General features: G+C 39.1%; 9 protein-coding genes and 2 long non-coding RNA genes across 17 annotated transcripts; 5 read left to right on the forward strand and 6 right to left on the reverse strand.

The window, feature by feature from the left end:
- The first annotated feature begins 29,779 nt into the window (after positions 1-29,779).
- Positions 29,780-115,475, forward strand: ITGB5 (integrin subunit beta 5). The gene is made up of 15 exons (XM_058195105.1): positions 29,780-30,363; positions 47,415-47,500; positions 55,908-56,112; positions 61,578-61,827; positions 66,892-67,060; positions 70,029-70,190; positions 72,350-72,445; positions 72,998-73,087; positions 77,554-77,688; positions 79,373-79,802; positions 101,991-102,213; positions 104,160-104,263; positions 109,568-109,684; positions 112,796-112,962; positions 114,359-115,475. The coding sequence occupies exons 1-15, from the start codon at positions 30,282-30,284 to the stop codon at positions 114,452-114,454; spliced, it is 2,412 nt and encodes an 803-aa protein (XP_058051088.1). The 5' UTR covers positions 29,780-30,281; the 3' UTR covers positions 114,455-115,475.
- Positions 115,476-123,674: 8,199 nt separating this feature from the next.
- Positions 123,675-129,675, reverse strand: LOC131204178 (uridine 5'-monophosphate synthase-like). Its single transcript, XM_058195116.1, has 5 exons — positions 129,522-129,675; positions 128,268-128,936; positions 127,215-127,390; positions 126,089-126,203; positions 123,675-124,871 (listed from the first exon to the last, which is right to left on the reverse strand). Exons 1-5 carry the CDS (start codon positions 129,553-129,555, stop codon positions 124,690-124,692), a joined length of 1,176 nt encoding a protein of 391 aa, XP_058051099.1. The 5' UTR covers positions 129,556-129,675; the 3' UTR covers positions 123,675-124,689.
- A 6,671-nt stretch (positions 129,676-136,346) lies between these two features.
- LOC131189293 (uridine 5'-monophosphate synthase-like) lies at positions 136,347-149,050 on the reverse strand. 2 transcript variants are annotated; one of them, XM_058165384.1, is made up of 3 exons: positions 148,845-149,050; positions 137,645-137,798; positions 136,347-137,148 (listed from the first exon to the last, which is right to left on the reverse strand). In XM_058165384.1, the coding sequence occupies exons 1-3, from the start codon at positions 148,977-148,979 to the stop codon at positions 136,388-136,390; spliced, it is 1,050 nt and encodes a 349-aa protein (XP_058021367.1). In that variant the 5' UTR covers positions 148,980-149,050; the 3' UTR covers positions 136,347-136,387. The 2 variants fall into 2 exon arrangements, with proteins under 2 accessions (XP_058021367.1, XP_058021366.1); XM_058165383.1 differs by lacking the exon at positions 148,845-149,050 and adding an exon at positions 140,109-140,324 and having other exon boundaries at positions 136,369-137,148.
- A 9,789-nt stretch (positions 149,051-158,839) lies between these two features.
- LOC131203927 (kalirin-like) lies at positions 158,840-188,467 on the reverse strand. The gene is made up of 8 exons (XM_058194691.1): positions 188,350-188,467; positions 182,121-182,180; positions 171,325-171,352; positions 170,072-170,243; positions 167,061-167,182; positions 165,138-165,269; positions 161,158-161,330; positions 158,840-159,385 (listed from the first exon to the last, which is right to left on the reverse strand). The coding sequence occupies exons 1-8, from the start codon at positions 188,443-188,445 to the stop codon at positions 158,840-158,842; spliced, it is 1,329 nt and encodes a 442-aa protein (XP_058050674.1). The 5' UTR covers positions 188,446-188,467.
- Positions 188,468-191,533: 3,066 nt separating this feature from the next.
- On the reverse strand, positions 191,534-736,647 carry KALRN (kalirin RhoGEF kinase). 3 transcript variants are annotated; one of them, XM_058195145.1, is made up of 49 exons: positions 736,272-736,647; positions 470,111-470,185; positions 457,454-457,568; positions 435,464-435,656; positions 431,123-431,635; positions 409,561-409,683; positions 403,442-403,633; positions 392,778-392,909; positions 389,789-390,019; positions 369,669-369,791; positions 357,706-357,897; positions 350,200-350,369; positions 346,783-346,957; positions 343,662-343,857; positions 338,578-338,744; positions 327,845-327,964; positions 324,525-324,743; positions 322,460-322,609; positions 320,716-320,830; positions 318,687-318,802; positions 315,063-315,185; positions 311,804-311,986; positions 310,456-310,574; positions 309,201-309,267; positions 305,731-305,840; positions 303,422-303,491; positions 302,249-302,338; positions 299,146-299,238; positions 295,871-295,982; positions 294,813-295,003; positions 293,390-293,491; positions 290,706-290,848; positions 289,488-289,590; positions 267,183-267,429; positions 217,261-217,544; positions 215,689-215,793; positions 211,999-212,094; positions 210,693-210,826; positions 209,533-209,599; positions 209,073-209,176; positions 205,933-206,002; positions 204,919-205,005; positions 203,419-203,511; positions 202,001-202,051; positions 201,473-201,550; positions 198,559-198,744; positions 195,693-195,864; positions 193,961-194,202; positions 191,534-192,711 (listed from the first exon to the last, which is right to left on the reverse strand). In XM_058195145.1, the coding sequence occupies exons 1-49, from the start codon at positions 736,342-736,344 to the stop codon at positions 192,460-192,462; spliced, it is 7,164 nt and encodes a 2,387-aa protein (XP_058051128.1). In that variant the 5' UTR covers positions 736,345-736,647; the 3' UTR covers positions 191,534-192,459. The 3 variants fall into 3 exon arrangements, with proteins under 3 accessions (XP_058051128.1, XP_058051111.1, XP_058051120.1); XM_058195128.1 differs by lacking the exons at positions 211,999-212,094; positions 289,488-289,590; positions 290,706-290,848; ... (29 more) ...; positions 470,111-470,185; positions 736,272-736,647 and adding an exon at positions 281,145-281,380 and having other exon boundaries at positions 191,540-192,711; XM_058195137.1 differs by lacking the exons at positions 211,999-212,094; positions 267,183-267,429; positions 289,488-289,590; ... (30 more) ...; positions 470,111-470,185; positions 736,272-736,647 and adding an exon at positions 257,411-257,648 and having other exon boundaries at positions 191,542-192,711.
- On the forward strand, positions 271,972-320,179 carry LOC131204204 (uncharacterized). Its single transcript, XR_009156551.1, has 4 exons — positions 271,972-272,285; positions 300,677-300,712; positions 318,640-318,861; positions 319,977-320,179. It is a non-coding gene; the product is annotated as an uncharacterized LOC131204204 (long non-coding RNA).
- Positions 736,648-819,869: 83,222 nt separating the features above from the next.
- LOC131189294 (ropporin-1) lies at positions 819,870-834,728 on the forward strand. Its single transcript, XM_058165385.1, has 5 exons — positions 819,870-819,985; positions 825,144-825,261; positions 831,068-831,229; positions 832,480-832,655; positions 834,662-834,728. Exons 1-5 carry the CDS (start codon positions 819,870-819,872, stop codon positions 834,726-834,728), a joined length of 639 nt encoding a protein of 212 aa, XP_058021368.1.
- An 8,505-nt stretch (positions 834,729-843,233) lies between these two features.
- Positions 843,234-868,180, forward strand: CCDC14 (coiled-coil domain containing 14). Of its 3 annotated transcripts, none has more exons than XM_058195166.1 (13): positions 843,234-843,368; positions 848,874-848,929; positions 851,472-851,544; positions 852,262-852,334; positions 852,425-852,565; positions 853,093-853,338; positions 853,437-853,534; positions 854,541-855,123; positions 856,858-856,996; positions 858,071-858,150; positions 864,531-864,749; positions 864,839-864,971; positions 866,443-868,180. In XM_058195166.1, exons 1-13 carry the CDS (start codon positions 843,336-843,338, stop codon positions 867,422-867,424), a joined length of 2,856 nt encoding a protein of 951 aa, XP_058051149.1. In that variant the 5' UTR covers positions 843,234-843,335; the 3' UTR covers positions 867,425-868,180. The 3 variants fall into 3 exon arrangements, with proteins under 3 accessions (XP_058051149.1, XP_058051158.1, XP_058051167.1); XM_058195175.1 differs by having other exon boundaries at positions 853,440-853,534; XM_058195184.1 differs by lacking the exons at positions 843,234-843,368; positions 848,874-848,929; positions 852,262-852,334 and having other exon boundaries at positions 866,443-868,179.
- Positions 868,181-871,304: 3,124 nt separating this feature from the next.
- Positions 871,305-877,409, reverse strand: LOC131203997 (tetraspanin-6-like). The gene is made up of 6 exons (XM_058194816.1): positions 877,317-877,409; positions 876,024-876,212; positions 875,102-875,176; positions 873,936-874,031; positions 872,850-872,999; positions 871,305-871,773 (listed from the first exon to the last, which is right to left on the reverse strand). The coding sequence occupies exons 1-6, from the start codon at positions 877,407-877,409 to the stop codon at positions 871,654-871,656; spliced, it is 723 nt and encodes a 240-aa protein (XP_058050799.1). The 3' UTR covers positions 871,305-871,653.
- Positions 877,410-886,800: 9,391 nt separating this feature from the next.
- On the reverse strand, positions 886,801-891,165 carry LOC131195653 (uncharacterized). The gene is made up of 3 exons (XR_009154522.1): positions 891,046-891,165; positions 889,628-889,691; positions 886,801-886,913 (listed from the first exon to the last, which is right to left on the reverse strand). It is a non-coding gene; the product is annotated as an uncharacterized LOC131195653 (long non-coding RNA).
- A 624-nt stretch (positions 891,166-891,789) lies between these two features.
- Positions 891,790-1,099,419, forward strand: MYLK (myosin light chain kinase). Of its 2 annotated transcripts, XM_058195197.1 has the most exons (32): positions 891,790-891,963; positions 934,157-934,326; positions 955,028-955,232; positions 957,399-957,447; positions 960,704-960,869; positions 965,416-965,581; positions 967,676-967,712; positions 970,517-971,094; positions 973,003-973,206; positions 974,246-974,380; positions 981,484-981,636; positions 1,015,122-1,015,262; positions 1,016,292-1,016,489; positions 1,020,311-1,020,557; positions 1,026,013-1,026,093; positions 1,026,446-1,027,497; positions 1,037,245-1,037,361; positions 1,041,842-1,041,913; positions 1,053,513-1,053,563; positions 1,055,268-1,055,395; positions 1,059,495-1,059,648; positions 1,068,282-1,068,584; positions 1,072,286-1,072,324; positions 1,072,411-1,072,504; positions 1,073,848-1,074,051; positions 1,077,782-1,077,999; positions 1,080,569-1,080,692; positions 1,085,176-1,085,328; positions 1,087,916-1,088,039; positions 1,090,770-1,090,896; positions 1,095,801-1,095,932; positions 1,097,052-1,099,419. In XM_058195197.1, the coding sequence occupies exons 2-32, from the start codon at positions 934,165-934,167 to the stop codon at positions 1,097,288-1,097,290; spliced, it is 5,853 nt and encodes a 1,950-aa protein (XP_058051180.1). In that variant the 5' UTR covers positions 891,790-891,963; positions 934,157-934,164; the 3' UTR covers positions 1,097,291-1,099,419. The 2 variants fall into 2 exon arrangements, with proteins under 2 accessions (XP_058051180.1, XP_058051190.1); XM_058195207.1 differs by lacking the exons at positions 891,790-891,963; positions 934,157-934,326; positions 955,028-955,232; ... (6 more) ...; positions 974,246-974,380; positions 981,484-981,636 and adding an exon at positions 1,003,863-1,003,914 and having other exon boundaries at positions 1,015,125-1,015,262.
- Positions 1,099,420-1,106,585: the final 7,166 nt, after the last annotated feature.

Here is a 1,106,585-nt window from a genome sequence, read left to right on the forward strand (position 1 = left end):
TTATATTGCAAGGATATGAGTATAAATCTGTCCATTCCCTATCATTCAGTCAGAGTTGGAAACGTATGACTTAAATTCTGTATTCATGAGGCTTTTAACTAAGTATTTAAATAAAATAAAAACCACTGCCTAACTTAATCATTACTACTTGGCTGTACAGCACTGTGTGTCTAAGGATTGCAACTCAATAGGAATTTATATATTTCAATATTTAACCACTGTATCAGATTTTGAGATATTCATTTGCAACCTGCTGGTAATTTAAATAATCGAATTTCCCAGGCAATGACATTACTGTTAATTTCAAAAGACATAGAGAGAAAAAAACACACATTCCTTCCAAAAACCTCCCCTTGTGTCATTAAAAACTGAACCCAAATTCAGTTACAATCCAGTCACACTATTGGCACCAATTTCTTAGGATTTTAGTATTTTTCCAGCCCTATCTGGAGATGCCAGGGACAGAATCTGGGGCCTTCTCCATAGAAAATCATGGACTCCACCACTGAGTAGAAGTCCTTAAATGTCTACTATTGAGAGCGGTATTCCTTCCTTTCCAGCTACTTATCCATGCTGTTCTACTTTTTATTAGCTATATCAGGTTGTCTATTTGTCATCTGTGATAAAAACACTACAAACTGCACGGATGTTGAGGGCGGTATTCCAAAATGTGAATGTAAACCAGGCCGGGGTAAGGTGAACCCAGAATACAAAAGTTGTCAAGGTAAGACTTTGAAGGCAATTTTCTGAGGTAAATATGTGTTTAGATGTCTAGCACAAACCAGAGTTTCTTATTAAATATGGTTGTGGGAATCCATAATTTTTTATGGCCAGAGGACATATCTAATTTTTTTTAAAAAGTGAGATGATACCAGTCACTAAACCATTATGTATGTGCACATGCACACATATCTGCATGTGTGTTGCATGTTAGAAACATTATTCTAGAGTAAGCCATTAATAAAATAGTGAGAGCCACAAATGGAATCCTAAATTTTGGAGCTTCCCACTGTAACTCTGGGAGACTGGGAGTTGTCTACATACATATAGTTCCCATAGAGCCCAATACTTCTTATTTCTGAGAAATGCTTTTTGAGAAAGTGCATTTAAAATTAGGTTCTAAGAAATACATGTAACAGAAGAAAATTCTAATTTAGGAAATGATTTGGAGTAACAATATCATCAGTGAATCTCCGCTCGGTTCATTTGTGCAACATATCCTCAAAGGGTGTGTACAGGTAGTCCTCAAGTCACGAATGGAATGGACCCTGCCCATTCCATTCGTAACCCAAGGATTCGTGGTAGTGAATCTCATAGCTTGGATGGGATCACTCCCTCCTCACTCACTCACTCCCACATTTGCTAATTGAATGCGAGGCTCGTTAAATGCAAATGAGGTATTTCAAAGTGGGGAAGGCCATGGGGGGGGGCCTAGTGATGGAAAACGCCAACTGCTTAAGGCCTCCCCGACCCACTCAAATACCTCATGCCCCCCACAATTGCTTCCCCCCCAACCTGCCAAGCAGGGGTGGGTTCTAAATTTTTTACTACCGGTTCTGTGGGCGTGGCTTATTTTGTGGGCGTGGTTTGATGGCTGTGATAGTGGGTGTGGCTTGATGGTCATATGACTGGGTAGGCGTGGCCAACTCAATGTCACTCATGTCAAGGGGTACCTCACCTGGCCCCTCCCCTCCCAGCCATTCCTTGTCACACCCAGCCTCAACGTATCTATAGTTCTGCAAAAATGTTGCTCACCTTTTTTCAACTTTATTATCTACATATTATAGATCAGGGGTCTCCAAACCTGGCCATTTGTGGACTTCAGCTCCCAGAATTCCTCAGCCAGCTTTGCTGTCTTAAAGTCTTAAAGTGGCCAAGGTTAGAGACCTCTGCTATCGATGCACTTTCATGGACCACTGAAAGGAGGAAATGGCTCACATGCTTTGCCCAAGAGTGTGATAGGCAATAGGCTTTTAAGGGGCTGCTAGAAAGAAGGGAGGGGGGAAAGTATTTTCCAAAGCACCAGAAGGCAAAACAAGAAGCAATGGATGGAAACTCAACAAAGAGAGAAGCAACCTAAAACTAAGGACAAACTTCCTGACAGTGTGAACCTATATAGATTTCAGTCATAATTTCACATATAAAATAGCCATTCATGTAATACAACCTGCATGTTGTTCAAAACAGTCATTAGTATTACAGCTGATGTTTGAGAGCAAGCCTAAAATCCCCATTCCCACCCCACTCCAGGGGAAGGTTACTTCAAAATCCCCATTTCCTCCCCACCCCACTAATCTGTTCTGGGAAGGAATCAAACTCCCCCCTCTTCATTTCCCAAATAAAATATTACTCATAAGAAAAGGCTCCCAGATAATTAAGGAATAATCAAGCTGTTAACAAGGAACCTGCCTGAAATTCCACATTTCTGCCAGCTGCATAAAGGAAACTTTGTAAGCAGAAAACAGCTGCCGATGCTTAGAGATCATAGAAAGTGGAAGCCGGAAGTTCGGCTCCATTTACAAGCAGGCAGAAAACTCATTCAAAACAGGATACTTCACAATGGAAATCGGCCAAACCTTTTTAAAAGCACAAAGCCCATGTTGCATAAACCCCAAAACTTCAAAAACATTGATCCATATAAGAATTCCTCCTCTTATCCAACTTCAGCAGAAACAAGCTTCCAGCCGCTCTGTCAATTTAAAGCAACAGTGTCTTCCCCCCCCCTCTTCTTCTTTATCAAGCGATCTCCTGGCTGAGAAGCGAGTCCTGATTTTTTCATTCTATCCTATCAGTTGGGAGGGTTCTTGGCTTCTCAATTTAAAGGGACGGTGTCTTGTTTTTTCCCCCTCTTCTTTGTCAAGTGAGTCCTGATTTTTTCCTTCTAGCCGATCAGCTGGGAGTCCGGAGGCAGCAAATAGATTGGGGGTGGGACCAGGCAGAATTTTTACTACCGGTTCTCCGGACTACTCAAAATGTTTACTACCGGTTCTTGTGAACCGGTAGCAATTCACTACTGCTGCTGAGCCAGGTCACTTACCTTATGAAGATCTAGCAAGCACTCTCCTCTCCCGCCTCTCAGCCACCTGCGCCCCTTTGCAGTTCCGTTTGGGCCTCCGCAGGTTGCTGGCTGAAATGGAGCTTCCGAGGGGCCTCCTCGGCCTGTTGCAGGCCAAAATGAAGCCTCTGGGGGCCAGATCTAAATATTTAAAGGAACCACTGGACTGCCATTGCCTCACTTTGGTTCTTATATGACCTATCTTCAGTCAAGCCAAATGGATTTGTAACTGGCTGACCAGCTGCACTCAATGTGTAGTCCTCAATGGAACTGCATCTACATGGAGGGAAGTATGCAATGGGATACCCCAAAGAGCTGTTTTAGGCACAGTACTCTTCAACATCTTCATCAATGATTTGGATGAGGGCATAGATGGGGAATTCATCAAATTTGCAGATGATACCAAGCTAGCAGGAATAGCCAACACTCTGGAAGATAGACTTAAGATACAGAAGGATCTTGACAGACTTGAACATTGGGCACTATGTAACAAAATGAAATTCTTTTTTTTAAACAACTTTTTATTGATTTTTTAATTCCCTCCTACACACATATATAGTTTATGAATAGAGTTTTGGCCATATCATATCTTATACAATTTAAAATATTCAAATACATTTTACTCAGTTACAATTTTTGCCAGAATATTCTTTTTTTGTAATTTTTATCCATATCCTAACATTTTCTTGCTCATTTCCATAAGTCACATCTTCTTTGTCCCTCAAGTTCTAATTTCTCCATTTTTATTAATATTCATTCTCTTTTATTCTTTTTTAACTGTTTCAATTTTTATCCTAATATATTCAAATATGAAATTCAATGGTGAAAAAAGTAAGGTTCTACATTTAGGCAAGAAAAACAAAATACACAGGTACAGTATATGTGGTACCTTGCTCAATAGTAGTAGTAACTGTGAGAGGGATCTTGGAGTCCGAGTGGGCAACCATTTAAATATGAGCCAGCAGTGTGCAGCAGCTGCCAAAAAAGCCAACACAGTTCTAGGCTGCATAAACAGAGGGATAGAATCAAGATCACGTGAAGTGTTAATACCACTTTATAATGCCATGGTAAGGCCACACTTGGAATATTGCATCCAGTTTTGGTCACCATGATGTAAAAAAGATGTGGAGACTCTAGAAAGAGTGCAGAGAAGAGCAATAAAGATGATTAGGGGACTGAAGGCTAAAACATATGAAAAACGGTTGCAGGAACTTGGTATGTCTAGTTTAATGAAAAGAAGGACTAGGGGAGACATGATAGCAATGTTCCAATATCTTAGGGGTTGCCACAAAGAAGAGGGAGTCAAACTATTCTTCAAGGCACCTGAGGGTAGAACAAGAAGCACTGGGTGGAAACTAATCGAAGAGAGAAGCAACTTAGAACTAAGAAGAAATTTCCTGATAGAACAATTAACCAGCGGGACAATTTGCCTTCAGAAGTTATGAATGATCCAACACTGAAAGTTTTTAAGAATTTGTTGGATAACCATTTGTCTGAAGTGGTGTAGGGTTTCCTGTCTAAGCAGGGGCTTGGACTAGAAGGACTCAAAGGTCCCTTCCAACTCTATTATTTTGTAGTATATACAATGCTTTGCTAATCCTAAATTATTATCTGTTCCATCCCTCTCGAGTGCAGTTTGTGACCGAGACTGTTCTGCAAAAAAGAATTCATTCTGTTTCATAAAAGCAGATCTCCGCCCCAAATGCCAATGTCTCCCAAATTTCGAGGACAAGGATGGAGAATGTAAAGCGTAAGTACATGATTAAGAAAGCCATCTTCCTCCAATGTTATCTTCATTCCTTGTGATTGAGTGGACCTGTCCATGTTGTTTTTGTTTTTAAAAAATGGAAGCAGTTTGTTGTTGCCCTTTTCCCCTGACTTCCTTTGTAGCCCTGGCATTCCCATTTTGGCCTCCTGCTAAGAGAAAGGCTTAGGTTTCTTTGTTCCCCAAGAATGACCAAGGTTGGCTATCTGCTGCCTATGGGATGATTTGCGGTCTGCTGGTCTTTCCTAAGCAGACATTAGCTGCAGAGAGAGATGTGGGGAGCCAGTTTAGTCATATCATGATAATACTATTCGGGCCCAGCTTTCCAAACATGACAAACCCTCTGAATTGAACTCAAAGATTCCTTTAATTAGGAGTGCCGGCAGCCCCAGCAAAAAGTTTCTCAACACAGGCTAACAAGTCCATCCGTCTGGAAACTGAATAGTTTTCTACCACGCCTATTCATCTCCGCCCCCTGCCTTCTATCCCCAGAGCTAGGATAGGGCTTCGTTAGCAGTGGTGGCTCTTCCTTCCCAAGGGTTGGCCCATGGATTTCCACTGCTCTCCTCTCCTCTGCCTTCTGTGCTTCTGTGCGTCAGGCACTGGACCCAGCTGTTCCTCCTCTTCCTCATCAGCCACTTCCAGACCTGGGGGCTTTTGAGTCTCCATCTGAGGGCTGACAGACGGGCAAGTCTCTGCCTCTGTTTCTTTCTCTGCCAGCTCCATTCCCTCTTCCCCCTCAGAGATCTCAGATTGCCTGGATGCTGACCCTGACTCCCATGCCTCCTTCTCCTCTGATTCGGCTGCTGAAGGGGCCAGAAGCCGACAGGCCACAATAAATACTATGCATTGTAAGAAAAAAAAGAAGCAGCTCATCTAAGACGTAGAAAAACATAGTGCTCCTAAGTTACACGATATGTTCTCCCACTACAAATAAAACAATCCTTCTACAGGTAGTCCTTGACTTACAACCATAATGGAGACTGGAATTTCTACTGTATGTCCTGATGCTCGTAAAGCACCTACACAACTGATCCAAAGTTACAACACTATTTGTAACAGTTACGTAAAAGTGGGGGCTGTGAATGGGATGGTGTTATCACATGGGAGGGCAGCCATGGAATCTGAGTCCCAAGTACCTATGAAAGGGCCCATCATAACTTTAAATGGTCACAAAACAACCAAGGTCCTTGTAAGTACTTACCAAGGACTTGGAGAAATCTTGGTACATCATTGCAGGGCTGAAATACTACCGGTTCACTCCGGTTTGCGAAAATCAGTAGTAAAAAAATGCTTTAAAGAGGTAAAAAAAGGGTCCCAAGGATCATGCGGCACAGCTGATTGTCAATCAGCTGTGCCGTACAATCCTCGGAACCTTTTTTTTCTTTTTTAAAGCATTTTTTTACTATTGTTCTGGTGAATAGATAGTAAAAAAATGCTTTAAAAAAGTTTTTAAAAAAGGTTCCGACGATCGCGCCACACAGCTATGATCATCGGAACCTTTCTTTTACTTTTTTAAAGCATTTTTTACTACCCATTTGCCTGAACTGGTTGAAAAAAAAATGCTTTAAAAAAGTTTTTTTTTAAAGTTGGCCATGCCCACCCAGTCACATGACCACGCCATGCCACGCCCACAGAACTGGTAGCAACAAATTTTACATTTCACCTCTGCATCATTGGTATATTTTATTCAATCACTCACGATGATACTTTGTGTTTGCTTTTAGGTGTGGCATTGGGTTTTCTGGAGACAACTGCCAAGACTGTATGTATTACAAGGAAAATTTTGGTAGATCATCTATAATATAAATCAGGGGTCTCCAACCTTGGCAACTTTAGGACTCCCAGAATTCCAAAGCTGGCTGAGGAATTCTGGAAGTTGAAGTCCACAAGTCTTAAAGTTGCCAAGGTTGGAGACCCCTGATACAAATTGTATCAGAAAAGCCCAGAAATGCAACTTCTATCCTTTGAGAAAGCATAAGGAGAAATATCACATACAGACATATGTATAGAATCATTTCTGGACCAGATCCATACTGAAAACTGCCATTTTTAAGATTATATTTTCTATAAGCATCATTTGCAGTGGATGTGAGCTTAGGGGAGTGCATTTGTATGAGCCTTGTGATGCCATATTCATATACAAAAGAGGCACACACCTTGCAGCACAATATCACTGCTTCTCATCTTTCTAATGAAAGCAGCAAGCTTCTATGGACACCCCGTGTTGCACTGTACCATTTCAAGTACCTTTGTAGAACATCTCTGTTGCAATAGCTCATAAATATATATTATGAAGAACTTCAAAGAGGTAGTCGCTATTTATGATTTGCTCAGGACCAAATAAATTATTTAAGGATACCCAGTTGCCACAGCTGAAGTTTAGCAATGTCAAAACAAGGGACCTGGATATTCTAAGCTTTCCAAAAAAGAATCCCGCTACCAAAATGTAATAATGTGTTTTGTATTTCCTAAGATGATCACAACACAGTGTTGTTCTGTGGAAAGTGTTGTTGTTTTTTTCCAGGAGAAAGATTTGTTCATTTCTTATATTAACTTTGTTTTAAAATTTCTTGTTTTCCTCATAGAGTTGGGGATAGGAAGTGTTATTTTGAAATAAACAGGGTATTATTTCACTTCAGCATGGCAAATGTATGTTATAAAAGTTGTATAATAGAATGCAGCCAATTTTACATGGTCGAGTTCAGTGGCAGAATTCAAACTTTACACTTTGACACAAGGCTTTGCTTTTCCCCACTTTTGTTGGCACTTCACATTTGGTTCACTTTCAATTAAATTCCCCACCCTCCCATGGCTCGCTCTTTCTTTCTCCCCAAAAACTCTATCAACCCCAAGAGGCTACTGCTTGCCAATGAAAGAAAGCCTCAAAGAAATTCTTCTATGAAGATACCTAGGTGATTATGCCTATCAGCATGATAAAATATTTGAATATCTTTCTCCTTCCATTAATTTTCAAATCGGGATTCCCCCCCCCCACTTATATTGTATCTCAGAGAGGATTTATTTCTTCATTTCCTTCCCATTCACTTTTTCCGAAGGAAAAAGAAGAATCAAAAATTCCTAGGGATAAGGAGCAATTAAATCAATGCGGATGAAATCAATCAATCAATCAGCTTTAATTGTCTTCCTGTCAAGATGTGATTCGATCAACTTCAGGGAATCTCTCTTACTTTCTCCCTATTCCATCCAAAGTAAGAGACCTCTCTATACAGAGACAATCTAGAATGGAAAACAAGGATAATTAAAGAGAGAGAGAGAGAGAGAATAGGGGAGAGGTTAGAAAAAACAAAACAAGAAATAATAGCATCGTAGGTGACAGGAAAAATTAAATTCTATTCTCCTTTTATTGCAACAATGCAAAATAAGGGTATGTAGAGGATCTAATAAAAGACATGGTAGCCATGGTAATTTTGAAATCTCTTCTCAGGTTACATGGCCATTATCATAGGAATATCTACCTTGGGCGGCGTTCTTCTGGTGGCTTTAATTGGTGTAACAACTTACTTCTTAGTCAGGTACAAATGACTTTTGGGGGTGTATGAACATAAGCTATTAAAAAGTTTGTGACATGAGGTAAGTTTGAATTTCATAGTTTAATTTGGAGATCAAAGCCTTTAGGTAATGCATGAATGGACCAGCTGATAAAATGTGTATGTCAATCTTGTCACAGCTTCAGCTTCAGCTTCAGTATAAATACAGGTAGTCCTCGACTTACAACCATCCATTTAGTGACCATTCAAAGCTATTTTTAAAAAGTGAATTAGACTGTTTTTCATACTTATGACCATTGTAGCACCCCATGATCACATGATCAAAATTTGGGTGCTTGGCAACTGGCATGTATTTATGACAGTTGCACTGTCCTGGGGTCACGTGATCAATATTTGTAATCTTCCTAGCTGGCTTCTGACAAGTAAAGTCAATGGAGGAAGTCAGATTTGTTTAATGACCATATGATTCACTTAACAACTGCAGTGATTCATTTTAACAACTGTGGCAAAAAGGTGGTAAAATTAATTTAACACTAAGTATGTCACTTAGCAATGGAAATGTGGGGCTCAATTGTGGTCAAGGTCTACCTGTACCTTACTCTTATTACATATGCATGGAAGACACCCAGGTTCCTCAAACAAATTAAGCAACAGTCAATATTAAGAAAATTCTAAGCCTTACTGTGAAAAGGAACAAAATAGTGTGACATGGGCCGCGGTGTGGCTCAGGCTGTCAGAAGCCTGTTATTAAAACACAGCTGCCTGCAATTACTGCAGGTTCTAGTCCCACCAGGTCCAAGGTTGACTCAGCCTTCCATCCTTTATAAGGTAGGTAAAATGAGGACCCAGATTGTTGGGGGAGCAATAAGTTGACTTTGTAAATATACAAATAGAATGAGACTATTGCCTTACACACTGTAAGCCATCCTGAGTCTCCGGAGAAGGGCGGAATATAAATGTAAACCAAAAAAAAACAAAAAACATTCAAAATAAGCATTTCAGGACATGTTTTAGTGGTACACGTTCAGGGCTGGGTTCCTGAGTTACAAAAATGGGAAAGGAGTTCATTGTCCACCTGGATTAAAGCATAACACAAAGGAACTATCACGTAAAACAGGGCTCTCCAAACTTGGTAGCTTTAAGACTTGTAGGACTTCAATTCCCAGAATTCCTCAGCCAGCCAGGAATTCTGGGAATTGAAGTCCACAAGTCTTAAAGATGCCAAATTTGGAGATCCTGGACATAAAACATTGAAAACATGCAAAATTATTTATAGCTAGCATTTGAGAAAGGCCTACATTTTCCCCGAGTTTCCACTAGTTGTCGAGTTAGTCTTTCCAACATTCCCAGTTGTACAGTACAATAATCGTGGGATAAGAAAAGATGTTATTCTATTGAACAGTTACTGATGAAAAATAAAAAAGCAGATTAGAAACAGTCACTTCTTCCATGGAAAGGATGAAAGCAGAGGGTTCTTCCAGGGCTCTTAATTGGGACTAATCCTTCTCAATTGTTCACAAAAGAAGTTAGAGCTGAGCAGTAAAGTTGTCAGGTTTGCCAACCGCATTCAATTGCAAGAGTGTGTACAGACAAAAAAGGATAACAAAGACAAACAAAAGGATTGTCCAAATTGAAAGAGAATGAACATTAAAATGGCAGGTTAAGTTCAACAGCGTACACTGAAGTACATTGCCACAAACATTTGTAACCACACACACACACACACACACACACACACACACACACACACACACACACACACTAAAACTTCTGGTGATTGAACAGAAACTAGACTGTAGTCGGCAAGGCATTGTAAGAGAGTGCAGTGTGGTTGTGAAAAAGTGAGTTTCAAACCGGGGGTCATTAGGAAAGGTCTCCCTCATTATTATTTAAAATAAAAAAGCTTTAATGTGTTTTCCTTTTATCGTAGAAGTTTAGCTGTCTTGTATACTTCAAGGCTGATATGAAGAGAAATAATAAAAATAATCAATAATACCATTGTAACAGTTAGTATCTTGATGAACTTAGGAATCTGGTGACCTTGACTCAAAAAGAATATTGTAGAGTTGGAAAAAAAGTTTAAAATGGCAATCAAAATTGGTCAGAACTAACATGATTACTTGGGTTTATGAAATTTCCTTTACTAAAATGATATATTTATAAATCAAATAAGTCTCCATTACTATTAATCTTCTCATTGTTCCTATCACCTATGTCCTCCCACTTATGTCTGTATGACTGTAACCTTGTTGCTGGTATCCTTAAGATTTATATTGACTGTTTCCCTATGACTATCATTAAGTTTTGTCCCTTATGATTCTTGACGAATGTATCTTTTCTTTTATGTACTCTGAGAGCGAATGCACCAAGACAAATTCCTTGTGTGTCCAATCACACTTGGCCAATAAAGAATTCTATTCTGTTCTATTCAATTCTAAAAATTGATATTAATGGTTAGCTTCTTCACCTCTGTCACAAAACTTTGCAAAACTCCTCAGGGCTTTGTTAAAAAGAAAAAGACAAGATGAGCACAAAAAGTGAAGATAGATTTTGAATGTCATTGTGATCACCCTTTCTTTTTGTATAAAAGAAAACCGGACCCTAAAACTGAACATCGACAATTGATAAGCAATGAATATTCAACCGTGGGCAATCCTTCTGGAGCTCCTCCTGCCACAAACTTTGCTGAAAATGGGAAAATCTTCCCCAGAATCCGAGCTACGAATGGCGCACCATTGAAAAAAGCCACTGCTGAGAACCCAACCAATTTCTACGAAGGAGGAGCTGCAAATAGAGGCTACTTTCCTGAGCAAGACTATAGCAACGATAATGTGAGTGGCTGTTTCAGGGGAAGTTTAAACTTTAATGTAGCTGAGATTAAATATATATATAAAAGGAACATGTAGGTGGCTTCAATTTTTTTTTCTCAGGCAGGCAAAATTTCCAAAAAGCCTGGTTCCTATCTTTGCAGTGATATGAAAATCTGCATAGTGAGATAAAGCAGATTCCAACCTTTCCAATAAATGGAAAGTATGTTTATTTTAGAAGATAGCCACTTTGGCCATTCTCCCTGCATGTTCTGTTTGCCACACATTCCTGTATCCTTGATTTGTTGAGCAGGGCAGTCCTCGGGCTCTGAGCAGTAACTAAAAACCCTCATTTGGATTTATTTTGTGCTCAGTAGCTAGAAAGCATCATAAAACTTCTTCTCGGAATGCCTTGAACAGGGACAGCATCTGTATTTGGAAATCAACATCCTAGATGCTAAATGTCTGGTTTCCTTGTACTGCAAATTTTCTAGTTGGCTTATTGCAGTGGTGAAATCTGAACCAGTTTACTACCTGTTTGCTGGTAGTAAACAGGTAGTAAACAGGTAGTAGCAGTACGCACCATGCACCAAATGTAAGGTTCGCACGCGCAGTGCATGCCAAAAGGAGGCATGCGGTAAGTAGAACAGCGCATGAGAGGGGTGATCAGCTGTGGCGCATGATCTTTTTTTTTTTACTTTTAAAAGCATTTTTTTTTACAATGCTTTTAAAAGTAAAAAAAAAGGCTCTGACGATCACGGGGCTCAGCTGTGATCGCCAGAGCCTTTTAAAAGCATTTTTTACAACCTCTTGGGCCGAAGAGGTTGTAAAAAAATGCTTTTAAAAGTAAAAAAAAGAGCTCTGATGTTCATGCGGCTCAGCTGTGATTGTCAGAGCCTTTTTTTATCTTTTAAAAGCATTTTTTACAATCTATTCCGCTGAATAGGTTGTAAAAAAAATGCTTTCAAAAGTAAAAAAAAAAGCTCTGACAATCCCATGGCTCAGCTGGGCATGGGCAGGAGGGAGGGATTTTTGCTACTGGTTCTCCGAACCACCCGCCGCCATCGCTACCGGATCAGCCAATCTGATCCAAACAGGGAGCATTTCACCCCTGGTTTATTGTATTGCAGAGATGCACAGCCTGAGACCTTTGGCTTGCAGGAGGACTTAGTTCCCATCCCACAAATCTACAAATAGGAATTGTAATTAAATAATGGGAGATTACTTATTCTGTTGCCAGAATCACTGAATGTATAACTTGGGGAAAAAAACATGGAGATCCTATCACAACCATTTGGCTGGGGAATTCTGGGAGTTGAGGTCCACACATGTTAAAACCATCATGGTTGCGAAGCACTGCTCTAGTCCAAACCCTCTATCTATTATAGGACTCCATGACCATCATAGTAATTTTATTTTAAATTAACTACTGCTGCATTCTTTTAATTTTGATCCAACTAAATTAAATCAAAATGTAAATTTTTGTCCAGGGCTGCTTACTTGTTTAATGCGGGTCCTAGCATGCCACTCAAAATCTGAAATCAGCTCTGAGTTTTCCTTTTTCTTTGCAAAAATCATCTGTTAGAATACTTCTTCACGAGCTGTAGCTAGTTTTAGCAGGGAATATTTATTCCTGAAATTTAGAGGACCAGCAACACTGGATCGTGAATTTTGGGTGATAAAGTAGTTTTTAAATAACACTGTGTATAACTGCATAATTCTGTCTAAAATTTCTTTGTCTGGAAGAGTCTGATAGTTCAGTGAATTATTTTCAAAGAACTAAGATATATGATTTTTTTGTGGGGGGAGTCAAGAATTTGTAGTAGCAATAATAATTTAAAAAGTTTGCCACATGCTCTCTTGGCTAAATTATATTTTCCTTGTTTTGTTGTTCATTTCTAAATAACCAGTGGCTAGAAATGCCCTCCAGATACTGAGTCCAGGTGAAGAGCAAGGAAAAATAAGAACATCTGTCAACGTAGGCGCTGCCTTGGAATCAAAACGCGATGCTTCTGAATTTTCCAATCACTTTTGCACTAAGAGCTAACATCTGAGAAGGACCTTTTGTATATTACTGTAGACCTGCCGGTTTAATGGAACTTCAGCTCTACTTCCTGTCTTTCTTAAATGAGTGGGAGGAAAAAGTGCTTCAACCATGCAAATTGTCATGGCTTTAGCATGACTTTTATCACCTATGTGTTATCACAGAAGAAGAGGCAGTAGGGAAGAGGGAAAAGGACAATAGCTCCCTTTAACCCAAAGAGCTTCTTAATTGGAGTTTGATAGTTTTTCATTGTGCTAGTTTCTTTCTCTTCACCCATCGCCTGCATAAAACATGCACTTTCATTCTCTCACTTTCAAGCACCATGTTGCATTCATTCAATGTTCCTTGTCTGTCCCAATTTATACCCAATTTCCACTTGCAAACAATTTTTTTAAGTACAGACACTCATGTTGTGTGTGTATTGGGATTTAAATGTCATGTAGATGGTTGGAAAGCACTGCTTGTTTGCACCTTGTTAACTCTGCTGGTATTGCATGCTGGCATTGCTTATTGTTATTGTATTATAGTCAACAATGCATTGTTTGCAGAGGTTTGTAAATTTCTTTACTGTAGACGTTTAATTATGTAAACCACCAGGGAATTATCATTTATCTCAGGGGTCTCCAACCTTGGTCCCTTTAAGACTTGTGGACTTCAACTCCCAGAATCCTGGGAGTTGAAGTCCACAAGTCTTAAAGGGACCAAGGTTGGAGACCCCTGATCTATCTGTGCAGTTAGTTTTCCGATTTTCCTAATTTTTCTTACAGGTTACCTATTTTCCCAGGACTTGGACATCAGGATTTGGCATTTCAGTCCCATTTTTTGAGTGAAATGCACAGAGATTGTCAGAGAGAGAAATGTATCTTAAAAAAAAAAAAGGACTGTTCTTACAATTTGCTTCATTATAGAACTGGCTAATGGAAATTGATATAACCGGCGTTATGGCCTTCTCAGAATTCCATACGCAATCTCATGAAACAATTTCTGAGTGAGAAAAGAAAAGATGATCTGTTTTTTCTCTCTCTTCTACCCACCAAACCGACCACTCTATGTCACAACTTTTATGTGTGTAGGACATTCAGTCTTTTCACTTGTTCAACAGTTGCTCCTCTGCTAACCTCAGCTATTACAGTAGTGCAAATCCTTCAAAAGAAATTCTTTGGAAAAGCATGTATGAAGTGCCTTTTTTCACACCATTAAAGCAGCCTGGTCTTTTTTTCCAGGCATATGTGCCTGCTTTGGGAACAGTTCCCTGCTACCTCCATGTGTGTGTGTGTGTGTGTTTGCGCGTGCATGGCCAGCCCCTTTAATTCACTGAGGGGAAAAAATGCAAAGTTCCTCTTTCAAAGTATTTGCACAGAAGAAAACGTCATTGTGGTTAAAATGCACTGAACCAATCTGTTAAATCAGGGGTGTCAAAATCAAGGCCAGGGGCCCAGATTCGGCCCGCAGGGCTGCCCTGGAAACAGCAAAGGACTGGCCCGTGGTGCCTCTGCCAGCGAAAATGGGGATCGACTTCTGTTTTCACTGGCAGAGGGTTGCGAGGGGATGTTGCAGCCGAAAACAGAGCTCGCAAGAGCTGCAGGCGGCCCTCCTGAGCTCATTTTCACTGGCAGAGGGTTGCTGGAGGCCGTCACAGCTGAAAATGGAGCTTGGGAGCCATTTTTGCTGGCAGAGTGCTCAGGTCACCATAGGCACCCCCAACATGAGTGACATCGAACTGGCCATCCCCGAGGTCAAATGCAACCCTGATGCAGCCCTCAATGAAATCGAGTTTGACACCCCTGTGTTAAATCAACATGGTTTTGAAAAACCTGCTTGGCATGTTATATCCACAAGATGGCGCTCCATCACTCAGCTACAATTCTAGCCTACAGACTAAATTGTGCTTCCCTGATTGATAAAATCTCTTACATAGTTGTGTTCGGTTTTGTATGAAATAAATAATTCCTAAGATACAAATACTTAAAAAAGATCTTACAATTTCTGAATCCAATTCTTTACACTGAATCACAATTTCACTCAGCTTGCTTTATTTAGGGTTGGTTGATATTAATATGGACTATAGGAAGGTGTTTGTGCTGGTTTTATTTCTGATTCATTATACCACTTCAGTTTAATTGGCCTATGGCCTTTGATCACTTGTGTCATTACAAGACATCACCATGACCTCTTTTCACATTTCTTTCTACCTGATTCTGGAATCCTACTTGCATATTACTCTATGTGGTGCCCATCTACTTTTAAGAGTAAATGTCAGAGTCTGTTATCTATTTCTAATTCATTCCAGGGCAGGACAAGCATCGTTTTAAGGGGGGAAATGAATAGGAGGCATATTTTAAAACTTTTATTAGGAAGAAGTGCTTTATACAATTACATTTCAATTTCTTTGAAAAGTCCATATGTGTTGTGACCCAGACCCAAGTAGGTAGTAATAAACTTACTTACTCCATGGAAAAACAAACTTTATTTGAACAGCTGGGAATTACTTCATTTCCAGCGTCGTTCAACTTAAAGTAAAACAAATGCCTCCCAACACAAATTCCTCAGTTATCTAACAAACCTTAGTCCAATTAGGCAAACTGCCAAAGGCCCTTCCTGGCAAACGTCCAGAAGCCACAAAAACAAAGACGTATACGAAGCAGAAGATGGAACAGAAGATGCAGCTACAATGTTGTTTTCCGGCAAAGCTGAAACTCCGGTGCTGGTCTGTTTTAAGCCTTATGGGAAGGGCCAATCATCTCTTGGCCCTACTCCCGAGTTGTCCTCTCTGCTTGAGCTGCTCTTGTTAGGAACAGGCTCCTCCTGTTCCTATGCCTCACTACTATTAGGCTCTGGAGGCTCTGGAGTCCGCACCTCACTTCCCGATGGCCCTGGCCTCACCTCAGCCTCATTGCTGTCTGACTCCATTGCCAGCTCCATAGGCTGCTGATGGACCACAACAATATGCTCTTTCTCAGGAATAAGACAAGCTTTTAGGTCAATGGGCCTGGTTAGCCACATGCACCTTCACAAAATGGCCATCACAGAGAGGTATGGAAGGGCACAACTCACTGTGGCCACTTCACATGGCCAACCTGATGTGGCCATTTCACCACAGCCAACTTACAACTTTCTGTGACCAACTTGCCATGGGACAATTCCATGTGGGATAAGTCAATGAAATACATGTTATCTGCTACTGTTTCTTTGGCATTGTTTCCATTGACAAAAATGGAAATAATGTCAAAGAAACAGTGGTGGATAACTTTTATGCTGGATAACTTATTGCGTTGAGTTTTCCAACACTGAAATTGTCCCATAGCGAGTTGTCCCATGGCAAGTTGGCTTGACAACATGGCCACAACAAGGTGGCCATGGTGAGATGGCAGTGCCAAGTTGGCCACGGCAAGATGACCACAGCAGTTGGCTATGGCGAGTTGTCCTAGACCTGAGATGCGTGTGTTTATTCATAAAGCAACTGACTCACAGGTTCAGTTTGTGCCAAAACATCCATTTACCCTATGGCCAATTGGGAAGATTGTGCTCTCGTTGCAGTGGATCTAGAGATTGTCCAATTCTAGGAGGAGAATGATTGGACCCAGACTCAGAGGAGCACTTCTGAGTTTCATTCCCCTCTCCCCCCCACCCCCCCGGCAAGCTGGAGAAAGATGCAGTTCCTAAAAATAGCAAAGACCCAGTTTCCTTTTTTTAAACTTTGTTTATCAAGTTTTTTATTTTAAACACATTAAAACGAAAGACAAGACATACAACATTTATATACATTATCACTGTTTATCAGCTATTCAAGGCAGACCTTTCCTATTATTTATACATATTTTAATTCTATCTTATTCTACTTTTATTTATCTACCGTTCTTTATTTCATCTATGTTTTACCTTGTTGTTCAATTTTTCTTATCTTACCTATTTTCTAACCATTCATACCATTTGCACCAGACCTTATAGTATTCTGTGTCCTCTTTCTCTTTAATTTCTTTTGTAAGTTTGTCCATCTCTGCACATTCTAGTATTTTTTTAATTAATTTTTCCTCTCTGGGACACATTAAAAGCATTTGTTAGAGGGCTGACAATTGCATATATGACAAAAAAAAAAAAAAAGAAAGAAAAAAGAAAAGAGAAAAGGTCTCAACAAAATAAACTACAGGAAGAGCTTAAAAAAGCAGAAAAAAACCACCAAAATAAAAAAAATAAAAGACACCGTTTCCTGATTGGACTTGAAACTCAGACCTTGTGCCCCAAAGTTATGGAAAAGTAAAATGTAGGATAAAACTGGAAAACAACACCACCACCCAGAGTTTCAGAGGCATTTTATTTCTCTGTCATGCTGCTTTGCTAAATTGCAGACCTTTATCTTTGCTCCAATTTTCTGTCTTTTTCTTTGGTTTATCTGCTAACAGGTTAATGATTGTTCGCATTAATAGGCAGACCTCCTCTGACGAGGTGCTGTCTTATTACTCCTTAAGCCCTAGCATTGCTTTCATTGATTAAAATAAAAAACGTGGGGACTTGGACTAACATCATGTTCTTCAAAGCTGCTTAGGTTTAGTAGCCCTCTTTAGAAGAGGAAAACTGGAGCCAGCCATTGAAAAATGTCTTCCTGGGGAAAAGAAAATCTCCTGATCTGCCCCATCCATATTTCACATGAACAAAGGACCTGATCAATTTTTTTTTTTGGGGGGGGGAAAGTTCACATTCTTTTTCTAATTTAATTCAGTCACTCAATCAATTGCTTTTCTTTACTAAGTCAGAAATGGAGGCGTAGCTAGAAAATGCAGATAATAAACCCAATCACGTCAGACTAATTAATATTTGACCATTGATATATATGATACTGAAACATTCACCCATGCACACCCTTCCAGCCATGAACTGTGCATTGCATTTTGTTGTTGTTCAATCGCTAAATCGTGTCTGTCCCTTTGTGACCCCGCGAACCAGAGCACACCAGGCACCCTAACCCGATCCACTGTCTCCCAGAGTTTGCCCCAATTCATGTTCATTCCCTCGATGACACTATCTAACCATTTCATCCTCTGCCGTCCAATTCCCCTTTTGCTTTCCATCTTTCCCAACATCAGGCTCTTTTCCAAGGACTCCTCTCTTGTCCTTTGGTGGCCACCGTATTTCAGCTTCAGCTTCAGCATCTGTCCTTCTAAAGGACAGTCAGGGTTGATTTCCTTTGGAATTGGCTGATCTGATCTCCTTGCAGTCTAAGGGACTCTCAAGAATCTTCTCCAGCACCAAATTCAAAAGCAGTGTAGCATTTGTTTGTTTGTTTGTTTGTTTGTTTGTTTATATGCTGCCCATGTCACCAGAGGTGGATTTCACATAATTTTACTACCAGTTCACTGTGCACCAAAAATGTGAGCACACATGCACGCTGCTTAGAAAACGTGGCTAAATAGGACATCACAGCGCCAGGGCGGGTGGGCAGCCACCTGCAGGTCTCCACTACCGGTTCGCCCGAACTGGTCTGAACCAGCTGAATACACCTCTACATCTCACTGATGCAGTGATTCTGGGCAGCCTTTACTAAAACATCTGCTAAAGAAAACCTAGGGCTTCCAGAATCATTTCCTCAAACTAAAGCGGAAGAAAGATGACAGTACTATTTTAATATATAGACTTGGAATCTGCTCATCATTTTCCTCCCCTTTCTCAAAAGTTATCTTTTACAGGATAAAGACAAATGGCTCTTTTTCAGTACTGTCATTTTGCTGGAATGTGGACAGTTCTTCTGTTTATGCCTCTGGCAGCTGTTCTCAGCCTGTCCCTGAACCCTCCATAATATCAGCAATATGCTTATTGGTGATCTTCCATCGCTACCAGAGATTAGAAGGACTTGTTCAAATAACTCAAGGGAGTCTACCTCCGGGCCACACAGACTGTTGCTCATCAGCTATTTCCTGAGTCGGTGAAGGGACTAGCCTTGTATAAAATGTTTTCATTAGTTCAAGGATACAGTAATGCAAAACGAGGAACCAGGGCTAAGTTTGGAAGACCAAACTTAATTAAACAGCATCCAAATACAGGCAGTCTTCGACTTATGACCACAACTGAGCCCAAAATGTCTGTTGTTGAGTGAGACATTTGTTAAGTGAGGGTTTTGGGTTTTTTTGCTACCTTTCTTGCTACAGTTGTTAAGTAAATTATTGCAGTTGGTAAGTTAGTAACATGGTTGTTAATTGTGAGTTAAACTTTGCTTGTCAGAAGGATGCAAAAAAAGTGATCACATGACCTTGGGACACAGCAATGGTCATGAATATGAACCAGTTGCCAAACATCTGAATTTTGGTCCCATGATCATGGGGATGCTGCAAAAGTTGTAACTGTGAAAAATGGTCATAAGTCACTTTTTTCAGTGCCGTTGTAACTTTGAACAGTCACTAAATGAACTGTTGTAAGTTGAGGACTACCTGTATTTGCCTTATCGTTTGCAAGAGGTTCATTGGTGAGGTGAGGAGAGTGAGGAAGAGGCAGTTTTCCTAACAGAGGCTCAATATTTGTCAAAGGGGTGTGGATCATGGCAGGAAGAAGCATTGGCGCCTTTCTTAAAACCAAATGTAAATAGAGAAGGCTAGAGTAAAGTAAAATAATTTTATTCATTGACACATGCAAGACAAGGACACGTTGAATACCAAAACACATGTGCTATTCCCTAAACCCCTAAGGGGACTAGAGACTAAGACATACAAAGAACAGTTGCAGGAACTGGGTATGTCTAGTTTAATGAAAAGAAGGACTAGGGGTGGCATGATAGCAGTGCTCCAATATCTCAGGGGCTGCCACAAAGAAGAGGGAGTCAAGCTATTCTCTAAAATACCTAAAAGCAGGACAAGAATGGGTGGAAACTAACGAAGGAGGGAAGCAACCTAGAACTAAGGAGAAATTTCCTGACAGTTAGAACAATTAATCAGTGGAACAACTTGCCTCCAGAAGTTGTGAATGCTCCAACACTGGAAGTTTTTAAGAAGAGATTAGATCACCATTTGTCTGAAGGTTTCCGGCCTAAGCAGGGGGTTTGACTAGAAGGCCTCCAAGGTCCCCTTCCTGTTATTTTGTTAAAAGTATGTAGATTTTGCAGCAGTTTGAACTAGTCTTGTCCCATGAGGTTTTATATGTATAATCCTTCTAGCTACTATAAATTATTGCTTACTAGTCATCAATTTTTTCCCCATACACTCACACAATACAGCTGCAATGATAGCAACATAATTTTGACAAAGCTCCACAAAGAACCTCTTGCAAAAAAAAAATCCACATTTTTATAGGCTTGATCTCTCTTCCTGAACCTTATTTGGGGATTTTGAATCTTGACACATTTTTCGAAAATGAAAGGAAAGACTCCCTTCCTACAATTCATAGATACACATAGCAAAAGTGCATCTTAAAAGAAAAAAAAAAACCCTCACAATGTTCCTATGGAAAGCATGTGTGCAATTCCATTCCTGAAACTGCCTGAAATACAGGACTCTTGATTAAACCTAAACTAAAATGTATAGGATAATTCTGTTTTTAATGCATTGGCTTAAAAATACTATGTTCAAATAGGTACCGTATTAGAAAGGAAAATTCTTAGGTTCTACCTGAAAATAATCAATTTTCCTTCCTTAAAATTTAACCCAATAATGATCAAGCAAATAAGGGACCAGTTTAACACGAAGCTTTCTAAAGACTTTTTATGCTGCAACCTTCTACAAAACTAAGAGCCCCCACTAAATTCAACAAAACTAATCCCCAGGCTACAGTTTTTGCCTCTTCTTTTCTCCTGAATGTCTAATCATGATGTTACCAGAAGTCTTTCCCTTCCAATATCTTGTTTTCAAAGAGTTTGAGATTCTAGTCACACAATGTTGCACTGCCACTTATCCTTCTGCACCTACACTGCTTGTTTTAGTGCAAAGGAAGAGTAATTCTCTCTCTCTCTCTCTCTCATTTACATACTATGTATGTACAGCAGCAGTTCATTTAAGTGACTTATGGCCATTTTTCACAATTATGACCCTGGCAGCATCCCCATGGTCACATGATCAAAATTCAAATGCTTGACAACTGACTCGTATTTATGAAATGTCAGGTAAGGAAGCTGGCACAACAAGCGAGGGCATTGCTTAGGTTTATTAAACTGTTCCTGATTATGCTAAGTCAACAGCCTGGCTTAAAACCATGAATCTATACAAATTCAACAATACCTAGATGGCTCATAGAGTTTTGATATTTGACTTTAGTGACCAGCAACTCATGAAACTGTGAGTCCTTGGGGTAATAAATGGAGCCTCAGGTGGGTCTTCAGAACTACATCATCCCTATGGAAACAGGCAACTTTCTAGCTCATTTGGTTGAAGAGGGAGGCCCAACGGTTTTCGCTCCATTGTGTTGTGCTGGCGAGACAAAGTTAATCTCTTTACAAGTCTGGGTGAGGGGAAGGGGGGGGTGTTGATACAGCTAAACAGAGAAGGGTCTGGGGTGGAACAATTATGGGTCACCTACATTCCCCTCCTATGGGTGGCCTAAACACATAAAAATCAGTACAGTATAATTTATATACTAATACAAGATTGATTCCAATGCTTAAGGAAGTTTAGATGCTTCCTTAAAAAATGCTTAAACCAGGAAACAGATTACTAGGAGAAAAGGAACAGAGGAACAAAGAAAATTCCTAGTATGGGGTAAAATGGCATGAGTGTGATTTAAGTAACAGTTGTGGTCTGCCAGCAGCCTGCAGAGCTGGCAACGGAGTCAGACAGCAATTAGGCTGAGGAAGAATATGGGCCAGTCCTGGAGGCTGGGGAAGGCCCGGATGAGGGCTCTGTGTTGGAGGCAGAGGTGGGGCCAGGGCCATCGGGGAGTGAGATGCGGACTCCGGAGCCTCCAGAGGCTGACAGTAGTGAGGCAGAGGAACAGGAGGACCCTGTTCCTAATGCACACATGAGAAGAGCTGCCAGAAGGCAAGAGCAGCTAAAGCAAAGAGGACGACTTGGGAGTAGGCCCAAGAGATGACTGGTCCCTCTCATAAGGTTTAAAAGACCAGCAATGGCGTTTGGGCTCTTTGCCGGAAAACAATGTTGATAGCTTTGTCTTGTTGCATTTGTTTCATATTGGTGTCTTCTGAACTTTTGCCAAGAAAGGCCTTTGGCAGTTTGCCTAATTGGATCAAGGTTGGTGATAGGACTGAGGAATTATGTTGGGAGGAATTTGCTTTAATTTAGTTGGACTATGCTGAGAATGAGTTAATTCTCAGATGTTCAAATAAAGTTTGTTTGTTTTTACACTGACTGAGTTTCCTACTACCTACTTGGGCCTGGGTCACAAAGTAACTATTGGAAAAAAATACTTATCTTATGTTTTAGACAGAATTTCTTTATCTTTATTATATAACTACATTGTACATCCAGCATATCTAATGCTTTGAGTGTGATTCAGCAAACTAAACACAAAAAGTGGTTTTCTACATTATATTACTTCTACAATACATCCGTCTATTCATCCATCCATTATTCTTATCCATATAAGCAAAATAAATACAATGTGTATTTGGACTAAGCAAAGTTTTCCTTCAGTTGTCTTGTGAATATGGCTAGCACAATGCAAAGAAGATGGCTGACATAGTTCAGTCCAGCCTTAATGTTCATGAGGGTGATATCCTCTTGGATACAGCTTTGATTCCCAAGCGTTGCCTCCAATGCTCTAAATGAATGAGTTTTACTGCAGGTTTGAAAGGAAACTACAGCCACCTATCTCCACAACCCCCATCTCAGACACAGCAACAACAGCCAAGCCTCCTACAACTGACCCCATTTCATTGGGTTCACAACCCCTAGTGATCACAGAAAAGGAAGTGCAGGACCTATTTCACAGACAAAAGCCAGGAAAAGCTCCAGGCCCAGACAAGATAACTCCTTCTTGCTTAAAAGTCTGTGCTGACCAATTGGCCCCCATCTTCACCCATATTTTCAATAAATCACTAGAGATGTGCTATGTTCCTTCTTGCTTCAAACGCTCTACCATCATCCCAGTGCCGAAGAAGCCCACCATCAAGGAACTGAATGACTACAGACCAGTTGCTCTAACATCTGTAGTCATGAAAACCTTTGAAAGGCTAGTGCTTTCCTACCTGAAAACCATCACGAATCCGCTTTTAGACCCCTTGCAATTTGCATACCGAGCAAATAGATCAACAGATGATGCTGTTAATATGGCTCTGCACTACATCCTACAACATCTTGAGTCTCCAAAGACCTATGCAAGGATCCTTTTGTAGACTTTAGTTCAGCATTCAATACCATCATTCCAGACATTCTTCTAACTAAGCTAAACCAGCTACAGGTACCGGAACAGACTTGTAAGTGGATCACAAGCTTCCTAACAAACAGGAAGCAGCAGGTGAAGCTAAGCAAGATCACATCAAATACCTGTACAATTAGCACAGGGCCCCCAAGGCTGTGTGCTCTCCCACTTCTCTTCTCTCTGTATACCAATGACTGCATCTCCAATGATCCATTTGTTAAGCTACTGAAGTTCGCAGATGACACAACAGTGATTGGTCTCATTCGAGACAATGACGAATCCGATATAGACGAGAGGTCGAACGACTAGCCTTGTGGTGCAACCAAAACAATCTGGAACTGAACACACTCAAAACCGTAGAAATGGTGGTAGACTTTAGGAAAACCCTTCCATACTTCCACCTCTCACAATACTTGACAACACAGTATCAACAGTAGAAACCTTCAAATTTCTGGGTTCTATCATATCGCAAGATCTCAAATGGACAGCTAACATCAAAACATCATTAAAAAGGACAACAAAGAATGTTCTTTCTGCGCCAACTCAGTAAGCTCAAACTGCCCAAGGAGCTGCTGATCCAATTCTACAGAGGAATTATTGAGTCTGTCATTTGCACCTCTATAACTGTCTGGTTCGGTTCTGCAACCCAACAAGAAAAACACAGACTTCAGAGGATAATTAGAACTGCAGAAAAATAATTGCTACCAACCTGCCTTCCATTGAGGACCTGTATACTGCACGAATCAAGAAGAGGGCCGTGAAAATATTTGCAGATCCCTCGCATCCTGGACATAAACTGTTTCAACTCCTACCCTCAAAACGACGCTATAGAGCACTGCACACCAGAACAACTAGACACAAGAACAGTTTTTTCCCGAAGGCCATCACTCTGCTAAACAAATAATTCCCTCAACACTGTCAGACTATTTACTGAATCTGCACTACTATTAATCGTTTCATAGTTCCCATCACCAATCTCTTTCCACTTATGACTGTATGACTATAACTTGTTGCTGGCAATCCTTATGATTTATATTGATATATTGATCATCAATTGTGTTGTAAATGTTGTACCTTGATGAACGTATCTTTTCTTTTATGTACACTGAGAGCATATGCACCAAGACAAATTCCTTGTGTGTCCAATCACACTTGGCCAATAAAATTCTATTCTATTCTATTCTATTCTATATGACGCACAAAAGTCGACTGTGCTCTCTTTATATGAACCTAATGGATATAGAGAGACGTCATCTGCAAACTTCCCTTGCATTATTTATAGACTCTAGAAAGCTGCCTGTGTCAATCTTAAGATGTTAGTAGAGATTCTCAGTCGTCCAGGTCATGGTTGTCCCAAAGGTGCTTTTTCAAAAGGCAACTGGACTTTCTTGTTTTTTTTCTTTGAAGACGTTTCGCTTCTTATCCAAGAAGCTTCTTCAGCTCTGACTGGATGGTGGGGAATGGAAGGATTTATATTCCTTGCAGATGCTGGTCATTTGCATCCTTTCAGAGGGTTGTTGAAGCACTTGGAGGTTTATCTGTATCTTCAGGGTCACCCAAGTAGTGCTCCTGGTTCCTGTAGTCTTCAATTTTTCCTCTGGAAATCCATTCCTATTCCCACACTATTCAAAAGGTGTTCATCCCAAATTGTATAGCTAAAAGTCTGTAGAGATCCATTACAGACTATTGGCATTTCATTGCTTGCATGACGAGAAAATAAATGTTAACTACTTGTTACACACGAAGCCATCCACCAATAGATCAGGGATGCTTCTGCAACTGTTGTGTCTAGACCCATGATGGCTGCTGCCCAAAAACTGTACCAGAAGCTAGTAAAAAGTTTTGAATGATTAAAAAAGTGTATCAGTAATGTTTTAACACTTCTATCAATAAACCCCCACCTACAGATATACAGTAGGTTGCCTTCCTCTATTGCTGAATATTAGAATTACTCTAATATTTCAGAAGGGACGTGGTGGCTTAGTGGGTAAGATGCTGAGCTTGTCGATCGAAAGGTTAGCAGTTCAGCAGTTCGAATCCTTAGTGCCACATAACGGGGTGAGCTCCTGTTACGTGTCCCAGCTTCTGCCAACCTAGCAGTTCGAAAGCACATAAAAAATGCAAGTAGAAAAATAGGGACCACCTTTGGTGGGAAGGGAACAGTGTTCCATGCACCTTTGGCGTTGAGTCATGCCAACCACATGACCACGGAGACGTCGTCTGACAGCTGGCTCTTCGGCTTTGAAATGGAGATGAACACCGCCCCCTAGAGTCGGGAACAACTAGCCTGTATGTGCGAGGGGAACCTTTACCTTTACCTTTAATATTTCAGAATATTCGAATGTCACACCTTAAATGTTTTAGTTCAAATAAAGCTACAAATTGGCTCTATAGCTGGAAATTCTGAGCCTCAGGTAAGAAAACACCATGTCTTAATACAGTTACAGTACACATAGTCCTCGACTTATGACCACAATTGAGCCCAACACTTCCATTGCTAGGCAAGACAGTTGTTAACTGAATTTTGCCCCATTTTACAACCTTTCTTGCCATAGTTGTTAAGTGAATCTGGCTTCCTCATTGACTTTTTTTTTGTTTTTGTTTACATTTATATCCCGCCCTTCTCCGAAGACTCAGGCGGCTTACAGTGTATAAGACTTTGCTTGTCAGAAGGTCACAAAAGACGATTACATGACTCTGGGACACTGCAACGGTGGTAAATATGAGCCAGTTGCCTAGCATCTGAATTTTGATCACGTGACCACAGGGATGCTGTGATCATAAGTGTGAAAAACAGCCATAAGTCACCTTTTTTCAGTGACATTTTAACTTGGAATAGCAATGGCACTTAGACTTATATGCCGCTTCACAGTGCTTTACAGCAGTCTCTAAGCAGTTTACAGAGTCGGCATATTACCTCCAGCTATCGAAGTGCTGTCCCGGTGTCTGGAGGCCGTACGGGTCTGGATGGGGAGAAACAGGCTCAAGCTCAATCCCGCCAAGACAGAGTGGCTGTGGATGCCGGCATCCCGGTACAGTCAGCTAAATGCGGCTGAACATCGGTGGCGCAGTCATTGGCCCCGATGGAGAGGGTCCGCAACTTAGGCGCCCTCCTGGATGAACGGCTGTCTCTAGAAGAGCATTTGACGCCGCTCCAGGAGAGCGTTCTACCAGGTTCGCCTGGTACGCCAGTTGCGCCTTTCTGGACCGGGATGCCCTATCCACGGTTACTCACGCACTCGTGACGCCTCGCCTGGATTACTGCAATGCTCTCACATGGGGCTCCCTTGAGGGGCATCCGAGGCTACAGTTAGTCCAGAATGCAGCTGCGCTGGTGATAGATGGAGCCCTCGTGGCTCCTATATGACACCTATCCTGCGCAGACTGCACTGGCTTCCTGTGGCCTTCCGGTGCGCTTCAAGGTTTTGGTGACCACCTTTAAAGCGCCCATGGCATTGGGCCGGGTTATTTACGGGACCGCCTACTGCGACGAATACCTCCCACCGTCCCCTGCGCGCCTCACAGAGAGGGTCTCCTCAGGGTGCCGTCAGCGAGGCAATGTCGTCTGGCGACGCCCAGGAAGGGCCTTCTGTGGGGCTCCCACCCTCTGGAACGATCTACCCCCGGACTTCAGCTGGACCTTTGGACCTTCCGCGGGCTTAAAACATACTTATTTAATTGTGCAGGACTGAGCTAGATTTTAAATTTTGGGTTTTAAATTGGGTTTTATTTCTATTTTTAATTGGACGGGCTTTAGAATAAGTTTTTAAAATGTTTTATATTGTATTTATATTCTATTTATCTGTTTTTAGTGCCTGTAAACCGCCCTGAGTCCCTTGGGAGATAGGGCGGTATATAAATATGATTAATAAATAAATAAATAAATAAATAAACAACCAGGGTCCTGATTTTACCAACCTCGGAAGGATGGAAGGCTGAGTCAGCCTTGAGCCTGGTGAGGTTTGAACTGCCAAATTGCAGTCAGCCGGCAGTCAGCAGAAGTAGCCTGCATTCTAACCACTGTGCCACTGCGGCTCATGGTCACTAAACGAATGGTTTTAAGTCGAGGACCATCTGTGCTCCAGAAATTGTGGGTACTCCAACCCTGGAGGCTTTGAAATGGAGATGAGCACCGCCCCCTAGAGTCGGGAACAACTAGCCTGTATGTGCGAGGGGAACCTTTACCTTTACCTTTAATATTTCAGAATATTCGAATGTCACACCTTAAATGTTTTACAGTTCAAATAAAGCTACAAATTGGCTCTATAGCTGGAAATTCTGAGCCTCAGGTAAGAAAACACCATGTCTTAATACAGTTACAGTACACATAGTCCTCGACTTATGACCACAATTGAGCCCAACACTTCCATTGCTAGGCAAGACAGTTGTTAACTGAATTTTGCCCCATTTTACAACCTTTCTTGCCATAGTTGTTAAGTGAATCTGGCTTCCTCATTGACTTTTTTTGTTTTGTTTACATTTATATCCCGCCTTCTCCGAAGACTCAGGCGGCTTACAGTGTATAAGACTTTGCTTGTCAGAAGGTCACAAAAGGCGATTACATGACCCTGGGACACTGCAACGGTGGTAAATATGAGCCAGTTGCCTAGCATCTGAATTTTGATCACGTGACCACAGGGATGCTGTGATCATAAGTGTGAAAAACAGCCATAAGTCACCTTTTTTCAGTGACATTTTAACTTGGAATAGCAATGGCACTTAGACTTATATGCCGCTTCACAGTGCTTTACAGCAGTCTCTAAGCAGTTTACAGAGTCGGCATATTACCTCCAGCTATCGAAGTGCTGTCCCGGTGTCTGGAGGCCGTACGGGTCTGGATGGGGAGAAACAGGCTCAAGCTCAATCCCGCCAAGACAGAGTGGCTGTGGATGCCGCATCCCGCACAGTCAGCTAAATCCAGCGGCTGAACATCGGTGGCGCAGTCATTGGCCCCGATGGAGAGGGTCCGCAACTTAGGCGCCCTCCTGGATGAACGGCTGTCTCTAGAAGAGCATTTGACGCCGCTCCAGGAGAGCGTTCTACCAGGTTCGCCTGGTACGCCAGTTGCGCCTTTCTGGACCGGGATGCCCTATCCACGGTTACTCACGCACTCGTGACGCCTCGCCTGGATTACTGCAATGCTCTCACATGGGGCTCCCTTGAGGGGCATCCGGAGGCTACAGTTAGTCAGAATGCAGCTGCGCTGGTGATAGATGGAGCCCTCGTGGCTCCTATATGACACCTATCCTGCGCAGACTGCACTGGCTTCCTGTGGCCTTCCGGTGCGCTTCAAGGTTTTGGTGACCACCTTTAAAGCATTCCATGGCATTGGGCCGGGTTATTTACGGGACCGCCTACTGCGACCGAATACCTCCCACCGTCCCGTGCGCTCTCACAGAGAGGGTCTCCTCAGGGTGCCGTCAGCGAGGCAATGTCGTCTGGCGACGCCCAGGGGAAGGGCCTTCTCTGTGGGGGCTCCCACCCTCTGGAACGATCTACCCCCCGGACTTCGTCAGCTTTCGGACCTTTGGACCTTCCGCCGCGGGCTTAAAACATACTTATTTAATTGTGCAGGACTGAGCTAGATTTTAAATTTTGGGTTTTAAATTGGGTTTTATTTCTATTTTTAATTGGACGGGCTTTAGAATAACTTTTTAAATGTTTTATATTGTATTTATATTCTATTTATCTGTTTTTAGTGCCTGTAAACCGCCCTGAGTCCCTTGGGAGATAGGGCGGTATATAAATATGATTAATAAATAAATAAATAAATAAATAAACAACCAGGGTCCTGATTTTACCAACCTCGGAAGGATGGAAGGCTGAGTCAGCCTTGAGCCTGGTGGGGTTTGAACTGCCAAATTGCAGTCAGCCGGCAGTCAGCAGAAGTAGCCTGCATTCTAACCACTGTGCCACTGCGGCTCATGGTCACTAAACGAATGGTTTTAAGTCGAGGACCATCTATGCTCCAGAAATTGTGGGTACTCCAACCCTGGAGGTTTTTAATAAGAGATTGGACAGCCATTTGTCCCAAATGGTATAAAGTCTGCTGCTTGAGTATGCAGGATGTGGACTGGAAGACCTCCAAGGTCCCTTCCAACTGCGTTATTTCTGCATTCAGCCCTGCTTTTCCTTTGGCTGCTGCCAGGCCATTCCCAGCCATCCTGACACCAGTAAAAAGACCGGGAGAGGCCTCGCGTCAAGGGCTGCAGAGAGTTAATCGCTGCTGGACGCCGATTGGGCGGGCTGGGCGGAGATTTTACCATTCAGAGCCCGGGCAGCAAGAAAGTTCAGGAGTTTGGGAAGAGAGTCCCAGCCAGAGAGCCGGAGAGTCATCCAGGAAAGGAAGGGAAGAGGGAGGGGGGGGCAGGTTGAGGAGAAACAAACACAGCCAAAAAAACAACAATAACAACAACAAAACCCCAAACCCCAAAGCGATCCAGGCGGCAGAGAAGGAGGCAGTTGCTGCTTCAAGGGCCTGGGAGATCTGCCCGTTTCAGGCCGTCCCGCAACTTTGGATTCCCTGGAGAACCACCGGCCAGATTCGCCCAGGACTGAAACAGGCGGACGATGTGAAGAAGCAGGCAGCGCCGATCCTCTCTTGCCTTATTTCCCTCCGGCTGACTGGCTGGCTTGCTTGCTTGGACTCGGTGTGGCCCGTAGACAGTAATGCTTAGGATCGCGCCCGATCCAGCCGCCCAAGCGATCCGTGCCTCCCGCCGTTGCAGCGGTGGCCTTTGTTAACAACTCCCGCCGGGCTTTTCCCGAAAGCTTGTTTAGTCCCCTCTCTGCGCCGGCGATCGTCGTCATGGCCCTGGGGAGGGGGTTCCCGCGGTACGCCGCCGCCGCCTGCCTCTGGATCCTCTCCTCCTTTTGCCCCGGCGTTACAGGTGAGCGCAAATCAAAGGGGACTTGGGGAATATATTTATATCGCGCTGGGGACGATCGGGGTGTGTGTGTCACAAGGTGTCATAGTTGTGTGAATCTTGCATCGGGGCTTGTGTGTGTGTGTGAGAGAGAGACAGCCGTCCAATTCGATCCGGCGGGAGAGACGTGCACAGTCCGCGGTAAAGGATAACTTTTTATTTATTTATTTTTATTTTCGTGAATCTTTATGCTGCTTTTCGCCGCAGGCAGGACTTGGGGAAGAGAAGGAGTTAATGGAAAACAATAAACGTAGCACGTGTAGAACTCCCTGTAAACATACCAGGGTTTGGATAGCAGCAGCAGCCGCCACAGCAGCCCAGAGATCAGTAAATAGATGGGTGGTTATTCAACACCCCCTTTTCCCCCCAGGTGTGTGATCTGGGTTCCTTCAACTGCACTTGCACCAGGATGGAACCGGCTGCCAAGACATTTTGGAGGGTGCCTGGTTGCTTTGGCTGTAGTGAGGGCTGCAGCGAAGAAGTGGCTAAATGGATTGATTAAAGTTGGCAAGGTCTTTCAGATGAAATAAAAGCTGAAGAAATAGAACCTGAATTGGTAGTGGTGCCTGAAGAATAGACATCCCATGCTTTTAACAGAACAGAATAACAAGAGTTGGAAGAGACTTTGGAGATCTTCTAGTCCAACCCCCTGCTCAGGCAGGAAGCCCTATGCCATTTCAGACAAGTGGTTATCCAATATTTTCTTAAAAACTTCCAGTGTTGGAGTACCCACAACTTCTGGGATCAAGTCCACTGATTAATTGTTCTAACTGCCAGGAAATTTCTCCTTAGTTCTAAGTTGCTTCTCTCCTTGATTAGTTTCCACCCATTGCTTCTTGTCCTGCTTTCAGGTGCTTTAGAGAATAGCTCGACTCTCTCTTCTTTGTGGCAGCCCCTGAGATATTGGAACACTGCTATCATATGACCCCTAGTCCTTCTTTTCATCAAACTAGACATACCCAAACTTTACAGTACCCTACGTGTGAATGGTGCACGATTTCCCTAAACTTCTTTGCAGAAACCAAATATGGAAATATGGTTGATCTATATGCATTCATGAAGCCTTTCATTATAGAAAAGTGTGACTTCTGTGTGGTTTATAACCCACTTTACTCTTTCAGAAAAACTGTGCATCACCAAGTTACTTCTGCAGTATGAGAAGGCTCTCCAGTGTTTTGTTTTTTCCCCCAACTGAGCCAAGCAGATGTGGGTGTTGTTAGGAGTGTTTATGGACTTGGTTTGCTGATACAGTGTTTTTAAAGTGTTTATAAGGTGGTTAGTGCTTTTGAAATAGCTGTAGCTCGGCTTTCCCAGTGTGGCTCCTTGAGAATGCAGCTTTCAAGATGTGCAACATTGTGCCAAGTTGCGCAAAATTTCCATAGATGTGTAGGCTGGTGATAATATGTGGGCAGTTCAAAGTTAAGAAGACTTCTGTTTCATATTGTGTTTTCATGTTCTAGAAAGAATGTAGAGAAGAGCAACCAAGATGATTTGGGGACTGGAGGCTAAAACATATGATGAACGGTTGCAGGAACTGGACATGGCTAGCCTAGTGAAAAGAAGGACTAGGGGAGACATGATAGCAGTGTTCCAATATTTGAGGGCTATCACAGAGAGGAGGGGGGCAAGCTATTTTTCAAAGCACCTGAAGGCCAGACAAGGAGTAATGGATGGAAACTGAACAAGGAGAGATTCAACCTAGAAATGAGGAGGACCGTTCTGACAGTGAGCACAATCAACCAATGGAACTGCCTGCTTTTGGAAGTTGTGGGAGCTTCATCACTGGATGCTTTTAAGAAGAGATTGGACTGCCATTTTTCAGAAATGGTGTAAGGTAACAGTAACAGCAACAGAGTTGGAAAGGACCTTCGAGGTAATCTAGTCCAACCCCCAGCTCACACAGGAGACCTGTACTGGGGATTTGAACTGCCGAACTGCTGACCTTTCTGATTGACAAGCTGAGTGTCTTAGCCACTGAGCAGGGGAGGGGTGTTGGACTAGATGACCTGCAAGGTCCCTTTCAACTCTGTTAATCTGTTAATAAATATCAAGTCCCCAAACATGTTTATTAGCTCTTCTGTATCTTTGGAAATAGGCTTGTTACTAGCTTCTTATTCTTTGCTGCCCTCTCTTTACCTTTAAGATGCTTCCAGGGAAAGTTAGAAACAGGGTGGTCTTTAAATGCTAGTTCCATTCCTACCACTTGTTGCAGAACTAGATTACACAGCAGAGAGAAAAAAACACTAGAAGGTATGGTTGCCCTGTATCGCTTCCAGCAGCAGTATTGAATAGCAGGAGATGTAAGAGAGACTCTAATGATGCCTCTCCCAGCATATTTGAAGCAACAGATTTTTTTCATCTCTCAATTTCAAAAATAAACTTCAATTCCATAATTATGTAAAAAAAAACAAAACCCAACAATTCGTGTCTCGTGGGATGTTTTAAAACACCAATTTGCATCCCTGTTGAAATGATACCCAGCTTTCACTTCCGACAAAAACACTTGCCAGCTTCCCATTTGGTCCAAGCCATGGGATGAACACATGCTAGTGATGCTCCCTTTAATCCATTCTTATTCTATAACAGAGGTCATCCTTTGCTGTTCTTGAGTTAAAGTGGTTCTCCCCCCCCCGCCATTGCCCATTAGATGTCTGTATCGTTTTTTCAAGGGACTAAAAATGCGTTTGACTGGACAGTGAGGCAATCAAAAGGTTTGGGATCAGGCAAGCACAACTGGCCACTTCAGGCATATTCAGCCTTCCTCTTTAATCTCTTGGCATTTTCCTGCAAGGCCACTCTCTTTGAGAGTGGAAAACCCATCTGTTTTAAACCAGCCTCTTTTACTGTATCTGTCCGATGGCTTCAGGAAGTATCAGGATTTAACTCACCCCATAGGCCCAGCATTCTTTCAAAACTCCATGCCTGCACAAGCCTGTTGTTAAAACTATCCACCAAACACAGCAGTGTTGTGACTGGCAGATGGTTTCCTGCTGACTGATGATGTGAACACAGAGAGAAGGCAGTGATGTTAGAGTCTTTAAATGATGCCTTTGCTTAAATGGTGCACCCCTGAAATTAGGACACAGCCATCTGGCCTCAGGTTAAAAGTGAGGCAGGATAAGGAATTGGCAGTGGGGACCACAGATTTTAGGCCAGTACAGATAGTCCTTGATTTACAATCACAATTGTGCCCAAAATTTCTGTTGCTAAGAGAAACATTTGTTAAGTGAGTTTTGGCACCTTGCTTGCCATGGTTGTTAAGTGAATCACTGCAGTTGTTTATTTAGTAACGCGGTTGTTAAGTGAATCTGGTTTCCCCATGGACTTTGCTTGTCACAAGGTCGCAGAAGCTGATCGCATGACCCCAAGGCAATGCAACCGTCATAAATATGAGTCCGTTGTCAAACATCTGAATTTTGATCACGTGTCTACGGGGATGCTGTAACAGTTGTAAGCGTGAAAACCGGTCATAAGTCACTTTTTTTCAGTGTGTTGTAACTTCAAATGGTCACTAAATAGCAATAGCACTTATATATTGCTTCACAGTGCTGTACAGCCCACTGTAAGTGGTTTATAGAGTTAGCTATTGCCCCCAACAATCTGGGTCCTCATTTTATCCACCTTGGAAGGCTGGAAGGCTGAGTCAACCTTGAGCCTAGTGAGATTCGAACTGCTAAATTGCAGTCAGCCGGCAGTCAGCAGAAGTAGCCTGCAGTACTGCACTCTAACCATTACATCACCATGGCTCTTTGAACTGTTGTAAGTCAAGGATCTACTGTTTAGTAGTAACTGTAACTTTGTTGCTTGTATCCTTACGTTTTATATTGATATTGATTGTATCCTGATTACTTATTTGTACCCTATGACTATCATTAACTGCTGTACCTTATGATTCTTGATGAACATATCTTTTCTTTTATGTACACTGAGAGCATACGCACCAAGACAAATTCCTTGTGTGTCCAATCACACTTGGCCAATAAAAAATTCTATTCTATTCTATTCTATTCTATTCTATTCTATTCTATTCTATTCTATTCTATTCTATTCTATTCTATCAGCCCTGGCCACAACTGAGCTACTAGGAAAGCCCTTCTGATACTCTACAAGACAGGTTTTCAGGATATGAGAGACAACGAATCGGGCATTTGTGTCATGAGAAAGTATGACAGCTATGTTTCCGGAACACTATATTTATATCTGCACTTACCTGAGAGTAAATCACACTGAATTTGCCGGCTTTGCCCATTTAACAAACGCAATATGGATCTAAGTTAACAGCTAACTAAAGAGTAGAAAGCATTGTATCCCCTGTAATGTATCTTAGAGCAAGCTATAAGTCATTTTCACATGGAGTGCATTGTAACTTAGACGTGATTGCTCGTGACTGTATATGGCAATTGATCCCAAGGATATATATACCTTTCTTAAAATATGGGCACAACTACCATTGTGACACATGATGTATCACTATAATCTGTCACTCTGCAGATTTCAATATGTAGAGAAATGCATATTAGAAGTTTATAACAAGTAAAAGGCAGTTGGGTTAGCAGTAAGAAAAATTCCAAAATCTTTCATTATTTTTATACCGTCTTATGAACATCTACATGGATCGGTTCATCTATACACGTGTTTTTGCAACAATAGAAAGTGGTTTGCTTCTCTTCTAAGCAGTGGTGGGTTGCTACAGGTTCACCCCGGATTGGGAGAACCAGTAGCGGCGGCAATGGGAGGCTCTGCCTACCTGCCCGGATGCTTTTGCGTATACACATGCCTACCAGCGAACTGGTAGCAATGGGTTTCTAGGGCTGTTTCTAGGGCTGGTAGCCCTGTTTCTAGGGCTGAGAGAGAGAGTGACTGGGTCAAAATCACCCTGTTGGTTTCAATATTTTTAAAGTTTTGAGATCTACAAACTTAATTTTATAAGGAAGTATCTGAGGAAGAGATCTAGTGATTGGGGGAAAGATGAAGGAATGAAGTATACCTTCTCAAGATGAAAGGTGCAATTATATCTACTGCTAAATTTGTGATTGTCACATTTCACTCACGATTGTCCTTAAATATTTTATTCAAGATTAGAAGTAGGAATAAATACAATTGACAGAGAAGGACTGCTTGGTAGGAAAATACATTGCATATTGCACTGGAATAATTCTTCGACTAGTCCTTGAAGAGATTTTGCAACAGGAAATAGGCTATCCTGCTTTCCTTGGGTAAGTTCCTTGAATGAACTAGCTGGCTTCCATTTATAGAAGCAGTAAATCCTCACATAGACAGTCATATCTTTGCACTCCTTTAAAAGGATCGGATCTCTGCCCACACATAGCATTTTTTAGCATTAAAAAAACTCCTCTTGAAGCAACTTTTCTTTAAAACTTGAGGTAGCACAGAGTTGATTTTTAAACAAGGCCAGCAGATTCCAGTTTTACCAAGACTTCAGGCATCCATGAAAACTACATAGATGGGAGGCTGCTTTTTTGCTGTTATGTTGCTTGATCCTAACCTGGATCATGACATACATTTCTACTAATAAATATTGCTTCTTCAAGCGATCATATTTTTAACGTTCTCAGAATCTGTTTGGTACATGCCAGATGGCAGCCCTTTTTACTTCTACCCAGAACTATATTTATCAATTATCAATGTCCTAAAACAGGAAACCCCAACCTATGGGCTGTAAGCCCACTAGTGGGCTGTGAGGGGTTTGCAAATGGGCCGCAGAAACGACCAGTGAGTGCATGTGCATGCACACACATCTTCGCTTGTGCGAGCAGCTGGTGAATTCACGCACACTCCATTTAAGTTTCCTCTCATGTGGAACCCATCCCCTCTTCCCGGTCCACGGAACTGGAAATGTTGCGGACTTCTGTCCTAAAATGTTGCTGATAGTTGAGTTGTTTGTTATTTGACGCAATGCAATTTAGTTAAAAAGTTACATGGTGGCACAGTGGTTAGAGTGCAGTACTGCAGGCTACTTCTGCTGACTGCCAACCGCCTGCAATTTGGCAGTCTGATTCTCACCGGCTCAAGGTTGACATAGCCTTCCATCCTTCCGAGGTGGGTAAAGAGAGGATCCAAATTGTTGGGAGCAATATGCTGACTCTGTAAACTACTTAAAGAGGGCTGTAAAGCACTGTAAAGCAGTATATAAGTTTAGATGGTATTGCTATTGCTACAAGGGAAATCACATGTATCCTTGCTGATTCTGGCATCATTTAATGTCTTCTCAACCATGTGGGCATCTCCTTGGCGTTAGAAAATCCTTTACGGACAGATCATATCGAAACTGTAACTTAATGGCGGAACATCTGCTTTGCCTCAGAAGTTCTTGTGTTCAATCCCCAGCACTTCCCTGTAAAAGTGAAGACGATTCCTGCCTCAAATTATGCAAAACGTAATATTGGTCTACATAATATTGAGCTAAGTAGATAAAAGATCTAACTCATCAGTATTGTAACTCTTTTGAGTTCAAAACATTTGGAAATTCCCATTTTCAGCGTGAAATTTTTCTAGAAGATACAGAATAACTCAAACTCAAAACCAGGAAGCTTTGCACATGTTTGTGTTCAAAATGGCTTTGCACGCTTCTATTTTACTATTAAATTAAAACCCTCTTCTCACCTCATTTGTGTATATGCACTCAGATGTTTTTTCCCCCCCTCAAGTAGACTGATCCACATTTCAGAAAAGCAGCTCAGCGATTCCCTGTCCATAGTTATCCGAAGACAGATTATACTAATTCTCACACAGTGTGGTTCCTTTTTTTAATGCCCATAATTGGAAGTTGATGGTTGAGGTGGTAAGTCTTAATATCCTTTTTCCTCCTTTACAAGGAGAATTGATTTGGTTATTTTTCTAGTAGGAAAAAAATCCTTCCATACTTTAGTTGATAACAGCTGCTGCTGTAATTCAGCATTCCTGCACTTTTAAACTTCATACATCTTGAAGTACCATGAAATTGAAAAATGTCCTACTCTGGAATGTAGCATGGTATGAAGCATGTAGCTTGGTTTGAAGTTGTTTTCTAACTTTGTGTGGAAGCAGAACTGGAAGATGGTCTGAGGCTAGAAGAGTAAGGTTGGAAAGGCATACTATCCACGTTTCTTGGGAGGCATATCATATCCTTTAATTCCTTGTCTTAGTTACAAAGGAAAAAGCGATTCCTTGTGGTTAAGATGAGGTTCTTGAACGTGTGTGGGCAAATGCTCACTCAAGGCTCAAATAGAATTCAGGCTGAGTTAAGCCTGCCAGCCCAGTTCTAGGCATGTTTATGAAAAAATAAATTCAACGGACAACCAGGAAAATGCTCCTCTCACATCTATGGTGAATAATAATGCAATGGGATATTCTGTGAACTGGTAAATGATTCTAGCATGGGCTGCTGCAATTGAGATGTTTACTACTGTGATAAAAAATTCTGGAGAAGCTGCTATGAAAATATAAGGATGCCCCTTTATCATAAAAACTTGTGTTAACTTTGCAAAATGCACTCCCTAAATATTCTTATTGTGATGATTGTGCACTTTTAAAAGCAGAAGTAGATCTGAGTGCGCTTAGCTGTTTTGTTGATTTCCTTCTTATAGTTACAATTTAAGAAGCAGTGTTAACAAACTATCTGCTAAATTAAGCAGCCTGTGACAAAGAATTGAAAAACTGCAGAACCAGGTGAAAACCTTCCAGACATTGTTATAACAAGCACTGAATCCAAGACATCTGGAAGTGAAATGCAAGCAAAACTTAGGCAGTTAATTTATTTTTGAGTGATGAAATCAAATCAGGGTAGAAAATGGGATGCTGTTGTAAACTTAATATTTCAATTGTATTCCCCAGAATGCTATTAACGGAATGATACTGTGCACTTTATTAACACATTAAGTACGGTACTAGATTACAACTCACTGCCTGAAATTTGATTCAGAGGCTGAACATTTTACATATGCCATTACTTGATCAAAAATCTATCCAAATAACCATCCATGTAATTATTCATTCTTCATGAAGACAAACAGATTGATGAATATGGCTTTCTATATCTTGCACTTCATCTACTTCACCTTCTAGCTTTCAAATCTACCATGTTCTAATCATCCTCCATAGCTGTTAATATAAGAATTGATACTGGATTTGCCCCCACATCATCGTTCATCTTAAATATGAATTTATGGAATTCAGAAGGCCTTCTGGGGATTGTATAAGTCTGCTTTGTTTAACAAAAATAATAAATGAATTAAATTCAGGAAACTTTACATTATGATAGTCATGGTGATATAGATAAAGGGCATAATTATCTGCCTTTAAATGCAGGACAAGAGTGGGAAATTTGTGGAATGCTGTTTTCATAATTTTTATTTGAAAAAAAAATGTCATTACGTAGCACAACCTTATTTTGTCAATATTATTGTTTGCAGAAATAATTCACACGTTAGCATTGCACATAAAATAAAAATGATAAAATGAGAGAAATATGGATTTAGGCAGACAGATGTTTGACCTGTTTTGTATACAGCATAGAATATGATGTATGTTTTGCATTTAAATGTATGTGGCCTCTTTAAGAGTTGACACCAGTGTGATGGCAGGTAATCAATATTTCACATTTTATTTTAACCTTTTACTGCTAATGTTGACATGGCAAAAATTCTGTCCTCAATGCTTGGGAAGATACTCAGGTTTTGAACTATTTCCTGAATTATGTAAAGATAGGAGCTTATAAAAATCTTAGGGGAAGGGGGTAATATTGTTTCAGAGATAAGATGCTGCAATAAAGTAAGTGCATTTTCTGGATTCTTCAAGTTGACATTCTTTAATTGATGGTACCCAGAGTTCATCTGTCCTTCTTGATCATATTGGATGGCTTGAGACCATGGAGGATAACACAGACTTCATTACTATGTAACATTTAGCTTGGATTTTGAAAACTGATTTGTTGAACAGTGGCCTCATTTGCTTATGACAGTAACCCAACCTAGAGTAGGGAAATAAATTCCCATAAGTTGGTCCAACAAGATGAAAGAACATTCTCTGGGACAACTGGGAGACAGAACAGAAGAAAGAAATGGTCAGCATTGAGCAAAATAAAGAAGGCCGAAGAAGGAAGAGTGCAGGCTAAGATAGCTTGAAAGCTACTACTTGAAATAATTGGCCCAAGTTGGTTGACTGCCTAAAATGGTTTTTTTAATTGATATCTGGAATTTTCTCTTCTGAAAATCAGTTCTGCCTTCTCTGTAGATTCATATATTCTTCATCACATCTCCTAAATTTCAAAGTCAGCAGGTGATTTATTTTTTTCTTATCACTATATCACTTGTCTGGGTTTACAGAAAGAAAGCAGAACTGCTTGTTTCTTCGTCCCCATGGCTGCCATCAGAACGGAGCACCCTATCAAGAGGAAAGGAGGTGAATAAGATTTCTACCACACCTTCCTCTCTTTTTTCTCCCTTCCAAAAAGGGAGAACCTTGTCAATTTTAAGTTGTGCGGACCTTCAATTTCCAGAATTTCGGTAGCTGAAGTCCACACGTCTGAAAGTTGTCAATTTCCTAAACCATTAGATACAAAACTGCTGCTGCTGGAGCAGGTTGTTATTTTTTCAACTATGTGGGGTGTGGGGTGTGGAATTTTCAATTCTCAAAGTGAATGATTCATGCAGACAACACCCATTTTTTGGATTTTCAAAGATCAGCATAGGCTGTGCAAGAACAGCAACACAAAAGTGTTACGAAGGGAAATTGAAATTCCTAGCCAGATGAAATTGCAGATCTGTTTGAGCCACATCTAACCCGCCATTCAATGTTACCCTTTCTTTTTTGCAGTTATGGGTGCTGATGAGAAATTTCGGAGCCAAACCGATTAATGCTTCTGTTGATCTTTTAAGAAGGATTTAATGGGATCACCTCTGGTGCATGCAGTTATTACACTGACACTTTAGTATGGGAGAAAAGAAATCCGTTTGTAATCCAGCCTCAGGTCATTTTCTCTTTACATTGCATGGCATGAATGCAGGGTCATTCGTTGGATTCCTTTACAGTAATGCGAATTCAGTGAGAACTGTAGCTCCCTTCCCATAATGCCTTTCTCCTTTTCTGCAATCACATTGTTATAACTATGCAGTTGAAAGCAAGCTAATCCTTTTTTTATTTCTCTGTTTGCTTTCCTGTGAGGTCCAGTTTTGTGCAGCGGTTAAGATACCAGGTTAGAAACCAGAAGACCCTGAGTTCTGGTACCCCCCATGGGAAGCCCTCCCCCCTGCCCCAGAAGAATGAAATATTTTGGGAAATATTAAAAAAAGGCAAAATATTATATTTCCCTGAAGGAGAAATGAAGAAAAATGTTTTTAGAGGCATAAAGCAGCCCCCTATTTCTTAATAGCCCACAGCAGATGCTAGTACTTAAGGAGATAAAGAGCTTATTGAAAGAGGAAGCCAACTATCTAGATGGCACTATTCATAAGCAAAGCAATACTGCAGGCAGAAATCCATTCAAGTCAGGCTATTTCAAAACTCCTTGCAGCACAATTAACAAAGGCAGAATGGTAGGATTAGAAAGCAGCCCCTTACCCAAGATCCAACACAGGATGAAAGCCGTTAGCCATAATAGGAATAGCCCAGCACCCTTTCAGAACACAAGTCCCTTCATTGTACCATCCCCAGAACAGCTCAAACTTCAAAAGTCACAGAAACCTTTAAAGATCCATCCACTGATTCAACCATTTGTTCAGCTGATCCAGAACCACAAACCCTGGTGGTTCTGCTTCATCAATAAAGGGAACCTTTCTTTCCAATCAGCTTGCAGCCTTCATGTTGTTTCCAGTGTCTTTCTCCCAGCTTGGAACTGAATCAGAACAGTGGTGGGTTTCAATTTTTTTTACTACCAGTTCTGTGGGTGTGGCTTGGTGGGCGTGGCGTGGCTTGGTGGGCGTGGCTTGGTGGGCATGACAGGGGAAGGATACTTCAAAATCCCCACCCCACTAACTTGCTCTGGGAAGGAATCAAATTCCCCCCCTCTTCATTTCCCCAAATAAAATACTACTTATAAGAAAAGGCTCCCAGAAAAGCAAGGAAAAATCAAGCTGCTAACAAAGGAACCTGCCTGAGGCTCATTCCACATTCCTGCCAGCTGCATAAAGGAAACTGTAAGAAGAAAACAGCTATCAATGCTTAGGGATAATAGAAAGTGGAAGCTGGAAGTTCAGCTCCATTTACAGGCAGGCAGAAAACTCATTCAAGACAGGATACTTCACAATGGAAATCGCCCAAACTTTTTTTAGAAACACAAAGCCCATGTTGCACAAACCCCAAAACTTCAAAAACATAGAACCATATAAGAATTCCTCCTCTTATCAAATTTGTTGTTCAGCTGACCCAGAAACGAACTGCTTCTCTTCTGCAAGTAAAAACCTCCTTCCAGCAGCTGTTTCTTGGCTTGTCAATTTTAAGTTGTGCGGACCTTCAATTTCCAGAATTTCGGTAGCTGAAGTCCACACGTCTGAAAGTTGTCAATTTCCTAAACCATTAGATACAAAACTGCTGCTGCTGGAGCAGGTTGTTATTTTTTCAACTATGTGGGGTGTGGGGTGTGGAATTTTCAATTCTCAAAGTGAATGATTCATGCAGACAACACCCATTTTTTGGATTTTCAAAGATCAGCATAGGCTGTGCAAGACCAGCAACACAAAAGTGTTACGAAGGGAAATTGAAATTCCTAGCCAGATGAAATTGCAGATCTGTTTGAGCCACATCTAACCCGCCATTCAGTGTTACCCTTTCTTTTTTGCAGTTATGGGTGCTGATGAGAAATTTCGGAGCCAAACCGATTAATGCTTCTGTTGATCTTTTAAGAAGGATTTAATGGGATCACCTCTGGTGCATGCAGTTATTACACTGACACTTTAGTATGGGAGAAAAGAAATCCGTTTGTAATCCAGCCTCAGGTCATTTTCTCTTTACATTGCATGGCATGAATGCAGGGTCATTCGTTGGATTCCTTTACAGTAATGCGAATTCAGTGAGAACTGTAGCTCCCTTCCCATAATGCCTTTCTCCTTTTCTGCAATCACATTGTTATAACTATGCAGTTGAAAGCAAGCTAATCCTTTTTTTATTTCTCTGTTTGCTTTCCTGTGAGGTCCAGTTTTGTGCAGCGGTTAAGATACCAGGTTAGAAACCAGAAGACCCTGAGTTCTGGTACCCCCCATGGGAAGCGCTCCCCCCTGCCCCAGAAGAATGAAATATTTTGGGAAATATTAAAAAAAGGCAAAATATTATATTTCCCTGAAGGAGAAATGAAGAAAAATGTTTTTAGAGGCATAAAGCAGCCCCCTATTTCTTAATAGCCCACAGCAGATGCTAGTACTTAAGGAGATAAAGAGCTTATTGAAAGAGGAAGCCAACTATCTAGATGGCACTATTCATAAGCAAAGCAATACTGCAGGCAGAAATCCATTCAAGTCAGGCTATTTCAAAACTCCTTGCAGCACAATTAACAAAGGCAGAATGGTAGGATTAGAAAGCAGCCCCTTACCCAAGATCCAACACAGGATGAAAGCCGTTAGCCATAATAGGAATAGCCCAGCACCCTTTCAGAACACAAGTCCCTTCATTGTACCATCCCCAGAACAGCTCAAACTTCAAAAGTCACAGAAACCTTTAAAGATCCATCCACTGATTCAACCATTTGTTCAGCTGATCCAGAACCACAAACCCTGGTGGTTCTGCTTCATCAATAAAGGGAACCTTTCTTTCCAATCAGCTTGCAGCCTTCATGTTGTTTCCAGTGTCTTTCTCCCAGCTTGGAACTGAATCAGAACAGTGGTGGGTTTCAATTTTTTTTACTACCAGTTCTGTGGGTGTGGCTTAGTGGGCGTGGCATGGCTTGGTGGGCTTGGCTTGGTGGGCATGACAGGGGAAGGATACTTCAAAATCCCCACCCCACTAACTTGCTCTGGGAAGAAATCAAATTCCCCCCTCTTCATTTCCCCAAATAAAATACTACTTATAAGAAAAGGCTCCCAGAAAAGCAAGGAAAAATCAAGCTGCTAACAAAGGAACCTGCCTGAGGCTCATTCCACATTCCTGCCAGCTGCATAAAGGAAACTGTAAGAAGAAAACAGCTATCAATGCTTAGGGATAATAGAAAGTGGAAGCTGGAAGTTCAGCTCCATTTACAGGCAGGCAGAAAACTCATTCAAGACAGGATACTTCACAATGGAAATCGCCCAAACTTTTTTTAGAAACACAAAGCCCATGTTGCACAAACCCCAAAACTTCAAAAACATAGAACCATATAAGAATTCCTCCTCTTATCAAATTTGTTGTTCAGCTGACCCAGAAACGAACTGCTTCTCTTCTGCAAGTAAAAACCTCCTTCCAGCAGCTGTTTCTTGGCTTGTCAATTTAAGGCGATGCGTCTTGGTTTCTTCTTCTTCTTCTTCTTCTTCTTCTTCTTCTTCTTCTTCTTCTTCTTCTTCTTCTTCTTCTTCTTCTTCTTCTTCTTCTTCTTCTTCTTCTTCTTCTTCTTCTTCTTCTTCTTCTTCTTCTTCTTCCTCTTCCCCTTCTCCTCCTCCTCCTCCTCCTCCTCCTCCTCCTCCTCCTCCTCCTCCTCCTCCTCCTCCTCCTCCTCCTTCTTCTTGGCCAAGCGATCTCCCAGCTGAAAAGAGAGCCCTGATTTTTTCCTTCAGCTGGGAGCCTGGGAGGCAGTGAATAGATTGGGGGTGGGGCCAGGCAGAGGTGGTATTTACCGGTTCTCCGAACTACTCAAAATTTCCACTACCGGATCACAAGAATGGTCAGAACTGGTCAGAACCAGCTGAAACCCACCTCTGAATCAGATGGATTTTCCTACCAACACACCTGAGGCACAAAGCCAGTCAGGTGACCCTGAACCAGTCACTCTTTCTCAGTTGTCAGAAGCAAACAATGGCAAACACTTCCAAAATCTTGCAAAGAAAACTACAGGGACTTGCCCAGACAGGTACCAGAAGTCAACACTAACTCAAAGACATCAAATATATATGTACTTTATATATCCAGAGCCTAGCTAGGAAATGTCAAGATCTGTAATGGTAATAGTTCACTTCTGAGAAAGAGAAAAAAAACCTTGCAGCTTGATTCATATCTCTCTTGTCAACAAGCTGTTATGTCAGAACCATGTATTCCATAACCTAAATGGAAATAATAGAATTTCACAAGTTTTAGCTATTGGTGGATATGAATTCTATAGCTGCAACATGGTTAAAGCTACTAGTTTAAATCTATATATTACTAGTTTAAATCTATATATTGCACGTCAAAGGGCTAATTTGGGAGCCTCCATCTCAGAAGGAGACAATATAACAAAGATGTATATCATTGGCCAGTAATCTCAAATTCAGGAAATGTTCTAAACAGGAGTATTTCTTTGATTAATTTTGCACGCAGAATAATAAAAGGGCAATGACAGTATATATAAAATACAATGTTTCTTACCGGAATCTAGTTTGTTGCCCACGACGTAGAAACAACACTGTGATGGATTTATTGTAAGTATAAAAAGATTGCACAACAATTTGGAATGGCAAACATTGTGTCTTGAAACCAAGATGTTTGAAAAGCTACTTCTCCTTTATCAGTCTGCCAAGGCTTCAGCCCAGAGATAGACTTCCTTGTAGGCAGAGGTGGGCTTCACATAATTTAACAACTGGTTTGCCTAGTGCAGAACTAAAAATGTGAGCGCATGCTTGCATGCGGCTTCAAACAGATGGCGATTTCTTTTTTTTCTTTTTTTTTTTTATTCAAAAAGTTTTACAAAATTTTTCCCCCTTTCCCCCCCTCCTCCCCCCTCCCTTCGCAACCCCCCTCCCGACTTCCCGGAACGAGCACAAGGTATAGTTAAAAATAAAACAAACATATGCTAAAAAATTTTCATCCCAACTTAATTGTACCCTACAATCATCAATTCCTAACTTCCCCCAAAAGCAATCAAAAATAATACATCATAATCATTCAAAAACAGTCTGATAACTCTTAGTCTGATATCTACGTTGAATATAGTCAATCCATTTTTTCCATTCCTTTAAGTATCTTTCTTGCGTATTATCTTTCAAAAAGGCTGATATCTTCGCCATCTCAGCCAAATTGGCAACTTTCAATATCCATTCTTCTATTGTTGGTACTTCTTTTTTCTTCCAATATTGTCCTATTAGTAATCTTGCTGCAGTTATTAGATTTAAAATCAATTTAGTCTCAATTACTGTACAATCCGTAATAATTCCCAACAAGAAAAATTGCGGCAGGAACTTTATCTTCTTTTTCAGAACATTTTGTAAAATCCACCAAATTTTTATCCAAAAGGCCTTTATGTCCTTAATTAAGATGGCGATTTCTTGTGCACGGCTTCCAGCATAGTGAGTAGAGCGGGCAAAGCGCGGAAATCAGCTGCGCTGCATGAGTGGGGCGAGTGAGCTAGAGAGTAAGATATATAGGACAGGATAGCACCGGGACGGGGGTGGAGTGGGCCCAGCTGGTAGTCGGAACTACCGGTATGGGTGAACCGGTCCGAACCGGCAGCAACCCACTTCTGCTTGTACGGCTTAGGAATATATTTGGAATATTAAGGATTTGATGGGCAGAGTGACTAAGTCACTGAAATTAAACTGTATCTTTGTATAAATTGACTGTCTTGCTGGATATAATTAATTAAAAAATCCATTTGTCAGAAAGTAAACCAGCATGTTCTCAATGAACACAATGGAGTATTTGAAGAGCCCAAAGAAGTAGCTATAGATAAATAAACAAATAAATAGAATTTGGTGCATGCAGCTTGCTGTTTTGCATCTGGTATTTAAAAGTATGTCTTAATAAGTCATATGGGACAGAGGACTTGGTGGGCCCCAAAGGAGTTAGCTCTGTAAGAAGATTTGAGTGACTGCATATTCCTTTTGTCCATCCCTGCTTTAAGAATTTAATGAAAGGTCTTCCTGGTTACAGTCCTCAGACTTTGAAATGTCCTGCCTAATGAGTTCAAGCTTATCTTTCTCCTTGATCTTTATTTTATAGGCATTTTTATTCAGGTAATTTCTTGGAGGATAAAAAAGGTCATTGTATGCTATTTATTTTGTAAAATACATGTAGTCCAACAGTTCATTTAGTGACCGAAGCTACAATGGTACTGAAAAAAGTAACTTATGACAATTTTTCCCACTTATGACCGTTGCAGCATCCCCATGGTCACATGAATCAAAATTTGGACACCTGGCAACTGACTCTCATTTACGACGATTGCTGTGACCCCCGGGGGTGTGTGTCATGTGACCCCCTTTTGAGACCTTCTCACGAGCAAAGTCTATGGGGAAGCCCGATTCATATCACAGCTCTGTTAACTAACGCTTATTTATTTATTTATTTACATTTATATCCCGCCCTTCTCCGAAGACTCAGGGCGGCTTACAGTGTATAAGGCAATAGTCTCGTTCTATTTGTATATTTTTACAAAGTCAACTTATTGCCCCCCCAACAATCTGGGTCCTCATTTTACCTACCTTATAAAGGATGGAAGGCTGAGTCAACCTTGGACCTGGTGGGACTAGAACCTGCAGTAATTGCAGGCAGCTGTGTTTTAATAACAGGCTTCTTACAGCCTGAGCCACACCGCGGCCCTAACTGACAACGCAGTGTTTCACTTAACAATGTGGCATGAAGGGTTGCAAAATGGGGCAAAACTCACTTAACAAAGGTTTCACTTAGCAACAGAAATGTTGGGCTCAATTGTGGTTGTAAGTCGACCGCTATCTGTAATGTGTTCTCAGTGTTTCCATTCTGTTTCCATTCACATATCTTTTATTAATTTTTCTTATTATTGCTGTTATTATTAGCCACCTTGAACCTTGGAGAAGATAAATTTATCTTCTCGGTTGCGAAACAAAGCTTTTTACGTGATGTTGATACGGACAAGCTATTTTTGTTCTAGGGCAGGAGCATTTAAAATCTCCTTTTTTTTTTCCCTTGGGCTTTCTTTCAGCTTTTCTTTGTTTTCTTTAAAGGTCTCAGTGTTTGTTCAAGCGGCAATGCTACCTCCTGTGAAGAATGCTTGCTCATTCATCCCAAGTGTGCTTGGTGCTTTAAAGAGGTACGTTCCCCTTTCTCCCTAACAAAGCAAATTTCATCCTGGGTGTTTCTAACCTCAGATTTCGCCCCCCCCCCCAAGTTTTCACTCTTAAAAAAAACACCGTGGGGTGGATACATCTTGTTCCTTAAGCTAAGATGCCTGACTTTTTTAAATGTTATTTTGGCTCTGGCTTGGAGAAGATTATTATGCAACTCAAAAACTACCATCCCATTATGAAATTGGTTCATGTTTAATTCAATTGAACGCTTGCCATAATAACTGCTAGAACATTCCTCATATGCTGCGGCTTTAGATTTACAACAAGACATTGGAGGCTAAGGGACATGTACAGTGAGTTGGTATTGCCAGGGCTTTCTTATCAAAAGCGAGAGCCTAGGAGATGACTGGCTTCCTCCGAACCTTTGGCTTGGAGCCCCCTTGTAAGCAGCTAATGTTTAAGACAAGGGTGCCACTGGTGTGGGGACATCTAAAGGGCAGAGAATATTGGTGAGGATGCAGTCATATTAAAATGAATTTATGTTGTTTTCTTGGCAAGTGTTTTGAAAAGCCCTGCCAACACAAATGTTTATACAGAGATTGCTGTGGCTGCTCTTTTGGGACAATCATCACTAGTTCATGGTGAAGCATGGTCAAATCAATTGTGAAGCCTTTTCATACCTCACTAGAGGTTTAAAGGGCTGTTTTATATGAAATAATTCCTGAAACCTACAGTAATTTTTCCTTTAAACATCTTCTTTGAATGATGCCACTGCCAATAATAACAAGGCTTTTGAGCTAGGCTGGAAAAGTTGACTATCTTATACTAGCTATGAACAGTTGTAGGAGACATTCTAAATGTCTTCACCTCATTTTAACTCAAACGTTCATTATGGAGGGGAAAAATTAAGATGCCGTATCCCACAAAATTATATACTTTTATTCATAAAAATGTTTCCTGAAGTTTGGGTTTCTGTGGAATAAAGTTTGGGTTTTAAAATTCGCATCTAGCATCCAGGTTTCTAAGGATACAATTTCCCCAAGTTACTGAATGCAAATATCAAACCCAGGGGCAGAATTCTGCATCAATTAATCTTCCTTTCATTTGTAGGAGAGAAAAACTTTCTGGGTAATGGGTTTTCATTTCCTCTGCTTTCCAAAAAGTTTCATTTGAAATGGTGGCATCAGAATATATGACTTTATGAAGTTGTCAGAGAGTCATAGTCTAATCTCCTTTTGGCGTGCTTAGGATTTTCAAAAGCTAGGTGTTTAATAATACAGGTAGTCCTCGACTGACAACAGTTCATTTAGTGACCATCCAAGTTACAACGGCACTGAAAAAAGTGACTTAGGACCATTTTTTGCACTTATGATCAGTGCAACATCCCCATGGTCACCTGATTTACATTCGGATTTTTTTTAAATTTACATTTATATCCCGCCGTTCTCCGAAGACTCAGGGCAGCTTACAGTGTATAAGGCAACAGTCTCATTCTATTTGTATATTTACAAAGTCAACTTATTGCCCCCAACAATCTGGGTCCTCATTTTACCTACCTTATAAAGGATGGAAGGCTGAGTCAACCTTGGGCCTGGTGGGACTTGAACCTGCAGTAATTGCAGGCTGCTGTGTTCTAATAACAGGCTTCTTACAGCCTGAGCTACCACGGCCCCTATGCTTGACAACTGATACACCTTTATGACTCTTGCAGTGTCCTGAGGTCATGTGATCCCCTTTTGCGACCTTCTCTCAAGCAAAGTCAAGGGGGAAGCCAGGTTCACTTAACAGCTGTGTGACTAATTTAACAGCTGCAGGGATCACTTAACAAATGTGGCAATCGGAAAATGGGGCAAAATTCACTTAACAAATTTCTCACTTACTATAGCAACATAAATTTTGGGCTCAACTGTGGTCATAAGTTGAGGACTACCTCTACAGCACATGCAGAGATTCTTATGCTCTTTAATCTACAATTCAGAAGGAACACTTTTTGGGGAGAAAGGAAAATGGGAGAGGGAATTTTAGGTATTGCTATTCAAGAACAGTTGCCAATATAGTTATACAATTACCCTGTTTCCACCAAATTAAGACATTGCCTGATAATAAGCCCAATCGGGCTTTTGAGCGCATGGCAATAAGGCCAAGTGCTTCTTTCAGGGTTCAAAAAAATATAAGACAGGGTCGTATTTTCCGGGAAATATGGTATCTTATATGATTTTACCAATTTACCAGTTACCAATAGGATTATATCAATATAATTTTGATCTAATGACATGACTGCTTTTAAAAAACCAGTTCTAACAAAGGCTAATGAGCTTATGAAGCTTAGGCACTAACAGGTTATACCAGTATTTCGTGAAATAATTAGGTGATATTTTGATGAAAAACAGGCTTCATCTGAGATCCTTGATTCTCGAGGCCTTTTTTTTTTTTTAAGAGATGAAAGCTTCCCTTATATTTCTGGTTTCAGAGAAAAAAACAGATGTGGTATATGGCAATGACATTCTTTTGGGATATATATCCAGTGGTGGGATTCAAATAATTTAACAACTGGTTCTCTGCCTTAATGATTTCTTCCAACAACCAGTTCGCCAAACGGCTCAGAAAGTTAATAACCGGTTCTCCCGAAGTGGTGCGAACTGGCTGAATCCCACCATTGTATTTATCCCTTGAGGCTAAGATGTGCAAAAAAGGAATGACATTGCAAGAAAAATGATTAAAGTAAATAAGTAATTTTAGAGCTTATTATTTTTATTTATAAGATGATGAGTCTATCAGAAAATTCAAGAGTGGAGATTATAGCAGTGCTTATTGTGTTAATTTTTTTTTTATGCTGGAAGAGATAGAAAGGAGCATCCAGTGTCTGATGGGTGCCCTGTCTCTCTTTGTAATTTATAGATAGATGGAAAAATCAATAGGCAATGTACACTTTTAGCTCATATTATGGATTAGCTAAATTTGGTAGAGCTATTTTACTTTCATGGTTCTTCAGATTGCAAAATATTCTGCTTCTTGTGATGTGAATAAAGTCAAAAATGCTTTGTTGTTGAGCCTCTTAAAGTTTAAAATAAAAAAAGAGGTGTGCAATGACCTTCAAAACTCTACCAAATCTGTTACCTCCAGGGTCTATAGGAAAATAAAGATGAGGAATTGTATCTGTGGATGGTTCTCTTAACTACCCTTTCCTAAGATGGCAAAATAGAGATACGTTGAAATTACAGTGGGAAATTTTCAGGCAGTCTGATATTTATATATTCTTAATTAAAACATACAGTAGTTTGTACTTTTTCAAGGCTGAACTGGGCTCTAGATTGCATGAAATTGCATGCATTTTCTGCATTGCATGAAAGAACATTGCACAATGACTCAGTTGCCTATCTATCTGTATTTTTAGACTACCAGACTTCAAATGATCCTGGGCAGTGCATTGTATAGAAAACATAAAACAATACCAAGGGCAATAAAATCAAAATAAGATAGCTAAATAAAATGCAGTTAGCACAAAAAGCCAATAAGCAGCCAGAACTAGCAAGAGTGACCATCAATCACAAATGCTACCTGCTGTCTATGAACCAGGAATTTAGGACAGAGGTGTCAAACTGGCGGCCTGCAGGCCAGATGCATCACGCATGGGCCAGGCCCACCCCAGCTCTGTAAAAGGGAAAAACATCACATGCCGGCAACATTACGTGGCAAGTTTGACATCCATGATCTAGGAGAACCCCAATCCATGCTCTTCCAGTGGAAATGGCAATTCATCCAATAGGTAGCACCAGAGCAGAACGAGAGCCATTCTGCAGAAAAAGGCATTTCATCTTGCTGAGATTCATCTTCAGGTGGTTCATCCTCTCCATGCCTCAGCAAAACACCAAATCAAGAGCATCATTCTACAGCGTCGTTGTCTGAACTCAGGGTAGAATTCCCAAAAGTGCTTTTTAAAAGGGCAACTGGACTGTTTTGCTTCATCTCCGATATTAACAAGGTGATTCTTCGGCGTGTGAGGGTTACATGTAGTGCTAAATATGATTGGATATTTAGAGCTTTGCAGCACTTCAGAACTGATTCCAGAGACGTTCTTTAGCATGATTGCTGCAAAAATCACAGCTGGTTTAAAGTGCTTCAGACCAGGGGTCTCCAACCTTGGCAACTTTAAGACTTGTAGACTCCCAAGCGGGACTGGCCTGATTTTTTAGATTTTTTAAATTTTTCAAATTTTTAATTTTGAGTAATTTTATATGGGGTATTTTAGGCTGGGTTAATTTGACGGTTTTAATTTGGCCATTATTGAATATGTATTTTAATTTGATATTTTAATTTTGTATATTTAACTGTTTTAACTTTGGCTGTACACCGCCCTGAGTCCTTCAGGAGAAGGGCGGTATAAAAATTTAAATAAATAAATAAATAAATTTAACCCCCAGAATTCTGGGAGTTGAAGTCCACAAATCTTAAAGTTGCTAAGGTTGGAGACCCCTGCTTCAGACAGATGCTTCTGTTGCACTCCTGCTTACTTTAAACCACCTGTTTGGAATGGACTCCAAAGTGCCCTAGAACTCCAATATGCCTATGGAAATTCTCAATCATCCAGGTCATGATGGTCCTCAAAGGTGCTTTTTCAAAAGGCAATTGGACTTTCTTGTTTTTCCTTGAAGGCATTTTGCTTCTCATCCAAGAGGCTTTTTCTTCAGAACTGAAGAAGCTTCTTGGTTGAGAAACAAAACGTCTTCAAGGAAAAACAAAGGAAGTCCAATTGCCTTTTGAAAAAGTACCTGTGGGACAACCATGACCAGAATGACTTAAAATCTCCATAGACATTAGGGTGGAATGTGCAACTGAGCATCTTTAAAATACTGATGACATTTCACTTTTTAACTAATGGACAACATCTTCCAGGGCATTTACATAGAAATGAATCCTATCGGCCCTGTAAGTAAGAATAGAGCAGATCTTCTCCTTCTCCCCATCAGTTGGTCCTGCATATTAAAGAATGAGCCATTGAAGCACAATATTTCAGATTCTAACGTAGGAGAGTGTTCCCTAGTATGATTGGTGTCCCCTGCAGGCATGAACCATGCCCCTCTTAGCTCCTACAAGTTTCTATGATGACTGTGAGAAACTGAGACTAGACCAGGGGTCTCCAACTTTGGTCCCTTTAAGACTTGTGGACTTCAGCTTTGCTGGCTGTGGGACTCTGGGAGTTGAAGTCCACAAGTCTTAAAAGGACCAAGGTTGGAGACTCCTGGACTAGACAATAGTCAATGCTTCCCTGGGAGGGAATATTTTCTCTGGCTCTGAAGAACTCAGTGGAGTGCCTTCCCAAGCCATTCTTGAATCCAGCAGTTGGATAACTATAAAGTGTAAGGAACATTCTCTTGAGGGAGATTTATTTGTATTTGGAGTCCTGGTTAAGTGCAGTATTGCAGGCAGACTCTGCCAGCAATCTGAATTTCCATCCTGACAGGACTCAAGATTGACTCAGCCTTCCCTCCTTCTGAGGTCAGTAAAATGAAGACCCCGACTATTGGGGTCAATATGCAAATAATGCTTCTACATTCTAAACCAGAGGTCTCCAACTGTGGCAACTTTAAGCCTGGCAGACTTCAACTCCCAGAATTCCCCAGCCAGCCAGCCTTACAACTCTTACGGTTGAAGACCCCTGTTCTAAACCACCCAGCGTATCCTGTAAAAAACCATGGGCGGTATATACTGTATTTTATGGAGTATAAGATGCACCTTAATTTTTGGGGAGGAAAATAAGAAAAAAGCTGATTGGCAGGTAGATCAGCCTCCTGGAATACCCCCAATCAGCTGTTCCTAGAGGTGAATTTTAGCAACAGGTTCCTTGGTTGTGAGCTCTTTGCCTTGCTTTTTTTTTTTTTTGCTTTTTTTCCCTGCCTCTGAAGCTTCTGAAACTCTGTTTCAGAAAAAATCTTTTTTATGCCTCTGAAAGCCTCTGAAACAGCTTCAGAAAAAAGCCTCTGAAGGTCTGTTTGGGGGCTTCTTTTCTGAAGCTTCGTTACTGATGCTTTTTTCAGCCTCTGAAACATGAGAGAAGCTTGGCGGGGCTACATTTGGAGTATAAGACACACAGATTTTCACCCTCTTTTTTTGGGGGGGGGGAAAGGTGTGTCTTATACTCCAAAAATACGTTAAGTCTAAATGCTATCGCTATACATGTACATAGTACATTTATGTAGCTGCCCATCTCACAGAATATGACTCTGGGTAGTCCACAATGAAAACACATCATTAAAAACTAATTTATTTATTTTTAAAAAAGCATTCTAGATAGTGGGTGAAAATTGTCCAGCATGGTGGGATCCATCAATGTTTTTTTAATAAGAGGGCGAACCAACGCTTCCTTAAGAAATGGACGAATAACCCCTTAAAAGAAGGAGAAATTCACCAGTAGGTCCAGAACCCACTTATATGAGCAGCTTTAGTTAAGGGATATGGATCTATAGAGCAGGTGGCCAAGGTCATAGTCTTAAGCATTAGCACAACTAATCCTTGGTTATTGAAACATATATTGAATTCCACATTTTGTGACTTCTTAAGAAAATAAACAAAAGTAAATTTAGACTTTCTGTAGAGTTGGTTTTTTTCACCTGATCTACCTAGTGGGGCTAACAATAACATAGGCGGGAATGATGCAAGATGTTATTACAAGTACCATATCTGATTTTGCTTATGAGAAATCAAGATTGGCAATGTCTGACTGACTTTCTCAAGAACAATTTGCGCTTGGAAGGTATAGCAATCATGTCCTTCAGCCCCTGATGCGCAACTTAGTGGTTGTCCTAGACTCAAAAAGCAGTCAGCTGTAGTCAGGAAAGCATTTTCACAGATCATTCCTATATAATAGGAATAGAAAGGGAAGCTCGGGAAGAGGAAGAGGAAGCTCAGCAAGGTGCACTAGTTGCCAGTGAACTCTCAGGAGCAATACAGACCCCTCACATCCTGGACATAAACTGTTTCAACTCCTACCCTCAAAACGACGCTACAGAGCACTGCACACCAGAACAACTAGATACAAGAACGCCATCACTCTGCTAAACAAATAATTCCCTCAACACTGTCAAACTAGTTACTAAGTCTGCACTACTATTAATATTCTCATCTTCTCATCGTTCCCATCACCCATCTCCTTCCACTTACGACTGTATGATTGTAACTTTGTTGCTTGTATCCTTATGATTTATATTGATATTGTTTCCTGATTGCTTATTTGTACCCTATGACTATCATTAAGTGTTGTACCTTAGAATTCTTGATGAACATATCTTTTATTTTATGTACACTGAGAGGGTATGCACCAAGACAAATTCTTTGTGTGTCCAGTCACACTTGGCCAATAAAAATTCTATTCTATTCTATTCTGTTCTATTCTATTCTGTTCTGTTCTGTTCTGTTCTGTTCTGTTCTGTTCTGTTCTGTTCTGCTCTGCTCTGCTCTACTCTACTCTACTCTACTCTACTCTATTCTATTCTATTCTCTCATTTTGCTAACATATTAATGATGTTCAAGTTAATTCCCTTTTCTCCTTGATAGCACAGTCCACAGTCTTCAGCTGTAGTTTGAAGTAGGGAGAAAGAGCAGTTGATATTTTTTGTCTCTTGTTAATAGGATCTTGTTGGCTTCTCTTGGCCTTTCTCTCAAAAAAAGCAATCTCACATTTGTGGGTTGTGTTTGGGTTTGCTTACAAATATAGTTCTCCTGTTTCTGTGCCAGAAACTTACCTAATGATTTATATGCAAAAAATACTTTTGAAAAAGTGCATAGCTCTTTTTTTTTTTGTCCCAGAGGAAGTAGGTGATGGGGGAAGTTACTGAGAGATAGTAAGGACAAGGACACACAAAAGGATTTAACTCTATACATTTTGGACTATATTCTTTCATGAGTCTTTCATTTATATTCACCTGAATATAAATAAGGAACTTTTCTTCCTAGTTGCTCTTTAATCCCACTCGTCCCCTTATCCCAATAAGCCGTGGTAACATAGTGGTTAGAATGCAGTATTGCAGGCTAATTCTGCAGACTGCCAGCAGTTCAATCCTGACCAGATCAAGATTGACTCAGCCTTCCATTCTTCTGAGGTGGGTAAAATGAGGACCCAGATTGTTGGGGGCAATATGTTGACTTTGTAAACTGCTTAGAGGGTGCTACCTTATATACTTTGAAGCAGTATATAAGTCTAAGTTTTATTACTGTTGCAATCCCCAACCAAGCTAATCACTGCATTTCACTCTGATCTGTAGGACAGTTCTAAGATGAACAGGGAATATATTGAAAAGTTTCCTGATATGATCCCTTTGTAAAATAATCACACTGAAATATGCAAGAAAGAAATTACTCCCTTGGTAACTTTGCTTTGCATTAGTCCTTGGGCAAACTGATGTATGTTTTCTTCATTCTTCTCTTCTCTTACAGGAATTTGGCAACAAAAAATCCATTACTTCAAGGTGTGACTTCATTGAGAATCTCATCGCCAATGGTTGTGCAGGGCATTTTGAGAGTACAAAAAGCAGTGTTAATATAGTAAAAAACCTTCCACTAAGCAGTAAGAGCTCTAGTGGGACTAATCCTGATGTGATCCAAATAATGCCTCAAAAGATCTCCCTGAATCTGCGGCCTGGTGAGTGTTACCGAGTGTTTCTCATCCTTTATTTTATACTAGGAGTTAATGTTCAGCAACATCTGGAAGCCCAGGTTCTCCACTCTTTTGAGACAAGGGAAGAATGTTGGAGAGTTTGGTATTAAGGGAGCAAGTTCTGCCTTGTGTGTGCTCCTCATTCTTCTTCTATTTACATTGTCTAGTGCTGGTATTCAGCAAGCACAGTTTGTGTTTTAATTCTGAAGCTTGCACTGAAAGATTCTTAATCAGGATCCACTTGGTGCCCCATAACTGTGAGATGCTGCAAAATGGCCGTACATACAGCCATGTTGCTGAGTGCCCAAAGTTTGGTCATGTGACTGTGGGGTGTCTGTGTGACCATCAAAACTTCAAACCTGGGTCATAAGTCATCCCAAGGTCCATCATAATTTTGAATGGTTGCTAAATGACCAATCATAAGTGGAATACCTGTACTGGCTTTCCAACCATTATGGAGCAAATTGATAATATTTGCCTAGCTAAAAAGATGCGATCTAAGTTAGGCCAACTAATCTAAGTTTTTTGTAAGCCATTGTAAAGATAGAGTTCTCTTGATAATTTTCCTCACTCCTGGCTTATTTTCTGGCAGACCACTGGTAGACTGCATACAAATCGTTGTAATATATAACTAAATAAATGAATAGACTATGGTGAGACAACTGTTTTACAATGTTATTCAACTTGCTTTTTGAACTTCGAATATTCAATCTTCAAAGAGATCAAAATTGGAAGAAACCTACAGTTCGTAAATCACTCACTTCTAGAAATTGTGGATTCCCACCCTCCGATCATGAGAAATATCTTCCCTGTATTGCTCCAAACAACAGAAGTGTTTTCATTATTTTGCCATTATGAATCTTGAAGTTCTGATCTAGAAACTAGAGATCCCCCTGTAATTAGTTGCCTGCCAAGTTGGAAATTAGAGTACAAAAGTTGGAGATTTTACTGTGGAATTAATTTGCAGAAAAGAGACCTCGGTTGATTTTCAACATTGGCCTATAGATATTTGGCCTTTCATTTTCATAATTTCTCAAAAGCACTTTGTAATGTAGTGAAAGGTCAAAATAAAATTTGAATTCATTGAACAATTTTGTACGGAATGCTTGTGTTGTAGAACAATTCAATCAAATGAGAGACAGAATGAATGTTTTTCTGCCTTGTGTTCCTCTCTTTCTGCAAATAAGCATGTAATATGGGGTGAGCCATTTGTTATTTTTCTAGTTCAAGTTCATATGATGCCCCCTCCTTGTGTATCTATCGAGAACTTTTAACAGGGTTAAACCTAGCTTAGCATAAACCCCCAAAGCCATTTGAGGTTTTTTTCTTTCCCACTACAAGTATAAATACCTTGGATTTTCATATCAATACAACAATTTTATATCAGGCTTTAAAAAGCTTTCTGGGCAGTGGTAGGCAATTTTTATCTTTCACGGTGATTTCTCATGCATTTATTCATAGCACTATTAATAAAGATAGTGTTTTAACCCTTTCAGCTCCAACTCAAGGGTGGGCAACGTGAAGGCCTCCAGATATTGTTAGATTGCAACCCCCCATCAGCCTTAACTACTAGACAGGCTGTCCAGAGTCAAGGGAAGCTTACCTTTCCACAAAATCTGGAAGGACATCCTTTATCCACGTTTGCAATAGATGAAAAAAATACAAGTAGTCATCAACTTGCAACCATTCATTTAGTGATCATTCAAAATTACAATGGCACTGAATAGAATAACCTATGACTGCTTTTCACAATTAAGACTATTGCAACATCCTCATGGTCCTGTGGTCAAAATTCAGACACTTGGCAACTGGCATGCATTTACAGTGTCCCAGGTTCGTATGATCACCTTCTGACAAGCAAAATCAACTGTCAACTTCACTCAACAACCATGTTACTAACTTAAAACAACTGCAGTGATTCACTTAACAATTGTGGCAAGAAAGGTCGTAAAATGGGGCAAAAAATTCACTTAACAACTGTCTTGCTTGGCAACAGAAATTTTGGCCTCAATTGTGGTCGTAAGTCAAGTACCTGTAAACTGCTTGGAGTGATTTTGTTTCGTGTCAAATGCATGCTTATGCATTGATACCAAACTGAATCTCAGAAACTCACAGGACAGCAATAACTTCCCCAAGGTTTTAGCTGAGGGGTTTTTGTTTTTTTTTGGCAGCCATTTAGTCAATAAACCTGTTAAATTTTTGTCACCTCTAAGTCTCACTTGTCTAAATCTGTACATTCAAGAACTATACTTCCAAGTTATGGTTATATGTTCTTCAAAAGTTAGAAGTTGTTATGATCAGTTATTTTTCCCTGTTCATCGTCTGAATAAGGGTGCTCCTAAAGTAGATGTGACAACAAAGGGATTCATAATAAGGCTAAAATATTCAAGATAGATTTAAACCCATATTTTATATCTCTCTATTAATAGAGATTCACATTTGATTCACAGTAAATTCACACAATCGGAATCAGCCTCTGCGTGATGCATGCTGATTTTCCTGGAGAATACATTTGCGAAGACAAAACAATTGTCCAACGGGAACAAACTCACGGTGCCGAATGGGAGAAAACAGCTTTTTGTTCAGCTGAACTCCCTGTCACATCAATCATTTCTGCTTCCTGAATCTTTAGGCAGCAAGTGAAATTCTTATACGGGCAGAATGAGAGGATTATGTTCCTAGCAGAAAACCCAGTGAAATCAAGCAGAAGTCACAAAATGTGGAATTTAGAGAAAGTATAGCTGCAGAAACACTTCACATTCCGTGTCTTCCTAAATGTTGCAGTGACTAATTTGTTGGTTGTGCTAGTGAGAAACCTTGATCAAAATTTGCACTGGTTTTCAGTTGTAGGGAAAACGAAGGGCATTCATAAGGAAACATCACTTCAAGCCTAAAGTAACCCCACCCCTTGACCTTGTAACCTTCTTCTTTGCCATTCTCTCCCTCCTTTTCTTGACCTTCTTTATCTGTTCCTTCCATGAATTCTTCACCCATATCTTTCATTTAGTCCCTTTCCTTCTGTTTCCTCCTTCCCTTTCAAATTCTGTCTATAGAGCCCTAGTTGGCTTTAGTTACTGGAGTAACAATTCAATAATTATTTTAAAATTATTTATTAAAACAATTAATTAAAATATTAATTAATTAATAATTAAAATTATGTCTGGTCTTTTTCTCTGTCTCTCCCACCTTCCTTCCAATGTCATCATTAACTGGAAATATGTATGCATGGAAAAAACACTTTGTTTCTTGTTGTTCTTGTTAACTGTGCAGGGCATAACTGAAATATTTCTGTCATTTTGAATCTTATTTACAAAAGCTTTGCATACTTTAAGGAGAGAACAGTTCTGCTAGAGCTATCAGGGATGGCTTTAGTTATGGAATTGGTTTTCCTGTTTTGTTTGCTTTATTTTGTTTTTGTCTGGGAAGGCCTTGAAAAACTCCATAACCATTTATCGATGGAAAATTCTGAAAAAAAATGTCATCCCGAGTACGTGAAAGCTCTTTGTCCTGGTTTCTGAACAGAAGGAGGATTACAACTGTAAACACCATAATCTCAGAGCTACACGCTTGGGTTGCGCAGCTGTTACTTAGACAAAATTATTTTTACTGCTGCATCTTTATTCCTGGGCTTCATAATACAAGCTGCAGTAGGATGGAATTGAGGTTTCCAAGCCAAGTTCCTGTTTCGAAACAGCTCTTAATATAAGTCATATTTTACAAAGCCAGCAGAATATGCATTGCTGTGTAAGGATGTTGACTTCCTTCTTGCTATTCTGAATTTTTGTCTCCCCCAGAAATAGGTGACTAATTAGGCTGTGGGTGTGAATTGTTTGCGCTTGAAACTGCTTTTGATTTAGGAGGAGTTCATAGTCTTCTTTGGGGCAAGGGGCGATCTTGGCCTTTCAGTGGCATCCTGGAATAATAATGTTATCAGGGCTGGATATTAATTCAGATTTAAAGTAGGTTTAGTGATCAGTGTCTCTGTAAAAAAATTTTCTCGTTTGATTATATTAAAATTGCAATTCAGCAGCAAATTAATGTCTTAGGGAGTTGTCTGCTGTTTTAAATCCCAGGCTGTATTTTTGCATTAAAATTTTACTTGTGGAGCCAGCTGTGGTGTTTAACATGACTAATACATATTGTTAGGTTGATATAATTCCCCATCCTCCTGTTTGAACCTTTGGACAAGGCCATTGGGCTGGTAGTGCAAAACAAACCTCAGTTATTTTCCTGACAGTTAGAACAATTAATCAGTGGAACAACTTGCCTCCAGAAGTTGTAAATGCTCCAACACTGGAAATTTTAAAGAAGAAATTAGATAACCATTTGTCTGAAGTGGGATAAGGTTTCCTGCCTAAGCAGGGGGTTGGACTAGAAGACCTCCAAGGTCCCTTCCAACTCTGTTATTCTATTCTATTTGCCTTCCTGGTCCATAACACCCATCAGTTGGAGCATCCCTAATGTATATATATAATCTGTGCCCTAATATCTCCACTCAGAGAGCTTGAACGTTTGTCAGAAAGAGGCCTTTGTGTGTATCTTCATCCAATCAGTGATAGCAAAGGAGTAGAGGCTTCTGTGTGAACACATCTTCTTCCTGCAGAGATTGGTGTTTTGCATATAAATGTGTAGGAGACTGGCTGCATTTAACATGCTAGCATTCCAGAGGATTGTCACTGCTTCCTTAATCTGTGTGAACCTTAGATAAAGAATTGCTGCCTAGGTCTACCACAGCCCAGCTATAGAAGTTTTCAGCAAAAAATGCCTGAGGAATGTCTTCTGCTTTCATTCTTTATTTTCACCATTTATTCTCACTTTCCCACCATTTGAAAGCTGCCCTTTTGGCAGCCTTAACTGAAGGAATGACTGACATGCGATTCATATAAAAGAAAGAAAGCAGCCTACATTTTGCCCATGTGTCCATGCTGCAACAGGAAACTTTGTGCAGAAGTGTTCACATTTTAGCCAGGGTACTGTGGCTATTTCTGGCGATGGGGATGTTTTAGAGCTGTGATGGAAACCTATCGCACACGTGCCAAAGATGGCATGTGGAGGCATCTCTGTGGGAATGCGAGCTGACGCCCAGGTCGGGTCCATTGCGCATGCCCAGGGCCTCCCCCTGGCCAGCTGATTTTCGGGAGATGCATGCGTTTTGGTTTCAGGACACTTCAGGGAGGCCTGCTAGCACAAAAACGGGGGATGGAGTATGTGCGGCACCCCCACCAAGCCCGTTTTTGGTTCCAGGAGGGTTCCAGGAGGGTTCAGGGAGGCCTGCTAGCATAAAAACTGGGCCGGGAAGGACATTGCATCATGGGTCACACGTGCACACGCTTTCGGCACCCAAAGTAAAAAAGGTTCGCCATTCACTGTTTTAGGGGCTGCGCCAAACTGAGACCAAACTAAAACCTGTCCCTTTTGCTTATTAACTTGACAATGATCTGCCTCCACAGGTGACCCAGCCTCTTTCCACGTGCAGGTTCGACAGGTAGAGGATTATCCCGTAGATCTGTATTATCTGATGGATCTCTCCCTCTCCATGAAGGATGATCTGGACACCATTAGGAACTTGGGAACTAAGCTGGCTGAAGAAATGGGAAAGCTCACCAGCAATTTCCGGCTTGGTTTTGGGTCTTTTGTAGACAAGAACATTTCTCCTTTCTCCTACACAGCTCCAAGATACCAGAATAACCCCTGCACTGGGTAAGCAACAGCCTTGGGGTTGTTTTTCCACAAGAAATACCAAATATATGTATCACATTGAGCAACAGCTGGTCAATTTTGTTCATCAGTTTTCAAAATTGTTTCCAAGTAAGCATAACAAATAAATATTTGTGGTAATTCTAGGATTTTTTTCTGTTCAGAATATTGATATTGGCATTAATACTTTTTTCTTTTCTGGACTGATCTCACTCTTTAAAATTACATTAATGTAAATAAATGTTGGGGAGTGGAAATCAGATTCATAGTGTTCTTAAAAATATTATTTTGCTGTGTTCTTATAAAGAACAATGAAATGGGGCAAAGAATGGATCTTTGGAACCTGGCCAGTTAAATATTTCTAATGAGATCATTTGCTTGAAATCTGGAAGAGAAAATAACTCTTAAAAACTGCCTGGGATGCTAACAGAAATCTATATTTCTGTATGAATTCTGTATGAATAGATTCTGTATGAATCTTAATTTCTATATGAATTGATTTCTAATTATGGAACAAATCTTTTTTGGAAATCTTGTGGAATGGACTTACAACCATTCATTTAGTGACCATTCAAAATTACAACAGCATTGAAAAAAGTGACTTATCATGTATGTTTTTCACATGCATGACTATTGCAGCATCCCTATGGTCACATGATCAAAATTCAGACATTTGGCAATTGTCGTGTATTTATGACAGTTGTAGTATCCTGGGGACATTTGATCACATTTTGCAACTTTCTGACAAGCAAAGTCAATGGAGAAGCCAGATTCACCTAACAACTGTGTACTAATTTAACAACTGCAGTGATTCACTTGGCAACTGTTGCATGAAAGGTCATAAAGTGGGACAAAACTTACTGAACAACTGTCTTGTTTAGCAATGGAAATCTTGGACTCAGTTGTGGTTGTAAGTTGAAGACTGTGTAACACATCTCCTAGGTCCTTTGATCCATGAACACTGGTATTCTAATATTACTGGGACAACAGGTAAAGCTGTTGATATTAAAGGGAGATTACTATAAGGACATGCAAAATTGGTCACATCCTTCAAGCTTCTGTCACTCATCTTGCTTTTGAAGTATGCCTCATGTCTCTACCAGTACCTTATGTACTCCATTATTGTCTTCGATGAAGACTTACAGATGTTGGCCAAACCCATAGGTGGAAGTATACCTATTTATAGATATGTCCACAGTACCTTACTTTTGCTGTTAATTGCTTAATGTCTATTCATTTAGTTTGCAAACCTATCATTTATCTACTCCACATCCAAAACTGAAACTCTACAGCAATGTTGGTTCTGAAGAAGGAAATATTTGAGGGGAAAAAGGCAAATAATCCTGAACTCATCAACTTAAACTGAGAAATGGTTCACTAAGAACCATTTACGTATGTCTTTTTAATGTAAGCTTTAACATTCTCTCTCTCTCTTTAAAGATTCTTATACCATCAGCAAGAATAGTTGCTTTTAGGATCTGCAGCCAGTTAAGAAAATAATTTCTCAGTCCTGCGATGTAAGCTTAGTATATTTGAAAGGATTTATGCTTAAGAAAGCATGTTTAAGACTTCAGCCCTAGTTGTAGACCCATGGATCAGTTCTGCTGCATTTTTGAAGCATTCGCTTGCCAGGGATTCTTACTATTTATAACAAAGAGGTTTTATCCACTTTTAAATAAGGTTGGGCATAAGGGACACTGCCTCATTGCTGAAATTAAATGGGCAACAAATGAATACTTGGCTCTAGATATGAAGTTTTTTGCATGGAAGGTTGCTTTGTGTCACTCAAATCAGTAGTTATTAAGTACTGCTCATCCTCTTTGAACGCTGATGCACACAGCTATAGAAGAAACCAGATTCTACCATTTCTTCGGCTCAGTATCGTTGAAGAGCAATACAGTATGCCTGTATGTTTCCATCTGTGCCAGATGGAACAACCTATAATGATCATATATAACAACTGTTTTGGAAGTTTAGATAATTATATTACAAGCAAACATCCTTGCAATAAAAGAGGCTGGCTTATGTCTTACATATTAGAAACCAGTTTACAGGGAAGTGTTGTGACCTAGGCCTAAGTAGTTATTACCAGACTCAAGCAGTCCTAAACAAACATATTTTATTAGAGCAGCTCATTCTCAGCTTAGTCCAAATTAATTCCAAAACAAGTCCTTCAGGCAAAGTCCTTTGGCCTTATCACAAACCTTTGTCTTCTTTGGCACCCTGCCAAAGGCTTTTCTTGGCAAAGCCCCACGAAGTTCAGAAATAAGAGACGCTGACTCAAAAAATGTTGTTGTCTGAGACACTCAAAGCTCCTCCTTCTTAGGCTTCTGCAAAAATCAGATTTTCATTTGGCCAAGTTATATTTAAAACTTGCTTCTGGAATAGTTTAGTGTGACCTATTTGTTTCTATTTCTACAGTGGCTAGCCAGCTCTTTAAAAAAAAGTCAGAAAGCCTTGAATTTATCAAAACAACATGCTAAATATTTCTTTGAACATTGTGTTTTGGTGAAAGTACTTCAATAACAATAGCACCCTTAGCAGTTTGTAGGAGATCACAATTATTCCTGGTGTTTTGAATGGGGCCCTCTGTATTAATTCAAGGTATGACTGGCCCTACCAGTGGATGCTCCTTGCCTTAAATAACAGGCATTGAGCATTGTGAAACAGGAGAAAATTATTCCTCCTTGTTCTTGTATTTTGTTGCCTGGGAAGTGTTCTGGCTCTTGTTCTGAAATGGCTTCCATAGTTTCATGTATCATTTTCTACCTCTGTTTTGATAGGCACAAATGAAGATTTCTTGCTTTACCTGGAGCTTTAAATGTTTTGAGTTATACCAGGGGTGTCAAACGCAAGGCCCATGGGCCGGATCCTGGCCACAGTATGCTTAGACCTGGCCCATGGGGCTGCCCTGGAAACAGCAAAGGATTGGCCCACTGGGCCTCTGCCTCCTGCAACTCTCTACCAGTGAAAACAGAGCTTGGGGGAGCCGCATGTGGACCAAAACAAATTAAAAACAAAACAAAAGGAGAAATGTCTCCCCTTTTGCATTTGAGCATGCAAGAAGGGACAGGAAAGGAGAAAGGGAAAGAAAAAAAGACAAAGAAAAAGAAGGAAGGATGGGAAGAGAGCAGGAAGGAAAAATAAGGAAAGGGGGAAGGAAGGAAGGAAGGAAGGAAGGAAGGAAGGAAGGAAGGAAGGAAAGAAGGAAGGAAGGAAGGAGAAAGGAGAATGAAGAGGGAAAGAAAAAGAAGGGAGGGAGGGAGGGAGGGAAGGAAGGAAGGAAGGAAGGAAGGAAGGAAGGAAGGAAGGAGATTATAATGGTAGTGAGGAAGGGTCTGAGTGAAGTCCTGCCTTAGCACTTGTCCACCTCAGGTGCCCCCGACATGAGAGACGATGAGCTGGCCATGCCCCTTGGCCACGCCCCCCTGAGGTCAAACACAACCCTGATGTGGCCCTCAATGAAATCGAGTATGACACCCCTGGGTTAGACTAACAGGAAGAAAAGCTTTAATGTTTTGTAGCATCTCCTAGGATGCATCACGAAAGGGTGATACTTAAGCAATGTTTTAAAAGACTGTGACTTTGATGTTTAACCCATAACAGTTTTGTATATGCTTGGGTGGGGACTGGCTTCTGGCATGCTTTGAAGAGCAAGTCACCGTTTCTTTATAGTGGAATCTTGCTTAACTGGCTGAATCAGCACCTTCATATTATATTATTAGTACAGCACTCAAACAGGTTCTGTATTGCTTAGAGTTGCCAGATTTTCTTATGCAGATTCTGTGCTAAAGATTCAGAATTACAGTCTTGTGGAACGTCTGAGGACTCCTGTGCCTATTTGTAAGAGAAAGGAAGATTAATGCAAAACAATTTTTTATGGTGTAAAATTGGTGATGCACGATGATTTTTTTTAAAAAAAATCATTATTTTTCGGTTTTGCTTTTCAAATGGAGAACTAGGTTCACTCAAACTACTATTAGTAGACCTCAGCATTTTTCAAATTGTAAAGCTTTATGTAAAAGAAGGGTGACTCAAACATTGCTTACTGTAATGATCCAGCTAATGATCCTGAACCTTGTAATCTATTCACAACATTTATATTATTCTGATCATCACAAAGAAGGAAGGTTGGAATCTTGTTAGCAAATACATTATGAGCATACACAAAAACCAAACTATTTTCACTGGGCATATTGCATTCATGTAGAGGCTGGGGACAGTAGCTTATATAAGATTACAAAAGACAAGTTCATTTAATTTTATTTACTGAAATGGTGCATTAATCTTCTGGGCCTATTTAGGTTGAAGTTTCTGTCCCAAGTAATTATTTAATTCAATAGTCAATCATACTATTCCTCATATAGCATTTGAAATAGTTAAATTCCTAAGGTAAAATTTTAATATCTATTATTATTATTATTGTGAATATAATTCCTTTGATGGCTGGGAGAATCTAAGATATTTCATCCCTCAACTCTGTCAGAATCCATCTATATCCATCCACAAGTGAGGCAGGACATTTGGGAACATAGACAATCGGATGACCACAGCTACATTCTTTGAAGGAGACAGGAAAAGTGTGGTTCTTTTAAAAATAAAGGACAGTGTTTTCATTCTCTGCAGCTGTCTCTAACTAGACTTCTCCAAAAAGCTGCAGGACGTTGAGATTAACAAAATTTCTTTTGTAAAATTACTATTTTGGTAGGAATAGGTAACCAGTCTAGCCATGAAATGGTGTTAAAATTTCTTTCTTTCTACCTGTTGCTAGCTCTGTGCAATTGTTTTTTAGTTTTAGAGAATATGGTGTCATTTCAGTGGTTCTAGTCGCATGGGTTATTTTATCTTTAGAAACCTCCTCATATACGGAAGTTCTCATCCATCCATAATGTTGAACAATTCTTTAAAAAGATTCTGTTCCCCATGAGTCAGAATCTGTATTTTTTAAAAGAGTAAGATATATCTAAATTTCTGTTTTACAGCAGCTTTGATGAGGGATGTATGAGATGTTATGATGTTTTTGTACTAATATCAAAAATAATGTGTATTCTTTCTTTCTTTTTTTAGATATAAATTGTTCCCAAATTGTGTCCCATCCTTTGGGTTTCGCCATCTTTTATCCCTCACGGATGAAATAGATAGATTCAATGAAGAAGTTCAGAAACAGAAAGTTTCCCGTAACAGAGATGCTCCAGAAGGGGGCTTAGATGCAATCTTGCAAGCTGCTGTGTGCGAAGTAAGTAATTTGAGCCTCTGTGGGAATAATCATTGAAAGCAATTTTGCATGGCATGCTGGTTACCAGCACTATTAGCAATGGAAATTGATACATGGACATGGTTTCGTTTTAGAAATTGGTGCAAGAATTCTTATTATATTTGTGTTATGGTATAAGTACATTTTACTAAGGAATAGTTGCACTAAGTTGCTTTTCCATGTCATTTTAGTTGTACGGTATGAGGAAATATCTTTTTTCCTCTGTACTGCTGTTTTCCCTTCTTAATATCTCTCTGTGTTTGAAATACAATTGTTTTTACCCATCCCATCTTGCAGGAGGGACATGCTCCAACTGCTGTTAGCTAAGGAATAATAGCTGGCAGGGCCTGAAAGAAGGAATTTTTCTGCCATGGCACCCACCCTATGGAAGATAATTTCATCTGAAATTAAGGTGGACCCAACCATACTGGCCTTTATTAAGGCCCTAAAAATTTGGTTTGGGGCTTTGGGCGTCAGGAGTGTGATACAAACCATGTCTTAGCTTTGTCATTTATGAAGCTCTGCTCCTACGTTTTTATTTTTTATCTCATATTATGAATTCTGTTCTTTTTATCTATTCCATTGTAGGCTGCCTAGAGTCATACATGAGTTATGCAGCTACATCAATCAATAGCAATAGCATTAGCAATAGCAATAGCACTTAGACATGTGATTTCCTTTGTAGCAATAGCAATACCATCTAAACTTATATACTGCTTTAAGGTGCTTTACAGCCCTCTCTAAGCAGTTTTACAGAGTCAGCATATTGCCCACAACAATTTGGGTCCTCATTTTACCTACTTCGGAAGGATGGAAGGCTATGTCAACCTTGAGCCTGGTGAGATTTGAACTGCCAAATTACAGGGAGCCAGCAGTCAGCAGAAGTAACCTGCAGTACTGCACTCTAACCACTGCACCACCACAGCTCATCAATCAATCAAATGAATAAATGAAAGAAAAGCAACATGCACCGGGTACCAGTTATTCTTCGTGCCTCTTTCTTCAAACAGTGGTTGCATTTTGCATAATGGTTTTGATAAAATGGGCATTCTTTCTGCCTTTGCATTTTGCTGAGCTATGTAGCATTGGGACTTAATTGTGAAGGACCTGTTGGATGTCTTTGACTGTGCTTTTGTTTCTATTGCCTGCTCTTCCTTCATGTATTTTTTTAAAAACTTCTGCACTGACGAAAACAGAGTCTGCTTCTGAAATGCTCAGGAACAGTTGTCTCTTGTTAGCTGGCTCGGCAGAGATTCCTTGGCTGGCAAAATGACCGTTAGAATTTAAACTGCTGCTTGGGAAATCAGATGATAACATATCCATCACTTTCTTGGAAATGATTTTTTTAGGAGAAACTAAAGACTAAACTCTCTTTTTGCACTTTCTACTAATAATATTTTTCATGCCTCTTTTTGATATTCTCTTCACATTTATATCGCTCTCCAGAAAATTGCCAAGTATAGATATAAAATACTCGGTTCTTGTTCCAGAACTGGGTGGGATCAGTAATAGTTTAACATCTACTGCGGTTTCAGTCTGCGAGTGGCCAATGAAAATATAGGCTGAGCATTTATTTCCCATATGTTCAGCCCATATTAACTTCAAAATAAACATTCTGGCTCTCAATCAACAGCCCCGTTGAAAAATACTGGCCAAAAGTTATTCCAGACTGTTTTTTGTTCTATTCCAGAGTAGGAACTTTGGTTCACCGATTGTTGCTGAACTACAGTTCCCAGCCTTCTTTATTTCTCCCCATTTTAGCTGAAGTGCTGAGAGGTGTAGCTTAACAACATTTGGAGAGACATTATTCTCTATCCTGGGTTAACACCAGTGGTGGGATTCAGCCAGTTCGCACCACTTCGGGAGAACCGGTTGTTAACTTTCTGAGCAGTTTGGCAAACTGGTTATTGGAGGAAATCATTAGGGCAGAGAACTGGTTGTTAAATTACTTGAATCCCACCACTGGTTAACACAATATTGTTGGCTAATTCTTGCACACCATGCTTCCTTTTTTTTCTGTCAGTCTCACATCCATTGTGGCATTTTGTTTGATGAACATTCTGTAGTTTATTTAGAAGAGACATTAGGCTGTTTAAAAAAAATTCTGGGCTCTACTAATACAGGATAAAAATCCCACCATGGATTATTCCCACTGTGCAGGCATTGGGCATGCTCCGCAGTGGTGAAATCCAATTTTTTAAATTACCAGTTCTGTGGGCGTAGCTTGGTGGGCATGGTGTGAATTGGTGGGCGTGGCTTGGTGGGCATGACAGGGAAAGGATACTGCAAAATCTCCATTCCCACCCCACTCCAGGGAAAGGAGAGTGCAAAATCTTCATTCCCACCCACTCTGAGGCCAGCCAGAGGTGGTATTTGCTGGTTCTCCGAACAACTCAAAGTTTCCGCTACCAGTTCTCCAGAACCTGTCAAAATCTGCTGGATTTCACCCCGGCATGCTGCTCTGATCAGGTCTAACACAGGGGTTTTTAAACTTGGCAGCTTTAGGACTTGTGGACTTCAACTCCCTGAATTCCTCATTTTGGCTGGGGTATTCTGGGAGTTGAAGTCCACAAGTCTTAAATTTGCTAAGTTGGGAGATCCTTAGTGTAAGAGCAAAAGAAGACCATTCATGGTTTCACTGAATTGAACTCTTGAAATATAGTCAACCTCTTTTGTAGCAATGGTATGCTGGGCATCATTAGATTGAGCTATTGGTCCTTTCAAAAGTGTTTCAAAATCATGACCTGCAAATGAATTTACTTGTTTGGTATTGTCCCTTTTTATTTCAGTGCAGATTTTCTGATTGCAGAATTTAAAGACTTGGTTTTTATAACCTATTTTGATCTTGCTGTGGAGGAGGAGGTGGGGTTGTTTACTTATATTCCCTTTTCTGTACAGGTTTTTAAAGAGTGTGACAGAACTTCTATTTCTTACCTTTATTTTCATGCAGAAAGAGATTGGGTGGCGGAAGGAGGCTTCGCACTTGCTGGTCTTCACTACTGATGATGTCCCACACATTGCGCTTGATGGAAAGCTGGGTGGTTTAGTGCAACCACATGATGGGCTGTGTCACTTGAATGAGGCCAACGAATACACAGCATCCAATCAGCTGGTGAGAATGCACAGCTGGATATTCTTTCTTTTCCCCTTTTACTAAGATGTTTCAGAATTGCTGTTTACTTCAGTATGCATTTGTCCATTGCAGAGCTTGGACACATATTCATGACCCAAAATATGTTTCCGTCTACCTAGTTATACTCTCTAAAATGTAGTGCTGTTTTTTTTTTTTTTTTAAAAATGGATTTAAAAATTGTCTTGGATTGATATTTTAAATATTTGAATTTCACAAAAACTTTTCGGTCCTTATGGACATAATAGAAATGCACGGTGCACACTGGATTCCTGTGTTTCCCACGATAGGTTTTTTTTTTCGGTGTTGGAAAGGATATTACGATACTCCAAACAATGCTTATTATTTTATGATTAATGCAAGTTAATATGCCTGCTTTAGATGCAAAATCACATTTTCAAATCTTGACTGATCTCGGAAAAGCTAAGAGAAGTTGAAGCCGCTCGGTGCTTGGATGAAAGACTACTAGGAGATCCATGATTATAATTAGACTAATATTTCTCAGTCTCAGCAGCATCAGGATGTGTGGACTTCAATTCCCAGAATTCCCCAGCCACCACTGTGGGTAGATATGGCTAGTTACCCAAAATCAAGCTTGACTGAGAGGGATTTTGATTTCTAAATTAACACGGTTTAATTATGCAATAGTTTATATCAGCCTCAGTTATTTCAGATCATGACAATATAAATATACTCATTGACAAATTAGTAATAATAATTTCAAAGGACAAATAGCTCCCGATGAAACATTAACAGAGAGTGCTTCAGCATGAAGCACGCTGAATGAATGAAGTACTGCTTTGTTTTCCATAACCGTGGCCTTCTTTCTGTAGGCCAAGCAAAATGCCAACTCAAACTTATTTTTTGGCCCTTTAATGAGCCTGTAATGTGCCCCTCCTCTCCTGCTGGAAAGCTTTTCTGACTGGTTGTCCTATAACAGCCGCCCGGAGCGCTAGAACAGAACCATCCTTTGTTTCCCAAGTAAACAAAACAAATATACATCTTGGTTGACCATTGCTGTAATTAATATACTAGCCTGGAAATGCAGTGAAAAGCTGGTGCCCAAATGTATGGCAGGTAAGGCTTAGGAGAACATCAGTTTGCTTTCTGAAGAAAGGTATGGATAAACTTCTCTGAAAAATTGCTAGAGAAATGTTAGCATGCAGAGAAATGATAGTTATTTAGAGGTTGATCTCTCTTTAAAGAGCTACATTCTTATGTACACTGAAATGCTTTTGTCCTCCACAATGTGGAACACCTTCTACCAACTTGGGTTTATATGACCCCACCTAAATAAAGATGGCCTAACTTTAATAATCTATGCCTGAATACCATGTTTTATAGATTCCGCTAACATTCCTACAATTCTTTGTAAATCTACTTTTAGAAGAAAATTCAGCTTGGGAATTTTTACTTTATAAAAAATTAGGCAGCAAGACTAGATTATCAAGAACAGTGATTATCATGTCACTGTTCATTGCCAAATGCAGTTCAAAGTATGGTGTTACTGTAGTTTATAAACTCTTTCATCCTTTAGCACCACAATACTTGGAATGTCTGTTCCCAAATATTCCGGCCAAAGTCTTGCACGTTGCTTGTTTGTTTGTTCATTTATTCATTCATTTATTTCCCTGGTTTATTACTATTATTTTTTATAAACAACTCAAGGTGGTGAACATAGCTAATGCTCCTTCTTCCTCCTATTTTCTCCACAACAACCACCCCGTAAGGTGAGTTGGGCTGAGAGGGAGTGACTGGCCCAATATTGTAAGCACAAATTACTATAGATATGATATCCTATCTATTTGACAGTTCATAAATAGAAGTATATTTGTAACCTATTCCAACAGTGCCGTAATTTCACAGGTGATGATAAATTCTTTTCTTTGCTGATAGAAGAGAACATATTTTGGTTCATATTCATAGTTGAGTTCAGGCATTTGGCAAATGATTACAGAATAATTTTATAACCGAAAAGAATTCTTGACTGCATACAGTGGAAGACTTTTAAAGTCTATTCATAAGTAAATCTCATTCAGTTCAATGTAATAAAGATAATCTACAGATTTGTGGGCTAAAAGCTGCATAATAAATAATGTTACATTATCATTATCTTACTTTGCTTTCCTTTTCCCTTTTAGGATTATCCTTCACTTGCACTTCTTGGAGAAAAATTAGCTGAGAACAACATTCATGTAATTTTTGCAGTGACCAAAAATCACTATATGCTTTATAAGGTGAATGCTAAATCAAGCAATGTCTTGTTTAGAACATTTGTCAAAGTGCCAGATTTTTTTTTCTTGAAACTGTGAAAAGGCTTGTTTTTGAGAGGAATAGCAGCTTTGAATTAAAAAGCATTTGAGATGCTTTTTGGATTTCATTATGATTGGGTTTTACAACCAGAACTAACTGGGTGAAATTTAACTGCTCGTATAGCCCCTTCTTTTCCTATTTGACTCTTTTATTAATTTCGGGCTGAAGCTTTCCTTCAAAGAACGTAAGTTTTCTAAAGCAAATAGACAAATGTTGATCACAATAACATCAAAAATAGCTGTGGATTTAATCCTTCTGGACTCTGTATAACTCAATCTGCTATTATATTATATATTATATTATTATTACTTAATTATATTACATAAAAGTTAATGTCTACCAAGTAATTACTCATTCTTCTCGTCACAATTAACATGAAAAAGACTGAAAGAACTATTAAAATGTATGAACTTTTGAGCACTTGGAGGGTTTTTTGGTTCAGATTTCAATTTTCTTGTATGCTCTGTTTTAAAAAGAATCTCACGGCCCTAATTCCTGGAACAACGGTAGAGATTTTGTATCAAGACTCCCGAAATATCATCCAGCTTATAGTCAAAGCCTACAATGTAAGTTTCATATTTTTAATTCAACTGTGAATGATCAATGTAACGCATATTTAGAAAGATTATATTTCATTCTTTACCATTTGTGTACTCTTCATTTGCATGTCTTTTTCAAACTTGATTTGTGGAATTAACTTGACTGTGTGTGTGCGTGTGTGTACGAAATCACATATTGCTTTTGAGAGAGAGTAGAGTTAATCAGCTTTCTGTATAAGGTATATGTTATATTTCTTTTATTTGTTCTTGTCAATTACACACTTCATGGGATTCTTTTAATCTCCTGCTTTTTTAGATTCAGTCTTCCAAACCTGATATTATTCTCTCATCATATCTCAAGTCATTTGTATCAGAATATAGCCAGTGGTAGATTTCCCCCCGCCCCTTGAACAAAATTCTAGAAAGCTCTTATGCATTTTCTCTTGCGTATCTTTTCTCTTAAATTCTCAGTTGAAATATTGCCCCGCTTTGAGATGTATTAGAATGTACAGTTGCCCAGCATTCACATATAAAGTCATTTATGGCTACCCAGATCGCAAAGACCCAAGTGAGATGTTTACATTATTTAAAATATAGAATCATTAACATCCCAAGTGAAGTAATAAAGGATTTAAACATAAATAAATTATTGAGCTCTATTTTTTTCTTTGATTTTTACCTGGCACTTGCTTAGAATACTGACTAAATATGTTCTAGTATCATTTTGTATTGTTGTACATAGTCTAGACCTTTTGAAATGGCTTTCATTGTCACAGGAGTCAAGCATCCTGGCATTTTTGTAAAGTTAGCCCATTGGAGTTACCTTAGTTCAATAGTTGTGACACTATATACCTTCTAATTTTGTCCAACTAAAGGTTGTAAAAAAACAGACATGAGAGTTTTCGTGGTAATAGAATTTAGATTCATTCAAAGACTGTAATCTAATGACCACATGTGCATCACAAAGCAATCTATTTTTTTAATAAACTTCCATGCTGCATAAAAACATACTGTGAGCCAGTAGTTGGCACCGGACTGGGTTTTTAAATTCTCAACTTGTTAAGAGGTACCAACCAGGTTATCTCTGTTTTTGCCTTCCTTTAAGTATATGTGTATGCAATAATTACAGGAAGGTTCCCACAATTCTACCTTGATGCTAGATTAGTTTAATTATATTTATTTTAAAAGTCCAATTTTGCATAAACTGGTTTGGGTGGCAATCATAACCACAAATGGCAGTTTTCAACCAGGTAGAAATTAATCTGAAGCAATGTTATTATGACAATTTTTGAATTAGCAGCTAGGTTCTAATAATGAAGAAAGACTAAAGAATTTGAGAATGTCATCCAGACCAGGGGTCTCCAACCTTGGTCCCTTTAAGACTTGTGGACTTCAACTCCCAGAGTTCCTCAGCCAGCTTTGCTGGCTGAGGGACTCTGGGAGTTGAAGTCCACAAGTCTTAAAGGGACCAAGGTTGGAGACCCCTGATCCAGACAGTAAAAAACTAGACAACGAGAGACTATAAAAAAACCCACTTATAATTCCTACTATTACTGATTATCTCTATTTTGTATGCAATTCCTCTAGACAGATCATTTGTTTCTTCATACTTCACACATTCTTCATTAACTTAGCCTTGCTCATTCTTGGCTGTGCCCCCCATTTAGTTTTCCTAAGAAAAGATTAGTGTATCTCTCTGATGTTCAACAAAACAATTCCCAGTTCATTTGATAATTCAAAGTTTTTATGATTTCATCCAACCTTTCACTGGTTAAAGAGATATTTTAGGTTGGGCCTTCTCAAACCTTGTGTGTTCTTAACATTGTGTGGTGCTGCTAAATCAGCTATTTAAATTGTTTACTTTGGAAGGACTAAAACCAGAAAACAGTGATGACAAATAACACTATTCTTTCTGTGGTTGTAATAGCTTGTACTTGTTCCATTAATTGTGTTTATCACACTCATGATGCTTTGAATACTTTTTTTTTTTTTAAATGATGATGGGGTACCATTTTATGACATTAGGGAGTGCTGAATATATATCGGAATAACCTGCTACAGTAGCAGTGGTAACTGCATAGTGGGGTTTGAATTTTTACTGCCTACTCATTGCTTGTCTTGTTTTGGAATGCTTTCTCTACATTGTTTTAAGACAGATAAGTGTTATGCCAGAAAGTTTATTACTTCCTTTCCATTCATGAATGCTAGAATAGCAGTATTGAGTTTTCATACAGTTAACATCTAAAGCTCTGCAGCTGCTATGGCTTGGGAAGCCAAAGTTATCTCATCTTGATAGAGCAACAGCAGTAACAGCAATAAGACCAACATATGTACTATTGATATGGGGTCCCTTATCATTATAGATAATGACCAATAAAGAAAGTAACATTTCCAGTCTAATAGAATTAGAATATGGCTGCCAGATCTAAACGGCCAATGTCCCAGAATAATTCCGTAGTGTTGGGAAGCTCCAAGTCAGGCAGGGAAATGGGTCAAGCAGGGAACTAGCCTTGAATCCTTGCATAGCGGCTTTAGTCATACTTTATTGTACATCCCTTAGAGTCCCTCTTTAAGGGAGATGGGCAATTCAGAAATGGGAAACAAACAAACACACAAATGAATGCCTGGCAGCCATCCCTCCCCACAGTTCCATAGAACTTTATCTCTTCCTAAGGCAAGCAGTCTGAGGTAATTTTTATACTATAGATGAAATACAGTTAAGTAGTCAGCTTGAATCTTTCATGTGTGGATCTGGTTGCTTGCACCTGATACATGGGTAATGCTATGAAAGGTTACAAGAGAGTCCAGTAAAAAAATATTTTTGGATCATACTTCCCAGCTTCTATCAAGATGCCTGCCTCCAATGATTTCTGCTACAGAACCATGTCTATACGTAGTAGATTCAAATAACTACATTATGCAAGAAATCTTGAATTGATTTGCTGATGTACATTTTGGGCAGTGGTGGGTTTCAGATTTTTTAACTACCGGTTCTGTGGGCGTGGCTTGGTGGGCGTGACATGGCTTGGTGGGCGTGGCTTGGTGGGCATGACATGGGAAGGATACTGTAAAATCTCCATTCCCTCCCCAATCCAGGGGAAGGTTACTGCAAAATCCCCATTTCCCCCCGATCAGCTGGGACTTAGGAGGCAGAGAATAGATGGAGGCAGGGCCAGTCAGAATTTTTACTACCGGTTCTCCAAACTCCTCAAAATTTCCACTACTGGCTCTCCAGAACTAGTCAGAACCTGCTGAAACCCACCTCTGATTTTGGGACTTTACTCAGGAAAGGAACACTGGCAAAGAGGGAGTGAGAATAAATTAATTGATTGGTTTATTACATTTCCCCTTAAATAGCTTCCTGTAAACCACAAACATATGGCCTTACCATTAATAAGAATTACTTTATTAATCTGTATTAATTAGCCAATCTCATTCTGGCAGCTTTTATTAGCCAAATAGTTGGCTTCACCTTTCCAAATAACTTGTCCCTATTTTCCAATTGACTATAAAAACAGGATAATGAGCTGCACTTTCAAATCACTTAAAATGCAGAGGCCAAGTTGATTTGGCTGCCCTTAGAATTTTAATTGCTTGAAATTACTGATGAAATGACAGTAGAGAAGAACTGTTTCTTCATTGTCATGGAATAAACCACCATATCTATGTTTGAGTTCTTCTTGTTTTCCAGCATTAATCTAGCCATTTTCTCTAGCATTTCTTTGAGCCAAGCATTTCAGATATCAGGATTCTATGTGACTGAATCCAATTTATATAAACAATTGTGTCTTGTCATCTGGTTCATAGCTCTACAGTCTACAGAACAACCAGGGTTCTGACAGCATTCCCAGCTTTATTTGATACTGTAGACCATGGGTGTCAAACTCACCATGTCTCATTGCTGTGACATTTCATAACATTTTCCCCATTTGTGGAGCTGGGGTGGGCATGGCCTGCATGTGACACATCCGGCCTGTGGACCGCCAGTTTGACACCCCTGCGTAGACATTCCCCCAGAATAATGGAGGATTCTCTGAGATTCTTTAGTCTAGACAATTTTAGCAGATTTTTATCATAGTAGATGTATTCAATTTATTTTGATTAACCTTGTGTAGAAGTTATGTGGAGGAGATGCTTCATAGCTGCATAATATTGAAAATAGAACTTGTATGCTCTAAATTTTATGAAAATTATGTTAAACATTGCAACTTTCCCTTGATATGGTGCCTTCATGAAGAAAAAAAGTGACTAATATTTTCATACTGAGTAAGCTTCTGAATAGCTGAAAACCATATTCTCTTCCCAAAATAAATTCTCAGAAAACAGCTCATCTGTTTTAATTAGGAAGAGAGAAAAACTTCTTTGTTAATTTACAATGTTTATACGCTTTTACTTAATCATGAATAAGTACTAGAAATCCAAACAGCTTTATGTTCACAAAATGATAGATGTGCTTTAAAAATCAGTTCAATTAATTAATCTTTCTTTTCTAGAGTATTAGATCAAAAGTAGAGTTAACTGTCTGGGATAGTCCTGATGACATTAACCTGGCTTTCACAGCCACATGTCAAGATGGTTCATCATATCCTGGAGTCAGGAAATGTGGAGATCTTCAGATAGGAGACACGGTGAGTTTGCTCCATTTTTCAGTTTGGGAAAAGTTGGGTATTTTCAATGATCTTTAAAGAAGAAGAAGCTGGCCATTGTAACATTATTTTACAGTAATTCAGTGGCGGCGGTGGTGATGGGGAATCTCGTGTCCGTTGTAATTTTTTGGATGGTCTTTTTCTCTTGGACTTTTTGCTATGTATTTTTTTCTCTGTTCGATGGGGAAATTACTCCCCTGACGTTCTTCTACGGTTGTCTCAAGATCTCAAGGAATTGCAGGTGGGGGCTATTGGTTCGAGCCAGCCTGGGCCACATTGTTTAGCATTGTAAATATTTAATAATTAATATTAAATTATTAGGAGGAATCCCCTGTACTCTCTAGTTATGGGGGCTGATTTTGTGCTCTTTTTCTAAATCAGGGAATTGCGTGGTTGGTATTATTTGTAGCAGAATGTGTTGCAAGTGCCATCTGTATGTTGCCATTTGGCATGGGGAAATAGAGCAGGCTGCAGTCCAGAAAAACACAGAATCACAAGGGCTCCAAAAGAACAATGAGATCTCCCCTGCCCCCATCTTTGTCAAACAAAGCCCATTTTGAGAAAGGCCTAGAAACAGGCTTTTGAATAAACCTGGGATAATGCTTATACCCACATGCATGCAGTACTTTCTTTTCAATTGCTCGAGCCGGTTTCTTCGTTCTATTGGACAAGGACAGGTTATAGCAGTAAATGGTGGGTTTGTTTTAACCAAGCTTCTCACTGATTTTTTTTTTTTTAGCAACAGTTCTGCATTCTCCAGGCAGTGTGCAAATTTGTATTTGTGTAGGGAAAAAAGAAAAGGCAGCACTTATTTGTAGTTTAAGCCAGGGGTCTTTACTTCCCTAAATAGTATTGAGCTAAATACTGTTGGTAGAATAATCCATTTAACAATTACAAAACTAAGCAGCTACTCACTTATAAAAGACCGTATGTATTTTTCCTCTATCTCAGTAAATAAAATATTTTAAAAGTCTGAGGAATTTCCTTTTGTTTTGAAGAAAATATTCTATATAAGTCTTTACAGAATATGGAATTTTTTAAAAAAATACATTTTTAAATTCAACACATCCCTTAGCATGCAGGCTTCTATATTCTATTCTAGTGTGTGTGTGTGTGTGTGTATAGACACACACACACACACACACACACACACACACAAATAAATTAATTTAAAAAAATAAAAGTGGTTTTTTTTTCCTATCAGAGCAACCTGGTCTACCCAAATATGGGGGGAGCATACTGCTTCCCTTTCACCTTTCAACCCCAATCCAGGAGCCCTCACAGGCAGTCGCTTTCACGACAAACTATTTTGTGTTAAATTTATATTTACTGACAACGAAATAAAGGGAGACTAGTATAGATCTATTTCAAGCTATTTAGTTCTCATCAGCTATCCGTAACCTTCTGGGATTCAAACCTGGGCTTGCTCAGAAGGATATGGCTAGCTGATGAGAGCTAAATAGCTTGAAATAGATCATTACTAGTCTCCCTTTATTTCTTTGTCAGTAAATATATATCTTCTTTATTTGTGTGTGTGTGTGTGTGTGTGTGTATTTACTTTGCACTGTTAACCAGTTACAATTATGCTAATAATGCCTTTGATACTATCTACACATAAGCAACTTTTCAGGTTTCTGATGCCTTTTCACTCTTACTTCTTACTTAGGTTTCCTTTGAGATATCAGTAGAGGCTCGGACATGCCCAGCTGAGAGCATCTCACACACCTTCACTATCAAACCAGATTGGTTTCGGGACACTGTGGAGGTGACCGTTTCTTACAACTGCACATGTGGATGTAGCAAACAGATAGAGCACAACAGCAGTAAATGTAGTGGAAATGGCACCCATGTGTGCGGATTATGTGACTGTAACGCAGGCCATGTAGGAGCCAAGTGTGAATGTGAGGAAGGAGAGAGTGGGGCCACGTACCACAACATGTGCCGAGAAGCTGAAGGGAAACGTATCTGCAGTGGCCGTGGGGAGTGCTCATGTCACCGCTGTGTGTGCTACAGAAGTGAATTTGGCAGGATCTACGGGCTCTTTTGTGAGTGTGATGACTTCTCCTGTCCAAGATATAAAGGCATTCTCTGCTCAGGTATGTGTTAGATTGTCTCAGAGTTCATTTGGGTAAGCGGGGGGTGGGGGAGACTGGGACCTCAGTTATTATTTTTATTGGATTGCTCGCTTACTAATGCTGCTGCAATTCATAATGACTTTGAGCATCTTATACGTCATAGTGTAGTGTAACATGTCATGTCATAGCAACAGGACTAAAATAGATATCATAATAGCACCCTGATTGCAATCATAGTAATCACACACAATTATTAGGAATCACTTGAGGATGTGTCATCCAGAGCAATCCAGCTGTATAAGTCCTTTTCAAAGCCCCCCTAGAAAGACACTAGAAAGGGATAGAGATACCTCTCCAGGAGTAAGTAGGCTGTTACGTAAGTAACAGTAAGTATGTAAGTATGGGAGTCAGCTATAGGGAAGAGTAATCCTTAAGGTCCATAATGGTACCATTCCCTACGGGTTGTGACCTACAACAAGCCTTCCCCACCAGATCTCACCAAATGGGCATGGCAGTCTCAAAGATTTCTAGATCTTAAGCTATAAAAGATCTTATAAGATCACCTTGAATTGTATTGGAAGCCTACTTCTCTCAGTGGATGTGTTACAAATCAAGATGATTCCCTTACTTCTTGAGCCATTGCATTTTGGACCATTTCTGTATGGTCTTCAAGGGCAGCCCCTCCACCCCTAAAATTCATTGTACTAATTTAGTTGATTTGTTGACTACCACTCAATAAATCAAAGTTGCTAGTTTGGCATAAGAGTAAAAAATTAAGACTTTATGTTTCTCTTATCCTTTCTCTTAATAGCGATAGTAAATATATATTCATTTGGGAGCCACACAATGGGGGATTGTTTCCTAAAGTTATATGTTACTGCAATTTTACATTACTACATTGGTGCACACAGTATATTGTCATCAAGTGGAATCACTTAAATTTAATGTTCACTAAATCAAATAAGTGTAATATTTTCCAGCTAGAGAGAAAACTATCATTAATCAAGGAGAAATTTGATGTTTTTTTTCCTTCCCTGGTAATAATTTAATACCTAATGGGTAATGAGATTAAGAGATAAATGAAAGTTAAAGGGGGAACCCACAAAATAATATGAGGGTAAATGCTGTATACAATCTTTTCGCTGAGTTGAGGTTATAGTCTTAGATTGGCTTTATATGCAAGAAGGGAATTCAAGCTCCAGATTTTATGAGTTTGCTTTCCTTTGGCAAAGACACTTGTTTGTGTGAAATGCATGGAAATATTGTGCAGAGGATGTTGTGTCTACAGTTCTGGGACATGAAAATTCCCAGAAATGATGGACATGAAAAGGGACAGATTTGGAAGGGCTTCTATGAATTTGAGTAAGATGAAGTGGCCTGATTCCTCCCTGACTTCAAGGCTGTTGAGACTTTATTCAGTCTTGCTGACTATTAAGGTCAGAGAATAAACTATCATACAGGAAAGGGGACTTGCACACGGTTTTTATGAACTGTACAAAAATAGACTTATATCATCAGCTGAGCCTGAGTCATGCCGGACACACATGATTCCTGTAAAGACACTGTTCAAAGTTTAAACGAAGAAAAAAAGATTTGAAAATTACAGCAATAGCGGCAGAGAAAATTGAGAGGAAATGCAAAAATAGAATGAGACTATTGCCTTACACATTGTAAGCCGCCCTGAGTCTTCGGAGAAGGGCGGGATATAAATGTAAACAAAAAAAAAAATCATTCTTCGATGACTCAACTTCCTCTCTCCTCCCCCACCCTCATTCAGAAGGCCATATGGAATGATAACCTTTGTTTACAGTGAGAGCTTAGAGGTATTTTCAAGAATTCCTGCTGAGGAGGTTGGGAAAGAAAGAGAGAGACATAGAACAGAAAAGTTCAAACAGTAGCCCTTAAAGCGTGGGTGTCCCAATATTGGCAGCTTTAAGACATAGCTTGCTGGGGAATTCTGGGAGTTAAAGTCCACAAGCCAAGGTTGTTGGACATGGACACCTCTGCTTTAAAGACTTCATAAATAATTATGTAGTGAGCCTCTTCCTAACAGGTAGAAAAGAAACAACTTGTTTCAGTTCGAGCAACCCTAGCATAAGAAATGCTTATTTGTATCACATATCTCTGGCAAGCCCCATAAAAAGTGACCTGTTGAATGTGAGATAGACTGCACAGGAATAGATGTTCCTAAGTCATCAAAGTCTTGTTTGATAAGAAGGTTCACCATTTGTTGGTTGGTTGGTTGCTTCGTTTCATTCCTTGAAAGCTTGGCTTGCTGTCACCACACTGTTCTCAAATAAACATGGAAATAATATCATACTTTAAATTAGAATGGGCAATAGGAGAAGTAAATTGTCAAAGCTGGGAAAGGAACAAAACAACAGCTCTGCACTTATTCAACTGTAATTTAAAGCCAACTTCTTCAACTAAGCTTCTCCAAATTAGTTGGATAAGAAGGTTTCACCATACCCAGCCATCATAGGACATCTAGAGAGCTACAGGTTAGGAATCCTTCCTTTTGCTATGTTTCTCCTTTTCTTTTTTATTTTTTTTACAAATGATGCAGATGAAGCTGATCAAATCCACTTAGTTTTAGAAGCAGCAGATCTGGCTCTGATTACATTTCATATACAAGAATTCCATGAGGAAAATGCAGAGTGTTTGTAAAAGCAATCAGTGATAGTGAAGCAGCAGAATAATTAGACACAGCGAAGAGAACATGGTAATGAGTGCACTGTTCTGCACAAAATAATATTAATAATAAAACAATAAAGAGGTTCCCCTCAGTACTCGATGGTAGAAGCTTCTTGTCAGGAGGTTTGGACTGTAAATTGTACAGTGTTGTTTCAGGGTGGCTTTTTTGTTATTTTTGTTTTTTTCTTTGGGGGAAAATATGTTTTGTTGTTTGAAGACTTGGCTGTCTGGAAACATTCCCAGAGTGATTCAGTGGAACTTCAAATGCCATGCAAGACAACATGAAACCTTGTGGTTTATAGAAGAAACCAGTCTACATGGGTATTATAAATCTTACAACACATGGCATATTCAGTCATGCGAATAAAGTAAGAATATTCATACACTCAGTAGAAAAAGTGAAGATCATTGGTGAGCAACAAAAATGGGAGAAGTTGAACCATTTTACGCATTGCCAAACGTTAGCATTTGAAGGGAGTACTGGATGCTATAGAACTCTACTACCAGTGCCATTACAAGATGATGATGATGATGATGATGATGATGATGATGATGATGATGATGATGATGATGATAATGTCCAAAAAGTCATGGGATTATAAATTGGAAAAAAATATAGAAAATGAGAAGGTGAAGATCTTGTGAAGATCTTTCGAATACAGACGGATCGTCATTTGGAACACAACATGCTAGATATCACAGTTGTCGAAAACTGAAATGTACAATTTATTGACATTGTGGTACCTGGAGATGCCAGAGTCAAAGAAAAAGAATTGGAAAAAATCACGAAATATCGTGATCTGGCCTTTGAAACTACAGGATGAAACATGTAACAGTGATGCCTATTGTCATCGGGGCACTTGGTTACCATGTCCAAGAATTTTATAAGATACATCAACAAATTGCAGCTTCCTGCAATAACACCAGCAGAACTGCAAAAAACTGTGCTACTTGGAACATCGTGCATCTTAAGAAGGTACTTGGTTGATACCTAGGATGCTGGCAGCAACCCATATCAACCATCAGCACCAGTCAATGGTATTTGTGATGTATTTTTGAATGTTCAGTTGACCGAGTTTCATCTTTAATGAATAAAGTTAATAATAATAATAATAATAATAATAATAATAATAATAATAATAATAATAATAATAATAATAATAATAATATCCACTGTTAGCAAATTTTACCCATATCTTATACTGCATGGAATTCTGTAGGTATTATGTACATAAACTAATCTTATGTTAATTTATAAGCATAAATAACTTATAAATTGTGGTCTGTTAATAACTTATAAATTGTGGTCTGTTACCTATATAACAGACCACAATTTACAGGTGCGAAATACACAGATTAAATTTAGTAAATTAAAAAGTACCTGTGTCAGCAAGAATTGACCTGGAAGACATATAATCAAAGTATAGGCCTTTATAAGGAATGGATTAAATTATGCAGAAGAGAACCTGAGAAATTGTAAGAAGAGATTAGGGATATTTTGAAAAGTGAGCAAGAAAGAATAGTCTCATAATTTCATAGAGGAGAAGATCCAGTGATTTGTACAAAATAAATAAAGGCAGAAAATGAAAGCACTGTGCAACAAAAAATGCCCAATGAACACCAGTTTTTAATTTGAAACGAGGGCAATAGAAAAGATGGCTTAATCAAGAAGATCCACAGAGGAAAATAACAATACAATGAAAATGAAAGACCTTTTTAAGAAGTTCAAAGAAACCACAGGGGAAAAAATTACAGTTAAACTTGGATTTTGTTTTTGGCCATTCAATCATGTCCAATTTGGAGACTGGCTGGACAAGTCACTGCAGTTTTCTTGGCAAGGTTTTTCAGAAACCTTGGCTTGCCTCCTTCCTAGGGCTGAGAAAGAGTGTCTGGCCCAAGGTTACCTTCATGGTTTCGTGTCTAAGGTGTGACTAGAACTCAGACTCACCTGCTGTCTAACCAGATACTTAACTAACTACACCAAGCTGGCTCTGAAGCTTGGAATACTCAGGAATAATCCCAGAAGAGACGTAATAAACACAAAAGATGAGGTGTGACAGCAATAGTCCAGCTATCAAATGGGAAAGCATCAGGTGAAAATGAAGTAAAACTTAAACTGTATAAAGTTGCTGGCGATAAGATAAAGCAGTGTTGGCGAACCTATGGCATGCGTGCCGGAAGCGGCACACAAAACCCTCCTGCGGCGAATGCATGGTCTTCCGGGTTATCTTCCGCATTCCTGTGCCTAAACGCGTGCCGGTCAGCTGGCCGTCGTGCATGTGGGGGCGGCGGACTCCGGAAGAGCAGTGGTCCACTGTGCATGCGCAGGCAAGCACCCAACCTTCTGGGTTGCTGTTGCGTGTATGCACGAAGGCCAGGTGTTCATCAGGCATTTGGGTGCCGACTTGCGCATGCGCGATGGACTGCCACTCTTCCGGGGTTTGAGTTCAATTCTAAGTAGTGGCAGATATTTCTCTTCTAGGATGCAAAGAGAAAATATCTGCTGTGAACTCCATGTAGGCGTCAGGAAGGACATCTGCCCAGTATATACTCAGCTCCACTCAGTTACCCCAATCCTACCCCGATTCTACCCTGAACAGGGACTACAGTGTTGTAAAAAGGGAGTTTTATATAACTCAGTTAAATTACCTGCTGAATTGATTCTGTGGTTTGATAATAACTCTCAGTAAATTTGTTCTTGCATAGGTCCATACTGATTTTACTTTTTGCATTTCTGAATCAATGAAACCAGGTAGTAGTTTTAAGTCCCTGTCTTGATCTATGAATTGCTTCATCTCAAGTGTTCCAGCGAAGCTATAAGAAGGGAATAGAGGGAAATATCTAACTATTTTTATTGGCTTCTTAGAAAAGATCTATATAGCTAACATATCTGGATATTACCAATTCTTTCTTACGTTTGGGGATATTTCTAACTCATGACAGATCTGGCAAACTATTTATGATTTCTCTGGACCTATTTAAAAACTGTGAGCAAAAGTGAGGTGTGTTAGTCTGTTTTAACATAATTCCACTTCAGGGGTCCTGAAAAAGGGTTAGGCATGGTGTGTTTCTATTCATATTGTGAAGGGGGTTAACGTCATGAAATTTGAGAAGGTTTAGACCCCTCAGTTATAATGAGCATTGACATAAACAGCAGGAAGTGGCGTCCTCTTTTTGGTTTTTACTTATAGCAAGAAGGCTTTTATTGTATGCATTATATTGAAGGGATACTACCATGCTTGGAGTCTCAATATTGTTGGGTTATGGCTTTTTTTTATTTTTAGAATGTGCTCTCTCTCTCTCTCTGTGTGTGTGTGTGTGTGTGTGTGTCTTGAGATTGTCAGTGTGATTTGGCTCTTGGGTTCTTGCAAACAATTTGTTAGAATCCCAGTCCGGCAAATGCTCATTCGAGGTTGCTCACTCCATATCTCCCTGTCTTCCTCAGGATGAAGAGCAGAGTTCTGACTGGAGTTATCTCTGCCCTAAAGCAGCCTGTTAAAGCTCTCTTTAAAACCAATGAATAAAACGCTGAAAAAAACCCAACCAAATTCTATGATGCTGATAAATTCCCGGTCTCTTGACTTCAAGTTTTATTTTCTTTCTCCCCCCATCCCCTTGTCTCTTTTCTTTTGCCTATCTTCCCTCCCACCTTCCCCATGCTTAATTAAAAACAAAAATTAAAGTTACTATGCACCCCTTTGGGATTCTCCTTCTTCCCTCAGTGTAGGAACCTCCTGCTTTCTCCCTTCTCATATTTTCCTGCCCAGCAAGACATCATGTTGATGGATATCATGCCCATGAAGCTCTAGTAACACTGAGGGCATGTCTGATTTCATCAGATCTGGGCTATGCAAAATTCAGAATTTTCCACTCTGTGGAAACTTGGGAACGTTTTCCCTCAAAACAAACACAGTATTTGTATCAAACAGAAAATGCAGCTTGTATCTCATTTCCATAACTATCAAACTGGCATATATAATAAAGAGCTTTGATCCTTGCATACCTATGAATTTAAGGCATGTTTTTAATATTGTCATGGCTGAAGCTGATAAATCATTTCCTAATTAATACTGCGTTTTATATACGTTTCACTGGCCAAAGGGCTCTCAATAGATTTATTCTGTTTTGCTGTAAAATTAAAAAAAAATCACCAAATTAACATTTTCTGTAGTATTACCATAACTTTTCAGAAACCTTTACTTTAAATTCACTGTTTAAAAAGATGTGTTAAAATATGCTGGATGCTTTCTAACCTAATACAATAATGTCTACTCTTCATCGTAGGTCTGTTTGTAAAGAGTGGTAAAAATAGCAGAGAAGTATTTCCCCATTTGTTGTGTGGGAAGGGATCAAACTGAAGCTAGTATGAATATAGCAGGAAGAATTAAATCTTTGAAAGATTTTTTTTTAAAAAAAGAAAAAGGTACCAAAGCAGCATCCAGGAAACAAAAGGCTCATTTACAAAGGGGAAGCAACTGTCTAGCATCTGGATGAATCTGTCAACATCACGCATGAGTTGTATATATATACACAGAATCTTTTAAATGACTGGTCTTGTGTGTAGCAACTCCCAAACTCTTTATCTGTGGATAATTAGAAAGCCATCTGTGGAAATGATAATAGGATGCAGGAATGGCAGCACATACATAGCCAGATCATTTTTGACAAACCTTGGAGTTGCCCCAGATTTAATCTTCAATGTTTGGAAGCAAATGAGGAAATGCAGCAGCCCTGTTAGGGCAGAACTTAAAAAAACAAACAAACAAACAAAATGGGCATGTTAAATTTGCATCAGGCTTTGCTTATTTGTTTTTAAAATCCAATTTCCCTAAAAGATAAAGTCAACTGGACATTTTGCTTTCAAATCTTTGGGTGGTCAAGGTTCTGTTCTGCTAATATGGCTGGTCCAAATAGGTTGTTTGCCCTGATGAGTACTTCAGTCTAGAAATGTAGGAGAAGAAGAGGCAGAGCCTGAGGGCAGAGTCAAGAGAGGAATCAGCCTGGAATCATTGCATTTCTGCAAGCAGCCCGCATCCAGCCCCTCTTGAATTCTGTTAACTTTTACCTAGAGCCGTGATGGCAAACCTATGGCACGTGTGGCACATGGAGCCATATCTGTGGGTACGCGAGCGTAGCCCTAGCTCAGCTCCAGCACGCATATGCGTGCCAGCTAGCTGATTTTTCAGGCCTTCCGGGCCCACCAAGTCAGGAAATGGGCTGTTTCTGGCCTCCAGGGGAGGGGGAAAGGCCGTTTTTACCCTCCCCAGGCTCCAAGAAAGCCTCTGGAGCCTGGGGAGGGCAAAAAACGGGCCTACCAGGCCCACTAGTAACCTTTTTATCATCACGTGCCAAAAGCTGGGTGGGGAGCATGGGGGGGTCGCATGCGCATGCATGGGGGTGCAGGGGGTATTGAATTATGGGTGTGGCACGCATACTCGTGACCCCCCCTGTATTCCCTCCACTTTTGGCATGCGATGGCAAAACAGCCATCACTGAGCCAATTTAATGCTGACTGTCAGTTCAACTAGATTCTTGTGTATAGGCATGAGCAATAAATCAGCTAAACTGGAATTATTTGTGCCTGATAAGAAATATTATTTGAGCACATTGAAATATACCTCTTGAACATCAAAATCTTTGGGATCCAATCCCAAGACAAAAAAAACAAAAAATCCTTCCCAGGAAAATCGTGACACAATTGATCCTGCAGCTGTTTCTTTGATGAGGCTCCAGAAGGAGATGGCAATTACAATGCAGGCGCAGAGAGATAAGGAAGCATCCTCTGCTTCATTTCATGATGTGTCAGCTTTTCAAGGTACAGTAGTTCAGACAGGATTCAAAGCCATGAGTACTAACACAACCTTTATTATAAAATTGCAGTAATAGAATCTTCAAGTCTTGCAAACCTCCTCCCCTGCCTTTACTTTACGGGAATTAGGGAGGGTCTCTTTTGAGATTGTTTCCTTGACCCCATCCCTCCCTCCTTTGGACTCAGATTTTATTTATTAGACTGTTGTCTCAGCTGGGGCTCTTCTTCCTGTCTTCCAAGGTTATTCTCTCAGCTCATTGCATGATGCTTCCAATTGATTCATCTACTTTGGGTTATTTAAATCCAGTCGGCTAATGCACGGCATGCAGCTTGCCAGGCAGTTGAGTTAATTCTTGAGTTATATAAGGCAACGAAAATTCACCAAGATTTGTCACTTCACTTCCTACCACCCATCACTTTTACCTTCCCACAGATATGCTGACTTCTTACAAGAATATCAGCATCTCTCTTAATCCCATTCTCATGTGCAAATTTATGAAATTAAGAAGCATGGGATATATGATGAGCATTCAGATTAAGCAGAAAGATAACCTCAGATGATTCTCTGTGCTTTGTTGGCTGATTTCTCCTTATTGTTTTGGGCAACGTATGACTTCTACTGGTAAATCCGAGGCATAAGAATTTGGAACTCTGTGCTGGGGTTGTACAGCTCTCCAAAGAAAAGTGAGCAACATATGGCCCCCAGATGTTTGTTGGCTATTGTCCCTGAGCATTGGCTAGACCAGTCAGGCTGATGGATGAGCGCTGCAATCTTTGGAAAGCAACCTGGTCCCTCCCAGCATTAACTTCTTTTCTGATTTCTCCTGGAACAAGGGAAAAAAGTAAATGAAATATTGATGGTAATTGAGCAGTAAGTATGAGAAAGTACATTTTTTGCTAGACATCGTAGCATCCTTTCTCTTCATTTTGCAGATAAAGTGACAGCTACCGTTACAAATTCTTTGTAAGGATCATGTGCAGTTATGCTACGTTTGAAGTAAATTTTGTTCCATTTTATGACCTTTCTTGCAACAACTGTTAGGTGAATCATTGCGGTTATTAAGATAGTAACACTGTTGTTAAGTGAATCACATTTCCTCAGTGACTTTGCTTGTCAGAAGGTCGCAAAATGGGATCATATGACCCTGGGACCCTCATAAATGTGAACCAATTTCCAAGCATCCAAATTTTGATCACATGACCCTAAGGATGCTGCAATGATTGTGAAAAATGGCCAGATGTCACTTTTTTCAGTGCTGTTGTAACTTCAAACTGTCACTAAATGAACTGTTGTAGTCAAGGATTACCTATAGAATTTGATTCACAGAAAGATGGTCAGACTTTTTTAACTGTACATTCAAGTGCTGTTGAAGGCCTAAATAATCTTCATGCAGAATTAATCTTTGTCCAGCCTGATGTTTTAAATGCTTTGTGTAATAAGGTATGGGGAATTAAAACACAGAAATAATTTTAAAAACAAAATTTAATTTTTCTTCAATTTTGAAGGTAAGAAAAAAGCTTGGAAGGCCTTGAATGGTGGGGTTTCTATTCCTCAGATGAAACATGGATACAACCCTAACCCTAACCCTGGCAAAGATTCAGCACGAAGAAGACTTTCTGGGGATAGAGTTAATGAGTTTTTCCCTGCAAGGACAAATAATCAGTGTTCTCAAATATTTGGTCAAAGTTAAAAGTATTCTGACATTTCTATTTCTCAGTTTCTATTTTGGCCTTAATTGCAATATTTCATGATAGAAGTGCTATTTAAGAATTACCAGTACTTATTATATTCATGTTTAAACATCAGGTTATCTGGAGGCAAGAAGGACATTCCTCTGTTCATTTCACCCTGTCAATTGAATTCAACAAGGCATGCTTCTATCTCAATCCAGCATATAAACCCATCTTTTTCATTCCACTTCATGTCATATTAAAAGATCATTGATTTCAAATATTGCTGTACTTGTGTTAACAACCCATTTAAACTGTTACAAAGGAGCACAAAAGTATCAATGTATTTGCCCTCTTCTTTCATTATCTCTGGAATGAATTCAAAGGTTCCAGAATAAACATACGGAGAACGATTAAAAAAAAATCATTAACTGGAAAAAGCAAGCCACATTTGTCTCAGTTCCCTCCCTCGCATCTACACCTACACACTCTTCCCCTTCATTATTTTCCATCTTCAGCATAAACAATACAATGGAAAAATAAAAAAACAGAAACTAAGGGGCCCCTGGTTATATAGTGTTGACCCAGAAGAAATAGAGAAAAGTTTATTCACCCATTTCTTTGTTCAATTATAACTTGCTCCCAGAATTATCCATACTTTGCATGCATTGTATGATGAGCCTGATTGCGTCTAGTCCGATCTGGAACACATGAGCGTGCCAATACTGCATCAGGATTGCAGAAATCCTTATACACTGAGAAGGCCAAAGAACTGGTGATCGTTTATTTATTAAGAGCGGATTTTTTTCTTTGTAAAGAAAACAAGCCTGCTGGGTCCTCTAGAATAGACTGCTCCAATTCCCTGAAAGGTTTGGATCATGGTAGCCATTACATAAACAGATAAAAATGGCTGGTCCTGTGTTAAAGTAGTAAAATCTAGTCTGCTTATGCAAAGCAGGGTTGAAAGAGAAGTTGGAACAAGAAGATGGTCATCAGCTCTTGCAAACACCAGGGCCTTAAGAATGTCATTTTCCCATCTCTCACTGGCACATTCTTGGATCTGTAATCAGATAAGCCAACAACAGCTAAGTTGTTTGCATAGGAAGACAGAATTTAGTACTCCTTGGAATAACACTGAGACCTACTGAACAATCAGAGGTGCCAGTAGAAGGCACAACTAAGAGACTCAGAATATCAGCTTTTGACACTTGGCTAATTAATGTAGTCCTAGGGAAGAGTCATTCACATAACACGTCTCACTTAGTAACAGAAATGCTGGACTCAAATGTAGTCATAAATCAAGGACTACCTATAGCATTTTGAGCTAAAGTTTTGACTTCTCCTCAGAAGTTGCCTTGTGTTCTCATTCTTGATTTCCTACTTGGCCATAGATATTAATTTTACTTTTAAAGGTGCCAATAATGAAAGCAACCTTCTCTTATTACAATCTTAATGTTTTAAGAATATATTGAGAATATATTATATCACAAATGATTTGTTATCTATCCATATCACATTTTTTTAAATAAAAGAGTGACTGTACGTATGTATTAGGGTTCACTTTATAACACTTATGTATCATTGATGTTCTGAAGTCATTGATATATGTTACATAGTTGGATGACTAATTAGCATCTTTTACCCCAATTAGCAAACAAGTCTATGAAGTGAAGTGAGAATATTAAATCTGTAATTAATGGATATAAACAGAATGGGATACTTCTGTAGTTGTTGCTCTGCGCAAAATGTAAGAAAAATATTTACTTGGCCAAGTTTTATCTGATAGTTTAATCAAAATTTAAATTAAGATGCCAACAGTAGGTGCCCATGTGAACAAATTGCAGAAAACCGCAGCATGAAGGTTGCTGTCTTAGCTCTGTGCCAAATCTCTTAATTTGAATTGTACATTTGATGTTGGGACGTAGCCAGAGTTGGAGGAGATAAAGGGAGTGGGCCTTTTTGTGGTGCTTTGTGCATTTTAATAAGCATGAGTGCATAAAGGGGACACAGGAGGCTAAGACAATATCCTGCCAGGCTTTTGAAGGACAACAAGACAGGATAATATATTTCCACTTTCTGTTTGCTCTTTGCTGGCATTCCCAGTAGCAGACTGCTGCCATCAATGCCGAGAATTTGGATGTCTGATTTAGTTTAGCAGAGGCAGGGTGTAATTTTGATAAATGCAAGACTTTCCTCCCTAAGATTTCTAAACTCCCCGCCCCCCATCTTCTCTAAGCTTTTTGTGCTTGGCTGTTTCTGTGTCCTCCACTTTTTCCACACTGTATTTTTTTGTAATCGTGCTTGTAACATCCTTACTAGAAAGATGATCCATCCAATCATCTTATGTTCAGCTCTTCATTAGCTGCTCCTCCATTACATAGTGCCAGAATGAGAAAAAGTTACAAAAGAATGTAACTTTTTACATTTGTTGAGAATAGTATAGGGCCGTGATGGTGAACCTATGGCACGCGTGCCACAGGTGGCACATAGAGCCTATCAGTGGGTACATGAGTGTTATCCTAGCTCAGCTCAAGCCGGCCAGCTGATTTTTGGGCCTTTCAGGCCCACCGGAAGTCAGGAAACAGGATGTTTCTGGCCTCCGGAGGGCCTCTGGGGAGGTGGGGAAGGCCTGTTTTTCACTCTCCCCAGGCTCCAGAAGCTTTCTAGGAGCCTGGGGAGGGTGAAAACAGCCTTCCCCAACCCCTTGGGAGGCCCTTCAGAGGCCGGAAATGGCCTTTTTTCCCGACTTCCAGAATGGGCCGTTTCCAGCCTCCATAGGGCCTCCGGGGGGGGAGGCAGTTTCCATCCTCCCAGGCTCCTAGGGGCCTGGGGAGAGCGAAAAATGGGCCTACTGGGCCCACCGTGCTATCACATGCCAAAAGGGGGGGGTCACATGCACATGCATGGGGGGGTGCTCCCCTGCCAAAAGCTCCCCTGCTTTTGGCACGCAACGGCAAAAAGGTTAGCCATCACTGGTATAGGGTCCCCTGCTTGAGCAAGGGCTTGGACTAGAAGACCTTTAAGGTCCCTTCCAACTTTGTTATTCTGCATTCTGTAATATAAATAATTGCCTGTCTGCTTAGCCCTTTCTAAATCAGAGCAATTAGAAATTGCTTGTTGGGATTTCTTTGATAGTTGTAGTTGAACAGCTGGAAATCACTAATGTTTTTTGGGAATAGAAGAAGTATTTTTGTAATGATGTTGGAAAGTGATTGAAATATCCACCAAACATTATTTTGTAAATAAGATCCAAAACCAAATAACAGTTTTGGAAACTACTTGGGCTATCGTTAGTAATAGAGCTGCACGCACTTAAATGTTTGTAACAATAACAGAGTTGGAAGAGACCTTGGAGGTCATCTAGTCCAACCCCCTGCTCATGCAGGAGACCTGTACTAGGCATTCGAACCGCTGAACGGCTGACCTTTCTGATTGACAAGCTCAGTGTCTTAGCCTCTTGAGCCACCTAGTCAGGCTTCTGATTGACAAGCTCAGTGTCTTAGAGAGAACTGTTTTGTATTTGGTGTGAGGATGACACTTCTCTGATGTTCATTAAAGCAGCCTGGTCATTTCCAGCTTTCTATGTGAAGCTGGCAAAAAGAAGTCATTCTTACACATGATCCAGATCTGCTAATTAAAGCTAATTTAGCTCTTAAAGCCATGTACCTTTTTTCATATTTGTAGAGTAATGAGGAAAAAAATGCAGTTGGGGTTGCTTTAATTAAGAGTAGAAAGGAGCTGCTGTTGTGACAAATCCAAATTTTTGAAACATTGCTGTATTACAGAACTAAATTGCATGCTAACTGATCCTCATTTTGAAAATGTACCTTCATTTAATATTTGGGGGAAGGAGAGTCTACAATATGCTTTATATCCTGTTCCAATTGAATAATGCTAAAATACTTTAATTTTGAGTGCTTGAAACACAAAACGGGCCGGTGAATGGCGTAGGCTGGTAAGGCCTGTTATTAAGAACAGCCTGTTATTAAGAACACAAAGCCTGCAATTACTGCAGGTTCGAGCCCGGCCCAAGGTTGACTCAGCCTTCCATCCTTTATAAGGTAGGTAAAATGAGGACCCAGATTGTTGGGGGGGCAATAAGTTGACTTTGTAAAAAAATATACAAATAGAATGAGACTATTGCCTTATACACTGTAAGCCGCCTGAGTCCTTGAGAGAAGGCGGTATAAATGTAAACAAAAAAAAAAAACATGAATTATATAAACACAAAAGGCCTATTGATTCATATGGAATATCAAGCAATATTATCTAGGTTTGGGAATTTCTACCTTTCTTAAATTCTAAAAGTTGTTTATATTGGTAACGTATCAGAAGATAATAGGAGCTTTTGCCAGTGTGGTCTTTCCCAGATATGTTGGATTATAAATCTCATTTTCATACCCCAGATTAACTATTTGGCCAGTCTCATGAAGACCTATAGTTTCTGTACCTTTTCCAGATAATTGGTCTGGAAAAGAAGAGGAGGATACACCTAGTTGGTTGAGCATTAACATGACATAAGACATGAGTCCCACACAGACTGTCTAAACTGGCCATCTGATTCCTATTGTATGCCTTACAGTGTCTGTACGACAATAAAGAAGGCAGGCAAAAGCTAACAATTGTTCTCTAGCATCGGGTAGCCCGTGGTACCTTTGAATAGGTTTCATAGAGTCATCATATTAGTAGTACTGGTAGACTCCAACCTCCAAAAGTCAAATCTTTTTTTTAAAGTGGAGAGTTTAAGATACGGTGGAAGATACGGACTTCCACCTTTCAAGATTTTAAAGTTGCTCCCATATCATAAATAGCCATTAGCATTCTAGCCTGTATCATTATTTATTTATAATGTGTTTGGATGGTGCTATTATTTACTTGTCGGTTTACTGTGTTCCTGACAGAAATATCTTACAGTCTAAAATTAGGCTAAGGCAGCAAAAAAAAAGAAGAGAAGCGATTTGGATCAGAAAGTATACCTGAAATGGAAACCCAATTTTCAGCAGTATATATCATATATATGTCTCGGTGTGTGTTTATGTGTATGTACATGAACATATGCATGTGGAACACCATAAAGCAATTAGTTTAGCTTTTAAAACAAAGTTTAAGTATATGGTTTGAAATATTAAGCTTGAGAACAAAGTACTTACATGTGTGGCTAGAATAGTAAAAATGATCTCATTTGAACACTTTTGAAATAATTCCTAGAACCTGTATAGTGGAATAATGGCCAGAGACATTGTGTGTATACTGGTGTCTTTCTTCATTTTCTGTTTTGAATATGAGGTATTTTTTTAATCTATTTTAATATATACTTCTTTCAATGGCATTGGGCACCAATAACTGTTTGGACACCTCCCTCTTTGCCTGAAGATCACCTAATTTCTAAGGATTTCTACATTCATCTAAGCATAGAAACAAATAGGAGGCTAGCATGCCTCAAATCATCATTATCCAAGTTCATCTTTTTACATAAGAATTCCTTTGTGTGCCTCATGGGCATTCCTTGGGCAAGTCAAGGGATATATTATGCAGTCTAAATGGCCTGCTTGCTAAATGTGCCCATTGTATATATCGCTAAGGCAAGTGAGAGGCTGGTAGTTGGTCCTGGGAAGGAAGTATCAACAGATTGTTTTCTGGCATGCTTCCAGGTTCTGGCTGTACCCACCTGTTTTTACTGGGCTAAAATCCTTGTAAGCTGCCAGTTACTTGTGTGAGATGGTGATGATACAAATAAATAAATTTAATGAATAGGAAATCACACACACCCCCCCAAATAATTTTTGAAATTAGACTGCCTATTGGACATTAATACAATTGAATGAGTCCAGAGATATTTCACAAGAAGAGTCCTCCACTCCTCTGCTCACAACAAAATACTTTATGCCACCAGGCTTGAAATTTTGGGCTTAGACAACTTAGAACTTTGCTGTCTTCCGTGTGACCTAATCATAAAGTACATAAAATAATCTGCTACAATGTCCTACCAGCCAATTAATATTTCAATTTCAACCAAAACAATACAAGAGTACACAATAGATACAAATTCTACAAATAGAGTTGTCAATGCCTGGAATGCACTACCTGATTCTGTGGTTTCTTCCCCAAACCCCCAAAAATTTAACCTTAGACTGTCTACTGTAGAGTCACCCCATTCCTAAGAGGTCTGTAAGGGGTTTGCATAAGTGCACCAGTGTGCCTACCGTCCCTGTCCTAATGTTTTCTTTTATTCATACCCTTTACATGTATTTATAGTTATGTTTACACTTGTATCTGTCATAAAATACATGCTTGAAAATATTTAAGAGTAGAAAGGAGCTGCTGTTGTGACAAATCCAAATTTTTGAAACATTGCTGTATTACAGAACTAAATTGCATGCTAACTGATCCTCATTTTGAAAATGTACCTTCATTTAATATTTGGGGGAAGGAGAGTCTACAATATGCTTTATATCCTGTTCCAATTGAATAATGCTAAAATACTTTAATTTTGAGTGCTTGAAACACAAAACGGGCCGGTGAATGGCGTAGGCTGGTAAGGCCTGTTATTAAGAACAGCCTGTTATTAAGAACACAAAGCCTGCAATTACTGCAGGTTCGAGCCCGGCCCAAGGTTGACTCAGCCTCCCATCCTTTATAAGGTAGGTAAAATGAGGACCCAGATTGTTGGGGGGGCAATAAGTTGACTTTGTAAAAAAATATACAAATAGAATGAGACTATTGCCTTATACACTGTAAGCCGCCCTGAGTCTTCGGAGAAGGGCGGGGTATAAATGTAAACAAAAAAAAAAAACATGAATTATATAAACACAAAAGGCCTATTGATTCATATGGAATATCAAGCAATATTATCTAGGTTTGGGAATTTCTACCTTTCTTAAATTCTAAAAGTTGTTTATATTGGTAACGTATCAGAAGATAATAGGAGCTTTTGCCTGCGTGGTCTTTCCCAGATATGTTGGATTATAAATCTCATTTTCATACCCCAGATTAACTATTTGGCCAGTCTCATGAAGACCTATAGTTTCTGTACCTTTTCCAGATAATTGGTCTGGAAAAGAAGAGGAGTATACACTAGTTGGTTGAGCATTAACATGACATAAGACATGAGTCCCACACAGACTGTCTAAACTGGCCATCTGATTCCTATTGTATGCCTTACAGTGTCTGTACGACAATAAAGAAGGCAGGCAAAAGCTAACAATTGTTCTCTAGCATCGGGTAGCCCGTGGTACCTTTGAATAGGTTTCATAGAGTCATCATATTAGTAGTACTGGTAGACTCCAACCTCCAAAAGTCAAATCTTTTTTTTAAAGTGGAGAGTTTAAGATACGGACTTCCACCTTTCAAGATTTTAAAGTTGCTCCCATATCATAAATAGCCATTAGCATTCTAGCCTGTATCATTATTTATTTATAATGTGTTTGGATGGTGCTATTATTTACTTGTCGGTTTACTGTGTTCCTGACAGAAATATCTTACAGTCTAAAATTAGGCTAAGGCAGCAAAAAAAAAAAGAAGAGAAGCGATTTGGATCAGAAAGTATACCTGAAATGGAAACCCAATTTTCAGCAGTATATATCATATATATGTCTCGGTGTGTGTTTATGTGTATGTACATGAACATATGCATGTGGAACACCATAAAGCAATTAGTTTAGCTTTTAAAACAAAGTTTAAGTATATGGTTTGAAATATTAAGCTTGAGAACAAAGTGCTTACATGTGTGGCTAGAATAGTAAAAATGATCTCATTTGAACACTTTTGAAATAATTCCTAGAACCTGTATAGTGGAATAATGGCCAGAGACATTGTGTGTATACTGGTGTCTTTCTTCATTTTCTGTTTTGAATATGAGGTATTTTTTTAATCTATTTTAATATATACTTCTTTCAATGGCATTGGGCACCAATAACTGTTTGGACACCTCCCTCTTTGCCTGAAGATCACCTAATTTCTAAGGATTTCTACATTCATCTAAGCATAGAAACAAATAGGAGGCTAGCATGCCTCAAATCATCATTCTCCAAGTTCATCTTTTTACATAAGAATTCCTTTGTGTGCCTCATGGGCATTCCTTGGGCAAGTCAAGGGATATATTATGCAGTCTAAATGGCCTGCTTGCTAAATGTGCCCATTGTATATATCGCTAAGGCAAGTGAGAGGCTGGTAGTTGGTCCTGGGAAGGAAGTATCAACAGATTGTTTTCTGGCATGCTTCCAGGTTCTGGCTGTACCCACCTGTTTTTACTGGGCTAAAATCCTTGTAAGCTGCCAGTTACTTGTGTGAGATGGTGATGATACAAATAAATAAATTTAATGAATAGGAAATCACACACACCCCCAAATAATTTTTGAAATTAGACTGCCTATCGGACATTAATACAATTGAATTAGTCCAGAGATATTTCACAAGAAGAGTCCTCCACTCCTCTGCTCACAACAAAATACTTTATGCCACCAGGCTTGAAATTTTGGGCTTAGACAACTTAGAACTTTGCTGTCTTCCGTGTGACCTAATCATAAAGTACATAAAATAATCTGCTACAATGTCCTACCAGCCAATTAATATTTCAATTTCAACCAAAACAATACAAGAGTACACAATAGATACAAATTCTACAAATAGAGTTGTCAATGCCTGGAATGCACTACCTGATTCTGTGGTTTCTTCCCCAAACCCCCAAAACTTTAACCTTAGACTGTCTACTGTAGAGTCACCCCATTCCTAAGAGGTCTGTAAGGGGTTTGCATAAGTGCACCAGTGTGCCTACCGTCCCTGTCCTAATGTTTTCTTTTATTCATACCCTTTACATGTATTTATAGTTATGTTTACACTTGTATCTGTCATAAAATACATGCTTGAAAATATTTTAGAATGGAAAATGTGGATTGATTATATTCAAAATAAGTATCAGATAAAAAAATATCGAATAGCATATGAGTAAATTTAGAAAATATTTTGTATTAGATATATTTCTGAAGGAGAGGGGAATTGAGAGTGTGATTAAGTGTGGAGTGACTAGAGATTATAATTTAGGAATTATTTTGGATTATGATTGTTAGTTTTGATACCCTGCATTTTGTTCTGGGAAGTCAGGGTGGGGGGTGGGGGGTAAGGGGAGGGAATTGGGGGTTGAGGGTAGAGATGGAGTGATGGTTAATGTACAGGGATTATTGAAGATGTATAAATATAATTAATGTAGGGTCGGGTCTGCCCAGTTACCATTTTAGAACGGTGAGGAGGGAGAAAAGAGAGAGTAGGAGGTAGGAAAGAGGAGAAGAGGAAGGAAGAGGGATAGTAGAGGGAGAAGGAAGGTGTAGGATGGAGGGAGGAGAGGATGTAGATAAGAGAAGGAGAGGAAGGTTTGGAAAGTAAAAGAAGGTAGAAGAGGGAAGAGTGTTAAAAAGGGGAGTGGTGACTGGGCAAGCCCGACTAATTGTATATAACTGTACATTGGATGAATTATTTGATATGATTGTAAAAATAAAACAACAAAAAAATACATGCTTGGAAAAATAAATAAATAAATAAACCATTAAAGAAAGCCAGGGAGCCTGTTTGGCTTAGTGATGAAGGCACGAGGCTAGAAAGTGGGAAACGGTGAGTTCTAGTCCTACTAGGCATGAAGTCAGTTGGGTGACTTTGCGCCAGTCACTTTCTCTCAGCCTTGCAAAGAAGGCAAGGACAAATTACTTCAGAAATCTTGCCAGAAAAACTGCAGGAACTCGTCCAGGAGTCAAAACTGGCAAAACGCCAAAAAGACCAAGCTTGGTGTGCAACCTTAGGAAGGCAGATAATAGCTACAGTAGGTTTATATGGGAGAAACAGAATGCAAGACTTGGGTTTAGCCAATAAAACCTCGTGGGTGAGTCATTTTGGCCTAAAACTCCTGCTAAAAATTGTTTTGAGAATAAAGTACGGTATAAGAATTTTATAACAAATTTTATGTCTTAGGGAAAGGTTAGGAATAAATTAGTTCAATTAAATCCTCCATATTTTCTATGATTCCTTTTAGATGGAACCTTGCTGACTTATCATTTAGAGTTGACTGCAGCTTTTTCTGCAAATATAAGGGAAGGGAATTGATGACCTTTACTCTGCAAACATGTTCCGTCTCATCAAGTCATTTGACAAGAATTATTTGGCTGCATCATTTTAAAGACTCTGTCACTTCCAAGTGCCCTAGATATCAAGCTACAGCCTTCAGCGCATGGCTTGTATTACAAAGCTCTAGGAAGTAATTCCTCTGGGGATAAATTGTTGCAAAATATTGTTAATGGCAATCCTGCAAGTTTTGCAGTAGCTATTTACTTTCTGTTCTTTTTGGCAGAAAGCAAAAGTTCTTTCCAACCAATGAAAAGATACTAGAGATGAAAATATTTAGCATGAAGTATTTGTTAGTGCAAGACAGAAGGCAACATACGAGACATTGGTACTGCTCTGATTTGAGTATGAACAGACTCTGGCAGCATCAGAAAATAATCCAGAACTGAAAAGAAAACATCTGGTTATTTGTTTTCTGTTAAGACCAGAACAACTAAAAAACTTATGTTCTGTTTTGATATTGCACTTAACTCCTTTATAATTCCTTGTTCTTGTAAAAGTAGAGCTTAAGCTTTCCATATGAGCTTTGCATGTAAGATGTTAACCATTTGTAAAAGTGTCTCCCTTTTTCACCAAAACATGCTTTTCCTTGGGATATTGGAAAAGGCAGCCTAGGAGTGCCAAAGAGATATCTCCAATGACCTATATGAAACTAGATTTGGATTTGAATCAGTAAGGCTTTGGTTAAAAACAGCTCGACCTAAACAGTCACTGTGTGGTCTTGAGCAGTTTATGTTCTCCCAGCTTAACTTGAACATCTCTGTCTACACACCAATCCTGAAAGAAAAGGTGTTGTATACACATTTGTTAGATAAAATAACTGCAAAAACCTTTTCCTCAGGGCTGAAAACATGATGAGTTGGCCCATTGTCTTTTTTCAAAGGTTTATGTTGGGTAAGTTCTTTTACACCACTGTTCTAGGCCCATAATTTTGGAGTATATCCACACTGAATTCAGTGGGAGTTCTGGGTAGATTTAGATAGAATTGTATTATTTGAAACAGAAGAGACCATTGCGCAGTAGACTTTCTTTCTACAATATACAACCACATTCTGATTATTCAAGTAATTTCTTGATTTGGAAACCGAAAAACTACCATCAACTTCTTAAAGCACTGGCAATACTACATAGGTTTTAAAAATGCTTTACCTGGATCTTTCTGGGGACATGTTATTTTCTTGTTTCTGAGGGAAAGGTTTAATAAAATAATTGACCATTTGCAACCTGAAGCAATAGTGGCGAAACAGGTCTGTCTCTCATGAAATGTAGATCCCAACCATGTACTTTTTTCTTTAGTTGCCTTCAGTTTGTTTTCATGCTCAGTTTTGTGCTTAGTCATCTCTGTTTCTAATCCAGTTAAAGTCTTCTGCTGCCACCACTATTTTTTTTTCTTTTTGTGTGTATCTTTGAGTCAGTCTTGTCTCCTAGTAACCAACTGGATAGCTCTATGCAGTTTTCTTAGCAATGTTTTGAGAAGTACTTTTTCTTTACCTCTGTTCTAGGACTGAAAGAGAGAAAGAGAAAGAAACGGGTCCAAAGTCAACCAGTTGGTTTGACTTTGGGCCTAAGATGCAACAATCTCCTGGGTTTTAGTCAGGTGCCTTAACTACTAAAACAAACTGGCTCTCAGTGCTACTACATGAATTTATAAAGTATATTATCTCTTTTTTTTAAATCTCATAAGATAATGATCTTACAAGAAAGGATAGATGAAGTAGTAAGGTATGCCCCAAACGACCAAATAATTCCATAACAATTAAATGAACGTTAACAAATACAAATGCAAGATCATTGGATCAGGGGTTATGTTGATGATTGAATATGTCTCTTTCTGTTTCTGAATCAGATTTTAGGAGAGCATCTGGAACTAAGGCCCATTGCATTGGTAATGCAAATGATTGCTTTTCCTTTGTCTAATTTGTATTTAGGCCATGGAGAATGCCACTGTGGGGAATGTAAGTGCCATAATGGCTATATTGGGGACAATTGCAACTGCTCAACGGACACAGGCCGGTGTCTTTCTAACGATGGCCAAATGTGCAGTGGGCGAGGCAACTGCATCTGTGGGAAATGCCAATGCACTGAACCTGGAGCTTTTGGGGAGACTTGTGAGAAGTGTCCCACCTGCCCGGGTGTCTGCAGTACTAAAAGGTATGTGCCAATATCTAGATTCAAAATCACTCAAAGAGCAACATCGTGACATGGTTTTCTTTTTGGTTTCTTGGCTGCAGTGTCCAATCCTGAACACTGGTAGTCTTCAATTTACAACTATTCATTTAGTGACCATTTGAAGTTAGAAAGATGCTGAAAAAAGTGACTTATGACCATTTTTACACTTACGACCATTGCAGCATCCCCATGGTCATGTGATTAAAATTCAGGCACCTGGCACCTGGCTCATATTTATGACAATTACAAGATCATGTGATCATCTTTTGTGACCTTCTGACAAGCAGAGTTATTGGGGAAGCCAGATTCACTTAACAACTGTGTTACTAACTTAACAACTGTGGCATGATAGGTCATAAAATGGGCCAAAACTCACTTAACAAATATTTTACTTGGCAACGGAAATTTTGGGCTCAATTGTGGTCATTAGTCGAGGACTACCTGTAGTTCTGCAAGTACAAAACAAAAAGTGGTGATTATCAAAGCTTGACAGAGGTTAGTGTAAAGGAAATCATTTCTAAAGTGCTTCATAGCGTGAAAGTTGGGGCTTGGCTTTTCAATTAAAAAACCTCTTAACAATAGAACATGGAATAGAACTTTACCCCGGGCTCATATGTTAGTGATTTGCTTATCTTCTGTCATTCTGCTCCAATAGTTCAAGATCCACGTAATGGAATCTGATTGACTAACCTTGTTTCAGATCTGTGACCCTTTATCCAAGTTGGAAACAGCATAGTGTTCATACGTTGAAACTTGTCAGAAATCCCAGTTTGTTTAGCCCTGGACAGCTGAGAAAACCAAGTGATGTATGAAGATATGATAAGTCACTAGTATACTATGTTCTGTTTTGCTTAATGCAACCTCCACCCTGTATTGCTATCTTTAGTTCCAATTTTATTCAGCTTCAAATTATTTTAAAAAATAACAACAAACTGTTTGGGACTATTCCAAAGAATTGTTCCCTAAAGCCAGTCCTCTCTTGAACGATTTCTCTTTGAAGTGCCTTTATTCTTTTTATGAATATTCTTATAGGAAGGTTAACCACGCTGAAATCACTTCCTGGAAAGATTTAACAGTCAAACGATACATAATTTATGTAGATTAAATAGGAAAAAAACATCAAAACAGCTTTGTTTGAGATAATATTGTGGTACATCCTTGACCCTCACATCAGCAGCTGGCCTGTTTTATTTGATGTAAGATCTTCAAAAGAACACAAATGTTACAATCTGTGGAACCATAGTCTTGTCACAAAGCTGAATCCAAATTTGAACAGATTCTAGAGCAGCAGTGGGGAACTCTGGCCCCTTTAGGACTTGTGGATTTCAACTCCCAAAATTCCTGATTTGCTGGCTCAGGAATTCTGGGAGTTGAAGTCCACAAGTCATAAAAGGACCATCGTTCTCCACCACTGTTCTAGAGCAGTAGTTTGTATTATGTCAGGGCCATTGCCGCTTTAAAGAAGAGAGTCATTCAGAGTCCTGGTGCTACAGTTAGAATATCAAGATTCATTTCTCCTTTTACAGCCATCATGTGTTAGATTATGGCTCTCTAAACTTGGCAACTTCAGTGTAGACTTCAACCCTCAGAATCCCCCAGGCTGCATGGATGGCTGAGGAATTCTGGGAGTTGAAGTCCACAAGTCTTAAAATTGCCAAGTTGGAGACCCCTGTGTTAGATGTTGAACTCAAGGGAATATTCACCTGAATTTGTAATATTGATACAATTGTAATAAAAACCTATTTGGGGTTGGAATATTTGACGCTCATTCTTCTCTTTGCATGTTGTAACAGCCCCGGGGTAAATTAATCTGTGAGTGCACTAGTATGTAGTCTATACCTGAAGAGATTTTATTTTCCAAAGAAGCCTCGTTATCATGTTTTAAATGTGATTTGAAGATATATTTATCAATGATTATTCCTTCCCAGAGACTGCATTGAGTGTATCCTGTTCAACTCAGGAAGGTTGGCTGATAACCAAACCTGCCAAAAACACTGCCGGGATGAAATCATAACACGAGTAGATTTTCTCAGTAAGTACCACAACGGAAACGTTGCACATATAAAATGTGTGAATCATAGGTGCATTTCTGACAGGGGGAACACTTGAGCAAAGCTGCCATAATTTGTTTTTGATATCGTAAATTCTTGGCTCATTGGAGTGGGATTTTTTTTAGTCTTTTGTGCTGTTCGGTAACTGGAGGAAACTTTCTGAAGTATTTAGAGTGCTTTGTGTGACAATAACAGAAATAAACACTGCATTTATTTTTTATTTATTAAATCTATTTATATAGCCACCTCTTTGATACAAAACAAACAAGGAATAAGGCACACAAATCATTAATAAGACCTTAAACCAGGAAAAGCCCATTGCACACCTGGAGCACAAGATCTAACACAGAACCAGGTCTTCAGGACCCTGCAGAAAGCCAGCAAGGCTGGGGCCAACCAAATGTGTAGAGAGATTATGTTCCAGAAGATGGGTACCATGCAGTGGTGGGATTCAAAATTTTTTATTAATGGTTTTGAGGTTGTGGTTTGGTGGGCGTGGTGTGGTGTAGCTTAGTGGGCATGGCTTGATGGGTGTGGCAGGGGAAGGATACTGCAAAATCCCCATTCCCTCCCAACTCCAGGGGAAGGATACTGCAAAATCCCCATTCCCACCTCACTCCAGGGGAAGGATACTATAAAATCTCCATTCCCACCCCATTCCAGGGGAAGGCTATTGCAAAATCTCCTTTCCCACCCCACTCCAGGGGAAGGATACTGCAAAATCCCCATTCCCTCCCCACTCCTGTGGGAAGGATACTACAAAATCCCCATTCCCTCCCCACCCCACTAACCTGCTTCACTAACCTGCTTTCCAGCTCCGTTCTCCTATGCAGGGCAACAAAAGAAGACCCAGCCGATCAGCTGAGCCATCAGCTGAGACTTGGGAGGCAGTGAATAGATGGGGGGGGGGGCGAGGCCAGCCAGAAGTGGTATTTGCTGGTTCTCTGAACTACTCAAAATTTCCGCTACTGGTTCACCAAAACCTGTCAGAACCGGCTGAATACCATCTCTGGTACCATGGCAGAAGAGACACTTATGGGGCTTGGCCAACTAACACTCTTTGGCTGATGGTACCCTCTTGCCAGATCACATAGGACAGGTGGGAGAGCCAGGAAGAGGCTGTTGTCTCTTATGTTTCCAACTAATTGAATATTGGACTGCAGAATGTTGAGAGACCTTTGCTTGCTATAGACTGTCAAAGCAGAGAGTTCTGAATTGAGTGGCCCTTAGTGTTCATTTATGTTCCACTGCCTTAATCCAGCACCTTTCTGGATTGTTTGGTGACATTTGTGGATGTGCACAGATGATAGCCAAACAGAGGTGAGGCTAAGATGACCTTTTTAGTCCATTCCAATACTGAGTTTAAATATTTTAATATTTGGGAATGTTCAAATTTCAGCTCAATTGTCTTTAAAAAGAATGGCCTCATCTTTTTTCTTATCTATTGTTAATGCAGATGTGGAGACCATTTTAGCATTGCTCTTCATTCATGTATGACTTCTGTTTCTTTGACTCAGTCTTCACTCTTCCAATAACACAAGCAAGAGTATTTGCTAATATAAATGTTTTGCAATACTCTTTTCTTTCTTTAATCTATGATAGATATGTTTCTATCGCTTTTGAGGGCAAGGGTGAGTTTGACATTCCTTTGGCTATTTACACAGGGTTTTAATATCAATTCTGCTTTCAATCTTTTGAAAAAAATATCGTTCTCCATCTAGAAGTGCAGTAGAAATTTTGTGGCAGCCTATTTTAATAATGATTTTACGTGGAGCATCTAGCTGAAATCTTCCTTTTTCTGAAAATATAAAAGTGAACAAATTTTAAATTTAATTTCAAATAGCTGAATGTAGATAACCCTAAACGATGGTCTTTAGATTAAGGCTATTTTCTAAATTCACATGTTTAAGCTCTGCAAAGATAACCTAACTAAATATTGTGCTGGCTTCCAGTACAAGGAGAAAATTGCAAATTGTTCAAAGGCCAAATCTACAGAATTATTTCCTTATCTGCCCTACTGGCAGAATAAAAAATACAGTATAACATTTTTTTCACTTCTGGTTTGGTCCTTAGAGGTGGAAGCACCAGCTTTGGGGGGGACAGTTGTAGTTGGATGAACTATATGAGGAAATAAGAGAAGAAGAAAAAATAGGCTAGTTACAGCTAATGAATTGCAGTTTAATTTGGAATGCTACTTGTGATAGCATTCCACAAGAGAGGCACAGTTAACATTACACAGAAAGATACAGAGCGCTTGGCCAAAACTCTGCCCATTTCATTATTGTTTCGTTTGAACTGTGGTGGTACAGTGGTTAAAATTCAGTATTGTAGGCTGACTTTGCTCACTGCCAGCAGTTCAATCCTGACATTCTCAAAGTTTGACTTCCATCCCTCTGAAGTCAGTAAAACGAGCACCCAGATTTGTATACCACTTAGAGAAGGCTGTAAAGCACTAGGAAGTGGTATATAAATCTACATGCTATGGCAATTGTGTTTTAAATGCACATTTATAGAATAATGCACCCAAAACTTTTGAAAACTTTTTGATTTTATAGGCAACAAGAGTTCTGCATAAACCAAAGGAAATGCAACAGTGCCCCAAGAGTATATAAATAAACAGAATCTAGGCTTGGAAAGTGCCTGTGCCCTGTGATAAAATCTTTGCTGAATTTATCAAATATTTACCATCTATTTTTTCATGTTTTGTTTTGTAGCTAATCTTGTTTCTGGGTATTAGAAAGGAGGAAAATGATCTTAATTTACCTGCAAGAATTTATAAAATTTAAACCACCCATGCCACATTCTTTTGTTGTGTAACCCACTCTATAAATATTATGCATTTAAAAAAACACAGAGAGAATGAAGTGGGGCTTGTTTACCAATCTCCTTCTGCAGATAATCAGTGGTTGTAAGTAGATAGTTGAATACTATATGTACATTGTCCACATACTGATCTTAAAAGATCCTTGGTAGTAAGACTGAAGAGCCACTGCTGCTTAAATCTACAATACGTCTGTGTAGAAAAATGTCTTCTTTTGTAATAACAATTAATAATAATTTAATAAAGGATAGAGTAGCTTCTTATATCTGTTGGCAAAATGTTCACATAATAATGAATTTGCTTTTGTGGGTGAGAGTTGCAGTGGTTTCAAAGGGCTTAATTTATTAGGTACTATATTGGGAACCACATGGTGCATATTTCCTCTCCTGACAGTGAGGGGTCTTTGATGCTCTTGGTTTGTTTTCTTGCAGATGTTTCATTACCCAATTGATGATGTTACCTAGTTCGGTAATGAAAACATCTGCAGGTAAACAACCAAGCTCAGAGAACACCAAGCACTTCACAGCTACAAATGTTCTCTTCTACAAATACGGTTGTTTTGTGCTCTGCCTTCCTAAAATACAACTTTCCCCTCTATATATTCCCAATGGAATTTCCATTGCAGTTTGAGTTTGTATGAACTAAGACTGAATGGGAATCCACTATTGTTCATAAAGTTCCATGTTTTTGCAAGAACTCTTAGAATCCTGCAGGATTCCTTTAGGAAATCTATGAGAACTTGGCCAAAGATCCACTGAGCTTCAAAAGCAGTGAGTTCGGTGCCAAGTGCCGTGGGAGCAATCAATTTATAATTTCATTGAGATGTTTGAATCTTTATGTGTTCAGTCTGCTTGCAGGCTCCTATTTGTCAAGTAGCAAAGGCTCACCCAGTGTATAGATCCGGGGTCTCCAATCTTGGCAACTTTAAGACTTGCGGACTTCAACTCCCAGAATTCTGGAGACCCCTGGTGTAGATTAGCAGGGAAAAATATGAGTCCTCAACATGGGGTCACTATAGGAACAGACACAACATACTGAAGAATATTTAAATGACCTCTTTCTTTTATAAAGATTGCCCAGATATGCAGCAACCTGGGTGACAAATGGTACTTTGTGGATGTATGGTAAAATAATGGCATTGTCAATTATTTGTCATCCAATTCAAGCCATATAGGCTAAGCCCCACTTTACCTGTAAAACTGATGCCTCCTCGAGTCTGCTCCATGCTTTGAGCACAGTTACTGGATTTGTTCACAATCTCATTATAGATACTTTTAATATCCTCAATTCTGCTTTTTTGTTTAGATCAGAGGTGTCAAACTCACGGCCTGCGGGCCGGATGCGTTGCATGCCGGCCACCCCACCCCCATTTTAGCAAAGGGGGGCAAAAGTCACGATACGTCACTTGACGATAACATGACAACGCGAGTTTAACACCCTTGGCAAATAAGCTGCAACTGTAATTGAAGCAAGATCCCTGCCTTTATATAGTTTGGTGGGGGTCAGAGCAACTTTTTGTGTTGGCTTTTTAGAATTTTTTTAAAAATTAATTTTAATTTTCTTTCTTGGAACCTGTCTAGTGTGTGTCTTATTTTTAAGATAATAATATACTTAGTAATAGCAGTGCTTAATGTTTTCTTGTCAGAACTAGAAACGGCTGCCAGGTGTCTTTATTTCCCAAAGGGCTAAATAGTTTTAAAAGGATTGAAGTCTGTGCAAGTAGTAATAATAAAAAAAAGACCTACCTGAAAACGTATCACTTGCCTGTCTCAACCTACCTCATATCTCTGAAAAGCTTTAATTAACAGATTAGTTTAATGCTGTCTGCTGATCCCTCCACAGTACTTTCACATCATATATTTCTGTAATACACATCATCCAAAATTGTAATTCTCCTCACTTACCACCCTACGCCCAGAAATAGGCTGTAAAATTAAACCTATTTCTAGACAATTACTTCCTTTATGCAGATTTGTAGAAGGAAATGAAACTTCCTCCTCTAAAGAAATTACTCCAAAAGGCCAGGTTTCCTTGGCCTTCTTTCAGGACCTCATAATAATTACTGTTTTAGTAGAGTACAACCACGTCAACATTTCCTCTGCATTCCCTGAGTGATGTCTATCCATAGAATTAGTCATGAAGTAAAGCAGTTGGGTTGGACATCTCATCCAGCACACTCTCTATGTTAATAGTTTGTATAATTTTAGACATGCGAACACTTCCATAATGTGCTCCATATGTACTAATAATAAGCCTCTCATATTGAAGGAATCCAGTCTCGTGAGAATCCCAGCATATTCTTCAATTGCAAGGGCCAAAATAACAGGTATTTTAAACACATTGCGACGCGCTGAATACATGCCAACAACGCAAACATGGAACATGAGTTTTGCATTTGAGTATATTGCAATGTATTGCCTTAATGCCCTTTATTCCACTTGAGTTTTTAAAAATCTTGTTTCAGAAACCGATGACCCTAATTCAATCTTATGCGCTTATCCCGTGAAGGATTGTGTGATGAAGTTCACATACTCAGAACTCACCAATGGAAAGACAAATATCAGTATTCTCAAGGAACCAGGTATTTGTTTATCTGCTTGCTTTTTCTTATTGAGGTAAACTCTTCAGACCATCAAGGCAATGAGAATTTAAAAACAAAGAAAGTATCTTAGAACGGTGCAAGACACAGATTTGGACACAATTTTTATTAGTAGAAAAATATATGTGGATCAATTCTACTCCATTTTTTACAGAGAGTGGGTGATATAAATATTGAAGAGAAAGTTGGCTTTCGGTAACACCAGAGGCATTTGAAAAACCTAGATCCACAGATCCATAGGATAAAATTCAGAAAATTTATTGAGAAATTGGGTTATTAATTCCAGCATTTGAAAAGCTGGTGTCCATCAGAATGGTGGTCATGTGTACTTAGGATGACAAAATAATTTCAAAGTCATATCATACGTCTTAACATGCTTGTGTTACTTTTAGGAAGATTTCAATCTGGAAGTAATAAACTGATTTAGACCTAAAATGAAGGCATAGAACTTCATCATCAAATATAAATTAGCAGTGGAAATCTGCTAATTTAATAAGTCAAGTGCTTCTAGGACAAACATTATGGCTCAAACTTTATTGTCGCTGCACACAATTAGTTCGAGCTTTTTGCAAATATATTTGTTAGCAAGCTCATTTCTTAGTGCTGACTCTGCTACAAAAAAGGTCCACAAAGATTTGCACTTTTTATAGGTAGATAAATCATAAAGAAAAGTACAGGTTCTAAGTAATCTCAGTCAATAGTACAGTGGCATAGAGCAGAATCAACCATTATCTGTTTTTTACCTACCTAAAATAAATTATTAACATGACACTACAACTTATATCTACATTTTAATTTATTGTTGAATAAGAGCATCTTAGCATATTCCGTCTTTGTTTGGATTCCAGCCATTAGTTCTAGACAGAAAGGCAAGTGTATATATATTACATTTCTTTTAAGGATTCCCACCCATGGGTATCTTTTCCCCTTTTATAGATTGGGACATTAAAATCTGTATTAGTTTAGCTCTTTACCCTTGTAAAGGGTAACAGGTAAACTATAAAGGAATCCCTGCAGATTTTACTCCACTAATCATTGCAGACTCATCTCCATTTTAAGGCCATTGAGCCAGGGCTGTCCAAAGAGATTTCTGCGGTCATGTGGCCAGCATGACATCACAGAACACTGTTACCTTCCCACCAAAGTGGTCGCAATAGCAATAGCACTTACACTTATATACCGCTTTACAGTTCTTTATAGCCCTTTCTAAGCGGTTTACAGAGTCAGCATATTGCCCCCAACAATTTGGGTTCTCATTTTACCCACCTCAGAAGGATGGAAGGTTGAGTCAACCTTGAGCCTGGTGAGATTTGAACTGCCAAATTTCAGGCAGCTGGCAGTCAGCAGAAGTAGCCTGCAGTACTGCACTCTTACTACTGCGCCACCAAGGCACCTATTTATCTACTCATACTTTTGAACTGCTAGGTTGGCAGGAGCTGGGGTGAAGATTGGAGCTCACTCTGTCTTGGTTGGAATCTCAAACCTGGCCTGCCAGCTTTCCATCCAACAAGCCCAGCATCTTAACTGCTGTCTTATTTTAACACATAGCATGGTCAAATTAGCTTTCTACATTCAGATAAAGGATAGGTAAGTTAAAACCTATGTTATACAGTTGCACTGTTGCTTTGAAAATGATTTTTGAGGAGAATATTTTTTTCACATTTTCTAGCTTATATAAAATTGGTCTCTCGTGGATTTTCAACATCACAGTAATGGGAAAAGACTATATTTGTTGAGATGGATTGTTGAAATAAGCTCACTCCAGTTTGGAAGCACTATTGCCAGAAAAAACATTTGGGACAAAATCTAACCAACTGGATAAAAGCTCCACCCATTCCATATACTAACTAGGCTAAATATCACCAGATTGAAAAGAATCTAGATAATCCAATGTATAAAATAGCAATTTAAATGGAAAACATTGGAGACAGTCCATTTGTAACTGAATATTCATTTTGGTTAAGTCAGGTGTGATCAGATGTAAACTGGATTTTCAGCCGGGAGTAAGAAACAATGAGAAACTATTTTCTCATTTCCATATTTTGAACAGCGAAATGTAAGCAGTCAGTGTTCCCTAGGGTCAAACTTGATTCAAGGTGATTATATAGATGAGTTTGTCTTGTCTTCTTTGCAATAATATAGAAGTGAACATCTTGTGGCCTTTACTTCACATCTAGTCTATAGTGGTGAGTGTTTCCGGTGGTTTCCATCCAAGAATTAACCCAGTCTGATCCTGCTTAGTTTTTTCAAGATGAAAGTTGGCTAAATGCTGCCATCTGCTGTGAAAAATTATCTCACAAATTCTTAGCAAAAAAGAAAAAGTATAGCTTGAGAAATATATGAAATAGTTAATACAAATGTTATTAATAAACAGATAAATAAATAATATATAAACAGTGCACGTGGTGCCCGAGATTCCTGGTAGTGAAAAAGCTTTTCCTTTAATACCAGTCTAAGGAGTCCCTTTTGCATTGCTAGAACTTTCAGCAGAATCCAATTTGGTTACATAGAGCAATCCTGGAAATAAATAAAATTTACACTTAATCCAATGGTAGCTAGCTCTAAAGGAAAATGTTTACACTTAAATTTAGCTGATAATTCTCAGAAATTTATCTTACACATATAACCTTCCCTGAAAAGAGATGTCTCTGACACAAAAGAGTGTAGCCTACATCCATCAGTCATGCGCTGTGTGCCCATAAACCTCTCAGCATAAAATTTTCATTTTTAAGTTACATGTGCTGCTCTGATTTGGGATCATACTTGGGAGCTACTGATAAAAACAGTTTCCCATCTGCTTAATGGCATTTGCACAGCCAGCACCTCCACATGAATCTCATGAATTCAATTTGCATCAACATAATCCACGATACTGAATTAAAGCAACAGACTTATTGCTTAAATCTGAGGCCTACTTTTAATGCTAAAAATGGATAATAAAATTTGAAAATGGTTACATTCAAATATTTTCCAATTAGATTCATGCATATTTCAGGAGCTGATGTATTCTGTTATTATCTGGTGAGGCCTGTTTTGAAGACACTGCCCTTGTCAACAATAGTGAATCATGTTCCCCTCTTTCTTCTTCTTAAGAGTGTAGTACCGCCCCTGATGTCATGACGATCTTACTCGCTGTAGTAGGCAGCATTGTACTTCTGGGCATTGTCCTTTTGGCAATCTGGAAACTGTTGGTTACTATTCACGACAGACGGGAATTTGCCAAATTCCAGAGTGAGCGTTCCCGGGCAAGATATGAAATGGTGAGTATTAAATTAGGAAAATAAAGAGGAAATAGAAAAAGTCACAGTGGTTCAGAAATGTTAAGAAATACAAAAGGAATGCTGAGTATATGGAGACGAAAGAAAGTTTTGCTGTTCAGGAATGACCTCAAATCAAGAAGTCCTACTTTTGGAAAGGGAAAGAATGTATTTAGAAAACATATTAGATTTTGTTATTCAGGCCCTTTTTGAGAATTGTATTTTATAGTGCCCTCTTTAACATATACAGCAGCTCCTATCTTCAATTATAACAATGTACATCAGTCTGTTGTCACGATCTTTTTACCTGGATATAAATGGATTCAAGATAGTGTGATGAAAGATGGTAGAAATTAGAGTCGTGTGAATTATTTAAAGAGGTATTTAGCAAAGCAAGCGAAGCCAAACAAAAATCTTTTGCTCAAAATTTTGAAGGATTACATTTTCTCATATCTTCAGCCCAGCACTTCAAAGTTCATCCCATATGATCTGGGTAGATGAGTGCACTTATATGACATTTCCACCAGAATTGTGACTAAAATGAAACACCTCTGAAAGTGCATTCCATGACTGAACAGTTAGATAACGTTACCATGTTTCCATTCCCTGCCTTGAATGAGAAACTATATTATTCCATCTTTCATAACTTGTTTTTGTGTGAAACTAATTTGAGCATTATAAAGAAAACTCATTTTCTTTCTTACTGGATATTTAACCATAATGTTTTTCACTATACATTCACAGTGCTCTTTTACTGATTGGTGAGGTTGTTTATACTGTATGTGTCACTGTAAGATAGAAAGCAAGATCCTCCCAAAATCTCTCAAACATTACAGTTCTTCAATTAACCCCTTATATAGCAATAAAATTAGAAATTTCTTCCAGTGCAAACTAGACAAATCAAATAGGACAGCGAGAGGCCGTATGTGAACCATTTTATAGTCTGGCTACTTTGTGCAAATTTAGTGGCATTAAAGGACAGGATTTTTAAGAATCATTAAGCTATTGATCAATAAAGCAGGGCTCTTAAATATTACAGGAGACCAGTGTGAAAGGCTGACAGAATAGCCTATCTTTAATCGTATTTACTGGTGTGAGCGGGTGCGATGGCCTAGAGGTGAAGACACTCACCTCCCACTCAGAAGGTCGAGAGTTCAATACTAAGCAGAGGCAGATGTTTATCAGGGTGCAAAGAGAAAATATATGCTATGAACTCCACATAGGCGTCAGGAAGGGCATCCGGCCAGTATCCATTCAGTCGCCCTGACTTCACCCTGAATAATAAAGGGGTTAAAGGGTCATAAAAAGAAAAAAAATCATGTTTACTGGTGTGAGTGTACAGTTTAATTTTACCAAGAAGACATTCTGTTTCATTATTTTCCTTTCCTTTCCTTTCAAGGCTACAAATCCTCTTTACCGCAAACCCATTTCCTCACATAGTTTAGACTTCACATTCAACAAGCTCAACAGGTCCTATAATGGTACCATTGACTGATGAGATTACTCAGGTCCAGATGAAAAAAAAATGGAATGCTTGAGAACTGCTTGGCTTCCTTCTTCTGTACTTGCCAAAGGGAAGAGGGAGCCCTTGGCAGCTGCACAAACCCTGAAAATCCCACAAATAGCAGGAGACAACTTCTAGTTGCATGCTAAGGACAAATGGCCAGCAGCCAACGTGCTCTTCAAATTTCTAACTCAAAGCCATTCTGATGTACTCGGAACCAGTCCTCGCCGATTTGAGACTCTTCTGATGTGGACTCTTGGGAAGCGCCTTCAGACTGAACAATATGCTGTTTAACAGTTTCATCCATATTCTGTGGGCGAAAATGTGTAGCTCCCAATTCAGAGGGATGCTGTGTTACTGACAATTTCTCGTTGGGGGGGGTGGGAATCTAGCAATGGAGATCTTGGTGGTGAAAACTTTTTTAAAAGATTCCTGTGTTATGCAGTCTTTAGAGTAATTTTTATAAAAAAAATAATAAAACAATTGCATATACAAATATGCGGTGTCATTTAGAAATTTATTTCCCCCTGAGCACATGTACTGTGGCATGTCAGATGTGCTATCTACAAATTCCATGGACAATTAGGACTTTAAATGATTGTAATAAAGATAATCTGAATTTAAATTATTACTATGAAATAACTCTCTAAGCAGCCAGAAGGGTAAAAAAAAAAGTAGCAGCAGCACTCCCCCCATCAAATAATAGATGAATGTAAAAATAAGCTGCTTGTTTTCCTAGAGTATTATTTTGAGCCAGAACACAATAATGTAGTCGCCCCAGTCTTGAAAATAAAGTAAAAAAATTAAAACTTGTCATTTAAAAAACGCTTGCACGGAAGTAGCCTTTGATGTGATTAGTGTACTTCCAAATAAACATGCATAGATTTAGTGTTGCCTTTGAAGCTTAGTTGCAATTAATAGAAATGGCAAGTTGTTACTGTAATGAGCTGTAATGAATTTTCATGCATAGCCCAGCTGGGATTTCTCAAAACTACTGTTGCATATTAGGACCAGTTCAGAAGCAGCAGAAATAAAACAAATTACTTGAAGATATGAATAAACTCAGCATGATCCATCAGTAATATAATGGCGATTTCCAGGTTCTGTTTTATTTCAAAATGAAATAGCATTACAAAGAAGACTGCCGATGATGATGATGATAATTCCTTTATTTTTCTTCCCAAACTGGTAAGACAAATCAGAATCTGTACTGGGACTTCATTCTTTCAAATGATACGAATGCCATTTTGAGCTTCTGGAGGAAATTTAACAAATAAATATGGGAATCGGCAATAAAAAATTAGGATGCTGTAGTTTGGAGCCAATCCTCATTAGGATCCAGGCTGCAAAATCTGGATAATCTTAACTGGTAGCTAAGAATTAAGAGTCCTTATTTTTCTTTGTTACCATTTACTTATTTTCCGGATCTTTGAAGCCCAGATTCAGTAATCCTGCCTATCAGTGATTTTAGAAAGTAATCAGACATGACTTTTCAAAGTCTAGTTCCCCAATAGGATTCAAGGAAAATTTCTTAACTTCTAAACCTTGAATTAATTGCTTTGCCTTCAAACAGGATAAAATGAGGAGTAATAGTTTTGTGAAATTGTACTTTTGAAAAACAAAGTCCCCAGAGGTGCCCAGTTTTGTTTAATTTTGTGCAAGTTTTCATACTTTCAAGACATTTTTTTTCAAACCCCAGAGGATATGTAAGTTAATGTGCACTGTAACGTTTTTCATATCTTAAAGAAACGCTGTTGCATCTTTGGCCAGAAATGTGTACAGACTGATAAAAAATTCAGGGAAAATGTTTCAGTGTTGAAAATCTGCAGTCAAGCTAAGTTTAATTTGCTGGAGATTTGCAGATTTTTCCTGCTTGCAGATTGATGCAGAGGAAGGAGCTATTCAATTTTGGCAAATTCAAAAAGCATCAGAGGTTAGCTGAGCTAAGAGAAAGGACTTTGCAGTAGATCCGAAACCCAGACAAAACATAATGGAGTAAACAGATCTATATGTAATCTACTTCAAAGATCGTAAGTAGCATGTTTAATTTAATACACTGTAACTTGAGAGGACACAACTTGGGATGCTGTTTCTGGTTGTGGCCTTCAGTGCTTTCGGTGTGGCTTTCCAGCTCTCTCCAAAAGTTGCTACAAAGTTGTAATCATTCTTCTGCCGGAAGAAATACTTCTTATAGGCAGAAAAATCAGTGCATGAACTATAACCAACATTTTCACTATTTGATTTTTGGTTGATTTCATGCATATTATTGTGTATCATCCATTAATTGCAGGCCTCGCAATATCCACAGAGCAAACCAGCATACTATAAGGCTCCAGTCAAGCAGACTGACAGCAGTGATCTAAACCAAAAGAGATGTCCAAACATTTACAAAGGCAGCGTCAGCTATCATAGCCCAGATGAGGTATCACACCAATCTATCCTGATAATTCTGGAAACAGACACAGTGAGCAGACAAAGCTTAACTCTGCAAACACATGCCTGACTATTAGTTGACTGATTTTTGCATTAGGGCCTGGAAAAAAAAAAGCCAGCTTGCAAATTTGAGCCGTTGGGTCAAGTATAAAGACCTTTTTGTGTACATTAACTCTTAATTCATTAATCCTTCTATCATCTGTCCACCAGGATGTCTGGATTTAGCTCACTCCCATCCAATCCATTACAAATGTCAGACACAAATTGAGAAATGGAACAGCTTCTTTTGATTTTGAAGGAAAAGAGAAATAGAATGACACTAACATTCTAAAGGCACCGAAACGTTTTAACTCTTGCATTAAACAGCAAAAGAGACCAGATAGAGCCATTAGGAACACTGCAGAGCAATGGCTTCAAAGCCATTGAATTTTGAATTAATTCCTACAAGCTTTTGAATTAATTCCTACAAGCTTTTGAATTAATTGCTTTGCCTTCAAACAGGATAAAATGAGGAGTAATAGTTTTGTGAAATTGTACTTTTGAAAAACAAAGTCCCCAGAGGTGCCCAGTTTTGTTTAATTTTGTGCAAGTTTTCATACTTTCAAGACATTTTTTTTCAAACCCCAGAGGATATGTAAGTTAATGTGCACTGTAACGTTTTTCATATCTTAAAGAAACACTGTTGCATCTTTGGCCAGAAATGTGTACAGACTGATAAAAAATTCAGGGAAAATGTTTCAGTGTTGAAAATCTGCAGTCAAGCTAAATTTAATTTGCTGGAGATTTGCAGATTTTCCTGCTTGCAGATTGATGCAGAGGAAGGAGCTATTCAATTTTGGCAAATTCAAAAAGCATCAGAGGTTAGCTGAGCTAAGAGAAAGGACTTTGCAGTAGATCCGAAACCCAGACAAAACATAATGGAGTAAACAGATCTATATGTAATCTACTTCAAAGATCGTAAGTAGCATGTTTAATTTAATACATTGTAACTTGAGAGGACACAATTTGGGATGCTGTTTCTGGTTGTGGCCTTCAGTGCTTTCGGTGTGGCTTTCCAGCTCTCCAAAAGTTGCTACAAAGTTGTAATCATTCTTCTGCCGGAAGAAATACTTCTTATAGGCAGAAAAATCAGTGCATGAACTATAACCAACATTTTCACTATTTGATTTTTGGTTGATTTCATGCATATTATTGTGTATCATCCATTAATTGCAGGCCTCGCAATATCCACAGAGCAAACCAGCATACTATAAGGCTCCAGTCAAGCAGACTGACAGCAGTGATCTAAACCAAAAGAGATGTCCAAACATTTACAAAGGCAGCGTCAGCTATCACAGCCCAGATGAGGTATCACACCAATCTATCCTGATAATTCTGGAAACAGACACAGTGAGCAGACAAAGCTTAACTCTGCAAACACATGCCTGACTATTAATTGACTGATTTTTGCATTAGGGCCTGAAAAAAAAAAGCCAGCTTGCAAATTTGAGCCATTGGGTCAAGTATAAAGACCTTTTTGTGTACATTAACTCTTAATTCGTTAATCCTTCTATCATCTGTCCACCAGGATGTCTGGATTTAGCTCACTCCCATCCAATCCATTACAAATGTCAGACACAAATTGAGAAATGGAACAGCTTCTTTTTATTTTGAAGGAAAAGAGAAATAGAATGACACTAACATTCTAAAGGCACCGAAACGTTTTAACTCTTGCATTAAACAGCAAAAGAGACCAGATGGAGCCATTAGGAACACTGCAGAGCAATGGCTTCAAAGCCATTGAATTTTGAATTAATTCCTACAAGCTTTTGAATTAATTCCTACAAGCTTTTGAATTAATTCCTACAAGCTTTTGAATTAATTCCTACAAGCTTTTGAATTAATTCCTACAAGCTTTTGAATTAATTCCTACAAGCTTTTGAATTAATTCCTACAAGCTTTTGAATTAATTCCTACAAGCTTTTGAATTAATTCCTACAAGCTTTTGAATTAATTCCTACAAGCTTTTGAATTAATTCCTACAAGCTTTTGAATTAATTCCTACAAGCTTTTGAATTAATTCCTACAAGCTTTTGAATTAATTCCTACAAGCTTTTGAATTAATTCCTACAAGCTTTTGAATTAATTCCTACAAGCTTTTGAATTAATTCCTACAAGCTTTTGAATTAATTCCTACAAGCTTTTGAATTAATTCCTACAAGCTTTTGAATTAATTCCTACAAGCTTTTGAATTAATTCCTACAAGCTTTTGAATTAATTCCTACAAGCTTTTGAATTAATTCCTACAAGCTTTTGAATTAATTCCTACAAGCTTTTGAATTAATTCCTACAAGCTTTTGAATTAATTCCTACAAGCTTTTGAATTAATTCCTACAAGCTTTTGAATTAATTCCTACAAGCTTTTGAATTAATTCCTACAAGCTTTTGAATTAATTCCTACAAGCTTTTGAATTAATTCCTACAAGCTTTTGAATTAATTCCTACAAGCTTTTGAATTAATTCCTACAAGCTTTTGAATTAATTCCTACAAGCTTTTGAATTAATTCCTACAAGCTTTTGAATTAATTCCTACAAGCTTTTGAATTAATTCCTACAAGCTTTTGAATTAATTCCTGCCAGAAAAAAATCGTCCACTGCTTGAGTGGGGATGGGATGGGGGTGGACTAGAAGACCTCTAAGATCCTTTCTAACTTTGTTATCCTGTATTCTTAAAAAGAAGGATGCGATGACTCAGTGGCTAAGACCCTGAGTTTGTCGATTGAAAAGTCGGCAGTTCAGCAGTTCGAAAGTCAACAACTGTTTTGCTCAGGCAGGAAATTTTGGCCTCCATTTTGGTCGAAGATCACCTATACTCCAGAATGACATTTTATGCTGTCATCCTGGAAAGTTCACTGTTAATATCGTGCCTAAATCCTTGAGATTCTTTTGAACCGGCGGAGGGAGTTTGTATCTGCAGCTTTTAAACATTTTGAGGCCAAAATCCTGACCTCAATTTGATATGTAGCACAGGTCAAAAGAAATCCCTTTGAGAACACACATCAACTAATTCTCTCGGGCCACACTCTCACTTTCTAAAAACATCAATAGAGCGGTTGGTCTTGAGAGAAAGAGGCCTAGGATTGAATATTGAGTTTGAAAGTTATTAGGTGGTCCCGTAAGTTTTGCTCAGGCAGGGAAATTTTGGCCTCCATTTTGGTCGAAGATCACCTATACTCCAGAATGACATTTTATGCTGTCATCCTGGAAAGTTCACTGTTAATATCGTGCCTAAATCCTTGAGATTCTTTTGAACCGGCGGAGGGAGTTTGTATCTGCAGCTTTTAAACATTTTGAGGCCAAAATCCTGACCTCAATTTGATATGTAGCACAGGTCAAAAGAAATCCCTTTGAGAACACATCAACTAATTCTCTCGGGCCACACTCTCACTTTCTAAAAACATCAATAGAGCGGTTGGTCTTGAGAGAAAGAGGCCTAGGATTGAATATTGAGTTTGAAAGTTATTATTAACAACTACAGTGGTTCAGTTGTGGCAAGGTCATAAATGGGTCGAAAGTCAACAACTGTTTTAGATGAAGTAATAGCTATCACACACTTCTGTGAACAATATATGTTGGTTATAATCAGAAATGCAGAGACTGGTATTTTCCCAGAAGTCAAAACAGCCCAATATTGTGGATGGAAATAGCATACAAGCTTCTTACCTTAAATATAGGTAGTCCTCGGCTTACAACTATTCATTTAGTGACCATTTGAAATTACCGCGCTGAAAAGCGACCCCTGGCCGGCGGTTTTCACACAACTGTTGCAGCATCCCCATGGTCATGTAATCAAATTCAGACGCTTGGTAACTGACTCATATTTATAATGGTAGCCGTGTCCTCGGGTCATAGGGTCCTCCTTTTGTGACCTGACAAGCAAAGTCAACAACTGTTTTAGATGAAGTAATAGCTATCACACACTTCTGTGAACAATATATGTTGGTTATAATCAGAAATGCAGAGACTGGTATTTTCCCAGAAGTCAAAACAGCCCAATATTGTGGATGGAAATAGCATACAAGCTTCTTACCTTAAAAATCGGCTTACAACTATTCATTTAGTGACCATTTGAAATTACCACGCTGAAAAGCGACCCCTAGCCGGTGGTTTTCACACAACTGTTGCAGCATCCCCATGGTCATGTGATCAAATTCAGATGCCTGGTAACTGACTCATATTTATAATGGTAGCCGTGTCCTCGGGTCATAGGATCCTCCTTTTGTGACCTGACAAGCAAAGTCAACAACTGTTTTGCTCAGGCAGGGAAATTTTGGCCTCCATTTTGGTCAAGGATCACCTATACTCCAGAATGACATTTTATGCTGTCATCCTGGAAAGCTCACTGTGAATATAGTGCCTAAATCCTTGAGATTCTTTTGAACTGGCGGAGGGAATTTGTATCTGCCAAAATCCTGACCCTGATTTGATATGTAGCACAGGTCAAAAGAAATCCCTTTGAGAACACACATCAACTAATTCTCTCGGGCCACACTCTCACTTTCTAAAAACATCAATAGAGCGGTTGGTCTTGAGAGAAAGAGGCCTAGGATTGAATATTGAGTTTGAAAGTTATTATTAACAACTACAGTGGTTCAGTTGTGGCAAGGTCATAAAATGGGTCGAAAGTCAACAACTGTTTTGCTCAGGCAGGGAAATTTTGGCCTCCATTTTGGTCAAGGATCACCTATACTCCAGAATGACATTTTATGCTGTCATCCTGGAAAGTTCACTGTTAATATCGTGCCTAAATCCTTGAGATTCTTTTGAACCGGCGGAGGGAGTTTGTATCTGCAGCTTTTAAACATTTTGAGGCCAAAATCCTGACCTCAATTTGATATGTAGCACAGGTCAAAAGAAATCCCTTTGAGAACACATCAACTAATTCTCTCGGGCCACACTCTCACTTTCTAAAAACATCAATAGAGCGGTTGGTCTTGAGAGAAAGAGGCCTAGGATTGAATATTGAGTTTGAAAGTCAATGTTATACTGGCTAAAACTTTTTTTTACTGGATTACCCCAAAATTGCCTTCTTTTGGTTGGCTATGATCAGGCCAAAAGGATTATTTATCAAAGACTGGAGATGACAGAACTAAAATTGGCTTCTTAATGTGGAACCTGCAGTGCTCATCAGTAGGAATTTATGGAAACCTGCTAATTACCTGAACACATTAACTTCTCAGCTTAGTGGTGTAGTGGCCTAGAGGTGGAGCTCTCGTCTCACAATCAGGAGCCTGTGAGTTTGATCCTAGGTAGCAGCAGATATTTCTCTCTCTGGGCACAATGAGAATATATCTGCTGCTTAACTCCACATTGGCAACAGGAAGGGCATCCAGCCAGTAAACACTCAGCTACATTCACTTGCCCCGACTCCACCCCAATGCAAGAGATTACCGGGTCATTAAAAGACAAAAAAAATAAAATCCCTATACCTGAGCATATAGACTGTGTGATTCTGGAGACATAATTCTTCAGCATCCAGGAATCCTGGTATTTTTGACATCTAAAATATCACAATTTTTAGAGACTGTCATAAATTTTAATACCTAACTTCCAGTAATGCTTGGGGAGAAGACATGCACACTAAACTTCTTAAGATAGGAAGATACAAGAAGGAAAGCCAAATATTTGCTGGTTGCAATAAAAACACAACAGTTGACTTTATTGAACTAAAATCAATAAAGTTCACTTTTATTTTATTCACATACTTTGCAAATTATGTGAGTTAAAATACAATATAGTTAAAAACTGATTCAATAAGCAATAATTAAAAATAGAAGTCTAAGGTGGTAGAAACTTATGAACAGAAAATGACACACATTTATAAAAGAAACACTATTTTATTCATTACTACCAGGCACTTTCTTGGGCAGATTGTGACATATCCATCTTGTTTTTCTGCTGTTATTTTGAGTAAGTGCCTGCTCTTTGAACTCATACAAATAGATTTGTAATAATGTAGAATCTCAGTAAGGTTTAAAATAGAAGTCTAAGGTGGTAGAAACTTATGAACAGAAAATGACACACATTTATAAAAGAAACACTATTTTATTCACATACTTTGGAAATTATGTGAGTTAAAATATGCTTAAATCGGAATCATAACATTATAGGCGGTCTTTTATACATCAGAATAAACTTTCTTCTCATTTGAAATATATGACTTTTATAGAAGAATTTGATGACTCAACTGAATAAGGAGGGGGAAAAAACCCTATGGCTGGTTAAGACAAATTCTTGAGAATTCTGGACCATTTCAGAACAAGAAATATTTTATCTGTACTAATATCTCAGTTACGCTGCAAATCTTCCATAAGACCCCTAACATTCATAAATGCAACATTTTATGTAACAAAATGTACATATTATTCTACTATTCCCATACAAAACCACTGATGTATTCGTATGCTCATATTTAAAATTAATATTGTAAAAGATGTTCATACATCTCATATTCCAGATAATTATCAACAGGAGAAATACATTTACTGTATGTAACATGAGGTATTAAGTTATCTCTACATTAGCAAAGCATTTGCTAAAACATTAAAAACATTAAGATGTGTCTTAATTACACTAAACAGGCAGCTCTTTTGTCAGTACAGACACCTCCTAATTTAATACAGAAAACAATTAAGAACTGATAACCAGAAGTGCATAAACTATATAAAGATCTATCTTGTTTTTCTGCTGTTATTTTGAGTAAGTGCCTGCTCTTTGAACTCATACAAATAGATTTGTAATAATGTAGAATCTCAGTAAGGTTTAAAATAGAAGTCTAAGGTGGTAGAAACTTATGAACAGAAAATGACACACATTTATAAAAGAAACACTATTTTATTCACATACTTTGCAAATTATGTGAGTTAAAATACAGTTAAATCGGAATCATAACATTATAGGCGGTCTTTTATACATCAGAATAAACTTTCTTTTCATTTGAAATATATGACTTTTATAGAAGAATTTGATGACTCAACTGAATAAGGAGGGAAAAAAACCCCTGTGGCTGGTTAAGACAAGTTCTTGAGAATTCTGGACCATTTCAGAACAAGAAATAGTTTATCTGTACTAATATCTCAGTTATACTGCAAATCTTCCATAAGACCCCTAACATTCATAAATGCAACATTTTATGTAACAAAATGTACATATTATTCTACTATTCCCATACAAAACCAATGATGTATTCATATGTTCATATTTAAAATTAATATTGTAAAAGATGTTCATACATCTCATATTCCAGATAATTATCAACAGGAGAAATACATTTTCTGTATGTAACATGAGGTATTAAGTTATCTCTACATTAGCAAAGCATTTGCTAAAACATTAAAAACATTAAGATGTGTCTTAATTACACTAAACAGGCAGCTCTTTTGTCAGTACAGACACCTCCTAATTTAATACAGAAAACAATTAAGAACTGATAACCAGAAGTGCATAAACTATATAAAGATCTATCTTGTTTTCTGACTTCTCTTCATTTTTATATTAATGGCGGTTTTAAAGACCTATGAATGGTTTTCCATTTTACTCTAAAAACAAGGACACAAGTCCAAAATCATCTCAAGATAAAAACCGATTGCTTGATTTCGGTGTCAAGAAGTGCCATAGCTGTTATTTGTGTGATACCTTCCAAATCTCTCAGTAGCAAATTTATTTTAACATACAAAAACATTTGGTAGACAAAACACATATATTTGAATTGTGCTAGCTTCTTGGAATGGCTTGTTTAGTGGAAACCAACTTGGTTAATTTTGGGTACAAACGCCAATCCTCTGCAAGTAACTTTCCCAGGCTAATTTCCTGTACGCTTCTGCTTCAGCCCAGCGGTCTGATGCAGACAAGATGCCCCGTCCTACAATGATGATGTCTGAATTTCGTTTTCTAATAACTTCTTGTGGACTTAGGTACTTCTGCCCAAGGCTATCACCTGCAAAGAACAAGATATATTTTTATGGTTTTCGGTTATTTTCATTTTAGTAAAATTTTAAAAAATTCCAGAAAAAAATAATTCCTTATAGAAATGAATAGATCCAAGTACAATGGAAAACCACACAGAAAGAGAAAAATTCTTCCAAAGAATCTCTTCTCTCCTTATTGCATAAAGTAATAAAATGCCAATATAGATTTAATATAAGTATAAAGTCACGCAAGAGGTGGCAAAAATAATCTTCTATTTCTTACAGTGGTGCTAATAAAAAATTATTTTTTACAAGCTGTGGCAAATGGTTCAGCAGGGGCTCAGTAGAAGTCCATCACCAGGGGGAAAAGTAAATTTCAAGCCAACAATTAGAAAATGAATGAAAAAATAGCTGCAAATATCAAACATCCTTATACAACTCTTTATGTATCCACATTTATAATAAAACCAGTTCTGGTTCATGCTGAAAAAAGCACAGAGAATATCACAAATATTCTAAAGTTACCAAAAAAAAAAAGGTTTTTTTAAAAAATCCAGCCATTATTATTTTTATAAAGAACTCAAAACGGTGACTATACCTAATGCTCCTTCCTCTCCAATAAGCCGTTTGAAAATTTTACTTTTCTAGTTGACAAAAGGAAGTTTCACTGCGTTCTCCCATGCATATCTTTGTATTGTATTTTTTAAATGACCATGTTTTTGAAATTAACAGGCAAAATAAAATACCACTTAAGTATCCTTTCAAAGCAGAAGAGTGGCAACAGAGCATAACCATCTAAAAATCTTCTCGCTGCCCCAGGTCATGCCACTTAGTTCTTAAAAAAGCATAGTCAATAGATGAGTATCCAATCTCTGCATGAATAGATCTGGTAAGGGGCTGTTTATTACCTTCCATTACCTTCCATATTACCTTCCCGTTAGGGTTAGGGTTAATCAGACTGTATTTACTACCAACTTTAAGGGAAAAAACAAAAATACTCCAGAAAAAGTAGAAATATCCATAGCAAAAAAGCTTTTAATATTTTCTTTTAATCAAAAAAGTAACATTTATATGCCTCTTATGAAAGCCATCACAGTTGGTTGGTTCCCCAATTAAGTTCTACTGTAGATGCTATTTATTACCAAGCCAATTCTTACTCCAGTCAAGGTTACACATTCTAAAATACTTTGTCCTGTTAAAAATGCCATATTTATTCTAAATAAGCCACTGTAATTACAATACTTACCCCCAGCTTGCATCTGGACACCTGGAGTCAAGTGAAGAAATTCAGGTTTTTCAGTAATTCTGGACCCAGAAATAAATCCCAGAACAAAATCGGAGTGATCTTCAGCCATTTTGACCTAGAGAACATGCACACATAAGACCTGTCACACAATCAGGTAAATTTGCTTTTGACATACTGTAAAATGGAAGAGAGAAAAAATACTAAACAGTGGTGGTATTATAAAAGCCAAAACACACAATATTAAAAAATCACGGCAGTATTGTTATTGACCATACTGACATGAGTCACAAATGCACATCTCCGTATTTGCAAAAAAACATTACAGGTAGTCCTTGACTTGACAAGTAGACCTTAAATGAGGTTTGCCCCATTTTATGATCTTTCTTGCCAGAGTTGTTAAGTGAATCACTGCAGTTGTTAAGTTAGTAACACTGTTGTGAAGTGAATCTGGCTTTCCCATTGACTTTGCTTGTCAGGTCACAAAAGGGGATCACATGACCTTGGGACACTGTAATTGTCATAAATATGAGCCAGGTGCCAAATGCCTGAATTTTAATCACATGACCCTGGGGATGCTGCAATGGTCGTAAGTGTGAAAATGGTCATAAGTCACTTTTTTCAGCATCTTTGTAACTTTGAATGGTCACTAAATGAATAGTTGTTCACTGCAACCATCATAAATATGAAGTGGTTGCCAAGTAATTGAATTTTGATCACGTGACCCTGGAGATGCTGCAACAGTCGTAAGTGTGAAAAATGGTCACAGGTCACTTTTTTCAATGCCACAGTAATTTTGAATGGTAACTAAACAGATAGTTGTAAGTTGAAGACTACCTGTATTTATCTCGTAAAATAAAGAATATCTCAATCACAACACTGCACTATATAATCATCCTTTCTTTGTGTCAGAATCTTTTCACAATCCCCTTCCATTCTTGCCTACAAGCTTCCTAGAATTATTCTAGTTTTCACTGTCCTTCTCTGGCAAGGATTTCTCTAATGTGCTAATGGAAGCTACACTTCCATTCTAAGTATCTTTCTCACACTGCCGGAGAACGATGGATGCTTTTAGGTACTTGAGATGCTTTTGTCTTTCAACTCTATTCAGATGAAAGTTCCAACTTACAACGGCTTTCGTATAGTCCCCAGTGGCCAGGGACTCGCTGGAGCTCATCTCACCAATCAAGAGACACCCGCGTTGTAAAGGATGCCCTACTTCTTTCAGCCCCTTAAGAACTCCTGGGCCAGGAACTGCATGGGCATTAACCATATCTGACCATGATGCTATTTTGAAAACACCGCCTGAAAGAAAGAATAGGCAAGTTAACAACTACGAGAATAGTTGTGGCTCAAAAAGTTATGCAAACTGACCAAAACTCCTCTCTCACCTTTTTTATTTTTATGGAAATGTTGCAAAGGATTGAGAACACAAATCCATGTTCCAAAACAATCCAAACAAATTACAATAGACAGCTACAGAGCTTCATTGTACTATTCCGCCCTCTGCTATAAGTGAACGGCGGCTGTGTTCAAGTTGGGGATCATCTCAGGGACTTAGATAGAACCTAGTTTGAAAGAACCTGTCTGTCTGGCTACCTGAATCAAAATAGCCCTGGAAGACAATCCCATGGGCTGGAGAGGAAAGATCCCTCTTCATCCTAAAACCAATAGATCCCAGCACCTAGGTGTCAACCAACTGTATCAAGAGCAGAATGGTCAGCCAAGAATGGCAGAAACCCGACCATATGTGATAAGATTTAAAAATAAAGCAGCTAAACCATTGAAATCTATTATAGGCTGTAGACCAGAATTCAACGCAATGAAGATCAGCACAAAAAAACGATTACTGAGATGTGTTTATGCTACAGTTAGCACCAGTGGGAAAAGGCTCAGTTGGATAAATATATTTCAATGTCCAAACCCTCCTTTGTTACAAAATCACTTTCCATGAGATGGGCGTGGATTAGTAAAAATAAAGAAATAAAAAAATAACATGCTTAGCACTGAGTTTTGATAATATTTGGAATAAAATTTATTTTAACAGAAGTTCAGGAGGTTTGAAAATAAAAAACAAATTAGTGCTCAATCAAATACATAGCAATTGTTTGAAATTCAAAATATCCCAACAAGTGGAAAAGCCCTGGAGAGGTTACAGTGTAGTTGGGGAAGTCAAATTTACCTTTGTACTGATGTTTCACTGTATTTCCAATGTCTGCAAATTTTCGGTCTTCAAAAATCAAGAATTCATGCCGAGCAGCAAGCACACTCAGTTCTTTCACTACTTCCTGAGTAAAATCATCCAGAATATCAATGTGAGTTTTTAAAATGCAGATGGACGGTCCCAGAGTGTCAGCCAGTTGGAGCAATTCTTTGGAACTGTTCACATCAGCAGAAAGGCACAAATTAGACTGTTTTTTCTCCATGAGCCTGAGAAGTCGAGCAGCCAGAGGATGAGTGCCTGGTAGCTCAGCCCGAGAAGCGTAACTTATTTCTCTGCATACCCTTTTCACAGGAGCGGTACCATTTTGCTCAGACGGTTTAAAAATATTGTCTTGAATGAATTTTTCCACTCTTACCACCATTTCAGAGGTAATTTTTTCCTGCTGTTCAAGGATTTTGAGAATTTGAGACAAGCTGCACACGGAGTGCAGCCTAATTCCATGTTTTTCCAACATGGCTTTCCCTCCTTGTTCTCTGTCCAACAGCACAATGGCATCGGTAACCTTAAGTCCCTCTTTCCAAAGGACCTCTGCCGTTTCCAAGACACTTGAACCGCTGGTTACTACGTCCTCAATGATCAGACAAGTCTCTCCTGAATTAATTGTGCCCTCCACAAGGCGTTTGGTTCCTTTAAGAGGAATAGAAAGGATCGAACATTACTATAAAACCCTAAAATATTGTGTGTGTGTGTGTGTATATATATATATATATATATATATATATATATATATATATATATATATATATGTATATGTATATGTATATGTATATATATATATATATATATTCATATATATATATATATATGCGCAACACATCAATCTTCAAAAATCATTTCAGTGTAACACATTTGCATGCATATTTATTAATTGTGGACACAAAATTTACCTCAAAACTCTTTTCTACAAAAAGAGAATAAGCTGATAGCAATTTACTGTCAGTCACATCTTGCTTATTTGCTACTGATACTCCTGGTTCTCAACCTGTGGTCTATGGACCTCTTTGGGGGTGGGGGGGGGAACCATGTCACCACAGGAAGTCTGCAAAGGTTTGAAGAAATGTTACGATTTAAATCTTTAAGTCTTGGGGGTTCATATCCATGCTCCATGGCCACAAAATATATTTAAAGGGGTCAGTGGTGAAGAAAAAAGTTGACAACCGCTGACTTATATCATCTATATGTAAAATTTAAATTAAATTTTATTCTTTTTACCATGATCTTTGGCTTCTTTTCTCCGTATAAGCATTGGAATCTTGTTGGTTGAGCAGATTATTGTTGCCAAGGGCAAAGCTGTGTATGGAACTCCACAGACGGAATCATACTTGAGTGTGGCATCCTTCGCAGAACAGAAAAGGAGATCTGCTACCTGAGAGAATGGTTTTAAAATGTATTTTATTAGCACACAATATATCTACCAGTAAGTGAAAGTTTAAGGAGTTTTCCAAATTCTCCTGGGGCAACATAAAAGCTTGGTCTCATCTTCCAGTTGAAAGAATGATCACTTATTCATCAGCTTAAACAACTGGATAATTAAGAGTGTGTTACAATATATTAGTTGTTTCTTTAGCATCATTTAAATCACAATGGAGACCAAAGAAGCAATTACTCCTTTATCAAATATTCAATAGATAATCATCTGAATCATCTGACCAAGATTTATATGGGTAAAAATTATTCACCTCACTTATATAACTTGTCCCCAATCCTTAATTTGTGTTCCCACTTACTCTTCACATTTTAATTTCTGAAGTAAAGCTTCCTGACCTTTGACAATTATCTCCAAAGCACCCAACTTCATAATAGTATCGACACTTAACTTCAAAACATTTTCTACACACTTTCAAGAACAAATCAAACCAACCAGTCAAGAAAAAGTAAGCATTTTGACTTCTAGCAATCGACTAAATGGGTTCACCCGCTACTCTAACATATACATCATCAGCATGTTACAACTGTGTCTGGGAAATAGTGAGATGCCTGCTCTTCTTAAAAAATCAGATATATAGCTCAGAACTAACTTCAATTTACCCCAAGGACCAAGTGGCTATAATGCTAAGAAATCTATTTTGTACTTTCAGCTTTAGCTGAATACATAAATTGTGATTTTTCCTGGACTAGGATAGTCTGGTCAGAGTTATGGATATTTTAATAATACGTTTGTGATGTTTTAACTTATTACCCTGTGAAGATGGAATGGAACTTTTTAAGTGGGAGTTTTAATGGAAATTTTAAGGGGGGGAGGGAAACTGACGGGTCTGGGTTGGGGGTGGGTGGGGGGTTAGGTGGGTGATGGGGTAGCCGTCAGGAGAGAAACCAGTTCCAGTGCATGCTCATGGCGACTATCAAATGGGTTCGGAGGTTATGGGGGAGTGTGTTCCTTTGTGTGAGGGTGAGTCCATCTGCACGGTAAGTGGGAGGCAGATATGGCGGAAGGGGGATCGATCGGTTTAGGGGGTCACGTGCTCGATGTATACAGGCGATCGCGCCCGATCCCCTGACTTCTCCTGCCTCGGATGGTCAAGACCCTCAGAGCCTGGGCCTTCGCCTGATGTTATGCAACGCACGGTCCGTGTGGCCAAGGCCCCCTAATACATGATCTGATTCAGGGGTGCCGGATATTATAGGCGCACGGAGACCTGGTTGGGCACTGAAGGGGCGTGCCCTGGTCGAGATGTGCCCACCGGGTTTCCGTGCATTCCATCAGCCGAGGCCCAGGGTAGGGGTGGGGGTGGCGGTTGTTATTAAAGAGAGTCTAGAGCCGAGGGAGACCACTGTACCTCAGATTGCCGGGTGTGAATCCTCTTGTGAGGTGGGGTCATAGATGTCAGATGGGCTTGCTGGTCGCACCTGGCTCCTTGCTGCGTGACAGCCGCCCTGCCCGAGCTTCTGGAGGTGCTTGCCGGGTGGCAGTGGAGACCCCAGACTTTTAGTCATGGGGACTTTAACTTGCCACCTGCCGACCTGTCATCGACAGTAGCTCGGGAGTTCATGGCCTCCATGATGGCCTTGGACCTGACCCAAGTAGTGGATGGCCCTACTCACATCGGGGGAGGCACACTGGACCTGATTTTCATCTCTGGTCAGTGGCTGAAGGATCTGGACTTGAGAGATATAGTCACAGAACCTTTGTCATGGTCAGATCACTCTCTCCTTCGCCTGGACTTTCTGACCGCTACCCAACACCGCAGGGAGACGGAACCACTACGTTGGTACCGCCCCAGGCGCCTGATGGACCCAGAGAGGTTTCGGACGGAGCTTGGGCCATTCCCTGAGGGTCTGGCTCACGGCACGGCAGAGGAACTAGCCGCAGCCTGGGAACGGGCTGCGGCTGGGGCTTTAGACCGTGTCGTGCCTCTGCGGCCTCTGACCCGCGCAGATCCCAACCGCCCTTGGTTCTCCGAGGAGCTGAGGGGATGAAACGCCGGAGAAGACGCCTAGAGAGTTCTTGGAGGTCCAGCCGCTCAGAGGTTGATCGGACACTAGTTAGATCCTATACTAGGACCTACCTAGTGGCACTGAGGGAAGCGAGGCGCTACGCCTCCTCATTGCGCCGGCAGATAACCGCCCAGCTGCCCTGTTTGGTGACCCGCCTCCTTCACCAGGGGAGCGGGATGACCCGCTGCAGGACGTGCTGAGGAGTTTAACGTTATCTATACGATAAAATCGATCAGCTTAGGGACGGTCTGGACCAAAATTGTGGCGATTCGGACGGGCATCTGAGGGCGGTCTTGGTGATGTTGTTTGGGATGAGTTTGACCCTGTGACTCCCGAGGACATGGACAGGTTGCTGGGTAGATTGAATGCCACCACGTGTTTACTGGACCCGTGCCCTTCCTGGCTGGTGCTGGCCACTCAGGAGGTGACACGAGGCTGGCTCCAGGGGATTACGAGTGCTTTTTGTTGGAGGGAGTCTTCCGCCGCCTTGAAAGAGGCGGTGGTGAGGCCCTCCTCAAGAAGCCTTCCTGACCCGCTGTTTTAGGTAATTATCGCTCGTCTCCAACCCGCCGTCATGCGAAGGTTGTAGAGAGTATGGTGGCATATCAGTTTCCCTTGCACCTGGAGGAAACTGTCTATCTGGACCTGCTCCAGTCCGCTTCCGCCCGGTTACAGCACGGAGACGGCTTTGGTCGCAATGGTGGATGATCTCTGGAGGGCCAGGGATAGGGGTTGTTCCTCTGCCCTGGTCCTATTAGACCTCTCAGCGGCTTTCGATACCATCGACCATGGTATCCTGCTGCGCCGGTTGAGGGATTGGGAGTGAGAGGCACCGCTATCGGTGGTTCTCTCCTATCTCTCCGACCGTCGCAGACGGTGTTGACGGGGCAGAGGTCGGCCCGCGCCTCACTTGTGGTGCCGCAGGGCCGATTCTCTCGCCTTCTGTTCAACATCTATATGAAGCCGCTGGGTGAGATCATCAGTGGCTTCGTGTGAGGTACCAGCTGTACGCTGATGACACCCAGCTGTACTTTTCCACACCGGCCACCCCAATGAAGCTATCAAGTGCTGTCCCGGTGTTTGGAAGCCGTACGGGTCTGGATGGGGAGAAACAGGCTCAAGCTCAATCCTCCAAGACGGAGTGGCTGTGGATGCCGCATCCCGCACAGTCAGCTGAGTCCGCGGCTGACTGTCGGGAGCGAGTCATTGGCCCCGATGGAGAGGGTGCGCAATTTGGGCGTTCTCCTGGATGAACGGCTGTCTTTTGAAGATCACTTGACGGCCGTCTCCAGGAGAGCTTTCACCAGGTTCGCCTGGTGCGCCAGTTGCGCCTTTCTAGACCGGGATGCCTTGTGCACAGTCACTCACGCCTGTGACGCCTCGCCTGGACTACTGCAATGCTCTCACATGGGGCTCCTTGAGGCATCCGGAGGCTGCAGTTAGTCCAGAATGCAGCTGCGCTGGTGATAGAGGGAGCCCTCGTGGCTCCCGAGTGACACCTATCCCGCGCAGGCTGCACTGGCTACCTGTGGCCTTCGGGTGCGCTTCAAGGTGTTGGTGAACGTCTTTAAAGCGCTCCATGGCATAGGGCCGGGTTACTTACGGGACCGCCTGCTGCTACCAAATACCTCTCACCGACCCGTGCGCTCTCACAGAGAGGGACTCCTCAGGGTGCCGTCGGCGCGACAGTGTCGTCTGGCGACGCCCAGGGGAAGGGCCTTCTCTGTGGGGGCTCCCGCCCTCTGGAACGAACTCCCCCCAGGACTCCGTCAACTTCCGGACCTCCGAACCTTTCGCCGTGAGCTTAAAACTCACTTATTTATCTGCGCTGGACTGGGTTAGTTTTTTAAGTTTATGGGTTTTTAATGGGTTTTATTTCTAAATTTTAATTCTGGCCAATTTAATAAGTCTTTTAATAGTATTTTAATTGTATTTATAGTTTACTATGTATTTTTACCTGGCTGTGAACCGCCCTGAGTCCTTCGGGAGAAGGGCGGTATACAAATTTAAATAAATAAATAAATAAATAAATAAATAGTATGTACTGCTATTTCTAAAAAGGACTAAGTGGCATGGAAAAACAGATACAGTTATATCTACTCCCCAGGTTCTGTCCAGGCTATCTATTCTAATCCAAACTGCTGAAAAACTCCTACAAAGTCTACAAATACTAGTCTTTGTGATCCTTGGGCAAGAATTTCTTCATAAGCTTGGCTATGAGCAATGCTTGCAGTCCAAGAAACAAAATTAGAGACTTCTCAGAGCAAAAGGGCCTGCCTAAGCCTGACTGATGTAAAAATCCTATCCACTCTTATATAGTTGCCCAGCAAACAATATGGGTATGTCCATGCGGGCATCCTACCTTAACTTTAGCTTAAATTACATTTAATTATGGCTATTATTATTTGGGATGCAAATACGGGTAGCCTTCGAGTTATGACAATTGGGCCCAACATTTACGTGGCTAAGTGAAACATTTAAGTGGGCTTGTCCCATTTTACGACTTTTCTTGCCACATTTGGTAAGTAAAATCACTGCAGTTGTTAAAATTAGTAAGACTCTTTTTTAAGTGAATCTGGTTTCCCCATTGACTTTGCTTGCCGGAAGATCAGAAAAGGCGATCACGTAACCCCGGGGCACTGCAACCGTCGTATATGTGAATCAGTTGTCAAGCATCCAAATGTAAATGACGTGACAACAGGGGAATGCTGCAACAGTCTTAAGTATTTTTTTTAAATGTTCATAAATCCCATTTTTAGAATAGAATAGAATAGAATTTTTTTTGGCCAAGTGTGATTGGACACACAAGGAATTTGTCTTGGTGCATATGCTCTCAGTGTACATAAAAGAAAAGATACCTTCATCAAGGTACAACATTTACAACACAATTGATGGTCAATATAGCAATATAAATTGTTATGTTTGGGTATTGACGAGGCAGGAGACCAGGTTAGTGACAACAGCTCTTTAATATAGTGTGACCCAGCAAAACTCTGGAGAAAAACCTCTCCTTATATACACTTCAGCCTGAGGCTGCATCCAATCAGAAACGAGATATTTCCCGCCTAAAACTCCCGCCAAAACTTACAGTAATACATTACACTCCTTCCCTCCCAGAAGGCACTTTGCCAATATTTGCATATTACTTCTCTACGTAGTCCTGCAGGTACGTGCGCCTCCTGACTCTCCCGGACCTGCGCAGTTCACTTTCTGGAGTTGAGTCGAGCTTGCCGGAGGGACTTTTCGTTCCTCTGAGCTCCTCCTCCCGCCATCCGCCCTGGATTATTCGCCGGCTCGGACCTGCTGTCCTCTAGAGGGACCGGAGGTGTCGCTGGACCTCGCCTGACTCAGATAAGTCTCTGTTTGGTCTTTGCTTACGCTTTCTGTTTGTTCTTGGCGCCGTCAGCTGTGGGTTAATTAAATCATAGTCAGGGCTGTTCTCGCCTAATTCTGCCTTATCGCTCAATCTGTTTCTTAATTGATCTATGTGGCGCCCAGATTCTGCCATCGCTCAGTTCCACTAGATAAGATTTGGGGCCCGTTTTGTCCATGACTATCCCCCTCTTCCAGTTAGGGCCGTCGCTGTAATTATGTGCCCACACCGAGTCTCCTATGTTTAACTCTCGGATTCTATCTGGTTTTGTTTTGAACCCGTCCTGTACGTAGTTCGGGTGTAGCCGGTCTAGCGGGCACCGTAGGTTCCGCCACATTAATAGCTCGGCTGGGCTGCGGCCGGTGGCCACACAGGGGGTCCTGTGTTGGACGGTTAGGAATGCGCCGATTTGTGCCTGCCAATCGCCGGGGCCGCTTCGTGATAGCGCTTCTTCGCACCGACAAAACGCTCAGCAAGGCCGCTCGACGCAGGGTGGAACGGCGCTGAGAGGGCATGTGGGATGCCCTCTTCAGCCAGGTACCCTTCAAATAATGCTGCGGTGAACTGTGGGCCATTATCGGACACGAGGGTGTCCGGTAGCCCGTGCGTGGCGAAAAGGTGTTTTAGTGCTGAGATGACAGCTCCGCGGTTGTGGATTTCATTAGGATGATCTCCAGCCATTTGGAGAATGCATCCACCACAATTAGAAATGTTTGGCCGTGGAAGGGGCCGGCAAAATCAATGTGTATGCGGGACCAAGGGCCTTGGGGTTTCTCCCACTCCAAAACTGGGGCCGAGGTGGTAGTGGTCTGATTCCTGACATACTCGGCATCGGCCAACCCTGTCACTGATTTCCCTGTCCATTAGGGGCCACCAGACATAGCTCCTAGCCAAACCCTTCATCCTCACAATTCCTGGGTGACCCTCATGCAGGAGTTCCAGAACTTTTTTCCTCAGTTTCTCTGGGACTACCACCCTATCCCGTAGACCAGAATTCAACGCAATGAAGATCAGCACAAAAAAGCGATTACTGAGATGTGTTTATGCTACAGTTAGCACCAGTGGAAAAGGCTCAGTTGGATAAATATATTTCAATGTCCAAACCCTCCTTTGTTACAAAATCACTTTCCATGAGATGGGCGTGGATTAGTAAAAATAAAGAAATAAAAAAATAACATGCTTAGCACTGAGTTTTGATAATATTTGGAATAAAATTTATTTTAACAGAAGTTCAGGAGGTTTGAAAATAAAAAACAAATTAGTGCTCAATCTAATACATAGCAATTGTTTGAAATTCAAAATATCCCAACAAGTGGAAAAGCCCTGGAGAGGTTACAGTGTAGTTGGGGAAGTCAAATTTACCTTTGTACTGATGTTTCACTGTATTTCCAATGTCTGCAAATTTTCGGTCTTCAAAAATCAAGAATTCATGCCGAGCAGCAAGCACACTCAGTTCTTTCACTACTTCCTGAGTAAAATCATCCAGAATATCAATGTGAGTTTTTAAAATGCAGATGGATGGTCCCAGAGTGTCAGCCAGTTGGAGCAATTCTTTGGAACTGTTCACATCAGCAGAAAGGCACAAATTAGACTGTTTTTTCTCCATGAGCCTGAGAAGTCGAGCAGCCAGAGGATGAGTGCCTGGTAGCTCAGCCCGAGAAGCGTAACTTATTTCTCTGCATACCCTTTTCACAGGAGCGGTACCATTTTGCTCAGACGGTTTAAAAATATTGTCTTGAATGAATTTTTCCACTCTTACCACCATTTCAGAGGTAATTTTTTCCTGCTGTTCAAGGATTTTGAGAATTTGAGACAAGCTGCACACGGAGTGCAGCCTAATTCCATGTTTTTCCAACATGGCTTTCCCTCCTTGTTCTCTGTCCAACAGCACAATGGCATCGGTAACCTTAAGTCCCTCTTTCCAAAGGACCTCTGCCGTTTCCAAGACACTTGAACCGCTGGTTACTACGTCCTCAATGATCAGACAAGTCTCTCCTGAATTAATTGTGCCCTCCACAAGGCGTTTGGTTCCTTTAAGAGGAATAGAAAGGATCGAACATTACTATAAAACCCTAAAATATTGTGTGTGTGTGTGTGTATATATATATATATATATATATGCGCAACACATCAATCTTCAAAAATCATTTCAGTGTAACACATTTGCATGCATATTTATTAATTGTGGACACAAAATTTACCTCAAAACTCTTTTCTACAAAAAGCGAATAAGCTGATAGCAATTTACTGTCAGTCACATCTTGCTTATTTGCTACTGATACTCCTGGTTCTCAACCTGTGGTCTATGGACCTCTTTGGGGGTGGGGGGGGGGAACCATGTCACCACAGGAAGTCTGCAAAGGTTTGAAGAAATGTTACGATTTAAATCTTTAAGTCTTGGGGGTTCATATCCATGCTCCATGGCCACAAAATATATTTAAAGGGGTCAATGGTGAAGAAAAAAGTTGACAACCGCTGACTTATATCATCTATATGTAAAATTTAAATTAAATTTTATTCTTTTTACCATGATCTTTGGCTTCTTTTCTCCGTATAAGCATTGGAATCTTGTTGGTTGAGCAGATTATTGTTGCCAAGGGCAAAGCTGTGTATGGAACTCCACAGACGGAATCATACTTGAGTGTGGCATCCTTCGCAGAACAGAAAAGGAGATCTGCTACCTGAGAGAATGGTTTTAAAATGTATTTTATTAGCACACAATATATCTACCAGTAAGTGAAAGTTTAAGGAGTTTTCCAAATTCTCCTGGGGCAACATAAAAGCTTGGTCTCATCTTCCAGTTGAAAGAATGATCACTTATTCATCAGCTTAAACAACTGGATAATTAAGAGTGTGTTACAATATATTAGTTGTTTCTTTAGCATCATTTAAATCACAATGGAGACCAAAGAAGCAATTACTCCTTTATCAAATATTCAATAGATAATCATCTGAATCATCTGACCAAGATTTATATGGGTAAAAATTATTCACCACTTATATAACTTGTCCCCAATCCTTAATTTGTGTTCCCACTTACTCTTCACATTTTAATTTCTGAAGTAAAGCTTCCTGACCTTTGACAATTATCTCCAAAGCACCCAACTTCATAATAGTATCGACACTTAACTTCAAAACATTTTCTACACACTTTCAAGAACAAATCAAACCAACCAGTCAAGAAAAAGTAAGCATTTTGACTTCTAGCAATCGATTAAATGGGTTCACCCGCTACTCTAACATATACATCATCAGCATGTTACAACTGTGTCTGGGAAATAGTGAGATGCCTGCTCTTCTTAAAAAATCAGATATGTAGCTCAGAACTAACTTCAATTTACCCCAAGGACCAAGTGGCTATAATGCTAAGAAATCTATTTTGTACTTTCAGCTTTAGCTGAATACATAAATTGTGACTTTTCCTGGACTAGGATAGTCTGGTCAGAGTTATGGATATTTTAATAATACGTTTGTGGTGTTTTAACTTATTACCCTGTGAAGATGGAATGGAACTTTTACCTAGTATGTACTGCTATTTCTTAAAAGGACTAAGTGGCATGGAAAAACAGATACAGTTATATCTACTCCCCAGGTTCTGTCCAGGCTATCTATTCTAATCCAAACTGCTGAAAAACTCCTACAAAGTCTACAAATACTAGTCTTTGTGATCCTTGGGCAAGAATTTCTTCATAAGCTTGGCTATGAGCAATGCTTGCAGTCCAAGAAACAAAATTAGAGACTTCTCAGAGCAAAAGGGCCTGCCTAAGCCTGACTGATCTAAAAATCCTATCCACTCTTATATAGTTGCCCAGCAAACAATATGGGTATGTCCATGCGGGCATCCTACCTTAACTTTAGCTTAAATTACATTTAATTATGGCTATTATTATTTGGGATGCAAATACGGGTAGCCTTCGAGTTATGACAATTGGGCCCAACATTTACGTGGCTAAGTGAAACATTTAAGTGGGCTTCTCCCATTTTACGACTTTTCTTGCCACATTTGGTAAGTAAAATCACTGCAGTTGTTAAAATTAGTAAGACTCTTTTTTAAGTGAATCTGGTTTCCCCATTGACTTTGCTTGCCGGAAGATCAGAAAAGGCGATCACGTAACCCCGGGGCACTGCAACCGTCGTAAATGTGAATCAGTTGTCAAGCATCCAAATGTAAATGACGCGACAACAGGGGAATGCTGCAACAGTCTTAAGTATTTTTTTTAAATGTTCATAAATCCCATTTTTAGAATAGAATAGAATAGAATTTTTATTGGCCAAGTGTGATTGGACACACAAGGAATTTGTCTTGGTGCATATGCTCTCAGTGTACGTAAAAGAAAAGATACGTTCATCAAGGTACAACATTTACAACACAATTGATGGTCAATATAGCAATATAAATCATAAGGATTGCCAGCAACAAAGTTACAGTCATACAGTCATAAGTGGAAAGAGTTTGGTGATGGGACCGATGAGAAGATTAATAGTACAACAATGCTGTTGTAACTTCGAACAGCCATTAAGTGAGCTGTTGTAAATCGAGGACTACCTGTAATCGGACAATCTCCAATAACAGCAAAGAGCTGAAGATTTCCACTGGCTTTACTCAGCCAATGATCAGCCAGAATTTTGCAACCCTGTGCTGCTGGTAAGCTAATATCGCATTATTTTTCAATGGGATTTTTCAAGGCTTTTTGGTCAGTCCCTCTGAAGCACCAGTTGCTGTTAGAAAGTAGGGATCACACAACCTCCTGTTCACGTATACACGTGAACAGCTCTTCTGACTAGCAAAGGAATCAAGGCAGCAAAAAACGCGCCTTTTGCCGACTCGAGCGAAGCTTCAGCAACAGCCCAGGAATTCCCGCGGCCGCTATTGGCTGGCTGGATTCCACAGACCCCGCCTTCTTTTCCCCCTTTCATCTATCTTAGCCCCGCGCCTCGCAATAACCGCTTTACCGCTCATGCCGGTCGAGCTTGGCGGGCTGGACGGATACCTTATTTAGCAGCGCCGGATACGACACGATGACGCGGAGGTCGATATAGACCGGGGAGACCAGGCCGCTCTTCAGGACGAACTCCCCGAAGCGCAGAGCCTGAACTCCGTACAGCTCAGACGCCAGCGACTCCATACCGCTTTCGGCTTTCTCCGCACCGCGCGCGAGGCAGAGAAGGCGTTGCGTGCGTCGCGGACTTTGTCGCCGAACAAATGACGCTATCAAAGCAGTCGAGTTAGAACCCGGAAGCGGCAAGTGACGTCGCACCAGGGCAGAAAAATTGCGTTTGCGCTCTCTGCCGGCGTGGAGAAGCCGATGATGGGCGTGGCTGGAGAGTTTCGCATTGCTGAGTAGGATTTAGTAAACCAGGAGGAGAATGTGAGAGTGTTGCTACAGGTTTCAGTTCACAAATCATAGTTTTACCCCGAACCCGCCAAGATAGAAATTGGTGGCATTTGGAAAATGGGCATCATGGGGAGATCTTAATTCAAATTCCCCTTTGACTGTGCTGTCAATTCTGGATAATGTTAGAGGATGAAAATCAGACATGACTTGTGTAATGTTGCCTTTTGTGCATCAGCTTTGGTGTTCTCTAGAGTCCAAACTGTCCTAATATGATGACCTCCAAATGTCAATTTATTTACAGTAAATATAGAGACTGCGTTCATCTGAATAGAATAGAATAGAATAGAATTTTATTGGCCAAGTGTGATTGGACACACAAGGAATTTGTCTTGGTGCATATGCTCTCAGTGTACATAAAAGAAAAGATACGTGAAGCAGAAATAGTAATTATCATTACCTTGAAAATAACAGGGCCACATGGGCAGCCACAACCAATTGAGACTTGAGGCTCTTATAATTCCCAACTGGTATTGATAAACTGCAAAATAGGAGGAAACCAAATTTGGAAAAGTTGGTTTATATGATAAGTGCACATGTGAATGAGAAATGCACATGATTTAGTTCAAGGAAAGTTAGTGCTAAACCCGTGTTTTTTAAGGTGTGTGGACTTCAACTCCCAGAATTCCCCAGCCAACACCATTGTGGGAATTCTGGGAAGTGAAGTCAATGCATCTTTAATATGCCAAGATTCAGAAACACTGCTCTACGCCTTGAAGATCTATTGTCAAAAAACATTTGTCAAAAACAGATCATGCCAGACTAATCTTATTACATTCTTTGACAAAGTGGCAAAATTAGTGGACTAGAGGAATGCTGTCGATATAATTTACTTGGACTTCAGTAAAGCATTTGATGAAGTAGACCATAACCTACTACTAGATAAAGTAGAAAAATGTGGGTTAGACAGCACCACCACCAGATGGATTCATAACTGGCTGACCAACCGCACTCAACATGTAGTCCTCAACGGAACTACATCCACATGGAGGGAAGTATGCAGTGAAGTACCTCAAGGCTCTGTTTTAGGCCCAGTACTCTTCAACATCTTCATCAATGACTTGGACGAGGGGATAGATGGGGAACTCATCAAATTTGCAGATGACACCAAGCTGGCAGGAATAGCCAACACTCCAGAAGATAGGCTCAAGATACAGAAAAATCTTGACAGACTTGAACATTGGGCGCTATCTAACAAAATGAAATTCAACAGTGAAAAAAGAAAGGTTCTACATTTGTTCCTCTGCCCTGGTCCTATTAGACCTCTCAGCGGCTTTGATACCATCGACCATGGTATCCTGCTGCGCCGGTTGGAGGATTGGGAGTGGGAGGCACCGTTTATCGGTGGTTCTCCTCCTATCTCTCCGACCGATCGCAGACGGTGATGACAGGGGCAGAGGTCGACCCGCGGCGCCTCACTTGTGGGGTGCCGCGGGGTCGATTCTCTCGCCCTTCTGTTCAACATCTATATGAAGCCGCTGGGTGAGATCATCAGTGGCTTCTGTGAGGTACCAGCTGTCGCTGATGACACCCAGCTGTACTTTTCACACGGGCCACCCCAATGAAGCTATCGAGTGCTGTCCCGGTGTTTGGAAAGCCGTGCGGGTCTGGATGGGAGAAACAGGCTCAAGCTCAATCCCTCCAAGGAGTGGCTGTGGATGCCGGCATCCCGGTACAGTCAGCTGAGTCCGCGGCTGACTGTTGAGCGAGTCATTGGCCCCGATGGAGAGGGTCGCAATTTGGGCGTTCTCCTGGATGAGCGGCTGTCTTTTGAAGATCACTTGACGGCCGTCTCCAGGAGAGCTTTCACCAGGTTCGCCTGGTGCGCCAGTTCGCCTTTCTGACCGGGATGCCTTGTGCACAGTCACTCACGCCCTGTGACGTCTCGCCTGGACTACTGCAATGCTCTCTACATGGGGCTCCCTTGAGGGGCATCCGGAGGCTGCAGTTAGTCCAGAATGCAGCTGCGCGGTGATAGAGGAGCCCCTCGTGGCTCCCGAGTGACACCTATCCTCGCAGGCTGCACTGGCTACCTGTGGCCTTCGGGTGCGCTTCAAGGTGTTGGTGAACGTCTTTAAAGCGCTCCATGGCATAGGGCCGGGTTACTTCGGGACCGCCTGCTGCTACCAAATACCTCTCACCGACCCGTGCGCTCTCACAGAGAGGGACTCCTCAGGGTGCCGTCGGGCGCGACAGTGTCGTCTGGCGACGCCCAGGGAAGGGCCTTCTCTGTGGGGCTCCCGCTCTGGAACGAACTCCAGGACTCCGTCAACTTCCGGACCTCCGAACCTTTCGCCGTGAGCTTAAAACTCACTTATTTATCTGCGCTGGACTGGTTAGTTTTTAAGTTTATGGGTTTTAATGGGTTTTATTTCTAAATTTTAATTCTGGCCAATTTAATAAGTCTTTTAATAGTATTTTAATTGTATTTATAGTTTACTATGTATTTTTACCTGGCTGTGAACGCCCTGAGTCCTTCGGGAGAAGAGGCGGTATAAAAATTAAATAAATAAATAAATAAATAAATAAATAGTATGTATGCTATTTCTAAAAGGACTAAGTGGCATGGAAAACAGATACAGTTATATCTACTCCCCAGGTTCTGTCCAGGCTATCTATTCTAATCCAAACTGCTGAAAACTCCTACAAAGTCTACAAATACTAGTCTTTGTGATCCTTGGCAAGAATTTCTTCATAAGCAGCTATGAGCAATGCTTGCAGTCCAAGAAACAAATTAGAGACTTCTCAGAGCAAAAGGGCCTGCCTAAGCCTGACTGATGTAAAAATCCTATCCACTCTTATATAGTTGCCCAGCAAACAATATGGGTATGTCCATGCATCCTACCTTAACTTTAGCTTAAATTACATTTAATTATGGCTATTATTATTTGGGATGCAAATAAGGGTAGCCTCGTTATGACAATTGGGCCCAACATTTACGTATAAGTGAAACATTTAAGTGGGCATTTACGACTTTTCTTGCCACATTTGGTAAGTAAAATCACTGCAGTTGTTAAAATTAGTAAGACTCTTTTAAGTGAATCTGGTTTTTGACTTTGCAGATCAGGAATCAGTTGTCAAGCATCCAAATGTAAAGACAACAGAATGCTGCACAGTCTTAAGTATTTTTTAAATGTTCATAAATCCCATTTTTAGAATAGAATAGAATGATTGGACAAAAGATACCTTCATCAAACACAATTGATGGTCAATATAGCAATATGGGTATTGACGAGGCAGGAGACCAGGTTAGTGACAACAGCTCTTTAATATAGTGTGACCCAGCAAAACTCTGGAAAAACCTCTCCTTATATACACTTCAGCCTGAGGCTGCATCCAATCAGAACCGAGATATTTCCCGCCTAAACCCCCGCCAAAACTTACAGTAATACATTACACTCCTTCCCTCCCAGAAGGCACTTTGCCAATATTTGCATATTACTTCTCTACGTAGTCCTGCAGGTACGTGGGGCGTCTCCTGACTCTCCCGGACCTGCGCAGTTCACTTTCTGGAGTTGAGTCGAGCTTGCCGGAGGGACTTTTCGTTCCTCTGAGCTCCTCCTCCCGGCCATCCGGCCCTGGATTATTCGCCGGCTCGGACCTGCTGTCCTCTAGAGGGACCGGAGGGTGTCGCTGGACCTCGCCTGACTCAGATAAGTCTCTGTTTGGTTCTTTGCTTACGCTTTCTGTTTGTTCTTGGCGCCGGTCAGCTGTGGGGTTAATTAAATCATAGTCAGGGCTGTTCGCCTAATTCTGCCTTATCGCTCAATCTGTTTCTTAATTGATCTATGTGGCGCCTCCAGATTCTGCCATCGTCTAGTTCCACTAGATAAGATTTGGGGCCCGTTTTGTCTATGACTATCCCCCTCTTCCAGTTAGGGCCGTTGCTGTAATTATGTGCCCACCGAGTCTCCTATGTTTAACTCTCGGATTCTATCTGGTTTTGTTTTGAACCCGTCCTGTACGTAGTTCGGTGTAGCCGGTCTAGCGGGCACCGTAGCTTCCGCCCATTAATAGCTCGGCTGGGCTGCGGCCGGTGGCCACAGGGGTCCTGTGTTGGACGGTTAGGAATGCGTCGATTTGCCTGCCAATCGCCGGGCCGCTTCGTGATAGCGCTTCTTTGCACTCCGACAAAGCGTTCAGCAAGGCCGTTCGGCGCAGGGTGGAGCGGCGCTGAGAGGCATGTCGGATGCCCTCTTCAGCCAGGTACCCTTCAAATAATGCTGCGGTGAACTGTGGGCGTTATCGGACACGAGGTGTCCATAGCCCGTGCGTGGCGAAAGGTGTTTTAGTGCTGAGATGACAGCTCCGCGGTTGTGGATTTCATTAGATGATCTCCAGCCATTTGGAGAATGCATCCACCACAATTAGAAATGTTTGGCCGTGGAAGGGCCGGCAAAATCAATGTGTATGGGACCAAGGGCCTTGGGGTTTCTCCCACTCCAAAACTGGGGCCGTGGTGGTAGTGGTCTGGATTCCTGACATACTTGGCATCGGCCAACCCTGTCACTGATTTCCCTGTCCATTAGGGGCCACCAGACATAGCTCCTAGCCAAACCCTTCATCCTCACAATTCCTGGGTGACCTCATGCAGGAGTTCCAGAACTTTTTCTCAGCTTCTCTGGGAACTACCACCCTATCCCCCAGAGCAGGCACCCCTTGTAACAGACAATTTTTTCTTTACAAATTCCTTGAACGCTCGCGCGAAGCGGGCCATCCCTTTGAACCCAACTGATTACAGTCCTTAAAACAACGTCCCGGTAGGAGGCCCGAGCCACTTCCTGCGATGTGACTGGCCCCAGTCCAAAGAGTCAATTAGTAGAGCAGGGTGTGCCGGGTGGGGTCCTCGATTTCCCTGGCAATGGGCATCTGCTCAATGCGTCCGCATGCCCCAGCTCCTTTCCAGGCCGATGCTGCAGCTTGTAGGAGTATGCGGTCAAAAAATAGTCCATCTGGTCAGTCTAGGTGAGAGTGCTACTGGCGTTGCTAGGCGGTCGCCAGCCAGTAACCCCAATAGCGGTCTGTGATCAGTGACAATTTCAAATCTGCCCAAAACGTATTCGTGAAATTTTTTCACCCTGACACTATTAGAGCCTCCCTATCTAGCTGGCTGTAATTCCTCTCAGCCGGGACATCGTTCGTGAATAGAACGCTATAGGGGCTTCAGTGCCGTTTGGGAGTCTGTAGTACCGCTCCTACTCCATAGGGGACGCATCACAAACCAATACTAACGGCAGTCTGTTGTTGTATTGTATTAACAGGCTATCGCTTGATAGCAAACTTTTACTGCCTCAAATGCCCTATTCTCTGACTTCCCACGACCAAGCAGTGTTTTTCCAAGCAATTTATGCAGCGGTTCAGCAACGGTTGCCTTGTCTTTTTAAAAACACGGCGTAAAGTTTACCAGACCCAGGAAAGCCTGGAGTTCTGTCTTGTTTTTGGGTGCTGGGGCTCTCTTTATCGCCTTGACTTTGCTCTCAGTGGGTGAATCCCTTTTTGTCTATTCTATAGCCCAAAATTCAACAGATTCGACCCTATCTGACACTTGCTTGCTTTGACTTTTAATCCTGCCGACCTAAAATGGCCAAAACTTTCCTTAATCGCTTCCCCAGTTCTCTCTAAATCTTCCCTGATACCAACACATCATCGAAATAGGTACGACTCCGGTAACCCTTGTAGCTCCATCAAATTTTGGAATAGCCCGGGCCACACTCACTGTAACCGGTGCACTTAAAGGCACCCGGTGCGTTACAATGGTCTGGGCCTCAGCTGTGCTAGCATCTACGGGTAGCTGTTGGTACGCTTGTGCCAAGTCTAATTTGGCGAAAACTTGTCCGTGCCCTAGTGAGTGCAATAAGTGTTGCACTACTGGAACTGGGTAGGCGCTCTTTGCAATGCTTTGTTCAAGGTAGCCTTGTAATCAGCGCAAATTCTTATGGACCCGTCTGGTTTTATAGGGTGACGATTACGCCTCCCATTTGGCATGGTCAACTGGCACTAGTATCCCTGGCTGACTAATTTATCTAACTCTTTGTCGATTTTAGGTTTGAGTGCAAAAGGAACCCTCCTTGCCTTTAACCTAATGGGAGCTATTTGGGGTCTAAATTGAAGGAGATAGGGGTCCCTTGTACTTGCCTAAACGGTCCTCGAATACGTCTGAATTCCTCCAGTAGGGCGTTTTGCAGGTTGCATCCGCTCCGTGGACGCCAGTCACCCCATTCCCAACGCCTGAACCAGTCTAGCCCCAGCAAGCTTGGCAAGGTTCCTCGACTAACGTGATGGGCAGGGTCTTTTCGTATGTCCGTACTTGACCTCGACGGTCGTTGTCCTCGAACAGGGATGCGGTTGCCCTGGTAATCCTGCACCGGAGCCGTTGTTTCTGTAGCTTGCGCTTTGCGATGTGCGGCAAGGCTTTCACAAAAGTGTCCCAGGACATGATTGTGATAGCTGATCCTGTGTCTACTTCCAGTCGGCACGGTACGCCTTCAATTGTCGGGTTTGTGAAGATCTTTTCTTCGATGCGGTAGCTGCGTGGTCTATGGTAACAGTCATTCGGTTTGACTTCGCTCTTTCTTTCCTGGCCAATCGCTGGTCGCCTCGCCGATCTCGCGCTCTGATTGGCTGGTTTGAAATTTCGGCGGAATGTGGGTTTGCATCTCTGACTCAGAGCCGCTCTGATTGGCCGATTTGAATTTTCGGCGGAAGGTTGGGGTGCTCGCAGACTTGAGCCAGGTGCCCTTCCTTTCACACCGCCGCAAATGGCGCCCTGAACTTACATCTTTGGCGCTGATGTCGCCCGCAACTTCCGCATTCCTCCGGTCTTCCTTGTCGATTTTCCGTGTAGTGGACTTCTTCCTCCTCTCGCTGGTTGACTCACGATAGGTTTCTTCGTGGTGGACTGTGCTCGGCTTTGCGCCCGCCATCGGCGTGAGTCGCTTTGTAAGGTGTCTGCTGCATGGTTGGACATCTCATGGGCTCTGGCTTCGTCCAGAGCGTTTGCCAATGTCAGGTTGCTCTTGGCTAGCAACCGTCTCCTCAAACGGATGTCTCTGACCCCGTATAAGTTGTTCCAGCAGCTCTTCGTCCAGATCGCGGTACTCGCAATGCTTGGAGGCTTGTCTCAGGGCTGCCATGTAGTCGCTGATAGACTCGCCTTCTTGTTGCCTGCGCCCCCAAACTCGCATCACCGAACGATTTGGACGGGCTGGTGCGTAGTGATTCTTCAGGAGGGTCTGAAGGGTCTGCCACGACACGGAGTGTAGCGGTGTTGGCTCCGCTAGGCTTCTGCGACGGCGATGACTGCTGACCCACAGTGGCTTATGAAGTAAGCCCGTTTGCGGTTGTCGGAGACTCCTGTAGCTCGCTTGCCTCCAGGAAACTTTCAAACGGGTCATATATATTCCCCATGTCTCCTGGGCAGGGTCAAACGGAGTGGGTGGCGTGTAGCCGGTCATCGCTGCATTCGCCGTCACCTTGCTGGGTTTGAGTCTCGTAGTGAGTTCAGCTCTGTTCTGGTGCTCTGCCTCAATATCCCACCTTCGTCGCCAATGTTATGTTTGGGTATTGACGAGGCAGGAGACCAGGTTAGTGACAACAGCTCTTTAATATAGTGTGACCCAGCAAAACTCTGGAGAAAAACCTCTCCTTATATACACTTCAGCCTGAGGCTGCATCCAATCAGAAACGAGATATTTCCCGCCTAAAACTCCCGCCAAAACTTACAGTAATACATTACATAAATCATAAGGATTACCAGCAACAAAGTTACAGTCATACAGTCATAAGTGGAAAGAGTTTGGTGATGGGACCGATGAGAAGATTAATAGTACAACAATGCTGTTGTAACTTCGAACAGCCATTAAGTGAGCTGTTGTAAATCGAGGACTACCTATAATCGGACAATCTCCAATAACAGCAAAGAGCTGAAGATTTCCACTGGCTTTACTCAGCCAATGATCAGCCAGAATTTTGCAACCCTGTGCTGCTGGTAATGCTGGTATCGCATTATTTTTCAATGGGATTTTTCAAGGCTTTTTGGTCAGTCCCTCTGAAGCACCAGTTGCTCTTAGAAAGTAGGGATCACACAACCTCCTGTTCACGTATACACGTGAACAGCTCTTCTGACTAGCAAAGGAATCAAGGCAGCAAAAAACGCGCCTTTTGCCGACTCGAGCGAAGCTTCAGCAACAGCCCAGGAATTCCCGCGGCCGCTATTGGCTGGCTGGATTCCACAGACCCCGCCTTCTTTTCCCCCTTTCATCTATCTTAGCCCCGCCCCTCGCAATAACCGCTTTACCGCTCATGCCGGTCGAGCTTGGCGGGCTGGACGGATACCTTATTTAGCAGCGCCGGATACGACACGATGACGCGAAGGTCGATATAGACCGGGGAGACCAGGCCGCTCTTCAGGACAAACTCCCCGAAGCGCAGAGCCTGAACTCCGTACAGCTCAGACGCCAACGACTCCATACCGCTTTCGGCTTTCTCCGCACTGCGCGCGAGACAGAGAAGGCGTTGCGTGCGTCGCGGACTTTGTCGCCGAACAAATGACGCTATCAAAGCAGTCGAGTTAGAACCCGAAAGCGGCAAGTGACGTCGCACCAGGGCAGAAAAATTGCGTTTGCGCTCTCTGCCGGCGTGGAGAAGCCGACGATGGGCGTGGCTGGAGAGTTTCGCATTGCTGAGTAGGATTTAGTAAACCAGGAGGAGAATCTGAGAGTGTTGCTACAGGTTTCAGTTCACAAATCATAGTTTTACCCCGAACCCGCCAAGATAGAAATTGGTGGCATTTGGAAAATGGGCATCATGGGGAGATCTTAATTCAAATTCCCCTTTGACTGTGCTGTCAGTTCTGGATAACGTTAGAGGATGAAAATCAGACATGACTTGTGTAATGTTGCCTTTTGTGCATCAGCTTTGGTGTTCTCTAGAGTCCAAACTGTCCTAATATGATGACCTCCAAATGTCAATTTATTTACAGTAAATATAGAGACTGCGTTCATCTGAAGCAGAAATAGTAATTATCATTACCTTGAAAATAACAGGGCCACATGGGCAGCCACAACCAATTGAGACTTGAGGCTCTTATAATTCCCAACTGGTATTGATAAACTGCAAAATAGGAGGAAACCAAATTTGGAAAAGTTGGTTTATATGATAAGTGCACATGTGAATGAGAAATGCACATGATTTAGTTCAAGGAAAGTTAGTGCTAAACCCGTGTTTTTTAAGATGTGTGGACTTCAACTCCCAGAATTCCCCAGCCAACACAGTTGTGGGAATTCTGGGAAGTGAAGTCAATGCATCTTTAATATGCCAAGATTCAGAAACACTGCTCTACGCCTTGAAGATCTATGCTTCAAAAACATTGAAGCATTTGTCAAAAAACATTTGTCAAAAACAGATCATGCCAGACTAATCTTGTTGCATTCTTTGACAAAGTGGCAAAATTAGTGGACTAGAGGAATGCTGTCGATATAATTTACTTGGACTTCAGTAAAGCATTTGATAAAGTAGACCATAACTTACTACTAGATAAAGTAGAAAAATGTGGGTTAGACAGCACCACCACCAGATGGATTCGTAACTGGCTGACCAACCGCACTCAACATGTAGTCCTCAACGGAACTACATCCACATGGAGGGAAGTATGCAGTGGAGTACCCCAAGGCTCTGTTTTAGGCCCAGTACTCTTCAACATCTTCATCAATGACTTGGACAAGGGGATAGATGGGGAACTCATCAAATTTGCAGATGACACCAAGCTGGCAGGAATAGCCAACACTCCAGAAGATAGGCTCAAGTTACAGAAAGATCTTGACAGACTTGAACATTGGGCGCTATCTAACAAAATGAAATTCAACAGTGAAAAAAGTAAGGTTCTACATTTAGGCCAAAAAAACAAAATGCACAGATACCGTATATGTGGTACCTTGCTCAATAGTAGTACCTGTGAGAGGGATCTTGGAGTCCTAGTGGATAACCATTTAGATATGAGCCAGCAGTGTGCAGCAACTGCCAAAAAAGCCAACACAGTTCTGGGCTGCATAAACAAAGCGATAGAATCAAGATCATGTGAAGTGTTAGTGCCACTTTATAATGCCTTGGTAAGGCCACACTTGGAATATTGCATTCAGTTTTGTTCGCCGCGATTTAAAAAAGATGCTGAGACTCTACAAAGAGTACAGAGAAGAGCAACAAAGATGATTAGGCGACTGGAGGCTAAAACATATGAAGAACGGTTGCAGGAACTGGGTATGTCTAGTTTAATGAAAAGAAGGACTAGGGGAGACATGATAGCAGTGTTCCAATATCTCAGGGGTTGCCACAAAGAAGAGGGAGTCCAACTATTCTCCAAAGCACCTGAGGGTAGGACAGGAAGCAATGGGTGGAAACTGATCAAGGAGAGAAGCAACCTGGAACTAAGGAGAAATTTCCTGACAGTTAGAACAATTAATCAGTGGAACAACTTGCCTGCAGAAGTTGTAAATTCTCCAACTGGAAATTTTTAAGAAAATGTTGGATAGCCATTTGTCTGATATGGTGTAGGTTTTCCTGCCTGGGCAGGGGGTTGGACTAGAAGGCCTCCCTTCCAACTCTGATATTATTATTATTATTGCTGTCAGTGCAACTTTCCTTCTGAGTGAATGTTGAGATTGTATTGCAAATCTGACTTATTGGTATAAGATATTTTGAGCATATCTTTTTGCTGAAAATTAGCTGTGACATAGTCTTAACTTATTTCCACTTAAGATAGCTGCACCTTAAAATGCTTTCCCCCCATGTTTAGTTATAATTGTTAAAACATGTACTTAGTCTGAAGTCTAAAGTTTCAATATACAGTTGAGTAGATTAATGCACTAAAGAAACATGAATCTAGTATGAAGTCCAAATAAATGGGAAAAAATCAGTGAGCTCAGGCCTTTTATCATCTGATCCCTCATTACCTAGTGTTTGTGAAGTCAAGGTCATGCTCTCTTGCCAGTTAATGCACTGTATAGCTGGGTACATCTGATGTAGAAGAGAGCTGACAATGAGTCTTTGCTCCTTATTCAATTTAGACCTATGTAGGGGTCCTGCCTAGTGTAGTAGATCTCTGCTTCTATGGATCTGGTGCTTAGTGCCTGTTCTTACGCTATGATCAGTGCCGCCTTTTCATCCAGCCATTGCTAAGATTTCTCGATATCTGCTACCTCAGCTTTCTGTCAGTGGTAACTCCCATGTAGGGCATTGTCTTGCTATGGTACTTCCTCCGCTTGATCTTCCATATCTGCTGCCACTGTCCTAGATGAAATTTACAGTATCTAGAGTTACATCAGTAAGGTGGCTGATGTAGATAATGCCTACATCAATTATATATATAAACTTATAAATATAAATTATATATATAAACACAGTGCATTCAGAAAATAACTCCCTTCACTTTTGTCAATTTTGTTATGCTGCAGCCTGATTCTACAGTTATTGAAATTCATTTCTCTCTCTCGTTAATCTACACTCAGTATAGATTATTCTTTTGTTTCTAGAGTGAGGTTGGTAATGTCAAACCGTTATATTTTAATATTTTAACATGGCAGTTTGAATCTCTTAAAATTTGAAACATGCTCTTTTGAAAACTGCTTTGTTGTACACAATTTTGTGTTTTTTTTTTGCACTAGGTAAATAATTCTTAGACAAAGTTTGGGATAGTAATACAGCTATCCTCTTTGGGCAGCAAAGAATAAATCATGGAATATTAAATTTAACATGCTGAAATTTAAAACAATACTATTGAAATACTCATGCCGTCAGTATGTTACTAGTCTAATCTTATACATATTTACTTGGAAATAATTTCTGTTATACTGAATAGACTTTATTTCTACGGAAGTGTAGGCAAGAGAGCAATCTTGTGTTGCGATGTGCTAATGATTCCAAATGTGTTGCTTTCTGTAGACCACTCAATCATTTAAAGCTTTTAATGGCTGCTATATGATGGATAAATATCGCAGCACTTAATTATATCATAGACCATGGGTGTCAAACTGGCAGCCCGTGGGCCGGATGCATCACCCGCAGCTCATGCCCAACCTAGCTCCGTGAATGGGAAAACGTCGTGAAACATCACGTGATGGCAACACGACACTGTGAGTTTGACACCCATGCCTTAGACTCATATAACGTACTCTGCTGGGGTCTATAGGACTCCTACATTAAATAAACTTTTTTAAAATTAAAAACGGGTCAAAGCCTTCAGATCTTGAGAATACAAAATAGGGTAATATTGGGTGATCATGAGATTTTGTAAAATGCTGATCTTGTCGACTGAAAGGTCGGCAGTTCAGCGGCTTGAATCCCTAGTGTCGGGTAACAAGGTCAGCTCCCGTTTCTTGTCCCAGCTTCTGCCAACCTAGCAGTTCGAAAGCACATAAAAAATGCAAGTAGAAAAATAGGGACCACCTTTGGTGGGAAGGTAACAGTGTTCTGTGCGCCTTTGGCATTGAGTCATGTCGGCCACATGACCACGGAGATGTCTTCGGACAGCGCTGGCTCTTCGACTTTGAAATGGAGATGAGCATCGCCCCCTAGCGTCAGGAACAACTAGCACGTATGTGCGAGGGGAACCTTTACCTTATTTTTTTTCTGTCAGTGTCATAGACACCTGCTGTTTTCTTGCAGACCACTAATGGATCCTAGATCACAAATTAAGGATCATCGATATAGGCCAAAATAAAAACTTCTACTCACCGAATGCATTATATATGGCTTAGTCGATTTTATCAGAACAATTTATTATATATTCTAAAACAATCCAGTGCTAACTTTTTTATATATTGCATTTATAAGGAAGGTAGTAGCCTAAAATGTAATAGTTTTTTTTATCCATAGAGAACATACGTTGCCAAAGAATAGGAACATTACAACATTACATATGAAGAGATATAAATAAAATATTTACAAAATGCTTCTTTACAAAACACATGTGCATACAAAATGAAATTAACAATAAAATAATACCACTTAAGGCAGACCAGCAAAAGACTGAAATTTGTTTAAGGCTGTGAAATAAGTTCGCATCTTGACCTTTGAAAGGATGGGAATAGGGATTATTTAGTCTGATTATTTCCTTTATGGAAATCCTGACAGCATCTCAGATACATAGTTATTTTCATCAAAAAAAACAACAACAACCACCCATTACTATACTACCTTTCCTACACTTCTCACTATTGGTAGGACCTTACACAACAGCTGCAAGTCCATTGTAGTAATAGTGTAATCCAGTGTATCTCTCTTTATGAACAAGTCCCACTGAGTTGAATGACTCATACACGGGAATGTTTGTAGGACTGTACTCCAACTGTTCATCTTTGAATTCATTTGGGACCTACTCCTAAATAAATATGCAAAGAGGTATATCCTGTAATGTTCTTCACATGACAGAATATATGTCTATTGTGGAGTCACATGGACAAAAATCAGAATAATTTGCTAGCAAAATACAAAGAGCTGATTAAAACACTAGCACATAAAAATAGAATGTAAAATATGGCTTAAATAGAACAAGAGTTTTCCTATTTTGAAAGTATAAATAAGCCAACTAATCCTGACATCATGTTGACAATCATTAATATAATGATTTTAAGAACAAATATTTAGGAAGAAAGGCGGGTTGGGTCTGATTTTATTTTGCTAAGAAAACACCATCATCTGATGAATCATAGATGCTCGAAATGAATAGGAAAGAAAAGGAGGTCCATGGAAATGGCACTTTTGGAATATTTTGTGATTCCAATGGTGTACAGCCATTCTGAGCTACATGCTAAAGGACCCAAATCATTGCTAGCCACACTTGACCGCATGCAATCAGTGGTTCTTTAAGATAGAACATGCAGCTGTGTCAGGCAGATCCAAGACACTGGATAAGGGCCAGAATAATGCATCTGTTTGCAGCCAGTCTCAAACTACTTTGTTAACATTGTCTCACAAAATGAGATTTTCATATTTTGACAGATGGGCTTAAAAAAAACCTCTCCCGGCCTCTTTTATTTGTGTAGCATCTGATTGCTCTTGATGAAAAAAAGAAAAAGAAAAGAAAAGAGGTATTTGGACTAGATAGGTTTTACATTACAGAGCCCTTTGAAGTCACAGTTGCTTTAATATCTGAAGAAACACTGTCAGATTTGTGTCACAATTTATGCTTATTATATGGAGCACCAGTCACAATATCACCAGGGTTTATCCCACTGTTTGCTATGAATTTTTGCTGAAATCTCCACTGCAAGCAAACTAATCTGTATAAAAGTCTTTTTTTTTTTTTAGGATCACACATTAGAGACTCAAATTGAGAGCATTCGTGAACATCTGATCCAGTAGCGGGTTTCAATTTCGGTCGCTACCGGTCGCTTGCGGGGGCGTGCGTGCTCATGCGCCCACACAATGCTTCTGCGCATGCACAGAGACATCTGGGGGAGTGGGCAGAGCCTCTTGCCGCTGCCGCTACCAGTTCGCATGATCCAGGGCAAACCGGTAGCAAGCCACCACTGATCTGATCGATATATATGTAGAGTAGCAGAACTGGATACCCAGGTTGGCAATTGTGAAGCTAATGGCTACCATAGCTTGAAGAAAGGACATTTAAACAAATTACATCCATAAATAAAATGGTGACGCTTTTGTTAGATTGTTTCATGTCTAGCAAAAATTGCCCATAATGTACCACATTTGGAAATATGTGGCATTGTTTTCAGCTAGACTTACTCGTTAGTAAATATATGTAGCAGTGCAGCATAGATCTTAAGAAAAGGAATAGGTGTGATTTTAGGATCCAACTTCAGTTGAATCTTGGCTTTTGTTTTTACCTGAGCCCACATGCTACACCTTTAGATGATTGTCAGTGCCTTTTAGAAAGAGTTGCTAAAGGCAACAAGGAATTGATCTTATCCTATATTCCATATTATGACAGCATTGCAACATATGATGGTTGCTTTGATATTAAGTACAGCAAGGGTCTGGGAGGGAAAAATGGATTATGAAAAAAATGAACATCTTTGTATTTAAAGGAAAAGGACTTTGCCTTTTTTTCTAGCAAAGGCACTCTGTATATACTTAATAGCCTCAAATCCTAAGATCAATTCATTTTCTGTACGGTTTGTTCTGCTTTCCTCTATTGATTATTACTTATCTAGTGAGACAACGTGGGGGGGGGGACATTTACAGCACTTGTTTGGAGAAGTTTGATAGAAAAAGGGGAAATATTATGGAAATAGCCCTGTTACTTTGATTTAGAATTATTATTAAGCATGACATGAGCCTTACAAAACCATAATTCCTGTTAATTGTAAAGAGCATGCACCGGTAAAACAAGATGCAAGAGAGGGAATCTCCAAGAGAAACTGCAAATGTCTTTGGGACGGAGGCTATAATAGCCCCAATAATGTGGCCAGTTCAGACAAGATGGCCTGTGCGCCTGTGGATTTAATCCTTGTTATTTCCCTTTTTTCATTTGGCAAATGTTTTCTTGGTTCTTAAGGCATATTTTTTCCATTAAAAAATGAAGTAGGCTCCCTACAAAATAAAATAGATCAAACAGGTTCAAACCAGGATCTTGGTCCAAAAAGTTAATTGGCTGAGATTCTTATGTCTGAAATAGATAATAGAGTCTTTGTTGGAATTTATAATTTCCTTCAGTAAACAGGAGACTTTGAACCCACTAAAAAAGAAGAGTAGGGGAGAAAATACCCCCACCCCCCATTTCCTCCCAATTCAAGGTGTTCTATATCTCCCCTGGGGGGGAAAATTATATTTCACAAGATGGAGGAAACCCCTGGGAAAAAACAACACTAGTTTTAAAGTAACAACAGTAGGAGCTTTGCCCTAGACCTCTGGAGCCTCATGTGGCTTTTTCATCCCTCTGCTGTGGCTCCTTGTTGTTAGTCGGCTCCACAATTGATAGGGCTTTCGGTTAGGACAGGTAGAGGAAAAAGGAGGCTGCGCTAGGAGGAGACTCTGGTGGGGGAACTGGACTTCCGGTCAGTTCCAGAATTGAACTGGGGGGCTTCTGGTTAGGACCTTCGTGGCTCTTTGAGTGTTTAAGGTTGCTGACTTCTGTCCTAGACAGAGTATGGAGTCAGCAAGAGTCACAACTTTCTAAGGCAGAAACCTTTGAGATAGAACTTTGCTCGGTAATAATCCTGCTGGTAGAATTAAAAAAAAAATATTAATCCATCCCATGAAATCTAACACAGTAAAGATTTGGAGTTCTTCCTGTTTTGATATTCTTGACCCCAGGTCCAATCCTTTTAAGCCAGAAAAAAAAATATTGATGCTTAATCACTCCTGGAAAAGAACAAGGAGAAAAGTGCAGAATAGAAATCTTACTCTGTATTATCTTTGCCCCATGTTTTCTTTAGGAATTGAGTTTGTCTTTTACAATTCTTGTCACAGTATTTGTTATAAAATTGCAATAACTGTTGCCAGTTCTTTCCCTCCTCCCCCAACTTTCAATTGTACAAGAGTACCCTGTCTTGTGGGCGCTGAGAGGAAAAACTTTGACACCACCGATGATAATGAAGTTACCAAATGTCAGCTTGTCACGGGGGTGGTGGTGGTTATGCATTCATTTGGAACCCAGTTATCTGTATTGTCCTGCCAAGGGATGAAAGCCTAAATTATTCCTTGCTTCCCCCCGCCCCCAATGAGAAGATTTATTTGATCTTTTAGCCAAACAATACATTTGGCCTTGAAAGTATTGTATCAGGAGCTTTTTACATACCACAAGTAGTGAAAGGACACTGTCAAATCATTGGCACTTTGTGATCCAACAACAGGAGCCCATTATCTCTGCATGTAAGAAGTGGCAACCATCGTATCTGCTGATAATCACTAAATAAATCAGCCTACCCTAAGGCATGCAGGACATTAATTTTTGGGGAAGTGGGAAAAGGAGAAAAAAAAAAACCACAGATGGATGTTTTGACTGATTTGACTTCTAAAGAATGTCGATACAGCAAAGCCGTGAATAATTCATTAGCTATATTAAAATACTCTTGGGGTGTTCAGCGTTGGAATGGTTTTACAAAGATGATGAAAGAACACTTCGGCTTGGAACTATTATTTCAAAAACACTTAATTTGAAATGGTTGTTAAAGGGCTGTTACATGGTTGGGTCCTTAGCTAATCAGAATGTAATATTGCAATGACTTTTAACGTTATCGTTGAGTTGCTTCATACTATGCTCTGGGATTAAAAAAACAAAAACACCCACCGTATTTGAGAAATGGAGTTAAGAAGGTAAATGCATACGGTCATAGTAAACTATTAGCCTTGTGTACTAAGACCAATTTCAGAGCCATAAGCATAAAGATGGACCTACTACGTTCACCACACTTTGGCCAACTTTGGCTTGAATTCACAACTGAGCAACTTTTATAAGTGAAAGGGAAATAAGATCCTTTTCAAGTTACAGAGAATATGAGGATTCAACAAACATTCTTCAAATAGAAAAAGTCTTTGACGTCTAGTTTACAGATACAGCACTTATTTTAAGATAGCTTTTTCTCAACAAAAATTTTCTGTACAAGAGCTATAAAACTTTAATTTAAAAAAATCACCTTTTTGTGCTTCATCTAAATGTTTTTGATGTCTCAATTACTTTACCATCTTATCACTAGCACACTGCTACTTTATAGTACGTTAATCTTGAACAAAGAAATGTGTGGCATTTCAAGAGGACTTATTGGCAGTGGTCTGCTGATATCTTGATCAATGCCACGTATCTATCACTTCATTGTTACTGAGAATCTCAGGTATAACACACTTACCACAAACTTAATTCTAATTCAAGATTAATGAAATCTGCCTTACAGGAAAGCTCTGTTCTTTAATTTAACATGAGGATAGCAATTTTCACAGAATCCAATATTTATCCAGCCCAGTTTGAGAAATGTTGACTATAAATAGTCACCTAGTTTCCACCCCCCAATTTTTGATTGAATTTCGGATAAGCCATTCAAGTATTCGTATAATTAGCAAAGCTGTCTAGATCTTTCAGATGGTTGAAGACCTTCAAATCTTTCAGAAATAAGATAACTGCATTTTGGTTCCCGTTCTTGACGGATGCCATCTTATTGAATATGACTATGTAGTTACAACAACCCCCCACCAAGACGTTGCAGCTGAGGCAACCTGAGAAAGCATCTAATTCTAACTACTTAGATAATGTAACTGCTGAAACGGTACACACTTTCCTCAACAATCACATCAAATGTAATACTCTGTACAGAGGGGATCTGCTTTCTCCATTTTCACCCGCCTTAGTGCTCCATTATCATTACAACAGTTGTCTTGCGTTACGTTCCTGGGTTCATTCTGCTCATAATGAAACTCTTAACGTTGGGAACGGGACGCACATCGAACTGGTGTTTGCGGCGTTCGATGAAAGTAGCCAGGCGTGAGGTATCCAGAGGTATCTTGGAATAGCTGCCGTTATGAAACTGCAGCCACGGATGCTGCAAGCAAGTGGCAGCGGTAGGTCTCCTTCTGAAGTCTTCCTGAAGGATTACATTGATGAAATCTTTGGCAGCATGGCTTACATCGCAAAAGTACTCGTTGGGAAAGCTGAAATCTACTCGGCACACATTGATGCATGTCTCCTCTCTGCTTTCATCCAGAAAAGGAGAAACGCCGCTCAACATGACGTAGGTGAGCACTCCCAGACTCCAGATATCTGTGCCCAGGGACACTGGAGCCCCCTGGAGAACTTCTGGAGCAGCAAACTCAGGGTTTCCAAGCAGATGATGGACATGGTAATGGCCTGTGATTTGAACAGCATCTTCAAGGTCAATTAACTTAACACGTGGCACTGGGATCCGTAAATCAATCAGCAAATTTTCTGGCTGTGGAAAATGAAAATTAAATCACATACATTTTAAAAGGTGCATTGTACATTTCTGTTGTGATAAAAACAGGTTTCAGTCAATACTGGTAGAGCCAATATACTAAGAGAAACAAGCCTGTATCTGGGGTTAATTCTCAAACAAATATCTTCTTTATAGACAGTCAGAGGATACCTTCTCAGAGTCCTGGAGGTGCAGTGCAAGGGAGGCCAAAGGAAAGATGGGTACCTTTCTCTAGGGGTGAGAAGGGCTGGTTTAGTTTTGATTATAATTACATGCTGTTTGTTATTACTATATTAATATTATATAATATAATATAGGTAAACCACCTAAAATCAGTTTGGATTGAGGTGGTATATTCATAAACGAATAAAACAAAGTTCAGTGAAGACCTTGTCTCAACTTTAAACTTGGTAGAAAGTTTCCTTTCCATAACTGCAAATTGCTGCATTAAGAATTACCTGCCTAAGATGGGATCGGTGGTGGGAGTCAAATAATTTAACAACCGGTTCTTTGCCCTAATGACTGGCTGGGTGGGCGTGACCATGGTAGGTGTGGCCGTGACCATGGTAGGTGTGGCCAGGGGTGTGACAAGAAGCACTCAACCTTCTGCACCCTCCTGGGAGCAAAAACAGGTGTGTCACTCCCCAGTGCCCCATTTTGGGCCTAGTAGGCTTCCCTGCACTTACCTGGGAGCCAAAACTGGGCAGGCAGGAGGGACTCCAGGGAGAGGTGGGGAGGAGAGGGGCCAGCCAGCAATTTAACAACCGGTTCTCCCGAACCAGCTGAATCCCACCACTGGATGGGATGGAATGCTTTATAGTGATTAAAATTAACATTAGTATGGACCGAGACAATGACTGTGTTTCTATGAGATCAGTAAATCACTGCTTTACTGCATTAAATAAAATTGAATACAGATACCATGTTATACAATTGTGCAGATTCAAACCGTAGATCTTGTTTTGACTGGCAACAGTTCTTGATTGAGCCAGGAGTGGCCCCAGATACTTGGCTCCCTATCAGTCAAGTTATTTTGAGTTTTTTTTAAAAAAAAAATCCTCTCCAGAAATACCTGCATGTAAAACAAGGAATATTTCTTTGCTCTGCTAAACATCCATTGCTTAAGGTAGTTGGTTCACTCTGCTTAATGGTGAAACCAGCCCTCCTGAGACCTTTTCAAATGAAAATTCTGGGTTTTCAGATCTAAAAGAGTGCAGATTGGCTGTGATCTAATTGAAATATCACTTCAGGTTGGGTCATTGAAGCAATCTGATTCAAAGCAATGCCTCCATTCGAAAAAGCAAATTGCTCCACTGTGACATTTCAATCCATTGTGGGGGAGGGAGGGTTTCCGATTCAAGACAACCCATCGCTTTAGTCTGGAGAAACGTCTACACATGAATGGGCAAGGGCCAATTTGACCAGGGATGTTGCTTCTCTTTGGAGGGAGCCGTCAATCAAAGTTTTGCCAAATCAAAGCACCTTTTTGAAACTCTTCAATTATTCACAGGATGGCTGCAAGCCAAGTAAGTATTATAAACCCTGTGCTGCACTCCTTTCAAAAGACCAGCTGCACCAACATAAAATGATCTGAACGTAGGGAGACTTGTTAGCATACATCTCTCCAATTTTTCATAGCGGGCAACAAAATATGAACCACATGAAGCTTGAACTCCCAGGAAATTTTGATTCTCGACACAGCCTAGAAATCTGAAGTGTTACATTGGTGAAGTTTTCCAGTCTGAAAGTCAGCTCTCCTTTGTGAATACAGGCTCACCGTATTCTGGGAGTTTCACAAATTCAGAGGCCTCGCTGGGTAAGCTAATTCCCCAGGGATTGCTGGCGCTGACCCGGAACTGGTACTGACAGCCGGGCGTGAGGTCTTCAATAACGAGGTAGGTGTCCAAAGTTGAGGCAACAGACTGCTGCCAGATCTGGGAGCCTGTGTTATACGAAGAAAGAGAAAAGACAAAAAAGAGAAAATAACCAACATTTAAATGCAATTACACATTCCTTTCTTAGTGACATAGGCGACTAGCCTTCAATCACAGAAGGTTAGTAAGAAAGCACTCCAGTTAAAATGCTCCTACAGGTTGATCTGAGGAAGAGTAGAGGTATTTTCATCTCGGTCTTCAGCCTGGTTTCAGTAGAACCTAAACTTTAATCTATTTAGGGTTTTTTAAAATGATGTTCTATAGAATGTTAGGGTTCTGTGAGAAGTTGACTAAGTTGTGTGAAAAGGTTAAGGCTTACCTGGGTTAAGGTAACAAATAATAGCTGCCACCACCACAAACTTTCAAATGCAGCCAATTTTCTAGCAGAGGACTTTTTTTTGGGGGGGGGGGCTCTTGATCAAGGGTTTGGGGATTTGGTTTTTTTTAAGCTGTCCTGAAAAAGTTTGAAATCTCTGATTAAACAGAAGTGTTATTTCCAGTTTTTTATTAGTGGTGTGTCTTAAGGGTAGATTGTATGCTCATCCATGGAGCCTTACAACCTTGAGAGTGCCCCATTTGTTGTCATGACAGTCTATTATTTTCCCACCTCCCTCGTTCTTCTTAAGGAATGGGATGCCAAATGCATCTGAACATCTGTTCTGCAGGCTCTCTAAGCCCCTTTAAAACTTAGCTAAGTATCAAATGTTCCAGTGGCTTTGCTTGGTTAGGAAAGAGGGTGGAAGAGCCTTGTGTAGGAAGTGAGGGGGGAAAAGAGAAAAAAAAAGTGTCCAGGCATGTGTGGAGCATCTGGCTTTTGTGTCATACTGATAATACTACAGGAAGAATGGTCATTTGGGAATCACATCCACCATTTTAGTGAATGAAGCATAGAAAAAGATAACAGAACAGAACAGGAAATGACAGAAGAGGAGTAGAATAGAGTAGAGTAGAGTAGAGTAGAGTAGAGTAGAGTAGAGTAGAATAGAATAGAATAGAATAGAATAGAATAGAATAGAATAGAATAGAATAGAATAGAATAGAATAGAATAGAACTTTCTTCTAACAGAAACATGAATATGTTGGATTTGGAGTGATATGGATGGAAGAACATGGAAGGCAAGGACTGAGAAGATAGGCTGTGGTAATTCTGAATAGAAGAGAAGAGAAGAGAAGAGAAGAGAAGAGAAGAGAACGGAACGGAACAGAATGTTCTTCTAACAGAAACATGAATATGTTGGATTTGGAGTGATATGGATGGAAGAACAGGGAAGGCAAGGACTGAGAAGATAGGCTGTGGTAATTCTGAAGAAGAGAAGAGAAGAGAAGAGAAGAGAAGAGAAGAGAAGAGAAGAGAAGAGAAGAGAAGAGAAGAGAAGAGAAGAGAACGGAACGGAACAGAATGTTCTTCTAACAGAAACATGAATATGTTGGATTTGGAGTGATATGGATGGAAGAACAGGGAAGGCAAGGACTGAGAAGATAGGCTGTGGTAATTCTGTGGTAAAGGGAGACATGGAGTCAATTGAAACCCATGTGCTTAGTGATACTAAGGGGACTATTGTAATTTCATCTCCAGTTTTGCCAAAACCCTTCTGACAAAATTTTTAGTATAGAAAGCTGAAGAGTGATAGGAATGATATTAGGCAATGCAGCTTGAACAATGCTTGCCATTTATTGAGACTCATCAGATATTTTCTAGTTACAAAGGACTTTTCGGGACTTTTGATGTATGGTGCACACGTGCCACAAATTGGAAATACAACAAAATGGAAAGTAGGTGAAAGAAACACAAGAATGCAGGGCAACTGTTCCTTAAATAAAGAGATAGCAATTCTCCAGGTACTAAATTGTAAAGTCTAAAGGTGGCAGACGTTTTGTGTAGAAGCTCTCCCCACAACGCTTCACCCCTGCCATTTCTTTCTAGAGTTACAGTCAATGGACTGAAATCAAGCAATCAGCCCTAGATATTGTCAGATTAGACACCAATGGCAAAGCTCAGCAGATATTTTTGCACAGATGCAAGAGGGGAATAACAACTGGAATTGAGGATACTAGATTTAATCTAGGTCAGGGGTGTCAAAGTCGTGGCCCACGGGCCAGATACATCACATGCCGGCCAGGAAACTCCTGGTTTAGCAAAGGGGGAAAAAGTTGCAATACGTCAAGTGATAACCTGTCGTCGCGAGTTTGACACCCCTGATCTAGGTGCTTAGCTTTTCCGCAGGAACAGAGAACTTTAACATTAGTGAAGCTTCCTTGGAGTTCTGAGCCTTTCATAGCCAGCACTAGAACCCACTGCCGACTTCAAGAGTTTGTGATCCTGCAATTGTTCTTTTATTATTGTTATTATTCTATCCTTTCATTAGGGAGTTGAGAGCAAAAGATAGGAAAGGGGAGGATGAACAGTTAGTTCTGTCACCTATTCTACTTGGTTGCCTTCTTTCCCTCTTAAGACAGATACAGAGGTTTAAAACCTAGAGTAAGCTCTCATCACCTTTGCCTGCTTTAGGTACCATTTGTCCTGCTTGCAGCCACAGCAGAAAGTAAGAATGGTAGAGTAAAAGCTACCAGTACATATAGTACTCAACTTACCATCAGTTGTTCAACAATGGTCCAAAGTTACGTTGTCCTTGGAAAAAAGGGACTCATGACATGTATTTGCATTTATAAACATTACAAATTGTTGTACCACCTCCTGGTCACATGATTGCAATTTGGGCACTTGGTAACCAGCTCATATTTATGACTGGTTGCAATATACTGCAGTGCAGTCACATGATCAGTGGTGGGTTTCAAATTTTTTTTACTACCGGTTCTGTGGGCATGGCTTGGTGGGCGTGGCAGGGGAAGGATACTGTAAAATCTCCATTCTCTCCCCAATCCAGGGGAAGGTTACTGTAAAATCCCCATTTCCTCCCAATCAGCTGGGACTCGGGAGGCAGAGAATAGATGGGGGCGGGGCCAGTCAGAAGTTTTACTACCAGTTCTCCAAACTACTCAAAATTTCTGCTACCAGTTCTCCAGAACTGGTCAGAACCTGCTGAAACCCACCTCTGCAATGTTTTGCCAGCAAAAAAACAAAAGCCAATTGTGAAAGTTGTATTATTTCAACAACCATGTGATTCACTTAATGACCACAGAGACTTGTTTTACAGTCATTGTAAAAAATGGTTGCAAAATTGGTTCTGGTCCCATGGTGACTCTTATTATTTATTTATTTATTCGTATTTCTATACCGCCCTATCTCCCTAAGGACTCAGGGCGGTGTACAGCCATATAAAAACACACAAATATACAAAATAAAACATTCATCTAAAAAACTTATTATAAAGGCCAAATATTTAAAATAAGATAAATAAATAAATAAATAAATAAATAATAAATAATGGTGACTCTACTTACGACTGAAATTCCAGTCCCAATTATATACGTAAGTTCAGAAGTACCTGTATAGCAATTATGGCAGCTTGTCTTTTTCTGGCCTTACTAGCATTGCTAGCAGAGATGATCTTGCTAGATCAGGGGTCTTCAACCTTGGTCCCTTTAAGACTTATGGACTTCAACTCCCAGAGTTCCTCAGCTGGACTCTGGGAGTTGAAGTCCGCAAGTCTTAAAGGGACCAAGGTTGGAGACCCCTGTACTGGATGGTGCTAATAAAAATAGTCAACATTTAGGGCCATGAAAATTTGCCTATAACCACAGTACAGGGGGAAAGTGTGACTGTGTTAAATACAAAAATCAGTGTTCAAAACCAATAAATGTACAACAGGTACGCATTCAGGTTTTCCCATGCAAAAGCCTCACAATGCTTGCACCTTCTTCTCTGTACTCGACTGTGTAGCCTGAAATGGTACAGTTGCCTGTGCTGGATGGAGGCAGCCAGCGGAGAATAACTGAAGTACAACTTCTTTCCTGAGCAATAGGGCGATTTGGGGCAGCTGGAACCCCTGGGATGGAGAAAGAGAGAAGAAAGAAACAATTAGCAGAGGACTGAAAGAGAATTTTGGAGTCCCAGTTAAGGAGCAAAAAGCAAACAGATTTACTATCAAATCTCCCACCCCACCTCTCTCTCTTTGTATTCTTCTGCCGAAAAAATAACATCTGAGGAACAAAACAATCAGGGGAAAATAAAATCATGGGAAAGAGTTAATTTCTCTCCTAGCAGTGTTGCTTTAATCCAGTTTTTTTTTAAAAGAAATGTAAGCTACAGGACAGTTTAAATTTCTGATTTAACACAATCTAATTTTAAAATGCGTTATTTTTAGTGCAGTTTAATGTAATTGCTGATTGTAACTAGTAATCTCTATCACCCTAAATATTGGAAAGGTGTAACTTTTAAAGGGTATTTAAAATTCAGGAAAACAAAGAAAATGGGGGCAGGCAAGCCTCCAGCAGACTCCTAGTGACTGATGTGTTTTCCTGCTATATATTATGTTACTGTGTCAAGTTATTATCAGTCATTGGGCACTTTGCTGATTACATTTGGGGTTTTTTTTTTAGAAATATAATAACAATATATAAAGGTTGATCCAATTATTTGGAGAAAAAGTGATGAATCTTTTAGACCAGTCTAATCTCAACAAATTTATGAGGTGTGGTCTCCCAGGCTCGGAGAATTCTGGGAGTTGAAGTCCACATACCTTAAAATTACTGAGGTTGAGAAAGACTGTTTTAAAGTTTACACCTTTCTGTTGATTGCTAATGTATGGGTGTGGAAAGATGGAGAGTTACCGAGATTGGCAGGTGAGGAGAGGATTAAACATGTCCTCTATTTATTAATGCTCGAACATCATAGAAAAAAAAGTACTACCTTTTTTCAGTGACAATAATCGGTGTAAATTTACCTCAAAACAATTTTGCATGTGAAAACTGGCATGTCAGCCTTTCAAGGTGGGGAAATTTTTTTAATGAAAAGGAAGAATTTAAACATGCATTTGATAACATGCAGTGTCAAATGGCATGTGCTGAATAAGTCTCTAAAGCAGGGCTGTAAAACTTGTGGCCCGTGGGCCAGATGCGCCACGCGCTGGCCACGCCCATGCCCGGTTTAGCGAAGGGGGGGAAAGTTGCGATACATCAAGTGATGATGGAAGTTCGACACCCCTGTTCTAAAATCTCTATAGGTTCACTCCCTGAGTGTGACTTCATGCATTTGGGGCAGCAATACAGACGTGTCTTGTCACTACCTCCTTCTAGGATTCAAGTTTCAGATGTAGTCCTTATCTTAGATATGGCCTCCTGGACTTCCAGCTAAGTCTATATCATCTCACATTTCTCAGTTTTAAGGGGTATTAGCTAAGGTCAAGCCAGGGTTGTGGCCCTTTGTTGTGGCTATAATATCTGAATATGTAGGGAAGTTTAAAAATCCTTTCTCTCTCGGGCTTCTTCGGCTATAAGTCCAAGATGAGAAACCATATAACCATTATTTTCTTACAAAAAATTGTTATACATATAATAATGCATGTTTCCAAGCAAATGATGCTTTCCAGATATGTCCCACTTGCATTCTTGTTGACGCTTACAGAGACCTCCCTCCAAGTAAATGAGATCAAACTGTTATTATTAATACTGCTACTATTACTAGAGGGAACTTGCCCTTTGTTTACCCTATTACCTGTCCTGTTGCTCCAAAAACACCATGATTAAAATCAATACCATTTCACCAAGTAAACCTATAAAAAGGTTTTATACAACAGGCCCCATGTACTTAGCTTATAAATGAAAGGAAAATTCATTACCTTGTACTTTGATCGTCGCTGATGTGGATGCTGTCCCAAGTTCATTTGTGGCCACACAGGTGTAAATGCCACTGTCCTGAGGCATCACGTTGCAGATTTTTAGGGTAATGTCACCTGATTCACTAGAGGGAAGCAGAAGTAAAAAGGTTAAATTGAAATTCTGTCAAGTGGCTTCTCTCCCAGAACTTAACTGTTTCAGTGTTTCTGGTAACTAGAGCCATGGGTTTGAGATGGGTGACTATACAAATCCAATCCAATCCAATCCAATCCAATCTAATCTAATCCAATCAATCTCAATTGATCTGGAAAGTGAGAACCAATGGAAAAATAGACAAGATGTGCTCTTTTCTTTGAGTCTATGGACATCAGTCACACAAAAGGAAAGAAATAATTTACTGATGGATATTGGTTCATACTGTTCTATTTAATTATTGTGGTTGTAATGGTTGCAAAAATGGAATGGTTTTGCACTATAATTATATGTGTTATTCATACCGTGCAGATCAAGATTCTGGAATTTGGAGCCTATGTGAAGTTAAGGTTCTTGTTACTAGTCTCTCTCCTCCCAAGGATTTTTTAAAATAAGATTTTTTAATAGGAAGCTAACATTTGGTTAAAAAAAAACCCTAGCCGTGAATGCCATCTTTATTCCCAAGAATGTTCCTTAGCTCCATATAGACTTAGGAGATAAAGACAATGGATGGCTGCACCCAGAATTTTAGTCAGAAGTATTGTTATCTACTTAGAAAACACCACCAACAAAAGTGACCTGGAAGTACTAGCATCTTGGGGGCATGTCATCTTCCTTTTCATTCAAGGCATGCTTTGTGATTAGCTGACCCTGTTGTGAATGCACCAATCTTGCCTGCCCTGTTGTGAATGTACCAATTCTCCCAGGGCAGCCATACAGATATGATCTCCAGAAAAAAACAGAATTTCACTCATCAGCCCCAATCCTGATCAAGAGATGTTGAAGAATTCATTTCCAGGGTCTTTAGGACACAAACCAAATGATTAAGATAATTGAACACTAAGATCACAGTGCTGCTATATTTATACTTCAACATTCCTTTGACTTTTAACCTTCTTTTACTGTTTATCAAAAGACCTACACAAACATAGCGGTCAATACCCAAAGATACATACAATGGATGACTTACAATAAGATAGGATTATTAAACTTTGCAGATGAAGGTGGAAATGATGCAATGAAATGAACAGATGGAAAGTTTCTATGGGACAAAAACAGAATAATGAATCCATCTCCCATGCCATCGTTGAGACTGTCCTCCTTGTTCAAATATTGATAGTTAAATACATGCAATTGTCAGCAACTTTCAGAGCACAGGCCTAAACTTGTCTGCCTTTCCTGGAGTCAGCATAAATTCTTGAGATTGATGAAGGGCCAGAAAAACCTGTCATACGGCAATTGTGATGTCTTACAGAAGCTATTTCTTCGTAGAGGTGCAAAGGAATTCTCAGGAAGCCTTTTCCTTCTTATGCCATGAGAACACTGTTATCCAGTCATGGATCTTAACAAGGTTTATTAAAATGCATTAAGAGCCCTAAGAAGAACATTCCTTTAGCAACGGATATACATTGCACCATATTTTCAGGAAGCTATGTGGATCAAATCAATTCTGATTTGGACTTTTCTTTGAATATGGTGTAAAAATGTCGTTGAATTCCTCTTTGATACACTGTTTTGAAGAAAGGTTGGGCTTGTGACCAAACCTCTTCCTTCTTATGACTTATTACGGCAAATTGTATGGTTTGATCGAGAAGTTGATTAACACTTCTCTTAACAAAGAAATGCTTTTTTGTATTTTAATGAAATACATGGCGATAATAAATATGGGCTTCTATTTCCAGGATTTTTTTTCTTGAGATGAATTAGCTTGACTATTTGATTTCAATCTACCTGCTCTCCAACCAGTATAATATGTGAATACGTCCATATTCATTCTGTTGGATCTATTAGTAGCTATCATATTATTTGGGGAAATTTTAAGTAACAAGATCCTTTTAGTCATTGCTTCTCATTGGAGCCCAACATGCTTGCTGTGAGCGTGTGAAAAATAATTCAGATTTTTAAAAAAATTCTAAACATTTTAATCTATTTTTCAGAAATACACTAATTCTTTTCACTGATTTATGAAATTGATTGCAATGATAAGGTACTCTGAGGGCCACAAACTTTATAACAGAATATAAAGGTGCAATTACATTTTAAATAGAAGGATGTCTGCCTGTGAATACTTGTCATCAGATGTAATTTCTCTTGAAATACTATTCACATTTTTTATTTAAAAAAATTTGACACAATAAGTAAGGTAGGAATGGTAACCAGCATTTTTGAATCCCATTTCTGCAGCTTCCAAAATCCTTTCAGTTTTTTCAAGGTCATCTTGAGGTAGGAAATAGACAAAAGCTATTAATTAAGCTATCATCTCAACTACATTTTTCTAAAAGGAACACCTTCCCAAACACCTGCCCCTATCTGTGTAGGCATAACTCAACTTTTTTACAGTTAGGCTCAAAACCAAGAATGACATGTGGTGAAATTCAAGCTGAGCCGTGCTGGCACCGTGGTTAGAATGCAGTATTGCAGGCTATTTCTGCTGACTGCCAGCTGCCAGCAATTTGATAGTTCAATTCTCACTTGCTCAAGGTTGACTCAGCCTTCCATATTTCAGAGGTCGGTAAAATGAAGACCCAGATTGTTGGGGGCAATATGCTGACTCTGTAAACCACTTAGGGAGGACTGTAGTCAATAGAAACTATAAATTATAAAACAGTTGCCCTTTCCTATAGCAGGGAGTTGGAAAATCTTTTTTCTATATTCCTCTTGACCGATGTAGGTTATGAGGAACTGAAGATCAGAACAGTTTTTAAATGGTTTATGAAATTCATTCTCTTTACTTAATTACAATTACACAGATTTGCTATATTGAATATATTGCTAATTCATTCATTTTCAGCAGAATCCTGAACGCAAAGATTGAACATACCAGGAGGTAAGTGTAATGGCATTGGTGCTGCTGTCATTGTCAAGCATGTTTTGATCCGGTCCTTTCCAGGTGATGGTTGGTTTGGGTCGCCCACAGACTTTGCACTGCAACATTACTGTGTCTCCAAGCAAGCAAGTGATATCCACTAAGGGCACGAGAAACTCAGGAGCAACTGGAGTAAATGCCATACACAAAGACACATCACACTCACAAGAGACATCAACGATTTCATTTGAAATACTGAAACAGCTTCTCAAGCAAGGAGTCGTATTTTTTTGATCTAAGAAAAATCCTGCTCCACAGAAAGTGAAAATAAAAAAAATATTCCTCCTTCTGAAAACATTTCTGAGGCATGTTTTCAGAAATGGGGAAAAGAGAAGGCCTCAAAGACCTCCACAGCTTAGAAGAATTATCACCATGGTTTTGTGAGGATTTCAAGGATCAACTTTAGTATAAGGTGTCATTTTTTCATAATACAACATTGAAATCTTATTCATATCCTGAACATTTTAAACAAGATCTATGGTGAATTTCCTCATAAAACTATGGTTGTAGAATCTTTGAAATGGAAGTGATTATCTGTTATCAAGTCACAGTCAACTGTTAGTGACCACAGAGATTGGTTTTCTCTGTTACAATCTATTCCTAACCTGGCCACTCGAGTCTTCCACTGATGTTGAAATAGAACTATGGGATACGTTTTCCCAATTATTTCTACTTTGATTGGTTTTTATCTTTGGCATTTCTGGATATGTGGGTTGTTCTGTTGTTTTAAAAAGTGTAAGCAGCATGGCTATTCATTTTAATGACAAGGCAGATATAAATTAAATTAATTAATAACAGTGTTAAGGGCAGATGGCAAGTTTGTATAATTGTGATGCAAAATAAAAGCAAAAAAGAACCTCAGAATAATTTGAAAACTGCTTAGCTAAATTAAACAAAATAAAATGAATTATAATTTGAATTAGCGAATCTGGGCTGAAAAATTTTGGACCCAGATTTCTGGATCTCTTTTCTGCCATCCTACAGTTTGCAGATTTTAGCAATTCATATACTGTACTTTAAATTATATTATAGAGACAGCAAAGTCAGTTAGCTGTTCTATATATTATTTGGGATTGTAGTAAGAATGTACTTACTGTCATTACTGAGACAAAATTACCCAGGGTGTTTGGAGAAATAATAATATTTCCCTTTTCATTTTTTAAACATGGAAAAATAAAGACTTGAACAAGTTTATGTCTTTAACTCACCTTCTTGGATGAAATTTGGGTTGATGATCTGAAAAATATATACATATGCACACACACACACACAAGAAATAGAATAGGTTTATTTAATTGGTTATTGAAAAAAGAAAATGCTCTCAGTGAGATATGACTAGGTTTTAAAAATACTGAGGAACTGAAAGTACATCCTGAGAAATCTCTTTCTGAATACTGTGTTTGTTGTAACAGCCCCTTCTCATCTCAACATCAAGATTGCAGGATCCTTCAGTTGGCCAGCTCTTGAAAAGATTTTTAAAAAGAGCAGAAATGAGCTACAAGTCATGAATGTACTTGTTTATAAATGAACCATAGATTTACTGCCCATAATCTTTGGCCTTTCCTCACATTCACTTCCCGTGATCAGCAAACTATCTTCATGAGTGGCTGAGAATCAGATAATTCCTGTAGCTATTGGAGTTCTAAAGGTGCTTTTTCAAGAGGCAATTTGACTTTCTTGTTTTTCTTTGAAGATGTTTCCGCTTCTCATCCAAGAAGCTTCTTCAGCTCTGACTGGATGATGGGGAATGGAAAGATTTATATTCCTTGCAGACAGCTGGTCATTCGCATTCTTTTTAGAGAGTTGTTGAGGCCACTTGGAGGTTTGTCTATGTCCTCAGGGTCACCTGAGTACTGCAAATGGGTGAGGAGCCTTCTTGGAACTGCTGAAAGGACTGTGTATTTTCCACAGAATGTTTTCTGCCCTGTGTGTCTTCACTGTTGAACACAGGGACAAGTTGTTAACCTCCAAGTGGGTTCAACAAGATTTATATTTCTTGCAGGTAGCTGGTCATATGCATTCTTTAATGCATATGACCAGCTGTCTGCAAGGAATATAAATCCTTCCATTCCCCACCATCCAGTCAGAGCTGAAGAAGCTTCTTGGAAGAGAAGTGAAACGTCTTCAAAGAAAAACCAAAAAAGTCCAGTTGCCTCCTGAAAAACCACCTTTGGGACAATCATGACCTGGATGAATGAGAGTCTCCATAGGCATATTGGAGTTCTACAGCACTTTGGACTCCATTCCAAACAGGTGGTTTAAACTTTAAAAAAAGTAGGAGTGCAACAGAAGCATCTGTCTGCAGCTCCAAATCAGCTGTGATTTTTGCAGAGATCATGCTAAAGCAGAGGTCTCCAACCTTGGTCCCTTTAAGACTTGTGGACTTCAATTCCCAGAGTCCCTCAGCCAGCAAAGCTGAAGTCCACAAGTCTTAAAGGGACCAAGGTTGGAGACCCCTGTGTTAAAGAACCTCTCCGGAATCAGTTCTGAAGTGCTGCAAAGCTCTAGTTGTTACCTGATCATATTTAGCACTATATGTAATCCTCACGCACCTAAGAATCACCTTGTTAAAATAGCAGATTAAGCAAAACAGTCCAGGACTCTACAGTAATTGTACTCAAGCGTTTTAGATAAAATAATATGAAGTAGAGCTTGGTCATCTTTGGTTCAGAAACCTCAGGTATTACAGTGGTTTTGAATAAAATTGGTTGTTTCAAAATCTCTCCAGGTCTGATTACTTCATGGCGATCCATCCTTTCTTTGGTCATCCATCAAAGACAGGATAATTTTCAAAATGAGTTTGTAATTCAACCAGTACAAAGTGAAGAATTTTTTTTGGTATTTGTACTTTGCACTTACTATCAGGATAAATTCTTTTACCTGATTGGTGAAAATTCATTCTTACCTACTAGAGTGGGACTTTTAATTATTTTGTACCCAAGAACCTTTAGGCAAAATCCATTAAATTCTAAATAATTTCCTTCCAATAAGTCTTTACACTGTATCTGGAATTGCCTTCAAGAAAATAATATTTTTAAAGTATGAACTTGTCTCATGCAGTGTATTCCTCTACTTGGTATTCATCAATTCATTGTGAGAACTAAAAAAGCCTAAAGACACACAAGGATTCTCGATTTATCAAAAATACCAGACTTATTTGAAAAAAAAGAAAAAAGAAAACCTGTGATGGAAAAAGCCCTGGCCACAAATGTATTTGAAATTTATAGTTAACACATTCGGCATTTGACTTTAGCTTTTTAAATTAAATCTTTGATGAAGTATCTTTATCCAATATCAAAGCTAATAAGATCCACTGGAAACAATCCAGCCTAATTAGGAGTAAATTTGTACAGAACTGTACCATTTAGTAATATTGTAGCAAATGCATTGAAACCCTAGGCTAGACATTAGATTTGTTTCCGCAGCAGAGGGCATATCTGTGCCAAGATATCTGGATTAATGGTTAAACTGTTACAGCAGTCCAATAAAAATTTATTTGATTTGACGATGCCACTATTTCAATTAAGGCTTATCCAGCTGGAAGTTTTCTGCCCTGTTGATTCAAGATTAATAGGCAGTGCTATTTGGTACTGTTAGGTAATTATTAATGATCACAATTAAGAAAGGGTGGGCAAATCATGACTACGGGCCATTTACAGTTCTTACACTTTTTAAGAGTGGTGAAACTGCTTTAAAAAGGCAAACAGTAAAATAGGTTTACCTGTCTTTTAACTGCATATGTGTGAACAGGCACTCACATATTTTGAAAAAAAATAACAACAATAACCATTCAACTCTGGAAATTTCAGCTTTGCTCCTTCTGGGATCTCATTGTTAAACTCCCTATGGCTAAAACAATTACAGTAAAATATTAATTCTGGTGAAAAATATGTTGCCCACTTTGATTAAAAAGGTCACATTCCAAAGATTTATCTACCGTGTTTCCCCAAAAATAAGACACTGTCTTATATTTTTTGAACCCTGAAATAAGCGCTTGGCCTTATTTTCGGGAGGTCTTATTATTTTAGGGCACATGGAACAAGATGGGGCTCCTCTTGCCATCTTACCTGATTTCCAGCTCTGTGTTTAAATATTTTTTGGGGGAGGCCTATTTTAGTGCATGAGCAAAAAAGCCCAATTGGGCTTATTATAAGGGGAAATTTTCGGGGAAACAGGGTAAAAATGAAATTTTGACGACAAAGGAAGGACCTAATTGTGGTATTTCTGCCATGAAAAATATTGGTGATGGAGTGAAGAAAAGCTAAATGGCTATCCTAATGGGGATTGTAATAATAGGGATGTGGTGGCTCAGTGGCTAAGATGGCTTAGCTTGTAGATTGAAAGGTCAGTGTTCAGCAGTTCGATTCCCTAGTGCTGTGTAACAGGGTGAGCTCCGTTTCTTGTCCCAGCTTCTGCCAACCTAGCAGTTCGAAAGCACGTAAAAATGCAAGTAGAAAAATAGGGACCACCTTTGATGGGAAGGTAACAGTGTTCCGTGCGCCTTTGGCATTTAGTCATGCCAGCCACATGACCAAGGAGACATCTTCGGACAGTGCTGGCTCTTTGGCTTTGAAACGGAGATGAGCACCGCCTCCTAGTGTCAGGAACAACTAACATATATGTGCAAGGGGAACCTTTACCTTTACCTAATGGGGATGGTATCTTCTGAATCTTGATCATTTTCCCCAAAGTTACGATACAATTTAGGTATAACCTGTTGTAGCCTCATTGCCACCTCTTTAGATGGTAATAAGTATTGTTTTAACTATTCCAAAATAGTATGACACCATTGAAATTTTTAGCTTTATTTGCCTTGGGGAGCCACAAACAAAAAAGGCTAGATATGGCCTTCAGGATGAAGTTAGCTATCTTTTTTCTCCAGGCATTCTCTTCCACTGAAACAGGAAATTAGTTGTATTTTTCTCCCCACATATCAAACTGAATAAAATTAAATGGTTTTTGATCCGCCAGTTATGCTGAGTATTTTGTAGCTACTCTTGATAACATTCCTCTAAAGAAACCTAAGGGCCCAAATGCACCAAGTCTTGAATGTTTTTTGAATTCTGAGCACCTAAAATAGAGGGTTGTTCGATCTGTACGGTAAGTGGGAGAGGCAGATATGGCGGGGGGAAGGGGCCGTACCGTGTTGAGGGAGCACGCGTTCGATGTTTGAGAGCGATCGCGTGCTCCGGCCCCTCAGTCCCGACCTGCCTCGGGTGGCCATGATCCTCAGAGCTTGGATCTTCGCTGATGTTATGTAATGCCCGGTCCGTGGTTAATAAGGCCCCTGATTTGTGATCTTATTCAGGGGAGTCCATGACCTAATGGGCATTAGGGAAACGTGGTGGGGCCCAGGGGGGGGGGCCCCCCTTGTTGAGATGTGCCCTCCAGGTTTCCAAGCATTTCATCAGCCGAGGGACCAAGGTAGGGGTGGGGGGGTGGCGGTTGTTATTAAGGAGGATCTAGAGCCGAGGGAGACCACTGTTCCTCAGATTGCCGGCTGTGAATCCTCTATGTGCGGTGGGGCTATAGGAATCAGTTGGCTTGGTGATCGCGTACCTGGCTCCTTGCTGCGTGACCACAGCCCTGCCTGAGCTGTTGGAGGTACTCGCTGCTGTGGCGGTTGAGACCCCAGACTTATAGTCATGGGGGATTTTAACCTGCCATCAGTTGGCTTGTCATCGACGGCAGCTCGGGAGTTCCTGGCTTCCATGACGGCCTTGGACCTGATTCGAGTAAATGATGGCCCTACGCACACGGGAGGAGGCACGCTGGATCTGTTTTATATCTCTGGGCAGTGGCTTAATGATCTGGGGTTAGATGATTTAGTAACAGAACCAATGTCATGGTCGGATCATTTTCTCCTTCGCCTAGACTTCCGAACCGCCATTCACCACCGCAGGGAGACGGAACCTATACAGTGGTTCCGTCCCAGGCGCCTGATGGACCCTGAGAGGTTCCTGACGGAGCTTGGGCCATTCCCTGAGGAACTGGCCCACGGCACGACTGAGGAACTGGTCGTGGCCTGGGAACAGGCCGCGGCCGGGGCCTTGGACCGTGTCGTGCCTTTGCGGCCTCTGACCCGCGAGATCTCGTCCGCCCCTTGGTACTCCGAGGGGCTGAGGGAGATGAAACGCCGGAGAAGACGCCTGAGAGCACCTGGAGGTCCAGTCGCCCGGTTGATCGGACACTAGTTAGGTCCTATTCTAGGACCTACCTAGTGGCAATGAGGGAAGCGAGGCGCCTACGCCCACCCTCATTGCGCCGGCAGATAACCGCCCGCCGCCCTGTTTGGGTGACCCGCCTCTCCTACATCAGGAGGTGCGGATGACCCTTTGCAGGGACGAGCCGAGGAGTTTAGTGGTTATCTATACGATAAAATCGCTCAGCTGAGGGACGGTCTGGACCGAATTTGGGATGATCCAAGCGAGGGAGAGGAGGCACGCCTTGTTGAGTCCATTTGGCATGAGTTTGACCCTGTGCCTCCCGAGGACGTCGACAGGTTGTTGGGGAGGCTGCACGGCCCGACATGTTTACTGGACCCGTGCCCTTCCTGGCTGGTACTGGCCACACAGGCGGTGACACGAGGCTGGCTCCAGAGGATTATCAACGCTTTATTGGAAGGGTTTTCCTGCCGCCTTGAAAGAGGCGGTGGTGAGACCCTCCTTAAGAAGCCCTCCTGGACCCAGCTATTTTGGGTAATTATCGCCCAGTCTCCAACCTTCGCTTTGTTGCGAAGGTTGTAGAGAGTGCCGTGGCGCGACAGCTACCCCAATACCTGGATGAAGATGTCTATCTAGACCTGCTCCAGTCCGGCTTCCGACCCGGATACAGCACGGAGACAGCTTTGGTCGCATTGGTGGATGATCTCTGGAGGGCCAGGGACAGGGTTATTCCTCTGCCCTGGTCCTATTAGACCTCTCGGCGCGCTCGATACCATCGACCATGGTATCTGCTGCGCCGGCTGGGGATTGGGAGTGGAGGCACCGATATCGGTGGTTCTCCTCCTATCTCTCCGACCGGTCGCAGACGGTGTTGACAGGGGGCAGAGGTCGACCGCGAGGGGCCTCACTTGTGGGGTCCCACAGGGTCGATTCTCTCGCCTGCTGTTCAACATCTACATGAAGCCGCTGGGTGAGATCATCAGTGGTTTCGGGTGAGATACCAGCAGTACGCTGATGATACTCAGCTGTATTTTTCCACCCCGGCCACCCCAATGAAGTTGTTGAAGTGCTGTCCCGTGTTTGGAAGCCGACGGGTCTGGATGGGGAGAAACAGGCTCAAGCTTAATCCTCCAAGACGGAGTGGCTGTGGATGCCGGCATCCCGATTCAGTCAGCTGCAGCCGCAGCTGGCTGTCGGAGGCGAGTTATTGGCCCCAAAGGATAGGGTGCGCAACTTAGGTGTCCTCCTGGATGATCGGCTGTCGCTTGAAGATCATTTGACGGCCGCTCCAGGAGGGCCTTCCACCAGGTTCGCCTGGTTCGCAGTTGCGCCTTCCTTGATCGGGATGCCTTATGCACAGTCACTCATGCGCCTGCTACCTCTCGCTGGATTACTGTAATGCTCTCTACATGGGGCTCCTTGAAGTGCACTCGGAGGCTTCAGTTAGTCCAGAATGCAGCTGCGCTGGTGATAGAGGAGCTACGTAGCTCCCATGTAACACCGCCTCCCGCGCAGACTGCACTGGCTGCCTGTGGCCTTTCGAGTGCACTTTAAGGTGTTGGTTACGACCTTTAAAGTGCTCCATGGCTTAGGACCTGGGTACTTACGGGACCGCCTGCTGTTACCACATGCCTCCCACCGACCCGTACGCTCCCATAGAGAGGGACTTCTCAGGGTGCCGTCTGCCAAACAATGTCGGGTGGCGGCCCCAGGGAAGGGCCTTCTGTGGGGGCTCCCACTCTGGAACGAGCTTCCCCCGGGTTTACGTCAAATACCTGACTTTCGGACATTCCGTCGCGAACTGAAGACACATCTTTTTATTCGCGCGGGGCTGGCTTAAATTGGATTTTAAAAGTGAATTTTAGCAATTTTAAATGGGGTTTTAATTAACGGTAATTTTTAACTTCAGGCTAATTTTAAATAAGTTTTTTAAAGGTATTTTAACGTGTATATTTGTATTGTTGGTTTTATCTTGCCTGTACACCGCCCTGAGTCCTTCGGGAGAAGGGCGGTATAAAAATAAAATAAAATAAATAAATAAATAAATAAATAAAATTAATTGCCTTTCTTTAATATCACCATTTGTTTTCATGAATTTTGACAAGCTTTGTGTCATAATATATAGCCCACAATTCAGGCTGAAGCATGCAAACACCAGTAAGGAACTTGATGACTTGATAACATTCCTCTAAAAAAACGTAAAGGCTCAAATGCACCAAATTGTGAATATTTTTTGGATGTGAGCATCTTAAATTAATTGCCTTTCTTTAATATCGCCATTCTTTTTAATGGTTTTTGACAAGCACAATTCAGGCTGCAAACGCCTGTATGGAACACATATCTGCAGACTTTGAAACAAGTCTTACAGGTTTCAAAGGGATGCATTAAGCAGTGGGAACTTAGCGCATGAGGTAATGAAGTAGCAGCCTTTAATTTTGATTTATTAATGCTGCAAAATGGAAGTGTGCATTGAAGGATCAGAATGTATTTTGTGTTTATAAATCATTTTCTTTGCAAAAAACAGCCACACCCAAAAGTTTATGGGGACTAAATCTGGGATAGTAAAAAAACAAAGCAAGCTAAACCATTGTGGAATACTAATGAAATAATGCAACATTGTGCAAAACTATAGAAAAAATAAAACTAAGGAAGCAGGAAAAGAGATATATTAATTTGCTTTAACCTGGGGAGGCTGTTGACAGCAGGACACACATCTTTGCTGGAGATGAAATAGTTCTGCCTTTTCCACCATGTCAATCTACTGCTTGGATAGATTCAGTGAGGATCAACAATATATTTTTAGTTGAGTTTTTCTTGCCTGAGGGCTTCCTGACCATCAGACCAACCATTCTTCGCTCTCTTTTACTACGAACAGCACTTTTAGGGGCAAATAGTGGTTGAAAAAGGTCACTCTTGTTAGGAAAATTATCTGGGACTCCAATCCAAGTTAGGAAGTAACCTTACAAAGCTCATATTTATCTAGATTTGCAACTGAGTGGATCTCAAACACCTATTCTTAGGCATCTGGGATGGTATGCTCGAGGTCATCACCATGCAAATGTCAGTGTTTAAGGCAGGGGTGGGCTCCTGGGGGTTCGCAGGGGTTCAGGAGAACCCCCAAATCCCACTCCTGGCTGGCCCCGCCCACCCCCTCCCAGGAATCCCCACATGGCCCATTTTGGACGTAGGTAAGTGCAGGGCGCACATGGAGGCTCAGGGAGGGTGCATAACGGAAGTTAGGAGAGGGCCTCTGGAGCATGGGGAGGCCATTTTTGCCCTCCCGGAGGCTTGAAGAAACCCTCTGGAGCCCAGGGAGGACAAAAACAACCCCTCCCTGCCATGGTGCAGGAGGCTGACTAGGCCACGCCCATCATGGCCACACCCACCCAGCAACAGGGTAGAGAACCCCTTGTTAAAATTTTTGAAGCCCACCCCTGGCTTAAGGGCTGAATTTCTGGAACATAATGGGCACATTCCAGGTTTAAAGCAAAACATAGTTTCTGTTTTATGTATACTCACTAGAAGACATAAACAATTCGCTGGGGAACGTTACAGCACTTCTAACGTGACAATTCGATATAGAGGAACATAATGGAGTGAGCTTCCTGGAAGAATTAGGTAATCAACAGTGTTTGAGGCAAGGTGGATAGCACAAATATATAATGGCCACGGAAGGGGGTCTGTTTGCCAAGAAACAAATTGGTAATGAGGGATTTGCTCTATTTTCATGGGGACGATGTAGGAAAAATACGTGGAGAAATTTCTATTTGTGCTCACATAGAGTTTACTACTCCTGTAATACTTGAACAGCAGCATTTTAAGTCATCTCCCTTGCCTCATTCAAACAAACATTACTGCTGCATCTTGTTTTGTTCTAACTTCCTTTCCTTCTTCTTTGTCCATTGGCTTCAAACTTATATGAATAAATCAGCAAAGCAGTAGCAATGGATATTCTATTGAAAGGCTTTGAAAATAAACTACAACTGCAAGGCACAGCAAGTACTCTGATGTCAGCATTACCATTGCTTAGTCAAAAGCAAACACAATAAGGGAGTGGGGAGGTATTACTTCAGTGCAGACTATGTATCACCCAAAGTCCACAAATCTAGCTTTTATTTATGAATTGGTAAAGGAATACAGATTTTAGGTGTTCTAATATATTAAATATTAGGACTATGCACATTGTTAGAAAGAAGTCTTCTACAATGCAAAAGTAAAGTAGTTACATCATTACTGGACTTTGTGGATAGGAATAAATGTTTTGTACATATACCCGAGCATTGTGAAGTACCTTTTTGGAGGGATGTGAAAAGCACTATTCTTCACATCAGTAAAGTAGTTACATCATTACTGAACTTTGTGGATATGAATAAATGTTTTGTACATATACCCGAGCATTGTGAAGTACCTCTTTGGAGGGATTTGCACAGCCCCATTAAATATTAGTGAGATCTCTTTACCTGTATGCTTTACAGGTATCCCAAACATGCTAATTATGAAAGTGTAATATTCTTATGTTTTCCAAATGGTCTGAGAACATTAGAAGCGCTTTTTAGAGAGTCGAGGTGGTGCAGTGGTTAGAGTGCAGTACTGCAGCTGACTGCAAGCTGCCGTTTGGCAGTTCAAATCTCATCAGCTCAAGGTTGACTCAGCCTTCCATCCTTCTGAGGTGGGTGAAATGAAGACCTAGATTGTTGGGGGCAACAACATGCCGACTCTGTAAACCGCTTAGAGGGCTGTAAAAGCACTCTGAAGGGGTCTTAGTGCTATTGCTGCATCATTGCAAAGTGGTTTTCTGTAGTATTTTCCCCCAATAATAAGAGCTTCATCTCTAAGTTCTCAGACAGATGCTTTGTTTCTAAAACAGACTTGCTTAGTGATATATTGTTATCTAGAACAGGGTCTTCAACTTGGCAACTTTAAGACTTGTAAACTTCCAGAATTCCTCAGCCAGAATGGCTGACGGGGTAATTCTGGAAGCTGAAGTCCACACATCTTAAAAGTTGCCAAGATTGGAGACCCCTGTTCTAGAAGACCTTTCCCATTTTTCCTCGTTTTGGGGTTTTAATCTATGTGCTTTCATATTGTAATGTTATTGTTTAATTATTATTCAACTATTTTCAGTGGAAAGGATCTTTTGCAATGCACAGTCTTCTAAATGATTAAGTAACTTCACATTCAATATCTTGTACCAGAACTCAGGGATTCCCAAGAAAGCTTTAACTACTTGATGTATGTCTTCTTATAGGAATTTTGCCCTTTGCCCTTAGTACTCATTTACTGTTAGCAGTTGCATTTCACTAGTACAGCAAATTCTTCAGATTGCTATTGACCTTGTTGTAAATACTGAACTATCATGGTTCTTGATCTATTGCAGTCGGATCAAAATTCTAATTAATAGATGCTCTCCATTATATATTATTTAGCATATCAGACTGTCCCATTCAAAGTTGGATCAGTGGAACCGAGAAGGAGCAAATCTGCTGTATTCATAACAGTTGAGAAATTAATTGTATATATACTGATGCTTACAGCTTACAGTGGAAGTTCCAGATTCATTTACAGAATAAATATGTCCAGAATGCCAGACAATTTGGTATCTTATATCTCACATTGATGTAGAAGGATATTGTTAAAATTAAATGAGAGATAGCTTGCTGTCTAAGATCTTCTGTCTGGGACAGGCACTCCACTCCGAATCTACAGTATATTACAGTCACCCCCTCATTTAGAGTAGAGACACCAAATTTTATAGATACTATTTCAAAACAGGCATACAATTCTCTGGGGAAGTTAGTACTGAGTTCGAGACAGGGTGGATAGAAAGGATCATGGTCTACCTCCATGCTAGTGTTGGGATCAAGGTCATCACATTCTGACTCTTCTGAACTGTTTGTCTCCTTTTGAGCAGCATGGAGAAAAAAGAACAGAGTTTTGATCAGCAGAGAGATTAAAGAGGAGAAGAGCAGAGCAATTAAAGAGCAACATAGAAATGGCCACCAATAACGCAAAATTACTTTCCAACAGAAAGTCACTGGATACACACAATACACACTGGATAAAATAAAAGAAAAACTGCCTTTAAGTAATTTAGAAAAAATACATTAATGGAAGCAGCACTATGAAACGCTACCTCTGCTATATCAGCTTCCCCATTTGGGCGGGCTCTTGGAACCTGGCTGACAAAACTATATCTAAATAATCTTTCGCATCCAATTCTGGCAAGTAAATAAGAATTCTGGAGGATTCAAGAGTCTAATGCTTCATTCAATCTTTTGGGGTGCCCTTTTTTTTAGAATTTCAGCCATCCGTACCAAATGCTAATTATTAATTTTTTTAATGTCCTACAACTGTAAGAAACTTGAATAACCCAGAATTCAGAAGTGAAGCCAGTTTTAAAAATCTGAATATCATTTTCTGATTATGTATTTCTTAATTCCCCCTTAGATAAATTAAGCGCACAGCAGAAGGTAGCACACTTGCTATGAAGGGCATCCTTCTTCCATTCGCTGAATGGATTAAGGAGGGAGATGCCCACCAAATATATCTTACCCCATGCTCTGTCAGTGTTGACAGATTTGATCATCCTTTGGCAGAACACACATAATACAACACCAAGACAGGCACAACAGGATCTCGAATTTGGGTCCTGTCACACGAAAGACATTGATAGGATTCATCCATAAAGTGGGGTCTCTTCAGTCACCATAAATGCTCATGAGATTTGTGTATATAAAGAAGGGGAGGCATGAGCTAATATATTATCTCTTCAAAAGAGGATTTGCTGTTTCAGTACTTGGCTAAATGGATGCTCTGTCGCTTTTTAGCTTTATTTTGGGGACCAAGATTACACTTTGCATTAAAATAGCTGTTCTGAGCATGTTGTGTTAGAAAAATATATGCCTAGATTTCTACTTAACATTGTTAAGTGGGTGGGATAGCAGTCCATTCTGATTGCTATCAGTCAGCAGCTGAAGAAAGATTGGCCAAGCCATAATTTAAATAATTTTGAAAACATTACACAATCTCTATATGAAAAAAAAATTGGTTCCATTGTTTTGCCTTTGAAATTATCTTGGACAATTTTCCCGCAGATTAGGTAGGAGGGTAGCAACTGTGTGCGAATAATTTAGGGAGCACAAGATTAATCCCTCGTTTTTTATGCTAGAACACTGGACAGCATCCAAGTTTTGTTTCATAGCATAGAACAGTTAAGCCAGTTTGGTTTGGTTTTTGTTAGGACGCTGTCAACTCAGACAGTAAAATAAAACATTTCAGAAAAGGCTGTGTTCTAAGCTTGAAATGGAAAAACGTTTCCTGTGTTGTGCATATCCCCCTCCCTTTTTAAAGCAAAAATCACAAATCAAAATTAACTTTTAAGAAATAGTAACGAAGAATTTTGTGATATCTTACGACAAATGACATAGAGTCCATAGCTGTAATTAATATCTTAAACTGCAATCTTGTATAACATAGTTGAGATAGGAAAGTAAATAGAAGTTGGTGGGTAACAAAGTGCAGTCAAAAGAAGACAATGGATCTCATCCAACAAAGCTTCCTACTGCCAGGACTTTTTTCATCAATGGTCCAGAAAAACCTTTTCCACTGACAAAATGGGCAAGAAGCAATTCTGATTATCTGTTCCACTGAAATCTTTATGAGTTCCTTTGATTAAACAATGGTGGGTCACCTGAAAGCACACCTACTGTGTAGCAGTCTGTGCCAACTGGAATGAGGTTCTCCCAAAGATATTGTTTAGAAAAGCCATGAAGAGCCAGCTCTTCAAGAGGTGCAAGGGAGAGTAAGACCTCTCACTTCAATCTCTTTGATCTGTTGCACTTGCCATCTTTTACTGATTTTATTGTAATTGGTTGATTGTGAGCCCCCACCCGGGTTATTGAGAATTGGTCAGCACACAAGATAGAGACAGACAGACAGACAGATAGATAGATAGATAGATAAATGGATGGATGGATGGATGATGGATGGATGGACGGAGATGATCTGTGTGTTTCTGGGAAGCAGTGGGAATTTGCAAACCAGCCAATCAGATCCCAAACTCCCCACTTTATGAGTAAGAACAATTTGAAGAAATTCCTGCCAATGAAAGAAAATTCTTAATCCAGTCCATTCATAATTACTTTATTGATAAAGTAATTCTGACAAATTACAAGTCTATTTTTACAAGCCAAAACTATTCTTTAACAGTCTGGGTATTAGAAGTGAATAATACTTCATTACTTTTCACTTTAATACTTGATATAATTGCTTTGCATTATATGCTTTATGGGATCTTAAGAGCCATGTGATCAGGATAATATATATTAGTTTTGAAATAAAAGGGATAAAATAAAATGTTGTCCTATATATAGAAAAGATAACTTTATATTTAGTGTTAGGAAAAACACTCCAAATCTTATATCCTCTTTTAGCTTGCTGGCACAGCATTTATTATTTACATCTACAGTACTTAAATATAAATACATGCAATTTTGCATTCCTGGAACAATACTGTTAAGAAGAGAATATAAGTAAGAAGCTGATAACATATACATCTGTATATGTTCCTTCTAAAAAGTTTAATCTTTAAATTAAATTTGAAGAAAAAGAATTAAAACATAGTGCTGTCAATTTAAAAAAGAACATTTCTGCAAAGGATGAGTAAATTTAAATGTACTAGAACTATTAGCTAGGATTTCAATATTGTATTTTGATATATGTGAATTTGTTTACTTGATTATAATCTTGGTTTAAATCAGAAGTGGGATTTTAATGGAATGCAATAAAGTGAAATGATGATAAACACTAATGATTCATAGCATTTTCTGATTGGTAAATGTTTTCCATCTCTGTGGAACTGTAAATGTCCGTTTGTTTTTACACAGATCACATATTTGGAATTGTTCAGATAAAATAGGGTTCCTCTTGTCTTCCCTAATTACAGAGAAGGAATTCTCCAAGAATGGGGATTGTTGCAATTGCACAAATTCCTCCTTCTCCCCAATTATGAAAAATACAGTTGTTCTATCCCAGTTTCTAGCAATTACAACAAATAGAAATATATGTATTTCTGTTTCTTTCTAACATCTGTTACTTCCATGAAACAATGCAAACACAAACCTGAGAAAGATTAATTAAAATTAAGACACTTTTGTTGTAAGAATACAAGTTTAAATTTGCAACATCCTGCTGAATCAAGTTGAATTTGGATAAGAACTTTCTGTGACATAGAAACAGAGATCTGCTTAATTTTACAACAGAATTTAAAGGGGGGAGTGGGAGAAGAAATACAATATAGAGAGACAGGTTCTATTTGTACCATTCTCCCAAAATGTAAGTACTTGTTTTGTACCGTCCTGAGTCCTTCGGGAGATAGGGCGGTATATAAATATGATTAAATAAATAAATAAATAAATAAATGTATCAAGTCTTGTTCTGCTATCAAAAACAAACAGTGCCAAACATCAACATTCAAGGAAGTTTATAAAGGAAACACGCATGAATATGGACAAAGGATGGATAACTTGGAACAATAGTTCAATTGTTCAAGAGTCATTCATTCCTAGCCGATCCTGTCAGGTTTTTAAGTGATTAAGAACTGACTCTTATTGCCTGATCCAAGTTACTGTTGAAATCAATGCCAGAATATATTCTGAGATAGGACAGCTGGTTTCGCTGCTCTAGAGGTTCTTTACTCAGTATAACATATGGCAAGAGAAGGTGTGAAAGTCTAATGTCACAATGGATAATCTTTACTCAGGTCTCTTAAGAATTTTCTCCCTCACATTTGAATAACTGTACAAACTTCCAGAAAGATAGCAGATGATTTGACAATAGTTTTACACTGTGTTTATTTTTATTATGCATTTTTTAGCTCACTTGGAATCTGTGGATCTATCACAGTAAATCTTTGACTGGGCATTCCTTAATGTTTCCCTCTTCTATAGTATGGATTAGATCTAACAATAGGAACTATGGAAGCGGCAATATGTGGAATCTACAGTATATTAAATCCATGCCAAACTAGTTTATGAGTTAATATAGCTCAGCCTGCCACTGTTGAATATGCTATAATATGCCTGTACACCGCCCTGAGTCCTTCGGGAGAAGGGCGGTATAAAAATCAAATAAATAAATAAAATAAATAATAAATAAATAAATACTCAGAACATGCCAAGCTAAAGCAAACAAATCATATTAAAGCCTTATATGGTGTATGAAGTTCTTATTAGGGCTAATCACATAACTTATGAATTCTATTGAATCCATATTTTCTGGATTGAAGTATCTATTGAATACAACTCATACATTATTTAAATGATATAAATAGACAAGACAGATTACATAAAACAATATATGTCAATTCTATTGAGATAGGAAAAGGGAAAGCTGCAGATTTCCACATCTCCAGGCCTCATGAAAGTTTTCAAAGGGTGATGGGTGATATCGCTATTGCTATTGTTATTATTTCAAATCAATCCATTGCAGGATGAAGGCATCTTCAGTGATACTTATGGACTGTAAATTATCATGCCAATCTAGTGCAGGTTGATAGATGTATGATTTTGTAGAGGCTAGGGCTGAGTGTGTACAGTTGTCCCCAAATAATCTAACCGGCTTCCATATCATGCTTCTAATCCATCATATGACATCACACTAGTTCTCTTATAAACAAACCAAAATTTAATAGAAATAGGCACCATTCACAGCAGTGATGTCTTCTGTATTTTTTAGTTGCCATCAGTAGCTTCTAACCAATTGAGTTGGAGACAACAGCAGGAGGAAGAAAAAGCTACTTGTCCCTGCTAGTACCTCTCTTAAGCCATGTACATGTATACATCCGAACTAGATTGTGTTGTTTCTGTGTCATATAAATGGTATATGCATAATATTGTGTTTATTTAGTCATGTGTATGTAGTGGTGGTGACCCTTTGAGAGTTGTACGCAACAAAATTTCATTTTAATGTATTAGTGTACATTCAAAGTGACAATAAAGTCAGTCAGTCAGTCAGTCAGTCAGTCAGTCTGTCTGTCTGTCTGTCTGTCTATCTATCTATGAATGACACGTGTTGGTGAACCTTTTCAGCACAGAGTGCGCGCACATGCCAGAAACTGGAAGAGTAGCTGCCCGGTATGCATGCGCCACCTGGTCTTCTGGTTTCTGGCACTCCCACGCATTTGAAGACCAGCTGGCCAGCGTGCCGGAACCCAGCTCGTGTGCCCAGAGGGATGGCTCTGCATGCCACTTCCGGCCTGCGTGCCATAGGTTCGGCATCACGGATCTATATGATATAAGCTGGAAGCTATTTGAATCCTTTCTACAGGGGAGATAAAAATTCTGGGAGTGTCATGACAAAGCCAGGAGAAAAAACTGGAGCAGTGCATATCCAGCTCAGAGTTGAAAAATAAGAGGAACATGCTGAGTTTTCTTTCTCATCTCCAATTCTTAGAAAGCAAAGGCTGTGATATGAATGCTACTCTAAAATGAGCGGTTCTGTAAGGCCTGAAAGCCTATAACGCCATGTAAGACCTTAGGCAGACAAAGGAGCTCCACCAAATCATTTTCCTGTGCTACATTGTCATGGCTTACCATTCCTCAAGTTTTCTTTTCTCTTATTAAAAAAATGATGAGAACGTATTTACAATAGTTCCTGTTTAGGCTGCATGCTTTGGTTCCATTCACCTCTGGTGAGCTTTTACCACACATATATTTGGGATGCTATTAAAAAAAATAACCTACTGAAAGTAAAGTACTACTTGCCCGTTGGGCACATATACATGCATGCACGCACGCATAGGAGCACACACAGACACTCGCTCTACTTACAGTTTTGGATGCCAGTGGTGAGGAGAAAAAAGCTGTGCTGTAATCCTGCATGCAAACGCCGGCCAGAATGGCTACTACTACCAAAAAGTAAAAGAAATTAAAAAATAAAAGCAAAACAAGGGGGAAAAAAACAAACAAAAACAAAAGCCAGATGTCACCCCCTGTCCACAGACAGGATGTTGCAGGGAGAGTGAGGATGAGAAGCAGTAGGCAGCGAACAGCTTCAGATGGCCTTACTCACTTTAACAGAGACTTTGTTGCCCAGAATATCCATGGGTTTACGTAGGCCATTGGCTTCCGTTTTGCCACTGCTTTCCTTTTCCGCCCGCTTTCTCATGCGCAGGGTATGCCATGAACATGACTTCCTGTTATACCAAAAAATGCACTAATCAAATAGCAGGTCTTAGTAGGAAGAGGAAGGGAGGTGGAAAGGCAAGGAGCATACATGTTCTGAATCTCTGCAGCTCCTCCCAAGGAAATGGAAGCCACCTGCAATATCTCTACTTGGATATACATATTCAAACCTGAAATTCAAACTATTCTAATACAATTATTACTGTTGGAACCCAAACGTTATCTTTAAAATACAGAGGAAAAGCAAACTATATATTTAAGATTGGTAACATGCAAAGATTTAACACTAGACACCAATACTTCAAGCAGCAAGAAGCACTGGAATAGAAAGAGAAGTCTGTGTGCCCCCAATATGGACAAAAGGTTCCATATTCCAGAGTTCAGTGCAACATTCCAAAACATCAAAAGTTCAACTGCAATTTTATTAAAGTAATAGAATTGGCTATTCCCTGGAGTAAGTTTCATTACACTTAAATTTCCTGATGTTTTACTCCGCCTGCATTTGATCAGTCCAACGTCAATAATGTTTTGCCAAACCAAAAAAACCCTTCTAAAATAAGAGAGAATTCAATTGACTGTATTCATATTGTGCTACGGTAACAATAAAGTGGTTTGACATCAGTAAGCAGCTTTTCTTTGGGATGGGGAAGTAGAAGAGAGAAAACAACATGAAAGGTAAAGTGGAAAAATACAGAATTTAGTTCATCAAAACATATATTTATAAGTAGGATTTTAGGTTTCTAGCAGAAATTATATACTTCAAATTTCAAATATATTTGTAGGTTTGGGAAGTGCGCTGAAATGGAAAGAAATACTTAAACAAAAGGTAAGTAGCCTGCTATTGTGCCTTCTTCATGCAGGACCAGAATGACATACTATACAAATACGTGATTCTACAAAGCATATTACGATTGTTGCAAGAGCAACACAGGATACTACTACAGCAGCAAGCATGCAAAATAGGAGGCAGTAAATGCTTATGCATATGCACCTGGGATCTATGATTTGAACAGTATACAAATGTATATGAATAAAAAAGCTATCTTTTTGAGCTATTTAACAGCGCCTCTAGTGAAAATGAATGACCAAATGAGGAGTTGGTTGCAATTTGTTCCAATTTTGCAACACAGCAACAATGGTGTTTAGGCTGCACTAAGCTTTCGAATGATGTGCTGAGTTTCTAAAAGCAGACAAGAGTCAAGGCAGGAATGAAATCTAATCTTAAATCAATTATGTATAATTAATTATAGTACTCCACAGTCAGCCCCACAATGTGGACCAAACTAATCACAAATCAACTCCACACGAAGGCCAAAGCTATTTTTATTAATATTGGCTATATTAACAGAATCTTGCAAGTCTGGTTTGGCTTTTCTCCTGCACCCTCCTTTAGTTCCTGTGAATGAATATTTATTAGCTTGTGTTGGTGCTATGGTACTGTTCTTATAATAGGCAGTTAATGTGTGTACTATAAGTATTTGAGGAGGCTTTTTGATACTAGATCTCATAGAAATATTTCAAGATTACAGCTGAGTTCAATATCCATCTAAGTACAAAAGTCCAGTGGGAAGAATGGAAGTATTATTGAAGAAAGTAGAACAGGTGAAATTAGATGAATCCAGAACCCTTGCTTTAAGGGACTCTCTCTCTGTTTAACTTTGTAATAGTAATAAGGAGGGAAAGGTTCTCAATTTCTAGTATACATTCAGATAAGGCCCATCTCTGAAACAGGATGCACAAAACATTACAAAATTTCCTTGCCCCTTCACCATTCTACAATAATATGAAATCTTCACCTAATAGCTATAAATGACATGTGCAAATCTGCAAGTAATTTCATGGGATTTTTAAAAAAAGATTAACTGAAAAAATTCTCCATAATCCAAGACATTTGAGCAATATTTGAATTTAGGTTTGGTTTAGCCTTATACCAAAGCCCATATCAATAGCCTTAATTCTTACACTGACAAATTTCCTTATACACTCATTTATTTTTGTTTCACTTCTTGTGTATTGTGTGTGTGTGTGTGTGTGTGTGTGTGTGTGTGTGGGTGTGCCTTCTCTGTGTATTTGTTCCCTTGTATGTGTCTCATTGCATTTCACACCCATCTCTCATTTCATCGTCTTTGGTATTTATTTTGTGTGCCTGGTAAGCCATGCTTTATTTTCATAGCTTCAGTGTTTGTCTCATCAAGGACATTATAGCAGAACAGCTTTATTCCTGAAAAGTTGCTGCTGTAAATGACACCATTTTCTCTGTAGCAAGACATTAAGGGGCTTAGATGAAGCCACCGCTGTGCAGGAGTAGCATTTTTAAGTCAATTGCTATCATATATGAAGTGGTCCTAAACAGACTAACTTACGGGAGCAATTAGCGCCACATCTTACCATTCTCAGGAACTCTATTTATTGGGTTGTTACTGGGATTTAAGCAGCTGTCAATTCAGTCTAATTACACACAATTGGCAAGACTCAGCCTCGCAGGTTCCCCAGTGATCAATTCGGTGATTCCTCAGTATTATCCTATGAATGGAGGGCTAAGAATTTCACACACTGCCAATCTCTAGCTATGCTCATGGGATGTGCAAACTGACTAGACCATATAATTCTGCCACCATCAGACCACTCTCATTAACACATTATTAATCATTAACACAGAAATGATTAAGGCCTTGCTTCAAAGGCCCATTCTCTTTTTCTTCTTGGTTTTTAATCATGGATATCGTGGATTCTTCCTTCTTATCAAATTTCGCCCTTAGTGAAAAGAGAAATCCTGTTTGGAGTTGAACGTGGTTAGTATCTATGAAAAAGCAAGAGTAAACAATGACTAAGGGCATATCTGCAACTGGTATGGTTTTGTCCCTATTATAATTAATAGTATAAGCTCTTGGGATGACAGCACCAGAACCAGGCTTAGTGATTGGTTGCAAGGAACATGGTATTGTATTTCAGCATTTAAACCACAATATTGAAAGATTTACCACTGGCAAAATCAAGCTTTGGTGACTTTGTGTGAGAAAACTGATACTGATTTGACAATTGCAGGTGTAAAAAAACAACAACAGTTTTTATGGAAAAGGATTGTACCTTTTGTATTTAATATCAAAAAACATTTTCTTGCATTTAGTCATTTCAAATTAACAAAATGACAAAAAAATCGGAAAGAGTATTTCACATTTCATTAAATTAGGAACAAAACAGAAAGAAAAAAAGAACTAAAGAGGGTCAGAAATTGGTCCTTTTATAATTTTCTCAAAACATGCTCATAGTGAAAATTTATTTTACATATTTAAAATAGTACATTTAAAATTATTAGTTACATTACAGGTACAATGATGAACATTGCGACTATCCATAATATTGCACAATCTGACTTCAAATATGGGATTTTTTTTAAATAGTGCAAAATACTTTTTACAGGAATGTACTGCAAAAGGGATTTATCAAACAAAAAAAAATTTTTTATACAAAATATGCGAACAGAAAAAACAAAACAAAATGAAAATGTTACAAACTGTACAAGAATTTGCCATAGACAACATAAAATCTCTTCCTTGAGAAGCAGGACTCAAGCCAGTAGAGGAGAGCAATGTTTGTTTTGTTTGTTTCTCTCACACACATATATACACATACACCCTTTCACATTCACATATGTGTGTATGGGTCTACACACATACACACACATGTTATTTAAACACAAGATAAATAGAAATCCAGTCAATTAGGTCCATGATTAGGAAAAGATGGAGAACATAAACCATGCTTTTTAAACTGTCTATGGATTTTAATATTTTATAAATTATAAGGGGAAAAACACACAAAAAAATCAACAAAAAACCCCAACTATCCAAAGATGAATACCCCATGCTGTGTTATCAAGCATAGTTTGTTCCAATGGCACTGAAGATCTAAGGAAACAGTAGGAAAATCCTACCATTTGTGTTCTAATTTTTCCTCAAAAATCCACATACTGGTCCCTGGGAATCCAACACAGCACTTACTTTATGCTTCCGTCGCTACTATCTGTAGTTGATTTAGTGAGGGGAGCCAAGATATTCCCTGGGATCCATCCTTCTGCTGCTGGTGAGTGGTCATTGGCAGGCTGGTATACAAGGAACATGTTCTGCTGGTTAATGGCAAGTACTTGGACCACTTCACCCTGGTTGACACAGATTTCATTCTCCTTTAATGCATAGTAATCTTTGATGACCACCATAGAAGAGGTTCCATTGCACCCACCCAAGTCATTCTGAAGAGGAAACATAAAGAATAGCAACAAGATAACTGTGGCATAACATTAACTTTTCATCGCCATCCTGGGAACTCCAGCAAAAAGGCAATTAATAGGATAGACAAATCACCCCTTAAGAACTGAAGCAGTATTTTATTCACTGATACAAGATAAGGTATGGAGGCATTAATTCTTTCAGTACCTTAAGAGGACCACAAATCAGACTGAAAAAACAAACAATAGGGGAATACAAAACCTACTGAAATTAATGGAATCAATACGGTTTTGCTTGGACCACTGACATCGAACTGTCTAGTAGCAATTTCAGAATAAAAGGTCCAGTGTGAAAGCAATATTGTATTCTCAAATTTGAATCTGAGCATATGTTGCTATTAAAAAGTTGTCCAAAGCCTGTTTGTTTTTTAATTGCCTGGAAACCATTCAAGTACTAGCATTATCTATGACACAAAGGAAAGATTACTAAGTGCCAATATTGAGTAGAACGAAGACTATATTTTAATCCTTGCAATTCAAGCAAATCAGATGAGGCAAAGTCTAAAGCAAATTACAATACAATGTTGGCATGAACATGCTATTATGTTTCATGTCCCTTATTTATTAATCTTTCCAGTTGATCAGAACTGAAATTCTCATTTGGGAAGCAAAGTGCATGAATTCCCAATGAATTCCCTTGATGTTGCTTAAATCCACATCAAGAGACTCACAGAAGAGAACAATAGTTTTGAAGGAAAAATGAGTGGTTGGTCAAATATAAGGAAATATAATATCAACCTTTCCTTATATCACTTCTTCAAAAGAGGCAGTCAAAAAGTGTAAAGGCATCAATAAACCTTTGTTTAATGATTAATTCCTAATGTTTGTCAGCAGGTAGATTGCTTGCTTTTTAGCAGTTTTCCTTCATTCTTCATACAGTGGATTGTTAAGCTTTTCCTTAATATCCCACTGTATTTTCACTATGATAAAATAAACTTACATATTTCTTAGTTTAATGACTACACAGAGCACGTATTATATATATTTATTGTTCAGCCTGGTTCACGTAATAAATTTTGTTGAGTTTGGCTTGGAATACTCTGTTATGTGAAGTCAACTACTGTGATTTGTAAACCATGTCTTACGGATTGGTGCATTGTACAAGCAAATATGGATTCTTCAAGAAACAATAGTTTATTGTGTCTCAACTACTTCTTCCTCCACCAACCAGATCAACAGCTGGCCAAATTTAGAATGGATGTGGTTCCATTACCTTGCTCTGTTCATATCTGTCCTCAGGCTGGTGCTGTTCATGCCCTGTGTTACCATTGGAGGTAGATATCTTCAGAGGTGGAAGAGATGGGTTGCGCATTGTAGCCTTTGAAGTTTTATCAGATCCTACAGGTCCTGAGGAATAGGGTCTGGTGATGGGCTGAGGTGCCCGGCTGGTCTGGGGTCTCATTACAGCTGAGCTGCTGCTTTCTTTGCGCTGATACTCTATTGGAGACTGTAATGCTACAAGAGAATATGATGTGTTACAGCAGATCTCCCCATCTAGTATATAATGAAGCAAGAATGAGTCACAAATGACCTTTGTGAATCACTGAAAATCAGTGGCATAATTTTCCATTTTTTCCCTCAAAAGAAAACAAAACGAAATTTATAACATTCCTAGTTTCCAGGATAGGTCTACTGCATACGATTTCCCTAAAATATTTTTAAAAGAGTTCCACAAATACAGCTGAAAGCTAGTCAGCTGTTAGTTTAAAAACAGTTGGAAAACTGAAGCATTTTCATTAGTAAGAGGAAGGAGCAAGTTTAAAAACTCTATGAGCAAAAAAAAAACCCAGTGCCATAACTTTGGATATTTCAGGTCTCATGAAGAGTTGCCATAGGCGTCTCCAATATTCTAGCTTTACAGTCCAAAGGACAAAAGAGCTGTGACAATTAAGCATCCTCTAACTACAAACATATATAGAAATTTGTTTTACATAATAGTGACATGCTTTACGTTTGTTGTATAGGTCTGTTCAGTGGTATCATTGCATAAAATGTGAAGCTTGGAATCCTACATGAAACTTATTAAAGAAAAGCATGTTACACTATTTTAAGCTAATATTCTATAGAATTTAGTAGGGTCTCTCCCGAATGAGGAAGAAATCATATCAATGTCATGCTATTACTGAAAGATGAGATATGTGCCAGAAATAAGGGTGAAGATTTCTACCATGAGAAAAAGTTCTGTCATTTTCCCTACATACTCCTGGTTGAAGTTAAAATGAATGAATGAACTATTGTTCTACAACTTTGTGGCTATTTCAGCTCTATGCACATAATCAAGAGATGGTTGCCTGTATTATTGAAATAAGGGGTCAACCACTATTTCTCCATTGACTTTGAATTGTTCAGTGACATCCATAGGAAGCCATAATGACCAGACGTAGATTGATATATGTCATGCAAATGGCACAATTTATGTATCAATGGCAGATTAGGATGCAAGTACATAATGACAGGATTTCCATTATGATTTGTCACACATGTGTCATTGTTTGGCTCCCTCTCCACCTGATGCCCAGTGAAGAGGTTAAAAAAATCTATTTTACTGGGTGGCAGTTACCAAGAAGTTATAAATCCGTCAACTGTTTAGACTAACCTGCATTGGAAGTATATTCCTATGTGAATACAACCAATCTATTAGAGACAGTAGTGATAATATAAAGATAAGATAAAATATACACCACTAGTACTAAGATATCAATAGTCAACAATCCGCTAGGCTTCAATTTAGTTTTTAATATGTAACATGGATAACATATTTAGCCTTTTTTTAGTCATATTCCATATAAAGGTGAAGACTGCAATAGCTCAGTATGGATGACACAGATAATGAAAAGGACTCTATAACTGATATTTGGTTGAACTTGGAATAAGATTCAACCAACATTTTACAGCCAACTGCAAAGCACTTGGGCTTTCTTTCAACAGAGCAGCAAAATACTTACCATTTAAGAAGTCCCTCTGTGTGTCAAGTACTTGACTGATATCCTGTACCCAAGCTTGTTGGATTTCAGGATTGGCAGACTGCAATATGAACCGTTCTGATGTTTCCCGATTCATGAGAGCAAATTTGCAAGGATCATTGTCCACATTGTCCTCAAGTATTAGATATGTCATCTGCAAGTAGCCAGAAAAAAACAAATAAAAGTAACTGCACAGGGGGACATGGAAAGGATCATGCTGAATCTGATGGTACAGTAGTGCAAGGGTGTCAAACTCATGTTGTCATGACAGCATCACATGATGTGTCGGGACTTTTTCCCCCTTCGCTAAACTGGGCATGGGCATGGCCAGCATGTGATGCATCCGGACTCTGGGCTGCGAGTTTGACAGCCCTTTGAGTGGACTCAAAGGTAGCCCTTCAACTGCAGCATATAAAAAGAGCAGCAGGTTTGCCTCTTCAGATAGTTTCTTCTCTGGGAGCTGCATTATAGATTAAATTTCGTTTTGTTCTTCAAGTGTTCTGCCAAGTATATTCAACTTCTGAATTATCTTCGTGAGCTTCCTTTTTTAAAAAGACAGTGTAATCACTGTAGTTCTTTCCACAAAACAAATTGTTCACACAAATATCGTCTGAAATGGCTTTTTAGGTATCTTGCCAATACATGTAAGCCAATGGTGGTATTCAGCGGGTTCTATCTGGTTCAGGCAAACCGGTAGCAGTGGCTGCGAGAGGCTCCGCCCACCTGCCCGGATGTAATCACGTCCCATTTTTAATGCTCTGCGCATGCGCAGAAGGCCCTGTGTGCGCACTCACATTTGTGAACCAGTAGCCAAGGTAAGTGAATACCAGCCCTGATGTGAGTGCTATGCCATTTGCTCAGTCGTGCGATTTTGAGAACATTTTCTGCTGAAGTTTTTAGTCCATGTTGAAGACTTTCAGATAGAATTTTATATATAGTTACACATACGTTTTTAATTTTTCTAGCTGTATGCAGGAATAAAGACAATTTCTTATATCTTGCTGTCTGGATTAAAAAATCACCTAAGGCAACGGTGCGAGAATGAAAATTTATAGTAAAACTATTAATGTCATAATGTTAATATCAATTAGCGAAGGTCATCTTCTAATGTTAATTAGTCAAGATGGAAAGTTTAAAATTCAGTTGTTTGATTATTCAGAATTGCCCAGCTATACAGATGTGCAAAACAGAGTTTTTCAAATGTATGAAGTTGGTGGAGCTAGAACCAGTGCTGCTTGGACATAGACATAATAACTGCTTAAATAAGGGGCAGATACATTCCAGTCTCAAAGCTAGGAAAAGAATGGCCAAGAATCTATTAACAAATTTGGGTTTGAGTTTCTGGAAGAACAGATTTATAGCTGAGCTGATGTGACATAATGCTTGCAAAAACCTGCCAGGACATTAGTAAAAGTATACAATATATGTCAAAACTAATTTTCAGTTTTGGAGCCAGCAAAAAAAACCAACAACCCTGTAAGAGAAGAAACTGCAATCACTTAGGTTTATAAAAGCAGTCAAAGAAAGTACAGCATTAAGCAGTTGCACTGGGAGGGAGTCATACACTCCTTAAGTCATCCAGCTAGTAAAACACTGGGAAAAACCCTACAGAACATCTCCCCTCAAATGGCTTTTCCTGTACAAAGGGATGCAGAGCTCATATTACACATATACCAAAGAGTTCACCCTTCTGTTGCTTTTGCATCTACTACTAGTAATTTCCATCTTGGTTTCCCTATGCAAACGTACAAGACGTGGCACAAAGACAAAACAAGACCACACTTACTAAAACAACTCCTTGCAGTTTACTTAGCTAGCTCGTTGGGTTGAAGCTCTTCAGAGCTCTTCAGTACTCAACTCACAATCACAATTGAGCCCAAAATTTCAGTTGTTGAATTTTGCCCCATTTTATGACTTTTCTCGCCACCGTTAAGTGAATCTGCTGTTGTTAAATTAGTAACAGGTTGTTAAGTGAAACCTGGCTTCCTCACTCATTGACTTTGCTTGTGAGAAGGTCGCAAAAGGGGGATCACCTGACCTCAGGGCACGGTAGCTGTCACAAATATGAGTCACTGGCTAATCACCCAAATTTTGCTCATATGATCACGGGGATGCTACAATGGTCAGGAGTGTGAAGAACAGTCATAAGTCCCTTTTTTTTCCGGTGCTGTTGTAACTTGGAATGATCATTAAGCAAACTGTTGTTAAGTTGAAGACTACCTGTATGTTAGAAGCATAGAACTAGAAAGGCACTGGTGATCCCATTCTTTTGACCTTCTGAAGTGAAAAAGGAGAGTTATTTTACTTTGCCAGGTGTGTCTCTGGCCCCTGGCAGCCTGTTAACTAGGGCAGAGGTCTGCAAACTTGGCTCTTTTAAGACTTGTGGACTTCAACTCCCAGAGTTCCTCAGCCAGCTTTGCCAAGTTTGCCAAAGAGCCGAGTTTGCAGACCCCTGAACGAGGGGAAACCATGGACTCGCCACCTTTAGCTCTTGTTTGCTGATACGGCAGCTCATGACTCCCCTTTTCCTCCCATGGAAGAAGGCTAACACTGCTTAATTTTGCTATGGCAGAAAATAGGGAGATGGTTTCCATTCTTTCCTAGAGGAAGGCTCCCTCGTTCACTCAAGGAAACTGATTCAAGCAGCAGCTGCCTTTCAAAGCAAAAAGGTCTCTGAAAAGTGAAGTCAGTTGGTAGGCAGGGAATTAGATGCAGTCTGGTAGATAGGACTCCCCACAAGGTCTGCCCTGGCAGGTGACCTGCATTGGGGTTATATAAGGCTAAAGGGGCCGAAAAAATGTAAAGAAGCAAACTTTTTATTGACCTGGTGGCCTTATCAATCTCTTACCTTTATGCTCCGCTTAAACAGGTACCCAGGTGTTAAGGAGCCTTTCCTAAGTAGTTCACTAAAGATGACTATTTGCTCAAAGAGGAAAACTCTGCGTTCTTTTGGCCGAGACAACCCTCCAGAGTCCTGCTCTGTTACATAGAATGTATCCTGTTGCAACAATTTCCCTTGAGCTGCCAGCTTGCCCTAAGACAGGTAAAAAAAATGAAGCAAACATAAGTTGATGGACGCAGGAAAAATAATGTATTTAGTTTACTAATTGCTATGCAGTATATTGTCCTCAGGACAACCTCTATAAATAAAAATGACAACAACCCAATAGAACACACATATGTACACATGAAGTTAGCACAGAAATATTTCAAATGAGTAGGGAAAGGGGCTAATATGTAACAGACAATAACCACTTCTATTTCCATGGAAATAGAAGAATTTTAAAATTAGAACAAGAATGAATACCCATTTAAAATGCTTCTAGAATGAATACCCTAAAAACAACAACATTAATATAGGTAACAGATGGACATTCCTTAGCAATAGCAATAGCACTTAGACTTATATACCATTTCACAGTGCTTTACAGCCCTCTTGAAGTGGTTTAGAGTCAGCATATTGCCCCCAACAATCTGGGTCCTCATTTTACCGACCTCAGAAGGATGGAAGGCTGAGTCAACCTTGAGCCTGGTGAGATTTGATCTGCCAAACTTCTGGCAGCCAATGATCAGCAGAAGTAGCCTGCAGTATTGCATTGTAACCACTGCACTACCGCGGTTCATCTTTAATTGGAGATGTGGAGGAGAGAATCCCACTCTATTTCTGTAGGCAAGGACCCTTCAACTCTGGTAACCCTTCATCTCTGGTAACCATCTCAGAGCACAAATATGAACACAGGGGAAAAAAACAGTCCTTTAGATACTGTGATCTCCAAAAGTGAAAGTTGTAGCATCAATTTGGGTTTGTATATTATCAGTTGGATAATATACATTATCAATATATACAATATATAATATATGTCAGATGTATATTATCCATCTGATAATATGTATATTAATAATATACATTATTAATATACATATTATCAAATGGATAATATACATCTGATATATATTATCAGATGGATAATATATAATATATAATATTATATATTATCAGATGGATAATATCATCCAGGGTGATGGTTTACATCACCCTGGAGTTCAACTCTGTCTAGCCTGGCAGTATGTCAAAATGAAGCTCCCCTAGCCCCCAAATAACTGAACTGCAAGCTGCTGTGTTCCACTCTGAATTTTAACATTCAATTTAATTTAAACATTTTAAAAAGAAAGTTGGAAGGTGTGTTTATCTATTGCAAGATTGATGCTTATGGGCATGGGAGAAAGGAGTGGAACACCCTAGTCATCTCTATACATACAAAACACTATAGCAGTGATGGCTAACCTTTTGGCCATCACATGCCAGGAGGGGGGAGGTCGGGAGGGTCGTGCGCATGTGTGTACACACCCATAATTCTATGCACTCCCCTTGCACATGTGCGCGTGAAACCCCTCTCCTCGCTAGAGAGGCTCTGGAGGCTGGGGACAGCAAAAAATGTCACTTCCTGTCTAACTGGAAGTTGGCAAATGGGCTGTTTCTGGTCTCCGGAGGGCTCTGGGGGTGGGAGGCCACTTTCACCCTCCCCAGATTCATAGAGAGCTCTGGAGCCAGGTGAGAGAGAAAAACAGGCCTCCCCCCCCCGCAAGCCCTCTGGAGGCAGGAAACAGTCTGTTTCCCTACTTCTGGTGGGCCCAGAAGGCCCAAAAATCAGCTGAGCTCGTGTGCCCACTGATATGACTACGTGTGTCACCTGTGGCACACGTGCCATAGGCTCGCCATCACGGCACTAAAGAAATTGTTTCAGTGTTTTTGCATTTGGACTTCTTAATTACTAGACTAGTAAGACAGGTTGCGACAACTCTGTCACAGCCTGTCTTACTACTCTGTCATTTTTGATTAGGCGTGGACACCAAGTGAGATGCCTTCAATATGTGGTGGCAATAAGAACAAACAACCTGCTACCACAAAGCAAAATGGGGTCACGGAGATTAGAGATCTTCAGCGTACCATTCTGGGAAATTCAGCATTCAGAAGCCTAAAAAAATAGTCTGCTTTAATAACAGAGGATGAGTGTCTGTAGAGATTCTAAGTCATCCAGGTAATGGTTGTCCCAAAAGTGCTTTTTTCAGGAGGCAACTGGACTTTTTGCTTCTCATCCAAGAAGCTTCAAGAAAGTCCAGTTGCCTTTTGGGACAACCATGATCTGGATGACTGAGAATTTCTGCAGACTTTTATCTATACAATTTGGGATGAATATACTTGAATGGTGTGGGAGTAGGAATGGATTTCCCGAGGGGAGGGGGAAATTGCAGACTACAGGAACCAGGAGCACTACTCAGGTGACCCTAAGGACACAGATAAACCTCCAAGTGCTTCAATGACCTCTAAAAGGAATGCAAATGACCAGCTATCTGTAAGGAATAAAATTCCTTCCATTCCCCACTATCCTGTCAGAGCTGAAGAATCTTCTTGGATGAGAAGCAAAATGTCTTCAAAAGAAAAAACAAGAAAGTCCAGTTGCCTCCTGAAAAAGCATCTTTGGGACAACAGAGGATGAGTTCTGTTCTCAGAAACATTTTCAAAGAATATATATATATTAGATTATATATTTTCCATACTACTGTATATAGTCTAGAGTCTATAGTCTATAGTCTGCATATAGTATAGGACTAGAAGGCAGCTCCTAATAATTCCACTTCTAATAGCTAGAAATGTTGGGAAGAGGCCAATATTCATTCTTAAAGTTTCCAAGAAGCCTCAATCATTTCTTCAAGGGGAAAAAAAAGCAACTGGCATTACTGAATAAGAAACAGAGGAATACCTCAAAGCCCTGCAGTCGTCCCAGATTCATCATGTCATTGCAGCGTTTAGGAACAAGGCACATCAACTCTACAGCTTTCTGTAAGAGAGGGGGAACAGAGTAAATATGGGAACAAATAAAAAGCTGGCTGGACCCCTCTGACTAGGACCACACATGGATCAACCCTTCCAGCTAGAGAATACAGGTCATAATCAGAAATCAGGATATATTGTGAAGAGTTGCCCATTCATCAAATTGACCTTTGGAGAAATGCAGCTTCCAGCTGATCAAACTCCACTGATTACTTTAAAGAGCTTGGACAACATTTTCTTTGGAAAATATGTAAAGACAAGTGGGTCTCAAGAGGCATTTTCAGAAACTGATGGGTAACTATAAACTCATGCTTTGTTGCCCACTTGCTGGAAGGAAGGGTGGAAGGAAGCAATTCAATCTTCAATTAGAGATATCCAAATGTATTATAACTAAATTTTTTTTTTTAAAAAGTGTATTAGTCACTAACTAAAATAAAAGCTAATAAATAAACTGTACCTCTGTCTCCAAGCAATCCAATCCAGCCTTTTCACTATATTTCAGGAAATCCTACAGGAAAGAATATCATTCTTTAAAAATAATTAACATGTAAATGCACTTTTAAAGATGAATACGTCTGTTGTCTTCTTGCAGAATTATCTGGAATTATACTTAAACTTATTTTATGTATAGAATGTAACATCTGATTATATACTTAATAAAATGTATGACTGAAGTTATATACTTGGTTTAGATTATGACACTCCAAGTGCAATACAAGCCAGATAAATAGCTCTTAGCTGCCTGTAGTCATAACTTTTTTTCTGTATAAAAGATAACTAATGCCAACCAAAAGGAAGGATGAAAGTTACATTTTTTTAATATTAAAAATGTTAATATTCTTCTAGGAACCATTCAGGATAAGATGTGGAAAGAAAGAGAGATAAAAAAGAGTTCCATAAAAGAGATGCCACTATCTTTATGGCAAAGGCTTGATCATAAATAACATTTTACTTTGTGTGAGCAATAGAGGCACACTGAACAGGATTCCTGATGAAGACTGTAGCATTTAGCTCCATTCACGTGGAGACAAAAAAGGCCACAAAGCTTTACTAAAATTATAAAAGACTTTTCATATGAACCCATGTTTGTGTGTACTTTTAAAAAACACACAGCTAAAACCAGTGGCGTTAGTTAATTAGATATCTGGTTCTAACGATAATTCATCATGATGCCCACCAGGTAATGGTGAGATTATCTATAAAGGTAAAGGTAAATGTTCCCCTCGCACATATGTGTTAGTCGTTCCCGACTCTAGGGGGTGGTACTCATCTCCGTTTCAAAGCCGAAGAGCCAGTGCTGCCTGAAGACGTCTCCATGGTCATGTGGCTGGCATGACTAAACACCAAGGGCGCACAGAATGCTGTTACCTTCCCACCAAAGGGGGTCCCTATTTTTCTACTTGCATTTTTGATGTGCTTTCGAACTGCTAGGTTGGCAGAAGCTGGGACAAGTAACGGGAGCTCACCCCGTTACGTGGCACTAGGGAATTGAACCGCTGAACTGCCGACCTTTCAATCAACAAGCTCAGTGTCTTAGCCACTAAGCCACCGCGTCCCCTCTATATCTATACAGATATAGATATATCTATACAGGCATGTATACATTTGCTTTTTGAATAGCAATCAGGCTCAGACCATGATACCCTCAGGAAGCAGTCCAGAAAATACCAAAAGAATTAAAGCTAATTTGCACAAACTGGAGCAAACAGGCTAGGTAATACTGCTGGTTAAAACATGTAAACTTAGTACTTATTCATTTATTTATTAAATTTACATAGCTGCCTATCTCCCCTTAAGGAGACCCTCCTAATTATATTTCAGTCACAGATGATTTTTTGATATACCTCACATTTGTTATCTTTTGATGTGTTTTACCTTGAGAAGCAACTGGTACTTGGTTATTCTTTGAATGGGCTTAATTAAGAAGTCACTGAGAGTTAATCGCTGGTTTATTTCTTGTTGCACTTCCTATAAAATGAAAGTAGGAGAAATCACTGTTGAGAGAAAATGGTTAATTTCTCCTTTGCTTTTTTCCCCCCATGGAACTCAAGGGAGCATATGTGGGATCCAATCAGGGCACTGACCACACTTACAGTTTCTCAGATTCAGCAATTGGGCCTATAAAAATTAGTCTGAGGTTATGGAACATCTTACAATGAGCAGCCCATCATCTAAACAAAGATAATCTTCAACTCATGATTGTAATGATGGATGATTTGTAAAGCACTTCTGGCCATTGCAAAATGTTGCACCATCACTCTACAGTCACACAATCACAGCCTGGGTATTGGGCAACCTGTTTGCACTTATGTCTGATTGCCAAGTGCTCTATGATCAGATGATAACTATTTACCACCTTCTCTGCAGACTTCCCCAGAAAGTCAATACAGAAGCTGGCAGGAAGGCTGCCAGCTGCTGTTGCCTGCTTTGGTGGGCAGCTTTTTCAGCCAGCCCCCAGAGACAAGAGGGAGTTAAAATCCAAGTAGAGAATGTAGCACAGTAAAAGGTGCTTCAGGCAGTTGAGGAAGATCCTAGGAGGTTCTCATGCATACTACATGCAAGTGTCTCTCTTCACTCAGAGCTGAAAAGTCTACTTAAGATATTGGCAGGGTGGATTTCAGTTCTTCAGTGGACCCTTGCCATGGTCTCCCCCATTCCGCCAATGCATCCCTTGGAGCGCCAACTGCTTAAAGACCCATGAGATTGCTCAACATCTGCAAGCAGGAGTGCCAAGATTGTGGTTGTTGAGCCAAGCAGTCACATGACATTTCACTTAATGACTACTTCACTCAATGACTGAGGTTCCATCCCAACTGTGATTGCAAGTCAAGGACTATCTGTACTATAACAAGTAGAATGCAATTATTCAGAAAATACCTAATAACATGCCTTTTCTACATACCTATATGTAATCAGCCATGAATCTTCTTCAAAATAATGTAAAATGTATTAATGTAAAATGAATGGCTTATTTGATGTAGTCATAAGAAATTTAACCTTGCTTTTTTAACTAAAATTATCAGCCAAATTATCAGTACTACTTGTCATTCAGAGCATTATATAACCCAAAAGTAACCCTAATAAGTTAGAAACTAGTTAGTACTCTGGAACTACTCTCTTCTATTCCTTACTCACTCATTTTCTCCTTTTTGCAGCTAAAAAGCCAAGTATTACTCAAGAACAAATATCCACTGTTAAATATGAGGAAGCATTTATTGAAAAAGCAAAACAACACAAGAGCAAAGCCAATAGCCCAAGGAGGGAAAATCTTGCTGATGCAGATCCATGAATATGTACATGAAAATATGTACATGAAAATATAAGAAAAAAGAAGAAATCAGGAAATCGTATCCGAACTGCAGCATCCAAACTTACCTCAAAATATGTACCGCATTCAGCTACTATATATTCTGATTTTGGTTTGTTTTGGCAGTACACCACGTACATGTGTAATCGCCTCTCCTGTAAAAAGTCAAATACACAGCTCTCTTAGAATCAGCTGATGTTACAACTGTCACAGCTATTGGGCAGAGCAGAAAAATGAATGCAATCATGCACTTGCACATTTTTTCTGTCTGCTAATCTAATCAAGAAATGATGGGAAAGCAATCAGATGGGGCCACCAACCAAAGCCACCTTGTTTTAAAGGGTTTCAATCTGAATCTATCCCCCCCCCCACAAACACACATTGGATTGGATCTCTTGGGGAAAAAATCAAACCACTGAAGAATGATATACATCTCTCCAATCCCATGGGAGGAAGACTAGAACAATACCATGAATTGATGGCGCTGAAAGTCATTGTGAGAGTTAGAAGGACCAAGAGAGCTGGATTCCCTCTGTCTTTGTTTCTCCAAAGATCATCTCTAAATGTGACCATGCAGTTCTTGCTTTGAACTCTGATTGCTATCAATTCAGATAACCTTTTGCAGGATAGATTCTGGAATGTATAAGCTGAAGGGGTGTGTTCTGTTTTTATACATCTATACTACATTCGATTTTTTTCCTTGAAGACCTATATCCCGAACACAATGACAAGGCTATAGCTAGGAAGAAAAACCTAAACATTATATATAATCATTTTAGTTTAGGGGGGTTGTTAAGTTAAATGTCCAGCAAAGACTCCTTTTTTACTGTTTTGTTTAAATGGTAAGAAAATGCTGAGCAAAACAAAGTATTTTTGTATTATGACTGAAATTAAAACATGCTTATAATCTAGAATATAAAAATGTATGAAATAGTGTATTTTTATCACTTATGGAAAATCAGAATATCATGAGCGAGGGGTATTTAATTCTTATTTGTTATCTTTTTAAAATGATGCCATAAACTGAGAAAATATGAAATGCATTTAATTTCTTTTTAAGAAAAGTCTAACTTGTAACTCACATGTTTGATGAAGAGCTGTGCTAAACGATCATGTTCCTGAAGGCACTTTTCCAGTTCAGCAAGAAAAAAGCTGCAATATAAAACAGACAAACCATGCTCAAAATCTCTTTTCCCTCTTTTCCAGTATGCCCCATTAACACATTGTATAACTGATAATTAGAAAATAAACTTGATGTTACATTAGTTATCTCTGAAAACTTAGTCTGTTATTTTGCTAATGTTCAGATAATTTTTCTTATATCATGCGAGTGTACAATAAATGGCTATCTGTATCCACCCCAAATCTCCCTCCCAATAATAATATTCTTGTTATGTTTAACTCAATTTGGGCAGTTAATTCTATGGAGGAACTTTATCTATCTATCTATCTATCTATCTATCTATCTATCTATCTATCTATCTATCTATCTATCTATCTATCTATCTATCTACCTACCTACCTACCTACCTACCTACCTACCTACCTACCTATCTATCTGTATAAATTACAACTTGACTTTCATTATGATCTTGCTATTAACAAGTAGAATGTTAATTGTTCCTATGTGGAAGAAGCATTTATAAGACAACTTCCTTTACAAAGTAAAACAGTTAAATAAGAGAAGGAATTATAGCAAAAGATAAAAATCTGTTTGCTGTTAAAATTGGTTTTTTATTCTGGAGCTCGATGTTTTTGGACTGAATCAGACCTTCCTAATAATGCTACACATCAAGGAAAAATTCAAATATACATACCCTGTATCTCAAGAAAGCCTAATTCAGTCCTAGCTACTTTGGGTTATGGAATAAAGACCAATCTCAGTAATGAATTTCTCTCCTTCTTACTTTTCATGATACTGTTTCTTCTTTGGATAATTATCTTACTGCGTACAAGCAGTCCTCAAGTTACGTGTACTTGTTCAGCAAGCATTGAAAGTTATGACGGTGCTGAACAAGTGGAATGTACTCTGCAACACTTTCCTGTGGCCCCACTAGCCCTCTCTAGTGCCAATCCACAGCCCCCGTTGACCAACCCACATCCTGTGGTGACCACACACAGCCCCCACCTGCCCAGCCATACTCTAGCATGACCCATGGCACCCCCAACCCGTTGGAGCACCCCCTGCATTCCTTGTCTGCGAATCCTATCACTTCCTGCTTAATGATCTGCTCAGATCTGAGGTAATGATAGCAACTAGGATTGCCAAAATTGCTGTCACAAAGCAATGTGGTCATATGATGTCATGCTTTATGACCACACTGTTTAATGATGGAAATTATGGTTCCGACCCAAAGACCACCTGTACCTTATATCCCTAGAACATCCACTTTTGAATATGCACAGCTCATTCCTTTTTAATTTTTGTTTGATTTTTATTACATGTACTTACTAAATTATTAAAAATATGGTAAAGTAAGTATAGCAGAGCTGTGTTCTTTCAAGATAATGATAATCACAGATAATTCTAGCAAAAGAGCCCAACAGAAGAAAGGCCTTCTGTTTGCAAACTCCTCTCTCTTAAATCCCAATTTTATTCTGTCTTTTCTGTTAGTACTCTCATATAAATTGTAGCCTCATCTGAACGTTGCATTTCCTTGCAAATATCACTCTTCTCACATTTCAGACAGTTGTCATGCCAACAATTAATTCCAACTGGCAGTCCTTAATGTCTTAAAATAAATATTGTTTAAAAATGCAAAATCCTATTGATCCTTACATGACACAGTTTTAAATAACAGAAAGGGCCAGGATTATAATTCCAGCGACAAAAGAACAGTAAATACCATACAATAGCAGCCCTTGTTTAAAAAAATAAGTCATAATCTTCTTCAGCTAATGCCAACAGCTAAAGAAGAATCGGGGCAGTTCTGGAACAATGTTTTCCCTGTATGTTAGTTACGGTAAACCAGATAAGAATCGCGGCTAATTCAATAGTACTGTAAAACTACATTGATCAAATACATAAAGACAAATCTTAGAAAAATATATAAATGTTATTATAAAAATAAAAAAACCCACAATCTACAAACCACATCGAGAAAATAAAGATCAATGCAGGTTGGAATATCACTAGTAATAATGTTCTATGAAAGCCTTATTAACCAAATCCAAGATGGGTAGTAGATTTCAGTATCTATGGGCTTATCTGGTTTTGATCATGTCATATGGATAACTGCTGTGACTTTAGTCTGTCTGTAATGTCACACTAAAAACCATGAATTAGCAAATGAAAGGAAGAAAAATATGTATTTCACGTGTCTGTGAAATTAACAGCAAGGGGAGTAATGTACCATAACAGATCTGAATTCAGGTAGCCTGATCTTGAGAAATTGAAGAATATATACACGAAAGTGGAATACTTCCTTATGATAATTATGAATGAAATGATAAAAAACATGTATCATTTAGGTTGCTGTGGATCAGTCTGAAAGCAGGAGTATATAGATTTGTGATAATTGTGTGTTATTGTCTGATGAATGAAGATACTTGAAGACCTATGGGTGAATTTGGAGGAAATCTGTGCAACATTCTACATGAATGCAACCCAAGGCAAAAAATGAAGGCAACCCAAGGCTATAAGGTGACGGAACAGATGGATGGGAATGAGATAAGACCAAGGAATTAATGCCAATGATCACTTTTTGGTCAGCATCTGCTTAGAAAACACTCTCTGTGTTTCAAATACATGCTCGAAGTATAAACCTAATTATACATATGTGCAGATGGAAAAGGAATGGAGCAAAAAGCACGACTGATTTAACTGTTTACTAAAAAACTGTGAAAATGAATAAAGGATACAAAGGTAGTAAGATGTTCTGAATGTAGGACAAACCATTATTTAGTAACATCAAGAGTGAATTTTGGAAAGAAAAGATTGAAAGAAATAAAATAAAAGTCTAATGACCACTGGGAGAGGCATTTATGTCCCATGACAAAACATTTGTATAAGTTCTAACAGGAAGCACAGAAAATATGCATATATAGAATGTCTACAGAAAGCAGTTAGAAAACAGCAAAAAGAATTATGCTAATATTTGGGTTGTATGCAAATGAGAGAAGAAAGGGAAAAGTAATGATTCTGGTCAAATTAAATGCATATAAATATAAATAAATATTGTACAATTTAACATTAGTTGTTTATAGTAGCTTATAGACTTACTCTTTGTGCCAATCGTAGATCTGGTGAATGTTTCCAAACACAATCTTGTCTTTTCCTTTCATATCTTCAGGAACACCTTTTTCTTCTATTCTTTTCATAAATCCCTTGATAAGGAAAAAAATATGAATGATTGAGCAATGGCAGACTGGAATATGACCAGTAATAATGTTATTTTTCAAGCAAACAAAATCAACTATTCATTGTAGTAGCAGATCTTTATATGCAAGACATCAAGGGTCTGTTTGTTCCTTTATTAATATTTTAGATATATGTCAAGTTTAGATGAGCCTTAAGGACTTGCTGATAACTTGTTTAGATGAGTCTAAATCAGTTAGGCTTTTAAGAATATTTAGAATGGCTTGCAAAAAGTCAGTATTAACCAGATTGTAATTTAAAACTTCCCAATATTAGTCTTTTACTGAAAAACAGTTTATGTCTAAACTAATTTATTTTAACTTACCTCCACCACTGTTCCTAAGTCCTTGACATAGTCTTTTTCTGTTTGTATCAGTTCATTTAGAACAAACCTAGAATTCAAAAGAGGTGTATATAGGTTTCACAAGGCCTCTACTCCAAGCACTGACCAAAACCAATTTTAAATTAAAGTAGTGTGACTAGTTAGTCAATAATGCAATTCCCATTAAGCAAGAAATTCTGAATAGTGCCAAATTTGAATATCCTCATTCTGAGAAGATGAGCTGAGAAGAAAAAAAGGCAGGGTCATAGAAGCTGGCTGAAAGCATACTCCTCTTGTACTGACTTATCTTTCTTAATATGTAAAAATAAAAACTTAGTGAAGAACTAGGTTTAGACTGCTCCCATTGTCTTCAGCAGAAGTGACTGCTTTTGAATGTCTTATATCTTCAGCAGGCTTTTAACTGAACCAAGGCAAGGCCAATGGGTAGAAGGCACATGCTGGCTAATGTCTACACTTTTCTTGTCCTACAGCAATGGTGGATTGCTACCAGTTCAGTCTGGTTCTTGCGAATTGGTAGTTACAGCGGTGGGAGGCTCTGCCCACCCACCTGGACGTCATCACGGACGATCTGCACATGCGCAGAAGCATGCAAGTGCCAGTTGCGAACCGGTAGCAAAGGTAAGTGGAACCCACCCCTGTCCTACAGTACTTGATTCTGTTATTATCACTCTTACAAATGTATACATTTTAGACTTCACTCAATTTTATAAAAAGAGCTTTTTCTAGCAGAATAAAATTTGCTCTCCTCTCCACTTATGGATATATCAAATCCACGATGAGAGCCAGTTTGGTATAATGGTTAAGGTGCTAGCTTAGAAATCAGGAGACCATGAATTCTGGTGCTACCTTAGTCATGAAAGCTGGCTGGATGACTTTTGGTCAGTGTTTCTTTGCCCAACCTATCTCGTATGGTGATTGCTGTTGTGGGGAAAAGAGCAGTAGGAAAGAGTATTAGGAATGTTTGCTGCCTCAAGTTACTTACAAAGTAACAAAGACAGGATAAAAATCTAAGAATAAATAAATTTGCTCTCGTTGGGTTGCGTCTGGAGAGGGAGATTCTTCCCATAGAAATTTCTAAACTACTAGTGATAGATGGCATCAGATATAGAGTTGTAAAACAGATCAATGACAAATTAACTTACATCCTGCCTCTCATTGCTTTGGCCTTTTGTTCCTCTTCAAGGTTTCTTGAAGGCGGGGTTGAAGGTGTCACAATCTCATTCAAACATCCAGTACTATCCTTTAAGCTTCCTCGGTAGGAGCCCCCTTCCAATGTCTTAAGAAACAAAGAAGGGAAAAAAAGACAAAAGATTAAACTAGAAATTATAACCACTAACTAGACAATACTTACTTTTTTTCCTGATATTCTAGATTTATAATAATTAATCATGAATAAAATATTTCAGTATTTGTTTGATGCTATAGGAAAACAGTTTTCAGCATAACAGGAGTGTTGTCTGAATAGCAATTCTCCTATCTAAATGGATAATACATTTTTCCTCCCAGGATCAGATGCCTATCTGTAAGCAGAGATTAAACTACTGTGTCCCAGTTCACAAAAATTACAGAAAATTGGATTAACAAGTTGGAACGTTAAGCAGAAATCTAGATACACAAAAAAGGAAGTAGAAGGCTGATATAAAACCATAGGCACAAGGTTAATTTTGAAAGGAATTAAATTAAAACAAATTGTTATATTATAGTCAGCCTCAATATTGAGTTGCTGTCACTTTTCTGTCAGCTAGCTGAGTATTTGTAATGTTTAATTATTAAAAAGTGTCATGTAATACTATTTAGTTTTAAACACAGTCCTTGGAGTTCTTTTATTCTGTTCAAGAAATCTTGTTACTAAACATTCTTAGCTAAGATTGTTGTTCTTGTTCACATTCCTCATTCCATTGTACAGTCTTCATTTATACGTACACTGAAGTTCTTTAACGGAAGATAAAACATTAAAATGAACATACGGCTTCATAAACAATGCCAAATATCTTTGAACCAAAGTTTCCAAAACTAACCCTCTATAAAGTCAAAAAAAGATGTGACTACCATACATGAAACAATAAGCATCACTTACAGCAAACATTTAAAACAACTAACACATTTGAAAACATTTTCATGACAGCATTTCTACACATTTTATATCAGGTCGCATTGACATTTTTTCACTTCAAAAAAGGTGTGGGTGACAAGAAAGCTGCAATCACATGCCTAGAGGCCTATCAAATAATTCATACACTGTGCAAGTCAGCACTGATCAATTTTACAAAGATGTTATCTCAGTTAATAACTAAACGGACTACAGAACACATGTTCGGTTAGATATTCAAATGTGCAGAACAACAAAGATGAGAAAAGCAGGGTCAGAGGGATGGCACAGAGACTAGTTGACTTTCCATGTAGCTAGGCTATAGTTTTCTCCAGTAAATCTCAGGTGTCTACACTTACCAGCTTGCTTTTGACCAATTTTTCTATTGCACTGACAAGATCCGCAGCCGTTGGCACCTCAGAGCTGGTCTGTCGAGAAGCTAGCAAAGAGGAAGACTGCAAGACACCAGTTTGCAAAGGAACAGTAGGTTAGCAGGAATGAGAAGAGGAAAGCTGTTAGCAGTTTGAGGTCATACATTAGGTTTAAAGCAGGGAAAAAACATGGAGGGAGCATGAAGAGCTTGTGGGAGAGGAGAAGACCATGACATATACAAGGCACAGAACTCAACAACAGACTGGCAGCGATTAGAATTTACGCCCATAATGGTTCAAAGTTTTTTTTCCTACAAAATCCAACATAAAAATGCCACACAGAACAGGTTTCTTCTTGCTTACATATTTCAAGATGTCAACAGTGTTCTTGTGAACCAGCAGATGCTAAATATGTAAAGTATTTGGGGATGGTGGGGAGGAGGAGAAGGAGGCTTTGCTTCTTCTCAGCCTGTAATACATGTATTTCTCTTCTTACTATGTTAATTTTTATATTTAAATAGCAGAAGGAACAAGTTGAATCAAGCTTATTGTATTTCTTTCCGCACTATGCACGATTGCTGAATGCTGCTAAGGTATTCATTATATAATTTAAGATTAAAAACAAACAAACAAAGGATTTAAGACTGTTACTTTTTTCCACTGACAACTTTGAAAACATGAGTAGGGAAGAGTGATAAGAATGTCAGTTGCAACCATCTTTATTCCATTAAAACTATCAAACAAGAATGTAAAAAAGAAAGCAAAATAGCTTCAGTTCACGCTACTATTTTTGTGGGCAACAACACTTCACGGAGCACTAGATATTTTTTTACAATATATCCAGAACTGTTTTCCACCCATTTTCTACCTTGGGAAAGTAACATTTATTTGTCCACTAGTTTTCAAGTAGTAAAATATATGGTTGCTGATGTGTAAACTCTACATAGATTCTAAAGGTTAGATCCTGGAACTTGGCTATTTTAAAAAAGAAATAGAGAATATTTCTGGAGAAAGAAGAAATATGGTATCTGAAAAGAACAACTGGGGCCTTATAAATTTATTCATCTTCCTTTCTTGCACACACATTCACATATACAAATTTTGGGGTATCAGACTCACTTTGAAAATTATTTAGCATAATTTAGATCTCCAGTGAAGTATATGACAACACGAGTTTCTGACTCACTCCTGCTTTGAGGGTACTACTAACAAAGAAGCACATGCAATGGGCTAATTCTGACTCCTAAAATACTCAAAAGTAATACTGCATGCTCTCAAAAACATTTTTCTCCATGTTCCAATTCTTCTATGCAAAAAGAAACTGAACATAGTCAGAAAAACATATAATCAATCTGACAATTGTGTGATACCTAGATGTGGGTCACCTTTGTTCTTGGGGGTAGATGGCTTTTTATAAACTTATATTTACATATAACTTAATGATCTCCACAGGTGTTGACTTCCCTGAAAGAGGAGTAAAATAATCAAAGGTCAAGAAAACTGTAGTGAAATGAATAAGTGTGCTTGAATTGGACCCAACTAGTGACAGGCACTCTCTCAATAAAATGGACTATTGTACAAGCATTAGGCAGCAATGCCAGGTGAAGATTTGCTAAGAACTGTTGCCGAGTGATGTATCATTCTTGTTGCTTATTCCCTCAGAATATTGCAACCTAGGAATTTTGTCTATCTTCTCTCATTGATTCTATGTGACTGTTAGGCTACCAACAAGCCATACTAAAGCAATTCCAGGTTATGAAAAAAGATTATTTTTACATTGAATGCAGAAGAATTAACACTTACTAATAATACAGCCATGCAAGCTTCAAAAGTTATTCAGAAATACTGTAGTATTTCAGATCATGTGCAAGCAGAGCATTGCTACTCGTTAGAGAAGCTCATATTTTTTCAGATTTCTATGTCAATCAGAGTCCCAGGATCTAAAATACTTGCTCCAAACAGTTTTCAAAGTGAGTGCAACCATAATGGTTAAAATATATTTAAGGAAAGTAGAGTTGCTGGCAAATCTCTTTTCCCATGGGAAAGTAAGGACTTGTAATTTATTTTAATTCTTTGGCTGTATACAGATAGCCATGCTGAGTCACCATTTGTTTTCACTACAGTTCATTCAATAAGCACTGTGACTGAATTCAAATGCTACACTAAGCCATAAACCATATATACAAACTGCAGTGGCTGAGTGAACGCAACCAATTACATTATGACTTTACATGATGCATGAACTCAGACATGTAATCCTTACAAGTCAAGAAAAACCCACAAAATTGACTATTCTTCAGTCTTCTGATCAGAAAGACAGTCAATACTGTTCTATTGGCTTTCTTCCCCCGAAGTTATGCAACATGTCTAGATTATAAATGAAGCGCTCCAATCTTTAGCAATCCATGAAAATAGAAGTTTCAAACATGAAAGCCTTTGTGGTGCTCCAATACCAGAGAAGCATTTTTATTTGCTTGCAATCAAGAGCTGTAAGAAGCTGAAAACTATAGTGGAAAGTTGTATCCAAGAGCATGGGGCAGTTATATTATTCTCTGTAGAACATTCTATCAAAATAACCTTCTCTAGCAGTTTATTGCTTGAAATAATTGCATGGTTATTAATTATTACCTCCTCCCAATAAGAAGCAGATCATGGAGAGGGAGGATAAGAAATCAGCCTTTAAGAAAAAATTACATAGACTATGGTGAATTCCGAGTGACTTACTTTTGCATTTGTTAGAAAAGTTGCTGTAAAATTATTATCTTACTTCTCACAATGCAGGATGCCTCATGAATTACTAGATAAAGAGTAACTAAAAAAGTTTTATATGAAAAATAGACAATTTTGACATATTAATAAAAAGATGATCAAGGGAAGAATAAGACAGGCTTCTGCCAGTTGACAATCAATTCTAGATAACTGAAGTAAAAGAAAATTAATAATTAGAAGATATGAATAATATACAAAGGGAGAATGGTGGAATCAAATTCTTCAAACAAATTGGAACTGATGAGAGCTGTTGTTCAAGACCACTTTAAGATCAATTGCTATAAAATAACGGTTATCAGCCACTTTTCTTTGGATCCAAAAAGGTTCACCAAAAGTTTAAGATTTCCCGCTGACAAGGATAATAGGAGAAGATACGCTTCCATGAAAGAATCCTTTCCTTGTTTTGTTGTTGTAGCAAAAAAAAAATACTGTTTATGGAAGAAGATGGTAATAAAATAATGCCCAAAATGAATTCAACCTTTTCCCTATAATGGAATTCAGAAGAGTTAGTGTACCCAGAATTTTCTTTGTCGGTGACTGAAATTTAATAAACCACAAAGAGGTCTGACTGCTAAGAAGTCCAAAAGTCCAAACAAAATACCCGTAAATAAAAAGCATCATTTAATATCCATAAAAAGTATGAATGTGAAAAAAACCCCTCAAACTACAAATGTAGGCAGGTTAAATTATAAAGACTTAAGCAGGAAATGAACATTAATGCACGAATATATTGAATAACTAAGATTTTGAAAGTAGATGGTTCAGTTCCATTTTTTCCCCCAGGAAAACATCAACAAATAAAATAAAACCACATATAGTAAACTTGATGTTTTAGATCCTAATGGAATGTTTTTCCCCCTTTCTTTTTAATGAAGTTATCCCAAGAAGAAACGTAGGTTAGAGCCTTACCATCTCATCTTGTGTAGGATCATTATCAAAAATCTTCATTGGAGGAGGAAGTGGTGTATGAGATTCTTCATCTGGTTCATCTTCGCCCCAACCTTTCTTGCTCTTCTGAAAGCAAGAGAATCGTGTTTACAAAGATGTGAACAAGTTAAAGGAAAAAATCTGTCCAAATATCTGACCAAGGTGGAAAAAAAACCCCCACAGAAAATGAAATCAATTTTATGTTTCATTATATCAAAATCAATTTGAATTCAGTATACTAAAATAAAATAAATGAATAAATTCTTGCTTCTCCCTGACTAAGGACTAAGGAAACTCCCCCTTCTTGAGGATTGGGAGAATACTGTGGGACATGGAAACATTAGGGATAATGGAAACATTAGGGATAATACGAAAAAATAGGAAAAAACAACAACCCCATGCTGTTCTGCCACCTTCCTTCTATAACAGGGCTGTCAAACTCGCAGCCCACGGGCCGGATGCGTCACGCCCTGGCCACGCCCACACCTGGTTTAGTGAAGGGGAAAAGGCCACAATACGTCACATGACGCTACAGTGATGACATGAATTTAACACCCCTGTTCTATAAGAATCTTCTATTTGTAAAAGAGTAAGTCTCGAGTCACCCCATAATACGGAGCCAAAATGTAAGGCAGTAGTGTATGTGAGAATGAATTTTCATACATTTACTTCCATTGTGTAAGGACTAGTCATTGCTTCACTCGCTAATATTCACGGCAACAAAAGGGCAATTCACCGAGTTCCTGTCATCAGTTCCCAATGTCAGCACTGTCAGCCTAGAAGCCATTTTTTACAGTTGGGCTTTCAGGCCTGCCAGGTTTTTTTCCCCCCACATACCCAGTGATATGCTTAAGATGGGAAAATAACACACCACTTCTAAAATCACTACCAATGCAGTGTTCCTGCCACACTTTTAAAACAGGGCCAACCTCACATGAAGGTGGGACTGTGGCTGTTCAAAGACTGCTTTGAAAGTGGTGGGGCCAGAAGAGGAGGTGCAGGGAAGCTGCTGCTTCTCCTTTATAGCAAGGCTTCATACCTCCTGGAGATAAGAAAAAGAACACTACAGAGGTCACTGGTAGAAAAAGCAACCTTGTGAAACATCTTCCAGAAAATGATTATTCCTATTTCAGCTTAACAAGGAAAAAAGAAAAGAGAATGTTGGCTACTGGGGAGGTACTGTGTTTTCCAGTGGTATAAAGTAGAAGTGGGAATGGAGTTGTAGACCCCAGTGCAGCAATCCAACTGGAGCTTTTTCAGGTCACTTAAGTCCTTGAGACTCCTCCTCTACCCAAGCCAGAACGTTCACATAATCATTTCTTTCGTTTTCCGAATGAAAACACCACTCCCCTATTGGACCACTTGCTTCAGATTCTTGACTATGCCTGGTAGGTAAACTTGGCACTGGGACAAAAAAGGTGAGTGGATGTAGTCTAGATTAGACTGTCAATCATGTCTATTAATCAGCTACTGAAAAGCAGCATAGCAGAAATGAAAACATCAGGCTCACGTTAGTATTTTTAAAAAAATAATAATGGCAAAGTGTACTTGTACCTCATCGGCACTGTCTCCCTGAGGTGTGGTTTCATCTCCAGGTTTGGGGGATCCTAGGTCAAAGCTCTTCCTTCCTTCACGTACTTTCTTCTGTTTTTTGATGTTGCTGTCAGCCTTCCCACTGTTCAGTCGACGTACAGGACTCGTCAGCCATTTTTTCAAGGTGTTGGTTGAACGCTTTGGACCAGGGGAGCTCTGGATGGAATTAAGGGATGTGTGGGGCTGTAAATTAGCCACAGAATCAGATTTTGCTCCATTTTCGTTGGAGGAGGTGGAATAGGCATCTGCCAGAACAAGAAAATAAGGATGCTAAGCAACAGTCGTTTTAGGTTGATAATCACTCTGAAAATAGTGCCTGCAAATTGTTGACAAGGGTTAAAATTAGAAGAGTACATGCTACAGCAGATCTGAATTCAATGTACTCACTTCATTTCCCGTTTTTATAGACAACTCCCCTCCCTCTCATGCTTTTCTGTTTTCTACTAAATTTTTTATAGTCTGATATACTTGGCACCCATACATTTAGAAAAGAAGTTTTCAACAGGGGAACTATGGAGACTTCTTAAGTTCACAGTGTAAGTACATTTCCTGCCAAAAGAAAGAAAAGCTAGTTTGATTGTAACTTTGCTATCGAAACTAGGGATGATACAACTATAAGAGTAACTGATTCTAGCTACTGTATCTTCCTACCACTGTTATTTTCATCCTGCTTATGCACACAAATCAGCATTAAAACTGGCAAAAGATAAGCAACTGCTGAAAAGTGTTCCACTGTGTTATCTTCTGTTTGATAAACCTCAAACTTTTTCCACTTACAAAATTCACATGACTTAAAATGGGTAGGAACAGAAGAATCCAAACTATTAACAGACCACAATTCTAAGATTGCTTAGTTTTCATTCCGAAGATAATTTTATTTATATTATTTGTTTTTTCTCCTCCAATTTTACAGAAAGAGCTTTAATCCACTCTATGCTCTACACAGGATCTCACCCTGAAAGAAGTGTTATACTTTGGAAAAGTTTCAGCTACGGTATCCTTTGCTGTGCTACTTTGAACAGCTGGTTAAAACTAGCAGTTACTGAATTAGCCTATTAAACACCAAAATAAATGCCAGCATCTGAATGCCTGGCAAGCTGCTGAATTGGCACCTCTGTACAATAGAACTTTGTTCATCAGGATAGGAGGCCTGCTGTAAATCAAGCTAGACTTGCAACTTGGAGAATAGTTTTTATTTGTCTCAATCTTCAGTTCTAGCGAGAAACAGCTAGAATGCTATCAGTATAGTTTCATGATTTTATGCTCCTGAATAAAATCTATTGCCTACTTCAGTTCCACAGCAAACTATGCATTTAGCTACATATTATTGGGTTGTGTAGTTATCAAATTATCAATGAGATCTTCCAAAGATAAGAATGAAAGACAAGTTCTTTACAGCTACTTATTACTTTATGAACAAAAGGATTCTTTTTTAAAGTTGAATTTACATATATTTTCTCATATCGATTTCCTTTTAGCACATAAAACATGTGAGGTATACTCTGGAAAGCCTTACATGTCTAACATAACTTTCCACACAGCAAAAAAAATATATGAGGAAAAGTGGAGAAGGCTGTGGTTTCAGTGACAGCAATTAATTTTATATCTATATGGTGTCTACAGATATTATATATAAAATCCTTGAGTTAATCAATGACATTCTATGCAACGTTCTGAGAAACGCAAGTAAAGTGGGAGTAAAGAAGTTGCCTCACTTAGTAGCTACACACAATATATTTGTTGAACAATATTAGCTGATTTGCACTGTGTTTTATTCTGTTTTCACTTCATTCGCATGGAAGTACAAGAGGAGGTCATTCTGAAACTACTTTCAGAAATGTTAAAAAGCCCAAAGACTCAATCCGATTCTGTTTTTGCAGCCACAAATAAATATGAATTTAAATGATACTCCTATGCCTTAAAAATACTGGTAGGAACTTAAATAGCAGCAAAAGGTCAAAAGGTCACAAAAGGGGCTCATATAACTCCAGGACATTGCAATCGTCATAAATGTGGATCAGTTGTTAAGCATCCGAACGAAAATCATGTGACAATGGGGATGATGCAATGGTCATAAGTGTGAAAAATGGTCAGGAGTAACTTTTTTCAGTGCTGTTGTAACTTTGAATGGTCACTAAATGAACTGTTGTAAGTTGAGGATTACCTTTATATAGTGGAATGGCTGGTGCATGAGAATATCGTAGTGTCAAAATGCCTTTTATGAGACGTTTATAGTATGAAGAAAAATTTACAGTGCTAGTTCATATTCCAGAGAAAGTCCAAATATTACTGAAACTTTCAGATGAATTTTGAGAATCTTTTTCTATTTCTTCAATATTCAAAAATGTTAAGAACTTTTTGATAATTGTTGGTTATTACTGATATTCTGGTGTTCGAAACATCGTAGTTTCAATGTTTGCTTGAAAACCAAGGCAAGCACATTTAGTACACACAACAAAGCGCCTAAAAATATTGTTGAACACTATTAAAGCTTTTCTTAAACTATTTGTTAAAACACTTTAATCTAGAATGATTGCATTACAGAATATTTAAGAACTTTGATGAAATAATTTATGTGAGATAAGCAACGTCCATTATTAACACTTTAGAAAACTCATACCAGAAAACATGTAAAATGACAAGATTAAGGAAGTTTAGGCATTTTTTGTGCATTCAAAGCTCTGGTTATTTCTATGAACAATGGAGATTTCATATCCTGGATAAGAAAATATTTCATTTCCAGTGAATTTAATGCAAGACACTCATTTTTTCTTCCCAAGGTACCACTCCTGGCTTCTCTTGCTGTGTAGAAAGAAATAACACACTAAGGTCAAAGAGGCTGACCCAGAGCACCTTGGATCTCATTAAGATAAGCACAGGCCAACATCATAAAATCCATAAGCTCCAAAATCTGTGAGAATATTATTGACTATGTAGCATACAACTGAACATGCTTAATGGCAGGTCAAAGTTTAAAGGCAGAACAATTCCAAACTTGAACTTCAGGTAGGAATGTATAAGTTCCATTGAAGTTTGACCAGATATCTGTGACTGACAATTTTAGCCAATTTAGACAATATAGCAAAAGGGTATATGTGGACTACCTAGAACAGCGGTGTCATACTTGATCATTGAGGGCCGCATCAGTGTTGTGTTTGACTTCAGGGTGCCAGGGTGGGCGTGGCCAGCTCGATGTCACTTGTGCTAGGGGTGCCTGTGGTTGCCCAAGAACTCTGTTAGTGAAAATGAGCTCCATAGCTCCGTTTTCAGCTGTGACAGCCTCCTGCAATCCTCTGCCAGCGAAAATAGAGCTCCGTTTTCGCTGGCAGAGGCACTACGGGCCAGTCCTTTGCTGTTTCCAGGGCGGCACCGCGGGCCAGATCTAAGCACCTCATGGGCAGGATCTGGCCCCCGGGCCTTGAGTTTGACACCCCGACCTAGAATCTAAGATTACTTTTTGAAAAATCAATTAGACTGATCCTTAATGCTGAAATGATCATAACAAAGAGGGTTCCTGATTCCAAAGGGACTTAAATACCTTCAAAGAAGCTCTGCCACTCAAAGCAGGATGGAAATATTTTTGCAGGCCAAAATTCAAATGAACAAATCCAACTTCCCGCTCAGGAAACTACATTGCAGCTTTTAAATCTACAAGATACAGGTTCCAGTGAACTCTCAGCATTCAAAAAATTTAAAATAAAAGCTAATAAAGGACAATATTTGTAGCTCAGGGTTGACATGAAGGGTCTTTGGTATTCATGACACTGATGAGGTTACCTAGTTTGGGTAATGAAACATCTGCAAGAAAACAAGCAAGCTCAGAAAGTACCAAGGACCCCCCCATAAAAATAAAAGACAGCCCTCCCATGCAGAAGCAATCCATCAATTCAGTATATGCCTCCCCAAGTACAGAAAAATATGATAGGATTAAAAAGAGTTCCTGTCCTTAATTCTCTAATTTATTTACTGGGGCTTAGTTATGCTCCAATGGAGATTCCAGCAGACTTTTTGGGGGAGGGGTTGTTCTCGAGCTCCATGGCTTAACAAAGAGCTCTAACAGAGTTCTGGAAAGATATGAAAAGGAATGGAAAAAGCCCAAAATGCTGTGAAACAACACAGCATGGAGGAAAGACACAGATGGCACATCTGCCATCAATAAACAGCAGCAAAATTACAGATGGGGCGGTGTCAAAGGCAAACAAGTACAGTAGAGCAGCAGAAAAGGGGTGTAAACTGCATGATTGATTTTCGTCTCAATATACGTCCATACTTAATTCGTCATAACACCAGAACTCCCAACTACAACTTCAAGAAAGCCAATTACGACCTTATAAACAACGATCTTTCACTTCTGAACTGGCAAAATCTGTTTGCAACCTGCATAACCGCTGATGACCTCTATAGAATCTTCCTACTTGAAATCAATAGAGTCATTAAATTATATGTACCACGAATGACTACCATGTCCAAGAAAAACAAACTACCCATATCAATAAAAAAGCTTCAATCAAAAAAAATCCTCTGGAAAAGAAACAAAAAGGCTATGTTACAAACTTCAGAAACCGTTACAGAAACATATGCAACCAAATTAAAACTGAATGCACAAATTACCACACCAAGCAAGAAGAAAACCTTTACGCACAAATTCCAATCGTGCCTTTTATAATTTTGTCAACAGTAAACTTAAAGATTCAAGATCCATCCCACCACTAAAAGATTCTAACAACAAAGAATGCAATGACGAAACAGTCAAAGCAAACCTCTTCAACATTTTCTTTGGCTCAGTTTTTGTTAACTCCGATAACACATATCCAACATTCCACAAACGAACCAGCAATGACTATGATGATCTAACTCATATAGATTTCACAGAAGACAACGTTGGTAAAGCTCTTCACAACTTAAAACCATCGCTTTCTATTGGACCTGATGGTCTATGTGCATATTTCTTAAAAAAACTTTCCATTAATATAGCTGAACCCCTAAGTATTATCTTTGATAAAGCTTTCACTACCAGTTCTCTTCCCAAACTTTGGTCACTAGCCACAGTCATCCCCATCTTCAAAAAGGAGACCCCAGCTTAGTCGAAAACTACAGACCGATCTCCCTTTGCTCGTCACCTGCAAAGTCATGGAATCTATCATCAATCAATCCATTACCTCACACTTAGAAACTAACAACCTACTCTCCAACAAACAATTTGGTTTCAGGAAAAGTTATCATGTAACTTACAACTTCTCCACTGCAAAAACATATGGACTTCAAATCTAGATCAAGGCAAATCAATAGATGCAATCTACATAGACTTCTGCAAAGCTTTTGACTCAGTAGTACACGATAAACTTCTCCTTAAACTAACATCCTATGGCATCTCAGGACCCTCCACAAATGGATATCTGCTTTTCTGTCTAACAGACAACAAGTGGTCAAAATTGGCAATGCTTTATCAAATCCTGTTCCTGTCAAGAGTGGCGTTCCTCAAGGCAGCGCCCTTGGACCAACACTCTTTATTCTATACATTAATGATCTTTGTGACCATATCTGAAGTAATTGTGTTCTCTTTGCTGACGATGTCAAACTATTTAACACCACAGACAACACTTCTATCATTCAAAACGACCTTGACCATCTAACCGCTTGGTCTAAAATTGGCAGCTCCAAATTTCAACCAGCAAATGCTCAGTCTTACATATAGGAAAAAGAACTCTAAAACTAAGTACATACTAGATGGACATTACCTTACAGACGACCCCCATCCCGTTAAAGACCTTGGAGTTTTCATGTCAAATGATCTAAGTGCCAAAGCCCACTGCAACTACATAGCAAAAAGCTCTAAGAGTTGTAAACCTAATTTTATGCAGCTTCTTTTCCAAAACACCACACTACTAACCAGAGCATATAAAACATTTGCTAGACCAATTCTAGAATACAGCTCACCTGTTTGGAACCCTCACCACATCTCTGACATCAATACAATTGAACGTGTCCAGAAATATTTTACAAGAAGAGTTCTCCATTCCTCTGAAAACAACAAAATACCTTATCCCACCAGACTTGAAATCCTAGGCTTAGAAAACTTGGAACTCCGTCGCCTTGACAAGACCTAAGTTTAGCTCACAGAATCATCTATTGTAATGTCCTTCCTGTCAAAGACTACTTCAGCTTTAATTGCAATAATACAAGGGCAACCAATAGATTTAAACTTAATGTAAACCGCTTTAATCTAGATTGCAGAAAATACGACTTCTGCAACAGAATCATCAGTGCTTGGAATACTTTACCTGACTCTGTGGTCTCTTCCCATAATCCTAACAGCTTTAACCAAAAACTTTCTACTATTGACCTCACCCCATTCCTAAGAGGACCATAAGGGGCGTGCATAAGCGCACAAACGTGCCTACCGTTCCTGTCCTATTGTTTTTCTTTTCTTCTTCCTATATATGTTTATATGTGTATATACTATATAATCTTTTTGTATGATGTTGTGACAAATAAAATAAATAAATAAATAAATAAACAACTCTGAGTTGTCTTGGCCTGAATTGGGTTTGCTGAACAATGATATTTTAGAAGATAAATTCATGTGTAATTAGACCTGCTTCAGGCATCATGGTTACCTATAGTTTGTTGGGGAAAAAACATTGGTTGGTATCATGCTAATCCATAGAGAAATAAACTATATTTATTTAATGACACATCGTTTGACTAAAGCAAAATCAGGGATATATAAAGAACTTACTGTAGGAATTTAGCACCCACCCACCTCCTAGAAGAATGAAATATTTTAGAAAATATTTAAAAAGGCAGAATATATTTCCCTGGATGAGAAATGGAGAAACTTGTTTTAAAGACAAAGCAGCTTCCTGACTCCCCCCACCTTTGTCAATGGGTCAGAGGTAGAAACTCATTCTCCCCACCTTTGTCAATGGGCCATCATCTGCAACATAATAGGACCCATCTAGCAACTGAAACTCACTTGACACCTGGGAAGATTACATCAGCCAGCAAGGCTAGCTAAGACCCCCACCCCCTGGGAGTCTGACAACCAATCAGGATACTCTTCCTGTGCCCCAGAAAGTTCAAAGCTCAGAAAAAGCATAAAGCCAGGGAGCGCACAGGATCTCGCCCTTTTCTGTTCAGGAACTCAAGCCATGTGATCCTGACCACCATTAAACCATCTTTCCAAGCAGCCTCCATGTTTCCAGTGTCTTTGTCCCCACTTGGAACTGAACCCAGATGGATATTTCTTCCAACATTACCACCTACTATTATGTTTTTCACTCCCCAAACCCTTTGAAACCCCAATCTTCTGATTGCTGATTCAAAAGTAAGCAGAAATCACTACCCAGAGTTTCAGATTTTTTTAAAAAAAATCTTCACCCTCATTCTATATCAAAGAAAGAAAAAAAACCAAGATAAAAGAAAACCTTATAACTTTGCCTATCAATTCATCCCACCTGAAAGAGAAAATAGGAATTGACTAAACTCCTGTGTATTTTACCCACTCACTTCTATTTCAGTTACTGATAAATCATGCCCATCCAGAGTCACTAAGTGAGATGGGCAGATACACAAATGTAATTAAATAAATAAGATAACAGTTTCATTAGACAGCCTGAACCCAGGAACTAGGAAAAGAAGTGAGAGAAAAGCTCCTTCCAATGGGTTGTTTTTTGTTTTTTTAAAAAGGCCAAATGAGTCTTTCAACAGTTTAACTTTAATGCCATTACACTGAAAGAAAATTGGTTTAGCTGGCATTTCTAATACTGAAGTACAGTATGGATCTGCTTTCTATGTTTCTGCTTTATGCAGAATTCTCATGTAAAAGTATCTTTACTTTTAGCTTCAAAATCCACGAATAAATAAAGACTTCATCAATATATCCATAGATTATTCTGCTTAAGTAAATTTACCTGTACTCTATATATGGAATAAAATGATAGGCTGGAATAGTCAGGTCTAATGCATTTTCATTTTTACAATGGTGCAGTTCACAAATCTAAGGCATAAACTGTCTATTTCAAGGAGGGCCAGTAACTGTAAACTTCTAAAAATACATATAGGTACCTGAAATAGAAATAGACTAAATATATAAACAACTTTTTAGAACTTGACAGTTGGCGAACCTGCAATTACTTTCATCCAGAAAAAAATAGAAAGCTTGCTTGATTCTAATGTTTGGTTTCCTCCATCCAGGTTGTCTAAGTCAATAAGAAGTTTTACCATCAAAGCATTACTGTAAAAGAATTTCCTGGCCTAGTAAATCCAGAGAATGTAATTATAGGATTAACATGAAAGATTTTTTTTCTTTTAACTGACTAGGCAGCCCTCATTAAAAACACAGTGCTCATCTGCAACAGTTGTTTTGACTTGGGTCTTTGGTTTAGCAAGCAAACAGATCCAAAGGAACATTATCAAAACAGCATACAGCAAACCATGCAAATACTCTGTACTTTTCATTCAAGAAAGGAATTGGTTTTGCACATTTTAGCAAATTAAAAGTCTAGGAGATAGACTAATACTAAAATGGATAAACAATGAACTTGATCTAGATGCAAGTATCTCATGAGTTTTGATTGGTCTGTTCCAATGATGGTTGTTCATTCCTATAATTAAATATATAACATAGTAGTTTTTTCGTTTTGACAGCAATTTGTTGAAGTGTGGGGGTCCGCTTAAAATGTTGTGCAATAAACCAAAGTTTACAAATCAGAATAACTGCTCTAATATAAGATACTAAATCACAACGAAACAGGTCACATCATGATATACAAACACTGCCATTTTCTTTTGTAAAATTAGTAACGCTTAGCAATAAAAAAAAGTCCTTAATCACAAATATTACAAAGACACCAGTAGAGAGAACAGCAAAGATGTCACCTGTATATGATTATTCCAATATCTTCAGTGAAGTAGAAGAGGTGTCAAAAATGTTAAGGTTACAGAAACAATCAAGAAAGTCTTCTTATAAATTCCAAATACACAACAGTCTTGTTGTTTCTTAAATCAGTGAAATTAAAAAAAGCAGAGTTGAATATTATACAACAAATTAGATCTGGTGGCATATTTCTGCCGTTTTGTAAGTTTTGTGTCTTGTATGTTGTATTACAGAAAAAAAACAAACCCAGAAATCCCAAATGTCATCTGTGCTCTTATGAACTATAATGGGTTTTTTGTGTGTGCCTTCAATCTATTTGAATAAGAATTCAGATTAAGATACAAAGTGCAATCCTCCTTCAGGATTTAAAGAATTGTTCTTGGAAAGCAGTTCTGAGACACATTACAAAATCAGTAAATACTAGAGAAGCTTTGAAGACTGCAAACTTTTGTAGTAAACAATGTCTGGTGAGAAAGGGACAAGCATTGTTTTTGGCAACTGCAGCCTGCACTCTTTTCTTTGATTACAGTTTTTGCATAGTGAGGAGGACAATAATGAAATATTACCAAAGAGGGCAAGGTTAGCACTGTTGCTTTGCAAAGATAAAGCAAAGATTCAACATCTTTTAAAAAGTTATTTTTAAAACCCTGTCGGGAAATGGCATCTTTGTTTTTTAGACATTTTTCACTAAATTTGACATTGAAGCTAAATTTGACATTAAAACTGTGAGGCCACACAATATGGATTTGGGAGCCAGACATGGAGCATGAATTGATACTGGAAATTCCCGGATTGTACAAAGAAATCTCATGTGTAAAATAGTTCAGGAGTATGACAAAATGTTCCTTTATGAACCTAGTAACTTCTCTCTTCAGGAAGTTGTTGCATTATGGAGTTAAATCTTGTCATCTCTACTGCCCTATGGTAAACCTCAGCAATGACTGAAGGAACCAAGTACAGAAATTGACCAGTTTTTCTGCAGTCTATCCCTCCAATTTCTCTGAAAGAATATTCACCTGCCGGAAACCATGGAATGAAGGAAAGAATTGGGAGAACTGAGTAAGTGTCATCTATGAACAACTTCTTACTTTTATCAACGTGATCTGTAGCTAGGAAAAGGCACACAGAAGGGAATTTGCACAACAATTTTGGCCCAGTGTCTTGGAATTATGAGTCACAGGAATCCTCCCTGCTTCACTTATCCTTTGCTTACCTAACACCACTATTGAACTGCATGACATGATGCAATGAAGTCATTAAGGTCAACCAGCTACTAAAAACCAGCCCTTCCCATCCTATTATGAAAAATCTTAGTGAAACCAAGGGGTGAAAAGCCATGTAACATGTGGTTCTGTGATTGGGTTTTCCCAGCATACTGTGCTATTAACCATGGTTATTTTATTAACCATAATGACTGATTCACATATGCTGAGAAGCCATAAGCACATTGTGTGACATAATGTGTAATTTTCAGAATGAGACAACTTGCCCCGGCCAACTTGCTATGGGACAACTCACCTCAGGTGAGTTTTTCAAATTATTTCAGATAAATAAATAATAATAATTTATAGAATTATTTCAAATAAATAAAAAAAATATTTTAAGTTTTGTCGTTCATTCACATTTCATTCTGTCCCTCCTTTTGCATCCTATCTTTAACAATTATATTCCACCATTTCTTTGATATTAGTGTAACTCTTGTCTGAGTTTTCCATGGTGAGTTTTCCACAGCAAGTTGGCTGTGGTGAGTTGGTTGTGGCGATGTCAACTTCATTGTCATAGATCCTCTAAGTTTAACATTTTCCAGCAACATAAACTGTGCTTGCATGGGAAGATGTCCGAATCCAGTCACATAACCATAGTTTTGTTTATAGTTTAAACCATAGTTTGTGGCTTCAAATATTTAGCCAATATTAAACGAACTATGGCTTAGCAAAATGTATAGACTACTTTTTTTTCCAAACCCAGGATCAGTTGTGTTGCTAATACTACAGGATTTTATTATAGTCTTTAGGTTTTGCCCACAGCTAAGGCACATGAGTTCAATCTACCATTTCCACATACGTTTTCATGATCTATTTTATTTATTTATTTATTGAATTTTTATACCGCCCTTCTCCCGAAGGACTCAGGGCGGTGTACAGCCGGAGATAAAATACAAAATATGTACAATTAAAACAAATTAAAACATATCAAAATTACAAAAACGGCTAATAATTAAAATTAAATTTAAAATATTTAAGAATATTAATAAAACCCCAATTTAAAATCAAACTATTATGCCAGTCCCGCTTGAGTAAATAAGTATGTTTTTAGCTCACGACAGAAGGTCCGAAGATCAGGCACTTGACGTAGGCCAGGGAGGAGTTCATTCCAGAGCGTCGATGCTCCCACAGAGAAGGCCCTACCCCTGGGGGCCGCCAGCCGACACTGTTTGGCGGACGGCACCCTGAGGAGACCCTCTCTATGAGAGCGTATGGGTCGGTGGGAGGCATAGGGTAACAGCAGGTGGTCTCGTAAGTACCCGGGTCCTAAGCCATGGAGTGCTTTAAAGGTGGTAACCAAAATCTTGAAGCGCACCCGAAAGACCACAGGAAGCCAGTGCAGACTACGGAGCAGTGTTGTTACATGGGAGCCACGAGCGGCTCCCATTACTACTCGCGCAGCTGCATTCTGGACTAACTGCAGCCTCCGGGTGCACCTCAAAGGCAGCCCCATGTAGAGAGCATTGCAGTAATCCAACCGAGACGTAACCAGAGCGTGAGTGACTGTGCATAAGGCATCCCGGTCAAGGAAGGGACGCAACTGGCGGACCAAGCGGACTTGGTAAAAGGCCCTCCTGGAGACGGCCGCCAGATGTTCATCAAAGGACAGCTGTCCATCCAGGAGGACGCCCAAGTTGCGAACCACCTCCTTTGGGGCCACTAACTCGCCCCCAACAGTCAGCTGCGGATGCAGCTGACTGTACCAGGGTGCCGGCATCCACAGCCACTCCATCTTGGAGGGATTGAGCTTGAGTCTGTTTCTCCCCATCCAGACCCGTACAGCTTTCAGGCATCGGGACAGCACTTCGACCGCTTCATTGGGGTGGTCCGGGGTGGAAACTGCTCTCATGCATGAGTTGTAATAATTTATCAACAGTCTAAAACAGAGCCCATTCAGAAGAATGCTTACATGTATCCAACTTCTTCTTTTACAGTTGCTTTGAATAGCCTGCTGCTGGACCAAATTATGTAACCATTTTTCACAACCTTCGCCACAAAGCGAAGGTTGGAGACTGGACGGTAGTTTCCCAAAATAGCTGGGTCCAGGGAAGGCTTCTTCAGGAGAGGTCTCACCACCGCCTCTTTCAAGGCGGCAGGGAAAACCTCTTCAACCAAAGAAGCGTTTATAATCCCCTGGAGCCAGCCTCGTGTCACTTCCTGAGCAGCCAGCACTAGACAGGAAGGACACGGGTCCAGTAAACATGTAGTTGCATGCAACCTCCCCAGCAACCTGTCCACGTCCTCGAGAGCCAAAACTACAAAACTTACAGCTTGGAAACTGCTCTCATGCATGAGTTGTAATAATTTATCAACAGTCTAAAAACAGAGCCCATTCAGAAGAATGCTTACATGTATCCAACTTCTTCTTTTACAGTTGCTTTGAATAGCCTGCTGCTGGACCAAATTATGTAACCATTTTTCCAAAAAAGGATATTGTTTAATTCACAATTGTAATGGAAAGGTTGCTCATAACCAAATTTAGGAACCAATAAATGAAGGAAATGTTCTGCAAAACAATGGGCCATGTTTTAGACTCTTAGCTGCTTAGAGAACCTATGGTTATGTGTGACAGGATTAACCACTGTTCCTTTGAATCAACTGGAAATTGGGTAGATGTGTATTCTTTCCTGCAGAAAACCTTATTGTAAAGCAAAAAGCCCCACATAGTGCTGTGTACATTTTTTTTATCTTAAGCTTTAAATGTAGCATGTATTTTGAATAAATTATACAAAAGAATGGTGTATTCTCGTATCGATAAAGCCACTTAATTTCAAACTCTAATTCTGCATCAAGATTGCTCATTAGCTTGTGATTTTATTATAGCAATTGTAAATATCAGCAAAACCTGATGTAGGCAAAGTCCTTAAGCTTAGCCACATTGCCAGATATTCCCAAATCTCATCCTTAAACCTTGGATATCTTCCCCGTTATGAAAATATAATTTTCTTGTGTACAGTCTTTCAAGTAGGCAGAAATTTTGCCATTTCTGCTAAATTTGATACTTTACTAATCCATTCTCCAATTGTAGGTAAGTCTTCTTTCTTCCAATATTGTGCAATCAATAATCTTGCAGCAGTTATTAAATTCAGAATCAGTTTTGTCTCTATAACAGTGCAATCTGAGATTATTCCTAATAAAAAGAACTGTGGAACAAACTTGATCTTCTTTTTCAAAATGTTCTGCAAAACAATGGGCCATGTTTTAGACTCTTAGCTGCTTAGAGAACCTATGGTTATGTGTGACAGGATTAACCATTGTTCCTTTGAATCAACTGGAAATTGGGTAGATGTGTATTCTTTCCTGCAGAAAACCTTATTGTAAAGCAAAAAGCCCCACATAGTGCTGTGTACATTTTTTTTATCTTAAGGTTTAAATGTAGCATGTATTTTGAATAAATTATACAAAAGAATGGTGTATTCTCGTATCGATAAAGCCACTTAATTTCAAACTCTAATTCTGCATCAAGATTGCTCATTAGCTTGTGATTTTATTATAGTCTTTAGGTTTTGCCCACAGCTAAGGCACATGAGTTCAATCTACCATTTCCACATCCGTTTTCATGATCTATTTTATTTATTTATTTATTTATTGAATTTTATACCGCCTTCTCCCGAAGGACTCAGGGCGGTGTACAGCCGGAGATAAAATACAAAATATGTACAATTAAAACAAATTAAAACATATCAAAATTACAAAACGGCTAATAATTAAAATTAAATTTAAAATATTTAAGAATATTAATAAAACCCCAATTTAAAATCAAACTATTATGCCAGTCCCGCTTGAATAAATAAGTATGTTTTAGCTCACGACAGAAGGTCCAAGATCAGGCACTTGACGAGGCCAGGGGGAGTTCGATGCGCCCACAGAGAAGGCCCTACCCCTGGGGGCCGCCAGCCGACACTGTTTGGCGGACGGCACCCTGAGGAGACCCTCTCTATGAGAGCGTATGGGTCGGTGGGAGGCATAGGGTAACAGCAGGCGGTCTCGTAAGTACCCGGGTCCTAAGCCATGGAGTGCTTTAAAGGTGGTAACCAAAATCTTGAAGCGCACCTGAAAGACCACAGGAAGCCAGTGCAGACTACGGAGCAGTGATGTTACATGGGAGCCACGAGCGGCTCCCATTACTACTCGCGCAGCTGCATTCTGGACTAACTGCAGCCTCCGGGTGCACCTCAAAGGCAGCCCCATGTAGAGAGCATTGCAGTAATCCAACCGAGACGTAACCAGAGCGTGAGTGACTGTGCATAAGGCATCCCGGTCAAGGAAGGACGCAACTGGCGCAGCAAGATACCATGGTCGATGGTATCAAAAGCCGCTGAGAGATCTAATAGGACCAAGTGTCGTGTCCCACTCCTCCGCTGACGGCCAGGTCAGGGAAATCCGAATCAGGCTTGCCTCTGCAGCTCTGCCCAAAGTCCTAGCAAAGTCCTCAGAGCAGGCAGGAGACCAGTAAGTGACTTCAGCAAGATAAGTTCGACTTTGCCTGACTCAGAGACTGCCAGAAAGCAGATCCTTTATATATATATGGGGTTTGGCTCCTTGACTCAGCACTCATTAAGGCCTGCCCCTCCCTTCCTTCTGTTGCCTCCCTTCCTTCTGTTGCCTCCGCCTATCCAATCTTCTGATGCGAGGGTCACTCCAATCAGCTGTTGGAAGTAAACTTTCCACAGGCTCACATGCTGTGGAGGAGGGGGAGGGGTCTAGCTGCTCCGTTTGCCTGGGCATGGAGCCAGGGCTGGGGCCGGGGGATGCTCCCTCCTCTGCAGCCTGCTTGGGCATGGAGCCAGGGCTGGGACCGGGAGATGCCCCCTCCTCTGCAGCCTGCTTGGGCATGGAGCCAGGGCTGGGACCGGGAGGTACCCCCTCCTCTGCAGCCTGCTTGGGCATGGAGCCAGGGCTGGGGCCGGGGGATGCTCCCTCCTCTGCAGCTTGTCTGGGCATGGAGCCAGGACTGGGGCCGGGGATGCTCCCTCCTCTGCAGCTTGTCTGGGCAGGGAGCCAGGGCTGGGGCCGGGGGATGCTCCCTCCTCTGCAGCCTGCTTGGGCATGGAGCCAGGGCTGGGACCGGGAGGTGCCCCCTCCTCTGCAGCTTGTCTGGGCATGGAGCCAGGACTGGGGCCGGGGGATGCTCCCTCCTCTGCAGCCTGCTTGGGCATGGAGCCAGGGCTGGGACCGGGAGGTGCCCCCTCCTCTGCAGCTTGTCTGGGCATGGAGCCAGGACTGGGACCGGGAGGTGCCCCCTCCTCTGCAGCCTGCTTGGGCATGGAGCCAGGGCTGGGACCGGGAGGTGCCCCCTCCTCTGCAGCTTGTCTGGGCATGGAGCCAGGGCTGGGGCCGGGGGATGCTCCCTCCTCTGCAGCCTGCTTGGGCATGGAGCCAGGGCTGGGGCCGGGAGGTGCCCCCTCCTCTGCAGCTTGTCTGGGCATGGAGCCAGGACTGGGGCCGGGAGGCATACATTCCTCCGTGTTCGGGAGCAGATAAGCAGACCCCGGCTGCGGTGAGAGCGGACAAGACACAACACCAAGGCAGAGGAACAACCCCTGTCCCTGGCCCTCCAGAGGTCATCCACCAACACGACCAAAGCCGTCTCCATGCTGTAACCGGGTCGGAAGCCGGACTGGAACGGGTCTAGATAGACAGCTTCCTCCAGGTGGTTGCCACGCAACCACACTCTCTACAACCTTCGCCACAAAGCGAAGGTTGGAGACTGGACGGTAGTTTCCCAAAATAGCTGGGTCCAGGGAAGGCTTCTTCAGGAGAGGTCTCACCACCGCCTCTTTCAAGGCGGCGGGGAAAACCTCTTCAACCAAAGAAGCGTTTATAATCCCCTGGAGCCAGCCTCGTGTCACTTCCTGAGCAGCCAGCACTAGCCAGGAAGGACACGGGTCCAGTAAACATGTAGTTGCATGCAACCTCCCCAGCAACTTGTCCACGTCCTCGAGAGCCAAAACTACAAAACTTACAGCTTGGAAACTGCTCTCATGCATGAGTTGTAATAATTTATCAACAGTCTAAAAACAGAGCCCATTCAGAAGAATGCTTACATGTATCCAACTTCTTCTTTTACAGTTGCTTTGAATAGCCTGCTGCTGGACCAAATTATGTAACCATTTTTCACAACCTTCGCCACAAAGCGAAGGTTGGAGACTGGACGGTAGTTTCCCAAAATAGCTGGGTCCAGGGAAGGCTTCTTCAGGAGAGGTCTCACCACCGCCTCTTTCAAGGCGGCGGGGAAAACCTCTTCAACCAAAGAAGAGTTTATAATCCCCTGCGGCAGCCTCGCGTCACTTCCTGAGCAGCCAGCACTAGCCAGGAAGGACACGGGTCCAGTAAACATGTAGTTGCATGCAACCTCCCAGCAACTTGTCCACGTCCTCGAGAGCCAAAACTACAAAACTTACAGCTTGAAACTGCTCTCATGCATGAGTTGTAATAATTTATCAACAGTCTAAAACAGAGCCCATTCAGAAGAATGCTTACATGTATCCAACTTCTTCTTTTACAGTTGCTTTGAATAGCCTGCTGCTGGACCAAATTATGTAACCATTTTTCACAACCTTCGCCACAAAGCGAAGGTTGGAGACTGGACGGTAGTTTCCCAAAATAGCTGGGTCCAGGAAGGCTTCTTCAGGAGAGGTCTCACCACCGCCTCTTTCAAGGCGGCGGGAAAACCTCTTCAACCAAAGAAGCGTTTATAATCCCCTGAGCCAGCCTCGTGTCACTTCCTGAGCAGCCAGCACTAGCCAGGAAGGACACGGGTCCAGTAAACATGTAGTTGCATGCAACCTCCCAGCAACTTGTCCACGTCCTCGAGAGCCAAAACTACAAAACTTACAGCTTGAAACTGCTCTCATGCATGAGTTGTAATAATTTATCAACAGTCTAAAACAGAGCCCATTCAGAAGAATGCTTACATGTAGGCAAAGTCCTTAAGCTTAGCCACATTGCCAGATATTCCCAAATCTCATCCTTAAACCTTGGATATCTTCCCCGTTATGAAAATATATTTTTTTACATTAAAAAATTTCAACGCTCCACTAAATTGTAATGATTGTTTCATACAATGCTTTAAGCCCAAATGTGGCTTGTTTGGTTTTGACCTTGTGAAATGTGATATGTGAACTCAGCCATCATGGAACAAACCATAATTGCTACATTATATTGAGAAGTAAGATGGACATGCAGATGAATCGCCTGACAGTGAAATTGCTAGCATATAAATGTAATAAATAAATAAATGCCACTTTCCTTCAAGAACACTTAAGATGTTCTGTATGGAAAGTAACATAACTACCAAGCTGGCTTGTATTGTAATATGATAAAGATATGCATACAAAGACAAAATTTAATTTAGGTTTTACCTTCAGCAACAGGTAACACCTGTTGTGTTCCAACACAATCTAGACAGCTGATGCAATTTATGTTGTTTGTATTAATTTATGTAAGTACTGCAATAATGTTTTTTATATCTTTTGTTAATGGTAACTACCTTTTCCCAAAGGATTCTGCCCATTTTATCCGTTTTTCTAGAGGGGTGCAGCACAAAGTCCCATTCTCGTGAACATGTGAGGGCCAGCAACCGGATGACAGACTTTTGTGATAACCCTGATCTAAAACATCTTACCTCCAAAAGTGGTCCTCTCATTACTGACATTTTGCAAGGCTGTAAAAGCAATTTTATTAAGATGGGCTTCAATATTACCACCTGTAAGTGTTTCTTGCCCATAAAGCTTTGAAAGGTTTGCTGAGGGTGGCTGGGTGTACGTTACTTTGAGTGAAAGGATTTTAAGACATTTTATTGTACGGGTTATTTTTATGTTTTTACACCTTCTGGAGTCTAGTATTATAGGTGGCATGAAATGACTGTTGTTAAATATATAATAAAATTTTCATCAGTTTACCTCCTTTGAATGAAGTTGTTATATAATTATATAAATGACAAAAGTATGCAAAATTTGTAAATTACATCAAATTGTTTCAATCAACTTTTGGCTTTAAAGGGGATATGTTCCCCCTAATACTCCATCAAACTGAAGTTTACTGCACTGTTATCACTGCAACAAAATAAAGACATATTAGTTACCTGATACAGTGGTTCATTTACTATCACTTTAGCAAGCAAATTATGATTGCAATTTTGAATCTTTAAGAAGTCATTTTGAAACTGAGAATAATTTTATAAGTTTTTTACAAATGGATTCATTTTAGGGCCACTTACCATTATTACTCATTCTGAATTTCTTAAAATGAGTGCCCATTTATAAAACAAAAAGGCAGTGCTCTAAACTGATCAACTGAGTAATTGAAAGGTTATTGCTAATCCTGCTTTCATGGTGCAAAAATTCCTAATGGATGCATAGTTAGGATTACTGTACTTCCAATTCTTAGTATAGCCTCCTAAGCCAAAAAAGCAAAGTAGAGGAGTATACAAAGTCTGTGTGTATTGTACAGAGTACAAAAGGACTAGTTATTTATTTATTTATTTATTTATTTATTTATTTATTTATTTATTTATTTATTTATTTATTTATTTATTTATTTATTTATTTATTTATTCACACAGTATATATAAGCGTAAGCATGAAATAACTATACAATAAATAAGCATATATATAAGTATGAGTATGTAATAACTAAATTAATTGGATATAACGAAAGGAAACAATAGGACAGGAACGGTAGGAACTCTTGTGCTCTTATGCACGCCCCTTACAGACCTCTTAGGAATGGGGTGAGGTCAATAGTAGACAATTTTTGGTTGAAGATTTTGGGATTTTGGGAAGAGACCACAGATTCCAGGTGGTGCATTAACAACTCTGTTACTGAAGTCATATTTTCTGCAATCAAGATTGGAGCAGTTAACATTAAGCTTAAATCTATTGTGTGCTCGTGTATTGTTGCAATTGAAGTAGTCTTTGACAGGAAGGACACGGGTCCAGTAAACATGTAGTTGCATGCAACCTCCCCAGCAACCTGTCCACGTCCTCGAGAGCCAAAACTACAAAACTTACAGCTTGGAAACTGCTCTCATGCATGAGTTGTAATAATTTATCAACAGTCTAAAAACAGAGCCCATTCAGAAGAATGCTTACATGTATCCAACTTCTTCTTTTACAGTTGCTTTGAATAGCCTGCTGCTGGACCAAATTATGTAACCATTTTTCCAAAAAAGGATATTGTTTAATTCACAATTGTAATGGAAAGGTTGCTCATAACCAAATTTAGGAACCAATAAATGAAGGAAATGTTCTGCAAAACAATGGGCCATGTTTTAGACTCTTAGCTGCTTAGAGAACCTATGGTTATGTGTGACAGGATTAACCATTGTTCCTTTGAATCAACTGGAAATTGGGTAGATGTGTATTCTTTCCTGCAGAAAACCTTATTGTAAAGCAAAAAGCCCCACATAGTGCTGTGTACATTTTTTTTATCTTAAGGTTTAAATGTAGCATGTATTTTGAATAAATTATACAAAAGAATGGTGTATTCTCGTATCGATAAAGCCACTTAATTTCAAATTCTAATTCTGCATCAAGATTGCTCATTAGCTTGTAATTTTATTATAGCAATTGTAAACATCAGCAAAACCTGATGTAGGCAAAGTCCTTAAGCTTAGCCACATTGCCAGATATTCCCAAATCTCATCCTTAAACCTTGGATATCTTCCCCGTTATGAAAATATAATTTTTTACATTAAAAAATTTCAACGCTCCACTAAATTGTAATGATTGTTTCATACAATGCTTTAAGCCCAAATGTGGCTTGTTTGGTTTTGACCTTGTGAAATGTGATATGTGAACTCAGCCATCATGGAACAAACCATAATTGCTACATTATATTGAGAAGTAAGATGGACATGCAGATGAATCGCCTGACAGTGAAATTGCTAGCATATAAATGTAATAAATAAATAATAAGCGGATTTGGTAAAGGCCCTCCTGAGACGGCCGCCAGATGTTCATCAAAGGACAGCTGTCCATCCAGGAGGACGCCCAAGTTGCGAACCACCTCCTTTGGGGCCACTAACTGCTCAACAGTCAGCTGCGGATGCAGCTGACTGTACCAGGGTGCCGGCATCCACAGCCACTCCATCTTGGAGGGATTGAGCTTGAGTCTGTTTCTCCCCATCCAGACCCGTACAGCTTTCAGGCATCGGGACAGCACTTCGACCGCTTCATTGGGGTGGTCCGGGGTGGAAAAGTACAGCTGAGTATCATCAGCGTACAGATGATAACTCACCCCGAAACCACTGATGACCTCACCCAGCGGCTTCATATAGATGTTGAACAGGGTAGGCGAGAGAATCGACCCCTGAGGCACCCCACAAGTGAGGCGCCTCGCGGACGACCTCTGCCCCCCTGTCAACACCGTCTGCGACCTGTCGGAGAGATAGGAGGACCACCGATAAACGGTGCCTCCCACTCCCAATCCCTCCAACCGGCGCAGCAAGATACCATGGTCGATGGTATCAAAAGCCGCTGAGAGATCTAATAGGACCAAGTGTCGTGTCCCACTCCTCCGCTGACGGCCAGGTCAGGGAAATCCGAATCAGGCTTGCCTCTGCAGCTCTGCCCAAAGTCCTAGCAAAGTCCTCAGAGCAGGCAGGAGACCAGTAAGTGACTTCAGCAAGATAAGTTCGACTTTGCCTGACTCAGAGACTGCCAGAAAGCAGATCCTTTATATATATATGGGGTTTGGCTCCATGACTCAGCACTCATTAAGGCCTGCCCCTCCCTTCCTTCTGTTGCCTCCCTTCCTTCTGTTGCCTCCGCCTATCCAATCTTCTGATGCGAGGGTCACTCCAATCAGCTGTTGGAAGTAAACTTTCCACAGGCTCACATGCAGTGGAGGAGGGAGGGTCTAGCTGCTCCGTTTGCCTGGGCATGGAGCCAGGGCTGGGGCCGGGGGATGCTCCCTCCTCTGCAGCCTGCTTGGGCATGGAGCCAGGGCTGGGACCGGGAGGTGCCCCCTCCTCTGCAGCTTGTCTGGGCATGGAGCCAGGACTGGGGCCGGGAGCATACATTCCTCCGTGTTCGGGAGCAGATAAGCAGACCCCGGCTGCGGTGAGAGCGGACAAGACACAACACCAAGGCAGAGGAACAACCCCTGTCCCTGGCCCTCCAGAGGTCATCCACCAACACGACCACAAGGACTGGATTTATAAAAGATTTCACGTTTACATCAAATAAACCATATTTTGGCGTAGGGCAATGTGTGAGTTCAGCCATATCATCATGCACATTTGATGAAGGATATTTAATGAACTTATCTTTAGTCTACTAATGTCAATGAATTTCATTATGACTTGTTGAGCAAGCATTAGGTGAAGCAATCACAAAAAATGTTCTAAATAGCTGGGACTGCTAGGAAGAATTGTTCTAACATAAGTATCACAAGAATTACTATAGATTATGATATCATGATTAGCCTGAGTTAAAATAATCTGATAGTTGATTGAATGTGAATTGTAAATTGATACCAGGTCACATTTGATAACACTCAAAATTCAGATAATGTGAGGCTAGCTCATGTGCAATTGAGTCTAATTGTATCCATTATTGAAGTTTTAGACACTGCTAAACTTTGAGGGTACAAAATAAGAGAAAAGCAAGATTCCATCAGAAATAAACAATACTATAACAAGTTAAAAAAGAGGTTTGTTGTTATATTAAAACAAAAATTGATGTAACTGAACAATATGAACATGGTTGTAGTTAAATAAGATGAGATGCTGGATGCATCTACAGTATATATATATTTGTTTTATTTTGCTTTCCAAAACTAATAAACTGAAAATGATAAATGAAATAATATTTATAAAATATAAATATTTTAATAGCTAAAAAAATATATTCTGTCACTTTACTTTTTAAAACCTACCTACTCTGATCACCTGTTGTAACCATTATCTAATCCTTCCTTAGTCACAGACTGACTTCATATCTTGTATTAGGCCACATAATGATTTTACAAACCACAAGGACTGGATTTATAAAAGATTTCACGTTTACATCAAATAAACCATATTTTGGCGTAGGGCAATGTGTGAGTTCAGCCATATCATCATGCACATTTGATGAAGGATATTTAATGAACTTATCTTTAGTCTACTAATGTCAATGAATTTCATTATGACCTATTGAGCAAGCATTAGGTGAAGCAATCACAAAAAATGTTCTAAATAGCTGGGACTGCTAGGAAGAATTGTTCTAACATAAGTATCACAAGAATTACTATAGATTATGATATCATGATTAGCCTGAGTTAAAATAATCTGATAGTTGATTGAATGTGAATTGTAAATTGATACCAGGTCACATTTGATAACACTCAAAATTCAGATAATGTGAGGCTAGCTCATGTGCAATTGAGTCTAATTGTATCCATTATTGAAGTTTTAGACACTGCTAAACTTTGAGGGTACAAAATAAGAGAAAAGCAAGATTCCATCAGAAATAAACAATACTATAACAAGTTAAAAAAGAGGTTTGTTGTTATATTAAAACAAAAAGGCAGTGCTCTAAACTGATCAACTGAGTAATTGAAAGGTTATTGCTAATCCTGCTTTCATGGTGCAAAAATTCCTAATGGATGCATAGTTAGGATTACTGTACTTCCAATTCTTAGTATAGCCTCCTAAGCCAAAAAAGCAAAGTAGAGGAGTATACAAAGTCTGTGTGTATTGTACAGAGTACAAAAGGACTATTTATTTATTTATTTATTTAGTCACATAGTATATATAAGCGTAAGCATGAAATAACTATACAATAAATAAGCATATATATAAGTATGAGTATGTAATAACTAAATTAATTGGATATAACAAAAGGAAACAATAGGACAGGAACGGTAGGAACTCTTGTGCTCTTATGCACGCCCCTTACAGACCTCTTAGGAATGGGGTGAGGTCAATAGTAGACAGTTTTTGGTTGAAGATTTTGGGATTTTGGGAAGAGACCACAGATTCCAGGTGGTGCATTAACAACTCTATTACTGAAGTCATATTTTCTGCAATCAAGATTGGAGCAGTTAACATTAAGCTTAAATCTATTGTGTGCTCGTGTATTGTTGCAATTGAAGTAGTCTTTGACAGGAAGGACATTGTAATAGATGATTCTATGAGTTAAACTCAAGTCATGTCGAAGACAGCATAGTTCTAAATTTTCTAAACCCAGGATTTCAAGTCTGGTGGCCTAAGGTATTTTGTTGTATTCAGAGGAGTGGAGAACTCTTCTTGTAAAATATTTCTGGACACGTTCAATGTACTATGTAAAGCTACTTTGCCCAACAAGCTTTTCCTTTGAGGCACAACAAATAGAGCAGAACATTAACTTGTGATTCATTGAGTTAAGTTAATCCAAAGTAGAAGCGAAATCCTCCAATGCCTCTGGTTCTTCTTAATATGTGATAGATTTATTATCTAATCACAAGTCACCCAGTCTATTAATCTCTTAAGAACTCTCAAAATATGTTGCAAATACAACAAGAAGGGGTATCTGTACTCCTTAACTTTCATTCTTGGAAATCTGTCACTTGTCCCAGTGCACAGAGAAGCTACTACAATGAGAAATGATGGTTTGCACTAATGCCCATTTGACAATTGTTGACTTTTATATGTTTCCATGATTTATAGAAGACACCAGGAAGAAGACAAAAATTAATTTAGGTTTTACCTTCAGCAACAGGTAACACCTGTTGTGTTCCAACACAATCTAGACAGCTGATGCAATTTATGTTGTTTGTATTAATTTATGTAAGTACTGCAATAATGTTTTCATATCTTGTATTAGGCCACATAATGATTTTACAAACCACAAGGACTGGATTTATAAAAGATTTCACGTTTACATCAAATAAACCATATTTTGGCGTAGGGCAATGTGTGAGTTCAGCCATATCATCATGCACATTTGATGAAGGATATTTAATGAACTTATCTTTAGTCTACTAATGTCAATGAATTTCATTATGACTTGTTGAGCAAGCATTAGGTGAAGCAATCACAAAAAATGTTCTAAATAGCTGGGACTGCTAGGAAGAATTGTTCTAACATAAGTATCACAAGAATTACTATAGATTATGATATCATGATTAGCCTGAGTTAAAATAATCTGATAGTTGATTGAATGTGAATTGTAAATTGATACCAGGTCACATTTGATAACACTCAAAATTCAGATAATGTGAGGCTAGCTCATGTGCAATTGAGTCTAATTGTATCCATTATTGAAGTTTTAGACACTGCTAAACTTTGAGGGTACAAAATAAGAGAAAAGCAAGATTCCATCAGAAATAAACAATACTATAACAAGTTAAAAAAGAGGTTTGTTGTTATATTAAAACAAAAATTGATGTAACTGAACAATATGAACATGGTTGTAGTTAAATAATAGTTAAATAAGATGAGATGCTGGATGCATCTACAGTATATATATATATATTTGTTTTTATTTTGCTTTCCAAAACTAATAAACTGAAAATGATAAATGAAATAATATTTATAAAATATTATAAATATTTTAATAGCTAAAAAAATATATTCTGTCACTTTACTTTTTAAAACCTACCTACTCTGATCACCTGTTGTAACCATTATCTAATCCTTCCTTAGTCACAGACTGACTTCATATCTTGTATTAGGCCACATAATGATTTTACAAACCACAAGGACTGGATTTATAAAAGATTTCACGTTTACATCAAATAAACCATATTTTGGCGTAGGGCAATGTGTGAGTTCAGCCATATCATCATGCACATTTGATGAAGGATATTTAATGAACTTATCTTTAGTCTACTAATGTCAATGAATTTCATTATGACTTGTTGAGCAAGCATTAGGTGAAGCAATCACAAAAAATGTTCTAAATAGCTGGGACTGCTAGGAAGAATTGTTCTAACATAAGTATCACAAGAATTACTATAGATTATGATATCATGATTAGCCTGAGTTAAAATAATCTGATAGTTGATTGAATGTGAATTGTAAATTGATACCAGGTCACATTTGATAACACTCAAAATTCAGATAATGTGAGGCTAGCTCATGTGCAATTGAGTCTAATTGTATCCATTATTGAAGTTTTAGACACTGCTAAACTTTGAGGGTACAAAATAAGAGAAAAGCAAGATTCCATCAGAAATAAACAATACTATAACAAGTTAAAAAAGAGGTTTGTTGTTATATTAAAACAAAAATTGATGTAACTGAACAATATGAACATGGTTGTAGTTAAATAAGATGAGATGCTGGATGCATCTACAGTATATATATATATATATATATATATATATATATATATATATATATTTGTTTTATTTTGCTTTCCAAAACTAATAAACTGAAAATGATAAATGAAATAATATTTATAAAATATTATAAATATTTTAATAGCTAAAAAAATATATTCTGTCACTTTACTTTTTAAAACCTACCTACTCTGATCACCTGTTGTAACCATTATCTAATCCTTCCTTAGTCACAGACTGACTTCATATCTTGTATTAGGCCACATAATGATTTTACAAACCACAAGGACTGGATTTATAAAAGATTTCACGGTTACATCAAATAAACCATATTTTGGCGTAGGGCAATGTGTGAGTTCAGCCATATCATCATGCACATTTGATGAAGGATATTTAATGAACTTATCTTTAGTCTACTAATGTCAATGAATTTCATTATGACTTGTTGAGCAAGCATTAGGTGAAGCAATCACAAAAAATGTTCTAAATAGCTGGGACTGCTAGGAAGAATTGTTCTAACATAAGTATCACAAGAATTACTATAGATTATGATATCATGATTAGCCTGAGTTAAAATAATCTGATAGTTGATTGAATGTGAATTGTAAATTGATACCAGGTCACATTTGATAACACTCAAAATTCAGATAATGTGAGGCTAGCTCATGTGCAATTGAGTCTAATTGTATCCATTATTGAAGTTTTAGACACTGCTAAACTTTGAGGGTACAAAATAAGAGAAAAGCAAGATTCCATCAGAAATAAACAATACTATAACAAGTTAAAAAAGAGGTTTGTTGTTATATTAAAACAAAAATTGATGTAACTGAACAATATGAACATGGTTGTAGTTAAATAATAGTTAAATAATAGTTAAATAATAGTTAAATAATAGTTAAATAAGATGAGATGCTGGATGCATCTACAGTATATATATATATTTGTTTTTATTTTGCTTTCCAAAACTAATAAACTGAAAATGATAAATGAAATAATATTTATAAAATATAAATATTTTAATAGCTAAAAAAATATATTCTGTCACTTTACTTTTTAAAGCCTACCTACTCTGATCACCTGTTGTAACCATTATCTAATCCTTCCTTAGTCACAGACTGACTTCATATCTTGTATTAGGCCACATAATGATTTTACAAACCACAAGGACTGGATTTATAAAAGATTTCACGTTTACATCAAATAAACCATATTTTGGCGTAGGGCAATGTGTGAGTTCAGCCATATCATCATGCACATTTGATGAAGGATATTTAATGAACTTATCTTTAGTCTACTAATGTCAATGAATTTCATTATGACTTGTTGAGCAAGCATTAGGTGAAGCAATCACAAAAAATGTTCTAAATAGCTGGGACTGCTAGGAAGAATTGTTCTAACATAAGTATCACAAGAATTACTATAGATTATGATATCATGATTAGCCTGAGTTAAAATAATCTGATAGTTGATTGAATGTGAATTGTAAATTGATACCAGGTCACATTTGATAACACTCAAAATTCAGATAATGTGAGGCTAGCTCATGTGCAATTGAGTCTAATTGTATCCATTATTGAAGTTTTAGACACTGCTAAACTTTGAGGGTACAAAATAAGAGAAAAGCAAGATTCCATCAGAAATAAACAATACTATAACAAGTTAAAAAAGAGGTTTGTTGTTATATTAAAACAAAAATTGATGTAACTGAACAATATGAACATGGTTGTAGTTAAATAAGATGAGATGCTGGATGCATCTACAGTATATATATATATATATATATATATATATATATATATATATATATATATATATATATATATTTGTTTTTATTTTGCTTTCCAAAACTACTACTCTGTGACTTTGTTAATCATAAAATTAAGTTATATTCTTTTTGTCCTTTACTGTAATATTTCATTAACATGCTTATAACATTTATGTTTAAAAAATCTTCATCGCCTATTTCTGTTGAATAGGAATCAATTACTATATTTTCTACAGTCATATCACTTGGAATAGTGTAAATTCAAATACATGACCATTTCATAGGATTCATTATCCATATGAATTGACATCTGCTTATATTAGGACTATTCAACATAGTTGAACTATATATTTGCAATTGCATTTATCAATTTTTTTGTCATTATATGTTCTGAAGTTATGTGGTCAACTTCACTCATAAAAAAAAGGTTAGCAGCTATTTCTAAAGCTGGATTTAAATCATAATAATATATTGCTACATTGTCAAAGTATAACATTTTATTGAAACAAAAACCCTCCTAAAATGAATTGCAAACTAGATTAGCATGCAGCTAGTCCTTAAACTACCCCAAAATAATACAGTATTACAACTTTGAAAGTATTGAGAGTTGGAGCTAAATATTGAGAAAATGCTATATACAGTAGATTTGGGTCACACACCAACCATAATGTTTACTCTTATTAATAAAAATTCAAGGTTATATAAAAAGAATTATAACATAGAATGTGATAAAGTTGGATTTACATAGATGGGAAAAATTAAGATTTGTGACTAATGAGAAGAATTTCAGTTACTAAGATGAATGTACGACCTAGAATGTTATTTCTGTTTTAGATTATACTGACATTGATCAAACAGTGGTGAAAAGATATATCCAAATTTATTTGGCAAAATAAGTCTATTTTTTCACAGTTAATTTTTAGCATAAAATAGGCTAAAATCTCCATCATATCTTTTCATGGTTCTCTTTCACTAGTGGGCTTGACAATTCTTACCCTACCATTTTTTAAAAATTTACATTGTACCTTATATAATGGAATCTGTATAGTTCCATTATATAACTTACAATGTTCTATAGTTTGCGCAATAAATACTACAATATTGGTTGCTAAGAAAGGATTTCATTAGGCAGTACATCTTAATATTTTCAGTTATTTCCTCATAGTTATCATTCAGGAAGCATATGGAAACAAGACAAACTTGTTCAAAGTTTTTAATCTTTAGCACAATTTCCCTGCCATGCAAAGTTTAAGAGCAGTCCATTTGAATATGTATTTACATCTTTATATTAGAATTCAAGTGGAAAATAGAAAATAAGGTTATAGTAGGGAAGTAAATTAGGCATACCTTATATAATAAGTATCTTCAGCTTGGATAACATAACTATGGTGAATATCTATTTTTTATCTGAGAAAAAGAGAATTGCTTGTTTCACCCATATTCTTTACTAGTGGGATTTTTCATTAATTGATTAAAATAAATTCTTCTTGTCCTAAGACACATTTGAAATTCCATTGAAAAACGTAAAAGATATAAGATTACTAAGGCATAATTCTCAATCAAACAGCTGGAGGATGCTATTAATATGGATGTGCTCATGCTTTTTGACTTTTTGCAGAGTTTGGAAAACCTCTCTAATTTGTAATCATTTCATATTCCATGCATACATGGTCTGATTCCCCCAAAGCTTAAAAAATCACTGATATTTCTCCAGAAACTGTTAAAAATAAAGATCAGAGGCAGGGAAAAATGGAAAAATAGTAGGCTTGTTGGACAGTAAACATTTTAACTATATTTAATTAACTAAGCTTGAATCAATTTTGGTGTTCAGGGAAAAATTAAATGATTTTTTTTTTTGCATCTGGCTTCTATATTCCTTAGATGAAGTACAGCCCCCGAAGTGAAGAGTTTCATAGCTCCATCATAATAATCTGGGATGGTACAACTCCTTAAACAAAATAACCAGTTCAATGAGGCCTCAAAATAGCAAGCAGACCTTTATTGCACACACACAGTGTTCTGCTACAGCATTTTGGGATTTGAAGAATCCATAGTTTTATTGGTTGATTTTATATTAGTATCTGGAACTAATTTCAACATTCTTAAACTAAGACAACGGTTCAATTGCCCCTTTGAATTTATTTTCTCCCAGTACAGTTTAGAATAGTCAGCAAACAAATTATGCAAGTTTCATCATTTCAGATTAGATTTATTCTGACAATATATTGTCTTGGCATTGTCCACAGGCAGTGTCTTTGTAATAACTGCATTTCCATTTGTGACCTATGCGACAGGTGAAGTAAAATATGATGGTAGCTGGTCCCATGTATTTTCCCCCAACATTTCAAGTTCTCACCTCAATAATTAGGCTAACAAAGACAATGGCAATAGTTCACAAACACTCAACTCGACTAAGTCGTGAAGCTCAAATTCCCCCCTATCCTTAGGGCATCATTAATGTAGTAAAAAGCTGCAAGTTGAAAAGCCACAGGATTGATATGCGTTGTCATAGGAAATAGTCCAGTAAACTTGGCATCCAGCATCTCAGATGTTCACGAAGAGGGAAGAAATCTGTAAAAAACCCAGATCTAATCTTCCAACAATGATAGGATGTTCCTGATAACGACAATCAGTAGAGCAGTTGTAGGAGGCCTTGGTGTGGTCTAGCAGTTCTTAAAGAGATGTTAACTAAATTTTTTGGAGGAATAGGGAAGCTTCTAGAGCAGGCAAGGCCTACCAGACTTGGTGTGGCCTCAGAGAGTGATAATTAGATGAAAGCTGGACTAAGTTATTACACGCACTCAGGGTGAAATATCTGTTCAACTGTATTGCTCGCAATGAATACAGCATCAGAGAGTGTTCTGTGATGATGTTTATCTTCTCAAGATTCCATTAACTGTGGATGATGGGCCAAGAATAGGTATAGTTTTATGTCCAATAATTGAAAATGGACTCTCCAGAATATGTATTGTGGACTTCAATTTTGAAGATGGGCCACTGGTGGCTATTGATATAATTGATATCTCTGTCCTGAGAAACTCTGGCTCTCAACTACCACCGACAGAAGCTCTCTTCCTGCTCATGAAGAGTGTTTTTAACAATACTTTCCATGTTTTCATCATTGTAACATTCAGCAGATATATTCTTGTCATAGTAGGTGATAACACCTAGACAATCTAAATAAGGTCAGAATTGATTTGTACTTGGACAGATCACCAGGAAATCCTTGAAATGGAGACTAGACAATGAAGCACTTCCAGGAGAAGGTAATGGCAAACCACTTTGATTTTGTTGGTAAGAAAACAGCATGGATATGTTCAGGTAGGCATCAGCTCGACTCAAGGCAGACTTTACCCTGAAATGCAGGGAACAAGGAATAAAAAAAAAACCTCAAGTAAGCACTGCCCTATACTCCACTGCCTCATTTTACAGAAAAGAAAAATAAAATGATTTGCTAATTTCTTATATTTCCATACTGAGGGGGAAATTTCCAGCATTGGGTTTAGCAGGAAAGGGTCACCTTGGCTGACAAAAGCTGAGCACTGCACCAGATTTTGCATATATGTGTACAGGATTACCACCACCACCCCTTCTTAAATTGTATTTACCTTTGGGGTAAATACAACATCTGTTGTTCACTGAGAACAATTTTAGGATAAAAATTGTTTTCTTCAATGAAACAATTATATAGATGTTATAAATAGATAAATGATTTACCTTAATAAAAACTAAGTCATTTATTTCACACCACTGACCCTGAATATTAACAATGCAGATTCTGTAGTAATAGTTACATGCCAATTACCACAAACATCGGGTTTTCAGTGCCAATTTCCTATCAGTTTCTTATTATGTGTGCACAAGCTGCTCCTATTTAAGAAAAAGGTTAAGGTAATTATGTATGTAGGATAGTATGCTGTAAACATACAGTGGCTATCAGGAAAGCATTAACTGTAGAATAAGTTAGCAATCCTCTTTTGAGGTCAGAGAGTACACTGGGAACTCTGAGAACATACTGTGCACATTATCACAGAATAGTTAACTGGGGAGTATTTTTTCCCTTTATTTAACAGGAGGACAAGGAAGGGAAGCCATACAGAGCATAGCTTCTGAAATTATTTCTAACTCCTTTACCAACAGCAACCCCAGGCAGCATATGAATTATCTTCCGTGCAATGAAATAGTGTCTTGCACCTCTATGTGGGCATGTTTTGCCTCTCCTCTCAGGTATGTGTGCAGTTGGGCAAGCTGTCCGTCTTCAATCCTGGGTCATTTGACCAGGTGAGTAAAAGAAGGGGGATTAAAAGCAGTTGCTAAAAATCTGGATCCCTGCCCAATTGCCTCTGTCATAGGAATGTATTGAGGACTTTCCCCCCCGCGACGTTTTTCTTTGCAGCCCCATATTTGATCCAATCTGTTTTTGTGCTTGTTCTTACTTCTTTTCCCCGTTCTTTAACTCTCAAATTTGGACAGTGTTTGTTCAGTTTTCAGAGGGCTTTGCAAGCATGCAAACTCCTCATCTTTAATTAGGCTAATTAGAAACAAAAATGCATCAAGAAACACAACCAGAAGGGAGAAATCAGTGGGCCTTAGTGATGGGTATAGTTACTTTGTTCCCAATACTCTTCACTTCTATCCCGTCTTTAAGGCAGTGGTGAAATCTGAACCGGCTTGCTACCGGTTTGCTGGCTGCGCTGTGCACGTGCATGTGCAATGCTCAGCAAACATGCGCTGCATGCGCAACACACACACTTGTGCAGTACACACCAAAAGGTGGCTTGGGAAGGTAAGTAGAACAGCGAGGTGGAGGGATCAACTGTGCCGTACGATTTAGCTTTGCTAAAAGGCAGGATTTCCTGCTTTCTAGCAAAGCAAAATCGTGTGGCAGAGCTTATCATCGGAAATACCAGTTCGGAGGAAACGGTAGCTTTTTTAAACTACTGGTTCGCCTGAACCGGTAGCTAACTACCAGTTTGCCCAAACCAGTAGCTTTTTTAAACTACCGATTTGCCCGAAACAGTACCTTTTTCACTTGAACCAGTAGTTTTTATCACTACCGGTTCATCTGAACCGGATGAACCGGTAGCATTTCACCCCTGTTTACAGGTAAGGGTTTCTGCTCCCCTCTGTGCAGAGAAGAGATCTTCTTTGGCAGGGTGCAGGAACTGAGCTGAACTCTTCAGGATTTGAGGTCTGTTTCTACACTCTGCTGAAAGAATTCAGCTCCCCTCATCCGGCAGCTCTTTCAGGCAGCCCCCTGAGATGAGAGGGAGTCATCTTGACAAGAGAGCAGCAGCTGGCAACCTACCCTAACACCCTCCCCATTGACTTTCTGGGGAAACCAGCAGGGAAGACTACAAACGGCCATGACAAGATTGTGAAATACTTGGCAAATGGTCACAAGTGCAAATAGCACCCAGATCACAATTGCATGACTGTGGGGATGATGATACAATATTTTGCAATGGCCAGAAGTACTTTATGGGCCTTGAAGCACCATTTCCAAGGCTAACATAATTCCAGACTGTCGTTAAATGTCTGTAAATCGAGGGCTGCTAAATATTAGGCCTGCAAAAAATGTAATTAACTTTTTATTTTCCTGTACACTGTGAACTTTTCATATGAATTCTGGGGTATTACCTGCAAGTTCCTCTACATCCCAATGAAGATTTTATTATTGTCAAGCAATTAACTTGGAAGGGTTAAAAGTGTTTAAAATAATTAACTTGGAAAGGCCAGATGGTCTAGTGGTTAAGGCACATTAGAAATCCGGAAACTGCGAATTGAAGTTCTGTCATAGGCATGAAAGCCAGGTAGGTGACTTTGGCCCAGTTCCTCTCTCTCAGCCCATTCACCTCACAGGAATGTTGCTGTGGTGAGGAGGAAGGAGTTTTAGGTATGTCTGCTGCTTGAGTTATTTATAAAAATAATGATGGGATTAAAAAATAGATAGATAAACTGAACTCTTACTGAAAACTCTTAGCTATTTGGAGACATTGTCACAGACAAAATATTACCTCTTAGTTAACAAACCTAGGTCTAACTTCCTTTTGGAAACTTGGCATTAGACTGATTCTTTCCCCTAGATTTTAATCTTCTGTAAAATGCTTTTAAGTTTTTGACTCAACTATGGCTGTTAAATAGAGAGGCATCACTAAAGGTAGAAATTGTGCTAGACTAACTAGCATTATTAAGTTTTCTTGATATATCTTAACTGGAAGAATAATTCGATCCCTAGTCCCTGTGTGGAGAGTCAGTTAAGTGTACTGGTTAGGGCTGTAGGCTAGAAACTGGGACAAAGTGAGTTTAGTCCTGCCTTAGGCATTAAACCAGTTGGGTGACCTTGGGCCAGTCACACTCTCAGCCCAAGAAAGGAGTACTTCTGAAATTTTGCCATGAAAACTAGAGGGACTTGTCCAGGCAGTCGCTAGGAATCAGCATTGACTTGAAAGCACAAACATAGCGCATGTATGCTCTGTTTGTTTAACATTCCTTTACAAGGATTTTAACAAAACATTCTGATCGGTTTTTGTTTGCTTGTCTCAATAATTTGTTTGGCCAACTTTTCGGTTCTAGATTTAGTAGGCCTTTTTTTACAGGCTGCTGATACAAGCAACTGCAAAGTTCTTTGCTGATGGTTTTATCTGGCTATATGAGATTGTTGCAGTCTGGCCAAAAAAAAAAGGTGTTCCCATTTTTTATTTATTGCATGAATATAATTCACATTATGAAGAGACATAGGAGTTCACATACCAAATCTTAAATATATATATTTAAATACATGAATCAACAGGACATGAGTATGTACATGTATAGCAAAGCTTAGCAAATTAACCAAGTTAACATAGTGCACAGCTTCCACAGCATTAACAATGTTTTATATGTGAAACACAATTGCGCATACATGCACACATACCTTTGCACTACCTACAAAATAAAGCACAACACAATACATGTATAACCCATCCATCCACTGACACAAACTCTAATTTTCACAATTCTATCTAAACCAGTAGCAGTACAACATGACACGTCCTTGATGCTGAACTAGCTAAGGTGGTTGGAAAAAACCCAAATCAACCACAGGCCACAAAACAGTTCAACTGTTGGAAATGATCAGAACATTCAGAGCAATGCTCTGAAAGAGCAAAAATCTGTTTCATGTTCAGGATAGAATGGCATGTTTTGTTCAGATCTAGAAACAAAAATCCAAATGACAGCTGTTTAATGGCCAGAACACTTTGAAACAGTAATAATGATCCTACACGTGCAGGAAAACCAAAGAAGGAAAAATGATCTCGGAGAACTTCAAGGTCAAAATGTTTTGCACACCTCTAGTACTTTCTTATCATCCGCACAACCAAGCTTCACATGTAGTATGGCAATGTAGCAATCCAAATTTAAAGTAAAAAATGTGATTTGGAGGGTGCCTAGCACTTATTGGGAACACTTAAAACTAAATAATCCTTTCTCCAGATTGCACACTAGTGTGTAGGCAGCCTTGTGAGACAAGATAAGATGCAACTCCTTTTAAAGTGTATCCAACGGAGGCCATACCTCCAATTTTATATTTTGCCCTTTGAAACTAAGTTAAGTTTGTAGACCTAATCATAGGTACAAGAAGAAAGCCCTGTCCAAAATGCACACAACCGCACATTTAATACTAACTGAGCTAATAACAATTTTAACACTTGGCACTTTAGGCTGGAGATATTGTGTATTGAGCTAAGTAATCTCTCCTCCTGCTGTTCCCAGAACTGCTGGGTTTACCAACTCAAGAGCATTTTTCAACAGCCTGTGAAAGAAAGAAAAACCTAGATATATTTTCTAATAGATAAGCACCCTATAATCCTGCCTCTTTCATGGTATTTTATGGGTGATGCAGATGTTACTGTCTTCTATTTGTGAACTTTCCATCTTTTTTCTGAGGGATTAAAAAAACAGAATTGCTCCATAGTGCTCATGGAGGGGTAGGATTAAAAGCATGTCCATCTACAAGTAGCCACAAGATGTTACAAGATCCATAGCCTGATTATACACCTGCATTTTCAGCCTTTCTTAGGAATAAATGAAAGGGTAAAATATATTCTTAGATTTAATTTAGAACAAGAGCAATAGCAGATGACATTTAAAAAGTGTTCCATATGAAAAGCATGTGTCTGTCTGTGCATGTATGTATAGAAAAGCAGTGTGCCAAGATATCACGTCAAACCGAACGCAGACTTATTTGTAGATAGACGCAGTTCCTGCTAACGTTTGAAACTTTTATATTAAATAAAATTCATTTTGGAACTTTGCTTTAGAAAAAAATAAATCCATCAATCAGTAATATACAGAGCATAAGCAAACTAAACTTCCATCTTGTTTCTTTTTAACAAGTCTGTTTTCATATTACTTCTGGCTTGATTTAAATTCTTTTTTAAAAAAATTTGAATTTATATCCCGCCCTTCTCCGAAGACTCAGGGCGGCTTACAATGTGTTAAAAGTGACCTTCCACAGAATGGGAAGCACTCAGTCGGTACTTATCACAGTCTATGTTTTGACAAATAAGGCTACAGGGGAATTGGAGGAGCTACAAAAATGACACAGATTTATAGTAATCTCAGAACATAATTATATCCTTTACCCAAAATAACCCTAGTTATGTTCATTACATCTACACACACACATTATGGGAAATGTTGAGCATTCCTGACAGATTAGAAACCAACACTCTTACACGGGGCCTACCTTCAAATTAAACACCCGTAATTTGGATTAATTGATTTGTTCATTTCTTATATTTCCTGGGTCTTCCCTTCCATTCCAAATGTTAACCCAAATAGAAGTATCTTTCACTCCAGTAAAAATAAGGAGAAGTGTACCTAGATTTGTAAAATAGCCTCTGAAGCTTAAGGGATTCTATTTATTAGATTTATAAGGCAACACAGCTGACTCTTATATAAATCTGAAATTGCCTGGTGATCTTGTCCAACATATGAATGGACTTATTTGTAGGAAGACAAACCAAACATATTCTAAGGTCCCCTCTAGTGAATTATCCTTCGGGACATGTTGCACATTTCTGATTCTGAACAAGTACATAAGGATACCCAGAAATTATATACACACTCCTACACACAAACTCCTAGAAATTATTCTCTATTTTAAGCTACATTTCACACTATGTCTTTCCCACTTTTCAACACAGTTACATACATCAAAACCTTGAGAGGTGGGGCGAAGAAATGCTGCCTAGGGAACAACCAGATAAGAGACAGCAGAGCGACTAATGACTAATGGTTTGGGGGAAAGGCTCAAAAGAAACCCTTTCCCAACTTGTAAAGGAGACATGGGATATTTGTTTATTTAGACTTGCAAGATTTTGTTAATGTAGGCTTTAAAGTAGAATTAACATATTTGGTCATGTTTCCTGTCTGATCTATCTACCTGACATACACTGAAACCAGCTCATTTGAATCTTGTCTTATTCCCATTAATACTCACTAGTTTTCTGCAATGCTGGAATCTGAATTTGTATAATCACCCGGGTGACAAAGGAAAATATCTTGTTGCTTAGTGTTTCTTGTGAAAAATGCAATAGTTTGTGTGTTAGAAATGGGAAAAAGAGAAAAATCATGTGACTGAAGAACAGAAGTTTCTAAAAGTCATCACTTTTTAATCAGGCTGACAGTATTATTTCTAGGAGCATATCAGTCAACATACCTTTTTAAAGTTTAGCTTAATTTCTCAAATTTTTCACTAAGAGAAAAGCTGCTCATTTCCTAAAACCCTTAAAATATATGTATGTATGTATGTATGTATGTATGTATGTATGTATGTATGTATGTATGTATGTATGTATGTTATACAGCAAACAGGGATTATGAAATAGGTTTACAATATCTTATTTTAATTTTTCTTTCTGTAAATCGTTCAACAAAACTGAATCCTAAAAAAAAAGATTTTTCTCTCTGCTCACACACAGGTTTACACTACTAATGGCAAGCATTTTAAACACACTTAGAAAACTATGAAACTCAGTTCAAACAGTACAGTAATCTACAGACTTTTAGGGACTGTTTATCAAGAAATAACTGGCTTGGCTCACTTATAATTCAAAAATCACAGTAGTTGGAATCATGGTGAACTCAAACCACATTTAGGCTTGAGGTGAACCCATCTTACATCTTTTTGAAAGGCTGCTAACTACACAGTATTGTGGGTTGTTGATGCTGCCTATTACAGGTTCAATAAAATACATTATATCCTACACGATAAAATAAGCATAATTTGTACATTCACATCACAGAAGCACTAGCCATAATTTTTATGCCAATATAAAGTATGAAAACATAACATATAATTTACCTGATAATCAGTACTTTGCGATTATATGTAATTTTCAAATGCAGAAATCATAATTGTTTAGAAAATTATTGCTTATACATATATTTTTCCCAAGAGCCCTATATTTATTTTCTAAGAATTTATAAGATAGCCTTAGAACATAGATATCTAGAGTTTTTTAAATCATCAGAGAACACCAATAGTAGATTAGAATGAAGGGAAATAATTCTATCAACAATGTTAGTTTCCATTGTTGATAGAATTATTTATTCTCTGATCTTAAAAATCCACCACTGTGGATAATTTCCTAACTTCTAGAACAGACACTGAAGGAACTTTGAGGCCATGGGGGATTGTAATGGACAGAAGGAAGTCTGTTAAAATTTAAGATTACTTGCATTTCTCCTGTTGTCTAAATTTCCAGTAATCCCTTGCTGGGATCCAGCTCAATTAAGTATGCGTTCTATGCATTTAAGCTGTTAGTAAAATTTAACCAGGTTAGGTCCATCACAGACCCCTATGCTCCAGCTAAAATATCTTGGCACCCACAGAAGTTAATATGGGTATATGATGGAAGTTTGCATTGTGATTGTTTTTCAAATTAGAAGTCTAAGAAGAAAAGGTTAAATGAATCAATCAGGACAGTAAGTTCCTCCCAAAAAGTTGCCTAGCTCTGATCAAGCAAGGAGTACTATATGGAATATTCCAGAGGCTAATTCCTGGATCATTCAGCAGCCCTTCTTTACCTACAGAAACCATTACACAATTTATCTGCAAGTATCTGTTTCTCTCCCACCAGTTCCCTTCCTGGAGTTAGGTAGCAGACACTCCCTTCTTCAGTTTCCTTATTTTAGGGAAGATCTGTCCTTGTAATGTAGGACAAGTTGAGATGTTAGCACATGTCTTTTTGTACGCTTGTTTTACCAAGACATCTATTTCTTTACTACTGACCAGCAAGGATTGTTCTATTTTACTTCTTTTGGCAGATAAAGGTTCAGTTCTACAAAACATTTTCAAATTTTGAACTGGGGCTTATAGAATCTGCCAACTGATACTTCCATATTTGGCCCAACAGCAAACTGACTGTGTCTGGAGATTATTTGACATATGCTGATATTATGCTATTACTTTTTCTGTCATGTTTATATTTTATACTTATATACACACAGGCACATTTATAGAAGCTAAGGTTCTGGTCTAGAGACTAAGATCTAGGTCTCCCTTAGGTATGAAAATCAGCTGGGTGACTTTGGGCCAGTCACTCACAGCTTAGCCAATCTCCCAGGGTAGTTGTTGAGCAGACAAGAACATTAGGTATGTTCACAAACTTGAGTTGGCATAAAGTGGGATAAAATATATTAATAACGCCTTCCTCATTAAGTTACTTGGCGACCAACTGTATTAAATGCTGCATAAACTTAAGTGACAATAGTAAAAAAATAAAATTAAAAAAAAATCTATGCAGTATTTCTATGTGCCCTTGGTGGAATGAAATGTGCCAGGCATTATACAGAACTACCTGACACCATTCACACCTTATTATCTGATTAATATAAAGCTTTAGAAACAAACTAACTTTCAGCATTTTTCAGAAATACCGAGAAAGGGGAGACGCTTACTACTGTATACATCAGCAGCCCCCAACTTTTGGGCATCAGGGACCAGTTCTGTGGAGAGAGGTTTTTCCGCGGACCGGAGGGGGCGTGGTTTTGTGTGCTGCCTGCATCCCATGGATGGGACTTCACTGGTTGCATGGCTCAGCATTAGTCCATGGACCAGGGATTGGGGACCCCTGGTATACATCAACTGTCTTTTCAGCTTCAGGAGAGATTCAACTTTTATTTATATAGAGAGCTTTTGCAAAAATATTTTGAATCTGTAGATTTTTTTAAAAAAATAGCAGGGGAAAAATATATTTCCTAAGATTCTGTATTTCTAACTTTGTAAAGAGGTTCATTTACAATGGGTCAAACAAAGCCTTATTGTTTCTTGTGAAATAACTATTTATTCTCCACTCCTAATTGTACTTTGTATTATAGTTGTTTATATTACTTATTCCACAGTTGTGCTGACTAGAGAGCAACTGGGCACTTACATTTATTGGTTATCAGTTTAGCATATTGTAAGAACTCAGTCAACTGTAGCCGATTCAACGATCTATAGTTAAATAGATACAGCTTAGCCTGCTGGATCTAGGAACAGGCTTAATAAAACATATAAAGAATAATATAAAGATACATATATTAAAGCAAATTATAATTAATGGCTTAATAATCATCTACCTTGTCTAAAACGTATCCTGGCTCAATAAGCAGCTTGTAAAAGGTCTATGAGAAGCTGCCTCTCTTCAGGCAAAGGCCATTCGAGGGGGATTCACAAACCGAGAACCACTTAATAAATGCAATATCAGTTCAGAAGCAGTCAAAAGTCACAAAGACAACATCCACTCGGCATCTTCTCCCTAATTAATCTCTGTGGGGAATTTAAAAAACACACACACACAAACCCTGAACAACTCAGGGAGGACAGCAACCCGCTTGCTTTTACTGGACGTGAGTAACCTCTCTTCAAATCAAACCTTTGGATTTAAAGTGCCTCCTCGCCGTTTAGGAACTACTAACCTTTGCACCTTGGGAAGCAGCAGCAACAGTTTGCAAGAAACCAGCCCCGGCAAGACGTGCTGGCGTACGCAGCTTGTTTCCCCTCCTTCATTCCGCCTGGGAGACAATCATGTCAAATCGAGCAACTAGCCGCCGAGGGCCCCCGGGTCATTCCACGCGACTGATTCCGCAATATCGCACGGAGAGTGAGAGGGGAAGGGGGGAAAAAAACACCCTACCCCGCGAAAGGGAGGAGCTTTCGGACACGAGAGGCGGACTCACGGCCACAAACTCCAGCTGGTGGTTATCTGCCCGAGCTTGCAACAACGCGGGCTCTGAACAACATTGGGCAATACTACAACAGGGAAGCAATGCACGCCTATCGCGAAGCTTTTTTTGTTTTTTTTCCTCCAGTCCGAACGCTGCGATGAATTTACTCTGCGATTTAAAAGAAGGACAATGCACTGCCCCCCGCTAAAGTTACAAAATAATAATATAGGCAGCGTTCCCCTTCGGATTGGATCCACCGAACGAAGCCGATTGTTTCAAGATCTTGTGATCAGTCCCCTAGAAGGGAACCTTTGGGAGGGATTTATTGGAAAAGAAAAGAAATCCACCACCACCCGGTACGTTTTCTGGAGAAATCGTGGTCAAGGGACTAATATTTTAAGTGCGTGGAGCTAAGCATTGCCATTCAAAAATCTTTCAGAGGGGATGTTATAGGGGCAGGTTCTGCACCTGTAGTACAGAAAACCAAAATTTCCCCCAATGTTCAGATGCGGTAGAGAAGTTTCACCTGATAAGCAGGCAACTCAAATCTAGAGTAAAGGTAAAAGTAAAGGTTTCGCCCATCTAGTCGTGTCCGACTGTAGGGGGCGCTGTTTATCTCCGTTTCCTAGCCGAGAATAGCTGGTAATAAATCCCATTCAAATCCTTATCCAAAGGATCCCTCCTCCTCCGCCAATTTCCATATGTATGTGATGGAGAATATTTAAAAACTTTGGTGAGGCGAGAAAGCATTTCTTGGGAATAGCCGGCAGGAAGTTCACAAACGGTGTGATCACGTGTCTGTGGGACGATGCAAGTGTTATCTGAGCCACTTGCTCAGTTTCGTTTCAAGATTGAATAGTTCACTCAACCCTTTCAGTGATTCACTTAAAACCCGTGGTAAAAGCAGTTGTAAAATGGGATACGACTCACTAAGCAACAGTCTTGCTTAGCAATTGAAATTTTGATCGCAATTGCGGTCGTAAGTTGTGGAATACCTGTAGTTCCTTCATTATTTCACTTTCAGTGAATCTAGTCTGTGAACTACTGTCGAAGGGAGTGACAGACGTTTCTTAGTAATGTCTCTGATTAGCATTTTAGAAGGAAAACTGTCGACCTTTGCTGTGATTCTTTGCCACTCCCTTCCTTATTTATAGTCAGAGGTAGCTATTTTATCTATTTGAAGAAAACCACAGGGAGCTGTTTGCTTTTCTTGGTTTGTTATGGTATGGTGTTTCTGGACCATAAATTCCTTTGGAATGTTCTTAATAAACGGCAGCATTGCATTAGGATTGGTCATTGCTACAATTGACTCAGCACTGCATTTCTGACAACTCACAAAAATGAGGTGAAAGCTTGCTTTGTCATAAAAAAAATAGGGGAGAAAACCTTCAACTGATTAATCATGCGCACAAGGGGATTACACCTATCTAAGAGGAAGAATATCAAGACAAGTCATGGTTTGTTTGCCTGATCATAATTAACTGAATTCCTAGATCACACTATGTCGTAAACTATAAGTTATAAACCTGCAATGATTGGGTTTTCACAACATGCTATGCCAATTTACCATGCAATTTTAACTTAATGGGATATCTGAACCCAGTAAGTGGTTGATTGTTACTCAGGTCACACAATGACACCTACACTTTTGATCAGATGGAAGTAAATATAAAACATTAACACATGTTCAAAAAAATGAAAAATGAAGTTTGGCAAGGCACCATATTTTACTCTAGTGGCTTTGACTGAGTTGCTAGTTTGTTGATAGAATTAAGAGATTAATATTCTTTTGCATGCTACAATTGCCAATTATGATAGTTTACAGCCTATAAGTCTCAAGAAAGAATTAATATATCTTATGAACAATACAATTTTGGATCTTGCGCTTATCTAGTGATCTTGGTAACCCACAGCTGGTAGCCTAATCCTATTGATCTAATGTATCTTCATTAACTTTTTGGTAGCTTGCTAGTATTGTCAGAGGCAAAAAGTCATTGAATATTTCATGCATGAAGATTTATCAAATGACAACATTTAATTTTCCGATTCTTGCTAGTGATGCGATTCTGAATCAGAAGGAACAACACAATCTTTTAATCTAAACTGATTCACCTGCCCCCCCCCATACTAAACCCATCAGCTCACACATTTTCCTTTCTAACAAATGGGCTGTGCATTTTGGCCATTCCTCGCCCTTTAATGACCAAAAAGCTACCTGTCTTTTATTCCTATAGGTTGAAAGCAGCTAAGAATTACCTTCATTTGAACCAACCAGATCATGAAAACACAAATGCTACATCACTGCATCATTAAAATAAGATTATGAAAACATGAAAAAAGTTCCAATGGGACACCTGCCTCAAGCAAGCTACTTTTCCCAATAACTGAATACAAATTGCCAGCATCCATGTGCCCTGTTTTGCACAAGAAAGGGGAAGCATAATGCGTCATTGTTGAATTTTGAGGAAGTGTACAGGTGGCAAAAATTATCCTGGAAGCATACAGGAAGGCCAGTGGGTTTCTTGGACGATAAACAATGCTTTCAGTAAAGCTAGATGGTCATTTTTGGGTCAGTGGAAAGATTCCAAATAACACGTTTCCTCAGTAAATTATGGAGGGATAAGCAAAACAAAAAACAAAACCCCAACAACAACTAAGCAAGCAAGCTCATGCTACAGTATGTTAAACTTCAGTGCAACATTTCCTGGAAAATATATTAGTTACTGGCAGAGCAGTCTAACCAAACTGGCGGTTTAATTTTGCAACAGACATACTGCTTATAGAATTGAATTTGCATGATGATATATGGTTTAAGAGGAAAGCAGTGGGTATTTAAAAATACCCACCTCTTTCCTCATACCAGGGTGGGATAAGCTGCCTCTGTAAGGGTGAGAAGTCCAATGTCTTTCCCTTAGTCAAAGCAGGGCATCTGTTTAAAAGGTAATGTCAACAATTGCTCCTTTGCCTGCCCTGTTCCCTTTCTCTCCAATATAGCAATGACAGGTCTCATCATCCTGCACCACCCTTTGAATTTCATTGCTCTATAAACTCCACTTAAAAAGAACAAAACATCCTCACAATAGGTGAGGCTTTCAATAGGTATATACCTACAAAGTACCATTCTATCCACCAGACTTAACTTGAATGGCTGACAATGAAAACAAACAAAGCTACATTATAGCTGGAAGTGATGGCCTACTTCAGACAACACACTTAGATTGAGTATGATTGCTTGCACAGTCAGCCAGAGGTTTAGACTTTGATTTGGCCTTTTTTTCCTTTTAGCAACCTATTGAGTTTTTCTGAAGAACCTGGGATAGATAAGATTTAATGGTATTGAAAGTATCACCTTTTGATGTAAGCTGTTCCACAGAAGACTGCCCTTTGCAATTGACTGATAGTGATCTTTGTCAGTGCTAGATGCACCCAAGCACCAATTGCTATTGCTACTGTCTTTGCTTTCTCTTGCCATTCTCTTGCCATTCTATTTCTTTTCGCAGGTCTTTATATTTTATAATTTTACCCAGTTCCTTCTCTTTTCTTCCGATGTCTCCAGGTACTGCAATGTCCACTATCCAGACTTTTTTGTCTTTCTTCTCAACAATTGTCAGATCTGAAGTATTGTGTGGCACATGCTTGTTTGTTTAAATTCTAATGTCCCAGAGTACTTTAGCGTCTTTATCTTATTTTGTATATTTTACAGTCCCACCAGTTCTTGCTTGATGTAAAAAGTATTTCTTACAGATATTCAAATGTTGCTACTTTATGCCACTGTTTCTCATCAATCTGTTGATTGTCTTGCAGCAACTAACCAGATGGTCATTATTTCCTGTCTTTGGTTTATTTTTATTATGGTTCGTTGCAGTCAGTCATATGTTTAGACTGGGTTTGGCATTTTATCCACTTGTCAAGTGCTTCCCAAGGACCTGGGATAGGGAAATGTTCTCTGATGATGTTAAAGGTATTGTCAGATGATGTAAGCCAGGAGTGTCAAACTGACAGGCTGCATTATGTGCAGGTCACACCCACTTCAGCTTCGTGAAGTCACAATACGTCACATGATGGTAACGTGACGTGATGAGTTTGGCACCCATGATGTAAGTTGTTCCAAATAAAGTTGCCTTTTGCAATTGACTGATGGTGATTTTACCGATGGTGTTCAAGTGGTGCTCCAAATATTTTCGGATTATACCCAAGTTGCCTTTCACTATTGATAATTTACTTTCTTTTGCCATAGTTGTTCTACATTTATTTGCAGAGCCTTGTATTTTGTGATCTTCTCCAGTTCTTTGTATTCTGCTGTCTCCAGGTACTGTTTTATTATTATTTTGAACTTAGCCATTGTAGTTTGCAACCATGGGTTTGGGTTTAATGTCTTCCCTGAGGTAAAAGTCCTGTATACTTCTTTATATTTGGAGGAAAGCTAGTTGCTTCTTAAAGTCTTTTGGGGCTTCTTAATTTGTGAAAGAGAATTTTTATTTAAGTGGGATTTATTACATCAGCACTGAAGAACTTTTAATTTTAGGTTTTAGCTATTGGCCCTATGTATTGTTTTCGGATATGGTTAGCTACATAGCCAACTATTCAGGGCTTTCTGATCTACTGTACCATATAATCCAGATTGAACATTATTATAAAAGAAAATATGGAACTATTATTAATAAATGGCAAGCTATTGTAAGAATAATCATAGTGGTTTGAAGTGGTATTCAGCCTATGGTATTCATAGTGCTTTGAAGTGGTATTCAATGGTATAGAGCTGGTCTTAGCTGGTTCGGACTGGTTCAGGTGAACTGGTAGCGGTGACTGCAGGTGGGCCTGCCCACCTGCCCCAACGTAATGCTCTCCTATTTAGCCATGTTTCCGAGGCCGGGTGCATGCGCGGAAGGCGCATGTGTGAGCAAAACGCATGCCCAGAACGCCAGGCACATGTGCAGAAGGAGTGTGTGTGTGTGTGAAGCGAGCGTGCGCACGCGGGGCGAACCGGTAGTAAGAATATGTGAAACCCACTGCTGGTTTGAACTCAAAATAGACATCTTTGTGAATAAATTAAACCCTGATAGTTTTCTAAGGCTTGTTAACCCAATCAAGCATATGAAGTGTAAAAAAAAATGATGATGTGTACTCTCTTTGTTTCTAGGCTTCTTCTTCCATGTGTCATGGCTAAGATACTGAATTAGAATTAGGAAACCTATCCAACCATAGCTCTGGAAATTCACTGGATGACTGAGCAAGTGACTTTGTCTCACCCCAACCTGCCTTATGGACCATTATTCTAGACAAAAAAACAGAAGGGATGCCATATATACCTGCCTTGAGCTCTTAGAAAGAGAAGAGAAACATCAAAAATAAAGATGACTTTCTTCACCCAGCATCTGAATTTTAACATGGGTATATTTGGTTTTGGCTAACCACCTTATGTGTCCCATATGAGCACAACATCGAGAAGAACCATGTTTACTGCAAAATAGATTGGGTGCCTGCTGTAGAAGAAAGAAGGACCTTGAACAATCATTCAGAAGATTATTATAGAGCTTGAGAGCTACAAGGTGGGGCATGCTGGAGAATCCAATTTGCTGGTCAGTTTGGGGTTGCTTTCTCAGTATAGCTGGGGTTAGTACTATTGTGAGGCAAAATGGGTCTTTCAGGAGGGCAGCAGAGCTGAAGAAGTTCACTGTGAAGAAGATGGAATGCTGAAACCATCAGCTGACATAGGGTGGAAGGTTAGGGTTTCTCTAAGTTGCAATTTCCTTGTAACAGCTGCCCTTGGGCTGTGCTATGAACTGGTGAGGAGGCCTCTATTCTCTGGTTTTATGAAATTTCATAGGTGTTGCCTGGGGGCAGGCAAGGAAGGTCAATTTAAGTGTGATGGGATTAGGCAAAAAGAGGAACTGGTTTTGACCCCTGTCGTATCTAAAAAACAGGGGAGCGAGTCTCTTTTTGTTTGTTAAATTTATTTTCTCCACAGGACATTAAAATATCCCAGTTTGACTTCTATATTGAGTTAAAGAAGACAGAAGTATTAATATGTTTTCTTTTTTCAAAGTAAGTTGGTGAGGGAAAACTATCATAAGTAAAAATAGATAGCTCTGCTAGAATTCTTCTTCCTGACAAACTAGGTTTGTTCTTGTTTTATAATATACAAAGATCTTTGTTTTGAAGCATTCAAAATCTTTGTTTTGAAGCATTTTGAAGATCTTTGATCTTTGAAGCATTCAGCCAGATGGGGTTAAAAGTGAGAGAATCTACTGAGTGTTTGACAATATAATCAAAAAGTTATTGAAGTCCATGACTTCTGCTATCATTAACACTTTTGGAAGCATTTGAAAGAGATGCTTCACAAAGAGTGAGAATACAATGAAACACTTCTCTTCAGATTGTTAAAGCTGCTGCATTTTGAGCATGAGCCTTGCAAAAGGTTGAGAGATACTTTTTCAAATTTTTGCTCAGTTCTAAATTTTATGCTATCTAGTATTTCCCTTTTTTAAAAATGCTTATTCATTATTTCATTGAATAACCCTTACTGATAATTTCTTAGCAGTGTAACTCAAGAATGCCCTCTTGTGTGGAGAATGAAGAAGAGCACATTAATCTGCCTGAAAGTGGCATGGATTGGCAGTCATGAGAGTTGAAAATAGTTCAAGAGGGGCTTTGTCTAAAAGTACAAACACATTTTGTGCATGTATATGTTTATGACTGAGAGAGAATGAGTATTTTTATATTCATATGACTGCAAAACAGTTATGGAGATAAAAAGTTCTGCACATTATATTGGAAATAAACATGAGATAAATATATTAATTACAAGCATTTCTCATTTTACAGAGAAGACTCAACATGTTAGAACACATCTTTGATCCTTTTCCTAATCAAGCTATCATTCCAAACAGTGTCTAATTACAGTGAACAAGACCATTAGTAAAATATAGGCAATATATGCAATCAAATTGGCCTTCTTTTTTTCAATACTCTGTTCACTAAGATCCCAAAACATGAAATGTAAATTTCATGCAGAAAAAAGAATTAATAGATAAAAATAATTTAAAAATGCTTATGATCTTAGAGGACACACTTTAGTTTATAGTGTGTAGTGTCTGTTCTCCTAGTTTCATTGCCAGACTGGCAATGGCTTAGTTGTAGAATCTTGTTAGAAATAAATGATGCAACTTACTTCTTATTTCTTGTTAGAGTTTCTTTTTTGTATTTTAGCAAGAGGGGGAGCTGCAATTCATGCTCCTGTCATATCTTTATAGTAAAATAAAAGAATATGTTTTATAACTGAATAACTAATGGGCATGTCTGTTGAAGTTACAATTATTCCATTACTTATCTTGCACTATGAATTCTCCATATGAGTATGGGTTTCATGGTTTCAGAGATAACGTGGAAAATTTCTTTTCTCAAGGAGAAAGAGTTAATGGTTGGGGTTAATAGGTCAGATACCTTCTGACATTATACTCTTCTTTGACAAAGTGACAAAATTAGTGGACCAGAGAAAGAGCTGTGCATATAATTTACTTGGACTTTAATAAGGCATTTGATAAAGTAGACCACAACCTACTACTACAATACTTGAAAAGATTGGATTGGACAGACTAATTCATCACCACCAGATGGATTAGTAACTGGCTGACCAACGGAACTCAGTGCATAGTCCTTACTGGAATTGCATCTACATGGAGGGAAGTATGCAGTGAAATATCTCAAGGTTCTGCCTCAATATCTTCATCAATGATTTAGATGAGGGGATATAAGGAGAAGTCATCAAATCTGCAGATGACATCAAGCTGGAGGGAATAGCCAATCTCAGAAAGTACGTCAAAATACAAAAGAATCTCGAGAGACTTGAACACTGGGCTCCTTCTAAAAAAATGACATTCAATGATGAGAAAAATAAGGTTTTACAATTAGGCAAGAAAATCCAAATGCACAGATATAGAATAAATGGTACCTGGCTCAGTAGTAATAACTGTGAGAAAGATCTTGACGTCCTAATGGATAATCACTTAAATATGAACTAACAGTGTGCTGCAGCCACCAAAAAAGCCAACACAGTCATTAGACTGCATTGACAGAGGGATAGAATCAAAACCACGTGAAGTGCCGGCTGGCAATGCCGGCTGGCGGCCCCCAGGGGAAGGGCCTTCTCCGTGGGGGCTCCCACACTCTGGAACGAGCTTCCCCCGGGTTTACGCCAAATACCTGACCTTCGGACAGTCCGTCGTGAACTGAAGACACATCTCTTTATCCGCGCGGGGCTGGCTTAAATTGGAATTTTAATGTTAAATTTATTAATTTTTAAACGGGGTTTTTAGTGTATGGTAAATTTTAATCTCCAGGCTAATTTAAATAAGTTTTTTAAATTGTATTTTAACCTGTATATTGTATTGTTGGTTTTATCTTGCCTGTACACCGCCCTGAGTCCTTCGGGAGAAGGGCGGTATAAAAATCAAATAAATAAATAAATAAATAAATAAATAAATAAGTGTTAGAACCACTTTATAATGCCTTGATAAGACCACACTTGGAATATTGTATCCAGATTTGATTGCCATGATACAAAAAGGTGTTGAGACGCTAGAAAGAGTACAGAGCAGAGCAATAAAGATGATTAGGCGACTGGAGGCTAAAACATTTGAATGGTTGCAGGAATGTGCAGATTGTCTAGTCCTAAGTAGTGAATGATATGGGCGTTCCAATATTTGAAGGGCTGCCAAAAAAAAGTGGGGGTCAACCTATTCTCCAAAGTACCTGAAGACTAGACAAGAAACAATGAATGGAAATTAATCAAGGAGAGAACAAACCTAAAAACGGAACAATTGATCAGTGGAATAGTTTGCCTTCAGAAGTTATGGGTACTCCAAAACTGGAGGTTTTTAAGAAGAGATTGGACAGCCATTTGTCTGAAAAAGGGTTGGACAAGAAAACCTCCATGATCCCCTCCAACTCTGTTATTCTGTTAAGTGCTATAATTTTTCTTGTGCTGATGCATGCAAGGATAGATAGCTATAACTGTTTTAAAGGGAACTCTTATTTGCAAGTCGGTGTATATATCAAAAGGAGTTAATTCAGATTTTTTTGGTTGCTTTTCACTATTCATTTTTCTGCCAGATTCTTTTTCCATGTCAAAAGCTGGTTTTCTTCTTCCTCACTTCTCTAACTTGCTTCCACTTTGCTTACTTTTGAAATAGCTAATTCAAAATTCTAAATAATGTTATCCATTTTAAAAAAAATGTGTTAATGATAATTACTATTTAAGATTTTCCTTTTGTCAATGTTGCAAGGAGAAGCCAATCGGTTCTATCCAGAAAGAGAGAAGGTGGAATTATAATTTATATTAAGGTTGGCTGATTGGTGCAATGAAATCAGTTTCCCCGGCACAAACAAACAAAACACACACAGATTATCTTCTTCCCATAGGCAGACAAAGGTGAAAAGATGAATAGATGCATCCAAATGTAGAGAACAATGATTATCAAAACATTTGACCTGACTGATGAAATTTAACTGATTTGATGCTTACCTTTTCCTGATGGGAAGAAGCAGTCCATTTCTACACTGCTCCGGGAATGGGAGATGCAAAGAGCACTGCTGGGGACCAAACCTTCTTGAGGTGGACTCCTTTCTGTGGTCCGTACCAGGCACCAGCCTGGCCGTTCACTTGGCCTTTCCAGTAATTCCACCGTCTGTCCCACCTGAATACTCAGTTCACTGCTGTGACTGGCAACAAAGTCTTGCAGCACCACAGTTAGTTCACATCCTCCAGACAGCTATGAGGAAAAAAGAAGAAAGTAAGAGAAGTAGTAGAGTACATTTGACTGAATATAACAATATCTTAATGAGGTGCCATGGCCTAGCTGTTAAGATGCTGGGCTTGTCAACCAGAAGGTAGGCAGTTTGAGACCCGAGCATCGTATGATGGGGTGAGCTTCCGTTCCTGCTTCTGCATCTACCAACCTAACAGTTTGAATGCAAATAGATAAATAGGTACCAGTTCAGTGAGAAGATAACTGCGTTCCATGTGCCTTGGCATACAGTCATATCGGCCCATGACCCTGGAAACTTCTTCACGCAGCCCTCAGGTAGGAAATATTGCTGAACACAAACCTCTGGAGTCTAACATGACTGGACAGGGGAAACCTTTACCTTTTTAAAAACAATATATTAGGTTATACTGAACCCAGCTGTTGAGTGGGGCTGTTAAACTCCTGGCCCACAGGCTGGCTGCGTCATGCGGTGGCCACGCCCATGCCCGATTTAGCAAAGGGGAAAAAAGTCACGATACGTCATGTGATGATGCCATGATGACGTGAGTTTGACACCCCTGGTTTAGAGTAGGCATACAAATGCAGCCTTGTGTGGTGTGCCAGCACACTTTGAAACATAATCCATTGTGGCTAAATGTCTCTCTTGCCAAGATGGATATGCCATCAAGATTATGGAACCACTTCTGTCGCAAAATACACGCTGCCAAATGTCCTCCAACACTTTAGGACTCACAAACAATGTCAGCTCCAACTGCTACAGACACACAGCTAGCTAACAAACACCTGATCAGTATGCCACCTGTTATTTGTGGTTTGTAATTATGTTTAATCTACCAATCTGCTCCTTTCCCTATCTAGGAGTTGTGCAGGCTTGATTTAGAATTAGAGCTAATTATGAGTTACAAACCAAGTTGGATGTTATTTGCTGTAGTTTCTCACATTCTGTGGCTTCTAAATCCTACTCAAATATATCATTTGCTATCAACTATACTGTTTATTGTATACTGTTGTGTATACTGTTATATACTTATAGTATATATTGTATACTGTTTTGTGTATACTGTTGTGACAAAATAAAAATAAAAATAAAATAAAACTATGAGTGATCTGGGCCAAATCAGAAGTAATGAGGAATTACTATCAGCAAGCACCACTTTGGGTGGAAAACTGAATGCTGTTACTTCAAGAGATTGGAACATTCTGACTTTCATATATCATTACTAACAAAATATTTCTTTTTCTCCTGTGCTAAATGCCACTTAAGGTATAGGTTGAATCATGACTCTAACTTATTTGGATTCCAGCCAGATTAATTATACTGATATTCACCAAGTACAGGAAGTAGTTTCTAGCAGCTACAAGAAAATCCTTTGGATAATTAATTTCCATTATAACAGTGAGGCAGCATTTCTAACCTCCCAGAAAGAATCTCAAGCTTTCCTTTCAGTTCATTTCAAACAAGCTGTTGAGCAGCAAACGTGTTAACAAGTAGTGTGAGTCAGAATCTCATGGTTTGCTCATGTTGAGGAAAAGAAAAACGAGTTTTTTAACTGATTTATTCCAGTGTTTTTGAATTTCCATGTTTCTATAGCAAATGATATCGTTTTAGAAACTGTTTTCCCCTCTATCAGTGATTAATTACATTGACCATCAGTGTTACTGGTTTCATCATTATTGGGAGTCACTAGTTATGGGTAGCAGGATGTTGTTTTACGGAATTGAGCTCACATAAATTTGCACTTTAGGTGACTATATATAGTCCATCAGCTTTAGGAATTATCCATGTCATAGCACTCAGCTGTTTCAGAAAGAGTTTTCTAGAAGGGGGTCTGATAGTTTCTATCAATAACTCTTCGTTAGGGGCTCATATAGTGCATATTATTAGTTATTTTGTACTAAATCTCCACATTCAATTGCTGAGAAGTTCTGTTTTCTTTATGCTTGTTTGTGGGCTTCTGTAAAGGACATAGAGAATGGCCTTGAAAGACAGAAGGAAGAGCTGTCACCAAGACAACAATCAGACAGATGTAGCTTGAGCCTACACCAAGAAACTAATTTGAGTAAAAGTCTCGGACACAGACACACACACCCAGTTCACACAAAGACTAAAGGCAGGGGACAGGGAAAAGATATTCAGACTTGCAAAATTTTGTTACTACAGCTGTTAAAATAAAAGTTCTTGTCCTATATAGCATTGGTTAGTATGCTATACTAACCAATAATCTACTTTGTATTGCTGGCAGCTTCTCATATATTCCCACTAGCTGTGCTGGACATACACTGAATATGAGGGAATTAACTCTCAGGTAAGCACCATGTAAGTGTATAACGGGGCTACACTCTCAGTCCCTACAACAGCAACATATTTATTTATTGATCATATTTATATGGCCACTCATCTCATATGGGATAACTGTGGTGTACAGTACACAAAGCCATAAAATTCAATTTTAAAACATTTCAAAAAATATCCAAAATTTAATATCATTATAAAAAGCTAAGAGAGAGCATCGAATTGCACCCAATGGAGCCACCTAATGAAATCAGCATTCCATTATGACCCTCCAGGCCTATGGACACAATCAAGTTTTAATGGCTGCCCGGAAGGTTAGGAGAGATAAGGCCACTCTCACATCAGGGAGAATGATGTTCCATAGGGTAGGTGCCACAGCAAAATAGGCTCACCTCCCGGTCCTGTCGAGCATCAGGGAGATCAGGAGATTCAGGCGGTTCAAATAAGTATAAAGGTTTATTGTAAACTTAAGCTGCCTACAAGAAACTGACCAACAGTCAAAGAGAAATGAGTGGGAGATAAGAGAGGCATTCAAGGGGGGCTGGATTTAGATTTCTCGCGGGCGCCCCGGGACTTGTGACTTATGATGTGTTTGACTCGGGTGAAATCTAAAAATTTTCCCTACCGGTTCTGTGGGCGTGGCTTAATTGGTGGGCGTGGCTTGGTGGTTAGGTGACTGAATGGGCATGGCCAATAATAATACATAATAAAAATAATAAAGTATACAAAACTTGTGAGCGCACCGGTCTACCTTCTTTAAAAATAGAGGCACCGGTCTACTAGCCGCCTACAGCGCTGATCAGCTGTAGTGCGGCCCTTTGAAGCGCTGCGGCAGTAATTTAAGGCCGTTTGCAGCTATATCACCACTGAGAGTTTCAGGGACAGAGAAGAGAAACAGTGAGGTCGGGGGGGGACAGAGACTTTTGCTTCCGGTTCTCTGAACTACCCATCCCTATTGCTACCGGATCACGCGATCTGATCCGAACCGGGAGCATTTCACCCCTGGTTTGACTCCTCCCTCAGGCTCTGCCTGGTCGTCTCCTACAGTTCCTGTCAGATAGAGCAATAGCACTTAGACTTATATACCCGCTTCATAGTGCTTTTACAGCCCTCTCTAAGAAGTTTACAGAGTCAGCATATTGCCCCCAACAATCTGGGTCCTCATTTTACCCACCTCGGAAGGATAGAAGGCTGAGTCAACCTTGAGCCACTGAGATTTGAACTGCCGAACTGCAGCTAGCAGTCAGCTGAAGTAGCCTGCAGTACTGCACTCTAACCACTGTGCCACCTTGGCTCTTACAAGTTGCAACATACCTCTTCTGCCAACCCAGATGGGGCAGGAGATGTAATTGGAAAGTGGTGGTCCCTCAAATAATGCAGCCCCATGCCACAAAGGGCATAAAGGTAAAAAAAACCAGCAACTTGAATTGAGCCACATGTTACAAAATGCAAAGAAAACAAAAGCCTGTCTGCCAAGTGTGAATTTTTCATACACTTTCATAATTTTATGATAAAAGCACAGACTATGATGACAGTGAAAAATTAACATTACACAAGTAAATGTTTTTTGCCGTATGCATATCCATTAACATTTATTCATTTTCCTTAATATCTTTTTCCAGGGCAACCACATAGCTGTGTTCAATAACAGGAGTTAATGTTAACATATAACTGAGCAAAAGCAAACAAGAAAAAAAAATGTGCAGAGTGATGGATCATATGACGGACAAGAAATATCACATGTTGCCAGTATTGTAAAATGTAATGAGTTTTCCATCTAACACCAAGTTCAAATGCAATAACACTGGACAACAGAAATGGCATTTTAAAAAATAGGCTATGGCAGCTTTTCTCAGCCTGAGTACTTTCTAGCTATGTGGGCTTCAACCTTCAGACTTTTCAGCAAAGGCCTTACTAGCTGGAAAATGGAAATCCATCTTTCTGGAACTTCTGAAAGACTAGTTTTAATAAAATAGGTGGAGATGTAGAGCAGAGATTTTCTGCCAAATTTTCTACCCTTTTGTAAACATTCGTTTAGTGACCATTCAAAGTTATAAAAGAAGTGCAAAAAAAGTGTCTTATAGCCTGTCATTTATAACTGTTGCAGCATTCCCCTGGTCATGTGATCAAAGTTCAGGCATTTGGCAACTGGCATGTATTCATGCCAGTTGCCCTGTCCTGAGGTCATGTGATCACTATTTGTAATCTTCCCAGCCGCCTCCCAACAAATAAAGTCCGTTGGGAAGCCAGACTGCATGATTCACTTAAGAACTATGGGGAAAACAGGGGTGAAATGCTCCTGGTTTGGACCGGATCGGGCGATCCCGTAGCGATGGGGGTGGGTAGTTCAGAGAATCGGTAGCAAAAATTCCTGGCCCCCACGCCCATGCCTACCCAATTGCCCGGTACCCACTTGGCAGCTTGCTGCTTCTTTCGGGCTCGCTCGCTTTTCCTGCCTTGCTTCGGTTGCTGCAATCAATTGCATCAGCTAGCAACTCAATCTGCCTGCCGGCAATCCATCTCATCAGTGAGCAACTCAATCTGCCTGCCTTGTCCCTTCAATTGGGTAAGTAACTGGGGTTTTTTTGGGGGGGAGCTTTAAAAAATAGTTAATTGGATTTTTTTAGGAGTTTTTTTTTAGACATAGCAATTTAAAGTTAAGGAAGTTTTAAATTTAGCTGCTTTTATCTATAAATAAAATAAAATAATAAAATAAAATATTTGTGCAGCTTTCTGAGATTTGGTGTGTTTCTGTAGTGTTTCACTCTAACTACACAAACACAAAATCTCAAAAGCTGAATGTGGTATTTTGTGTGTGTGTGTGTGTGTGTGTGTGTGAGTCAGTTGTGTTGTGTGTGTGTAAAATGTGAAAGTTGGTTTTTGAGCTTTTTGTGGCTGTGTGAGGTTCCTGTTTGTTGCAGGGGCCATTTTGGGTGAGGTGCAGCTGCTTTTACATTGTGTGTGAGTCAGTTGTGTTGTGTTGTGTGTGTGTAAAGTGTGAAAGTTGGTTTTTGGTACTTCTTATTGTTTTGTGTACTTTGTTTATTATTTTTATTATTTATTGTTACTGGTTAAGGCACCAGGCTAGAAACCTGGAGACTGTGAGTTCTAGTTGTATCTTAGGCATGAAAGTCGGCTGGGTGATTTTGGGTCATTCTTGCTTTGTCTAACCCACCTCACAGGGTTGCTGTTATGGGGAAAATGGGAGGAGGGAGGAATATTAGCATAGTCACTGCCTTGATTTATAAAAATAATACAGTAATATAAATAAAGACAATATATTATATTATAAAAAGGTAAAGTTCCCCTTGCAGATATGTGCTAGTTGTTCCTGACTCAAGGGGCAGTGTTCATCTCTGTTTCAAAGCTGAAGAGCCAGCGCTGTCCGATGACATCTCCATGGTCATGTGGCCGGCATGACTAAATGCCAAAAGCGCACGGAACGGTGTTACCTTCCCACCAAAGATTTTTCTACTTGCATTTTTTACGTGCTTTCGAACTGCTAGGTTGGCAGAAGCTCAGACAAGTAATGGGAGCTCACCTTGTTACACGACACTAGGGATTCAAACCGCTGAACTGCCAACCTTTCGATCGACAAGCTCAGGGTCTTAGACACTGAGCAACCGCATCCCATATATTATATTATGGGAAAGATTAAATCATACAAAATTCCTACAGGGAAGCACATTCATCTATAATATTAGCTCTATTGTATTGTGACAGTTTTAAGAAATTTAATTTAGCTTTTACTCAGTAAAAATTCATCAAATTCATTTAGATACCTATCTGTATCTAAAGCAACGGAAAGATGGACCAGTAAAATTTTTTATTAGACCAGCTTTCCATGATTTGCACTATCCAAGATTTCTTAAGCATAACAAATCATCATCATGAAAGAGGAAGAGAAATCAGCCGTTTTGCTGCTGTCAGAGAGAAGAGAAAATACCAGAAAAGAATGTTGGTGTGTAATAAATCCAATGAGACAGATAGACATTAGGAGTCTGTTTCCTTGCTCAGTTAATAAGCGTCTTTCAATGTACCAGATTGCTTAGACAGATTACAGTTCATCAGGAGTCCTTAATAGACCATCACTTCCTGACTGCTATGTTCTGAGCTGATGTAGACTGTCTCTGTACACATGCATCCGCTAGAGCAGATTTGCCCTAAGATATTTGTCTTAATTTCAGATACGGATTAGAAAGAAAACTCACGTATGTATCTCCTCAGAACAGCGTTATGCACTCTTATTCAGAAAGGTTTCAAAGACAAGAATGTACTATTTAGTGATGTGTAGTTTCACTCTCTCTCTTTTTCTATTTTCCTACTACTTTTTAAAAAATCTTTTCTATTTTCCTGGACAGCAAGATGGGGGGTGGGGGGGGGTAGCAACAAGCAATTCAATTTCACCAAATTCTATGGCTTTGATGATGATGGTATTCTCATAGGCTTCTCATATTACAGCACAAATGATCATGCCTATTTATAATATTGCTGGGTTAACGATAATGATCAAAATGTGGCTTGTGGTATGGTTTCAGAATTAATCACATTTACTATACTAAATATTTAGTTATGCAGGCTCCAAGGTAATAGATAGACCCTTGGTCATTTTTTATAGGGAATAAATAAATTGGATTTGATTTTTCCTAGGAGGTACAAGTGGATTTTGGCCGTCTAACTTCATATAAATCTCAAAAATATTACTGAAAAAATAAATTGAAATAGAGACCTAATTTGTTTGATATCACTAAGTTAATAGCTATCATTGAATACAGATGGTAAGCATCCTTGAGGAAGGAAAAGTCAATTCTAAAGATTTAAAATAAAGTAAAATCATATTGAATGAGTTCAAATTATTCTTTAGTGTAATTCCTTCATTTAAAAATAAAAGAGCAGATTTTTTTGCGGAACTAATTTTAGCCTTAATTTGAAGCTATTATATTATACATAAACCAGATGGTTCTTAAAGACAAGTTTACTTTTGTTCCTTGGCAGAAATATCTTTGCAATCTTTATCATTTTATAAGGTTATTTCCCATTTATTTATGTTATTGATTGTTATTAATGTTATTTTGACGCAAAGAATGACTAAAGTTATTAATGTTATTTTGACGCAAAGAATAACTAAAGTAAGTTTCATTCCATGGTTCATTGGAGTGACCTTATAAAGAAGTCTTGAAATAACATTGTTGATAAATTTGCTCAAAAAGAATGAAGACTGTTTCATTTGCTAGTTATCACTAGGAAATATCTACCGATCTCACTGGTTTTTTAAAAAAAATCTAAACACTATTTGCTGGCCCAATGAATACTGAACGTTTACCTCACCAGTCGGTTTCCTAAAATACCTGGTAAAACATGCAAATATTCTGCAACTGTCAACCACCAAAAGTGTTACGTGCAGAAACCATGAGCTCCATTCAAATTTTGCTCTTGTTATCTGTTCAACATGATTAGATGGGAGGAGAGGAAATGAACTCAGCTCTCAGTTCCTGAGTTTTTGTCGGGAAGCATGTTGATTCCTTTTGATTCACTGTAGTTATCACCTGAGACTACCTATTATCCTTTAACTCTGCCGACTTCCCTTTTACATTCCTTATATGTATTTAGATACTTTAATTTTCAGCATCTATCTGCACTCTCTGCCTCTCCCTCCCTCCCTCCCTCTCTCTTTCTCTCTCTCTCTCTTACACACAGCACATCTCACTATTCAAAGCAACTCTGAGCAGTTTACAAGGCAATAAAAATATAAATATATATATACAAATATAAACTATATAGAACGTGTAAAATATTGCTGTGAACAAGATATCCATCATTCAGTGTGCTATCAAAATAAAAAAAAATACAGCAACTTCTTGTATACTATAGTAGATTATTTTTGTACCATGGTACGGTCTGAAACTAAGATGATCAGAACACAAGCCACAGAGATAAAGAACACAGTTAAAAAAAATAAAAACAAATAAGCTATTAACTTATAATCTAATTATTAGCTAGATGTTAAAATGTATTGTTCACAGGCAAAGAAAGTAAAAGTGAAACAGAAGAAACTGTAGTTGCAAAATGCATAGATCTGCACCAGAAACTTCCATAAAGAAGATTAGCTAATCTGTAGCAAAGTTTATGAACTACTTACCAATGTCAGCAAAATTATACCAGTCAAAATAAACTTAAAACAAAAAATTATACTAAAACTATTTTTTCAAATTATCCCACCTGATTTTATCATATATCAATGCAGGGAAAATGAGAAGTCCTTACTCTCCTGCTCTTGAACAGGTGTGTTCCAGACAAAATAATAAGTGTCTAAATGGCACTGTCAACTTGACGTCATTGTTACTGCGCTGACAAGATGTTTCCATGACAAAGCTGAAATTGATCTATCATTTTGTTCATTACTAAGAACTTCTCAAGATTAACTCTTTTTTCCATACTTGTATGCATGTCACACAATTACTAAATTGGCTGAGTGCCCAATGGGAAAATTAACTTCTTTTTTCATGAGCTTTGATAAAATAAACCATAGCTGTTGGATGATCTCTTGTTCTAGGTTTCCATACTGTCCCTGGTGGACCTACTCTTTATGATCTACAAATCCACAATGTTCAAAAACTCTTGGCAATATCCTTATTGACAAAGAAAATCTTATTATTAAAAGGAAATGTACCAATTTATTAACCCTTTGATGCATAATTAGCATAGCTAACAAGCATAGCTTATAATATCTAGAAGATGTTTGAACTTTTTGTGATAGATTTCATAAGGATTATGAAAATAAATGCTTTATTAGGATGTTTCAAAGTAGCATAATTTATGTTTTATAGCTGTGGATGAGAAAAAGTGGGTTAGAACAAGATTTTGGGTAGCTTTCACATTCTCCTATCTACCGCATCACAACTGCAGTTCTTCCCCTTGATATTTTTAAAAATCCCAACAATAAGATGTTGGGTGCTGAAGAATTTCATATGGCACTTTAAAGTCAAATCAAACTAGTAGCACATTGAGAAGAAATAATCTCTCATTTCACAATACATGCTTCATTTCTATGAGCTTTATCTCTGTTGAACAACTCTGTGAACCATTTGTCTGGGATGGTACAGGCTCTCCTGCCTTGGGCAGGGGGTTGGACTAGATGAATCCAGTGTCCCTTCCAGCCCTATGATTTTATTATATTTTAACTGCTAGCTTAGGGCCGGGTTATTTATGGGACCGCCTACTGCTACCGACTGCCTCCCACCGACCCGTGCGCTCTCACAGAGAGGGACTCCTCAGGGTGCCATCCGCCAAGCAATGTCGGCTGGCGGCCCCCAGGGGAAGGGCCTTCTCTGTGGGGGCTCCCACCCTCTGGAATGAACTTCCCCCAGGACTCCGTCAACTGCCTGACCTTCGGACCTTCCGCCGCGAGTTGAAGACATACCTATTTATTCGCACAGGACTGGCATAGAAATTTTTAGTAGTTTTTAATATTTGGATTTAAATTTTATGGGGTTTTATGGTTTTAAATGGATTTTAGTTTGGCCTAATCTTAATCCTAACCAGATAAAATGAAAATGATGGGTAAGGGTGCCTCCCATAACTTGTAGATTACAGCACCCACAAATTCTGATCATAATGCACAATTGTAAACAGAGGTGGTATTCAGCAGATTCTGACCAGTTCTGGAGAACTGGTAGCGGAAATTTTGAGTAGTTTGGAGAACCCGTAAATACTACCTTTGACTGGCTCCACCCCCATCTATTCTCTGCCTCCCAAGTCCCAGCTGATTGGGAGGAAATGGGGATTTTGCAGTAACCTTCCCCTGGATTGGGGAGGGAATGGAGATTTTACAGTAGCCTTCCCTGCCATGCCCACCAAGCCAACAGAACTGGTAGTAAAAATTTGAATCCCACCACTGATTTTAAATCACAATCCAAATACAGTATTTAACAGGTATTGATGGCTACTGTTTCCTGTTCATCTAACTACACTATATGATGGAAAATCCCCCCAAATCTATAAGTCTCCAGGCAGACTGTCATAATCATATACTTTCCTTGCTGGAGTACAGAATCCCACTAAATCAGTGGTGGGTTGTTCCTGGTTCTGTCCAGTTTTTGCGAACCGGTAGTAAAAGCAGCGAGAGGCTCCACCCACCCGCCCGGACATCGTAATGGATGATTTGCGCATGCGCAGAAGCTTCTGTGCATGCGCTGAAGCGTGTGCGCATGCTCCCGTTGCGAACTGGTAAGTAGAACCCACCCCTGCACTAAATCAAAATATCCATTCCACTAGGTAGTGGTCTGACCACCACAAAAGAAATATATAATTTTTCCCCACAAACTTCCAGTACTACATTCCACACTAAAAACCAGTATCTACATTCCACCTGGAATGAGAAAGATGAGAATATAAAGTTATTTATGAAAAAATTTTACTTATAAATTGGGGTGGAAGGGAGGAGTTGGCAGCACCAAAAAGTGGAATTAAAACAGCAAAAAAGACTATGGAGACTGCCCAACATGTAGTCTTTTTCTGTGCAATATCTTAATTCTTGAATAATATAACCACCATAATTCATAAATTTTCCATCTTTAGCTTTGGAGTTTGCTTGAAGGACAGTATAAATATTACTGGTTTAAGTTGCACTAAAAGCCTTTCCTACCATGGATTTGTTGCTGTTAGCTGCGAAGTCATGTCTGACCCATTGCGACCCCATGGACAACATTCCTCCAGGCTTTCCTGTCCTCTACCATCCTCTGGAGTCCATTTAAGCTCATGCCTACTGTTTCAGTGACTCCATCCAGCCACTTTATTCTCTGTCATTCCTTTCTTCTTTTGCCCTCAATCTTTCCCAGCATTAGGCTCTTCTTCAGTGAGTCCTTCCTTCTCATTAGGTGGCCAAAGTTTTTGAGTTTCATCTTCAGGATCTGGCCTTCTAAAGAGCAGTCAGGGTTGATCTCCTCTAGGACTGACCGGTTTGATCGCCTTGCAGTCCAAGGGACTTGCAGGAGTCCCTTGAATTAGATAAATTCTATAAATCTCAACTCTTTATGTCATTCAAACTGAAGAAAAAGCCATCATTCTGACAGTTCCCAAGAAAACCCAGTCACTTCCTTTATCTTCATGCCCAAAGTAAGTTTCATAGGGCTTGGACTAGGTGATGGTTATCAGTAAATACCTGGTTAATCCAAAGGTGAATCCCTTATAGGAAAGAAGAATGCCCATAATGAATGAGTGGTCTGTCATTTTCTTTCTCTAAGGTTCAGTCACACAAAGGCAACTCATTCTAGATCAGAATGAGGACACCTCTTGCTCCCATGGTCCATATCAAGGAAAAATAATGGATTGATAGCAACAATGTAAACATTCACACTTGGCAACTTGTCAAAAAGCTATTTGGCCAGATTTTGGAATCATGTCTATCCCAACTTGTTACCTCCCAAAATATATTCTTATATCCCTTGTCTCAACATACTTGTATTCCCAATAATACACTAAACAGCAAATTGATTGGCTGTCAGGAATCTAAATGCTGGAATCTAAACAGAAAGAAAACATAGAAGCAGAGCAGCAATGTAGTAGATATTAATTTTCACATTATTTAAGTGTGTCTCAATACACACATATACTCTAATACATACATGTTGGTATGGTGCTTAAGGCATCAGACTAGAAATAACTTCTCCTTTCACCTTAGGCAAACAAGCAGCCGAGTAACTGAGGATCAGGTACTCACTCTCAGCTCTAGGAGAAGCCCGATAAGGCAATGTTAAACCACTGCTGAAATCTTGCCAAGATAATTGCACGGGCTTGTCCAGGTGGTTATCAGCAATCAACACTGACTCAAAGGTGTGCATGCACAAAAACACACTCTCTCTGTCTTTTAGTGGATATTAGGATACTTATAACACAAATTAAACTAGAAAGTTCCTGCTTTGCAATTAAGCCTTCATCGTATGATAACTTAAGAAGAAACAAGCAAAGAGCAATCATATAAACTAATTCTAAATTGCTTTAAATAAATAAATATGCATCTTACCCATAACAAAAACATTTTTTAAAAATCCCAAATATGCTTAGAATATATTCAATATCATGGTCATTAGATGCTGATGCCACTGTTGCTTCTTACAACACAAGTTACTACATCATCATCCAATTCTACATGATATGAGGGGAAAAAAACACTTTTTATCATTACTGATAACTGGAAATGCTAAATGCAGAAATGGCAATATTTCATTATAATGTCCCCAAACATTGATCACATAGATACTATAGTATAAATTATTAGTTTTAGTTTTAATGCTAATATATTAGTTTTATACATTTCAATTCATTTGTTGGAGTTGTATTCTCATATGGGGATGCTGTGTATGCATAACATATTAACTTTCATGAAAATGAAACAAATCAAATAGAAGGTTACAGGATCTATAAACCCTAATTCTCTTCCAGTATATTTCTTTACCCTATTTTTTTTTTAAAAAATAGAGAAGGTGAGGCCAGCTTTATTACCAGTCTGAAAGTGATCAACGAGAGAATGAGAATTTATTCACATTATCCTTTTAATCAGGGTCAGTGATAGAAAAAGTTCATGTTATGCTGACTTCTAGCTACCAGACTACCTACACATTGCTGTTATGTGTTTTGACCACTATGATCAGGGTTTCAGTTTTGAATTACCATTGCAAAATCTTTCAACCAGTACAAATGTAAAATAGCAGTAAAAGTTATACTGTCCCCTAGTTATATCAACAATTTCCTTTAATATTCCTATGTAAAATTATTGGATAGAGTGTAATGATGAAATGTGGCATTCCCACTTGATATTGTAACAGTAACTATTACCAAACCATAATTCAAGACCATGATAAATGCATTAATTCACTTTAGAAAAGTTTCCACATATGTTCATATTTCATATTTACAAAAAAAAACAAAAAAAAAAACAACCCAAAGCAAACCAGTTTGCTTAGTAGCAGGTACATAATTTCTGAAAGTTTTGCCCCTGCTGCTATTCTCTTATGATGAGCAGGATAATTATGTGAATAACATGAGAAAGTACATTAACTTTTCTGTTCATTTTCTAGACGTGTTTGACTGAATAATATAGGAGCAGCAACACAGAATTGCCTCTAAAACTTTTTCTGTAGGAATGCAAATACTACAGTAGTCTATTTTCACAAATGACTTTTCAGTTAAAAAAAAAACACCCTTCATATACAAAGTTATAAATACAAACAAAATGAAATCTAGCTTTCTCAACGGAGAGAAAATAAATTATATTCCTCTCTCCTAGTCAAACCAATGAATTGCAATGGTGTGTCTTCTGTCTGAGATTTAATAGCTACTTTAGCAGCTGACTATGTCCCGAGTAAGATTTTTATCCAATGTGAGATACAATATGAAAAAAAGGAAAGGGGGTTCAGGTTATACTCACTTTCTTGATCTGTTTGGATTGCTTCAAACCGATCCATTTTAACATTTTGCTTCTTTGTTGGCAGCAGCTTCTTTGAACTGAAGGCAAAACTGAAAACGTTTCTATTTCTTTTTCCTTTTTCTCTGCCACCTCTTCCTAGTCCGATTGCTTAATGAAGTTTAATAGGTTTATTCTGTATTTCACTATCATTTCTGAAGAAAGACTTTGTACCATCTCTGCCACTTCTGAGCTAGGAACTACCGTTTCAGGGAAAAGCCACTCTGCGTATAGCAAGATCACATGTTCGACAGCATTATCTTGTGATTTGCAGATGTCATAGAAGCAATTATTTGTAGTAGCAAATACTCCACAAGCATGACTTTTAACATTGTAGAGAGGATGCTTAAATGAAAGACATTTGATAAGGATATTAATTTTTAATATGACTTTTTTTTTCAAGCCATCTGAGTGACAAGACATTGGGTAGCTAAGGATATTTGATGAATGCAAGCACTTGGATTGTTTCCAGTCTTTTCAATATCTGCACTAAACTAATACTAAAATAAATAGACTGGAAAATTGGCCGGGGGGGTTGGTGGAAACACCCTATTACATTCTATTATATGTACCTTTATTTTTGAGGAATAATTACACTTTTTCTTATGCTGCAATACTGTCTATCATTTATTTGTATCTAAATCTACTCCAAGTGAAAAAAATATATCCTGGTAAACCTGCCTATGTTTTACCAGGAAGTTTACCTGACTCACCTGTTGGCCAAACCTTTGTATGAATTTCTTCTGAAAAATTCTTGTGGGTGGGTAAGCTGGTGTAGAAATGATTAACGAAAGAATCTGTAATAAAAGCCCTTTGAAATGCTGACTAACTGTTAAGTTCATTGGAAAAGATACTGTTTGATAAAGCCTTTAAACTTTTACAGGTACCTTCCCACTCTATGTACAATAGCTGTTACAGAATAAAGCTCTGAGTTTCATTGATAGAATTATTTCACAATTATTTCTCATACAGCCTTCAGAACAACAAAAAATTCATTATTTCTTTGTAACAGAAAAGCATGTATTTATCCCCTGATTCAGTGTATAAACAAGTGGGGAGGAGGCATGGGACCTGGAGCGGGACCCAAAATTTGAGAAGCAGAACATAGGATACCTTAGAGCAGGGGTCTGCAAACTTGGCTCTTTTAAGACTTGTGGACTTCAACTCCCAGAGTTCCTCAGCCAGCAAAACTTTGCTGGCAGAGGAACTCTGGGAGTTGAAGTCCACAAGTCTTAAAAGAGCCAAGTTTGCAGACCCCTGATTTAGAGGACAGGAGAAGCTTCGGGAAACCTGAAGCCGGTGGTCTGGGCCTGTACTAGACACCCCTCCCCACGGGGCTTCTACCACCCCTGAGGCACATATACTCCGTCTAATGACTGGGAAGAGGAGGGATGGGGGTCATTAAGCAGAATATAAGGTGTCTCAGGATCACATGGGTACCTTGTTTAAGAACAATCTTGACTTGCAACCATTAATGGGCAGACTCCCTTTTGGTTGGACATCAAGGACAGGAGTCATCTAAAACATAGGACCGGGCTATTTACGGGACCGCCTACTGCTACCGGTGGCCTCCCATCGACCAGTGCGCTCCCATAGGGAGGGTCTCCTCAGGGTGCTGTCGGCCAGACAATGTCGGCTGGTGACCCCCAGGGGGAGGGCCTTCTCTGTGGGGGCTCCAACCCTCTGGAACGAGCTACCACCAGGGATCCGCCAACTCCCTGATCTCTGGACCTTTCGACGTGAGCTGAAAACGTTTCTGTTCCATCGCGGAGGACTGGCCTCATGGTTTTAAATGGGGTTTTTATTGGATTTTATAGCTCTAGCCAAATTTGAATTTTTGTCTTTTAAATTTGTTTTTAATTTTTGTATCTGTTGTTTTACTTTGGCTGTAAACCACCCCGAGTCCTTTGGGAGACGGGCGGTATAGAAATTAAAATAATCAATCAATCAATCAATCAATCAATCAATCAATCAATAAAACAGGGGTCTCCAACCTTAGTAAATTTAAGGTTTGTGGACTTCAACTCCCAGAGTTGTGGACTTCAACTCTCTGGGAGTTGAAGTCCACAAACCTTAAAGTTACTAAGGCTGGAGACCCCTGATCTAAAACATACAGTGTAAGCATTGTAAAAGCTCTTTAAATCAGATTTTATTCTGAAATATATAAAGTGTTATCTTCATTAGCAAATAAATGCAGCTTGCATATATTCAGAAGAAAAGGCTTATAAAACGATACAAAGGTCATGAAAAAGGACAAAATGACCAGCTATAAGAACAGTGCGACCTATTACTATTCAAAGTAATAATTAAAATATCTTTCTAATTACAATGCTCTAATTTAAAACCTGCCAATATAGCAATATTATTTTAAGCTTAAATTAGAAATAGTGTTTTAAACTTACTGATTTAAGATAATCTGCCTTGCAATAGAAGAAGTGTATTCGCTACATGCATATTCAATATTTCTGTCCACGTAGCTTTGTTAAGATTCTTTCATTTAATCTTTTATATTATATTATATTTATATTAATCTTTTATTTGTTAAAATATTTAGTGATACCTGGACAGAAGGAAAAGTTAACATAGCTATGTGAGAACTAAGTTATATAGTGACTGAGGCATGAAATGGACCAACTTAAGATCAGATGTGGTTATTATAAAATCTTTTTATTTTGCACACATGACCATGTCTACAAAACCTTAATCCTTTAGGTTAAACTTGGCTTTTTAGGTGGGAAAAAAGTGCAGTAATTAGCAATGGCCTTTTTAAAGTATGCAATTAACATCTCTGAAGCTTTCCTTTTCTTAGTAATCTTTTACTCCAGTGCATTATTGCCACTTTCACTCAAGAAGTTTGATACTTTCAATCTTTTGACCAACAAATTTACCCAAGATTGTTATACTGAATTCCCTAAATTCAACATCCTGATTTGCTGAATTTTTGAATCAACCAGTATATTTGTTAACTAATCATTGAAGAATAATACCCCTCTTCCAAGATAAATATAATTTGGAACATATTCTATAAAGTTATCAAAACATGCCCAGCTGATAAAATAAATGAGGTATATATACCTACAACGGAAAATAACAGTGAATTTCTTGACAAGTATTCTTAGGATTAGTAAGGACTTCACCTCTTGAGAAGTGATTAAACTTAAGCACAATGACATCATTCTAGTCTTGTATATTAACGTCTTACTAAGCAACTGGGTAAGATAACTGCTATGCTACTACACTAAATAAAATAAATAACTGTAGATCTCCATCAATCTGTCATCAAGACCCAACAAAAGAAGCTGAAGGAGGGAGGGAGGGAGGGAGGGAGGATGGGAACTTCAAATACATTGCTATAAAGAGATAGTGTGGCAACAGTTTGGAAGGCTCTCACTCTTCCTATAATAAAGCAGGCCACCTTTTAAGAAGTTGGAAATAATTCCAATTGTCATGGTCTGCATGCTATCTCAAAATTTGTTAAATCTTTTTAAATTTAATATTAATTGCTTTAGAAGTCGTCAACTTAACCATACTCAAAGATGTGTGGTTCTTAGAAAATCAGAGCTGAAAGAGACCGCTGCTTGCTTTCAACATTATCCTTCTTCCTAACTTTTGATGGCATTTTGCTACTGCAAAATTGTATTCTAGTAACTGTTATAAATTTAGAAACAATGTAGTGTCAACTTCCCTTTTCCTAGTAAACTTTGTACAATGGAAGCAACGTGACTACTAAGTTTTTAAGAATAGAATAGAATAGAATAGAATTTTTATTGGCCAAGTGTGATTGGACACACAAGGAATTTGTCTTGGTGCATATGCTCTCAGTGTACATAAAAGAAAAGATACGTTCATCAAGGTACAACATTTACAACACAATTGATGGTAAATATATCAATATAAATCATAAGGATTGCCAGCAACAAGTTATAGTCATACAGTCATAAGTGGAAAGAGATTGGTGATGGGAACGATGAGAAGATTTATAGCAGTGCAGATTCAGTAAACAGTCTGATAGTGTTGAGGGAATTATTTGTTTAGCAGAGTGATGGCCTTCGGGAAAAAACTGTTCTTGTGTCTAGTTGTTCTGGTGTGCAGTGCTCTATAGCGTCGTTTTGAGGGTAGGAGTTGAAACAGTTTATGTCCAGGATGCGAGGGATCTGCAAATATTTTCATGGCCCTCTTCTTGATTCGTGCAGTATACAGGTCTGTATACTTAAGTATTTATTAGGAATATATTTGTCATTTTTAATAGCAAAGGCCTCCTAAAACAGTTTACAAAACAATGTAAAACCATAAGGGAGAATTCAAAATATAAATGATTCAGCTGAGCTAAAAAAAAAAAACGCAACACATCTAAAAATGGTTGCAGCAGAGCCACAAACTGAAGAATCCTTAGCTGATATTTTTGTCTGTGGGTACGGAGACTGTTATAAGTTCAGGGAATCCTCGACTTACAACAGTTCATTTAGTGACTGTTCAATGTTTCAGCTACAATGGTGCTGAAAAAAGGGACTTATGACCGTTTTTCACACTTACAACGTTGCAGCATCCCTGTAGTCACATGATCAAAATTCAGTTTGGCAACTGGTTCATATTTATGGCAGTTGCTGTGTCCCAGGGCCATGTGATCCCCTTTGGGATAAGCAAAGTCAATTGGAAAACCAGATTCTCTTAACAAACTGGTTACTAAATCAACAACTGCAGTGATTCGCTTAGCAACTGTAGCAAGAAAGAACGTAAAATAGGGCAAAACTCAGCTAACAAATATTTTACTTAGCAACAGTAGCCGGGATAGCTCAGGCAATAGAGAAGCCTGTTATTAGAACACAAAGCCTGCAATTACTGCAGGTTTGAGCCCGGCCCAAGGTTGACTCAGCCTTCCACCCTTTATAAGGTAGGTAAAATGAGGACCCAGATTGTTGGGGGGGCAATAAATTGACTTTGTAAAAAAATATACAAATAGAATGAGACTATTACCTTATACATTGTAAGCCGCCCTGAGTCTTCGGAGAAGGGCGGGGTATAAATGTAAACAAAAACAAAACAAACAAAACAAACATAAATTTTGGGCTCAATTGTGGCCATAAGTCGAGGATTACCTGTTTGTTGACAAAATTCCAGTCTCTTCCTGGTTTTCATTGCAGGCATGGGTAAAATATCTGGAATAGGAAGATGGAGTCCATATGAAGATTCCATCTTTTTGTTCTTGGAGGCAAGCCTACCATTGTGCTTAATACCTGAGGTATTATGAGGACCCAGATTGTTGTGGGAAATAGGCTGACTTATAAACCACTTAGAGAGGGCTGTAAAAAGCACTGTGAAGCGGTATATAAGTCTAAGTGCTATTGCTATTGCTACCTGGTAAACATGTTTGTGATGTTTTTATGCTTCTCTTTTTAGCGTGATTTAGAGTGTGATTTTTGTCAGACGTTGCGTTTCCATTAGCAAATCTCAAGGTCAGCAGTATCATGTCCAGACCAGTGAGGAAGCTAGTTGAATAAATATGGCTGGGAGAGGACATAACACATCAATATCTAATGCAGTTTTTCTCATCTTCCATTACATCTTCTGTACCTTCCTATCTTTGTTTCTGCAAAGCAAACGCAAGCACCTGCCCTCTCTTCGATCACATTCTATTGAAATGTATTCTGCAAACTATTCACAGCATGAAATAAAATAATAAATATAGAAATATAGAATAAAAACCCAAATTGTTCATCTTGATTTTTTTTAATGACCTGCACGAATATATTGAAGAACAACAGTTGAATCAGGCAAATAAAAGATTCAGCAGCCTATCCTGCAACATTTCCCTATACTCTTAAAGACCACACGTAGCAATGATTTCTTTACTGATGGAGGAAATGATATTGAAAAAGACTGTCCTCTAGGTGGAAACATGTAGGATCATTCAAGCCCAAATTATTACAATTAGAAGGGTAAACTTCACAAGCACTGAAAGCACCTAGCTCTCTCATTCAACACAGAACCCCAAATGTGGCAATGTCAGAACAGCATTTCTCATAAGTCTTGAGTGTAGGAAGCAAGAATCAAACTGCTGTATTATTGATTCATTTCTATATGTTGCTTTCCACCCAAGCAAATACTTTGATGATCAACGCTTTCAGGCATCACATGCAATTGAAGCACATGCTGGGAGATGGGGGCAAAGCACATGGATAGTTTTATGTGGGTAAATGAGGGGTGGGTCATAAGGTGGCATTGCACATTCAGGAAGCTGCTGGTTAAACTCGGTTTAAAAGCAGATGGCTATAATCTAAATTTATACTTCTGGCTCATGCTGTGGATTATTTGCTTATATAAATAGTGAAAAAAACTCAATAGCAACAGGAGAATTTATTCTCACTCATGCCCATTCTAACTCCCTGCCAACTAAATGTGAAGAAACAAATTCCTGCTGCTTCAAATTAATAGTTTAAAAAACTGAAGTATTTTAATCTTCCTTTTAAAAAAAATAGACCATTATTCTATAGCTCATTCTAATGACATTTAATGGATTCCAGAAATGGATCCCAATACCCCTACTTATTTAGAAATAGAAGAGAAATTTGATTATAGTAAGACTGAATGAACAGATTGCAATTATCTGTACAGTTTTGCACTTTTCTAAATTTCACAATTCAAGTGTGTATTAATATTGCATGCACATGTAGTGTGTAGTGTGTATTGATATTGCATGCACATAGAAAGGTTTTAACCTTGCTGCTCTCACTTGTTTTGACTTCCTCTGTGAATGCCACTGGCTGTTGATGTTCTAAAATTTTGACTATTTCTTAAATGAAAGTATTGTGCAACCAACATAATGTGTTTACTTATCTCTAATCATAGAAACAAGGTAGATAGAAAATGGTCTCAAAATAAGTAAAGTTAAGAAGCTTTCAGACTGCATCTGACCCATGTATTTGCTGAACCTATTGAGTACAAAGGATAATACCATTCACACTTTATTTGGGAAAGAAACCAATTATACTGGCACATATTTATAAGGCAGATATTATTTCTGTAATTTAGAAATACACAATTTATTTCTGTAACCAAGACTGGTTCTCCAAATAGAGAACATTGGCTTATCATTATCATCATAGCCATTTCCAATATTGGCATATTGGAACAATATTTATTCAGGCAATAAAGCTTTATATCATTGCTCCTTTTGAAAGTAACATTGAGCCACATATCAAATGAAAATTTAATCTGAAACAAATGAAATTTTAGTTGTGGAGTGGAGAGAAAAAAACTATAGCAAAAAATTACAGCAAAGAAAATTCTTGCTTTCTAGTTCATCCAATGTCTTCATCATTCTACAATGCAATTTGGATTTTATACTCTGGGCCCCATATTTTAAAATGTGCACCAGTTTTCACAACTGATAGTCTGTTCCCTTGAATATTAACTTCAAAAGGCTCATAGTCCATCTGTACCAAGCTCTACTCCTGGAACTAAATTCTTTGTCAACCTCCCTCCAATGCTTTCCAATTTTCTCTGGAAAGCTTTGTGTTACTGTGCTTGTAGCAAATATGAACACATGCACACACAAACACACACACAAAACTACAAAACTGTGCTGTGTTTTCTGAGTTCTGCATTCTGAAAATGCAAAAGAGGCTACCATGGCACAAATCTTCAGCATGCGTAGCATCTCCATCCCAACATTCATACCTTTAAAATGAAACAAAGATAGCAAACTGTTCAAGGGGACAACTGTTAGCTTCACTGAAACAAACCAAAACCAAAACATTCTGGTTTTGCCATGACTTTTCTGAAGTCAAGCTGGCCCTCCAAATTTGCCCATGACTCTGTTCTTTTTCTAACATCCTTCCTATCTTTGTTCAGAAGCCGTACGTGTTCCATAACACATGGGACACATGGAACAGCAATATTTGTTCCATATATTCCAATAAAACATGAAAGACACTTGAGCATCTTCCCTTGTGAAGGTCAGCATACACATCACACAGAATCTTGGTGATTCTCTTAAAGGCTTTATTTTAAAAGCACTTGCCACCCCACCCCCATCCCCGCCCCCACAAATAAAAAATTACCCAGGGTTTCAATGTCTGCATAATTGACTTTTCCTGTAGGTCTATAGTTGCTGTGGAGTAGACAGCCGCTTAGAAATATACATTATATGTGACAATTGGCTTATGACACAATCTATAGTTTTATTTCTCAGCTATTGTTACTAACATCACAGGGCACCTAATTCTACGAAGAAATGTCACTTAATTTTTGTTTCTCACCTGTTTTTCTGTATCTTAGAGGTGTCAGGTTTTCAAGAATAAATCCTACCTTGTCACTGTCTACTGTGTTCTGAGAAGTCCTGGATGCAATTGAAATTGTGTCAGGCTGACTACTCCCATCTCCTTGGCTGTCGGCATCTTCTCCTCCCTCTCTGCAGAGGGAAAAACAAGAAGAAATTTCTTGAATGAATTTGAAAAGTGTTCAGCACGCACAGTGTGAAGAAGAAGTTGTTCAGCTGATCACACATGTGTTACAATTTAGTCTGTAATTTAAAATGCTGATGTCATCCCTACAGTGAGGTTAGTGCATAATAACCACTTTTGCTCTTTAAAACTGACTATTCCAGGTTTATATAGTGACAGCAACATATCTCAAAATAGCTCCATAATGAATGTGGCAGGCCAATGATCTCTTCTGCTTGGATTTCTCACTTAACCAAACCCAGCCATCTGAATTATAGTCTAGCTGTTTTGCAAAACTGATGTCAATTCCTCAGTTCTCCCGTGTTCTGTGGTTTAAATGATGAAGCTATCAAACTTTGAAAAATATAAAATATGAACAAACTAATTTATACTCCTCTTAAAATATTTCTAATAATTTGAAATACTATGGAATATTTTCCACCCTTCATTCCAATTTCTGCTTATAGGATGCTACTGCAAGGAACTTCAATGCTAGAACTTTTTTTTTAAAAAAAATTAGAAAACATGAATCTTGTAAAGTATGTTATCAATAATCTAATCTAATCTAATCTAATCTAATCTAATCTAATCTAATCTAATCAATACAGACTATTAATAAAACAACTTCTAGGGAAGGTTAGCATATCCTTGTGTGTAAGTACTCATGGGCCATTGCTTTAACATCATTTTAATCCTACCAAAATAAAGTACAAAATCTGGATCCAAATAGATGGTCAGATACAGACAGACAGAAACTCATAGATCTTACCTCACTAAACATATTTTTATAATCTAAAAACTATTTTCACCAATCATATTCTCCAAGCACTGCTCAGGATGTCTAAACTTGATCTACAAAGTGCAAGAGTTCTTATATATCTTATACTGGCGTAGTTCATTAAGCTATGCTCTGGTTTAGATTGTGTGTGTGTGTGTGCGTGTCTTATCATGATATGTGGATCTATCTACTTATATTGTTATTCAACAATGGTTTAAATCCATATTGAATTTATAGTGCTGCTCCAGACTTTCTGTGGCAAAACAGTTGTTTTATTATAAAACATTCACAAACAGTTAAGATTACCTCTTACTGTTGTTCCTTTGCTTGGCTGGGGTTTTGGGGAGCTGGATTGGCTCTTTCAAAGCTCCTTTTAAATGTATCATCCTTTCTTGTATCACTTCTCGAATATTTTTAATCCATTCTTGTTTAGTTTCAATACTGGTTGCCTAAACATTTGAACAGAAAAGATAGAAAATAAAATTACAGTATTTCTCAAGTAGGGGCCTATGTTTTGCTTCTTTTTAAAAGTTGCTTTCATTCATTTGCCTACATAACAGAACAGTTTTCCTGATAAGACAGCAAAAGTTCATGTGCTAAAAGTACATTGCTAGTAAAAGAAAGGCAGATAAAGATAAAATAATATACGTATTGTATGTATGATGTATAATATGACACAACCCAACCCAATGCAGTATACAGTTTCTCAAACAAAGCCTCTAAAATGATGGAGCTTTGTAAAATGACCCTAACCCAGGGGTGGACTCCTGTACCAGTTTGCACCTCAAACCTCTGGTGGCTCAACAGACTAATGCAGTCTGTTATTAACACAGCTGCTTGCAATTACTGCTAGTTCAAGTCCCACCAGGCCCAAGGTTGACTCAGCCTTCCATCCTTTATAAGGTAGGTAAAATGAGGACCCAGATTGTTGGGGGCAATAAAAGTTGACTTTGTATATAATATACAAATGGATGAGACTATTGCTTAACACAATGTAAGCCGCCCTGAGTCTTCGGAGAAGGGCGGGATATAAATTCAAATAATTAAAAAAAAAAACCCTCAAAAACAACCACCATATGTTAATTTTCTGAGCAGTTCAGAGGACTGGTGGTTGGAAGAAATCTTTTCCCACTTTACAGGGCTAATCCTGCAAGGGAGGCAGGAAGAAAAGATTCTAGTGTGCCTGTATTTCTAGCCTAATCCTTATCTTAATTGCTCCCCCTGCTGCTTTAAGTGTTTTCAGAAATTGCCTCTGGGTTAAGTTTTGTTACATTGTAACAGCCTTAATGGTTCTTTCTGTCTGTAGCTGTGTTTCTCTGGGTTCCCCACCCCTCTTGAGTTTTTTGTGGTACTTCTATTCCTGGGGCTTGAACAGCTATTTACAGAAGGGTTGGCATAGCCATAGAAGAAATGGCTGAGAGGAGATATTGCTGAGGAAAAGGAAGGTATTCAGACAGAATGGTTTAGCTTTCCATGACAGCTGTGACTCATTGATCTTCAGTTTGTATCCCCCCATTTCTAATCTAATGATTGGTATTTAGGGCAGCTTTTTGCTAGCAAAAAAGCTTTTTGTATTTTTGTACAGGTAGTCCTTGACTTACAACAGTTCATTTAGTGGCCATTCAAAGTTACAATGGCACTGAAAAAGTGACTTATGACTGTTTTTCACACTTACGACCGTTGCAGCATCCCCATGGTCAGGAAAGGTGGGCGAGGCTAAGCGCCCCTCAATGTGAGTGACATCAAGTTGGCCATGACCACTCAGTCACATGACCCCCAGCCATGCCTACCCAGCTGGTCATTAGGGCAGAGAACTGGTTGTTAAATTACTTGAAGCCCACCACTGCCCTAGCCTAAAAAAACACCCATTAAGACTAAGAAGTCTATTTGTCATAGGATAGTTTTTAAAGAAATAAATAATTATAAAGAACATTTCCATCAAGTAACTTCTGCTATGATCAGTAAAAAGTAAATACTGTTGTTTGCTTCACACTGTGTTAAAACAATAGATCATTTCATTTTAATCTAATGAAGTTTAGGATAATTCCTTCCAAGATACTGTATATATAATTATATATATTATAATGTTACGTGTTTTAATGAGGTCTTCCCCTAGTGATAGTTTTAAAAAAACTATTGTTTAGTTTAAAATAGTTTAAAAACTATTGTTAAAAACCACTAGGGCAAATTGCACAAAAATGGGAACATGGTGAAAAAACATAGCTTACATATAAAAACCATGGCATATCTTGACCTGAATTTATAGCCATGATCATATACTGGCTTACCGCCAGTTAAACTAAATTCAAACAAAGAAAAGAACTAGAGTAAGATTAAGAGAAATCTGAATCCTTGATGAAGGTAGTCTTGGAAGTGGGAGGAAATTAGCAGCTGAAGGCTACTTCCTAATATATGGTGTATATACAGTATTGTTATGTGTAGGCTTTGGTGCCTGATATATAGAATATTTGTTGCAGATTGAACAAATGCATTCTATGGTTTACCCAGTGAGTTTGATTTATTGCAGTGTTCTCCAACCTTGGCAACTTTAAGCCTGGCGGACTTCAACTCCCAGAAATCCCCAGCCAGCTTTGCTTTGCTGGCTGGGGACTTCTGGGAGTTGAAGTCCACCAGGCTTAAAGTTGCCAAGGTTGGAGAGCCCTGATCTAGTGTGTATGTGATAACTAAAAAAGATTGACTAATGGCATTCAAATAGCATTATGTAGCATAGACTAGAATCTCTGACGTATGAAGTGAAGCTCGCATTGCTTATGAATGTATGGCATGTGTGTGAAAACCACCTCACCTTCTATATCTACTATATACACTTGTCCCATAGTTTCATATACTGAGTAGCAAAATCTGAAATGGGTTTCTGTGTAAATTGAATGGGAAAAGGACCCAGGTTGTGATTATTGATCTGGATGTTTCTACTGAAGAAAATATATATAAAGCATTGGAAATAGAGGAAAATAATTTTGGAGACTTACTTTTAACACTGTTTTGTTATCCGAAGAGGGAGTCCGTCCAGACCACAAGGCAAACTTGCATGGATCTCCTTCCACGTGCTCTGTTACTCCCAGTTCTGAGGTCTGTAAGGAAAGAAAAGACGGCTGAAAGTGATGGTTTCATGAATCTTTGAATGATGCTCAGAGTGAATTCACCTATAATGGCAATATATTACCAATTTAATAAGGAAGACTTTTTTTTAGTTTTTTCATGTCTCCATTAACCATTCCTACTTCAGTAAAGTACAATAAAATGAATCAATGTAAATAATGAGAGTTTCAAAAAAATTTACTACCGGTTCTGTGGGTGTAGCTTGGTGGGCATGGCAGGGGAAGGATACTGTAAAATCTCCATTCCCACCCCATTCCAGGGAAAGGATACTGTAAAATCTCCATTTCCTCCCCAATCCAGGGGAAGGTTACTGCAAAATCCCCATTTCCTCCCAATCAGCTGGGACTCGGGAGGCAGCGAATAGATGGGGGCGGGCCAATCAGAGGTGATATTTACCAGTTCTCCGAACTACTTGAAATTTCCAGTACCAGTTCTCCAGAACTGGTCAGAACCTGCTGAAACCCACCTCTGAATGTAAAGTATAAGCAAGTTGTAACAGATGTAACAGTAACAGAGTTGGAAGGGACCTTGGAGGTCATCTAGTCCAACCCCCTGCTCATGCGGGACATCTGTAGTAGGGATTTGAACCGCCAAACTGCCGACCTTTCTGATCAACAAGCTGGTCTTAGCCACTGAGCCAATGATCTGTCCCCCTCCGCAGTCGGGGAGACACGAGCAATGACTTAATTAGCCGGCAACTATCAGCTCTGGCAGCAAACTAGCGAGCGTCTGCCAAGTGTCTCTGTTATCTCACTTGAGTCAGCCAGGAAACCAGGAACAAACAGAACTTCAGCTCTAATTCTCCCTCTAAGCAGTTGATTTGCTTGCCACGAAGTGGTATAGCAGCACTTGCTGCTTTTATATCCTGTGGGGTGTGGCTCCATGACTCAGCACTTCCTAGGCCTGCCCCACCCCTGCTTCTGTTGTTCCTGCCTCTCCTGCCTACGAAACCTAGGGTCCAGCCAGGCCTGATTGCCATCAGCCGGGTCTGGAGGCGTAGCCTGGGGGGGGAAGAGTCAGGGGATGGAGGCCTCATTATCTCCTCCACCTGGCCTGTCTCTGGCTCCTGGAGCTGAGCCAGGGAAGCCGGTGCTCCAGAGGTAAGTCCTGATGGCCCTTCCCCCTCACTTTCCAAGTCACTTTCTAGCAGGGGGCCCGGCTCAGGGGGCGCAGACACAACAGCCACATAGTCAGCTCAGTATGATCGTGTAGAATCAAATGGAAAACTTGATTTATCTTCCACCCCCAAGATAATAAAGGTTCTGAAGCCCATAAAAATCCTTGCAGACTTACCAGTAATTTGTTCTTGTAAACATATTTAGTATGTCCTGTAGAATCTTTTATCTCTTTGCTGAAAACTAAAGAGATTTCAAAGAGAAACAAATGTCTCTCACGACCCTTCCGGATGAGAGATTTGGGATCCCATACTTGGAATGAATCCTGAAGGATCAGTTCTCCCTGAACATCCAAATTTTCATCAAATCCTGTGATAAACACAAACAAAAATGAAAAACAAACAAACAAACTCTTGTAACATTGGTTTCAAAAGCCCACCCTCAATCCATGGCTAGATAGTACTGAGCTCGACGGAAGAATGGTCTGTGTCAGTGTATCAGAGGACCTACTTGGAGGTGAGACTCAAGAGTTACGGTGAAGGAATAACAGCTGTTTAGCATCTGGATGTAAATTCAAAGGTAAATAAAAAAGAATCAAAGGTCCAAAATATATATTATGCAATGAGGGAGAATAGAAATAGCAAACTGGTATCCAAGGAGCATTCAGGTACTCCTTAAAATTGATAAAGTTTAACAACTGGAGATGTGTAAGGGCACATTTAGGTATTTTTTAAAGGAAGGCCCTAAGAATGTGTAATGTAGTTCATGACATAAACATTCCTAATGTTTTTTGCAATTGGATGCAGGATTTTTTTTTATTTTTTTGCAAATGGATGAAGGATGCTCCAACACTGAAGATGTTTAAAAAGAGATTGGACAACCATTTGTCTGAAATGGTATAGGGCAGGGCTGTCAAACTCCTGGCCCATAGGCCAGATGAGTCACGCACTGGCCACACCCATGCCCAGTTTAGCGAAGGGGGAAAAAGTCATGATACATCACGTGGTGCCGCTGTGACGAAGCGAGTTTGACACCCCAGGAATAGGGGTTCCTGCCTGAGCAAAGGGTGGACTAGAAGACCTCCAAGGTCTCTTCCAACTCTGTTATTCTTCATAGTTCTTCATTACTGACTACTTTATAATTATTAGTAAGACAGACAAATACACATCAGTCTTATATCTACAGCTTGTCCTCTCCATGCCCGTTCTCTTCCCTGGCAGATTAATATTTACTTACCTTCCAGCATGCTTACATGCATGGCATCATTGGCTTTCTTAGGGACACTGAGCATCACTTCCAAACCGTCCTTCAGCTCTCCTTTTCCTTCTTCACAGCATGTTAAAAGCTCCTGGGAAAAAATGCATAAACAAAAAAACAACAACCCCTGGATAAGTTTGTTTCCTTGTGATTGCAGCCAATCAAGTCATTTGCAGGATGCAAGTTAATTTCTTCATAGCTATGGCAATTGTCAAATACTTGACTGACTTTTTATATACTTCAGGAACTGTGACAGCCAAGAGACAGCAAGTTCCCTTATTAAAGCAACTGCATCTGTTTCATTATTAAGGGGTTATTAAGTTTGAATGCAGGTAAAAAATGCAAGTAGGAAAATAGGGACCACCTTTGGTGGGGAAGGTAACAGCGTTCCATGCACCTTTGGCATTTAGTCATGCCGGCCACATGACCACGGAGACATTTTTGGACAGTGCTGGCTCTTCGGCTTGGAAACAGAGATGAGCACTGCCCACTAGAGTCGGGAACGACTAGCATATATGTGTGAGGGGAACCTTTACTTTACCTTTAAGTCTGAATGCCAAATTGCATGAAAAGGACTATGTAAAATAAAACTGTGTGATTCAACACCCACTTTTTATAGATTGTGCACCAGAGTGTTGTTTTAGTTTCCCTGATAACTCAGAAGATTAAGTATTTCCATGGAAAAGGTAATTTGATATGATATACTTAAGATATTACTTAGCTAACCAGGATAAGTGGTCTTTCACCCAAGCCTTCCCAAGAAAGTTGGGAAGAGGGATTATTTTAATGTCATGAAGGTCAGTATCAAGGATATGTTACTTAAAATTCTACATTACTAAAGTAAATAAAATTGAGAGAATGTAAATAATGAGCCAAAGAACATCTAGGTCATTGATTTTTTTTTCGGGAACTGATAAAAGTTATCCCAATAGTCAAAATATCTTTCCAAGAATTTGAGATGATATAGCCTTATAGAAGCGTCTGTGGTTGTAAGTCTTGATTCCAACTGAAGCAAAGAATTATAGTAACCTTGAGTTAACCCTGCCATCCATTGGAAAGTAGAGCGAGAAAGTTACGTATGCAGACAGTTCTGTGCAATATCTACAATAGCTTCTCTGCCTTGTCAACCTAGGCTTGCCAATCCTAGCTAAAAGGCCTTGCTGTTAAACTGGGCCTTAAGTTACCACCAGGGTCACTATTCATCCTCAGATCATTTAAATAAGGCAGCAACCTGCTCAAACCTAGTAAAATGTTTTAATATCTTCTTTCTCCGTTAGACCTTTGGTACTACCTTCCCTCTTTAGTTGTCCAATAACTGTTGAAGGAGAAAATGATCTCTCTGAGTCTGGATCCCTTTATTAGATTGAGTAATCCCCTAACCTCTTCTCTACATACCTCCCTCTTACCTAATTCCAACTGATCCTTCTACTCAGCCTCCATCCCAATTGGCTTATCTTCTTCTTTCTTGATCAGCCAAGTTCTTCCTATTTTGGCTTCAGCATTTCTGAACTAGTATTAGCCCAGGAAGCAGGATCTAACCCTTTTTCTAATTGTCTACCCTTCCTTTGACTTAACAGGCTAAGGCAGGACATCAGCTTCCACAGAAGGAGCACTACTCTCAGCATCAACAGGAACAGACTTTTCCATCTCTAATTGCAGAGTATAAACTCTGGTTCAATGTCTTCTTTCTGAGGCCAATATTCTGGATAGTGCCTGCAGGGTATGAGATGTAGGTGGACCAAATTTTCCCCCTGTAGAGGTAGTCCTTGACTTATGACCACAATTGAGCCCAAAATTTCTGCTGCTAAGCGAGATGGTTATTAAGTGAGTTTTGCCTCATTTTATGGCCTTTCTTGCCACAGCTGCTATGTGAATAATTGCAGTTATTAAGTTACTAACGGCTGTTGAGTGAATCTGGCTTCCCCATTGACTTTGCTTGTCAGAGGGTCGCAAAAAGTGATCACATGACCCCCGGATACTTCAACCATCATAAATATGAATCAGCTGCAAAGCATCCACATTTTGATCACATGATCACAGGGATGCTGCAACAGTCATATAAGTCAGTGCCATGGTAACTTTGAACGATCACTAAACAAATAGTTGTAGGTCGAGGACCATCTAATGCCCATTCTTTTTTTGTTTTCATTAGCAACCCTAATAGTCTCCTTGAGTTCAAGGCAACTCCACCATTGTCACCAATTATTGCAGGGTGGGGTGGTTTGTTTTTTTTTAGCCACCAATAATCAGGTAGAATCAGATATCAATAGGCAAAAAGCATTTGAAATTTAGATGGTTAGATTTTGTATCTCCGTTTATTGGTTGGGGAGGGAAAGATATCTTTATTTTACAAAAGGAAAGCTTACAAATTAGAAAAGGAATGGTAAGTTAATAAATGCCTTCAACTAGTTCAGAAATTACTCTTAATAAAGCCAATTTTTGTTTTAACCATTTATTTTCTACGTGGTCTTTATTTGTACATTCTTTAATTTTACATATTAAATATATATTCTCATATCTTTCTATTCTGTATGCCTCAAATACATTTTTTTATTGCTGACATTTATATTTCTGGGACTAAACCCCTGAACTGCCACTGTTTATACAGCTACATGTCTTTTTTTTTTTTTAAAGAAATCAGTTTGTATTTCATCATTTTTAGTTTGTTTCCGTTCTGTCAGTTACTTTTTCCTTCCTCTTTTCAGCTTCTTTGTTCTTGGCTTGGCTTCTTTACCTTTTTTCCTCTTTTTGAATCTTGGCTCCAGCTGCGGAAAATGACTTGAAGACTTTTTACCTGATGCCTCTCTGAGAGAAGGAAATAAACTCATTTTTCTCTCTAGTTTTCTCAGCTGCTGCCTTCTTTCTTATTGCCTCTTTCTCAGTGGGGTTATCTAGCCTTTGGTTTTATTCAGTGCTTCGACTCCTGGGCTTTGGCTCCATTTCTTCATGAGCTTTGTGATGCAGCAGTTCCCAAACAAGGCTTCTTGTCTTCTTCTTCCTCCTCTTCCCTGCCTCCTCCCAACACTGCTGCTTGATTGGCAACTGTGTTGTCCTGGCAATGGGGGAGGGACAAGGGAAAGAGTAGGAGCAAGAAACACGGGGGCTCATAATCTCCAGAAAGTCAATCCTTCCACATCATCTTTGACATCCCCTTTATAAATATAGGTAGTTCTTGACTTACAACAGTTTATTGAATGATCTTAGTATGAGGTATATAAAAACATATGAGAATAACAACAAAATCAATGGCATACCTTTAATAAAAGTTGATACTTTGTAATCCTCTGAACAGGTTTGATCAAATATGAGGAAATGGAGTTGGCCAGACCATGCCTTTGTTGAATTTCCTTAAAAAAAAAAAAGTAAAAACAATGCTAAACATCCCCAAAAGATGATAAAACAGAATGCAAAAAAAAAAAAAAAAGGTTTGCAGATTCTTTAGCAATTTAAAAATTCTCAAATAATTAATTTTAACTGCAAACTATCTCAACTGAGGAGGGTTTTTTTGGAGCTAGCAATCATGCTGTAATTTTTTTGATTAAAAAAGTATCTGATTGAGAAATTTTGTAACTTCTCACTTTTCCATGGTCATTTAGAAAGAGCCACTTGATTGAAATATGTTGATGCTCTTTAAATGCCTTAGGATCTGAAGCATATCTCGGATGCTCAATGCAGAAATATGCCATAGAATCTGATGCCACCTTTTTTTGAGCCAGAGCCCTTTATGAACCAAAACCAAAGTTGAGTTAACTATTTATTATGATTAATTTTGCGTCTTTCATTAAAATCAATTGGCACAAATGGCCCCCAAATGATCTAGTTTTTTTTCTTTACTGTTTTTTTTCCTCTTCTTCTTCACCGCATTGAATATTAAGATACCCTCTAATCTCTGTATGGGGAAAAAAATTCTTATCATTTTTAGACAAAGAGGTCAGGAAGCACCTAGGGCAGATACATAAGAGTCCTGAATTAAATCTGGCCCCAGCTAATATTTAAAATAGGAGAGGGTTCTAAGTTACAGTTCAAGAACTTCCAGAGAATCACTATTTGCTCACCTCTGGTTGTTAGGCTTCATGATTCACCACTATGTTCTATGGTCTTTGGGGGTTTCTCTTGTCAGCTGCCGCCTAAGTTTAAGACTTCTGTGATCAGCATGGACAAGTTTAACTTGTTTTTGTGATTCAATTAACAACCTAATTTACTGGCTATCTTGCTTAGAATGATCACATCACATTTAATAATCCTCATTTATGAGATGAGTGAGACACAGAAAAAAATTCTGCAAAAATGAATGCCAATAAATTGAACTTGGGTACCTTGTTCCCTTTAGTATTAGGCCCTCTGCTGGTTAATACATTGAACTATCCTATATTTATTTATTTATTTTATTTATTTTTATTTATTTATTTCATTTTGTCACAACAGTATACACAAACATCGACATAAAACGACAATACATCATAAAAGAAAAAAATATATATAAGCAAAAGTATGCAACAACTATGTTAATTTGATATAATGAAGAGAACAATAGGACAGGAACAGTAGGCACTTTTGTGCTCTTATGCACGCCCCTTAATTTATTATTTATTTTGTCAAACACAACAGTATATATAAGTATAAGCATGAAATAACCATACAAATTGGATACAATCAAAGGGAACATTAGGAGAGGAATGGTAGGCAAGCTGGCGCAACAAGGATAATTGCAAAAACCCTATTTATATAGAATCTTGTTCAATTAAACATCAAAACATCCACCTTCTTTTTCTTTTCTTCCTTTAGTTGAAATGATTGAAGCAAATATGGTTCTAGCCCAAGGTAAGATTTGAGTAAAGTAATATGAAATCTCTTTTGAATTGAGCTTGGTTTTGGATGACACGGTTTTCTTGCAAATAATATTAAAGCTGTTGGCTGCTGCCCTTTTTAAATTTTTTTTTTAAAATTCTCAGTTTGGTGTCCCATTTTTATATAGGTGTATATTAATAATTATGCTAAACAGAGTAGCTAAAGTAAACATCTGTCTTGTGTGCCAATACCTGATTGTTATTCAATGCAACAAATGCAACATCTTGCCCCTATTTGGGATTAGAGGCAAGAAAGCAGTAGAATGTTCAATGGAACAAATAGAAGAAAGGGAAGGGGGGGGGGGAAATGAAAAGTGCCCATATTGCTTCGGAATACAATTTTTACATGAAACTGTCCTTTTGTAATTCCAGTTTGTGGCAGAGAATTGGGAGTTGGTCACAAAAACCTACTGTTTATCTAATTTATCCTTGAATCATAATTACTAATTATTCAATGTTATTTTTTTTTAAATAATCCACACTCTTAAATACTGCGATACAAACCAAAATATTCCCAAATGATTGAGATGCATTTGCATTGTAAATTTTCAATTTAATTAACACTCCAATGAATAGGCGGTTCTATTACTGAAACAGACAGGCCTGGATTGAAAAACTGCATGGAAAGTGCAAATGTATCATGGCTAGTTACTTTTACAAAAAAGACTTTGTTGTAAGAATGCAACAAAGGATTTAATAGCATATGACCATCAGAATAATCTTAATTTTACCTATTTTTTTTCTATCTCCCTAGCAATCAGCATAATTATTTTGTCTCAGACAAATGCATTTTTTCCCTAGCCACTGCTATGATTTCTGCTGTAGAATCTGGTCATGCAATTATTTGTACAAATGAAGCAGTATTTGTGTGATAAAAATGATAAGGCAATGACTTTCTTTGTCTACTAGCACAAGTTTGGATAATTTGATTTTCATTCATAGCTTCCCCCCAACTCAACCCCGGCGTTATGACAGAGGTAACAACACAGAGACAGATATACACAAAAGTCTCAAAAGGAAGTGACACTCCATTCTAAGCTATTTTGGTGATGCTCAAACATTTATAGGCAAACTCTTGAAATCATTGCAACCTGGCTGAATCTAAATTAGAGTTCTCATAAACTCTTTCGGAAAATTTTCTTGAGGGATTGCAAATGTGTGAAAAAGAACCATTCAAAGTATTTTTTTTTCAAGAGGGAAAGGTGAATTTATACTTCGCTGATATTGCTAGCTTCTTTCAATCTGAAAATCAGAGAATATATTTGGTCCTTTTCTAAGACAAGCAACAACTACAGCAATCTAAGTGTTTTCTACCTGTAACATTACACATGGTCTTAGATACACCCAGCGAATTCAAGATTTCTTTGTCCCAGGCAGTAATTGGGGGGGGGGGAAAAATCAAATCACAGATTTATTCGGAAAAAAAAAGGAAGGTGGTGAGAGAAAAGATGGAAACCAAACAGTAGCACATATCTCTTTCTAAGTAAGAGGAGCAGTAAATTGTCCTTACTTCAAAGAATGTTCCTGCGTGCTCTAGGATCAATTGGCTGGAATCAGGTTTGTTTTTACAGTAGGTAACATACATCTGAAACTTATCCGCCTGAAAAATTAATATTAAGAGAGAAAGAAAGGCAAGATTAGGAGATGTGGTTGGGCTATCCATTTGGCTTCCGCTGGAATGTTATTAATCCATCTCTTTTAAATGGATATATTTTGGATTAGTAAGAATATTTATTTAGCTTCAGAATGCAATATGACATACAAGGAAGGAATAGACATGATGAAATCACTTAGCACTTTGAAAATCTTACCCATTGTACCTACTGACACTCTTTAAAGTCTTTTTTTTCAAAATCCCCACAGCCACAGACAGTACGACTCATAGTAGGAGTTAATCAGAATTAATTAGATGAATAAATGATATTTCCCTAAAGTCTCTCAATCCAAGTTTTGTAGTAACATATGGCTTCTGCCCACTTTCAACATTTTGCAACATATACATCTATATCATAAAGAACTAGAGCACAGAAAGGATTATAGTTCATTTCAGTGGGTCTCAATGAAGAACAGAACAGAATAAACAATGCCATGTTATTTCTTTCGGCAATGTACTGTATTTCTCTGACAAACTTCCTGGCTTGAAATGATTCATCTAATATTTTTACTCACTTATATGCTGCACTGATGTCATTAACCTTTGGCAACAGGAAGATGTTATATGATGAGTTATACCTACCAATGATTTAAATGAATAATATAATTACTGTTTAAGGGGGGGGGGAAACCTTAATTCAACAAAGTACAATCCACCCAGATTTGCTCAAAAAATACCAGATGTCTCCTGGGACAGTTTAAAAAAGTCAAGTTAACAGCCACAATGGCTGAATCTCATGCAATGTACATAGAAAATGAAAAGCCTTTAATCACAAAGTTGAAGCTATTATCTTCACTTTTGTGATACCAGCCATCACTGCACCTGAAGAATACCTACAGTTTCAGGAATGTATAAGAATAAGTAGGATTTGGGGGGACAGGAAAGGAATAATTCAGGCTTTATCATGATTTTATATCGGAAAAAGAGTGAATATAATCTACCATTTTGATCTCTTCAAAAGTGTACAAAACCTACATACAAATGTACAAAACCTTCAAGAGTAAAGAATAATAGGTTTAGACTGATTACCCAGGTGACAAAGCAGTGACCAACATCTTCAGGAAGTTGTTCGTATTTTTCCAGTTCTTTCAAAAAAATACTGGAAAGAAATGAAAACAAAGGTAGAAATTAGTCATAGTATATTTTCTTTACTGGGGAGCCAAAATGGCAATGGGTATTGGGTAAGCGGCTCTGAACTTAACCTTCCCAATGCCTTTTTCATCTTTTACTCCTTTATTGTTTTACTGTACATGAGAGGCAAATGGGCCATAATGCTTATGCCATTGAACAGATTCTCTTTATGGGATCGGCATTCTGGCCACAATTTTATTTATGTTTCTTTATTTTTTTCAATACTGCAGAATCTGTCCCATTCCTAGTGGCCCCGAGGGAGGGAACCATAGAATCAAAGCAAACATTTATTTTTAAAAGAAGTACACAATATAGGAAATATCTATCTTAGGGACTGCTTCTCTCCAGTTGCTTTTGTCCACCTGGTTTGGTCCAGCAGGGTTGATGCATCCCGGTTTCTGTCATCTTGTGGGACCCAGGTTGCAATTTCAGGAGAACTTTCTAACAGAATTACAAAATAAGAGTTGGAAGAGACCTTGGAGGAGTTCTAATCCAACCCCCTGCTCAGGTCGGAAACCCTATACCAGTGATGGCTAACCTTGTTGCCATCGCGTGCCAAAAATGGGGGGAACGCAGGGTGGGGTCGCATATGCACGTGCCCATGCCCATAATTCAATGCCCCCCTGTGCCCCACCCCCACGCATGTGCGTGCGACCACCCCTCGCATTCCCCCTGCTTTTGGCACGTGATGGCCCGGTAGGCCCGTTTTTTGCTCTCCTCAAGCTCCAGAGGCTTTCTAGGAGCCTGGGGAAGGTGAAAACGGCCTTCCCCACCCTGGATCCTGTTTCCCGACCTCTGTTGGGCCTGGAAGGCCTTAAAATAAGCTGGCTGATCTAGGGCAATGCTCGCGTGCCCACAGATATGATTCCATGTACCACCTGTGGCACATGGTTTGCCATCATGGCCCTATACCATTTCAGACAAATGATTGTCCAATCTCTTGTTAAAAAAACCTGGAGGGCTGGAGTGGAGCCTCCTTAGTTCTAAGTTGCTTCTGTCCTGGATTAGTTTCCATCCATTTCTATTTGTCCTGCCGTCAGGTGCTTTGGAGAATAGGTTGATCCAACAGAATGACCTCCCCACACCCCCAAGATTCATGTAGCTCCCACCCTAATGTTGTTCAGGAAACTATTGAAGATCTGATTGTCCTCCCAGGCCTTGGGACACCATGAGTTTTGTTTTGTTTTGTTTGCTTTGTTCTTGTTTTGATTATTTTGTTCTTCCAGTCTATTGTATCTTTGATATGTTTTTTTTTATAAAAATGGTTCCTAGTTATAAATTGCCAGAGTTGTCCTGAAGTCTATAAATATAACTTAATACACAAATTTTAAAAAGCGATCACTCAAGGTCGCAGATGTCCTAAATGTAAACAGATGAAATTAAGATAAATTTCATGCTCAAGTAAGACTCAAATCATTTTTATTTTGAATTGGCAACAGCTTAAACAGAATAGGATAGGATCCAATTGATGGGCATCCTACTTGTCATGATACTAGACCACCTGTAAGGAGATAGTCAAAGTTATGGGTTCATTACAATGTGTGGCTTTTGAACAGCTGCTTCCACATAACTGTACAAACAGAATGCTAGTTTTAGCTGCACTGGTGCTTGCAGCTGTTGCCTATTATTCTTTATAGGGAATCCCCATTTTGAGAAAAGAGGTGCCATGACTTTTTAAAGCTCTATAGTAGATCATGTCAAAATTACCTACTCACCGTCAACATGGTACCCATGACTTACTCAATGAATCAACATAATAACAACCATCAACAGCCAAGTATTAGTGTTTCTATGATGAACACAGAACCTCCATCATTAAAGCCAATTAGGCTAGATAAAATTCATTTCTAATCCTGTTAACTAGTAATTAATTTCCATCTGCAGCAATACAATTTAAGGCATAGGATGGAGTAGCTACCAATGACAAGACCAACACAGATTGGTGTTACAACTTCTTCTTCCATGTCAACTTCCAGACACATCACTTATTTGGCAGAAGTTAGTTTCGGCCTCCTGCACAGCCAAACATCATACTATATGTCTTAGTGGGAAGCATAATTACATCACACAGACACTGTCTCTATCCTGAGTATGATAGAAGATATGTCTCAGAAACAGTAGTGCCATGATCTCTTATATAGGAATTATAGTTTACATATTCTGTGATGTGAAAGAATAACATATCTCAATATCTTTAGAAAACATACTTGTTATGAAAGTCATATATCTCCTGGATGTTTCCAAATATTATGTGTTCCTTGTTCAGAATCCCTGGTGGTATCTCCTCGACTCCACTTGTCATTTCCCAAAGGTAGGTCTGGAAAACAATGTGTATTGTATAATTATTTATTTTACAAATTTGTACAGTTCTTAAGCACAGGAAAAGTTATATATAGCAAAAAAGTTGCTATTTATTTTTCTTGGTAAAAGAATGGAATGGAATGGAATGGAATGGAATGGAATGGAATGGAATAGAATAGAATAGAATAGAATAGAATAGAATTCTTTATTGGCCAAGTGTGATTGGACACACAAGGAATTTGTCTTTGGTGCATATGCTCTCAGTGTGCATAAAAAGAAAAGATACATTCGTCAAGAATCATAAGGTACAACACTTAATAATAGTCATAGGGTACAATTAAGCAATCGAATCATACTAGGAAACAATCAATATAAATCGTAAGGATACAGCAACAACTTACAGTCATGCAGTCATAAGTGGGAGGAGATGGGTGATAGGAACGTTAGAAGATTGATAGTAATAGTAATGCAGGCTTAGTGAATAGTTTGACAGTGTTGAGGGAATTATTTGTTTAGCAGAGTGATGGCAGGAAAAAACTGTTCTTGTGTCTAATTGTTCTGGTGTGCAGTGCTCTTTGTGTGGTTTTGAGGGTAGGAGTTGAAACAATTTATGTCCAGGATGTGAGGGATCTGTAAATATTTTCATAACCCTCTTTTTGACTCGTGCCGTATACAGGTCCTCAATGGAAGATAGGTTGGTAGTAATTGTTTTTTCTGCAGTTCTAATTATCCTCTGAAGTCTGTGTCTGTCTTGTTGGGTTGCAGAACTGAGGGAAGTTCAGTATACAAACACCATAAACCAGAGGTCCCCAACCCTCAGGCCATGGCCCACTACTGGGCTGCGGCCCATTTAGAAGCGGGCTGTGGAAGTGCCATGCGCGTGTGCCTGTGTGCGCAGCCCCAGTTGCACATGCAGCAGGCCCGCATGTCCACCGCTTGCACAAATAGGGGTGCACCCACTCACCCACTGCTTGCACGGAACCATCCCCTCCCCCCTCCTGGTCTGCAAATTCAGAAAGGTTGGAAACCACTGCCATAAACTGTTCAATGGTGCGAATAATCTGAATAATCCAAAAGGAACTGCAGACCAATATTGTCACTCTCTTTTTATCCTAAAAACAGAGAAATGGGTCCTGTAGTCATTAAAAAATTGGACCAAGACCAGGCAGGGTTAGAATCAACTCTAGTTTCAGTCATGGAACTTCTCAAGAGACGTTACCCCATAGTACATTATAAGGTTTACTGGAGAAACCAGTGGAAGGGCCATTATGTATATTGACTTGAATTACTTGAGGGGGAAAAAGAATATAATAATAAACAATTCAAAATTCTAGTAGTGAAGAAAATGTTTCAAATTCAAAGTACCAGCTCCAGAACATTTATTCTGTGTTCAAAACACAGGTGTCTAATTGTTTGGGAAGTTTTTCAAACCAACACACTTATGTCTCAAATTTGAAATAATCTGCTTGGGGTTTACAACGCTTCCCAAACAGTCAAAACAGCCCGTACTGCATAAGGAACGACTGCTTTACATTCAAGATGGGGAATTTCGAATTTGAAATGTTTTGAACATCCTACAAAATCCTCTCTCCCCTTCACTTACTCAGCTAGACAGTACACTACATCTACTGAACACATAACACTCCAGTTTGATCACATCGTTTCTATTTATATTCCACTTATGTAGAGAGTCTGTCATAAGTATCTGTTGTGAACAAAGCTTTGTCAATCATCCACAGCAATGCTGGCTGCTTGAATATTCCGTATTCTCATGAGGCAGAAAAGTTTTTGCTACATAGAGAGAGAGAGTAAGATACCCCAGCCATTCCCTCTTGTAGAGACAGAACATGCTTACTCTCTTTAAAACTAAGGGCAGATTTCAAGCTGGAACAAAGCTGCAGAAGGGTGGGAGTGTATCACCTTTTCCAAAGCCTCTGATTCATGCTTGAAATCCGCCCCCCCCCCGCCCCCGGTCAAAAAAAAAAGGGTGGGTGGGTGGGAGAGGATCCATCTACACTAGATTCTTGATGTTTCTGTGCTATTCTATAATGTTCTTTATTTCTCTATACAAATTCAGGAATTGTATTTAATTCCATCATTTATGCTTAGTGGAAATATGTCTGAAAAGAATATTCTTGGGGGTTGTAGTACTTTGTACTTTCACCCCAATGATCTATAATATTCTTGCTGCATTTAAAAGAGATCACTAACATTTCGTGAGCTGTCTGGAGCATTGTGTTGTTGGGCTGTTGTTTGTTTTGTTTTGTTTTGTTTTATTTTGTTTTGTTCTGTAATGCACTTTTAATTTCTGTCCCATGATCGGAACATTTTTCTGTTGATCTCCCCCCCTTCTTGAATGCTGGTGCTTTAATACTAACAAATACAAAGAGATTTGTATTCACTTTGATGAAAGATAAAACTTTCTCTAGCTTGTTTCTACATGGAAACCCCCTTTGGACTTCTTACCTGAGAAAGATAAAAATGGAGTTTTAGGATTTGCTAATTAGATTTGTTATGATTATATAAATATTATGTATTTTTAGAAAGGCAGTTTTTTAAAGGTTTGTTTACATTTAAAATAAATAGCTATTTTGCTATATAGCTTTAGTTTGCATTGTTTAGTTTGTATAGTTTATATGATACTTTTGCTTTAATTTATAGTACAAGGTTACTTTATTATACATTTATACATTTACTAAAGAAAGTTGGAAGTCATTCTTTTTGTTTTTGTTTTCTTTCTTTTCTCTTGTCACTTCTTAACTTTTTTCCACTCCAATCCCTTCATTTGTTAATGTCTTTTCATTAATTTGTATTTTATCTTCCTTTGGAATTTAAAAAAGTTGGTTTAAAAAAAATAACAACATTTATCACTTCCTTTTTTCAATAAACTCGCATTACATTTCTTGTGTAAGAACAGTCTATCTGCCAAGGTTGTAGGAAGGAGGGTGGCGGAATGATATGATCAGGAAGTAGCAATATGGACATGTCACATTTTGACATTTCAATTGTTCAGTACAGGCTGTGACAGCCATATTTCTTTCACCCCCACCCCCACTACACACACACACACACACACACACACACACACACACACACACACACACACCATGAGAGGGTGGATGTCAGGTGAGGTGTCCTTTTAAAAATAGGTGGAGACAGAAAAAACTACTAATTTACCACCCTAAAGCAGAAGGAATAAACCAGATTTTTCCCTTTTTCACTTAAGTCACATTTGCTATAATGGCCAACAATCTGTACACTACCACTGAAATAAAAATCATTATTTTTCAAATCGTTGGTATACTGTATACAACAAATCATTACACCATACGCACTTTATATAAAACATTGTATTTATTCTTGCAAGACTCCATACCTCTAAACATTCATGCAGGTCCCTAACGTAGGCCTTCTCTGTCTGAAGCAGTTCAGCCATGATGAACCTACAAGGAGAAATGATTTTGCATAAATATATAGAACAAGCATAGAGACGCAATACAATTTTTCAATTTTGCCTGTCTCATAATTGTGCTGATAACGTTTCTGAGAGAAGAATTATAAAGACTGCCTTAAGCCTTTTTTAGAAAAGATAAGCTGAGGTATAATATTTAAATATATGAATAAAACACAAGAGAAGATGAAGATATATATGCATCTGGAATGATGGATGCTAAATATTTCTGCAGTATAATTGCACTGATATTTTTTTCTCTTATTGAGAGTTCTCAGATTTTAATAGATTACTATTTTCTTTTAACATTCAAACACACTATTTAGAACATATTGGAGTATGAATACATTTGAATTTGTTGTGCAATGTAGTTATCTTGGCATTACTATGAAATTTACATAATAATTAACATTCCAGAGACTGTAAAATTTCTGGAATCCAGAAGAAATACCACTGTTGTTAATCTCATTGAAGTAATACAGTTTGTGCATTTAACTTGGTAAATTGAAGAAAAAAAATTTAATTCCCAACCAATGAACATATAAAGAACAAAAGAGAGTACAATTTCTAACATAATGCTCTGTCACACTACATTTTGATCTAATGCCTTTTTTGCTTCCTTGCCAACAGCATCACTATTTTTTAAACCATTAAATGAATACAGGCTACAAAAAACCATGGAACAATACTCCTTCTGATCATGGGAAAATTGAAGATCAAACTGAACAAGAAACAATTTCTTGGCTAGTTCCCAATGAATAATCCCTTAGAATACTGAGATTTCCTCCGTAACAAGCACAATAGCAATTGCTACATGCTTGTAAATATTTTATTGTTTCAAACACATCTGCAACAAAATATGCGCTTAACATGTCATTTCCCAAAACAAAATAGATGTGCCCTTTTCTGAAATGCAATAACAACCACAAGCACCACTATAACAACAACATAATCATCATCATCTGGATTGGATTTATCCCAGACTTTCTGTATCCACATGATTACATGTTGTTCTTCTTCTATCTCTGTTCTGGCCATTTGCCAGAATAACATTCTGTACAAATGTACAGAACATGATATTCTAGCTGCCTCACATCTGGGTGAGCTGGCTGACATGCTGAGAAGCGGTTGCTTCTTGCGAATTGATATATTACTAAGGCACCTGATTCTCACCACTTACTCTTTTTTTCTGGCCGACTTTCTCTTTTCTTCATTGGCTTCATGACTGGCATCGCGTAGCCTTACTTCACGATCAGACAGACTTGCCGGAATGATGTCCAACTCCAGGTCTTTATTATCCTGAAAAATGCAGTGACACGGAGCTTTAATAAATCATTATGCTTTGTGAACAAATAAATAAATGCAAAAATGTACTCACAAAGTGAAAGAGACAAAAGGAACACAATAGCACTGGAAGAAAGTATTGCACAGTGCAAAAAGGCCAAATGCACCAATATATTTATGAATAAACAGTTAAAGGCATATCAGATCTGACAAGTCGTAGATGATGAATGATTCTGAGAAGCTTTTTCCTCCCACTGTGTTGGTCTTCTTAAACAATTGAAGTGATGAAAATAATCTTTCCTCTTTGCTTAAACACATACGGTCACTGATGGGGGAGTGGGGTGGGGACTGGGATTTGTTTGTTTGTTTTCCTCTTCCAAAATATTGGTCCAAAGAGATGCAATTTGATCTTCTCAATGGTAGAAACAAGCCTACCTACGTTCGTTAAAGTGATATTCAAAGCATAGACTTGGTCATTTGCAATTCAGTGGCCTGATCTCAGTTAAAAACACTAAATACCATTTTTGTTTTTGTTTTTTTTACGATTTCTACAACAGCTTTCTATCCCATATTTCTCTACCAGCTATTTCCTCCCCTCATGCTCAGAAGCAAATTTGGGGACGAACGGATTAAATGAAGCTCTAGCACGGCGGAGGTGGCTTCTGGAAACAAGAATCATACACGCACACAAACAAACTGTTTTAATTAGTCTGTAAGTTAATTTTCATGGTGAAGTCATAAAGATTTTTCAAAGTTTTCTTTGGGAGAAAAACTCTTTTCAGTCATTTTTTCCCCTCCCTTAACTTATATATTTATGGGATTATTGCTTGCTGGGTACAGCAGAATGGCTGAATTGCACCCCACGGCAATTTAACCATTTCATTCCCTGGAATCAATCAAGCACGTTATCTGCAGCTAGAAGCTTAAACTGAAAAGGCCTTAAACAACCTTCTGAAGGTTGCAATGCTTCCCACACTTATGAGTGGACAACTACTTGGGTCATCAGATAGTATTTATCTTTGGGAGCATTATAACTATCAACCAAATCACCTTCACGCTATCTATTCTATCTATCTATTCTTGCAGTGGAGCCAAATGCTGTCTTTCCAAATCTATTTTGGGAGATCTCCATGCTGCACAAAAGTAAAGCAGGACAGGGTGGAGGGGAAACAATCTTCATCTATCCCAAATCCAGGCGTCTTTCTTAATAAAGATATGCCAGAAAAACATGCAACTTACAGTACCTCTGTATTGATCCCAAGAGCTTTTTCCAAAGTGTAGCGGTACTTCCCCATTCTCATTGAAAAATCCCGATAGCACTTGTCAACTGTAGTAACCCATTTCCTAATTTCTGTGGCGTGTGTGTGTCCTTTCTCCACAAAGCTATCGGCCAGCTGAATGAGAAGCTTCACTTTCTCCTTGGTTTGCTGTTTGAAAAGAGTTGTTCTTGGTTATCATATCTTTCACGGACATTCTGTTCCGTTTTAATTCACAAAGTAACCATCTGGGCCTTGTATTTTTTTTCCACAAATGCTGCTCATGTGAAAATGTCCTTAAAATCTTGGGAGACAGAGTGTAGGTGGGTTGCGGCTTTTTCCATCAAAAGGTTTTTAAATCTGTGTGTTCTGTGTCAGACATCAGGGGCAAGAAAGTAAGAATAAAATAGATCTGGTGGGTTTAATTTCACAGACTTTGTTGGCATTAACAGAACCCACATGAGGAGAGGCACATGATTTTTTTGCCTAATTGCTCTGCCTATAATCACTTCCTGGCTGTTCCAAAAGGTCTTTCCAGCCCCTCAAAAATGGTTTCCAAGAAAGAGGAGCAAAGGGATGCAATGGAAAAAAATATATCAAATGTTTCATCTTGTGCCACTGGAAAGACTTTGAATTAGCATACACTGTAACTCTTACTGAATATACGATGCAGCAATGTCAGCTACATAGTAGTTAAAAAAACAAATTTATTTTCCAAAATAATTATTTTCCACTGATATTCATACTCACTCACTGGAATAACCTCTGTATAACTGAACAGTCTGATTCTGAGATAATCATTTTAAAAATAAGATGAAAAGAAAATAATAGCTCTGAACAGCTTCTTATGTTTTCACTTATTTCTCTTAAACACTGCTGAATGGGAAATCATGCCTGGAAATTGACAAATAAGCAGTCCTGCTCTTACGTGGCAACAGGCAACATATAAAATAAATAACTGGCATGAAAAACTTTCCCGAAATGACTTTAAGATTACATTATTTTTAATAGAAATAAAAACAAGTTTGGTGTACTGTCTAAGCCTTAGAGTCTAGAAGTAGTGGCCAAAATTGTGGAAACCTTTTGGGAACAGTGTATTTTCTAAAACTAGCTAATAACACCACTTTTTTTTGAGTAGTACCATAAAATTATATATCAATGGAAAGATAATTTAATCAAGAATGTAATGCAATAACTTTTATGAAGGATTTGCTATTAGAATAGCAGTTACAGTATAAAGAAGAAAAGTAAAACATGTAGAAAAAATGAGATATGCAGTACAAAAATTATCACAATAGAAAAAACGAGATATACAAAAATTATCACATCAGTTAATACTTAGTTGGGTAATCTTTAGCATGAATTATGGGCTTACAACATCTTCCCATGGAGTGAACCAAGTCTTTTAGTTCTGCAGCTGTTATAATGTGAAACCAAGATTGCATGATTGCTTCTATTAACTGGGTTTTATTGCTGGGTCACTTCTGACTAACAAGTTTCTTTAGTTGGCTCCATAGATTTTCAATTGGGTTAAGATTTGGGGTATTCCAAGGCCATTCCAGCAGTGGAATATGATTATCTTGAAATTCCAAAAAAAAGGTGGTGTTATTAGCCATCAAACCTCAAAAATACCCTTTTCCCAAAAGGTTTCCACAATTTTGGCCACTACTGTAGGTATTGGATAAGACTGGGGAGATGCAGATGCTCAAATTAACTTGCAGCCATGGAAATTCATCATATGACTTTTAAGCCAATCATTTCCTCTCAGCCAAGCTCTAATAAAGTATCCACTGGATGCAACAGAGCTGGTTGGGAAACTGAAGCATGATTGAAAAAAAAAACAAAGAACAGAGTTGGAATGTAAAGAGATTCTGTCTTAAAGCAGTTATGTACAAGTACTCCTCGGCTTGCAACCATAACTGAGTCCAGAATTATGGTCATAAATCATAGTGGTGACTCAGCAAATCATTGTCCACACCTGATTTTACAACCTTTTCTGTATCATTGTTAAACATATGCTTTAGACCCAATGGGTGCTTTTGCCAGAAACCAGAAAAAAATATTGAAAATCACAAACAGCCATACATGAGAGCCAGTTGCCAAGCACCCAAAATGTGATCATGTGACCATGGATCATTGGTACCTTTTGGGGGGGGTTTCCGTCATAACATCGAACAATCATTAAAAGAATGATTGTTAAGTGAAGACTAGCCATATATTGCTATAAAGTACTATAAAATTAGTTCTACTATCATTTGTTTATTTGTTCATATTCCACCTCTTTTCGTAGTACTCAAGGTGAGGATTTTATTCCCATTACAACAACACTGAAATAAGCTGGGATGAGAGACTAGTCTAAAGATAGGCCAAACTTCTATGGCTAAGGATGGACTTTAACCTACATCTGTAGTCCAACACACTAAGTACACCACATTTAAATCTCATTTCTCTTAAGGAACCTTAAAATTGTTTCCCTAAAACAAATAAACAAACATACATACAAACAAATCCTTTTCTCCCCTATATCGCTTTAGAACTGAAGAGAATAATAATAATAAAACAATAATAATAAAGAGAATAATAATAAAATAATAATAATAATAAAACATTATTAGAATTGCAATATGGTGTTTAGATATTAAAAGCATACCGTTAAGAACTTTACTGGGTTAGTCTACAGAGGTGTTTAGATACCAGTCCAATTGTCTAAAATAATGTAGATTGTGTCTGAATTATGAGAACTATAAAATATTTATATTTATGAATAGTATAATATTATATCTTCAGATTTTTTCCTTTTGTTTAATTGTATCTGATTCTCAAGATACATTCTCTGGACAAGTCCCTACAGTTTTCTTAGCGAAGTTTGCCATTGCCTCCTTCCAGATGAATTCTTATCAAAGGCAGGACTAGAACTCATGGTCTTCCGGCTTCTAATTTGACACCTTAACCATTATATTAAACTGGGTTTCCTATCAGATAATATAAATCAAACTAATTCCATGAGTTATTTCACTTATAAATGAATATATCACACTCTTTCAACTTACATTGTCATAAACTGTAAAGGGCATTAAACTCAACTTTTCATATGCACAAATTCATGGTATGGTTTATTATGCTGCTCAAGCAATCCCCCCTCCCCCACATTGGATAGTTGTCTCAGCAGCGCCTTCCACAATCATATATTTATTGATTTCTTAATTATAAAACTTCATATTGTTTATAAATTATAAATACAGTTCACCTTGGCAGGTACTTTGAATTCTCCATATTCTTTCAAAAGCTCGTGCGTTTCATCTGCTGATTCTCCAGGGGAAGTGTGAGTAGAGAGATAATATTCTCCAGTTTCCTGAATCCAATCCAAAGCCTACAGGTGGAGCAAAAATACATAAAAAACCAGACCCTTATGATACCATAAGACTAACACATTTTATTATATGGCCATGTATCCTGAACGGGGTATTATATTTCTCTGTTCCTAAAGTTCAAAATATCTGAAAATACTAGCACAACTAAGGAGCAACATTCGCATTAAATTTAAAAAGTAAGAAAATCTGTTGTGCTCTGTATAGGATGCCATTATCTGCTCTAGACAATAGCTCAGGCAATTACTGTTAGACAGCTGATGGTAGAAAAATAATTTCAGCACCATGGCCAGTACAACAGTACAAAAGGATTTTTGGTTTTCTTTTAGGACCATGGAGAGCAACCGTAGAGTAAAATTCTCCCTTCCACCAAAACACAGATTCATCCAAAAGGTTTTATAGAGAAAGCAGAGAAATGTCCCTGAAGTGTCCACCAGTGATATTCATTACTTGCCTTTTGTTTTTTCTTAATAACTCACTGCACACTTTCCCCAATAGCTCACTGAGGCTGCTTTTCCATTATTATGTCCTAGGTATGAAGGTCCATTTGGTTCTCCTGCCACAATACTGGCGTGTGAGTTGCCATTTTCCTCCCCAATGGAGTGCCTTTAGTCTGAGCTCTCTTCTTTAATCATGAATTGCCTCAATGAGAGGGAACTCTCCTTATGGTAAAGCTCAAACTGTCACTCAGATGCCCCAAACCCTTCGCAATACAAGCTAACTCCAAATCTCAACCAGCAAATGCTCAGTCTTACATATTGGAAAAAAGAACCTACACTAAGTACAAGCTTGATGGATATTACCTTACAGATGACCCCCACTCTGTTAAAGACCTTGGAGTTTTCATATCAAATGATCTAAGTGCCAAAGCCCACTGCAACTACATCGCCAAAAAGGCTTTAAGAGTTGTAAACCTAATCTTGCGTAGCTTCTTCTCCAAAAACACTACACTACTAACCAGAGCATATAAAACATTTGCTAGACCAATTCTTGAATACAGCTCGACTGTCTGGAACCCACACCACATTTCTGACATCAATACAATTGAACGTGTCCAGAAATATTTTACAAGAAGAGTTCTCCACTCCTCTGAATACAACAAAATACCTTATGCCACCAGACTTGAAATCCTGGGTTCAGAAAACTTAGAACTACGCCGCCTTCGACATGACCTGAGTTTAACTCATAAAATCATCTATTGAAATATCCTTCCTGTTGAAGACTACTTCAGCTTCAATTGCAACAATACACGAGCACACAATAGATTTAAGCTTAATGTTAATCGCTCCAATCTTGATTGCAGAAAATATGACTTCAGTAACAGAGTTGTTAATGCTTGGAATAAACTACCTGACACTGTGGTCTCTTCCCAAAATCCCCAAAGCTTCAACCAAAAACTGTCTACTATTGACCTCACCCCATTTCTAAGAGGTCTGTAAGGGGCGTGCATAAGAGCACAAGTGTGCCTACTGTTCCTGTCCTATTGTTTCCTTTCGTTATATCCAATTAATATAGTTATTACATACTCATACTTATATATATGCTTATATATTGTATAGTAATTTCATGCTTATGCTTATATATACTGTGTGACAAAATAAAATAAATAAAAAATAAAATAAAAAGTAATGTTCTGTTGTGACCTAGGCTTCCTGAGTCATTAAAACACACGAATAGTCCCAAAAACCTCTTTTATTGCAACAGCTGAGAATTATGTTCATTCCCAGCTGAGTCCCAATTAGTTGCAAAAAAGTCCTTTGGGAGAAGTCCTTCAGCATAATCACCAATCTTTATCTCCTTTGACACGCTGCCAAAGACCTTACTTGGCAAAGCCCCACAGAGTCTAGAATCACACAGAGATGCTGACTTGAAACAGAGTTAACACCATTGCTTTCCTGCAAAGGCCCCAAGTGCCTTTGCTTCTCTTTTAAGCCTTATGGGAGAGGCTAATCATCTCCTGGCCTTACTCCTGAATCGTTCCTTTTGTTTGTTTTTGCTGCTTTTGCCTTCTGGCAGCTCTGCGCTTGTGCGCACTAGGAACAGGCTCCTCCTGTTCCTCTGCCTCTCTGATGTCTGACTCTGGAGGCTTCATAATCTGCACATAACTCCCAGATGGCCCTGACCCCATCTCTGCCTCTGACGCAGAGCCCTCGTCCGAGCCTTTCCAAGACTCCAGGACTGGCCTATGTTCCTCCCCAGCCTCCTCACTGTCCAACTCTGCTGCCAGCTCCACAGGCTGCTGGCAGACCACAACATGTTCCATGAAAAGTTCTTGCTCACAAGAAGAATGCAAAGACCACTCCTCCAAGTCAAAGGGAAGCACATTTTACTCAGGCAGCATAGATAGAATAGAGGATCCTAGATGGAGGTTCCAGAATGAGACTAGTTCTACTGCTTCTAGGAACTGCTATTGCAGTCTTCGGTGGCTCACTTCCAAACAGAAGGCTATGAAAGGCTTCATATACAGCTTTTTATAGAATGCAGACTGTATTATACTACAATGATTGCTCATTGCCTTGAATTAGGCAAAGTCTTTCACTTCTTTTCATTTCTTCCTTTTTATTGTTGTAAGCCCAATAGTGAGATAGGTGGCAAATAAACGTAACAAATAAATAAGTAAAGTCAAAATGGAATTCTGCAAACTTAAACAGAATGTATTTCTGATATGACTGTTGTGTTATTCAGTCTATGCTGACTGCCTGCTAGCCTGTATGAGTGCTAAGAACAGGAGAGAACTGTGCAATTAACAGGAACCGAGAGTATACTAAGATGTATGTTCTTCTAGATCGTTTTGTGAAATTTCGTTTGTATGCCAATATATTGCAATGTTTTCAAGATGCAATTCAAAGATCAATGGGATATGTGTGCAGTAGGAAAGGCTATGCCAGACTTCTTACTGCATTATTCCATTTAAAAAAAATTCTTCATGTGATGAAGCTAGCAGAGCTTCAGCTATAAAATAAGGTGCAAAAATATCAGGTTCTCCCATGAAATGTAGATTTATTAAATGAAAAGGATGGTTTTTGGTTCAGAATCTATTAGCTTTAATATTTAATTGAACTATTGGCCAATTGGCTTTAGTTTCTTTCTGTCTTGAATTTTGCCAGTGATTACAGTTAGCAAGGACTGGACTTAGGACTTAAGTACAAAAAGTAAGCATCACAGATAAATTCTCTCCACACAGTCAATCTATTAAGAGCCGTGGTGGCGAAGTGGTTAGAATGCAGTATTGCAGGCTACTTCTGCTGCCTGCTGCCTGCCGGCTGCCTGCAGTTTGGCAGTTTTATTCTTACCAGGCTCAAGGTTGACTTAGCCTTCCATCCTTCTGAGGTCGGTAAAATGAGGACTTAGATTGACTCTATAAACTACTTAGAGAGGGCTGTAAAGCACTGTGAAGTAGTATATACCATAAGTCTAACTGCTATTGCTATTGCTATTAAACTGCCTCACATTTAGTGTGATCCCCAAACAATGAAGAGAAGCAGAGCATTTTGTCAAGTTACCTGCTTTGCACTGCGCTCAAAGACTACGTATTGCTGACACTGATCCAGTCGCCTTTTCTTCAACGTCCAAAAGTGAAGAACACGATTTTCCCTCTGCAGCAGTTCACTCAGAATGGCTATGGATGGAAAAAGAGAAGAACTGTTTCCTTAGCTGGTTTGGTAAGCACAGCCAGAAGTAAGTAATTATTGATTCCACCCTGTACTTTATCCTATGAATGTAAGTTCCCTAGAGTTAAGCACTTCAGATCAGACTTTAAAAAAATAATAAAGCAAAGCAAGGACAGCCGTTAACACAAACAACTAAATACGCTTTTATGAACGTCAGTGAGCTCAGAACTCTTGTAAAAGCAGAACACATTCTCTAGTGAAGAACACTTCAGTCTGTGCTTTTCAAAACCCAGAAACAAATTAAAAATACACATACACACACACGCAGACCAAACAAACCTCAAGCGATGTAGACACTAAGAGTTTAGTCACCCAGCTACTCTAGGTAACATAAAATACACTCCATGTTTTCTTAGTGTACCTTTACTTTAAATATTTTTACCATTCTTCATTAAATTTAGCAGTTCTATTAAATCATATTTCTCTGAGGATATTGCTATGCAGGTATCTGTTGAAATAACAGTCTAAAAATACATCTCATGACATTGTAAGTCCCTAAATTTCCACTAGAAACAATCCTATTTCTTTAAATATATTAGATCATTACTGTCATCATCATCAATTCAAATGTTATAAGGTGATGGAAGATTTAAATTCAAAGATTTTTTCAGCACATGACCATGAATGACAAATGCATCCATATATTAAAGATCGTAACATATGTTACTGAAGTGTTGTGCCAGTGTAGCCCAAGACCATTGTGCAGCAGAAAGAAAGCCCACCTAATCTCCCACGTTTTAAAATGATATTAATCAAAATCGACGAAGAAAAAAATCTATTCAAGTTTTAATATTACAAATTCTATGGGACTGGTACAAAATAACATATCTGGTAGATTGTTACTTGTCTCTTCTTAAATATTTCAAAGCCCTCATATCTATTAGTGATTATTAATAGAAAAAATGTAATAGAAATTTATATAGAAATTGAATAAATAAATAGATATCAGGAAGGTTTATTTAATTCAAAATAGAAACACGATGGGTGCCCCAAATACATGTCTAATGTAAATTATAGGTACATGTTCCCATGTAATATTATAAAAGTCTTTCTTGCTATTTCTAACTTTTTTATTTTAATTATCTGTTTGAATATGAGTAATTGTTACTTTTCCCCCCACAGATAGGCATGCAAACATGTACTGTACATTTCTAGTATTACTGAAAAACTCAGCCAACGAAGAAATATTTAAGCGTGTCAGTTTTACATTTTCAACCTCTTAAATGTGAATAAATACACAAATGTTTGGAACACTCATTCCTAAACTACATAGTGATTACTGTAGTAACATGATATGCCCTTTATCTTTGTAGCTTTAAAAGTAATCCTATCAGAAATGAAAAATCTCTCTCTCTCTCTTTTTTTGCATTTTTACTTTAGGATTTAGAAACCCTACTGTGATCTGTGTGAAAACTTTTAGAAATAATAAACCATGTTCTGAAGACAGCCCTTTGGCCTTTACCTAGAACCCTTGTAATGAAGGGAATATTAGATTTGTAAACCTTTTTAAGGATTACAGATTTAGTCCTCAAGGTCAGTGTAACAGAATGAATTGCAGACATTCATATTTTTTAAATAGCCCTAGATGTAATAATCAGGTAGGAGGTTGATTAGTTAGATTATTCCTAATCTATACAATAGAACCATTTCCCTGATTTCCGAGCTGCGAACAACATATTTTGCAACTCCTTGGGGCATCTGATCATATTTGGTTTGGGCCCCAAAGCTTGTAAGTGCATGCATTTCTGCTCTTATGTAATCCATCCTTACCCGAGAAGAGTATAAACAGAAGCAGTGAGTGCATGGTATACAATATGTCTAAAAGCTAAGATGTGATTCGCTTAATGTGAAGTTCACTGACCTTTCACTTGCTGCTCAGGCCCCCTGGTATGGCTCACTACTCCTGGCATGCTGACGTTGTTTCGATGAATGTACTTGAGAAACACTTCTGCATTCCTGCGTGCTAGTGTGCAGGCCTGTGGGCAACAAATAACACCCCCAAGACCCAGCATGAGAGTTACAATTTTGACAAGCAAATTGGAAGAATAAAACCATTAAGGAACCTTTTGAACTGTGACTTGAGCTTTATTTTCCCTTTTGACCTCTGAAGAATGTTGATGTGCATGAGAAAACATGAGAGGTCTTCAGACTCCGGTCAGACACAATGGGTCAGACACAACCATCGTTTTGGGGATGATTTATTTATTTATTTGTCGAGTACGTATTAGATAATATATATACAAGCATAAGCATGAATTGAATACATAAAATGAATACAATTAAAGGAACTATTTGGACAGGGACAGTAGGCACGCTGGTGCTCTTATGCACACCCCTTACAGACCTCTTAGGAATGGGATGAAGTCAACAGTAGACAGTTTAAGGTTAAAGTTTTGGGGGTTTTGGGATGAAATCACAGAGTCAGATAGTGCATTCCAGGCATTGACCACTCTGTTGCTCAAGTCATATTTTCTGCAGTTGAGTTTGATGCGGTTTACCTTAAGCTTGTATCTATTGTGTGCTCGTGTATTGTTGTGGTTGAAACTGAAGTAGTCATTGACAGGTAGGACATTGTAGCAGATGATTTTATGAGCTATGCTTAGGTCATACTGAAGGCAGCGTAGTTCTAAATTTTCTAAGCCCAAAATTTCAAGACTGGTGGCATAAGGTATTTTGTTGCGAGTGGTGGAGTGGATGATATGAGGGAAAATATTGCATAGAATCACTGATCGATTTCCAAGAGAAATAACAGCACTAATGTCCCAAGCAGGATTTTAACTCTAGAAGCTGCAAATCTATTTCTTCAGGAAGTTGGTCCTTCAAAGTTATATAATTGTCTCATCTGTATGTTGTTACTTTAAAAAAAAGAGTTATGAGTTCTTTCAAAACATACCTATGAGCATTATGTGGCATTAGGAAGGAAAGCCAGTCATTTCCTCCATCAAGAATACATACAGCTTAAGACCTACTTAGACTAATAGTGGCCCTGACTTCAATGCACAAGCCTCTGAACAACTAGTGTAGCTGGAGGTGGTCCAAGCTGAGGAAATGAGAATTTGGAGAGAGGGACATCTTGACAAAAGAAAAGGATCTGATTTAAATTCTTTAACCTCTCAACATAAGTACATCTTTAAAAAAAGGAGAAGAAAAAAACTTAAGAGGTTTCAATTGCTCTTCTGCTCTGTAGCTTGATTTTACTTTCAAGGTAATTGCCATCTTAGCTTAATATTTATCAGAGAAGCAAACGTCTCTTGATTACCTTTCCTCCCCACTCCAAAAAAAAAAAAAGAAGAAGAAGAAGAAGAAGAAGAAGAAAAGAAGAGAAAAAGCAATTTGTGGATATATAATATATAATATTATATACATATATAATATGTATATATACATATATATACATACATATATATATAAGCATTATGGCTTATGGCTCTTATTATAAAATAAGATGAAAGATACCTCTGTCCCACAAAACACAGTAGATCAAAGAAAGAACATAATTTATGTTCCCTCAGATTTCCATCCAAGTTAGTACCTAACTTACTCCTGCAATCAGAACAAATGAAAAAAAAAATCAGTTTGCTAAAAACAGGGGAAATAGACTGGACCTTAAGAAAGGCTTCCTTCTGTTCCAGATGTTTGCTGATTAAGGGGATAACATGATCTATCTCAGAAGATGGTCCCAGCTTATCCCGACCTCCACACCAGTCTTCGTCTCTTCGATATTCTTGCTCCAAACTCTCCAGCACACTGCACACCTTGGGCATAAGCCAGAATACAATTGTGAAGTTATCAAAGTTATCTTTAAAACCAGAAACAATTTACCATTAAAAGCATGAACCTATCAGCTGACCAAAAATATAGGTCTGATTCACAGATATTACAGGAAATTCATCATACAGGAAGTTGAGAGGAGGCAGACTTTCCCCCATTTGAACCTCTACAAATATATTAGACAGCATCATCCCCATCCACTATGGCCCCATGATAAGGAGTAATCGAACCTGTAATACTAAGCAACTGAATAGTTGCTAGACCAGGGTTGTCAAACTCAAGAGGCGCTTAAATCTGGTCCATGGGGTTGGCCTGGAAATATCAATGGTGCCTGTGGTGCCTCTGTGGGCCAAAACAGGCTGGGTGGTAGTGGTGTCCGCACGGCCTGTTTTCGGCCTCCCCGGCTTCCTATGGCACGCTGCTGGCCTAAAACAGGCCATGTGGAGGCCTCACAAGGCCCCAGCATGGCCCGTTTTTGGCCGGCAGAGTGCTTCAGGAGGCCAGGGAGGTAGAAAATGGGCCACGTGGGGTGGAAATGCTCCCAGTTCAGACCGGATCACCCGATCTGGTAGCGATGGTGGTAGGTGGTTCAGAGAATCAGTAGCAAAAATCCCTGCCCCCCACATGCCCAGCTGAGCCACGTGATCATTAGAGGGTTTTTTTTTACTTTTAAAAGCATTTTTTCTTCAGCTGAAAAAATGCTTTTAAAAGTTAAAAAAAAGCCTCTGATGATCGCGCGGCTCAGCTGGGATCGTCAGAGCCTTTTAAAAGCATTTTTCTACAAACTCTTTGGCTGAAGAGGTTGTAAAAAATGCTTTTAAAAGGCTCTGATGATCCCAACTGAGTTGCTTGATCGTCAGAGGCTTTTAAAAGCATTTTTTTACAACCCCTTCAGCCAAAGAGGTTGTAGAAAAAATGCTCTTAAAACTAAAAAAAAAAAAAGGTGGCCATGCCCACCCAGTCACATTACCCCCCCACCAACACACCCAAAGAACCGGTAGTAACAAATTTTACATTTTACCACTGATGTGGGGGCCTCACAAGACCTTCCTGCAGCCCCTTTTTGGTCAGGAGAGTCCTGCAGGAGGCCCGGGAGGCCAAAAATGAGGCATGGGCCTCGCAAGGCCTCCACGCACCCCATTTTTGCTGGCAGGATGCTGCAGGAGGTGTCCATCCTGTCTCTTCCCCCCCCCCCACCTCACAGCGGAAAACTACAATGCTGATCTGGCCCTTGAAGAAATCCAGTTTGACACCCATGGTCTAGACTGAGAAAAACTAGGTAGGAACACAAACTATTAAAAAACATCATATTAACAAGACTGTGTAATACTGTGTATATGTGTATATACATACACTGACCTACTTGTCCATTTATTCTGTATTGCTTATATATTGCATTGTATATTGGTAATAGCTTTGTAACTATTAACTATGATGTATGTCGAGCAATTGAACAGCATATTTAATACACAAGATACAAAAAATATTGTCATTTGATCGACCAAAGATTTAAAGTTTAACTACATGAAAAATGAAATGTTAAGCTCATTCCTTGGGAGTGCTTTAAAACAATTTTGCCACATTCATCACGTTCCCAATAGGTAACCTTTTAATTACACTAAGGTAGTATAGCGAAATCTTTTATGCTCATTAGGGTTACCAAATATAAACGTCAGTGAACACTGTTGTTTATAGATGCCTAGACAAACAAAGACAGCAACACTATGTGCAATTCATTCACTATGGCTGCTCACTCTATCTTACTGAATAATCAGTAGCAATTATACATGGTAGCAATTATGTCTTTATCTAATGGTCATTTCACACACTAGTTGAACGACTGCAAACAAACTGAAGACCATTGGTATTGAGAATGAAGGAGGCCTTTGTTCCTCTCACCTGCTCTGAAGTTTTATAGAAAGCAACAGAGGCGTTAACCAGTTTCAGCCGGTCCTCCATCTTTAGCATGAGCTGCTGCCAATGTAAGGCCACTTTTTCCGCACATTCCCGGATGGCATCAGCATCGTAATGGCCAGCCTGCAGTAACACCTCTGCCTTCTGCTGTACCTGGAGGGCACTCTGGTGCGTCTTCTGCAAGGAAGTGGCATGAAAGAGGGACTGTGTATGTGGGGAGGAAAGAGAGAGTTGTACAGATGTGCCAAGCAAATGGTATAAAGAGGTGAGGTGTGAGCATGAAAAGATGAGAGAATGAAACAATTTTTTAGAATGAGCGTTCTGAAACAGTAAACATTCTGCGTATTCGTGCAAGGGTATTTACTGATATTATTGATAATTCTAGATTTACATCCCAATTTTGGGTAAAACAGCCCAAAATGTAAGCATTTAAGTAAAAAAGGATGCTGACATTTAACCTGGTGTGTTTGCTGAACAATTCTTTAGATTTTATTTTGTTTCTGCATCGTTATTATTAGCCTAAGGTATGAAAACCCATATTCATTTTAAAAACAGATTTGAGTAATGTGTGTATTCTAGTCTAAACACATTTTTTTAAACTACAGCAGGATCATCTCGAACAATTGAACCTCTGAATCTGAGAAGCAATTTCGTAGCTTATGTAAAGCTTACACATGGAAAGAAGTCCTATCACTGCAATAATTGCTGGCGATTAAAAAAAAAAATGCTTAAAGACCATCAGTTTTTATTTGCAACCCGGATAAACAGAAGGGTTTAAGAGGGGAAGATTAAAGGATTTGCAAAGAAAACGCCCAATATACCAGCTAGACTTTCTTTACTTTGTAGTGAGTAACATGCTGCGATATCAAACACCTGATCTTTAATCTTTAATATTTAAACTGCTACCCCTCTACTCTTGGCAGCATGAATAACCACATTTCATTGGGGAGGAGGGATTCGTAGTTGGCATCAAGATTAAGCATCCTTGAAATATAGCAAGCTATACAAATAGGAAATAAATATCTTGTTCCAAAGATGTGCTTTACTAATGCTGCCAAGATGTACTGAATGATAAAGAATATCCTCAATGGATCCCCTTCCATAGATAGATAGATAGATAGATAGATAGATAGATAGATAGATAGATAGATAGATGGATGGATGGATGGATGGATGTAGGTCTTGGCATTTTCAGGTCTTTTCCCGTGTAAGGTTGAGAGTATCTTGGTGACGTTTCGACGAGGTCTCACTCATCATCTTCAGGCTGGTGTCTTCGGCTTTGTGCTTCTCGAGAAGCTTCTCGAGGCTTTGTGCTTCTCGAGAAGCTTCTCGAGGCTTTGTGCTTCTCGAGAAGCTTCTCGAGGCTTTGTGCTTTTGCCCTCCTCCCATATATAAAAGGCACCACAGACAGAATCAGCAAGATCCTCCACAAACACAACATCAAGACAGCATTCTGCACAAACCGAAAAATATCCACCATCCTAAGAAACCCCAAAGACAAAATTGAGTTAGAAAATCAAGGAGTATATGAAATCCCATGCACCGCCTGCCCCACAACATACATCGGACAAACCAACAGAAGAATAAGTGCACGCATTGAAGAACACAAGAACTCAGTCAGAAAAGAGGAACCAACTTCTTCCCTGGTCCAACATCTTAAAGCCACAGGACACGATATTGACTTTAAAAAGATCAGAACTATCGCCAAAACTGAACACTTTAACAACAGAATAATCAGAGAAGCCATCGAGATAGAAAAATGCCCACACAGCATGAACAAACGAGATGATACCTCCCGCCTACCAGCCATTTGGAAACCTACCCTTATTGACAAACGAGTCCCTAACACGAGGAATGACACCAGACCCACACTCACGAGGTCCACACAGGATGTCACCACTACACATCCACCCAGAAAGCAGACCCAAACCCACACTGATCATGAAGCACGACCAAGGACCAGAAGCCAGACTGCAGCTGCAACATTAGCCATTTCAAACCCCTCCAATCCATACATGCAGCAGACTGACACCCACTATGAAGATGTAGCACGACCACAAACATGAAGCCAAACAACAGCAATGCAGCTCACCAGCTCAAATCCCCCTGCAACTCAGACTAATCTGAGCACAACCAAGCCCCCACCCAAACAGGATACACTCCCAGCCAATCAGAGCACAAAAAAACCCCCATCCAATCAGAGCACAGCCAAGCTCCCACCCAATCAGTTCAAACCCCCACTAGCAGTTAAAAAGGAAGACACAGCTGCAATCACACATTGCTCCCAGAAGCACGAAGCTGAAGCCTGAAGATGACCTTCATCGAAACGTCGCCAAGACACTTCCAATTTTACGCGGGAGAAAACCCGAATAACCAAAGACCTACATATATATATGTACTATATGTAGGTACTATATATATATATATATATATATATATATATATATATATATATATATATATATATATATATATATATATATATATATATTTCCTATAACAAAATTAATCCCTAAGCAATCCCTAATTATCCACAACTTAATCCTTAAACCAACACTTGGGGAATATAATATTTACAGGGAGTAAAATGTGATGCAAATCCCAGCTGTTATTCCTAAAATACACACGTACGCTAACTTTGCAATACAGTAACTCATCTTCTCATCTAATGTATATTGTGCATCCTCAGTGGTTTAACAAATTAAAACTGAAGTGATCCTCTTAGTTGGGCCAATCACTGTCTCTTGTCTGACCTATCTCATCTGATTATTTTGGAGTTAAAAAAAAAAATCTGCTATCCATAGTCCCCTAAGCTTCTTGAAAGTGCAGTGAGATAGATAAGAAATAAACGAATTGCAGCTGTTCCCATAAAAACTAATTTCCCCCCCCCAATACAATCTTGTAAAATACCATAAATTGAACTAGTCCCCTCATTTAAATAAGTCATAAAGTAAACATTGGGACTTAGATATACTGAGGATCCCCAGAAAAATAAATAGACACTACTGCAATACAATGAAGGAGATTAAGAGCAAAAGCAATCCTTTCCTTTTATTTACTGTACTTTCCTAGAGATAGATTTTTCTGGTATTAATTTGTATATGGACTACTGTAACTTTTGCTATTTGGTGAACAATATTCATACACATTTTTATACAGAAACCACGTTTGTCTTGACTGCATCAGATTACACACATCTTAAGTGGCAATCAGGTATCTATTGATTTATTATTTTATCTGGGGCAAGAAGGTTAGCCTCATCTTCAGTTTGCATAAGAAAAGTCAACGTGCACAGTAAACATTACCTCTATGGCCAGCTGAAACTGCTCATGCTCTCTCTGGAGCTGCTCAGCCTCTGACAAGGAACTTGCATTGACAAGACTGGCGTTGAGCATTGATTCTCCATTACGGATCCAGCCAAGGACCTAGCAGGAAAAACAGACATTTTGAGATAATTTTTTTTAACTTCATGAAATAGCTGGGGTTGAGTTGCAGAGTGGATTGAAGTGTCACCAGCATCCAGATATCACACTAATCTACTTTACTAATAATTCTTGAATCTGTATCTGCAATCACATTTTGAGGTAGATGAGGAGGGTGAGACAATATCCAAACTGGAGGTATGATGAAAATAACAAAGTTGATTTTTCTGGAATCTCGCTCTTCAAGATTCAGGCCTTCAGACCTTTTTCACCATTTGACCTTGCCCCATGAGAGATACTGTGCATTGGATGATGCATTTAGTTCTGATTAGATTTAGTTTGGAAAATTAATTATAATTAAATAAAAAGCATTGGTTTTGATGTAGACTAAGTATAGCTAACTTATTCTGGATCTCTATGCGAGTCTATGACCATAATAAAAATTTGGTTTGATCTGATTACTTTGGATCTAATCCAATGAGATAAAATAACTTAGTGCCCTGTGTTACAAAGAAACAAAACAAAAACTTTGAAATAAACAAAAAATATGAAATACTGTAAATAATGTACAAATAGTCCTTCATTAAATATCTATAATATGTACATTACACAATTTTTACTGAATATATTGGATCAAAAATAAATAGAAATATATGAGCTATATGATTTACAGCTTGTTAAATTTACTTAACAAGCTCTTCAAATTGTATGTTATCTAAAAGAGACAAAGGCACCAGACTTGGCAATGTTATGTAGTTTGTTTCATGCAACTTTTTTCCTGAAAAATGTTTCCATTTTTGAGATACATTTGTTTGTAGCTCCTTGAAATATTTGACATGGCTATAAACAAGATAGCCATCAACTTTCTTTTCATTTATTGTTTTCATGCTTGTAAAAATTTATTGTTTCACAAAATAAAATTCAACTATTATTTGATACTCATCCAAAATCCATCTATAGATGAAGTAAGAGCAGGGAAATTAATTAATAGGTACATCTAACTATTGAACTATTATTGCTACAGAGTAATGCCTAACAAAGGGTCTTACTCATCCTGAGACAATCTTTTATTTTACATCTAGATATCTTTTTTGACACTTCACCTCTAAGAACTCCTTCAAAAAGTATGGGGGAGGTTTCCTCTGCAATCCACAAGCAGCAAGAGTCCGCCCAAACATATTCCATTCCATCTTTCAAGCAGCGACTACAGCCTCAGTTGAACCAGGTAGTTAGACTTCAGCACAGATGGCAAACTCTCTTTGAAATCCAACTGAGTAGTATTATGTCCCTGGGCCAGACCAAATAAGTCTGGCGGAATGAGATGACTCACAGCAGCCAGTTCGGCATGGATGGGTGGGCACAGCCAGGTGAGTGTGGCTGGGTTGGTGCAATGGGTGCACATGGCCAGATGGGCACAGAGCAATGGGCATGAACGGATCGGTGCAGATGACTCTGCACGGATGACTCAGCGCAGCCAGGTGGGCATGGATGGGTCACGTGGAATAACTGGATGTGGGGACAACTCAGCGCCCTACCTCACCTCCCTGAACTGCCACCAGCCAAGCACGTGTCTTCAGAGCTTGTGCTGGACCCCGCCAGAGGTTGATCTGCCACCTCCCCAAGAACAACTCTTCTTCCTTCTCCTCCTCCAGTCAGACTGGAAGCTGTGAAGATCTGGATGGGAGGAACCAGCTCCTCCTCAATCTTAACAAGAGGGAGATTTTGGCCCACCTGGATCTCAAGAGCTGGCATGTTTTGTATCTTCCCCAAGGGAGACAAAACCTCACCTTCTCCAAATCTTGCTGTCTACACCTCAATTTGAGCCTTCTGCCTCAAATTCACTAAGTAAACTTAAGTAACCCTTATAAGTATTTATATACCCTGGAAATATTTTATAAGTGTTCTAACTCCTGCAGTTATTTTGTCAATATCATCATAATAATTATTTTCTTTCAGTTCTTTAGCATAAAAGAACTGTGAAAAATCAATCATTTATCTTGTGATATTCTAAAGATTTGCAGTGCCTTTTCTAACTCTAAATTTACTACCTTGGCATTGAAAGTTATAGAGTACATAGAAGAAAACGGAAAACTTTATTAAATGAGAATAGTGGGAAAACAACAATTTAGAATTTCCATTGTCCTGAAGCGCAACCATATGTCAGCATTCTAGAATGCTCCAGAATTTGTAGTGCATTAGCTAAAGTTAAGTAGGGTTAGCACTATGAACTGTTTGGTGGCAATCTACTTTTCCTTGGCTTCTAAGAGAAAGAGTTACTTGGTAATAAATTTAGGACAATTTGTTGCCTCGACTGTTCCAAAGTGAAAGTAAAGTACACTTGGCTCTCTACTGAAAATGAATAGCAAGCCAAAATCAATACAGGTTCCAATTTTACTAAATGATGTTACTTATGACTCATTCTTCAGGAAGCCAAATTTAGCCAATACCTACCACAGTATGACAGGGCCATGATATATTTAAATTCAGCTGCTTCCAAGGAAAGCTATTGCTGCAATAATTCACAAGTTAATAAGCCATTGACTTTTAAAATATGGATCTGAGCAAATAAGATCTTGCCACAGACTTCCTGAAAAGTATCTGAATGAAGAAGGCTCATAAATACTTTTAAAGAAATTAATGAATCACAGGTTGTCAGCCTTCCCAGATAGACCAGAAAGGAAACAGACCAGGTGAGCTAATTCTACTTTATTGTAAGGCTCCATTAAGAGAATCTTGCAAGTCTGAAAGTACAAATCTTCCACTATCTCTTTTTAGAGTTTGCTAAAATAGGAAGAGATCCTTTCTAAGTTTCTTTTTCTGCCTGTTATGGAGGCTCCCCCTTCCTCTGCCTTTTATCTGATCATTCTAGGCATTCCCATGTATCATTACACAGGTACTCTCTTGAACTAGGGTTAAATGTTCACTTCTAAACCGATGCTACTTACTCTGCTCTTTTGGCTATTGGTATGATATAATTAAAATTAATATTAAAATATAATATTCATTGAGAAATTATTACATAGATAACCTTTAAAAATGAGAAGAGTATTAGAGATAAAAACATGATAGAGAGGACACATTCCTAAATGGATGTAAAAACAAAATTGGAACATGTAAAAAGGGACCTTTAAAAATTAGTTGTGGGCGTGGCCATGACCGTGGGGGCGTGGCCATGACCGTGGTGGGGTAAGGACCTTTCCTTCACTTCACAGGGCTTAATAATGAAGATTTATGAGGATTAATGCTGTTTGGAATGCACCGTTATGGATGAAAGTTAATAAATCATGAAGTGGAAGTGTTAATAGCCCAGCAGACTGAATTTAAAACTGGTAGGTCATTTGAAACTGCTTGAATTAAGGAGTTTTTACTGCGTGGAATGACCGAACTGGCAGACACGATGAGTTTGGAATAAACTGCTGTCTTTTGCTTTCCTTATTATAATTATCGTGTTCTGTGTTAAATGCTGAGGCTAAGGAATATCAAAGACTGAATTTGCTAATGAGAAGAATTTTAATTGAAGAGATCGATCTTTTGTGCTGGACTGACTGGCTGAAGAAGATTTTATTAGGTGGATAATTTTTTTTTATTATTTTTCTTTTGAGAGGAAATTAATAGCTTGTTTATATTATAGAAAACAAAAAAAGGACTTTGTTTTGAAGTTCAAGCTGGTTTTTTTTTTCTTCTTCTCTGCCGACGTGGAGAAAAAATGGCGCTGATTAAGCTGTGAGGTAATTGTGTTTCTTTGTGGAGTGAATATGACTCATAAGTTACTGATAAGCTACTAACGAGTGCAAATAAGCCGTTTCGCTTCAATTAAAAGATTGTCGTCCCTTGATCTTCATCAAGACCCTCTGTAAAATTGGTTTGACTGCTGTCCTTTGATCTTCACTAAGACTTTTTGAAAAATTGGAATCCCAGTTTGAGAAATTTTTTGGTTTTTTTGTTTTTTTCAAAATGACTCAACAACTTTCAGAAACGCAGCAAATTGCTGCAGCTTTAAATAAAATTGGGGAAAAAATAGCAGGACTATCAGAGCATATAGATAATTTGACATTTAAACTGACATCTGAAGTGCAAAATTTAAAGCAAGAGATGAATGATAACTTTGCTAAACAAAAAGAGGAAATGATAATGATTAAAGATGAAATGGAGCAGCTGCATGTGCATGAGGCAAAAGTAGATCGGCAAATTGGCAAAATATTTTATAAAATGAGCAGCAAGATAAGAGAATTTGTCTTTTGGAAGAAGAGATGAGGAAATATAATTTTGTTATCAGAGGAATCTCGGAAGAAAGGGAGGATAAATTGAAACAGCGGGTTTTGAAATGGATTAATGATTTGGATACGCAACTTACGTTCACAATAGCAGACCTGGCAAGTGTTTTAGAATTGGATATAGAAGGCAAAATGGTTCTAACAGGAATGTGCTTGTCAGGTTCGCAAATCTTGGTGATAAGTTGGAAGTTATGGCCAAGTTAAGAGAGTTGGGAGATGCTTTGAAGTTTGAAGGGAAGACTATTCAAGTCTTCCCGGATATATCAAGAGAAGAAAGGGCATGGAGATTTTTTTTAAAACCAATTACAAAAGTTTTGAGAGATAATGGAATTAAATACAATTGGAGGCCACCACAACAATTGAAATTTTTTATAAAGGAAGGATGCGTACAATCACCCCAGATATAGATGCATTATTATATTTACGGAGCTTGGACTGATTGAGATGGAGGATTTAATGGAGATAAAAGATCAAATGCTTCAGATGGGTGGAACATACGTGGAAACATCAATCTCAGAAGAAGAAAAAGGGGCTATTGGAGGCAAGACTCTAAAGGGTTAAAGAGGAAAGAAATATCACCTGTGTTGGTTGAACAGAAGAAGAGTCGTGAGGATACAGTAGGAGAAGAAGCAGATAAGAGTCTTGGAAAATATGAAGCTGAATGCGGTCATCGCTATCTTTTTTTGAGTGATGAATTTAAATAGACAGCCCGAAAGAAGTGCCCGGGCATTGGCACGTCCCTCTCCCCATTCTCTTTATAGAGGCGAAACCGATGAGGATGTGGGGAAGAAGATTGTTTGTATTTTATTGTTTGTTTTGTTTTGTTTTTTTCTGTTTTCTTATTGTTGTTTATATGGTAGTTTAATGTCGGGTGGTGGGGGCACAGAAAGGAAGATGCGGGATAGGATTAAAAATTTATATTTTAAATGGGAGTTATAAAAATAATGTCATGGAATGTGAAGGGTACAGGAATCAGATTAAAAGAAGAAGATTGGAGCTTAAGATTAAAAGGATTTACCAGACATTTTATTTTTACAAGAAACCCATCAGAAATCTGAAGATTCAAATAGAATGTATATAAAAGGTATGCAAATATATGAAAAGCATTTGGAACTTCAAAAGCTAGAGGAGTTGCAACACTGATATCAGATAGGGTGTACTTTGAAAACATAAGGTAATTTTGGATGAAGATGGAAGATATGTAATAATTGTTGGAAATCTTAATGAGGAAAAAGTGACACTTGTTAATTTATATTTACTGAATGAAAAACAAAGAGAATTTCTTGAAAAAATAACAAAAATTTTGGAGAATGAAAGTGTAGGGAAAGTAATTGTGGCTGGGGATTTTAATTTAATCAGAGATAAAATAGACAGTACTAATCCCACCCGCTGTGGAGGAGCAAATAAAATGGGGATTTTAAATATGTGGATGCTTCGAAATGGCGTGGTTGATGTGTGGAGAGAGGTTAAAGGAATTGAGAGAGTATACACTTTTTTCTCTAAGATATATAATACATATTCTAGAATTGATTATATTTTTCTTTCTAAAGATTTGTTGAATAATGTGGATAAGGTAGATGTGGGAATTTTTAAAGATTCTGATCATGCAGAAGTTATGGTGGACTTAGATTTTAATTTTGAGAAAAAAAAGCTATTGGAGATATGACGAAATTGTATAAAAATGAAAAGGATAAAAAATGGATACTTAAAAAATTGGAGGAAAGTTGGAGATTAAATGATAACGGGGAGGTTAAATTTGAAATTGTTTGGGATGCGATGAAAGCGGTGTTTAGAGGGGAGAGTATCAAATTATCAAGTAGGAAATATAAAAATTATAAAATTAAAATGGAAAGAGATAAAAATCAGATTAAAGAATTGGAAAATCAATTTTTGCTTACTAAAGAAAAAAATTTTTTTCAGGAGCTTAATATGTTAAGAAATAAAATGATAGAAGAAGATACAGAGTTAGTAAAAAGAAATTTGAGATTTTAAATAGGAATTTTTGAATTTAGTAATAGAAATTCTAAATTATTGGCAAAGATGGCGAAAGATAAAAGAGAGAAGAGAGAAATTGGAGTTTTGATAGATGATAGAGGTATAAGATGTTATAAAAAATTAGAGAAATGTGAAGTGGTTAGAAACTTTTTTCAGAATCTATATTCAAAGAAACCAATTAATCGGGGAAAATTGCAAAGTTATTTAGAAAAGTATGTGGTGAAAATTGATCAAACATATAAGGAATTGATGGAAGAAGATATAACACAAGATGAGATTAATGGAATAATACAAAAATTAAAATTAGGGAAAGCTCCAGGTGAGGATGGATTACCTGTTGAGTTTTATAAAGAATTTAAAGAATTAATAATACCAAGATTGCAAAAATTATTCAATGGAATATTACATGGTGGGAAGTACCTTCGTCATGGAATAGAACGGTGATATCCCTAATTCCTAAACCAGATAAAGATTTAGAAAGGATTGAGTCCTATCGGCCCATTTCTTTAATTAATCAGGATGCAAAGATATTTACTGCTATTATAAGTAATAGATTAAATAGATTTATAGATAGATATATAAGTTATAATCAAGTAGGTTTTGTGAAGGGTAGATACATGAGTGATATTGTTAGAAGAGTATTAAATATTATAGATGTAGCTGAATATAATGGTGATAAAATTGGTATAGTATCATTGGATATTTTTAAAGCTTTTGATTCTGTACAATGGGAAACTATTAAAGTAATTGTGGAGGCTTTAGGCTTTGGTAATAAGTTTATACATGTTATTTCAAAATTGTACCAAAAGAGCAGTGCAAGAGTGAAGGTGAATGGAATATTAACTGAAGAGATAAAATTAGAAGCTGGTACGAGACAAGGATGTCCCGTCCCCAACATTATTTTTATTGGCTATGGAAATATTGACAAAAATGATAGAAAAAGATGAAGAATTAGAAGGATATAAGGGTATAAGATAAATTTGTATGCGGATGATACTTTAATTATTTTGAAAAATGTAGAGAAAGATCTGAAAAAGATATATAAGCATTTGATAGAATTTGAGGAAATGACAGGATTGAAAGTAAATTGGTCAAAGTCAGAATTATTGATGGATAGTAATGGTAATGAGTCTGAGAATATGCAAGAGCAATTTGGGATAAGGATTAAAAACACATTGAAATATTTGGGTATAGTGCTTTCACTTAAGGTTAAAGAATTGAAAAAACTTAATTATGATGTGGTGATTAACGAAATTGAGAAGAAGATAGATAAATATAAAATTTTAAAATTGTCTTGGTTTGGTAGAATTGCAATGTGTAAGATGATGTTGCTGCCCAAGTTCAACTTTTATTCGAGATGCTACCACTAAATTTGACAGAGAAAGATATTGAAGGATATCAGAAAAAACTGGATAAATTTTGCAATGGTGGCAAAAGACCTAGATTAGTGAAGAAAATGTGGTAACAAAATCAAAAGGAAGGTGGATTAGGAATCCCCAAATTATTTAATTATTACTGTGCGTATGGTAACCGGATAGTGGTAAAAATATTAAAGGTGAAGATAACTATTGGAGAGACTTAGAGTTAAAGGATATAGAGAAATTTGGATCAAGGTGGTTTTTAGATAAAGCAAATTTAAAATGTGTAAGTAGAAGTTATTGGTTAAAGGGATTAAGTAAAATGTGGAATAAATTTGTTAAAATTTTAATTCCGGATATAATCTTTTTGGGGGAGACAATTGGAATTTGGCCAATTAAAAATAATATAAAACGTAATGAAGTGATTAAAGAGGAAAATATAGAAATTATTAGAGATTGGATAAAAGTTATGTGAAATGAAAGGAGGAATAAAGAAATTATTGAAAAATTAGGGTTAAGTTGGTTTGAAAAAATACAGATAGAAAAATGGACAAAAAAACTAAAGGAAAATTATTCGATAAATAGATGTGAAACTGAATTTGAATATTTAGTATCTCGGATTATGAAAGATGAAATTGGGCTAAAGGGACTCGTTAGTAGGGTTTATAAGATTATAAATTCTGATGAAAAATTACAAAGAGTGATGAGGACAAATTGGGAAAAAGATCTTAATATTGAAATACCAGAGTCAGATTGGAATGTGAATTGGAAGAGTAGAATTATGAGAACTTTATCTATAAGGATTAAAGAGCACAATTATAAAGTTGTTTGGAAATGGTATTTGACTCCAGTAAGATTGTCACAAATGGATAAAAAATTAGTAAAAATGTTGGAGATGTGAGATGGAATTGGGGACTTATGAACATATGTGGTATAATTGTGATAAGGTTAAAAGTTTTGGCAACAATTGGAGAAAATGATATTTGAAATGATGGGGAAAGTAATAACATTGAGAGTGGAAACTATATTATTGTTGGTAATTAAGGAAATAGAATTAACAAAATATGAAAAGAATTGATTAGAATTATGATTATAATAGGTAGAATTATAATAGCTAGATATTGGAAACTAGATGTGATTTTTAGAATAGAAGAGTGGAATTCTGAAATGTGGAAATTAGCTTTAAATGATAAAATGACATGTGATATTAAAATTAGAAGTGGTGTGTATAAAGAAGATATTTTTTGGAAGACTTGGAAACCATTTGTGGACTTTGCGCTTGGAACATTGGACGCTTCAGTACCTGTACCTCGAGAACGTGGATTTTGGCAATCATGAGGATATATCCGAAGACCCAAATCTTCCTTTTATGTATAGCACAAGGGTGTAATAATGTATTTTCTTTTTGTTTGTTTGTTGCAAAAAAAGTAATTAAAAAAAAAAAAAATTAGTTGTAAATTCAAGGAAGACTAAGTATTTCTTTCTTTTTGATTCCATCTTTATTTTTGCTACCCACGAGTTAATTTTTAAATCAGGATATGCTATGGCATATTCTCAAGCTATATGGCAACAATGGCAAACAAAAAAGACAATTTGATCGTATAAATATTTTCAGTACTGAGCCTAATTGACTATTCTGAGCTCTGGATAAACGAGGGATTTGTCACAAGCTTTAAAATGTAAGAAACAAAGGATGTTCTTGTAGTTTCTAACTTTCTATCTTCACATGATAGCTTGAAACTCATTTTTAAGAGCAAGGAACTCATTTTTAGAGTCCGCACATTGTATTCCAATATTTATAGATCTTGAGGGTGTAATCATACTCTTACACTGATGAAAGTGGTTGAATAGAATTGTAAAGCAGATAGATTGCTGAGCTGCAGCAGCTAAATGTAAATTGGGCAAATGGTAAAGCAATCAAGGTCCTTTTACTTCCATATTTTGAATATATTCCAGACCAATAAACTTGATACCTCAAATTCGCCACTCTCCTGGCCTAAACAAACAATGGAATCATATACACAACCATTTTTCTTGTTAATTTATATTTCATGTTCTTGCCTCAACATGAAATATTCATCTCACAAGATGTTTTTTTTAAAAATGAGTAGAATTATTGTCCCAGGGGTCAACAATAATGCATGAATCAAACCTTAGATATTTTTACATCAGTGGCTCTTTGCTTTATGCTTCATGCAAATCAAATAAACTTTTTCTTTACCATTAAAAAACATTATGATTTCTTCCAGCTTCTTGCACAGACTTTTATCAGTAGTGAAATGGACTTGTGTATGTTTCAGTACAAGTAGTATTAACATTTACACGAACACTTCCTAACCCTAACCCCACATAAAAACACCTCCCCAAACATTTTTTATCAATTCTTGGTCCAAATCAATGGCTTTGTTCAAAACAGAAAGAGAACATATGCTACTAGACCCTAAAATGAATGAAAATGTGGATAGTTTGGGGATTTTTTTTTTCATTCTGTCTGTTTTGAATGTATATCACTTTATTTATGGGAATACATGATACAATATGAGATGAAAAACATGTCTAGTTGTATTTTTTTTTAAATGAAACATTGAGAAAATAGAGCAGGGATGGGCAATTAATTTTCCAAAGGGGCCACATGGGAATCATGGACAGTTGTGAAGAGCTGTCACCATTGCCATCATCACCAATAGCACCACTTATACCACCACCCCATTGCTGCCCTAACTGCTGCTGCGGGCTCGGCAGGGACAGTTGAAATGGGAGTAACACTGGTTTTGCTGCACGATTCTCTAAATGAGGCGGCAGCAATCAGTGATCTTCACAGCCCCATCCTCTTTCTCTCTTATTAGTCACATGGTTCACTTGAGCTACCTGTACTGTTGCAGATGTGAATTTTTAGAGGCTATCAGATTTTGAATGGTAAGGACAGGGCATTTTAACAGCCGGCTTGATCATATAAGTGAAAAAGCAGAATAATGGTGAAACCCCTGACCTGCTTAACCTCTGCCTGCAGGTGCCGAAGCTGAAGGCACTGCTCGAGCCGTTTGTGCGTCTGATCAGCATTCAGCTCCAACTCATGCTGTTTCTCATGAAGGAATTCCAGCAGCTCTTGCACTTGGATTGCTAGATCGATGTCCTTTTCACAGATCAGTTCAATTCCTGGAATAGAATAAACGTCCTCAGATGGGAAAAAACCCCCAGAAAAGCTGCTTATTGCTCCCTTTTTGGGGAGGGAAGGGGAGCCCAGCTGATATGACCTATAATAATATCAGACTTTGGCTGAAGGTAAATTACTTTAGATTGAACCCATACAGTTGATAAGAGCATTGGAAAACATATTCTTAGCTGCTCTTAATCCAGCATTTCCTGTAATTTTGTTGAAGTTAGTATCTGCATAGGATATATGTTCATAAACCAATATTATTCTTCCCATTTCATTCTTTCTTGGATGCAGCTCTTTGAAATAACAGTTTGCAACTGGAAAGAATGTGTATTGAATCAAATCAAGAAGATATAAAGAACACAAATTAGAAGTCAGTTCATTGTAACTATCCCATTAGTTCCTCTGAGTTAAGATGATATCATTCATCTTAGTATGAAGTACTGAATGAAAGTAAAATACTTCATTTTTAGCAAATAAAAAGAGAAGACAATCTGCTAAACATGGGAGCACCATAGTTAGTCATACTCTTTTCTTCTGTGCAGTTTGTTCATTGTGAAGCACTGCATTCTGAGCGAGTTATTTTAATAATTAGATTTGAATTGTGGCATTAGAATGTTCAAATAAGTTTCTTTATATCTACTTACTACTTCATTTATTCATTTGAAAATGTAGCCAATGTATCTCAGTACTTTAGTACCTCAATTCTACTTATGGGAACAATGATGTTAAACAAGAAAAGTTAAAGAAATGCACACCCATACACACATACAGAGTGATTCATGCCTGAGCTGAATTATGGCTATTAGAAAATTCAATATTATACATTACTGCTATTCCAAATCAGCAATCTTTTCAGATTTGATTGAGCATCCCAAAGCAAACATTTAAAGTCATCTACTTCTTCAGATATGAAGGGAATGTTTATTTTAGCTATTTGACTAAACTTATAAGGACATATTGTTTGTACGCACTGTTTGCAATCAACTCCATTTGAAAAGAAGTATCCTTGTTTAATGACCAGTTTTTCAGTGACTGTTTCAACCTAAAGCAACACTGAATAAATTATAGTTAATACTGGACCATATACTTGCAATGCTCTCTACATGGGGCTCCCCTTGAAAAGCACCCGGAGGCTGCAGTTAGTTCAGAATGCAGCTGCGTGGGTGATAGAGGGAGCCACACGTGGCTCCCACGTAACACCACTCCTGCGCAGACTGCACTGGCTACCTGTGGTCTTCCGGGTGCACTTCAAGGTGTTGGTCACTACCTTTAAAGCGCTCCATGGCTTAGGGCCAGGGTACTTACGGGACCGCCTTCTGCTACCAAATACCTCCCACCGTCCCGTACGCTCAGAGAGGGGCTTCTCAGGGTGCCGTCCGCTAAGCAATGTCAGCTGGCGGCCCCCAGGGGAAGGTCCTTCTCTGTGGGGGCTCCTACCCTCTGGAACGAACTTCCCCCTGGATTACGCCAACTGCCTGACCTTCGGACCTTCCGCCGTGAGCTCAACACCTATTTATTTATCCGTGCGGGACTGGCTTTGTGATTTTTAAATTTTATAATTTTATATTTTTTGAGAGTTTAATTTTAATAGGATATTGTTTTATATCTCAGCCCATATATAATAAGTTTTTTAATTGTTGTTTTAATTGTATATTGTTCTATTTTTATTATGGCTGTGAACCGCCCTGAGTCCTTCGGGAGAAGGGCGGTATAAAAATTTAATAAATAAATAAATAAATAAATAAATAAATAAAATACTTATGGTTATCACTGTGTCTGTGGTCACATGATCTGGATTTGCAACCTTCCTTGCTGACTTCCCACAAATATGTCAAGGGGGAAGTTGGCAAATGGGACTCCTGGAAATGTTATCACTAAGTGCTGTGTTCGCATGGTTTTTAAACTTATGATTGCATTACTTAATTACTGTTTCCAGGTCCAATTAATGAAGGACTACCAATATTGCTAACATTGAATGATTTAAATTTCTTAGTATTCATTAAAAAACAAATCACATTACAAACAAGGGAAAATCCTATGGGCATTTAGCAGAATTTTGGAAATCTAACCAGTATTATATTTAGAGTTGACAAGCAGTTTAAATGAAATATATCTGTATATAATTAAGTAAGAAGAATGGTGATTACCATGTCACACAGGATAGATGATTGATAGAGGACAGATGAGATGGCACTAATAATACTGATGCCTTTGGTGTTCTGATCAATGTTATTTATCTCAAAATTCACTATTAAAATCTATTTGGTATAAATCACAATTATGTTTCTGCTTATAAGATACATCTGCATGAAGTACCTTCTTTTCATACTTCCGTATTATGATTTTTTCCCCTTTTCCTTCCCCATACCTTCCAAAACCAAAATACTCTATACTGATACTATATATGGATACTGTATACAAGATACTGTATACAAGATACTATAATGTGGACAAGGATTGTAACTGGAAGAATTAAAATTACAAAGGGGATAAAATTAAGTGGGCAGGATTCTCTTGGGCAGAAGAGAAGGAAAAACATGAAAGTGTAGCGATTTTATTAAAAATGATGGTAATTTTCTTGAGCTCAGAGGTAGAGTTTAGTACTTCAACTAAAAGTTGAAGTTTTTTATCCAATACTGTTTTCCCGAAAATAAGACCCTGTCTTATATTTTTTTGAACCCTGAAATAAGCGTTTGGCCTTATTTTCGGGGAGGTCTTATTATTTTGGGGCACGTGGAGCAAGATGGGGCTCCTCTTGCCATCCTCTTGCCATCTTACCTGATTTCCAGCTCTGTCTCCCTAATCCTAACCAAAGGAAATGGCGGGGACCGGCTGTGCTTGCATTTAAATATTTTAGCGCATGCGTTCAAAAGCCCGATTGGGCTTATTATCAGGGGATTTCTTATTTTTGGGGAAACACGGTAAAAAGAAGGTGTGCATTGTATGAGAGAATGCAGAAAACCAAAGCTAATAGATGTTCTACTTCTAGTTCTCTCACAGACCAAAGCAAACAGCTTGGTATGAGATTTGGCCATCGCTGAAACAAGAAAGAGATAGAAACTATTCTTTCCTTAACCAAAGGAGAGTTACTTGCAGTCCTTTACATACATAGAAAAAGATACATTTAATTAATTGATTGCATATTTGAACAACGAGTTGTTGCAGTTCATTTGCAGTGGCTTCTTCGGTTTCGTACAACAGATCTGTCCAGCTTGCCAGGAAAAAGCCTAACAATAGATTCACTGGTCATGTGATAAAATACATTTTAACAGTGATATAAAGAACAAAACTTAGTGGTGTGGTGGCCTAGAGGTGGAACTCTTGCCTCACAATCAGGAAAACCCACAATGTGAATTCGAGGTAAAGGCAGATATTTTTCTCTCTGGGCACACTGAGAATGTATCTGCTGAATAAAAACTCTGTATTGGCGACAGGAGGGGCATCCGACCAGTAAACATTCAGCTCCATTCAGTTGCCCAGACTCCACCCCACAAGGGATTATGGGGTCGTTAAAAGAGGATGATGATATAAAGAACAAAACTTAAACACATGTGATCTAAAAAGATCTATGCCCCAAGATATGTAATGTTTGAAAAAGAAATACTTACCAGTTGTACAAGCGATTGCAAACTATGATTCATCAAAGATCTGCAGCAAAGTATATATTAAATTCTGGAGAAGTCCTGAAGAGACACAGCATCCTATATAGGCTAACTATAATAAATGTGTGTACCATGTCTCATATTTATTAAAAAAAATCTGTTGCTCCAAATGGGAAGATTATTAGGATCTAAACAGGAAGTTCAAAATCCGTTCTCCCTTATTGGAAATGAAGAAATTGTTTTGATTGGGGCAGAAAGAACAAACTACTTTTGCCTTTATGTGTTTTTCTTTCCCATACAGCTGTTTACAAAACCACATATGCAGGAGGATCATTGTCTCAGTCCTGAATTTGCTTGTGTTTTAAATATTATGGTAAATCCTTGATGAAGAAAGAACCCCTCGCCATGTAGGAGCTTTTCCCTATGTCAATTGTGAGCTAAAAAGAGTTGACTGAGATGATTACATAGACCATATAACATATGCACAAAAGTAGAGAGCCATGGTGGCACAGTAGTTAGAATGCAGTATTGTAGGCTAATTCTGCTGATTGCCAGCAGTTCGACCCTGACTGGCTCTAGGTTGACTCAACCTTCCATTCTTCTGAGGTCAGTAAAATGAGGACCCAGATTGTTGGGGGCAGTATGCTGACTCTGTAAACTGCTTAGTGAAGGCTGTAAACACTGTGAAATGGTATGTAAGTCTAAGTGCTATTGCTATTGCTATTTCAAGCCAAATCAGATGAAAAGCAAAGCAGAATGTTTAACGTTAAGAGACAGAAGTAATGTGCTTTTGCCCCACCTATAGTATTTTGTTACTATGCTGACAGGACTAGTTTTTTTTTAAAAAAAACTTCGATTGATGGCATTACAAAACGTGAGTTCACATCGTTTTTCTTGGTAATTTTAATACCCTGAGATTGTCTCTAGTAGATAAAACACAAAACATAAAAACAGAAAACAGAAAAACTTCAGATTTCAAAGAAGAACAGGATTCAAAACAGAAAGGACAAAATATTTGATATGGTTCTGATTCCTTTTTCATCCTGTTTAATCTATCAATTATCCAATCTGGGTTTGGTTGTTTTTTATTTTTTATTTTTTTGCCACTTTTTTTTTCCTTTAAGGATTTATCTGGTTTTATGAATTCTGAGAGATTAAGTAAGTTTCTATGTGGGTGTAGGAAAGCTTTTACTGTAGTACGGGAAAATCAAATGACTTTTGATTTAATTTTCTTTGTATTTGCTCCTGGTAGACATCTCTGGTCATACTGTAGTGCATTTCTGTGAAGACAAATTTATTCCTTCCACTTACCTGAAGCTTGCACTTCCATGATGTACTGGTGCAAATCTTGTCCTTGCTGAATGACCTCAAAGGTCATATTGTTCATAGCCAGCTTCCTCTCTGTATGCCGCTGCAGACGTTGCTCAGCCAAGGTGAGATCCTCAGTATTGAAATCATTCATTTGACGTAGTAAATCCTCATTCCAGGCATCTAATTCTGCGGTCACCTTCAAAGTAAAAAAAAAAAAAGGAAAAAAAGCAATGCAGAATGAGCAGGCAAAATCATTAAAATTAAGGTTACCAGGGGAAAAATATCTAAAATAGTGTGTGTAACCACAGAAGAGAATAAACCTAATTACATCCCAGAAATTTTAAAATTACCATCGCATAAGCTACAGTGAAATTGAGAAGTGCTTTAATTATGTGTTGTTTGTAAAGAGGTTCATTACCGTAAAAACTTAGAAAATCATTTTAGACTGAAAATTATGAATGCTTAAAGGAAATCGTCGAGTTAGAGATCGTTAGACATGCCCAAATTAGAGCAAATTAACTACCCGTGAGATTGCTTAAGCTTCCTTAAACTTAATGTTTGTTTTTTTCAAAAGCGCTTGATTTAAAAAAAATATATAAATGAAAAAGAGATGCCTTTTCAAACATGCCAGACTTTTTGAAATTATTTATTTAAAATATTTTTATCCCTGTTTTAAATTTAAAAATCCCTACAGGGCTTAGAACATTATAAAAAAACTTATAATCAAATATGCAGTAAGAATAACAGTGACACAGAAGCAACAAAACCATCAATAGCTATCTATGCCTACAACTGACATAGTGTGAATTAGGTAGGTGGGTAACAGTGTAGGTTAATCTGTTTCCTAAACCATTGTTATTTTACCAAAGTTTGTTGAACAGCTGTAATTTAATGGTTCATGTTATATAGAATCACAAACCACAGAGGAAGTCCTTGACTTACAATCACAACTGAACCCAACGTTTCTGTTGCTAAGTGAGATATGTGTTTAGTGAACTTTTCTCCATTTTACAACCGTTCTTGCCACAATTGTTAAGTGAATCACTGTAGTCAGGTTAGTAACACGGTTGTTAAATGAATCTGGCTTCCCCATTGACTTTGCTTATCAGAAAGCCACAAAAGCTATCACATGACCCTAGGACAGTGGTAGGTTTCAATTTTTTTTTACTACCGGTTCTGTGGGTGTGGCTTGGTGGGCGTGGCATGGTGGGCATGGCAGGGGAAGATATTGTAAAATTTCTATTACCACCCCACTTTAGGGGAAGGTTACTGCAAAATTCCCATTTCCTCCTGACCTGCTGGGACTCGGGAGGCAGAGAATAGATGGGAGCAGGGCCAGTCAGAGGTGGTATTTACCGGTTCTCCAAATTACCCAAAATTTCCACTACCAATTCGCCAGATCTGGTCAGAACCTGCTGAAACCCACCTCTGCACTACAACTATTCTTTTTTTTAAAGTAATTTTTATTAAATGTTTGACTTTTAAAAACTAAGTAAAGAAAAATACAACAAAAAACGAAAACACATTAAAAACACGTAAAAAACATAACATTCCATCATATATTATTTTACAGCTTACTGTATCGACATAGATATATATTTTGTTCTTATTCAATTGTTCATCTATGTGCTTATATTTACATTAGTGTCTATTTACAGAACCATCATTGTCAGGTTAACACTATTCAGTAATTTACACTTCCTAGTTTTAACCCAATTAGATTAACATTCCAAATTATTATTTTGATTTCTTTTTTCTAACCAATCATATAGTTTGTTCCACACTTTATAGTAGTCCAACACTTCCCTTTCCTCAATTTCCAGCATCATCTTATCCATTTCTGCACATTGTAGAATTTTTTGAATTATTATTTCCTCCCCTGGTACATTGTTTTGTTTCCATCCATATGTGACAGCAATCCTTGCTGCCGTTAATATATGAAGTATTAGATATTGTAAAAATTTGTCTATTTTTGGGTTAATTATTCCTAATAAATAGAGTAATTTATTTATTTGAATGTTTGTAAGTCATGGACTACCAGTGCTTTACAAAGCATAATAGCTAAATTAACAGAAACACAATCTTGCATCTCTTTATTTAAAAGTTAAATTCAACTGAATTCAATATTTTTCTATATAGAAGAGTAACTATTATACTTCATGCCAGAATACTTATTCATATTAATTTGGCCTCAATAAATGTCTCCTGGAAGCAAATTGGAGGGGAATAGCCCTTTCCCACTGCAGTTCCCTAGCAGCTGGTATTCAGAACACCCTGTCTTATTCTGGAGGTGGTACGTTCTCACCAGATCTAGTGCTACAGACTGATAAATTTGGATCTAATGACCTAATGATGATAGAAGGGTTTCCTTTAATGGTCATGTGAATTACTGGAATTGTAAACCCTTCCTCAAACATTATTCTACCAGTATTCCAAGTTTTCTAGTTGTTATGTGTTCCAACAATATACCAAATAAAGCAAAATGAAAACTATTTGTCTTATAATAAAGAAAGATGCCAAACATGCAGTTTCACCTTTTAGACCTACAGAAATCATGATTCCAAGGACTAAAATATTTGTTTTTCAGAATATGTTAACTATATGTTAACATATTTCCTTTGGAATAAACTTCAGCCTATAAACTATCATGCCTATTATGAGAGATTATTGCAGAGAAGGCCTGGTCTATGGAGTTCTAAAATTCTGCCCAAATTCTAATCCTAGCAATACTGCATTAAGCTTAAAACTCATCATTTTATTTGCAGATTATTGTATGCATTTGCATTTTTCTTGGAGCTAATAGTATTTGCCTGGGTAATATTTTTTATCCTGCATTCTGAAAGCGCGTATAAATCACCATTCTGCAATCACCGATATAAAGTGTGCCATTATTTCTGACAGGAAAAGATCCTATGCCTCTACTTTTCATAATCATATCCCATTAATAACTTAAGTGTTCTGTAGAATATAGGGATCCTTGTTTAATTAGATAGAAAGGCTGCAAGGCATTTGAAAATATTGCCAATCTGTTGATTCCTAACAACTCATTTTACATCAAATAAGACCTGTTCCCATTCCATAGGAGCCTCTTCCATTTTGGAATGGCCAAAGCAGTTCTTACCTCAATAGTGTATTGTTCAAAAATCCGGAGCTGAAGAAAGATATCCAGCTTAATTTTTCTCTCATGAAAGAGCTCTTCCATCTGCACCTGAGCTTCATCAAGCTGCTGGAGGACAGATTCAATGTGGCTGATGGAACTATTATGTGGTGTTTTATTGTTAGAGACCGCTGAATCTCTGTGGTAAAGTCAAAACAAATGGTTAGAGAAACCCAGTGTTGATAAAGGCACTGAGAAAAGACGCTCTATTTTACAAATGGCTGAAAAACTGAATGGGCCTTCACCTCTTTCATCAGCCTAATACCAGAACTTCCTCAATATTATATACTGAGCTGAATACAGTATATCACTTCACATCTCGAGGCATTTTTGTCCTTTTTTGCATTAATTAAGAATTGCAAAGGAAAAGAAGAAAAATATACCAATGGCATACGAATCCCTTCCAGGGCTTTGTCTCCTTTTTGTTTTATTTCATGACATTCCAGTTCCCTACCAATATTTGGTCTACTTAAAAATCCTTCCCCTTAAGCAAAATACTACATTGTACAAAACAGTGGAATTTGTGCAAAAATTATATAACATTTTTTCCTATTAACTATCTGTTATTGAGGCAAGGTGCACAACAATACATGAGCAAATAATAGATACAAACTCAAGGTAAACCACTCCAAACTCAATTGCAGAAAATATGACTTCAGTAACCGAGTGGTCAATGCCTGGAATGCACTACCTGACTCTGTAGTTTCTTCCCCAAACCCCCAAAACTTTAAGCTTCCTACTGTTGAGGTCAACAGTAAGAATGTAAGGGACGTGCATAAGCGTGCCTACCATCCCTGTCCTAATATTCCTTTTTACTTACTCTTTTTATGTAACCAAATTATGTTTATACTTTTACCTGTTATCTTATATATGATTGACAAAATAAATAAATAAAATAAATAAAAAAATGTTTTTTAATTTAACACCACAAAAATAAGAATATCATCTGGAGGGTTTAACCCTTTGCTATGTTCTGCTTTCTCATTGAGAATTGCCAGTACTGTAGGAGAGAAATCAGAGTACTAACTTTTTAACAGCACAACAATTCCAATCCTATATATTCTACTTCACTTCTACTGTAGTGCTCAGTAAAAATGCAATGGTCCCGAAATGCAGTAAATGTTTAAAGCTGAAAAATCTGTATACAAATATTTTTTTTAAAAAACAGAATTTTCTTTAGAATAGCGAAAATGATTCATCTTAATAGCTTCTTCTGCCAAATTGACAAAAAAGATGATCGGGTTTCTGAAAAAGAAATAAATTGTTTCCAGAACATTTTTAATTAAATGCTATTAAGCCCAACTGAATAAAGCCTCTACACATAGTCCTTAGCTTAGGATCATTCGTTTAGCATCCCATGATGCAGTAGTTAGAATGCAGTACTGCAGGCTAACTAACTGCTCCCTCCAGCAGTTCGATCCTAATGGGGCTCAAGGTTGACTCATCCTTCCAAGGTGGGTAAAATGAGGACCCAGATTGTTGGGGGCAATAAGCTGACTCTGTAAGCCACTTAGAGAGGGCTGTAAAGCACTATGAAGCAGAATATAAGTCTAAGTGCTATTGCTATCCCTTCAAAGTTACAATGACATTGGAAAAAGGTGACCTTGAGATTGGTCCATGCATTTACAACCATCACAGCATCGTCTCAGTCATGTGATAAAAATTCACATGACTGGCAACCAACTTGGGTTGTCAACCAACATGCATTTACAGTGTTTGTCAGCTGCAACTTTCCCAGATGGCAGGCAAAGTCAATGGGGGAAGCTGGATTTGTTTATGAACTGTGCAATTCACTTAACAATTGTGGCAAAACAGTTGTAAAATCAGGCATAACTCACTTAACCACCGTGCTTAGCAACACAAATTCCGTTACGGTCATAAGTCAAGGACTACTTGTACAGAGTCACAAACCTTGGGGCTTCAATAGCTCAAGCAGGCTTTAGGTGTTTGCAAAAACTTATATATTCCATATAGTCACTTTTTAGGCACATGCTGTAAATTGCACTTACAAAAGCCCAGACAATTGGAAAAAGGTATCAGATGAAAGCTTGAAAACTTTATTGTGCCACAGGGATCTTACTAAACTGAAAGCTCTTACAGGTGAAAAAATGGTAATAATATATTAAAGGCATATGTTTTATTTAGTGGATTCCAGACACTGCTTAGCAGGAATAAGTATCTAAACCACAAGGCCTCCATTTATAACAATTTAATAATGTTCCCCAAATTTCCACTTTAAACATATTTAAAGGCTGCCTTTAAAGTACCATTTAATCATAGTCAGTTTAGTACACCTGCAGCTCTCCTCATCCATTACACGCAGTGGTCCAGGTGAACTGAGATTACTTATTATTCATCTCCACAAATCATCCCTTATAGTTTCAGTGAAATGATGCACTTAAAAATTATTTAATGATTACAGTTACTTCTATGCTCCTTCTGCCAGGTGAATCAAGGCAGCTTAATTCACAATAATAAAACAAGTGAGCTATGTCAAAATAAATAGCAATCTGGTTCTAAATCAAGGGTCTCCAACCTTTTGGACCTCAGGGACCACTAAATTCATAATTTTAAATCCCAAGGACCACTAATATGATCTGCCTAATGATTGGCTGGGTGGGCGTGGCTAGGTGGTCATGTGACTGGGCGGGCGGGGCCAACTCGATGTCACTCATGTCGAGGGGTGCTTCGCCGGCCTCTATTTGCCACACCCCTCCCCTCCCAGCCACTCCTCCCCTCCCCACCTGGACTCCTTAGGGCCCCAACAGGAAGCAGTTGTTAGAGCTAAGCAGCCACTATGAGAAAGAGTTGGCAAAACAGCTCAGCTCAAATTGGATCTGACTGAGAAGGAGGCTCAGCAGAAGCACCTCACTGAGGACCACAAGCATAGGCTTTCCAAGCAGAGGGAAGACCTGTGGGAATGCAAGGCCAGGGACCAGCGCCTGGAGGCTCAGTGGGCTGAGATGGTCAGCCAGTTCCAGGCCATGAGACAGTCCCACTGGAATGAGGCCCTCCGCCTCTTTGCCACCAGCAGCGCTTCCCTCCAGCCCTTGCCCAAAGTCCCGCACCAGGAGGCCGAAGCAGACCCCACATCGGAATTTCTCCCCCCACACAAGAAGACCCCAAAGAGGGAGACTCTCTGCAGCAACACAAATGTTCATTACATGTATCTTTCCCAGGGGCCATAGTTTGAGGACCTCTGATTTAGTGCAATATAAAAAATGCAAATAATTTTTCTGCGGACCACCAAAATTTTCTTGTGGACCACCAGTGGTCCATGGACCACCAGTTGGTAACCGCTGTTCTAAATATAGTTAAGAGAGAAGCACTAATTTCCATGTGGAATTCTAAGGTGTGTCCCTTTGTGCCCAAGGTGCTCACCTGAGCTGCTGGATTAGATCTTCCCCTTCTTTGATGACATTGAGAGTGGCATCCAGAGTAGCTGTTTGCTGCTGCTGGAACTGCTTTATGAGTTCCTGAACGGCATCTACGGAGTCAGCACAAACATCTTCCAAGAGCTCCTTCTGCAGGTCTTCCATCCATGTCCACAGCTGAGAAAGAGGGGAAGAAAGAACAAGAAAAGATATCAGAAGAGGCAAAGGTGGGGGTAGATGGGTGGGAGAACAATGGGCAGGAAAGGATGGAGTACTGATCTTAACCCTCTCAAATCCGTTCAGAGTATCCATCAAAGCACAGCATTATCTGACATTAAAGCACTTAAGCCAGTGGTTCTTGAGCTTTTCTTTCACCACAGACCCCCTCTAAATACCTATTGTACCCACAAACCACCAAGACTTAACTCAAGATTTAAATCATAACATTTTTTTTCGTGGATTCCCTGTGACGACATCGTGGTCCCCCACAGACCACAGGTGAGAACCACTGACTTATAAAACTGCAATATTAAATAAAATAACCTGCAAAAGATTGGCCTGAAATAATTATATGGTATGAGTGTGCATATATAATGCTTGTCTTTTTTAAAATTTCATTTCAGCGAAAGAGAAAGGGGAAAGAACGATGCAGTTCTATAACTACCAAAGATAATAGAAATGCTAACACAAGGGGAGTATGGGCCATTTAAATTATCTTTTGCCATTTGAATCATTGTTTTGGATAACGATTGATTATGCAAATTATGCAAAAGGTTAAGCATATAGGAAACACACACACACACACAATGTTCTGTGAACTGCCATTTTTCCCACTTCAAATCCTGTGTCCCCTAGGCCAGGGGTGTCAAACTCAAGGCCCGCAGGCCGGATCTGACCCATGGGGTACTTAGATATGGCCTGTAGGGTCGCCCTGGAAACAGGAAAGACCGGCCCATGATGCCTCTGCCAGCAAAACCAGAACTCAGTAGGGCTCCGTTTTCACTGGCAGAGAGCTGCAGGAAGCCGTCGCAAGCTGCAGGAAGCAAAAACAGAACCTGGGAGGATCATGCATGGGCTGTATGACATCAAGCTGGCCATGCCCCCCCTGGCCACACCCACTCACCCCCCCCCCAGGTCAAACACAACCCTGATGTGGCCCTCAATAAAATCGAGTTTGACACCCCTGCCCTAGGCTATTCCTTGGAGAAAGAGTGTTGTGACTCAGGCCCAAGTAGATAGTAGTATATGCACTTAGTTCAAAAACAGACTTTATTAGAACAGCTGAGAATTAACTCATTCTCAGCATAGTCCAAACTAAACCAAAACAAATTTTTCATAACATAAGTCTTTAGTCCTATCACCAACCTTGGTTTAATTAGGCAAACTGCCAAAGGCTTTTCTTGGCAAAAGTTCAAAAGCAGAAGACACCAACAAGAAATAAATACAGCAAGACAAGGAGTAAGACTATCAACGTTGTTTTCCGACAAAGAGCCCAAACACCATTGCTGGTCTTTTAAGCCTTATGGGAGGGGCCAATTATCTCTTGGCCCTACTCCCGAGTCGTCCTCTTTGCTTTAGCTGCTCTTGCCTTCTGGCAGCTCTTCTCATGTGTGCATTAGGAACAGGCTCTTCCTGTTCCTCTGCCTCACTACTGTCAGCCTCTGGAGGCTCTGAAGTCTGCACATCACTCCCAGATGGGCCTGGCCCCATCTCTGCCTCTACGCAGAGTCCTCATCCGGGCCTTCCCCAGCCTCCAGGACTGGCCCATGTTCTTCTTCAGCCTCATCGTTATCCAATTCCACTGCCAGCTCTGCAGGCTGCCAGCGGACCATAACAAAGAGATGACAGGAGGAGATGGGAGAAACCTGGATGCTCTGAAGCAACTTCAACCTCTTCAACTCCAGCCTCTGAGCCAGGTGCAATGCCACTGCTGCCAAGAGGAGGAAAACCAGGCTAAACAGATGAGAATCACCAAGGGGCAAAACTGGGTAAGATGTAGCTTCCTTGGAACCAAAACCACAATGGGACACAGCAAAGCCTGGGAGAAGCCAGCTGCCGAGAGCTTTACAAAGCGGTCTCAAGAGACAGTTGCTGGAGACAATGTTCATTCAGCCTGCCTTGTTTCTCCATATTTGCAGCCTGTAACTATTGACTGTTTTTTTAGCTATAACAACCTTCACTTATTCCACAAGAATTCTTCTAGCCTCTAGATCTATCTTGTATCTGTTATTTCTCATTTTAAGACTGGCTTGAAATTTTTTTTTTGGCTGCAGTAAGATCTATAGGACTCCTTTTCTGGTTCTGTAAGATTTCCTGAAGTCCTGCAGGCTATTATCCAGAAAACCTCTCAATATAGAGCTGCAAACTCCAAATAAAATCACTTTTAGAAATCATCCCTACCCCAATAAATCTGTGCATGGGCATGCAGAAATACATCAGACCAGGGTACCTTGACAGGCACTCGCATTAATATTTATTTTACTTATTAAATAAATTTATATAGCCACCCAACTCACACACAGGTGATTCTGGGCAATTTGCAAAATAGAAAATGGCTTCCAATCAGAATTCAGTAACAGAATTTCAGTTTATTCATAATCATTCAGGTCCCATATATTGCATATGTCCTATTTTAATCTTCTAATCTCCCAATTAATAATTATTTGTTCAATTTAACTTTGAATAATAATAATAATAATAATAATAATAATAATAATAATAATAATAATAATAATAATAATAATCATACATACATACATACATACATACATACATACATACATACATATATATATATATATATATATATATATATATATATATATATATATATGGTATATTTTGCTTATATAATTTTCTAGATTTCACATTCTTTTAAAATCAACACCAGAGGCAAGGCTTTAGGAGAAGAAGTTCTTCACTCTACTTTCTAGCTAATCTTTCTGAGAAATGAAAGGTGCAGAGGAGCTGGAACAGCCTGCAAGCACTAGCACTATTTCTTGCCATTTTTTGAAGCTCTTTTATTTCCCTAAATAGAAGTTACAGAATTAAGCTGTTGAAATGCTGAAGATGATAGGGTGGAGAGGGTCATCGTCAAGAAAGGCCCAGTTCGCTTTGTTAGAAGAATTCAAATAGAGGGAAGGCAGCCAGGTGTTTTGAGATATTTCACTTTAGATTTCTGAATTGTGCAGGTGCTTGGCCTTGATGGTGTAAATGATCTCTTCCGATGCTATGAGTCTATATTTAGCTTTCCAATCGAGACAGTTCAGCCTGGCAAGTCAAATCAGACCTGTAAATTAGAGTTTTCATATCCCAGCTTTAAAGAGACATGATGATACATGACACCTGTTACAAATATTGCAGAAACCAAGACTCTATGATCCATTTCCCCAAGCTAAATCCAATATACTCACAGAAGTATCTATGGAGCTATACAAGTCTTTGGGTGAAGCAGATAACTCTTTTAGACAAAGTGTATCAGGTAACCTCTGATTTTCTAGACTGCATCAATGTCTGTTTCTATTGATGCAAATATGAATGTAAGATCTTGTGCCAATTTGCTTAATTGGGGAAAATGTAGCGAAGCAGGCTAAGGAACAAACTTAGTTATATACAAAAGTATGCAACAAAACAAAAATGGCAGATGATTCTGAATGGCAGGGTGTCTGTCTGCAGCCCCAAATGCCATAGTCCTTGATGAAATGATTGTTTACGTTTATGTAATAAGCATCAAGGAAAATGTTAAACTTTATATTAAATATGTATTTAAATCTGAATTTCCTTCTAAGTCTCAATTTATGAAACAACTTTCCATGGCTTTAAAAAATGCAGTTGCATATAATGTCATTTATACATTAGTTGCCCCAAACCAAATATTGGCAGCATTACCAATTAAGACTGTTTGGGAATCACTGTTGAAGTGAATGCAATACATGTCTGATATGTTATGGTAACAATATTAATATCATTTTGCATTATGGAGGATTACTCTGCTACTGAACTATCTGAATAGATGAATATGAACTTGGTTATGCTTTGGTACCAAAGTCTAGTGAAAGTTGAGAAAGTTAAACATTGACATGCATTTGGCCTGACATTTTCAACAGTGATGATGAATATCAATATGTTCCAGATTGATCCATTAATTCTAAGCAGTCAGGATATCAGGTTAGCAATAATTTGCCTATTTTAAAAAAAAACTTAAAAGAGTATCCAGGAAATGGCTCACTTCTTTAAAGAGCAATAATAAAAACTGTCAACTTATAATTCCTCATCCATATAAAATCTTTCTATGACTTACTGCTTTAAGAAGACAGTTCCTGGCTATTATTTCTTTTCCTCTCTGTTTATGTATTCATTGCTATATTTACTGACTTTCAAGGGGGGAAAAAAGTATTTAAAAGGCACATGTGCTTACGGTAGTTACACTTGCCATCAATGAACAAAGATCCAAGAAAATGAACGTAGTATATTTACATTTTATGAACCTCATCTTAAATAATGTAGAATAGAATAGAATAGAATTTTATTGGCCAAGTGTGATTGGACACACAAGGAATTTGTCTTGGTGCATATGCTCTCAGTGTACATAAAAGAAAAGATACGTTCATCAAGGTACAACATTTACAACACAATTGATGATCAATATAGCAATATAAATCATAAGGATTGCCAGCAACAAGTTATAGTCATACAGTCATAAGTGGAAAGAGATTGGTGATGGGAACTATGAAACGATTAATAGTAGTGCAGATTCAGTAAATAGTCTGACAGTGTTGAGGGAATTATTTGTTTGTATATGTATTATTTGTATATGTGTATATTGTATATGTGTATATTTGTATATTGTATATGTATAATTATTTGTATATGTGACGAGAAAGTCAGATACTATGAAGTGGTGACTTAAGAATGCCTGGCAAAAATGCCCTTTTAATAGGCTGTCATTATGAATCTAGAGAAAATTAAAAGCAGGAGCTGCTATGTAAATTCTATGCTACTAGGAGAAAATAATGTTTCCCCTATTCTGAACAGTGACAACTGATAGCTGAATTTAAGGCTATAAGAGATACAGTGTTCTGCTCCAAAAACAAGTTTTATTAAGCTCTCTGGAAGAAGTTCCCACCATTTCCTCTGCCTAGGAATATTCCTCAGACCTTTAGTCAAGGAATGCAGCCCATCCAGCATGTACATGTTTTCTCTCTGTTCCATCTTATCAATAGTTAAACATGCCACAGCACTCTTTATGTGACTTCTGCTGACTTTGGTTGCTCCCAAAGTTAAGAATAACATCAACAAAAAAATCAGGGTCAGTCTTCGAAAACTTTTGGTGTTTTCCTCCCTGTTTTCTGAAATAAAAATTCATCTGAACTAATCAGCTTCTCTATTATCTCAATGTTGAATTGTTTATTCTGATTAGCTAGTAGAAGGAAAATAGTGCCACAGGGCACAATTCAATATAAAGACAGTTCCAGTTCCAGTTCCAGTTCCAGTTCCAGTTTCAGTCTGCCTGTCTATCTCCAATTTAAATTATTTTTACAAATAATTCAAGGGGACAAACATAACCAACACACCTTCCTCTTCCTATTTTCCTGAGCCAAGAGCGATGACTAGTCCAAGGTCACCCAGCTGGCTTTCATAGATAAAGTGGGACTTGAACCAACAGTTTCTTGCTTTCTAACTTGGTGCCTTAACACTAGACCAAACTGGCTCTCAGTTTGTAATAATAATATAATAATGAGTCTTGGTTATAGGAGTGTGCACCTGAAACTGGCAATTAATCTATCTGTGTTTGCGTGTTTGACAGATCATGATCTGCCATAATATGGTTCACTCAGTTTTGGATTAAGCATAATGCATAAAGCCAACCAACTGTGAAATTCAACAAACTATGGTTGAAAAGTATAACTAACTAGTAGTGGCTAGTTAGTTAGTCACCAACCTAGAAATGAGGAATGTTCTAGTCCCGGCTTCAGAATAAATGTCAACTAGATGACCTTAGGCCAATCACTCTCTCTCAGACCAACTCACCTCACAAGGTTGTTGTTGTGAAGAAAACAGGAGGAAGAAAGAGTATTGGATATGTCTGAGCTGTTTATAAAAATAATAAAGCCAGATGATTAAAGACGTTTATGTCTTAGTACACTTGCCACATCAATTACTATATTACACTCTTTTCAGGTTTTACGGGGAACAAAAAATGAAGGTTATAGTCCCAAATTTCTTCTGGCTGATTTTATTGCTTTACTTATTTATATGTACCTGAATGTTATGCCACCATTTTAAAGCTTATAATACTCTGATAATTGAACTTGATCGGTTCTGTTTTATTGCACATGAGTTTTGGAACAAGTAGCATTCTTTGTTTTTGTTATTGTTTTTAGCCAAAATTCTTTGAATGTATTTCACCTCACTATTCTGACATTGGACAATTCGGCTTTGGACATATTCATTTCCCATATGTAGGTTAATGACTGCAACAAAATTCTTTATAATTTTTACACTTTTGTTTATAGTACACAATCCTGTTTTCAAAGCTTTGAAGGCCTGGTTTGACGATGGAAAAATGTAGAGTATGCTTTAGTTATACCCTCAGGCCCTTAGTTTCAATGTCCTAACCTCTACGACTGCTGGAAAAAGTCTCCTATTTTCATACATTTTGAACATTGTTCACTTGTATTAAAACAACATTTAGCCCAGTCCTGAGGAAACCACAGAAAATCAAAAGAGGACATATATGCAGAACCTACTTTGAATAGAATGAAATCAAAGCTATCTCCATTAATTGATTCTTGTTACAAGCAGTAGTAAAGCAGAGAATTTTAATGCTTCATTAAAATTCAATTACATAAGAAATTTAAGAAACAATAATGGCATTGTGATTGCTCTCTTTTAAAGAGCTCAAACCATAAAGCGGAACTTTTTTCTCTCCATATAGCTGATCTTCCATGTAGCCTGGACCATTACATTCAAAAAAATAAAAGTTTATCCATTCCTTTTGCTGACCTTTATGCTTCTGCAGAGAATTGGTAGATTCTCCAGATCAGTGAAGGACATGAAATGATGAATGTAAAGGGAGGAGGAAACTGAATACATCTCATTTATCTTTTTCTACTTGGAGAAAAAAAAAACATTCCGAGAAGAAATCTATGTGTTGATATTCCAGTTACAAAATACAGATGAAAGGTCTACTCCATTGCATATAAACTTCACACGAACCCTAAATATTAGTAATCAGTAATCAGTGTTAACATGCACATTGCTATTCTGTTATGGAGTTTCAGATAGATAGGCAAAAAGAAAGTGATTCCACTTTCTTTTATAGTTATGTTGCAACTCCAATAGGGAGACTTGTAACATTTATATAATTTGGCAGGTCTTCTAAATTTTAATTTCATATAATCTAAATTTATTCTAGTATGCCTTGAGCAATAGGAACGTATTTTGCCATGCTCCATACTTGAAACATAGGTCCAACGGTATCTGAATTTCTATTACATTGCAGGCACCTTACCTCTTTGGTATGGGTGTGGAAGGAGACAGACATATCCAAAAGAAGCTTCCTCTGTTCCACTCTCCTAACGAAGTCCTGAATCCGCACTTCTAGATGCCGTGCTGCTTTGTAGATCTCTTCGGGATCACACTCCCCAGTCTGAGCCAGTTGCTCTGCTGCTTCCAGTAGCTTGTCTGCATTAGTATAGGTATTCTACCAATACACAACAGAAATAAAGTGCAAATCACAAAACTCTATTCAGTAATACTCAGAGAAAATCCTTCCAGAATTCAGGAAGGGAAAAGCCAGCATGTTAACATGACAGCAGTTGCGTGATGAAATTGGAAAAGGAATTAGCAAAAATTGGCACTGAATAATCCTCAGATAAATGGTGAAGACAGTTCTTATTTGAAATGTGCACACCTTTCCACTGCTTGCCTTTTTTTTTTTTTTGGTTAGCTTCGGGAAACTCAGCCTGCAGTGATCTCTGGGATCTTTCAAACACAATGTAAAGAAGCAACTCAGATTTAACTACTTCATTGGTGGCCGTGGTCTCCTGGGAGATATTTCACAACACATTTGATTGTGAAGGAGTGCTGATGGCTAACAGGTTGCAACATGTAAAGTACATGCACTGGAAAATTATCTCAGAAAAACATGTTGCTTTTTTATTGCATTTATGAGCTGGCTAAGGAAGAGCACTATCTGAAAGATTCTAACTCTATCCAAGACAGTTACAACTATCTTTGAAGATTTATAGAATTTCCATTTCATCTCTTAGGAGTTCTGACATGTGCAAGGAGCAACCTATACATTCCCTACTTCGGGAAGGAAATTCCTTTTGTTTCATGGAGTTATTTCACATTGCAATTTGTGCCTTATATGGATACATAAGTTCATTATAGCCTTTCCAAAATATTTATACCATTCCTATATTCTATATATCTGTTTTTCATATTGTACCAATAGCCAATAAGAATCCACAAAAGTATGGTTTTTATTTTTTTAAAATGATTGATTGATTGTTCTGGATTGTTCCAGTGGGTTGCAAAAATAATAATTTAATTTAAATGTCATGTTTATACTTAAAATTGTTAAAATGTATTATCACACACTTTGACTCTTTTGTGAAAGAAATGAAATGTGATGCTATCTATATCAAGACCTAAGCATAACTTAAATATTTTTCCAAGAAGACTGAAAAAGAAAAGAAAAAAGATTGTTTTGCTGCCGAAACATGATTGTTTCAAATGCCAGCCTCAAGCCTTTAGAATCAATTTAGTAAAAATTCTGACAGACTTTGATGCTATGGAAAATTTTGTCTATGAAGAAGGAAATATCCCTTGAGAAAACATTTCCACAGAAACATTTCCATATTCATCTGAATGCAACTGATAAAAGTGTCCAGAAATAAAGGTTATATATAATAATGTTAGATATAACACACTGATGGCATTTTTCACAAACTTACCTTTTTAATTTTTTCCCCAAAATGATCTGAATCATTTTATAGGCAGCACATATTTTGCCATGTCCCACTTCTGAACCATTGTGCTAAGGAAGCCTTGCCTGCAGGCAAATGTCTTCAAGATTGATACATTGGTATTGATTTCCTAAACCCAGAGAACCTGACAACAGGCAGTGCTCCACTTACAACAGTCCATTTAGTGACTGCTCAAAGTTACAAGGGCACTGAAAAAAATGACTTATGACTATTTTACACACATGACCATTGCAGCATCCCCATGGTCATGTGATTTACATTCAGATGCAAGACCACTAGTTCATATTTTATGATTGTTGCAATATCCTGGGGTCATGTGATCCCCTTTTGTGATCTTCTGACAAGCAAAGTCAACGAGGAAGCCAGATTCACTCAATAACCATGTTACTAATTTAACAACTCCAGTGATCCACTTAACAAATATGGCAAGAAAAGTAAAATGGGGCACAACTCAGTTAACAAATTTCTCACTTAGCAACATCAATTTCTGAGCTCAATTGTGGTCATAAGTTGAGGACCAACTGTATTATTTGTAAACCTGGACTATCTCTATTCCTCTATGTTACAAACAATCCAACTCACTATTCACCAAAATTTTGTGTTTAAGTCAGTGTGGAAGATGTCACAAAATATACCTGTTTGGGTTCCTAATTTTCTGTATTGTTTTCGAAATCTAATGGAGAATGGGGTAAACATTCATTAGAAGTGCGAGAATAATTGCCTTTAGTTTCATTTAGCATACCTTCATCACTGTGAATGATTGTTTCACAAACATGTGACAACTAACACTGCCCATTTAATTGTTTTTATTTACTAACAGGGTCTCATAAAAGATAATTCCTTTTAAATAATACCAAGTGAAAGAAGTAGATGCAAGTAGTTTGTGCAAAATTTAAGAAGGAAGATTATACAATTTCTGCCACAAAGTTCCAACTGACATTTTTATAACTTTGATGCAGCCTGGAAGACACCAGTAAATAATGCTACATATTACTGATCCATCTTCATGATCAGGTATGCACTGGCTATTGTCAGGACACAGGTATGTATGTATGTATGTATGTATAATGGCTCGGTGCACTTCTAAAATTTCTGGAGCTGCCAAGTCTCTAATTATAATTTAATCTCCTAATTCACAACAGCATTTTCTTCAGAAGTAACTACAACTACATTGATTGCTACCTGCAGTCACAGAATTACAACTAATCAAGTATTCATGCTGTGCACTGTCCAGAGCTGCTTTCAGTGAGATGTGTGACATTATAAATTTGTTAAATAAATAAATTTCCAATTAGCATGGATTTTGAGTGCCACTACATAGCAATACCATCCTCCATCTACTGCACAGCTCTTGAGCTCCTCACATTATTGCATGAATAGCTTTAGTTATTATTAATAACATTTAACATATCCCACCATTTAGCTCTTTGAAAGAATAAACACCAACAATTTTTTTTCTCCAATTGTAAAGTTCTATAGCCCTTCTTTCCTTTAATCATTTTTTTCACTTTTTTTTCTTGAAGAAAACAACTAATTCAATGCTGGCATATGGTGTATTAAGCTATCAAGATGTAATTTAATTCTGGAGAGCCCTCATACTCTCCTCAATTACTTGAATGTCGCTAGCCTGCACTGATAAGAATAAATCGAGCACCAATTATAATTTGCCCCTGGCAAGTCAGACCTGTGAATGAATTACCAGTCCCTGTAAGGAATATAATCTAGGGATTAGAGATTGCATCCTAGATTTTGGTATATCACCCTATTCTTAAGAACACCAGAGCAACTGCAGCAGAAACTGGTCATAGTACAAGGTGAATATTAGAGCTTCAATGCTAAATGTAGAACAGCACGGCAGAGAAAAATACAAATGGGTGCAAAGAGAAAACCTGGCTATGAAACAAAATAAAGGAGATGAGCACAGATGGTTATAATTTGTGTTATTGAAACTCAGTGTACATTTCTAAATCATGCATTTATTCTGGATTGCTCTTGGGCCACTTTTCCACAAAATGGATTTTTTATTTTACTCAACTAAATAGTCTTTCTGCATATTCTTATTTTTTTTTTAAATAAAACTTGCTAAAAATTATTTTTCTGGAAAGTTCTAACCATGTCATTAGGGTTCCTGTTTCTTGGCTGCTGATATTTTTAATTCTTTTAATGTTCGTTATTGTTTTTGTTGTATTTTAATTCTGTGGGCCACGCGTCACTCCTCAAGATGGGCAGCTACATAAATTGGATGGATAACGAAATAAATAAATAAACAAGAGGTGAGAAGGCTGCCTTAAGCAGCTGATTGTTGGTGCTTGACATGGAAAGCAGCAAATTCTCATGTACCAACTCAGACAAACAAGCTAACAATAAACAACAGTCTAATCAAGGACTCTCCAAGACCACTCCCACTCCCACACTGACAGGGCAAGCCACTAGAGCACGGGTGTCAAACTTGCGGCATCATGTTGCTGTCACGTGATGTATCATGATGTTTTTTCCCTTCATGAGGTGGGTGTGGCCTGCACATGACACATCTGGCCCGTGGGCCACCAGTTTGACAGCCCTGCACTGGAATATAAGATGAGAGCAAACCCAAATCCTCTCTAGCACTGATGATGTTACAGGTAGTCCTCGACTTACAATTGAACCCAAAATTACTGTTGCTAAATGAGATATTTGTTAAGTGAATGTTATCCCATTTTACTTTCTTGCCACAATTGTTAAATGAATCACTGCAGTTGTTAAGTTAGTGACACATTTAACTGACTCTGGCTTCCTCATTGACTGTCAAAAAGGTGACTGTCAGGTTCCGAAATAACAGACTCCAAACTCTGATGCTGGTTGGAAGATCCTTTATCCTTCTTGGTACAGACTAACATCCATTTACAAAGAAAGGAAATGTTGTTGGAGCTTTCACTCTGTGCTCCCCACCACCTTTTAAAGCCTTGTGCACGATTATCCTATTAAAGCAGCCACACACCTCACATGTGCTCCTAAACTACCAGATACCCGCCCACATCCTGGCTACACTCCCTTTCTTCCCCCCGTGCATCTGGGGTTTGGCAGCAAGCCACAATCACCCCTGATCAAATCCTTCTCAAATCCTCCTAGGTTACCTCTGTCCTCTCTAGACATGTCTGCAACTTTGAAGTTCGAAAAGGTCGCCTGGTGACATCATCTGGCACCGCCGCCATAGCGCTTCCCAGCTGTTCTGCGGAGCGTTGGCAGGCTGGGAGAGGCACGTGAGACAGAGAGGAGCTGTCACAGTGTCTGGCCGTGGGAGTAAGGGTAGCCCCAAAAGGTAGCAGCGGTGGTTGTCAGCTTGGGGGGGAAAGAAATGGAGCGCCAGGAGTGAGTGACCATTCCGCTTGCTGTAATGGCGGCCCCAAAGCATTGGCCGCGCCAGGGCTGACAGTGAACATGTGACACCAGGACACTGTGATTGTCATAAATGCAAGTCAGTTGCCAAATGTCTGAATTTTAATCACATGAACATGCTGGGATGCTGCAACAGTCATAAGTGTGAAAAATCGCCATGTCATCTTTATCAATGGTGCTGTAACTTTGAATGGCCGCTAAATGAACTGTTGTAAATTGAGGGCTAGTTTGGCGATGAAATGTCTGCAAAATAACAACCAAGCTCAGAGAACCCCAAAGTTCAACTTGTCTACAAATACTCACTTCTAACCATTCTCATGTATCTCTACTACTGCTGCAAATCCACTGCGAAGGAAGTGGGAAAGTGTTTAGAATGATTTTCTGCTTTCAGATGCAAAATAACATGATCAGCCTTAATTAAGTATTATGCACTGGATCTGAGGTTGAGCAAAGAGCAAGAGAGACTTATTGTTTTATACTTTGTGTGTGAATTTTGTAGAATTAGCCCCAGACTTGCTTTGAAACAAACAACTTTTGTTTTTTGCTTTCATCCAGCAAGGCAACCTTTATATTCTTAATTACTTTCTCTCTCATACCACTTGCACATTTGGGACAGGGTTTGTTTTTGTGTCAATCTACAAAATGAAAGCAATAAATTTAGAGCCTGGGTTTTTTTTTTTTGGTCTTTTAGATTACTTTGGAGAATGAGTGCATACCATTCCTTGGAATCACAAGTTTTTTCCTTCTTGTATATTGTAGACAAAAAAGACATAAATGCATCTTTAAAAAATACATGTAATCCACTAGTGGTATTCAGCTGGTTCAGACTGGTTCGGGCGAACCAGTAGTGGCAACCTGCGGGTGTGCCCAGCCTGGTCCTATTTAGCACGTTTTCTAAGCCTTGTGCATGTGTGCAAGTCCCACGTGCGAGCAAAGCGCATGCACAAAAGGCCACACGCATGCGTGGAAAGCGCGTGCACTCACGTTTTTGGTGCGTGGCAAATCGGTGGTAAAATTATGTGAAACCTACCTCTGCACGTAACAGTATCTTTCCAGGCAGGGTTGTTCCCCTTTTATATAGACAGCAACATAAACGGGACCAAAATACACACAGGCTTCTAGCAATGATCTAAATTTTTTTTATCATGCTTCCTGGAAGATTTAGAGCAGGGGTGTCCAAACTTGGTCCCTTTAAGACTTGTGGACTTCAACTCCCAGAGTTCCTCAGCCAGCTTTGCTGGCTGAGGGACTCTGGGAGTTGAAGTCCACAAGTCTTAAAGGGACCAAGTTTGGACACCCCTGATTTAGAGAATATAGGGCCAAACATTTTCTCCTTTTAGACAAAGATGAAAATAATAGAACCACAGAGAAAAAGAGTTCACACAATTTCATGAATTGTGCCTGGTAGATATTCCCTGCCCCCCCCGCCACCCTCCAGTTTGTGAAATGAGATGAAAAGAGATGAAAAGTCATGCAGAAATAAACCAAAAGGACAGAAGTCAATTTCTAGCAGGATTTTTTCTATACTGCATAACAACAGATGCCCAATGGGTAGGTGGAAGTTAAGTAATGAAAGAAGGGTTAACCAAGGACTTATCCTAGTAGAACCCCTGTTGACCTATCTAGTTTGAAAACTAAGCTGACTTCCTGAATGGAAAACTATCAGGGAACGCAGAATTGTAAGTTAAACAAGAAATCCGGAAACATTCAGGAAAACAAAAATGGCAATTACTTTCATGTTGTACTATTGACCTGAAAATTGCAGGGCTGTGGCCATGAGATCCATAAGATTCAAGCCTGACTTAAAAGAAACAGTACCACATCCAAATAACAAACAATATAAAGGGCTGAACAGCAACTCCTTGTTATAAATTTGTTGCCATTTTATTTTTTTAAAAAAACCTTATGAGAAATTTTGGAAAAAACAATTGTTTTCATTTTCTATCTTTTATCTGGTACTAACCAAAACATGATTTGCACAGAATCCATGAAATAAAAGAAAACTTTTAACAAGTAATAAAAAGTCAAAGATTAAAAAAAAAATCACAGCTATCACAGGTATCAAAAATGAAGTTGATCCAATTTTATTAAAATCCATCTGGGGACTTTTTCTATGCCCCAGTCTTGTAAAATCTAGCATCATAAATTGTTCTGATTTATTTTAGCTATTTATGATCTTGCATAAAATTACAACACATTTTAATGATCTGTAGGCATGCTAAGATACTACAAGTCTCACTAACCAGAAATTGTCATAACTGAATTAGAAAAAATATATTTAAGTATGTTGTTGTTACTGTTATTGTTGTTGATGATGGTGATGTCAGCTGAATTGATCCACTGCAGGATGAAAGCTTCTTCACTAAAAGCTATAGATCAAAGCTACCACACTGGTAGGTAGGAATTTTTCAACCACCTAGTCTAGGGTTAAGAGAGTAGGACTAGTTAACATTTCACCCAGCCAGCATCCATGTGTAAAGGAGAATTAAAAGCTCTTGTTCTTAATCCAGTTATTGAATCACTATGCCACTGGCCCTTCTTTAAATTTGTAATATAACTTGTATCTAAATCTCCTATTCTTATTCATATGCATGCATTGTACATTGTATTACTCACTTGGATCCTTGTTAAAACCTACTTTATGTATGAAATCTAGGGGGAGTGCCGGCCTAGCCTTGCTTTGAATATGTACAAAGCCTTGCCTTCACTCAGTCAGAGTTGCAAAGCTGTGCTCACCTCATCACGTGCCAGGTTTCCTTTTGAATGTCACTTTTATTCACGCGCAACTCTAGAAAATGTTTGTTGGGGTTTTGGTACAATTATATATTTCCTCCACAATGGCATGCCTGGACTTATTTTTTTTTAAAAAAAGTTATATTAATGCTGAACTTAGATCATTGGTTTTATGCATGTATCCAATAATTGGTTTATGCACCATGCCAGAAAAAGAAAGAATGGGAAATTAAATAATTAGCTGGTATTTGGAAGCATGAATCAGACAAGGTTTTAGGTTTTATTGGCCAAGAAAATTCATATGCTAGTCAGATAAAGGATGGAGATATTTAAAGAAACACTGTTGTTTGCCAGCACCTATTAAAATTCATAATGAATTTGACTTTAAAAGGAGGCTGTAGAGAAAAACCATTCCTTCTGATGAATGCAGAGAGAGTGCCATCTGCAGGACTAAAACTGCTAATTACAATTACTATAATTGTATAGTTTTAAGGAAAGGTGTATTTTCTCTTCCTTAATTTCCTTTGCATTTATTATCTCCCTTAATAACGAAAAATAGATCTCATTTGAGTAACAAAAAGTGCTACTTTACAATCCCACAGGGTTATACCAAAATTATGCAAGTACTTAAGCCCTGTGTGGCAGCGGTGGGTTTCAAATTTTTTTACTACTGGTTCTGTGGGCGTGGCTTGGTGGGCGTGGCATGGCTTGGTGGGTGTGGCTTGGTGGGCATGGCAGGGGAAGGATACTGTAAAATCCCCATTCCCTCCCCACTCCAGGGGAAGGTTACTGCAAAATCCCCATTTTCTCCTGATCAACTGGGACTCGGGAAGCAGCGAACAGCCACCAAGATGGCTACCATAGGTGCCATAGGTTCGCCATTACAGTTCTAGAAGGTGTTTTGCCCTTGTTTCCTTCCTAGGGCTGAGAGTGAGTGATTGCTAGGCTTTGTGCTAAGGCGAAGCTAGAACTCACAGCCTCCCAGTTTCTAGCCTGGTGCTTTCTCCACTACATGAAACTGGCTCCTCATTCAAAGTATGAATAGTCCTATTAGACACCAGTTGCTATCCAATTCAACATAGATCCAATATTACATTACAACTGGCTGTGCTACTAAGCAGGAACATCCTTGTCTTGTCAGAATGCTCAGCAGTAAATAGAGTTAAATGTTTTTTTGGGCAGACAATGGCAGTGTGACTGAGAGAAGCTTAAGTAATTAAAAAGTAACTCTGAAAAATTCAATATGCATGTTTATGGGAAGAGTCAATAAAGGAAAAATGTACTTCATATACTTTGGGCTGTAAATGCCAAGAAGAACTTAATTAATTATGGCAGTAAAACAGAAACGATAAACAAGAGAATTAGGAAGAAATGAAGAGAGGAGACGGCATCTTTTAGCTTTCAGGATAAAACAAGACTTCATTTTTAATTATGATAATTGTATAATGGTACCTGTAACAGTGGGGTGATGTCTAGGATTACTGGAGCTACAGTAATCCTAGACATCAGTAATTGTATGTGGAAGGAATCATACTGGGAAAGACTAAGCTATGAGATATTAAGTAATCAGAATAACAGAATAATAGAATTGTAAGAGACTCTATCCATTGCTTCTTGTCCTGCCTTCTGGTGATCTGAAAAACAGGTTCACCCTCTCTTCTTTGTGATGGCCCCTTAGATATTGGAATACTGCTATCATGTCACTCCTATACCTTAATCACACCTAAGGTTATGATTGCCCTAGGCAAAGGACAGTAATATATTAAGGAATACTGCATTGGAGGACTACTGTTATTTCCACACCAGGAGGAATTAGAAATATTGGGGAATACGTTGAAACCTTATCTATCTGCATCTAGTAGCTAAAAATCAAAATTGTAAAATAGATAGATATACAGACAGATGGATGGATATTTCATACTTCTTAATCACCCATCTCCCTCATGCTTTTTGATGGAAAATGCAGAAGTATAAAAAGGGCTTGTCATATTCATCAGAAGAACTATGGTATTTCATCCCATCTAGAAATCATCAGTGTTAATTGGTTAAATGAAATAAATATAAATATCCAGTTAAAAAGGGGAAAAATCTGCATTCCTTTTATATTTCTGATATGAATTAGGTTCCTGTATTAATCACGACAGAGCAAGATTCTTGGAATTAGTCTCTGACAGTTCTAAAGAAGTATAAGCATCATTGCTTACATAATCTCTCTTTTGCTCTGGGAATTCATTTCCAGAAAATATTTGTTGAGCTGGAAAGGCAAATAAAGGGGCAGGAGGAAATGAAGACTATTGCAAAATTAGCTCCAAAGTGCCTGGATAGCACTTTAATAAAAAGTTAATTCATTTAAATATAAAGGTATATCCTTCCATGGATATCCAACATTGACTTGAAACTTAAACATAGCTATGGCTCTTTTAATTCTGAGCCTAAAGAGAAAAACCTAGTAGATTCCCACTGTGTAGTTGGGAAGTCTGCTGGCTGTTAGCCAATTGTGAGTGCTAAGTCAAACTCAGTATAGCAATAGCAATAGCACTTAAACTAATATACTGCGTCACAGTGCTTTACAGCCCTCTCTAAGTGGTTTACAGAGTTAGCATATTGCCCCCAACAATCTGGATCCTCATTTTACCGACCTCGGAAGGATGGAAGGCTGAGTCAACCTTGAGCCTGGTGAGATTCAATCTGCCAAATTGCCGGCAGCTGGTGATCAGCAGTAGTAGCCTGCAGTACCGCACTCTAACCACTGCGTCACCATGGCTCATAGGTGATTGTTGATGCCGATATCAAGATTTTGGATCCTCACCTTGGCAGAGTAGCAGACCCTGAAACATGCTGCCTGCTAAAGAGAACCTGGAATTGGAGATACATGATTCCACAAAAGGAAAAAGTAACTATTATCCTAAGAAGACAAAGCCTGGAATTCTGGCTATATAAGAATGTTCTCCAGGGTTTATTGAAAGCAACTCTCCTGCTTTTTGATCTACTTTTCGGCATCTTTTGGTTTCCACATTCTTCTTGTTCCTTACCTTCTAGATAGACCTTCAACTTGATCTTGGACCAGTTTCCCTCACCGGCATTAAATCTGTTACCTGTTTTTCAGAGAACTGTGTTTTCCAGCTTTGCGACTATATATTCATTGTTATCTTAGCAAAAACTGTTTACTGCAATAAACGTATCTCTCTTGGATTTATGATTCCTTGGAAGAGATTATCTCTCCTAAGCTATAATGAGTAATTTACAATAAGGCAATTAAAGACCAGGGACTTGTAAATTGTCTCTCTGCCTGCCTGCTTTTAGTCAAAGCTTTGCATAGGACACACAGGGTGAATGCTAAGTTGACAGCAATGAGATATAAAGTTTCCTCCTCCTCCTCCTCCTCCTCCTCCTCCTCCTCCTCCTCCTCCTCCTCCTCCTCCTCCTCCTCCTCCTCCTCCTCCTCCTCCTCTCACCTTGTTCAGCCAACATGAAAACATTCAATAAAAGTAATTCTGCATTTGCTCTAGAATTGGGAAATTAGACAATTTGGAACTGATCTGAAGTAACTTGTAATGCCCAGGAGGCAATGGTAACTCACTTCTGAAATATTGCCATGAAAACTATAAGGACATGTTCAGGTATTTGCCAGGAGTCAAGGCTAACTTGAAGGCCTCAAATAATCTTTTAAAAAAATGATAGTTTTAAATTGGAAATTAAAATACTGTAGGTGTTAAATAATACAGATTATTCCTTATACTGATCTCTTTGGGATTCTATTACATTCCTTAGCTGCTACTGGTCTAGTTTAGTCTCTGTAATTGATTCCATGTGTGATGAAAAGAGAAAGAAATAGCTGATTAGAGAGCCATTACCAAACAGTGCCAAAACTATATATTTTTCTTAACTGAAAAGTCTTGGAGATTCTTGGCAAGATTGACTTGGAAGTATTTTCACAATCGCCATATAAATGATATACTCAATACAGAACTCAGGATGAAAAGAAGATATATTTTTTTATTCAAAAAGTTTTACAAAAATTTTTTCCCCTTTCCCCCAACCCCCCTCCCCTCTCCCTTCACAAAAAAAGTTTGAGATTATGTTATCCTTGAACGCTGAAACTGTTTTGACACCAACCACCTCTTCATCATGTCTCGAAGTGCAAAACTAAATTATCCTGGTTCCTATGGCCATTTCCTAGATCTATGGGATCTGGGATGCGAATGGATTTCAGTCCTCAGATCTCCACATGCTGTTTATTTCATATGCTTAGTAAGGAATGCCCCAGCAGTCTTTGAGACCACAAAGTTCCCAAGACTGAAAGAAAACACACAATAGCGCTACCAAGGTATTCTCTGTTACAGTAACATACATAGAACTTTCACATATTTACCTGTGCTACTTCTTCAAAGTCATCATGCCTTTTCTGAAGAGCTCGTGCTCTATGAAGAGACTTCCCCACTCCAGTGTGTTTACTAAGAAAGGCCTCCCCATGGTTTTCAATCCAGTCCAGGACCTGAACAACAAAGACAGAGGAGGAGGAGGAAAAGGAGGAGGAGGAGGAGAATCTATTATTATTTTATTATTCTTGGCTGTTCAGCACACTACCATTTACCTTGGACACCACTTAAAAACTATACTGTTTCATAATGGATTGACAATAGTTTGATAAATTGTCTATATTTACATTCCATGCTCTTCAACGCTTCATGCAATCAAATCCAAAATATTTTTTCATTGTTCATTGATTAAGTATCACCCCTGAATTCGAGCCATCTGTTTATTTCTGGATAACAAGCCCAGCCTTTGAAAGAAAAATGAACTTGCACTATTCTTACTAGAATTTAAAAAACAAAACAGCAATAAATAAATTAATGAACACTCTTGCCCTATTTTCCTGGATATAAAGACTTAGATATCCATCAACTTAGCTCACATGGGCACGAGCATGTATTCCAACAGCAAAATAGCTCAACTCAGAACTGGAAGAACAGTAGAAATGTAAGTTGTGGAACTGGGTGTGTGTTACTATGGTTGTCAATTGTTGTAGCTCCAGCACACACACCCCGGGCCTGGCCCCCTGCCAGAGAGTGACTCAGAGAGTGAGGGGGAAGGGCTGCCAGGGCTCCCTTCTGCAGGGCCGGCCTCTCTGGCTCAGCTCCAGGAGCCAAAGGCAGGCCAGGTGGAAGAAATAACGAGGCCTCTGTCTCCTGTATCTCCCCCCCCAGGCAATGCTCCCAGACCCAACTGAGGACAATCAGTCCTGGTTGGATCCTAGGTTTCATAGACAGGAGAGGCAGGAACAACAGAAGCAGGGGTGGGGCAGGCCCAGGAAATGCTGAGTAACGGAGCCACACCCGACAGGGTATAAAAACAGCAGGGGCTGCTATACTACTCCGAGGCGAACAAATCAACTGCTTAGAGAGAACTTGAGCTGAAGTACTGTTTGTTCCTGGTTTCCTGGTTGACTCGCCAGCATCAAGAAAAGATAACAGAGAAACTTGGCAGACGCTCGCTAGTTTGCTGCCAGAGCTGATAGCTGCCGTGGACTGAATTGCCGGCTAATTAAGTCATCATTCGTGCCTCCCTGACTGAGGTGGGGGGGTGGGACAGAACAACAATGTTACATAGCATTATAATACACTTGCTTTTCAAATAATATCAGGAGTCAATGTACTCCATTGTTTAGGGACTAAAAAACAAAGTGGCAAATCTATCATCAAGCTAAAATCATTTAACATCAAAAATATTTCATATATTCACATTTTTAAAAGGATTAATACAACATAAATGCAAATGATACAAAACAAAATGAACATTCGATGCTGTATCAGAAAACCATAGTATTCTATATTGACAATTATTCCCAAGAATTATTATCAAGAGCTAGGTGGGTCCATACGGAGGTGCTCAGAAATGTGCTCACCTGTGTTTTGAGGTGGGCATGAGCCATGAGCCTGGAGTGTGTGGGTGGCTACTGACAATGTCAAAGTAAATGCCTGAGCTAGTGAATTTCATCACTGTAGCAGTGAATAGCAGTGTAAGATTTCAACATTTATTGAATAATATCTTCTAATTACCAATATTAAAATAAATCCATCCAGCTTTTTTCAAGCAAAATACTTTTAGGATATTTGGAGAAAGGCAGGAGGCTATAGATATATTTCATCAAACAAATTTATTTTAAAACTTTTAAAAACCTGTTACATTTGTTTAAAATATTATAATGCTATGTGTGTGTGTGTGTGTGTGTATGTGTGTCAATGTGGTACTAGAACATAGAAAGATCCCCTACATCTTTGTTAGATTTTAGAAAAGCAAACATTATAAAAAAAACCACGTCACATTTCAAAGAAGTGAACTGCTATGAAATGTGAGGTTCCAGTGATCTACTGTATCTTAGAGCCAATATTTGAACATGGGTTTCAACAGTATGGATGATTTGATAGTTTCTGACTAGCTTTGTAGATATTCTATTGACATATCCCTTACCATCCTACTAGTCATTGGGGAGTCTTTTTGCCTTGCATTAGGTGAAAATTGGGAGACCATATTTTTTGAAAGGGATAAAACCTGTTCAATAAGGCTAGAGAGAAATTCCCTAAAAATAGGCTCAAGAATTAGTCCGAAAGCTCAGAAGACAAAACCTCTGGTCCCAATGAACAACCCAGATTGGATCCTGCAACAATATCCTGGGACATGTGTATTTGTCTGCATTTGTGACTGTTCAATAAATTCACATAGTCACAAAGAGGGAACCATTACTTCTTGTTTATGTCATGCATTCAGTTTTAAATTTGAAGAAGGAAGATAAGCAACCTAAGCTTCTGTTTGAAAATTTCATCTAGATCAGGGCTGTCAAACTCCAAGCCTGCGGGCGGGATGCATCATGCACTGGCCACGGCCACGCCTGGTTTAGCAATCAGGAAAAAAGTCCTGATACATCATGTGACGCCGCCGTGACAACGTGAGTTTGACGCTCCTGGACTAGATCCTGAGCCAAAGCCAGAAGTTGTGCAAAGTTGAAAACACTTCAGGTTCCTATCACCTAATGCCTATTGTGCTATTTACTTCTACCCTGTCAAGAAATGCACCAAGCAGGTAAGGATAATCTATTTCCATATATGGGTATGCTGTCTGGCTTGCAAAGGGTGGATTAAAGAAACAGAACTCTTGCAAAGCTTATTGAAGGAAAATGCTTCCTTCGGAGCTATCCTTGGTACTGCAGCTATTTGTTGTATTTGGAGACTAGGTACATGAAGACAATGTTCCTAAGAAAATTGCACACCACTTGGTGTACTGTACTTTGAGTCAAAGTCACATCCCACATATCTGTTGTGATAAAATACGTTTATAACCAAAATATTATTTTCTACTGAATTCATATTTTGGGTTTCAAAGGAAGAGAATATCTGTAGCTCAGGATTGAACTAAATTCTTGATGAGTTCTTGCTGAACTGAGTTGAACTGTGGATTGAACTGAGTTAACAGAATGTAAATGTAAGATCTTACTTTTCTCTACACTGAACGTCATTTTGTTGGTTAGGGCCCAGTATTCAAGTCTGTTGAAATCCATCTGGATCTTAAGCTTATCATCTGGGATACTGGCTATTCCTGCTAGCTTAGTGTCATCTGCAAATTTCCTTCTATTCCCTCATCTAAATTGTTTATGAAGATATTGAAGTGTACTGGGTCTAAAACAGAACTGTGGGGTATCTCACTGCTTATCCCTTCCATGTAGATGTAGTTACATTGAGGACTTAACATTGAGTGCGATTTGTCAGCCAGTAACAAATCCATCTGGTGGTGATGCTGTCTATCCCACATTTTTCTAGCTTACCAAGGTTGTGGTCTACTTTGTCAAATGCTTTATTGAATTCCAAGTATACAATTTTTTATTTGAGGGGGGATTTTTATTGAAGAGGCTTATAATTTAGTTGAAATTTTATTTGGGGTCGGTGTTCTGCTGTTCCAGGGCTTCTGGGATGTTCTGCTATTCCAGGGCTTCTCGCCCCAATGAGATTATCCTGCCTTGTTAGTTCCAGCAGAAGAGGTCTACTTCGGATCCCTTCTGCCAAAGAATTTTGGTAGGTGGTCATGGAGAAGAGCCTCCTTTCTTCTGGAATATTCTTCTGCTGGCAGTTAATATATGATTTGTTGTGAGGAATGAATCAATGTTGAAGGAAGTGAAAGTGTCTGTGTATAAGAGGTACTTCTGCCTACTTTGTATCAGTAAAAGCATAACAGTAAGTTAAATGCAGCAAGAACTGATTTCTGAAAAGCATGTTTGGGTCGAGAATGAATGACTGCTCTATGGATGTGGATAAAACAAATGGTGAGGTATAGCGATTGCTCTTGATATAAACTGGAATCAGTAATAGGATTCACTTTGGGTCAGTCTGGATTTAGTTAGAATTCTTTATCTTTTTTTCTTTATCCCTGTCTTTAGTTTCTTTTGTCCATTTCTTCTCTCTTCTTTTCTTCAATTTATATAACAATGCTTATTCTAAAAAAGGAATAGAAGATGGATATATTTGGTGTGTACAACAGTCACATTGTGTGTGTACGATATTAGTGGAAAACAAAATTAAAATTTCAAAATATTTACATGGATCTTTTTCTCTCCTAGGCACTGGCAGAATTAGCCAGATAATAGAACAGCTGGTATTTTTTGTCAAACTTTAACTTCCTTAACATGGCTACTAGCAGATGTTTCGGCATTTTTACAAGGATAGCGCTGGTACACATGTATATCACTAGGCCTACTCTTTATAATAGAAGAATAAACTAATCCAACTGGAAATAAATTAATTATGTCAGGGAAACCAACCGACTGCCATTGAGGCAGTTAAATACAATTAAGTGTTGGTCCACAGGATTCCTGTCCATTTCAGCAGAAATGATTAGCTTACCAATACCACATCTCTCCCTTACAAACCCTTTCATCTGAAGTCTTTCATAACCAGCCAAGCAATCCAAGTGATCGCAGTAGTTCTTCCCTAGGCATTCCCGAGAAAAGCATTCATGCTAATCCATATCATCATTCTGCTGCCTTATTATGGTGGGGTTTTTTTTTCTTTCTCATCAAGTTCCTTTACTTTACTTCCAAGAAACAAGCTTCATGTTGTCTTTCACTCTTCTTTTGTCTGCCACAATGATCCTGGTAAATTTAATTTATTTCTGAGATGTATCATAAATCTGCTTAGATTTTCCAGACAAGATTGAATTTACCGTTCCTCCCTTTATTACTTCATTTATATATATATATGTACATATATGGATGCTAAGAGTAGGGTTCATGGCCTTCTTCATTCAGGATTCATCTCCTATGGAATCATTCTGTAAGATTTCTTTGATTTGCCTTTTTTCCATGCCCCCTCCCTGCTTTTTAATCTATATATTTATTTCTTTAATTTGTATAGCTGCCCATCCTAAATTTGTAATGGGCAAAGAGCAACCATAAAAGCAATTAATATTAAAATATATTATACCGGATTTATACACGTTTTGTTAATAAACTTAAATTATGCTGTCACCAGTGATATAGTGAAGTTAATATTTGTGTCTTTTCCTCATTTCTTATTAAAAATGAAAAAGTAAAAATTTTCACCACTGTGCCATGCGTAAAACGTAGCCTCATTGAATTAAAACAAAAATAGGTAAAAACTAAAATCAGGGAGTACCTCCAGAGTTTTTGCCACAAAAAAGAAAGTGATTACATTTGTATGGTACCACACAAGATTTCTCTGCCTTCTTTACCAATTGCCCAATTACAAATGCAACCTTTAAGGTCCCCTTTTCCTCAATGATGTCTTTAAAAATAGACATGTGTCGCTCTGCACGTACGGGTAGTCCTTGACTTACGACCACAATTGAGCCCAAAATTTCTGTTGCTAAGCAAGACAGTTCTTAAGTAAGCTTTGCCCCATTTTACAATGATTCTTGCCACAGTTGTTAAATGAATCACTGTAATTGTTGAGTTAGAAACATGGTTGTTAAGTGAATCTGGCTTCCCCATTGACTTTGCTTGTCAGAAGGTCACAAAAGGGGATCACATGACCCCGGGACACTGTAACTGTCATAAATATGAAGTAATTACCAAGCATCCAAATTTTGATCATGTGACCACGGGGATATTGCAATGGTCATAAGTGTGAAAAACAGTCACAAGTTATTTTTTTCAGTGCTGTTGTAACTTCGAACCGTCAGTAACAGTGCTGATGTAACTTGAGGACTCCCTTTACTATGCTCTTCTAGAAAGTATAAATAGAATAGAATAGAATAGAATAGAATTTTATTGGCCAAGTGTGATTGGACACACAAGGAATTTGTCTTGGTGCATATGCTCTCAGTGTACATAAAAGAAAAGATACGTTCATCAAGGTATCATAAAGGAAGTAATCCAGGAGCTGTCTCAAGTACTTTCCAAATATTGTGTCTTTCTCCTTTCCATTATAATATTTAGGGATTTTTCTCACATACATAATAAGCGCTTGAGACTATAAAAACCGAACAGACAGTTTGTTTTCTCCTTGAAGGAAAGAGCAACTCGCAAATTTATTGATCACTGTTTGTTCAACAAAATGAAATTATGGAATAAAATTAAATGCAGAGGCAATTGCAACACTTAATCATTTCCCTTTATTCTCTCGCCAACATTGAGTCAAGAAACATCCTCAGGGTCCTTCTGCAAGGAGGTACTAAAACCCAGCAATCCAATCTGCATGTTTCATTTTTCTATAAATTGTCTTTCTGCTGTACAATTAATAGTTTCATCCTACAATTCTATGGAGCTTCCTAAAGCTTTAACCATAAAAACAATTAACAAAACTTGTTACAAAAGCAAAATCAACCACTGTTTTCTGATTATATGGTTGAAATGAAAAGAGAGAGAGAGGGAGGGAGGGAGGGAGAGACAGAGGGAGGGAAGGGAGGGGGAGAGAGGAGAGAGGGGAGGAAGGGAAGGAGAGACGAAGGGACAGAGAGAGGGAAGGAGAAAGAGGGAGGGGGAGGGAGGGAAGGGAGGGAGGAGGGGAGGGAGACAGAGGGAGGAAGGGAGGGGAGAGAGGAGAGGGAGGAAGGAAGGAGAGACGAAGGGACAGAGAGAGGAAGGAGAGAGAGGAGGGAGGAGGGAAGGGAGGGAGGGAGGAGGGGAGAGACAGAGGAGGGAAGGAGGGAGAGGAGAGAGGAGGAAGGAAGGAGAGACGAAGGGACAGAGAGGGAAGGAGAGAGAGGGAGGGGGAGGGAGGGGAAGGGAGAGGGAGGGAGGGAGGGAGAGACAGAGGGAGGGAAGGGAGGGGGAGAGAGAGAGAGAGAGAGAGAGATCTACAATTTAGTTCTCATACTCAATTTCTGGGCTTGGATTTGTTCAATTCTAGGTGTGTTATTCCGATTGTTAGCAATATAATGTTGCAGTAAGAAGCAAGCTATATGGGAAACCAAATGATACTGAAAACCTTAGTCTGCTCACCAATAGTCTAAAATATATTCATCTGCTAAAAATTGTCTGTGCTATTTGGTTTTTATATCTACGTGTATTGCTATGTACATGTGTATGTGTATTTATTGTATGTATGTGTGGTTTTTTGACACATACATACATGTGTATGTGTATCTCTCAAAAGCAGTTTTGTACACAAACGTATTATTAACCACTATACAAATGTGGAAGGACATATTAGGATGTAATGTGCTATTAATATCTAATTTTAAATCAGTCTTATTTCTTGAAACACTTTATTTTATTATCATGGATTAATTCATGACCATGAACTATCTGAATTACTTTGACCCCTTCTTCCAGGTTGCTTAAAAAAACCCACCAATCTGGTATATTTTCTCTTGATTAAGTCCTAATTTGTTGATTAAGTACTTAATTATACTACTTGTACTACAAATTACAAATAGAAAAAAATAAAATAAACCCCCAGTCAGTTTCAATTATTATATTATTAAGGGTAGATTGACTATTTAATACAGCAGGATGAAGTATTAGATATTTAAAAATGGAAGTTATCATTACTAAGAGAAAGGCATTCAAATTTTAGGTGGCTCAAAGTGCTAAAAATAACGGAATAAATGTACTTTCCTGCACAGCAAGATAGAAAGAGTGTTGTTTGCATCGACATATAATCATGCCTATTGCTTCCTCTGCAATGAAAGAGTTGGAGAAGTTTTTGTTTTTGTAGAGAAATTGGTTGCTTTATAATTTCCATGTTGATTTAAGATATTATTGTGGCCCAAATGGTGCAATCATCCAAAGACATAGAACTTTGCGTTCAACAAATTGTCACGTTACATCACACTGATATTTTTATGCTCTACTTTGTTCTGAGATTACAAACAACCAGAGTGACTTTCCACCCACTGGCCAAGATGCCAACCCCAAATGTTCAAATAAGATAATTCATATATTTTTCCACATGAAAACCAACTCCCTCACTCCGTCCTCCTCCTCCTCTAAAAAAGGAATCTAGCAAAACCCTAATTTTGCTATACATATTAATGCAATCGTACTATTTCCTTTGCAATATTATGCAAACCCACAAAAAGGAAATAAATTAAAGGCAAGAATTAAAAGAAAAATCAAATTAAAGCTATCTTACACCAACACCTTTCACTGTACCTCTCCATACTGTTCTATTCATCTATCCATGTCACCTAAGAGAGTGACATTATTTTATATTTTATGTCATATTGTCATATGGTACGCCTTATTTTAATTGTGATACTCCTGACATGAATAAACAAACAAACAAACCTAACAGAGTGTAACTCTTTTCTCCATATCACATTAATTCAGCATGTTTAACATGCTTTTCAAAAGACTCACCTCTAGTTCTTACATTATCACCATTCGTTGGAGTATAACATGCAACTATCCTATTGACTGGATGACACTGATCAATACTTTCTGACATACACTTTAGACCTCTTGTTTATAATTAAACCTACATCTCCTCTCCCCTGCATATATTCATTAACTCTACACCACAACATCTCCATTCACAGTTCAGCTTAGCTTTCACTTTGCATATCTGCTCTTTTTTCTCTTTATAGCTTCCATGAATTCATTTTCTATTTCTTTATTCTAGTCTACAATAAACCATGGTCTTCAGTAGATGGCTGCATAAATACCAACCCCTATTGACTCTCATAGTCAACCAATACTTTGAAATAATACTCTCAAGAAAAGAAGAAAAGTGTAGGCTAGATTACTTGGCTTAGTTGTATCTGCCATTTGCAATACTTCCCAATATGGAGAAGGGCAATGTTCATTTCTGACACAACTACAGTCCATGTGGCTACAAGCAGAACAGAGGCTTTCAGAATGGTGTCTTTGCTAGCATTTTCTCCTCTGGAGAAGAGAAGGAGGCTAGCAAAACAGTTGGATCCCAGAGGATAAAATGCTAAAGGCACTGAGCTAGCTTTGCTAGCCATTATTTCTCCAGAGGAGAAAAGGCAAAGTGCACACTATTTTCACAATGCAATTTGGAGAAGGAGCCTTCCAAACCATCCCAAGAATAAGTCAAGATGGAGCAAGGCAATGGAAAGGTAAGTGAACCTGGTGTGGTGCGACAGGGAGACAATCTGTGTACCACTGGGATAGCTCAGCTGACTAATGCCTCCCAGCTCCTGCCAGATTTCCACATGCCTGTGGATGCTAGGCCTCCCCCACCCTGTTGAGGAACTTCTGTGTGGTTGCTCAATGACCCACACAGTCATTTAAAAATCTCAATAGGGAGAGCTCAGATTGCAATTGTTAAGTGAGCTGGTCACATGGGTGCCTCACTTAACAATTACAGTGACTTTCAATCAAACATATGGGCTCCATTATGGTCATAAATCAAGGACTGCCTGTATAGGAGCAATACATCAAAAAACCCCAAGATTTTTGTAGTTCTCACATACAATTAAGAACAAGTTTTAACTCAGACGAAAGACAACTGGAACTGGATTATGGAATATGAGACTGCCTTGTGTACAAATGAACATTGCTAAAATGTATCAATTCTTACTGAAATCTGAATAGATTTGAAGTCAGATTGGTGCCAAATTTAAGGTCTGAATCTTAGAATCATCAGAAACCTCCTGACGTGCTGGGGAAATGGACTTCAAACCCTCCATTCACTCCGCTAGCAAGAAGACTGCAAATCTTCTGATCCTCTCCCTGCAATTATCCTCAAAAGATGCAAAAGAGGAGAATGATTTGTAAATCATCCCATATTAGAACATCTGTACAATCCCCCTTTATCAGGAAGAATAAACTTCTGCTCTCCTTTGCCTTAATATACAGTTAGAAAAATCAAAGAATTTTCGCTTTAACAATCCTTAGAGGACCAAGGGACATTAATAACCTTAAAATCTTCCTTAAGTATTTGGTGCCAAGTTTTCTGAGGTCGGCCTCATTTCCTGCAAATTACACTGCAAATGATCAAAACTTCTGGAAAACACTTGCTGCCCAATAGGCTTTGCGCAGGACCTAATGATGATAATGAATCCTTAGAGGTAAAGTAAATGGTTGAAAGAGACTTGACTTTTCCCTTGAGATATTAGCAAAAGGGTGAGTTGGTGCTGGTGGAAGCTGGCTTGTTCCATTATCACACCATCACTCTGGAACAGTCAACCTCTCCAAGGTATCAATGTCCGAACCAGCCTAGCTACTCTTCTTAGATACAGCATTAGGAGAATAGTGAACATGCTGTTATTTCACCAAGCTTTTGGCTTTTCTGAAACCATCACAGTACTGTCAGAGTGCGCACAGCGTGACTATTTTGAGACAACCCAGGAGCAAAATACAGTAAACAGAGATTTGTCTTTCAAATAGTGGTTTATATACAAGGAATATATACATACACATCAGGGGTGAAATCTAAAAATTTTCCCTACCGGTTCTGTGGGCGTGGCTTAATTGGTGGGCGTGGCTTGGTGGTCAGATGACTGGGTGGGCGTGGCCAATAACAATAAATAATAAAAATAATAAACAAAGTATAAAAAACAATAAGAGGCATCAAAAACCAACTTTCACACTTTACACACACACACACAACACAACACAACAGACTCACACACGTGTAAAAGCAGCTGCACTTCACACTTCACACAGCCACAAAAAGCTCAAAAACCAACTTTCACACTTTACACACACACAACTCTCTCTCTCTCACACACACACAAAATGCCAGATACAGCTTTCTGAGATTTTGTGTGTTTGTGTAGTTAGAGTGAAACACTACAGAAACACACCAAATCTCAGAAAGCTGCACAAATATTTTATTATTTTATTTTATTGTGGACTTCAAATCCCAGAGTTCCTCAGCCAGCAAAGCAGGAAGTCAAAGCATGCTTTTTTTTTCTTCAGTAGCTGAAGAAAGCATGGCGTTGCCAGCCCAAAAGAGCAGTAATTATAGGTAAGTGAGTTGGTTGGGCATGGGTGGGGGCTCTTGTAAGTGGGGGCCGTTAAAAAGTGAGTTTAAAAGCCTGTGAGAATCAGGAAACTCCTCTGGGATCCTCAGAGGAGGCTTTTAAAACCTCCTGTTTTTTTCTTGTTTTTTTCCCCCCTTCGACTGAAGAGGGTTTTTAAAAAAAAAACTTTTAAAGGGTTTTGATGATCTCTGCTCAGTCCCGCGATCATCAGAGGGTTTTTGTTTTGTTTTATTTTTTTATTATTTATTTATTTAATCATATTTATATACCGCCCTATCTCCCGAAGGACTCAGGGCGGTTTACAGGCATTTAAAAACATATAAATACAGTATAAAAACAGTTAAAAAACTTATTCAAAAAGCCCGTTAATTAAAACATCCAATTAAAACCCAATTAAAACCAAATTTAAAATCTAGCTCAGTCCTGCACAATTAAATAAGTATGTTTTAAGCCCGCGGCGGAAGGTCCGAAGGTCCGGAAGCTGACGGAGTCCGGGGGGTAGTTCGTTCCAAAGGGTGGGAGCCCCCACAGAGAAGGCTCTTTCCCTGGGCGTCGCCAGACGACATTGCCTCGCTGACGGCACCCTGAGCAGACCCTCTCTACGAGAGCGCATGGGTCGGTGGGAGGTATTCGGTAGCAGTAGGCGGTCCCAGAATAACCCGCCCAATGCCATGGAGCGCTTTAAAGGTGGTCACCAAAACCTTGAAGCGCACCCGGAAGGCCACAGGCAGCCAGTGCAGCCTGCGCAGGATGGGTGTTATGCGGGAGCCACGAGGGGCTCCATCTATCACCCGCGCAGCCGCATTCTGGACTAACTGTAGCCTCCGGATGCCCTTCAAGGGGAGCCCCATGTAGAGAGCATTGCAGTAATCCAGGCGAGATGTCACGAGTGCGTGAGTGACCGTGCATAGGGCATCCCGGTCCAGAAAGGGGCGCAACTGGCGTACCAGGCGAACCTGGTAGAACGCTCTCCTGGAGGCGGCCGTCAAATGATCTTCTAGAGACAGCCGTTCATCCAGGAGGACGCCTAAGTTGCGAACCCTTTCCATCGGGGCCAATGACTCGCCACCGATGGTCAGCCGCGGATTTAGCTGACTGTACCGGGATGCTGGCATCCACAGCCACTCTGTCTTGGCGGGATTGAGCTTGAGCTTGTTTCTCCCCATCCAGACCCGTACGGCCTCCAGACACCGGGACAGCACTTCGATAGCTTCGTTGGGGTGGTCCGGTGTAGAAAAGTACAGCTGGGTGTCATCTGCATACAGCTGGTACTTCACACCGAAACCACTGATGATCTCACCCAGCGGCTTCATGTAGATGTTAAACAGACGGGGCGAGAGAATCGACCCCTGCGGCACCCCACAAGTGAGGCGCCTCGGAGCCGACCTCTGCCCCCCTGTCAACACCGACTGCGACCGGTCAGAGAGATAGGAGGAGAACCACCGATAAACGGTGCCTCCCACTCCCAATCCCTCCAACCGGCGCAGCAGGATACCATGGTCGATGGTATCGAAAGCCGCTGAGAGATCTAATAGGACCAGGGCAGAGGAACAACCCCTATCCCTGGCCCTCCAGAGATCATCCACCAACGCGACCAAAGCCGTCTCCGTGCTGTAACCGGACCGGAAACCGGACTGGAACGGGTCTAGATAGACAGTTTCATCCAGGTGCAAGGGGAACTGATATGCCACCATACTCTCTACAACCTTCGCCGCGAAGCGAAGGTTGGAGACCGGACGATAATTACCTAAAACAGCCGGGTCCAGGGAAGGCTTCTTAAGGAGGGGCCTCACCACCGCCTCTTTCAAGGCGGCCGGGAAGACACCCTCCACCAAAGAAGCGATCGTAATCGCCTGGAGCCAGCCTCGTGTCACCTCCTGAGTGGCCAGCACCAGCCAGGAGGGGCACGGGTCCAGTAAACATGTGGTGGCATTCAGCCTACCCAGCAACCTGTCCATGTCCTCAGGAGCCACAGGGTCAAACTCATCCCAGACAATATCGCCAAGACCACCCTCGAGCATCTCACCCGCATCACCGCAATCTTGGTCCAAACCATCCCGAAGCTGAATGATTTTATCGTATAGATAACCGTTAAACTCCTCAGCACGTCCCTGCAGCGGGTCATCCCGCTACCCCTGGTGTAAGAGGGAGCGAGTCACCCGAAACAGGGCGGCTGGGCGGTTATCTGCCGATGCAATGAGGGAGGAGGCGTAGCTACGCCTTGCTTCCCTCAATGCCACTAGGTAAGTCCTAGTATAGGACTTCACTAGTGTCCGATCAGTTTCCGAACGGCTAGACCTCCAGGAACTCTCTAGGCGTCTTCTCTGGCGCTTCATCCCTCTCAGCTCCTCGGAGAACCAAGGAGCCGGTTGGGACCTGCGCCGGGTCAGAGGCCGCAAAGGCACGACCCGGTCTAAGGCCCCCGCCGCGGCCCGTTCCCAGGCCGCAACAAGTTCCTCAGCCGAGCCGTGAGCCAGACCCTCAGGAAATGGCCCAAGCTCCGTCTGGAACCCATCCGGGTCCATCAGGCGCCTGGGGCGGAACCAACGTGTCGGCTCCGCCTCCCTGCAGTGGTGAATGGCGGTCAGAAAGTCCAGGCGAAGAAGAGAGTGATCTGACCATGACAAAGGTTCAATGACTATTTCCTTTAAGTCCAGATCTCTCAACCACTGACCAGAGAGAAAAATCAAGTCCAGAGTGCCACCCCCAATGTGAGTAGGGCCATCAACTACTTGGGTCAGGTCCAAGGCCGTCATGGAAGCCGTGAACTCCCGGGCTGCTGTCGATGACGAGCCGGAAGATGGCAAGTTAAAGTCCCCCATGACTAAAAGTCTGGGGGTCTCAACTGCCACCCCAGCCAGCACCTCCAGGAGCTCGGGCAGGGCAGCTGTCACGCAGCAAGGAGCCAGGTATGTGATCAGCAAACCCATCTGACACCTACGACCCCATCTCACAAAGAGGGATTCGCACCCGGCAATCTGAGGTACAGTGGTCTCCCTCGGCTCTAGACTCTCTCTAATCACAACCGCCACCCCCCCACCCCTACCCTGGGCCCTCGGCTGATGGAATGCACGGAAACCCGGCGGGCACATCTCAACAAGGGGTACGCCCCCTTCAGTGCCCAACCAGGTCTCCGTAATGCCCATAAGGTCCGCGGAACCCCCCTGTATAAGGTCACAAACAAGGGGGGCTTTGTTCACCACGGACCGGGCATTGCACAGCATCAGCCAAAGGCCCAAGCTCTGAAGATCCTGACCATCCGGGGAACGGGAGAAGTCCAAGGGGTCGGAGCGCGTGATCGCTTTCAGACATCGAGCACGCGCTCCCGGAACTTGATATGACCCCTCGCTTCCGCCATACCTGCCTCTCCCGCTTACCGTGTCGATCGAACCACCCTCACAGATAGGAACACACTCCTCCCCCATAACCTCCGAACCTGATAGAGAAAAACCGCCGCGAGCATATAATTTTCCCTCATAATGAAGATACTACAATTTTACATGGAAATAAATCTGCATTACAAATGTTTATTTTAAAATGCACAAGATCCTCACCATGTAGCCTGATACACAGATATTTTGTTTTTAAAGAAAGAGATTGTTACTCTCTAATTAGAACTGCTTTAAAGCATGAAGCAGAGCAATTTGTTCTGATTAGCAATTCTGAGAAGGAGAGAAAAATTATAATTTCAGGCTACTTTACTATGAAAGTTCAAATCAAATTATTTAAATGGATAGTTAATAATGTGCTCTCCAAAAATATCCTGTGGAATTTTTCAGGACATAAAAATGAAATTATTCCCATTTATGCAGTTTATATATAAGCATTGTTTTATTTCAAGAATAAATTCATTTAAGGGTATTTCCTTGCAGTGATCAATTTTGCCTCCTCAACTGCAATAGACCATTTTAAGGTGATGTGAGGGAATTCCCACCCCCACAACCCTGAAAAGAAAGAGATTGGTGGTTGAGTCAACCAGTGCTCCATCTCCCTGGCCAAGAAGGAAGCTTTAATTGGTCCACTATAAATGGTTACAAAGGGTATCCTTCAGAACCTCCAGACCCCCACGACTGTGGCAAAGGTGACTAGCTCTGGAGAGATACAGGGATAGGAGGGGAAAAAAGAATGGGCAAAATGAAAAAAAAATGATCTGTTAATTTTGTTCCTGTTACATAAAAAATTAATATGTGGCTATTATGGTCACAGTCAGCCAGATGTTTAGATTGGATTTGGTATTTTTAGCCACCTATTGAGTCCTTCGTAATGTCCCAGGATAGGTGGATGTGGTTTGACAGGGTTAAAGGTATCATTGCAGGAGGTAAGCTGTTGCAAGTAAAGTTGCCTTTTGCAATTGACTGATAGTGAGTTTGTCAATGCCGATGGTGTTCAAGAGGTGCTCCAGTTGTTTTGGGATTGCACCCTATTATTATTGGCACCTTTGCTTTCTTTTGCTACAGTTTTTGGACATTCTAAAGAGAGGAAAGGAATCAGACAGCTGACAATTAGGAATTTAAGGAAGGGTATTCTTAGCAACGGAAAAAGAAAGGCAGCTTGAGTGAATCTGGAAAAACTGTTGCTAGAAAGGGAACAAACTCTTTCCACATTCTTGAAAAGAATTTAAGTTATAGCAAAAGGTTATAGAAACGAAGGGAAGAGATCGGAGGAACAGCTTAAGGGGAGAGGAGATAACGACCCTAGACATCCTCTCCTAGATTACTGGCTGGAATTGATTTCTCCAATAACCCAAGCAGTTGAAACAGCAGCTGGGGGTGAAAAGGAGCCATTTCAAAGCAATTTAAGTATCCACAAATGAATATTTAAATAAATCTTTTTTATTTAAAGGTTTTATTATTTCTAGCTCTACTGTACCTACAGAGGAGGAAGGATGCCATAGCACAGAAAAAAGAGGATGCAATTGATATGCATCTTAGCAGAACTGATCCTGCATCAGTGTATGTTGAAGGGAAAGGAGACAATAAAACTCTCATACATCTGAAAAATGAATGGCAGATTTACTCTTTTGGTCTTATAGCTGCTACTACTGTAACATAGACATCTGCGTAATGTAGATGTTAAGCCAGGGGCAGAAATCTGAAGTTGTATGAATTGTAATATGTACATTCTGACATTTATGTCTACAAAGACACGAATATGTTATTACAAGATTAGTGTGAAGGTCTTAGAACTGAATCAATATAGTAATTGAAAATACAAACATCTGTCACTGTATTCTAGAGAAACAAGGGATATTTCCTTCATTTAGAAAGGATTAAAGACATGGTTGCCAGGTTTGTTGAATCAATATTGGCTTCACTGTTACATATTGGCTTAGCATATGCACTACCACATGTGAACACCTACTTCCTAATAGTAAGGGAAGAGAAGACAGTTAAGAATAGGAAAGGAGTTACTATAAGGTAGCAGTGATAATTTTAAAAATTGCCATAGCGGGAACAATGTCTATTACCATATTTTTCGGAGTATAAGATGCACTCCCCCCCCAAAAAAAAGAGGGTGAAAATCTGGGTGCATCTTATACTCCAAATGTAGCCCTGCCCAGCTTCTCAAATGGAGGTTTCAGAGGCTGAAAAAAGCATCAGAAACGGAGCTTCAGAAAAAAAGCCCCAAACGGAGCTTCAGAAAAAAAGCCCCAAACAGAGCTTCGGAGGCTTTTTTTCTGAAGCTCTGTTTCAGAGGCTGTCAGAGGCAGAAAAGTTTTTTCTGAAACAGAGTTTCAGAGGCAGAAAAAAAAAAAAAAAAGCAAGGCCCAGAACTCACAACCAAGGAACCTGTTGCTAAAATTCACCTCTGGGAACAGTTGATTGGGGGTATTCCAGGTGGCCAATCCACCTGCCAATCAGCTTTTTTCTTATTTTCCTCCCCAAAAACTAAGGTCGGTCTTATATTCCGGTGCGTTTTATATTCCGAAAAATACGGTATAATATAATAGTATGATATACTATGCTTTCAAAACAAAGTTCAGAAACAGTTCAGAAATATTATTTTATCATAACTTTTAAACAGTAATCCTTTAAAATGTTTCCCCAATGTTTCCAACTTTGTGGACCAGCAAGGGGGGGGGCGGGGCGGAGAGGGGCTGGTTCTGAGCGAACAGCAGGCAAGCGAGTATGCACAGTTCCATTTGGGCAAGTGGCGTTTATGCACACTTGCTGCTCACTTAAATGGAGCGTGCACGTTCTCCCACTACTCAGGCAAGTGAGGATGCGTGTGCATGCATACTCGCCCGTTGGCTGTTTCCACGGCCCAGTTGCAAATCCCGCACGGCCCACAGGTTGGGGATCAGTGGTGGGATTCAGCCAGTTCACACCACTTCAGGAGAACCGGTTGTTAACTTTCTGAGCAGTTTGGTGAACTGGTTGTTGGAAGAAATCATTAGGGCAGAGAACCGGCTGTTAAATTATTTGAATCCTACCACTGTTGGGGACCCATGCTTTAAAATAAAGTACTAGTACTTCTGTACTGCAGTTTTGTAGACCAAAAAGTAAACTGTGAGAGTGTAAGCTACTTAAGACCAAAATGAGAAATAGAACCGGAAATCAGAAGTTGCATTATACGTCATTTGACAGTTTTCTATATCTTAAATCCAAAGAGGGAAGACTGCAGGAAACCTGAAAGCTGAGGCATAATTCAGACTTCAAAAGTATTTGTGTGCTAAAGCTGTTCTGGTTATACAATATAATTGACAATACAATGTCAAGTTTACAGTACTATACTATATTTCTGTGTTGACAGCATTGAAGTGCTTCCATGGTAACAGGATCACCATTGCCCGGGGGACACCCAGTGAGGGGCTCCTTTTGTGTTCCTGTGAAGTTGCCCACTGAAGTGGTACCTATCTATCTATTTGGGGTCACCTGCTTTTGAACTGGGTTGGCAGTTGCTGGAGCAAGTGACAAGAGCTCACCCCACCACACAGAACCAACTGGGTCTTGAACGTGAGCTGCCAATCGTCAGCCCAGTGTCCTAATCAAGTGAGCTACATTGCTCCTAAGTTTGCTGTAGGAAAGATTTGATTCAGATCCAAAACAGGAAATATTATTTTTTCTAATATCCAGTATTGACTACAATTAGATATGGTGCTGAAGCAGACAGTGAGCTGAATTAGGTGGCTCAATATTTGTTGTGAGCTCTATTGAACTTATCAGGATTCGCTAGACTAGGCTAGGCTAGGCTAAGTTTGGCTAGGTTTGACTAGGCTAGACTAGACCTTTTCAAACCCTTTCCTCCAAAGTTCTGCTGTGTTTGGTTACTATGAAAATAAACTTCCAATAGATACTATGGAATTATATTTAAATGCCTGTGTAAAGTTAATAAAAAAAAGAAGTAATTATAATAAATCAACCATCATGACTCAATTAATTGAAACTAGCAGTAGATAAATGATCATTTGTAATGTTTTTTTTTTATATGTTTATCATTTTATAGCCTTGTTGTATGCCAGGCAGAGTCACTCTGTGAGATGGACGACCATGTAAATGCAATAAGTAAACAAACATACACATAAATAAACATAAATCTAATTTAAAAAGTAGACTAAAGCAAACTTTGAAATGATGTTATCAAATTCTTTAAGCATTCCAAATACTATATTGATTACTAGCAATAAACAATAAAGAGGTAAACTAATGTTTAATCAATGGCTGGCCCTAGCTGAAGCTCCATATATATTTTTTTATTTGGCAGATACTTTCTCTGATTCTATATCAAGATTAATCAATGGCTGGCCCTAGCTGAAGCTCCATATATTTTTTTTTATTTGGCAGATACTTTCTCTGATTCTATATCAAGATTCACTATTTTTTCACTATTTTTTCCCACAGGAAATGTTTGTGCATTAATTACCATGGTTTATAATTAATGGCATCCAAGGCATGATGCCACCAAAGTCATAAAATGGGCATTACTATTGACTAATGTGTATCATGATGTTCCACATAAATACAAAAGTTGAGCAAAGGTGTCATGATACGTAGATTGTCATTTCCCTTGCAGAAGTTCTTATAATATTCCACACTGTATCAACTCAAAAACTAATGGATTGGATTTAGATATTCCCTAAGAGCAAAAAACACATGGTTTAGTAAGTCAGGTCCAGTGACAGCACTATAATTTCTCTGACTAATTTTGGATCTAAAAAATCTTGACTGTATTAATTTCAACAGCTGTGTGCCTGGAGTTCTCATATACTGGGAATAAGTAAACAATAATTTCCAAATCACTTTATACACGTCTTTTGTAACTATACGCAGTGTTGGAAATAAGTCCTTATAGATATAATTTATTTTCTCTTATATTTCTTCTTCACACACAAGCTGTGGTTTAGAAAGACATGGCCTAAAATTATTTCCTAAAGCTAAGCAATAACCAGTGTGGTTTCATGTGACAGAATTTATCAAACTATTATATATATATAATATATTTATATATATATAAACATATATATATATGTTTTCTGAGGTTTTCGCAGGTGTTTGTATGTAGGTCTTTGGTTATTCGGGTTTTCTCCTGCGTAAAATTGGAAGTCGCCAAGACACTTCCAATTTTACGCAGGAGAAAACCCGAATAACCAAAGACATATATATATATTTTCATATTTTTATACCGCCCTTCTCCGAAGACTCAGGGCGGTGTACAGCCAATAAAACGACAAGAATCCTAACAAATTAAAATACAATATCAAGTTTAAAAAACTGATTCAATCGCTGTATACTTAAAATATTAGCTAAAATTTATCAAAACTAAAACCTTAGTAAAACCCTATTAAAACCCACTAAAACCCCCAAACTAAAATCAATCAGGCCAGCCCCGCTTGGTGAAAAAAGAAAGTCTTGATATATATTAATATATATATAAATTGGCCCTCATATCATCAGGTTGTCTTTATTCTGTGTCACTTTTCCTTGATGTGGCTTTCTGTAGTTGTACTGGACTACGACTCCCAGAATTCCCTTGTTACCTTGGATCATATTGGTTGAAGTCTATAGGAATTGTCCTTTATGTTGGGGAGAACATTATTTTGTGCAATATTTAATCACTGCTTCACACATGAATAAGTTATTACATTACCTGCTGAACATCTTGCTGGAAAACACAAAGTTGAAGCCGCTGATGTAACCGAACCTTCCTGTGTTGCCAGATGCTCTCCAAGCGCCGCTGGTGATGTAAGACCTCATGGACCACATCCAAAACTTGGTGAACAGCCTTGGAATAATTTGCTGTAGCAGTGAGGGATTCTGAGTTTCCAGGACTCAAGGGACGTTGCAGGACATCCAGTAAAGCTTTTCCATCCTGACTTACCTGAAAGATACAGGAGGAGATTTTTGTCAAGCTGTTAAAAACGGATTGTACTAGATAATTTTGCTTGCAAACTGTTAGTTAAAAGTCAAGTATAAGTTGGGAAGATTTCCTTTTTGCAGCTTCTATAAATTTGGTTAGAATTGAATCTCTGAAAGACATTGGATAAATGATTTCTAAGATTGAAGTAAATAATTTGCAAATGCACTTTCACCTCAGGAAACCAGTTGTATTGTTTCTGGTAAAAATGTGCTTCTCTCTTATTGTTACATCGCTATTGTTTTTAAATAAAGAAAAATATTTTTATTTCACTTTAATATGTCTCCCTTGAGAACCTGAAGTCATTAGGCAAACCAAAAACATTTTGATAAATAAAATATATTTGTAAAAAAAAAAAGGCAGCCATGGTGAAAATGTCATATGGAAGAATGTAATACACTTCAGCATACTTCGTTGTTATATAGTAGTAGAAGTCTCAAAAGAAAATTTAATTGTGATAATATTTTCTCATACATTTAAAAGTGAAACTCACCCTGATTCTCTAGCAATTCAGTGTCTTCTGCTGTGTAATCTATTGCTTATGACTATCAATCATTAGTATTACGATAATACTACATCCATTAAGTGCTGCCTCAGAGGAATCCATATTTAATTAATTAGCAAAAATTAGTTAACCAGCAGATATTAAAACTGAAGCAAGGCCTAGAAAATTCCCATGTAATTAAGTTCTAAATCATATCCTTCCTTCCTTCCTTCCTTCCTTCCTTCCTTCCTTCCTTCCTTCCTTCCTTCCTTCCTTCCTTCCTTCCTTCCTTCCTTTCTTCTTTCCATCCATCCATATAAAATGTCTTGAAAAAAAGGATCTGGAAGAACCAGTCATATTATCTTTCAGTCATGATAGGGATGTGTTCTCCTGTAGAGAGCAGACCTGCAAATTCAGGGTTCTTCTGAATTCATGGCTCCTATTGCAACAGGAGGGCCTTTGCTCAAGTTGGTGCCCCAATTATGGCTTATCTAGAACAGGGTACAGGTTATCCCCTTGTGATTTCCAATATAGGGATTATTTGAAAATATCACTTGGTGCAAAATGTAGCAGCCCTATATATACATATATGATATAGCCGTATATAGATACAATCTCATGGCAAACCAATCCAAACTAGACTGCAGAAAATACAACTTCAGTAATAGAGTCGTCAACACCTAGAATGCACTACCTGACTCGGTGGTTTCTTCCCCAAATCCCCAAAACTTTAACCTTAGACTGTTTACTGTAGACCTCACAGTAGGTCAAGAGGTCTGTAAGGGCCTCTTAGGAATGGGGTGAGCATAACCCCATTCCTAAGGGGGTTATGCATAAGCACATCAGCTTATGGGGTTAGCATAAGCACACCAGCAGGCCTACCATCCCTGTCCTAATGTTTTCTTTTATTCATATCCTTTTCATGTATTTATAATTATTTTTACACTTGTATCTCTCATAAAATACATCATTGATGAAATAAATAAATAATAAAATAAAATAGATAATCATTATTATCATGTAACACCACTGCTTGATTGACTAGTGATTAGTTTCTGCATGCAATTCAGAAGTGATTATTTATTTTCTTAGCTCTTTTGATTTCTTGGGAGATATGAGTTGGGTATCCACAGTATTCTCTCTGAACCATGTCAAGCAAGCAAATTCATTCTTGAGCAAATGATTCCAAGCTATAGAGATACTAGAGAATTCTGAAGACTATGTCCAATGTACATTGAGGACCTGTATACTGCATGAGTTAAAAAGAGGGCTGTGAAAATATTTACAGACCTCTCACATCCTGGACATAAACTGTTTCAACTCCTACCCTCAAAACGATGCTATAGAGCACTCCACGCCAGAACAACTAGGCACAAAACAGTTTTTCCCCGAACGCCATCACTCTGCTAAAAAATAATTCCCTCAACACTGTCAAACTAGTTATTAAGTCTGCATTACTATTAATCTTCTCATCGTTTCTATCACTCCCACTTATGACTGTATGACTGTAACCTTGTTGCTGGCATCCTTACAATTTATATTGACTGTTTCCTAATATGATTTGATTGATTATTTGTTCCCTATGACTATCATTAAGTGTTGTACCTTACGATTCTTGATGAACGTATCTTTTCTTCTATGTACACTGAGAGCATATGCACCAAGACAAATTCCTTGTGTGTCCAATCACACTTGGCCAATAAAAAATTCTATTCTATTCTATTCTATTCTATTCTATTCTATTCTATTCTATTCTATTCTATTCTATTCTATTCTATGTAATTTACTTGATGCTAATTGCTTGGATTGCATCACTCATCTTCCCAAGGACAGTATTTTTTACACCAAGGGATTCCTAAAACTGCTATTAGAATCATACAGCTTGAAAATGACTTTACACTCCTAAGTAAAGTCTGTTGCAGCCTGTAACTCAGGCTACAATCCTATACGGACGTTTTTGGAATAAGATAATGAGATTACTTCTAAATACAAGCATGAATTGGACCGTCTCCTGAACTGAATAAGAAACTTGATAGTACTAGAATTTTTTTTTTTTTACAGAAGGTCCATTAGCTAGGCTATTTAATATATCAGCATGGAATGAAAAACCAGATGAACACGTCATATAAATTATGTAGCTCATAACCCTCAGTACTCCTTTTGCATATTCAACCATCGCTGTTAATTACATTGTGAAATCTCCTGGTGATTATTAAAAATCTGTCTAGAAACACTCACCTCAGTGTAAGCCTGAGTGACCTGTTCATAAAGAGACTGATGATGATGGATGGCTAGTTCCAGGTTTTGCATTTCCGAGGGGAGACCTCCTTCACTGCACATTTTGCACCAAGCATCTACACCAGACAGAAACTGAAAGAATTGCAAGAAGAATTTACTTAATTACCAAAAACCTAACAAAAAAACCCTCCATCTCTTTCCACCATCACTAAAACAAATAACAGCTATCCGCAATAAAACATGTAACAATAACAAAAGTAGCATAACGCAGGAGAGCCAGCCAAACTATAATGCCATTTTCTAGTTGAAATGTGGTCCAGAATACACATTGCTTCATAATTCATTTGATAGACTCAAGAGGGCTCTAGGCTTGTTTTTCATTAAATTCTCTTAAGTTCGCAAACAGTTTTGGACAACTTCCAAAATTTTAAAAATCATCTGTAAAAGTAGCAGGGCAAGGATTCTTCCCCTACCTCCACCCCCACCCCAGCCCAAAAAAGCTGTATAAAAGCTGTAATAAAAAGCTGTATGTATGTGTGTGTGCATGCGTGTGTGTGTGTGTGTGTGTGTGTGTGTGTGTGTATTTGTTTTCTGAGGTTTTCGCGGGTGTTTGTATGTAGGTCTTTGGTTATTTGGGTTTTCTCCCACATAAAATTGGAACACTTCCAATTTTACATGGGAGAAAACCCGAATAACCAAAGACCTACACACACACACACACACACACACACACACACACACACACACACGTGATACACCTCTTCGCAATGTCACACTTAAGTGCATTTCATTACTTCTTACTTATCTATCTATCTATCTATCTATCTATCTATCTATCTATCTATCTATCTATCTATCTATCTATCTATTTATCTATCTATAGCGTTCGAGATAAAAAACATTCTTGTGAGGACAAAACAAAAATAGGAAACAAAATTATGTGAAAGGAAACTAATTGCTTTAGATAATATCAGTTAGGTTAGATTTAATATTAATGTATAAGGCAGCCAAAAGATTATCCCTCCCTTTCTTTCTCCCTCCTTCCCTCCCTCCCTCCCCTCCTCTCCCTCCCTCCCTCCCTCCCTCCCTCCCTCCCAACACATACACATACACAAATACAAATTAATTTTAAAAACAAATTGTAATTTTTATTTCTTTGAACTTTTTATTTCCTACTCTAGAAGCTCAACACAGAATGGTTTACCCTCAGTCTCCAAACAGTCCAAATAATCTTTATTTGGGAGCTGGAGTACAACTCTGCTGCCTCTGGTGACTGGAGAAATGATGAAATTCTGCAATGTTGGACATTAAAAAAAAAAAAAGTCCAGAAAAAAATAAGAAGCCCAAGGAAAAGGGAAAAAAATGATTTAAACAAAAATACCTCCAAGTTTGCAAAGTAGGTTTTATAACTACTATTGTAGTTTTGCTATTGTAGTTTTTGTGGTAAAGCTAAAGACAGAAGGCCATTAATGGGCTAAACTTGAGCCATTGGCTCATTTGAGTGGGTATTGCTGTCTCTACAAAGTAGCCAATGAAATATTTGAGGTAAACCCCGTAACAAATTTAGTGCACCATCCAAAGCAGAAAAATGCTTTCAGAAGTGGAACAGGAAAAATATGCCCAAAGGTCACTTTGCCAATGAGTGAGAAATCCTAAAAGGTGATATATGTTTTTGCCCTCCCAAAATGCTAACCTGTTATAACGAGTCCATATGAGCTCCTTGACACATCTTAATTTGTCAGGTTAGTCCACTAGAATCCAAAACTAACAATCAAATAAAGCACAGCCATCTTATATATTAGCAAGCTAGAATAATTTTGTTTAAGACAAATGGGTTTTGAGGTATTAGATAGTAGAGCCATAATCTTTTTATTTATTTATTTATTTATTAAATTTTTATACCGCCCTTCTCCCGAAGGACTCAGGGCGGTGTACAGCCAGAGATAAGACACAGAATATATACAATTAAAACCAACAATTAAAACATAACAAATTGCAAAAGGCTGATAATTTAAGAATTTGAATTTAAAATTTTAAAAATATCAATAAAACCCCAAATTAAAATCAAAACTATTATGCCAGTCCCGCTTGAATAAATAAGTGTGTTTTTAGCTCACGACGGAAGGTCCGAAGATCAGGCACTTGACGTAGGCCAGGGGGAAGTTCATTCCAGAGCGTCGATGCTCCCACAGAGAAGGCCCTACTCCTGGGGGCCGCCAGCCGACACTGTTTGGCGGACGACACCCTGAGGAGACCCTCTCTGTGAGAGCATACGGGTTGGTGGGAGGCATAGGGTAACAGTATACTTTATAATAGATTTTAAGATCACAGATCATCTATAAGAAATCACTTGAGCTGGCTTCAGAGTCCTACATCCATGACATATGCACACTTTGATCACATTTATGACCTTGGCTTCTTTATATATCAAATGTCTTGATCAATAATTATTTTATTTCAAATGGAACATGACACACTGATACACTTCTTTGCAATCTCACACTTACGTGCATTTCATTACTTCTTACTAATCTTCCCATATTTTTAGATTAAATTATCTACTGCTTATTCTGTTTGTGCTTAAGGACTTTGACTGTATAACAATAAAAAAAAAAAATAGCCAACAGCGCCAAAATTTGAGAAACATAAAAAAAACCTGTAATACAAAGTTTCTAATCTGCTTTCAAAGTGTCTCACCAGTATCTGGCTCCTAAAATGCTATGCTCCCTGAAGTGTATTATCTCAAGCATTCTTATCCCAAAAGAACGTATTGCAAGCTTGCAATGTCTAATAGGATAATCAACCAACGGATCCAATGAGATTAAAAAGAAAAACTCACTCCAATTTTATTCAGGAATAAAGTCCTCCTTCATTCAACATATTAACGCGTTCTAAATAAATTAGAAAATGAAGAATGAGCATTGTTCATGCAAGAAATTTATCTAAATGGTTGCTAGGAGTTGACAATGACTTGATGGCACATAATTAATCAATAATCATTCAATCAATGATTATCGTACATGTACTTGATTATTGATTATCTATTGTGTCTCCTAACAGAGGAGCATATATGCAACATAGGATTATTTGAAAAGTAAAAGCGTTCAGTGATAAAAATTAAACTGGCACATATATCTCTGCTAGCAATAAAATACCTTATGTCACCAGAGTCCAAATTTTGGGCTTAGACAATTTAGAACCATGCAGACTTCAATCTGACCTAAGTATAGTACATAAAATTATCTACCACAATGTCCTACCTGTCAATGACTCCTTCAGCTTCAACCACAACAATACACAAGCAAATAATAGATACAAACTCAAGGTAAACCGCTCCAAAGTTGATTGCAGAAAATATGACTTCAGTAACAGAGTGATCAATGCCTGGAATGCACTACCTGACTCTGTAGTTTCTTCCTGAAACCCCCAAAACTTTAAGCTTAAACTGTCTACTGTTGACCTCACCCCATTCCTAAGAGGTCTGTAAGGGGCGTGCATAAGTGCACCCGTGTGCCTACCGTCCTTGTCCTAATATTCCCTTTTTATTTACTCCTTTTGTGTATCAAAAAATATTTATCATGTAATTTACAACTTCTTGACTGCAAAAACATATGGACTACAAATCTTGATCAGGGCAAAGCAATAGATGCAATCTACATAGACTTCTGTAAAGCTTGCGACTCAGTAGTACACGATAAACTTCTCCTAAAACTAAAATCCTACGGCATCTCAGGACCCCTCCACAATTGGATAACTGCTTTTCTATCAAACAGACAATAAGTGGTCAAAATTGGCAATGCTCTATCAAATCCTGTTCCTGTTAAAAGTGGCGTTCCCCAAGGCAGCGTTCTTGGACCAACACTCTTTATATTATACATTAATGATCTCTGTGACCATATTGCAAGTAATTGTGTTCTCTTTGCTGACAATGTCAAACTATTTAATACCACCAACAATACAGCTATCCTCCAAAAAGACCTTGACTTTTTATCTGAATCGTCTAAAACTTGGCAACTCCAAATCTCAACCAGCAAATGCTCAGTCTTACATACTGGAAAAAAGAACCTAAACACTAAGTACAAGCTTGATGGACATTACCTTACTGATGACCCCCACCCTGTTAAAGATCTTGGAGTTTTCATATCAAATGATCTAAGTGCCAAAGCCCACTGTAACTATATCGCAAAAAAGGCCTTGTAAACCTAATCTTGCGTAGCTTCTTCTCCAAAAACACTACACTACTAACCAGAGCATATAAAACATTTGCTAGACCAATTCTTGAATACAGCTCGACTGTTTGGAACCCATACCACATTTCAGACATCAATACAATTGAACGTGTCCAGAAATATTTTACAAGAAGAGTACTCCACTCCTCTGAATACAACAAAATATCTTATGCCACCAGACTTGAAATCCTGGGTTTAGAAAATTTAGAACTACGCTGCCTTTGATATGACCTGAGTTTAACTCATAGAATAATCTATTACAATGTCCTTCCTGTCAAAGACTACTTCAGCTTCAATTGCAACAATACATGAGCACACAATCGATTTAAGCTTAAAGTTAACTGCTCCAATCTTTTTTTTATTAAAAAGTTTTACACATTTTTTGTTTATTGATTTTTTTTTATTAAAATGTTTTAACTGCTCCAATCTTGATTGCAGAAAATATGACTTCAGTAACAGAGTTGTTAATGCTTGGAATACACTACCTGACTCTGTGGTCTCTTCCCAAAATCCCAAAAGCTTCAACCAAAAACTATCTACCATTGACCTCATGCCATTCCTAAGAGGGGCGTGCATAAGAGCACAATCGTGCCTACCGTTCCTGTCCTATTGTTTCCTTTCGTTATATCCAATTAATATAGTTATTACATACTCATACTCATATATATGCTTATATATTGTATAATTATTTCATGCTTATGCTTATATATACTGTGTGACAAAATAAATAAATAAATAAAGTAAATCAAAATTATGTTTATACGTTTTTTAAATTTTTATATACATGACAACAGACATCAATCAAAAGCAGGAAGTCTGGGGGTGAAAATTACATCCGAATAGCATGGATGAACAGCACCAGTTTGTGCTATGCTCTATCATGGTTTTCTTATGGAGAGGACTTCAAGCAATTTAAACCAGAACCAATCACTCCTATTCTAGGATCTGCATCTTAATCAGAGAGATGGGTTTCTGTCCACAAAGATTATGCATTCTGATTCATGAGGAAACCCTGAAGGGAAAGAAAAGGAGAACAAGAAAGACTAAGATCTTTCATGCAGATATCTTTATTGGTATTATAACCTCAATGGATTAAAAAGGCAATTTCAGATTATATTTTGATTGAATTGTCCAAAGGCTCCCTTTTCTTAATTATTCAAGATCCCCGTGTTTAGGCTATTGCTGTTATTATTTCTGTGACTGTTAGCAAAAGTAAACCAAAAACCAAAAACCAAAGACAACATATGATACTTCTGGAGGAAAGGCAAGTGAAAGAAATTGTCAAGCAATAGCTGAACTAGTCTTCTTTTAGAAGATGCTCTTATTGGTTCCCATATGCCTCCAGACAAAAATATTTGGAACTTCAGAAGCACCTTGTTTTCTAGAAAGATAACAGGTTCAATTCTCCACAACTTATCTACAAAAAGAATCTTAGTGGGAAAACTAAAAGCAGCTCTCTGTATGAATTAATAGAGTGCTCCTGAAAGTCCAGACAAACAACACTGAGCTACATTAATTAACCGATTTAGCATAAAATAGTATAGATTAATTTGTTCTCAGGATTGCTCTTCCCTTCCAGAATTAAGAACTCCACATTCTCCAATTATCAATAGCAATAGCACTTAGATTTATATACCGCTTCACAGTGCTTTACAGCCCTCTCTAAGCGGTTTACAGAGTCAGCATATTGTCCCCCAACAATCTGGGTCCTCGTTTTACCGACCTAGGAAGGATGGAAGGCTGAGTCAACCTTGAGCTGCCCAAAATTGAACTCCTGGAGTGAGCAGTGAGTTAGCCCTGCAGTGCTGCATTCTAACCACTGCACCACCACAGCTCAGTGAATCCTGAACACATTCCTGAAATTCAGTGGACTTCCCTGTTCAAATTGAATTTCAGTGGCCACAAGTTAGAGATCTTCAGTTAAAAAACAACAACATATTAAAGTAATTTAAATGCAATGAGATCCAATAGATAATTAAATGGTAAAATATCCTACTGATTTCAGTGGATGTTACCCTCTCCCTCCCAAAAAAGTTTGAAATGGATTATGGAGTATTATAAGTTAATAGGAAAAAATATCCTTCTGAATCAAATTTATGATCCATGTGTTATTCTCTCCTTGTTAATGAACCTTGCATTAACATCTTATTTATATTAAAGTGAACTTTTTGTACATAAAAGGGGAAGACTGCTTTTATGAACTCATATAGCTCCCATGTAACACCGCTCCTGCGCAGCCTGCACTGGCTGCCTGTGGCCTTTCGAGTGCACTTTAAGGTGTTGGTTATGACCTTTAAAGCGCTCCATGGCTTAGGACCTGGGTACTTACGGGACCGCCTGCTGTTACCACACGCCTCCCACAGACCCGTACGCTCCCATAGAGAAGGACTTCTCAGGGTGCCATCCGCCAAACAATGTCGGCTGGCGGCCCCCAGGGGAAGGGCCTTCTCTGTGGGGGCTCCCACACTCTGGAACGAGCTTCCCCCGGGTTTACGCCAAATACCTGACCTTCGGACATTTCGTCGCGAACTCAAGACCCATCTTTTTATTCGCGCGGGGCTGGCTTAAATTGGGATTTTAATGTTAAATTTATTAATTTTAAACGGGGTTTTAGTATGGTAAATTTTAATTCATTGGGCTAATTTAAATAAGTTTTTTAAATTGTATTTTAAACTTGTATATTATATTGTCGGTTTTATTATGCCTGTACACCGCCCTGAGTCCTTCGGGAGAAGGGCGGTATAAAAATTAAATTAAATAAATAAATAAATAAATAAATATATGATAAGTACAATGATAATTAACTAGATTTAATTCACTTCAGTTAGATTCAGGTAAAGCAGTTGAACGTTTCAATCCAAAACTAGAGAGAGAGTTCCTGGAGGTCCAGCCATTCAGAGGCTGATCGGACACTAGTTAGATCCTATACTAGGACCTACCTAGTGGCACTGAGGGAAGCGAGGCGTTGCTACGCCTCCTCCCTCATTGCGTCGGCAGATAACCGCCCAGCTGCCCTGTTTCGGGTGACCCGCTCCCTCCTTCACCAGGGGGAGCGGGATGACCCGTTGCAGGGACGTGCTGAGGAGTTTAACGGTTATCTATACGATAAAATCGTTCAGCTTAGGGACGGTCTGGACCAAAATTGTGGTGATTCGGACGGGGCATCTGAGGGCGGTCTTGGTGATGTTGTCTGGGATGAGTTTGACCCTGTGACTCCCGAGGACATGGACAGGTTGCTGGGTAGATTGAATGCCACCACATGTTTACTGGACCCGTGCCTCTCCTGGCTGGTGCTGGCCACTCAGGAGGTGACATGAGGCTGGCTCCAGGGGATTACGAGCGCTTCCTTGTTGGAGGGAGTCTTTCCGGCCGCCTTGAAAGAGGCGGTGGTGAGGCCCCTCCTCAAGAAGCCTTCCCTGGACCCGGCTGTTTTAGGTAATTATCGTCCGGTCTCCAACCTTCGCTTCGCGGCGAAGGTTGTAGAGAGTATGGTGGCATATCAGTTTCCCCAGCACCTGGAGAAACTGTCTATCTGGACCCGTTCAGTCCGGCTTCCGGCCGGTTACAGCACTGAGGCGGCTTTGGTCGCGTTGGTGGATGATCTCTGGAGGGCCAGGGATAGGGGTTGCTCCTCTGCCCTGGTCCTATTAGACCTCTCAGCGGCTTTGATACCATCGACCATGGTATCCTGCTGCGCCGGTTGGAGGATTGGGAGTGGGAGGCACCGTTTATCGGTGGTTCTCCTCCTATCTCTCCGACCGTCGCAGACGGTGTTGACGGGCAGAGGTCGGCCCCGCGGCGCCTCACTTGTGGGGTGCCGCAGGGGTCGATTCTCTCGCCCCTTCTGTTCAGCATCTATATGAAGCCGCTGGGTGAGATCAACAGTGGCTTTGGTGTGGGGGACCAGCTGTACGCTGATGACACCCAGCTGTACTTTTCACACGGGCCACCCCAATGAAGCTATCGAAGTGCTGTCCCGGTGTTTGGAAGCCGTACGGGTCTGGATGGGGAGAAACAGGCTCAAGCTCAATCCCTCCAAGACGGAGTGGCTGTGGATGCCGGCATCCCGGTACAGTCAGCTGAGTCCGCGGCTGACTGTCGGGAGCGAGTCATTGGCCCCGATGGAGAGGGTGCGCAACTTGGGCGTTCTCCTGGATGAACGGCTGTCTTTTGAAGACCACTTGACGGCCGTCTCCAGGAGAGCTTTCCACCAGGTTCGCCTGGTGCGCCAGTTGCGCCCCTTTCTAGACCGGGATGCCTTGTGCACAGTCACTCACGCCCTTGTGACGTCTCGTCTGGACTACTGCAATGCTCTCTACATGGGGCTCCCCTTGAGGGGCATCCGGAGGCTACAGTTAGTCCAGAATGCAGCTGCGCGGGTGATAGAGGGAGCCCCTCGTGGCTCCCGAGTGACACCTATCCTGCGCAGGCTGCACTGGCTACCTGTGGCCTTCCGGGTGCGCTTCAAGGTGTTGGTGAACGTCTTTAAAGCGCTCCATGGCATAGGGCCGGGTTATTTACGGGACCGCCTGCTGCTACCGAATACCTCTCACCGACCCGTGCGCTCTCACAGAGAGGGACTCCTCAGGGTGCCGTCGGCGCGACAGTGTCGTCTGGCGATGCCCAGGGGAAGGGCCTTCTCTGTGGGGGCTCCCGCCCTCTGGAACGAACTCCCCCCAGGACTTCGTCAACTTCCGGACCTTCGAACCTTTCGCCGCGAGCTTAAAACTCACTTATTCATCTGCGCTGGACTGGGTTAGTTTTTTAAGTCTATGGGTTTTTAATGGGTTTTTATTTTAAATTTTTAATTGTGGCCAATTTAATAAGTTTTTTAATTGTATTTTAATTGTATTTATTGTGTATTGTGTATTTTTTACCTGGCTGTGAACCGCCCTGAGTCCTTCGGGAGAAGGGCGGTATACAAATTTAAATAATAAATAAATAAATAAATAAATAAAACTGCAAGATTTCATGAAAAAAATACTACGTCCATCTTGACCACAAAACTGAATCCTAGCTTTGAAAACTTATCTGAGTAGACACAAAGGGGACAAAACATCACAAAAGAATGTTCCAGAAAACGGCAAAGTTTTAAAGATTGGTATAAATGTAATTCCTACAAACATGAAAAAGGAGAGAGAAAATGTTTGGTTTAATCAGATAAAACTATATATCATGTATCATTGGAATATCTGGCTCTCCTTAGTTACACAAGTTATGCTAAGATGTGTTACTTTCAACCATGAACACTGATGAATCCAAGGATTTCATCTTTTCTTAAAAAAAAAAAAAGAATCCTAGAGCAGGGGTTTCCAACCTTGGTCCCTTTAAGACTTGTGGACTTCAACTCCCAGAGTCCCTCAGCCAGCTTTGCTGGCTGAGGGACTCTGGGAGTTGAAGTCCACAAGTCTTAAAGGGACCAAGGTCGGAGACCCCTGTCCTAGAGAATACAACAGATGTGACAGGTGCACTGGAGAGCATTGCAAAAGAGAAGAAAAGATGATCCCTAAATATTTAATATTAGAGCTCTTGTTGTGCGCCTCTTCTTCACATATCTTAAGCATTAATCTATTGGACAAAGGAAGAATCTTTTATTGGGATCTCTTTGTAGGCAACAGTGACACCATGTGGGACAAAAGATAAGAAGGTAACCCATCCTGATTTCTATTGCCACAAACTAGCACGGAAAAAATGGACAACTGAATATTTTTAAAATATGTTTGAATTAGTTTTTTTTTTTCAAAAAAATGCGATTGAAAATAACTGAAATAGCAGCCAGAAGATCACTTAGTTAGAGCATCTACCAAATTATGTAAGATGTATCTATGTTAAACACAGAAGTACGATATCACTAGGGCAAAAAAAACAGGCACAAACTAACGAAACCAAAGCTGTGGTAATAGATGTTGCATGTACTCATCTTTGCATTACCAACACCTATATGTTGAATGTAATAACTAAACTCAACCATTGTTTTGCTTGTCTAAAAAATAAAGCACAGCATATTTATTGACACATGGGTTTTAAATTAATCCTGCATGAATTTTCAACTTTCCATAACAGATTAAAAGAAGAAAAAAATGAGCCTAAGCCTACTAAGTAGGTTAGCATGCAGCTATGAACAGTATTCCTTTGTATGGCCATGAGCTTTTCTTTAACACTCCACTCTCATGTCACTCTATCTAGCCTAAGCCAATAGAAAAACAGATACACTGTATTGAACAGGCTGGAGAAAGATTTTTTTGGGAGTGGGAGAAGAGCCCAATATTAAATCTCAAAACAATAGCCAACAAAACAATAGCCAATAATAACTTCTTGAAACAGTTGGAAAATGCAAGGAATACACCCATGCATTAATTATATTGATGGTGATTTAAACTAGATCAAAGCCCCAGACAAGGCAGAAAGGCATCTGACACAGTAAAAATTACATACCTGTTCGGCTTTCTGGTGAAACACAGCAGACATGGCAAGAATAGTGCTACGCTCATCCAATGCTGCGGCAAAACTCTTCCACTCTTGATCTAGCTGTGTGGAAATCTGCTTAATTTGTTGAGATGCATAGTGGCCAGCCTCTGAAAGCCTGGAGGCAACCGACATGATGCGATTTATATTCACGTAGGCATTCTGAAGTGAAAAATCAAACGGGAGAACTGAAATTTAGACTTCGGTGCAATTAATAAGAAAATTATAGTTTCCATATTGTTGTTCACCTACAGACAGAATCTTGCCAGACTAAAGCTATTATCTGCATAATTATAGATATATTCTGTGATTTGCTAGGGAGGGGCCACTTTAGCCCTTTTCCTGTCTACCAGACTTTCTAAACTCCTTTGACTCTTTGCCCTCTGAAAAGCAGCCTCTCTCTCTTAGGACTCCAGACATTCCACCACATAATCTGATAAAATATTTTAAAAGGAGACAGTTGGGTGTATGTGTGTGTAAAGAAAAACATTTACCATCAAAGTAGCAGTGAAAAGAAACTAAAAGCCAAGCTGAATAGCTAACAAAATCATATGGTAGAGGTTGCATTGCTTGATGCAACATGTAATAGATCTGCAGATAAAATATTCAGTTTCTGAATACAGTTCCGATATTAGACTTCTTGGGCATGGTCCATATGTATGGATTTTATCTCCCAGAATTCCCCATCCAGCCTGATTATTGGTGAGAATTTGGAAGCTGAATTCCACACACCTGGGGGCCATTGAGGTTGGAGAAGAACATGCTTTGTGCAGTGTTCTCTGCATCTGAAGATAAACCTGGTCAAAAAAGATTAGTTGGGACATTTCTGATTTAGTGTACCATTTTCATGTTGAAGTATTTAAATAGCCCATCTATAGCATAATGTAATGCATTCTAGCAACATGATTCCTCTCATTATGCAGTTCATTTTCTGATGCAGGGGTCCCCAACCCCTGATCCATGGACCCATTCTGTGCCGCAGCATGCTAGAAACTGGGCCACACAAACAAGCGAAGCCCCATCTGAGGATCAGGCAGCACATGAAACCACGCCCTCTCCGGTATGTGGAAAAACCTTTCTTCACGGAACTGGTGCCCAAAAGGTTGGCGGCCACTGTTCTGAAGTATATAAATAGAGGCACCAAAATATTATTTTGATAAAGGTCATACCAACAGATTTCAGTCTATGTTCATACATAATACAAAGTGTTCATAATTTCCTATATGTGCAAAAAAGAGGTTTTTTAATACAAAGAATATAAAATACTTTAATTGAAATTATTCTCTCTTTTTCCTGATTTATAGTAAATATTTTCCTGCTCTAGAGACAGAATATGCAGAACCCATTACCCGAATAAGCCAATTATTTCTACAAAAAGAAACTCTTTTTCCTGATGCTAGAAAGAGAGCAGTATTAACATGATATAAACTGAATTATTATTTGTTTTGAAGCATTTGCTCACTCCTGAGGGCCAAAGGGATTATGAAAACCCCAGGGCCATTCGAAGAATTACAGGATATTTGAAATTGTTTTTTTAATATACATATTCTCATCAAAGCAGACTATAAGATAAAGTGGAACACTGTAAAATTTTATGAAATCACATAAAGGAGTTAAGGCAAGAGTATGGAGACAAAAGAATTTATATGATTAAAATGGTGCTACGTTGATGGAGCACTGTAATCCTTTCCTATGCTCTATAACTTCAGGAAGAAAGTACAAGTTACCCTAATTTTTGGCAAATCGGTTTGATAATGGGTGAGCTAAAATAAACATGTTTGAAAGCAGCATCCACACGTTTCTGAAGTCATGACTTGCCCTTCCAAAGGGTTGCATCAAAGCATAAGCCAGTTTCTGTAAAGCAGTTATGAATAGCTTCAATTAGAATAAGCCGCATGTGGAGTGAGCTATTTAAATATACAATGGCAATCAGGGTGATTTGTGCTTAAGGAGGAAAATGTAACTTGGTTTAGGCAACTAATTAAATTAATGAAATCCCCAAATATATTTTAACGCCAGTTTGCTTTTTAATAACATATTAATCTATAGATGTAATACTGCATTACGGTAATAGAATGTTTCTGAATAACCCTTAAGTCTACATATTGCTATATAATATTTAGTGACTTTGAATTCTTAACGGCTACCAAAATTTAATTTCACACTATAGCTGTTTTATTAATGGGGACATTGCTAAAAGGTTCCTAAGAGTTCAGTTGATATTTTAATTCAGAAGGCCTATTCCAACAACCACAATCCATATGCCGGATTGTGATAAGAATGCAACAAGTAAAATGTGGAAATAATCGATCATTCAGCAATGTGGGTTATGCAAAGTTGTGATTGTATCAGAATTTTTAAAAAAAACCTATTTCATCATTTCACTTTTGTCTGGTGCATATTTTGAATGTATTTAACTCTCACGACTAAATGAGTTGACTTCTAGAGTACTGAAAATATTGCCTGAAAATTTTGCAGAAATCATTTTTAATAAATCCTGAACAATTTTTATTTATTTATCATATTTACATACCACCCATATCATTGTCAGAGCAATTCTAGGCACCAGATAACCAGTAAAAAGAAAATGTCATACAGTACTGTATTCAAAAGGAAGAAAAAGGAAGATTTAACACTGTAGAACAATCAATTTTATGAGGATTTTGGAGTGTTCCACAGATAAAGAGTTTTATCTGTAAGTGCCTTGAAAGTAGTTCAAGAATTATCAGAAGTTAGAATGGATCTGTCAAGAATCTTAACATTATGGGAATCTGCAATAGATAAGAAATCAGGGGGAACAATTAAACGTGCCTTATGAAATTCTGTATATTATAAAATTTTATTACACAATCAAAAACCAAATCATAATTTTCCTTATTTACAAAATAAACATCATTATTTACATAATGATGTTCCCATATTTATGTTGTTGTTTTGGCTTGCTTGAGGCTAATCCAGCTCATTAGTAAACAAGTAACTTCCATAAAAGGACATGGGTATGCAATGTACATGATCTTGATTTCGCCCAAGTATCTTTTATCAACCTGATTTACCTAAGGTAGGTAAAATGAGGACCCAGATTGTTGGGGGCAATAAGTTGACTTTGTATATAATATACAAATGGATGAAGACTATTGCTTAACACAGTGTAAGCCGCCCTGAGTCTTCGGAGAAGGGCGGGATATAAATGCTAATAATAAAAAAAATTAGTTAATTGCACTGCATGACAATTTTTTTAAATTTGCATTTATATCCCGCCCTTCTCCGAAGACTCAGGGCGGCTTACACTATGTTAGCAATAGTCTTCATCCTATTTGTATATTTATATACAAAGTCAACTTATTGCCCCCAACAATCTGGGTCCTCATTTTACCTACCTTATAAAGGATGGAAGGCTGAGTCAACCTTGGGCCTGGTGGGACTTGAACCTGCAGTAATTGCAGGCAGCTGCTGTTAATAACAGACTGCATTAGTCTGTTGAGCCACCAGAGGCCCAATTAAGGATATATGAGTTCCAAAATTAATTCAAAATACGTTCATCAATAGTTGCTCATCAAACAGGTGGATTAAATGGGGGGTACCCCAAAAATCACACCTAGGTCCCCTACTTGATAATAATTACATTGCCAATTGATATTCTTCAGAAAACTGAAATCAGTTGTACTCGTTTGTGAACTATAGAAAAAAATATTTGGCATTCTGCAAATATTTTCTACTTTTACTATTATTTGGATCAATATGTGGTACTATTGGAATTATCTGTACATTTTCAAAATGAACCTGTGAAACTCATCAAAGATCTCTCTTAAATCCTCTTATTTTAATTTGATATGAGAACAATTGGTATGTTTTATTAGACAAGCAGAGAACATTTTGAGTACAACAGTAGCTGGAACAACACAAACTACAATTAAATGTTAATGATATGGTATGTCTCATTGATGTTTATGTATTTTCTATATTTTCAAATTTGTCGAATCTGGGACTGATCTGATTGAGGGGTTTATACATTTCATAAATATAAATAATGTATGAGGTTATTGAATTAATTAGGAGTAAGTTATACAATTCCCATGGAAGCTAATATTTCTATGAAAATTTGTAATAATTAGGATTTCAGCTGTTGCTTGAATGCTTTTAAATATCTAGGAAGAATTATTTCATAGGAAAATGTTACATGATTAAAAGTCCCACTGAAATATGAGGGAAAATAAAAGCAATACAATTGATACTATTTCAAGGTTGTTCTGTTTATTTAGAAGTTTCCTTAGATAAATAAATTTATTTTAAGCATATTGATACTTTAAAAATGTTTTCATAAAGAACAACTAGATTTTCTTAATTATTTTTATCTTTATCTTTAGGCACAGATCACTTTTTCAATGGAACACAATTTATTGTGAAAAAAGTATTATGGTCAAAATCAGAGTTACGTGATTCCTTCAACCCTTATTACATAATAAGCTCCCTGCTGTAATCCAGTTTTGAAAACTGCCCCAAACAAGGTGGGATTACTTTAAATCAAAATCTTGTCAAGATTTTTTTTTAAAAAAAATTGAGTTTAAATAGAAATTTGGGGTTGTGTAAAATTGCAAAATGGTAGTTTTTTCAATTAAAACATTCTTGATTTTACCATTTACTTCAGACACATTAGCACAATTTTAAAGCCTCAAATTCAATTATGCTAGCATAATTGAACAAAAATTGTAGACTTAAAAACTTTTAAGTCTACAGTATATTTTTTTTGTAAAAAAAAGAATAAATGGATATTGTTTGCAAGAACTTTGGAATAACTGGCTGGAATATCCTATATCAATCACTGGTTGGCTAAGAACTAAAAGAATATCTTAAAATTCAACAAAATATTATTTTTCATCTTCCTTGACACCCCTCCACCCCCAGAATGGTTGAAAAGTCAGCTATCCCCCTCATTTTATTGGCAATATAAAATGTGTGAGTGGTCGCTTACTTATATAATATGTACTTGTCCTACTGCCTATTTTGGTTTATACTTATTAATATTGCATTCCAAAGTTTTTAGTAAAGATGTTAATGTACTATTTTACATTCTTGGATCACCATTCTGTAGCTTCTTCCTGTTTATGCTTACAACAACATAAATAATTATAATAAAACCAATTAAATATTTAAAAAATCCAAAAATGGAAACATGATGAAATGAAGGCCTGGGTGAACAGAAGCCAAGGCCCACGGGCTGGATCCAGCCAATGGGGTGTTTAGATCTGGCTCATGGGGCCACCCTGGAGAGAGTGCCTTTGCCAGTGAAAATGGAGCTAGGGAGGGCTGCATGTGCCCTTGCAACCTTCGTTTTCCCTGGCAGAGGGTTACAGGAGGCTGTCGCAGCCGAGAATGGAGCTCGGGAGCCCATTTTTGCTGGCAGGTGCTGACATGAGTGATATTGAGCTGGCCATGCCCACCCTGGCCACACACCTCTGCCTCCCGAGGTCAGACACAAACCTGATGCGGCTCTCAATGAAATTGAGTTTGACACCCCTGCTAAACAATATGTCTGGTAAAAATTTCGTTGGATAGCAGTATTCTCAAAGACAGGTTTTTTTAAATTTTATATAACAAGAAGCTACTGCAAGATGATCAATTTGATCTTTTGCTGATCAAGCATTCGGTGGATTCCTTCATCTCCTTTAATTGGTTCCCCATATCCTACCCTCTTATCAGTGGTGGGTTTCAAATTTTTTTACTACCGGTTCTGTGGGTGTGGCTTGGTGGGCATGGCATGGCTTGGTGAGCATGGCAGGGGAAAGGTACTATAAAATCTCCATTTCCACCCTACTCCAGGGGAAGGATACTGTAAAATCTCAATTCCCCACCCCCACTTCAGGAGGAGGTTACGGCAAAATCCCCATTTCCTCCCGATCAGCTGGGACTTGGGCGGCAGAGAATAGATGGGGGTGTGGCCAATCAGAATTTTTACTACTGGTTCTCCAAACTACTCAAAATTTCCGCTACCGGTTCTCCAGAACTGGTCAGAACCTGCTGAAACCCACCTCTGCCTCTTATATTATATCTATTTCATGTACCTCCTTAGAGAAAACCTGTTATATACCCACCATGGAATTCATAGCAAAATGGTTATGTTGTGTCTGTAAATCAAGGGCATGTTGATAGCTCACTCCAATTTCAGTGTGGCTCTGCAGGAACAACTCTTTGTTATGGCTGATCCAATCAAACATCTGAAAAAGAAGAAAAACCCCTATTATGTTCAGAAATGCAGACAAGAGTCTTTTGTCTTTTAATTCAGAACTGTTAGCTGAGATTACATTTGAGAGACATCATTTAAATAAACTCAATAAAGTGTAATTGAATTAGTTGGTCTGTGTTATACTACTGCCATCCATGTAGTCTTCATTCATTCATGCTTAATATGGCTGCTACAAAAATCAACCCCCCAAAAGTTAAATGAACATTCAAGAACAAATATATGAAGATATATGTCCACAAAGATTCTCAAGTCATCCAGGTCATGGTTGTCCCAAAGGTGCTCTTTCAAGAGGCAACTGGACTTTCTGGTTTTTCTTTGAAGACATTTCACTTCTCATCCAAGAAGCTTCTTCAGCAACTCTTCAGAGCAGAAGCTGAATAAGCTTCTTGGATGAGAAGTGAAACGTATTCAAAGAAAAACCAGAAAGTTCAGTTGCCTCTTGAAAAAGCACCTTTGGGACATATGAAGATATACTTTACACTCTGTCAATTGATTTAATATTTGTACATAAAACTTTAGTAGGCTATATTAAACTAGGAGAGAATGTTTCAGAACTGGCTGGGGATGAAAGGAAAATTAGCAGATGAGACAAGAGAGTGAGAGAAAGATGGCGGGGGAGAGATGTTTTGAGTACATTTCATATTGCAAAAGATCCTTATACCTATGGAATTTACGGCTCTGAAAAGCTGCCATATCATACTCTCCAACAACGCAGCCAAATTTTCCATTCATAATTTCAATCCTATAATTGCTTTTACTGTACTAGTTATTCCACATGCGAGAAGAAAACAGGCCAATGGAGTTTAATTACAAATTAAATTGCTGTAATATATAAATGAACAAGCAGGATTCTTGTTTTTTTGATCTTCTCAATCCATTCGGTCTAAATGTAGCAGTGGCACTTAATTAGGACTGCTTTACATGGATTTCAATTAATACAAAAGAGATAGCACATAATAATAAGGTTTTTTTTTAAAAAAAGCAATGGCTAAGAGCCATAAAGATTATCTGCACTATGAAAAGAAGAATGGAGATATATATATTACTATTATTATCAGTTGCCGAGAAATATGAGTCCCATTATTCCAGTTGTACTCCAGATTACTTTTTCCAGCAATCCAAGATGCCATGTCTCATATTTGGAATATGTAGCAATTATCAGGTGAACCTCAAAACCTGGTTAACAAACTCGATCCACAGTAACATGGACTTGGCAAGCAAAACCAAATGGTGGTTGTGAAGTTTGAGCCAGGACACTCATATTTTTTTACAGAGCTCTATTCACTCATGGAAAACTAATGCCTTCTGCTCTATAACACCTGACTCACGGTGCACAATAGGCAAGATGACAAAGAACAGCAACACTTTATCTTCACATGGTAGCTTGCTTGAACCAAGAAATTGAAAAAAAGTATAGTAACACATTATAAGACTCAGGTGAACCTCCAGTATTTTTGAAGCAAACAGGACACTGAGTTACTTTGCCATAGAGATTACTACAGAGGAAGTTAGGTCAAAAACTAGAGCAGCTTTTTCTAAGTTCTGGCTGGTCTTGCAGGTTTTAATCTTTTTTTCCCCCTGAAAAGCAGAACTGATTCTGTCAAGACTGGTTTTAGCTCATAGAATCATCCGTTGTAATGTCCTTCCTGCCAACAACTACTTCAGTTTCAACTACAATAACACAAGAGCTACCAATAGATTTAAACTTAATGTCAACCGCTCCAGTTTGGATTGCAGAAAATATGATTTCTGTAACAGAATTATCTGTGCTTGGAATGCATTACCTGACTCTGTGGTCTCTTCTCATAACCCCAAAAGCTTTAAACAAAATCTATCCACTGTTGACCTCACCCCATTCCTAAGAGGACTCTAAGGGGCGTGCATAAGAGCACAAACGTGCCTACCGTTCCTGTCCTTTTGTTTCTTTATATATATATATATATATATATATATATATATATATATATATATATGTATATGTATATGTATATGTATATGTATATGTATATGTATATGTATATGTATATGTATATGTATATGTATATGTATATATATATATACTTCCTTGTTTCTCCTCATATATTTGTTTTTATATTATATAATATTTTTGTGTTATGCTTGTATATATTGTTTTGACAAAATAAAATAAATAAAAAATAAAATAAAAAGACAGCTAAATCTTGAAGAATCTTTCATGATTTGGCCTAGCACTCTCTTGGTTTTTTTCTCCTTTGCAGTTCCTCCTTAAGAGGGGACATGCAACCTAAATGAAAAAGATCTGATGCATAAGAGCAACATCGGTAAAAAGAAATCCACAGAAAGAAAGGGCCACACACCAACAACAGATTTTGATCTCTGCTTTAGGTACCAAAAATAATTTAGCTTATTAAATATCTTACATGTTGAACTTGAACATTCTCCCCCCAAAAATTGTGTTTTTATTTCCAGAAAGCCGCCTTGAGCGAGTAGGCGGCAATATATATTTTCCAAATAAATAAATAAACCAAGCTATACCCATTTATGGAGGCAACTGCCCTTAAAAAAAATCCTACACTTATACGTTACTTGTAGACAATTTATCTGGGATAAACCTGAAATTAAGCAACTAAAAAGCACCAAAGTATTGTTGCCAAGGGACTGTGAAAGCTTTTCTTTATCCATCATTATGGATATGGGTGTGCCGCAGGGGTCGATCCTCTCGCCCCTTCTGTTCAACATCTACATGAAGCCGTTGGGTGAGATCATCAGTGGCTTCGGGGTGAGATACCAGCTGTACGCTGATGACACTCAGCTGTACTTTTCCACCCCGGGCCACCCCAATGAAGTTGTTGAAGTGTTGTCCCGGTGTCTGGAAGCCGTACGGGTCTGGATGGGGAGAAACAGGCCCAAGCTCAACCCCTCCAAGACGGAGTGGCTGTGGATGCCGGCATCCCGATTCAGTCAGCTGCAGCTGCAGCTGACTGTTGGAGGCGAGTTATTGGCCCCAAAGGATAGGGTGCGCAACTTAGGTGTCCTCCTGGATGAACGGCTGTCGTTTGAAGATCATTTGACGGCCGTCGCCAGGAGGGCCTTCCACCAGGTTCGCCTGGTTCGGCAGTTGCGCCCCTTCCTTGATCGGGATGCCTTGTGCACAGTCACTCATGCGCTCGTTACCTCCCGCTTGGATTATTGTAATGCTCTCTACATGGGGCTCCCCTTGAAGTGCACTTGGAGGCTTCAGTTAGTCCAGAATGCAGCCGCGCGGGTGATAGAGGGAGCCCCGCGTAGCTCCCACGTAACACCGCTCCTGCGCAGGCTGCACTGGCTACCTGTGGCCCCCCGAGTGCACTTTAAGGTTTTGGTTATGACCTTTAAAGCGCTCCATGGCTTAGGGCCCGGGTACTTACGGGACCGCCTGCTGTTACCGTATGCCTCCCACCGACCAGTACGTTCTCACAGAGAGGGACTTCTCAGGGTGCCGTCCGCCAAGCAATGTCGGCTGGCGGCCCCAGGAAGGTCCTTCTCTGTGGGGCTCCACACTCTGGAGCAGGCTTCCCCGGGTTTCGCCAAATACCTGACCTTCGGACCTTCCGCGAACTGAAGACACACCTTTTCATTCGCGGGGCTGGCTTAAATTTTTAATTTTATAAATTTTAAATTTAATTGATTTTAAATTTGTTATTTATTTTAAATGGGGTTTAGTTTTATAAATTTTAAAATGCTAGGCTAATTATAATAAGTTTCTTAATTTCTATTTTAAATTGTACATTGTATTGTTATTTTTACTGCTGCCTGTACACCGCCCTGAGTCCTTCGGGAGAAGGCGGTATAAAATCAAATAAAAAATAAAATAAAAAGACAGCTAAATCTTGAAGAATCTTTCATGATTTGGCCTAGCACTCTCTTGGTTTTTTTCTCCTTTGCAGTTCCTCCTTAAGAGGGGACATGCAACCTAAATGAAAAAGATCTGATGCATAAGAGCAACATCGGTAAAAAGAAATCCACAGAAAGAAAGGGCCACACACCAACAACAGATTTTGATCTCTGCTTTAGGTACCAAAAATAATTTAGCTTATTAAATATCTTACATGTTGAACTTGAACATTCTCCCCCCAAAAATTGTGTTTTTATTTCCAGAAAGCCGCCTTGAGCGAGTAGGCGGCAATATATATTTTCCAAATAAATAAATAAACCAAGCTATACCCATTTATGGAGGCAACTGCCCTTAAAAAAAATCCTACACTTATACGTTACTTGTAGACAATTTATCTGGGATAAACCTGAAATTAAGCAACTAAAAAGCACCAAAGTATTGTTGCCAAGGGACTGTGAAAGCTTTTCTTTATCCATCATTATGGATATGGGTGTGCCGCAGGGGTCGATCCTCTCGCCCCTTCTGTTCAACATCTACATGAAGCCGTTGGGTGAGATCATCAGTGGCTTCGGGGTGAGATACCAGCTGTACGCTGATGACACTCAGCTGTACTTTTCCACCCCGGGCCACCCCAATGAAGTTGTTGAAGTGTTGTCCCGGTGTCTGGAAGCCGTACGGGTCTGGATGGGGAGAAACAGGCTCAAGCTCAATCCCTCCAAGACGGAGTGGCTGTGGATGCCGGCATCCCGATTCAGTCAGCTGCAGCTGCAGCTGACTGTTGGAGGCGAGTTATTGGCCCCAAAGGATAGGGTGCGCAACTTAGGTGTCCTCCTGGATGAACGGCTGTCGTTTGAAGATCATTTGACGGCCGTCGCCAGGAGGGCCTTCCACCAGGTTCGCCTGGTTCGGCAGTTGCGCCCCTTCCTTGATCGGGATGCCTTGTGCACAGTCACTCATGCGCTCGTTACCTCCCGCTTGGATTATTGTAATGCTCTCTACATGGGGCTCCCCTTGAAGTGCACTCGGAGGCTTCAGTTAGTCCAGAATGCAGCCGCGCGGGTGATAGAGGGAGCCTCGCGTAGCTCCACGTAACACCGCTCCTCGCAGGCTGCACTGGCTACCTGTGGCCTCCAGTGCACTTTAAGGTTTTGGTTATGACCTTTAAAGCGCTCCATGGCTTAGGGCCCGGTACTTACGGGACCGCCTGCTGTTACCGTATGCCTCCCACCGACCAATGCGTTCTCACAGAGGGACTTCTCAGGGTGCCGTCCGCCAAGCAATGTCGGCTGGCGGCCCCAGGAAGGTCCTTCTCTGTGGGGCTCCACACTCTGGAGCAGGCTTCCCCGGTTTACGCCAAATACCTGACCTTGGACCTTCCGCGAACTGAAGACACACCTTTTCATTCGCGGGGCTGGCTTAAATTTTTTAATTTTTATAAATTTTAAATTTAATTGATTTTAAATTTGTTATTTATTTTAAATGGGGTTTAGTTTTATAAATTTTTAAAATGCTAGGCTAATTATAATAAGTTTCTTAATTTCTATTTTAAATTGTACATTGTATTGTTATTTTTTACTGCTGCCTGTACACCGCCCTGAGTCCTTCGGGAGAAGGGCGGTATAAAAATCAAATAAATAAAAATAAATAAATAAATAAATAAATAAATAAATAAATAAATAAATAAATAAATAAATAAATAAATAAATAAATAAATAAATAAAATTATATACCCCTTTTCTGGGGGAACAAAGTGTATGGCTCTTCATGGACAATTGCAAAACCACATGGACACAGTTAGTTGCTTTTTATGTCTCCCCCATCAGTCTAAATTTACTTGGAAAGTATTAAGAGCAAACTAAACTAACTTTTTCATATATCTTGAATATATGCTTGACTATTATTACTATTAATATTTTGCTAAAACTGTGCAAACCAGTGGTGGGTTGCCCCCAGTTCGCCCCAGTTTGAGGGAACTAGTAGTGGCAGCGGTGGGAGGCTCTGGTCACCCACCCAATTGTCATCAAAAATGCTCTGCGCATGTGCAGAAATGCCACATGCTCGCAAAGCGAGAGAGTGTGCCTGTGCACTACTGATAGCATACCGATAGCACCGGGATTTGAATACCACTACTGGTGCAAACCCAATGGAATTAGTAATACACTTAGAATACTTTGTAGTTTTCCTTTCTGGATAGATTCATCATTCACTATAAAAAAACATTAAAAGCACACAATCTTTCACATCTCTTCGTAAAGCTTATGTTGAAAGACTTATTTTGTCTTGTCATAATATTGGCATATTATGTGCATGCGTCCACATGTACACAGTACACACCAATACAAACCCACAACTGTACTTCTACTACCCGTGTTTCCCAGAAAATAAGACCCTGTCTTATATTTTTTTTGAACCCTGAAATAAGCGCTTGGCCTTATTGCCATGCGCTCAAAAGCCCGATTGGAAATGTCTTATTTTGGGAGAAACAGGGTACACAAAACGATCAAGGAAAGCAAACCATTTCGGTAAAATCTGATTACTTAAAAAATATTACAATCAAATTATGACAATGAATAAAATGGAGATAGATGCTAGAATTCACAGGTTGGGTTATTTAATGAAGGAAAAAGGTTATGGAGTGCTGAAGGGAGAGGCACAATGAATTCAGTGATTGGAAAGTATGAATCAATGAATTCAACAACACTGGAAAATTCTGGAAAATTCATGGGGTGGAGAAAAAGATTTCTATAATGAACATCTGACTATCACTTTTAAAATTAGCAATCGCAACCTTGATATCATACTTAAAAAAAGAATCTTATTTTCAATGATCTTTATGCCTTGTTGCCTCAGATAATAGGAAATGCATGCAAGTAGACAAACTGACACATCTTTCCTAGTTGCTGATGTGTCTCCTGTAGCTGCATGTCTTCATATTCCCCCAAGAAATATAAGGCCATTAATCTTTTATAATTCTCTGGTGATTTAGTTGAATATCATAAATTCTTTCACAGATAAATGACTTTTAAAGATAATTATCTCTCTAGCTCATTATCTCATGTTTTCTGCTTGAAAAGCAGGGACACAGAATTGTTAAGTGCTCCAAAACTGCATTCAATTTATTGAATTCTTCTTTCTGAAGGAATCAGAGATAGTATGCAGGATTACTCTGCAACATTTCGGTAAATGTATAAACTAGAGATCTGAGCTAGATCCCTATACATGTATTTAAATTTCTCAACTGATATTAAAATGAAGACCTAATAGTTCACACCTAATAATTAATTAGAATTCTTTTGCAATTCTAGTCTTTGGGTTTAGTGTGACTGAGCAAACAAATTAATACAATCTATTTAATTGCTCCTGCTGGACTCTTTTTTAATAGCAAAGGTGGTTAAGCAAACCAAACTCCCTATCATGTATTTGATATTATTGTACACAAAAACCTGAAACATTGTTGGAACAAATTAATCATAAGTGAGATTTCCTGGTTTGCTTGGCTGCTAATATTAGAAGTAGAAGTTGAGTGGAAGAAATGAAACAGCATACAGGTAGTCCTTGATTTACAACAGTTTATTCAGTGACTGTTCAAAGTTACAAAGGCACTGAAAAATGTGACTTATGACCGTTTTTCACACTTACGTTCGTTGCAGCATCCCCATGGTCTTGTGATCAAAATTCAGATGCTTGGAAACTGGTTCATACTTATGACCGTTGCTGTGTCCCAGGTGATCATGTGATCACCTTTTGCAATCTTCTGACAAGCAAAGAAAACGGGGAAGCTAGATTCACTTAACGACTATGTCACTAAGTAAATAACTGCAGAGATTTACTTTAACAACTGTGGCAAGAAAGGTCATAAAATGGGAGAAAATTCACTTAACAAATGTCTCACATAGCAACAGAAATTTTGGGCTCAATTGTGGTCATAAGTTGAGGACTACCTGTACTTGTTTTTACGCTCTTTCTAGAATCTAGATCAGAGGTGTCAAACTGGATTGCTTGGAGGATCGGATCAGTATTGAGTTGTCCTCCGTGGGCCAGCCAAGAGGGGGAGAGGAGATAGGATGGATGTTTTGGCCCGCAGAGTGCTGGAGGCCATTCAGGCCAGGAACAGGGCATGGGGGTGGAGGACACCTGTGCCCCTCCGTGCTCCATTTTTGCTAGAAGAGGCACCGCAGGCCGGTCATTTGCTATTTCCAGGCTGGCCCTGTGGGCTAGATCTAAGCACCCCGTGGGCCACTAGCCTTGAGTTTGACACCCTTGATCAAGATCATCCTACCAATGGCAAATATCTTTAAGTACATTCTAAATTCATACGTTGATATAAATATCATCTTAAACAGTCAAGAAGCAAGTTTACAAGACTTACAAAGGAGGTAATAATCTTTCAGACATTTACTTTCATACCTACTGATGGATTAATTAAGGTGCACAATTCCATCAAGGATATTGCAGCATAGTAATAAATTTATGTGGGGGCATGTCAGCAATGCCCTCAATTATTATCCTGTAGAACACTCTGCAACAGACATCCAATTTATTACTATTGAAGCAGATTTTCATACAATATTCATATCAGGCAGAACAACCCTTTGATTCATAGATCTTTTGCTCCAAAATAAGCTTCAGAAATTAGAGAAGGCTCCCAATTGTAATGTTCTTTGGCATACATACATAGATACATACATGTAATATTAATAAATTTTTTTGATTATAATAGTCAAATCTAATACAAACTAAATTTAAAGAACAGAAATGGAATGAGTAAAAACGTGCAAAGAAAAAAAGAAAATATAATAAAGAAAAAGAAATATATAAAGAAGTGACTTCCAACCTTCATCACAAGTATAAATTAATTTAGTAACTCTTCACCCTTCTCTTAAGTTACGAACATTTATTTTATTACAATTTTTTATTTTTTCTTTATTTCTAGAGAAATAAAGATTTGTCTCTTATCTACAAACAAATCCATAAAGCATCATCTTTTCAGTTTTGGTATATAAGCAGAATTTCCATAAAGAATAGTAGGAAGTAACAACATATCTTGTTTTAACCGTGATCAAATAAGCCAACTTTGTGTTCCTTCCTTTTACTTCTAATAGTCTTAATTTTTCGTTAATTCAAACATTGTTATAGGATTTGATTTCTCTTCATTTCTTCTTTGTCCCATTGCATGGAATTTTTCAAGGCTTTAACAAGCTTCTTTTATAAATCCAATAGGAAAAAATTACCCTGGTCACTTTCTTAGTTGTCACTTTTATTTCCATTTTAAAACTTCAGCCAATTTCTTTTGCAGATTCAGTGAAACAGCCTTTTCTAAGTCATTCTCTTGGCCTGTCAATTTTAAATCCACTTCCAATACCATCTCTATCTTGTCTTACCATTACTGACATTGTTGATGTTGTGGCTACTATTTTTTAATCCCAGTCTTCAAAAGTCTTCGGCATTTTCGTTGCCATAGTGCATTGCATCATCTTACAGCCATGTATATCGTTCCTCTACTTAAAATTTTTAGTCCCCTCTAATGTCGTGTTTGAAATCATGAAATTGCTTATCTATGTCACGTCATATAAAAACAAACTTGGGATCTACTTCCCATGAGAAGCTATTTATATTTTATAATTAATTTCAAAATCTTATTGTAACTTTCAATATTCCAATTTTATCTGGGCCCTTATTCTCTCATAATTTTGACTGTTGATTGTCTGTCATACATCCCCTTTCTTGAATTTTGTCACCCTGTTGAGTTTCTCTTGGCCAATGTGTGTCAGGCACATAAGATCAGGGTCACATACGAAGGTCCAATTAAGCTGATATATTGGTACTCATGCATATGCACAGAAATATTCTTAACTTACAATGGACTTCAAGGGAGTGAGTGGGTGGACTTAGTTCGCTTGTGGCAATGTAGAGGTTGTAGGTCGATTCTTATTTTAATTCCACCTTCAGGTTCTTCCACTCTTTCCCTTACAGTGGTGGCACTTTAGATACACTTATATTCTGATTTTTTTCTGAAGATAGGGTCTTTCCGGGTAAGTTTCAAACCACACAATGTGATGATTAGTAAGAATCCACAAAAGCAATCAGTAACTCTACTGTATCTGTCTGTGCTTGTTTACATGCTGGCATCAACAAAATGAAGGAAAAAATACCAGAAAAGCACAATTACTAAGATTACTTAAATGAAACAAAATGAAATGGAGAGGCAGAAGAATGTATCTCCATCAGAGGTTTTACTTTTCAGGGCAACTACCAGCATGCAGAGGCACTGTTTTGACCCAGATCCCCAAACATGACCAACCCACTGAAGTTAACTCAAAGATTTCTTTATTAAGAATGCCAGCAGCCCCAGCAAAAAGTTTCTCTTCCACAGCTAACAAGTCCATCCAGCTGGAAGATGAATAGTTGTCCACCACATCTATTTATCTCCAACCCCTTGCTTTTAATCCCCAGAGCTAGGGTAGGGCTTCACTAGCAGCGGTGGCTCTTCTGTCCCAAGGATTGGCCCACAGATTTCCACTGCTCTCCTCTCCTCTGACTTCTCCACATTCACGTGTCAGGCATGGGACCCAGATGTTCCTCCTCTTTTTCATCAGCCACTTCCAGACCTGGGGGATGTTGATTCTCCATCTGAGGGCTCACGGATGGCCCAGTCTATGCCTCTCTCTCTCTCTCTCTCTCTCTCTCTCTCTCTCTCTCTCTGACATCTCCATTTCCTGTTCTCCCTTGGAGCTCTCAGGTTGCCTTGATGATGATCCTGACTCCCATACTTCCTCTTCATCTGATTCAGCTGCTGGAGGGGCCAGCAGCTGACCAGCCACAACAGGCACATTTGTATACATACAGAATGTTTTATAGACTTATTTCTCTTGGTTTATGCCTGCAGTTTTCAGATTTGAATTGTCACATCTGCACTGGTGCCTGATCTGAATTTCAAATTCCTCTTTTGCAATGATTTGAATTCAGAATTTGAACTTTGCTTCAATCTGCAGGCATAACAATGAGGCCAGCCTGAAAGGCTTCCAGAAAATATTAAGGTTTAATTCTGCACAGCATCCTCTCTCTCTCTCTCTCTCTCTCTCTCATTCTGTGTGTGTGTGTGTGTGTGTGTGTGTGTGTTTTGTTCTGAAAAGCAAGAGGCATTCATTTATGATTTTTGAATTCCATAAAACTGCTGCAATATCTCCAAATTATAATAATGAAAAAAATACACGAAATCTTGTGAAGTACAATAGAACAGAAGATCTGTCTAAAGATTTAGTGCTCAGATGCTTAGTAAGCCATTTCTAATACTTGTAGAGAAAAGAATACAATTTTGTATGCTAAATATTAACTGCTGGCTCACAGATGTTTTAAAGATGTTTCACCACGTAGCATTCTAAATCAGCATTATAGGGTGTTCACATTTCTCATTGCTATAGAGAAATTGTAGGATGAGATTCCAAAACTCTTTTCTAAACAGGAGATATATGCCTTTTCCATTAATATTTTGTCCATTATCTCTGGATATCCTTATTCTATACTCTTTTTCCATAGTGGGTGGGAAACATTTAGACTTATACAATATTGTGAAACTAAAGCTTCAAGATCTTGGACTTTTGCGAAAAGATATTGAACAAAGGCCAAAGATAAAAAGAAAATGAAAAATTGCACTTTTAAATTGTGCATTGAAACACTGAAAAGATAGATATTTTTCAGTGTTGCAGGAGCCTTTTACTTTATCTGCCAGACCAAAGTGCGCCCTCCACCTCTGCCTATGTTGAAACAACATTCAGATTCACAAACTAGACAGCAATGTGTCAGCTTATCATATTGTGCAATTATAGACAATGTGATTAATAGTTTAGTATATCATGCAAACCTGAGTAGTTGAATTAATTCAATTAACCACGATTCCTTAAACAATGGATAAACAGAGCTTGTAAACATAACTATCTCCCTATTATTCGGTTCCTGGCTGCTGTTCTATATTTTATCTGCTTTTCTGATTCTTGATGAGGGAGAAAGTATGTGAACAGACAGAAGTTAACTGGAGATGAAAAGAAACACCAGATGTTATAATTTTATCCGGATTACAAATCACCCTACTCACACTAAATGAACAAAATGATGATAAGGATAAGGAAGCCAAGTCTAATGGACAATTCAATTCAATAATCTTATACATAGTGACTCAAAACTCCATTGAATGCCATGAGACCTATTTCCAGGTTAGCCATCAGTGTCCTGTCAGAGATTTTGTTCATTTCTCCATTCAACAAGAATTTTTTAAAAGGACCATCTGTAAGGATCAGACTCACAGACTGTTTAGCATAGACCAAGTTCTTTACAGATGGCTGGAGGATGGAACGTCATTGCTCATAATACTAACAATACCCAGAGCACCAGGACTGCAATTTGGATGGATGTTCAGGAAAACAGCAGCATCCAAGGCTCCTACAGTGTGAAAGATCTGGAGTTCATTTTGGCACATGTTTCTACAAACACAATGTTTTGATTTGGCAATCCAGTTAGCACTCAGCTCTCCAAGTGCTGCAAGCAAATTGGATTGTTTTTTAGGAGCCCATTCATCGGGAGATCAGAAATATGGGTCTTGCTGCCTCCTCAAATGACGTTGCAAGTTTGTGTCACCAATTGTTTACAGCTGAAGCGGGACATTTTTCAGCTGCTGTGGCCAAAAAAGTTACACTGGGGAACACTGCAGTTTTCCTAAAGGACCCTGAAGAACCAAGACTGTGCTGTTCTCCATTTACAGTAACTGTATTATATTGGGAAAACGGAGTAAAGAGATTTGTATTATGAACTTGTCTTCCATGATTATTCAGTCTTTTGTTGAGTATTTCCAAAACAGCACAGCATGATTTGGAAAGCATACTTTTTCTAATGTGACAGACTGACCCGAACTGCAATATATTTTCTTTCAGGACAGGGAAGACCTCCAAACAATAAGCACTAGGAACAGCTATGATACTGTGCAGAACCATCAAATTCCCAGGCCCCTGGTAGAGGGCCTGACATTGAGGAACATACATACCACCCATAGGAGCAAGACAAGAATAAGATATAGTATTATATGTAGATCAGGGGTCTCCAACCTTGGTCCCTTTAAGACTTGTGGACTTCAACTCCCAGAATTCCTCAGCCAGCTTTGCTGGCTGAGGGACTCTGGGAGTTGAAGTCCACAAGTTTTAAAGGGACCAAGGTTGGAGACCCCTGATGTAAATGATTGATGATATATGTGATATATATTTCCAGTTTATGTAAATTGTCATTTAATTTCTTTGCTTTCATTCATCATAAAATTATAGGCATAAACACACTCAGGACTTGTATAGTCTCGCTCCACAGACAGAAAGAGAATTGGATATCAGTTGCAGATCAGTTGCAGAACCATTATCTATCCAGGAAGTATGTATGTACATCCAATGTATGTAGTTTAAGAAAAATAAAAGGACTGCCTTTGCTGCTGCTATTCCCCGGCAGAAATAATCCACTAGGATGGCCAAAACTGTTTCTAGTTATTTGCAGGGTGAATGGAATACTTATTCTGCTTTTGAGATCACTTTGATGCAAACAGAAAACGTGTTCCATTACATGCCATGTAAACCATTACAATTGATAAACAGCAATTTGCCAGCTTTCTTGCCCGAGTCCCAATATTTCAATTTCTTCAAAGAAAATTCCTCCTGTTTAGTATAGAAAACAACCAGCTTTACCTTAGCGAATATACAAGCTTTTTTTTCTGTAGGGTTCTTTGCATATCAAAACATTTTCTTCAATCATTGATATCCATCTGTTGGTAACCAAAATTTCTATGTTTTCTTTGTATAGCTGCATAAATCACAATCGAGCTCCCTAGCCTTGCAAGACTAGCTGAATTACCACTGACTTCAAAAAAATTATAACATTTGTTGCTTAATATACAATAGATTTTTAAAAAATCATACAGTAATATAGAAGTATTAAAATACCATCCATCATTGACTAACTTAACATTTTAAAGTAAAAGATTGTGATCAGAGCATGATCTGATAAGTATATAATTAATCTTGGAATCTATATGCTGATCAATTAGAAAAGAGTATTTTATTTAAAAAATGTCCAGGCATAGGAAGTAAACATATAATCCCTGGTGGTCGGATTATGTTTATACCAGTGGTGGATTTCAAATTTTTTTACTACTGGTTCTGTGGGCACGGCTTGGTGGGTATGGTACTGGTTGGTGGGCATCGCTTGGTGGGCGTGGCAGGGGAAGGATACTGTAAAATCTCCATTCCCACCCCATTCCAGGGGAAGGTTACTGCAAAATCCCCATTTCCTCCCAGTCAGCTGGGACTTGGGAGGCAGAGACTAGATGGGGCCAGTCAGAATTTTTACTACCGGTTCTCCGAACTACTCAAAATTTCTACTACTGGTTCTCCAGAACTGGTTAGAACCTGCTGAAACCCACCTCTTGTTTATACCAAATATTTTTCAAATTAAATTCCTGAAAAAAACATAATGCATGTTCAACTTCTGATCTAAAATACATTTTTGGTTGGGTACTCTGACTCATAGAAAAATCAAAACCAAGATGAAAAATTCAACTAAAACCTTTGAAATGATACTGAATTTTGAAAATAAATCTGAAACAGCTATGGTATAAAGAGCTCTGCCAGTTGACTTGGGGCTTCAATGGGAGTGTTTCATTTGGGGGTGTTTGATAGACAGATCCCACCTCCCCTTCCGCTAATCTTACTTTCCCCCCTCCCATCTTTTAGTTAGGGCTGAATATTTATTGGTTTTATAAAATTTCATGTTTTTGATATTGTAAACTGTTACCCTATGCCTATGGTAAGATGGCAAATAGATGATAGATAGATAGATAGATAGAATTATGTAAGAGATCATAAACATTACCCAAATACCTAAATATTACTTAAATATTTTTAATAATAATAATAAAATTTAAATCTAATAAAATAATAATAAAATAAAATCTAATAACAGTAAAATAAAATTAGATTAAAATTATTTAATCTAATAATAATAAAAATTCAATATACAAATATCCTTGAAGTACTTTAGAGTTAATTTCAGTATTAATAGCTTTATTGTTTTACTTGGTAATTTTTAAAAGAAACATTACTTGAAGAAACACTGTGGTTGGGAGCAGTGCCTCTCCACTTTGTTTCTTCATTTAAAATCCCTTCTTGCCAAACCAAGAATGTACAGTTCTTCATATGTGGTTAATATCTCAATACTAATTCCAATAACTTCCTAAGACTCGATTCTTAAGATTGGAAAGATTGAATCCTGCATAATTTTTTTCTGTTACACCAGTTTTCTAAAAATAGACATATGTATCTTGAAAAAGTTATTATTTTTTTTTGCTGATGTCATGCCAGCCTTTCTAACAGGGGTACCCGCTAAAAAAATTGCACCATTTTACCAACTGCCACATTCAGCAACCATGCAAAGTTACAATGGTGGTGAAAAAATAACGTAATGCAAATGCCTGCATTCACAATCTGATTGTAATCATAGTCACTATGTGTTGTCCTATGCTTGACTGGTTGCTTGCTTTCCTCCCTGCCCAAAGCAGTGAGATTGCAGAGGAAGAGATTACAAGAGATTATGTAGGTATCCAGTGAGACACAGACATGAAAAGAATGCAGTGGTCCTAGCAGCCCTGAACATACTATTCATACAGCCAATGAATTAGCTTGGTTTCCCCGCCCCTCCCAGAATGGAGAAATTGTCTAACCAAGCAAGTGGAGGGGGGGAGGGGCGGGGAAACCCAAGCAATTCCTTCAAATAATCCCTCTTGTGCCTGACCTGCATTTTTCTCCCTCCCCCACTTCTCACAGAGCAGAAAGATTGGAGACGAAGGGATTACAAAAAAGTAAGCAGGCATCCAATATGGAACTGTCTGTGAAGTGCCCTCATGGCTCCCATTTCCCAGCCATCATTCTTTTCCATGTGCATTCCCTATTAGGTACCTGCTTACTCTTTTATAATCCCTTCCTCTCCAATGGATATAAATAAAACATTGATTCTCTTCTTGCTAATTATTTCAGAACTGGGGTGAGCATTCCAAATGGCAAGAGGGTAGGTAAAGGAAAGCACAGCTGAGGTCATGTGATTTCTCACTTAGAGATTGCTTCGCTTAATAACAGAGCTGCCATTCCCAACTGTTGCCAAAAATGAGGATTACCCTGTTACATTTGTCCCAATATAAGCCAGAGATTCAGAGCTAAAACCATTTAAAAAAAGAACTACAGTCTATGCTCTGAGTTGTATGTCAAATACATTCTGCCTTAATTTTGGTGAAGGTCAGTATCTAATCTGCTGGTTGAAGCATTGGCTAAAACCGTATATCTTGGTGTGTTTCTTGGCTGATTCAATTTTTTCTGATGATTTGCTTCCCTCCTGGAATAAAGGTATAGCCTCAGATTTGATTGATTGTGGCTCCTCTGTCCAACATCTGAGTGTGAGAAAGAGGTTAAGCTAGTCCTGGAGTGAGGGATTTAAAACTTCTTACTACTGTAATGGGTATCTGCCTAGCATACTATTCGTTATATCTCTCTCTCCAGCTTTCTTCCCGTTGCAAATATTTGTAGTTGTGTGTGTATAAACCTCTCCTTTCATATGCATTTTTGTGAGTAATGCACATAAATGCATTTTATATTTTACTCCATGAATTTTGAACAATTTTGAACAATGCTCTGATGCATATTGTGTCCTAATTTTTCCTTACTAAACATATTTGATACCTATTTTTCAATCGGTGAGCTGCATCACTAATTCTGAAAGCATGGATTTGTGTTGTGTTTTTCACAGAGGTTTAGGAAGTATGAAGATAATAAATTCTTACTCAGGTTAAAAATTTCTCATGCACTTCTACACTCAGTTGTACGAAGAACTGTATTATACTTGTTTTTTTTGCTCCAAGAACTTCAGGATTGCGGTTTATAAATACATTATTATTCTATTCATTTTTCAAGGATCTCAAGATGGCATACATCCTTCCTATAGCTCTGCCATATATTCAGACACTGTTCCCTTATGTCTCTGATGTTATCTGCTCCTGAGTGTGTAACTAATCCAAGGTCAACAAATGATCTTCGTATCTATGACGATTTAAACTGAATTTGCCTGATCACAATCCAACACTTATAATGAGGACTGATAACATGCTGTTCTCAACATGACATATGTTTTTACTTATTTTTGTTGTAGAAGTATGTAATACTCTCTATTGACTACCCTAGGTATTTATTACAATTGGGTATTCATTGCCATAGGAGAGGTATTTTGATTCAGATGTTCTGAGATAGCAATACTGACATGGGATTACTCAACTTGAGGAAAAAAAGAATAAAAAAAAAGAAACAGCATGAACACCAGCACAAAGTATTTCCAAAGTATTTCTGCAGGCAGTACATAGGCGGATAAATATTTTCTGTCCTTACTGTATTTATTCCACTATAATATGAAACATCCACCCTTGCCTTCCCTGCCCAATAATCATAATCATAAACCATTTATTAGCATTCCCTTGTTTTTTGAAATTAAGCAGCCTGTGGGTTGCAATACCACAAAATATAATAGACAAATATTGATATTGTTAGTCACTTATTTCCTTTCCCTGCAGAGACATAGTCAAGTCTGTCAATCATCTCTTTCTCTCTCTCTCTCTTTTCAAGTCAAGAAGTAACATGAACAATATATGTCAGAGGTTTTCATCCTAAAAGTTAAATGTTACATAATTAGGTGGCTCTGTTTTTAGCATGCATACACATAACCCTCGATTTACAATCGCAATTGAGCCCTACATTTCTCTTGCTAAGTGAGACAGTTAAGTGAATTTTGCCCCATTTTACCTTTCTTGCCACAGTTACTAAGTGAATCACTGCAGTTGTTAAATTAGTAACTAACATGGTTCTTAAGCGAATCTGGCTTCCCCATTTACTTTGCTTGTCACAAGGTCACAAAGGGGGAATCACATGATCCTGGGACACTGCAACCATCATAACTATGAACAAATTGTCACGCATCCCAATTGACCATGGGGATGCTGCAACAGTTTTAAGTGTGAAAAACGGTCATAAGTCACTTTTTCAGTGCCATTTTAACTTTGAACTGTGACTAAATGAATTTTTGTACGTCAAGGACTACCTGCAATATGTAACAGCCTCCTGCGGGTCAGACAATATACCCCAGATGATAAGCCAAACTGAATCATACTTTTAGAGGTGAATGCCTAGAGCAGTGATGATGAACCTTTTCGGCACTGAATGCCCAAACCGAAACGCACCGGAGCCCCAGAAACTCGAAGAGTTGGCCACCAGGTCTTCTGGTTTCCAGCATGTGCATGTGTAGTTGTGTGTGTATAAACCTCTCCTTTCATATGCATTTTTGTGAGTAATGCATTTTTGTGAGTAATGCTGGAGCCCTAGAAACCCGAAGACCAGCTGGCCAGTGCACATGCGCATGCACCTGGTCTTCGAGTTTCCGACGCTCTAGCGTGCACGAAGATCAGCTGGCCGGCATGCATGCGCGCACCGGAAACCAGAAGAGCAGCTGGCGACAGCACACGTGCCTACAGAGAGAGCTTTGCGTGCCACCCAGTGGTGGGATTCAGCTAGTTCGCACCTATTCGGGAGAACCGGTTGTTGGAAGAACCTGTATTTTTTCCCCCCACTTTACAGAGGTAATCCTGTAAGGAAGACAGGAAAGAAACATTCTGGTAGTGTTTCTAGCCTCATCTTTATTGCCCTCTGGCTAACCCTTATTACATTGTAACAGCTAAGATGAAGTGCCCATCAGCGTGAGTGACGTTGAGTTGGCCACGCCCACACAGTCACATGACCACCAAGCCACGCCTACCCAGCTGGTCATTAGGGCAGAGAACCAGTTGTTAAATTATTTGAATCCTACCACTGGTGCCATCTCTGGCATGCGTGCTATAGATTCGTCATCAAGGGCCTAGAAGACGAAAGACCCTCTGTAATTGAACTGCATATACATATTTCACACACCCACACTGAGTTCCACTCCCTACCTCTGTGATCTAGTGCAGTGGTCCATAACCCCCAGGCCGTGACCCACTACTAGGCCACATCCTGTTTGGAACCGGCTGCACAGGCAGCGAGTGAGCGCATGCACGCGAAGCTGCCTTTGTGCGAGTGGTGTGTGTGTCTTGCTCGCACAAATATGTGTGTGCCTGCCACTTGTAAGGTCTTCTCCCCCTGCCGAAGCCAAAAAGGTTGGGGACTGCTGAACTATGGGATGTTTCTTCTCTGTCCTATCTATAATGTTTTGCCAAACCATCTGATGCCACTTAGCTTTTAATCATGTTTAAGAAATTCACGGGTACATCTTACTGACATCTAACTTCAAGGTTTAATCAAAATCAATTTGGTGAGCAACCTCTTTGCTAGGAAAGCAAACATGGAGGGTCGCAGGTGGCATAAAATAAATAAAACAACTTTAGCAAAAATGGAAAGGCTCAAATACTATGGCATTTTAACAATAACGATTACTGGTAAAGGAGAAAAAAAGAATGATCTGGGTCAAATAGCTATTTTGCCTCAAGTTGCATTTTGACATATTAAAGTGTGGAAATGGGAAAAAAAGTTACATCGTCTTCTGCTTGAATTGGAAACTTCTCTTATGAAGAGATTTAATAATGCCTATGAATTGCAGAGTCATTCCACACTGAAGTCTAGAAAAACCTGAACTACAGGAAACTTAAGGAATTAAATTATTTACTGAACAAAAAACGGTAACAATTTGCTGTTGCTTTTAACATATACTTTAAAAATCTGTTCAAATATGGTTCAGTTGAACTGCATAAAATAATCCATCCAGTATTATGTGCCCTGATTGGAAACAGGACAATTGCCCAGTTCTATGATGAGTGTCATGATAGATGAGGCTAATGTCCATAGTTCTTACAAAAACACTATTGCGTCTAAATGTACCACAAAGAGTGGGACAACGATGCAGTGACAAAATTGGAGTCGGCAGGACCGACATGTTCAACCCACTTTTCAGAGAAAAGTGATCAAGATTTTTTCAATTTAAATAAAATACGGGTTCTAAGCCTACTGAAGATTTAGTGCACCTATTTTGCTTTTTGGTTGAGTAAATAACCCATCAGATATCACACTGGTGAATTACATAACCATGATCTAGGTGTGGCCCTGAAGAATATAAAAAGGAGGGTAGACTCAGAACAGGATCATCCACAGGAGGGCTGTGGTCACGTAGTTCATTTTTTTTAACGTCCCCACATCAACATCTCTCACACCATATAGTCTAAAGACGGCAGGTTATTCATCCTTGATTTAGAAAGTGAATTTACAATATTTGGTTCAGCTGTTGCCACATGTACTCAACCAAGCAGTTTGTGATACCCATGGGCAGTGGTGAAATCTAAATTTTTTTCTTACTGGTTCTGTGGGTGTGGCTTGGTGGGCGTGGCTTGGTGGGTCATGTGACTGTGGGCATGGCTATGTAGTCATGTGATGGGGGGGTCAAAAGACAGAAACTCACTTTAACAATGTCCTGCTGGAGCAGGGGGTTGGACTATATGACCTCTAGGTCCCTTCCAGCCCTGGATTGCTGTGCTTTTTCAAGGGATCTTCTGAAGCTGCATCTAGTGCCAGGTTTGTGGTCCTTCCTTCCCCTCCTTTTTCCCTCCCTCCCTCCTTCTTTCTTTCTTTCTTTCTTTCTTTCTTTCTTTCTTTCTTTCTTTCTTTCTTTCTTTCTTTCTTTCTTTCTTTCTTTCTCCATTTCCTTCTTTCTCCCTTTCCTCCCTTTCTTTCTCTCATCTCTCTCTCTTTCTTTCACAGCACCCCCATTCCCCATTTTTGACCTAGCAGGGAAGCCTCCTGGGAGCAAAAACTGATTATCACAGCTGATTGTCGGAATCTTTTTTTTTTTACTTTTTTAAAGCATTTTTTTTATACCTATTGCCCGAACGGCAAAAATGCAAAGTAAAAAAATGCTTTGAAAAAGTAAAAAAAAATAAGTTCAGACGATCAGTTGTGCCGCACCATCGTCGGAACTTTTTTTTTTTTTACTTTTTAAAGCATTTTTTTTTACTACCGGTTCGGGAGAACCACCCTGAACTGGTAGCATTTCACCCCTGCCTGTGGGGCTGTTTCTCAGTATGCATATGATTCTTCTTTTTTTGGTTTTCCAAGTTTCCTTTTTCCAAGTTTTCCTGAGTGGAAATTGTTCCACAGTTCTGATTATGAAAGACTTTTATTAACAGGTTTGGTGAAATGAAGAAAAAAAAAGTACTTGGAGATGTGTCACATCAGCTCGGAAATACTGAATAAAAATCACCTTTTATCAGAAAAATCACAAGTGAATAATTTTTGGCTCTAATGCTTCTTGCTATTCCAACAATTAGTTCAATGATTTTTCTTTACAAGTAACTCGAGACTGATATCCCTGATTAATCTTCCATCTTGGTAAAACGGAGAAAAAGATTTGGCTACAACTTTCTCATTGACATTTGATTTCACGACAGTAGCCAAGAAGGAAAAAGGCTGCACCTTACCTTTTCTGCATCTTGTTCAAAAAGTCGAAGTTGAAAGCACTGATCTAGTTTCAGCTTACGGACATGCCACATCTGATGCAAGTGCTGTCGTGTTGAATGCAGCTTATCTAAAAGGCTGGTAATCTTTGGCACAAGACTTTGGAAATCTGCACTGCCAGGAATGCAGTTCCTACCAGAGAAACCATCACTGCATCTTATGCATTGTAATAATCGTTGACCTTCACGGTCCAATTCTTCCACTGGAGCTTTGATTACTTTCTTCTTGAGCTGGGTATGTTCGTCTATTAGTCTTCTTGAACCCTCCACATCCACTGGAAATTCCTTTCTAGCCAGCATTTCCTGAAGGTCCTCCAGCCTGGATAGTAAATGGATGGCACTATTGAAAAATTCTTCCAAGGAAACTCTCAACTCTATCCATTCATCATGATTGTAATCCAGAGTTCCTTCAAACTCTTCTGTTAGTTGGGAGGGATCAACCAGTTTTGTTAAACCTTCAACGGAGACCATGCTTGTCTGAGGAGTTAAAAAAAGAATGTGATTTAGTTTTTAAGTAATTATATAGAAATCTTGTAACAATTAAGAATATTATTAACTATTCATCAGACATTTTGTTACCATTACTAGAAAGACCAGTTGCCTCTTGAAAAAGCACTTTTGGGGCAACCATGACCCAAAAAATCTCCATAGATATCCATCTGACAGTATAGATGGAGAAGGAGCAAGCAGGAAAAATGCTTAACAGCCAGATAAGAATACACACTATTCTGTGTGTATTCACACTATAGCTGTGAATTGTCTTTGTCTTGGCTCTCACAACCACAAGGGAAAAGAAATTGACATTGTAAGAAAGAGATAATGATTGTGGTGGCATCATCAGTGTTACTAGAAATCAGCAAGAAATGAAGCATTGCTTCTGTCCTGCATAAATTCATTTGGGATGGAAAGTATATTTTCACTTCTCCATCAACATATACATTCAGGATACCTTCACAATGGGTGATAATTTGAAAAACTGGATAACTGGAAAAATAATTTGTAAAACTGGATAACTGGAAAACTGGAAAAGGGCTACAGTCTTAAAACTTCGTGTAGCCTCCTAGATTTTTGATACAGCCCAAAAAGTTCCCAAAGAAGGGAAAATGATCACTATATGTAAAATAACATGTTCATTGTGCTTAAACATTGTAAATTAATTTATGCCCCACCCCCCACATACATAGACACTTTTCAAAATACAGCCCTCAGTCTGCAACTTAAAGCAAACAATGGTTCTTGTCCTCCAAAAATGACGTTTTAGAGAATATATTTAGAGATTATCCGGCCCCTCAAGCTGTTTTAGCTTGGAGAACTATTAAGACTGCTCTGGTTGTCTTGGCGGATGACTTATGCTGCAACATAGATGCAATTTAAGAATACTATTTTATAAGGGCTCTAGTCCTTACTGTCATGCTGTATCTAGAAAATATCCTTGTTTCCTGCAAGATTGCATTTTTGCCTCCTATTATGTTCAGTATCTACATTATATGAAACTTAAATTGGGGGAATTCAATAAAAACTTTGATACACTCACACACAATCATATTGCACCCTATTATCCAACTTCAAAAGGCAATCAATATCTTAGACATTGCTTAGATTTGATCAAGTCCTGGATGAGGAAGAATGCACTGAGATTAAATCCAGACGAAAATGATTAGTTTTTGATAAATAAGAAATCAGACTTTGAGATGGAGATTTAGACTGTTTTGGTTGGTTTGCAATTCCTGTGAAAGGAATGGTTTCCAGTTTGAAAATATCAGTTGACCCTCATCTGTCATTGAATTCATGACGGCTGTGACATGGTGCACATTTATGCAGTTAGGACTACTACATCAATTACAGTATAACATCATCCATTTTTGAGATGGTCAGACTTGCAACAGTTATCCATGCCTTGGTTACACTTCATCTTGATCTTTGCAGTGCACTCTAGACAGTGTGATCTATGCTGGGCTACCCTTGAAGAGTTTGCAGAAATTGGAACTAATACAAAATGTGTCAGCCAGAATGCTATACAGAACAAAATATATGAATTATATGATGCCTCCACCGAAAGAATTACACTTACAGCCAGTGATTTAGTGGGTAAAATTTGGAGTGTTACTTTCATCCCTTAAGGCTTTGAAGAGTTTAGGATTTCACAATATCAGGAGCTATCTGGGAGCCATGGTGGTTCAGTGGTTAGAATGCAGTATTGCAGGCAGACTCACAGCCAGGAGTTCAATACTGACCAGGTCAAGGTTGACTCAGCCTTCCATCCTTTCGAGGTTAATAAAATCCAAGGTCATATTGTTAGGGGCAATATGCTGTCTCTGTAAACTGGTTAGAGAGTTCTGTAAAGCACTATGTGCTATGTGTCTAAGTGCTATTGCTATTGGTAAACTGGAATTCATAGCTTCTAATACACTGAATATAACTCTTGCCTTTGATCCTTAAGTCTTCTGGAATGAATACTCTTTTAACTGGCTAACTGATATAACACTGAAGACTCCCAACTTGAAATAGATAGATAGTTATTAAACAGACATCAAAATATACTTCTTCTCCCACTGGAATCTTCTTATTTCTCAGTTCTTGAGTAGGGAGTCCATTCCATTGTCTATAGTCTATAGTTCATTGCCCATAGCTCTACATACTTCCAGTTCTTCCTTCGTTGGAACACTTTTTTAAAAAATTAGCTTACCTTGATACATATGCTAGGTACCTTTTCTAGTACAGATATTAGATCGTTTTTTTCTTTCTCTCTTCAACCATTTTATTTCCCAGATCTTTCAAGTTCTTGTGCTCTAGGTTTGATTACCATAAATTTTTATTATTGATCTTTTTTTTTTAGCTTAGGTGGTATATACAGGTAACTGATGATATTATCCAGTGATAGGATGTTTCACTTCAACAATGCCTTAAGCAAAGATTCTTCAGAGTTGCTTCTTGAAGCAGTGCAATGCCTCAGGTCTAAAGAGTGAAATGTCAACCAATTTTGAAATTGTAGCACTATGATGATGTTTTTTTTATATCCTATCTGGGACAAAAACAACACTGCACAAATACATTTTCTGCTTCATTGGAAAAATTAACATTTGTTTGTTTATATCTATTGGCTGCTCAATTCCAATAGACTCTGGATAGCATACAAAACTAGAAAAAAAGCCAATGAAAACAGCTAAACAGTTATCTAAGATATATTTCTGCACTGTTTTTACGAATATTGAGTCAGTAGTACTGTATTTCAAAAATGCACCATAAGCAGAGTGTGCTAATTCAAAGTTAATTCTTTACATTTAAATTCTAATTAAATTTAGGATAGGACATGTCAATGCAGGCTGAAAATTTCTCGCTCGGTTTTTAAATCTGTTTAAAATATTCTTCCCCTGCCATAATTGGTCTTTTTAACATGAAGATAGGAAAGGAGGCCTCTTTGTTTAAAGCATTTTGCAGATACACTTATTATTCAGATAGATTCTCCCTGGGGAATTCAAGATGAATAGGAATACATTATCAAACTTCATCAGAAAGGAAGAAAAAATGTGCAAGGACAAGGTAACATCCGATCAGCTGTCATATTTCTTTCCAGTTCAAATGCAACCAATCAAAACACAGCCTGCTCATTCAGTCTTTTCATGAGGAAAGAAAAGTAATTTGTAAAAAGCCTGAATTAATGACAAGGAGGCTTGTTGGGTCATCTCCAGTGTTAACAGGAAACTCCAGAAATCTGCATTTGTCAGTCACACATCAACCCTGCTTTTTTTTTTTTTGCTTACCAACAACTTGTGACTGACAGGCCCTGAAGGGAAAATAGGAGCATAAACCTGGCTATTACTGGGGTTCTTCAAGAGAGAAGGTTTTTTTCAGCAGAAGCAGCTGTCAGAGTAACATACTTTCTGTTTATAATCCTTCCTCTTTGCCTAAGGGCAGTATCTTTCTTTCAAGTTGACATTGGCAGGTATCAGTGGACTTTTCAATGACTTGTAGCTGCTAAATTGTATAGCTTGAATTTCAACTGACTGCCTATATATTTTGCTCAGTCTACATAACAGTTAAGCCACCAACATGCAAGTATATTGTTATGGATAGAATGTTCATTTGGGCATATGCAATTATTTACCGGTATATTGTTTTCTTTTAGAATGAGAAAGAAGTATACAACTACAACTATCTACAAGTTGTCTTCTGTTTCTTACAAAAAAAAAATCGGATCCATGTTGTATGCATTACAGATATGTTGGTCAAAGCAATATTTGATTAGTAATCTAAAATAACAGGCAATGCTAGTTTTCATAATAGTTCTTAGTTAGTAAATCTTACCTCAAAGATAAATTTTGAACTTCCAAAATTTGTCTTCTGCTTCTGCCAAAAGTTATCAGGCTTGATTATCAGGGCAACATGAATTTCTGCAGGAAAGGCCTCCTGAAGAGTCTTCAGGAGAGGTTTGATCAGGTCCCACTTAGACCCCCTCATATCGATGATGACTGTGAAACCACGTTTGCAGACATCTTCACTGTAGGGATCAAACATTGAATAAGTTATATCCAGAGTCAACTTCATTAGAAATGTGAAATTGACATTAAATAGACATTTTATCTCTGCTGATCCGATTCATATATTTACAGATTCCAGATCGATAATCATTGTTCTGTTACTAAATATGCTCTACTACAATATTAAAGCACTAACTGGACAACTCACTCATTTGCTCAACTGCCTGTGCATTAATTTACCTTTAGATTAACTGCATGATATAATTCATTGTGATTCACTATACAAGAGAGATTAAGTACTAGTTTCCACACTATCATGAAGTGAATTTTTAAGTGTGAATGAATTTGATACTATGCATCTCTTCAAAAGATTTAGCAGACCTTGAAATAATATACTTGACATGCAGTGGACTGAATTTTTCTAAGTCAAGTAGTTTTAGCAGCTTAAAGATATCATCAGACTAATGGCATATATTTGTGCCATTTGTGTAATGACATCATGAAGCTGATTATATGGTGGCAAACTTTTGCACTTCAAAAGACATTTGTAAATAACAGAACCCTCTCCCCTATTTAGACTGTTAAAATAAGGTATCTCTGATTTATTTACGGTTTGTAAAACACACACATATGTATGTTATGTAATCTTTATTATTCATGCATTCCATGTTTTCAAGTTCACTCTCTCACTAAAATTTGTTTATATTTATTGAGAATTTTACAGAAAGTAAAAGACATATCTAAAAAAGGAAAAGAAGGAAGTACAAGGGAAAAAAAAGAACTTCAAGAACTTCAAAATCAGGGGGGATCTGTACCTTTGGGGGGATCTGTTGTAACTTTGAACAAAGTTGCAAAATGACCTATCACTAAGCAAGAACTATCTGTATTAGAAGATGGGATACAAAAGCCAAGAAGACAATCCTTGGTAATTGACAATCCAAGATGGTAATTGTCCAGGAATGTCAAAAGTTTGTATTACGAGTGTGAAGCTTGTACCGCAAAGTTCTACAGGAAACTGTGTTTAGCATTGCTTAGAGTCAAAACAACACAGACTTTTACATGGATAATCCCAAACAGCACCAATATTATATTGATCAAAATTCTTACGACATAAGCGTTGCAATGATATATAGCTCCAATACTGAAATGACATATAGCTACAATATTGCAATAGCACAGATTTTAAAATTAATAACTAAGATGCTCATTCAATCGATGATTGAATATCTGTCTGGTTCGGTTCTGCAACCCAACAAGACAGACACAGACTTCAGAGGATAATTAGAATTGCAGAAAAAATAATTGCTACCAACCTGCCTTCCATTGAGGACCTGTATACTGCACAAATCAAGAAGAGGGCCATGAAAATATTTACAGACCTCTCACATCCAGGACATAAACTGTTTCAACTCCTACCCTCAAAACGACGCTATAGAGCACTGCACACCAGAACAACTAGACACAAGAACAGTTTTTTCCCGAAGGCCATCACTCTGCTAAACAAATAATTCCCTCAACACTGTCAAACTATTTACTAAATCTACACTACTATTAATCTTCTCATAGTTCCCATCACCAATCTCTTTCCACTTATGACTGTATGACTGTAACTTTGTTGCTGGCAATCCTTATGATTTATATTGATATATTGACCATCATTTGTGTTGTAAATGTTGTACCTTGATGAACGTATCTTTTCTTTTATGTACACTGAGAGCATATGCACCAAGACAAATTCCTTGTGTGTCCAATCACACTGGCCAATTAAAAAAAAAAATCTATGATGCTCAAATGCTGTAAGAACGTAATGAAAGCTTAACAAAATGTATTTTTTTTAAAGAAAAGTTTTAAACTTGGAAGCACTGTAACCTGATCCGAAGATCTGTCATCTTCTCAGAATTATTATACCAACCATTATATCTACTAATCTATGAATTTTATTTTCTAAATAAGTGATAATTAGCAGGAGGCTAGTTTGCCAGTGGCAAATTATCTAGAATTAACTAATAGCATACCACAAATGGTTTCAGATGTTGCATGCTAAAATTTGCCCAATAAGTTGTAGAAAAACAGTGTACAATTAATGAGATGCCAGGCAGTTCAGATACAGCAGATGAAATAGAGGACTCGGAGGGGTGGGGTTCTAGGGGAATACCATTGCCCTAATTAAAGAATTAACCAAATCCAAAATGGCCTTTCTGAAATTGGATGAAGCAGCCCAGTCACAGCAATGGCATTTCAGTAAAACAATGATTTAGATTATATGTAAAAAAAACCACAACCTTCTCAAATATTTCTGCATTTTGAGTATACCTGCTTCTATATATCAAAATGAACTGTCCCTGGTGAAACCTGTAATGACATCTCTCTACCTTCATACCTTCCCTCCAAATTTAATTAACAATTACTTGAAGCCGCTAGGTAATCATTAAAATTTCAGGTATTACATGTCTGCAAATATTTCTTTTTAATTTAGCCTTTGGGGTGCAGGTTAAAAAAAGAAGAAGAAAACCTTAAAGTGTTCTGACAAGAAATGTTAAACTAATCAAATGGCAATTGCAGATTTGGGCAAAATGTTTCCTCTTCAGAGCAAGACTTTGAAATGAAAAATACGTATTTTGCGTTTGAAACACCTCAGAATAGAAACATTTTCTAGACAACGAGTTTTACTTTATCAGTATCTATTATTTTTATGATGGCTGTATATAAACATAAATAAATAAACATAAAAAAGCATTAAGTATACATGCAAACTTCAGCTTTGATCTGATATTTTATTTTAAATCAATGCTGAAAACCAAGATTGGGTCTAGTAAATCCTCAAAGTTTTGAAATGTCTTCTTCCCAACTAAGAAATTTCCTTGGATTTTTATCTAACTAAAGACATTCCTTCAATCTAATTTATTAACATGAAAGTATTTATCAGATCTTCACAGTGAGATAATCATTGTGGGCTACATCCAGGAACTTGTGTCCAGTGGCATAGGGTTTTTGTGTTTTTAGTTTTATTGTTCTCTCTTTTTATTCTTTGTATATATTGGTATATATTGTATATATTGTACTCTTTTGCTGAGACACACCTAGCATTTGGTTTTAAAACGGACAGTTCTTTATTTATTTTAGTATATAACCTTTATTACTTTTATAAATAACCCAAGGCAGCAAATATACCTAATATCCCTTCCTTCTCCTTTCCCCCCCACAATCACACCTTGTAAACGGAGTTGGGCTGAGAGAGAATGACTGGCCAAGTTACCCAGACAGCTTTAACTCTTAACTCAAGGTCTCCTGATTTCTACCCTAATGCCTTGATCACTACACCAAACTGACTCTCCAATTTGTCTTCATTTAAATGTTTTAAATAAATAAACAAATTAATTGATACTAATCTCATTAGGATCCGAAAATATCATTATAGATATTTCAACCAAATTAGTACTCCAAATTTTTTTAAAAAATTATAGTACACTGATCTTTTATAGGAAATCGGATAAATATTATGAATTAACCCCAACCTATGGTTGATATAGAAACTCCCCATGCAGTTCAAAAGATGTATTTGATGTTTTTTTGGAGAGGCGAATATGGTACTCATGCAGACACTACTTACCATGCAGATAATAAAAGTCTGGAATTTTAAATAAATTCTAGGAAGGGTGATACGGGACCGTCTGCTGCCACCGATTGCCTCCCACTGACCCGTGCGCTCTCACAGGGAGGGACTCCTCAGGGTGCCGTTAGCCAGGCAGTGCCGGCTGGCGACGCCCAGGGGAAGGGCCTTTTCTGTGGGGGCTCCCACCCTCTGGAACGAACTTCCCCCAGGACTTCGCCAACTTCCTGACCTTCGAACCTTTCGCCGCGAGCTTAAGACACATCTATTTATCTGCGCAGGACTGGACTAGAATTTTAAATTTTAAATCTGGTTTTAACGGGGTTTTATTATCTTATTGTAGTTTTAATATTCGGCCTTATTTAATAAGTTTTTTAAATTGGTGTTTTATTTTGTATTTATATGTATGTTTTATCAGGCTGTAAACCGCCCTGAGTCCCTTGGGAGATAGGGCGGTATAAAAATGTGATTAAATAAATAAATAAATAAATACAGTGCTGATATATTTCTCTAGAGACTACTACCTTAGTATCCCTTTCTCATCTAGTATCTTTTTCAACTGAGTCATTTGGCAGCAATAAAAAAGATCATGACTGAAGCAAAATCAATGCAGAATTGCTACTTGCTGGGAAATTAACTGCTAGAACTGGTATGCCCTTCAGAGGAAGTCACTGATGGACATGGGGTTAACTGAGAGCATATCAGAGGCTGTAACTGAGCATAACTGACAATACAACTCTAGCTATTACAAATAATTTATTTACGGCACAAGAAACCAAGACATTACAACTAATGTCTCCCCAAACCCTCAAGAACACCACACCAACAATGCAGGTGTGATAATGCAGTGATAAAGGAATTCAACCAAAGAACAGGTTTAAATGGAAACAAAAATGTCTACGTTGCTGATAGAATTCATTGCATCATAATCCAAGAAAAGTAGTCATTTCAACCTAATTATTAGAAATTTTAAATAGAAATTAGATATTACACAAAAAGTAAAAAGGGAGAAATGTCATTTGAATGAGAATATCAACTCAATGGTATTAAATTAATGGTGAATTGAATAATTGCCCTGTTTAATTTTTGTGCTGACGAAGTATTCAATAAAGCAAGTAAATCTCCTTACTGAAAAAATCAATGCTTTTTAAAAATTCTTTATTGCATCATTTAATACAGCAGGTCTGGTAAAGCTGTTTTTATTCTTCAATGATGCTAGGTTTCCTCCTGAATTTACTTTTTCTCAGGAAACTGTCTTCCCAACCCTGATTCTTGTGAATATACAACCACAAATATGCCTAAACAAAAAGGGAGATTATTTTAAGTGGGATTCCAGTGTCCAACCAATTTCCCTTCTATTCAGGGATTCACTTCTCAGCGTATTTCCACATTCCACCATTTTAATGCTTCTGATTTTGTCCCGGGATGTGTGCTTTTATCTTCCATCCCACAGTTAAGAATACTTTTCTTCCCTGTATTTTTTTTTCCAAGACACTCCTTTCAGTACATTTTTAGCAATGTACTTTTGACTCTCAAAATAGCCTTTCAGCATTATTGCCGTCTCCCCAAAGAGACAGAACATCTTTTGAGGCATGAGCTGACCGTAAGAATTTGGAACACTGACATACTTCTTAGATTCATTCAGTGCCAGGTCAGGTGGACACAACTCTTTTCTGATTGTAATGTTTGTATCTTACATTCCCACTTCACAAAACAAATAGGTAGAATGCTTTACTATGTGAGCTGAGATTTTCTTTTTCCATGATAAGTTATGGATGACTTTAATTAATATTTTGCATTTTAACTGGCTAATCAGTTAAATGCTATTGCTATGTAACTAGTATGTAAGAGAAGCTTCCCTTTTCCTGACACCTAACCCACCCTGGGCGCTAATGACTTCTTTCTTCTAACCAAATTCATATTCAGCTAGAACAGAATCAATATGTATTGTCTTTCCCCTTTCACTTTTCTTGGGAATGGGGAGAACCACCTGACAATGATCAACATATAAATTTAACAAACAAATAAACACACAAACTCCTTCTCTGGGGGAAGCTACTGTGCCACAACAGATGGCTAGTTGGACATTTTGGGCTATTTAAACAACCCTTGTTCTCCATGATAGTTGGGGGCTTCCTATTAGAGCAGATGACAGGTGTGAAATGCTCCTGGTTTGGACCAGATCAACTGATCCAGTAGCGATGGTGGCGGGTGGTTCGGAAAACCGGTAGCCCCACTGCCCATGTCCACCCAATTGCCCGCTCGCCCGCTCGCCCGCTTGCTACTTCTTTTAAAAAATGCTTTTAAAAGGTAAAAAAGGAGGCTCTGACAATCACAGCTGAGCCGTGCGATTGTCAGAAGCCTTTTTTTTAACCTTTAAAAGCACTTTTTTACAACCTATTCAGCCTTTTCAGCACTGCACATGGGCACCTCATATTTGGTGTATAGTGTTCACTGCGCATGCGTGCGTGCAGTGCACACGCGCAGCCAGCAAACCAGTAGTAAACTGGTTTAGATTTCACTACTGGACAAGACCCCAAGGTTATGTTGCCACTCTTGCCAAACTCTCACTGACAAGTGACCTGTTCCATTGCATCCCTTCTGGTGCAGGAGGACCAATCTGAAATATTTCATTCGAACTCTGACATAGAGATGAGAAGCAGATTGTGATATACATCTGTCTCTTGCCACTTTTATATTTCCATTAACCAATACCTTTTCAGGCACCAAAACATCGGACTGGCTGAATATTCTAGCTAGGGCACAGTTGTGGCTTAGAAGAAGAATGGAAATGGTTGGAGTATAAGGGGAAAGAGCTAGAATATTCAGCCTCTCTGTTGAGGAGCATGAAAAAGACAAGAAAATGTCCTGACTGAAGCTATGAGGAAAAGTTCTGAATTGAGGGGAACTCCTGAAAAATTAGGTTTAAGAAAACTGCCTTATAGTGGGACCTAGGAAGTGTGCCTTTTCCATGGCAGCCTCTACCCTGAGGAATAGCCTTCCCTAGAAAGACATAAAGGGGAGGAGAAAGAGAATGGGGGAGAGGGAGAAGGAGAAGGAGAAGGAGGGGGGAGGAGAAAGAGGGGAGAGTAGAAGGGGAAAGGAGTCTGTTGAGAAAAAATACATAAACTCTAGGAGCTAAGAGTTATGAAGTTAGCTCAAAAACAGCAGCGAACCCTCATCCTAGAGGGAAGAGGAGAAAGGAACATGGTATATATTGTCTGGGATGAGTTTGACCCTGTGACTCCCGAGGACATGGACAGGTTGTTGGGTAGGTTGAATGCCACCACGTGTTTACTGGACCCGTGCCCCTCCTGGTTGGTGCTGGCCACTCAGGAGGTGACACGAGGCTGGCTCCAGGCGATTACGAGCGCTTCCTTGTTGGAGGGAGTCTTTCCGGCCGCCTTGAAAGAGGCGGTGGTGAGGCCCCTCCTCAAGAAGCCTTCCCTGGACCCGGCTGTTTTAGGTAATTATCGTCCGGTCTCCAACCTTCGCTTTGCAGAGAAGGTTGTAGAGAGTATGGTGGCATATCAGTTTCCCCTGCACCTGGATGAAACTGTCTATCTAGACCCGTTCCAGTCCGGTTTCCGGCCCGGTTACAGCACTGAGACGGCTTTGGTCGCGTTGGTGGATGATCTCTGGAGGGCCAGGGATAGGGGATGTTCCTCTGCCCTGGTCCTATTAGACCTCTCAGCGGCTTTTGATACCATCGACCATGGTATCCTGCTGCGCCGGTTGGAGGGATTGGGAGTGGGAGGCACCGTTTATCGGTGGTTCTCCTCCTATCTCTCCGACCGGTCGCAGACGGTGTTGACAGGGGGGCAGAGGTCGGCCCCGAGGCGCCTCACTTGTGGGTTCTCTCGCCCCTTCTGTTCAACATCTATATGAAGCCGCTGGGTGAGATCATCAGTGGCTTCGGTGTGAGGTACCAGCTGTACGCTGATGACACCCAGCTGTACTTTTCCACACCGGGCCACCCCAACGAAGCTATCGAAGTGCTGTCCCGGTGTTTGGAAGCCGTACGGGTCTGGATGGGGAGAAACAGGCTCAAGCTCAATCCCTCCAAGACAGAGTGGCTGTGGATGCCGGCATCCCGGTACAGTCAGCTGAGTCCACGGCTGACTGTTGGGGGCGAGTCATTGGCCCCGATGGAGAGGGTGCGCAACTTAGGCGTCCTCCTGGATGAACGGCTGTCTTTTGAAGATCATTTGGCGGCCGTCTCCAGGAGAGCTTTCCACCAGGTTCGCCTGGTGCGCCAGTTGCGCCCCTTTCTAGACCGGGATGCCTTATGCACGGTCACTCACGCCCTCGTGACGTCTCGTCTGGATTACTGCAATGCTCTCTACATGGGGCTCCCCTTGAGGGGCATCCGGAGGCTTCAGTTAGTCCAGAATGCGGCTGCGCGGGTGATAGAGGGAGCCCCTCGTAGCTCCCGTGTGACACCTATCCTGCGCAGACTGCACTGGCTACCTGTGGCCTTCCGGGTGCGCTTCAAGGTTTTGGTGACCACCTTTAAAGCGCTCCATGGCATAGGGCCGGGCTATTTACAGGACCGCCTACTGCTACCGAATACCTCTCACCGACCCATGCGCTCTCACAGAGAGGGACTCCTCAGGGTGCCGTCAGCTAGGCAGTGCCGTCCGGCGATACCCAGGGGAAGGGCCTTCTCTGTGGGGGCTCCCACCCTCTGGAACGAACTTCCCCCAGGACTCCGTCAACTTCCAGACCTCCGAACCTTTCGTCGCGAGCTTAAAACACACTTATTCATTTGCGCAGGACTGGATTAGTTTTTAAATTTATATTGGTTTTAAATGGGTTTTTATTATTTATATTGCTTTTTAATTCGGCTTTGTAGAATAAGTTTTTTAAATGTGGTTTTAGTGTGTATTTATATGTCTTTTACTTGCCTGTGAACCGCCCTGAGTCCCTCGGGAGATAGGGCGGTATATAAATGTGATTAATAATAATAATAATAATAAGTATACAGCCTCAACCAAGCCAAAAAAAAAAAAAGCTTTTCCCCTTAATTCCAGTGTTTCAGTTTTCTTTTGCTCAAGGCTTTATATTTCTGATCAAACTGTAATTCTTGATACTGTTAATTTAACTAACTGACATTATGAACATTTACAGTGGAACATGAGGGGACAAGTAACAATACATGCATCATGACATCATTGAGCAAGTGAGGTGAATTACATATGGTAACCATTTATGTCATGATGCAATTGATGCAAATTACATTTGCACAATGGCATCACTTTATATATGTGATGTTATCATGGCTTCTACCAGACAACCATGCCTGACATCAATAATTTAGCTCAATTGCAATTATATATCTCTGAATTCTAGATGGTTCCATTTTTCTTGCTTTGTTGGTTGATACAGCTTGCCCAAATAGACTATAAAAGGCAATATTTCAGTGAGAAACATTAAGATTGCACAAATAGGCCTAAGGGAGCATGTTAATTTTTAATTTGAGTGTAATTTCAACTGTGACTAATGTGAAAGCTAAAATAATTGGCAGGTTTTGTTGATTAGGCCCCAAATGTCTGCACAGAACAAATTAAGTTCAGCTTTAATGAAAATGGGTGTATCAGGTAATACTTCTCAGTAGCGTTATTTAAAGACATTTAGTACCTTTGGCAAAGAAGTAAGATGGCATGCTCTCACACCTTAGATCTGAGTGGACTTCTGCACAGCATTGATCAACCTATTTTCTCCTTGTTAATTGCATGCCTAACTCTGGGTATCAAGTCATCTTCTCTCCTTCATCCTTAACCCTGTGTGTAATTTTAAAGGAGAAAAAATTGTTCCCTGCTTAGCAGATGTTTACTATCTACAATTCTTACTTATCAATCTCTTTGGAGACCTATAAAAATATTATCAGCATATACAGATAGTCCTTAATAGTGCAGAAACTCATCAGGTAGAAAATTTTGCAGGCTGGTAAATATCTAAAGGGAATGCGTGCTTGGTTGTATCTGTCTTCATGCTTAACAAAATTTACTGGAATTTTTTTTTGTTCCAAAGAAGAGCATTAAAACTGTCCGGTTTCCATAGTTTCTTACTAGTCAATGAACTTGTTAAAATACATAAATAATGTAACAAATTCTGATACTGTAATTAATTGGATATAAGGGGCAAACTTCAAATCTAAAACTAGAATAATTAGTTGAACATTGCCGCTAATTGCTCTCAGACATCTCTGCAGTGAAAGCAGGATGAACTGCTCTCCCTCCAAATGTGGAATGATGCAACATAATTTTAACGTTTATGTTTGGTCCTGGAGATTTCAGTATATTTATAAGCGTAATACATACTTTTGACATTCCTGGACAATTACCATCAGGACTGTGTTCTTGGCTTTCTTTCAAAAAATTCACCATGATATCAATTTGACAGATTCTGGAGAAAAGAATGGTCTTTAAAAATATATTGAAAGCACATTCTGTAATCTCAAGGAGTCTCATTTTACATTCTTTTTTTTCCTGAGAATGAGATATTTTATTATAATATACCCAAACACTATAACTTTCCCAAACTGATATCATTGTGTAGATTTTACACTATACTACTGCAATATAAACAAAGCAGGCTCTTAGGTTTGGGAGGGAATAGATGAATAATGTACTTTTATAATCCATTATGCAAGTGTCCAAAATATTAATATATTTCATTAATTCTCAACCCTTCCTTCCTTCCTCCCTCCCTCCCTCTGTTCAATCCAATCCCATCTGGTCCTTTGGCTATTCTATTATAAATGTTTTCTATAATATTATTTTTTACAGAATAGCACAGTACTTTGATCATATATTGAAACACAGAAGACATTATTATGCTAATACTTCCTATTTCTAATATGGAATTTGCCATGCTAAGCTGATGTTGTCACATAACTGTCCCTCCCAATCCTAAACCAGATGTTTTCCTGGCTATTCACAAATTATCTGAACACCTCAGAATCCACCCCTGTTAAAATTCTTTTGCCCTCTCACATCACATTTACTTAAACTAAACCATAACCATTTTGTGGCTTTTTCACTCAATCGGATTGAAAAACAGATACGGCCAGTCTAGCATAATTATGGCAAAGTTAGTTTTAGAAGGGAAGACTCAGAACATTCAATGATGTTGTTTATATTAGGGTCTTGCCACACAATCCAGTCCTGTGTAATCTAGTAACCAAGCACATGCCCCAATGGCAATTTAATTCAAACTTAATAAATCTCATAGTCTTTGGTCTTCTTGGTAAGTCTGTCTGCAAAACAGAGGTTTGAAAGCCAAAATATTGTTGAAACATTGTATTTGATTTGAAAAGACACAAGACTTGCCTAATGCAAGGAGCAGTTATAGAAATGAACAGAATGCTTTTCCCTGTTGCCTTTAAACGTCTGCTTTATTTATGATAAATTCAACATTTTAGTACAGTCAGGAAATTATTTCAGAGAGTGAGAGACCATCATTTAGAATTGATTTTGCTTCCAATAATAATTTTAGCCAAAAACTCACACTAACAATATAGTAAATATTGTACTAAACATTGTAACTATCAACTATCAAGTCATTTAATTATTTTCACATGTGGAAGCAAAGCAGATTACATCATTTAAAATAAAAGTTATCATTCACTTAATTTTTTTACACATGTGCCTTGCCAAATCATGAAATGACAGAGGATACCAGATATCTAGCTATCAGTTTAATAACAAATCTCTTTTAATACTTTGAAAACATTGGGCTTTTTTATATGCAGCCTTCCATGTGCATCCAATCAACAAAATTTGCACCTTTTTTTTTTACAAAGATCTATTACATATATTATACTTTATGATCACCAAGAAATTGCTTGAAATTAAGCCAGGGCAGCACTTTAGATTAGAATATTTTGCCAAATCAAGTATCTGTTCCTGAAATAAGTCCTTTGATTTTTTTTTTAAATGGGCTTTGAAGCAGCTACATTGTCACTGAAAAGTAACAATGCAACTACCCTTCAAAAAGACCTCGACTATGTGTCAGATTGGTCTAACAAGTGGCAACTTCAAATCTCAACCAACAAATGCTCTGTCTTACACATTGGCAAAAAAAAAAATCAAAACATAAAATACAAATTAGATGGACATGACCTTATAGATGACCTTCACTCTGTCAAAGACCTTGACAGAGTGAGGGTCATTTCTAAAGATCTAAGTGCCAGGGCCCACTGTAATAACATTGCCAAAAAGGCACTAAGGCCTAATCTTGCATAGCTTCTTCTCTGGTAATATTGTACTACTAACTAGAGCATACCAAACATTTGCTAGACCAATTCTTGAATACAGCTCATCTGTCTGGAACCTGCACTGCATATCGGACATAAATACAATCGAGACAGACCAGAGATATTTTACAAGAAGAACCCTCCACTCCTCTATCCACAATAAAATACTACCTTATGCCACCAGACTCCAAATTTTGGGCTTAGACAACTTAGAACTATGCCGACTTCAGTCTGACCTAAGCATAGTCCATAAAATTATCTACCACAATGTCCTACCTGTCAATGACTACTTCAGCTTCAACCACAACAATACATGAGCAAATAATAGATACAAACTCAAGGTAAACCGCTCCAAACTTGATTGCAGAAAATATGACTTCAGTAACAGAGTGGTCAATGCCTGGAATGCACTATCTGACTCTGTAGTTTCTTCCCCAAATCCCCAAAACTTTAAGCTTAAACTGTCTACTGTTGATCTCACCCCATTCCTAAGAGGTCTGTAAGGGGCGTGCATAAGAGCACAAATGTGCCTACCGTTCCTGTCCTATTGTTTTCCTTCGTTATATCCAATTAATATAGTTATTATATACTCATACGCATATATATGCTTATGTGTTGTATAGCTGTTTCATGCTTATGCTTATATATACGGTGTGACAAAAATAAATAAATAAAAATAAATAAATATCTGTGAGTAGGTTATATAGAAAAATAGTGACTGGCTATTACAGTGAAAAACATTTAAAACCAGCTTTAAAAATATGTATTATTTTATGTATAAGGCTTCCTTTTGGATAGCAAATTAATGTCAAGTTATGAGCTTATATAAAGGGGAACTTTATTAAATAAAATATATAATGTGCAATGAATGTATAAGACACAGTGTATTTGCTTCAGTATTAGTCTCTAGCATCTAAATATAAAAAGTAATCAGCTAGTAGATTTTGACTGATAAACATGAGGCATTTAATCCTTCACTTTCAACCCAAAAATAATTAAATGATTCTCACGATATGCTGCAAATCCATTCTGTGTATCTCAGTAATCAATGGGCTGCTGACCATGTAATACAAAAATACATGAAAGAATAGAGATACTTTGGCAAAAACGGGAAAAATGTGCTAAATTAAAAAATTAACAAATTCATTGTCATATAAGCTATTATAAATTTATCATCCATGAACAATACTTGTTTAATTGGGATAGTCTGTAACCTTAACAGAATAACAGAGTTAGAAGGGATCTTCCCATACCATTTCAGACAAATTGGTTGTCCAATCTCTTCTTTAAAATCTCCAGTGTTGGAGCACTGCCATTCCACTGGTTGATTGTTCTCATTGACAGAAAATTTCTCTTTAGTTCTAGGTTGGTTAGTTTCCATCCATTGCTTCTTATTCTGCCTTCAGGTGCTTTGCAAGAATAGGCTGCTCCCTTCTTCTTTGTGGCAGCCTCTTAGATAATGGAACACTGCTATCATATCACTGCTACTCTTTCTTTTCATTAGAGTAGACATACCCAATTCCTGCAACCGTTTTTCATTTGTTTTAGCCTCCAGTCCTAATCATCTTTGTTGCTCTTCTATGCACTCTTCCTAGACCTAGAGTCTCAACCTAACAATAGAGAATAAACTACACATACATAAACTCTTAACCTGAATGCTCCATTTCTTTAGCTAAAGGAAGACAGGTAGCATTTGATAATCAATGATAATTAACAGAATTCTCATTTATTTAGAAAATGCTTCATATGTTTATGTTCACATTCAATAATTTCTATAGCTAAGAATGTTACAAAAATATGGGTAGTCCTCAACATATGACCACAATTAACCTAAGAATTTCCAATGTAAGTCTTTGCAATTGTAAGTCAGGTCAGACCCAATTTCGATAATGTTTTCAATTATTGTTAAGTGAATTTGAAAGCAAATCTAACTTTTCCAATGGATATTTTTTGCCAGAAATTGGCAAAAAGATAGCAAATTGTGATCACATGACCACAGGACACTGCAACCAGTCATAAATCTGTTGATAAGCATCCAAATTGTGATCACATGATCATGGGAGTGGTACGATGGTTGTAAATGTGATAATAACTTTTTCAGGTCATAATTTTTTTTTCTAAGGCTGTCATAGCTTTGAACCACCATTAAACAAAGAGTCAAAAGTTGAGGACTACATGTATACATCACATGCATCAGTATACCATTTATATTCATAGTTAGCTTACTGGAAGAAATGGATCAATGATCCTAATTAATAAGAATCTTCTTAAATGTTAGATGTAAACTATTTGTTACATTATTACTGGAGTTTCCAATTTGATATCAGTCTTGCAATTCTTTCATTTGTACTCAATGTTCTATTTTGACTGGCCATGTAGCCACAGCTATCAATTTATGAATGGGCAAGATTTCATGCAGGGCATCTCTGACATCATTCTGATGCTCTCAAAATTTCAAATCTTCCCATTGGCCAAAATGGTTGGGGATTCCATTCTATCATGTTCTGACACTTCTATTAGCTCAAAGTACAACTTTAGTCAGTCAACTATATACCATTTCAATTTCCTTCCTAATTGTATAATAGTTTTTCTTTATATAAGTTGCTTTATATAAGGCAATCAGTGAATCACATTGCAAATGCCAATAAATTCAATGATGCTAAAACATCTCAATTATTAGAGAGGATATTTTCAAGTGCTGCATGGTGCAGAATCCTCATAAAAATTAATGTATTGGACTAGCTTGTTTATTAAAAAACATAAATCAAACTCAAAACAAGAATGAAATACTTTCCATACAAACAATTTTTGTAATTAATTTGCAAAGAGACTAATGATATATATTCATCTAAATATATAATTAAACCTCATAAACCAAATTAACATTTTCCATATAAGCCCCCAAAAATTAATCAATTAATAAATAAACAGGATGTCCCAAATTAAGCAGTAAATTCCACTTTGAAGTCTCCCATATAAATTGAAGAGGGGAATTAAATGATCTAGTCAACCAATAAATTGGAAACAATATATTAATTTAGCTTTTCATTGTAAAAAAACAGAAATAATTTAGACATCAGCAATACCTTCTTAAACCTTTGTTTTAGTTTCTTTACAGTGATGATATCTCTGATGAAGATAATGCAAGCTCAGACCTTTGGAATCAAATACCTACTTACTTCAGAATAAGCAATACTAAACTATTAGATTTAGTTCTGATTAAATATATAAAGGATTGTTCCATCCAAGTCCTCAAGAAATATAGCAAACATTTTCAGTTTACAAAATATTTGAGTAGACAGAGCAAGATGTGTTTTTGTGTGTGTGTTTATGTCTGTGTCTCTGCGCACACGCACACACAAACACAAACACAAGTTATTTTTCCTTTCTGTTTTTCATTAGCTATCTGAAGATAGTAATGTGCACATGTGTGCATGTGTCATCTTTGTGTGTGAATACATTCTTGTATTGAGACTACTCTAGACTAAAAATGTCTAGGATGGGGAAAAAAGGATTTGAACATATTTTAAAATAAAATATCCCACATTTTACAAATAACAATTGTTTTAATTACACATGCCAACTTTTCTTTTACTTATATAGTGAAATGCTCAAATACACACTTTCCCCTCCTTTCTTCCACTAGTAACATTAAAAATGAAGAAAAAAAAAGGATGGAAAGTTGGTAAAAAAGTGGGGTGCTTCAGTAGGAAAGGGGGGGAAAAGGAACCTTGAAAAAATCTGGATGGATGGAAAAGAAAGAAACCTTTTTGAGATGTTATGAAAAGAAAGTTAAAATTCACTAGGCAGACCATCTCTTCAAAGATTTAAGCTTATCCACAATGGAATTTGAATGTTCTATAGTGGGTTTGAAGTGATTTGTACTTCCTTCTTCTCCTTTTTTCAAAAGCTTCTTTTGTTCATACAAAGAATGTAAGTATTCACAGGTTATTTGAGGAATCACATCTTTTTAAGTGTCAAGATGCAAATATAAACAAAAAGCAAACAAAAAAAACCCTATTTACATTCTTAAATAGAGAGGAAAATAAGCATTAGGAATTACAGTTTAATACTATGATACTCTTTATGCACCCTGTAAAAAAAAAGTCAGGTTTGGGCATTTCAGAAGATGGTTAAAGAGCTTTTTCCAGGGCAAGAAACCACACTTGAGTTTTGAAGAGGTTTTGGTACGTTCGGATCTTTTCCCGTGTAAGATTGAAAGTATTTAGGCAACGTTTCGATGAGATCTCACTCATCATCTTCAGGCTGGAGTTTTTGGCTTTGTTCTTATGTGACAAAGTGTCTTTGTCACATAAGAACAAAGCCAAAAACTCCAGCCTGAAGATAGTTTTAATTTTAGGGTTTTAATTAGGGTTTTAAACGGGGTTTTAAACTGTATTTAAATTTTTAGGCCGTTATTGAATCAGTTTTTTATATAGTTTTTAAATTTGTATTGTATGTACCGTTTTTATTGGCTGTGAACTGCCCTGAGTCCTTCGGGAGAAGGGCGGTATACAAATATAATAAATAAATGAATATATACATACATATACACATATACATACATATACACATATATAGATACATACATAGATACATACACACACACACACACACACACACACACACCCCAGAGGTGGGTTTCAGCAGGTTCTGACCAGTTCTGGAGAACCGGTAGTAAAAATTCTGACTGGCCCTGCCCCCATCTATTCTCTGCCTCCCAAGTCCCAGTTGATTGGGAGGAAATGGGGATTTTAGAGTATTCTTCCCCTGGAGTGGGGTGTGAATGGAGATTTTACAGTATCTTTCCCCTGCTGTGCCCACCAAGCCACGCCCACCAAGCCATGCCATGCCCACCAAGCCCTACCCACAGAACTGGTACTAAAAAATTTGAAATCCACCACTGACACATATAAATACATACATACATACATACATACACACACACACACACACACACACACACACACACACATACATACACACAAACACAGATATAGATCTAGATACAGCTATATATATATACACACACACATGTGTATATATATACACATACACATATGTGTGTGTGTGTATATATATATATATATGTGTGTGTGTGTGTGTATGTATGTATATACACACACACATACATATACATACACATATACATATACACACACACACACACACACACATCATTTTTCAAAGCATCCTTAAGAGAATATTAAGCAACATATTAAATGTTTGGACTTGGACAAGTCTCTGTGACGATCACCTATGTTAAAAAAGAAAATCCTAAATCTTAAATTTCTAAGCCTACAATCCTTGCAAGCTACAGTAACCTAAAGGGACAGTTTTACTGCTACTCTATCAAGCATGAGATTCCTGGCTATTTGATATTTATTTGTGGAAGTTTGACCTACTACCCTCCCAGTCTAAAGTCAGGAGGAATAAAGGATGCTGAGAGACCAAGCTGGGTGTTGTTACAAGTCAAATGGAAACCCAAGGCAAAAACAAAACTTTAAGGAAACTCAATCTGAAGAACAGCTGCCATATGTATAAACTAGGTAATATACATCTCAGTGCCCAAAAACCTGTTTCCTGTGTCCACTTACAGCCTTCATTGCTATTCCATTTCAACCCCTTTCCACATCATGAAAGGACTGAATAGATAGGAACTATTTTCTATTGCAACAGAAACTAGGACAACAACGTTTCTTCTTTATTTTGGAAACTTTTCAATGGTTGAGATTTATAATAGAAGCACAGACACAAAAGAGGTTTTCCCAACGTGGAAGTTGGAAGGGATTCACCCTATTTATAAATATTAAAAGAGAAACTGAACTTTATTAATATTTCTATCTTCCAGACCACTTATGAAACAAAGCATGAGCATTTTAGAGAAGCAGAGCAGAGAGTACTGGAAAGAGTAGAGAGAACCTCCACGGAGGTTGAATTGAGTTTAGTCCACTGTGGTTTTTCCCTGGCTAGCTGTCAGCAATGCAGGCCAAACTTCAAAGGCATGTTTCTGTAGAAGGATTTGTAAGGGTCCCACACGTATTATTGAACTTTGCCTGCTGACTCCTTTTGCTAAAATCATTTTCCTGGCAGCCCTCAGGGCAGTCTTAAGCAAAGACTGACAGTTGCATTTTGCGGCTATCTTCCAAAGCAAATTTGCATTGCTGTACTTCTGCCTTCCGCTTTTTATATTTCTCTCAGTAGCTTTGGAATTCTAACTGTTCAGAAATAAAGTGTCCCTTTTAATTTTCCCCAGATAAATTTGGGAGATTTTTTTTTTTTTTTTTGCCAGGACTGGCAAAAAAAAGAAGAAGGACTTGTAGACCAATTATAACACTTCTCCATCTGCCAGAGGTTTTCCTTTCTGCCAGGAGGCTCTCTCTGTAATTGCTTCTCCCAAAGGTGCTTTTTTTCAAGAGGCAACTGGACTTTCTGGTTTTTTTCTTTGAAGACGTTTCGCTTCTTGGATGAGAAGTGAAATGTCTTCAAAGAAAAACCAGAAAGTCCAGTTGCCCCTTGAAAAAAAGCACCTTTGGGACAACCATGACCCTGATGACTGACAGTCTCCATAGACTTCTGTCCGCTTGCATGAGAAAATTGTTGGGTTGAGTTTGCCACTCCAGTTATGTACCAAATATATCTACCTAAGTTGAGCACTTAGCAAAGACATCAGCCTGACAACCAAATATAGATTAGTTTGCTCTACTGTGGCTACCAATTGTTGTGAAAGTTGGACCTCAATCAAACAAACAAGACACGAAGAAAATCGACTTGTTTGAGCTGTGGTGGTGGAGAAGGCTTCTTTGGACAGCAAAGGTGACCAACAAGCAAATACTAGAACACATAACATCAGACGTGTCACTAGAAGGCCAAATCACAAAGCTGTGTCTCACTTACCTTGGCCCTATCATGTAGGGGAATTAACTGGGGAAACCAATTATGTTGGGTAGAGTTCACAGCAAAAGGAAATCTAGCTGCCAAATAACACAGTGGCTGAATACCTTCAAAGTTGACACCAGCCAGAGCACAGAACAGTGGTGGCAAACCTTTTACTCACGGAGTGCTGAACAGGGATGCGCTTTGCGAGCTTCACATATGCATGTGCTATCTGTGCTAATGTGTGACTCCGCCCCGTACACTGTGTGCACAACCACACCATCAGCGCATGTGTGTGGCTTTTGTGTGGCTCCCCCCATGCACTGTGCATGCAATCACACCATCTGCACATGCACACAGTTTTCGCACACACAATGTACGCAATGCCATCTATGCATGTGCACGTTGCACGCAAATACTCTCACGCACATGTGCAAACACGTGCACATGCACAGGAGAGCTCCGAAGACCAGCTGGGTCCCCTGAATTGCGTGCATGTGCACCAAAGGCCCGAACACCAGCTGGGGCATGCGCGCATGCACAGCTGCAGGTGAGTTGGACGACAGCTCGTGTGCCCGGAAAGATGGCTCTGGGCATGCGTGCCATATGTTCGCCATCACGGGCATAGAACAACTCAAAGAAGTAGTGCAAGATCAGAAGATGTGGAGAGACTTGGCCCATGGAATCTCCAAGAATCAGACATGACTGAACGGATAACATCATCATCATCATCAAGTTGGGCACTCAGGGCAGATTGGGGATTCTGTGGGCAGAGGCATGCTATGAAGCACAGCAGGTGACAGGGATCCTATACTCCATAGTGGAACTCCTAGGGAGAAAAAGTATTGGGAATAATTTATAGAAGCAACTTCTGACTTTCCCTGCTGGCTTTCCCATTGAAGCCAGCAGAGAAGGTCGCAAATAGCAATCATGTGACTGTGGGCTGCTGCAACCACCATAAGAGCAAGTTAATTGCCAAACCCCCAAATCACAATCATATGACTGTCGGGGTGCTGCAACAGCTGGAAGCTCAGGGACCAGTCCTAAGTACCATTCATTCAGCACTTTTATAACTTTGACTGGTTGTTGAACTAGTGGTTGCAAATCAAGAGCCACCTGCATATCAGCCTGATCAGGTAAATCAGGCAGGAAATATGACCTGATGAACTCATTTTACTTTATTGTAAAGATGTGTTAACAAAATCTTTTTATATCTGAAATACAATTCTTCACCTTCATAGCCCCCAAAAGTAGGGGGGGGTCTCTTCTGAGCCTCTTGCCCCACCCATCATCCACCCATGGGCAATGCTGCCCTTATCTGACAATTTCCTCGGCAGCATCTGTTCATACATACCATTATACTGTATGTTTGGTGAAAGATTTAAGGGAAGTGACTAAATTTTGAATTTCATAGCTATTGCTTTCAGAAAACTCATGGTGTATTTGTAATTTAAATACTGTATTTTTTTTTATTTTATTATCTTCAATTATTGAGCTCAGTTTCTATCTTTTCCCCCTTTCATTCATTGATTCATTCATTCATTCATTCATTCATACACACATACATACACATACACATGTATGTATCTATGTATGTATTACCTGGACACCTTGCCTGTACAATATTTTATGCTGCTGACCTTAGGCCGTATTGACCTTAGGCTGTAATAAATAATAATTACAAAAAATATTTTTTCTTTTCGTTTATCAATCCATGTGCAATGGGTAAATCCCAGTGCAACACACACATACTTCAGCGTAATCACATTCCTTTTTGCACTATCACTTTTTCTTCCACAAGAAGCGGGGAAAAAGACAAACTGAAAATTGTAGCAAATAAAATGTGTATGTCAATTTTAAAAATTATTTTAATTGTCTTAAGTAATCTGAAAGACAAGTAGATGATGAATTTTGAAGCACAGCTAACCAAGAAATATAGAATTTGGAGCATTCTGTCCATAAACAATAAATATTATATAATAGTTTTTGAAGATATCCTCTACTTGCTTTTTTTCCTTTATTTGATTTCAAAATAATAAATATGCCTATATTATTATGATTCTCTTTCAAGTATTAAATTAAAAACCTTATTGTTTGGCTGCAAAGTCTTAGTATCATGATTGTTTTAGAATGGTTTTGTCTTGTTGAGCTATTAAATAGTATGGTTTTTAAAAAATACTTTATAAAGGCTGCTCTGAGAATTTCATTATAGGGAAATAAATATTACAAGAAATAACAAAGTAATGATTGAAAGAAAGTAAAACCCACAATTTTTTTACATACAAATATACTTGGGTTGGTTTCAAATATGCCATTGTGCATTTATTGATACACGTAGCTAATTTGGACTTCAAGGCAGATTTTTATTTTGCACAGACATAGAGTTCAAAAACTTCCCCCTCACCATCTATTTTCTCATCTTTCCTTCACTATCCTTCATACACAAAATAAGCCATGCAGCACAATAGAGGTTAGACCATAATAAAGCCGTATTCAGACAAGGTGGTTCCTGCTTTTCGGTTGAGACGGTACTGATGAGGGGATAGGCACCTGGGTTACTGATTTATTATTTTATCAGGAAACCCAAATTAATGTGAGTTATATACAGCACGTATTAGATATAACTTCTTACGATAACAATTGTAATATATATTATGAGGAGCTTTTGATCTCAGGACATTAATCCTTTCAAGAAGACATCAGTGATGGTTAAGTGACAGCAAAACTATCATGATTCAGTCCCCATTATAGGCCCATTTCATATCACAAACGGCATGGTGGTTTGCCATTCATTCCCAACCATTTGCATAATGTACCTCCAAAATGAAAAATAGAGAGTCTGTCCAATACTAATAAAAGAATTCCATGGACTCTGCTGAGAACCAATTTACACAGAAATCTATCCCTATTCATTGACTGCCATGTGCTATGTCCCTTCACCCCATTCCACTCTGACTTGGCTGAATAAGATGTGAGGGGAGCAAGCACAAAAGGAACATTTCTTTTTTCCACACCAATATGTACCAAAGGTTTTCCAAGAACACGTCAAGGCCTTTGTTTTGAACTTTTACCTTGGTACGCTAGCCAAGTAAGTCACAAGTTTCCGAAGATCTTCCTGCCTTATTCTGTCATGATTGCTGCGTGCTGGAAATGTCAGGATGGGACCTCCTCGTTTATCACGGCCACCTGTAACAAAACAAACAATTGCTTGAAAATTAATCAGGAAACACATTACATCATGTCAGCCAAAGGAAGACGGAAATGACCGAACTGCAGCTTCTTTGTAAAAATCTCCTCTCAGTTTTTACCATTTGAGTAACTAGGGCAGTTCCCTCACTATATTGTATGCTACTACCATGTTTCCCCGAAAATAAGACCCTGTCTTATATTTTTTTGAACCCTGAAATAAGCGCTTGGCTTTATTGCCATGCACTAAAAAGCCCGATTATTATCAGGGGATGTCTTATTTTGGGGGAAACAGAGAATCACTTCAACTGGAAGTGTTAAAGGTGTTTTTTATGTTAAAAAAAAAGTCAGCAATAAATATTGTGATTATTCTGTATTTTCAAACATATGGATCTTTCAAAAGTTTAGGAGTGCCCACTAATAGCTTTGGTTAGCAAGTACAAATTTCAAACTCTTCAGATGGATGGATAGATGGATGGATGGATGGATGGACAATTAGGCATTTTCTTAATATATTTGATTTTTAAATGACAACCAATGCTACTAAATCTACAGGCAAGAACTATTCTAGCAAAACTGAGATTGACTAGGGAAAACTATTGATGATTTGTGAAAAATCACATGAAAACTGAATCTGGGGGAAAATACTTTTCAAAAATACCAAGTGATCTGTTAATAAAGTTCTGTCTCTGTTTAATATGTATAGATAGAGGTGAATCCCTTCCAACTTCCATACTAAGAAAACCTCTTTTGTGTCTGTGCTTCTATTATAAATCTCAACCATTGAATTCTGGATACATGAATTCAGAATAAAATCAGAGGGTTTTATTTTTGGACTAATGAACAGGCAAAGAAAAAAGCCATGGAACTTTATTAACTGCAGTGAGAATAAATTATAGATTCAAATATCACAAAATTTGACATGATGCACAATGGAAGAATGGTTGGTGAAGGTGATGAAACCTGCAGAGATGTCTAAATTAACTTCTCTGATTAGAGAAGACATAAAATCTACATTTATGATTGACGGGCCTTTATAGACTTTTTGAATGAAACAGAAAAAGATGCACTTATGACTTATGTGGTTTTGGTGATTAGAAAAAGATTGGATAATAGAAAAAGGTGAGGGCTTTTTTTGTAATCATAGAGTAAGAGATAACTTTATAATCACATTTGTATTCGCTGCAAAGGAAATCAGAAGCTTCTTTCCATTTCTTATCTTTTTTTCTGCCCTTTTCTCTTGCTTTCTTTTTTCTCTTTAATTTGTATTAGTTCGTGTTAGTTTTTATATTCTCTTTAAAACATAATTTTTACCACCCACCCCCAAATGGCAGTGATTTACCATTCATTTCTAGCCATTTGTACAACATAATTGCAAAATTATCACAAAATTAAAAGTAGAGAATTTATCCAATGCTAATAAAAACTCCAGGAACATGCTGAAAACCAATTTACACAGAAGCTATCCCTTATTCATTGTCTGCCATTGTCCTCAACTTATAACTGCAATTGAGTCCAAAATTTCTGTGCTGAGTGACACAGCGGTTAAGTGAATCTGGCTCCTCCATTGACTTTGCTTGTCAGAAGGTTGCAAAAAGTGATCACATGACCCTGGGACACTCTGCAACCATCATAAATATGGGTCAGTTGCCAAGTGTCTGAATTTTGATCAGGTGACCATGAGGATGCTTCAAAATAGTAAGTGTGAAAAATGGTCATAAGTCACTTTTTTCAGTGGTGTTGCAACTTCAAATGGTAACTAAATAAATAGTTGTAAATCGAGGACGATCTGCACTATATATATATATATTTTTCTGCCCCAACAGTAGCATGATGCATCTGAGATTTTATCTCTTGTGCGCTAAAATAAATTAATAATAAATTGGTTTATTTATCCACAGTGAGTTGTGTGAAAGAGGGCACCACTTGTTGAACTGCATTAGACAAGACGATGTCTCACATAATCCAATATAAGTAAATAACATTCAAAAGAAATGTTGAAGTATTTTCCTAGGGGTAATGTGGTTGTGCATCAATTAGTAATAGGAGAAAAGAAACAAACATGCTACTGTATTACCTATAATTATTAAAGGGCTATACTACTGCTTTCTATTTAATTCATCAAACAAGTTGGAAAAATATTAGGTTAGTGAAGCAAGCAAGGCCATACTCTATATATATGAAGATTCCAGATGCATAGGAAGATGCATAGGAAGATTTTAACAGTCGGTAGAGATTCTCAGTCATCCATGGTTGTCCCAAAGGTACTTTTTCAGGAGGCAACTGGACTTACTTGTTTTTTCTTTTGAAGGTGTTTCACTTCTCATCAAAGTAGCTTCTTCAGCCCTGACAGGATAGTGGGGAATTTTCTTCAAAAGAAAAAAATGAGAAAATCCAGTTGCCTCCTGAAAAAACACATTTGGGACAATCTTGACCTGGATGACTGAGAATCTCTACAGACTTTTAGATATACAATTTGGGATGAACATGCTTTGAATGATGTGGGAGTAGGAATGAATTTCTAGAGAAAAATTGAAGACTACAGGAACCGGGAGCACTACTACTGAGGACACAGATAAACCTCCAAGTGTTTCAATGACCCTCTAAAAGGATGCAGATTACAAGCTGTCCTTCCATTCCCCACTATCCTGTCAGAGCTGAAGAAGCTTCTTAGATGAGAAGCGAAATGTCTTCAAAAGAAAACAAGAAAGTCCAGTTTCCTCCTGAAAAAGCACCTTTAGGCATAGGAAGATTCCAAATCAAACTGAATTCTTGATAACTACAAAGATATGTCCATGTGTTGGCAACCATGTAGGAGTAATTCCCCTTTTACTTTTCCACAATTCTTTTTGAATTCCAGTCTAACTTGCAGCCCTGGTACTTTCTAATCCCCCCACCCCCATCCAAGTACTAAAAAGGCCTGAACTTTCTTCATTCTGCTCAGAATGCTGACCACATCACACTTAACTTTCTCAGCTCAATAGCATGGGATAAGATCCTCCACTAAGAATAGAGTGACTCAATTTCAGCTGAATTTATACTTCTATTCTTTCCTAAATTCATTTAATCTTATTTCCATGTTAATCTGTGGCCTGTAAGAACTGTAAGAACTAATGCATATCAATTCACAAAGTAGTCTGATGGATCGTTCTTGAGCATTGCTAATCTAAAAGCTGATTTCACAATCATCAACGATCTTTTCCAGTGTCAACATGAACCTTGTAAATCAGGGTGATCTACAAAAAATATTAAAGATATAACTGACCAATATTAATTTGCTTAGTGCTTGCTTCTCAAACCAGTAATTTCTGTAACTTATTTATTTCTAAATTTTAAAAACAAAATTAAAGCCAAAACTTTTAGAAATAAACCAGAGTTTAAATCAGCTTTCCAGTATGTAAACAGCAAGTGCAGAGTGATCCATTCAGCTCTTGGTACAGACTGACCTTCTTTAACCAGCAATTTATTTTTACAATCCCAGAACAGAAAGAACTTTAAAATTAGCTTGAGAGATACTTCAGAATGTTTAAAATATTCTTGGGAATGTAGATATAGTAGAATGCACAAAGAATGGCCATTTATGGAGCAACAATAGGTATTACTATATTTTAGATCGTCGACCTTTCCAAGTAAAAAAACATTTTATTTTCTGTACCCAGTGAACATTTTTCCCAAAACATTTTTTTCTACGCAAGGACAAGGGCTGGCATGAATGTCATTAACAAACAATTGAATTGGAATGTAAGTTTTCTGTCCCTGAGAACCGCTTCCAAATGCAATTGATGTTATTTTCTTCTTTTTATATATTACAACAGCAGCACATTGCATTTCCTTCCTCTTGACTCTCATTTTTCTCTTATTAACAATCTCCTTCTAAATATTTCCACAAACAGATGCAGCGGTCAAAGCCAAATTCATGCAACAATTGGCTAACATTCAGTAACTCCTAGCACATACCTTTCAAAATGGCTATTTACCTTCTTAATAATAATTATATCCTGCATGAGTAGGACATTTGTGATCCTTCAGATATTGCTAAATCGCCATGTGACATATGCTTGCTGGGGCTATTTCGATACAGTAACATCAATGTGCAGTGAGGTTGTGAAGTGTAATGTAATGTAATGTATCTGCCTGGGGAATGAGAGGTAGAAATGTGTAAAACAGTTCAAGTTGAACTGTTTTGACCTTGTAATAGATGTTTTGCATGTTCAAAATTCAAACACGAACTAGGATTCAAGACCACTCAGAAATTACAGCTGCTCCTAAATGCAGCAGCACAAGTAGTTATAAATAAAACCTTAATAAATAATATTCCTAATGTATTAGCTTCCCTGGCTATTGATGGGTTACTGGGTACAATTCAAGATGCTGATTCTCACCTTTAAGGCCTTGCATGGCACAGAACATAGCTATTGGTAGGGCTCCAGTCTACCTATCTATAAAATTCAATAGAGTTCAATAGAGACGCTGCTTTGGGCCCATCAATTAAACAGTGTTATCTTATGGAAACCAGGCGGTATCTCTCTTGAGGCCCCAAGACTGCTGGTCTTTAAAAAAACTTCCCAAAGCTGGATCTTCCTCCAGATAACAGAACAGGATGGTGTATGAGTCCATTATAATTATGTTAATACATTGTCCCTAGTGTATTGCATTTTTTTTATTGTCTACTTTTCATATTGTAATTTTTAAACTTTTGCTACCTACCCAAAGTTGCTTAGTAATGGGCAGCAACATAAATAGAATAAATAGATAAATAAGAAATATGTGTCAGAGTCAAAACATAACAGCCTTGAATGGTGTCATGGGCATGCCGATTGCTCCAACCATAGCAGTTGGGATGAATACTGAGTTGTAATTGAAAAACTCAGTGTTGTTTCTTTTTTACTAAGACTGTAGAACACTAGCATTTGGTCCAGTCGTATTCAGAATTCAGAACACTCAGCCATTTCAAGAGTACCTGGTTGAAACACAGCCAGCTTGAAATGTTTAAGTGAGGTTACTTTATTCAAAATGCAAAACTAAACATGTACAAAATGTATTTGGTTTGGTTTCCATTTGGAGAATATATCTAGACTTTGGATTCAAGGACAACCTGTGAGAGTAAGTGTCTCAGGGACTTCCCATTTCTCTTGTATCTCCAAAGCTGCTGAAAGAAACAAGTTTTCAGGGATTTCCTATAGTGCCAGTAGGGTAAGGCTACTCTTTTTAAGAGAAATGGTCCTCTAAAACAGGGCCAATTGCATCACCCACTGGCCACATTTACTGCCGGTTTAGCAAAGGGGGGAAAAAAGTCCTGATACGTCACATGACGCCGTCACGACACCATGAGTTTCACACCCCTGCTCTAAAAGGAAGGTATCACAGCAGGAAAAATTATTTTAATGTAATAATTAAATTAGATAATTAACTTAATCTTAATGATTAGCAGCTAAGACAAATGGTTCATAAATCTTGTGTGTATATTTCAAAGAAGAAAATAGCTGGGCTCAAAGCAACAACTCTTAGTGAATTTTGTAGACAGGTAGAGATAACTGGAGATCTACACATATCTAAGTTCTGTGCCATGCAATGCCATAATAGTGAACACCAGCATCCTGAATTGTACCTGGAAGTATTGATTTTCTGAGTTGGTATAAATATTATATATAGGTTTCCTAGCATAGCAACGTCAGAACTCTTTTGCAACATCCAAACTGGAAATGAACAAACCAAGGAAACTGGTTTCTTTAAGCTTGACTACTTAGATTTATTAAAGAAAGATCATGGGTTTTAACCAGTGTGTTTGCTCTTAAATATAAATATACATGTACATTCAAATTTAATATCTAACTTTTTTCTCAGACATTTTTGATGAGAGGGAGGATGTAGCTCGTCCATTCTGAAATGTAAGCTGGCTGGCACCTGGGTTATCTGGACCCAACAGCTACCACATTTCTTATCAGTTTTAGAAAGATAACAGCAAAGGACAGAAGGCAAAATCATCTAAGAGAGAAGACTTTGAAGAAAATCAAAAGGGTGAAATCAAAGCACAGAGAAAGGAAGACACTTGAAAGCAAGTACCTATATATGAAAGGAAACAGAGAGCTCATGTGATTTAGGTGGAAAAAGAGAAGCAAAATTCATTTTTGAGCTCGGGCTTTTTGTACAGATATGGAGGACAGAATATAAAGAACAACACTTCAGCTGCAGAGTAGGAAAGATGCTCCTTAGGCACCAAATAAACCATAAAGATACGTTTCCAAAAAAGCCACTGGTAATTGTTGCCTGTTACTGAGAGGCAGTGTAGCTGGCAAGGTTGCTATTGAGCTTGCTGTGTCAAAAACGATTACCTTTTCATGCAGACACAAAGAAGCAAGGCAATTGGACAAGAGAGGTCTCAAGTGTCTTCCCTACCATCTTTTCAAAAGAGGATTTTACGGTAACCTTTTCATTCTGCACAACCTCTGCCAGTTCGGGCTATATTATCTTTATGTAATGAGTTACACCTAGGACAGCATAAAATCTCCTTTCTGAACAAGAAGCCCATTTACACTTCAGAACAAAAGATGCAGCATTTTGAATAACTAAGATCAAAAGAAAGTCACCTGATGCAGTTTGCTTTTTTCCCCCAAGTCTATCACAAATCCCAGAAGTAAAATTATCATTTTTTAAACCAGGGTCTTTAACATGAGCACGGCTACCAATTGAGCAATACATGAAGGTCATGGTGATGACAATTACATGAATTTTGCTTTGATAGAATAGAATAGAATAGAATAGAATTGTCCATTGGCCAAGTGTGATTGAACATACAAGGAATTTGTCTTGGTGCATATGCTCTCGGTGTACATAAAAGAAAAGATACGCTCGTCAAGAATCATAAGAATCACAACACTTAACGATACTCATAGGGAAACAGTCAATATAAATCTTAAGGATACCAGCAACATGTTTACAGTCATACAGTCATTAAGTGGGAGGAGATGGGTGATAGGAACAATGAGAAGATTAATAGTAGTTCAGACTTAGTAAATAGTTTGACAATATTGAGGGAATTATTTGTTCAGCAGAGTGATGGCATTCGGAGAAAAACTGTTCTTGTGTCTAGTTGTTCTGGTGTGCGGTGCTCTGTAGCGGCATTTTGAGGATAGGAGTTGAAACAGTTTATGTCCAGGATGTGAGGGGCTGTAAATATTTTCACAACCCTCTTTTTGACTCATGCAGTATACAGGTCCTCAATGGAAAGCAGGTTGGTAGCAATCGTTTTTTCTGCAATTCTAATTATCCTCTGAAGTCTTTGTCTGTCTTCTTGGGTTGCAGAACCAAACCAGACAGATATCAAGGTACAGATGACAGACTCAATAATTCCTCTGTAGAACTGGATCAGCAGCTCTTTGGGCAGTTTGAGCTTTCTGAGTTGGCGTAGAAAAAACATTCTTTGTTTTGCTTTTTTGATGACGTTTTTGATGTTGAGTGTCCATTTTAGATCGTGAGATATGGTAGAACCTAGAAATTTGAAGGTATCTATTGTTGATACTGTTGTGTTGTCTAGTATTGTAAGAGGTGGTAGTATGGGAAGGTTTCTCCTAAAGTCTACCACCATTTCTACGGTTTTAAGTTCCAGATTGTTCTGGTCGCACCACGAGGCTAGTTGTTCAACCTCCCATCTGTATGCGGATTCATCATTGTCTCGAATGAGACCAATCACTGTTGTGTCATCTGCAAACTTCAGTAATTTAACAGATGGACTGTTTGAGATGCAGTCATTGGTATATAGAGAGAAGAGCAGTGGAAAGAGCTCACAGCCTTGAGTGGCCCCTGTGCTAATTGTACAGGTATCTGATGTGATTCTGCTTAGATTCACCTGCTGCTTCCTGTCTGTTAGAAAGCTTATGATCCATTTACAAGTGGGCTCAGGTACCACTAGCTGGTTTAGCTTAGTTAGAAGAATGTCTGGAATGATGGTGTTGAATGCTGAATTAAAGTCTACAAAGAGGACCCTTGCGTAGGTCTTTGGAGATTCAAGATGTTGTAGGATGTAGTGCAGAGCCTTATTAACAGCATCATCTGTTGATCTATTTGCTTGGTATGCATATTGCAAGGGGTCTAACAGTGGATCCGTGATAGATTTTAAGTGGGACAGTACTAGCCTTTCAATGGTTTTCATAACTACATATGTTAGAGCAACTGGTTTGTAGTCATTCAGTTCCTTGATGGTGGGTTTCTTTGGCACTAGGATGATAGTAGAGTGTTTGAAGCAAGAAGGAACATAGCACATCTCTAGTGATTTATTGAAGATACGGGTGAAGATGGGCGCCAATTGGTCAGCACAGATTTTTAAGCAGGAAGGAGTTAACTTATCTGGGCCTGGAGCTTTTCTTGGCTTTTGTCTGTGAAATAGGTCTTGCATTTCCTTTTCTGTGATCATTAGTGGTTGTGAACCCAATGGGATGAGGTATGTTGTAGGAGGCTTGGCTGTTGTTGGCATGTCTGAGATGGGATCAGTTGTAGGAGGCTTGGCTGTTGTTGGTGTATCTCAGATGGGGTTATGGAGAAAGGTGGCTGTAGTTTCCTTTCAAACCTGCATTAAAACACATTCAGGTTACCTGTCAGTTGTTTATTTCCTTTAGCCTAGGAAGGAGGTTTGCCACAACCAGTGATATTTTTAAGAGTTTTCCACATGTTTGCTGGTTAAAAAAAAATTCTATAATTTGCTGAGAACTGATTCTTTAGCTTTTCAGAATAGCTTCTTTTTGCTGCTCTGATCTCCCTTGTTAATATATTTCTGGCCTGATTGTATAGCATTTTATCACCTTTTCTGTAGGCTTCCTCTTTGGAATGATGTAGCTGCTTACGTTTAGCTGTGAACCAAGGTTTGTTGTTATATTTATATTTGCAAGCTCCTGGTCGGTACACATAGGTCTTGTTGTGGCTCCAGCCCACCCTCCCGGGCCTGGCCCCCTGCCAGAAAGTGACTCAGAGAGTGAGGGGGAAGGGCCGTCAGAGCTCCCCTCTGCAGGGCCGGCCTCTCTGGCTCAGCTCCAGGAGCCACAGGAAGGCCAGGTGGAGGAGGTGACGAGGCCTCTGTCTCCTGTATCTCCCCCCGTCCAGGCAACGCTTCCAGACCCAGCTGTGGACAATCAGTCCTGGTTAGATCCCAGGTTTCGTAGACAAGAGAGGTGGGAACCACAAAAGAAGGGGTGGGGCAGGCCTAGAGAGTGCTGAGTCATGGAGCCACACCCCACAGGATATAAAAGCAGGAGGGGCTGCTCTACTACTTCGTGACGGACAAAACAAACTGACTGGAGAAAACTTGAACTGAACTATTTGATTGAACATTTGGCCTGGATTGCTGTTTGTTCCTGACTTCCTGGTTGCTCCTGGAGCTTCTGTGACGCCGGCATCAGGAAAGCTAAAGAAAACCTTGGCAGATGATCGCTGGTTTGCTGCCAGAGCTGATAGCTGCTGTGGACTAAACTGCTGGCTAATTGAGTCAGTTCACGTGTCTCCCGGACTGAGGTTGGGGGGGAACAGAACAGGTTTTCACAGAAACTGACATATGATGTTACAGTATCTGTGAGTTCATCTAAGTCTGCACAGGTACTTTCGAAAACATTCCAATCAGTGCAGTCAAGGCAGACCTGTAGCTTTAACTTTGCCTCCTCAGTCCAGGTCTTCATGATTTAATTGTTGGTTTTATGGTTTTAAATCTTTGCCTATAAGCAGGTACAAGGTGAATCATGCAATGATCAGAGTGTCCCATGGCTGCTCATGGTAAAGATCAATAAGCATATTTTAGTGTTGTGTAGCAATGGTCTAAAGGATTCTTGCCTCTAGTGGGACAATTGACATGCTGAAAGTATTTTGGTAGCTCTTTCCTTAAGTTTGCTTTGTTTAGATCTCCCATAATAATGGCCAGTGAATCGGGGTATTTGGCTTCAGTCTCCATAATCTGATCAACTAGAGTTCGTAATGCCTTGTTTACACAGGCTTGTGGGGAGACATAAACAGCAATTAGTAGAAATGAGGAGAACTCACATGTGCAGTAAAATGGTTTACAGTTGGTAAGTAAAGACTCTAAGTTTTCATCACATAATTTATATATTATAGTTATATCCTGAGACCAGCTGTTGTTGATATATAAGCATAAGCCTCCTCCCTTCTTTCTACCTAATGATTCTGCAATTCTGTCTGCTCTATGTATCTCAAACCCTGGGATTTGCATGCTGTTGTTATCAATATCATCATGTAACCAGGTCTCAATAAAGCATAGGGCAGCTGCGTTGTGAAAATCAGAGTTGCATCTGTTTAAAAGGTGTATTTCATCCATCTTGTTAGCAAGTGAACGTAAATTTGTCAGGAAGATCAACGGCAGAGCAGTTCTATTTCCCCTATTCCTTAGCTTGTTTAAAAATTTCTACCCTTTACCTCATCTCTGTTTCCTCCGTTTGGTTTTCTTAGTAATCCATAGCTCCTGGGAAATTGCTTCTTCCTTTGTTAGAATCTCCTCTGCATTTATAAAGACGGGGTGTGTGTGTGTGAGATCACAGAAAGCTGGTCCTTAAAGGAACGTTGTTTAATTCTTAGCAGATGGTCTCGTGAGTAAGAAATCATAGTGAGTCACAGAGAATAATTAAAAATAAAGAAACCATTAAAGAGCATTTCACCAAGGCAGCCTTTGGTGGCGCCATCTTGGATCAATCCAAATGAAGCCTATTAAACTTAAGCATCACTCTATTTTACCAGTTTAGGTCAATGGTCAAGGTAGTCTGCATAGCTTTTAAGCTGGCAATATCTAAAAGCAAGATATTGAACAATGGATCACACACGCCAAGTACAGGATTGGATATAAATTCATAAAGCACATATGCAATAACGTTCATCTTTTAATTTGTAATTAATGTATTTAAACATTCAGTTCAGCATTGATTCCAAAGGCATGAACGTGGAGTGGCATACAACTTTTATGATTTGTCTATCCGCCTTCTGGTACAAAATATAGCACATCCATGTTAACATGGAAATAAATCTCATTATTTATGCAATTATTACATGCATTCATTCAGTCAGTCAGTGATTCAATCTGTACGACTGCTCTTCTCACCTAAGTGACTCTTGACTCACAAAGTTTACAACATATTAACATTACCTCTTGCTTTTCCACTTCAAAATGGATAATAATTAAACACAAAATAGAGTAGACAGTTGTAATTAAAGCATAAAAGCAAATAAATAGTTAGGCAGTAAGCAACAATCATCAGCAAAAACCCATTTGAACAAAAGCCGGTTGAGATAAAAACCTATTTACTTGCTGCAAGGAGAACAATTAAGATGAACCTTCCCAACCTTATTTTATCTGCAATTTCAGAACCTTGATGGAAACAGCAAATGTCCCTCTGAGGAATAAAGAAGGCCACTGCTGAGAATTTTAAAATTGAAGCAGGCTGAGAGAGAAAGAATATAATCTTTCAAATAATCTATTCACAAGTCATGTGAGTGTTATAAATCATAACCCACACTTTGAATTATGTCTGGAAACGGCTTTCACTTCTTACTCACTCCATAATTAAAAGTGTAAGCGTTTGATCATCTTCTGTATTTGATCACCAACAATGGGAATAATGTGTCTTTAAAACATTTTGTTTTTTGTTTGAGAATCAGCATTTACTTGCTGTTTCATCTTTATTATCTTGCCCCACTGGAATCCTGTGGTCTCTCTTCTGACTTGGCTTTTTGACACTTACTCCTTATTTATATTAATTTTGGTTTCTAATTTTCAACCATTCAAAACAGACAGAAGTTTGTCTTGCAGATACAACGTGAGTGTGTTGTGAGGTTTTCAATATGTTCCTGTTCTGTTATTGATCTACAGCCCAACCATTTTATTTTAATTTAGCATTGGAACTGAATGTGAGGTTTGCAGAAATTCCACTTAATTTTAGCTATATGTAGAACCATATGTCATCATGCTAAATTATAGAGAAATACAAAAGTCATTGCACAAGTTTAAAACAACTCATTATTTTTAATCCAATAACCAACGAAGAAATTGCAGGTAAATAGTCATTCAATGTCCATTTAGGAAGATAACTTATATTGAGCCAGATTCTATCCTTGTACCTCATTTTCATTGACACTGGAGTAGATAACCAAGAGATCAGCTAGATGTTTTGACCAAGTTTGGGCTAATGGGAGTTGAAATACAAAAAGTATCTTGGGTTCCACAAGCATGATTTTTGTTTGAATCATAAGCAGTGATGGTAAAGATTGAACATCGGAGCTTATTAATTTAATTCATATCCATCTTTTCATGAAGAAATTGTTCTCAAGGAGGTGAGGAATCAAGGAAAAGAAATTAAAAACAGAGTTGAAAATATCATTAAAATACGTCAGTACAATATAGCTTAAAAGGTACCTTTGGGATTCTACTTGTTAAAACATTATTTAAATCCAATCGATAGATTATTGTTTCCCAATATCGTGTGAAACTCGGAAACAAAACTAATTTTTGCTAGCATGAATTAAACTTCAGAATGGAAATGAAAAGACTGTGAATTTACCTGAAACAAAGGCCACCTTTTCCTTTAGTATGGGAAGGACATCAGCAGCTTTCAAGCCATCATTGCGGAAAGATCCTGCAAAAAATGAAGGAAAAGGGTGGGGGGAAGAGAAAAGAGCAATATTCAGTTAAAAGATATTCCACCTTTTGACCTTGTTTATTTCATCTACCAAATCAATAGAAAGTGAATTTCTACACTTTGGGGTTGAAAAGATGTGATGACCTAAAAAATTTGACCCACTGCAATTTTCTTTTAAAGAAAAATCTATCATTTTATCCATGAAGCATTCTGCATGATCAAACTACAGTATGAAATTAGTGGGTTCTTTCTTTTCTTTTTTCATTTTCCATCCTATTGTTATAGTATCTAGGCTGAAATGTCAGCAGTGGAGAGTAAAAAATGCCTCCAGTTGAAGACTGATTCCTGGTGATTGTATCCATGCAATTTTATTGCCAGGAAGTGGCAGATCATTCTTCTCTAAGGGTTTTTCTTTTCTTTCTTTCTTTTTTTTAAAAATATCACTCAAAGCTACAACTCTGATGATACCCCATTCAAGGTTAATCTTGTTTCACTTCCAAAATCAGTAAAAGTCAGTTAAGGTGTTGTCCATCTGCTGAAGTGGCATGCTGGCAACATCATTAAAAAAATTAAAACAATTCCAAAAATACAACAATTATATATTAAAGTTAATCGTGGTCCCTAGGACTTTCCCAATCGTATGCTTTTAATTTTATATCAACACATCTGAAATTCCAGATTTGAGAATCAGGTGGATAAACCTTAAACCTGAGCATACATCCCTCAAAATGCTGTTCTCCCTTTAATATGCATATTCTGCAGCAATTAGGTTGGGTGTGCAAGGAAGCAGGGAATATACAAAGCCAATATAGGAAGACTGGCCTGCCTGCTAAAAATACAGATTGGGGATCAACTCTCTTTCTTTCCAGTAACCCTCTGAATTTCATTCCTGAAGAGCTTCTCTGAGCCATATATCACCTAGCTTCAAAGTGTTCTCACTGCAGTAGAGGTAGTTCTCGACTTACGACCACAATTGAGCTCAAAATTTCTGTGGTTAAGTGAGATATTTGTTGAGCTAGTTTTAGCTCATTTTATGACCTTTCTTGTCTCCATTGTTAACTGAATCACCACAATTGATAAGTTAATAACACGGTTGTTAAGTGAATCTGACTTCCCTGTTGACTTTGCTTGTCAGAAGGTCACAAAAGGTGACCTTGGGACCCAGCAATGGTCATAAATATGAACCAGTTGCCAAGAATCTGACTTTTGATCACAGGATCATGGGGATGCTGCAATGGTCGTAATTGTGAAAAATGGTCATAAGCCACTTTTTTCAGTGCCGTTGTAACTTTGAACAGTCACTAAATGAACTGTTGTAAGTCGAGGACTACCTGCACAAGTAGATCATTGCTTAAATATTACAAATAAGAACTATGGTTTATGATTTCTTGCATTTCAAATATGAACATCAAAGGAAAGCAAAATGCCATATGGTAGTTACTACTGATTGGGCCTTGGCGGCTTCCTCTTCATTCATTCTTAAATAGACTAATAAAACATCACTTTATCCTCCCTAGAAACCCAACGAAGTTCAGATTTCCTGTCTTTCCCAAACAAGAAGCATGTCTGCTTTCTGCCAAGGTGCATGAGTCATTTCTAGGTTGACTTGAGGCAGCTCAGCTGTTGATTAAGAGTTGAGGGAGGACAAAATTTTGGTTGCCATGGTACAGTGAGGAGTGAATGCAATTCACGTTCCCCTCACACAATAATAACTATTCAGTTGAAATTCCACCTACACCATCAGGACAACAACGGTTATGGCAGACAAAGTAACCTATAATTTCCTAGCCCCAAAGCCAAGCAATGCTGAGCAGAAGATACGCCACTGGATTAGAAGCCATTTTGTGTTAACTGTAACGAAGTCCTTCCCTCTTAAGAGTTACCCAACAGTAGCTAATCTCTGCTCATTTTCTATTTCTAAAGAGAAGTGATTAACATGATGATTTATTACTGAAGGCCAGCAGAGAAGAAGAAAAAATCATGTTCTTCTGAAGTATGCTCGTCCTACGTTTATACACGTCCTTTAAAAAAATGATACATTTTCCCACAATTTTTAAAGCTATGTACAGGTAGTTCTCAACTTACAACAGTTCATTTGGTGACTGTTCAAAGTTACAACAACCGTTGTAGCATCCATATGGTCACATGATCAAAATTCAGATGCTTGACAACTTGTTCCTACTTATGTCCATTGAAATGTCCCAGGGTCATGTGATCGCCTTTTGTGACTTTCTGACAAGCAAAGTCAATGGGGAAGATAGATTCACTTAACAACTGTGTGACTAACTTAACAACTTGATTCACTTAACAACTGTGACAAGAAAAGTTGTAAAATGAAGCAAAATTAGCAACAGAAACTTTAGGCTCAATTGTGGTCCTATGTCGAGGATTACTTGTAAAAAAAGATACAAAGCTACAAACTAGATGCAACCACTAGCTCCGCATTGGCAAATTGCATCCGTTTCATACTAAATTTGTCAAATTGCCTCGAGTATCTGAAACATCCATAATTGTGGTTTTCATGTCAAACCCCTGCATTTTGCTGTTTCTTAATTATTACACAGTATCACTTAGAGCTCTAAAAGATGGGCTCTTAACACCAATTCTTTGAGCTTTCTTTCTTTCTTTCTTTCTTTCTTTCTTTCTTTCTTTCTTTCTTTCTTTCTTCTTTCTTTCTTTCTTTCTTTCTTTCTTTCTTTCTTTCTTTCTTTCTTTCAAAAAAGCCAATTCCTAGGAAAAACCATTATGGATAAACACACCCATCCAAAGGGCATCAGCAGATTAATGTAATTAATTTACGGACTTCGCTGAGTAAATGGAGCAATATTAAAAACAATAATTTCATACAATTACAGCATCACCCTCAACTTTTTTCTTTGTGGCCTCTTATTGTTGCAATGTTATGGGACTTGATTCAAAATAATGACCATTCCAATAGATAAAAATGAAGAATCCATAGGCATGGATCCAGGGTATCAGAGGAGATGTTTCTCCCCAATGGGACAACCCTACCCCACTCATGCCAGCAGAAGAAGCCTGGAACAAATCCCATCCATTAAGGAATTGAAGTGTCAAGGAGAAGAGCCTTTTCTGCTGTGGCTCCATCCCTGTGGAACACTCTGCCACTGGAAGTAAGAACTGCCCCCTCCCTTTTGGCCTTCTGGAAGGACATCAAAACCTAGCTTTATCTGGCTGGCCTAGGACCCCAAGGGAGTTGCTGACTGCTGGAGGTTGGATGATGGGATCAGAAGACCTCATCCTTATCCTGTCCATTTCTTAGCTTGCTTAGTTTCTATTGTACTGCAGTTTTCTAAAAGCACTATTCTAATCTGTGTAGGTTTTAATGTTTTAATATTTTGATCAATTTTTTTACTTATTTTATAACTTGTAACTGCCCAGAGTCACCTTGTGGGGTAGATGAATGGCATAACATTTTAAATTATCTTTAGTTTATATAATTTATCAATCATCTTTGGCACACGCATGAATCTCAGGTTGCTCTTATCTTTTAATGGAGCTGCTCTCATGTCTTGAGCAACAACTCAGTTCAAGATTAGTCTGATAGTGAAGTGATGGGAAAAGACCAATCGACTTAAATTCTAGACATTGTGTTGTTTTCAAAGGCATAAAGTTGGAAGTGGGAATCCACAAAAGCATAATACATAATATATACATATACCAAAAGTCATGCCTAAAGTCAGGCTCTGTAGACAATGTACTACACTATATAAATTATTTTAAATGTTCAAATTGGTTGCCATTTTTTCTAAACACCTCCTTCCTTATTTGATGTATTGTATGACCTTTGAACATTCTTAAATATAGTAACATTTTCTCTGATTTTTTTTTAATAAAATCTATTCTGTTTAGCTTATAGGTTTGACTTTTTTGGTATATGTATATATATAAAAGCAAAATACCACTTATATCATAACAAAATCTCCAGAACCGTAAAGCCTACAAACTTGAAATTTGCCACGTATGTTCCTCTTGGCTTCTAGGTACTCACTAAGAAAGGATTTTTCAAAATGACCATCAGAGCATTAGTATTTCCTATATTATTATTAACATGCTCTGATGCCCCCTCCCCACCTGAAAAGAAATCTGTTCCAAATGCAAAACACAAGCAGAGGAGAGGAGTTTCAGTTTCATGTTCACTTTCACAGCACAAGCAGGGAATAGGATAGGGGAGACTTCTATGCGGCAAGCCTGAGGGAGAGAAGGGGGATAGGATAGGATAGGCTTCTATGGGGCAAGGCTGAGGGAGAGAAGGGGAGAAGAGAGTCCGACTGTAACTACTCATTAATTTTTAAGCTGTAAGTGTCGATTTATCAAGCCCGACCATATAGTTTCATAGTGAAGCATGGGTATTCAGCTAGTAGCTTATGTATTTCATGTTTTCTTTACATCAACCAGCTAGATGGTACCCTTTAAAAACTCTTTCAGATGTACTACAGTTTGCCACATGAGGAAATAGCAAAATGGATAGATACCAGAGAGTTCCCTTCCTGTAAAACCTGTAATGTTAAGCTCTTGGAGGATGGCCAATTTCCATGGGCAGTCGCTAAAGAAATATTCCTCAGCTGTCAGAATACATTCTGCTTTTGTTACTAAGGAAGGAAAGTTTAAATGGAAATCAGTAATATGAGCATACAACCAACTGTGGTCACTGAAATCACAACAAAGGAAATAGTTTGGTAAAGATTCTTGGCTTCATTTTAGGATTTGCAAATATGAATGTACAGAACATTTTACATCACAGTATCTCCATATGTTGGCCAGCTGTTTCTAATCCCATTATTTCCTGTACAGCAGCTTCATTTCAAACAAGATACAATGTCTGGAAGTTGCCCGCCAAGTACTGCATACATGCATATGTTTTGGACAGGTAACACCAACAATAAATTTTTCACCTACCTTTCCTGCCCTTGCTTATCCTCAGCAAGGATTTTGCAGGGGACAAGTTGCTCTTGCTCAGGAATAAATCAGACAAATTACTTTCATTGCCAGATGCTAAAATTCAGCCTTTTGTACAGTCCACATGATGGAACCATATCCATCTTGCTCTCTGTATCTCCTAGCCCTCTTAAAAATATTTAAAAATATTAATGAACTTAATTTCACCTGGCTACTCTATGCACACATTTCTTCGGTGTATACCTTTTGTAGCATTTCCTGTCACTGCATCAGCACATTCAAAGTATGCCCAGTATCTTACCCCATCCCTACTTAGAGTGGAAAACCTGCCTTGTCATTCTGATAAGAAAGCCGCTTTTAATCTCAGTCTGGCATTTCATTAATTTATCATTCAAACTACAGAGGAACAAAAGAGAAGTGTATTATGTATTAAAGTGCAGCTTGCCTTGTCTAAGGATGACAGTTCAGCTAAATGAATTCATGAAACATGACAAAATGGAGAGTAAAGAATTTGCATCGTTAAAAATGAGGTAAAGAAATACCAGAAGACAAACTGTTACAAAAGCACCAATTGTAAAATTGTCTGATTCTCAGGATTCCTTATTTGCTAATGACTTAGTGGCATGTGTCCTTGTTCAAATTTGGATGCAAGGATTCACTGGGAGAGTGCTGAGTCCCTACTAAAGTGTAAATTACCACAGTGATTTTCCATATGGCAGCAACACAACTAAGCAAGCTGTGTAGCCAACTCATCCCACTTGTGTCGCCTTGATCATCCTTCTCCTCTCCTTTGGAAGGACAGGCCTAAATATGACTATAACTGCATTCAGTTTGTCCTCAAATGGAAATTCAACGAGACAAAGTCACATAGCAAGTCTGAGGCTAGAGCTTGATTAGCAGCTGCCATATCTTTTCTTTGTTGGTCCTTGCCTAACTTCATGAAATACCTTTGCCAGTAGTTATATTACTTAATTACCACTTAGATCTATATACCACTTCACAGTGCTTTGCAGCCATCTCTAAACGGTTTACAGAGTCAGCATATTGCCCCCATCAGTCTGGGTCCTCATTTTACTGACTTTGGAAGAATGGAAGGCTGAGTCAACCTTGAGCCAATGAGAATTTAACTGTCAGCATTCAGCAGAATTAGCCTGCAATATTGCATTCTAACTACTGCGCCATCAGGGCTCTTCCCATTAGCCCATTTTTCTTACTTTGCATGATATATACTAACAAAATAGGCTTTATTCACATTACACTAGGCTTAAAAAGTAATTTAGGAGTTTATAATTTATTTTAGATCCCTTTTTTTCTCTCCAAGAGACCAGCAGAGCATAGATCATATTTTTGTCTTCCTACAGTCATTCTGTCTCAAAATCCTCCAGTGGATGGTAGATGGGAACCTGGACCTATCCAGTCCAACACTAAAATCTTGTGTTAGCTTTATGTATTTTTTTCTTCTCCATCCACATTCCCAACCCCCCTTCTGCCCTTTCATTGTCTTAGCTATAATTCTAACATCCTAATTTAGCTTAGAAATTGAGCCAGGGTTCATTTTGTTTCTCATGGATTTTTTTTTATTACTCCTCCAGCAAAAACACATCGGATTACTCTGATAAATTCTATTTCCAGAATAAGCCTTTGCTCCTTTCTTAGATTCATTTCATGGTTGCCAGAGAGATATTTTTACTCCTTTGATTGTCAGTTCATTTTGCACCCCTTTTTCTATTTGGCAAGTAACAAACATATCCTCTGAATAATCTCTAGCACTTAAACTAATGAATTGTGCTAAATAAGGGGGTTTTATACTAGAATCTTAACTGAAATTATGGTTGTTCTCTATTTCCCTATTTTTAGCAAAGTGGTTGAGATATGGAATCTCCCAAATATCTTGGCCTCTATTCAGACCTTGCGTTATCATAAAAACACATTGTTTAGAATGCCGTAGCTGGATTTTTCTGGGCAAACAGTTTGAAAGTCCAAGTTTGGGATAGTTAGCATCACATAAATTTTGGCATGAAAACCATGATTCTTTTTCCAATTATCTACAAAGCAAATAACTAACAAAGCCTTTAGAGCCCTTCTTTGTCTGGAACCACTACATTACTCTTGTTTTATGTCTTCTATTTTTTCTCTCTGTTAGATTCACCTCATGCTGTTCATTTTTAATAGCAATTAAACTCTTAATCTGTGTAGCTAATCTGTAGCATCATCTTCCTTTCCATATTGATAATCATTACATTTATTTCCTGTCTTTAGGATATTGTATTTTTGAGCAAAATGCCAGTCTGCAGCTTAAGAAATGACAACAGCAATCGCCCTATTTTCTCATCGTTTGTTATTTACTTGAGCATGCAAGATCAACATTAATCTTTTTAAACTATAATATTTCCCTGAGATAATATTTCCCCAACGTTTGCAAATGAAACAGCTTTGTTGAGCAAATTGTTCACCACTTTGGTGAATCCTGATTTATTATTATTCCCCAATTTAGGAACCAGAGCAGCGGTGGATTGCTACCGGTTCGCCCCGATTCGGGAAAACTGGTAGCAGCAGCGGTGGGAGGCTCTGCCCAACTTCCTGGATGTCATCAAATATGATGCGCAGAAGTAGCACACGTGTGCGCGAACCAGGAGCAAAAGTAAGTGAAAACCACCCTTGAACCAGAGGTATCAGTAGTTATTCCCCAAACAATTAATAAGGCAGGTAATCATGGTGTGTTTCAAGTGCATGCGTCAGCGTGTGCAGCTCCATTTGTGCAAGTGGCAGGTGCATATGCCCACCGTTTGCACAAATGGAGCTCTGCGTGTGAGTGCCCGCTGTTCACGCGAATGGAGCTTTGTGCATGAGTGCGAGTGCCTGCTGCTTTTGCAGCCCAGTTCTGAATGGGTTGTGGTCCAGTAGTGGGGCTGTGGCCTGGTGATTGAGGACCTCTGGTCAATTTGATTAGCTAGTTTGTTGTGCTAAGAGCAAATAAACCATGCCTTACCTGCATAACTGGCATATATTTCTGCTGTTCATGCAACCTAGCTTTAAATAAGCAATGGCCTGCACACAAAACCAGAATTTCCCACAGAAAATATTCTGAAATTTCATTGTCTTTTTTCTTGGAATCTCTCTCTCTCTTAACCGTGCTGTCTTAAAGATATACACGTAAGCTGTTTTCTTACTGACAGGAAACTTTCTCTCTCAATTGGAACAGTTGAGAACTTACAGTGAGGAGGTGCAGCAAATACATGCATCATACAGACTCTGAACTAGTTTCCTAGATGAATTTTAAAACCATGGCAACCAAACAAACCATTGGCAAACTGAGGCTAATCCCACTGTGCCATAACCCCAAATCAAACCATGTGTTGTATTTTAAGACAAAGATCACATTCACTTTATACCTGAAATATATTGTCAATTTTTTTTAAAAAAATGATACTATTTAGTGTGTATTCCTTCAGAATACAATAGAATAGAATTTTTTTATTGGCCAAGTGTGATTGGACACATAAGGAATTTGTCTTGGTGCTTATGCTCTCAGTGTACATAAAAGAAAAGATACGTTCATCAAGAATAATAAGGTACAACACTTAATGATAGTCATAGGATACTAATAAGCAATCAGGGAACAATCAATATCAATATAAATCGTAAGGATACAAGCAACAAAGTTACAGTCATACAGTCATAAGTGGAAGGAGACGGGTGATGGGAATGATTAGAAGATTAATAGTAGTGCAGACTTAGTAAATAGTTTGACAGTGTTGAGGGAAATATTTGTTTAGCAGAGTGATGGCATTCAGGGAAAAAAAACTGTTCTTGTGTCTAGTTGTTCTGGTGTGCAGTGCTCTGTAGCATCGTTTTGAGGATAGGAGTTGAAACAGTTTATGTCCAGGATGTGAGGGGTCTGTAACTATTTTCACAGGCCTCTTTTTGACTCGTGCAGTATACAGGTCCTCAATGGAAGGCAGGTTGGTAGCCATTGTTTTTTCTGCAGTTCTAATTATCCTCTGAAATCTGTGTCTGTCTTGTTGGGTTGCAGAACCAAACCAGACAGTTATAGAAGCGCAGATGACAGACTCAATAATTCCTCTGTAGAACTGAATCAGCAGCTCCTTGGGCAGTTCGAGCTTTCTGAGTTGGCGCAGAAAGAAACATTCTTCGAATCTTTCCAAAACTAATATTGTCTCCTGGCGTGCCTATCCTCTTCTTCCTTTATTAATTATACACCACTTGCTCTAACCTGTTCACCATTCGGATAGTTTAAGCCAGGGATGTGAAACTTGCAACTTGTCACATGAGTATCATGATTTTTTTTCCCCTTTCCTAAACCGGGATGGGCATGGTCAGCACATGATGCATCCAGGCTATGGGCTGCAAGTTTGATACCCCTGGTTTAAGCTTTCTGAAGACCTCAAGATCTTTGCCAAATCTGGTCCCAGGGCCAGCATTTTCTGCCCCCTAAATAAAATTCAAATCGGTAGCTTGTCTCTGATATTTCCTGCTTTGTGGATCTTCATCCAGGAGAAGACTTTACAGAAAGAAACTCCTCCATCTCATCTGCTGACTTTTCTGCAGGCCTGAAATGTCTTGTTGGCGTGATTGCCAAAGAAAGTTTTTCTTCACATGAAAATGTTGGGTTGTGCTGAAACTGATAGGCTGTGAATATACAGATATCAACGGTATCAATGTTTAAGCCAAAGGGATGAGCTTTGCTGGCTGGAGAATTCTGGGAGTTGAAGTCCACAAGTCTTAAAGCTGCCAAGTTTGAAGACCTCTGCTTTACATCCTGTGGATTTCAACTCCCAGAATACCTGAGCCAGCTAAGCTGATAACATGCAGAAACCATAACCATAAATCTTGGCCCCTTTACAACCTTGTAGATTTCAACTCTCGGAATTTCTGAGCCAACCATTTTGAACCATGCTGGCTCAGGAATTCTGGGAATTGAAGTCCACAGATCAGGGGTAGGTTCTACTTACCTTTACTACCGGTTGGCAGAGGGATCGCTTCTTCTGCACATGTGCAGAAGCTTCCTGATGACATCGGGGCTGGTGGGCGGAGCCTCCCTCCAATTTTACTACTCCCCCCGGTTTTACTACCAAGAACCAGTCCGAACCGGGGGCAACCCACCACTGCCACAGATCATAAAAGGACCATGGTTGCTCACCTCTGGTTTATGGTTATAGTTATTTGCATGTTGCTAAAAGTTGTATCTTTGTCTTGTCTTATATTGATTCTATTTACTTTGTTTCTCATTGTTTTAAAAACTACACAGGCATGCGGATAAAAGAAAATATAGTTACCTACAATCTGTTTCTATCAGCACCTGTGAAATGATAGCATCTTAATTTATTTGCCTGAGCTTGAAGTTGTGATATTCACCTACTCGCTGAGATGTATGGCTCTATAAAATCCCAAGAGGAGAATAAGCAATAGCAAATCATACTAGCAACATTATAGTAGTAATAATAGTTTTTTTTTAATAGACAAAAAAAATCCAGAGACTGATTTACCAGGGAGACGAGCTCCCAAATTAGCAACTAATCAAGATAAACAGTAACATAGATCTCAAGAGATTAAAAGTTACTTAAACAATCGGAAGGTTACTGTTGCTTTTCCTCTGAAATATGCAGTAGAATTAACAGCAGGTTACACTGCAAAACTAAAACAGCTTTAAGCTTCTGTGAATCTGCAATAGGGGTACAGAGTGATAATAGTGTGGCTCATTATCAAACATTGATCTCTCTTTTTTTAAAGCTACTTGTTATCAATATGTGAAAATTTTGTTTAATCAGAAACTTCCAATTAGCTTTGTGACCTTTTTTCACTTGCATTAATAATGCTTCAGAGATATCCTGGCAACATTTTTTTCTCCTGCTCCAATTCCAGGATATTGCATTCATTTTATTCCCGGTTCATCAATGAGATGTCTTTAAGCAGCCCTTAGCTGTACTTTGTTAACCTGACCTTCCTTATTTGACACTGTCCAAAAGCAGCCACAAGCCATATACAAGTTCTGGCACAAAATACACCTCCCAGATACTGACTGGCTGTGGCATGCCTATTTTTCTTCTCTTGGCCCCTGGGAAAAAGCTAGTGGTGCCATGAGTCTTTGCCACTCTTCCCTTGTGGCAGGAGCATATGGGATACCAAGCTTTTTCTAGAAATAAAGGCAGAGATGACGTATTTCCAATTTTTGACAATTAGTGTGATTGTGTGCTATTAGAACTACTTATAAGGACGCTGAGTTAGTGGCTGATTGGGTGTAGTTATATAGAATCAACCATTGGCTGATTCTATATAACTACAACACACAATATTATGTAACTATAGTTCTATTGAGCTAAGCCAAGGGTGTCAAACTTAACATATAACATAATAACAGAGTTGGAAGGGATCTTGGAGGTCTTCTAGTCCAACCCCCTGCCCAGGCAGGAAACCCTAGACCATTTCAGACAAATGGTTATCCAACACTTTCTTAAAAATTTCCAGTGCTGGAGCATTTACAACTTCTGCAGGCAAGTTGTTCCACTGGTTAATTGTTCTGAATGAAACTTGATTTCATTGAGGACTGCATCAGGGTTGTGCTTGACCTCGGGGGTGGTGGGGGAAGAACGGGCATGGCCAGCTCGATGTCACTTGTGTTCGGGGGCGCCTGTGGCGGCCCAAGTGCTTTTCCAGAGAAAACAGGCTCTCGAGCTCCATTTCGCCTGGGATGGCCTCCTGCAACCCTCTCAAGAGAGCCTCCGTTTTCACTGGCAGAGGCACTGTGGGCCAGTCCTTTGCTGTTTCCAGGGTGGCCCTGCGGGACAGATCTAAGCACCCTGTGGGCCAGATCTGGCCCCCAGGCCTTGAGTTTGACACCACTAAGCCATATACAGGTAGTTCTCAACTTACAACAGTTGACTGTAAAGTACAAGTATTATGGATTAATGCTGGTTGTCCCCTGAAAACATATGGATTATGGCATTTTGTACTAACTGCAGTTTATGAGTAGTCTTCAGAGACTATGCCATATTGAGATTACTATAGTACAGTCCTCGATTTATAACAATTTGTTCATTGACTGTTCAAAGTTACAGCGGCACCGAAAAAATGACTTATGACCGTTTTTCACACTTCCAACCTTTGTACCATCCTCATGATCATGTGATCAAAAGTTAGATGCTTGACAACTGGTTCATACTGATGACAGTTGGCATTCCTTTCTAGGTCTATGTGATCACTTTTTGCAACCTTTTGACAAGCAAAATCAATGGGAAAGCCACATTCACTTAACAGCCGCGTTACTAACACTGATCAACTGTGGCCACATTACTAACCTGATCAACTGTGGTGAGTCACTTAACAACTGTAGCAAGGAAGGTCATAAAATGGGGCAAATTTTCTTGCCATATTTGTTAAGTGAATCACTGCAGCTGTTAAATTGGTAGCACGGTTGTTAAGTGAATCCTGCCTTCTCATTGACTTTGCTTGTCAGAAGGTTGCAAAAGGTGATCACATGACCACCAGGTCACTACAACTGTCATAAATATGAACCAGTAGCCAAGCATCTGAATGCAAATCACATGACCATGGGGATACTACAATGGCCATAATTGTAAAAAATGGTCATAAGCCACTTTTTTCAGTGCTGTTGTAACTTTGAACAGTCACTAAATGAACTGTTTTAAATCGAAGACTACCTGTGCTGTAACAATCTCAATATGGCATAGTCTCTGAAAACTACTCATAAGCTGCAGTTGGCACAAAATACCATAATTCATAGGTTATCAAGGGAGAACCAGCATTAAGTCACAATACTTGTGCTTTAGGTCATATTGTGGTATTGACCAATAAAGCCCTACGTGGCTTGCAGAGGGGGGTTTCAGCAGGTTCTGACCAGTTCTGGAGAACCGGTAGCAGAAATTTTGAGTAGTACGGAGAACCGGTAGTAAAAATTCTGACTGGCCCCAGCTGATCAGGAAGAAATGGGGATTTTGCAGTATCCTTTCCCTGGAGTGGGGAAGGAATGGAGATTTTACAGTATCCTTCCCCTGCCATGCCCACCATGCCACCCCCACCAAGCCACACCCACAGAACTGATAGTAAAAAAATTTGAAACCCACCACTGGTGGCTTGGCACCTGGTTGCTGACAGGAACCCCTACTTCAAATATATCCTAACTGCCCCCACCCACCCTTTTTCCTTTTCTGGGAGAAAGCTACAGGTTCCCACCCACCTATCTACCCACAGAATACTCAAAGGAGAGTGAGACATGAATGTTTTTTTTTCTGGGGCAGTGCCCACCCCCTTGGATAGCCTTCCTCCAGAGATCCAGATGACACCTTTGTTCCTGAGCTCCAGGAAGTCTCTGAAGATGGAGTTACTCAGGAGGACATCTGGGGTTGACAGCTGGTCACTGAACGCCTACTTATATTACTTCTCATTCTGTTGTAATTTAATATTTATTGGTTTTGATGTTTTACGTTGATTTATTTAGTAGTTGTAGTGCATTTTGATTTCGCCTGTGCATCGCCATGTGTCCTTGGGAAATACAGCACTGCAAAAAATATGACTAAATAAATGATACGCGCAGTTTAGCATGGATGGTATATAACTTTCATAAGTATATTCATTTTGATACATAATATTTAACTCTAAAAATGCACTTTAAAAAGAGATAAATGCTTAGTCTGAATCAAAACTCTGTTCCAATATTGCATTAATCTGATGAAGGCTAATTATGTCAGCTTGCTTAAAAATTATATAGTACACTGCCCAGAGCTCCTCCTTGAGGGAGATGAACAGTCTAGAATCATGAAATATAAATAAGTAATTTTTTAAAAAATGTGAACCAAACAAAATTCTGTGATGATATTGCCACAAGTCACCCTTCTGTACAACACAAAGGGCAAGCACTGGAATTCTCAAAGTCACTATATACATGCATAAAATAATTCTCAAGGATCGCATATAAAACAGAAATATAATGTCTGAAACACTTCTGAAATGCAAAATATGCTGCAGACTTCTCCATCTGTTTTCTAGGGGATTTGATGCCAAACAGCCCCCCCCCAAAAAAAGACAGAAAGATTTCTAATTAGAGGGCAACTCAGATCATCTTAAGGCCTCCAATTTTCTTCAGAAACTCCATAGTCTAAATTAAGACACAATCTGTTCAATGTGTTCTTGTAAAACAAATGACATCTATGTCCCATTGTTTACCTCCTCCTGTCTTTTCCCTTCATGTCTGGTTAAGTGCCTTTTTCATTCAATGGGAAGCTTTGTCAACAAATTCAGATTCAGATGTCTGTCCGCCAATGCGTAATGTGGAATCAAAACACCAATCATTTCTTCCATGTATTTTTATCACAACATTTCAGCATGCAAAATGGGGATGATTTAAACATAACATAGCTGATTGTCTCATACTGAGCCTTTTACAGCTTACTAACACATTCCTTGACATTTTGGCTTTTTTTTATTCAGAGTTTGCCTGTAATATTGCTAATTGAATTTTTATTTTCTCATTGCACTGGCATTTTTGAGTGCAGCTTGGCTTTTGCAGAAATGAAAGAATATAAAAATTCTATAAGAGCCTCATTTCTCTGCATTTAATAATCTTGCTAAAGGAACATAGACAGGGCAATATATCCTTCTGAACCCATCAAACACATAGGCAGAAAATGGAGGTACCTAGCTTCATAAAGGTACTTTTTGTTTCTTCCAACAGATACTTATTTCTCACAACAGGCTACCGTCCTCCTCCCTCCCCTCCCCTCTCCCCATCATGTCCCATTCTGTGAGACTGCCTATGAGGCATTCTTGGTAAGATTTCAGAAGGGGCTTGCCATTGCCTCATTCTTAGGGTTGAGAGTGACTGGCCCAAATCACCCAGCTGACTTTGTGCTTAATATGGAACTAGAACTCATGCTCTTTTGGTTTCTAATCTGATGCTTTAACCACTCCACCAAACTGGCTCTCTCCTATTTTTCCAGCAGCATCTAAAGCGTTTTATAAGGATAGCAATCCAGCTTCTATCTGAAAAATCCCAGGAAAGGGAGCGTCATATTTCATGAGGCTTCATTGCCTGACAGCTTTTATTGGGAATTCTTTCAAATCTCTTATCCTGAATTGACGTTTCTGCAATTTTAATCAGTTGGTCCTGTCAATGGCCACTGGAGTGAGAAGTAGACTTGTCCACTCCCTCCTCTTATGACAGTCTTGTTTCATCTGATCCTGGCAATTGATTTTCAGCCTCCTTGTCTTTTCTTTTCTTTCTTTGTACCCTCTCCCCAAAAAATCTCTTTTGTTCTGGATGGGTTGTTGTTGTTGTAAAGCTCATTGTGCTTCAGTCTTTCTCACACAATCCCTTCAATTTCTGGCAACTTCTTTGGATTCTTCTGTAATGATATGTCCATTTTTTCCCCAATTTCTTTTACACATCAATTTTCCTTTTCAAAATTTTAAAAAGCTTTGTGCATCTACATGTAGTGTCCCCAATGTTACTTTTTAGCAATTTTGCCTTCTGTGCCCTCTTTCACATTTCACAGCCTGACTAGGTGGCTCAGTGGCTAAGACACTGACTTTGTTGATCAGAAAGGTCTACCCTCCCATCTGATTTTGCCCAAAGCTCCCTTCTGAAATTCAATATGGAAATCTGACTGCCTTTGAGCTAAGCAACAACACAGTCAATTTCTTCCAAGGATCCAATCACCTTAGCTTCTTCACATTTTCAGACATGCTTGAAAAACCAAAACCCCTTGTACTTTTTGTATGGACTTTTGCTGCTTTTCTCTTTCCAGAGATGAACAATAACAGCATTTTTCCAGCTAATAGCCACAGATGCAGTCTTCACACTGATATTAAACAAGTCACAGAGTTACTTCTTAAGAAAACCGCATACATATTTTAATATTTTTCCAGTTACATCATCGACTTCTTTTTCAATGTTCTCATGGCATTGATTAATTCTTTTTCATCATTTTTTTTCAAGGACATTAACATTTACAGCATTCACTTCAATTCCACTTTTCAACATACCATTTCCATATATATCTCTAACATACTTCTTCCAGCATTCCCTTCCCATTCAAGCGTCATTCCAATCATTTCATCACTTTTATTTTTAATTCCTTTTGCTCTGCTGGAGACTCTTTGTTTGGCTCTTTTTATGCACTCCGAAAACATTTTCTTTAATTTACATTAAAACAGCTCTGTGTTTTCTTTGCCTCTTTTAACCTTTACTATGCTCTCTTTCACCGCCTTCTTCGTAATTATATTTTCTCTATGTTCACATTATAGAGTATCTTTGTCTCAACCACATTTTTGTCGCAGTCATTCTGCACAACTACTTTCAATCCTTTAATCCACTATCCATGCTTTATATAGTATACTTCCACATACCTCTATAACATGATAGTTCATTAGAGTTGCACAGCTATAATAAATAAAACATATTTAATTTAAATAACTATCTAAGCATGATAAATGAGGTGGTTTTTTTTCCATTTCCCCCCAGATATCTACAAAAATCCCATCCCTTAAAGTGATTTTTCATTCATTTTGTTAGGAGATTCATCTTTTTCATCTATTTTTTCTTTTCACATAGGGCTCATGTTCTTCATTTTTCCTCTCATTGTATCTTTCTTGTTATTTCTTACACATTTTTCCTGTTCTCTCTGTCCCCCACCCCCAAAAATCCATCTTTAATACTACCAAATTATCGTCTATATTCCTTATTCAGAAGTTCTTATTATCCTTCTATCCTTTGCTGATACTCTCGGTCTTTTATAATAAATTATCAAATCCATCATGCATTTAGATTTGTACTTTTTTTCCTCTTCATATTCTCTGGCACAATCATTAAACCATACATATTTTAGTATTTTTCCAGTTACATCATCGACTTCTTTTTCAATGTTCTCATGGCATTGATTAATTCTTTTTCATCATTTTTTTTCAAGGACATTAACATTTACAGCATTCACTTCAATTCCACTTTTCAACATACCATTTCCATATATATCTCTAACATACTTCTTGCAGCATTCGCTTCCCATTCAAGCGTCATTCCAATCATTTCATCACTTTTATTTTTAATTCCTTTTGCTCTGCTGGAGACTCTTTGTTTGGCTCTTTTTATGCACTCCGAAAACATTTTCTTTAATTTACATTAAAACAGCTCTGTGTTTTCTTTGCCTCTTTTAACCTTTACTATGCTCTCTTTCACAGCCTTCTTCGTAATTATATTTTCTCTATGTTCACATTATAGAGTATCTTTGTCTCAACCACATTTTTGTCGCAGTCATTCTGCACAACTACTTTCAATCCTTTAATCCACTATCCATGCTTTATATAGTATACTTCCACATACCTCTATAACATGATAGTTCATTAGAGTTGCACAGCTATAATAAATAAAACATATTTAATTTAAATAACTATCTAAGCATGATAAATGAGGTGGTTTTTTTTTCATTTCCCCCCAGATATCTACAAAAATCCCATCCCTTAAAGTGATTTTTCATTCATTTTGTTAGGAGATTCATCTTTTTCATCTATTTTTTCTTTTCACACAGGGCTCATGTTCTTCATTTTTCCTCTCATTGTATCTTTCTTGTTATTTCTTACACATTTTTCCTGTTCTCTCTGTCCCCCACCCCCAAAAATCCATCTTTAATACTACCAAATTATCGTCTATATTCCTTATTCAGAAGTTCTTATTATCCTTCTATCCTTTGCTGATACTCTCGGTCTTTTATAATAAATTATCAAATCCATCATGCATTTAGATTTGTACTTTTTTCCCTCTTCATATTCTCTGGCACAATCATTAAACCATACATTTCAGTGGTGGGATTCAAAATTTTTTACTACCGGTTCCGTGGGTGTGGCATGGTGGGCATGGCATGGCATGGCTTGGTGGGCGTGGCAGAGGAAGGATACTGTAAAAGCTCCATTCCCACCCCACTCCAGGGGAAGGTTACTGCAAAATCCCCATTTCCTCCCGATCAGCTGGGACTCAGGAGGCAGAGAATAGATGGGGGCGGGGCCAGTCAGAGGTGGTATTTACCAGTTCTCTGTACTACTCAAAATTTCTGCTACCGGTTCTCCAGAACTGGTCAGAACCTGCTGAATACCACCTCTGATACATTAGAAACAGCATTTTCTAAGCAGATGCTCACTGGTTACTACTCTAATTCATGTCTGGATCTCTAAATGGCCTCATTTTTTTTCTTTAATCACCAAACTGAACACATCTGCAGTTTGTGAGTTATCATCACTCGCTGAACATTGCGTGTAACTATTATCCTTTTACGTCCAAAACAACCACAAAGACATCGGTTCATAGTTTCTGACATAAATCTTACCCCTTTCATTCATAATTTAACATCCACTTTCTTGCATGATTTCATCAACTTCACTGCACATTAGAACATGGCTATTATGTCTTTATCCTTTTTTTTTTACTCTCAGATATACAACCTAAGTTTTTTTCCCTTTCATTTTATTTTATTCATTTACATAAATAAAGTACATGGATGCCACTTCATGACAGTGAAATCTGGATGGTGTAAAAGGACTACAACAGATGCCTCAAGAAAAAATCCATAATGTCCAAGTTAAAATAATATGCCTAATCACAAATATCATACCACCAGCAACAGCATAACTAAAGTTTGGCCCAAATGCCTGGGAAAAAGCCAGGTTTTCAGAGATTTGTTAAAGGCTGAAGGATTGGGAGCATCCGGATGGCAGGAGAAGGCATGGCTCTGAGCTCTAACAAAATACCACTCTTAGATGGTATAGGCCCATGATGGCGAACCGGAGGCATGCAGAGCCCTTTGTGGGCATGCACACCATCGCCAGCTGCTTTTGTTTTCCGGTGTGCGCATGCATACCTGCCAGCTTGTCTTTGCGTGTGTTGGACCACCAGAAACCTGAAGACAAGCTGGCCAGTGCGCATGCACGCACCGGCCACCTGTTCTTTGGGTTTCTGGAACTCTGGTGCACGTGAAAACCAGCTGGCGGGTGCACATGTGCATGCCGGAAACCCAGAGACCAGGTGGCAGGCACGCACGTGCACACGGCCAGCTGGTTTTTGGGTTTCCAGTGCTCATGCGTGGTGTGCCCATTCCAGTTTGGGCACTCGGTGCCAAAAACATTCATCATCACTGGTATAGGCCCCCTGCGGTAGGTCTGGTGAGCCAAGCAGAAACAATGAGGGCGAGTAGGGCCTACAAATAGTTTGCTATTTGCTGTATAGGGCTTGTATGCGATAACCAGCACATTGAATCACATTGGAAGCCTAAGTCAGCTTGCAGAGCAGGGGTGTTATATATCAGTGTGATGTTATACATCCATGGACTTCCCTATTTTGTCCTTAAAAATGCTTGTCCAAATATCTCAATAGAATTCAAGCCCATTTTAGTCCTTTGAGGAGCAATCAGTGTTGATTCCTAGCAACCACCAAGTCCCTGCAGTTTTCATGATAAGAAGTGATTTGCCATTGCTTGCTTCCTAGGTTTGAGACAGAGTGACTGGTCCATAGTCATCTAACTGGCTTTTTGCCTAAGGCAGGACTCGAACTCACAGTCTTCCACTTTCTAATGCCTTAACTATTACATCAAACCGGCTTTCTTTTAGTCCATTTAGAAATTACAAGTTAATCCTCAACTGTGTAAGATTACACATTGATTTCCACATGAATTCATCTTTCAGGGATGGGACAGAGATGGAAGTTAGCAGGTGTGTGGTTTTAGGTTTGAATACCATCCTAAGGGATGCAGTGGCTCAATGGCTAAGACGCTGAGTTTATCAATCGAAAGGTCGGCAGTTCAGCGGTTCGAATCCCTAGTGCTGTGTAATGGGGTGAGCTCCTGTTACTTCTCCCAGTTTCTGGCAACCTAGCAGTTCGAAAGCATGTAAAAAAACAAGTCGAAAAATAGGGACCACTTTTGGTGGGAAGGTAACAGTGTTCTGTGCACCTTTAGCATTTAGTCATGCTGGCCACATGACCATGGAGACATCTTCAGACAGCGCTGGCTCTTTGGCTTTGAAACGGAGAGAACACCGCCCCCTAGAATCGGGAACGACTAGCACATATGTGCGAGGGGAACCTTTACCTTTACCTTTTACATCCTCAGACCTTCATAGATATTATGGTTGTCAACAAAGAATCTGGATAATTGTTCTCAATGGACAATATGAGTATGACATTATAGGAGTGAAAATTTGTAACCACCACTTGGGCAAAGAGAGTGGCTTGCTTTGCAATACTTAAGTAAAGCTTCAGTTGACTAAATTCCAAATCAGTTAATGTTTTGTTACCCACCCAACCTTTTTGCCAAAACATTTTTGTGTGCTGTTGAGTATCACAGTATAATTACCCACCCCAATATTTATCCCTCGGAGCATGTGAGCTCCGATTTCAGTTCTTATTCAGGGGTGAAATGTTCACTCATGTAAAGAGGAGCCTTTTGAAATGGTCCTATTTTACAGGTAATGAGTATTATCTGCCAGATGACACCATAAATCTGAGCAAAACTAGAATGCTTTACATATGTCAGCTGTTTCAGTCTGGACGAAGGGAGACCAAGGAAAGCATCAACCTAAATAATTTATGTACCTTGCTTATCTATTCTGACATCCCTGACAGCTTTTTAAAACATTAATGAAAAATCATTTTCTGTGGGGCTGAGTCACGGCTGTCAGTCGGTGAAGACTCCATATCATTCCATTTTCTTTTCCCCCTACATTTTCAATTCTTCTGGTAGGCGCAAGTTGTTTGTAACAATTCAGGAGTTCAACATTTAGACTCTAGATCAGGGGTGTCAAACTCAAGGCCCGGGGGCAAGATCTGGCCCACGAGGTGCTTAGATCTGGCCCGCGGGGCTATTCTGAAAACAGCGAAGGACCAACCCAGGGTGCCTCTGCCAACAAAAACAGAGCTCGGGAACAGGAGTGGTATTCACTTACCTTCCTTACTGGTTCGCAAATGTGAGCATGCATGTGCAGCTAAAAAACATGCCTAAATAGGATGGTATAGAGCCAGGGCGGGGGCACCCATTATTTCCACTACCGGTTCGGCCAAAGCGGTCTGAACCGGCTGAATACTACCTCTGCTCGGGAGGGCCATGGGCCGTGGGAGGCCGTCACAGGCAAAATCAGAACTCAGGAGCCCATTTTTGCTGGTAGAGTGCTCAGGCCAACACAAGCACCCACAACATGAATGACATTGAGCTGGCCATTCCCACCCTGGCCATGCTCACCCCAGGCCCCTAAGGTCAAACAGGACCCTGATGTGGCCTTCAGTGAGTTTGACACCCCTGCTCTAGAGCTTCTGGAAAGATGGTGAGCCCACAAATGTGTGAAGGACAAAAAAGATCAAGGGAATGTGGGAACCAGCTTTGGGATAAACAATTCCTTCTTCAATGACACTTGATGTGTCACCACCGGATAGTAATATTATTGTTCTTTCATTGTGAACCTGCTGCTTGGTAATTAGCAGAGTTGTGGTGCCAATAATGCTAATTGTTTTGGGAAAATAAATTATCTCCTTTGTCTCTTACGTTTTCTCAGGCAGTAACAGTCATTCTTCAGCAGTTCTATAATCATCAGTGGGTCTCTTATAGCAGCTATAACCAAGTCTGCAGTTATCTAACTTATATAGGAAGACTAAGAATAACTCATAGTGACATATAAAAATTAGATCCACCACTGCCCCTATAGATGCCTTAGATGGAAACAATATTAGATTAATTTCCCAATTGGCTGATTAGAGAACTAACCCAATTTCAATCCTGTACAATAAAAGTAAACTATGCACTTCATTCTTTACAATGCATACATTACAAGTAAGGGATTGTAAATATATAGGTAGTCCTCAACTTACGACCACAATTGAACCCAAAATGTATGTTGTTAAGTGAGAAATTTGTTAAGTGAGTTTTGCCCCATTTTATGACTTTTCTCACATTTGTTAAGTGAATCACTGGAGTTCTTAAATTAGTAACACGGTTATTAAGTGAATCTGGTTTCCCCACTGACTTTGCTTGTCAGAAGTTCACAAAAGGGGATCAAAATGACTCCGAGACACTGCAACCGTCATGAATGTGAATCAGTTGTCAAGCATCCAAATGTAAGTCAAATGACCATGGGGATGCAGCAACGGTCATAAGTCACTTTTTTCAGTGCTGTTGTAACTTTGAACAGTCACTAAATGAACTGTTGTAAGTCAAGGACTACCTGTATACGATTGTTTGCACAAACATAAGTTAGTTTTTATCATTTAAGTCTGGAAATATAAATCTCCCACAGTCTCTGATACTGTAAGTTAGGAAGTTTCTGAGTTTCTTTCTCTATCCATTATGCAGCTGAAGGCTATGCTGTCTCTTATCTTATCATTCCCCTAGGCAGCATCTCTTCCCTCTGCCTGTCTCTCAAGGTCATTTCCACATGCCATTACCTCCTCCTCATCAATAGGCACAACACAATGGGCAATTTAGCCAGTAGGGAAGAAATAACTGAAAACGTGGAAGGAATATTAGCAGAAAGTCACTGTGTCATGCTTGATATAAGGCCGTGATGGCAAACCTATGGCACGCATGCCCGAGATGACATGCAGAGCCATCTTTCTGGGCACGCAAACTGTTACTCAGCTCACCTGCAGCTGTGCATGTGCACACGCCCCAGCTGGTGTTTAGGCCTCCAGTGCATACATGTGCAATTCAGGGGACCAGCTAGTCTTTGGAGCTCTCCTGCGCATGTGTGCACATTTGTGCATGCACATGAGAGTACTTGTGTATGCATACGTAGACAGCATTCACACGCCTGCATTGTACATGTGAAAACCGCATACATGCAGAGATGGTGCAATTGCACACAGAGCACACAGGGGAGCCATGCAAAAGCTGGGCGCATGTGCAGATGGTGCAATTGTACGCATAGCACATGGGGGAGGATCCATGTGTTAGCACGGATAGCATGCACATGCGCAAAGAGTGCAAAGTGCATACCTTTTCAGCTTTCGGTGAGTAAAAGGTTCAACACCACTGATGTAAGGGAAACTAAGTCAACTAAAACTGAACATAGCAGATATTCATATCTTTAACTTTGATAACATAGATTTTAATAAATGTAATAATGATTTCTTTTCAGGACAGCCTAACAAGAGCCTAACAAAAATAGGGCATGGAAGAGGGAGAGAGATTCCTTAGAAACAAATAATAATAATAATAAAAAAATAACTCCAATCAGTTTTTTAAAAATGAAGAGAACAGAAAAGGCCAATGAGATTAGCAAAAATCTTAAATCAGAAAAGGTCTTCTGAGGAGGTCACCAAGTAGAAGCATATGCAGTAGAGATGATGTCAGGAAACCTAACACTCAGAATGGGCTTGAGGTAAGTGAAGATTATATAAATTTCAGAAAAGGCTTATCTAGGTATACTCAAAAGAAAATAATCTGTATACCAAGTGCTGATTGAAGATGGCCTGCAATTAAGAATATTTGGTTTTTATCTCCTCCAAAAAGGAAGAGGGTAGCATCATAATTGTGAAGGGAAGGATAAAGCAGCAGGATGGAAATTTGAGATTGGTAGAAATAGGGAACAATTATTACTTTGTATAGGTTTTACTCTCCCAGGACAAAAAAAAACAAAACCCTGCATTCTAGGATACTGATAGTATCCTAGCCAAACCTTTATGGTAGTCCAGCCAAAGCTTTATGGATTATTTTTTAAAATCTCGGAAAACTGATAAAGCCCCAAATGACTGTAGAAGAACAAATTACTTATTATTTATTTATCCTGGCATACTGTTGATTACTGAAGTCTCTCAGACGTAATAACTAAATAAAGACTTAAAAAGTATCATTAAACCAACAGTTAAAAGCCTGTTCAAAAATGAATGCCTTTAAGGGCCTGTTCATTTATTTATTACAGAAATTATGTATTGCCTTATCCAAAGACTCTGCAGCATTAAAACATAGAATGAGATTACTTACTCAGGCCTCTATTTTTTTTTTAATTTTTAAACCGCTGATAAAACTACCAAATAATAATTATGGAGAAGATAACAAAATACAAAGACTTGCAAACGGAAATAGAACAATTGTGCCAAAAGAAAGCAAAGGGTAGTATCAATATAGTCATAGGTGCCTTAACTGCAATCCCAAAATCCTGGCTCCTTGCTACGTGACAGCTGCCCTGCCTGAGCTCCTGGAGGTGCTGGCCGGGGTGGCAGTTGAGACCCCCAGACTTTTAGTCATGGGGGACTTTAACTTGCCATCTTCCGGCCCGTCATCGACAGCGGCTCGGGAGTTCACGGCTTCCATGACGGCCTTGGACCTGACCCAGGTAATTGATGGCCCTACTCACATTGGGGGTGGCACTCTGGACCTGATTTTTCTCTCTGGTCAGTGGTTGAGAGATCTGGACTTAAAGGAAATAGTCACTGAACCTTTGTCATGGTCAGATCACTCTCTTCTTCGCCTGGACTTTCTGACCGCCATCCACCACCGCAGGGAGACGGACCCGATACGTTGGTTCCGCCCCAGGCGCCTGATGGACCCGGATGGGTTCCGGACGGAGCTTGGGCCATTTCCTGAGGGTCTGGCTCACGGCTCGGCCGAGGAACTTGTTGCGGCCTGGGAACGGGCCGCGGCGGGGGCCTTAGACCGAGTCGTGCCTTTGCGGCCTCTGACCCGGCGCAGGGCCCAACCGCCCTTGGTTCTCCGAGGAGCTGAGGGGATGAAGCGCCGGAGAAGACGCCTAGAGAGTTCCTGGAGGTCTAGCCGCTCGAAGCTGATCGACACTAGTGAAGTCCTATACTAGGACTTACCTAGTGGCATTGAGGGAAGCGAGGCGTAGCTACGCCTCCTCCCTCATTGCATCGGCAGATAACCGCCCGCTGCCCTGTTTGGTAACTCGCCTCCTCCTTCATCAGGGGAGCGGGATGACCCGCTGCAGGGACGGGCTGAGGAGTTTAACGGTTATCTATACGATAAAATCGCTCAGCTTCGGGATGGTCTGGACCAAGATTGCGTGATGCGGGTGAGACGCCGAGGGTGGTCTTGGCGACATTATTTGGGATGAGTTTGACCCTGTGGCTCCCGAGGACATGGACAGGTTGCTGGGTAGGCTGAATGCCACCACGTGTTTACTGGACCCGTGCCCCTCCTGGCTGGTGCTGGCCACCGGGAGGTGACACGAGGCTGGCTCCAGGCAATTACGATCGCTTCTTTGGTGGAGGGTGTCTTCCGGCCGCCTTGAAAGAGGCGGTGGTGAGGCCCTCCTTAAGAAGCCTTCCTGGACCCGCTGTTTTAGGTAATTATCGTCGGTCTCCAACCTTCGCTGCGGCGAAGGTTGTAGAGAGTATGGTGGCATATCAGCTTCCCTTGCACCTGGATGAAACTGTCTATCTAGACCTGCTCCAGTCCGGTTTCCGACCCGTTACAGCACTGAGACGGCTTTGGTCGCGTTGGTAGATGATCTCTGGAGGGCCAGGATAGGGGTTGTTCCTCTGCCCTGGTCCTATTAGACCTCTCAGCGGCTTTCGATACCATCGACCATGGTATCCTGCTACGCCGGTTGGGGGGATTGGGAGTGGGAGGCACCGTTTACCGGTGGTTCTCCTCCTATCTCTCCGACTGGTCACAGTCGGTGTTGACAGGGGGGCGGAGGTCGTCCCCGGGGCGCCTCACTTGTGGGTGCCGAGGGGTCGATTCTCTCGCCTTCTGTTTAACATCTACATGAAACCGCTGGGTGAGATCATCAGTGGTTTCGTGTGAAGTATCAGCTGTATGCGGATGATACTCAGCTGTACTTTTCTACACCGACCCACCCCAACGAAGCTACGGAAGTGCTGCCCCGGTGTCTGGAGGCCGTACGGGTCTGGATGGGGAGAAACAGGCTCAAGCCCAATCCCGCCAAGACAGAGTGGCTGTGGATGCCGGCATCCCGGTACAGTCAGCTAAATCCGCGGCTGAACATCGGTGGCGAGTCATTGGCCCCGATGGAGAGGGTCCGCAACTTAGGCGTCCTCCTGGATGAACGGCTGTCTCTAGAAGAGCATTTGACGGCCGCTCCAGGAGAGCGTTCTACCAGGTTCGCCTGGTACGCCAGTTGCGCCTTTCTGGACCGGGATGCCCTATGCACGGTTACTCACGCACTCGTGACGCCTCGCCTGGATTACTGCAATGCTCTCTACATGGGGCTCCCTTGAGGGGCATCCGGAGGCTACAGTTAGTCCAGAATGCAGCTGGTGATAGATGGAGCCCTCGTGGCTCCCATATGACACCTATCCTGCGCAGACTGCACTGGCTTCCTGTGGCCTTCCGGTGCGCTTCAAGGTTTTGGTGACCACCTTTAAAGCGCCCATGGCATTGGGCCGGGTTATTTACGGGACCGCCTACTGCGACCGAATACCTCCCACCGTCCCGCGCCTCACAGAGAGGGTCTCCTCAGGGTGCCGTCAGCGAGGCAATGTCGGCTGGCGACGCCCAGGAAGGGCCTTCTCTGTGGGGCTCCCACCTCTGGAACGATCTACCCCCGGACTTCGCCAGCTGGACCTTCGGACCTTCCGCCGCGGGCTTAAAACATACTTATTTAATTGTGCAGGACTGAGCTAGATTTTAAATTTTGGGTTTTAAATTGGGTTTTATTTCTATTTTTAATTGGACGGGCTTTAGAATAAGTTTTTTAAATGTTTTATATTGTATTTATATTCTATTTATCTGTTTTTAGTGCCTGTAAACCGCCCTGAGTCCCTTGGGAGATAGGGCGGTATATAAATACGATTAAATAAATAAAATAAATAAATAAAACAATTGGAGCACCATTTGAACATCATTGGCATTGACAAAATCAGAATCAGTCAATTGCGAAGGGCAGTTTTATTTGGAACAGCTTTCATCCTACGAACGATTCCTCTAACACCATCAAACATCCACATCTGCTTATCCCAGGTCTTTTAGAAGGGCTCAATAGGCAGACAAAAATGCCAAATCTGGCTGACAATGTGACAGACAATTAATAGAATCTAATTTGTCAAAAAACCAACACAAGCCAGACCCAAGACTACTACATTACCCACTTGGTGGGTCAAAACAGAATTTCTTTCTTTCCTTCTCCCTCTCCCTCAGGATAAGAGCAAATTGTTCTGAAAGCAACTTGTTCCAAAGAGTCAGAATAGAAGTAAGATGGTTCTTCCATTGGACTGCTGGCCCTTCCTTAGTTGCAGGAATGGAAACCCCAAAAGGAGCCCCTCTCAAAGGGCTGCACAGGATCAGCATGTTCTGCTTGAAGGAGATATTTCTAAAGGTAACTGAAGCCAAGTCATGCAGACCTTTATAGATTAAACTAGCTTTATGAATTGTATCCCTATGGTGATGAATGCAATGATAGCAAATGAGTAATTATTCTGCTATGCTGGCTCTCATCTGTTAGCAAGCAGGAAGGTGCTCTCTTTTTACATCCCTGTAATCAGTGATGGGTTTCAAATATTTTTACTACCATTTCTGTGGGCATGGCAGGGGAAGGATACTGTAAAATCTATATTCCCACCCCACTCCAGGGGAAGGGTACTGCAAAAGCCTAATTTCCTCCCTGGGACTCGGGAGGCAGAGAATAGATGGGGGTGGGGCCAGTCAGAATTTTTACTGCCGGTTCTCCGAACTAGTCAGAATTTCTGCTACCAGTTCTCTGGAACTGGTCAGAACCTGCTGAAACCCACTTCTGCCTGTAATCCCTTAGTTCGGGTTATAGTCGGGGCAACTGGGTAGAGCTGAACATTTACTGGCCAGATGCCCTTCCTGACGCCATGTGGCATCTGCAGCAGTTATTTTCACTTTGTGTCCTAGGACAGAAACATCTGTCGCTACCTAATATTAAACTCTCAACCTTCTGAGTGGGAGGCACCGTTTATCGGTGGTTCTCCTCCTATCTCTCCGACTGGTCACAGTCGGTGTTGACAGGGGGCAGAGGTCGCCCCGAGGCGCCTCACTTGTGGGTGCCGAGGGGTCGATTCTCTCGCCTTCTGTTTAACATCTACATGAAACCGCTGGGTGAGATCATCAGTGGTTTCGTGTGAAGTATCAGCTGTATGCGGATGATACTCAGCTGTACTTTTCTACACCGAACCACCCCAACGAAGCTATGAAGTGATGCCCCGGTGTCTGGAGGCCGTGTGGGTTTGGATGGGGAAAAACAGGCTTCGACTCAACCCTTCCAAGACTGAATGGCTGTGGATGCCGGCATCCGGGTACAGCCAGCTGACTCCATCGCTGACTGTTGGGGGCGAGTCACTGGCCCCCATGGAGAGAGTTCGCAATCCAGGCATCCTCCTGGACGTATGGCTGTCTTTAGAAGAGCATATGACGGCCATCGCCAAGGGAGCTTTTTATAAGGTTCGCCTGATACGCCAGCTGCATCCCTTCTTAGACCGGGATTCCCTATGCACAGTCACTCACGCCCTCGTCACCTCCCGCCTGGACTACTGTTTTTTTTTTTTTTTTTTTTTTTTTTTAATTTTTTTATTATTATTTTTTTTTTTTTGCAACAAACAAACAAAAAGAAAATACATTATTACACCCTTGTGCTATACATAAAAGGAAGATTTGGGTCTTCGGATATATCCTCATGATTGCCAAAATCCACGTTCTCGAGGTACAGGTACTGAAGCGTCCAATGTTCCAAGCGCAAAGTCCACAAATGGTTTCCAAGTCTTCCAGAAAATATCTTCTTTATACACACCACTTCTAATTTTAATATCACATGTCATTTTATCATTTAAAGCTAATTTCCACATTTCAGAATTCCACTCTTCTATTCTAAAAATCACATCCAGTTTCCAATATCTAGCTATTATAATTCTACCTATTATAATCATAATTCTAATCAATTCTTTTCATATTTTGTTAATTCTATTTCCTTAATTACCAACAATAATATAGTTTCCACTCTCAATGTTATTACTTTCCCCATCATTTCAAATATCATTTTCTCCAATTGTTGCCAAAACTTTTAACCTTATCACAATTATACCACATATGTTCATAAGTCCCCAATTCCATCTCACATCTCCAACATTTTTACTAATTTTTTATCCATTTGTGACAATCTTACTGAGTCAAATACCATTTCCAAACAACTTTATAATTGTGCTCTTTAATCCTTATAGATAAAGTTCTCATAATTCTACTCTTCCAATTCACATTCCAATCTGACTCTGGTATTTCAATATTAAGATCTTTTTCCCAATTTGTCCTCATCACTCTTTGTAATTTTTCATCAGAATTTATAATCTTATAAACCCTACTAACGAGTCCCTTTAGCCCAATTTCATCTTTCATAATCCGAGATACTAAATATTCAAATTCAGTTTCACATCTATTTATCGAATAATTTTCCTTTAGTTTTTTGTCCATTTTCTATCTGTATTTTTCAAACCAACTTAACCCTAATTTTTCAATAATTTCTTTATTCCTCCTTTCATTTCCATAACTTTTATCCAATCTCTAATAATTTCTATATTTTCCTCTTTAATCACTTCATTACGTTTTATATTATTTTTAATCGGCCAAATTCAGTTGTCTCCCCAAAAGATTATATCCGAATTAAAATTTTAACAAATTTGTTCCACATTTTACTTAATCCTTTAACCAATAACTTCTACTTACACATTTTAAATTTGCTTTATCTAAAACCACCTTGATCCAAATTTCTATATCCCTTAACTCTAAATCTCTCCAATAATTATCTTCACCTTTAATATTTTTACCACTATCCGGATACCATACGCACAGTAATAATTAAATAATTTGGGGATTCCTAATCCACCTTCCTTTTGATTTTGATACCACATTTTCTTCACTAATCTGGGTCTTTTGCTACCATTGCAAAATTTATCCAGTTTTTCTGATATCCTTCAATATCTTTCTCTGTCAAATTTAGTGGTAGCATCTCGAATAAAAAGTTGAACTTGGGCAGCAACATCATCTTACACATTGCAATTCTACCAAACCAAGACAACTTTAAAATTTTATATTTATCTATCTTCTTCTCAATTTCGTTAATCACCACATCATAATTAAGTTTTTCAATTCTTTAACCTTAAGTGAAAGCACTATACCCAAATATTTCAATGTGTTTTAATCCTTATCCCAAATTGCTCTTGCATATTCTCAGACTCATTACCATTACTATCCATCAATAATTCTGACTTTGACCAATTTACTTTCAATCCTGTCATTTCTTCAAATTCTATCAAATGCTTATATATCTTTTCAAATCTTTCTACATTTTTCAAAATAATTAAAGTATCATCCATACAAATTTATCTTATACCCTTATATCCTTCTAATTCTTCATCTTTTCTATCATTTTGTCAATATTTCCATAGCCAATAAAAATAATGTTGGGGACAGGGACATCCTTGTCTCGTACCAGCTTCTAATTTTATCTCTTCAGTTAATATTCCATTCACCTTCACTCTTGCACTGCTCTTTTGGTACAATTTTGAAATAACATGTATAAACTTATTACCAAAGCCTAAAGCCTCCACAATTACTTTAATTGTTTCCCATTGTACAGAATCAAAAGCTTTAAAAATATCCAATGATACTATACCAATTTTATCACCATTATATTCAGCTACATCTATAATATTTAATACTCTTCTAACAATATCACTCATGTATCTACCCTTCACAAAGCCTACTTGATTATAACTTATATATCTATCTATAAATCTATTTAATCTATTACTTATAATAGCAGTAAATATCTTTGCATCCTGATTAATTAAAGAAATGGGCCGATAGGACTCAATCCTTTCTAAATCTTTATCTGGTTTAGGAATTAGGATATCACCGTTCTATTCCATGACGAAGGTACTTCCCCACCATGTAATATTCCATTGAATAATTTTTGCAGTCTTGGTATTATTAATTCTTTAAATTCTTTATAAAACTCAACAGGTAATCCATCCTCACCTGGAGCTTTCCCTAATTTTAATTTTTGTATTATTCCATTAATCTCATCTTGTGTTATATCTTCTTCCATCAATTCCTTATATGTTTGATCAATTTTCACCACATACTTTTCTAAATAACTTTGCAATTTTCCCCGATTAATTGGTTTCTTTGAATATAGATTCTGAAAAAAGTTTCTAACCACTTCACATTTCTCTAATTTTTTATAACATCTTATACCTCTATCATCTATCAAAACTCCAATTTCTCTCTTCTCTCTTTTATCTTTCGCCATCTTTGCCAATAATTTAGAATTTCTATTACTAAATTCAAAAATTCCTATTTAAAATCTCAAATTTCTTTTACTAACTCTGTATCTTCTTCTATCATTTTATTTCTTAACATATTAAGCTCCTGAAGAATTTTTTTCTTTAGTAAGCAAAATTGATTTTCCAATTCTTTAATCTGATTTTTATCTCTTTCCATTTTAATTTTATAATTTTTATATTTCCTACTTGATAATTTAATACTCTCCTCTAAACACCGCTTTCATCGCATCCCAAACAATTTCAAATTTAACCTCCCGTTATCATTTAATCTCCAACTTTCCTCCAATTTTTAAGTATCCATTTTTATCCTTTTCATTTTATACAATTTCTCGTCATATCTCCAATAGCTTCTTTTTTCTCAAAATTAAAATCTAAGTCCACCATAACTTCTGCATGATCAGAATCTTTAAAATTCCCACATCTACCTTATCCACATTATTCAACAAATCTTTAGAAAGAAAAATATAATCAATTCTAGAATATGTATTATATATCTTAGAAAAAAGTGTATACTCTCTCAATTCCTTTAACCTCTCTCCACACATCAACCACGCTTTGAAGCATCCACATATTTAAAATCCCCAGTTTATTTGCTCCTCCACAGCGGGTGGGATTAGTACTGTCTATTTTATCTCTGATTAAATTAAAATCCCCAGCCACAATTACTTTCCTACACTTTCATTCTCCAAAATTTTGTTATTTTTCAAGAAATTCTCTTTGTTTTCATTCGTAAATATAAATTAACAAGTGTCACTTTTTCCTCATTAAGATTTCCAACAATTATTACATATCTTTCAACTGGCATAGAATATTATATAATTGTGTTTGCACATTCAACTAAGCCACAATCTGATTTGTTTAGTTTTAGCTTAGTTCTATTATGTGATCCCAGTCGTTGTGTGTAATAACCCATGGTTTATGGCTTAGCCTGTTGTGGGAATCATTTAACTGTGGTTTATTCAACCATAAACTACTTGAGCAAGATGGGATAATCCAATCTGTGTCTATAGGAGAGGGAGGGAAAACAAATAAAAGATGTAAGGTTTAGCAAACTAAATAAGAACATGGAGAAACTTTTAGGAGAACCCCTCCCATACCACCACCTCTTACAATACAAGACGAATAGATATCGCAAGATCCAAAATGGGCAGCTAACTTCAAAAATGTCATCAAAAAAGGACAAGAATGTTCTTTCTTTGCCAACTCAAAAGCTCAAACTGCCCAAGGAGCTGCTGATTCAGTTCTACAGAGGAATTATTGAGTCTGTCATCTGCACCTCTATAACTGTCTGGTTTGGTTCTGCAACCCAACAAGAAAGACAGAGACTTCAGAGGATAATTAGAACTGCAGAAAAAACAATTGCTACCAACCTGCCTTCCATTGAGGACCTGTATACTGCATGAGTCAAAAAGAGGCCTGTGAAAATATTTACAGACCCCTCACATCCTGGACATAAACTGTTTCAACTCCTACCCTCAAAATGACACTACAGAGCACTGCACACCAGAACAACTAGACACAAGAACAGTTTCTTTCCCAAATGCCATCACTCCTACCCTCAAAACGACGCTATAGAGCACTGCACATCAGAACAATTAGACACAAGAACAGTTTTTTCCTGAAGGCCATCACTCTGCTAAACAAATAATTCCCTCAACACTGTCAAACTATTTATTAAATCTGCAGTACTATTAATCTGCTCATCGTTCCCATCACCCATCTCCTTCCACTTATGACTATATGACTATATACTAAATTTGTTGCTTATATCCTTACTATTTATATTGATATTGTTTCCTGATTGCTTATTTGTACCCTATGACTATCATTAAGTGTTGTACCTTATGAATTCTTGATGAACGTATCTTTTCTTTTATGTACACTGAGAGCATAAACACCAAGACAAATTTCTTGTGCGTCCAATCACACTTGGCCAATAAAAAATTCTATTCTATTCTATTCTATTCTATTCTATTCTATTCTATTCTATTCTATTCTATTCTATTCTATTCTATTCTATTCTATTCTATTCTTGTTTTTATTTCATTTTGTCACAACAGTATACACAAACATTGTCATAAATAAAACAACATATCATGAAGAATATATATATATATGTAGATCTTATATATATTTGTTTTCTGAGGTTTTCACGGGTGTTTGTATATAGGTCTTTGGTTGTTTGGTTTTGTTGTATATAGGTCTTTGGTTATATATGTATGTATGTAAAAAAATATGCATCAGCTATAATAATTTGATATAATGAAGGGAACAATAGGACAGGAACGGTAGGCACTTTTGTTCTATTTTACATCACAACCTTAATACATCATTGGAACATTTTGGTTTGTGCACTTGAATTCTAAGGGCTTTATTAGTCAAAATTGTATTGAGATTTTTTTTCTCTCTCTCTCTGATCCCACTCACCATGGGATCAATCAAGGGAGCCATTTGTTTTCTGGGAATTTCTATAACGGATGGATTTATTGATAAAGTAACATTTATCATTTATCTAGACTGACATTCTTTCTATTTTATTTGAAGCATTGGCACCTTATGCATAAGAGAACTTGCATTTCATAATTTTAGTTCACCGCAATGGCTGGACAGTTACATTAAATGTTATTACACAGAACACCATTGATTTCAATTTAGGCAATTCTTTCTATATTTTATGCTTCAGGATGAGAAGAATTAAGAAATCAATACAAATTAAGGCAAGTAGTTCAAAGAGATGGAACACAGAAAGAAATGCAAACACACTGTAGTCCTGCTATAGGCTGAGCATCCCCATAGATTAGAAACCACAAGTAGCAAAAAATTAAATTTGATCCTAGTTTTAAAAACATTGTGCTTCCATATTGCTTGCACTCATTCTCTCGGCTAGCAAGTCAATAATCTGCTGTTCAGGGAACATGCAGAATGGTAATTGAAAACAGCCCCTCATCCACTGGAGGAAATCAGCCCAGTTTTAATGTTTCTGTAGCTCTTGGCCAATCACAAGGAGTCTTGGAAAATGACTCAATGAGATGAAGAAACTATGGTGAGTGTGCTTCACTCTGAACTCCTTAGTGCTAAATAGCTGCAACAGTAATGATCTCCTCTGATTTAAAAAATACAGCTATTTCCTGAGCCTGGATTTCACCAGACTCCCCTGAGAATGTGTTTAAGGGGGGGGGAAACTACAAGATACGTAAGGACAGGAAACAAAGAGCTGGATAAAAACACAACCTCCTTCCTGGGCTCAGAGGTCTGGCCAAACCGGTATCCTGTTTTCAACACTCCAGATGCTTCAGAAGAAATATAGAAGACCCCCAACTCTTAACATACAAGTTCCACTTTCTTATCAGTCACTTGGACCCCTAAAATATAGTCATTCCAGATAAATACATTATTTATCTAGGAGGGCCATTATTTCTAACTGGGGCTGCACCCACAGATTCCACTGTCACCCTCTTTGCAAACGTATATGCATTTCAGTACCAGTGACGTGATAACCTTGACATCCATTACACTGCTTCAAATGGCCCAGTTCCACTGAATGCATGGGTTATATAAATCAATACCCAATGACAAATTTGTCTCTGTTAATTAACAGCCTTCAACGTTTTGACTTCCACGGTCAACTCTTTAATTTACGGTATACAGATCACCAATCCAGGGCACTTCATCAAAGAATAATCAACCCCTCTCATGCAAACAATCTCAATTAAAAAAACCCAACTCTGACCATTTAATAAGACAATAGAATGATATAATAAAAATAGTTTTCTTCAGAGAGTTTCAGGAAAAGTTCTGGCAGTCCTGAAGGAACTGATCTTGTATTATTCTCAAGAGAATTTGCTACTGAGAGATGAGCACAGGGATATTTGAATTGATCAAAAAACTGAAGATAATGGCCATGACCATATTACTGTACAATCCTTGTCTATCGGTACTGTGCAAGTGACATATATAAAAAAGGGTGGGATTTGTGTCACCATGGCTACTACCTTTTTTTCTTTTTGACATATACAACCCCTGAGAATGGATGGCCAACTGACTGATTTTAATAAAGGAGAATACATTTAAATAAACTTTTTAAATTAGACTACAGAATAGAATAGAATAGAATAGAATAGAATAGAATAGAATAGAATAGAATTCTTTTTAAACCAAGTGTGATTGGACACACAAGGAATTTGTCTTTGGTGCATATGCTCTCACTGTACATAAAAGAAAAGATACGTTCATCAAGAATCATACGGTACAACACTTAGTGATAGCCATAGGATACTAATAAGCAATCAAATCATACTAGGTAAAGGTAAAGGTTCCCCTCGCACATATGTGATAGTTGTTCCTGACTCTAGGGGGCGGTGCTCATCTCCATTTCAAAGCTGAAGAACCAGTGCTGTCCGAAGACATCTCTATGGTCATGTGGCCAGCATGACTAAACGGCAAAGGTGCATGGAACGCTGTTACCTTCCCACCAAAGGTGGTCCCTATTTTTCTACTTGCATTTTTTATGTGCTTTTGAACTGCTAGGTTGGCAGAAGGTGGGATAAGTAATGGGAGCTCACCCAATTACGCAGCACTAGGGATTCAAACCGCTGAACTGCCAACCTTTCGATTGATAAGCTCAGCATCTTAGCCACTGAGCCACCACGTCCCCTTTCAAATCATAGTAGGAAACCATAAAAACAATATAAGTTGTATGGGAAGAAATAGGTACTAGTAAGGATGAGAAGAAGAACAGTAATACAGTCTTAGTAAATAGTTTGACAGTGTTGTGGGAATTAGTTGTTTAGCAGAGTGATGGCATTCAGGGAAAAACTGTCCTTGTGTCTTGTTGTTCTGGTGTGCAGAGCCCTATAGCGTTGAAGTTGAAACAATTTATGTCCAGGATGTGAGGGGTCTGTAGATATTTTCACAGTCCTCTTTTTTTAGTATAAGAAAGAGGGGCAGATAAGTACTATAAAAATGTGAAGACGTAAAGAAAAACTTTTTTAATTGCATGTCTACTGGTTGTGGACAATAATTGAACAATTATTTCAAATAAAGCAAAACAGGACTGAAATAGGAAGGGAGGTGTGTTCCTCTGTCCCAATTCTGAAAGGAAAAAGAAAACCCATGAGATTATATTTGATGATGAATAAAAAGAACATTCGAAGGATTAAAAATAATTTTGGACTGTGTTAGATAAAATGCTACTCAAACTTTGGGCTGCCAGTTGCAAAGCAGGTGAGAAGAAAATTAGTAAAGTCTTTCCAACATGGATCATTTCAGATTTTTTTTCTTTTTGTATGGTAGTGAGGAGATGGGTAATTTCCAATTGGAAGGCAACATTAAACATCTTCATATCTGTATTTAAAAATGAATCTCCTGGTAGGAATGATTTCTGAGAGACGCTTTTTTCAAGAGGCAGCTGGCTGCTGTAAATAACACTAATCTAGGAAAATAAGCAATATAAATGGATTTTTATATCAAGGTAGCTTCTAAGATTGTTGTTGGAGGGGCATATATTTTATTATCAACACACCACTGAAGCCTAAGTAATCATGTCTAACAATATGATAATTACTTTCAAACTAATTATTTTAGATGCCTTTTTTTTGTTTTGCACTTTGCATATCCAGATAAGTGTTTTGTTTGCTTGCTAACCCGGGGCTTTGCAAATTTCACGTCCAACAGTCACACAAAAATAAAGATGAGAGTATGCAAAACAGTTCATGCTTACTCTCATGAATCATCTCTGCAACTAGTAGCAAATGCGACTCGGAGCTGCATCCAGCTTGATAGGCTAAAGGAGCAGCAAAAAAAAAATGGATCCAACAATCCTCCCAAAGACTTTCCACACGTGTGACATAAGGCAAAAATCAAACTGGGCTCCATTCAAGCTTGACAGAATCTCATGACTATCTTAATTACGTCTGGAATTCAACAGCAACTGAGAAGCCTTTCTTTTAAGCAGGGAGCAGTGAACTGGCTCCTAATTAGACCTGAAGATTAAGCTCACAGTGGCATGTGACCAATGGCAGGGTGCCTTTGATTATAAAACAATCTCTATAGTCAGGCACTGAGCAGGGTAAATTCACAGCCATCAGAATAGCCTAAATTGTGCTTTTTAAAAAAATGCATTGAGCTGAAAAGAATTCACTAAATTATGTTAACTATTTTTAACTAAATTGTGCAAACTATTTTTCAGTTACCCGAAAGCCTTGATTTCTTACATCAGGGGTGTCAAACTCAAGGCCTGGAGGCCAGATCCGGTCCATGGAGTGCTTAGATCCAGTCTGCGGGGCTGCCCTGGAAAGAGCAAAGGATTGACCCGTGGTGCCTCTGCCTGCAAATCTCCGTTTTCGGCTGGGACGGCCTCCTGCAACCCTCTGCCAGTGAAAACAGAGCTCCATTTTTGCTGGCAGAGAGTTGCAGGAGGCTGTCCCATCCAAAAACGGTGATTGGGAACCCGTTTTTGCTGGCAGAGCAGGCGCCCCTGACATGAGTGACGACAAGCTGGCCATCCCCACCCCAGCCCATTGAGGTCAGACACAAACCTGATGCGGCCCCCCATGAAATCAAGTTTGACATACCTGTCTTACATTGATCTGATGGATTTTATCTGTGAATCTGAACACCGTCATTGAGGAATAATGCTTTGGTTTCCCAGGCGCAAGAAACCAGCTTCTCAAATTATTTCCATCTAGCTTAGTTGTTTCTAACCGCACAACTAATATCTCCAGTTGCATTAGGGAATAACAGCTTATTGTCAGACAAAGAAAGCATATTCCCCTTTTCCACCCTTAATGTCCAAATCAGCATATGGCAAATTTAATTAATAGGCAGTAAATGTGATTACCTATAGGAAAATCTGTTCTTAGATTGCCTCCTAAAATCAGTTAAGAAAAAGAGAAAGAGGAAACCCCCCCCCCCATGTTTTTCCAATCCTGGTAAGTTTACTTAACTACTTATTGAGATTAGCAAAATAAAACTCAAGATAAATCTAACATGTTTCACTAGGCTTACACCTGAAAATATCTAATCAAAGCAAATCTTTACTCTAATATACCCTTCTGAATGAATGATTATAAAAATGGTATGAGCACCATACACTATCATATGCTATTAGCTAGCAGAAAAGCAATTATGGACGTTTATGGCACATTTGGGATAAATAATACTAGCATCAGTTCTGATTACTAATTGTCCTGTCAAACTAAAATCTCATATGTATTATGAGGATTCTAACAGGGATGTATACAGCAAGGGTCAAAAAAATGACATGTTTTTTTCATTGTCTCTTCTTTTGGGATTTAATGGATATTTGCATCCACAGGCAGCAAAGCCTTTGCAGCTGACATTAATACCCCTATTAGTCCAAATTTCAAGTAGAACTAGAATTTAAGAAAAAGGGATTGGACGAATGAATAGGTGGTGAATTTCTAGACAGGGAGGTGAATTTCTGGGCTTTTAACAAGATTTTTCATGTATAAAATAGTCCCTCAGGACCTTAAAATAAGGCCACCATTCATAGAATGCTGCTCAGTTCAAAATTAATTACATCAGAATCACTGAAAGTCTTCTCAGGGGGAAAAAAAAACCAGAAATGTGTGTGCGTGTGTGTATTCTACCCTACCACACTCAAAAAACTAAACAGCATGATTTGTTTAGGTGTCACTAAATCAGATTCGACTCCTAGCACTTCAGAGAAATGCTATCCATCCTAAACTGTATCCCCAAGCCTGTAGGACTTCCATGATCATTCCAAAGATTGATTTGATCCTATCCATCTACCTTATTGGTTGTCTTTCCCGTCTTTTACTAGCTTTAGCTCCGCCAAACATAATCACATTTTTCTAGTCCATTATTCACCTGCATCACCTGCTTATCACCTGAAGAAGCAATCAGCTTTTATTTGGCCAAGACTGATTGATTGGACTTTCCAGTCTCCCATGCTTCTTTTAATAACAGCCTCAAACTCCAATCTGTGATTTGAGAGTATCATTTTTGCTCAATGTCCAGTTTCTGCAGCCATACATTACCCACTAGAATGAGCATTACGTGAACTAGTCTGATCCTTGTTTTCATTGAAATGTCACTTTGAATGGGGAAGAAGGATGAATATGCTTCTTTCTGCATAATTTCTGAAGTCTTAGCTTCATTTCCAAGACAGCTACTCTCAATATTTATGCTAAAGGCTGCCAATGGGCAGATAGTAACTAATTCGAAGATCAAACAAAATGACAGGAATATACTGAATTTCTACACCAGTAGGGATATCTTGGATATGTACCAATATCCAAGATAGCTTAGAAGATGTTTCCTACTTACAGGAACCTCAACCTTGATGGCGAACCTATGGGACGTGTGCGTGAAGTGGCACACAGAGCCATGTCGCCTGGCACGTGCGGCGTCACCCGTTCCTCTTCCGGGCTTCTGGTGCACATGTGCACACACCAATCAGCTGGCCTTTGTGCGTGCAACAGTGCCGGAAACTGGAAGTGCTGACCTTCTGTTTTCCAGCGCGAGCATGCATGCCGGCCAGCTGATTGGTGTGTGCCCATGCGTGACAGTAACCGGAAGTATCTTATCCGGCGTGCACATGCCCCTTGGGCAGCTCCTCTTCCGGGTTGCAGCCCTGTTGAGTGTGCATGCAAAGTGCTCCCTTTTCGGCACTCAGTGCCAAAAAGATTCGCCATCACTGTGCTAGAAGACAAAGTTAGATCAGCACTCTAATCATTACTGAGTCAAAAGGTTAAGGGGTTGATGTAGTGTAATACCCATTGAAATATGGCAAGCAATCAAAAGCAGCAGAAGCAGCAAAAGTTCTAACCAAGCTATCTGGAAACTAGCAATAGCAATTAGACTTATATGCCACCCGATAGTGTTTTATGGCTCTCTCTGGGCTGTTTGCAATGTCAGCATATTGGCCTCCCCAACAATCTAGTTCCTCATTTTACTGATCTCAGAAGGCTGGAAGGCTGAGTCAACCTTGAGTCGGTCAGGACTGAACTCCAGGCAATGGGCAGAGTTAGTCTGCAGTATTGCATACCATTGTGCCACCAGGGCTTCTTAGAAGCCTAAACTGTATGACCTGTTTATCAGATTAAATATTTACTCAATAATTTTAAAAAATGAAATGCAACTTAAGGGGTGTGGAGTGATGTCATGCTTGCCACCCAGTCCTATATGCCAATTAATCCATTTTCTACACAACTGGCAGGGGAAGAAGCAGCTTTGTTATGGACTTTCAGTCTTCCTCTACAAAGTTCCTTAACTCAGGTTCAGAACGGCTGTAGAGATTGCCAAAACTTGAGAAAGTTTGTCCATATCACATCTTACCATTCAGGGTTTTCTCTTTTTTTTAATTAACCACTATATGCATCCTTTCCAAATACTCTGTAATAGTAATACAAGACTTATTTAAAAAATAAATAAATAAATTGTATCATTAGAGTACATGATGAAATTCAAAATCAATGTGCCATTGTTAATCATTTGAATGTGCTCTTAAACAGGCTCTTCCCCAGCTTCTTTCATCCCTAAACTGTGCATTGTGTGACTGTGGAAGGGAATGTTGGCAGCTGTATCGGAAGTCTGCCTCTGTCACATATCCTAGCCAATAACACTGGATACTAAACCATTCTAACCTTTGCTGTCTCGATGGAACAGCCCAACCACTTTTCTAACAGAGGTTTCTTATAATGGAAAGTTTCCTGTTCCATTCTCTGATGACAACAGGGCAGGCTTCAAACAGAAGATTCTGCCCAGCTCGTGTTAAACCATTTCAGTCTCCCTTTCCTTTGTTTTTTCTTTCTTTTTTTTACTGTGACACTAAACCTGCGAATTACATCTGAATACTTGATGAGTTGAATTATATGCTGCTGAACAGATGCAAGTAGTAAACCAGTTCACTAAATAAATTAGAAAACAATGATTATGGGAAATCTGTCTAGACTTGGAAATGGAGAGGGAAATAAAATTTTTGCTGGTTTAGGCCTGAGGAATACACCCCCTCCCTTCCTTGTTGAAAAATAAATGTATTATTTTGTCCATTAATAATAAAGTAGCATGCATAATGTTCTGCTCAATAATCACTGTAAGCCTTTAAAATGCTAAAGAAAGCAATGAGGTACAGTATTACTTGCAAAATCCTTTGATAAATGGACTAATAGAAATAATAATTTAAAACAAAACAAGAAGAATGGACAGATTCCTTCCTTCCTTCCTTCCTTCCTTCCTTCCTTCCTTCCTTCCTTCCTTCCTTCCTTCCTTCCTTGAAAAAGAACTGGTTCTTTTGGTAGAAGCTCTCTACTATTCAAACTCCCTACATTTTCTTCGTTTTACTTCTAGTGGCAACGGTAGTTATGTGAACTACATTATCCACTTTTGTGGGGATTGAAAAATTCCCAAGTAATGGGCATTAAAAGACCAAAGGACGAGATATCAAATTGAGTTCATCACTGATCATGTGAAATCTGATGGATCTCAATCTCCTCAACATGGTCCTGCTTTGAGTTTTGGCCTCCACTGGTGTCCATTGAACAACAAACAGGATGAGGCTTTGTTATATGGAGCCATAAGCCTCCAACATGCCAAAATTAGGGTCCAAAAACTGAAACAGCCTTCTTTCCATAGTAATATGGGAAACTCACTCCTAGGCAGAAGAAAAGACTAATCACTCTTCCCATAAAGGGGTTTCAGCACAGTCAAAAACAATTAATGCTTCCCAGGGATAAAAAGGGTAGGATTTAAGGGGGAAAAAATACATGGCTGCAAACAGATTTATATACTTAATCAGGATTTGAATTAGAGTGATAGTTGGGAACAAGGATTTAACCGAATTATGTTCCCTCGTGCTACTCAGAATGTAACTCTCTCCCTAACTCTAATCCTTACAAAGCAGGAAAGTTGAGACCTCTTGCCCTTTCCATAATTTGAGAACTGCTAAGAATTAATATTGCATTTCAGGCATTACAGCGGTATTTATCAGCCACTATAATAATAAAAGAACCTTTTTGCTGGCTGCAGTCTTCTCCCAAACTCATATCTTCCCAATATGTTTGGACTCAGTCCAAGCATGCTAAGAATTCTGGGAGCTGAAGCCTCAACACACTGGGAAGACACCATGTTAGGGTAAGTGAGCTTATTGCATTCAGTCACAGTTTCTCCATGCAAAAGAATCAGGCTTTTCTCTCGGAGTCTCTTTAAAATTGTAATCCCATAACAATTATTTTTTTTAAAAAAAAAATGCTTACAGAATAAGACAAGAACAAAAATAAACATAACAAGAAAATCCAAGGAACCAACCAAGTCAGGGGTCTCCAACCTTGGCAACTTTAAGCCTGGTGGACTTCAACTCCCAGAATCCCCCAGCCAGCTTTGCTTAAAGTTGGCTTAAAGTTGCCAACGTTGGAGACCCCTGAACCAAGTAACCATTTAGTAAACCAAAACATCACAGAAAGCAAGCCTTGCAGAAATATTTTTTGGGGTCAGTTAAAAAAGCTGAAAGTTTGATTGGTACTCATCTGTTCTAGGTCCACTTCCTAGGTTCAGATGATTGATGGGACCTGACATTGCTGACATTGCCAGAACATATAGGCCAGGCAGAAATTATTAGTCGTTAGTTCATAATCTTTCGCTGTGATGGGTTCTGTAGGTGATAACTGCAGCGCGTAAAGCAAAGATGTGATGCAGCTGCATTTAGACAACCTGTCTTTAAGTACAGTCCCATATAAGGCACATTGCAATTATCAAAATATGATGAACAATGAACTTAACGGCCTGCCAGCCTGACTATGTGTGCAAACTGATACACACAATGTTCATTGATTCCAAAGCCTTCCTTGCCATCTCTGTCATCTGCTCCTCTCGTCCTAGAAAAGTGATGGTGAACTTATGACATGTGTGCCTGAAGTGACACACAGAGCCATCTCTCCAAGTACGCCAGCCGCCACCTGTTGCTCTTCTTGTTTCCAGTGTGCGCTAGCGTGCAAAACTTTAACCAAAGACTCTCTACTGTTGACCTCACCCCGTTCCTAAGAGGTCTGTAAGGGGCGTGCATAAGTGCACCTGCGTGCCTACCGTCCCTGTCCTAATGTTCCCTTTGGTTGTATTCAGTTTGTGTGGTTATTTCATGCTTATACTTATATATATTGTTGTGTTTGACAAAATAAATAAATAAAATAAAATAAAATAAAATAAAATAAAAGTGCACCAGAAACCGGAAGACCAGGTGACCAATGTGCATGTGGATGTGCATGCAGGAAACCGAAAGCTCAGCTTCCCTGCACGTGCCTGCTGGCGCTCCCGTACATGTGTGCTCCCATTTTGGCACTCGGTGCAAAAAAGGTTCGCCAACACTGTCCTAGAAGATCCCACAAAAGAAATGCAAATCTTTCAGGATTTAAAGGCGGAACCACTCCAGGCTCAGTAGGCCCAAGCAGCCATTGTCTTGTCAAGGTAGGGCCTAAGCCTGTTTCTCCCTATCCATTCAGCCACCAGACACTGGGACAAGACCTTGACAGCATCACCTGGTTGATCTGGAGGTGAGTTTTATACCTGGGTATCATCAGTACCAGACTCCAAACTCCAGACTCCAGACTCCAACCTAGTGATCTTATATAGATGTTAACGAATTAGGGTAAGAGGGTTAAACCTTGAGACATTCCTCAAAGCAGGGATTTTTGGATCAATTTCACCCTCTTATCAGTACCAACTCAATCCGACCACCACCAAGAAAGGAGGAAAAGCCACTTGCAATACTATGCTACCAATATCTAGAAGGATATTGACAGCATAGAAGGATATCAACGGCCACTGAGAGACCAAATAGAACCAATACTGCTGCAATATCCCATCTTAAAGTCTGCTAAAGTATTGTGCTCTGGTCTGAAACCAGAGTGCAAAGGGTCCAGATAATCAAACGCAGAGTATTTTTTCACAAATTAGGACTCTTTCACCAAAAAAGTATTACAAAATACCAGAATATCTCTGATTGGCAGAAACAGTTTAGGGCCAAAATGAATCTTTTGACTCAGCATTCATCTGGAATATGTAAGAACGTATGCTAGAAATGGAGAGACATTCCCTGGGGAAGATTTAAAAAAAAAATGAAATAATAAATACAAGTGTAGGCAACATCCAAAACACGTCAAAAGCAAATTAAATGGAATTAGAGCAGCTGATAGCAGTTCTGGCTCTGGCAACCAGGTTTTTTTTGGTTAGAAATAGGAGAGGAGGAAGAGGATGACACAAAGTCTGCCTTGCCAAATACCATTCATCATCTCCCTGTACTCTTCGGGTGCCATAGACAGTTTTGTGCTATAGGCTTCTGGAGAATTTTGGAAGTTTCTATTATATTTATTAAGTCAATGGGATATGAAGATCCTACAGTAACTGTTTTCTTCTACGGCCTTTAAGCAGTCAGAACTGCACAAACCTTAACTTCAGTTAATATGTCCATACAATTTTCTATAGATGCCATTTTCATAATCAGCTACAGATTTCTTGCTAGTTTATATTCTTTAAGAGATTGTGGTACACCAGAATAATTTCATGTATGAATCCTACGTGCTATTCAGTATGATTCATTGCTATTTCAGTACTTTGGGCCATATATTAATTCCACCCCTGCTGTTCTTATTTTCAGCTCTTTGACCCAATACTCCTGCCTATCCATCAGCGGTGATCTAGTTTGACAAGCTTTTTGCATGTTCATGGTTAAGAAAACTAGTCCTTTTGGCTACCCCTTTAGCAGGAGTTTGATTGACAAGCAATAATACTTCATTCCATGACCACAAAAAAGTTCCCTGGGGGGATTTCAGCCTATCAAATCATGTTAAAAATCAGAGCAGCCAGCTCAGGTTATCGATCCTCTCTTTTGCTTTCCTAGTCAGTATTCTAATCTAGTTGTCAATGTTCTCATGTTTGCTGGCATTAAGAGCAAAAACTGCAGCCAATCTAAGAAAAACAGGGAAGGACTGATGCTATACAGTCAAGTACGATTAACAGGTGTTATTAGTTACTTTTAGGGCTATAAAATTTAGGCTGCAAAAATCCAAATACTCACCAGGTAGAAGCCAAGAACTGGAGCAGTGTATCCCCATTTTTGCAACCCAGATCTGGCAACTCTAATCAACTTGCATATCCAGATACTCATCTTCAGACAATCAGGGGGAAATTGTAGTGGAGAGGAGGAGGAGACTGGCAACAGAGTAAGGAAGAAGGATTTAATCTCTTACTGGTGTCTTCAACTGCCTGACCTGTTGGCATTTGGAGAATGAAAGTAAAGTATTTACTTAATTAGATAGCTTGTCCCCTCTATGAACAAGAATAGTAAAAAAAAAAACCAGCAACAATTCCTATTCTGCTTGCTAGTGTATTCTGATGATTTAAGATAGAAAAAGAAAGATGTGTTCCTTTAAACAAGGTAAAAACCAGGAGATAACCATCAAGGCAGTAAGGGACCCAGGACTGATTCTTAAAGGCAATGAAGAAAGGTTTGCTGAGATTTTCAAAGGCTTTTAGCAATCCTTTCAAAACATATGGACTATTCATCCATTCCTACAGATTCTGGTGAAAAATGTGACAAGATCTAAAGTCCAAGTCCAACTAAAAAAAAAAAGTTGTCATATAGGGGACAAATTGAAAATAGCAAAGATACCTTTGCATATCCTGTTCTTATATATCAGTGGCACCCGTAAACTTTATTCATGTTTTTTAGAGGTTCATTCCAAATTTTAACTTTTTACTGAGAAGGGAAAAGGAAATGGCACATGGATAATCAATTACATTAATTTAACTTGAATGTTTAAAGTTCAAATTATTCAAACTTTTAGAGTCTTCCCTGAACCAGCCCTCATCCCAAACATGATAATACCTCTGAGTTATCTATTTATTTCAAATTAAATCTCCAGGTAATGTACAAACTGCAATATCAAACTTTAACTGGCAAAGGAGACCCCATAATAACTGAAGTTGAGGATTTCTGCTCATCAGGTGTAGGCGACTACCTGTGTTTCCCCAAAAATAAATCTGGGTCTTATATTATTTTTTGCTCCAAAAGAAGCATTAGGACTTATGTTTAGGGAAATACGGTATTAAATGCGTCCATCTGTCTGATGATCTTAACTGGGGTTTATTTTAGGGGTAGGGCTTATATTATGAGCATCCTGAAAAATCATGCTAGGGCTTATTTTCCAGTTGGATCTTATTTTTGGGGAAACATGGTAGTGATTGGCCAGATATTTTTCTTATGGTTCCTTGAAGTTGACCTGTTGGAAGTTGAACGATCTAACTCTCTTGTCTTTGCTCTTCCTCAAATCTAGTGTCAAGTCTAATTGCAAGTATTGTACAATGTAGAAAATAACTTCCCCCTTTGGGATAAATAGTTGTGTAATTAGTTATAACCACTAATCACCTGCTCAGGCCACATCTACTCTGCCGCAGCAAAGATACCTGAAGCGTGAGCCACCTCCAGATATTCACAAGAACTCTCTATCCAGCTACATTGGAGTATTTATTCAGCAGTATTGAGAACAGCTTAAGCCTCTAACCATATGAGTGCCTACTGGTAGAGCAAGCAGAACCCACCCACCCCTCCTTTTAATGCAAATGTAACAATACGTGGTCTATGTTATCTGCTAATTAAAAATTAGTAATTTTAAACAGCAGAAAGCACCACTGGTCCTTCATGCTGTTTTCTATTACTCAAAGTATATCTAACAGCAGGAGTGAGAGAAATTGTTTGGCACATTAGGCCTGTCAGGTTTCATCTCTATTTGGTTATTTTCTAGGTCTAGACAGCCAGGCCTTCTGGTTCACACCTGCCGATGTGTGTTTTCCCAGCACTCAGCCACCCCACCACATGGTCTGGCCTGATAACAGAATAAAACAAGTGGAGTGGGAAAGACTAGCCAACCATAGCACGTTCTAACAGCAGAGGATCATTAAGAGGGAAAATGTTACGCATGCTGACAGTTTAGCCAAGCTGACAAATAAGGATGGGGTTCTCTTATTTTAAAGAGGGGCAAGAGAAAATTTAAAAAAAAATATTTCCCCCTAAGGTATTACTATTATTATTTTTAAAACAACTTAGCAGGTACAGATCAGGACTGGGTTGAGAAAAATATTCACACCATTTACAATTGTGTCCCAATCAGGAATATTTTCTGAAGGGGAATTCATTCAGCCCATGAGAAATCCTAGGCTTCTATAACCTGGTGCCCTTCCAATAATTCATTACAATTTCCACCAAGCACGGCCAACATGGGAAATGTCAGTTAATGATGAGGTGGGGGAGAATATGTATCAAGGACCCCATGCAGAGGGGAAAGTTTCTAGCCCCCCCACCTCTCTCTCTCCCTCCCTCCCTCCCTCCCTCCCTCCATCTCCCCCCCTCTCTCTGTCTAGTTTGAAACCTCCCTACTCCCTCACAGAGAAATTGTGAGCAATGTACAAATAAAATATTAAAAATAAAAACAGTACAGTATATAAAATGTAAAGACAGGTGAGGATGATTAAAAATCAATGCTAAAAGTTAATTAATTATCATGTCCCTTAAACTGTGGTAGATTCCTTATGCATGCTATCATGAATGCATCTGTGGGAGATCAATTACAAACCATCTTCCACATATAAATTGCTGCATTCCTCTTACCCATAGGGCAGCCATTTCAAAACAATAAATATCCTGAATGCTGTGAGCGTTATCAGTTAAAAGACCCTCTGCCCCTATTTCTCTCTTTCTTCCCTTGTTAATGCATTGCTTGTTAAATATATAAAAAAAGAAGGAGCTAGCTGGAAAAGCCAGAGAAGTTAAATGTGGAAGACATATGGACCACCATAATATTCTCTAATGAATGCAGGATGCTTGTACAATAAAACCATTGCTGGCAGCTTGAAAGAGCCCCAAGCAAGACGTTTTCGGTGAGTGCTCCCCACCCCCTTGATTGTGCTGGTTTATTGATTGACTGGCAGTAGACCTGCTCTTCTTCCATTGAACCACTGGTGGTGCAATGGTTAAAGTGCAGTGTTGCAGGCAAACTCTGCCCACAGCCTGCAGCTCGATCCTAACAAGGCTCAAAGTTGACTGAGCCTTCCACCCTTCTGAGATTGGTAAAATGAGGAACCAGAATGTTTGGGGCAATCTGCAAATAATGCTTCTTCATTGTATAAACCACCCAGAGAGTGCTGTCAAGGGCTAGGGAGCAGAATATAAACCTAAATGCTATTACTATTTCCTTCCCTCCCCCCAGGTATTTTCAACTATACTATACTTAAGTTTAGCCAGTCTATCAGCAAGTTCTTTCACGGCTCTAGGATAAGGTTTGCCTGATCCTGGAGATTTAAAATCACTCAAAGGAAATAGGTATTTCCTGCATCTCAAACTTCAAGCGTCTTCCTTTATCCTACTTATTTGCAGCTGCAGACTAGGTTGTACATGGTTTTCCATTGGAGAAGAGTGAGCCAGCCAAGTTGGTTTGTATTTAGGACTTGGATGGGAGACCACCAGACAGATGAATCAAAATTGCTTCCTGGAAAAAAAGCAGCGGCAAACTACTTCTGGGCAGTTGCCAAGAAACTTGTTCTAAGGAAATTAGAATCCTGGGAGTCCTTTTCAGTTCTGGAACCACAGGCTGCCCATCCCTGCTGTGAATTATTCTGTCATTTGCATGGCTTTGTGTTAACCCAACTCAATCCTCAATCCTCCCCAACAGAAAGTAATTGGTTGAAGACGAGAAGATGATTGGCGCCTTGAGAGTTGGTCATGTTATCCATGAACTTGTGAATCCATGAACTGAAAAGAGCTGGACCTACAGATTGGATTTCAGAAGGACAGCTGATGAACTCAGAGGAAAGGAGTATGGGAAATTCTGTTAAACCAGATACCAAAGGTACAATTTCAACCTGTTGTCTTAAAGAAAAATTGGATGTCAAAATGAATATAGGCAGATGCTTCCAAAATGCTGAAATGAAAAGGGCCATATGGAAGAAAGAGAAGGAAAGAGCTATAATCAATGGTGGGATTCAGCCAGTTTGCACCACTTCGGCAAAACCAGTTGTTAACTTTTTGAGCAGTTTGGTGAACTGGTTGTTGGAAGAAATCATTAGGGCAGAGAACCGGTTGTTAAATTATTTGAATCCCACCACTGGCTATAATTAGAGAAGAATGCAAGGTACTGTAGTCTCTAGAACATGTAGAAAGTGTGCCAGAAATGTTAATGCTCAGAATGAGCTCAGACTTGCAAGAGATGCCAAAAACATCAAAACAGGGCTATTTTGAGTATATTGGGGTAGGGAGAATGAAAGCCAAAGAGCAGGTAGGTCCATTGCGAAGAGAAAGAGGTGCATCAGTGATTATGAAAAGGCAGAACTCTATTTTGTGTCTGCATTCTTTTGGATAGGAAATGGAACTTTAGCTGGTTGTCCTTATGCCACTAAGGGACTAACAGCTTAGGATAGACTGTGAGCCTAGAAAGAGATGATTTAGCAAATTTAAATGAATCTATATGGTTTACACACAAGAATACAGGCATAAGTAGTGGAAGTTATTGCTCTCAGTAATTTTTGACCATTGTTGACTTGAAAACTGGAGAAGTCCATTCCCAGCAACAAAAAGAGGAAGGAGGAGGAACCAGGAAAGTATAAGTTTGATGCATATTCTGGGCATGTTCCTTAAACAGATGACCAAAGAAGATATTTGTGAGGATTTTGATTGGTATGCTGCAATTAACAGCAAGAAGAACCATGGGTTTGTTCCAAACAAATTGTGTCAGACTAATCTTATCTCCTTTGATGAGTTATTAGCTTAGTAGATCAAAGGAATTAGGTAGGCACATCTGGACCTTTGCAAATACTTCAGCAGACCGCCTCATTATATTGTTCTTAATAGATGGCAAAATGTATGCTAGGTCATAATAGTATTAGTAGTATATTCCAGCATATAATTGGCTGAATGCCTGCATGGGAATCATGATTCAACAAGGGCTCACAGTTGGCTGAATTACTGTATCCAAAGAGGATGTGCTAATGCCTGGGGGAAAGCATCAAATGGAACGCCAGAGGCTCTGTTCCAGGTTTGTGCAGTTTAACATTTAGCAATGACTTGGGTAGGGGTGTATGGGAGGCATTTATCAAGTCTGCAGATAACTCAAAGCTGGGAGGGATGACTATCATTTTAGAGGGGAGATTCAGGCTTGTGCAGTGGTCTGAAATAATAAAATGGAATGTAAGAAGCAGAAATGTAAAGTTCTGTATCTGGGTTTGAAAAATGAAAACCACAGAGGAAGTATACCATGGAGGAAACCTCAATTGTACTTGTGAAAATAATCTGTGAGTGCTTGATAATGACAAGTTAAAAGGGAGCCAGATGGGAGATACAGCTACTAAGAAGGCAAATGCTATCTTGGGTACAAGAACAGGACAAGAAGATCTTAGGAAGTTAACTGCTCTAACCTGCCTTGATCAGTTAAAAAGGGCAAGGACAAACTGGATCAAGTTCAGAAGAGGACTATCAAGATAATGAAACCAAGCCCTATGAACAACAATAAAAGGATCACGGTATCTTTACCCCACAGAAAAGATAATTAAGGAGAAATAGGACAATGGTGGCAATTTACATGAAAGGGATTCAGACTGAAGAGAGAGTGAGAACCACCGCAGTCAAACTACAAGGCAATAGATTCAGATTAGACATCAGGAGGAACCTCCTAACTGGTCAAGCGTTGAGCCTTGAAACAGGCTACCGCAAGAAGCACTTAGTCATTTTGCCCAGGGATTCTTCAAACAAAGGTTGGATAACCAAGGAGTGGGACTAAATGACCTCTAAAATCACTTCCAACTCTATCACTATGATTCTAGTGATTTAATTATTGTTGGTTAATATGGTTCAGCATGTTATGCAACCCCCATGATGGCTAGTTCAGTATATGAATCTATTACCTTATGCCACCCACCGACCCGTACGCTCCCACAGAGAGGGTTTTCTCAGGGTGCCGTCCGCCAAACAATGTCGGCTGGCGGCCCCCAGGAGCAGGGCCTTCTCTGTTGGAGCCCCGACGCTCTGGAATGAACTTTCCCCTGGCCTACGCCAAGTGCCTGATCTTCGGACCTTTCACCGTGAGCACATCTATTTATTCAAGCGGGACTGGCATAATAGTTTTAAATTAATTGAATTAAATTTAATTAAAATTAATTTAATTAAATTAATTTTAAATTGGGTTTTTATTGTCTTAGGGTTTTTAAATTTTTAAATTTTAATATTGGCCTTTTTGTAATTTGCTTAGTTTTAAATCTTGGTTTTAAATTGTATGTATATCAACTTTTTATCTTTGGCTGTACACCGCCCTGAGTCCTTCGGGAGAAGGGCGGTATAAAAATTTAATAAATAAAATAAATAAAAAATAAATTCCTAAACAGCCCCAGAGTGACTCAAAAGAACAGAAACTAGATAAAACCTGCTTTCTGAGAGTCAGAAAACGGCTCCCAGTGACAAATATAACCAGGTTAGACAGCGAAACATCTGATGGGCTAGCAATATTCTTGTAGAACTCATTTACAGATTTTCCTCACAACCCCAACTGAGCCCCAGATTTCTGTTGCTAAGTAAGACGGTTGTTAAGTGAGTTTTGCTCCATTTTACGATTTTTCTTGCCACAGAAAGTGAATCACTGCAGTTGTTAAAGACATGGCTGTTAAGTGAACCTGGCTTTCTCATTGACTTAGCTTGTCAGAAGGCTGTAAAAGGTGATCATGTAACCGCGAGAGGGATACTGAGACCATCATAAATACAAGCCAGTTGCTAAGCCTCCAAATTTTGATCACATTTGTGGGGACCCTGCAGTGATAACGCAAGTGTGGAAACTGGTCATAAGTCACTTTTTTTGGTGCCATTGTAACTTAGAATGGTCACTAAATGAATGGTTGTAATTGAGGTCTGTCTGTACTACCGTTAATCCAAGCTGTAGAAGCCCATCTGCCAAAGAAAGGCAAGGAAAGATATGCAGGAATATTTGGTATTATGAGTGTTTGGTCCCACTGAACTTTTCCCAAAAACATCATGATCCCTGCCGTTGTTGGATATCTTCTCCTGCTCCCTAAGTTACAAAATAAAACCATTCTTCCTCAAAACCATAAAAAAAACCCACCATCTCTATCATTGCCCTCTTTAGAGCCATGCAGCTGCCTTTCGCAGACATGCATTCATTTTTATTTGTCTCGTGTTATTAAGCTTGCAAAGAAGACAAATAATACCTTAAGCAAGAAGGTAACAGTAATCTGTCTTCCTGGATATAAGATAGATTGAAATATTTACAGGTATGACAGAAACAACACAAGACTGTGTCTCATTTCAGGAAATTTCATTGGAATTTTCCACTCACTTTTGGAATTTTTGCTTTATGTCTTTATCCATGATCTGTTATCCAGGGATTTCAAGTTTAAAACAGAGATAAAAAGAAGAAAACTATGTAGCATGCTCATTTTTCTTAGCTGTTTTTCTCTGCTTCTCTTCACAAGGAGGCTGGGTGAATTTATTTTTCTGACTTAAATTTTTCTCAGTGCATTGGCTTAAGAAACTGGGGAGGAAAATTTGAAAACATCCACCCCAATACATATATTTGATCCATGTTTTCTATTATATATAATTATTCTTTAAGAGCTAAAAAACAGAGTCACCGTATTTGGAAAGCTCTGGATTTCATGAGGCCATCTGGGTTGTGCACCTCGTCAGAAGAAGCCAATTATACAGTTTAAATCAAACAGTTTTCTCCATCACTATGAAAACTGCCCAGAGCTCAAGTTCTCACTTGTCTCATCCTATTGTGTGTGGGTTTTTTGGCCTGGAAGCAGAAGTGTATATGTGTGTACTTTCCTCTGTTTTGCAGAACACAGGAAGGAACTTCGGGTTGGCCTAATTGAACAATCATGCCACTCCGCCTAGCCTTTCTAAAGGTCCACAAGAATGGCAGGAATCAGGGAGTCCATCCATCCTCAATGAAATCGTAACACAGGGCAAAATCAAATGGAGGAGGGGGGAGTGAGAGAGAGAGTCCTTGGAGCTTAGATCCTTGTTTATTTTGAGCAGGGCTGTGCCATGATAGTTGATCAGAGGAGCTGGGCGTTTACTTGAGTGTTTACAATAGCTGCCATCCCCGAGAACTGCCAGAATAGATGTTGTGGGCTGACAACGTTAGAAATTCTCAGGCACGCTATCTACACAAGCAAGACATTTTAATGCACCGAAGATTGTGTTCCTTCCACCAACTTCCTGCTTTGCAAAAGTGCACTGCTTAGATACCATTTCATGTGATGTTTTGTTTTCAATGGAATCCTTCTTTTTCCGATTGCAAAACAAGTTTATTCAAATATCAAATGGATGGCAGAGTAAATTAAGAATGTCTTGCAGCTAAATTCAGAAACGTTTATGTAAGCATTGGTTTCCTTCCCTTACTACTTTTACAAAAAAAACCCACAAAAAACTTTACTGTTTGGTTTACAGTGGGTAAATATTGCTTCTTTATCATCTATTCTCAAAGTAAACAATATAAAGAATTGTTCTGTTTAGAAATGTTGGTATTAGACTAAAGCATTTTCTGAGCCTTGGGCTCTGAAACACTAAACTGAAAATGAGGCACATACTTCTTGCATGCTGACCTCTTTGTTGCATAAAGCTTTTGGTTTAATTCCTTCAGTCCTTTTAGTTTTCCTTCCATCCATCTAAGTTTCTAGTCCTATGGATGAAGCAATAAGCTTTAAAGCAGGGGTCTCCAACCTTGGCAACTTTAAGACTTGTGGACTTCAACTCCCAGAATCCCTCAGCCAGCAAAGTTCACAAGTCTTAAAGTTGTCAAGGTTGGAGACCCCTGCTTTAAAGGACAATAGCTTTCTTTACAATGTGAAATAGCTATTGGAAATAAGATGGATGTAATGGATATGGATAAATTTAAAACTGATTACAAATAGTCCTCGACTTACAACCACAATTGAGTCAATTCGGTTGGTAAGTGAAACATTTGTTAAGTGAGTTTTGCCCCATTTTACGACCTTTCTTCCCACAATTGTTAAGTGAATCATTGCAGTTGTTGAGTTAGTAACAGTTGAGTTAGTTAAGTGAATCTGGCTTCCTCATTGAGTTTGCATGTTAGAAGGTCGCAAAAGGTGATCAGGGAAACCGTCATAAGTATGAGTCAGTTGCCATGCATCTGAATTTTGATCCCGTGACCACGAGAACACTACAAAGGTCGGACGTGTGAAAACCAGTCATAAGTCACTTTTTTCAGTGCTGTTGTAATTTCGAACTCTCACTAAATGAAGTGTTGTAAGTCAAGGACCACCTGTATAAGATTAAAATAAAAACTGGCAATTACCTTGCAGTTGGATTGCAATAGAAGGGATAGATACCTGATTCCTAATTACAGAATTAAAGGATTGATCCCGAAAAGAAAGATTAATGAAGCCTATTAATACTATAATATAGTATTGCTTCATAACTTCAGGTGAGCATTAATCAACATAAAAATTAAAAGCATCTATCCAGGAAAAAAGACTACAATCTCTGTGCTAATTTTAAGCTACAAGTCATGAATTATTAACTGGAATAATGATTTAAAATTTATGGCAAGACTTTAAAAATATTGTAACTTCAGAAATATGCAAACTTTTAAAATTAATTAGGTTGCCCATTTTGAAGCCTGTTTCTTTTTCCTTTTATTTCAAATGACTAGAGAAACTATGAAAGTTTTTCTAAATTAAAAAAAAAAAGCTCAGAGGAAAAAGTAATTTAACTCAGGGGAAGAAAAATAGTATTAAACACACACACGCAAAACACACAAACATAGATAATAGCATGTCAGTTTGCAATGAGCAACCCTTTTACATGTAAGGCAAAGATCATAACTATGCTGCTATTTTAGCATTATAACTAAAGGGAGTTGTGGAAGATACTCAAGAATGGCAATACAGAAAGTTTTATTTTAAACATGGTTATTGTGTCTGCTTCTTGATGCTTTAACCTACATTTATAAAAATTAAACTTGCATGTATATTTATACGTACAAATATGTGTGTACATCAGTGGTGGGTTTCTACCAGTTCGCCCTGGTTCGGCTCCGCCCACCCGCTGGGACGTCATCACGGACGCTCTGCGCATGCGCAGAAGGTTCTGTGCGCGCGTGCTCCCAGTTCCAAACCTGTAGCAAAGGTAAGAGGAACCCACTTCTGGTGTACATACATGTATTTTGCAACACACACACACACACACACACAGGAAGACCTGCCTGCTGGAAGGAAAGTGATTGGCAATTGCTTGCTTGAAAAAGAAAGCATCAAGAAAATTGTCTAAGAGGAGGGTGCGATAGTCCGTAGCTTCAGCTGAATGCCTTGCAGACTGTTGCTAAAGTGTCTCAGTCTGGACAGGACCTTCTTAAACTGATTTTGATTTACATAGTTTAAAAGCTCTCTAGTAACAACGATGTGTTCAATCTGTGCAGAATCTTGAAAGGATTGCAGCATCCTCCAGAACAGCCTAAACAATATTTAACTTTGAAAATAGCTCAATGCATCAACAGCATCCTTGTCTTATCTAGACTGAGCTACAAGCCTTCATTCATGTATTCCCCATAACATCAACTTCTGAAAACAATCAACCAAGTAGTAGCAGAATAAATGACAACCAATCTTGCATTATGGTGATTGTTCAATTGGACGGGAGACCAAAGCTCATGTCCACACTCGGTGATTGATTTACTGGATGAATATGTGTAACCTGCCCTCAGTTTAGACAGCCAATCCAAAGTACAGTTATTGATGAGAGTGCAAGTGATACATTCCCGTGTAGAATTTTACCCACAAGGGGCAGCAAGCAGCCCTCCCTTCTCAAACCCATTCCTTTTTATGTCACTAAAGGCAATCTATAGGATTGTCTGCAGTGATCTGTCATAAAGCCATTAAGATTCCCCCTGTGGAAAACGATACTGTACCTATAGACAATCTGCTATTCACTGATGTCAGGGCATGACCTTAGAAAGACTGTGTGTGTGTGTGTGTGTGTGTGTGTGTGTGTGTGTGTGTGTGAGAGAGAGAGAGAGAGAGAGACTTTAATTAGTATTTTTCTTTCCCTGAGCCAGGTTACTTTTTTTTAAGTTTAGAAAAGTTAAAAGTTGAAAGTTGAGATGTACAAATAGTAGCACTGATGACAATACCTAGTTTGGGTAATGAAACATCTGTAGGAAAAGAAGCAAGCTCAGAGAGCACCAAGGACCCCTCATGTCAACCCTGAGCTACAAATATTCTCCTTTATAAATACAGGTATTGCCTAAACATGGCCAGCTTCTGCACCAAAACCAGGGCTACAACCAATCTAAGATAGATAAAGAAAAATCATGCATTCATCAGTGCCTGGAACTGACTAACCAAATCATTGTTCCCTCAAATGAAATACAAGGAATCAGTCTATAGGTGCTCTCTTCTGTTAGAATTCTTCAGGAATGGAATGGGACAACTCACCAAGACCAACTTGTCACAGCCAACTCACCACTGTCAATTCACCATAGACAACTCACCGTGGCCAACTTACCATGGGACAACTCCCTGTTGGAAAATTCAACTATTTTATTTATTTAAAATAATTTTTTAAATATTTTTAATTTTTGTCATCCACATTTCATTTTGTCCCTTCTTTTACATCCTTCCTTTAATTATTTTATTTCTCCACTTCTTTGATATTATGTAACTTTTGTCCCACGGCAAGTTGTCCCATAACGAGTTGGCTGTGGTGAATTGTCCCGTGGCATGTTAGCTGCGGTGAATTGGTTGTGGCAAGTTGAAGGATCTAGATCCCTTCAGGAATGTCATGGCAGCCAGCTTCTACCTCTGGAACCATTCTATTCTGGTTTTCCAATATGGATTTATGTCCGAAACTAACTAACCAACCAACCCTTTCTTTTCTTATCAGAAGCACTAAGATGCAGAAGTTTTGGTATCAACACATGGGAAGAATTTCTGAGAGTGCTGCTAGAATCAACAAGTATCTCATGTTTATAATAATAATAACAACAGAGTTGGAAGGGACCTTGGAGGCCTTCTAATCCAACTCCCTGCCCAGGCAGGAAACCCTACACCATCTTAGACAGATGGTTATCCAACATTTTCTTAAAAATTTCCAGTGTTGGAGCATTCACAACTTCTGCAGGCAAGTCGTTCCACTTATTAATTGGTCTAACTGTCAGGAAATTTCTCCTTAGTTCTAAGTTGCTTCTTTTCTTGATCAGTTTCCACCCATTGCTTCTTGTTCTACCCTCAGGTGCTTTGGAGAATAGTTTGACTCTCTCTTCTTTGTGGCAACCCGAGATATTGGAACACTGCTATCATGTCTCCCCTAGTCCTTCTTTTTATTAAACTAGACATACCCAGTTCCTGCAACCGTTCTTCATATGTTCTAGCCTCCAGTCCCCTAATCATTTTTGTTGCTCTTCTCTGCATTCTTTCTAGAGTCTCAGCATCTTTTTTACATTGCGGCGACCAAAACTGAATGCAGTATTCCAAGTGTGGCCTTACCAAGGCATTATAAAGTGGCCTAACACTTCACGTGATCTTGATTCTATCCCTCTGTTTATGCAGCCCAGAACTGTGTTGGCTTTTTTGGCAGCTGCTGCACACTGCTGGCTCATACTAAATGGTTATCCACTAGGACTCCAAGATCCCTCTCACAGATACTACTATTGAGCAAGGTACCACATATACGGTACCTGTGCATTTTGTTGTTGTTTTTGCCTAAATGTAGAACCTTACTTTTTTCACTGTTGAATTTCATTTTGTTAGATAGCGCCCAATGTTCAAGTCTGTCAAGATCCTTCTGTAACTTAAGTCTATCTTCTGGAGTATTGGTTATTCCTGCCAGCTTGTTGTTAGACTCCATTCACTTACAATTGATTAGAACAGGCGAAGAATCTATCTATGGCCTTTCAGATATTACTGAATTGGCAGGATTTGAGGCAGTCTGCTGAGAGTTGCAGTTCAACATCATTTGGAGGGCCACAGGCTCTTGGATTTTAAGATCTATCTTAGGTGGACAAATGTGCATTTTCTGGATCTTTTAGTATTCTGTTATTTAAAACTGCAAAGCTTTTACTTCTATTGGGGTTTTTTTTCTTCTGAATTCAGATGAAAAGATGTTTCAGATCACAAAAATAAACTGGGTTATTTCTGAACTCTTCGCTTCATTTATTCCTTTCAAGTAGTAAAGCATTTTTAGTTTCTCTTAGAATGGGAAAAAAAACACCCTTACATACATATCAAACTGTGCATCACATTGTTTATATTGGATTACTATTGGCATAAATAGACACTTAAGAATTTTAATGAACCTATGGGGAAGAGTAGAGAACATGAAAAAGATGAATGCCTCAAGTTTAACATGTATATTTAGAGATTTTCCTATAATAGTCTTAAAATATTGTAAAGAGATTAATAATTAAGTATATTTTTATGTGCAGGCAAATTCCTAAATCATCTGTCAGGTTTACTGTGCTAGAAATATAGAATGGAAGATACATTTCCATATTATATGGCTTATCCAAGTATTTTCCCTGTTTTTTGGTGTAATATCCATAAGTTTAATATAATTTGGGGAAGAGGTATGCAATTCAAATTATACTGAATTATATAGCAAAAATTTGAAATTCATCAACATAAGGATAATTCTAGATTTAGCAAAGATTAATGTGATATGATGGGCGGTACCATCCTGAACTTACATTTTGAAACTATGATATGTGCTGACTTTCTTCTGAACTGACTCTCCATCAACATAATGGGAAAAATTATCATTATTCAATTACATTAAAAAATGATCATTACTAGTTACATTAAAATCAATGTTTAATGCTATAAGCTATGTTCTGCATGTCTAATATATTTTTCTCTCATTTTAATGTTTATTTGGGAATTGTAAAGATATTTTACCACTGCCAGAGCTACCATAAACCCCCTATTTGTTCTGTTTTACAGATGCAGTTCTTGACTGTGTGTTGTGATGAGAACTGCATTAGGCGATCAATAGCAGCCACAAGAAGCAGCCTCTTCTCTTTTTCTCTAAAACTCTTCACCCATCCATCTCATTTTCAAAGCATCCTGCTAATTAGATGTTGATGTCTCACTGAGCATTGCTTCTTCACTTAATTGTATACTACCGGGTGAAGAATTAATAGTTTTAAAGTTTCCCCAGACAAATAGGAGGAGGAAGAAAAAAGCACATGGAAAGAAGAAAAATTAAACAACTTTCAAGTTCAATTGATGCTGGGATATTAAAAATTAGGAGATCCTATGGTAACTAAGACAAAATCAAACTGTGAACTTTGTCATTAGTTGGTTCAATGCCCCAAAATTGGACTTTTTGTATTCTGGATGTCTGTATAGGTTAAAATCAGAATATAGACAGATGCATCCATAGTCAATTCTGATACAGAACAATTTGAGCCCCACAAAGATCAATTAGCACCTTTTTAGTTTCCATATTTAGTTTCCACATCACCCTGCCAACAAAAGTGCGTATAGTCAAGGCTATGGTTTTCCCAGTTGCAATATAGGCTGTGAAAATTGGACCATAAGGAAGGCTGAGTGCCAAAGAACTGAGGCCTTTGAACTATGGTGCTGGAGAAGACTCCTGCGAGTCCCTTGGACTGCAAGGCGATCAAACCGGTCAGTCCTAGAGGAAATCAATCCTGACTACTCTTTAGAAGGCCAGAACCTGAAGATGAAACTGAAATACTTTGGCCATCTAATGAGAAGGAAGGACTCACTGGAGAAGAGCCTAATGCTGGGAACAATTGAGGGCAAAAGAAGAACGGGACGAGAGAAAAAGAGATGGCTGGACTGAGTCACTGAAGCAGTTGGTGTGAGCTTAAATGGACTCTGAGGGATGGTAGAGGACATAAAGGCCTGGAGGAACATTGTCCATGGGGTCGCAATGGGTCGGACACAACTTTGCCACCAGCTAGCCTGGAGAGCTTTTGTCCAGTCTCAACCTCCCTTTTCTAAGGAAAGTGATGGAGAGAATAAACGCATGGCAGGTACAGAAAACACCAAATGAGGTGGATTATCTAGACCCCTTTTCTGTCAGAGTTCAGATCAGGGTTTGGGACTGAGATGGCACTGATCACACTCATGAATGACCTCTGGCAGGATTGGTATGGAGGTAGTGCATTCACCCTGGCTTTTCTTGACCTTTCAGTGGCATTAATAATATTAATTTAATATCATTGATCATGGGATCCCTCTGGGTCAGCTCTGGGAACTGGGGGCAGGCAGTACTGTATTATGCTGCTTTTACTCCTTCCTCTGGGGCCAATTCCAATTGGTGTTGAGGGAAAGTGATCTAGCCCATGGCCCCTACTTAGTGTGGGGCCTCAGGATTCTGTTTTTTCTCCCCTTCTATTTAACATTTATATTATCAGATGGTTTGAGATATCAGTATGTAGATGACACCCAGCATTATATCTCTACCCCAGGCCCCTTGAGAGATGCCAGAGACATCCTATCCTGGTGTCTGGAGGCTGTTGAGAATTGATGAGCACAAGCAGCTCCACTCAAGGACCCTCCGCTCATGCACAAAGCTCCATTTGGGTGAGTGGAGGGTGTGCATGTATGCCTGCCATTCACACACACACACACACACACACACACACACACGCTGGGTTGGGTTGCCAAGCTTGGGGATTGCTGGTTTAAGGAACTTGGCTGAGATCTGTAAAGAATCTTATTTCTTCCTGTTCCTCTTGCATTGTTGAGCAAAGAATAATTGGAGGGGGGAGGGAAAGGGAAGTTTTTGTCTGGGATTACCTTGCTTTGAGTATAGTTTCCCTTGAATCTGATGATGCTATGGAGGACTAAAATGATACTGGACTGGGACAAGAAATTCCCACAGAGTCATGGTGGGATTCAAATAATTTAACAACTGGTTCTCCCAGGGTCAGGTTGGCTGTCGTGGGAGGCGTAGCCCATCCCCGTCCTCCAGCTCCGCCACACATGGAAGTTGAGACTCCTGCGATGGCCAATCTGACCCTGGGTGAATCAGTTGTTAAATTACACCTCCCCCCCTCCCATCAAAGTGGATTCTGGGTGCTGCGCTGCAATGGAGAAATGGGAAATGGAGCAGCCAGCACAAGGGACGGAGGAGGAACAGGGAGAAAAAAGAGGTAAAGTGGCCTTTTCCTTCCCTCACACTGGCTGCTCCATTGCCCGTTTCTCCATTGCAGCGTAACGCCCAGGATCCAGGAAATATAAAATAAAAATGTAAAATACAGAGACAGATATTAATGACAGATCTTGAGCCAAAATCTCTTCGGCTCAGGCCTATGAATGGTTTGAGCAGCCATTTCTGGTATTAGTTCCCCTAATGATCTTACTCCGACAAATGCACACAGCTGTTTAAATAGGTATATCCTCTAATGAAGTTCATTATTGCCATGTCGAAAAGATTACACCCCACACAACTAGTAGAAGCTGTGCAGCTGCCCTTACATAGTGAAGCTTGGCTGATGTTGGAAAAATATTAAGAGGTTCGGGACTTAAATGTGAAACTACCAGGAAATGCCAGTGTTTTACGCTAGAATGTGAGGTTAAGAAAAATTGCAGAAAAAGGCAGTGCTAAACCACTGCCAATTGTTCTCAAAAATTTGATATGGACATGTTTATGAAGTCACCAGCTCAGCCCCATTTTGCTTCTCCTTTTAAAAACAACAACAACAACAACAACAACCGATAGTTATTGTTTGCATTTTGAGGACAGCATTCTTGATTGGCTGGCATATTTGTCATTCTTTAATTATAGCTATAGATTATCAGCTACTTAGGAGGATTTCTTGTATTTAGTTTCAGTTGTTGCTCAGCTAAAGTACTTCTTTCCCCTATGTCAGAGCACCTAATGGCTTTTCTCACTGTTCTCATCAATCTGTCTCTTTGTTGGTTTTTGCAATGCGTCCTCAACCCAGACAAAATTTTATTCAAAGACTTATAAGTGGAATGCTGAATCCATCCATTGAGAAAGGAACACTAAGGCTGATACTTTAAGAGTCTTGGAAGACACATACAGCTATCAAGTTAGGAGGATATTTTCCCTTTCTATGCTCTAAGCTCAGCTGGAAATCCCAAGGCTTCATTTGTTTTAATAAGGTTAACCACTTGGCACTGAAAGAAGAGAACAGTGTCTGTTTTTCTAAACTACTGTAATTTTACAACATGATACCTGAAAGGAAGTTGTAGTAAAAGCCAACCTTGGACCTAGAAGTTCTAAACATTTCCAAACTAGTGATGAACATTTCGTCATTGTCAAATCCGTTCAAAACACTTATGGATGAATCCTGGCTTGAATATGTAAAGTACACCGTGGTTGCTCTTCAGGAAGACTTCTGCCAAAAAAAATGAAACCTTGTTAATCTTTAGGGGAATGCTGCTGTTTTTGAAAACTTTAACCACGTTATTCTAACCTAGATGAGGAAGTTTGGGGTTGTAGCTTTTTTGTAATTTTTCCCCATACACCGCAGAAGCTCTGACCAGCTCACCCAGATATATGGCATTAAGTCTAATCAATAAGTGGATGACACCAAGAGGAATCTAATGCCTGGATATGGTAGTGGCCTGAATGAAGACCAATAAAATGAAACTCAGTCCATATTTTACAAGTACGGTTAGTTAGTAGTTCATTTATCTATACAATGAGTGGGATTCCTAGTATTTTGAGGCTTACCGTTCCCCAATTAGATCAAACACCTACTCTAGGGTACTCATTGATTAATCTTAGTAGATATACAAATGGCCTGTAGGACCCACAGAATGTTCTACCAACCTAGAATGGTATGCCAGCTATGGTTCCCTTTTGATCAGGATTACTTTGTTCAGGTTCTGCATTGTTCCCTTCTGTGAATTTCTCCACAAAAATTGATTTTAAAAATCTGACTAACAATGAAGGAGTTTTTCAAAAATGGTATCAAGGATTCCGACGTTGGTCCAGGCCAAAGAAGAACTTACACATTAAGTTCTTCAGCAAGGTAAACACACACACTCCTGAAACACGCAGGAGGAATTTTCCAGCCTTATTTATATGTGAGTTGATTGAAACTGTTCTTATCAGGATTCTTTTCACCTGAGCTAAGCTACAATTTTGGGGATAAGCTGTCAATTGACTCACCTCTATGCGTTCACGTTCTCTTCCATTCCATTCCATTCCTAGTCTTCCTACAATCTCTCAGAGATATGGCATCTCTATGCTTCCCAAAGAACTTATCTTTGATGGAAATACAGTTCTCACTTAAACGCCAAAGATGCACTTTTAAATTTTCTCAAGCCATTACATTTTATTAAAGCTTTAAACTTTATTTCACCTCTTTTGTTTGTGGAGGTGTGTAAATGCATATATTTTCAGCTACCTTGTTTCTTAATTTTGCTTTTTGTTTCATTCTTAATAGATTTTCATTTCATATATTAAAGCTAACTGGATAGGTTTTTGTAGTAGGTCAGCCTTTAACAAGTGTAAATAAATGAATGTATTAACGGAAATATTTAGTTCTGGCTGACATTTTAAAACACAGTGACCTAGAAAATGGCACAAATTTGTTGCACAAAACCGTGCTTAATCCTATGGTTCCTAATTTAACATTCTCTTCCATTCTATTCATGTGAAAGTTATGTAAACCAATAAATAGACCCCCCACGCTGCTTTTATAAAGGAAGAAATATTTTCTTTTGTGGCCATCAAAGGAAAGGAAAGAAAGAAATTTGGGGGGAGGGTCTATGGCAAAGACAGTCCCTTGAAATGGCACCAAAAAATTGCATCAGAAAGTAGCTGCAGGAAGAAGTGATTCAAATGAAGGGAAATATATATAAGCCCCAGGATAATGTTGCAGGATCCAGTCTGAGTTGGTCACCGTGACCAGAAGTTTTGTCTTCTGAGCTTTCAGACTCATGCTGGAATTCATAATTAGGACTCTACATATCTTCTACCAGAATGTGTAGAGAGAAGTTCTACATATTCTGGTGAGAGAAACATTCCCTGCAAACGGCTCCAGCATGAATCCAAAAGCTCAGAAGACTAAACCTCTGGTCCCAGTGACTAACTAAGATTGGAAGAAGTGACAGTTGAAATCTTTTGGCCCAAACAAAAAGGCAAATCCAGAGAGTGAGTTTATCTGTTTAGGATTGCACACAATGTTTTCAATTCCTTATTTCCTCTCTGCTTAGGAAAGAGAAAAGCCATAGGTAAAGATCTACGAAGATTCTCAGTCATCCAGGTCATGGTTGTCCCAAAGGTGCTTTTTTTGAAGAGGCAACAGGACTTTCTGGTTTTTCTTTGAAGACGTTTCACTTCTCATCCAAGAAGCTTCACGGATGAAGGTTCACATGGAACCTTTCATATCAACCTTTTTCTTATATATCAGATTTTATCTTTGAACTATCCCCCTCATATGACTCCTTACATCACTTTGGGATGGTGGGAAGCAGTGGTGGTATTCAGCCGGTTCTATCCAATTTGGGCGAACCGGTAGTGGTGGCTGCAGGAGGCTCCACCCACCCACCCGGACGTCATCACATCCTGTTTTTGATGCTCTGTGCATGCACACGCACACACACATTTGAGAACCAGTAGCGAAGATAAGTGAATATCCCTGGTGGGAAGCTAAAACATACCCACAAATACTTAGCTTGCAGTGATATGTTTCTAAACACACTTATTTCTTTTCATATGGAATTGTTCCTGTTTTTGCTTGCTTGCTTGTTTAGAGAAGTATATTATTCTGATTGTAAATCTGGCTGTCAAAGGGGTTATTATGGTTTAAAACAGCTTCTCAATAAAATAGTCACACTTCAAATCAGCATTGCAAATTTTATTTTTGACATCTTTATCTTGTTTTGTAAAGAATAAACTACTCACAACGGCTGTTGCCTTTGCTTGCATTCTCTTCCCAATTTTCCCCTGAACCGAAGAATATTGTGCCCTTACAAGGTATAAGTCCTTTTTCTTCAACAGAAATTGTCTGGTCCCCAAGATTTTGGGTCTAAGGAACAGAGCTCTCTGAAATCAAAGCTATCATATGAATTACGTATGTCAGTGCACCATTTTGACTTTGCACACTACTTTCACTTCTAGCATTGCAAAATCTAGTATTCCCCAATGTGGCCATGCTACTTAGATCTGGAAGAAACCTTTAGATATTGTATGTTTTAAATCTGGTTCCTTAGGACTGTGGATTGCTAGGTGAGAAGCAGTTTATGGGAGCTTTTCGAGATGGCCGGATAGCATGGATTGTGATTGGTTTTTTAGATTGTTTAGGCTGAATGGAACTCTTTGCTGAGGGTGCAGGTGGGTTTGGGTCACAGAGAGCCAGTTTTTTGGGGTGGATAGGACAAATAATACCCTATCTGTAGAAGGAGGTGGGGGAATGGGAGATTGCTATGGGCCACTTGTAGGCAAGATAGACTTGATACCTTGATCTAAGGTAGCTTAGATCAGGGATGTCCAAACTTGGCCCCTTGAAGAGTGGTGGACTTCAGCTCCCAGAATTCCCCAGCCAGCAACTTGCTCATATTTATAGCTCATGCTGGCTGGGGAATTCTGGGAGTTGAAGTCCACCACTCTTCAAGGGGCCAAGTTTGGACACCCCTGGCTTAGATTAATACCACACTGCAGCTCCCAAAGTTCATTCTCAATGTCCTGATGTTCACTTGCTACTACTGAATGCCAGGTTGGCTTTTATGTAATTATGGTTAAGAAGATTCACTTGGCCTGCATAACTGAGCAATCCTCTGGTTTGGATTAGTGCAATGCATTCTACATGGGGTAACCCATGAAGACCACTGCAGCTGGGCCAGCTGTATTTCAACAGGCTCCTGTAACAATTCTATTTTGCAAAGCTTCATTGGTTTTCATTAAGCTTCTGGGTGCAATTCAGAGTGATAGTTACCATCTATAAAGCCCTTCATGGCTCAGGGCCAGGTTATTTGTGGGAATGCCTGTCTCCAATTATTTCTGCCCACCCTGTGAGATCAGGGTGGGCATATTCCATGTCCTTTTAAATAATGATGACATCTTAAAGGACCTAGGAAACATGTCTTCTTTCTTGCAGTGCTAATCCTATGGAGGAATAGATTGCCTGAGATTAGGATGGCCCTAAATACGCAGTATTTTCATAAAACACTGAAGATCTGGTTACTCCATGGACATTGGGCTGATGGTATATTAGAAAGACTGTGCATTTTGTGTCAAACTGTTACACCTGGAAATATATTCTATTTTTTAATGTTTTGTTTTTAATGATTGCGTGTCATCCAGAGACATGAGTAGTAGCTGCATGAACTGATTGGATAAATGAAGAAATAAATAAACCTTAATTACCCTTGCTATTAATCAAATTGTTTTAATTAGCATTTAATTAGCAATGGGTTGTAAGGCTATATTCTACACACACACACACACACACACACAGAGAGAGAGAGAGAGAGAGAGAGAGAGAGAGAGAGAGAGAGTGTCTTTCAGCGCCTGCCTGTGGATGAAATGACTGTTCTCACTTGTATTATTGGCTGCATGGTCTCCATTTGTTATTCAGAATTTTTTAAAAAATGCTGAAGACCACCCGTGAGATTGGAATGGAACATGATGACGCCTAATGGTAAGGCTATAGTTTAAGCAAATAGTGACAAGAAAACCTAGTCATCTAGATATGGCATGACTTCATGAGATTAAAAAACTAAGGTGAGGAATTGAGACTATTCTGACCAAGACATCAACACCTTCATATCCTTTCTTGAAGATTAAGAATCATCAGGTATCTTCAAATTCTGAAGCTGATTTCTCCATACAAACTACTTAGTACTTCCTGTGCTACCAGCTTAATTATATATCAGGATGTATGTAGAACATATCCCTTTTCTAGCACTACTATCTTTGAATAATTATCTCCTCTTCGAGGACTACAAATCAGTTCCCTAATTTTTTTTTGAAAAAGAACTACATCTGTTAAGGGATATTGTTACAAAATAAAGCATGATGAAACTCAGGGATTTCACGAAATAAACCATTTAGGGCAGGGGTGTCAAACTCAAGCCCTGGGGGCTGGATCCAGCCCACGGGGTGCTTAAATCTGACCCATGGGGCTGCCCGGGAAACAGCGAAGAACCGGCCCATGGTGCCTCTGCCAGCAAAAACGGAGCTTTGAAGAGCCACGGGAAGCCCTCCTGAGCTCTGTTTTCACTGCCAGAGGGCTTCAGGAGGCTGTTGCTCGGGAGCCTGTTTTCGGTGGCAGAGCGCTCAGGCCCCCAACGACACAAGTGATTTTGAGCTGGCCACGCCCACCTCACCGAGGTCAAATACAATCCCGATGCAACCCTTAATGAAATCGAGTTTGACACCCCGATTTAGAGCATGACATTAATGAGGAGGAACATAAAATTTTCTTTGTATTTCATAATAGTATTGCTTTGTATAGACCTATATTGTTACCACTGAACCTGGGAATTTATATATGTGTTCTATTACCAAGTTATGTTGGTATACAGGAAATGTATGAGATACTGTACAGCTCCAATTCATAAGGAATAAGGACACAAGGTTCAGATTCCCACACAGACTGAAATTTACTGAGAGATTTTGGGTCATTATCAACTAATGTATCTTATACAGTTGTTGGGAGGATAAAATTGGGAGCATAAAAAAATACCATACTACACTGTATATGTCAGTCTTCCTCGTTGATTTCCAGAAATGGGGTGAGGTGTGTATGTGTGTCACTGAAGACAGTCATTTAAGTGAGCATTCTCAACTATTACAGTAGTAAACTGTAGTATAATTTTCTGCTTACACTAAAATTTCCATGCTTGAAAAACAACAGATGCTGGAGTGAAAGTAATGGTGGCAATGCTACACAAGAGAACTTCATCTGAATGAGATACTAGCAACCAGCAATTATCTCAGTCAGTCTGTCTGTCTGTCTGTCTCTCACTCTCTCTCTTCTTAAGGTTAAAGTCAGATATAAGTGTAAAGGCAGTTCATGACATTTTGATCAGACTACCATATCTGGTCTGCAAAAATCCAAATACAGAAAATTCTCACAGGAGCTATTGTGTAGTGATCTCCCAGATTTTTACAGCTCAAATATACACTGATCATCCTATACACTGATCATCCAGAGAACTTTGTGTTCAAGTAACTATGCTTACAGCTGGGCTCTACAACAGGAAACAAAATTGTTATTACAAACATAGACATAATACATACTTGAAATGATTCTAACACAGCCATAAACAATCTGCTCTAATAGATGAAGTTTACATCTTAGGGAACATTGGTAGAATCATAGCTTTGGAATTGAAGCTATCAAGCACTTTGCAAGACTTCCTTCTTTGCGCACTTGGAGGAATTAAGGAAAGCAATGCAAGCCATCACGAAGCGGGCCTTCCAGCAAATCAGCTGAGACAGGGGCAGCTTGGAGAATGTTACTAGACTTTTGGCTCTCCAACAGTTTTCTAGTTTTTATTCCTATAAATTTAAAAAATTTCCTTATTAACTTGAACAAAGTTTATATTAAAAAAAAACCCAGGCTCATATATCAAGAGGATGTATGTTTAATTTCCATCTGTCATGTTGACATTACCCAGTTAACCTTGCTGCTGCCATGGTTTAAAGACTCCAAAAGGAATCTATGCTGCAAATGTCCTGTTGCAATTCTAGAAGTAGGAGCTCCATGCAGACATCCTATTCAAACCCTCACAACCTGTTAACCATATGGATCTTCCACAAGTTTCACCTGCACAATATCAGGTGCTGAAAGAAAAAAAACGCTAAAGTCATCATTTGGGAAGGATTTAAGCAAACCAAAAGTTTTTAACAGACTGAGACAGATACATCAAGCAAATCAGTCCAACTTTTCAGTGGGAAAAACATCAAATGAACATCAAAAGGTAGGAAAGAACTAAAGGCCACAGGTAGACTTTGGCTTGCATTTATTTGGTGTCCTTTCAATGTTATGGCACTATTGAAAAGGAATGGACTTACGACCAGTTCTTGAAGTTCTGGCCATTGCAGCACCCTTAGCAGAGGTGGGCTTCAGCAGGTTCTGACCAGTTCTGGAGAACCGGTAGCGAAAATTTTGAGTAGTTCGGAGAACCAGTAGTAAAAATGCTGACTGCCCCAGTGGGTTTCAAAATTTTTTACTACCGGTTTTGTGGGCGTGGCTTGGCAGGTGTGGCTTGGCTTGGTGGGCACGGCAGGGGAAGGATACTGTAAAATCTCCATTCCCTCCCCAATTCAGGGGAAGATTACTACAAAATCCCCATTTCCTCCCAATCAGCTTGGACTTGGGAGGCAGAGAATAGATGGTGGTGGGGCCAGACAGACTTTTTACTACCAATTCTCTGAACTACTTAAAATTTCTGCTACTGGTTCTCCAGAACTGGTCAGAACCTGCTGAAACCCACCTCTGCCCCGCCCCCATCTATTCTCTGCCTCCCAAGCCCCAGCTGATTGGGAGGAAATGGAGATTTTGCAGTAACCTTCCCCTGCCATGCCCACCAGGCCACGCCATGCCACACCCACCAAGCCACATCCACAGAACCGGTAGTAAAAAAATTCGAAACCCACCACTGACCCTTAGGGTGACATCCTCACAACTCAAGTGCTTGGCAATCAGCTCACATTTATGACAGTGACAGAATCCCACAATCATGTAAATTGCATTTGCAACTTCTCCTGCCAGCTTCCAACAAAGTCAAAAAGGAAACTGGCAGGGGAGATCACAAGTTTGAAACTCCCTCAAGTCGTCCCTTTTTTTCTCTTGAAGAGCCCTACTACCAAGTAGCTCACTTGCACTCCAAGGCATATCCCTGTCTGCGGGTACTCCTCCATCTGCTCGCTGCTCAACCTACGGTCTTTGCAGTTTACAGCCTTTGCCACACAGCCCGTCAAAATCAGAAAACAGACTCCACAAGTAATATTGAAACTCTACTACATTGTTACAGGCTACAGTAACACAATATTGGAAGTCTGATAGTATTTTTTCCTCCCTCCTTTTTATACTCAAGAGAGTTAAGGTGGATGAGTGGGATATTCATTTCCTCTCCTGAGCTTAAATTATGCTCTGTTAATTGCCTAATTTTCCAAGGTCATCTCTGTTTTCTGCAAATTAAAAAGCTGTAAATACTTGGGGATTGTTGGTGGGCTCGGGCTCTTGGAAGGTTTAAGTGGAGTTTGCTACAGCTAACAATAAAAGTGTCTATCACCAAAAGAAATGTGGCAGCTCTCTTCAAATGCTTTCATTTCAGAGGAGGACAATAAAGTCAGAGGATTTGCTCTGCGCATGCGCAAGATGGCGCTGTTCTGAAGACTCGGCTCCGGCGAAGAAAAAGGCCGCTCCGATGCTGGCAATGTCCTGGCGGCCCGTCTAGCCGCTTGCTGCCCCCGGCCCGGGAGATCTCTTTTCGAGCAGCCATGGGAGAGGTCTCTGGACCTTCTCTGATACATGGCTGCCGAGAACGAGGCCGGGTAGGCTGGCGGTGGATTCGGAGGCCATGTTCTGAGGCTCGGAGGTGGGGCGATGAGTCGGCGTTTTCTAGCCGGCCGTTTTTCGGCCAATTCGTTTCGCTGGCGGGCCTCTAGCCATTGGACTCGTCTTCCGGCCCTCTTCTGACCATCAACTTGGACTTTGGGGTTTCAGCCTCTGCAACTTGGATGAGAGCGGAGGTATTACATCTACCCTTACTACTGCCATCTGCCTCTTGTGCCACGGTTTGTTGGCTTTCTCCCTGCTGCGGATTGTGGACTTGGCAGCCTTCATATCCTCCAGCCTCTCGGAGAAGTTCAGCCTTTATATGGGCCTGGCCTCTTGGGGATAAGGCTGGAGACCTGGCCTCTGGGGTGGTTAGGATTTATTCCTGGCCATGTCTGGAGGGTTGTTGGAGGTTTGCGGGGAGATGATGGAGGCATTCGGGCGGTTCCCCTGTAACCAGTCTGTGGTTGTGACTGTGATAACATCATCCATGCCCCCCTCGGCCTTTTTGGGACTTCTTTGGCCGTTTTTGGTCCTATTAGGACTTTTTGGGGGAGACAATGGGACTTATTTGGGGACAGAGGAAGACGGAGGAGGATGTGCCCAAGGACTGGAGTGCCATCTCCCCTCACCCCCGGTTCCAGGATGTTTTGGACTATACACTCGACAGAATACCACCTAGACTGTCATTTGGTGCCTATCGCTGTTCCATTCTGCGTCCGTCCTCATTCTGGACTAGTACCATCTGCTACCACCTGCCATTCGGAGATGGAGCTTTTGTTTTTGCCGATTCTTAGTCTCAGCTGCTACGCACTATACTCATGAGGAACTCTTGCGCCTGCGAGGTGCCCCCGCCTCGCAGGAATGGCCCTCCTCACTACCGAGGGCCGGCCTCCATGACGGGTCTTGGGACCCACAGAGGTGGCATGCGAAAAAGAAGAGCTTGTGGGGTTTTTTAGAGAGGGAACTTTTAAGGGGTGGGAGGGTAAGGCGGGCAATGGGGTAACCCGTCGGGTGAGGCCAGTCTCTGCACATGCTCGCGGTCTTTCTTTATCAGGTTCGGAGGTTATGGGGTGGAGGTGTTCCTATTGATGAGGGTGGTTCTATTGACACGGTAAGTGGGAGAGGCAGATATGGCGGGCGAGGTCATACCAAGTTTCGGGAGCGCGTGCTCGATGTCTGAAAGCGATCACGCGCTCCGACCCCTTGGACTTCTCCGTTCCCGGATGGTCAGGATCCTCAGAGCCCGGGCCTTGGTTGATGTTGTGCAATGCTCGGTCCGTGGTGAACAAAGCCCCTTGTTTGTGATCTTATTCAGGGGTTCCATGGACCTTATAGGCATTACGGAGACCTGGTTGGGCACGGAAGGGGTGTGCCTCGTGGAGATGTGCCCGCCGGGTTTCCGTGCATTCCATCAACCGAGGGCCCAGGGTAGGGGTGGTGGGGTGGCGGTTGTGATTAGAGAGTCTAGAGCCGAGGGAGACCACTGTGCCTCAGATTGCCGGGTGCGAATCCTCTTTGTGAGATGGGGTCATAGGTGTCAGATGGGTTTGCTGATCGCGTACCTGGCTCCTTGCTACGTGACAGCTGCCCTGCCCGAGCTCCTGGAGGTGCTGGCGGGGTGGCAGTTGAGACCCCAGACTTTTAGTCATGGGGACTTTAACTGCCATCTTCCGGCCCGTCATCGACAGCGGCTCGGGAGTTCACGGCTTCCATGACGGCCTTGGACCTGACCCAGGTAATTGATGGCCCTACTCACATTGGGGGTGGCACTCTGGACCTGATTTTTCTCTCTGGTCAGTGGTTGAGAGATCTGGACTTAAAGGAAATAGTCACTGAACCTTTGTCATGGTCAGATCACTCTCTTCTTCGCCTGGACTTTCTGACCGCCATTCACCACCGCAGGGAGACGGAGCCGACACGTTGGTTCCGTCCCAGGCGCCTGATGGACCCGGATGGGTTCGGACGGAGCTTGGGCCATTTCCTGAGGGTCTGGCTCACGGCTCGGCCGAGGAACTTGTTGCGGCCTGGGAGCGGGCGCGGCGGGGCCTTAGACCGAGTCGTGCCTTTGCGGCCTCTGACCCGGCGCAGGGCCCAACCGGCTCCTTGGTTCTCCGAGGAGCTGAGGGGATGAAGCGCGGAGAAGACGCCTAGAGAGTTCCTGGAGGTCTAGCCGTTCGAAGCTGATCGGACACTAGTGAAGTCCTATACTAGGACTTACCTAGTGGCATTGAGGAAGCGGCGTAGCTCGCCTCCTCCCTCATTGCATCGGCAGATAACCGCCCGGCCGCCCTGTTTCGGGTGACTCGCTCCCTCCTTCATCAGGGGGAGCGGGATGACCCGTTGCAGGGACGGGCTGAGGAGTTTAACGGTTATCTATACGATAAAATCGTTCAGCTTCGGGATGGTCTGGACCAAGATTGCGGTGATGCGGGTGAGACGCTCGAGGGTGGTCTTGGCGACATTATTTGGGATGAGTTTGACCCTGTGGCTCCCGAGGACATGGACAGGTTGCTGGGTAGGTTGAATGCCACCACGTGTTTACTGGACCCGTGCCCCTCCTGGCTGGTGCTGGCCACTCGGGAGGTGACACGAGGCTGGCTCCAGGCGATTACGATCGCTTCTTTGGTGGAGGGTGTCTTCCCGGCCGCCTTGAAAGAGGCGGTGGTGGGGGCCCTCCTTAAGAAGCCTTCCCTGGACCCGGCTGTTTTAGGTAATTATCGTCCGGTCTCCAACCTTCGCTTCGCGGCGAAGGTTGTAGAGAGTATGGTGGCATATCAGCTTCCCTTGCACCTGGATGAAACTGTCTATCTAGACCCGTTCCAGTCCGGTTTCCGACCCGGTTACAGCACGGAGACGGCTTTGGTCGCGTTGGTAGATGATCTCTGGAGGGCCAGGGATAGGGGTTGTTCCTCTGCCCTGGTCCTATTAGACCTCTCAGCGGCTTTCGATACCATCGACCATGGTATCCTGCTGCGCCGGTTGGGGGGATTGGGAGTGGGAGGCACCGTTTATCGGTGGTTCTCCTCCTATCTCTCCGACCGGTCGCAGTCGGTGTTGACAGGGGGGCAGAGGTCGTCCCCGAGGCGCCTCACTTGTGGGGTGCCGCAGGGGTCGATTCTCTCGCCCCTTCTGTTTAACATCTACATGAAACCGCTGGGTGAGATCATCAGTGGTTTCGGTGTGAAGTATCAGCTGTATGCGGATGATACTCAGCTGTACCTTTCACACCGAACCACCCCAACGGTTATCGAAGTGCTGTCCCGGTGTCTGGAGGCCGTACGGGTCTGGATGGGGAGAAACAGGCTCAAGCTCAATCCCGCCAAGACAGAGTGGCTGTGGATGCCGGCATCCCGGTACAGTCAGCTAAATCCGCGGCTGAACATCGGTGGCGAGTCATTGGCCCCGATGGAGAGGGTCCGCAACTTAGGCGTCCTCCTGGATGAACGGCTGTCTCTAGAAGAGCATTTGACGGCCGGCTCCAGGAGAGCGTTCTACCAGGTTCGCCTGGTACGCCAGTTGCGCCCCTTTCTGGACCGGGATGCCCTATCCACGGTTACTCACGCACTCGTGACGTCTCGCCTGGATTACTGCAATGCTCTCTACATGGGGCTCCCCTTGAGGGGCATCCGGAGGCTACAGTTAGTCCAGAATGCAGCTGCGCGGGTGATAGATGGAGCCCCTCGTGGCTCCCATATGACACCTATCCTGCGCAGACTGCACTGGCTTCCTGTGGCCTTCCGGGTGCGCTTCAAGGTTTTGGTGACCACCTTTAAAGCGCACCATGGCATTGGGCGGGTTATTCTGGGACCGCCTACTGCGACGAATACCTCCCACCGTCCCGTGCGCTCTCACAGAGAGGGTCTCCTCAGGGTGCCGTCAGCGAGGCAATGTCGTCTGGCGACGCCCAGGGGAAGGGCCTTCTCTGTGGGGGCTCCCACCCTCTGGAACGATCTACCCCCCGGACTTCGTCAGCTTTCGGACCTTCGGACCTTCCGCCGCGGGCTTAAAACATACTTATTTAATTGTGCAGGACTGAGCTAGATTTTAAATTTTGGGTTTTAAATTGGGTTTTATTTCTATTTTTAATTGGACGGGCTTTAGAATAAGTTTTTTAAATGTTTTATATTGTATTTATATTCTATTTATCTGTTTTTAGTGCCTGTAAACCGCCCTGAGTCCCTTGGGAGATAGGGCGGTATATAAATACGATTAAATAAATAAAATGAATAAATAAAAAGTAATTCCAAGCCAACAAGAAAGATAAGGTTAACACCTTGGGCAATTATTCTCGGGCAATCAGATTGTATAGTGGTTAAATAAGGCCTAGTTTCAAGTCCATCTTTAGCCAAGGACCCCAGTGGATGATTTGGGGCCTGTCAGTCTTTCTCAGCATTGTGCCATAAACAGGCTTCAAGTTGACACAGGCCTTCAAAGTTTTAGTTTTGGATTATTCTTGTACATTTTCCCCAGTAGGACTTCCCAACTACCATTTCTCTTCTAGGAGCTGAAGTAGGTACATACCATTCCTACTCCCATCCCAAACATCCAGTTTAATAACTTTCAGCCCTAATGGCCCAAACACTTAGAGAAAGGGAAAACCAGGTTTGTAACTGTCTTATCTCCCAAGGATAGGAGAATGCTAAATATATCTGCAGACAAATTTTTATACCCAAGATTGGTTGAAATTGAGCTTGTTGTCACTTATCTGGGCAGCCTGCCAAATCTTTTTGAACTCACCAGTTACCTGCCTCGTCTTCTGACCTTGAAACACTATACAGCATCCAGATTGGCTTGTTTCATTGCTCTCCTCTCAGTCAGGGTGCAGAGAAGATATTACAAGTTTCCCCTTGGGAAGCGACTTTGCCCATGTAGAACCAGGGAAGCTGAAATAGTAGGTCATGTCCTTGTGCACTGTTTGTTTGGTTGTAACATTCACTTTGCTCACATTTCTCTTTTATGTATTTAAGCCTGGTAGACCTGATGGATTTTGTACACATTTCTTTTGGGCCGATCTTAAGCCGACTCCTACACTCAGCATATCAAAACTCAGTTGCTGCCTGTAAGGTAAAGGTAAACGTTCCCCTCGCACATTGGTGCTAATCATTCCTGACTCTAGGGGGCGGTGCTCATTTCCATTTCAAAGCCAAAGAGCCAGTGCTGTCTGAAGACGTTTCTGTGGTCATGTGGCCGGCATGACTAAATGCCAAAGGCACACAGAACACTGTTACCTTCCCACCAAAGGTGGTCCCTATTTTTCTACTTGCATTTTTTACATGCTTTCGAACTGCTAGGTTGGCAGAAGCTGGGACAAGTAATGGGAGCTCACCCATCATGCAGCACTAGGGATTCGAACTGCTAAACTGATCTGGGAGTCCAAATGCTTTGAAGCCACATTCTTTACATAAATTTCACATTTGATATAAGCAATCAGAAAAATGTGATCAGATACAGTACTTTCATGCCAACTAGTACATTTCATTTTATTATAGTCTAGGTAGGAGAAACATCATTATATATGTATTGAATACCTGGTTATTTGCTCAACTGAATTATATTAATAAATATCGTGAGCCAGTCCCAAAAAGGATATGACATTTTGCATAAATACATATACATGTTGCTCACCTGCTCTTCCAGTGCATATGAAGCACTTGGGGTGATTTACTATACTGAAAATCAATATAGGATTTAACGAGACTGGAAAGCATGCAAAGCACCATTTCTAAAAGTCTTCCAACCACTTTCCCCCTCAATGGCCATAGGACGCATCATATTTTCTTCTGGGTATTGAAGTAAAGCATAGCATCTCCACATATGGGTATGTTTTTGTTCCCCCATAATGCGTCTCTGGTGGTTTTTTTAATATATATGTGTGTGTGCCCTGGGAAGCACAGGGTGAGTTGCACAAGCTCCTATCTGAATGAAATCACCAGGAAGAATGGAGAGGGGCTTAGAATGGAATTGGCAGCAATACTCTGAATATTTGCAGCTTTTTTTGCCCCGACCAGATTTGAATTCAACGTTTCTTTCCCAAACCAGACCAAATCCAGCCCGATTCTGTTCCATTTTTGGAGAGATGTCTCGTTGATGAACAGATGGACAGACAGAGCTCCAAGCTCCCTTACATTATTTGTTTCCAGCCTTCTGTTTGGTTGGAAAGAATAATATATTTTTTTTAAAAAAGCTAAAAACAAATTAATTTTTTAAAGCAGACAGACGCAAGAAATAAGTGTTTAAAGCATTATGTTGCCAATGGAATTAATACCTTCCTGAAAAGAAAGGTTTTGCTCTGAAGGCAAAATACCATCAGAAGAAGGGCACCAGAGTAGTTTTCTGAGGAAGGGAGCTCCGTAGTTTAAGTTTATCCATTGAGAAGACCTTTTCTCTTGTCCCATCCAAATTTGCATGCCATGGTGGAGACCTAGACGGCTGGCAGCCCAAAGGACAACCAAAAAAGCAATAGGTGGATTGCCTACATGAAGACATGAAAGCCACAGGTATATGCTTTGCTGATGCTGCAAACCAGATGAACTGGGGGCAACAAACAAAACTGCAGACCCCATGATATGATAGGAATAATTTAAAGAACAAGAAGATGACTGGGAGCTAGAAAAGGGTTCTCCATAATTTCTTATGCAATTGCCAGACTGCCAAGAGAGGAGGTCCATGCAAAGTAGCCCAGATTAGATATTCTGCTTCACCATCACTCCAAGTCAAGGTATAAAGTACTTCAGGTTGGCAAAGTCGTTTTGTCCGCAAGATCCCTCCTTCCCACCAAAACTTTCTTTCCAAGAGCAAACTAACAAAAGCAACAGACTAAAATAACTAAAGATACTAAAAAAACCTTGATGAAATGTAAGATACTTGTGTTGAATGACAGACGACTAGGTTCAGAGAGCATATTGTACCACAAATTAACCCACTATATTTTAATGAACGATGTTGTATGATAAATCTACCTGTGCAGTTGATTAATGGTTCAGTGCAGAGGTGAAATGCTCCCAGTTCGGAATGGATCGGCGGATCCGGTAGCGATGGCGGCGGGTGGTTCGGAGAACTGGTAGCAAAAAGGTAAAAAAAAAAGGCTCTGACGATCACAGCTGAGCCAAGCGATCGTCAGAGCTTTTTTTTTTTTTTTACTTTTAAAAGCATTTTTTACAACCTATTCAGCTGAATAGGTTGTAAAAAAATGCTTTTAAAAGTAAAAAAAAAGATCGCACGCCACAACTGATCACATCCCCCTGCACTGTTCTATTTACCCCATGCCTCCTTTTGGCGTGCACTGCGTGTGCGCGCACCTCACATTTGGTGCGTGGTGCATACTGTGCATGCGCATGCACGTGCGCAGCAAACGTTTGGCGCACATGTGCAGCCAGCAAACCGGTAGTAAATCAGTTCAGATTTCACTACTGGTTCAGTGTGTTCTAAATAAGTATATTGAAGCCGCTGGGGGAGATCATTCGTGGTTTCAGAGTGAGCTGTCAGCTGTACGCTGATGATACTCAGTTGTACATTTCCACACCGAACCACCCCAACGAAGCCGTCGATGTGATGACTCGGTGTCTTGAGGCCGTTCGGGTCTGGATGGGGATGAACAGACTCCGACTCAACCCATCCAAGACAGAGTGGCTGTGGATGCCGGCGTCCCGGCACAGTCAGCTTACCCCATTGCTGATTGTGGGGGGCGAATCGTTAGCCCCCAGGGAATTGGTGCGCAATTTAGGCATTCTCCTGGACGCACGGCTGTCTTTAGAAGGCCATTTGATGGCCGGCGCCAGGGGAGCTTTTTATCAGGTTCGCCTGATTCGCCAATTGCGCCCTTTCCTGGACCGGGACTCATTATGCACAGTCACTCATGCCCTCGTCACTTCCCGTCTGGATTACTGCAATGCTCTCTACATGGGGCTCCTCTCCGGAGGCTCCAACTGGTAGAGAATGCAGCCGCGCGGGGGACTGAGGGAGCTCCTCGTAGCTCCCATGTAACACCGCTCCTGCACAGGCTGCACTGGTTGCTGGTGGTCTTCCGGGTGCGCTTCAAGGTGTTGGTTATCACCTTTAAAGCGCTCCATGGCATGGGACTGGGATATTTACGGGACCACCTGCTGCCGCCAGTTACCTCCCATTGTCCGGTGCGTCCAGTGCGCTCTCACAGGGAGGGCCTCCTTAGGGTACCATCGGCCAACCAATGTCGGCTGGCGGCCCCCAGGGGAAGAGCGTTCTCTGTGGGGGCCCCGGCCTTGTGGAACGAGCTGCCAGTGGGACTCCGTCTTCTCCCTGATCTTCAGACCTTTAAACGCGAGCTCAAGACTTTCTTTTTTCACCAAGCGGGGCTGGCCTGATTGATTTTATATTGGGGGTTTTTAGCGGGCTTTTAACCGGGGGTTTTATCTTTTATAAATTTTCTTATCTAATATTTTTAATTATACAGCGGTTAAATTAGATTTTTAAACTAGTTACTGTATTTTAAAATATTTTCGGGATTATTGCCGTTTTATTTGCTGTACACCGCCCTGAGTCTTCAGAGAAGGGCGGTATAAAAATTTGAATAATAATAATATTATTATTTTAACAGCTTGCCGTTAAATTTTCTATTTAAATGGCTGGATCTTGAAGTGAAAATTTAAACAAACAAGGCAAGTTCTTTCCAAACGATAGTTGTCTTGAGATGTTGCTGTGGCTGCAGTAATAGTATTATCCTAGGACAACCCTGGGATACCCTAGGATTAAAGAAGTTATTATTTGTCAGCTCTAACACCATTAGCAAAAGCTGCTGTTACAATGTCCAGGAGAGAAGCCCAACTATGAAAAATCTTCCTAGAGAAAGCAAAGTATGGTAAGTACAATAGGGAAAGTACTCTCTCATTTACTGGAGTTTTCATCATTACTAATAGAGTTTTATAAAGTACATAAAGTAGAATTCTACCTGCACAATCAATCAATCAATCACATTGATCAGCTGTTGTTCAGTTGAATTTATTATAACAAGTCAATGACTTATAGTGAAGAACACAAAACATTCTACTGTTACAGGATTCTGGACACACCTCCCTGTCCCACTCCAGTTGTCCATCCATTACAGACATTTCTGATTGCTAGCCATGCACAGAAGCATAAATACTAGTGCAGTTGGTCTTATTAAATGTAGTAAAGAATGAAAAGGCAGCTAGCGTCATATTGTGTAATTTAGAATCGATTTCCTATTGTGATGTTTCAACAGAAGCTAGCTGTGACTTTCACTCTATCTAAGCGCATCAAGAACAGCGTATTTTTTAGCATACTGTTCTTTTGACACTTGAGAATGGTTCATTTTCTAAAATAAGTGCACTGCTTATTCTTATTTACCAATCTTGCACCCCCACTGTTTCTCTAAGGTACACAAGGCACGGTCCAACATTTCAGTGTGGAACCTGAATGTTCTTTGTATAAGGATATCCAAGTCTAGGATGTTAAAGATACTTACCAACAAGCGTGAGTGTTATAGAATCGTTGGGTTTTTCCCCCTGATACTGGCTATTAGAATCTTGTTTTAATTGTAATAGAGTTCTCGATCTTGTTAGCATCTTAACCTTGCATAAATGGTCAGCCCTACAAACAATAGCAGAGGGTAAAGGTAAAGGTTCCCCTCGCACATATGTTCCAGTCGTTCCTGATTCGGGTGTGTGTGTGTGTGCTCATCTCCGTTTCAAAACTGAAGAGCCAGCACTGTCTGAAGACGTCTCCGTGGTCATGTGGCCGGCATGACTAAACACCAAAGGCGCACAGAACGCTGTTACCTTCCCACCAAAGGTGGTCCCTGTTTTTTTACTTGCATTTTTTATGTGCTTTCGAACTGCTAGGTTGGTGGAAGCTGAGACAAGTAAAAGGAATTCACCCCATTACGTAGCACTAGGGATTCGAACTGCTGAACTGCTGACCTTTTGATCGACAAGGTCAGGGTTAGCCACCCCGTCCCTATAACAATATAGCAATAGCATATCTGAAGGCTTTTTGTACAACAAACCTATTTGGAAGCAAAGAATGGCTCTAAGATCCTGAAGACACTTTCAAGTCTAAGTGAAACTTTCATCCAGGTCTTCCTATTTTAGGTCTAATTCCAAGGCTGCCTCAGTTGAAGCAAGAGCAGGAATAAGAAATTATTTCTCTCCTGGGACAAACGATTGCTACCTCATCACACAAACTTTAAGATAGCTGCAGCTATAAATTTATTTTATTAGTTATTTAATCCAGAAGAGAAACCACAAAATACTTCCAGGTTCCTTATCGCCTAGGGGACAAAAGAGGGCAGGGGAGGAGAGGGCAGGGGTCTCTTTCTCTACATTTATGGCTTTTGTGTCTTATGACAGAACTGATAATACACTAGACTTTTGGGATGTGCTTTTGTTAATGTATTGCACATTCCTTTAGAAAATTTTGCAGCCCTACATTGCATTTATGTGGAAGCTATGAAAGAAAATAAACAAGAGGTTCTTGATGCCATGGTAATTTCCTAGCAGATCTGAGAAGACATACCAAAACTTAATCACAAAGCCATTGTTGTTACCATTTTAGTTTTAAAAAAATATTATACATAATGCAGATAGTTGATTTATGAATTCCATAATCAGCAGATGATCACAGTCAAAGAAAGTTGCAACTACACTAAACAAAATGTGGTGAATTATTTTATAGGAAATAAGAATATAAATGATTATTGTTCTATACATTAAAGATAATGACTTCCTGTGACATAAGTATCACCTGCCTTGCCAAAGGGATCCACTCAGACGTGTCCTTGAAGAACAGGGTGGAATGAACCAATTCTATAAGCCATGGTGGCACAGTGGTTAGAGTGCAGTACTGCAGGCTACTTCTGCTGACTGAATTTGGCAGTTCAAATCTCACCAGGCTCAAGGTTGACTCAGTCTTCCATCCTTCCGAGGTGGGTAAAATGAGGACCCCAAATTGTTGGGGCAATATGCTGACTCTGTAAACCGCTTAGAAAGGGCGATAAAACACTGTGAAGCGGTATATAAGTCTAAGTGCTATTGCCGTTCTGCTGTAAGTTCAGAATAAAATTACAACTCTGATTGTAATGTCCTCTACAAAACAAATAAAGCCCAGGAAGCATGTAAGAGCTCCCATCCTCTTCTCTGTGGAAGAACTAAAAAAAAAAAGAGGTGTAAAAAAGAGATGTTCTGGCTCAGATCTAGGAATCTGGGTTCTAGAAGTTGCCAGTACATACTCTTATATTTTGACAAAAGATTCCTGCTTGACAAAACGTAGCATGGCTCAGAAAAAATTTGTGCCACAACTACTTCTGGTACCTTCTCGTGGGAATCAAGCAAAATGATCTCTTCTTCCTGACTCACACTCTTAAGTTGCCATAGATCTTTGTTATGTTGGGAAAAAAGTCTGTCCCCCACTCTCCAAATTTTAAGAAATGTTATTTTTTCCTAAATAATATGTATCTATAGCAGTTAAAATAGAAACCACAGGCTGGTATAATAAAAGAAACTATGAAACATCACAACTATAATAAACTATAATATTATTAATCATTCTTAATGTTGCACCGCTTTGCCAAATCATATTTGTCAAAGAGATACTCACAACTTTTATTGATTTATTGGAATAAATTGGAATAAAATTTATATATATCTGTCCTGCCCCCAAGAAAAAACTTTGTTTAAAAAAATGTTGATATATTATTATTGCTGGGCTTCAGGCGTGTGACTTGGGCTGCTGGAATAAAGGAAAAAAAGAACATTGAAAAGGGAGCTACTAGTAGATTTTTCTTTATCAGTTTTATGAAACATAAAATGCTATTATTATTTATGTACTAAATACTTGGCTAAGTAGGACCTCCTTAATTCTGGGCATGAGAAATAAAAAATTGACCTGCCCTAAGAGACTGATAGTTTTAGGTCAATTTCTTGCAGCTTTCCGGGATTTTTTTTATCATACCAACTTTCTCAGATAATTTCCAAATCTCTTTTTTAAAAAACACCATCTTCGCTCATTCTAATTAAATGAACTTCCCTTGTATCAGCCAAAACATAAAACACACAGTCTTTCTTAGCAAACGTCATTTAAATTGGGTGTATCGACGTGATATACCTTGGGCAGTGCAGTTGTTCAATGGTGAAAGATGTTGGGCTTGTCAGCCAACAGCCCAGGTTTGAGACCCAAGCATCACATGATGGGGTGAGCTCCTGTCCTTGCCTCAGTGCCTGCCAACCTAGTTCAAAAGCATGCAAATGTGAGTAGATAAATAGGTACTGCTTCAGTGGGATGATAACAGCTCTCCACGATATCATGCTGGCAACATAACAGCGGAAATATCTTCAGACAGTGCTGGCTGAAGCTTTGAAACAGAAATGAGCACCACCCCTATAGTTGGGAATGACTAGCGGAGTAAAATCCACAGGGGCTCTTTATCAAAGTGAAGTATTTCACGGATGTAAATTGGAGACAACAGTAAAGTTTCTTCACACCAAAGAGGTAAATTTCAAAAAGGCTTCTTAATTATACACTGAAATGCTCTTTTGCTTTGGATTATTATTCCAGTCACTGCACAGCCAATAGCAGGTAAACAGCTCCATTTTATAAATTCCACTGAGTCACCCTTAATGATCTCTAGTACATTATCTTTATTCAACCATGTTGCTTTCTCAGAAATATAGAACAGAGGCTCGTCTCTGTTTATGAAATAAATTGCTTCAGTCCTGGTGTTCAGAGGTTTTGAAATTAGCCAGTTCAGCACATATGGAATCAGGCACAGTTGGAACAATCAATATGGATTCAGTCCAGTGATGATAAATCCAACTATAATGGAATGACATTAAGGAAATCTGTCCCCCTCTAGATTACGCCAATGATTTGTGTATGTATTTTGTCCATTCTTTTCTGACTGCAGAAAAACTTGGAAATCCTGATATTTGGATACAAGTGCCATGTATTTCAAGCTAAATCCCCATTCTCCCCATACAGCTGCAGCCCCTATTTCCTACGGAGCAAGATCTATACAGGTAGTCTTTGACTTACCACAACAACTCATTTAGTGACCATTCAAAGTTACAACAGCACTGAAAAAGTAATTTATGACCATCTTTCACACTTATGACCGTGTCATGATCCCCATGGTCCCATGATTTACATTTGGATGGTTGACAACTGGTTCATATTTATGACGGTTGCAATGTCCCGGGGTCATGTGATCACCTTTTGCAACCTACTGACAAGCAAGTCAATGGGGAAGCCAGAGTCACTTAACAGCCATGTTACTAATTTAACAACTTCAATGATTCACTTAACAAATGTGGCAAGAAAAGTCATGAAATGGGGCAAAACGCACGTTACAAATTTCTCACTTAACAACATAAAGTTTGGACTCAATTGTGGGCGTATGTCAAGGACTACATGTATCTCACATATAAGGCACAATCACAGGGATAGAGGTAGAAGGACAGAACCTTTGAACTCATTCTTTTCCTTTCTTTTTCATTTCATTATACAAGTAAAGATGAGGGGTTCTTTTAAAAGCCACTAAAATGACACAAAGGCACCACTAATAGAGTGGGATACAAATCCATGAAATCTAATGCCATAATATAATGGTCTAGTTTTCAGTGAACATCACAGGCTTAAGAATCCCAGAATGGTATAGTGTAATCCTACCAATTACATTCCATGCATTACCAAGACATTAGCGAAATAAATGTATTGTCATGCTCTCTATCTAAATTCCGCACAATTACTTCAAAGTGGGTTTCTTTTGAAGAGATATTATAGGGAGCTACATTTAGGAACAAAAGAATCATGCTGGATCAGCCTTTGGTCCATTTAACCCTGTACTGCAGCTCTTCAGGACTTCAGGTGCATGGATTTTTTTTTCTAGGAATGGAAAAATTATATTCCAGAAAATGTAAAAAGCAAAATATCTCTTGTCACTGAGCTGGCATCATACAAATGTGACAGCTGTAGAGCAAAGCGGAGAAACTGTGTCCCAGCTAAACTTGAAGTCCCAACATCTCTTATTGATGGGCCTGCTAGGAGTTCTACAACATGTTGGAAACCCATAGGATTTTTTGCCTTTTATGTATATATATAATAGATCAAGTACTGTACATTGTCTTCTTATCCCAGCAAGCACCAATCCCAAAATGTACGCTTTTTGTTTGCATGAAATAATGAAAAGCCAACTGAATACAACACTATGTGAAATGCTTTTCGAAAACGTAATGCCTTTTTTGCAAGGCATGCCAACGGAAATTTAAGAAAAATACCCTAGATAAAAACATTGCTGCATTGGATATTGTGATGAATGTTCGTTTGCCTCGGGAAGGGGTAAGAGTATGCTGAGCCTTTGCAGGAAGGGCTTGAATCCTGGGAAACTTTATTGTGTAAGAAAGAAACTCAAAATAACTCTGCCTTGATTGTGATTCCAAGACTCGTAACTACACTCTTCCTATTTCCTGATCTTTCCTACTTCAAAGGGCTGACAGATCAGCTGCAACAAACTCAAACATCTTTTTTAACCTTTTGTTCTATGAAGAACATATCCTGTTCCTCAAATATAAGTAGTTTTTGAATTATGACTGTAATGCAGCCTGTCCAATATGGTTTTAAGTTGTGATGGTTGTAAATCGAATCACCTAATTTTACTGACCCAATTTTATGGTATTTTTTGTGGGAGTCGTTAAGCAACTGCCACAATCATTAAGTGAATGCCGTGGTTGCTAAGCAGACTGCCACAACCATTAAGTGAATGCTGCAGTTGTTAAGCGAACCAATGTTTTGTACTGGACTGGTTTTGCCAAAAACTGGAAGTAAATGCTAGTTTTTGGCAAAAATATTGGAAAATGTGATTGCATGATCACAGGATGCTGCATTAATGTGGCCCAGTTGCCAAGCACCCATGTGCGGTTATATGACTGCGGTGTGTGTGTATGTGGACAATCTTTGGAACTTTGAATCTGGGTTGTAACTTCAACAGTTGCTACACGACAGATAAAAAATCGAGGACTACCTGTAGAATTGGGATTCACCAAGATTGAGACAAGGGAAGCATCAGTTCATACTTACTATACTGATATCACTGATCATGTGACACCCCATCCCTTAAATTATTTACACCATTTGTTTATATATCCATCAGACTCTTGCTTCAACCCCAAAAGCACTCCATCTCATGCTCCTTGGGCCATCTCTGCCGTTATATAAACATACCTCTCACCAATCCTCTGCTGATCAATAATATCCTGCTTAGCATCCTGCTTCCATAAAATTTTCTCTTATTCAACTATCCAGTGGTGCCTCTTGTATCTCTTTCCATTATTTTCTCCAAAACCATTTCTTTCTGTGAAATCTTTGGCTCCACTCCAGCCCCCATACATGCTAAAACAGCATGCACTAGAGTATCACACAAAATGAGGATTGGATATGGCTTACCAGCTTGTTCACTATTCTTGTGTACATGCCATCTAGATTTCTTTATTGGCACTTAATTGGATTCTCAGAGATATTACAAGAATGATTGACAGTCTAGCAACAAACATTCTAGGATGTTAAGAATGAGAGTCTCTGCCTCTGAATAAGTCATAGACAGAATAATCTGATGGGGTACATAAATATCTATTGCAGCTATAAACCACAGAGGAAAAAGCCATTTCTCTATTCCTGTCTGCCAAATGCAAGAAACAAACCATAGAATAACTAACGAAGTAATTATATTAGCTATTTGTAACCATTTCATTTTCCTTGGATCAGGAGATTTCAAAACATTTGATAACACTTAAAAATGTGAAGAATTGTATTTATTTGAATGTTGTTATTATAGTAAACAAAGATTGGAAAAATTATTTCAATGTTATCATTTATAAGACATCATCAATTCCTGATTATGAAAATAGAGACAGAGGCTGAATGAGATGGCTAATGGGACTCAGCATTTGCATCCTATACATTATTGAATGCAGCTTTCTCATTTTTTTTAAATCTTCTTTGCAACCTAATTATCAAGATCCAATTTACCCTCTTGAAGGATGATGCCTGCAGTTTTTCTGAAAGTAATAACTGCAATATATTAAGCTAATTGAAGTTTAACAAACATTGCTTTTGTAGCAAAAGAATAAATGATAAGGCTGGTTCTTCAATTAAGAGTTGCAATTGTCCTCTTTTATGTATCATGGAGTTTTGGAATGTACTCCTAGCACTAACTGGAAACAGAAGATACTTCACTGTTAATTTTTAATTGACAATTGACATCAAATTTCATTTAGAAGCAAGCAACACACACACACACAATGTTTATATATCCATCAGACTCTTGCTTCAACCCCAAAAGCACTCCATCTCATGCTCCCTTGGGCCATCTCTGCCGTTAAATAGCCATACCTCTCACCAATCCTCACACAATGCTCAAAGCACTATTTCTTTGGGCGCGTTACAAATTTGTAATTCAGTCTCCTTTTGCCTCTAATGCCCATCAAAAGACTATGTCTGTTCTGATAAACTGAACGATGAATTGGTGACTTTACCTATAATGGATATCTGTATGTGCAAAGAAATTCAAAATATATTTACTCAGAGATATATCTAGTGATTTATTTATTCACTGAGAAGAGTGAGAGGTATTGGATTGCTAAACCCTTTCTATTTATGGCTTAAAGCAGCATTTTGCCAAGTGACATGCAGGAATATAATTGTAAAAAAAAACAAAAAAACAAATGCCTTGGAGATATGCTCCCTATTTCTGGGATAAGGAATCCCGTATCCTTCGTTCTGCGCATATTTATGTTTTTGGGATGCACCTGCAATCAGCAGCATAGGTCTCTAGGCATTCTGTGATATTTTCCTCTTCTTTCTGTATTTTCCAGTGAGGAATAGCAATAAACCATTTCTCCAAACACGTGAAGATGACATTGCCAGACCAGTGAGTAGATCAATCCTACAGAATCTCTCTGGATAATAGCAATAGCACATATAGTATACTTATATACTGCTTCACAATTCTTCACAGCTCTCTCTAAGCGATTTACAGAGTCAGCATATTGCCCCCAACCATCTGGGTCTTCATTTTATCAACCTCTGAAGGCTAAGTCAACCTTCAGCTAGTGAGAATCCAACTGCTGGGTAGTCAGCAGAATTATCCTGCAAAACTGCATTCTAAATATCGTGCCACAACAGAGAAGGATGGGAGATGATCTACTTGTGCTCCAGATGGATGCACTTCACAAGGAGACTACAGGATAACATTCTCCTGCAGGTCTGGGCACTGGGAAATGAAGAGAAGCCAGTACGCTCTCAACCATAATGGAGTCTTTTAAAGGACACTGGATTCCTAGACACCTCACTTCCTAATCAGTTTCAGAAATTACCTATTTAACTATTTTAAGGTTATTAAAGATCTTCCAAATGACAGTTTTGCAAAGCCATCTGGTGAGTTTACTTTCATTCCAGAAAACAAGAAAAATTAAGTGTAAATTTAAGAATGTACAGAATTTGAAATAAATGGGAAAAGATAATACTTTATTCCAAGAAAATTGTAAAAGTTATAAAAGAATTAAGAGACCAGATGAATAGTATAGAATAGAATTTATTGACCAAGTGTGACTGGACACACAAGGAATTTGTTTTGGTGCATATGCTCTCAGTGTACATAAAAGAAAAGAAAAAGAAAAAAAATACCTTCATCAAAGGTACTAATGAATTTTGAATATTTAAACTTTACCTGTTAGATTGTGGAAATATATAAATAGTCCCTTTGTGGGAACTAAATTGTTTAGTCTATTTTAAATCATTACAGAAATTTGATACTTCATGATTTCAGAAATTGGATACAAGAGGGAACTAAAGAGTCCAAACATAAGAAGAAAAAGCTAAAGATCCCGAGCTGCCTTTCCCACAATTCCTTTGGGTCTTTTCACTGTAATTTCACCACTTTTTTGAGTGGAGGATGTACAGATTACACCACAAGAAGTAACAGTGCTTAGAGCCATTTTGATTTTATCATTTAATTAAAAAAATAAAGTAGATTGTAGAACATACATACAAAATATATTTTATTAAAACAAAAGGATCAGTCTGATTAAATTCTGGATATTTTATTATGTGAAGAAGTTTGAGTTTACATTCTGAGCTACACAAAGCATTGTAGATTTCTGAGTTCATTGTAATGTGAAAACTTAGGGAACACTCCAAAAAAATAAATACATATTTTCCATAACATTCCTGAAAGCTGTCCTTATCAGCTATTATGACAGATGGAGAACCAATCCAGCATGGGCTTAGAAGATTCTTCCAAATGAGAATCAAGATATTATCTGCAACAATGTATGAAGACAATTCACTGAATTCACCAGTTGATGATGACTATGGTGGTGGTGCGACAATGATGGAAATTATAAAATTGGAAACATAGAAAATACACTCAGCTACGTTTTTCCCAACAAGAAGTTAAGTGACTTATAAAAACTGGTTCTGAGGCTGGGTGCTATAGAACTTTTCAGCTTTTTGTTCTTCCTTTCCTTTTATTCATTTGGCAGATAAAATGAAAAGCTGTGTGTCATCTCAAGGCCAAATCTAAATTCCTATGGCATGCCTACTCCAAATAATAGGCATGCTGCCAAGTCCTATCATCTGGCAATTAGGCCTCATTTTTCTTTCCACATTACTAACAGAGATGTTAAATAGGATTTGATCCCAGCCGTGAGCCTTTGGGGGGTTTCACCTTGTTACTGCTTTCTAGGAAGATATACTGACGTTCAAACACCTGAAGGTCTGCGAAGAGTAAGAAGGTCTGTGAGAATAAGTAGTGATTCTTGACAAAACAAACCCTGACATACAACATGTTTTCGGGATTGTGCTAAGGGGGTGTGACTGATTTATGTACACATTTTTAATGGAGCATGCTACACATCAAATGCCTTATACTCCTTTCCATTCGGAACTCTATATACTGCCTTTTTCCACCTAAAACATAACTTTGTATAAGTTTAGGGCTGTGAGAGAAAGAACTTGAATGTTTATACTCTGGAAAAATGCAACTCTGAATTCTAAATTCCATGGGACTTAATAACAAATCCCAGTTACATAGACCTCAGGGACCAGTTCTCTCTTAAGTAGTAAACCTGGATCACTCTGAGCTACATCATTTCTACTCCTGTAATTTATTATACTGCCATGTAAAAATGCTTACCATATAGAAAAATGAAACATAAAATTTCAACCCTGTCCTTCTCCTAATTTTCTTTAGGGACTTTTTCCCTATATACAAGTTCATCAGAGTGTCCCTGAAATAAGGCTACTACAGAAAAGTTACTGAGATTTCCATTCAGTGAGTTTTTACTATCCTAATTAAATTGAAACAATCCATTGCTAAGATAATTTTATAAACAAATTAAGCAATGCCACCATTTTAGTATACCATGTTGTTGTTCCTAAAATAGAAAATATCTATAATGGAACTTCTGATTGCTCAATAAGTGGCAATAGCATTAGCAACAGCACTTAGATGTCTTCACAATGCTTTACAGCCTGTGTGAACCACTCTAAGTGGGTTCACAGAATCAGCATATTACTATTATTTGGGTTCTCATTTTACCAACCTTGGAAGGATGGAAGGCTGAGTCAATCTTGGGACAGGGAGAATCAAGCTATTAGCAGTCTGCAGATTTAGCTTGTAAAACTGCATTCTAGCCTCTGCACCGACCACGGTCATCCAATAAAAAAAATGGAGAACAGCATTTCTTCTTTTTTCTAAACACAGAATATATTAGTGTTTCAACCCAAACCAAATTATCAATCATCTGCTTTTTTAATTAGAGATTGTGATCTAGAGTCCAAGATTTTCATAATATGGAAATACTTTTTAATGTGGATAGTATTGAACTATATGTTACTATGTATGAATTATGTACTATGAAAGTTTAGTAAGCTGTTCCATACTCCTATAGAGTATATCAGTAAACCACATTGACTCCTCTCTCCAAAAGCTTTAAAAAAAGTTACTCTAGGGCATTGTTTCAGACCCACAGGTCAGATTTATATAAATTACTTTCATTCCAGTTCTTAAATCTATGGGCACTTCAAAACAAGATCATTTTAAATCAAATTGTTCTCTGACTTTTTCATGGTAAACAGGGCATGACAATCAATTAAAAGTAACTTACAAGTAAAGACATGTGGATCTGTGTCATGGAGACAGATCTTCCAATGTGATCCCTCTTTTAATTTTGAGTGAAGAATGAAATTCCTAGCTCCTTTTCAAATATAATAAAACTCAAAAGAGACAGTCACATCAGAACCTACATAAATTTACCTTGTTGAAGGTAATCATTAAATACAATGATTGTATATAGATTTGTTCAATGTATAATATTAAAAAACATAATTAACAACAATAAAAAGAAGATATTCAGAAATCAATGTGTGCCTTCCCAAATCTTCTTAAAAATTGCTAAGATTGTATAAAGAACAAAAAAAGGGCCCTCATCACAAGATATACAATGATGAACTGCCATGAAGTTGCATGCAAGTACAGTTACCCGGAATTTGTAACATAATCATCACTTGTCTAAGAAAGATGAACAATCTTTTCTCCACCAAATTGACACTTCACTTTACAGCCTGCAAGCAGAATGATTTTTTTACATTGTTTGCTAGAAAACATTTCTGGCTATCCTAAGGAACTTTGATGGAAGAAAAATGAATAAACTCCTAAACAGAATATGAGATTTAGCATGCAAATACTTCCGAGTTTTCTTTTATTCTGTATTTCAAATGTAATTGACTTGTACACTATTAACCTATTATTTTTTGTGTATGCAAGGTTTTCTACTCAGAGATTGGAACGAGTTCAAACTGGCATTTTAAAATATTAAGGAAACAAATATTAAGTAAACAAGTAAGTAATCCTGCAAGACCAGGGAAGCACAAATGGAAGACAACGAATGGACAGGATTCCAAAGCCCTAGAATGCTCTTGGTGGTCACCAGACATATCAGGGGCAGGGTTTTTGCTGGGCCCAACTCAGTGAAATGTAATTCAATTATTCATTCTTTATTATTTCATTTAACCACTTAAAGCAACTTTTCAGTCAGAATTTTGTTTTTGTTGAATTTGAATTTTGTTGAATTATTTGTTGAAAAAATGTTTGTATCCCACTTATTAATTTTTCCGGTTCTACTGGAAAACACTTGTATCCCAAATGGCTAATACAGTAGAAACTGAATTAAAAGAACAGTTAACACTTAACAGTTAAAACAGGAGTGAAATCCAGCAGGTTCTGATCAGTTCTGGAGAACCGGTAGCAGAAATTTTGAGTAGTTCGGAGAACCAGCAAATACCACCTCTGGCTGGCCCCAGAGTGGGGTGGGAATGGAGATTTTGCAATATCCCTCCCCCAGGAGTGGGGAGGGAATGGAGATTTTACAGTATCCTTCCCCTGCCATGCCCACCAAGCCACACCCACAGAACCAGTAGTAAAAAAACTTGGATTTCACCACTGAGTTAAAAGATACAATAGGTAAAGTTAAAGGTTCCCCCGCACATATGTGCTAGTCGTTTCCGGCTCTAGGGGCAGTGCTCATCTCCGTTTCTAAGCCGAAGAGCCAGCACTGTCTGAAGACTTTTCCATGTTCATGTGGCCGGCATGACTCAACAGCGAAGGCACACGGAGCACTGTTACCTTCCCACCAAAGATGTTCCTATTTTTCTACTTCCATTTTTTATGTGCTTTCGAACTGCTAGATTGGCAGAAGTTGGGACAAGTAACAGGAGCTCACTCCATTACGTGGTGCTAAAGGTTCGAACCGCTGAACTGCCGACCTTCTGATCGACAAGCTCAATGTCTTAGGCACTGAGATATGTTTAAAACCTTCAGACTACCATCTGCATATTCTGTCATCTTCAGGAAAGGCAATGGATGGTGGGAAGCATCTCTGGAATCAAGCTACTGTTTGAGTGATTATTCATTTGATAGAATAGAATCATACATAAAATACAAGTAATTCATTACTACTTTCAAGTTAGCATATCTATGTGCGAAAAGCATATTTTTCTGTGGTCCTTTAACCAGCTGAGCTCAGAGGTTTCCTTGACTTTCTCCATAATAGCTTTCAAGTGAGATTTATGGCACACTAGGTATCACTCTTCGTATGTTTGTACCTTGTCCAGTCAATTTACAAACGACTTTAAGAAAATCGAATCATCACATTTCTTCATACGATTACAAGGATATTCGGACAAATACAGGTAGACCTCAACTTGTAACCATTCATTTAGGGACCATTTGAAGTTACAACAGCAAATGAAAAAAAAGTGACTGAGGACTGGTTCACATATGTACAACCATCGCAGTATCTTCACAATCACATAATTAAAATTTAGGCACTTGGCAACCGGCCTGTATTTATGATGGTTGCAGCATCCAGGAACCATGTTCTCATCATTTGCGCCCTTGCCTAGCTAGCAATGGAAATTCAGGTGCCAATTGTGGTTGCAAGTTGAGAATTACATATAAAATCACCTGTAAATTTAGGGGAGGGGTTTTCTTGCGGTCATGAATAGAGGAAGCTACTGTTCAATGGATGGGAGAATCTATATATATAAAAGCCAAATACCACTCACTCATCAGAACGGTAAAGCCTACAAATTTGAAATTTGATACGTATGGCTTCTAGGTGCTCACTAAGAAAGGATTTTTCGAAATGACCATCAAATCATTAGTATTTCATATACAGTATTATATTCTCACGCTCTGATGGTAAGGAGTTAGACGTTCTACTCCCCCTCCTCACCTGAAAAGAACTCTGTCCCAACTGCCAGTTGCCTTATATTAGCACGCTCTGATGCTACCCCTTCACTGGGGGTGGCCAGCGCGTGACTCATCCAGCCTGCGGTCTGGGACATTCTACTCCCCCTCCTCCTCTTTTCCAACTGCCAGTTGCCTTATATTAACAGGTTCTGATGCTACAGAGCTATATATTCTACATTAAGTTTCAGGTTTTAAGTGTCAATTTATCATACCCGATCACATAGTTTTGTAGCGAAGCAGGGGCGTCCAGCTAGCATATTATATAACAGCTGAAAAAAAAGAGGAAAAGAATGGAAAAGTCACTATGAATGAGCATGTTTACCCTACTCTTCTCTTGCACCTTTCATTTACTCAGAATGAGTGCTTCTAATGGAGAATTTCTCTTCTCCATTAAGGCTTTCCAGACCAACGAGGTGTCTTGCAAAACCAAAGTCCTGGATTAGTGGAAAGTGGGGTTAACATATTGACTGAACAGAATGACAACTTTATGTGTTCATTTACCCAGGAGTAAGACCTACTAAACTGAATGGAAAGTCGCTCTGAGCAACACACTCTCAGAATATTCCAGTTCACCATTTTATCATGTTAATGCTAGTTCTTTCAGAGAATAGAAACTTTTGTGCTTCTGCCAAATATAATGCATATCAATTTCTCCTATGGGGCATTGCAAAGGGAAAGTGTAAAATACTTAAGCTTGCTTTGGCGATGAGTCATCCATCTTGCTCTTACAACAGACTGCTACAGGTTCCCTAGAAAAATCTCAATTTTATTATTGGTGTACTTTGCACTCAATCCACAATGTGACAGCTGCCAAGAGCAATTGCTCCTCACTGTACAGGATTTTGTTCATAAGCCGAAAAAAGGGGAAAAAAAGATGTCAGAATTAGACTGGATTTCTGGCAAGTTAAGCCATGAACTTCAGCGCCGAATGGTTTGGCGTGATATGTGAACCTGTCCACATGCAGCTCCAAATTATTGAACAAAACAAAACACATGTCTGCCCTATAATTGTTATGTAATCCAAGCATGATGGCCTATTGTACATAAATCTGGTTAATAAATGCAATGAGAAAAGTTTACTGAGGAAAGCATAAATTATTATAGAATTGTGATTCTGGATTCCTGGCTTTTGAAATCACAGTTTTTGAACCTGCAAGATAAGGGCAAAAGGTAATCACATATTCCCACGGGAGAGAGGTCTGCTTTATAATACGTACAGAGAGAATAACACAGATATTTATCATTATTGTTTAAGGCCTGCCCTACCCTATTATAATATGTCTACCTAATATGCTTATTTATTGTTGCATGCATTGGTCTTCCTTTTTATCACTTGTCTCTGTCCATCCATCATGCAAGGAAGATATACAGCATGCTGTAAATTCAGAGCCCATAAAGAGAGTTACCATGGCAACAGCACATTTTTGTTTTATGTAAACAAAATGCGGAGACAGAGGTCAGTAACATGGACAGCATATCAAGTCCACACCGAATATGCTTCTTTCCTTGATCTTAAGTGGCTTTTTGATAATTAATTAGAGGCCATAATATGGGTAGAGGAAAACATTACATGCAGCTTTACTTATAGTTCAAGCATATAGAACAGGGGGGTTAATTTGATGTCCAGCTTTCCCAAAGCAACTGGTTGAAAAAGCCGACATAAATCAAATATGCCCAGGAGGGTATTTCAAACGCCACCCCCACCTCAATTTGCAGGATTTATCTGAAAAATTGGACCTTCCCTAACCATTTGCTTCATGGAAACTATAAAAAAAGGCCAGGATCACAGTTGCTATGAAAAACAAAAAGGGGATTTTCACAAGTCCAAATTTAAGCGCAATACATGCATTCCCACTTTTAGTATTGAGATAATTTTGCCCTGGAATAAGATAGATCAGAGATGGTGAACCTTTTAGACACCGAGTGCCCAAACTGCACCCGTGTCCATGCCCAAGGTGCACGCGCACGAACACATGCATGTGTGGACATGGGCGCATGCATGCACAGGCACGCACTAATGCATGCACGGACATGTTATTGCATGCACAGACATGTGCGCATGCACAGACATGTGTGGAGGCAGGCATGGGCATGTGCAGGCATGCACAAGCACGGACATGCACGAACATTTGCATGCATGGACATGCATGGACATGTGCATGTGTGGACATGCACGGACATGTGCATGCACAACAGACACGCAAAGACCAGCTGGATGACAGGAGGCAGGGCATCCCAACACCGGCAGCGCGGCAAGAAGGAACATCTTTTTCTTTCATGAGCTTCTGTTTCGTTGTTCACATGGAAACAGAAGCTCACGAAAGAAACGCCATGGAGATCTGACCTGGGACGATGGTGCGCATGCCAGCAGAAAGGCTCTGCGTGCCACTTCTGGAATATGTGCCATAGGTTCACTATCACAGAGATAGATCATAGTGTCAAGCCTGAAGCTGGCCTGACTGAGGCCATTTTGAGACTTCAGTGCTGACACACTGGAGAAGAGGGATAGGGAGGGGGGAATAGAGATAGTCGAGGTGTTGTAGTCAAAACAAAATACTTTCTCTTAAGAACCAAGAACATTCCTGCAAGTATTTAGAAGGAGGGGACTGGAGTCACATAGCCACTGGACAGTATCCTGATTGGACTATGTGACTGATGGTTTTGAGAAAGTGAAAAAACTTTTAATTAGGTGAAAAACGCGGGAATAATCAGAGTTGGTTTTCGCCAGCCTGTGCCAATGACATATCCAATAAACTTATTCTTTGAGGAATCTACCTGCCTCAGAGTTTTGTTTGCTATGGGTATGTTACTTGGAACCCTGACACATAGCTTCAAGCTAAATTACTAGGAACCAAATACTATTACTGTATTCAGCAGGACCTGTAATCAGCTATGCCTAGATTTGAGATGTCAGTGAAATGCTCCATTCAAAAATAAGCAAAAATAAGCAAAAAAATAAGCAAAAAACCCGGGCACAGGCTCTCTAATTATCCATCCACCACTGATATTGCTATCAGTTCTCAATCCCTCTCTTACTCAGAAAGCTGGTTTCTCCTGATATAAGAGCGTTACTGAGCAGACAACTTTTGCAAACTACGGTGCCCTCTCTTTTGCTTCTAGCTTTCAGAAGCAACTCGATTATTCTGGAACCATGAAAGAAAAAGAGAATAAGTTTGGTTTATGTACCAAAGGTGGTTTTTCAAAGGCAACTTGACTTTCTTTGTTTTTTCCTTCAGGACGTTTCATTTCTCATCCAAGAAGCTTCTTCAGTTCTGAATTTGGTGGGGCGGTAATCTTGAAGAAGCTTCTTAGATTAAAAACAAAATGTCTTGAAGGAAAAATTTAAAAAAGTCTGGTTACCTTTGGAAAAGCACCTTTGGGACAACTTTGATGGATGACCGAGAATCTCATAGACATATGTCGTATGTACTTCCTTTTTCACTGCAGCCTATTTAACACAGCAATTCCTATTGCTGCTGAAAACATTTGTTATCTATGAATAACTATGTGTTTGCCAGAATATCGCAGCCCAGAGACCACAATGTTGTTTTACACATTTTGAACTCCAAGCTGAAGATGCCTCGTACATACATGGCCCCTTTGCCTATTTCTTATCTCCAAACTGTTACATCTCAACTAAAATCCTGCTTATAATAGCAAGTGTGAGAAGAGATGAGGCAATTCAAGATAAGATTCTTTAAAGGAGATGTAATGCTTAAAACATGTTTAGATTTTATTCCACAACTCTATGCATTTTCTTACTTTAGGTAAAATTGTTATCTTTTCTCTGAACAAGTAATGACTGTGGTGGTTTCTAATCTGATTTGACTTTTCTGTTTTTAAAGCTGCATATGATTTTAAGCAACTGATTTATACATATTAATAGTGAAGTGTTGCTTTGTCATTTTCTTCAGTATATTGTAATGCAGACTACCAAAGGTTCTCCATAGTTTTAACACTGGGGGGGGAGAGAAGGGGGGTATTTCTTACTTTTGGATTTATTTTTAAAAAAATGTAAGACAGGTTAATGTTTTTATAAATAAATAATAATTTTTATAAATAAATAATAAACACAATAAATAATAAACACACTAAACTAGTTTTAGTTTCTCTAGTATAGATTTCATTTCATATGCTAATATTTTTCTCAGTAATGCAAAGTACCTCGTAGTTGCCAAATACACGTTATAGAATATATGAAATCAGGAAATAGGTGATAGATAAAAGATGAGAGGAAGAGGGGGGAAGGGAGAAGGAGAAGGAGAGGGAGAGGGAGGGAGGGAGAAAGAGAGAGACAGAGAGAGAGAGAGGGAGGGAGAGAGAGGGAGAGAGGGAGGGAGAGAATGAGAATTTATTTAGTCTTTGATTTAGCTGATTTATTACCACTTACCAAGAACTCCTTTTTTCTTATGATATTTTTTTTACTGCCCCAAATTTCATGAAATCTAACACTCGCTACTAAGAGAGGCAACTGATTGCCTGGGATGTACCAGCGCCCACGCAACCCCCAAACCTGTTTGCATAATCCCGAAGCCCTTGTAAAGATGTCAAGGATTTTTCTCCCTTAACAAAGAGAGAGAGAGAGAGAGAGAGAGGGAGGAGGAGAAGAGAGAGAGAGAGAGAGAGAGGGAGAGGGAGGGAGAGAGAGGGAGAGAGGGAGGGAGAGAATGATAATGTATTTAGTCTTTGATTTAGCTGATTTATTACCACTTACCAAGAACTCCTTTTTTCTTATGATGTTTTTTTTACTGCTCCAAATTTCATGAAATCTAACACTCGCTACTAAGAGAGGCAACTGATTGCCTGGGATGTACCAGCGCCCACGCAACCCCCAAACCTGTTTGCACAATCCCGAAGCCCTTGTAAAGATGTCAAGGATTTTTCTCCCTTAACAAAGAGAGAGAGAGAGAGAGGGAGGGAGGGAGGGAGGGAGAAAATCCATGGTTTGTTGCTGCTATATCTCCACCAACTTTCTGTTCATATTCCAGCCTCCCAATTCCCCTGCCTGTATTTTAAAACACAACTGAAAATATGAGCCACAACTTGAGGGACAATCGCTTTCTTAGTGATTGCTTCCACATTTTTGAAAGAAAGCATCTGCTCACTGAGGAATGTGGAGCTTCCCAAATGTAGTTTTCCTAACACGCTTTGATGCTTTAGCTGGGTCCTTCATCCTTCACTGAAGTGTTGCCAGAGCCATGCCAGCAGTACATAGAGCTGCTGTCAGACACAGGCAGAGTTTTAAACAGCTGTGAACTACTTCTGGCTGGCAGTGACATATAAAAAAGAATGGCAGTAGGACAGCATGGAATCTTCTATGCTGGGCAAGATGGTTTTTGCCTAGTCCACAAACTAAAATGCAGGATGAGTCGGGCATGAAGAGTGGTAGCCCACGGCATTAATGATAAGATATATAATAGGAAGGACTCAGTGACAATAGTGGTTTTTTAGTATCTTGCCATGGATGAAATTGTTAGTAGAGCTAAACTGATATAATTTTTGTACATGGAAAACAAGAATGTCTGGGAAGATCTGTTGTCTTCGGAAATGCAGCTATCAGAGAGAATATTTTTGGAGGCTGATCATTGCTTCCCAATGAAACAGTTTGCATCTTTATAAACACCACGCTCTGAATAACAGATGGTACACATGGGTGGGCTGTTGGGGGTTCGCAGTGGTTCAGGAGAACCGCTAGCTAAGATTCTGTGCAGTTCAGAGAACCCCCAAATCCCACTCCTGGCCGGCCCCGCCCACTCTGCCCATCCCTCCCAGGAATCCCCATGCGGCCTGTTTTGGATACAGGTAAAAGCAGGGCATACGCAGAGGCTCAGGGAGAGCAAAAAATGGGCCTACCAGAAGTTCGAGAAGGCCGAAAACAGGGCCATTTCCAGCCTCCAGAGGGCTTCCTGAGCCTGGGAAGGCTGTTTTTGCCCTCCCAGAGGCTCGAGGAAAGCTTCCGGAGCCTGGGGAGGGCAAAGATGCCCTCTCCCCCTGCTGTGGTGCAGGAGGCTGACTAGGCCACGCCCACCCAGCAACTGGGCAGAGAACCCCTTGCTAAAATTTTTGAAGCCCACCCTTGATGGTACACCTGGAATGTTTGGTTCCCTGGATGGATTTACAGCTGTAATACAGCTGTCATTAAGATAGAAAAGGCAATATTAGCTCTCACAACTGGTAACACTTCATTTGAACTTGCATCCCAACAAGAGTGATAAACACAGTGAACACACTGGAAAGGTCTGCCATAGTAGGGATAGTTGCTAGTTCAAGCACTACTTGCAGAACTGGAAATCAAGATCACACAATTTAGTGTATTACTGGGAGCAGTGGCCTTTGGAGACAGTAAAGTATAGTATGGAATGCATATCAGTGTTGAAGAGGATAATGGGCACATGTAACTAAAGACTGCACTACAGAATATCAGGATATTCAGTTCTTTTCCCATTAAGTTTTTTAAGACCTTAAAAACAAGAAAACTGACTCTAATAATGCTACAATTTGGTGTCATGACAACTGATGCTCCAAAGAAAATTAGTTTTAGCACAGAACACCAAAGACATGAGACTAATTTCATGAAAGCCCACAATCACACACACACACACACACACACACACACACACACCTGATATTCTGGAAAATGCATACAGCAGTAACAAGAGTAGTTCCTCTAAAATACATGTACAGAAAATGATCTGAGTCTTTAGAATAATATGTGGCATATTAGTGGCATATTCAGTTCTTTCTTTCTGAAAGCACTGAAGGACTCTGTAATGTATCTTTAAGAGTTTTGGAGGGAAATTAGAGCAGGAAATAGCACGTTGCTGATTGGCTGAAGCCTCCGACTGAACTGTATATAAAGAGGGGTTTTTTCCGTTGTTGGTTGCTGGGTTCACTATAAACTAAAGAGCTGTTGTTACTCATCTGGTCTCCTGCCTCGTTATTGCCCGAATCTAACAGACTCCCTCCCTCTGTTTAAGAAGGATAGTTATTAATCTGAAGAACCAACTGAGAATGAAATCAGCATCCATTCCACCAGTGGTGGTATTCAGCAGGTTCTGACCAGTTCTGAAGAACCGGTAGCAGAAATTTTGAGTAGTTCGGAGAACCGGTAAATACCATCTCTGACTAGCCCCACCCCCCATCTATTCTCTGCCTCCCAAGTCCCAGCTGATTGGGAGGAACTGGGTATTTTGCAGTAAACTTCCCCTGGAGTGGGGAGGGAATGGAAATTTTACAGTATCCTTCCCCTGCCATACCCACCAAGCCATACCCACCAAGCCATGAACACAGAACCGGTAATAAAAAAATTTTAATCCCACCACTGCATTCCACCCAATACGCAGATAAGGAGAAACAAACACAGATATCTGACTGCTTCGGTAATTTAACGCTGCCCATTTTCCATGTAAGACTCACCCACTTCCGAGAGTGCACCCCCAAAATCCAAGTCCAGCCAATCCAGAAAGGGAGGAGGACCTTCTTCTGAACTTATAGCCCTTCTTATTTTGACAGTCATACACTTTGGCACGCCACCCTCTAATAAGGTCTACCAAGTCACACTATTGAGGATTAAGTTCCCTTTTTTCTTGAGGTTTTTTTTTTTAATCAGTTTTAAAATCAGTTTAAAATTTAAAATTTAATCATATTTTAAAATCAGTTTCAGAATATGGCCTTAATTCACCTCTCTCCACTCATCGGGAATGAAAGAAATGTCTGAACAGGGTGCATAGACCACTTTATAACCAGTCCTAAAAATTTGCTCGATGTTTGAAACCATAAACTTTAAGGACTGTTGGCTGGACTGTTGTTATAGTAGACTACACTGACTGACTAAGGTTAAGGGTGCTCCTGTCTTAATCAAAGTTCAGGTCATTTTTTAACACTTGAAGCCAAACCACAGAATGCAAGCACAGTTTTAGACTGCATTTTCATAAACACAGCAACTAATCCAGGTTTTCTTTCTTTTTATTATTTCAACAAACTAAATTTGGAAATGATGCATTAGAATTACCAATCAACCAAAGAATCTGACCTGGCTTCTTCTTGTATTGCAAAAAATGTCTAATGATGCCAGTTAATACTATAACCAGCTAATGCTCATAACTCAAAGTGCTGTTAACGGCTCTGGTAAAGGTTTTGGGTAAAAAATTGTAATCCCACTGTTTCCAGTTACTCAGCTTTTAGTTTAGCTTTCTACGTGCATATCAGGTACGTGTTTTTCAGTTTGCCAAATTAACCCCCAAAGAATAGTCTCTTGTATTTTTAAAAATTATATGGAACCTTTGGCTGTGTTTAATTCTATTACTCATATGCACCAGGTTTTACTCTTTTAAAATATATTTGTTGTAACCTTAAAAGATTCAGTGTTTCATAATAAATGGGAGAAATGCTGAAGCAGAGATAAAGGAACAAGGCAGAACTTGAATTTTGAGAATTTACAGACTGGATTTTCTTTTTAAAAGAAAATGTCTACATAATATCACAATAAGTTAATGTCTCAGGATACGATCTATTCCATATTAATATGCAAAAAATTTTAAGGAGGGGAAAATTGTTCAAAACAAAAGAGTTTTGGGGTTTGTTTTCCTCCTGTATTCAAGGCATTTATAACTAAATCAGTCCATATAGCAAGTTGACAAAGCATGGGAGTATGGATCTGAAGCTAATGGGTAAGGTCATTCCTTTCCATTTTGATCCTTTTTCTTACCCTCAATGTACTACAGAAACTCATCCAGCGGTGGGACCAACTGAAGGACCTCCAACATTCTGATTGTAGCAGATAAATAAACTGCTCCCCAGAGGTGGTATTCAGCTGGTTCAGACCGGTTCACCCGAACCGGTAGCTGAAATTATGGGTGGGCCCACCCACCTGCCCACCCACCTGCCCACCCACCTGCCCACCCACCCCAGCTCTATGCCATCATATTTAGGCACATTTTTGAGGCTGGGAGCATATACAGGAGGCACGTACACCAGCAAAGCACAAGCGCGGAATGCTAGGCACATGCGTGGATGGGGACGTGGACGCGGTAGGGAAATTTGTGAACCGATAGGGAAAGTAAGTGAAAACCACCCCGGTGCTCCCAAATAGAAAATAGAAAAGGACATTAAAAAGTAGTTAAAAATTTAAAAATAAATTTAAAACAGCACGGAAAAGAGAGTAAATGGTACAATCACACATGTAGCAATAGTGACATGTAGCCTGTCACTATTGCCTGCTAAGATGCTGTTCCTGCATGTATGACAAGGATGATGATCCTGATGAATCTCTCCAAGAGGGACTTGCAAAGTGCCAAGCAGTCCTTCAGTGTCTGTAGTCCTTGAAATGGCACAAATAAGGAGTCAATAGGAAGGAGCAAAACATGAATTTCTAACCTCTCAGAATCTTGGCTCCATAAGCAAGAGCCAAAGACATGATTTATTTTCTAAAGAGAGTAAATAAAAAACACAATATAAATGTCAACCTCCGTATTATTGGACAACAAGAACCTTGGGTTTCTTTAAAAAAAAAAAAAAGGAGGAAAAAGGAGGAAAAAACAGCACAGCAGTGAAAACCCATTAATAAGAACAACTGACGGGCTATATTAAGTGGAATGTAATTGGGGGCCTATGAAAGCACACAATGAAAAATCGAAAGGAACATGGGTTCATGAAGTTCATGGTCTTTATTCTCTACACCAATGCTCAGAGTATGGGAAATAAACAAGACTAGCATGAACTCTCAGTAGAGGAAAGCAGGTATGATTTAATACCTGTAGCAGAGGCCTGGTAGGACGTCTCCCATATTCAAAACGTAGCAGCTGAAGTGTGTTCAAACAAAATAGAAAGAAAAGAAAAGGAGAAGAATAGCGCGTATGTTAAAAATATCTAGCCTGCTCAGAAATCCAAATGAATAAACTTGGCAGTGGAGAAGACAGCATCTGGGTTAAAATTAAGGGGAGGAACAATAGCAATACTATTGATTTCTGTTTGGCTATCCCACTCAGGAGAAGATGCTTTCTGAAAGCAAACTGCAGTTCTTTCAAAGAAGAAGGAAATAATTGTGATGAGAAACTTTAACTACCGTGAACTCTGCTAGGAGATAATTCTGCCAAGCACGCTCCTTCCAGGAAATTTCTGAATTGGTTTGCTTATAATCTTCTTCTTTAGAAAGTGGAAGAAGGCACAAGGGGATTAGCTACATTTGGCCTCATATTATCTAACGGGGAAGGTTTAGTCAAAGACCAGGAAGTAGCAGGCGCCCTGCAAGAAAGCGAATATGAAAGCTGGAGCTCTTGATTTTAAACAAAATTAAAGCTTAGTGTAATTGAACATGCATCCTCAGCATCAAAAGTGTGGACGGTAATAAATTTAGAGCAGTGATCAGTGGTATTCCACAGAACGAGAAACAAATGGGAAAAAGAGCTCAAAAGGAATGGGAGTTCCTAAAAGAAGAAGATACTAGAAACACAGATACACAGTATTCCAGTGACTGAAAAACATAGAGGTAGACAGAAAAGGCAAGACAAAAAGCTTAGTGAAGAGCGGAGAGATAGAACACCAGAGAATGAATGAATGAATGAATGAATACAGGAAATCAAAAGAGAGACAGTTCACCAAAGAAGAAGAGGGAGACCCTGGAACTGGTGTCAGGAAAGTAAAGCTCAGAATGGAACTGAAGTTGCTGAAGCATGCCAAGAGCAACAAAAGGGGGCTTCTTTGCGTATATGCAAAGTGAAAGGGAGAGTAAATATTCAATATAGCGGACCTCAATGAAGATGGCAAAAAGCCGTCATGAAATAAAGAGAAGAGAGAACTCTTATTTGGCTCTGCCCTGTGGGAGCTTGAGTTTCCCAGAGCAGGAAGGCTGAAAATGTCAATAACCAAGTGCCGTGAGAAATGCTAAGCAGGGCTTCCACAGTACTATGGGAAAGGCAGGAGAAAAAAGTGCTGAGGAGCTGTATCGTTATTCTGTCAGTGGGCAATCAATTGTTTGGAGTGGCTTCATCTTTAGTATATAGTGTATATATAGTATAGCTCTCTAGAGAAGCGCTAATGATGGGAAAGGTGGAAGGAAAGACCAGAAGGAGATAATCAGCAGCAAGTCAGATGGACTTAGTTACAATGGTGATGGAGCCTGCCTTGCTCTTCCTTTTGATCAATTCTCTCATTTTTCATACATAGGCAGTCTTCCTTTAGAGATTACCTCATACAGAACCATTCACAGTAATGACAGTGATGAAAAAGTAACTTTGTGACCAACCTGTGCATTTACAACTTTTCCAATTCAGTAAAGCAAAGGAAAGCTAAAGTAAATACTTTAGGGGCGTGCATAAGAGCACAAAAGTGCCTACCGTTCCTGTCCTATTGTTCCCTTCATCATATCAAATTGATATGGTTGATGCATATTTTTTTTACATATATGTATATATTTTCTTCAAAATATGTTGTTTTATCTATGACAATTGTTTGTGTATACTGTTGTGACAAAAAGAAATTAAAAAAAAATACTGTATGTATGTATGCCTGTATGCCTGTATGTTTTTGTGTATGGGTGTGGGTTTATATATGTATATATACAGCATATGTATTTGTGTGTGTGTGTCTTTTGAGAGTAGAAAATAGTGACAATAAAGGATATCATATCTCTTATCTTATCTCTTATCTAAAGTAGTCAATTTCCCTTAGTGACTGCTTTGCCGGAGCTGTTAGTCTCAGCTGTGGTTGCTAAATAAGGATTACTTGTATTTGTTTTGTAATTTGATATTCATTCTCTCTATATGACCAAAGTACCTCAACATACTTCTTTTGTACTGATGTCTGTTTTTGTACTCACTCCATATACATTTCTCTCCTATTCATTCTTGACTATTTCTCTCCTTGTTTTAAAACACTGTATTCAGCTTGCTTTTATGTTTCTCTAATGTACCCAATTCTGACTTCATACAGCAAAATGGGCAGAGGCATGCTCTTATACAAAGCCATTTTATTTTTTGTTGACAAATACTCCTTTCTTACATCAGGCCGCATACCGCTCAGTACCTTTCAAATAGCATTTAAATTTCATATTCCTACCAGTGGTGAAAGAGAAATACTGCAGAACATTATAATAATCTGAAGGTTAGCAGCATTAACAGAAAGGCTTTACAGTATAGTCAATATAGATGCTTGACATGTATTTGCACATTTATAGGAAAAACCACCTGATACAAGCAAGGGTGAAAGGCAACAGATAAGCTCTGGATCGGAAGCCGGAGAAGGCTTGAGTATTCAAAAATGGGAAACACCTGAATTTTTCTTTGAACATTACTGTGAGCTGAGGTCTACAGACCCATGCCATAGGAAAAGGCTGGGGCTCTTGGTGGTCCCTAAAAGCAGAAAGGGCAACAGGTTTAATCCATTTGATTTTCCCTTTCTTTCTCCATGTTGTCGTTAAGTGCCTATTACAACAAATTGTAGCAACTACACCTTGCCTTCAGTATGTTCATTACTAGGATCGAAAACCGGGACCTCTGTCATTACCAGTTTCATTAGACTAGCTTTAGCAAATGTTCTGCTAAAGGACTGCTTGCTGTTCATCTGTTTGCTCTTCCTTTTCGCCATTTACATATAGGTGGTCCACAACATATAAGTGTAATTGGGATCAGATTTTCAGCCATAAGTCATTATGATTGCAAGTTGAAGGATCAACGTGACCAGATCCAATTTTATGATTTTTTTTGTAGTGGTTATTAGAATCACCAAGGTTATTATGCAAATTCATGATCATTAAGTGATGGTTGTGGTTCTAAGTGAGAACTCATTCTTCCAAATGGGCTTTTTTTTTTTTTTTACTAGAAACTCTCAAAAAAATGCTAGAAAACAGCAAAAATCAGAAGTCACAGGTCATGGCCATGTGACACTGCAACTGGTCATAAAGGCAGGTCAGTTGCCAAGTGCCCAGAATGTATTCATATGACTGGGGTGGGATGGGATGGCACAAGATTTTACAATGGCCAAAAGTGTAAAAAGTAAAGTCATTCTGGGCCTGTCATAATTTCAAATGCCTGTTAAGCAACCAATCACAAGTTGGGGACTTACTATATAGTAAGTTCATTTGTTCGTGCTGTTTAGCAAATAATGCTACATTCCTGTTTGTAACATTATTTTTCAAATCCATAGTTCTTGTGTGTCATATAGCCCAGGGATTCCCAACCTTTGGACCGGCTCCCACTAGTGGACCATGAGTTGTTTGCAACCGGACCGTGGAAATAATTGGCAAATATCTTTTTTCCTATCATCATACATTTCATCCACATTTTTTTTGTAGCAGTCAGTTTCGTAGATGCATTTGTTTTCAACCACAGCTATTTTCATTTTGTTGTTTCATCCTTTTTTAATACTTCCCATTAGTGTAAGCCCACACATTTCCCTAAGCTGAAACCTCACTCATTGTACCAGGTACAAAGCGGCGTTTACATTGGCTTTGCTTTCCACATAACCTCGTAGTTTTCACATTTCCAGAATGGAGCAATGGCAGTGCAAGTTTAGGCTTGATCACCAGAAACGTAGTTTACAAATTACAGGAGGTAACAATTTCCCTTTATTCTAAGGCTGTTATTGAGTCTCATTCAGTTCTGGAATTCGGTTATACAGAATCAGACAAACAGAAATAGATTCAAAGACGTTCCTGTGAAAGAGTCACTGAAGGAATTGGAAAGGGTTAATCTCAAAAAGAAGAAGAAAAATAGAAAGGGTATATTATAGAGAAAAGTCTTATCATTCTCTGTCATTTCCAATCACGGGACACAAAATAATGAATATAAGAGAGCAAATTCCTAATGAATACTTGGGGAAAATGCACAACCCAAATGAAAGGGAGCCCACCACCTCTCTTTCGCTAATCGGTTTCATTCAATGGTGAAATCCTCTGCGGGTTGCCACCGGCTCGCTGCCCGCGCTTGCATGGTGCACTCCAAATGCATGCTGCGTGCGCACGCTTGCGCAGTGCACGTCAAACACATGCTGCACGTGCATGCGCAGTGTGCACAAACCCACACTGGGTGTGCATGCACAGCGTATGCCAAACCCACATGCACAGTGTGTGCCAAATACACACTTCGTGTGGAAAAGGGAGCTGTTTGAAGGTAAGTAGAACAGCGAGGGGGGGAACAGCTGTGCCGTGCGATTTAGATTCGCTAGAAAGCAGGATTTCCTGCTTTCCAGCTAATATAAATCACACAGCACAGTTGATCGTCGGAAATACCGGTTCGGATGAACCGGTAGCTTTTTTTTACTACCAGTTTGCCTGAACCGGTAAGTTTTATTACTACTGGTTTGTCCGAACCGGTGCGAACTGTAGCATTTCATCCCTGGTTTCATTGTTGAATAAAACCTGTTAGCCAGAGAAGTGGTAGACTCCTTTCACTGCATAGATTTCATCAGGTTGTATTGTGAGGGTGATTTAATTTGGATTACTTCCCTGCTCTGGGTAACTTAAATAAGTCCCTTCTAACTCAAGGATTCTATTACTTTTAAAAAAATTTTTAATGAAGTTCTATGCTGCTATATGAAGGCTCTTGTTGCTTGCTAGCAAAACAACTTATTGCCCTTTTACTTTCTAGAAGTAAAGAAATTGTAGCAGCAAGCTGCCTTGGTGTAGCTTAGCAGTGGATGAGGACTTCTTGGCATGTTTTTGTTTGAATGAGACCACCTGTGATTTGGCACCACACTGTCTTCCAGTACGGCAGACAAAGGCTTCTACCTAAGTTTGGAGGAGAAGAGGAGGACAAAATCCATAGCCCCATCCTGAGTCATTATGGGTTGAACACAAGAGCAACTTCAGCAACGTAGCAATGGTTTTGCTTGCTTCCCTACTGCTTAAAATTACTGTGAAATACTTTACAGATGGCTTTATAGTCAAATCACCAAGATTTACAAGTGTTCTGCATAAAGGCGGAATTTGATATTTGACTCAGAATTAGCACTTTGGAAATCCTAACTTCCATTAGAGATTTAAAAAAAAAACAAACCCCACCACATTATCGTTTTATCATAAAATAGTGGCTACCGATACAGTGAATTTGAGAGTCAAAACCACAAGGACTTTCAGAAGTTGGAGGGGGTAAACCATGACCCTAGCACTATAAATTATGCAGAAGTATACAAAGATGTTCGATGTTCATCATTTATACAGGCCACAGGAAATATTCTCATGGTGCAGAGAGTTCATCTTCTCACACATTTCTGAAGTCTTTATAGGGATTGGCAATGGTCTGCAAAGTCAGTCCCTCTGGATATGATTCACGAGTTTTAACAGCTGTTGAATGTTTTGGGCTGATGAACATCTTCTGCACATTACACTCATACTATTGGTGCTTTAAAAGTTCCAGTTTTAATTTTTTTTTATTGTAATTTAAATTTTTTGTAGGCTGCCTCTGGAAAGCAACATTTAACAAATTAGCGAATAATTGAAAGATTGCCTTCCATTTACTTTTTCTTACTAGGGATGCTGCAGTGGTCAGAAATGAGAAAAATTGTCACTTTTTTTTTTTGAGTGTCACTGTAACTTGGTCACTAAATGAGCTGCTGTGAGTCGAGGACTACCTATATAAGCCAGCAACTCAATATGCTAATTTGGAACTTGAAAGCCAGTTTTTTTATTATGATCTCCCAATAGCATCTGGTAATGCCTACATCCCCAGATTCTGTATGTGTGTGTGTGAGAGAGAGAGAGAGACAGAGAGAGACAGAGAGAGAGAGAGGGAGGGAGAAAGAGAGAGTCCTTAACTGCACTGCTGAAGTTTGATGGCAAATTTATTTATTTATAAGAGTTCTCTGTTTCTCATTTCTTTAATAGCTCCGGGCAGCTTAAAATAAAAACAATATAACTTTAATAAAAATAGCATGAAAAGCATGACAGGTTCAATATATGGAAATAAAACAATACTATTAAAGGGCCTTAGTAAATAAAGAAGGATTGAGCTTCTTCCTAAACTGGAAAAAAGCAGTTTCTTCCATAATAAAGGATTCTGCCATGGAGAAAGGAAAACTGAAAACTGATACCAACTATAGCTCTGTGGGGTCTACAAAAAATGTCCCATTGAAGAGCATATTGGCAGACAAAACTGGCAATATTTACAGGCAGTGCTGTAAATAATTGGAATCTAAGCCATGTAAGCCTTTATATACTGTACCATCATAAGCATCTTCCATATAGCTTGGAAGATACATGACAATACTAAAGCTATCTCAACAGCTAGCTCCAATTTTCACCCATAAAACTCTGAAATAATACTCTCAATTCTCCCTGTTCTGTTGATGTCCTGTGAACCCTGACACCTTGTTCTAATGCTGTCTGTCCCTCTGATTCAAATGTCTAACCTGTTTATTTACATGGGGTTCCCATTCCAGTCATCCACATCCAGAATCTGTTGATGAAAAGTTAGGTGCCTTCTTGAAATGGAAGGAGAAAAAATAAGTGCAGGGGAAACCATGTGGGAAAACAAAGCACACTTTGATAACTTCTACGGTTATAAGGAAAATGTGTCCTTCAAAACCAAGATTGGTCTGGCCCATTTGTAGGAAAATTGAAGCCTTTCTTACAGTTTTGCTATTTGTTTGGATTAAGTCTGCTATTTTACTCCATTAAAGGGCATTACAAAAAGCAACCTTTTAAACATCAGTTTTTATCACAAGCTTTTCATTATATCTTATGAGACCATGGGAACTTCTTTCATGTTATGATATCCTGGGAAGAAGTAATTGCATTTAATTTCTTTTCATTTTCTATCCCAAAACTATTTTCGTGAACCCTTCAGCTTCTGAATGTTAAACCTTTGGAAGCCTACCACTGTGGTATAGTTGAGACCCCTGCAGCAAAGATGCAATTTCTTTATCACACACAGAGGTTTTATCTCATTTAAGAGGGAGGAAGGGAGGTCTTTACATGCACCCATGTATGTGTTGCACAGTTCCAAAGACTGTGGCCTTCACCCTGATATGTTAAATGGAAATTACGCAATGCACCACTTATATGGAGAGTTGGAGAACACTTGAAAAGGAAAAGAAATGGTATAGAAGTCATGGAAAAATTTCTGGCAAAATAATTATTGGCACAATAAATTTTAAATCATGTAAACCTCTGCTAGACCAAGGAGTCTTTCATGAGCAGAAGCTCACAAATATGTGCAGCACATTATATTTTTATATATATTCTAGCTGGGGGTCCACAGAAACGTCACCATTGGATGGAAGAGAAAATATGTCTTAGAAAGTGGGGACACAGTGGTTCAGTGCCTAAGACACTGAGCTTGTTGATCGAAAGGTCGGCAGTTCAGCGGTTCGAATCCCGAGTTCCGCATAACGGTATGAGCTACCGTTACTTGTCCCAGCTTCTGCCAACCTAGCAGTTCGAAAGCATGTAAAAAATGCAGGTAGAAAAATAGGGACCACCTTGCGTGGGAAGGTAAAAGCATTCTGTGTGCCTTTGGCATTTAGTCGTGCCAGCCACATGACCACGGAGACATCTTCGGACAGTGCTGGCTCTTCGGCTTTGAAATGGAGATGAGCACTGCCCCCTAGAATCAGGAACCACTAGCACATATGTGCGAGGGGAACCTTTACTTTTACCTCATAGGTTACAGATTTGAAGTTCCTGATGTTCTCCCATCTGAGCACTTGTCAGATCTGAGCCCAATTAGGTTTCTGAGATTAGCTGAAGTCAGCTAGGTACTATCAGGCATTAAGAATGGAGGAGGAAACTTTCCTTTTAGTTTGATTGGCCTTAACTTTCACTTCTTGCTTCTCAGCTAAAGCAGGGAGTCATTAGAGCAAGCAGCCTGAAAAAGCCTTGAGCGAGACCTCCATAGACTGCATAACTTGATACCAAACTGACAAAAGAGGGAAATCGTTAAGAATATAATCAGAGACTATGATTTATATTGGATTTTAGATAAATGGAAATGATTACTATTTTTTGTCCAAGCCTCGCTGGCCAGTTCTTTGAAATATTTTTATTTATTTTATTTATTTATTTATTTATTTATTTGTCACAACAGTATATATAAGCATAAGCAAGAAATAACTATATGATATATAAGCATATATATAAGCATAAGCATAAAATAACTATTGGATACAATCAATTGTATACAATCAAAGGGAACATTAGGACAGGAACGGTAGGCATGCTGGTGCTCTTACAGACCTCTTAGGAATGGGGTGAGATCGACAGTAGATAGTCTTTGGTTAAAGCTTCGGGGATTTGGGGAAGAGAAGAGATATGGTCACTGACATGCCCTTCATTGGCCAAGTGCAATTCCTAACCTACCAATGATTAAGCCCCACTGTCCTGGAGGCTACTGCTCTCAGTTGTTGTGGTGGTGCTCTTTCTTCAGTTTGCTGAGCCAAAAGGATCTTTCCCTCCATGGTAAACCTGGACCATATCTCTAGAGGCTTGGGAGTTCTCTTTCAGGTTGCATAACAAACAAGGTGCCGTCTTGTTTCTGTTTAGAAGAGCAGCATTTGAATATCATCACAGTCTCCGATTAGGGGATTTGTAGGGGGCCTTTAAGAAAGGACTCACTGGAGAAGAGCCTAATGCTGGGAAAGATTGAGGGTAAAAGAAGAAAGGGATGACAGAGAATGAAGGGGCTGGATGGAGTCACTGAAGCAGTCAACATGATCTTAAATGGACTCCAGAGGATGGTAGAGGACAGGAAGGCCTGGAGGGACATTGTCTATGGGGGTTGCGATGGGTCGGACACAATTTCGCAATTAACAACAACAGGGGGCCTTTGTCAGAGGCTTCTATATTGTTTTCTGGTGTATGTGTTGTGTTGTGCTCGTGTCCTGGCCCTTCTGCCTGAATGGTCACAAGATACAGCCATCATCTCACAAGTGTCTTTTCTCATCTCCAGGATGTGATAGATGTAAGATTGTCAACCCATCTGCTCTGAAAAGCAGCTTAGACCAAAGTAAGAATGGAAATTACATAGAATTTTTTTTTTCCCCAGTCATTTTGTCTTAGGGAGTGTGTGGTGAGATTGGATGCTTGACATGACTTATTTATAAATCCATTACTTTCACCATGCACCTAAGTACATCCAGTACTGAAACAATGTACACACACCCCTTTTATTCTTTCACTCCCTTTTTTTCTTTCTTTCTTTCTCCCTTTCTGTAACCATAGTAGCAGCCTCCAATTTCTCTCCTGTCTCTCTTCACTTCAGAGGAGGAAAAATATTCATAGATCTTTTTTTTCCATTTGCAGATAATTCAGATAAATTCAAAACAGAGGAGGAGGAAAGTGTTGCAACCACTAATTGCACATTGCTTTTATATAATGCATCAAGATACTCCTAACTATAGCACCTTTTCCACTCTGGAAAATGCATCTTTTATGCCATTAAAATCAAATCCAAGAAACAGTGCTGGCTAACATTGATTTGCTTCTTATTTTACTTTCTCCCCATTTATTTATAAAGCAGGAGAAGTGTGCAGCCTGGTGCCCTCTAATATTGGACAATCTCTTGCCATTAACTATGCTGGATAGAGAGAACAAGAGCTGAAATTCAACGTATCTATTGGTTGCCAGATTGTCTATCTCTGTATTGCTCTGAATGGCCATGGACAGCTTTATTCTCCTCCTCTCTCTTTTCTCAATACACTAGGTGGGCAGAAATAATTTTATACCTTCTCATAATTTAAACTGGAAAAATTTCCCTCCTGCCACATGACAGTATGGCAAGCGATCATTTCAGAAAGGAGTACTTCAGAGGAAGAAAAAATGCAGGAAAGGCTCACATCACTCAGTGCCCTGTCCTGCAATTTTGTATGTATTTTTTTTTATTTGCATTTATATCCCGCCCTTCTCCGAAGACTCAGGGCAGCTTACACTATGTCAAGCAATAGTCTTCATCCATTTGTATATTATATACAAAGTCAACTTATTGCCCCCAACAATCTGGGTCCTCATTTTGCCTACCTTATAAAGGATGGAAGGCTGAGTCAACCTTGGGCCTGGTGGGACTTGAACCTGCAGTAATTGCAAGCAGCTGCTGTTAATAACAGACTGTCTTAGCAGTCTGAGCCACACAGACCCCTATTTACTTACTCTATTTCCACAGCTACCCATCTCAATCAATTGGCTGCTTACAATTCAAAAATTACTACAATAAAAATATTTTAGAATAATAGAAACTATAAAAAGACACAAAAACTTTGCAGCAATGGTGCTACTAGGGAGATAGGAAAGATGGTTCTGGAGTAAGGATGATTATACGGTAGTATATAAAGTGCCTGCAGAGGGCTATCAAGATGGCCTCTGTAACAATAGCAATAGCAACAGCATATTGCCCCCAACAATCTGGGTCCTCATTTTATCGACCTCAGAAGAATGGGAGGCTGAATCAATTTTGATCCCTTTCAGGATCGAATTCCTGGCAGTGAGCAGAGGCAGCCTGCAATACTGCAGTCTAACCACTGCGCCACCACAGCTCTTGTAAGGCCTGTACCCACTTTGCAGGTTACCCATAAAAGATCTAGAAAAGAAGGTACAAACCTAACCTGTGTACAGTTAAATAACTTCTGGATATTACTCTCTTAAAGATTTTCCAATTATCTAAGCCTGAAATAGTAGTAGTAAGATTAACATACCAATGCAGTCAATATACCAGTAGCCACCAGATGGTTGCAAAATGAGATTTCAGTTACCTCTTTGGAGGTAATGATTGTCCAGATTTCTCAAACCTCATTCAGTAGCCTTCCCTATTCTTGATAAATAAGGGAACAAATTTTTTATTTCAAAACATATGCATACTTCGAAACCCTAACGCATTGTATACTCTTTTCAAATGAGTATAAAAAGAAAAATATTGAGTTCAGTAAAGCAATCAAACATATTCTGAGTGGGTTCTCAGACAGAACTCTCCTTGGCAATATAATTTCTGTTATTGTAGCCAATATCAATAAAGCAAGTCCAGATATTTCTTGTGGCATTCGTTTTCTGACCTGGTGAACTTTGAAGTTGCTAACATTAATCATGAAATCCTCACAATATTTCTCCTCCATCACCCAACTTACATCAAAGCGAATTAGGACAATTTTGAGTTTCTTTCTCACATCCTCCTGTTTCCCCGAGAGTTGCCACATATTTTCTTCCAGGCCATCTCTTTAGTCCTCTACTCTACAAGTAGGTAGAGTGGCACTGTTGTTGCCGAAAGGCTCCCGGGAAGAATTCCTCCATAACAAAAGTACCTTTGGGATTTAATGAGAATGCAGGCAGCAAAGCAGAAGTGGGTTTCAGCAGATTCTGACCATTCTAGAGAACCGGTAGCAGAAATTTTGAGTAGTTCGGAGAACTGATAGTAAAAATTCTGAATGGCCCCACCCCCATCTATTCTCTTTCTCCCAAGTCCCAGCTGATTGGGAGGAAATGGGAATTTTTCAGTAACCTTCCCTTGCAGTAGGGAGGGAATGGAGAATTTACAGTATCCTTCCCCTGCCACGCCCACCAAGCCACACCCACAGAACCAGTAGTAAAAAATTTTGAAACCCACCACTGCAGCAAAGGAGTCTTGTAGGCTAGAGATATGATGACACTATGAAAATAGTGTAAAGTATCATACACTTCATAAGAGTTTCACTGAAATGTTCTTCTCCTCTGAAAAGAATTTTTAAAGCAAATTATTTTTGTCCCCCACTCCCACCCCAAATGTAGGAGAAAGTTTTTCTTTTCTCACCGCAGCGCAGTGGCTCAGTGGTTAAGATGCTGGGCTTATTGGCTGGAAAGTCAACAGGCTATGTTCGAGACCTGAGCATCATGTGACAGAATGAGCCAGCTCCTGCCCATCTACCAGTTTGAAAGCATCAAATGCGAGTAGGTCACAGATCAGGATGAACACTGAATAAAATAGAACAGAACCGAACACAGTAATATATTACAATTAATGGTGAAATCATCAATGGGTAACCAGGGTCTGACTAATTTCACAGACATTACTGCAAAACTTAGTTATGTTCAAAGAAACTGTACCCTATTGATCCAATAGTGGTAGTTGTCCATAAATGACATTGGAATTTCTGGGATATTTTGTTAGGTAAGATGCTGTAAAATAAGTCTGAGACTCCTTACAGAATAAGTCTGAGAGTCCTTACAGAAGATGCAATACAGGACATGAGCTGCGGTTTCAATGGCCCCTTGCCCACAAGGGTAGAATCTCAGCTTTTATGAGAATTTTTCATATTGGCCCTCCAGAATTGCTGTGGGTAGAATATTACAACACTCTTGTCTTTTGGCTAAGATCAAGTACAGTATCTATATTTTCTTCTTTTCTTTTCTTTTCATTATCTTTTCCTTGATCCTTTATAGATTTATTGTTATTTTAAAATTCTAATATAAATAAATTTAAAAAAGAAAAGTACGCCAATTCAATAAATGGTGTGCAGCTCTTTCATCCTACTTTATAATACAACTTCAGGTTAATGGACCATTTTGGGGGAAGGGCAGGTGACCATTAAAATTCAAATGTCTGTTAAATCCAAATTTATCCAATTGATGTCATTTCTATAATTACATATGTGATGTTTTACATAATTGTGTAATCATGCAAATGGAATGAATTGACATAAAATATTAATTTGCATAATTACACAAATCATTTAAATTGACACGAATTATATTAATTGTGTCAATTGCCCCAGATTGCTTTGGAAACAATGGACTTTGTGATTTGGAGCTGAAATGTGAAGGAAAATACTCTCTGTTGCATCTGAATTTTGCTGGATGCAGGTCTGGAGAATCAAGGTTTTACAATGTTTAATTTATTGGGGAACTTTTATCTATTAATAACCTATTCTTTGAAAATGTATGCTGATTCTCAGTCATCCAGTTATAGCTGTCCCAAAGGTGCTTTTTCAAGAGGCAATTGGTCTTTCTTGTTTTTCTTTGAAGACGTTTGGCTTCTCATCCAAGAAGCTTCTTCAGCTCTGCTTGGATGAGACATGAAACATCTTCAAAGAAAAACAAGAAAGGCCAGTTGCCTCTTGAAAAAGCACCTTTGGGACTATTCTATGAAAATAACTTGCTTTGTTGTAGTGGAAGGCCCTTATGTTGTACTTATGTGATTTGTCCCTTCTCTTGTGTACCAAAATACAGATTTATATTTTATACAGATAGTGCCATGTTGATAAGAAATAACCATGATGTGGATCGAGTCTTCTAGTCAATGCCAGCCTTAAGCGCTCAGTCCGCAATACCCTCTGGCAAATATAATTGGTAACTATCAATGCTACTTTGACAGGAATTTGGGTTAATGATAGCAAGGCAAGAACAAATTCTAACACATCTGATAAATCTCATATCTCAGTCTGACAGGCATGGGACTGAAATTATAAACTTTGCTTTCCTCACCTTAGCGGAACACAGTAACAGATCACCAAAAAGAGAAAACAACTTTGATGAGAATCAGCATGGATCTCATCAAGAGATGTCACACTACACATCAGTGTGGGTGTAACGATACCCTTTCACTGTAAGAACTATGCAATAAAAGTTCTGCTGTATTTCCTTCCTGTCATGTTAGAGTCTCTTCAAACTCATGGCATGACCAACAACACAGAAAAACTATTTTTAAACTTCTGAGATTGTCAATCTAAAAGAGATACTTGGAATAAAGATAATCCAAGTTTCAGTTATAAGAAGGTGCTATGAGATCCATTTGCCAATTCATCTTCTGAAGCAACAGAGAAGTAGAGGCAGAAAGCAGTAGGGAGAGAAGAAGCACAGCACAGCATGTGGCTTTCTTCTCCCGGTACCCAGTTCAAAAACAGCTACTTCTTTGTGGCCCATAGTAGATTTAGAGCTATGCTGTGCTGTGCTTCAGTGTAAAAATTGTATCATTTTCAGATATGAAAATTGCACTTCCCTACAATTTCTTCCAACTACGAGAGTCTTTTTCTGGGCGTTGTACGATGACTGCAGAGGGCATAGCACTTTGCTGCACATCTATTAGAGTCTATTAAAGCAATTGACATCTCTAATAGGCCCTACACAAACTTTGACCTAATCCCACAATTTTTTGGAGGGAAAACACTTGGAAGAAAACTTCCCCGCTGCCTCTTTCTGACCCAAGGAGAAGTCTGCCAACATATAATTTGTAAGTGATGTGATCCTTTCTGACCTCAGTACTTAATACAATTTTTTATGTCCAACTGATTTTGTTGAAGACTTTGGTTCTTGAATTACTCAGGGAAGCTACGAGTGATGGGCCCCCTTTTGCCACTCACATTCCTTTGACTTTTATAGCTTCCCTCCTACAGTCTCAGGTCATCCTGTGCAGGCCACTTGGTAGTTCAATTGAACTGCAATCTTTCTTTTACCTTTTTCCTTGTCTCTCATCAGTGAAAAACTCTTCTTCTTCCAGCCCAACCCAGAGTATGTCAGAATCCAAAATAGCATAAAACTGTATTGAGGGCAACGTTAATTTTTAACAGGGTACAGCTCGATTATGCTTTATTAATTTAGAGCTGTAATTTCACAGCTTCATTTGCTGCTGTCAATTTTTATGGGCTGAAAGAAAAAGAGAGCAGGAAGAGCTGATCATTTCAGCAGAATTCAACAGATGGGGAACAATTGCTTTATGTTGATGCTGTCTCCCCTGAAAAATGCTCAGCGTGAATGAACAGAGGACTCTTGTAAAACATCTCCAAAAATATTAATAGATACATCAAAAATTACTGGAATCTTGGGAAGAAAGTCTTGGGAAGAAATTGCATTCCAGATATGTCTGGAGCAGTAGGTATCATATATACATGTCATAGGCTATATATTTGTGTTTGTGTTCGTGTTCGTGTGTGTGCGTGCGTGTTCGTGTGTGTGTGTGTGTGTATCATATACCTAGGGAACATTTTCGAATGTTCATACTCTCAGAAGTACAAACTGAAATTATTATCTCCTTCACTCAGGCAGTACATATTAAAAAGGATTTGGAAGAAGTACTTTGGACCCAAGTATAGCTCTTCTTTTCCATTAATTAAATCAGCCACATCTTTTTTTTTTCAGGTTTCCATGCAGCCTAAGAAAGATACTGAAGCTTTAAAAACTATTTTAATTAGCTTAATCCTAAAAGCAGCAGCACCAGATGGAAGCAGAACACAGAAGTGCTGGATTCACACCAGCACAAGGTCCAAAGCATTTTGGAAAGTTGCATAGCCCACACACTTTCTGCAGAGTTGCAGAGTTTCTTCTGCAGAGGGAGCAGGGAAATTAAATGATAGACAGCTAGCCATTCCAGGTGATAAATTATCACATTTCCTCACAATTCTGTCCCAATGCTATAGCCATTTCTAGTGGCCCCATGCCAACTCTATAGTGGCTGGTCTCTGGACATCACCTTACAGAGGTCACAGGTGACTTATAAGGATCACTTTGTACTTCATCAGAATTAAGGGAGATCCAAATGACTCTATTAAGTTACAGCTTCTGAGATTTCTGATCATCACTCACTGAACTTTATCCAGCCTGAAGATTTGGACATGACCTCCTCTTTCTCTCTCTCCCTCCCCCCCCATTTCAGCTACATTTTTTATATTCATGTTGAAAGATTAATAAATCAGTGATGTACCGTCATATACAAAATATTACTAATCAGAAGTCTGTGGTAACACCACTTTGGATCTGCTGTTAATAATATGTGATGAATATCCCAGAAGAGGAATACAATTTTCACTGAGCTCCAAATTTTAAAATGTAGAAAAATGCAGTATTTTGTTCCTAAACTGGTAATATGTTGTTGTTAGTTGCGAAGTCGTGTCTGACCCATCGCGAACCCATGCACAACTTTCCTCCAAGCCTTCCTGTCCTCTGCCATCCTCTGGAGTCCATTTAAACTTACACCGACTGCTTCAGTGACTCCATCCAGACACCTCGTTCTCTGCCATCCCCTTCTTTTTTTGCCCTCAATCTTTCCCAGCATTAGGCTCTTCTCCAGTGAGTGGCGTATATATAACTTGTAATATAGACCGTGTGTAAAACAGTTTCCTAATTAAAATGACATGAATATGCTTCCAGTGGGGGAAGATTTCCTTTAAAGGTTTCACTGTGGGAACAAAAGGTATCTACTTCAAGAGACAGATCATCATTTGACACTATTTTGTGCTACTAAATCAGTGAAGGTTGCTTAATGATTTATATGATAATAGGATACATGACTTAAGCTTTTATTAGCCTCCCTGGAGTAATGTGTCATTCCCAAGTGAAAATTTCTAATTTTTTTTCTACTGGTTCTAGGCTATAGTATAATTGTGTTAGAATCACACCTTAAAATAGTCCTGATTCAGGGATATAATACAGCTACTGGATCTCAGCTGTATAAATGCATGCAACCGTTTGAGTTGAAAATAATGATTTTGTAATATGCTAGATAATATTGGCTCACAGCAGCAAATCTAATAAAAAGGAACTTTGTTCTGTACTCCAAGAAAATGTAGACTAAGGCAAGATAAATAGCATGGGAAATTGACCTACATGTATGCATTTGAATAATACCTGTTACCATCAATGTGTGAAATTAGGCATTTTATAGAATGCCTAAGAAATCTATAGAATGCAAAAAAATGGGACATTTCTACTTTGCCTACAAATGACACATGTTCTATAGATTTCTGAGGCATTTTATACAATATCAGCTTTTCACCCATTGGTGGTAACATATATAAATTATGTAATATAAGTGTGTGTGTGTGTGTGTGTGTGTGTGTGTGTATGTATATACATACACATACAACTCAGTAAGCTCAAACTTCCCAAGGAGCTGCTGATTCAATTCTACAGAGGAATTATTGAGTCTGTCATTTGCACCTCTATAACTGTCTGGTTCGGTTCTGCAACCCAACAAGACAGACACAGACTTCAGAGGATAATTAGAACTGCAGAAAAAATAATTGCTACCAACCTGCCTTCCATTGAGGACCTGTATACTGCACGAATCAAGAAGAGGGCCGTGAAAATATTTACAGATCCCTCACATCCAGGACATAAACTGTTTCAACTCCTACCCTCAAAACGACGCTATAGAGCACTGCACACCAGAACAACTAGACACAAGAACAGTTTTTTCCCGAAGGCCATCACTTTGCTAAACAAATAATTCCCTCAACACTGTCAAACTATTTACTAAATCTGCACTACTATTAATCTTCTCATCGTTCCCATCACCCATCTCTTTCCACTTATGACTGTATGACTGTAACTTTGTTGCTGGCAATCCTTTTGATTTATATTGATATATTGACCATCATTTGTGTTGTAAATGTTGTACCTTGATGAAGGTATCTTTTCTTTTATTTACACTGAGAGCATATGCACCAAGACAAATTCCTTGTGTGTCCAATCACACTTGGCCAATAAAAAATTCTATTCTATTCTATTCTATTCTATTCTATTCTATTCTATTCTATTCTATTCTGTATGTATGTATGTATGTATGTATGTATGTATGTATGTATGTATATTTAAATATATATATATATTTCTATATAATCCAGCAGGTTCTGACAGGTTCTGGAGAACTGGTAGCGGAAATTTTGAGTAGTATATAATGTAATATAAGTACATTGTGTGTGTGTGTGTGTGTGTGTGTGTGTGTGTGTGTGTGTGTGTGTGTGTATGAATATGATATGATAATAATGACTTTTTATTATAACTGCCTGAAGATTGTGCGGGTTTGGATAGGGAGTAATAGGCTTCAGCTGAACTCAAACATGACTGAGTTGGAATTGGGCACTTTCCATCTCTTGTTCTGGATGGGGATGTACTACCTTATACAGAACCTTTACATAATTTGGATGTCCCTTTGGATACACGGTTTCTGTGCACAAATATAGCAAGGGGAAAAAAAACAGATGAATCTTTCTGAAGATTGAAAGAATGAGGCCCTGTTCAAATTCATTGGCTAAGCTCATGCATAACACACCTTCCAGCAGTATTCTGGTAAAGCACAGATTCAGACTGCCTGCCATGTTTCTGCACACATATATAGCTGCTTAGAATCTCTTTCTATTCTATTGAGAAGCCTACTCATAATGGTAGGAAATCCTCGACTCAGACATGACACAAGAGATATCTTGAATTCTGAGGCAAAGAATTTGGATAAGATGTTCAACAAGTGAAGACTTATATAAAATAGTTTCCAGACATTCTTTTTCTCATGCGGTCCTCGAACTCTGTTTCTACTCTTTGCACGAATGTATAAATTATAATGTGAGATTTCAATGAGAAATGCATAGAAAATCCTTTTCCCTCTATAGAGTAATTAAATATTGCTCTTCCCAATTATTAAAACTGCTGAAATGGAGAGATAATTTTAAGCATATGCTAAGTGATGCAGAGGCAGTAGAAATCCTTATCAGCGTCACCCAAGTAATCAAAGTTGGTCTATGTAAAATTACATAACCATTCTGTGCACGGCCTTCCCAGAACTTTAGAACCTTTTCTAACTTCACCACTGAATCATCATTTTTAATGTAAACAAAGAGGGAAACTATTGTTTTCTACATAGTAAAGTAATATCTTGTTAATTTCATTCTATTGACATTTAATCACTTCTTTGTCTAGGATATGCCCATATGCTACATACTGGTACTTAGGAGTTTTTGATGCCGATCTATGAAATAGAACATTGCATTTATTACAGCTGTTGCAATCTTGCACTGCACAGAAGAATAACTGGAAAGTTTCTAAAATATAATCTGCTGGACAACCATTTGTCTGAAATGGTACAGACTGAGTTTCCTGCTTGAGCAAGGGGTTGGCCTAGAAGACCTCTAAGGTTCGTTCCAACTCTGCTATTTTGTTATTCTGTCACCGAACAGGCACAAAACCTGTTACTGTCATTTAGGGTTCAGCGTATTGGCCAACACAAACTCCTGAGTTAATTCATTCAATTGTGGATACAATCCTAACAAATTCTGTTGTTTAAAAAAAAAAGGGGGTGTGTGTGGGGAGGGTTGGAAAAAACCTTACAGGCTTAAGCCTCTTAGTGTATAAAAAAAGGAGGCACCAGCAATTGTTAATGTATTGCCAAATTTTGGTACAATCCAGGGAGAACCTCAAAAATGAAACTGAGACATACTTTGTAAGTTTCCAACTCACAATTAATTATTCAGTCTAGTATGCAACTAATTCAACTGTGGGTTATTTTATAAGCCATGATTTAACATACCATAGGTTAGCAAGCTCTCTGTCCCTAACTACACTATTCCAGACATATACTGAAGTTCAACATATCTGACAGACATCTATTATAGGAAGCTATTTGAAATATTTGGTTTTGATCTTTGGTTAGGTTCCTATCAACAAACTATTCTCCACTTCTCGTGTGTGAGGAACATTGTCCCAAAATCAACACATGTAAATATAGTTTGGGACATTTTCACCCAATCTGATATTAATTCGAAAGCTGGATTTATTAAAACTGTACAAAGTAGTTTTACTGATTCACAAAGCTAAAAAAAAAATACTTCATTTTCTCCATAAATACTGCAGTTGCATTGAATTCTAGGGAGACCTATTTATTCATAAAAAATTATGCTTAACTTCAGGATCTTATCTCAATTGACTTAATTGAAAATTAATTCTAATGTCTACTTTGGTTAGAAATTATAGTACTTCAACCCTATTTAACTATGCAATAGCTCATGCAAAAGAACCTTGTTAGTACACTACAAATATAACATTTCAATTTTGCATGGATAAATGTGTGAGGTTTTCCCCCTTGTTATAAAAAGCCAGAATCATTTATTCTACATTAGAGAACGCTCCTGATGAGGAAAAAAAAATCTGTAAATCTCTCTCTATATATATCACTATGTTATTAAATCTTACTGAAACAAACCATGAAAGATATCACATTTGACAACCTGAGATGGCAAATTGAATGTGTTATTTTAGGCTTCCATACCATTATTGAAAGTGCAGACACAAAGACTAAAATTCTGGATCTATTAATTAAATGCTAAACCCCCAACGGATTGAAAGAGAGTCAGCATTTCACTCCCATAGCCTGTCTCTGTCTTGTTATTTATATCTCATTTGTTGCTCCAGAAATAAGAGTATTAAAATTTCTTACAGCACTTGCTTTAAGAATACATGCCTTTAATGACCTTCTTGGATATTCACTCAAGACTTTCTGACTGAACGTGCTTAACAATGTAAAGGGATTTAGTAATACTTTTATTTAATTCAATTTGAAATATTTAAATCCATGGTACCGTAGGAAAAAGGTTTTCTCAAAATGTAAATCACCCTAACCCCTTGCTATCTAGAACTGCACAAAATTAATTACAAAGGCTTAGCCAGCTAGTAAATACTGTGTGTGACATACATTGAGGGGATTTCTGATAAACTGAAACATAAATCTCATTGGAATTATGCTACAAATGCACATTATACATTTTTTGATAAGCAATTGGTGATTGGAGCTTCAGTTCATCAATTGGAGGATTATAGTAAGGGTTGAAAAAATCCTGTCAGTATATCCTTGTACACAAAAAAGATTGCTTATTCCATTGCAGTGTGGGTAGCAGCAACTGGTGTATGAATCACTAATATCCAATCAGAATTTACAATTAACCTAAATAGAATTTTTTTTTTGTTGCCAGTCTAAATTTACCAGTCATTCTTTTTTTACCCTGATTTCTTTTAAATCAGAAACATGCAGCAATTTGTAGTAAAGGCCAAATACAATAATATCAATTATTTGTTGACTACCATAGACATCTGTTCCCAACTACAATGATAACATGAGTCATGATGTTACAACAGCAGCTTTGCTTTTGGATAGTTGCAATGTGACATCACATACTGTACTGGTATATCAGGAGGAAGGGAGTTTGCATTGTGAAATCACAACACGCTTGTCACTTGTTTATCCCTTCAACTCACTCTTCAGAGACATGAATGCAACTAGCTATCATTCATGCTAGGAAGGACATGCCAGTAAAATCACAAAACAAAAAGGACCACTGGGTTCACACAGGGATCTAAAATCAATATATAGTTGCTAGCTGCTGACTGCAGTCACTTTAGTTTCGGAAACATATTTTATGGCTATATATGTTCTGGGAGTGTACTGAATTATTTAATAAGTCATTGTTAAGCCCAAAGTTTGAACCAGACTGCTTTATTGTGTGGTCCCAGAAGAAATTTCTCTTGCTATCCTTGAACATCATTTCTGGTACATCTCAAAAGGTATGCTTGCCACTTGGGAGGTGTTAAGCATAAAATCAATGGGACTCTTGTGACTTTGGAATTATCAACCCTGTTTCAGAGAAGGTGTTTGTAAGCAGGGTGGTGCCTCCTCATGCAAATACTCTTAGGATAAAGGCAGTTACAGTAATATCTGTAATAATTTGAAATCTTTCCAGACATGTGAAAACTGCCACCTATCCCCAAAAGTTGTAGCAATCAAACTCTTGACAGATCAAAGTGTAAACAAAAGCCCTAAGGATTTATGCCAAGCCTGCTGACAATTTTTTGGCTAATGGCCGCAACCACAATCAGTGGTTATCTGTAGCTGGCTTCTGCCACAGTTAATGTACATTTCTCTTCCAAACTCAAACAAAGAGATATAATTTCTCTAGTGGGAGAGACAGTACTATCAGGTTGTTGTCATTCTCAGCTCTCGTCTCCTTTCCAGAGCAACCTATAGATAACGGGAGATTTAAAGGACCCCGCTGAATTAAAGAGGACAAGTAGACTCAAGCACTTATCAAAGGCTAGACATCTTTTAGAAATTGTGGAAGCAAGTGCTCTCTGTGCTCTCTGCTTAGGCGAACAGCTGCATTTTCCTTTCTCCTATTTGTAAGCTGGGAGGCACTCAACTCAAATGTCATATAAATCAATCACTTATAAATGTTCATATGATGTCATATGAAGCACAATGCCACTGATTCTATCCTACCTAATCCCCGATTACACCAATTAAAGGGTGTGTGTTTCTTGTTCCAACAGCATGCCAAGGTTGCTATTATAGCATTTGTTTTGTGCAAGCAGATTTTGAGATGCACATTGCAATCTACTAAGGCAACTATTTATTTGTTAAATGAACCACAACATCTTTCCTTCTATTTTTAGCAGCTTGCTCTTTGTTGTCAATCATGCTTGAAAGTTATGGGCAATTCACATTTTTCTTCAACAAATTCAGATCTGATCTTTCACCTCTTTAAAAGTCCATTTCTCTGTACAGGTTGATAAAAAAACAACAACAACCCGGAGTGCCAACATTTATTTATATTAGAGCTCCGACAGTAGTCAGCTAAATCAAAATCTGGAGTTTTATAATTTTATTGATTAGATTTATTGATGGGGAGGCAGGGAGTCTGTATTTGAAAGATATATGGAATCCCTAACTTGCCAAGTGCCATTTTAACCAGAGGGATTGTGCTATCATAACTACTTTAGCTAGGTTTTACCTTGATGTAGTGTGTAACCCCAGAAAATTGGATCAATACATTATCTATGATAAATTAACCATAGGCCAAGTTTTTGTGCAAATATAGCCAGGTTCGTCAAAAGGGTAAAACACAACAGAAACCTTCAGTTTGCTTGCACACATCGATAAGACAATTTCAGTCCATCCCACGTCATCCCAGTTCATAGCCTGTTCAGAGATGAAGACTCTATAGAAGAGAAAGCTGCAGAAAACAAATAAGCCAAGCATCAGCACACCTGTCATGTTCTGCCAGGGGAAGATAAAGATATTTTAAGTTTTAGCAGAAGCCCACCTACTATCTTGTATCATTGCTCCAGGAGTTGGTTTGGGTAATTACAGCTGTTTGTTCACTGCTCACAGATGGGGTCAAAAGGGAAGCAGAGAGAAATATGGGAAATATTAAAGTTTGCAAATTAAAGTTGAAGTCTAATCTTGTAGTTTCCTTGTTAATAGGATAAAACCACACTACACAGAAACTGCACAGACAAATATTAACTAATATTAACGTAATTTGCTTAGCTATGGTGTACTGAGTAACTCCCAGTGGTATGGTTTATATACTGTCCTAACTACATTTATATACCAAGACCAAAGAAGCCACATTACATTTTAGCAAAAAAAGTCACAACTGGCCTGGTTTGGGGCACAAGTTAATCCGTTGCTAAATCAGTTAAGCTAACTGAATAGATTCACTCAGTTTACTGAATCATAAAATAACCACACTGAACACACTGAATCTCAAACTAAACAACTAGTGTATTATGCAAACTCGGTCACTAGAACATATTCCGAAATCTTTCTTAGCTAGGCTGCAATCTTTCAGATGATCATTAGATGGCAGCAGAGATGTATTGAGAATCCTTTGTTGACATCTAGTGGTTGTCTGCATGTTTTATAGACAAGACCTATTATTTCTAGTTATAATTGGTGGATAAAGTGCGAAATAATAATAATGGTCCATGATAATAATATCTTGTTTCTATTTGTATGAAATCAATTTTTTGTAGTACAGAACCAGGTTCCATCCTAGACCTGCTACTATATCCAACAATGTAGAATTTTTAAAAATATTATTTTTGTTTCAGTGCTAATCTAGAATTTGATCATCCATATCTGATAGCTCTCTGATTTCACTAAAGCAGACATTATTTACCTTATATAAACAAGCAAAGCAGCTTCTTAAACTAAAAGAAGTAGACTTATTTCAAACTTCACATTAAACCATGGAGTGATTTGTTTTGGTTTACTATGTTGTATGACCCAGCCATTGTGATTTCCACACCTTCGCTTAGTTCAATAAGTGAGTCCAGGCAATTTAACTTTATTCATCAAAGCACGGTTAAAATATTATGACTGAAAATGGTACTTGAATAAAGTGATAGCCTGCTTGAGCCTCATCTCTGCTAACCATCAGTCAGAACTATCTTTTCCCCAGTGAATATATGAATACAGCCAACTTCACAATTGTCTGCATAAAATAGCAGAACACTCCATCCAGATGTTCTGTGAATATGTTAGATGAAAGAGAGGGGGGGGATGGGAGGGAGGAAGGGAGGGAGAGAGGGGGGCTGCAAATAGCGCTGGTACTAGGGGTGAAATGCTCCTGGGTCGGATCGGATCATGTGATCCGGTAGCGATGGGGGTGGATAGTTCAGGGAATCGGTAGCAAAAATCCCTGCCCCTCGCCACCACCCACGCCTTCCTGTTCCTCTTCTCTGTCTCTAAAGCTCTCGGTGATGATATAGCTGCAAACGGCCTTAAATGACTGCTCCGGCGCTTCAAAGGGCTGCACTACAGCTGATCAGTGCTGTAGGCTGCTAGTAGACCAGTGCCTCTATTTTTAAAAAAGATAGACCAGTGCACTCCCAAATTTTGTATACTTTATTATTTTTATTATTTATTATTATTGGCCATGCCCATTCAGTCACCTGACCACGTCCACCGGGTCACCTGACCACCAAGCCACACCCACCAATTAAGCCATGCCCACAGAACCAGTAGGGAAAATTTTTAGATTTCACCCCTGGCTGTTATTAATATTCACATTGCTGCTCTCTGGATCAAATTTGGTTTCTGAACAGGCTTCAAAGTACTATACAGCAGGCTGTAGTTGTTCAATCTGGAATTAAGTAAGCCAAGTGCCAATGTAGTCAGGCCTTTGGTCAGAAGTTGTTCTGGAGGCTATTATTAAAAAAAAAGTTTAGAAGCTCCCACAAGGCCCTCTGATGGTTCAAAGAAAAAGCTATCGCTGTGATTCTCTATGCCCTCTGAATTGAGCAGGCTACACACAGTGATACAAAATCCTTCATGTGGCAGGATTTTCAGCTCTTCTTTTTTTCCCTGGAGTAGGGTGTTTCTTTGCTTTTCTAAAGAAAAAAAAATTAATGTCCTTTTTTGGGCTGCATTCCAGTCATTGTGTGTTTCTCACCTCAAAACAGGAAACTTTGTAATTTTAGTTGGAAAAAGCTCTTGAAGTCATAGAAAAAGATTCGGGGCCACTTGAGGTTGGTTACCACTCCTGTGCAGACTTACGTAAATGTAAGCCCAGCTAAACCCAGTAGGAATTAGCTGCAGGTAGAAAGCAGAAATGATTATCTAGAGGGGGAATATGCATGCAGGTCACACCTGTTACTGTTTCCTTTTAAAAGCTGGATCTATTTCCTGGGTTCATACAGTACTGTAGTTATATAATCTTATTTATTTATTTATTTTTATTTATTTATTTTTGTCACAACAATATACATAAACATCACACAAAATGGTTATATAGTATATAAACATATATATGAGGAAATATGAGGAAGTATAAGCATATATGTATAAGAATAAAAAAACAATAGGACAGGAACGGTAGGCACGTTTGTGCTCTTATGCACGCCCCTTATAGTCCTCTTAGGAATGGGGTGAGGTCAATAGTAGAAAGTTTTTGGTTAAAGCTTTTAGGATTATGGGAAGAGACCACAGAGTCAGGTAATGTGTTCCAAGCACTGATAACTCTGTTACAGAAGTCATATTTTCTGCAATCTAGATTGAAACGGTTAACATTAAATTTAAATCTATTGGTTGCTCTTGTATTATTGTAATTGAAGCTAAAGTAGTCTTTAACAGGAAGGACATTACAATAGATGATTCTATGAGTTAAACTTAGGTCTTGTCGAAGGTGACGGAGTTCTAAGTTTTCTAAACCTAGGATTTCAAGTCTGGTGGGATAAGGTATTTTGTTGTTTTCAGAGGAGTGGAGTAAAATATTGTAAATATATTTGTAAAATATTTCTGGACATGTTCAATTGTATTGATGTCAGAAATGTGGTGTAGGTTCCAGACAGGCGAGCTGTATTCAAGGATTGGCCTAGCAAATGTTTTATATGCTCTGGTTAGTAGTGTAGTGTTTTTGGAAAAGAAGCTATGCAAGATTAGGTTTACAACTCTTAGAGCCTTTTTTGCTATGTAGTTGCAGTGGGCTTTGGCACTTAGATCATTTGATATGAAAACTCCAAGGTCTTTAACAGGATGAGGGTCATTTGTAAGCAGTGATGGGATTCAAGTAATTTAACAACCAGTTCTCTGCCCTAATGATTTCTTCCAACAACCAGTTTGCCAAACTGCTCAGAAAGTTAACAACTGGTTCTCCCGAAGTGGTGCGAACTGGCTGAATCCCACCACTGTCTGTAAGGTAATGTCCATCAAGCTTGTACTTAGTGTTTGAGTTCTTTTTTCCAATATGTAAGACTGAGCATTTGCTGGTTGAGATTTGGAGTTGCCAAGTTTTAGACCAAGCGGTGAGAAGATCAAGGTCTTTTTGAATGGTAGATGTATTGTCGGTGGTGTTAAATAGTTTGACATTGTCAGCAAAGAGAACACAATTACTTGAGATATGGTAACAAAGATCAATTTATATGATTTGATAGAGCATTGCCAATTTTAACCACTTGTCTATTAGACAGAAAAGCAGATATCCAATTGTGAAGGGGTCCTGAAATGCCATAGGATTTTAGTTTTAGGAGGAGTTTATCATGGACTACTGAGTCAAAAGCTTTGCAGAAGTCTACGTAGATTGCATCTATTGGTTAGGATGCCACATTTGCAATAAGGAGGCGCTACGTGTCCATGCTGTCCTTAAAGGGAACCTCAACAACTCCAGTGTGTTCACAGGGTTCATTCCAAAGCAACCTTTCTGCTTTGGAGTCATAGTATTAAACATACTTAGTAAGACGTCCCTCTACAAAAATGCATAGCTCTTTGGCTGCAATTTCACATTAGACATGCATGACCTGCCATTGAATTCAGAAAGATTGTGGTATCCTGTAAGAATGCAGAGAGAGAATGGGCTGCCTTGCTTAAGTAACCTAGATTGCTCTGTAACTTGAATTAAATTCCTCTTATTGCTCTTCCTATCCACAAGTCAGTATCTGGAACAAAAACAGAAGCACTGAAATAGTACAAGCTAGGCCGAGTATTCTTCATAAAGGGCACCCAGCTTACAAAAAGATTCTTCAAAGCTATTAATGATTAATTACACCACTATTGTTATTATGAGAGATAAGGCCTTTATTCGGTCAATGGAAAATTCCCCGAGTCTGATGACAAGCAGGATAACCACAGACTGCCTTATTCCCTTGCAACAGATGCTATCATAAATCACCTAAACCAGGGGTGTTTTTCCTCCTTTCCTGATATCTTATTTTGTTGCTTCTTACATTATTGGCTGTCATGCAAGAGCGCAGCTTGATGTTAGAAAGAGGGAGAGGGGGGAAAAAAACCTCTATTTGCAGAGAGAGAAATAGGAGATGTGACGGGTGGGGAAGATAGAAAGAGACAGATAGGTAGAACGCTATAAATGGTATACAGATACGTTCTAGCAGAACAACTTTATGGTGTTAGCAGATAAAGACTTTGTTATGAAATTACTGTCTGCCATTCATAGAATATTATCTGTGGGTGCAAAGCAGGGGTGAAATCCAGCAGGTTCTGACAGGTTCTGGAGAACCGGTAGCAGAAATTTTGAGTAGTTTGGAGAACTGGCAAACACCACCTCTGGCTGGCCCCAGAGTGGGGTGGGAATGGAGATTTTACAATATCCTTCCCCTGCAATATCCACCAAGCCACACCACGCCCACCAAGCCACACCCAGAGAACTGGTAGTTTTTCTATTTTTCTACTTCCATTTTTTAATGTGCTTTCGAACTGTTAGGTTGGCAGAAGCTGGGACAAGTAATGGAAGCTCACCCCTTTAGAGGCAGTAGAGATTCAAACCGCTGAACTGCTGACCTTTTGATTGACAAGCTAAGCATCTTAGCCACTAAAACTGCAGTTCCTATCCTTTCATTTATGTGCATCACTCTCAAATGATTTAGAGGACCACCACATATGTCGGGGATTATCAGTGCAGCACCTACATGTCTCATGTGACCCTCCCACCCAGCCTCACCCTCAATGGTAACTACAGGACTCCAAAATTAAATTGAAGATTTTTGTTAATGGAAAAAAAAAACCCACAAAAGAATCTTACAAAAAATTAAGCAAAAACATCAATATCTTCTAAGATAGCGAGAAGGCCAGAATCTCAAAAGACATGTGATTCCAAGTTTGTCACCTGCTGATCACAGGTCATCTGTATGAGATCCACGGGTCTCTAGAGGCCCTAAGCATCAAAACAAATCCATTGTATATTTAAAATAATTTATTTTTGTGCAATCTCTAACCCTGTGAGATACTGGCCTTCTCGTCCTCTATCTTAGAAGATAGAAATGTCTTGAGAATGGGTTCTGCCCCCAGAGGGCAGAACCTTGGCATTCGTATCAAAATTGATGTGGCCTTTGGATCAACAGAGGCAGGCATATGCTGGAAACTACATACATGGTGTCCCAAAAGTGCGTTTCCAAAAGGCAATTGGATTTTCTTGGTTTTTTTCCTTGAAAACCTTTCACTTCTTATCCAAGAAGTTTCTTCAGTTCTGAGAAGCAAAGTGTTTTCAAGGAAAAAAAAAAAACCCCAAGAAAGTCCAGTTACCTTTTGAAAAAGCACCTTGGGGTCCAGGACAACCATGACTTGGATGATTGAGAATCTCCATACATGGATGGAACATACAGAGCAGCAATTTTAAAACCGAGTGACTTCTTCTCATTGACCAGTTTCATGATTTATTTATTTTATTTATTTATTGCATTTGTATACCACCCTTCTCCCGAAGGACTCAGGGCAGTTAACAGCCAATTTAAAAGATACAATAAATACACATTAAAAAACAGACTAAAAATTTATATAAATAATGGCCAAAATATTAAAAAACTAACTAATACAAAAAACTAAAACCCCATTTAAAATTACTTAGTCAGGCTAGCCCAGCTCGATGGAATAAAAGAGTCTTCAACTCACGGCGGAAAGTCCGAAGGTTGGGGAGTTGGTGAAGCCCCGGAGGCAGCTCGTTCCAGAGGGCGGGAGCCCCCACAGAGAAGGCCCTACCCCTGGGGGTCGCCAGTCGACATTGTTTCACCGACGGCACCCCAAGGAGGCCCTCCCTGTGGGAGCGCACAGGTCGGTGGGAGGCTGTTTGTGGCAGTAGGCGGTCCTGTAAATAGCCTGGTCCTAAGCCATGGAGCGTTTTAAAGGTGGTAACCAACACCTTGAATTGCACCCGAAAGACCACCGGAAGCCAGTGCAGCCCGCGCAGGAGCGGTGTTATATGGGAGCCACGAGGTGCTCCCTCTATCACCCGCACGGCTGCATTCTGGACCAGTTGGAGCGTCCGGGTGCTCTTCAAGGGGAGCCCCATGTAGAGAGCATTGCAGTAGTCCAGGCGAGATGTAACGAGGGCATGGGTGACTGTGCGCAGGGAAACCCGATCCAGAAAGGGATGCAACTGGCGGATCAGGCGAACCTGATAAAAAGCCCCCCTGGCAACGGCTGTCAAATGATCTTCAAGAGACAGCCGTGCATCCAGGAGGACACCTAAGTTGCATACCCTCTCTGTGGGGGCCAACGACTCGCCCCCAACAGTCAGCAATGGAGTAAGCTGGCTGTACCGGGAAGCCGGCATCCACAGCCACTCGGTCTTCGAGGGATTGAGCTGAAGTCTGTTCCTCCCCATCCAGACCCGTACGGCTTCCAGACACCGGGACATGACATCAACGGCCTCGTTGGGGTAGCCTGGTGTGGATATGTACAGCTGGGTGTCATCAGCATACAGATGACATTGCAACCCAAAGCCACGGATGATCTCACCCAGCGGCTTCATATAGATGTTGAACAGAAGAGGCGAGAGGACCGACCCCTGTGGCACCCCACATAGGAGGCGCCTCGGCGTCGACCTCTGCCCTCCTGTCAACACCATCTGCGACCGGTCGGAGAGATAGGAGGAGAACCACTGATAAACGGTGCCACCCACTCCCATTCCCCCAAGCCGTCGCAGCAGGATACCATGGTCGATGGTATCGAAAGCCGCCAAGAGATCTAATAGGACTAGGACAGACGAACAACCCCTGTCCCGAGCCCTCCAGAGATCATCAACCAACGCGACCAAGGCCGTCTCTGTGCTGTTCATCAGCTGTGCTGATGAAAAGAATAGCATTCCAGATGCTTCTTTAGGACTCTTACACAAAATCAGACTAGACAGATCCTGCTGTTTACAGGGGAGACACAGTAGCTTTGGGGAAGGAAAAAGAAAAATATTCAACTTCTGGCACCCTTCCCCATACTGCATTATGGCAGAGCAGAATAAAGAATGCAGTGCACAGTTACCAACTTCATTTCTCATGTGATAATGAGGTGACTGGCAGTGCCAGATCCTGGGCATCCTGCACCCTATTCTGCTGTGGAGTCATGTTTGCATACAGGAAACATGCATATATACCCACTACATAGGAAGTTGTATTCTGTAAAGACAGGCCATTGATCCAGCCCCCAGACAGGAGTCAACACTATCCTTCTTCACCTCGGTAGGCTCTAATTTGGCAGGAAAAATGAAAGTTGGTGGTCCATTTTTATTTATTTATAACCTTTCAACACCATTTTATTATTAAACAACATATCAGAATACTGAAGCAGGAAGTTGAAATCCAACATCATGGGAATGTGCCGGACAGCAATTTCATATTTCAAGTAACATACAAAGCTTCTTCCCAGCCTCTGGGAGAAATAGAGTAATTCTATCTTTTTGATTCTCCAATAGTACAATTGAGCTGTGTTAAAAATGATTGTGTTCATAAGTCTCACAGAGCAGCCAAGACATTGTTCTTCCATTTAAAAAAGTATAACCCTCCAAGGCTGACAATAGTAATGTATAAGGCACATTTTCTGTAAGTGTTCAGAACACTTCATATTATCAAATTATCATTTCAATAATACTTACAGCGAACTTGCTGGTACGTCATTTTATATTAACTGAGAGGTAGGCAGTGAGGGTCTTCCCATGATTCCCAGTGAGTTCAAGTTGTAACACAGAGATTATGCTTCTTAAATACTTTTTTGTTCAAGAGGTCTGAGATAACTGAACACAAGAAATACAAGTACCAGTAAACAGTTGCAGGATTTACAACTTGCACTAATTAAATTAGAACTCCTGGGTTTCAGATTAGCATGTTATCTCAAGCCAGCTAGCGCATTTTATAAATCACTGTTTGTGATTTCCTAAATTATGTGAGGAAAGCCATTTTCTGCTTTGGTTAAAGAACTAGACTAGAAGCCAGGAGATCAGTTGTAATTCCACTTTAAGCATATGGCCAGCTGGGTGACTTTGAGCCAGGCTCTCCCTCAGCTCCACAAAGAAGGCAATGGCAAGCTACTTCCCAAAAGTCTTACCAAGAAAATCAGCAAACAATTCCAGGAGTTTGTCAAATGTTATTTATCAAATTTATTTGTTTGTTAAATTTATATAGTTGCTCATCTCACAAAACAAATGACTCCAGGTGGCATACAATAGAATGAAAACACAGATGATGAATACTCAAGACAAAGACAACTACTACTACTACTGTTACTGAAAAACATTAAGAACTGTAAAAAGCAAAACTAAATAGAAATAGTGGGCAGAGAGATGTTAATAATTAACAGAGCCACCTCACTAATTCACCTTGGGGTCCCTAAGCCTGATAGCACAATCAGGTCTCAAAGGACCTTCAGAAAGTCAGAAGTGATGGAACCAACTAACCTCAAAAACGGGGGGGGGGGATATTTCACAACATGAGTACCATAGCAAAAAAAGGCCTACCATAGGGCCCACCAAATGTAGACATTAGAGTTAACACTCATTTGAAGGCATACAAAGTAGGGAAAAGGTTAAGCCATCCAATTGTGCTCTTTTCAATAAATCATAGTAAACGGGATATGACTCAGCATGATCTGCAAAATTCAACCTAGTTCTGGGATCACTAGTTATCCCTGGGATCCTGTATTCCAGGAAACAGGTATGTGGCTTTTCTGTTTTAAAACAGAACATGACGTTTCTCTTCCACTGAACTGCTTCTTCCATTCCATAAATTCCTTCCAAAAGTTGTACTTTTGAAAATGGCAATTGACCCACTTAAACTACATTTAAAATTATAGACTTAATATCTACATTTAAAATGTAGTTTCTTGTCTTAGAGGTGCAACACAAGTTTTGAAAAAGAACAAAATACAGCACAATCACATTCTAAAATGCAACCAGTTGGCCACACACTGTATACAGCCAATGCGATATCTATGTAACTCTTAGCTAAAACTTTCCGGGTGATGACACCGAGACAATCACTTGCCAAAGTGAAATAATTATTATTGTTTATGGTGTAGTAATGTTTCTAGAGTACCAACATCTTGGCTCTATACAAAACAATGAAGCAGGCAGCTGTATATTCTTATAATCTACTTCTTCTCTGGCAAGGTTCTCATATGCATATTTCATTTAGGAAAGAAGAGGAAACAAGTCAAGAGGCAGTCTGTCTTTCATATCCTTATTAAAGCTTCAGTTAAGCATTTACCTCTCTACGATAGCAGTAAACATCTTGGTTTCTTCCAATGTTCAGGACTGAAATTCTCAGAAAGCCACTGGCTTTGTTACAGGTATTAAAATTTAAATATCTAAAGAATTATACAAATTGCATAACAGGGTTGCTAAAACATTAGGCTGTTTGCATGAAGTAGAGCATCTACATACAAAGCCAGTCACCTTTACTCATCTCCCAACTTTTCAATATACAATGGAGACTACAGATACGATTTTTGTCTTTGCCTCTTTCTCAAAATTTATTTGAGTTCCCCATCCTCATGCAAAAAAGGGGAATATGCGGTAGACTTCAATGCAGTTCTGAAGCTCAAATGGCTATCTAGTTATGGAGGCAGGTAGTCCTCAACTTATAATCATAATGGAGCCTGCCCATTGTGGTTGTCAGTTATGGCAGTCATTAAGTGAGGCATCTGTGATTGCTTTGCTTAATGACCACAATACCTGCTCTCCCTCTTGCAGTTGTTAAGCAACTACATAGGGCTGTTAAGCGAAACATAGGGTACCTCAGGAATGGGGAAGGCGCTGAAACTCCTAACCTAGGCTCAGACCTATACTGTGATACCTCCCCAACTCCCATGTGGCCTGTCCCAGGCCTCCCAGGCCTTCTCTCCCCTCCAGGGCACCTCCTGCTCCGCTTCCAACCCTGTTGGGTCCCCATAGGCCTTGGCCTGTTTCCTACCTTTGTTGTTGTAATTTTGAACAAATGGTGTAATTCGCGGACTAGCTATATAAACATGCATATGTTACTACATAATACTTCTATTGTATTGGCATTATCTTGCCTTTCTTCAAAGTGGTTTGAGAACTATTCATTCACTGTTTTTAGTTAGTTATTCGCCACTTATTAAAAAGAGCTCTCTGAAGGTCAGGGAAGAGGCCCCGTAGGTTTGAAAGCACACTCCACACACAATTCCAGTCAGCAGAAGAGAAGTCCATTTTCCTGGGATCAACATTGACACTTCTGCTATTAGAGAGGGAGGGAAAACCACTCCATTTAGCCCATCAAGGGAAGCCACTATATTCAGACATTAAGCTTATAGTGGCATGGCCCAGAAGAAAGAATGTTTATGTTGAAATGGTACAGATGAAGTTTTACACAAGGGGATTAACGCTGTCAAAACAAAAATGTGATCCTTACAGGCTGTTCAATGAGATTAGTAAAATATCAATTAAAGCCAAAACTGCACTTTTGGTCTGAACTGTTTGGATTAGGTTATGACTAACAGAGGGATAAGAACCAGTGTTTGTTTATCCTAATCACATTTCAAATGCCAGACCTTTTCGATTATCTTCTCCCACACGGCAGTCACTTCCAATGACAAGTTTCATTCCCCTTTGGCCTCCCCCACATCCCCCCAGCCCCAAGGTTTCTTCCCCTGCTTGTATTCCTAACCACAGTCCCTTTCCCAGACTTACTTTTATAAGATTAGAAAAATCTCACTCCAAGTAGTTGATGTGGAGGATACACTCTAAAAAGTGAACTGCTATTTGTTAACACACAAATAAAATAAATACATTGTTGTAGCATTCACTGAGGCAAACTGGTGATATTTTACTCTCTCTCTCTCTCTCTGTTTGTGTGTGTGTGTGTATGAGTTACATTAGAAACATACAATTATGGAAACTGTAGGCTGCCATAACAGAACTGAGTTCTACTCAGCTGCTTTAAAATATATTGCAAGATATGGACTAAAATCAGCAGTGTGGCATCTGAAACTTGTACATAAATTTCAATAATCAAAATGATATCATGATATTATAGATGATGATCAGAATCATGATGATGATATAGGTAAATTTAAAACCCAGCAATCTCTCTTGGGTTACTCATATGGGTTAAAAGTTTATGAAGATACTGGGGGGAGGGAAATTACACTATTGTAATTATGTTTATTGTCCATTTTCCAAAGTCCACTAACATGCAATTAATTAATTCAATTTTGCCAGCTTTGCAATAGTAACATTTGAAAAACTAAAGCATGTCTTATTTTTGTTAGCATCTTAAAATGGGGGTAGTAGTAATGAAAAACTATCAGAATAGATATTCAAAAGATCCTTTAGTTAAGAATTTCCATGTTCACATTTTGTTGCGATTTTTAATGATATTCATAAAGTCATATCTATAAAAAAACTTATTGGGTGAAATACTGAATATGGATGCTTAAATTTTGTATCTCTGTCTATCATTCTCTCAAACTATGCATTTCTAAAATATCTAATCCTATATAATGTTTCATTTTTCCTTATGTTGTTATTTTTTATTTATTTTCAATATGTTGTTGATTCATTAAATTAAGAAATGAAAAATGAAAGCAAAAAAATTCATCTCAACTATGATTCTGTTGATCTCTGAGAGAAAAAAAATGAAAATTTACAGCATAGCAATCATTTAATGAGGTTCAATCCAATGAAAGAAAGGTTTGTGAGCTTCTAAGTTCTCCAAAACATTATCAGACAAGTTATTGCAAACAATTGGATTTGTGGAAGATGCAAAAAAGTCTTTAGATCATTACTAAACTACATTTTTACAAACAGAAAAGTCACCATTTCCCTTTTCAAGTTCACATTATTTGGTGAGGATAACATTATTTCTGTTTTACAAATGAAGAATAAAGTTGAGGAAATTGTGACTTGACTGCAGTCACTGATTAAATCAATAGCTAAAAAGAAACTTGGATGGGACACGGTCTCTTTCAAGGTAATTAGAATGATCAGAGAAGTAGTTTCCTGGCAAAGCACCTTCAAAGCTTTGAAATAAATTCTTTTGTAAATATGCAGAGTCTAAAGTGTCCAGAACTGACTGTTTCCCAAAACAGAAAACTAGAAAAAGCTACAGTTATAGTTTTGATCCAACAAAAGAATGAATGGAAGAATCGCTGGCAAAGGGCATACAATATGGATGGGATCTAAAAATAGTAATAAATAAATAAAAAATATTTTGAGCAGAATGATTCATTTACCTGATAAAAAGATTAATTTTCCTCCTCCCAAAATACCTGTGAATTGGGGGAGAGTGTGGTTTGAGGGCTCTTCCTCATAACTGTGTTCATATGAATTCTTCCCCTCCTTAAATCAGAAAAACAATATACTGGCATAGATGGTTATCATCATGTGTGATAGAATAGAAGTGGGGTATTTCAAGCATGTGTCTGAGATAAAAGGCTTAGTTCCCTTTTGAGTTGCTACACAAACCTTTGGCCTTAGGATGCCCCCAGGGAAGAAAAAGGTGCGTGGTGGAGCAGACCCAAGCTTCACAGGGACATCACCAGAACTGTCTCTCATTTCAGCCCATTTCATGCCCTGCTGACTTGTCAGCCAGGATTTTTGTTGTTATTGTTTTGATTCAGGAATGTCAGATTTCTGGAATTTTGATATGATAACCCATGTTTAGAGAAAGCCAAAAAGGAAAGGGAACTTGTAAATTTTAACCTAGGTCTATATTCCCCAACCAAAAAGTGCTGTCTATGGAGATTCTCAATCATCCAGGTCACGGTTGCGCCAGAGGTGCTTTCTCCAAAAAGTCAATAGATATTCTTGGTGTTTTGTTTTGTTTTAAAAAACATTTTGCTTCTTTTTGGAAAAAAAGAAAATAAAGTCCAGTTGCTTTTTAGAAAAAGTACCTGTAGGACAAGAGCAGCAAAATGATATTGGAACAGGCACCATGATACAACCACCCAACCAAAGCTATAAAAACAATAGAAAGTACAGCTACATGAAACCCCTTGTGGGCCAAAAAAAAAAAAATCAGTAATAAGTACATTGGGCAAACGCAACAAGATTCTGGTTGTAGAACCCAACTACATTTAAACAGAGCACCATTTTATTCTGTTTCAGACAATGAGACTGTTACATGTGTGCTTGAAAAAGAGGTATGCCACTTTCCCACAAAACTGTACATCCGTGCAAATGAGGATCTCACATCACGCCCACTGGGGCTTTCGGCAATGCTCATGAATAGGTGAACACATGCCTCTGCAACAAACCATGCCCTAAACCGAATGGCCATAATGGGAGGTGTCTTGCTACCAGAGGAGAAAGAACATGCCCATAGCAGCTTCAATGACTCAGTGGGAGAAGGTGACATCACCACAATCATCACCAAGGCATCGTAGATTATTTGTCCAGCAAGATTCATATTGAGAGAAAAGAAGAATACTCTTTTAACAGCAGAACAACTAACAGCAGCCTTGTCACACCCTGTTGGCACTTGATGTATATTTTCCTGGGTCCGTGGAGCTGATATGCAAGCTTAGGAAAACCTATAGTTCCTTAAAGAGGTGCGATAGTTGCCATCACATTATCAGTGTCTCCTCCCAAGCACCTTTACTGCTTTTGATTTGAATCGCTTCCATCCCGCTTTCCCTTACTTCAGTACATTAGATACAATAGAGCTTGTAAATAATGAAAGAGCACCATGGTCTGATTATCAGAAATGCGGTTACTAGATTGTTTAGATTGGTTGATTGAAGAACATTATTCTTCAAAAAATGTTTTGAATCACTACTTTTTTGGCTATTTGTGTTTCCTGATTAAATTTTAGTTACTGTGTTTGAAGGCTACTGCCTGGTCTATTTCAGGGAGATTCCTACTATTCTGTGTAATTCACTTGGTGAGTCTTCCACAGCAGAACATTTTCCAAATGTGAGGACTTTAAGTCCCAGACTTTACAACATCAATGATACAATGATATCCAAGGACTAGAGTCCTTTGCTATAGTGCAAGTCAGTTTAGAATGCTAAACATCCTTCCCCATTTGCATTATACTAGAAAAGGCTACAAGAGTGTAAACAAGACAATTGTACTATCTGCAGGTTTTGAAAGCTTTCTTTAGGTGTTTCTCAGGACAAAGCACTACTGCTACTGTCTGCACAACTGCCATCATCTCATGATAATTTAATGAGTAATTTTGGATTTCACGGTAGAAGACAATAAGATGAGTGAATGCAAGAAGATTTTGACATCATTTTTAGGATGTTGAAAATTTCTGTAGCTCCACATTGATGCTGTGCAAAAAGAAAAGGGACCATATTAGAAAACTACTTGTGTCAGATGAGTCTGGAAAGCTAATAATTATTCAAGAAATGATTCCCCCCTCTAATTTGCTTAATGACAATTAATTTGTTATCCTACACTGGATAACAGTGGAACAGCAGTAAGTGTCCTTCCAAGTAGTATATCCTCCTATTTCAAATCAAACTGAAATAAAACTTCTCCATCATGGTTTGCCACATTATTATTATTTTTTAAACATTCCCCATAGGCACCTATGATACTTTTGCAAATTTGTCGTTTTCTACCCTCTATGGTTGTCCAGCTTTCTTCATTAATTGGTTATGTTCTTCCTGCTGCTACTGTTACATGGCTAATTCTAAGTCACTCGTTTTCTGAATCACCAAAAGCTCATTTATTTAATTTTTTAAAAAAGTCTGTGAATTTTGAAATGATCTTGGCTTAAAATTAAGAAGAATATCCCCCTTTTGATATTTCAGATCTTTCATTATTGTGATTCAGTGCACAGTCAGACAGATGTTTAGTTTGGATTTGGCATTTTTATCCACCTATTAAGTCCTTCACAAGGACTAATTAATATTATTTTATATTCATATCCAAAATTTCCTCCAAAGAGGGTTAGGATTAAGGCAAATTGATACTGTAAACCTAGCCCACCAAAGGTGCCCCTCACCTCTACCCTTCCAAAGTTTAACTGACAAGGCATTCAGATCTAATAAATATGAAAACTCAAGTCAGATGTGGCAGTGAAAGACTTAAGGGCATAGTTGCTGGGGGAAAATATTCTACAGGTCTCCGTTCTTTTGGTACCTTATGTATTTCTTATTTGCTTAATGGTTAATCCAGGGCTGACTCCAGGTATTCAAAGCAGCTTGTGCAGGGTGACCTCAAATTTTATCTCCACAAAAAAAAAAAAATACTGATAGAGAATGACTGACCCCAAGTCACTCAGTTAAGTCCCCAGTTAAATAGGGATTTGAATGTGGGTCTTCCCAGGGCAAGTTTACCACCTTAACTACTGCATTATAGCATATGCAAGAAACCACTAGTACAAGCAAGGTTAAAAATACTGCTGTCGCTGCCTATATCTATATAATTCTGTTGAACTCTCTGAAAATTACTTTTTAATAATTGCAAAATCATTATGTAAACTTTAAATATATCCAAAAACAATTTATTTGAATAATATTATGATTCATTGTTCACTGGCTGTTTATCCAATGTAGACTTTCTTATTAAAGAAAATATTATGTATTTTCATTGGGTTCCCCTACAGACAACCTTATGTTTGGACCTTCTATGGACAAAAAAACAAAGCAGGTTTCTACTTTTTGCCTATTTATAGTAGCTTTCAGTTTGAACATCTGCACTAACTTAGTCAATGCTTCCTATCATCAAGAAGCCTTGTATATGCCCACATGCATGTAAAATCTTCAGGCAAAACAGGGAATACAGCCAAGCTACAGTTTAATTCAACAGAAAGAGCCTTGAGAAATATAAATTGCAGTGCAATTTTAATCGCCATAAATAGTTTCTACCGGTCTTTCCCAGCACAGCCATCAAAACTTAACAAGGAACTTGGTATCATCTATCACCTTCCCATCTGAATAAACACATTTTGCAATAACTAGTTCTAGTTCCTCCACAAATAAAATGGTTTCTATTATAATTTTACAGTGAATCTCTCTGACTGTTTATGACTGATGAAACGTTTTCATCAAAAAATACACACATCCTCTTCTTTTTTTTCTTTAACGTTAACGGAGACACACTTAAAATAGTTGTGAAAACAGAGATCATTATTACCGAGTCCAAAAAAATTAATTTAGGATTCATGTGGCTTTTTAACAAAATGCCAATGCTTTTCTCCACTGCAAACACTTGGCAAGACTTCTCAAGTCATTTCCAAACATTGTGTTTCAGTGGCTAAGACAAACACATGTCTGATAGTTCCAGAGGATTTACGATTGTTACCAATAAAGACAGAGACAGGCAAATGGAGGGAGAGCAGATTTTGATTAAACTAATTGCTTTCTAAGCCAACATGAAGAAGCCCCGATTGTATGAATTTGTGGCAAAATGCCATTGACTCTCATCTGTTTGCTGGGTGGTTACAAAGGGCTAAATCATCAATGCTGTCAATGTCACCTAGAGTTTTGACCTCAAACTCTGGTGTAAATAAGTCCTTTTTTGTGTGTTTGTAGGGCCTCCAGCTTAAGCTTCAGAAATAAAGAGGGAGAAATAGAAACTGCTAATCAGATAGATCAGTGCACGCACGTACACAGGCACGCACACAGAGTGTGGACTAGATTTACATTTGTATTCATCTTACCCTTTCTTGCACTCAGCAGCTGTTCTTCGCAGTCAGAAATTTGCCTATTCCTTCAGTTGTTCTGCTCAGTTGTCTCCCTCCTGTGAACTTGATTGATGCGGATTGAGTTTGCCAGATTCAGTGACTTCTAAGCCCCTTCCATCCAGATTCAGACCTCGGCAGGGAATAACTCCCCAAATCTTTCATGTAACACAGTCTCATTTAGCAGAGAGTTCAAACTCTTCCCTATACTCCCATGTATTTTCCTAGTCACCACATTAGTACTCATCTAACAGGTCTCCTATTCTCAAAGAAGCGTTCGGTCTTGATGTCACAGCCTTTAGGCAAGATAAACACATTTCAGTGACTAATACTCAGTGGGTGAGAGTGGGTAGCACTTTTTGATGACTCAGAATTTCACCAAGTAATTTGAAAGGCAACCATGAGCTTTATAATACAGATGGGAAAGCCGCACTGTACTTTTTTCAAAAGTTGGTCCTCTTCTTGCTCTGTGTACTTGTACCTTCATTTTCAACTACTATTGTTCACAGTATGAAAACACAGCCTTTTGAAGTCGGTTGGGAACAAATGTTTGTCAAGGAAATTATCAGTTTTTACTTTTTAATCTAAAACTCCTAAAGTTGAGTTCGATGCCTGGTAACTTAACACCCACTTGCAATGTGGTTTCCTTGGCAGCAATTACAGAAGTGGTCTGCCATGCCTTCTCCCATGATACAATTTTACTTCCAGTATACAGTAGTTAACAGCCCCTTTACAACTCAAGACACAATGCTGTTGATGAACACAATACTTATTCAATCTACACAATATCTAAAATATTCTGAATATTTTATATTCAAAATCTTATTTTGTGCAGGACTATAGAGTTACGCTATATAAGGGTATATTTGAAGTGTACTTAATGCAATGTGATTTTAACTCAAAATAAGGACTGAGACACAAGAAACAACATCATGTAGGCAATCTGAAATTATTTCTCCATAGTAGCTATTTCAGTGGTGAAATGCAGCCGGTTCTATCCGGTTCGGGTGAACCGGTAGCGCTGGTGGTGGGAGGCTCTGCCCACACACTTGGACGTCATCACGTTTCGTTTTTGACCCTCTGCACATGCACAAAAGGCTCTGTGCATGTGTGGAGGAGGCGCACATGCTCACATTTGCGAACTGGTAGCGAAGGTAAGTGGATTTCACCCCAAGCTATTTCCATACAAGAAGATGTTGTATATTGGAAACATAGTATTTTTTTTCCAGAATACAGAATTATCTGTTTCTTTTCCTGGCATCTTATTCTAAATTTAGATATTTTACCACATGGAATCAGCTGTGGAAAAGAACTATTTAAGATGCATTTGTATAGGTTACTTATCTAATACATTCCCTAAGATAGGGATGTCAAACTGGCGGCCCGCGGGCTGGATACATCATGTGCAGGCCTTGCCCATCCAAGCTCCATGAAGGGGAAAAACATTGCAAAATGTCACATGATTTCAGCATGACATGGCACGTTTGACACTCGTGCCCTAAGGGATAGCCACATTATCATATTCCATTACTAAAGCAAGTACCAGGTTGTCCACAATTTAAAAAAGGGGTAGTCAACCTTTTTATACCTACCACCCACTTTTGTATCTCTGTTAGCAGTAAAATTTTCGAACCGCCCACAGAAATGCGCCATGTATCGTCATCTGCGCATGCTTCTCGCGCATTGTGGATTGGGTTTCAGGGGGCACTGGCTACCAGCTGTGCTTGTCTGTTACAGCTGGGTGGTGTGGGGGGAGATGCGCGAGCTATTCTGGGATGAGGCTCTTTTGTTTGTGGTCACACTATAGCGCCATTTAGTTTCATTTACGTAACGTGAACTAAACTTATACGTGGGCGATACAAATAGTATATTTTCAGAAATTTAAATTGTCACGGGAAATTTTATGAAAACCTAATGAAAATGTTTTTAAATAATGCTATGAAATTTTTTTTAAAAGTCAATTAAATTTAAAAAAAGGGAAAGTGCTTCAGTATTGGATAAAACCCCTATTGCCCACCATGAAAGCTGGAACGCCCACTAGTGGGCGATTGGGACCAGGTTGACTACCACTGATTTAAACAAATACAGAGTAATCATTTATTTGCACCTAAGAGATATGTTAGCCATTTCAAGAAGATGATTGGCCCTATAAAGCTGGAATTTACACTTTAAAAATAGAAACAAATAAGGAGGACCTGTGTTAGCAAAAGTTATGTAAATCATCTGGCATAAACCTTATTCTTGCTCCCAATCTGTGGCTTCTTGATGTTCAAACTCCTTCCATTACTTCTAGTTAACATGATTTGGGCAAATCTGTCAACACAAAGGGCTTCAGAATAGACAGAGATTTCTTGTATCTTTCCATAACGTTTACTAAAATAGCCTACAATGGAATGATGAAACATTCATATTGTTACTACTTCAAAATGTCTGTGTAAATGTATTACATGTCCCAGGGTTAATCTATGTCACCTCTAGATAAGACACATAAACACACACAAAAAACCTGCTGGAATTCCTTACATGCCACTTTCAATAGGTTTGAACTAAATAGTCAGTAGTGTAAAACAGCTTTCCACCTTCTCAGAAATACATCTATTCAACATTCTGAACACTTTGGAAATAATGCCACATTCTCTGTATTTTTATTTCTTTTAGAATTCTCACCTTGCATGTTGCAACATGCATTCCCCCCATGCATAAAACAGCCTTCGACATATATACAGTACCTATCATATCCGCTAACCTCAATCTATCATATAGGTCCCATCAGCTCCTCTCAGGATAAAATGTGTTTTAGCAGTTGAAAGGATGCATAAAAACTCAATTCCTCTTTTAGATGCAGGCCCAGAATATAACCATAGAAGGTATTTTCTTCATTACTCTAGTGACTATATTCCCAGGTCTCCCAGAAGAATTCATTTGTTATGAAATATTATCACCAGTCAGAAGCACATAATAGCACATTAGTATTACAATGAAAAGGTTAAGGGCAGAAGCAGGATGCTTTGAGAGCTGCTAATGTAACTGGATGGGCCATGTAAAACTACAGCTTTTTAAGGGCATTGCCTATAGCAGGGGTCTCCAACCTTGGCAACTTTAAGCCTGGTGGACTTCAACTCCCAGAATTCCCCAGCTAGCTTTGCTGGCTGGGGGATTCTGGGAGTTGAAGTCCACCAGGCTTCAAGTTGCCAAGGTTAGAGACCCCTGGCCTATAGCAAGTGAATATCTAGAGGTTTTTTTCCATTAATACGTGGTTAAATGTTTTTGTACCTATTGCCTCTCCCCTGAAATGAAGCCTCTTTAATTCATTGAAGAATCTGCTACGTAAGATCCAATCTTCCAAGAATCCCAAACCAACCTCCCTTGGAAATCTGAGGCTTTGTGCTAAAAGGGATTTAAATTTTTATGAAAGCTGCAATCCAACGTTTGTTTCAACTCTTCTTCCAAATAAAGAAAAATTGTGCAAACATAAGCATGTGTTACAGTTGTGCCCAGAATTGCAGTATCTTTGGAATGCCCATAGGGGAGGAAAATCTATTTGAAAAAAATAGCCTGTACCTTGGAGAGAGAAATTAAATCCTTTTCAATTTGCCCAAAAGAAGAAGGGGTTTCCCCCACACTCCCAAATAAGTGAAACAAACCCCATGAAGATTTATTATGCATCTTATCTGCAAACAGTGGGATTTATTAAAGAGGCAATAATTTTCTAGGCTTTACTTATCCAGCGCCAACATTAAAAGTGCTGCGTAGATTATCTTTTCATATCTAAGGCTCAGCTATTGTTAAAGTCACTCTTCTGAAAGCTGCACAGCATGTACTTAGTGATAAGATTCCTGGAAGAGGGAAAGTCAAACTATGTTGCTCATTTTGGGAAGGGTGAGTTTGTAGGGATGTGTAAATGGTTTGCTAAAGTTTACAGGGTCTTGATAGTCCTAGTCCCCCTTTTATTCTAAAAAAAAGGGGGGAGGCAGAAAATTAATGTTGGGGTTGCATGTAGGTCACAGGCTAGCCATTCCATTTTAGTAAAACAAAAAACAAAAAAACACCTACATACATATACATGGACTCTTTAAACTTTGGTATTCTTTTGTCAAGGATGGCCAAAAAAAAAAAAAAAAGAAAGCCAGTTTGGGCTAGTGCTTAAGGCACCAGACTAGAAACTGAGAGACCATGAATTCTAGTCCAACCTAAGGCATAAAAGCCAGCTAGGTAACTTTGGGCCAGTCATTCTCTCTCTCTCAACCCAACTTACCTCACAGGGTTGTTGTTCCAGGGAAAATAGGAGGAGGAGAAAATATTAAGTATGTTTGTTGCCTTTAATTATTTATAACAGTAATAAAGACAAAATATCAATAAATAAAATAAAAGAGAGGGAAAAAGAAGAGAGGACACAATGCTGCAAAGTAGCAGTAGTAGGGTTTGCTGAGATCTGTTAACAGTAAACATCATGGTCCTACTTAATTAGAGACCACTAAATATAATTCCATATAAATATTCACTAGTTTTATTACTAAATCTATGCTTTAAAAAGTCATGACATGAGATGAGTGACTACACAGTTAATTCTTGAAGGGTCCTTGGTGCTCTCTTGGTTGTTTGGCTGTTTTCCTATAGATGTTTTATTACCCAAACTAAGTCACATCATCAGTGTGGTGTCTAGCAACCTGCATAACTCATCACAAGGACTAATATCTGAATGAGTATCTGAAAGGAAGAGCCAAATTTAGATTGGATAGCTACCACATGTGCTCTGGAGATGAAACTACCAGTTACAACTACCAACACAAAAGTTGGTAGTGTTCACAATCCACGTTCGATGTTTTCTTTCTAGACCTAAATATTCTTCCTGAACTACTTTGGGCATTCCCAGAGGTCAGCACTCTTTGTTTTGTTTCACTGGCCATGTCCCCGGGAGACTGTGGGGGCAGATGATGGGTAGAGGTAGATCTAGATTGTTGGTCTAGAAGTCTAAAGATTCCAACAGATTTCGGAAGACTCTGGGTTTGAGTGGTTGGTGCTCCAGTCAATGATTTGGAAACTGAAGGTTACCAGATCAATTGATACTCCCTTGGTACAGAACCAATTCATCCTCTTGTTATGCGTCATAATTATGGACAATGAAGCAGGGTGGTAGATGATTAGACACAGCTCAAAATGGATGAAAAGAGTGGTAAGAATTCATTATTAAGCCAACCTGACATGATGATGAAGACAGAAAGTAATTTCTTGTGCCCTGCTCTCAGTGTCCCCCAGCACAATTTTTGCAAATGATTTGTGGCCTTTTGGGATCCAGCCCATTTACAGATCACATAGAATCCTTGGCAGCTCATGATGATATATTGACTAGGCACTTTGAGGCAAAATCAATCAAATTAATAATGATTAAGACTCTTCACTTTCAGCAGTTCAGGCAACTAAATGTCCAGGGCTTGCTCTAGCCAGTTTATTTTGGGATAACTTTCGGTTTTTAATGGTTATGCAAGTAAGATGTTTGGGGAAGTTTGTTAAATTATATATTAGCTTGCCTCTTGCTCCTGATGGGTTATTACAACTAATGGGAAATGGTTACTTATATGGATCCAGACTCATTAAAATGGACAGAGATGAGGGAATGTGTTGGTTAGAAGTTTCCAATGACTTTTGGTATCATTAATTATCTCAATGGGTCTCTGTTCATATTTGGATGGCCATCTGTAGCTGAGCAATTTCTACCTGACCTCATGGTATCTGAACTGAAGATTCCTCTAGTTTACCTTTTATCCCTCACACTATCCTGTATCTATATGAAATCACAGGTGATATTATTCAGATTGTTCAAGATGGCTAGCACACACCCTAAAGGTTTGTACTTTGAAGGTGCTCCTGAATTCAAAACCTGTTGCTATCAGTTTGCTTGTGGGCACGCAGGCGCTCACATGACACTTCTGCATATGCACAGAAGCACATGGACAGCTGGTCACCGCTGCCGCTACCGATTCGCCTGATCGGGGCAAACCGGAGCAACCCACCACTGTCCTGAATCAACGTTAGAGGTGAAGGGGCTTCTGGAGATAAAATACTTTTCACTAGATTAGGTTGGCATATTTCTTGTGGCCCTATTTAGCCAGAGATAATCTCACAATAGTGAGATTATATCACTGAAATGTATTATACCTAGATCTGCCTTGAAGAATAGTTCAGAAATGGCTAATATGAAATAAGGATGTAGGAGATGACCAGGCTGAGCCTGCAGGAAGGGTCAACCGCCCTGAGTCTTCGGAGAAGGGCGGTATAAAAATGTAAATAATAAATAAATAAATAAATAAATAAATAAATAAAAATGCATCGTTAGTCATGAGTCCCTTCATGCCCACAAGGGATTTAAGTTCAGCCCACCATGAATTCCTTTCTATTCTTAATGCCTGCTAATTTCCCTTGACTGTTAGTAGTTCAGATTCTTGTAGGGAGATTAAGCTTGCAATAAATTTTTATACCCATTTGAACTGCCTGAATCTCCTGATTTCCCCAGCACTTAATAGCTACAACAATGATTTTACTGGAATTAAACATTTGCACTCCTGTTCTTTATGATCTTCATTGGCTCCCACTTCATCTCCAATCCAGTTTAACCTATGAACATGCTTATAGCTTTGGGTCATACATGTTTGTGCCCATATCTTACAGTGGGGGTCACTCTGGATGTCCTCCCATGGAGAAGCAAGGAATAACTTTTTCAATGGCTATCCCCCAATTCCCTCACCAATGTGGTATACCTGGTGTCAGCTTTGCTCCCTTGTCAGCACCAGGCACTTCATTCTCCCAGACCTTTCAATAATATTGCTGTGATTTTAAAATTTCAGTATCTGCTTTTTCCCTATTATTGTTCTGCTCTTTTATAATTTAGTGTATGATGAGAACAGAACAGAACAGAACAGAACAGAATAGAATAGAATAATTTTTTTATTGGCCAAGTGTGATTGGACACACAAGGAATTTGTCTTAGTGCATACGCTCTCAGTGTACATAAAAGGAAAGATACATTGTCAAGAATCATAAGGTACATAAGTTACAACACTTAATGATAGTCATAGGGTACAAATAAGCAATCAGGAAACAATCAATATCAGTATAAATCGTAAGGATACAAGCAACAAAGTTACAGTCATACAGTCATAATAATAATAATAATAATAATAATATTTTAATTTGTATACCGCCCTTCTCCCGAAGGACTCAGGGCGGTGAACAGGCAAATAAAATATAAATACACACAATAATTTAAAACAACCCTTAAAAAACTAATTTAAATGCCCAAAATGTTAAAAAACATACTCCCCTGTAAAATAACACAATTTTAAAAACCCATCCAATAAAAATAAAAATCAGGCTAGTCCAGCCATATGAAATAAATAAGTTTTAAGTTCGCGGCGAAAGGTCCTAAGGTCAGGTAATTGTCGAAGTCCGAGGGGAAGTTCGTTCCACAGGGTCGGAGCTCCCACAGAAGGCCCTCCTGGGGCCGCCAGTCGACACTGTTTGGCTGACGGCACCCTGAGGAGTCCCTCTCTGTGGGAGCGTACCGGACGATGGGAGATAGAAGCCGGCAGTAGGCGGTCCCGTAGATAGCCCGGTCCTAAGCCATGGAGCGCTTTAAAGGTGGTAACCAATACCTTGAAGCGCTTTAAAGGTGGTACCTTGAAGCGCTTTAAAGGTGGTAACCAATACCTTGAAGTGGAAGGAGATGGCTGATGGGAATGATGAGAAGATTAATAGTAGTGCAGATTTAGTAAATAGTTTGACAGTGTTAAGGGAATTAATTGTTTAGCAGAGTGATGGCGTCCGGGAAGAAACTGTTCTTGTATCTAGTTGTTCTGGTGGGCAGTGCTCTGTAGCGTCGTTTTGAGGGTAGGAGTTGAAACAGTTTCTGTCCAGGATGTGAGGGGTCTGTAAGATGTCTGGACCTCTACTCCCAGAATTCTGTGCTGGCTGGTGAATTCTGGGAATCGAAGTCCAGACATCTTCAAGTCACCAAGGTTGAGATACACTGCCTTAAGCTATACATGCTCCCTGGGTGGTGCTAATTGGATGACAATGACCAGACGTAACCACACTGCCCTCTTGGGCCTCACTGTCATGACAAACAGAAGTGTTCTACTCTTTTATTCTGTATTACGTTACAAAATATGTTAGCATTTGTTTTTGTTTGTTTTAAATTATGGTTTTAATTGCTTGTTTTAATTATTTTAAATGGGAAACAGTATAGAAGTACTTTAAATAAATAAATAAACTAGCCCACAGCCCAGGGAATCCAATCACATCCAATTGAAGCTTATTGAAAACTGCAGTAGTTGTTGAACCAACAACTGCTTAGAAAACATCATGGCAAGTGCAGTGCATTTCTCCCAAAGTCTGCAGAAATTCTGACCAGAGAAGGCTGTGGGGAGCTATCTAGAGTGAGGGAGTTGTTGCATACTTAGAGGTGTGCCATGCAAAAAGCAATTGCTTCGCCGTTTGCATACCACAGCAACTAGCCTTAAGGCTGCTTTTCTAATTGATGTTCTTTCAGGGGCTCTGTAACAAATCTGCCTAGAATAATTTAAGCGTTTGTACTGTTTAATGTTTTCAAAAGCAACCATCCTTAAAAGCAGGAGTGGGGAGAGAGGGGAGAGAGAACAACAAAGCAAGGAAGAATGTGCAAGGTAAATACCAGTACAATGCAACCTTTCCTAATCTTGTATTTCCTCTGTATTTGGATTTCAGTTCCCATCAACCCAAGACACCACTAATATCCAATTTAACTGGAAGGAGATTTGAGATGACAAGATCCTAATATACTTCACATATAGCAGCTTCCTTCCTACCATTATCTACAATGTGGGAATACTACTATGAACCCTTTGGTCTAAGTGTTGTAAGTAATGTATATGAAGCACTTTAGAAAACTAAGCCAAATATTTCTGATTCAGAGACTGAGTGAAAGTTAATATAGTCTGGTTTCTTGGAAAGTCCAACATTTTTCACAAAAGATGTGAACATAGGAAGATAAGAATTACATATAAAATATAAAAAGTAGAGGTCGGTGACAGAGAATCTACATATAATTTCATGGATACTCTACCGATAATTACAAATTGGGAATCAGCTCTCCAGAAAGGACAATTGTGTTCACATGAACATAAGACGACGCCATTAAATGTTTTAGAGAGTTTATTGGGGAAGGCACATTTTGAGGAAGAAATATATACAACTATATTTTGTCCTTTTCAACAGTTCTTGATTTTGATTACTATGGCACCTAAGGTTGAATTCAGGCCCAATATTTACACTGAGAGCCATCGGGCATTTTGGCTATTCACTGCTTTACCCACAACCCCATATTGATCTTTCCAGAGGTGGGTTTCAGCAGGTTCTGACCAGTTCTAGAGAACCTGTAGCAGAAATTTTGAGTAGTTCTGAGAACTAGTAGTAAAAATTCTGACTGGCCCCGCCCCCATCTATTCTCTGCCTCCCAAGTCCCAGCTGATCGGGAAGAAATGGGGATTTTGCAGTAACCTTCCCCTGGATTGGGGATGGAACAGAGATTTTACAGTATCCTTCCGCTGCCAGGCCCACCAAGCCATGCCACGCCCACCAAGCCACATCCACAGAGCCACCACTGGATCTTTCTCAACTATATGGATTGAAGTACTCTCTTCACATTATATATTTTAAAAAAACCTGTCCTCCAGCAAGAGCAAACGGTACCTATCAGCTTCCAAATTATGCTACATGATCCAAAAGGCTAAGAACAGAGCTAAGGTTTTTGTGATGCAAAACTTCTTTCCAGAATGAATGGCAAAAAAAATATATCAAAATCTGCAGTCTTCTATGAACTGTTCAGACCTCCCAAAAGGTTAAGGCAGTGCAAATCAAATTGATATGATCTTTGGAGTCACTCTTTTCTACAGCAAAAATGAATATTGTCCTTCACAAGTCCTATAAAAAGCTCTGAAGTTGCTGGAAGCCTTGCGCTGCAACTGCAGTCCAGCCACATTTCGTAAATGAGTGTATCTTTAGCAATAGCCTCTATTCTGACCCCATCTCTATGCCAGACTTTCTTAAAATGAAACATGCCATGGTGGCCATGTTTGCACTGAACATGCTATGGTAATCATGTTTGAACACAGTAGAGCCTTCTGGGTGTGTTTAACGAACGTTTCATAAAAATGGCTGCAGTGGAAAACGGAATAAGTTGAGAAAATGTTGAGAAAGAAATAGAAGTAATCAAGAGTCTATGGGGCTTATTCAATAACTACATTAAGCATGGACAAACTTAGTGACATTATTGAATAATCGAATGTTGTGTTTGGAATGCATGAAATAGCCTTGCAAAATAATGACCTTAAAAGTAAATATTTGAATTTCCAATAATAATAAAAAAAGTTCTTATTACCTCCATTGTATTAAATTATTGGATGCAGAAGATTATAGAACAGTAAAATGCAACAAATGAATCCATCAATTGCCTTTGATTAGATGCTTCAGGCATGAAGTGTTTGTGGTCTGTTTTACCCTGTCTCAAAATAATTCGCCTGTATTCTGTTTTGCCTGCATCTCTAAGGTCATTTCCAGAGCTTGTTTCAGTTACTTCACGTTATTAGCATCCGGTAATACTTATCCAAAAACTATTTCAGGATAACATACAATTTGGATTAGGCCTGCATTCCTATTCTGACATTAATCTTAGTTATTTTAAATTCCTGCTGAATCCGCAGGTTTTGAAATGATTAATTTGAAGGACAGGCTGGACGAAATTCAGTGTGAATAAGCCAATTTACTGAAATGTTTCCAAGGAACAGCTCATAGATGTCTTCTTTCCTCCAGTTCAACATACCACCTAAAACGAAGAACTTTCAAAACGTAAGTAACAGTGGAAGCCACAAGCATTATGTGCTGTGGGGCAACTCTTCCCAAAGATCATCAGTATTAGAGTTCTTATTGGTCCTGGCTCCCCCCTACCCCATCATTGGGAATTAAACTTCTTTCTCCTTCAAAACTATGTGGAGCATTTTCTTATGAATTTATAAAAAGAAAAACAAACACAGAGTTAACGGAAGAAACTCAGAGCCCAGCTGAAAACTCTTGTTAAAGATGAGACAAATGAACTTTCTCCAGGAGTTTATTTGTTTTTCCACTAATAGGTCAAAATGATTTTAATAAAAAAAGTTGTAGTGATCCCAACTCTTATCTCTCCAATGCCAAATTAAATTGAATTAAATGTCCCTTTAAAACTCCAAATGAATACATGTATGTATGTATGTATGTGTGCCCTATATACAGTATATGCCAGCTGTTAGAGGTATGTAAAACAAACAGACCAGGGGTGAAATCCAGCAGGTTCTGGAGAACCAGTAGCAGAAATTTTGAGCAGTTCAGAGAACCAGTAGCAGAAATTTTGAGCAGTTCAGAGAACCAGTAGCGGAAATTTTGAGTAGTTTGGAGAACCGGCAAATACCGACTCTGGCTGGCCCCAGAGTGGGGTGGGAATGGAGATTTTGCAATATCCTTCCCCCAGGAGTGGGGTGGGAATGGGGATTTTGCAGTATCCTTCCTCTGGAGTGGGGTGGGAATGGGGATTTTGCAGTATCCTTCCCCTGCCATGCCCACCAAGCCATGCCCACATAACTGGTAGTAAAAAAAATTAGATTTCACTCCTGGAACAGACCTGTTCTGGTTTTGGACTAGTAAACTATACCAATACACAACATGTTTAATGCTTTCATTTTACTAAGTACGTCTGGATGAATCCTTACACTGCCAAAATTATCCCATCTTTCTCGATTGATTTACATATACTTACAAAAAATTGTGGAAACTGCCAAGGTTTTCTTCACTGCATCAACCATCTTGGTCTTTTTTCTAAAAATGTCTCTGGGTCCCATATGGATCTTTATGCATTCTTAGAGTGGAGGCATGAACTCTCTTAGCTGCGTTCCTATGGGTGGTTGGATACATTCACGTGTGTGGCATCCAGATGCATAAGAGAGAAAAAGTTCAAAAGCAATTCAAGGAGGGGATATTGTATAAAATTTGGGAGTTATCTTATTAATGTTAAAGCAAATAAGTGAACTTTAATGTGGATTTGGGGAACTAATATCAGCTTGTATTTCCGCTCGATCAGAAAACTGCTTACTGAATTACCTGGTATGTCCTTATTCTGATTCCGCCTCTACCACATTCCCACATTCTTAACAAGCTACCTCCCTTGTAGCCTCCCACTTTTAATTCTGAACTACATTTTTTTGTAAGCTGTATGCCCCAAATTGTCAACAATTGCAACCTGACCACCAGCCTAGATGAGAGGTACCCGAAAACACAAAAATCCAACTGTTATTGTGTGCATTATCCAAATAACTGATCAAAGTCAAAACATTTGGAACAATTCCATCATTTTGGGTTTGTCTCTTGGGTTATTGCTTATCAGTTTATAAGTCCAGAGACAGCAGCCTTTACAGTACTCTTCTCACTCCATTCCCTCTCTTTGCCTCCTTCAAAGGAGCTGTAGGGATTTATTTATTTATTTTGCTTTCTCATTTTTATCACAGGATGGATGGAGAGATGGAGGAAATAGGCACGGGAGCTGCATTTTAACTCTTGATTTCAGTTATGCACAGAGGAGGTGGGTGGCAGTTTTAAGGGTGTTGATTGATAGGAAGCATGAAATAATCTTTCGGGACAAATCTTTCTGCCAGCAGGTGTCTTCTTTTCCTGAGGAAATCCTGCAGTAGGAATCAATACCCATCAGGTGGTAAGACCCAGGATGTCTTTTCAGGCAACAGTTTTCAATCACCACTATTTTGCACATTAATTGGCCATGGTAAAGATGTCCTGCTTGGTTCCCAGGCTTACTGCTGTGAAGCAACCTTGCCCCTTTACCTTCTTCCAGCAACAAGGTCTGGAGAAACTTTACAAATCACGATTCAGCAGGTCTTCTTGCACAACAGCTGAAGACAGGAAGGATCTTCTTATCCTTGCTTCTGGGTGGAAAGGGTTCTGAGTGTTCACATATGTGATATCTCAACAGAAGCTGTTTCCTACTGGGCCTCATCTTCCAAAGCTTTAGCAGGAAAGGGATGCAAGCAGACAGACTCCAGAACCATTTGAGATAAAGAGGGAAAGGGGAACAATCCAACAGCAATGAAATGATCTCTTGTGGAGCCTTTCGGACATGAAATCTTTTCCAGAAATCTTTACTTTGGGAAGAGAAACATCTCTGCCTCTGTTTTATATACCTGTGCTAGAAGCACTAATAGAGCTGAAAAAACTGCCAAGAAGTCTTGCACAAATAGCCTGGGGCTCTTTAGAAATACATTCAGTCCCTGAGTATGATCATATAAATGCTGTCCAAAGAACACACTGTGGACTGTAAGCATCATTACACTATTGTTATAACCAGACAATTTTTTCCACTAAAATTGTACCACAGCAGAATGTTTAATGGAAGGATGAATCCATTTTAAAGGAACGTGTAGGCATTCCCTTCTAATGCCAGTGGCTTGACATGGAAGCACTAACACCAATATATACAGAAATGCATGTGCAATCCCATTTCTGATCATCTAGAACTGAAGAGAAGCTTGGTCTGTAAAGAGCAACCACAGTAAGTACCCAGGTGATAACTCCACTTAGTTTTCCCTGCCAATGGGAACAATTGAGCAAATTCAGACAGCTTAGCCAGTAGCTTCTTTAGCATGCCTAAACCAGGAATTCTCAATTCCCCTTTTTCCTAACAAGCTAGATTCAGAAGGAATAATTTATGTTCTGTTTCTGAAATCAGTAGTCTCATAAATGCAACCTAGCCTTTTTTAAAAAAAAAAATTGCAGCAATTTTTATAATATATGTAAATGTGGCCACAGATTCAAGTTAACGTGCTATGGTATTCTTAGATTTAACTGGTCATTTAGGGACATCAGCCGAGATATGATAGGCCAAGATGAGCTTTTCTCATATTCTCTAACATTATTAATTAATGATAAGGAAAAATCAAAATCACAACAAAGCAAATAGCTGCCCAGTGAGATATATTTTCCCACTCTGCCTTTATTTTATTTTATTTTAATTTAATTTGGAAAATGCTGCTGAAATGGCAACTACTTTGTAATGCAGGTTGGAAGAACAAAAGTACTTTATTGTACAATTGCAGAGCTCTGGCTGAACACACAGAGGCATAGCCATGGAGATGAACCTTCCAAGTCATCAATTAAGCCAGTTCTGATGGTTAGCCACTGATGAGGTAGCTTTGGATCAACCCCAAGGCAAAGAGAAGATGTTTTATGGTACCGTATTGAAAAACAGTGAAAGAATACAGGGTAGGGAAGCACCTTCTCAGCATGCCTGTTCTAACAAATGATTTTGTCTTAACTGTTCATCCGTCTCACATGGAACAATATTCTTAAACATAATTATAACCGGAGACGCTGCACTCCTTGCATTATGAATGCTTTGATACAGTGAATTATGAAATCAAGAACTTGGGGGCATAATTATACAGCATGGCAAGCTCTACTGCTTAATCAGTTTAGTTTTTCGTTCTTGTGTGTGTTCACTCATTCATTTATTTTAACTAACCACTGGCACCCAGTTATCAAGTAGTTAATTCTTCTCGTCTGGAACAGTTATATATATCTAGGATCCCTTTCCTGGAAACATTCACCACAACATGGGTAAAGAATTCACTTTGGGCTTTTAGAACATTACTGCTTAAATTATAAGCAAGTGTAACATGTTAGATATATGAATTATTAAATCACAGTATGTCATTATTAAATTTTAAAGGAAGTTAATGTAAAATACTACTTAAGTAGTATCTGGCTCCAGAATCCTAAAAGTAGTGGTGTGATCTTGTACAGCTGTGGGAAGACTGATCCAGAGATGGAATGTCACCAAGGCCTGCCCCCTTTCACCCTGGCTTAAAGAGGGTACACCGGAGTGAAATCTACTTACCTTCCCTACTGGTTCGGAAATGCACGCACGCCATCATCAGGTCCGATTTTTGACCCTCTGAGCATGCACAGAAGGTCAAAAACAGGTTAGTTCCTGATTAAAACCAGGAAGTAACGACGTCCAGGTGGGTGGGTGGATGGAGCCTTGTGCTGCTGCCGCTACCAGTTTGCACGAACCGGACAGAACTGACAGGATTTCACCACAGGGATACACCCTCTAGTTATTAGTTGGTCTCCACAAAATGAATAGAAGGTATTTTAAACCCTTGTTGAACTAGGGTAGCATTTTAAAATGGAGGCTGGGCATGGAAGCAGTGATCTCTGGTCCAACTCATTGTAGCTCCCCCTAGCTGCAATGAGAGCATAGTGTTGCCTTTGTTTTCTAACAACGGAAGTTATTTTATCACAGCTGCCTTGTAGAGGTCTCTTATAGTTTATGTAAGACTTTGTTACATTCGCTTGGATCACTTTTGAAAGAGACGTTAATTTATAAAAGATAGTCTCTGTGTTTTTGAAAGCAAAGGGGAAAAGAATTTAAAATGAAGAACTAATGAGGGAAAGGGAGAGAATTTAATCCCTTTCCTGCAAAGCGGTCCAAATGTCTTTCTCTTCACAATTCACCTTTCTTTTTAAAAGTGCTTTATCTCTAAAAGTTTCATAAATAATAATAATTTGGTTCTATTAGGAAACTTTCTATGAAGAGGATAGGTTTTTGAAGGCAGGAAGGCAGGATTGGTTTAAGCAAAATGCAGAAATAAGGCTAATATTCATTAAAATGTGTTAAGTTTATAAGGGAATTCCTGCAGATCCCCACCTTGAAAGCCTGGGATAACAAATCTTTATATTACTTTGTTTGTGTGTGAATGGCAAGCAGTGGGTAACACAATTTCCAACCTCAGCAACTGTGACAGAAGAAAGAGAAAATGGCAGGACCCAAATCAACAATGCTGCAAATGTTTAGGGACAATGCAAGAGGAAATCCAAATCCAAGACAAGAGGCCAATCTAGGGCCAGCAGCATCAGTGTAGAATGTAGCTCTTTAGGAGGTCAATGAAAGGAATCCTCCAACCCAAATCAGTTTCACTTTGAGATATCTTTTCATGATATGGGAAGCAAAATGTGCACTAATTGAACAAAATGCCATAAATAATGAATGCTAGCCTCCCATAAATTGCTTCCTGCTTTCACAACAGCAAACCCAAGGAAGGGAAGGAAGTACAACATAGATTGAAACCAGGAAAACTGTCTCTTGATCCTCCCCTATGACTAATGATTGATAATTGGCTGCCATGATATTGACTAAGCTCCATTCCATCCTTGAAACAAAAAGATACGATATCTATACTTTGCGGTCATGATTTGTATCTGTTATTTGTGTCTACTTTGTCTATTAATGACAGATGAAATTCAAAATGGCAATCTTCTCCAGCATGGCAGAATTGCGATAAAAAGGCTATGAAGCATTCGGTGATGAGTACTCAGCAGGAGTACTTTTTTTTCCCTGGGGGCCTGTAAAGAGATGAATGTACTTGCTGTACCCCACTGCAGTCTATACAATTGATCACTTTGGTCCTTCAGGAGTTGAAAAATTGCAAAAATAAAGGTAAGGAATCCACAGAGTCAGGGGCATCTGAAGGCCACAGGATCCTGGTTCATACATTGAAATCTCTGTCTGATGTATGTTGGGACCATGATTTTCCAAGGATTTATATCACAGGAATATTTCATGGACAGAGGCAGCATCCTGCTACCGTCACTCTCAATATGTAAAAGAAAATCAGGATTCCTACAGGATTTATCTAGCACAGGGATGTGAAATTGGCAGCCCGTGGGCCAGATGCAGGCCATGACCAACCCAGCTCAGCGAAGGGGGAAAGAATTTAAAATGAAGAACTAATGAGGAAAGGGAGAGAATTTAATCCTTTCCTGCAAAGCGTCCAAATGTCTTTCTCTTCACAATTCACCTTTCTTTTTAAAAGTGCTTTATCTCTAAAAGTTTCATAAATAATAATAATTTGGTTCTATTAGGAAACTTTCTATGAAGAGGATAGGTTTTTGAAGGCAGGAAGGCAGGATTGGTTTAAGCAAAATGCAGAAATAAGGCTAATATTCATTAAAATGTGTTAAGTTTATAAGGGAATTCCTGCAGATCCCCACCTTGAAAGCCTGGGATAACAAATCTTTATATTACTTTGTTTGTGTGTGAATGGCAAGCAGTGGGTAACACAATTTCCAACCTCAGCAACTGTGACAGAAGAAAGAGAAAATGGCAGGACCCAAATCAACAATGCTGCAAATGTTTAGGGACAATGCAAGAGGAAATCCAAATCCAAGACAAGAGGCCAATCTAGGGCCAGCAGCATCAGTGTAGAATGTAGCTCTTTAGGAGGTCAATGAAAGGAATCCTCCAACCCAAATCAGTTTCACTTTGAGATATCTTTTCATGATATGGGAAGCAAAATGTGCACTAATTGAACAAAATGCCATAAATAATGAATGCTAGCCTCCCATAAATTGCTTCCTGCTTTCACAACAGCAAACCCAAGGAAGGGAAGGAAGTACAACATAGATTGAAACCAGGAAAACTGTCTCTTGATCCTCCCCTATGACTAATGATTGATAATTGGCTGCCATGATATTGACTAAGCTCCATTCCATCCTTGAAACAAAAAGATACGATATCTATACTTTGCGGTCATGATTTGTATCTGTTATTTGTGTCTACTTTGTCTATTAATGACAGATGAAATTCAAAATGGCAATCTTCTCCAGCATGGCAGAATTGCGATAAAAAGGCTATGAAGCATTCGGTGATGAGTACTCAGCAGGAGTACTTTTTTTTCCCTGGGGGCCTGTAAAGAGATGAATGTACTTGCTGTACCCCACTGCAGTCTATACAATTGATCACTTTGGTCCTTCAGGAGTTGAAAAATTGCAAAAATAAAGGTAAGGAATCCACAGAGTCAGGGGCATCTGAAGGCCACAGGATCCTGGTTCATACATTGAAATCTCTGTCTGATGTATGTTGGGACCATGATTTTCCAAGGATTTATATCACAGGAATATTTCATGGACAGAGGCAGCATCCTGCTACCGTCACTCTCAATATGTAAAAGAAAATCAGGATTCCTACAGGATTTATCTAGCACAGGGATGTGAAATTGGCAGCCCGTGGGCCAGATGCAGGCCATGACCAACCCAGCTCAGCGAAGGGGGAAAACGTCGTCACATGACGGCAACGTGATGCCGCGAGTCTGACATCCATGATCTAGCATATTTGTTCCCATTGCCTTTCTCTTATTTAGAGCCTACCCAGATTCAATAAATAAGGGATCTCCAACCTTGGCAACTTTAAGCCTGGTGGACTTCAACTCCCAGAATTCCCCAGCTTTGCTGGCTGGGGAATTCTGGGAGTTGAAGTCCGCCAGGCTTAAAGGTGCCAAGGTTGGAGACCCCTGAAATAAATAAATAGGTCTAAGGAAATCTCAGAATATAGTTCCCTAATTAACCAGGTGATTTGATTTATTCACTTAGCCAGGTGATTTGATGTATTCACTAAAAGGAATACATTTTATATATTAATATGCTTCTCCAGCCATTTGCAATATTTTTGTTTTAAACATTTTAACTTTTAACATTTAAATACTTTGATTCATCTTGCTTCCTCTATTGTGGTTCCTCCTGTTTTGTTGGGAATTCTCTTGTTTCCTTGGCTGGTCTTGGAAGTTATGCTAATTAATAAATACTATACTGGGAGGAAAGATCACTAGGGAATACCAGAAGGGCAGGCTAGTCTAGCAAGTGTAAAAAAACGAATCTTGGAAGACGGTGACAGCAAACCACTTGTGTAACAGTGTCAAAATAACTGCTAATGATGCATAACTGATACAGACACCAATAGCCGAACTCAACTTAAGGGCACCTTTAGCATCCTTTTTTTGTGAAATTATTAACTTGCAAGATGCACAGAGTTCCCAAGAGTCAGGAGGTATAAATGGTGTGTGAAATAAATAGAAATCAATCCTGATATAATCAGAAGTAAATATTACTGAGTGCAATTAAACATATACAGGGGCCCAGAAGTCCAGTATAATATCCCATTTTGTAGAAGGGTATAATTAGCTGGGAATCAGAATAAGATGGCATGAGCAGAATAATTATTGTTTCAGCATAATTGCCAAGCTGACAAGCCATCATTACTGATTTGCTTGTAGTTGCACAGCTCAAGACATGAACCAGGAGTATGGTTACTGTGTTATCTGATTTGAGCCTTTCTCACCCATGGCTAAATTTTAAATTTGTTCTACTTTCCTAAGCCTTGTTCATTTCAGAAATATCATGCTCTCGTCTATAAGAGCAAAGTCTCAGTTGGAATAAGATAGCTATTTGTATGCATTGTTTATAGAAAGACTCGCTTTAAAAATTGTATTCTGGTTTGCACCGACGCAGAATTAGAGCAGGGAGTAACATAAAACTAAGTGGGACATGAAAGTGCCAGCTGGGTCAATTTAGAGCAGCTTAGGGGGCAAACACAGGATTATGTCAGAGAAACAAGTTTCTGAGTTATAGTGAAACTGTAATCCTGCCGGAATGATGTCAGCTGTTAGAGAACCAAAGATATTTCACATATTCAGCACCTGAAACAGAACTGTTCATGCATATGGACTTTCTTCTAGCCCTATTTCTGAATTTGGCCTATTTATGAAATGAAAAGCATGAAGATCTTTATCACTGAAAAGAACAAAAGAAGAGAATAGGATTGGAATCATTTAAAACGTAATTATAGTCATGGAGCTGGATGTCAACTTTGCAAAACATGTTGCAACACTGCCAATGTGTTAAAGCCAAAAATCAATCCTTAAAGCCTTTACATACATTGTCTTCTAAAGCCGTAATTTCCCAAACACTGCTTCCAACTACGGACAGAAAAGCAACAGTTTTAATCCAAAAAGTTTAAAATCTTCTTCCCCAAGCCTATTCTGTTTATACACAGAAGCTGAGAGGTGGCATTTCCACATTGGACTACTGATGTGGTTGCTGTGTTATATGCTATTGTGACATCGCCTTGTAAGTTATTGTGCAGAAATACGATTATTTAAATGTGAGGTCTATCAATAAAATTTCAGTTTCTACCTTTTCTAATCCTAAATGCAGCTCAATCATTAGCAGATCCCATTCAGCTGTTTCAGAAACAGCATGTTAGAAACACTAGAAATTTTCAATCTGTCTGAACATTGAAATCTGTTGCAGACAGATCCTTCAGAAGAATTTAAAAAGTTATCCCCCTACATAGAATATATCAATTTGAAAATTTTATTCTATTTATCCGGGCTTCCATACAGGCAATGATTAGCACTGTAAGATTATTGTGGCATCACACAATCATTGCTGTTGTGAGCAGTCACCGTTCACCAATCATGTCATACTTCCATCTTAATGACCTTTTAACTTCACTGTTTAAATTTCTACACCTCTTGACATCTTGTATGTCAGTCTTCCAACTGGGGACATGTCATGCACTTAATGAAGTCTATTACCTCCTAGGACACACTCAATTTATTATCCTTTAAGCTTTGACAAGGTTCTTTGTTGTTTCTATCTAAATGCTCTAGATAGCTGTCAATATCCCAGAGGAGCTAATTCAACAGTGCAAGTGTAATTTAGTTCACCTGTAAGTCTGTATAAAAATGCGAGTGGCATGAATTTGTTTGCCTTCCCTAATGTCAATTACCAGGAGCAGAAAAGGGATTACTGTATTATCAATGTATTCTCTTACATTGGAAGCGACCTTACATTAAGTCAGATCATTGATCCCGAAGCAATTGTCCCAAGCTTCAGGAAGAAACCTTTCGCAACTTTATCTGGGAAGGATAGAGATCCTGGGACATTTATATGCAAAGCATGGTCTCACCAAAAACCTCAACATACAACCGTAATGGAGCCTGCACATCACTTGTCACAATGGCCATTAAGTGAAGCATCTCAATTAACAACCCCATCCCTGTTTCCCCAAACATAATTGTTAAATGAATATGTGGGTTTTTAAGTGGAACATGAGGTGCCTCATGGGACGGGGAGACCCTTGAAGGCCTAGCACAGCTCCACACCTGCCTGCCCTGGGCCTCCCAAGAACTTCCCCACCCACAAGGCACCCAGTGCTCCACTTCCTGTCCCTCAGGGTCCCGCCAGGCCTTGGCCTGCTCCCAAGCTGGCTACTAAGCAATAGCAAGAGCACTTAGACTTCTATACCGCTTTACAGTGCTTTAAAGCCCCTCTTTAAGCAGTTTACAGAGTCAGCATATTGACCCCAAAAATCTGGGTCCTCATTTTACCCACCTCGGAATGATGGAAGGCTGAGTGAACCTTGAGCCTGATGAGACCAGAACAGCCAAACTGCTGGCAGCCAGTGATCAGCAGAAGTTGCTTGCAGTACTGCATTCTAACCACTGCACCACCAAGGCTCACAGCCCCACAAGGTAGCTTAAAGCCATCGAGCAGAAACTTAATGGCAAGTTTGGGAGCACACAGGGCTATGTGGGACCTGGCAGGATGGGTGGGGAGATCAGTAGGGACCGCTGCATCCCTGTGGTCAGTCATAAGGGTGAGCAATGATAGGGGCATTAACTTTAATGGTTAAAGTTGTGAGTACCTTGGGGAGAGGGGTGTCTGTCATGACTTCAAATGGCCACTAAATGACCAGTCATAAGGCAAGGACTACCTGTACCTTGTAATACAGGTAGTCCTTCATTTGCAACAGTTCATTTAGTGACCATTCAAAGTTATAACGGCACTGAAAAAAGTGACTTATGACCATTTTTCACAGGTACCATCTTTATAGCATTTGATCATGGGGTCAAAATTTGGATTCTTGGCACCTGGTTCATACTTAGGACCGTTGCTGTGTCCCAAAGTCATGTGATGCCCTTTTGCAACCTTCTGACAAGCAAAGTTCATGGGGAAGCCAGATTCCCTTAACAACCGAGTTACTAACCTATCAACTGCTATGGTTCATTTAACAGCTGTGGCAGAAAAGGTCATAAAATGGGGCAAAAGCCACTTAACAAATGTCTCACTTAACAATGGAAAATTTGGACTCAATTGTAGGTATAGGTCGAGGACTGCCCCAATACGTCAGGTAAATTGACAAAGCTTATGCAATGTCTCAGCTTCTTCACCTTCTCCAGTCTGGTAATTAGTATACTTCAATTGTCTTACTGCCATCCAATGTGGATGAGTTTCATATTGTAAAAGTGGTCTCATCTGGGTATACCTTGATTTCGGGAAAGCAATGGGTAATTAACAACACAATTCAAATCACACTTATACGATACCAGCTAAAGATATTTTAGACCCATGATGGCGAACCTATGGCACACTTGCCACAGGTGGCACATGTAGCCATATCTGTGAGCACACGAGTGTTGCCCTAGCTCAGCTTCAGTGCACATGGACATGCTGGCCAGCTGATTTTTGCGCCTTTCTGGCCTCCGGGGGGCCTCTGGGGGGGTGAGGAAGGCCATTTTCGCCCTCCCCAGGCTCATAGAAAGCCTCTGGAGCCTGGGGAAGGCAAAAAATGGGCCTACTGGGCCCACTGTGCCATCGCGTGCCAAAAGTGAGGGGAGCGTGGGGGGTCAGGCGCGCATGCACAGGGTGGCGGGATGCACTGAATTATGGGTGTGGGCATGCAGGTGCATGACCGCCTGTTCTCCCCTCGCTTTTGGCACGTGACGGCAAAAAGGTTAGCCACCACTGTTTTAGACTAGAGGCAAAAAATAATTGCCATTTTAATTTGACAAGTTTCTTTAAACAGTTGCCATTGTAACATGTATACTGTAATATATAGTCACATTTAATAATCCCCCCTTTTTTTAGTAACAAAATTTAAAACAGACTGCCATGCCCAAGTAATAACATAGACTTGACTATTTGGAATGCTGACATATGGCTGACACCCCAAATATGCAGGAATTGTCATATACATCTGTGCTGGTCTAGTCAATTTGGCAGGAGTGAAACCGTTCCATGTGTCATGGAATATGTTGAATGTTACTGCCTCGTATATCTGCCCTTCCCCATGATATAAATGCATTCTTTATGAAAAATAAAACTCCCAGTCCTCAAATAATTGGAGGTTGCACATTTTCACTCATGGCCCAAAGTAATTGACTCACAGTCCAGCTTTATGAGCTGGAAAGACAATGGGAATTGATAGACTAGAGAAGACCTACAGCTGCAATCTATTGAATTATTACATCTATTTTTAGAGTCCTCTCTTTGAAACTCAAGTCCATTATGATCTGTTCGCACAACCATTTTTTAAATGTGATGATCTCCATATGATGGCATTTTGTCATGAAATTATTTGGCCAAAAAGGGCTGCCACAAAGAAAAGGGAGTCAAGCTATTCTCCAAAGCACCTGAGGGCAGGACAACAAACAATGGGTGGAAACTAATCAAGGAGAGAAGCAACCTAAAACTAAGGAGAAAATACCTGACAGTTAGAGCAATTAATCAGTGGAATAACTTGCCTCCAGAAGTTGTGAATGCTCCAACACTGGAAGTTTTTAAGAAGAGATTAGATAACCATTTGCCTGAAGCGGTGTAGGGTTTCCTGCCTAAGCAAGGAGTTGGACTAGAAGACCTCCAAGGTCCCTTCCAATTATGTTATTCTATTCTATTCTAAGTATCAGAACCCCTAAAGGTACAGAATGAGGGAATAATGGTGCTTATTAGGAATCTTTGTCAAAGACATTAAATATACTTCACATGCGAAAGGACCCAGATTTATTCTATTGATAGAGCTTGGAAAGAATCCAGTCTGAAATCAGGGACAGTTGAGGCTTGTAATTGTGTGAGCTAGATGACCAAGGAACTGATGTAGAAAAAGGTGGCTCCCTATATTCTTCTTCCAGAACATGAGACCTTTTTCCTGAAAAAGAATGTCAAGTTGTCCAATTTACAAAACAGCTGGTGTTGCCAAATGGATGTACATATATCCAGAAAATGATGATCAGGTTTGTTATACTTGCATGCACACCTGCTACACTGTGCTCCTTAGAAGAATTTCTATAAAGATAATAATAATAATAGCCTAGCTTTCTCACTAATATGCAGACTTTCTATCTGTATTTTAGTTTAATATTATCTATATAACATTGCCTTGTCTCAGCAACCAGTGTAAATTAATACCCACCTGGAGAATGTTTCCCAGAAGGGAAAGGAAGGGGAGGGAAGGGATTATGACTTTGGAATGTGGAAGCTGAACTTTAAAAGTCGGGGTGATTCTTATTTCCCTATTCCACCCTCTTGCCAGAACTAATTTCTGACAGAGGGTTTAATAAACAGAGTCATTAGATAGTGAGACAAATAAAAAATAAGATATTTTGGAAAGACAATGATTCTTTTTTAAAACCACCTTGAGGGTTGTATTGGAAAAAATATAGTAACTCTGACTTTTATCCATATGGTCCAAATTGAACTAAATTTCAACAGGATTCAGATATTCATAAAATAAAGTTTTATCGCTCTACAGAGCGATAAGTAAGAAAGTTCTACCATGCAGATAATGGTAAATGTGAGGCTAGTTGGCTCCACTAAAGCTGACATCAGAAATTCACAGTACTTCTTCATGCCAAAAAATACTTGGACAAGATTATTACACTAGCCAGCATTACGAATAAAGCAAAATAAAGTCATAGGGTAACAGAACAATAAAACCACTCCTATTTACACAGAGCCATCATCCTGTAGCTGTAGCTGGTTTTAACATATTCTTATTGCAAAACTTAGCAACAAACAGTGTACTAGATGCCTCTATGAAATTGTCAAACGAAATATAAAAAGGCCAATTATGTTAAATATGTACCTATAGGTATGTATTTTATTTGATCATAATTATTAACATCATTTATATATCACCATTGTTCCCAAAGGAGACCATAGCAGTGTGCAACACAACAAAATTGATTACTGTATGTTATTCATAAAGGTAAAACATAAACATACCCCTCCCAAATTGCAAATATGTTTGAATACTAACATCAGAAGTGTATTTTTATTAGCAAAATTTGTTGATGGCCTAAACCTCAGACAGTTTTTAAAAGAGATTATTTACTTCTGTGGATAGCTGTGGTTGCATCTACTAGTCGTTATGTCTAAATGGAAATTCCACATACATACAACCACCATAACCCTCTATGCACCAGATGCCAGAGATAAATAAGAGATGATCATGTACTAGTTTTGAATGTGTAACCTTGAAAACGATTCTTAGGTAGGTATATTTGTTTAGATACAGTTCCCTTAATTTCAATAGGTTGTGCACCAAGCTACGTGTGCGTTACTTTTCTAAATTATTAACTCAGTTCAAATCCTAAAAATAAGATGATTGAAATCATTTCAGCCCAACCCCAAAAGCATCATACTCCTCTACCATATTAACATAGTTCATTAATATTCTGTCCTTGGAGAAGCCAGCCAATACCCAAAAATCTGGCCTTTGTGAAGATCTCCACTTTTTAAAAATCAAAACAGGCTACATCTTATGCAGATTCCCAAGACCATGTCAATTTATTATTTTCAGTTTAAACTTTTTAACCAAGTCCAAACATTCCATATCATAAAGAGATGCAGCTTTTCTGGACCAAATTTTGGCTTCTCGTTAGAAAAGAGCATAATATAACCTCCCTCCAAAAAGTGCATAATTGTTCCCACTTAAACAACAACATGTGCTGTAAGATCTTGATGATAAATAACTGAAAAGGAAATAGGCTTTTTATTGCGGATGGGAAAGTAGCCAGCCAACAAATGATGTCGAAAACCAGACCGGCCAAATAAAAGCAAAGGGGGTGGGGAATAAGTTATAAGTCAATTCTTTCATATCCTAGTTTGACAAAGTACGGTGCTGTAGAAGCCTGCATGTAACTTCATTTACCATTAGGGCTGGTTTTTAATGCACTCTAGGAGGCTGCTGAATTGGCACCTACGTACATCCTTTGCTAGGATGCAGTTTGGAGATAAGCCACAGGCCCACAATTTTGCCTTCAGAGTCCACTGAGTTTGCCGTCAAGAATATCTCTGATCATGGGAGACTCTACTCTAGACTGTCTTTAATAGTGGCAACTCTTCTGCCCTAGAAGAATGGCAGCTAACCTGATCCAGTTGCTGGATTAGCTGAGTGGCGGCTGGAAAAATTGCAGCAGCCATAGAATAAGATTTGCTACTGGTTTTCAAATAAAAAGTAGTTTTTATAGGCATCCACAGTTTAGTCATGATAGTGATAACATTTGTGTCATAACAGTGCAAGATCTTTTCCCTTTTGTACTTGCACTGAAGGCAAGTATGTAAGGGGCAGATTTTGCATTACATTGCTGTGAGATACGTTTCATCCCTTGTCCCCAACCTAGCCACCTCTGACTCTTTTAATGATTTGCCTTGTTTTAATAGTCTTTTATATCAGGAGCCACCAGCCCCGGTTAGTGGAAAGTACATTAGAGCACTGAAAACTTTACAATTAATTATTTGTTACAAGAAATTATTATCTAGCACTCCTTATGTGCTCAAAAGTTCTATCCACTGGGCCCTCCCATCTCTATGGTGTGACAGAAGATCTTATAAAAGAAATCTCAGATGTACAGTACTTCCATGGTTTTCATGCTTCGTCTATTTATTTGTTTGTTAGGCCTATAAGGCCACTCCAATCTACTGGTCCTGCACAGTGCACAACTCCCAATATATAATTGCAATCAAAACCATATAATTAGGTAAAACAGCAACTACAAATATTCCCATGGAACTGGAAGACTTGATTACAAACATCAGCAGTGGTAAGAAAAATATCTTCTCCCAACTAAGAAATCCCACAGTTTCCTTGTCTTGCTGGAACAATAAAGCCTGAATAGGGACTCTTACCTGTGTGCAACTGTAGTTATGAGTAACTATGATTCGCAGATAATCCAAATCACTTTTTAAAAAAATAAAAATCTACCTGGAAATTTAAATGTCAGGGCAAGGTTCATAAACCAGCATGTGGCACGACAGCATCTTCTATGACCATTATATACATGACTCAGAGATATTTCAATTTGAAGCAGAACAAAAGTGGAAAAATATATCTACATTCTCAGCAGGAGGGGGTTGGGGGAGAGAAAGGCAACATTTTTTATACTCTTCTGACCACTGTATAAAATTAAGATTTCCTCCTTCACACAGCAGGGCTTGCTAGCAATTGCTTCAGCACAGGCACATGGCTCTACACAATGAATGGGACATGGTTCAGGACCTTAGACCTCCAGTCCCTCCTAGCTTTTCAAAGTGCTGTGATTAATTTCCCCATTTTTCTCCTGGAGTCATCCATAAAAGCTGCCTTCCCTGTTGGTAACTATTAACTGACCTTCATCAAATACTCTAGCTGCGCTCTAATGTTGCCAGTTGGTTCGTGATGCTTAAATGTAATTATAGGCAACAAGATGCTGTGACATAATAAATATTTTAATAATACAACCTGAACTTCCCCTTCAACTCCAGCTGGAAAGTTAGCATTATGTTTAAATACCAGTATATACATTCGGTGAGGAACACCGTGATACTAAACCAGTCGGAATGGATAGCTTTAACAGAGTTGCCATTGCTATAGTTAAAGAATAGCATGTTGGTATGTAACTTCATATAATGTAAACTCAAATTATATACGTTGGCACAGAAAAAAATCATTTATCTAAACGCCTCCATTAAAAACACCAGGACTTGCATCCAAGTAAATGTTTTCAGACTGCAGTTTCATTTACCAAACTATGAAAGGGATTGAGTTGGGGTTTTTTTTCCCTCTCTTTCCTTTTTTCACATTTTCATATTTTTCTATTTTGCTTTGGTACCCTTTTATTTCCATAAAATAATAATATATGTATTTTTGATGTGGCTGACATTTCAGAACTCAGTGGAATATTGTTTTGACACAGCTAACTTTGATATTTTAAATTAAAAGCTATTCTAACATCAAATAAATTTTAATTCAAAAAACAGACCTGAAATTCAAATCCATGGGCTGAAATTTTGGAACACAGGTATGAAAAAGGCACAAATGACCAATAGGTCATACTGGTCCAACAGAATGAAATCTGAAGACTTACAAAGTGAGTAAACCGAAATCAAAGTTCAACTATAACCAACACCCAGATCAGTACTGTACTTCGTAAGGAATAAGCTGGGAACTAGAGATGCTGAAAGATTATTAAAATTAAGCAGCTCTTACCTATAACAAAGACCTGGATGGCTAGTGATTGGGCTCTATTTGCAACAGCACCATACAATGCAAATATATACAACATGGAGTAGGTTTCTAAGACACAATAAAAAGATTGTTACATACTTTGCTTTTTTCCATAATGGAATTCAAAATTATCCAAATGGTCACCCAACAAAGCACTAACCTTATTTAGCTTCGGAGATAGTTGAAGTCAAGGCAAAACAAACAGTACAATCCTAACTACAGTACAATATGCAGGGATGTGCTGTTATGGCTGCCTCACGGTTTCTAAAGTCCCAGCGGCTCACACTGATTATGCCAAGAAATACGGAGTTGGCTTAATTCAGGGGTTCTCAACATGGGCAGGGGACCCAAGCCATATTTCTAGGGGACCATGATACATTTCTGAGGAAGGAATCCAACCTTAACTTCCAGGGATACAATCAATTTGTCATAATCCTCAGAAATATTTTACCTTTGTGAAATCCTTGGTGGTCTGCACTAATTTCATCAATATGAATGAATGGGTTTGCCTATATATATAAGGTATATTACCCTATCAGTTTGGGCACGGGTGTGGTTTTTTTCCTTGGTAATTCCTTGATTAGATTGTTTTTTGTTTGGTTGTTTGCCTAATGTTAATCCCTGTTTATCTGGGTATGGCTGCTGGAAAGGATGTATTCCGATCTTTTTGTTTCTCTTTTTTATTGTCTCTTAAATAGTGTCTAAATATTGTTTATTTCTATGTGTCTATTATTGTGTATTTTATAGATGATTCCCTTTTTCTTCTTCTTGGGCTTCTGGGTCATTTAGTTTGTTTACAGTGCTTTGCGGGGCTTTAGTTGGTTTGGGTACTATGATGATGCCTTGTGGCTATAATAGTCTGTTGGTTATTTCTGAGATTTTTTGATATATGGTAGTATTGTCTTTATACAATACAGTTTAGATTAATAAACAATGCAGATGGCAATATATATGTTTTTCTGCCTAACAGCAGCTATGAGGGAAGATCACAAAAGTAAATGACATTCAGAAAGAGGGCCATGAATCAAAAAAGGTCGAGAACCCATGGTTTAATAGATATTTTCCCCGTCAGCAGAAATAGGCAACAATTATTTTTTCCCATTTTAATTCTACTTGCTACCTCACATTTAAATCAATTTAAATGTTAGCCATGTCAGCTACAGTTCAGTCCATGTTGCTGGAGCTCCCCAGAGACGTATATGAGCTTTATGTCTGGAAGATCTAAAGCTGCTTTGGTCCTAATAGCAAGTATCTGTTTTGAAGCCTACCTTACCACTAGGATACCAATAGTAACCTGTGGCACATAAAGCTTTCCATCCCAAGAACTGGAGTCTCCCCAGTGCCTAATGTTTTGAGTTTGTTAGGTAAATGAAGCTACAACACTAAATATTCATGAGGGATGCATGGTAGAACAGCACTGATGAACAGAAACACTGAATTAGCAATGAAGAAAGTAGATTAATGATACTTGCTTTCATAAACATTACTGCAGAGTTACCTGTGGTTCATTTAACTACAGTACATAATTAATAGAACACACTGTGAGCCCTTTACTTTCTTGGTTAGATATAGGATTTAATAATCAGAGATATGCTTTATGTTCATAACAAATCTACACTCAAGTAGGAAAACAATCACCACCACAACAAAAGCCTTAATACTAAGCTATTTTTTGAAAAGTGATAGATATAATGCTAGAAGAGGCAGTGGAGTGGAAAGAAGTGTATAAGGCATTATATACTTATTTTCTATATATATATTACACACACAAAATTTCATGTAAACTGTTTATATGGAATCAGTGGTATAGAAATATTGTAGTTAATTTATTAATACAGAACAGATACAGAAGATACATTTATTTCATTTTGATCCTGGACAGTCTACAGAACATCTCTACAATTTTCAGTGAAAGGCTACCAAATATCTAAAGGGTATTTCTTTGAAACAATAAAAGCTAAATGAGATTCAGACCACCTCTAGTCTCAAGCTGCCCATGTAGGGCAAAAGGTGAAAAGTAATTTAAAATATGGTAGTCCTTATATTTAAAAAAAAAAAAGCTTGAATTTAAACACATAGATACATTAGGCGTTACGGCTTCCTGAAAACCTCATTTTTCTTTTCAGCTGGCATGTCTCTGATAGAATTTTTCACTTATATTATTCTTTCCAAACCACAATTAGTACAGCATGTCATACTTGTTGGAGGATACTCTCATGTGGGAGAGAGAAGCCCAGCTTTCCGCACACAGTTTTTACATCTACAAGATCTGTGAAAACAGGCTCGTTTGTGAGTTCACTGTTTACATGTAACATGGGGAAAAAAGAGAGAAAACCCAGAAAGACGTATCTTAAGAACTTTTATTCTCGGTGCCACCGCAGTTCATGCTTCCGCATTGCTCTGTTCTTCTTTCTGTTTGAACTGCGGTCTTTTCACCAAGAACCTGGGTGCCTTTCAAATGTAAATATTTTACTCAGGAATACCATATGGGAGCCACAGCTGTTTGTTTTATTAGCCCAAAGAAAAGGGATCTCTACACTCCGCACAACTTTGATGGATGTCTGATCTATAGACCTGTGCCAATATTTAAATTGCCTTAGCTCCAATTAAGCTCTAAGATGTTTTTGAACTAAATATAGCCACTTGCAACTGAGCATTTAAAGATGGCACAAAGGAAAAACAATATTGCATGACGCCAAGGTTGTTGAGCAGGCCTCTATGGATGGAAACAGCGACACATATAAAAACAGTATTTAGAGTTTGTCTAGAATGATAATGGTTGTATGTAGAACATGATCAAATCAGCCACTCACCCAAACAACTGATTTATCTCTGAGTGCTGACAGCTCACCATCTTCAGTGACACAGTCAATCAGATAGTAACATTTGCAAAGTCCTCCAAGCCAACATAAAGAAGGTTGGAAGTCTATTATGTTATTCCCCTACCCCATTTTTTTTAAAAAAAAGTTTAAATAACTATGAAACCTTGATTGAGATGAATGCAATGGCAGACAGAGTTTTTTATTTTATTTTGTCAAGCATATAAGATTACACATAAAAGTATAAACATGATTGTGAATACATGGTATGGTTATGAATAAAAGAGGATATTAGGACAGGGATGGTAGGCACATTGATGCGCTTATGCACGCCCCTTACAGACCTCTTTTATTATTTTATTTTATTATTTTATTTTTGCCAGGGACACGTTCCTTATGACTGCATAGAGGAGTTGAAACAAAAAACGAATGCAGAGATGGAGTTATAGAATGGCCCTGTTTGTGGGACCATTCAAACACTTCATCTCTGTTTCATCAGGAAAGCATATGCTTTCAGACAATATTGCTGATTGGATGGATTTAGCGTAGTCCCCTCTACACCTAGCATTAACAAATGAGGATGTTTTCATATTACCTTATTCATAATACAGTAAAGTAGCAGACCCCAACAATTCTGGTATCAGGGACCAGTTTTGCGGAAGGCAATTTTTCCATGGATGGTTTCACCTATGCAACCTAAATCCTGCGTATGTGCAGATGAAGCGTCACTTGCTCACCTGCCACTTGCACGACCCAGTTCCTAATAGGCCATGGACCGCGATTGGTCCGTTGCCCGGAAGTTGGGGACCCCTGCAGTAAACCATATAACCAGGGGTAGTATTCACCTACCTTCCCTACCAGTTCGCAAATATGTGCGCACACATGCACAGAGCCTCGAAAACATGGAAAAATGGGACGTCATGATGTCTGTGTGGATGGGCGGGGCATCCCGCAATCGGCCCTAGCGGTTTGCCTGAACCGGATCGAACCGGCTGAATATCACCACTGCCACTCATATATATGCCCCACCACATACATTGGACAAACCAACAGAAGAATAAGTGCACGCATTGAAGAACACAAGAACACAAGAACTCATTCAAAAAAGAGGAACCAACTTCTTCCCTGGTCCAACACTTTAAAGTCACAGGACATGATATTGACTTTAAAAAGACCAGAACTATCGCCAAAACTGAACACTTTAACAGCAGAATAATCAGAGAAGCCATTGAGATAGAAAAACGCCCACACAGCATGAACAAACGAGATGACACCTCCCGCCTACCAGCCATTTGGAAACCCGCCCTTATTGACAAACGAGTCCCTAACACGAGGAATGACACCAGACCCACACTCACAAGGTCCACACAGGATGTCACCACCGCACATCCACCCAGAAAGCAGACCCAAATCCACACTGATCATGAAGCACGACCAAGGACCAGAAGCCAGACCGCAGCTGCAACACTAGCCATTTCAAACCCCTCCAATCCATTCATGCAGCAGACTGACACCCACTATGAAGATGTAGCACGACCACAAAGCCAAACAACAGCTATGCAGCTCACCAGCTCAAATCCCCCTGCAGCACAGACTAGACTGAACACAACCAAGCCCCCACCAACACAGGACACACCCCCAGCCAATCAGAGCACAGAAAACCCCATCCAATCAGAGCACAGCCAAGCTCCCACCCAATCAGTTCAAACCCCACTAGCAGTTAAAAGGAAGAAACAGCTGCGATCACACATTGCTCCCAGAAGCACGAAGCTGAAGCCTGAAGATGACGAATGAGACTTCAAACGTCGCCAAGACACTTCCAATTTTACACGGAGAAAACCCGAACAACCAAAGACCTATATATATATATATATATATATATATATATATATATATATATATATATATATATATATATATATATATATCACATATAAAAATATATATCATATCTCATATATATCACATATAAAATCATTGGGTTTGATTTTACACTGTACTCAATAAATCTTTCTGCCTGAAGAAATTGGCTTTATAGGTTTATACAAGAGTCAGAAAGCTGTCCTTTCAGAAGTTGGCATAAATGGAACATTTGCATCTTAGGAAAAAAATGGGAAGGAAGATATAAAGCAAACAGACTTTCAGATTCTTTTCCCCCCCTCTTTTGCTGCCTCCAATTCTGTAGGACCTAGATTAAGTAACAGGAAAAAAGGTCAGCCGAGAAGAGAGATGAGAATTTATCTGACTTGGTTTATGAACCAAAGATTCTCTCCTAATTAAGAAGAGTAGCATGAACTGCCGAAGTCCTTTCCAAAGAAATGTAATGTTGAAGTTTGATTTTGCCTTTGATCTATCATCTTATTAAACACACAAAAAATTTAACTGTCTGAATAAAAAAATTCTTTGCTTATCAAATTGCGCTTAAATCGCACCCAGTTTGCACATTTTAATAACATCAAACCAAAACCACTACCTTGCAGGCAAAGGATTACCAGTCTCCCTCATAATACAGAGACTCTACGAATGCCTAAGATGCCTCAAAGAACTGATGTAGCAATTTATGTAGCAATTTTTAATGTAGATATTTTCAGTAGATTTAAGTATTTGCTCTGAACTTTTTCACCCTGCTATCAGAAAATGTAAATTATCTATGGCTTGATACTATAAAAGTTGATTTGTTTATTTTTGTAAGATTGCTCTGAAGTAATTCCCCTGGATAAACACACATGGAAACTGTTTCATTGGAATAAACGAGTTGGAAGGATTTTTAAAGGAAGAACTTTAGCAACAACCAAGTGGAATCCAGCCTCTTTCGAAGGATAAGCAAAAGATTCCTTTGGTTTAAAGACTGAAACTGTTGCACGCCCAGATGCTGAAGTCTGTAGTTCTTCTGCAGTATTTTGCTTATTTTTAAAAAATATTTATAGCCTATTCACTGTCCTTAAGGAAGCAGGAAGAAGAAGAAACCACCTCCAAAACTTAACACTTTAAAGCAAGATTAATATAAAGGCACACATTTTTATAAGGAGTAAGAGAGTAACAGAACTAAACCAAGCTAATGTTAACTCCCAAATGATAATTGTCCCCAACCTGCATTTCTGAGGAAATGCACAGAGAAAACCCTCTCTCACGTTACCATGTCATCTATGCAGGGGTGGGTTCTACTTACCTTTACCACATGCTGTTTGCATTGTGCCCGCATGCGCAGATCACTTTTGATGACATTCGGGTCAGTGGGCGGAGTCTCCCACCAGTTTTACTACCGGTTCTATAGAACCGGTCTGAACCGGGGGCAACCCACCACTGAATCTATGGGTGCTCAGGACCCCTCCTACCCACTTGTTCCCATAGATCTTAATGATCAGTCAAGTTCATACAGGGAGTACCAGTGTCCACTTGATTAGGGCTTTAGTGCAGTTACTAAAACCTTTAAAATTATACAGAAACTGAGTGAAGTTATATTATATCATCCCTAATAGAAGAGTCATAAATCCAACGGTTGCATATATCTCAGCTATTCAGTAGAATCCAAAATGACTTTGCTATGGAAAAGTGACTTTAGAACCATATCTTCAATCCTATCTATGTAGGTCTACAGAAATAGAGGTCTCTATTCAAGCAGGATATGCTTATCATTTTTGCTTCAGAATGGGAAGTGTTTAAGGCCAGCAGCAAACAGAAGATACGTTCAGGTAAATGTATTAGAAGTGAAGTACAAAGTCATCTTGATACTGGCTCATTACAAGTATTGATGTTCATGGGAACATTTTAAAATTCTGACACTGGAACAGAAGCCAAAAAAGGTCGTTATAGTCTTAACAATTGACACACTCTGACAAGTATGCATGCAAATGTCAAGGAAGGTCTTGAAACAATTTGGTTCCCTTCTGTTCTCTTTATGCTGTCAAAAATAATCAAGGACAAGATTCCTTTTTGTTCAGAAAATTATAGACAAAAGCATTACAACCAAGCCAAGAAAGATTCTCCTTGTTGATATGAAACTGTTCTGTGTTTCTAAACTCATTCTCAGTGCTGTAAGTTAGCGGTCAACTGGAGAAATGGGAAAGTCGGGCCTAGAACACCCAAGGATACAAGAATACACACTTACCAGCTTAATTGGAACCCAGGTATCTACATTCATTAAAACCATTGATACCAGTTGTGGGTGCTCCCGGTTCTGTCCGGTTCTTGAGAACTGATGGTAAAAATGTCAGGAGGCTCTGCCCACCCGCCCTGATGTCAATTTGATGATCTGGGCATGTGCAGAAGTGTGAGCACACCAGCAATGCAAGCATGAACACACTAGCGAAGCAAGCACGCACATACGCTCCCGTTGCAAACCGGTAGTAAAGGTAAGTAGAACCCACTCCTGATTGATACTGACTTTAACTCTAACTCTTAGAGTTTCTCTCCACTGTACTGAGACAGACACACAGGCATTTCTTACCATATCTGGGAGCAGAAGGATCTGCTTTAGATTTTCATCCTATTTTTTACTTTCAGATTTCTCGGGAGCCCTAAAACCAATGAATGAAATCCTCACAAGATTCTAATCTACAGAGCACTACACACCAGAACAACTAGAACAAGAACAGTTTCTTCCCAAACACCATCATTCTGCTAAACAGATAATTCCCTCAACACTGTCAAACTATTACTAAATCTGCACTACTATTAATCTTCTCATCGTTCCCATCACCCATCTCCTTCCACTTATGACTGTATGACTGTAACTTTGTTGCTTGTATCCTTACGATTTATATTGATATTAATTGGTTCCTGATTGCTTATTTGTACTCTATGAATATCATTAAGTGTTGTACCTTAGAATTCTTGATGAGCATATTTTTTCTTTTATGTACACTGAGAGCATATGCACCAAGACAAATTCCTTGTGTGTCCAATCACACTTGGCCAATAAAATAATCTAGTCTAGTCTAGTCTAGTCTAGTCTAGTCTAGTCTAGTCTAGTCTAGTCTATCCCTGTTCCTGCAGTTATAGTATATCCTGATTTTTTTTTTAGTCCAGAGGGTAGCTCCTTGCTTTAGGATATTGGACTTCACACAGATGTGCCCATTTGTGAGGTGTTCAGGTTTTGTAGTCTTTCCTGTTTGGAATTCGTCTCTGGAAGTTGTTTGCCTTGCCTCCTGCTGTGAGAGATTACCACCAGCCGTGGCAGTCTGGATTTAGCAGGACTTCTGCTCCATCTGTTATCTCAGGACTATGTTCCCTTTTTCCCTAACTGCTGAAGCAGTACAGGTGGGTCAACGCTTCACTCTCCTTCCTATATTTTCTTCCCACCCTGGCTACTTCTCAAGTGTTCCCCTTGTCCTGACTCATCCCCTCAGACTTGCTTAGAGTTTCAGGAAATAGTTCAGTTTAAGAGTGCTACCAGGTGAATGGCACAATATAAAACTGGACCAGAGTCTTCTGTTCAGACTGATTGAATTTTGCTAGCAATTTTTGAGTAAGAAGTTGCTTTCCAGAGGAACTCAGTGCTTCATTTGTAATAACCCAAAATTGAGATGTACTGCAAAAATGGGCACCAGTAGCCATTATCTCAACAATCATGCACCAGGCTGAACATTAATCAATGAAGTATGGATATCATATCATTTCTTTCCAAGATGTCATTATCTTAACCTTTTATCCAAAGAAAAATTAAAAAAAAAACTAAAGCAACTCTAAAAGCTCTATAATAAACAGAAATGCTCTTTCAAAGCCATGAAAAGTTAACACTGGGTATAACTGTGAGAAATGACTTGGCTTAAGCCACAAAACAAACTCACTGAATATAAAGCCTGTGGCTGATGTTTCCATTAGCTAAAGATTTTTTTCCTGGCTGGCAAAGTTCTGACCAGTTCTCATGAAGTAATTCAACTCCAGGCATGTTACCAGACATGTCTTTCTGTGTATATGTAACACAACTCATGGTATGAATTAAATCCAACCTTTAATTAAAAATAAACACATTAAGAAGGCAATTTGATTAAAAAGACCAATTATTTCCAAGGTTTAGAGCCAATTGCAATTTATATTACTTCTCAGATGCATAATTTGGTTAAGGTTGCATAAGGTTGGTTTGAGAAGTCACTTTAGGAAGACTTTTGCTAATTTGCTTAAGATGAAAATGTTTTTTCAACATTGTAAGCTTTGCCTTCAAAAATTTTCAAATTAAAACTGCCCAATATGTATATAATGTAAAAAATAAATATTGACATCAAATTATTCCCCAAAAAGATACCAGGCATTACAATTTTCTTATATCTGCGTATTTAATTAGGGATTAGATATTTAAAATAAATATTTAATTTAATTAGAGAAATTGTTTCGGTTTCATATTCCAAACAGTTTTGATCAAGCTTGCTATTAACTAGAAGTACTTTCTTCACTTGAGTTTTGAGCTGTTCTCTAGACTAAAGTCTAAAGAAATGAAAAAGCTACAAACATAATACAAAACTATATAGCCAGAACAAACTCTCAATCCTGCTTATTTGACCAGAAGTTTGCCATCATAGCCTATTATCAGATTTACTAATAATTACTAAAAGATCCAGAACTTGCAAAAAAAACCCAGCAACAGTTGAATTAATATGTTTGAATGTATCCACTTCAGTTTGTAAACTGTGGTTTATAGCCAAATGTAGCATAGTAATAAATTATGGTTAAACCATGGCCAGGCATGATCCGTAAGCCCAACCACACTGTCTACATTGATTATATACCATCAAAGGTCAACTGAACAATAGAATTTCTAAGATTGAGTTAGGACAGAATATAGGTACAGGTAGTCCTTGACTTACAGCAGTTCATTTAGTGATTGTTTGAAGTTACAATGACCCTGAAAAAAGTGACCATTTTTCACACTTATGACCACTGCAGCATCCCCATGGGCACATGATTTACATTCAGTTGCTTGACAACTGGTTCATATTTATGACGGTTGCAATGTCCCAGAGTATCATGTGATCCCCTTTTGCGACCGTCTGACAAGCAAAGTCAATGGGGAAGCCAGTTTCACTTAAGAACCATGTTACTAATTTAACAACTGCATTGATTCACTTAACAAATGTAGCAAAAAAAGTCATAAAATGGGGCAAAACTCATTTAACAAATTTCTCACTTAGCAACAAGTATTTGTCATCTCCTGAAAGACTCTGAAGTAAATTAGATTTACCACCTGCTCTATTTGTAATTGGTCTTATTTGGATCAAAGAACCCCCCAAAAGACATTTCTTGAATGGCCAAGTAAGACATCCTTAAAGGAGCCCTGTTTGTTTGTTTTTGTTTTTTAGTTCTATTTTCCTAACTTACAAATGTGTTTGTAAAAGTGTTACAAAAGACAGACCCACTTCCACGAGATTTGAAACACACGGTCTGAAGCACACAACTGGTCACTGATATAAATTCAGTTATACTATATCCTTAAAAGGCTGAAAGACTCTCAGATGAATAAACGCCAAGCAATCTGTTTCCCCACCCTCAAAGTAACTGAACTGGTTTGATAAATACGCAGAAGCTTCTGATGGCAAAGTGCCTAAGGCATGGTAAATTCCCTCCATCTCTCTTCAATCTGTCTGCAGTGGAAAGAAAACACTCGATATTCATTAGTCTGGTGGCCATAGATGGAAGCTCTCATTTCCCCCCCAATGTTCTGGAAAAACTGAAAATCATATATCAGTTGCTACATCTGTTATTAAGTCAGCTGAGTCAATACCAGTAACCTTGTTAACTAGAAACATCTCGGGCTTTCTTACTCCCAAAATCCACTGTGTAAAGACTTCCACTGATGCCATTTGGTAGTGAAAATACAGAAGTCATTTCTACAGTCAGGAAATTAATGGACAGGAAAACTTAACACCTTCCCAGCAAGAAGCCTAGGACAGATGGCTGGCTTACATACAGATGAAGATGCTACAGCTTTTTGAAATATGCTGTAAAGATGGATCAATTTCTGGAATGCTTGGAGATCAAAAGATTTTACCTGAATAGGTTGTTCTTACTTTCAGACAACTCATTAATCCCTATGGAGCTGATGATTAGTTAATTTCAAGCAAGTTTCAATGGAAGTTATTAGCATCTTAGTTTGACATTTTGTCTATGAACAGACAAAAACACATTGTTTTCCACCTAAAATCAGGGTAAACAGATGTAGCTTTTTTCTTTTCGCACAGAATAACAGTGTTTCTTGTGCAATAAACTCCTTCCTATGCCCAATTGATAATTCAGTCTTGGCTTGTAATGCATAGATCGGGCACTCTATTTATCCTAAATCACCTTATATGTACCAAACAGGTTGCTTCACCTTCTTCTTAAACATACAAATATACAGGATGGTAAAATAAACAGCAGGTGCATTGGAGAGAAAGGACACCCCATGTATCTAAAGTGGTATCATCTGTCTGCAATGCACCAAACCCATTTCTAGAGATCAGCAAGTATTATAGCAATAGCACTTAAGACTTATATACCACTTCATAGTGCTTTACAGCCCTCTCTAAGCAGTTTACAGAGTCAGTATATTGCCCCCAACAATCTGGGTCCTCCTTTTACCAATCTTGGAAGGATGGAAGGCTGAATCAACCTTGAGCCAGTGAGAATCGAATTCCTGGCAGTTGGCAGAATTAGCCTGCAATACTGCATTCTAACCACTGTGCCACTGTGGCTCTTACAGTGGCAAATCAGAAATATCTTTCAATAGGATCCAATCAAGACTAAACTTTACCCAAATTATGGTTTTATAAGCTGAAACTACTGAAAAGTCAAACTGAGATGGGCTGAAGTGAAATTATAACTTCAGCTGTTTCCCTTCTTTGTACAATTTCCCAGAAGGAAATCCTCCTGCCCAACTGTGAAGGAGAAAGATGGATTCTATATTAGACGATCTTTTGGTGACAAATGAAATCACAGCTTAATCAGGTGCTACATTCTGATCTTAAGATGTTACAGATCTGCAGAGACTTACTATGAGGGTTTTTAAATAAAAAAATCTACAGAGGTGTACTAAGTAGTTTCTATCATTAAGAGTTTACAGCCAAAGAGAGAGAAAGAGAAAGCATAGAACAGTATGGTTTTAAAAATGCTGTTTGTATGAAGAGGGAACAGGCAACACAAAGGCCAAATCCAGCCTTTGAATCCCTTTTCTATGCCCACCATTATTGTGCTGTTGAAATTTACTGAAATTTCCCTCAGTTTTCAATTCAAGTAACAGTGATGGATATATACTATCGGATTGTCTTAAGACAGCTTTTAAAAGTAAAAACCAACTCACCAAAATTTTGTGCAAGCGCAAAACATATAACTTTCAACATTATCTATTGAACATGTCACCACATCATTGTAACTCCCAATTGCCTCAAAAAACTTTATTCTCTGAAACTAAAACAATTATTTATTTGTATCCCACTTTTTTTTTTTTTTACAAATAATTCAAGGAGGCAAATATATTGAACACATCTTCCTCCTATTTTCCCCACAACAATCACCTTGTGAGGGCTAGGCTGACAGTGACTGGCCCAAAGTCACCTAACTAACTTTCATGGCTAAGGTGGCACTTGAACTCTTGATCTCCCTTTTGAGCCTAACCACAAGACCAAACTGGCTCTTGATTGACAATATATTGATAATCCACTCCTGGTTTGCATTATTTTTTTATTACTACATGTTGCATGATAAACTGCCATTCCAAACATCATTGGACTTATTTGCCAATTAAAAGATCCTTCCCCAACCTGTCACCCTTCAAGAGATGGGAAAACCATGACGCCTAGCAGAAGGGAAGGAAGATGGGGGCTGCAATCCAATAGTCCTTTGTGTTGGAGAGATCCGATTAAAATAATAATAAGAATTCTGCATATTTTTCTGTTCTGACTTGGCAATTTGCCCTCAAAAAGTAATGTTCATAATTTCCATTTCAAGTAGGTTTTCACTCAAAACTCTTAATACAAGAGGTTAAGGGAGAGTGGGCAAAAGTTAAAAAGAGAGGAAATGATCCCCTGGGACTGTTTGTAAATTGAGAGGTAACTACATTTAGCCAACATGCTCCAGGCAGCACCCAGTTTTCTGACCTGGTGACCTGAGCTATGTTTGTGCTTATAATAAAAGCATTCAAGCAGAGAATTGATGGATAAAAGACTCTGCTTAGGCAGCCTGCCCATATGCTTTGTTTTTTAAGCTTTGCCTCATTTATTAGTGAATCAATGGGAACAAAGGAAGTTGAGCTTCAAAGTTATAAACTATTGTTTCATTTGAGTTGAATCCTTGCCTTTATTAGAACTTTTTTTTTTTTAACTTAGCATAATTAAAGGTTTGCCTTTCTGGTCAGAAAACTATCTGTATCATGCCAGATCTCCAAAAGCCTCTCAATTTTTCCTTCTTTGGTTTGGTTTTAATTAGCTACTCTGCTATACTGTCTCTTTAATTTTATTCCTTAGTATCCTGGTCATTAACAATGAGGAAACTTCCCTGTTGGATCATACGGAACCACCAGTATTCTTTTTAGCCAAATATCTCTATTGAGCTCACCAAGAAGGTATTTAAATTCATCTTCACTATTCCTCCTCTGCAAAAGAACATTTAGAGAAAAACTAGCTTGATAAATAAATGAGCTTATATAGAATGGGTTTCTATGTAATCACCTCCTTGTAAGTCCACTCTAGTTGGTTGACTCAAGCACTGAAAAAAATGCAGTGAGCAAATACTTTCTCTGGATGTCTTAATCAATATATTGGAAGGCACAGAGCAGCCTTCCCAAACTGGTGTTCTCTAGATATGTTTGGAGTATAAAGTCTATTAGGGTTCATCATACCTTGATGAAGGTATCTTTTCTTTCATGTACACTGAGAGCATATGCACCAAGACAAATTCCTTGTGTGTCCAATCACACTTGGCCAATAAAAATTCTATTCTATTCTATTCTATTCTATTCTATTCTATTCTATTCTATTATCATCAGCACAGTTACTGGCTGTGGGAGGTAAGGTACATAGCACAAAATATATAGAAGGTGATTGACAGAATGCAAATGCATAGAATAGAAAATGGGTTTGCATTTACTGGCATGCATATTTAATCTAGCACTTTTACAGAACTTTTGCACGTACAAATTATAGGCTGAGAGGCTGTATCCCCACAACTGGGAATCTTCTGGAACACATGTTATACCACACATCCATTAAACAAGAAAAAGAATCAAGAAGTATAATCCCATTTCTTACTTCGCTGTACCATCTGTGCTATTCTACTGCACCATGATAAGAACTCTTGCTTAAGAACATCATAGAAGTCCCTTGCTATATTAGACCAGTCAGGAATCCCAGCATCAATAGGTACTATATGCCCACCTGCAGTATATATTTGCAATAATTTAAAGATTAATGTAAATATTTACATTTTAATTCTGTCTTTTTCCTTATGTTGATGATTCTCTTCCTTCTCCTACTAGTTTGTTCTCTTAAGCCACTGAAAAAAATTGAGCCAATTCCTTCTCAACTTAAGGTCCCACAAAGAGTTTCACACCATGGATGGGTGGAGATCTTAGTACACAGTGACAGGCAAAGCACTAGTGTCTATTTATTGTTAAATTGTAATTTCCAGAGTTCCTAATGGTTATGCTGACTAAAATTGGGTCATTAGGTTGTTCAACTCATGCATTTATTTCTGCCTGTGCTACAATTATGGTCAGTTGTGTTTCTGTTGAATAACTCACTTTTTCCACTTTAATTGATTATTTTTACCCCTTTTAAACTGCATTATAAATTAATAAAAGTAATACCATACAATAGTTTTATACAGGATAAGCAGACTGGCCTAAATTTATCCATATCTTTGCTGCCTTTTTTCTTTTCAGGATATCAAAAAAAAAAAAAAATGACACAAAGCTTTCCCAACTCTAAAGAAGTTTTAATACTAGATTCCTTCCAGACAATTTATAGTGGTGATGTAGCTAAGCAGTCTTCCAACAAGAATTCATGACTGACCTAGAGTGACTCACACACTGATTCCCTGTGCTGATCTGCTTTTAAGGAATGGGTTACAGCCAAAATATGTTGCCTGTAAAATAAACCAGTACTCTGCTTGTTGCTGTTTGGACATCTGTTGTATTTTTCTGATCCCTTGACTTTTTGTCTTTTTCTGCCTGTTCCAGCAACTAGCTTTTTACTCTTGTGTAGTTCCTGGCTTGTATGAATGCTTCTTGGCACTACTCACTAGAAAGTAAATTCAATGTTCCCACTCTATTAGATGTTTTCTAGACAGAGAAAAGGGTAGAAGAAGTGGTAGAAAAATATAAAGATAGTCAGTAATGGGAAATGATGGAATCTGGATCTTGTGTAGAAGTCTGACTGTAAAGAAAAACAAGAGTACAAAAAAATTTCCAGCACACAGAGCTTTATCTTTTTCCTTGCTTTAGTTAGACTATGAGCACAAAAGGGATTGAGACTTGTCTTTGTATGTTAGCATTAGATAACTCTGACCCATTCGTTTATGGTAGTTACTTATTTAGAAATCCTGGCGATGCTCTGACAGGGAAAAAAAATAACTTCAGATTCGATAAATCTTTAAATACCCCCAACAAAACTTCTATACAGAACACAAAATGAAAGAGAACTATGTATGAGAAAAAGATCAGTGCGACTAATAATTATTGAGACAATCTGGAATGAAAAATCCTCTTCTAACATACCATTGTGATGTTTATTAGACATCTGCAAGAAAGGATAAAAACGCTCCCCAATGTACAAATGCATCACGGAATGTTTCAGCTACATCTGGAGCAGAAGTGTGCTTCCAAATACAAGACTCTAGCATTTTGTGTAAAGTCTGAAAGCATTTTTCTTCAATAAAAAAGAAAAAATTATACACACAAAAAAAACAACCCCAGAGGGGGGAAATACCCTATCCTGATTTGATGGGAAAAACCATTGTTGCATGATTTGGCTTATAACAAAGTAGCCAGCAGCTGGTATGTAATAGTCTGAATGAGAAGTTCTATTGGTTTTAATTATGATTTATCCAAACAAACTAGGATCTGAAAGAGATAAATTAGCTGGTTCAGATGAATCATAGTTAACAGTTACAGTTTGAACAAAATTACACACTGAATGTAATTGAAAACAGAAAGGGATGCTTCTCATTTCCTCGGTGTCATGTTCATGACTCTTGTCAGTAAGATTTACTACACTGTGATATCTGAACCCAAATCAGATCAAGCTCAATTTTCCAGTGTTGAATTTAAATAGGACTAGCAGATCTGGTTTGCAAAAACCCAGACAACCACTAAATAACTTTTTCCATCTTTTTGCTACCATGAAGTTCATATGGATTTTTTAGCCTAGAATTAGTAACTCTAATTTTAAAATAAAGAAAAAAAATAATTCAGAGCAACAGACGAACATCCTATTCACGTGATCCATTGAAAAAATAAACTTTAGAATGGAACCCGTTAGCACCTGAAAATAGTACAGAATGTTTGAGATAAGGATTCTGACTCAACCTTAATAAATATCAAGGATTAACTAAAAGTAAAATCATTTTTGTCTGCCTTTGTATTCTTGCCTTTTAAAGTTTTGTTCTGCAATAATTGTGCAGTTGCTACCATTTGTATTACTGGATCTAATCACACGTCATCACAATATAGCATTTTTAAAGAAAGAAATTATATTTTTTTAAACCCAAGTTGTAGTATTTTAACAGTTGTAAAGTGCAGCTTTTTCACTTGGTCTAGCAAAAACTGCAAACAGTAATCCAGTATAATTAGATTGTGTAAACTTTAAAGTTTTGATGTTAAAAATCACAAAAATCCTTTAAAAGTGTGAATAAAAAAAATTGTGCATCATTATGAAGCCTTCCCTCCCTTTCTTCTTTAATTCACAAACTTCGGCATGTTTACTGCTACAGCAGCACATTATTTTCCACTGACAACACACAAGACACCTTCTGAACCAGAATCCCAGTCCTTTCAAGAGAATACATAGGATCAGAGGAGAAGAGTGATACCTTGGGCAACATGAACACAAATGTTCTTTGAAGTATTAGCAAGGGAGGCCATGGTGTTGCAGTTATTTTCCTCTTTTCTCATGTCATTTCTAGTTGTTGATGACAGATGGAGGGAGAGTAGTTGAGCTTTCAACCTCTTGTTTGGTGACATTCTCACATTTTATTTTTATTTTATTTTATTTTGTCACAACAGTATACACAAGCATCAACATAAATCATCAAAATATCATATAAGCATATATATGAGCAAAAGTATGTAATAATTGTATTAATTTGATGTAATGAAAGGAAACATTAGGACAGGAACGGTAGGTACTTTTGTGCTCTTATGCACGCCCCTTATAGTCCTCTTAGGAATGGGGTGAGGTCAATGGTAGACAGTTTTTGGTTAAAACTTTTGGGAGTTTGAGAAGAGACCACAGAATCAGGCAGTAAATCATATTTTCTGCAATCAAGATTGAACCGGTTAACATTAAGTTTGAATCTATTGTTTGCTCTTGTATTATTGCGGTTGAAGCTGAAGTAGTCTTTAACAGGAAGGACATTGCAATAGATGATTCTGTGTGTTAAAAACAGGTCTTGTCGAAGTCGGCAGAGTTCTAAGTTTTCTAATCCCAGGATTTCAAGTCTGGTGGTGTAAGGTATTTTGTTGTTTTCAGAGGAGTGGAGAACTCTTCTTGTAAAATATTTCTGGACACGTTCAATTGTATTAATGTCAGAGATGTGGTGTGGGTTCCAGACAGGTGAGCTGTATTCAAGAATAGGTCTAGCAAATGTTTTGTATGCTCTGGTTAGTAGTGTAGAGTTTTTGGAAAAGAAGCTATGAAAAATTAGGTTTACAACTCTTAGAGCCTCTTTTGCTATGAAGTTGCAGTGGGCTTTGGCACTTAGATCATTTGATATGTAAACTCCAAGGTCTTTAACAGGGTGGGGGTTGTCTGTAAGGTAATGTCCATCAAGCTTGTACTTGTTGTTTGGGTTCCTTTTTCCAATATGTAAGACTGAGCATTTGCTGGTTGAGATTTGGAGTTGCCAAGTTTTAGACTAATCGGACACAAAGTCAAGGTCTTTTTGAAGGGTAGAAGTATTGTTGGTGGTGTTAAATAATTTGACATTGTCAGACATCTCCTGTTTAACATTCATATGACACTGTTAGGTAAGGTCATCCAATGGAATGGGATCCAATACCATCAAAACACTCTTGATACTCAGTTACACATCTTGATTCTGAGCCAACTAAGTGATGATGTTAAGGTTCTGCCTCAGTGCTTGGTGGCCATGAGGATCTAGAGGGGGGGCGGGGACAATCAGATTTAAACTGAATCCCGACAAGACAGCAGCTATCGGTTTTTGGCTCTCTGATATCAGGGATCTGCCTTTTTTGATTCTGGATAAGGTTGCACAATATGCAGTTTGGGTGTCTTCTGAATTCACAGTTTCTGCTTAAGAGCCTCTGTCCAAATTTCTCAAGTATACCAATTGCACTTTTTCCTGGATTTAGATTCCCTTCTGACAATTGTTTACAATTATCTAAATTTGGATTACTATAATGTAGTTTATATGGAGCTATCCTTGAAGACTACCCAGAAGCTGCAATTAATCTAGAATGCCAGTCATGTGCAGCAGTCATAGACATGCCTCAGAATGCTCATGTGTCACCTATGCTGCACAATAGAATAGAATTTATTGGCCAAGTGTGATTGGACACACAAGGAATTTGTCTTGGTGCATATGCTCTCAGTGTACATAAAAGAAAAGATACGTTCATCAAGGTACAACATTTACAACACAATTGATGGTCAATATATCAATATAAATCCTAAGGATTGCCAGCAACAAGTTATAAAAACAATTAGAGAGCATTTCATCAAGGCAGCCTTCATCGGCGCCATCTTGGAGAATAGAATAGAATAGAATAGAATTTTTATTGGCCAAGTGTGATTGGACACACAAGGAATTTGTCTTGGTGCATATGCTCTCAGTGTACATAAAAGAAAAGATACGTTCATCAAGGTACAACATTTAGATGCCTTAGCTACCGTTGAAGTTTTAGCTGCAATTCAGGATGCTACAGGCATCCTGTAAAGTGTTTCACAGCATGAGGCCTATTTGCCTGCAGGACTTCCTTTCTCCACTGTCTCTACTCTGGCAGAGTAAGCATCCTTCATGTCCCATCCTTGTAATAATGTCATCTAATGAATCCCAGGAAGTATATCTTCTTTGTAACCTGTCTTTTGGATTGCTAACCTCCCAGAAGTTTGTATTGTGTTGTCCTGACCAAATTATCCTTTCAGACTTTAAAGACCTGGCCCTTCCCTTAGAACCTGGGATGAGATGTCATTTTTCTTTGTTTGTATAAACTTGGTGAATTGGTTTATAAATACACTAAATAACAATATTGTTTCTTTAGTCTGGCTTAGCACGTTATACGAATCCATCGATTATGATTTGTAAACCACAGAGTACATCTTAGCATTTATATGAACCCAATCAATTGTAGTTTACTCAGTTAATCAACAGCAAACAATCCATGGCTTAGCACAGGGGTACTCAACCTTTTTATACCTACCGCCCATTTTTGTAACTCTGTTAGTAGTAAAATTTTCTAACCACCCACCAGTTCGGGGGGAGATGCGCAAGTTATTCTGGGACGAGGCTCTTTTGTTTGCAGTCGCACTATAGCGCCATTTAGTTTCACTTACGTAAAGTGAACTAAACTTATGTGCGGGTGATACAAATAGTATATTTTCAGAAATTTAAACTGTCACGGGGAATTTTATGAAAACCTAATGAAAATGTTTTTAAATAATGCTATGGAAAAAATTTTTAAAAGTCAATTAAATTTAAAAAAAAGGAAAGTGCTTCAGTATCGGACAAAACCCCTACCGCCCACTATGAAAGATGGAACGCCCACTAGTGGGCGGTAGCGACCAGGTTGACTATCACTGGCTTAGCATGTATATATTATTAGAATAATTCTTCAGGAGCAGAGCAATAGAAGAAGACTACAGCTTTTTTGCTTCGGTGGCCTCGCATAAGGATATCCTGCTTTAGCCCATCACTCTGCTTTGGATGGCCCCACTGTTTGGCACAATGCAGTTGGACCTGCTGGGAACCTCTTAAACCGGTCCTGCTGAATGGACATTGATAGATAGTTAATAAGATAGTTTTCTACATAAATTAGCTAAGCTGAAGTACTTCTATAATTTTGTCCCAAAGTTATCAGTAGAATATCAACTTCAACTGAAGTACATAGTTATATTTGATCTGTGGCCCGCAGCCAACATACTTTCATTTTTCTTTATCCTAAATCCCTGTTTGCTCATTTGTCTTTGGCTGTTAGCAAACTAGCAGCTGCAGCTTGGCAGGATGTCTAGTTTAACTTCATTTTCGCCAATAGGATTCAGAACATTAACAGAAATGAATCAAATACAACTGAACTCCAAAATTATAACTACAAAAAAGTTATATGATTCTGAACTACTATGGCCCTGTCCACATGACATACTTAACAGAATCTTTTTGAACATGAGACCTTACATTTGCAAAAATGTGTTCTGCTATGGAGCTTGGTCCTGTACCCAGTAGATAGTTTTACAGCATCATGGAATGGATTTTGACAACTTATCTATTATAAATACTAGTCCTCCATGATGGAGGGACTTCATATATGTAAGGTTTTGCCTGTTCACTGTTGTTCTTTTACCTATTCACTATTTTAGAGGGTTGGACTTCTTCAGATGCTTCTGTGTCCACTGAAGAACAAATATTTGCTTTAAAACAATGAGAACCACTCTAGTCCGTATAATATCTTGTGTTCTCATACTCAAGTGTTCCTCGATGCTGTCCCCAGTTTGTAACTTCATGTTCCACATTCCATATTACAATAAATGCTTGGTCTTTACACGCTTGCTCCAGGAAAACAGCAAAAAGTATAAATTGTAATTCAAATCTGGCAGCACGAAAAAATTATTCCACTGGTTCAAGAATAAGCAGGGGACAATAAATTAATGTGTCCAACCTGCTATGCTGGAACTATGAGTCTAGTCATTCCTGGTAGCTTTTAACATAAATCTGCAGCTGCAAATATTAAAAGCTTAGAGCTGATTTAAATAGGACAGCTACTATGTGGGAATTGCTAAGACACAGTCCTCTCAATTGCAGGTATCCTATTTGGAAAGATGCTAAGCGGGTGGCTTTCAAATGCCCTGAGAGAGTGATTTTCATCTATTTTAATTTGCCACTGTAGACCAGACTATATGTTGTGGTCTGCCAAGTTCAGCTGCTAAGGATATTAAGATTTGTTTAGAGTCAACGATTTAGCTGAATAGGTGGGTGGCTTCATGGCACAGATAGACAGATGCTCTGTTTCCTATTGCCTCCCATGAATTCAGCCAAAAATATGAAAGAGGGCTGTTCTCACATTTGTTTGTCCTCTGTATGATCCAAGATGCTAATAACGCATGGACTCTGCATGGAAAGCTATACTCACAGTGATGCAAGTGAGTACAGCTGTCCTTCAGACATCATTGAACTCATGGAAATCAGAGAAAGCAGAGAAGAAATGCACAACTCCCTTTTGCTACAATCTGAGCCATCCACATGTTCAACTGAATGTTTAAATAGAACACTGGTTTTTAAATTGGCTTGCAGAGCCAGAGCAGTTCTGTTTTTCCTCCTGCCTGAAGCAGAATAATAAATTAACTGAGTTGGAAGGGACTTGGAGATCTTCTAGTCCAACCACCTTGCTCAAGCAGGAGATCCTATACCATTTCAGACAAATGTCTGTCCAATGTCTTAAAACCTTTGAGTATCCACAACTTTTGAAGGCAGTTCCATTAGTTAATTATTCTCACTTTCAGGAAATTCCTTCTTAGCTCTAGGTTGGTTCTCTCCTTAAATAGATTCCATCCATTGCTTCTTCTTCAGGTGTTTTAGAGAATTCAGCCAGCACTTCCATCCCCCTCATTTTATATCATTTCATTCCTGCCTTCAAGAACTTGGACATCCTAAGAACTTGGTCGGCTGAAGAGGTTGTTAAAAAAGGCTTTTAAAAGGTTCTGGAGATCAAGCAACTCAGCTGGGATCGCCAGAGGAGCCTTTTAAAAGCATTTTTAATGTGCTTTTAAATGTGCTTTATTTTTAAAATGCTTTTAAAGGGTTCTGACGATCCCAGCTGAGCTGCACGATCATCAGAGGCTTTTTTTAAAAACTTCTAAAAGCATTTTTTTCGGTCGAAGAAAAAATGCTTTTAAAAGTTAAAAAAAAAGCCTCTGATGATCATGCGGCTCAGCTGGGCATGGGTGGGGGTAGGGATTTTTGCTACTGGTTCTCCGAACTACCCGCCGCCATCGCTACTTGATCAAGCGATCCGGTCCGAACTGGGAGCTTTTCACCCCTGGTTTATCATCTTTAGTTCTGGATGGGGCTACACTAGCCCAAACAGACTATGTGTGCAACCTGGGGGTTCTCCTGGTCTCAAGACTCCTTCTCAAAGAACAGATAGCAGTCATGTCTAAGAAGGCTCTTGCAAAACTTCATGCTGTGCACCAATTGCGCTCTTACCTGGATGATGAAGCACTGCAACTCATGACTTAGTCATCTCTTACTTTGTTCATGAGACACCATAGCCCATGATCTAGCCATCTCTGGGTTGGATTACTGTAACACACTATACACTATACAGGGGGCTACCCTGGAAGAGTATTCAGAAGTTACAACTGGTGCAGAATGCAATGATGTAGACAGTCCTGGGGGCCCTTAGGGTGGCACATATAACACTACTGTTGTGTGAACAGTGTTGGTTACCAGTTTGCTTCCAGGTCCAATTCAAAGTTATTATCTTTAAAGCCTTATATGACAGGGGTCTAGGGTCCTGGAGAGTCATCTCACCCTAATGGGAGTAGCTCACCTGACTTGCATCAGCAGAAGAAGCTTGCTATGGATTCCATTTTCTAAGGAATTCTGGAGGGTGGGGTCAAAGAGAAGAGCCTTTTCCACTGGGGCCCCAACCTTGTGGAACACTCTATCAATGGAAGTGAGAACTGCTTTTAGCCTTCCAGAAAGGTATTAAAACTTGGGTTTCCTACTAGTCCTGCCTCTGATTTGAACTGCATAATTTCTTCTAGAACCAAGCAATGTAAGTTCAGTTTTCAAAGTAAAAGTTATCACAGAACAGCTTGTGTGCTTCTCTGAGTATAAATTCAAACTACCAAGCAGAGCAACGCAGAATGGCTCATACGTCACCAATAAGCTTTTTGTGGGAACTGACTCAAATCCAGAACGATTCAAGTTACAAAGACTCTTGGGAAATCCAGTGGTAAGAATCATTTTTTCTTCCCATAAAAACAGTGACTAACATTACTGTCATACAACAAAAAATGTATGCTGACTCCCTTCTCATATTTTAGCCAGTTTTCATTTTATTTCTGCCCCTAGCCCAGTGGTGGCGAACCTTTTACTCACCAAGTGCCAAACAGGTCTGTGCTTCATGCGCTTGTGTGCGTGCATGCCATCTGTGCTAACACACACCTCTTCCCCATGCGCTGCGTGAGCAACCACTCCATCTGCGCATGCGCACAACTTTCACACATGTGGTCCACCATGCGTTGTGCACGCAATCACACCATATGCCCATGCATGTGGTTTTTGCATGTGCAATGCATGCACACAAACGCCGTGTGTGCATGCATGCGCTGTGCACCAGTACTCTTGTGTGCATGTGCAAATGTGCGCATGTGCGCAGGAGAGCTCCAAAGACCAGCTGGGTCCCCTGAATTGTGTGCATGCACACTGGAAGCCCAAACACCAGTTGGTGCTTGCATGCGCAGCTGCAGGTGAGTTGGGCAACAGCTCATGTGCCCAGAAAAATGGCTCTGCATTCCACTTCCGCTATCTTAGCATTACGGCCCTAGCCTAATTCTCCCTGAAGTCCTCTTATGCTATCTCACCATAGTGGGAAGTATTCTTGGGAGGGATGAGCAAAGAATACCAGGAGTGAACACCAATCATATGTATACTCCTTACTATCAAGCAGCAGCAATAGATGAAAATGCTGGAGACATATGACAGTGTTAGCAACAACAGCAAAGGCATCATTCCACACAGCATGGGAGAAGGCAATGGTAAACCACTGACGAAGACCACAGGGATAGACAAGCTGAAGTAATTTATGATATGTGCCAGATGATGGGGCCCCTCAGGTTGGACAGATTCAACACAGTACTAAAGAGTTTCTGGAACATCTTTTGGAGTACTAATGATATTTACAACATGGCTAGATTAAAGGCTTGCAATGTGCAGACTTGTGATGTGGCTATGCTGGAAAGGAAAATCCAAAGCTGCAAAGACAGAACTAGAATGGGAGCATGAAACATAAACAGTGTGAAGATGAAAGAGCTCAACACAGTGAAAGATGGACTGAATCAACTACACGTTAACATCTTAGGCATCAGTAAACTGAAATGGACTGGAATGGGACATCTGCAGTTGCAGGATCATCCAGTTTAATATTTAGGATATGAAAAACCAAGAAGAAATGGGATTACTTTCATAATCAAGAGGATTGTAACAAAGACAGTACTTGAGTATAACTCACTCAATGACCGAATAAGATTGATTAGATTTCACAGACAACTCTTTAATATGATGATTATGCAGAAGAGAGAATGATGACTTTCATGGTCAGGTTCAACCTGAAATCAACAGAACATGCAAGCAAAATGTGCAATTTGTGGTTGAAGATTGAAATGTCAGAGTTGGAAAAAGTGAGGAGGAAAATATGTTGGATTGTGTGGCCTAGGAAACAGAAATAAAGCAGGAGAATGGCTTATTAATTATTGCTTTTGAAATAAAAAATTCAAACATACAAAATTAGACCTAAATACATTGATTCCTAGATGAAGTATACAGAAATCAAACTGATTACATTATTGGCACAAGGAATTGGAAGATATCAAATATAACACCAATTGATATGTATATTTTGTATGTATATATAATATGTACATAGCCAGGGATTGAGTGTAGGAGAAATCACAAATTGCTTATGTGCAAGTTTTAAGTTGAACTAAAGTGCAATAACAAAGCCAATAACATTTTCCATGATATGATCTTGAGCATCTACCCATCATTTTCATTGAGAATATCAGGAATCTCTTTGAAGTCCTGAATTGTATTGATAGGGAACCAAAAAAAAATGTGGAATGAAGTCAAATAATTCAAGGAAGAATGTAAAAAGAGGTGCCAAAGATCAAGAAACAGAAGAAAGCAAACTGGCTATCAGAATAGGTAAGAGGAAATTGCCAAGAAGTGAAGAGAAGCTAAAGCCAAGAAAGACAAAGATCTTACAAAGAACTTAAGAAATGATTTTAGAGAACTGTTAGAAGAAACAAGGAGCAGAATTACAACAGCATCTGTAAAGACCCTGAAGATGAAAACAGACATTGAAGACCAAGGATATTTTTCCAGAAGATCTTCAAATTCAGAAGGATATCCCAATCTCAAAATTGGTAAACTTAAAAAAAATCCCAATTGAACCAACCAAAATTGAACCCAAAATTTATGTTGTTAAGTGAGAAATTTGCTAAGTGAGTTTGTTCCATTTTACGACTTTTCACACCATATTTGTTAACTGAATCACTGGTGTTCTTAAATTTGTAACACAGCTGTTTAGTGAATGTGGCTTCCCCATTGACTTTCCTTGTCAGAAGGACACAAAAGGAGATCTCATGACTCCAGGATGCTGCAACCATCATAAATATGAATCAGTTGTCAAGTATCCGAATGTAAGTCATGTGAACATAGGGATGCTGCAGCAGTCATAAGTGTGAAAAATGGTCATAAGTCACTGTTCCCGGCGCTGTTGTAACTTTGAACAGTCACTAAATAACTGTTGTAAATTGAGGACTACCTGTAGTGTACAGGTAGTCTTCAATACTACAAAAGAAAAGGTTTTATATACTATCAAAATAGTGGTTAGGATCATGCAACAAAGATTAGAGCCTTATATGAGAAGAGTGAGTCCAGATATTTAAACTGCTTTTTAAAAAGATCAAGAAAAAAAAGACATTACTGTTGATGTACACTGAATAAATGAGAAAACCAAAGAATACCAAAAAGAAGTAAATTTGTGCTTCACTGATTGTAGAAAGGTCTTTGATAATATCAACCATGTCAAGCTGTATAAAGTCCTTAGGAAAATGGAAGTCCCAGATCATTTCATTGTCCTCATATAAAATCTATACACAATAGTTTGAATGGAATATAAATATGGCAAAACAGACTGGCTTCAGGTTGGTAATGGAATTAGACAAAGCTGCATGCTCTTTCCTTTTCTATTCAATCTAAATGCTGGATTGAGGAAAACTTGATTACAAGATAACCAGTTTTAAAATTGGAAAAAGAGACATCAATAATCTGTATTGCACTGATGACAGAACCCTGATAGTGGAAAATGTAAATGACCTGCAAGCTCTAGTAATGAAAATTAATGTGGAAAAAATTGGATGATTAAAATAAAGAAGACCAAATCAATTACAAGTACAACAACTAACCTTAAAATTGACAGTGAAGATACTGAATACTGGAAACATTCTACCTTTTAAAATTTTGGTCCTGTAACAGTAAAGGAACAACAGTCAATAAATACACCACAGACTAGCACTTGGTAGAATTGTAATTAATGCCTTGGAAAAGATTTTCAGATGCCATTGACATAGCTATTGTTAGGTAGCTCAGAACAGTGCAGGCAATGGTTTCCCTGTGATACTTTAGGGAAGCAAAAGTTGGACTTTGAAGAAGCAGGATAAGAAAATGTATTGATGCTTTTGGGCAGTGTTATTGCAAAAGAGTCCAGAGAATCTTTGATAGCCAAGAAAACATATAAATGGCTCATCACCAAACAAATCAATCCAAAGTTCTAACTTCAGGGACAAGGGACCATGTTCAAATCACCATTACACTAAGACATAGCTCTTTAAAGAAATCTCTAAAGCTGGAAAAAGTGGAAGGAAGGCAAAGAGGATGACCAATAATATGGTAAATGGACTGTATAACAGCAGGGATAGGTGCATTGTTGGAAGACATGAAGGGTCAGATTTGGGATAGATCATGGGGAAGATTTATCTTTGTAGTTGCTAGGTGTCAACACTGAATTAATAGTACATAATCATAACAATCCTATCTTAATCGTTTGTTACATATGTCATTTGTTACATTGTCTTTGTCGTGTAAGCATATGTGATGCATTCCTGTGCATGTTTTCCTATGTAAAACCTGCAGACATTTTTTTAATCATAATACCTGATAAAACCTGTAGAAATTTTAATACCAGAAGCACTTGTATGTTTCTGTGCAATTTAGCAATCACCTCCCCCACCAAGCTGATGCTTTCCCAATGCACAGTGTTTCTACTCCCCAAATCCCCAGCCATCAGGCAGAAGCAACACACACACACACACAGAAAACAGAAATCATCCAACTATGTTTCTTATGTCCATCTATGAGATGTTAAACAAAATGCAGAACTGTTTCTTCACCTGGTTATTGACAGATTTGCTCTCTTCTGTCCTTTTCTCTGGCTAAATAATATCTGGCACTTTCACCACCGCACTAGGGCCTGTCCTCAACTCTCCTCTGTCCCTAGAGGGCTCTCAGCTGCCACACCCTCAGCTCCTCTGGCTCTTCGCTTTCACATCAAAGCCTCAGTGTTGCCCATAGCAACCTAGTAAGCCTCAAGCCCTCCTTTTCTGTTTGGGCTCCAAGTGTAAAATTAGTTCACTGAATCACTTATAGCCACGCTCAAAAGTGAATCAATGAACTGTGTAATGCCAAACAAAACATCAATAATATTTGTAATGGCAGCACTTAAAGCTGGAAACTAGCATTTTCTGTCCTTTTTATGTAACGAAGGAAGATTTCCACAATAAATTTCCACTAGAGAGCCAGTCTGACCTAGTGGTTAAGGCATCAGGCACGATCTCCTAGAAGCCAGGAGACAGTGAGTTCTAGTCCCATTTTAGGCATGAAAGTTAGCGTGGTGACTTCGAGCCAGTCATTCTCTTTCAGCACAACTTACCTCACAGAAAATAGGAGGAGGATGTATTAGGTAAGTTTACTTTTCAGTAGGTTCTGACCAGTTCTGGACAACCGGAAGCGGAAATTTTGAGTAGTTCGGAGAACCGGTAGTAAAAATTCTGACTGGCCCCACTCCCATCTATTTTCTGCCTCCCACGTCCCAGTTGATTGGGAGAAAATGGGGATTTTGCAGTAACCTTCCCCTGGATTGGGGACGGAATGAAGATTTTACAGTATCTTTCCCCTGCCACACCCACCAAGCCACACCCACAGAACCGGTAGTAAAAAAATTTGAAACCCACCACTGAGATAGATAGATAGATAGATAGATAGATAGATAGATAGATAGATAGATAGATAGATAGATAGATAGATAGATAGATAGATAGATAGATAGATATAACCTATTTTATGGTAATCAGAAGCAGAAATCCTTCTTTTCTTCTTGTAGATTTTTTCCCTTATTAAGAATTGGACATAAGGTTAAAAGGAATCATTGTTAGCTCAAAGCTCCTTCCCAGAATAGGGTCTGAGGTAAGATGTCCTTAGGGTAAAGAGGAGTCCCAGAGGGACTGTGCAGTGAAGGGAAAAAGGTGATTCAAAATGTACATGGCTGCACTCATAGCACTGTCGCTACTATAGCCACAAATCAAACATGTGAACCTAGGAAAAGATGGAATTTATTTAAACAATTGTCAACAGGTGCTATATGAGCAGTTGTTCACACTCCTTCAAGCTGCTGCACCCCCTCCCCCACAATACCCAACCCAAGAGGGATCTTGGAGTCCTAGTGAATAACCATTTGGATATGAGCCAGCAGTGTGCAGCAGCTGCTAAAAAAAACCAACACAGTTCTGGGCTGCATAAACAGAGGGATAGAATCAAGATCACGTGAAGTGTTAGTGCCACTTTATAATGCCTTGGTAAGGCCACGCTTGGAATACTGCATTCAGTTTTGGTCGCCACGATGTAAAAAAGATGTTGAGACTCTAGAAAGAGTGCAGAGAAGAGCAACAAAGATGATTAGGGGACTGGAGGCTAAAACATATGAAGAACGGTTGCAGGAACTGGGTATGTCTAGTTTAACAAAAAGAAGGACTAGGGGAGACATGATAGCAGTGTTCCAATATCTCAGGGGTTGCCACAAAGAAGAGGGAGTCGGGCTGTTCTCCAAAGCACCTGAGGGTAGAACAAGAAGCAATGGGTGGAAACTGATCAAGGAAAGAAGCAACTTAGAACTAAGGAGAAATTTCCTGACAGTTAGAACAATTAATAAGTGGAACGACTTGCCTGCAGAAGTTGTGAATGCTCCAACACTGGAAATTTTTAAGAAAATGTTGGATAACCATCTGACTGAGATGGTGTAGGGTTTCCTGCCTGGGCAGGGGGTTGGACTAGAAGGCCTCCAAGGTCCCTTCCAACTCTGTTGTTATATTATATTATATATATATATTGATATATAAACAAGTGAATCATGGGAAATGCTATCAAATTCTTTGCTATAATCGTAACATATTGTGCCTAGATGTTTGTTTATTTATTTTACAATATTTATAACCTATCTGGGCAGCTACAACAAAGTACACATATGCTTTTGCATGGTTTGATTTAATTTTGACAAAGGCATGTTTGTTCAGTATTATTGTTTAGGAAGGTTCAGGGGAGAGAAGAGGACCATAATGAATAAGGTACTGAACAAGGAAATGCCTCCATTGGAGTCCAACCTACCTCAGTGGCATCTAACTGAACTCACTGCAAGACAACTCAACTGTCCGCTCTAAATGCCTTTCCTGTGATAGCTAAAATATAGGTTTTTTGGGGAAAAAATCTACCTGTTTTTTTAAAATATAGGAACATCTGGCAGTCTGCAGTCTCCTGGCACTCCACCCATTCTTTAACATTTCTTCAAGATTACAGACAATGGCTGTCACATAAATGTCCACAAATTCTTTCAGCACTCTGGGATGTAATTAATTTGAACCTGGAGAGCTGGAATTTATTAAGGTTGACGTTCTCTAGTGATCTCCTTATTTACATTGGACTCTAAAACCCGACTCCATTTCATGGTTGGAAAGCGAAGCATAGCGCACAATGCAGCTCCATCCTTTCACTCACCTTCATAAGATAGACCGTGTCTAACTTTTAACATCAGTTTTATATTAATGCAGCATAGCCCAAATAACTCAGTTTATTGAACAAAACTTGAGTAACAGAATGGAAAAAAATCAGATCTCACAGTCAGAAATCAACCAACACAGAAATAATAAACCAAGAAACATGACTATAACAACAACTGAATAATTCTGCATGCTTTCAATGTGATACCATTGGAAGAAAAGCTTAGGAAACTTGCAGTGACTCCCATCTTTAAAGCATTATCGGTAATTGTTGCTTAATATGACTGACATTTCTCTAGTGCTAATTAAGAAAAAAATAAGATACAAAGTAATTGGAAACAATTTTCTATTTTCAGCTGTATGCTATTAAAAGTATTAGTGTGTGTGCATATGAGTGTTTCATCAAATCTTGGAGTCAATGATCAGAGTTCTGGATTATGCTTTTAACGTAAATTTCTCTTTTCCATAAAGTATAATTCTGTAGTATGAATCTTATAGAAAAGATCTGGGAAAAGCTGCCTTACTAATACATTATAAAAGAGGTTCTGTGAAATACTATGAATAAATAAATAAATAAGAACTAACCAAATAAAAAACTGGTCTTTTCTATTCCATTTCTCTATCTTATTCTTGAAAGAGGTAGGATAATGTGAAAGAATTTCTCCATACAGCTAGTCCTTATCATTTATGACCATTTGCAGTTATGATGGTACTGAAAAAAGTTACTTATAACCAATTCTTGCACTTACAACTGTTGCAGCATCCCCATTGTCATGTGATCATGATTTGGTCACTTTGCGACCAGTGTGTATTTACTACAGTGGTTGTAGTGTACTGGGGTCATGTCATTGCCATTTGGAACCTTCCCAGCCAGCTTTTGATAAGCAAAGTCAATGGGGAAGCTGGATTTGGCTAACACATACATGATTCACCTAACAACTGTGACAAAAATGGTCATGAAATTAAGCATGACTCACTTAGCCACTTACCTTGCTTAGCGATGGAAGTTTCAGTCCTAATTTTGGTTGAAAATTGAATTTTATTAATTTTATTTTCTCATCACACTTTAAGATGGAAACAGGAAACAAAACAAATATCTCTTCCCTCCCGCTGCCCCAAATGAACTATATAGTTTATCAATTTTGCAAAAGACCAAGTCCTTCAACAGATTAAGACATTAAAGATTTCTGTTCCACCAGTCGTTCAGTACACTTGACTTAGAATGAGGGAAAGAAGCCACCTTTAATCAAGGTGATTTATCACAGATCATTTAATCAGATGATTAGCTGCCCAGTCAACCTACAGAATGGGAGGGGAGCAGACTGGCCAGTACATCTATCATAAAAATACTCATGTCTTCATACAACAATCCCCAGGAATGGAAGCCTCAGTTCTACAGAATTATTTTCTTGAGAGATTCCAACAAATCTTCATCACTTGTACTACTGATCACTGTCTACCCCTCCTTCAGACGCCTAAACCACACCCATACATGTGAGAGGGCAACAATGGCAGCGACTCCTCCCTGACTTTGCCTGCTTGAAAAGAGCAGAACTAGAAACAGGAATAATCTCAAGAAATTCTCTGCTAGTGCCAGTCCTAGTAGTAAGCATCAGCAAGTGCTTAATGATAGTGAGTCTTGATATTGGCCTTAGACTGAGCATTAAGCAGTTGCAAGACTACAGAAGACACTAGGTAGTAAGGAGTAAGTAATTCACAAAGCACAGCATTTTACTTTTCCTTATTTATCTTGTAATGCTGACTTTCTTCTTTCTAATAGACTCCAGGACTGTATAGACTATTCTAAGTGGAGAGATGAGTCTGCCTGCAAGCTGTATTCTCAGGCAACAACTAACACATTGAACAGTACAGAGTAAACATCCTTGCACTGTAATTTTCATAATTCACCTCCAAAATAACAAATACACTGTTTATATATATAACATAGTGGTGAGCACTGAAAAAGCTTTTTTGCCTTGGGAAAGGGCACAAGGAAAAGGCATCACTTTTCAGCCAAACATCTTCATTACTACATTTATTAGATTCACTGAAGTGTTCCATTTGTACCAGCTCAACACTGCAGAGACAGGGCACTGGATAATTTAATTTGAAGAATAATTCAGAACAATCTTTTGAAGGATATGGGAAATCACCACTTCAGCTCTTATCTTGTGTTTGTTTCTCCTACAAGATGTAATAGAAAGTGGATGCCCAATTTATTTATGCTACTAGACTCGGAATAGTAACTTTAAAAGGGAGTATTTCAACATCAACTTTACAGCAAAATGTCTAAATTCCAAATGTGTGTTAAATCATACATCTCATTAGAGATAAATGTACGATCTTCCCCTTCACAAAAATATGCAAAACACATGACACGTATATTGTACATATTTTTGCCATATTTCATATTATACCAGGGTTATCTCAATGTTTTTTCTCTCATTTTTTAAAAAATAAACATACATTAACATCATTCTTCACTGAACTGGGTTGACTGACTGGTTCTCTAAACAGAAGCATCTTTTTTGAAAAAGGAATGATATGGGGTCATTCAGTTTGCAAATTCCAGCTGCAACTTATTGTTCAGCCAAAGCCACAGACATTCAACCGGACTCAGCACTGCTATTTTAGGTATGCCTTTACAAGAGCTTTGAGAGAAGAGAGATGGACTTGCCTGCCATCCAAAATCCTTCATCCATCAAAAGAGCACCTGGATTCCCTTCTTAAGTCTGTTCTGGATGTTGTTTGGAGACCAATTATAAATGAAATCCCCACATGGTATAGGCAGAGTGACTTATTTGCCTAACCAGAGTCTACAGTGGCCATGTTGGAAGTATACCTTCAAACCAATGTTCCACCAGGTTGCAACAGCAGATGTGGAAAGCAATGTTTTCCTCTGACAGCACACACACAGCCATCACTTAAGGAGCAGCCATTCCATTAGCCTATGGCAGATTGAGGCTATCAGTTCAGTTTACAGGCCATCAACAATGTTTGGTTTTTCTTGTCCTTGAATTCATTTCTGTTGGCCATTACAAGAATGTTATTAAGATCTAGTGCCTAGTTTGCTACACACAACATACACACACACACACCTGGTTTTTTCCCATCAATTTCTTTCTATATCTAGATAATAAACCTGAAACTCAGGGGTTGCCAGGTTATAGATATTTTGCAAGCCACTCTTATTGCCAAAAGAAGAAGAGATTAATTTTTTAAATTTAGTTTATGTTAGCAGATTTGATCATATTCCGATTTTGCTCAAAATGCAAGTTGTAGAACTGACACTTGATCTTAAGAACTTTTCAGAATGTTCATTGGAGTTCTGAAAATCTAATTTTTACTCATGTGGAAAACATTCATTTCTGGAACAAATCATATAATGAAAAGGGAATTAGTTGAGAATATACTTTTTATATCTACATAAATAGGAATACTTTTCACTACTTTGTGTTACCCAGATCAATTCAAATCTTTTACTAACAAGCTGCTTTCCTGCTACAGACACAGATTCAAGCCGGAGTAGTGTAGCTCAGTTTTGAAAATAAATTGCAATTCTACTGCTAACTCTTAAAATAATTAAAATGTGCAGTGCAAGCATATTTTTTTTGCTTTTAACTTGATATATGTGGTTTATTAGAATAAATAAAATATGTTTCAACTATGGGTTTTTTGTAGTGTTTGTTGCATCATAATTAGCTAGGTTCACACATTGCAGTAAGACATAATTTAGTTTACTTTGTTTTAGTGTAGCACATTATATGAACTCATCCATAGTAGATTGTAAAGCATGGTTTACAGCTGAGTGAGTGATACAATCACAGCCTGCTGTGCTTTTTTTCAATTAACTATGGTCATGCAAACTATGTCTTATCACAGTGTGCAAAACCTTTAATTAAGAAGTGAAGATGAAATAGAAAATCAAGACCAGAAGACAGAAACTAAGTATTAAAAAGTAGCAAGTAGAGAAATAAACGTTGGCAATTCCCCACTTAGAAATCTACAGTACTCTTTTCCACATTTATATATAATTAATTATAAATTTATATATATAGTCCCACATCATATATTAAAAGGGGGGATTAATCTCTGTGCATGGTTGGGGGGGGAAAAACTATTGCCCCAAGCAGAAATTACCATTGAACTACTGAATTCTAAGTAATTACTATGTTTAAAGTTCCTGGTTTTCTACCATGATCAAAATCTATTCATACTTATTTTAATTAATAGCTCTTCTACTTTTTATAATACAAAACATGGAACTGGAAAAATTTGCCATTGAGAGGTGTAGTAGTTAAGTCATCATGTGACTTCACCCAAATTTACAAACCTTTTGTTGAGGTCATTAGACAAATCGGGGTCATTATGCGAGACATTATATGATTGTGACGTGGGACTTTACCTGCCAGCTTCCCCATTATCTTTGATTGTCAGAATCTTGCCAGGAGGGTCACAAATTACAATCAAGTGTCACAGGGATGCTACAACTGTTGTAAATGTGACCCAATTGCTAAGCACCCAGATCACAATCATGTGTCCCGGGATGCTGCAACAGTCGTAAGTGTAGGGATTGGTCATAAATTGCTTTTGCCATAACTTTAAACAGCTGCTTTAAAAAATGGTCATAAGTCAAGGACTAATTGTATCATTGGTTGATTGTTAACAGGGCCTCTGGTGGCTCAACAGACTAATGCAGTCTGTTATTAACACAGCTGCTTGCAATTACTGCAAGTTCAAGTCCCACCAGGCCCAAGGTTGACTCAGCCTTCCATCCTTTATAAGGTAGGTAAAATGAGGACCCAGATTGTTGGGGGCAATAAAAGTTGACTTTGTATATAATATACAAATGGATGAGACTATTGCTTAACACAATGTAAGCCACCCTGAGTCTTCGGAGAAGGGTGGGATATAAATTCAAATTTTAAAAAAACAGATTACATTTACAGACAGTATATGTTCTTGTTTTAAATCCTCTGTCAATTGATGTATGGAATATAAAGAAGACAAGTATTGTACAAAACAATGAAAGTATGCAGTACCCATCTTTCATGGCAAACCCAAAAACTCTTAAAATGCCACACTGTACTTTAACAATATACCCTTGGCAGAAAGTTCAAGCACATTTTAAGGAGGAACGTCTGTAGTCAAACACAAAAGTTATTTGTTCTCTAATTTTATCCCATAAAATTAAAGTGAGAATCTTCATCATTCTTTTCATGTTGTTTTCTGAAAAGCAAAACAGAGATGAAAGAGAGAGACTCCATGAGTTTGGAAGAAATCCATTTCAACATACTTGCATTTCAGTAGAAGCCTCAAACAGCTGGTTCCGAAAGACTTTTTATAAAAGGAAATTGCTACTTAAAGCAAAGATGAAGCAAATCTTCCTGGGCGATCGAAGATTATATCTTTGGGATTTGGTACTGGCTTTCCATGTGCAAAATCAAAAGCGAAGCTTGAATAAAAGCATCTTGAAGTCAAACAATCAACTTTTACTGTAAAACTAGATAAGTAATATAAAGGAAAATTAAATCTAAAATAGGGAGATGCCTAGATAGATAGATAGATAGATAGATAGATAGATAGATAGATAGATAGATAGATAGATAGATAGATAGATAGATAGATAGATAGATAGATAGATAGATAGATAGATGCCTAGATAGATAGATAGATAGATAGATAGATAGATAGATAGATAGATAGATAGATAGATAGATAGATAGATAGATAGATAATATATCTAACTATATCTACAGTATATCTATATCTATCTATCCATATGTGTGCGTGCGTTTGTTTGTTTGTTTGTGTGTGTGTGTGTGTGCGTGTGAGAGAGAGAGAGAGAGAGAGAATCTGGCTGTAAAGAATGGTAAAAAGAATTTTGGGTTATTACTGTACCATTAATGGGAGCCTGAATCGCAGTATTACTATTAGAGAGATTATGATATATCCAGTTCCTTAGGATCAAAATGTCAAATGCAAATGTGTTTCTAAAATGAGATATCAAGATGCCATGATAGAGGTTAGTCAGTTTCCCTTCCCTAATGGAAAAAACCTAGTATTCTGTTGAGCGGAGACTATTGTAAAAATTTCGAACATATTTTCAAATAGGACTACTAATGGGAACAGGAGTTAAGGTAAGCCATTCAGTACTGGTTCAAAACATATATTTCCATCCCAAATAAGTACAGATAGTCCTCAAGTTACCTTTCAAAGTTACAACAGCACTGAAAAAAGTAACTTATAACCATTTTTTCACAGTTATGACCTTTATAGCATACCGATGATCATGTGAACAAAATTCAGATGCTTGGTTCATACTTAGGACCACTGCTGTGCCCCTGGGTCATGTGATCACCTTTTGCAATCTTCTGACAAGCAAAATCAATGGGGAAGCCAGATTCACTTAACATCCAGGTTACTAACTTATCAATTTCAGTGATTAACTTAATAACTGTGGCAAGAATGGTCATAAAATGGGTCAATATTCACTACTTAATAAATGTCTCAGTTAACAACATAAATTTTGGCCTTGATTGTGCTCATAAGTCGATGACCACCTGTAATTACACAAATATCCTATTTAGTTGGTATATTCCCCACACAAAAAAAATCAAATTAAAAATTTAAGTTTAAGATCCATTATATCTTTCTATTTTACACATCTTGCTGTTCTTCAAAAATTTAGACCCTATAATTAAAATTCTAAAGATAGCACATGCAATAGTTATATTACTGAATTCATAAAATGTTTCCACAAGTTCCAATTCTCAAGAAGGAAATTACAATTTTTCTCAGATAATTAATTTCAATCAGAATAGAGCTGAAAGGGACCTTGGAAGTCTTCTAGTACAACCACTTGCTCAAGCAGGAGAACCTATACCATTTCAGAAGAAATGGACTATGCAGTCTTCTCTTAAAAACTTCCATTGATGAAGCCCCTACAACTTCTGCATCCCCAAAACCTTGTCCCAAACCAGCAGATGATAGAAGATACACAGGATGAGGAAGAGGCTTGAACCCTTGGGAGCACGTCAGGTTCAGAACTTCCCAGCTGACTTCAGAAGAGACTCTGTCATCTTGTCAGATCCTATCCACTCAATTTCCAATTCAACCCAGTACAAGATATTTCATCTGCAAAATAATCAGCCTGTAAGGTAATATAGACATAATCATGATAAAGCAATGTGTGAGTTGCTAAGGGAAGAAAAATTACCATCAGTCCTAGGAAAGTGCAATGAATGAAAGAGAAATTCAAAATATCCCTAACCTGATTCTGTTGTGTGTAAAATGAGGCTGAGAGAAACTCTGATTTCAAAAGTCTGTTAATTTATTCCACAAAATAAAATATTGTTCCTTGAATCATTCTGGTCTCTATTTCTCTACTTGGCCTACCTTAAAAGACTGACACAACCATATAGTCACAACTTGCACTGAATAGATCTTATATACACAAACACATGATTTTACCGAACAGCATATAATGAAAGAGTTGTTGAATTTCAGTCTTGGGTATAGCAGATCTTACAACAGATCGACTTTTATACACTGCACTCTTTCAGCTATGATTAAGAGTTTATTTGCCCATATTTATTGATGAATAAGTTTAACTTCTCTAATTTGCTACACAAAATAGGCAAACAGCCAAATGCACAGGATTCACCGGGTTTGTGGTCTCTTCCTTTGGCATCCACCATGCTCTCTATCTCATCTGTTTTTCTTTCTAAGACTCTTGATTTTCTAAAAATAGGCAGCTGGTCTCTTGTAAGTCAAACCACAACTTCCAGAAATGTTTTTATTTCCAAGAACATCTCCAGGTTCCTATTTAAGCTGCAAAGACATTCTTGGGAAATAAAAACAATAGGTAACTGTTGCTGGGTATTTTGTTTGGAAATGTGCCCACTTCACTTGCCTCGGGGAGAAAAAATAGGCAAAGGTAAGTGATAATAACGAGTAAGGAACCATCTCATCAATTTGCTTCAAATAAATAGATGTTTTGTGACTGGACACATCCATCTTGGCAAGCTGTGTCATTTTGCAACCAGGCACCTGCCCATCCACCCACGGCCATATTGTGAATGCATTATTTGAACTGAATATAACTAATTTATGGAAATAACGTATACAGTCTATTAAAATATCATCAGAGCTCCTCTCAGCACTTCTTGCACTTAATGACTGAAATAATCAGCACTGGTTTATTACTCATATACTCATGTACTAAGTAGAAGTTTATAATGAAAGCTGCAATATGAGCTCCATTTCAAGAGTGGCCAGTTGGAGAGGCCGAGAATGGCTGGTGAAAACAAACAGAAAAACAAACGCTGAAGGCAAAACTTCTGTGCCTTGACTAGAGTCAGTCTCTGAATGGAGCCAAGGGGGTTCCCCACTGTCCACCCCATCTCCCCAAATCCACCCTCCTATACGTATGGCTATGAAAGAGGTGGGAAGGAAGAAAAGACACCCCTATTTTTGCTAAGATTTCAATTCTGTGCCAGCAGCAGGAAGAAAACGTTAACCTTATGTTAACCATTTGGTTCCAATTTGGATAACCTGGCTGATAGCGATGGCGTATTGCTCTAGTCTTGGATTTGTTTAGGGCCAATAACTACTTTACACGCCTCTTGTCCTAGTGCTGAATTTAATATAACACAGTCTTCTACCTTTGGCTTTGTTAAGTCTCTTCTACAAGAACAACCAGAGAATGGGAGTAAGTGGGCATATCTGAAGGATCCTGCTATCTGTCGTTTAGATGCAATTTAGCCACAAACATAACAAGTGACTTCTCCTCTGCAAATGATGCAATTGCAAATTACGAGTCCCTGATTTATTTTCTAGAGCCATGTCATGTGAATCTGGTAGAATGATCCTACGGCTCCAATAAAAAAGGATTTATCATCAGTCTTACAAGAAACCATGGGATGATGTGTATTTGCAGCTTAATCATGAACTGATATGTATTTGCAGTTTAATCATCCGGCTAACTGCAAAAGTTTCAAAGCGATCATACATGCATTACCTGAGAATGATTTATTCTTTTGGGGGCTCCTGGAATTGTATGATAACCTACCCATTTCCAGCAGAAAGCTAGTTCAAAGAAGGGCTTCAAACACCTAATACTCTGAAATCCAAGAAAATTTTTTCCTAAAAAGCTGGCCCTTGTTCATTTGTCCAGCATCCTACAATAAGCTTCTAAACCAGCATAGTCCCTCTCTAATCACTAAAACATTGCCACCCTGCTTGGCTGAAATTGGCTCTGGGTTTCAAACCCCAGCAGAGCAGGATTCTCTCTCAAACTCTAAATTGTATATTTGGACTTGCTACTGAGAAAGCGTATTTTTCATTTACATTTAATGGAAAGCTTCAAGAATAGCTAGTGATGGTGCTAATAGGACTGATCTTTATAGTGTTGAAAGTAACCCTATGCAAAGAGATGTTGCAGAACTGCAAACCCCATACTCAGGAGAGTGTTTGGGGGTTGGTTTTGCCCCTGGTGGGTAATACTTAGAGATAAAGACAGACTCATAGTCTGTTGCTCTAGAAGTTATCTGGATTGCTTTCTTGAGGCACATAGACTTTATCAATTTCTATGCTCAAGCACAGTAAAGATAGGCAGTGCTTTGTCTTTTCCTATACTTTCTATTGTATATACTCCTCAAAGATGGTGAATTAGCATCTTCATGTGGATGAGCCCAGTGGAAGCAAATCCATCACTATAAAGATAAATTTTGGAGAAATGTATTTGGATAGTTTGGAAAGCTGACAGAACTTAGTACACACACACACACACACACACACACACACACACACACAGACACAAAGGCATATATACATGCACATATACCTGCATACTTACCTATATACCTGAGTAGTGCCCAATTCCACACCATGTGATGATAATAAAGAATTTCTCAAAGGTTAAATAGGATTTAGGATTACGTTATGCATGCTATCATGCTTCTCTTGAGCTCATCGCCATGTATCAGGCAGTGACTAATACGTCTACAACCTTCTTGGAGGACAAAGTATTTTGTGGATATGCATAGCAATAGTTTACATGTCCCAAGTATGTGTGTATGTATGCATGTGTGCATGTATGCATGTATGTCTATACATATGTGTATGTGTATGTGTAGTGAAGCAAAGTAAGAGCATCTGATTGCAAATCAGGAAAGGAAGTTTTATGTTTGTTTCAGGTTTTCTTACAGAGCAAAAGAGCTGGTTGTACATTAGCGGAAGAGGTAGGTTAGCCAGTGATTGGAGCAGAACACCTGTTTCCTTCTTCCCCTCCTCTCTTTCTCACAGCATCCCTCCATCAAAACCACTTTCTTCAAGCTACTGTCCTTTTTTGAAGAACAAGAAACATAAAATTCCACAGCCCAAGCCTGGTCACCAACAGTTCAACTTTTGATTCAGCAGAATTGGGGCACTTTATCTGAGACCCCTCTTATGCTCCGGACAGTTGGCTGTAAGATTTCCAGATATCTTTTTTGGCTGTTGCTTTTGTACAGCTGAGGGCCTAGATTTTTTTCTGCCCTGCACCAGACTTGATGTTCTGAGCCTCTCTGAAAGCCCTTTGCAGCAAGCCTCACATTTCACACAATACTGAACACCAAAGGTACAGTAAAGGCTTCCCTGTCCAGTCATATCTGACTCTATGGTGCAGTGCTCATTTATGTTCCTTGGCCAAGGGAGCCAATGTTGTCCAAAGACAATTTCCATGATCATACAGCCAAGCCATCATGGCTATATGCTGAGGCTCATGGAGCGCTGTTACCTTCCCAACAAAGTGGTACCTATTTATCTACTCGCATCGCATGCTTTAGAATTGCTAGGAGCCTGGACAAGGAATGGGAGCTCACCTTGTTGCGCGGCACTCAGATCTTGAACCCAGGCTATCAGCTTTCTTGCTGACAAGCTCAGCATCATTAACTGCTGAGCCATCACATCCCAAACTCTTAATCCTGAGCCAGGACTGACAAGCATGGTTTTTAAAAGCAATAGCCTTACGAATATTAGCCTCTTGATAATCCTAAGGACAGTATTTTTAACAAATCAATATGATAATCGCCAGCTACCAGAAGGAAAGTGCCATAAGGAAAGTCAGTACATGTAGTTGAGGAAAGCTGACACATCAATCTTGTAGAGCATTATTTTTTATAACAGTGCAAGTAGTCCTTGATTTACAAACACAATTGGGACTAGATCTTCTGCTGCTAAGTGAGGCAGTTGTTAAGTGAGTCGCACCCAATTTTATGACCCTTTTGCATGGTTTTTAGGGGAATCACCCTGGTTGTTAAGTGAATCCAGCTTCTCCTATTGACTTTGCATGTTGGAAGCCTGCTGGGAAGGTTGCAAATGGTGACCACGTGACCCCTGGGATGTCCCAGCTGACTGAAATACATGCTGGTTTTCAAGTGCCCAAATTTTGATCATATGACCAAGGGGACGCTGCAATGGTTGTAAGTGTGAGGATCAGTCGCAAGTCACTTTTTTCAGTGTGGTCATAACTTCAAACAGTTCTAAATAAATGATTATAAGTCAAGGACTATTTGTAATGATATGATGGATTACCAGGATACCATGAAAAGTTTATTTCCAAATCTAAACTACAAAAAAAGGAAAATAGGCAGCAACACAATCAGCCATAAGGTAGAGATCCTAGCAGCCAGATGGGAGAAGACAGTCCCAAAGCAAACCCTGCTGGCTCATTTGGAGCCCAGCTGATACATCCGCCATATGCCCTAAAGATCTTCTGCCGTGCATGGAACATCTTCTGTTATAACAAGCAGGGAAAACCACAAATTCATGCTGTTACACCTTAGACCAGCCTTAGTCTGCCTCAGCAGAAGGCTGCCTGTGAGATGGAGATGGAGACTAAACTGTGACAATATGACCTCAGGAAACAATTAAGAGAACATTTTGTACCACATCAAGCAGGACTTGTAGATCAGCCCCCAGATAGATCTTTATGTTGCAGGGAAATAGAAACAATGAGAAAAATGTTTGAACAACTTACCTCTCTTTTGGAAGAATACACAAATCATACATACATGCTGCAACAATAACAGAGGATATGCCAGCTTATTCTTAGGATATCTCCACTCCCTTGCACTTTACAAGCAGGGTCTTCTTTCTGTCAAAGTTGGGAGATATTTCTCTTCCATCTGTCTGGGATGCTTTGATTTCCTAGGCTGAGCAGGGCACTGGACTTAAAAGCCCCGCCCAACTTGTATCCCTAAATTCTTGAGCAGTATAGAAAACCAGCCTTTGCCAAGCTTAGGAATTATTATCAGGATCTGCTTGAAAGACATGAGGTTCTACATCTCTACACTCCCACATGATGGTTAAAGGTCATCTGCTTTGTTTTTGCCAATCATTTCTTGGCCAAGAAGCTTTGAGAGTTTTCGACTACAAATGACATCATTCCAGTATAGTGAAAGTTAATAGCAAAGAGCAAGCTGCCAGGCTGCTGACAGTCAACCCGGGTGGAGTACAACCATTACTGGCCCTAGCTCCAAAGACATCTCAGGCTTCACACTGCTACTGTTTAGAAGCAACTGGTGTTACAAATCTCTACAAGGATACACAGCATATCATCACAAATTCAAGCTGGGGTTTTTTTTGTTGTTAAATCTATTTATCTTCTTGATGCACATCTTTGGTACACAATTTCCTATCTAGCACTAAAAGTATAAAATTAAAATTAATGACCTTTGGCTTTGACGATCACCAAATAAAGATATCATGCCTTAGAAAATCCTAGCAGAGTTGTGTTCAGAGTACTATATTATGGAAGATTAACAAACAAACAAAAAAACTTCACATAGTAGAACAGCCTGTCCAACCCCAGGCCATAATCACAAACAATCTCTCCCCTTAGCTGAGATAATAGAATTACGGGGATATGGTCCAATCCATCTGGAGAGCAGCAGCTTTGGGGATGGTACTTTTTCAAATGTCTTTTTCAAACATTTATATGTTTCAAATATAAATATCTGAATTTAACTTCTCCAGTCTATTTTTTCCTTCAGAGATGCACAGTCTGAGTGATATTTCTAGAGGCCATACTCCAAAAACAAGACAGGTCCATGACAAATACAAAAATCTAATTTAACAAATAGAAACAAATATGTGCTGCATTAATAAAATATGTGGAGGGGGGAAGGAAGGAAGGAAGGAAGGAAGGAAGGAAGGAAGGAAGGAAGGAAGGAAGGAAGGAAGTTGTTTGTGAGGCAAATAAGGGATGCTCTCTAAAAGATTTCCTCAGTAATTACAATTTAAGCAACTGAAAGCTTGGACATAACCTTTTCCTTTCTCTGCCTGCGGAATGGGGAATTGATTCGTGCTATCAGAAGTATTAAAGTAGGCTTGAAAATCCCAATATCTTTGGTAGTAATAAAGTTGCAATGTCCTTTCACAAATTGCTGTTTTAAGAGAGCTGTTCTCTGTGGCATTTCCTCAAAGCACAATAACTTCTCAATAAGCCACCTTGATGAAGCACTGCCATCAACCCTATCACCTGAAATCCCTCAGAGGAACTTTCACTTAGCTTCCTTTGTATGACTGTTTTGATTCTAAGTCACTTGTTTTTCTCACCCCTTCCTTGCAATATAGTTTCTTCTTTCTTATTACATTTTTATTAACCCACATTTCCTTCAAGAGGCTCATGGTGGCTTATGTACTAATATCCCTACCATATTTTATCCTCCCAAGAACTCCGTGAGCTAAATTGGGCTGAGAACAGTGATTGGCCAAAGCAGCCAGCGAGATTAAAGATGCCACTTTAATCATTAATCCACATGTTGGTGGCACAGAATTCTGAGCAGACTCAACCTGAAAGTCACGTCCATTGTCTATGTCCATATCCACATATGTGTTCAGAATTGGCAGAAGTAAATATGAGCCCGCCTTTATTTCTACATTATCACACTATTTTTAATAATTTTAATTATCACACTTATTATTATTATCACATCTTAATCGTAATTCTGAAGAAGCACATTCAGATGGAAAGACTTCTAAGCAGGTTTAAAGTGTATGTGCCTCATCAACCAGGACTCCATATAAACTCAACACAATGGGAAGAGATTTCAGACCAACATTTGATAGAATTTACACAAGCTAAATTAAATTTGCTGCACAAGGGAAATGGTGTAGGCTTGGTATTTTTGTTCACTTCTTTACACAGTTCAGAGAATGTGCCTGAGCTATATTAGTTTAGTATAATGCATTAATATATCTGGGTTTGTATTAAAATTCATCCTAGTGACCTTGAGTCTTTCACCAGCTTACTAGATTGTTAAATCAAACAGATAAACTGTGTGATGGAAAGAGAGATAACATCATATATACATCATTAGAACTCCTTGGAGAAAGAGTAGGGGCTAACTGTAATAAATAATATATATTATTTCAAAAAGTGTATATGTACATTACTGCTCTGAATTTATGGCTAATACATTTACCAGCTAGAGTAATAAAGATCAGAGTGAATCTGAAGTTGTCTGTGACTGCACAATAACTAAATCATAAATTAGCCAACCACATTTTAAGCCCAGAACCTTGTCCCAAGCTAGAAAATTTTATTGAGTAAATTACAATTTAATTAATAAGAGTACATAAATGTGTCATACGGCCGTCTCCAGGAGAGCGTTCTACCAGGTTCGCCTGGTGCGCCAGTTGCGCCCCTTTCTGGACCGGGAGGCCCTATGCATGGTCACTCACGCTCTTGTGACGTCTCGCCTGGATTACTGCAACGCTCTCTACATGGGGCTTCCCTTGAAGGGCATCCGGAGGCTGCAGTTAGTCCAGAATGCGGCTGCGCGGGTGATAGAGGGAGCCCCTCGTGGCTCCCGCATAACACCCATCCTGCGCAGGCTGCACTGGCTACCTGTGGCCTTCCGGGTGCGCTTCAAGGTTTTGGTGACCACCTTTAAAGCGCACCATGGCATAGGGCCGGGTTATCTACGGGACCGCCTACTGCGACCAGATACCTCTCACCGACCCGTGCGCTCTCACAGAGAGGGACTCCTCAGGGTGCCGTCAGCTAGGCAGTGTCGTTTGGCGACGCCCAGGGGAAGGGCCTTCTGTGGGGCTCCCACCCTCTGGAACGAACTCCCCCCAGGACTCCGTCAACTTCCTGACCTTCGAACCTTCCGTCGCGAGCTCAAGACACATTTATTCATCTGTGCAGGACTGGCTTAGATTTTAAATTTAGAGGGGTTTTAAATTGATTTTAATATTTATATTTTATATTTATATTTCTATTTTTAATAATTTGGGCGTTAGAATAAGTTTTTTAAGGATTATTTTAATTTGTATATTGATGTTTTATATGCCTGTGAACCGCCCTGAGTCCTTTGGGAGATAGGGCGGTATATAAATTCGAATAATAAATAAAATAAATAAATAAATAAATAAATACAAACATAGCCATGATGTACTTCAACCCTCAAGAGATAAAGGAAGCCAAGCACCCACTACAAAACTACCTATAAATCCAGATTACTAGAACCCTTTATATTGATCTGGGCAAAGGGCCGGGCGCCCGCAATTCAGAGCTCTGGGAAGCCCATGTCATCATCCAGGCCCCACCTCATGGCCCAAGTGGATCAGCGAGGTTCCTCCGGTGGATCAGGCCCTGGCGCCCACCCCGGTCCCGCCTCCTGAAGCAAGCAATATTGAGGTGACCATGCCCACCCTGGCCACTCCCACTCAGTCGGCCACAACCATGCCCACCCCGGCCCCCCAAGGGCAACCACAATCCTCATGAGGCCCTCAATGAAATTGAGTTTGATTCCCCTGCCATACAACATACACAGAACTTGCATGACAAAATTATTTAATTTCTTGCCCCTGAACCAGCACAGAGACACACAGAAGAACCCCTTAATTTTCAAGGAGCCTGGCTATTGAGCATTCCAACAGAGACATGTTTCGAATAGCAGATTTTTTTCCCCTATGGCATCTGTACATACCGCCAGTGCAATACATATTGTCTTCTCCCTGCCCTAAAGAACATGAGAAGCAAACAGAGGAACTCCTCTTTACCCTCTACCAGCAAGGAAAGTTAGAAAAGGAAATAACTTGTACAATTCTATGTTATTTGAGAAAATTCCTCCCTCCCTCCCTCCCTCCCTCCCTCCCTTCCTTCCTTCCTTCCCTTCCGTCCTTCCTTCCTTCCCTTTTATTCAGGTGTTCAAGGCACAATACAAAGCACTCCTCCTCTTTTTTTCCCCTCTAAATGACCCTATGAAGTACAGTAGATTGATCCTAGAGAGAGTAAGTAGACAAGAAAGGGGGGGGGAGAGAGAGAGAGAGAGAGAGAGCACAAAAAAGCATCATTTATTAGCATCCCATATTCAAGATGCTCTTTAATATTAAATTGCTTTTCAGCTCCACTCTTGCCCTGCCTACTGAATGGAGCAATAATAGAAATCAGGAGTAAACTGTCTGGTGGAGACTGACTTAAACATTGCTACTGCAGCCTTATTTGGTAAGAAAGTTCAGCTGTCTTCTTTTTGTGTTTCGCATCATGCCTGCTTCTGCTTGCACAGAATGGAGCAAGCAGCCTAAAACTGAGCACTTTTACATAGAAAATAATAATCCAGACATCTCAAAATGGAAACTACCAGCATTAAAACTGCCCTTCAGCTAACTCTATAAATGTAGAATTTAGTGTGACTGATAATTTTTATGAACTTATAGTGATATAATAATAATAATAATAATAATAATAATAATAATAATAATAATAATAATAATAATAATAATAATAATAATAATAATAATAATAATAATAATATTTTAATTTGTATACCACCCTTCTCCAGAAGGACTCAGGGCGGTGCACAGCCAGAATAAAATACAAAAAGAACAGCACATACAATACTAAGAACAACCCTTAAAAACTTATTCGATTGGCCAAATTTAAAATACAATAACACCCTATAAAATTTACAAAAATTTAAAACCCATAAAAGCAAATTAAAATTTTAAAAATCAAGCCAATATATTAATACGTTAAGAAGCTTTTAGATGGGTCCAAAAGAAGCAGTGCAAGGCAAATGTTTTATCATTGGTATACCTTTAATGAGAACAATAGGAAAGGAAAGGAAAGAAATGGAATAGGCGGGGGTGGGAATACTGTTGCAATGGATCTATATATATCTGTATGTATGTTTTCTTTTTAAACCCTGCTGTTACCCCAGATGAAAAATTAAAACACAAGTGCAAACAGACTGTCATGATCTCTAAGGAGAAATGTAGGCTAAGTAACAGATTAACATTCACAAAAAATTGACTTACTTCTTTTAAAAGTTCTTTACTCCAGGCATCCTCACAAATTCTTGGAAAACAGTAAGCAATTACAGATAATCCTCGACTTACAACAGTTCATTTAGTGTCTGTTCGAAGTTACAACAGCACTGATAAAAGTGATTTATGACCGTTTTTCACACTTACGACCCTTGCAGAGTCCCCATGGACATGTGATCAAAACATAGCATCACTGTGAAGGATCTGCACATTTTTAATGAAAATGACTATCAAAATAAGAACAAACAGAGAAAACACCTCCAAATTTAAGGAGGAAAAACATACCATCTTGAAGGTATTGTGATTATGACCAACCAAAATACGCCTTTAAATCTAGGAAGCAAGTGGGCAGACTTGCAAAATCTACTGACCAGAAAAAGTCAGATGAAAAATAGACAAACCCATAAGAAAGAGCACATACAAAGAGTAAAGGCAAATATTTTTTTTTTAAAAAAACCAATTCCTAATTGAAAGTCTATCACTCTCTCTCTCAAACAAAATCATGATTTTTAAAACTTTAGTTGTCTCCTAAATGGCAGAAAAAGAAACTTGTTCATTTCTAATCAAAAGTCGACCACTGAACTGTAGAATAACCAAATCAAACCTTTTCATCGGTCTTAGTTTGTTATTAAAAAAAAAAATAAGGCAGATTATTTTAAATTTCTTTCACCCTATCATTGATGAAGTAGGTTTACATATTGCATTAAAACCATTGTTTATGTAACCATGATTTGTTGAATAAATCTCAGTTGCATAGCTTCAACTTCAATGCTAAACCATAAACCATGATTTACAAACCAAAAGCTGTCTTACAAACATCTTAAATGATACCAGACAAACTGGATTATGTTTTAGCAAGAAGTAGGAATCCAGTCATAAAAATACTGAAAGCCAAGCACATCACAAAAGGACTCTCCTAAAATGTCTTTTGTGCCATACTTGGTTTTAAGTGGCATTATAGGTAGTCCTCGACTTACAGCAGTTCATTTAGTGACTGTTCAAAGCTACAACATCACTGAAAAAAGTGGTTTATGACCATTTTTCACACTTATGACCATTGGAGCATCCCCATGGTCACATGATTTACATTCAGATTCTTGGCAACTAGTTTTTGTTTATGACGTCTGCAGTGCCCCAAGGCATGTGATCCCCTTTTCTGACAAACGAAGTCAATGGGAAAGTCAGATTCACTTAACAACCATGTTAATAATTTAACAACTGCAGTGATTCATTTAACAAACGTGGCGAGTAAAATCATAAAATGGGGCAAATTTCTCACTTAACAAATTTCTCACTTATCAACATAAATTTTGGGCTCAATTGTGGTCATTAAATCGAGGACTACCTGTGCTTCACAACAGTTCCATTCTTCTCTGAATGGGCAATTCATGTTTATGATGGGTTAGCAGTCAAATCTATAATCCTTTTAGAAGACCCACTTGGCTCATCCTTTCCCCCATATTATCTAACACCGATATGAAGCTATTGGGAAAAAGTATAATCCGTTAATTTGAGATGAGGTTTCATCAATAGCCTGATGATGCCCATTATGCATTTTTCATCCAGAGATACATATTTTCATTTGTACAATATATGAATCCAAGATACCTGGCAAGGCTTGCTTGCTTATAATTTATTGCAACATAGGCCCCTTCCTATTTCTTTCTAACAATTGCCTGACAAAATCTTTACTCTGTCGCATCCTCATCTCATTTTCAGCCCATGCATGAGATAGCCTTTAATCATTCTCAGCTCTAATGGAGCAAAATTGGTGGTTTCCCTTTAAGCAAGAGCAATCAATGGTAGTAGTTTCAAAGTATTTCACAACAAGGTGTGACATATTTGTCATTGATGTCCAGTAGCCTGTGCTGCAGGCCTGCACAGGTGGTCTGTTTTGAAAGCATATTCTTCTGAGAGCAAAAAGAAGTGACTGTGGACATCTAGCCGTGTTTCAAAGCCATGTTTATGTTGATCCCCATATGTTTTGTACATTCATGGGATTTGTGCATGCTGGTGTAATTCAGCTCTCTTCCTGAACTATCCCTTTCTTTTCTCTTCCTTATCCCACTTAGCCTTGGCTTCTCAAAAGCAAGGATGCCTGGCACTCAAAGATATCAGAGTTCAGATGTCACAGTCCACCTGCTCTTGCTGCACTTCTGTCATTGGCAGATAATCTCCCACTCTTTGATGACATTCATAAAGGGAAAGAGCAATAAAGCCAGAAGGTTTAACCAATTACTTTGCTTAACACACTTTTTGTATATGAAATCAGGATGCCCCCATTTGGCAACAAGTCACTAAAAAAAAAATGCAAGACAGGAATTAGCAATGGAAACAGGAAATTTTATCCCAGGATAGTTTTCTGCTGACTCAAAGGCGGATGAATGGCAATTTAATTGAGTAGTGAGCAAAACCCTTCTGTTTTGTTGCAGTATATGTAATTTTTCATGGCTTCAATTCAGTTCATCTGATGATAAAATGCACTAAATAATTTATCTGTGCCGGTCCCCCTTACAGGTAGTCCTCAACTTACAACTTACAACCATTTGTTTAATGCAGGGGTCTCCAACCTTGGCAACTTTAAGCCTGGTCGACTTCGACTCCCAGAATCCCCCAGCCAGCAAAGTCGACCAGGTTTAAAGTTGCAAGGTTGGAGACCCCTGGTTTAGTGACCATTTGAAGTCAAACAGCACTGAAAAATTGACTATGACTTACGATTATTGCAAGATCCCCATGGTCACATGATCAAAATTTGGGTACTTGACAAATTACATGTATGTAGGAGAGCTGCACTGTCCCAGGATCATGAGGATCACCATTTCTAATCTCCCCGCTGGCTTCTGACAAATAAAATCAATGGAGGAAGCCAGATTCACAACTGCATGATTTACCTAACAACTGTGATGATTGCTTAACAGCTGTGGCAAAAAAAAAAGGTTGCAAAATTTATTTTATTTATTTATTTATTTATTTATTAAATTTTTATACCGCCCTTCTCCCGAAGGACTCAGGGCGGTGTACAGCCAAGATAAAAAGCAATAAATATACAAAGTTAAAAATCAATTTAAAAAACTTATTCAATGGTGGCCGAATTAAAACCGTCAAATTGACAAACCTAAAATACCCCATATAAAATTACAGAAGATTTAAAAATTTAAAATTAAAATTTAGAAATTTAAAAAGTCTAAAAAATCAGTCCAGTCCCGCTTGAATAAATAAGTGAGTCATTTAACAACTGCCTTGCTTTTTTAAAAAATTGAAATTTTTTAGCAATCCTCTGCCAGCGAAAATGGAGCTCCCAGCTCGATAGCCTGTTTTTGCTGGCAAAGCACTCTGGCCACCACAGGCATCCCCATGACACGAGTGACATCAAGCTGGCCACGTCCACCCCAGCCCCCTGAGGTCAAACACAACCCTGATGCAGCCCTCAATGAAATTGAGTTTGACATCCCTGTTCTAACCTCTACAATGCAACTATCAGACCCTGTAGATGTCATTTCACTTCTGAAACATAATTAACCCTGAACTTTGCACTTTGGACAAAAGAGGAAATAAAAGGTCACCTTATCTAACACATACATACCCACAAGCAGCTTCCATGTGACATGGCAGCCTTGTAATCCAAGACCCCATGTTTCCCCTTACTATAAATTTTCTAGGTATTGAGATGACAACAGCTCTGGCTAATGAACAGACCTGTACACTATTCCGGAAACGCTTTTAAGTGGTTCGATTTGGAGCCAGAACTACATTTTAGATTGCAAAAAGACCCTGCCGCTGCTATCATCCTTAGCACAGTGGAATCATTCGGTATAACTAAACAAGCTTTAATTCAATTATAAAAACTGCAATACAAATAAGATCATGTTTAGATGTCATCATCTAATGTTTCCTCCTATCCTGGTCAAAAAAAAAAGTTATCTAAGTTTAGCTGCCAGGAAAGCTGACCACAGGTAAGGACTCTGCAATGATTATGTCTCTTTTTCCATTATAAGACTGCTTCACCCAGTTATATTTTTAGAACATCTATTCCTGTTGAATGACGTCCAGATATTCTGGGATTTGAATTTTTGCCTCATACAAAAAAAGGGAGCGGGAGCAGAGTTTTGAAAATTGGATTCACTCACTTCTTCCAAATTGGCTGCCTGACTCATCCTGCTGAAATGCCAAAAAGAAACTGCTCAAAAATTGGTATCCATGCTGTAACACTGTCAAAATCTCTCTTATTTTTCTGAAATCCTGAATTGGTTTAGCGCTTGGCTTGAGTCCCAATCAAATGTCAAAAAGTCAGTCTGTATTTGGTTCAGTACATGACACCACTGATCAATTATAGACTTCACAAAGGCTTTCCAGAAGATATCGTGTACACAGCTGACATCTACATTGGCTCTGCATGTTGAAATCTAAGGACCTGCTCTGAAGGAAAGGGATCTAGAATTTGGATAGAAAACACACTTAGCTGGTAGAAAGCAGGTCCCTTTAACAATCTCCCTTGAACTAAGGAAATATATTAACAGTAAAAACACTGCCACTAAATTATCAGGAAGTATTAGGCATTACATGTTCCCAGAGACATTATATTGAACCTATATAGCTAGATGTCCCCCTGTTAAAAATGACATGTAACTTATATGAAACTCTTCACTGTAGAACAGCACTAGCCAGATGCAAGGGCCTGATCTCTGAGTTTACAACAGACTGTTGCTGTATTCATGGCAACAAACATGCATATGTATAATTTAAACAACTATTGATTTCTCCGACCCATGCATGAATAATGTACACTGACATAATCATTTCCCTTAAATCATTTTTCTTCTTTGGGTAAGTAGAGGGCAAATTTTTAATCAGCATATGGAAGGGCAAAAACCATTTGGTGCTATGTACGAAGAGCAAATAATATTATGCAGGTGATGACCTAGAAAACCATGCTGCAGTTCCTATGTCTGTCTGCTATATGTCCATGTCAAGAGAACTAAAGGTTGCATTCTCAAGATATGCATGGCTTGCCCATCCTGTCTCCTAGTTAACTAGTATTACTTTGTGTACTAGCAATATATTACACAGAACAATTGTGTCTGTTACTACAAAGCATGCCAGGAACTTATCATTTCCTTCCCAACTTCCTTTTTCTTTTCCTTCTCCAGAGGAGAGATAATAGAAACCTTTGTGGCATGATTAGGATCATTTTCCTCATTTGCATGAGACCTTTTTAATGTATTGTTTCAGGGCACATCTAGATAGCCAGTTAATCCAATTTTGAAGCAGAAGAGAGTATACTAGGTTAAATTTATCTTCTCTTCACAACCAATCTCTACTCTGACTAAGAAAGGAGGCAGAGAATTGTCATAACCATTTATTGAAGCAAGTTAAAGTGCATTGATTGGTGGACTTTGCTACCAGCAGGAAGAGTATCCACCAATTGTTCCCCCATCAACAGGCTGAGTCTGGGGGAGAAGGCAAGTTTAGACAGATGGCTAGAATGCCAGGTTTAGCCATCTGCCAGAAGCTTTACAGCTGACAAGATCCTTTCGCAAGCACCAGGAGTAGAGATGAGCTCAAAGACACAAAAAATAAAACAGAGAAATGCCCTAGCCTACAACTTTTTCCAACAAACTTGATGCAACTATTTTTCATGTTGCTGGATAAGAGAACCCCTGGTCTAGTACTTTTTCAAATGATATTTAAGAGTCCTGCTCTTAACAGTTTGTTAACTATTAACACCTCTGGCACAAACACTACACTACTAACCAGAGCATATAAAACATTTGCTAGACCAATTCTAGAATACAGCTCGCCTGTCTGGAACCCTCACCACATTTCTGACACCAATACAATTGAACATGTCCAGAAATATTTTACAAGAAGAGTTCTTCATTCCTCTGAAAACAACAAAATACCTTATCCCACCAGATTTGAAATCCTTGGCTTAGAAAACTTGGAACTCAGTCGCCTTCGACAAGACCTAAGTTTAACTCATAGAATCATCTATTGTAATGTCCTTCCTGTTAAAGACTACTTCAGCTTTAATTGCAATAATACAAGAGCAACCAATAGATTTAAACTTAATGTTAACCGCTTTAATCTAGATTGCAGAAAATATGACTTCTGTAACAGAATCATCAGTGCTTGGAATACTTTACCTGACTCCCATAATCCCAAAAGGTTTAACCAAAAACTTTCTAATATTCATCTCACCCCATTCCTAAGAAGACCATAAGGGCATAAGAGCACAAACGTGCCTACCGTTCCTGTCCTATTATTTTTCTTTTTCTTCTATATATATGCTTATTCCTCCTAATATTTACTCATATATATGTTTATATACTATATAATCTTTTTTGTATGATATTTATATATATTGTCGTGACAAAATAAATAAATAAAATAAATAAATAAAATAAAATAAAATGAATGAATGGTCATTCCAGAATCTACATATGTTAGATGGGTAATCATGTTTTGTAAAAAAGTAGTTGCAAACAACAAGGACAGTTTTGGATCACACACACTTAACAGTAGCATCATCAACTCATAAAATCCTACTCCAAGCTATAAGATATTTGGATCTAGCCAGGGGCTCCATAGTGATTTTACTTTTTGTGCCTTCAAGTCCGTGTTGACTCCTGGCCTGATTGCAGCCCTCATAATGAGGTATTGAGTCTTCCCTTTCAGATGCATGAGTAACATGTCATCAATAAAAACTACTTTTTGGATACTCGTTTACATGGAATCCTGGATTAAGGGACCTTACTAGTAATCCTGGATTAAGAAAGCTTGACTAGTGGTTAAAGTACCAGGCTAGAAACCAGGAGGCCCTTGAATTCTAATTTTGTCTTAGACACAAAATCAGCAGGGTGGTCTTGGGCCAGTCACAGTCTCTGAGTCCTGGTAAACAGTTAGTGGCAAACCACTTCTGAAATCTCTCCAGGAAAACTGCAGAGACTTATCCAGGCAGTCCCCAGGATTGCCTGGATAAATCCCTTAAACTAAGTAAGAACCTTCACTTGCAGCACAATGCAATCTGAACTCTCTCCTTTTTGTTAAGCACACAACAGGAAGAGAAAAATTTAAGACATATTCTATGCAATTAACTGTTTATCCTTTCGGCACTATGATGTCTAGAGTTTTTCCTTTCCCTGGCTTGTGGCATTGTGGGCAACAGCATAATATACGAGTAAAAGCTGACTTCAAGTACAGAAAAGTACATGGACTAATGACCAGAACGTAAACTAAACCATGATTCATGGAAAATTTTAAAACCTTAATTGGCCCTTAACCTATCAAAATAAAACACTTCAACCTAATAGAAATTTTAAAAACACATGCAGTTGCTGGACCTGGGAAATCAAATAGTTAGTAAGCAATTGCTGTTTTATGTCATCCCCCGTTTGTTGCGATCTCAGGGTAAATGAGATGCACCACTCAAATGGATAGCAGCCAATCTGGATGGTAATCCAGACAATTCGCAGTGACTGACTCGCCCTGGCCCTCTCACCCCAGCCAACGCATTGTGGGACAACTCTCACCATGGGACAATTCAATGCAAAATAATTCAATGGAGGGGCAATTGAATTGCAGTGGGCCTTATCTTGCTTTAGATTTGAACCTTTTCAAGCTAGAAGTTCTCAATGCTGGGTGAGCTGCAATTCTACTTGTCCCTCTCTTGAGTTATCCCGCATTGAACTGTCCTGCGGTTGGCCATGGCAAGACAGCCAAGGCGAGTTAACCAAGGATATTTGGCCGGGGCAAGTCGGACATAGTGAGACAACCAGGGCAAGTCAGCCAGGGTGAGTTGGCCATGGCAGATTGTCCCATTCCATCTGGATGGCCTCACAGTTGGTCCTGAGTCAATTCAAATTGTTTTTAAGACAAGAAAAACAAATTTTAGTGAAAAATCCATAGTGACAATATTGAGTTTGGTGCCTCATAAGCAAGATTGGAAGAGGAGATATTGTCTACTTTCACAATGAAAAGTACAATGAAAAAATATATGGCAACTCACATTTTGAGGGTTAACTCTAGAACTTACTTCATATCTATGACTCTTCCTTTTTTATCAATGCAAGTAGGAATGGGATCAGAGATGGGATTGGAGATCAACTTAACCCAAATAATCACTGAATTCTTGAGGCTAAATGAATCCTTCCATAATCCTCAGGTTGATTATGTTATGACATTTGCAGAACATGCTAATTTCATCTATGGCCTTCTTAAATGTGTCATAACAACCTTAAAGAACTGATTATGATTTTGTCCTGTTATCAAAACACATCCCAGAGCCACTTCAGAGATAACTAATTTCTTTCACCTCTAGCCAGCAACTAAAAGCAAACATAGATGCTAATCATGCAATTTGCCATTGTGCAATTAGCCTTTTAAAAGCAAATTGCAAGAGCAGGTGCCTGAATTCAGATTAGGAACATCTAATCTTCTCCCCGTCTGCAATAGTTATAATCCATATTGGGAAATAAGGCTTTCAGCCTTGGTAAACTCTATAACACCTTTTTTATTTTTAGTATCTATGCTGTGGATGATTGTTGATCGAATAAGCTTCTTAAGATTTAAAATAATCTTATAGCAGTTTATTTTTGAGTTTGGGGCATTCAAACAAGACAACTTGTTTTCTTCCCAATATACTTAAAAGCTGACTTTTGGAAATCAACACTCGGATCACTTAATCAGTTTTAAAGGCTGCCCACTCATCAGTAATGCTGGTCAGATCATATACATGGTGAATGTCCTATAGGCAGATATGAGGTACATTGTGTGAATTTCCACAGTAACGGAAATGGTGATTGTGATTTCCCAACAATCACATTATTAACCATGACTTTGCTCATCGCAGCATCCTTCAGCACACACCATAACAGATCCATGCAAGTTGGTCCTGAATCTTGGAAAAATATATGGGTAGCCGTATTGCTGCCACCTTTTGCTGTTACAAACAAGCAATAGGTCTGCTAATATTTTATGAACATGCTTAGCAAATAGCAGGACGGTCTAGGAAATAGTCTGTTAGTCTAGAAGAGGCGTGTCCAACCTGCGGCTCATGGGCCACATTCGGCCCTGGTCAACTAGTAATCCAGACTCATAAGATAATTTTTAAAAACTAAAAATTAAGGGAGAGAGAGCAGACATAAACAATCAAGAAGAATCGAGAAGTTGTGGGTGCTCTATTCCTGGAGGTTATCAAGAAGAGACTGGAAAACCATTTGTCCAGAATGGTATAGGGCAGGGGTGTCAAACTCACAACGACACATTGTCATCATGTGATGCATCACAACTTTTTTCCCTTCGCTAAACTGGGGGTGGACGTGGCCAGCACATGACGCATCCGGCCCGTGGGCCGCAAGTTTGACATCTCCTGGAATAACATCTGCTCTCCTGCATGAGCAGATGTTGGACTAGAATCTCCAAGGCCCCTTCCAACCCTATTATTCTTTGCTCTATGCCAGTGATGGTGAACCTTTTAGACACTGAGTACCCAAACTGCACATGCACTCATGCCCAAACTGAAAGGTGCATGCAAACACGGACATGCGAGCACATCTGTGGACATGCATGAATGTGCGTGGATGTGCGCATGCGCAGATATGCGCAGATGGGTATGCGCATGTGCAGGTGTGTGCACATGCGCAGCAGAGACCTAAAGACCAGCTGGCCGGCAGGAGGCAGGGCATCCCAACACCGACACTGCAGCAAGAGATAAGATATTTTTCTTTCATGAGCATCTGTTTCATCATTTGCAGAAGCTCATGAAAGAAACGCCATGGAGATCTGACCTAGAGTGACGGCGCGTTTGACAACAGAGAGGGCTCTGTGTGACACCTCTGGTATGTGTGCCATAGGTTTGCCATCATGGCTCTATGTTCTAAAGCAGGGCTGTCAAACTCATGGCCTGCAGTCTGGATGCATCATGTGCTAGCCACGCCCATGCCCAGTTTAGCGAGGAGGGAAAGTCAGATATGTCACGTGATGACACTGTGACGACGTGAGTTTGACATCTCTGTTCTAAAGGAAGTTTGTTATTTATATACATTAACTGTGTTATATATTTTATATGCAGCCCAAGACAATTCCTTTTTACTTGGTGCAGTTTAGGCAGGTCAATAGGTTGGATAACCGTGAGCTTGGATTTGGCTGAAAAGTGATTCAGGTGTTGCAAGGAGATGAAAACTCATGAGCCTAACACTGCTTATTTCCTGAATGAAGCGGGAAGACAAGTAGTGAACTTAACATGTTTTTGCAAATACAGAGCTACAAACATATCCAACTACTCCAGCTCCAATAAGTTTGAACTATCCAATCAAACCAGGTTAAAAAATATATTTTTCAAAAATAGTGGAAAAAAATAGATGAGCTAGAAAAAGCTTCAGACTGCTTTATTTGATGTGTTGTAAAAGATACATTCATATTTCACTTTCTGGAAAGAAAATTGGAGACTAAATCACTTGTCCTGCAGAAATAGTATATAATTATTTTTTTTCAAAATTATTATCCCAGTTTTCACTCACTGTTAGTTTATTTTTTGCATTTCTTTGATCTCACAAACTGGACTACTTTCTGGACCAATTAGCAAAAAGGTCCCATTATAAATGTGAGATATTGAACAAAGATATTTCTCTTGCAAGGCAAATCATATTTTGAGATTCAGAAAGATGGGAATAAATGCTGCCTGTTTTCATGGCAGAGTTACTCAGATTTGCTTATTTGTACTTTGCCTCTTCAAAAGGCTTAATATTACAATCTAAAAGCCAAGCATTACAATCCATATGCATACCCATATGGAGATGGGGCACATTAAGCTGATTAAAATTTATATGAACCCAAATCAAGTGTATTAAACAGTAAACACAAATATAACATTCCAAGTCTCCCTGATAAGACACCATAGTCTCTTTTACATTAATTTCCACTAATATCAATTGATGGGAACAGAAAATGCCTGTCCTCGCAACAGTTACATTAAGAGATTTAGGCCATGGCAACTGGGAAATCTCAGAACAGCAGGATTCCAGATGGGAAAGACCATGTCAAGAAGACTATATTGTATAAACTGAAAGAAGCCAAAAAAATCTGGACGTTTCCAGCTTCCCTTTTGCATCAAATCATAGAACAAAAATGCCCCAGCAACTTTTTTTTCCTGTCAGATCTCCACGTTGTTGTCTTTTTTTGTTCCCAACACTTTCAGCATGAGACAGCTTTAACGAGTAGTTTTCACCATAGGTTGTTAGTAATCAGCAGTTTCAAAGCGTGTGAAGGTGTGCAACATATGTTGCCCTTTGCCAACAGTTCTGTCAAATGATCTGTACAGAATGGAATTGGCACTTAATTGCCGTTGCCGCCCTCTCCAATTCTCAGGCACTTTCCTGCGCTGCAATTTCTTTTTCCTGGTCCCCCATTCCGCCCCCCCATCAGCCAGAAGCATGTTTAAGATGACCCTTTTTGAGGGTTCTTTAGCCTTCTGCTTTACCAAGCACTCAACCAGGCAGAATTTTAAAAGAAAACTAATTCCACGCTCTCCAGGAGAAAAATGGATTGAGCTGTCTTTCAAAACTCACAATTTACACAATCCCTCTGAAAAACTGTTTGCAGAGCATGGCCATCCATAAGGGAGGAAGGGGATAAATGATCATCCATGGGTGATGATGTCACCTTGCAATGTCACGACTTACATATGTAAGAACACAATAAGATATTTGTGGGATAGTATTATTGCATGCCTTGTGGTCATTTTGGTGTCATTGCAGTGTGCTTGGCTACCACTTCTGCAGAAGCGCATTATTAGAATAGAATAGAATAGAATAGAATTTTATTGGCCAAGTGTGATTGGACACACAAGGAATTTGTCTTGGTGCATATGCTCTCAGTGTACATAAAAGAAAAGATACGTTCATCAAGGTACAACATTTACAACACAATTGATGATCAATATATCAATATAAATCATAAGGATTGCCAGCAACAAGTTATAGTCATACAGTCATAAGTGGAAGGAGATTGGTGATGGGAGCTATGAAACGATTAATAGTAGTGCAGATTCAGTAAATAGTCTGACAGTGTTGAGGGAATTATTTGTTTAGCAGAGTGATGGCCTTCGGGAAAAAACTGTTCTTGTGTCTAGTTGTTCTGGTGTGCAGTGCTCTATAGCGTCGTTTTGAGGGTAGGAGTTGAAACAGTTTATGTCCAGGATGCGAGGGATCTGCAAATATTTTCACGGCCCTCTTCTTGATTCGTGCAGTATACAGGTCCTCAATGGAAGGCAGGTTGGTAGCAATTATTTTTTCTGCAGTTCTAATTATCCTCTGAAGTCTGTGTTTTTCTTGTTGGGTTGCAGAACCGAACCAGACAGTTATAGAGGTGCAAATGACAGACTCAATAATTCCTCTGTAGAATTGGATCAGCAGCTCCTTGGGCAGTTTGAGCTTACTGAGTTGGCGCAGAAAGAACATTCTTTGTTGTCCTTTTTAATGATGTTTTGATGTTAGCTGTCCATTTGAGATCTTGCGATATGATAGAACCCAGAAATTTGAAGGTTTCTACTGTTGATACTGTGTTGTCAAGTATTGTGAGAGGTGGAAGTATGGAAGGGTTTTTCCTAAAGTCTACCACCATTTCTACGGTTTTGAGTGTGTTCAGTTCCAGATTGTTTTGGTTGCACCACAAGGCTAGTCGTTCGACCTCTCGTCTATATGCGGATTCGTCATTGTCTCGAATGAGACCAATCACTGTTGTGTCATCTGCGAACTTCAGTAGCTTAACAAATGGATCATTGGAGATGCAGTCATTGGTATACAGAGAGAAGAGAAGTGGGAGAGCACACAGCCTTGGGGCCCCTGTGCTAATTGTACAGGTATTTGATGTGATCTTGCTTAGCTTCACCTGCTGCTTCCTGTTTGTTAGGAAGCTTGTGATCCACTTACAAGTCTGTTCCGGTACCTGTAGCTGGTTTAGCTTAGTTAGAAGAATGTCTGGAATGATGGTATTGAATGCTGAACTAAAGTCTACAAAAAGGACCCTTGCATAGGTCTTTGGAGACTCAAGATGTTGTAGGATGTAGTGCAGAGCCATATTAACAGCATCATCTGTTGATCTATTTGCTCGGTATGCAAATTGCAAGGGGTCTAAGAGCGGATTCGTGATGGTTTTCAGGTAGGAAAGCACTAGCCTTTCAAAGGTTTTCATGACTACAGATGTTAGAGCAACTGGTCTGTAGTCATTCAGTTCCTTGATGGTGGGCTTCTTCGGCACTGGGATGATGGTAGAGCGTTTGAAGCAAGAAGGAACATAGCACATCTCTAGTGATTTATTGAAAATATGGGTGAAGATGGGGACCAATTGGTCAGCACAGACTTTTAAGCAAGAAGGAGTTATCTTGTCTGGGCCTGGAGCTTTTCCTGGCTTTTGTCTGTGAAATAGGTCCTGCACTTCCTTTTCTGTGATCACTAGGGGTTGTGAACCCAATGAAATGGGGTCAGTTGTAGGAGGCTTGGCTGGTGTTGGTGTGTCTGAGATGGGGTTGTGGAGATAGGTGGCTGTAGTTTCCTTTCAAACCTGCAGTAAAACTCATTCAGGTCATCTGCCAGTTGTTGATTACCTTCAGCCTGGGAAGGAGGTTTGCCATAGCCGGTGATATTTTTAAGAGTTTTCCACATGTTTGCTGGTTCATTTGCTGAAAATTGATTCTTTAGCTTTTCAGAGTAGCTTCTTTTGCTGCTCTTATCTCCTTGTTAGTGCATTTCTGGCCTGATTGTACAGCATTTTATCACCTTTTCTGTAGGCTTCCTCTTTGGAATGTCGTAGCTGCTTAAGTTTAGGTGTAAACCAAGGTTTGTTATTACTGTGTATTCGCAAGTTCCTTGTAGGTACACATAGGTCTTCACAGAAGCTGACATATGATGTTACAGTATCTGTGAGTTCATCCAGGTCTGCAGAGGTATCTTTAAAATATTCCAATCAGTGCAGTCAAAACATGCCTGTAGCTTTAATTCTGATTCCTCCGTCCAGGTTTTCACTGATTTAATTATTGGTTTTATGGCTTTAAGTCTTTGCCTGTAAGCAGGTACAAGGTGAATCATGCAATGATCAGAGTGTCCTACAGCTGCACGTGGTAAAGACCGATAGGCATCTTTTAGTGTTGTGTAGCAGTGGTCTAGAGTATTCTTGCCTCTGGTGGGACAATTGACATGCTGAAAGTATTTTGGTAGTTCTTTCCTTAAGTTTGCCTTGTTTAGATCTCCCAAAACAATGGCCAGTGAATCAGGGTGTTTGGCTTCAGCCTCCATGATTTGGTCAGCTAGAGTTCGTAATGCCTCATTTACACAAGCTTGTGGTGGGACATAAACAGCAATTAGAAGAAATACAGCAATTAGAAGAAATTCTGAAAAAGCATTAAACCATTATTATTAGCATTATTCTGAAAAAGCATTAAACCTGCACTCTAAATATCTTTTAAAGCCCACCTTCACGTGCCCGCTGAACACAGGGGTACCTCTGTATCTGTGTCTGCTCTTTCAATAGGAGTCTAAGCATCTCTCACAATTTTGAAAACCAATCTATGCGCATACATTCATTGAGCTCTACGATGCTTGCAGCATCAATTGCCTTTATGACCCCATTCAATTCTCTTTCTTCACTGAAACTTGTGATATCAGCTAATTTTCACATGTTAGCATGAAGGATGCTTGGTATCCAAGAAATCAGACTTCATATTACTTCTTAAATTAAAATCTTAAGGCATTTCCGGATCCCTGTGTAAGTGGATAGCTGCGTTCCTATCAAACAGGCAACAAGTAGTCAAAATAGGGAGCGCCCTATCAAACCCTGTACCTGTTAACAGCTGTGTCCCCCAAGGCAGCGTTTTAGGACCCACACTCTTTATACCTTACATAAATGACCTTTGCGATCATATTATAAGCAACTGTGTTCTCTTCGCTGATATGTAAAACTATTCAACACCACCAACAATGCTGCTACCCTACAAAGAGACCTTAACTATGTGTCAGAATGGACAAACAATTGGAAACTCAAATGTCAACCAACAAATGCTATGTCTTACATATTGGCAAAAAAAAAAAAAAAAACCCACAAAATACAAGCTGGGCGGATACGATCCTTTAGACAACCCTCACTCTGTCAAGGAACTTGGAATACTCATCTCTAATGATCTAAATGCCAGAGCTTACTGTAACAGCATTGCCAAAAAGGCATTAAGAGTTGTTAACCTAATCTTGCGAAGCTTCTTCTCTGGTAATATTGTACTGCAAACTAGGGCGTACAAAACCTTTGCTAGACCAATTCTCGAATACAGCTCATTTGTCTGGAACCTACACTGCATATCCGACATTAATACAATTGAGAGAGTCCAGAGGTATTTCATGAGAAGAGTCCTCCATTCCTCTACCTGCAGTAGAATACCTTATGCCACCGGACTTGAAATTTTGGGCTTAGACAACTTAGCACTACGCCGTCTTTGGCCTGACCTAAATATAGTACACAAAATTATCTGCTACAACTTCCTATCTGTCAATGATTAGTTCAACTTCAACCGCAACAATACATGAGCACACAATAGATACAAACTTAAGGTAAACCGCACCAAACTCGATTGCAGAAAATATGACTTCAGTAACAGAGTGGTCAATGCCTGGAATGCACTACTCTGCATTCCAGGCATGACTCTGTGGTTACTTCCCCAAACCCCCACAACTTTAACCTTAAACTGTCTCCTGTTGACCTCACCCCATTCCTAAAAAGTCTGTAATGGGCATGCATAAGTGCACCAACATGCCTACGGTCCCTATCCTACTGTTCCCATGTCAAATCTCCATCCCTGGATATGTACCACTGTGGTTGGCAAATGATTTCTACCAATTGGTGACATTAAGAAAAGGTGAAAATGGATTCTGCTCCATTGGTTGATGCCGTCCATAGGATGAAGTGCTCATCTCCATTTCAAGGCCATTGAGCCAGCACTGTCTGAAGTCATTTCCGTGGTCATGATGTCACAGAGCACTGTTACCTTCCTATTGAAGTGGTACCTATATATCTATTCACATTTGCATGCTTTCAAACTGCTAGGTTGGCAGGAGCTAAGTCAAGGATGGGAGCTCTCATTAAGAAAATGGGAATGAAGTAAAATCAGAAAGTTTAACCAATCACTTTACTTAGTATTCCATGCAGACATAACATCAGAGCACACTCTTGGCACCAAGACAAAGCCAGCGATAGTTTCAGGAAAGGGATTAACAATGGCAGAACAATTATTTTTTCCTCGAGCAAGATGAGCAGGTACCACTTTTTTCCAAATAGACAACTCAAATCTTTTGCAATCAAAGACACAATGCAGTTTCCTCAATTGAGCTTCTCTGAGGAAGACAACAGATGGGGATAATGGGATACCACATTGTCACAAATGGTAGATGACATTGCCTGAAGCAAATAAGGCAGGATAACTGCTCTATATTTGAAAGCATTAATTGGTCAAGGAATGACATGGGAGCAATGATGGAACGACATTACTAAAACGTACCCTGGGCTCGTTACCCAAGGACCACATATATACATAATACAAGACTCCTTCCCAAAATCTGTGGCACTGCTCTGAACTCCTTTTTTGCAGGCATTTGAGATTGCACAGCTAAAATTCAGCAGCAAGCTCCAATGTCAATACAACTGATAGAAAGTGATCAGTCAAACAGTGTCTAGGCCTGGCCATCAAAGTGCAAAATTGTTAGGCTTGGCATGCTTATTCAAACTGAATTTATCCAGATGTTCAGATGGACTTTATTAGTATCACAGCCTACTCCTCTTTTGAGGTTGAGGCAAGTGTTTTAAATTGTCATGAAGGGAATGGGAAATAGTTCCAAACAGACAGCTTATTCACGATGCATTTCTTTAAATGGGAAGCAGTAAGTATAAATCAGTTATGAATTAGGTATGGCACAGTTCCATTTTTTTCCAATTATTTTCCAAACTGCAAGGCACATTTTTCAACAACAAGCAATTTAGGGAAGATTTAAACATTGCATGAACCTTCCATAAAGTTTTGCGCAAGGGTTTCTGTCAACTTTTTACCTGTTGGAGCATTTACTGTTAAGACTGTGTAATCTTAAACCATTCCTCTTGCTAATAATACCATACCTTCCATTTAAGAAAAAAAGGTTATTTTCCACTCTACACTGCTCTAGTCTACTTGTATGTTTCTGCTGCATCAGCATGCCTTAAAAAAGTTTAGGAGGTTCACTTGTTGCTTGGTCCCACTTTCTGACCAAGCGACAAGTGGATATCTGTGATCTTTGAATACCATAATTGCACCTTGATGGACCATATGACAAATAGAGACAAAATTATTTTTGTCATGTATGCACTGACAATAATATCCCTAGTTGGCATGGGATACCGTGCAGCTCCATAAAACAAAATACTATTCCAGTTACTGAGCCCTCATATTAAAATACCAAAATCTCATAATTCTGTATGATTGTGACCGTCATGAAAACCGTTGCCAATTCCTAAGTTACAGTACATTAACAATGAATCCTTCCTGCAGTTAAAGGGAAATCTGTTAAGTAACTCAAAACATTATGGCAAAATTGTTCCCCAATATGATAAGTTTGTAACTCTTCAACATTAGAAATATCTATCATATTTTGCTTGGTCTTATAAGTCTTCCTTACTGCCACATGGAAATCAACACAACTGCTTCCTTTTTGAGATAAGGCAGTTACACGTGAATCTCTTGGCATCAAAAATCATAGAACCTGTGCGTTTTGGAGTTAAGAAATTCAGGATTTATCCAAAAATTCATTATAAAAAATTCATTACCTTGATGAACGTATCTTTTCTTTTATGTACACTGAGAGCATATGCACCAAGACAAATTCCTTGTGTGTCCAATCACACTTGGCCAATAAAATTCTATTCTATTCTATTCTATTCTATATCAAATATATTTACATTTAGCCAACAATAAATGGTTAAGCAGTAAATAGACAATGGGGACGCGGTGGCTACATGGGGATGTGGTGGCTCAGTGGCTAAGATGCTGAGCTTGTCAATTTAAAGGCTGGCACTTCAGCGGTTCAAATCCCTAGTGCCTTGTAATGGGGTGAGCTCCCGTTACTTGTTCCAGCTTCTGCCAACCTAGCAGTTCAAAATCATGTAAAAAATGTAAGTAGAAAAATAGGGACCACCTTTGGTAGGTAGGTAACAGCATTCTGTGCGCCTTTGGGGTTTAGTCATGCCAACCACATGACCATAGAGACATCTTCGGACAGCGCTGGCTCTTCAGCTTTGAAACAGAGATGAGCACTGCCCCCTAGAGTCAGGAATGACTAGCACATATGTGCAAGGGAACCTTTAACTTTACCTTTTTAAATGGTTAAGGTTCTTTTAGAAGTACTCCCAAATTCTTGAATCCAAGAAATAGATGAAAATAAGGGTTGGTTTCACGCAGCTTTGTTTGATTTTGCCCTTTTTGTTCTTTGGGAACACAGTTCTTTGTTTTGCACAGGGAAGAAATATCCAGATTCTCCACAACTTACAGGACCTTTATGAAATAGCCATTGCAAAATCAGTTTTCCAAATAGACTTCCTTTGGGATACTTCCTTGGCAAGCGTATGACCTGCCAATTTTACTAAGGGCTAAACTAGCATCTCTGGGGACTGTGATCCCATACCTTTTCTTCCAGTAATAGGATTTGTTTGCAGCTAATGAAATAGGCTTTTACTTTGACGACACTGTTTCCTGGATGACATCTGGTCAGGCGGCATCACCCCACCCCCCCAAAAAAAGTTAATGACAACTGAGTTGGAGAGAGAATTTCCTCCTTTTCTTTAACACATTGGTACAGAAATCAATAATCCCCAAAGACCTTGATGTTTCTCCTTCCTCTCTCATCCCATTTCTTAGTTGCCCCAGCCACAGTAGTTTATCATGTCCAATTAGCCATCTGCCATGCTGATATCATGATACAAAAGATGTGCTCAGCCTTCCACCATAACCCATCAGCGGGCCCTTTGTTCAAGCTGACAAATCGGAATCAGACCCCATTGTTCTTGTCTGACGCTCTTGTCCGCATGTAGGCTGCTACTTCTGATTAAAACAGCAGGAGTACCACAGGGCCCTCCAGGACTCAGGATCTGTGCCAGGAACACAACACAGAATCACAAAACTTCTACTTAGCTGTATGTATTTGATTAACAGAGTATATTGGGTTATGTTATTCTCTTTAGAGTTTACCCACTGCAAAGCATGCAAGGATTTGGGTTTTTTTACTATTTGATTAGCAATTAATGTATAATTTGATTAGTTGTAATGTATAAGGAGCAGCATCGCACCAAGCTTGAACTGAACTTATTTCTCGCTTCCCAAAACCCCATTTCTATAAAGAGACAAGTAGAACTTCCTAGCAGACTACAGCTCATAATGCCACAAGTCCATTCTGTACTGAAGATAGTCCTTGGGACCAAGAAATTGGGACCAGAATTTCCATCACTAAGTAATGTGGTTGTAAAGTGTGAAGTAATGTGACTACATCGCATCTGGAAATCCCGGCCACCCTCATAAATCTAGAAACATACAGATTGTTAAACAGGGAGAGGCAGGAGTCCCAAGAAAGCAAGTTGGTGGATGTGCAGGTATCGTGGCAGGCAGTGGGTGCTGCAGGCAAGCAGGCTGATGAAAAAGCACCAGAAGGGACTTCCTGCCAGCTTCCCCATGGACTTTGCTTGAGGGAAGCCAGCAGGAAATGTCAGAAATCAGGTGATTATGGGGACCCTGAGACGGTGGGAACTTTGAGGACCAGAGTTCCCATTGTTTCCTGAATGAGAGTCCCCCTCATTCAGAAATATTGTAACTTTAAACTTTGTTAAACTCATGGTTGTAACCCATCTGACCTATATATCAGATATGCTGGCAGGGCCTATGTATACAGACAGTACTACATACAAACCATCTGGAAAGAGATGCCTGCCCTCAGGAGCAAAGTTTCACCTGAGATCCTAGTGCTCTGCTGTCTAGAAGAATCATGAAGACCTGACACTTCACCCAAGCCTTTGGTTAGACTCCTCACGTCATCATGTTTGCTATCTTTCATCTTTATCTTTTTTGTATTATAGATTTATAATTTTTTTGAGTGTGGTGAACTACCCAAAATTGTTGAGAGTGGGGTAAAATACAAATTTAATAAATTATCATCATCAAAAAGAGCCGAGGTGGTGCAGTGGTTAGGATGCAGTACTACAGGACTAACTCACTGCTCACTCCAGGACTTAAGATTCTCAGCTGCTCAAGGTTGACTCAGCCTCCCATCCTTCTGAAGTGGGTAAAATGAGTAGCCAGATTGTTGGGGGCAATATGTTGACTCTGTAAACTGTTTAGAGTGGGCTATATAGCACTATGAAGCAGTATATTAGTCTAAGTGCTATTGCTATGCAATCTGAACTACATCTATGTATGATCATTGGGTCCACATCTCACTGTACCACAAATAATGGGAAGCATAAACAAAGCCCCAGTAAAAGCATTCTACTAGGAGTCACAGACAGTGGCAGGATCCTCCCGGTTTAACAACTGGTTTGGTGATCACACGCATGCGCAGTTTGAAGAAATCTTCACTTCTGCATTTCTTTGGAGGAGAAACACAGCTGAGGGGCAGCAATCTGCTTTGCCATACAAATCAGCTGAGAAGATAAAGGTAGGAAAATAGCATGGGCGGGTGGGCCCATCTGATCATCAGGACGAACTAGTTCACTTCCAGCTGATTGTCGGAGCTACTGGTTCACCCAAACTAGTCCGAACCAGTAGAATACAATCCCTGGTCACAGATCACTGCTGTGATAGCCTTCCTATCATAGCAGCCCAATAGAATAAAAGTTGCCACTAGAGAAAAACTATAGACAACCCTCAGTCAAATAATTTACCTATCCTTTGGAAACATCTATTCACCAAATTCCCAGAGCTTGGGGTATGAACTTAATAGTATAGGTTGTAGGCTTATCTTTTCAGAGGTTTTACCAGTATATAAGGAACAAAAAGGTAAAGGCCAGCATGTAGCGGAGTTTAATGTGTGGCTAAAGGAGTGGTGTAAAAGGGAAGGCTTTGGTTTTATTATTCACGATGTCTGCAACTGGTCCAATGAAAAACTGTACAAAAGAAATGGATTGCATCCATCAAACAAAGGGACTGAGTTACTTAGCAATAAATTCACAGATTTTCTGGATAAACATTTAAACTGAACAGTGGGGACAGAGAATTAATTGATACAGAAAATTTCTGTCCCCAGCAATCCAAAATTAAAAGGGTTATCAGCGCATGTAACATAGATGTCTGTGTGGGTAAGACTATCAGCCCTCCTATCAAGCAAAACCAAGCATTTAATAGTGCCATGTGCACTAAACCAACAGGTGGCAAGAAAGTAGGGGCAGTCAGGCACAACACAGGTTATGTAGACAGTAAACACAAGGTCAATCAAAATGGACTCAAATGTCTATACACCAATGCACAGAGTATGAGGAATAAACAGGGTGAATTAGAAATTCAAGTAAATGATGGCAGATATGATATTGTTGCCATTATGGAAACTTGGTGGGATGAAACCCACAAATGGAACATATAGCTAGAGGGATATAAATTATTTAAAAGAAATAGACCAAATAAAAGAGGAGGTGGAGTTGCACTATATATAAGACTGGCATAGGATTTTAGATATTTTATTTGGTTTTTAATTTTATTTAGGGTTTTACTGTTTTAAATATATTTTAATTCGGGCCAAATTTAATAAGTTTTTTAGTTATTGTTTTATCTTGTATTTATTATTGCTGTTTTGTTTTATCTGGCTGTGAACCGCCCTGAGTCCTTCGGGAGAAGGGCGGTATAAAAATCTAATTAAATAAATAAATAAATAAATAAATAAATAAATAAATAAATAAATAAATAAATAAATAAATAAGAAATAACTACATCTCTACAGAAATAGAGCACAACAATGATGAAAATCATCTTGAATGCATTTGGGTCAATATAAAAGAGGAGGAAAATGATATTGCCATAGATCTATACTATAGGCCACCCAACCAAACAGAGGAAGTAAATGAACTTTTTGCTAGTCAGCTAACTAAGGTATGTAGGAAGCACATCACAGTAGTAATGGGGAATTTACCTATCCTTTGGAAACATCTATTCACCAAATTCCCAGATCTTGGGGTATGAACTTAGTAGAATAGGTTGTAGGCTTATCTTTTCAGATGTTTTACCAATATATAAGGAACAAAAAGGTAAAGGCCAGCATGTAGTGGAATTTAATGTGTGGCTAAAGGAGTGGTGTAAAAGGGAAGCTCTTTTATTTTATTAATTACAATGTCTGCAAGTGGTCCAATGAAAAATGGTACAAAAGAGATAGATTGCATCCATCAAAGAAAGTACTGAGTTACTTAGCAATAAATTCATAGATTTTCTGGATAAACATTTAAACTGAACAGTGGGGACAGAGAATTAATTGATACAGAACATTTCTGTCCCCAGCAATCCAAAATTAATAGGGTTATCAGTGCATGTAACATAGATGTCTGTGTGGGTAAGATTATCAGCCCTGCTATCAAGCAAAACCAAGCATTTAATAGTGCCATGTGCACTAAACCAACAGGTGGCAAGAAAGTAGGGGCAGTCAGGCACAACACAGGTTATGTAGACAGTAAACACAAGGTCAATCAAAATGGACTCAAATGTCTATACACCAATGCACAGAGTATGAGGAATAAACAGAGTGAATTAGAAATTCAAGTAAATGATGGCAGATATGATATTGTTGCCATTATGGAAACTTGGTGGGATGAAACCCACAAATGGAACATATAGCTAGAGGGATATAAATTATTTAAAAGAAATAGACCAAATAAAAGAGGAGGTGGAGTTGCACTATATATAAGACTGGCATAGGATTTTAGATATTTTATTTGGTTTTTAATTTTATTTAGGGTTTTATTGTTTTAAATATATTTTAATCTGGGCCAAATTTAATAAGTTTTTTTAAATATTGTTTTATCTTGTATTTATGTATTGCTGTTTTGTTTTATCTGGCTGTGAACTGCCCTGAGTCCTTTGGGAGAAAGGCGGTATAAAAATTTAATTAATTAATTAAATAAATAAATAAATAAATAAATAAATAAATAAATAAATAAATAAATAAATAAGAAATAACTACATCTCTACAGAAATAGAGCACAACAATGATGAAAATCATCTTGAATGCATTTGGGTCAATATAAAAGAGGAGGAAAATGATATTGCCATAGATCTATACTATAGGCCACCCAACCAAACAGAGGAAGTAAATGAACTTTTTGCTAGTCAACTAACTAAGGTATGTAGGAAGCACATCACAGTAGTAGTGGAGGATTTTAACTACCCTGACATCAACTGGGAGACAAACTCTGCACCAAGTGGAAGATCCAACAGGTTCCCAACAAACCTAGCAGACAACTTTGTTTCCCAAAAAGTAGAGAAGGCAACAAGGGGATCAGCCATACTGGACTTAATTCTCACTAACAGAGATGAAATGATTGAAGGTGTTGAAGCTACAGGAACCTTGTGGGCAAGTGATCACGCAATATTGGAATTCGACATTAAGCAAATACAAGTAGTAGAACAAAGTCAAACTAGAGTCTTGGACTTTAAGAGAGCTAATTTCAATAAACTTAGAGCTTGAGAAGGATTCCATGGATGAGAATCCTCAAGGGGAAAATAACTCAAGAAGCTTGAGAAATTTTGAAAAGTGAGATTATAAAAGCACAATCTAGCACAATACCAATGAAGAAGAAAAATAATAGATCTCAAAAGAAACCAGCATGGATGCATAAAGAACTATCTGACAAATTGAAAGACAAAAAGGACAAATATAAAAAGTGGAAAGAGGGGCAAATAACTAAGGCAGAATATCACAAATAGCCCGAGCCTGTAAAGATGAAGTGAGGAAAGCTAAGGCTCACAATGAACAAAGGCTAGCGACAAAAGTAAAAATAACAAAAAGCTTCTTCCAACATGTTAAAAACAAGAAAAAAGTCAAAGAAACAATTGGCCCATTGCTGGGAGAAAGTGGCAAGAAGATGACGAGCAACAGGGAAAAAGCAGATCTACTTAACTCATATTTTGCATCTGTCTTTACACAAAAGGAAAAAACAATCCAACCTATCAAAAACAGCACTACAAAAACAGATTAGAAACACAAGTTAAAATAGGGAAGAAAATGGTAAGTGAACACCTGTCTACCCTAGACGAGTTCAAATCACCAGGACCGGATGGATTACACCCCAAGGTTCTGAAGGAACTGGCAGACGGATCTCAGAACCACTGAACTATATCTTTCAAAGATCCTGGAGCACAGGGAGCTGCCAGAGGACTGGAAAAGAGCTGATGTAGTTCCCATCTTCAAAAAGGAAAAACAGATCCAGGAAACTACAGACCTATCAGTCTGACCTCAATACCGGGGAAGATTCTGGAAAAGATAATCAAGCAACGAATCACCGAACACCTAGAAGCAAACAAAGTAATAACCAAAAGCCAACATGGGTTTGTCAAAAACAGATCATGCCAGACTAATCTTATTGCATTCTTTGACAAAGTGACAAAATTAGTAGACCAGAGGAATGCTGTCGATATAATTTACTTGGACTTCAGTAAAGCATTTGATAAAGTAGACCATAACCTACTACTAGATAAAGTAGAAAAATGTGGGTTAGACAGCACCACCACCAGATGGATTTGTAACTGGCTGACCAACTGCATTCAACGTGTAGTCCTCAATGGAACTACATCCACATGGAGGGAAGTATGCAGTGGAGTACCCCAAGGCTCTGTTTTAGGCCCAGTACTCTTCAACATCTTCATCAATGACTTGGACAAGGGGATAGATGGGGAACTCATCAAATTTACAGATGACACCAAGCTGGTAGGAATAGCCAACACTCCAGAAGATAGGCTCAAGTTACAGAAGGACATTGGGCGCTATCTAATAAAATAAAATTCAACAGTGAAAAAAGTAAGGTTCTACATTTAGGTCAAAAAAACAAAATGCACAGGTACCGTATATGTGGTACCTTGCTCAATAGTAGTACCTGTGAGAGGGATCTTGGAGTCCTAGTGAACAACCATTTAGATATGAGCCAGCAGTGTGCAGCAGCTGCTAAAAAAGCCAACACAGTTCTGGGCTGCATAAACAGAGGGATAGAATCAAGATCACGTGAAGTGTTAGTGCCACTTTATAATGCCTTGGTAAAGCCATACTTGGAATACTGCATTCAGTTTTGGTTGCCACGATGTAAAAAAGATGCTGAGACTCTAGAAAGAGTGCACAGAAGAGCAACAAAGATGATTAGGGGACTGGAGGCTAGAACATATGAAGAACAGTTGCAGGAACTGGGTATGTCTAGTTTAATAAAAAGAAGGACTAGGGGAGACATGATAGCAGTGTTCCAATATCTCAGGGGTTGCCACAAAGAAGAGGGAGTTGGGCTGTTCTCCAAAGCACCTGAGGGTAGAACAAGAAGCAATGGGTGGAAATTGATCAAGGAAAGAAGCAACTTAGAACTAAGGAGAAATTTCCTGACAGTTAGAACAATTAATAAGTGGAACGACTTGCCTGCAGAAGTTGTGAATGCTCCAACACTGGAAATTTTTAAGAAAATGTTGGATAACCATCTGTCTGAGATGGTGTAGGGTTTCCTGCCTGGGCAGGGGGTTGGACTAGAAGGCCTCCAAGGTCCCTTCCAACTCCGTTGTTGTTGTTATTGTTGTTGTTGTTGTTAAATCTACTCACTAACAGCACTTAATTTTGTTTTTGAGTGTGACCACAAAGGCACTAAGACTTTATTTTTTCCAATCACTGGAAATACAGAGTAAAACAAAAGTTGAATCTCTTTTAATACCTACAGTACATTAAGTCAATAGGTGAGGACATCTGTTAGAGTCAGGTATCATCAGTACACAAATGACACTCAGTTGTATATCTCAGTGGGGAGTGAGGAGGAGGAATCTTGAAAGGTAGAAAATACTAACATGTACTATAATTCTTCCTGTCTTTTCAATAGACAACTACATCATCAGTTTTTATCTATACCCATACAATCCTAAAAGACACAGATTGTTTTCCACACACTGATCCCTTCTGTCTTTAGGCAAATAGTTGCTTGAAAACATAATACTGAGCCTCTCTATTAGCCAACTTCTGATGCCTCCCTTTTGAAAAGGTTGCCCCTTGTTCTGAACATTAAAGTCCAGTCTACTTAATACTGACTTAATTGCAGAGATTTTTAAACTCCCAAGTAATACAGATTATCATTAGCATTGGTGAAACTCCCATTCTAAACCAAGAGTAGCCAGCCCTTTATTCAGTATGAACTGCAAGAAAAAGTTAAATGTCTGAGTATCCTGCTGATCTTCATATTAGAGGAACAATCATTGCCTCCCGCCGAGCAGCAAAGCTTGTTTCTTCCTACTCAGGATATATGACCCCACAAAATAATTTCTATTATAGAAATGACCAGGCACTTCAACCTACCAATTGCTACTATTAAAATGAAGATAATTCCTTTTCATTATCCTCAGTGAAGCATAATGTGATCAAAATACTTTCTGTGTACCTAATTACAGTAGTTTTGTTTCACTAACAAAATAAAAGCCAAAATCCATGCCTGCTGTAAAGAGAGAATATGAGGCTGAATTTCATGTTCCATCTTAGAGACAGTTTCTTTTTCTGTAAACTTTAGACCCAAAAATGGAAGAAACATTCCTTGAAGGAGGGATATGTTGTCACTCCTGAGCCAAAAGCAGATCCGAACTAACTCAGTTGAATTTCCAGAGCTCATTGAAAGGGCAATGGATACAATCTCTTTCTTACAAGGAGATAAACATCTATCTATCCATTGAAAAAAACTGCGGACAGTCTTGGTCTGAACTAAGATATTGTCAGGATAGGAATCTAGAATAGGAATCTTTTCTGAAAATTTACCAGGAAACTCTCCCTGATTCCTGAATAGATAATGTGGCCCTCTGTATGTTGTTAGACAATAGTACCAATCCATCATGATAAAACCTGCTGTTTAGAGCTGAATATAGTCTTGTCACAGAGACCAATCTTAAAAATCTCCATCTTGATCTTGGGCATTTTTAAGACGAACTATTACGTCTCTCAATAAATTTACATTTAATCTGGTCAGTCACTAACTGAATCATATCTCCTTATTGAAGGTTCTAGCAATATTCAGTTGCAGGAACTTTGAATGGTTGCCATTTTAAGCAATCCTGTCCTCACTCACTTTCTCCTGGAGATTTTTAATAGCTTATGAGCTCTTGTGCCAAGAAAGGATAGGCAAAGCTTTGCTTCTTTCTTAGAAGCAAACTAGATAGCATCTTACTCATTAGCTGGCTAACAAAAATAGGCTTACCTTGAATGCCGTAGTTTATTAGTGCTAAGATGGCATAGACCAGGGGTGTCAAACTCGTGTCATCAGGGCGGCATTACCTGACACATCTGGCCCGCGGGCCACAAGTTTGACAGCGCTGGCACAGACATTGCTGCCAGCGCTCTCCCAATGAATTCTGTAGTAGACACTCTTGCTTTTCTATCCACTTTATTTCCTACTCTTTTACTTGGAGGACTAATTAGGTAGGACAATAGAAATGACCCAGAGGTTTAACAGAGGTTCCCAGAATGTACTGCTTCATTACTAGTACCTAGTAATTTTTTCATAGCACCTCTTGAGTGACTAGTATCACTCTATTTCCTGTGAAACTATTTAAAATTCCAACAGTGCTTCTGAGCTGTCACTGCAGCACCCCAAAGCTACCTATGAGGTTGTACCCTTGCATGATTGATGGGATGAACCTTCCCCCCCCCAAAAAAAAAACCCTCAATGATTGGGGACAAAACTAATCTTTTTTTTCTTTTTCTTTTTCTTTTTTTGCTACAATACAAACTGGACTAAAGTGTTTGCACAAAACATTTATTCTGCTATTAATTAAGTTATTGCTGACTTAATTGCCTTCAGAGGCTTGCCTGGGTCCTGCCACGATACAAAGACAGATTTTTTGGAGATAAGAAACACATGAAACTTCTGCCTGAAGAGATTAGGCATCTTTCTCAGTAGCTATGTTCATACAGCATGGATGATAAAATTGGTTCTTTCTCCATGCTAAAGATTTATCCCTTTCTGCCAGCCGCACATTATCCTCAACTCAATTAATAGGACAGCAGCCATTTTCAAGGCCTCCAGCCACTGCAAAAAAAGGCTGGCTGACCGAGGTGCATGTGTGTGAGTGTCTGTAATTTGGTGATATAGTATCCACACTTTTCTTTCTATTCTCTCTTCCACCCATGAATGAAGAAAAGATCACAGAATTCCCACCACTAGTTCATTAGCTCAAGAGGGAATTAAAGCTTTCTTAATCATTTCAAATGTATTTGAACAATGTAACTGGCTGAAATACTTAGCTTAGCCCCATATAGCCCTGGAGTTGTTGGGAGTTTAAACTAATCCTGTTGGGGATTGGGTTAGGGTGTTCATATAAGACACAAGCTTTCCTTGACCCAGTTAAACATATGAGAAGGAGACTGGGGTCTGTGTGCTTTGATTATTTTGAAGACACGCCTTTTCCTTGTATCTGATTTTTTAAAGCATTTGACTCAATTGCCGTTTAATTTTGTTCAATGAGGGCTCATTTTGGCTTTTTATGTTTTTTATCTTTGCTGTGTTTTATGGATTATTATAAAAGCTAGTGATATAGTAGCTAAACTGTTGGATGAGGATTGGAGAGAAAGCCAAATTCAAGCTTCCACTCTAGCACAGAACATTGGGTCAGTCACTCTCTTTCCATCCAGCCTACCTCACAGGATCATTGTGGTGAGAATGAAATGAAGGAAACTACCTGAATAAACTATCTTCAGTTCAGGGAGGAAAGGCAGACTGTCAGAATATTCATGACTGGGTAAGACATGGTAACAAGGTCAGCCAATGAATAGGCATAGCAACTAAATCAGCCAATTGGGAGCTGACACAGACTGGAGCCAGGGCATGTCTTAGTCTGCAGCTTCAGAGTCTGTGCTGAGAAAGGAAACTGAAACCAGTGCATGTGTGCTGTCAGCTCTGTGAAGTTACCCAGTGTTTCTCAATTGTGACAACTTGAAGAGGTATGGACTTCAATTCCCAGAATTCCCCAGCCAGCACAGCTGGCTGGGGAATTCTGGGAGTTGAAGTCCACACCTCTTCAAGTTGTCACAATTGAGAAACTCTGAGTTAAACTAACTGTTCTCTCCTGCCTTGTGTTGTAACTGCTACTACATTGAAGAAGAATCTATATTGGTATTGTAAATACTTCATCTGTTATAATGTATATAAAGAAGTTAATGACTCCAGCTGAATCAGTTATCTGGGTGGTGCTTCTGGGTTTGATTTTTGCAAGAAACTCTGACAGACTCTACGTTTAATAAATCAGGAAAATAAATCATGAAATATTTTTTTAAAAAATTATGTGAGGGAAAAGGAGCAGATCATTTATTTAAAGAGAAAAAGAGCATAGGGCATAATAAATGACTGTGACATACAAGAGGTTACTAAAACATAGTTTACTTTTTTTACTTCTGTGCTCTGCAATATTCAAGTTGTGCTTTCAAAATCCCTTCCATAAACCCCTTTATCCTCTGCAATTGAGTCCTACACTAATGATTTCTTCCAACAACCAGTCTGCCAAACTGCTCAGAAAGTTAACAACTGGTTCTCCTGAAGTGGTGCAAACTGGCTGAATCCCACCACTGGTCCTGGGCTGGTATTCTAGGCTACAGATAGCATTAAGTGCAGGATCTGCCTCCAAAGAATACAGAGAGCAAACCTGTCCTAACTGATGATCAAACATGCTGATATTTCAAATAATAAACTGCAGGTAGACTTTCACTTACAACCTCACTTGAGCCCAGAATTATAGCCATTACCCAATTTTATCACATTTTTGCAGCGGTTGTTAAGCAAATTGCCACGGTCACTAAGTAAATCACCACTGTCATTAAGTAAATCTGCCATCATTAAGCAAACACTGTGGTTGGTAAGCAAACTCATTATTTGCAATGGATTTTTTTTTTGACATAAACCAGAAGTAAAACACAAAGCTACATGTGGGCTTCAAAACAGACTCGCCAAGGACCCAAAACTGTATTTTATAAATTATAAAAAGAGAAAAAATAATGACTAGACAGTAATCACATTTGATTTTAGAGTGAACTTTCAACGCGTATGCAATGAAATCAAGTTTAGTTTTGGAAAGGAGTCTCATTAGTTTTGGAGCTACCAAGAGGTGTCTATTCTCAGATTCCCCATTGCTCTCCTCATGAACCCTAATGAAGAGGATTCATTGTCCATCCCCTTCTGTAACCATCATCACACGCACAGAAAAGAAGGAAATGTGAATCCTGAACTGGGCGATGGAAGGAGGAAGAGGACCCGATTCTGAGATAAGAAGGGAAAGATCCAAGATTTGGGACAGGAGGGTAAATAATTGGGTGTTGAACTAGTGGCCATATTTTTGAGGACAATGGCAGGAAAACAGGTGGACAGCAAAATGTCAGGGAAGCATGAGATGGCTGGGCACGGACAAAGAAGTATGACGGATCAAAGGAAGAAGAGAGAATACCAAGGACACAGGATGGGGAAGCGAAGAACTAGAACATAGGACAAGGAAGCAGGATTCTAGGTGGACACAAAAGGAGAATGAACTAAATGAACTGGGGGGGATATGTATTAGAATAGAATAGAATTTTATTGGCCAAGTGTGATTGGACACACAAGGAATTTGTCTTGGTGCATATGCTCTCAGTGTACATAAAAGAAAAGATACGTTCATCAAGGTACAACATTTACAACACAATTGATGATCAATATATCAATATAAATCATAAGGATTGCCAGCAACAAGTTATAGTCATACAGTCATAAGTGGAAAGAGATTGGTGATGGGAACTATGAAACGATTAATAGTAGTGCAGATTCAGTAAATAGTCTGACAGTGTTGAGGGAATTATTTGTTTAGCAGAGTGATGGCCTTTGGGAAAAAACTGTTCTTGTGTCTAGTTGTTCTGGTGTGCAGTGCTCTATAGCGTCGTTTTGAGGTAGGAGTTGAAACAGTTTATGTCCAGGATGCGAGGGATCTGCAAATATTTTCACGGCCCTCTTCTTGATTCGTGCAGTATACAGGTCCTCAATGGAAGGCAAGTTGGTAGCAATTATTTTTTCTGCAGTTCTAATTATCCTCTGAAGTCTGTGTTTTTCTTGTTGGGTTGCAGAACCGAACCAGACAGTTATAGAGGTGCAAATGACAGACTCAATAATTCCTCTGTAGAATTGGATCAGCAGCTCCTTCGGCAGTTTGAGCTTACTGAGTTGGCGCAGAAAGAACATTCTTTGTTGTCCTTTTTTAATGATGTTTTTGATGTTAGCTGTCCATTTGAGATCTTGCGATATGATAGAACCCAGAAATTTGAAGGTTTCTACTGTTGATACTGTGTTGTCAAGTATTGTGAGAGGTGGAAGTATGGAAGGGTTTTTCCTAAAGTCTACCACCATTTCTACGGTTTTGAGTGTGTTCAGTTCCAGATTGTTTTGGTTGCACCACAAGGCTAGTCGTTCGACCTCTCGTCTATATGCGGATTCGTCATTATCTCGAATGAGACCAATCACTGTTGTGTCATCTGCGAACTTCAGTAGCTTAACAAATGGATCATTGGGCAAAGCTGTTTGGTGTCTGCCCCCTTAAAAACAAAAAAGCAAGGCTATACATTTTAGTTTTGTTAGATTCCTGGGCAGACAGCTATTCAGAGTTGAATAACCAGATATATCTAAGAAATATCAGGTGTAAAATCCAATCAAGCATTTTCTTTTCAAATATACAAGTCCAGTCTTTTTCCCAGGTTTAAGTTGAAGTCTGTTTGTAGAGACACTGGATCAAATGTGCCGGAGATTCCATATTTTCACCATATCAATAACTGTCTGCTTCCTCCAGTCAAAATTTGAAAGATGATACATCGTCACAATAACAACATTTAGGACAGCCAAACAGTTTCAGAAAGAATTTGCCTATAGTGGATTTACAAATTCTGAGAACTGAATTTAGAAGCTCAAAAAAGTGCTTGTATGGCTTGCATTCACAGAGGGAAAACTTACAGAAGAAGGAACCAACAGGCAACCTGTGTCGAGTGCCTGTTTTGTGCAAAGAATTCTTCCACACAATTAGGAATCCTGTTTTTTTTCCAGGCTCCCCAATCATCTACAGAGTGCACAATTTGCTTTTGTAAAGGTGTTGTCTCACAAGCAGCCAGGGAAAGTCACATTCATGCAGAGGAATCTTCCACTGAGATCCTTCCACATTCCTAATCCCCAAAGACAACTATTTTACTAGAAGAATGTTTGCAGAGCTTTGCAGGTAGAGAGGGTGCACGGCCTCTGCATTCACCCTCCATGGCTGCTTTCTACCACGTTAACCAACAAGGAAGCATCATCATGTCTGCATGGCCTTTAATTCAGTGGAGATGTGGGCAGATTGTTACTGAGCTCAGTGCCCATCTGACAGCAAACAAATCATTGAAGCTTTCAACTCTATTTATCAATGTACCATGTGCATCTGCATCTGATTTGCAATGCAGGCAGAGAAAGGCTGCAATAATGTTAAAGTTGACACAGAGATTCATAGCCAAAATATGACTGTCTCCTCTGGACCTCAGACTCATTGATTAGTGCATATCATGAAAGCTGACCTGATCAATTACAAAGTCTGAAAGCACAGAAATCAAGACATCCTGAAGTGCAGTTCCCACCACTAGAGACAAGCACTGTATTGAATCAACATTTATGACTTATTAAGAGCTTCAGAGTTCTTCAGCCTCAAGGAATCCTTCTCAACAGACATAATTTCAAGAAGCTGTATTGATCAAACAGCTCAACCCCTTGCCAATCATTCTTTTCCAGCTTATTTAGTAATAGAACTGCCAATCACTTGACTCTATATGAATAATATCACTAAAATTATAATCCTGAATTTCAATGACTGGTAACCCAAAAAAATATGAAAGAAAGAAGAAAATAGTTAAAAAAGAACAATTCATATCTGTATACAAAAAAAGAGAATGTTTTCCATTCTGTCATTCAAAATAATGCCTGGTCATAAAACTTCCTACAGCCATGTAACGATCATCGGAGAAATAAAACACATTGCACTGATAAAATAATTCCCTTTTCTTGGCATTTGTGCACTTGTATTGTGCTATTGTGGCATTTTCTGTTACAAATATTGAACTTAAGACAAAACATGTTTCTGTTTTCAAGAAGAAACCGATTAAATACTAGTAACAATTTTCCTACAAACTCTTATTTCAGTGGAAACAATATTAGACTCACATAAAAGTACTCTTAAGAGCTCAAACAAATAAATATTTTTAGACAATTAACAACTTATTAAAAATGAAAGTGACCTGTTCAGATTTAATCAGTTTATTTTTAAAAGATCTATATGCAGACTTTAAAAAGCCATAATGTGGTTGGTTCAATTCTGGTTGGTAATTCTGATTTGTAAAGCATGACTTATGGCTTCACAATACATTAACCAGGCAATTTGACCAACAAATCATAGTTGAATCAAGCCCTGACTCAGCAGAACCAAATACAAAAATAAAGTCAGGACAACCTGATAGAAGCAAGGAAGACAAAGCAAATCTTACATTGTAGATAGTCTGGCTGTATGAAAGAGGCTCTTCACAATGTATGAGAGGGCTTACAAAGGAAATCAATTAAAGCAGCCACCTCTTTTTCCAGATTTGGGCAGTTGCTTTATAAGCGACTCCTGGCTGTCTCTATGTTTGTGTACATGCATCACAATGCTTCAGAAGTGCACACAAAGATAGAGGCATCTCAAAGCAACTTAGAGGCAGTCACACAAGCCAGGAATAAGACATTTTTCCATTAGAGATCTGAAGAGTGGGGTTTCGTATACACTCAAGTATCTTGCAAAGTATTTATGGCACCAGATTTCAGAGCTCTGGGAGACAGGCAATTCAGGGATTGTTGCATTTTGAATAGGAGGAAGCATAGGCTTTACTCAGGTCCACCAAACCAGCGGGAAAATACTCAAACCTTATTGGCTAACCTGTCTGACAGCTCCCTATAAAAGGGAAAGCTGTTGGACGAGCCGTTTGCTGGGTTGCACTGATCTACTAATAAAGAGCTGTTGATATTGTTGAATAACATGTCCTGTCTCTTCCATCGCCTGATCCAACACTGGCGACGAAGATGGGATTGGAAGAGCAGTAGTCAAAAAGAGCTGAATTAGATCACAGTCCAGGGATGAAATGCTCCTGGCTCTGATCGGATCTCGCAATCTGTTAGCGATCGTGGCCGGTGGTTCAGCAATCCAGTAGTGATCGGCGAACCACCGGCGACACCTGTTGCCCGGATATCATTTTTTACTTTCTATGCATGCACAGAAGATTTTGCACATGCGCAGGTCTGCGCGCACTTATGAAGCGGGCGGGCAGCATGTGAACTTCCGAGCTGGTAAGGAAAGTAAGTCAATTTCATCTTTGTCGCAGTCCCAACAGAGGAAGGGACCACCAGCAGCATCGAGACGCTACAACCGCAATTGACTAAACTGAATCAGCCATCATGATGACCACTCACACCCACCAATTCAGTTTAACCCAGCCACGGACAATTGGGACTAATATATTATTAGAGTCGAGTGTTTTATGGAGGACAGGGGTTGGCAACCTTAAACAAGAGCCACTTGGACCCGTTTCCTAAAGAAAAACACACACACACACACACACACACCGGGAGCCACAAAACCTGGGTGGGTGTGGCCAGCTCAATGTCACTCACTCCCACCCAGTCACATGACCACCTAGCCATGCCCACCCAGCCACAAAACTATTCTATGTCTATCTCCCCCTCTCCCTATCTCACCTCTCTGCCCCTCTGTATCTCTCTCCCTCTGTATCTCTCCCTCTCCCTCTCTTCCCCTTTCTCACCCCCTCTGTGTATCACTTTGTATGTGTCTCTCTATGTGTCTCTCTCTGTCTGTGTGTGTGTGTGTGTGTGTGTGTGTGTATGTGTCTCTACCCCCCTCCCTTTGGGTGACTGTCCTCCTCCTCCCCCACTCCTCTCATAACTCCCTGGCCGGCTATGGCTGAGCTAGGAGAGATCGCACGCGCAGGGAGACTCCAGCCTGAAGCAGCAGGAAGCAAAGGCTGCCTTATGTGTAAATGTGGCACGAAGGCAGGTACAGGGCAGCTTCGCTCCTGCACTCTCCAGTGACCCCCTTCCCACTCCTCCTCTCAGGACGCCTGGGCCAGCTGTGGCTGAACCAGGAGCGTGCGCACGCATGGGGAGACCTTCCTCAAGCAAGTGCCAAAGCTCAGAAAAGGCGCACACGGGGTGGGCAGCGGCTCGCTTAAGGAGGATTTCTCTGAGCGTGCACCCACTCCCAGCTTAGCCACAACCAGCCAGAGGGTTACAAGCGGAGGAAGGGGGAGGAGAGCACAGGAGTGAAGCTGCCCTGTATCTACCTTCATGCCACATTTTTGCTTAAGGCAGCCTTCACTTCCTGCCACTTCGGGCTGGAGTCCAAAAAAAGAAATAAGAGGGATGGGGTGAACCAGTGATGGGACAGGGAGCTGCGGAAGAGAGCCCAAAGAGCCACTTGTGGCTCCAGAGCCGCAGATTGCCGACCCCTGTCCTAGGACTTTTGGACAATAGAAAAAGAGTGCTGTTTCTCAGCTATTGTGGAACTGAGGTTTTTGACACAGCTAAGGCACTTGTCACACCGGCAGCTGTGCAAACGATGCCCTGGGCAAATCTCCAGAATGCATTGCAAGCACACTACGCTCCGATACAATCCAAGTTCATTTGATGGCGCAAATTCCATAGCAGAGTGCAGGAGGAAGGCGAATCCATCAACCATTACATGGCGGCACTGAGAAAGGCCATGGCCTATTGTGAGTTTAGAGAATTAGAGGACATATTGCAAAAGCAGCTGTTAGCAAAGCCTAACGTCACTCGACAGATAGTGCTCGATAAGGCCAGAGCAACAGAGTCCTCACACAAATCTGCGGCAGCTTTACAAAACGCGGGAAAAGTTATGACTTCATGTCAATCCTCCACAGTCCACCAAAAGAGCACTGAGCTAATCGAGTCATCAGAAGAAGAAAATGACATCTGCCACTTATAATCAGAGAGGGAGAAAAAGAAAGTATTCCCAGCCATTATGTGCAGGATGTGGGGTCAAACTTCCCAGGGCAGCGTGCAGATATAAAGAGACAGTGTGTCAGAGATGCAACCAAAAGAGGCATCTTGCATGAGTCTGCCATGCTAGCCAGCCTGCCATATTCCACGCACGACAGCAACCCAATGCCACAGCACCAGCTGACAGAAGGAAGCTGGCATCCTGGAAGTCCAGGTGCAGATGACCTGCCAGCTGAGGAAAAGGACGCATATCAAGCCAACATCAGGCAGACAAGCTCATCACAAGCAAAGAAAATACATGTCACATTTCAGACAGAGAACTTGCAATGCAACATGGAAATCGACATGGGATCATCATTGACGATCGTGTCCTGGGAGATAAACAGGAAGGCTGTGTCCAGCCTCAAGAAGAGAGACCTAAGTCCCCAGACAATACAACTGAAAGACTACCAGGGGAACCACATCCCTGTCATGGGAAGCGGAACCTTCCAGGTCAGATTTAAGGAGTTCTCAGGACCCTTGAAACTAATGTTCATTGGCAGCGCATTATTGCTTGGCTTGGATGGTTCGAGGCCCTGGGACTGGGGGTGACTGGAATCAACACCATCCATCATGATGATGCAGAGCTCATTTGAGAGTTTGAGGACGTTTTCAGCAATGGCCTGGGCAAGTATAAATGAATTTCATTCAACCTAGACCCAAAAATTGCCCCAATTAGGCTCAAATCGCGAAGGGTCCCTCTTGCCCTCAAACCAAAAATTGATAAAGAACTGGATAAATTAATTGGCCAGGAATCCTTGAATCCGTCGATCATGCCTGGTGGGAAACCCCTATCATCATGCCTATTAAGACTGACAGAGCAATCCGCATCTGTGCAGACCATAAATGTACCATCAATAAGGCCCTACAATATAGCGCCTATCCTATACCCATCATTCAGCACCTGTTTCATTCATTCATTAGGAAAAGGGAAAAGGTAACACATTTGCTAAGCTCGACCTAGCACAGGCTTACCAGCAGTTGCCAGTCAATGACAGCACAGCTGAAGCACAGACGATTGTCACACACAGAGGTGCATTCAAGTGTCGCCAGCTACAATTTGGCATGAGCGTGGCACCAGGACAGTTCCAGAGTATAATGGAATGGCTATTACAGGGATTCCTGGGGTAGTACCCTAATTTGATGATGTCCTGGTGTCCACTGCTAACAAAGCAACACTATTCGACCATTTGAGAGCAGTACTCACTAAATTTAGAGAAGCCGGCTTAAAATCAAACATGAGAAATGTCAAATAGCAGTACCTAGGGTGGAATTCCTGGGCTACCTGATTGACGGGTCTGGGATACACCCCACTAAAAACAAAGTTGCAGCAATTAAGGATGCGCCTACTCCCAAAAATAAAAAAGAATTACAAGTATTCCTGGGATTGTTTAATTTTTATAGCATGTTCCTGGCACAGAAGCAACTGTGGCAGAACCTTTGCACCGGCTGCTAGGAAAAAAGGCTTCCTGGATCTGGGGTCATGCTGTATCCGCTGCATTTGAAGCGGTAAAAAGACTTTTTTCATCTGACAGTGTGCTAATCCACTATAACAAGACACTACCATTAGTGCTAATGTGTCACCCTCCCCATTTGGGGTCAGGACTGTCCTTAGCCACCGTCTGCCTAATGGCAGTGAGGTGCCCATTGCCTATTACCCTACTACTCCGCCAAGCAAAACTACAGCCAGCTGGACAGGGAAGCGCTGGCTGTAGTCGCTGGGGTCCAGAGGTTCCAAGACTACCTGTACAAGAGAGACTTTGTGCTTGTCATCAATCATAAACCCCTTCTGGGTTTATTGGCCAGAAACCGCCCTGCACCAACGATCTTGTCCCCCAGAATGACCAGGTGGACTATTTTTCTGGCGGCTTATAGCTACCAGCTGATTCACTGGCCCAGAAAGTCCCTAGGTCACTGGACACTCTCAGACGCTGCCCGCTGCCTACGCCAGAGGTGCCCTCTGGATTTCAGCCACTGTAGTAGAAATATCTGGTCCTCGCTTGTCCAAGGTCGAGCTGGAGGATGGTAAATTGTGGTGACAGCACTTGGACCAACTCCGAGGCTGCCTTGAAAACTCACCGCTGCAACCATCAGAAATAGATCAATCCAACAAGAGGCTAAGCACTACAGACACTAGCCAACAAAATAAACAAATGTCTAACAATGACTCAAACCCAATTGTACAGCGGGAACACCCACCTGAGGAACTGAGACTCCAGTGCAGACTTCCGGAGGGGTTGGGCCTAGAGACTCTGACCACGCCTCATGATGAAATCCTGAAGATTCCATTGGCAAGTACTGCACCAACAAATCCATCCGCTCCGGCCGATGCTCAGGAACCAACTGAGCTGCGCAAGTCATCAAGGGCTCGACAAAGCCCCGCCTTCCTACGTGATGTTTGTAAATATTTTTTTTGATTGGACTACATTTTGTCCAGGAGGGGAGGGGTGTTGCATATTGAATAGGAGGAAGCATAGGCTTCACTTAGGTCCACCAAACCAGCAAGAAAATACTCAAACCTCATTGGCTAACCTGTCTTACAGCTCCCTATAAAAGGCCAAGGTGTTCGACGAGCCATTTGCTGGGTAGCACCCATCTACTAATAAAGAGCTGTTGTTACTGTTGGCACCGTGTCCTGTCTCTTCCATTGCCCAATCCAATAGGGATAGTTTGTGATTTCTGCATAAATGAATCTGTATTAACATTTTATTTAATTTGTTCATTTATTCATTCATTCATTCATCCTGTATGCCACTTCAATCATGAAGCTCTGTATGTGCCAGTCATTGACCACATGGGACACCTCTGCTCCATGGGCTATATTGGCCACTGGTATGTTTGTGGGGGCAATTCAAAGTGCTGGTGGATCCCTTTAAAGCCTCACATGGCTTGGGACCAGAAAAGATTAATTATGGGACCATTTATCTCCTAATACCGTGTTTCCCTGAAAATAAGACCCTGTCTTTTATATCCCTGAAATAAGTGCTTGGTCTTGCTCAAAAGCCCGATTAGGCTTCTTATCAGAGGATGTCTTATTTTTGGGGAAACAGGGTAGTATCTACTTGTCCTTAAATCTGTAGGAGAGGCCTGCTCTAAATCCTGTCTGGGAGAGAGAGATCATCTTTCAGGATCCAGAAGGAGACCCTTGTTTGTGGTGATGCTTAACCTCTGGATAAGAGACAGATGTCTTGTATGTGGGAATGAGCTTGAGGAACATGGGAAGAGATGCTGCCTAGGGAACAATCAGATAAAAGGGGGAGTTCACAGCTGCATTACAGGCACAAAAAGAAAATCTGACATAATTTATCAAACTGTAAAAAGAGACAGTGAGAGATTTGTACTTTCAAGGCTTGCAAGATTCTGTTAATGTAGCCTTGAAATAAAGTAAATTTAGCTTCTCTTGTCTGTTTCCTATCTGGTCCATCTAGGAAAGCTGACACTGGAATATTATCCCTCCAGAAATCAGACTTGTTCCAACCTTGCTGGCCTTTCATAGGACACTAAAAATCTGGCTTTGCCATTGAGTCTGGGGCCCTGAAAAGTATTAGTGAGCCTGTGTCATGGCTTGCTTGAGTGAGAGTCTTCTTGGTTGCTATTTTTATGTTATTTTTTATTTTTAACTCTGGCTCTCTTTTACTGTTTTAATGCCATTTTAATTGTGAACCGCCCAGAGTCATATGTATGAGAAGGGTGGCCTATAGTATAAATTTACTAAAAAATAAATTCTAGGCAGCCCCAACTGTACCATATTGTAATGTACTATAAATATTACTACTATGGTATTCATGGTCTCTGTAATATCATGATCATTCAGTGCTAATTTATCACCCAGTGCTGTTAGGTCTTTCCTAACTACCTAAGCATTTGACAGCATATTAGTCTCAAGGTAATAGCAGCCTGCTTGTGCGATATATTTGTTTTTGTTTTACAACTGCTACCAAGGCATGTGGGTGTTTTTGTTACCAATGTCATCTGCTCTTCCACCAATGTTCTTCTGCCTTAAATATGCTTATGTTTCCAGATGTCCATATCCGACTGAGCCTATGACATTGGGGCTGTATTGTATTTTAGGGGAAGAGAGTTTATAGAGCCCATCTGCTTTGCATACAGAAAACCTCTGATACCTCTTTTTCAGAGTAGCATCAGATGGAATATGATGGGAAAGGCCTCTGCTTGACATCCTGGAGAACTGATTCGATGAGAGAAAGCATGCTCGGCATGCAAAGTGCCCCAGCATCATTAGTTACTATCACTCACTAAAAGCTTCAGGGAGCAGGAAAGGGGACTCTATAGTTCTGTCAGAGTCAGAAACTGACATAGGCAGGATAACATCTCATCCAGTTGTCACGTATATTTCAATTTTTAATTACCTGAGGATCTGACAAACTATAGAACAGCCACAGCTGCTCCTTCAGTTTGGTTCTCAGATCTTTCTTGCAAAATGGTGACCTTTGTTAAAGACAAGATCACATGAACCATCAATATTCATTGGTGAACATACCAGTGGACATAATTGCTGGACATTATTACCAGAGGTGAGTTTCAGCAGGTTCTGACCAGTTCTGGAGAACTGGTAGCGGAAATTTTGAGTAGTTCGGAGAACCGGTAGTAAAAATTCTGACTGGCCCCACCTCCATCTATTCTCTGCTTCCCAAGTCCCAGCTAATCAGGAGGAAGTGGGGATTTTGCAGTAACCTTCCCCTGGAGTGGGGTGGGAATGGAGATTTTACAGTATCCTTCCCCTGCCACGCCCACCAAGCCACGTCCATCAAGCCATGCCACACCCACCAAGCCACACCCACAGAACCGGTAGTAAAAAAATTTGAAACCCACCACTGATTATTACATATTGAGGGTAAGTTTGGTATAGCGGCTAAGGTTCCAGGTAGAAATCAGAAGACCATGAGCTCTGCCCTTTTTTAGGCACAAAGCCATTTGAGTGACATGGGCCAGTCACTTTATATCAGCCCTAGGAAAAAGGTAAGGGTAAAGCATTTCTGAAAGTTTTCCAAGAAAACTGCAGGGACTACTACAGGCAGGCCCCAGCCACTGACTCAAAGATACACATACAAAAGGAATATATTACCATATTAATAAACGGAGTAGGACCAAAGTAAGGTAAACTAATATTCTGTAAGTAATTAGAAGGACTTTGGTAACATCTTCTGGCAAACAACAACTATTTTTAAAAGCATATACTTTTAGATGCTAGAGCCACTCTAACTCTATGGAGTGTAGTCTCTGCATTCTAAGCATTCTTTGCATCTGATAAAGACTCCTGCGTTTTTGTCACATAGCTCCCCTCTTACAATTTCTGCAAATCAGACAATGCTGAAAGCTATGGCAACCTCCTTTTTTCCTGACTCCAAAAACCTACCTTAGAGCAAGAAAATGCTCCAGTAAATGTATGTATAGCATTTATTTATTTATTTATAAATCTGATTTCTAAGCCAGCAATTGAGTGTGATGTACAAGATAGTACAAACGAAAAAGGGAGATAATAAAGCACACAAAGCACATTAATAAAATTTCCACTGCAGTTCAAACATTCTAACCTAACGGCTGTGGGGGAAAGCAAAAGGATATTGCCTAGGTCCCATCAGATAATGCTATTTTAAAGATGGACCTAAAGATGGACAGATGCCATCTGTCAAATCTTACTGGATGTTGTGGAAGGAAGACCAAGAGTGATTCTCATTTTATATGAATTGACACTGAGGCTACAAATCCCAAATTTCCTGCAGGAAAAATATATTTTTCTGGACTTTTGCAACTTATCTTTCTTCTTTTAGAAGTATTACTGGGTCTTGAAGCTGAGATGAGGAGAAGCAAAAGTTCTAATTTGGATTTGTTTTGTTTTGTTTTGTTTGGGCCCATTCAAGAAGAGAAGATCCACAGATATATTTAAGGGCAATCTACATTTCCAGGACTCAAACCACTGTTAAATACATTGAGTTCTTGAAGGTAATTGGTAAGTTATAGCTGATTTCACACATGACACTGAACTAGAGATTTAAAACCATTTATCAGACAAGATATTGTGGTCTGGCTTGCATAGAATAAGCCATAATGTGTACATTCACATAGCAGATTAAGTCAAATAAGAAACCATAGTATGACTTATTAATGAAATGTTGTGAATTTAGTCTGTGACTAAAAAAGCTCTAAGAAGATCTTAGGATCAAATTTGATATTACAGCCTGAAGGACCCCAATTCTTTCTTTTAATAGATAGAATAGAATAGAATAGAATAGAATAGAATAGAATAGAATAGAATAGAATAGAATAGAATAGAATAGAATAGGGTAGGGTAGGGTAGGGTAGGGTAGGGTAGGGTAGGGTAGGGTAGGGTAGGGTAGGATAGGATAGAATTTTCTTATTGGCCAAGTGTGATTGGACACACAAGGAATTTGTCTTGGTGCATATGCTATCAGTGTACATAAAAGAAAAGATACGTTCATCAAGAATTCTAAGGTGATAGTCTATCTATCTAGATACTCTAGACTATCTTAATGATAGTCATAGGGTACAAATAAGCAATCAGGAAACAATATAAATATAAATCGTAAGGGTACAAGCAACAAAGTTACAGTCATACAGTCATAAGTGGAAGGAGATGGGTGATGGGAATGATGAGAAGATTAATAGTAGTGTATTATAAATAATGTATTATTATTATTTATTTATTTATTTAATTAGCATTATTACTGGTAACAAGGAACATTCCTGTTAATTATTATTCTTTCATTCACCTAGGGCAGGGGTGTCAAACTCAAGGCCCGCAGGCTGGATCCAACTCACGGGGTGCTTAGATTTGGCCAGTGGAGCCAGCCTGGAAATAGCGAAGGACCAGCCCACAGTGTCTCTGCTAGCAAAAATGGGGTGCAGGTGGGGGGCACGCGTGGGGCCCCCGCAACCAGTTTTGGCCACCAGAGTGGTCCAAGAGGCCTTGCCAGGCCCAAAACAGGGCCCCTTGAAGTGCTCCAGGAGGCCGTCCTTGACTCAGAAGGTTATAAAAGGAAGGAAAGGTAAAATATTTTACTCTGCAAGCTTGCAGGATTCTGCTACTATAAAAGGTAAAGGTTCCCCTCGCACATACATGCTAGTCGTTCCCGACTCTAGGGGGCGGTACTCATCTCTGTTTCAAAGCCGAAGAGCCAGCACTGTCCGAAAACGTTTCCGTGGCCATGTGGCCAGCATGACTTAACGCCAAAGGCACATGGAACGCTGTTACCTTCCCACCAAAGGTGGTCCCTATTTTTCTACTTGCATTTTTTATGTGCTTTCGAACAGCTAGGTTGGCAGAAGCTGGGACAAATAACAGGAGTTCACCCCGTTAAGTGGCACTAGGGATTCGAACTGCTGAACTGCCAACCTTTCGATCAACAAGCTCAGTGCCTTACCCACTAAGACACCGCATCCCTATTTCTGCTAATATAGCCTATGTCAATAATTTATAGTTCTAGTCTTCCTATGGAGTCAGTTTCTTGATCTGGTCTCTCATAAGGTGATCAAGTAGATCAAGTAAGTATTAAAGAAACAAAATCACAGAAATGTATGGCTCTCTATTTTTATAAATGTATAAAACCATGTGTGTAGATGTGCAGTCCTGTGTCACACCCCATGGCTATGCCAACACCAGCCATGGCCCATCCCCCCCACACACACACAGCCCTCCGAGGTCAAACACAACCCCGATGCGGCCCTCAATGAAATTGAGTTTGACACCCCTGAACTAGGGCTTTTAACTGTTTATAAAGTTTTCTTTACTACAGTGTGTTCTTTGAACAAGCTACTCACTGTTCTGTTCTCTTCTACTCTGTCCCCTTTCCTAGCATCTATCAGTACTGACAATAACACTAAGTATGTTGAACATCTATGGTACATAAGCAATGTAGAAAAGTTGTACAAACTGAAAGATAATTTTTCTAAGTGAATTATTTTTCCAGTAATAGTTGACGTGACTTCATCAATTTGAAGCCCACAGTCAGAAAATTGGATCTTTCTCGCTCACTGTCCACTTGTTTTCCTAAATTTAAAATTCTGCCTTATCTGATGACTACAAATGAATGTTTGTGTTTATGACTTAATAATAAATTCCTGCCTGGAACACAATCACTACTTATGTACAGTGTGCCAAATATTTTTTGAATGAATCTGAATGCCAAACCACACATATAATACACTAAATCCACAGGTCTCCTAATCTAAATTATAAACAAGATTATTTCAGTACTGAATTTCTGTTTGGGCCAGAAATGTCTCATCAGATTATTACTTTAAAAAAGAATTAAGAAATTACTTTTCAAAGTAAACAAATAGCAACAAAGAATTAAAACAAAATAAAAACAAAGAATTAAAGATATCGAGTTTGGTAAGATTTGTACAAATTAAAAGGTATCCTTTTTACCATACAAAGCCCATTTGTACTCCAGAAACCTGTGAAAAGTCTACAATTGGTTTGCTAGTTTCCCTGTTAAGGTTTCAATAAGAAAATATCATTCAGCTGAAAGAAGTTCATGAGATACAAGCACAGTCCTATCTTATTATACTTATCCTCTGAGATCAAAGCAGATTCCCTTAAGTGGACTGTAACCTTCTATGAATGGCAGGGGACTAAGAAGGAAAGTCCAACATGAATAAATTTCTTGAAAAGTTGTGGAGGTAATGTGAATGTCTGGTGTGACTGCAGGAACCTTGGATGATACAGATGATGGGGTTGAATTTAAGATGAATAGAAAAGCAGCTGGAAAAGCAAAGCAGACGGTCACCATAGGAGCAAAAAAACAACCCCCCATGTAGAAAGGTCAAGCCTCCCTCTAAAGAAAGTAAGGGATACTTTGCACTCCTTAATGTCAACTGCCTGGACGACTTCCCCACTTTGGGGCAAGTTCTGTTACGGGGTCAGGAAGACAGGGAAGGAAGAACATTTCTTGCACTTTTGTTAGACTAAGAACATCAATGGAAAACAAGCTCCCTCTTGCATTTACAGGCACAATTCACAAGCCGCCTTCTCCTGTGCCCTTTTAGAGAAATGAAGCTACTTGCATTCACACTTCTATTGTGGGTGTCAGAATTAAGGAGCAAACACCAGTTCCCCTGTCATGCCCTTTATGTTGACCTTCTCAAAGGCCTGACTGTAAAGTTCACAGCAAGAAAAGCCTTCCCCTTCCAGGAAACATCCATACATTGTTAAAATCCCAGAGAGTTCTACCGAAATTCTGGTGAGAAGTCGTAACTGAAAATATGGAAGCTACAGGAACTTCCTCAACTTACAACCATAATTGGGGCCAAAATGTCTGTCACTACATGATGTGGTTCTTAAATGAGTCACCTGATTCAATGATTATTTTTTTTTTGCCACAGCCATTAAGCAATGCACAGTGAGTCCTGCTGTCCTTAAGCACATTCAGCTTCTTCCATTGATCCTGCTTGTTGGAGGCACCCTAGGGAGGTGGCACATGACTTTGAAAATCGTTGTAAATACATGCCAGTTGCCAAATGTCCAAATTTTGGTCACATAACCATTGGCATAAGACACTTTTTTTCACCACTATTGTAACTTTGAACAGTTATTACCTAAATGGTTGTACACCAAAGACTCCCTGTATTTTAAAACATTGATATCACCATCACCTACAGAGCAGCAAGATACCTGAAAAAGAGGCATGAGTGTATTTACAATTATGTTAATTGCTGAGGTCTGAAAGCAGAGTTAATGGCATCTCTGTTACACACTAGTAAATTGTAGTTAGTGAAGACATTCTTCACCATGTAAATTGTAGTTACTGAAGATCTTCTTCCCCGCCCACAATTCTTATTCCTCTTACAAACCCCGGCAAGGTAACACTGTACCATATCGTAGTAAGAGCTCGAAGATAGCTAATATCTAAGCCTCTGGCTCCATCACCAGACCTGTTCTATACATCGGCTTAGAAGATGTGTTCAGAAAGCCAGCGTATGTACCACTGACTGCCTTCCCCAGAAAGGCAAAACGTTACACTAATATAGCGTCGTTTCATCCCCTCGCTCGACTTTTACGCCTAAAAGGTCAGGAGGTGAGACAGGCTGCACTAAGGCGTTCAAACAACGCGAGTAGTAGTGCGGAATCTTGGAGATACTAAAAGACCCAACAAGCCTTCTCCTCTCGGTTGTGCAAAAGTGATCGAAGATCAAAAGCAAAATCCTCTTCTTTTAAAATAAATAAATAAATAAATAAATAGCAATAAGTGATCAGACAACCACGAAGCCCAGGAAAACACAACGAGACCACAAACCGCACACCCCTAAATGGAACCCAACACGTAAGAAAGGAAAGGGAGCACAGCATCCGTCCGCTTAGCTTCGCCTTGCCTTCGACAACTGATAGGCAGCAGCCAACAGTTTGTTCTTTCCCCCCCACACATACACCGCCGCCCAACACACACACCCCATCCTTCCGCGGTAAAAGCACACCAAAGCTCAGCTCACAAAAAGCACCGTTTGGCAAGGGAGAGGACGTTTTGCCCAGTGCCAGAATAGGGGGCGGGGGTGGGGGAGAGAGAGAGAAGGAAACACGAAGTTGCGGGGTTTTTGTAGGGTTTTTTTTTCTTTTTTTGCTCGTAACAAACCAAGGAAAACAATACAGGGTGGGAGATGAGACGGAGGATCGGAAGGAGGCGTGAATCCAGAAGAAGGTTCCCCATTTAGGAACCCCTCAGCTTCTCTCTCTTCTCTTCTCTCCCCCCACTCCCCCGTAACAAAGGCAACCGAATCTCTCACGCAGCCGCTACGCCAATCGTCCCCCGCACAAGGCAACACCTCGCCGAAGCTCGCCTCCAGGTCTCTCTCTTGGGCGCTGGCAACGCTCTCGCCTTGTGTCAAGCACAGCCCACCCACCCCCGGCCCCTGCCTGGCCGAGCCGTCCTTCCGCGTTTCTACCTGTTCGGAAAAAGGCGTCCACCTCCGAATCCGGGACCGCTCCTTCCTCCGCTGCCCCCTCGGCGGGGTTCATGGCTGGGCACGGGGAGAAGGGGCTCGCGAGCAGGAACGGCGGCGGCGACAGCAGCAAGCGATCCCGCCGGCTGGGTAATATCCAGTGAGTGGAAGCACAGAGAAGAGGGGAGAGAGAGAGAGAGAGAGAGAGAGACGGGGCGAGAGAGAGAAAGAGAGGAGGGGAGCCACGCGCCCGCGCGCGCGCGCCCCCCGAGGAGGGATGGCGGGGTGGAAAGAGGGATGGAGGCGTCTTCAGCAGCCCGCTTCGGCACTTCCCATCTTTTGCCACAGTGTCTGCTGGGAGCTGCCGCTGCCAACAAGCCGGCGGAGGGTGGCAGGGGTCCCTCTCCGCAGCTTTCTCAAAAGGCGTGCGCACAACACACGCCCGCCCGCCCGCCCAGACCGTACACACCCACCGCAACCCTATCTCCTTCAGCGGTAGCGGCAGCCGCCTCCTTGCGCCGCTCTGGCTCTGCCCGTCCGCCCCCCCCCCCGCCTCTTCCTCTCCCTTTCCCTCCTCTCTATTGTTCAGACCGGCTTTGCTTGGACGTCCTCGCCCACAAGCCGCCTTCTCAGTTCGTGCCGGCCGTTCCCCTCGCTCTCCTCTGTTGGACAAGCCTCCCCCGCGGGACTCTTTCGCTCAGACCCACCCCTTCTCCCCCCTCCCCAGCCAGAAAGGCGAAGCCCTCCGAGCCAAACCCACCAGAGGTGGGCGGCAGAAGAGATGACAGCTCCACGTTTTCGGAGCCCCGTCGCCGCCGGCTTATTGCCGAAGGATGTGTGTCCCCCCCAACGCCGAATCCGCTCCCGCTTCCTTTGAAGGCTCATTGTTGTTGCAAGCGGCTTTGACAGGACTTCCTGAGAGGAGTGGGAAAAGAAGCGCGGGAAGGGCGAAGCGGGGTGTGTGTGTGTGAATGTGAATTTACTGGGAGACCAAGAAATTGAGGGGCTTCCTCTTTTTTTTAACCGTTGTGGTACAACCACCTTCCCGGTCGAAACGGCCCAGCTTTCCCATTCCCCAACCCACCCACCCGGCTTCTTTCTCCTGCCCACCTTTGCCTCCCGCCCAGCTCCCCTTTAAGATGAGTCACTTCCATTTACAGAAACTGCAATTAACGTCGTTTCTTTCTCGGGCGGAAGAGTTTAAAGCAAACGGGGGCCGTTGTGGGGTGGGGAGAATGTGTGTGTGGGGGGGGAAGGCGAGGAAACGTTCAGGTGCTTTTCGCTGGGGACCTAAGCGGGCAGAGGGCGGGGCAGGCTCCTGTTGAATTTCGGAGAGAGGGGGCGTTTCTTTGCGGACGTCATTTCGGTAATTGTGGCAGACAGGAGGATCGGGAGGCTTCGCAACAGTAATTAGGGGCCTTGACAGTTGCTAGAATAGGACTGGAAGTTTCATTTTTGAAGGTGTCCCCCCCCCTCAAAAAAAATGTCTGTCCAAAAGGAAAATAGATAAAGAGGAGGCGGGGAACCTCACCCAGTTTTTCAACAAGTGGTTTTTGTTTTTCTCCTTCAAGGAAAACTATTTCCAGCAGTGTGCATTTCAAACTGGCGTCTATTCAGAAAGATCCCCATAAAATCACTACTTTCTTATTTACCTATTATGTTGATAGCCTTCAAACTATTCTCTCTCTTTTTTTCTTTTAATGTTTACAGGGGTACAGAGTTCAGGGTGTTGTTCAATAAGAGAAAGGGGTCCACCGAGAACTAGATTTTCAGATTGCTGGGTTTAGACTGATGGTTTTATTTTCGAATCATTCTCTATTAAATTTACATAGAATCAGGAAAAAAACACAAGAAAAATTGACAAGAAAAAATTGAAATGATATTGATAGAAATCTAGAAAGTTGAAATCAGAGTTAAAGATATTGCAATGTTTGAATTATTGTACAGTAACAGAGAGCTTTAGCAAGTATGATTCAGTTTATAAATTATAAACTAAAGATGGAATAGAGGGCAAATATATGGAATAATCTTAGGAAGGAAGGATAATTGGTTGGTAGCTGCTATAAAGATTGGACGTAACAGATTTAATTATCTTCTCTTTATTGTACAGCTTCTCACCTTTTTTTCTTTTTTCTTTTTATCTTTTTCTTAACTTTCTTTTATATATGTTCTTGCTGTATTAATTAAAGAAGTTACATCCAATCATTTATCTTTTTTTAAAAATCTTCAAAAAATTATATAAAGAAAAATATAGCAAATTTAGGAAATTGGAGAACGGGAGAATAGTATGAACCCTTTCGGCAAAATTATAATCCAAAATATGCCTAGGTCCTCTGACCCACTCCTACCACTCTTCAAACAGGAGTTATGAGCCAAGGAGGATTACCTACTGGGTCTATTTGAGGGAGTAGGACCCATTCAGAACCAAAGTCAAAAAAATCCCCTCTAGATTCAAGAGATCTCAAAACCCATAGCCATTCGGTCTTACTAGGGTTTAATCTGAGTCTGTTCCTCCCCCTCTACACCCTCCCCAACTCTAAACACTGACTCAGAACTTGACAGTATCACTTAGATGTACAACAGAGGTGGTATTCAGCAAGTTCTGACCAGTTCTGGAAAACCGGTAGTGGAAATTTTGAGTAATTTGGAGAACTGGTATACCACCTCTGCCTGGCCCTGCCCACATCTATTCTCTGCCTTCCAAGTCCCAGCTGATCAGGAGGAAATGGGCATTTTGCAGTAACCTTCCCCTGGAGTGGAAAGGGAATGGAGATTTTACAGTATCCTTCCTCTGCCACGCCCACCAAGCCACACCCACAGAACCAGTAGTAAAAAAAATTGAATCCCACCACTGATGTACAACTGAATATCAACAGTATTTTGATGATGTCTAACTTCACACCAACCAATGACCCCCACCTAGTAGTCTCAAGTAGATTTTAAATGACAACAGGGAGTAAATAGAATATAGAAGTACTTCATAAAATAAGAGGGCTGGACTTCTCCTCCCCCATCAATACTGACTGGGACTAGTCCTAGAAGAAGGAAAAGAAGCACCAGAACCAGGAGCACTTCTCTCTGTTTCTCTCTCAATCTCATGAACGTATCTAGAAACACCATGATTGATGATATAGAAGGTTGCTAAGAAATCAAATTCCAGGATGGATATACTACTTCCATCCTGGTCCCATGCCACAACTACAAGTATGACCAATGCATCTCAACACAAGGTAAAGGTAAAGGTTCCCCTCGCGCATATGTGCTAATCATTCCCGACTCTAGGGGGCGGTGCTCATTTCTGTTTCAAAGCTGAAGAGCCAGCGCTGTCTGAAGATGTCTCCGTGGTCATGTGGCCAGCATGACTAAACGCCAAAGGCACACAGAATGCTGTTACCTTCCCACCAAAGATGGTCCCTATTTTTCTTCTTGCATTTTTTACGTGTTTTCGAACTGCTAAGTTGGCAGAAGCTCAAACAGGAGCTCACCCTGTTACGCGGCACCAAGGATTCGAACCGCTGAACTGCTGACCTTTCAATCGACAAGCTCAGCGTCCTAGCCACTGAGCCACTGCGTCCCTGATCTCAACACAAGTAGATTTGCTTAATGATTGTCCTGCATAGTGACTTCAAAATACAATGGCCCTGAAAAAGTAACTTTCTGGCTGATTCTCATATATACACAATGTCCCAACGGTCACGTGATCATCATTTAGATCCATCACAGCCTTTTTCGGATAAGCAGAGACAATGGAAAAGCTGGCTGTAAAATCACAAGTGGTGGTCATACGATATCTTGTTTAATCACAGTGATGATTTGCCCATCATGATCACAGTGTTTTGCTTAACAACCATATCACTTAACCATGAAGTTGCCAGTCCTGATTGTGGTTTTTAAACAAGGACTACTTGTACTGTGCCCAGCCTTGAAATCTGATTGCATGATACACTTCGTCCTTTAAAGCTGAAGCATGATCACCTTCTCTACAGCCTTCCACAAGAAGGAAAAATTGTTAAACAGGCTGGAAATTATCTAATATGGTTGAGTCCAGTGATAGCTTCTTGGAAGCCGCTGCCTCTCTTAAGTGCAGGAGGAGTCACCCAGGGGTGAAATGCTCTGAAGTCTGCTCCCAGTTCGCTTCATGCATGCCTATGCGCACACCGCAGGCACTAAGAAGCCTTTTCTAAGTCTGCAAAGGTAAGTAAAACAGCAAGAGGGGGGAACAGCTGTGCCGCACAATTAGGATTTGCTAGAAAGCAGGATTTCCTGCTTTCTAGCAAATATAAATCACGCGGCACAGCTGATTGTTGAACAGCTGATCATCAGAACATTTTTTTTTACTTTTTTCAGCATTTTTTACTACCGATTCAGGAGAACCAGCCTGAACTGGTAGCATTTCACCCCTGGAGTCACCCCCTCATTCAAAGATTTAGAACTAGGTGACAGTCATATCTTTGAGTACTCTTATCAACTGTCTTACAACCAATGGATTCTAACTACTCCTAGATAACATGCCAGACTGTACCTTAGCTAATTCAACAGGATCTGCACAGTTGCAGTCCAGCGCAGAGTGAACCTGAAAGATTTTATCTAACAGATGCCTCGAACAATTCTCACAGTAGCTACAATGATATATGGAAATGACCTTAGGAGACTACAGGAAGAGTTGCACGGTAAAGAACTGACAAACAGCAACTGAGTCCACAAAAGCAATGGGGGCATGGCAAATATCTCAGATTTTCAAGTTTGATGTCAGCCATTCAAGGCAGTCCAGACAAGAAGCATGCCCAGAAGTAGTAGCCCTAACTTTATCCTAAGGTTACATTAACAGAATCTTGCAAATCTGAAAGTACATCTTTCCCACATACCATTACAGAGGCCCTTCAAAAAAATGTTTTGACCCTCACTTAAACAGAAGGAAATGAGTTAGCAATAGCACTGACACCAGGGCTGTCAAACTTGTGGCCACACCCATGCCGGGTTTATTGAAGGGGGGGGGAAAGTCCTGATACATGATGCTGCCATGATGACACGAGTTTGACACCCCTTAGACTTACATACCACTTCATTGTACTTTACAAACCTCTCTAAGCAGCTTACAGAGCCGCTATATTGAGGTCCTCGTTTTACCGACCTCGGAAGGATGGAAGGCTGAATTGACCTTGAGCCAGTCAGCATCAAATTCCTGGAGTGAGCAGTGAGTTAGCCTGCAGTACTGTATTGTAACCAGTGCGCCACCAAGGCTCTTAAATTGAGCCATTTTAAACTGGGCCATCAGATGGTAATCCAAGGGTGCAATCAGAATTGAGACATGCCTATGTTTTTCCACTGTCTTCACATGATGTAGCCCTTAATAAAGGGGTTAATATATCCAATATTTTAATATGGTGGTTGATTTCAATCCACAGCCCTGGAGTTGGGATCAGGATTGACTTGGAATTTCATGGTGGTCCCAACAGTCATGGGGATATCCTCAGCATTACTGATCCAATGTACAAGGAAGGTCACATGTTGCTTGTTATTTATACCTAAGACTATCTGAGACATCAATTGGAGTGGAGTAGGGGGAGGGAGGGAGCATGATAGTGCAAAAATCACGCCCCCTCCCCAAGATATAGAAATATGATCAGTGCCCTCATTGAACTCTCATGTGCCACACACATTGAGAAAATGTGTGTTATTTGAACAGGCATTTGGGGGCTGAGATGAAGGAGATGGCTATGACTCCAGGTGCTGTTCATGAAGCTGTTGTTTTCATTATGATTTTTACTATTATATGTACTGCATAGTGTCTTGCATATTGCATTGGTAACTTTATTAGATTTATTAATTGAATGAAACTGCATAAAATCACTTATTTATTTACTGCTTTTATTGAGTAGAATAAAAATAAACAATACACAAAAGTACAAGAAATAAAAATTTACATGACATATATTGACAGATACATAAACACAAAGTTCTTCAGAAGCATTGCAATGAACAGTAACCATGTGTCATTATAATCATCCCTAGCTAATTCATGCTGATAAATGATTCATTCATAAGTTGCCAAGGGCATCAACTCTGCCAACCCATGGGCCATAGGTTTATCTTTCCAATGCTGAAGAATAGGCCTTTTAGCTATACGTATGCCATTTTCTTTGCTTAGATGTCAACTTCCACATGAAAGGAATAATATGAGCATCTGAAAATATTGGAACTTCATTCAGAGTTGAGTTAGTACTTGTGATAACCACTTCCCTTATTCATTTATTTATCCAGTTTCTATGATGGAAATAGGATAGAGGGGAATGGAATAAATTTAGGGCACTGTACAGTAGTATCTCTAGGGTTCTGCTTCAGTTAAAAGCAATATTGCAAGATATGTCTTACCCTTTGGGGCATGCAAGCAGCAGTGAAACAAATGTAAAAAGGAGAGAGGCTTGCATCACACCACTGCAACCGTGCTTTCCTCAGTCTGACCCACCTTGTTCCCCCTTGCAGACACTACTGATCCTGTGCAGATGTCTGAATGCAGCATTAAGCTCATCACATCTCCAAGAACAATTAACTCAAGTTTTTTTTCTAAATACATGCAACAGAATGCAACACATCCAAAATATTGGGGGTGGGTGGGTTGTTGAATAAAGCTTAATCAAAGATCAGGTGTTTTAGGTACTGATGTTAACTGTGCTTCCCATTGTCTAGGCAAAATAGAATCTGTAAGTAAATGAGTAAAGTAGAATAGGATCAGCGTCATAACTACACATTAAGAGGCAGAAAATAAATCCATAGAAACAGCACTGAAGGAATAAAAAGCCTCCAGTATATAAAAATAACCTAGTATGTAAAGACCAAGGTCTTCTCTTAAAAAAGGCTTCTACAGAATTAAAGTGCACCTACTTTAAAAAAAAAAATAAGCACTTAGAAAAATATTTTTAGCAAAAGATTTTAAAACCACTTTTTAAAGGTTCCATTCTATGTTGGATGTTACTGCACATTCTCTGCTTATACATATTCACAATTTACATATATAAACATGTGCAGGTGGAATTGACATGATCTGTTTTCAGATATGATAATTTTGCAGTGTTTCAACAAACAAGGAATAACTGCTTTTGGGGAGGGGGAATAATTACTTCAATCAATAATTGAATAATCAATCATTATTTATAATATATTGTTAGAAATATATTAGATAAGATATCTAACATATTATCTAATATTAAAATAGTATTATTTCTAGCACATCCACCCACTGGCAGTAGCACAAAGATTATAACAGAAATTATTTTAACACAGTGATAAGAAAGACAGTGTTTGCTGCATACACAGAAGCCACAGAAATGGATAGTAATAACTGCTGATAAATGTGAAAAGCAGTAGAATAGTAAGTAATTTTTGTCTGGTTCATTCATCACACTAAGTCTGATTTAATGAATTAACTACATTTTCTTGAATAAATTGCAAATGGCTAAATTCACACAAACTGTAGCCACAGCCAACCAAACTATATAGAATAGAATAGAATAGAATAGAATTTTTTATTGGCCAAGTGTGATTGGACACACAAGGAATTTGTCTTGGTGCATATGCTCTCAGTGTACATAAAAGAAAAGATCTTCCTGAAAATCCATCCTATAAAAGGCACAAAACCTCATACTTGTTTAAACACATTTGAAAAATACGTTGTATAAACAGAATCTATGGAAGCTAATTTCCAGGTCAGGCTGGATTAAATTAGCCTGTCACAGAGCCAATGATATATAGATTTAAAATAATTCTTCATCAGACAACCATGTCATGGAAACTATTGACCCTGGATTTAACCATGGGCTCTTCTAACACTATCAACTGAGAGACAAAAGGTGTTTCATTCACCTCTCAGTAACTCCTGGAACGTGTAGATTCCTAGGCTTGCACTAGACTTGCAGAGGGGAGCCTATGTAAGAAACAAAACAAAAATGCTCCTTAAGTATAACTGTATGCTCCAAAGCAGGGGTCTCCAACCTTGAGGGATTCTGGGAGTTGAAGTCCACAAGTCTTAAAGTTGACAAGGTTGGAGACCCCTGCTCCAAAGCACGTTTCCCCCTGTAAATCTGAAGTATTACTGTTACTAACTCAGTTCTTGTCCTGGAGACAGAGTAGAAGTTCTACGAAGACTCCACAAAAATAGGGTCTCTCTAGGCATTACCTTTCTGTGTCTACTTCAATGTTCTCCACTCTCACTATCAAATGGAGGTGGAAATAAAGCAGAAATGAGTAAAAGAGAAGTCAGATACCAGCATCCCAATTTTTTCTTTTTACATTCAAGTGACCCTAATCACAGCACTTTGAACTTAATTTTCTTAATTTTGGGTGGGGGGAGGTGATCATATGACTTCAGGATACTGCAGCTGTCACAAATACATGCCAGTTGCCAAGCATCTGAATTTTGATCGTGTGACCACAGGTGTCATAAGTGTGGAAAATGATCATAATTCATTTTTTTCAGTGCTGTTGTAACTTTGAACAGTCACTAAGCTGTAATTGTTTTTGGCTTAGGATCCTTAGTAGCAGCTTTCCAAAATCTAACTTGTTTGACTATTTCAAAGTTGGCAACTTGGATATAAAACTATGCATAGCATAAGATTTTGTTCTCACTGGGACAGGAGCTGAATCTTTCTTGTTTTCTCTCTGAATGTATAAATAGATGTCTTTATGACAATCGTCGCTGATGTGATGCCTTCCAGGTGTTATTGACCTCAGTTTTTAAAAAATCTTTCTTTTTTTTTTAGTTTTGGTTAACATGCTGGATGAATCTAGTCCCTGGAATTTGTTCATTAAACTGTAGTTAAAATAAAACATGGAAGATTGTTTGATCATGCCTACTTAGAAATAAGCATTGCTTATTTCATAATGACAAATTTCATAATGGTTACAACCAAACCCTTAACCGCTGAGGATTAAAATATCCAAGAAAAGTTGTTTCTGAATTCTTTACAGGTTTATGTTTTCACACTTCGTCACTCATCGTGCTCCTACAGAGAAGAGATACTGCAACAGACAGTATCTCCCACTTACCACAATTTTTCTATGAATCTTTTCAATATGTATTAGACTACAGCTTATTTAATTAGTCATGTCAAACTACAACTTCCATAATTGGCAGGCTCACTGGCTTTACCAGTTGGAGGACTGAGAACGTAGCCCAATATATTTAGCAGGCTAGGGGAAAATGGAACCAATTCAGCACGAGAGTAATGTTCCCTCTTCCAAGTTGTTCTCATGCACAAGGCATAAAGAAGGAAAATAATGCAAAATTGTAGAACAATGTTAACATGCTCTTCCATTAGAATTGGGGGGATTCTTTCCATTCTGAATAGAATTGCCTGTCCTAATTGAAATCTGGAATTTGTTTTAAAAAATGAGTATATGAGTTGTGCTGTGAATCTTGCTCCTTTTACCAAATTCTTATTATTCTTATTATTCCCTTTTTAAAAAACTGAATACCGAAATGTATATATGAAATATGAGTGGATTGCTTGTATCTTGTGAGTAAATCAAAGGTATCACAGTTTTGTGACCAGTTTATGAGTCCAGGGCTGACAGTTGTGGGACAAACCATTTTTACTCACAGTTATGAAGACAACCTTTTTTAAGGACATAAAGCTGGACAAACATAATTTCTTAATCACTTTGTATTTACTTTTAAAGTTGTTGTTTATTGTTGTTGCTGCTGTTGTTTGGAAGGATTAAGAATATTTGGAATATTGTTATATTGCATTCGCCAGGTGACCTGCTTTCTCCTTAGCAAAAGAATTTTAAATACAATTTTAAGATTTTTGAAAAACATTACTTTCTGGATTAAACAATAAATTGATGCATAGAATATTGATCTGATAAAGTTAATGATGGATCAAGGGTTCAGATGGGCTTAGAATTATAATTTTAAACTATTAGTAGAATTCATCCTGTGGGAAATGAGTAATGTAAACTTAGGGTCTAGAAATTGTTTTCTTTATGTATTGTTTAACAAAGGACGACATGGAATGGTCAACCATGGGCCTTTACAGTTAAATACTCCACTGATGTAAATATGACAACAGCATCCATGTGGGAGGTGAAAACAGGCAAGAAGACAGATGCAAGCATCATAATTCAAACCTCACCTCTTTTGTAGATTTCATATACATGTACAAAGGGAAGCACTTTGATTACCATGCCATAACTATGTCTCATTATTTTGACCTTCCCAGGGGTCACCACTGGTGACAGTGCATGTCCATATGGAAAAAAGATGTTTGCGTCCATGTTAATACTTAAATAACAAATATTTTCACTTCATATTTATATATGCATAGTGAGTGAAACACAAAAAAAAATCACAAGTCAGGTCAGACATCGTTTCAGGTTTGTACTGATTACAAAAACTGCTTCTTCTTGCTCAGAAACTAGTAATTAATTGGCAAAAGTCACTTTATAGCAACCATTTATTTTTAGATCACTCATAATGATAAATATTTGGAGTTCTTCTGCCAATCTACATAGCCATTGTTTTCATAAAGTACGACATGTATGAATAGAATGTCAACTTTATGTCAACCATTCTTAAACATTTTATTATGTAATGTGGGGTCCCAGTCAAACTGCTGAAATGCAACAGTTACCGTATTTTTTGGAGTATAAGACGCACCTTTTCCCCCCCAAAAAAGAGAGTGAAAATCTGGGTGCATCTTATACCCCAGATGTAGCCCCACGCAGCTTCTCAAACGGAGGTTTCAGAGGCTGAAAGAAGCTTCAGAAAAGAAGCCCCCAAACAGAGCTTCAAAAAAGAAGCTCTCAAACAGAGCTTCAGAAAAAAAGCCTCCAAATAGAGCTTCAGAAAAAAAGCCCCAAACAGAGCTTCAGAGGCTCTATTTCTGAAGTTCTGTTTTGGAGGCTTTCAGAGGCAGAAAAAAAAGCAAAAAAAAAAAAAAAAAAAGCAAGGCACGGAGCTCACAACCAAGGAACCTGTTGCTGAAATTCACCTCTGGGAACAACTGATTGGAGGATTCCAGGAGGCCAATCCACCTGTCCATCAGCTTTTTTCTTATTTTCCTCCCCAGAAACTAAGGTGTGCCTTATACTCCTGTGCGTCTTATACTCCGAAAAATAAAGAAAATATGTTTCTGAATGCCTGTTTTTAACATGGGGCCAGGGGTGAAATCCAGCGGGTTCTGGAGAACTGGTAGCAGAAATTTCGAGTAGTTCGGAGAACCATTAGCGGAAAATTTGAATAGTTCAGAAAACCGGCAAATACCACCTCTGGCTGGTCCCAGAGTGGGGTGGAAATGGAAATTTTGCAGTATCCTTCCTCTGCCATGCCCATCAAGACAAACCCACCAAGACACACCACACCCATCAAGACATGCCCACAGAACCGGTAGTAAAAAAATTTGAATTTCACCACTGCATGGGGTGTATATAGGAAGGACCACAAATAATAAAATGTTTTAAAACTATAGTCTTGCAGTATTCTAATCCTCTATTTACTTTGTACAGTTTTTATTGTACATTTTCAGTGCTTAAAATTGTATTCAAATATAAAACCTTTTCATATCAGATTAAAGTCCTATAGCATCGCTAATGTCTCTCTACATAAACTTTCGTGAAGGCTTCAGTGAAAGAGGCATATCCTCATTAAGAATGCTATAAAAGCCCAGTTTTATAGCGTAAATGCTTACTCAACAGGCCACATTTGGAAAACAATTTATATCAGTAAATGAAACCTGAAGGACTAAATGTCTGAGAAGCATTTGGTAATCTGAAACTATGTTAAATTGACATAATAAGCATGATTGGATATTAACAAGGCATATGGCAATTCTCCAATAAATAGAACCAAGATGAGACAATAAAGAATAGCTAGTGAGTTGGTAGTCTTCTTTCCCTTTGGCTTGATTTTTTTAAATTTCATTGCAGATTGTCAATTGGCATTTCCTGGAAAGGGTTTTTTAATAAGCATTGCTTATTTCATAATGACAAATTTCATAATGGTTACAACCAAACCCTTAACCGCTGAGGATTAAAATATCCAAGAAAAGTTGTTTCTGAATTCTTTACAGGTTTATGTTTTCACACTTCGTCACTCATCGTGCTCCTACAGAGAAGAGGTACTGCAACAGACAGTATCTCCCACTTACAATTTTCTATGAATCTTTTCAATATGTATTAGACTACAGCTTATTTAATTAGTCATGTCAAACTACAACTTCCATAATTGGCAGGCTCACTGGCTTTACCAGTTGGAGGACTGAGAACGTAGCCCAATATATTTAGCAGGCTAGGGGAAAATGGTGTCAATTCAGCACGAGTAATGTTCCCTCTTCCAAGTTGCTCTCATGCACAAGGCATAAAGAAGGAAAATAATGCAAAATTGTAGAACAATGTTAACATGCTCTTCCATTAGAATTGGGGGGATTCTTTCCATTCTGAATAGAATTGCCTGTCCTAATTGAAATCTGGAATTTGTTTTAAAAAATGAGTATATGAGTTGTGCTGTGAATCTTGCTCCTTTTACCAAATTCTTATTATTCTTATTATTCCCTTTTTTAAAAACTGAATACCGAAATGTATATATGAAATATGAGTGGATTGCTTGTATCTTGTGAGTAAATCAAAGGTATCACAGTTTTGTGACCAGTTTATGAGTCCAGGGCTGACAGTTGTGGGACAAACCATTTTTACTCACAGTTATGAAGACAACCTTTTTTAAGGACATAAAGCTGGACAAACATAATTTCTTAATCACTTTGTATTTACTTTAAAGTTGTTGTTTATTGTTGTTGCTGCTGTTGTTTGGAAGGATTAAGAATATTTGGAATATTGTTATATTGCATTCGCCAGGTGACCTGCTTTCTCCTTAGCAAAAGAATTTTAAATACAATTTTAAGATTTTTGAAAAACATTACTTTCTGGATTAAACAATAAATTGATGCATAGAATATTGATCTGATAAAGTTAATGATGGATCAAGGGTTCAGATGGGCTTAGAATTATAATTTTAAACTATTAGTAGAATTCATCCTGTGGGAAATGAGTAATGTAAACTTAGGGTCTAGAAATTGTTTTCTTTATATATTGTTTAACAAAGGACGACATGGAATGGTCAACCATGGGCCTTTACAGTTAAATACTCCACTGATGTAAATATGACAACAGCATCCATGTGGGAGGTGAAAACAGGCAAGAAGACAGATGCAAGCATCATAATTCAAACCTCACCTCTTTTGTAGATTCCATATACATGTACAAAGGGAAGCACTTTGATTACCATGCCATAACTATGTCTCATTATTTTGACCTTCCCAGGGGCCACCACTGGTGACAGTGCATGTCCATATGGAAAAAAGATGTTTTCGTCCATATTAATACTTAAATAACAAATATTTTTACTTCATATTTATATATGCATAGTGAGTAAAACACAAAAAAAAATCACAAGTCAGATCAGACATCGTTTCAGGTTTGTACTGATTACAACAACTGCTTCTTCTTGCTCAGAAACTAGTAATTAATTGGCAAAAGTCACTTTATAGCAACCATTTATTTTTAGATCACTCATAATGATAAATATTTGGAGTTCTTCTGCCAATCTACATAGCCATTGTTTTCATAAAGTACGACATGTATGAATAGAATGTCAACTTTATGTCAACCATTCTTAAACATTTTATTATGTAATGTGGGGTCCCAGTCAAACTGCTGAAATGCAACAGTTACCGTATTTTTTGGAGTATAAGATGCACCCTTTTCCCCCCAAAAGAGGGTAAAAATCTGGGTGCGTCTTATACTCCAAATGTAGCCCCACCCAGCTTCTCAAACAGAGGTTTCAGAGGTTTAAAGAAGCTTCAGAAAAAAAGCCTTCAAACTGACCTTCAGAAAAGAATCTCCCAAACAGAGCTTCAGAAAAAAAGCTCCCAAACAGAGCTTCAGAAAAAAAGCCCCAAACACAGCTTCAGAGACTTTTTTTCTGAAGCTGTTTCAAAGGCTTTCAGAGGCAGGAAAAAAAAGCAAAAAAAAAAGCAAGGCACAGAGCTCACAACCAAGGAACCTGTTGCTAAAATTCACCTCTGGGAACAGCTGATTGGGGGTATTCCAGGAGGCCAATCCACCTGCCAATCAGCTTTTTTCTTATTTTCCTCCCCAAAAACTAAGGTGTGTCTTATACTCCGGTGCGTCTTATACTCCGAAAAATAAAGGAAATATGTTTCTGAATGCCTGTTTTTAACATGGGGGCCAGGGGTGAAATCCAGCGGGTTCTGGCAGGTTCTGGAGAACTGGTAGCAGAAATTTTGAGTAGTTCAGAGAACCATTAGCGGAAAATTTGAATAGTTCAGAAAACCGGCAAATACCACCTCTGGCTGGTCCCAGAGTGGGGTGGGAATGGAAATTTTGCAGTATCCTTCTTCTGCCATGCCCATCAAGACAAACCCACCAAGACACACCACACCCATCAAGACATGCCCACAGAACCGGTAGTAAAAAAATTTGAATTTCACCACTGCATGGGGTGTATATAGGAAGGACCACAAATAATAAAATGTTTTAAAACTATAGTCTTGCACCACTAACACTGCAGTATTCTAATCCTCTATTTACTTTGTACAGTTTTTATTGTACATTTTCAGTGCTTAAAATTGTATTCAAATATAAAACCTTTTCATATCAGATTAAAGTCCTATAGCATCGCTAGTGTCTCTCTACATAAACTTTCGTGAAGGCTTCAGTGAAAGAGGCATATCCTCATTAAGAATGCTATAAAAGCCCAGTTTTATAGCGTAAATGCTTACTCAACAGGCCACATTTGGAAAACAATTTGTATCAGTAAATGAAACCTGAAGGACTAAATGTCTGAGAAGCATTTGGTAATCTGAAACTATGTTAAATTGACATAGTAAGCATGATTGGATATTAACAAGGCATATGGCAATTCTCCAATAAATAGAACCAAGATGAGACAATAAAGAATAGCTAGTGAGTTGGTAGTCTTCTTTCCCTTTGGCTTGATTTTTTTAAATTTCATTGCAGATTGTCAATTGGCATTTCCTGGAAAGGTTTTTTTTTTTCAAATGGCGTCAAATTGGTAGTGATCCAATCATGGCCTCAGCCAACACATCCACCAAAGTTACACAAGTCCATATATGACCACAAAACAAGAAAAATAATGTACAGGTAGTTCTTGATTTACAACTGTTCATTCAGTGACCAAGTTACAACAGCACTGAAAAAAATGACATATATTTTTCACACTTACAACTGTCCCCATGGTCATGGGATCAAAATTCAGACACTTAACAATAGACTCATATTTATGAAGGTTGCAGTGTCCCAGGATCATGTTTGCAACCTTTATATATATATATATATAACAATTTTATTAGTTTATAATGTAGCATACAAAGAAAATACAAAAGTAAATAATAGGAAAAATAGTGAAGGAAAAAAAGGGAATAGAAAAGTGGGAGAAGAAAAGGGGAAAAAGAAAGAAAAAGCATTGATCCTAACCCTAATCTTTTGTGACTTTCTGACCAACAAAGTCAATGAGCAAGCCAGATTCATTTAATAACCATGTTATTAACTTAACAACTGCAGTGATTTTATTTATTTTATTTTATTTATTTTGTCACAACATCATACAAAAAGATTATATAGTATAAACACATATAAACATATATAGGAAGAAGAAAAGAAAAACAATAGGACAGGAACGGTAGGCACGTTTGTGCGCTTATGCACGCCCCTTATGGTCCTCTTAGGAATGGGGTGAGGTCAATAGAAGAAAGTTTTTGGTTAAAGCTTTTAGGATTATGAGAAGAGACCACAGAGTCAGGTAAAGTATTCCAAGCACTGATGATTCTGTTGCAGAAGTCATATTTTCTGCAATCTAGATTAAAGCGGTTTACATTAAGTTTAAATCTATTGGTTGCCCTTGTATTATTGCAATTAAAGCTGAAGTAGTCTTTGACAGGAAGGACATTACAATAGATGATTCTGTGAGTTAAACTTAGGTCTTGTCAAGGCGACGGAGTTCCAAGTTTTCTAAGCCTAGGATTTCAAGTCTGGTGGGATAAGGTATTTTGTTGTTTTCAGAGGAATGGAGAACTCTTCTTGTAAAATATTTCTGGACACGTTCAATTGTATTGATGTCAGAGATGTGGTGAGGGTTCCAAACAGGTGAGCTGTATTCTAGAATTGGTCTAGCAAATGTTTTATATGCTCTGGTTAGTAGTGTGGTGTTTTTGGAAAAGAAGCTACGCAAAATTAGGTTTACAACTCTTAGAGCTTTTTGCTATGTAGTTGCAGTGGGCTTTGGCACTTAGATCATTTGACATGAAAACTCCAAGGTCTTTAACGGGATGGGGTCGTCTGTAAGGTAATGTCCATCTAGTATGTACTTAGTTTTAGAGTTCTTTTTCCTATATGTAAGACTGAGCATTTGCTGGTTGAAATTTGAGCTGCCAATTTTAGACCAAGCGTTAGATGGTCAAGGTCGTTTTGAATGATGGAAGTGTTGTCTGTGGTGTTAAATAGTTTGACATCGTCAGTAAAGAGAACACAATTACTTGAGATATGGTCACAAAGATCATTAATGTATAGAATAAAGAGTGTTGGTCCAAGGACGCTGCCTTGAGGAACGCCACTCTTGACAGGAACAGGATTTGATAAAGCATTGCCAATTTTGACCACTTGTTGTCTGTTAGACAGAAAAGCAGATATCCATTTGTGGAGGGGTCCTGAGATGCCATAGGATGTTAGTTTAAGGAGAAGTTTATCGTGTACTACTGAGTCAAAAGCTTTGCAGAAGTCTATGTAGATTGCATCTATTGATTTGCCTTGATCTAGATTTGAAGTCCATATGTTTTTGCAGTGGAGAAGTTGTAAGTTACATGATAACTTTTTCCTGAAACCAAATTGTTTGTTGGATTCACTTAACAAATGTGGTAAGAATGGTCGTAAAATGGGGCAAAACTCACTTAACAAATTTCTCACTTAGCAAACAGACATTTTGAGCTCAGTTGTGGTTGTAAGTCAACGACTACCTATACTAGCCTGGAATCACATGACATATTACTTCCCAGTTACTGCTGTTTATCTATGACTAAATCAGGATTAAAGATGGTCTGAGTTTACACATTAAGCCAAATTGATGCTTGAGGATCAGTTTGGTATAGTGCAGAGATCTCCAACCTTGGTCCCTTTAAGACTTGTGGACTTCAACTCCCAGAGTTACTAAGTTACTCTGGGAGTTGAAGTCCACAAGTCTTAAGGGGACCAAGATTGGAGACCCCTGGTATAGTGGATAAAAGCACCAGATCAGAAACCAGGAGATTCTGTGTTCGGCACAAAGCTAACTGGGTGACTTTGGACCAGTCCCTCTCTCTAAAGTCTAAAGCCTTAGAAATGCAAACCATTTTCAAAAATTTTGCCAAGAAAACTGCAGGAACTAATCCATCTAGTCACCTCTAGTTAAGATCAACTGGAACACATTAAAAAAAAAAGATTTGTATCTCAGCAAGTTATGTGAATACAGGCATTGTACCTGGTAATAATGGATTATGATTCAGCTTTGTGTGAATTAGCTAATTTTGTTATATTCAGTAAATGGTAACTAAGAGATTGGTGATTATGCTTATTATGCTTAACAGCCTTAGTAACTATGTTTTCGGTCTCGATGACATAATAAATCACAGCATGCAGAACAACAAAAAAGCAAAACATATAGTTTAGCCCAAGGTGTGAACTCAATCATTGGCTTTGTTTAATCATGGTTTATTTCTTATTGAATAAACCATAAACAAATCCTTGGATTAAAACAATGTGTGAACCAGATCGATAGCTTACTTAGAAACATGACCTATTCAACACAAAAGTTACAACCAAATATCTAAGCATAAGATTGTACTATAGGGTATAATTCGGAACACATTATACTTGTTAATAAATCACATAAATTTAACTTGTGGCAATAAAAGGTCATAGAAATGAATTATAGGGTTGGATGTTGGCAACTGGACTCTGAGGGAAAAACTGAATGAAGCCTGGACAGAAGGAATAATCTAATTGGCATTCCAGGGGCAGAGGAAAACCAAAGGCATAACCATTCATACTGGCTGGAGAATTCTGGGAGCTGAAGTCCACATCTCCTTGCCAAGTTGCCAAGTTTGAGAAATTCAGTTCTAAAGCATTCACATAGGCCAGGGGTATCAAACTCGATTTTATTCAAGGTTGGGTTTGACCTCGGGGGTGGCATGGCCAGATCAAGGTCACTCATGTTGGGGGTACCTGTAGTGGCCCGATCACTCTGCCAGTGAAAACAGGGCGTGTTTCCAGGGTGGCCCCACAGGCCAGTTCTAAACATCCCGTGGGCCAGATCTGGCCCCCAGGCCTTGAGTTTGACACCCCTGACATAGGCAATCTTAAGGAGTGGTTTTCACGTTGTAGAATCTTTAAGACCTGCGCTGGAAATATTTTCAAAGAATGATGATTGCTTTCCTTGCCATTTGAAAGCTTCATGGCAAAACAGGCTACAGGTAGTCCTCAACTTACAACCACAATTGAGTCCAAAGTTTCTGTTTCTAAAATGAGTTTTGCCCCATTTTACGACACTTCTTTCCATAGTTGTTAAGTGAATCACTGCAATTGTTACGTTAATAACACAGTTGTTAAGTGAATCTGGCTTCCCCATTGACTTTGCTTGTCAGAAAGTCGCAAAAGGTGATCCCATGTCTCCAGGACACGGCAACTGTCATAAATACATGCCAATTGCAAGCATCTGAATTTTGATCATGTGACTGTGGAAATGCTGCCATGGTCATAAATGTGAAAAACAGTCATGTCACTTTTTTCAGTGCCATTGTAACTTCAAATGATCACTGAGCAAACTGTGGTAAGTTGAGGACTATGTGTATTAGGTCTCACCTAATGGAAGCATTTTGGTGGGCCTAAGGGGTGAAAACATTCTGGGTGATAAGAAGTTAATTTAAAGTTCCAGTGTCAGGCAGAGAACCTTTACCTAAAAATAAAAATAAACTTGATAAATGCTAATAAATAAAAAATAAATGGTAATATATATATATATATGCAAATATGCTCTCTTATTTGCTTTTTTGGTTTTATTGCAATTAAGTTTTACTTATGACACTGTTAACTTGCTTTTATTGTATTTGATTGTAAGCAGCCTGAGGAAGAACTTGAAGAGAGAATAAATAAATGGCTTAGATGAAATTAAATGAAAAATATTTTGCTGTGATTTAATCTGCAATTTTTCCAGGAAACTGGAAATAAATATTGCTAAACAGAACCTATAATTTGAAACATGTTAGTTCTTTAGAAGACTGCTGGGGGAAAAACACTATTTGCATTTTCACCATTGCCTTCTCTTTCTGATATAGAAATCATACTTCAACACCACTTTCAGGTGAGCTGCAATCCCCAAATGTCCCCCTCTGGTCCATTAGGTGCTCAGAAAGGGATATATTCTTGTCCCCTCTCTTTTCAATTTACACCTTAGTTCAGTGGTGGATCTTTTTCATAATCTGGATTTCCATACTCCCTTAAACTAGCAGGGTGCAAAATCCCTATATGCCTCTACATTGATGATGTCACCATAATTTCACAAACCGCTATGGGGTTGAAAAGAGCTATATAAGCAGCGATATTTGGGCACTGCAGACAAAACCACCAAGATCTTAATTTTGAAAAGTCTACATTTCTGGTCTTTGCTAGAGAGCCATCTAGCAGTCTTAGCTGAACAGCTGAAGGACACAAATTAGACCAGATTACTGGATTGAACTACCTTGGCGTGTTTTTCCACTCTAAAGGCACCTGGAATGCACATCAGATCATGCACATCCAGCTCTTAGATCTACAAGCGCTGTTAAGCACTTCTTTTATACAAGTGGAGGACAATTAACCCCTGGGGCATTAAAAACATTTTGAGACCAAACCACTGGCCCAAATCCTTTATGGTACACCAGTAGGATTTTATGCAAAGAAAAGTACACTGGAAACATTGCAAATAAAATTTGCAGGATCAGTTCTCATAACCAATGGAGCAACAAATGCGCAGTTAAGGCTAGAGAGAGGAATGCCTGCAATCCAGGTAAAGCCTTGGAACAGGAAAATAAACTACTTGATCATCCAACTACTGGATCCAATTCCTCCCTGTCAGAATAACTCCTTTAATTTTAATAGACAGTTTCCCTTCTCCCTGGAAACAGGCCTAGGAGCAGAATTCAAAATTATATGAGTTTTCTGCACCATTCCTATTTTTCTAAGGACAGGGGTGTCAAACTTGTGTCGTCATGGCAGTGTCACGTGACATATCGTGACTTTCCACCCCTTCACTAAACCAGGCATGGGCATGGCCAGTTCATGATGCATCCAGCCCGCAGGCCACGAATTTGAGAGCCATGCCTTAGGATATGACCAAGCCAAACAACTGCTCACCGAAAGAATAAGGGATATGGAATTTCAGACTGAAATTATATATCCAATTTCAACTAGGTTGGGGCAACCTACTAACAAGCCTGACCAACAAGATATCTTTACTATCTTTAAAATCTTACTTTCCCCAAACTGAGGATAGCATTTTTCAAAGCCAGGTATAACATCTTATCATCCACACTACTGCAAGGTAAATACTCCAAAAAAACCATTAAACAAGGTTACCTGCCTATGTGACGACAAGGAGATTGAAATCATTTTGCATGCATTATTACACTGTAAATTCTACAGGAGTATTAGGCCTGTTTTTGTTTTCCCCCTAATATGTAAATTTCCAGGAAGGCCAAGCAAGTCCTACGTGAATCATCTTCTAGAAGTTCAAAGCCCTTTATCACTTGTGAAGTAGCCAAATAATTACTTCTGTTTTATTTATCACTTTACATAGTAGCCAGCTTGTTTTTTTAGATGATACATATTTTACTTCATAGATTATAAACGTTAGATTTACACTTGCATAGGTAATTGATGCATTATTATAGTAGAGTTTGTCATATTTTATGTGTTATTTTATCTTTGTTATTCTAGTATCTTATTTCATCTTTGGCTGCTGCTTTTTATTTATTTTTGTGAGTCCTGGACCAAATAAACAATATTTCATTTCATTTTCACCATAGGTTGGATTTCTTCAGGGAATCCCTTTGCCAGTAAATAACCAAGCGTATATTCCTATTCGCCCACTTGCTCACCTCTTTTCAGCTTGTTTCAGTAATTTCATTTTTTTCATACGGCAAACAGATGTTTGCTGAGCAAAGAACCAATATTTCCTTGTGAGATCCTCAGTAGCAGCTCAACAAAAAAAATCACCAAATATATAGTCTTAACAGTTTCAGACATCATTCTGTCATGCACATCAGAGCCACAGATAAGCAGAGCAAAACTAAGGTCAATTTTGTGTGGTTTTTCTATTCTGTTGCTTTATTTGATTTATCTCTGTCCTGGGTAAGCAAAGCACTCAAGGTGGATGACATAGGGGTGAGTATAGCTGGAATTCCAAATCCCAATACAGCCTCCAAAGCTCTCAGTTTCTCATTGTGGCTCCTAGACTATTTTCAGACTGCATGATTTATGTTGATTCTCCATTATTTTGAGATTGGAAGTGTAGAAACCTAAATAAATTTTATGCAGTATAACAAAACAAAGATTAGCCTTAATAGACCCAAATTAGAATTAACCTTACATGCGTGCATGCCGCACACACAAATACACACACGTGATCTTAGACATTGCAAACACTGATAACATGATATACTTGTAACCAGGTAGCATCTTTGCTTCGCTCACTGAAAATCTCATCCCAAACCATTACAGTGGCCTTTAGCCATAGAAAGATAGTCTCCCTGTATTGTCATTAAAAGAGTGAGCTTTGCTTTCCCTGGAATTCTTAATTGTTATCATTCTTGATTGTTTACTGAATAAGAAGGACTGGGTAAACTGCAGGCACAATTTCAGCTGTGAAACACTCCCTTTACTTCCATGATGGTACTACATTTAGAATAAGGCCACAGAGTAAGAATAGAAATCTAAAGTCAATTTGACTTGACTGTCAACATGTTGCCCTATTTGTGACTGTTCACTTTCACTGGAAATATAGCCTGCCTGATACAAATATAAAGGCAGTCCTTGACTTACTATCACAATTGAGCCCAATGTTTCTGTTCTTAAGTGAGACATTTGTTAACTGAGTTTTGCCCCATTTTATGTCCTTTCTTGCCACCGTTGTTAAGTGAGTCACTGCAGTCAATAAATTAGCAACCAGGTTGTTAAGTGAATCTGATTTCTCCACTGACTTTGCTTGTCAGAAGGTTGTAAAAGGGGATCACATGACCTTGGGAAACAGCAATGGTTCATAAACATGAACCAGTTGCCAAGCATCTGAATTTTGATCACATGACCTTAGGGATGCTGCAAAGGTCATAACTGTGAAAAATGGTCAAAAGTCATGTTTCTCAGTGCCATTGTAACTTTGAACGGTCACTAAGCAAACTGTTGTAAGTCGAAGGCTACCTGTATCAAGGAATGTAATGTAAGCATATCATCTGTATTTTATATTTGGCTCTCTGCTTAGTGAACCTAATACTCAATACAAAATGGTAATTCAAAAGCAGATACAAGAGTAAATAATTAATATTCTATTAGCAATGTGCCATTAATATGAATGCAAGATCACTGCCTGTGGGCCAAATGAGTCTCCACCTCTAATGCTGAGCCACTCTGACAACAAGCTTTCTCCTCTTCCTTTGAAATAGCTTGGTTTGATTTTGTAGACAAAAAATATTTACCGGTATCTGAACAGTAACTTTTGCACTTGCTTTCAGTGACAAGAATGTGTATGCCTGGCTGGGAGCAACCTCTTACAACTGGGTGAGGCCCTGTTAGCTCTGGGATAGCAATTTTGGGGGAGGAGAGAAATCTCATGGGGATCAGAGACTGACAGTCAAACAAAGCAATTAAATGTGGGGATGGGGGATAGAGGTGGTATTCAGCTGGTTCGGACCGGTTCACCAGAACCGGTAGCGGAAATCGCAGGTGGGCCCGTCCACCTGCTCACCTGCCTCGGTTCTATGCTGTCCTACTTAGGCACGTTTTTGAGGCCAGGTGCACATACGGAAGGCGTGTGTGCGTGGAAGGCTGTGTGCATGTGAGGATGTGGCACATGCGCGTTCACATTTCGAACCGGTAGGGAACATAAGTGAATACCACCCCTGGTGGGGGGAGGGAATAAAAAGGAGTACAATTTAAGGGAAATTAGAATCCCACAGCACAAAGAAGAGAAAGAAACAGCGAGTGACATTTTAAAAGGCATGGCAATCAGTGGATTGAACGGGATTGACTGGGCATAGACAGGAAGAGAAGGAGAAGGAAGAAAAATTGGCAAGCTGATTGGAAGAAGAAAAAGGTCTATGCTTGCGCTCAGAATACTAGGTAATAACAGAATAACAGAGTTGGAAGGAACCTTGGAAGTCTTCCAGTCCAAATCTCTTCTTAAAAACCTCCAGTGTTGGAGTACCCACAACTTCCAGAGGCAAGCCATCCCACTGATTAATTGTTCTCACTGTCAGGAAACTTCTCCTTTGTTCCAGGTTGGTTGTCTCCTTGGTTATTTTCCATCCATTGCTCTTGTCCTGCCTTCAGATGCTTTGAAGAATAGGTTGACGTCCTTTTCTTTGTGGCAGCCCCTCAAATATTGAAACACTGCTATTATGTCTCCCATAGTCCTTCTTTTCATTAGATTAGACATACTGATTCCTACAAAAAAACCTGTTCTTCAAATGTTTTAGTCTCCAGTCGCCTAATTATCTTTGTTGCTCTTTTTTGCACTCTTTCCAGAATCTCAACATCTTTTTTATATTGTGGTGACCAAAACTGGATGCAATAAGTTGTCTAAACTAAGTAAGTTATCAGTGAGTATTCCTCATTTGTTCAATTGACAACTTACTTAGTTCTATTCTGCTCTAACACTGCTATCATGTCACCCCTACTCCTCCTTTTCATTAAACTAGACATACCCAATTCCTACAACCATTCTTCATACATTTTAGCCTGCAGTCCCCTAATCACCTTTGTTGTTCTTCTCTGCACACTTTCTATAGTTTCAACAACTGACCGTGGTTATCATGTGTACTGCCTCACCCCACCTATGTTAGAATCTCAAGAAGGAAGCTGGAGCTGTCACCTCTGCCTGGATCTGCTGAAGGAGAAAGCCTCAGTCTTCCAGAACCAGAACGCCTCCTGATTCCTATTCAGTATTCAAAGAGAACCTTCACTTGTCCAGTCTTTCTCTTGGGGTTTTAATCTTTCGCCTGCTGCCGCCTCCCACTTTGGATCCAGGGATGAAATCTAAAAATTTTCCCTAACGGTTCCGTGGGCGTGGCCTAATTGGTGGGTGTGGCTTAATTGGTGGGCGTGGCTTGGTGGTCAGATGGCTGGGTGGGCGTGACCAATAACAATAAATAATAAAAATAATAAAGTATAAAAAACAATAAGAGGTACCAAAAACCAACTTTCACACTTTACACACACACAACACAACACAACACAACTGACTCACACACAATGTAAAAGCAGCTTGACTTCACACTTCACACAGCCACAAAAAGCTCAAAAACCAATTTTCACACTTTACACACACACAACACAACACAACTGACTCACACACAATGTAAAAGCAGCTTGACTTCACACTTCACACAGCCACAAAAAGCTCAAAAACCAATTTTCACACTTTACACACACACAACACAACACAACTGACACACAACACAACACAACACAACTGACTCACACACAATGTAAAAGCAGCTTGACTTCACACTTCACACAGCCACAAAAAGCTCAAAAACCAATTTTCACACTTTACACACACACAACACAACACAACTGACACACACACACACACAAATACCACATACAGCTTTCTGAGATTTTGTGTGTTTGTGTAGTTAGAGTGAAACACTACAGAAACACACCAAATCTCAGAAAGTTGCACAAATATTTTATTTTATTATTAAGGTTTGTGGACTTCAATTCCCAGAGTTCCTCAGGGAACTCTGCCAGCCAGCATTAGTTACTCAGTGATGAAATAGATTAGCTAAGTTTAGATTAGTTCTGCCTGGTGCTGAAAGTGAAACTGGGGCTTTCGGACTGGGAAAAAAGCCATGAGGTCGATCAGTAATCAGGTAAGTGCCTTAGAATCTCTTAAAAGGAGGTTTTCTACATGTTTTCTACAGAAAACATGTTTTTTAAGGTTCTGCTGATGAGGAACTCAGGTGAGATCCCCAGAGTAGCCTTTAAATATTTTTTTTTAAGTTTAAAGGCTCTGCTGATCTCAGCTGAGGGGCAGGATCCTCAAAGGCTTTTTTTTTTAACTTTTAAAGGCATGTTTCGGCTGAAGCAAAACCTTCTTTTAAAAGTAAAAAAAAAAACCTCTGCTGATGGTGCGGCTCAGCAGAGGCAGGGGGGCGGGGCCAGGGATTTTTGCTACCGGTCCTCCGAACCAGCAGCCGCCATCGCTACTGGATCGCACGAGCCGGTCCAAACTGGGAGCATTTCACCCCTGGTTGGATCACACATCCACACGCAGACACATACTCACGCACACACACCTCTGCCTCACCATCTCTCCTTCTGTCATTCCCCCTGCCTCGCCTCTGACAGTTGGGGGCTTAAAGATTCCTTCACTCCCCCTTAAACCTTCATCTAAGAATTTTGAGACCCTTTTAATCATCATCATCATCATCATCATAATACTCCAGCATCCATGATAGGCTGAGGAGCAGCACAGCTGGCCTAGGAGCATGAATACTCCTTCTTTTTTCTCTCTCTAACTTTTTGTACATTGTAAAACAGTAAAACACTCCAACAGAAGAGAGGAAGAAGAACCTGCAGTCATGAGGAGTCAAGTCAATGATATTGGTAACTATTGCTGTGCGTAGGCTAGCTGAGAAAAAAGAGAGAGCTCAGGATAAAAAGCAGCGCAGCAGCTAGGATGTAAAGCTTGGCCTGATGAAGAAATGTCATATATTAATGTCAGTCAGGAAAAAATGGATAATCACACAACGGTGTCTATATACTCGAATATATAAGAACTGTGGATCATTCACAAATCCTTGCATTTACTTAGTGATAGTTACAGGAAATCCTATCTTCAATACTGGCAAAAAGATTTGAGATTGCCTGGCCTGATCTGTGCAGGTCAGGGAATGAGAAAACATGCTGGATTGAGAAGGCCATTCTCCAAGGTAGCAAACCAGAGGTGGGTTTCAGCAGGTTCTGACCAGTTCTGGAGAACCGGTAGCGGAAATTTTCAGTAGTTCGGAGAACTGGTAGTAAAAATTCTGACTGGCCCCGCCCCCATCTATTCTTTGCCTCCCAAGTCCCAGCTGATTGGGAGGAAATGGGGATTTTGCAGTAACCTTCCCCTGGATTGGGAAGGGAATGGAGATTTTGCAGTATCCTTCCCTGCCATGCCCACCAAGCCACGCCCACCAAGCCACGCCACGCCTACTAAGCCACGCCCACAGAACCAGTAATAAAGAAATTTTGAAACCCACTGTTGGATTCGGGCAATAACAAGCAGGAGACCAGATGAGTGACAACAGCTCTTTAGTTTATAGTGAACCCAGCAGCGAACAACAGAAAAACCCCTCTTTATATACAGTTCAGTCGGAGGCAGCGGCCAATCAGCAACGTGCTATTTCCCGCTCTAATTTCCCTCCAAAACTCTTAAAGATACATTACACTCCTTCCCTCCCAGAAAACATTTTACCCCTATTTGCATCAAATTAACATCTTATTTCTCTACGTAGTCACGCAAGTAGACTGGGCGTCTCCTAACTCTTTCGGACCTGCACAATTCATTCTCTGGGAGTGAGTCGAGCTGGCCGGAGGGACTGTTTGTTCCTCTCAGCTCCTCCTCTAGGCCATCCGGCCCTGGATTATTTGCAGAATCGTCCCTGCTTTCTTCAGGAGGGACCGGTTGGTGTCGCTGGACCTCATCGAACTCAGATAAGTCCCGCGTTTGCCCCGGGTTTGAGTCAGCTGTGGATTCAAACATTGGATAGTCAGGGCCTGTCTCTGGACTTTTGTTTGTTCTTTTTCTTAATTGGTCTATGTGGCGCTTCCAAACCCGGCCATCCTCTATCTCTACCCGATACGATTTGGGTCCGGTTGTTTCAAGGATTGTCCCCTTTACCCAATTTGGGCCTTCTCCGTAATTGTGTGCCCATACTGGACTTCCCACTGTCATTTCTCTTGTTTTACCGTTTGTCCCTTTGTACCCGTCTGGGGTGTAGTTTGGGTTTAACCGGTCTAATGGGCACCTAAGCTTCCTGCCCATCAGTAGCTCTGCTGGGCTGCGGCCAGTTGCTACACAGGGGGTTCTGTGTTGTACTGCTAGGAAGGTGTCAATTTTTAATTGCCAATCGCCTGGCCTGATTCTGGACAATGCTTCCTTTGCACTCCGTACGAAACGTTCTGCAAGGCCGTTCGTCGCAGGGTGGAACGGCGCCGAGAGGACATGCCGGATGCCCTCTTCCGCCAAGTACCCCTCAAACAGGGTCGCTGTGAATTGAGGGCCGTTGTCGGAAACTAGGGTGTCGGGTAACCCGTGGGTTACAAATAGGCGCCGAAGGACTGAGATTACGGCCTCGGCTGTCATGGATCTCATAAGAATGATTTCCAGCCATTTGGAATAGGCATCGACTACCACTAGGAATGTTTGCCCATGAAAGGGGCTGGCAAAATCGATGTGGATCCTAGACCATGGGCCCTGGGGTCTCTCCCACTCCCGAGTTGGGGCCGTTGGTGGTAGTGGTCTGGACTCCTGGCAGGCTTGGCATTTTCCTACCCTGTCACTAATCTCCGTGTCCATCAAGGGCCACCACACATAGCTCCTTGCTAAACCCTTCATTCTCACGATCCCAGGGTGGCCCTCGTGTAGGAGTTCCAAAACTTTTTCTCGCAATTTCTCCGGGATCACCACTCTATCCCCCCAGAGCAGACACCCTCCTTGAGCCGACAACTCCCCGCGTTTCTTTACATATTCCTTAAACGCCGCCCGCGCAGCGGCCATCCTCTTGCACCCAACCAATTACAGTTCTTATTGTAATGTCCTTGTAAGAAGCCCGAGCCACCTCCTTGGAAGTGACTGGACCCGAGTCCAAAGAGTCAATTAGCAGGACGGGTGTGCCCGGAGTGGGGTCTTCGATAGTCTCTGGTAGTGGGCATCTGCTCAAAGCGTCTGCATGCCCTAACTCTTTTCCTGGCCGATGCAACAATTTGTAAGAATACGCAGCCAGAAAGATAGTCCATCGGGTCAGTCTAGGCGAAAGTGCCACGGGCGTTGGGCGGTCGCCTGCCAACAGACCTAGTAGGGGTCTATGGTCTGTGACGATTTCGAAGTCACGGCCAAATACATATTCATGGAACTTCTTTACCCCGGAAACTATGGCCAAGGCTTCTATCTAGCTGACTATAGTTTCTTTCAGCCGATGACATTGTTCGGGAGTAAAATGCTATAGGGGCTTCTGTGCCATTTGGCAACCTGTGGCTGAGCACAGCCCCACCCTGTAGGGAGATGCATCACAACTAACACCAATGGCAGCGTGCCATTGTATTGAATCAGTAGGCTATCGCTAGACAGAAGGTTTTTTACTGCTTCGAATGCCCTAGCTTCCGCCTTTCCCCAAGACCACACAGCTGTCTTCGTTAGTAATTTGTGTAGCGGTTCGGCTATGGTCGCCGTTTATTCTTAAAAAAACCGCGTAAAAGTTGACCAGACCTAAGAATGCCTGTAACTCCGTTTTGTTTTGGGGAGCTGGGGCCTTCCTGATTGCCCTAACCTTGCTCTCAGTGGGGTGGATTCCTTCCTTGTCTATCCGATAGCCCAGGAATTCCACGGATCCTACCCCGATCTGGCATTTATTCAGTTTGACTTTGAGACCGGCGGACCGGAAAATGCCCAAAACTTTTCTCAGCCGTACCCCTAAGTCTTCTAGATTGTCGGCGGATACCAGTACGTCATCAAAGTACGGTACCACCCCGGGGAGTCCCTGCAATAGCCGCTCCATTAGGTTCTGAAATAACCCTGAGCCACACTAACCCCAAACTGTAACCGGGTGCATTTAAAAGCACCCTGTGCGTCTGATCGTTTGTGCTTCGGCCGTGTTGCTATCTACGGGTAACTGCTGATAGGCTTGGGCCAAATCTAGCTTGGCGAAGACCTGGCCTTGCCCCAAAGAGTGCAGTAAGTGTTGTACTACTGGGACGGGGTAGGCACTCTTCTGCAACGCTTTATTAAGCGTTGCCTTGTAGTCAGCACAAATCCGGACCGACCCGTCCGGTTTGATTGGGGTGACTATGGGTGTCTCCCACTTTGCATGGTCAACTGGCACTAGTATTCCCTGGCTTACTAGTTTGTCCAGCTCCCGGTCAATTTTGGGCTTTAGGGCGAACGGAACCCTCCTAGCCTTTAACCGGATAGGGGCAACCTGTGGGTCAAGGTTAAAGGAGATCGGGGTCCCCTCGTACTTGCCCAAACAGTCTTTGAAGACGTCCCCGAACTCCTTCATTAGTTCGTCTTTTAGGTCGACGTCGTTTCGGAAGACTCCGGTCACTCCCATGCCCAATGCCCGGAACCAGTCCAGTCCCAACAAGCTCGGCAAGGTTCCGTCGACCACGGTGATGGGCAGGGTCTTGTTGTGCTGTCCATACTTGACTTGGACGGACGTTACCCCTCGGACGGGGATGCGATTTCCTTGGTAATCTTGTACCCTTAGTTTCTGTGGTTGCAGCTTGCGCTTCGCGATGGCTGGCAAACGTTTCACGAGAGTGTCCCAGGACATGATCGTGATCGATGAACCGGTGTCCACTTCCATTCGGCACGGCACCCCTTCAATGTGTGTTTTAGTAAAAATCTTTTTTTCAAGGCGCGTGGCTGCTTGGCCTACTCTCACGGCAGTCTGATTAAGTTTCGCGCCTTTTTTGAATCGACCAATCACGGGCCTCTTCGTCGTTCCCGCGCTCTGATTGGTCGGTTTGAATTTTTGGCGGGAAGGTTGGGGCGCTCGACAGGCCTGCGCTATGTGCCCCTTCCTTTCGCACCGCCGACAAGTCGCATCCTTAAACTTGCAGTCTTGTCGTTTGTGTTGTCCCCCGCAACTCGTGCATTCGCCCCGGTCTTCTTTCTCTGGCCTCCCGGTGTGGAAGACTTCTTCCTCTTCCTCGCCTTCCTCCTCGGCCTGGACTTCCTCATTGTGGACCGGGGTTGTTTTCACCCCAGTCCCCGGCGCGATCGGCGTTTGCAGGGTTTCTGCCGCTTGGGTGGACATCTCATGAGCCCTGGCCTCGTCCAAGGCGACTGCCAGTGTTAGGTTGCTTCTGGACAGCAGCCGCCGTCGCAATCGGATGTCTCTGACCCCGCAAATGAGTTGGTCAAGTGTCGTCTTCCAAGTCTCGATATTCGCAATGGTTGGCGGCTTTTCCCAGCGCTGCCATGTACACGCGAATCGATTCGCCCTCTCGTTGCATCCGTTGCCGCAATTCGAACCTTTGAACAAATTTTGAGGGCGTCGGTGCATAGTGAGCCCGAAGGGCGGTCTGCAGGGTTTGCCACGGTACCGACTGTACCGGCGTTGGCTCCGAAAGCGACTCTGCGGTGTCGAAAACTTCCGAACCGCAGTGGCTTAGGAAGTACGCTCTCTTCCTGTTGTCGGAGACCCCCTGGAGTTCGTTTGCTTCGAGGAAACACTCGAAACGAGCCATGTATGACCCCCATTTTTCTTTGGCTGGGTCGAATGGCGCTGGCGGTGTGTAGCTGGACATCGCTGCTATCCGCCCTTATTTTGCTGGGTTCGCGTATTCCTGGTTAGCTCAGCTCTTTCCTGGCGCTCTTTTGCCTCGAGATCCCACCTTCGTCGCCAGTGTTGGATTCGGGCAATAACGAGGCAGGAGACCAGATGAGTGACAACAGCTCTTTAGTTTATAGTGAACCCAGCAGCGAACAACAGAAAAACCCCTCTTTATATACAGTTCAGTCGGAGGCAGCGGCCAATCAGCAACGTGCTATTTCCCACTCTAATTTCCCTCCAAAACTCTTAAAGATACATTACACCCACCATGTAGCAAACATATTCAACACACTTTCCTCGTCCTATTTTCTCCACAACAGCAGCCCTATGAGGTGAGTTGGGCTGAGAGAGAGTGACTGGCCCAAAGACACCCAGCTGGCTTTCATGGCTAAGAGGAACTTGATCTCATGCTCTCCAGCTTTCTAGCCTGGTAACTTAATCACTAGACCAAACTGCCTCTCATTCATTGCTAAGCTTTAGAGAAGAAAATAGTTCCTTAGATACATATCGGTGGTAGGAAGTTTGAAGAAGACATGGTAGAAGGTATTGCCAGGTAAAGTGTTACAGAGTAAGGCTGATTAATAATTGTGGTCTCCTCTTCCAGCCCAAATGCCTCAATTCTGACCCAAGAAGTCACTGATCACCTTGATCTGCTGATGATAAAACACCAGATCCATTTGCAGTAACATCACATTCATTCTCAATTTAATGGCAAACGAACAAGTGAACCTGGCATGGATCCCTAAAATGTTCTCTCTTTAAACAGACTAGGGATTCTTCAGGATTTTAGCCTCTACAGTAATTATGAGCTTGTCCCAGGTAATACCAAATCATGACTTTAAAAAATGCTTCAGCAGATTTAATCCAGATGAAAAGGAGCAAACTAAATTTAAACCCCATTCCATTATTTTTAATTCAAAATAAATGTGTAGAGTCTATAATCCAACATATACACTTATGTGGGAGACAGCCTATTGAATTCACGAGATTTGTGAATTAACTCATGAGTGGACTGTATGTCATGGAGCTGAACTTTTGCTAAATTACTTTGTATGGCAGCAGTTCAAAAAGAGTTTTTAACTACTAAATTAAATAGTGAAAGCTAAATGTATTTAGTTGAGTGTACTTGTAGGACATTAATTTCACACTTGACTGGGCATAAATAAAAACCTGGTTTTCAATTCACTCTTACCATATATATATACATTAGTGTTTGTGTATATTTGTGCGTATACACACAAACACATATGTACACTTATACATTGAAAAATGGATAAAAATGCAATTTATAGAGATATAGTTAAATTAACCACATCAGTTCTAACAATCATATAGTTAATGGGTTTGAAGCAATAAAAATAAACTGCAAGCAAAATGAAATATCTTAAAACCATTATTAATCTTAAAACCTCTACCTTCATTTCTTTGTCGGTAAAAATATACATTCAACACAAAAAATAATTTGTCGCAAAAGCAGCTGCCTGCGAATGCTCCTGGATTGGGGCTGAAAGGCGAAAGCGGAAGCATTATGCTCCGTCCCATATTTGGGTAGATCAGGTTGCCCTGTAGACCAGTTTCACTGGAAAAACACCTAATCTTAAAAAAACCCTCAGAGATAAGTTGTCTAAAACAGTGGTCCCCAACCTTTACAGTTTGGTGGCCAGCTGGGGGCAGGAGAGAAGAGAAGTCTTTGGGCTGCTGCTTGCATGAGCGGAGCTGGGCGTGCATGCAAGCATGTATGTGCACCAGCCTGCCTCTAGTTGTCCCAGTTCCAAATAGGCCATGGCCAGTGGTGGATTTCCCCCAGTTCGGACCGGTTCACAAGAACCAGTAGTAAAATATTTACGGGACCGCCTGCTGCCGCCAGTTACCTCCCATCGTCCGGGGCGTCCAGTGCGCTCTCACAGGGAGGGCCTTCTTAGGGTGCCGTCGGCCAACCAATGTCGGCTGGCGACCCCCAGGGGAAGAGCGTTCTCTGTGGGGGCCCCGGCTTTGTGGAACGAGCTGCCAGTGGGACTCCGTCTCCTCCCTGATCTTCGGACCTTCAAATGCGAGCTCAAGACTTTCTTTTTTCACCAAGCGGGGCTGGCCTGATTGATTGATTTTAATTTTTGGGGGGTTTTAGCAGGCTTCTTAACAGGGGTTTTTATCTTTTGTAATTTTTTATCTAATATTTTTAAGTATACAGCGATTAAATTAGATTTTTAATTTTGTTATGGTATTTTAAATTGTTTTTGGATTATTATCATTTTATTTGCTGTACACTGCCCTGAGTCTTCGGAGAAGGGCGGTATAAAAATGTGAATAAATAAATAAATAAATAAATAAATAAATAAATAAATAAATAAATAAATAAAACTGGCGGGAGACTCCGCCCGCCGACCCCGATTTCATCAGGAAGCTTCTGCACATGCACAAGTGGAGCAAGCGCGAGCAGCCCCATTGCGAACCAGTAGTAAAGGTAAGTAGAACTCACCCCTGGCCATGGCCCAGTAGTGAGCCACAACCTGGGGGTTGGGGGCCCCTGGTCTAAAACACTGACCTGTAGATTTTCTAACGAGAATTGATTTCTCCAACCTTTTGGCTTCCAGACATGTTGGGCTATAGTTCCCAAAACTCCAGTTAAAAGGCCTTTGGAAATTCAGAACATTTGGAGTATCATCAAATGCTGGGTAATGCTGGCTGAAGTTACAGATTACATCATTTCAGAAATACAGCATATTTTTGGACCTGATAAAGTACGAAAGATGCATTACTAAGTCCTCCAACAATTACTTTCCGAAGGTGCTGTTAAAAGATTCCAGAGTTACAGTGTTTCAGGTGGGCAGCCAAAGAAATTCCTTAACTACTGTAGTTAAATAAATAACATTTTTCAAGAACTCAAGTGAAGAAGGGTTTTGCTAATGGTTTGCATCTCCAGAGCCTTCTAGTGTTATTGGGAAACCTGAAAGGTCCACGTATTGGGAAGAGGGGCATACCTTTAGTAAATTTGGAACAGCTAACGTAATATTTGTGTTGCCAAGGCAACTGGGCCCAATATTCATGTTTTGCTGCACCATGCTACACTATGGTAGTTTCTTTTCAATGCAAAAGAACTAAAAATAATCTCCCTAGTTTCCTTAGCAACAAAATATTCCTTAATAGCAATATGGGTTCACTTGTTCTTGGTGACATTGGCACATAACCCCATCTGATTGGTAAAGTAGCATGCCAATGTCACTGTATTCCATAGAGTGGGTGGCACAGATGGGAGGTGTCCATGAGCAATTCAGATGTTGGTACATCATTATCAGAAATTTTGCCTGGGAGTTGGAATCCAGCCACCCCTACCGGATTCAGTTCTTGATTAGCTGAGATCATTTAGGGAGACAGTCTCCCTCATCAGTCATGCCACAGCAGCAATAGGGAAAATAAATTCTTCTAGGTTAGGTTGTTTCAATCTGTAATTTCATGATTTCTAATTCTTTGAAATGTTTTGGAGGAAAAGAAATTTCCTTCTATCCAGGAGTGGTATTGGCTTATCTTAACAACCAGGTCGCAAATGCCAGCAACCACTCTGCGTGTACCACCTCTGCACATGTGCAGAACCTCCTGCACATGCACAGAGCATAAAAAAAGGACACAATGACTTCCAGGTGGGTAGGTGGAGCCTCCCGCAGCCCCAGCTACCGGTTCGCCTGAACCGGGTAGAACCGGCAGAATCTCACCACTGCTTCTATCCCGCCATCAGTGGCACAGATGCAGCAACAGTATGGAAAAGCTAAAGTTGTAAACACAAATTGTTTGAGAGATTTGAAGAACATTTTGAGTCCAGAAAGGCACCTTCTCACATATATTTTTGAAAAAGAAATTTGATACAGCAACAAAAGTACAATCATTCTTAACAGAGAGACTTATGAGCAAAAAGCAAGGGGCATGCCAAAGTCATTCAATTTCCACATATTTGGATGTGATGATTGTAGATATTTGTTAAACCACAAATCGTGATTTATCAAACACAAAGTTTCCTGAAGGAACAGAACTTTTTGATAATAAGATGTTCAGATTCATACAACAGACTAAGATGCAATGTCTTTGTCTAGTTAACTGTGGTTTAGCAGATGGTAGTATGAATACTATTTAATCATGATATGATGAATAAAAAACTATTAGGTTAATGCATACATTTATTTATTTATTTATTTTCTATGATGCCCATCTCACTTGGAAAGACAACTCTGGATAGTAATTGTTATAAACTATTTGCTTACAAATCTCTTAGACTTGCTTAATCCACACGTTAAGCCAATACTAAACCAATGACTTAATGCCTTAATGTGAAACATGACCATAACTGCAGTCTTCCACATCTGAATCTTTCTATATAATCTTAGGCTGATTTGCAACCGCAACTTAATGGGTCATTCCTGGTAGTTAAATAGATACAAGGTGAGCGTCCTTCATGTCATGCTAAGCCAGGAAATTTTATTCATGATTTATTGAACAACATGTGTCACAGAGACCCATGATTTGTCCAACAGACTCAAATTATAAGGCTTTCAGTCAATCAGAATTAAGTAAGCCATACTTTGACGTCATAAAGATGTACTTTGGTCCACAAAGGTGTGAAAACCAATCAGGGAACAGAAAAAGAAGTATAGCTGCACTTCTATCAACAAAGGTGCTCTGCAAATTTGAGTGGCTCATTCATTTTATTTTTTTTTAGGTGGCCCCCAAGGTCTCCAATTATGGTTAATCTTCTTATGCCACCTGGCCTCTAACAGCTGGTGTGCACTCAATTCTGTGACCCTGGCTCCTTCTTCATAACCCCTCCAAGAAAGTTGGAAGTCTTTCTGTGGGACGAGGTGGGCAAGGACCCTGAATACAAAGGCAGTCAGGCTCCACCAGCGTCAGTTCCCCTGGGCTATCTTTGTTCCCCCCTAGTTAGGAGAAGTCACTAAAATAGAGGAGCAGGTGTGGGTTGCTTATGGAGGGCAAGCCAGGCTGGAGAAGGTCTGGCCAGCAGGCAGAAGAGGGAACAAGAGGGAAGCTGGTCATTACTCTCAATTTATTCAGCTCCACTGACTTGCAGAAGCTGTAGCTTTGTTTGGTGACCTTGCTGCTGGAAAGGGAAGGAAATCTCCTTGGCTCCTCTGCCCCTGCACAAATTCACACCTGGGCTTTGGGGGAATGAATCAATCACAACAAAGAGTTCCTCCTTCCCTGAAGAAATGTAAAGAAAAAGAAACCAAGAGTGGAGGAAAGTTATGGTGGAATTATGTAGGGGTTAGGTCTGACCTAAGCATAGTACATAAAATCATCTGCTACAATGTCCTACCAGCCAATGAATACTTCAGCTTTAACCAAAACAATACAAGAGCACACAATAGATACAAATTCACAGTAAATCGATCCAAACTAGACTGCAGAAAATACAACTTCAGTAACAGAGTGGTCAATGCCTGGAATGCACTACCTGACTCTGTGGTTTCTTCCCCAAATCCCCATAACTTTAACGTTAGACTGTCTACTGTAGACCTCACCCAATTCCTAAGAGGTCTGTAAGGGGCATGCATAAGCGCACCAGCGTGCCTGTTGTGTCTTGCCCGCCCTCAGAGCAGCCGGGGCCTTCTTATCTGCTCCCGAACACGGAGGAATGTATGCCTCCCGGCCCCAGTCCTGGCTCCATGCCCAGACAAACTGCAGAAGAAGGAGCACCTCTCGGCCCCAGCCCTGACTCCATGCCCAGGCAAACGGAGCAGTTAGACCCCTCCCCCTCCTCCACAGCATGTGAGCCTGAGGAGGGTTTATTACCAACAGCTGATTGGAGTGACCCTCGCATCAGAAGATTGGATAGGCGGAGGCAACAGAAGGAAGGGAGGGGCAGGCCTTAATGAGTGCTGAGTCATGGAGCCACACCCCATGGCCTATATAAAGGATCTGCTTTCTGGCAGTCTCTGAGTCAGGCAAAAGTCGAACTTATCTTGCTGAAGTCACTTCCTGGTCTCCTGCCTGCTCTGAGGACTTTGCTAGGACTTTGGGCAGAGCTGCAGAGGCAAGCCTGATTCGGATTTCCCTGACCCGGCCGTCAGCGGAGGAGTGGGACACAACAGTGCCTACCATCCCTGTCCTAATGTTTTCTTTTATTCGTATCTTTTACGTGTATTTATAATTATGTTTATACTTGTATCTGTTATAAAATGCATGCTTGACGAAATAAATAAAATAAAATAAATAAATAAATAAATAAAGTAGTGGACCCTAACATTGATCATGATGGGTTACTGCGATTATTCAAAATTTTAGGCTACCAAAAGTGAATAAAATGCATACTTAGATAGAGGCCAATTAATTAAGTGGCATCAAGACAGGCCCGACTCCAGATGACTATACAAACAAGACGTACCATCTTAGCCTTAGCCTGCCTCTGCTGAAAATTTGCAGCTTTCCACGGACTCCAAAATTCCTAAAATCTTTTTTTATTGTTCCTCCAATTTATCTATGGTTTTGCCTCCTACTTCTGCTAAAGCGGCGAAGCATAATTCTTTTTTTTTTCTAGTTCATCATCTGTTTACATCACATGGCAAAATACATCAATTTCATTGCCTCGAGGGAGCGTTCACTCTATTTTTTCCCCAGAAATGATTGATTGGGTTGCTGTTGTTTTTTGCAGTCCATAGTACTCTTAGTAACCACCTTCACATTCATAATTTGAAGGCACTTGTCTTTTTTTCTCTTCTTCTTAGTGATCTGCTTTCATTGCTATTCATAACCACTGGAAAGGCATTGTTTAATTATGTTTGTGCAGCACTCTCAAAAAGGAATACAGGTAGTCCACAACTAACAACCATTTAGTCATTTAGTGACCATTCAAAGTTACGACGACACTGGAAAAAGTGACTTATGGCCATTTTTCACACTTACAATCATTTGCAGCATCCTCATAGTCACATAATCAAAATTCAAATGCTTGGTAACCGGTTCATATTTAGGACAGTTGCAGCATCCCAGGGTCATGTGATCACCTTTTATGACTTTCTGACAAGCAAAGTTAATGGGGAAGCCAGATTCACTTAACAACCATGTTACTAACATAACAACTGCATCAATCCATTTAAAAGCTGTGGCAAGAACGGGCTTTTAGTAAAATGGGGCAACACCCACTTAACTGTCTTGCTTAGCAACATAAATGTTGGGCTCAATTGTGATTGTAAGTCAAGGATTACCTGGGCCTGTTGGAACCTCCTTAATCCAACCATGTCTTCTCCCAAGATTACACTAGAGCTGAGAAACACAGTGGCACAATCACAGGAAAAGACATGGCCTCTTTAAGAAGGCTGCTGATGGTAAGGAGTTGCCCAAAAGTGCTAAATGAACTTTTCTGGGCACTCTTATTTGAATCTGAAATGCTGCACAATCCTATTAACTATTTTGATCTTCATTGTCATAGAAACATCTTCATCCTTCCCAATTTAGTCTGCTTCTCGCTGCTTTCTTCCCTAACATCAATCTGTTTACTTCTTCAACATGCAGCCCTTTTTAATATATTCCTAAACCGAAGGAAACCAAACTACTTTTGTTTCCTTTCTGTCATCTGTGAATTCAACAAGCCTACTAGATCTCTTTGCCTTCTTCCTATTTAACACCAAGCCATATTTTTTTCCACTTTCTATTTTTACTCTCCTTAATGAGCTTTTCTGAGCCTTCTTTACTTCAGCTAAGAAAAGGATTTCATCTGCATATCTCAACTTTTTAGTGTTTTAATTTCCAATTTTGATTCCAGCTGTCATTTCTTACAGTCTTGGCATTCTGTATAATATATTCACTGTGTAAGTTGAGCAAACATGGAGACAATATGCCTCCTTGTCTCCCAGTCTTCTCTTCTCTGTTCTGTTGCTTCTGGTTCACTTCTTGCTGTAGCTTCTTGTTCTCTGTCAATGTTTCTCAAAAGAGTATTCTAGCATGCCCATTTGACTTAATATTTTCTATATTTTGGCACGTTCTACACAAAAGTAGTCTATAAAGCAAAGGTAATACTTACAAACTCTTGCTCTATCCATCATCTTATTTAGATGTATATACTGCCTTTATTTTAGTCTATGGAGATTCTCAGTCATCCAGGTCATGGTTGTCCCAAAGATGCTTTTTCAAGAGCCAACTGGACTATGTTTTTCCTTGAAGATGTTTCGCTCCTTATCCAAAAAGCTTGGATGAGAAGCAAAATGTCTTCAAGGAAAAATAAAGTCCAGTTGCCTGTTGAAAAAGCATCTTTGGGATTGCCTTTATTTTGTATAATTCAAGGCGGCAGACATCCTGTTTCCATCACCCGTTTTCCCCACAGCAGCCCTGGGAGGTGCTACCTGATTCAATGTCTCTCTGCCTTTTCTGAAATGGCCACTTTGCCACTTTTATCTGAATGGATGCCTATTCCTTGGTATACAAAATTTTGCTTGAATTTGGAATTAATATAACTCTTTGGTAGTTTTTTAGTCTTCGGTGGGAGAAAAGGACATCTTAACTTTAATGACTATATTTCCTTAACTTAATCTTTGGGGTTTTTTTCAAGTCTGAAATATGGTTGGCCTCCCTTAACAAATAGCAGACAGGCCTTGCTCTTACTCCAGGTCTGAATCACTTCTTCTGAATAAACTACACAGGGCTGGTGGAAATCCACACAATCTAACAGATATGATCCTGTCATCTATTACAGAGGTCCCCAATCCTCCGGTCCATGGTTTGGCACTGGTCCATGACATGCTAGTGACTGGGCTGCACAAACAAGTGAAGCCCCATCCTCAGAATGCAGGCAGCATGCAAAACCATGCCCCCCTCCGGTCGGTGGACAAACCTCTCTCCACAATACTGGTCTCCGGTGCCCAAAAGATTGGGGGCCACTGGCCTACTAGGTTAAAGCCAAGCACATAATGATTGGGTTTTTTTTAGTAGCATTATCATTCCATTCCTTTGTCTAGTCCCATACCTCAACCAGTGTATCACAATCATTTGATTTATAGTGGCCCATTCAGTCTACTTATGTTCGCTTATTCCTTAAACAATTAAAACATGCTCTAGTTTAATTTCAATAATTCCTGGTTTTCCTTCTTTTTTTATTATTTTACCTGCTCCATACTTCAATAGTGTCTTTTTTAATACTGATGCCATCAGTGATCAAACTTCCTTGCATATTTGGCCTAGAGGTTTATATTTTCTCTAAATATACTCATGATTTTTGTTTTACATTCTTCTTCAGTAGCCAGAAGAGAACCGTCCAAAAAATGTGTCTTATCATCCAGAACCCAAGCTGAACAAAATATTTGGATTATATCTATAAACTTCTTGGCAACTATACAAAAGTATTTCACCACTGCCCTCTTCCAAGTTTTATTTTAGAGTTTCTTCTTCTAAATGGTTGATTTCCTTACCCATGGCCTCAACTTCACTGTGGACTATCCTTAGTTCCTCTCTCTTCCTACTTTCAGCAAGGGGGAATCCTACTAGAAATTTATGCTTCCACTGGCATTATTCTCGGTGTTAACTGGAGTTCATGAATCCTCCTACTACATCAAGGCAATAATCCTCCAGGAGGTGATTAGATAAGTAGATACATGGGTAATTATGGATTTCCATATTCAGTCAGGAGTATGCAAAAAAACACCTTGAAAAAAATTGAAAAAACATTTCAATTTCAAAACAGAGGGGTGACAACACTAAATAATACCATTGTCTTCCATCAGTGAAATTCTAAACCTCTTAAAGATTGTTGGACAATTGTTTATTCAAGCCTGGGAAATGATCTTTAGCATAAGAATAACTAAATTAGTTTTTCCACTAATTTTCTGCCTTAACACTGAGCAGATTATACCTTCTGTGCCACAGATCAGAGGTGAGTTTTAGCAGGTTCTGACCAGTTCTGGAGAACCGGTAGTGGAAATTTTGAGTAGTTTGGAGAACTGGTAGTAAAAAAATCTGATTGGCCCCGCCCCCATCTATGCATCCCAAGCCCCAGCTGATTTGAAGGAAATGTGGATTTTATAGTAACCTCCCCTGGAGTGGGATGGGAATGGAGATTTTACAGTATCCTTCCCCTGCCATGCCCACCAAGCCACACCCACCAAGCCACACCCACAGAACCGGTAGTAAAAATTTTTGAAACCCACCACTGGCACAGATATATAGCTATGTAAATAATGAAGCAAAGAGACCTCCTCAACATTATCTGAAACAGCTGTCAGAACTACACCAATCCTTAAGTTTAAACTATTAATTAGGACCACAACTTTTATTGTTCCAGCTGTAACTCTCAAACCTGCTGAAAACCTTTTCTCTCAGATACAATCATAGTTGTTGTTTTTTTTTAAGCTTTTTATTCCCAGATTACTGCAGTGCACTCTATTTAAAAATGGAGCAACAGTTACTACAATTTAACATACTATGCTTTTCCTGTGATAATATCCTCATGTGCGGGTGATAAAAGCAAGATCACCTGAAGTTCTATCTGAACTGCACTTGTTAAGCAGTACAGACACTGCTTATGTATTCCTCAGCTGATGAGAACAAACAGGAGGACAAATTATAGCTTGATTGTCCACTATGTTAATCTAATGGGAGTTCATTAATAGGATTAAATTATGAATTTCTGCTAAGAATTTGCACCATAAATATTATCTGTCAAACGGTGGATAATGGCAAGTTCATTTTAACACAGAGATAGGAGCTGCTTTATAACTTCCTGTAGTTCTAGAGGTTTAACTACTGGTTTTACAAAACAAAAAATGATAGGAACCCCTAAGGCAGGGGTGTCTAACTGGCGGCCTGCAGCCCGGATGCGTCACATGCCCACCCCAGCTCCATGAATGGGGGAAATGTTGAGAAACGTCACGTGACGGCAATACGATGTGGTGAGTTTGACACCCATGCCCTAAGGCCATCTGGGGGAAGGCATGATATAAGCATTCTGACATCATCACCTGTTACACAAATTATGAAGTTGTGTTAGCAGTCATGATCCCCAATGACATTACAATCCTTTCCTCACTTTGGGGACATCATGGCTTGTGACAAACTCCTTTGTTTGGAATGAAGAAATGGTGCCCTGTAGAACAACACAAAATATTTGAAGGAAGTGCTTCACAAACAAAGCACTTCCCTTTGAATCATTTGCAAAGTAATAAGTAGCTGCTTCACAATCTGTTCCTGGCTTTTTCCACATATGTCAAGACGATTTAGATATCTGTATATTCCCATTGCCAAAGATTGAGAAGTATGATTAATTTAACAAAATATTATTTTGTGCATATTAGATACATCTCTTGAAATAGATCTTTCGGTTTCAGGATGCATGCATTTCATGAAGAAAATGGATTTTTTTAACTAACAGAGATCTGGAGCTAAAATACAGTATTAGTTCAGATAATATGGTCTCTGCTTTAGTGGAAAACATGATGGGTTGGTGCATATTTTTCTCTTTCTAATATTCTGGAAGTTAAAAGGAGAACAATAGAAAGGGATAATAGGTGTTTTATGATTAAAAAATAAATATACCACAAGATTGGAAAATAACATCAAGTTATATAAAGCTTCAAAGAACTTACTTTCTATAAACATTTTGCAGCTAGAAGTACCAATATGAGGACCATTTAGAAATTAAATTTTCTTTTAATTTCTGATTTGCCATCTATTTCTCCTCTTAACTGATTGAAATGTTGATTTAATTATCTATTATTTAATGTAAGCAAGCTTTGATTAATATATATGTCTGCATGTATATGTTCAAATATTATAAGGAGAATTATAACATTAATTTTGCTTTTTTCTAATTTTTACATACAAATAAAGTTTAAAAATGAAAAAAGATATCTGCTAGGGTAATTGAATATGAACAAAAACTTCTGAAAATACTGAGTTGAAAAAGAAATATATACTGTATCTCTAATAAGTAATGTGCCCAGATCACTGAATTAAGCATGTAAGATTTGCTTCTTAAACATTTGCCAAGTCAAAACTGTTATGGATAATTATCTACCCACTAAAAATAGTTAGGCATTTTAAATCATTAGTGTTGTGGGTTTTTTTATAAATAATTGAGGGGGAGATTTATTTATGATGGATTTTTATACTCAGAAGGAAGTAAAACCCACTGAGCTCAGTGAATTTACTTCTGAGTAAATGTGTATAATATATGCATATAATGTATATATATATATACACATTATATGTTGAGGTTTAAAAGATAATCTGGCCTTCTCGTTTTCATAGTAGCTTACTGCCCAGTGGTTTAATGGAATAGCTGTTGCTCAAGAATGAAGCAAAAGATTTTTAACATTGAGTATTTCAAAATCAGTCCCTGGCATCTCCATTTATAAGAATCAAATAGCAGATGGGGAGAAATAATTTGGTTTCAGTTCCTGGAAAAAATTACTAGTCAGAACTGATGAATCTAGAATAATGTAAGAATATAAGAGTCCTGAGACATTAGGCCAAAGGATTACTTGGCCCAGATTTTGTGGCCATATAGTGACCACATTTATACATATATCAAGAAGCTCACCAACATAGACTAGGATGATAACCCTTTTGCTTTGTTGCTCTCAAGCAACTGATTTTTAATCCCTTTGATTCTGGAGTTAGTCTGGTGTCATCAAAATTTATAGCAGTGATCTCCCTATCCACAAAATTGTTTAATGCCGTTTAACATGTTCTAAATGTGGGGTTTTATCATATCTAGTAATAAATTCTAGCAAGTAAAAAGGTTTGACTATTTCTTGACAGCTCTGTATAGATGATTTTAGGTTCTAATGTTTTGGAAAATGACAACCCTCCCCAAAAAAACCCTTATTTTTATTTTATCCCTTAAATAGATAGCTATCTTCTCTCTAAAAACTGGCTAGATTAGAGGTGGAGAGCTATTCAATCCCCCACCCCAACAAGTCCTAGCAAGCCTGTCTAATATAATGAGGGATACTGAGATGTTGCCACTAAGCAATACTCTGAAGAGCAGAAGTTCTCCATACCTGGGCTTGCTAGATTAACAAGCACTGCTTATATTTCTGAGAGGAATTTAAAATCTGTCCCAGAGACTCATTTTGGATTTCTAAGCTTCACTTTCTGGATGTTTTAAAATTTCATCCTTTAAAATAAATTATTTAATTTCTATGAAGGCTGGACACTTCATTAGCTGTATGAAGTATTAGCATTCCAAATGAGGTTTTGGTCAATGAGTTGATAAGAAGGATGGCCAGATGGAGAAGATGAAATGGCTCGTATATCTTGAAAGCTGGACAAAAAAAAGAGTACTAGCAGTAGCAGCTTATCTCATACTTCACTTGCCAATTTTTTCTCCTCTTCTATTCAAGTATTAAAGCTGTAGGCAGTACCTGATAACTTAGGTTAATCAAGTACCCTCCAGTTTTGTTAGACACTGACTAAAGGGAGCTGTTTTACATATAAAGGCACCCCTTCAATGGACTAGATAGATCAAACAGAAGAATTAAATTATTTTTAGGGCATGGCTATCTATAGGAATTTTGTCCGTGTGATACCTCCCACTCTCCTAAAATGTTTAAAATAAAGATTGAGTCCACTTACCCATATTTTCTTCAGATGCTTGCCATTAGAGTCTTTGAACCATATCCACTTTGCAATCGATTCCACAAAAACCAACAACCCCAAACATCCTTATAAAATTATTTCAAGGGAGATGAGGAGCGGGGGAGAATCTTTCCTGCAGCCAATCCAGTAGCGTTGCCAAGCTTGCTCAGGGCTCACAGCATGTTCAGCTTTGACTTGAATAATATACTAATAGTTAGCATAATTCATTAGGGCAACTTTACTATATAAAAGACCAAAGCATTTAATCTGAATTGTTCTTTTATATATTCCCCGCTTTGCAATGTTGCCATGCAACTGATGGGTAGCTAAGCAGCAGTGAGCAAGGGATGGTGCTATTGCTCCCTCTAGTGTAAATATACCTTGCTTAGGAAATTGATAAAGCTGGACCCCCTAATTCTTCATCCCAGCAAATACGAAGAAAGAGCAGGGCTTTCCCTCAGTGACATGCATAGCTTTAATTATCACTTGATGCGAGATGACATAGGAACAGAATGCACAGGTAACTTTGGATCCCCTGCATGGACTGGTTACCTGGAAGGGTTCATTAGCCTGAATACTAGGAGCTAATTAGAACAAGTGGGCAGAGGGCCCAGTTGCCAGGACTGAAATTTGACAGGCATATAAGAATCTAGGTGCTTTTGAGGAGATAGTTTTACTACAGAAAAACTAGGAAGCCATTATGAAAGAATCCCAGTGATTATTCTGTATTAAACACAGATTCTATAATCGCCATTTTTGCCCCCTACCCACTCTACTTAAAGCAGTTCCGTTTGGGGTGAGAGATACAATTTTCCTCTGTTTCTTATTTAGGTAATAGCTTTGGTTTTTTTATTATGTTGTTTGCTTCTGACTACATAAAGCATCACTTTCGCTCTGTAACGATAACATTTTCTTGACCTCTGGTTCACTCTGTTTGTTTCAATCTAAGGCCTCCGGAAAACATGATTTCTTTTCCATACTTACTCCATTTGCTTCACCCTATATTGCTATGGGCATCTGATGGCACACTTACCCATGTTGGGAATAACTTTGATACAAATGCTGGCTTTCATTGTTCAACATTTTGAATTCCTTAATGTCAGTAAATAGAAATAATGGTTTACTGTATGATAATAATGAGTCACAACTGCAATAAAGTATTGAGGCAAGACCGTTTTATGGCTTGGGAGGATTTCGGACACTATCCTTCCACAAAGGGTATAAAGAACTGTTGGAAGGAATATCCATCTGGTTCAGTTCCAAGCTGGGAGAAAGACACAGGTTGATTGGAAAGATGGTTTATTGATGAAGCAGAACCACATGGGTTTGTGGTTCTGGTGCAGCTGACAAAATGGAGTTGAGAGTGAGGAGGGGGTTATACCAGGGGTGGGTTCCAATTTTTTTTACTACCAGTTCTATGGGCGTGGCTTATTTGGTGGGTGTGGCTTGGTGGTCATGTGACTCGGTGGGCATGGCCAACTTGAAGTCACTCAGGGCAAGGTGGGGTGGCACCTTGCTGTGAGTGACATCAAGTTGGCCATGCCCACACAGTCATATAACCAATGCTGCAGCGACAGGGCGATTTCTCCCGGGGGACAGCCAGAGCTTTGCCACCTCCTCTTTTCCTCAGAGGAGCTGCCTCCAAGTCCTTGCGAAGGAACACACACACACACAACATAACACAACACAACAGACTCACACACAATGTAAAAGCAGCTGCACTTCACCCAAAATGGCCCCTGCAACAAGCAGGAAACTCACAAAGCCACAAAAAGCTCAAAAACCAACTTTCACACTTTACACACACACAACACAACTGACTCTCTCACACACACAAAATGCCACATACAGCTTTGTAAGATTTTGTGTGTTTGTGTAGTTAGAGTGAAACACTACAGAAACATACCAAATCTCAGAAAGCTGCACAAATATTTTTTTTATTATTTTATTTAATTTATATTTTTTAGATCAGGGGTCTCCAAACTTAGTAGCTTTCAGGTTTGTGGACTTCAATTCCCAGAATTCCTCAGCCAGCAAAGCAGTTGCTCACTGAGCAGATGGATTCCAGGCAAGCAGATTCAGTTGCTAACTAATGCAACTGATGTAAAGCATGGCTTTGCCAGCCCGAAAGAAGCTTTAATGAGGTAAGTGAGGAGGGGGGATTAGGTGGGCCAGAGGAAAAAAAGATTTTAAAAGGCTCCTCTGACAATCCCAGCTGAAGTTGCCTAATAGCAGCCCAGAAGCTCTTGACTCAACTGGGATCGCCAGAGGAGCCTTTTAAAACCTTTTGTTTTAAAAAAAACTTTTAAAGGGTTCTGATGATCCCTGCTCAGCCACGCGATCATCAGTGGGTTTTTTTTTTTTTAGTTTTAAAAACCTTTTTTTTGCTGAAGAAAAGATGCTTTTAAAAGTAAAAAAAAAACCTCTGATGATCGGGGAACCAGTTCGGGGGCATGGCCAGCCAGCCATTACTACCGGTTCTCCGAACGCCAGCAGATTTTTACTACCAGCTCTACAGAACTGGAGCAAACCGGGGGCAACCCACTACTGGGTTATACCTTCTTTGGACTTTGTATTTGAGCTTTGTATTTGAGCTTCCTGTTCCTGGGCCAGAAAATGTCCTTTAAGATTCTATTGGCTGTTATCAAATTCTTACGGAGTCATGTAGGGGTTATGTAGGATCATAGCTCGCTCTATAGACAAACGAGGAAATGCAAATCCTAGGTGCTTGTCTGAGCTAATTTGGTCAACATCTGATTTATTGTGTTTCTGAGCTTCTGTCTTGACCCAGTCTTTCTGAATGGATTACCAAATCCGCATTTCTAAAAGGTAGCCTCCTTAGTTTTTGCTTGGGATAGGGAAACTGGGGCTGGTTTCTGAATAGGCTGGCCCAATCTTTCTTAATGGGCACAAAATATCTGCTAGAGGCTATTAAGAAAGTCTGAGTCTGCTTTCTGTTTTTTTTTTAAAAAAACATGTTTCTCCATTAAAGGTAAAGGTTCCCCACACACATTTGTGCTAGTTGTTCCAAACTCTAGGGGGCGGTGCTCATCTCTGTTTCAAAACCAAAGAGCCAGCGCTGTCCGAAGACGTCTCTGTAGTCATGTGGCCGGCATGACTAAATGCCAAAGGCACACGGAACACTGTTACCTTCCCACCAAAGGTGGTCCCTATTTTTCTACTTGCATTTTGTATGTGCTTTCAAACTGCTAGGTTATCAGAAGCTGGGACAAGTAACGGGAGCTCACCCCGTTATGTGGCACTAGGGATTCAAACCGCTGAACTGCCAGCCTTTCGATCGACAAGTTCAGCGTCTTAGCCACTGAGCCACCATATCCCTTTTGTTTTGTTTTTTTTCTCCATTAGGGAAATATAATATTCTACCTTTTTAATATTTCCCAAAATATTTCATTCTTGGGGGGGGGGTGCTGACTTTCTACAGAACTTTGAGTTTAGTCCTAGCCCAATTAGTAACCTCATTAAGATGATGGAAGAGCTCATCCTAGTAGTCCAGACATCAAAGTGGGCCCAGCACGCTGGCTGTAAAAATAATAATGAACATCAGTAATTACTGACAAAAGAATGCATGGGCTTCCAGAATTCCCATTCATCATGGCCATTGCTGAGAATTCTGGAAATTCTACATATCTGGAGAGCATTTAGGTTGGGGAAGGCTGCCAGTTCATGCCAAACCTTCTGTAAGCTATAATCAATAAAATATGTAGCCTTCTTATTCCAGTTTTAGTTGGAATGGAATTGTTTTCTTTTCTCCATGAGCGTGCTGTCCTTTTGGCTGTTGCTACAACTACTACAATTTGGGGAATTGATGTGGTTGCCTTTTCATTACCAACTGGAAGCCTTTGCTATTTTTAAACTTTAGAAGGAAACATTGAGCAAGGATAGGTTGGTTCACTCCAGTGGGTCTTATATAAATTATCATGGATTTGTGGATAAGCAAGAGTGATGGCTCTTGAGTTGTTAATGGCAGCACTGAAAAATAATGAATAATTTAGTTCTCCATTGTTCTTCCCAGCATCAGGTAAATCACATCTTAAGAGACAGCAGCACATATCTATTTAACTTTATTTGCCTGGCTCTTTCACTATGCTTTCTCAACTGGGACACGCTTAATTTTTTTGTCTTGGATATCTTTTCAATGATATGTGTCTTTCGCAGTACAGTTGAATAAGAAGATACATGGACTTTCCCATCTTTTTCTAGACAGAGGTAGTGGGTGGCATTTTAATCATCCAATCTGCTAAATAGCTCATTACTTGTCTGTGTGCATACTTAACAAGTGGTCTTGTGGACCATCTGCTTCTCCAACTAGTTTGTAATGCTTTTCCCTCAGTGCTCCTGAGAGACATATTTAAGCTTTGCTTACCAGCTGGCATTCAAAAAGCCAAGTCTTGGTGCACTTCCTATAGAGAAATATCTTCCTTAAAATTGGGGACTATTCATATTTTTTCTGATTTTGCTATATGTTGTTTATAAATTATGTGTGTTTATGTGTGTGTGTATGTACGTATACATGTATATACGTATGTATGCAGTGGTGAAATTCGGCCAGATCGTGTGAACCGGTAGGGCCAGCGGCGGGAGGCTCCCCCCACCCGCTGGGACATCATTAAATCCCGTTTCTGACCCTCTGTGCATGTGCAGAAGGCTCTGGGTGTGTGCAGAAGAGGCACACGCACTCACATTTCCAAACCAGTAGCAAAGGTAAGTGCATATCACCGCTGTATGTATGTATATATGTATATATAGATATAGATATAGATATGTATATATGTGTATGTATATGTATGTATTTGTATGTGTGTGTGTGTGTATAAAATATACAACCATACAAAGTGCAATGGGAGCTGATTTTGCATTGGTATGATTTTGGATTATGCAAGTGACGCCACACAAGAGGCTAACTGTGGGTTGTTGAATAAGCCATATTAACAGGGTTTATGAAACACGCCAAGAAAAAATCAAGGAAACCATTTATGTTATGACTTAGTTCACATATTGTTCTAAATCAAGACCATGCAATCAGTGCCCCATAAGCCATGTGCAACTCCCAGTACATTAAATTTGCACCACTTCATCAAGTCAGAAGCAAAAGAACCAAGGCATTTTTTTAAAAAATTAAGAGTGGTAATGGAAATGAAAAAAATTGAAATCACTAAAATAACTGTAGGAATCTAAGATTTTTTAAATTTGCGTCAAGTGTAGAGATCTGACATGCATGGTATATGGACATAGTTCAAAAGGTTTTGTGGCCCAGAAAATAACGTATGATTTTGTAACATTGTAGGATATTTTTGAAATACAGATACAATTCTTTGTTGGATGTTTCTGACAACTCCTATAATCTTTTGTAATTTGTCACCTTAACTACATTTCAGTCAAAAACATTTGCAGGACACTAGACTATTTCTTTTACTTTCCTGATGAATTTGAAGTACCGGTATATTCTTCAAAGTATGCCAGAAAAAACTTCCTTAATAAGTGTACTGAATTAACTACTACTGGATTTAGCCATATGGTTAATATGCAGAATATGAATTTCTTTATTTAATGTACGGCAATATAGACTATAAAATATTATTACTATGAAATAATATGTGTTTATTTATTCAGTTTCTATAACTGCCCAACTCACATGGTTGAGTTGGGCAGTTATAGAAACTGAATAAATAAATTAAGCACATATTATTTCATAGTAATAATATTTTATAGTCTATATTTCCATACAATATATACTCAACCATGTGAGTTGGGAAGGTTACAATTCTATAATCCTAAAATAATTTAAAAGATATCAAAACAAGGAAAACACCCACAAAATAAATGAGTATAACAGCAGGAGAAGCAACTTGGATATACTGGAACATTAAACCAGAAATCCAACCAAGCTACCATGGAATTAAGAAAGAAGAATCTCCTAATGGGGTTAAGACATAAATGAGAAGATAGTATACATGGCCTGCCTTAAAATTAGTTAGCTCAGAAATGTTGAATTGAGCCAAATAGTAGAGAGACTTTATAAGACAGATGGTGCATTGATGGATCAGCCTTGATTTTTTTTCTCAATAAATTATTATTTTTTTGTTTCAGGTGATTACACAAAGTAGAAACATATAATGATCATCTGCTCAAATATATCAGTGGCTGAAATCCAGTACGTAAGAAGGAGAGATGCATGAGAGGACAATATTAAATGGTGAAAATGATGCCTTAAGGCACGGGTGTCAAACTTGTGGTGTCACATTGCTGTCACGTGACCTTTAGTGATGTTTTTTCCCAATTGCGGAGCTGGGGTGGGCATGGCCTGTGTTTGACACCCTGCCTTAGGCTTGAGCAAAATGCTGGGCTTGTTGACTGGAAAGTTGACAGTTCAAGACCCAAGTACGGTATGATGGAATGAGCGCCAGCTCCTGCCCACCTAGCAGTTCGAAAGCAAGCAAATGCAAGTAGATAAATAGGTACCACTTCAGTAGGAAGATAGCAATAGCAATAGCACTTAGATTTATATACTGCTTTACAGTGCTTTACAGCACTCTCTAAGTGGTTTACAAAGTCAGCATATTGCCCCCAACAATCTGGGTCCTCATTTTATTCACCTTGAAAGGATGGAAGGCTGAGTCAACTTTGTTTGTGCACCTTTGGCATATAGTCATGCTTTGTATTTGGACTAGGAAACAGAGATGAGCATAATCCCGTAGAGTCAGACACGACTGGACAAGGGAAACGTTTACCTTTCTTAAAGTGACCCCCAAAAAATGTCTGAAATGATTGGCCCCACTCAAGGGAAGCTTGAGGTATAAATTGTGCTGTAGGGAGATTTTGTAGGTGTGTGATAGAGAGTAGGTATTAGAAGGGGAGGCATTGAAAAGTATGAATGTGAAGAAAATTAGACATGAAAAGAGAAGGCAGAACAACGTTAAGATAGAAGCTTCAATCAAAAATAGATACTAGTGTACTGGAGAAAAAAAATCTGTATAGATTTATTTATTTTATTTATGTATTATTTTCTCCACAGAATTTAAGAGCAATATAGTTTCTTTCTTTCTCCCATCCTGATCTTATAACTAAAGTCTATACTGAAGTACATAAGCCTTGCTTAAGAATTTCAAACTGAACAAGGATTTGAACCAGGGGTGGGTTTTACTTACCTTTACTATCGGTTCGCAGTGGGATCGCACGCACGCGCTCGTGCTTCCTGATGACATCAGGGTTGGAAGGCAGACCCTCCCCCCCGGTTTTACTACCGGTTCTTAAGAAGTTGGTTCTTAAGAACTAGTTGAAAATTACAGACCAATCTATCTATGTTGCGTCACCTGCAAAGTAATAGAATCTATCATCAACCAATCCATTACCCTCCACCTAGAAACAAACAACCTACTCTCTAATAAAGAATTTGGTTTCAGAAAAAAATTATCCTGTAATTTACAATTTCTCCACTGCAAAAAAATATGGACTACAAATCTTGATCAAGGCGAAGCAATAGATGCAATTTACATAGACTTCTGTAAAGCTTTTGACTCAGTAGTACATGATAAACTTCTCCTAAAACTAAAATCCTACGGCATCTCAGGACCCCTCCATAACTGGATAACAGCTTTCCTGTCAAACAGACAACAAGTGGTCAAAATTGGCAATACTCTATCAAATCCTGTTCCTGTCAAAAGTGGTGTTCCCCAAGGCAGCGTTCTTGGACCAACACTCTTCATATTATACATTAATGATCTCTGTGACCATATTACAAGTAATTGTGTTCTCTTTGCTGACAATGTCAAACTATTTAACACCACCAACAATACAGCTACCCTTCAAAAAGACCTTGACTTTGTATCTGAATGGTCTAAAACTTGGCAACTCCAAATCTCAACCAGCAAATGCTCAGTCTTACATATTGGAAAAAAGAACGTAAACACTAAGTACAAGCTTGATGGACATTACCTTACAGATGACCCCCATCCTGTTAAAGACCTTGGAGTTTTCATATCAAATGATCTAAGCGCCAAAGCCCACTGCAACCACATCACAAAAAAAGCTTTTAAGAGTTGTAAACCTAATCTTGCATACCTTCTTCTCCAAAAACACTACACTACTAACCAGAGCATATAAAACAATTGCTAGACCAATTCTTGAATACAGCTCAACTGTCTGGAACCCACACCACATTTCTGACATTAATACAACTGAACGTGTCCAGAAATATTTTACAAGAAGAGTTCTCCACTCCTCTGAATACAACAAAATACCTTATGCCACCAGACTTGAAATCCTGGGCTTAGAAAATTTAGAATTACGCCGCCTTCGAAATGATCTGAGTTTAACTCATAAAATCATCTATTGAAATATCCTTCTTGTCGAAGACTACTTCAGCTTCAATTGCAACAATACACGAGCGCACAATAGATTTAAGCTTAATGTTAACCGCTCCAATATTGATTGCAGAAAATATGACTTCAGTAATAGAGTTGTTAATGCTTGGAATAAACTACCTGGTTCTGTGGTCTCTTCCCAAAATTCCCAAAGCTTCAACCAAAAACTGTCTACTATTGACCTTACCCCATTCCTAAGAGGTCTGTAAGGGGCGTGCATAAGAGCACAAGCATGCCTACTGTTCCTGTCCTATTGTTTCCTTTCGTTATACCCAATTAATATAGTTATTATATACTCATGCTCATATATATGCTTATATTTTGTTTAGTTATTTCATGCTTATGCTTATATATACTGTGTGACAAAATAAATAAATAAATAAATAAAATAAACCAACCCACCACTGATTTGAACCCAGGATCTTCCCCTCTCGAACTCCTCTAGTGCCACAACTCTTTTCATTGCATTCACCTTTTGCATGTCTAAGTGTGCACCTAGAAATGAACTACAAAAATATTTTCATATTTAGGTAATTTTATTCCAGATTTATTGATCTTTAAATGATGTTTTGTATTATCATATTTGAAAGCAAATGAAATCAACTGCATTTGTTCTCTTTCTGAAAGCATCATTTTTTAAAAAAAAGATCATGAGGGGGTGGGGGTTTTTTTGCTTTTGGTTTTTGCTTTTCAGAGTATTAGAGTATACATCCTTTGCATGCCTTCATCATATTGGAAAATCAGGATGACTTTTCCCCCAGTCTACTTATAGATTCGTGCTGTTGGAAAATCCAACTCTTTCAATAGATTTGCTGCAATCTCCTTGAGTACTGAAGCCTGTTTTTTTAATATAGAAGCACTTGACTCAAGTTCCACCCACCTTTTCCATTCTATTCTGTGCTACATGCAGAAGCATCTGGTCCATTGTGCTGGAGTCTATAAATATGCATCAGTTTAAAATAGCTGAATATAAATGGTGCACCCTGAGCTTTTTGATAAAACCAAAAGATGTACAAGGTCAGGATCTTTCTCTGTTTTTTTCTGAATTGAATGCCACTCTGGCTTTGACTATCAAAACACCAGGGATACCTATTCAGAAAACACCATTGTTGGAATTTTGGCAGCTTCTTTATCTCTCAAGCTCTTTTTTGAGAGTAATGGCACATTTGAGTTTAGGGTTCTCCTTCCCATCCTAAGTCCTGTGGACAAATAGGTTGCACAGATTAAATCCCTCCAAACAACAGAACTACTTCTTGAACCTAATTAAAGTTATTTGTTGCAATCAAACACTGCAAAAGTCAGTTTTGAACAGAAAATGAAATGATCTTGGCCTGGGTATAATTAGCGTAAGAAGGATTAATAAGTAAGTGCAATTGTACATTGGCTTTCCCACCCAGGTTTTGCATTCTTAGTGAAGAAAGAAAACGAAGTCACCAGGGTGGAGCAAATGCAATAAACAAAAGAGATAAGTACATCTTGGTGCAGTTAAACGTAAGAAATGTATAGCCTGGTGAACATAAATTACTACGAGCTTGGCAGCAAGCTGTGGCAGTACTTTTCTTGTTAATCAGATGTTCCTAGAAACAGGTCTTTAAATTTATTCTTAGCTTAGAAGAAACAAAAGAAAATGCAAATTGCATTCATCTTTTGTGAGATTTACATGCATCTAAGATTAAGGCTTGCCAGGTTAATGAGTAAGTTCAGGATGCTTAAGTGTGCAGATCATGATGGAATTATCTTCCCTTTCTTAATAGTAATTTTATTAAATATTACGACAATAAATCTAATACAAATTTAAAAAATAAGTAAATGTGCAGCAAAGAAGAAAGAAACAGAAAGAGAAATAAAAAATAAGAATAAGAATAAAGAAAAAGTAAATACAGTATTTTTTAGACTATAAGACGCACTTCCCCGCCCCCCCCCCAAAAAATGTGGGTGGAAATGTCTGTGTGTCTTATAGAGTGAATATTGCGGATGGGGGGAAGGAGTTGGTGCGGCGGTGATCAGCTGTTCTAGTCAGCAAGAATCACCACTGCTTATCACTGCTTATATCCTCCACTACCAATCATGGGGCGGTGAATGGGCCACAACAAACGGGCCATGGCATTGTCGAACGGGCCGTGGCGGCGGCAAATGGGCTGCAGCAAACGGGCCACAGCGAATGGGCCTCAGTGAACGAGCTGCAACAGTGGTGAACGGGCCACACTGAATGGGCTGTGCCAAATGGGCTGTACCAAATAGGTGGCAGTGGCGAACGGGCCGCGCCAAACAGGCTGTGGCAAATGGGCAGATTTTTTTTCTTCTTTTCTTCCTCTACAGCTAATGTGCGTCTTATAATCTGAAAAATATGCTACATAAAGAAATGACTTCCCTCTTTATCGCAAAAAGTATAAACAATTTTAATAACTTATCACTTTCTCTTAAAATATAACGCTTTTTATTTTTTGAATTTATATCCCGCCCTTCTCCGAAGATCAGGGCGGCATACATTGTGTAAGGCAATAGTCTCATCCTATTTGTATATTTATATACAAAGTCAACTTATTGCCCCCAACAATCTGGGTCCTCATTTTACCTACCTTATAAAGGATGGAAGGCTGAGTCAACCTTGGGCCTGGTGGGACTCGAGCCTGCAGTAATTGTAATTGCAGGCAGCTGTGTGTTAATAACAGGCTGCATTAGCCTCGTGAGCCACTTCCCAGCCCATATCCCAACACATGATCTCTTCTTCCCATATCCCATCTCTTATCTAGAAACAAATCCATAAAGCCTCATTTTTCAGTCCTGATGTCAGCTGAAGTCCACTAAGGGTTATCAGAGATAACAACATATCTATTTTAAGGTTGACCAAATAAACCAACTTTATATTCCTTCCCTTTACTTCTATCAAGATCTTTAGTCCCATCAAATAACATCATAGAACTAGATTTCTTTTCAGTTTTTCTTTCCACCAAATTCTTCAAGACTTTAATAAGCCTCTTTCATATAACCAATATAGGAAAATTATTCTGTCACACCTTTACTTTGTTATTTGTGTATTCTGCGCCACCACTGCTCATGTTGAAAAACAATCCTGCCCTTCTCCTCAAGAGTAATTTTTGGAAAGCAAGACAGTTTTGTGAACCCAGGTATATCAAGAGAAGTTATGTGGAATTATTTTCACCAGCATGAAAGATGGAATAGAGTTTGACATGTGTCTAGGGCTACCAGATCCAGCCTGATAAAACCCAGACGGCCACTAGATGTTTGCTGCTATCAAGTGGTTGTCCAGATTTTTCCAGTCCAGGTCTGGTAATTTTGCTCTGACCTCTAACCATGAGGATGAGGTTTGATTGATGCTAATACACATGCCTATGCCTGAGTGGTTCAACATCAGAATGCTGTGGTTTTGTAGGGAAGCATAGAACTAAAAGATCACTTTTTTTTCAGTTAGGCACAGATTGTTCTACAACTGAAGTTGAATATGTCTCCATAGATAGGAACATAAATACTTTTCTTTGCCACCAAGTAATACTGGCTATGGTGGCCTTGTTCTATCATAACACTAAGAAATCTTATGCTGGAACAAAGTCTATTATTAACTTGACTGTTCTGTGCTTCCACTCTGGATGTTCAGTATTTGATTTCTGGTCCTGAATCCTTGCTTTTCTTGGATTATAGTTCTTTGCCCAAAATCTGGCACTTAATCACTTATTTCTTTTGGTTGCTGAATTATCTTTGATTCTATCCTTGTTTTTTGAACTTTTAAGAGAGACTGGCCAAAGCTAGGCACAAACAGATTCTTGAAATTCTTCACCAAATAATATATGGATAGCATAATTAGCTGAACAATGTCTTTCAATTTCTCCAAGAGAAGGGAAAATTCTCCAGTATGTTCTCCAGATTATCCTTAAGCAGTGACAATAACGATGTGGCTGAAAAAGCCTCATGAGATGAGAGAGAGAGAGAGAGAGAGAGAGTAATGTTGGCATGCATCCAAGCTTAAGACCAGCAGGTTACTAAGTTCAGGAACCTTAAAGGTAGAAATCATGATGTCTTCCCTTGAGGTTTAATTAAAACATGAGAAGCTAGAAAAGTGACTGGGAGGTGATTGTTCAATGAAATTTTGAAAGCACATTCGCTTTCATCAAATTGAATGAGTACAGGAAAAAATGCAGAATTACTAAAACTGCCATCAAGATTTCCTACAATCTCTGTGAAATGAAAAAGTCTTCACACTGGCAGCCTGAGAGAGCCAAAAAATCAAAACAGCAAAAGGAGACAGACCCCTTACAAACAACTTTGCCTACATCCTTTTTATACTCTTGTTCTCAATCTCAGTTTATGAAGGATAAGACTCGGATACTTTTTACCAATAAAGTCAACATGATTTTACTGGCATGAATTTGTTTAATCTGTGTCCCATCTATTAAGAAAAAAAAAACCTCAAGGTGGCTTTCAGCAGCATCTTGACTGAAAGAAGTAGAAAACAAATAGATCAATTATATCTAAACTGTAATTGGTGGAAATAGACTATATAATTAAAAAGCAATTCATAAAGCAGTCATCAATAAAATGAATAACAACAGCAATAATAGATGCAACTTAAAAGAACAGGAAGGCCTCAGCCAAAGGTTTTCTGCAAAAATATTTTAGTCGAATGTCTCAGATCACAAAACAGAATTCTGAACAATGATGCTTTTTGTGTTTTTCTTTTTTATCACATCCAGGAGTTTCTCTTCATCTGTGCTGGGGTTTTGCTGATTTACTGAATTCCAGAAAATAAAGTTCTGAATCTCCTTTTGTAGCCTTGATTTGGACAAAATCTGAGAAACCTGTACCTAAACATCTGCACTTCTTTAACTGTCTGGTTTGGTTCTGCAACCCAACAAGACAGACACAGATTTCAGAGGATAATTAGGTAAAGGTAAAGGTTCCCCTCGCACATACGTGCTAGTCGTTGCCGACTCTTGGGGGCAGTGCTCATCTCCGTTTCAAAGCCGAAGAGCCAGCGCTGTCCGAAGACGTCTCCGTGGTCATGTGGCCGGCATGACTAGACACCAAAGGCGCACGGAACGCTGTTACCTTCCCACCAAAGATGGTCCCTATTTTTTCTACATCTGCATTTTTACGTGCTTTCGAAACTGCTAGGTTGGCAGAAGCTGGGACAAGTAACAGGAGCTCACTCTGTTACACAGCAGCACCAGGGATTCGAACCGCTGAGCTGCCGACCTTTCGATAAACAAGCTCAACGTCCTAGCCCCTGAGCCACCGTGTCCCTATATAGGATAATTAGAACTGCAGAAAAAACAATTACTACCAACCTGCTTTCCATTGAGGACCTGTATATTGCATGAGTCAAAAAGAGGGCTGTGAAAATATTTATAGACTCCTCACATCCTGGACATAAATTGTTTCAACTCCTACCCTCAAAAAGATGCTATAGAGCACTGCACACCAAGACAACTAGATAAAATGAACAGTTTTTTCCTGAACTGCTAAACAAATAATTCCCTCTGCTAAACAAATAATTCCCTCAACACCAGGGGTAGTCAATCTTTTTATACCTACCGCCCACTTTTGTGTCTCTGTTAGTAGTAAAATTTTCTAACTGCCCACCGGTTCCAAAGTAGTGCGCCATGTATCGTCGCCTGCGCATGCCTCTTATGCATCGTGGGTTGGGTTTGGGGGGGCGCCGGCTACCAGCTCTGCTTGACTGTTACAGATGGGTGGTGTGGGGGGAGATGCACGAGCTATTCTGGGACAAGGCTCTTTTGTTTGCAGTCACACTATAGCGCCATTTAGTTTCACTTAAGTAACATGAACTAAACTTATGCGCGGCCGATACAAATAGTATATTTTCAGAAAATTAAATTGTCATGGGGAATTTTATGAAAACCTAATGAAAATGTTTTTAAATAATGCTATGAATTTTTTTTAAAAAGTCAATTAAATTTAAAAAAAAAGGAAAGTGCTTCAGTATCGGACAAAACCCCTACCGCCCACCATGAAAGCTGGAACGCCCACTAGTGGGCAGTAGGGACCAGGTTGACTACCACTGCTCAACACTGTCAAATATTAACTAAGTCTGCATTACTATTACTATTAATCTTAACATCATTCCTATCACCCATCTCCTCCCACTTATGACTGCATGGACTGTAATTTTGTTGCTTGTATCCTTACAATTTATATTGACTGTTTCCTAATACGATTTGATTGCTTATTTGTACCTTATGACTATCGTTAAGTGTTGTACTTTATGATTCTTGACGAATGTATCTTGTCTTTTTATGTACTTTGAGAGCATATGCATCAAAGACAAATTCCTTGGGTGTCCAATCGCACTTGGCCAATAAAGAATTCTATTCTATTCTATTCTATTCTAAATGTCAAGTTTGTTTTAGTTCTTTTATTCACAATTTAATTTATATCACACTTTTTGTTCTCTACTAGTTTTTTTCTCACAACTCTATGACGTACGTTAGACTTAACAATTCTAGTAAAATTAGTGGTCAGGTGGGGATTTTTTTTTTTTTACAAACAACACAAGGCAGTGAACTTCCTCCTAGGTTCCCCACAACAACAACCCTGTTTCAGTAGGAAAGTCTCCCATGCAGCCATTTTGTGAAAGAATTCACAACATACTATCTAAAGCAGGGGTCTCCAACCTTGGTCCCTTTAAGACTTGTGGACTTCAACTCCTAGAGTCCCTCAGCCAGCAAAGCTGGCTAAGGAACTCTGGGAGTTGAAGTCCACAAGTCTTAAAGGGACCAAGGTTGGAGGCCCCTGATCTAAAGTCCAATGTGTTCAAGACTACCCTTTAAAAAAATATTTATCCCTGATGACAATGGAGAACACTTTTGCCCAAGATACAACAAGCATGGTCTAGAAGCAGAATATTAAACTGTAACAATTACCTTGAGGTAAGATGAGTGGCCTATAAATTGTGTAAATAAATAAATAAAATCAGCAGTTATTGAGACTCTATCAAATGCTTTGCTTATATTAACTAGAGAAGTTAATTCCACTTGCTAGAAGACATATGAATAAAACCAAGTTTGGGTTTGCTGTGTATATGGTGTCATGTTCCCGTTGGAGCCTGAAACTGGGGAGGAAGACGAGACGGAGCTGGAGCCAAGGGAGACGGAGGGGGCAGCTTTGTTGGCTTTGGAGGAATGTGGGGAGGAGGCAGGGTAGGGCCCAGGGATGAAATCTAAAAATTTTCCCTACTGGTTCTGTGGGCGTGGCTTAATTGGTTGGTGTGGCTTGGTGGTCAGATGACTGGGTGGGCGTGACCAATAACAATAAATAATAAAAATAATAAACAAAGTATAAAAAACAATAAGAGGTACCAAAAACCAACTTTCACACTTTACACACACACAACGCAACACAACACAACACAACTGACTCACACACAATGTAAAAGGGGGGGCCTCTGGTGGCTCAGCAGACTAAGTCTGTCTGTTATTAACACAGCTGCTTGCCATTACTTACAGGTTCAAATCCCACCAGGCCCAAGGTTGACTCAGCCGTCCATCCTTTATAAGGTAGGTAAAATGAGGACCCAGATTGTTGGGGGCAATAAGTTGACTTTGTATATAAATATACAAATAGGCTGAAGACTATTGCTAACATAGTGTAAGCCGCCCTGAGTCTTCGGAGAAGGGTGGGATATAAATGCAAATAAAAAAAAAAAGCAGCTGCACTTCACACTTCACACAGCCACAAAAAGCTCAAAAACCAACCACACACAAAATGCCATATACAGCTTTCTAAGATTTTGTGTGTTTGTGTAGTTAGAGTGAAACACTACAGAAATACACCAAATCTCAGAAAGCTGCACAAATATTTTATTTTATTATTGACTTCAATTCCCAGAGTTCCTCAGCCAACAAAGCCAGCCAGCATTAGTTGATCACTGAGGAAATAGATTAGCTAAGCAATTGATTCTGTCTGGCTGAAAGTAAAACTGGGGCTTTTGGGCTGGAAAAAAAGCCATGTGTTCATCAGTAATCAGGTAAGTGCCTTAGAATTAGAAGTAGAATTCTTGTGGGGTGCCTCAGGGGTCGATTCTCTCGCCTACCCTGTTCAACATCTATATGAAGCCGCTGGGTGAGGTCATCAATGGTTTCGGGGTGAGTTATCATCTGTACGCTGATGATACTCAGCTGTACTTTTCCACCCCGGACCACCCCAACGAAGCGGTCGAAGTGCTGTCCCGGTGCCTGGAAGCTGTACGGGTCTGGATGGGGAGAAACAGACTCAAGCTCAATCCCTCCAAGACGGAGTGGCTGTGGATGCCAGCATCCCGGTACAGTCAGCTGCATCCGCAGCTGACTGTTGGGGGCGAGTTAGTGGCCCCAAAGGAGGTGGTTCGCAACTTGGGCGTCCTCCTGGATGGACGGCTGTCCTTCGATGAACATCTGGTGGCCGTCTCCAGGAGGGCCTTTTACCAAGTTCGCTTGGTCCGCCAGTTGCGTCCCTTCCTTGACCGGGATGCCTTATGCACGGTCACTCACGCTCTGGTTACGTCTCGGCTGGATTATTGCAATGCTCTCTACATGGGGCTGCCCTTGAGGTGCATCCGGAGGCTACAGTTAGTCCAGAATGCGGCTGCGCGAGTAGTAACGGGAGCCGCTCGTGGCTCCCACGTGACATCACTACTCCGCAGTTTGCACTGGCTTCCTGTGGTTTTTCGGGTGCGCTTCAAGATTTTGGTTACCATCTTTAAAGCGCTCCATGGCTTAGGACCCGGGTACTTACGAGACCGCCTGCTGTCACCCTTTGCCTCCCACCAACCCGTGCGCTCTCACAGAGAGGGTCTCCTCAGGGTGCCGTCCGCCAAACAGTGTCGGCTGGCGGCCCCCAGGAGTAGGGCCTTCTCTGTGGGGGCAGTGACGCTCTGGAACGAACTTCCCCCTGGCCTGCGTCAAGTACCTGATCTTCGGACCTTTCGTCGTGAGCTCAAAACATATTTATTCATTCAAGCGGGACTGGCATAATTAGTGTTGAATTTTAATTGGGTTTTCTTAATATTTTAAAATTTAAAATTTAAATTTTTTAATTATCAGCCTTTATAATTTGCTTTGTTTTAAATGTTGTCTTAATTGTATATATTCTGTTTTTTATTCTTGGCTGTACACCGCCCTGAGTCCTTCGGGAGAAGGGCGGTATAAAAATTTAATAAATAAATAAATAACATAAATTACTTATAGAAAACATGTTTTCTACAGGTAAGAGTACAAGTAAGGTTCTGCTGATGAGGAAATCAGGTGAGATCGCCAGAGGAGACTTTAATTTATTTATTTTTAATTTAAAGGCTCTGCCGATCTCAGCTGAGGGGCGGGATCTTCAAAGGCTTTTTTTTACTTTTAAAGGCATGTTTCGGCTGAAGAGAAACCGGCTTTTAAAAGTAAAAAAAAAAACCTCTGCTGATGGTGCGGCTCAGCAGAGGCGGGGGGGCGGGACCAGGGATTTTTGCTACCGGTCCTCCGAACCAGCAGCTGCCATCACTACCAGATCGCATGAGCCAGTCCAAACCGGGAGCATTTGACCCCTGGCAGGGCCCCTCAGAAGTGGGACAGCTTGCTAGCAGGGAGGAATGGGGCCAGAACAACCAACAGGGGGCATGCAGTGGAAATGTGGAGTGAAGCAGCTCAGGCGATGAGGAAGAAAGTGGGGAGGATGCTGGAACAGCGCAGACCAACCAGATGACTCGGGAGGAGAGTGCCCCGCCCCTCTTCACAAGGCATACCTTAGGATTGAAATTTAATACTGAATTTCATAGAACAAACACTGAATTTCATGGAGTTTTGTGTGCCATTGCCGACGTTTTGCGTTTCCTGGACTTCTTGCTTTATTTCTTGCTTCCTGGATTAATTGCCTTTCTCCTTTCCTTCCTGAAACCATTGCCATGTTCCTTTGCTTCCTGGACTCATTGACTTATTCCCTTACCCTGCTGGAGTTCTTACTTTGCAGCCGTTGTGCTCACCGCATTTTGCAGGACTACTTACAGGCAGAGGCTGCTGGAGGTGTGTATGTGTGATCTGCCCCACTAAGTGTCCCACTTAGCTCTGGGACTTTCCATAACATGGGAGAGCTTGGGAGAAAGTTAGAGCAATAAAGAGGCAAATTGAACTATCAGCTGACTGTATTGCCTCTGTGCCTTGACATAGGTCATCACATATGATATGAGTTTAATGATATATGTGTGGAGAATGGTCAAATATGACAGCTTGTACAAAGCACAATCAGTGAAAAGGCACAAAAATGCAAAGAAGCAAGCAAACCAGCGATGGGGGCATGTAGTTCGGAGAACCAGTAGCAAAAATCCCTGCCGCCCCCCATGCCCACCCAATCGCCCAGTCCCTACTTGCCTATTTGCTGCTTCTTTCGGGCTTGCTCCTGCCTTGCTTTACTTTGGCTGCTGCAATCAATTACATCAGCTAGCAACTGAATCTGCCTGCCTGCAATCCATCTCATTGGTGAGTAACTCAATCTGCCTACCTTGTCCCTTGGGTAAGTAACTGGGGGGGGAAGCTTTAAAAAATAGTTAATTGGGGTTTTTTTAAAGAGTTTTATTTTTTTAGACATAGCAATTAACTTTAAATTGCTACGTCTAAACTTAAAAGGAAGTTTTAAATTTAACTGCTTTTATCTAAAAATATAAATAAAATAAAATGAAATAATAAAATATTTGTGCAGCTTTCTGAGATTTGGTGTGTTTCTGTAGTGTTTCACTCTAACTACACAAACACACAAAATCTCACAAAGCTATACGTGGCATTTTGTGTGTGTGTTTGAGTCAGTTGTGCTGTGTCGTGTTGTGTGTGTGTAAAGTGTGAAAGTTGGTTTTTGAGCTTTTTGTGGCTGTGTGAGGTTCCTGCTTGTTGCAGGGGCCATTTTGGGTGAAGTGCAGCTGCTTTTACATTGTGTGTGAGTCAGTTGTGTTGTGTTGTGGTGTGGTGTGTGTGTGTGTAAAGTGTGAAAGTTGGTTTTTGGTACCTTTTATTGTTTTGTATACTTTGTTTATTATTTTTATTATTTTATTGTTATTGGCCATGCCCACCCAGTCATCTGACCAAGCCACGCCCACCAATTAAGCCACGCCCACAGAACCAGTAGGGAAAATTTTGAGATTTCACCCCTGAAGCAAACCAAAACCACTTGATGACCCTAGAGACAGAGATAACAGAAACCATTATGCTCTCTTTCCTTTGGTACGAAGGGAGGCAGTGTACGGAGGCAACAAATGGCACTGTTGATGATACATGGGGTTAATATCCATAATCAGGGTGGTTGTTGTTAGTTGCGAAGTTGTTGTCAAGCTACCTCCGACAATATAAAAGGAAAGAATTCACCTTGACTTCATTTGGAATGAAAACAAGTACTTTTACTTTTACAGTCTGGTTAGCAGCCAAGCAAAGCTGGAACTGAGACAAAATATAGCTAACATATCATATCCCCCCAATTGTCCCTCCTCCTCCAGGAGGTCAGGCTGGTCTGGTCCAATGCCAACTCCTTCACGGCCCCTCGTGGTAATCTTCTTCCACAGGTCTCTGGATGTCAGTCAACTTAGGAATGCAGTGTCGGTTAGAAAAGCGCGCGCTGATAAAACACAGTAGTTAATTATCCCTCCCCCTGTTATGTCAGCCGACACCCTTAATAGGCTCCTTTCCTTCACCCTGGACGGAGGTATGATACATCTCATTTCCTTAACAGTTTATAATACAGAAATAAACAGTTTACATTCTATCTACTGATATAATCATTCAAAAGCATATGAAGACTGGAGTGGAGGCTGACATTCGGCCCTCCTGCAACAAGGACGTCAGTCCAGAAGGTCTTCATCGGACTCTGACGTGGTTTTGCTGTCGTCAGTATCGGTCGACACTTCGCCATCCTCCTTGATGGGCGTGCCCTTCTTGGCAACGCCCTCCCCCACTTTTGCTGGTTTCCGCGCCTTAGCCGCTGGCTTCACTGGCTCCTTTTCACCACCAGAGGTCGCGCTTGGTATCAACTTAACTCTACAGTCGGCTGCTCGGTGGCCTTCTTTCCCACATCTGTAGCACGCAGACGAACGTGGTCTTCCTCCCTCCAATCTAGGGACGTCCCTATAAGTCCCTTCTGGAAAACGGCTAAGGGATAGCCCTCCAATGCGCTGTCTTCTGCCGCGGTCTTTCACTAACTCGATTTCCATCTCTGCTGCCAGGGTGTACCAGCCATACAGCGTAGTTGGAGAGGCTCGTGCTCGACACAGTTCATAGAGATCTCCATTCAGGCCATCTTTGAAAATGTCTACAAGGGTCACCTCCGACCACCCTCTCATCAAGGGAACTAAATCACTGAACTCCTGGTTATAATCAGCCACCGGCCTCCTCCCTTGCCTGATGGTTTTCATCCGACCTTTGGCCTTTTGCTCTGCCAGGGGGTCCTCACCTCCTCCTCAGTGCAGTCATAAAATGCTCGTAGTTTTGCAGTAAGGGGGAGTGGTTTGTATGTAGCGACACATACCACGCAGCTGCTCTTCCGGTCAAATTATGAGTCACAGCTCTCACTTGTGCTGCCTGTGACCAATAATCTTCCCCCCAGTCTATCATGTGGTCATTCACTTTCGCCAGGAACAGTCCCAACTCCTTCGCATTTCCATCAAATTTCTCTGATATGGGGGGAATTTTTGGCTTTTTCCTTCCCCTGCGCGGCCTTGCTTGGTCAGCAGGTGGCGCCCGGCCCTCATCCAATTCAGCCTCCTCTGGGGTGAGAGATTCCAGCCCTGGGTCTTCAGAAATCTCACCACCCTGGAATTCACCTTTAGCTGGCCCCTTTGTATTCTCTTCCTCCTCTTCTCCCTCCCACCTGGAGGACCGAATAGGGGATTCATACCTTTGACGAGCTGTTTGTCTTTCTTTCACCTCACGGAAAAGACGAAATGCTTGCTCCAACTGGCGGTTGTCTGTTAACTCTCTCTCTTCTTGCCAATCCGATAGTCTCACCGTGCCCTTTTTTTTCCTCTTTGTTACTCCAGACTGAAACTTTTCGGCACTTGGCTTCCACTTCTCCTCTTCCAGCCTTAATTGCTCAATCCACCGATCTCTGCAATTTTCCAGCTCAGGGTTAAAAGTGTCAGCAAAATTCCTCTGACGCCTCCCCAGCTCAGCCGGCAGCAGGCCTTCCATCACATTTGGGTTTCTCCCCGGTATTGCAATTGCAATCCTGGTTGGTAGACATGATGTGAGTTCCAGCTTAATGTCAAGCTACCTCCGACAATATAAAAGGAAAGAATTCACCTTGACTTCATTTGGAATGAAAACAAGTACTTTTACTTTTACAGTCTGGTTAGCAGCCAAGCAAAGCTGGAACTGAGACAAAATATAGCTAACATATCATATCCCCCCAATTGTCCCTCCTCCTCCAGGAGGTCAGGCTGGTCTGGTCCAATGCCAACTCCTTCACGGCCCCTCGTGGTAATCTTCTTCCACAGGTCTCTGGATGTCAGTCAACTTAGGAATGCAGTGTCGGTTAGAAAAGCGCGCGCTGATAAAACACAGTAGTTAATTATCCCTCCCCCTGTTATGTCAGCCGACACCCTTAATAGGCTCCTTTCCTTCACCCTGGACGGAGGTATGATACATCTCATTTCCTTAACAGTTTATAATACAGAAATAAACAGTTTACATTCTATCTACTGATATAATCATTCAAAAGCATATGAAGACTGGAGTGGAGGCTGACAGTTGTGTTCGACCCATCGCGACCCATGGACAACATTCCTCCAGGCCTTCCTATCCTCTATCATCCCCCAGAGTCCATTTAAGCTCATGCCGACTGCTTCAGTGACTCCATCCAGCCACCTTGTTCTCTGTCATCCCGTTCTTCTTTTGCCCTCAATCGTTCCCAGCATTAGGCTCTTCTCCAGTGAGTCCTTCCTTCTCATTAGGTGGCCACAGAATTTGAGTTTCATCTTCAGGATCTGGCCTTCTAAATAGCAGTCAGGGTTGATCTCCTCTATGACTGACCGGTTTGATCACCTTGCAGTCCAAGGGACTCGCAGGAGTCTTCTCCAGCACCAGAGTTCAAAGGCCTCAATTTTTTGGTGCTCAGCCTTTCTTATGGTCCAACTTTCACAGCCATACATTGCATCTGGGAAAACCATAGCCTTGACTATACGCACTTTTGTTGGCAGGGTGATGTCTCTGCTTTTTAGTATGCTGTCTAGATTTGCCATAGCTTTCCTCCCCAGGAGCATGTGTCTTTTAATTTCTTGGCTGCAGTCCCCATCTGCGGTGATCTTGGAGCCCAGGAAAATAAAATCTGTCTCTAACTCCATTTCTTCCCCATCTATTTGCCAGGAATTGAGAGGTCCAGATGCCATGAACTTAGTTTTCTTAATGTTGAGTTTCAAGCCAACTTTTGTACTCTTTCTTCACCCACATCCAGAGGCTCTTTAGTTCCTCTTCACTTTCTGCCATTGGAGTGGTATCATCTGCATATCTGAGGTTGTTGATATTTCTCCACGCAATCTTAATTCCAACTTGTGATTCATCCAGCCCCGCCGTCTTTTTTTTTTTTTTTCTTTTGTCACAACAGTATATGCAAACATTGACATAAAAAACAACAATATATCATATAAACATATAAACATGTATATAGGCTAAAATATATATAAAATATATAATATAGGCTAAAATATGTATATATATAAGCAAAAGTATTAATTTGATATAATGCAAGGGAACAATAGGACAGGAATGGTAGGCACTTTTGTGCTCTTATGCATGCCCCTTATAGTCTTCTTAGGAATGGGGTGAGGTCAATAGTAGACAGTTTTTGGTTGAAGATTTTGGGATTTTGAGAAGAGACCACAGAGTCAGGTAGTGAGTTCCAAGCATTAATAACTCTGTTACAGAAGTCATATTTTCTGCAATCAAGATTGAAGCGGTTAACATTAAGTTTGAATCTATTGTTTGCTCTTGTATTATTGCGATTGAAGCTGAAGTAATCTTTAACAGGAAGGACATTGCAATAGATGATTCTGTGTGTTAAACACAGGTCTTGTCGGAGTCTAAGTTTTCTAATCCCAGGATTTCAAGTCTGGTGGTATAAGGTATTTTGTTGTTTTCAGAGGAGCAGAGAACTCTTCTTGTAAAATATTTCTGGACGCGTTCAATTGTATTAATGTCTGAGATGTGGTATGGGTTCCAGACAGGTGAGCTGTATTCAAGAATAGGTCTAGCAAATGTTTTGTATGCTCTGGTTAGTAGTGTAGAGTTTTTGGAAAAGAAGCTGCGTACAATTAGGTTTACAACTCTTAGAGCTTTTTTTGTTATGTAGTTGCAGTGGGCTTTGGCATTTAGGTCATTTGATATGAAAACTCCAAGGTCTTTAACAGGGTGGGGGTCATCTGTAAGGTAATGTCCATCAAGCTTGAACTTGGTGTTAGGGTTCTTTTTCCCAATATGTAAGACTGAGCATTTGCTGGTTGAGATTTGGAGTTGCCAAGTTTTAGACCAATCAGATACAAAGTCAAGGTCTTTTTGAAGGGTAGAAGTATTGCTGGTGGTGTTAAATAGTTTGACTATTTCTCTTTCTCATGATGTGCTCTGCATATAAGTTAAATAGGCAGAGCAACAGTGTACAGCCTTGCAGAACTCCTTTCTCAGTTTTGAACCAATCAGTGGTTTCGTGTCCAGTTTTCACTGTTGCATCTTGACCCTCATATAGGTTTCTCAAGAGACAAATAAGATGATCTGGTACTCCCATCTCTTTAAGAACTTGCCACAATTTGTTGTGATCCACACAATCAAAGGCTTTAGGATAGCAATGAAGCAGAAGTAGATGTTTTTCTGGAACTCCCTAGCTTTCTCTATTATTCAGTGTATGTTGGCAATTTGATCTCTAGTTCCTCTGCCTCTTGATGATATATGGCTTAATATCCATAATCAGGGTGATTAGTATCCCATTAATGGTGAAAAAATGTAGAAGTGCTGGGATAGCCATAGTAAGGTCATCCCATAGTATTATCAGATGTTATATTCCAGCTTTAAAAGTTATGGAATTGCTCTCTTTATTATTCCTGTGCTACATTTTGGGTTGTACAGCTCAGAACCCTGCTTAGTTAGAAGCCTTGGCAATGGTAGCAGGATCGGAAGGTCAACATATGTTTCCAACATTTTTGGCTTTGGCAAATTTCTTCTATTCATATCTCATATCTGTCCTTTTAAATAACTACTTGTTATTTAATTCAAGATTTGCTTCTTTTCAAACTTGATCTGGCCATATGAAACTTGATTTAATTTGAATGCGATTAATATAAATTGAAATTGGTTCTGTTTATTTGCCATTGTTTTGTTTTGATAACAGTCTTCTTTCACACGGGAAGAGAATTTAGTGGCAAATTTTGGAAAACCTCCAGATAGGGAACTCATCAAATTTGCAGATGACACCAAGCTGGCAGGAATAGCCAACACTCCAGAAGATAGGCTCAAGTTACAGAAAGATATTGACAGACTTGAACATTGGGCGCTATCTTTCAAAATGAAATTAAACAGTGAAAAAAGTAAGGTTCTACATTTAGGCAAAAAAACCAAAATGCACAGGTACCGTATATGTGGTACCTTGCTCAATAGTAGTACCTGTGAGAGGGATCTTGGAGTCCTAGTGGATAACCATTTAGATATGAGCCAGCAGTGTGCAGCAGCTGCTAAAAAAGCCAACACAGTTCTGGGCTGCATAAACAGAGGGATAGAATCAAGATCACGTGAAGTGTTAGTGCTACTTTATAATGCCTTGGTAAGGCCACACTTGGAATATTGCATCCAGTTTTGGTCGCCACGATGTAAAAAAGATGTTGAGACTCTAGAAAGAGTGCAGAGAAGAGCAACAAAGATGATTATGGGACTGGAAGCTAAAACATATGAAGAACGGTTGCAGGAACTGGGTATGTTTAGTTTAATAAAAAGAAGGACTAGGGGAGACATGATAGCAGTGTTCCAATATCTCAGGGGTTGCCACAAAGAAGAGGGAGTCGGGCTATTCTCCAAAGCACCTGAGGGTAGAACAAGAAGCAATGGGTGGAAACTGTTCAAAGAAAGAAGCAACTTAGAACTAAGGAGAAATTTCCTGACAGTTAGAACAATTAATAAGTGGAACGACTTGCCTGCAGAAGTTGTGAATGCTCCAACACTTGAAATTTTTAAGAAAATGTTGGATAACCATCTGACTGAGATGGTGTAGGGTTTCCTGCCTGGGCAGAGGGTTGGACTAGAAGGCCTCCAAGGTCCCTTCCAACTCTGTTGTTATGTTATGTTATGTTATGTTATATGCCTGCAATCTTGAGACCACAGGCTGTGCACCCAAGTGAATTATTCTTAAAGTTGTTTGTAGATTGCCAGCTCTGGCAGGAAAAGAGATGCAAGCTTGTATTTTCCAAAATATATTGGAAAAGAACAATGCTTCTATATCACTGACTAAAAGCAATCCTCAGTTCTTTGCTGATTCCTTATCTAGTAAGGAAGTTGGCCCTGCATAATTACAAAAAACACAACAACAGCATGCATGAAAAAACTGCCCAGAGATACTGGAAATTGAAAGGCACATGCATCTAATAAATTATTATTATTTAATGAACTACAGGTAAAAGAAAAGGAACTCCCTTCACAAGGATAACTTCCCCAATAGATTTGAAGAGACATCTAAAGTTATTACTAAACATCTAAACATCTAAAACATCTAAAGCTGTTATTTTGACAAAATAACAGTAAAGACAGCAGATTTTACATCGCTTCGGCAGTGAAAACAGTATAACTAGGATGATCAAAAAACTTTATAAAGATACAATACATTTTTTTCAACCCTACAATCATAAATGTCTGAGCCACAAATATATTTTACAAAAAGAAATTGGCATTAGGAGCTACAATATGCAAACTTCTCATAAGTTTCCTTTTTTTACAATAAAAAAAATCAGCAGAATAGTATTTATGTAGGTGACAAAGCACGAACTGAATTAATGTGTTTAGTCATAGTATCCTTTCTCATAATGCTGAAAAAAGGCATGGAAGCCTTACTAATCCTAGGAATGCAACAGGAATACTCTATAGTAGAGTCTATACCTAAATCTGTAATTGTTCAAGCAGGGATTTAGGCCCTACAGCTACTGTACATTACTGTGGTTTCTATGACTTTGCAGAGAAACTCTTGGTAGATCACAGCCTCCTGAAAACATTTTGCAAAACAGCTCCAATTCTCTTAGCTTCAGCAGATGCTCTTTCCTGATATTTGTTACCAGTTCAGGCTATAGTTTTCTACTACTCTCTCTAATACCAACCTTTTGCAAGCAATTTTGTTTTACTCTTATTGAAGTTCTTTCCATCTGTCTTCCCAGCTGGGCAACCTATTACTTTTCTTTTTTTCTCATCTCCTCTCCAGCTGCTGAAAATAATTCTCTTTCTCTCTTCCCTCCCCTCTTTTAGTCCTTTGATCTTTTCCCTTCCCTGTCCTCAAAAGCCACCTGACTCTTTTGTGCTTTCTCACACTCTCATTTCCTCTTCTCTCGATGTTCAATTCAGCTTTTCCTTCTTTTGTTCTCTAACTCCCGGATCCTTTTTCCTTCAGATATACGGCATTTCCCTGGTCACTAGGAAAAATTCAGAAACAAAACAAAAAAAAATGTCATTTGTAATTTAACACAGGCAAGGATTGTATCGTTTCACTTCAGAGCTTACTGACCCAGCCATATTTTTGGCTCCAGCAGAAAAGCATTTCAAGCTCTCAACAGAGAAAAAATTATGTTGGGACTTTCCTCAGTGCGCTTGTTTTAAATTGGTCCCATTAAAAACATTTTAAAATAATGTATTTATTTATTTATTTATTTATTTACATTTATATCCCGCCCTTCTCCGAAGACTCAGGGTGGCTTACAGTATATAAGGCAATAGTCTCGTTCTATTTGTATATTTTTACAAAGTCAACTTATTGCCCCCCCAACAATCTGGGTCCTCATTTTACCTACCTTATAAAGGATGGAAGGCTGAGTCAACCTTGGGCCGGGCTTGAACCTGCAGTAATTGCAGGCTGCTGTGTTCTAATAACAGGCTTCTTACAGCCTGAGCTACCACGGCCCTTAATAAATAATATTAAGTCATATATGCCATTGCGTGCAAATTATTTTTATTTATGTGTGGCTCCATTGCTCATTCTATTTATTTGAAAGGATAGATGAGATAGCACAAGCATCCAGTGAGGGAGCATTCACAACTTCTGAAGGCAAGCTATTCCACTGGTTGATTGTTCTAAAGTCAGGAAATTTCTCTTTAGTTCTAGATTGCTTCTCTCCTTGGTTAGTTTCGATCCATTGTTTCTTGTCTTGCATTTTGGCGCTTTGGAAAATAGTTTGACCTCCTCATCTTTGTAGGAGCCCCTCAAATATTGTAACATTGCTATTATGTCTCCCCTAGTCTTTCATTTCATTAGGCTAGACATACCCAGTTCCTGTATTCTATTTTAGCCTTCAGCCCACTAATCATTCTTGTTGCTTTTCTCCGCACTCTTTCCAGTCACAACATCGTGGGGTTTTTTTGTATTGTGGTTCTTCTTAAGCATTTTTGAAGCATATATCACTCTGGAAAAGATGGATTCAGCTGACATTCTATTGCATTCTATGATAGGATTTTGCATGGAAGAAGATAGAGTGATTGTACCTAAAGGATGTATCTGTGTCCTTGAAACAGTTTGACTATTTTTTTCCTTTTTCCGCAACCCTTCTTTAAAAGAAAAAGAGAAAATTAAAAACAATGCATTATTTTCAGCACGTTTTAATCTCATCATAGTAGGGCTCATACAAGACAGGAGGAAAATATTAGCTTGCTTTACAGCAAATGTGACACTTGCAAGCCCTATTCCATTTTGCAGAGGATTGCATTCCCTATGTATATTAGTAATCTCAGGGCAGGGTTTTAGGAGAGAAATCTAGGGTTCTGTTCAGCTAAATGCATGCTAGAAAGTGCATGCTCATCCCAATACAGGATGAGCAGTTTGCATTTTGAATAAGCAAAGTAAATCAAAAATAGCATGGTTCTCTATGACTTAATATGTTTTATATTATGATGGTTGGTTAATATTTGGTTTAAGGTTTATGGCAGAGGAGAGGAACATTTTAGTAACTAAAACCCATAATTAACAATTTTGGGAGGAGGGGGCTGCAAGTAGCAAGTGACCAATTTACATTAGTGAGTCTGGGCAAGGAATCCTACCGGAATCCTTTAACTCTGAAATTTAAAGACTGGGAAAGCTATATGTAAGAGTCAGAGAATTAAGCTGAAAATCGAACTAAAATTAATTGGGGTGTGAATGAATAAGAAATTGTGGAAAATAGAACCCTTCCCTGGCTGGCTTTAGTGAAGAAGAATGAGGGTTGTTGTTAAGCTTCTTTCTAATGCAAGATTAAATTTCCAAGGACACAAAAAGTTTTGAGAAATTATTAAGTTCATGATGTTGTAGAAAATTTACGTCTTAAAGTGAGGAAACAAGACCACGAAGGATTTGAGAAACAAGAATTAATTTATTATTTGCGCAAATAGGACACAGACCCCCACTCGGGTGGAAAACAAAGGTCTGAGCATCGAGCATGGCTTAAACATAATCTTTTATACTTTTTGGTTACAGACATTGCCATAAGAAAAAAGAAGAAGTTATCCTAATTGGTTGAAATAAACAAAAGCCCATATATGGTCTACTCTTATCATACACCTTCTGGATACACGTGTTACTCTCGATGCCCTCTCCTCTTTGCCACATAGTTACAAAAACAGTTTGTAGAAATATTTCTGCACTTTCCCGAAAGCTTGCAACACCATATACCTGCCCAATGGTATACTTCTGCTTTATAAGTGACACGTTGACTTTTATACAAGTTGGTAATATCTGATCTTGTTATAATCCTAACAAATAAACATAAAGCACTTGTATTATAAAGCATTGGGGTCTTGCTTCAATGAAACCATTAAGAAAGAATTCTGACGACAGCTGTGTATCAAATGCAAGTCCTATTTATAGTGAAATCAAGCTTCAAATTCTTGTACTTTTTGGCCTAGGGATGTGCTGTTACAGTCTTAAGGTCACCCTCTTTTTGATGAGATTTCCATCTGTCTTTCCTTTTAGTAACAGACTAATTTGGTATCAGACTGTTTGCTTGTGACCTTGTGTGCATTGGTTTTCACAGTTATAAGAAAAAGTCATAATTCTTCGGTATTTTGCTTGGCTTTTTCAATTATCTGCTTGTAGGGGTGCCATTTGAAGTTTTAATACAAAAAGCTGAACTTCAAGGTTATATTTATGATAAGTTCTTTTAACCCTAAAAGGTTTCCCAAGTCTTGTTCTAGCCTCTACAAAATGGGTAAGAAGAATCGTCAGATTTACCCATTCATTTAATAATAGTTGTCACATTACATTACTATTTGTCACAAGTACCAGCTTTAGACCCACTGCTTTCTGGTGCTCTTCAGACGTGTTTCACTTCAGCTCCTGTAATACCTAGTGAAGTTTAGTAGAGATTATGGAAGGCAAAATCTAGTAGGCTCCCAGGTTAAGAAAGCTGATTGTTTTCTTTACAAACATGATTCCTTAACATCAGTGTATTGGCTCTTTCTCGAATAAAGTGGATAGATAGTAGCTGCATTTATTGTTCTGCTGTGTCTTTAAAAAAAAAGGATCAAAACATAGTTGATTTGGCCTTTACAACCAACTTTGTTTGTCTATCAGGAACTAGAACAACCCTGGGTCTAGAAAATAATTGGTGGTTATAGGTCCGTGATGGCAAACCTATGGCACATGTGCCAGAGGTGGCATGCAGAGCCCTCTCTATGGGCATGCGTGCCATCGCCAGCTGCTCTTATGGTTTCTGGCATGCACATGTGCGCTGGTCAGCTAGTCGTCATTGGTGCCAGAGTGCCGGAAAATGACCTGAAAATGGCCTTGAAAATGCCTCCTGGTCATTTCCAGGCCTTTTTTAGGCCATTTTTGGGTCGTTTTCAGGCCATTTTTGTGCTGTTTTTTGCCCGAAAAATGGCCTGAAAACAGCCTGAAAATGACCCAGAAAACAGCCTGAAAAATGCCTGAAAAATGCCCAAAAAACAGGCATGCATGCGCTGGCCAACTGGTCTTCAGGTTTTCAGTGCTTCGGCATGCACACATGCACACACGTTCCAGTTTGGGCACTCGGTGCTGAAAAGGTTCGCCATCATTGTTATAGGTGATAGATATTTTGCATTTATTTTCTTCCATGATAAATACCTCTGCCCTATATTTCCAAGTGTGAAGCCATAAAACATAGAATATCATTACTGCATACTGAAAGCTATCTTCTACTTTAGGGTCCTCACACTTGGCAGCTTTAAGACTTGGTGTAATGTATTTGACTTTGGAGGGAACTTTTGGAGGGAAAATACTTGTTGATGATTGGCTGGTGCCTCAGTCAGAATAGTATATAAAGAGAGGTTCACCTATGCTTGAGTTGCTGGGTTCACACCATACAATAAAGAGCTGTTATTAACTACAACCTGTCTCCTGCCTCCTCAATCGTCCGACTTAACACTTGGCAACATGGCTGACTGGGGAACTCTGAGAGTTGAAGTCCACAAGTCTTAAAGTTGCCAAGTTTGGAGACCCCTGTCCTAGTTGGTAGGATATAGGCAATACCATAGTCACACAGAGGTATCAAACTGGCGGCCTACGGGCTGTATGCGTCACGCACCGGCCACACTCACCCAGCTCTGCCAATGGGGAAAACATCACGAAACGTCTCGTGACGGCAACATGATGCCGTGAGTTTGACATAGTGGCATAGTAGCTTGTTAGCTAGCTAGACTAGAGATCTTAGTTTGGTTTGAATAGCGCAAGCATGCTTGGGTTTGGTTGCACGTTTTGGCCAAAATAGGTCTAAACTGCTAGCACTGTTTCTGTACTGTTACCAGGGTACACTGCATTTAACACAACATTATGTGAAAGCTTTAATTACTAAGTCATGATGATTAGCAAAGTATTCTTGTATCAGTATCCTTCTTTTGCCCTTCTGCTCTCCTTCTTTTTCTGTGCATTGTACAGAACAAAATAACACTGCAATTATTTTCCAAGTTCTCAGTAACTGCTTTCTCTTCCTTCCAGCTCCCTCTCAGCCCCCGCACACACACAGAGTGCTTTTTTTCTTGGCATAAAAATTAGTGTTAAGGCACCATGCAAGAAACTAGAAGACAGAGTTCCAGTTCTGCCAGCTGGGTGAGTTTAAGTCAGTTTCTCTCTCTAAGCCCAACTCACCTCATAGGGCGATTGTGGTGGAGAAAAATTGGAGGAGGAAAAGAGTATTCATTATACTTGCCACCTTAAGTTATTTATAAAAAATAATAAAGGCAGGATTAAAATAAATTAAAATAAAACAAACCGCATATTGAATTGCCACCCGTGGTTCATTGTAAACTGCTGGGGTAGAATGTCAAAACTGCCTTTTAAATTGATTCCCCAATCCCCTTTTTCTAAATGTGTATCTTGCCCTTATATCTCCCCAGCTTCTAAGTGTAACACTGTCAGAGATTATATCAAATGGATCCAGAGAATGAAGGACAAAAAAAAAACATTTTCCATGAAATAATCTTTACTTAGTAGTGGGGTGTTAAGGGCACAACGGTTGAGAAGCTTTGTGCAGCTTTCTCTGCAATAATCCTTCCAAATGGATTCTACCAAACCTGTTTTGCTTTGTTAGTTTATCATACAGTTTCTGTGAAAGAGAGTGAATGCTGAGACAAATTTCAATCTTATCCCCATAACAAATGAAAAAATGTTATTCCACCTGCTCAACATAGTGGATGATTTCTGTGTGCTTTGCCAAGCTATTTCTCTTTAAGTGACAGTGCATATATTTCTGTTAGCACTTTTGCTCACATTCTTTTTTTCAAAGAGATTTGCAGTGTAAGCCTAAGTGTTGTGATCTGTTTCATATTCATTCTTTGCCCTTTAAAAGGATATAAACTCATTTGAAAGTTGTCTGCTTTATGTGTTTAGCACTACTTCTTGCCCTAGAAAAATATACTTCCTTTCATACAGAACTATGAAACAAGCTATGCATGCCAGCATACTGTAAATAGATAATTATTTTTCTTGCAATACATTATTTAATTAAATTTAATTTCCCACCACCATCATCTCATCACAAGGTAACTCTGGAGGCTTACGAGGTAAGATGTCTTACGATGTCTTACGATGTCTAGTTTAACAAAAAGAAGGACTAGGGGAGACATGATAGCAGTGTTCCAATATCTCAGGGGCTGCCACAGAGAATTGGGAGTTGGGCTGTTCTCCAGAGCACCTGAGGGTAGAACAAGAAGCAATGGGTGGAAACTGATCAAGGAAAGAAGCAACTTAGAACTAAGGAGAAATTTCCTGACAGTTAGAACAATTAATAAGTGGAACGACTTGCCTTCAGAAGTTGTGAATGCTCCAACACTGGAAATTTTTAAGAAAATGTTGGATAACCATCTGACTGAGATGGTGTAGGGTTTCCTGCCTGGGCAGGGGGTTGGACTAGAAGGCCTCCAAGGTCCCTTCCAACTCTGATGTTATGTTATGTTATGTTATGTTAAGATTATCCCATCTTCTTTTCCAATAGAACACAATGTGTTGTCCCAGCAGCTAAGACTTTGAGCTGATCCATAAACCAAATTGGGGACCTTAAAAAACTTTTTAAATACACCTGTACATAAACTGATAGCATGATAACAAACAAGCTTTTGTTGCCAAATTACTAAAACTAAATGAGGATCCTAATTACTTCTACCCAGTATTAAAATACAATTAGAATAGAATAGAATTTATTGGCCAAGTGTGATTGGATACACAAGGAATTTGTCTTGGTGCATATGCACTCAGTGTACATAAAAGAAAAGATACCTTCAACAAGGTACAACATTTACAACACTTAATGATAATCATAGGGTACAAATAAGCAATCAGGAAACAATCAATATCAATATAAATCATAAGGATTACCAGCGACAAAGTTACATTCATACAGTCATAAGTGGAAGGAGATGGGTGATGGGAACAATGAAAAGATTAATGGTAGTACAGACTTAGTAACTAGTTTGACAGTGTTGAGGGAATTATTTGTTTAGCAGAGTGATGACATTCAGGGAAAAACTGTTCTTGTGTCTAGTTTTTCTGTTGTGCAGTGCTCTATAGCGTCGTTTTGAGGGTAGGAGTTGAAACAGTTTATGTCCAGGATGTGAGGGATCTGTAAATATTTTCACGGCCCTCTTCTTGATTCGTGCAGTAAACAAGTCCTCAATGGAAGGCAGGTTGGTAGCAATTATTTTTTCTGCAGTTCTAATTATCCTCTGAAGTCTGTGTCTGTCTTGTTGGATTGCAGAACCGAACCAGACAGTTATAGAGGTACAAATGACAGACTCAATAATAGTACAATTAGCCTCAGCTATGTTCTATATTTCCAACAATATAGATCAGTAGATCTTGTGTTGTTATGTTTTATTTATCTGAGGCATCTGGAGCCTGCCTTTTAATTTAAAGAAATGTGTATGGTAGTTTACTGATATGTTTTGCCACAGGCTGTCTTTATTTTCCAGATTGGTAGGTCTGGCCTTTGTGACTTGAATATAATTGGAAGGGTATTGGAAACTTATTTTCTACTGTGTATACATCCATTTATTAGGTCTCTGCAGTTTGTCTGCAGAGTAGGTAGTACAGAGTAGGTCTCTGCAGCATAATAAATATATTTTATTTATTTAGACGGTGTTGGCAGGGGGGCAGAGATCGACCGCGAGGCGCCTCATGTGTGGGGTGCCACAGGGGTCGGTCCTCTCACCTCTCCTGTTCAACATCTATATGAAGCCGCTGGGTGAGATCATCAGTGGTTTTGGGGTGAGTTACCAGCTGTACGCTGACGACACTCAGCTGTACATTTCCACCCCAAGCCACCCCAACAAAGCTGTCGAAGTGCTGTCCCGGTGTCTGGAGGCCGTGCGGGTCTGGATGGGGAGAAACAGGCTCAAGCTCAACCCCTCCAAGACGGAGTGGCTGTGGTTGCCGGCATCCTGGTACAGTCAGCTGCAGCCGCTGCTGACTGTTGGGGGCGAGTCATTGGTCCCGATGGAGAGGGTGCGTAACTTAGGCGTTCTCCTGGATGGGCGGTTGTCTTTTGAAGAACATTTGACGACCATCTCCAGGAGAGCTTTTTATCAGGTACGCCTGATTCGCCAGTTGCGCCCCTTTCTAGACCGGGATTCCGTATGCACAGTCACTCATGCTCTTGTCACTTCTCGCCTGGATTACTGCAATGCTCTCTACATGGGGCTCCCCTTGAAGAGCACCCGGAGGCTCCAGTTGGTCCAGAATGCGACTGCGCGGGTGATAGAGGGAGCCACTCGTGGTTCCCATATAACACCTCTCCTGCACAAGCTGCACTGGCTGCCTCTGGTCTTCCGGGTGCTGGTTACCACCTTTAAAGTGCTCCATGGCTTAGGACCGGGTTATTTACGGGACCACCTACTGCCACCATTTGCCTCCCACCGACCTGTGCGCTCTCACAGGGAGGGCCTCCTCAGGGTGCCATCAGCCAAACAATGTCAGCTGGCGGCCCCCAGGGGGAGGGCCTTCTCTGTGGGGGCTCCTACCTTCTGGAACGAACTTCCCCCAGGACTTCGACAACTTCCTGACCTCCGGACCTTCCGCCACGAGCTGAAGACGTATTTATTCTTCCACATGGGACTGGCATAGAATTATTTTATTAGTCTTAATTTTACTGGGGTTTTATGGTTTTAATGTATTTTAATGAAGGGCCAAATTGAATAAGTTTTTTAATATTGGTTTTATTTGTATTGTATCTATTTATTGTTTTTTACTTGGCTGTGAACTGCCCTGAGTCCTTTGGGAGAAGGGCGGTATAGAAATTAAATTATTATTATTATTATTATTATTATTATTATTATTATTATTATTATTATTATTATTATTATTATTATTATTATTGCTGGACAGGTTTCTGAACTGATGGAGTTCTTTAATTTTCCAAAGTGTTCAGCTGCAGAGATTCACTCCAACATGTTCCCTTGTAGTTCAGGGTGCAGAGAATGCAGTGTGCCAGAATCTCTTCTCTGGGACCTCAGAGGAACTCAGAATTAACCCGCCTCTTTCATATGTGGGATGCTTTTGTAGACTTTAAGAAGAAAAACGAGTGGTTGAATTTTGCAGGCATTTTATTGATTTGATTTATATGCTGCCCATCTTGTTATCCAGAATATTCAAGGCATCATCCTTTTCATCTCCAAGCCTTGTAATCCCATCAATACTTGAGGTCCTAACTCTAGCCAAACCCCATTGCACCCTTCAGCCAATGGTCGCTGCATGCACCTGCCAAGCAACTAGGCATTTTAGGGTCATTTTCAACCAGCTAGGCAAATATTTTCCAGATATTCTTTGTTTCCTCCCAAGCATTATGGAAAATTGAGTGTAACAATGTGTGGCTTTTCACATTTCATCAAGACTGTCAGCTTGACCAGAAAAATCCATCAGCCAAACCATCCTTCCTCCTTCAAAAGGCAGCCTTGGCCACAATTCTCTCCCTGGCCTAATTTGGAAACCTCTTCTAAGGCAAATCCTAGACTGCCACAGCGGCCACCAGAATACCTCAGCCCACAGTAATGCTGCCATCTCCTTTTTTCCCTCCAAGTGATCCTGTTTTCCTTTGCATCACAATTCTTCTTCCTTGTCCTCTTTGTTAAATCCCTGCCTTTCCCCTGAATCATCCTCTCAGTCAGGATTCCCAAATGCCAATTGGTCCTTAGATGGCACAGAATGCACCCAACTATTTTTTTTACTGTGTTTTCCCGAAAATAAAAACCTGTCTTATATTTTTTGAATGCCGAAATAAGCGCTTGGCCTTATTTACAGGGAGGTCTTGTTATTTTGGGGCACGTGGAGCAATACGGGCTCCTCTTGCCGTCTTACTTGATTTCCAGCTCTGTCTCCCTAACCCTAACCAGAGGAAATGGCGGGAACCGGCTATGCATGCGTTTAAATATTTTTGGGGAGGGCTAATTTTCAGGGAGGGCTTATTTTTGAGGGGGGATTATTTTCAGGGAGGGGCTTATTTTAGTGCATGCGCTCAAAAGCCCGATTGGGCTTACTATCAAGGGATGCCTTATTTTCAGGGAAACACGGCAGTAAGGTTAAAAGTTGGGGGGCTGGTCACAACACAAAGTCTAGGGCACATAGATGTCTTCGCCATATTAAAAGCCCTGCCTTGCTTGCTGAGCATTCCACAAGTCTTTCTCCTGACTGGTTGCAAGAGCAGCTGACAGAATCAGGCCCTTTGTGAGGTACAGTCTCAGTTGCTAGGATACCTAGAGCTGCAGTTAAACAAACGCCCCAGTCCTGACTTAATGCAAGGGCCCATCGTGAGTGGGAGCTGCGTGAAGATCCCGATTGAGCCTGGTGTGACTGTCCCAAAACAGCAGCTGGGCACTCTTCGCAAAGAGGCTGAGACATCTCAGCCTCTGGTAATTGAGGAAACTGGCCATCTGGATCAAATTCTTAATCTGCTTTGCTTCTCCCTGAAAGTAAAAGAACCTGCTGGATGCAAAGCTTGAGGAGGGATTTATCATTGGGGGACAGTATGCCGAGGTTTTGGAACAGCTGCCAGGGTCTGGATAGGATTAAGGTAGACAGGTTGTTGAGAATGGGATAGAGCACCCGGAAATGGGCAAATGGGCAAGAGTAAATGGATCATACTAAGTAGGCACTGAAAAAAAACTATTTCTGCAAAAATCACTTCATCCATATTGCACCATATTCTTCATTTTCTTGAGTACCATCTTTCTTTTAGGTATCTTTAGGATCGCTGTAGGGTTGGGTGATTGCTGCATGCAGTCATCCAAACTCATCATTCAGATTTTGTGGATTCCAGTTTTCTCAATCACAAACCAAATCATAACATGTATCTGGAAGTAGACGATGTTTTCTGTAGAAAGGAAATAGCAACTGGCTTTTGCAATGTGCATAAAAGCAGAATGTGTTCTCTTTTTCCCCACTTTAAACCCAATTATTAGTATCCTTCTTTGTAGCAAGTATTGGGATAATCCACTCATCATCATTTCAGCATCTGGAGAGTACAAGATCCATTCAAGAAGCTTTACATCTTTTAGTTTAGAGGTATATTTGTCTGAGAAGACTATTTCTTCAACAGGAACATAGCTAGTCATGGTAATAACTGTATACTTTTTCCTTTTTAGTAAACCTGAAAGCACTGTTTCATATATTCATATAATCATTTCTGCATACCTACTTTTGATCCACATTCCTCTCCATAAAACTATTCCATCCAAGCAGCTGCAGCAAATTTCAAAAATTATTCCTCCTGTTTATTTTAGATCTTGTTGCAATTCCACCTATACAGCTTAAACAAAAACCCCATTTTTCCTTTTGACAACTGCAGGAATTTCAATAGCCCTTTACATAATCGATTAATCTAAAATATTTTGAAAGGGGATTAAAGTGTGACAAAAGGAGATATTTCACAGACAGAATACTTGAAAGGTTATGCAAAGTTTCAAATCTGAATGATTATGAAAGCAAAAAAAATTAAATGAAATTTCATTTCATTTAAATTAAAACCAAGCAGGAAAACAAATGGGTAAGAATTATCACATCGCTTTATGAGATTTTTTCTCTTTTATTGATTTAGTTTATTTTCAATAATTAATTAGGTGCCAGCAAGTTGAGTGAAACTTATGGTGATTGTATGGACAGATGCTTGCCATCTTAGCCTGTTTTCAGTAAATAAATTGTAGCTCTTCTAAGGACTTACAGTTCTGTAAGTTCTTTGATCTTGTCCGTCCACTTTAGTCATTTTTTCTGCTTTTAATAATGTTGCCAAGTTTACCAACTTTTCCACCTCCATACTTCACAAATCTAAAATATGTGAACTTCTGCTTGTTGTTCATCAAATCCTCAAGGAAAAATTGCCTACAGCGCATGTATGTGGTTCACTAGTTTGTGGTTCAGTATGCTGTGAGTAACACAGGCAATGGGACTTTCTGCATTATAAGTTTGCTATCATTGTGTTAGACATCCATTATTTTAGGGATCAATCAATAAGATGAAATACAAAAACATTGTAACGGTGGCCATGTTCTTCAGTAAGCCAGACTGGCTGGGTTCTCATAACGCTGAACTTACAGGGAAGTTATTTAGTACGTTGTCAAAACCAAACCATGGGATCAGTTCAGTATCCCATGCAAAACTAGAAATTTTAATTAAATAAACCATGAATATACATGTTCAGCAAGTACAGTGTTTGGTGAATAGCTATTAAGGGTAGAAAAGATATATCCTTCTTTACACCTAGTTGTAGGAGTTCATGTTTTGCAAACCAGACTTTTTCAGTTACGGTTCTGTTTGTGTGTAATAGGTAGTTTGATCCAGAATTTATTCTGATGAATTAAATCAAGCTAAAATATAATCTGTAGCTTTAATAGCAAGAACTGGGCTGTCTCTTAAAAGCATATTTGGGTACCTCAGTAATCTGCATTATAGCAATATTCCATGAAAGTGTATACGGAACATGGAAATGATCTCTCTTGCTCCTAAATCTTCACAAGGACTCTGAACATCAGTTTGGCTTATGCAGATCATACGCATGTGGACTCTGCAATGTCTTTCACAATCAGGATTCTGTACTTTGTAGATTTCTTAATAGTTGTTATTCTATATAAACAAGGTTTCCGAAATTGCTGTTTTTCCTAACAGGCACAATAATTATGCCGCAGACAGATAAACAAGTATGTATTCCTCCAGAGCTTCCAGATTTGCTGAAGCAGTTTACAAAAGCTGCTATTCGGACTCAGCCTCCAGACCTGATTCAATGGTCTTCTGAGTAAGTTGAATATTTTTGCCACTTCAGCATCCTGCTTATTTAAAAGTTACTCAAGCCTAAATTGTATTGGTTATACCAGGGGTCTGCAATCTTGGCTTTGCTTTGCTGGCTGAGGAACTCTGGGAGTTGAAGTCCACAAGTCTTAAAAGAGCCAAGTTTGCAGACCCCTGGGTTATACTATCTTGCATGTCATTTTTATATGTTCTGCATTTACTACTCTCACTCTCTCACACACAAAACACACACACTATCCCATATTGTACACTTCTAGATACTTATTTAGCATATACTATACTGTAATTTTCAGATATACATCCTACTGCATCATACATTTTAACATTTGCTATGCATCAAGTCTTTAAATCAACAACATAATTTACAACATATACAGTTCAAACATTCACATCCCCAAAGGGCCTCTGGTGGCTCAGACTGCTAAGACAGTCTGTTATTAACACAGCTGCTTGCAATTACTGCAGGTTCAAGTCCCACCAGGCCCAAGGTTGACTCAGCCTTCCATCCTTTATAAGATAGGTAAAATGAGGACCCAGATTGTTGGGGGGCAATAAGTTGACTTTGTATATAATATACAAATGGATGAAGACTATTGCTTAACATAGTGTAAGCCGCCATGAGTCTTCGGAGAAGGGCGGGATATAAATGCAAATTTAAAAAAAGGGTACACTTATAATATCATCACAGATATTCTTTACATTTTTACTCATAAACAAACTAAACAGATATTTTAATACAGAATCATTTGCTATCCATGTATTTATTATCAAATATGTTTTACTTCCTTTTTCATTTAATTTTTAATTCATTCAGCAACCAGCTTCCAACTAACTCATTGGTGTATAATATCACAATTTGTACAGAATAGTGTTTGAATGTGCTTGTGATACACACTAGGCAAAATATTCCAAAAACAGACCAATATTTTGTTTGTACTAATAGCAGGGAATGCTGAGTCTTGCATGAGGATGACTAAGGCTATTAACCTACTTATTCCTTATTTATTATTACATTTTAAAATGTGTTCTGAATTCTCTATGGAAGCTGAGGAAGCTGAGTTGTATTACTTTTCTCAAAAAGCAAAAAAGAAAAAATAGCTCAAATTATTTGGAACTTCATAAAATCAGTTATGAATACATTTATTTGAGTATCAGTTATATTCATGTCAGTTTATTCCAGTAGAGTACAGTGCTGGGGATTAGGGCTTTATAAGGCAACAAAAATTCTGATACAAGCCATTTATATTCCAGACTTTTCTTCCTAAAATTATTTCACTGTGCTGAAAATCTCATGGGCAGCCTGAGTGACTCTTGAAAAATGTCTTCACAAGGTTGTGGTAGAGAAGTACCTATATAGTACAAGGGGTTGCTACTGGAAAGAAACATATTTTCCTCCCCCTGCTCTACTCAATAAATACAGAGAAGCCTTGAGTTTTTTAATATTGCCACTTGGATTTTTGGAAGAAGTGCCTTTCCATATTTTCAAATATATTTGTTAACTTCCCTCCCTGATTCCTGCATCATGTAAAAAGCATCTTTGAAGAGAAAATCTTGATTGGAAAAGATAAAACAAGGCAGAATCATGCTTCTGTCTCCCAATGCCACGATTCCAATCCAATACATTTCTACATAATGTAACTTTGGAAGAAAATAACAACCCAGGAGATTTTACAGTGCACACCATACTTTTGCAGAGGGGGAGGGTTCCCTCACTTTCAGTGACCTTTATTTTACAGTTTATTTTATTTATTTTATTTATTTATTTTATTTGATTTTTATACCGCCCTTCTCCCAAAGGACTCAGGGCGGTGTACAGGCGAAAGTAAAAAATGAACAATACAATATACAATTTAAAATGCAAGTTAAAAAACTTATTATAATCAGCCTAAGAACTTTAAAATATATAAAAAAACTAAAACCCCAATTTAAAATTAATAATAAGAAATTTAAAATCGATAAAACTTAAGCCAGCCCTGCGCGAATAAAAAGATGTGTCTTCAGTTCGCGGCGAAAGGTCCGAAGGTCCGGTATTTGGCGTAAACCCGGGGGAAGCTCATTCCAGAGTGTGGGAGCCCCCACAGAGAAGGACCTTCCCCTGGGGGCCGCCAGCCGACATTGCTTGGCGGACGGCACCCTGAGAAGTCCCTCTCTGTGAGAGCGTACGGGTCGGTGGGAGGCATGCGGTAACAGCAGGCGGTCCCGTAAGTACCCAGGCCCTAAGCCATGGAGCTCTTTAAAGGTAGTAACCAAAACCTTAAAGTGCACTCGGAAGGCCACAGGTAGCCAGTGCAGTCTGCGCGCAGCTGCATTCTGGACTAACTGAAGCCTCCGAGTGCACCTCAAGGGGAGCCCCCTGTAGAGAGCATTACAATAATCCAAGCGAGAGGTAACGAGCGCATGAGTGACTGTGCACAAGGCATCCCGATCAAGGAAGGGGTGCAACTGCCGAACCAGGCGAACCTGGTGGAAGGCCCTCCTGGAGACGGCCGTCAAATGATCTTCAAACGACAGCCGTTCATCCAGGAGGACACCTAAGTTGCGCACCCTATCCTTTGGGGCCAGTAACTCGCCTCCAATAATGAATCGGGATGCCGGCATCCACAGCCACTCCGTCTTGGAGGGATTAAGCTTGAGCCTGTTTCTCCCCATCCAGACCCGTACGGCTTCCAAACACCGGGACAGCACTTCAACAACTTCATTGGGGTGGCCCGGGGTGGAAAAGTACAGCTGGGTGTCATCAGCGTACTGCTGGTATCTCACCCCGAAGCCACTGATGATCTCGCCCAACGGCTTCATATAGATGTTGAACAGAAGGGGCGAGAGGATCGACTCCTGCGGCACCCCACAAGTGAGGCACCTCGCGGTTGACCTCTGCCCCCCTGTCAACACCGTCTGCGACCGGTCGGAGAGATAGGAGGAGAACCACCGATACACGGTGCCCCCCACTCCCAATCCCCCCAACCGGCGCAGCAAGATACCATGGTCGATGGTATCAAAAGCCGCTGAGAGATCTAATAGGACCAGGGCAGAGGAATAACCCCTGGCCCTGGCCCTCCAGAGATCATCCACCAATGCGACCAAAGCTGTCTCCGTGCTGTATCCAGGTCGGAAGCCGGACTGGAACGGGTCCAGATAGACGGCTTCATCCAGGTAGCGGGGTAGCTGTCGCGCCACAGCACTCTCTACAACCTTCGCAACAAAGCGAAGGTTGGAGACTGGACGATAATTACCCAAAATAGCTGGATCCAAAGAGGGCTTCTTGAGGAGGGGTCTCACCACCGCCTCCTTCAAGGCGGCAGGGAAAACCCCTTCCAACAGAGAAGCGTTGATAATCCTCTGGAGCCAGCCTCGTGTAACCTCCTGAGTGGCCAGTACCAGCCAGGAAGGACACGGGTCCAGTAAACATGTAGTGGCGTGAAGCCTCCCCAACAACCTGTCCACGTCCTCGGGAGCCACAGGGTCAAACTCATCCCAAACGGACTCAACAAGGCGTGCCTCCTCTCCCTCGCTTGGATCATCACAATTTCGGTCCAGACCATCCCGGAGCTGAGCAATTTTATCGTATAGATAACCACTAAACTCCTTGGCACGTCCCTGTAAAGGGTCATCCCGCACCTCCTGATGAAGGAGGGAGCGGGTCACCCGAAACAGGGCGGCCGGGCGGTTATCTGCCGACGCAATGAGGGTGGAGGCGTAGGAACGCCTCGCCTCCCTCATTGCCACTAGGTAGGTCCTAGAATAGGACCTAACTAGTGTCCGATCAGCTTCGGAACGACTGGACCTCCAGGTGCTCTCTAGGCGTCCTCTCCGGCGTTTCATCTCCCTCAGCCCCTCGGAGAACCAAGGGGCCGGACGAGATCTGCGCCGGGTCAGAGGCTGCAAAGGCACAACACGGTCCAAGGCCCCAGCCGCGGCCTGTTCCCAGGCCACAACTAGTTCCTCAGTCGTGCCGTGGGCCAGATCCTCAGGGAATGGCCCAAGCTCCATCAGGAACCTCTCGGGGTCCATCAGGCGCCTGGGACGGAACCAACGTATAGGTTCCGTCTCCCTGCGATGGTGAGCGGCGGTTCGGACGCCTAGGCGAAGGAGAAAATGATTGGACCATGACATTGGTTCAGTTACTAAATCATCTAATTCCAGATCATTTAACCACTATCCAGAGATATAAATCAGATCCAGCGTGCCTCCCCCCATGTGCGTAGGGCCATCATTTACTCGAATCAGGTCCAAGGCCGTCATGGAAGCCTGGAACTCCCAAGCTGCAGTCGATAACAGGCCAGCTGATGGCAGGTTGAAATCCCCCATGACTATAAGTCTGGGGGTCTCAACCGCCACAGCGGCAAGTACCTCCAACAGCTCGGGCAGGGCTGTGGTCACGCAGCAAGGAGCCAGGTATGCGATCAACAAGCCCAACTGATTCCTATGGCCCCACCTCACATAGAGGGATTCACAGCCGGCAATCTGAGGAACAGTGGCCTCCCTCGGCTCTAGATCTTCCTTAATGACAACCGCCACCCCCCCACCCCTGCCTTGGGCCCTCGGCTGATGAAATGCTTGGAAACCTGGAGGGCACAGCTCAACAAGGGGAACCCCCCCCCCTCTGGACCCAACCAGGTCTCCGTAATACCCATAAGGTCCGCGGACTCCCCCTGAATAAGATCGCAGATCAGGGGAGCTTTGTTAACAGTGTTTTATCACCAGTAATTTTAATGTTTTTTCATATAATTTAATTTTCTTGAAGTACTTGATCTGTTCTACGGTACATTATTGGGTGCATTTATAATGTACAAATAATCTTTCATGTCTTTTATCACATTATTATCCATAGAAGCATCAATACTTTCAGACCATGTTCTATTGTTAAAATATGTACTACTTATGTTCACAATTTGTAAGTCACCAATCAAACTTCACTGAGATTTCTTTTTATTATAGCAAAATAAACAATCTTCAAACTAAGAAACACAAAAACTAGCATGTCGAACCTGATGCAAAAGATTTGAAATAAGAATAATTTTAATGTCAACTTAATTACAAATAAGTGGAAGCTTTTGAGTGTCTAAGCAAATCAGACAATGTCTCACGCATATTTATGCTAAGTACTGTTGATAAAAGGAAAACACCTATTTTGTCTTTGTGTGCAGTTATTTTAATGCCATGGCCCGTGGAGAGGCTCCTCCTGTAAGAGAACGAACAGATCGAGTGCCTTTATCAAATTATGCAGAGCTTACTCCAGAGCTCTTGAAGGTCTTACATCAGAGAGTAAGAAATATCTATTTTCCAATTAGAGGCAAGAACATAAGAGATTTGAGTGTTTGTGTCTACACACGTCCAATTACTTTGTGTCTTTTGTTTTTGCTTTTTTAATGAATTTGATTCACCTGCTTTAAAATTAATTTTAGGTGCATTGCCTTTCTTATATACATAGCAATAGCACGTCAACTTATATACCGCTTTACAATGTTTTACAGCCTCTCTAAGCAGTTTACAGAGTCGGCATATTGCCCCCAAAAATCCAGGTCCTCATTTTATACCTCTCGGAAGGATGGAAGGCTGAGTCAACCTTGAGCCTAGTGAGATTTGAACTGCCAAACTGCTGGCAGTCGGCAGTCAGCAGAAGTAGCCTGAAGTACTGCACTCTAACCACTGAGCCACCAAGGCTCTTACATACTACGTAATATACAAGACGTTCTAAGACCATTGCCTAAGGATTAAATAATAGTTCATATTTTAAATATTATTTTAAAAGATTCACAGAGTTCATTAACATTTGTTTAATATCATCTTGTGCAGCTTTTAATATACAGTACAGGAAAGAAATTCTTTTTGCAATTTCCAATTTTGAAAAAGGAAATACATATGAGAACTCACCAAAATTATGTAACAACTTCATAGGAGTTAGCAGCTCATATATAAAACTTGATCATAAGTACCTAAAAGAAATGTAGGAAGGCAGCATTCTAATGTTCTGGGCATCACATGGGCAGATTTGAAGATCAGTACAGATGATCTGTACTCATTAACAGTTTGCATTAATTTGGATCACACATATATGTGTGATCCAAAGAAAAAAAAATACCCTAATAGATGAGAGAATGAATCTGGAAATGTTGACCTCAACACCTGCAACCAATATAATTTTTAACTTTTTTTTACATTGAATCATAAATAATTCTAGCAATTGTATGAGAAACTGTAAGTACAGGTAGTCCTTGACTTACAACAGTTCATTTAGTGATAATTCAAAGTTACAACAGCACCGAAAAAAGTGACTTATGACCGTTTTCACATTTACATTACCATTGCAGCATCCCTGTGATCACGTGATCAAAAGTCAGGCGCTTGGCAACTACCTCATATTTTTGACAGTTGCAGTGTCTTGGGGTCATGTGATCACCTTTAGCAATCTTCGGACGAACAGAGTCAATGGGGAAGCCAGATTAACTTAATACCCACGTTACTAACTTAAGAACTGCAGTGGTTCAAATAATAGCTGTGGCAGGAAAAGTTGTAAAATGGGACAAAACTCATTTAACAAATGTCTCGCTTAGCAAGAGAAATTTTGGCCTCAATTGTGCATTGAGGACTAACTGTACAATAAAACCTAATGGATTCTCAGGTAGTGAATTTTAGATGGATTAGACAAAATTTCTGTTTGGACATCTCATCTGAAATAATGGATATCACATCCAAAGTAGTCCAGTGAGGCCATTAATTTTACCTTAATTTTATGACATCTGCAGCTACATAAATCATTTACAGAAGTTATACCACTTTCCTAACGATATCATCACAAAAATTGTGTAACTGGTTGCAAATCACATACTTGGGAAATAATGAAAATTTGGAAATACCAGACATCTTCGCCATCCAACTAATTCATTAAAAGTTTTACTGGACTTCATCTATACTGACTCACCCTGACTGCCTGAACATTGTTCTTTCTGTAGATATTTCTGGAACAAGGAATTTGTTTCCTTTACACATATTTTGGGAGAGAAAAGAGAAATAATGCCTGAAGCATTTTGTGTATATCTTTTTTTTTGGGGGGGGGGTGTTTTAAAAAAATTTTTAAAGACATACAAACATAAAAAGATCTTTCATTCAAATTTCAATACAATGTGTCGGTGCGTGGATTACATTTTTTGTGCAAAAAAATTATCTATCATTAGCTTATTTAATCATCCATTTTATCATCTAACCATAATCAAATAATTTAATCAATTAATTTCTGCAACAATATTTCTTATCATCCTATTTTATCCATCATTTCAAAAGAACTATATCATTCATTTGTATCAATTCATTATCATCAATAATTTTTAACTTATTAAAAACTAAAGTCTTTTTGTCATAATTTCTTTTCCAACCATTGGTAAAATAAATCCCATACTTTATAAAATTGCTTATCTTCCTGTTCCCTAATTTCAAAGGTCAATTTACTCATTTCTGTACAATCCATTATTTTCCCAATAATTTCATCTTGCAATGGCAATATCTCATTTTTCCAGTTCCTTGCAAATACAATTCTAGCTGCTGTTATTACATTCACGATCAAATATCTCAGTTCTCTAGTATAGGTTTCAAGTATAATTCCCAATAGAAAAAGTTCTGGTTTAAAGTCTATATGTTTCTTTATCATTTTCTCCAACCATGTATGTATTTTAGTCCAATATCTTTTAGCTTCAATGCAAGTACACCACATATGGTAGTAGGATCCAGGTATCTGCTGACATTTCCAACATTTTTCAGATTTATTCTTGAACATTCTAGCTATCCTTGCCGGGGGTAAGTGCCACCTGTAAAACATCTTATACAAATTATCTTTATATGCAGTAGACATTGTCATCCTATAATTTTGTGTCCAGTTTCTGCCATATTTCTAAATCAATACCATGTCCAAAGTTTTTCCCCAAGCTATCAGTCTCTTTTACTTGTTCTTCTAATTTTATCTCTAATAAATAGCTATATAGCTTTCTTATTAGATTGTCATCCGTACCTGTTAAAATTTTATCTAGGTTAGTCAAATTATTATAGAAACCTTCTATTTTTACATCTTTATCATATCTAGAGCATATTTGCAAATATGTAAACTAATTCAATTTTATATCTAGTGTTTCTAGATCCCGAATTGTTTTTAGTTCACCTTTTTCATTTAAGAATTTTGTGTATATCTATGGCCTCCTGGTTTCTAAATCTTATGCTAATGTACATGTATACTATTTGGTTAATTTGGTTAATTTCTTCTTGGAGGTTGTGGGTAGCTTTTAGAGTGGAAAATTCATTCAAAATCCCAATGTTCAATCATAAAGGTCCTTCCTAGAAAACTATGTAGTGCATGTATATCACTATAGCATGTGGAAACACGTATGATTCATCCTGAACAAATCTGGAACTTTTTAAAATTTTGGAAGGTTTGCAAGGCTGGGAGATGAACTTATGTATTTATTTGCTATGATACTTAATTTAATGCTGTAATTCTTATTCAGGACTACCACTGTTGCTTGATATTTTACCAAAAATATACACCCAAAATTAAAATCAGCATTGTTAGTAATAATTATACATATAATTAAAAAGTAAAAGCCAATTTTAAAAAACAAGATTTTAAACCAAAGAAATGTGTCTCCAAATCCCAAAACTGGGATTTTCCAAGTTTATTTTATTTATTTATTTATTGGAATTTGTGATATGAGAACAAGAATAAGGGAATAAAAATACAATGACAGGGACAATAGGCATGTTAGTGCACTTATGCACACTCCCTCTACTGACCACTTAAATATGAAGTAAGGTCCACGGAAGTCCATATGTGACTGAAAGTTGTCATGAAATGAGCTCAGAGCCACTGTAGGAAAATTCTCCCTAGGACAGTAATGGCTAACCTTTTTGCCATTGTGTGCCAAAAGCAGGGAGAGCGCGGTGAGGTCGCGAGCATGCATGCCCACACCCATAATTCAAAGCATCCTGCCCCCCACACATGCATGCACAACCCCTTCCCTACTCCCCCCACTTTTGTCACATGATGGCATGGTGGGCCGAATAGGTCTGTTTTTTGCCCTCCCCAGGCTCCAGAGGCTTTCTTGGAGCCTAGGGAGGGCAAAAATGGCCTTCCCTACAAACACCCTGGAGGTCTCTGGAGGCTGGAAACAGCTCGTTTCCCAACTTCCGGTGGGCTTGGAGGGCCCAAAAATCAGCTGGCCGGAACATGCTGAGTTGGGCAACGCTCACGTGCTCCCAGATACGGCTCTGCGTGCCACCTGTGGCACACGTGCCATAGGTTCGCCATCACGGCCCTAGGATGTTTACTGTGAATAAGGGAGGAGCCTCCTAAAACAGATGTTCTCCCAAGTCTTTTGAACCTGAAACCTATAAGCTTTAAATATAATAAACAGTATATATTTTGCCTTTATCCCAAAATTTGCTGTAATATTTTTAGCATTGATATAATGCTCTCTTTGTAATTCTTCCAAAGACCAATTTGAGAGCAATATCAATTCCAATTTTTACCAGCTCCAGCTCCATGTAAAGAATACTACAATAGTTAATTTTCAAGCTAGCAACACAAGGACCACCATTTTAAAGTCATTTCCTTTTCAGAAGGGATATGATGGTTATATCAACCACAATTGATCAAAAATCCCTGGGCTGTTGCTTCTGTCTGAGAAACCAAAGATGCAAATTCAAAAGTGCTTCCATCCTGCCTACATATTTATTTATTTATTTATTTATTTATTCATACTTTTATACCGCCCTATCTCCCTAGGGACTCAGGGCGGTGTACAGCCATATAAAAAACACATAAATATACAAAGTAAAACATTCATCTAAAAAACTTATTATATAGGCCAAATATTTAAAATAGACATATAAATAATAAAACCCAATTTAAAACCAAATCTAAAATTTAGACATTTAAAATTTAAAACTTTAAATTTAAAATTTAAAAATTTAAATTAAAAATTTAAAAAGGGGCCGGTGAATAGCGCAGGCTGGTAAAGCCTGTTATTAAGAACACAAAGCCTGCAATTACTGCAGGTTCAAGCCCGGCCCAAGGTTGACTCAGCCTTCCATCCTTTATAAGGTAGGTAAAATGAAGACCCAGATTGTTGGGGGGGCAATAAGTTGACTTTGTAAAAATATACAAATAGAATGAGACTATTGCCTTATACACTGTAAGCCGCCCTGAGTCTTCGGAGAAGGGCGGGGTATAAATGTAAACAAACAAAAAAACTCTAGTCCAGTCCTGTGCAGATAAATAGATGTGTCTTAAGCTCGCGGCGGAAGGTCCAAAGGTCAGGAAGTTGACGGAGTCCTGAGGGAAGCTCGTTCCAGAGGGTGGGAGCCCCCACAGAAAAGGCCCTTCCCCTGGGCGTCGCCAGTCGGCACTGCCTGGCCGACGGCACCCTGAGGAGTCCCTCCCTGTGAGAGCGCACGGGCTGGTGGGAGGCATTCGGTGGCAGCAGACGGTCCCGTAAGTAACCCGACCCTATGCCTTAGAATATTCCTTAGAAGAAAACATGGCACCATTCAAAACAGGGACATCTACAATAGGTCTCTTCTCAGTGTATTTCATTTTTTCTTGTTGTTGTTTTTGGTACATACATTGAAATCCATGCCCCAGCAAAAGAGAGGGTCTAGGTATATCTCGAATGCTGAAATAACTTTTGAGATCATACCACAACTGATTTGTTTCATTTCCTTGGATGAAAAGTACTGATCCTTCTGCTTATTTTCGATTTGGGGCCATATTCTGAATGGGGTCTCCTCCAGGCATGGGTATTAATGATGCTAAGCCTTGACAAAGAAATGAGATACATTATGACTTAGTACATTATGTGGAGACCACTCTCATTTTGCTCCTTATGGTATTTCGGTCCCATTCTTTGCTTCAAAACAGTAGTAACACAATTGCAAAAGTGATCAATGGTTACACATATATCCCAATTTCCTTAATAATACCTCAGTTCTGCTATCCTTACAATGCATTTTTAAAACCTTAAGAAATGGTTGCAACTATAAACCCACATTAATTTCTTCACTTATAATGGCTGTTATTTCTTTTCAGGTGGGTGGGAGGCTAATCATCCATGTTGATGAACTAGCCCAGATGTGGAAGGTGCTGAATCTCCCTACAGATTTATTTGAAAGTATCATGAATGTTGGACGTTTTACTGAAGAAATTGAATGGCTCAAGTTTTTAGCTCTGGCCTGTAGCTCTCTTGGAGTTGTAAGCTTATTTTTTTTAGTTGTTTCCTTTTCTTTTGATGTCTAGCATGTTTGCAGTATTTAAATTCTCGGTAGGTGATTTGTCTGTTCTTTATAGTATAATAAATCGTACATCTTTAAGATTTTTAAACACTCTTCCCTGAAACTGCTTGTCCAATATTACTTAGCATTTTAGATTTAGTCAATAGTCAGGATACTTTAAGAGAAGAGCCATGTTAATCTATAGAAACCAAAAAATCAAATTGATTTTCTGATTAACACATATTAACAAACATTTACTTTAGTGAGTCACTGCACCAGATGCATGGAATGGCTAAAAAGATGTAGGATTTAAATTAAGATGAGGGGAGTGAATGGAAGATAGGTTGTTTATGCAGATGTATGACAGTTTACAAATATCTCCCCACCATCTTATCCTGATTTAAATTCTATTTTTTGTCATTCCATGAATCTAATGAAGTAAACTTTCGTTAAGAAAGCTTAGGCCTTTTAATAACATTTGTTAATCTGAAAAAAATGCTTCAAGGCACCTTCTGACCAAAATCAGGAGGAGGATAATCTAGTCTGGAAAAAAAATGAGATCAGGCCTCATTTGGTGAGCTTATTTAGGTTGCCCAGAGCTTCTTCTATCAAGATCATCCATTTTAATAAGGAATTTGGTCTTCAGTAGGTTATACTGAAGATCTGTTGTAAATATGCAAAATCTTGGAAGCTATACAAATTTCCAAACCTTATTTATAGTGAATTAATTGAATTATGTGTGTTTCATATTAATATAAAGATATTTAAAATTAAACTGCATCCCTGAGCTTCCTATCATGGTATCTATTAGTTTCTCCAATCGATTTTGTACCTGCATCTTGTTTACACAACACTGTCCTTTATTTTCACAATAATGCTGTTAACAGAATCTCTAACTCGTTTCACTGGCACGTTCGGATCATAGTGTTGGATCTCTTTGGCAGTATTGGAGGAGATGGGCAGGAAGGGGATTGGATACTTGGAAAGGAATACTTGCCATTTCACTATGGTGGATGTAGCCAATCAGAAAAAAACAAAAACAAATGAAAAGCACCAAGGAATCATCTAATGCCAAAGGCTTCATAATTATAGGCTCCATTCTAGCCCTGCCTAACCTATCACAGAATTTTGAATTCCCAAGGTATTTTTTGCAGGATAGTTGAGTTACACGTGTGATGACTACTCGCTCAGTTATTAATACTAATAAATGTCATATCTTTTCGAAAACAGACTATTGCAAAAACTCTGAAGATAATATGCGAAGTTTTATCTAACGAGAATGAAAGTGGTCCAGCTCGTATCCCTTTCAGTACTTTCCAGTTTCTCTACACTTATATTGCGGAAGTGGATGGAGAAATCTCCGCATCTCATGTCAGTCGAATGCTGAATTATATTGAACAAGAGATGTAAGTAATACTGATACATAAGGTAAATGTCAAAGAGATGTAGCTTATGTTAGCAATAACATTTATTTAAATAAGAAATAACTGTATAGACCAATGCCCCCCCCCCCAACCTTTTGGGCACCAGGAACCAGTTCTGTGGAAAGAGTTTTTTCCAGGGACTGAAGGAGGTGTGGTTTTGTGCACTGCCTACATCCCACGGATGAGGTTTTGCTTGTTTGTGAGGCCCGGTTTCTGGCATGCTGTGCCCCGGTGCTGGTCCATGGCCTGGGGATTGGTAACCCCTGATATAGACTGCTTCTCCTAATTGACATGCAGATCCATTTTTGAATGTTACTCAGTAACTTGGAGAACTCCCTGCACATCTTTTACCCCACATTTAATTGGCATTGGTATTCAGTGGTGGTTTTCAGCTATGCTTGTCACCTAGTGCCAATCCAATTAACTTTTCCGCTAGCTTTCAATTTTGCTCCAAAGGTTTGGAGGACTTCCCCAAAATAGGAGGAGGGCATGGAAGGAGAGACGAAATAAAGGGCCCAGGGAAAGTGAGGCCCCATTCTGTAAGCAAGAGTTAGAATGAACAGTAGTCATCTGCAATGCAAGCAAGACTTCTATCATTACACTTTCTAAAAACTATTTTTGAATTTTAACTTTTTAAATCTGGCTTGATACAGAACAACGATGTTATCTAGACAGGTCTCAGTTTAGGAGATGATCGAGAGATATAGAATTTGCTACTTCTTGTCTACAGCTAAAGAGTCAACTATTCTTAGATGACCTATGCTTAATGTAGTTATAAAATCAGTGTCCTGATACTAAATTACTTTGCTAGTTCCTAAGAAATTTTACAAAATCCCTTCCAACAATCCATATCCCAAAAAATATGGGTATGTATTTAAGAACTCATAATCATAATCAGGTGAGCTTTTTATCAGGTGCGCCTGATTCGCCAGTTGCGTCCCTTTCTTGACCGGGATTCCCTTTGCATGGTCACTCATGCCCTTGTCACTTCCCGCCTGGACTACTGCAATGCTCTCTACATGGGGCTCCCCTTGAAGAGCACAGGAGGCTCCAACTGGTCCAGAATGCAGCTGCACAGGTTATAGAAGGGGCACCGCGATGCTCCCATATAACACCTCTCCTGAGCAACCTGCACTGGTTGCCGGTGGTCTTCCGGGTGCAATTCAAGGTGTTGGTTATCACCTTTAAATTGCTCCATGGCACAGGACCGGGTTACTTACAGGACCGCCTACTGCCACCTATAGCCTCCCATCGGCCTGTGCGCTCCCATAGGGAGGGCCTCCTCAGGGTGCCGTAAGTCAAACAATGTCGACTGGCGACCCCCAGGGGGAGGGCCTTCTCTGTGGGGGCTCCAGCCTATGGAATGAGTTTGCTCCGGGGTTGCGACAACTCCCCGACCTCTGGTCTTTTAAACGCGAGCTCAAGACTTTTTTATTCCACCGTGCGGGGCTAGCTTGATGAAATTTTAAGTGGGGTTTTAGGACTGTTTTACTTTAGTTTTAATTTTAATTGGCCATTTTATAATCAGTTTTTTAATACGCTTTTTAATTTTTGTCTATGTGCATGTTGTTTTTACTTGGCTGTGCACCGCCCTGAGTCCTTCAGGAGAAGGGTGGTATAAAAATCTAGTAAATAAATTAATTAATTAATTAATTAATTAATTAATTAAATAAATAAATAAATAAATAAATAAATAAATAATCAGAAACTAAGAGAGGAGATGGCTTCCATGCAGATATCCTGAAGTTTATATGGTAATAATTTAAAGATAAATAGGGGAAGAGAAGACTTAGAGGATGCGAAAGACTGATCAGGGCAAAACCTACCTTGAGTATAGTTTCTGCCTGATTGAAAACAAAAAAACTGGAATCAAGACAATACAGAAAGAAAAAGGATGTTGCTACAACTTTATGTCAGAAACATATAGAGTATGTGTTTCATAAGCAAGAGTACCACTAAGCCATTTTTTCCCCATGTTTCCCATACAGCATTGGGCCAGACGGCTTGATCAAGGTGACTGATTTTACCCAGAATCCTCGAGTAAGGCTGGAGTAGATTCTCAGTACATCATACACTATCAATGTTAGATGGAGGAAGAAACAGAGAATAGAATGACTTAAACAAATAGGCCAACCTCTCAGTCACTTTTTCCCTTTGTGTCTGTTAATAAACAGTTTGGTAAAGCAACCACTAAGAAAGATGAAAACATAGATTGAGAAGGTGCCAGTAAAATACAGTACAGTCTATTGTTAATTTTATAGTGTTTTGATATACACGCGTCCACCCAAATAAATATCACAGACTACCAAAGAGTATAAACCTATTGAATATATTTGAGGTCCATCCTTCTCCCCTCTTTTTGCATTTCAAATTATCTGGCATTGCCATGCAAACATGTTGGGAATTTCAAAACTTTTATTTACAGAAGAATATTAGGATTTTTCCCAAGGTGTCTACAATTATAGAAAGAAAACTTGGAATCAGTTTGTAAGCTTGTTTTTCTAATACTTCTAAGTGACTATTCTATTATCATTTATTCAAATATAATGGTTTAAAAGTTCCTCATATTTAAAACTTTTATGGGCTCTCTCCATATAGCAGCATTTTGCGAGGATATTATTTTATTTAAAAGATTTATAGAGCTACTCATTTTAGAGTTAACTCTGGGCAGTTTTATAGCAACAATTGTATTGGTTTTCCCTATTTTTATGTACTGTGAAACAATAGCATATAAATAGTGCTGCAGTTGTTTTCCACAGTAAATCCTTTTAACCAATAAAACAACTTCTGATGATTTCATGCCAAACTAGAGAAGCTAGAGAAGAAAAAGTAATTCTTCTAAATGCTCTGCCTGAATCACAAATTCACAACAAAAATTGGAATGGATTTGAGATACTGTACTGTGTTTGTAACCATGTCTATAGATGAATATATCGTATGAATTCAGTAATTTTTAAGCCACAGTTAAACAATGGTGAACAAAGTATAGGTTGATTATTCCATTCCCACAGCTTTTTTTTCTATAGTACATCTTTTACAAATTGACTATTTAAGGGGCAATGAATACAGGTAGTCCTTGACTTACAACCACAACTGCACCCAAAATTTAAGTGAGACATTTGTTAAGTGAGTTTTGCCCCATTTTATGAGCTTTCTTACCATAGTTAAGTGAACCATTGCAGTTGTTAAGTTAGTAACAATTGTGAAGTGAACTGGCTTCCCCATTGACTTTGCTTGTCAGAAGGTCGCAAAAGGAGACTCTGGGACACTGCAACCATCATAAACATGAGTCAGTTGCCAAGCATCTGAATTTTGATCACGTGACCATGGGGATGATGCAACAGTCATAAGTGTGAATAATTGTTGTAAGTTACTTTTTCAGTGCCGTTGTAATCTTGAATAGTCACTAAATGAACTGTTGTAAAGTAGAGGATTACCTATAATCAGCTGAAAATGACAGTTTTCCCCTAGGTCTTAGGAAAGCAGAATTATAGGTCTATTGGGTTTTGGTGAACAGATGAGTTTTAAATCTTACCCCCTGAGGAATGATACCTGAGTCTTGCTTAATAAACAATGGCACTGAAATCTGATATATCTAGCACCGTGATGGCAAACCTATGGCACGCGGGCTGGTCCTTCACTGTTTCCAGGGCGGCCCCCTGGGCCAGATCTAAGCACCCCCGGGCCAGATTTGGCCTTGGGCCTTTACTTTGACATCCCTGCTCTATTTCATTGATCACAAAATCTTGAAAGGAAGCGATGCTGTATGTAGGGATGTTATGTTCTCCTAAAACTATTTCCTCACTAATGCTAACATCTTTCAGTATTGTTCTGTCCCCCTCAATCACACACCCCAAAAGACACACGAGCTGACTGTATTTGCCAGCAATTTATTCTTGCTAGAGATATCAGCTCTGGCAACGAACCTGCGATCGCCTGCCAAGTCCTCCTTATCTCTTCAGTGCTACTGCAATCTGTTGCTGGAGCAACCCAGAGTTCAGAAGTAAACAGAAGTCCGAAAAGCCAATTCCTGAGTCTCGCAATAAAGCAGCCAAAGTTTCCAAAAGTCAGTTTTTGTCCATCATGGAGCCCAAAGGCAGCTCCACCCACTTTTATACCCTGTGGGGTGTGGCTCCGTGACTCAGCACTCCCTGGGCTGGCCCCTTCCTTTCTTTTGCTGCACACGCTTCACTCGGCGTCGCTGCCTTGCATCTAGCCACGATTGATCCTCCTCAGCTGGCTCTTGGGGCGTTGCCAGGGGGAAGGAGGGGTCAGGGGAATGAGGCCGTGTCAGCTCCTCCTCCTCCACCTGGCCTGCCTCTGGAATCTGGAGCGGAGCCAGGGAGGAAGGTTCTACAGAGAGAAGCCCTGTCGGCTCTTCCCCCTCACTCTCCAAGTCACTCTCTGCCAGGAAGCCCGGCTCGGGGCCCGCAGACACAACAAGTATTCACCAGTATTCATCAAGAGGATATAAAGCCTGTCCACCTTCATGCTATCTTTCCGGGCTTTCCGGGCATTCCATCAGCCGAGGGCCCAGGGTAGGGGTGGGGGGGTGGCGGTTGTGATTAAGGAGAGTCTAGAGCCGAGGGAGACCACTGTACCTCAGATGGCCGGGTGTGAATCCCTCTTTGTGAGGTGGAGCCATAGGTGTCAGATGGGCTTGTTTGTCACGTACCTGGCTCCTTGCTGCGTAAAAGCTGCCCTGCCCGAGCTCCTGGAGGTGCTTGCTGGAGTGGCAGTTGAGACCCCCAGACTTATTGTCATGGGGGATTTCAACTTGCCATTGACCGGCATGTCGTCGACAGCAGCTCGGGAGTTCATGGCTTCCATGACGGCCTTGGACCTGACCCAGGTAGTTGATGGCCCTACTCACATTGGGGGTGGCACGCTGGATCTGATTTTTATCTCTGATCAGTGGTTGAAGGATCTGGACTTGAGGGATTTAGTCATTGAACCTCTGTCATGGTCAGATCACTCTCTCCTTCGCCTGGACATTCTGACCGCCACTCAACACCGCAGGGAGACGGAACCAATACGTTGGTTCCGTCCCAGGCGCCTGATGGACCCGGAGAGGTTCCAGAGGGAGCATGGGCTGTTTCCTGAGGGTCTTGCCCATGGCACGGCTGAGGAACTAGTCACGGCCTGGGAACAGGCTGGGGCTTTAGACCGTGTCGTGCCTTTGCGGCCTCTGACCCGGCGCAGATCTCAACCAGCTCCTTGGTTCTCCGAGGAGCTGAGGGAGATGAAATGCCGGAGAAGACGCCTAGAGAGTTTCTGGAGGTCCAGTCATTCAGAGGCTGATCGGACACTAGTTTGGTCCTATAGTAGGACCTACCTAGTGGCTCTGAGGGAAGCGAGACGTTGCTACGTCTCCTCTCTCATAGCGTCGGCAGATAACCGCCCGGCCGCCCTGTTTCGGGTGACCCGCTCTCTCCTTCAACAGGGAGAGCGGGATGACCCGTTGCAGGGACGTGCCGAGGAGTTTAGTGGTTATGTATACGATAAAATCGTTCAGCTTCGGGACGGTCTGGATCAAAATTGGGTGGATCCAGGTGAGATGTCGGAGGGCTGTCTTGTTGAGACTGTTTGGGATGAGTTTGACCCTGTGGCTCCTGAGGATATGGACAGGTTGCTGGGGAGGTTGAATGCCACCACGTTTACTGGACCCGTGCCCCTCCTGGTTGGTACTGGCCACGCAAGAGGTGACACGAGGCTGGCTCCAGGGGATTACGAACGCTTCTTTGTTGGAGGGGATCTTTCCGGCCGCCTTGAAAGAGGCGGTGGTGAGACCCCTCCTCAAGAAGCCTTCCCTGGACCCAGCTGTATTAGATAATTATCGTCCGGTCTCCAACCTTCGCTTTGCGGCGAAGGTTGTAGAGAGTGTGGTGGCATGTCAATTACCTCAGTACCTGGATGAAACTATCTATCTAGACCCGTTCCAGTCCGGCTTCCGGCCCGGTTATAGCACTGAGACGGCTTTGGTCGCGTTGGTTGATGATCTCTGGAGGGCCAGGGACAGGGGTTATTCCTCTGCCTTGGTCCTATTAGACCTCTCAGCGGCTTTCGATACCATCGACCATGGTATCTTGCTGCACCGGTTGGAGGGATTGGGAGTGGGAGGCACTGTTTATCGGTGGTTCTCCTCCTATCTCTCTGATCGGTCGCAGACGGTGTTGACAGGAGGGCAGAGGTCGATCCCGAGGCGCCTCACTTGTGGGGTGCCGCAGGGGTCGATCCTCTCACCCCTCCTGTTCAACATCTATATGAAGCCACTGGGTGAGATCATCAGTGGTTTCGGTGTGAGGTATCAACTGTACGCTGATGAGACTCAGCTGTACTTTTCCACACCGGGCCACCCCAACGAAGCTATCGAAGTGCTGTCCCGGTGTCTGGAAGCCATACGGGTCTGGATGGGGAGAAACAGGCTCAAGCTCAATCCCTCCAAGACAGAGTGGCTGTGGATGCCGGCACCCCGGTACAGTCAGCTGCAACCGCGGCTGACTGTTGGGGGCGAGTCATTGGCCCCAATGGAGAGGGTGCGCAACTTGGGCGTTCTCCTGGATGGTCGGCTGTCTTTTGAAGACCACTTGACGGCCGTCTCCAGGAGAGCTTTTTACCAGGTTCGCCTGGTCCGCCAGTTGCGCCCCTTTCTAGACCGGGATGCCCTATGCACGGTCACTCATGCCCTTGTGACATCTCGTCTGGATTACTGCAATGCTCTCTACATGGGGCTCCCCTTGAAGAGCACCCGGAGGCTCCAGTTGGTCCAGAATGCGGCTGCGCAGGTGATAGAGGGAGCCCCTCGTGGCTCCCATGTGACACCTCTCCTGCGCAGACTGCACTGGCTACCTGTGGCCTTCCAGGTGCGCTTCAAGGTTTTGGTAATTATCTTTAAAGCGCTCCATGGCATTGGGCCGGAATATTTACGGGACCGTCTACTGCCACCGATTGCCTCCCACCGACCCGTTCGCTCTCACAGGGAGGGACTCCTCAGGGTGCCGTCAGCCAGGCAGTGCCGGCTGGCGATGCCCAGGGGAAGGGCCTTTTCTGTGGGGGCTCCCGCCCTCTGGAACGAACTTCCCCCAGGACTTCGTCAACTTCCTGACCTTCGAACCTTTCGCCGCGAGCTTAAGACACATCTTTTCATCTGCGCAGGACTGGATTAGGATTTTAAATTTTTTAATTTGGTTTTAATGGGGTTTTTTATTATTCTATTGGGGTTTTAATATTTGGCCGTATGTAATAAGTTTTTTAATTGGGGTTTTAATTTTTATTTATGTATATTTTTACGTGGCTGTTAACCGCCCTGAGTCCCTCGGGAGATAGGGCGGTATATAAATTTGATTAAATAAATAAATAAATAAATAAATCTTGGGCAACAATTACAGAATAACGCTGTAAACGCAGTGAAAGACTAATAAAGGATTTAATGGCATTAGACACAATCTGCTCGTACAGACCTCTTTAGAGGGAATGGATGTTGGCCAGACACAACCAGATGTGTGTCTGCAAGGCCACCCCATTATTTCTACTTATGACACCAGCTTGTATCTGCTTCTTCTCTTCAAAGTCAATTGCTAAAGAAAGGGAGCAGTGTCAGCAAATATCTACTGGTACCGATTTAAGCTTTTAGTGTTGAAATATCATCCCTGCTGATTCTTCATTCCTTTCTCTGGGATATTTCATTCACATTAGGCCCTTCCTTAAATGGTGAATCTGAGTTGCTACATCACACACATTTGTGCTCCTGCCAACACCTGATCAGTTTCCGTGGTCTGATAGTAACAGGGCCAGTCAATAATGAAAGGAAACAGATTCATCTGCAAAAAGCAAAATCCCTTAAGTCAAGCTTAATTCCTAGTGACTTCATGGACACATCCTTGCATTTCAGATGTGCTTTTAGCACTGCATGGTTCCAGAATGTTTTTTTCAGCTCTGTAGCCTACAGGCCCCATTGCTAGAGGTTTGTCCATCCACAGGCTTACAAGATCTAACCTGCTTAACCTTTCAGGAACTGCTGTTACTGCCATCTACCTGCACACTATTTATTTTAACACTCTGCCTGTGGTTTATCTCAGAAGTTAAGCATTAGTTTACTTGTATTTAGATGGGGAATTCCAGCATTGTTGGAAAGTTGAAAAAAATATTTCCTAAAATGGCAATGGCAAACCCATTTCCCAATGTTATCAAGGAATCCACATGGATATAGTCACTAGGCATCAAGCTTGATTTAAAGGCACATTTAAATTTTGAACACACCGTTTTGTTCCAAACTTTTCCTCAAAAGCTTAGGTTGAAACATTAAGAAAAACGTTCTCTGACAATTTAGATTTTTAAAAAAGGTAAACCAAACAATCTTCTGGTATGTTTCAGAATTAGCAAAAACCACTCTATTTTACATATTGGAAAGAATCGCTTTCTGGATTAATCTAATTAAGGGAAGCACTTTTAAACGTATGAACCTAACTTAATTGTCACTTTGAATGTACGCTAATCGGCATACATTAAAATGAATTTCGTTGCATACAGCAACAGAACCCGGCTTTGGGTAACAAACTAATTAATCTTTTGGCAAACATATAACAACAAGGAGACCCCAGCCTAGTTGAAAATTACAGACCAATCTCTCTAAGCTGCGTCACCTGCAAAGTAATGGAATCTAGCATCAACCAATCCACTACCCTCCACCTAGAAACAAACAACCTACTCTCTAATAAACCATTTGGTTTCAGAAAAAAATTATCATGTAATTTACAACTTCTTCACTGCAAAAACATACGGACTACAAATCTTGATCAAGGCAACGCAATAGATGCAATTTACACAGACTTCTGTAAAGCTTTTGACTCAGTGGTACACGACAAACTTCTCCTAAAACTAAAATCCTACGGCATCTCCAGACCCCTCCACATAACAGCTTTCCTGTCAAACAGACAACAAGTGGTCAAAATTGGCAGTGCTCTATCAAATCCTGTTCCTGTCAATAGCGGCGTTCCCAAGGCAGTGTTTTTGGACCAACACTCTTCATATTATACATTAATGATCTCTGTGACCACATGATAAGTAATTGTGTTCTCTTTGCTGACGATGTCAAACTATTTAACATTACCAACAGCTACTCTTCAAAAAGACCTTGACTTTGTGTCAGAATGGTCAAAAACTTGGCAACTCCAAATCTCAACCAGAAAATGCTCTGTCTTACACATTGGAAAAAAAAACCTGAACACTAAATACAAGCTTGATGGACATTACCTTACAGATGACCCCCAGCCCGTTAAAGGCCTTGGAGTTTTCATATCAAATGATCTAAGTGCCAAAACCCACTGCAACTACATCGCAAAAAAGGCTTTAAGAGTTGTAAACTTAATCTTGCGTAGCTTCTTCTCCAGAAACACTACACTACTAACCAGAGCTTACAAAACATTTGCTAGACCAATTCTTGAATACAGCTCGCCTACCTGGAACCCATACCACATTTCAGACATTAATACAATTGAGCGTGTCCAGAAATATTTTACAAGAAGAGTTCTCCACTCCTCTGATTACAACAAAATACCTTATGCCACCACACTTGAAATCCTGGGTTTTGAAAACTTAGAACTCCGCCGCCTTCGACATGATCTGAATTTAACTCATAGAATCATCTGTTACAATGTCCTTCCTGTTGAAGACTACTTCAGCTTCAATTGCAACAATACACGAGCACACAGTAAATTTAAGCTTAATGTGAACCGCTCCAATCTTGATTGCAGAAAATATGACTTCAGTAACAGAGTTATTAATGCCTGGAATGCACTACCAGTCTCTGTGGTCTCTTCCCAAAATCCCCAAAGCTTTAACCAAAAACTATCTACTATTGACATCACCCCATTCCTAAGAGGTCTGTAAAGGGCGTGCATAAGAGCACAAGCGTGCCTACCGTTCCTGTCCTAATGTTCCCTTTCATTGTATCCAATTCATATAGTTATTACATACTTATGCTTATATATATATATGCTTAATATATCATATAGTTATTTCATGCTTATGCTTATATATACTGTTGTGACAAAATAAATAAAAAAAAATAAAAACGTCCTGGCACTTTAAAGGGAAACAGCATGTTCGTATGCTGAATTTATTTCCCTCTGCAGAAGCTCGAGTGAATTCACTCCTAGAATTTCGCACCTCCCTAGCTTTGCTGCCATTCAGTGCATTACGACGTGATCTTCTATCGTTTTTCTTTGGACACCTGCGAATCATTGTGGCTCTACATAACAGCATTCCTTTAACAGCAAGATCCATCCATACGTACAGCTGGGCAATTCACATTCATATCATATACAGAAGGGACAAACCACCGCCTCTAATACTGCAACCGGTACTGCCCAGAACCCGCTAAGAAATTCAACTAAGCCACACCGGAGTTTGCACACCGCCGCTTCTATTGGCCCAACGTCACCGCGGTTTCCCACCAATAAGCGGCACGCGTAATCCTATTTCCCCGCCCACTCGCCCCGTTCCCGCTCCGACGGCCGCCGCCTCGTAATGACGATAGGGGGGGGAATGGGCGTGGCCTACCTTAGGCCCTTCCCCCCCTGAAGAACCGTTGGGGCTGCCAATCGTGTCTAGGGACGCGGCGCGACCTCGCGGGTCCTCCCACCACCACCTACAAGAGCGAGGATGGCGAGACCGGGCTGCTTGAAGCACCACAAGGTAAAAGCTGTTTTACTCGAGGAGCGCCGGAAATCGCAAGGCAGAATAAGCCCGTTTTGGGGGGAAAAAAAACCTGTGGTTGAAGATCTCTACGGAGTGCAAGGAAATAAGTGCTAGACCTATTTAGCTTTGGGTTTTTTTCTCACCCCCCCCCTTTGGTTGCAGAAAGGGTGGCGGGTTTTCCAATTACTTGAAGGGCTGCCACAAAAAGAAGAGGGGGTCAACTTGTTTTCCAAAGCACCAGAGGGCAGGGCAAGAAACAATGGATGGAAACTAATCAAAGAGAGAAGCAACCTGGAATTAAGGAGAAACTTCTTGACAGTTAGAACAGTTAACCAGTGGAACAACTTGCCTTCAGAAGTTCAGAAGTTGTGAATGCTCCAACGGTGGAAGTTTTTAAGAAGATGTTGGATAACCATTTCTCTGAAGTGGTGTAGCGTCTCCTGCTTGAGCAGGGGGCTGGACTAGAAGACCTCCAAGGTCCCTTCTAATTCTATTCTGTAATATATGTAAGAATATATAGAAGGGAACTTGGAGATCTTCTTACGTTTTCCTTATGTTTTCCTTAGCCTTAGGTGTGATTAAGGTATGTATATCTAGTTTTTAAGAGAGAGAGACAGAGACAGACTGACAGATAGATAGATGTAGATGTCTAGTTTAATGAAAAGAAGGACTGGGGTGACACGATGGCAGTGTTCTAATATCTAAGGGGCTGCCACAAAGAAGAGGAGGTCAACCTGTTTTCCAAAGCACCAAAGGGCAAGGCAAGAAACAATGGATGGAAACTAATCAAAGAGAGAAGCAACCTGGAACAAGAAATTTCCTAACAGTGAGAACAATTAACCAGTGTAATAGCTACTTGTCTCCAGAAGTTGTGGGTGCTTCATCACTGGAGGTTTTTAAGAAGAGACTGGATAGTCACTTGTCTGAAATGGTACAGGGTCTCCTGCTTGAGCAGGGGGTTGGACTAGAAGACCTCCAAGGTCCCTTCTAGCTATAGTCTATTCAATTTTTTGAAAACGAAAGGTAATATCCGAAACAGCAACAGTTAACTGTCTGAATGGGGTGTGCCATGCGTTTTTGATATGGCACTTAGAGCAGGATTGAAAGAAACAAAAGCAAGTCCTTAAATGACACAAAACTTTAAAGGGTTTAGGGTGAGATGCAGACTTGGATTTCTTCCTGCAGGCAGTGTCTCTTTTCAGGAGGAGGAAGCCTGGATTCAACAACTTTTTAAAGATAATATAATGGTAAAAATAAGGTGAATTCTTTTTGTAAGCCATTCAGGGTCACTTCAATAGTGGGATATACGGCATATAAAATTAATAAATTAACTAGTGTATGTGTCGAGTGAGGGATTAAAGTTTAAGCAACTGAAAGTTCTGACTCTGCCTGTTTTAATATCTGCAACATTGTGTTGCTAAAGTGCAGACAATTTGCAAGAACCAGGAGTGACTTTTTGGACAGCATTGTGAAATTTCACCAGTTGGAAGCAAATTGTTGGACTCAAAATTCTTTTAAGTATATGGTACTTGCCTTTGGTTGGATCTCAAGATTCTGGTAAGAAAGAAAATAAAATCTACAACTGGGTTGATCTCTAGTATCTACAATGAGAGCAGAGAAAGGCAAACATCTAGAAGTGGTACCAGTAGTTCAGACCACTTTATACAGGGACAACCCCTGTGAGATCAGAAAGAGAAAGACTACTCCCAAGTCCCTAGTAACTTGTCTGGTTGAGGGTGGATTTTTGACCCTTTAAACCATTGCATTTATCGCATTGGAGATGAGGTTAACTTTTTGTCCATGTCCATGTCATGACATGACATGATACAGTTATACAAAAGGGCACGGTTTGTGGCATGACATTACCAAGCTATTTTTGTCATCCTGACAAATGCAGCCAGCTCTTGCAGAAGCATATCACTTCATTAAGCTTGACTTTATTTGATTTAATTTAGACTCTGCCCCTCTCACCAATAAGGCAACTCTGATTGGCTTCCAGAGAGTAAAAAAAAATATATCAAAACAATTACAACTTTAAAAAGCTCTATAAGTTTGCTTTAGTTTTCTGTAAAAGCACTGTGCTTTTCTGTAAAAGCACTGTTCATATATATAAATTTACCACATTTGTATCACATTTATTAATGTATTCATAGAGGAGCAGCTCTGAGAACCATTTGGACAACCTGAAATATCATCCAGGATCCTTAAGTCTGTCAATACTAAAGACAGAAACAAACAGCTACAAAAGGGTTGTAGGGCATTTACATCCCACTTGTTGAAACACTAAATAGTACTGCTTATGCTACTTAGGATTTCAACTACCTAAAATAAGTGATGTTTATCTACATTCAGATCAGGAATTGCCAATATAAAAAAAGCACAGTATAATCCTTTCCAACTGCCTTTCAACCCCAGCTTCTACATCTGCTGGACAATTGTAGGGTGACATTCTGGCATTAGTATCATCTGCATATCAGGCTCACCATGCCCTTTCTGGGTAATTTCATATTTATCTAATATGAATATCACTATGTAGGTATATTCTAAAAACTGCAAGCTCTATCACTTAAGTTGTACAATCAGAAATTGCAGAGTTGTTTTTTGAGGCTAAAATATGAAGGCCCAGAAAGTTTCAGAAAAGGTTTACCATATTCCTTTTGTTTTGTTTTGTTTTGTTTTGTTTTGTTTTGTTTTACCTCATATTTCCTCCCCTCCCACCCCAGGACTTCACATTTCTTGTTGTAGCATAGAGTATTTAGTGGAATTCGATTGCCAATTCATATGTACTCTGTTATACAAAATATTATTATTCATACTGTTTGTAAAAATATGTTAATCTAAAATGAGAAACTTGTTTTAAATCCATCTCCTCTTGAGAAGTGAATTAAGTTAACCCATATTTATAGATATTCAGAGATGCTAAATTTATTTTATTTTATTTATTATTATTTAAATTTTTATACCGCCCTTCTCCCGAAGGACTCAGGGCGGTTCACAGCCAGATAAAAATACAATAATATTACAATATAAATACAATTAAAATACACTTAAAAAACTTATTCAATTGGCCGAGATTAAAAATTTAGGATAAATAATAAAAACTCATTAAAAACCCATTAATTAAAAAACTAACCCAGTCCTGCGCAGATGAATAAGTGAGTTTTGAGCTCGCGACGAAAGGTTCGGAGGTCCGGAAGTTGACGGAGTCCTGGGGGGAGTTCATCCAGAGGACGGGAGCCCCCACAGAGAAGGCCCTTCCCCTGGGCATCGCCAGACGACACTGTCGCGCCGACGGCACCCTGAGGAGTCCCTCTCTGTGAGAGCGCACGGGTCGGTGGGAGGTATTCGGTAGCAGTAGGCGGTCCCGTAGATAACCCGGCCCTATGCCATGGAGCGCTTTAAAGACGTTCACCAAAACCTTGAAGCGCACCCGGAAGGCCACAGGTAGCCAGTGCAGTCTGCGCAGGATAGGTGTCACGCGGGAGCCACGAGGGGCTCCCTCTATCACCCGCGCAGCCGCATTCTGGACTAACTGAAGCCTCCGGATGCCCCTCAAGGGGAGCCCCATGTAGAGAGCATTGCAGTAATCCAGACGAGACGTCACGAGGGCGTGAGTGACTGTGCACAAGGCATCCCGGTCTAGAAAGGGGCGCAACTGGCGCACCAGGCGAACCTGGTGGAAAGCTCTCCTGGAGACGGCCGTCAAGTGGTCTTCAAGAGACAGCCGTTCATCCAGGAGAACACCCAAGTTGCGCACCCTCTCCATCGGGGCCAATGACTCGCTCCCAACAGTCAGCCGTGGACTCAGCTGACTGTACCGGGATGCCGCATCCACAGCCACTCCGTCTTGGAGGATTGAGCTTGAGCCTGTTTCTCCCCATCCAGACCCGACGGCTTCCAAACACCGGGACAGCACTGATAGCTTCATTGGGGTGGCCCGGTGTGGAAAAGTACAGCTGGGTGTCATCAGCGACAGCTGGTACCTCACACGAAGCCACTGATGATCTCACCCAGCGGCTTCATAGATGTTGAACAGAAGGCGAGAGAATCGACCCCGCGGCACCCACAAGTGAGGCGCCGCTGGCGACCTCTGCCCGTCAACACCGTCTGCGACCGGTCGGAGAGATAGGAGGTGAACCACCGATAAACGGTGCCTCTCACTCCCAATCCTCCAACCGGCGCAGCAGGATACCATGGTCGATGGTATCAAAAGCCGCTGAGAGGTCTAATAGGACCAGGGCAGAGGAACAACCCCTATCCCTGGCCCTCCAGAGATCATCCACCAACGCGACCAAAGCCATCTCAGTGCTGTAACCAGGCCGGAAGCCGGACTGGAACGGGTCTAGATAGACAGTTTCCTCCAGGTGCAGGGGAAACTGATATGCCACCATACTCTCTACAACCTTCGCGGCGGTTGAGACCGGACGATAATTACCTAAAACAGCCGGGTCCAGGGAAGGCTTCTTGAGGAGGGGCCTCACCACCGCCTCTTTCAAGGCGGCAGGAAAGACTCCCTCCAACAAGGAAGCGCTCGTAATCGCCTGGAGCCAGCCTCGTGTCACCTCCTGAGTGGCCAGCACCAGCCAGGAGGGGCACGGGTCCAGTAAACACGTGGTGGCATTCATCTACCCAGCAACCTGTCCATGTCCTCGGGAGCCACAGGGTCAAACTCATCCCAGCCAATATCACCAAGACCGCCTCAGACGCCCGTCCGAATCGCCACAATTTTGGTCCAGACCATCCCAAAGCTACACGATTTAATCGTATAGATAACCGTTAAACTCCTCAGCACGTCCCTGCAACGGGTCATCCCGCTCCCCCTGGTGAAGGAGGGAGCGGGTCACCCGAAACAGGGCAGCTGGGCGGTTATCTGCCGACGCAATGAGGGAGGAGGCGTAGCAACGCCTCGCTTCCCTCAGTGCCACTAGGTAGGTCCTGGTATAGGATCTAACTAGTGTCCGATCAGCCTCTGAACGGCTGGACCTCCAAGAGCTCTCTAGGCGTCTTCTCCGGTGTTTCATCCCCCTCAGCTCCTCGGAGAACCAAGGAGCCGGTTGGGATCTGCGCCGGGTCAGAGGCCGCAGAGGCACGACACGGTCTAAAGCCCCAGCCGCAGCCCGTTCCCAGGCTGCGGCTAGTTCCTCGGCCGTGCCGTGAGCCAGACCCTCAGGAAATGGCCCAAGCTCCGTCCGGAACCTCTCCGGGTCCATCAGGCGCCTGGGACGGTACCAACGTAATGGTACGGTACCAACGTAAATTGCTACAGATTGTTGTGTTTAGAGGTTATTTTGCATTATTATACTGTCATATGTTTCACTCTAGACCCATGCATTTTTAATTATTTAATTATTTACTATGCTACCATGGAATTTTTCCTTCATAGAATATTTATTTTAAATAACTATGCCATTGTAAACAAATATGCCATTGTTTGCAAATCAGATGTGATGATCTTGTTGGAAATTTTATGTGAAAATGAGTCATTTCTCATACAATCAACAGGGATTGACTTCAGGAAGGTTGACTGGATCATCTAAACTGACAAACAGGAAAAAACAGTAAGAATATCTTCATTAATGATGATGATGATGATGCTATTTGTTCAATCGTGTCCAGTTCTTGGTGATTCTGTGAATCAGCACTCTCTACATTTTCCAATCTTGTATGGCTCTTTCAATTTTTTATGCTCTGGCTAATGTCAGTTTTGATGGTGTCTAGCTTTTTGCAACCTCGCTGATCATTCCAAGCCTAACTACTCTTTCTAGTAAATTTGATGGCATGACATAGCTGAAATAAGTAAGGTGAAATTTTGTGATGTTTCCTTCCAGGAATATGTCTGGTTTTATTTGCTCCAATCTTGCTTATTTGTCACCTTTGCTGTATTGATATTATCACTGGCATGTAAAGCACCTAATTATTAGTATTCTAGGTCAGAGATGAAGCTATACTTACATGTCCTGATCATTGGCTGTGTTAGATTAAAATGCTAGTATGAAATCCAACAATATTTCCAAGACTGTTACTTCCTCAGGCTTGTTACTGATATTGTTTCTATTATCTAGCAAAATCCCAGTTTTTGTAGATAACAAAGGCTTAAGATTCATTATCAAAATATGTTTCTCTCCATCATTTCTTTGCTGCTCTTCCAAGTGATAAACGTGATGAAGAACTGTAGCAGCCTTGTTCAACTTTAGTCTCTCTAGCTATACTGACACTGCCAAGGATGCAATCATAATATATGTTGAGAATAGGGCACCAAACTGGAGAAGACTGTAAAGAGTCTCCTATATCCATAAAACCTGTACATTTCAAGATTCTAAACTATCCAGAAAATCTTGATAGGTATATAATACTATCTGCTATAGTCCTCTTCTTGATAAGCGTGTTTATGTAGTACACAATGTAGAATGCTTGCAAAGATATTACAGTACCTTCAGACTATTGTTCTAATATAATTGCTTACAGAGCTTCTTCTGCAATTGAATTTTAGTATGTGTAATTTTCTAATAATAAATACTATTTTATTTATTTAAATCCCATCTTTATTATTTTTATAAATATAAATACAAATGTACCTTCCTCCTCCTCTTTTCTCCACAACAATAGCACTGTGAGGTGGGTTGGGCTGAGAGAGAATGACTGGCCCAAAATCACCCCACCGGCTTTCATGGTTAAGGTGGGACTTGAAGTCACGGTCTCCCACGTTCTAGCCTAGTGTCTTAATCACTAGATTGGGGTCTTCAAACTTTTTAAGCAGGGGACAAATTCATGGTCCCTCAGACTGTTGGGGGGCCGGATTGGCTGGGTGGGCGTGGCCAACAGTCCATTGAAAAATGCACGCAAACTTTAATTTGTTTTGTTTTGCTCCTGGGGGTGTTTTATTTGCTTTTGTTTGCATGTTGCTCTTTTGGTTGCCTTTTCTTTTTACTAGATCATTTTTTTTCAGTTGTTTAGGAGTCCAGTGGTCCACTTCAGAAAACTCAGTTTTGCAGCAATTCTTCTCAGCCCGAAGGAGCTTGAGAAATCAATATCTCTCTCTTTCTCTCTCTCCCTCTCCCTCTCCCTCTTTCTTTCTCTCCTCTCTCTCTTTTTCTTTCTCTCTCCTCTTTTCTCCACAACAATAGCACTGTGAGGTGGGTTGGGCTGAGAGAGAATGACTGGCCCAAAATCACCCCACCGGCTTTCATGGTTAAGGTGGGACTTGAAGTCACGGTCTCCCACGTTCTAGCCTAGTGTCTTAATCACTAGATTGGGGTCTTCAAACTTTTTAAGCAGGGGGCAAAATCATGGTCCTCAGACTGTTGGGGGGCCGGATTGGCTGGGTGGGCGTGGCCAACAGTCCATTGAAAAATGCACGCAAACTTTAATTTGTTTTGTTTTGCTCCTGGGGGTGTTTTATTTGCTTTTGTTTGCATGTTGCTCTTTTGGTTGCCTTTTCTTTTTACTAGATCATTTTTTTTCAGTTGTTTAGGAGTCCAGTGGTCCACTTCAGAAAACTCAGTTTTGCAGCAATTCTTCTCAGCCCGAAGGAGCTTGAGAAATCAATATCTCTCTCTTTCTCTCTCTCCCTCTCCCTCTCCCTCTTTCTTTCTCTCCTTCTCTCTCTTTCCTTCTCTCTCTTCCTCTCTTTCTCTCTCTCTTTCTTTCTCTCTCCCTCTTTTTCTCTTTCTCTTTCTCTCTCTCTTTCTCTTTCTTTCTCCCTCTCTCTTTCTCTCTCTGTCTATCTCTATCTATCTTCTGGAGGTGCCCCATTTTTCACACACATACACACCCACCTCCAGAAGTATTCTGCAGGCCAAAACCAGGCAAAAATGGCTCACTTCTTGGCAAAAAATGGGCTGTTTTCGGCCGTTTTTTGGGCTCCTTTCAGCCCCACCGCCATCCCAGAAGCATTCTGCAGGCCAAAATTGTTGGGCTTACCTTTCAGTTCCAGCCCACAGGGCTCCCGAAGGGCGGGGCAACCTTGTTATCCTGCGTGGGCCGAATTAATGGCTTCGGTGGGCCGCATGCACTAGATCAAGCTGGTTCTCTATAATAATTACAAATTATTTTTTGGTAGCCTGTTGAATAGTTTATTGGGATATCATTTCTATATTTCAGGATTGCTCCCAAAAAAGTGGCATATACAGAACCTGATGGCTATTCCCTGTATTCCACAGATTCAGAGGATCAGGTAACAAGAGAATGTGATGCAAAAATCTATCCTGAGAATTTTGTTTGCAACCTTTTCATCTATGTTATATTTTATAACTCATACAGGGTATCCTAGATGTACATTAATTAAAATAGTTTACTTAAAAGTAATATTTAAATTAAAAGATTGCACACTCTCTTTTTGTTTCTGCAGTATGTGTGCTTTATGAAAAGTGAAAATTAGAAGTAGGATAGAAAGAGTATGTTTTTGAATTTGGATTTTGACAAAAACCCTCTGACAATACCATGGATAACTAAGAATTGTTTGTATACGATAGCCATGCATGCGTTAAAAGGAATTTTGAGTGTTTTTGTTTAGTACATTTATATTAAACAAAATTTTTGTTTAGTACACAATATTTATGTGTCCCTTTTCTAGACTGCATAATCTTAAACATTTGATTTCAACCATATAATTGGATTCTCTCTCTAAATAAAAGAATCATGCAAACAGAAATTAAGAGTCATCCAGAAATGAATATTCTTTGTCTGGCTCTTTTTTCCTATCATTTTCCCTTACTGAATACTATAAACAATTTGAAGTTTCATCAAAATCAGATCCTGGAACTTAACTAATTTAATGGAAGAATGTTTTATTGCTAGAATATTCACTAGCTTTGAGAATAAAGATAAAGTAATGAGCTTGTTTCCTATGCTAGAAGCTGCTGTTTGTAATCTTCTTAATATCTTTTCTGAGGTTGCAAATATTCATCATGGTCTTGATCGCTGTGCATCTTTGTTAAGGGACATTCTTCAGAATGAGTCCCAAGGTAACGATCATTATCATTACTTGAGTATAAAGTTCATATCCTTGATAGCTTACCTTGTGGCTTAAATGTTATTTTTTCAAATGATGCTAGGAATGGCAGGCAGCTCTCAAAAAGCAGTGAAAACAACTACTTTCAAAGCAGTTTCCAGACCTTTGCTGAATAAAATGGATGGTGCTAAAAAGAGAGGTGTAAAGAAAAAAATTCTTTCAGCAAATGTGCAAAAAGAAACAGGTGTGCACTATTTCTTTAAATTTAATTTTTTAACCATGTGTTTATCTCATTCATTCATCATTCATTCATCATTCTCAATTACGTAATAGTTACAGGATGTAATTTCTGCCTCCAAAACCTGAATGTCTGGTTTTGTCTATAGATAACATACCACTGTAAATACTCAATAGGGGTTTTTTTACAATTTGTTTCATGAATGTGTGCCTTCATCCACCAACTGCATATGTTTTGTATTTATCAGAAGGGGTGAAGTGAGAATGTTAAGCCAGATGTAAATCACCATATAACAGTCATAATTCTTGGTTTATACCTTACCAAAAATAAGGATGGTTTCTTCTTTATAAACATGTTACTTCAAGCTTTTTTAACCATAGCTACAAATCCATAGCTGTATTTATAAAAAACAAACTTGCAGCAACAGGATTCTCAAACCCAAACAATTAGTTCTGCATCTGGATAATATTAAGGGTATTAACAAGCTAAACATTTTCCATTCTGTAGTGTTGTTTGTTTGGTTTTTTTTGCAGCATCTGAGTTAAATAGAAAGGTAGTTTCAGGTAATGAAACTGCTGCTGAAAAAGATGTAACTCCTCTAAGCACCAAACAAGCCTTTGTTGTTAAATCGATTCATGGACCTTGCACTCAGCATTCTCCTGTACTGCACCAGAAATTGTGTGAGCATGCACAGTCCCAAATGCCTTTGTTAAACAGCCACATGCCAGGGAAATCCAGTGATATGCCTGATGTCCCGCTTTCCATCGTTCCTGAAGAGGGTAAGTGGGGAAGCAGTTTGGCTGTCGTTATGCACTGTGTTCATTTGTTCAAATTAACCTTAGTGTTGTTAACTGCTTGGCGATTGTCCTCCTTTTAGCAGCATATCAACCTACTACAGCATTCAACGGCCATTTACCTACCTCCACACCAGCACTATCCCCACAGCAGGCAGTTAATCCTTCTGTCGTTCACCCTGTAAGTACCCTCCTTCTGCTGGAAGTAAATGGACAAATTTGTATTTCCCTGTTTTATCCTAAACATGTCGCTAAGAGCAAAATTTTAAAATAAAACTGCTGTAAAGTAATGCACTCTAGTCATGACTGAACTTGCGATTGAATTTGGGGTGGGTAAAGAAAAAAGGCACTTGAATTTCAGTTCCTTTGGGCTTTGGTCTGCAAGTTGAGCAGATACTGTATCTTTATCTTCAGATGAGAAGCAACAGGGATACATTTTATTTTAAATTCAACATGCTCTCTTAAGCAGAAATCCAGCTGTTTCCAGTACCCAAGTTGTTTTGAGGCCCTTTGTATTTATTTGTTGGTTCCTGAGTGTTTGCTTTCCCCCCCCCCCCCCGCCCCAGTTTGTCTAAATTCTGCAACTTCTCAAAGATGTGCAAATTGAATTTGCTGGTTACCTCTTCTAAACTTTTTCTTGCCTCTTCAGTTCTGATCATTACAATTGAAGGAAATGGGGGAGAGGTAGCAAAACTATTTTAAAAAACAAACATTTGCCTAATAATCCCATTTTCTCTATTCCATGTCATCTATGTTTGCCCTGGAGACAAAAATCAAGTCATTGTTTTTTTCTTTGTTGTACACATGAGTAAAAGATAATGTTGTGCTATCGTAGAAGAACCAGCATTTTTCAAAGTTCTCTTTAATTTTCAACAGTACTGAAATTCCCATACATATTTGCATTTCTACTGTTGAACATTTAGTTCAAGTTTAATTAGTTACTAAAGAAGACTATTTCCTAGCATGCATTATTCTCTGGGTATTGGGCCGTTGTCATATTGTTTAATACCAACTAGTTTGCTCATGCAATAGGTGCTTAAGGTGGGGAAAACCTCACACTCCATTCCCTTTTAAAATTGTAATTAATTGTAAGAATGTAATTTGAATTGTAATTAACTTACAAGAATATAAGTTCAATATGATTTCAGCATGGAAGAACATTGCTTGTGTATGTATACTTGTCACAGGGCCTTCCTGTGGACATCTGCAGCCAGTGTGTCACACGAATGGGGCCAGACCTTGTATCCGGAGGCTTAAAGACTTCCACTTCTATGGCTCAAATGCAATCATCAGCTTTGTGCTCTGCTCCACCCCACGTGGCTCCCTCTGGTCCAGGCAACCTCCCATCCTCAGCCATCCTCGCTCCATCTCCTGGTAGAGAGGCCGTGTCAGAAGGAATCCACGAAGAACAGTTTAATGAGGCAGAGTTGATCAGATGCATTCAGGCACAGCTGGCTCTGTTGCAGGCACGGGAGAGGGAGCGTGAACTAAAGGAGGCTGTCAGAAATTGCCCAGATGTTGACCCGGTGCAATCCAAGCCACCCATTTCTAAAGAACCAGAGATAACTGAAGAATACAATGAAGGCACTTTAAGTGAAGAGGATACCTTAGATGGCATTGATATGGCACCTGTGAGAGATACAAGCTGCCAAACTAGTTTCAGCACAGAACTCTTAAGGCCTCAAAAAAACAGCATGCAGAAAAGAGTCCAAAAAGTGAAAACTGTGAAGTATCTTTTGGCAGAGCTCAAGGCCTTGCTAACTGACCATGGTAATATGATTGTTCTTATTATGATTTGTTCGGTGGGACACTTTGTGACTTGTGAATATGATCAGTCCCCAGGTGGCCTACTAGTGTCACTTGCTGACTTTCTTAGAGATGGTTTTAAGGTGCTCAAATCATGTGCTTTGGAGTAGTAGCTAAGGTGCTGGCCTAGAAACAGGGACAGGCTGAGTTCTAGCCCTTCTTTAGGCAAGAAAGTCAGCTGGATGACTTTGGGTCAGTCTCCCTCCCTTTTCCTCCCTCCTTCTCCTTCCCCCTCTCTTTCTCTCCCTCTCCCTTAGTTCAATCTAGCTCACAAGATAGTTGTGGAGAAAATACAGAGGAGTGCAAGTAGTCCTTGACTTACAACAGTTTTTTTAGTGACCATTCAGAGTTGCAGTGGCACTGAAAAATATGACTTATGACCATTTTTCACAATTATGCCCATTGTAGCATCTCCATGATCACATGATCAGAATTCAGATGCTTGGCAACTGGTCCATGTTTATGAAGGTTGCAGTTTCCCAAGGTTATGTAATCACCTTTTGCAACCTTCTGACCAGCAAAGTCAGTTGGGAAGCCAAATTCACTTAACAACTAGGTTACTAATTTATCAACTGAAGTGACTCACTTAACTGGCAAGAAAGATCATAAAATGGGACAAAATTCAACAGATATTTCACTTAATGACAGAAATTTTGGGCTCAATTGTTGTAAGTTGAGGACTACCTATATTAGAGATGTTTACTGCTTATATAAAGGTGAGATAAAATGATGATAATGATATTGTCATCATCATATGAGAGCAACTCACCACAGAAAAGTGCTCAGTTTAATGTGAGTAGAAAACACTGCTAAACATGATAACCTCAAAACAAACTGATCAAACAGCAGAATCTTTTGATAAGTTAGCATGCTGGATTAAACATATTCTTTGATCGTTTTTATCTTGCTTTGTAGCAAAATAGCCAATGTAATGGTTAAGTTGTTGAACTAAATTAAAATTAAAATTAATTTTAATTAATTTAATTAATTATTTGCATCCAAATTAAAGTCCATCCTCAAAATGGAAGCACTGTGGGTGGCTTTAGGCCAACCGCTTAGCCCAAACTACCCCATATTGTTGCATCAAGAAACACACATTTGTTAATGCAAAATAAGATTCAGTTTAACTTTCCTAATCTGATTTCCTTATTTTGAGATTACTTACTTACCAAAATAATTTTTTTTATTTGTTGTTTTAATAATCTTGTTTAAATCCATCCATCATAAATCACTTTCTACTAAATATGACAATTGCAGCATTTTTAAAAACTTGATGAGGATTGAAAATAGGCAGTTACAAACATTAACTTTGCTCCTATCTTGCCCTGCTCTGGGCAAACTAATGAAGTCACAGTTCTGTGATGTTTTTACCATTCTGAAATAAAAAGTATAAGGCAGTGAGGGAGTGTTGAAGCCTCAAATATAAGAACTGTCAATGCTATAAATGAAATCTGTCACATTTCTTGGTCCTCATCTTAAAGCAACCTATTTGAAGAGTGGACCCTGTTTTTCATATTTTATATGCAGTTGATGGAGAAACCTAACATATATGCCATGAATCATGCAGTTGGAAACCTGCTCAGCCTGTTCATATTAGGATGATAAACTTGATTGTCTACAATAATACTTTCTGAAGAATGGCTATTTGAGTATATGTGAAAATTCCTTTTTTGCTTGTTTTCCTCTCTCTCACTGAAGATTCAGAAACGTTAGGGGTGCTAGATGAAATAGATGACACAACATCACTTTTGCCCACAGCTGTTGAGAATACAAATGTACAAGCTGAAATAGCACTTGCCCTTCAGCCTCTCAGAAGTGAAAACGCTCAGTTGCGCAGGTCAGTAAAGAAGAGAGAAACATGGTACTAAAGCAGGGGTGAAATCAAAAAATTTTCCCTACCGGTTCTGTGGGCGTGGCTTAATTGGTGGTCAGGTGACCAGGTGGGTGTGGCCAATAACAATAAATAATAAAAATAATAAAGTATACAAAACAATAAGAAGTACCAAAAACCAACTTTCACACTTTACACACACATAACACAACACAACTGACACAAACACAATGTAAAAGCAGCTGCACTTCACCCAAAATTGCCCCTGCAAAAAGCAGTAACCTCACACAGCCACAAATAGCTCAAAAACCAACTTTCACACTTTACACACACACAACACAACATAACTGACTCACACACATATAAAATGCCACATAAAGCTTTGTGAGATTTTGTGTGTTTGTGTAGTTAGAGTGAAACATTACAGAAATACACCAAATCTCAGAAAGATGCACAAATATTTTATTTTATTATTTTATTTTATTTATATTTTTTTAGATAAAAGCAGCTAAATTTAAAACTTCCTTAACTTTAAATTGCTGTCTAAAAAAAAACCTCCTTAAAAAAAAACATTTTACTATTTTTAAGCCTTTGGTTTGAAGTGTGGGCTGGTGGGGAGGAAGGTTATTGCAATGGCTGGACTTTAAATGTTTTCTCAGTTATACACATATACCTGATGGAGAAGCAGAATTTAAGCAACAAGGAGATTCCATACACCAAGAACAGGCTGGATTTTCTTAACTCAAGAAGTTAAGAAATGGTTCGCTTCCAGACTCAAGAAGTAGGCCATCTCAATTGGATCCAGCCGTTTAAGTGGGTTGGGAGAGTTTTATGCAAGCGCACTAGAAAATGGGAGGCAGGATTTTAATATGAACAGGCCAATTATCCCAATGGAAGCTTTCTGCCAAAAAATGGTGATTACTGGAGAAAAAGTTTATCTGAGGATGGGCAAACTTTACTTTTTTTCAGTCAAAGTGAGGAAAAAGTGCTGGGGGGGGGCACTTAGAGCTGCATCCAAGTAACAAATCTATTTGTTAACAAAGAAAGTATTTGTTTAAAAATCCCTGCCTCTTATTGTAGACGACTGAGAATTTTGAACCAACAGCTGAGGGAACAAAACAGAGCTGAAAAGGAATGTAGCCTGGATAGCAGCTTGGAAGGTAAGTAGCAAGGTATAAATGTTTAAGCATGTATTAAAATCACTTTCAATAGCGTCTGAGAACTGGAAATATTTTGACATATTTCCAGAAACTATTTTTCTTTTCTGGAATATGGACTGATCCTCCGTATTCCTCTGTACTTAGTTATTATATTAGTTACATTAAAGCCACACATCAGACACCGTTCTCCTTTTCTCTCTTTCTCGCTTTGTGGCCCACTGAGGGCATATTTTAAGGCCAACCGACATTTTGATTCCAAATGTGATAATTGTGTTTTCTCTGCAAAGGTGATGGAAATATTTTATTAAGGGTTCAACAAAGGCTAGATCGCCAGGGATTCTTCTGGGTGAGTGAAATGCTTGAGATTGGAAAGACAATCTCTTTCAGATTAACAGTCTGGCCCCACTTAGTGATCTTAGAGACCTTAGTGATCTCAAAGAATTCTGTATTTATATATGTTTAACTGTGAGTGCAGCTGGCCAGACATAGTGGGACTGAGTGGTTTTCTAGTTATGGGTTGTATAGAGAGAGATACTCAAGTTCAAGTAAAAGCCAAGTGTTCTTCAGCATTTTGGATGGGTGTATGATAATTAGAGAAAATAGAGACTGCAGGTATGACCTTATTCTTCACCCAGTTTAAAAACCTCTTTGCGTTTGGATACAAACAAAGCAATAATATCTGCTAATAGCTTTTTATAAACTACCTTCAGAGCAGTGGTGAAATGTACAATTTGAAACTACCGGTTCTATGGGCATGGCTTGGTGGGGGAGTAACGTGACAGGGTGGGCGTGGCCAACTTTTTTTTTTAACTTTTAAAAGCATTTTTTCTACAACCTCTTCGGCCGAAGAGATTGTAGATAAATTCTTTTAAAAGGCTCCTCTGACGATCCCAGCTGAGTTGCCTGATTGTCAGAGGCTTTTCTTTTAAAGGCAAAAAAAATGCTTTTAAAAGAAAAGAAAAGCCTCTGACAATCAGGCAACTCAGCTGGGATTGTCAGAGGAGCTTTTTAAAAGCATTTTTTTACAATCTCTTCGGCCAACGATCCCAGCTGAGCCGCACATCATCAGAGGCTTTTTTTTCTTACTTTAAAAGCATTTTTTCGGCCGAAGAAAAAAATGCTTTTAAAAGTAAAAAACCAAACATCTGATGATCATGCGGCTCAGCTGGGCATGGGGGTGGGCAGGGATTTTTGCTACTGAACCACCTGCTGCCATCACTACCAGATCGGGCGATCCGGTCCAAACCGGGAGCATTTCACCCCTGTTTCAGAGTAATTATAGTCCTTGACTAGAAACCTTGCTAGTGTAATACAGAATATGAATAGCTGCCAGATGCATTGAAAACAGCAAAAAGAGTAGTTGATTGTCATTTGTCATACTGTCTTGACTTGCATTGAATGTCATTGGCAAACTGTGTCATTCCAGAGATTAGGCATAAAATATTGGCTGCATAGTATTTTATACTGTTTCACTACTTCCCTCTCATAAAACATAAGGTGATGTACCAAGAAATATAATAACAATAAAATACAACTGTAATGTATTACTGTAAGTTTTGGCGGGAGTTTTAGGCGGGAAATATCTCGTTTCTGATTGGATGCAGCCTCAGGCTGAAGTGTATATAAGGAGAGGTTTTTCTCCAGAGTTTTGCTGGGTCACACTATATTAAAGAGCTGTTGTCACTAACCTGGTCTCCTGCCTCGTCAATACCCATACATAACATTGGCGACGAAGGTGGGATATTGAGGCAGAGCACCAGAACAGAGCTGAACTCACTACGAGAATCAAACCCAGCAAGGTGACGGCGAATGCAGCGATGACCGGCTACACGCCACCCACGCCGTTTGACCCTGCCCAGGAGACATGGGGAATATATATGACCCGTTTCGAAAGTTTCCTGGAGGCAAACGAGCTACAGGGAGTCTCCGACAACCGCAAACGGGCTTACTTCATAAGCCACTGTGGGTCAGCAGTCATCGCCGTCGCAGAAGCCCTAGCGGAGCCAACACCGCTACACTCCGTATCGTGGCAGACCCTTCAGACCCTCCTGAAGAATCACTACGCACCAGCCCCGTCCAAATACGTTCGACGGTACGAGTTTGGGGAGCGCAGGCAACAAGAAGGCGAGTCTATCAGCGACTACATGGCAGCCCTGAGACAAGCCTCCAAGCATTGCGAGTACCGCGATCTGGACGAAGAGCTGCTGGAACAACTTATACGGGGGGTCAGAGACATCCGTTTGAGGAGACGGTTGCTAGCCAAGAGCAACCTGACATTAAACGCTCTGGACGAAGCCAGAGCCCATGAGATGTCCAACCATGCAGCAGATACCTTACAAAAGCGACTCACGCCGATGGCGGGCGCAAAGCCGAGCACAGTCCACCACGAAGAAACCTATCGTGAGTCAACCAGCGAAGAGGAGGAAGAAGTCCACTACACCGGAAAATCGACAAGGAAGACCCGGAGGAATGCGGAAGTTGCGGGCGACATCAGCGCCAAAGATGTAAGTTCAGGGACGCCATTTGCCGGCGGTGTGAAAGGAAGGGCACCTGGCTCAAGTCTGCCGAGCACCCCAACCTTCCGAAAATTCAAATCGGCCAATCAGAGCGGCTCTGAGTCAGAGATGCAAACCCCACAGTCCCGCCGAATTTCAAACCAGCCAATCAGAGCGCGAGATCGGCGAGGCGACCAGCGATTGGCCAGGAAAGAAAGAGCGAAGTCAAACCGAATGACTGTTACCATAGACCACGCAGCTACCCGCATCAAGAAAAGATCTTCACAAACCCGACAATTGAAGGCGTACCGTGCCGACTGGAAGTAGACACAGGATCAGCTATCACAATCATGTCCTGGGACACTTTTGTGAAAGCCTTGCCGCATCGCAAAGCGCAAGCTACAGAAACAACGGCCCGGGTGCAGGATTACCAGGGCAACCGCATCCCTGTTCGAGGGACAACGACCGCCGAGGTCACGGGACACACGAAAAGACCCTGCCCATCACGTTAGTCGAGGGAACCTTGCCAAGCTTGCTGGGGCTAGACTGGTTCCGGGCGTTGGGAATGGGGTGACTGGCGCCCACCGAGCGGATGCAACCTGCAAAACGCCCTACTGGAGGAATTCGCAGACGTATTCGAGGACCGTTTAGGCAAGTACAAGGGGACCCCTATCTCCTTCAATTTAGACCCCCAAATAGCTCCCATTAGGTTAAAGGCAAGGAGGGTTCCTTTTGCACTCAAACCTAAAATCGACAAAGAGTTAGATAAATTAGTCAGCCAGGGGATACTAGTGCCAGTTGACCATGCCAAATGGGAGACGCCAATCGTCACCCCTATAAAACCAGACGGGTCCATAAGAATTTGTGCTGATTACAAGGCTACCTTGAACAAAGCATTGCAAAAGAGCGCCTACCCAGTTCCAGTAGTGCAACACTTATTGCACTCACTAGGGCACGGACAAGTTTTCGCCAAATTAGACTTGGCACAAGCGTACCAACAGCTACCCGTAGATGCTAGCACAGCTGAGGCCCAGACCATTGTAACGCACCGGGGTGCCTTTAAGTGCACCCCGTTACAGTTCGGGGTGAGTGTGGCCCCGGGGCTATTCCAAAATTTGATGGAGCGGCTCCTACAAGGGTTACCGGGAGTCGTACCCTATTTCGATGATGTGTTGGTATCAGGGGAAGATTTAGGAGAACTGGGGAAGCGATTAAGGAAAGTTTTGGCCATTTTTAGGTCGGCAGGATTAAAAGTCAAAGCAAGCAAGTGTCAGATAGGGGTCGAATCTGTTGAATTTTTGGGCTATAGAATAGACAAAAAAGGGATTCACCCCACTGAGAGCAAAGTCAAGGCGATAAAGAGAGCCCCAGCACCCAAAAACAAGACAGAACTCCAGGCTTTCCTGGGTCTGGTAAACTTTACGCCGTGTTTTTAAAAGACAAGGCAACCGTTGCTGAACCGCTGCATAAATTGCTTGGAAAAACACTGCTTGGTCGTGGGGAAGTCAGAGAATAGGCATTTGAGGCAGTAAAAGTTTGCTATCAAGCGATAGCCTGTTAATACAATACAACAACAGACTGCCGTTAGTATTGGTTTGTGATCGTCCCCTATGGAGTAGGAGCGGTGCCAGCCACAGACTCCCAAACGGCACTGAAGCCCCTATAGCGTTCTATTCACGAACGATGTCCCGGCTGAGAGGAATTACAGCCAGCTAGATAGGAGGCTCTAATAGTGTCAGGGGTGAAAAATTTCACGAATACGTTTTTGGGCGAGATTTCGAAATTGTCACTGATCACAGACCGCTATTGGGGTTGCTGGCTGGCGACCGCCCAACGCCAGTAGCACTCTCACCTAGACTGACCAGATGGACTATTTTTTTGACCGCATACTCCTACAAGCTGCAGCATCGGCCTGGAAAGGAGCTGGGGCATGCGGACGGATTGAGCAGATGCCCATTGCCAGGGAAATCGAGGACCCCACCCGGGCACACCCGTTCTACTAATTGACTCTTTGGACTCGGGGCCAGTCACATCGCAGGAAGTGGCTCGGGCCTCCTACCGGGACGTTGTTTTAAGGACTGTAATCAGTTGGGTTCAAAGGGGATGGCCCGCTGCGCCGGGCGAACGTTTCAAGGAATTTGTAAAGAAAAAAGGGGAATTGTCCGTACAAGGGGGGTGCCTGCTCTGGGGGGATAGGGTGGTAGTCCCAGAGAAACTGAGGAAAAAAGTTCTGGAACTCCTGCATGAGGGTCACCCAGGAATTGTGAGGATGAAGGGTTTGGCTAGGAGCTATGTCTGGTGGCCCCTAATGGACAGGGAAATCAGTGACAGGGTTGGCCGATGCCAAGTATGTCAGGAATCCAGACCACTACCACCTACGGCCCCAGTTTTGGAGTGTGAGAAACCCCAAGGCCCCTGGTCCCGCATACACATTGATTTTGCCGCCCTTCCACGGCCAAACATTTCTAATTGTGGTGGATGCATTCTCCAAATGGCTGGAGATCATCCTAATGAAATCCACAACCGCGGAGCTGTCATCTCAGCACTAAAACACCTTTTCGCCACGCACGGGCTACCGGACACCCTCGTGTCCGATAACGGGCCACAGTTCACCGCAGCATTATTTGAAGGGTACCTGGCTGAAGAGGGCATCCGACATGCCCTCTCAGCGCCGTTCCACCCTGCGTCGAACGGCCTTGCTGAACGCTTTGTCCGGAGTGCGAAGAAGCGCTATCACGGCGGCCCGGCGATTGGCAGGCACAAATCGACGATTCCTAACCGTCAACACAGGACCCCTGTGTGGCCACCGCCACAGCCCAGCCGAGCTATTAATGGGGCGGAAGCTACGGTGCCCGCTAGACCGGCTACACCAACTACGACAGGACGGGTTCAAAACAAAACCAGATAGAATCCGAGAGTTAAACATAGGAGACTCAGTGTGGGCACATAATTACAGCGACGGCCCTAACTGGAAGAGGGGATAGTCATAGACAAACGGGCCCCAAATCTTATCTAGTGGAACTAGACGATGGCAGAATCTGGGCGCCACATAGATCAATTAAGAAACAGATTGAGCGATAAGGCAGAATTAGGCGAGAACAGCCCTGACTGTGATTTAATTAACCCCACAGCTGACCGGCGCCGAGAACAAACAGAAAGCGTAAGCAAAGAACCAAACAGAGACTTATCTGAGTCAGGCGAGGTCCAGCGACACCCTCCGGTCCCTCTAGAGGACAGCAGGTCCGAGCCGGCGAATAATCCAGGGCCGGATGGCCGGGAGGAGGAGCTCAGAGGAACGAAAAGTCCCTCCGGCAAGCTCGACTCAACTCCAGAAAGTGAACTGCGCAGGTCCGGGAGAGTCAGGAGACGCCCCACGTACCTGCAGGACTACGTAGAGAAGTAATATGCAAATATTGGCAAAGTGCCTTCTGGGAGGGAAGGAGTGTAATGTATTACTGTAAGTTTTGGCGGGAGTTTTAGGCGGGAAATATCTCGTTTCTGATTGGATGCAGCCTCAGGCTGAAGTGTATATAAGGAGAGGTTTTTCTCCAGAGTTTTGCTGGGTCACACTATATTAAAGAGCTGTTGTCACTAACCTGGTCTCCTGCCTCGTCAACCATAAAAGAGCCTGCGATTCATTATTTATGATACATACTGCTAAAAGTTGCCCCCTCCCCAGGCAATAAAATTGCCACCGCCTTCTGAAATGCCAGAAGTCTAGAGTCAGGTGTATTGCTGGAGCAATGTATTTCATTCAGACTTAAGAGCCCTACAGTAACACATCTCAGAGGTTAGAAGAAAGTGCCTTCTTTGTTCAGTCGAACGAGTGAAATATTTGTCCATGGACCATATTTCTGAAAGAACTCTTATGTTTTCCTCCTATAGTTATGTCCCTCCAGTCTTTGAATATGACATTGCAGAGTCAGTTGAATGAATCCATGAGAAGCATTGAGTTGTTGCAGGATAAAAATGAAGAATTCATTAAAATCCTAGAAAGCCAAAAAGAAGAAAATAAAAGGCTAACTAGACAAATCCAGAAGAAAGAACAAGAGCTGCTTGAAAAGAAACAACAGTGTGATATTAACTCAACCAAACTCAAAATCGGTGTGTAAGTTGGCAAATTTGGCGGGGTTGTCCAATCTTTGTGAATTTATCATGGAAACTAAATTTCATTGGTTATTAATATATTTTAGAAGCAGATGAAATGTTGACCAATGTGAAGACTTACCAGTACAAATTAGAAGCTGCTGAAAAAGAAAACCAGATTATGGGCATAACATTGCGTCAGCGAGATGCAGAAGTGAATAGACTGCGTGAATTGACCTGGTACTGTTAACCTTGTTTATTTCTCTTAGTGTTTCAAATCCATTTAGCAAAATTGTACACTGCCTCAGAGAGTTAGAACAATAAATTGAGAAATGCATCTTTGAAAAAACATTGAAAACCTCAATAAATTTAGATTTGGGGAAGGAAAAGCTACCAAATAGAATAATATTTGATTTATTTATTTTACATTCTAAACACTTGGACAAAAACTCACAATTATTGGTGGAGGATGGGAAATATTACTTATTTTATTAATATATAAATTCTCGATATAATAGTCAGCCACAAGGTGGTGGCAGTGACTCACCCAGAAAATTGAAACCTAATTTATTGAGAAAAAGAGAAACCTTTCGTAATAATAGTGTATATGAATACTATTACGTTGTGGATTTTAGTCCCTATTTTATTTTCAATAGAGGTATATTACTTAATGCTGTCAAGTGGTGTTATAATACTCCAAGGCTCTCATAGTGCACATTGTAGCCCTAGTTAGATGGAAAATCCTCTCTGGAAGTGATTCTGCATAGAGTTCTTTACTTTGACTCGAACATTGGGGATATATTAATCAAGCCTATTCTAAAGGTTACAATATTAGCAATTCTAGAGGACTAGTAGAACGGCTGAAGGAAGTGTGTGCATTAAATGGAAGATGGCTTTAATTATCTCTGATACTGAGATACATAATCAAATATGATTAAAGGACCAGATTATCTTGTATTTTCTTTTTTTATAAAATAGAAACATTTCAGATCTTTATAACTGGCTTATAAACTAATTTATGAACTTGTTTCTAGCTGTGGTTCACCTTAAATTTCAACCTTATTTTGTTCTCTTGAAGATCAGCATAGGTAATTCTCTATGGGTGATGTGTTAAGATGTTAGATAAGGAGCTCTTACAGGCGAGTCAAAATAAAAAATAAATTAAAGAAATAAATAGACTAATATAAATGGTTTTATGAGAAAGATGGGGAATTAAAGATGGGTAGTATAAATCCTTAACCTGATGTTTTTGCCCCTAGAGTGCCTGGCCAACATTCAACAGGAAAACCACAAATTATTGGCTGAAAATTCTCCCATGTGCTTTAGCTCCAAAAAGGTGCAAAATATTTTTGTTAAAATTCTTTTTTTTGCACTACAGTACCATGAAGCAGCAAAACAATGCTGGAGAACCACTACCATCTGGGCATCTCTGAATACATTTTCTCCAGCCCTTAGAAATGGGGGAAGATAGAAAGAAAAAGGCAGCTCTGGCTGTAAAATGGTTTCCCGTTCTCCTCAGTGGAATGTACTTAGAGTTAGATGCCCTGATACGTCAAGTATCAATTAGATTATACCCTGACTGGAATACATACCTATTTAGAAATGAGCCTAATTAGTGGTGCTAAGATTGTACCTTGACTTTTCAGATATGTAGAAGCCTTTACACCTTTGTCTCATTTTGACATCATGTCTTGACATCTGTGCTTTACAGGGCTCTTCAAGGGAGTATGTCCAAGCTACTGTCGGACCTCACCGGGGATATGGTGAAGCCCAGACAAGTCAGCAGTCTATCGAAAGCTCTCTTGGAAATTCATGAGAAACAGTTGCAGCCTGATACATACCCTCTAAGTGATTCCATAATAAACTATCTAAAAAAATTAGAAATGGATCCTGTTCCGACCAACATGAAGCCCCTCTTAAGTGAGGGTGAGATAAAAGAGCCCAAAGAAGTATTTGATGTGAGGGCAGATGAGCATCCTGCCCAAGAGAGTCAGGTGATAGCAGAGGAAACTGTGGCTTCAAGAAATCTTTCTGTCTTCCGAAAGCTTGATGCAGAAACAGCCAGCTCCTTAAGCACTTTAGGGGGTCATGAGCTGGATGAGACTATTTACATTCCACTGAGTAGCAGTCCATCTCAGAAACCAGTCACGGCAACGGAAAGGAAAACAGTCATACAACAGAACCCGATTCCCCACAAACTGGAGTGTGGCTCTAAGCAGCCAAGCAAGGTTGGGATGCTGAGCAACACCAAGATCGGTGATAAATTCTTTGGTAGCTTTGGTCGAAAAATGGCTGTTGAAAATAAATCTGAAACTCTGGGGAGGATAGAGAAGCTAGAAAGCGAGAGACTCCAAATGCAGCCAAAAGAAAGAACTAATGGGTCTGCTAATGTGATTTTGAACAATCCAGACAGACTTCAGCCTGATAAACACTGTTATGCTCAAAAAGGAAATGGGCAGAAGAACCCTGGAATTTCTGCTTCTGACTCCAGTTTTTCAACTCTTGACTGGATGTCAGGAAAATCTGAGTGGACTATATCTTCCTTTTCAACATTCACATCCAGAGATGAAGAAGACTTCAAAAATGGATTAGCAGCCTTGGATGCCAACATAGCAAGACTGCAAAAGACATTGCAGAATAGCTTGAAAAAACAAGGAGACTTTGAGAATACTTCAGTAGTTCAGAATAACTAGGAAAAATGTATTTTTTAAAAAGCCGAGTGATTTGTAATCTTTTTTTATTTTTGATATAAGTTATCTTTCAAAACTTTGTCAGGGAGTATCTTACTAATAAACTAACAGCTGTTAATTAAAAGGCTGTTTCGTCACTGAAAACTTACTGATAAAATAAATCAAAGGTGAATTTCAAATGGATCTGCAAATTTTAATATTTAAAGATATACGATTGCTTTGAAATGTATTATTAAAGGAACAGAATCCATTTTTTCTTGTGGCTTTCATGCGTGATTGATAAAGGCCAAACAAAAAGTGTGTAATATTTTTCTAAAATGTGCTTATTGGAAATATGTTGCATGTATGTCAAAATAGAGAAGTTTAATCTTACAACCTATTGATTTGGCTAATAAGATTTTGGTCCATAACTTAAATGCAGTCTTGCAAATACATTGCCCTTTTATATTTATATGCTTAGAATCAGAGATAAGATAAAGGTAAAGGTTCACCTCGCACATACGTGCTAGTCGTTGCCGACTCTAGGGGGCAGTGCTCATCTCTGTTTCAAAGCTGAAGAGCCAGTGCTGTCCGAAGACGTCTCTGTGGTCATGTGGCCGGCATGACTCAACGCCAAAGGCTGTTACCTTCCCACCAAAGGTGGTCCCTATTTTTTCTACTTGCATTTTTATGTGCTTTCGAAACTGCTAGGTTGGCAGAAGCTGGGACAAGTAACGGGAGCTCACCCCGTTACACGGCAGCACTAGGGATTTGAAATTTAGAATCAGAGATGGGAGAGACCAAATATTTCATTTAGTCCACAAATGTTTGCATACACATGCACTCACATACTCTGTGCAGGGTTCTCTACAGATGATTTTTGCAAGTCGTGCAAAAGATTATTATCTCTGAAGACTTATAATAAAAAAGAACTCAATATGTCACAGAACAGCCTCTTCACTGGCTGATAGTTTGCATTATCAAGATGCTCCTTCTGATATCCAACTATGAACATCTTTTCTTGTACTTTGTTGATTTTAGTTCTACCCTCTAAGTCAATAAAGTCCACTCCTTTTTCTGTGTGACTATATTTGAAGATTATAATCATATCTGTCTTGTCACCAGCTAATCCTTTCAACCCAGAAGCGCCTTAAATGGTGCTTCCGACATGAACGGGACAGGGATCATATCTGCCTTTGGTCATTTTTCTGTAGGTTAAAAAACATCCAAATCTTTTGCCCTTCCTCTGGCTTGGTTTCCAGACCTTTCTCCATCTTGACAACTCCCCTCTGAATTTTCTCCAGTTTTTCGTCTGATTGAAGCCTGGTGCTCAGGATCAGACACAATTTCTGGAGACTGGAACTAAAGCACAACACATTTTCTTCCAGCAAACCGAACTCTTACATTTCTGCTAATGCAGCATTTATCATTTTAGCATCTGCATCAAACTGCTGGCTAATTTTAATTTCTAGTCAACAAGGACCCTCAGATCCCCTTAATATATGACTACCAAGCTCCTTTCTATGTTTGCACCTTATATTTCTCATACCCATTTTTCTTGTATATATCTTCCACCTTATCAGCTCCCTGTTCAAGACTATTTATATCTTTTAAAATTTCAACCACTCCTCCCAATTTTGTGTCATCTGCAGACATTATAAGTATTCCTTTAACTCCAGGTGATTAATAAAAATGTTGAATAGCTGAGGACAGGAATGCCCAATGGCACTCCATTCAGCAATTCCACTGCAGCTTAAATAGACCTGTTAATAAATGTTTTAAAGTTTAGTAATTTAGTCAATAGTGAGTCCATTTCCCAATAGTATCTACTCCATATTTTATGAAAGAGCATTAGAAGGCACCCTGTCAAAGAGAGAGAGAGAGAGAGACAACAAACCCATGCTGGCTCCTGTTAATTGTAGCATCCTTATCTAAGCACTGATAAATGTGCTGCTTGCTAATCTGTTTAGATGCCTTAATCCAGTATGGTCATTATGCTGACAGGTTTGTAATTTCCCAGCTACTCCTGACTGGTGATTTAAGCAATTGTAGAGTTCCACTAATTCTTAATAGAGGAAAACGTCCTTCAGCTTGACAGCTAGGAGTGTAATTACTTCCAGCTTTGCTCATGGATGCCTAATCTGCATGTATGCCCAGAAGCACCAACCCAATCCTATCCATAGTGAAACTATAGTTAAGAAAAATCACCTTCAAAAATATTTCACCAGCATCAGCCATATTTGTATCACCTTCTTAGAAACAGTCACAATGGGCTCTTCCTCTGAAAACTGAAATGTCAGACAATTCCACCTGGGTTTTTGGTGCTAAATACAGAAATTCAGAATTTAGCACACCTTCATTAACTTCTGTTTGCAGTTCACAGTCCATGGGATTACCGCCAATCTCTTCAGACTGCTTTGTCTTCTCTAAAAACACATTTGTTCAATATCTCCCTCTCATTCATACACACATCAGATGCTTTACTTTAGTGCTCCTTTAAGTCAGAGGTCTTCAAACGTGGCAGCTTTAAGACAGCCAAGCATAGCTGGCTGGAGAATTCTGGGAGTTGAAGTCCACAAGTCTTAAAGCTGCCAAGTTTGAAGACATCTGCTTTAGGCAAGTATTTTTAAATTATTGCTTTAACAAAACAGTAGATCTTTCTAGTTGATTAGCATATAGATTTGCAGATTCTGAGCAGACTCCTTCAAATACTTATAACAAATGAACATTTTCCAGGAGGCTAGAAAGGAGAAATGCTAAGACAATATTTTAGTCCCATAAAGGAAATTCTACAGCTGGTGCAATTGTTTTTGGGTGACATTAGTAGAGATATTTTCTAATAGTCTGGGTTTGGAATTTCTACCCAGAAAAGTAATGATAGAGAAAACAAGAGTGAAATGAGCAAGTGATTTGAAACAGTTTCCTTTGAAGGTCAAAAGTGGAATTTATGAGCCAAGTCATTTTAAGGAGCCTGGCTTAATTTCAGAGAGATTAATATGGGAGATAGCTGACCTTGTTTCTGCAACGGAGAAAGAATGTCTCTAGTTTATGTTTACTCTAAATTTAAGCATCTGCACTGTATTACAAGAATGGGTTTATATGTCCTTTGTGTACTATTTACATATTGCACTGAACTTGGCTTTTGGAGTTGGAGTTTATTAATTTACTCCAGTACTTTAAGGGGTAGGTTGTCAGTAAAATATCACTTTAGGTTGGTGTTATCTAAAAATTATAAATTATGTATCTATATTCTTTTGCTTATTAGTTGTCTTTACATTAGTGAAGCATTTTAGGCAACATCTGATCAACTTTGATTGATCTAGAAAACCAAGTAGACACAAGCCTAAAAGACAAGCGCTGTAGACTAGATTGCCATTGCTGACATGTTGTTCCAAGAAAATTGCATGGCTATATCAGTGTACATTTCCAGGAAGTGAGCTTTACTTTACTTCTTAATATGTTACTATCTACCATTCTCCCGTGCTATTTATATTACAGTTCCTTGTAAGTGTTTTGCTAAGCAATACATGTACATTTCATTTACCTAACCAACTAGGCTTTGTCTTGCTAATGATTATACACTCTAGTTGTCTGAGTGTATTAAACCCACACTTCTTTTTAAAGATTATCATCATATAAATACCCTTCTGAATACAAGAGAGTTACTGTATCTACATGAAAATTTGAATGGGATTGTACTATGTGAAGTAGGATCTCAACATTTTAGCAACTTAAATATTTACAGATTGCCTTTGCTAACAAGGCAGAATCCAGAGGGGCCACGATACTAGGAGTGAAAAATAATACCAACGCAACAATTGTGTTTTATGCAACATTTTATTTTGTGCACTTTATATTTGCAGGAAAAAAAGAAGGAAAAAAACCATTGTATCTTCTTGAAACATTGTATTTCAAGTTCAATTCAATTTTGTAGTCACAAAATGAATGCTGGCTTCTTAAGCTTTTTCACAGATGTCATAGTCTTCGTTTATTATTTTCAGCAGAATATAGCAAAGCATGATCCCAGTTACCTGATGAGAAAATACAGAACATGGTGAAAGTGATTTAATTCTGACACGTAGGAAAATGAAATTGATCATTCCAGTTAGATGGCATTTAGCTCTAAGCTCTACTGAAAGCAATAGCGTGATAGAGCTACCATACAAGAGAAGCAGTGTTAAGGATCTCAAATGTTTTTAACTTTGAAAGTCTGGGCCTACAGATTTGTCTCTCCAACCAAGCACCAAATGCTATTACTGTAGTCCTTTATTTAAGCCTATTATGCTTACCTGACCAATTACTATAAGAACTGCAAGTCCTCCAAGTGTAGAAATGTTTCTTTCAGTCCATAGCTTTAGTTTTAGAAGACAGCCCTGAGAAAGAAGCGGGGGAATGCATTATAACAATTGCAATGGATGTTTCTTAAAAGCTAATCAAATTAAATTCAGCCAACAATTAAAATGATTAACCATCAGAGAGCTCAGAGAGAATGAGGGAAAACCTAGAGGCAGTAGACAGCATCAAATTTTTAGGTTCTACCATATCACAACATCTAAAATGGACAGCTAACATCAAAAATTTCACCAAAAAAGCACAACAAAGAATGTTCTTTTTGTACCAACTCAGAAAGCTCAAGCTGCCCAAAGAGCTGCTGATCCAGTTCTACAGAGGAATTATTGAGTCTGTCATCTGCACCTCTATTAACTGTCTGGTTTGGTTCTGCAACCCAACAAGACAGACACAGACTTCAGAGGATAATTAGAACTGCAGAAAAAACCATTGCTACCAATCTGCCTTCCATTGAGGACCTGTATACTGCACGAGTCAAAAAGACGGCTCTGAAAATATTTACAGTCCCTCGCATCCTGGACATAAACTGTTTCAACTCCTACCCTCAAAACGATGCTACGGAGCACTGCACACCAGAACAACTTGACACAAGAACAGTTTTTTCCCTGAATGCCATCACTCTTCTAAACAAATAATTCCCTCAACACTGTCAAACTATTTACTAAATCTGCACTGCTATAAATCTTCTCATTGTTCCCATCATCCATCTCCTTCCATTTATGACTGTATGACTGTTTCTTGTATCCTTACGATTTATATTGATATTGATTGGTTCCCGATTGCTTATTTGTACCCTATGACTATTATTAAGTGTTGTACCTTAGAATTCTTGATGATCTTTTCTTTTATGTACACTGAGAGCATATGCACCAAGACAAATTCCTTGTGTGTCCAATCAGACTTGGCCAACAAAAAATGCTATTCTATTCTGTTCTGTTCTATGTAGCAACTAGGAAGGAATCATCCTGAACAACAAGGTTATTTATTTAATCTATTTAACAATATATTCCCAGTAAGAACTGTAACCAACTTAAAAGCACTTTAGAGTCACATGCATCCTTCCTTTAACAAAAGTGATGACGGCAATATGGAGTTTTACCTCCTGATTAACGCCAACCATATCTTTGTTTAGAAGAGTAACACAGTTTTCCACAGGCACTTTGCAGCAGCTTTTGGGGACAGAGGAAGAGCGCAGTCCAAAGGTTGTGTTTCTCCAGTCTGAATAGTTCTCCACACCACAGCATTGAAACTACAGTAGGGAGGAAAGCATGCGAGTTGGTAACAGAGAATACAGTGTCTCATAAGTCAGTAGCTTCAGTTCCTTAACTAAATGCAGAGATTTTCTGCTCACAGTCTAGCCATATATCTTTCTTAAAGTTCTTGACAGTGGGAAGATGAAGATATGATGGACTCAACACAGATCATTGAAGGTAGTTTCCTTTCTTTGTTTCCCTACTAATGTTAAGATTTTGGAATTGTAAACCATTCCAAGTTTTTCCTATAAGAAAGGTGTCATCCTCGCTAAATATTCACAATGTCTTCTGGATTCATTAAAATATTGGTTTACATTGCCTCAACAACAGATAAGTAAATAATCTAGACATCCATAGTAGATAAATGGGGAACAGTCATCTTGGACAGAATTCCAAAAGGTTTTGCAGTTCTGGAAAGTTCATTTTCTTATACATTTTCTTAGACGCAACTCAGATTCATATTAGGGATGCCCATGTCATTTTCCCTACATATCTACAGGCATGGGGGGGGAAATAATCCACAGAGGTGATTTACTTGGAGCAATTCTATTTGAACATTCCCTTTGAACATTACCCAGTAATCACCTGGCTGTAGAATATATTGAACTTTTAACTGAGTTGGAAGGCATGGTTTGAGACCAAGGGCGGTGAGCCACATACTAGTTAGCTCCAGTTTAACCCAGTGGGATTCTATAAACCCTGCCTCTGAATACAGATCAGCAGCCTAATCAAACTCTGTAGTTCAAACTTTTAAATTGTAAAACAACAAAACAAAAGCAGCAGCAACACCAATTCTAAAGGTTTGAGCCTATTTACTAGAATCAGTATTTAATTTCTATAGCTGTTCCTCTAATGCAAGTGAGAATTCATGCTACCAATTTTGTTCTTAAATTAGTGTTCAGTTGTTCCTGGGGGAGGGAGGGATTCCTTACCTCTGCCTGGAGATTATCCACCCCCTTAGTGACCACCACTATCTTATCATACTTGTTCAGAATCCTCATGAAATCTTTGGATACAGTCTGTAGTAGCTGTGAAGATATAGGATAAAGCAAATTAATTATTCCACAGGCTGTATTGGAAGTTTAAGCTAAGGCAAGTTGATTTAATAGATAATTATTATTCTCAGGTTCTGCCTCCCCAAATATTTGGCAGTTTAATATTCTAGTACTGGGAAGCCTGAATTTAAATATTCTTAAAATTGAAATTGCTAAAAATTACTTGCCCCCTCCTTCCCTTTTCTCAGTTGTTGGGTAAGAAAGAAAATAGAAATTCTAGGGCATTCAGAACATATACTTTTCAAAATCTTTTTTATGCTTACAACTGACTCTGAATTATTTATACACCTTCTGTTGTGAATCCAATCGACATATTAATTATAATATTAAAAAACTGTACTGTAAAATTGCAAGACTAATAGCAATGAAAAGCCATTTATATTTTAGGTTAACCCATTATTAGTAATTGTTTTGAAGAGAAGGTGATCGCTTCCTCTGAAAATCAAAGACTGTTAAAGATATTTGTCTTTTATCTGCCGGTTATGAACACTATCCTGACATATGTGGTGTTCCTTGTAAGGCAGCTTGTTCTAATCAATTGCTTTTCAACGCTGCGGTACTTAACTGTTTAGGAAAAAGCAGCCAACTGACACTGCGCCCCACCCAGATTCTATTTTATATTTTTTGAGCATAGAACTATTATCAGTTGAATATTAAATTGCAGATCAGGTCAAGCTCTGCTCCATTGCAGTTGCCTTCCTCTGCCAGAGTGATTTGGGAAGTTAACCGATCATACAATATCAGGCTAACAGATAATCATTGTTTGTATAAATCTGGTCACCCACTTCCTCTCTTTCCATTTCTCTATTTTAGAGTAACAGAGAAGACAAAAAAAACACCCTTTGTTAAGGACATGGCGAAGCCCAGAATGCTGTACTGAACATACAGGTAGCTAGCAGAAACCAAGAATTACTTCCCATTACGGCAATTCTCCATTCCTTTTGAGAATGCACACCTCAAGAAGCAAAAAGGATTTTGCCCCCCCTCCAGTTTGAAGATAAGACTTGTGTTTTGAACTAGAAACCTTCATTCCCAAACCTCACCTTTATTCTGCATGCATAGGCAGTGGCAACAACTAGGGTTTCAGTGATCAGGAACAACACCAGCAAACCTGTGAACTAATCAGAGAGAGAGAAGGGAGAGGCTGTTTAGTTTAAAAGCCAGTGATTTATCAAAATTGCTTTTTAGAACACAGCACTGTTATTTTTACCCTTCTATATCCATCCCTAACTTTTATTCAGAGGGCCAATTCTTAGCCTGCCTGGTATGTCAACCTCACTCTGGGACAACTGCAAAGCCAAACTCAACATTCATCCATTATTGTGGTTACTTATCTTTTCAGATAGGTCAAAATGATGAAGTCACCATTAGAAAGAGTTGAAACTGAGAGGCCAATTGTGTCCAAGTCAAACCACCAGAACCATAAATGGTAAAAACTTGGCTCTGGTTATATAGTGACTGCTTTATATGCATACATTTCCAGGCCAACATATTTTGAGGCATTATTAGCACTAAAATCAACAAGCACCATAATCAGTTTTCCCCAACACATTAACAGAACTGGAATTTAAATGGCATACAACAATGTAGCATAATTGTAGCTTCTTACAAAATAAAACCATTTTTACAGTCAATTCAAATAAAAATATATTAAACATTGGTTTATTACTACTCCTACTCAGTAATGGACAATTATGTATACAGAATTTCTAGCTTAATTTCTTGACACCAGGTTACAATTTCTTGTTTCCATGTATATGAACTCAGGACTGCAATGGGTTTAGTCCAGTCCTACCTTAAGAGCTGATCTGTGAAAAAATCAGAACTTTAGGAGATATTGCTATGGCATCTAGCAACTCCAAAGAAAATTGAGGTTCAGTCTTAACCAGACTGAGATTCATAAAACAAATCATGATTAACTACACATGTTCTGTATTGAAGTTAATATATTTGAATAGCACTTACCAATTTGATCATGGCTTTGTTAGATATGAATAAAGCAATTGCTCCAAAGCCAGACAGAATGAGAATAAGCGCACCAATAACTGTTATAGTCACAGGTACTCCTGAAGCAGCTTCATTCAGTACCACAAAAGCATTCTGGAGTTTCACTTGAATACACACACCTGTGATTATTAACACACCACCAGCAACCTAGAGTTTGGGAGGTTAAAGCATAATTAAGAAAAATAGCTAGAGGTTATTCTTCATAAAGGACAAATATATTTTAGTCAAATTAATTTCAAACTATTTGTAACATGGATGTTCAAAGTCATACAAGGGAAAGAAGTATAGATAAAAATCTTGTTACTTGCACAGACATTTGCTCCAAGCTCATAGTAGAGCTAACCCTTCTGCTCATGGCTAGGCTTTAAACATCAAACTAGGTCATTATGTGGTTTGTTTGGTTTCTAATCCATTCTGTGGTTCATGAATTATTCAGTACATATTAAACAAGCCATGATAAAACAAATTTCAGGCGCTTTACTTTTTTTTAAAGTTTCAGGAGGGATATTTAGAATTTCACACATAAATCAATAGTGTAGAAGAAATCAGGCTATTATATTCTTAAAGAAATTCTAAAAAATAGCAGTAAAAAGCAGATAATTATGAATTTTTCTAGGAAAATACTCTAGGAGGATCATAGCAAAGCCACCCACTGTTTGTAAAATACTCAAGACTATCTTAAGCATTACATTATACCAATTTAAACAGAGTTTATTTAAAAAACACAGCTGTGTATATACAACATACAAATTCAGAAAAACCATGTTTAATGCAAAGTAAATCAAGTCATTATACATTACTTATTCTAGGGCTGAAAAATTATAAATAGTATGAATTACAGGAAAAGGAAGCATTTAATCAAAGCATGTTAAATTAAGTCATTTATATTTAGTGAAAAATGTAATTTGCTTTAGAATATTACACCTTGGAAAATTTGTGGCTTCACAAAAAGTTTTAATTGCTAAATTATGCAAGTTGGAAAAATCCTCAGTTTTGCCATCGTGGTTTAGAAACACTGCTTTATGATTTAGCATGTTGTGCAAGCACAACCACAATCTTATTAAGTTTATTTTCTAAACTACTATATTTCCAGTTATCCTATTATGGCTAATAACTGCACTATTATAACACATAACAGAATTTAGAAGTTGGTCCAAAATTAAATGAAAAAAATTCATAACATTTTACACTCTAGATACAAAATGAGATACATTTACAAATTTAAAACACACACAAAAATCAATATCTTACCCAATATACCAAAACAATCATCCATAAAGCAATTTTAATGCACCACTCCCATGAACTTCTCTTTTCTGCTGTCATTTTCCTGGCTACGTCCATGATGATTCAGACTAGTAGTGAGGATCAATAGCCCTGGCCTGTGCTAATATATGTTTGCAGTTGTTACAGCTGTCCCCAATTTCAACCAAAAGCACCATTTACAGCTTGTGACATCACCTTAAAAAGGAATACATTTACTAATGTTCTCAAACCGTTTTTCTCTTTCAGCAGCACCAACTGCTCCTGAAATAACTTTCATATAGAGCAAGTTATTTCAGGAGCAGTGTGCTATTTTACCATAGCAGCCTGTGTGTGTGTAAGTATATATTATATACATGCGTGTACAATTGGTTTTCTTCCTATCTAGTGTTCTTACTCTTATGCAAAGTGAAATATAAGCATTTTAGGCAGCTGAAGCTGAACAGTCAACCAGGAAGAGCAGATCCATGCATGCACTATGAGCTCTGGCCTGGAATCAGCAGATGGGTTTGCAGGGTGTTCTAAGTTAAAATGTAGTTGGCTAATTTGTGGTTCAGTGTGTTCTGCAGAAATGGCTGGCTCTGGGGCTTGAGTGGAACAAAAAGATACAATAAAGAAGACAATTGATTCCTATAGAACTCAGGAGAAACTGTTGTGCCCTGCAAGTAGACAACCAAAAGTAGACAACCAACGGGACACCAGAAATATTGAAATGAAAATAAATACAGCAATGGAGAGAGATAAGAAGACGGAGAGAGATGGAAAGGGAGAAGGAGGGAGAGAGAAAGAAGAAAGGGCAGAGGAGAGGAGGAAAGGTAGGAGAAATAAGAGTAGGAGAGAAGGTCAGATAGGGAGGAAATAGGAAGGAAGGGGAAGTAGAGAAGGAGCAGGAGAGGAGAGAAGAAAGTAGGTAGGAAGAGAAGGGAGGAAGAGGAGTGAGAGGGAGAAGAAGGATCGCTGTAAAAAGGAAAAGATGAAATGGAAGAAAAACAACCCCGAACATATTTGGATATATTAGGTTAAAAATTGAAACAGTCAAAAAAGAATAGAAGAGAATGAATATTAATAAAAATGGAGAAATTAGAACTTGAGGGCAAAAGAAGATGTGACTTATGGAAATGAGCAAGGAAATATTTTGATATGGATAAAAATATGAAAAAAGAATATTTTGGCAAAAATTGTAACTAAGTAAAATGTATTTGAATATGCTAAATTGTATAAGATATGATAGGACCAATACTCGGTTCATAAACTATGTATGTGTGTGTGTGGGGGGGGGAATTAAAAAAACCAATAAAAACTTATTTTTTTAAAAAAGTAGACAACCAAAAGGTAGTGACTCAATGCTATATGTGAATACTATATAAGAACTGATATGATGAGTGCATAAGTCTATGTACTTATGAAGTGCGCTGCCTGCCTGCCTGAGGCATGGATCAGGATTTGACAGCCAAGGATGATCAAGTCCATACATATTTGTTCCTTGCTGCTGATCCACAGAAGGGCAAAAATATTGCAAACCCCAACTGTGGATCACCATAAATTTTGCAGAGCCAGGAAGGAAGCTCAAGAAACTTGAAGGATTATCTTCATTTATAAGGGAAGACAAGGGAAAGAAGAAGAGGAATGATTGGTTATGTAAATCATGCTGGCAGGATTTGGATTTTGGATTCATTGTTTGAATTATGGCCCAGAATAAACACCTCATGAAGGCGGGTGAAAAATGGCTCAGCTGAAATATGGAGAGTTTTATCAGGAGACCTTTCAAATGAAACTTTAACTAAGATGAAAATCCTTAACTGAAAAGTTAAGATAAAGCTCAGGTATTGTGGTAGGTAATAGGAATGTTGCAGTAATGGAGACAATTAATCCACTCAGTAGAAAAAAAAAGTTACAAAGCATATTGACTCATCAAGATTTTTGTTCCCCACATGCTAATGTTTATATTTCCAAAATTAAACAAGAGAGCTGGAATTCTTAGTATAGGAAGGCAAATATAAAGTAATCAATATAACAGAAACCTAGTGAAAGATTCCTATGCTTGGGACGTAAAAGTCAAAGAATATAATTGTTTAAAATGAACAGAAGTTGTAGAACAAGTTACACAGTATAGTCAAGCAACAGCTGCTAAAACTCAGTGAATAAACTTTAAGTTATTGCAGGAAGCATCTGGGTTAAATGGATGAATTAATTAATCACCATTGTTGGTGATAGTTCCTGCTCCCCAGCCAATCAAAGTGAAGAATCAGAAGGTGGTTTCCAAAAACAATTGTGTGATTAACTTATCCTTTGGAGCAAATTTATGGATCAGTATGTCATACATAGGGAATTGTATTATTTTACTAAGTGTGGTTTAGTTAACCATACATAAATAAGTTGTGCAAACACAACTGTTAAGTGACCTTTTTGCCCAGAAGTGCTAATGTCAAAATAAGAACTTGCACAAAGACAATAGTCAAGTTAAAGCTAAAAAGCAAAACCTCCAGGTGGTAAGGCTTGAAATAAGTAAGGCAGGGATCACACCAAAGAGGAGACTTAGTAAAATTCTCCTTTAAGCTTGAATACATAGTAACACGTGGCTCAGAGTGTAGTATTAATTGACACTTTATTTTTATATGTATTGAAGAGAGCCTAGAAAGGGTTTAGCATTTTGTATTAATACAGTATAATATTCAGGTTTCTGTGGGTCTTAAGGACTCTATTAACTGTGCTTTGGCTCTATGGAGACTATTTCACTTTTATCAAATACACTTTTCCAAGTTCTGATTTCATTGTCCTGAAGTGGGAAGCATTTTGCTATCAGAGGCCTTTCTTTTTTCATTTTTCCTCAATCTCTGAAAGCTGAACAAAGCCATTTTAAACCATGGTTTCTTCCAGAAGCCACAGTGGCATTACTACGAGCTATAATTTCTATTAACTATCACAAACAAGTTTTAAATTAACAAAACTATCTGCCTTTAAAACGGATTTGTAGCACTCTAGATCTTTCTTTGCTTCACTGAGATGGTTTTTTTTAAAAAATGAAAAGTCTAAAAAACCTAGAAACTCTCCAGACCCATAAACAGTAACCCACAAAATTTATGCTGATTCATCTGGGTATTAAAATTGTCACTCTTTCTTTTTGGACAACTGGTTGCAGAGCTACTGGGTTTTTTTTGTGTTTTTTTTGTATATTCCAAATGAAATATAAGCAAACTAGCAAAAAACAGAATTCAATTCAAGCTAGAAAGGGAATGGGTTATAGGGCTGATATTTTCAGAATGTGGTCAATGGAGTAAGATGAGGTTTGTTTGTCCAAATTCAGTATGTGAATACTGCCAAAAGGCTTACCTCCCTTATTTAATATCCCCCCCCCAAAAAACAAACCTGTTATCCAAAAAGGATGTTTCTTGTTAAATTTGTCACTTGGTTGTGAGAACAGTAAACATGGATTGGAAAAGAGGCCTTTTAGACCACATCGTCTTCAAATTTGGTAACTTTAAGATGTGTGGACTTCAACTTCCAAAATTTCTCAGCCAGCCTGGGCACAACACACTCCAAAGTTGCCAAATTTGAAAAATACTGTTTTAAACAGTTAGGTCACAATTCTACTGAATTTAGTGATGCTTATTTGTGTATAGCTTTAAAAATGACTGAGGCAGCGGCCCCATCTGATATTCCATTGACCAATTCTGAATTATATTGCAAGAAAACGTTCCCCCAACTATCTGAAACCTACACATGTCTCAGCTCCCTTTGCTTCCTGGCAGCAGTAGATGCAACTAAAGATTATTAAAGCCACAAGTCCCATATTTTCTGTTGCTTTGTCTTAAGTATAAAATGAGTAGTAGTGGCTGATGAAAGATAATGTTTTACTGGCTCCTATATGAAATGGTGTAATCCTGAGAAGAATAATCCTGGCTCAATTTAAACATTTTTAAAGGTTAAATTCCAGTTGAACTCAGGCTGTAGAAAGGATTGGTGGGATTTTTTCGCTCTTAAAAGCAGATCCAAAAGGTTCTCTATTTAGTAGTTTTACATCCTCAGTAAACTATAGGTCAACCTGTATAGATCAAATTTATTTTTTAAAAAGTAGCATAAACACCTGCATGGAAAAATTACTTGCTGTCTTGTGCCAACTGTAGCAATCTGTTTTCCTCTGCTTTCAAGTTATGGACTAGCTCCCAGCATTTTATCACTGTGTCCCAATCCGTGGCTCTAACTTTTTAGGTATGTGAACCAAAGCAATAATAGCTATATTCAAAACCTGGCAGCCATGCTCTTGGAAGGAACAAATGTACAAAGCTACTATTATTACGTTTTCACGACTGGAGCTCAACCCATATGCAAAAGTGTTGAAATGCAAATTTTTTTGTGGCTGACAAGTTATAGATAGTCCTGGCAAGGGACAGGTCCTTCAGCCCCCAACATTCTTTGGGCCTGAGGTTCTAAGGAGTATTTTTTTTGTGTGTGCCAAAATTGGAACTTTTGCATTCTCCCTCTCTCTCAATCTTGTGTCAGACAATTGATTTTCCAAATGCGGCTGTTATTGCATAATGCCCCTCTTATTCAAAGAATGTTACAAGGAGCTCAGCCTACTTTGTCCTCCATTTGTTCCCTTCCTGTCTCTTTTCAGAGAAAATCAATTAAAGAGACAAAGAATAGCTGCACTGTGATCCCTGACTGTAATGCTAGGAGTTTTCCACCTGGGGAAAAAAAAAACATCTACAAGCAAAAAAGAGAGTTAAGGTCCAGCAACACTCAAAATTAAACATTGATTTGAAAAGGGGCACTTAATTTTGCCCTTTTCCTTTGGGAAAAAATTGATCACGTGATAAGAGGTAAGTTTAACAGTGGACATTCTCATAAACTGCTCGGCTGAAAAGTTCCCTTAATGACAACACATTCTATCACGTTCATCTTTTCATTCAGATTTCTAGTTGGCGATTTCCAAAATGACCTGAAAGGAGTCATTTTTGTGGGTTTGAAAACTGAATGCTGAAAACTGGTTTCTGGTCTTTCCTGCTCCTGTTGGAAGACTGAAAGAGCAGGTTAGGGATAGATCATCACAGAGAAAAATTATCTACACAGTCACTAAGACTTCACAAGAACTTGATGGCATATAATTTATGAATCAGCTGATATCTGTTCTGGGTCTAAATGACAAGTACACCCCAAGCCTCTGTTAAAGGCTTGCAAAGAGGAGCGTATGCGGTCCTTAACTTCCCAACAAATGAGTTACAGAAAAGTAGGCAATATATTGTATAACAATTTCTCCTGCTTTTTTTCTGCTGAATAATATAAGCTGGAGAAGAAAAAGAATCCTCGAAGGAGCCTTTGGAATGGGAAAAAGAAAAACTGAAGAGAGAAGCAATCCTATCACAATTTCTGAGTGAATTAAAGATCAGGATAGTTAGAAGTAAAAGGAAAGAATATAAAGTTGGTTTGTAAAGCTCAGGTAACCCTTTACAAACTTTTTGCTAAAAGTAGTACTGAAAGGTTGATGCTTATGTTTACAATATTTATAATTTCTACTTTTTGTTGGCTTTATTTTTCCCTGGCTTTTCCTTTAGTTATACCTAAAGGAAATTTGTACCTAAGTTGTATCTAAAGGGAGATTAAATGTAGAACAAGGAAGGAAGGGAAGGAAAGGAAAGAAGGGAAGGGAAAGAAAGCTAGAATAAACAGGCTTCACTAAAGCCATGTTTTGCAAACATTTGGAGGATGTTTGGTTGCTCAATGTAACAAGAGCAGTTTATGACGGAAGTAAGTAAATTGTGTGGGAATGAATGGAAAACTTAGTCAACACTGAGCAAGGAATAGGATAAATTAAGCATGACTGAATACAAAAATTACTGATCAGTATAAAAGAAATACAAAACTGAATGAGGATCAAATCACAAGGCATCTACAAAGAAAGAGTGAGTGAATTGAGAGAAAGGAAAAACCAAGAACATTTGAGTGAATGCAGTTGATTAAATCTTCAGAGAGAGAAGTGAGAAGTTTAAAGAACAAAAAGACCATGTATAAGTTCAGTGCAGAGATGTTAAAGGAGTAAGAATGGTTCGCAAGAATGTATGGAGAAGTATAGCAAATGGTTTTGGTATAAACTTCAACATATTAGGGTATGTATTTCCATTTCTTTTCTAATTTCTCGCCTTTAATTTCTTTGGCTTACTATTTATTGGTTTCATTTCTATACCTATTCGAAAATGGAATAGCACTGTGATGAGTGTGCATGCATGGGCTATATGTATGCTTATTTAAAAAAAAAAAGTGATAAAGTGATATACCGTAATCCTATTGGCTGCAGAGTTCTGCATGTTATTTTTCAAAGGAAGAGAAGAATTGGATGCACCCAGTCAGAATGAGATGCAGGCTTTGGCTGTGGAACAAAACACTTGAAGTCACAGTGAGGCCTCTTCGTAATGTTTAAGAGGCTGAAAAGGGAATTCTATAGAGTGGGTATCCCAGCCTGAGTGAAATATATTTTTCTTTCCCAAAGAGCCTGCACATTTTCATACAAGGACTGCCAAAATGGGGCAAGGTGATTTTGTCCTTTATCTGAATCAGTTGCAAATTGCTTTTAAGTCTGACACAGACAGAAAATTATACAAGGTCATGCATCATACTTATCTGTAATGGGATTTGCTACTTTTTCAAGGTACGTGGACTGATTTCTTTCTGACACACTAGGCTTTTCAGACATAATACAAAGCTATGATTCAGTGTTACATTAAGGCACCATTAAGGACTCTTGTTTTCCACGAAGATTCCCTCCTTTTCCTGGGCATTTGCATTGTGGCTTTTGGTTATATTTTCTGCTTTATATGGACCCATTAATGAACACAGTATCTGCTGCATTTACTGAGTAATCTAGCACATTATTGTTTAATGTTTTAATTGCAGGAAATATCAGTGAAATTGAAAACCTTTTAGGTATTGTTATCATTTGTGTCTATCATTTATCACTGAGTAGAAATTCCTTTTTTTTTTTGGAAAAAAAAAAAGTCTGTTAATTGCCCATGCATCTCCAAAACCATGCAGGAAAGCAGCTCACAACTGATCCCAGTTTATTTTTTTCTCCCCAGTAGATCTAATGAATCCAAACTTTTAGTTTTCTCAACAGTGAAGCTTTTCTGTAGAAGAATGCAGACTTAAAAATATAGTGAAAATTGTGGTGCTATTCACAATACAATCCTATTATAAAGTACAATCCTGTGAATAAATTTAAATTTACTGACAAAGAAATAAAGGGAGACTAGTATAGCTATTTCAAGCTGTTTAGATCTCATCAGCTAGCCATACCCTTCTGGGATTCAGACCCGGACCGCTTGCATATTAGGCAGATGTATTAACATCTAGCTGCCTAGGTTTGAATCCAAGAAAGGTATGGCTAGCTGATGAGAGTTAAACAGCTTGAAATAGCTATACTAGTCTCCCTTTATTTCTTTGTCGATAAATTTAAATTTAACACAAAAATAGTTTGTCGTGGAAGCCACTGCCTGTGAAGGCTCCTGGATTGGGGCTGAAAGGCAAAAGCGGAAGCAGTATGCTCCATCCCATACTTGGGTAGACCAGGTTGCCCTAATAGACAGGTGTCACCGGAAATATACTCAATCCTGTGTATAGCATCACCTGAGAGAGGGAGGAAGATAGGAAGGAAGATAGGAAGGAAGGGAGAGAGAGAGGAAGGACAAGAACCTGCATTTTTCTTTGTCTAAGATCAAAGGAGAAGATAAATAAAGATTCTTCAACTTTAAAATGAAGCCTCTGGGGAGTAAAATGCAGGTGGTGTTTGCTTGATTTGACAGTGTTTTCTGGTACATCAGACTTGTTCATGTTATTTCTCATATTACTTCAATATTTGTCACTTACACTTGGCTAGAACTGAGGCTAAGTAAAGAAGAAAAAATAAATGCATAAACTGAAAATTAGTAAGAATTAAAATGTCCCTAAAGTGGAATGATATCACTTTGGTAAACATAAGGAAACAGCAGTTAGCTAACATAAAAAAGCTAACATAAATGTATTTTGGAAAAGAAATAGAATATGGAAGAGATACAGTTCCAAGAGACCTGAGTGGTGTATACAGCACAAGTAAATATATCACAATATTGGAATAAAATGTTAATATATGACTTACTGGGTTTTGCATGAACAATAACAAACCAGGAAAATAAAGAATTATGGTATCCAGGGAAGGGATGGGTGCCAGTTGGAGCCCAAATGTCATTAAAGACATCATTTGGTACCCCTACCATAATTTGGAGTTATTCCTACAATGTAGGTTGATCTGCATCAAATATGGAACATTGGCATATCGGTAGTCAACTTATAAACATAATTGAGCTTGCAACTGCAGTTGTAACGTATACCAGTCATTAAATAGATCACCATATGACTACATCCAATTTTATGATCTTTTTTGTGGTGGTGGTGAAGAAATCACATAATCAGATGACTGTAAAAAAAAAAAGGAAGGCAATATATCATAATTGGTGATGGATTATCATTGGGCAGTTAGAGTCTAATTTTGCATACACCATAACAGAATCTGGCCACATTCAGAGAAACTACTTTTTACTGATCTGATAACAGTAGTTGTATGTAGAAGAGATCAGTATTCCCCATATATTTTATTAGGTAAGGTGTTACAAATTGAGTCGTGAGTCCTTATAGAAGATGCGGTATAGCAGAATGTGAGTTTTAATTTGAATGGCCCCTTGTCCGCTGGGGCACAGTCTCAATTTATATAGGGTTTTTTTGTATCGGCCCTCCAAAACTTACTACTTACTTTTGTATCGGCCCTCCAAAACTTACTACGGTGCAATATGAAGCATGTTGCACCGTAGTAAGATTAATGCCCTTTGAATTTTTGGGACACATATTTGATATAAATATCTCACTGCTTTAAAAGGGGGAAAGACAGTATTATATTCTTGACAAGAATATGAAATTGGTTTACTATTGCCTTCTTGGGATTTTTAAAAAATTTCCAAGTAAAAATTTCTTATTGCCTCCTAATCAGTTAAAAGTTAAGTATGATATTTTCTAAAAAGAACGAGATCAAACTTTTGTAAGGTTCCTTGATATTGCATCACTGAATTTCAGCATCAGATTACAATGAAAGAACAAGAAGATCCACCACCATTTTTTTTTACAAGGAAAACAAAAAAAGAGCATGTAGTATTTTGTTTAGATTTAAAACCCACACTAAGAAAGCCTTCCAGTCTAACAACATATTAGACTTAAAATGTGACTAATAGGTGACTTGATGTGTTTTGGTAAAAACAAACAGGGAATGTTCCATTTGTACAACCTCTTGAAGGGCAACAGAAAGACTGATGTCACATAGAATACTCCACATTATTTTTGCAGTTGTCAATAGAGGAGAGAAAGCAGACAGGAGACACAATACGTATTTTAAAACTCAAATGTATTTTTTATAACAAATGTATTTGTCTTTTCTTTCCTGAGGGCTCAGCCACTTCAAAGGTTTGTAATCTTCACATAAGCCTTTTGAAGCAGGTCTAAGAGAGATTCAAAATTCTCTCTGTGAGACTCAGATTGTATAGAGGTATCAAGGTCTCCATGTGCAGATATCTGTAACAAAAAAGAGCTTTCATTTTCTCAATTCATAGAGGACACAAATCAATCAACCAATCATATTTTAGCCTACCATGATGTGGAAAGCCCCTATGGTTAGTTTATGGTTCAGAATGCATTGCACAAGCCAAGATAATAGTTTATGTTTAAAATAGCCATGGGTAAACTATGAGAACATAAGCATTACTTTATAAAAGGATAGATTACCCCTTCCTGAATTAACTGTTTGCATGAGCTTACGTTAAAGATGTCTAATATGTAAACTTTATTAAAAGAAGTTATACTCCTAGTCAGAAGATTCAATTCAAGTACATGCTACAATTTCTCCGAGTTTAAGGTTTTCAGTATTTGTCCTTAGCTGTATTGTCTACTGATGTCATTCCCTTGCAATTTGAAGGAAAATATAGAGATAGCCTGCACTTCCAACTGTTTTGTGGGAAGATCCTTTTGATGGAATGTAAGAAACACATGGTGACACCTTCCTTTTCCTATCCAATTTTATTCTGAAATATAAAAATAAATCCACAATCTTCACTCCAGAAATGAAATAGCTTTATCATCATAACCTTTGTTGGTGGCTTTTGCCAAGTTGGGATGGGGAATAGTGCGTCCATTCTTGCGCTACTTCATCTCTGATATTGTCAACCTTCTGATATTGTCAACCTTCTGGACCAACTACAGGGTTTGGGATTGGGAGGCACTGTATTGTGGTGGTTCTTCTCCTTTCTCTATGGTCCAATCCAATGTTAATGTTGACAGAAGTGTGGGAGAAAGTTCTGTCCATTGCTCCACAGCTTAAAGCTTTTGCCTCTCCTGTTTAACATCTAAGGGAATCTACATGTGTGAAGTCATCTGTTGGTTTAGGGTCCAGTGTTATCACCATGCCAATGATATCAGATGTTCATCTTGACTCAGATCATCCAAGAAGTGCTATTGATGTCCTGACCCAGTGTCTAGAGCTGTGATGGTGAACCTATGGCACGCGTGCCACTGGTGGCATGCAGAGCCATATCAGTGGGCATGCGAGCGTTGCCCTAGTTCAGCTCTGGCGTGCATGCACGCTCTGGCCAGCTGATTTTTGGGCCTTCCAGAAGTCGGGAAACATGCTGTTTCTGGCCTCTATGGGTCTCCAGGGGGATGGGGAAGGACCGTTTTTCACTCTCCCCAGGCTCCAGAGCCTTTCTAGGAGCCTGGGGAGGGCGAAAATGGCTTTCCCCACCCCTGGAGGCCCTCTGGAGACCGGAAATGGCCATTTCTGGCCTCCAGAGGGCCTCCGGGGTGAGGTGGGGTGGGGAAGGCAGTTTTTGCCCTCCCCAGGCTCCAAAAAAGCCTCTGGAGCCTGGGGAGGGCGAAAAACGAACCTACCGGGCCCACCTGGCCTTTGCATCCCAAAAGCAGGGGTTGCGTGGGGGGGGGGGTTGCACGCACATGCTTAGGGAGGTGGGGTGCAATGAATTATGGGTTTGGGCATGTGGGTTTGCGACACCCCCCCCCACGCTCCACCCGCTTTTGGCACATGACGACAAAAAAGTTTGCCATCACTGGTCTAGAGGCTGTTTGGTTCTGGATAGGGAAGAATAGGCCAGGTAGGTTGTGTCTGTTTGGATCCTCCTGGTTCTAGTATTTTTTCTTCTTTGGATTTAGATGTCTTCCCTATCTGAGACTAGTACACAACTTGTGGGGGGGGGGTTTCTCTCCTGGTCTCATAATTACTGCTTGAAGAGAAGGTGGCAGCTGTTGCCAGGAATGCCTTTGCACAGATCTATCTTGTGTACCAGTTGCACCCTTCCCGCAACCTAGAGGCCCTTTAGAGAATCACTCATGCTCTAGTCATCTCATGATTGGACTACTGCAATGCACTCTGCATGAGCTGCCCTTGAAGACCACCCAGATGCTACAGCTGGTGTAAAATAGTGAGAGGGGCAAAAATGGGCACATCTTAATTTGCCTATATATTATCACTGCTCTGCAAACTGCACTGGTTGCGACTGGCAGTTGGCTTCTGAGTGCAATTCAGGGGGTAGGTGATAACTTATAGAGCTTCTTGTGACATACAGCCTGATTATTTGAGGGAGACCACCTGTCTTCAGTGGTCTCAGCAAGATTAAGTAAAATACAGGTGCTCCTGGGTCAATTAAACACATCGTCTAGTGGGACCCCACAAGATGTCTTCTCTATCAAAGTGTCTGGCCTCTGGATGCTGTCCCCCCACCCCCTCCATGGAGATATGTGCAGTTCCCACCCTACAAAGGTTCCAAAAGGCTTTGGAAGTGTGGCTTTGCCTGCAAGTTTGGATTTGGTTGCTTGTTGTTTTAATTTTATGCAGGAATGATTTTGAGAGACAGGAGGAAGAGCTGCAGACAACTGTCTGATAAAAACTGAGTCAGAGGGGAAGGCATAGTTTAGAGAAAGCATTTCAGAAGGGACTTTCCCAAGTTTTCAGGAGACTAAAAGTAAGGAAGAGGAGAGGTACTTTCAGACTTTAAAAATTATGTTACTATAACCTTCCAATGAAGACCGTGTTAGTACTCAGGGTTGGCGTTTCTTGTCTGCACTACCCCAAAGGGCTGACACTTGCTGAGCCTCTATGTTCTTTTGCAACACAATGGATAATTTTGTTCAGGTGTTTGTCTTCTTAACTCTATAAGCCACCTTCCAAATCTAAATAAAAAATACCTGTTTGTCCTGATATGAAGACACAATCTACTCACCCACCCAAGTGAAAAGATACATCAAAACAGGAATGGACAAGATTTGGGCAGCCAGAAGTCACACCTGGAAAAAAAAAGATAGCTCATTTGGGATGGTGCCACCTCCTCAAGAGTGGGCGTCTGCTCGCCCCCTCCATGTTTCAAAGTTTTAACCTGCTATGTGAGCTGAGAACACCAGGTTAAGAGAATAAAGCACAACCTGGTTAAAAGTCTGTAGAGATTCTCAGTCATCCAGGTCATGGTTGTCCCAAAGGTGCTTTTTCTGGAGGCAACTGGAATTTGTTTTTTCTTTTGAAGATGTTTTACTTCTCATCCACATTCTTCAGCTCTAACAGGATACTGGGGAATGGAAGGATTTCAATTTGCAAGGAATATATATCCTTCCATTCCTCACTATCCTGTCAGAGCTGAACAGTGGTGCACCAGGCCCAAAAGGGGCCCCACAAAGTTGAGAAAGAAAAAAAAAACCAATGAAGATTTGTAGCAGCTTGGCTTCATTTGTACATTATGTACAAAGATGGGGGGCACCAAGATTTGTCAGTGCTTAGGGCACCAATGAGCCTTAATCCGCCATTGGCTGAAGCAGTTTCTTGGATGAGAAGTGTTTCTTGGATGAGAAGTGAAACATCTTCAAAAGAAAAACAAGAAAGTCCAGTTGCCTCCAGAAAAACTACTACTAACTAGAGCATACAAACCATTTGCTAGACCAATTCTTGAATGCAGCTCATCTGTCTGGAATCCGCACTGTATATCAGACATAAATACAATTGAGAGAGTCCAGAGATATTTCACAAGAAGAGTCCTCCACTCCTCTGCTCACAATAAAATATCTTATGCCACCAGACTCTAAATTTTGGGCTTAGACAACTTAGAACTACACAGACTTCAGACTGATCTAAGCATAGTACAGGGGTCTCCAACCTTGGTCCCTTTAAGACTTGTGGACTTCAACTCCCAGTTCCTGGGAGTTGAAGTCCACAAGTCTTAAAGGGACCAAGGTTGGAGACCCCTGGCATAGTACATAAAATTATCTACCACAATGCCCTACCTACCTTCAGCTTCAACCACAACAATACACGAGCAAATAATAGATACAAACTCAAGGTAAACCACTCCAAACTTGATTGCAGAAAATACAACTTAAGTAACAGAGTGGTCAATGCCTAGAATGCACTACCTGACTCTGTAGTTTCTTCCCCAAACCCCCAAAACTTTAACCTTAGACTGTCTACTGTTGACCTCACCCCATTCCTAAGAGGTCTGTAAGGGTTGTGCATAAGTGCACCTGCATGCCTACCGTCCCTGTCTTAATATTCCTTTTTACTTACTCTTTTCATGTATCCAAATTATGTTTATACTTTTATCTGTTATCTTATATATGATTGACAAATAAATAAAATAAAATAAATAAAAAGCACCTTTGGGACATAACCTGGTTAGCCCAGGGAACCCCTGTCCACTCCGGAATCTTCAACGTCTGAAGCGACACCCCACAACTACGGAGGGTTGTTTATCGCAGCGACCGTAGCTGTTTTCTTCCCCCTCTTCCCTCGTTTCCTAGGCCATCACACCGGTCTCCCTCCCCTCTCGACGCAGCCACCCCATCCGTTCCCGCCTCGAGGAGGCTGACTCTTCCCCTCTGGCTGGCTGCAGGTCACCAGCGTTTGTTGTCAAAACTGCAAGCGGTCCGCTCCGGAGGCGGCTGCCTGCTTTTTTTTTCTTTTTTTCCCCCCTTTCCCTCACATGCCCTCGCTGAAAACCCGGCTTCCCGCCTGAGCTCAAAACTCCCACAAACATTTCCTAATAAGGTTTCCCAGGTATTGGCCAGCCCGCGTTTTCGAAAGGGCAACCCGGGGTGGGGGAATTAGCAAGGAACCCCGGGTTGCTGTTGTGGTGTTCTTTGTGTGTGTGTGTTGTTTTTTTTGGAAAGCGCCGCTGAGAAAACTTCGCGAGCAAACAGCTTGAAATCCGGCGGGAGTTTCTAACTCGCTTATTACACCTAGCAGCCGCCGGAGAGATCGCGGTGAGTCTCTCGTCCCTCCCTCTCCCTCTCTCTCTCTCTCTCTTCCTGCCTCCTTTCTCCCAGCTTAAAGCGCTGGGCTTTCTATTCTCGCTTTAGCTCCTGTGGCTAATTTGTCCTCAATGCCTCGGGGAAGAGACAGCGGGAGTTGGAAAAAGATTAAACCCGCAGGAGCAGCGGGTTCCTAAAAGCCACGCGGCTCTTTCCACGTTGCAGACAGCGCGCGCGCGTGTGTGTGCGCAACTACCAGTAGGCGCCTCTTCCTCACGAGGTCTGCTTAATCCTCAAGAGGCATCCGGTGCAGACCTGCCTAAGAGTAAGTCCCGTGGAACCGCGTGGGAATGAAGGGAAAAACAACAACAAAACGCAGGGTTGCGGTCTTGCGTCCCCCTTTTTTTTTTTTGGAATGGGACTTTCTCTGAGATAAATGTGCCCGAGAATCGCGTTTTTGCGGACGGGAGTCTTAAGTTCCAAGCAGCTCGAATTGTACAACAGCTACTTACTCCCCCGCCCCGATCAAAGTATATTTTTCCGCAATCCTAACTGACAATAGGGAGGAAGCTGTAGGATGCCCGCCTGCAAAACGCAGGCAAGAACGAAGATGGGTGCCGAAGTGGCTTGGGCCAAGCGAGGCGGTCAGATTCTCACATAGCCCCCGCCCCTTTCGCGTTGGCTTGGCTTGGTTACCGGCTTGGTGATGCAACGGATCAAGAGTGCGACCTGCAGATTACCTTGGAAAAGGTGGTTTGCGCTTCGTAAGGCAGCCGAGGAAGAATTGGCGTAAGTGGAGGAAGGGAGGGTTTGAAACCCATCACTGAAGCGCGGGAAATTGTGGTGGGCGAAGAACCGCTTCCCCCCACCCCCCTTTTCTTGGGAGCCTGTGGCTTTGTTGTCAGAAATCTCTGGATCGAAGGTCAGTGTTTCGCCGCCTCGATTTTTTTTTTCCTCGCGAAGCGCAACTTATGTTGCGGTTACCAGGTTTCCCTCCCTTTCTGAAAGGACCGCCGAGTTCCTGCCTCAAGTGTGAGAATCCTCTCAACGGGCTTCTCCGATTGCTACTTCTTGTTTGAAGGGCAGCGCCCGGGTGGTGGTGGTGGGATGATACTAAACAGCAGAGCGTGGAGCCTTGGTAGCCGGATTTCCCCACCCAGCAGATGCCAAAAGCAGACGTTTTTGATAAGAAATTTCATTCCACCCTCCAGTCATGTTTAATGAACACCAGCTCCATGCACACAATTCTTCCTCACGCTCTTGGGTCTCCCCCCCACCCCCTAAACGCAGAGACCTTATTCTCACAAATGCAAAATACCTTTGGGAATAAGAGTGTGTGTGGTGCCATTTCTTCCCCTTCCCCTTTATGCATTTAATCCAAGTTTCAGATTTTCTCTGACAGTTAATTTAGCCATCGTTTACTTAATTATTGCTTAAGTACTGGGTTTGCATGACAGCACAAACTAACCACATCTGCTGGTTTCACACACACAGACACACAGGAATCAATATATGTGTGGTTTATCAATGAGTCAGCAACACACCTAAGTCAAAGTGTCTGGGTCGAATAGACATCTGTTCATGGAGCCTTTTAATATGAAACTATGCAAGGCTTAGAAGGATGCGCTACTTATTATTGTTACAAAGATATTTTTCATTTTTTCATGCAAAAAGGGGCAGAGAAAACTGGTGCTCCCAGATGCATTGAACTAGATTGAATCACTATAATTCGTGTCAGCCTTCCTCAAATTGAACAACTTCCAGATATATGAACTTCAGCTCCAGAATTCCCGGAGTTGCGTGGCAATTACTAAGAATTCTGAAAATTGAAACACAAGATTTGAAAAAGCTTGACCTATAGTTGTGTTGTCTGGGAGATAAAAGGAGTGGAAGCTTGGTGAATGGGATGAGAACAAGTTTAGGAAGATTGACTTTAAAAAAAGTCTACTGTCAGATGTTTAAGTCCCATACAAAAGCAGCCCAAGATATTTTTTTTTAAACTTTGCATAAAAGAAAATCTCCCTGCCTTTCCATTTAGCTTGACTCTTGACTTGCAACAGTTGGATTGGCTGTTGCATCTTGTTTTAGTAGAGCAAAAGATAGGACCTTTCTTATACAGGTACTCCTCCTTTCTTGCCACAGTTTTTAAATGAATCACTGCAGTTAAGAACAACCTGGTTGTTAAATGAATCTGGCTTTCCAGTTGACTTTGCTGGTTAGAAGGTGGCAAAAGGGGATTCTGCATTGATTGTATGTGTGAAAATTGTAACTTCAAATGGTCACTAAATAAATGGTTGTAACTGTAGTGATGTTCTAATTGTGGCATTTTACAACTATGGTTGCCCTGACATCTTTTTAACATTTAGATTGATTTAGATATTAAATCAATCACATCTTTATTATGGTCACAGACCAACATAAGAAGGGTTGAATACAAACAATTTTAAAAGATAAGAAATGTAAAATACACAAAAATAAAAGCATAGCTAGGATATTACCACTTTCTGCATCATGTGACTTTGAGTACTGTAATTCAGGGATGTCAAACCCGTGGCATCACATCGTATTGTGACTTTTTCCCCCTTCGCTAACCTGGGGGTGGGCGTGGCCAGAGCATGATGCATCTGGCCCATGGACCACGAGTTTGATACCCCTGCTGTAGTTATACTGTAGTTATTTCTAATTTTTATTTTATTTTAAAGGTTTCTTATTCAACTGTATGCAACCTCCTACTTTAAATTATTGTTAGCTTTGGGGGGGGCATTGTATTTATGAGCAAATACATATAGTGTTATTCTGAACAGAGAGAAATGGTTATGGAGCTGCTGCTCCCTCTAATATTGTTGTCACACCAGTGATAATGCTGGCTTTGGTCCCACCCTGACAAATCAGTCACTGTTTTGCAACCTGTTTGATTCAGGCATGTGATAAAATTTAAATGACCTAGGAATGATCAAACAGTAGTTAGTTGCTCAAGAGCTTATCCAACTTGCTTTGCTTACTTGTAGCTTTGTAAAAGATTGCATTCTTTTGCAGCAATGCTGTAGGATACAGCGGAGGCAAAGGTTCTGATAAGATTCAAGAACTGTGTTTACTTGGTCTTGGCTGATACTGAAGCTAAGCAGGATCAGAGCTGGCTAGTGCTTCAGGAGAGACCACAAGAAAGAAAATTCCACTGGCTGGATAGGGTGAAAATAAAAACACCATCACACAGAGATAATGGCATATATTTTCTGTGTTGCCGTCAGGAAAATTATCTGGATGTAACTCTGAAATTATCAAGAATTCATACCTTGATTTGAAGGATACTTTTAATATTTGACTACACTTTTCTTCATAATAAAGGATTCTGAAATCAGTTTCTTCTTTAGTCATGGCTAAGATATATAACGGTCTGGGTTCAGAGAGAGAATAGAATCTTCAAGGGCATTATTTAATTAAACTGGATGATATTCTAAACATGCTGGCTGTTGTTTTTTAAATCATGATTTAATTCAGTGTGGTGAACTTCTCTCGGAATAAGAATCCCAAAGATCTAGTCTAGGGCTTAAGGTGTTTACTCAGGAACCAGGAGACTCTGAGTTCTAGTCCCACTTTAGGCATGAAAAATCTACTGGTGTTTGGGGAAAATAGGAGAAGGGAGAACTATTAGGCAATGTTTGCCGCCTTTGACTTGCTTATAAACAATAAAGGCAGAATAAAAATAAAGAAAATAAGAATAAACTTGCTAGTTGAAAAATGGTCATCTGATCCCAGAAGGAATGTGTGTTTCTAAATTCAGTATACCTGCAATTGTAGTAAAATCTAAACTTAATGAACTATTTGGGAGAGGTGCCCATTAAATACAAATTTATGTAATGAATGTAATTGGTCCCTATGAATTAATCTAGTTAATTATCTAGATGTTGTAAATTGATGCAAATGATATCAATTTCTTTAGTGGTCTGGACTGCTTCAGAAACACCAGATTTGTTATTTGTAGATGAAGCACAAACTAATTTTTGGCTGAGGCATCTTATGTCCTAGGAAATGAATATCTTTGAAATTGAAGTTTTATTATCTTTATAGAAGTGTGCAAGTGATTTGGGATGCATAAGCCGGAGAGTTCTGAGTGTGCATGGATCTATTCCCAAGTCACACTTAAGTGGGTTAGCATGGGAGAAGTAATGTTAGGGAAACATGAAAAAGGAGGTTAAATTAAATCCAAACAGATTCAGTTATGCTGAAAGTTTTGCTAACTTCACCCAATGAGTCATGCTGTGGGAAAACCTAAACCCAGTTAACAAGCTTGTTTCGTCTAGTCTTCCCAAAATCCCCAAAGCTTCAACCAAAAACTGTCTACTATTGACTTCATCCCATTCTTAAGAGGTCTGTAAGGGGCGTGCATAAGAGCACAAGCGTGCCTACTGTTCCTGTCCTATTGTTTCCTTTCGTTATATCCAATTAATATAGTTATTACATACTCATGCTTATATATATGCTTATATATTATATAGTTATTTCATGCTTATGCTTATATGTACTGTGTGACAAAATAAATAAATAAAAAAAATAGTCCTCTGAGAAAAGATACTGAACAAAAGATAATAGTGAAAATCTCCGTTAACAGAACTAATAAATTAAGAAATAAGAAATAAACCATGGCTCATGCACAGAGCACATACTTCAAGCATTAATAGGCTGGAACAGTTTATTATTATTATTATTCATTATTATTAAAGATTATCATTATTAAACATATTAACATTTTTATTTATTTATTATTTGTATCCCTCCTTTATTATTTTTACAAATAACTCAAATCAGGAAGCATATCCAACATATCTTCCTCCTCATATTTTCTTAACAACAATAACTCTATAAGGTGAGTTGGGCTGAGAGACCTTGCTGGCCCAAGGTCACCTTGCTGGCCCAAGGTCACCTAGCCGGCTTTGATGGCTAAGGTGGGAGATTTGAACTCATGGTCTCCTGCTTTCTACTCTGGTGCCTTAACCACTAGACCAAACTGCTCTACTATATGCCTACTACAGCTGGCTAGGTCAATGGGGAAGAAGTTTGTGAAGCCTTGTATAGATCTCTTCTAGTGAGATGGTTTGTGTGATATAAAGTAGTTCCTGCAGAAACTAGGTGGGAGCTTTGGGTTTCTAAAATTGTGATTTTTGCTCCAGTTAGTGTGATTCTGTGCTGCTCATACTATTGATAAAGAGATTATATTGAGATATGACTGCCTGACAAGCAAATTGTGGAACATAACTAAAATAGATTTTGAAAAATACTTAACTGAAAATGCCTTTAGTATTTTTGTTTACCTCAGTGTGTTAGTCCAGTACATGCAAGTATCCATATAGAATTTATTGGATGTTGCAACCTTGTGGTTGAAATATATGTTGTCTTGGAGTTGAATCTGTTTTGTTTATTCTGTTGGTATTTAATACTGTGACCTGCGTAGGTTTATCATGTACAAAAGAGGTGGCCATATAAGTTTCTGGATGGATGAATGAATGAATGAATGAATGAATGAATAAAATTAAGCTGGAATAGCAGGAGGTATAAAACAGGCTAATTTTTCTTAAGAAGAAATCTATCTACATTCTCTTTCCATAAGAACTAGAAGCTTGCCTGGGAAAAATATAGCAATAGCACCTAGACTTGTATACCACTTCACAATGCTTTACAGCCCTCTCTAAGCAGTTTACAGAATCAGCATACTGCCCCAGCAATCTGGATTCTCATTTTACCAAAGGATGGAAAAGATGGAAGGTTGAGTCAACCTTGAGCTGGTAGTACCCGAACTCTCGAACTGCTGGCAGTCGGCAGAATTAATCTGCAATGCTGCATTCTAACCACTGTGCCATCACAGCTCTTATAACACAATTAAAAGTCAGTTGAAAAGTATCCTTTTTTTTTAAAATTTACATTTATATCCCGCCCTTCTCCGAAGACTCAGGGCGGCTTACAGTGTATAAAGGCAATAGTCTCATTCTATTTGTATATTTAAAAAGTCAACTTATTGCCCCCCCCAACAATCTGGGTCCTCATTTTACCTACCTTATAAAGAATGGAAGGCTGAGTCAACCTTGGGCCGGGCTTGAACCTGCAGTAATTGCAGGCTGCTGTGTTCTAATAACAGGCTTCTAACAGCCTGAGCTATCACGGCCCTTCTAAACATCACAAGGGCAACTAAAATTAAAGTAGAGGAAAACATCAAGAGCAACTTGGATGTTGGGTGAGGCTATTTCACAACACAACTGAGAAAGTATTTCTCTCCATCCTTCCCTCAGGCATTGGGCTGGGGAGAGGAGAATTAACATTGTGCAGTATTTGAGAGTCTGCTTGGATTTTACCTAATTCTAGATTAATCAGTGAAATCAGTGTAAGGCATCATAGGATGTTTTCTAGCAGTTTCTATAGAAAAAAAGAGAGTCAGAACTTGGTCAAGTATTTTACAATAATGCTCAGTCAAACTTGCCTGGATATCCCAAAGGTGCTTTTTCAGTTGGCAACTGGACTTTGTTTTTTTCTATGAAAATGTTTCACTTCTCATCCAAGAAGCTTCCTCAGCTCTGATAGTGGAGAATGGAAGGATTTATATTCCTTGCAGACAACTGGTCATTTGCATCCTTTTAGAGGCACTTGGAGGTTTATCTGTGTCCTCAGGGTCACTTGAGTAGTGCTCTTGGTTCCTATAGTCTGCAATTTTTTTCTTCTAGGATGAGAAGCGAAATGTCTTCAAAGAAAAAAACAAGAAAGCCCAGCTGCCTCCTGAAAAAGCACCTTTGGGACAACCATGACCTGGATGACTGAGAATCTCTACAGAATTTTTGCCTGGATACTGTTCTTTTTTCTTTTTAAAGGATTGTTTCTATTGTAAGTTAAACATATCACGTTCCTTTTACCATTCTTCATAGAGGTTAGCCTCCAGACTTTTTATTTTCTTCTGAACTTGGTCCAATTTGTCTCTATACTTTTTAAATTTGTCTCAAAAACAATAATCTAAATGGGATCTTACTAAAGCAAAAATAAAGTGGAACAATTAATTTCTGTGGCCAGGATTTTTTGTGCCTGTTAATGCACCTCAGGTAACATTTGCCTTTAAAGTGGCTGCATCACATTATTGACTCATATGTAACTTGTGGTCAGTGAGTCTCTCAGATGCTTTTCATACATGATACAGCCAAATCAAATCTTCCTGTTTTTTACCTTTCAGATTTCCTTCTGAGATGCGGAATTTTGCTTATCTCCCTATTCATTTCATTACCCAAACTAGGTAACATCATGCTATCAGGCGTGCATAAGAGCACAAACGTGCCTACCATTCCTGTCCTAATGTTCCCTTTGATTGTATCCAATTTGTATAGTTTTTCTTTTTTTATACTTATGCTTATATATATATGCTTATATATCGTATAGTTATTTCATGCTTACGCTTATACTATTGTGGCAAATAAATAAATAAATAAAAATAAATCATACTATCATGGGATAGATGGGTAATGAAACATCTGCAAGAAAACAACCAAGCTCAGAGAGTACCATGGACCCCTCATTTCAACCCTGAGATATAAATGTATACTGATTAGGGTACATTTCAAGTGACAGTAAAATTTCTATTCTATTCTATTCTATTCTATTCTATTCTATTCTATTCTATTCTATTCCATTCCATTCCATTCCATTCCATTCCATTCCATTCCGTTCCCATGTGAAAGTGGACTCTGTGGGTATAATCATTTAACCCATACTCTATAACTGTGTTGCTAGAGAACTTGACAAATCATTTGAAATATGTGCTAATGTGTAAATATATGTGAAATCTGACTTCTGGTTGGAATATATTGTATCAACTAAATGTGTTTGGGATTATATCCTATCCAACTGGGTGCGAAAATAAAATAGCGATATAAAGTTCGCATTTGGTTTCTCTGAGTTTCTTCTTAAAATGTTTTCTCATATGAAGTGGAGTTTATGTTTATTTTTCTTGAATATTTTTAACCTAATGGCTCATTTTGTGTTTGAAGAATGAGGCAACAACATGCATGTTTAGAATCATTAGACAAGATTCCACACTACAGTTATCTCACTTAATCCAACTTTTAAGAGCTATGTGAAAGATTGTTAAGTGTCAAAGTACAATATGTGTTTAAAAGGGCCTAATTTATTTATTTTTAATAAGTGAGGGGTCCCTATCCAGAATATACTATTAATGTGAATAATTGCCTACTAAAAATCACCCTCCTTCCATGACTGATCAAAACAGGGAGATTCTGCTTGCTATTGGGAGGATGCTCATCTGGAAGGACACGTTCATAATTGGCATTATTGCACTAGAGGACAAGACAGTTTCTAAGTGGATCCCACCAGTTTAAGCACATTTTTTAAGAAGCCTCAGTAATTTGAAATTCTGTTCCATATCTTTTTTTCTTTGTTAAGAGTAGCAGCTTTGGTTTGTAGGGAAACAAATCCTTTCATGATTTGACAGTTATAAATAATAACTGTCTCAGCATTTTACCAAAATTTTTGAAAGTTTTCCTGCTTCTATAGGAGCCACTTATTTGCGGCACCAGAGGCACAACCTTAGTGGAAGGCAATTTAGATTAGAACATGGAATATGCTGACAGGTCATTTAGGATCTGGATTTTTTTTTAAATCAGGGATTTCAAAACTGTGAAATAGCGGCTATCCTATGGGAACCTGTGAAGATATGAACAAAGTTGTTCATTTACTGATCATCAGCACTGTCAATAACACGAACCAGGTCAAGGATCTTCCCTTTGCAACCAGCAGTCTTTCATAACTGTTTTACATCACACTTTGCTAAGTTCTGTTTTTTTTAATGGCCTGTTTTTATAGCACCACAAATATCTGTATCACTGCAAAACTTATCTTGGAAACCTTATTGTATAGAAACTAACACAGTAACACAGGAAATAACAAATAAATAAGGATTTAGAGATGTAAGTTATACACCCATCTTGAATTAAACCATTGGTTTAACAATTGTTCAAAGTTAATGACGGTGCTAAAAAAAAGTGACTTACAACCAGATGTCACATTTGTAACCACTGCAGTATCCCAGCAGTCACGTGATTGAAATTCAGGCGCTTGGCAATCAATGTTTATTTACAAAGATTGCAACTTCCCAGGATCATGTGATTGTCATTTGCAAATTTCCCAGGCGGCTTACAACAAACACACTCAATAGGGGAAGCCAGATTTGGCTTAAATTATGGCATGATTCATTTAATAACTGTGGCAAAAAAAGGTAGTAAAAGCCAGGCAGGACTCACTTAATGACCTTATCGCTTAGTGATAGAAATTCTGTTCCCAGTTATGCTCTAAGTCAGGGGTCCCGAACCACTGAGCTGCAGCCCACTAGTGGGCTGTGAGCCATTTGCAACCATGTCGTGGAAATGTGCTCTATTTGTGTGAGTGGTGGGCATGCGTGCACACTGTTTGCCCAGAGAGCTGCACATGTGCATGTACACGTGCCGGCGGTTTGCGTGGAACCATCCCCTCTCCCCTGCTGGTCCTTAAAGCCAGAAGGGTTGGGGAACTCTGGTCTAAGTCAAAGACCAGTTGTGTATTGCTTTTAAATGGTGAATCAAGCTGAAATACTTCAAAAAGTTTTATAGAATCATAAAGTTGGAAGGCCCCATTTAAGTATTTAGTCGAATGCCCTGCTCAATAAGGGAATCCAAATTATTACTGACTTTTTGCCTTTAATTACCAGATTTTTTTTAATTTAAAAAAAGATATTTAAACAGATTTTTAAAAAAAGAAAAAATAAAGGAATAAAACAGAATGAACAAGCAAGGAATTTAAACTATCATAGAGATTACTTTTCTCCAGTATCTCATTCATCTCATTCTCAAAAATCACTATTAAGCTTTAAGCTAAGCATAGTTATCAAGATCCATGGTCAACGCAGTATAAATCACTAACTAAGATTATATGCTGCAATAAATTTGAGTATTAAGGGACTGTTTTAATTTAGATAGCCTGCAAAATTGAAATATTTTTTGTTTTGTTTTTACATTTATATCCCGCCCTTCTCCGAAGACTCAGGGCGGCTTACAGTGTATAAGGCAATAGTCTCATTCTATTTGTATAATTTACAAAGTCAACTTATTGCCCCCCCCCACAATCTGGGTCCTCATTTTACCTACCTTATAAAGGATGGAAGGCTGAGTCAACCTTGGGCCGGGCTTGAACCTGCAGTAATTGCAGGCTGCTGTGTTCTAATAACAGGCTTCTTAACAGCCTGAGCTATTACAGCTCTAATTATGGACTATTATGGACTCTATGCATTGAAAATCCCAAATTTTCAATGTGGTACAAATCCATGGATTAAAATGCAGTTGAGGTTCTAGTTTAAACTGAATTCTACATCAGACTTAAGTATAAACTAAGAATCTAAATTGAAGTATCATAGGAACACATATCCAACAAAGAGCCTACCACTTTGATAAGTAATTTGTTTCTCTTTCTGCGAGAGAGTTTTTTTTCTTATTTAAAGCCAAAGTAGACTCTAGGAACTGACTGTGATTACCTTTTTCTTCCTTCCTTCCTTTCCTCCCTCCCTCCCTCCCTTCTTCCTTCCTTCCTTCCTTTCTTTTCCTTTTTTGAAGCTGTCTTCAGCCCTTCAGACTCTGGTGACAGCTTGATTAATATGCTGGGAGAAGGAGTCAATACCCATTTGCTATGATAGAGTTATAATACCTAAGACTACTTGCCTGTGGAATGTAGAAACACTAAAGAATTAATACAGTGGTTTATTAAAAGGTAGCTCCAGCAAACCAATTAAAATTGTGGAAGTTGCTATGCTAAAAACCAATAGCTTTGCAGTAACTTTTAACTTCTGTTGGAAGAAATGTCCAACTGGGTTCAGTTCCAAGTGGAAAGAAAGACACTGGAAACATGGAGACTGCTTGGAAAGATGGTTTAATGGTGGACAGGGCCCACGTGGTTTGAGGAACTCATGGGTAAGAGAGGGAGAGAGATTTATACCCTCTATTGGGCTTTGAATTTGCTTCCTGTTCCTGTGGCAAGAATTGTATCCTGATTGGTTGTCAGACCAATGCTTGGTTGAATCTTGCTGGATGATGTAATCTTCCCAGGTGCCAAGTGGTGAGATGGGCTAATCCTATTATGTCCTGAGGGTGAAGGTCTTTTGTGCTGTAGATAAGCTGGCCCAGCCTTTTGTCTTGAAAATAACCAAAGTATCTGCTGGGGGCAGGAAGCTGAGACTCTGAGTTTGTCTTTAGAAACATGTTTCTCCTTTAGGGAAAATATAATATTCTGTCATTTTAATACTTCCTAGAACCATGATGATGAACCTATGGTAAATGTGCCACAGATGGCATGCATAGCCATATCAGTGAGCACGTGAGCTCAGCTCTGGTGCGCATGCGCACGCCGGCCAGCTAATTTTCAGGCCTTTTGGGCCTACCAAAAGTAGGGAAACAGGCTGTTTCCTGCTTCCAGAAGGCCTTGGGTGGTGGTAGGGAAGGCCTGTTTTTGTCTCTCACCTGGCTCCAGAGCCGTTCTAGGAGTCTGGGGAGGGCAAAAACAGCCTTCCCCCCTGGAGGCCAGAAATAGCCCATTTGCCAACTTCCAGTGGGACAGCAAAAAAACGGGCCTTCTGGTCCCACCAGAAGTTGACAACAGGCTTTTTTTCCGGACTCTGGAGGGCCTCCGGGGGTGGGGAAGGCTGTTTTTGCCCTCCCCAGACTCCTAGAAAGGCTCTGGAGCCAGGTGAGAGAGAGAAATGGGCCTCCTGGGCCATTGCGAGCCAGGAGTGGGGAGCAGGGGGTCACGTGTGCATGCGCACATAGAATTACGGGTGTGGGCACGCATGCACACGACCCTCCCACTCCCCCGTCCTGGCATATGATGGCAAAAGGTTAGCCATCACTGTCCTAGAATATTTCATTTTCCTAGGAGAGGGGTGGGTGCTAACTTTCTACACTTCTATAGACGGCTAACATATATTGGAAATCCTTGCAGCTGCATAATTTCGTAACACAAATGAAAGCTGCGATAATTCTTATAAATAGAGACTAATGCTTCTTTATTTTTCAGCAAGCTTAGTGAATATTTAGCTTCATCCATGTACTTGAGGAGTGCGGAGAAGCCAACTCTTCTAAGGTTTATTTTAACAGCAAGAATCAAAAATGATTATGGGGTTGACTTTTTTTCTTTTTTAGGCCTGAAGCTGCCAGGTTTATAATGAAAATGTGAAAATCTCAAATTTCATTTTAAATATATAGGAAAGGTTTCTAGTGTTTTTATACAAGAAAAAAGAAAATAATGTGAAACTTGAGTGTCTGTGGGTTGAAATGGGGGAATATGCTGTGTTGAAGATGGAATGAACACCAAACATGTGGTAGTGGGATGGCAATGGATGTTATGCAGAATCCACTTAGCTAACATGCTTTGAAATGTAGTAATGGCAGCTAAGCCAAACCACATGATTGGCAAGTCATTTTTATTTAGCAAAGCTTATTTTAAGCTTAGTTTGAAATACATGTTTGCTTCCCCTTTCCTCTTTGGAAAAGATTGATAAAAATCAACATGATTTCATTTTGTAATGACTAACAAAAGCTCATTTTATATCAATGGATTGCTTTACTGTCTCTGAATGTAAAAGGACCTTGGGTCAATCCCAGAAAACAAAATATGGGGGTTTAGTAATAATATGATCAAACCAAAATCCTACTATTCTGGCATTCTCTTGAATAAGGAAGGTTTCATCAATGCTTTATTTAAATGTGTAATTATCCAATGTTTTCTCTTTATTTCCTTTATGGTTCCTAAGGCTTTAGAACGTATTGCTATATAATATAATTTTAGAACTCTCTCTTGCAAATAAAGGAGATGGAAATTTGAATGGCCAATCCTTTCCCCTTGCAAATCTCTTTGGAAACTTAGAAATTCATAAGGTGTTTTTATGTAGCTCAGGATTGAACAGTGGAGTCCTTGATGCTCTTTCAACTTGATTTGTTTTCTTGCAGCCATTTTATTACCCAATTTTTGTTATTTTTATCTTTTGACAAAAATATATTTTATTTGGTATAATTGGATAATAATGATTTAAATAATTACTCATTTGATTTATTGTTAAAATAAATTACTAAAAGACACATGAAACCTGCTTATATTTATTTGTGGAAATATAGAATAGCTAATAGTTTAATAAAATGAAACAAAGAATCAACCCTGTGTAAGTTTATATCATTCTAGTGATACTATAGTGATAATTCTGTAATTACCTATGAGCAGCATAAACTCTTTCTTGTGTAAGAAACCACGATTTCCCCAAAAATTAGAAACCTGTGCAATGGTTGAAGAATTGAGTTGAATTAATGAGTAGATTCAATGAAATCATAGTGCCTTGCTCATTTTCACATGATAGGTCATAATATTGCACTAGTGGCAGATCCTAAATTCTTTCAGTTACCTGATAAACATACCTGTCTTCTGTGTCACCTACAAAGAATAAAAATCTTTCCCTGCAAATCATGTGATTAGCTCCTTGCCTCAGGTATTTAATTCCTCTGCTATCAGGTCAACCACCTGTCCTTCAGTTCTTGTCTTAGCTCATGTAATGATATTGTACTATACATACTTTATTCTGCTCCTTTGCCTTTAATTTCTCCTTATGCCAGGACCTGTTTCTAGTTCTTTTCCTGGTCTTTAATGAAGATCAGTGCCAATCCAAGTGATAGCTTTCCCTTCCCTTCTACAAATTGTAATGCAAATTGTTTTGTTCCCTGGGTAAGTGAGCATTTCAGGCCAACACATTCATGAAACCAAATAGTATTTTACATTTTATCATCTCAAGGATTGAAGTTATTTTGGGCAAGAAAGCTTTTGACTGAGTTGGAGAAAGAAAACAAACACATCGGCTAGAAGTTTTTAAACGGTGTAGACCTACAGCTATGAAATAAATGTGTTTCTAGCCCTTTGGAGAATAGGAATTGAAAAGCCAGCTGTTGAAGAATGAATTTACATTCAGAATGCTGCCATTTTTGATTGTGAAATAGGAATATAAGTTAGAATGCTCTTTAGATCTGAAAAGACAAGGAACAAATTTTACATGAATGTGTGTCACTACTGTAGGACTAATGGTGGGAAAATGCCTTTTGACTATTTAGGGAAGAAAAGAGAATCTGAACAGAATCTTAGATTAGGTAAGGTTCAGTGAATAGCTTTGTTGAAAATTCAAGAAGAAGATTTAAATAGAGAAGTGTTGATAAAAGTGCAGGGCATCAGTGATTTGCTTCCATAGCAACATTGTTCAAACAGAGGCTTAACAGAGCATTGAATACATCCTCTACAACAACCTCCAGTCTTAAAAATGTGTGTGTGTGTGTGTGAGAGAGAGAGAGAGAGAGAGAGGGAGAGAGAATGGAGTTTATTGTTGTTTGCTTGTTAGGTGTCTTCAAGTGGATATAGGTAAGTATGTGGATAGGTAAATAGTTCATCCTGCCAGTTATACTTTTCAGAAAATCAATGCAAGTTACTATTTGTGAATTATTTTATAAACTTTTGATGTGTTTCTGTTGCACAGAGATGGAGAAGTATATGGTCTATGAATCATGGGTGACACTGATTGAGTTTTTCATGCATCCCTCCTGTTTTTCATGTAACATGCAGTATGGTTAGTTCTTTTAGCCTTTGCAACTTAGCCCATTTAATGGATGGAATACAACACTGCTGCTCCTTTTATTCAATACATTTTATTAGCAAATCCCTCTGCTAAGGTAAGAGGACAAAAATGATTTATCTTGGTTTCCCCATGTCCTCTTTGCCCTCATGTTACTGTTCCAGAGATTTAATGAACTCCTGACTTTTATGGACTATAATGTATTGAACTGGAAAGGAGGCATAAAAAATCCCTTCTGTTTGATCATTTGCTTTCATTCATATGAATGATCATTCATATGAAATGAATAGCATCTTTGGATTCTATTCAGCACCTGAGAAATAGTCTGGAAGTACTTTTTTTTTTGAAATGTGGTCTGAGGACACCTAGAGGTCCTCCAAGGCCCTTTCTGAGTCAATGAAATCAAAATTATATTCCTGATATTAAAGATTTTCACTCTTCATTTTCAAAAAAGGTTTAATTTCTTTCATAAAAATATTTTAGCTATTTTAATATATAAGTGGTTTGATATTGTTATTTTTACATGATTCAATAACGTTCTATGAATGTATCAGGTTGTTTTTTAACCTGAATTTTTATTAAAGTTTATTATGAGGTAAAATACAAATATAAACAAAAGGAAAAGGAAGAGTGCAAAAGACAAAAGAAAAAAAAAGTTGTGACATCCAACTTTTTTTAGTGCAGTGCAGTACAAGAAAAGTTACAACCTCATCCTTTTACTTTACATTCATGATTTTTTCAAAGTCAGTTTAGTCATCAAACCCTAAAATCAAAGTTTTATACTTTTTTTTTCAATTTCAAGCACAAAATTAGGAATCAATTTCTAGTTGGAAACAAAAGTAGACAAATTCTTCTCTTTATTTAACATAGTGAGTTTTGCCATCTCTGCCAACTATGGTACATCCCTTTTACCATCCATTCTTGCATTGTGTATCAGGTTTTTTTAAAAAATTAGCACAGTAAATACGATAAGTATAAAAACCTCTTTTGGGGCCCTTCATAATTTCTTAAAGTGGGAACAGATCCTGAGAGCAAAAGGGTAATTAAACACTACTCTAGATGCATGTTTCCATTGCAACAGTCATGTTTAATGTAATTTGTGAACCAGTTTAAGTTAATGTAATATCCAGAAGCATTTTTGTAACTAAAGATCAGAGCTGCCCAGAGTCACTGTATTAGTGAGATGGGTGGCATAGAAATTTATTGAATTTAAAAAAATTGATATTCAGACTGGATATTTTTTTCTTTGCAACAGATTTATTCTTTAACATTACAAGTCTAATGGGTTAGAGAAATGTGCAGATTACAAATCATTTTTGTTATCCTTTTTATTCTATAGTGTATCAGCCTGTCATAATGATAAAAGTAAAAGCATCTGTTTTTATGTATGTAATTTTCTGGGGTTTTTTTTCTTCATTCTGGAACCAACTTTTTTTTCTTCTTGTTTCTGAACATTATAAGCATTACTTACTGAACATAATGATCTCAAACAAACATCCCAATGAATAGATAGATAGATATGAATAGATATATAGAGGAATATAACAAAACCACAGAGTAGTAGAAATATAATGGTTTATTGCTTTGTGATGTCCTTAAAAGCTCTTGTAGTTGCAACTTCTTTTTCCCCCCCATAGGTTCAATGATTAGGCTGCATTTCTGTCACTGTAATCCAAAACAGACAAGTACCAGAAAATGAACATTGTGCCTCATCTTGTAACAGTTATGTAACTTCGTAATGTTCTAATCAGAAGAAGCAAAGATTGTCCAAAGGTGAATAGGTGAAGTCAAGTGACTCTGGGCAGCTTACAATTCTAAAATTATAAAACAGGTAAAATAATTAAAAACAATAAAACAGTAAAAACATTCAGAAAATAAACAGTGAGTCAAGATGAGTAATCAACTAATAGTAAAGCCAAGTAACAGAGCCCTTAATACATTCTGAGCCCCAGGCCCAGGTACATAGCCAAATTTTTAAAGCCTTGCAAAAGTCCAACAGGATTAAGGCCAGTCTAATATCCAAGGGGAGAATATTCTACAAGGCAGGGGATATAGCAGAGTAGGCTCATCTTCTAGTTCCTGCCAGACAATACTCAGGATCTACAGCACGCCCAACCTGGATTGAGAGAAGTTCATCTTCACTACAATTCTGTATTTATAAAAAGTCTCTTTTCTTCTGCCTTTCTTCTAGCTAGCCAACTCAAAAAAATTATTTAGATAGTTCTTGTTAACTTTGATGCCACTTCTTTGCTTTACTTTACTTTGGCTGAGTGCCAAAGAATTGAGGCCTTTGAACTCTGGTGCTGGAGAAGACTCCTGCGAGTCCCTTGGACTGCAAGATGAACAAAACCAGTCAGTCCTAGAAGAGATCAACCCTGACTGCTCTTTAGAAGGCCAGATCCTGAAGATGAAACTCAAATATTTTGGCCACCTAATGAGAAGGAAAGACTTTGCTGGAGAAGAGCCTAATGCTGGGAATGATTGAGGGCAAAAGAAGAATGGGACGGCAGAGAATGAGGTGGCTGGATGGAGTCGCTGAAGCAGTCGGCATGAGCTTTAGTGGAGTATGGGGGATGGTAGAGGACAGGAATGCCTGGAGGAACGTTGTCCAGGGGTCACAATGGGTTGGACACGACTTCACGACTAACAACAACACTGCTATTGTCTAAGCATGTGTATAAGACTTCTTTTCCTCTCAATTCTGTCCATATTTAAGAAATTCTATTAATGAGTGATGTTCTGGTCACTGGAGATGATCCTTTCTCTCTTTCATTGTCACTGAATGTCTCTCACTGTATACCTGGATGTAGAGCTGCTCTAAACCCTCCCATCTAAAGTTCTTGGCTCAGGTGCAAAACATTATGGCACATCAACAAACTTCATCTTCTCATAGTTTGGAAAGTATAGGTTATGTGACCCAATTTCATGACTGTGTGATACATACACAATATACCGCAAAAACCTTACCCCCCCCCTTGGTACCATATTTTACAGACTTAATATTGATGTCTGTCATTTTAACTTCATTTTGGCAATCTGTATATCTGAAAGTGACAATATCTTAACTGGCCAGCTTGCATACCTCTGAAGTGATTACTCACAAATGAAAGCTGAATCTTATAATTGATAACACACAACCAATTGTATTGGGGCAGCTTTAGTACTGATATGTGGACTTCATGGAACAACAAGCAGTGCTTAACTTCTTACAGTAGTGATGAGATAATTTTTTGTCAGTCATTTGAGATAGACCATGCTGAGAAAGATACCTCAAGAATTACAAGAACTCTATTTTATTGATATAGGCTGTATTAATAGACTCTTGGAAGCCTGATAATGTCTCCCCTTCCTTCCTCTTGTATGAAAAAGAATCAAGGCAAGGCAACACTGACTGTATTTCTCACATCTTTCTTGATGTGTATATCTTGCTAAGTTCATGTTTCCCTACAGGTTAAAAGGGATGGCCCATGCCTTCAGGGCCATCTTTGCACTACTCTGTCTCTTCATCTTTTGGCAACGCCTTCCTGTTTTTTTTTCTGGCTGTTTTGGCTGTTTTCCTCCTGACCAGAATCTTGGCAAAGAGTTTAATTATCTGCATTCTCATGGCAGCTATGGTTTACCTTGTTGCTCTAGCTTTTCCATCTAGTGTACCATTAGTTTCTGAGCTAACCTGACATCTTCATCCATTAGGGACATGTCTTCTGTTCATATCAGAGGTGGGTTTCAGCAGGTTCTAACTAGTTCTGGAGAACCGGTAGTGGAAATTTTGAGTACTGGTAGTAAAAATTCTGATTGGCCCCGCCCCACTCTATTCTCTGCCTCCCAAGTCCCAGCTGATTTGGAGGAAATGGGGATTTTGCAGTATCTTTCCGCTGGATTGGGGAGGAAATGGAGACTTTACAGTATCCTTCCCCTGCCGCGCCCACCAAGCCACACCCACAGAACCGGTAGTAAAAAAATTTGAAACCCACCACTGGTTCATACCCTAATTTCCTCCATAATTGGAGAATTTGGTTCCCCAATTTCTCTTGAGGAATGTGATATAACAAGTTACTTCAGCCTTCTAAATTGCTTTCTATGTAACTAACTTGAAATCCTTTGATGATTCCACCTGGAAACAGCAGGTTAATTCTGTGCAGTGTCAGTTCCATCATATCTGGATTTTCTCTTACATTTGAAACAGTAAGGCTTGTCTGTATTGTCACTAAAGATATGATTTGTATCTATTTCCATCATTTTTCCTTTGGGTAGAATTTCTCCTGCATTATCCAGATGTAGCCAAAAGAGTATTATAAAGACAGTCATTGTAAATGAACACTAAGAATCTTGGCTACACTGATGTATTTTTAGAGATTTGCTTTACTGTAATTTATTGAAAAACCACAGCTATCTGGATTGATTTATAACTAACCCATAAGTTGATAAAACTCTGACGGATTCAGAGAGTACATGAAACCAAAACAAATTGAATTACACTAAGGCTTAGTGTAACATAAACCCAGTCCCTGTGTCACATCATCATGATTGAATGCAGAATTAGACCCAAAGAAAGGCGCTTATTTGTCCCTGACCTTTAATTTGTGCCTTCCACATGATTGCTAATTTTATAGGGAGTGGTTTTCTTGCTGACTTTTAAACATTCAGTGTCAGAAATAAGATATTTTCAATTCAATGTAAATAACTATTTCCCTTCCCTTCCCTTCTTGAGGGATCCTTGATGTTCTCTGAGCTTGGTTGTTTTCTTGCAGACATTTCATTACCCAAACTAGGTAACATCATCAGTGCTGGTAATGGTGTTTGTTCTCAGTTTATATTTCAGTGACATTCCCTGACTCTTAAAAAACATTAAATTCTAGAAAATCTCATTGTGACTTTAGATATTAGATGGTAGATAATCAATATTGGAAAAGATAAATTAAGTGTTGTTCCAATCTGCATATCCGATGAGTAGACATGATCAGAAGAAAACCAAAAATAAACACAAGCATTGCAGCAGAGGTCGAAATGATATGGATCTGCTCTCTATAAGGGAAAACTAGTTTTTACGATATCAGTACCATGGATGCCATAAGTATTGGGTTCAAATTGACAGAAAAAACCACATCCTTAAATTATGCAGACACATAAAAGGAGTGCAATGCACATGGATCAAAACAAAGATAAAACGTATATCAATTCCAACTAGCTGGTTATCTATTTAAATTTTGAAAAAACCCAGACCCTTGAATAACCCTCTGGTTCATTTTACCTGGACTCTGTTTTTCTGGAATTCCTGCCTTTAACCCGGAGTTACAGGAGCATGACCTTAGCTTTTTGTTTCTCTCTGACCCAGCATCCTGCTTCTTGCTTTTCTCTTGTTCCCCAGAGAATTGCCTGTCCTCTCCCAAAAGAACAAAGCCACTCCTCCTGCAGCAGGAGGGGTTGAGGTCAGTCTGCACTTTGCTTATACACGGTTTTTTCATGCTTGAAAAAATACAGGCTCTGGGTACATCAAAGCCTATGTGACATGAAGGGTTGCACTCACAATAAAGCCAGGTAAAGTAGGCAATGGTAGTCACCTCCATTAATTAGTTAACATATTAATTTGAATTAGCACCCATATTAGTCTTGAAATAGCACTGGGCCCTTTTTGAGGACAAGTTTTGCAATTGTGATGCTGAAAACAGCAGTTATCACAATGGAAACATTTCATATTTAAATTCCAGTTGATAATTTCTTATAAAAGAAGAACATTACACCATGATCTCAGTATGAATAAAACAGGGTTAATGTTAGTAGATTTTTTGGGGGACTTTCCCAACCTGGGAGCAATCTAACACCTTCAACTCCTAAAGTTTCCCAGATACTGTGGCCATTGCTAAGAATTCTGGAAACTGAAACCCACATATTTGGACCATGGTTAGCTTGGAAAGGGAGCCAGTTTAATCTAGTGCAGGGGTGTCAAACTCAAGGCCCGCGGGCCAGTGCTTAAATCCGGCCCACGGGGCCAGCTTGGGGATATCAAAGAACCGGCCCACAGTACCTCTGCCGGCTAAAATGGGCTGTGTGTGACCCTGCGCGCCCCGTTTTCAGCCTCCCCGGCCTTTAGCAGCACTCTGCCGGCCAAAAATGTTTTTGGCCAGTAGAGTGCTGCTGGAGGCCGAGGAGGCAGAAAACAGGCCTCACGGGGCCCCCACTCGGCCTGTATTTGGCTCGTTTTCAGCCAGCAGAGTGCTGCAGGAGGCCATGGAGGGCAAAAATGAGGCTCAGGGTGCATAGCCCCCTGCACCCCGTTTTGGCTGGCGGGATGCTGCAGGAGGGGTCTGTCCTGTCTGCCCCCTCTCCCCCCCCCCACTGGACCGCAGAGGAGAACTATAGTGCTGATCCGGCCCTCAAAGAAATCCATTTTGACACCCCTGGTCTAGTGGTTAAGGCACCAGACTAGAAAGTGGGAGACCTTGAGTTCAAGTCCCACTTTAGCTATGAAACCTAGCCAGCTGAGAGACCTTGGGCTAGTCATTCACTACCAGCCCAATTCATCTCGCAGGGTTGTTTGAAAAAGAGAAAGAGAAAGGGTGATTGGGTATGTTCACCGCCTTGAGTCATTTGTAAAACTAACAAAGGCAAGATACAAATAAACAAATTTTAAAAAATAAAGGTAGTCCTCATCTTACAACAGTTTGTTTAGTGACTGTTCGTAGTTATAACAGTACTGAAAAAAGTGACTTATAACCATTTTTTACTTTTATAACCATTGCGGCATCCCTATGGACATGTGATTCACATTTGGATGCTTGACAACTGATTCATATTTATGATGGTTGCAGTGTCCTGGGATCATGTGATCTCCTTTTGCAACCTTCTGACAAGTAAAGTCAATGGGGAAACCAGATTCATTTAACAAACATTAGTGTTACTAACTTAACATCTGCAGTGATTCGCTTAACAAATTTGTGGCAAGAAAGGTCATAAAATGGGACAAAATTCACTTAACAAATTTCTCACTTAGCAGCATAAATTTTGGGCTCAATTTTTATTTTATTTTATTTATTTTATTTTGTCACAACAGTATATACAATCATCAACATAAACAATAATTCATCATGAGAGAAAAAGTATATATAAGTAAAAGTATAAGTAAAAGTATGCATATAATACTATAATGAAGAGAACAATAGGACAGGAACGGTAGGCACTTTTGTGCTCTTATGCACGCCCCTTATAGTCTTTATATTTATAATTTATAAATATATTTATATTTATATAAATTATAAATGTAAATATATTTATAATTGCGGTCATCAGTTGAGGACTACCTATAAAGACTAGCATATTAATATGAGATTTTGATTTGTAGTGGAGAATTGCTCTTGGCTAAATGCAACATTATGCAAATGAACTTCTCATGCAAAGGAAGTTCATTTCACTTCTTCTCTCCACGTCTCCAAGTGTACTTCACAGCGTCCCTGAACTCTCTCAAGCAGATCTGGATATTTGAAGATGAATTGTAGAGAAGCAGGAAAAAATTATTTGTCAGTGGCGTCTCTCTGTTCCACTGGCAAGACACTGTTGGATTATAAACCCATAAGAAAAATATTTCAACATTATTTATTCTGACCAGCTGCAGAGCTACCATTTTATAATCTCAAGTATTTTAAAATGTGTTCCCAATTACCTTGTGCATATTTAAAGGAATTAAATTGCCATCAAAGGGTTTTGCAAACTCTTTGATCTTACTGTGCGGAAAGATTCCTATCGGAACAAAGATAATTTTTGACTCTGCACATTGTTTCATTGTGAGATACATTTCCTTTTGTCTGGATGGTATGTGTGTGTGTATGTTTTTTTAAAGAAGGTTGATTACTCCTTTTCATGTAAATGACCTGTGATGTTGCCAGGGGACGTAACATGAGAATTGAGGGCTGAGGCAACAGGACTGTGGCGTAGCCTGTGTGGAGCTTCTGAATACAATTTGTAACTGATGTTTTATAAGTTCTATAGCTCTGGGTTACAAGGGAGAAGAAGGCAGGTGGAAGTGTTTTGTTCCACTGAAATTTGCTCAAAATGATGTGTCAGTATCATAAGCAGTACACTTCATTCTCCATGGATATGACCGAAATGTCAAGAAGCTGTTTTTGGTATAGCCTAAAGCTGCCCACCTTCAAATTATTAATGTAATTTCAGCATTATTTTTCAGAAATAATAATATAGAAAACTGCTGATTCAGTTCTACAGAGGAATTATTGAGTCTGTCATTTGCACCTCTATAACTGTCTGGTTCGGTTCTGCAACCCAACAAGAAAAACACAGACTTCAGAGGATAATTAGAACTGCAGAAAAAATAATTGCTACCAACCTGCCTTCCATTGAGGACCTGTATACTGCACGAATCAAGAAGAGGGCCGTGAAAATATTTACAGACCCCTCGCATCCTGGACATAAACTGTTTCAACTCCTACCCTCAAAACGACGCTATAGAGCACTGCACACCAGAACAACTAGACACAAGAACAGTTTTTTCCCGAAGACCATCACTTTGCTAAGCAAATAATTCCACCAACACTGTCAAACTATTTACTGAATCTGCACTACTATTAATCGTCTCATAGTTCCCATCACCAATCTCTTTCCACTTATGACTGTATGACTATAACTTGTTGCTGGCAATCCTTATGATTTATATTGATATATTGACCATCAATTGTGTTGTAAATGTTGTACCTTGATGAACATATCTTTTCTTTTATGTACACTGAGAGCATATGCACCAAGACAGATTCCTTGTGTGTCCAATCACACTTGGCCAATAAAAATTCTATTCTATTCTATTCTATTCAATGTAGTTGGACCATTTGTAAGTCTTTGACTAAGTATAAGCAACCCAATCCACCAAGCTCCTAAAACAGGAACCCAATTGAACATCCATCCTGCATAAATTTGAGCTACATTTAATGTAGCTCTCAGTCTAATACCAAAATTGTGAACTTAAGTTAATTCTAATTAGAAATAGATTTAAAATAACAGAGTTGGAAGGGACCTTGGAGGTCTTCTAGTCCAACCCCCTGCTTAGGCAGGAAACCCTACACCACTTCAGACAAATGCTTATCCAATCATCTTTGTTGCTCTTCTCTGTACTCTTTCTAGAGTCTCAACATCTTTTTTACATCATAATGGCCAAAACTGGATGCAGTATTTCAAGTGTGGCCTTACCAAGGCATTTTAAAGTAGTATTAACACTCCACATGATCTTGATTCTGTCCCTCTGTTTATGCAGCCTAGAACTGTGTTGGCTTTTTTGGCAGCTGCAGCACATTACTGGCTCATATTAACTGATTGTCCACTAGGACTCCAAGATCCCTCTCATAGTTACTAGCATTGCGCGTAGGCACAATGCGAACTGGTAGTAAAGGTAAGTAGAACCCATCCCTGGATACATTGAATATATTTTGTAATGATAGGAATCTAATATCTTTCCTGATCTGATTTGTTCATCTTCAAAAACAAGAATTTGTATATAATTGCAGAGTTCCAGCAGCTGCATTTGGTTCCCTCTCAACATTTAAAATGGAACCTGTGGGACATGATAAAAACACAATGCTTTTAATTCAACTTTGTTGATTAAATACGTCTATCTCCAGTATTCCTCAAACCCAGAAATGAATTTTGTTTCTCCACTGAACAGGATGATGCAATGCTCGGCTGTTTTTAAATACTAAAAGTCCCGGAGAAGTGAAGGATTCCAAGGAGCAGAAATATCTGTGAACACGTTGCTTAGTTCCAAGAACTTAATGTATTTTTCCAGTATTCAAAATCATTACCACTCTATTGAATTTTTTGTAAGTGGATAGCTTGAAGATCATGGGAAGCTAGCCACATTACCAAATATTGGCGAGCTCTCTGTTCCTTAAAAATGTTCATATCAGCAGTGCTGTTACATTTTGAGCCTGCTTTAAAAATGCTCATGAAAAAAGATCTCTCTGGTTCACTCTGCAGTATGTTAAAACAAAATGGAAAGGATCAGAATAAACACCAAAACCATCCTTTTCCTGTGATACTTGCTTTCTGAATGATCCAGGCAGCCAACTTGCTATAAGTCTAACAACTTGGGTCTCAGTGTCACCAATTCAGTTTACTATGGTACAGCATGTCTTTGGATGAAGAAGTTTTCCATAAAGCTTTGGTAATATTCAGATTTCCATATAGTTAAATATTAGTGTGGTTGCAAATTGTTTCAGTGATTTCATAGACATGGTTTATCTTCTGGTATTACAACATAAGCATTGTTCTTCTAGATTGGACCCTGGTCCATTTAGTCCAGCTCTCACAATGGCCAACCAATTGCATACATTTCCCACTACATGGCCTTCAGAGGCAACCAGAAGAAAAAGATGACACCTTCAAAAGCCAAGCAACCAACTATCAATTGAAGTGGGTTGCCTCTCATTGTAGCATAAGGGCCTTTTTCTGCAAAGCCAAGAAAAAAAAAGAAAAATGTTTGTAGATCAGATGTAGATCCCAAATGTTTGGGATTCAGCAGGTTCTGACCAGTTCTAGAGAACCGGTAATGGAAATTTGGAGTAGTTCGGAGAACTAGTAAATACCACCTCTGATTGGCCCCGCCCCCATCTATTCTCTGGTTCCCCAGTCCCAGCTGATCAGGAGGAAACGGGGATTTTGCAGTAACCTTCCCCTGGAGTGGGTGGGAATGGAGATTTTACAGTATCCTTCCCCTGCCATGCCCATCAAGCCACACCCACAGAACCTGTAGTAAACAATTTTGAAACCCACCACTGTTGTAGATTGTAGATTCCATAATAATGGAAGATTATTTGTAGTGGAATGTTTGATTGGAAGAGAACTGCTATACTGTACAATAGGGATATAAATAGAATAGAATAGAATAGAATTTTATTGGCCAAGTGTGATTGGACACACAAGGAATTTGTCTTGGTGCATATGCTCTCAGTGTACATAAAAGAAAAGATACGTTCATCAAGATACAACATTTACAACACAATTGATGGTCAATATATCAATATAAATCATAAGGATTGCCAGCAAAAAGTTATAGTCATACAGTCATAAGTGGAAAGTGTAGAGTCCTCGTGCTCACGACGCCGGCTCGTGCCTTGCCAACAGCAGACGGCTGCTGATTGGTTAAGGCGCGACCCGGCTAGAGAGCGGGAAAATCGCAGCGCGGCTATTGGAGCCGCTTTCTGACAGCAGCCCCTTTAAGAGCTGTCAGAGCTCTCCTCATCGTTCTCCTTGTTCGGTTTTGACTTTCTTCGTGTGCCAGCTCAGCGCCTGTTGCGCTGATCAATAAAGCCTGTTGTTCTGTTCGTTGTCTCCTCCTATTTGGGCCCATGCCATTCAGTATTTAATACTGGCGACAAAAGGTGGGATACAATTTTTTTTTTGAGGAAGAACAACTAACGCAGGCTAATTCTAGCACTCACGGTTGAAATGGCTAACCAACCGTTTTTAGCCCGTTTGAGCCGACCGCAGAGGCGTGGGATATTTTATAGAGCGGTTTGAGTGCTTCTTGCAGGCTAACGAATACACGGAAATGTCAGACCTGCGGAAGAAGGGTATTTCCTGAGTTTGTGTGGCGGAAATGTTTAAGACAGCTAAAGCCCTAGCTGCCCCACAAATGCTACGTGAAGTTTCGTGGAGGTCCTGCTGGGCAAGTTACAAAATCATTACGCCCCTGCTCCGTCTCGAATAGCCCGAAGACACGCTTTTCGGCGGCGGTTTCAAAAGGAAGGGGAATCTGTGTCTGATTATGTAGCCGCCCTCAGGTCCGCAGCATCGCAATGCGATTTCCACGACCTGGACGATGCCCTGATGGAGCAGCTGGTCAACGGGGTGCGAGACATGAAACTACAACGGCGACTGTTGGCTCGAAAAGAACTGTCTTTGGCCGCCGCCATTGATGAAGCTCAGGCGACCGAAATGTCTGAAAAATCTGCAAATGAATTGCAGAGTTTCCACACCCCGAGGGGGACCCAGTCTGGGGAATCGGCAGTCAATCAGGCAGACGCAGACTGTACTGGGTCCTCTGACGAAAGTGACAGTGTGAGCCGCCTCAGAACCGCGCCACGAAAGAATTGGCCTCAAGCGGCTAGACCTTCCTCACTCAGGTGCGCAGGCTGTGGTGGTAATCACGACAGGGCAACCTGTCGATTCAAAACCTCAAATTGCCTCCGGTGTGGAAAAAGGGGTCACCTGGCAAAGGTCTGCCGGGCTGTTTTGCCAGTTGCTGACACCTGGTCGGAGCCCACCAAGAACAAGAAATCATTTCGGAGACCTTTTAACCGCACTGATGACTGCCACGAGGTTAATCATGCCACCACGTCTAAAACCAGCAATAAGATTTACCTCACGGTAAATCTTGAAGGAGTTCCCTGCAAGATGGAAGTGGACACTGGGTCAGCGAAGTCCTTGATCTCCTGGACCACCCTGAAAAGCCTGTTGCCAGAGTTCTCGAGGAACCATCTCAAGCAGTGTCCAGTTCGTTTGAGGGACTATCAGGGTCATCCCATCCCTATTCTGGGGTGCAACCTGTTTAAAGTCAGCCACGGTCATTTTGCCGGTCAACTTCCTCTAATCGTAGTGAAGGGCAAATTGCCCAGCCTCCTCGGTCTCGACTGGTTTGAGGCGTTCGGCCTCAATGTGTTGGGAATCCATGCAACGGCAGCAGATCCCTTTGATGACGTCCTCCAGGAGTTCTCTGATGTGTTTGATGGCCAATTAGGTGAATATAAGGGGACGCCCATTTCCTTTAGTTTGGATCCTCAAATTGCCCCCATACGCCTGAAGGCTAGAAGGGTGCCATTTGCCCTGCGGCATAAAGTAGATCAGGAGATTGATAAGCTCATTGCCCAAGGGGTTCTGGAACAGGTAGATCATTCCCCTTGGGAAACTCCTATCGTGGTTCCTATTAAGCGGGACGGATCCATTCGGATCTGTGCCGATTACAAAGGAACCATTAATAAGGCGTTGCAAGCGAACCCATACCCGGTCCCAGTAGTGCAGCACCTGTTGCACTCACTGGGGCAAGGTTCTATCTTCGCCAAACTAGACTTAGCGCAGGCATACCAGCAGTTGCCAGTCGATGAGGCAACGGCCATGGCACAAACCATAGTTACGCACCGAGGGGCGTTTAAGTGCAAACGCCTCCAATTCGGCGTTTGCGTGGCCCCCGGGTTATTTCAAAGCCTTATGGAGCGTTTGCTCCATGGGCTAGAGGGTGTCGTCCCCTATTTTGACGACATCCTCGTCTCTGCCACCAACCGTACCGACCTGTGCGCTAAGCTTCGGGCCGTCCTATCGAGGATTAGGGCGGCAGGGCTTAAACTTAAACGCCAAAAGTGTTTATGGGGGGTCCCCAAGGTGGAGTTCCTGGGATTCCTCGTTGACTCCCAGGGCATCCACCCCACCGCTTCTAAGATAGAAGCTATCCGGGATGCTCCCACTCCGGCCAATAAGGCCGAATTGCAAGCTTTCCTAGGTCTACTTAATTTTTACGCCATCTTCTTGCCCCACAAGGCATCCGTTGCGGAGCCATTGCATAGACTCCTGGATGCCAAATCCCCATGGCGCTGGGGGCGTACAGCCGAAGCCGCGTTCCAAAACGTGAAATCCTTGCTCACATCGTCAGCTGTGTTGGTTCAGTATGATCCACTACAGCCTCTCTCTCTTTCCTGTGACACGTCTCCCTACGGGATCGGCGCCGTATTAAGCCACATCCTACCCAATGGCTCCGAGGCTCCAATTGCCTATTATTCCAGGACGCTATCTGCGCCCGAGCGGAATTATAGCCAATTGGACAAGGAGGCATTGGCGGCTGTGGCTGGAATCAAGAGATTCCATGAATATGTCTATGGGCGTTTTTTCCTTTTGGTCACTGACCACAAGCCCCTTTTGGGTTTGCTGGCCGGTGACCGCCAAACGCCCCCCATCCTTTCACCCCGCATGTCCAGATGGACCGAATTTTTGGCGGCATACAATTACCGGCTCGTATACCGTCCGGGCCGGGCAATTGGCCATGCAGACGCCCTTAGCCGCTGCCCGCTTCCCGTGGCAGCGGTCGACCCGGCCCCTTTTTCCTCGGTGCTGCTCCTTGATGAATGGCAGGGGCCAGTATCGGCCTCTGACATCGCCAGAGTCACTTCTTCAGACCCCACTCTGTCCCAAGTTCTGGACTGGGTTCTCAGAGGTTGGCCATCCTCAGCCATACCTCCGGGGTTTCTACCCTTCCAGCGCAGACAGCATGAGCTGTCTGCGCTGAAGGGATGCCTCTTGTGGGGAAACAGGGTAGTGGCTCCCGAGGCGCTTAGAGCGCCAATTTTAAATAGCCTTCATGATGCCCATCCGGGCATCGTACGTATGAAGGCCTTGGCCCGCAGCTATGTGTGGTGGCCCAAATTGGACCACGACATAGAACTGTGGGTAGGACGTTGCCAGCGTTGTCAAACCTCCAGACCAGCGCCGGCAGCCGCCCCTGTTAGAGACTGGGAAGTCCCTAAGTCGCCATGGTCCCGGATCCATTTGGATTTCGCGGGACCATACCAGGGTCAGACCTTCCTAGTGATAGTCGATGCCTACTCCCGCTGGGTGGAATTGGCACGAATGCAATCCACCACAGCGGAGGCGACCGTTCGGGTTTTAGAACGACTCTTTGCGACTCATGGGTTGCCCGACATCGTAGTGTCGGACAACGGGCCCCAGTTTACGGCAGCACCCTTTCAGACCTTCCTTGCCAAGCATGGCATTCGCCATGCCCCTACGGCGCCTTTCCACCCGGCCGCTAACGGCCGGGCCGAACGCGCCGTAAGATCGGCTAAAGAGGCGCTAGGCCGTTTGGGGCCAGCAGATTGGCACTCAAGAATCTGCCAGTACCTCCTGGCTCAGCACGCTTCCCCCTGCCCACTGACAAACCAAAGTCCCTCCGAACTATTGATGGGCCGCCGGATCAGAACTAATCTGGACCGGCTCCATCCCTCTTACTGCCCTGAGCAATGCCCTAGCTGGGGGGTTGGCGCAAGGTCCTTTGCAGTAGGGGATACAATATTTGCTCAGAACTATGGGTCGCCCCCCAAGTGGGTGGCCGGCCGCATAGTAAGTTTAACCGGACCCTGTTCTTACAGGGTCCGATTGGAAGACGGACGAGAATGGAGGCGGCATTTAAACCAAATCCGCAGGCGGCTGTCAACGCCCCCCATTGCAAACCAACAACCACGAAGTCCATCAATGCCCCCCGTTGCAGACCAACAACTACCAAGTCCAACAACGCCCCCCATCGCAAACCAACAACGACAAAGTCCATCAACGCACCCCGGTGCACACCAAGAATTCCAAAGCCAGCACCGGGCAGCTATCAGAGACCTTGTACCGGCCTCTGAGTCACTACTTCCAGGACCCGATTTCAGTCTGGCCCCTGCGGTTCCACAAGCCGTTCCGGAGGGACTCCAACCCTCAAAACCGGGAGCGTTCTCGGCGGAGGACTTACCAGAGGCACCGGGTTCCAGGCTGTCGACTGGTCCTGAGTCAGCAGCAAGGGCGGCGCCCCAGGCAAGGCCCGACAAAGCCTCCGCACCTCCTTCTTTGCCGGGCGCCGCCCCGGTGCTCAGGAGATCGGGGCGGAGTCGACGTTGGCCTGCGCATTTGTCGGACTACGCATGCGCTATCGGGGAGGGAAGGGGTGTAGAGTCCTCGCGCTCACGACGCCGGCTCGTGCCTTGCCAACAGCAGACGGCTGCTGATTGGTTAAGGCGCGAGCCGGCTAGAGAGCGGGAAAATCGCAGCGCGGCTATTGGAGCCGCTTTCTGACAGCAGCCCCTTTAAGAGCTGTCAGAGCTCTCCTCATCGTTCTCCTTGTTCGGTTTTGACTTTCTTCGTGTGCCAGCTCAGCGCCTGTTGCGCTGATCAATAAAGCCTGTTGTTCTGTTCGTTGTCTCCTCCTATTTGGGCCCATGCCATTCAGTATTTAATAGAAAGAGATTGGTGATGGGAACTATGAAACGATTAATAGTAGTGCAGATTCAGTAAATAGTCTGACAGTGTTGAGGGAATTATTTGTTTAGCAGAGTGATGGCCTTCGGGAAAAAACTGTTCTTGTGTCTAGTTGTTCTGGTGTGCAGTGCTCTATAGCGTCGTTTTGAGGGTAGGAGTTGAAACAGTTTATGTCCAGGATGCGAGGGATCTGCAAATATTTTCACGGCCCTCTTCTTGATTCGTGCAGTATACAGGTCCTCAATGGAAGGCAGGTTGGTAGCAATTATTTTTTCTGCAGTTCTAATTATCCTCTGAAGTCTGTGTTTTTCTTGTTGGGTTGCAGAACCGAACCAGACAGTTATAGAGGTGCAAATGACAGACTCAATAATTCCTCTGTAGAACTGGATCAGCAGCTCCTTGGGCAGTTTGAGCTTACTGAGTTGGCGCAGAAAGAACATTCTTTGTTGTCCTTTTTAATGATGTTTTTGATGTTAGCTGTCCATTTGAGATCTTGCGATATGATAGAACCCAGAAATTTGAAGGTTTCTACTGTTGATACTGTGTTGTCAAGTATTGTGAGAGGTGGAAGTATGGAAGGGTTTCTCCTAAAGTCTACCACCATTTCTACGGTTTTGAGTGTGTTCAGTTCCAGATTGTTTTGGTTGCACCACAAGGCTAGTCGTTCAACCTCTTGTCTATATGCGGATTCGTCATTGTCTCGAATGAGACCAATCACTGTTGTGTCATCTGCGAACTTCAGTAGCTTAACAGATGGATCATTGGAGATGCAGTCATTGGTATACAGAGAGAAGAGAAGTGGGGAGAGCACACAGCCTTGGGGGGCCCCTGTGCTAATTGTACAGGTATTTGATGTGATCTTGCTTAGCTTCACCTGCTGCTTCCTGTTTGTTAGGAAGCTTGTGATCCACTTACAAGTCTGTTCCGGTACCTGTAGCTGGTTTAGCTTAGTTAGAAGAATGTCTGGAATGATGGTATTGAATGCTGAACTAAAGTCTACAAAAAGGACCCTTGCATAAATTGAGGGAAGAGGGTGATATATCTCTCATCTTTTGGCTACCATAAAGGAGGAGTGTTTAGAGAGGACCCATTTTCACAGGGCCTCGCTAGGACTTTATCGATTTCAGGAGAATTTAAGAATTTGTTAACTTCACTGTCATCTAATGAGGAATGGATTTAACCCTAGGCAAGATTGGGTCAATTTAAGGCTAGGTCTAATCTGTTTGGGTTTAATTAACCGGGTCAATTATTTTTAAAAAAAGATTCTTACACTAATATTTTTCCTTGCTGACTTGGTTAAGCATGTTATGGGGTAATAGCCATAGATAAGGAATGATCTGTTTTAATATAGAGCCCTGAAAATATAATTTGAGAATAATTCGTCTACTTGCTATTTTTCACTTTTAGAATATCCATGGCTTTTAGTATTAGAAACAATTGACTTTATAACCTATATCCCAATGGATTCAGTTAACTTAAATTCTTTGGAACAGAGGGTGAATTAGAATGTGGATAAAGGAGAGAAGGACAAGCAGTTCTTTTGTACATTAATGTCTCTTCGTACTGTGGAAAATTCATAGGCAGATCACAGACAGCCATAACAAAGCTGTTAGGGGATTAGATTTTCTCCAGAAAAAAAGAAAGTGTAGATATATCTGGTTTGCTGAACTGGAGGCACTGTGTTCTGTAATTGGGAACTAAACTATTTTTACTGAGACCATTTTATTAAAACTAAAATATATTGTTTAAAATCAACATTAAAATAATGTTTTTGCTTTTTCAATGTACTGTCAGGAATAAATTAAGGCAATCTATTCTATATCTTCTAACATAAGTATTTTCTGAAGTTAATGTATTATTGATATTTCTGTTTGGACTAGACAGATGCAACATGTTATCTGTTCAAGAGCCTTCATTATTCCTGTTTCAGACTTTCTGTATGCTCAGTATTACATTAAGAGACGACTTTACAATTCTTTCTTTATGTCCATAGATATGACCGAGTAATGTCTTTTCTGCTTTTCAAAGTTAACCTGAAAGAAAAGCAGCATAGGAAAAAAAGGGATGTTTCCCCTCCCCACTTCTGCCCCCTAATTTAATGAAAGGAACTATCTACTGTAAATCGTCCTCATTTTAAAATGTTTTATTTTATCACTGATATATTTATAAATGAAGATGCCTCTTATAATTAATATTACTTCAGGTTATGAAAGTTTTTCTAATTTGAAGTACAATTTTGGGGGTACTTGGCCTCTTTGGCTAACATATGGTCAACATTATAGTCTTGTTATGATTTTAAGAAAAGTTTTGTTTAATTATCTGCACACAGTTTTAAAATGTTGGGTGCAATGGCAGAAGTAACTTAAACAATATGTAAGTAGATTTTCTTTGTATGGGAATTTAACAGATGTGCTTTTTGGAACTATTTGGAGGATTTCTTGTTTGTCTCATTTGACCATTGTAATAAAAGTAGCTTGTCTAGAGAAAGACATGTTCCTTCTGAAGTATATCATGCAGAATTTTGCTGGCATTCTTTCTGGATTTTGATCCTTTCTGAATGGTTGATTTGGGGCTGGATATTGTAAGAAAACTCAATCAAGGCAGTTCTTTTAGTAGGCCCATTTCAATCTCACAACTCAAAGGACATAATTTTAGAGAAACTAATTAAGAATTAGCTGCTTTTGGACAAACATTCTTTCTATTTCCTTCATGAATTACTATGCACATGTCCTCACTGAAGTTATTTAAGTTGATGTCAATAGTTGTAGAGAGGGTGAATTATTTCTTGTATTTAACTTTAATTATATAATTATAATTATTTTAGAGCAAATATTCTGTAGATAGTAGCAAAGATCATTTAACACTGGTGTTTAAAACCAGGATCATTGAGTAACAATATAAATATTAGAAGATTGCCTATTTATCTCTTTTTGCACATGACTCAGCAAGCAGTCACTGTCTGTTCATACATTGGTTTTAGGATTATTGATTTTGGACTGCTGAATTCTGGATGACAACTAGATAGCAGTAAAGAGTACAAATTTTCTGTATTTTACTGCTGCCAGCTAGTGGTCACCTGGATTTTCCAGCCCAGATCTGTTAGCCCTAATCATCATGCTAAAGGCTTACAAATCTCAATGTGCTAAGTCAGTAAACAAATTACTGGTAATAGCTAACTAAAATGGGTATGATGTGCAGTAAGTCTTTAGAAGTAATGAACACTAGAATAGGTAAAAGGCTTAAAGCCTTTTTGATTTATCTTGGTGTAAGAGGAAAAGCAGAGCAACAATGCAGGAGTGAGGATTGATATGTCTTCTCCTGCTCACTAGAAATCAAGCATGAGAAACTTTTAATCGAGATTCTATGAAGATTTTCAGCGGTCTCAGCCAACATTATGGAAATTATTATGATTCATCAATAGTCAATCAGACTTTCAGTCTGGATTTGGCATTTTTATCCACCAATTTCCCATATTATTTTTATTTTTTTATTATTTTTTATTTTATTTATTTATTTTTAATATTTTTATTTATTATTGTATTAGTAAATTGAGAATTTCTTTTTTAAAAAATAATTTTTATTAAAGTTTTTTAAACAAAAAAAAGAAATTTTTACAATTTTCTTCTTTGCAATATTTTTGCATCAATAATCATTTCTTACATATCCATTTTTCTCCCTTACTTCAATTTATTGTTTATACATATGATTCTAATATTGATTTATATACATAAAAATAACAATACATTCAATTTCAATCATACATTCTGTATCAGTTCCATTTCCCCTTGTTTGTTGCTACATTTCAACTCCTGTATCTTCCTCATTTAATCTTTCCTTGCCCTTTATACCTCTCCTATAACCATTCATATCATTTCTTCTATACCATGTAGTATTCTGTTTCCTCCTTAACTTGTATTTCTTTTGTGAATTTGTCCATCTCTGCGCACTCCAAAATTTTTCTAATCAAATTTTCTTCCATTGGTGTATTATTATTTTTCCAATTTTGTGCATATATTCTTGCTGCTGTTATAATATGTATAATTAAATACTGTATTTTTTTTGTCATATGTCCCTGGAAGTATTCCTAACAAAAATAATTCTGGCTTCATCTCTATGCGCTGTCTGGTTATCTCTTCTAAATATATTCTAATTTTACTCCAATATTGTTTTACTTAGGGGCATGTCCACCACATGTGGTAATATGTTCCCTGATTTTGTTTACATTTCTAACAGGTTAATGGGGTATTGGGGAACATTTTGGCCAGTCTTGCCAGTGGCAGGTGCCACCTATAAAACATTTTATACATAATTTCTTGAGCACCGTACGTTCTCCATCCCTACACTTAGTGACTTCTGTTCATCTTAGAACTGAAGTTGGGATCAGTCACTTAAGGCTCTGTGTCTAGTTCTTCCATGTTCATGTTCTTCTAAATCACAAATACTTTGGCGTTCACATGAATGTAAGTAGCGCACCATTTACTGTATGTTATTCATTAAACACTATAGCAACTGCTTTGTCCAATGACTATTTGCAGTAACGAAAAAGTAATTTTGTGATCAGTCCTTGTATTTATGATTTTCACAGATCTGTAAAGCAAAGAAAAGTTGAAGTAAGATCATAACTACAGTCACAATTTCACTTAATGACCATTTCACTTAACAACCAAAGTTTCCAAAAATGAGGATTACCTGTATGTCTTTTTCCATATAAACATCAAACAAGAGCTGATTCATAATGTGATTCTTAAATTTCAACAACTTTTTTTCAGAAGCTTGGAAAAAAGACAGGCTTATTTAATGAATAGTAGAAAAATGCTGCTATTCTCAAGCGCTTCTGCCAAGCTATTTTGACATTTACACAGCCCTGGTAGTAGCTGCTTCTGATAATATATATATTGAATAATGTCTGTTTGGTGATTGTAATCCATCTAGCCTGAAAAAGTTGTATTAAACATAATGTTAATATGGCAAAATAATTTAGAAGCTAATTTACTTCCAGAGTTGAGTGTCATATCGGCCCTTTTAGAATTCGTTCTGCTGGATGCACCATGTACCCAATATCTGTTAACATTGAATTTTTACAATACTTTGATAAGCAATAGGAAGATTGTGGAGTCCTTGTATTCTCTGAGATTGGTTGCTTGCAGATGATTCATTACTCAACTAGATAACATTATCAGGGCAAGTGAATTTGAGGTTTGCTCCCTCTTTATATATAGAAGCTTGCCCTGCCGGTATTTGTGAAGGTGTGGTTTTCTCCTGATAGTTCCTTGATTAGGCTAGTTTTCTGCTTAATTGTTTGTCTAATGTTAATCCCTGCTATCTGGGTGCAAGCTGCAAATAGGTACTGTATTTTTCGGAGTATAAGATAAGGAGTATAAGACCTTTCTCCCCCCCCCCCCAAAAAAAGAGGGTGAAAATCTGGGTGCGTCTTATACTCTGAATGTAGCCTCGCCCAGCTTCTCAAACAGAGGTTTCAGAGGCTGAAAAAAGCATCAGAAATGAAGTTTCAGAAAAGAAGCTCCGAAACAGAGCTTCAGAGGCTTTTTTTCTGAAGCTGTTTCAGACGTTTCAGAGGCAGGAAAAAAAGCAAAAAAAAAAAAAAGCGAGGCACAGAGCTCACAACCAAGGAACCTGTTGCTAAAATTCACCTCTGGGAACAGCTGATTGGGGGTATTCCAGGAGGCCGATCCACCTGCCTATCAGCTTTTTTCTTATTTTCCTCCCCCAAAACTAAGGTGTGTCTTATACTCCAGTGCATCTTATACTTCAAAAAATACTCTAGTCAAATATCCAACCACCCCACTATGCATCACAAAACACAGTATCCACCAGAAAAATCTCATCTGGAATATAGACGATCCTAATCCTTCTTAGAAGCAGCATTTAAAACAACAGAACTTGGCACAGAGGTTCAGGTAAGGCAGACAATCATTCCACAGACTGGAAGAATGCGGAATCAGAGTCAAATCAAAGCAGATGACAGAGCAAGTCATCTTGCTCTGTCACCTTAAGACATCTTAAATCAAAATTTAAGAACCAATAAATCAGAGATATCCATGGAATCAACATTCTGAGAACTCAATGCAGAGACCACAATGTAGCATCTACTAACTACAGCACTCCCACACATGCATCCAAAGTATGGATCTGGTATGTAGACGATACCCTTATAATAAAAAGGGGAGGAACTAGAGAACTTACGTGAAACAATGAACAATGTCTTCTGAGCAATAATATTCACAAGGGGAGAATAAAACAACTGCACACTACCCTTCCTGGAGCTCCTAATCAATAGAGGAAATGGCAGTAAATTTGAAATGCGAGTGTGTTAAAAACTTGAGGACGACCTGGAAGAAGAAGTCTATTTAATTTAATTCCAAAATTTAAAAAAATTCCTAAGGAAATGCATTAATGTTTTCTTTATTTGAAAAATTGTTAGAACAGAAGGAAAAAATTGCTTCTGTTTTCCACTGTGGAAAAGATAGGAGCTTTCAAGTACAGATGGTTATGCTTAAGTTACATATTAAACATATCCTGTTGATAAGAAGAGCTCAGCTATTTAAGAACTTTCTTAACTTAGGCGAGTGGAATCTTTTTGAGGAGCTGGAAGCAACCTAGCCAAGATGGCTCAGAGGTAGTTTGGATCTTCATTTTTCACAGAGCATGGACTGATTTTATTTTTTTTGCAGGGTGTGTGGCAATACAAAGCTGGAAAGAATTCTTCTGAAAATCTCTTATATTTTTTGTAGTATTTTGTGTATTTTCATATATGTGAATATTTTTCAGAAGTTACAAATAATATTAATCCAGTATGAAGACATTGGTATGATTCTACTATTTGAAATGGATTTTAGGTAGGTGACACATTACTTTAGGCTGGTAGCTAAACAAGGTATATTTCGTTTCTTCCTGATGATTCAGTTAATGTGTTTGCAGGTCATGTAAAGCTATAATCTGCATTATCATGATTTATTAGAGAAGCCGAACAACATAATAAGCCAGGGGTGGGCTTCAGATCCTTTAGCAATGGGTTTATTGCCCTGTTGCTGGATGGGTGTCGCCATGGTGGGTGTGGCCTAGTGGCTGCCTGCACCATGGTGGGGAGGGGGGATTTTTCACCCTCCCCAGCTTCCAGAGGCTTTCCTCAAGCCTCTGGGAGGGCAAAAACTGCTTCCCCTGCAGTCCGGAGGCCCTCTGGAGGCTGGAAATAGGCCCGTTTCTGGACTTCCAGAACTTCCGGGAGGCCCATTTTTCGCACTCCCAGTCCCTCCGTGCAGCCCCTGCACTTACCTGGAATGATGAATGGACCGCGTGGAGACTCCTGGGAGGGGAGTGGCGGCCATGGCCAGCCAGGGGTGGGATTTGGGGGTTCACCGAACCCTGGCGATCCTTGGCTAGAGGATCACCCAAACCCTGCCGAACCCCCAGGAGCCCACCCCTGTAGGAAGCTATAAATCATAATTCAGAGCATTATAAAGTCTGCCTATATGATGGTTTTCATCAATATCTTAGAAGACCAACAAAGAATTAAAGTTAGTTAAATTCAGCAATGCTAAATCTACATAAATATTTAAAGAAAACCAGTTTTATGAAGTAGAGAGGGCAGAAGAAACTGTTTGGGGTTTTTTGTATAATATAGCATATTCAATCTTGCCATGGGGGTCTCTCCAAGTGAATCTAATGTACTGGAAGATACAAAAAGAAGTATTATTTTTAAACAAACGAAATGAGGCCCAGATGTTTTGTATCTGCAGGTGGCCTATGAACAAGGGACTTGTGTACATTTACCCTGTACGTAAATTCTTTGAAATAAGGAATTAAAACTTTAATATGTTTGATGCCTAACTAAAAGAGAGTTTGGTTTTCTGCATAGTAGGACAGATTTGATTCCAGAAACAAAGAAGAAAGCTAAGATGGAATTTGGAATTTGTCCATACAAATGTTATATGCCATGCTGGACAAAACAGTTGAGGCTTTGTTGGCATGCCTAGAGTGAAAAGGGGTAGAGCCAAAGATATGGGATTTATTTATTAGAGCTATCTCCAGTTATGGAATATGATTGGACATGACAGGTTTGGCTTATTTCAGTACTTCTGGGCCTTTTAACTACCCGGTAAAAAAGTATTCTAATGAAAAAAGCTGCATGCGCCAACATTTTTCTCTTTACATACCTATTAAAGAAAAAGGATTTTTGTATATATGATCTGGAAATTTTATAATATGATGGATTCCTTCTTGGCATCAGAAGCATTTCATTGTAATGAGAATTATTTCCATTTGTATCTATGGAAGTGTATAGAGAACATTTTCTGTCTTTTTTATTTGTGCATGAGGAAACATCTCAGGTCAATTAGTCTTAGTCTGATTCTACATGCTTTTTATAATTCTTAAAATATGCTTAGATTTTAGTATTTTATGCATCAGAATGTAAACACTCTAATGCTCATTTCATTTATTGTAGCAATTTGTTCAATTTTTGAGGATTGTTTTTGGAACTAATTCAAAATTTACAGTTCTTTTTTCATGTCTTTCCTAGTTTTGTACTATATTATACTGTAGTCATCGGGACATTTTAAGTATTTGCAGTATTGAGTGTTATCATTGCCTAAATGAAGTTTGGGAGTTTTGGATGAATTGCTTCTAAAAACTTCACAAGAGAGTGTTGTTCGTATTATCAAAATACATTCTTGCTATGACAAATTCCTACTGTATGCACCACATGGGTATTGTATGTATCTCCTCAACTTCCCCTGTAGTCAAATGATTTACAGAATATAAGAATATAGATTTATACTTGGGCTCATAAAACCTCAAAGGAAAAGGGAAATCCCAAGTATTTTTATTTTTCTCTACCACCTGAAGTTTTATGGTAGAGCCATTAAAATCCTTGTTGACTTGCTGCTTTTGGTTACTCATGTTCTTTTAACCTTACCCAAATACTTTCAAGATTCTCTCAGGACCAAAAGTGGGTGAAAATGTCTGTGCGTCTTATACAGTGAATATTGTTGTGGAGGTGGAGGGGGGTTTGTGCGGCGCTAATCAGCGGTTCTAGAACAGGCCACAGAGAATGGGCCGTGGTGGCGAATCGGCAGTGGAGAATGGGCTGTGGTGAACAGGCCGCACTAAACAGGCCTAATGAATATCGGATGGATGCTGGGAGGCATAGGCAGATTTTTTTTTTCTTGTTTTCCTCCCCAAATACTAGTGTGTCTTATAGTCTGGAGTGTCTTATAGTCCAAAAACTATGGTATCTGATATTTTATGTAACAGTGTTCCAATATCTAAGGGGCTACCACAAAGAAGAGGGCGTCAATCTATTCTCCAAAGGTAGGACAAGAAGGCAGGATGGAAACTAATCAAATAGAGATCCAACATAGAACCAAGGAGGAATTAGAACAATTAGTGGAATGATTTACGTCTAAAAGTTGTGGGTGCTCCAATACTGGAGGTTTTTAAATAATAGATTGGACAACCATTTGTCTGAAAAGGTATAGGGATTCCTGCCTGAGCAGGGGGTTGAATTAGAAGATTTCCCAGGTCCTTTCCAACTCTTATTATTCTGTGTCCACCTTTTTATCTGTACAAAGCTAATATTTTGTCCAATATTCAAGTCTCAAAAGAAGAAACCTGTTTATGCTGTTCCTCAACAGTCCGCCTCTCACATCTGTCCTATGGTGTTATTGGAATCATCTGGATTAGTTTTTGTTGCTTAATACCCATTAGGAAGATGTGCTTTACTAGAATCCTGACCATTCATAAAAATAATGTTTAGCAGCCTGAAGGAAAATGAAGAATGTAAAGCAGATTAAAAATTTTGTTGGTGGAATGGGAAAGAGAGTAATAATTAGTTCCATAAAGTTTTTAAAAGTAAACATCTTGTACAACTTAATTTATTGCAGTAGAAACATTGAGAGCAAATAGATAATGGCATTTTGTTACACAAAATAAATTAATTGATGAAGGTCTACCATGCTAGCTTAATCTAAAATTTATTCTGAATGCATCCTTGTCAATTACACAAATTGTATTTATGAAAGTATTGTTCAGTGCTGCACTTTTGAAAAGTTCAGGTTCTTCATTTTTTTAGAAAACCTGTTTGCAATTTTTTTCTCTCTCTTTAGGAATAAAATAAGTTTACAACAAATAGGTCGTGCTGATCGGCATTTGTTTTCCCACCAGAGGAAATGCTTGCTGTATCTTCTTCCTCCCAGCTCCTGCTTAGTGTTTCATGCATCACTTAAAAACATCATCCCACACAGCTCCCATCCTTTCCAATTCAGTAGCATGCTGCTGTGATCTTTTCAATTGGGAAAAGCACACAAATTCAGTTTGCCTTCAATGCTGCTTTCACCAAGATTGCTAAAATTTATTTTAAGAATAAAAGAGTATGGTATATAAGTAGGGAACAGCTCCTTTCTTGCATATGCTCACTCAGAGCTGTTAAAATGATAATGAAAAATCCCATGAACAAGGAACATTGAAGAAGAAGAACAGTAAAGAAGGGAAACTAAACTATCTTTTAAACAGAGTTTTAAAAGTTGGTGCAAATTATCCTTGTCAATAACTATCTTACCCAATATATTTAAATTTGTTACAAATTTATGCATTGTTTATGTATTTATTTATGCATTTATTTACCTGCATTGATAGTGCGATCCTATCTTTCTCTTTAATTACACACACAAACACAATAACACAATCTATAATAAACAATGTAAAGCTCATAATATAACAAATAGTGAAAATATTATACAAAAGATGTTCTCTTCCATTTTTTAACATCCAACTTTAAATATTTTTGTCCTCCTCCTAATATCTCCTATGTAATAGCTTAGCATTAATTCCTTTAGTTTCAGAATCTTAATGTTCCTATATGTCAGTAGCATGGAGAAAAGCCTGAATACTTGTAGCAGTGTATGAAGGTATCATTAATTCAGGTAGATACAGAAGGTAACATTAATCACACAAAAAGCCAGTCTTCTGATTCCATGATTTGGCAGGATGGAATTTGTTTCATATGTGGTGAACATACATGGACGGTCTGTATGATGCTGAAAAAGCTTTTGCAGTACCATGCAGACCTTATTAAGGCAGCAAAATGAAGTATTTTGTCCCCAGGCCATGCAGTGGAAACTTGAATGGGTCCATCATCTGTGGGTAAGACAAAATGGTGGCTGTGTGACTACACAGAAAAGCATTTCATTCAAGCATTCTGGAAGGCTCGGAGCCCTTCAAAAAGTAAATGAGGGGGAAGTTGTTTGGCTTGGTATAATGAGAATCAGGCCTAAGGCTGGAGAGACCCAGTGGGCATGAAAAAAGACCCATGGGAAGCCAAGGGGCAGGAAGTGGAGCACAGGGTATCTTGGAGTGCTGGGGGGCGGCCTTAGAAGGGCAGGCGGTTGTTGGCCTGTGCTAGGCCTCCAAGGACCTCCCCCATCCCTGAGGTCCCTGAACTCCCCTTAACGACCCAGGCATTAATGTAATTCATTGGGGCAAGCAGGGGTGAGGGCTTATTAGATGAAATGTTCCACCTAATGATCAATCGTAATATAAAAATGTAATGGGCAGGCTCCATTATGGTCATATCTCAAGGACTGCCTGTATTTTACTACTGGGCTTTATCTAGTCATAAATTAGTGATTTCAGTTCCCACTTAAATAAATGGAACTTTATTTGCAAATATTGTATGCTCATGGGTGTCTTCTGTGAAGATAGTCTCATCACATTCAGAGAGGTATACTTTTAACTACATCTAGAATAGTTCGCAGATTTAAGTGACTGGATTGTCCTAATAGTGCTTGTTAAGCTCATATTCATTCTTTTTTTTAAAGCATTTTTTTTTTTGTTTCTAAAGGTCTTAACATGGGGGATGTCAAACTGGTGTCGACTCAGATCTCCAAAGCCACCTTGACTTTGAACCACTCTTTGCTAAGAACTCCCAATGCAACAGAAGCACCAGCATTTATTCTACCTCCACGAAATATCCAAGTGCCAATTGGAGGCACAGCAAAATTTGAAGGACAGGTAACCAGAGCTATACTATAAAATAATACAGTCTGTTCTCTGGTAGTCTGAAGAGAATAGGGAAAGTGTGTGTCTATGTGTTTTATGTATGAAAGTCATTTGTGTGTGCAAGAGTAAGAGAAATGTCATGCGTGCCTTTTATAGGCATTAAAGGTAATGTTGATGTTATTGCCATTATTTGCATTTGGTTTAGTGTTGACTCCTGGCAACTTCCTGAACTAGATACTGCAGTTTTCTTGGCAAGAAAATTCATTTGCCATTGCCTTCTTTTTGGGCTTTGAGACAGTGACTGGCCCACCTAGCTGGAATCACCTAGTTGGAACATACATTTCTACCATAGTGCCTTAACCATTACATCAGGGGTGTCCAAACTTGGTCCCTTTAAGACTTTTGGACTTCAACTCCCAGAGTTCCTCAGCCAGCTTTGCTGGCTGAGGGACTCTGGGAGTTGAAGTCCAAAAGTCTTAAAGGGACCAAGTTTGGACACCCCTGCATTACATTAAACTGGTTCTTTAATTGTGAATTAATCATTATTAATTCAGTTAATGTAAATTTCATTTTTATTCTGTCCTGATTCTATCCTTTTTGCAAGGCATGGTTTTTGTTTTATTTAATTTTAGGTTATCTATTTTCCCTTTTTTCATTTATGCATGAGGGATTTTAGGACAACACAATTATTTTGGTTTTAGCCATGTAAATTTGAAGGCCTTATTTCAAAAGTGCTTATCCTTAATATTCTTGTAGAATACTAAGTAATAAATATAGTAATAAATATAGTAATAAAAGACTCTGCCCACAATTATCAGTTAAAATTGCAAAGATGTTTAAGAAATAGATCAAAGGCAGTTTAATCCAGTTGTCTGGCTTTTTATAGTATTCAGAGATCCAGTCCCTGTTGAGATTGACTATTTGACACTTCTGATATTACATAGTTTCTGTGTATTAAAAATATTGATTTATTCCTCTCTCTTCCCAATTAAAATACTTTAGCGATGTTATATAAAAAAGCAAGCAGCAGGTCTCCCTTGATAGTAATGTTTCCACACATAGTATTTTGGGTTTTTTAAGAGAGTAAACTCTGTTGATACTGAAACTGAAGGAACAAATAATTATTCTTAGTTATTTTTCTTTTTCTATTTGGATACTAGTGATTACCCATTTTGGAATCTGAATACATTATTTCAAAATCTAGTATGCAATGCAGAGGACAACAGTTCTGAAATTCTACTAATGAGAAAAGGAGGGTGGATTATTTTTATGATATTCTCTGATTCTGAACTACTTTTGAGGTCTGCACAAAATAAACAGTAGGATTTCAATTTTACCTCATTATATCCCAGTGTTAGCATAAATGACTAGAGGATAAAACAATGATTAGTCATTCTAAAACAGTGATGGCAAATTTATGACACATGTATCAAAGGTGATATGCCACAACATTTTGGGTAACACACCAACATTCACAACACCCCAATAGCAACTGTTCTCAAAAATACGCCCCATTTTTTCATGATTTGGGGGGGCTTGTAGGTTGCAGAAGAATATGGTGTGATTTCACATTAAAAAAAAGAAAATTTCACTGATGGGTGTTTGAATAATACAGCAGAAAAAGACAAAGGGCAACCCGAAGGGAATGTTCAGTAGGTTCTCCATTTTTTAAATAGCACACAACATAATTCATGGATTTGTGCTTCCTTGGGTTGATATTATGTTTCATTTGAGCAAAATTAAGCATGTTTTGTATGGTTGCCTATTAGCTAGAATTTTATTGAGCCCTTTACTTTGTTTTGACAAGGATCGATATGAAGAGACCAGCTCATAAAAGTGATCAATTTCATTCTTCTCTGTATTGTTCAGGCTAAATATGAAAGACAAAGTAAATGTATTCCTGATATTTGAGAAATAAAATCATTCTGCTCCAACGAAAGCACTTTGGAAAAATCTTTAGATCAGCTGATGTTTAATTTTTATCATTTAGAATGGAAGTATGAAATGGTATCATGCATTGCATCCAATCTTGATTGCAGAAAATATGACTTCAGTAACAGAGTTTTTAATGCTTGGATCCCACTACCTGACTCTGTGGCCTCTTCCCAAAATCCCCAAAGCTTCAACCAAAAACTGTCTACTATTGACCTCACCCAGTGGTGGGATTCAAATAATTTAACAACTGGTTCTCTGCCCTAAAGACCAGCTGAGTAGGCGTGGCGCAGTGGTCATGTGACTGTGTAGACGTGGCCACTTCAACGTCACTCACGTCGATGGGCACTTCGCTTTAGCTGTTACAATGTAATAAGGGTTAACCAGAGAGGCAGTTTCTGTAAGCAGGGCAATAAAGATTAGGCTAAAAACAACACCAGAATGTTTCCTTCCTGCCTTCCTTACAGGATTAGCCCTGTAAAGTGGAAAAAAACAAAATAAGATTTCTTCCAATAACTGGTTCTCCAAACTGCCTAGAAGGTTAACAACCGGTTCTCCCGAATAGGTGTGAACTGGCTGAATCCCACCACTGACCTCACCCCATTCCTAAGAGGTCTGTAAGGGGCGTGCATAAGAGCACAAGCATGCCTACCGTTCCTGTCCTATTGTTTCCTTTCATTATATCCAATTAATGTAGTTATTACATACTCATACTTATATATATATGATTATATATTGTTTACTTATTTCATGCTTATGCTTACATATACTGTGTGACAAAAATAAAATAAAAAAATAAAAAAATTACATTGAGGCACTATGCTTGGAAACATTCAATTTTCATCATTTATTGTCGTGTCCCACTCCTCCGCTGATGGCCAGGTCAGGGAAATCCGAATCAGGCTTGCCTCTGCAGTTCTGCCCAAAGTCCTAGCAAAGTTCTCAGAGCAGGCAGGAGACCAGAAAGTGACTTCAGCAAGATAAGTTCGACTTTGCCTGACTCGGAGACTGCCAGAAAGCAGATCCTTTATATAGGCCATGGGGTGTGGCTCCATGACTCAGCACTCATTAAGGCCTGCCCCTCCCTTCCTTCTGTTGCCTCCGCCTATCCAGTCTTCTGATGCGAGGGTCACTCCAATCAGCAGCTGTTGGAAATAAACTTTCCTCAGGCTCACATGCTGTGGAGGAGGGGGAGGGGTCTAGCTGCTCCGTTTGCCTGGGTATGGAGCCAGGGCTGGGGCCGGGGGGTGCTCCCTCCTCTGCAGCCTGCTTGGGCATGGAGCCAGGGCTGGGACCGGGAGGTGCCCCCTCCTCTTCAGCTTGTCTGGGCATGGAGCCAGGACTGGGGCCGGGAGGCATACATTCCTCCGTGTTCGGGAGCAGATAAGAAGGCCCCGGCTGCTGTGAGAGCGGGCAAGACACAACATTTATCTTTGTCTTGCTGACATGGTTGATGGCCTTGATTCTATGAATCTGATGCCAGGCTGAACAAAGCCAGCTTTACACACAGGCATCACTTTCATATCTAACAGGAAATGGAAAACCTTAATTTGCTCTGGATTTTACCTTACACTGAGGCTGCATATTATATTTCACTTTTCCAGAACCTGCCAATAGCTTCTCTGTATGAGGTAGGAAGGTAATGCATATATGGTAGGTTTTCCTTCTTTCTGTTCCATGCTTTGAAGTATAGTTTTTTCCCCCAGCAGAGCATCAGAGTCATTAAGGTATCTGTGAACCTTTTCTGTTTCTACAGGTAGTCCTTGGTTTACAACAGTTGATTGATCGTTCAAAATTACGACGGCACTGAAAAAAGTGACTTACGACAATTTTTCACATTTATGACCGTTGCAGCATCCTCATGGTCACATGATTCACATTCAGATACTTGACTCATATTTATTGCTGTGTCCCAGAGTTATGCGATCCCCTTGCGATCTTCTGACAAGCAAAATCAATGTGGAATCCGGGTTGACTTAACAGCTGCGTTAGGAACTGCAGTGATTCACTTAACAAATGTGATGAGAAAAGTCATAAAATGGGGCAAAAGTCACTTAACACATTTTTCACTTAGCAACATAAATTTGGGCTCAATTGTGGTCATAAGTTGAGGACTACCTATATTTCAGAAAAGCTGTTAGCACTGCCTAGCTATCAGTGTCAATAAGACTTGGAGGTTTTGGAGCTGCTTGACAGTAGGTTTTTTGGGTCAAAATATCTGCAAAAATCTAGACAGAGGCAACACATTCTTTCTCCTGGTGGTGACATTCATAGTCAGTGGTTTATTTTAAAAAAACAAACAGAAACCCACTGGCAAGCCACACAAGCCTGTTTGAGGGCATATTGTGCAGCCTGGCTAGAGATCATCTCTCTCTGACATGAGTATAGTATTGCTTATGGTTAACAGCATCTGCAAGGAGAGGATCAAAAAAGTTAAGATGGCAGCTGTGATTGTGTGATGCAAACTATCTATCTGTAACTCTATAACTATATCTATATTTAGCTATAAATGCACACATCTTTTCTTCACTTCAAGTGCCACTGGTTAAATAGGTACCGATTTGACTTTTTAAATTTTTAGGTGATGATCTGTAATAATTAACCTACTGTCTTTCATCCAAGTGAACTTTTCAAGAGCACAATTCCTTGTTTTATACTTAATGAGTTGCCCCTAAAGTAGTTACTGGGTAACTACTAACTATAAATAAATGGCTCAGTAAATCCTATTGATTCCAATTTCAGAACACTCATGGCAATCATGCTTGCTAAATAGCTATGATTATTTTGCAAGTGGCAAGTTTAAAAAAGACCACAAACTGTATCCCTGGTAAACTGCAGTCAAAAAAGGAAACTTCTAGTATACCATCTCAGTATGTTTTTCAGATGTGTTCAGCTACCATTTCCATTTAAAATCTGTCTGCCTTTTGAATAAAATTGTAATAATTTCAGCCTTGCAAAGCTAACTATAAGCTTAGCAGAGCTGAGCTCTGGCATAGTGAGAATGGTATTTCTGGTTTTCAGTTGAATAGAATAGAATAGAATAGAATAGAATAGAATAGAATAGAATAGAATAGAATTTTTTATTGGCCAAGTGTGATTGGACACTCAAGGAATTTGTCTTGGTGCATACGCTCTTAGTATACATAAAAGAATGTGTACTTGTTAGAAGTTTCATGTTGGCTCATCAAAATCCCAATAAGGATATTATGTTTAGATTATCTATTTCAAAAGAGGATAGATTTACTGTGAATTGAAACCGAATTCCTCTTGGAACTTTTCTAAAATATGTGTTAGCAGAAATTAAGATTGCTGTTTCTACGTTTTTGGAAAATGAAAGAAAGTAAGAAAAAGCAATGTATCAGATTTGGAGCTTATACATAAAGTCTAGGTTGAGGGATGGACTGTTAGGATATCCATGTTCCCCATTCCCCAAGAAACTCAAGAGGCTGGTCTGAGAAGTGAGGCAGTGAAAGTGCCAAAGGATAAAGAATCTTGATTAAGGGAATGTGCTCAGTGATGTTAAATATTTACTTTCTATATGCAGGGATGGTTAAGTTTCTAGAATTGGGACTTGCCTTTCACTCCTGGTACTATTCTATATAAGTACAAGTTTTGGCAGATGTGTGTGTGATAGTTCTTTAAAGAGCCAGCTTGGTATGGTGGTTAAGGTATTTGGCTAGAAACTGGGAAATGTTGAGTTCAGGTCCTGCCTTAGGCATGAAGCCATTCACTTTGGGCCAATCACTCTCTTTCAGCCCTAGGAAAGAGGCAATGGCAAACCACTATTAAAAATGCTGCCGAAATAATTATAAAGAATAATCCAGGCAGTGGCTGGTACTCAAAAAAAACTGACTTGAAGACACAAACACAAAAAGTTATTTAATACTGTCCAGTAGAGTAGAATATATTATCTCAGGGTTGAACTTCGGTTGTTTGTCTACAGACATTTTACATTTACAGATGTTACTAGGTAACATAACCAACTAGTGAGAGTGGGGTTTGCTCCTGGTTTATATACAGTAACTTACCCTGGCTACTGTTTATAGGGATGTGGTTTCCTCCTTAGTAGTTTCTTGATTATTGCTTTCTGCTTGATTGTTTCCTTGAAGTTAACCCCTCCAGGGCTATCTGTGTAATATTGAGTGATGTCTGTGTCTATTGATGGGTGATTAGTTTGAATGCCAAGCTTTTATTTATTTATGTTTTATTCATTTATCAAATTTAAATGGCTGACTTCTCAAGAAGTTACTGAGCGGTATATTATGAAAATATATTGTAACATACTGTATGTTTCCAGGAATTCCCTAGCATTTTTTGGATTTAGCTTAGTCTAGGATAGCTGACTCATTAATACTATATCATCACCTTGCAGCAGACCTTGAAAAGTGTAAAGAAAAGGGTATATTTCATTCTTTTCCTGTACTTCAAGGCCTCCTTTTCCATCTACTTATTGGGGCAACACCAAAAGACATCTTTTCAAGCTACATCTGCATTTCTCAAAATTAGGTCACAAGAGCTATTTTGGGGTAGTTGTGAAGATACCTGGCTAGAAACCAGGAAACTGTGAGTTCTAGTTCTGCCTTGGAAACAAAGCCAGCTGGATGACCTGGCAATCAATCTCTCTCAGCTCTAGAAAATAGAGAAGGCCAAATCACTTTCTTGGCAAGAATATTATGGGGACTTATCCAGGCAGTTGCCAAGAGTCAAAAACTGACTCAAAGGCACACATTCAAAAAAGGTCATGAATGTGATGTGGTACAGATAGGTGGTTGCCATAGAGTACCTTCCTTGCAAGTCCTTTCTCAGTAGGCATACCGGTCTGTTACCACAGAATGCCAAATTCAAAATAACACAATAGTTCCAGGGACCTGCAAGAAATCTGAATGTACTTTCTGAATACATTTTGGTTGCATTTCAGTGGTACTGTTGCCTGGAGAGCAAAAGTCTCCGTGCAGAGCTCTGACTATCTATAAGCTGATGCTTATTCTGCCAAGGAAATGACAGTGGAGAGAAGGTGGAGAATGTGATAGGCTACAGCATGGTAGGGATTTAACAAGGACCAGACATTATGCTTTAAGAAAAAGACAAGATATGTTCTTCTTATCTCACAGTGGTTACATGAAAAGTTTTTTTTGTTTTGTTTACATTTATATCCCGCCCTTCTCCGAAGACTCAGGGCGGCTTACAGTGTATAAGGCAATGGGGACTTATCCAGGTAAAAGTAAATTGCCCATGCATATTCACTCTGCTCCTAGGAAACAGTGTCTGTATGCAGTATATGTAGTGTATGTGCAAGGGTGACATTTTTTTTTTACTGCAAGTCAAGCTGATTGGCCTTGCCTGAATGCCACCTCAGCCACATGTTGCAAAACATCAAGACAGGTTTTATTTGCTTTCCACAATTTTTATATTCATTCTGAGGCACTGCATAGTTTCCACAAGTCATCTTGCAAATCAGTTCCAAAGAACCTTGCCAAGAAAACTGCAAGGATTTGTCCAGGCAATCGCCAGGAGTCAAAAACTGAAAAACACACACACACACACCCCCCAAAAGTCAGGAATATGATATGAAGAAACGTCATGAGACAACAGATAGATAGTCTAGCTTTTATTGTCATTGTACATCATGTATACAACAAAATTGGTACAACGAGATGGTTGCCATAAAGCACCTTCTTTGCAAGTCCTTTCTCAGTAGGCTTACCAGTCTGATACCAATGCAAAATAACACAACAGTTCCAGGATCTTGCATGAAGTGCAAAAAATAAACTCTTCATTTTAAATGGAAAAATGTATTTGAAGTAAGAATTGAATCTTAACAAGTAAAGGAAAATTTTTAAAGAGTTATAATGTATAAGAATATTGATAATTGTCTTTGTAATGCGGTGAGGTGCTGTAAGAGTTGAACTATAATTGTTTAGTGATCATATATGCAGCATATCACATATGCTGCAATGTTCTATGAATACATCTAATAACTCACACTAACCATTTTTTTAAAAAATGCTACACATGTGCATCCCCAGAATTATAATTGTCTATTTCATTAATACTCAATAGCATATGATGTGCATGTGTACATAATGCATATACGTACTGTACATCATATAAAAGAACAAACATTGCTTTGGGAAATCCCACTAATGAGGGTTGGGAAGTATTTGGAAACTACAGGTGTGGAGGCAGAATACAATGAGTTGTTCTCAGGTACAGCAGCTATATTTTAACACTGAACTCAAACTTTTACATGGAGATTAAATGCATGTATGATTGTAGATGGAAGTCATATGCATCTCTTAAGTACCTACTTATACATCTATGTACAATTTCACCTGCAAAATGTTAGTCTCCACTTAGTCAGTACCATTTAGTTAGTCACCAAGTAGTACTAAAAGAATGAAACCCAATCTATCATAACCAATTATTTACATTTCAGTAGTGGCGTGTTATTATAAAATAGCACTGAGACATCACAATACATTTTTAGCAACCTTATGGCATTTTAGAGGATTTTTAATACAATAATATAGAAGCAGAAACAGTATTGGTAAGTTCTGAGGACTGTGTTGTGTGCTTTTTAATGGGCCAGACATCACAGTGCTGATATATTTCTGGATTGTGTTGCTTGAAAATGTATCCCACTTCATTCTAGTATGTTGCCTGTGGTGTTGATTGTAGTTTATTTGAATCTTGTAGTAATTTTTCTATCATTAAAAAAAGGGAGGGCGGGCTAAACACTTGGAGAATAACGCTAAAACCCTAGTTTATCTAAGCAGGAATAATTTAAAATGCATGTACTAAGGTACATTCCTGAAAGAATTCAAGTTAATACATTGTTATGACAAATTATGACACCAACTTCTGTACAACAGTCCTCCTGGATTTTTGAAGGATACATTAAAAAGAGCAAAATAATTGTCAAGAGTATAGTTTGCAGCTACTGCTTGCCTTTTTTTTTTTTATTACTAGACCTTGTCTCTTATAGATCAATCATGAACAGTTTTCTGTTGCAAGTATATATAATAAATTAGTGTGAGCTTCTCAGCTTAACCTTACTAACAGTTTTTGTGTTTGTTTTGTTTTGTTTTTTGTTTTGGAAAAGCCATAGTTTCTATCTTTCATTGCTTTCATTGTTTTAGTACTGTACTCCCAAATGTGCTTTATAAGAATAATTATTGTCTACCTCCACTTGTCATTTCTCTCAATTATTGCATTGTTTAATAATGCACAGATGTCATTGCTTATTATCGGGAAGAATTGAAATCAAAGGGTGGGAGCCATAATAAAGATGAATATATTACCTAAATTGTTATATCTATTTCAGTCAATACCAATTAGACTAGAGAAACAGTTTTTTGAATATTTAAACAGAATGATAGGTAAATTTATTTGACAGGGGGAAAAAGCCCGAATAAAATGTAAATTTCTGCAGGACTCCAGAACCAAAGGAGGCTTCGGCCTACCAGATTGGGAATTATATTATATAATATAATATAGAATTATATTATCAACCAATAACTTGGTTAAAAGATTGGATTCAATTGAGAACTAAGAGAATTTTAATACTGAAAGGCCATAAGCTCCAATTGGGATGGCATGTGTTCCTCTGGGAGGGGAAAAGTAAGACGCGTACATACTTCCAGAGACATCTAGTGTGAAATGCTTTGATCAATATTTGGGATGTTATAAAAAAAAATCACTATATGAAAGTTCCAGTTTGGATATCAACGATGGAGGCCATAATCTATCCAAATGTATTGGACTTAAATAAAATAGTAAGGTACTCGGATGAAATTGGAAACTTAATGTCAGAACAGGATCTAAGAAAACAAGGAATAAAAAGAGATTGGTGGCCATATTTATAGATCAGAACAAAATATAAAAAAAGATAAGGAACAATTTGGCATTTACAGAGAACAATTGGAACTTGATAAGATATTACTAGGATCCAGGGGAAAAAATGATTACCAAATGTATAAATTTTTGTTAAAATTCAAAATGGAAGAAGAAACCGTCAAAGAAACAATGATCAGTTGGGCAAGAAATTTTGGACATAATATTTATCTGGATCAATGGGATAAACTATGGGAGAGAAACTACAAACAATGATGTCAGCTGCTTATAAAGAAAATCTGTACAAAATGTTTTATAGATGGCATTTGCCACCAGCGAGATTAGCCAGGATGTTTCCAAATAGGTCCCCGAATTGTTGGAGATGGGGTCACAAACAAGGGACGTTCTACCACATATGATGGACTTGCCCTAAGGTTAAGAAATTTTGGGGGAAGATAAAAATCTGGCTAGATGAAATAACAGGGTAGAAAATAGAAAAAAACCCGGAATTATTCCTACTTGGCATTCTGGAAGAAAAAATAGAAAGAAATATACAATATATCATATTACACATACTGACGGCATGTAGAATTGTGATAGCACAGAATTGGAAACATCCAGATATCCCACCGGATCAAATTATAATAAAAAAAATATGAATGTGCAGAAATGGACAGATTATTGATGGAAATAAAAGAGAGGGAAGATACTGAGTACTATCGAATATGGAACAGATGGTATTCCTGGTTGGAGAGTAAGCATAAAAAGGGAGATTTTTGTCATGAGACTGAATTCTGAATAGAGGTTAAAATAATTTAAATAAGGATATTGGTTTATAGAGATACTTAGAAGTAGAATCTGTATATAGAGATTAAATAGGATAAGAGATACCAATGTAGGAAAAGCTGTTATGAGTAATGTAATTTTGACACGTTTGTCTTTGTGTGGGTTTTTTTTCTGTATTGTGTTTTTTTTTGTATTGTGTATTTTAACTTTTGGAAATTCAATAAATATTTTTTTAAAAAAGAAATCAAAGGGTGGGAGAACTGGATTTTATTACCACAGAGTTATCTGAGATGGTCTGGAATACAGATAAAGTACAACAGATAATTGTAAGTTTGTGCAGTGAAAGAGTATAGGGGTTTAACACATTTACCAGCAACAACAAAAAGTATTCCATCATTGGCATGGACTGTTTTCTTCAATGCCATAGAGTGGTGCCATAGGAAAAGGAAGAATTAATGTTAATTGAGTCTTTCTAATGCTCAGTCTTCATCAGAACAATTGTTATGTTTATGACATTCATTGAATCTGTACAGGTAGTCCTCAATTACAATACAACAGTTCATTTAATGAATTTCAAAGTTACAAAGGCACTGGAAAAGTGACTTATGTCTATTTTTCACACTTACGACCGTTGCAGCATCCCCATGGTCACATTATCAAAATTTGAACACTTGAACACAGAAGGAATGGAGGTGTAGAAAGCATCTCAGAAGGGATCCTATCTAGTTCCCTAAAAAGTAAAAATAAGGCAGGAGATATGTGCTTTCAGACTTGCAAGATTATATTCCTATAATTTTATAACAAAAAGTAGTGTTATTACTCATGGTTTTGGTTTTTTGTTTGGACAATCTCAAATGGCTGCTAGATGTTCTGTTTAGTTGGTCAGGTTAACAGATCTCTGTGGCTTGACAGTTTTTTTCTTTTCATTGTGGGACGAAAAATAGATAACACAGCGTTCCTAAAGATAAGTGTCATGAAATTTATTTGTTGCATTATATATTTTTTCTCTTAAGTGCTCAGTAGCTTATTAAAGAGATAGGAAAAGATCTCCCCTCATTTGATTCTCACAAAAACAAAATTATAGGGTAGACTATAGTGAGAGGGAGAGAAGAGGGAAGTGTGAAGTGTGGCCTAAATACACTCACTGAGTTTTTTGGTCAAGTAGGAACTTAAATTTGCAACTCCTTGTTCTCAGCCCAGCACCTTAGGCACTATATTGTATTGTTGGTAAGGATACAAATATTTGATCCAGTGAAATTTGTTTATTGATTGATTGGACTTATATACTGCTTTCTTTTGAAAAGTTCTACAAGTAAGTACTGTATTTCCCCAAAAATAAGACCCTGTCTTATATTTTTTTGAACCCTGAAATAAGCGCTTGGCCTTATTGCCATGCGCTCAAAAGCCCGATTGGGCTTATTATCAGGGAATGTCTTATTTTGGGGGAAACAGGGTAAGTATAAGATAAAGTTTCTAGTTAAATTGTTAGAGTCAACTGAGAATTGGAAAGCAGGTTTTTTTGTTGGCTTTTTTTGCTATTTTGGATCACTGCGGGATGTGTGTATGTCTAAATATGAAGCATATTGTCTTTGCATAATAGATTATTTGGATCATTCCAAAATAACTTACTTATTAGTACTGTTTGCATATGGGATAAGAACCTAAACATCACCAGATGTGGAATTTCAAAATGCGGTTTCTTTGTGTTATAGTTGAAAATTGCATTTGGTTATTTGAAATACATGAGTAGTTTAGAATGAATTTGATTTCATTTTTTTGTTATTAGTTAATAAGCCATCTGGGATTCTAGACGAAACATTGGTGGCAATCTCTTTATGACTTGTCAGCATTTTCTGTTCTTGGCAAACATGCGGCAGCTATGGTGTGTCATTTTATATAACTTGTTGTTCTTCCTGAAATTTGATTAAAATCTGGAATTTATAGTTAAACAATGTACATTTTACTTCATGATTAGAATATTTTATTGAATTCCATTCCTATTTCAGAGAAAAGTCTCTAAATTTCTCTTCTGGTAGCTGCCAGGTGAATTCTGCAATTAAATTTAAGAACAATAAGTTTGTAATAATATATGCAATTAAAACTTAAAACTTAAAATACTGGCTCTACTTAGAATTTTGATAATCCTAAATGGATAATTTTTTGAATTCTTGAGGTAGAAATCCTAAGAATTGAAAATCACAATCTACTAAACCTGCCCTAGTAGTTTCTAGACCTGCTAAAATTTTATCTTCTCAAGAGCGCCAAGTTGAACAAGAATTTTTTTAGGACTATTCATTATCCATGAGAATGAGATGTTAACTTTGAATGTACTACAGTATTTTTTTGGTGAGACAATTTTATTTTTTGGGAGTGATATTTAAAAGACTTGTAGTGTTTGAAAAACAACAGTGGTTTGACTTTATATGGCTGACTTTCTGCCTAACAACACCTTGCTACTCTTAACTAAGTGCTTATGAGCCATAGCACTCAATTTCTTTCAGAAATTCATAGTCTATGTATTTTAGATAGATCTTGAAAAATCTTCTGCTGGTCTCAGAGTTAGATTAAAAATTTAGTCTTAGTTGTGGATTTAGAATGTATCTGGATTTTTTCTTCATCTGATCAGATTATAAACAGAAGGCCTGAATGCTGTCATTTACCAGATAGAATGTAATTATGCTTGAAAGCTGTTGCTTCTTGAGTATGCTTTTTTGTGTATGAATGTGTCATTAGAGTACAATCTTAAATATATTCATAGCTATTGTACTTCTCTTGGATGTGATTATATGTGAAGAGAGCATGATCATTTGCAAGCATGATCGAAGTTCAGGGAAGATAATTCAGTAAGTCCTGGTGCTTGACTTGCATATGTTTATATAGAAAGGGCTCTTTATCAATATCAGTAGAATTTCCTTATTTGAAGCCACGATTAATCAACTGGCATGGACGTAATTCAACTTGAACATACCATACCATAAAATTAAAATCTTTGTTTTGAATTCTTGAATTCTCTCTGAATCTGTAGTACTTATATAAAAATAGGTAAAGGTTAAAGCTCTATGTTGCATAGTATTAGATAAGTTAATAAATTCATCATCTAACCATTATTGAATATATTATTAATGACAGGTGTTTCCACAGACCAAAAAAGACTTACCAGAAAAATTAATTTTAAGTTTTTGTGAACACCTGCAGTTTGGAATTGGTCAAACTTCATTGGTAGCTGGTGGTTTGTCTTAGACTCTATGATCAAACTTTAATTATTTTTGGAGGGCTATTTTAATGGCTCCTGAACAGAATACCAAAATGTTATCTGAAAGAAACAGATTGGTATGAGAGATAGCACCCTTTGGGTAAAACTACTTATCAAAGTTATCTTGCAGTATGGTTTATCTATTTAATACCTAACTTCAGTTAAATATCTGGACAAGAAAATGTTTAAACATAGGTTTCTGCCTGTAACGCCCAAATCAGTATTAAGTCATTTGCAGATATTAGTCGCTTAAAATACTTGGCAAATAATAAGAAGAAATTTCAAACAGAAAAAAAACCCTATGTACCAAAGAACAGTTTTTACCAGAGTGAGATTTGAGTTGTGTGATTCTGTGGTGAAAGTACCATAGTAATAAAGAAATTGTATACGTGTGTTAACTGTGCATACCACCCATAGTCACATGCAAATGAGAAGGGCAGCTATATATACTTAATAAATAATAACTGGAGTATCAGACACAAAATATTGCATACATGTTCTCCTTCACTGGAAATTATTTGCTTCAGAAATAGTGAAGTTACTGGTTGACAGAATAGCCTATTGGGATACTGACAGTAGATTATTTCTTCCAGTATTTGAACTTGTGTGTTACTCGTAGGTCTGCCAAATTTATAGTTAAAGATGAGAACTCATTTTATTAAAGAGTTTGAGGAGAATGCAAAGATGATTATTGCATTTGAAGGCACTTCATTTTATATCTTTGCATTTTACTTTTTGATATTGTTTTGTATTTTGATAGTCAATTGACTAGTAAACGAACACGAATATAGATGCAAACATAATGTTTGTGCATTGGCATGGGGTTTGAAGCTAACAAAGTAACAAAGTAACAAAAAAAAGTAAAGAAGTAACAAAGACTTCTGTAAAGCTTTTGACTCAGTGGTACATGACAAACTTCTCCTAAAACTAAAATCGTACGGCATCTCCGGACCCCTCCACAATTGGATAACAGCTTTCCTGTCAAACAGACAACAAGTGGTCAAAACTGGCAATACTCTATTAAATCCTGTTCCTGTCAAAAGTGGCGTTCCCCAAGGCAGCGTTCTTGGACCAACACTCTTCATATTATATATTAATGATTCTCTGTGACCATATTACAAGTAATTGTGTTCTCTTTGAGGACGATGTTGAATTGAATTTTAATTTTAAATTTTATTAATTTTAAATGGGGTTTTTTAGTTTATGGCAAATTTTAATTTTTCAGGCTAATTTAAATAAGTTTTTTAAATTGCATTTTAAATTGTACATTGTTTTGCTGGTTTTATTTTGCCTGTACACCGCCCTGAGTCCTTCGGGAGAAGGGCGGTATAAAAATCAAATAAATAAATAAATAAATAAATAAATAAAAAACTATTTAACACCACCAACAATACAGCTACCCTTCAAAAAGACCTTGACTTTGTGTCAGAATGGTCTAAAACCTGGCAACTCCAAATCTCAACCAGCAAATGCTCTGTCTTACACATTGGAAAAAAGAATCTAAACACTAAATATAAACTTGACGGACATTATCTTACAGATGACCCCCACCCTGTCCTTGGAGTCTTCATATCCAATGACCTAAGTGCCAAAGCCCATTGCAACTACATCGCAAAAAAGGCATTAAGAGTTGTAAACCTAATCTTACGTAGCTTCTTCTCCAGAAACACTACACTACTAACCAGAGCTTACAAAACATTTGCTAGACCAATTCTTGAATACAGCTTGCCTGTCTGGAACCCATACCACATTTCAGACATCAATACAATTGAGCGTGTCCAGAAATATTTTACAAGAACTATGGACTATGAACAGACTGACAGCCATTTCTACCTTATTAAGACCTTCTGTAGAAACATTTTCCATAGGTTTATCATGGAGGCTGCCGGCCTGTTTACCTGGGCTTATCATCTTCATCTGGTTCCAGCTTTATTTGTCCTCTTTGACATCTGGACATCCGTTGGAGAATCCATCTTTTAACGTCTTACCATCTGGGATGTTACCATCTTAGCACCCTCACCGATTCGTACTTTTCTATGCGTTACGCTGCACATGAACTCTTGCGCCTGCGAGGTGCCCCCGCCTCGCAGGAATGGCCCGTCTCACTACCAAGGGCCGGCCTCAATGACGGGTCTTGGGACCCACAGAGGTGGCATGCGAAGAGAAAGAGCCTTTGGGGTTTTTTAGATAGGGCATTTTTAAGGGGTGGGAGGGTTAGGGCGGGTGTTGGGGGTAGCCCGTCGGGAGGGAAACCAGTCCCTGCGCGCGCTCGTGGCGATTATTTAGTGGGTTCGGAGGTTATGGGGGGGGAATGTGTTCCTTTTTGTGAGGGTGGTTCCATTTGCACGGTAAGTGGGAGGGGCAGATATGGCGGAAGGGGGATCGACGGTCTAGGGGTCACGCGTTCGATGTCTGCAAGCGATCGCGTGCCCCGATCCCTCTGACTTTTCCCGTTCCCCGGATGGTCAAGACCCTCAGAGCCTGGGCCTTCGTCTTATGTTATGCAACGCACGGTCCGTGGCCAATAAGGCCCCCCTAATACACGATCTTATCCAGGGGGGCGCCGCGGATCTTATAGGCGTTACGGAGACCTGGTTGGGCACTGAAGGGGGCGTGCCCCTGGTCGAAATGTGCCCACTGGGTTTCCGTGCATTCCATCAGCCGAGGGCCCAGGGTAGGGGTGGGGGGGTGGCGGTTGCTATTAAAGAGAGTCTAGAGCCGAGGGAGACCACTGTACCTCAGATCGCCGGGTGTGAATCCCTCTTTGTGAGATGGGGTCATAGGTGTCAGATGGGCTTGCTGGTCACGTACCTGGCTCCTTGCTGCATGACAGCTGCCCTGCCCGAGCTCCTGGAGGTGCTTGTCGGGGTGGCAGTGGAGACCCCCAGACTTTTAGTCATGGGGGACTTTAACTTGCCATCTGCCGGCTCGTCATCGACAGTGGCTCGGGAGTTCATGGCTTCCATGACGGCCTTGGACCTGACTCAAGTAGTTGATGGCCCCACTCACATTGGGGGTGGCACTCTGGATCTTATTTTTATCTCTGGTCAGTGGTTGAAGGATCTGGATTTGAGAGATGTAGTCATAGAACCTTTGTCATGGTCAGATCACTCTCTCCTTCGCCTGGACTTTCTGACCGCCACTCAACACCGCAGGGAGACGGAACCACAACGTTGGTTCCGCCCCAGGCGCCTGATGGACCCGGAGAGGTTCCGGACGGAGCTTGGGCCACTTCCTGAGGGTCTGGCTCACGGCATGGCAGAGGAACTAGCCGCAGCCTGGCAACGGGCTGCGGCTGGGGCTTTAGACCGTGTCGTGCCTCTGCGGCCTCTGACCCGGCGCAGATCCCAACCGGCTCCTTGGTTCTCCGAGGAGCTGAGGGGGATGAAACGCCGGAGAAGATGCCTAGAGAGCTCCTGGAGGTCTAGCCGTTTAGAAGCTGATCGGACACTAGTTAGGTCCTATACTAGGACCTACCTAGTGGCACTGAGGGAAGCGAGGCGCTACGCCTCCTCCCTCATTGCGCCGGCAGATAACCGCCCAGCCGCCCTTTTGGGTGACCCGTTCCTCCTTCACCAGGGGAGCGGGATGACCCGTTGCAGGGACGTGCTGAGGAGTTTAACGGTTATCTATACGATAAAATCGTTCAGCTTCGAGACGGTCTAGACCAAAATTGCGGCGATTCAGATGAGGCGTCTGAGGGTGGTCTTGGTGACATTTTTTGGGATGAGTTTGACCCTGTGGCTCCCGAGGACATGGACAGGTTGTTGGGTAGGCTGAATGCCACCACGTGTTTACTGGACCCGTGCCCCTCCTGGCTGGTGCTGGCCACTCAGGAGGTGACACGAGGCTGGCTCCAGGCGATTACGAGTGCCTCCTTGTTGGAGGAGTCTTTCCGGCCGCCTTGAAAGAGGCGGTGGTGAGGCCCTCCTCAAGAAGCCCTCCTGGACCCGGCTGTCTTAGGTAATTATCGTCGGTCTCCAACCCGCCGCGGTGAAGGTTGTAGAGAGTATGGTGGCATATCAGTTTCCCCTGCACCTGGATGAAACTGTCTATCTAGACCCGTTCCAGTCCGGCTTCCGGCCCGGCTACAGCACGGAGGCGGCTTTGGTCGGGTTGGTGGATGGTCTCTGGGGGGCCAGGGATAGGGGTGGTTCCTCTGTCCTGGTCCTATTAGACCTCTCAGCGGCTTTCGATACCATCGACCATGGTATCCTGCTGCGCGGTTGGAGGATTGGGAGTGGGAGGCACCGTTTATCGGTGGTTCTCCTCCTATCTCTCCGACCGGTCGCAGACGGTGTTGACAGGGGGGCAGAGGTCGGCCCCGAGGCGCCTCACTTGTGGGGTGCCGCAGGGGTCGATTCTCTCGCCCCTTCTGTTCAACATCTATATGAAGCCGCTGGGTGAGATCATCAGTGGCTTCGGTGTGAGGTACCAGCTGTACGCTGATGACACCCAGCTGTACTTTTCCACGGACCACCCCAATGAAGCTATCGAAGTGCTGTCCCGGTGTTTGGAAGCCGTACGGGTCTGGATGGGGAGAAACAGGCCCAAGCTCAATCCCTCCAAGACTGAGTGGCTGTGGATGCCGGCATCCCGGTACAGTCAGCTGAGTCCTCGGCTGACTGTTGGGGGCGAGTCACTGGCCCCGATGGAGAGGGTGCGCAATCTGGGCGTTCTCCTGGATGAACGGCTGTCTTTTGAAGACCATTTGACGGCCGTCTCCAGGAGAGCTTTCCACCAGGTTCGCCTGGTGCGCCAGTTGCGCCCCTTTCTAGACCGGGATGCCTTATGCACGGTCACTCACGCCCTCGTGACGTCTCGCCTGGATTACTGCAATGCTCTCTACATGGGGCTCCCCTTGAGGGGCATCCGGAGGCTTCAGTTGGTCCAGAACGCGGCTGCGCGGGTGATAGAGGAGCCTCGGGGCTCCGTGTTACCTATCCTGCGCAGACTGCACTGGCTACCTGTGGCCTTCGGGTGCGCTTCAAGGTGTTGGTGACAATCTTTAAAGCGCTCCATGGCATAGGGCCGGGCTATTTACGGGACCGCCTACTGCTTCCAAATACCTCTCACCGACCGTGCGCTCTCACAGAGGGACTCCTCAGGGTGCCGTCAGCTAGGCAGTGCCGTCTGGCGACACCCAGGGGAAGGGCCTTCTCTGTGGGGGCTCCCACCCTCTGGAATGAACTCCCTCCAGGACTTCGTCAACTTCCGGACCTCCGAACCTTTCGTCGCGAGCTTAAAACGCACTTATTCATCTGCGCGGGACTGGATTAGATTTTAAAGTTATTGGTTTTAAGGGGTTTTTTATTATTTATATTGTTTTTTAAATTCGGCAATAGAATAAGTTTTTTAATTGTTGTTTTTTAATTTTTATTTATATGTATTTTAACTGCCTGTGAACCGCCCTGAGTCCTTAGGGAGATAGGGCGGTATATAAATTTGAAAAATAAATAAAATAAATAAATAAATAAAGAAGAGTTCTCCATTCCTCTGAATACAACAAAATACCTTATGCCACCAGACTTGAAATCTTGGGTTTAGAAAACTAAGAACTCCGCCGCCTTCAACAGGATCTATGTTTAACTCATAGAATCATCTACTGCAATATCCTTCCTGTTAAAGACTACTTCAGCTTCAATCACAACAATACAAAAGCAAACAATAGATTTAAACTTAATGTTAACTGCTGCAATCTTGATTGCAGAAAATATGACTTCTGTAACAGAGTTATTAATACTTGGAACACACTACCTGAATTTAATAAGAGAATAAAGATAGTAAGAATTATTTTTGAGCTATTGTTTAACTTGCTGCTGAGTTCAGTGTAACAGGAAACATATTTATTGCTTCTTTCAATCCATCATTTAACACGTGGAATTATATATTGTTATTTGGTGAATGCATAGCGTTGTGCGGAGTTCCACATTATTAAGGCATTCTGGCAATTTAAAAAATGAAAAATGCAGAAGCCAAAATACCTTCAAATGTAAACAAATCTCCCCTTAATTTTAATCTCCATTGATCAAGTATAAAAAACTGTCCCCCATATATTAAAATTAAATAAATATGAGTATCTCTCAATATACCTTTCAACATATTTTCATTTTGACATGCACAATATATCAAATAAATTATTTCCCAGTTTACCTTGTTGAAAATACATATCCTTTGAATGAATGTTTGAAAATCAGATTCAAATATAATTTTTCCTCAAATCCAAATTAATGTGAATGCCTAAAATAATCAACAGATGATAATCACTATGTTTTTGCCTTCTGCACTATTCGCTACTATCCAAAAGGAAAAAGAATAGTTAAATTTACAAAATTTATCTGGGGGATCTGATTTTCATCTGTGAAAAATGTTGTTGACCAGACTTCGTACACTGACTGTTGCTTGCTTTTTATTTTGCAGCTGGTTTATATGGAATTGCCTGAACAATGGTGTTTCTGAATACTTTTCAAGGATAATTCATCTGATAAAGGAAATTATATCCTGTGGTTTTCAACCTACATATGGTTGTTTTAATTCACACTGTTCTATGTCTGCCATACCAGACTGAAAAAGAAGGCCATAGATTTATCATCTGAAACTATTTCTCAAAATTTCTCAATTTTGGCTTTTAAACCTCAACAGGCAGAAGAAGTTCTTGGATCAACATTGCTAGTTTTAACAGCATGATGCATCCGTAGATTCTCTTCTCTCTGTTCGGATTTTTGCCTTTTGGCTCCTGGTGATTAGTATGTGTTTAACAGACATTACTTCAGAAAATACTTTCTTCCACTGGCTTGCAAAATGTTCTGCATTTGTTCCAGGTAAAATCATTTTCTGTTTTGTTTTTTTTCCCCTTCCTCAACTCCCATTTTTCTTCCCTCTGGTTATTTCTATATGGAACTGTTTTAGGTGAGAGGCAACCCTGAACCTCACATCACATGGTACAGAAATGAGCACCTTGTCACAGGAGAGCACTGTGTAGCAGATTGCAGCAGCCGAGGGATTTTCAGCTTGATGATTAAAGGGGTGAAGGAGGAAGATGGTGGTCTGTATACATGTCAGGCCAGAAATGCTGGTGGGATTCGCCGGGTGACTGTGGAATTGACAGTGGAAGGTAAGAATGTTAGCTGTCTAGCACAGTTTCCATTCTGGAAGCTTTTTTTTCTTCTTCTCTGTAATGACTTGCCCCATCCTAATTTTCTTTATTTTTTCCTGATTGCAAAAGCAAATGTGGAAAATTGAGGACACAATGCCAGTTGGCTACCATTTTTTTTTATGCCTTGGCTAACTCAGTGGAACGCAGCAATTCAAAATAATGTGTACTTGCTGCAGAGAGTTTGAGGGACAAGGCCTTCAGCCATGAAACACTCTGAGGATAAATCAGGAATAATAAACCTGTGATTTCAGAAAACTATGTCTCTTCATGATTGGCTGTGGTGACTTGGGCTATTGTACAGTTTTGACCTGTACAGTTTTAATATCTGGAGAGCTATAGGTTACCCATAAGTTACTCCGCCTTTGGTATGACCTAAGCATAGCTCATAAAATCATCTGCTACAATGTCCTACCTGTCAATGACTACTTCAGCTTCAACCACAACAATACACGAGCACACAATAGATACAAACTTAAAGTGAACCGCTCCAAACTCGATTGCAGAAAATATGACTTCAGTAACAGAGTTGTTAATGCCTGGAATGCATTACCAGACTCTGTGGTCTCATCCCCAAACCCCCAAAACTTTAACCTAAGACTGTCTTCTATTGACCTCAACCCCATTCCTAAGAGGTCTGTAAGGGGCGTGCATAAGAGCACCAGCGTGCCTACCGTCCCTGTCCTAATGTTCCCTTTAATTGAATTCACTTTATGTATTCAATTCATGCTTATACTTACATATATTATCTAATATGTAGTCGACTAAATAAATAAATAAATAAATAAATAAAAAAATAAAATAACACTTTTGAACCTATTGCCTTTGAGAGCTTGAAGGCTTTAAAAGGAAACTGAATTAATTCATGGAGGACAGGTCAACTGAATACCATCCATCCTAAATACTCAATCTTCCCTCCAAGATTTGAAGAAGTATGCCTCCAAATACCAGTTGTCCAAAGAAGTTTCAGTGCCTCCTGCTTGTGAGCACCAGAGGCATTTGACTGGGAACAAAAGTTGAGGTGTGCCTAAAGTCTGCCTTAATCTGATCCAGCAGGGCTATTCTTATGCAGAATTCTCATCTGCAGGATACCAAGTGGGAAGACTTCTTTGGTGTTTCAAAGCAAAAATTAACCTAAGGAATTTGTAACAATTAATTTTAAGGATAGGACACTGTTATCCTCCTACTATTTACCTAAGCACCTCTAGAACAGCGGACTCTGATCTTTTGGGCACCAGAGACTGGTTCTGTGGAGAGAGGTTTTTCTGTGGACCAGAAGGGAACATGATTTTGTATGCAGCCTGCATCCCATGGATGGGGCTTCACTTGTTTGCACGGCCTGGTGCCAGTCCAATGCCTGGGGGTTGGGGACCCCTGCTCTAGAAGAAACCCATGATATGATTTGATCTGAGGATATTTTGGTTCAAATGTCAGACTTAAACCATTATGATTTCTTTTGAGATAAGCATATGCGATTATTTACAAAAATTTGCATTAAATTGTATTAATGTTTTTCAATATTTTATGCTGTCTGTCATATTTTACAGAAACCAACTGTATTTACCCTTCATTACAGTTCATAAAGTTCAGTTGCTCACATCCAGTAGATGGTGCTGTAGACTCATAACATAATATCTTCCATCCTGACTTAAAGGTTTTGGTTGTGACATGTGTTATAGAAATATCTTAGATATGTTAAAGTAATAGATGCAGGCAGGTGAACTAAATATGGCTTCAGGTTAGTCACTTGGAATTAAATAAAAACTTCTTACTGAAAGACTATGAGCAGTTTTTGAAATAGCAAAAACAATTAGGCAGTTCCATTTGTATGTGTGGACAAATGAGATAAAACGACATTTTCAGTAAAAATTTCATATTTGGGTGTATAGGACTATAGCTGCAATTACTTTATCTCTGTTGTGAGGGACAAGTAAGCAAAGCTTGATTGGATGTGTTTTTCAGTTGAAAAGTGGGCAGATGGAGGAGCAAATAGTGTAATTTTTTAAAAAAAAAAATATGGACAAATATGTTGTTTTGATATATATAGATAGAAAAATCCATAAATTCAATAAAGGGTCCCAATGATTTGCAGTCCTGATAATTTTTCAATTTTCAATTTTCTTTTAGGAAAAGTTTTGAAGAAATATAACTTGCCATCCAGTTCCAAAAGTTCTGGGTAAGAGTTTGGGTGGCATTTATTTATTTACTTAGAGCAGATATCTATTCTGTAACATGCAGAGCTTTTGAAATATCTAAAAAAGGCAAGATTTTCTGTTTGGCTTTAGTCATAATAATTCTGCTGCATTCAAAACATTTCATGGAACCATATATTTATGACAATGTCAGTATGTTTTTCTGTCTAGCTTACCTAATGGAGTTCATATCACTGCTGCAATTTTGGTTGTGTTGTATTTCTTCTCCTTATACTCTTGTGAATTAGGGAGGACTTCTGCCTGAGCCACTTCCAAATTATCTTGTTTCTCTGGACTTAAAAAAAAATTGGCTCCATTTCCCTAGGTAATGGTTCTTGTATATTTCTGTCAAGTTCATCTTCCTTACTTTTTACAGTATTCAGTATTGTTAAGAATTGTAAGCCATTTGGCCTCTCTTGTGCTTGCTTTGTTCAGCTGATAAAACTTTGAACCAAATTTATAAGTAATGTGTTCCACCAATTTATTTCTTTTTAAATTTGCTATTAGATCTAATCTAAACATCTCTAGTCTGGCCAATAGAAACTTGCTTTTGCTTTCTGGAGGTTATTATTCACTGTTGTTAACACCTCACATTCCAGGTTACTGTCTGATAATGATTCATATTTAGGAAGCTGAATTGCTGTTTTCCCCCATGAAGAATAATTTCATACATTTTCTAATATGACTCTTAACTCTTTATTATTTCACTAGGAAGTACAGATTATAATATTTACCTGCTAGGTGTTTTTTAAAGCAAGAAATAGAGAGAAGTCATTGGTGGCCTAACTTTTATAACTCCTTTGCCCTTTAATATATTTAGCTAATTGATTATCGCCTAACTATCATTTACATTATTAAGTTTCCCTATATTACACTGTTTACAATATAGTATTTGCTTTTTGGGCTGAAATCTCATCGTTTCTTTTAGTATTATACAGTGATATATTGCAGAAGATGAGCAAACGTGTTTGCATATGTGTAAGCATTTTATGCAGAGCACATAACCATGATTTTAAATTTGCTTGAAACTCACAGCTTCATTTTCATCACTGTTGATTATTCACTACTATGTGTAATGGTGATATTTGCCATTAAAGTGAACCAGACTTCCTGTAACCCTAATCCTAACCTTCTTTGCTTGACATTGTTTAAAATTTAGCCAACAATATTTTGGCTTTGGAATTTATAAAAATCAAAGTCCACCAGAACTGGTGGAGAACTAGTACAAACAAGACTAAATAGGTATTGCTTAGTGTATATTGAATGTTCTGTTACTGTTCCTTATTTCATGGCTTTTTATCATAATTTTAAATGATGAACTCACTGAACTGGTATTGGTTATTTGACCTTTGAATTTCTGAAATATAAGCAGAGCTTGGTTAACATTGCAAAAATATATAATTAACTTAATTCATCATACATAGCAAAAGCCACTTTTTGATCTTCTTTAGAAAGATCATGTTCTGAAATAATTATGGCAATCTGTTAATAATCATCTTTAAAAATAGAGAAAGTATAAAAACAAATGTTGTTCCTCAACTGCTCATTCTCAAATCACAAGTTTCTTACAAGCTTCTTGGTATTACTTTGTAAATAACTTTTAGTTCTTAAAATTTAAAAGGAATGCTCATAAGGTAGTAAATGTACTAGTTGACTGGAACACTATGAACAAGAGGGTTCCTACCCCCCCTCCCGCACCTTTGCAAATATGCCAGGAATCATTCCCAAAATTAACGAAGTCAAACAGTCATAGGGTTACAGCATGTACCTAAAACATAGGGTGTTGTAGTCTCTCCCCTATAACACCCTTATTTAACCCTTTCATCATCAGTCAGAATGGTAGAACCTGAGTATCAGAAAGTATAACCTGTTAAATATATATTTAAAATGAGTGATTGTCTTACAGTTTTGCAAAAGAGGTTCTGATTTTTCTGCAGAGTTGTGTTGTTTCCAGGCCCTTGTTTAAACTGCATAATTAGTGCTTCTGGATGAATTGCCAGAAATCAACTGCAGTAAATAGTTCCAATTCTTCCAAAAATAGATGTATTAGAGAAGGGGTGTCAAACTGGATTTCTTCAAGGGCCGGATCAGCATTGTAGTTCTCTGCGGGTGGGCGGGGGGAGGGGGAAGAGACAGGACGGGCGCCTCCTGCAGCACCCTGCTGGCCAGAACAGGGCTCAGGAGGGCCGTGCGAGCCCCACCTCCATGCCCTGTTTTTGGCCTCCTGCAACACTTCCCAGCCAAAACGGAAAATCTTGCAGCACCCTGCTGCCTCATTTTGGCCGGCAGGGTGCTGCAGGAGGCATCCATCCTGTCCCGGATATGGCCCACGGGCCTTGAGTTTGACACCCCTGTATTAGAGTCAGCTTTACAGAATCATACGAGTTTATTTATCTGTGAGGAAAATATTCTATAAGAGTCAAAGCCAAGTGTGGGATATTATCAGTAGAGGAGCTGTTTTTCTTTCCGTTTTGGTCACAATGGCTTCTTTCTATTAGTATTTTTGCAAGTAGAAAGAGGCTTCTAGGTGAGGTATTTTTTCCAAGCTCTTCAAATGGAAATGTTTCCTACATTTTATCCTGGGGGGGTGGGGGGAGAAGAGCTCTGATATTTTTCATTTAATCTAATGGTAGTGATGAGAAAGTTACCTGATTTATGCTTGTACAACATCTTCCAAAGGTTCACACAGTTGAGTTGGTCTCAGATGATGGTAACAGAATGGGCAAGAATTCAGGAAAAAATGACCAAGAAGAAAGTTTATTTGGTTCATTGCAGTTAAATCTGTCAAATAGCATGGTTTTTGTTTGTTTCTGTTTTGCATTTCTAGGCATATTGGATAAAGCTGGGAGGTAAAATGTTATTTAAATTCAGGAGAATTGCATTGTAATGATCATTCTTCTAAAGCTCCTGAACTTGCACTTCCATGATGCATGCACTAACATGCATGCACAGTTTCCTTTTCTTTCTTTTTAATTATTTAGAGTTTTCATGAAGACCAAGTATATTCTTGCTGTACCAAATCAAAATTTACCATTTGTTCAAGTGTGGGCATGTGTGCCTCCTCATAATGCTGGAAAAAAAGAAAGCTTTTATTTTCTAATGCTTGAAAATACATGTTGTATTCCAGGACAATATGTGGAATTCACTTCCAGAGTGGCACCTTGCTACATTTTGCCTGCAATATTCTGAAATCCATTAAGAAGCGTGATTCAGTAATAATATTTGATTACTTCATTCCAGGGGTCAGTCTACTGTTCTACCTATAGAACAACGGCCCAGCATCTGGGGCGAATGTCCACCCAAGTTTGCCACAAAACCCAACCGAGTTATTGTACGAGAAGGACAGAATGGTAAATTTTCCTGTAAGATAACAGGACGACCTCAGCCTCGGGTCATTTGGTTCAAGGTATAGTTGATTTCACAGCTATTCAGATTTTCTGAAGAGTTGATTATGCTTGTCTATTGAGAGGATCTTCAATCCTGGCTCATTTTTCCTTTTCCTAGTCTGGTATTGTATTTAGGAAACAAGGAGATCCTTTAGTCCCCATTTGCATCACTAGTAAAATTGTGGTTTGGCATATCAGAATGTATCCTTTTATTAACATTGAAAGACAGACTTTCATATAAAATGTTCTAACTTTATTCAATTTCTAATTTTTACTTAGGTTTTTTGCAAAGAAAAAATAATTAAAAAAAAAAAAAAGTAACAGAAAATTCATAAGTAAATAGACAAGAAATAAAAGGAAAAAGGAAAGATATAAAGGAGTAGCTTCTGATCTTCACAGAAATTTTAAATGTATTTATATTTTATCCTCTTTCTCTCTAAGGTTCTATCATCGCTCCCTTCTTTCCAGATTCTATCCTTTTTAAGCATCAAACCATAAAATAAATGTTCATTTTTTTCCATTTTCAGCAAAAAGTACAAAAAGGGTTTCCAGTTATTAAGAATGTCTTTTTCCCTAATCCAACAAGTCAATGTTGCCAACTCAAAGTGTTCTAATTTTAATGGTCTGTAATACTTCTGACTTCTGAAGGTATAAAACCTTGTCACTATGCAACCTGAAGCTAAAATTAAACTTATTAAAATTAAGAATAGTTATCAGAATCACTTACAAGTGAAAATACCGGTAAAAGAAATCTGTCTCTATATGTTTTCTAAATTCTGAGAGAGTTGGGAGTCAAATGCAAGTCCCTTGATAATGTGTGTCATAGTTTCGAAGCAATACAAATGAGGACCAGGCCAAAATTCTGTTGAAATGCATTCAGAAAATGAGTGTAATTCCAATGTATATGGAACTGGGAATCAGCACTTTCTTGATTACCTTTTCCAGTAATTAAGCATTTGAAATGGTTCTATAGATCCACTGATTTAAATGAGGAGTAAACCTTTTATTGCAAGCTTTTAGGCAAAGGGGAACACATCCTTCCCATGAAGAAGCATTGATTAACTTTCCTTAACAAGCCAGCCCTGCATTGGTTTACTTAAGCAAATGGTAGCTCTGGTATCTCCACATAGCCTGTCCACATTCCTAGGATCTACAAGCCAGAGAGAGAGGGTTGTTGATGTTGTTGTTGTTGTTATTATTATTATTATTGGAATTATTGAGTCTGTCATCTGCACCTCTATAACTGTCTGGTTTGGTTCTGCAACCCAACAAGACTTCAGAGGATAATTAGAACTGCAGAAAAAACAATTGCCACCAACCTGCCTTCCATTGAGGACCTGTATACTGCATGAGTCAAAAAGAGGGCTCTGAAAATATTTACAGCCCCTCACATCCTGGACATAAATTGTTTCAAGTCCTACCCTCAAAACGATGCTATAGAGCACTGCACACCAGAACAACCAGACGCAAGAATAGTTTTTTCCCCGAGCGCCATCACTCTGCTAAACAAATAATTCCCTCAACACTGTCAAACTATTTACTAAGTCTGCACTACTATTAATCTTCTCATCGTTCCCACCACCCATCTCCTCCCACTTATGACTGTATGACTGCAACTTTGTTGCTTGTATCATTACAATTTATATTGATATTGTTTCCTGATTGCTTATTTGTACCCTATGACTATCATTAAGAGTTGTACCTTATGATTCTTGATGAACTTTTCTTTTAAGTACGCCGAGAGCATGTGCACCAAGACAAATTCCTTGTGTGTCCAATCGCACTTGGCCAATATATAGATTTAATTACCCTGACCACAAAGAACACTGTAGATTGAACACAGTATCAATTATCCCAGAGCCTTTCCTTGGTAGAAGAAATGTCATACAGTTAGGAAAAGCAGTGTTGGCTCGTTCAGTATTAATGTTTTGGAATTAAAGAAGTAAGTATTATTTCTGTCTCCACTGCAATTGAACCATTCAGGTAGCCTTTGCTCAGTTAATCCGACTACACCTGAGAATTTCTGTGCTCTGCTATAACTGATCTCTTAGCCACTTCATCATTGTTTATTCTCTGTTATGCCATGTGGCTCTGTAAGAAGGAAGGGAATGCTTAGGAACAGTAGGGTAGGGTCAACTACCAGTCCATTTCCATCAACAGCATTGCGAATAATGATACAGAAGCATAATCAAGAAATCATTCAAATCTCTCTTGTACCTGGGTATGGGACCTTTACCGCTGAAGAGGTTTTTGGATAAAACTCTGGATAAGACTTTTGAGTATGTGATTTGTCCGTGATAATGAAGTTACACAAGGCTCTTCCATCTTAAAATCACCAGTTCCACTTGAACAGAAAGTGAAATGCAACATGTACCATGTTGCAGTCACAGGCCAGAAACATGTTAAGATAGGACTATGGTCATTCCAAAATGTTTAAAAGATCCTAGTTGAATATGGTTAATTATATCAGAATGGTCATTGATATCCCCTAGGTCCGTGATGGCGAACCTATGGCATGCGGAGTATTGTCGCCTGGCACTCACAGCGTCGCCCGTTCCTCTTCTGGGTTTTGGCATGTGACAATCAGCTGGCCTTTTTGCATGCGGCAGGGTCAGAAACTAGAAGAGCTGGTCTTCTGTTTTTCTTCATGAGCATGTGCGCTGGCCAGCTGATCATTGTGTGCACATGCGTGCCAGAAACCTGGAAGAGTAACTGGCTGAAACCGGAAGTTCAGTAGCTGAAACCGGAAGTTCATTTTCAGGTGCGTGCATGCGCCCTGGGCAGTTCCTCTTCCGGTTTGCAGCCCAGACATGCGCATGCTTCCTTTTCAGCACTCGATGCCGAAAAGGTTCGCCATCACTGCCCTAGATCAAGGAAATAGGTTGGTCCAGTGTGATGCCCCTGAGTAACCCATTTAGCTCAGGAAGAGGAAAAGGTAGCAAGATGCATGGTAGCTAAAAGCCATACATATCCCACTTATCTAAACATAGCACTATGCACTCCAAATTGGCAGAGTATAGGATGGAACATCTTGTCAGCTAGATGGAATTCTTATAAATCGCAGCCACTCTAATTGCTCTCTAATCCTGGCCTGTTTTAGTTTGTGTGTCTCTGTGTGTGTAAAACATACACAATTTTATTAAATAATTTTTTTTAAAAAAAGATATAAACTAATACAAACTGATATAAAGTGAGAACAAGAAACAAATCAAGAAAGGTAAAAGTATCTTCTTTACAAGAGTTTTAAGTACAATTATAAATTTACCTCTTACTCTCTGGTTAATAGCGCTCTTCTTTCTATATTCTGCCCAATCATCAAAACTATAAATCATACATTCATTTTATTTTGTTTCATTTTATTTTGTTTCATGCAAAAAATCCATAAGGCGTTTTCAGTTAGCAATAAATATAGATACTGTCTTTTATCTTTTTGAAGTCAATTTAGCCATTTCTGCAAATTCCATTATCTTCAACCATTCCCTGTTGTGGATAGTGCCAAATCTACCCACCTTTGTGCATAAAATACTCTCACTGCAGTTATCATGAATAAAAACGAAGTTCTGTGGCTTTTTTCAACTGTTTTTCCATCAATCCCACAAGAAAAACGTAAAATTGGAAGTGTCTTGGCGACGTTTCGACGAAGTCTCATTCGTCATCTTCAGGCTTCACCTTCGTGCTTCTGGGAGCAAGAAGCACGAAGCTGAAGCCTGAAGATGACGAATGAGACTTCATCGAAACGTCGCCAAGACACTTCCAATTTTATGTGGGAGAAAACCCGAATAACCAAAGACCTACATACAAACACCCGCGAAAACCTCAGAATATGTGTGTGTGTGTGTGTGTGTGTGTGTGTGTGTGTGTGTGTGTGTATTAATCTTTAAAATCTTTTGAACCAATGTATGTATTTTCTAGATTTTTACATAAGTGTATGTAATTCTCTGAACAAGTGTATTCAATTTTCTAGCTTTTTTATATGTCCACTAAATATGGTAAAATGTCCCTTCTTGTTTCTCACATTTCCAACATAAATTTGAATTGCCTTTAAATATTCTAAGCAACCTCTCTGTTGACATACACCAGAGGTACCTCATTTTACAAAAATTATATTTAACATTATAATGTTATGTAAATTTCAGTCCTTTCAACCACATATTTCCATTGTTCCATCTGTATATTATAACTACAGTTTTGGCCCACTTTATTAAATATTTTTTCACTGCCTGCTTTAATGTTGAGAAGCTCAACAGAAAAAGCTAAGACAAGTATACAGCTAAAAGTTACCTTCAAGGATGTCATGCTCAGACAACTCTTTATTCAAATAAAAATAGAAGATCCTGACCTGGCTTAAAGAAACTAACTGTATAATGCTCATATTTTGAGTATTACTTTGTTTCTGGTATACAATAGAGTGGTTTATTTTTGAGGAGTATTTTAACATTATATGAACATGCCAAGGAAAGCACTGCATTGTGAAATAAAGAAAATAATAAAGCATGAAATTAAATATATTTTTTCTCTTTTCATGAATACATCTAGACATGTTATTTTATTTCTTCATGCATGCAGGATGAAATTCAGGTGCAGAAAAATGATCGTTTTAATATGTATGAGAAAGCAGGCATCCAATTTTTGGAAATCCAAAATGTTCAGCTGGCTGATGCTGGAATTTACACTTGTACCTTGATGAATAATGCTGGGAAGGCTTCTGTGACTGCAGAACTCATGGTTCAAGGTATGGTCAAAACAGACTAAAACAAGGGTCTCCAACCTTGGCAACTTTAAGCCTGGAGGACTTCAACTCCCAGAATGGGGAATTCTGGGAGTTGAAGTCCTCCAGGCTTAAAGTTGCCAAGGTTGGAGACCCCTGGACTAAAAGGAAAAAAAATGCAAACATGGCAACTAAATTTCCAAGAGTTGGGCCAGTTCTTCTTTTATTCTTCAAAACTTTCCATCCTCCTGTTTTTTTTCAGAGTGACTCCTAAATCATGGTCCAAACTTACAGGTCAGGTTTAATTTTTTTTAAAGTTGCATTTTATTTTATTAGAAACAGATTATAGTGAAATCCAGGCTCCTTTCTCTTCCTCCAAGTCACATTTAAAAATTGAAGACATCTTGTGAGTGAAATTGGTGGTGAAGATTAGAATGATTATGATGATATCATTCTTTTATTGCTTCTACTCCTGTAAACTAACTCATACTTAAACGAGTTAGGATTCATAAGAGAGTATGGTTTTCCATTAATCCTCACCCTAACCAGAGGTGGGTTTCAGCAGGTTCTGACCAGTTCTGGAGAACCGGTAGCGGAAATTTTGAGTAGTTCGGAGAACCGGTAATAAAAATTCTGACTGGCCCTGCCCCCATCTATTCTCTGCCTCCCAAGTCCTAGCTGATCGGGAAGAAATGGGGATTTTCCAGTAACTTTCCCCTGGATTGGGGAGGGAATGGAGATTTTACAGTATCCTTCCCCTGGAGTGGGGTGGGAATGGAGATTTTACAGTATCCTTCCCCTGCCATGCCCACCAAGCCATGCCCACCAATCCGTGCCATGCCCACCAAGCCACACCCACAGAATTGTTAGTAAAAAAATTTGAAACCCACCACTGACCCTAACGGTGTAAAAATGGCCCAATGTCATCCTATTAACTTCATAATTAATTCCTGAAGCTGGTGCTACATAATCAGACAACAAGCTAAAAATAAACAACAGCCTAATCAAGGAATTACCAAGATCAACACCATTAGTATATAAAACGAGAGCAAATCCCACTCCCTTCTAATATCTTTTCTTTTACAGACTGTAAACTAATTGAGCACTGATTAGTAAAATTGGATCAGAAAGATGCAAAAGCCAAAAGGCAAGAGTAGACCAATCTGTGATAGGAATAAAAAGATCAGAATATTTATTTTGTAATCATAAAAGGTTTGAATCATTAACTCATGTGAGTTTGAGCTTCTCAAATCTGATCAGAAGGTAGTTCCTTGCCAAGGAGATTAAGGATGAAAGGCAGCAGCTAAGCAAAGTGCATTACAGAAGGCCAAAGTACATCAAATAAAATAACATATATCTACAGAGACACTTGATTTCCTTCTCTAGTTAGTTATATGCCAATAATTTAATTAGTGGCTATTGTGTTGTTTTCAAGAAATTCTTGCCATTTTTATCATGGTAACACTTTTCAAGGATATTTCATTCTGTTCCCTGATCTCATTCATCTGTCTTATTGATCATCTTCCCATTCTTCTGTACACCTGAACCTTGCCAAATATAATTGCTTTGTCTAGCCTTGATTTGATCACATCAAATGCCTAAATCACATGAACTTCTGTTTTCTGGTCATGGCCTCAAGAATGCCATCAGTCTTTATTTCACTCAGGATCAAATGATAGGTTCTGCCTGAACTTCATGGTGTTATTCATTATTGCAATATAATCCATAGTTCAAAGTAATCAATATTCCTTTTTTCATTATTTCACGAGGGAGGGAAGGAAGATATAACAGAAATACTTTTATCATCCATATTTCTTAAGTTTATCCTTTGGATAAACTGCTGGAAACTACATCTGCTATAAATTGTAATGGTACCAAAATGATTGTGTGTATATGATTTTGCCAATATACAAATGCTGCTATTTTGTACTTGTGTTAAAGCTGTCATTTGCCAACCTTGTCACACAAGTGCTGTCATTTGACCTGTTTTCTCCTTCCCTGCAGATATCTATGTTCAGGGACATGAGACCAAGGATCAAGAAATATAGTTTTATCTTAAAGCAAACTGCAATTTGTACTTTAGCTTGAAATATTAAGTTTTATCTTTTATCATTTCAGGTTCTCTAAAAAGGGATGCATTTTCTCAACCTCTTTGGTATGTATTTTCTATTCCTTCTTCCTTTATCTTGGTTTTTACCGTTTAAAAACTACACAGATAATAAATTAAATGTTATTATTTATTATTGTTTAAGCCTTCAGTTTACCTACTGTATGACAGTAAATTATTTATGTCATTGAATCTTCAATAGCCAAACATGACATATGGTTTTAGAGGGGCTCCTGTAATAGAGCATTTCAACTTTTACACGGTTGGGGACTATAATTAGTAGTACTAAAAAAGGCATGTAACAGATTATATCTCTTTCAAGTGTGATTTTGCCCAATATCATAGTCCTAAGAAAAAAAATGTAAAGACGGTAATAATAAAAAAATAGAAGTGAGCCAATCTGTTAAGACCTCTACTGAGAAAACTGAGATGTTATGGTTTAATTGACTTCTGAGATTCTGGTTCTTTTTAAAATCTTTTAAACTTTGCAATGAGGGAACTGACCCCAACTGTGAACCATTCGGCCATACATTTGGAATAGAGCTATAGGCATGGTTCAGAAGTAGTGTTTCAGACCTAAAACAGACATGCCACTTCTCTGTTTTTCACAAAAGCTTTCTTGGAAGCCTGAAAAAAGCTGCAGCATTAAAGCACCAAAAAAAAAAAAAAACCCAAAAAAACCAACCCTGATTCTGAAAGCACCAGCATTTTCCAAGCTTATAGAGAAGTCTACTAAATACACATTCTTGATGAATAGATAAGAGGTGCTATGCTCACTTTGGTGCAAAGTTCATAATTCTTGCTCCTAGTCATTTTTGAAGTGTGCACAGTCCAGCTTTGAAACTAGAATGGATAGGTGAAGTTGAGTAAAATGTGCTCTGTTTGGCTGTCTTGCTCTTGTCTAAATATGACGGATCTGAATTGTACAAGACATTACTTGCTTGGAGTACCTGAGGTCCTATTCCCTAACTGCAGAGAAACAGAAGGGAATGTTAACAGTGACCTCTCTGAGAGCCGAATGGGACAACTTGCCATAGCCAACTCGCTGCAGCCAACTCACCAAGCCAACTTGCTATGGGACAATTTAACAATTCTATTTAATTATTTAAATAAATAAAAAATATTTTACTTTTTGCCACTCATATTTCATTTTGCCCCTCCTTTTGCATCCTTTCTTGAATGATTCTATTCCACCATTTCTTTGATATTAGTGTAACTCTTGTCCTGCAGTGAGTTGTCCTGTGGCAAGTTGTCCATGGTGAGTTGTCCTGCAGTGATTTGGCTGTGGCACTTGGCTATGGTGAGTTGGCTGTGGCAAATTGTCATAGACCCCTCTGAGAGGGCTAGACATTTGCAAGAGCTGCCAACTGGCTGATGAAATATTGATGAGCGGTTATCTAAGGGATCTTGGACAGTTGCTACATTGCCAAGATGGTCCAGCAACACTTGTTTTAAAATTTAAAGTGACTGCCATAGAATACATGGCACAGGATGATGTGATACCTCTGCAATCATATCTGAAATTTAGGGAACACTGGTAAGTAAATATATATATATATATGTTTTCTGAGGTTTTCACAGGTATTTGTATATAGGTCTTTGGTTGTTCGGGTTTTCTCCCGTGTAAAATTGGAAGTGTCTTGGCGACGTTTCGACGAAGTCTCATTCGTCATCTTCAGGACCAGAACTATCGCCAAAACTGAACACTTTAACAACAGAATAATCAGAGAAGCCATTGAGATAGAAAAACGCCCTCACAGCATGAACAAACGAGATGACACCTCCCGCCTACCAGCCATTTGGAAACCCGCCCTTATTGACAAACGAGTCCCTAACACGAGGAATGACACCAGACCCACACTCACGAGGTCCACACAGGATGTCACCACCGCACATCCACCCAGAAAGCAGACCCAAACCCACACTGATCATGAAGCACGACCAAGGACCAGAAGCCAGACCGCAGCTGCAACATTAGCCATTTCAAACCCCTCCAATCCATACATGCAGCAGACTGACACCCACTATGAAGATGTAGCACGACCACAAAGCCAAACAACAGCTATGCAGCTCACCAGCTCAAATCCCCCTGCAACACAGACTAAACTGAGCACAAACAAGCCCCCACCAACACAGGACACACCCCCATCCAATCAGAGCACAAAACCCCCCCATCCAATCAGAGCACAGCCAAGCTCCCACCCAATCAGTTCAAATCCCCACTAGCAGTTAAAAGGAAGAAACAGCTGCGATCACACATTGCTTCCAGAAGCACGAAGCTGAAGCCTGAAGATGACGAATGAGACTTCGTCGAAACGTCGCCAAGACACTTCCAATTTTACATGGGAGAAAACCCGAACAACCAAAGACCTATATACAAACACCCGTGAAAACCTCAGAAAACATATATATATATGGTATGCTCCCATAGAGCTTTCTGTTCCTATTTCTAAAATACCTTGCCCATTAAACTTAACAATGGAACTGAATGTTTCAAGCCTTGTAATAAAATAAAAATCTAATAAATAAATATTGAAATTATTTTTACTGAAGTTACTGAAAAATAAATGTGGGATTTTTACTTGGTTTGCCTCATAATATATGCTTTGGTCTTATAAAGAGTGGCTTGCCTCATCCACAGTTGTTTTGTTTATACAGAAGTAGCATGTCAAAATGCAGTTCTGTTCCTTTTACATAAAATATTATACACATTTGATGTGAAACAACGTCATGGAACAGAAATCAAATGATCTGCCTAAAATCAACATTCACACATTAAGCAAGTGGTTTTTAAGAAATAAACGTACTTTTACAAATTGTTCTCTTGGCTTAAGAAAATATTTTCCCTTTAGCACATCAGTAAAACCCAGTGCCTCTACAAAACCCACCATTATTACCAAAGCTATTGAAACCTCAGAGATCAGAAAACCCACTAGCAATGGGATAGTTAAAGACCTCAAATCAACTACTGCTGAGCTTTTGTTAGAATCCAAAGAAAGGCCATTGGTGAAGAGAGAAATTCACCTTGCCTCACCCAAAGAAGCCAGAGAGACTCAGATGCAACAAGTGAAGGAACCCAGCAGAGAGCCAGCTAAAGAAGATAAGAAAGGCCAACAGGTTCTGCAGAAAACATCAAGCACTATAACTCTTCGCTCTGTGAAAATACAGCCCGGACCAAAGGCAGATTTGAAGGCAGTTTCCTCTGAACAGGAAGTTAATGGAGAAAAAACAAAGCAATTACTGGTAGCAGATTGGCAGGCTGCTTTGTCTACCAAGCCAGATAATCTGACCTCTGAAGAATTGGAAAATCATGTTGGGTTAAAGAAGAGTGCAGCAGAAATAAAGATTCAGAGAATCCCTCCACAATTTGAGTGTCGGCCTCAAAGCCAAGAAGCATTAGAAGGAGAAGTGGTTACATTTAGAAGCAGAGGTGAGAATGATTCCTTTCTGGGATGTTTTTAAACAGAAAATGGATGGGCAGCTCATCACGGATATCAAAGGGTTCCCCCCCCCGCACCCCAATTGACAAGGGTTGAGATGTTTCCAGCCAAAGCTTTTACGTAACATGGACAATGTGGGTTGGCCTCTTGTTTCCCTCAAGCATAGACAAATAACTGCACTTACTATAACTATAAGGTAAGTGTGATTAGTTTCTATAGTACAACATTACTACCTCCCATCATGAGGCTTAGTCTTCCGCAAAAAGTAGATGAAGTGCAAGAGGCATAGTACTTAGTCTGCCCAGAATGGTGTACAAGTTCAGCTCTGATGCCCAACATACTGCCCGCTCTGGAGGAAACCGATGGAAGAGCTGAAAAAAAGGTTACAGTCAGATCACACAGGTCAAACTGGCTAGGTAACACTCCTGCTTTCAGCTTTAGAATTTGATAATGAAAGCCAAAAGATATATTAGTAACAGGTGGGTATGTATGCAGAAGCATGAGGGAATAGAATAGAATGGATTGTACTACTTTACACTTCACAGGGAGAATCATGTGCATTACAGCCTTTGCATGTTCTAAAGAGAATACAAGTAGTCCTCCACTTACAACAGTTCATTTAGTGACCGTTCAGTTACAGTGTCAATGAAAATAGTGACTTATGACCATTTTTCACAGTTACATCCTTTGCAGCAGCATCATGATCATGTGATCAAAATTCAGACACTTGGCAACCGGTTCATATTTATGACAGTTGCAGTGTCTCAGGGTCATGTGATCACCTTTTGGGACCTCCTGACAAGCAAAGTCAATAGAGAAGCCAAATTCACTTAATAACCGGGTTACTAACTTGCCAACTGCACTGATTCATTTAACAACTGAGGCAAGAAAGGTGGCAAAATGGGGCAAAACTCGCTTAACAAATGTCTCACTTAACAACAGAAATTTTGGGCTCAATTGTGGTTGTAACTGAAGGACTACTTGTATAGGAATTAAGGAGAATTAGCAGAGTTGGTTTAAAATTACTGTTACGTTGTACTTCTTCTTTAATATGGAAGAGCATTCAAAAATACCCTGCTACCACATGTTGGCTAGACAGAGTTGGCAAATTCCCAGTAGGAAGATTTTTCAACTATTTAGAACAATGAGTTCAATGTTTTTATATCATTAGCTCTCTTAATTAAATTCAAGCACAGTCTAGCGCAGGGGTCTCCAACCTTGGTCCCTTTAAGACTTGTGGACTTCAGCTCCCAGAGTCCCGCAGCCAGCAAAGCTGGCTGAGGAACTCTGGGAGTTGAAGTCCACAAGTCTTAAAGGGACCAAGGTTGGAGACCCCTGGTCTAGTGGATTTTGATTTAATGTAATTGTTTGTTTTAACTTTGAAAATTAAAAACTGAAAAATAATGTGACATTGCTTTTTCATTTACATTCATTTTTTTAAAAAAATCTGAAGGAAAATTTGGAAAATATATCTGTGCAATACTGTCCTCTGGATCTAGTTAAATAAAATCTTTTTTAAGTCTGCTGATTAAGATTAATTGGATGAGCCAAGAAAATATTCTGCCTTGATTATTCATTGGAAAAAAATTTCAAATTCAACTTTCTCCAAACAGCATGTCATATGATAGTTTTGCAACTAAGATTATGACTGTAAATTTTGACTGTAAAATATAATCTAGACAGGCCAAATTTTATTTTGGTCATGGACCAGTGAAAAATGAACAACACAAATCTAATCTTGAAAAGTTGAGTAACTTTTTAGCAGTGTCAAAATTATGGTTACTTATTAAATGGCAAAGCTAGAAATTGGTGGTAGCCAAGAAAGATACTGAGACACGTTGTGAAATTGTAAACTTTAGACCACCTGCCCCATGTTTAATCCACCTGTAATGAACTAGTTTCAGGGAAACCCAAGGCAACTGTTGAATGGTTCAAAGAAGGAGCCCTTCTGGAAATGGGAGACGGCATCCTGATCTATGAAGAAGATGGAGTCCATTGTTTATGCCTGAAAAATACTCAGCTGGAAGACAGTGGATTTTACTCTTGCAAAGCTTTCAATCCTGCAGGACAAGCTTCAACCAGGTGGCTATTAACAGTAAAAAGTAAGCATCTTTTAGTTGCAAAGTATACTTAGGTGACTGTCTCGATAGGTAATAGTTTCTTCATTGGAAAGAGAAAACTCCCTTTTGTACCGGTAGTATAAAAAGGTAAAGGTTCCCCTCGCACATATGTGCTAGTCGTTCCTGACTCTAGGGGGCAGTGCTCATCTCCGTTTCAAAGCCAAAGAGCCAGCGCTGTCCGAAGACATCTCCATGATCAAAGGCACACGGAATGCTGTTACCTTCCCCCCAAAGGTGGTCCCTATTTTTTATACTTGCATTTTTACATGCTTTCGAACTGCTAGGTTGGCAGAATCTGGGACAAATAACGGGAACGCACCCCATTACGCAGCACTAGGGATTCAAACCACTGAACTGCCGACCTTTCGATCCACAAGCTCAGCGTTTTAGTCACTAAGCCACCACGTCCCCCTAGTTTTATACTACCATTGGTAGTATAAAACACATTAAATAATGCCAGCGCTACATCCTTTTAGACCTGACTCTTCCCTAAGCTTTGAACTAGATATGAGGTTTTTTTTCCTGATATGTTTTATATCTATTTCAGTACAATGACTATCTTTCTTTTTGGTTTTCTGCTGCTGTTCTATTTCTCTGGTGTTAAATTTGTGTGCTGCCTAGAGTCACCAAGAAGTAAGCGAATTTAGAAATATGAATGATAAATAATGTATAGGTATCAATTTGCATTCTCATTTTTAGAACGAATTTAGTTCATAGGAATTTCCGAAGTTCTTGACTAGAAGCAACTAAACTTGGTTAATTTTGTTCACTAAGCTCCTGCCACATTAGTAAAACAAGTTTTCAATCCTGCAGACTACTAATATGATTTTTTTTAAAAAAATAAATAGTATTTAGTGCAATATAAAAATGCAAATAATTTTTCTACGGACCACCAGAATTTTCTCGCTGACCACCAGTGGTCCATGGACCACTGGTTGGTGACCACTAGTCTAGACTATCTTATTCTGAGAATATCTGTTAGCACTGAGTTTCATTAACTGCCTTTTGCTTTGATCTGTAGGGCCTAAAGTGAAGGAGGTACCTCCCCATTTTCTCCGAGTCTTGAAATCCTGCCATGTGAGTGAAGGGCAAGATTTTACCCTTCGGTGCTCAGTTGAGGGGATACCTGTTCCTCAGATCACCTGGCTCCTTAACGGTAAGGTCACGGTCAGAAAACTTTTCCATGCACATGAAGCTGGGTTCCAAATTATCTAAATTTGTCCTCACATTTTACAAATGGACAATTTATTTCACTTTTATGTATGATCTGGAATAAACAAGCAGAGAGAAGAGTTTTGCAGTGCCTGGTCTTTTGACTGAAACATATAAAATATGGGTTTATGTATCACGCTAAACCATGGTTTGCTAAATCAGAATTTATTGAATTAACTGCAATCAGAGCACCATATTTATTTCCTACTAAGTCATAAATGATTTATTACAAACCACAGTGTCTGGTTTCACCAACATTTTAAGTAAAATAAAACTTGCCACATAATAGTTTCATCCCAGGCCACTGATTGATTTTGTGTGTTCCTCTATGGTTTTCAGGTTCTGAGACTCACTAAAACAAGGGTCTCCAACTTTGGCTGGGGAATTCTGGAAATTGAAGTCCTCCAGGCTTAAAGTAGCCAAGGTTGGAGACCCCTGCACTAAAAGGTTCTTTTCTTTGATCTGTCAATGAACTTAAGAACAGCTTTGAACAACTCAGCAGGACAGATTAATTACCTTCATTATCTTAACATTCTCAATTACAAGGAGTCCTCATTCAACAACTTTCTTATTTAGTGACTATTTGCAATTACAACAGTGGTGAAAAACTGATTTTACAACCTTTACAAGTTGTAAAGCAAAGGAAAGCTGAAGTAAGTTCCTAAGCACAGTCTCAGTTTTCACTTAGCAAATGCTTTGCTTAACAACCGAGTTGCTGGTCCTGGTTGTGGTTGCTAAACCAGGACTACCTGCGTATTAATTTTTTCCCCCTCTGTGAGGAGTCTAATCTACAAGGGAGAAAAGGCAGCAGCTGTGCTAGTCTTTAAAACCTGTCCAGCAGGGAGCATTAGTGACAAGGCAGCATTTCATACTCCTGGCTCCAAAGAATAGGCTTTATTGCAGTTGAATATAGACATCAAGTGATAAGCTTACCTTTTTACCAACCGGATGAGGTTTGTGCCACCTTTTTCTAGTCTTCTTATTTTTTTCCTGAAGGTCAAAAATGGTAATTCTTAAGCATTCAGTATTCATGAGCATGGGATTCTCTTGAAGTAAGGAAAGAGAATCACCTTTCATGTGTGATTCATCTTCAGGGTTTCTGTGAATGACAGTGAAAAATTAGGGAATTACTTGTACTTGCTCTTCCAAGGCCATTTACTCAGCAGGAGTTTCTGCTAGAGGTTACCTGCAGGTAACTCTCCATACACATTGATTCTTTGCAGAAAGGTAAAGGTGTCCCTGCAGTTTTACTCCACTAATCACAGAGGACTTTGCTCATCTCCATTTCTTTAAGGCATTGAGCCAGTGCTGTCTGAAGACTTGTGGGCAGCATGACATCACTCTGGAGCACAAAGCATACGCCGAAACACAGAATGTTGTTACCTTCCCACCTCTGTATCTACTTGCATTTACATGCTTTCAAACTGTTAGTTTGGCACAGAGGCAAGTGATGGGAGCCACATGGTGCTAGGACTCGAACTGCCGTAGTATAGACCTTCTCTGGTGTCTTTTAAGCCATTGACCAAGTACGCCTACTGATTTATGCATATTGACTATGGCTTAGTTTTTTGCTCTTCCATAGGCAATTCTGGTTCTTGCTCTATTTTTAATAGAAACAACAGGAATTGATTACTATATAAACTATAAACTTCAGTATAGATGATATAAATGTTATTGTACTTTATGTTGTTGCTTTGCATTTATTATCAGCAAAATACATTTTTAAAGTCTGATTTACAGATGGCAGGGATATATGAAATTCAGAGGTGAGAACAATTGGAGCAATTATGGTTGTAAATTGAGGACAACCTGTATATGCTTCAGTGCATCTCAGACTTTTGTTTCCTGCAATGTGAATGTGCATTTTTAATGGCACATTAAGAATTGGGTTCATTCAAAGGATCTGGAGGAAAAGTCAGTTTTTTCTTTAAAAAAATTAACTGTCAATCCATTTAGGGCTTTGGAACTTAAAACCTGAATTTTGGTTCTACAGAAGATGGTTTTGCCTAATAGAAGTGTCAGGAATTTGTAATTATGAAGGGGACATAGTGTTTTATCTGCAAGGCATAAACATCTTACTTTTGTTCCCAAGTTACAGCACTCACAAATAACTCTCTCTCTCACTTCTGATCATGATTCAGAGCTGTTTATATATCAGTTGGTACTGGCTTGGTCTAGTTTATAAACTATAACCAAACACTAAGTTTTCATGCAGCTTCTTGCATATACCTTTTAGGACAATTTTATTTAAGAATCAATTTGGGTAGTCACACTATCCTTGTGAATTCAAACTATCTATTAACATTCAGCAAATGATTATACTGCAGGAAAGGATAGTTTCCTATTACCCAATAAAGGCGAGAATTGCAGTCGGTTTAGGGCCGGTTTAGCTCACGCTGGTAAAGCCTGTTATTAAGAACACAGTAGCCTGCAATTACTGCAGGTTCGAGCCCGGCCCAAGGTTGACTCAGCCTTCCATCCTTTATAAGGTAGGTAAAATGAGGACCCAGATTGTTGGGGGGGCAATAAGTTGACTTTGTAAAAATATACAAATAGAATGAGACTATTGCCTTATACACTGTAAGCCGCCCTGAGTCTTCGGAGAAGGGCGGGATATAAATGTAAACAAAAACAAAAAAAAAAAAAACAGTCCTGGTTCATGATTGCTAATACCCAACATGTTTAATTGTGGTATATTGCCTAAGTGGCAACTCAGGACAATACTGTGTTAAAATATTGTTCAGTTGGCAGGCTGTAACTTGATGTTTAGAATTTAAAATTTAGAATACTTCCATATTGGGTCAAACATGGATCCAGTGGTTTTCAAGCCTCAAATAACCTTGAGTTGTTTTTAAAGAAGATTCCATAGTACACAGATAGTACTTAACTATCTCTTTGAACTTAGGCCAGACAGTGTCTGTTAGAGCAGTGATGGCTAACCTTTTTGCCATCGCGTGCCAGGAGGGGGAGGCAGGGGGGTCGCATGCGCACGTGCCCACACCCCCATGCATGCACGTGAGACACCCTCCCCCGCTCCTGGCATGTGATGGCCCGGTAGGTCCATTTTTCTCTCTCACCTGGCTCCAGAGCCTTTCTAGGAGTCAGGGGGGTGAAATGGCCTTCCCCAACCCCCCGGAGGTCCCCTGAAGGCCAAAAATGGCCCATTTGTCAACTTCCAGTGGGACCGGAAGGCCCATTTTTTGCTGTCCCCAGCCTCCATGGCCTCGTTGGAGTCTACTATGTACTATTGCGATTATTCTATTCTACTATTCCAGAAGTTGGCACAGGCCATTTTCGGCCTCGGGTGGGGGGGGGAAGGCCGTTTTTGCCCCCCTGACTCCTAGAGAGGGTCTGGAGCCAGGTAAGAGAGAAAAACCGGCCTTCCCCACCACCACCCCGAGGCCCTAGGAAGGCAGGAAACAGCCTGTTTCCCTACTTCTGGTGGGCCCAGAAGGCCCGAAAATCATCTGACCAGCGCGAGCATATGTGCCAGAGCTGAGCTTGTGTGCCCACTGATATGGCTACGCGTGCCATAGGTTCGCCATCACGGAGTTAGAGATTCTAGTTTAAGAAACAAGATTAAAAGTATATAAGGTAAGAGTATGCTAAATACCTTTACAGGTTTGAATTCTATAAACAAAGGATCCATGGAACCAAAGGCAGGAATAGATTTTAATAGAGGCCTGTATATAATTAGAGACCTGGTTTGGTGAAGTGGTTAAAGACTACAGGCTGGAAACCAGGATCATTCTGAGTTCCAGTCCTCCCTTAGGCTTGAAGCCATCTAGGTGACTTTTGACCTTTTACTGTCTCTCAGCCATAGTAAGAAGACAGCGGCAAGCCACTTCCAAAAGTTTTGGCAAGAAAACCGTTAGATAGTTGCCAGACGTCAAGAATAACTTGAAGAAACAACGACAACAAAAAAGGATAGTCAAAATAGACTCAAGGAAATATATAAAATTGCTAATGTAATTCTGTGCATTAAATTTTATTTAGTCACAGATTAGAATTTTTAGATTATCTATTAACTTATTTAAATTATTTATATAGCCCTCACACAAACACCCCATCTTATGTAACATAAACCTGGGTGGTTCACAGCAACAGTAACCAAAAAAAAAAAAAATCCACACACAAATTTTTGGCGCTCCAACATATTACACATCCTCACTCATCCACCAACAACTTGACATCTCAAGAAACAATTTTACATCCCAGATTGATTTGTAGATGTGAAATGACTTGTGGAAGAAGCACCTTTCTTGTTCAAATTCTTTCAGTTATGTTGACGTTATGCGTCAATGTATAACGTCAATATTATGTTGACGTAAATTGATTTTTACACTATGTCCTTAGTTATGCTTATAATTCCATATACATTTTCAAATAATAAAAACAGCATGCAGAACAATTTGTTAACCAAGTTGAGGGTTTATGGAAAGAAAGAATCATCCCTTCGTGTTTTCAGCTCAAGAAATTCCTTAGGAAAATTGTATCAAAGTAGCTAATGGAACTGGCTGAGATGTTGAAAATGACTACTTTGGTTATAGAAAAGACTTTTTTTCTACATGGAGACCAGTGGTGGGTTTCAAAAATTTTTACTACCAGTTCTGTGGTGTAGCTTAGTGGGAAGGGGAAGGATACTGTAAAATCTCCATTCCCTCCCCAATTCAGGGGAAGGTTACTGCAAAATCCCCATTTCCTCCTGATCAGCTGGGACTTGGGAGGCAGAGAATAGATGGGGGTGGGGCCAGTCAGAATTTTTACTACAGATTCTCCGAAATACTCAAAATTTTCGCTACCAGTTCTCCAGAACTGATCAGAACCTGCTGAAACCCACCTCTGATGGAGATCATGTTTGGATTTTTTGTTTGAAACTGAAAGGAAACTCTAATTTTAGGATTTGACAATTAGAACTATTTATGATTATAGAAATACTATGTACTATTGTTAATCTTAGAGTAAGAGGTTACTATACTTTATATCTGCATCTAGCAAAGAAGGTCTGAAGTTACTCTTTTCCTACACTCCCAGCTTTGCCTTTTTTCTAATTCTTTCTTTCTTTCTCTTTCTCTTTCTTTTTCTCTTTCTCTCTTGCTGAAACTTTTTTAAAGAAAGGAAAGTTCTATCAAAGATTCTGTTAAACTGATCAAATACAAACAGAAATTGAACAGAAATATGTATAGGTTTTTCTTAGGTTGGGTGATTTCAGGCCAGTCACTTTCTTTCAGCCAAGTTCAGAGGGCTGTTGTTGTTGTTGTTGTTGTTGGAAAAATAGGCAGTTTGTTACCTAATGAATTGACTTTTCAAAGTTGCTGTGAAGCAAAGATGGCTCCCTGCATGAAGGAAAGGGTTGCTGTTGTTTTGAATTTTCAAATTAAATTAGATTTTACTTTGTATTGGCATTTTGTATCTATATCTGCTGAAATAAATGATTTCCAGACTGATAAAGATTCATGAGATCATTACAGCTACAAAATTATCTATTATCACTCAAGATACCCGCTTCCCATCACATTACAGAAAGCCTATTAGAAAATCAGGTCTCTCTCCAAATATATATTATGAGGCAAAATTTGTCTAGTCATACAATTTTAAAGGTATAAAAATTTACTTTCTCTAGATTAACTTAAAATGATGATCAACTAAAGCCAAAAGACCAATCTCTCAACGTTCGCGGCTTTTTACTTTAGAAGAATAGAATGTATCAAACTGATATTTGGCCTACTTGCCAAATATAAAAATATAAAAAATAGGGACGCGGTGGCTCAGGGGCTAGGACGTTGAGCTTGTCAATCGAAAGTCGGCAGCTCAGTGGTTCGAATCCCTAGTGCTGCCGTGTAATGGGGTGAGCTCCCGTTACTTGTCCCAGCTTCTGCCAACCTAGCAGTTTCGAAAGCACGTAAAAATGCAAGTAGAAAAAATAGGGACCCCCTTTGGTGGGAAGGTAACAAAGGTTCCGTGCACCTTTGGCATTGAGTCATGCCGGCCACATGAACACGGAGACGTCTTCGGACAGCGCTGGCTCTTTGGCTTTGAAACGGAGATGAGCACCGCCCCTTTGAGTCGGCAACAACTAGCACTTATGTGCGAGGGGAACCTTTACCTTTACCTACTTGCTTTACCATTCCAATATTAGTTCTGTCATTCCCTGGAAAAGCATTGCTTTTCCTAAAATTACTATACTGTATGTGCCTATTTTAGGCTATTGCTATCAACATAGCCATTACTAAATTCCCTATAGAGTTAATCAAGGGCTTCAGTTAAAACTTAACTGGCAATCTCTCATAGCTGGCATTTTGAATTTTGTCTTAGACTTTGGATCCTTTTCTCCCTCTCTGGGCATCTATGCTGGATCACATGTCTCTTTTACCATCATACCATGTCTTCTTTTTTCACACAGAGATATCCATGCTGATTTATCTTCAGTGCTCTTGAATCATCCAGAAAATTCTTTGTCTTCTTTCTAAAATTACTTATTCCCATTTTGTCTTATTAGCCTTTTTTGTCTTTAGCCTTTTAATTATTTGTCCCTGTTCTGTATAGAAGCCTTTTCTGATTTTCCCAGCTCTTTTCCATCCTCAAGTTATCAGCTGCAAGTATTGATGGTATGTCTGGGAGATTATGTGACAGATGGCAGACAGTGTTTAAATTCTCATTCTGTCACATTGGTTCTAAATGGGAAGTAGTCATTTGCTAGAGTTCTTGTAATATCATCCTTTTTTTCTCAATAAATTGTGTTAAAGAGACAATAAGAACCATTCTTGGAAAGAATTACTTTCAGTTTTAGGCACTTGCCAAAGAGTTTGATGTATGTATAAAATCATAGTGCTTTTTTGTTTTTAAATCTGCTCATCTAGTTTATAAGTGTCCACAATAATTTATTGCTGGGCTGTCGTAAATGCTTTATCAAATGGTGAACGATTGTGCATAATACAGGTTTAGTTGAAAAGGGACCATATTTGAGGAAAACTCTTCCATTATACTTTTGTGGGTGCAAACTGGGAACTTCAGCAAATTTCTTTGTTTTCCTTCTGTTTTCTGTAGATCAACCAATTCAGTATGTGTGTTCTGACTTTGAAGATGGAATTGCAAAATTGACTATTCAAGATGCTTTACCAGAAGATGATGGAGTATATACTTGTCTGGCAGAAAATGCTGCTGGAAAAGCTTCCTGCTGTGCTCAGGTTACTGTTAAAGGTAATTATGAAGATAAATGCCCAGCTGATCTATCCTTTGAGGACTGAACTGAAAACTTTAATTATTTTTTCTTTGTTGATGGTTTTTTTTAATTGTGCCTTTTATTCAGTGGAGATACCATCAGTGGTCATTGATTAACTGATCTTGTATCTTTGACAGATATATCTTCTTATGTCTTAATCTACTTATCCACTAAGAGGCATATTTGAGTTTCTGAGGAGTTTTATGCATCCCGCTGCTTTTAAAAAACCCTGCCCATGTGTTTGACCTTTACTTAGTAGCATGATATCTTTCAATTGATTTGGAAAAACATTAATGAGTTATGTTTCAGTAAATTATGGTAAAGTGCAGTTGTCTCCAATTGAAATTATTTCCTTCTGTACTACTATTCTGGTTCCAATGTTGATTAATTCTACAGCAAAATTCCTCAGTCTGATGTGCATCAGTTATTTTGGAACTGTAAATTTCCAAATTTCTGGTCAGCTTTTGACAATGTTGGCAAGGGATTTTGAAAGCTGTAACTCCAACATATACAAGTCTGTCTGTTGAAGAAGTCTATTCTGCAAAGATAAATTAGAATAGAGAAGAGATAGAGATAAGAATGATAATTTGAGGAACTATGAATTGCCTCCAGGTGAGAAAACTGAACTAATTAGTTTCTTCATTACTCCACTTTTAAAATTCCTATATTCTGTGGGCTGACACTGGGTTTTTAATTTCAGATTTATCTTAATCTTCAAGCAGTCTTCCATCCAGATTCAATCTAGGCAGAAATCCGCTTAGCTTCAACAGTTTTGCAAAATAACATACTCTCAAACTATTTTAATTATGATTCCAAGTATCCATTGCTCTTCTGAATGAATCTACATTCCCTACATAGCTCCAGCGAAGAAACAGAACAAAACAGGGGTTTACTTTAGCAAAATAAAATAAAACAAAATAAAAGAGAGTTATAGTGTTGTGTTTAAAGACATTTGTGTTGCCTATAGCAGGGGTCGTCAACCTTTCAGACCTCAGGGACCACTAAATTCATAATTTTAAATTCCACGGACCACTGATTTTATAAAAAAGATGATTTTATAAAAAATATGATTTTATAAAAAAGATAAATAGTATTTAGTGCAATATAAAAAATGCAAGTAATTTTTTTGTGGACCACCAAAATTTTCTCACGGACCACCAGTGCTCCATGGACCACTGGTTGGTGACCACTGGCCTATAGCACCATCTTTGCAAATCCTCTGTATTACTAATCTCATTCTGCAGTGCTCAAAACACAGAATTGTTAGGAAATGTCATTAGACAATCAACTGCTATTTCTCTGTAGAGAATACAAAATTTCATTTCTTTGCTGTACTACTCCAAGCTACTAAAGGTTCCAGAATATGGGTGTCAAACTCAATTGCATCACATGACGTATCACATTGTTTTTGCCTTTGCGGAGCTGGGGTGGGCATGGCCTGTGCATGATGCATCCGGCCTGCGGGCCACCAGTTTGTCCCTCCTGTTCTAGAACAACAAAAATACCTTCAACCCTCCAGTCTACAAACTACTTATTTAACTGGTGCAAACTAGCATGGATAAACAATTCAATGTCCTCTAGAAGTTTCGGATTTCAACTTGCATCAACCCCTTTCATCAGTCATGCTGGCTGGGGCTGACAGGAATTAAAATCCAACAGTTCTGGATTTTCTAGGTTGTGCTCTCCAAACAAATAGATTATGATGAAGCAAATAATTTGAAGAAGGTTACCTGGCACTAAATGGCTTTAAAGTGGACCCACACACAACATTTCTTCAGAAATCCTTTGGAGCTTTTCCCTTAAAAATACATCATTGAAGAAAACAAGGAATATCAAACCCAACCAATAGATTTTCACATTAACCGTCTTGTAAAAAGATTATTGTATGTAAGCAGCTTGTATAGCAAATGGAAAATTACATTTTAAAAAAGAGGGGCAAGTATGTCTTTATAAATTCCACTGGATTATGTGATCAGATTTGAAAACTGAAAGCATATTACCAGCCCAAAAGAAGATGTTCTGTCAACTGGATATAGAAATATCTTGAATGTGGAGCATTCCCTGTTGCTGATTTGCTACTCCTGCAAATAAAATCCTCCCTACATTACATGTCTGTTAAGCTTGTCTTCTAGAGAAGAAGGTGCTGTTGAGGAAAATAGGTTCTTAAGGAGAGAAACGAAGCCTCTTTTGAATCAAGAGCCTGTTCTCCTGCAAGATAGGTTTGCAGTTGAAGATTGTTCCTTGACCTCCAACTGCTATTAGATTTGCAGAGGCACCGGTAAAGTGCATCATATTTGTTGGAAGTACCAGCTGCAATATTTTCTGTGCTGGTCAAATTTAGCAATGGCCGCATGCCGTCTTTATTACTGCAGTGCAATTTATGTGGGGTTAGACTTGAAAAATATCTGGAAAATGCCATTAGTGGAAAATTCCAGGCTGCTTAACTGGAGTACAGGGATCACGTGAAGCTTATTCTAAAAGACTGGTACTGGCTGATTATTGACTCTTGGGCTCAATTTAAGGTGATGGCATTGACCTTCAACATTGTAAATAGTTTTAGGTCCTTATAATCAGAAGGATTGTCTCTTCCGCTAATCTTTCCATTACTTAGATTAGCAGGGGAGTCCCTTTTGAAGACCTCCCCCCTCAGGTTTTCTACTATGTGGCTCCCCAGCTGTCAAGCTTAGTATCAGAGCTTGGCAGTAAATCTCCAGTCTTCAGATATTTAAAACCTTATTCAGGAATGGGTGGAAGACTCTCAGGTATGGCACAACCAAATTAAATTCTCTGTTGTGGTCAAGAATTATGCCAGATACGTATAGATATTTGCTCTTTTTAAGTGTAAAGAAATCACAGTCTTTATACAGATCTGTAATCCAAAGACTAGTCTTTTTTGTTCTGCCTTTCTGAGTTAATGGATCCCTTCATTTGGTGATATTGGGCAGTTCAGACATATTTAGATAATAGTCTTCTCTACCCTGGGAACTGCTGGGTGTTGCTTTGCCAAACGTAGACTTTACACAGGCTAAGGAATGTACCTTTCACAGATCTGAACTGAAAAGGAAAAATGTGTTGGTCTCTGTGCCTGAAAGAAACGCATTGAGGCTCAGTATTTGGCCATATTGTTCTAGGTAGGTTGCAATCTAGCACAGCCCAGACCTGAAACAGTTTGGTTATTCTGAGTTTTGACAGAAAAAAGCTCCAGAGAAGCCTTGCAGGATGAATAGGACAAGGAGAGGACACCTTGCTCTTCATTCCTTTCCTCTTCTGCATGGCTTGTACACCAGCTGATCTTTCCAGTGCCTTTCTTTCTCCCAGACCTGCTGTTTTTGAATTCAGACATGGCAAATGTAGACAATTTGCTTGCCCCTCCTCCTGCTTTGCTCTCATCGTCCTTTCTCTACCTCTTTTTAACCTTTTCCTCTCAGGGCCTCACATTTTTCTCCTTCCTCATTGCCCAACATGCGTATTTCAAAGCTATGCCCCAAGCTGGTTGCTCTGTGCATGGAACATTTTGCACATCCCTAGAGTTTATCTGCTGAACAAAAATAGGAAACCGTGTGTATGGTATGTATACTACATTTGGTATAGGTATGTTTTAAAATGACCTGGAACCCAGGATTTCTTCTTTTTAATATAAGAACAGCCTTGTTTAATCAGATGAAAGCCCAGCTTAGTCCAGCATTATCTATAACAGAATAACAGAGTTGGAAGGGACTTTGAATGTCTCTTAGTCCAACCTCCTGCTCAGGCTGGAAACTCTATACCATTTCAGAGTATTGGTTGTCCAATCTCTTAAAAGTTTGGTGCACAGTGGCACAAGTCCTTCCACTGATTAATTGTTCTCACTGTCAGAAATTTTTTCCTTAATTCTAGGCTGGTTCTCTCCTTGATTAGATTCTATCCATTGCTTCTGCTTTCAGGTGCTTTGGAGAATAGTTTGACCCCCCTCTTCTTTGTGGCAGCCCCTTAATTATTGGATCACTACTATCATGTCCACCCCAATCCTTCTTTTCATTAAACTAGACATACCCAGTTCCTGCAATCGTTCTTCATATGTTTTAGCCTCCAGTCCCCTAATCATCTTTGTTGCTCTTCTCTGCACTGTTTCTAAAGCCTCAGCCTCTTTTTTATATTGTGGCAAGCAAACTGGATGCAGTATTTCAAATGTGGTCTTACCAAGGCATTTTAAAGTGGTATTAACGTTTCACGTGATCCTGATTCTATCCTTCTGTTAATGCAGCCTAGGATGTATTGGCTTTTTGGTAGCTGCAGCAATTTAATAACTTCTAGCTCATATTTAAGGGACTGTGCACTAGGACTCCAAGATCCCTCTTACCATTATTGAGCTAGGTTGTGTTGTGTTGTAGTGTGTTCCATTTTATTTCGCTTCACTTTACAGGTTACACTTAGTCTATTCCGGCAGCAGTTGTAGCATTTCCTTTATTAAGTAGATTGGGCTGAGAGTGAATGTCTGGCGTCAAGTTCAGTAATCTTCCATGACTGAGAATGGATTTGAACTTGATCTCCTTGATCCTAATTCAATACCTTACTTACTGTACCACTTTGGCTCTCCATTTTGTTTTTCACAGAGACCAATGGGGTTTTCCTGGACTTTTAAAGGCATTCATGTTAATGCCCATTATATATCTTGTGGTTATTAATTTCTAGGTCACCAATAATTTTTATTGTTCTGTGCAATTTTATTTGTTCCACTATATTCCTCTTCAATTATATAGACATAAACCATTCTGCATAAATCAAATTGCAGATGTATCATAGATCTATATAAGAGCATAATAATTTTGGCATTTTTATTTTAATTATTCTAATGTTCCTTAGCATTGATTTTGCTTTTATGTTTTTATAGCTGCTTTACAGAGTTGCCATCTTTACTGAGCTATGCAGTAGGCTCTTAATGTCTTTTTCTAGGATGGTTGATGGATTGCTCAGATCCCATCAGTATATACACAAAGTTATAGGTGTCCCAGTATGCCTCTCTCTTTCTTAAACGCAGTCAGATTTGCCCCTGGATTCTCTAATCAGCCATTTTTAAAAATATGTTTCTGGAGCTTGTCAAAATATGTTTCTGGAGCCCCCCCTTTTTTTTTTATCATCCAGAATTGTTTAGTATCATCTGCAAACTTTGAAACTCAGTCTAAGTCAAGATCATTTATCCTGACTTATCATTAAAAAGCACCAGCCCCAACACAGATGCCTGAGGTCCTCCACTTCTTACATCATTGAGAAAATGTCCCAATTATTTCCATTTAGCTTTCTTTTTTGTTTTGTTTTTTGGTCAGTTACTAGTCCATAAAAAGGCAACTTTTGTATCCCTTATCACCTAAATTTACTCAAAAGTGTTTGATGAGAAACTTTATTAGTATCAAACAGAAGTTTTATTTGCATCTCATAAATATTTGGATGATTTGTCATAGGGATTTCCCTATCTCCACCAGGGCATCTTGGAATTCACCAGTTTTTACCAATGTGAGCATCCTATCTTATTTTTCTTTTTCTTTTTTCTTTTTTTTATATTTCTTTTTTTTTTAAATCAAAATTTTTATTTTCCATAATAATTCCCACAATTTGACCAGTGTACAATACAATCACTTATCCAACAATCAATCCTATACTCAAATTATACTCAATCAGGGCTGCTCGACCGCCACCCCTCCTTAATCCTTTCTTCCTTCTCATCCTTCTTCAACTTTCCCACCATCTTCTCCTCGCTTTCCTACTTCCCACCTCTTTCCCACTTCTCACTACCATCCTTTCTAACCTCTATCTTCTCCTTCTTCTTCTCCTCCTATCCTTTCTTCTCCTCCTTCTTTCCTACCTACCCACCTACCTACCTACTTTCTTCCTTCTTTACTCCTCTTTCCTTACCCTTTCCCTTCGGGAGTGGTTACCGAGCAGTCCCGACTTTACACCATTCCAACTTGTTTATTTCTACCATTATTCCTGCACAATGGCAACCAATCAATTTATAGTCTTCCCTCCCCCATTCCCCGAGACTTCCCAGAACAGAATACAGGGTATTGTAACTAACAAACATAATCTAAAATATAACATAAAACATATTCCATTTCACACCATCACACTATCAATTCCCTTCTTTCTTAAACTAATACATAGCAATTCCTAACTTCACTCAAAAACTAATTGATATTTTTTAATCTGATACTTATTTTGAATATAATCAATCCACTTCCTCCATTCCAAAATATATTTTTCTTGTGTACAATCTTTCAAGTAGGCTGATATTTATGCCATTTCTGCTTAATTTGATACTTTACTAATCCATTCTCCAATTGTAGGTAAATCTTCTTTCTTCCAATATTGTGCAATCAATAGTCTTGCAGCAGTTATTAAATTCAAAATCAGTTTTGTCTCTATAACAGTGCAATCTGGAATTATTCCTAATAAAAAGAACTGTGGAACAAACTTGATCTTCTTTTTCAAAATGTTCTGCATAATCCACCATATTTTAATCCAAAAGGCTTTAACTTTTTTGCAAGTCCACCATATATGATAATAGGTAGCATCCTCACAATCACATCTCCAACATTTTGCTTTCACATTTGGATACATACATGACAGTTTTTTAGGATCTAAATGCCATCTATAAAACATTTTATAAAATTTTCTCTTAAATTTTGTGCTTGCGTGAATTTAACATTCCTCACCCAAATTTTTTCCCATGTTTCTAACATTATAGGTTGTTGAAAATTTTGTGCCCATTTTACCATACAATCTTTAACCAACTCCATTTCTGAATCAATTTCAACCAATACATTATATAATCTCTTTATATGCTGTTGACCTTGATCTTTTATTTGTTTTACCAAATTATCATCACTTTGCCTTATACCAATTTTCTGATCTATTTTCCATCTAGCTTGTAATTGTCCATATTGGAACCATGTATAATTTTTCCCTTCTTCCCCCATCTTTTCTCTAGATTTTAACTGTAATTCCCCTTTTTCCATAGTCAAAAGCTCTTTGTAAGTGATAACCTCCATTTTTTGTAATATATTTATATTCTCTATCATATGTCTGGGGATGGTCCATATTGGTATCTTTCCATCTAACTTATATTGATATTTTTTCCAAATCCTCAACAAAGCACTTCTGACCATATTATTCTTAAATGTCTTATCAATTTTCTTGTCATATATTACATATGCATGCCATCCATATAACAAACCATAACCTTCTATATTCAAAATCCTTTCCTCTGTTAAATTAATCCAATCAGAAATTAAAGTTAAAACAACTGCATCATAGTACAATTTCAAGTTAGGCATTTTAAACCCCTCTTTCCTAACATCTTGCATTATTTTTAACTTTATCCTCGGTTTTTACCCTTCCATACAAAATTATTAATCCTTTTGCCATTCTTGTAAATTTGCATCTTTCTTCAATATTGGAATCATTTGAAACAAAAATAAAAATCTAGGCAAAACATTCATTTTTATAGCTGCCACTCTTCCCAACAATGATAATTGTAACTTCTTCCATTTCTCCATTTCTTTAATTACTTTTCCCCACAATACCTCATAATTATTTTTATATAATTTTACATTCGATGCTGTAATGTATACTCCTAAGTATTTAACCTTTTTAACTACTTCATATCCAGTTATTCTTTCTAATTCTTGCCTCTGATGTGTATTCATATTTTTAATTATCATTTTGTCTTCTGTTGATTCACTTTAAACCCAGATACCTTACTATACTGATCAATTGTCTCCATCAAATATACAGCTGAATGTATTGGTTGAGATAAAGAAACAACCAAATCATCTGCAAACGCTCTTAATTTATAATCTTGATTTTTAATTCTAATTCCTTTTATTCGATCTAAACCACGTATCTTACTCAATAATATTTCCAAAGTTAGAATGAATAATAATGGTGACAAGGGACATCCTTGTCTAGTCCCTTTCTCAATCTTGAAAGATTCTGTTAATCCACCATTTACTATTATTTGAGCTGTTTGCTTTTGATATATAGCCTTAATTGCTTGAATAAAATAATCCCCAAATTGCATTTTTTCTATTACTTTAAACAAAAACTGCCAATCCAATCTATCAAAAGCTTTTTCCGCATCCAAAAAAAAGAATGCTGCTGAGACCTGGCTGTTTCTTTCCAAGTATTCAAGTAGATTTACAATTTGTCTCATATTATATCTCATCTGTCTCCCCTTAATAAATCCTGATTGATCATTATGAATTAATTGATTCATCAGTGGCATCAATCTATTCGCTAATATCTTAGCAAATATCTTATAATCAGTATTTAAAAGCGATATTGGCCTATAATTCTCTGGTTTAACACCATCTCGATCTTCTTTAGGTATTAATGAGATAAAAGCTGTCCTCCATGAAGGAGGAGCTTCTCCTCCCCTTTGTATTCTGTTAAATAACTCCTTAAGTGGTACAATCATCTCATTTTGTAAATTTTTATAATAAGTAGTTGTCAGGCCATCTGTACCTGGTGCTTTATTCGCTTTAAGCTGCTTAATTGCAAACACTATTTCCTCTGAAGAAATTAATTGATTCAACTCTTCCCTTTGATCTACTGTAATTTCTAAGATACCGTGGTCCTGTAAATATCTATCTATATCTTTATCATTAATCACATCTCTAGAATATAACTTAGTATAATATTCTAAAAAAGCTTTTTTAATCAAATTTTGCTGATATACTTCCTTACCTCTATATTCTATTTTATCAATTATACGTCGTTTCTGTTTCTTTCTTAATAAATATGCTAACCACCTTCCAGGTTTATTAGAATTATTAAACAAATTATGTTTTGCGTATTGTAAATTAGTTGCCACCTGATCTGCCATTAGCATATTAAATTGACCTCTTAATATATTTATTGACTCTTTTATTTTACTATCTCCTGGATTACATACCAATTTTTTTTTTGTTTACATTTATACCCCGCCCTTCTCCGAAGACTCAGGGCGGCTTACAGTGTATAAGGCAATAGTCTCATTCTATTTGTATATTTTTTTTTTACAAAGTCAACTTATTGCCCCCCCAACAATCTGGGTCCTCATTTTACCTACCTTATAAAGGATGGAAGGCTGAGTCAACCTTGGGCCGGGCTCGAACCTGCAGTAATTGCAGGCTTTGTGTTCTTAATAACAGGCTTTACCAGCCTGCGCTATTCACCGGCCCCTTAACTGCTCCTTCCTTTTAATTTCCTCTTCTAATTCTTTTCGCCTTTTGTGCAGTCTATTTCTATATTTATTATTCGTTTCTAATAAAATTCCTCTCATATAAGCTTTGCTTGTGTCCCAAACTATCTCTATAGGTGTCCCTTTATCCATGTTCAAAGAAAAAAAATTCCTTCATTAGAGTTTTACATTCATTTACATTTTGTTCATATTTAAACAAGTTCTCATTCATCCTCCACGACCTCCTGGCCTCTTTTTCCCGATCTAGCTCAATCCATACCGGACTATGATCAGACAAAGTTCTAGAACAAATTTTATCTTTCTGGGTATCCATCACTCCATTCCAAAATATATTTTTCTTGTGTACAGTCTTTCAAGTAGGCAGAAATTTTGCCATTTCTGCTAAATTTGATACTTTACTAATCCATTCTCCAATTGTAGGTAAGTCTTCTTCCATTACTATCACTTCTTTTCTTTAATTTCACCTTCCTTTCTCCTACCATCCGGAGATGGTGGACTTCAGCTTTAAGCACATAAGCATAAAACTCTGTGCTTTACTGACTGTATTAAGACGATGTGCTTTCCTTCATAGTAAACTATTATACCAGTTGGGATGTCCCATCTATACTCAATCAGGGCTGCTTACAGTGTATAAGGCAATAGTCTCATTCTATTTGTATATTTTTTTTTTAGGGCAAAATTTTTATTTTCCATAATAATTCCCACAATTTGACCAGTGTACAATACAATCACTTATCCAACAATCAATCCTATACTCAAATTATACTCAATCAGGGCTGCTTACAGTGTATAAGGCAATAGTCTCATTCTATTTGTATATTTTTTTTTTAGGGCAAAATTTTTATTTTCCATAATAATTCCCACAATTTGACCAGTGTACAATACAATCACTTATCCAACAATCAATCCTATACTCAAATTATACTCAATCAGGGCTGCTTACAGTGTATAAGGCAATAGTCTCATTCTATTTGTATATTTTTTTTTTAGGGCAAAATTTTTATTTTCCATAATAATTCCCACAATTTGACCAGTGTACAATACAATCACTTATCCAACAATCAATCCTATACTCAAATTATACTCAATCAGGGCTGCTTACAGTGTATAAGGCAATAGTCTCATTCTATTTGTATATTTTTTTTTTTTTTAGGGCAAAATTTTTATTTTCCATAATAATTCCCACAATTTGACCAGTGTACAATACAATCACTTATCCAACAATCGATCCTATACTCAAATTATACTCCATCAGGGCTGCTCGACCGCCACTCCCTCCCTTAATCCTTTCTACCCTTCTCATCCTTCTTCGACTTTCCCCACCATCCTTCTCCTCGCTTTCCTACTTCCCCTCCTCTTTCCCACTTCTCACTACCATCCTTTCTAACCCTCTATCTTCTCCTTCTTCTTATCCTTTCTTCTCCCTCCCTTCTTTCCTACCTACCCACCTGCCTACCTACTTTCTTCCTTCTTTACTCCTCTTTCCTTACCCTTTCCTTCGGGAGTGGTTACCGAGCAGTCCCGACTTTACACCATTCCAACTTGTTTAATTCTACCATTATTCCTGTACAATGGCAACCAATCAATTTATAGTCTTCCCTTCCCCCATTCCCCGAGACTTCCCAGAACAGAATACAAGGTATTGTAACTAACAAACATAATCTAATATATAACATAAAACATATTCCATTTCACACCATCACACTATCAATTCCCTTCTTTCTTAAACTAATACATAGCAATTCCTAACTTCACTCAAAAACTAATTGATATTTTTTAATCTGATACTTATTTTGAATATAATCAATCCACTTCCTCCATTCCAAAATATATTTTTCTTGTGTACAGTCTTCCAAGTAGGCAGAAATTTTGCCATTCCTGCTAAATTTGATACTTTACTAATCCATTCTCCAATTGTAGGTAAGTCTTCTTTCTTCCAATATTGTGCAATCAATAGTCTTGCAGCAGTTATTAAGTTCAAAATCAGTTTTGTCTCTATAACAGTGCAATCTGGAATTATTCCTAATAAAAAGAACTGTGGAACAAACTTGATCTTCTTTTTCAAAATGTTCTGCATAATCCACCATATTTTTAATCCAAAAGGCTTTAACTTTTTTGCAAGTCCACCATATATGATAATAGGTAGCATCCTCACAATCACATCTCCAACATTTTGCTTTCACATTTGGATACATACATGACAGTTTTTTAGGATCTAAATGCCATCTATAAAACATTTTATAAAAATTTTCTCTTAAATTTTGTGCTTGTGTGAATTTAACATTCCTCACCCAAATTTTTTCCCATGTTTCTAACATTATAGGTTGTTGAAAATTTTGTGCCCATTTTACCATACAATCTTTAACCAACTCCATTTCTGAATCAATTTCAACCAATACATTATATAATCTCTTTATATGCTGTTGACCTTGATCTTTTATTTGTTTTACCAAATTATCATCACTTTGCCTTATACCAATTTTCTGATCTATTTTCCATCTAGATTGCAATTGTCCATACTGGAACCATGGATAAATTCTCCTTCATCCCTCAATTTCTCTCTAGATTTTAACTGTAATTCCCCTTTTTCCATAGTCAAAAGCTCTTTGTAAGTGATAACCTCCATTTTTTGTAATATATTTATATTCTCTATCATATGTCTGGGGATGGTCCATATTGGTATCTTTCCATCTAACTTATTTTTTCCAAATCTTCAACAAAGCACTTCTGACCATATTATTCTTAAATGTCTTATCAATTTTCTTGTCATATATTACATATGCATGCCATCCATATAACAAACCATAACCTTCTATATTCAAAATCCTTTCCTCTGTTAAATTAATCCAATCAGAAATTAAAGCTAAAACAACTGCATCATAGTACAATTTCAAGTTAGGCATTTTAAACCCCTCTTTCCTAACATCTTGCATTATTTTTAACTTTATCCTCGGTTTTTACCCTTCCATACAAAATTATTAATCCTTTTGCCATTCTTGTAAATTTGCATCTTTCTCCAATATTGGAATCATTTGAAACAAAAATAAAAATCTAGGCAAAACATTCATTTTTATAGCTGCCACTCTTCCCAACAATGATAATTGTAACTTCTTCCATTTCTCCATTTCTTTAATTACTTTTCCCCACAATACCTCATAATTATTTTTATATAATTTTACATTCGATGCTGTAATGTATACTCCTAAGTATTTAACCTTTTTAACTACTTCATATCCAGTTATTCATTCTAATTCTTCCTCTGATGTGTATTCATATTTTAATTATCATTTTGTCTTCTGTTGATTCACTTTAAACCCAGATACCTTACTATACTGATCAATTGTCTCCATCAAATATACAGCTGAATGTATTGGTTGAGATAAAGAAACAACCAGATCATCTGCAAACGCTCTTAATTTATAATCTTGATTTTTAATTCTAATTCCTTTTATTCGATCTAAACCACGTATCTTACTCAATAATATTTCCAAAGTTAGAATGAATAATAATGGTGACAAGGGACATCCTTGTCTAGTCCCTTTCTCAATCTTGAAAGATTCTGTTAATCCACCATTTACTATTATTTGAGCTGTTTGCTTTTGATATATAGCCTTAATTGCTTGAATAAAATAATCCCCAAATTGCATTTTTTCTATTACTTTAAACAAAAACTGCCAATCCAATCTATCAAAAGCTTTTTCCGCATCCAAAAAGAAGAATGCTGCTGAGACCTGGCTGTTTCTTTCCAAATATTCAAGTAAATTTACAATTTGTCTCATATTATATCTCATCTGTCTCCCCTTAATAAATCCTGATTGATCATTATGAATTAATTGATTCATCAGTGGCATCAATCTATTCGCTAATATCTTAGCAAATATCTTATAATCAGTATTTAAAAGCGATATTGGCCTATAATTCTCTGGTTTAACACCATCTCGATCTTCTTTAGGTATTAATGAGATAAAAGCTGTCCTCCATGAAGGAGGAGCTTCTCCTCCCCTTTGTATTCTGTTAAATAACTCCTTAAGTGGTACAATCATCTCATTTTGTAAATTTTATAATAAGTAGTTGTCAAACCATCTGTACCTGGTGCTTTATTCGCTTTAAGCTGCTTGATTGCAAGCACTATTTCCTCTGAAGAAATTAATTGATTCAACTCTTCTCTTTGATCTACTGTAATTTCTAAGATACCGTGGTCCTGTAAATATCTATCTATATCTTTATCATTAATCACATCTCTAGAATATAACAGTATAATATTCTAAAAAAGCTTTTTTAATCAAATTTTGCTGATATACTTCTTTACCTCTATATTCTATTTTATCAATTATACGTTATTTCTGTTTCTTTCTTAATAAATATGCTAACCACCTTCCAGGTTTATTAGAATGATTAAACAAATTATGTTTTGCATATTGTAAATTAGTTGCCACCTGATCTGCCATTAGCATATTAAATTGACCTCTTAATATATTTATTGACTCTTTTATTTTACTATCTCCTGGATTACATACCAATAACTGCTCCTTCCTTTTAATTTCCTCTTCTAATTCTTTTCGCCTTTTGTGAAGTCTATTTCTATAATTATTATTCATCTCTAATAAAATTCCCCTCATATAAGCTTTGCTGGTGTCCCAAACTATCTCTATAGGTGTCCCTTTATCCATGTTCAAAGAAAAAAATTTCTTCATTAGAGTTTTACATTCATTTACATTTTGTTCATATTTAAACAAGTTCTCATTCATCCTCCATGATCTCCTGGCCTCTTTTTCCCGATCTAGCTCAATCCATACCGGGCTATGATCAGACAAAGTTCTAGAACAAATTTTGTCTTCTTCACTCTGAAAACAAATCATTAGTAATTAAAATAAAATCAATCCTAGAAAAGATTGATGTCTGTCAGAAAAAAATGTAAAATCTCTCTCTTTTTCATTGCGTTCTCGCCATACATCTCTCAATTCTAAATCTTCCATCAAATCAAAGAATGCCTTTGGCAGTTTTACACGATTGGAAATATTTCTAAGACTTCTTTTATCTTTCTGGGTATCCATCACTCCATTCCAATCACCCATTAATATATAAGTTTTATAATCCCAAGATGTTATTCGTTTATGTAAAAACTTATAAAATTTTTCTTGTTGTTGATTTGGTGCATAAACTCCTATTAAAAGTATTTTTCTCCCTTCCAATAAAAGTTCAATAGCAATATATCTTCCTTGATTATCCGCCTCAATTAATGTTGCAGATAAATTACTCTTTATATAAACAACTAGTCCATTCTTCTTTTCTGTAGCAGATGCAACAAAATGTATTCCCAATTTCGAATTTATCAAATATTTCTGGTCTAATGTTCTAATATGTGTTTCTTGTAAACATACAATGTCATGTTTAAATTGCTTCAAATAATGAAATATCTTTCTTCTCTTTGTGGTGAGTTTAATCCATTAACATTCCAAGATAAAAGTCTAATTGCCATTATCAGCAATCAGAAACTTTTGAAGCACCAGCCGCAAATCATATCTTTCTTTGGGCCTTGCTCCTCCCACTGTTTCCATCTTGGTAATAGCAGATTGAGCCTGTTGAGCCTTTTCTTCTTGTTCCTTGCGTTTGACAGCTGCTCTTGTCATCCTTGGCTCTTTTGGAATCTCTGATCCCATCTTAGACACATCCAACGCTTGTAAAAGGTCTTCTTCCATTACTATCACTTCTTTTTCTTTAATTTCACCTTCCTTTCTCCTACCATCCGGAGATGGTGGACTTCCAGCTTTAAGCACATAAGCATAAAACTCTGGTGCTTTACTGACTGTATTAAGACGATGTGCTTTCCCTTCATAGTAAACTATTATACCAGTTGGGATATCCCATCTATACTCAATCTGACGTTTTTTAAGTTCATTCACCAAAAAAGCAAACTCCTTCCTACCTCTCAACATTTTGGGGGGAATTTCCTTTAGTATTAAAATATCTTGGCCAGCCGCTTGAATCTTGTCTCCTTTAAAAGAAGCTTGTAAAATCTCATTTCTCACTGTTCTAGTAGTAAAATAAATAACAATGTCTCTCGGAAGATTTCTTTGTCTTGCTATCCAGGAATTCACACGATAAATTTTATCAATATAAAAAGCCACATCTACTGGCCGAACTGCCAAAATCTCTGCAAAGGCCTCCGAAAAAATTTGCTTCAAATTCTCATATTTACATTCTTTCAGTCCACGGATTTGTAAAGCAAGTTCCATAGCTCTATATTGTACCAAAACAATTTCATCATCAACTTTATCCATTTTACTTTGAACTGCCTCAATCTTATTTTCCAATTTTAAATTAACTTTCTTTATTTCTTCTACTTCCTGCTCCAGTAAAATCACATTTGATGCCAGACCCTGTACTGCTGACACCAAACCTTCTTTGACTTCTTTATTTCCAGTTTGAATTTCTAACATCTGTTTTTTCATCTCTGACATTTCTTCTGTAATTAATTTAAACTTATCTTCTATCTGGGAAGTTTGCCAATTCATAGCATCGTTAAGAGATTCTTTCATAAATTCTTTCAGATTATCCTGAAGTGCTTCCAAATTTAGTGATTTTGTATCTGCTGTATGTGCTGGAGAGACTCCCGGTGTTAATGTTCCTGGGGTTTTTGTAACAGTTGACTTTAATTGTTTTGCTGCCATCTCTTAAAATTTCTCTTTAACTTAATGTTACGTATAAACCTTTTAAGTCTTTTTTTTTTTAAAAACAGTCTCAGTATCTCTTCTTCCTTCTCATTACAATGTTTTAAAAAATTTTCCAGCTGACCTTCAGCAATAAGCAGCAGACAGTGAGAACTGTAACACTTTCATTTTCAACTGCATAGCTCATTAAAGAACAACCGCCATTTTCGCTTTGAAGTCAAAGCCAAAACTTAAAAAAAAAATAACAGGGAATTGATTGATTACTTGCTTTTATAATTAGAGCTCTCCTGTTTCTGTTCAGTCCGGTATTATCTTCTTTAAGTTAAAATTGGTCCCGGCAGTTGGTCGCGGCAATTAGGTCTGCCAAAGCAGGAAGAAAAGCCTCAGATCTGGAGCACTTTGAAGTTCTGAGGGGGCTTAACCCTTCGAGCCCCCTGGTATCTTCCAGGAGCTCTAGGGAAGCTCTACCTCTGCTTCTTTTGCTCTCCTCCGCTTCTTCTCCCGAAGAGGGGGATTTCTGAACCGCTGGACAGCTGATTGTCGCTGTCTTAGCAGTCCAACACGATCCAGAGGTTGGTGACCAAAAAGATCACCTCCATTGCTAACGGAGCCAACCAGGAAGTCTGTGAGCATCCTATCATTTGCAATATTTTGCTTACAGTACTTTGATTAATCTTCTCGTTTAATAATTTGGTGAAAAGTCAAGCAGCCGATAGCATATACTGTGTTTCCCCGAAAATAAGAATAAATGAATTATTCTTTTTGAACCCTGAAATAAGCACTTGGCCTTATTTTTGGAGAGGTCTTATTATTTTGGGGTGCATGAAGCAAGATGGGGCTCCTCTTTCCCTCTTACCTGATTTCCAGCTCTGCGTTTAAATAGTTTCAGGGATGACTTATTTTGAGCATGTGCTCAAAAGCCTGATTGAGCTTATTATCAGGGGATGACTTATTTTTGGGGAAACAGAGTACTTAGGTTTTCCTTCTCCCTCGAAGAGAGACTCTGGGAGGTGCACAATAAAACATCAAAATATAAAACAGTATATAAATATTAAAATTTAGAAAATTTTCCTTATGACAGAAATTTAATATCTTTATCTTTGTCTATGGATAATTCATGTAGGCTCCTTAGCATTAAATGTTTTTGTTAGATAGCCGCAGTTCTCATAATCTGCTTATAGCAGCCATTCATTGATCAGCAGGCTACCAGATTAGAGTCATGTAAAATCTTTTTAGAACAGCTGTTCTGAGCAGGTTATCTCAACCCAGAGATGCTGGCTGCAAAATGCAGTGTAGGGGTCCAGGTAGGATTCTCTTCCAGTTAGTACAAAAGGGAATATGTTGATTTGTTGTGGCTATTTATTTATTTATAGGATTTGTTTGCTACTCATCTCATATCCAACAACTCTGGGTGGCTTTATTTGTTGTGGTTATATATTTATAAAACCATAAACATATCTTTTATATAGTAATCATACTAAATGATTTAGTAATCATATTAAAGCAAAGGTGATAGTTACACAGTAATTATTGGTTGGTAATTTAAGCCTAACTCTGCTTGATACATAAACTTTAAGGAGATGGGTGAGTTGTTTTGTCTAATTCATTAACTTATTTTAGAAAAACATAATATTTCAACTGTCATGTATTACTTCATAACTTGGCATATTGATTTTAGTAAGTCTGCTTTATAGAAATTAATTTGGTCCTGCCCATTAATTACAGTATGCAAATTGTTTTAATAAAACCAAAATTAAAAGTAACCCAAGGCTGAAACATCTATAAACATAGAAATGTAACCATAGCAACTCTGTTTTATTGTAATGTTTAATCAATTTGTATCTAAACTTTGAGGATGCTCAAGATAGAATAAATATTACTTTTGATGATTTAGAAAGTGGCTACATCAAATCACCACTCATTTTTGCAGATTTCTGGAAACTGTAAACTATTGATTTTCTGAAAGGGTTTAATTTTTTTAAAAAATTAAGTATGTCTGCTTCTTTAGATTTGTATGACTAATGAATATAGAGGCATGCTGTACATCCAATATGAAAGCCATTATAATTTGACATTCTACAGATACGTTGGGGCTGAGACTCTTAGAATTATTAAGCAGCATAATCAAAATTACAGTCATAGCAATTTTAGAATGCTATACTATGAAAAAAAATTACAATATCTTCATGTTATGGTTCGTCTAATTGCTCAGTCAATATTTATTAGGAGTTTTAGAACAAGCTCTGCATCATTTACAAATTACAGTAAGTTTTCAAGTCTTTTGGAGGGCAGAGTAGCTATAGATGTACATACAGATAAATAAAAACTATAGCCTTTCAGTATCACTTTTCTTTAGATGCTCCTTGAAATTGAAATTTTCCACTTCAAAATGCAGCGTGTTCTCAACATGGTTCTTGCACATTATTTATAGCATTTCTAGGAAGAGTGATGAAGTTGTCTTGAATACAATTGCAATAGAATGCACAAGACACTGTGATTAAGTGATGTTCATTTAATGGTGCCCCCAAAACCCAAAATGGAGCCCTCAGGAGTTTTCCCTCCTAAAGTATATGACTGTTTAGGATTGCTGTTCACTCTCTATGTTCCTAAAATATATTTCTAACATATCAGTAGATATATTTAAAGCTGTGTTACACATTTGTATTTGCCCTGAACATTTTTTTCTGGTCATTAAAGTATCTTACAGTAGGGGAGTCTTTTCTATCTAAAAAAGTAATTAAGTTCCTGTCATGTGCCAAATGGTATGATCCTTTTCTGGAATATTATGTTATTGTCTTGAACGTTTAATTTATGAGGTGTTTCATCCATTTCCAACAGTGTGTGTTTCTATCAAATTCATATTATCCACTAATGTTTTATCTCCTTTTTGAATTTTCAATACCATTTTCTTTTCTTTTTCCTTTCTCAATTTATATGTCACTCATTTCCCCGGTTTATTTGCAAACTAAAAGTTCTTCTGTTTCAAATATTTAATTTTGTCTTTCTATCTATTAGCACATATAATTATTGTTATAGATGTTTTATCTGATATATAATAGTTGTATCAATCAATGACTTTTGTAAATCTTTTTCTTTTTTTTTAATTTCATCCAAAATGTCTGCATTTTTTCTTGAGATTTCTCTTTTTAACTCTTGATTATGTTGGATTAAAATAACCTCTCATAAAAGCTTTACTAGCATCCCAAATGGTCTTTAAGTCCGTTCCTTTATCTACAGTTGTCCATCACCAAATCTTTCTGTAATAAGCCTTCATTCACTCTCCACCTAAAAATTGTAAATTTTCTCTTAGGCATCAAATTGATAGGCTTGTGATTAGAAGAAACCTTAGGTAGAACCTCCATCTTTTTTTTTTATTTGCATTTATATCCCGCCCTTCTCCAAAGACTCAGGGCGGTTTACACTATGTTAGCAATAGTCTTCATCCTATTTGTATATTTATATACAAAGTCAACTTATTGCCCCCAACAATCTGGGTCCTCATTTTACCTACCTTATAAAGGATGGAAGGCTGAGTCAACCTTGGGCCTGGTGGGACTAGAACCTGCAGTAATTGCAAGCAGCTGTGTTAATAACAGACTGTCTTAGCAGTCTGAGCCACAGAGGTAGAGATCTTATTTGCAAGTTTCTTAGAAATCATATCATATCAATTCTTTAAAAGGATCTATGTCAGTGGTGGGATTCAGCCAGTTCGCACCACTTCGGGAGAACCGGTTGTTAACTGTCTGAACAGTTTGGCAAACTGGTTGTTGGAAGAAATCATTAGGGCAGAGAACCAGTTGTTAAATTACTTGAATCCCACCACTGATCTATGTATTTTTGAAAAATAAATATGTTCCCTAGAAGTACCATTCCTCTGTTTCCAAGTGTCCTCCAAGAACGGATTGTCCATCATATATTAAAAAAGATTTTGGTGATTTGCCTTAGTTAAGTTTTAATTTCTTTATCTGAAGTTCTATAAAACAGACAGACTTAGTCTGCTGAGCCACCAGAATAATGCAGTAAACAATTATTATCAATCTTGGAATGTAATAAAATCTTAGATTAACCTTCTCCATATTGCAGTTAAGAAAAAAAAAACCTGCAGAATATTGGTTGCGTTTAAGGAGATGGAACTTTTGCTGGATAGCATGTTTTGTATCATTAAATATTATCACCAAGTCTTGAAAGTACTTCAGTCAAAAGAAAAGCTGCTTTATTTATGTCTAAATAGAGTTGTTAAAACTGACATGACCATATCTGGGATTAATTGCATTTCTTTTGATTTAAGCCAAGAGTGGATTGCCCAATTATTTAGATAAGCAATGTATCTATTTCTTGCTAGACTGAAAAAGTTATCTCACAGCCATTATGACTGGGTTATATTTAGAGATCATCTTGTGTATATACAAAATTGCTGAGAAGGTTTGCTTTCTCTCAGTCTCATCCTTTTGTCCAATTCCAGACATAGCAAAAGTAGATGCTTTCCCTGATGGGAAAATCCAGTCTGAGCTATGAAGAAATAGGAAATTAAAGAAAACAAATCCATGAATGTTATATTGATTGTAATGCGACTTACACATATCACACCTTTTTAATTTCAAGCTGTTTGTGGGATTGCAGTTTTAAAAACACTTTTTGTAGCAAGAAACAGAAACCAAATGACTTTGCATTTTGGGTTCCTGTTAAGCAGCTTGTTTCTTCCCTTTGAATTAATAGCATCAAAGCATAACTAAGGGGAGATGTCTAGATGTAGACCAGAATGGAGCTGAACTCTAATGTGGAACATTTTATTTGAAAGATGCTGGTTGAGTGATTTGGCTTCATGAATATTTGTATGTCTACTTCTCTGCACGCTTAGCAAACTAGCACTTTGAGAGTTAAGTGTTTTTCTGCAGCTCAGTTGATTTATGAGACTGGGAGCCAACACAATATTTTAATCACCATAAATGGTCAGTATTGCTGAGCATGTGTGTCTGCAAAGGATTCAAGCTAGGCGTTATTTGGCTGCCTTATTCTAAAGCTCTGGCAAACAGACTCGTTTGGCCGATTTAAATCTCTTTTCCTGAAACTAAACATTAGGGATTATGATTCCCTGTCGTTCTAAATTTGGATTTAGTTTATTTTTTTTAGAATTTACTGATGAGAAAATAAAGCCACTCTTTGATTAGTTTTAAATTTGTGAGTTTTGCATTATAAAAGGAGAAAAGATCTTGACTTCATTTTCTGAAGTGATAGCCATTCATTTGATGGACAAGCAAATAGGTAACACAGTCAGCTTAGATACCAGAACCAATACAAGAAAAATGTGTAGAAAGTTGTGAATAAGTATTAAGAAATGAATGCACACACACACACACTCTTCCTTTTGTATTTTTAATATGTGCAGAGGTTTCCACAAAAATATCCAAAAAAGTAGCCAATTTCTCAGGCTTTCAGGACCTGCTTAAAGTTTTGAGAACAGAAGGACTTACGACAGCAATATTCATAGGAAATTCTCAAAGACTAAGAATAGAAATTTGGCCATTCTTGGGCACAACAGGGAATTCCTCAAATCTAAAAAAAAAAAAAAGCTGAGAATTTTTCTCTGTCTATTCTTAGAAATCATTCCACATTTACACTATGTTATATGTTTATCCATAAAAAAAAAAGTGTGGGGAAGGAGATCTATCTACATATTATATATAGCAGTTTCTCTTCTCCTTTGGCCCTCTCCCCCATACTTTACACTTGGAGGCACTTAACATAACGTGGCCATATGAGAAATGAATGAGAGATTACTTTTAAGAACTACCCATGTAAAATGTGCTTGAAGTTGAAACAGGGTAGGATATAAAAGTAAATGTGAACCAAATCATGGGTCTTTGAGATATTAACTCTTTGATGACATGCAATGTTAAGAGCAGAAGTCCACTGATTGGCTAAGAGATGCTAGCAGCAATTATTGGTGGCTTCCCCTGTTTGTATTGCTGAATGAATCAGACTGCTGGCCAGTCAGATACTAATTTGAGTTCTTGAAGTATATTGTTAAGCAAGTGAAGAAACATTAGGAAGGTACTTTAATGCATTCCCATTTTAGTACATCAGTCCTCAGACTGGGGAATGTTAGAATCTTGAAACTGGCACGTGAATTAATATCCTTTCAATTTCCTGATAGTTTTGGCTGTGATCATGGGAAACTGTCATATGGGCAGAAGAAAGTAAAGCAGAGCAGAGGGCATTTTCTACATTCTGAAAAAAAGTATTTCTCTGGAAGAAGCACTTGAACCTAAATCTCTGGGGAGCTGACTCAAGGAGCATTGTATGCCACTCACAGTCGGGATGCTATTAAAAGATGGCCCTTTTCATTCATGAACAAGCTGCTGTATTAAGTAAGAAGGAGTGCTGTGGGAAAATTGTTTGTGAACTTTATGTGTAATAAAAATGGTTTTTATGATTTAGAAGTTTCCTTTTCCATTTCTAACCATTCAGACTAAGCATGGCCATTTTTAGATTAGTAACTGGAGAAGCTGCTTCTTGTTTTTTCATTGGAATCTGCATCCTGTGTCATTATAACTTCCCAAGGTTGGAGTGCAAAGTATTAAAACTGAAAGGAAGAGACACACATATAAATGGGGCAAGGGGGAACGGGCGTATTTGATAACACATTGTAAGATGACAGATACAATTTTTTAAAAAAGAATTAGGATTAATCTTTCCTGTTCTCTTGTTAAAATTGTATTCTATTGATGTTGCACCTTTATACGCAAAAGTAAATTATACTGAGTTCAGAAGCAAAATACACGGATTTTAGTGTCAGTTCTCAGTGACTACTGGTGAGTTATTACCGAATAACTCAATGATTCTTGAGCAATGTGTTTTGGAATAAAGATTGTGTCATTGTCATGGCACATTTATAATTGCCTTGCTCATTTCAGTGTGATAAGAATATATAGAATAGCCACTGACCAAAAGAGGAGATTTAATGACAACATTCATCAATTCTTTGACGAGAAGAATTTCCCCTCAAAGAACAGGATGAAAATATTTATTTAATATATTTAGATGGGCTAAGTAATAATAGAAATTATTGATTAAAATCTGTTTCAATATAAATTTGAAAGGAGTCATGTCTGTTACTAGTCACAGCTGTAGAAGTTAAAATGTCTGTGGTATCTTAAAAAAGAAATCAACATTTATTTATTAATGGATCATTGGATTTATTTATTATTTATTAAAAAATAATTATATTGCCACCCAATTCTGAGCAACTTCTAAAAATAAAACCCTAATACAAAAGCCAAAAACCCCTACTCCCCTTTTATAAAGTTTTTGCTCAACTGGGTGGATAAAGAGAAAAGAAATATTCTCAGATGCATGTTTGACATTCCCATACACCAAGGAAGATAGATATAAATATATAAAAGCACCATTGAACACTGTTCATTTATATGTCCATAGAATATTTAAAGCTTTTAAATAATGCATGGCAAGCTTCATTGCTTAAGTGTCTTTTACGTGCTCATGAAATAAATGTAAAGGACTCATAATTTTTCTTCCTGAACATCACATAAAGATTATAACCCAATTAGTTCTATTAATAGTTTGTGGATGTTGAGAGCCATAGTTTCTAAGGTAGAGATGGCAGTTATGTCAACAAGACTAATCATCTACTTTCAAAGCTAAGTAGTACAGGGCAAAAAAAAAACTTCACTAAACAATAGGAGGGCTAAGAGAAAGAATTATTGGAATTAAATTATAGTGCATATAAAAAGGGAATTGTACCTTCATCTTGACAAAGTACAATGAATTATTTAAGTGTCTTCTTGTAGTATGCAAGTAAAAAATTCTGAGCTAGACATGCCATACTTGGCTGAGTTTGGGCCAAGAGCCCAGTTAAGCCATGCTGACTAAAGCATCCAGGAAATTCTAAGAAGACATACCAGTCAGCCTAACATGCAATATGTGTGTGTTCTGTTTCCCTTCCCCCAATACTCCCAGCAAAGAGTCCGTCAGAGGCCTTCCTTTTTTTTCCTTTTATTTACATAGATACATGTCCTGGCCACGTCTACCCACGGGCCTGCCAAGTTTCTGGAGATAACGAGGAAATTATAGATAAGGCCAGAATTACTCACGAATATATTCTTCCCTCCATGAATTAGCTTGCGCCAAATTCATTGTTTTGTCCGAGACAAAAAACCAGGAAGTCCCGCCTCCTATTTATAGTCTCTGCAGATGTCACTGCATGACAATTATGACTTGGCTTTGTCCCAACTCTTCCGCTGCTGCGCACGCCGATCAAGCCTTCGTAACCTTGCATCCTCCAAAACTGTTCTTGGGGCGCTACAATCAGAAGAAGGCCCGGGAGAATCAGGCCCGGCCCCTCCTCCCTTTGAGTGGGTGCCAGGGAGGAGGGGGCTCAAGAGAAGCAGGGCTTGCCAGGTCTTCCCCCTCATTTTCTGAATCATCCGAGTCCAGGAGTCTGGGTCCAGGAACCTGGGTCACAACACTATCCCTCACCGCAGGGCCCTTCCCCCGGGGCTGACGATCGGGATGCGGTCGGGCTGGGTTCTGCTCATGGAAGGCCTGCACCAGGTCAGGGCATGAACGCCGGAGGCATCTACCCAGGAGAAATCAGTCCCGTATCCCTTCCACGCGATCAAATATTGGAAACGACCCTTTAGCCAGCGAGAGTCTCAGACGCTGTGGACTTCAGATTCCTCCGATCCGTCCTCAGCGACAGTGACGGTGCTGTTGGGCACCGAAGGGGACTCGGTGTGGCCTCAGGAACCAGAAGGGACCGTGAAAACGGGTGGATCCGCATGGATCGTGGCAGGGTCAGTCGGTAGGCTACCGGGTTGATGACTGCCTCGACAGGGAACGGGCCGATGAATCGGTGGTCCAACTTCTTTACCGGGCGGTCGGACGGGAGGTGTTTGGTGGAGAGCCACACCCGGTCTCCAACTGCCAGCGGGGGCGTTGCCCGTCGGGAGCGGTCGGCGGACCGTTTGTAATCCTCCTTGCCCGATTCAGCTGCTGACGTACCAACTGTTGGACCGCATGCAATTCCGTCAGGAAGGTCTGCGTTTCGGGAACAGGAGAGTCCGGTGGTGCCAGAGGGAAGAGCCGCGGATGGTACCCCACATTGGCAAAGAACGGGGTCATCTGAGTAGAGGTGTGCTGAGAGTTGTTAAAAGCAAACTCCGCCAGGGACAGGTAGTCGGCCCAGTTGTCCTGTTGCTGGTTGATGAAGCAACGGAGATACTGTTCCAGTATACCGATGACCTTCTCTGTACCCCGCCGGTCTCCGGATGGTGCGATGACGACAGACACACCTGCACCTCCAACGCGCCATCAGGCTCTTCCAGAAGCGGGCTGTGAACTGAACTCCGGTCCGAAACCACCCTGTCCGGTAGACCATGGAGGCGGAAGATGTGCTGCAGAAAGAGACGGGCTGCTTTTGCGGCTGTGGGCAGTCCGCGGCATGGGATGAAGTGTCCCATCTTGGTGAGCATGTCCACCACCACCAGCACCGTGGTGAACCCAGAGGACGGCGGCAGGTCTGTCAGGAAATCCATAGAGATCGCCCCCCAGGGTCTGTCGGGTGTCGGCAAGGGCTGGAGGAGCCGGAGGGGCCCCGTGGCGGTCTTGGCTTGCCGGCACGGCACGCAGGATGTCACGTAGGCATGTATATCATGCCGCACTGGGCCACCAAAAGGTCCGTGTCACCAGGTGGAGGGTCTTGAAGAACCCAAAATGTCCTGCTGCAGGGTTGTCGTGGCACTGGGTCATGACGAGGGCTCGGAGTGGTCCTGTGGGCACATATAATCGCCCAAACTTGAGTAAGTCCTCCTCCAAGGTCCAAGGAGACGGGGCCCACCTCCGCCTCCTTTGCTGCGACCAGGCGTCCTGGCGCTGCGCCTCGCACCTGGGCCCGCAAGTCCACTGGCTCCGTGCTGCGGCCAAGGCTTCTGCCGCAGCACTGTCCGTGGAGGAAGGGGTCCTTGGCGCAGAGGTACTCTGGCTTATGGACAGGGCATCCGCCCGGTTGTGACCGCTGGGAATGTAGGTCACGCGGAAGTTGAACCGGCAAAACAACGACCACCGGATCTGCCGCTGGTTCAACTTCCGAGCTGTGGTGAGGTGCTCGAGATTCCGATGGTCCGCTCGACCTCCACCTGATGTCGGGCCCTCCAGATGGTGTCGCCAAGCCTCGAATGCAGCCTTGATAGCCAGCAACTCTTTTCCCAGATAGTGTAGTTGCGCTCGGAAGGGTTGAGTTTCCGGGAGTAGTAAGCGAGGGAAAAGTGTGCCGCCATTCTGCCGGAGCCTGTAGCAGCACCGCCCCAGAGCCACATTGGACGCGTCCGCTTCACCACAAAAGGCCGGAGCGGGTCGGGATGCCTCAGGACGGGTTCCGTGACGAAGGCTTTCTTGAGGGCTGTGAATGCTTCTTGCTGCGGGGACCCCACCGAATGCAACCTTCTTCCTGAGGAGCTGGGTAAGTGGAGCTGTCAGTGTGGCGAAGCCCGGATGAAGGTCCGGTAGTAGTTGGCGGCCCAGCAGGCGCTGAACATCCTTCACCCGACGAGGGGCTTCCCAGCTACACAAAGCTTCTACTTTACATGGGTCCATGGCTATGCCCTCGGGCGAGATGATATGCCCGAGGAATTCTATGGAAGTCCGGAAGAAGACGCATTTCTCCAGTTTCGCAATGAGTTGTTGCTCCGCAAGCGTTGCAGAACCAGACTGACGTGTCGAAGGTGGCTTTCCTGGACCGGGAGTAAATCAGGATGTCGTCGAGGTAGATAACCACGGACCGATCCAACATGTCTCGGAACACGCTGCTCATGAAGTGCTGAAAACGGCGGGAGCATTGGTCAACCCAAATGGCATGACAGTGTATTCGTAGTGTCCGTATCGGTGCGAATGCCGTCTTCCATTCGCCTCCTTCTCGTATCCGCACCAGGTTGTAGGCCCCCCGGAGATCGAGCTTGGTGAAGATCGTGGCCTCCCGCAACCTTTCCAGTAGCACCGGGATGAGCGGCAGGGGGTAGCGATTCCGCACCGTAATGGCGTTTAGCCGGCGGTAACCACAGCATAGGCGCAAGTCCCTGTCTTCTTCTTCACAAAGAGGACCGGGCCGAGAGAGGGACTTTGAAGGCCGGATGAACTCTCGGGCCAGGTTTTTGTCCAGGAAGTCCCTAAGGGCGGCCAACTCGGGCTCCGACATGGAATACAGGCGTCCCACAGGCAGTGGTGCGTTGGGCAGAAGGTCCACGGAGCAATCGTAGGGCCGGCGCGGGTAGTCGGTCCGCCTCCTTCTCGCTGAACACGCCGGCGAAGTCCGTCAGCTCAGGAGGCAAGGTGATGGCAGCGGTGGGGACGTTCTGGCCGGCACAGGTGTGGCGGATGTGATCGACGCACTGCAGACTCGGGAAAGAGATGGCGTTCGCGACCAGGCCACCTGAGGATCGTGGGTCCGAAGCCAGGCCAACCCAAGGACCAAGGGAGAATGAAGGTCCGCCGTGACATAAAACTGGATCGCCTACTCATGGTCCCCAATAGCCAGGCGCAAAGGCTGGGTGGCGAATTTAATGGGGCGGACACCAGTTCTCGCCCATCAATTGTCTCTACCGCATCGGAGGGTCCACCGGAACCACGGGACCGCAAACTGGGTCACAAAGGCCTGGTCCATAAAGTTTGTTGTGGCCCTGAGTCCACCAGCGCATGCGCCTGGAGCCCGTCCGACTGGTTCCCCAACCATATCCGTGTGTCCAGAATCAGATGCCGAGGGGCCCAGAGTCTACTTCCGCAACGTCCAGTGGGGCTTAGTACGTGCCCGACCTAGGGTTTCCCGAGGTCGGGCCTGCCCGCTTCCCGATTGGTCACGCTGTGATTCGGGGACGGCGGCGTGCCCCACTTCGCTTTCTGGGGCAAGAAGCGGCGGGCGGGCTCCCCACAGTACAGGCACAATCCCCTTGGCGCCTCGGTTCCGCTCCTGGGCTGTTAGGCGAGGTCTGGCGCTCCCAACTCCATGGGCTCTTCCGCAGCGGTTACAAAACGTGGGCGACCCTGGGTGCTGGTGGTGCAGGAAGTGGGGTGCAGATGTCGACGGAGGGTCCCGGGGTGCGACGGGACGGTCGCCGTTGCAGACGGGCATCGAGGCGGAGACAAAGGGCACCAAGTTGTCGAGGGTCCGCGCGCCCACGCGGGCCAGCTCGTCTTGCAATTCCTCTGAGAGTCCCTCCTGAACGCGCCCACCAGCGCTGCATCATTCCAGTCAGAGTCCTGGCACAAAAGACGAAATTGCGATGTACTCCTGCAGGGGCGTTTCCTTGACGGAGTTCCTTAAGGCGCCTGGTTGCCGCCAGCATTCGAACGGGTCCTCATACATGGTGCGAGGTGCTGCCAAAACGCTGTTGGTCCGCCAGCAGGGGCTGTCCTGGAGCAAGAGGGCGTGGCCCATCGAGCAGCCGAGCCGGAAAGAAGGTTAATCACGAAGGCCACCTTAGCCCGGTCATCTGGGAAATCCTCTGGCCTCATAGCCATGTAGAGCTGGCACTGTCCCAAGAAGGTCGGGAACATCTCAGGCTGCCCAGAAAACTTATCCGCACGGTTATCGGGCACTGCGGCGAGGAGGAGGAGTGGGAGGATGGGGGCTGCAGGCACATTCCTGGCAGCAAGTTGGCCTGCCAAGTGAGCCACTTGCTGCTGGAGCTGTTGATTAGCCGCTTGTAGCTGCTCTAACTGCTGCTGTACCTGCTGCTGGTCCATCTTTGGTGGAAGATGTTTTAGTCAGGTCTTGGACAAAATGTTCTGTTTCCTTCCCCAATACTCCCAGCAAAGAGTCCGTCAGAGGCCTTCCTTTTTTCCTTTTATTTACATAGATACATGTCCTGGCCACGTCTACCCACGGGCCTGCCAAGTTTCTGGAGATAACGAGGAAATTATAGATAAGGCCAGAATTACTCACGAATATATTCTTCCCTCCATGAATTAGCTTGCGCCAAATTCATTGTTTTGTCCGAGACAAAAAACCAGGAAGTCCCGCCTCCTATTTATAGTCTCTGCAGATGTCACTGCATGACAATTATGACTTGGCTTTGTCCCAACTCTTCCGCTGCTGCGCACGCCGATCAAGCCTTCGTAACCTTGCGTCCCTCCAAAACTGTTCTTGGGGCGTTGCCAAATCAGAAGAAAGCCCGGGAGAATCAGGCTTGCCGGCCCCTCCTCCTCCCTTTGAGTGGGTGCCAGGGAGGGAGAGGGCTCAAGAGAAGCAGGGCTTGCCAGGTCTTCTCCCTCATTTTCTGAATCATCCGAGTCCAGGAGTCTGGGTCCAGGAACCTGGGTCACAACAGTGTGCCAGTTTTAAATACTAGCTAACGAAGTGTTAAATGAGAATAATATGCCATAAAATAATTACATGGATGTTTTTATTTGAGTGAAGTTATATTCTGGAATTTATATATTGCTACGTGACTACAGCCGTACATGGCTCCTTGCTACGTGACTACAGCCCTGCCCGAGCTGCTGGAGGTGCTTGCCGGGGTGGTGGTGGAGACCCCCAGACTTATAGTCATGGGGGACTTTAACTTACCATCAACCGGCTTGTCATCAATGGCGGCTCGGGAGTTCATGGCCTCCATGACGGCCCTGGACCTGACACAAATAGTTGATGGCCCTACTCACATTGGGGGAGGCACACTGGATCTGATTTTTATCTCTGGACAGTGGTTAAATGATCTGGATTTAGGAGATTTAATTACCAAGCCATTGTCATGGTCAGATCATTTTCTCCTTCGTCTAGACTTTCGGACCGCCGCTCAACACCGCAGGGAAACGGGACCAACACGCTGGTTCCGTCCCAGGCGCCTGATGGACCCGGAGAGGTTCCTGATGGAGCTTGGGCCACTTCCTGAGGATCTGGCCCACGGCATGGCTGAGGAGTTAGTTGTGGCCTGGGAACGAGCCGCGACTGGCGCTTTAGACCGTGTCGCGCCTTTGCGGCCTCTGACCCGGCGCAGATCTCAACCAGCTCCTTGGTTTTCCGAGGGGCTGAGGGAGATGAAACGCCGGAGAAGACGCCTAGAGAATGCCTGGAGATCCAGCTGTTCCGAGGCTGACCGGACACAAGTTAGGTCCTATAGTAGGACTTACCTAGTGGCACTGAGGGAAGCGAAGCGTTCTTACGTTTCCTCCCTCATTGCGTCGGCCCGGTGGCCCTGTTTTGGGTGACCAGCTCCCTCCTTCATCAGGAGGTGCGGGATGACCCCTTACAGGGCCGTGCCGAGGAGTTTAGTGGTTATCTATACGATAAAATCGTTCAGCTTCGGGTCGGATTGGATCAACATTGGGTAGATCCAGGTGAGGGGCTGGAGACACGTCTTGTTGAGACTATTTGGGATGGATTTGACCCTGTGACTCCCGAGGACATAGACAGGTTGTTGGGGCGGTTGAATGCCACCACATGTTTATTGGACCCGTGCCCCTCCTGGTTGGTGCTGGCCACACAGGAGGTGACACGAGGCTGGCTCCAGGGGATTATCAATGCTTCTTTGATGGAGGGTGTTTTCCCCGCTGCCTTGAAAGAGGCGGTGGTGAGGCCCCTCCTCAAGAAGCCTTCCCTGGATCCGGCTGTTTTAGGAAATTATCGTCCTGTCTCCAACCTTCGCTTTGTGACGAAAGTTGTTGAGAGTGTGGTGGCACGTCAATTGCCCCAATACCTGGATGAATCTGTCTATCTAGACCCGTTCCAGTCTGGCTTCCGACCCGGGTACAGTACAGAGACGGCTTTGGTCGCGTTGGTTGATGATCTCTGGAGGGCCAGGGACAGGGGTTGCTCCTCTGCCCTGGTCCTATTAGATCTCTCAGCGGCTTTTGATACCATTGACCATGGTATCCTGCTGCACCGGTTAGGGAGTTTGGGAGTGGGAGGCACCGTTTATCGGTGGTTCTCCTCCTATCTCTCTGACCGGTCGCAGACGGTGTTGGCAGGAGGGCAGAGATCGACCACGAGGCCCCTCACATGTGGGGTGCCGCAGGGGTCGATTCTCTCGTCTCTCCTGTTCAACATCTATATGAAGCCGCTGGGTGAGATCATCAATGGTTTTGGGGCGATATGCAGCTGTACTTTTCCACCCCAGGCCATCCCAACGAAGCCATCGAAGTGCTGTCCCGGTGTCTGGAAGCTGTACGGGTCTGGCTCAAACTCAATCCCTCCAAGACGGAGTGGCTGTGGATGCCGGCACCCCAGTACAGTCAGCTGCAGCCGCGGCTGACTGTTGGGGGCGAATCATTGGCCCCAGTGGAAAGGGTGCACAACTTGGGCGTCCTCCTGGATGGGTGGTTGTCTTTCGAAGATCATCCGACGACCGTCGCCAGGAGGGCTTTTTACCAGGTTCGCCTGGTTCGCCAGTTGCGCCCCTTCCTTGACCAGGATGCCTTATGCACGGTCACTCATGCTCTGGTTACCTCTCGCTTGGACTACTGCAAAGCTCTCTACATGGGGCTCCCCTTGAAGAGTACCCGGAGGCTCCAGTTGGTTCAGAATGCAGCTGCGCAGGTGATAGTGGGAGCCACACGTTGCTCCCATGTAGCACCACTCCTGCGCAGTCTGCACTGGCTACCTGTGGTCTTTCGGGTGCACTTCAAGGTGTTGGTGACTACCTTTAAAGCGCTCCATGGCTTAGGGCCGGGGTACTTATGGGATCGGCTGCTGTTACCGAATGCCTCCCATCGACCTGTACGCTCGCACAGAGAGGAACTCCTTAGGGTGCCGTCCGCCAAGCAATGTCGACTGGCGGCCCCCAGGGGGAGGGCCTTCTCTGTGGGGGCTCCCACCCTTTGGAACGAACTTCCCCCTGGACTTCGGCAACTGCCGGACCTTCAGACTTTCCGCCGCGAGCTGAAGACCTATTTGTTTGTTCACGCAGGACTGGCATAGGATTTTAATAGGATTTTAATTAGTTTTAATGTTTTAATATTTTATAATTTATGGGGTTTTATTCTAAATGTTTTAATTCGGCCATTTGTGTAATAAGTTTTTTAATTATGGTTTTATGTGTATATTGTTGTTGTTTTTTACTATGGCTGTAAACCGCCCTGAGTCCTTCGGGAGAAGGGCGGTATAAAAATTTAATATTATTATAATAATAATAATAATAATAATAATAATAATAATAATAATAATAATAATAATAATAATAATAATAATATAGGTCAGGTTATTCCTTCTGTTGTATTCCTTCCTGAAAATATGAGGAGAAAAACAGCTTGTCAAACTGTTTCCTTTCACTAAAACAGAAAGCTCCCAATTTCAGTCTACACAAGAATCAGATCAACCATTGTACCCTAAAAATAGATAAGATTAAAACAGGTCTTAGGCCTTAAGTGGACATAAGGCTTATTTGCAAGTTGGAGATATTATTTGCCCCTGAATTCATTACCATGATAATAGGAGTGCTCTGGAGGCCCAGAAGAGATGCTGATAACCTGCATGTGGTTCTAAGGCTACACCCTTTTCATCCTGATTTAAAGTCAATTTGGCTGCCTGAAGATGATTTTCACAAACTTGATGGGATTTAATCCACCAATTGCAACAATCATGGAATTGGGTTTTTCATAACAATAAAATAGCTATCTTTCTTAAGTTCTCTTAACAGCATATCTTTCTTCCATATAAATATAGTATATGCTACATTATATAGTATGAAAGCTATATTCTTCTCTTTCTAAAATATTTGCTCCTTTGCGCTCTATGGTTCCCAGCCTCCCATTCCCTCCCCACTCCAATTTTCATTGTCTTTATTATTTCTTACACTTTTTTCTTTTTATAACCCTTTAATCCTTTTATTTGGGGTGGAGTCGTGGCGACATAATGGAGCTGAGCATTTTACTGGCCAGATGCCCTTTCTGATGCCTACGCGGAGTTTGCACCAGATATTTTCTCTTTGCGCCTTGCTAAAGAAACATCTCCCACTCCCTAGGACTGAACTCTCAACCTTCCGAGTGGGAGGTGAGCATCTTCACCTTTAGGCCACCACACTGCTCTTATTATTTCCTATTCTAATAGCTGCAGAAAAATCTCTCTCAATCTTCTGGACATCTTTTTTCAATATACTTCCAAAGACAGCTGCCCACTAAAAACAATTTACCATTAGTTAGATTTGAGCTAAATAGCATCCTTTAGGCAAGAATTATTGCTCTCATTATTTATACAAATTTCCTAGAGGGGAAAAAATGAATGGCAAAGATCTTTTTTAAAAAATCTCAAAAGAGTGATCCAAAATTAGGATGTGATTTAATATTATTTTTTACTTCTATCTTTAGCCAAGATGTGTAAATAATAAAGTTGGTGTTATGTGTTTTATAACTATTTCAGAAGTTTTTGCATTAACTAAATTAAAATACCTGATTAATAATAATAATCTGTAAATGTAGAGTTATACTTCTTATACTTGTAGATTTCTGATGAGTAGCGTTGAGTCTTTCTACATTGGAAATGGTGCTATCCTATTAAGTTGTGTTCTGATAAGAGTAATTGAATCTTTTTTTTACAAGAGTTCCTTATGGGAAACCATTGTGTCCCTTATTTAAGCAGAAAAGAGGAGCAGAATTAAACTAGAAAGTGCACATCCAGTTGCACCCAATAAAACCTTTCCTCCGGTACTCCTGAAAGGCCTAAGTGATCTCAAGGTAATGGATGGAAGCCAGGTGATTATGACAGTAGAAGTTTCAGGTAAATATTTGTGTTTTCTAACGGGCTACTTGGGAGAAAGGCAATATAGAAATAAAACTAAGTAAGAAATAATAAACTGTTCAGAATTTTAACAAGGGTATTATTCTGTTTTGCAATCAAGCAGGCTTTTTGCCTTTGGTTCTTATTTATTCCCTTTTTTCTTTTTTTAGCTTTTTATCATTAGGGATAATGGGAAACCAATATAGTCTAAGATAAATAGATGGTTCCACTGCCATTGTAGAACAAAGAAGTGCTTGAAATTTAAAAAAAGGAAGTTAAAAGCAATCCATGGCTAAAAAGCTAGAATGTTTTCATGCAACTTTAAAACGATGGCCTTCTTTTTATGGAATATGTTTATGTTAACTTTAATATGTTAATTATATTACATGGTTTTTGTACATTTCTTTGGGCTTTGTTGTAGTTTGGCCAGACCCTGGTTGGGTTAGGTATAAAACTAGTACAAACAAATAAATAAAACCCTTTATCTTCTAGATCTATGGAAGAGTGAGAAATGATTTGTGAAAACTCAGTTTTTCTATTAAATAATAGGATTATATGGGGTGCAAAACAATAAAACTCACAATGAGAAAAGTGCCCAAGAGCACATATGAAGAAACTATTATTTCTATTTTCACAAAAGACATGTTTTAGAAGATTAGAAAAAAGATGGGGGAAGACAGTTCCACTAATGCTGGGACATAATATGTATGTTTGAACACATAGTTTGCTTTTGATAGGAAGCCATAAAATAATAGTTGATCAGACACAGGTGCATTAATGTGACTAAAGCCAAAGAATTGGTCTGTGTGTGCATGCATGTGCAGTATGTTCAGATAAGAATTCACTAACATATACGTATTCTATATTATATCCCTATATTTTACTCAGAATAGAGCTTTTTAATATTCTTATGGCAGCAGGAAGTCCATGTGAGTTTCTTGTTCTGCCTTATCTTATAGTTGCAGTTCATAGACTTCCCCTGCTGCCTTTGTTTTATCTCAAAGACTTCTGTTCTGTTTTGTGGCTCAGCTAATCCACCTCCTGAAATAATTTGGCTTCACAATGGTAAAGAAATCCAGGAAACAGAGGATTTTCACTTTGAGAAGAAGGGCAACGTGTATCGTCTCTGTATCCAAGAGGTATTTCCTGAGGACACGGGAGAATACACCTGTGAGGCCTGGAATGACTTGGGAGGAATTCATACTGAAGCAACCCTGACTGTACAAGGTAAAATTTTTATGTCTATATGCCGACAGGTATGCGCATGCGCGCACACACAAACACATTTTCTGCATTGTTTAACAGCTACACAGGAAAGTATTCAAAAAGTTGAGAATCTCCCTGTCTCTCTGAAACTCCATAGTTTCCCTTTATATAAAATGTTAATGGATATTTGGCCCTATCCTTCATTCTGCTTCACAAGGAAGAATGTACTCTAATTTCTATAACCAGAAAAGAAAGTATTAAATGAGAATACATAGATATCTAAAAGGTTGTAATGTGTTTCTGTAGAAGGTAGAAGCGCAGGGATGTGACTATTTGAATGAATAGCTAGTTCAGAAACTTGGTTATGAATACATTTTAAGTTCAAGTTACAATTAGTATATTTTTATCTACTGTTTTCTTATTTTTGGGTGAAACAATTGTGTGTGTGTGTGTGTGTATAATTATAAGCATTTACATTTATTTGCTCAAGCACCTGATTGGAATGGAATATTTAAAGATAGAAATTATGTGTATTAATTATCAAAATAGCAATAATATACTGCCATGTGCTTAATGACCTAATTTGGACATTTCATGTGTTTAGAAAACTACAGGCCATAAAATAATAGCTTTGAGTAATCTAAACAAGCAAAGAGGAAGCCCATATGTTGCATGCATGGACACAGACATAGCGTCTGTTAGCAATTCCAGAAACCAAATATGTCTTTTCCCAGAATTGCGCTGTAGCAGTTCTGGGAAAAGTTGCTGCCACCACTGCTTTGAAGGGTTACTAGAAGGTGCTGTACAGGTGACCCAATCTGAAGTAATGCATGGGTCTATTCATGGTGTAGCATTTTCAAAAAGAGCCTTAAGGTTACAATAGTTAAGCCCATGGTATTAAAGCTAAAGGAAGTGCAGTCCAGCTGTTCTGAGTATAGTGAATGATGGTAGTGCATTTTTGTGAAGAGAGTAAAGCAAAACACATAATGAAAGCAAATGTCAGTAAAGGTAAAGGTTCCCCTCGCACATACGTGCTAGTAGTTGCCGACTCTAGGGGGCGGTGCTCATCTCTGTTTCAAAGCTGAAGAGCCAGCGCTGTCCAAAAATGTCTCCGTGGTCATGTGGCCAGCATGACTCAACGCCAAAGGTGCACGGAACGCTTTTACCTTCCCACCAAAGGTGTTCCCTATGTTTTTTTACTTGCATTTTTACGTGCTTTCGAAACTGCTAGGTTGGCAGAAGCTGGGACAAGTAAGGGGAGCTCACCCCGTTACATGGCAGCACTAGGGATTCGAACTGCCAAGCTGCCAACCTTTCGATCGACAAGCTCAACGTCCTAGCCCCTGAACCACCGTGTCCCTAAGCAAATGTTATTTAGCCAAAATGAGACACCAAGCTTCATGAATATTCTTGTGGGAATATGGAAAGGGTGAAGGTATGCACATATGTTTTATTCGAGCATGCATCCATGTATATTATGTATTAGGGCAGGGATGGGAAACTTCTATTGAATTATTTCATCATGGCCCAAATTCTTTTAAGGAATACTCTACCATGGCTTGCATGCATGGGAGTGGAGGTCCAAAGCAAAGTGAATGAAGCCATTCCCTTTGCTCTCTTCCCACTCTCCCTCCCTCCCTCCCTCCTTTTCTTTCCCAGTTTCTCTACTTCTGGCTACCCCGTCCCCTTGCAGAGAATATAGATGGAGTAAATAATAATGAAACAGTGAAGATAGTTTATGGAACATACCCCAAGATTCACAGTAGATGAGAAGGAGTTAATAATTAAACTCTTGCTATATAAACATTTTTATATGCACTTAGGTATTTTGGTGTGGAGCTGATCAGGGCCAATAGAGATTTTGGCAATGAGAAAATCTGCAGACGAGTTATGATTAAATACGTCGTGTAAAGGTTCAGTGCTTGTTAATGACATTGTAACACTGTTTTTCCCCTCACCTATTATCTTCAGATATGATAGACAAATCCCAGTCTTCAGCCCATACAGGTATAGAATTCTAATTCAATGCATCTGGAGGGCACTAGGTTAAAGAAGGCTGCTTCAGGGTTTTGGAAAACTTGCATTCTTTTGGATTTATTTATTACTAAGGCTATAAAAATAGCAAAATGAACAGCTACAATGATAACTGTAGACACAAATGTCTCCTCTTGAGATTGTTCTATACAAGGGAATAACACTCAGTTAAGATCCCTTGCTGTCTTTACTTTAGAACAGGGGTAGTTAACCTTTTTATACTTACCGCTGTATCTCTGTTAGTAGTAAAATTTTCTATTCGCCCACCAGTTCCACAGTAATGTGCCATGTATCGTCGTCTGCGCATGCCTCTCGCGCATCGTGGATTGGGCTTGAGGGGGCGCCGGCTACCAGCTCTGCTTGTCTGTTACAGCTGGGTGGTGTGGGGGGAGATGCGCGAGCTATTCTTGGACAAGGCTCTTTTGTTTGCAGTCGCATTATAGCGCCATTTAGTTTCACTTACGTAACATGAACTAAACTTATGCGCGGGCGATACAAATAGTATATTTTCAGAAATTTAAATTGTCACAGGGAATTTTATGAAAACCTAATGAAAATATTTTTAAATAATGCTATGAAATTTTTTTAAAAAGTCAATTAAATTAAAAAAAGGGAAAGTGCTCCAGTTTCGGACAAAACCCCTATCACCTACCATGAAAGCTGGAACGCCCACTAGTGGGCGGTATGGACCAGATTGACTACCACTGCTCTAGAATATGTGAAGCAATCTCAATTTTATTTAATAATATATTATTGTAAATTTCACATCAGAATTTTAGGATGCCAGGTACTGATTTTTTTTTCTTTTTGGACATTTCAAGCATTTATTTTCCAATTTTTCACTTGTCTAGGTATTTAAAACAACCATGGACTATATTTATCTTTCTTCAGTTTATTTACTTAAACATTCTCTCCAGCCCACAGCAGACCAGGCTTTTTTTGTAAGAAGTACACAAAGTACCATCTGGGTTGTTGCTTTTTGTTTTAAAGACTTCAGATTTTTTGGAAGCAAGAGAAACATGGAGATACTCCGGGAAATTTTTTATAAAGTCACACACATTTGAAATGACTGAGCTACCATCTCTTTACCCTAGAGAAAATAATGGGTTCACTCGCCTTTTTTTCCCCCTTCAAAATCGTTCCTTCTGTATTTATAGATCACCTTGTTTGTTTGGTTTTTTCCCCTTTTCTTTGAACCGATTGTAATCACATTAGACATGCTGTTGCTGTAGCTATTATGGAAACTTTTGTTACAGCAAACACTTAACTATTCAGATGGAAATTATTTGAGATATTGTTAGCTTCCCCAAGAAAAGGGATGGATGGATATGTACATAACATGCAAGTTTTCTGCATGTTGTACAAAGTGACTTATGGTATTTAAACTTTTGTATTTAACATCTGAATTTAAACTTTTCGTATTCTGAAGAGTGACGTACTAACTCGTGATGAAAAAAAAAAGTGAAAGAAAACTTAAAATGAAGTGACATGATCCCTTACTGCATATTTCAGAACATAGCATTTTATAAGTTTCTTTGACCTTTCACAAATGGCTGCTGTGATAGGTATGGCCATTGAGGAAAGTATCTGGGGGTATATCTTGACTACTTCTGCTATGTAGAGAATTGCCAAAGATTATTCCTTCTGCTTCTACACTAGCCAGAATATTGTGAAGAGGTTTTCAATTCAAAATATATATTCAAAGCAAAATATCCATAGAATGGTTTGTCAAAAGCTAAATGAAATTCAACACCAGTGCTATTAGATTTTCTCCCTGCCTTTCTTAACGTTTTTTCTTTGTGTTGCAGAACCTCAGGATGGTATTCAGCCATGGTTTATTAGCAAACCACAGTCAGTAAGAGCAGTAGTGGGGCAGAATGTCATTATTTCTTGTGCCATTGCTGGAGATCCATTCCCCACAGTTCATTGGTTCAAAGATGGAGAGGAACTAATGACAGAAGCAGGCTATGAATTCCTACAAAATGAAGACATCTTTACCTTGATTATAAGGAATATTGAAACTTGTCATGCTGGCCAGTATGAAATACAACTCAGGTGTGTCAAGGGAAGTATATATTTATAGGACGAGTAGCTCTTTCAGTCATCTAAACATGAATGATAAGGCATTTTATTTCTATTGGTCTTTCCTTATGTGTTCATTATATATTCTTATGGGCTCCTAGGATATAGGTGCCTACATTAGTTGCCATATGGATTTCATATTAAACTATTGAAACAGTCAATATTCTCCTCACTACAAGCAGTTGCTCTCCTGGCCTATTCTTAGCTTCTTTATTAATTTGCTTATCTCTAAAAAAATTTTTAACATTCAATCTGCAATTCACATGTGATTCTATGTGTTTATTTATTCTTCCTTTTCTCATAAAGCAGTTAATTAGGCAGCACTCAGGAGAATCAAAGGCTTGCATTAAAGTGGATGCTTTCAGTGATAGATGAAACTCAAATCTTGAAGGAAACAGGCACACCTAGAGGATTCTAGAGTGAAGGTCCCACAACCAAGAAATCCTTCTCTCAGGAGAATGCTTCGAAACATTGTCCATTGGAGGCAATTGTGATGCACAAAATATCATATTTGAACAAAACTTTGCATGGTAGAAGTATGGTCAACTTGTTATGGATGAACATAATTTTTCAGAATTCTTTTTTTTTTTGTTATTTTACATTTTTTGCTAGAACAACTTTGGTATTTCTACCATGAGAACAGTGGGATTCGGAATTCTAACTGCAAAAAATCTGGACTAGCCAAAAGTCATACATGGGTAGTCTGTTTGCTACCCCCAAAGGTTACATCTGCCAAGTAACCTTAACTCTCACTTACCTAGAACTTGGAGGTATTGAAACTGAAAGGAATGGGAACACAGAAATGCCTTACCAAGTCTTGCAAATAGCCAGGAATATTTTATTTTATTTTTTATTTATTTTATTTTGTCACAACAATATATGTAGGTATCATACAAAAAGAATATATAGTATATAAACACATATATGACTAAATATAAGGAGGTATAAGCATATATATATATAGGAAGAAGAAAAGAAAAACAATAGGACAGGAACGGTAGGCACGTTTGTGCGCTTATGCATGCCCCTTACGGTCCTCTTAGGAATGGGGTGAGATCAATAGTAGAAACTTTTTGGTTAAAGCTTTTAGGATTATGAGAAGAGACCACAGAGTCAGGTAAAGTATTCCAAGCACTGATGATTCTGTTACAGAAGTCATATTTTCTGCAATCTAGATTAAAGCGGTTGACATTAAGTTTAAATCTATTAGTTGCTCTAGTATTATTGCAATTGAAGCTGAAGTAGTCTTTAACAGGAAGGACATTACAATAGATGATTCTGTGAGTTAAACTTAAATATTAGTCAATGTTCTCCCTCTTACCCAGTATTTAAGAGATTCCTCCCTCCATCCCCCACCAGCTGGTTGCACACACAAATTTTTTTTAATCTGACTGATTAAAACAATGCTTTTTAATCTATAGAACAAGCATTAGTGAAAGAAAAACAAAAGAGGGATTTCGAGAAAGAGAGAGGTGGAGGGGAGAGAGAGGGAGGGAATGGGAGAGCCTTCCCTGGCTATTCTCTTTTGCATCTGAAATGGGCATTCTCAGTAGCATTCAGAACAAAAGAATAGCCAGGAGTCATAATTCATGCATATATCTTTGCTCAGCACAACCTCTTTTGTTTTCAGGCTTAAAGCACTAAAGGCTAAAACTGTAACAAGTCAAATCAACTGGCTTTTATAACCAGTCTATGGACCACAGCCTGGACTGAGTTAATACATATTTAAGCTAAACAACCAACCAGTAGAGAGTCTTTTTATATTCTTAAGTGCACTTTGAAGTCTCCATAAATAAAAAGGGCATGAGAGAATGTAGGGGGCAGAATGGGCAGAGAACAAATAAAGACTGACACCAAACTTAAAAACACAAAAAACAAACAAGAGCCAGAATTACTCTTTGCTTTTCAAATGCACTCAAAGTCAAAAACTGCAAAATGAGTCAACCAGGTTAAATAAGCCGCTAATGTAGACATTTTGAAAAGCAGTCAGTCAAATTCTGTTGATGATGGCTTGCTGAGTTTAGCTGTTCATGTATCCTGCTCACTCTTTTGTCCTGTTTTATAGAGCCTGCAGGGTGCCTTTGTGGATGAAGATACTTCATACTGCATATAAAAACTAACAGTGTGCCATATTTGGATCTGTAGATCTGACATAAGTACTCTTGCTGCATCTTTTGAAGCTGATGTTTTTCCTGGCTCCCATGGTGGGCTACCTTGGGTCAGGAAATATGCAATTGATTAAGAAAGCAGTGGAGAAATCCCCTCATTCTGACCACTGTCCCAATAGTGCACATTGCGAAAGAGGAAAGAATGGTATACACTCAGTTGGACCAAATGTTTGAAGGGACGTGGATGTAAAGTTAGGACCTGCTGCTCTTAGCAGTTCTGACACATCTTCCTACATCGCTAAACGTTAAGTTAATGACCTGAAGAGTTTGGAGATCTAAACTCTTTGGAGATTACCAGATAAGATCTGGCAATCAGAGGAAATCAGATACAAATGGTGGCAGAATTCCGATCCTCCACCATATTGAATGGGTGATCTAAAATCATTAATTGCATGATTGCACTTGTCAAGTTTCATGCATCCTGCTATTTGTACATTCAATCTGATTCCCCCCCCCCACTCTACTGTAACTTCCTACATCAGTATAATCACTCCATGTATTGGATGAAATGAGCTGTAATTCACAAAAGTCCATCTCTTTTAATAAAAGGTGTTTTCAGAATACTGATTTTGTTGCCACCAGAGAGTAACATGGTGGCTCTCTTTCTATATATCCTCTCATCATAATAGCTAAAATCAAATGAAACATCTAACTCGCTGCCATCAAGAACAATTGTTATGAACAGAAGATGTCTCCATTCAGGTTGCTTCCAGAGTGAAACATCTGAAAAATATATTTAAGTCCAGTCTGGTCCCCTGTGAAATTAGCTCATCTGTGCCAGCTAAGAGTTTGGATCCCCAAATTCTTCAGCTCATTGACCTCTTCATGAACTTTTGGATTGTTTATCAATACATCCATCAAAAAAAAAATTATTGTATGAAAATATTTTGATAAATGCAACTTTAATAGTATTACAACTAATAATAATAATACCAGAGATACCAAAGTGGCCTACAAGAAAGATCAAATAATTATACATAAAGTACATTATAGGAATTCAGTGCTTAGAGTTACTTGGATTTATACCAGTCCAGAAAGGATTGGAGCTGAAAGAAAGTAGGATCTAAGAATACCTTCAATATTTACTTTATTGGGGGGCAATGGTGTTGTGGTTAAGGCATCAGGCTGAGTCCTTCAGGAGAAGGGCGGTATAAAAATTTAAATAAATAAATAAATAAATAAAAATCAGACCACCACAAATTCTAGCACTGCCTTAGGCACAAAGCCTGTTGGGTGGCCTTGGACCAGATTCTTTTTCTCAGTCATAGGAAGAAGGCAGGCAAACCACTTTTAAAAAACCTTGCCAAGAAAGGGACTTATGAATGAACAGTGGGGGAAAGCAACCTAGGACAGTTTGTTGTCTCATCTGCCAAATATGTAACAATGCATTGTGTTAATTAGACTTCCATTCAGGAATTTTGTCCTTACAAAGAGTCTTATCAAGCTTTTATGTTACATTGCAATTATCTGTGGAGTTTGAATTTAGAGCCTTTTAAAAATTATACTTTCAAAATATGAAATGTTAAAAATCCTTTCAACCAAGACTAATCAGCTACAAAACTGTATTCTCTGACATAGTCTTAAAAATATAATTGCACATCTTTTTACTGATATCATTACATACTATTTAATGCACTTATGTATTCCCTTATTCGGGTAACAATTTTTATTTTGTTTAATCTACATGGCTGTTTTGGCCTGGGATACTTTAAATAAAAGGTTTCATACGCTACCTTTTTTATTTGATTAGCAAAATGTTCAGATTGGGGAGGAAATCACATTTTTGTCACCTGTGAATGGAGTTTTGTTAAAAGTGTTCCACTATATTTGGTAGGCTTTACTCCAGGATAAGGATGCCTGTTTTTGCAGCCTTTAAAGTAATCTTTAAATTTTACTGTTCACAGTTATGTGTTCTCTTTATTGAAGTTAATATTCAAATAATCCGTCCAAAATTGTTTAGCTATACATGTTTAGCTATGGAATTCACCCTTTGAATGGTGTGGGAGTAGGAATGGATTTCCAGAGGAAAAAAAATGCAGACTACAGGAACCAGGAGCACAACTTAGGTGACACTGAGTGCTTCAAAAACCCTATAAAAGGATGCAAATGACCAGCTGTCTGCAAGGAATATAAATCCTTCCATTACCCACTATCCTGTCAGAGTTGAAGAAGCTTCTTGGATGAGAAGCGAAACATCTTCAAAAGAAAAAACAAGGAAGTCCAGTTGCCTCCTGAAAAAGCACTTTTGGGACAACAATGACCTGGATGACTGAGAATCTCTACAGACTTTGAGCGCTATGTTTTATTTTGACAAGATTGTTGAAATACAGCAAGCCTGAAAGTAGAACAGGCATTTCTCTTAAAAATTTTTTAAAAAACGCTATTTGATCTAGCGAAATCTTGAAAATCCATCTGATATAAATGTCTACCTCTTCTTCAGCGGTTGTCTGAGAAAGCCCTTTTTCATAAAATGGCAAGCTGCTTGGGATGTGGTAGCAATGTTTACACAATCTGAGTTATGTCCTCTCTCCCCCCACCCCACCCCACCCTTTTTTTTTTTTTACATCTCTTGGGGAGATGAACCATTTGAAGATGTATCTGCTATGAAGCGTAACATGGTCCTGGGGGCGGGTGGGAAGAGGGGAAAGTATTTTAATGACTTTAATGGGAGTAATTTTCTGCAGGCATCTCTGGCATTCCTCTGCAAAAGGAAGAATAAGGGCTCAGCACCATATATGGTGACACTTTTATTATTATTTTTTTAAAATATAAACATGCACAGGCTGAAACAATCCGTGAGGGTTGATTATACTGTTTGATGGGGGAGGGAACAGAAAGAGCAGGGAAAGGAGACCCTGCTTTTAATGTCTCGATGGGAGGAAAGTTAAAAGCTTGGTCTTGTATAAACAAAGACTGGGACAAGGATTGGAAACTGTGTAGATGTTGTAAAGCAATTCTTTTTCTTCCAAACCCTCCTTTGGCTACTTTTCTTCAAGTTACTTGTTTAGGGGTATATTCTCTTCTGATTTCCACCTGTGGCTTTATTTTGAGGAGAAAGGTTAGGGGTGGGTAGGATGAGGAATAATGTTTCTTTCCAGCCAGTGATGAAGTAGCTATCTACTACTGTGATGCTTGGCTGGGGAACAAAAAAATAAATAAATCAGCATAGTGAAGGATTGATCTCTTCTGTGTACTATCTAACAGAAAGCAACCTTTTTATTTTTATTTTTGCTGAGTCTCAGTTTGTTGTACTTTTTCAGAAACCCTGTTGGAGAATGCAACTGTCAGGTATCTTTGACGCTGGGAGAAAGTTCATTTTCCACAGAAGGAATGCAAAAAAAGTGAGTACAGTTCCCAGGGACTTATGTGGGTGGGTTTTATTTTTTGCTCGGCTAATTCTCTTTCCTTGTAGACTTGGGTTGGCTGCTGTTCAATCTAATCCCCAAATGTGACCCAACAAGCTGTTTTTATCATACAGCTGACAATGTGGAGCACTTTTTAAAATATTTAGTTCCCTTATATGGTTCCTGATGCAATAAACTATTCCTCTAATCAGCCTTCCCTTCTATAAACATATTTTGTCCTTTCTCTGAGGGGGTGATTCCTGAATTCGTTAAACCAGCTCTTTGCTCCCCCTCTTTTTTCTTTTCCCGCCCCTTCCTCTCTCCCTCTCAAACCCTTCTCTGCTTACAGTGGGAGGCAGAAAGTACGACAAGAGGCTGATTGTGGAGAGGATGCACTGACATTCAGAAACATCAGTGGCTCCTTCAGGAGGAATACTGGGGAAGGCCAGCAAGTTGAGGAAGAGCAGGAAATTGTCCGTGGAGTGCTTAAAAGACGAGTAGAAACCCGAGAGAGTACAGAGGAGAAGCTAAGGCAACAGGAGGCTGAACAGATTGACTTCCGGGACATTTTGGCAAAGAAAGTTAACACCAAAAGTTTTTCTGAGGAGGAGTTGAAGGAAATCCCAGCCAAACAAATGGACTTCCGTGGTACCCTGCAACGGCAGGTCAAGCCGAAAACTTTGTCAGAAGAAGAAAGGAAGGTCCATGCTCCACAACAGGTAGACTTTCGTGGAGTATTGGCAAAAAAGGGAACTCCCAAACCTTCCTTACCAGACAAGGCAGCAGGTTCAAAGCCAAGTGCCCCAGATTTTAGATCTGTGCTTGCTGCAAAGAAAAAAACACCAACTGAGAATGGCGGCCCTGGGACTCAAGTCCAGAATGTGAATGCCAATTCTGAAGTGCAAAAATCAAGTGCCAGCAATAAAGTGCCAGGTATCAGCATCACCTCTAAAAATCCTGTGACATCGAAGAAGTTGGATGCCGTCAATGCTACTTCTAAACTACCAAAGACCAACACTGTTTCAGAGTCCCAGGATACCAGCTCTAGATATAAAATACAGAATGCTAGCACCAAGAATGAAAACCAAGTTATTAACTCCAGCTCTGAAATGTCACATGTTAAATCAAGGGAGAAAGAGAATAAGAATGACAGTAATTGCAAAGGTGACTGCCCACCAGAAGTAGATGGACGGATAACTGAAAATAAAGGAAAAGATAACAAAATAGAGCCTGAGGGAATAGCACCATCCTTTACTGAAAAGCTTCAGGATACCAAAGTAGTAGAAGGTGAAAAACTGGTCTTGCAATGTCAGGTTTCCTCAGATCCACCTGCTACCATTATCTGGACTCTGGATGGCAAAGTCATCAAATCATCAAAGTTTATTGTTCTCTCCCGAGAAGGTAAATTAATGTAAACAGCAAAACAATTGTATGCTGCTGGTTACAACCTACTTTGATTTCAGTATGTTTAACTATAATATCTCACTTTAATTTTGTTTACTTCTGTCCCTTTAATTGATTCAAAATTTGCTAGTATTTCTTTTGCAAGGAGAAAAGAATAGTCTTTTTAAAATGTTTCCTGCAACTTCAGAAACGTCGGCACATTTTTATTACAATAGTATTTTTAAATTCATCTTTATGTTTTATATAAACATAAACTTCAGATGAAGAACTCCTTCATAGCAATTGGATCCTTTCATTTTCAGTGTCTAAATCCTGGCATAATTATCATTTTAAATGAAAATTTTGCCGTTGTGCTGAAATTGAAACAGCAATAACTAATAGCTTTGGGATTTACATTGTTTAAACATGTTCTTCAGTCCAGAATTATCTGAGACAAAATATAGGAAAATTAATTCCCAATTTGCTCAAGTTAAATATTAATTCACACTGATATTATTTGATAATTTAGCTTCTACTACTCTACAAGGATATTAGAATTCAATAATACCGGTACTTAAACAATGAGCATATGCTAATTTCTTCAAACCTAAAGATTAAATTATAATATAAAAGTTATCCAACCATGTTCTAACCGCAGAAGTCAGAACATTCTTTGCCAAATATTAGACCAACCTTTACTTGATCTAATGGGAAACCCCTGGAAATCTCAGGATTGCTAAAGAGCATGGTGGCTGGCAATATTGGAAGTTATAGACCCAACCATATGAAAGGCCCAGGCTGAAAGTGAATAGAATAGAATAGAATAGAATAGAATAGAATAGAATAGAATAGAATAGAATAGAATAGAATAGAATAGAATTTTTTATTGGCCAAGTGTGATTGGACACACAAGGAATTTGAATGCTTATGATATAAAATAAGCTTTGGGCCGGGATAGCTCAGGCAGTAGAGAAGCCTGTTATTAGAACACAGAGCCTGCAATTACTGCAGGTTCGAGCCCGGCCCAAGGTTGACTCAGCCTTCCACCCTTTATAAGGTAGGTAAAATGAGGACCCAGATTGTTGGGGGGGCAATAAGTTGACTTTGTAAAAAAATATACAAATAGAATGAGACTATTGCCTTATACATTGTAAGCCGCCCTGAGTCTTCGGAGAAGGGCGGGGTATAAATGTAAACAAAAAAAATATATATATAGTTGTATTTTTTTTCTTGTCTTCTCTGTTTATCTTTTTTATTTAAGTATATGTTACTCTTTTTCTGGCCTTTACGTAACATGATCAGCTGAAGGAAAGTAGTGTAAAGGCTTGTATATATCGGGGGGAGGGGGGAAAGGGAAGGGGGAAAGAGAAATGACTGTGTATTGCCTCAAAAGGCATTGGAGCACTCAGAAGAGATTTAATACCCTGAAATACTTGAAGCGATAAGCCATGAACTAATGACAGGATATTTTTTTTGATAAGGTTTATTTTAATATCTTACTTGAATTCTGAAATCGATATTTAAAATTGTCACTCACTACTGATATTGTGAGCTTGTGGCAAATAAAGATACAAGGGATAAATTGTAATCATCATTTTGCTATTATTTTAATAAAAATCAAAAGTAAATACTTGCTTTTGAAAATTGCTTTTTCTTCCCAGGAGCCTGTTGCACTACATTTGTTGCTAGTCGTAACACTTTTGTCATCCCTCAACATTAGGTATGCTGGGTGCTGGGAATTATACTTCAATACCATTGAACAATCACAATACCATTGATTCCCCATATTAGCCACAGTTCCAGTTTAATGATTAGGGTAATTTTTGGGGGAAAAAAGATCAAGAGGGGATGGTTCCTTTTTCCATGGGTCTCTGTTCTCCCAGTACCATCACAGTTAGCTGGTTGTCAGAGAAGTTGTAGTCAGATGAGTAGCACTGGCTTTGATTCATCCTCCTGAGTACCACTGTTAGTGCCACTCATGGGCCCATCCATTCTGTACCAACAGCACAGTGAACAAGCACATAGGCAGAAACCTTGAAGCGGAGAAGAAATGGAGCCACAGCCAAATCAGAGGTGGGGCCTTTAGAGGATATGAATCTTCAAGACTACTTAGATCACTGTGCTGACTTCAACATTTCATGATTTAATAAGCCATGGGTTAGAGCAGGGTATGACTTAGATACAGGGTTCGACATGATGAAAGCAGTTATTGATATTACAGCAAACCATTTTCTCATTACTGTACTTGTACCTGTTTCTGTCAGTTAACAGGAGGCAGAGGCAAAGATTTTATCTAAAGGGGCATATAGCAATAAGCTAGTTCTAATTCCATCTATGCATAGTTTGATGATAGCAAATCTCCAAAAAATATCAATTCCCCATAAAGTTCAATAGTTATTCGGGAGAATTGTGATGTTAATGGATTCTTAACTGTAAACATATTTTATTTTATTTTTATTTTAATAAATCTGTGTATTCATTTAACCTAGTTTTCACATAAATGTGAAATCTAGGACTTGCTATTTCAGACTGCAGTGTTGTGTATCATAGGATGGAATGCTGCTCTATAAAAACATTTTTCCATGTACCGTAGATATTAGAAATAAGCCTAATTACATTTCTGACTTTGTCCTTGGCTCTCTTATTTTTGCGCTCCCAAAGATGTCTTCATGTCAATCTTGATTCTTAGCAATGGATCAGGATTAGAATTCATAGTCTCCTGCTTTCTATCTTGGTGCATTTAACAACTATTGTACCCTCAATTGACCCTCCTTTGGGTTATTCTGTCATATAAGTGAGGCCAAAGATTTGTGGAGGACTAGGCTTTGGGCTTTCTTTAGGCAGCTCTGTACCTATACTGCTTCTTTCACTGCGTGCACCAAATTACCAAGCTATTGGCTATGATATTTCTAGGCTATCTTTCAAGGAAGTTTTGAATATATTACAAAAACCACTGCAGAGAAAGTGATAGAAATCATGGATCCCAGTGTCTTAAACTCCCAATCTTTCTAAAATTAAAATGCAGATACAGCAGAACTCAAAAGAGTCCAGTCAAAGAGGGTGGAATAAATTTTCTCCTGGTTTGCAACTGATTGCAGTGCTTGAAGGCTTCAATGATTGAAAGCCAATCTATTGCCTAGAGTAGACAGTCAGTGAATTGCACCTGATGGCAGTGGGATTTGAGATACTGCCATTCCTGAAAACTGATATGGAAATAAATAAATGTTAATGATTGCTATTTCTTTTGTTGCTGTGCCCTGCATTTCAGAGGCATTGTTTATGACATACATAAAAACATACTGTGAACAGATTTGTCTAACTTGAATTTCCATACTGGTTTACAACAGGTTGGTTTTGAAAATCCTGGTTTGTTAGTCCTAAAAGCTTGACATTCTTTAAAAATAAATAAACACTTAAAATGGTGGCTAAATTAATTTTCTATAACTAAATTTTTACATGTATCCTTTACCTATTCTTGCATATGTACTTTGAATAATCAATTAATTTTATAGTTAACATTAATTTTAATTCCTATGAAGAATCTACTCAATGAAAGATATAATCTCACACTCTTAAACTTTCAGCTGATCAATTACTATTAATAGCAGTTTTAATTGTTTTCATTAAAACATTGTTTCCTAACAATGAAACTAAGAAACTTCTGCTCAAATTTCTGAAGAATTTTCTTCTGCTAATCTGATTTCAATAAAATATCAGTACATATCTCTAAAGAAAGAGATCCTGATATATTTTTCTCTATATATTATTATCATCACTAATTTAATAAGTCCCTTAATGAAAGGGAACTTTTGAATATTTTGAATTTATAGTGTAGGGAGAGCAAATGGGATCCAGATCAATTATTTCTTGAATAATAATTCAATTTAGAGCCATTCCTCTTGTTTTTAAATATGCAGCTTAAAAACGGTTGTCATAATTTTGTATATTTGATGCAGTCTATATAACACTATTGTCTACTGTTTGAGCTTTGTTATTCTTAGAAACCATAAATTTGCTTAGGTTGAATTGGGATTCACTTCATGCAATAGCTACACTAGAAAAAAGCAGTAAAATATTTATTTGACCAAGCTAGGAAGTCATAATTCTTTCACTGGTTTTATCTATTTACTTACCATATGCATGTGTGGATACTTAAAAGGCAATAACTGAGTTTGTTTTAATAACTATATTAATCCCTCAATTTATATCCTTGTTCTCACTCTATTTTTTTTTTCTTGTCTCAGAGTTATTTATTTGGCTCTGCTACTCAAGTTTTTTCTCTGTTACAGATCAGAGTAGAAAAAGTATTAGTTTCTACTTAGATGACCTTTGTAATAATAAATACTGTGCCCGAAGCAAGAATATAATTCAGTAACTTTAAGGAATAGAATAAGAATCAGGAATCCTGATTAAATGCAGAGGGGTAAACACATAATTCTACAATATTTGTAGAACTGGGTATGTCTGGGTATGTCTAGTTTAACAAAAAGAAGGACTAGGGGAGACATGATAGCTGTGTTCCAATATCTTAGGGGCTGCCACAAAGAAGAGGGAGTCGGACTGTTCACCAAAGCACCTGAGGGTAGAACAAGAAGCAATGGGTGGAAACTGATCAAAGAAAGAAGCAACTTAGAACTAAGGAGAAATTTCCTGACAGTTAGAACAATTAATAAGTGGAACGACTTGCCTTCAGAAGTTGTGAATGCTCCAACACTGGAAATTTTTAAGAAAATGTTGGATAACCATCTGACTGAGATGGTGTAGGGTTTCCTGCCTGGGCAGGGGGTTGGACTAGAAGGCCTCCAAGGTCCCTTCCAACTCTGATGTTATGTTATGTTATGTTATTTACCCAATTCTTTAGCCAAAAAAGATTAGCTTATAAAAATCAGTAATCAGATAACCCTCTACTTAAGCTAATGATCTAAAAATATAAGGAAAATGGAATGGAATGGTGAGGGAGGAATGGATGGTAATTTCATGAACTACATATTGGTAGGAAATTTCTGATTCCGAGCATTGATCCAGCCAGCTCTCTACTGATTGACAGTGGTTCTCCAGGTAGGACTGCTTCCCAGTTCCTATACAGAGTTGTCAGAATTTGAATCTCGTACAATAACGCAAATAAACCAAAATCCATTATTTTCATCCCACCACTTAAATTTGGTATAGGAGAAAGAAAAAAGTATAGGTAGTCCTCGACTTATGACCACAGTTGGGACTGGAAATCCAATCCTAAGTCATTGCAATCGCAAGTCAAGGCACCCATATAATCAGATTCATTTTTTCAACATTTCTGCTGCAATTGTTAAGTGAATGGTCATCAAGCAAAAACATTTTTCAGAATGGGTGCTTTTGTTTTGTTTTATTCTGCTGGAAATCAGCAAGCCAGTTTCAAAGTGCCTGAAATGCGATCACATGACTGCAGGGGGTTGGGACAAAACATTTTATGATGGGCAGAAATGCTTTATGGGCTGTAAAGTAAGTGCTTTGAGGCCATCGTAGCTCCAAATATAAAACAACCAGTCATACGTTGAGGATTTCCTATAGACTCAAAGTTATATAACTATTCTTTCAATCTGTCTGTAGCAACTCTCAATAAACTTTGCATTTAATCCTGACCTCAACTATTGAAAAGTCTAGCGCAGTAGGGAGACGATGAATTAATGCTACTTGAAGCTAACTTACCTTAATGGAATTAATTTCTACAAAGCTCTTTTTGAATTGCCAATGTGTTATCCATAGCAGAAAGAGAATAATGAGAATTAAGCTTCAGGCCTACTGTTCATTGTAACATTATCACACCCTAGCTTTCATTTTTAATGTTATTGCTTTCCAGGGCTGTAATTAGTCCAATTTTACATACAGTTTCATTAGAAATTCCTGTAGATTTTTTTTTAAAAAAAAACTTGTCGTTTAAAACAAGATTGGTAAAACATGAGATAGAAATTGTCTTACTGTGCTTGTACTCTTAAGAGTAGGTACGGATAGATGATGTTAATAGTAATTAATTAAAATTATCTTTAAATATAGTATCCTGTATGGTTATGTGATTTTACCATCGTGATTGGCAGCCTTTCTATCTCACATAACAAACCTCTCTCTCATACACACACATAGAGTTCCCCTCCTATCTTCCAGCAGTAGAAAGCATGGTAGAAATTAGTTAAATTAACAAGTGTCTTTGGAGATTCTCATCCCCAGGTCATGGTTGTCCTAAAGGTGCTTTTTTTTTTTAGTCCAGTTGCCTCTTGGAGGGGGGAAAAAAGGCACCTTAAAGTAACATGGTAGCTACACTAAGAGAAGATCTAAACAGTAAACAGCTCCCCTCTTTGGGGGAGCAGAAGATAGATAAGAGATGAAGACTAAGGAACACATAACTGAATAGGGAAGAAGAGAAAGAAGTGCAAGTTTAGATGTCACAAAATGAGTTAAATTTATCTGACAAATACTTCTTCTCAGTGACTAATATTCAAAGAGATGCATACTTTTCAGTACTGTAGCCATGACTACAGGCATTCAAAGTTGTCTGCCCAGTTCTTCCATCAAGTTATTCTATTCTTATCAATCATGTTCATTATCATCAACCATGGTAGCCTTCTGAGAGATAGATGCAAGGGGTTAAAAGCAGTGGTGTGTTGCAGAAGCTTCTAGTGTTTCTGGAGGGGGAAGATTAAACCTTTTGGTACTTTATTATGGGTCCTGCAATGCATGGCCCTTCTTTTCCTTTAATTTAACATACACAAAGCCACTGAGAAAGGTCTTTGGCTGAGATATCAATGTTGTTTCATATTTTAGAGGAGGTACAGTGAAAGTCTTGGTGCCTGAAAGCTGCTAAGGTCCAGGTGGGGGAAATAGACTTTGGCTCAATCCAAGCAAGGTGGATTGCCTGTGGATTTGAAGCTAACAGATTCTGTGTTATTCTGCATAGGGTTGTGCTCCCCTAGACAGAGCTGACTTGTGATCTCTTGGATTCATACTTCCTGCTAGAACCAACAGTTGGCGGCCTTGTCCAAAAGCTTTTTGCACAATTACATGGCCAGTTGCAGCTATTTATGTAACAGGAAGTTTTGCCTGATGGTTACTCATGCTCATCTCTGGATTATTGCAATTTGTACTACACGGAGATGCTCTTGACCAGGGGACTCCAACCTTGGCCACTTTTAAGCCTGCCAGACTTCAACTCCCAGAATTTGCTTTGCTGGCTAGGGAATTCTGGGAGTTGAAGTCCGCCAGGCTTAAAAGTGGCCAAGGTTGGAGATTCTTGCTCTTGACGACCATTCAGAAACTGCAACTAGTCCAGTGTGCAAAAGCCATATAGTTATTGGTGTGCATTGACTACCAGGTAGCTTCTGGGTTCAATTCAAGGATCTAACTGTCTTCTTTACGGCCCTTCATGACTTAAGGTGTGGGTAATTCCACTTAGAGGCTGCCTCCTCTAAGTGGAATATTCTTGTCTAGTGAGATCTGCCATTTGAGGAATGCCATCCTCACTGTTGAGCTTTCTCAAAGTGTCCCCCACTCATCTGGAATAATCTCCCTGCAATATTCAAACTGTCTCTTTATTAAGTTGTCAAATAACTGAAAAATACAGCTCTTCTGGAGGGCATTTGGGGAAAAAATACCTGAAGTGTAGGAAGTAGTTACAAGTATTAGTCATTTTTTATTCCTAGTTATTACTGTTTTTAAACTTATTCCTGTATTCAAGACTACATAAGACCCTCAGGGTTTTCAGATTGGAGTGACAAATAGAATAGAGAAGGTTAAAAAAAGAAATGCTACTGTGCTCCTTTGGTTTGGGCTTATTAATTTAATTTTTAGTTGGGAGAATTTACATGTTGAGTAAATTACAGCATTTCTGGAATATAGGCTACAAAATATGAAGTAGCCCTATCCATTTCCTCTGTTTAGGGGAAGCTTTATGGAAATGCCATGGATTCTGCTTTGCCAATTAATTCAGAAGTCTAAAATGGATTGTAAAAGACAATTTATCTCTTATCTTCATCTATAAAAAAAAAGATATTCCATTAACTAAGTGAGATATTCAATTGATAGCAGGGCCCATACTACTTATCCACATTAAATAATCCACATTATTTGATCTAATTCCAATAATAATGCTAATTTCTTCAAGAAAAATTGTAAGTTGGAGGTTCTGCTATCAATTTTTATATGCCAGTCTTTCCTTAACCAGATTTCTTCTATATATAATTGTTCTAGAAATCAGTAACTGCAGAATGATTGCTGGGGGAAATGAATTAGAATTTTATTTTCTATTCTGCCATGATAATTCAACTTTTCTGAGAGTGTAGATTGATAGAGTAGTAGGCATACCCCAATCCCTTTTCTGAAATGTTCCCATTGAGAGGGACCTCAGAAGTGTGCCTTTTTGTGTGTGGCTGCCTCTACCTTATAGAATATCGTCCCCCTGGTGATCTGGCAGGCCTTCACCTTCCTAATTTTCCAGAAGCTCATCAAGGCTTAGCTTTTTACCCAGGAAAAAGGCAGGGATACAGAGAGAGTGTTTTGGATTGGCTGTTGGGGCAGCTCAAGGGAATGACTAAGGTTTTTGCTGTATATTATGGTTTTATTTGTGTATTATGATTTTTTATAGCTTGGGATTTTTATTGTCATGAGCCACACAAAGTTGTGTTTTAAGATGTGTTAAAACACAAAGTTGTGTTTTAAGCCTTGCAAATCTTTTAAAGAAATAAAAATTAATTATTCATACTATTTGATAAATTTAAAGATTATCTGAAAGATATTTCTTATTCAAAAAAGATCTGGGAATATTCCAGCATTGCCTTGCTTTTTTGAGGGGGGAAAATAATCCCAGTATCAGAGGTGGGTTGCTCCCAGTTTGCTCCAGTACGGGCAAACCGGTAGTGGCGGCGGTGGGAGGCTCCACCCACCCACCCAGACGTCAACAAAAATGATTTGTGCATATGCAGAAGCGCTATGTGCTTGCACTATCAATAGCGAATTGGTAGCGCTGGGATTTGAAACCCATTAATGCCCAGTATGTATATGTTCCAGTACAATACTTGTATTTCCAACACTGGTATCCTCTAACAGAACCACACAAAAATTCTATGTGTGAACTTTGTGTTCTGTATGTTTATATATTCTGTACACCCATTTTCTCTAAAACCATATACAAGAAATGGCCAGTAGCTTTAAAAATAGCATATACAGAAATGTTTTGCATTTCTGCATCAATTTTACCCTAGTATTTACTGTAAAAGAGCAAATGAATCCTAATAGTAAGATTTAGTTTTTACACATTTGGAAACTCAGAATTATTTTAGAAACACTGGATGTCACATGTAATGATGAATTGCAAAATCTATAGGAATATTTTCATGGTCAACAGTCATCTTATCTGGAATTTCTGGGTGCTGTAATTCCAATCAGAGTAAAGGATATTATATGAATTGTTTATATCTTTCTGTGTTCTGGCTGGCTGAACACGTGCAGTTTTAAACCAAAGTTGTTTGACTTGAAATTGCACTGGAAAAGAGCTAAAGGTAGGCATTAAAGATTTTGATGTCTTAATCATAGCGCCATCTTTAATTTCTGAAAATCTGTTTCCATGCAATTTACGGTAGATACCACTGAATCAAAAGTAAGTCCAACCTTTTAGCATATTCTTACGTTGGGAGCTATGGTTAGATTATAGTTTTGGTCTTATCAATACTTCATTTTCAGTACAGTTCATTTTAATTTAGATCATTACACTTCTATGACTTGTCTGTTGCTTTCCCTTAGGCTCATTGTGCTCCCTGACCATTGACAAGGCCTTTCCTGAGGATGAGGGCCAGTACAAATGCATAGCTGAGAATACTGCAGGAAAATCAGAATGCATTTGCAGCGTCTTGGTGGAAGGTAAGTAAATTGACCCAAGATTTAGAACTGTTCTTAAGTGATACTATTCCTATTCTGTTTATGTCAAAATTCCAATTCCTTTCTATCTGATTCCCATTCCTAAAACTATGCAAAAAGGGGAGGATATTTCTTTTTAGTTTCTTCCTGGTCCATATGCCTTCCATAGTAATTCAGCTTTTGAGTGGGACATTGAACCAGACAATCATGTCCCTATACTGTGCTTCAATTAAAGACCCTCCATACTGCCAAAATTTTGTCAAATATGAATTTGCTTTAAAACCCTGTCAGTATTATTAATACAATTATGGAATACAACTATCAAGACTGTTTCTGTACCAAAGAAACAGCTATATTTGGAGCAGTTTAACCAAATGATGAGGGGACGCGATGGCTCAGGGGCTAGGACGTTGAGCTTGTCGATCGAAAGGTCGACAGCTCAGCGGTTCGAATCTCTAGTGCTGCCGTGTAACGGGATGAGCACCTGTTACTTGTCCCAATTTCTGCCAACCTAGCAGTTTCAAAAGCAGATAAAAATGCAAGTAGAAAAAATAGGGACCACCTTGGTGGGAAGGTAACAGCGTTCCGTGCGCCTTTGGCGTTGAGTCATGCCGGCCACATGACCACGGAGACGTCTTCGGACAGCGCTGGCTCTTCAGCTTTGAAACGGAGATGAGCGCCGCCCCCTAGAGTCGGGAACGACTAGCACGTATGTGCAAGGGGAACCTTTACTTTTACCTTTAACCAAATGATGAGCTACTGCACAGAAGATAAGATTTAATAGTAACAAACTAATAGCACAAGTGAAGTGAAGAACAAACAAGTGAAATGTTTCTTGTTTTAAGTGCTTTGTTGTTGAATTGGAACTGTGATAGAAATTTATCAACCAAGAAAATAATGAACAGAGCCTGTGCTTTTTTGTTGTTCTGGGCATTCCTGTTTCTTAGCTAGTTTTCATCCACCACTCTTAATGCAAGCAGACAAAACCAGCTCAAACTTAAACCAAAGCACATGTAACTTTTGTGGCAGCATAGATTATCCCTAAGACTTTTTATTTAGTCAGTATATTAATTTTATTTTACTTAGAGCAGTTTATATTATTGTGTTCCATAAAGTTGCTTGGAAATGACCTTGGAGAAGGAATTCATATAAACCTCAACTTAGCCCAGATAAGCAAAAGAAGGTGGGGGAAGAAAACATTTAAGATTGCCTTGCCTTGAGTCTGTTTAGTGTAAGTGGGAAGAGAGAGAATTTATGTCAGTTTTCAAGATTCTTTTATTATAACCTAAAACAATAAGAGTTTCTGTGGTTCATGTGGCATCTGTTTCCTGACCTGATCTAGCTCAAAAGGCTGACATTTTCCTTCATCCTCTCCTTTGGGGTTTATTAGACTGAGTATGTTTGGCGGTGTCAGACATTGGTCTGTCAATTACCAAACTAATATTTGGACTCTTGATTCATCACAATATTGTTTGTATCAAATAGGACAATTTGGCCGGATTCAGATATCATGCTAAATCATACACTGCTTATAAAGTAAAACTTATAATAAATTAATGTAAAACCAAGTAAATCCCAAAACAAGTAAATCTTGCTCCAGATTTGTTCTTAGCAACTCATTCTTTTCAAATCTGATTGTTCCATATAATCATCATCATAATTAATAGTCCCTCATAGGCATTTCATTAATTAGTTATCTAATTAGTTTTTAAACCCATTACCACATCCAATGGCACTAAACTCTGTAAATTAGTTACACATTTTAGATTTCCTCTTATCTGATCTGAATTCATTGACAGTCAGTATCATTGGATGTTTTAGTTTTAGACTATTGGAAAGACTATTGAAAGCATTACACAAATACAAGTGCTCCTCATTTAGCATCCACAATTGGAACTAGCAACTTGGTCATTAAGTGAAGCAGTTGGTACCCACAATTGGAACTAGCAACTTGGTCATTAAGTGAAGCAGTTGATACGTGAAAATGCGACTATGTTGAAACCCTACTTCAGCTTTCCTTTGCTTTACAGACCTGTGAAGGTTGTAAATGCAATGATTGGTGAAGTTACTGTTTCATATTGGTCATACCTGCAAACTATCATTATACAAAGCAGTCACTAAATAAGGACTATCTGTAGATTTTTGCTCCTATAGTGGGTTTTCATGTAGTTTTCCAGTTCTAGCTGCAACTCTTATAGGGTTCCTAAACCTTCTCTGAAGGAATTTTCGACTCTCCTTATGGATTACAGATTTCTGAAGTGCCTTGAGGGGTAAGTGAGGGAAAATTGTTGTGTCAGCAGAGATCATTCTGTGTGTAGAACAATACAACTGTAGTCACCAAGGTCCTCTAGCTGTACATTCCTCAGACATAGAATAGAATAAAATAGAATTCTTTATTGGCCAAGTGTGATTGGACTCACAAGGAATTTGTCTTGGTGCATATGCTCTCAGTGTACATAAAAGAAAAGATACATTCATCAAGAATCATAAGGTACAGCAATTAATGATAGTCATAGGAAACAAATAAGCAATCAAATCATATTCAGACACAATCAATATAAATTGTAAGGATACCAGCAACAAGGTTACAGTTATACAGACATAAGTGGGAGGAGATGGATGATAGGAACGATCAGAAGATTAATAGTAATGCATACTTAATAACTAATTTGACTAAAGTTACATGCTGACTAATTTACAACAGATTGTGCAGATGACACTCAAGGCAGATATGAACCCTGGTTTTTTAAAAAGTCAATTGTTCCATTCATCACAATTGCTTTATTTCAGGTCCTGGCCTTCCTATCTTCCTCACTATTGGACAGTGAACAGCCATGTGCTAAATTTCAAAGACATTGATAGAATGTCAGTTCTCAGTATCCAGTTATTAGTCACAGATATATTGGTTGTCCCCATTGTTCCTTCTTTAGTGTCCCCAATTCATCTTTCTGTTCATATGTAACTCTTAAGCCATTTGAGGATAATTTAAAATCGTGGTAAAGGGCATTAGATAAAAGCCTAGCTTTTGCAAGATACATTGCAAGATCCTCACTGTCTTTATAAGGTTATGTTGTACCATTAGAACAAATTAACTCTTGCAGTTGTTTAATTCAAATTTATTTTGAACTATTAGTCATCTTTACTCACAATGAAATTAGAACAGTACCATAGCACTTCACTTTTCAGTTTTCATTACTTTATTGTAAGGTGATTAGGTAGTCACTTACCATACAAAGAAGCAAAGATTCATATTTATAGGATACCATTGCAGCCAGTATAATGAAGTACTGCTAATAATAGGAGTTTTTTTGCTATTAAATTCTGCCAAATCCAATCCTTCCATAATATTTAAAATACAAATTTGAGAGGTTAACTCATATCCAGAATAATTATCATTTTTTTAAAATTTAGATTAGAAATATCAATATTTTGTTACTGATTTTGTTTGTAAAGTTGTACTGGAAATAAAGGCAGGTATTGTTTTTCAAAGAGGCACCAAATTTTAAAATTACTTTATATATTTTACCCCATGGAATTTCAAGAATCAGACATAGTGTTTCCAGTCAGCACTTACCAGACCTAGATCAGTTCATGTTCATCAAAATTATTGTAGCATATGCCCCTGTTAGTAACTTGCTTGAGCATATGTATTAGGTTAGTCATTTCCATCCAGTAGAATATTGTGTTGTGTTGTTTGCTTTGCTTTGCTTTGTTTTAAATGCTTGAAATTGATTTTTATTTGCCAAACTGTTTAGAGCAAAGATATAAGATTACCTCAAAAGATAGAAGACATAGTTGATACCAAAAGAATTTTGTTTTGCTTGAATATATCTTCTAATAGTATATGTACAGGCTCTGTTGGTTTCACTATTGCTTCTGGTTAAATAAGTTTTTACAATGATACAGAGATACAAACATCTTTTTTTGAGTAGAACATATACAATATGAGTGATCTACATGCAAATAGTCTTGATTTTCCTGAAGTTTTTAGCATAAAACCCTGATATCAGCTTATGTGGCTCTATTCCAAAACTGAAGCTTGATCAGTTCTTTCAGCATTAGCTCAATAGACTTTATTTTTCCTAACTCCCTTCATTTTAAGTCCTCTTCAGCAGATTCCTATGTTTTCATAGCAAACAACCTTCCACATGGGACATAACCCAAATAACCTGCATGCATGCTTTGAGTACAGTAATAAAGATGGATGTTTAAAATTTAGAGATTTAAAGAGTTCTAATCGTAACATTTCCTGGGGAGCAAAGAAAACTATTTTCATTCTGTTCTTCAAAATGTAGCCTGTCCAAGTCCTCTTTGTTTAAATATCATAACACCCAACAAGCTCCATTTGCTTTCTAGCCCAATCAGAATCAAATGAAACACAAATCAGAGTTCTTTTTCCATTTCAGTTATTGCTCTTTAACTCAAAATGGTGATTTGATTCTTAATTATTCTAACCTCCTTCACAACCTGTTTCCAATTTTAGAGTTGTTAAAGTCAACGGAAAGAAAGACCAAAAAGCCAAAGACTTCACTGGGTTCTGTACATGGAACAGAAAGTATGTATCTTTGCTTTTTCTTCATTTTTTTCTGAAATTATATAGGTCCTTTGAAGTTGTTTTCTGTAACTATGATTTAAATAATCTCTTCCAGGTATACTGAAACTAAATCTTTAAAAAAAATCCTGACTGGGGATTTGAGGAGTTCCCAAACTCCTCAAATCTGTTTCCCCAACAGGTGAACAACAAATGTCAAAGTAATCATTTTCACCATGTAAATAGGTGGTTTGAGAGAATCTCACAGAATACTTTGTACCTACTTAAATTGCCTCAGTATCAGCTTTTCTGTATTGAACCTGGAAACCTGATAAAAATACTGGAGATATTCAGATATAGCTCAGATAATGTGATGGATGAATTCCATCCCTTTATTTTGTTGGAAAGCCTTTTCTTCCATTACCTCTCCCCATTCTGTCAAACATCCAGAGATAAGCCATAGATGTAATCAATCCAAAAGGTCCTTTCCATTTAAAAAAATGACACCTTCCAATTATAACAAATAACTTTCACAGGTTCCCCTTGCAGCCTCATAACCACCCCTAATCCTATTTCTATCTTTAATCTTAATCTTACCTTAATCCTAATCCTGAACAACCGTTTGACAATTTGAGCTTCTCTTCTTTTTTGAGGAGGGTGTAAGTGATATCATGACATTGTACCAGTGTGCAAGGAGAGATTATGTGATAGATTCTTTTAGAGAGGCAGAGGGGATTACTGATGTTTCTTTGTTGTTGCTGCTGCTGTTGGTATATAAATCCAATCTGAAGGTCATATATTCAGCCTTCCATCCTTCCAGAGTTGGTAGAATGAGGACTCAGATTGTTGGGGGCAATATACTGACTCTGTAAACCACTTAGAGTGGGCTGTAAAGCACTGTGAAGCGGTATATAAAAGTGCTATTGCTATATATATTTTATTCAATGTAATAGATTAATAGTAAAACAGGCTCCTGTAATTTGGTAGTTTATGGCTAAATTTTAGTTTGAACCTTGTGTGCTCAGAAGCCCACGACAAGGGGATGTTGGGGGCTGTATGATGAAGAAACAGGTGATATATTACCTGATAATTTTTTAGATGCTTAAGGAATTGTACGTGCAAGGAAAAAATTAATGAAAATCGCTTATATTCTGCTGATGAGATTATTGTACATGTAGCACTAGTTCTTGGATATCTTTGCTTTTCTGAACAACTTCAGGGCCTGTCATCAGTTTCTTGTGATTTTCAATGAAGACATTGACTAGCTGTGATTGTTATGATGCAAACAAGCTTTGGCATTCATATGTTTTGGCGGACAATCCAATGTGATTATGAACCATTGCACATAAATTTTCCGCTGTAATATAACCAGGAGTATACTAATTAACTTCTGTGATGGCTTTTTTCTCTTTCCAATTTGCAATTATGTTACAGGCTGGTTATTTTTCTCCCTTATGAAAATGTAAATGCTTGCTTGGGGTTTGTGAGTTGGCTGAGGAAAACCAAACTTCTGATTTACTGAATAAGGATCTAGCTTTATTCCGAAATTAATATTGAGAAAAGACTGCATGGAGAGAAGTTTAGTACTGGCATAAAATTGTTAATCAGAAGTTTCACAGGTATTGTGATCCCTATAGTTCTCATACCATCTCAGACAAGTATTCTACTACTTAATAAACCATACCGGACAAATAATTGTCCAATCTTTTCTTGAAAACTTCCAGCAGTGGAACACCCACAACTCTGGGAGGCAAGCTGTTTCATTGATTAATTATTTTAAATTCCTTCTTATTTCCAGGTTACATCTCCGTCTGCAAAGTCCAGGACAAAACCTTGATTAACCCTACTGCATACTTCTCCCCACATAGATATAGTTCTATTGAGGACCACACGCTGAGTATGGTCAGTCAGCCAACTACAAATCCATCTGGAAGCGGTGCCATTCTATCCCACATTATTTTATTTTACCAAGCAGGCTCTGGTTTGCTTTATCAAATATCTTACTGAAATCTAATATTACATCCACAACATTTCCTTGGTCCAATAACTTAATCACTTTATTAAAAAAGACAATAAGATTTGTTTGGCATGACCTGTTCTTAATAAATCCATGCTGGCTTCTAGGAATAACCTTGTATTTCTAGGTGCTCATAAATCTGCTCCATGAATATCTTTTCCAGGTGGAAAAGACAGATGCAAGGAAGGAATTGAGCAGTTCTGCCTTCTCCCTGCTGCCCATCTCCTTCTTGCCATTGTTTCTCACTAGTGGACTAACCATTAACTTGTAGTTGGTGACCTATATTGTCCTTATAACAAGTTTTGTTCTGGAAGGAGAAAGAAAAACATTTTTTTCACACCAGAGAAACTAAAGTTGAAATCTGTCTGTAGAAGGTTAGGGAGAGATAGGATTGACATCATGACGACTTGTCCTTTAAAAATGCTTATTGTCGTATCTTTGGGCCATAGAAAGCAGAATGAGTTCATAATCATGAGGGTAATATATAAAACATGCTAGTTACTGACTTGGAATAGGTTACTATTCCAAATAAATTCAGATATGTTATACAGAGAATATAAGATACAGCCATTAGTCTAGTACTTGGATCAAATTCTCAGATAGTTTTGATTAAAGTTCATTTAAATTTGACTTATTTGATTAGGGAAGGAGCAATAACTACTATTATAAAAGACTGGAAGCTCTTTGTGGATTTTTTTTCTGAAAATGAACAAAAATGAACTGGTAATCTGTGGATTTGCTGATTAAAAGTGGCTCATATTAGGTGTTATTAAATGTTATTCTTCACTTTGGTATAAGTGAAGATTTTTATGCTGACAATAATGTTTATGCTATCTTGCTAATAATATTCTTCAAGATACATCTTCTGGAGTTTGTATAAAGATAAAACCTCATTTTCCAGCCTACTTTTCCAATAAATTTTTAATTCATTTCAGGTTGTTATATGAAATATTCCTTAGAATGTTTAGGTAAATGCCTGATGAAATCGTTGCAAGTTCACTCACACATAATATTCAGAAGTGGTGCTAAGTCCGAATTTAATTTTTTGTTCTTGCTGCTTTCAAAATAATTTTCTGAGTGTCTTCAAGTTCATTTCTTTATAAAATCCTGGATGTTATAAGGAATTAGCAAAAATGAAAGGACTGATTCTGTCTCCAAATACTTTAGGGAAAGTTCCTCTTTCATGTTTTCTGGAAAAATCAGCATGTCGTCCTTATTGATTTACGTTCCCCCTTTTCCAATGATTCTTCTGAAAAAGAGCATTGCAATATGTCTATGGAGATTCTCAGCCATCCAAGTCATAGTTGTCCCAAAGATGCTTTTTTTCAAGAGGCAACTGGACTTTCTGGGGTTTTTTTTGAAGACGTTTTGCTTCTCATCCAAGAAGCTCCTTCAGCTCTGGCTTGGAATCCTCCCATTCCCCCATCAACCAGTCAGAGCTCAAGAAGCTTCTTGGATGAGAAGCAAAACGTCTTCAAAGAAAAACCAGAAAGTCCAGTTGCCTCTAGAAAAAAGCATCTTTGGGAGTATTGCAATAGCTTCAAAAGTATGGACAGGACAACGAGGATTAGAATTTAGAATGAAAATTAGTGTGGAAAGAAAATGCAATTTTTAATAGAGATAGTTGATTATTTTTAACCATTTCTTTTTGAAAATCAGTTCTTGAAAATCCATTCAAGGATTTTCCTGCTACCCTTAACTTTTGCAAATTATTTACAAAGGTCAGTTTTTTTAATATAAAGTTTTTTTTTAACATTCTTTTCAAACACGTGCCAGCCACTTACTTAATTCTTTATTGATTTTGTGTGTATGTGTGTGTTTCCTGAATAACTCAGTGTTAAAATTGCTAATATAAAGCCCCCCTTTTTGGGGGGACTTCCAAGGGACCCTAGAAAACATTAGGGATGTTACCCAACTTGGTGATTCCAGGCAACCCCCCACCTCACTGTTCCTCAGAACAACTGCTGCTATGACTTTAATCTCATGGAAAGCAGCAGGACTAACTTTATTACTGATATATCTCACAAATCCACCAAGATAGCTAAAAAACCATTTATTTGTGGAACATACTAACCAAAGCAATCATCTGATACCTTTAAAAAGTTTTATCCAATAATGGAACGTAGCCTGAATAATTCTCTTTTTAGCAACATCGTTGGTCAGGGGTGTGATATCCCCTAACTCTGCTTATTAACTGCCTCACGTCTCATTACTTTGCTGCCCATTACTTTGTCTATTTATTTTTCTATTATACTTCCCCTCATCTTTTGCTAAAATAGGATTTCATAAATCCACAAATACTAAATTCCAGAGAAGTTAGTGTGTCCCTTCTGTGCTCAGTGAAAAATTCAGCTGCTTCAGAGTTCATGGTGCGGTTCTCTTTCTGTCTTTCTTCCAGCATCTTCTTTTTAAAAAATGTTTTTGTAGTATCTGAATCCTTGAGGAAATAGACCTTCATGCCAGCTGCTGCATAAAATCTGTCTTGATTTTTAGGCCAAACAAATGTGTTCCTTGATTATTCTACTTTTCTGGAGAAAGAGGTTAATAAATATCATTCCTGATACAGTAAGACTTCACTCCATCAAAAAAGAAGGTGGAACCCTGAGCAGTGTCTGAATTTCCAAATTAGAGTTACCCCTAAGAAAATTATATTATGGCATAGCATTCTATTCAAAATATCCAATAGAACAATATCAAGTTTTTGAGGACAGCCAAACGTACTGCTTGGCATAACCCTAATTCACCTTACATTTAGAAATAAACCTGTCCCCATCCAAATGCTTATGTGTTGTTTTTGAATGTATTCATTCCCCAGAACTTAACCCCCAATTTATGAAGAATGAGAGGTTTTGTGCCCAACTTAAATCCTAGCGTTTGGACTAGAATATTACAGCAATAGTTTAATAGATTGTCATCAAAATAAATAAGACCAGTGTTTTGTATCTTTTTTCCCCTCCAGAGTGGATATAGATATAGAGCACTTTTTAATAGGGAAAGGGGAAAATAATTTATCTATTGTTGTATTATAAATGTTTTATATTTTATAAAAAAAAATTATATTATCTCTGTTAGATAGTATTGCCAATGAAGCTACAAGTGTTTAAATTTATTTTTCATTTCTTTTGTCTGGAGGAAAAAAGTGGCATTGGTACAATTCCAAAACCGAGAAATATGCAATTAAAATTTCTATTAAAGATAGGCACACACAAACACACACTGAGGAAAAGAGCCTCTAAGAAAGTTTGACTTCAACACTACCCCCAGCCTGGAAAGATTAATTCTAATTAGAGTGTAATAATTTCATGGCGTTGGAGAAAAAAACCTGATTTTGGCAGATAAATCATCTTGTTTTTTTATATTCTGGAAGATGTATACTTTTCCTTATAGCTAGGCACTTTCTTCAGGCTAGTGTTGTGCAACTGTGAAATCCAGTTGTTATGTGTAGAGCAATGGGGAGAATGTTCTAGTTGAACAAACCATTCCTCCTTGGCACCCAGTTAAAGCTTCTGCGAGGTATGCTATTGAGATTCAGCCAGATTATTATGCTTTATAGTTTATGCCATCCGGACACAAGCTGTGACTTAGTAAATACTGGCAAAGAGCAGAATTTTCCATGAAGGTTTTATTTACAGTTTACTTTCTGCATTGCTATCTGGGAGCAGGCAGAAGGAAAGCGTGATTGTTATTGATTGCCACTACAGAAGTAGATCATGAAAGCTTATTTGTGCTGAACACAAAGCACATAAGGTTTTTTGCTATTGCACTAACAAGCTTTATTCTTTTTTCATTTGCGATGCAAATTATTCATAATTTTGTAAACCATTCCAAAATGAACTGTGATATTGTTTCATTGGCAAATATTTCTTCAATGATATCAGCACATCTTACTCTGATCTAATTTTTTTTGTTATACAGCAGTTTTTCATATATAGATTATGAATTGTTCTGTATCACTTTACTTACATCCAGTGGTGGGATTCAGTCAGTTTGCACCACTTCAGGAGAACTGGTTGTTAACTTTCTGAGCAGTTTGATGAATTGGTTGTTGGAAGAAATCATTAGGGCAGAGAACCGGTTGTTAAATTATTTGAATCCCACCACTGCTTACATCCCATTGCCTATTGCTGCAAGCTCAGCATGGGTTTTCAATGTTGCATAGGATTTTCAATGCTTTTATCCATACTAATGACCTTCTGGTGTTCATCAGACTTGTATACAACCTATAGACTAACCTCAAAACCAAAACTTGAGGGTGATTGGAAAAAGTGATTAGAACCCTTGTATCTAAGTTTCCAAGGACATCAGCAAAATCTTACATCAGTACATCTGCAGCTGTTATTCTGAATTGAACACACAGTTCCAAACATCTGACATGGTTGTTGTGACAAATTTCAAATAGCAAATGGCTCCTGGATTAGATTTTAGGGGAGGACTCTGTAATCTGTACTGAAGTGACTTGAACAACTGAGTTTTCTTAATGTAGTGAGGTAAATGTTCTCTGTCTCTGCTATGGAAATTGGAACAGCAATAACTGAGGAATAGTTTGGGGGAGGGATTCTTTTTTCTTCTTCTCTATCTTTTTTTATTTATTTTGAGACCTGGTTGTCCCAGGCCTGTGCTTTAAACTTGGAATTTACAGTAGGTCTTTCATTTAAGGAATGGTTGATTTTTCATTAAGGAATCGTGCCATCACAAACCTTGATAAGTGATCTACCTATGGTTGACAAGAGAAAAGATAAAGACGTGGGGCCTTTTTATGCCATTTCCTCTTTCACTATTCTACATGCCTATTTTCAGTGGTGGAAGAAGCATTCTGCATAAGCCAATTCCCTTTCCTTTCTAACCTTCTCCCTCCCAGCTCTCTTTCTTTTTCACACTCATCTTTCTATGCAAGGTTGGGAAGTTAAATCTGGTTCTTGGCTAATGTCTGTCTATCTCTCCTTACTTGATTAAAGCTGGTTTTCTCTTTTATGATACCGACTTTTTTTCCTGCAACGAGATTCATAATCATTTTTCAGAACTAATTTCCCATACAAAATTGAAGATTAATACTTCCTTGCATCCTAGAATGTAAGGCAAAAAAAGGTAATGGAAGCAAGTTGCATTCAGCTTGGAGCACTGAAATAGGAGCACTCACAGGGCAGTCCAGAAAGGCAAGTTGGCGAATTAGTTGGAGGTCAGAGGTTATTGAGTATGTTTTGTGCTGTCATGTTGGGATAAGAAAGAAAGAAAATACGTCAAAGCAGGCTTCATGAAAAGTCTTTTGCTCATTTAACCAGAAGACTTTGCCTTTCCTTTACTTATGTAGCACAGCAATACATTTATGTGTTCTAGGAGGTGGAGACTATAATATACTGTATATTAATGTGGGGAGCAATTCATAGGGAGAAGAGTTAGAAAGCAACAAATCTTGGCTAATCTTAGTTAAGGATATTACAGTCAGAGTTCATTCAGAGACATAGCTTCCCACAACAGCAGTAATTTCATCTGAAAACTGAAGGAACCCTTAAGTAAATAGTTCCTTACATGCTTTCTAAAGTAGATATTTGGTAAAGATACAAAATATTTAATCAAATTTTTGAACGCAGTTGTTTTTTCATGCTAAAATTAGCTTTCCCCTTGTTTTTAACTCCTCCATTTCCTTCTGCTATCAATGCTTTGGGAGCTGTTTGAAAATTTTAAATCCGATAAACTTTCCATTGAGTGAGGCAGCTTGGAAGTCTCAGTTGGAGGAGCAGCTCTATGCCCCACTTGATTTCACTGAAATTCTTGATAGCATGGAGTTGGGGAGGCTCAAAGCCAATTTGTTAAGTATGGCCTTTGCCCCACATATTCATTGTAGTATGATTTCCAGTGGCTCTTTATGTTGTTTTTAAAACAACATAAACACAAACTACACCACTGTGCAGTAATAGATATGATAGGAAGAAATCCACAGTGGATAACATAATCCCCTTGGCTCCACCAGGTTCCTTGAATCACATTTAATTTTTTATAAACAACGTTTTAAACTAATTATTTTTTTAATGAAGTCAACATGCTGCAGAACAATTAATGATATCTAATATCTTTAGTGTATAAGAAAGATTCTACAGCTTTATGCGCTTTCTTAAGAAATAAAAATAGTAGGTATTTCTACCCCAGAGTTTTCTTTGAAAAAGTGTCCAAATACAAAAAGAAACACAAAGGAAAATAAGAAGTCTGGAAGGCAGATTGCAGATGTAGTTTGGATTTTTATCACTTATTTCTGTGGCAGCGGTAGATTTATACTGGCCAGTGTGTGCTTGGCATTAAGTCTTACTGAACATCATAGGATTAGACCTGAATAGTCAGAGATAGGAACTCGTTGTAGAAGACCACTATCAAATGACAGAGGGGACCACCAACTCATTATTAATAGGAGTGTAATCATACTGAAGGCTACCACAAAACCCTGGGGCTAGAGTTAAACTGAAGAATTGAAAAAAACCTTCCTGGAAAATGGCAGTGGAAAAACCACTTCCATATTTTTGCTTGGTAAAGTACATGGACATGATCATGTGGTCACAAGGAATAGAGCTCAGCCCAATGGAGTCTTCATCTAATATACAATTGATCATTACTGAAATATTAAATTATGCTGGGCATTTTGAAATGTGTGTGTTTGTTTATGTATTCACTCTCATTTTGTTTTGATTATTTCCACTTTATGTAATAGGGAGAGGAGTAATAATGCATCAGCATACTAAAAAACAGGAACATTCAAAAGGAATATGTGTGTTTGTGTATATTAGGAAGAATTGCCTTGATTAAGGGAAAAGAAGGAATTACCTATACAATTATTAGAATTTTATGATTTGTAATCAGACACTTTGTGGAATAGTTTGTCTTACTACCTGGCAAAATAGGGCAGATGGCCAAGCATCAGCAACATGATTATTCCTTTAAGGAGGATAATCTGGTTGTTTATATGTTCACTTCAATCTGGTTTATAAATGCTACATTTTCTTGCAAGGCAATACATTTTCAAGAACAACATTTTCAAGAAAAAAAACACCTTGCAGGAGTCTGTTAATAGCTATAATTAGTGACTAAATGGGAAAATAAGGAAAATATAATTTGCACCTCCAGGATTTTGGCCTTTTCTTTGACAGCAACTTTTCTCACACTATAGCAATAGCAATAAGGCTTATATACCACTTCACAGTGATTTACAGCCCTCTCTAAGCAGTTTACAGAATCAGCATATTGCTCCCAGCAATCTGGGTCCTCCTTTTACCGACCTTAGAAGGATGGAAGACTGAGTCAATCTTGAGCCTGTTAGGATCGAACTCCTGGCAGTTGGCAGAATTAGCTTGCAACACTGCATTCTAACCACTGCACCACCAGGGCTCTATCAGTGTTTAAGAACCCTCTTATTTTTACTGCTAAGCTATTTATTTCTCATATTACTAGCCACATTCTGCCTTCACCTATCTCATTGTTCACTTCTGTCTTCTTTTGTTTTGGATGGTAAATTATTTCAGAAATTTACTTTGGCACTCTGTGAACAAACAACTTGAACTGACTTTGAACTATCTGTCTGCCTTTTTTCTGCATGAAATAGAAATGGTTAGTGAAAGAGTACATTTGCAGCTCGGTACATAAGGCCGAGTACATTCGTGGCACAGACTTCCCATTGGGCAACCTGTGTCTGGGTGAAGCAATCTTGGTGGAACAGAGTTTTAAGGATATGTGGATGGAGAATGATCTCTCTGCAGTTGCATGCATTTTTTTCCCATTTTTGTGGATTTGCTGTGGCTGGAACTGCACAGAGAGCTATTTATTGAGAGGTTAGAGGAGTTGGGAGTTCTGCATTTCTATTTTTAGTAAAATGCCTGAAAAGGGAAACAGTAGAAGGAGACTGGGACAGGAATAAAGACGGCCCTTCTGAACATCTCTTCTTATGGGACTGTAGTAAATGGCATGACAAAAGTTTCATAGCTTAGTCCAGGAGATAGATTTTTCTCCCATGTGGTATGCACTTTTCTTCAGGTTAAAGCTACAGTCTTTAATGACATGAAGTTTTAAAATGAAGTTTTATATAATTGATTCATTGAATGATTCAGAATTGGAGTATTTGTCTCTTTTTCATCAAAAAACAGGATGTAAATGCCTATCATGAATCATCCATTTAAATTGGAATACCTGAGTCTTAGTGATGGAGCTAGTTATAAAACACACATAGATGACACTAAATCTTTCATGGCATGGGACTGATTATCTGAGGAACTGCCTCCTCTCGATTATATCAGCCCATCCCATTAGATCTGGAAACGAAGACATGTTGCTATAGATCTACATTTGGTTGGTCCCTTCTTGACCATGGCGCTTGCCATATGGAACATTCTCCCCCTTCCCCCCACTCCCCATAACTAAAGTCATATCATATATAATTCGTATGGGTTTTTTCATTTTTAATAATGACTTTTTATATGTTTAGATGACATTTTGATATATTTGCTGTTGTATTGATTGAATGGGAGGCCATATGAGAATGTGCTAAATAAAGAAAGCTTTTCTTCAATATTGTCCTGATATCCCATGAACATTTGATCACTAAAGACCAACATCACTGGAGTTGTATAGACACTCTCATATCCTTTAAGAGAGGGACGGATTGTGTGCATATGTGAGACAGAAAGAAAAATATATTTACCAAATTAATGTACCCTGCATAAGCATAACATGCATTCAATGTGATCCTTGGACTGTGGTCCATCCTTCCACAATTTTTATATCCTTCCTGTGCTTTCATAAACTTCCAGGTACACTGGATATTAGCACAAAATATAGAAAAGTAAATGAATTTCAATAATTTTCAGTTTTTAATTAGGATATTTTGGTCAGCTTGCTCAATCTGTTGGTTGCAGAAAAGCGTTTAAGAGCAATATTTGTGTGGGGCATTATCTCTTTTCTATTTCATTATTACACTATGTACAGAAAATATTTATTGTCATGGCTCCAGTTTCTATGAATTCATGCTATCTTTTCCAGTTATCTTAAGCTGAAAACTTCCATATCTGAAATTCCTATTTTGTTTTTTGTTTGCTTTTGTAAAAAGTAAACGTATCTCCTTTCCTTAGCCTGAACAAGAGACAAGGCACAGGGAAAAGGATAGAAATATTTCTATTAATTCCCCAGGGCCATTGTCAAAATTTCTATTCCTTTATAGATGTGGTGAAGAAAGTGTTCCAGCCTAATGCTTTATGTGCATAAGCTTCACCTTTTGGTTAAAAAGTCTGGATTTAAAGGTCCTCAGTAAGAAGAGATATATTAGAGTTTACTTTTCCCTTGAACCCTTTCCAAATAAAGAACTTAGAAAGCTGTGAGAGCATTTGGAAGCTTCATCATAAGCTTTTTTATGTAGCCTGCCTTTGTTAGTTCATACAGTGACCTGTGTACACATTTATTTCCCACTAGGAATCTCTTCTTGGGTAGAGATTACGAGTGTTCTCATCCCTAAAGCATAATTTATAAGCAGATGTTGCCTAATATAAGACATGATAAGATTTGTTGGATAAGAAAGAATTTCAACATTCATGTGAACTTCACATCTGAACTAGCTGCACTTTTTTTCCTTACTAGGTGAGGCAACTGTAAAGAAGAAACCAGCTCCAAAGACTCCACCCAAAGCAGGTATTAATTGCTTAGTATGGAGAAGATTGTGAGCCATGAGTAGGTAGTTCAGGACAATATGTATTGAAAATGTTCAAACCTGGTGAAAGGTTTATATGTGATCCCAGAGGCTTACAGTCTGGATAACAAAAAGACGAATCTGAAAGAAAAGATTAAAAAGCAAAGATCATTTCTTAAGTTTAATCATAATTGTTTTTTATATAAGTATTAATTGCAATTAAGAATTATTTGAGTTTTCCATACCAGATTGATTACAACATTAGAACAAAAGGTATTGTCACACGTTACATCAAAACATTTGTTGCACAATAAAGGTTTTGATTTTGAACTAGTTACTTAGTATTGAAGTTTCCATTGTATAATACACACACACACACACACACACACACACACACACAGAGGGGGGGGTTTCAATAAAAGGAAAAAAGTATAAGCAAAACAATATAACCAGATCTGGAATACCGAAGTTCTTAGTTTAATCATAATTCTTATAGTAACTAGATCTTCCAGTAACAAAAACTAATCACTTGGCAGAACATATGCAGTGATGGTCCTTCCCTTGTCCACAACCTGTTGTAATGCCTTAATTAATTTATTTGTGAAAGAATAAAACTGTTTGGGGATTATAAATGGTATCAGGTTATTATATTATAGTATATTTTGACATACTATTTTAAAGAAACCTCGTTTTCTACAAAAGGAATGCTGCAACATCTTACTAGAATTTTTTAGATTAATCAAAATAAGGAAAACAAATGATAACAAATTGAAACATTCAAATTCTGCTTAAAATTTGATTTTAAAAATGCAGTGAATTTTTGTATCTTAATTATTGCTTATATGTCCTTAAGCTAAACACCTGAACAATTCATGACTTTCCATGTCAAATCAGTACTCATGTCCAGTATGACCAGCTATTTTGTAAGAAACACACACAAAACAGGGGTGGGGAGTGGGGTTTCCCTATTATTCTACCAAAACAATTGGAAAAGGAATAAATGAACTCCTCCAAGTCCTGGGTTAGTTTAAAGCAGATTTGTTCTCCTAAAATATGAAGCAGGGAATATAAGAGGCTCTCTAGGTCTAAACCAAGAAGATCTTAAGATCTGCTTGGTCCATCTTAAGGGGACTTTCCATGGAAGTCAGAATCCTCTCCATCTTTACTTTGCATAGGATGATTGCTAGAATAGCCTTGGAACACTTTTTCCCCTGTAAAGTCTCTGAAGTTGACTGGGCTTACAGCTTTATCAGGAAAAGGTTTGTACAGTCTGGCAAAGTTGTTAGTGCATTTCACAATGGACTAGCATTCTCGCCATGCCTATCAAAAGCAAGCTTTGGTTGGGTGAGAAGGATCCAGATAGCCAATTGTATGCCAAGGAAACTGGCAGGTTTCTTTTCCAGGACTGATTTATCAGCACAGATTTATAAAGCTTCCTTTGTCCTTTGAGTTTTGACTAATGATCATTTATGAATTTGACTCAAAAAAGATTTATCAACTCCTTAGTTTGGGTACATATTTTGCTAGCAGGCATTGAACCGTTAAGTAGAGGTTGAAGGATTCTATTATCATAACCATAAACCAGATCCTGTATTTTTGTTAGATATAGCTTTGGGACTGGTTTCTGTTTTATATATCCACTTCAATATATTTGTGGTTTTTAACTCTGAAAAAAAATCCTCAAAAATGTTTCCTCTTTTTATCAGCTGTTCCTCCTCAGATTGTTCAGTTCCCAGAAGACCAGAAAGTAAGGTCTGGTGAATCAGTAGAGCTATTGTGCAAAGTATCAGGGACCCTCCCTTTAACATGTACTTGGATGAAATTTCGGAAGCAGGTAATAGAATTTTTGCTGCTATTCCTTTAATCATAAATTGCATAATAGAAACAATGTTTACATATATGGAATTTTGATCAAGATTGAAAATAATTTCTTGCTTGTGGTATGTAAATAACCAAAAGCTGGTATGTAAACAAATATACATTGGGAAGGGCAAAATGTTTTAAACCTATGAAATTCTGGTAATAATAACTCCGTAGCCCAGTGTTTGTTAATCTTGGCAACTTGAAGATATGTAGACCGCAACTCCCAGAATTTCTCAACCAGAATTCCTCAGCCAGCTGAATGCATTTGTGGTAAAGGAAGTCTTGTGATATATGTTTAATTAATTAATATCTCTGGTTTTGGGGGACAGAAATGGACAAATTAACTTAGCTCTAAATATGTTGTTGGCCTTATGTGAACACTTTCTAGTTTTAGAAAATGAGATTTCTTTTAAGGAAAGTAAGTACAACAATTCCATTCTCAAGGATTGAAAATTGAATATGCTGATAGAAAGATTGGATTTTCTTTCACTGCTCCAAGATATAGGCTGAATAAAAAAACCTCTACAACTGTAAAGAAAAATGTTAAATTTCTTGACCTAGAACGTCCCAATCCTGATTCTAATCCCCTCATTATTTAAATAATATTCATTGAATTATAACTAACACAGTTAACTATATCTGCATATAGTTATAAAATGCCAGAACAGCTTGATCTTTGTCCCTCTTTACAATAATTGAAAAAGCTTTTTTTATTTTTGCTTATAAAATGTAATGTATAGTTGCACTGACAGTATTGTACACTATTAGAGATAAATATATAATGTTAACCCAAATATATAACAGCTGAGCACTGTCTCTAAACTTCTGATATTTCTCACAGAGCAGTTTATATTACTTTGCCTGAACTTAGGTTGCTATGGAGACAGTGGAAGACAGCTATATTCTTCATTATACTGATGTAAAGTGGGCAACATCTGTTGGATAATATTGAACTTCAGGTGTTTAGTGACTGTGGTTTAGACAATCATTTCCTGATGTTTCACCAGCATCATTGTGGCTGGCAGCTTCAGAGATTCAGGCCACAGAAACTGAGCAAAACCTCCCATTTTTATAGCCAGGTGACCTGACTTCTGATTGGTCTTTAGCCAAGATGTTTTCTAATTGGTGCAGGTAAGGGCTTATCTATGATTGGTTCTTGGCTTGTGCTTGATCAGTATTGTTTTGGTGGACTAAAAAAAAATCCAGGAAAGCCAAGGATGGCAGAGACTCCACTCACAGCATCCAAGATCTACCTTTAGCATTTGGCAGTTGTATATCGATACCACAAAACAGTTTCTGTACTTGATTGAAATAACACAAGAGGTACTACAGATTCAGACAACTCCAAAAATCATCAGTAGTGGAAAATGTGCTACAGCATAATGATCATGAAATTCAATTTAGGGACACACAAGTGCACACAACTATTACATGCACCAGCACAGAACAGCTGTTGACAAACTTGGTGTTTGTCAAAGTGTTGAATGTTTTTATCAATATCTCTTTTAAAGATTTCCAGGATTTGGCAGTATCATCATACCATACCATTATCACTAATAATTTCATTGATCAGAAGATCCCTAATACAGGAATTGTATTAATTCACAGTTGTAAATGAAATACTGTCTAATATATGTATTTAGTTCTTTGGTTACATGAAACATCTGGATTCCATATCTGGAATACTGGCTGAGCACTAATAAAAGAGATGAAGGGACTTGAAGAAAGGACAAAACAATGCAAATTGAAAATAACTACTGTTTTCTCTAATGATAATTATGAATATACTACTTGTCCTGTAGGATCAGCTTGGTGTTTAACCAAGACAAATTTTACAATGCTCATGATTTTTTTTAAAAAAAATCTCAAAAGTTATGGAAACAAAAGCCAAACTAAATAGCCTTTACTTTTAATAAAACTCTACGGATGAACTGGAAAAGCTAATCTCTAACAGGAAATTAATGGAATGACAAAAAAATCATTGACCCAAGTATTTTCACATCTAGAATAAACTGTGGTTTTCCTTGTATGCTTATAATTAAATAATATTTTTTACTGACTCCAATTTATACATACCAATTTCTCACTGATGCTTCTCCATCTGAAATAATGGAATCCAGTGTAAGATTTGGGAAGACCAACAGTTTCAACTGGGAAAACTCAATAGCTTATTTTCAAGTCTGGTAAATGCTATTTGGGAGGTAATGGGTGAAATTACCTTGATGAACGTATCTTTTCTTTTATGTACACTGAGAGCATATGCACCAAGACAAATTCCTTGTGTGTCCAATCACACTTGGCCAATAAAAAAAAAAATGCTACTTGAGTGTAAGCTGCCAATAATGCCTCTTCCCAATATGATAGAGTTTCTTAGTCTCCAGTGTGATTTCAGTAACTAGTGGAAAAAAGCCTGTGTGCATAAATATTTATTTTATTTATTTATTTTATTAAATTTCTATACCGCCCTTCTCCCAAAGGGCGGTTTACAGCCAAATATAAAACAATATTCATAATAAAAATTAAAAACTCTGTAAAAATCTAATTAAATTTTGGCTCACATTAAAAATTATTAAAAACTATAATAAAATCCCAATTAAAAACCGTAACACAATTAGGCCAACCCTGCACAATGAAACAAGAGGGTCTTGAGCTCGCGTCGGAAGGCCCGGAGGTCAGGGAGTGATCGTAACCCCGGAGGAAGCTCATTCCAGAGGGAAGGAGCCCCCACAGAGAAAGCTCTCCCCCTGGGGGTCGCCAGCGGCATTGTTTGGCTGACGGCACCCTGAGGAGACCCTCCCTATGGGAGCGCACAGGTCAATGGGAGGCTATCGGTGGCAGCAGGCGGTCCCGTAAATAGCCCGGTCCTAATCCATGGAGCACTTTGAAGGTGGTCACCAGCACCTTGAATTGCACCCGGAAGACCACCGGCAACCAGTGCAGCCTGCGCAGGAGAGGTGTTATATGGGAGCCACGAATAGATATGGAATTCTCTCAGTAGATATTTCCAAAGTTGGAAGACAAAGAAATCTAAATGCTCCAAGTTCTCCTGTTAATGTTGATCTGTAAAAAAAAGAAATGAAAATCCACAATAAATCTTTTAAGGACTGGTTGAATAGTTTCTTGTAATTTTGTTAAAAATCAGAATATTTAAATGAGCAAAATATTAAATGTTAGGGTTAATTTTGTGCATATGTGATTTAAAATTGCCTTTTGGCATTTAATATTAGGTATTATTTAATCCATTATTTGTACTTATAGCCACTCTCGCTTTTGCTGGGTATAATTAATTAGTTTGAAAATGTGATACTGAAACAAATCCAAATGGTGGAACTACTACCAAAGGAAAGCAATATTTATTTGATTGTCTCCAAAAAAATTTATGATTTGGATTATTAACAACTTTTGTTTAAGGATATGGCTTACTTTGACAGCAAAAAAAAAAACCCCTATGTCTTAGCTTTAATTTTTTAAAATATATTTTTATTAAAAGTGTTTTCTTAATATAAAATGCAAATAGAAATAAAGACAATAGAAAAAAGGGAAAGGAAAGGGGATAGTGGAGATAAAGTGAGAGGAGAGGGAAAAAGAACTAAAAGAAACAAGCAGTAACTTCAGACATTTTTTGGTGCAGTAATAAGTAATAAAGTTACAGTATCAACTTTTTAGTTATACCAAATAGTAACTACTAGTCATTTCTATATTAGTAATTCATTATAATTGTTAAAATCAAAATTTCTTTTTCTCTCTTTCCCGCTGAAAGTGCAATTTTAAATTTTGAACGTATAGAGTGAGATTGTTAATAATTTCTTCATTCTAAGTGTCCTTAGATGAGATTTGGGTTGAAAGTCTACCAGTGAGATAGGAATGTCTTCTCTAAGGCTTTTCTTGACTAAAAATGTGATTAATATCACATGAGCGTATATACAGAGGTGATCTCAAGAAAAGACATAATGTTATAATCAGCTAAACATACTTCTTTATCATTTCTTGTTAATATATGTAGCCTATGAAATCCTAATTTACTATATTTTTTAAAATATCTATATTAATCTACCTGCTTAATTTGGCAGCTCAAAGAAAATGAACACATCAAAATTGAAAATGCTGAGAACAGCAGTAAGCTAACCATCTCCTCCACAAAGCAGGAACATTGTGGATGTTATACTTTAGTAGTGGAAAACAAGCTGGGTAGTAAGCAAGCCCAAGTTAACCTTACAGTTGTAGGTAAGTACAAAAAATGATGGTTTTATTTTTGTTTTTCATGTTTCTGGAATCAGGTTTTATTTTTATTTGGACTCCTTGAGCTAATTATCTAATTATAGATAATTAGATATATAATTAGTTGTAATAAAATAAATTAACTTTAAAAAGCAATGCTAATTCAAAGGAAAATTATTAATATATAACAAATAAGAGTACAGTCTTCTAGTGACTATATACAGATTGAGAATCTAGAATGAAATTGTCTTGGTATTAATTAGGTTTAAGTTCTGTAAGGTTATTAAACTGCTTGGTTCCAACATGCTTTTAGTGTGAATGGTGAACCTAGGCTGCTATTATCATTTTTTAGTACTGAGTCAATCCTCAGAAATGCCCATGCTTTTCAGCAGCAGTAGGTTTGCACTTTCATTTTCATCTTTCTTCTGTCTTTAACAGTAGGTTATATTTTGGGCAGTCTTCCCTTAATTCACTTTGAATAGCTTCCTTCCTCCTATACTGAGTAAACATGAATGAAGTATTCCTGGTTCAAGGAGGTATCTCAAGAACAGAAATGAACAACTTGTAGATTCAGGAGCACCATGACCTCAGAGTCCCTTTTACTTCTTGGGATTCTTTCTGATCATGACTTCTGTGATCAAAACTTTGCACTATTTTGTTATGAAAAGCAAATTAAAGTGCAAGTGGTATAACTGGCATATCAGACCTAAAGCCTGAACCCTCACAGTGTAAAATCACCTCATCTATTTTGTATCCCTCACTCCACTTCAAAAATGTGATGTCCTAGCCCACCTATATGTTATTCAACTTCCCTTAATACTTTCATTTGACTCTAGAAGCACACCATAGCAAGATTTAACTTAGTATATAGCAATCTCCTGTATTTGGCTCTCCCACAATGATAAATATAATGTGAGCAGCTAATGCCATGGCACACAACAGGATTAATGGAAGCCCAACTACTTCACTGTTTATTTCTAAACTTCTTTGTCTTGATTGACAGGACTATCCCTGTATCAGGATCTTGTTCATAGCTAGAATAGTGTGCAAAGCTGTTGGCTGAGAATGCCTACACAAGAAAGGGGAATCCCCATTCTCATTTTGCACAGAGTACCCAAGTAGGTATGAGATGTTGAGGAACAGCTTTCATGAGGATGCCAAGATATTTAATCCATTGAGGGCAGAAGGTTAGCAAGAAGCACAGCAACAGACAGCATTACTCCCCTTAGCAACAATTCTGTGTTCTATCTGTATCTCTTTAATAAGAATGTGTAAATATGTATCTGTTATTTCCAATAACCATCTACTGTCATTTTTAAAATGCCTATAATTTATGCTAGAATATCTTTTGTTAATTAGGTCAGGTTGTTGCAGGAGATTTTTTATTATTGTACTGGGAAAATTAGTGTCAGCTGTCAAAATAGTTAAATTTCATTAACCAGTATAAGCTATAAAATCCCTGTTTATAATAACCATTATGATCATCGTTTTTTTTCAAATGTGAAATTGAAAGCAGTGTGCGTTAATGGCAGCTATACTAAGCTAGATGATTTGATTAATTGATTAATTGGCTAAAGGTATTGGATAGCTTCCTCTTTTTGTTCCCTACAGTTGAGCATATTTCAGGCTATTCCAGATCCAAAAAAACCTTTATAGACGGAAAAATCAGCAAATAGAATAGTAGGGTTGGGATATTTCAGCTTACATATGAAGGAACTACAAGGGCAGAAAAACAAAACATAAAATGTTGAGTGATTTAGATTGTTTAAGGGAAAAGCAAAATGTTTGTTCGATAGATTTGGAAACTGACACCTTTTACCCAAGTTGAAAAATTGTTTCCCTGGAAAAATATTAATCTTAAATTCATAAAGTTTGGTTCCTGTTATCTGATAGCATAAAGACATGAGTAGATTTACAAAATATTGAAAGTACATCCAATTTTCAGGAATTTTTGGCTTGGAGATGGTAACTTCAAAGGAATCATTAAAAGATTTTAGAAACCTTCCTTTCCAAAATTTGTTAATATAGCTGCCACTATTTCATGGTTCTGATGCTAACATTATTTGCAAAAACAATGCATTTTCTTTTTACATTGAGGTTTGGTGTTTTTTTAAAAAGTTACCCAGTATGTAACTCAACTTCCTTGTCCCTTTTTACCCTTATGAGTCTTGATGAAAGTCTCTCAACTTTGCAGATGAAATTGGAAACATTCTATAATTCAGTGTTTAAAATTTTCTAAATATTATCAAAGCAAGTTATATAGCAACGTATGAAGATGAAAATACACTTTCCAAGATTTTCACAAATGCATAAGAAATCATTGGGATTCAACATTGTCATTCAACAATCCTTCATTTTAGCTATAAGATTTAATTAGAGAAAGTGTTGTAAAATAACATAATCGTAGATACCATATTAGATAATTTGTCTATTTATCTGACACCTTTTAGGAAGCAAGGAAGCTCTCATAGAGAATTAAAGTTCACGGTAGCTTCAGTGTTGAAAAAGATACAGTTTTATGAGAAGAAAGTTCTGTTTATTATGGAACTTGCTGACTGCATGAAAATTTTTTAAAGAAAACTTACCCATTTCTTGTCTAAATCCTAATTCTTCCTAAAAATAGAATTCATTAACATCTGTATAGAATAATGCCCTTAAATTACAGTTCTTTCCTCCCTTGGAAATATAAGCTACACAATGTTATTTTTTTCCAAGGAAAGCAGAGAGGTTTATAGTGACCCCAAGCCCTGAGAGCAGTAACTTAGAGTTCAGTTATGGCCTTTTATGGTTTCATTTTTCTCCCACAAATGAATCTCAAGTGCAGCCTTTGCCAGCAATGTCGGCATGGACATCATCCAGCCAGCTTTAGCAGTATATTAAATACCTTCTCTGGCTAAACAGTGGAGCCCATGGAAAAGAATTAATTGTTGCTTTATGCCTGCTCTCTATCTAGCTGGCAAGTTCCTTAATAGCTAATAATAGTGTGGAATGGTAATACGATCACTCAAATTAAAAAGGAGCCAAGGTATCTAAAGAGAATTTTCTTGAGAAGATGCTGCTTCCATCCTGAATGGAGAACAAACAGTCTGTGAGGACCTGTTGGAACTGTGAAGCTAGAATTTTGCAATGAATGCTAATGCCTCTGGACAGTTGATTTTGAGAATGGGCACAAGGAAGAACCCACATCCCATATTATTACTCTTGTCTGCCCAGAGTTATTTGATTTTTATTTTATATATGTCTGCCTTTACACCAGTAATTGGTGTTCAAGATTTTCACAGAAAGTAAAGATCAATTTTTTAAAAAGCCCTTACTGTTTCAAGGATAATGAAAACATTATCGAAAACACAATTACAACACGAACAGCACCACCCAGCAAATTATCTTAGATAACAGAGACTTAATAACAATATTTTTCAAACTGATTAAAAAGTACAAGAAAAGAGACTTGTGTGAGCATCCTTAGCACAAAGCATTTCAAAATCTGAAAGCAGTCACCCTCTCACAGTTTAATTATAGCAAAAGGGACACTCTCAAAAATCTCAGCCTCCCCTATAAAAGCCAGATGAGCAGCATTTCCATTTATTTGAACCAGTTTTAATAAAGTTAAATACACCCATTTTGCAATAACAGTCATGTGCCACAGCATGTTGTATTATCAACACCTAAAAGCCAGCATACTGAAGAGGAAGCTCTGAAGCTTATTCTTCTTTCTGATGTGATTCAAGATTTCAGTGATAAGATGCATTCATAATTGTCCTCCTGAATGTTTGTTAGGCCATACTGCACCCTTTATGAATATAGGAATGAACCAAATAAACACGACTAGCTTTAAAACTGCTGGGTAAGCTCAATGGTTGGTCCCTTCTGTTTCATACTATGGCTGTATCTCAGAGACCACCACAGGAAATTAACCATGGCAGACTGTGAAAGCATGGGAATACTTACTTAGAAAAATGAAACGCAAGAAGCATAGGATTGGCAAGATGTGAGCACCTAAGTGTGAAGTTCAGTGTGAATGTTTGCTTAACCTTTCCAGGCCATGGTGTCTGTTTTAAATTGTTGAAATTACTGGCAATCATTTAAATATTTCGAATGCTTAGTAGACTAGAATTAATACAGCATCTTTGTCTGGGCCCAGGCTTTAATCGTGTACCCTGGGTGCACCCTGCTTCTATAATGGGACATTGTGTTCCTATGGGCAAAAATGTGGGATATAAATAGAAATAAATGCATAAGTGGTAATAAAAACACACCAGCTGTAATTACATAAATGAGGGATGGCATAGCAAAGCTAGCTCTTGTACTTCCAAGGAAATGAACCAGTTAAGAGTTTGGAAGGCTGTAGAATTTTTGTAGACATAATTCTACATTCTCCTGGAAGCAACTGAGTCTAGTAAATACTGACCATTCATAGGATAGACAGAATAAGTCTATTAGGATCCTTAGAAGGAAGGCCTTAGACATACCTATTTCAGTTATATCCATGTATGTTCTTTTAATTTTGCCCTTACTTGCTCATGAGAAAAAAATTAAAGCACTGTAATTGGTGACCTGGTTGCAGGGAACTAAAACAGTTACATTCTACCCTTGACTTGTGCTGTCAAATTCTGAGAATAATTATGTGCAGGTATATATGGCTCCATATATAGATTTTCAGCATGCAGAGAAATATTTTGTCTATTTTTAGAAACAATGTGACCCAGAACAATATTGCACATGTATAACATGTACAGGTAGTCTTCCACTTACAACAGTTCATTCAGTGACCATTTGAAGCATTGAAAAAGGTGAACTACAACCTCATGCTTGTGACTGTTGCAGCATCCCCGTGGTCATGTGATCCAAATTCAAAAGCTTGGCAATTGTCACATAATTATGATGATTGAACTGTTCTAGGGTCATGTGATAATTTTTTCTGACCTTCTGGCAAACAACATCAATAGGGAATGTTGTTGATGCAGCCTAGGACTGCACTGGCTTTATTGCCACCTGATTCATATTTAAGTGGTGGTCCACCAAGACTCCTAAATTGCTCTCATAAGCACTACTGTTGAGCCAGATATTGCCTGTTCTGTACCTGTGCATTTGGTTTTTCCTGCCTAAGTGCAGAACCACTGAATTGTATCTTGTTGGATAGGGCCCAATGCTTAAGTGTGTCAAGAGTCTTCTGAATCTTGAATCTTGAGTGTTAGCAGTCCCTCCCAGCTTGGTGTCATTTGCAAATTTGATGAGCACCCTTTTATTTCTCTTATCTAGGTCATTTATGAGGATGTTGAAAGATGTTTGGCCTAAGATAGAACCTTGAGGTTCTCTACTGCATGCTTCCCTCCATGTAGATGTAGTTCCATTGACAGCCAGACGCTGAATCAGTTTGTTCAGCCAACTGTAAATCCATCAGATGGTTGTATTGTCTATCCAACATTGTTCTATCTTATCAAGAAAAAGGCTGTGGTTTGCTTTACCAAATGCCTTACTGAAGTCTAAATGGATTATATCACCAGCATTTCCTTGATTCACTAATTTAGTCACTTTATCAAATGCTTTTTCAGGCTACTCTATGCCTTAATAATGCTGATAAACTATAAACAAATTTGTGGAGAAAGAAATTTACTCTGCATTTTTTCTTTTCCTAATACTGCTGATACTGCACAAAAGATGAAAAGGAATAACATATTGACACTTGAGGATTAAACATTAAAGAACTTCTTAAATAAAAACCCAAACTTGTGAATGCTACTACTGTAACTAATCAATTCCTTCCAAAAAGGAAACAAAACATCTGTACTTTTAAAACACAAGGAAGAGACCCAGTAATGGGTTTTCACTAACACTACACTATGAATATAACACAATTGTATCAAATATCATAAATCTATTTATCTGCAGTATTTCCAGCTGCAATGATTTCTTCCATGCCTTAAGAAAACTTTAACATTTATACAGAATAACATACCGGGTCCATTCATAAATACTACTTCTTATATGTATCCAATCTTTTTTCTTCCTTACTGAATAAACATGAACACAATCCATTAATTTTGATATCAGTTTGCCATAGAGCTGCAGTCAAATATAGATGCTTGAAAACAGATTCCCCTGAAGTTAGTGGTATTTAAAGTCCATTCATTAAAAATAGAACTTTGCAGTGGTTCTAGTTGATGATTCAGCAAATACAGCATCTTGCTTCCTACCGCAGCCAACCAGTTCTTCCGGGAAGATGGCAAGCACATTAAGAAGGCAAAATCTTTTCTTCGTTTCTCTCAACATGTGTTTTCAAGGCATGATGCTTCTCAATCTGGAGACTGCCTTTGGTGGTAGCCATTGTTAGAGTTCTCCTTGCTTACCCTACCCCATGGTATCTACACCTTATTGTCCAGCTTTCCCAATATGGACCATAAATTAAAGAATGATGGTTTCGTAGTCTGTTGTTATAGTATGTAGCATAAGGAATAGTGAGCCTTGACCCAGCAATTATAGCTTATATTATTACAATTAGTGATGGGTTCATCAATGGGCAATCAAGTTATATAACAAATATATTAGCTTAGTAAATATATTTAGGATTGTACTGTTTAGTAAAATAGCTTTTATAAATGTATGGAAGTGTTTTGTTCAGTTATTTGAAAAATATATTAATTCTTCAGGACTGAAAATGGTTTGATCTTTTGCTATTAGTGCACCTACACAAGTAACAGGAGATTTATGCTTCTTTTAAATTGATTTAGTTTTACAATTATATATTGTGCTGGGTTTCAAACATTAATCTACACTCTTGGAAATTGAATTTTTATTTTAAATTATGGCTTGCTTTTATTGAAAAACCTGTTAAAAAAGAATATATTTTAATGTCAGAAAGCAGCTAGGATAATAACGTATCTGGGCCTTAAATAGTCTATATAGAAATTTCTTCACCCTAAAATACTTGCAACTTTCAAGAGGGAATTTGGAAAGAAGAAAGCCAAATACAATTAATGCATCCAGTACAAAATGTTATCTATCATTTGTGGCTACTGCATCTAACACTTACCTAAAGCCATTTTTAAATTTGTACTCTAGAAACTAAATGGGCTCTTTCAGAGGGATTTAAAGAGTCTATGAAAGCATTAACAAATTCAAGGTATTTGAAAGACCTGCTATAGAACTAAATCATTAATTTTCAATACACTGAATTGGTTTTAATAGAATTAATTGTGTTAATATCTGTTCAGCCATCAGAGAAAGAGGGAAAGATTCTTTTATCTCTGGGCAAGAAAATGCTTACCTTCATTTTAGGGTATGGCACTGTGGCAGGAAACCATATACGTGTGCCTGCTGTAAATGTGTGATTTAGTAAATGTGTGTTAATGTAGCATAGATTATTTTTTGCATGCAGATATCAGGTGTTGCACAGCCCCACATGAAACACTGACCTTAATATTCTGATTTGTATCAGCTCAGTATCTTGGCCAAAAATGATCCCCTGATCCTGGCATGTAGCATAAATTACTACAATGGATAATAATTGCATGACCAAAGACTCTCCTGCTGACAAATCACTTCTGTATCGTACTGTCTTCTAAATAAGGATGATAAATGAAAAGTAAGGAGTGCTAAGTATCAAATAACATTGTTGAATCCATGATTTAAGTAAGTCATGAGTGCAGGATTACAGAAACCCTCTAGGACTGTCCAAATCTAACAAGAAGTTTGTGTCCAACACTGTGTAGGTAAAGTCTTAAAATGTGACTTGCTTTCTTGAGAAAAACAAAATTTTCCAAATTTACTTCAAGTTCAGCCATTCCTCTGTATGAGAAATAAGAAAGTGGGTTTGCTGAGATAATGATTGTTTTTGGTTATCATATTGATGTATTCTTGTTGTGTTTCCTTTTTCCTTTTTCATTATTTTATGGTTCTATTTTAATTCTATTCTGTTATTCCTTTCATTTTTTCCCTTTTTATTATTGTAAGCCATCTAGAGTAACCCCAGAGCAAAATAGGCAGCAAATAAATGTAACAAACAAATAATAATAATAACAATAACAACAGCATAGCATTTTGACTTTTATACCGCTTTACAACACTCTCTAAGAGGTTGCTCCCAACAAGCTGGATCCTCATTTTACCCACCTCAGAAGGCTGATTCAACCTTGAGCCTGGTGAGATTTGAACTGCCAAATTGCAGGCAGCTGGCAGTCAGCAGAAATAGCCTGCAGTACTACACTCTAACCACTGCACCACTATTAATATTATTATAAACTTTTATTCATTAAACATGAAACTCAGTCAACTGAACATTTAATAATGTATCATAAATATCATTGACACTGGCTCTGATGGTTGATACGGGTTGCTGCCAGCATCCTAGGTATCAACTAAGTATCTTCTTAAAATATATGATTTTCCGAGTAGCACAGTCTTTTGTAGTTCCGCTGGTGGTATTACAGGAATCTGCATTTACTTGATGTACTTTGTAAAATTCTTGGACATGGTGCCAAGTGCCCTGATGACAATGAGTATCACTGTCACATGTTTCATCCATAATCGCGTATTTTCGATGGCCAGGTCGTGATATTCTGTAACTATGCAACTATAATAATAATTGTTGTTATTGTTATTATTAACAACAACACATTGCATATACATTTCCCTATCTGCAGATAAGCCTGATCCTCCAGCAGGAACTCCCTGTGCATCTGACATTCGGAGTTCTTCCCTCACCCTTTCATGGTATGGCTCCTCATATGATGGTGGAAGTGCAGTGCAGTCCTACAGTGTGGAAATATGGAACACAGTAGACAAGAAATGGACAGATCTCACCACTTGCCGCAGCACTTCATACAGTGTCCAAGATCTTCTAGCTGACCGGGAGTACAAATTCAGGGTGCGAGCTGCTAATGTGTATGGGATCAGTGAGCCAAGTCATGAATCTGAGCTAGTAAAAGTAGGAAAGAAAGAAGAAGGTAAGTCTACCATAAGGGATTATGCTTTGAAATATTTCTATATCACAGGAATGCTAGTTGCTATAAGTGCATCAAATTCCTTTACACAAAATGAGGAAGTGAGGGTGGATTATTGTATGTGAACACACATGAAGAGCATCCTCCATATGTCTCCCACCCTACAATTGATTTGTAATTCTTTTGAAAACCTGACTTTGTTCCCAGCTTGGGGTTAGAGTGGTTGTTGATCCTCTGTTTGGTTTTGGCTTTTTTGATGAGGTGGGGATTCTTTTCAGAAGTATGAAGTTTTTCCCTTCATTTTATTGTTTCTTGCTTTTGAGATGTAAGCTGCCCAGAGTCATTTGAGAGTCGTGTAGCTTCTAAATCCAATAAAATTATAAAATGGAGGTTTTATCTATTTGTATCTCAATATGATCCATTTAGTTTCAAGATCCAAAGTTTTTGGTTTGATAATGAATTTGGTACTTGGAAATGAGTGTTATTGTCTTAGGAAAGATACATTTGCTTTAGTCTTATGAATTATAGTTGAATCTTGTTGCTATCTTTCTACTTTAAATTCAGCAAAGTAAAAGAGCTTTGCTGTTAGAGTGCAAAAATTCAGTTTATCACTTTCTTCCTGGTAATTCATCATTTAAACATTAGTCTGGCTATGAGTTATTAGATAGCTTAGCGTAAGTAAACCATACTTAAGTAGTAGCGTTATATCGTTTTCCCTTTACTATTTGGCGAAGACAAATCAGAGTTTTATGGAGCAGCTGCCCATAAGGCATCTTATAATAGCAAACCACTCTTCTTTGCAACTTGAGTTCCCATCTGTAAAATGCTGTTCTGAATTACTTTGCAGGTCTGTTATGTGGTAACTGAAATAATAAGCATAAAGTATTTTAAGTTATTAAGGGAAAGGGGTATATACGTCTATCAAAAAAACCCCACTGTTTTGTGATCTTGAGATGCAGGGAGACTTATGAATTGCAGTACAGTATTTTTAGATTATCATGACCAGGATGTGGTACAGACTGTGCCATTTCCTTATATGTACATCAACAATGAATTGACAGATAATAGCTGTTTTTGAGAGCAAGGTATTGCAGTTTAGTTGAAAATATAATTCTGTATATGAAGACTGGCTCTCCAAAACTGGAAAACAGATTGTTTTTTAAAAGACTATTTATTTAGAAAACAATGTAGCACAGGGCAGAGGAGACAAATAATCACAAAATGTTTTTGCTTGTGTTCTTATTATAAATAATACTCCTGCTTACCTAGTCAGTATATAATAAAGTTAGAATAAAACAATCAAACATTGGAGGAAAAAGCCTCATGTATTAAAAGAAGAAAGTTTCATTAAAATTAGTGACAAACGACACAACTTCTTAAGCCAAAAGGATTTTACTGCCTAAGGTGAACAGAACAAGGAATATTTCCAGAGCTTATATTCCACAGCAGGTACCTAGCTTTTAGATACCTTGGCGTCATTTGATTGGTTCATAGGATTTAAGGTAGCTCCTTTAATCCGTTACCTATGTAAGATTACATTGTAAATGTGCAGCAAAACAAAAATTAACAATGAAAAGGAAGGATCACTGAAATCATGAAGAAAAAACTTCTGATCTAACAGTCATTTTATTATGAAGTTCCTCACCAATTGCATGTTGAAAACATCAGTCCTGGGCCATAAAATACTTTTGGTAGAAGAAACTTTTGATGCAGGTTTCATCTTTTCCAGGAAATTTCAGTCATACCCAAATGCATTTACGATTGATACTGTATAACTTGCTGAATAAAGATAATACAACCCCCAAATAGTATCTTAGATTAATTTCCTCAGCCTGTTTTGGATAGCAATTTCTAAAAATCCCAACCAGCAAAGCCCCATTTGGAGGTTGAATATTAAAATCCAACATATCTGAAGATTTCCAGAAAGCCAGGTTTAAGCACTTGAAATAACAAGTTGTTTTGTTTTTAAAGAATTTTTTTAAAAGGTACACCACACAGTATTTTTTTTTACATTCATCCTCTAAAGAATGGATCGTGTGTTTCAGTGTCCATTTTCCTTTTTAAGATACACTCTGTATGCCCTCTTTATAGATGTGAGTCCAAATAAAAGAGTTCATAGTATTATTTTAGAGTAAACATTGCAGTAGTTTATATATTTCAAGGATTCTTTCATTTTTTGATCACTCAGGATTTCACTAAGGGTATCTCACTGAAATTTTTATTTACTATATAATCATACTGTCAAGAATGTGTTCCCTTCAAAAAAAGCAAGCAATGGAAAACAACTGTTTTAAAAAACGGTCCATATAGAGGAAAGATTCTTCTGTGCTGCAACTTCCCCACAACCCTGTCAGTGGAAAAAAACATTGTGAACTTTTTAAGTTATAAAAGGAAATATAATAAATGTGATTATACTTTGTATGCAAGCCTGAGGCATGTGTTTAATCTGAATCCAGCCTTCTTTGGAGGCCATGCATTATAGCTCTGCTTCAGCACAACAATCTGTAATAATGAAATGAAATAAATGTTCAAATAGAAGATACAAGTTTTATTTAGAATTTATTACATTAACATTGAACTTTGAGAAGATACTGATTGCATAGAATTTACTAGTTCCTGCATTCAAAAGTGAGAGTAAGACCCCGAGTACACCACCAGCTATATGCAAACGGCATGAAGATTGATCACACCTGGCAATAAAAGAAGTCTTGGAGCAGTGGAGGGGCTTCAGGTGTCCTCTACATGATAGCGACAATTTTATATTTATAACATTTAGTAAAATAAATACCAAATATTAATTTATAAACCTCATAAAAGAATTTGGAAAGCTTGTTTTTGGTCTGTAGTTCCACAAGATACTGTGTTAAACTAGATCAGATAATTACTGTCTGCTCTGACTGTCCCAAACGGAATTTTTCTCATGAATAGCCATTTGATCCTCATAACTGGTGACTGCTAACCTGAAACCCACTGCATACAAATCAGACACTATTCTATCACTGTGCTGTAGCCCTTTCCCATAAATGGTATCTTAAGAGATATAAATAGGATGAGAGTTGCAATAACGAAGCTAAATTTTTAAAAACAAATGCCATGTGCAAAAGTGCTTATAGAAAGTTAATCCAAAAGCTTTCTTCTAAAAAAAAAAGTAAACAAATAATATGTTGTTAGTAAAGCTGCTGTATTAATGTCTCTGCCTGGAGTGGAGGAATAATATATGGAAAAGAATATATCTTGAATTAATTTTTTTAATTTTTTTGGTAAAACAACATATATTTATAAGATGAGGGAGAAGAAAAACTCAGTTTGGGAACCTATTTGCAAAGCATATATTGGGAGAAAAAAGATCAAGCTTACAAATCTGATGTGCCCAAATAAGAATTCAAATTATATTGCCAACAATAGCCAGGAGTTAAGTGTTGCCATTAAATGATCAGGAACTAGAACTTTTCCTTTCAGTATTTCCAACATCTTGGCAACCATGAACATGTTCATGAATTGGTCTTTGGGCAGATCACAGTACAAAGCAGTTCAACAATATTGTGTACCTCCAAACTTTAGAAAGAGTTCAGTGTGCGTAAGCGCCTTATTCCAGAAAGGAGTCACAACAAGGCATATGAAATAAAGAACGGGGAAGTGGACAAGCTGGATCATGAGTCTTAAGAGGCATATATATTCCTACATGTGGTTGGTTTTTTTTTTAGGCCCTAAAGAAGAAGAAGAAGCAGAAGGATCTGATGATGGTAAGATCTTGACTATTGCAAAATATGGGATTCATGGTATATAAGGGAAATTTTTTGTAATGAAATATTTTTGTACTAAATTGTAGAAGCGAAAGAAACAGAAATTGATTATCGGACAGTATCTATCAATACAGAACAAAAAATTTCAGAATTCTACCATGTTGAAGAAAGATTGGGATCGTAAGTATATGTTTCCCCCGTTTACTGAAAAAGTACATTGTCTAATTGAAAATCTATTGTCAATAGCTTTTTAAATGCATATTAAATGAGTCTCTAAGGTATATCTGATTTCTTATTCATACTCAAATAATTTTCTACCAAACGAGCCACAATCTGAGATCACACAATTGATTAAGTCCTGTACCTAAAAGCATGGTCTGTATCTAAAAAACATGATCTAAAAAGCGCTGTTTTCAGATCCAATAAATGACCCTTGCAAGGAATAAAATAAGCCATCTTTGTAAATAAATCCCATCACTACTGCAATGCTTGTGTAGCCTTGCACAGAGGGAAGATCAGTAATGTGTTCCCGATGTCAGAAGGGAGAAGGCACAGACTGGAACAAGCTGGTTGATTTTCCAGGAACAGACTTAGCCCAGTGACAAACATGACAAGATGAAACAGGCCCCCGACATTGGCTTTTATTCTTAGTCTCAAGAACTCTCCAAGTACTCTGCAAACTTTTAAATACTTCCCTAAGACGAGTAGTTCTATTGTCATAATAAAGTCACAATCTCTCTTTCCTTAAATTAAAGAGAATGTATAAACAGTTATTGTGAAAAACTATTCATCATTCATAGAGAAAGGTAAAGATTTAGTGGGCCCAAATGGATCTCCTTGGTGGGCACCAAGCTGCATTCTGATATGCATCTTATTGTTGAAGTCTAATCCATTTTATCAGATTTGCAACTCCATTCTTTCTGGAAGGTCAATTCTCTGTAGAAGGGCAAAGCTGCTAGATTCCAAAATCATGCTAGAGAAGTTTACAAAGAAATTATTTAGGATTCCTCTCTCCTAGTTTACTCAGAATGTTCAATGATGCAAAGGACTTTTTGTCTTGTTTCTCCACATCTTTTGTAATTGAGAAATTCACTACATATTCAAATTACATTTCAATCCTTTTATTACTGGATTAATTACTGTGTTGCTTAACAGAAAAGCCCATGCTTTGCACATTAAGGACTCCAAGTTCAATACTTGGTGTTCTAATTTTAAGATATCTGATATCAAGTGTTGCGAGGGCATGGAGAGCTGTTAGTCACTGTAGAAAAAAAATGTGCTATATAGGTAAGTACAAAAAGACATCAGAGCTGCTGTAGGGCAGTTTCCACATTCCAATAACTTTTGCCTTTTCATGTCTCTGCCTGTGAACCCAAGCATGCTGGTTCTGGCTAAGCACCTGTCAGCCAAGCATGAGAATCACATTAATCATCTTAAACCCTAGAATCTAGGTTATCCAGAAAGCACGTTTCCCTGTGTTACATATTTTCATTTCATTGGGATTTTTTTCCTATATTTTTCAGAGGGAAATTTGGACAGGTTTTCCGGCTTGTTGAGAAAAAAGGTGGAAAAGTTTGGGCAGGAAAATTTTTTAAAGCGTATTCAGCTAAGGATAAAGAAAACATAAGGCAAGAGATCAGCATAATGAACTGTCTGCACCATCCAAAACTTGTTCAGTTGGTAGATGCTTTTGAAGAGAAAGCTAACATTGTCATGGTATTGGAACTGTAAGTATAAAGTTGACTGTAGTAGGAATAATATGAGTGTCAATGTTTTTATAATCTTTATTTTCTTATCTAACAAGCCTGAACTTGTTTATTATTTTTTTAAATGACATATTTCCCCTTATGTTCTTCCTATGTCCCAAAGCAGACTAATAGTAATAGTAAGCTGCTGTATTACATTGGAACAGTACAGTCACTCTCAGCTTTGAGTGCAGTAACTGCTTTAAGTAACATCTTGCAATTCAGAATATTTTATTCAGCTCTACAAAACACAATAGTCCACTGTTTTTAAACAATTAAATATTATTTCCCTTTAAATATACCGATAAATGGTGATTGCTGTCCAGTCCAAGGTTTTTACAACATGAGCACTTCCATGGTTTGCAGGCTTATGAATTAATTCACTGAACAAAATGAGGCAACTTCTGTGGAGGATGAATTGCATTAAATTGTATGTTCCTGTTTTTTATTTCAATCTAGTATTTCCCAGAAGCAGAAACAACGGCCGTGCCAATGAAAGCTCTTAAAATAGCGTTTCAAGCTTGACTTATCCCATCATAATTTGAGGTCATCTGAGATTATATGAATCTAGCAAGTTTTTAATGCATTTCCCCACCCACCCACATAATGTAAGAATTATGTTCTGGCTTTAGAAATCGAGGGACAGAAGAATGATAATAATTCCATGCACATTCCAGCTATATCAAGTCTGAAAATCCCCCGGTTTTATTTTGACTTTTAAAGCATTATGGTCTAAGTGATAATGACACGGTATCTTAACAATTCAGAAACCTGGAAAAATGTTTTTGCAGTCCTTTTGAACGAATAGTATCCTTCAGTTCCTTTGCATCCACTCTTTATTTAGTGACCGAACTCTGTTCTAACAACCATCATTGAGAAAAATAGTCATTAAGTGAAAGAGAGAGGGGGGAGGGAGGGAGGGGAGAGAGAGAGAGATGCTGCAAAGATCATTGGTTACTACAATCTCATTCAAATTAAGTTCACATACAACTATGCCAGTGTTAATCTCATTCTAGAATGCATTATTGTCACATTGATCAGATAATGGATTTTTTTATTGTTGCAATATTTGCAAATGTGTGCTAAATGAAGAAGTTTGCTAAACAAAGAGTGGGTGTATTGTAATTGCAGGAATCTTTCCACTAGATCTGTTATTAATATTAGGTCATATTTGACTTACTGGTTTAGTGCTTCAAGACCATGGGAAATAAACAGCATGATTTTTATGAGCCAATATTTCTAATGTTTTTTTTTTAATTGAAGGATTTAATAGCTCCTATTAAAGAAACCCTCTAACATTCTTCCGTATTGCACAGTTTTGTACCTGATAATTTTTCTTCAGAGTTTTAGTCTTCAAACTTCTGGATTCAGTTTCAAGTCTCTCTAGTTAAACCTGCCATACTTCAGTCAAATAGTATTTGTCTGGTACTTGTCATGTACCAACCATTTCATGCCTGTAATCATCATCCAAAAATTCAGTCTTTGTTCCTAGAAACCAAACATCTTCCGTTTATCTCTTGATTGGTTGTTTAAGGCTCTGTTATTTGGGTAGAGAGGATGGATGAGAATATCACTTGAGTACTATTGTTCTAAACCTCTTCAAATCTTCATAGTCCATGATGTTATAATTATAACTACTCTTGGCAGCATCACTTGTCTCCATTTGGACTAGCAGAAAGGGATAACTATCCGTACTCTTTGAGATTTATCTGTCATATCCAAGATCAGATACTTAATGGTTCCAACCAATATTTTCTTTATTTCTTTATTTCTTTTCTTTATTTTCTTGGAGAATCAGTCACCATTTACCTTGTTTCTTCACTTTCTTAAAAAGCTGCATCTTCTGGGATCCACCTTCCTATCTCCTGCTTAGCAGTATGTTTTTTTTCATCTTTGCAAACTTGGAACATATTTCTATTGTGGGGATCTAAAAGCCGTTTCTAAATTCTTGCCATACTAAGTATCTTCTTTGACCATTACCCATCATAGTCATTTTCATTTGCTTAATTTGCTCTGTTTGACTGTCTTATGTATAATGGCTTTCTCTGCCATCCATTGTAGCACATCCTTTGTTTGATCAAATGAATCTTCATCTTTTCTTATGATCTGAATTTGTCCACTTATTACTCCAATTTCATAGTTTTTCTTCAGACACCACTTGATGCAACTAAATTCTGGGTTGTGTTCAGGCAGGAGCACAAAAGCCACAAGTAGTTCAGAATAGGACTCCAAAATGTCTTTGCTTCTGTTACCTAAAGCAGGGGTCTTCAACCTTGGCAACTTTAAGCCTGGTGGACTTCAACTCCCAGAAGTCTCAGCCAGCTTTGCTGGCTGGGGGATTCTGGGAGTTGAAGTCCACTAGGCTTAGAGTTGCTGAGGTTGGAGACCCCGACCTAAAGCATAACCAATACAAAGTCTTACATTGTTGACTACCAAATTCCTTGTTCAATTGCTATCAGCTTCTTTGAATATTTTATAAACAGAGAGGAGTGGTAAATATTAAATAAATAAATAAATAAATAAATTAGTGTAAACAGTACTTGGCTAGATTCATTAACAAAAAACAAAACAGGATTTGCAATAGTGATTTGCAGATCCAAGTTTTCACTGCTGCCGTTTTGTTTTAAATTCAACACCGTATGTGGGGAAAATGTTTTTCCTGTCTCAATAGAAATCTAACATCATTCCTTTTACTTAGAACCACTAAAATGACATTACTATATATCTATAACTGATCCTACGGAATGAAACACACTTGGCAAGAATTATATCCCAGCAGTTCAGTGAATATGTTGGTTGTGCTGTTACATTAAAATTCTTACCTGTAAGTGTATCAAATGCTGAGTGATGTATGAGTAATTTATATATTCAGATTATACATTTTTTGAGGCCATTATTTGAAAACGAAGCTTTTTTTATCAGCACTGATGGACAGTTTCTGAATTTTGGGAAAACTTTTTTTTTTGTTGCGCTCTTGTTCCAGAATGTTAAAACCGTATTTATTTATTTTTTAAATTTAAAAATTCATTTTTAATGTTTTGTTTGTTGGTATCTTTTCTCTACAAGTTTTATCCAACATATGATGTTCTTTTTTCTAACTGTATTTAAAATCATATTGGATAATATGAACAAAATAAAATCTAAACATTAAAAGTATGAATTTCTGAAGAGACCACAGTACTCTTTCACTATTGTAATGTGTTCCAATATCTAAAGAAGAGAAGGTCAACCTATTCTCCAAAGTGCCTTAAATCAAAACAAGAAGCAGTGGATGGAAACTAATCAAGGAGAAAACCAACCTATCTAGAAATTTTCTGACAGAATAAATTAATCAATGGAACGACTTGCCTCCGAAATTGTGGATGCTCCAATACTGGAGGTTTTAAAGAAGAGATTAGATAGCATTTGTCTGAAATGGTATAGGGTTTCTTGCCTGAGGAAGGGGTTGGACTAGAAGACCTCCAAAGTCACTTCCAATTCTATTATTCTTCAAAACAGTAAATGTCACTTTGTCTTGCATTGACAGAGGTTGAGATGTTCAAAGGGTTGAATGTTGGGACAAAGGAATGTTTGTGCATAGATACATTACATTTTTCCTATTCCCCATCCCATCTTAGTCCTCCAGAATAATCAGATTAGGTGAGCTGACTTGCTTTCATGTAAAGAATGTGTTTTCCATGCAGTTTGTTTTCTCTTTGTTATATTGCTTTAGTGTTTCGGGAGGAGAGCTCTTTGAAAGAATAATTGATGAGGACTTTGAACTGACAGAGAGGGAATGCATTAAATACATGAAACAGATCTCAGAAGGTGTACAATTCATTCATAAACAAGGCATTGTTCATCTGGACTTGAAACCTGAAAATATTATGTGTGTCAACAAAATCGGTACAAGAATCAAGCTGATTGATTTTGGACTTGCACGAAGATTAGGTAAAGTCTCCAAGTGATCTTAAAAACTGTCAGGCACAGTGTATTTTTATAATGTATAGTAATTGTAACCACTATTTGGTACTTCGAACCACTATTTAATTGAAAATTGGCTTGTCCCATTTTTTTGTATGGCTTAATTAGCATTATAGCTTGCCAAAGATCCTTTGCAGCGGATCCTTCAGATGAATGCAGTTCTTTCTATTATCAGTCAGAAGATGATTACATCCATAAATTCTAGAGCTTGAGGGAAGTCATTGGATAAGCTTTGACTGATTCCCCAAACAATAATGCCTGATATGTAGATTTCACAAGCTGAAATAAATATCTGTGGCAAATAATCATAATTTTAAGCAGAATTTATGATCCCAGTCAGAGCTGATTTTATTAATAGTCTTTAAACTACTTTTTGATTATAAGGTAATTACTTGTTAATTTCCTCCTTTTGAATTTTTGTGTGCTCAATTCAAAACCTTGTGCCAACCTGAGTTTCAACAAAAACATGAAACAGGCTTTTAGAAACATATATGTTTTGATAAAATCACAGATTAGTAAAGAAATAAGATGGGGCATACTGTAGTGAAGAATTAATATGTGAAATTAATTGGGGATAGATTACAATCTCAATAAATGCAGTTCTATGCTGTTTCCTATAGAAATTGTCCCACCATATTTATTATCTCCCAAATTCTCTGGAGATATAGTACTGGCAGATGGTCTCTCACTCACGTTGATTCTTTATTGAATGCAGTTTAGTTTTCTCCTACTCCAAGACAAGTGCTGTCACCTGGCCTTTTCCAGTTTGGAGTGGATAGGTTGATGACAACTCTATAGGCCCCAATATGTTGGGCTTGTAACTCCTAGAATTCTCATTCTGCCTAGTACTAGTTTGGTAAAGCTTCTAGAATTCCCATTTGTCCCTTTTTCTATCATCCTGATCACAGAATTGGGCTTACTGTAGCTTGTTAGAAAATGCTGAATCAAATAATTTCAGGCATTTTTTCAATCAGCTTCTCTGGATGATAACCAAGAGAAGATTTTGAACCTTTTCTCATTAACCATAAAACTTTATTTAAAGCCATTAGAAAACTAATGCAGCTAACCTCTCGGCTTCCACAAGCCAGTCCAGTAACCTCAAATATAATCAAGGAACAAAATTTATTATTCCACTGAATATACATTATAAACAGCTCCAGGACAAATTTTTTATCAGAAGGTACGATATCTTTCAATTTCATCTTTTTGAAACTAGCCCTGCATTTTGGCTCTCCCCAGCTAGTTACTAACAAGATTAAGTGCCCACCCAGTAATAGGTTGTACTTATCATATTTAGAAATTCAGTATTTTGAAATAAGAATCTTGTGACTAATTGTAGATCATTACTGAATGATGGAGGTATTTCCAGTATTTTTTTTTTAATTTCTGTTTCCATTTACATATCCAGCCTACCAGTTCTGTGGCATGGCCAACTCGACTTCACTCACATCGAGGGGCTCTCACCGGCCCCTCCCCTCTCAGCTACTCCCTTGTCACGAATGTCAGGAAAATGGGGAGGGGAATATTCCTGCCTACCGTCCTTCCCTCAGTCTGTGCTGAGATTGAGGAATATATGACAGGCAGGAAAATCCTCTTCCCCATTTTCCTGCCTTTCATAAAATGGCTCCATTCCAGCTGCTCCACCCCTGTCCCCCTCCCTCCTGGGGACTACCTTAAAAGGGACAGGCTGCAGCAGCTCCGTTGTGAATGGAGGGAGAAAAGTTAGCATTCTCTCTGCTGCATTTAACATTGAATTCTGTGGCAGAGAGAATGCTAACTGTTCTCCCTCCATTCAGAAAGGAGCTGCTGCTCCCTTTATGCTTCCCTCCTGGCCCCTTCCCTCCTGGGGACTACCTTAAAGAGACAGGCTGCAGCAGCTCCATTCTGAATGGAGGGAGAAAAGTTAGCATTCTCTCTGCTGCATTTAACATTGAATTCTGTGGAATATCGCCTAAGGCAGCAAGTGGCGACCGGCCGGGTGTGGGTAGGGCCAATGAGGGGTAATTACTACCGGTTTGGCAAACTGATGCCCATAATCCCTAGCGGTCCTCCCGAACCGGTCCGAACTGGTAGGATTTCACCCCTGCAGCCTACATGGCCCATACCAGTGACAATGGGACTTATACAACATTTGAAAACCTGTAGCTTCTTTCTCTGTAACATGTACACATTCATTATAGTATATTGGTGAGTGGGTAGATATATTTATACACATATACTAGTACATATAATGGATTAGAAGCATTTTGTATAGGGAAGGGAGGGCAGGCAGGGAAAGAAAGAAGGAATCTTTACTTGACTTTCCAGTCTCCATATAAAGCTGTTCAGCAGTAGAGGAATGTATGGATTAATGTTGTACATTTGGATAGTCAGCCAAGGTTCACATTCCTAATTGCCTTATATTCTACCAAGACTGCCTTAAAATTATTTTTCTATGTTAATTCTGAAACTTGGGGAGAATTTGCTTAACTTCAAAGAACAACTTCAGAGACACTATATTGCACAGATAACATTTTAACCTTCTCTGTTATCTTAGAAAATGCAGGTTCTCTGAAGGTCCTCTTTGGAACACCAGAATTTGTGGCTCCAGAAGTTATAAATTATGAACCTATTGGCTATGCTACTGACATGTGGAGCATAGGAGTCATCTGCTACATCTTGTAAGTAATTAATTGATTCAGACATTTAAAATATCTCATTCTCTTTGTTTACATTCTAGATCCTTACTTTCTGAAAACATATCAATCTAAACATATCCATATACAGCAGTTTTATTTGAGATTATTTCCCCTTAAATGTACATTCATGCTCTTTAAACACAAAAACTTCCCAGAATATAAGAACGTAATTAGATCACAGTTTTGTAAGTACGTTAATATCCTTTTAAGACTTAGGAAAGGATATATTTGTTATCCTAGTCATAATAAGTAGATTATTCCAGTTAATTGAATTTCACAGTTGCCTAAAACTACTTTTAAACTGAATCTGAATCCTGTTGACTTCAGGGATACGAAAGTACAATTTTCATTTAATCACTGTGAGATTCCTGAGAAATAATACAATAGACAATAGAAATAATTAACTTTCCATACACAAAATAATTTTGTTCATTCTCATATATATGAGAATGTCTCTTTCCTGATTCACAATTTCATATTTAAAAATTTAATTCTTCCCTTAAGAATTTTTCATTTGTTACATCATTATCTGCAAGGCAATTTCTTAAGCTGAACGTATGAGAACATGTGGGTATGAAATTTATATTTTGCTATTAAATCACAGCAGGATATCAACTATTGTTCATTAATGCATTTATTAAAGAGCCAGTTTGATTTAATTATGAAGATGCTGGCCTAGAAACCAGGAGACCATGAGTCTTACACCTCTCTTAGGCTTGAAAGCCAACCAACTTTGGCCCAGTGTCTCTCTTTCTTTTTCTCTTTCTCTCTCTCTCTCCCCCCCCCCAACCCACTTCACAGACTTGTTGTAGGGAAAATAAAGGAGGAAAGAGTATTCAGTATGAGACAGACAGACAGACAGATTTTTACACTGATGTTTTATTGGTATTATTGGTACATTATTTTGTTTTCTCATATTTCTATATGTTGAAGTATATATTTATATTTCATAGCACATTTTCTAAATTTCATTTCATTTATTTATAATTTCATTTATAAATAAAATTTATAAATTAAAATAAAAAAGCATTCATTTATAAATAAAATGCTTCCATTTACTTGTTTCTGGACTCTGTTAATTTTAAATTATTTTTCTGCCTTTTGCTTTCATTTGTTTCACACTGTCCTCAAGTTTATTTTAGCACTTAATAGGCATGAATGTGCTGTTGGGGTCATAAATAATTCTTGTAGAATAATATTTAGCAAATAATTTATTCCAACTTTACTTTTCAAATGGGCTTTCCAATACTTTTAATACTTATATATAATTATTTTTTGGGGGTTCGTTCAAAATTACCTGTGCTTTAGATTTTTTTTTTACTGTCTCTGTTATTTGGATGTTTCCATTAGGTGTCATTTTGGTGTCTTGCGGGTTACTAAGTTTTGGCTGCACTAGTATAAATGTCCATTAGATGGCAGTATACAGTACAGAAACATCTGCTTCTGCCAGCTAGTGGTTGAATGGATTTCTGCAGCCCAGATTTAGTAACCATAGTTTCTTAGCATTGTTTATTTATGATTAAGGTAAATTCCAAGCAATACTCAGAATAGTGGATTATATTTTATTCTACAATTTCTTTATTGCTTTTCAATTTAGAGATTCATTGTAAATTCCGATCATTAAAGTCTTGCAGTTACCATGATTTTCTGAGACTCTGGACAAGATTAATAATCTTCTTTCATCAATGCTTCTTTTAGAGCTAGTTGTTAAGCTTGCAAAGTAATTGAATCTTGAAACATGTGTTTCCACTTGAATGACATATCCATTTTATTCCCAATGCCCTTGAACTGAGATGGACCTCTTTTCTTCAGGGTCTTCATAAAACTTATAAACATATTACCTTACCCTCCCAAATTCTTTTGGGACTGGCCTTTTTTATGAAAAAGGAAGAAATAACTTCCTGGAGCCAGTGGATGAAAGGAAATCCTACTAAAAACCTTTCTAAAATGTAGATCCTAGTCAGGAAAAATGAAATGACCTTCCATTCAAGAATTAAAATGATGAAACCAATGCTAGTTTTCAGAAATTTAGATTACAGTTTTCATAGAACCCTGCATTGGAAAGCAATTCTGAGTTTTCTAGCAGAAAAATCATATCTAGATGTTCCTCTAGCATGTAATGAGCCATTATATACTTTTTTGGATGAACAATGGCTTATCCTTTAGTGAAGCTTACACTTAAAAAAAGCTAATGAGCGCAAGGATAAAACATAATGAAGCAAATGTTATTGGTCAGCAAATAGGTAAGGGAGGTCAAAGAAGTAAAACTGCATTACTCTATTTCAGTTGGGAAAAATCCAGAATTCAAACTGTGTGGTTACATATAGGTACTAATTTTTCCACGTCCTTTATGTTGTGCAAGTTTATGGAAGGAAAGACAAATGATTTTCTAAAACATAAGGGAGGAGATAAGGGTAAATGAATTATAAATACTTTACTCTTGGGGCACAAATAGGCTGATCCCCCCAATCAGCACTATTTCTGGGTAAATAAGAGTAATGTAAATTTTCAATTTGCACTGAGCTAATACAAGCTTATACATATCAAGAGTTTTTATAGATTGCACATTTTGCACAGTGATCTTTTGACATGAGAGTAGAGTGTCCTAAGGAAAAAGGTACCCACACTCCTCTCATACAACTGTGTGGACTCTGTAGAGTACCAAGCCGAAAGCCCAGAAATATGCTTGAGTCTTGAGTTTCTCCTTAAGCCATCTTGGAGGAGCTGAGTAGTCAGTCTCAGATAGTATAAATGAGAATAAGTGTTAATAGGGAAGCTACCTTGATTTCATTCTAGCATTATTGAAAGACACACACATCATTTTGTAATTGCCTGGTAAAAGTAGAATTGTCAGAGACTTTTACGGTATGCCTGAGTTTATGCATACCATACCAAGAAGATGCTGATTCTAAGTAGCCGAAGAAACGTTTCCAATAAAAAGCTTAATATTAGTTCTAAGTAGCTGCATACCTTCATTTCCAAATTACTTTTTCCTTAAAGGTTGCTGTTCATTTTCATTTTGACAGTGACAACGCAGAAAGGAAATAGTTTCCATAAACAAATACTGCTCTGTTTTGCTATTAGATACTGTTTCATTATTGAATAAAATAGAGATCACAGATCAAGGTTACAGAGATCTGTGGAAAAAATGAAGACACTCCATGAAGCATGCCAGCAAATTCCATTCTTGAACTCTCTATTCCTTCCCAAAATAGTTAAGGAATATTGTTTTTCTTACCATTAATTTCAAGGCAATTAATTGAAAAGTTCATTCTTTGTATCTTATTCTATGGTCTTGCAGATCCGGAGTGAACTGATGGGATCAAGTTCTGAAATGAAGTTTAGCAGTTATGATATCATGTTTTCTTGTTATGACTCAAAATGGCTTAGGTAAAATGCATTAATAAGCTAATATAGCAGTCAGCTCAATTAAAATGAAGTGAAGTTAGCAACTTGGAGATCCAAAAGTCTGCTCAGTGTCAAAAATAAATCAATGAAGGAGAGAGAGAATGACAAAATGTTACACTTTTTTCAGAAAATATCTTTTCCAGTGATTTCTTGATCAATTGTGTTTCTGATGTTGGAGAGACAGTTTGTTGCCATATAATTCATCTACAGTTCCAGGCTAATTGTTTCACTAGGTTTCCTGAAGCACAATAGTGAAAGCTACAGTACTTTTTGTTTAATAGCTTGTGTTAACTGTATACTGTAGAACTGAAACTGGGTTTTTTTTCCAAACCATGCAATAAAATTTTTGCATCTAATTCTAGAGCACACACAGTTCTTTCACCAATAATTTGATGAATTAAATTTGCATTGCATATTATTTAACAGTAGCACAACTACTATTATGCAAATGAAACAAACTTAAGTATTGTATAGACATTGTTCCGTCAAGGATTGTTTGTAATGGCATGCATTTATTCTATTTTCTAAATATTTTTATATTGCATTTCGAACAAAAGCTCCCTTCCACTAATATACTGCATTTCCTTTAAAAGAAAACCAAAAAAATCACAGATTTTCTTTTTTAAAGACCTCTAGCTTACTGGCTCCCTCTAATGACTAAATAATGGAACTAAAGTCTGGAAGCTGCTTCTGTGCATTTCAAAAACAAAACCACCTTATTTTTTCCTTGGTTTAAGAGTATTGAGAGCTTATTGAGACTGAGATCAATTCTGCTTCTAGTATCGTAAATGTTTGGTTTATCAGGCTGTTCAACTCTTTTGAGAACATATTTCTAAAGTCGTGACTTCTTGTATGTAATCGTTAACTCTACATATTTATAAACCATGCATGCTATTAAAAATAATGTATTCCTTTCCTTCAGAAGATATCATTGCCTTATACACTGTAAGCCGCCCTGAGTCTTTGGAGAAGGGCGGGATATAAATGTAAACAAAACAAAAAAAATCAACACTCTCAAGTAAAAGTTACCATTCACTGTTTTCATCCTAAATTTCAGGGTAAGTGGACTTTCCCCTTTCATGGGTGATAATGACAATGAAACGTTAGCTAATGTTACCTCAGCCACTTGGGATTTCGATGACGAAGCTTTTGATGAAATATCAGATGATGCTAAAGACTTCATAAGCAACCTTCTAAAGAAAGATATGAGGTAAGAATACATTACATTCATACAATGTTTACATACTGCTCTAAATATGAATGCATAATGTCTATCCTCTTGGAGAAACTTCTTACACCCGTGATGGCAAATCTATGGCACGCGTGCCCGAAGTGACATGCGGAGCCATGTCACCTGGCATGTGTGGTGTTACCCGTTCCTCTTCCGGGTTTCTGGCACGCTTGCGCACATGATGATCAGCTGGGCTTTGTGTGTGCAGCAATGCTGGAAACCAGAAGAGCTGGTCTTCCGTTTTCCAGCATGAGCATGTGCACCGGCCAACTGATCTGCGCATGCGCATGCATGGCAGTAACTGGAAGACTTGCTGGTCGGCATTCATGTGTGCACCAGAAACTGGAAGTACCTTATTCAGCATGTGCATGCCCCCTTGGCCAGCTCCTCTTCCTGGTTGCGGCCCTGACGCACGCAAACCGCTCCCTTTTTGGCACTCAGTGCCGAAAAGGTTCGCTGTCACTGTCTTACGCTGTTTTTCCCAAGCATAATTGCATAAGAAGTATCCTTATTGTGATACTTCTACATTAATTTAATGAACATGATGAATTTAGGCCCATGCTTATGTTCACTTTGCCTTTCTGGAACTGATCTAATAATTCCAATCTATCATTTATAAACCTTAATAAATAAATACAATTAATAAATTCAACTCTCTCCTATGAATTTGTAATGACTTTTAAGGTATGGGTATTTTTAACATTTCTTATTCTAGTCCATTGCTTTCCAGATGTATTAGCATTCAACTTGGCTAATGATGCCTTATGTGGGAATTGCAAAGGAGGAGGTCAAGGAAAGAGTTAAGTTCTAGTAGTTTTAGATTACTCCTTTAAATAGTTGCTAGCCCCATAATCCTTCCATCTGAACACTGACACCTACATACAGTTTGTAAATCAAGGCAAGTGAATCTACAAAAAAAATTCTTAGGTGTTTGAAGTTTGCTCAAATTACTAATTTATTGGCATTTTTCCACACAAGCAGTCTAACCATGAGTAGTACCTCTTTAGGACAACTAAACTTTTTTTTTTTTTACTGAGAGCAATCATAGAAATATGCAGATAGATGCATCCCCAGAAAAATGCTTAACTCAATAGTGTAATTATGTTATTCTTAACATAACTACATATGAAATGTAGTTTAATGTGTTTAAATTAGATGCCTGTCCTAGGCAGGGAGCTGAACCAAAAGACCTCCAAGGACTTTGGTAATCGTCTGATTCTATGAAATGTGATATTCTATGTGCACTTTGCATTGACTGTTTTAAAATTTTTTAAAAAAACTTCAAACCTCTGGGGACAATTGTGTGCATGTTTGAAACTCGCACCTTTTCCCCATGCTGTTGATTTGTGGAGATTACAAAATAGCTTCCAAATGAATGCCACTTTAATTTTGGCAGCATAATCCAGAGAATCTGTGTGGCCTACAAAAACAAGTCTGGAAGCTGCGTAAAGATGCTAAATGTTGCATTTCCCACCCATAATTTAGGAATAAAAAAATATGATGTAATCTATAACATATGGGGTTTTTTTTTTTCAGAATGAATAATAGATACTTTTCTCATTACGTGATTGCTCTGCTTCTGCACAGCAGTTATGAGAAAACTTAGTGACACATAATATATTAATAGGTAAATGTAGACTGTTTCCAAGAAAAATATGACATAGTTGTCATTTTTTTATTGCTCCAAAGATATCAAAAAGTAATGATCTGAATAAGAAATATGAAACACAATAATAAAATATTCAAATACTCTACAGCGGAAGTTTTTAAGAATTAAATTTAGATTTTCTTTTGTCATAATATTCCAAAGACATAAATCTTTTATCACTCTGTGAATTAAAATTTATTTATTTATTGACATATCATTATTATCACTGGAACTTATCTCATGGCTTATTTAAGGTAGTTCTCTGCCATGCAGTGAGTTAGCTGTCTTGTGCCATCTGGAAGTGTATGGTAAAAGTCAGCATTTATAAGGAATGTTGGAGGCCCTTATGGCTCTGGGTAGCCATATCCCAATTTATTTATTTTTTGTTTACATTTATATCCCGCCCTTCTTCGAAGACTCAGGGCGGCTTACAGTGTGTAAGGCAATAGTCTCATTCTATTTGTATATTTACAAAGTCAACTTATTGCCCCCCCAACAATCTGGGTCCTCATTTTAAAAAGATTGTCCCTCAAGAAAGCAAACAGCTTTCTAGTATAATATAATGCGGGAAATAAAACATCCTAATATTATGCTGGAAATAAAATATCTGAGACACTGGGAATTGTTTTAATCTTACATTTCAAAAGGATAGTCAATTATTAAAAACTAAATTAAAATATAAAGCAAACATATGAAAGATTAAACCAAAAAAATTGAACCCAAAATATATTGTATCCATTTCTTCCACTTTTTATGTATTCATGAATTCCCATGTCCAATATTCAAGCAAACCATACCAGACTGCAACTGAATAAAACTGTACAGTAGTCTAATGAGCCATATTATTAAATATAGAGCTAAATAAAATCTAACTGTTATTTATGTAAGTATAATAGTTATTATCTCTATTATTCGCAGGGACCGCTTGAATTGTACTCAGTGCTTACAGCATCCATGGCTGCAAAAAGACACCAAACACATGGAAGCCAAAAAACTCTCCAAAGATAGGATGAAAAAATACATGGCTAGAAGAAAATGGCAGGTAACCTATGTCTCTGGAAATTCTCAGTCATCCACCAGGTCATTGGTTGTCCCATGAATGTACAAATAATTTGTTTCGTATGTTCTTGATCACCATGTTTACCTGCCCCAAAGGTGCTTTTTCTAAAAACCAACCAGTCTTTCTTTGATGTTCCTTGATGTTCCTCTGGTGGCTCAGCAGACTAAGTCTGTCTGTTATTAACACAGCTGCTTGCAATTACTGCAAGTTCAAGTCCCACCAGGCCCAAGGTTGACTCAGCCTTCCATCCTTTATAAGGTAGGTAAAATGAGGACCCAGATTGTTGGGGGCAATAAAAATGGACTTTGTATATAATATACAAATGGATGAAGACTATTGCTTAACACAGTGTAAGCTGCCCTGAGTCTTCGGAGAAGGGCGGGATATAAATTCAAATAAATTTTTTAAAAAAAGATGTTTTGCTTCTCATCCAAGAAACTGCTTCACTTCAGAACTGAAGCAAAATGTCTTTTTAAAAAAACCAAAAAAAGTCCAGTTGCCTTTGGAAAAAGCACCTTTGGGGCAGGTAAACATAGTGATCAAGAACATATGAAACAAATTCTTTGTACATTCTATCTTCAAAATGCATTAATTAGGAAGATACATGAAAATAAAAGGCCCTTTGTTTAAGAAAACAATGCATCTTTCGCAGGAAAGCTATTACAGATAGTCTTCGACTTAACAACAGTTCCTTTCGTGACTGTTTGAAGTTAAAACGGCATTGGAAAAAGTGACATGGCTATTTTTCACACTTATGACTGTTGCAGCATCCCCATGGTCGTGTGATTTACATTCTGATGCATGGGAACTGACTCATATTTATGACGGTTGCAGTATCCGGTGGTCATGTCCCGGTGCTTGGAAGCCGTACGGGTCTGGATGGGGAGAAACAGACTCAAGCTCAATCCCTCCAAGACGGAGTGGCTGTGGATGCCGGCACCCCGGTACAGTCAGCTGCAACCGTGGCTGACCGTTGGGGGCGAGTTATTGGCCCCAATGGAAAGGGTGCGCAACTTGGGTGTCCTCCTGGATGGGTGGCTGTCGTTCGATGATCATCTGGCGGCCGTCTCCAGGAGGGCCTTTTACCAAGTACACTTGGTCCGCCAGTTGTGCCCCTTCCTTGACCGGGATGCCTTATGCACGGTCACTCATGCTCTGGTTACATCTCGTTTGGACTATTGCAATGCTCTCTACATGGGGCTGCCCTTGAAGTGCACCCGGAGACTGCAGCTAGTCCAGAATGCAGCTGCGCGAGTAGTAACGGGAGCCACTCGTTGCTCCCATGTAACACCACTACTACACAGTCTGCACTGGCTTCCTGTGGTCTTTCAGGTGCGCTTTAAGATTTTGGTTACCACCTTTAAAGCACTCCATGGCTTAGGGCCCGGGTACTTACGGGACCGCCTGCTGTTACCTCATGCCTCCCATCGACCCGTACGCTCACACAGAGAGGGTCTTCTCAGGGTGCCGTCCGCCAAACAATGTTGGCTGGCAGCCCCCAGGGGTAGGGCCTTCTCTGTGGGAGCTCCTACGCTTTGGAACGAACTTCCCCCTGGTTTACGCCAAGTGCCTGATCTTCGGACTTTTCGCCGTGAGCTGAAAACGCATTTATTTATCCAAGCGGGACTGGATTAAAAGTTTTACTTAATTTTAACTGGGGTTAGTTGTTAATTTTTAGGTAATGGGGTTTTATCATTTTAATTGTAATTTTAAATTTTGGCCTATTTAAATAAGTTTTTTAATTAGTTTTTATTGTGTATGATTTCTGTATTTTTATCTGGCTGTAAACCGCCCTGAGTCCTTCGGGAGATAGGGCGGTATAAAAATTTGATTAAATAAATAAATAAATGTGATCCCCTTTTGTAACCTTCTGACAAGCAAAGTCAATGGGGAAGCCAGATTCACTTAACAACCGTGTTACTAAGCTAACAACTGCAGTGATTCACTTAACAAATGTGGCAAGAAAGTCGTAATATGGGGCAAAACTCACTTAAATTTCTCATTTAGCAACATAAATTTTGGGCTCAATTGTGGTTTTAAGTTGAGGACTACCTGTACAGGATAAAGGAGGGACATCTTAAATTGCCTTATTTCAATTCCTGTCCTTAAAGTAAATATATGTAACATATATTCTCTCCTATTGGTACATGTAACTTAATTATAAAGATTAATGATCAAGTTGGCTTTGATCAAATTTGTACCTTTGCAATGCTTATAAGAAAATTCTCCTGAGATAATTATGGATGTATTCAGGAGGATTTTATCTGTTACTTTAAACAAATGAATAACATTTTTCAGTATTTTATTATGGCTGTAGCAAAGGGAAAAGAGAGGCATAGTGATTACACCATTTTGAAATGTGGCTGGTAATTTTTTCCTTCATTTGGGAAGGTACTCAATATTGATTTACCCTTTTTGATTTCTATTCCTTCCTCTGTTCCTGTGAGGGGAAATTCCTAAAAATCCAACTGCTTCACAGACTTCCTTGCCAGCCTATAAAGCAAGTTGCCCAAAAGTTCTATGGTTGAAATCTTTACTAGACACCTGTTACCCTCCATTCATGGGTCAACTTTTATGGGACCCCCATCTCTAGAGTTTGCTCTCAGTGCATTAAATAGAACCATTGTATTTTTCTTTGTCTTTTGCCTCTTATTTTACAAATATGTCAAAAATAACATATGAATTCATCAGCATTTCTTGATTATGTTACAGAAAACAGGGAATGCTGTTCGTGCCATAGGAAGGCTGTCTTCTATGGCAATGATTTCTGGCCTGAGTGGACGGAAGTCCTCTTCAAGTTCACCAACCAGCCCTGTTAATGCAGAGATTGAAGCTGGAGGTATGGAAATTCTGATATGAAGTGGAGGTATAGTGGTATACCATAGTCTTTCCAACTTTGAGCACAATGGCAGAAGATAATGAAAACTGAATTCCAAAGCATCTGAAGGCCATAAGGTTGAAGAAGACCGATTCTGTTAGTTCCAAAACTACAATATTCATTCATGTATCATAGAAAATCTTGTCGTGTCTTGTCATGTCTTTCCTTCTATCATTACTGGTATTTTCTTAATTTGGACATATGGTTAATCACTATTTTACAGAGATCTATAATCTTTTGTGGCTCAGGCTAACAGCCAGTCTGTATTTAACCTAAGGACACTTGTGTCCATTTCTGCATATTGATTATTCATTCACCAGTAAAATATTGGGCAGAGTTTGCTATATAAATCATCCAAGCAGTAGAATTACCATGCCATATTTCAGGAAGCATATTTTACTACCATTTCAACTTTCAATTGAAATAAGAAAATTGATGTGACTAGCTTCACAGATATAGTTAAGGCAGATGTCAAGCAGATGGGACACAAAAATATGTATGAATATTGTAGGGTAGTGTTGGCGAACATTTTCGGCATCGAGTACTGAAACAGGAGTGTGCACATGCGAGTGCCCACATACTGGAAACCAGAAGAGCACATGATTTTCCAGTTTCTGGTGAACAGCTGTCTGGTGTGCATGTGCCAGCTCTGCCTGGCCTTTCGGGGGTCCTTGCACCTTCCTGCCCACCCGCTGCCCACCCCCCTGGTTCCCATAGGGGTGGCGGGACATCCCCACCGATGACCCGGTTCCGCAGCCCTGAACAGGGAGAGAAAGTTGGGCAGGGAATGCCGCCTCCCTCTGCTGGAAAGCTGGAGCCCCTTCCCAGCCTCAGAGGGAAGGGGTGCCAGCGTTCCCAGGATTCAGGTTGAGGGCCAGCAGGCAAGAGAGCTTTGCCCCAGCTCTGGCCAGGATGAAGTGCCCCCCCCGTATACCACCAAGAACAAGCCAGCACAGGCCCCCCTTTCCCAGCCACTTCCCGGCCAGTGTCTTCCCATTTCCCAGCCAGTGTGCCTCTTATCCCTCGGCGGCATCTCCATGCGTGAGGAGGTGCGCTCTCCTGCAGCCCTCCTGGGCCAACTTGTCTCCCTGACAGTGGCTCCATGCTGCCTGAACTGCTGCCCCGCTGCTCTGTGCGCCGAACTGGCCAGGTGCTCCAGACCATAGATGAGCATCAGTGCCGCAAGCTGGAGGGCTTGGGTCACACAAGAAGTCTACTCAGATGGGGAGGGAGGGAAGCCCCAGCCCACCCGACCTGGCTAGTAGCTCTGCTCCGTTTGTCCTTCCAGGTTCCGGTGCACTGGCCACCTGGTATTCATGCACATGGGAGCACCGGAAACCTTCATGTGCACCAGGAAGATAATCCAGCGTGCGCATGTACACTGGAAAGCTGGTCTTTGCGCATGTGTGCGTGCCAGAAACCAGCAGATCATCTTCCCAGCACGCGCATCCACACCGGGTGGCTGCTCTTTAAGTTTCTGGCACTCCCGCATGCATAAAGACCAGCTGGCTAGCACACCCAGAAGAGCCAATGGGCAACAGCTCACATGCCTGGAGGGATGGCTCTGTGTGCCACTTCCGGCACACGTGCCATAGGTTCGCCATCATGGTTGTAAGGTATCATATTGTTTTGAAAAAAGTATTTGAGAAAGCTTTCCATGACATTCAGATTGTTTAAGTGTAGACTATATGGTATAACACTTAAACAGATGCTTGAAAATTGTATTCTATAAAGAATATTCATCCACAGTCTTTTTTTAACAAAAGTCTGTAGAGTGTAGTGGCATATTAAATGTCACAAGGAACAGTTATAGGCCTTGTGCTCTTTAATATTTTTTTTAAATTCAATTTTTTAATGACTTGGATGAGGAAGTGGAAAAAAGATCTCTCAAAAATCCATGTGGCACAGAATTGGATGGAATGTCCAATGTGTTAGATTGGAAAGGAAATTTGACAGAGACACATATAAAAACAATAGGAAAATGCAAACATAGAATGGGAGAATGTCCGCTTGGAAGTAATACCTGTGGAAAAGATACCTAGTTGATTATATACTGAATATAAACCATCTTTATAGTATGGCTTTAAAAAGTTGTTTAAGGTTGTGTCAATAGACATATAGAATAGATAGAATAGAATTTTTTATTGGCCAAGTCTGATTGGACACACAAGGAATTTGTCTTGGTGCATATGCTCTCAGTGTACATAAAAGAAAAGATACCTTCATCAAGGTACACTTACAACACTTAACGATAGTCATAGGGTACAAAATATAACTTTCAAATCACAGGAAATAATAAATTAACATTATTTTATGACTCTTGATCAGATCCTGAGTATATTTTCGAGCAACCATACCATACATTGAATAGAATAGAATAGAATAGAATATTTTTATTTATAGACTGCCCTTCTCCCGAAGGACTCAGGGCGGTGTACAGCCAGGAATAAAATACAGAAAGAAAACAACAATACAAAACTAAAAACAACCCTTAAAAAACCTATTCGATATGGCTACTTATAGATAAAATATTACCCTCTAAAATTTACAAAAAATTTAAAACCCATAAAATCAATTTGATAATTTAAAATTTAAGCGAGTCTAGCAAGACGAAATAAGTAGGTTTTAAGTTTGCAGCGGAAGGTCCTAAGGTCAGATATTTGTCGAAGTCCAGGGGGAAGCTCGTTCCATAGGGTAGGAGCCCCCACAGAGAAGGCCCACCCCCTGGGGGCCGCCAGCCGGCATTGCTTGGCTGACGGCACCCTGAGGAGCCCTTCTCTGTGAGAGCGTACCGGTCGTTGGGAGATAGACATTGGCAGTAGACGGTCCCGTAGGTATCCCGGTCCTAAGCCATGAAGCGCTTTAAAGGTAGTAACTAACACCTTGAAGCGCACCTGGAAGACAACAGGCAGCCAGTGCAGTCTGCGCAGGATAGGTGTTACATGGGAGCTCCGAACTGCTCCCTCAATAACCCGCGCAGCCGCATTCTGGACTAACTGGAGTCTCCGGTTGCTCCTCAAGGGGTGCCCCATGTAGAGAGCATTGCAATAGTCCAGACGAGAGGTAATGAGAGCATGAGTGACCGTGCATAGGGCATCCCGGTCCAGGAAGGGGCGCAACTGGCGGATCAGGCGAACCTGATAGAAAGCTCTCCTGGAGACTTGGCTGTCAAATGATCTTCGAAAGACAACCGCCCATCCAGGAGCACGCCCAAGTTGCGCACCCTCTCCATTGGGGCCAATGACTCGCCCCCAACAGACAGCCGCGGCTGCAGCTGACTGTACCGGGGTGCCGGCATCCACAGCCACTCCGTCTTGGAGGGATTAAGTTTGAGCCTGTTCCTCCCCATCCAGACCCGTACGGCTTCCAGACACCGGGACAGTACTTCGATAGCTTCGTTGGGGTGGCCTGGGGTGGAAAAGTACAGCTGCGTGTCATCAGCGTACAGTTGGTATCTCACCCCAAAACCACTGATGATCTCACCCAGCGGCTTCATGTAGATGTTGAACAGGAGAGGCGAAAGAATCGATCCATGCTGCACCCCACACATGAGGCACCTCGGAGCCGATCTCTGCCCCCCTGTCAACACCGTCTGCGTCCGGTCAGAGAGGTAGGAGGAGAACCACCGATAAACGGTGCCTCCCACTCCCAACCCCTCTAACCGGTGCAGCAAGATACCATGGTCGATGGTATCGAAAGCCGCTGAGAGGTCTAATAGGACCAGGGCAGAGGAGTAACCCTTATCCCTGGCCTCCAGAGATCATCCACCAACGCAACCAAAGCCGTCTCCGTACTGTATCCAGGCCGGAAGCCAGACTGGAACGGGTCTAGATAGACGGTTTCATCCAGGTACTGGGGTAGTTGACATGCCACCGCACTCTACAACCTTCGCCGTAAAACGAAGGTTGGAGACTGGATGATAATTTCCTAAAACAGCTGGGTCCAGGGAAGGCTTCTTGAGGAGAGGTCTCACCACCGCCTCTTTCAAGGCAGCGGGAAAGACCCCCTCCCGCAAAGAAGCATTTGTAATCCCCCGGAGCCAGCCTCGTGTCACCTCTTGCGTGGCCAGCACCAACCAGGAGGGGCACGGGTCCAGTAAACATGTGGTGGCATTCAACCTTCCCAGCATTGGAACAAGTTTAAAGAACTTGTTCATTGGAACAAGTTTAAAGAAAGTCAGCAAGGATGAATTGGGGACTAGAAGTTAAGTTCTATGGGGGAAAAAAGGAAAGAACTGGGAATATTTTAGCCTTAAGAAGATACTGTGAAAGCACTTTAAAAATATCATAAGCAGTATCATATAGAAGGCTCCAATTTGTCCTTCATCGCTTTAAGGTGCAAGATATGATAATGGTTTTAAGTTTCAGGAAATGAGTCTCTAATTCTGATTTTTGTTTGGTTTTAATCATAAATAAATTTGACAATGGAACCCAGATAATTGTAACATCCCCTTTCTCTGAGTGTTTTCAAACAAAACTGAATAATTATCTATCTGGGATACTTTAAATTTAAGTTCGGTTTGAGCAGGAAGTTAGTTTCAATAAATATTTAGCTCCTTCCAAATCTATGATATATGTGCATTGTCCTTTTACCACAATTGATGTGTGACCTGCAGGGATGTATCCAGCCCTTGGTATCCATGATGCTTTATCACATGAATTCTCCCAAAGGAATAAAATATTCCGATTTGAATTCTAAATTAACAGTCATTAAAGATTACCATGGAAAGAATATAAAGTTGATGTCTGTGAACTGCTATGTTGTGGCTGAAAGACAATTTTTGACATATATTAGAAGGTAAGAATTATTATGAGACCAATTGTTCTGTGATAAAACAGAACATGTGTATTGTTGTTTTTTCCTAGATGAAACAGCCAGCTCTCTCTTAGAAGCAGTTGATGAAGAAAGATCTCATGTGAAGCCCTATTTCTCTAAAACAATTCAAGAGATAGAAGTTGTGGAAGGCAGTGCTGCTAGATTTGACTGTAAAATTGAAGGTATTTTTCACTAATTTAGAAGACTTTATAAGCTATCCACCTGTTGTTTTCCTTTTGGTGTTGGTGTATTGGTATTTTTTTATCTTCTTGCAATTTGATGTATCTTATTTGCCAATTTTAATTCTCATTTTCTGGATAAGCTATAAGATAGAATTCATTGGTGAAATCCAAATTTTTTTACTACCAGTTCTGTGGGCGTGGTGTGGTTTGGTGGGCGTGGCAGGGGAATTCAAAATCTCCATTCCTACCCCACTCCAGGGGAAGGATACTGCAAAATCTCCATTCCCACCCCACTCTGGGACCAGCCAGAGGTGGTATTTGCTGGTTCTCCGAACTACTCAAAATTTCTGCTACCGATTCTCCAGAACTGTCAGAACCTGCTGGATTTCACCCCTGATAGAATTCCATTTTAAACACAGGTTTATTCAGGTTATCAATGACCAAATCTGGCTTTGAGTTATTGATTTATCTTGACGTACCTTGAGAAGGCTGCCATGTAAAGATGTTGTGTGTTCTGCCTGTTTCAAATTAATTGGGTACTAACAGGAACTGCAGACCCACAAATGTATACATTGATTGACATTAGAGTCTCTATATAACTATAATTGTACAACTAAGACATATCAGGGAATAGTCGCTGTTGGACTCTAGCTGAAATCTTGAGTACATGTGTTACAGGTAAGTGGGTTTAAATTTTTACAACTATATATGGTCACTCCAAAACCAACCATACATCTATCCACTTTACATTTCACGTGGTAGTTACTGTATCTTGTACATGCCATATTTGCTAATAAACTATGCAGTGTTTAAAGGGAGCTGTTAAAGAGCAACATCTGGATTATGAAGATTCCACAGGATCCTCTTACATGACCTGCAATCTCTTAGAATTGGACTTATTCTAAAAACTCCATTTGTACTGCATTTTTTGTACACCAATAACTGTTAAATAACATGGTTGATAGGTGCACATCTACATCCTCCGGCCACAATAGCCTGTTGTGTTTTTTAATGGCAAATTCAAATGATTGTCTATTTTTTTTTTATATTCAACACTTATTGCTTAAAAAACATTTTTACAAATCAAATATCTTCATTTTGGCATCTGGTATTTCTCAGGTTACCCTGACCCAGAAGTGATTTGGTACAAAGATGAGCAATCTATCAAGGAATCCCGGCACTTCCAAATTGACTATGACGAAGATGGCAACTGCTCTTTGATTATTTCTGAAGTTTGTGGGGATGACGATGCCAAATATACTTGCAAGGCAATTAACTGTTTGGGAGAATCAACTTGTACAGCAGAACTTATTGTGGAAACGATGGGGGAAGAGGAAGAGGAGGAAGAAGAAGAATGAATCAACAGAAGAGGAGAAAAATCACTCAGTTGAAGACTCTTTAATGCTCATGTAGTGTGACATAAGATCATAGTTTTCTTGATTTGTTTTATCAGCAGTGTGGCTGACACCTGTTTTATTTATGGGCATTAACTTGAATTAACAAGCACTTTAGTTGGCTGTTGTGCTTGGATTTAGTTTAAGTTAAAGCATCAGTTGCATAGCCCAGACAACGAATGTGAACACACCATATGAAGCTAATCTGCTAGAATCAGCCATTTCTTTTGTAAACGTATGATCAGGAGAGAGGAACTGGATAAGTATACTAATTGTTTCATCAACCAATGTAGCTAGCAAAAATGCATCTTTGGTTTTCTGTGACACCATTGAAGTATGTATGAATGAAGTATATTTGGAGCAATAAAAATTTTAACTGCAAGGGGCCCACTGGAAATACAAGAGTAATACAGAAAATTTCCTGATGGGATGCAACCTTAGACTCTAGTTGGCTTCTCTTATCAAACAGATACTAAATATAGATAATTATAATTATCTCAGTGCCAACTTTGCAACACTTTACCGTATTCAGTTTTGGGGATTATTTTTTTTCACCAGTGGCATCCTATTAACAGCATTTTGTGTCTTTCTTAACTTTCCCCTTGAGAGTTATTTGTAAATTCAGATCAGAAAACCTCAATTTCAGAATAAGTTATTACAGGTTTCCCCCAAAATAAAACTAATAAGAGTTTTGAATCCAGGCAAAATGGCTTGAAAATTCAGTAGATTGCATTTTAAATCCTGTTTAGAAAATGAAAGACATTTTCCCTATTTTTCTTTGCAGCAGTTGAGCTGAATGGTGGATTTTCGTGGTGTATGTTATTGTGATCATCATGGTAACAGTAAAAGCAAAAACGAAAAAAGAAGAAAAAACTGCAGATACAATTTGTAACCTAAGTTGGCTAGCACACTAAGTGTGTTGGCTGAAATACTACATTAACCCTGCTGTGGTGAAAGATGAATGGCATGCCAGGTTGCCTCACCATAAGCTCGTTTGGTACGGAATGGCATTTTTGAAGGACGGAAAGAAATCATAATTAATACTCTGTCCTGATTGCAGGTTTCTATTTGCATCACTGCTCTGAATGCCAAAAGGAAAATGTGTCACTTTATCAGAACAAAGTAAAAGGTTTTGACATATAGACTTATTGGAAACAAACAATATATATTATGATGCAACTCCGGTTTGTTTGTATCATTATTTTGCTCTTATTAGAAATATTTGCTAGAAACTGGATAATCAGAAAAGCGAGTTCGATTACAAGGTCCTCTACAAGTTCCAACAAACACAAACTCAGTATTTGTGAGGTTGATGTCTTCCTGCTAAATAAACACATGCAAACAGATACAAAGAGGCACCTGATGGTTAAAAAATATTTTATTTTTTATTCCTCCAAATCGATTAACACATTCAGATTTTTCCGTGTTGCTTTCCTTTCACAATTAGCAGTCATTCAACACCTAAAAATACCTGTCTACACTTACTGCATCATTCCAACTCTAAGGCTTTTCTCCACTTCTTCTGCAAGATGCAAATATTTTCAGCATAACCATTGGCTTCATTAAAGGACACAAATAACAAAATTCTGCATTAGCTTCTCAAGGCAGAAGAGGAAAATTAAGTATACTTCAATATAGATACATACAGTATCTTTAGAACGTTTGATCTTATTACTGTAGTCTTACATGTTCTGTATTTGCTTGTCTGCCTGTTGGAATGCAGATATTCAAAATTCCATTTATGATATATACTCACATTTGCTGTGGGTTTTTTTATTACTGCTTTCGCTGTTTCTTAGTTGAAGTTATCAGCATGTCCTCTTTTTAAGTGGATGAGAAACTTTTGTTATAATAAAACACAGTCATTGCCAGTTTTCCACACATTGTTATAAGGCAATTTTAATATTATTTAGTGCATACAAGGCATTTTTTCACATGTTTTCAATGTGTTAAGAAAACAGTGGGGTGTATTTTTGTATATCTTAATAAAAAAAATATGCTAATGTTTTCTGGTGTCTTAAACAGAGAGGGAATATTCGAGAACACTACAGCTGTAGTTACTCACAATTTCTCAATAAATATATATCACAAAGCATGTTGCTACCAGTTCATTTGTTCAATTTAAGCTCTACTTTCCTTTCTTGAGCCAGGGTGAATATTTGAGAATTTTAGTTTACTGCTTCCTGATAGCTTTATAAATTATACTGCTTGCATGACCCAGTGTAATATAACTTTCTATCTAGACAATAGATTTGAGTTGTAAAAGTACATAAATATGACAAATTTAGCTGAAAACTAAATTATTTCTCTTGGCCCATGAATCTTTTTAACTTGTACAAGTGGTTGTGTTTGTTTGCAAAATGGTTCTACTAACAGTTCTTTTTTTAAAAAAATCTATAAGCCTTGAAACGTTTGCTCGAAGGCAAACACAGCACACCTACTTCAACGTTTTTGGAGAAAAGAACAGATTCTTTCAACATGCTTAATTAAAAAAACAAATCTTAAAAGATCAGGAAAGAAAAATAACATATGAATCTCCTGCCCCGAGACCCATTCTAGTCAGCTTTTCTTGCAACTGGTGAACTATTTGCAGGTTCCCAAAAAGGAGGCAAGATGAAATGGGAAGAAATGGTAGAGGCAGGGAAAAAGGGGGCAACTTTTAGAAGATGATCAGGCTGAGCTTGGAATATGGGGTGAAATGAAACATTAGTTTGGGTCTATACCCCATAAGAGACTTGAGCCCAGTCCCCCTTGAAGTTTGTTGACTTATCTGACACCAATTCATCTTGACTTAGATCAGATTGTTGTATATAGGTAGCATGAAATAAACTTGTACTACTTTTAAACTCCATTCTGTTTTCTGGTCTCTTGCACCTGACACAACCTGCTGGAGGAAATATTGTAGGTTCAAAATGGTGGCCTGCTCTCCTGTCTTCTGCCTTGATCTTTTGTAGTTTCTTTCTTTGCCCAATGTCTTCTAACTCATTTCAGCACCTTTTCCCCTCCCTCCACCTTCTAGGCATTTTATCCTTTTTTCCTTCATTGCCTCTTTTCTCTTCCATGCAGCCTACATTATTACATCCTGGAGTATGACAGGAGCCATCTACTAGCTGTGGTATGTGAGGGTGTACTTCTACTTTCTCTTCCATGGCTGCTATTTCCTGGTATCCAGCATTGTGAAGGAATGAGCAACTGCCAAGAAAGGAAAAAAAGAAACCTTTTTAAGAATTAAGTATTCAATTTTGGGGATGCTGTGTTAAAGAGCCGTGGCAGCACAGTGGTTAGAATGCAGTATTGCAAGTTAATTCAGTTCACTGTGAGGAGTTTGATCTTTTTTTTTTAATTGAAAAAGTTTTTACAAAAAAAAAAGCTTTCTCCCCCCCTCTACCCCCCCTCCACCCTCCCTTCAAAAAAAACCCCTCCCCCCCCGACTTCCTGAAACAAACACAAGGTATAGTTAAAAATAAAACAAGCATATGCTAAAAAAATTTCCTCCTAACTCAGTTATACTCCTGCAATTCTCATCAAATCCTAACCTCCCCCATAACAATCAGAAATAATACATCCTAATCATTCAAAGGCAGTCTGATATCTCTTAGTCTGATATCTATTTTGAATATAATCAATCCATTTTTTCCATTCATTTAAGTATCTTTCTTGTGTATTGTCTTTCAGAAAGGCTGAGATTTTTGCCATCTCAGCCAAATTAGCAACTTTCAATATCCATTCTTCTATTGTAGGTAGTTCTTTTTTCTGCCAGTATTGTCCAATCAGTAGTCTTGCCGCTGTTACTAAATTTAAAATCAATTTAGTCTCAATTACTGTACAGTCCTTAATAATTCCCAGGAAAAATAATTGCGGTAGGAACTTTATCTTCTTTTTCAAAACATTTTGTATAATCCACCAAATTCTTATCCAAAAAGCCTTAATGTTCTTGCAAGTCCACCAAATATGAAAATATGTAGCATCATCACAATTACATCTCCAACACTTTGCTTGCATATCTGGATACATACACGATAGTTTCTTAGGATCTAAATGCCATCTATAAAAATTATAAAATTATAAAAAATTTCCCTTAAATTCTGTGCCTGCGTAAATTTAACATTTCTAATCCAAATTTTTTCCCAAGTTTCCAATAATATTGGCTCCTGAAAATTTTGTGCCCATGAGGAGTTTGATCTTGACCAGCTCAAGGTTGACTCAGTCTTCCATCCTTCTGAGGTTGGTAAAATGAGGACCCAGATTATTGGGGCAATTATGCTCACATTGTGAACTACTTAGATAGAGGTGTAAAGCACTATGAAGTGGTATATAAGTCTAAGTTCTATTGCTATTGCTATGCTGTTTTTAAAAAGTCATTTTCCACTGGGCAAATCAATGTATTTTCTGAAGTTATAAAACAAAAACAATATAAATGGATGCGAATGTTTAAGCTCTTCCCCAAACTTCCCCTTGTCATCCGTTAGTTTAAGTTGTAAGCATGTTGCAAAGTAGCTAATGTTCAATCTTGATGAGATAGGGTCAAAAGGCAGAAAGAACAATTCTGCATGAATTTTATTTGTGACAGTTCTTCATTAAGAAGTATGGTTCCTTTTTCTCCATTCCGAACTGTTCTGTCTTCAAAAAGCATAGAACTACTTGTGTAGTTCTCTCTCTTCCTGTACAATATCCCTTTGAGTTGTGCTAAGTGGAGGAAGAGAGAAAAGTTATTTTCAGGAGAGAGTGTATTATAAACCGATATGATAATTCACCCTGTGTGATTAGTTTACTGTTGTGGCTCCAGCCCCCGAATCTGGCCCCATGTCCGAAAGTGACTCCAAGAGTGAGGGGGAAGCGCTGGTAAGGCTTACCTCAGAAGCACCGATTCCTTTGGCCTGGCTCCAGGAGCCAGAACCAGGCCAGTCGGAGGACGTAATGAGGCCGACATCCCCTGATTCCTCCCTTCCTCAGGCTATGCCCTCAGACGCAGCTGATAATCATACTAATCAAGCCTGGATCGACCCGTGCTTCAGAAGATTAGAGAGGCGGCGTCATCAGAGGGAAGGGTGGGGCAGGAGCCCCATCCCACAGGATATATAAGGAGCTTTGGGACTGCTCTCTGTTCCACGGGAAGCAAATTAGCTGAACCGTGTCGAAATGAGCTGAAGTCTTAATCTGTTTGAACTTTTTGGCAGGCAGCTGCATTTTCTTGGCCAGGACTGATAGGAGCCATGAACCCACTGGTTGTAGGCCAGCTCGTTACTCCAGAGTGAGGACAAAGACAGAACATTTACAGTCATTGCTGTGCATATTCTGAATTAAAGGCAAGCTGAATAAACTTTGGTTAATTAGCCATCTATGGGCATTCTTATGCAGAGTCAAATTTTTATTGCAATTTATATTTCTGTTTGAACTTCCATACACACATATACATGTACAGAGACTTAAATTGATTCCTACTCTGGTGAAATTCAGTTGGTTCTATCCAGCTCGGGCAAACCAGTAGCACCGGTGACAGGAGGCTCCGCCCACCTGTCCAGAAGTCATCACATCTCTCTGCACATGTGCAGAAGGCTCTGCGTATGTGTGGAGGAGGCACACACGCTCACATTTGTGAACCGGTAGCAAAGGTAAGTAAATTTCACCCCTGCTCCTATTCCATGGATAACTTTCTTTTGCTTAAGACTGGAATTCCAAGATTTAAACTATAACATTTAGAAAGCAGAAGATGGTGAGTTCTCATCCCATCTTGGGCATGACAGCTGGCTGGGTGACTTTGGGCCAGTAATACTGCCTCAGGTCAACTCGCTTTCCACTATATAAACAATAATGGGAATATAAACAAATAATGGCAAATTTTCACCAAAGCAACTAGTTCAGAGAATATTTCTGTAAAGTTTTGGGAAAGTTTGAAAGCTTCTGTTTAGTTTCAGCAATTCTTAATGCGTAATTTCTGGAAAGATATGATCCTTGGAAGACAAAATGCTTAAGTGCTTGATATTTCTATTCATGCACTGGAGTGAACCAAGAATTGTGAAGCATATGTATTTCAGAGGCCTGATCTTTCCACTAGTCCTTCTAAGTCAACATTTTGAAAAAAGCATTAAAGTTTCACACACAAACACACACACTAAATAGATACAATTGTAGAGTTGGATTCTTTGTAAATCATGGAATCCTGACTCTTCTTCAGCAAATAATTCTGGAAGGAACTAAGAAGCTTGGTATGCAATCCCATAATTCTAATGCAAAACTAACTACTTTGCTTCTCAGTAAACCTGTATAGAATTCTGATAAAACTAAGCTTTCCTGAACATGTGCAACCACACCTGCATGCACACACAAAATTATCCACAGCCCCTCCCCCCACACACACATAATTATTCACAGCCTTATTAAACAGGGCTTCCTTATAAAAAAAAAAAGTACAGCTTCAAAGCTAAAGTTCAACCAGTTATACTTGTAAGACAGTTGAAAAACATGTTCCTTGATTCCCTTTAACAGGAAGCTCTTAAATAAAATTTGAATTTTCCCACACAGAGAAGGGACGATCCCAAGACTTCCCTATGGAAATCTTTGAGGATTTCCTTTCTCCTTCTCTACTGTCACATGAAGTTATTTATTTATTAATCACAATTGTATGGCTGCCCATCTCATAAGAAACTACTCTGGGTGGCATACAATAATCAATAAAATATAAAAATCATTATAGAAATATAAAAGATCCCTTCATGGCTTGGCACCAGGTTATCTGAGGGACCGTCTCTTGCTGGTCACATCTACCCAATGTGAAGTTTCTGAAAGATGCCCTAATTAATTCATGAGCCGTGAGCCACGTTTCAAAAGAAATCCAGTAATTTATTAGGAGCACCATTCTGTCAATTACTCAAATGGAGTCAACTCTAACCCCCATGTGATTTGTGGGCCCCCATGAACCTCCTTCCTGGGCATGTCATAATGGACCAGGTTGGCGGGCTGTAAAAACCCCACCCCTCCTGCTGACTCTGGTATTTGAGGATACAATCTGTAACAAGGTATGTGTAGAATGTATTTTCCATTGGGGCAGCCGAGTAGCTTCATCCGTTCTCCCCCCACCCTGCTTATGGCAACTTGAAAGCTGGCCTGGAAAGCTTTGCAAGTTGACACCCAACCCATTAAAGCAGGGAGGCAGGGAATGCTTCAAGTCCCATACCCGAGGGAGATACACCTGGTGGGACCCAGAACGGCCTTCTCCATGGTGGCTCCCTCTCTCTAGAATCTCATTCCCCCAAAGATTAGAATGGCCCCCACTTTAATTCTCTTCCTGAAGGCACTGAAGACGTGGTTCTACCAGCAGTCCCAGAGTGGGATGGAGCCCATTAAATGGCTCATGTGATCAGCTCTCTCTGGGGCAGGGGGCGGAGGGTGATTTTATTACATTAATTTATTTGATTTTTATTAGTTTTTACTGTTTTTAAATGTGGTTTTTATATTCTGTAATCCGCCTTGAGGCGCCATGGTCAAATAGGCGGCAATATAAATTTAACAAATAAATAAAAATACAAAAATGTAAAGCATTATAAAAATTTAAAATATATAAACAACACTGGAAGAATAAAAAGATTGGTCACAATGAAGCTACCTAAGACTATCTGGTTCCCTGGGTCCTCCAATCCTGGTCATATAATCGGGTCTTGAGGGACTTTTGAAATAATAACAGGGATGGAGCTACCCTGACTTTGGAGGTGAGAATAGGGAGGACTCCATAACAGAGAAGATCCTCCTGCAACCCACCAAATGTAGATTTCTGGCAGATGATAACAACATGCCTTTTCTGCCCATTCTGATACGACAGGCTGATGTACTCATGGAGAGGTGGTCCTTCAGATAACCTGCTCCCATACCATGAAAGGCTTTAAAGGTAAAAATCAGTATCTCAAATTAGACCCAGAAGCAGACTGGCAGCCTATGCAGTTTGTGGAGCAGCGGGGTAATATCTTCTTTCCTGGGAGCACACATAATTGCCTGGGTCATTGCATTCTGCATTGTCGGAAGCTTCGGGATACTCTTCAAGAGTAGCCCCAAGTAAAGTGCATTCCAGTAGTCCAATCTGGAGGTAACCGGGGCATGAGCACAACTGGTTCAGGAAAGAACACAATTGGTGCACAATTACAAATTACTGCCATTTGTTTTTTTGAGTAGGAATTGTGTGACTAGGACTCCCAAATTGTGCACCGGGTCTGTCTGGATGTCAGCCCTCCCAGATAAACCAGACAGGAAACAGGATTGAGTGAATTAATTCTACTTTATTGTATAAGTTACATGAACAGAATCTTGCAATTCTGAAAGCACAAACTACCTGTCTTCACTTTTAACTGCTCAATCTATTAGGGTGGATCCTTTCTAAGTTTCTTTCTCTGATTGCTAAACCACTAGGGGTTCCTCCCTCTCTTATCTGTTTCCTCAGCAGCATCTCTTCATCTCTTTCCCTAAGGAAAGAGATGAAGGTCATCCATATATCCCATTAAATCAGGGCAATGCCGCCACAATGAACACCAGATATGGCATAGTCCTAGAACCAGTAGGCCCATTTATTCTTGCCAGAGTTCAGCTGAAGCCTTTGTCCACCATCACAGCCTCCAGACATCAGGAGAAGACATCCATGGCTTCATTTAATTCACCAGGGATGTATCAGCATGCTCATGATAACTCACCCCATGGCAAAGGACAAGCTCACCAAATAGCCTCATGTAAATAAATGTTCAATAAGAAAGGGAAGATCACTCAACCATGTGGCACCCCATGTAGTAGTGGCCAAGGGTGGGCCTCTCCTTTCATAACTGACCACAAATAAAGGAGGCAAACCAGGTAACCAGGCTGCCCAACCCCAATCCTCTGAGCCAGTCCAGGATACCACATTTGATGGCATTGAAAGCTGCTGAGAGGCAATCTCCATCCTGCTTATGTCAGAGACCATCCAAAATATGATAAATGCTGTTTCCATTCCATACCTGGGTCTGAATCCTGACTGAAAAGGATCCAGATAATTCACTTTATTCAGGGGCCCCTGATACTTGATCCCCAAAACCAAATCCTTGAAGATCAAGGACAGGGAACCTCCTATTGTCCTCACCAACCATCCCTAGGAGAAGCCAGGCATCCCATGGCATTATGGCTTCGCTACCTCTCAGAGTCACTGGTTCTCACCCAAGAGAAACCAGTCCATTCATAACAGCCATGTAGCAAATTGGTGGAGTCACCTTGTTTCTTCCTCATCAGGGAGACCTGGAAATACTAC

The sequence above is a fragment of the Ahaetulla prasina genome, chromosome 1 (genome assembly GCF_028640845.1).
Source record: "Ahaetulla prasina isolate Xishuangbanna chromosome 1, ASM2864084v1, whole genome shotgun sequence".
NCBI lineage: Eukaryota > Metazoa > Chordata > Lepidosauria > Squamata > Colubridae > Ahaetulla > Ahaetulla prasina.

Bases quoted from the DNA above. Each gene is read 5' to 3' on its own strand.
- LOC131203927 (XM_058194691.1), bottom strand. From the start codon at position 188,445: ATGAGAAAGCGGGCGGAAAAGGAAAGCAGTGGCAAAACGGAAGCCAAT. The intron at 171,353-182,120 runs GTAGACCATGAT...TATATTTTTCAG, and splicing joins ATCCCAACACTAGCATGGAG to ATCATCAACCCAAATTTCAT. The intron at 161,331-165,137 runs GTGCAAGCATTG...CGTATAACACAG, and splicing joins AGTCGAGTACAGAGAAGAAG to GCTCCCAGATCTGGCAGCAG.
- MYLK (XM_058195197.1), top strand. From the start codon at position 934,165: ATGGGGGATGTCAAACTGGTGTCGACTCAGATCTCCAAAGCCACCTTG. The intron at 1,072,325-1,072,410 runs GTAAGATCTTGA...ACTAAATTGTAG, and splicing joins AGCAGAAGGATCTGATGATG to AAGCGAAAGAAACAGAAATT. The intron at 1,088,040-1,090,769 runs GTAACCTATGTC...ATTATGTTACAG, and splicing joins TGGCTAGAAGAAAATGGCAG to AAAACAGGGAATGCTGTTCG.
- LOC131189293 (XM_058165384.1), bottom strand. From the start codon at position 148,979: ATGGAGTCGTTGGCGTCTGAGCTGTACGGAGTTCAGGCTCTGCGCTTC. The intron at 137,799-148,844 runs GTATCCGTCCAG...CCATTCTCTCAG, and splicing joins ATCCGGCGCTGCTAAATAAG to GTAGCAGATCTCCTTTTCTG. The intron at 137,149-137,644 runs GTAAAAAGAATA...TTCCTCTTAAAG, and splicing joins AAAAGAAGCCAAAGATCATG to GAACCAAACGCCTTGTGGAG.
- CCDC14 (XM_058195166.1), top strand. From the start codon at position 843,336: ATGGCGAGACCGGGCTGCTTGAAGCACCACAAG. The intron at 843,369-848,873 runs GTAAAAGCTGTT...TACAATCAACAG, and splicing joins GCTGCTTGAAGCACCACAAG to GGATTGACTTCAGGAAGGTT. The intron at 864,972-866,442 runs GTACTGTTAACC...TGTGCTTTACAG, and splicing joins AGACTGCGTGAATTGACCTG to GGCTCTTCAAGGGAGTATGT.
- KALRN (XM_058195145.1), bottom strand. From the start codon at position 736,344: ATGAACCCCGCCGAGGGGGCAGCGGAGGAAGGAGCGGTCCCGGATTCG. The intron at 295,983-299,145 runs GTATGCCATTGA...ATTTTTTCCCAG, and splicing joins AGTATCAACTTTTATTAAAG to GAGCTTTTAACATGCTGTGA. The intron at 195,865-198,558 runs GTAAGAGATTGA...GGCTACTTGCAG, and splicing joins TGTTTAAGCGGAGCATAAAG to ATGACATATCTAATACTTGA.
- ITGB5 (XM_058195105.1), top strand. From the start codon at position 30,282: ATGGCCCTGGGGAGGGGGTTCCCGCGGTACGCCGCCGCCGCCTGCCTC. The intron at 70,191-72,349 runs GTGAGAATGCAC...TTTCCCTTTTAG, and splicing joins ACACAGCATCCAATCAGCTG to GATTATCCTTCACTTGCACT. The intron at 109,685-112,795 runs GTATTTGTTTAT...CTTCTTCTTAAG, and splicing joins CAGTATTCTCAAGGAACCAG to AGTGTAGTACCGCCCCTGAT.
- LOC131204178 (XM_058195116.1), bottom strand. From the start codon at position 129,555: ATGCTTATACGGAGAAAAGAAGCCAAAGATCATG. The intron at 128,937-129,521 runs GTAAAAAGAATA...TTCCTCTTAAAG, and splicing joins AAAAGAAGCCAAAGATCATG to GAACCAAACGCCTTGTGGAG. The intron at 127,391-128,267 runs GTAAATTTGACT...TCTTTCTTTCAG, and splicing joins AGTGAAACATCAGTACAAAG to GCGGTGTTTTCAAAATAGCA.
- LOC131203997 (XM_058194816.1), bottom strand. From the start codon at position 877,409: ATGGACGTAGCCAGGAAAATGACAGCAGAAAAGAGAAGTTCATGGGAG. The intron at 876,213-877,316 runs GTAAGATATTGA...CCCAAACTCTAG, and splicing joins TGATTGTTTTGGTATATTGG to GTTGCTGGTGGTGTGTTAAT. The intron at 874,032-875,101 runs GTGAGGTTTGGG...ATATCTTCACAG, and splicing joins CCTATGCATGCAGAATAAAG to CTACTACAGACTGTATCCAA.
- LOC131189294 (XM_058165385.1), top strand. From the start codon at position 819,870: ATGCCGCAGACAGATAAACAAGTATGTATTCCTCCAGAGCTTCCAGAT. The intron at 819,986-825,143 runs GTAAGTTGAATA...CTTTGTGTGCAG, and splicing joins CTGATTCAATGGTCTTCTGA to TTATTTTAATGCCATGGCCC. The intron at 831,230-832,479 runs GTAAGCTTATTT...TTTCGAAAACAG, and splicing joins CCTGTAGCTCTCTTGGAGTT to ACTATTGCAAAAACTCTGAA.